Genomic DNA, 1,153,433 nt, shown 5'->3' with positions numbered 1-1,153,433 from the left:
CTGAATAGTATTCCATTGTATGTATATATGAGTGTGCGGGTGTATCGCATATTCTTTATCTATTCATCTGTTGATGAACATTTAAGTTACTTCCATATCTTGGTGGTTATAAATATGCTACTATAATCACTGGGGTGCATGTATCTTATCAAATTAGTGTTTCTGTTCTTTGGGGGGATATATACCCAGGGGTGAAATTGTTGGGTCTTATGGTAGTTCTATTTTTAGTTTGAGAGAAACTTCCACACTGTTTTCCACTGTGGCTGAACTAATTGATATTCCCACCAACAGTGCACAGGTCAGTTCAGTCGCTCAGTCGTGTCCGACTCTTTGCGACCCCATAAATTGCAGCACGCCGGGCATCCCTGTCCATCACCAACTCCTGGAGTTCACTCAAACTCAGTCCATAGAGTTGGTGATGCCATCCAGCCATCTCATCCTCTGTCGTCCCCTTCTCCTCCTGCCCCCAATCCCTCCCAGCATCAGAGTCTTTTCCAATGAGTCAACTCTTCACATGAGGTGGCCAGAGTACTGGAGTTTCAGCTTTAACATCATTCCTTCCAAAGAAATCCCAGGGCTGATCTCCTTCAGAATGGACTGGTTGGATCTCCTTGCAGTCCAAGGGACTCTCAAGAGTCTTCTCCAACACCACAGTTCAAAAGCATCAATTCTTCAGCGCTCAGCCTTCTTTACAGTCCAACTCTCACATCCATACATGACCACAGGAAAAACCATAGCCTTGACTAGACGAACCTTTGTTGGCAAAGTAATGTCTCTGCTTTTCAATATGCTATCTAGGTTGGTCATAACTTTCCTTCCAAGAGGTAAGTGTCTTTTAATTTCATGGCTGCAATCACCATCTGCAGTGATTTGGGAGTCCCCAAAAATAAAATCTGACACTGTTTCCCCATCTATTTGCCATGAAGTGATGGGACCAGCAGAGAAGGCAATGGCACCCCACTCCAGTACTTTTGCCTAGAAAATCCCATGGATGGAGGAGGTAGGCTGCAGTCCATGGGGTCACTAGAGTCAGACACAACTGAGTGACTTCACTTTCATGACTTGGAGAAGGAGATGGCAACCCACTTCAGTGTTCTTGCCTGGAGAATCCCAGGGATGGGGGAGCCTGGTGGGTGCCGTCTATGGGGTCGCACAGAGTTGGACACGACTGAAGCAACTTAGCAGTAGCAGCAGCAGATGGGACCAGATGCCACGATCTTAGTTTTCTGAATGTTGAGCTTTAAGCCAATTTTTTCACTCTCTTCTTTCACTTTCAACAAGAGGCTTTTTAGTTCCTCTTCACTTTCTGCCATAAGGGTGGTGTCATCTGCATATCTGAGGTTATTGATTTCTTCCGGCAATCTTGATTCCAGCTTGTGCTTCTTCCAGCCCAGCGTTTCTCATGATGTACTCTGCATATAAGTTAAATAAGCAGGGTGACAATATACAGCCTTGATGTACTCCTTTTCCTATTTGGAACCAGTCTGTTGTTCCATGTCCGGTTCTAACTGTTGCTTCCTGACCTGCATACAGATTTCTCAACAGGCAGGTCAGGTGATCTGGTATTCCCATCTTTCAGAATTTTCCACAGTTTATTGTGATCCACACAGTCAAAGGCTTTGGCATAGTCCATAAAGCAGAAATAGATGTTTTTCTGGAACTCTCTTGCTTTTTCCATGATCCAGTGGATGTTTGCAATTTGGTCTCTGGTTCCTCTGCCTTTTCTAAAACCAGCTTGAACATCTGGAGGTTCACAGTTCACATATTGCTGAAGCCTGGCTTGGAGAATTTTGAGCATTACTTTACTAGCATGTGAGATGAGTGCAATTGTGTGGTAGTTTGAGCATTCTTTGGCATTGCCTTTCTTTGGGATTGGAATGAAAACTGACCTTTTCCAGTCCTGTGGCCACTGCTGAGTTTTCCAAATTTGGGGGCATATTCAGTGCAGCACTTTCACAGCATCATGTTTCAGGATTTGAAATAGCTCAACTGGAATTCCATCACCTCCACTAGCTTTGTTTGTAGTGATGCTTCCTAAGGCCTACTTGGCTTCACCTTCTCTGTGTCTGGCTGTAGGTGAGTGATCACACCATCGTGATTATCTGGGTCATGAAGATTTTTTTGTACAGTTCTTCTGTGTATTCTTGCCACCTCTTCTTAGTATCTTCTGCTTCAGTTAGGTCCATACCATTTCTGTCCTTTATCGAGCCCATCTTTGCATGAAATGTTCCCTTGGTATCTTTAATTTTCTTGAAAAGATCTCTAGTCTTCCCCATTCTGTTGTTTTCCTCTATTTCTTTGCATTGAACACTGAGGAAGGCTTTCTTATCTCTTCTTGCTATTCTTTGGAACTCTTGCATTCAGATGCTTATTTCTTTCCTTTTCTCCTTTGCTTTTCGCTTCTCTTCTTTTCACAGCTATTTGTAAGGCCTCCTCAGACAGCCATTTTGCTTTTTTGCAGTGTACAAGTGTTCCCTTTTCTCCACATACTTGCCAACATTTGTTATTTTTGTTTTTTGATGATAGCCATTCTGTCATGTGTGAGGTGCTATCTCAGTCTGGTTTTGATTCGCATTTCCCTGATGATTAGTGATGTTGAGCATCTTTTCATATGTCTGTTGGCAATTTGCATTTCTTCTTTGGAAAAACATGTATTCAGTTCTTCTGCCCACTTTTTTAATCAGGTTGCTTGTCTTTTTGATGTTCAAATATATGAACTGTTTACATATGTTGGATATTAATTCCTTATTGGTCTTATGATTTGCAAATATTTTTTCCTAGTTAGTAGGTTGTCTTTTCATTTTGTCAATGGTTTATTTTGCTGTGCAAGAGCTTTTTAATTTATTTAGGTTCCATTTGCTTATTTTTGCTTTTATTTCTTTTGCCTTTAGGAGACATCCGAAAAAAATACTGATATAATTTGTGTCAAAGAGTGTTTTGTCTATATTTTCCTATGGGAGTTTTATAATATCCAGTCTCACATTTAGGTCTTTGATCCATTTTGAATTTATTTTTGTATATCATGTTAGAGGATGTTCTAATTTCATTCTTCTATATGTAGGTGTCCAATTTCCCCAGCACCACTTATTGAAGAGACTGTCTTTTCTCCATTGTATAGTCTTTCCTCCTTTATCATAGACTGATTGGCCACAAGTATGTGGGTTTAAAGCATCTTTTGCTTTTAAAGCAATGTATTTTATAGTGGCATGTTGTGGTGATTTTTTAGAAGCCACTTCATTGAGGTATGGCTGATACAAAAAATGCTACATATTTATTGTATACAACTTGATGAGTTTAGAGGTAAGACTACAGTTCTTGGGGTCACAAAGAGTCAGACACCACTGAGCATGCATGCACATGAAATTATCACCATAATCTATACCATAAACATATCTATCACTCCAAATATTTCCTTTCACCCTCTTCATTTACTATTATATTTGTGTGTGCAATAAGAACATTTAACACAGATTTATTGCTTTAGCAAATTAAAAAAATATACAATACAGTATTGCTTACCATGAGCACTATGCTGTATGATTGATCTGTGATGCCAATTTAAAAAATAATATGAAAACATAAATAAAAAAAAATACTATTCCAAGGAAAACCATAGTCATACATTTCATCTTAATAAGTTAAAAGGGTAATATTATTTCACAAACATTCTTTAGAAGAGCAATAACCTATCTTTTTGTGTAACAGATTTTCAAACATTTATCAAAAGCAGTTGCCCAATGGGTTTCCTCTCCTCCTCACTGAATTTTCTGTTGTTTTTGTTTAGTTGCTAAGTTGTATCCAACACTTTGTGGCCCCACGGACTGTAGCCCGCTCAGTCCATGGGACTTCCCAGGCAAGAATATTGGAGTGGGCTACCATTTCCTTCTTTAGGGGATCTGCCTGACCCATGTGATCATACCCATGTACCTGTATTGGCAGGAGGATTTTTTACCTCAGAGCTACCAGATAAGCCTCTAATTTTGTCTGCTCTTGCCTTCTTTCATCATAGTTTTATCCCACTGTTTGCTTTTTAGAGAACATATCGTTCAGTGGTTTCTGCTTTATATAAGTAGACTCATACTTAGGTATTCATCTGTGACATGCTCCTTTGCTTCAGTTTTGGATTTGTGAGGTTCATTCTTGCTGAGGCATGATATTCCAGGTCATATATTTTCCCTAGTGCACATTATCCCAGTGTATGCACACACGATCGCTTAGCTATCTGTTCTACTATTGACTAACATTTGTGTTGTTTCCTGTTTCTTTGCTATTCTTACAGTTAGGTTATAAATATGTTTGTCTCCTCATGTACATGTTCATGGTTTTCTTTAGGGGATTTAACTAGTAGTGAGACTATGGAGTCACACAATATATAGATGCAAATAAATGCTTTCCAAATTGGTTGTAATAACGGTGACAGCTAACAATCCTACCAGCTGTATATGAGAATTTCTGTTGTTTCAGTTCTTTGCCAACACGTGTTATTTCTCTACTGTATTTGTGATGTGACTATAGGCTGTTGAGCTGTAGTGAACCTGGGTTCACATCCAGGTTATAGCATGTGAACTTGAACTAAATCATATCAGTTTGCTGAGTTCTGGTAAAGATTAAATGATGTAACATATTGAAAGATGACTATGCATCTTTACACTTGCAACCATGAATTATTATTGCCATTATTATTAATATCTATTCTTTCTGATAAGCTTTAAGACTCTTGAGAAAATTAAAGATAAAAAGATTCATTCATCTGATGATATTTAGAACAATCCCAACTTCCTTTCTAACAATGTCATTTGATGAATGTATACACGATATGATGCAAACATGTTTTACCCACATTCACCTACACAGGTAGGTGAATACAGGTAAATTGAGGAACAAAGCACTTCTATCAATATAGAATGGAGAATATGCTGTTGGTTTGGCTAAAAACAAAAATATTGGGATATGTAGAACTATTTATCTTTCTTATTGAATAAGAATTTAGCCCAGGAAAATTTCCTTTCTGGATTTCCTTAAAGGCAGACAGGGATAGTTTCCATTCCTGACCATTTTCTGAGGGTATCAGTGATGGATTAAAAATGGCTTCAAGTTGTTTGACACTTTTTGTTTTGAGAGCTCCATTTCTCCTCCTTTTGAATCAAGGCTGGCCTGGAGTGCTTTGATCAACAGAGCACAATAGAAGTGAGGATTCCCATTCTGGGATGAAACTCTAAGAGGTTTGACAGACTTCTCCTTTTGCTCCAGGAGTCCTGTTTACAAGTCAACCATTAAATAAGAATCCTGCTGGAGAAAACATGTGGAGAGGTCCTGAGGTTATATAGTGGGGCAGAAGAGTTCAACTAGACCCAGCCATCTGCAGCATTGCTAAGATATTGGGCTAGTGAAGGAAGCAGCTCTGACTAGCCTCCAGCCAAGCCCAGCCACTGGCTGGCTAGCACGAGTGACCCACACTCACACAAGTGAATAGCACATGCGACTGGATGCCACATGGAGCAGAAGAATCACCTAGCCCAGCCCTTTCCAAATCATAAAACATAACTTTAAAAGGTACTGTTTTGAGCCACTGGATGTTGAGGTAATTTGTTACTCAACAGTAATTAAGTGGAAGAGTACGTTTTTAAGGATGGTGCAGTGGAATGCTGCATTATTGTTTCTAGCCAACTTGTGTTCTTATGTCTGATTCTAGAAATGGAGATTCTTTGTATATGTCAAGGTGAAGCAAGTAAGTGAGTGAAAGTAGCTCAGTCATGTCTGACTCTTTGCTACCCCATGGACTATACAGTTCATGGAATTCTCCAGGCTAGAATACTGGAGTGGGTAGCCTTTCCTTTCTCCAGGGGATCTTCCCAACCCAGGGATCAAATCCAGGTCTCCCACATTGCAGGTGGATTCTTTACCAGCTGAGCCACAAGGGAAGCCCAAGAATACTGGAGAGGGTAGCCTGTCCTTTCTCCAGCAGATCTTCCCGACCCAGGAATCAAACTGGTGTCTCCTGCATTGCAGGCAGTTTCTTTATCAACTGAGCTATCAGGGAAGCCCAAAGCCCAAAATGTGTCAAAGACCAACATTTACTCTGAACAGTGACTCATGAGTTTTCATCAGATCTCAAAAAACTAAGAATTGCAGTATTTGGCAGCACAGTGATTTGTCTAACTCATTGTCTGAAGTAGTACCAATGGATAGATTGTAAAAACTTGGGTGACTTCCATGGTGGCAGTCTCAAATGTTTAGGATTTTTCTCTTAGAAATCCATTTTAATTGAATTGTATTTTATTATTTGGTAGTTAGTCCCTGTGTAAGCATCTTCATGTTCTTAGATAAAACATTCTTATATTCTTATTTTATTGGAATTAAATTACATCTTTAAGGTTTAAGTGGCATATCCTAGTTTCGGCATTCTAGGATGTAGTGGGAAAGTCCCTACTATACTATTTATAACTCTATGAATTTACAACCTTCAAGTCTCTGGTTTTGTCATCTTTGGTCTCTTGTTTTCATACATTTCCCTTGAGGTCTAATAAAATAATTAATTACCCTTCTCTGTATTTTTAAATTTCTAATTGTATTTTTTGGCAATTAGTATACAGGATAATGGCTTCCCTGATGGCTCAATGAGTAAAGAATCTGCTTGCAATGCAGGAGACACAGAAGACATGGGTTTGATCCCCGGGTCGGGAAGATCCCTTGAAGAAGGAAATGGCAACCCACTCCAGTACTCTTGCTTGGGAAATACCATGGACAGAGAAGCCTGGCAGGCACATATAGGGTGGAATAAATTTCCTCTTCTGTACTCTATCTGATCCTAGCATCATGTTGGGTTTATGATTCAGAGCAGCTCTCTGGGATGATGTCCTGAAAATTTGCCTTCTCTGTGATTATAGGCATCCTGCATATGATTTCTCATTGGCAGGAGTCCTGTAAGTTCATCTAACCTTTTCTTTTCCCTCTCCCCAGCATATTGAACACTACCTCTGAAACCCTTAATTTCTATCTGGGGTCCTAGTTCAAATAGCACAGAACCAAATTAGCTCAGAATCACAAGCCTGTACCCACTAGACTTTGGGCAACACCTCTGCCCAGCGATACCTGCTAAACTTATCATCCAATCAGATCAAATTATCCAGAGAGGCCCACGGCATAGAAAGGATGAACACCCTTGGTGATTCTGCTATACCACATCCCTTTGACTTGAAGGATGTGTTTTCAGCTTTTCCTCATGCCCTTATGGACCATGTAGCATAGTTCAGGATGACTCCAGGCTAAGACTTTTTCCCAGGAAATTAAAAAAAAGAAACACCAAAAGACCCTCTTTATTATGGAGATATTCAAAAATACACAAAATAAAGAGAATAGAATAGTAAATCCCCTGTACTTATCTCTCAGCTTCAGCAATTATCAGTACATGTCTGATCTTGTTTCATCTATATTCCTAACCATTCTCACCTCTTCTCACCCTGCTGGATTATTTTAAAGCAAATTCCAGATATCATATCACTTCATCATGAATTTCTTTAGTATTTACCTCTAAAATGTAAAGAATTTTAAAAACCATAATACTGTTATCAAACCTACAATAGTTTTCCATAATTTCAGGAAACAATGTATCCCAGGAAAATAACTTGAGCTTATATAATATTATTAATGTAGGTTTGAATTGCTTTTCTTAAGATGCATTGCCTATCCTTGTTCACACAGTGTAAAGCCTTCCAACAGTTCATCTTCATTCACATGGCATGCACTACTGAAAGATATTTAAGGATAATCTACAAACTTTGCTTCCTATGCACTCACCTTCTTTATATCATATTAGCATTCTAAGATTGATTTGAGTAGTAACCTCTCATGGAAGAAATCCTGTTGCTGAAAACGTCTCCATCCAGGGAAAGAGATGCCTAATACTTACCCCTTTGTTTCCCATCTTTTTGAAGCCAATTCCCCATCCACATAAAAATATCACTTTTAGCTCCTATTTTCAAAAATGAAAAGAATCTATTATCAAAAGGGTTTTTAAACAGCTTTGTTGAGGTATAATTTCTATACAAGAAAATGCACTTAAGTAGATGATTCAATGAATTTTAAAATACACATTCAATCATGTAACAGACACAACAATCAAGCTACAGAACAATTACATCATCCCTAGAAGTTTCCATATGTCTCCACCAATACTCTATGGATTGGTCCATACCAACGACCAAACCGCTTTCTATCACTATGTACTCAGTTGCTTCAGTCGTGTCCAGCTCTCTGTGATCCTATGGACTGTAACCTGCCAGGCTCCTCTGTCCATGCGATTCTTCTTCAGGCAAGAAAACTGGAGTGGGTTGCCGTGCTCTCCTTCAGGGGATTTGATCTTCTGGACCCAGGAATTGAACCCACATCTCCTACATCTCTTGCATTGCAAGTGGATTCTTTATTGCTGAGCCACCAGGGAAGCCCACTTAATGTAGGGGAATAATTAAATAACTGGTGATATATATATTTGATGAAATATTATGTAATGATTAAAATTTTAAGTTTTAGAAGACTATATGACCACAGGATAAATAATTTAAAATCCAAAATCATTTCCTAGTAAGATTGAGCCAAGTTAACATCTACCAGCAAGAGTTTGAATATAATCAGAATGTAATCATCCAACTTAACTGCTGTTGAATGAGTACTTTAAAAAAACAGAATGTGGTATAATCCTGTGTATGCGTATGTGTGTGCGCACAGTATGGAATTACACAATAAAGCCAGAGCCAGTTTAGATGGCAAATGTGGTATCTCATTTTAAATTGCAATTCTTTGATCACTCCATTTCAATCCCAAATTTCATTCCAGTTTTCATTCCAATCCCAAAGAAAGGCAATGCCAAAGAATTTTGAAACTACCACACAGTTGCACTCATCTCACACGCAAGCAAAGTAATGCTCAAAATTCTCCAAGCCAGGCTTTAAAAGTACATGAGCCATGAACTTCCAGATGTTCAAGCTGGATTTAGAAAAGGCAGAGGAACCAGAGATCAAATTGCCAACATCTGCTGGATCATCGAAAAAGCAAGAGAGTTCCAGAAAAACATCTACTTCTGTTTTATTGACTATGCCAAAGCCTTTGACTGTGTGGATCACAATAAACTGTGGAAAATTGTGAAAGAGATGGGCATACCAGACCTCCTGACCTGCCTCCTGAGAAATCTGCATGTAGGTCAGGAAGCAACAGTTAGAACTGGACGTGGAACAACAGACTGGTTCCAAATTGGGAAAGGAGTACGTCAAGGCTGTATATTGTCACCCTGCTTATTTAACTTCTATGCAGAGTACATCTTGCGAAATGCCGGGCTGGATGAAGCACAAGCTGGAATCAAGATTTCTGGGAAAAATATTAATAACCTCAGATATGCAGATGATACCACACTTATGGCAGAAAGCAAAGAAGAACTAAAGAGCCTCTTGATTAAAGTGAAAGAGGAGAGTTAAAAAGTTGGCTTAAAACTCAACATTCAGAAAACAAAGATCATGGCATCTGGTCCCATCACTTCATGGCAAATAGATGGAGAAATCTCCAAAATCACTGCAGATGGTGACTGAAGCCATGAAATTAAAAGATGCTTGTTCCTTTGAAGAAAAGCCATGACTAACCTAGAGAGCATGTTAAAAAGCAGAGACATTACTTTGCCAACAAATGTCTGTCTAGTCAAAGCTATGGTTTTTCCAGTAGTCAAGTATGGATGTGAGGGTTGGACTATCAAGAAAGCTGAGCGCTTAAGAATTGATGCTTTTGAACTGTAGTGTTGGAGAAAACTCTTGAGAGTCCCTTGGACTGGAAGGGGATCAAACCAGTCCATCCTAAAGGAAATCAGTCCTGAATATTCATTGGAAGGACTGATGCTGAAGCTGAAACTCCAGTACTTTGGCCATCTGATGTGAAGAACTGACTCATTTGAAAAGACCCTGATGCTGGGCAAGATTGAAGGCAGGAGGAGAAGGGGATGACTGTTGGGGCCCGGCGTGAGGCACTCCACCCATGGCAAAGGTCATGAGGAAGGAGGCTTGACATACGCAAAGGCGGGATCGAGCCTCAGGAGTCCCCCTGGAAATTCTCGAGCATCTACCCCCATAACCAGAGCCTGCCTACTTTACTACTTTGTGCTCTCCCCTACACCTCTGACTTTACAGGGGGCTGTTCGCCACCACCTCTTTCAGAGAAGGAGTTAACTTAGAGCTCCAGTTAATACTAATTCCTGGGCATGATAGGAGTGTTTCAACCTACAAACTCCTCTGAAGGTTCTCTAGCCTGCCTGACAGGCTTGTCCCACCACATGTGATTGCTCACAGCCTCCCAACTGTGAGAGGCACGAGATGCTTTAAACCTTCTAAAAACAGTTTCCTTAGAAAAGTTAGAAAACCATTAGTATAAGTATAGTGGGCTGATTAGAAATTGTATTGATGAAGGGTTTTTCATTTGTTGAGCCAATGTTTGCTGCTAAGTCTCCATATCCCCTGCCCTTACACATATTAATGAATATATAGAAGAAATAAGTATTAACCTTTGATATTAATCACATTAGACCTTAGGCTAAGTAAATTCTTTCCTTAACTAAAACCCACTACACCCTCACCCTATAGGAATGTAACTTTATTTGGGTGGCGTCTGTTTTAAGAATAATCACCCTTGGAGAAAAAAGTGTTCTGGTTGACTGACCGCTGTCACAAGGAGAGGGTCATAAATTGTCAGCAGGCCCCCCTGGCCAGAAGATGATGTAACACCCCTAAGACCTCTGTATACATTTGTGTGAAGCACCTGACTTTAATAAAAGCCAGGACTGCTGTCCCCGCGTGACTTTTGTATAACATCTCAGTGTATAAAAACAGACTCTGGAAAATAAAGAATTGGGATCAGTTCCTCAAAAGACTGGTCTCCCCATGTCTCTCTCTCTCTCACTCTGGCTGAGTCTCCATCTGGAGCGCGGAACCCGCCATGCTTACTAATTATGCCTGGGCTTCTAAGATCCGACCGGGGAGGCCTCAGTGTCTCCTCTCCTTTGGGAGAACGGAAGGACGCCTGCGGCCTCTGTAAGTGGTGCAAACTTCTTGTCTTGAAGTTTTATTGGTCTCCCACGTAAACCAAGCTACTCAGCCTCTTCTCCACTGAATTTTCCTGCTGAGCTCTCCTCATTCTATTACTCTTTATATCTTTGATGAATAAATAATTAAATAGGTCGCCGACACCGTCCCCGCTTCGAATACCCTGGATCAGCCAGGGCTGGACCCCGGCAGATGACAGAGGATGTGATGGTTAGATGCCATCACTGACTTGATGGACATGAGTTTGAGGAAACTCTGGGAGGTGGTGATGGACAAGGAAGCCTGGGTGCTGCAGTCCATGGGGTAGCAAAGAGTTGGACATGACTGAGTGACTAAATTGAACTGAACTTAACTGACAATGTTTTTGTTTATCTGTTTGGCTATTTGTGTATTTTTTTGTGAACTCTTTTTCTTTTTAAAACAAATTTGGATAAATTCTACAACTTTGATCTGTCAAGAAGGCACCTGGTTAGTGAGGTTTCTGTTCTTTTATTGAGAAATCTTATTTATTGTGCTACTATGTGGTTTGTGAAAGATGCTTTAAATATTTAAAATATTCTTTAGGTTTACTTGAAAGTCAGTAACTTAACAATACTTTAAATTGGAAAAAGCTCACACCAAACTAATTTGAGCAGTAAATATTCATCATTCTTTTCCCTTGTTCTTTGCTATTTAAAAAGCTTATTGTTAGGAAGGACATAACTTGTTATGTTGTTGATTTTGCTGATTGTTTTAGAGATTTTAAAATATGTATTTCTTGCCTATTTAAGCACTAGATATTCAACTGCTCTACTCTTCTTGTTTTTTGAAAGTGTGTGCTCTGATAACTTTTAATATTAAATTTTAATTTGAGGGAATTCTCTGGCTGTCCAGTGGTTAGGATTCTGAGCTTCCACTGCCAGGTCCCGGTGTCAATCCTTGGTCGGGGAACTATGATCCCACAAGTCGAGTGGTGTGGCCAATAATAATAATATTATATTTAGTTTGAGAAATAAAAAATAAAACTAATATGCTAGTGCCAAAAGAAAATTGTTAAATGTACAGCTAAGAAATGGAAAGCACTCACCATCTGTCACTGAATTCCTTCTCTAAAATACAATGAGAAGATGCAGAAACATACTCTGTCATTGTATTCAAGCAAACATAGAGTTGGTGTTAGTGTGACACATTTAGATGACATGAGAGATGGTTTACGGGGAGAAGGATGTTGGCACCGAAGAAAAGAAAGGACAAAGTAGGACCAAATCATGGAAACCGTAGGTGCCATTCTGGGGAGTTTGAAGTTCTTTCTGTAGGTAATTGGTAGAAATGAAGACTATGAGTTTAGAAAAGTGATGTAATGAGGTAGTTTCCTGGTGGTCCAGAGGTTAGAGCTCTGCATTTCCACTGCAGAGGGCCCAGGTTTGATCCCTGGTTGGGGAACTGAGATCCCACATGTGGCATTGATGTAATGAGAATAACATAAAAAATATTTTGTTGGTACTCTTGAGTCTATATGTTCATAGCCATGCTATGAACGGTTTATGTCTTAGTCCTGGAGATACTCTTTTCTCTCCAGATCACTTGTGTTTGCTCCAGTGAGTTTGACCAAAGCAAAGAGAATGATTCCAATCACCACTCATGTAAGCAAAAGGAGATTTAATGCTTTCAACAGGAAGGATGTCTGAGGCTTCCCTGGTGGCTCAGTGGATAAGAATCTGCCTACCAATGCAGGAGACACGGGTTCAATCCCTGGTCTGGGAAGATCCCGCATACCAGGGAGCCACTAAGCTCATGTGCCACAAATTTCGAGTCTGTTTTCTAGAGCCTGGGAGCTTCACCTGCAACTACTGAAGCCCACGTGCCCTAGAGCTAATGCTCTGCAACAAGAGAAGCCACCGCAAGAAGCCTGTGCGTTCAGCTGGAGCATAGCCCCCACTCCCCGGAACTAGAGAAAAGCCTGCACAGCCTAAATAAATGAATGAATGAATAAATAAAACTAACCCATTCCAGTATTCTTGCCTGGGAAATCTCCTGGACAGAGGAGCCTGGTGGATTACACTCCATGGGGTCACAAGAGTTGGGCACAACTTAGTGACTAAACAAACAACACAGACCAAAAAATAAACAAAAAAAAACAAAACCAAAAAGAATGTCCATTACAGCCAAAAATATTACCAAGGCCAGCAAAGATGAGTTCTGTTTGAGGTGGCTTCAGTGGACTGTCCGTGTCCACGGAAGTGTCCGCTTTATCATTGTAGTTCTGCCATCGCTGGATGGTCCTTGATGAACAGGCATCCATTCTCAATGTCCATCCAAGGAAGGACATGGAAGTGCCCCTCTGATGGTGTGATGGCAAGAACCCTATACACCCTTTACTCTAGTGATGCAGGTTCTTTGGATCACCAAAAACCAGCTTCAGTAGGACTAGAAGACTCTCACTTTAAATAATGAGAGAATTCAACCATATGTCTAGTTGTCCCTTGAAAGGTAAAGGGGGAGGACTCCTGAAGCCCATTCATGGTTGTCATCGAGTCAGCAGAGAAAGGTCTAAGATGAGCTCTCCCTTTGCTGTGCTGATTAGCAACTCTTCTGAGAGAAGGCAGATAGTAAAAAATAAAGACTTGGGGGACTGTGGATACCCCTGCTGTTTGTGTTTGGCTCAGATGTTCCTTTAATATTTCACTGAACTGAGGACCAGGGGCCATTTCCCTGGTTTCAAAAGGACATACTTAAATCAAGTTGGACATACTCCCAGAAAGATAAAAATTTAAGTGTATGTGGATGTTATTCAATCATTTATTTGACAAATATTCATTAAGGGTATACTGTGTTCCAGGTACTGTTTAAGAATTGCAGCTTTAACAAAACAAATAAAAATCACTGCTTTATTAAAAACCTATATTCTAGGCTCTGTTTTTACTGCAAACTTTGTGTACAACCACCAATATATAGGATTGTAAAGAGTGGGTCACGGGTGAATGTGTTAGACTTGCTCTGGGTTATTGGCAGGTGCAAAGGCAAAACAGTTCTGGAAAAGAAGTTCCCATCCCATTTGATTAGTGGCAATGGCAGCTCCATGTCACACCCGCGTGAGTTACCTGCAGCCCTAACACCTAAGATCTGTCCACCATTCCCTACAGTAGATCAGGCTTCGCAGTGTGGGCATGACCATTTGTGGGAAACACTGATCTTACTTCCATCCCAAATTTGATGGCTAAGTTCCCCTCTTAGCCATCTGGGTCTGGGAAATTCCTTTTCACTGAGGGATGGGGACCATGGAGAGGACCAGAATGAAGAGGGGGTTAGGGACAGCCTGATGGACAATAGAATGGGAGTAGAGAAGAGTGCATCCAGGGATGGTTTTGTTCTGTTTGATGAAGGGAACAATTTGCGAGAGGGGATATACTAATAGCTTTCACCTCTTTTACAGAATGTAGAGGCAGAAATTATGTTTGCTTTCAAAGGCCGAATAAACAATACGATTTATTATATACTTTTTAAGTGAAATCAACTTTATATTATTTTCCAAGTCACAAATTCATACACTTAAATAACTTCATACATATATATACACATTAATTGAAGTACAGTTGATTTACAGTGTTGTGCTAATCTCTGCTTTACAGCAAAGTCACTCAGTTACACACACATATAATTTCTTTTTAAAATATTCTTTTCCATTATGGTTTACCCCAGGTGATTGGATATCATTCCTTGTGCTATACAATAGGATCTTATTGTTTATCCATCCTAAATGTCATAGTTTGCATCTGCTAACCTCAAACTCCCAGTCCATCCCTCTCCCTCCCCTCCTCCCCTTTGGCAACCACAGTCTGTTCTCTGTTTGTTTCTGTTTTGTAGATAGGTTCATTTGTGCCATATTTTAGATTTCCCACATAAGTGATATCATCTGGTATTTGTCTTTCTCTTTCTGACTTACTTCACTTAGTGTGATAATCTCTAGTTGCATCCATGTGGCTGCAAATGGCATTATTTTGCAGCTGAGTAGTATTTATGGCTGAGTAGTATTCCACTGTATAAATGTACCACATCTTCTTTATCCATTCATCTGTTGATGGACATTTGGGTTGTTTCTATGTCTGGGCTACTTCATATATTTTTCTAGTGCATAGTTACTTATTTATATATTTTTGGTTATGCTGAGTCTTTGTTGCTGTGCTCAAGCTTTCTCTAGTTGAATGGGCTTCTCATTGTGGTGGCTTCTCTTGTTGCAGAACACAGGCTCTGTGGTGCATAAGCTTCAACAGTTGTGGCACACCACTCAGCAGTCATGGCACATGGGCTTAGTTGCCTTGTGGTATGTGGAATCTTCCTGGACCAGAGATGGAACCCATGTCTCCTGTATTGGCAGGTGGATTCTTAACCACTGGACCACCAGGGAAGTCCTACTTCATGTATTTTTCAAAATTACAGTGATTCAAGAAATCTTCCAAATTGTTATGTGGGGAGTATTAACAAGCCCTTTATCAGAAAACAAAAAAGAAATGGAAACAATTCAAATTGGGTTTCATGTTCTAAAATAAAACCAACATCAATTAGAGATGAAAATTCATGCAGTTGGTTTTAAATGGTAACAGAGTATATAGACTCTCGATTGCTTTCCATAAATTTGGGTGAAAAAAGACATTCCATTTATTTTCAGCTCGTCTAGAATCAGTCCTTACAACATTCTCACCTTGCTGAACCTGTGGGACAATTCATCAGCTTCCACTCCTGGTCGCTGACTCTCTCTCTGTTCTAGACTTTTGTGCCTGCTGCTGCTGCTAAGTCACTTCAGTTGTGTCTGACTCTGTGTGACTCCATAGGCAGCAGCCCACCAGTCTCCCCTGTACCTGGGATTCTCCAGGCAAGAACACTGGAGTGGGTTGCCATTTCCTTCTCCAATGCATGAAAGTGAAAAGTGAAAGGGAAGTCCTTCAGTTGTGTCCAACTCTTAGCGACCCCATGGAGTGCAGCCTACCAGGCTCCTCTGTCCATGGGATTTTCCAGGCAAGAGTACTGGAGTGGGGTGCCATTGCCTTCTCTGGACTTTTGTGCCTACTGTATCACAATTTTTGCCTCTTCTTATATAGACAATATATGACTTGACTGGGCTGTTAGCATGTGTGGGGGAGGTTTTGCCTAAAGTATTTTAATCAGCATGAACTCTGTAATTAGTACAGTTCTCAGCATTTGCCTCTGCACACACACATCAGTACTTCCCAAACCCTGGTATACGTTGAATCTCCTGATGATCTTTAAGTATACTGATGCTTGGTTCCCACTCGTATGTTTCAGTTTAACGGTAATGGGATGCAACCTGGACACTGGGATTTAAAAAACTCCCCTGGTGCTCCTCATGTACAGTGCCCAAGATTTGGGCACCACTGTACTAGACTGTTATTTAAGGACTCTGAGTGTAAGCCACTCTCTGAGTAAAAGGAAAGAGCATTAACCCATGCAAATCATTGAGACAAAGAGTATATGACTATTAAACTGCTCAGTTGAGTCTAAAGGCAAGTGGTAAGAAATGGTCCTATGACATCATTGAAATAATTTTTGCTACATTTTTTTACCAGTTCTTAATTTTATTTCATATCACTATTCCTAGCTCCAGGCTCAATGCTTTCTCTTACTTTCTGACATTAATATCTTTTACATATTTTTGTAACTTTCTCGCTTCACTCTGTCATCTCTTGGCAAGTCTTGTATATTTCATTTCTTGCTATTTTTTTTTTTTTTAATGAATGAATCCCTGAAGGCTCCTATTTATATGCTTTGCTAGAAGCACTGTTCGCAGGTTTCTTGTGTTCCCAATTTGAACATTACCTGAAACTAGGCGATGTCAGCCAGCAGTGAGGAAAGGCAGTCTTGCCTGGATACCCAGCCCAAATCTGCACTGACCTGTTTTTCACTGACGTCATTGGAAACTAATCTCTAATTTGTTTTCCATTATCATTCCAAGATCTCCTGCATTTCTCTGCTGCTGCTCCTCCTTGCCATTTGTTGCTTTCCAGGCTTCTCTATTATTGAATAACTATGCACAAAAGAATTTCCCCAGAGGTATTAGATTGAATTTTTTCAAGATTAAAAAAAAAAGTCCTTCTTTATTAATGAACTGTATGGACAGTTTGTGTCTGGGTTGACCTGTTTTTGTAGTCCCGCCTATTGATTTGCCAAGATACTGTTTGAAATATGACCTAGTATGCCTTGAACTTCCTTTTGTAAACTATTAATATATTAAATAACGTCAGAACCAGAGCAACAATAGCCCACATCACAATTGCCTTAAATGGATAGGCTTAGGACTTTTTCTTTTTCCACACACAATTCTACCTAATGCCTGCATTTCCTTTACTCACTTTTTATGATTATAAAAATAATATGTGATAAGAAAAATTTGAAATCGCAGAATAATATTTTTATTTTATTTTTTTTAATTTAATTTTATTTTTAAACTTACATAATTGTATTAGTTTTGCCAAATATCAAAATGAATCCACCACAGGTATACATGTGTTCCCCATCCTGGACCCTCCTCCCTCCTCCCTCCCCATTCCATCTCTCTGGGTCGTCCCGGTGCACCAGCCCCAAGCATCCAGTATCGTGCATCGAACCTGGACTGGCAACTCGTTTCATACATGATATTTTACATGTTTCAATGCCATTCTCCCAAATCTCCCCACCCTCTCCCTCTCTCACAGAGTCCATAAGACTGTTCTATACATCAGTGTCTCTTTTGCTATCTCATACACAGGGTTATTGTTACCATCTTTCTAAATTCCATATATATGCGTTAGTATACTGTATTGGTGTTTTTCTTTCTGGCTTACTTCACTCTGTATAATAGGCTCCAGTTTCATCCACCTCATTAGAACTGATTCAAATGTATTCTTTTTAATGGCTGAGTAATACTCCATTGTGTATATGTACCACAGCTTTCTTATCCATTCATCTGCTGATGGACATCTAGGTTGATTCCATGTCCTGGCTATTATAAACAGTGCTGCGATGAACACTGGGGTACACGTGTCTCTTTCCCTTCTGGTTTCCTCAGTGTGTATGCCCAGCAGTGGGATTGCTGGATCATAAGGCAGTTCTATTTCCAGTTTTTTAAGGAATCTCCACACTGTTCTCCATAGTGGCTGTACTAGTTTGCATTTTTAAATTGAGAGGGAAATCACCTATAATTATGCTGACATAATCACTGTGAATACTTTGGTATATTTCTGCTTAGTCTTTTTTCTATACATATTTTTTCAAGTTTTTATGATAGAAATGTTAAACATACAGAAAAAAAAAAAAGAAAAAAGAAAGGCTGACACATAAACCCACCACCTAGATTCAATGATTATTAGAATTATTAGAATTTTCCATAAATAATTCCTTTTCTGTCTCTTTTGGCTCTCTTTGTCTCTCTGGAACTCTCTCCATCTCTCTCTATCTCTGTTGCTCTTTTAGAAGAGTAAGCCATGCTTCTTTACTTCCCCAAATATAAAAACATTCTCTTCTGTAGCAAGAATAACATCATCAAAATTAAAAATAGTTTCCATATAGTCTAATACCCAATTTGTATTTAAAATGTCCTCCATTTCCCCTGGATGGGGGTTTTAATTACTTGGTTTTCCAAAGGTGGCCATTGGGTTATAATGTTTCTTTAGTTTCTTTTCATGACATCATCGTTTGGTGAGAACCAGTCTTGTAGAATGTCTCACATTTTGGTGGGTGATGCTTCTTCCAGGTAATATTTAAACTTGTTCTGTTCCCTGTGTTTCCTACAGACAGGAAGTTAGATCTGAGACTGTGGCTAACATTTTTGCAAGGCTCTTTTACAGGTGATGCTGTGTAGCTCATGTTAGTTCATGTCAAGAGACGTAAAATATCAAATTGTCTCACTAGGAGCTGTGCTGTTTGATTTCCTAATTAAAGTGATGCAGTCACATCCTTCCATTTTTTTTTCTCTTTGTGATCCGCAAGTAATCTATGGTGTGAAATTTTGGCACTTTCAAATAGGATCCAGTCCCGCATCCTTTTCACCTAATGTTGTTAGCATCCACTGAGATTTTTCCCTGAGTTAATTATTTCACTGGGGATTTCAAAATGGTGATTTTTCTAATTCTATTCTTTCTATATTTATTAGCTAGAGTTGGTCTCTATAAAAGAACTTTTCCCTCATACGTTTTTTCTCTCTTAAAATGACAGGCTAAGTGCCTAATGATTTTGTCTTTTTACTAAATTTCAGAGTAAGTATTTCATAGTTTTTTTAAGGTACAAAGTTAAGATCATAAGGCATAGAGTTTCTGTATTTCTTTTTAGTTAGTGTACTAGTATACCAGGGACTTCCCAGCTGGCGCTAGTGGTAAAAAACCTACTTGCCAATGCAGAAGACATAAAAAGAGACAGGGGGGATTCAACCCCTGAGTCAGGAAGATCCCCTGGAGGAGGAAATGGCACCCCACTCCAGTATTCTTGCCTGGAGAACCCATGGACAGAGGAACCTGATGGGCTATAGTCCACAGGGTTGCAAAGACCGAGTCACAATTGAAGTAACTCAGCACGCATGCACACACTAGTATACTAGTTAGCATTTTATCATAATGATTTGTAAACATCTCCTCTAATGGCTATATATAATGATATAATTTTTCTGTGTAGTTGAATCAAAATTCTATTAAATGTTTAGACTGCTTCCAGTTATTCAATGGTGAGGAATAATATTTTGGAACATCCTGTGCCTGAAGTTTTGCTTAAATATTGGGTTGTTTCCTTAGAGGATGGAGTTTGTTTTCTTAAAACCCAAATTAAGCATGTAACTGTGTACAGTATGCTGGTCAGTGATTGGCTTGAGGATATATAAGGGACTTTAGTTAAATGCTGTGCACCCCGACTTCAGCTCTGCTGCTCATCTAATGCTGTAGTTTGCTTCACACTACCTTGTATTTCACTTCACTTTTAATGTCTATGTTCTCTTTCTCAATTATCTTGTAAATCCTTTGAGGTCAGATACTGTGTTCCATTTCTTTAACATCATGTATCTGTTCTGTTCAGTTCAGTTCAGTCACTCAGTCGTGTCTGGCTTTTTGCAACCCCATGGACTGCAGCACTCCAGGCCTCCCTGTCCATCACCAACTCCTGGAGTTTACCCAAACACATGTCCGTTGAGTTGGTGATGCCATCCAACCATCTTGTCCTCTGTTGTCCCCTTCTCCTCCTGCCCTCAATCTTTCCCAATATCAGGGTCTTTTCCAATGAGTCAGGTCTTCACATCAGGTGGCCAAAGTACTGGAGTTTCAGCTTCAACATCAGTCCTTCCAACGAACACCCAGGACTGATCTCCTTTAGGATGGACTTGTTGGGTCTCCTTGCAGTCCAAGGGACTCTCAAGAGTCTTCTCCAATACCACAGTTCAAAAGCATCAATTCTTCAGCTCTCAGCTTTCTCTATTGTCTCTCACATCCGTACATAACTATTGGAAAAACCATAGCTGTGACATCATGCATATATTTTACTTAGGCACTGAAGAAATGTTTGTTGATGCTGGTTATTTCATGATATTTTGACTTATTGTGGCACATTTAGTAGCTTTAAAGTGACTAGAACCATCTGATTTTGAAGGTTGGTGTCTAATTGAAAGCTCACCCTCAGACTCCAATGAATGGTTTGCTCCAATCGGCTTATCTGATTTTCAATTATAGGGATATATGGGCTTCCCTGGTGGATCAGTTGGTAGAGTCTGCCTGCGATGCAGGAGACCAGGGTTTGATCCCTGGGTTGGAAAGATCCCCTGGAGAAGGAAGTGGCAACCCACTCCAGTATTCTTGCTTAGAGAATCCCATGGACAGAGGAGCCTGGTGGGCTACAGTCCGTGGGATCATGAGTGTTGAACACGACTGAGGGACTAAACCTAAACTTTGGTCTATTTCTCCTATTAAAAAGCTCCATCATTTTGTGTACGAAGTCTGGGATTGGCAAGGGTGCTGCTAATGTGTTTCCTAAATCACTCCCATGCCCAGAAAAATATATTGTTAACCTTGGTGGAAATGATATTTTTATTTTAATGTAAAACCTACTGCATCATCTGTGGTGTGCTGCTGAGAGGTCCCAGGTGTGGACCAATTAGTGAGTCATCTGGTTGGATGTCTCTCTGACTGGTGTGGCACTATCTTCTCGAAGATTTTATTGACAGATGAGTCTACCTAAAAGTGGTGAACATTTGTCTTGGGACATTCATGTTTATTACCTGAGTGTGCGGGCATGCTCAGTGATGTCTGACTCTTTGCAACTCCATGAACTATGGCTCACCAAGCTCGTCTCACCAAAATCCTCATGGGGGTTTTCTAGGCAGGAATACTGGAGTGAGTTGCCATTTTCTACTCCAGGAGATCTTCCCAACTCAGGGATGGAACTCGAGTCTCTTTTGTCTCGTGCATTGGCAGGCGGATTCTTTACCACTAGCGCCATCTGGAAGCCCTTACTGTTACCTGCAGTGGTTGTTATTTATTTGGTCTTGCTAGATGTCAGTGATGGCCCTCAAATTACCTCTTTTTAATGGCTTATTTTCATGAATGACAGATTTATTGTTGTTGTTGTTCAGTCGCTCAGTTGCGTCTCTTTGCTACCCCATGCACTGCAGCACGCTAGGCTTCCCTGTCCTTCACCATCTCCTGGAGTTTGCTCAAACTCATATCCATTGAGTCGGTGATGCCATCCATCCATTTGATCCTCTGTCATCCCCTTCTCCTCCTGCCTTCAATATTTCCCAGCATCAGGTCTTTTCTAATGAGTCAGCTCTTCACATAAGGTGGCCAAAGTATTGGAGCTTCAGCAAAACTTGTTCTTTGAGGATTCTTTGGTTTTTATTTCAATAGCATTAAAGCTGATATTTGATTCAATATTATTACTTATAATCTATTAGTCTTTCTTGGCTGTATTTCACATATATTCTTTTTTTTAAAAAAATCACATTAAAATTTTTTGTTTGTTTGAAACATTTAATCTTCAGGATGTTTAGATCTGGAAGTATGGTGTTTATTAGACTAATATGGGTAGATGAACAGAATTATTCTTCTCTGTGACCAAACTATATTTTTGTTACATAGACCACAGAATAAGCTTTGAAATGCATGATTACATTTTATTTTTTCATTGTTTTGAAATGGGAGAGAATTTTTTTAATAGACTTCTCTATATCAAGGACAGTAATCATGTCTTCTTAATAAAATCAGATCTCCAGAGCCCAGGATATTGCCTAGTAGGTGCTTAATAAGTTTTTCTTGAATCAAAGAATTAATTTTTCTCAATTACTGTTACTGGGGCCTAATAAAAGAACAAATAGAGTAGTTCCATTAGTTTCTGAATAACATAAAACCCTTTGCTGTTCTTAGATGACAGTTAATGCTTCCTTACAGTTTAAAAAAAAAGAAAGAAGTACTTTAATCTTTGTCTTTTGGGCCAGCAAAGTAGACACTGTCATTTTTCTTTACAAGGTGTTTTTCACATAACTCACATAGACAAACATCATGGAAAAACATATAAAAAGAAATTGGACTTCAGTATTTTCAGTGCTGTATAAGCATTAGTCCCATTCATTGTCATCAGTTCAGTTAAGTTCAGTCGCTCAGTGGTGTCTCACTCTCTGCGACCCCATGAATCACAGCATGCCAGGCTTCCCTGTCCATCACCAATTCCCGGAGTTCACTCAAACTCATATCCATTGAGTCGGTGATGCCATCCAGCCATCTCATCCTCTGTCATCCCCTTCTCCTCCTGCCCCCAATCCCTCCCAGCATCAGGGTCTTTTCCAATGAGTCAACTCTTCATATGAGGTGGCCAAAGTATTGGATAACACCCCTATAAAATGAGTACTTTTATCTTCTGCATATAGGTGGGTAAATTGGTACCATGTTTGCAGTGAATGTGTCAAATCGTTAGTGTCATAGAGTTTCTTATTCTTCTCTTAGGTAAGCAGAATCTATCTGTACTTTTGATGGAATAATGTTTTCCATTATTATTAATTGCAGTTAGTTCAAAACAATTTCTTAATTATGGGAAAATATTAAACAGATTTTTAACACAGAGACTAGAAGGTAACTGAAGTATCCTCTGATGGACAAAGGTTTAATTGGCAAAGGAAAAAAAAGTGAAATAAAAGAGACTAACCACTACACAGAAATCCTTGCTATATTTGTACTTATCACCAACCATCCTGTTATTGTCAAACCCATTTGAAATTCCCCAGTTCATGACCTAGAGCTCTTACTTTTGTTCTCCTTTTCTAGTTACCTTAAGAGTCAGACCTTCCTCCACACATGGTCCTGTCTGATTTCTGAAACCCAGAGGTTGCTCTGGGACTGTGTCTTTCATCCATTTCACAAGGTTCATCTGTTCCTTAATTTCTAATACCCCATTTATCCCCAGGAGACTGACTCTATATATACCTAAATGTACACCTGCATAGCCATCTCTTTTTACCCCATTTCAGAATCCCTATCTTATCCATAAACTGGCTTTGAGGAAAGGTTGTACCACCGATTTTTCGAGGGAAAACATACAGGTTGAACAGATGTTTAAAGTGTTAGGGGAGTGTTTGGATTTTGTTTCCTTCTAGGATTTTTTTTTCCTACCACCAGCCTCCAACCCCACCCTAGAAACTCAAGGTGTATAGGAACTCCTGTAGAAACTCCTCCCAGTGCTGATTAAAAACCTTCCCAACCAAGCCACTGTGAACTGATAAAAACACAGAGTATATAAGTGAAGGGTGTGTATGTGGCAGAGAGAATGTGACGAAGGTAAGTTGTATGGTTTATTATGAAGGAAAATTTTATTTCTCCTGAATTATACTCTTTTCATTGCCTTCTTTAGTTACGTCATGCTTCCTGGAGCACTTGAGTCAAGGCAGAAACCATAATGACTCTACAATTTTATGGTCTCTCTATTACTTATTTCTTTAATCCCTGTGATGTAGTTAATATCATTCACATCATATAGTTGAAAAATGTGGAATACAAACAAGTGATTGATAGCGTCAGGAACTGGTGGAACTGTAATTTAATCCAAGACTTTTGACTCCACCTCTGTGCTTCCTTTACTAAACCAGTAGCGTGAAGGCAATACCACAGTATATGGAAAGTGACAAAAATGTATATAAGGGAAAAAGACCGTATTTAGGATTGAAAAAAATTAGTTTAGCAACATTACGTACAGAGTCATTATTGGGGTAGAAAATTGTAGAGAAATAGAATGCCAAACTTTCTTCTAGCTCACTAGATTGGTACATGTCAGCCGTATAAAAAGCTGTGCTTCATTGATCTCAGAAATAACAACTATAGCAATCATAAGAATGGAGGCCCATAAAATTCACGGGAAGTACCTAAAGGAAATTCAAATGAAAAACATTTAAAAATAAAAACAATAGATCTGTGTTAAGGAAAACACATCTCAAAGAAACGAAGTGAGGAAAATAAAAAACTCCAATCTTAGTTGTGGCAATAAAGAGTGAGTAGCTAAAATATGAATCTCTTTTCATTACAGTATAACTGCCAATCAACCAAAGAGAGTAACAGCCCATGGTGCCGAGGACCTTTAAGCATGACAAGGGGTTATATACAGTGATGCTCTGTATTATAAAAAGATTTTCTCTGTAGATTCCAAAGCACACTCTTTATATAGTGTAGAAAACATTTCAATATTGAAAAAAAATCTGTTACAAATAAAATAAATCTGTTTGGGCTTTTCCCCTAGAATTAAGTCCAGTCTAATTCCTATGTAATATATAGTAGTCAGTCCGTCTTTCATGTTAGAAGTAAAAGAGAAAAATGACAGGGGAAAAAAAGTCTCTGTTCAATCTTGATTATTGGAAATGCATTCTATGTCAATTTAGAAAAACCTTTCTTTGCCTATAAATAGTGTATCTAGCTACAGACATTATAAAGATGGATTTCTCTCAGGTTTGATAACCATATGCTTATCTAACCTTGTCTTAATTTTCTTAAAAAAGAGTTATTTCTTTATTTTGACTGTGCTGAGTCTTCACTGCTGTGCGTAGGCTTTCTCTGGTTGCAGTGGGCAGGAGCTACTCATTGTTGCAGTGTGCAGGCTTCTCATCCCGTGGCTTCTCTTGTTGCAGAGCACAGGCTCTAGGGTGCGAGCTCAGTATTCCTGGCGCACAGGCTTAGTTACCCTGAGGCATGTGGGATCTTCCCAGACCAGGAATCAAACCTGTGTCCCCTGCAGTGGCAGGCGGATTCTTAACCAGGGAAACTCTAATGTTACCTTAATATTTTTAAGAAAAAATATATTAATACAACAATATAAAGGCAAGAAAATTCATCCATAATTCCTCTGCCCACTTTTAACATGTTGGTGTATTGCTTATCTGATTTGAGAATGCTAAATGGAATAGGTTATGCTTCAGGAGGATATTTTCATAGGAATGGCACTCTTAATTATTAAAAAAATGGGAAATCAAAACTTGAAAAAAGTTAAAGTGCCAATTATTTGTAATTATGCAATTATTCATCAGGAGATTGTTCTCTTTCAATGCTCATGGACTCTAAGTGTTGAAAGGTACCCAAGAGGCCAGAATACATGGATCATATCAATAGGTGCTGTTGAGCCTTTGACAGAACATGATTTAGTAATTGGCTTGGATCATTCTGACAACTCTCCTTTTTAAATCATTTTACTGATTAAAGATTTTGTAGTTCATGTCAAAGTTATAAAAATATTTATTACAGAGCAGTGGTTGCAAAACATACATACTCATCAGAATCACCTGGGAAGGCTTACCAAAATACAGATTTCCCAGTTTCTGATTCAGTATGTCTGGGATGGGGCTTGAAACTTTGTATTTCTAGCCAATCCCTACCTCTGGTGATGGTGGTGTTCCTGGCCCAGGGAACCACACTTTGAGAACCACTGATACAGAGACTACTCACATGAACACAGCTTAGAAGAGGCAATTTTCCCTTAACATTGCAAAATAGAGTGTCATCCTTTACAATTTAGCATCTTCCATTTAATTGGACACAACTAAGCACATTTAGGATATCTCACACCACAGTGATGAGCTTTAGGTTTTATTTAGGGATTTGAAATAGCTCAACTGGAATTCCATCACCTCCACTAGCTTTGTTCATAGTGATTGACTGACTTCACATTCCAGCATGTCTGGCTCTAGGTGAGTGATCACACCATCATGATTATCTAGGTCATGAAGATCTTTTCTGTACAGTTCTGTGTATTCTTGCCACCCCTTCTTCATTCTGTCCTTTATCAAGCCCATCTTTGCATGAAATGTTCCCTTGATATCTCTAATTTTCTTGAAGAGATCTCTAGTCTTTCCCATTCTGTTGTTTTCCTGCATTTCTTTGCATTGACCGCTGAAGGAGGCTTTCTTATCTCTCCTTGCTATTATTTGGAACTCTCATGTTCTCATGTTCTAAACCCCAACAATTTGAGTTTTCCTCTTCACACGCTAAACATTGAGGATCATCTGGCTGTGACATCTGGCAATCAACTCCATTGATTGCCAGGGTTGATTGGACTGATCCAGCTGCCTGTCTTCTTCTTCCCTATCCACTGAAGCAGCACGCTGGTGGAGAGCGATCTTCCTGGATACTGGAGCATCTTTATTAGGTCAGATATATGCAGGTAGCTGTGCTCTGCTGCTAGAACCTCCAAACAAGCTCTCAAGGCCCATTTGTAGGAGAACAGAGGGCAATCAAGCTATGAAGACTTTCAGTTCAGTTCAGTTCAGTCGCTCAGTTGTGTCCGACTCTTTGCAACCCCATGAATCGCAGCATGCCAGGCCTCCCGGTCCATCACCAACTCCTGGAGTTCACTCAGACTCATGTCCATGGAGTCAGTGATGCCATCCAGCCATCTCATCCTCTGGCGTCCCCTTCTCCTCCTGCCCCCAATCCCTCCCAGCATCAGAGTCTTTTCCAATGAGTCAACTCTTCGCATGAGGTGGCCAAAGTACTGGAGTTCTAGCTTTAGCATCATTCCTTCCAAAGAAATCCCAGGGCTGATCTCCTTCAGAATGGACTGGTTGGATCTCCTTGCAGTCCAAGGGACTCTCAAGAGTCTTCTCCAACACCACAGTTCAAAAGCATCAATCCTTTGGCACTCAGCCTTCTTTACAGTCCAACTCTCACATCCATACATGACCACAGGAAAAACCATAGCCTTGACTAGATGGACCTTTGTTGGCAAAGTAATGTCTCTGCTTTTCAATATGCTATCTAGGTTGGTCATAACTTTCCTTCCAAGGAGTAAGCATCTTTTAATTGCATGGCTGCAGTCACCATCTGCAGTGATTTTGGAGCCCCCCAAAATAAAGTCTGACACTGTTTCCACTGTTTCCCCATCTATTTCCCATGAAGTGATGGGACCAGATGCCATGATCTTCGTTTTCTGAATGTTGAGCTTTAAGCCAATTTTTTCACTCTCCACTTTCACTTTCATCAAGAGGCTTTTGAGTTCCTCTTCATTTTCTGCCATAAGGGTGGTGTCATCTGCATATCTGAGGTTATTGATACTTCTCCTGGCAATCTTGATTCTAGCTTGTGTTTCTTCCAGTCCAGCATTTCTCGTGATGTACTCTACATATAAGTTAAATAAGCAGGGTGACAATATACAGCCTTGACGTACTCCTTTTCCTATTTGGAACCAGTCTTTTGTTCCATGTCCAGTTCTAACTCTTGCTTCCTGACCTGCATACAGATTTCTCAAGACGCAGGTCAGGTGGTCTGGTATTTCCATCTCTTTCAGAATTTTCCACAGTTTGTTGTGATCCACACAGTCAAAGGCTTTGGCATAGTCCATAAAGCAGAAATAGATGTTTTTCTGGAACTCTCTTGCTTTTTGATGATCCAGCAGATGTTGGCAATTTGATCTCTGGTTCCTGTACCTTTTCTAAAACCAGCTTGAACATCAGGAAGTTCACGGTTCACGTATTGCTGAAGCCTGGTTTGGAGAATTTTGAGCATTACTTTACTAGCGTGTGAGATGAGTGCAATTGTGCAGTAGTTTGAGCATTCTTTGGCATTGCCTTTCTTTGGGATTGGAATGAAAACTGACCTTTTCCAGTCCTGTGGCCACTGCTGAGTTTTCCAAATGTGCTGGCATATTGAGTGCAGCACTTTCACAGCATCATCCTTCAGGATTTGAAATAGCTCAACTGGAATTCCATCACCTCCACTAGCTTTGTTCGTAGTGATGCTTTCTAAGGCCCACTTGACTTTACATTCCAGGATGTCTGACTCTAGGTCAGTGATCACACCATCATGATTATCTGAGTTGTGAAGATCTTTTTTTTGTACAGTTCTTCTGTGTATTCTTGCCACCTCTTCTTAATATCTTCTGCTTCTGTTAGGTCCATACCATTTCTGTCCTTTATCGAGCCCATTTTTCATGAAATGTTCCCTTGGTATCTCTAATTTTCTTGAAGAGATCTCTAGTCTTTCCCATTCTGTTGTTTTCCTCTATTTCTTTGCATTGATCGCTGAAGAAGGCTTTCTTATCTCTTCTTGCTATTCTTTGGAACTCTGCATTCAGGTGCTTATATCTTTCCTTTTCTCCTTTGGTTTTCACTTCTCTTCTTTTCACAGCTATTTGTAAGGCCTCCCCAGACAGCCATTTTGCTTTTTTGCATTTCTTTTCCATGGAGATGGTCTTGATTCCTGTCTCCTGTACAATGTCACAAACCTCCGTCCAGAGTTCATCAGGCACTCTCTCTATCAGATCTAGGCCCTTAAATCTATTTCTCACTTCCACTGTATAATCATAAGGGATTTGATTTAGGTCATATCTGAATGGTCTAGTGGTTTTAAATACATGCAATTGAGGCTCTGCAAGTGGCTGTCTGCCTTTCATAAAAAATAAAATAAACGTACTTTGTGGCAAATAGATGGGGTAGAAGGAAGCAGTGACAGACTATTTTCTTGGGCTCCAAAATCGTTGTGGACAGTGACTGCAGCCATTAAATTAAAAGACACTTGCTCCTTGGAACAATAGCTATGACAAACCTAGACAGCATATTAAAAAGCAGAGACATCCCTTTGCCAACAGAGGTCTGTATTGTCAAAGCTATGGTTTTTCCAGTAGTCATGTACGGATGTGAGAGTTGGCTCATAAAAAAGGCTGTGTGCCAAAGTACTGATGCTTTTGAACCATGGTGCTACAGAAGATGCTTGAGAGTCCCTTGGATGGCAAGGAGCTCCAACCAGTCAATCCTAAGGGAAATCAGTCCTGAATATTCATTGGAAGGACTGATGCTGAAGCTGAAGCTCCAATACTTTGACCATCTGATGCAAAGAACCGACTCATTGGAAAACACCGTGATGCTGGAAAAGATTGAAAGCAGGAGGAGAAGACGGGACAGAGGATGAGATGGTTGGATGGCATCACAGACTCAATAGACATGAATTTGAGCAAACTCTGGGAGATAGTGAAGGAGAGGAAAGCCTGGTGTGCTGCAGTCCATGGGTCGCAAAGAGTTGGACACGACTGAGCTTTGACTGTGTGGATCACAATAAACTGTGGAAAATTCTGAAAGAGATGGGAATACCAGACCACCTGACCTGCCTCTTGAGAAACCTATATGCAAGTCAGGAAGCAACAGTTAGAACTGGACATGGAACCACAGACTGGTTCCAAATAGGAAAAGGAGTTTGTCAAGGCTATATATTGTCACCCTGCTTATTTAACTTCTTCGCAGAGTACATCATGAGAAACGCTGGGCTGGAAGAAGCACAAGCTAGAATCAAGATTGCCAGGAGAAATATCAATACCCTCAGATATGCAGATGACACCACTCTTATGGCAGAAAGTGAAGAGGAACTAAAAAGCCTCTTGATGAAAGTGAAAGAGGAGAGTGAGAAAGTTGGCTTAAAGCTCAACATTCAGAAAACTAAGATCATGGCATCCAGTCCCATCACTTCATGGCAAATAGATGGGGAAACAGTGGAAACAGTGTCAGACTTTATTTTGGGGGGCTCCAAAATCACTGCAGATGGTGACTGCAGCCATGCAATTAAAAGACGCTTACTCCTTGGAAGGAAAGTTATGACCAACCTAGATAGCATATTGAAAAGCAGAGACATTACTTTGCCAACAAAGGTCCATCTAGTCAAGGCTATGGTTTTTCCTGTGGTCATGTATGGATGTAAGAGTTGGACTGTGAAGAAAGCTGAGTGCCGAAGAATTGATGCTTTTGAACTGTGGTGTTGGAGAAGACTCTTGAGAGTCCCTTGGACTGCAAGGAGATCCAACCAGTCCATTCTAAATGAGATCGGTCCTGAGTGTTCTTTGGAAGGAATGATGCTAAAGCTGGAACTCCAGTACTTTGGCCATCTGATGCGAAGAGTTGACTCATTGAAAAGACTCTGATGCTGGGAGGGATTGGGGGCAGGAGGAGAAGGGGACGCCAGAGGATGAGATGGCTGGATGGCATCACTGACTCGATGGACATGAGTTTCGGTAAACTCCGGGAGTTGGTGATGGACAGGGAGGCCTAGCGTGCTGCGATTCATGGGGTCGCAAAGAGTTGGACACGACTGAGTGACTGAACTGAACTAAGCGACCTAACAACAACAACCCTCCCCTAAGCCTCATTAGCATGATTCTGCTGCTCCTCTTCAGATAAGATCAGATCAGTCGCTCAGTCGTGTCTGACTCTTTGCGACCCCACGAATCACAGCACGCCAGGCCTCCCTGTCCATCACCAACTCCCAGAGTTCACTCAGACTCACATCCATCGAGTCGGTGATACCATCCAGCCATCTCATCCTCCGTTGTCCCCTTCTCCTCCTGCCCCCAGTCCCTCCCAGCATCAGGGTCTTTTCTAATGAGTCAACTCTTCGCATGAGGTGGCCAAAGTACTGGAGTTTCAGCTTTAGCATCATTCCTTCCAAAGAAATCCCAGGGCTGATCTCCTTCAGATTGGACAGGTTGGATCTCCTTGCAGGCCAAGGGACTCGAAAGACTCTTCTCCAACACCACAGTTCAAAAGCATCAATTCTTCGGCACTCTGCCTTCTTCACAGTCCAACTCTCACATCCATACATGACCACAGGAAAAACCATAGCCTTGACTAGATGGACCTTTGTTGGCAAAGTAATGTCTCTGCTTTTGAATATGCTATCTAGGTTGGCCATAACTTTCCTTCCAAGGAATAAGCGTTTTTTAATTACATGGCTGCAGTCACCATCTGCAGTGATTTTGGAGCCCCCCCAAAATAAAGTCTGACACTGTTTCCCCATCTATTTCCCATGAAGTGATGGGACCGGATGCCATGATCTTCGTTTTCTGAATGTTGAGCTTTAAGCCAACTTTTTCACTCTCCACTTTCACTTTCATCAAGAGGCTTTTTAGTTCCTCTTCACTTTCTGCCATAAAGGTGGTGTCATCTGCATATATGAGGTTATTGATATTTCTCCCGGCAATCTTGATTCCAGCTTGTGTTTCTTCCAGTCCAGCATTTCTCATGATGTACTCTGCATATAAGTTAGATAAGCAGGGTGACAATATACAGCCTTGACGTACTCCTTTTCCTATTTGGAACCAGTCTGTTATTCCATGTCCAGTTCTAACTGTGGCTTCCTGACCTGCATACAAATTTCTCAAGAGGCAGGTCAGGTGGTCTGGTATTCCCATCTCTTTCAGAATTTTCCACAGTTTATTGTGATCCACACAGTCAAAGACTTTGGCATAGTCTCTTACCCATGATCAATATCCAGCTACCTTCACAGATGTTCCTAGTCTAGAAGCCTCACCCTTCCTCTGCAGTACTCTAATCTTCTGATGCTGTATAAAGCATCTGCAGAGCATGAGATAAAAGCAAGAGATCCAGGAATTTCCCTGATGGTCCAGTGGTTAAGACTTCACCTTCTCGTGCAGGGGGTGGGGGTTTGGTCTCTAGCTGGGGAGCTAGGATCCCACGGGCCTGGTGGTCAGAAAACCAAAAAAAATAAAATAAAATACAACAGAAGCGATATTTAACAAATTCAGTAAAGACTTAAAAAATGGCCCACATTAAAAAAAAAACAACAAAACTTTAGAAAAAGAATCAAAGATCCAGAGGGTCTCAGCCCTTTGTCAAGTCACCCACACTGGTGCATGAACTCTGTAAAACTTTGTATTTCAAAATGTTTTTGCGGTCATCAAGGCAGGATACGGTATGGGTATCAGGTGACCTCTGTTGCAGCTCTACTTCTGCTGTGACTCAGAATAGCAGGCAAATTGGTACCAGTAAGCAAACTGGTGGGCTTCCCTGATGGCTCAGAGGTAAAGAATCTGCCTGCAATGCTGGAGACAGGTGTTTGATCCCTGGATTTCTGGAAGATCCCCCAGAGAAGGGCACAGCAGCCCAGTCCAGTATTCTTTCCTGGAGAATTCCATTGACAGAGGAGCCTTGCGGGCTATACAGTTCAAAAGGTGGCAAAGAGTTGAATGTGACTGAAATGTCTGAGCACACATGCACGCACAGGCAAATTGGTAAACTCATTCCTGTGTTATGTCTCCAAGAGTTCAGGACTGTGGGGTCCTAGGAGACCTGGCTTTGAACCCTGGTTTTCTGGTGGTCACTGGCTCTGGGGATCTGTAAAAATGGGGATAATAGTAATATATACACAGAGCAGGGTGGATGTAAAACTCAACATGCTGATTATACACACACACACACACACACACACACATACATATATATATCTCCATCCCAGTGTCTGCCACACAGTAGGCACCCAATACTGCTGGTTATTATTACTATACATAGAATGATAGAGTTGGGCTGGATAATTGGTACTTAGGCACTTAATTGATGCTTTGGGCACAGTGCTATGATTTTAAGTAAAATATATAGTTGAAAAATAATGATGGCTATATTAGTCTTCTAGGGCTCCCATAACAAAGTGCCACTGACTAGGTGGCTTAAACAACACAGATTGATTTTCTCACAGTTCTGGAGGCCAGAAGTCTGAGATCAGGGTATCAGCTGGTATGAGACCTCAGACCAGCTCTGAGGTCTTTCTCCTTCCCTGGTAGGCCTAGCTCCTTCCTGTATCTTCACATGCTTTATTCTCTGTGTCCCAGTTTCCTCTTCTTATAAGAAAACTAGTCATATTGGGTAAGGGCTCACCCAGTGACCTAGTTTAACTTACTCACCTCTTTAAAGACCCTATCTCTGAACACAGGCACATTCTGATGTGGTAGGAGTAACACAGGAACTTTGCAGGGAAACAGTTTAGTTCATAACAATGGCTAAGCATGCAGGTTTGGCCTTTTTTTCCTACTGGGTTGGATGAAGCATTATGAGGAATTTATCTTTAATGGAATTTCAGTTTCTGTTTTGGTGAGTCATTTCATGGTGAACCTTTGAGGATTCAAAAGCAAAAAAACAAAAGAAACCCAAAACACTACTGCCATTACCACCACTGAAACCCAGAGAGAAGCAGTGGCGTCAATCATGTCAAACAAAATGATTCGCAAACCATTATTTGATGTGAGAATGTACATTTTGTTTTTAAACTTCTTTTCATTTTATTTCATTCACCCAATATATTCCAAGTTATTTCAACATATAAACAATATAAGGAAGTTATTAATGAGATGAGAATGCACACTTCATTTTATCTTTTAAATTTTATTTATTTATTGGTTTACGGTTGTTCTGGGTCTTCCTTGCTGCACACAGGCTTTCTCTAGTTGTGGCAAGCAGGGGTTACTCTCTAGTTGCAGTATGTGAGCTTCTCATTGTGACGGCTTCTCTTTGTTGCACAGCACGAACTCTAGGAGCGAGGATTTCAGTAGCTGTGGCTTGTGGGCTCAGCAGTTGTGGCGCGCCAGCTTAGCTGCCCCGAGGCACGTGGAATCTTCCCTGACCAGGGATTGAACCCATGTCCCCTGCATTCACAGGCAGATTCTTAAGCCCTGGATTTAACCACTTAATTTAAGGAATTAAGTGGTTCTTTCCTTAACCACTAAGGAAATCTGAGAGGGTACATTTTAAAATGCTCACAGATTTACTTAGTCCTGGCTTGTTTTCTGGGAATTACTGGTATGGCTTCATAAGATCTGGTTTATTCACTGGTGCTATTATGGGTTTGTTTTTTGGGCTGACATCTGTCGCAGGACTGATGGCCTTACTTTCTGCAAAAGAATAGTGATCACCCGCAAATGAGATACATTAATGGCAAGAAACGATTTTAACATTCCATGCTTTCTGCTATGTGGACATCCATTAACTGATAAATTAATGCCTTCACGGGCAGTTGCCTGGCAAAGCTCTGAGATCCCTTGCACCTCTTGTTTCTGCTGCACGCTCGTAATTCATGACACACTAGTGATTTCTAGATCAGTAAATGTACTTGTTAAAATGTGTTTAAATATAGTGTATTGGCAAAACAGTACTTTTTTCTTTAGAGTTAAGAAGAACATGTTATCTTACCTTAGTTTGGGAGCTGTTTTAGCAATGAAGTTCTCTTGGGTATGAGAAAAGATCATGTTTAATAAACTTAGTGCTTGGGATGTACTTGGTGATCAAAAAGTGTCAATTTGTTATTCATTTTATCAAAAGGCTCAATTAATTGTGCGTATAATCGTGAAATGATTTTACCTTCTCAAGTTATGCTCTGCCTCTGGGTCATGGGCTCCTTTGAGGCCTTTCAGTGCAATTCCACAACTTTAAAGGCACATAGTTATTAAACTAGTCCATTGATCATGTTTTTAAATGGAGCTTCCCTAGTGGCTCAGATGGTAAAACATGCCTGCAATGCAGGAGACCTGGGTTCAATCCCTGGTTTGGGAAGATCCCCCGGAGAAGGGAATGGCAACCCACTCCAGTATTCTTGCTTGGATGGAGAATCCCATGGACAGAGGAGCCTGGTGGGCTATAGCCCATGGGGTCACAAAGAGTCAGACATAATTGAGTGACTAATACACACACACATATACACAGCAATAATGTTTTTTTATTTTTTATTTTTTTTTAGCAATCATGTTTTAAGTATTGCTGCTGTTGTTTAGTCACTAAGTCGTGTCTGACTCTTTGTGACCCCATGGACTGGAGCCCACCAGGCTCCTCTGTCCATGAGATTTCCCAGATAAAAACACTGCAGTGTATTTCCATTTCCTTCTCCAGGGGATCTTTCTGACCCAGGTATTGAACCCAAGTCTCCTGCATTGGCAGGTGAATTATTATCTGTCTGAGTCGCCAGGGGAGCTCCATTTAAAAATAATAAACTCATATACATTCAATAGTAAAAATATATTCATATTAAACACATCCTTGACCCAAATCTGTGGTCATATCCTTGCCCAAACAAGTAAGACCTTTGCCTCTAAGCTGCTGGCTGCTGGTAGTGCTGGTGGTGGGCAGGGTGGTGGTAAGGGGAATCATAGCGGTTGGTGGTGGTAGAAACTGGAGCGGTGCTTTGTAGCCTGGCTTTCTGGAGTGGACAGAGCACACAGTGGACACTGTCTGAGGCACCTCCCCTCACCCCTGCCTTCTCACTGCTTCCCTTATGGGGCTGGGCTGGGAAACAAGGAGGAAAGGCAGAGATCTCCATACAGAGTGGGCTGTGATGAAGTAGCAGCTTGTGACTGGCACCTGTACATTTGCATTTTGTGTTAACAGCCAAACGCTATTCTCTCTGAGGTATCTTTGTCGATTCTTTGAAGGGTGCTGATAGGGACCTCCTCTTTGCCCACTCCCTAGAATGAAGGGTCTGGCTTGGACTCCAGCCCCTATGGCTGCAGCCTCTGCCACTTTACTTGGGGTCCACATCACTTGGAGTCCCACCAGCTGTTAGGTGATTGTTCAGTGCAGTAAGCTGATGCGAGATGACTCAGGCACATAGACCTTTTCAACAGTGTCTTCACCTACAGACACTAAAGAATCCTTGTTGCTCCAAAGAGTAGAAATGAGGTTACTTCTCCCAGACAAGTCTTCCCTCAGATCTGTCATCTGTCTCTGAAGTGTCCTCAGGTACTTGGCCACTCCAATCCCCTATCCCCTCTTAGATAGGTATTTATCTATAGCCCCAGTATAGTTGAGGAAGAGAGGTTGAGAATCCTTGACCTTTATGATCATCTTTCTTTGGTTTTCAGGAGGGAAAGGAAGAGAATAGCCTCATTTCAATAAAGCTATAGCCTCCCAAATCATGACCTCTTCTTTTCCAGTTCCTCTCGTCTTGGTTCTTCCAACATGGCATTTCTCCACAAGCCCCATGGGATGCTACCGTCTCTTCAACAACTTTGGCTTTGACTCAGAATGTGGGGATTTTCTGGACCTCTTCTTTCATCTCTGGGTCTTAGTTGCCAATTCTGGGTCTCAGAACCTAAAGCCCTACTGTTGCTTTAGTTGTACTTCCCCTAAGTGGAAGTAGGAGATGAGAGGGATGGAGTGCATGGTCTTGACTATCCCATCTAACTATGAGATTTGTAAATTTGATAAAGAAGAGGACTAAATTTCCAAAAAATACCTTTGCAAAGGAAAGTGTAATGCTATATATTATAGGGCTGGGACTACAAATGCATTGGATCGTGCTCCAAACACCATCAGAGTAGGTGTTCAATTCAGTTCAGTTCAGTCGCTCGGGCGTGTCCAACTCTTTGCGACCCCATGAATCGCAGCACGCCAGGCCTCCCTGTCCATCACCAACTCCCGGAGTTACTTACTGCTTAATTGTTCTTCAATTACTGGGTGTTCTAGGCTAAGGTCTATGCTGTCTCTCATTGTTATAACATAATTGCAAAGAGGGTATTATCAATTCTACCCATTCTGTGACTGAAGAAATCAAAATTTAGAGAAGTCAAGTGGTTGTCCCAATAATGCAAAACTTTCAAAGTGACATTGTCAGGACTTGAATATGAATATTCTCATTCTAACATTTGTATTATATGCTATAGTTCACAAAATACTTTTACTAACTGTGTCAGGGTGGTCTAAACTGTGGTATCAAGTAGACACAAGCCTGGACTCAACACAATAGCATTTCTTTCTCTCTCCAATGGCAGCCTTGGGCATTTGTGTGGGTCAGGGGCTACTCTCCTCCATGTTGTCATGAAGCTTCCCTTCCTCTGAGGCTCTGCTGTCCTCTAGCAGGTTTTTTTTTTTCCCCTTTTAGGTCAGGTTTTTTTAGGTATAATTTACATATAGTGAATTTCTTCCTTTTCAGGCATACAGTTCAGTGAGTTTTGATGAGTACATACAGTTGCATGACAACCGTTACATTTGAGATCTAGAACATGTCCATCAGTCCTGAAGCACTTTATGCCACTTTGCAATCAATCTACTTCCCTCCCCCACTGATTTCTGTCCCTATAAATTTTGCCTTTTCCAGAATGTCTTATAGACGGTATCGCATAGTAAACAGCCTTCTGTGTCTAGGTTTTTTTTTTTTCTCCTTAGCATAATCCTACCAGGGTCCTAAATTTTTTGTGTCATGGGTCACTTAGGCAGTCTGTTTGAGCTACCAAACTTCTTTCTTGGAATAATGTTTAAAATGCATGAAATAAATTATTTAAGATTCAGTTCAGTTGCTCAGTCATGTCTGACTCTTTGTGAACTTCATGGACTGTAGCATGCCAGGCTTCCCTATCTATCACCAACTCCCAGAGCTTGCTCAAATTCATGTCCATTGAGTTGGTGATCCCATCCAATCATCTCATCCTCTGTCATCCCCTTTTCCTCCTGCCTTAAATTAGGTAATTTAAATTAAATTAGGTAATTTAAGGTTACCTAATGAAAATTAGGACTTTCCTGGTGGCTTAGTGGTAAAGAATCCACCTGCTAATGCAGGAGACATGTTTTCGATCCCTGGGTCAGGAAGATCCCCTGGCAAAGGAAATGGCAACCCACTCCAGTATTCTTGCCTGGAGAATCCTGTGGACAGAGGAACCTGGTGGGCTATAGTTTTCCATGGGGCCACAAAAGAGTCAGACATGACTTAGCAACTAGACAACAATGACAATTATGTTGAAATATAATCATTAAATTATTAAAAGAGCTAATTTGTGATATAGTGGTATATATGCTGTTAACTAGTATGTTAAATAAGAATGTCTAGCAGTGGATTTAATAATGACTATACTATCAAAATAGTGACAAGCATGCATTGTATGTCAGATTTCTCCAGCAGCTGTAGTATTGGTGACTTTTATTGGTGAAAGGCCCAGTTACTGCTCATAGAACTGTGCTTTGTTGCCTACATTAACAATGAAAGAAAATGTTACATTTCAAAAAGAGCTTAGTGGAAACAAAGATTTCAAGGTTTTCCTCATGTAAATCATAGATTCCCTAATTCTATCTGTGGATCCTTTGAGCTCCATGCACCCCAGATTAAGAATTCCTGCATCTAGAACTCCTTCATCATCATTTACAAGCAGCCTGCAGAACAGGGAAGGCTTGGAGGAGCAGCTGTGGCAGGTTTTCCAGGCCTGTCCTGGTAGAGGCTTGCATCACTTCTGCTCACATGCTATTGTAGAGAACTTAGTCAGATGGCTCCACCTATCTGTAAGAAAGACCAGGAAACTTTGCCTAGCTGTGCACCCAGAGATGAGCTGGGTGGATTTTGGTGGCTAGCTTGTGGTTTTTGTCCCGTGAACTTTACTGAACTTAACCCTTATAGGAGACCACTTTACAGTACCATCATACTGACAAGAGCATGGTTTTGAGAAGTTTAATAATAATCTAGTTAGTAAACCAGAAACTCAAGACACAAATCTGGATCTTTTCATTCCAAATCCTACGCTGTTTGCCCTATGTCTTGGTGTCCTGATAACATGTAATAAGGCCCATTACAAAGATCATACTTTCTACAAAGTATGAAAATATTGTGCCCTAGTCTATGGATCCTTGCCTTTGGGTTTAATGCTTTGTGGCTACCATCTTGAAACTCTGTAATAATTTTGTCTTTGAATTTGTGGTTTGGAAGTGAAGTCTGTTGGGACAACAAACCATCCTCTGGGGACTTGGAGCCTAAGTTCACACACAGTGCCACCTGCCCTCCTCTGCCCTGGGGGAGTCTTGGCTGCCTGTTCCCTGCCCCTTGGTGCCCTGGGTGTGCTTTGCCCCCTCTGCCCTAAAGCCACCCTCTGCCTGGCCCAGCAATGTGGTATCTTGGGAGGTGGCAGCACCCTGTACATTTGGAAGGTGATTGGAGGAGTCCTGTTGAACATCCGCAATCCAGGTGTTGACTATGTACTGGCATGGAGGCTATAATCCTTTGGAGCTTTCCTGTCCCCTGTGAATTGGGACACTGGTTCTGGGGCCCTGAATTTTCACATTGCACTGATCCTGCAAAGTATGTAGCCATCCCTCCTTGAAAATCCCAGAAGAAGCCACTATACAGAATTATACAACAGATTCATCTGCAGTTATTTCAGATGTTTTTTTTTTCAGCATAGATTTTCCTACAAGAGGTGGAAAGATTCTTATTCTGTCTCCCACAACCACATTATTGTGGATCAAATTCTTTAATTTTGCAAATTGTGATGAGAGATGGCATTTTAGAGAGTCTGACCCTGAGAAAATTCAAAACTGGCCTATTTCTCCAGATGAATTCCTCATAACACGTCCTGAATCGTTGTGACACATTGGTTGTGTCACAATGACTGTGATGGGTCACACAGCAAGGTTGGCAGAGTGTTTATGGGACCCCAGAGAATCCTCGTCAGAAAAGGCAGATAAGATAAGGAAGTGCCTGAGGCAGGTGCTTCAAGGGCAGGAAACGAGGTGAAGAAGAGGAAGAAATAGTCAAAAGGCAGTTCTCCTTTACTTCATAATTTTGCTTGGGTTGGGTTTTGCTTTGAAAATTCTTAATCTTGAGGAAAATGGCAGTGGGAAGCTGAGGTGTACATCAGCAATGTTTATATGCTCAAATCTAAAAGTAGCAATTTCTTTTTTTTTGGTATAAAATAGGTCCTTGTTGGACTTCCCTGGTAGCTCAGCTAGTAAAGAATCTGCCTGCAGTGTGGAATACCTGGGTTCAATTCCTGGGTTGGAAAGATCCCCTGGAGGAGGGCATGGCAACCCACTCCAGTATTCTTGCCTGAACAGTCCCCACAGACAGAGGAGCTTGGTGGGTTATAGTCCCCCTGGCAACCATAATTTGTGCTCTAAGTAAAAGTAACAATTTCTTGACACTGTAAAGTTTGGCTGGTGGTTTTGCATATTCTTCTATGACAAGTAGGTGTATCTCTATTGCTATTATATAATGTCTCATGAAAAATGTTCAAAATGACTTATAGACACTTACAGTTGTCCAAGACCTGTGGTATTTTTCTTCCTCAAAATCAAGAAGTAAAATAAGCTGGAGGACTTAGAAATTGAAACTAGAAGTCACAGTTGCCATACCACTCATCAAAACCACTCTTTAACTTCCTTTCCCACAGCCATGATTTCACAGGCAAAGCATTATTGCTTTAAGTAAAAAGGTAAATGTCATGGTTGAATTGGTCCCTCCACCAGCCCACCCACACCCCTCCCCCACCACTCCATGATTATATGTTGAAATCCTAATCCTTAGTACCTCAGAATGTGACCTTATTTATTTATTGAGTTTTTAAAAATTGTTGAACTAAAAAAATGTACCTGATTTGCAATGTTGCATTAATTTCTGCTGTACAGCAATGATTCAGTTATATGTATACATACCTTTTTATATTTTCTGTTATGATTTATCTCAGAATATTGAATACAGTTCCCTGTGCTATACAGTAGGGCCTTGTTGTTCATCCATTCTATGTATAATAGCTTACATCTGCTAACCCTAACCTCCCACTCCATCCCTCCCCCAACCCCATCCCCTTTGGCAACCACAAGTCTGTTCTGTATAAGCGTGTGACCTTATTTAGAAATAGAGTTTTGCAGAGTAACAGTTAAGATGAGGTCCTCCTGGAGCAGGATGGATCCCTAATCCATTATGACTTGTGTTCTTATGAAAGGGGGAACTTGGACACAGAGGCACGCACACAGGGAAAACACCATGCGGAGATTGCTTCTATGACCCAAAGAATTATCAGGAGCTACTTTAGCCACCTTATGCGAAAAGTTGACTTATTGGAAAAGACTCTGATGCTGGGAAGGATTGGGGGCAGGAGGAGAAGGGGACGACAGAGGATGAGATGGCTGGATGGCATCACCAACTCGATGGACGTGTTTGAGTGAACTCTGGGAGTTAGTGATGGACAGGGAGCCCTGGTGTGCTGCAATTCATGGGGTTGCAAAGAGTCGGACTCAACTGAGCGACTGAACTGAACTGAACTGAGGAGGAAGATCTGAAACAGATCCCTCCTTACTTTCTTCAGAGGGAGTATGATCCTGCTGACACCTTGATCTCCTAGCCTCCAGAACCATGAGACAATAGTTCTATTGTTTAAGCTACTCAGTTTGCTGTATTTGTATGGCAGCCCTAGAAAACTAAAGAGAAGGCAATGACACCCCACTCCAGGACTCTTGCCTGGAAAATCCCATGGATGGAAGAGCCTGGTAGGCTGCAGTCCATGGGGTCTCCAAGAGTTGGACACAACTGAGCGACTTCACTTTCACTTTTCACTTTCATGCATTGGAGAAGGAAATGGCAACCCACTCCAGTGTTCTTGCCTGGAGAATCCCAGGGACGGGGGAGCCTGGTGGGCTGCCATCTCTTGGGGTCTCACAGAGTCGGACATGACTGAAGCGACTTAGCAGCAGCAGCAGCTAGAAAACTAACTCAGTAAGCAAAAGAATTGCTGAATCTGTACCATCAGAAGTCATATATCACTTGTTTTTTAGTTTCTCAGTCTGAAGAGTCTGACTCTTTGCAGCCCATGGGCTGTAGCCCACCAGGCTCCTCTGTCCATGGGATTCCCCAGAAAAGACTACTGGAGTGGGTTGCCATTTCCTTCTCCAGGGGATCTTCTGACCCAGGGACTGAATCCACATCCCCTGCAGTGTAGGTGGATTCTTTACTACTGAGCCAACAGGGAAGCCCATAAAGATACTCCATTTTATTAATAAGTGACTGGTCAGAATAGAGAAAAGAAACAGAAAGCAGGCATTACTGAGGTGGTACACTGAGTAAACCAGCAATGTTACTTAATGAAAACTTTTTTTCTTCTAGTCTTCTTTTTTTGGCCATGAAGTGCAGCTTGTGGGATCTTAGTTCAATGACCAGGAATTGAACTCGCACCCTCTGCAGTGGAATAGCAGAGTCTTAACCACTAGTCTGCCACAGAAGTCCCAAACTGGCACCTTTAATCAAGTTGTCAACCAGCAAATGACCCCAAAAACTTTAAAACCTTTTATTTTAATTATAATTCTTAATGAATCATAGAATTCTCTGTCTGAAAGAAACAAAGAAACCCAGAACATCCAGTCTTCTCCTCTGTCCATTTCCAACTGAAACAGACATGTATTTTTCTTCGTGAATATTTCCCATGAAAATATTTTATAGTCTTTCTCAGGAATCTCTTTCTTTTGGCCATCTTGAGTAATGTATTCCATGCTACATAATTTATATTTACTACCTCCCCCAAATAATTTGAGGCAGTTGATGACTCCTTTCTCTCCAGTCTGGAATGTCACAGCCATATTGGTCACTGGATCAATGATACAATATTCATTGAACAGTTCACATGGACCAATGTAACTCTCATAGCCATTAATGCCCCATGATAATATAAGAGATGTCTTGATATTGGGTATAATTTAACTTCATTGAATCATATATTAAAATTGAAATACAATGGGAGGATTCAGAGACAGAAAGCAAGAATACATCAAGCCTCTACGTTTTCCAGTTCATATAGCAGCAACTGGGTTCTCATTCTAAGACCTGCCTTTATTAGCTAGAAGTTGCAAGGACCAAGACCACAATTGAGCAATCATACTACTTGGAAATAATCACATAAAGTTAAGATATAAAGGAATTACATTCTTAAGATATTAAGCCACTTCCAACTATACATTTGATGTCTTTGTACATTATACTATTATGCTGTTAATCCCCTAAGGTCCCAGAAGACTTTTAGTGATAAAAGATTATTTTACTGATACCTGGCACCATGGGGAAGCCTTGGGGGGCACTGGCCACATTTGCACTAGATTTCAAAGAAAACCAGAAAGCCTGTTGCATTTGTCTTGAGTCAACACATGAGCTTCTCACAGTCAATTATCTGCACAATATCTGCAGTTTATAGAGACCAAACATGATCATGTTACCTCCCACCTTGCTTTAAATATTTATAGTTAGCGATGATTAAAATAATATTTAAATTTGTCCCTTAAATCATGAGTTTTATCATCTTCCTCATTTTGAGGCTGAGGCTCAAGGTTTACAGCTCTGGAGATGAAAGGGAAGTTAACGACTTCTTTAATCTTGAAACAAAGCTTAGGCTAGGATGATGATCTGAATTCCTTTAGTGTATCACAGACCAAGCCTATCACTTGAGAGCATAGAGCCTGATGTAGGGAAAATAGGCCTTGAGGCTTGCTGACGAGGGTGGACGAGGATATGATGCAGAGCAGTGGGTCTCAACCCTTTCAAATCCAATGTCCTGTTTCCACAGCTAATGTTTCATAATGCCTCCTTTATTATTCTGAATTGGGAGTCATAGGTAATATAGATTACAGCCACATAGAATTCAAAAAAATCAATATAATAACATTGTATAATATAAAGTATATAGGGTATAATATAAAGGGCAGACAAAGGAGAAGTAATTTATTATGAAATAATATCTTTCTATATGTAAATGCCTGGGCATGTCTAGACTAGAAGATATCCTGGAGGGATCAAATGCTTGAGTTTCACTATAATGAAAAAGTTGGAATTTGAGAGAAGTAAGAAATTCCTCTGTACAAGAAATACCAGAAAATGAAAGAGCAAAAGTCCAAGTGGAAACGAAAATATCAACTAGAATGAGGATGTGTAATACAGACCAGAATCAGACTAATTTGTATATGATGAGAGAAAGAGGGAAATAACTGTGACTGAAGTGTAGGTAAGAGCCAAGACAAATTACTACAGTTGAAATGGAGAAAATGAGGAAGAATTATATTCATGCACATGAATTTGTTCTTATTTGTTAGTGCAGTGTAGAATAATTCCCTTCATTGTAACATCAGACAGACAGTGATGAAATAGTGCATATCCATGTGCACACACACACACACACACACAACTTGTCTCCTGTCTTAAAATCTCAGTGCACCCAATCTTTGGTATATAAAAAGCCTTGGATATTATATCCTTAGTTAGGCAAAGAGGAAGAAAGCAGATTGGAAAATAATACTATATTGGAAGAGACTACCAAGAGGGTTGTTTGCCAGACTGCTGGGAACATAAGACTGAAAGACGACAGACCACTGTAAAGTAATTTTAATATTTAGTTTTTGCAGCATAGATAACACTGTGTTACACAATATTAAAATATTTAACTTAGAAATGACATAGAATATTTACAAACAACCCTTATTATTAACATTCATTGAGACCCTTGCATTTCTAAATGTGTTAAAATGAGTCTCAAATTGCCTCGAATACTTGTTTGCATGTCATAGCAGCAAACACAAACTGATATAGAAAGGCATGTTGCACCAGCAATTCAAATACCACAAGGGATCTGCCATTGACAATGTGCTTTGAAACGATGAACACATCTTGCTAAGCTTCTAAACATAACATGGTGCGATAGATACTCAGTTTACCTGGTAGTCATATTTCTTGAATTCATAATATATTAAAATTATGCAAAAATATTTCATGATTATATGTGACCTGGAGTTAAATCCTAAGCTCAAATAATTACAACCAATTTTTTCACCTTTAAGAAAGTCTAGTAGAATATTCAAAAGGCGGGCCTGGTATTTTTCCAGAGAAGATATACAAATGGCCAATGAACCCATTAAAAGATGCTCAACATCATTTGCTATCAGAGTAAATGCAAATCAAAACAACAATGAAGGAACTTCCCAGGCGCCCAGCAGTTAAGACTCCCAGCTTCCAATTCAGGGGACACGGGTTCCATGCCTTGTTGGGAAACTAAGATCCCACCATGCTGTGCAGTGTGCCCTCCAAACAACAACAACAACAACAAAATATACCCACAATGAGATACCACTGCATGCCAACTAGGATGTTTATAATAAAAATAATTAAAAACAAACAATAGCAAATCTTAGCAAGAATATGGAGAAATTGGAACCTTCATTCATTCCTGGTAGTATTGAAAAATGGTGGAGCTACTTGGCAAAACAATCCCCAGGCATTTCCTCAAAAACTTACACATAAAGTTACCATGTGACCCAGCAGTTACACTCCTAAGGATATAACCAAGAGAAATGAAAACATGTATCAACACAAAAACTTGTATATAAATGTTCTAGCAGCACTATTTATAATAGCCCCAAGTGGAGACAACTCAAATGTCCATCAGCTGATAAAACGGATAAATAAAATGTGGTACATCCATAAAATAGACTATTATGTGGCAATAAAAAGAAATGAGGTACACATTACAACATGGATGAGTCTTGAAAACATAATGTTAAGTGAAAGAAGCCAGACACATAAGTATCAGTTCAGTTCAGTCACTCAGTCCTGTCCGACTCTTTGCGACCCCATGAACCGCAACATGCCAGGCCTCCCTGTCCATCACCAACTCCCAGAGTCCACCCAAACCCATGTCCATTGAGTCAGAGATGCCATCCAACCATCTCATCCTCTAACGTCCCCTTCTCCTCCTGCCCTCAATCTTTCCCAGCATCAGGGTCTTTTCAAATGAGTCAGCTCTTTGCATCAGGTGGCCAAAATATTGGAGTTTCAGCTTCAAAATCAGTCCTACCAATTAATACCCAGGACTGATCTCCTTTAGGATGGACTGGTTGGATCTCCTTGCAGTCCAAGGGACTCTCAAGAGTCTTCTCCAACACCACAGTTCAAAAGCATCAATTCTTCGGTGCTCAGCTTTCTTTATAGTCCAACTCTCACACCCGTACATGACCACTGGAAAAACCATAGCCTTGACTAGACGGACTTTTGTCAACAAAGTAATGTCTCTGCTTTTTAATATGCTGTCTAGGTTGGTCATAACTTTCCTTCCAAGGAGTAAGCGTATTTTAATTTCATGGCTGCAATCACCATCTTCAGTGATTTTGGAGCCCAGAAAAATAAAGTCAGCCACTCTTTCCACTGTTTCCCCATCTATTTGCCGTGACACATAAGTATATGATTCCATTTATAGGAAGTGTCCAGATAGGCAAATACACAAGCAACCTTGAATATTCATTGAAAGGACTGATGGTGAAGCTGAAGCTCCAGTACTTTGGCCACCTGATGTGAAGACCCAACTCAATGGAAAAGACCCTCATGCTGGGAAAGATTGACGGCAAAAGGAGAAAGGGGAGGCAGAAGATGAGATGGTTAGATAGATCCCCAACTCAATGGATATGAATTTGAGCAAACTCCATGAGACAGTGAAGAATAAGGGAGCCTGGCAGCCTGCAGTCCATGGAGGAGCAAAGAGCTGGACATGACTTAGTGACTGAACAGCAAAAACAACATAGACAGAAAGTAGGTCTGTGGTTGCCAGAGGCTGGGGGAGAGGGGAATGGAGAAAAACTGCTAGTGGGTATGGGACTTCTTTTTGGAATGATGAAAAGGGTCTGAAATTAGATGGTGGTAATGGTGGCACACTTCTGTGAACATACATAAGCCCACTGAATTGTTCATTCTAACAGGATGATTATATCAGTTATGTAATGCCAACTATGTCTCAATTTAAAAATATATGTGTATGTGTACATATACATATATACACATTGTATACACATACTTAATGAGATGACATTATGTTTTGTGTGCATGTTTTGAGTGTAGTGATTAAATCTCTAATCTCTACACACTGAGATATTTTACTTTGCTTTGAAGGCTAAAGGACCACTACTCATGGCCTTCAAGGGTCTTTCTAGCCTCACCTCACACGATGCCCCTGCCTTCATTCTTCCATGAGATCTTTGCACCTGCAAGACCCTACTCCTTTAGCCTCACTTCACCTGAATAATTCTTTTCTTTTTTAAACCAGGGCTGCACAGAAGCCTTGTACTTGCTTGCTTATTTAAATTTTGGCTACTCTGGGTCTTCATTGCTGTTCATAGACTTTCTCTAGTTGTGGCCAATGGGGTCTCCTCTCTAATTGCTGTGTGTGGGCTTCTCGTTACGGTGGCTTCTCTTCTTGCAAAGCACAGGTTCTGGGGCACACAGGCTTCAGTAGTTGTGGTGCAGGGGCTTAGCTGCTCTGAGGCATGTAGGATCTTCTTGCATCAGGGATTGAACCCATGGCCCCTGCACTGGCAGACGGATTCTTAACCTCTGGATCACCAGGGAAGTTCTGAGTAATTCTTTGTCACTCTTTGTGTGTGTGTGTGCTCAGTCATGTCTGACTCTTGGCGTCCCCATGGACTGTAGTCCACCAGGCTCCTCTGTCCATGGGATTCTTCAGGCAAGAACACTGGAGTGGGTTGCCATACCCTCCTCCAGGGAATCTTCCTGATCCAGGGATCGAACTCACTTCTCTGACATTTCCTGCATTGGCAGGCAGATTTTTTACCACTAGCGTCATCTGGGAAGCCTCAGTTCTTTGTCACATCCTTTAGCAAGTCTTCTCTGACCTCCCTGACAAGGTCAGACCCTTCTGTATACCCTCTCATAATACCATACCTCTTATCATGCCGCTTGTCACATTATACATTATATTTGCATTTGAATGGGTGGCCTTTGGCCTTTGGATTAATATCTGTCTTTTCAGTTACACTGTTCTACTTGAGGGGTAGTATGATCATGTCTGGTCTTGCTTACACCTATATACCTTGGGACAGTATCTGACATACAGTGCCTGATCTCTTTATATAGATGAGAAAATGTTTATTGAATGAGTTAACAAGTGAATTATGTTCTTTTAATTTAATCTTTGTTATACCACTTCTGGGTTTATTTCCACTTCTGCCCATTTATTCATTCATTCTAAAATGTTCATTGGGTGCCTACTGTGTGCCAGACCATATAATGATGCCCGTGACTCATGAAATGATATCTGGTTTAATCAACTATGGTTAAAAAGGCAGGAGTCATTTTACCTGCAAACAATTCTGAATAGGCCTGAAAGAATGTAGGAATTCATCTCATAATGTGGCTTTGTATATCAGTTCAGTTTACTTGCTCAGTTGTGTCCGACTCTTTGCAACCCCATGGACTGCAGCACGCCAGGCTTCTCTGTCCATCACCAACTCCTGGAGCTTGCTCAAACTCATATTCATCGAGTTGGTGATGCCATCCATCCATCTCATCCTCTGTCATCCCCTTCTCCTCCTGCCTCAATCTTTCCCAGCATCAGGGTCTTTTCAAATGAGTCAGTTTCTCACATCAGGCAGCCAATGTATTGGAGCTTCAGCTTCAGCATTAGTTCTTCCAATGAATATTCAAGATTGATTTCCTTTAGGATGGACTGGTTGGATCTCCTTGCAGTCCAAGGAACTCTCAAGAATCTTCTCCAACACCACAGTTCAAAAGCATCAATTCTTCAGTGGTCAGCTTTCTTTATGGTCCAACTCTCATACCCATACATACTAGAAAAACCATATCTTTGACAACATGGACCTTTGTCAGCAAAGTAATGTCTCTGCTTGTTAATATGCTGTCTACGGAGAAGGCAATGGCAACCTACTCCAGTACTCTTGCCTGGCAAATCCCATGGATGGGGTCTCTAGGAGTCGGACACTACTGAGCGACTTCACTTTCACTTTTCACTTTCATACATTGGAGAAGGAAATGGCAACCCACTCCGGTGTTCTTGCCTGGAGAATCCCAGGGACGGGAGAGCCTGGCCTTTGGATTAATATCTGTCTTTTCAGTTACACTGTTCTACTTAAGGGGTAGTATGATCATGTCTGGTCTTGCTTACACCTATATACCTTGGGACAGTATCTGACATACAGTGCCTGATCTCTTTATATAGATGAGAAAATGTTTATTGAATGAGTTAACAAGTGAATTATGTTCTTTTAATTTAATCTTTGTTATACCACTTCTGCCGTCTATGGGGTCACACAGAGTTGGACACGACTGAAGTGACTTAGCAGTAGCAGTAGCAGTAGGTTGGTCATAGCTTTTCTTCCAAGGAGCAAGCGTCTTTTAACTTCATAGCTTTGTATATGGCAGCAACTTAAAGCTTCCTAGATTCTCCCTTCAGAATTTTGATGTTATTCTTGGTAATGTCACTCAACTAAATCACATGACTTAATCTTGGTAAGTTTTTTTTTTTAGATTCTAATCTAAATCTTATTATAAACTTCCAGCTCAACTATAAATTTAATATTGCAGCAAATCAAGCTACTGGGCTATGTAAGAACTAGACACACTAACCACAAAGTTTTGTAATGCTTATCTAGACCATAGTACCTAACTGAAAACTACAAAACATCAGTTAATTAATTTTCATAAGTGATTTTGATTATTCAAGTAATCGTATTCTCTTAATGAGTCACATTTTATGCAAATTTATTTGTCAATATAGATTAATCATAGCAAAGAACATTCTTTCATATTATGCATATTTGTACTAACTCCATAAATATACATGTACTTTGTTAGAAATATGATTTCTCAAATTACGTATGAGGGCTTCCCTGGTGGCTCAGATGGTAAAGAATATGCCTGCCAGTGCAGGAGACCCAGGTTCAATCCTTGGGTCTGGAAGATCCACTGGAGTAGGAAATGGCAATTCACTCTAGTATTCTTGCCTGGGAAATTCCATGGATAGAGGAACCTGGAAAGTCACAGTCCATAGGGTTGCAAAAAGTCAGACATAACTGAGTGACTAACACACACACACAAATTATGTATTGAATAAATTAAGTCCTTCTAAGTTAATAATCATATTTCTGCTGAATGTTTAATAGAAGGAAATATTTTTTCTCTTTCAATTAATTTGACATTTTTAACCAGAAAGTGAATTAATGCAAGCATATGCATGGAAACAGTAGACTTCATGTGTTCTGCAAGGAGACAGTGATTAGACTAGACTCTATAAACCTCATGAGAGTAGAGATCATATTTCTTGTTGTTCATCATTGTATCTCCCACCCCAAACCCTAGCACTGTTATTGGCATATGGCAGGTGCTCAATAAATAGCTGTTACATGAATGAATCAAAATACTCTAATTCTGTCCTTAATATTTTTAGAGGGTAAACCAATGGTGCCTGACAACAGTGTTGGCATTAACAGGTCAAGTTGTTGGTTTGTGTCTCCATGTATGAAAGAAACTGGTGAGTAAAATTGTATATTCTTGCTTGGAATTAGTAAAATTATATATTCTCACTTGGAATTAGGAATTATATATTCTTTGGGGATTATTTTCACTTGTATAGTCTCACTTGAAATTAGTGGAATATTCTCACTTGGAATTGGACTTAAGGGTGAGAAGAATCTGATTTCTTATTGCATGGTTCATGTGGGAAAAGTTTATTCCAATTTACTGTATTTTGAACTCTGAGTTCTGAGGCACGAGGTTTGGTTCAATCACCAGTCATTTGTGCAGTGTCTGGATTGGAAATCACTGCAGAATCATCTTTTTAAACCCAGTCTTCCATCTAAAGTTTGAATCTCCTTTACAATATTTCTGCCAAGGGCCTCACCAAACTTTGAACATTTCCAAGTGATAGGGAATTTAACAGCTCCTGAGACAATTCCTTCCAGTTAAGGACAGTTTGCTTAAAAAATTCTTTATTCTATCATATTGAAATTGGCCTTCTTGCATTTCTCACACCCAGCAAAGATGGGTATATAGAACACCTGTTTTTCCTCTTCCATCTGACAACCCATATGTGTTTTTAAAATTTTATGTATGTAATTATGGAGAAAGAAATGGCAATCCACTCCAGTATTCTTGCCTGGAAAATCCCATGGACAGAGGAGCCTGGCAGGCTACAGTCCATAGTGTCGCAAAGAGTCGGACCTGACTGAGGCGACTTAGTATCATGTATCTATGTATGGGTTTTGTTTTTAGCCGTGCTGGGTCTTTGTTGCTGCGCGAAGGCTTTCTCTAGTTGCAGCAGCTGGGGACTGCTATCTAGCTGTGGTGTGTGGGCTTCTCACTGAGGTGGCTTCTCTTGTTGCAGAGCATGGGCTCTAGGGCATGCAGGCTTCAGGAGTTGCAGTGTGTGGGCTCCGTAGTTGTGGTGCACAGGTTTACTTGCCCCATGGCAAGTTGAATCTTCTTAGACTAGGGATCAAATCCATGTCCCCTGCATTGGCAGGTGGATTCTTAATCACTGGACCATTAGGGAAGTCCACCCTAGTATATATTTGGAGTCTTTGGTGGCTAAGCAAAATTTCCCCAGTTTATATGAATTCTCCACATAGGACATGATTTCACATCTCTTCCCTTCCCTGACCATTCTTCCAGTGAATGTGCCTCTATTTGTTTGGGTCTCTTTTGAAGTGTAGTGTCCAGACAAATCCCAATATTTTAAATGTGGTTTATGTGTAGCAACTACGCTCTTGTCAAATATTGAATTTGTAGATAGTCAGGAGTGTCCTAGATATTTTCTACTGGGATTGTAGTGGCAATTCCTATGAATCTGCACTAACATTTCTGTCTCTCATATGTAAGCATCAGAGCCAGAGCATTTTAGACTGGGCAAAGTGATTTTTTTCCCCCTAGATCACATAAAAAGCAATGGGAAACTAACAAAGAATTAATCTCAAAAATATACAAACAGCTCATGAAGCTCAATACCAGAAAAATAAATGATCCAATCAAAAAACAGGCCAAAGAACTAAACAGACATTTCTCCAAAGAAGACATACAGATGGCTAACAAACACATGAAAAAATGCTCAACATCACTCATTATCAGAGACATGCAAATCAAAACCACAATGAGGTACCATCTCACTCCAGTCAGAATGGCTGCTATCAAAATGTCTACAAACAATAAATGCTGGAGAGGGTGTGGAGAAAAGGGAACCCTCTTACACTATAGGTGGGAATGCAAACTAGTACAGTCACTATGGAGAACAGTGTGGAGATTCCTTAAAAAACTGGAACTAGAACTGCCTTATGATCCAGCAATCCCATTGCTGGGCATACACACAGAGGAAACCAGAATTGAAAGAGACACGTGTACCCCACTGTTCATCACAGCACTGTTTACAATAGCCAGGACATGGAAGCAACCTAGATGCCCATCAGCAGACGAGTGGATAAGAAAGCTGTGGTACATATACACAATGGAATATTACTCAGATATTATAAAGAATGCATTTGAATCAGTTCTAATGAGGTGGATAAAACTGGAGCCTGTTATACAGAGTGAAGTAAGTCAGAAAGAAAAACACCAATACAGTGTATTAACACATATATATGGGATTTAGAAAGATGGTAATGATGACCCTATATGCGAGACAGCAAAAGAGACTCAGATATGAAGAACAGACTTTTGGACTCTGTGGGAGAAGGTGAGAGTGGGATGATTTGAGAGAATAGCATTGAAACATGTATATTATCATATGTGAAACAGATCACCAGTCCAAATTCGATGCATGAAACAGGGCACTCAAAGCTGGTGCGCTGGGACAACCTAGAGGGATGGGATGGGGAGGGAGGTGGGAGGGGGTTTCAGGATGGGGACACATGTACACCCATGGCTGATTCATGTCAATGTATGGCAAAAGCCACCAAAATATTGTAAAATAATTAGCCTCCAATTAAATAAGTAAATTAAAAAAAAACAATAAGAAAGAATATGTATCTCCTTTCATCTCCATGATCAAGGAACATAAGAAGGCTAGTATTCTTATTTTTCTTACTTTTGCTCTGCTTGTAAGTTAGATAATGAATCTAAAGTGCTTAGTATGGTGTCTGGTCCAGATTCAACAAATCTTAGCTAACTTTTCCTTTCCCTTCTCTACCTCTTTATATTTGTCTTGGATTTTTCCCTTTATCTTTTAACACAACAATGATGTAGAAATGAACAAGATTATAAAGTATCTTCTATAGACTCTTTTTTTTTTTTTCAATTCCCAGAAGACATGAGTGCCTTGTTTTCTTTAAGTAAAATGCTAAGGGACAGTTAGACGAGATAGAAATGTTTCAAATGTTTTCAGAATAAAATATAACACTTAAGCAATCTTTACACATTCATTTTAGTCATTTAGTCGACTTATGCACTATTCTGCATCTTCATTCATCTGGCAGAGTTTTTTGTACAGAAATGAGCTTCCTAAGACTAGAAAGACAGGATTAAAAAATGAGAGGTTTCAATTATTAGAGAAATACAAATCAAAACTACAATGGAATACCACCTCACACCAGTTAGCCATCAATAAATTCTACAAATAACAAATGCTGGAAGGTGTGCGGAGAAAAGAGAACACTCCTATACTGTTGATAGAATGTAAATTGGTGCGGTCACTAATGGAAAACAGTATGGCGGGTCCTCAAAAAACTGAATATAGAGCTACTATATGACCCTGCAATCCCGCTCCTGGGCATATATCCAGACGAAACTGTAATTCAAAAAGATACATGTACTCCTAAGTTCATGACAGCACTATTTACAATAGTCAGGACCTAAATGTCCACCAACAGATGAATGGATAAAGGAGATGTGGTACATATATACAATGGAATATTATTACTCAGCCATAAAAAAGAATGAAATAATGCCATTTTCAACAACATGAATGGACCTAGAGATTATCATACCGACCAAAATGAGTCAGAAAGAAAAATACAAATACCATATGATGTCACGTATGCTGCTGCTGCTGCTAAGTCACTTCAGTTGTATCCGACTCTGTGCAACCCCACAGACGGCAGCCCACCAGGCTCCCTGTCCCTGGGATTCTCCAGGCAAGAACACTGGAGTGGGTTGCCATTTCCTTCACCAATGCATGAAAGTGAAAAGTGAAAGTGAAGTCGCTCACTCGTGTCCAACTCTTTGCGACCCCATGGACTGCAGCCTACCAGGCTCCTCCATCCATGGGAGTTTCCAGGCAAGAGTACTGGAGTGGGGTGCCATTGCCTTCTCTGATATCACTTATGTGTGGAGTCTAAAATATGACACAAATGAATATAAGAAACAGAAATATACGCACAGACATAGAGAAGAGACATGTGGTTGCCAAGGGGGAGGGAGTGGGAAGAGGATGGAGTTGGGAGTTTGGGATTAGCAGATGAAACTGGCATATCTGGAATGAATAAACAGCAAGGTCCTACTGTATAGCATAGGGAACTATATTCAATATCCTGTGATAAACCTTAATTAAAAAGAATATATATGTATAACTGAATCACTTTGCTATACAGCAGAAATTAACACAACATTTTAAATCAACTATACTTCAATAATATTTTTAAAAGAAGGGTTTCAATTAGATATTTTCTCAGATTATTGTATTATAGTTCCTGGTTTCACAAGTGATTAAGAAAAGAGAACTAACGTTGATAGGGGAATTTTTGAATATACTACAGCAATTGTTCCTTTAAAAGCAAAATTCTGAGAAACGTAAAGCAACTTTGTTCCTGTAAATGAAACTGCCATTCCTGACAGCTGGCACACTATCTCCTTTAGCAATAAGATGATTAGAAACACACTGAATTTTGACTAGCGTTTTTATAAAGACATTTATTTTATAACAGAGAGTGACAATAGATTTAGGTACTCCCCCACAAAGTACTAAGAAGTAAATGTCATTCTATGGCATTGAAATCAATGATGTTAACTCTAGCATCTAGGGGTCACTAGGCAACTTAGTACTGCCTAGTAACACAGGTCTTAACAAGGATCTTAACACTGTATCCTATGGGGCTTTCTCCCAACTAGAAACTCTTCTGCCTAAGTGGAAAAAGTCCTGATTGCTCTTTTTCAAAATTCTTACCAACCTAACTTTTCCCTTACACCATGTATGATCTTTGTAACAGAAATTGCTTTAATAGTCTGATCACTTGAAAGTATAAGAAACACCCAAGAAAGCTTCCTGATTTTTTGAAAGATGTCTTAGCAGCATAGGCTCTAAATCTAGAGATTTCGCAGATGCAAAATATGCAACTTTCATTAGGAAAAAATAGAACTTTTGAATGGGAAAAATTAGTGTCAATTTAAGATAAAAATGTGATCATTTTGTAGAAATTATTTTGGAAATTGTTTAAAATCTCAGATCAATAGAATAAGTGTAGATGCCAATTGGTTTCTTAAAATGTTCCATTAATACAGTATTTTGTTGTAGTTTATGTATTCAACTGGAATTAAGACCTAAGACACACGTATTGACTCAGTTCTCATAAGTCAAAAATGTGCATTTCTTCTGATACCTTGTTGTTAGAGATGAGGCATCATCTCACTTTTATAGAGATTTTGTATTCAGTGTTTTAGATCAAGATCCTAATGAAGTCATATGTAAAAGAGCTAACTTATTTCTGTTCCACAGTTCTGAACTGTAGCCTTATTTTCAGTCTTGCAAATAAATCTTGGCCATAAGGAGGAGAGTTGGGAAAATGAATGAAAAACTCAGAATACCTTTTTGATGATGATACAGTATCACATGCAAAACTCTTCAATGACTAAATCACAGAGCATTTACAAACTGAATCACATAGCATTTACAACATATGATTGAGGATGAATTACTCTGTTAATATATAATAATAGATAATCTATTGGTCAGCTCTCCTAAAGAAATAGGTTTTAGTAAAATTTCAAAATTTCTTGGAAAAATGATTATTCATAATCTATTATTATAGCTTTCTAATTCAACTGAGTTAAAAAACTGATGCTGCAAATGCCCCCTCCCCTTTCCCTCCCTGCTGCTTTTGTGTATATACGTCCGTGTAAATCCATGGTTGTAATCATCTCTCATGTGCCTGTCTTAAGTGATTATCATAAAGCAATACAAGTTTTACCTGCTACCATTATTAGATTGAATATTTTAATATTTCATTCATTATTAGATTGAAAACTCCTCAATGATTAGACTGTAAACTCCAGGAAAGTAAGAACCTCCTACATTGTTTATGGATGTATTCCTAGTACCTGTGCATTGGCACTAAAGAAATTTTCGTTGACTAAAGGGAAGAGACTTGGTCACACTCATCCTTGTATTCTAAGTTTGACATGATGTTTGGAATACAATGGATACACAGTGAATGCTGATTGAATGGATTTACTGATAATAAATTAACACCCAGGGTAATACATTTTTTTCTAACTTTTAATCATGTCAGAGTACACCAGAAAACCATTTCTACTTACATGACTGACCACAGTTTCTAATTATATTATAGCACCAATTAACTTTTATTCTCTTTAATTTTGCTTTGAGAGTTTCTAAAACCTAAATAAGATTACTAAGATCACTGTTTGTGTGTACTCAGTCATGTCTGACTCTTTGTGACACCATAGACTGTAGCCCGCAAGGCTCCTCTGTTCATGAGATTCTCCAGGCAAGAATACTGGGGTGGATTCCCATTTCCTCCTCCAGGGGAATCTTCCTAACCCAGGGATTGAACCCACATCTCCTGTGTTTCCTACATTGGCAGGCGGATTCTCTTCCACTGAGTCACAGGGAAGCCCACTAAGATCACTGGTTAAAAGAAATCTCTGTAATATAATCATTGTTATCTATCTGTAAATTACTTATTCATAATAAAAGGAAAAAGAGTAACTATACAGTGGAGTCAACAAAAGAGTCTGAAATACAGTATTTGGATGCAATCTCAAAAACGACAGAATGATCTCTGCTCATTTCCAAGGTAAACCTTTCAATATCACAGTAATCCAAGTCTATGCCCCAACCAGTAACACTGAAGAAGCTGAAGTTGAATGGTTCTATGAAGACCTACAAGACCTTTTAGAACTAACACCCAAAAAAGATGTCCTTTTCATTATAGGGGACTGGAATGCAAAAGTAGGAAGTCAAGAAACACCTGGAGTAACAGGCAAATTTGGCCTTGGAATACGGAATGAAGCAGGGCAAAGACTAATAGTTTTGCCAAGAAAATGCACTGGTTCATAGCAAACACCCTCTTCCAACAACACAAGAGAAGACTCTACACATGGACATCACCAGATGGTCAACATCGAAATCAGAATGATTATATTCTTTGCAGCCAAAGATGGAGAAGCTCTATACAGTCAGCAAAAACAAGACCAGTAGCTGACTGTGGCTCAGATCATGAACTCCTTATTACCAAATTCAGACTGAAATTGAAGAAAGTAGGGAAAACCACTAGACCATTCAGGTATGACCTAAATCAAATCCCTTATGATTATACAGTGGAAGTGAGAAATAGATTTAAGGGGCTAGATCTGATAGATAGAGTGCTTGATGAACTCTGGACGGAAGTTCATGACATTGTACAGGAGACAGGGATCAAGACCATCCCCATGGAAAAGAAATGCAAAAAAGCAAAATGGCTGTCTGGGGAGGCCTTACAAATAGATGTAAAAAGAAGAGAAGCAAAAAGCAAAGGAGAAAAGGAAAGATACAAGCATCTGAATGCAGAGTTCCAAAGAATAGCAAGAAGAGATAAGAAAGCCTTCCTCAGCGATCAATGCAAAGAAATAGAGGAAAACAACAGAATGGGAAAGACTAGAGATCTCTTCAAGAAAATTAGAGCTACCAAGGGAACATTTCATGCAAAATGGGCTCGATAAAGGACAGAAATGGTATGGACTGAACAGAAGCAGAAGATATTAAGAACAGGTGGCAAGAATACACAGAAGAACTGTACAAAAAAGATCTTCATGACCCAGATAATCACAATGGTGTGATCACTGACCTAGAGCCAGACATCCTGGAATGTGAAGTCAAGTGGGCCTTAGAAAGCATCACTACGAACAAAGCTAGTGGAGGTCATGGAATTCCAGTTGAGCTATTTCAAATCCTGAAAGATGATGCTGTGAAAGTGCTGCACTCAATATGCCAGCAAATTTGGAAAACTCAGCAGTGGCCACAGGACTGGAAAAGGTCAGTTTTCATTCCAATCCAAAGAAAGGCAATGCCAAAGAATGCTCAAACTACCGCACAATTGCACTCATTTCACATGCTAGTAAAGTAATGCTCAAAATTCTCCAAGCCAGGCTTCAGCAATACATGAACCATGAACTTCCTGATGTTCAAGCTGGTTTTAGAAAAGGCAGAGGAACTAGAGATCAAATTGCCAACATCTGCTGGATCATGGAAAAAGCAAGAGAGTTCCAGAAAAACATCTATTTCTGCTTTATGGACTATGCCAAAGCCTTTGACTGTGTGGATCACAATAAACTGTGGAAAATTGTGAAAGAGATGGGCATACCAGACCACCTGACCTGCCTCTTGAGAAACCTGCATGCAGGTCAGGAAGCAACAGTTAGAACCGGACATGGAACAACAGACTGGTTCCAAATAGGAAAAGGAGTATGTCAAGGCTGTATATTGTCACCCTGCTTATTTAACTTATATGCAGAGTACATCTTGCGAAATGCCGGGCTGGAAGAAGCACGAGCTAGAATCAAGATTGCCGGGAGAAATATCAATAACTTCAGATATGCAGATGACACCACCCTATGGCAGAAAGTGAAGAGGACCTAAAAAGCCTCTTGATGAAACTGAAAGAGGAGAGTAAAAAAGTTGGCTTAAAGCTCAACATTCAGAAAACAAAGATCATGGCATTTGGTCCCATCACTTCATGGGAAATAGATGGGGAAACAGTGGAAACAGTGTCAGACCTTATTTTTTTGGCTCCAAAATCACTGTAGATGGTGACTGCAGCCATGAAATTAAAAGACGCTTACTCCTTGGAAGGAAAGTTATGATCAACCTAGATAGCACATTGAAAAGCAGAGACATTACTTTGCCCACAAAGGTCTGTCTAGTCAAGGCTATGGTTTTTCCTGTGGTCATGTATGGATGTGAGAGTTGGATTGTGAAGAAGGCTGAGTGCCGAAGAATTGATGCTTTTGAACTGTGGTGTTGGAGAAGACTCTTGCAAGTCCCTTGGCCTGCAAGGAGATCCAACCAGTTCATTCTGAAGGAGATCAGCCCTGGGATTTCTTTGGAAGGAATGATGCTAAAGCTGAAACTCCAGTACTTTGGCCACCTCATGCGAAGAGTTGACTCATTGGAAAAGACTCTGATGCTGGGAGGGATTGGGGGCAGGAGGAGAAGGGGACGCCAGAGGATGAGATGGCTGGATGGCATCACTGATTTCATGGACGTGAGTCTGGGTCAACTCCGGGAGTTGGTAATGGACAGGGAGGCCTGGCATGCTGCGACTCATGGGGTCGCAAAGAGTTGGACACAACTGAGCGACTGAACTGAACTCATACAGTGGAGAAGCTAAATAACCTCTTAAACCAGTGAGCAAGATTAATATCAAACATATCTGTTCCTCCATGTTCACTGCAGCATTATCTACAATAACCAAGACATGGAGACAACCTAAACCATCAATCTGTGTGTGTGAGTGAGTGGAATATTACCCAGCCATGTATAGAAGGAAATCTTGCCATTTGGGACAATATGAATGGACCTATAGTGAAGTAAGTCAAACAGAGAAAGACAAATACGATACAGAGTGTATATGGACTCTAAAAAAACCAAACCAAACAAAATTGAACTCACTGATACAGAGAACAGATGGGTGATTTCCAGCAGTAGGCGTGGCAGTGGGTGGGGGATGGGAGATTGGGTTGGGGGGTAGGATGGGGTTTGAGGGCGGGGGAAGGGATGGTGGGGTGGTGGGTGGGAGAAGAGGTGAGTGAAATGTGTGAAGAGGACAAAAACACAAAAGTACAAACTTTTCATTATAAAATGAGTAAGTCTTGGGGACGTAATATACATCGTGGTGACTATAGTTAATAATATTGTTTTGTATACTTGAAAGCTGGTAAGAGAGTAGATCTTGAGAAATTCTCATCATAAGAAAAAAAGGTTCATAATTCTGTGGTGATGGATGTTAACTAGACTTATTGCGGGGATCATTTTGCAATATATACAAATATATTTGGATCACTATGCTATACACCTGAAACTACCATAATGTTACATGTCAATTATATCTCAATTAAAAAAAGAAAAAGAATTACTGGGAGTTCCCTGGTGGCCTCGTGGTTAGTTAGGGCAAGCCAATGAAGGTCAGGGGGAAAAAAAAAGGATTAGTGGAAACAGTGACAGGTTTTAGTTTCTTAAGCTCCAAAATCACTGTGGATGGTGCCTGCAGCCCTGAAATTAAAATACACTTGTACCTTGGAAAGAAAGCTATGACAAATCTAGACAGCATACTATAAAGCAGAGACATCACTTTACCAACAAAGGACCACCTTAGTCAAAGCTATGATTTTTCCAGTAGTCACGTATGGATGTGAGAGTTAGGCCATAAAGAGGGCTGAGCGCTGAAGAACTGTGGTACTGGAGAAGACTCTTGAGAGTCTCTTGGACTGCAAGGAGATCCAGTCAGTCCATCCTGGGGGAGATCAGTGTTGGGTGTTCATTGGAAGGACTGACGTTGAAGCTGAAACTCCAATACTTTGGCCACCTGATGCAAAGAGCTGACTCATTTGAAAAGACCCTGATGCTGGGAAAGATTGAGAGCAGGAGGAGAAGGAGACGACAGAGGATGAGATGGTTGGATGGCATCTCCGACTCAATGGGCGTGGGTTTGAGTGGACTCCGGGAGTTGGTGATGGACAGGGAGGCCTGGTGTGCTGTGGTTCGTGGGGTCGCAGAGTCGGACACGACTGAGCGACTGAACTGAACCAAACTAATCCTGGATTGCTTCTTATATTGAAGGGAAAAAAGTCAATAAAAGGCATTATCATGGTAACTGACAAAATTATAACAGGGTGTGGGGCAGGGGGTGGTGGTGCTCAGTTGTGTCCGACTCTGCGACCCCATGGACTGTAGCCTGGCTGAGATACTCTGTCCATGTAGTTTTCCAGGCAAGAATACCGGAGTGGGTTGCCATTTCCTACTCCAGGAAATCTTCCTGCCCCATGGATGGAACTTGCATATCTTGCTTCTCCTACATTGGCAGGTGGATTCTTTACCACTGAGTCACCCGAGAAGCCCCAACATAGACTGTAGTCTAAACAGAAGTATTATATTAATGTTAAATTTCCTGAATATGATAACTGTATTGTGCTCACGTATGATAATAAAATCCTGGCTTTGAGAAACACACACTGAAGTAACTAGGGATAAAGGAGAAGGATGTATGTTTGAATCTACTCTCAGATGGCTCAAAAAATCATCTATATAGATAGATAGATTGAAAGAGAGAGCAAACAAATGGGACAAAATATTAAAAGTTGGTTAATCTGGGTAAAGTATGGGAGTTGTGTTCTTTCATGTGAGATCTTAGTTCCCCGACCAGGGGCCCCTGCCTCCTGTAGTGGAAGTGCAGAGTCTTAACCACTGGACCATCAGGGAAGTCCTTTTGTTTGCTTTTAAATTTTAAGTGTTTCAAAATAAAAAATTAAAAAAAAATGGTTTCTAAAAATGCAAAAATTGCTTAAAAAAGCATCCCATTTGTCAATATTTGCAAGTTTAAATAAAAGCAACTAAACAAAAATAATCACCCCTCATAAAAGCAAAACCACAATCATGAATGGTTAGTAGCTTTAAGTGTCCAACTATGGCACATATTCTACAATATTACTAATTCTATGCAATAGGGTTCCTTTAATTGTCCTTGTATGGTTGTTCTCTGGGCTTCCTTGTGGCTCAGTTTGTAAAGAATCTGCCTGCAGTGCAAGAGACGCAGGTTTGATCCCTGGTCTGGGAAGATCCCCTGGAGAAGGAAATGGCAACCCACTGCAGTATTCTTGCCTGGGAAATTCAATGGACAGAGGAGCCTGGCAGGCTACAGCCCATGGGGTCACAAGAGTTGGATACAACTTAGCGACTAAACCACCACCACCACGATGGTTGTGCTCTACGTTGAAAATGAGTGTCCTATTAGGCCAAGGGCTAAAACGGATTTTTCCCAAACCACTAAAATTGATTTTTCGCACTAAACTTTTTCTTATGATGCTTATTGCAAAGAGTGAACGTTGTTTTACTTCTTTAGCCCAATGGAAATCAGAATTCATTCCCTCAAGCCTATTTAGTAACTTGTAATGGTTGTCTATTACGTGCCAAGAAGTGAACTAGGTGATGGTAAAACAATGAGGAATGCTTTGCTGTGTTTCTCGACAGATTCAGACTAACGGGAGAGTCAGTCATTTAATTAGAATGATTTATTACAGGTGCAGGAAAATGGAGCGGTCATTTGTCTGTGGGAAGTAGTTTCTCAGAAGAAGTGATATCTAAAGCAAGTCTTAAAGGATGAGTAGGAGTTTTCCAGGTGGACAGGATATTTATTTCCGGGTGTGAGGAGTACCATGTGCAAAGGCAACAAAGCCTTGAAAAGTTCAATACTCATTTTTAATTGATACCAGATATAATTCAGAAGCATTAAAACCTAGGTCAGCTGCTTAAAAAATATTTTTATAGTGAAATATTATACTTATTTACAGAAGTGCATAAAACATAACTATCAGCTTGCTGAATTATTACAAAGCAAATATACATTGTAATGATTATGTGGTGAAAATTGATAAAATGGTCAGGAACCCCCAAATCGTCACCCCCCCAGTACACTTCCCAACCCTCTCAGCAAACCACTATTCTATTATTTAATAACTGTTTTATTAAAAAATTTTTTTAATTTACATGTTAAAATTTATTTATTTTTGGTTGTGCTGGGTCTTCACTGCTGTGTGTGGGCTTTCTCTAGCTGCAGGGGCTATTCTTTGCTGCAGTGCCCGGGCTTCTCATTGCAGTGGGTTCTGTTGTGGAGCAGAGGCTCCAGGCAAGCAAGCTTCACTGGCTGTGGCATGCAGGCTCTAGGACACGCAGGCTTCAGTAGTTGTGGGACACCGGCTCAGTAGTTATGGCTTGTGGTCTCTAGAGCTTGGGCTTCAGTAGTTGTGATGCCTGGACTTAGTTGCTCAGCAGCATCCTCCTGGGCCAGGGATCAAACCTGAGTCCCCTGCATTGGCAGGTGGACTCTTATCCACTGTGCCACCAGGGAAGTCCCTAATAGTTGCTTCAGCTAATGAATATATAGCCATACACACACTTCTAATCATCTCTCTCTAAAATTCCTTCGTGTTCCACACCCCCTCCCTATCCAGTTCAACTACGAGTATACCCAATTTTTCCAACTCCAAAACACACGCTTTTTCTACTTTTCATTGAGATGTGGCTTCTTCATGTAGAAAATGAGCAGTCGACAGAGATTTTAAATTAGGCAGTAATATTATTAATATTTTTAAAACTCTAATTTTGTTGATAGTGTGGAATAATGGAGAGCGGGAGAGATGGTGGTAGGAAGACCATGGAGGTAGTTATTGCAGTGGTTCAGAGGTGAGGCTTTGGACTTGAAGATTGATGGTTCCCATGGAGAGAGGTCACTATTTCCTAAACCTTTCTGAAGTATAACCAGTTGTCCATGGTGTCAGGTTGCATGTTGGGGTTAAGTGAGCTGAGAAACCTTGTACACAGGTAACTTGCATTGCTTTGCATCTTTGCATGTGCTCCTCTCTTTGACTCCAAGGCCTTCACCTAGATACCCTGATTAGATAGCAACACTGTTGATTAAAATTTGGAAGAACAGGTTTTGTGAGAAGAGAAGTTCAGTTTGGGCCCTGCTAATTTTGAGATGTTGGGGAAATTCAGATTGTGTGCTTCGTGGGTAGTTAGAGCTTAGATGCTTCAGGGACAGGCCTGAACTGGAGATAAAATTTTAGGAATAATCAGAATATATGTAACTTGAAGCATAGGACGTGGACTCAGTCCTATGTTCAAATCTAAGATCAAACATAAATTATCTGTTTCCTAATTTGTAAATGGGCTCACTAAAGGACAGAATAAAGATGGACTCAATAAAGGACAGAGATGGTAGGGACCTAACCGAAGCAGAAAATATTAAGAAGAGGTGGCAAGAATACACAGAAGAACTGTAGAAAAAAGATCTGCACAACCCAGATAATCATGATGGTGTGATCACTCACCTAGAGCCAGACATCCTGGAATGCGAAGCCAACTGGGCCTTACGAAGCATCAGTACGAACAAAATTAGTGAAGGTGATGGAAGTCCAGTTGAGTTATTTCAAATCCTGAAAGACGATGCTGTGAAAGTGCTGCACTCAATATGCCAGCACATTTGGAAAACTCAGCAGTGGCCACAGGACTGGAAAAGGTCAGTTTTCATTCCAATCCCTAAGAAAAGCAATGCCAAAGAATGCTCAAACTACTGCACAATTGCACTCATCTCACACGCTAGTAGAGTAATGCTTAAAATCTCCAAGTCAGGCTTCAGCAATATGTGAACCGTGAACTTCCAGATGTTCAAGCTGGTTTTAGAAAAGGCAGAGGAACCAGAGATCAAATTGCCAACATCTGCTGGATCATCAAAAAGCAAGAGAGTTCCAGGAAAACATCTATTTCTGCTTTATTGACTATGCCAAAGCCTTTGACTGTGTGGATCACAATAAACTGTGGAAAATTGTGAAAGAGATGGGCATACCAGACCACCTGACCTGCCTCTTGAGAAACCTGCATGCAGGTCAGGAAGCAACAGTTAGAACTGGACATGGAACAACAGACTAGTTCCAAATCAGGAACGGAGTATGTCAAGGCTGTATATTGTCACCCTGCTTATTTAACTTATATGCAGAGTACATCTTGCGAAATGCCGGGCTGGAAGAAGCACGAGCTAGAATCAAGATTGCCAGGAGAAATATCAATAACCTCAGATATGCAGATGACACCACCCTTATGGCAGAAATTGAAGAGGACCTAAAAAGCCTCTTGATGAAAGTGAAAGAGGAGAGTAAAAAGTTGGCTTAAAGCTCAACATTCAGAAAATGAAGATCATGGCATCTGGTCCCATCACTTTGTGGGAAATAGATGGGGAAACAGTGCAAAGAGTGGCTGACTTTATTTTTCTGGGCTCCAAAATCACTGTAGATGGTGACTGCAGCCATGAAATTAAAATATGCTTACTCCTTGGAAGGAAAGTTATGACCAGCCTAGACAGAATATTAAAAAACAGAGACATTATTTTGCCAACAAAGGTCCATCTAGTCAAGGCTATGGTTTTTCCAGTGGTCATGTATGCATGTGAGAGTTGAACTATAAAGAGGGCTGAGCACCAAAGAATTGATGCTTTTGAACTGTCATGTTGGAGAAGACTCTTGAGAGTCCCTTGGACTGCAAGGAGATCCAACCAGTCCATCCTGGGGAAGATCAGTCCTGGGTGTTTATCGGAAGGACTGATGTTGAAGCTGAAACTCCAGTACTTTGGCCACCTGATGCAAAGAGCTGACTCATTTGAAAAGACCCTGATGCTGGGAAAGATTGAGGGCAGGAGGAGAAGGGGACGATAGAGGATGAGATGGCTGGATGGCATCACCAACTCGGTACACATGCGTTTGGGTAGACTCCGGGGGTTGGTGTTGGACAGGGAGGCCTGGCGTGCTGCGGTTCATGAGGTTGTAAAGAGTCAGACACAACTGAGTGACTGAACTGAACTGAATTTGTAAAATGGGATAACATTTAACATAGGATCTTAGTAAGGATTCAGTGAAAAACTAGAAAGCACTTAGCACTTTATCTGAATTCAATAAGTGACAAAATCATCTTTAGCTATTATTATATGTGTACGTGCTAAATCGCTTCAATCGTGCCTGTCAGACTGTAGCCCTCCAGGTTCCTGTGTTCATGGAATTCTCCAGACAATGATAGTGGAGTGGATTGCCATGCCCTCCTCCAGGGGATCTTCCTGACCCAGGGCTCAAACACACATCTCTTATGTCTCTGGCATTGGCAGGTGGGTTCTTTACCACTAGTGCCACCTGGAAAGCCCAGCTATTCTTATAGTACAGACTAATTTATGAACAAACTCCATTATAACAAGTAATTTTTTAAAATGGAATTCATCTAAATGCTATCTGAAATGCATTTGAATGGAAGACCTGTAAGGCATGGTTTGGTGCCCACATGGCAGCATGGTACATGCACTGTACCACCTGGTCAGCAAGACCTAAGTGTGCCTTTAGCATCAGGAATGGAAACTGTAAGTCTATATCGGGGTCCTAGTAGGCAACATATCTCCAGGGCAGCAACCTTCTCCCTAGTGGAGTTGCTAGTAGGTTACAACCTACTCCCTAGTGTCCTTAAACATTTTAGGAAAAGCATTATCATTTTTTCTGCATCCTGTTGCTTGCACAGTCCTTAGGTGTTAAGTTCTGTAATTGATAATAGGTCAACAGTTTACTATTTGTCCTTTGACATCAATTTTTCCATGACCCTTTCTAAACTTTCAGCCTCTATTTTGGTCCATAATTTTATTTTAAAAAGTTATGAATTTGTGTTGTAAAATGCGACATCATAATCAAAGCTAGCAAAATCTGGACCTGAATATATATGTCCCATAATTGGTTCTACTTGTTGTTAGGTGTTTATACTGTGTTTTAGAGAGATCTGTTTAGAACAGATGTGAAAATCTTAAAGAAAGAAACAAAATTATGAAAAAAAGTTAAGGAATCACCAAAGTATCTATACAGTGCCAGCAAACTGACCCACTTAGTCAGTTTAAAGAATTGGTCTGACTAGTGTTTCCTTGTTTTGCTATTCTTAAAGGCACCATCAATCATTAAAAAAAAAAAAGCAAACCAGCAGCTTTAATTAGCTAGTATTATTCTTGAAATAATTATATATTGTGATAGATTTCATGCAAAGATCATCACAATAATTCCTTCCATTCTTATATGCATATCCCTTTGAAATGTGACTTGGCTACTCCTCCCATCAGGAAGAGAAATTTAAAATATGGCACCAATGAACCTATTCACAAAATAGAAATGAACTCACAGACATAGTTATCAGACTTGTCACCAAGAAGGAGGAAGGGAGGAAGAGGGACTCGGCATTTGGGGTTGGCAAATGCAAACTACAGCATTTCATTCAGAATGGATGAACAACAAGATCCTACAGTATAGCACAGGGAACTATATCCAGTCTCTTGGGATAAAACACAATGGAAAAGAATAGTAAAGAATATATATGTATATATGTATGTGTGTGTGTGTGTGTGTGTATATATATGCTGCTAAGTCGCTTCAGTCATGTCCGACTCTGTGCGACCCCATAGACGGCAGCCCACTAGGCTCCTCTGTCCCTGGGATTCTCCAGGCAAGAACACTGGAGTGGGTTGCCATTTCCTTCTCCAATGCATGAAAGTGAAAAAGTGAAAGTGAAGTCGCTCAGTCGTGTCCAACTCTTCGAGACCCCATGGACTGCAGCCTACCAGGCTCCTCCGTCCATGGGATTTTCCAGGCAAGAGTACTGGAGTGGGGTGCCATTGCCTTCTCCGATATATATATATATACACACATAAAACTGAGTCACTTTGGTGTACAGCAGAGATTGGCACAACACTGTAAGTCAACTATACTTCAATTTAAAAAGTTTTAAAAAGAAGGGAAATTTCTCTTCCCAATTTCTGAATATGTGCTGGCCTTCTGACTTTCTTTTACCAATAGAATGTGGTGGAAGTGGTGTCAAGTTCCTTCAGTTCCCACTCTATTTGCTTGGCATGCTACCATTATATGAAAAAGCCCAGGATAATATTGAGGATGAAAATCTACAAGGGAAGAGAGAGGTCCAGCCAATAGTCAACACCAACTGCCAGCCATGAGAGCACCCAGTCAAGCTGCCAGATGACTGTAGCAGCTACGTGCATGATCCCAGACAAGGCCAGACTAAAATGACTTTAAGGCACCGATTCTAGGGTGGTTTGCTGTGCCTCAATAATGTATGTGTATATTCATGCATGTGTGTGTGCGTATGTATATGTATGTGTGTGTGTATTCTCCAGACTTGAAGGTGATATGTTAATCATTAGATATGCACTTCCAGACTTTAAGTATAAAAAAGTTCCTTAAAGCTCTAATGATGTGTCACCTAGGTTGCTGTAGTGAACAACGAAAGGGAGACAAATGATTTTTCTGTGATGGTTTGTGCATAGTGTTTTTAGAGGTAGGGTGAAATTCTAGGTGATGTTCAAAGTCTTTTTGTGAAATTCAATTAAATTCTTGTGATTCTAGCAATTCCATTCCCACTTCATGAGCTTACACATGACATTTTAATACCTCTCACAAATGACAGGATCTACTCACTCATCTTTCACATATGATATGATCCAAAACAGCTATGGTACAGTGTAGGCAACACAATATAGCCAATAGAACACAATGGCTAAGGTCATGAGTTTCAGAGCCACACCCTTTGAGTTAGAATGCTGCTTCAGCTGCCTTTCAGCTGTAACCTTGATGAGTTATCTAACCATTCTGGAAAAGGAAAAGTTTTCATTCCAGTCCCAAAGAAAGGCAATGCCAAAGAATGTTGAAACTACCACACAACTGCACTCATTTCACATGCTAGCAAAGTAATGCTCAAAATCCTCCAAGCCAGGCTTCAACAGTATGTGAACCATGAAATTCCAGATGTTAAAGCCAGATTTAAAAAAGGCAGAGGAACCAACATCCGTTGGATCATCAGAAAACCAAGAGAGTTCCAGGAAAACATCTACTTATGCTTTATTGACTATGCCAAAGCCTTTGACTATGTGGATACAGCAAACTGTGGAAAATTCTTCAAGAGATGGAAATACCAGACCACCTGACCTGCCTCCTGAGAAATCTATATGCAGGTCAAGAAGTATCAATTAGAACTGGACATGGAACAACAGACTGGTTCCAAACTTGGGTGAGGAGTACATCAAGGCTGTATATTGTCACCCTGCTTATTTAACTTATATGCAGAGTACATTATGTGAAATGCTGGGCTGCATGAAGCACAAGCTGGAATCAAGATTGCCAGAAATATCAAAAACCTCGGATATGCAGATGATACTACCCTTATGGCAGAAAGTGAAAAACTAAAGAGCCTCTTGATGAAAATGAAAGAGGAGAGTGAAAAAGTTGGCTTAAAGCTCAACATTCAGAAAATGAAGATCATGGCATCTGGTCCCATCACTTCACGGGAAATAGATGGGGAAACAGTGGAAAAAGTGGCTGACTTTATTTTTCTGGGCTCCAAAATCACTGCAGATGGTGATTGCAGCCATTAAGTTAAAAGACGCTTGCTCCTTAGAAGAAAAACTATGACCAACCTAGACAGCATATTAAAAAGCAGAGACATTACTTTGCCAACAAAGGTCCATCCAGTCAAGGCTATGGTTTTTCCAGTGGTCATGTATGGATGTGAGAGTTGGGACTCTAAAGAAAGCTGAGCGCCAAAGAATTGATGCTTTTGAACTGTGGTGTTGGAGAAGACTCTTGAGAGTCCCTTGGACTGCAAGGAGATCCAACCAGTCCATTCTAAGGGAAATCAGTCCTGAATAATATTCACTGGAAGGACTGATGCTGAAGCTGAAACTCCAATCCTTTGACCACCTGACTCATTGTGAAGAAGTGACTCATTTGAAAAGACCCTGATGTTGGGAAAGATTGAAAGTGGGAGGAGAAGGGGATGACGGAGGATGAGGTGGTTGGATAGCATCATCCACTTGATAGATATGAGTTTGAGTAAACTCCGGGAGTTGGTGATGGACAGGGAAGCCTGGCATGCTGCAGTCCATGGGGTCTAAAAGAGTCCAACGTGACTGAACAACTGAACTGAACCATTCTGTGCCTCAGTTTCTCCCCCTGAAGAATGGAGGATAACAAAATATCATTGGATTGTTGATACAATTGAATGACCTCATGCCTGAGCCTAAAACATTAATTACTCAAAACGTATCAGATACTAATATTGTTATTTTATAAAGGGAATGATCTAGGTTCTAGACTCAGTTCTGTTACTATGTGACCTTCAGAAAATCAGTTAACCTCTCTGGGTTTCAGTTTTCTATCTATAAAGTAAGGAATGTTACTAGATAATTTCCATGGCTTCATCTTTAAAATTCTATGATTCAGTGTGTTCAATATTTGTTTTACCCGTATGCACATTCCAATTTTGTCTATAATTCTAATTTTTCAGAATATTTAAAACTTATTCTATTAGCAAACAATTTTGAGGACTCTCTAGTGATGACCATTTTGAAATATAAACATCTTTAATTCACAGCTGGTCAGCAAACATTTGTAACTTTCACATATCTGAAGTAATGCCTTTTCATGTTTATGAAAATGTAGAATTGCATATTCATTTTTAAGCCCATGATAAATTTGCTTATTAAAGTAGATCTCCCAAAATTAAAATATTTCACCTCAAATTTTACCAAAGATCTCGTGCTAAATAAAATAAAAATTCCATTGTTAAGGGTCACATTAAAAATTTTTTTCTATTGTTTTGCGTAAGCATATTCCTCTGTGGCTCAGTGGTAAAGAAATCACCTGCAGTGCCAGAGCTGCAGCAGATGCACATTCCCTTCTTGGGTCAGGAAGATTGGAGGAGGCCATGGCAACCCGCTCCAGTATTCTTGCTTAGAGAATCCCATGGACAGAGAAGCCTTGTGGGAAACAGTTCCTTGGGTTGCAAAGAATTGGACAGGACTGACCAACCTAGATAGCATGTTAAAAAGCAGAGACGTTACTTTGCCAACAAAGGTCTATCTAGTCAAGGCTATGGTTTTTCCAGTGGTCATGTATGGATGCAAGAGTTGGACTGTGAAGAAAGCTGAGTGCCCAAGAATTGATGCTTTTGAACTGTGGTGTTGGAGAAGACTCTCGAGAGTCCCTTGGACTGCAAGGAGATCCAACCAGTCCATTCTGAAGGAGATCAGCCCTGGGTGCCCCTTGGAAGGAATGATGCTAAAGCTGAAACTCCAGTACTTTGGCCACCTCATGCGAAGAGTTGACTCATTGGAAAAGACTCTGATGCTGGGAGGGATTGGGGGCAGGAGGAGGGGACGACAGAGGATGAGATGGCTGGATGGCATCACCGACTCGATGGACATGAGTTTGAGTGAACTCTGGGAGTTGGTGATGGACAGGGAGGCCTGGCGTGCTGCAATTCATGGGGTCGCAGAGTCGGACACGACTGAGCGACTGAAATGAAGAGACTTAGCATGAAAATATTAGAAAAATATTTTATTGGTTGTATGACAAACACTATCATGTGGATGCAGCTTATTTTACTTTTAGAAATTGTGGCATTTCATTTTTAATTGGGATAATAGTTGCTTTACAATGTTGTGTTAGCTTCTGCCATATAACAACAAAGTGAATCAGCTATGTGTGTGTGTGTGTGTGTATACACACACATATATCTCCTCTTGGACCGCCCTCACCAACACCTAGATCCATTTCATTTTAGTTTGATGTTTTGTATTGCTTGACCATGGGACAGATAAAAATGATCAAACATACTAAAGTGACCAGTTAAGTGTGCAGAATGAACAGGTGGAATTCCTTTTAAAAAGATCATTTTTGTATCATTTTCCTGTCACCCGTATTATTAGGCTGCTAAAATCACTCAGACCTATGCAAATGCTCCATTCAGTGTATTTACAGTAACACATTTATTACTGGACCTAATACAAACTCTGAATTTTGAAAATAGATTTCAGTCACTCGTTTGTTCTTCCAAAATACATACAGAGCCTGTCTACTAAACGTTTTCACGGATCCGAAAACCAGCAACTTAATCATGAAAGTTTTCAGTGGATCGTGGGGGAGGGCGGGTGATTTTTTAAATGGACTTTTTCTTTCTTAAAATTTTCATTTTTGCTTCTGGAGCCGGGGAGAAGGCGGGGGAGGCGGCTCTCCCACCCCCGAGCACCCGCACACGGGGTTGCAGAATTTGACACACCACTGCGATCCTGGGGGGTTTTCCAAGCAGGATAAGCGCCGAAGAGAAGAAAAAGTGAGTACTGCCCACGTGACCCAACTTCACCTTCAGATGCCAGACGCCGAGCGCAGCTGCAATCAATACCGATCTTCCACGGACTAGACTGTTTTCCTCCCAAAGACCTGATAAAGCTCTGAGAGGCACACTTCAGAAATTGGTGGGTTAGGGGAAAAAAAAAAAAAAGTTCCACTTGTACCCTTTATAAATGCGCTGACAACTTTTTCGGAATCACCACGATTTACGGCTTACGCATTTGCGAAACCTCTTCCTACAGTTCTTTCCCCTGCTTTTCCAAGCCTCCCGGTTTCAGTTCCACCGAAGGAAGAAAAGCGATAGCAACAGTTTGGTTGCCCAGCAGCCCGTCTCCCGGGCCCAACCACTGCACCAGTGGCCTCGCACCTCTTGGCCCGCGAAGCCCAGGACTTCGGCTCCCCGTCCGCCAGAGACGTTTGAGAGAGCCGCGGGTCGGAGACACCCGGCTGTCGGCCCCGCGCCACCAGCCCGGTCTCCCTCTCCTTGCCCAGCCGCCGCGCGTCGCCTCTCCACCGGCGGGGGCGCCGGGCCGGGCGCATGCGCGCGACGCTCCCGGGCGTGCCGGCCACACTCCCCCCACCCACTCCGAGAGCTTGTCACTTCCTGCCCTCGCCCCATCTCCGTCCGGGGTCAGTCACTCGCTCCCTGTCGCTGCCGGAGAGTCTCTGCTTCCCCCTTCCTACTCGCTCCGCGGCGGTAGCTCAGGCTCTTTGGGGAGGGGGAGACCGAGAAAGCGAGAGACTGACTTAATAAAGTTTCCTGAAACAACTACTACCAACAAGGGCCCAAGGTGGGGGAAAACCCCCATCCTTCCCCGCCCCTCTCCAAAAGCCTGAGGGACCGTTGCAGGTGGAGCGACGCTGGGGGGAGCCGGGCTCCGGCGGCAGCCGTTGCCCGGGCGAGGGGCGCCTCAGGTCCTGCCCTCTTCGGTTCCAGCTCCTTCGGTGGCGGCAGCAGCGGCTGCGGGGCGGTTCCTCCTGTCAACTGCCTGCGCCCGCGCGCCGCCCGCCCGCCCAGTTCCACAGCGCGGAGGGACGCCGTGAGCCGCCGCGTCGCCTCGGGCCGCGGAGGGACGTGGTGAGCTGTGGCGCTTCCGCGTCAGCGCCGGCGGGGACTCTTTGGGAGCGCGTCGGGCCCGAACACCGGTCCCTTCGCGCGGTTCGCCAAGGCTGCGCCAGGTGGGGCCCGAAGCCGCCTCCCACGCCAGGCTGTCCCCGCGGCCGCCCGGCCTGCTCGCCTTCCTTCCGCCCGCCCGCCGGCCCGCCCCAGGAGTTCAGTAAGTTGGGCGCACTTGGTTTGGGGGACCGGGGCTCTGCCAGGGAGACCCCAGCGCACGTGCGTAGCGGGAGGGCCGGTGTGGGCCGGGCGCCGGCGGGAGCTACCCCTCGGCTGCCGCCGCGCCCCCCGCCCCGCGGGCCCCGGCGCTGGCCGTGCCCGCTGCGCACCGCGCCTCCATCTCCGCGCGCGCCCGCCCGGGAAGGCGAGGCCGCCGCCGCCGCCCGCGCAGCCGGCCAGGCCCTCGCCCTGCGCTGCGCGCCCGGGGCTGCGTTTCCGGGTAGGGCGATGAACCTGTGCGGGAGTTCGGGCTGGTGAAGCCTTCGTGCGTTTTTATTTTTCAGTTGGAGAGGAAGGTACAGGGCGCTGAAGGGGAAGCGAAGGGTGGGTGAAGGGAACGTTTCTGGAAAATGCAGCGAGAGCCCCCCCAGGAAGTTCAGGGCGAGTGACGGGTTTGTGCTTCTTTCAACAGCCAAGCCGCAATGAAGAGCTTCTTACAGTGAAAGGAAAGTAGGTCGCGCCCACTGAAAATGCCTTTAAGGGACAAATACTGTCAGACTGACCACCATCATCACGGATGCTGTGAACCAGGTATACCCCTTTCTTCTCCAGTTACTTCGGTCTCCATCAGAGCCACTCTGCTCTCTGTTTTCTTTTCTTCCTCCCCAAGAAGTCATTCCTAACTAAACAGGCTATAATTTTCCTCAGCATAAAACCAGTTACGAAGCTAAAAGCTTGTACAAACAAGAGGTCTCCCTTGCTTGATCCCTTCAGAAAAGTACTGCAGGTGTCACCTTAAATCTTTTCCACAAGATCAGTTACTCAATCCCTTTTCCTTCCCTTTCAAGGTAGCTTGTGGCTAGTAGTATACCCTCATGCTCTGTGAATGGTTAAAACTGAAGAGAAAGGAAAAAATTGGTAGTATTAGAATACTAGCATTTATTTTCATGTAACTTTTAAAAACTAGAAATTCCTTCTGCTTAAATAGTATTGAAAGAGAGGATAATGCTTAAACCTAAGAATGAGGTTTAAGCTCATTAGTTTGGGCTAAGGAAAGTTTGTCGAAGTGCGACCTCTTAAAGATCATGGACAGAACACAGGATTGCAAAATCTGATTATTTAAGATAAATATTTTTAGGACATTGTTCAGAGGAATATTTTTTAGTTGACTTTATGAAACTAAAAAGGTGTTTTGGGAATCTCACAAGGAGTATTAGAACACTAATAAAATGTGATATATAAACTATTGATCGGTTTTCTGCTGATTAGAAGTTTGTGCATTATTACAAACATTTAGAGGTACAGCTTAAAAAGAGAATCCTTGAATACACACTGTCACTAAACCAACTAAAGGCTATTCTGTTAAGTTCAAAGGCAGTTGTTGAGCATTATTTTGGATGTAAAAGTTCCAAGACTTTTTAGTACTTTGGCTTGTTTCTTGTTGGAGTATTTTAGCTGCACCCAGTGTACTTGGTTTTGTCACAGTGACGTTCATTTAGAGTACATTTTGATTAATGGAGGAAAAATGGTGGTGTTAAAGGGGAAGAACTTCTATTTTATGGAAACTTTGGTACATGTTAGAATAAAATTTGTACTAGGACCCTATCCCCACCAATTTGCTGAAAATAACAACCTCTGCTAATAAAACAGGCAATCCCAGAGTGGAATCCAGTGTTTATTCAATTGCTCCCTGATCTGCCTACCTTTCATCCTCCTTTCTGCTGCACATTTTATTTGAAGTGAATATATATCCCTTATGTTTTACCAATTGTTGAATGGATTTTGCTAGTTTTGAAGTAGAAAACTATGAATGACTTCTTATACTTCCACTCTTTTTTTTTCCACTGGAAGACAGTCTTTTCCCCTGTCTTTTTATTCCATTTTTTTCTGAGAAGTCATTTAAGTTGAATTAGTTAATTAAATCATATTAAAGCTTGTTGCTTAGGAAGAAATGTATTTTGTCATTCATTTATTTCTTTGACAAGTCTTTATTGAGCACCAGTTAGGTGCTAGGCACTGTTCAAGACAATGGGGATATAAGTGGTGAACACAACAGATAAGCGCACTCCTTCACGGAACCTTTGAGTGGAAAGAGATGGATGTAAATAAGTACATGGATAAAGTAATTTGTGACCATACCTTATTTAGTGTATTCTGATAAAGTTTTCTAGATACTTTAAAGATATTTTCCAGAGATGAACTTTTAAATTTGTGTTGAAAGTTGTGCTTCTTTTCCTCCCTCATTAACACAAAGTCAGATAAGTTGCTTTAATTTTAAAAATTCAGCTTTATTTTGCCTGAAACTTTTCCCATGCAGTTTATTTTTCAGACTGTTAGGTCAAAAGTGGTTGGTATTTCTTTGCTTTCTTAGAAGTAAGCACTTTCTGAGGGTTTAGTTCGTTGGAAAGGTAGAAGTGTAACTTATGAGGTAGTTTTAATTGTCATTATTTCGCAGGAAGATAATGGACCAAGTGAGAGGATGTTTCCCGTATTGAGAGGAATAGGAATGGTAGTTTTAAAAAGAGGTTGCTCTCAGATGGAGGGAAGAAGGTGAAGTTGTGTTTATGAAGTTCTTTTAATGAACTCTGTGGAGAGATCTGTCCTCCTTTTGAATTATGAATAGTAGGTGAGTTCCTGAATGAGAGAGAGCAGTGTGTTTCTGGGGAGGTCTTAATAGGCTGGATCAGTTTGTAGTGAGTGGTGGTGTTATAAGCCTATCAGTGTATGTAAGGTATATTCTTAGTTATGCTTTAAGAAAGTTTTTCTGTTAGAGAAATTTTCAAACATCCAAAGGTAGAATGCTTTAGGAACCTTACGTAACCAACACACAGCTCCATCAGTTATCAGTATGTGAGTATGTGGACAGTCGCTTTTGATCTGTATTCTCCCCTCACCACAGTTCCCTTCTCTATCCTCCAACTGCTCCCCCACTCACTATTATTTGTAAGCAAATCTCAGACATCTTAGGTTGAAGAATATCTTAAGAGGCTTGTTTTAAGGGAGGAGAGACTCTTAACGCAAGTAGGTGATTCTGGGAAGTGTGTTCTTGGAAGGATGTAAATAAAGATGTTAACCTCTGAGACATTGGGGTTTTTGGCTGGAGGGAGGTGCTGTTTTTTTCCTTAATGGTCATGTGACCTGATCTTGGGAGGGATGATAGGATATGCAAGAAATTTTATAAAATATTGACATACAAAGTTTTTTTAGGATTGAGAATATGTTTTCAAATGAAGAAAGAAATGGGATCTACACAGATGTGTATACCAGGTGGATATGTCCACTCATAACAAAACTAACCCTGGGGTTATTTTGAATGGTGTCTCAGGATGTGTATGTATTCTGGTGGTACCAGGGATGGTGATGGGTAACAAAATTTTGCTCTAGCTTTAAAATGATGTTGTCATGTGGAAGTGGAAATTAGTGGAAGGTTTCTGGAGCATGTACCTAAATGAGGAAAGGGATTGCTGAAGAGAAGTTTCCATTTTTTCCTCATATTTCTCCCTTATTTATTATTATTTTTTCATTCTTGCTTTACAGAATTTTTGCCAGTTGGAGAGTCAGACCTTGGGACTTTTTAAAATTGTGTAATTTCCATCCTATCTTTTATTAGTTTTTGTAATCAGTTATTGGTTGTTAGAATGTACAAATACTAGAAAGAGATTCATCTAATCCAAATAAATGATATCATCACTCTGTTTACAAACATTTGCTGCTGTTTCTTTAAGGGGTTGAATTCTACTTCTCTTAGATTTTGAAAAAGATTTTTCATTTTTGGTAAGCATTCAGGAAAGCAGTTGACTTGTAGATGATGATAATGGTGATAAAACATTTATTGAGTCTTTACTGTATTCCAGGCTCTGATTTAACCAGAAACCTGCATTAGCTAATATAATCCTCACACAACTCTATGATTTAGATACTTTTAATATTCACATTTTGGAGATAAGAATAGAGAAATCAAAGAGTGTAATTTGCCCTAGCTGTATCTAGTAAATGGCAAAAAAAGAGTTTCAGCACAGTCAGTCCAGGTCTGGAATCCTTTCTTAACCACTGCGGTTAGTGCCAGTGTTAGATGTTCTCAAAATGAGTTGTATTTGTGTGTATGTTTTTTAAAATACCCCCAAAGTGTCTCTTAAAATTGGGAAAATTTTGCTTAATGGAATGATTTGTTCCTGAGACACAGTTTTTCCTGTTTGTGTACACTGAACTTAAGAGTTGAAGCCTAGAAGAGAATCTAAGGCTGTGTCTATACACATAGCACAGCAGGCTTTATCCCCCTTATGAGACAGTTAAGAGCTTTCCAGGCCCAGGCCCTGAAGCAGTAGCAGCACCCATTACTGAAGTAACCCTCCTTATCTTCTCAACACTGAGCAGATGATGGTAAAACATCATCTGGGTAAAGATGGTAAAACATTATAACATACTGAAAAAAGAGGTGATTAAAATGACTGCTTTTTCTCCACCACAACTGTCTCTACCTGATGTCTAATGGAAAACTCAGTTTTCTTTTTCAGTTACCTTGTTTCTTATTACTATAACCTTACTTATTATATATTTATACTAATCTGGAAGTGTTGGCAAGCAGGGATGATGTAGACCTCTGTATATTTACAATGGGAATATTATTTTTACTTACTATAAGAAATGCATTCTTTCTAAATGCATACTTCCAAAAGCCTGGGCTAGTGAAGTGTGAGGCAGAAAGTGAAAATCACCTCTATAAACCTGATCCAACAGAAAGAACCTTTGTTAAGTTTTCTTGGTATCCCACTGTCCCACCAGACTTTTTGTGTTTATATTAGCATTCATACATAAACACATATACATTAAATTTATTTCTGTAGCTGTTGAAATATATATTAGTATATTTGATATCGTATTTTATAACTTGCTTGTGTTGTTTAACAATGTATTATTGACATCCTTTGTTGTCAGTACATGTAGGTCTAGCTCATGCCGTGAGAGATTCTGTTGTATGGATATTTCCTAGTTTATTTAGTCTGGTTCCTTTTGAGAGACTTCTAAGTTGTTTGAAATTTTTCTCAATTATTTATAGTGCTGCAGAGTGCTGCAGTGAACATTCTTATACATCTGTCGTTGTGCACTTGATCAGTTCTTTCCTTAGGCAGTGGTTTTTGAGTTTTGCTCTCAAAATTGCCAGAGAGCTGTACCAGATTGTCTGGAGAGTTTTGGAATGGTTTATGAGGGGTGGCTAGGCTATTATTGCCCTAGAATTTTGGTTAAATGTAGTAGTTCCTCTTCAAGGGGAATAAAAAGGCAAATATGACTAATATGTACTAAATAACGCCAAAATAGATCTTTGCAGTTGAACTTAATGCATAGGAGGCTTAGTTTTACCTTGAATTGAGAAAAATTGTAGTTATATGTTTACCATTATTTTATTTTGCCTTAAAGCTAATGGTGAAATACGTACAAAAAAGTGTGATTGTCATTTAACATGATTATAGCAAACCATTGTTTTACTTCAATAGTAAATGATTTAAATAACCCTTTTTTGTGGGGATTGGGGTGGGTATTTGTCTTCCATGTAGTTTATATCCTGGAACCTGGAGATGCTCCTTTGTTACAGCAACCACTACAGACATCCAAATCTGGTATTCAGCAAATAATTGAGTGCTTTCGATCAGGTATGAATGTTTTAGGATGTATTTTCAATCTTCACCTTAAAATTACCTAGAAATCCTTAGAAATAATTTTAAAAAAATGAAATATATACATTGATTTTCTTTATAATACACTTTTAATTGTCATTTTAAAAAAGTGGACGAGTAAATATTGCTTGATTAGAAATTCTTTTTCAGTACTATATTATTATATACTAATTTAAAAAGTGTTCAGAATGGAGACACTGATGTATAGAACAGTCTTATGGACTCTGTGAGAGAGGGAGAGGGTGGGAAGATTTGGGAGAATGGCATTGAAACATGTAAAATATCATGTATGAAACGAGTTGCCAGTCCAGGTTCGATGCACGATACTGGATGCTTGGGTCTGGTGCACTGGGACGACCCAGAGGGATGGAATGGGGAGGGAGGAGGGAGGAGGGTTCAGGATGGGGAACACATGTATACCTGTGGTGGATTCATTTTGATATTTGGCAAAACTAATACAATTATGTAAAGTTTAAAAATAAAATAAAATTAAAAAAAAATAAAACATCTTTGAATCTAAAAAAAAAAAAAGTGTTCAGAATGATTTAAAGAAATTTGTGGTATATTTGCTGGTAAAGTGTCTCTTAAAGAATCATTGTTATTTTTTGGCATGTTCTTTATAAACTCTCGGAAGACAGTACTAAATTATATGAGGTCTTTATGAGCTTTGGCAGGGTAGATTATTTACTCGGAATGTCTGAGATGTCTCTTGTTCTAGATTAATTACTTTATCATCTCTGTTTATGTAACTCACCATCTCCTACCTAACCCTGGAGTTTCACTATCTTTAGTAGAGCATGTGATAGAAAAAAGACTTACTCTAGCCCTGATATCTTCACATATATTTGTTTAGCTTTTCCTTCCATTATATTATTATAATAATGGATATATAATAAGTATATTTGTGCAGTTACAATCCAGCACTCTAAAATAGGTATTGCTCACTAAGTATAAGTGGTTGAGAACTATTAGAAGTCCTACCAGTAAGGTCTTAGGTTGTTGTGATTCTTATATCCGCTTGTCCACCACTTGTGGATTTGGCTTCTTTGACATTGTAGGGTATTAAATCAAGTATGAACTAGCAAACACATGTGACTGATGGACACCTAAGTGACGGATATCCTAAGTTTAAGGATTAGAATACCTTTTGTTATTATTTTAAAGGTTACTATATCTTAATGAAAAAATTCTGAGATTCAGAGAATTTATATGAAGCCACTTGTATTGATGAGAAATCTTTTAAGATATTTATTTTTAAATCATTTTAAAGAGAAATAGTATACATTTGATTTATTTTAGGATTCTAAAAAATGGATTGTTCCTTTAAGTTAATTTCTGACTCTTGAGAGTCATTTCTTAACACTTTTCATCTGTAATCCTCATGGTGTTGCTTTTATGTATTCAGTATTTCATGTATGCTATAACAAATACCTGTGCTCATGCTGGACGGTGGTATAACATATTTTATTGTGTTTTTTTATTGCCTTTTACTTTTGATAATTGCCCTTGGTTAACGGAAATAACTAATAGGTCAAATTCTCCTATGGTAAATACAGTTAAAATTTTACTAATTAGAGGCAACATTTAAGTATGTTTCTGGCATAACACGAAAATGGTTAGTTTTTAATTTCAGTAAGAGTTTCTGTTAGCTACTCTTAGTACAGAGATAAAAATTCTTTTTGTTCTTTCTCTTATCATGGAAATGAAGATAATAACTTCACACTTAGTTATATTCTTTGCCTTAGGTTTCTTTTTTAAAAATTTGCAATTTGAAATTTTACTATTTTAGTTTATTACAATGTTATTTGATTAAGAAGTTAAAATTGTTTCATTTATTTGTGCTTTATCTTGAAAAAAAATTCCTTTTCAACAAGATCTTGTACCCAATATATATATATTTTTTAACTTTGGAAGGTGAATATTTAAAAATGAAATTATTTGTTTTCTCACTGCACTGTGGTTGTATTGGTTTTCTGTGTTTGCCATTTCTTTACTAAGATTAAGGAAGGGACTGTGAAATGGATAATGTGCTCTTTCTAAAATGTCTCTGGCAAATTTGCCTTCTGAGCTTTTTTTTTAAACAAATTTTGAAAATACTATAATTTAAATTCTAAGTACTCAATTATTTAAATTAGAGATGGTTTAGAAATACGCTAAATGGTACAAAGAAACTAATTTTGGATTAAAAAAGACTGTTTTACTTCACTAGTGTATCTCATAGCTAAGTAATTCTGATTTCCTGAGGATAGTAATCTCTTACATATCTGGATAATCTTAAGTCTCCTAAGGTAGCTCTTCTTTAGCACAGAGGTATTTAAGCCTCCGGTGACTGAAACCTTGGGAGGATGAGGTGGAAGTTTGGACCACATGATGGGGTCTAAGATACCTTCTCATTTTGAGACTTGTAAGTTTCTCCCAAGCAGCCCCTCAGTGACTAATCTCTTTCTAGGCTGTTTCCATTATGGCTTGGTCACACACATTTCATTTAAAGAGCTATAGTGGTGTTTTATATCTGACAGATAATTGAAGATAGAACTTTGAAGTCATGCTTTTGCTCTTGTTAACATTCAGAAGCTCAGCCAGGTTGTGCAGTAATGATGTGTTAGGATATCTCTTAATCTTCAAGCTCAGATAGTTGTCTTCAACTCCTGTATCAGCTCTGTTTCAGGGATTTGTGGTCTCCTGCCTATACCGGGCTCTCTCTGACCTGGTATTAATTCCTACCTAAGCTGGAAGTTCATAAAAGGCTGAGGAAGGAGTTGACTTAACTTCTTAGGTCCACCAGCCTCATGTGTGCTGTACTGGTTGTACTGACTGCTTGACCAGTTTTGACTCATTTTCTTTGCTTCCTACTTCAGCTTTTGCTTTGGACTCTTTCCCTGGCTTTAAATTACAAATACTTCTTGACTTGTAATCTCTACTTTTATCTGCTTGACTTAAAAATTAATCTGAATAGACTTTTCTTTTTGGACTAGGTAATATATGTATGTGTGCGTGCTAAGTGGCTTTAGTCATGTCCAATTCTTTGCAACCTTATGGACTATAGCCCACCAGGCTCTGTGCATAGAATTTCCCAGGCAAGAATACTGGAGTGGGTTGCCATTTCCTATTTCAGGGGATCTTCTGACCCAAGAATCGAACCAGTGTCTCCTGCATTGCAGGCAGACTCTGCCAACTGAACCACCTGGGAAGTCCTATGTAATATATACCTGTGGCTTAAAAATAATAATACAGAGGTATGAAAGGATATACAGAAATATAGAAATAAGTGTCTTTGCTCAGATAGTACTAATAACATGGTTTGTATCTTCTTCCAGAGACCCTCTACCCATATATGAGAATATATCCCTTAACTTTCTTCCTGATACAAATGGTAGCTGACTGGGTATTTAGGTATCTTTGGCTTTAAACAGTACATTCTACTGTTGTTTGACATCTGTCCATATATAAATATCCCATATTTTTTTAGAAGGCTGTCTGTTTTGCACCTATCTACAGCTTTTCTACTCTGAAATCTCTGATGCTTGGGTGACTTGAGACAGGCTGTTTGCTCTGAAGCCAGGATTCAGGTACTACCTGGACTGTGCCCTGCTCTTTGCTTAAGCTTTTCTGTAGTTCTGTCAGTACTTCTACGATCATGTCAGTGACTTTTTGTCTTCCAATTTTCCCTCCTTTCTATTAACTTTTTAAAAAAAAAATTGAAGTTGAAATATAGTTGATTTATATTGTTATGTTAGTTTCTGGTATACAGCAAAGTGATTCAGTTATATATATGTGTAAAAATGTATATTCATTCTTTATCATATTCCTTTCCAGTTTGATTTATTATAGGATATTGAATATAATTCCCTGTGCTATACAATAGGATCTTGTTTATCCATTCTTTATATAATAGTTTGTATCTGCTAGTCCCGAACTCCAAATCCATTCCTCCCTCTGTTAACTTTTATTTTAGCTTCCTTCTTTTCCCATCCTCTCTGCCCAAACTAAAACAAAATTTTAAATAACAAAAAGATGTATTTCTGTAACATATATAAAAGTTGATTTAATTGAAATTAATATTCTTTCTTCATCTCATAGTCTTCTGGTAGAGGCAAAGAAGCTGTGGTATGCCCTAAGGTTAGAGACAGAAAAATGGGAAGAGGGGAGGATAATCATTTTGTTCAGTATTCAAAACTGGCCCTTAATATGAAGTTGGCATCTTTTTTTTGAGTTTTTGAAATATATCTCTTTTTACAATATTATACAATTGACTTGAACAGCATAGGTGTGAACTGCATAGGTCCACTTTTTGTGGATTTTTTTCGGTAGTAAATATTACAGTACCAGATGATCCTTGGTTGATTGGGTTGAATCCCAGGATGCAGAATAGAAGATATAAAGAAAGGGAGTATAAGGAGGACTGTAAGTTATATGTGGATTTTTGACTGCATGGAGAGTTGGCATCACTAACTCCTGCATTCCTTCAAAGGTCAACTGTATTATAGAAAAAGACTCTACCTATAGAATACACTACTACGATGTGCAAGGAACAGTGTCTTTTTTGAATCGTAGGGAGGAGTAAATTATAGTGAAAAGTGAGAATTGGCTTTGTGTGATGTTTGCTATTGTCGTTATCTAACTAAATTTTAAGTTTGGTCTTTAGTTTCTTAGAGATTTTGTTTGTTTTTTACTGCTAAAGTGACATTTCTCTGAGTTAATGTAAACTGTGACTGGATGGTGATGCCCAAGTCCTGATTCTGTAAGCAAAAGCTTGGGATATCAGAGGTACATATCTGCTGTATTACATGATGGATTTTTTTGCTTATAGTTGATACATAGCAATTGTAGGAAATTTAAAATCAGATTGCATATTTTGGGGATAGATAAGAAAAATGTAGCTTTATTTTATTTGTTATTGCATTTATCTTCAAAGCATCTCACCTGAGGCTGTGTTCCTAGGAGAGCAGCCATTCATGTTGGTTTGGGAATTTCTCAAGGGCATAGATCATATCCTTCACTTTCATGTCTTCAGTGAATAACATTATACCTGGTATTTAATAGGTGTTCAATAAATGTGTGTTAGACTAAACAAATGTTTCACCAGATAGGCACTAAAATAATTTCATTCTGCTTATAAATTTATTGTAGCATGTTGCAGTGTTCATAATTAACTTAGTAATTTTTTTTTTAACCAACCCTTGTAGGTAGTGGTTTTAAGAGAACAATTTTGACGTTTTCTTATATTAAGGATGGATGATCAGTTAGAAATTCCCTTCATACTGGTCTTGGAATTCAGCAGGTGTGACAGGAATTACAGATTTGCTTGCAGTGTTGGGAATGATATTGTGGTTCAACAGTCATCCTAAAGAAACTGAGTTCATGTGTGAATCAACAATAAAGCATACAGTATACTATTTAAAAACTGTTATTGCTGCAACTTAAAACTTAAAACCATTATTGCTGCAACTGATATGTTGGTCAATGACCAACATATCAGTATATTAAGGGAGAAAAGGAAAGCTTCTCTTTGTTTGGGCTTCCCTGATGAGTTGGCTCTGATGGTAAAACATCTGCCTGCAGTGTGGGACACCCAGGTTTGATCCCTGGTTTGGGAAGATCCCCTGGAGAAGGAAATGGCAACCCACTCCAGTACTCTTGCCTGGAAATTCCCATGGACAGAGGAGCCTGGTAGGCTACAGTCCATGGGGTCACAAAGAGGCTGGACTGAGAGACTTCACTTTCATTTTGTCTTAACTAAACAACTTAAGCATATTTTATTAAAAGATGTGGATACTATTTTTGAATGTAAACTATGCTACAGTCTCTTCAGAGGATTGTCTGTTAGCACAGAAGAGTTAGAATTAATATTATGTCACGTCAAGCATCTGACATATAACCTAATGTGAAATTGAATACTGATCCTTTTTGAAAAAAAAATTTTTAAACCTTTATATCAGTATATACAGTGTATTTTACTTTAATTGCTAGCACAGGATTAAACCTTCGATGAGGTTTAAATTTTATTGAGCGCCCATTATGTGTGAGAATCTGAAGTGTTCATTAATTAGTTACAGGCGTCAAAAGCCTTCTCTTTGGAGGGCTGGTTTTTCAAAAGATACTGAATTGATGATCTATGTAAACGGTGTGTAAGTAGTATGTAGTGATTTCTAAGATGATTTAAAAACCTAAGGTGAGAAAGAGAGTTATCAATATAGGAAAAGGACTAATTAGGAGTAAGGCAGCACGGCTCTCTTTCTCTCAGGATTAAGAGTTGTGGAGGAATTTTTGTTGCTGTCTGGGTGAACTTTGGTTGCTGTCTTGTCTCTTTTTTCAGGTTATAGTAGGTTTTAACTATTGGCAGAGGCACAGTTGGTTGGCTGTGTCAAACTGTTAGTGAGCAAAGCAATCAGAAAACGGTAGCTGATTTGAATAAAGCCATTATGTCCCCATGGGAAACCAACAAAACCTTAAATGGTAACTGAAACCAACTTAAGGAATAACTTTTGCCTGTGTTTATGGAATGAGGGCACATCTTACTTTTCTCATTTGTAATACATATAAGCAGAAATGGAAAATCACTCAGGTCCCATTTTTTACTTTCTGGTTAACTTTATACAGACTTTTAAAAAGATGTATAGGGAAGATTTTCTTAAACCTAGAGAGAGCTCACCAGTATGTCTAACAAATGCCCATCAGGCGTGGTCCTGAAAGCTGTGAATACAGTGGTGAACATCAAAGGTATCTTTTCTGCCCTCTTAGAGTTTCCAGTTTAATGGAGATAAAAGTCACTAATCACAAAGTAGTGAGATAATATAGTATAGGTGTACAGGGTACTCCAGGAGTATAGGGGAAGAATTCTTAACAGGAAACAGAAGGGGTCTGAGAAGGCTTCCTGGAGGAAATGACATCTAACCTGGAATCTGAAGGATTATTAGAAGTGGGTCAGACCAGGGAAATAGGGAGAATGTCATAGGCAGAGAGAAAGAAACATAGAAGGCGTGAAAAGTGAGAGAATTTGGTGAATCCAAGGACCTGAAAGAAATTTGGTTTGCTTGGATCAGCACAACTGTGTTTGTATGTGTGTGTGTGCATAAGTGGTGTGAGGGTGGTAGAGTATTTTTTGTGATTTGATAATTAAGATTAATTAGTCAAGGTTAGAATCAAATACCTTTTTTTTTCTTATGGTTGATTGAGATAACCTGGTAGATGATATCTGATTTAGGGATGCAGTCTTAAGTTTTCACAAGTAACTTTTTTTATGTATAATTTCATGTTGTACTTTCTAGTCATAGCTAAACCTTGTTCAGATTATTTCTGCGTCCTTCAATCCTTTTAAACAGTTTAGTATCTTTAAAGGCAGAATTGAATTTGTAGTATGGGTCTAGCTGGTTTCTTAATTTAGGATTAAAATATGCAAAATTTTCCCATGTTTTCTTCTGTCTGGTAATACACTCACCTATACTTACTAAGAATTATATGTAGATCAATTACAGAAGTTTATCTAAAGTGTTCTTTATCATCAGCCTACCTCTCATAGTTTGTCCGTCACTTACGAGGTTAACTATGAACTAAATGTATTAGCAGTTTATTGCCAATATATTTTGTAATGTGAAATAGACTAGAGAAGTGTATGTGTGTGTGTGTGAACTTACTTTTACACAATGAATAATACCCTAGTTATCTTCTGAATCTTTTAAAATATATGTTTTCTGGTTTTGTGGTAGTATGATCTGGTGAAATAAACTTTGAATTGGATTTAGGAAGTGGTAGAAATTATTTCATTATATATATATTTTTTCCTCAGTAGAAATCTAGATTTATAATTTAATTCTTCTGGAATTTAGGTTCATATTTTCTTTCATATTCTCCGAGATAGGTTTGGTTTGTTTCATAAGATGAATAAACCAAAGTGCACACAGCTCTAAGGTCACACAGCTAGATGATATCAGAATTGGAATCTCTAAAGACTTAGTAAAGTTATGATAATGTGGTAATCTTTTTGCATTAGAAATTTGAAGGCTAACGTCTTCAGAATGATGATAAAATGCAACATGATGAAAATTAAAAATTAAAGGTAAACAAATTGCAAAAGATTGAATCAGAAATGCTTAACTTTTATGGATCCTACAGTATTAATTATGCTACTGAGATTGTGTTTATTCTCTAGTAGTCCCAAAGCTTAATAGTCACTGTGCACCTGGATAGTCTTCATGGTATTTTTCAGGACTCTTTTGCTTTTTTCCTATTTAATTCAATATTTTTATCCTTCTTTTTTTTTTTTTTTTTTTTGAAGAAACTGAAGGCTCATTAATTAGTGAACAGAAATCAATTTTGTCCATTTACCTGTGTCAAAGACCAGTAGGAAGTAGTGACAAAAGAGGTTCTATTTGTGTTTTATTTTAAATACTTCATGAGTGCTTGTTGCTGTTTATTTTCTGCCTGCCTTTTGATCTTCTGTCATAATGGTTAGATTCTGTAGATAAGTGGCATTTCTTCAATGAATATTTATTCAGTGTTATTAGAGCTGAGAACTTTGTAACTGTAATAAGACAGACTTGGTCTTGGCCACTTTGGAATTTATAGTCTAGTGGAGGACAGGCTTTAAACTAGTAGTTCTGTCAATATTTAATTAATTGCAATTAGGGTGAGTATTTGAGGGAGAAAGGCTTTGGATAAATTTCTAGTAATATTAAGACACCTAAGCAAAATTCAAAACCATGGACCAAAGATTCTTTACTGTCCACTAAATGATCATAATCCCATGTTGGCCCAGAACCGCAAGTAGTTTGAGCTGAATTTAAAAAGAAAGACACAGACAATCTTGTGAGACAGTTTTGACCTTCTTTAAGTAATCAGGGGGAAATGTGTTACTTCATGTTTGCTTCGTAGTACAAAAGAGAGCTGGAAGAACCAGCCAAAAACTTGGGTTGAGGTGGCATTTAATTCTTCTGTACCACTCCAGGTCTGTTGCATCAGAATCTCCAGGAGTGGGTCATGTACATTTTTTTTACGAGGTCATTGTGATGATCAAGCAGATACTAGAACCATTGTCAAGACATCCCAGGAGTTGATTGGCTGCTGAATTAGAAAAAGACCATCAGTTTCAGGTGTCCTAACATCCAAGTGATAAAATTTTGCTTAGAATGTAGTTTATAACTTATTTTTGAGTATAGTGTGGTAGATAACTGGCAGTGCCTGCATTTTGTTTTTAAGGCGTAAAACCACACTTTGGATTGTTAGCAGTGATTTTCCAGTTTAAAAGTACATGTTAAAGTTACCTTTGTGTTTTCTTTTTTTCCTCAGGAACTAAACAACTTAAGCATATTTTATTAAAAGACGTGGACACTATTTTTGAATGTAAACTATGCCGCAGTCTCTTCAGAGGATTGCCAAATTTAATTACCCATAAAAAATTCTACTGCCCACCAAGTCTGCAGATGGATGACAGTAAGTTGTATTCATATGTTCCTTTATGCATTTACTGTTTGTTCTTACACTGTAGCTGCACATTCACATTAGAATGGTATCAGTACCTGGTTACAGATGACTTAGTGATGGTGAACAAAATAAAATACTTGATTCAGTGTTATATATTTGGTTTCTTAAAGCGATAATTTAATATCTATTTTTTAATATCTGTCATTTGGATTTTGATAAAGATAAATGAAGTTAGATTTTTACTATGTTTATTTGTATTAAAACATTGGGTATTGTTTTTGAATGTTTATGTGAATTACACAGTTTATATTCAGGATTTTTGTAAATTAAAATATTGATGCTTGATAGGGGTGTTTGTATTTTTACTTCTTAGCAGCTTGTTACCAGATATGACTCACTGTTTACTTAGATTCTTCTTAAGTAAATGAGAAGGTTGAAAATAGAGCAAAGAATGAGTAAATAAATTGATTTTGGGGGTATTGTGGAGAGCACTAAAAATATTTGATAATCTTTCTAATGTTTTCTGGGTCTTGAAGATCAGTTTTATTCTCAGTGAAATTGACTTGATATGTCATTTTATCAGAAATTGGATTGTGTTGCAAGCTAACCTGAAATCTGAAATAGCTTTATGTAATGAAGGCAGGTAGTACACTAATGAAGTTTTTGTGTAACCAAATGTTTGTTGAGTTAAGTATATTGTCTGTGTATGATTAAGTTGCAATATATGTAATGATACTATTTTCTTGCTTTAAAGAGCTAACATAAATTCCATAAAGTATTTTATTAAGTCATAGATTACTTTCATTGTTTTTTGTTCAGGGATTTAACTCTTGTGGACTTAACAAAATATAGAAGTTATTTTGTCAGTTTGATATTTCAGTTACATTGTGGACTTTGTGCATTTTTCAACTTTACCTTTTGGGGATGGGAATGGAGTGCAAAACTGCAAATAGCAAAAGTACCACTTTAATTATTAGCATGAAGTGATTTAAAATATAGGAAATAGATGAAACGAAAATTTCATATTTGTCTTGAAGTTTTTCTTACCCCTGTTAGATTTTACTATACTTCTTTTATCCTTGAGATGTAAATGAAAAGGCAGTCTAGAAATTAGTTTCAAATCTAACCTTGCAATTAAGGAACTAGTAGGAATTTAATTAACTTTCTGGTAGTTATTCTGTGTTAGTTTTTGGTGTGAACTAAAGTTTAGTTGAATTTTAGAGGGAAATAGATAAATGGATTTGCTGATTACTGTATATTCTTCTGTAATACTTATTCTAGAAATACTTCTGTGAAAGTATTCTTCTTACAGACATTACTTTATCCATTTTAAAAAGAAAGATTAGTAGACTAGAAGAATGATAGGTCATTTCTTGATTTCTAAGTGGTTATCAGATTTGATACTGTATTTGTAGCTAGATTTTAGCATTGTGTGTAGGAACATAACCAATATTAGTCAACTCGGTTACAATAGGAATATTAGGTTGCCTACAGACAGAGTAATTATATTGCACAATAAAATAAAACTAGCTCTGTTTTTGGAATTAATTTGTAGTTTTTAATCATTGGTTTAATAGAATTGTGCCATGTTAAGACATGTAATAGGACTGAATTTAACAAACAAATATACATCGTCATATATGTTTCTAAGTTTTCCTATAAAATCTTTTTCATTTTCCATAAGATGTTCAAATATCCCCATTAATTAGATTAGATTATTATGGATTAAGTTAATAGGAATGCTGTTATGTTTTCTAAAAAAAAAAAAAAGATTTTTATACTAACATACTTCACGGTATTTTATCCATCTTGGGTTATGAGAACTTTTGACTTTCCTTTGCTAGCCTAAAAATATGAAGTATTATTTTTATTGTTTGGGATACCCATCTGCTTAAATATTTTATATTAAGGGCCCTTAATATAAAATTATATTAGAAGTAGCTCTTCAGATTGTATCTATTCCTTAACATTTGTGTACCATGATGAGATTTTAAATTAAAGCAAATTTTAATTTAATCAGTACTAGTTTTTTAGCCTCATAAAATACTGAGAAGTAGATAATACTCTTGTAAAAATAAATACAAATTAATAATAAATTTTAAGACAGGTTAATAATACATTTAAAAATATTAGAGGACTAGAGCAGGCTAATTATTTCAGATTAAAATGTTGTTTTTTCCTTAACAGACCTTCCTGATGTAAATGATAAACAAAGCCAAGCCATAAACGACCTCCTAGAAGCCATATATCCAAGTGTGGACAAGCGAGAATACATTATTAAGCTAGAACCTATAGAAACTAATCAGAATGCAGTGTTTCAATATATTTCAAGGACCGATAATCCCACTGAAGTCACAGAGTCAAGCAGTACTCCTGAACAGCCTGAAGTTCAAATACAGGAAACTAGCACTGAACAGTCTAAAACAGTTCCAGTTACAGACACAGAGGTGGAAACTGTAGAGCCCCCTCCTGTTGAAATTGTTGCAGATGACGTTGCACCTCCATCTGATGAACAACCGCAGGAATCACAGGCTGACTTGGAAACTTCTGACAATTCTGATTTTGGTCACCAGTTGATATGTTGTCTTTGTAGAAAAGATTTCAATTCCAGACGAGGTGTTCGTCGTCACATTCGAAAAGTACACAAGAAAAAGATGGAAGAACTAAAAAAGTACATTGAAACACGAAAGAATCCAAACCAGTCCACTAAAGGACGCAGTAAGAATGTTCTAGTTCCATTAAGTAGGAGTTGTCCAGTATGTTATAAATCATTTGCTACAAAAGCGAATGTAAGGAGGCATTTTGATGAAGTTCATAGAGGACTAAGGAGGGATTCAATTACTCCTGATATAGCAACAAAGCCTGGGCAACCTTTGTTCCTGGATTCTGTTTCTCCTAAAAAATCTTTTAAGACTCGAAAACAAAAGTCGTCTTCAAAGGCTGAATACAATTTAACTGCATGCAAATGCCTTCTTTGCAAGAGGAAATATAGTTCACAAATAATGCTTAAAAGACATATGCAAATTGTCCACAAGATAACTCTTTCTGGAACAAACTCTAAAAGAGAGAAAGGCCCTAATAATACTGCCAGCAGTTCAGAAATAAAAGTTAAAGTTGAACCAGCAGATTCTGTAGAATCTTCACCCCCTTCCATTACCCATTCTCCACAGAATGAATTAAAGGGAACAAATCATTCAAATGAAAAAAAGAACACACCGGCAGCACAGAAAAATAAAGTTAAACAAGACTCTGAAAGCCCTAAATCAGCTAGTCTGTCTGCTGCAGGTGGCCAGCAAAAAACCAGGAAACCAAAACTTTCAGCTGGCTTTGATTTTAAGCAACTTTACTGTAAACTTTGTAAACGTCAGTTTACTTCGAAACAGAACTTGACTAAACACATTGAATTGCACACAGATGGGAATAACATTTATGTTAAATTCTACAAGTGTCCTCTTTGCACTTATGAAACTCGTCGGAAGCGTGATGTGATACGACATATAACTGTGGTTCATAAAAAGTCATCCCGTTATCTTGGGAAAATAACAGCCAGTTTAGAGATCAGAGCTATAAAAAAGCCCATTGATTTTGTTCTAAATAAAGTGACAAAAAGAGGCCCTTCGAGAGACGAAGCAAAACATAGTGATGCAAAACATGATGGCACTTCTAACTCTCCTAGTAAAAAGTACGAAGTAGCCGATGTTGGTATTGAAGTAAAAGTCACAAAAAACTTTTCTCTTCACAGATGCAATAAATGTGGAAAGGCATTTGCCAAAAAGACTTATCTTGAACATCATAAGAAAACTCATAAGGCAAATGCTTCCAATTCACCTGAAGGAAACAAAACCAAAGGCCGAAGTACAAGATCTAAGGCTCTTGTCTGGTGAGGAACAGTTACAGAGTTTTGCTTTATTTCCCCCCATCGAACTAAAAAAATCATTTGACCATAATTTATAGCTGGTTCCATTTTAACACGTTTGCTTCCATATATCTTATGGCAATGGGAACTGCAAGAGTAATGTGCATATTGCATTTACCTCTTCAGTGACCTTTATTCCAATGGCTTGGGAACAAAAGTTAACTTCAGAACTTAATCTTCCACAGGACAATGCAATATAGTTATAGATAGATGGCACAGGGTCAGTGATTTCCTCTCAATGTTGTAAAATATATACATTAATATTGGCTTATGTTTACAATAGAAGTCTTCTGTTTAACTAACTTTGCACAGGTTTAATTTGATTCAGTGACTTAGTCTACTAATTAATACATTGTGGGAAAGTTAAGTATATTAGAATGAATTTGTGAAGGCGATAATTATAGGAAAAACGTCTTTTGAGGCACTGTAATTATTGTAAAAATTAATCTGTGACGGCTAAATAAAGTGCTGCACTCAGAAAAAATACAACCCCCAAATGAATTTAGAACAATTAGCATTTATTATTTACGTTTAACATAGTGCTTCCAGGCAAAGGGGAAAACTCGATAAACAAAAGTTTGGATTATTTTTCCTTTTCCTTGGAAGTATGTATTAGTTACTGTGTTTTAGTTTTGATCTATGGAAAGTGATTGTTTAGGTCCCAGATCCTCTTTATTTTTACCTTTTTGTTTAAATAAACTTTTGGTGATCATTTCAACATAGTTAATATTATTAAGTAGGTTTTTTTTCTTTTTTTTATGGTTTGTGTTGAAAAGTAAAATCCCTATTGGGAAAAAAGAAAATAATATTACTTTTTTAGAGGGTTTTGGAACAAATGTAGATTTTTAAAATGCAATATAAAATAAGGCGTAGACTCCCTATACTTGTTTTTGTAAATCTCCCTGTATTTTTAAAGTTTACCTTTAGTACCTGTGTCCCTTGTATTAAGGCATTTAATATATTTAATTAGTATTAAAGTAGTTTTGGATTCAGGTTCTAAAGCAGTATACTTAGTTTGAGTGCTGAGTAGGTTAAATGTTGTGGTTTGACTATCACACATTTTTTTTGTGTGGAAAACTTGAGATGAAACCATTCTTTAGAAGTCATTTATTGTATAATTCTAAAAATAAGGTTTTATCGGTAAACTCAAAAGTGTTCATTTATTCCCATTTCTCCTCAGATAACTTCAAGTGATGTACGAAAAGGTTTGGAGTTCATTTTTGTGGAAAGACTTTAAATTGGTGTTAGAACCACTAAACATCTTCAAATGGTACTATGAGGAAAAAAAGAAAAAGTTTTGATAAATACATGACTGTAACCGCTGTTTTCTGACTAAAATAATAACCATCTAACCACTTGTTTCTAAGGCGCTGCCTCTTCAGCACTTGCAAGTAGCTGTGACATTAAGTACTGTCGTCGCAGTCCATCAGCTAACCACCCTTGTGCATTTGCTCTACGTTTTCTACACAGATGGTGCAAATTTTGTTTTCCAACAGTTTGTTGATTAAAGTGATCAACAACCTGAACAAAATATCACCACTGGTGATTTTTAATTAACAAAGACTTTATCTTAGTGATTTTAGTTTTGTTCCACTTCATTTGGCAGAATTTTTATCTGGATTGTACAGATACGTAATTTCCTAGTGAGTGTATGTTAGGACCAAAAGATAAATTAATATCAGCACATTATAAATATTTAGCCTGCTAAATATTTGTAATTATTTTTACATCCATTTATTTCTAACTTGTTCTACAGCACTTAAATGTTTGCAAGTTTCATTCTAAAATTTATACTGCAGGAAAGTTGCAGTTCATTTTCACCCATGGATCATCACATTCTTCATTTGTAAACATCTGAGGTTTTTATGAAAATTAAACATTCCCCTGTATTTCTTTAAATTTCATTCAAAGCACTTTAATGATAGATGCAACTTAAATTTTCAGTTTTTTTTTTTTTTTTAAAGACCGCACATTTACTGATGTTAATATGAAGGCAGTAGTAAATAGCTTACTGAAATTTTATGGATGCAGACAATCCCTGCACAACCACTTCTTACAATATTAGTTTATTTCTTTAAATACTGCTAAAAAAGGAAGATTGGGGTGTAAACCCTGCTTTTTCCCCCTCTCCCAAGTAAAATCTTAGATGACCACTTTAGATAATATTTGATTCCTACTGAAAAATTTAAAAAATAATAAATTTTTGTCCATTTTTGTAATCAAGATTTTAGGGAAAACAGAAGTACATCTATCTTTAATGAACTATTGGGCAGGTTTTTGTGTATCAATATTCTGTATTTTTTAGGGAATACTTTATTTTTAAATAATTTCTAGTAATTTTTGTCAAATTATAATTTTAAAAGGTACAGCAGGAGAATATACCATGTTTTTATATAGGTTCACATGTGAACTTAGGAGGGACCCTGTCCATCTATATACTTTTTATATAAAATTTTAAAATGTTGAAGATCCACAAGATCATAATAAAATGATTTTATAGCTAGAAAAGCATTTACCCTTCCCAGTGCTTTGCACTAAAATATACTGTGAAAGGAAAGTAGAAAGACTGTAACTTGTTGGAAATGTTCTATATTGAATGTACGTGCTCTTGTTGGAAAAATGTACTATATGTGATGGAAATAAACAAGACTCGAAGTTATTTCAGCTAAATGTGCTTCAGCGAAGGTGCATTGGTTGAAACTTAAATGTTTTATTATCAAATTTAAATTTATTCAGTGACTGAGCGGCTACACTTGAAATTTATCCTGATCGTTTTATTTTTAAGAGTTAGAGTGATAATTTCTCTTTAATTTAAAAACAGATTTACTTTTCCACATATGGAAAACTTGTACTTATAGGTCTAACTTTAATGATTAATAGCATAATATATTTAGGGAACTAAATGTGTAGGTGTTATTTCATTTATAAACCATCTTCATTAGTGGCACATTATTAAACCTGTATGTTTGACTTTTGCAAGGTGTTATCTTTTATGCATTCCTACACACACAAGACATATTCCAAAGATATTTTTCCAGACTTAACTGCCTATAAAAACGGAAAGATAATGAGGATTCCTAAAAACCTTGGGGTAGCTCTTTGCTGCAGCTTCCCATGTGTATGCCAGCCTTTTCCTTTCTACTTTACTTGTTAAATCCTGTAGGGAAGAACGAGAAATAGCCTGATGCTTGTGGAGCCCAATTGCAGCAATTCCCTTCCTCCACTCACTTGTTTTCACAGGACCATTCACATAGTTTGTCTCCTCTGTCATAACATTAGGGCCACAGAGCAGGAATTTAGGAGGGAGCATCAAGGGTTCCAAGGACTATAAAAAGATTTCATCTGGGTCATAGAGTTAAAACAAAACAAAACACCACTATGTCAGGACTTGTCCAAATTAGAAGGGCCTGGAGAGATTAAGAATATTTTATCATAGTAGCTAAATTAATGGATCATGGGAGACATAGGAGTTAGAGAACTCAGACCAGTTAAGAAGAGTAGAATGAACATGTAAGAAGTGATTAGAAATTCTTTGTTCTTTGTATTCCTTTCTGGTCTTCATCCATAACTTTTTGATTTTATTTTGACTCTTGGGCTTTGTCATCTCAAGAGGATCAGGCTTGAGGCTTTTGAGAAAAGGCCTAAGAAATTTGTGCCAGAAGCTTTTTGCATGTAGGCTGTATAAGCAAGTATTTGTAGCACTTTTTGTTGTGGAGTGAGGGGGAGCAGTGGTTAATCAGGTAAAGAACTATCAAGAATGCCTTACTTTAAGATCTGTCTCTGGGTAGATCTTAAAATTATATCTACCTTTGCTGCTGTTTGATCAACAGTTTTTCTATAGAATTCAACTTACTTCTTCCCTGAAGATATCTTTTACTCCTAAATTATATTGGTGGAAGAGGAAAAACAATAAAAGGTATGGCTTGCACTTCAACTTTTTAAGTTTGTATAGTGCAAGGGAGAACTGGATGAGTATGGCTGACACTAAGCAGGTGGTTTTTTTGTTAATTTTTTTATTTGACCATGATGTGCTACCTGTGGGATTTTAGTTCCCTGACCAGGTTTCAAACCTGGGCCCTTAGCAGTGAGAGTGTGGAGTCCTAACCATTAGACTGCTGTGGAATTCCCTAAGCAGGTGTTGATTGTTTAACATTGCAGATACACTTTGAATGCACAGTAACCATTTTTGCTTCCCCCCACCCCCGCCTTCTCCCTGCTTCAAGAACAAAACCTTTTTAAACAGTGTGTACATTCTTAAAGAATAATAAATTATCCATCCTTAATTTTTAGCCTAGTTTTATTTATATACACACATAAAGATAGGATTTTGCTCATATATATATATATATACACACACACACACACACACACACACAGACATGTATATAAATTTTGGCTCATATATATATGCCCCCATATATATAAAATTTGGCTTATGTATATATACATACACCAAATTTTCATTTGACACCTTGCTTGTATTGTTGAAAAGTACCTTCACTTTAGGAATGTGTATTTTTTACATTGCTTTATGGTCAGTAGGCTGTTCTATTCAGTTTGCTTTAGAGAGCCTATGGATGCAGTAAAGTGAAGTGAAGTCACTCAGTTGTGTCCGACTCTTAGTGACCCCATGGACTGTAGCCTACCAAGCTCCTCTGTCCATGGGATTTTCCAGGCAATAGCACTGGAGTGGATTGCCATTTCCTTCTCCATGGATGCAGTAGTGGGGAAGTTTTATGGTTTTGCTATGGGTTTGAACTTGTGGGTATAGAGAGAGAACTTTCCCAGTAGTTGTTATGGCAAGTAGATATGGAGATACAGGCCCAAGTAAGTATCATTTCCTCCTGTGAAGTTACAAAAGATGTCTTCAAATGGCATAACCACTGAGAAAGATTTGAAATGCTTCTGTAACTACAGAAATTAGGTCTCCAGATTTCCTGTAGTGGCCTAGGGAAATAATCTAGATCCTTAGGAGTTCTAGAATTTACTTTTCTAGCGGAATCTTTAGATTACCAGGATTATGATTCAGACAGGGTCTTACAGTTAACCTCTTGCTGAGCTGTGAGATATGGGCAGCGTGAAGTTGGCTGTGCTGTTAGGCAAAATCCTTTTCTATTCTGTGGTATTCTTTCCCTCTTCTCTGACTTTAAAAGCTAATGGAAACCTCAAGATGGAAGAGGAGTAAGTGTCAGCAGTCTTAAGATTGGCTAGTAGTTGTTTTGTTTCTAAGGCATTTGGCCCATGACAGAATTGTAGGAAAAAATGTGTTTCATTTAAACTGGGCTTCCCTGGTGTCTCAGCAGTAAAGTATCTACCTGCCAGTGCCAGAGATTGGAGGAGGAAATTAGAAACCCAGCAGTATTTTTGCCTGGGAAGTCCATGGACAGAGATCTGGTGGGCTAACAGTCTGTGGAGTCACACAGAGTTGGACATGACTTAGCAACTGAACAAGAACTTTGGCTTTTCTAACTTCCAGATTCTTTCCTCTTCTCCCTTATTATTTGTTTCTGCACTCTTTTCCTTTGACCTCTTGTGAGCTTCTCAGTTCAGTTCAGTTCAGTTGCTCAGTCGTGTCCAACTCTTTGCAACCCCATGAACTACTGCAGCACGCCAGGTTTCCCTGTTTTCCATCACCGACTCCCAGAACCTACTCAAACTCACATCCATCGCGTCAGTGATGCCATGCAACCATATGATCCTCTGTTGTCCCCTTCTCCTCCCACCTTCCATCTTCCCCAGCATCAGGGTCTTTTCCAGTGAGTCAGTTCTTTGCATCAGGTGGCCAAAATATGGGAGTTTCAGCTTCAACATCAGTCCTTCCAATGAATATTCAGAATTAATCTCCTTTAGGATGGACTGGTTGGTTCTCCTTGCATTCCAAGGGACTTTCAAGAGTCTTCTCCAACACCACAGTTTAAAAGCATCCATTCTTCGGTGCTTAGCTTTCTTTAGAGTTCAACTCTCATGTTCATACGCGACTGTTGGAAAAACCATAGCCTTGACTTAGATGGACCTTCGTTGGCAAAGTAATGTCTCTGCTTTTTAATGCTGTCTACGTTGGTCATAACTTTTCTTCGAAGAAGGAAACATCTTTTAATTTCATGGGTGGAGTCACCATCTGCAGTGATTTTGGAGCCCCCCAAAATAAAGTCTGACACTGTTTCCACATGAAAAATAAAGTCTGACACTGTTTCCCATGAAGTGATGGGGCCAGATGCCATGATCTTTGTTTTCTGAATGTTGAGTTTTAAGCCAACTTTTTCACTCTCTTCTTTCACCTTCATCAAGAGGCTCTTTAGTTCTTGTTCACTTTCTGCCATAAGGGTGGTGTCATCTGCATATCTGAAGTTAATGATATTTCTCCTGGCAATCTGATTCCAGGTTATGCTTCATCCAGCCTGGCATTTCGCAAGATGTACTCTGCATATAAGTTAAATAAGCAGGGTGACAAAATACGGCCTTGACACACTCCTTTTCCAATTTGGAACCGGTCTTTGGTTCCATTTCCAGTTCTAACTTTTTTCTTGACCTGCATACAGATTTCTCAGGAGGAAGGTCAGTTGGTCTGGTATTCCCATCTCTTGAAGAATTTTCCACAGTTTGTTGTGATCCACACAGTTAAAGGCTTTGGTGTAGTCAATAAAGCAGAAGTAGATGGTTTTCTTGGAGAAGGCAATGGCACCCCACTCCAGTACTCTTGCCTGGAAAATCCCATGGACAGAGGAGCCTGGAAGGCTACAGTCCATGGGGTCGCTGAGCGTCAGACACGACTGAGCGACTTCACTTTGACTTTTCACTTTCATGCACTGGAGAAAGAAATGGCAACCCACTCCAGTGTTCTTGCCTGGAGAATCCCAGGGATGGGGGAGCCTGGTGGGCTGCTGCTGTCTATGGGGTCGCACAGAGTCGGACACAACTGAAGTGACTTAGCAGCAGCAGCAGCAGATGGTTTTCTGAAACTCTCTTGCTTTTTCGATGATGCAGCAGATGTTGGCAATTTCATCTCTAGTTCCTCTGCCTTTTTTAAATCCAGCTTGAACATCTGGAAATTTGTGGTTCACGTACTGTTGACACCTGGTTTGGAGAATTTTGAGCATTACTTTGCTAGTGTGTGAGATGAGTGCAATTGTGTGGTAGTTTGAGCATTCTTTGGCATTGCCTTTCTTTGGGATTGGAATGAAAACTGACCTTTTCCAGTCCTGTGGCCACTGCTGAGTTTTCCAAATTTGCTTGCATATTGAGTGCAGCACTTTTACAGCATCTTCTTTTAGGATTTGAAATAGCTCAGCTGGAATTCCATCACCTCCACTAGCTTTGTTCATAGTGACGCTTCCTAAGGCCCACTTGGCTTTGCATTCCAGGATGTCTGGCTCTAGGTGAGTGATCACATGATCACGGTTATCTGGGTCATGAAGATCTTTTTTGTATAGTTCTTCTGTGTATTCTTGCCACCTCTTAATATCTTCTGCTTCTGTTAGGTTCATGCCATTTCTGTCCTTTATTGTGCCCATCTTTGCATGAAGTTTTCCGTTTGTATCTCTAATATTCTTGAAGAGATCTCTAGTCTTTCCCATTCTACTGTTTTCCTCTATTTCTTTGCATTGAACACTGAGGAAGGCTTTCTTTATCTCTCCTTGCTCTTCTTTGGAACTCTGCATTCAAATGGGTATATCTTTCCTTTTCCCCGTTGCCTTTAGCTTCTCTTCTTTTCTCAGCTATTTGTAAGGCCTCCTCAGACAACTATTTTGCCATTTTGCATTTCTTTTTCTTGGGGATGGTCTTGATCACTGCCTCCTATACTATGTTCGAACCTCTGTCCACAGTTCTTCAGGCACTCTATCAGATCTAATCCCTTGAATCTGTTTGTCACTTCCACTGTATTATCATAAGGGGTTTGATTTAGGTCATACCTGAATGGTCTAGTGGTTTTCCCTACTTTCTTTAATTTAAATATGAATTTGGCAATAAGGAGTTCATGATCTGAGCCACAGTCTGCTCCTGATCTTGTTTTTGCTGACTGTATGGAGGATCTCCATCTTTGGCTGCAAAGAATATAATCAATCTGATTTTGGTGTTGACCGTCTGGTGATGTCCATGTGTAGTCTTTTCTTATGTTGTTGGAAGAGGGTGTTTGCTACGACCAGTGCATTCTCTTGGCAAAACTCTATTAGCCTTTCCTGCTTCATTCTGTACTCCAAGGCCAAATTTGCCTATTACTCCAAGTATTTTTTGACTTCCTACTTTTGCATTCTAATCCCCTATAATGAGAAAGGCATCTTTTTTGGGTGTTAGTTCTAGAAGGTCTTGTAGGTCTTCATAGAACTGTTCAGCTTCTTCAGCATTACTGGTCGGGGTATAGACTGAGCTGAGCTTCTAGCTCTTTCCTTTTTTTTTCTCTTCTGGTTAATTAACAGATCATTAGTACTAAGATCGCTAAAACATTTTTTTAAGAAGGTAAAAGGGTGGAAAGAGAGCTCATTTCTTCCTGAATTTTTATCAATCTATACTTAATTTGTCAGGTTTATTATTTTTCAAGCTTCTTTCTCTGCATATAATCACCACTGTCATGCCACAAACGGAGGGGAATTTATTGAATACCGAAGGTGCATCTGCTTCAGACTTGGAGGTTTTACTGCCCGTGCACACTCAGCAGAATTAATTTGCTTGATTGTGTATTTTTAACTACATCTTGATAATTTTGTTTAGTGTCTTGTACGTTTTATATATATACCCAGGCACTATAAGTACATGTTTGATATTACAGTAAGTTACTACTTTTTAGTAGTAGTAAAACCTTTTCCATCTAAATTGTGCTGTCATATACTTGGAGACGTTTGGGTCTTAATCTCCTAAACTTCTGTTATCTCAGTATTGATAGATTTAATTTATTTTAGAAAGTGCCACCAGCACTAAAATGAGAGTTCATAGTAATAAGGAGAATTTCTTAGTATTAGCCAATAGTAATTAGCATGGAGTGCTTACTATATACCAAGTACTTTGCTAATCTTTTACATGCCTGATGCCTGTAATCCACCAACAACTCTATGAAGTAAGAGCTGTTCCTTTATTAACACCACTTTACAGAACAGAAAAATAGAAGCTTAGAGAAGGTCCTTGTCATGTTACAGTAATTGTTAGATATGATTGCTATAAGTAATCATAAATGTGAGATTTCACAGTATAAATGTGGGATTTTTTTCATTACCTTGTAAACTTAAGTTTAAATGAAAATGTTTCCTTAGAAGAGAGTTCATTGCTGTGTATTAGATTTTAGCTGCCGCTTTTGTGTTTAATTGGGAAATGACAACCAACTATATTATTACTTGCTACCAGTTTTCTTCTAATCTGATGTTATTGGCTTATCATTCCTACTTCTTTGTTTTTCATTTATCTTGAAAAAGGTATTGGTAGTTTTAAACACATTCAGTGTTAGGCTTGTTTTTATCATTACTCCTTAGAACAACCCATCTGTCCTAAAATTCTCATTAATATCTGTTATATCACACAATATTTTGGTTTTGGGCATGTGTGAAATACTGACATGGAGCAAATATTGAGTAACATAGTTGAAAGACTATGAACTAATTATTTAAAAGCAAGTATTTAGTTGTATAAAGTGGATTCTTCAGGAGAGCATGATTTGGGCCAGGTTGGGAATTGCTTTGGTGAATGTGTCGTGAAGAGATAAGTAACGGTACTTGTCTTGCCAGTGGTAGTCATTAGTGGCAGTATTCCACGTTTCAGCTGAGGCCCAAGCAGTGTTAAATTATCTGCTGAGAGATTTCAGTGGCATACCTGCCTGTTACTGGTCATGGATTTTTTAACCATAAAATGACAATTTTAGAAATTTTTGTGTATGGGGATAATTGCAACACCAGAGAACCTTTGTCCCTCAGTTTGGATAAACTCTTATATCTTGAACTGCAGATCAAGTGCTAGGGTTACCATTCTTGGGTTGTCTGGCTTCATGACTCTGACAGTCAAATTCTTACGTCAGGTATCTGAGCATATTCCTGATATACAAAACATTGTAATGTTTAAGCAATAGAATGATGTGGTTGAAAAAAATAGCCAAACCCAAACAAACGAATAATCCCACTTTGAATGCTTGAGTAACTTGCAGCCTATCTGGGTGTCCTGCTCTATATAATCTGGTAACACTTTCTGTGTAGAGCGTGTACTAATGTTATTTTCAGAGGAGAAATTACCAGGGTGAAGCCTAAATGCATAGAACTCTTTACAACTCAGGTTTTGAATATTAGTTAATTCCTTCTATCTGTGGAATTATCTTGAAAAGAAATTAGCTCTGAGAAATGGAACTGTGGCTTTTAGACAGAGTTTCTTTCTAAGCTGTGCAAAAATAATATTTTTAAAAAGTTGAGACTCTTCTTGGCTATACTGATGCTTTGGTAGACCTAAATTCCAAAGTACCTGGTTGTGTCTGGTAGTTTTTATTTTGGATGAGAAGAAAAAGTTAGGAATACTTCTAAGAAAAAAAAAATAGCCAAATACTAGGAACATTGTGTGTACAAGTGATTGAATTATATGAAAAAAATAACTTTCAGGGAGAAGAGTTGTTTGTAGTGTTCTTGGGTTTTTGACATATAAATTGTTAGGATCATTCTATATAAGCTTCTGTAGGAGAGTGGCCATGTCATTTTCATGCCTTTTGCTCATTAGATTATTTACTGAGTTCCTTGGAATCCAACATTTGGACAGTTGTAGATGTTTGAGACTTTCTGAGCTTCATTCTCCTTTCCTTTGAATGGGCAAGCTCTGAGGACATAAGATGGGCTAATGGGATTGTCATAGAGTTAGGCACGAACGCACTTAGTGAAATTTGTGAGTCACCTTCAATATTTATATCCCCAAGTTAAACTTGCCTCACCACGCTTTCATGATTTTCCAATTTATCCTTTCTTTGCCTGACTAGCTACCTGTTGTTCCTTATGATTGTAAGTGGACAAAATCACTTATTTGCCTTGAAATTTGGATACATAAAAAAACACACCAGAGGAAGAAACTTTTAAAGGAGATGGTTTTGTTGCCTTTATCTGCCCTGGATCTCTTTTCGGTTTCTAAGTGTATAATTATCATGATATGAATTGTTAATTTGTAAGGTTTAAGATACTTCTTTGAAGGTCATTTCTTCCGGAGACAGTTAACTGGAGCTAAAGAACACAATGTCTTCAAACCACAGATTCTGCAAGATGGAAGTGAGACCCAGCCACCACTCAATTTGCCAGGTCATCTGATTGCACATGTGTGACCCTTTATAAAGCATCATGCTACTCTTTTTATTGTTGCAAGCACAGAGTTTTAAAATTGATCCATAGCTGGTAAAGAGAGGTTTCTTTGAGAGCATTGTGGGGATAAGAGAGAAATGGCTCAGCCTTAAGAGAGTCTAGGAATAATCGTACAGACTGGCTTCACCATGTAGATTTCAACTAAGTACTAGAGAAACCAGGAAAAAGTAATGCAACTCTAATGACTGGGTGTTACCCTCTTAGCAGCAGGAGTATGGCTTCTCGGCTCCTATTAGCCCTTCTCAGACTCTGCTTTTACCTTAAAAAAAAAAAAACCTTTTACCTCATTTGGTATCTTGGTGTGGTACATAACTGCCTCATTACTTCTGCTGCTTGTCTTCTCTGTGTTTTTCAGCTACTTTCCCTCTCCATATAGCTTGAATTTAGCCTGCTAAAAGAGACAATCTGATTGGTTCCATTAGCTGCATTCTTGTTGGGCAAATCGACCATGCCAGGCCTCTTTGTGGGTTGCTGGCCATACTTTTGCTGTTCCTGTCCTGCTGTTGGTGATTGTGATAGCAGAGTCAGTGTCATAAAACATGCCCCTGGACCCAGTAAAGGGGAGTTTTTGGTGCCAGTCTTCTAAAAAAGGGATCAGTATTTCACTTTCAGAATGTTATAACCTTTCCAGTCTACGTGATTTTCTTCCACTTTAAAGGTGATAGAATTAAAGGTAACCTGTGGGCTTGATTGTTAATATAGCATCAACAGTCCTTTCCATGCTGAGAAAAATGTGAAGAGTTCTCTGATCAGCACCTGCAGTTCCTTTCCTGAACCAGTGCTGTTTCCATCTTTGGCTTTGTAGATTCAGAGACAGCCTGGAGTTTCCACTCAAAAAGAGCCATTCCATTTCCTGTAACAGCATATTAGGCCGTTCTGTCAGTTGCTGTGATTTTCCAGACACCCACAATTATGCTGCACAATTTGAGTTGGTGATTTAGTGAATCCTTAAAGTACTGCTTCTGCTCTTGTATTTTCCACATTTGGGCATACTCTGCAATAGCTGCTTTATATCGTCTCATTCATTCCTTCAACGACAGGCACTACTGAGTGTCATCATGTGTCTGGCACCATTTCCTTCTGGGAAAACAGAATCACACAGTGGTTAAAGCATGGCTTTTCAAGAATCAGGCATACTGGAGTTCAAGCCATGTCTCCTTTGCTTACTAACTGTAGTTTGGGCAAGTTACTTAGTTTTCCTAAGCTTCAGTTTTTTTGTCTGTAAAATGACGGTATTAGAAACTATGGTATATATAGGTTTGTTGTGGGAGTTTATAAAAGTTTAATGATGTATGTAGTATACTTAGCACAATGCCTGGCTCATGAGCTCAATAAATATATGTTAATTCGATTACAGTGATCACTACAGTTGCTGTGCGTTGGCTGCCAAAATACTTTCCAGCACTTGGCAAATAGTTTCTGTTATCTTGCTTTGCCATTTGATATTTGTTGCCTTTTCGTTGGTATTAATCCAACCGTTTAAGAAAAAGTCAGATGTAACATCTGTGATAAAGTCAAGATGGACAGCAGTTTATTAAGTTAGAGCATATTATTTTATGGGTGGCTTATTTTTGGCAGCACCTTTTGCTAATTGTTCAAGAAATTGTTAAACTTTTTGATATAATTTTGCTTCTTTGTGAGTAATATCTTATAGAACAAAGCATAATTTTTAGTAGCAAAACTCAGAACAGCTTTCAGTTTTATTATTTATTGTAAACATTAGGCTATGGGTACAAGAACATATTCTGAGTTTACAAGTAAGCATTACATCTTGTCTTTGTATCACTGATGCCTCCCAGTGTGCCTGGCATATAATTGGTGCTAAGAGAATGTTGAAGGAAGGAAAGAAGGAAAGCAGGAACATTACATCAGTTATTTTCAGGCTTATTTTAGTCCACAATATGTCTTTGCTTATAAGTTTATTTTCCTGTTACCTCATCTTCTAATCTGGATAGCTTCTCTACCTGTGTATTTCTCTTTGTTTCTGTTACTGATGGCTTCTGTTTCCTGACTTTTTTATTTGACCCTCCTAACTTCTGCTGTTCGGAGAAGGCAGTGGCACTCCACTCCAGTACTCTTGCCTGGAAAGTCCCATGGACAGAGAAGCCTGGTAGGCTCCAGTCCATGGGGTTGCTAGGAGTCAGGAACGACTAAGCGACTTCATTTTGACTTTTCACTTGCGTGCGTTGGAGAAGGAAATGGCAACCCACTGCAGTATTCTTGCCTGGAGAATCCCAGGGATGGGGGAGCCTGGTGGGTTGCTGTCTATGGGGTCGCACAGAGTTGGACACGACTGAAGCAACTTAGCAGCAGCAGCAGCAGCAGCATCTGCCGTTGCTACGAAGTAATGGTGACAGGTTCAGTTTCATGGGAGTGCTGTATTGACTGTGTACCCTAACAAATGGTCTATAATCACTTCCGCACTGTATGGATGTACATTTAGTGACTTTTTGATAATTTTTTTAAAGATTTGCCTTTGTTTAATTCATGTCTATGGAATTCTGTGAAATGCAGTTCACATTTCACTTTTATATTCCACTCCCAAATGTAAACAAAGTATACAGTTGTTGATCGCCTCTCCTTTTATTTATGTTATCTTAGGAATTAGAATTAGTTATTTCAGTTATCCGATTCTCACATCTCTTCTTCAGAACTTTTACCTTGTTCTTAAAGCCTTCAGCCCTATTTTTCTTCCTTAATAAGAGGCAGCCTTGCCTATATCATGGCAAAAGTAGGAAACATTTCTTTACGCTCCCCTTTGGCATCACAGTTTTTTTTTGTCTTCTGTCTTTGGTTCTTTGAAGGAAGACGTGTTCTTCTTTTCCAAACTTACCACTTCTACCTTTGCTAGTCAGTCTTCCTCAAACCTTTCTCCAGCAACCCTTCTCTCTGTCCTCCTCCCCATTTCTATCTTCCTTTCCCCAAACTTCTCCCCCTTGACCTACAAACATGCCCAAATTCCTTTCAGTCAGTAAGTGAACTTCCCTTCCAGACTATCTTCAGTCTAGTTACTGCCATCTGTTCCTCTTTACTTTCACTGTCAAACTTCCATTAAATTCAGTTCAGTCGCTCAGTCATGTCCAACTCTTTGCAACCCCATGGACTGCAGCACACCAAGCTTCCCTGTCCATCACCAACTCCCGGAGATTACTCAAACTCATGTCCCTCGAGTCGGTGATGCTATCCAACCATCTCATCCTCTGTCATCCCCTTCTCCTGCCTTCAATCTTTCCCAGCATCAGAGTCTTTTCAAATGAGTCATTTCTTCACATCAGGTGGCCAAAGTATTGGAGTTTCAGCTTCAGCATCAGTCCTTTCAACAAATATTCAGGACTGATTACCTTTAGGATTGCCTGGTTGGATCTGCTTGCAGTAAAAGGACTCGCAAGAATCTTTCTCAACACCAGTTCAAAAGCATCAATTCTTTGTCGCTCAGCTTTCTTTAGAGCCCAGCACTCATCCATATGTGACTACTGGAAAAACCATAGCTTTGATTAGACGGACCTTTGTCAGCAAAGCAATGTCTCTTCTTTTTAATATGCTGTCTAGGTTGGTCATAGCTTTTCTTCCAAGGAGCAAGCATCTTTTAATTTCATGGCTGAAGTCACCATCTGCAGTGATTTTAGAGCCCAGAAAAAGAAAGTTTCTCACTGTTTCCATTGTTTCCCCATCTATTTTCCATGAAGTGATGGGATTGGATGCCATGATCTTAGTTTTCTGAATGTTGAGTTTTAAGCCAAATTTTTCACTCTCCTCTTTTACTTTCAAGAGGCTCTTTAGTTCTTCTTCACTTTCTGCCATAACAGTGGTGTCATCTGCATATCTAAAGTTATTGATATTTCTCCCAGCAATCTTGATTCCAGCTTGTGCTTCATCCAGCCTGGTGTTTCGAATGATGTACTCTGCATATAAGTTAAATAAGCAGGGTGACAATATATAGCCTTGACATACTCCTTTCCTGATTTGGAACCAGTCTGTTGTTCCACGTCCAGTTCTAACTGTTAATTCTTGACCTGCATACAGATTTCTCAAGAAGCAGGTCAGGTGGTCTGGTATTCCTGTCTCTTGAAGAATTTTCCACAGTTTGTTGTGATCCACACAGTCAAAGGCTTTGGCATAGTCAGTAAGCAGAAGTAGATGTTTTTCTGGAACTCTCTTGGTTTTCCTCTGCCTTTTCTAAATCTAGCTTGAACATCTAGAAGTTAACAATTCACATACTGTTGAAGCCTGGCCTGGAGAATTTTGAGCATTACTTTACTAGCATGTGAGATGAGTGCAGTTGTGTGGTAGTTTGGTTTTCTTAAACTTCTGTTAGGCTCTCAGAATACTTTAGCACTAATTTCACTACTGTAGTTGCCTATTTTGTTGTCTCCCCTCTCTATCAAACTCTCAGGAGACCTGTGCCTTGGTCATCATTGATTCTCCAGCGCCTAGGGCAGTTCCTGGTACATAGTAGGCATTCAGCAAATATTTATTGAATGAATGACAATATTGAACCATGCCTATACCCTTCACGTGTGAATCATCTGTAGTTTTTTCCTACCCCTACATTTCTGTTGAAAGTTCACTTGAAGGGCATCAATGACCACATAAATGTTAAACCTAATGCCTTCTTGCTTCCCATTGTACTTGATCTCTCTATGACCGTTGTGAAAAGTGAAAGTTGTTCAGTAGTGTCCGACTCTTTGTGACCCCATGGACTGTATAGTTCATGGAATTCTCCAGGCCAGGATACTGGAGTGGGGAGCCTTTCTCCTCTCCAGGGGATCTTCCCAACCCAGGGATAAAACCCAGGTCTCCTGCATTGCAGACAGATTCTTTACCAGCTGAGCCACAAGGAAAGCCCCTATGACCATTAATGCTTACAAAAATTTACGTTTCCAACATTTTCATGGTCACTTATAACTGGATCACTTTGGGCTGGTCTCAGCATGGTATTGCATCCAAAAGAAACAGACAGACTTCCAAAGCTTTGGAAAATGATGAACCTTTTACAGTTTTACAGAAATCTTCTAAGAAGATAGAAAGGTACAGTTACATTAAGCTCAGCAGACTTCATTTAAGTTTTCTCCCATCTCTTCCCAAATCCTCATACAGGTTGGCAGCTTCACTCAACCTCCCTTCTGTAACATTTGCCCCAAAATCTTCTGTAAATTTCCTACCAAAACATTTTTTAAAAATATAGGTATAATCTCTTTTTAGAAAGTATTTATTTACTTATTTATTTTTGCTTGCACTGGGTCTTCATTGCAGTGCTCGGACTTCTCACCACAGTTGCTTCTCATCGTGGAGCACAGGCCCTGAGTACATGGGCTTCAGTGGTTGTAGCACTCGGGCTCAATGGTTGTGGCGCCCACGCTTTAGTTGCTAGATGCTTGTGGAATCTTCCAGGACTAGGGATCGAACCATGTCCCCTGCATTAGCAGGTGGATTCCTATTCACTGAACCACCAGGGAATCCCCCTACCAAAATCTCTTGTCGACTTTTTTCATCATCTGGTTCTCTTCTTTTTTCTAAGAATGACTCTATTCTTACCAATTTAAATCACTTACCAGTTTACTCACGTTAGCCTCTCAGCTTCTTCCAACTCTTTTCTATAACCTTTTATCTTGTTCAGCATTTCAGAAACCTAGAGGCATTCTCTTGATTTCATTTTTTTTGTCCTTACCAGTTTTCTTTGCATGATTTCACTTAATTTTAAAACTTTAGCTCAGACACCGTTTTTTTCGTTGAGTGTGTCCTGATCTGGGTTTGGCTGGGTCCTTCTTGTGTGTTCCTATAGTGCCCCATATATAACTAAATTGAAGTTATCTATTTGTGTCTTTAAGCATCTTAAGGACTCTGGAATGTGTGTGTGTGTGTGTGTGTGTGTGTGTGTGTGTGAGTCGCTCATTTGTGTCTGACTCTGCAACGTCATGGACTGTAGACTCCTCTGTCCATGGAATTCTCCAGGCAAGAATACTAGAGTGGGTAACCATTCCCTTCTCCAAGGGATCTTCCTGACCCAGGAATCGAATCTGGGTTTCTTGCATTGCAGGCAGATTCTTCACCATCTGAGCCATCAGGGAAGCCCTGGAACATGGTGGATGCTGATAAATATTTATTGAACTAACAGTTCTTTGAGTTCTGATTCTTCCTCTCTTGGTACTGACTTTTTATTTTGTTTCTAGGCCTTTAAACATGATCAGACTTTCCTTCCTCCTTTTTTTTTTTTTTTTTTTGTTTAATACTCCTTTGCTGATTCCTCTCTCCTAAAGCATCACTTATTACTTCTGTGGAAATGACCCCAGACCTATTTTCTAGTCTAGTGATTCTGATAATTAGACCATTTGTTTTCAAAGTTACATGTCAGGCATCTCCACCTGGATATTTCTCCATATCTTACTTAAAAGCAACAGAAACTCAGTAAACCAAACTTAGCTTCTTTTTAAGCATGTTCCTCCGTTATGTATTCCCTGTTTCAGTTATTTACACTCCTACCTTCCTGGTAACCTGGGCTAATTAGAATCCTAGGAATTACCTTGACTTCGTTCTGTCTCTTACATAGTTTACCTGATCAGTGGTCAGTGTCTGTCTATCCTGCCCTTGGATGTGTCTCACACTTGGCTTTTCCTTGTCATCTCCACCTTTGGTATTAATAGTTTAGTTAGGGCTCCTATCTCTTACCTACACTGCTGCAGTAATCTCTTAACTGACCTCTAATCTGTCTTCCACGCTGCTGTCAGAACTATCTTCGTAAAACACAGACAGCTCTGTTGTTACTGTATGTTCACTGCTCAACTAAGTTACTCATTGTCAGGTCTCAGCTTAAATTTCATTTCTAAATAAAGACAGTCTAAAATTATGTCCCTTATAGTTCTGTTTTCCGTTCCTTCCCATTTTGTCAGCTAATACAATTTTTAGTTATGTTTATATTTGTGCATTAATTTGTTTAGTGTATGTCTTCCTACTGGAGAGATTTATGTAAGAGACTGGGAGAGTGGTATAGAGCCTGTGCCTAGCACAATGCTTGGGACATTAAAAAATCTTTGTTGAATGAGTGGATGAATAATAGATAGCTTACCAGTATAGGAAAACAGGAGATAGCAAAGGCAGAAAAGCTTTAGAAGCTTCATACATTTTCCCGGACCTTGGTCTGTAGTTCTGCCCTTTCTGAAATAATAATAGGCTTCTCCCTTTTGCCATTTGCATTTATTTCCCTAAGGATGTGAGTCAACGGTTGCATTACCCCACACTCACGCTAATGCTGATATGACTATAGTTGGTTTGGGGGCTGTAGGGTGGTGGCAGCTAAGCTTTGTTTACCTGTTATAAATGCATAGGTGGTGCCCTAGCCATGCAGGCAAACAGGTATTTGCTAAGTTGAGTTAACCCAGATTCTTTTTTAGCCTCTTGAGTGATTCAGGCCTTTGACTACATGTTAATTAAAGTGTTTGTTACTTGAAGGATTAGTTGTATTTTACGTGAGGTATCTATTTGCCTTTTAAAGATTAAAGATTTTAATTTAGCAAACTTCTATTGAATGGAAAATGAAAAAATTATTTAAAAATATCCAGAAACAATAAGCAAATTAAACTCCCCTTCCCCATGGAGCCTGTTCAGGTTTCAAAAGTCAAAGAATTTCATGAGTATTCTTCAGATTTCACTGTCTTAGGCTGACTGTATCCGTTTCATAGACATTTTGAGCTCCTGCTTGTGTGAGGCACTGCGTTAGGTGCTAGGATTACAGAGAGAAGAAGTGCAGTTCCTTTTCTCAAGTACTGTGAAAGAAGAACACATTATAAGGATACACAGAAGTGGAATTGTAAGGCACACTGGGATTGGCGAGGCTTTTCATAATTCATCCATCCATTTTTAAGTTGAGTTTTGGAAGAGTTAGCTAGGCAAACTTTCCAGATAGGTACAGAGGACATGAGACCCCATATAAACCAAGGAAAGGAATAACAGCCAAATCAAGAAAGGTCTTATATACCGAGTAGTTTGAATCATACTTTTAAAATTAGGGGTAGCTGCTGAAGGATTTTAAAAACCAGGAGCATCTGATAGCATTGAGGAGACTAAACTGGAGACAGGATAAGGGTAAGACTTATGGTGAGGAAATCAAGCAGAAGCCACATACACTGTATTCATAAATAATACCTTGCATTTATATATTTTGCCTAAAGTTATTATGTGGTTCTGTATTAGTTTCTTAGTTCATATGGTTACAGAATCTCTTGAGAGAATAGTTTTTATTTTGTTTTGACATTTTTTCATGTAGGAAAGCGCACATCACTCTTTGAATTACCCAGATCCAACTCAGTTTTAATCAATGGAAAAGTAGAACTGGCACCGCTTGACTTCCTCATTTTGTGCATTTTGGGTGGAGCTGACTCTTGAGTGTGAAGGTTGTGATAGGAAATAATACCAGTTACTTGCAAGAAGATACTGGAAGAGGGTGGCCAAATGTCCTGGAATAGGTATAGTTTTCTCATACTTTAGAACCCTGCCCTGTTGTAAATTGTATCTAGATGCATATTAATCTTATATTTGAGCCTGTTTGTCACTTTTGATAAATCTTTAGCGTGTCATCACTCCTGTAAAGTATTCTATCAAGAAAATGTGGCAACATAATTTTTTTTTTTTTGCCAAGTTACTATTTAAAATCAGACTATGACTAAAACTAAACTATTTTGTTCATGTTTCCATCATCATTTTGCTTATCTCACAGATTTTAAGTTCTGTTTCTTCTGTGAATGTGTTCCTCGTAGCTCCAGCCCATTGTGACCTCTTCCTCTGTTGAACTCAGAACATTTATCTTTTTTCCCCCTCTTTATCCTTTGTTATTAGTGCATTATTATTTAACTACAGAGTCCCCATGATTATACTCTAAACCTACTGAGACTCAAGACTAACAGTTTTGCTCTGCAGCATGTAAGGTTATGAATGAATGGATCATCAGGCCTGTCCCCATTTTCTGTTCTTCAGATGTCAGTGTCCTCTCTTCATGTCCTGTTTTTACTGGTCTAAAGCTTCTATTGCTCTACCCTTGGCTACCCTGGGTCTGCTGGTATCTTGTGTTTATGAAGGTTATGAAGGATTTTTAGGAGGTTATGGGGCCAATTTTAGGGAAATACAGGGGTGATTTTTCAGCTTTTTCCTGCCTCAGAATCCTATTAAAAAGCTTCCACAAAGATTCTACCTCTTTATAATTATTTTTAATGTTTTCTCATGTATCAAAATGTTTTGAGAGTTGTGAGTGTGTGTGTGTGCGCATGTATATAAATGGAGGACTAGCCAGATTATTTATGTATTTGTTGGGTGTAGTTTGTGGGATCTCATTTCCCTCACCAGGGATTGAACCCAAGCCAACAGCAGTAAAAAATCTGGAATCCTAACCACTAGGCCATCAAGAAACTCCCAGGACTAACCAGATTTTTACTTTTGGAACAGAATAAAAAGAAAGAAGACAAACTTTTATCAAGTTCACAAACATAAATTTTCTTCCCAGACTTCCTTACTATGCTGCTTTTGTAGCCTAATGGGAACAGAGCAGGCTGCAAAGTAAGGCTCATAGTTATTTTATTTAGCCATCTGGTATATACATTTTGTATACACCTTCTTTTGAGCCAGAATTCTCTTGAATTGTAGATGGGAACTCTAGAGATGTAGTTTAACCTCATTTTAAATGGAGAAAACTGAGGTAAGTGATTGCATGAAGTCAATGAAGCAGTCAGGAATAGAGACCAGACATCTCTTAAAGATGATTTTAGTAGATAATAACGTATACATGTTAACAAAGTTAAACAGTACAAAGAGATGTACTGTGAAAGGTAAGTTTTTTTTCTACCCTATCTCTTGGTTCTCTTATTCTCTTCCCCTGAGTTAAGAAGTTAGTTTCCAGTTTTCTTGGGCTTTCATGATGTTTTATGTGTATATAATCATACAAATGTATATATTCACCTTTACCAAATGGAAGCATACTATACACACTTTTCTGTTCCTGGTGGGTTTTTTTTCCCCCCACTTTTTAGCATTAAGTCTGAAAATTGTAGAACCCATATATTTTTATGCCTTGGTCCATGAACTTTCTTATATAGCCTATCAGACAACTAACTTTAGTTACTGTGAACAAAGTATTATTCTTTACTTTTAGCATATCAGATTGAGTACCTCATGTGCAACATAATGTGGTGTTTCACATTTCTTTCAGAGAGATCATGGTCATTGATTTATTTTATAATAAATATTAAAGTTAAAAAATTAGTGAAATGTGGATAATAATTATTACTGCTAGTTACCAAAAAGAGCTTATTGGGATATTTTCTTTTCTATATGAGAAGGAAATGGTAGGTGAAATTTTCAGGGAAATCATTTACTTTTAAACTTGTGTAAAAACCTGTATGGTATGTTCCAAACAGTTTTATATCTCAGTGCCAGTGATAAGCAGTGGTGCTATAAATACTAAACCACAAATATTTATTTTCTAAATTTAAAAATCTCTAACTTCATATGCTAATCACAGAAATATAGTTTTTCATTTGTTTCTTAAAACAGTTTATAACTATGTTTTATTTTTGAGATGACTCATGTTTAATCTTCAGATGACTCATGTCATCTGTATAAAAATATATCCTTAATTTTGATCATTCACGGTTTTATTTTGGCTAGCTTATCTGTCAGTGCAATTATTGCTTTATTTTTCATACATTAATGGGGCCTGTTAAAACTGCTTGATTTTAGATCTTTTGGACCAGACTGTATCACAGAAGACAAATCCATTAAAAAAAAAAAAGTACCATACCAAGTGTCCATGATAGGATTCAGAGGCCAAGTGTTTATATTCAATTACTAGTAATCCTGCGTTCTCCCTAAAGATGGCAGTACTTCTCCACATATCATTCACTAATTCTGTTTGAAAATAATATTAATTATAACTCCATTATTGACTGGAAAAAAGTTAATCAGACTAAAAGTGTATTTTCATAATGATACCACAGTAGTTAAAATTCAGTAGTAGTACAAATAAAATTGTATCCATGAGGTTCACAGCATTGGTTCAACTTCTGTGTGTGTTATCCTTGACCATGGACACAGGGTCCTAACTGCATTCTGACCTTGGAATTCTTGATGTGATGCTGTGAACATCTTGTCAAGAATTGTGATAAGTCATGTTAGGACCTGGCTGTATTTATTATTAGATCTTTCACCTCTGGAGATGTTATCAGAAAACAAAAACTGACAAAACACCCCAAACAGAACAAAACCCGTAAGTAACTGCCTATTGCATATATTTGTGGACATGAGAAATGTTTTGGTATTTATTCTTCAGTAAAAGTTTATATGTCCAAGTTCTTGAACATTTACTTTTTGCTTAGGTGACTAGTTCTTTTAATAGATGAAACAGTTACTTATTGGTGCCAGAAAAACAAAAATAAATCTTCAGCCTTCTCTGCTGTAGAAACTAAACTCTAAATTCACAAGGTTCACTGGAACATGGAGAAACAATGCTATATTTTGTTCCTCCTTTTTCCATTATTCCCATTTCGAATTAAATTGTTCTTGTATGCATGTGTTTGAAATCACATGGCATCGTAATTTGAAGATGGTGAACAGCAAGACAGAGAGGGCAGACTAGCTTCCCTGTTAGACCTCACACTTAGCTTTGCATGGTCACTGCTTTCTAAAGCTGGTCCTATTGGTTCATCTAGGGCCATTATTGATTCAACTAGCAAGATGACTAGGTGCTTAAGGACTGTCATTCTAGCCAGTCTTACAGATAAATATTTAAGTATAAATACCACAGTGATGTTGTTGTTTAGTTGCTAAGTCATATCTTAGAGACTGCCTATACTATAGCCTGCCAGGCTCCTCTGTCCATGGCATTTCCCAGGCAAGAATACTGGAGTGGGTTGCCATTTCCTTCCCCAGAAGATCTTCCTGCCCCAGGGATCAAACTGTATCTCCTTGTTGGCCGGTGGGTTCTTTACCACTGAGCCACCTTTGTTGTTCAGTTGCTCAGTCGTGTCTGACTCTTCGCAACTCCATGGTTTGCAGCAGGCCAGGCTTCCTTGTCCTTCACTATCTTTCAGGGTTTGCTCAAACTCCTGTTCGTTGGCACCATCCAACTGTCTCATCCCGTTGCCCACTTCTCCTCTTGCCCTCTTTCCCAGTATCAGTGTCTTTTCCAATGAGTTAGCTCTTCACATCAGGTGGCCAAAGTATTGGAGCTTCAGCATCAGTCCTTCCAGTGAATATTCGGGATTTATTTCCTTTAGCATTGACTGCTTTGATCTTCTTGCTGTCCAAGGGACTCTCAGGAGTTCTCTAGCACCACAGTTGGAAAGCCTCAATTCTCTGGAGCTCAGCCTTCTTTATGGTCCAACTCTCACCTCCTTAGATGACTACTGGAAAAACCATAGCTTTGACTACATGAACCTTTGTCTCCTGGGAAGCCCAAAACACTAGTTTTTAAGTTTGTTGTGAAATATATCAGGGACACTGACTTCTGTTTATGGTTCAGTGTAATTTCCCCCAATAGACAAATATACATGGAAAACTAATTATAATCTGAAGATTTCTTGATGAACATTGAATCAGCTCTTAGTGACCATTATCTGTAAGCTCTGGTAGTATGATACGTTCAGTTTTCCCATAGGAATATACTTGCCACTCAGACTAGATATTCATCAATTCTCAGAGCATCCTTCCTAGTAGACCACAATGCAGACAGATGGCCAGCTTTTGCTTTCTTGATTTCTTTCTCCTTTAGCAAAGTTTTTCTGCATTAGAGTTTAATAAAATTGCACTAATTATGTGAAACAGCCCAATGCCTGGCATACAATAAATGATAATAAGTGTAACTGTTGTTAAGTTCAGGTTACCTTGGTATACTTTTAATGTCAAAGACAATCTTTTGGGCCATTTCTTTGGGTTACTAATCAATCTCATCTTTCACATTTTGAGTTACTTTCATTGTTTTAATTTCTTTTTCTTTTAACTCCTTAATTGCATTTATCATTAGTGTTGAATCCATGAGCTAATGAATTAGGCCAATCCCTTTTGGCTCTGTATGATTCTGCTATCGTTTTGTTGTTGAAATACTGATACTTTTAAAATTTAAGTTTCTTATTCCAAAATACCCCATTCCCCACAGTTCTTGTGTTTATAATGTGAATCTATTGAAAGAGATAATCTTCAAGTTACTGCTCAGCATAATTTTATATCTTGTTTGAATAGATGATGTTGATTGTAGGCCTTTCCATCTAATCAGTTTATCTTCATTTCAGATCTGCTTAAATTCTTTTTCATAAAGTTATTTTGAAAGTGGTCTGAATTCTTAGAATAGTAGGATGACCATGGGAGTTGGGAGGCATGGTTGGACAATCTAGGGGTAGAGGTACAATGGTGGTAAACTCAACAGTCAACATTGACATTACGGATCTGGCAAATATAGACTTGAAAAATCAAATTTTGTGTGTGAAAATGAGTACAGAAAGGAATAATTGAGGTCAGTTGATCTGTCACTCCAGCAACAGTTGTTGTCAGCTTTTTCCTCTCCATCATTCTGGGGATAAATTATTCTTTTAAAAATGGCAAAATAGGTTTAGGAAAATTGGAGAAATTGCCACAGATCTTTCTAATGTTTGTAAAAATACAGATTATAATACATTTTTGAAGCTGGTGGTCTCATGATAATACACATTTTAGGACAGTCATAAATAGAAAAAATTGCAGGAATTCATTAAAAAAAATGGATGGGTCATTTCAGACTGCAGTTAATCAGGGAAAGCTTATTACAATGGCTGAGGGTCTCGAGCATTTGAATACATGAGAGGAGGGAGAGAACATTGTATGTTAGGGGAGTGGAGAGTCAAGTGGTTTGATGCTAAGTTTGTTAAATATGGTCCATGAAAGAGAATTGAGGCTGCTGCTGCTGCTAAGTTGCTTCAGTCGTGTACGACTCTCTGCGACCCCATAGACGGCAGCCCACCAGGCTCCCCCGTCCCTGGGATTCTCCAGGCAAGAATACTGGAGTGGGTTGCCATTCCCTTCTCCAATGCATGAAAGTGAAAAGTGAAAGTGAAGTTGCTCAGTCGTGTCCGACTCCTAGTGACCCCATGGTGAATTGGGGCACTGCTTGTCAAATGATATCATTTACTCCAGAGTTGGAAAAAAATGAGCCCGCCATTTCCATTCATCATGTAACTGGATAAAACTACTGAAGTCTCTTGGTACATCAGGCTTCACATTTTCATGTGCTCTCTCATGTCATCACAAATTTCATTTTAGGACTCTTTGGAAACTGGAAAGACTGTCAACATCTTCAAAATAATCTCTCTCCCCTACTGTCTGATAATTATTCAAATGGCAGAAAAAGTTTGATAGCACTCTGAGGTCAGATGTGCACCTGTGACATCAGGCATGCATCATTGTTTTCCTTCTCTGATGAGGAAGGGATAGCCACGTGTCATTGGAAGGGATAGCCATGCCTCATTACTTTCCATGTCAGCAGCTGTTACCACCTTTCCAAGAGGTATTGCCAAGAGATGGGAACAGAATATGACGTTTTTCTCTACTAGACAGAAATTTGCTGCCTTTCCAGAGGTCTTAATTGAAATTGAAGGCAGAGGAAATAATGGGACTTGACTTTGGCTTGAAACTCTGGGAGGAATTTAGTGTTCTAGTACACAGGCTGCCTTAATCTGACAAAGCATTCTATGGAATTCGGCTTTGGTTCTGTGTACCTTTGTGAGTCAAGGAATTGAACACTTATGGCCATGGAGAATAAAGTTACAATTGATTATCAAAGGTTATCTATGTGTTACTATGTCAAAGACCATATTAGAATTTCAAATCAAGCCAGGTTTTTACTGAGATTTACTATTGAGCTGTTAAAATTTTAAAATTTCTTTCAGGAAGTCACTATTTTTCCTGCAAGAAAGGATGAAGGAGGGATTCCTTTCTTTGTAAATATTGCTTTTTCTATATTGCTTATGTTCAGGAAATCAGTTTCTAGTGCAGTGAAGTATATGGTGTATGTATGCATTTCTGTGCATGCTTCTGGAAGACGAAGTCCATGTCTAATCAGAATCTCACTAGTCTTTGACTCCCCTGAAAGATTAAGAACTAATAACTTCGCTAGTGTGGAAACAATGGGATTCTCTGGATGAATTTGAGCAAAGGAATGACAGGAAATTAGAAAGCTCATCTGAAGAATAATGAGATGAAAAGCTTTGGCAGGACTGAAGGGTGATTTAGGGATTCAGGTTAGCCTTAGGGTTGGAGTTATCTGAATAATCTGAAGGTAATTTTCTAGATAGAGCTTTTCAAAGGAAGGAATCTCAAATTATCTTTTTTTTTTTTTGGTCTGAGCACAGTGCTTGAGACAACAGACACTCAAAAATGTTGAATTGAAATTGCTGTACAACACACCAGATGAAAGTTGGATGATAACATCAAAAATAAATGTTCTTCTGTCTTATCTGCATTTAATCCTGCTATGTTAAATCATTTGGTGTAAAATAAGGATTTTGGAGAGACACTGCTTTATAAAAAGTTCATACACACTTTTTGTTCAGCAGTTGGTTAACACAAATTTTTGGCCACTTAGTATTTGTTCTTTCTGTATGTTTTATTTCTGATAATTTTTTTTTAAATTCTACAAAAATGAATGTCTCTAGACATGATTGTTTTATCCCATACCTACCTACAGAGGGAAGGAAACTTGCAGGGTGGTGTGGTTGATTAGATCATCCTCTGGTTAAGCAACATTCCAATAAACAGCTTGGATTTATGAAAATCCAAAATTATGGAAAAATTAAGGAAAGTCTCACAATTCTGAGGTCCCTTTGGCCTAAAATATCATTGGAATTTATGTATTAATGGATCTTCTATCAGTTCAATGACAAAGCCTTATAATTCCTTCCATTTGTTATGGTGGTATAAAATTTTATTATCACCCAAAAGATTCCCTTGATGTTACTTAATAAGAGCTAAAAACTTAAATTTGTTATGACTGGAAAACCAAGATATAAGGTTTTGACTAGTTTATTGTAATACTTCAGTTTTGCTCCCACTAAGTTCCTTCAAGTTGAAAAGCAAATTATTGAATACATTGTTAAAAAATTGGTATTATCTAAAACATTTGTTCCAAAAGTGTGGTAACTTTTTTTTTTTCCCCCCCAGCAAACCTTGTGTTCCCAAGTCTGTGGAGATTACAAATCAAATTAGGTTCATTAGAAGCTCAGAAAGTCTTTTTTTTTCACCTGAAGTAGGAATACTTAATAGAGTAAAGGTATAACTTCACAGAAGACAGTGGTTTTGATTCACTGCATAATGTTTAAGGCATAAACTGCTCTGAAATATTGTGATTTACTCAGAACTTTTGAGGAGGATAAATTACTTCTGTGGAAATCATTCATTCATTCTTAAAATCTTTTGATGTCCATCACTTTGCTACACAATGTAAAACAATTTTGAATTGGTAGAAAGAATGGGTACATAAGAATAGACTAAGTGCCATTTATTAGGTTACTTGAATTTTTTATTATAAAGATACAATTTGGGAAATATGTAAAGATTACCTGCAGCCTCATCACCTGAAGATAACCACTTAACAGTTTGGAGTGTTTCCATTATTTTATACATGCATGGTGTGTCGTGTATGTATCCACATGGACACACATATGTATACACCCATTCCCACACACCACAAATGAGGATTAAGCTATTTTTTTTATTCTATCTAGTATACCTTTCCATATGAATAGATAGTATATCCCGGTATTCTTTTAATAACAGGTTAGTATCAACTCTTAGAGATGGCTGGATGGCATCACTGACTTGATAGACATGAGTTTGAGTGAACTCCGGGAGTTGGTGATGGACAGGGAGGCCTGGCTGGCTGCAATTCATGGGGTCACAAAGAGTCGGACACAACTGAGCGACTGAACTGAACTGAATCAACTCTTAAGACTTTAATCTTACTGTTGGTTATAGGATAGTCCCAGTTTTTCTTTAAATTGCTGTTTCATTTTGCCTGTTTTTTGCTGTTGTAGATATTGCAGTGAATACCCCGTATGAAAATTTTGCATGTATTCATTATTCCTTAAGGGAAAACTCTCAAACTAGAACTTCTGGGTCAAAAGAATTTAAGGGTTTTGATACCTTTTCCTAAATGGCTAAGAACATGTTTAATGACACTTCAGTTGGATGCTGTCTTCCCCTGATGAACACAGGTTTATCTCCTGTGTCTACGACAAACAACCTGTTGGGCGGAAATGGCATCGCGCTGAGTTGGGGTTGGCGGCTCCTTGTATTAGCGGGGAGGCGCCGGCGCGTTCGGCCTGTTTCTAACCGGCGTATCTTTGTCTCTCTCCCTGGGGATCGCTGCCGCCCGTGCGGGCCGAAGCCTCGGGAAGCCGTCGCCCCGCAGCGCCGCCGCCCTGCGCCCGGCCGCCCCGGGGAGCCGCTGCCCGCCCGCGGGCGCCGTCACCACGCGCCAGGCCGCCGCCAGCTGCCGCGCCAAGCTCCGCGGCGGCGCCGCCCGGGAGCGCCAGCACGCCGCTCGCGGCCTCGGGAAGCCCGCGGCCCCGTGAGCGCCGCCGCCCGGCCGCGCCCGGACGCCGCCGCGCCCCGCGCAGCCCAGTACCTCAGGCCTCGCCCGTCGCACCTCTCCTCCCGCCGCACCCGCCGGAGCTCTCCCCGGGGGCCTCAGCTGCCGGCGCCCTGCCGTCACCCCGCGCTTTACCGACCTCTGTCCCACGCAGCCCCTCAGGAGGACCGTGTGCCTTAGGGCTAGCGGGTGCGAGGACTTCCTCATCCCGTCTGCCATAATCCCGGCTTCTTTGAGAATCTTGCCACCGGAGAGTACCATCCTCTTCCCTCCTAATTTGTCGAGTTCCTAGTCATTTCCCTTCATCATTAGTTCTTCAAAGCCTAGTTCCCATTTTAATCTTCTTCACCTCAAATCCCATCATCACAGGCTGGTGACCCGCGCTGTCCAGAGTCTTGTGACCCATACTGTGGTTAAACTTGAATTCCAACCTCCAGTTCCCTCCTTGTAACTTCATACCCAATGACCATTTGTTCCTCTCCGAATCAGCCCTTGCTCCCGGGTTCTAATTTGCCATCCCAGGGCATCCTCTACTGGGTTTGCACCGAGGTTAGTGCGTCTCCTGGGCTGCTTAGTCTGTGACTGAGCAGAGTCGGGGTGAGATACCAGACTCCTCCAACGAGCAACTTCGGTCTGCGTACTCCTCAGCAACCTGACTGAAACTTTCTTAGAACCGTGCCACATGAGCCTAAGGCTCTTCTTGCCCAACCTCCCTCTCCTTTTCTAGGTGTCAGACTTGCGTTATGGTATGAAGACTGCGCCCTGCTCCTGATTCTTTCCCTCTTTGCTTCACAGATGTCCCCTCAATAAAAGTCTTCTAAGTTAAACCCTGCCTCCGTGTCTGCTTCTAGAAGTGGTTGTTGTTATTCAGGTCGTGTCTGACTCTCTGTGACCCCAGGGACTGCAGCATGTCAGGCTTCCGTGTCCTTCACCATCTCCCAGAGTTTGCTCAAACTCATGTCCATTGGGTCTGTGATGCCATCCAACCATCGCATCCTCTGTCACCCTTCTCCTCCTGCCCTCAATCTTTCCCAGCTTCTAGGAGGACCTGAAGGAAGACCTGAGCTAACACCTTATCCATCATTCCACTCTGATCACCATCTTCCTATCAGCCTGGATCCTTTGTTCACTGACAATTAATTAACTTCATTTTTCCCACTATTTATCAGCCCTTGTCACTTACTTGTCTAGCCTAGATCCTGTGACCCATCACTATTATCATCCTTGAAATAAAGTCCTCTCAGCAGTCTTGAACTTCAATTTTTTTCAGTTTGCTTTCCTGGTAAAATCTCAACTCTGAATGAACCTTACTGTCTGCCTTCCATTGGCCTGACTGGGACAGCTGGACATTTTCTTTAAGGAAATCACAGTTTTACTTTGAGTCCTTTATCTCAAACCTCAAATTGGTGCTATTATTCCTACTATAGCCTCAGTTTCCCACTTCTGTTTATACCTTTTCATCTCTGCTCAGAATTTCCCAATCTCCTCCTCCCTGTTTACTTTAAATTTCCCTTGAAAAATAGATGTTACATACAAACTCCATCTTCCCAGCACAAGACCCTCCACTCCCAACCCAGCTGCCTTGGTAACCACCAACTTCCTTTTTGTGACTATGGAGGAAGTTTCAAAGGCCACCTCCTCCTCTTGGACTTTGGATCTCAACCCTTCTTGCCTTTACAAGGACTTTTTTCCTTAGGCGTTCCCTTTTCTTCCGTGATGTCAATTTCTGTCTCGAATGAATCATTCTCATGAGCCTGCAAACACGCTCCAGTATTCTTAACCAAAGCTTCCCTCAGGCACATCTTTTCCATCTATTAGCCGTTTCTCAGCTCTCCTTCATGACCAAGCTTCTTTAAGGAATTATCCTATAGATTGTCTTCATTTTCTGATCTGTTCACGTTCACAGTGTGACACCCTCACCCCCGCTCCTGAAAGTGCCCAGTTAAAGCCACCACCCACTTCCATGTTGTTGTTCAGTCGTTAAGTCGTGCCTGACTGACTCTTTGTGACCCTATGGACTGCAGCAGCCAGGCTTCCCTGTCCTTCACCATCTCCCGGAGTTTCCATATTACCCTATCCAAAAGGATATTTTCCTGTCTTCACCTTGACCACTCCCTACTTCTTTAAAGATTCTCTCTTCATATTCAAGACTATTCTGTCCAGATTTTCTTCCTGCTTCACTGTTTGCTCCTTATGTTATGCTCTGTCTCCTGCCTAACTTTGAAATGTTGACGGTTTTTGTTTTTTTAAAACCTCCACTGGGTCCCTTTTTTCTTTCTATGTTCTTTCCCAGGAGGATCTTATCAATTGCCATGGATTTAAGTACTGGCTTTATGCTAATAAGTTACAAATTTATGATTCCTACTTTGATCTTTCCTCTAAGTTTTAGACTCACATATCTAATTGCTTGCTTAATTAATATCTTCCTTTGATTGACTCAGATCTTTCTAACTTAACATGTCCCAAATCTAATTCCTCATTCTCACCCCAAACCTGTTTCCCCTGTTACAGTAAAGAGCGCCACAAATAAAACCAATTTCTCAAGCCAGAAACCTATGTGTCCTGTTTGATTCTTTTCATCTCTCCCATACATCAAGTAGACCAGCATAATACAACCATTTTGCCCCCCAAATGTACTTTAATGTCTTCTTTTCATTTTCAGTGCCATCACTTAAATCTAATCACTGTTTGTTCTCATCTGATTATTTTAACAGCCAGCCTACCTGTTCTACTTTCACTCATGACCTATGACCCACTTAAATACATTCTTCATAGAGTGGTGACAATGACCTTACTCCTCAATTGAATTGAGTAAATTGTAAGATAAAATCTAAACCCTTTATCATGACTCACAGTCCTGCACAATCTGACCCCTACCTATCTCTCCAACCCTATCTGTGCTCCTCTCTCTCATTGCCCACCATGATGTAACCACGCTGGTTCCTCCAACATGCTTTTCTGCCCCGCAGGGGCTTATTGAAAGTGAAAGTCGCTGTTGTGTCTGACTCTTTGTGATCCCATGGACTATAAAGTCCATGGAATTCTCCAGGCCAGAATACTGGAGTGGGGGAGCCTTTCCCTTCTCCAGACGATCTTCCCAGCCAAGGGATCAAACCCAGGTCTCCTGTATTGCAGGTGGTTTCTTTACCAGCTGAGCCACAAGGGAAGCCCCAGGGGCTTAGTAAATGCTGTTATCTCTGCCAACCTGCTCTCCTTGGTTAGCCTCTCCCCAACAACAACCCTTAGATAACTGCTTAAATAAAAAATCTTTAAAAAGGCTTGCCCAGAGCATTGTTTGCAAATAGTGCTCACCTCTCTCCTCCCATTTGTTTTCTCACTTCTTTGTTTCTTTGAATTCCTTATCTCGATTTGTACAATTATTTGTTTATTTACTTTTTGTGTCTATGTTTCCCATACTGGAATGAATGAAAGAGACTGTGTCTGGCTGTCTAGATTCTTCAACATTGTGTTTCTAGCCTGAAGCACAATACCTGGCACATATTAGGTGAACAATAAATATCTGTTAAAGGAATAAATGAACACATTTGCCAGTTTTTCTGTTGGGAGTTCATTTTTTATTGATTTGTAAGAACTCTTTATATATTTAAATCACTAACCATTTGTTTATTCAATATGTTGCCGATATTTTGCCCCTTGTCTTATATGTACCAATTTAATTTGTAGTATCTTTGATATACAGAAATGTTACATTTTTTATTTAGGTAAATCTATTTGTCCTTTCAAGATTTCTGCTTTTGGTGATATGTTTGAAAAAGTCGTCTTCCAGCTCAATGTTATATAAATATTTGTCTATTTTTTCCTTCAATTTTTTTAGATTTAAATCTTTATTCCAAATGGAGTTTATTTTTTGATATAGATGTGATTAAGGCTCTAAATATTTATTTTGTTGTTGCATCATCACTTATTGAAAACTCCCTCTTCTACTGTTTTGAAAATTCTACATTTATCAAAAATTAAATTCTTACATATACTTTGAGTGGGTTCTGGATTTATTATTTATCTGCTTGTTTTTTGGGGGGAGGGGTATCCTTCTATATTCCTGAACCATGTTTTAATTATTGTCATTTTGTAATTTGCTTTATTGTGTGATTAACTTTTTAATGGAGTAAGCATTATTCTTCTAATTCAAAATATTTTCAGCTATATTTGTGCTTTTATTCTTCCAGATAAGCTTTAGTTATAGTTTGCTCAGTTTCCAAAAGAAACTGGCATTTTATTTAGAATTGCTTTAACCTCATAGATTAATTAGGGGGAAATGCCCATTGTTGTAATAGTTATTTTGCCATTCAGGAACTTGTCACATGTCAGGATTATTGAAAGCTTCCTATATATTTTTTCAGCAATTTTGTAGGTGGTGCGTGTTTCCTGTTAATTGTATCATTAGATATTTTATGTCTTTGTTGGGATCATTTTCCTGTTATGTTTTATAACTGGTTGTTCCTTGTTGGGTCAGGCTATTGATTTCTGTAATTGGTAACTTTTCTGTACTCTTTCATTAATTTTTCTAGTCGATTCTCTTCTAAGTAGACAATCACTTGAAGTATACTTAATAGTGATTTTCTCTCTTTATAATATTAATACCTCACATGTTAATGATGTTATTAATGTTAATTTTGTTCTTATTCCTGACTTTTTAGGAATACCAGTAATATTTCACCAGCTTTTAATGTTAGCTGTTTGATTGAAATAAAGGTCTTTATCAGGCTAAAGAAGTGGTTTCCTGGTTCAAGCATTCTAAGCATTTTGTTGGAAGTTGTTGCTGAATTATATTAAATGTATTCTGGGCAACAAGAGATGATCATGTGGCCTATTGTTATAAATTACATTAATAGATTTTCTTAATATTGGATTATTTCTGTATGAGATGTATCCTGTTTCATCATAGTGGGTTTGTTTTTGTCTTTCAGTATAATACTGTTGAATTCATCTCCTTACATTTTAATTAGAATAATTGCATTTATATTCACGAATATGTTTGGACTATAGCTTTGCATTTTTAAATAGTGTCTTAAATAGCTTCAAAAAAGTCTTGTTCCATGCTCTAGATTAGTATAGAGTGTAGGAATCTATTCTTTGAAGATTTGGAGGAAATTACCTACCACACTGTTTAGGCCCCAAACTTTTTTCAGGGTAAGTGAGTGGAAGATAACTCTCTTAAAATTTTTAAGTTTTCTCCTATGGTTTTGGCTTAGACAGGTTAACCACTGCTGCTGCTGCTGCTAAGTTGCTTCAGTTGTGTCCGACTCTGTGCGACCCCATAGATGGCAGCCCACCAGGCTCCCCTGTCCCTGGGATTCTCCAGGCAAGAACACTGGAATGGGTTGCCATTTCCTTCTCCAATGCATGAAAGTGAAAAGTGAAAGTGAAGTCGCTCAGTCGTGTCCGACTCCTAGCGACCCAATGGACTACAGCCCACCAGGCCCCTCCTTCCATGGGATTTTCCAGGCAAGAGTACTGGAGTGGGGTGCCATTGCCTTCTCCGGGTTAACTACTATTTCTTATCAAATTTAAAAATTAGCAACGTTAAAGCAAATCATACATTTTTATAGAATTTAACAGTTTACCAGTCTTCTACATATAATCTTATACTTGAAAATATTTTTCTCTATATTTATAGTTATAGCCTTTCCTCATTTCTAATCTTTTCAGTTGCATTTTCTTTCTTTTATTAGACTTGATGGTCTTCTAAAGGAACCAACATTTAATTATTTTTTCTATTTTCTACATCATTAATATAACTTTTAATCTTTTAAAATTCCTTCTTTATTCTTAAGTTTATTTTGTTGTTTTCAGAATGTTTCTTTTTAATTAATGACTTATTTCATTGATTTTCATTTCTTTCTTATTTAATAATAGGACATATAAGGTTATACATTTACCTCTGAACACAGCTTTGACTGCATCCTAAAGGTTTTGGTAATAGTTCTTAATTGTTGCTATTTTTCAAATAATAGATTATAATTGTTTTTATTTTTTTTGATTGGTGTTATTTAGGACAGTGTTGTGAGGTTTTGTTATTGTTAACCCTGATGTTTTTAAAATAAAGAATAAATTTATTAATATTTATGTTGCTAATTCAATAAAGAGGCAATTTTGTTTCAAAAAAGTGAAATTACCCTTGAGGTTGAGTTACCTCAAGTTATGCGCAAGCATCATCTAGAGTTCTTTGTTATGAGACCCTACTAATGGCACTGCCTAGTGGTGACTATACTGGCTACTGACACCAGGGATTTGGTATATGCCATCAGAGTCAATAATTTACCGGAACTGTGATTTATATATAATACCCTATTTATTCATAAAGGCAAAAAAGAGCTTTAATCATGTTTATTGCCTCAAAAGTCCTCAGGTAATATGAAACTTAAATGATCATCTAAAAATTAGAAAAACTCATTATCAAAGTTTATGAAATCAGGAAGGGTCTGAGAATTGTGAACAAGGAGTTTGAAAAGTTTGGCATTGGAACAAGTTTTCTTTTAGATTTGGAAAGGTTGATTTTAAAAATATTTATTTTTATACTTACAAATGTAATTCATATACATTAAATAAAATAAAGATCACCTATAACTCTCTCACTCAGTAAAACACTGCTAACATTTTGTTATATTTTCTTCTAGGATTGTTTCTGTATATCCCTCTTTCATTCTATCTTCCATTGGATAGAATTGGGCTCATATTCTTTTGCATCCTGCTTTTGTTTTTTAGTTATTATTTGTTAGCATTTGCCAGTGCTTTAAGGAAGTGGAAATGGTTAGGAATTAATTTATTTCAGTATTAGTAACATAAGGATTGGACTCTTCTTGCTGTGGTTTCTACTGCCCAAGACTACTTGCTTTCTAAGCCTGGTTCTTAAAGAGTTGCCTAATAATCTTCCATTTAATTCTTTTATTTCTGTCATTGGTACTCAAGAACTCTGACTGATATAGTGATTTTCTTTTATTTGATTCATAGCATTTTCAGAATTCTAGTGCCAAGAAATATATTATGCATGTGTGTACAGGTGTGCACACAAATGCACACACACCTAGGCACACACACGCCTATACAAGTTTACTTGCTTATTTTGTGTTCACAGACCACATTCTTTTTTTTTTTTTTAATTTTATTTTATTTTTAAACCTGAAACACTGTATTAGTTTTGCCAAACATCAAAACGAATCCGCCACAGGTATACATACGCTCCCCATCCTGAACCCTCCTCCCTCCTCCCTCCCCACACCATCCCTCTGGGTCGTCCCAGTGCACCAGCCCCAAGCATCCAGTATCGTGCATCGAACCTGGACTGGCAACTTGTTTCATACATGATATTACACATGTTTCAATGCCATTCTCCCAAATCTTCCCACGAAAGATGGTAACAATAACCCTGTGTACGAGACAGCAAAAGGGACACTGATGTATAGACCACATTTTTATATTAAAGCTTCTGAGAAGTTCTGCATTAAAAATTTGCTTTAAAAATCTGCCTTTCAGACATTTCATTACAGAATACTGTACTTTTTTCTAGTAGAACTGGTAATTTCTTAAAATAAAACTTCAGGAAGCACTGATTTTGTTTATTAACTTAGCAGCAGCTTGATGGCCCTTTCTCTTCGTTTCCATTTTGTCAGTATTAGTTGAATTAATACTGATTTAGCATATTGAATAAGTTTCTTTTCTGGAGCCTCTTCTTGTGTGCTGAGAAGTTAGTTCCAGCAATACCTAACAATTTGATTTTAAAATTACCATCAGACCCAGGTAAGAGAGACCCTTGCTTTGGGACCCACTCTTTACATGGCCCTGCTCTGGCCCTCTTTCAGTCACTTTTGAAGAGTCTGTGGATCTAAGGGAATATGCCCACCTGAACCTTGAGCACTCTTCTTTAGACTGCATTCTGGGTGCCTGGGACCCAGGATTCTCAATCTAAACAGCCTCACCTGGAGCCTCTTCTAGTCCATCCTATCATGCCACTTGAGTTCTCTTAGGCCTAAAGGATGGTGAAAGGGTGGCTATTTGAAGGGTGTGACAGCTTGGTTCTGCAGATGGGAGTCCACATCAGTGTATGTGGGGCCCATCACAGTGTGGGATGCAGCTGGGGTATGGTATAAGGACCAGTTATGATTAGGCAACCATGTTCCAGTATGGGACACTGAGGAATCCTAGGATTCTTAACTTGAATGTAGCCTTCCAGGAAATTATGAGGGCATATATATGTGGGCATAGAGCAACAGAAGTCTTTTAATAGTTTGTTGGCTTGGTTTGTAACTTTGAAAATATTTGGATGTAGGATACTTCTACTTTTCTCTCGTCCTGGCCCTGTGAATATTAGGAGTGAGATTGGTGCTCAGATGGCTACAAGTGAAAGTTACAATCCCGGAGGCAGTGGCACTTGGAAAGTCTTGGGGCCTCAGAGGAAAGTGGCAGGAGGGTGACACTTGGTGATAGAACCCAGGGAAGTATGATATATATATATATATATATTATATATATATATGTAGTTAGATGATAGGTAAGCATATATATATATATATATATACACACACACACACACACACACACACACACACACACACACGGAGAAGGCAATGGCACCCCACTCCAGTACTCTTGCCTGGAAAATCCATGGACAGAGGAGCCTGGTAGGCTGCAGTCCATGGGGTCGCTAAGAGTCGGGAACGACTGAGCGACTTCACTTTCACTTTTCACTTTCATGCACTGGAGAAAGAAATGGCAACCCACTCCAGTGTTCTTGCCTGGAGAATCCCAGGGATGGGGGAGCCTGGTGGGCTGCCGTCTATGGGGTCGCACAGAGTCAGACACGACTGAAGCGACTTAGCAGCAGCAGCAGCATATACACACATATATATAGATAGATAGATAAATGCAAGCATTATCTATCTATCTATATAGTTAGATGATAGATAGATAGGTAGATAGACAGTTAGGTTGATAGACAGATAAAACCTGGCTTCCCTGGTGGCTCAGATGATAAAGAATCTGCCTCTTTGGCAAGAGACCCGGATTCGATCACTGGGTTGGAAAGATCCCCTGGAGAAGGGAATGGCAGCCCACTCCAGTATTCTTGCCTGGGAAATCCCATGGACAGAAGAGTCTGGTGGGCTTCAGTCCATGGGATGGCAAAGAGTTGGACACAACTGAGTGAGTTTCACTTTTCACTAGGACCTCATGGAGCCTGAAAGTTTAGCATGAAGCAACAGAGCCTTCTGTATTTGAATGAAATACAAATTAGATGATGAGTGTCTCAGCAGTGGCCATGGGTCACAATGAGTTAAAGACTAGAGTCCAAGTTCTAGGCTTTCCAGAGGGTTCCAGAATTTTGTACTCGAACAGCCTTGCAAAAACATGACTGATTTTTTTCCCCCCACACTAGTGAGTGAAAAGTTCAGAATCAGATTGAGTTTTATTTAGAAAATTAAAGTAATAGTACCATCTCTTATACCTGAATGTGGTGGTATGAGTCACACTACTGCAGTATGTGCAAAATGGTACAGAAAGAAGCATGGACTGTCTTGGAAGTGTAAAACAGAGGAACCTCCCTTGGTCTGGAAGTTCAGATTAAGTTCTTGGAAGCAGTAACATTTAGCTGAGCAATGGACAGTGAGCAGAGTTTTCAGGGACAGCATTCAAGAGAGGGGGAAAAAGGGCATTGGAAACAGGAGGGAAGGCTGTATGGGGAGGTTGGAAGTTGGAGAGGACACGATGAATTAGCATTGAATAAAGGTCTGTGTGGTGTGGGAGTTGAAAGCAAGAAGGACACTGTAAACAGATAAGACAGGAGAGGAATTCCGAGGCCTGATCACACAGGGCTCTCTAAACCATATTGTGAACTTTAGGAAAACAGCAGACCATGGTTTCAATCTTCAATGAACTCAAGGTCTAGTGGAGAAAAAAGTCTAGTAAAACAATAATTAAAAACAAAGAGGTAGTGTGAAGGTGTTCATCACTTAGTGGTGTCCAAATCTTCACGACCCCATGGACTGTAGCCCACCAGGTTCTTCAGTCCATGGGATTCTGCAGGCAAGAATACTGGAGTGGACTGCCATTCCCTTCTCCAAGGGATCTTCCTGATCCAAGGATTGAACCCAAGTCTCCCACATTTCAGGAGGATTCTTTTACCATCTGAGCCACCAGGGAAGCTTACTTAAAAAGAGGTAAGTGCTACACTAAAGATACATTCACTGTTACCTGGCATCCTCGGAAAAGGAGCACCTTAATTATTGCTGAGTGAATCAGAGAAGGATTTTTCAAGGCTGTGAGTGTTTGAGTTGCAACTGAAAGTTTGGAAGCTTTCCTGGTAAACAAAGGGAAGGGAAAGGAAGAGAAAGCGAACAGCAAGGGCAAAGACATGGGGTTAGGAACCATTCATATGGATGGAATTAGGCTGCATGCCTCATTAAGAGCTTGGATGTTTTCCTCTGGATGATGGCAAGTCTTTAAAGACTTATGAGTTAAGACTGGGCATGATTAGAAAGATCAGTCCAAGGACGATGCGGAGGATGAGTTTGAGAGACATGAAACTGGTACGGGGGACGTGGTAAAAATTTGTTGCCATAATACAGCAGAGAAGTAGAACTCCTGAAAAAGAGAATTTGTGGTGGGGTCGGTGGAAGATCAAGGGATGTTTTGGACATGGAAGGAACCAACTGGTTTTCCCAGATCTTTGTGCCTTACTCTCACCTTAGCTTCACCACCAGTATATTAAAAATGGGCCAATCTATGAAAGAAAGGAATCTGATGACTCAATTACAGTAATGTATCAATGACTGATAACAGCTGGGTATCCCTTCTCAGAGGACTTTGAATTTAAAAGAATATGTATGAGAGTTCCCTAGTGGTCTAGTGGTTAGGATCTGGTACTTTTACTGCTATGGCCCAAGTTCAATCCCTGGTTAGGGAACTGAGATCCTGCAAACTGTTCAGTGTGGGGAAAAAAAAAATCTGAAAAAGAATGAATATATATGTGTATAACTGAATCAGTTTGCTGTACATGTGAAACTAGCACAATATTGTTAATCAACTATGGCCCAATAAATTAAAAAAAGAATACTCTGGAATGGCAATGAATGTGGAATGATGGACTTCAGATGCTTTGGATCTTGGCAGGGAGGTATTTACTGGGTAGGAAAAGGAAAAATAATTTTCTTGCTTCTCTTACCACAGTGGTTCTCAACTAGGGACAATTTTGCCCTTTCAGCAGACATTTGGCTGTGTCTGGAGACATTTTTGGCCTCACAATTTGGGGTGGGAGTGCTAGGGATTAGAGATGAGGTAGAAATGCTGCTAAAATATACAGGAGAATTCCCCTCCCCACCCTAAAACAAAAAATTACCCAGCTCAATAGGCAATGTAGCCAGGGTTGAGAAACCTTGCCTTAAACCATGACATGAGTGACTCTATATTAAGACTTGCTCTATCTCTGAGTTACATAATTATTAGATTGAACAATCATGACTCAAGGGATGAAACCATAAAGTGGCTTCTATTCTTGTCAACTCTTCCTTTAAAATGGTTCCATGGGGCTTGTCCTGGCCTTGGCCTTGAATGAAAACTTGGGCCCATCCCATGAATTTTCTGGTCACTGGCATACAATGAAAAATGTCTTTTATTCACTTTAAACCACAGAGTATATTCTAAATTTAGTAATTAGAATGTCTCAGTTTAGTCGCTCAGTCATGTCCGACTCTTTGCAACCCCATGAATTGCAGCATGCCAATCCTCCCTGTCCATCACCATCTCCCGGAGTTCACTCAAACTCACGTCCATTGAGTCGGTGATGCCATCCAGCCATCTCATCCTCTGTTGTCCCCTTCTCCTCCTGCCCCCAATCCCTCCCAGCATCAGGGTCTTTTCCAGTGAGTCAACTCTTCTCATGAGGTGGCCAAAGTACTGGAGTTTCAGCTTTAGCATCATTCCTTCCAAAGAACACCCAGGACTGATCTCCTTCAGAATGGACTGGTTGGATCTCCTTGCACTCCAAGGGATTCTCAATCATCTTCTCCAACACCACAGTTCAAAAGCATCATTCTTCTGCACAGTTCAAAAGCATCAATTCTTTGGCCCTCAGCTTTCTTCACAGTCCAACTCTCACATCCATACATGAGTACTGGAAAAGCCATAGCCTTGACTAGATGGACCTTTGTTGGCAAAGTAATGTCTAATTAGAATGTCTAGTCCCTTGTAATAATTAAAATTTCAAGCTTGATTTAAAAGGACGAGGGTGTGGCAGGCTTCTGTTCCCTTTCCTGTTAGTGGTCCTACCTCCCCACCCCATAGCCTTGGGGTTGGACTATGGGGTAGAGAAAGGGGGATGGGACTGGGACAGTTCTTAGTGAACTAATAGTGCTGTAAACTGGTGTGGCGCTCACTGGAGTGCCTGGCAAGTGTTTACAGCTGATTCTAGCTCCTTGGAGATTTCCAGGGTCCCTTTCATTTGGAATTCCCCTCTGTAAGTCATGCACTTTCCTCTGGTCATGGCTTTTTGGAAAATCTGTGATGAAGAACTAGGATTTTGTGTGTATGTGAAAGAAAGAGAAAGAGAACAGGAACAGCAATTTTCAATTATTTCCCATCTGCTAGTCTGAGTGAATTCCGGGGGTTGGTGATGGACAGGGAGGCCTGGCATGCTGCGATTCATGGGGTCGCAAAGAGTCAGACACGACTGAGCGACTGAACTGAACTGAACTGAATAGATGCAATAGTTTTGAAATATATGATAAACATGAATTGGTAGTAAAATGAAAAAAAATGCATAATATAAAGCTGCATTTTAAATAATCACATTCTGCAACACAAAATTACTCTGTCAAACTGCTACAAAATTTTCCTTAAAGCTTACTTTCAATTTCTGTCCTTTTTCAACATTTCAGACTGGGTTCCAGCACCAGTCCTCAGACCGAAGAGCACTAATCTAACTTATTCCTTGTTCCTTCCATTGTGCCTGGGAAATGTGACATTTGACTTCTTTCTTCTGAGACCTCCTCCCCTCATGCTACCTGAATATTCTCTCTCTCTCTCACTCACGTTGCTAATGTCATCCAGCCAATGGAAGACATGAGGCATCACCTGCTCTGACTTGGTCTTGGAGCACAGATTGCTTAGTGGGGCTGCCTCTGCCTGCTCACCTCCCGGCCGCTAGCCCACAGGCACTCCCCAGGTGGGGTCAACAGAATTGAGAGCCCTCCATCCCCAACCCCCTACAAGATATACATACCTGATCCCCAGAACTTGTGAGTATAATTGCTTTATGTGGCAAAAAGGACCATGTCAAGGGGGATGATTAATTAAGGATCTTCTCATGGGAAGATTATTTTGCATTCTCCAGGTGGGCCCAGTGTTGTCAGAGGGGTCCTTATAAGTAAAAGAGGAGACAGGGGTGCCTAGTAGGTGGGATGACAGACAGAGGTTGGAGTGATGAACCAAAGAATATGGGAAGCCTTTAGAAGCTGAAACTGACAAGGAAGTTGGTTCTCCTTTAGCGTCTCCAGAAGGAACACAGTCCTATTGAGACCACATCCCTCCAGAATGGTAAGATAATGAATTGGTGCTGTTTTATTTATTTTTTATTTTGTTCTTTAATAGCATTTACTTGGCTGCATCGGGTCTCGGTTGTGGCATGCTGAATCTTCACTGTGTCTTTCCTGGTGGCGCCCAGACTCTCTAGTTGTGGGGTACAGGCTCAATAGTTATGGTGCAGGGGCTCAGTTGCTCCTGGGCGTGTGGGATCCCATTTCCCTGACCAGGGATCAAACCCACGTCCCCTGCATCGGAAGGCGGATCCTTAATCACTGAACCACTGGGGAAGTCCCAATTTGTGCTGTTTTAAGCCACTAAGTTTGTGACTGTTTGTTAACAGCAGTACTAGAAAGTAAAGCAAGCAAGTCAGGCCCCAACTCAGTGCAGCCTGAAACTTGAAGAGGCACATAACTGGATGCTCTCTTTCAAGTCCCTCTGCTTTGACTTGTCATAAGTCAGCTTTCTGTTTCATTTTTAAAACAGCATGGTGCTTAAGCGCTTGGCATAATTCCCTTTTAAGCGTCTTCATTGCTTGTTTGTGGAGGAAAGAAAAGGACTAAAGCCTCAACTTGAATGGTAATGTTTAATGACCAGTTTATCTATTTTGAGCTGAATGAAAAACATTCCCCAAATTACAAACCTTAAATTTCATAATGTTACTTCTTTGCCATTCTTTAACAGAGTGAATTATTTCTAACTAAAAGGTCTGTGCAATTAGCAATTTAATTTATTTGATTGCTTTGATAATTTTCTCTGACACTTTTCTTTCATCCAAATACTCTAAAGTGCTTTGTAGAAATTAGATTTCATGCAAATAGTATCATTAATCCTCCTTTGTAGGCTTTTGCTCATAGTGTTAGCAGAAATCTGAAAATGATATATGCAAACCCAAGTTTCTTAGGATAAAACAAGCAGTCTGCCATTGTTGAACTTATCTGGCTTTTCCATATTCTGTGGTATGTGATTGTTTATCATTGTGCATAATAAATCAAACACCTTGGCCTAATGCTAATCTTTTGAAAGTACTTCAGTTATTATATGGTTCTGTTTTTTTTTCATCAGTAGGAGCTCTGTTATTTAATGAAGGTAGACTGACGTTCAGAAAGAGAGGATAGTGAAGGCAAGACTTAAAAGTTCACAGCCCTCAAATGTTCCTATTTATCCTTTACAACGTAGATATTTGCAGACTAATTAAAATGTAAGATGGCATATTAAATTCCATGGAATGCCAGAAATTATTTCTCTTGATTAATTGCCCTGGAAATATCTCTTAAGTAACTGGGTGATCATCCTCTTGAATATAACTATTCCCAGTAGTTGCCCACATCAGCACCATATCATACACATAATATCAAAGAAGATGAATGAAGAATGAAAGATATGTAACTTGAGAAAATACATGATGAAAGGACTGATTTTATGGCTGAAATGAATGGTTTAGCATAGTCAAACTTAAAAATAATGTCATGCTTTCTTTAAAATTTTTTGTTTTAGTCCTCTGGGTTCTCATGTAAGTTGAAAAGATGGTAAAAGAACTCAAAGAAGAGAAATGGTTTGCTTTTGAGCTGTCACTGTTCCAAAGCCCCCATTAAAAAACAAAAAAACAAAAAACTCAGTTCATTTTGATTGAATAAGTTAACATAAATGAATGAAAAGAACTGAAGTACAAATGGAAAGAGAGTGTGGTTTAATGGGATAAGCAAAAGACTGGGAAATGGATTGGATACCTAATAGTTTTTGGCTACTGACACTAATTTTATCTGTTAACGCTGACTTCTTGGTTGTGCATAAAGCAGAATCCATGGTATTATGGTTGAAGATGGAAAGAAGGCTGATGTTAACAACTGGGAAAAACAAAATGAAACCTTGAATCCATCAGCTAGGGTACTGTTTATATTCCTGTTTTCAAGACTAATCTTTTATTTGTTTTAGGTAATATTTTTTCTAAAATTACTTGCTGCTGCTGCTGCTGCTAAGTCGCTTCAGTCGTGTCCGACTCTGTGCGACCCCATAGATGGCAGCCCACCAGGCTCCCCCGTCCCTGGGATTCTCCAGGCAAGAACACTGGAGTGGGTTGCCATTTCCTTCTCCAATGCATGAAAGTGAAAAGTGAAAGTGAAGTCGCTCAGTTGCGTCCAACTCTAGCGACCCCATGGACTGCGGCCTACCAGGCTCCTCCGTCCATGGGATTTTCCAGGCAAGAGTACTGGAGTGGGGTACCATTGCCTTCTCCGAAACTACTTGCTAACATATCTAAATATCTACTAGTAGATTTGTATTGCACATCTTTTTATTGTAGAAATGCACATCATTAATACTTTTCTAGGATGCCACCAGAAACCACATTTTAAATTGTTCCTTAAATTTAAAATAATTTTCTTTCTCATTAGAAGAATAAATATAACTCTATTAGGGCCCACTGTAATTTCCCGCAGTTTAATTAATATCAACGTAAATTAGTCTTTAAGCTTCAACTTACATTAAATTTATCCCCATTTTAGTTGTATAACAGGAAAGAGAAAATTTTAAAGATAATTTTCACTTATGTGTAAAAATGACCCTTGAAATGACAGCTGAGTCTGCTCTTTTCAGAGAGTATGTAGACTCAGAGGAGATGATCCCTGATACTTCCTGAAATCAGCACCGTTTCTTCCGTAGTTCGTTCTTTTTATGTGTGTGTTCTGTTTTTATGTTACATGTTACACCCTGGCATTGGTGGCTGTAGTGATGTAGTGTCCTTGACTCTGCAGCACACATAGGATCACTGCTTTTCATACACTCCCCTCATCAATCATGTGATGTGCTTTGTTGGCACGACATGTTGAGTTTAATTTAAACAAAAAAATGGTTAAAATTATCTTCAAAAACCTTGTCCTCTATAGCATTGCAAAGCCATCAGGTCTATAACAACCCAGGAAGGTGGAAGGATAGGCTTATGATGGTTGTCAAGAGATACAACATGAAATTTAGAAGGAAGAGGAAGGGAAAAGTATGATTTCCATGCTTGGAGCCCTTGGGAGTCCAGGAGAAACACAACTATGCTTCACCTAAATGCAGGATGACATAGGTGTTTTCATCAGAGGCTTACTCTGCCAGACTGCTTACATCTGAATCAGAGAGCATATAGTAGCCTGTGCAGTATCTGCTGACAAACTTCTGTGCTCGTGAAGGCTGGCTTCCAAGTCACACTAGAGCAGAGTTCATTGGCATGGACCAGCTCTGTGAAAGCCCAGTGAAGCACAGGTGAGTGGAGAGGAATGGAAAGTAGAGAGGAGAGGAGAGCACTCATGGTCAGCCTGTGCCCTTCACATATGGACCTTGCCAGACTCCTTTGGGAACAAAGCTTTTGGGGCTCCAAGGAAGCTGAGGATTGGTGGAGGGGATATTCTATCTCTCATAGGTACCAAATGATTCCTTGCTTACAATTCAGAAAGCAATAAATTCCATGTGGAGGTACATGATAAACATTGTATGGGTTGGATGCTTATAAGAAATAATTATTTCAATAGTTAAAGAAAAATGAAACTCCCAGGCTTGATGGAAGAGTTATATTGGAAAGCTCATGCTGCTACACAGAGAATCCTGCCTATAACAAAGAAACTTAGAGTTTGAAAGAAAAGGTAGGATTGTCCTAAAATCTGTCTCGTCTAGAAGAGAGATAAGGTTGCTCAGCTTCCTTGGGACTCAGGAACAGAACTAAATGGAACAATACACACTCAATTCTCCATAACATTTTTTTGTGTTAAGATGAAACATTTTCTGATCAAAAAAAATGTTACTCTATGATTTAGCATGAAAAGTCATTATGTACAAAGAAAGGCACAGACTCAGAGCAATAGGACATATGTTTGATATCAGTCAACCAGGTATTCATTGTTAGAGGAATAACTGCAATTTTGTATTTTCTTGCAAAGCAAAATCTAGTGCTCTAGGGTACCTAAGAGAGGAAGTCCCTTAGGAGAGGACTAAGCAGATAAAGCTATGGTATCTTTCTTCCTCAGATACGGGCAGAAGGACTATGTACTGCAGGCCAAGCAAAACCCCTGAAGGCAGAAGAATCACAGCATTTCAGATGAGTGATAGAATTTGAAAGCAATGAGTGAAGCTGGTGGGGTCAGTCATGCCTGGTGCGGTCCTATCGTTAAGGCATCAAACATGAGTTTATCAGAAACTTCTTCCTATTTTTGAACTGAAACACCTTAACGTCCAGCAACATGTGATTTTTGTCAAGTGAGAATAATTAAACTACTAGTTTAGTCAAAGTGGTAATGCTAATAAAATGCAGGTGTTCTTTGATCCATCTCAAAATTATACTGTCAAAGCAAGTGTGCTATAAAATATCAAGATCCAGTGACCACAGCTTACTTGACACCTGCCTCTAAGTATAAAAAGAATTCTTTTAGTAAGTGTAAGATAACAATTCCAAATGATAAAGCAGCATTATTTATTTATTGTTGTTGCTGAGTTGCTAAGTCATGTCCAACTCTTTGTGACCCCATAGAGTAGCCCTCCAGGCTCCTCTGTCCATGAGGTTTCCCAGAAAAGAATACTGGAGTAGGTTACCATTTCCTTCTTAGTAACATATAAGAGTGGCACCTTAGGTTCTGAGAAATGCGCTCATTTTTCTGGAATCTGGAGTCTCACACAGTATCTGGCACCCAGTGAGAGGCTGTTGACTGACTGAGGAATGAATGGTGCAGTGGCCTCCAGAACTGGATAAGCTTTTCATGGGCACTCAGGTGGGTTCCCTGGGACTCTGTGGATTCCTATTAAGCTTTGAATTTGCTCCAGTTATTTCACATGCTAACCTAAGAGGACTTGTGCATCTCATGGGAGGAGACATAGTTAAGCAGAAGAAGGAGAGGCATTAGTAACATTAGTAACACATTAACATTAACATTAACATTAACACAGTAACATTAACACATTAGTAACTCCTAATGTGAAATCTTTTTCCATCCCACAGCCAGCCTTGGGAGGTGGTACAGCAGAGAGGTTAAAACCATGGGCACAAGAAAAAAAAAAAGAAAAGTGAAAAGAAAAAATGGGCGTCAGAGTCAGATGAGTATGGGCGTGCCAATGACGGTGCGTGGCCTTGATGGGGTGACTGTCTTTGTCTCAGTTGTTTCATCTATAAAATGATAATAATAAAGGAATTTCTATACTATGGGGTCATGAGCTTAGCACAGCATTTGGCACCTAATAGATGTCCAGTGAATAGTGCTATTGTGATGTTAAAGATAGAAAGAAATTACTGTTTCCCTTCCTTATAGGAGAGGAAAGTGGATGGAAAACCATGTAAATTAAGTTTGATCACCAGAAAGGCTAAAACCATAAAACCTGTAATACCAAAGGTCAGTGAGCATATCAAGCAATAAGAAATCTCTTAAGTTCATTGTTGTTGGGAGTGTGAAGTGGTTCAGTTACTTTGGAAAAAAAATCTAGCAGTTTCTTATAAAATTAAACATACATCTACCCAATGACCCAGAAATTTCATTTCTAGGTATTTACCTAAAGGAAATGAATATATCTATCCAAAAACATGTATCTTGCTCAAGTATCTTCATAACAGCTTTATGCATAATAGCTGAACCCTGGAAACATCTAAGGTGTTCTCTAAGAGAAGAGTGGTCAAACTGTGGTCTATAACAAACAATAGAGTACTACTCAGCAATATAAAGGAAAGTGGCTACTTAAATCAACCATGGCTCAGATGGTAAAGAATCTGCCTGCAAAGCAGGAGACCCAGGTTCAATCTCTGGGTCTGGAAGATCCCTTGGAGAAGGAAATGGCAACCCATTCCATTATTCTTGCCTGGGAAGTCCTATGGACAGAGGAGCCTGGTGGACTATAGTTCATTAGGTCGCAAAGAGTTGGACACAACTGAGGCAACTAACATGCAAGATACATAAAGGAATGAACTTCTGGTACTCACAAAAACATGCACAAATCTCAAAGACACTAATGAGTAGAAGAAGTCTTACATGAAAGAATACATAAAGTATGATTCCATCTTTAAAAAGTTTTTAGACAACTTACTTTGAAATGCATCAGAAATAAGATAGATTGATGGCTGGGATGGAAAGATGAAGAGATGGATATCTGTGTCATGATAAAAGTGTAGTAAAATATTAATTGTCAAATTTAAGTGAGAGTATACTGGTGTACATTTCACCTTTCTGTATGTTTGCAAAGTCTTGTAATAAAATGACAGGAAAATACTGCGTGTTTACAGTACATCCTTTTCCTGGAGCTGGCAGAGCAGGGCATCCAGCCCCCAGTGAGGCCTGCTACTCTTCCGTTTTCCTTCTTCCCATAAAGTTCTATTTCACTTCCAGTTTTCTGCTTTTGAGGTTTGAGTTTTAGTATTTCCTGTGCCCTGGAGAGCATGTGAATGCTCTGGATGGTTTAGCTTCTCAGGAACTGAGGGCAGCTCTTTGGATCACTCATATTCCTATCCTCAGCCGATCTCATCTGTGTCTTCTTGACTCTCCTGACTTCTCCCAGAGCTGCCCTGCATGGATGCTTCTGCCTTCCCTGCCCACAGACATTGCCTAAGAGGGCAGGTGGAGGGGAGAAGCTGGTATGCCCTGCTTGCTTAGTCTATTTAGTGCTGCTTCTCAATGAATGTGTGGGAGTACTTGATGCTTTTATCCATGGTGGCATCTCTATTTTTACTCTAGGAATTGGAATATGAGATTAATCTCACAAGGGTTATAGGCTGGGCTGTTATACTGACTTTGTATAGTATAAAGAACATTGATCTGGAAAGGAGGTGACCTGACTTCTGGCCCTGCTTTTTCTCCCTCTAACACTGGCCATTGGAGAAGGCAGTGGCAACCCCACTATAGTACTCTTGCCTGGAAAATCCCATGGACGGAGGAGCCTGGTAGGCCGCAGTCCACGGGGTCACAAAGAGTCGGACACGACTGAGCGACTTCACTTTCAGTTTTCACTTTCATGCATTGGAGAAGGAAATGGCAACCCACTCCAGTGTTCTTGCCTGGAGAATCCCAGGGACGGGGGAGCCTGGTGGGCTGCCGTCTATGGGGTCGCACAGAGTTGGACACGACTGAAGCGACTTAGCAGCAGCAGCAGCAGCAACGCTGGCCATACAACTCTGAATTAATGACTCAGCCCCTTAATCTATAATATAGAATGAGGGGTTGGATTAGACACTGTGTAGGGATTGCTTCAGTTCTAAAATTCCCAGTCCAAGCATTTCAATCAATGGCTGGGCTCAAATCCTGCCTTACCACTTACTCATTATGTGATCTTAGGCAAGTTACTTGGGGCTTCCCAGGTGGCTCAGTAAAAAAGAATCCACCTGCCCATGCACGAGATGCCAGAGATGTGGGTTCATTTCCTGGGTGGGGAAGATACCCTGGGGTAGGAAATGGCAACCCACTCCAGTATTCCTGCCTGGAAAATTCCCTGGACAGAGGAGCCTGGTAGGCTACAGCCCATGGGGTCACAAAGAGTTGGACACAACTGAGAGACTGCACGCACACAACACAGGCAGGTTACTTACATCTGGAGGCAACTTTAGTTTTTTTATCTGCAAAATGGGAGTAATAATAACAACAGTTACTTATCCCTTAGGAACTTCCTTAAGGATTAAATTAAATTAAGTATGTACAGACCCTGCACAGGTGTCAGCTCATAGCAAGCAGTCCAATGTTAGCTACTACTGTTAGTAACTACTCAGCCACAGTTACTACTTCCCCTCCTGCCCCCACTCCTTTTCCACCACCAGTGTGGGCTAGAAGCTACCACAAATATATTTAGCTATAAAAGTCCTCCAAAGCCTTCACGTTTCTTTTTCTCTCTTAGAATTTTGTTGTTTCTCTTCAACTTAAAGTTAGCTTAAATATTTTCCCTCTGATTTAGATTTTCTAGATATATTTGCAGTAACTTTAGGGGTGTGCCCTTTTATTTCTTAATCATATTGATTTTCAGAAAGGATATCATAGGAAAAATAAGGATCCATTTTAATCCTACATTCTCTTCCTAATCTTTCATCTTCTAAAGGCAAAAATCTTTATATTGTTTCTTCTCTGAATCATAAGGACTAAACCAAAAAGTCAATTCTTTCTAAGAAAGGAGAAAAAGAGCTATTATTAAGAAGTAAAGAATAGTCTTAGGATGGCGTGAGCAGATCAATGCAACTATCGGAGATATTGTTAGTGAGATATTGAAAGCTAAACCATCACCTCAGGCTGTTGCTGAAGAATGTCTGTTGCCCCTGGAATCAATCCACAGAAATACAGGCAAGTACCCATCACCTTCAGCTCTTCAGATCTCTCTGCCTTTTACTTAAAAAAAAAAAAAAATTGACAGGATTAATCTAGTTAGGTAAATGCAATTAAAAACAATTCCAGCATTAGACATGAACTGCTTTTAGTTATCCAATATTGTATACTAATTAGAGACATGCAGCTATGACTTTTAGAAGCTAGAAAGTACAACTTTTAACCCAAAAGATGAATTATATTTATAATGTAAAAATTTCCCCAGAAAGTTAGGGACCTAGAATAATGAGTGAAAATAGTGTGTGCATGTGAGTGCTCAGTCGTGTCTGACTCTGCGACCCCATGACTGTAGCCTGCCAGGCTCCTCTGTCCATAGGATTCTCCAGGAAAGAATACTAGAATGGGTTGCCATGCCCTCCTCCAGGGGATTTTCCTGACCCAGGGATCGAACCCACGTCTCCTCCACCTCCTGCATTGGCAGACAGATTCTTTACCACTGCACCACCAGGGAAGCCCTAGTGAAAATAAGATACCAGTATTTGATCAGAAGTCCATGATATCTATAATCTTTGTCTTGAAGCAATCTGCCATCTCTTCAAGGAAGTTGTGGGAAATATGGGCACAGAAGGTAGAAGTCTGCAAATGTACACTTGTTACAACTTGGGTGACAAACCCTAATATAAAACCTTACATTACATCCTAAAAAAGGGCAGGATTCCTTAGGCTGCCACAAGAGGCAGCCATGCATCTGGTACCAAGCTGGCTGCAAGACAACTCTTTCCCTTGGGCTCATTTCTAAGTCTCAGGTCATTTTGTGTACATCAGTTAAGTGAATAATCATTTATTTGTTGTTTATCTCCTGCCCATTATGCTAGATAGTAGGGAATGTAAGACAATCCCTAATTTCAAAAAGCTTTTTTTAAATTTAATGGTTATTTTTTATTGGGGTATAGTTGATGCACATTGTTGTGTTAGTTTGTGGAGAGCAAAGTGTTTCCGTTTTCATACACATATATCCATTCATTTTCAGAGTCTATTTCCATGTAGGTTATTACAGAATATTGAGTAGCATTCCCTGTGCTACTGTGCAGTAGGTCCTTGTTAATTATATATTTTTCATATAGTAGTATATGTATGTTAATCCTAAACTCCTAATTTATCCCCACCTCCCTCTGTCCCTGACCTTTCTCCTTTGGTAACCATAAGTCTGTTTGTCTGTGAGTCTATTTCTGTTTTTTAAATATGTCCATTTGTATCATCTTTTGTAGATTCCACATATAAGTGGTATCATGTGATATTTGTCTTTGTCTTACTTCATGTAGTATGATAATCCCTAGGTCCATCCATGGTATGTACCACATCTTTATCCATTCTTATGTTGATGGACATTCAGGTTTTAAAGCTTATTAAAAACCAAGCTCTTAGTATTCAAGCTAAGGTCTTGAAATCTACCTCCATCAACTCTTTCCCTCTAAACATCTTCTCTCACAAATACCTGGTTCTTAAAATGAAAAGTCAGAGCTTTCAAGGTTCTAATTTGCAATTGAAAACTGGGGACTTGACTCTGTTCATGCTGGACTTAATGATGGATATAAAGAGTAAAGATTCTTGGTGATAAAAAGATGAGGCCCAGAGGAGATAGATTAAAGAAATCATTCTTAGATAAACAGCAAGGTCCTACAGTATAGCATAGGAAACTATTCAATATCCTGTGATAAACCATAATGGAAAAAAATATGATGAAGTATATATATATACACACACACACACATATGTATAACTAAATCACTTTGCTTTACAACTGGAATTAACACAACATTGTAAATCAAGCATATTTCAATAAAATTAAAAAAAAAAAAAGAAGACGGAAAGAATCCATTCTCCACATTTGAGCTAACAAGGCTGGAAGAGGGACACTGACCAATAATAAAGGCAAGGTGCCATTGGCTGGTAGGGCGGCAGGAGGGGTCTTTCATGCTATGTCTCACCACAGTTCATTCAGAGCAGGACAAGTTTGGCCCAAGGATTGAGGACCACCACAATGACCCCATCTCAGTTCAAGTTCTGTTTACACCCATCAGGCCTTGACACGTGACAATGGGCTTCTGGGAAACAGCCCCACATGGCAGACAGGGCCATAGATACTGGCTCTTTCTCAGCACAGGGATGAGCAGTGTGGGACACAGGAAGGAGCAGCTGTGAGCAGAAAACAGATGGAGCTTGTTACCGCTTCAGAAGCTCACTAAGGGACGCATTAAATGTGCACACAGGATAGAACAGGCAGCAGGCTGCCTGTGACCTTTGACCTCCTTGCCTTTCAGAAACCGCCTTGCCAGAAGTTTCTTTCCCTGGATTATGTTAAGACAAGCCATAATCACCTCTCTACAAGACTTCTGCAAAAGCATCCCAGCTCCCGTGCTGCTTAGCTTGCCACCTAGGTTTGTGAAAAGCATGATCTGGCTTCCTTTACCTTTGCTCTCCCTTCTTTGTCCCTATGGAACCACCAGTGTGCACAGCTGAGCTGTATTTTCTGGCCCTACCACCTCTATGCCGGCCTGGGAGGGAAGTGAAGTCTGCTGCTGCTGCTGCTGCTAAGTCGCTTCAGTCGTGTCCAACTCTACTTGACCCCATAGACGGCAGCCCACCAGGCTCCCCTTCCCTGGGATTCTCCAGGCAAGAATAAGAGCTTCATTATTACCAATAACCCCTGAGAACTACAAAAATCCTGCTATACTGCCACTAAGTTTTGCTGCATGGCCATTAATTAACAGCCTTTTTAGGAAGGTAAGATTTTTAAAAAATCAAAACAACAGAAAATCTGTAATATTTTGAAAATGAAGTGAAAGTCGCTCAGTTGTGTCTGACTCTTTGCGACCCCATGGACTATAGAGTCCATGGAATTCTCTAGGCCAGAATACTGGAGTGGGTAGCCTTTCCCTTCTCCAGGGGATCTTCCCAACCCAGGGATCCAACCCAGGTCTCCCGCATTGCAGGAGGATTCTTTACCAGCCGAGCCACAAGGGAAGCCCATAATATTTTAATGATTTTTTTAATAGCAATTTTTACTTCCATGATCTTTGGATACAAACAATAATAAGACTTAAAAGGTATAGCCAGAAGAAGGTCAAGGTTAACTTCTTCTGTCTTATTTAAGAACACCAAGTGTGTAATGAATCTTTGCAAGTACAATTTCCATGTATTGCGGTCCTCTGAGTTCATGTCAGTGGAGTCCCTTTCTGGTGAGATGCCCTCAGGTGGGCCTAATTTTATTATTCTGGTAACTGGAGCTATTTCCATGGAAAGGAGACAAGGGAAGAGAACCATATGCATCGAGGGCCTAGTATGTGTGAGCTTCTCTGCTCATGTTTGTTTTCTCATTTGTTATTGAGAAAGTCAATTCTTAGGTAGGTTGATAAGAAGTCTGGGGCTTCCAAGGAGGAGATATGGGTCTGGAGTTCTCAAGAAGGAGAAAAGGACAAACTTTTTTTTTTTTCCCCCTACGTTCCTTAGTCTTAGTCACATAAAAGGATCTTTTCTTTAAGCCCAGAGCTGATGTTTATACAACAAAACAACTCATCTTGAACTCAGTACTAAGGATTATATAACAACAATGTATCCTGCTTGATGTTTCTACTTCTTAAGAATCTTTTAAATAATCCTGTCATCTTAAAGTTTAGGAGTGGGTCTGGTAAGATCTTTCTATTGTTAGTTTTAATCCTATCATCTTAAAATGTAAACTGTGGGAGTGGGTCTGGTAAGACCTTTACAACCTTGAGATACTCTTTTGATTTACTGTAATAATCAACTGAAAAAGTATATAGCTCTCTTGCTAGGACTAGTGAGTAGGGCACTCTCCATCCCTCTTCTGATGTCTATGTCAGAAGCTTTCTCTGTCCCCTTTTCACTGTAATAAAACTTCTATCCCAAAGCTCTTGAGTGATCAAGACTGGTCCCTGATCCCGAAGCTAAATCTTCTTCTTTAGAGATCACGTTCACTGTAAGCTATCATTATGCCCAACAGTTTTTAAGGCTGTATTATTATTTCATTTTATAGGTTAGGAAAATGAGGCTCTGGGAACTTACAAGGCAACACAGTCAGCAAGTAGGGTTTGAATCCAGGGCTGTCTGCTTCCAAAGCCTGTAATCATTTCACTATTTATGTGGCCTTGAATGACTCAAAGGGGCCAACCTTATTCCAGATTCCAGTGCACAGTGATATTTTAGCACAACTTTGGAAAAACATAGGTTTCCCTGTTTCTACTTGGTTCACAAAATTCATGTTAGTTGTGTTCTTTCTGTCAGTGGTATTGGGCTTCCAGGTGATAAAGAATCTGTCTGCCAATGCAGGAGACCTGGGTGCAGTCCCTGGGTGGGGAAGATCCCCTGGAGAAGGAAATGGCAACCCGCTCTAGTATTCTTACCTGGGAAATCCCATGGACAGGGGAGTCTGGCAGGCTACAGTCCATGGGGTTATAAAGAGTTGGACACTGCTGAGCGACTAAACAACAACAACGTTAGTGCTATTGCCTGCTCATCCTTCTAGGCCTTCTCAGAACTCTTATCTTTTAAATACTAATCTAGCCTCCATTTACAGCAAACCGTCACACCAAACAGGTCTAAGGGATCTTCTAGAAACTTCACCCAAGAAATCTAGTAACACTTCTTTTTGGGTTTGGTTTTTAATTAGGCCACTTATGTTTCTTTATTAATGGCCAGATTTCCTTCAATAATACCTCTTACACAATAATGCCTATTATATAATAGTACCTATTACACAATACCTATTACAGAACAATACCTAATGACATTTTTAGTTACTTCATTCAGGTCAGTCGCTCAGTCGTGTATGACTCTTCATGACTGCAGCACGCCAGGCTTCCCCGTCCATCACCAACTATCGGAGCTTACTCAACACATGTCCATTGATCAGTGATGTCATGCAACCATCTCATCCTCTGTCGTCCGCTTCTCCTCCTGCCCTCAATCTTTCCCACCATCAGGGTCTTTTACAATGAGTCAGTTCTTCACATCAGGTGGCTAAAGTATTGGAGTTTTATTTTCAGCATCAGTCCTTTCAACAAATATTCAGGACTGATTTCCTTTAGGATTGCCTGGTTGGATCTGCTTGCAGTAAAAGGGACTCTCAAGAATCTTCTTCAACATCAGTTCAAAAGCATCAGTTCTTCGGTGCTCAGCTTTCTTTATAGTCCAACTCTCTCATGCATACACGACTACTGGAAAAAGCATACCTTTGATTAGGTGGACGTTTGTCAGCAAAGCAATGTCTCTGCTTTCTAATATGCGTCTAGGTTGGCCATAGCTTTTCTTCAAAGGAGCAAGCATCTTTGGTGGCTGCAGTCACCATCTGCAGTGATTTTGGAACTCAAGAAAATAAAGTCTTCCACTGTTTTCATTGTTTCCCCATCTATTTGCCATGAAGTGATGGGACCGGATGCCATGGTCTTAGTTTTCTGAATGTTGAGCTTTAAGCCAACTTTTTCACTCTCCTCTTTCACTTTTATCAAGAAGCTCTTTAGTTCCTCTTCGCTTTCTGCCATAAGGGTGGTATCATTTCGAATGATGTACTCTGCATATAAGTTAAATAAGCAGGGTGACAATATACAGCCTTGCCATTCTCCTTTCCCGATTTGGAACCAGTCTGTTGTTCCATGTCCAGTTCTAACTGTTGCTTGTTGAACTGAATACAGATTTTTCAGGAGGCAGTTCAGGGGATCTGGTATTCCCATCTCTTGAAGAATTTTCCAGTTTGTTGTGATCAACACAGTCTAAGGCTTTGGTGTAATCAATAAAGCAGAAGTAGATGCTTCTCTGGAATTCTCATGCTTTTTCTATGATCCAACGGACGTTGACAATTTGATCTCTGGTTCCTCTGCCTTTTCTAAATCCAGTTTGAACATCTGGAAGTTCTTGGTTCATATACTGTTGAAGCCTGGCTTGGAGAATTTTGAGCATTACTTTGCTAGGGTGTGAGATGAGTGCAATTGTGCAGTAGTTTGAACATTCTTTGGCATTGCCTTTCTTTGGGATTGGAATGAAAACTGACCTTTTCCAGTCCTGTGGCCACTGCTGAGTTTTGCAAATTTGCAGGCCTATTGAGTGCAGTATTTTCACAGCATCATCTTTTAGCATTTGAAATAGCTCAACTGGAATTCCATCACCTCCACTAGCTTTGTTTGTAGTGATGCTTCCTAAGGCCCACTGGATTTCACATTCCAGGATGTCTGGTTCTAGGTGAGTGATCACATCATCATGGTTATCTGGGTCATGAAGATCTTTTTTGTATAGTTTTTCTGTGTATTCTTGCCACCTCTTGTTAATACCTTCTGCTTCTATTAGGTCCATACCATTTCTGTCCTTTATTGTGCCCATCTTTGCATGAAATGTTCCACTGGTATCTCTAATTTTCTTGAAGAGATCTCTAGTCTTTCCCATTCTATTGTTTTCCCCTATTTCTTTGCATTGATTGCTGAGGAAGCCTTTCTTATCTCTCCTTGATATTCTTTGGAACTCTGCATTCAAATGGGTATATCTTTCCTTTTCTCTTTTGCTTTTTGTTTCTCTTCTTTTCACAGCTATTTGTAAGGCCTCCTCAGACAACCATTTTGCCTTTTTTGCATTTCTTTTTCTTGGGGATGGTCTTGATCACTGCCTCCTGTACAATGTCAGGAACCTCCATCCGTAGTTCTTCAGGCACTTTGTCTATCAGATTTAATCCCTTGAATCTATTTGTCATTTTCACTGTTTCTTTAGGAAAGCATTTATTAATCCCCCTCTACTAACATTTCATTCTTGTCAATTTTTATCACCAGCAAATGGTTGGGTCTGAAATATTACATCATAAAGGACACACACTTAGATTGCTCAGAGAACAAATGCTATCCACATAAAGAAACTCTGATGATATCTTGTTTATTATTTTCTTTGATAATCTTTTTTAAAATAGATTGATAATTACTTGATTATCATTTGATAATATTATCAAAAAGTAAGTAACCTTTGATCACATTTTTGTGCTATCTATGTAAATGAACTTGTTAATATATTTTAACATAGGCAGTTGTAGGGGGCAGTGCCTTCAGAGATATTTGTTGAAGCAAATGGTAAATTGTTAGTTTTTTGATGTATGATCTGTAAATTTATTTGTTCATTCATCATTTCATTCATTCAGTTAGTTATTTTGTTTTCAAGAGGCAATCATGGTCTGGAATATTGTCCAGCAATATAATGCAAACTTTAGTTAGGAGATCAAGCAAAATGTTAGGGCTTTTCTATTTTTTTCCTTGACCAGGGATCAAACCCAAGTCCCCATGTGGAAGCATGGAGTCCTAACCACTGCACTCAAGAGTGCAGGCTCAGTGGTTGTGGCCCATGGGCTTAGCTGTTCCACTGCATGTGGGATCTTCCCAGACCAGGGATAGAACCTGTGTCTCCTGCATTGAAAGGCAAATACTTTACCACTGAGCCACCAGGGAAACTCCTAAAAGCTATTTTTAAAACTGAAAATTGCATGTTTAATGCACTGAATGACTAACATGCTTCTTAAAGTATATATTAAGGAGTGAAAGTCTGACAAGAAGGCCAATCCCTACACAGTGTTCCACAGAACAATAGGGTATCCATAATAAACCATTTCATTAAAAAATGTGAAATACTTGCATTGCCTGTTGCTTAATTTAAATAACAACATATGGCTATAGTCCGTCTTGAACACATGGATGGGAAGTAATTTTAGCACATTACTATTCACGCTTTTTTCTAGCAACAGAAGGAAAGAACGTCTGCTCTTAGGTTTCATAAACGTGAAGACCTAAAGCAGGGCCAAGTCCCCTCACATGTTTCTCCACATTTTCCCCCACTCCATCCTCTGACGCTTCACTAGCAAAGCCACATAACACAGAGGCTTCCTTCTGTAGCTGCCTCCACAACAGGAAATAAAAATTCAGAAAGAACCCATGGTTCTTGTTCTTCCTGTCCATCTGCTTGGTAGTAGAATTATGGAACCAATTGGCTCTGAATTTGTAATGTTCTGGACAGAAACATCTTCAATCTTTTTATCACTCTCCATTCCCTACCCAAATAACAATTAGAGAGTGTGGTTAAACTTCTCTGAAAGTCTCTTAGAATACAGTATTGAGCTGAGAACTTGGAAGGCACATTTTAACTTCATGTTTAATTTGAAATGGAGTTTGACCTGTCTTCTTTCCTTCATATTAACAAGTAAATTATTTGTTATCTTATGGAGAGATACTTTGGGACTCTGTTCAGCCATTCCTTGGTATCCATGGGTTTTGACTGGTTACAGGACTCCTGCAGACACTGAATTTCGAGGATACTCAGGTCCTTTATGAAGAATGATGTAGTATTTGCATATAATCAATGCACATCCTTCCATATACTTTGAATTGTCTCTAGATTACCTATGATACCTTAAACAATGTAAATGCCATGTAAATAGTTGTAAGTACAATGTAAATAGTTGCCAGAGTGTAGCAAATCCAAGTCTTGCTTTCTGGAATTTTTTTTTTCCAAGTATTTTTAATCTGTGGTTGGTTGAATCCACACATGTAGAACCCAAGGATACGGAGAGCTGATTGGAATGATCCTGTCTTTCATCAGATCTTTAAAAATTAATTAATTTATTTATTTTTGGCTATGCTGGGTCTTTGTTGCTGTGCATGGGCTTTCTCTAGCTGTGGTGAGGGGGGTAGTCGCAACAACAACTACTGTTTGTTGCAGTGCCCTGGCTTCTCATCACGGTGGCTTCTCTTGCTGTGGACCACAGGCTCTAGAGTGCACAGGCTCAGGAGTTGTGGCACATGGGGTTTAGTTGCCCTGTGGCATGTGGAATCTTTCTGGACCAGGGATCAAACTCCACTGGACCATCAGGGGAGTCAATCTCATCAGATTTTTCAGCCACAGATTTATCGATGATTCTTATCTGAAACAATTATTACTGTGGTATCTACCAAATAGACTTCATCTAACATTTATTTGTTGGAAATCTACGGTAATGAAGACAGTTTATTTATGCCACTATGAACTCCTGGATTCTTATCTGACTCCATGGCTATAATCTATTTCTATCATTTTGTTGTTGTTGTTCTTGCTCCAATTATCTCAGATCTGACCCCAGGAGCCCTTTTCAGTTGGCTACTGTGTCCTTTTAACATATTTGAAGATGTTCCTATTTGAAAAAAGAGCATGCTAAAAATATTTGTTTAGATCCTGTAAAGATATAAATCTGGAGATTTCTGGAGGCTCTTTCCTGTCCTTTTTTAATAGCTTAGAAAGAAGCGGGCTCCTTGGATCCAAGACAGCTCCACAGAGGAGGAGGCCACCCCAGAAGTTGACCTTTGGACCCTTTCTAACAAGACTGTCTCATGTACCAAACAGTTTCCATGGTTTTATACAGAGAAGGCTGGCAGACTATAGTCCAGGGGGTTGCAAAAGAGTCGGACACGACTGAGCACAGTACCACCACTGTTTCCCAAAAAAACCTTACTTTGCACTTAGATCATGTACTGTCCATCCTCTGCTTTCACAATAGATCCCCAGTGCAACCCTGTCATTTAGATGTATCCCTGTAATAATTTTAAAGAGTATTAAAAGTTGCCTCATGATGAAATTATTATAAGTGTCTCACTAGGCTTAAGCTGTGAAAGTTTTAACAATATTATATGCAACCTTCTATACTGATTTAGAGTATTTCTACATTTTAATGGCATAAAATGAACAACTACTCAAGCATAATATTATGAACGAGTGAAAAATGGATGAAAGTGATAGTGAGTCAACAATTAATCTAAGTACAACATACAATGAAAAATCACCCAGTCCAAATTAAGTTTTCGAGAACTTTAAATTAGATTATTTCAAGCATGGCCTATTAAGAAGCAAATATCAATACAAATTTACAAGTTTTTATGATAAAATGTTTTGGTCAATTTAATTGCTTTTAATTTTTCATTGTTCATTTATTAAAGCTTCACTTAAATTTTTTTTAAGAACTGAAAAAGATCACAGTAGCAAATTCTTTCTCTATAAGAATTTTCATATTTTGTAAATACTTGCTTTAGTTTTTCAAGTGCCTTATAGACTGTAATGAATATGTTATATTATTGTAGAGGTGTTGTGTGAAGGGAGAGCTTGAGACCCTTGGCATTTAAAGGAGTCAGAGGTTTTGTAGGTGAACAGAGACAAAGAGATATTCTATGAGGGAAAGGAGTAAAAGAAGGAACGATATTTCAAGGAGGTAAGTTTAACATCTATTCAGGGTCAAATTCATTTTTGGTTCTATCAGGGCCACCTAATGTGAAGAGCTGACTCATTGGAAAAGACTCTGATGCTGGGAAGTATTGAGGGCAGGAAGAGAAGGTGGCTACAGAGGATGAGATGGTTGGATGGCATCACCAACTAAATGGACATGAGTTTGAGCAAACTCTGGGAGATGGCGAAGGACAGGGAAGCCTGGCATGCTGCAGTCCATGGGGTCACAAACAGTTGGACATGACTAAGCAACTATACAAAAACAGGGCTGAAAGTAGAGAATGCAGTCTCATTTTGATTAGATTATATAATCTCCAACCTTTGGGGCTGCAGGGAGAAATTTCAAGGAAGACAATTTTTCCATGGAGTGGGGTTGGGGAGATGGTTTCTGGATAATTCAGGAACATTACATTTATCATATGCTGTATTTCTAACCTCCTGCTGCCACTGGCCTGAGAGGAGGTACTGGCCAGGGACCTGAAGGCTGGGGACCCCTGAGTTGTACTGCATGTGGTGGTGTGGCCTGGCAGGGGTGAGCTGAGGCTATGAGATCAAGCAGACCTGAGTTGAGTCCTGGTTATGGGACCTCAGACAAACTTCAAACCTTCATCAAGTTTATGTGAAATGGCAATGTTTGTAGCACCAAAATTCATAATACTCATAGCTAGCTAGTGGTAAAGAACCCACCTGCCAATGCAGGAGACATAAGAGACTCTGGTTCAATCCCTGGGTTGGGAAGATGCCCTGGAGGAAGAAATGGCTACCCACTCCAGTATTCTTGCCTAGAGAATCCCGTGGACAGAGGAGCCTAGTGGGTTACAGTCCATGGGTTCTCAAAGAATCAGACATGACTGAAGCAACTTAGCTTCATAAATAGCTTAGCACAATGAGTGGGCCATAATGAACCCTCAGTAAGTGTGAGCTGTTACTGACACCAAGCAACAGGGCAGTCATTTAATTATACATTTAAGATCAGCCTGAGACAATTAGAATGGAAGTGATGCCAATAAAAGTGATCAATAGTTTTGTGGTTTTATAGAAATGTGCAACAGGCTCTGTTTACATACACAGATGAATCTGAGGTTTTGAAAGCTTCCTACCTGGGGTATTTGCAAGGATCCTGCCCCTCATCAATCATAATGAACTCAGCTGTATCCACTGTGTTGAATCTGTGGATTCGCTAGTGGCTGAAAAGTTGACACATAAAATATTTGCCTGAAGGTATTTAGAGGAGGGAAGGATATTGTAGTGAGGTAGAGTAGAACCATTGAGAAAACAGTGTTACCTTTTCTCACACGAAATTTGACCACTTGAAGTTCAAATGGATGTGGGTTGATTTAAAATGCCTAGTGGTGTCATTTAGCTGTATCTTAAGAAGGCTTTTGAGGACTTTACTTTAAGCTCCAACTTTAGATCTTGTGGAGCCAAACTGATGCTTTCAGAGACTCGGTGTGAATAATGTCCTCCTGTAGCCAGGGTCATAACTCATCAGATATTGCTCTAGTGGCCTGAAAGAGGCAATATATCTCTGAGTATGCACAGGGGATGTACTTTAATGCCAGAGGATCTAGTTCAGTAACCAAAAACATATTTAGAGCTTAAAATAAAAATCCCAATGGGAAATTCATGATTTAAATACATTTCTGGAGTATCTTCCTCAAATCAGTTGTCAGCTCCCACGGTGTTGATGCCATTTGTGCTCAGAACATGCTCGTGTGGGAATGAAATTATTACTAATTTAAACTTTTCAGAAAAGGCATTAACATCTTTGTTCTAATAGTAACGATAGCAGTCAAGTCCTGGTGGTATGAACTGTTTTTGTGTTGTTGCAGATGACTATGGCACACCTGTTTTAAGGTGTTTCTGCATTTTTTCCATGACTTGCCACACGTAATTAGTTTAGCAAGCTATTGTTCTTGGCTAGTATTTAACTGCTCTCATGATTCCTGGAAATATTCAAGGTATGGGACAGGTATGGCCAGCCAAGCCACCTTGTTACTCTTCTCCTCACAAAATGCTCAGACTAGCAGGTCAGTTGAGAGGAATGCTAACTTTTCAACTCACAGTTTTTCCATTATATATACCTGATCAGAGGAAGTAAATCCATACATGCAGTGTAGATCTGAGGACTTCCCCAGTGGCTCAGCGGTAAAGAATCCGTCTTCAATGCAGGAGCCACAGGAGACAAAGTTCAAGCCCTGGGTTGGGAAGATCCCCTGGAGGAGGGCTCAGGATTCTTACCTTAGGGGAGAAACAGGTGCTGAAGACAAATTCTTGACTTTGACTTCCAATAGTTCAATAATTTCTTAATGTTGATGGCAAAGTCAATGACTTCAGTAAATTGCAGAAGTCCAGGTTTTTGAAAGAGAAAAGGTATTTTGAGTTCTAGAAGGCTAAGAGACGGAAGGATTCAGAGCACATAGTTCATACAATAGACAATAATTTTAAAAAAGATAGTGTGAGAGAGAGGAAGAGCTAGTTCTTCTCCTAAAAGGCTGAGTGGAAGATGCTAACATGATTCTGGGGTAAGAGATGCCCCATCCCAGCCTCCATCATGGACTAGTAGCAATAACACTACCCAACACACGTCGTACTTCCTATGTGCCCAGCATTATTCCAAGTCCATTACAAACTTTGATTCATTGACCCCTCTCAACAACCTTATCAGATCTCATTTTGCAGATGAGGAAACAGTCACAGAGGGGCAAGTGATGGGCCCAAAGTCACACAGCTAGTAATTAGAACAGCCAATGTTTGCACACATGCAGTGTGGATCTAAGGGCTTCCCTGGTGGCTCAGTGGTAAAGAATCCACCTGCAACGCAGGAGCCACCGGAGACAAGGGTTTGATCTCTGGGTTTTGAAGATCCCCCGAAGGAGGGCATGGCAACTCACTCCAGTATTCTTGCCTGGAGAATCCCATGGACAGAGAAGCCTGGTGGGCTACAGTCCATGGGGTTGCAAAGAGTCGGACGTGTCTGAAGCGACTTAGCATAGCACAAGGATGGATCTGGAATCCTTGTTTAGCAGTGGCCAAGCCCTGGGTGAGGATGATAGAAAGCTCAGCTTGGTTTGGAAGTTTCTAAGAGCAGGGAAGATCTGAGCCTTGCTTCCAGATGAAGTCTGAATGTGCAGAAAACCTCATGGACACACTGGAACAGCAGCAAAGCAGATATGGTGTCTGGGCCAGCCCAGCCAAGAATGGATCTGACAGCTTTGAGTCTCCTGAAGCCCAGAGGAGAGCCCATATGAACTTTTATTGTCCCTAAGAAGACTGTGGACATAATTGAGAGAAGTTACGGTGATAGTTTACTGTCAACACCAGCAGTACTGAAAAGCCAAGGGATGCTGTGGAGATAGAGACCAGCAGGTGGAGGTTCCCTTGTTGGGTTCCAGTGGAGAAGCTCCCTTACTCTCCAGTGCCATGACCCAAGCAAACCTGCAGACCTTCACTGCCATCTCAAGAGAATGAAAGGGAAGTGTGAAACCCTGAAATTGTCTCATTTTATCCATGAAATGATTGAGGAATCACTAATTTGAATTAAATTAAGGACATGAACTTTTCTGCTACAGAGAAGACTGAGAGCTTGAGACCGAAGTTAAATTTAATTACTGGAAACATAAGGGCTGTATTTTTTGCACCCCTGCTTATTGGCTTGTAAAACCATACTCAGTACATCATTCTATTGAAATCATGTACATTCAACACAGGAAGCCACCTTATAGACTTTTGGTCATGTTTTCGAATGGGAAGTGCTCTGTCTTGGGCTTGGGTTGTTGAGCTGGATTCTCCATCCCTTGCTTCACATTTCCAGTGCACACACAGCTCTTTGAAAAGCCATTTCCACTCAATTACATTTAGTTTTCCATGGGTTGGAGGCAATTAAGGGAAATGAAGGACGTTTTGGTGCCAGTGTTATATTGGTTACCAATACCAAATTATTTCTGGATTAGAAACACTATGTCTATATTGTGGCAGTAAAAGTGCTTCGCACCCCATCTATGGATGAGGCTAACATGTTCGTTGATAGACTTGGATCCCCCAGAGGACCTTGTAAATCTGTGAGTTGTTTCCTAGTGCTCTATTTTACAATAGGATCCCTGAGAGAGCTGGAACATCGAATGAATAAATGTGCGCAGGAGCAAAGAGGTACTTGGTTAATTATGCGTCACAGGAACCAGACATACTCCGTGTTTTTTTTTTTTTGTTTCTTTCATAAGTTTTTTTTGGTTGAATTTTTGTCAGAGAATCAAAAAGGGCTTGTATTTTCTGAATAGAGGTCAACAAACTACCTCCATAAGAATTAATTGGCCTTGAAAAGAAATTTAAGTGACCAAATGGGTTTGAGAGTAGTTCCCAAGCAGAGAACAATCAGATTCTTATCACTTCTATGGTCATTTGATATTTACTGAGACTCATCAATGCAAATACTTTGGTTTTGGATTTAACACATGTCTTAGTTTTGTTGCTAATAAGGAAGTGTGTTTGAAGTCTTTTCTGTCAAAATGCTCTTCGTGGAACTTACCCGTACATGCCTGGTCTTTTGCTAAATCAACCTGCTGGGAGCAAGGGGAGGCTTCAAGTTGTTCTGTGATTCTGTGCTTCAATTTCCTCCTCATTGCTAAAATGGGGATAATCTCCGCCACAGACACATATCAGAGAGATGTTAGAGTAATTTGTGAGTTATTATCTGAAAAGTACTTCAAGTGTCTTAGGAGAAAAGAATCATAAAATGTAGGCCAGCATTACTTTCCCACTTTCAACTAGGAGAGATTTCTCCATCTAACAGGCCTCCCTGGGAACATCCACATAGGACACGAAGTGGTGATTCACAGGTCTCTGAACACAGCTCCCATTTTTCACCATCTCCTTGTCCTAAGGCCTGAAGCTGCAGGATCCAGGAGGTGCTGGCCCTCAGCCTGTGACAGAATTGCAGTGTTTTAGTTCTCTTTTCTGTCAATTTAGCAAAGGTAATTCATGGGATTGCCATATGGAGTGAGTAACCGGGTGCTTGCCAAGCCTCGTGCCAATAAAAAATGAAGCCCTTGGCAAATAAAAGGGCATATTTAAGTAAAGACTAATACTCAAGCACATGCATTTTGAATGTAGAGATATGGGTATTTGTTTGCTCAACCCTTTATTTGCAAGAAATGAGTATGTTGGCTGAAGGAAAGCCGTCTACAGCTCTTAAGACGACAGCTGTGAGATGCTTAAAAACATATGCTGCTCCACATTTTGTCTGCTTGACACTGCCAGATTGAAGATCTAAAATGAGTTCCAAAGAATTTGCATGATATTGCATACTTTGAAGTCTTTTTCAGAAAGGACACAATTATTACTAGTCTATTTTGCCAAGACACCTCTATGACACACCTGCCATGGAAGACCCTACCAAAAGAAGTGTGTTCAGTGGGTGAGCAGAGGTCCCCTAGACACGTAAGGATGCCTTCAGTCAACAGTAGCAACCACTGTGGTCCCCGAGCAGCAACAGGCCCCCAAGGGCAGCACAAATCTGAACACTGTGAGTTTGCTAGACAGTGGCTCATTCTCAATCCCTTTTTGGGGTTATAATTGCAGTAATATTTTCTCCATTGTTTTTCTTAAGAGTCACATTGTCTGCATCCTGGGGAGCTAATCAATACTGAATGTTATGGTTACCTCATACATCCCTGAGCTCACACCACCTTGGATAAAGAGCAGGCACAAACAGGTGTCTCCTTCCTGTGGCACTTCCAAGCTCTCCTCCTCTAAAGCCTGACATAATCAATGAAGGTATTTTTATTCCCTAAGTAGGAGTGTGTCTGTCTGACACATCATTGGAGTTCCAAAAAGAGGTACTTTTTGGGTTAGTGTTAGATGGAGATTCCCTGACAGCAGACTCTGGGAGGCCAAAGTCCCCCCTGGAAGGTTCAGGCCATTCCTGCCTGGGTTGTCCTTATAGGAGAACTCCAGCCCTGAGCCTCGGAGGTAAGTTACTTATCAGTCAGTCATGGCAACATCAACCAGTAAAGGGAGAAGGAAAGACAATGGGTGAGTGAGGAGGCAGAGGGGCAGGTAAACTGGGGAGCAAATGCTGACCTCAAGATGTGACCAAAAGTGAAGATAGGGAGAACACCCTGCAGACTGAGTGCCAAGACTGGTGGGAGGCATGGGTACAGATTGGAAATGGTCCAATGAGAGACACAGACATCAAATGCATTAGAGATGCAGCCAGTGGTGGGAGAGGAAGATAGGGACAGGGGACAGGAAGTAAATTCAGAAGTAAAATAAAAGAGAGACCTTTACTGAAGCCAAGGAAAACAGTGTGCTCTCAACTATGGGGTACGATGAATTCAATCCTCTGCTCTACAGTTCAAAAAAGAAGGCAGATGAAAGCAACCTCAAGGATGTGGAATTCCAGCCCATGAGTCCTTTGCATATGTAGCTGGGAGTGTTCCTATGAATGGAGACTTATCATTCTAGGTTCCCCCAGTACATGCAAGAAGGAAGCACGGTCTCTTGGACTGGTTCTTAGATGCCATTTCTAAGATAAAATAGCTTGAAATTGTCATCTTCTTTGTTCTATGAAATAGCCTACACTTAATACACACTAAACCATCAGGTCGCTGCTATTGGTTACAACTCTGTAACTGAGCCAAATGAACCAAGTGTAGAATTTAGATTAAATGACTAATCAGAGTAACAATTCTATTATTTTTGAGGTTTTAGACACCACCCTTTTTGAAGCTGCCTCAGATTGAGGAGTAAAGGTGAAAGCATTATTTGAAATTTGTAAAACCAGAGAGAGCAACTCTGCCTGGAGGATTTCAAGTGGCAGACAAAGGCCCATTAAATAATGTCTTATATTAATATGAGTGAGAATAATAGTCAGAGTTGGGTCAGAAACAAGGGATTCTATCCTGCCCCTTCATCTGAGGGTCTGAATCCTTTTCTTTCTGAGATTCTTGGAGGATGGTTTTATGCATCGTCTCCATTTTCCCCCACCCTTTCACCTCTTTCCGTTATCACTTAGAACAGTTTCGCCTAGAATAGTTTGGGTCCTGGACAGAGGTAGGAATCAGAGTACTATAGGAGTCTTTTCTTTGGCCTGAGTTGAATTTTTTTTTTTTCATTTCTTCTCATTAAAAAAAAAAAAAAAAAGGAGACAGTGAAAATCATTGAGGCGACATGTGGACAATACTATCTTCTTTTACTTGAGTGATGGTCTCTCCATTTCCAGTTTTTGTTTTGTTAAAAGTTGACATTTTCTTACCAAGTGCTATTTCCTCCAACTCTCTGCCATACAGCTGGAAAAAGGAATCTTTTTGCAAGTAATTTGATAGCCAAGATTTTGTGAAAGGATATTGTATTACTATGTAACATAGTCACAAATTTTAGGTATTTATCCTTGCTTTACTAAATCTGTGAGAAGCTAAAAGCAGTAATGTTTATGTTTTCATATCATAAGAAAACAAAACATTTAAATATATAAATAGTGATTCATAACAATTTCAGCCCTGGAAAGAAGGAATGAAATGTTTCAAGCTTGAGAAGATCGCCAGGGTAGCTAATTCAGTTCATCGGGGAGTCTCTACCTATGCTTGTCTATACAAAGGTGTGCTAGATGGCAAGTTCAGACTCCTTGTTACAAAACACACGCTAGGAGCCAGAGTTGGATGAGGTGAGTTAGTTTTTGTGTTAATTTCTACCCTCTTGTTGTCTCATTGGAAAGATAAAAACCTTTATTAACACATTCCCCTGTTTTGAATTTCTGATGAAGAGCCAGGAAACTAATTGGACTGAGTTCTGTATCACATACAGGAAGGGTTTTGTGGAGCCACAAGTGAATGAATCTCCAGTGGGAGCAGAAGGCCTCCTTCCTCAGGTCCATGAGAGGAAGGGAGCTGTGATGTGGTCAGGACTGTAAGGCACAGATATTGATCCATGGGAGGCGGAATGTCATCAAGGTCACCAAGATGTCTCAGGCTACGTTTGTCATTGAAGGATAGCTATGGTAGCTGGAGCCCCCAACCTGCCTGACTCTGGTGGTCTCTCCAGGTCACGTGTTATTTCTGTGGTTTTAGATATGTCTTTGGACTAGCTGGGCAGTGCTCTCTGCACCTTCCATTTGGCTCATTTCTATTCCATCTCTCATATCTTTCCATTGCTTCTGGGCTTGAGGTGTTCCTGCTGTCTTAAAGGGATCGGGAGAATGGCTCCCACGGCTCTGTGTCTTGAGACAGGTAGTTGCTCTGCTGGTCTGGAGTGGCACCAGCTCTCTCTAGAACTCTTCTGCCAGGTTCTGGCCTTTTCTCCCTCCTAGCACTGGGAGGAAGAGCAGGAGGCAGAGACAGAGCAGATATTTTACCTTTTGCTCCTTTTCTCTTCTTAAGCCTCCTCCCCTCTCAGCATCTCCAGTCTCTCCTAGGTAGAAGACATAAATGTTAAGCCTAATGCATACGAATGGCAGAAAACAGGTATTGGGGTGGGAACATGGTTTAACTCAGAGAAGGGAGAGTTGAAGTTTGGCTGCACTCAGTGTTGGAGGCTCCAATCAGCCAGGTGAAAATATGGCCCAAATTAATAGGCACATAGATGGAGAACCTCTGGGTTCCGTCCTCCTCTCTCTCTCTAGTGTTAGTCGCTCAGTCATGTCCGACTCTTGCGACCCCATGAACTGTAGCCCTCCAGGCTTCTCTGTCTATAGGATTCTCCAAGCAAGAATACTGGAGTGGATTGCCATTCCCTTCTCCATCTTTCTCTCTGCTTCTCCTTATTTTATCTCTTGTGACCTCTGGGTTAGAATGGGCCTGCAGGCGCCCCTTGCTTTGATCCCCTTAAATTAAATTAAAAAAAATTATTTATTTGGCTGCATTGAATCTTAGTTGCAACACTTAGAATCTTCATTGCATCATGCAGGATCTTTCGTTGCGATGCACAGACTCTCTAGTGGTGGTGAGTGGGCTCTGTAGTTGTAGCACGGAGGCCTAGTTATCCCGTGGCACATGGGATCTTCGTTTGCTGATCAGGGATCAAACCCATGTCCTCTGCATTGCAGGGTGGATTTTTAACCACTGGACCATCAGGGAAGTCCCCTGGTCCCCTTAAGTTTTTGAGGCTGAGGGAAATCAGGGAAAGTCTCTGGCTGGTGTCATCTCCTCACTAGACCTGCAGAAAGAAAATCTGTGTCTCTTCTGCTCAGGCTCAGGCCTTGAGCGATGGGTCTTGTGTATCATCTCTAAGGTTCACACAGTCCAGGGCCACCCAACAGGCAGTTTCTAAACCTGGGCTTTTGAGAAAAACAGAGCAGACAATTGTCTTCAGGTCTTTGGCAGCACCTTCCCCATGTCTGGTGGATATCACACTGTCCAAAACACCTTGATGAGACCTGGCGGATGCAAATATCTCAGCGAGTATATTGAAACTGCTTAAACTACTCTGGCATCAAGGAAATGCTCATTTATGGAAGGTCAATAGGCTCATTATTTTTGCCACTTATAGATAGATTCCCAAGGGCAGATATATACTTGACAGCATTTTGTTGGATTATTACATTTATGAAATGGTAAGAAAACAAAATTTCTTCCAAAAGTATCTTGGAATTTTTACTGTCTTTCCCTCAGTAAAAGAAAAATGGTATTGCTGGACTTAATGGCTGTATTGGAACATCTTCAGAAAAGTATAGTTGGCAAAGCACTTTCCAATACCCCATCTTGTTTAAATTTTACAGCAGCCCTGTCTGATGATGAGGACAGGGCTGCCAAGGGCTTTGCCTAGGGTTACACAGCCAGCAGGGAGCATAACACGTTCATGAGTTTTCAAATCTTATTTCATGGTTCTTTGGTGGATCTTAAACTTAGAATGAACTTGAACAAGATGAATGTGAAGTCCTTAACTCTTCCAGATTCCTTAATTTATCCCATCACCAATTGTGGTAGCTTTAGCCCCTTCATAGGCCTTTCCTTTTCTTTGGAAAATGCCCCAATATCTTTCTCATTTTTTTTTTCTTTTTTTTTCTGTGAAAATTTCGCAAGATTTTTATAATTTTGTTTTTTGAGTTATTTGGCTATGAGCAACTCATTTAATTTAAAAGTTGGCAGTGGTATCTTAGCAAGCACAGTGAATATACTCAGGGATTCCTGCAAGTGAGAAAAAAATCTATCCTGCAAGTTGTTTTCAGATATAATAAAGTATTGAGTTGGCCAAAAATTCCTTTGGGTTCTGCATGTTATCCCCAGTGAGCTTTTTGGCTAACCCAATATATTAGATTCAATAATTAATAAGACTTATAGAAGGCTATATATTCTAGACATTTTATTTAGCATTTGTTTTTATTTTGTAAAATTTTATTCATATATTTTAAGGGATGATGCATTTTCATAGGTCTTCAAAGAGCACATTTTCAGTTTTCTTATCCATAAATTGGATATAACAATAGCAACTGCCTTATAGAGTTGTTATGAAGATTAAATCAATTTCAATTAATAAACTTAAAGCTCTTAGAACAATATATAGCACATCGTACTCCATAACGATTAGTTTGTATTATTTTCCTATTAGGTGAAAGAGCTTTCATTATACACCTCACAACAGAACCGATTTGTAGGTAGCCAGTAATTTGACAATGTGAATCCTAATATAATCCATGAGCATCCCTGGTGGCTCAGATGGTAAAGAATGTGCTTGCAATGCAGGAGACCAGGGTTCAATCCCTGGGTCAGGAAGATCCCCTGGAAAAGGAAATGGCAACCTACTCTAGTATTCTTGCTGGGAAAATCCCGTGGACAGAGGAGCCTGGTGGGTTACAATCCATGGAGTTGCAAAGAGTTGGACATGACTGAGCAACTAAGCATACCCAATATAATCCATGACTACTAGTTTATGCTGAATATCCAAATAATTCTGGAACATACCTCCTAAGAAATGATATGGTTCAAGAGAAGAGACTATATAAGGTAATTCTGGTTAAATATAGAAACAATATTAATGGGAATGTTTTAATGAGAGGCAAAAATCAACCCTTTCCAGTAGAATAGCATAGAGTATGATGATTAAGAGCATGGATATCTTTTTTTTCAAATCTTGGCTTTGAGTTTCCTCTCTGCATGATCTTGGGTAAGTCATTTGAGCCCCTGAAGCATCCATTCCTTCATCTGTAAAATGAAGTATTGATAGTATGTACATTGAGGGTTAAATGAGGTGGTGTCAAAGCCAGGGCCTGGCACAGAGTGATGGTCAAAATGTTGACTGTTACAATCATGAGCACAGGATGAGAGCCCCGAGACAGGTCCCTTCTTTAGTCCAAACAGGACTGATGCTTACTTACTCTCAGTATATCCCCCTTACACCAATGTTAGGCAACTCTATCTTCCTCTCCCCCCACCTTTTTTTTCTGAAGTTGGAATACCCCTTAAGAGTGAATCTCTATTTGAGAATCACCGTTTATTCTGCATATTTCTTCCAGCCAAGGAAATGTTGTCAAGCATTGATTGGCTTTCTGTTGTTTCTATTATAAAAATATACATATGCACATATATTTACATTTGAATAATATATACAATTTCTATAATTGTATATAATATTGAATAAAATTTTTAAAATTATACAGTTATACTTTCTGATTCTTCTATCCAGATTATCAGAAACACAGGCTCCTTGTGGTAAGAGGCCAAGTACAAAGGATACCATTCAGTTCATTGGCCACAGGTTGGGGAAAACCCAAGTTTCCAAGGCAATTTACTAATTGAGCAGAAAAACCCTATTGATATTTTAATGCATAACTAATATTGTCTTAAATCACTTGTTTGAACACTTGTCCAAAGTTAATTTATTTTCCTTTCAAGAGAAATTTACCTGCCCTTGATAATCAAATTTCTATTAAGTACTTTTCTTTTTGCCTTGTGTAATGGTTTTCTATTTCAACCAAACTTCTTTTACTTAAATGTGAAATTTGTGAGTCAAATATGGCAAATGGTGTAAAATGCAAAATTATCTTTCAATTCATTACTCTAGTTTTATTCATTTCTGTAATAGGGCTCATGGTGGGAAAGTATTGACTTTAAGTCAATTAATTTAGAAGTGATTTCTCTTTCTAAGACACAGCGCTGGTCTTAACCTGTTCTGTGGTTCATCACTTTTAAGCATGGGTGAGCCTCAAAGAAATTTTGTAAGAACCAGAAATCTGAAAATGGGGATAAAGAAACATGGTAGAGATTGGTTTCCCACTGGGCAGAGAATTGGACAAATAAAAAAGTGTTTTGGGAAGGAGGAGAGGGAGAAGTCAGGGCTTCCTGTCAATGAGTAGGTAGAAAATAAAAGATTGTTGGCATTACAACAGCAGAATTACATTTGAATTACTTACGACATTGAGATTTTTAACTCATATCAATAGTTCCAGAAAACAATCAAAGGTTTAAAGTGGGTAATTGTTACAAGAAGCCCTCTGTGCTTAAAATTCACTTTCACGTTGATGTTAAATATTAAATACACCTCTGCTCAACATTGGTGTGTTTCTGAGCCTTTCCTTAAAATATCCTAGACCATAGAAAGGTTATGTGCTCATAAACTTATATGCACATTTTACATTTATTTGCTTTATACAACAAAGGCTTTCCTGAAAAATGAGTTGCTAAATAAATTCTTATAAGCAAAAACTTTTTTTTTAAAGAAACATCAGAGGAGATTTCAATTTAAAAGAACTCAATTATTCTTTGATGTGGAAATTCTGTACGTCCAACTAGGTTCAACTAGAAACTAGGTTTTAAAAACAGGCAAAACACAAAGCAAAGTTATAAGAGCTCTGAGAAAACAGGGCAAGACAACAGAAGGTTGTTTAAAATGGTCACAAATGAGGGACTTCCCTGGTGGTCCAGTGGTTAAGACTCTGCTTCCAGTGTAGGGGGCATGGGTTTGATCCTTGGTTGGGAAACTAAGATCCCACATGCTGTGTGGCTTGGTCAAATATGAACAAATAAATAAAAAGACAATATTAAAAATATTCACAAATGAGGCATGGAGGATAGACTATATACATACACATACTGGTCAGCAAATGCAAATATGTATCTGTAGAATAGACAGGAAATTAAGCACAACAGGAGGAGAATAGGACAAAGGGGGTTAAGGATGCAAAAAATTTTCCCTGTAAATCCTTTTGTATTACTTGAATTTTGAACCAAGTAGGCATGTTACTTCCTCTCAAGAAAAGATGATCAAGTCTGTCTTTTTGGCTTGTGAAAAAACAGATCATTCTTTCCTCTCTGTATGATTTAGGTGTCTATCATGTACCAGCCACTGATCAGCATTAGTTTGATCACAAAAAATCTTTATGAGGAGGGAACTTGTGAATTGGACCAGACTGCACCAGGCAAAGGGAATATGTGCAGCACCTCCGGGGGGGAAAGGCTGGAAGGACAAACCAATTGCGGTGAGTGGCCGCTGTGTGTGTGTTTACACGCACATGTGTGCACAAGTGTGCATCACTCTAATTTTGGTTCACTTCATCACTGACCCTCATCCCTGGGGATGGCAGGATCAGGATTTCACCAGGGTGCCAGAAAGCTGTGGAGCTGGGAAACCACTTTTGGATTCTATTTTTTAAATTTATTTTTAATTGGAAGATAATTGCTTTGCAATGTTGTATTGGTTTTTGCCGTACAACAATGTGAATCAACCATAAGTATACATATATATCCCCTCCCTCTTGAGCCTGGATTCCATTTTCTATGCCCCCAGGGTTTACCTGTAGCTCCCATTGGTGTTATTGTTTAGTCACTCAGTCATGTCCAGTTCCTTTGTGATCCCATGGACTGTCGCCCGCCAGGCTCCTCTGTCCATGGGGTTTCCCAGGCAAGAATACCGGAGCAGGTTGTCATTTTCTTCTCCAGGGGATCTTCCTGACCCAGAGATTGAACCCATGTCTCCTGCACTGCAGGAAGATTCTTTACCACTAGGTTTCTGGGAAGCCCTGTAACTCCCATACGTACCACAGATAACACTCAGAAGGATTGCATTAAGTTTCCTCTCACAGAGGCAAGCCTGAGGTATTCTTCCCCCATAATCAAAGAGAATGTCAAAAAGCAAAAGAAGAGATGAGAGTTTTGGCTTCATGCCCAGAATCCCCTGTACAGATGCTGCCTTTGCATGGGGAGGGTTCATTTCAGTTCAGTTCAGTCAGTCATGTCCAACTCTTTGTGACCCCATGGACTACAGCACACCAGGCCTCCCTGTCCATCACCAACTCCTAGAGCTTACTCAAACTCATGTCCATCAAGCTGGTGATGCCATCCAACCATCTCATCCTCTGTTGTCCTCTTCTTTTCCTGCCTTCAATTTTTCCCATCATGAGAGTCCTTTCTAATGAGTCAGTTCTGCACATTAGGTGGCCAAAGTATTGGAGCTTCACCTTCAGCGTTAGTCTCTCCAATGAATATTCAGGACTGATTTCCTTTAGGATGGACTGGTTTGATCTCCTTGCAATCCAAGGGACTCTCAAGAGTCTTCTCCAAAACCACAGTTCAAAAGCATCAATTCTTCAGTGCTCAGTTTTCTTTATGGTCCAACTCTTACATCTACACATGACTACTAGAAAAACCATAGCTTTGACTATATGGAGGGGGAGGGTATGGTTCCCCAAATAGGATTTTGGAGAAATTCAGGGAGATCAGGTGAACTGTAAAAGTAGCTGGTAAGATAATGCTTGTTGCTGCTGCTCAGTTGCTAAGTCATGCACGACTCCTTGCAACCCCATGGACTGCAGCACATAAGGTTTCCCTGTCCTTCACTATCTCCTGGAGCTTGCTCAAACTCATGTCCATTGAGTCTGTGATGCCATCCGACCATTTCGTCCTCTGTCACCCCCTTCTCCTCCTGCCCTCAATCTTTCCCGGCATCAGGGTTTTTTCTAATGAGCTGGCTCTTCACATCACATGGCCAAAGTATTGGAGCTTTAGCTTCAGCATCAGTCCTTCCAATGAATATTGAGGGTTGATTTCCTTTAGGATTGATTGGTTTGATCTTCTTACAGTCCAAGGGTCTCTCAAGATTCTTCTCCAGCACCACAGTTCAAAAGCATCAATTCTTTGGTGCTTAGCCTTCTTTATGGTCCAATCCTCACATCCATTCATGAAAGTAGTGAAGTGTTAGTCACTCAGTCATGTCTGACTCTTTGTGACCCCACGAACTGTAGCCTATCAGGTTCCTCAGCCCATAGAATTCCCCAGGCAAGGATACTGGAGTCGGGTGCCATTTACCTCTCAGGGGATCTTCCTGACTCAGGGAGGGAACCTTGGTCTCCTGCATTACAGGAAGATTCTTTACCATCTGAGCCACCAGGGAAGCCCATCACGACTACTGGAAAAACCATAGCTTTGATTAGATGGACCTCTGTCAGCCAAGTGATGTCTCTGCTTTTTAATATAGTGTCTAGATTTGTCATAGCTTTCCTTCCAAGGAGCAAGGGTCTTTTAATTTCATGGCTGCAGTCACAGCCCACAGTGATTTTGGAGCCCAGGAAAATAAAATCTGTCACTGCTTCCCTGTTTTCCCCTTCTATTTTCCATGAAGCGATGGGACCAGATGCCATGATCTTAGTTTTCTAAATGTTGAGTTTTAAGCCAGCTTTCTTCACTCTCCTCTTTCACCCTCATCCAGGGACTCTTTAGTTCCTCTTCATTTTCTGCCATTAGAGTGGTATCATTTCCGCATCTGAAGTTGTTGATATTTCTCCTGGCCATCTTGATTCCAGCTTGTGATTTATCCAGCCTCATGTTTCCCATGATATACTCTCCATGTGAGTTAAATAAGCACTGTGTACAGCTTTGACGTCCTCTTTCCTCAATTTGGAACCAGCCCATTGTTCCATGTCTGGTTCTCACTGTTGCTTCTTGACCTGCATATAAACTTCTCAGGAGGCAGATAAGGTGGTCTGCTATTCCCATATCTTTAATAAAATGATGCTTGAGGTAGTGATTTTATTGTCCCCCTAACAATATTTTCTTTCCTTTAGAGTAGGTCATAAAGAGAGTAATTTGATTTTTAATACTTTTCTGTTTTATTTTAGCATATCATAATATGTCAGGTACTGCTCTAAATGCTTTCGTTTATTAATTCATTTCATCCTCTTAACAGCCTTGTTGCTAGTCCCACTTAACTGACAATGAATCTGAGTCATAGAAGTTAGATAATTTGCCCTTGATCATATAGCTAGTAGGTACAGAGCTGGGTTTCAAATACAGGCACGTTGACTCCAGAGTCTTGCCCTTAATGAGTGTATTGGCAAAAGAATACATTTAAACTTCTTTATTTTCCTTCTCAAAGGATTTCCATTCAATTTGAATATGGATGCAAACACCCTTAGAAAATAATTTGACAATAGCGAGTGACAGGGTTTAGATTACATTACGATTAGAAGGGAGATAGAGAAGGAAGTTTATTAGCTTGTATGTTCAGTCAGAAGATTTGACCTGGCTTAATTCAATTTTCCAGATGACTCAAAGAAAGGAAATTAACACAGGGTAATAATTGGTTGAACTCATCTTTTATTAGATAAACATGTTAATGGAGTGCCGTGTTGTCCCTCTTGGATATGAAGTTTCAATAGGAAAAACATCCATGAAGTTCATACAGTTGTCATGGAATAGCAAATAAAAGGTGAAGAGCTTAAGGTCCCCATTCAACAGCCTGGCGCTTATTCATTCCATGGGACACATTTTACCTTATGGAGCCATTACACTTTATTCGGGTGCTATTAGCAAGTATGATGGCCTGTAAAGAAAAATTAACTTTCAATAAAGATATCAGGAATGAAGTAAAATATGGGAAGTTCATACTGCTGCTGCTGAGATCCCTAAAATGTACCCCAAAGTTCTTGCAGTAAAATTTCTTTGAACTACATGACGCTCCATGAGAGTGCTTTTGGGGGAAAATAAAATGGGGAAGTGTACCCTTTGCCCTTGACAGCTATTTCCACACCTATGAAGACTGTATGGTACCTCCTAAATGCTTGTCCACTTCCTTCTAGCATAGATCTAACACTGCACCATCTCTCATTTAACTATGCAGAGTTGAGCAAGTGCATCACTCATAAAATCTTTCACTGGGGTGTCAAGGGGCCTGAGCTGTGTGTATTTAGGGTTTAACTTTGGTCTCTTGCACCAGTGTAATGGCCCACGACTAGCTATCACTTCCTCCCCAGACCTTGCTCCACATCCAGGAACACAGGCTTGCACCTCAACACCAGAGTAGGATAGGATTTGGCCTGACATCCAGGTAGAGTTGGCAGAGACATTTAGGGAATGCACATGTACCCATTCACACACTTGTACACATACACAACTCTCTCTCACACACATTGCTCTCCAGAGACATCATGTCTACAATTGATCAAGCAAATGCAGGAGAGAAATTTGGTAAATTTAGTCCTATTTTATAGCTCTGTTGCAAAGAAGAATCACTGTAAGCCCAAGTAGAATCTATTCCTCTTTTTGTTTGTTTGTTTATTTGGTTGTGTTGGGTCTTAGCTGCCGCACTTGGGATCCTTGCTGCTTCATGCGGGGTCTTTCGTTGCGGCCCACAGACTCTCTAGTTGTGAATGCAGGGTCAGTAGTTGTTGCATGGGCTCCAGAGCACATGGACTTCAGTAGTTGCGGCACTCAGGCTCAGTAGTTGTGATGCTCAGGCTTAGTTGCTCCACTGTGTGTGGGATCTTAGTTCCCAGACCAGGGACTGAACCCATGTCACCTGCATTGCAAGGCAGATTCTTAACCATTGGACCACCAAGGAAGTCCCCACAATCTATTCCTCTAAAGGGAACCATCAGAGAAGGCAATGGCACCCCACTCCAGTATTCTTGCCTGGAAAATCCCATGGACGGAGGAGCCTGGTAGGCTGCAGTCCATGGGGTCGCTGAGGGTTGGACACGACTGAGCGATTTCACTTTCACTTTTCACTTTCATGCATTGGAGGAGGAAATGGCAACCCACTCCAGTGTTCTTGCCTGGAGAATCCCAGGGACGGGGGAGCCTGGTGGGCTGCCGTCTATGGGGTCGCACAGAGTTGGACATGACTGAAGTGACGTAGCAGCAGCAGCAGCAAAGGGAACCATATGTTAATATGTTTTGGATTTATATCTTAGGATGTATGACTGAAGCATATCATCACTCAGGATAAGTAAGGAGTCATGATGCTTGTGTCATCCTCTGTCCGAAACCCTGTGGCCACTCTCCATGTCACCCAGAGGAGAAGCTGAAGTCCTCACAGAGGCTCACAAGTTAACGTCTTAGGTCCTTTGCACCAGCTATTCCCTGCCGGGAACATTCTTCCCCCAACTCCTTTCCTCTCTCCCCCACCATCAAATCAGCTCAAATCTCACTTTGTCAAAGAAGCCTGCCATGACTTGTGGGCCCACCTGTGCTATCCTGATCCCACTTACACTGCCCTTACTTTTCCATTTTTTTTCCTGTTATATTTAGCACTTCTACCGTCTTTATTTTATTTATTGTTTACCATTTAGCTCCTCTTTCTAAAGGAAAAGTGATGTCTCTGTGTATTAAAAAGCTTTACTCAAAGGGCATTACTTTGAGACAAAGTTTCATCTAGTCAAAGCTATGGTTTTTCCTGTAGTCATGTATGGATGTGAGAGTTGAATCAAAAAGAAGGCTGAGTGCCAAAGAATTGATGCTTTTGAACTGTGGTGTTGGAGAAGACTCTTGAGAGTCCCTTGGATTGCAAGGAGATAAAATCAGTCAATTCTAAAGGAAATCAACCCTGAATATTCATTGGAAGGACTAATGCTGAAGGTGAAGCTCCAATACTTCGGCCACCTGATGCGAAGAACTGACTTATTAGAAAGGACCCTGATGCTGGGAAAGATTGAAGACAGGAGGAGAAGGGGATGAAACAGGATGAGATGGTTGGATGCCATCACTGATTCAGTGCATATGAGTTTGAGCAAACTCTGGGAGATAGTGAAGGACAGGAAAGCCTGGCATGCTACAGTCCATGGGGTTGCAAAAAGTCAGACACAACTGAGTGACTGAACAACAATGGAGACAACCCTACAAAACCAAGAGAAGCTTGTATGTTGTGTGTGTGTGTGTGTGTGTGATTCTAGGCTAGGACCTAACCTTTTATGTAGTTTTAAGGTCTTGTGGGGGTGGGGTGAAGTTGAGGATCAGAGAGAGGAGATGATCCCAGAAAGCTGAATGACAACATCCTTGAATTTACATGTGATATAAACTAACCTAGAGAGAAAAGGAGAGAGGATAAGTAGATTTGCGTCAGAAAGCTCTGTAGTGAGCCATATGTTTTCCATTTGAGTTTTATTGTGATATTCCTATTAATCCAACATCTCTTAAGATACTATCTTTCAAACTTGAGTGTGCTGAGAAATTTCCTGTGGATTATATAAAAATGCCATTTCTCCTGTACTTTGGCCACCTGATACAAAGAGCGTACTCATTGGAAAAGACCCTGATGATAGGAAAGACTGAAGGCAAAAGAACAAGGGAGTGGCAGAGGATGAGATGGTTAGGTAGATCACCAACTCAATGGACATGAATATTAGCAGACTCTGGGAGACTGTGGAGGATAGAGGAGCCTGTTGGGCTATAGTCCATGGGGTCACAGAGTCAGATATGACTTAACAACTGAACAACAGCAACAACAAATATAAAAATGCATGTTCCTAGGCTACATCCCAGAAGCAGTGGTTTTGTAAATCTGTGGACCCAAATCTGCATTCTTAATAAGCTCTTCTATGGTTTCAAAGCAGGTGACCTAGAGATCACAGTCAGAAATCTGTCCTGAAGGTGTATAAGGGAAAAAAAGTGACTTCATAGAGACTTGTCAAGTCTCTAAAATATCCACTGTCTCAGTTTAAGTCTCTTTCATCTAAAAAACGGAGGAGTCTGTCATATTAAGACATTCAAATGGGCTTAACAGTTACTCCCTTAAGGAGCCTTTGCCATTTGGCTGGTTAGTGATTGGAACCTACTGACAGGGGTGGCGACTGAAATGCACAGTTCTCAGGTGCAACATGCCTTCCGAAAATACTCACTGACGTGAAATTCAAGTGCTACAGCCTCTCTTGAACAGCTCTCTATAATGAAATGTAACAGTTATTCTCACTCCTGTAGTTAAGTTCCCTTGCTAATGTCTAAAACATCTATACCTCTAGGCTGCTCTCCCAAAGTCCCATGACTTATGAAGGCTGCGGCATTGGTTCAATGCCTTTTACTGTATGGAAAACCCCTCCCTTTTGTTGAAATCTCTCTGTTGTTGCCATGTGGTTGGGAGCTGTGCCACAGTGAAGTTATGATTAAAATGAAGTCTTATTAATGAGTTTGCTAATAATGTTTCCCTGTTTACAGGCTTTTCAATTCGGTGACTTCTCTTGTTGCAAAGCGTAGGTTCTAGTTGCATGGGTTTCAGTAGTTGTGGCTCATGGGCTTAGTGGCTCCATGGCATGTGGAATCTTCCTGGACCAGAGACTGAACCTGTATCCCCTGCAGTGACAGGAGATTCTTATCTACTGTAACACCAGAGAAGTCCAAGAGACCTCATCTTGAGGATGATCCTGAGGATCAGGGTAGACTGTGACTCACCAAAGGTCATCTTGCCCATTACTGGTAGAATCTAGATTAAAACCCAGTCCTCTGACTCCTAGTTATGGACTCGTTATTTTAATTCACACAACCTCATGAGCTTCTCTTGTGGCTCACATGGTAAAAACTCTGCCTGCAATGCAGGAGACCTGGGCTCGATCTCTGGGTTGGGGCAATCCCCTGGAGAAGGGAATGGGTACCCACTCCAGTATTCTTGCCTAGAGAATTCCATCGACAGAGGAGCCTGGTGGGCTATAAGTCCATGGGGTTGCAATGTGTCGGACATAACCGAGCAACTAATACTTTCTCTCACTTTCATGTTCCTATGGCTAACTGGAGATATGGGACAGTTTTCAGCTGTAGAGTTGAATGCAACTAACTAGCTCACCTAGGAAGAGGACCTACCACTGTGATCTCTTTAACACAGCATCCTAACCAAACTAACCATCGAGAGTGGCTATCCCAGCTCACTGTAACTATGAAATGGATGAGGGAGAGTATGTGCTTTGTGTAGACCTCAATCTAATTACTACAGCTAGATAGGTTTGTCTAAGATTTGTCAAAACTTTCATTGCCCCGTTTTCTTGACAATTTCAAATATTAGTAATTAGATTCAGTGTTGAAGTTACTTCTCTCTTCCATCTTTGTAAAGCATTTGGCCTTTGAATCTGTATTTCTAGTGTGGGTATAGAATTCCCTTCAAACAGAAAGAGAACCATTGAATTTCTTTTTAATTGGTAAAAGCTGTAAAATGGTTTTCCATGGCCCTATAATTTCAAAATAATCAGCTCAGCTGCTCAGTTGTGTCTGACTCTTTGCGACCCCATGGACTGCAGCATGCCAGGCATCCCTCTCCATCACCAGCTCCTAGAGCTTGCTCAAACTCATGTCCCTCAGTTGGTGATGCCATCCAACCGTCTCATCCTCTGTCGTCCCCTTCTCCTCCTGCCTCCAATCTTTCCCAGCATCAGGGTCTTTTCTAATGAGTCAGTCCAGGACTTTCAGCTTCAGCATCAGTCCAGGACATTCCCCCGTATTTCCTAGTACAGAGACTCTATAATATAGGAACATTATTGTGGAATGAATTAATAAATATTTACTTTTGTCATCCAAGTATATGAAGTTATATTTATACTATCATTCCTTTGGTAGCACTGGATGAAAATAAGACTCTCACAGATGCAAAACCAGACCTCAAAGGACCAGCCAAGTGGCTGGTTGTGTGGTGGAGCCTGAGAACCAGGCTAGATGTTCTAGCTCCTAAATCACCTAATCTTTCCCTAATGATGTGTCATGAAGATCTTTGATAATTTCTGTAAAAGGAAAGTCATGACCTTCACACAAATGTGAAATGAACATTTATCAAATATTTTATTTAAATCATTAATTTAATGAAGAAATCAATAAGATGTTAAAAAAATGGTTCAAAGAACATTTGAGGCATCCCTATGCCTTTATAGGCAATACTAAGATAAGAGTGAGGGGATAGATACAAAACTGGTTAATATTCCAACTGAGTCATAAACTGTAACCTCTCTGGTTATCTCTTCCACCAAAAAAACATCTGTAAGTTAACCTCTGCAGAGTTATAAACTGGCTCAGACAATAAAAAGCCAAGCCCAGCACTGCAGTGAAAGCATTCCCAGTAATCTTTTTTTGGCCTCTTTCCAAGTTGTAGACAATTTTCTGACACCCTGGTATGTTAAGGCTTTCTTATCATCACCACTTTCTTACTGCCCAGGCTGTTTCTTACACTGATCCTTTATTCTTCCTTTTCTTCCCCTTTACTGTCTCTAACATATATGGTTTCCCTTCTAATTGAAACTCAAAGTTTTGTCTTGAGTGAAAGTGAATTGTGGCATTTAACCCATGACTTCCCTTCTAGCTCACTGATACTCTCTTTTCTTTCATCCATCTAATCATCTATCCATCCAATCATCCACTCTTCCATGCTTCTATTTTTCCATCCTATTTTTATTCATTTGTCCTCACATTTATTCAACCAACACTGCTGAGTTCTGATTACAGGTGAGGCATATGTTAAGAGCCGTGTAAAATAAGGCACCATATCTATATCTTCTTTGAATTCAAGTTTATTAACTAGTTGGTGAGACAAGCTATCCATGAAAACTATGTTACAAGAGTTATTTGGTTTGCCTGGACTAAAATAACAATCTATCAGTCAAAGACTTTTCCAAATGGTACCTGAATGCTAGCACTCTTCTATATGAACCAATATATTGTTATACTGATAACCATAACTTACCAGTAGAAACAGTTGTCACTCTGCAAAGAGTGCTCCAATGAAAACAGTTTGATTTGGCAGTTTTTAATTTTGCCCACTGAGCTGTCAATTCAGTTAAATACAAAGTTAGAGAGTCTGTTAGGTCCTGGGAACTGAATAGGCACTGGGTATACATCTCCACAGAACTTTGCTAAAAGGCAACTCCTTTCCAGGGAGATGTATCTTTTTTAAGCTGCTGGTAGTCATTTCAATTTTAGCGTAGTGTACTTTTTTCTTGAGAGTAGATTTTGATTGAGCTAGAGAATGTGAGGGTATTTGAGTCGCCAAAAAATAAAAAGAGACCTCCCCTGAAAAAATAGAATGAAGAAAATGGATGATGGCATTTTAGTCATTTTTTAAGACTGGGGGGTGGGTTTTAAAAAAAATTTTATTATTTGATTTTGGCTGCACTGAGTCTTTCTTGCTGCACGCGGGCTTTCTCTAGTCGCGGTGTGCAGGCTCCTCACTGCGGCGGCTTCTCTTGTTGCAGAGAACAGTCTATAGGGCGTGGGCTCAGTTGTTGCAGCCCTTGGGCCCCGGAGGGTGGGCTCAGTGGCTGTGGTGCATGGGGCTCATTTGCCCCAAGGAATGTGGGATCTTCCAGGACCAGGGATTGAATCTGTGTCTCCTGCACTGGCAAAGGGATTCTCAACAACTGGACCACCAGGGAAGTCCCAGGGACTGGTTTTGAGGGAGTTAGTTACGGTTGTTTTTTGGAGATAAGAGGATTGCTTAATTATATATTGGTTGGTTGGTAGTTGGTTGAGAAGAAAGAGAAAGAAATAGAAGGGAGGGAAGAACATTACAGAAATTCCCAATTACTTTGCCATAGCTATATGGGCCATGAATGGGGAAAGGAAACCTATTCTAGAAATGCAGAGGGTCTTATTGTCTTAATATAAATAGACACTAGTTTAAACACTGCAGCTACCTTCTGCAGTGGCTCAGATGGTAAAGAATCTGCCTGCAATGCAGGAGACCCAGGTTCAATTCCTGGGTAAGGAAGATCCTCCGGAGAAGGAAATAGCGACCCATTCCAGTACCCTTGCCTGGAGAATCCCATGGACAGAGGAGCCTGGTGGGCTGCAGTCCATGGGGTCGCAAAGAGTTGGACATGACTGAAAGACTTACACTTTCACTTTAAACATGCCACAGAGGTTGCAAAATAAATCATGTAGGAGCCATCCTTGAGAAACCAGGTAACTTAACCCTAGCTGATGACAAAACTGTTAGAAATCATATTTCCTTGTCTACTTGATTAACATACAGTTGCTTTCAGCACTGGTTTATTTGGTTTGACACAGTTTAGTGATCTGAATAGTCCTCATTAATAAAGAAACATCTTACATGTGCTAAACATGAAGTTTCTACTATTGTCCCTTTGTTTAAATGTTTATAATTTTGCTCCTGAAGGAGAGGGGCTGGTGGGCTGGGAGGAAGAAGGCTGGGGACTCAGGTCAGGTTTGCTTGGAGAGATGAGTGTCAGCCTTCTTTGCCAGTGTGTTGCCATTGCCCAGAACTCATCCTAGTCTCAGGGAGGAGTCTAAACTGTTACAGATGCCACACCTTTTATCCATATGTCTGGAAAATGAGATTGAATCTCATTTCCATATTCAATCTCATGAGGTTGAATATAGAAAGCTTGTAAGTACGATAATGCTGTGCTCAAGAGTAGCTAATCCTTAAATCATGCTTTTGGGAAATGTAAATAAATTGCAATATTCACTTTCTTTGTCTCCTTTATTTGAATACACTTCATTTTGAATGAGGTTAAGACATTTGGTCATGTAAATTTAAACACCCAGTCAATGTTAGAGTGTGATTTAGTATAAAACATATTAACTTAATTTGAAAATATATTGCATAGAATAGTCAAACACAGAGAAAATAAACCTGTAATGCTGCAAACATATATACCATATATATATAACTAAAAATGTAAAACTAAACACTCCTCATTCAAGGTCAGGATGGTGTGCCAAGGACTGGACCGGGGGTCAGCAAGCCAGCTTCTATTCCCATCTCTTCCTCTAACTTGTCAGGGACTCTGGCCATCAGTTTCCTCACCAGAATTTGAGGGGTTTGGAAAGATCATCTCAGTAGTTTTTTCCAGATCAGTTATTCTAGGTTTGGTCAAAATTTGAGTTCCTTAGAAACTAGTGCTCCTGGTTTTGGGGTAACTTTAATTCTGTTCCAGGTGGTAAAGAGTCTGCCTGCAGGAGACTCAAGAAGCAAGGGTTTGATCCCTGCGTCAGGAATATCCCCTGGAGAAGGAAATGGCAACCCACTCTAGTATTCTTGCCTGGGCAATCCCATGAACAGAGGAGCCTGGTGGGCTGCAGGAGTCCATGGGGTGCAAATAGTCGGACATGACTGAGTACGCACACACAAAATTCTGAAGCAAACTTCTGGCTTCCCTTCTTGCTTCATTCCCTCTTTTTCCTCTTTGCTTTCTGTTTTATTATTTCTTTGTCTCCTCTCCAAGCCCAGATAAGGGTGGTGGTCCTCACTGATAGAGAACAGACTCACTTTCCTCCCGCTACACCTATGAGAATTTACGAAAGAAAATCTTAGGCCTTACACACTTGTTTTGAGCTTCCGAGATGAATGTATGAGAATGCATTTTTCTGAAAACAGTTCCTTGGAAGGAGACACCTGGGTAGATGGCTGGTCTTGTCAGATGGTGAGCTGGCCGCCTCTACACGCTTCTGTTTGGACATGAAGACAGGTTTATATTGTCTGTCTGTTTCTTGGTGAGTTTACAAAATCCTCACCTGATTAATTTGAACTTGAGCATGGTGAACTATCTAATTGTCTTTATGGTGGGGCACTGGGTGTGCCTGGATGTCTGCTGACTTGAGGGGATGTTTTGGCCTTGCCTGGTGTGGGGACGGATGAGACGCCTCCTCGCTGTGGCAGTTGGAGCACAATCCAGCGACAGTCAAGTACCTCTGAGAGTTCTTTTAGTCAAGGCGCAGCTGTGACAAGTCCTCCTTGAACATGGCAGTGACAAGATCACACCTCAGCACGCAGCAGCTGGAGGCCCTACTCAGGCATCTAAAATTGTATCGGAATTAGGTGAAAGGTTTAATTTTAGGCTTTGAGAGTTGCTGCTGCTGCTGCTAAGTTGCTTCAGTCATGTCCGACTCTGTGCGACCCCTGAGACGGCAGCCCACCAGGCTCCCCCGTCCCTGGGATTCTCCAGGCAAGAACACTGGAGTGGGTTGCCATTTCCTTCTCCAATGCATGAAAGTGAAAAGTGAAAGTGAAGTCGCTCAGTCGTGTCCGACTCTGAGCGACCCCATAGACTGCAGCTACCAGGCTCTTCCGTCCATGGGATTTTCCAGGCAAGAGTACTGGAGTGGGGTGCCATTGCCTTCTCCACTTTGAGAGTTAGGCCTTTTTTTTTTTTTTGTAAAGTCTGTTGTTGCTTATCATCCTTTCCTCACCCACCTGCCCACCCTTCCAACAGCTGCCAATAAAACTTTTATTGTCCTTTGTCATGATGTAGCATAATATTTGCAATATAGATTACTGAAACCAGTTTAACATGTCCTCTTTGTACTGACTTCATATTGGAAGGAATCCTTAATCCCCAGGTCATATGCAGAAATTTTTAATTTAGTTCAGATTTGACAGGTCATTCTTATTTTCAGTTGGAAACCTTGAACTTACAAAAAAATGGCCCTCTCGTCAAGGGAGAATTTACCAATAAGTATACTATTTTATGGGCTTCCCTGATAGCTCAGTTGGTAAAGAATCTGCCTGCAACACAGGAGACCCCAGTTTGATTCCTGGGTTGGGAAGATCCCCTGGAGAAGGAAAAGGCTATCCACTCCAGTATTCTTGCCTGGAGAATTCCATGGACAGAGTAGCCTGATGGGCTACAGTGCAGAGGGTCCCAAAGAGTCGAACACAAGTGAAGCGGCTTCACATGCACACACACATGCTGTTTTATAGCTAAGGACTAAATCCAACCATTATAGTTCAAAATAGGGACATGAAAACTTTTTTCTTATCAAGGGTCAGAGATGGGGAAAGAAAAATCTACTGAAGGTCACAGAAATTAAACACAGTGAAGTTAAAACACAGGTTTTATTTTATTTTTAAAAAACAACCATCTCAATGTTTTAAATGGAGAACAAAGAACAGGAAATTCTATTCTAAAAGTATTATTGTTGCTGTTGTTTAGTCACTAAGTTGCGTCCAACTCTTTGGGACCCCATGGACTGCAACAAGCCAGGCTCCTCTGTCCATGGAATTCCCCAGGCAAGAATACTGGAGTGGGTTGCCATTTCCTTCTCCAGGGGATATTCCCAACCCAGGGATTGAACCCACAGCTCCTGCACTGGCAGGTAGATTCTTTACTGTTGAGCCACCAGGGAAGCCCTCTGAAAGTATAACATATAATAAATACCCTTCTGCTCCATAATAAGTTCATTTAGGAAGTAAGGACTGAAAGAAAGGGGAAAGAAAGATGGGAAGGAAGGAAGGTGGACAGAGAGAGGGTAGATTTAGGAGTCAAAGGCAGAGAAGGCAGGGGAGGAAAGGAGAGAGAAGTGAGCAGGTCCAGGAGTTAGCGATGGGGACTTTGCATGGGCCTTTTTAAACACCCTTCCAGTTCTGAGCAACCATTAACTCGTCCTTGGGGAAAAAAGACTACTCTTCCACCTCTTGTTTAAATTCTCGATTTTCACATCCTCTTATTTGATCTGGGCCCTCCCACCAGCTACTGTTCTGGGCAGGTTCCCTCCTCTGCGAGGTCCTACCACTCCCAGGAGCTGTGCGGGCACCCTCCCCTCCAAGTGTTCCCACCAGCCTGCACACCTCCCTCTACCACCACTTACTTTCCTGCTCAGAAAACTGTCCCCACAACTTGCCCCTGGACATCCTCTTGGATTCTGCTTCTCAGAAAAGTGAACTGGGAATTCCTCCCTGACTTCTAATTTAAGGCAGTTTAAGACCCCAGAGGGCTAGAGTCTTTCCTGGAACCTTCATTTCCCCTCCTCTCTCCTTCTCTCCTTCCTTCTTTGGTTCCTTTTCTGCTTCACTTTCTCCTTTCCTCAACTTGAAATGGGGAAAAAATTAAGAAGCGCAATAATGCTTCCAGACAACGATCATCTTTTTCACTTTTCTTCCTCCTAATAAAGTCAATACTAAGTATCTGAATATGGAAGAAGGAACGAGGAAAAGGAGAAAAGGGGGGAAATCAGACTGCTATCAGGAACCAGCAGGAGAAATCCTCCAGAGTGCTATATGATCAACCGGAAGCAAAAGAATAAAATGAAAGCTGTAACCACTAGTCTGCTTCTTTTTTGTTATATTCACTAGCTTGTTGTATTTTTTAGACTCCACAGATAAGTGACATCATACAGTATCTGTCTTAGTCCTGCTGATTTCACTTAGCATAATACCCCCCAAGTCCATCCATGTTGCTGCAACTGGCAAAATCACATTCTTTTTAATGGATGAGTAGTACTCTATAGTGTGTGTACATACAGGTACATGGGCTTCCCAGGCGGCGCTAGTGGTGAAGGATCTGCCTGCTAATGCAGGAGGCACAGGAGACCTGGGTTCCACTCCTGGGTTGGGAAGATCCCCTGGAGTAGGAAATGGCATCCCACTCCAGTATTTTTGCCTGGAAAAGCCCATGGACAGAGGAGCCTAGTGGGCTACAGTCCATGGGGTGGCAAAGAGTCAGACACGACCAAGCACACACGCAAAGACCCAAAAGACATATGTATATATATATAAAACATCTTCATCCATTCATCTGTTTATTGACCTTTAGCTTGTTTCCATATCTTGGCTATTATAAATATTGTTGCTGTGAACACTGCAGTGCATATATCATTTCAAATTAGTGTTTTTGTTTCTTTCAGATATATACCCAGGAGTGGGATTGCTGGGTCACATGGTAGTGAATATAAAAAAAAAAAGAAGCTGACCCAAAGATACAGAGAACAAACTAGTGGTTATCAGTGGGAGACAGGGAAGCAGGGAGGGGCAATACAGGGGTTCAGTTCAGTTCAGTCACTCAGTCGTGTCTGACTCTTTGCAACTTCATGAATCGCAGCACGCCAGACCTCCCTGTCCATCACCAATTCCCGGAGTTCACTCAGACTCACGTCCATTGAGTTAGTGATGCCATCCAGCCATCTCATCCTCTGTCGTCCCCTTCTCCTCCTGCCCCCAATCCCTCCCAGCATCAGAGTCTTTTCCAATGAGTCAACTCTTCGCGTGAGGTGGCCAAAGTACTGGAGTTTCAGCTTTAGCATCATTCCTTCCAAAGAAATCCCAGGGCTGATCTCTAGGGGTAGGGGATTAAGAGGTACAAAATATTAAGTCTAAAATAAGCTATAAGGATATATTGTACAATATGGGGCATATAGCCAATGTTTTATAGTAATTGGAATATAATCTTTAAAGATCTTTATAATATAATATTGTACACAAACTACTGTTGTTGTTCAGTCACTCAGTCATGGCCAACTCTTTGAGATTCCATAGACTGCAGCTTCCATGGACTCCAAACTTCCCTGTCCTTCACTATCTCCTGGAGTTTGCTCAAATTCATGTCCATTGAGTCAGTGATGCCATCCAACCATCTCATCCTCTGTTTTCCCCTTCTCCTGCCCTCAATCTTTCCCAACATCAGGTGGTCAAAGTATTGAAGCTCCAGCTTCAGCATCAGTCCTTCCAACAAATATTTAGGATTGATTTCCTTTAGAGTTGACTGGCTTGATCTCCTTGCAGTCCAAGGACTCTTAACAGCCTTCTCCAACACCACAGTTTAAAAGCATCCGTTCTTTGGCACTCAGCCTTCTTTATGGTCCAACTCTCACATCCATACATGACCACTGGAAAAACCATAGTTTTGACTAGACGGACCTGTGTTGGCAATGCCTCTGCTTTTTAATATGCTGTCTAGGTTTGTCATAGCTTTTCTTCCAAGAAGCAAATGTCTTTTAATTTCCTGGCTGCTGTCACCATCTGCAGTGATTTTGGAGGTCAAGAAAGTAAAGTTCTTCACTGTTTCCATTGTTTCCCCATCTATTTGCTGTGAAGTGATGGGACCAGATGCCATGATCTTAGTTTTCTGAATGTTGAGTTTTAAGCCAGCTTTTTCACTCTCTTCTTTCACTTTCATCAAGAGGTTCTTTAGTTCCTCTTCACTTTCTGCCATAAGAGTGGTGTCATCGGCATATCTGAAGTTATTGATATTTCTCCTGGCAATCTTGATTCCCACTTGTGCTTTATCCAGCCTGCATTTCGCATGATGTACTCTGCATATAAGTTAAATAAGCAGGGTGACAATAAACGGCCTTGACGTACTCCTTTTCCGATTTGGAACCAGTCTGTTGTTCCATGTCCAGTTCTAACTGTTGCTTCTTGACCTGCATACAGGTTTTGCAGGAGGCAGGTAAAATGGTCTGGTATTCCCATCTCTTTAAGAATTTTCCACAGTTTGTTGTGAGCTACACAGTCAAAGGCTTTGGCATAATCAATAAAGCAGAAGTAGATGTTTTTCTGGAACTCTCTTGCTTTTTCTATGATCCAATGGATGTTGGCAATTTCCTCTCTGGTTCCTCTGCCTTTTCTAAATCCAGCTTGAACATTTGGAAGTTCTTGGTTCATGTACTGTTGAAACCTATGTTGGAGAATTTCAAGTATTACTTTGCTAGCATGTGAAATGAGTGCAATTCACAATACCAAAAAAAAAAAAAAAAGCTATTAAAAAGCATTGAAATCCCTGCCTATTGTTGATTCTCTACCTCAAACCCTTATGTTTCTCCTTTTTCAATGCAACAATATCTAATTCTCTGTCAGTTGAAGAGTGTTTTACAAATGGAGGATGCTTTTCCTTGCATAACAAATGCTCTGAGTACCCGACAAGCTATAGACATGCATGATTAAAGCTCTGAAAGCCCACATGTACTAGGGCTTCCCCTGTGGCTCAGATGGTAAAGAATCTGCCTGCAATGTGGGAGACCTGGGTTTGATCCCTGGGTTAGGAAGATCCTCTGGTGGAGGGCATGGTAACCCACTCTAGTATTCTTGCCTGGAAAATCCCTATGGACAAAAAGCCTGGCCAGACTACAGTCTATGGGGTTGCAAAGAATAGGACACAACTGAGTGACTTCACTTTCTTCTTTCTTTCATATAAGAAGTGAAAAGCAATTCTTCCCTCACAAGTACAGTCCCCTGGGCTTGAAAATGTTACATCAAGTGGCTATTTCAGGAGGAGGCAAACACCAGTGATGTAGAGGAGCTGCGTTAGTCATCGTTTCCTTCCTCAGGCCCAACTATGTGAGGGGTAGGGAGGACTGGGCTTGTGAAGGATGTTGACATGGCTCTATGCCACTGGGTGCATCAATGGTGCTGCGGGAAGGTATGCGACCTGCTCAGCTTGACCTCGAGGGGGGACAGATGTTACCATGTCCATTTGCTGGCTTGCAACCTTGGGAGCTCCCTGGATGAGATCTAAAACTGACCCTGAACATGGAGGGCAAGGAGAAACTGGAGAATGAGGCGGACCACTCCAGACTGGTTTAATAATAAGCAAGGCAACATCTGAGGCTTATCTAAGGCGACTGTGAGATGAGTAGATGTTCACATCGACTCACCAGAATTTTAAAAGTTTATATAGAAGCCTTAACTGGGTTCAGTTAGATATTCAGTCCAACAAGCTCAACAGCACCTCACTCTCTCACAGTTGCGGCCATGACCTTGAAACAGCTGCTAGCATGGGAACGGGAGGCAGCTGTACACTCCAGGGACTGGTGAGGGGAGTGAGAGACCCCTGATTGTCCGGGGTCAGCTTGCTGGTCAAGAGGTCACGGCTTCTTGATGACCTCCTCCAACACCGCCTTATTGGAGTAACAATTAGGTGCTATAACAATTGAATTCTTAAATTTCAGTGACAACACGTGAGAGTTTCTTGCTCTCTCAACAATTCAATGTGGATGTTCTGGAAAGCAGGGTGCATTCCTCAGCTTGGCAATTGGAGGACCCAGGGCCCTTCCATCTTGAGTTGCCAATCCTAGGACCATGGAAATCTTTGCTTCCCACTGGAAGAAGGGGAAAGAGAGGGTGAGGAAGCATTTTCTTCTTGATTTCCTTGGGCCAGAAGTGATCTGTATCATTTCTGTTCATTCATTCTACAAAGAGTAGACACATGGCTCTGGCTGGATCCTAGATGGAAGGAAGGTAGGGAAATGTAGCCCCTCTGTGTGTGTGTGTGTGTGGGCACACGCACACGTGTATCACTTTCTTGTGGCAACTTCACACTACTGATGAACCTCGGTTGGACAGGTCTCTGCCACACCCATATAACAGGTAAGAAATTGAGGTGTAGAAATGTTAAAAGGTGAAAATGAAAGGACTTGTTAGTGACAAAGTTAGGGCAGCAGAGACTCAGCCTTTTTTCCCCTCAGAAAACACTAGGTGGAACTTTCTCGGTTTAAAAAGAGTGGAAAAGAGAACGAGGAGCTTCCGTGACCACAGACTTGGCAGGGGCGTCTCTCCTCAAGGGATTCCTGAGTTCTAAGGTCTGTTTCCCTAGGCTTTGCAAGTTAAGTTTTTATGTATTTAAATGTGCTGCCTGTTGATTGTGAGGAGAATGATTTCCTGAAAGCAGTGGGTTTCCCATTTTAGGGAAAGTCATCAGAGTCACCTGGAATGTTTGCAAAACATGAAAATTCCCCAGGCCCCACAGGGGCAGCTGGCTTGATAATGTACTCTATTGTGGCTCAATTGCTCACTCCACTACTGGGCCCTTCTTCACCTATTTTTTTTTTTTTTTTTTTAAGGAGGATCGTTTTTTTAAAAGAGTATTGAATCTGTTACAATATTACTTCTGTTTTTTGGCTAAGAGGCACATGGGATCTTAGCTCCCCAACCAGGAATCAACCCCACATCCCCTGCATTGCGAGGCAAAGTCTTAACCACAGGACCACTGGGGAAGTTCCTTTCCTTTACCTCTTAAATAAACTATACTGGAGTGAGTTGCCATTCCCTTCTCCAGGGGATCTTCCTGACCCAGAGATTGAACCTGGGTCTTCGGCATTGCAGGCAGATTCTTTACCATCTGAGCTACTAGGAAAGCCCCTTCTTAAACTGCCTGCCCTTAAATCTCAGGTTGTGCTTCTGGAGGAGCCCAGCTGAAGCCAGCAGGGATACACATACACAATGTCACCAATCCTCTCTCAGGAAATCCCTTCCTTGGTGCCTGCAGGTAGGGGTGGACTGATAGTATGGGGAGGGGCACACTTGAACTTCATTGGCCCTGTCTGTCAATCTCACATGTCTAATCTTGCTTCCAGGAGCCAGGGCTTTCATAAACTGAGCAAAATCCACATTGGTACACTCACCACCACTTGCAGACAGTCTAGTTAAAAAAAAAAAAATTATATATATATATAGTCTGAGTTTCCAGAAGAAATAAATTTTATTTCCACTTTGCTCTGTCAGCTTTGTCCCATGTGGGAGCTTCCTGCCATCAATATTCCTCCTGGGTGAGTAGCCTGCAAGGTTCTGAGTCTCAGTGATTACCCCAAAGCAGGAATTGTGGCATAAATCTCCATGTGTGAAATACATATCACAGCTTGAGTTAAATGGACCCCAAACATATGGCATTGTTTTTTGCATTTTCTAACACATGGGCAGTTTTTCACATTTTAAATCAATGGAAAAGTGAAGAGATTACAGGCAAATCTTCTTGGAGGATTAACCATCAGGAAATAGATTTGGCTGGCATAAATATTTGGGGGTGGGATGGATGATGAGGTCAGACACTTTCCAAAGACACATTTCCTACTGTGGTGTGGTAGCCCAAGGCGGGACCAGGCTGGTGGTTCTGGAATGAGCTGCTGACATGGGCTGCAGCAAAAGGTGAGAGGAGCCATATGATGAGAGCAGGATGAGTCCAGCTGGGACTGCTGACTGCCTTTTCCATGTGACTGTCACTGACAGGGACCATTGACTCCTGTGCCCTGACGTGGCTATCAGTCTGTCTGGATTCTAACCTGTGTATAAGCTTGTCACTTGCTCAGGGGCCACCAGATAAAGTCACTAGAAACACTCTTAGATATGTAGAATGAATCTGTTCTCTATGGACCAGATTTCATGTAGGATTGGGATGATAGCCCTGTTCTGACTTTCGAGAGGATGCAGAACTGAACCTCAGAATTATATTTTCCCCTGTATGTGTTAGTTGCTCAGTTGTGTCTGACTCTGTGATGGCATGAACTGTAGCCCGCCAGGCTCCTCTGTCCATGGGATTCTGCAGGCAATAATACTGGAGTGCATTGCCATATCCTTCTCCAGGGGGGGTCTTCCTGACTCAGAGATCAAACCTAGGTCTCCCACAGTGCAGGCAGATCTTTACCATCTGAGTAACCAGGGAAGTCCAATACTCTCCCTGGAGAGGTCAATTCTGCTCATCTTTCAGAGGGCTGCACCGGAAGAGGCCGCGATGTGCGTGTGTGCAGGGCACCAGTTCTCCACAGGCAGTGATCAACAGAGGAAGAAGAAAAGCAGGCTCGCTAGGCATTTCTCCCTGAGCAGCTCACTCTGCCTGGCCAGCCCTCCAAAACCACAACCAGCTGTGCTGTCCTTGTTTCTGACACGGGCCCACAGGATTGCCAGGGCACTGCCCTCTGTGCTCTCCTGGGCGACAGCCCTGCTGGCCCCATGGCTGGTCTCTAGCAGATCCTGAAGGCTACCATGCAGTCAGTAGCTCTGTGGGCACATGTACCTTTGGGCTGACTCTGCCTGTCTTCCCCTTCATCTCTCTCTCTTTTCCCCCTCCCCAAACGTATTAATGCTCACATAGTAAAGCTGAGACAGATATCGCCAGTCTACAGTGTGGGGTGGGGTGGGCTGTTGACTACGGAATCAGGCTTCTGAGTTTACCTTCCCACACCTGGGCGAGGAGGGATCCCTTTCAGTGGGTAAGAAAGTCCCCCAAACTTCATGTGAGACATGTGGCCCATGAGCCCTCCCAGCCCCATTTCTGTATCAGTGAAGGCTTCTTCTCTCTGCACTGCCCCAGGCTGCACTGTCTGCTGGTCACTCCCTTCAAGGCTATGCTGTGCATTCACAGTGAATTGGGGATTCCCGGGTAGAAACTTGAGGACAGGGGATCCAGACCATTTTCTCTCTCCAAACTCTCCATCCTCCCGCCAGGTGGATGATTCTATGTCTGAACAGTTTCTCATGTGATGGGAGAGAAAAGGAACGGGAAGAGATGGAAATGAACAGAGAAGAGGTCTGCTGAGCTGGAAACCTGTAGATTTTTCTAAGTGACAAAGGGTGAGTGTGGCTTTATGAAAGAGGAAACTTGGTACATTAATGCCAGCCTTGGGAAAAGCAATAGCCCCAGATAAGAAGTGTGTATGGGGCTTGGAAGCCGGGCAGCTCTGATTTCTAGCTCGAGGGCCTTCCAGTTGTGTCTCTAAGCCTCGGTTTCCTTCTTCACCTGTACAGTGGACTTAATAATTTTGATCACCTGACAGTTGATGTGGGAACGAAAGAAGCCCACACAGGATAAGCAATATACAGAGATTAATGCAAGGTACCTGTCATCATGCTTACGAAGTTCATGATGCTTTGAAAGGTGTACTTCATTGCAGAGATGCCGACTGGGGAGAGAGGGCCTGCCTTGCACCGGGCCTGTCCTCCCCTCCTCCATCCTCCCCATCTTCCACTGGCGGTTCCTTTCTCCTCCACGTTCCTACCGCGGTCTGGGCAGTGGGGAGAGGAGACGCTCTGTCCTGGGCTTACTCGGCGGCCAGGGCAGGAGGTCGGGCCTGGGGCGCGGGCTGCAGTTGCGCGCGGCCGCCTCTAGATGGAACTTTCTCACCAACACAAGGTCGGGTGGGCCGCAGATCCCCCAGGCGCTGGGCGGCGAGGGGGCTCTCTCACTACTTTTTTCAAACAGGTGCGGGGTGCCTGGGCGGTAACGTGTGCGGGAGGGCCGCTGGGCCGTGGTCGTAGAGTCCGGTGGGCTTGCATCAGCTGGAGGCGTAGGGACTCCCGATTTCCCCTCGGGAACCCAGGAGCTGCGGGCATGGGTCTCCAGGATTTTGCAGCCCCGCATCTGCAGCTGCTAGAATCACCTCAATAAGACGCCGGCCATCGTGCCGGCCTGCACCCCCTTATGCGCAGGGCCGGCTGCCGGCGGGTCTTGTGTCAGGGCTTGGGCTGCGGGGGCTCGATAGACGGCGCCGTGGGAGTCAAGGGCAGGGAGATGATCTCCCGAGCCGCCGGGCAGGACAAATGGCTGAGCGGCAGCGCGGCGCGAGCAAACTTTGCAGGGGAAGAGCGCGGCTGGAGGCTTTACTTTGAGCATCCCCGACAGGAAAGCGTGGGGCGGGACAGGTGCGGTCCACCGTGTATTCTTCACCGGGATGCTTTTCGGAGCGGCGTTGATGAAGGCGAGCCCCGGGCTCGCGGTCCCGACTTCGGGCTCCGGGTGGCCTTGGTGCGGCGCTTACCGCGCGGGTCCCGGACTGTTCCGGCATTCAGAGGCACTCAGCTGCTTCCCAGCCACATTCCTCCTTCCAGCCGCCCGCACGTCTTCCTACCCTCCCCGCCACTATCCTCCCCCTCCCCTGCCCCGCCCCGCGTCTTTGGGTCCTCCCTTTTTTGTTGGGGGCGGGGCGGAAGGGGTGATTTTTAAAAATCAGAACTATTGACATTTCTGTTCCCCGCATCGCTGAGGACTGAGATGATGTAGCGCGGAGAGGGAATCTGCCGGCTGAGTGACCCTCTCCCTGCCCGCACCCCGGCAGCTCCGAGACACCGAAACCCAGGAGTTCCTCCTCCCGCTTCCCGGGGTGACTGGTTGGCGCGAAGCGATTGGCGATCCCGGGCGCGATCTCGGCCGCGGCTCCGCGCGCCGCGCGGGGTGAATGGCCGCAGGCCGAGGATCGGGAGGCGCGGCGCGCAGACCAATCGCGGCCGCCGGTGGGAGTATTTGTTATTCACATGGAAGAGACTTGGCGCCGGCAGGGCCAGCTCAGCCCCCTCAGCCCCGAGACCAGCCACAAGTGCGGCCGCGGTGCTCGCCTCGCGCGGCAGCGGCGCTGACATGGAGCGGCGGGCCCCCAGCGGGCTTTCTCACCGCGCCCTCTGCGGGGAGCAGGGTAAGACTCGCCGAGCAGTGGAAGGAGGAAAAGAGGAAAGCAAGTGCCCAACCACAGAAAGAAGAAAAAAAAAAAAAAAGCCCCCCCCCCCCCACCCCGAACTCTCCCCAAAGGCTGTGCTTGCGGAAAAAAAGAAAATTGCCCCGTTTAAATTCCTCTTTACGTTTTCTTCCGCCAAACCATCCAGTGGCCAGGCAGGTGCACCGTCTCTTTCAGATCACTTTAGTGATCTGCTTTTCCGGCGTCCAAGTAGATGGCCTTGCTCACCCTGAGTCTGGGAGAGAACTAGTGGGCGGAGGTGACGGGAATGGGGGGGAGGCGAGGGAGAGTGGGCACCAGGGGGCGAGGGGCTGGCCGGGCATTGGAGCTTGATTGGGTGTCTGTTGATTTTACGTTGCAAAGAACAAGGCAGCCACCCCTCTTATCTTCCCGTGATTACATTCCAGTGAAGAGGTTAGGAAAAGAGGGAGGCTTTAGCATGGAACTCCCGAGGCTTGGAGATGTGGTCCCCCAAAAGTTTAGTCGGCGAATGGGAGACTGAAGGGTGACGGGAAGGGGCAGGCGCGCCTAGAGTGCTCGGATGGGGCGCGCGGCGGCAGGATTGTAAAGCGTTCTTCCTCGGACTGCCTGCCCGGGTGACCTCCCGGACCTACTCCTGGCGGAATCCGGACTTGCCCCGCCGAGATGACGAGGTACCTCCGTTCTGCGAATGTAACGGGAGGGATTTCCGAAGTTACAGGCTTCCAGGATGAGTTGGGGTAACCCCAGCCCCCCGCCTTCTTGAGCGTGGGGCTGGATGAAGCTAACCAGAATCTAGGGAAGATGAGGGGTCGCGGGAGAAGCCGGGTACTTGAGGCGTTCGCGGGACCCCACATCGCGACATAGGATACGTCTGCCTCGAGTTTGCATTCACCGAGTTAGCCCTGTGAGACTGGGATTCCCCCCCCCCCCCCCCGCCCCTTTTCAGCTTTCGGGAAAACATCGGAGTTCCGTGTCCTACTGGGGATGGCGGGGGGCGGCGGGTGGGGGGGGGCGGGAAGGCGGAAGGAATGGTCTCAGGAATCTTGAGTTTAAAAAGCAAAGGCGAGGCACCCGGCATCTCCTCCGAAGCACCTGCGGCCAGTGTGGCCCCAGTTTGGCACCGACCTGCGCGGGGCGTGGGTACTCTGGGTGACAGGTGCGGCGGGGGCGGAGGCGCTCCCTGCCCGGTCGCGCGCGGAACCTAGATTCCCCAGGCGCGCGGGGGGACTGGGGCGGCGCCGCAATACCCCGGCGGCGCGGGAAAGCCAGAGGACAGGGTAGTTCTCCTAAGGCCCTGGCTCTACCGGGAGCCTGGGTTCAACGGTCGAAGGAACTGAGAAGAAAAAGGAAGATGCGGCAGGGAAGAGGGGAGCGGGGGTGGGGTGAGTGTCTGCGGGCTGAAATCTCGGCAGAGGTAGAGAACCCTCTGAGCCGCACCAAGAGCAAGCCCAGCTGCTCAGCCAAACAGCTTGGAGATCCCTTGAGGTTCGTTCAGTTGGTGAAAATATAACAGACCCCCTCTCTTCCACCCCCAACGTCTGTCGAACTCGCTCCCTTGGTGCAAATGAAATGCAGAAGGGTGTGCGAGTCACCCAACTGCGCAAAACCCCACCCCCCACACCCCCCGCCCTCCAGGCTGCCCTGAAGACTTGTTTCCCTGGCGGCCCAAATTACGGAGCCCAGGATCAGAGAGTATGTGAGCGCCTAGGAGGGTGGGAATGAAAACAGACCCACCCGCCGGCTGCAGAAGCCCCAAACCCTCAGACCCCGAAGCGAGTCCCGCTCGAGGAGGAGTAAATGCCCTATTAGCCATTTGGGGGTGATCCCTTCCCATAGACCTGACGGCGTTGGAGTCTCGCAAACACCCAAGAATAAGCTACCGTCTCGGCCACCACCGCGGTTGAATACAAATTCTGCCAACAGACGAACTGGAAAACCGGGTTGGTGGTGGAGATACTGATAAGACACATCTTAAACGGGAGAAATGCGTTCGATGATAGCTGCTTGGTTCGCTTGAAAGAAAAAAATAAAAAAGAGAGAAAAAGAGCCACCAGCAGGTAGATCTTGGATAAACAGCTTATTGCACTCGACTGTAATTTCCATTTTCCGTTATGAAATTGTTTGTCAATAATTGCAAATGGCTACAGAAACCACTTTAGTTTACCTCGGTCACTTGCTTGTGACTAATGCCCTGAAAGATCTCTGTCGGAGACAGAATCAGCTATATGAAATTCATTGCCTGGTTCTTGAAAATATGTAGTTTGATGATTTTGAAGAGAAGAGCTTTACCCATCAGGGAAAATGAAGTAAGATTTTTTTAAATGCAGTTTTCTCATTTCAGAGTCAACTTACAGGTTGTATCATACTTGGGATAAAGACAAAGAAATCTTGCTTTTAAACCCGGGATCCGGGGAGGAATAGATAAGAGGAGGCTCCCAGCAGTGGATTTATCTAGAATAAAGAAAAAGATGCTGAGAACACAGCTCTTTACTGTTATTTAGGCTTCATTTGTTCTATTTGGTTGGTGCTAACTAGTTCTGCCCTCCTGCTCCTTTTACAAATTATTACTACTTGAATAATTCTAAAAACATCTAATGCCAAAAGGAATAATAAAAGGAAGAGTTGAGCTCCAGTGAGTGCGGGAGAAAGTTAGAGGTCTGGAGAGATGTGCTCTTTTCAGAGTTGGCTGGGCAGGTTGCAGCTGCTGTGGGGCTTGTTTAATTGGTATTTGTGCAGCAACAACCCGCTGACATTCACATTGGCAACATCTCATGCCAATCATTGTGGAAGAACCCTTCCACTATCTTCAGGGCATGAGACACAGGACACTGTACACATGTGCACAGGGTAGCAATGATTTTTTTCCCCCTCCAACTTCCTTCTCATCCTCTTCCTCCTGTAGTTAGGATGCCCAACAGAAAGAGGACTTTGCTTTCATCCGGGGAGTGGGGTTGTGCTGTCCCAGTATCTTAAAAAGAAATGGTTGCATGGATTTATCTCTTAACTGGACCCACAACAAAGATCTGGCCACATCTCCATGCCTGTTGAATAGGCTGGTGTTTTAAGGTTCAGGTAATTGCTGATGTTTTCTTGACAGGACCTGATTGGACATCACCAGACTCACTCATGTAGTTTGCTCTGGTGGGGGCACGGTCACCCAATGATGTTCTGGGAGAAATGGATGTAAATGGAGAATCAGCTGGATTATAATGTTTCCATCCCAAGGTGGGCGGAGTTCTGTCTGCTAAATTTAGGTTTGGATTTAGATTTAGAAATTTAGATTTGAACTATCTTTTTCCATTCCCTCCTTCTTCCCTCCCTCCCTCCCTTTTCTTTCTTTCCTCCTCCCGCCCTTTCTCCCTTCCTTTCCTGCTTTTCCCTCTCCCTTCTTCCTCTTTTCTTTCTTAGCTCAGAGAGTTCTTTGATTTTCATTTCTACTTAGTACTTGAATTCAAGTTGTGATAACTCACTCCCTGACTGAGGACCTTGAGCACGGTGGATTCTTCTCCCAGGACCTGCCTTCCAAGTGGTGGGCATTGCTGTGGGAGGGATTTGAGAGGCTCCAGACTCAGGGTCACTCCCCACTTTGGCTTGTTACAGTGTCAGTCCTAATCACTATTAGAGACATTTCTTTGGTAAAGAAATTGTGGATCTCCTGGAAACAGTCTTATAAAATGCAGATGTTCCAGTTGGGGGTGACAAGTAATGCATCTTCAGGTTTTGATCCCTGTTGATGAATTTGCTCCCTGCCCGGGGAGGGCCAAGGTAACAAGAGAACCAGGTCTTAAGATTTTGACCTGCAGAACACACACATCAGCCCTGACAGAGGGAAGATCCAGGTCTGGGGGAGGAGGGAGCAGGTGTGCAGAAGTGGGAAGATGTAGAAGAGGCTAAAGAGGAGTATGTGCAAATTACTGGGCACATACTTTTCCAGGCAAAGGTGTATCTGTGGTAAAAGCCTTAGTGGTAGAAGCTCTGCATCATATCCTGCATACAACTTAGGAAGGCTTCCTCTTGTCCTCTTCTCCCTACAGAAGAATATCTTGTCACCACTTTCTCCAGAATAACCCTCTTGGATGCTCCAAGTGTCCATGAACTTCAGCTCTCCAGCCAGATGTTGATCTCCATTGACTTTCCTCTTATGTCCTTCTTTCCAGTTTTCTTTTGATTCATTGGACACATGACTTGTTAAGGTCTGACCAGCCCTGTGTATGATGGAAAAGTGGTTTTTCTTCAGGTCTTCCAAGTCTTCTAAGCACAATATATCAGTAAACTATTTGAATTGTAGGACCGATTGTTAAAGAAGAGTGTCCCTGTGCATTCTTATAGCACTTGGCAGTTTATGAGGTACTTTGATATACATTGTATCATTTGATTTCAAAACCCTGGGAGGTGGCCAGAAATCATCCCTCAGTTTAGAAACAAACTGGTCCCAGGTTAGTGACTTACCCTGTGCCGTGGAGTGAGTGCTGGGGGGCACTTCTCAGACCCTAGGATGCCACACTCACAGTTCAAACCTTCAAATCAAGGTCAGCTGGCCATCCATCATGGTCTGCTGCACCCAAGAGTGTGAGATAAGGGAAGGAAGGTACAATCAGTCTATGTGAATTTGTGCCCAAGATTTTAGACATATTCATATAATCCTTCTGTTTTTAGATTCCTTACATCCCCAGTGGAGGCTGTGACACCACCCTTATTGGGAGTATCGTGCAGTGGAAATGAGATAACATATGCGAGGCTCCAGGCATGTGTTTGTTGTTCAGTCAGTCAGTTGTGTCTGACTCTTTGCGATCCCATGGACTGTAGCCTACCAGGCTCCTCTGTCCCTGGGATTTCCCAGGCAAGAATACTGGAGTGGTTTGCAGGCACATTGTAGCACTCAATAAGTGTTGGTTTCACCCCTTCCCCTCTCCTTATGTGATACATATTATAAAAGTGGCTTCTCATTACTTTAAATGTGGTCTTTTTATGCAATGGCTGTGTTATTAAAAATAAAAAAAATGGCACAAATTGAATTCTACTAAATCAGATTGCATTTTAGATGCATGGGGGGATTTAGCTATTTAAAGGAAACCTGTGGTGAATTCTTTTGTAATGCAAATAATCACCTTCTAATTTATCTGTTTAGTCAGTTGAGCTTCTCCTGTATCAGATTTTCTTAATGTGGGGCCTGCTCCTAGAGAAGAGGTTTCACAATCCTCTTTTACTGATGGGAAAAAGCCACTCAGCTTGCAAACAAAATCAGTTATTGTTCTGTTGGCAAAGCCTTGCTCTGGTATTTTGAGCATAATCTCATATTTCTTTATTATTAAATAATAGAACCTCAGAATGGGAAGCTGGAAGACACCTTAGAGATTATATGGTCCATCTCACTCATCTCACAGATGAGGAAATGGAAGAACATAGAGGTGACGTGACATGTTGAGTGTCACCAGCCAGGGACTGTCAGACAAGGATCCAAATCTGGGACTCCCTTACCAGGGAAGGCTCTGTCTAGCCCATCCTCACTCTGCCCCAACCAGAATTCCAGTGCTGTGCACACCTATGGTGGCAGAGGAGGCGACAAGCAAATCTGATGCATTTTCTACAGCAGCTGAAAAAGGGCTGCAAGTATGGGGAGAAACTGCCAAATTTGCAATTTTGTGAATTGATGACAATATTTGGTTTAACCTTTTTGTTAAAGAGCTGAATAGAATCCAGCAGAGGGAGGCTGTTTGGCCTTTTTATGAGAAAATGATTACAATCCTTGGCTATTTCTGTTCCTGTAAGGATTTTTTCCTGTCGTGTCTCAAAAGCACTAGCCAAGTGCTGGAGGAAGACCTGGTGACCTGGTGACAGCTCCTGATAGATTGCCCCACCGACTCCTCACCAACCCCCCACCGCAAGGCTTGGTGGTTTTGTTCTCACTGTTATCAGGCTGCCTGGGAAACCTGATTTGAAGCCCAGGCATTTGGACAAACTGCATTTGATATTCTCAGTCCTTTGAAAGATTCAGAAATCACCCTGCCCTGGAAATGTCCCCAGGTGACTCCTCCTAATGAGTGCATTGTTTTTCTTAAAGAGCTGGTCAACAAAGCTGTGCCTGTTTCTGAAAGACTTCAGTGGAGGGGCATCACCTTCTCCTTGTGTTGTCCCAGTCAGTCTCTGCAGCTCTGGGGGGTTTTCTCCAAGGGCAGGACCCCCCCCCCCCCAGCCCCCGCCCCGGGGGACTTTGCCTGTGGTGCCATTCAGGTCTTTGGGCCATCTTCACCCTCTTTGAGCCTTTTTTCTCTCTCATTTACATGAGAGCTTGGTGTATGAAAATTCAATGGATACTCTGTTAGGTGAGTCTTTGATACAGAGAAGGTAGGGCTTCCTGGGTTGTGCTAGTGGTAAAGAACCCACCTGCCAGTGCAGGAGACATAAGAGACATGGGTTCAATCCCCGGGCTGGGAATATCCCCTGGAGGAAGAAATGGCAGCCCACCCCAGTATTCTTTGCCTGCAGAATCCCATGGACAGAGGAGCCTGGCAGGCTACAGTCTATAGGGTTGCAAAGAGTTGGAGATGACTGAAGTGATTTAGTAAGCATGCACTGAGAAGGTACCTAGAAAATAAAAAGAAGCAGAATTCACAGTCTTGGCCCTGGAGGAGTTGTCCATACCTTCAGGAAACAGCTGGAGCCACAGACTCAGATCAGGGGGCCTGCTCCCCAGCAGACTTGGGCCAATGCGTTGGCTAATGGAAGTGCTAACGATCTGCAGGGTACCCATATACGATGTACTTAGGACTGGCTGGGAGGTAATGAACAGGGCTGCATGGGCATTTAATGGGTAAGCCTCCTGGAAGGCCCTTCTGAGGGCTCAGAAGCTCCTCTCAGAGGATGTTTTCAGGAGTGTGGACCTCACACCTCTTTGAAGAAGTCCATCAGCTCAGGCTGGTTTGTATCGAGCCCTAGAGGAAGGTCAGTTTCAGAGAAAACCTGATTTTAAATCAAGCCCAGAACCTGAAGTAGAGCTGTTTGGCTCAGTAGCACAAAAAGGTCATTATTTCATTAAAATTCATTGACTCTGACTAGGATGGGTTTAGATGAAAGCTCCCAAGAATTGCCCAAGAGCAAGATTAGGCAATGCAAGATTATACGATGCCACCAGATTTATGTCGTTTTCCACAAACTTTCAAATATATTTTCCCTTAGAATTTAAAAGGAAAACTAAGCCTTCTAGCCATCAGGAGTCTGATTCTTATGACAATGTATCAGATTTTGAAATAACTGCTGTATTTCAATATTTTATGAGTAGCTCTGATTTTACTTTTAAAGTGACGGAAATTTTCAGTTACAGCCTCACCAACTGGGCAAATATGGAAACAGTTGCTCTGCTTCAGTGGAAAATGAACCACAGACTAAATTAGCAATGATAGGTCCTATTTACTGAGATCTTACCTTGGCCAGCACATAACCTGGGCTATGTGGTGGGTTCTGACACCCCTTTACAGACCAGAAACTGAGCTTCGGAGAGGTTATGTGCCATTAATTCTATGTTGCAAAGGAGGAAACTTAAGCAAAAATACAAGTAAACTGCCCAATAAATAACAACCAAAATAGAACTTCTCATTTTCCATTTAAGAGCATTCATCCAGTAAAGAAGGGCTTCCCTGGTGGCTAAGACAGTAAAGATTCTGCCCGCAATGTGGGAGACCTGGGTTCAATCCCTGGGTTGGGAAGATCCCCTGGAGAAGGGAATGGCTACCTACCCCAGTATTCTTGCCTGGAGAATTCCATGGACAGAGGAGCCTGGCTGGCAACAGTCCATGGGGTTGAAAAGAGTTGGACACGCCTGAAGGACTTACACACACATCCACTAAACATAACTAATTTTTGTCTCTCTGTTACTCGCTCCCCAACTTTTCCTTAACTTAAAGCTCTAAACAGACCTATGTATGGGATGCATACCTTTAAAAGAAACTCAATTTTACTATTTCCAGGGTTGTACAGCAAGGGGAACTAGGTTAGTGCTATGTGAGTGGCAGAGGTAAGGATGACTTGTAATTAACAGATGAACTGTGTTTATGGTCATCTATAATTGATAACCATTTATTCTCTGAAGTGTTTTAAGTACTTGGGAGGTGGCTTGGAGTAATGAAGAAAGGCTGGTCATTGAAGAACAGCACATTCCCTTTTCCCCTTCATCATCTCTTCTTTGAGTATCCATTCATTCTGTGCTCTGCCAGAAAGGATACACTCAGGGTCAGCCCAGCCCTGTGGACTTGGTCTCAAGCCCTGAATTAGTGGTCAGAGTTAAGGTTTTATTGTCTTTTAACTGGTCTTCCTTGTGAAACTGTAAAACACAATACTCCTTCTCTTAATGGGTGGTTGGTGTAATTTATGGTCCATCACTTCAATGGTGTCATCCAGAAAGTCAACTTGACTTTCTAAGTGTTTTCCTCTTGTGGAATGCCTGAGGTCAGGCTATTGCCAAATCAGATCTTCTGTGGGAGAAGCAGCTGCTAGGAAAATTACATGTGATAGAACATCTGACAAGTGGTGAGAAAAAACAGAAAAGGACTAAGTATTTTGGGGCAGAATTGGAAAATCCAGAGCTTGGCAAGTGTCAAGAGCCCAGAAATGCTTATCATGGGCAGACAAGAACTGTCTCAACAGACTGGGTCATTGGCTGTATTTCTGAGTGTGTTCCAGGTGTGTACTCTGAAATTCCAGGCAGTGGGCTCTGACGAGTCCCCTCTCTTCATCTGAAATTGAAAAAAATGCAGCTTTCTCTGAAGGGTTTTGGACATATGTTCAGTTGTTCTCTAGGGAGCCACCATCCTCTCCTTTGGGATAGTGAGGACAGGATGAAAATTTTATGAACTGGAAATTGAACAAGTGAATGGAAAATACAACCAGATGTTGGTTGACTAGGGTAGAGGAAAATTATCCACATTTCAGGTTTCAAATTTGTTTGTATAAGTAGGTTAGAAATGAACATTAGATTACCCATTCTAGCAAAATATGTTAGTGTGTTTACCCTGTTAATTGCATGTATATTTCAAACATCAACTTCCCTTCCATGAAGTCAGTTCCCATTTTCAGTTAAACCTCCACTAAAGTCCTTTGAAAAAATCTCATGGAATTATTTAAGAGTGAAGGTCTTAGAATAAACTTCTACAGATTTGCTTGTAGTTGTTTTCACTCTTGGTTATTTCTCACCTTGATGAAATGACTGTTTTTCTGACTGAGTCAGACAAAATTGAGAAACTCTAGTTCATCTCCAGCTCTGATTTGGTCATAGTGATTCTAGGATCAAGGAGTGTTTACTTCAGAACTGCAAGCATACCCATTGCTTCCATTCTGACAAATTAATGGGAAACAGACAAAGGTGATAGGAATATTTTTCACACATAACCCACCCTATATGTTTGATTTTCATGTCATTTTTTATTACCAGAGAACAATAAGATAATTTACATGAAATCGCTGACATTCTATGTTTAATCTTTTTACAAGCTCTAAAACTTGCACATTTTGGGCTCCTTGGGTGGATTTTCTCTCTCTCTCTCTCTTTTTTTTTGTGATTGAATAATCACTTTTTCCCTTGGGAAATCCGAGGCACCAAAAAATGTCATTAACAGATAACTGGCTTGTTGAATACATCACAGAAAATAGCCTTTCATTCTGATTTTGTGGACAAAATTTAAATGCTAAATTCAGATAGCTGTAAAAAGCAAAAACAGATTTGAAAAGAAATAATACCATCAATCACAGGATTTTTACCTTCGTGGAAATGGATTTGTTGAAATAAAATGGTAAATAAAAGTACTTTCTGATTTGGAAGAGTCAGCCTAGTTACTGATAACTTTTCTGTTTCTCTTGCTCCAAAAGTGTCATCCATCTCTGTTTAGATGCAGTGCAGCCAGGTGTTCAGAATCATAAGGGGACAGAAAGAATTAGTTTCTTACTGAATAGTGAAAATGAAACAACAAAAAAAGAGGTCGGTGCAAACAGGGCTTAAGAAATGAAAAATGTAGGCCCATTGAATGGAACCCTTTCTTTTCTTCCTTCTGCCTTCCAGGAATAATTCTGCTACAGGGCTGACTTCAAGGACGTGAATTGGTGACCTCATCCCAACATCAGAACCTCAGCTGTTTCTCTGATTTTTGCATCATTCCAGGCAAGTTGACTTTATGTGGAAATAAAATAGAACCTTGGGGTCTGATGGAAATTCACTGTGACATTCAAATCAAGAACACTTGCTGAAACCCACAGAGCCTTTTCCCCATGGGCCCTGATGGTAGCCTCCAGAAGGTGCAGCCTCAGGTGGTCCCCCTTCTTCTGTGGCAAGAATAAACTTTGGGTATTGGATTGCAACACCGCCCGTGGAGAAAATGGTATGCGAGGGAAAGCGATCAGCCTCTTGCCCTTGTTTCTTTCTCCTGACGGCCAAGTTCTACTGGATCCTCACAATGATGCAAAGAACTCACAGCCAAGAGTATGCCCATTCCATTCGAGTGGATGGGGACATCATTTTGGGAGGTCTCTTTCCTGTCCATGCAAAGGGAGAGAGAGGGGTGCCTTGTGGGGAGCTGAAGAAAGAGAAGGGGATCCACAGATTGGAGGCCATGCTTTATGCAATTGACCAGATTAATAAGGACCCTGATCTCCTCTCCAATATCACTCTGGGTGTCCGGATCCTCGACACCTGCTCCAGGGACACCTATGCTTTGGAGCAGTCCCTAACGTTTGTGCAGGCTTTGATAGAGAAGGATGCTTCCGATGTGAAATGTGCTAATGGAGATCCGCCCATTTTCACCAAGCCTGACAAGATTTCTGGTGTTATCGGTGCTGCCGCGAGCTCCGTGTCCATCATGGTGGCTAACATTTTAAGACTTTTTAAGGTAAGTAAAGGCACTAGACAATTCTGACCATTGTGAAAAGACAATAAGTTGTCCTAATTCCAGCTGCAGGTTTAAGAAGAAAGTGAACCCAGTAAAGATGCTCATAGACTTTTTCAGGGCCACAGGATCCCCAAAGAGAGGAGTTTGTGTCTAGGTTTTTACAAGTGTTGATTTGGTTCCATGTTTTTAAAGCAATTAATTGGATTAATTGTGACTTTTTTTTTCTGAACAAACAGGTGATAATTCCCATGACATGTTGAATCCTCAGTATCTTGTGATATTCTCTTTTAATTTAATTTTTATTTAACACTGAAAGCATTTTGTATTGGGGTATAGTCCGTTAACAATATTGTGGTAGTTTCAGGTGAACATTGAAGGGGCTCAGCCGTACATATACATGGACCCATTCTCCCCTAGGCCCCTCTCCCATCCAGGCTGGCACATAACATTGAGCAGAGTTCCATGTACTATACAATAAGTTTTTGTTGGTTATCCATTTAAATATAGCAGTGTGTACATAACTGGGCTGATTTTAAAGCAAAGCAAGTAGTTTTTGAGCGTCTAATGAATTTTTAGCTCATTTGTCAGATCAAAGGTTTCTATGGTATTTGAGGTATAAGATAATTTACTTGGTGAAACCTCCTTAATGTGGGATGCTCTGTTATGACAAAAGTTCCTGTGTGAGGAAATTGTATTTATCACTAATGTGTAGATGGGAGTGACACTCTGGACTAGAAGATGGCCATGAAGTTGTCAGGTTTCTTCTAGCTACAAAGGAGCAGCGTCTCATTAATTCAGACTGCCTGATGCAGACTTAGAATAATTATATGTAATTCTTATTGCATTAAAAGCTCAGATTTAGCAGGATAATGTGAAACTTTTTGGTTTAGGATGATCTATTACCTACAGATTGCATTTACATATCAGATAAAATTGGCAAAAGAATATAAATATGAAACAATAGTTTGAAGGCATAAAGTCCCATAAAGTTATTATAACTTATTTTTCATTAACATTCTCATTTTACTTATTAATATTTGTTATGTAGTCTTTGGTAATAGACAACATTTTAAAAACTGAAAATATTTTTCACTCTGATTTTTTTACTTAGTGGGACATGACTTTTCCAACTTATTCTGAATTAATGAGTCTTCATTTAATATTATGAGAAACTGTTTCTGTGTGTATTATATTTAAAAATATTAAAAGAATATGGAGAAGTTGGATAGATGACAGATATAATGACGAAAATGAACAAAGTGATGGAAAACTTAAAAATAGAAGTGTTCAAATCAAAGTCTTTTTGGTTTGGAAGCTGTCTTGGGGGACCATCTAGTCTGGTTCATGTCTATAACATTCCCCTAGCTTCTGTATGAATTCCCTTAGTTTAGAGGAGAGAATGGTAAGAGACAGCTTAATGACTATTTTCAGATTGATGAAATTTTCTCAAGTGAGGATGCTGCTGAGCAGAAGTGCTCAGTGTCTAAGGAGTACTGAAGAGTCACACAAAGGCATCAGGGAATGCCTGAGATATTTGAGCCAGACGTTAGGAAGAGCATCCTTGGCAAGAAGGATGCCAAATTGAAATAGGTGGCCAAAGGTGCTCTAGTTCTCCATCTCTGGAAACTTTCAAAGGAAATTGGATAAAGTTGTTAGCAACTTCTTTGGGGCCAACTGACCCCTTACCTGGAGCCAAGGTAACCCCTTACCTGTGTTAGTCTGTTGGATTATTTAATGAGAAAGTGCAGGTGAAGGATTCCACTAGGACCTGACTGTCCTTTGTCTGCTTGGGCTGCCATAGGAAACTTCAGGCCACCCAAAGGGTAGGTTTTTTTTTTTTTAATTTTATTTTATTTTAAACTTTACATAATTGTATTAGTTTTGCCAAATACCAAAATGAATCCACCACAGGTATACATGTGTTCCCCATCCTGAACCCTCCTCCCTCCTCCCTCCCTATTCCATCCCTCTGGGTCGTCCCAGTGTACCAGCCCCAAGCATCCAGTATCGTGCATCGAACCTGGACTGGCAACTCGTTTCATACATGATATTTTACATGTTTCAATGCCATTCTCCCAAATCTTCCCACCCTCTCCCTCTCCCACAGAGTCCATAAGACTGTTCTATACATCAGTGTCTCGTTTGCTGTCTCGTACACAGGGTTATTGTTACCATCTTTCTAAATTCCATATATATGCGTTAGTATACTGTATTGGTGTTTTTCTTTCTGGCTTACTTCACTCTGTATAATAGGTTCCAGTTTCATCCACCTCATTAGAACTGATTCAAATGTATTCTTTTTAATGGCTGAGTAATACTCCATTGTGTATATGTACCACAGCTTTCTTATCCATTCATCTGCTGATGGACGTCTAGGTTGCTTCCATGTCCTGGCTATTATAAACAGTGCTGCGATGAACACTGGGGTACACGTGTCTCTTTCCCTTCTGGTTTCCTCAGTGTGTATGCCCAGCAGTGGGATTGCTGGATCATAAGGCAGTTCTATTTCCAGTTTTTTAAGGAATCTCCACACTGTTCTCCATAGTGGCTGTACTAGTTTGCATTCCCACCAACAGTAGGTTTTGTTTTAATGCATTCTAGACCTGGCTTCTCTCTGCTTTGTTCTTCTCTCACTGAGAGGCTAATTCTCTCCTTACCCTCTTGGGTGACTCTGAGGGACCTTATTCAACCAGGTGGGAGAACTACCATTGACTCTGGGCAGAGTCCAGTGCTGTAGGCCAATTCTGGAAACCATCTGTCAGCAGATGAAGGGGCTGCCATTCCTGCCTTTTAGCCAGAAGGAGATCTTGGTTATGCCGCTAAGTCGCGTCAGTCGTGTCCGACTCTGTGCAACCCCATAGATGGCAGCCCACCAGGCTCCCCTGTCTCTGGGATTCTCCAGGCAAGAACACTGGAGTGGGTTGCCATTTCCTTCTCCAATGCATGAAAGTGAAAAGTGAAAGTGAAGTTGCTCAGTCCTGTCCGACTCTTCGTGACCCCATGGACTGTAGCCTACCAGGCTCTTCCGTCCATGGGATTTCCCAGGCAAGAGTAGTGGAGTGGGGTTATGCTAGGTGTCATAACTAAGACCAGTATGCTGGTCCAGAGTGAGCATTTAATATCTGGAAGCAGATATATTTTTTAACCAAATAACTGGGGCTTGAAAAATTTGTCTTTTATAAGCAAGTGAGAAGATGTAAGTGATCAGCCTGTCTTCTAGCTGAACCTGGAATCACGTGACTGAATTGATAATTGCAGTTTCATTGTTGTGCCATTTTCATTTATTTTGATGATTTATATGAGACCTCCAGCCAGTGCTCCACACTGATATTAATTATGAAATGATGATGGTCACTTTTGGAATAGAAAATGTTTCACTTTATGTGTGAAAATATATTCTGTTTAAATATGTATGCTAGGACTGACATGAAATATTAGAATAGTTATCAAAGGAATGATTGGCAAATTAATGCATTGGGGAAGGGCTTATACTTCCTTTTGAAAGATTAATACTTTGATCAACCAAATGCTGTGACTGTGAATAAAATTAAACATTTAGGGCAATTTTATGGAGCTTGGGACCCTCCAGAACAGCATATGACCCATAGTATCTAAAAAAACTCCTGGATATCAACATAGTGCCACTTTTTCCTGGATTAATGGAGTTACAGAAGGTTGAACATCTTGGTTTGGAAACCCACAAACGATTAACCCTGACCATGAAGGATGTAAACAAGGTCTTGATTAATGAATTTATCACTGTCCTGCTCAACAATAAGCATTAGTTAGGTTTTTTAGAGTCTGTTTAAAATTATATAGAAAATATCTGGGCTGAAAACAGAAGTAACTCCGAATGTTTCAGTTCTCTTTTTTATGGACAGTCCGGGTAAAGCCATGTAGTATCTGCCTGGGCTACATTGTGAAGGAGACAAAGTCCTTCGGGCACCCCCAGCTTCCTCTTCCTTCAGTCTGACCCCCCTTGGCAGTCTTTCCTGGCTTCATGTCCCTCTGTATTCTCCTAACTGCAGTCTTGTTTCAGGAAAGGAGGTATATGCCATCTGCATATAGCATGTCTGTTTCAGTCAGAGGAAGATTCTGTTTTTCGTGGGATCACGAATTGTGGTTTGATGAAATGGTGTATCTTTGTAAAGGGAGTTTAGACATGGAGGGAGGTTCATTTAGCCCCCCAGAGACAGCACTTTTGGGGGTGGAGAACAGTGGGCGGGAGACTCAAGACACACGAGTTCCATCCCTTGGTGGGGAAGATCTCCTGGAGAAGGAAATGGCTACCCACTCCAGGATTCTTCCTGGGAAATCCCATGGACAGAAGAGCCTGGCGTGCTGCAGTCTGTGTGGTCACAGAAAGTGGGACATGACTGAGCATGCCGGCAGCCCATCACCATGCACCTATGCATCTCCTCTGCCCTGGAATACAGCTGGTCCTGCTCCTTTCTAGAGTGAAGGAATGTTGCCCTTTGTTTCTCTTCCTGTCAAAGCTCAGGGGCAAATGAAAAAATCAGTCCTTTAACTTAAGAGGTGAATTGGACAGGGAGTGGAGCCAGACTCTACTGGTGAGGGGGACGGGCAGAAGCGGCCCTGTGGCCCCGCCCCTGGGGCACTGAATGCCACACTAAACCAGTGATTGTCTACCCGGGTCAAGGGGCGTGCACTCTCTCCTCCTGCCTGAGGGATGGGGTATCAGCGGTCAGAACTACCTCAGAGGCTTTTCCTGTGACAGGACCCAGTGAGTGCGAGCCTGCCAACCCCCGCCTGAGAACCATTTTTACTGATTGTACTGTCTCCTGTTTCTCAGGAGCATTGGGAGTGAAAACAAGTTTGAGAGTCACAGACAGAACGTTAATGATCTGAACTTTTTAGAAGCACTACACACAGCCTTAGCACACACACACACACGTCATATTTGGGTTAACAGAGGGGCAGAGCAGTCACCTCGGTGACTGTTTTATGTCTAACCAAGTGCTGGGAAAGATTGAGGGCAGGAGAAGAAGAGGACTACAGAGAATGAGATGGTTGATGGCAACATTGACTCAAAGTGCTGCAGAAACCAGTAATTGAGAAACCAAGCACCACACTGGGAGAGAGTTGGAGAACTCTGGCTTATTAGCTCAGCGGTCGGAGGAGTTAACACTCCAAGCTCTGAGCCCTGAACAAAGGGGTTACAGAGGAGGAGTTAACACTCCAAGCTCTGAGCCCTGAACAAAGGGGTTACAGAGTTTTTATACATGGGCAAGGAGATCCAACCAGTCCATTCTGAAGGAGATCAGCCCTGGGATTTCTTTGGAAGGAATGATGCTAAAGCTGAAACTCCAGTACTTTGGCCACCTCATGCGAAGAGTTGACTCATTGGAAAAGACTGATGCTGGGAGGGATTGGGGGCAGGAGGAGAAGGGGATGACAGAGGATGAGATGGCTGGATGGCATCACTGACTCAATGGATGTGAGTCTGAGTGAACTCTGGGAGTTGGTGATGGACAGGGAGGCCTGGCGTGCTGCAAATCATGGGGTCGCAAAGAGTCAGACATAATTGAGTGACTGAACTGAACAGAACTGAGGCATGATTAAGCAGGTTTGCGGGTTTGCAGGGGCTGGGCGATTGCAAAGAGCAGGACAAGGGTGAGTGAGATAAGCTCCAGTTCCTAGTATTGTGAGTGCCCATTTTCTGAGACCTATGTGATCCAGACTTTGCAAGGAGCAAGCTGAGTTACAGAGGCAGAAGGAGCAGGAGGTTATGTAAAATTTTAACTTTTCCTCTTCAAATGGACATGAACTTGGGCAGACTCCAGGAGATAGTGGAGGACAGGGAAGCCTGGCATCCTGCAGTCCATGAGGCTGCAAAGAGTTGGACACGACTGAGCAACTGAACAAAAACAACAGCAATGTTAATATTTGTAGATAATAGTAGGATCGATTAGGATAACTGCAGAGTGGCAAACTACGAAAACTCGGAACTGCTCCAACCTGCATGAAAGCAGATCTGCCATTTCAGTGGCTCCTGCGTTGCAGAGAGAGCAAAGAAAAGAGGAGTCCAACTCTCAGATAGAGATTGTGTAGTTTGAAAAGAATTAAAAAGAACGAGAGGGTCTTTTGGGTATGTTGGCCGGGAAGCCCATCATTTAAATTTGTTTTATAAAGCAGTTTCGAGGAATTTGCATATGTTTTATAAAGAGCTGGGATTTTTTTCCTTTTCTAGAAATTTCCACCCCTCTCCTTTAAATTAGAGGAAATCTGCTCCTCAAAACACTAATCATGTCTTACTTTGGGCAAAGATTGAACATTCTAAGTTAAAAATAGCACATTGGCGCTTGGAGGTAATGCATGTTAATGTCCACATAGATGCATCGAGGTTAAGAAAGGACAGTGTCAGATGTAATTCTCTTCCTCCTGTTTTTCTGGTGAACTTTACCTAGAGTTAATTTTCGACTATTGAAGGATGGGAGGTTAGTCTATAGTGTATGCTTTCCAAAGTAATCAAATGGGACTTTTGAATAGAAATCCACTTGTGGGCTAGATAATTTCTCCCCGTGTGGAAGTGTCCTGGCTCTAAATGGCTAAAATTGACCTTCATATTAAGTCGGTGAAGTACAGTGAAGCATCCCATTGCCCTAGATGTGCTTGCCAACTCTTCTGTGTTTACAAAGATGTATTTTCTTCCAAGAGACTCCACTAATTGCAGCAACCACTCCCATAAAGCCAAGCATTTTGCAAGTTATTTATTGCTTACAATGGGCTTTCTTAACTCTATACTCTGAACAGGTAAATCTGCCTATCCAGGCTTATCTAGTTAGATGGACAGAAAAATGAGCCCAATCAATAAACTCAGCAGGAGGCAACATTTTATGTTAAATCTTATTTGATGGCAAATAGATAATGGAAAATTGAAAGATAGACTCCTCAGTCAATCCATTGCTTCTGTGGCAAGCTCTAATTTAGTTTTGTAAAGAGCCTATTCACTTCAGATGAGAGATGATGGGTGTTCTCTCTTAGTGCCTCTAAGTGGGTGTGATGGGGGAAATGGGCACTGCCTGTTGTCGCTGACACAACTCGGCAATAGGGATACATAAATGTCCAGATGTGGTCATGCCCCTTTTCTTAAAGCTCTCATGGCCATCATTACTTCCATGATGAAGGTCTACTTCCACTTGGGCAAGTCTTTTCTCACTTCTCTCCGCTACATTAAGTTTCTCTGTTACATGTAACAAAGCTACATGAGGGCAGGATGATATCCATGATAAGCACAGGGCATATATATCTTATTTGTGGTTGTATTTCCCATACCTAGTATGGACCTATCTGGAAACCCAATAAATGTTTGCTGAATGAATGAATGAACCATATCTCTCCACCCACTTCCACCTTCCTCACCCCAATTCCAGATATTGGAAATAATAGGTGTTGGGTACATAGAACAGATATGGGATTTTTTGTGTTGTACTTTTGTACTGTTTGAGAAAAAGGAGCAAAAGGAGGGAAAGGAGGAGAAAGAAGGAGAGATGGTATATTTGGGGAATTCCTATATTTTCTTGTGCTGCCTCATTTTCCTACCATTGCATGTTTTCTCCAAACAGATTTTTAAAATTAAAAATTAAGTAAAAGACATGAGCACATTCTCACTTTGAAAGTCCAAGCAATGAATAAGTAAATAGTGTAAAATGGAAAGAGGCTATATTCAAACACACATATCTCTCAGTAAAGTTACATACACAGAAGTTTATTAACAGATATGCCTTATGACATTTTTTTTTTTTTTTTCATGTAACAATGTGACCGGGAGAGATTTCCATATTGGTTAGTATAGATTCACCTCAGTAATTCTCAACCCTGGCTGCATGTTACCATCACCTGGATAGTTTTTTAAAAAGCCCAAATCCTACACAAGACCAACAAAACTGGGGTGGAGCCCTGGCATTGGTATATTATAATCACCAGGTAATTCTGTTATTTGTCCAGGACTGAGAGCTATAAAACTTTAATTATATGAATAGAGCATCATTTATTCAATAAATCCTTTAAGTTATTTGACTTTAATTTCTTAAGGTCACTTAATCATTTTAAAAAAAAAAAGTAAAAACAATGCCAGAGGCATTGTTAGATGCCTGAGCACTGTTAGCTCTCAAGTGAATTTTGACGTCATAGTGCCCCTTCTTGGACCAACAGAGGGGCTGAATTAACGAATTCCCCCAAAACACTTTGCTATAAGTTACACTCACATGACATAGGCCCGCATCACAGGCCATGGCTCTTTATGACATTGAGTAACTTAGAACCGGTGTTAGTATTGTGGTTGTGTGCTCAGACTGTTAAAGCAGCATCATGACTTGTTGGGTGGAGCAGATTTTAAACTTGGTGAATTTAAATTAAATGTTTCTTACTTTCCCTTCTCCTAGCCTCAAAAGTTTTAACATCTTAAAGTGACTATTGAAGATATCTTAAGACCTGACAGTGATTAATGCCTGTCTTTTCAGTGTTTAATAAGGCAGGGACTTCCCTGGCAGTTCAGTGGTTAACACTCCAAGTTTCCACTTCAGGGGGCCTGGGTTTGATCCTTGGTCAGGAAACTAAGATCCCAAGTGCCAACCATGGTGCAGCCAAAAAAAAAAAAAAAAAAAAACCAACATTGTTTTAACTAGTGATTGTGAGTGAGGATGGGCTCCCCAGGTGGCGCTAGTGGTAAAGAACATGCTTGCCAATGCAGGAGACATAAAGAGATGCAGGTTCGATCCCTGGGTTGGGAAGATCCCCTGGAAGAGGGCATGGCAATGGACTTGTATCCTTGCCTGGAGAAACCCTTGGACAGAGGAGCCTGGCTGGTTATGGTCCATAGGGTTGCAAAGAGTTGGATGACTGAAGCAACCTAGCATGCACACATGCGTGAGTGAGGAGAGGGAAGAGGAGAGGGGCAATAAAGGAGTAGGGGAAAGAAAGATTATTATGGGGTTATATGAAATCATGTGTGTGAAACTTTTGAAAATTGTTTCAGGACAGGTTTCTTCCCAGACTCTTCAGAAGATAGCTAGAAAGCTATAAAACAAGCCTATAGAATTTAAAGAATCTTTCATTCAGTTAAAAGTAAATAAGGGCTTCCCTGGTGGCTCAGTGGCAAAGAATCCACCTGTCAATGCAGGAGACATGGGTTTGATCCCTGGTTGGGGAAGATCCCACATATCACAAAGCAACTAAGCCCCGGTGCCACAGCTCTTGAGTCTGAGCTCTAGAGCCCCAGAGCCAACGACTTAAAGCCTATGCTCTGTAACAAGAGAAGCCCCCCGCAGTCAGAAGCCTGCACACCGCAATGAGAGAAAAAGGCTGCACAGCAACGAAGACCCAGCACAGCCAAAACTAAAAATTTAAATAAATAATAACCAGGTTGTTTGGAAAGTAGTGAGTTTTTCCAAAAGAATTGTGACAGTACTGTGCATTTTTTTTTCTTTTTTTTTCACATAAGAAGTTGTCTGAAAAGCCTTTCTAGAACAAATCAGGGTATATGTGGTGGTGGCGGTTTTGTCGCTAAGTCGTGTCCGACTCTTGCGACCCCATGGACTGTAGCCCACCAGGCTCCTCTGTCCTTGGGATTCTCCAGATAAGAATACTGGAGTGGGTTGCCATTTCCTTTTCCAGGGGATCTTCCCGACCTAGGAATCGAACGCGGGTTTCCTGCATTGCAGGGAGATTCTTTACCGACTATGTAGATAAATTTGTGCAAGGAAAGGCCTATGCTCTTCTGTTAACTCTTTCACCCCGAAGATCACAGTGGTTAGTTTTTTAAAGACATTTAGAGACTTTTTTTTTTAAAGAGAAGTTTTAGCATACAGCCAAATTGAAGGTGGCAGTGCTTTTATTTGGTTTCAGGACAGGTTTCTTCCCAGACTCTTCAGAAGCTAGCTAGAAAGCTATAAAACAGCCAAAGGTTGTACCTTCTGGGGAAACTTCACCTCTGGGGGCTGCCCCTGGCTCCTGCCCAGTAGCTCTGAAACTTTAGCCGGCATCTGAATCACCCAGAGGGCTTGTGAAAGCAGCATAGCTGAGCCCCTGGCAGAGCTTCTCAGTCAGTAAGTCTGGGTTGGGGTCTGAGACCTGGTATTTCCAGTGGTTCCCAGGTGATGCTGATGCTGCCATTTTGCCGATCACGCTTTGAGAACCTCTGCTCCCTGCAAATCACTTGCTGGCTGACTTAGCAAGTCAAAGTACACAAGACAAAAATGAGGTTGAACAATGTTCTGTCTAGTAGCGGCCTTTTATTCTTTTGACTCATGCCTGGTTGAATTTCTGTTCCTATTGGTCATAATCACAGCAGCTGCTGTATGGATCTATTTTTAATTGTGTGCCCTTTTGGAAGTTGTGTTCCTTATTAAATAATGCATGGCTCAGGAGTCCTGATCAGTGGAATGGCCTCTTGAACACGGTTCCTAGAGCAGGGTCACTTAGATGACCACGTTTCCTCATTTTTACTACCTATGACAGTGGAGCAGACCGATTTAAGAAGCCTAGACTGTGAGGTACACATTAACAGGGAATTGAGAACAGTAAGAGACGAAAAGAGGCTATGGTTTGACTCAGCTACCAGCAATTTGTCTTCAGAAACCATGACAGCTACCTCCTGATTTCCATTATGCGATGAGATTGCAAATAACATTCCACAGCAGTCTTAATCAATAGAGGGTCACAAGAGGCCCTCCTTTCCCAACAGTGGGGAGAAAGGGCTTATTTACCCATTTAATTGATAGAAAGTGTTCTCCGGCAAAAGACAGAGACATCTCTTTCAGCTGTATTAAGGGACTCTCCCTATGTCTAAGCACTCTTAATAAAATAAAAATATACGTGTAATCTTCCTGTTGGGCTTCCTAGGTGGCACTAGTGGTAAAGAACCTGCCTGCCAATGCAGGAGATATAGAAGATGAGGGTTCCATCTTTGGGTTGGGAAGATCCCCTGGAGGAGGGCATGGCAACCCACTCCAGTATTCTTGCCTGGAAAATCCCATGGACAGAGGACTCTGGAAGGCTATGGTCCATGGGGTCGCAGAGAGTCAGAGACGACTGAAGTGGCTTAGCACAATATTTATGTATTTTAAACATATAATGAGTACCAGGCTGGTGGATTGGGAAGGGATCCAGGTATAACATCAACCTGGGCTTCCCCTGTGTCTCAGTGGGTAAAGAATCAGCCTGCAATGCGGGAGACCTGGGTTTGATCCCTGGGTTGGGAAGATCCCCTGGAGAAGGGAAAGGATACCCACTCCAATATTCTGACCTGGAGAATTCCATGGACTGTATAGTCCATGGGGTTGCAAAGAGTTGGACACGACTGAGTGACTTTCACTTTTCACTAAGCTACCTTTGTCTGTTTTCAGAATGAAGCCAATTTCTGCTGCTTTATTCTCTTTGGCCCAGTAAGCTGACAGGCACGTGTTTTCAATGTTGGCCATTTGTCTCCTTCCAAGACTCTCCCAGGCTCCCTCTGTGCTTGGGGAGACTGGTTTAGCCCCAGGTCTACTGCTGAGGCTCAACTTTGGAGTCAGGTATCTGTTTTGTGTCCCCCACCTGCCACCCTGGGCTCCTTTGGGAAGGTGACATATTCTTGCTCCAGCTCACCCTTGCTTCTTTTTACATGGATGGAGAGTGAATTCTAAGTTTCATTAGTGTTTTCACTATTTCTTACATTTTAAATTCAAGTATTAACATTGTGACAATTCTATGTATTAGAGTTCTCAAAGTGATTTATCATTTCAGTTCTGAGAATGTTTGCATTTATATTGTTTAGAGAACAAAAGATATCATTCCTATGCAGATTTGTTGCAGTGATATTTGTGTTCTATAGATATTTATCCTCAGGAGCTGTCTCTTCAAATTATAGATTACAGTAATGTACTTGTCTAGTGGTGCTTGGTACTGTTTTGAGTAAAGCAGATTAATGTGAACTATATGAAATAGGTCAGGTTTCATAGTCAGACTTCCTGGGTTCAAATTCTGATGTAACACTTTTTAGCTGTACTACCTTAGGCATGACTACTCATTGGACATAACCCTGATGCTGGGAAAGATTGAAGGCAAAAGGAGAAGGAGATGGCAGAGGATGAGATGGTTATTTAGCATCACCTACTCAATGGACATGAATCTGAGCAAACTCCAGGAGTTAGTGAAGGACAGAGGAGCCTGGTGTGCTGTAGTCCATGGGGTCGCCAAGAGTTGGACAGGACTTAAACAACAATAACAAATTTTAAGCATGCTAGTTAATTTCTAAATCTTAGCTTTCTTTTTGTTATGTGTGTGTGTTTATTATATTTTTTAAAATTAAAAAAATTTTTATTGGAGTATAGTTGATTTGCAATGTTGTGTTAGTTTTAGGGGTACAGTGTGATACGATGCTTCAGTCATGTCTGACTCTTTGCAACCCCATGGACCTTAACCTTAGGCTCTTCGGTCCTTGGGATTCTCTAGACAAGAATAATGGAGTGTGCTGCTATGCCCTCCTCCAGGAGATCTTCCCCACCCAGGGATCGAACTCATGCCTCCTGCATCTCCTGCATTGGCAGGCAGGTTCTTTACTACTAGCATCACCTGGGAAGCCAGGTGTATAGCAAAGTGATCTAAATCTTAGCTTTCTTAGATCTAAAAAGTAGATAATAATAGTACTTCCTTCATAAGGTTTTAAGATAAATTAGATGAAGTGCATGTAAGTCCTAAGAATCCCTGATGCATAGTTATGCTGACCGTAGTGAGGAGGGAGATAATTGATGTCCACTGTTAGTTGAATATTCATCTTGAGTTAACCCTGTCCTCCAACACTCAAGCATCCTACCTGACTTGCCTTATTTTGTGAACAATGGCAGGTTAGAATGAAAGATGGTGTCATTGGCCAGGAAACAATGCAATCAATAGTTCTAAATAGGCTCTGGCATGGAGCTAATTTGCCTGAAGGCCAAATATGAGACTGGGACCTCAGCAACCCCACTCCAGCCAGCGGAGCTAGAAAAGCAGTTCAGTTCAGTTGCTCAGCTGTCTCTGACTCTTTGCGACCCTATGGACTGCAGCACACCAGGCCTCCCTGTCCATTACCAACTCCTGGAGTTTCCCTAGCTCATGTCCACTGAGTGGTTGATGTCATCCAACCATTTCATCCTCTGTCATCCCCTTCTCCTCCTGCCCTCAATCTTTCCCAGCATCAGGGTCTTTTCAAATGAGTCAGCTCTTCACATCAGGTGGCCAAAGTATTGGAGTTTCAGCTTCAACATCAGTCCTTCCAATGAACACCCAGGACTGATCTCCTTTAGGATGGACTGGTTTGATCTCCTTGCAGTCCAAGGGACTCTCAAGAGTCTTCTCCAACACCATAGTTCAAAAGCATCAATTCTTTGGTGCTCAGCTTTCTTTATAGTCCAACTCTTACATCCATACATGACTACTAGAAAAACCATAGCTTTGATTAGATGGACCTTTGTTGGCAAAGTAATATCTCTGCTTTTTAATATGCTGTCTAGGTTGGTCATAACTTTCCTTCTAAGAAGTAAGCATCTTTTAATTTCATGGTTGCAATCACCATCTGCAGTGATTTTAGAGCCCAAGTCTACCACTCTTTCCCCATCTATTGCCATGAAGTGATGGGACCAGATGCCATGATCTTCATTTTCTGAATGTTGAGCTTTAAGCCAACTTTTTCACTCTCCTATTTCACTTTCATCAAGAGGCTCTTTAGGTCTTCTTCACTTTCTGCCATAATGGTGGTGTTATCTGCATATCTGAGGTTATTGATATTTCTCCCGGCAATCTTGATTCCAGCTTGTGCTTCTTCCAGCCCAGCGTTTCTCATGATGTACTCTGCATGTAAGTTAAATAAGCAGGGTGACAAAATACAGCCTTGATATAGTCCTTTTCCTATTTGGAACCAGTCTGTTGTTCCATGTCCAGTTCTAACTGTTGCTTCCTGACCTGCATATAGATTTCTCAGAATGCAGGTAAGGTAGATTGGTTCCCATCTCTTTCAGAATTTTCCACAGTTTATTGTGATCCACACAGTCAAAGGCTTTAGCATAGTCAATAAAGCAGAAATAGATGTTTTTTTCTGGAACTCTTGCTTTTTTGATGATCTAACGCATGTTGGCAATTTGATCTCTGGTTCCTCTGCCTTTTCTAAAACCAGCTTGAACATCTGGAAGTTCATGGTTCACGTACTGTTGAAGCCTGACTTGGAGAATTTTGAACATTAATTTGCTAGCATATGAGATGAGTGCAATTGTGCGGTAGTTTGAGCATTCTTTGGCATTGCCTTTCTTTGGGATTGGAATGAAAACTGACCTTTTCTAGTCCTGTGGCCACTGCAGAGTTTTCCAAATTTGCTGGCATATTGAGTGCAGCACTTTCACAGCATCATCTTTTAGGATTTGAAATAGCTCAGCTGAAGTTCCATCACCTCCACTAGCTTTGTTTGTAGTGATGCTTCCTAAGGCCCACTTGACTTAACATTCCAGGATGTCTGGCTCCAGGTGAGTGATCACACCATCATGATTATCTAGGTTGTGAAGATCTTTTTTATACAGTTCTTCTATGTATTCTTGCTATCTCTTCTTAATAACTTCTGCTTCTGTTAGGTCCATACCATTTCTGTCCTTTATTGAGCCTGTGTTTGCGTGAAATGTCCCCTTGTTATCTCTAATTTTCTTGAAGAGATCTCTAGTCTTTCTCATTCTATTGTTTTCCTCTATTTCTTTGCATTGATCACTGAGGAAGGCTTTCTTATCTCTCCTTGCTATTCTTTGGAACTCTGCATTCAGATGCTTATATCTTTCCTTTTCTCCTTTGCTTTTCACTTCTCTTCTTTTCTCAGCTATTTGTAAGGCCTCCTCAGACAGCCATTTTGCTTTTTTGCATTTCTTTTCCATGGGGATGGTCTTGATCCCTGTCTCCTGTACAATGTCATGAACCTCCATCCATAGTTCTTCAGGCACTCTGTCTATCAGATCTAGTCCCTTAAATTTATGTCTCACTTCCACTGTGCAATCGTAAGGGATTTGATTTAGGTCATACCTGAATGGTCTATTAGTTTTCCCTACTTTCTTCAATTTAAGTCTGAATTTGGCAATAAGGAGTTCTATTTACAAATCCTTGTCTTAGGTGGTTAGAGTCAGTTTTATTGAATTAACAAGCAACTCAGGACTCAGGGAAAGAGTGGATGATTCAAAGATAAGCTATGCTGAATTTTAAGGTTATTCCAGCACCCAAACAAGTGCCACTAGGGTTCAGTTTTGAAAAAATAACATATTCTGGCTCCACTGGACTCTTTCCCAGTAGCCCTGGTTTGATGGTTTAAGAGGTGGAGCTGCGGTTGAGGACGAGCTGTTGACTAACCACAAGGCTGGAGGCAGGCTTTAAGGCTTTCTTTTGGGTTGGAATTCCCTCTCTTTGTCATGTGGTGGTACAGTGATCTAATATAGTTGGAATCACAGGCCCACTGTGGACCAAAAGCAGGGATCAAAAAATCCCTTTTTTGAGGGAATACTCTCATGGACTATATAATACGTATACCTGTCACCTTCTGATACAAATGTCAGAAATGTAAGCATGAAAAGGTTCAGAAGTACTTTCTCTAGAAGTCACATTCATTTTTGGACAACCAGAAAAACAACAGAACTAAATATATAAAACTTTGACTCCCACGCTGACCTCTTTTGTTCCACCTGTTTAAACTGTGAATCATTCATATTAATTGTGGCCCGGTAAGTTTTTCTGTTAATCAAACATGGATAGTTGACTTAATGTGAAAAGACTTCACAGGGAAAGAGAAGTGATATTTCTTGTAATGCAGAATTGCACCATCTTTGTAGAAAGGACAATCCTACCTGAGTGTTACTTGCTGAATAGTTCTTGGTGGTGCTCTTTAAACTCAGTAAGTGTGAAAGCTCTTATTTTCCATCAAGAGAAGCAGAATAGGTGAAGAAATGCCAGCATATTATCCACTTATTTGCATTCTTTAACAGGTGAAATAGGTAATAGCCAGTCTGTCCCCAGGATGTGTTTGGACTTATTCAGCATCTTGGAAGTATATGCATAGTGTTTGACACTCCTGGGGATAATTATGAAAGAAGTAGAAGATTCTAAGTTTTACATTGCTTAGAACCTAGTTGGGGAGAAATTACTAACATGTATACAATAATAATTCTTCCCTGGTGGCTCGGATGGTAAAGAACCTGCCTGCAATGCAGGATACCTGCATTGGATCCCTGGATCAGGAAGATCCTCTGGAGAAGGAAATGGCAACCCACTCCAGTATTCTAGCCTGGAGAATTCCATGAAAAGAGGAGCCTGAAGAGCTATAGTCCATGAGGTTACAAAAGACTCAGACATGACTTAACAACTAAACAAGAATACAATAACAACAAATGGTATAAAACAATGTGATAAGGCTGTGATGTGCTGCTAGGGTTTAGAGGAGAGGTTGACTTTGCCTGAGAAAGCTGCAGCTATCAGCCAGCTGCTTGTGGCCATGTGGGACAGGACTGGGCCAAGGGGGAGGGTAGGAGTGTAGAAACCCGAGGCCAGGCGAGGAGAAGAGCTCTTCAAGTGTAGGGAATCTCAGATCCAACCTTTGATCTGATGCCTTCAGCTCCATGAAGATGGAAGCAAGTGGAGGGCTTGTTTCTTGTGCTTCGCGTCTGCTTGTTTTATCTCTGTGATGACAGAACTTCAGAGGATCCCTTTAAGTGTTTCCTGGAAGGAATAAGGAATGCAGGAGACGTGGGTTCAATCTCTGGGTCGGGAAGATCCGCTAGAGAAAGAAACAACCCACTCCAGTATTCCTTTCCTGGAAAATCCCATGCTCAGAGAAGCCTGGTGGGCTACAGTCCATGGGGTCGCAAAGAGTCTGATGTGACTGTGTGACTAATCACACACCACAGGAGGACAGAGGAGGGTTGGAGGTCTAGGCCCCCAGCTCCCACTGAACGCGGATGTTGGGACTTCAGTTAAAATTCAAGCAAGTGAGTACCAGGCGTCCAGAGGGCAGAACTCTAAGCCCTCTAGATGGGGGTAGGAGTGGATACAGGAGGTGAATTGCTGTGAGATTCAAGCAAGGGCCCAGTGGACCCAAGAGAAGCCCAGTCCCCACCTCCATTTTTGTACTTTGGAAATCCGTGTAGCTTAAGATCAGAAACATTTTTTTTGTCATTTGACACATGCATATATTGATTATTTCTAGTGTTCTCATTAAGTGTAGATATGCAATTAGTTGCTGAGAGAAAAATTAAATGCATTATCAGTGAATCGGTTTTATTTGCCTCAGTCCACTCAGGAAAGCCACCATCCTTGAGGCGCACAGCTTCTCCTTGTTGTCTTTCTGATTCTCAAGTTACCTGATAGTAATAGTATCTGCACTTTCTCTGTTTCACCAAGTGGTCATAGATCTCAGTAAGGTTAAAAAAAAAAATTGAAGAATTTACAGTATTCTAAGTATAAAGCATTATAGTGACTTGGAAAAGGTTCTGTATGAAAATGGCATAAACGCTTATTTTTCTTCTTATTGCTGTTGTAATTTCTATTCTCATTAACCCCACTTATTTAAATAGGAGCTTGATGGGAGATGTTTTGTTGTCTTTGAAACCACTGGGATGGAATTTTAAATCCTTGGGTTTTTTTTTTTTTTTTTTTCACCCTTTGCCTGAGGAGAAAAGATACTGGAAACTCCATTTTTTAGTCTGGATTATTATGTTTCATTTACATTCAGACAGCTCAAAGTACCCAGTGAGTTTTGCGTGTGTGTAAATTAATATTTACAGGCAACACCTTGCTGAAAGTAAAATAGATTAAGTGGAGAATATTGTCCCACTGCTTCCTTCTCTAACAGAAATGAAGTAACCCAGCACCACTTCTTAATGGAATACCCCATATGTCACCTCCATGCTGTTCTGAGCCAACATGGACTGAGAGAGCTATATAGGGCCAAGGGTGTACGTGCGAAATAGGGTGGGTTTAAACACAGGCTAGAAGAATCAGAATATATTTACCCTTTAGCGATTCTCTGAATTATGAGGAATTAAAATGAAAACTTGTCTTTTTGGACTGCCATTACAGTTAAATTTCAGCCTCTACTGATCAGTGTTAGGCATGGCTGCTGCTGCTGCTGCTGCTAAGTCGCTTCAGTCATGTCCAACTCTGTGCAACCCCATAGACGACAGCCCACCAGGCTCCCCGTCCCTGGGATTCTCCAGGCAAGAACACTGGAGTGGGTTGCCATTTCCTTCTCCAATGCACGAAAGTGAAAAGTGAAAGTCAAGTCTCTCAGTCGTGTCCGACTCTTTGCGACCCCATGGACTGCAGCCTACCAGGCTCCTCCGCCCGTTGGATTTTCTAGGCAAGAGTACTGGAGTGGGGTGCCATTGCCTACTCTGGTTAGGCATGACACGTGATAAGAAATTTAGATGTTAAATCAATAACCTAAAATACTGTAGTGGTCCAAGATTGGTGAATAAATATTATTTTAGCATCTCATTTAAAAAATTTCATTGTGTTTAATAGCATTAATATTTCATTCTAGTAAAATGGTACAAGTTTACAAATTGAAGTGAAAGAAATGCAAAACCTATAAATAATGCTGATCACATTTACATGATGAGAATTACCCTTAAAAATCTATTCCCAGATAGAGAATGAATCTTATGAAGGGAAAGTACACAGTTCTGCATTGTACTTTGTTTTATATGGGCTTCCCTGGTGGCTCCCTGATAAAGAATCTGCCTCCCAAGCAGGAGATGCAGTTTGATCCCTGAGTCAGGAAGATCTCCTGGAGAAGGAAATAGCACCCCACTCCAGTATTCTTGCCGAAAAATCCCATGGATGGAGGAGCTTGGTGGGCTACAGTCCACAGGGTCACAAAGAGTAGGACACAACATAGCAACTAAACAACAACAGTTGTTTTATATAACAATTCAACTCAGTAGAAGACTTCAACTGTTTTCAAATATCATTTTTTAAATTTAATTGGAAAATAATTGCTTTACATTGTTGTGTTAGTTTCTGCTGTGCAGCAACGTGAATCAGCCACATACATGCACATATCCCCTCCCTCCTGAGCCTTCCTCCTGCCTCCTCCCAGCAATCCCACCACTCTAGGTCATCACAGAACACTGAACTGAGTGCCCTGTGCTATACAGCAGCTTCCCACTCACCGTCTGTTTGACACATGGTAATGTGTATGTGTCAGGAGAAGGCAATGGCACCCCACTCCAGTACTCTTGCCTGGAAAATCCCATGGACAGAGGAGCCTGGTAGGCTGCAGTCCATGGGGTCGCTAAGAGTCGGACACGACTGAGCGACTTCACTTTCACTTTTCACTTTCATGCATTGGAGGAGGAAATGGCAACCCACTCCAGTGTTCTTGCCTGGAGAATCCCAGGGACAGGGGGAGCCTGGTGGGCTGCCATATATGGGGCTGCACAGAGTTGGACACCACTGAAGCGACTTAGCAGCAGCAGCAGCAGCAGCAGTGTATATGTGTCAGTGCTCCTCTCTCCACTCATCCCACCCTCTCCTTCCCTTGCCATGTCCCCAAGTCTGTTGTCTACGCCTGTGTCTTTATCCTTGCCCATTAAAAAAAATACTTTGGGGACTTCCCTGTTGGTCCAGTGGCTGAAACTCCGAGCTTCCAGTGCAAGGGGCCTGGGTTAGGTCCTTGGTCAGGGAGCCGGATCTTACATGCTGAAGTAGGAGTTTACAAGCTGTCACAAGGACCTGGTGCAGCCAAATAAATAAATATTAAAAAAATGTTTTAGGAAGCTTGGCACAAAAATAATTTACTTTTTAAAAAAGTTGTCTTCCCTCATTCCCCTAATACTTGGCTTTATGGAACCTTGGGGATGAAAGGCATTTTTGAGATCTGTTAAAGTCTTTCATCCAAAGCAGAATCTCATCTATTAAGATCCTTAATACCTAGTGATTCAATGCTGCCTTTTATTCCTTTTAATGTTAAACATACATCTCCACTCAACCTTCCTCTAGAGTTCGATGCTCTCGAGGGCAGGAAACATGTCTTACTCATTTTTATGTCCCTAAGAGTATCTGGTGTGGTCTTTGTACAGAGAGGTCCCAAAAGAATGCATCCTGAGACATTTAAACACTGTCAGTGGTGGGATGCTAATAATCTCATAAACTGGCTTACTCCATTTTATAATGATATTCTTTTTTTTCCTTTATTCTGACCTGAAATCTTCCTTCGAGTAGATTTAGGAATGGCTTTAATTCCAGAAGGGATGGGGAGGCCCACCCAGCCATTTGGACAGTGAAGCAATACTGGTGCTCAAGACAGGAGCAGAGGTCATCGTCAATCACTTCTACCTGTTAGCCCTGCTCCTGTCTTCCGAGGCATCTCTTTCTGTCGTGGGACAGTTCTTCAGATATCTAAAGGTCCTGATTGTCCAGAGTCTTGGGTTCTCCAGGCTAAAAGTTTCTACTGTTTCACCTGCTCCTGATGGTAACATTTACTGAGAGCCTTCAATATGCCAGGCACTGTGCTAAACACTTGGCATGCCTGATTTTATTTGATCTCCATTACAACTCCATCAGATAAGTGTGGTTTTCAGATGAAGAAATGAGGCTTACTTAGCTTAGAAAGTAGATAACTTAGAAAGGAAGTGGCAAGCTATAGTCAAACCATGGTCTAACAGATGCACAAGCTCATACTTTCAACCACTGCTTTGCAGTCTTTCATACATTATGGTTTCAAATCCTTTCTGTTATGGTTCCTTTCCTCTGAACACATGCCTGCTGTTAGCTTAACTCTGTTCTAAGTGAAACTCGTTTTTCCTTGCTGTTCTAAAAGATGGCCTTTAAGGAAGGAAGTTAGCATAGAGGACTTTAACTCTCTAAGCCTCATACTCTCAGAGCGGAAGTGGCCTGAATGGCAGGTAGTCTGTCCAGCACATCTTCAGTGAGCAGAGGCCTGGATACAAGGATGGAGTTTGACTGCTGTGACCCCGTGTGTCTTTCTTGCTCCTGGGAACCATTAGGAAATGTGTCCTCCTTCAGCACACTGTGGATGGGAGCTTCTGGTTGTGACAGATGGTTTTTGACGAGGAGGCTGGATGAGAAGAATTTTTATTATTACAGATGGTCAGAGTACCTTATGGATCAGGAAGTTTTCCATGGAAAGACTAACATATCCACAATTATTCTTTTAAGTTAATGGCAGGATGTGGTGAAACAACTTGGAGTTCAGGAAAACACAGAGATACTTAAACAAACACATGTGGTTTGTACCTACTTTCCCAAACTAAAATATGATCCTTGACAGCATTTCTCAACACATGGAGTTGAGTCTAGTTGAATGCAGTGGTGGGCTGGAGCTATTGGGACCACAGTGTGTACAATATTATCAATATCAGAAGGACAGATGATTCACTTTTACATACGTGGGGAGAGACCAGCGTTCTGACCCTACTTCCTGTACTTTGGCAGAGGAAGAGAGTTGCATGTTTTTTAGCCCCTTCTGAAGTATGCTTGGTCAGCAGCCCTGCATGTCCGTCGGTTGTCCAGCCACAGCAGCTCCCAGTGCTGCTGCTGCGTGTTCGTTGGCATTCCACCCCCTCCACTCTTCCTCTGTTCACCTGTCTTGATATTTCACCCCTAGGCTTCTTTAACCCAAACTAGAATGACCTTACATACCTTTGTTTTGAAAACACGTTTGATCTGTTTAGAGTTCCTGTAGATTTTCCTATTCAGTAAAACAGGTTTCTGTACCTTTGGTTCCATGGTAATGGATTCCAGGACTACTTTAGAAAACCACTATCTTCACGTGCCAGTGGAAAGTTGGCGTGTAACGGTCTAACACAGTAAACACCAGCTCACCTGCATGAGGAGCACAAGCAGGGTAGAAACACTGTAGAACCACGGTCGTGAGATGATGTGAGCACAAGTATTTTTATTGCAGTCAGCGGAATTTGGAAGTGACTCCTGCATTGCAGGCAAATGGTATGGGAGTGCTAGCATGAAATTTAGTGTTCACTAATCAGCTCAAGGCAGAAAGAGCCAAATTAACTTGAGGCAGTAATTTCAAATTTAACGGTAGTTAAAAGCCATGAAACCCTGTTTCTGAATTTTCAGCAACCTCTCCCAGTTTTCCAAGTGCCAGGCCCGCTCTGGGAAAGTCAAAGGAGGATGTAGGTGCAGGAGAGCCTTCCTTGAGCTGTTTGCCTTTTGAGGAAAGGAAGATTGTGTCACAAAACTCAAAAGAACCTACCTGGTACTGTCTGCAAATACACCTTTTAGGAAACTGGGATACAGACCAGAATTCGATGGAAAAACCTATTAGAGTTGGTTAAAGACGGTGAACATGAAGAGCAGAGATTTTTCTGGGGAAAATAGAACTACCACTTTTGTAAAAAGCCTTATGTTTCTGAGTTTGTGGAAGGAGAGAATAATTAGCTTTTCTGGGTCAACCCTGACTCTGCTCCTACCACCCTGCTCTTTGTTACCTGCGTCCTAAGGAAGAAGAGCAAGAGGAAAGAGAAAAGGCAGAAGGAAGGAGAGAGGAGGGGAGAGAAGGGAAGACTGGAAGTGTGTGCCAAACTGCTTATTTGGAAGGAGAGAATGAATCAGAGCAGCACCCCCCCCTTTTTTTCCTAATGTGGATTTTAATATTTAAAAATTATCAGTACCATCACTGAGGATATTAAGATGCTTTTATGTTGAACTGATTAAAATTACATTTGGAATAATGAATGATATGAAATATACAAATATTATCCCCAGGATATTTGTACATTTTTCTTTTTTTTAAAGCTTAAAAATGATAAACAACAGTCATGGTAAGTTTTCAGAAGCATTATCCTAAGAGATACAGAGTTGTGAGGGGGTGGGGCAGAAACACCAGATTGGCAGGTCCCATGAAATGATTTACTGTAACACTGGGGGCTCCCCACCTGCCCGGAGGGATTCAGAATTCCTGCCTCTGGTATAATTGAAGAGAATTTGAACTACACTAGAACTCAGGATTCATTTTCTTCCTAGTATTTCTAAGACTGAAGATGCCTGTAAAATAGGTCTTTATAGCTGGTAGGGAGAGTTTCCTGAGCCTGGCTGATCTTGAACTGAGCTCATTTCTTAAAGCATTTGGGGCATGGCTCCAGAATATCACACTTGTTTCTTTCCTTTGCCCAAGCTACATCCAACCTTCATCAAAGCTACCTTAATTAATTTTTTTCCCAGAAGTATAGGTTGCAGAGTGGGGCTTTTGGCTTTTGTAATTGGCATGTAACTATCATCCTCCCCTTGGAGGGAGCCTCCACTGTTCTGAAGGTTAGCAGAGACCCAAGCCTTGGCAAGGAACCCCTTTGGGTGGGCTGGCAGGTCAGTCTGCTGGTTTTGACAAGGGTCTTCCATGATCGTCCATAGGAGCATCACCAACCCTCTATAATTTCCAAAGCAAAGCTCTGAAATTGCCTAAATTCCACAGAGGAAAAACAAGGGTTCCTCCCCTTGTCCCTGCCCTAAAGGTATACCTGAGCAGCAAAGGGACTATTTTCTCCCCGTGACAAGGGTTTAGTTAGCTGGGGAGTGACCCTGATATAGGAAGTGGAGACGCCTCCACCCATCCTACTCCCTCCTATTCAGTCTCTCCTCTGCCCTTTTCCTGCTTCCCTATGGGCTGCTTGAACATTTTATAGTATTCTGTTTTGATTTATCTGTTGTATTTTAGAGTGTATCTCTTTATGTAGCTTTTTGAGTGGTTGCTCTATGTATTACATTTATATACAGATGATTAATCACCGTCTCCTGGTGTTGACATTTTACCAGTTCCACTGAAGTGTAGAAACTTACCTTCCTTTTCCCTCCTTCTTTTATGATTGTTTTAAATATTTCCTCTGCATACCTTGCAAACCACAATAGGCAGTGCTATGATTTTTGCTTTAATCATAAACCAAATTTAGAAAACTAAAGGGAAGTCAAGTCTGTAGTATTTTATGTTTCTTCTCTTTCTGTTTTTTTTTTTTTTTTTTCCCTTTCCAGACTCCTTCTTTGATTTTTTATTTTCTCTTTAGAGAGCTTCCTTTAGCCTTGCTTTCAGGATAGGTCTGCTGGCAACAGATTGTCTTAGTTTTCATTCTTATGAGAGTGTCATTCCTGAAGACTATTTTCTCTGGATATAGAGTCCTGGGTTGACAGCTTTTTCTTTTAGCACTTGAAAAATATTGGGCCTCTTCCTCCTTGATTTCTTATGAGAAATCCTCTGCTATTCAAACTGGTTTTTCCTTATAGTGAATGCATCATTTCTCTCTGGCTGCTCTTTTTTTTTTCTTTGGTTTTGTTTTTAGTTTTCAGAAATGTGACTATGTGTTGTGACCTGAAGACATATTAGTTTACCCTGTATGATGTTCACTGAAGTTCTTAAATTTGCTTTTTGCTGGAGTTTTGGGGGAATTTTTGGCATTATTTCTTCATATCCTTTTTTTGGCCCCACCCTCTTTTCCCCCTCCTGGGAGCCAGATGACCTATGTTTTAGATTTTTCACTATAATCCCAGGTCTCTGAGACTCTGCTCATTTTTTTCAATCTACTGTCTATTTTTTAGATTGGATATTTTCTATTTTTCTGTCCTCAAATTTGTGGATTCTTTTCTCTATCGGCTCCATTTGGCTGTGAGCCTATCCACTGAGGGTTTTTTGTTTGTTTGTTTGTTTAAAATTTCAGTTATGGTATATTTTAGCTACAAAATTTCCATGTGGTTCTTTTCTTTGTTGAGAATCTCTACTTTGTCACATCTTTCCAATTTTTCATTCATTTCAAGAAAGTAATTGCTTATTGAAGCTATACTGGTCTGGCAGTGAGAAGGAGGGGTGCTTGGACACTGCTCCCCACCTGAGCTCTGCCCATTCTCCTGGGGATGGTATGGCTGAGGGCACTTGGTAGAGTCCTGAATCTCCATAAGGTTCCTCTGACAGCTTCTCAGCTGAGATTACAGCTGGAGGAAGTGAAAGTCCTGTCTCCCCACTCAGGTGTCTCAAAAATCATCCTGGTGGGGGTGTAGGGACAACTCAGTAGAGTCTTTTCTGGTGGGTTGGGCTTGGGACCAGTTTTTCCCTGCAGTGTTTAGTTGGAGTAGGGTGATTGTTATTCATATCTAAAAGTTTTCTATCTGCAAGGGGCTAGGATGCCTCATTCTTCACTCTTGGATTAGAGAGAGGAGTTCTGGATTTTTGTCTAAGCCTGTTGGCATTTCCAAGTTGCTGACTCCTCCAGTATCTAGTCTGGAATATATGAAGGAGAAAAAAAGAAAAGCCAACTAGGAACTCACTGCCATGTCATTCCTTAGGTCCTGAGATCCTTAACTTTCTTGACTTCTCTCTACCTTTTGGAGTCTTATTATGTTTGTTTCAGGTATAATATCCCTGTTTTTGGCTGTAGCTGTGGGAGCAAGACGGAAGAGTGTATTTACTCCATCTTCCTGTTTGAACCCCCCTTGCTCCTCATTGTTATCCTCATCATTATCTACACCAGACACCCTTTATTTTGCTTCACTTTCTCAAGATCAGAGAACATGGTGTGGTTTCAAGGGCATCCAGTAATTCTGTAAGAAACTTAGCTGAGAATGGGCATCACTGCAGGGCAGAGCCAGCCTCAAGCTCTGGGCCAATGGCAAAGACAGTTTGGTGAGTGGCCTCATCAAAAGTTTCATGGTTAAATGAACTTGGGTTCAAATTCTCTTTCTAACCACGTAGTTGTTATGTGACGCTGATATATTATTTAACCACCCTGGGCCTCATTTCCCCTACCTGTTATGAGGATTAGAAATGGCATACTTCTACCACGTGATATTGCCTTGCTTATATGTGGAATCTAGGAAAAAGGGTACAAATGTACTTATTTACAAAACAGAGGTACAGTCATGGATGTAGAAAACAAACTTATGGCTACTAAGGGGTAAAGGGAGGGGGATAAATTGGGAGATTGGAATTGCTATATACACACTGCTAAGTCACTACAGTCGTTTCTGACTCTGTGCGACCCCATAGACGGAAGCCCACCAGGCTCCCCCATCCCTGGGATTCTCCAGGCAAGAACACTGGAGTGGGTTGCCATTTACAGATAACTAGTAAGGACCTACTGTATAGCACAGGGAACTCTACTCACTACTCTGTAATGGCCTATATGGGAAAAGAATAGAAAAAAAAGAAAGGGTATATGTATATGTATAACTAATTCACTTTGCTGTACATGTGAAACTAACATTTGAGTAAATCAACTATACCCCAATAAAAAAGTGGCATATTGCTGGTGCCTAGCACATACTGCTGCTAAGTCACTTCAGTCGTGTCTGACTCTGTGTGACCCCATAGACGGCAGCCCACCAGGCTCCCCTATCCCTGGGATTCTCCAGGCAAGAACACTGGAGTGGGTCGCTATTTCCTCCTCCAATGCATGAAAGTGAAAAGTGAAAGTGAAGTCGCTCAGTCGTGTCCGACTCTTCGCGACCCCATGGACTGCAGCCCACCAGGCTCCTCCATCCATGGGATTTTCCAGGCAAGAGTATTGGAGTGGGGTGCCATTGCCTTCTCCCGCCTAGCACATACTAGGTGCTGTAAAAAGAACAGCTCTTATTGTTACAAAGAAGGTTATACATTCTCCAGATATTTTGTCAATAATCTGACCTTTGCCAGGAAAGAAACAAGTCCAAACTCAGTGAGGATGCTGTTTTTCTGTAAACAAGTCATAGTTAAGTAAGAAGCCCCAGAAATGACCTCTTCCCATCCCAAATACTGCATCAGCTAGAACACAGAGCAGGTATGGTGATTCCTCTAAGAAAGTGGAGTAGAGTAATTTCTGGAGCAATGGGTAGCTTGTTAATGCTGTGGTTAGACTCCTATTCTCTGTTTAAAAGATTTTGCACTGCAGGAAGCAAGTTAAGGGACCTTGGGGGAGGCTTCTCTGCTCCCTAAGGAGAACCAGAAGTATGAATCATTGATTGTATTTTAGGCAATGTTCTGCTGCTGATAAATTCAGCTTGATCATACACTGACTTCAGAATACATCTTTCAGCTCCTGCTTATAAGTCAGGTGAGATCTGAGATGGAAGGAAGGAGGGACATCAGTGCTTTTCCCAGGGGAAAGGTGGACTTCTAAGCTGAAAGGGACAAGGGGGCTCTTCCTGGCTTGTCTGAGCACTGGGTTTCATGGCTCTGAATAAAGACAGTCCATGCAGGCCTTTGGACCATTCTGGGGTCTGAGCCAGGAGGCCAGCTTGAACACTAGTGGAGAAGCACAGCATCAGGTCAAGTTCCCCAGATGGGGATTCTTAGGCAAGTGATTTATTGAAGCACATTCTCAGGAGAAAGAATGTAGTTACAGGTGAAGCCTAGTGTCAGCCTGATCCTGTGATTGCTCTGTAGCATTCTTTGCACTGAGTCTTTTCTGTTTTGAGGCAAGGAAGTGGGGTTTGTATCCTTGCATCGTAAGCTAGGGACAGCCTAGCCCAAGTTAGGGGTAATTCCCAGGCCCCTTTGTGCAGGTGGTACTTCTCCGGAGGTCATAGTTATGACCTGGGCTTCCTAGCCTATGACCCATGGAGAACTTCAGCAAGAGTGAAGAAGGTAACTGTGAGGTTATTGTCACGTGGCCTGAAACCCAGGGGCCTGGAAGGGAAGAGGGTTCCTTCCCTTGGGCCTGAGGACTAGAATTAGACCCACACAGACCTATGGCTCGGGCCGAAGGGCTGTGTGGCTTGGTGACAAAGAGGACAGCAAGAGGGTTCACATCCGGAACTTCGTCTAGAAAGCAGATTCTTGGAGGAACCCATGATCTTTGCTCCTTGTTTGAGTGGCTGCAGTGGGAATCTGCTCTAGTTAGAAGTTCAGCATCTGGACTTCAGGTTCTTCAATTCTGTAAATGTTTTTCTTGATTTTCATTCCATCCATCTCATAAGAGCCCTTTTTGTAGTATGACTGTTTTATTCATATTATTTTGCAATAATTCTTTGACTCATTATTGCCATTTGTGTCCTGGTTAGGGAAGAGGCAGAAATTTTTGTATTTTCATGTGTTTTATGTACAGAAACTGGGTGGCTCTAGGGAGCAGTGGAAACATGTGAAGTTGGAGGACAGAGGGAAACCTCAGTCCTGTTGGTCTAGGGGCTCGTGGGATAGCAAAGTTCTTCTAATTCTAGAAATTAAATGTTTTGAATGGCTCTTTATTCTTAAACTTGATGCAGGTTTATAGAATTTACTGTCCATTGTCATTGCCAAGTAAACCTGCAGTGAATAATAAAGTGCAAAAAAAAAAAAAAAAAAAGAAACCCCAAACAAAAAAACAAAGCATGACAAATGTGTAGCCATCAATTTGCTAGCCATCAAGATATTAGAGAATTCAATAATATATTCAAGATTTAGCCTTAGGTTTAAGGAAATTTAGTGGGTTAAAGAATTCTGCCTCATCACTTATTATTTGAGCAACTGGAAATCTGAACTTTATACAAATGTAACCAAGAGAACAAGAATGCCAGAACTTTTTCTATTGTCCTCTTAACCAAAATAGAAAAAGAATTAAACAGTAATGAGGAAGTGCCATGTCTCTTGGATGTGGTTTGCAAAGTTAAAAAACTTGAGTCTTAAAGCTTAAGAAACACTTTTGAACTTTGTAACTGGTTTGTGCAGAAAAATCTTCTAATTCAGACAGTTTCCTTCTCTAGGATGGCGGTTTCTAGTGAAAGAATTTTGTTACATGATGTGGGTCATATTTTGCTCAGCTGCTCTTGTTGAAATGGTGGCATAGATTCAGTGTTGGGCCTTGAAACTGATTTGGTGTTTTAGAAAATTATAGGTCACTATCCATCAAAATAAACTTCTGAGGAGCGTCCTTCTTTTATGCAAGTCTTTTGATTACAGAGTTTTTATCACTCAAGCTTTGGCTTATACTGGACACTCTCCCAGGCTAGAAACACCATCACTATAGCATTGGATCTCAGGTCAAGTTGACTGGCCTCACAGCAGGTTATGGAAGACAGCTAGAGCAGGCATCTTCTTTGGGTGTAGTTACTGCTGACTTAAAAAAAAAAAAGCACAACATGAGAGTTGTGAATTGCGTTATATTTGGGGCAAAATGAAGACTATAGCATGGGAGAGAGCACCTCAGATAGCTCTGAGAAAAAGTCCCAAAGAGATGGAGCAAGGTCAGTGAAGGGGGAGTACATGCAATCAAGCACACACACACACACACACACACACACACACACATATATGTATATATTTTGCAGAAGGTTTCTGCCAGTCACAAGGAGCAGTCATTGTGAAGGATTTTAATGCTTTTCTAGCTATGAGGAGATATAAGAATTAGGCTCATAAAATCGGTTCCTAGAACTATCTAACAATCTGAAGACCTGTCCTGCCAGTTTTTCCCAGAGCACAGAGTGCCTCATTTCTGCTCTGCACTCTGACCTCCTTTCAGGGAGAGTTGAAAGTCAGCAGCTTGAAGCACATGATTTAGTCCTTGTACAGGTAGATGGCAAGTGCCAATTTGTAGTTGACCTTACCTGTCTTGGCTTTAAGTGAAACTAAGCATTTAAACAAATTTTATACATTTTTTAACACTGAAAACATTTTGTATTGGAATATAGCCAAAGAACAACGTGATAATTTCAGGTGAACAATGAAGGGACTCAGCCATACATATTACATGTATCCATTCTCCTTAAACATCCCTCCCATCCAGGCTGGCACATAACATTGAGCAGAGTTCCATGTGCTGTATAATAGGTCCTTGTTGGTTATCCACTTTAAATATAGCAGCGTGTGCATGACCTTCTCAAAGTCCTTAACTATCCCTTCCCCCTAGCAACCATTAGTTTGTTTTCTGAATCTCTTTCTGTTTTGTTAAATTCAGTTGTATCATTTTTAAATTTGAGATTCCACATGTAAGTGATGTCATATGATATTTTTCTTTCTCTGTCTGACTGACTTCACTCAGTATGATGCTCTCTCGGTCCATCCATGTTGCTGCAAATGGCCTTATTTCATTCTTTTTAAAGGCAGAGTAATATTCCATTGCCAAAAACCAAGCATTTACTGTCTGGAGTTGGATATTTCTAAGAAGTTTTCAAACTTGATTAATTTACTGATTAAAGATCAGATTCTTAGGGGGCCTGTATCTTTCCCCCATTTATTTAAAGGGTTCTGCATCTGAGAAAGCTTTAGCCCCTTTCAGAGAGAGAGGTCTCAGCTTGGTAAAACACAAGGCATCCTTTCCAGGAGTGAGCTGCCTGTTTGCGTGGGTCCTGCCATGTTGGGTGTTGCTTAGTGGATTGGCTTTTCCAAAGGGGGCATCAATTTGCTGTGTGTTCTGTGGTCTGCAAGGGCTTGTGCCTTGTGCACCTTGCATACCTCATCTCCATCTCTGGGCAGAGCTTTTGGGATGGGTGTGGAAGCTCACATGCATATCCCTGGATTTGCATGAGGATAGTGTGGCAAGCCTGCTTTTTATGCTGACTCTCCTTTCTCTGAGCTCTTGAAATATCTATGGTCATAAATAGTGGCTTATTTTAAATTCTATGCATGACTATAAAAATAGTTTCATTTAGAAAGAAAAATGAATAATTTTAAGTACCTCCTTAGGAGATTTAGTAAAAACATGACTTATAGAATAATTTTTTGCCATGGAAGAAAGGAAGTCTTGGATGTATTTCTCTGTTTCAGTTTTGCAGTAGCTGACGGTCTAAGGATGAGGCTTGCTTCCTTGACTGAGATGTCACCCGGACAGGTAGCACCATTTGCTCCTAATGATGACTGATGGTAGTCAAACAAGTTCTTCCATGTCGAGAGGGCACTTAGAAGGCAGGTGATAGAGCGCAGTTCTCACCACCTGAAAGCATTTGTTATCACTCAGCTTTGATGCAGCAACACATTGCTGTTCTTGGCATAATGAGAGCCAGGCTGCAGGAGTTACTGCTGCAACCAACTCTTACCTGCCAAACTATAAAGACAAACTATTTTGAGGATTAAAGGATGGAATCCCTTTGTGCTTTGTTGAAGCAGAACTGAGAGGTTCATAATGACAGACAGAACCATTAGGAAGCATGAAAGAAAAAGCAGCGGCAGGTCTGAAAGTGTTCTGTGTAGAAAGGAGTTGACGCCCTTTGAATGTTTAAGTTCAAATAATGTGCAGTCCTTTATCTCCAAAGACCACATTACCGACCCACTGTTAGTGCAGCATGTGCTATGGGTTGTTTTCCAGCAGAGGGGATAGATTGTCTTCAGATGTGTCTCCTCATGCTTGCCAAAGAGCTCCTTAGAGACCAGTGACAGCCACTAAGGAGCCCGAAGGCAGGGGAATGGGGAAGCTGGATTGTAATGGCTAGTGCTTGTGTTGTGCTGGGTTCCTTTCTAAACATGGATCACTTCAGTTATTCTTCACTAACAAGCACCTTAGGAGGCAGGAGTGCTTATTAGTCCCACCATTACAAATAAGGATGGGCTTCCCAGGTGGTGCTGGAGGTAAAGAACCTGCCTGCCAGTGCAGGAGATGTAAGAAATGGGGGTTTGATCCCTGGGTCGGGAAGATCCCCCTGGAGGAGGACATGGCAACTCACTCTAGTATTCTTGCCTGGAAAATCCTGTGGACAGAGGAAGCCTGGCGGGCTCTAGTCTATAGCGTTGCAAAGCGTTGGACATGACTAAAAGCGACTTAGCAGGCAGCACAAGTGGAAAAACTAGGCTAAAGAACTTGCCCATGGGCACACAGCTAGTAAATGGTGCAGCTAGCATTTGAACTCATGCAAGCTGATGCCAGGGCTGCAGCTGTTAAGCTTTGCATCCTGCTGCAGTCTAGGGAGTGACTGAGAACACAGAATCTGGGCTCAGAGAAATATGGACTCAAATTCTGACTCTTCCAACTGACTGTGTTATGAACATGAGCAAGTTATTAAACATTGTTGAGGCAAGAAAAGAAATCAGCCGGAGAAGTCTGTTACAGATCATGGCCCGGAATACACATGCCATAAATGCTAGCTGCTGCTGCTGTTAGCATTTTGATTTTGCCACAGAACAGAGTGAAGCTTAGAGGTAGGGGCTCTCTCCTTGAGGGTGTGTAAAGAAAGAATTACCTTGACATTCTTATTATCAACAGGGCAGATTTCTGAGCCCCACTCATGAGAGATCCTAATTCAGTAGGGTCTGGGGAAGTGGTGGATAATTAGACCCAGAAACCTGAATTTTTCACAAGGACTTGAGGTGACATGGAATGGATGGTCTGCGGAGCTCACCTTGAGAAGCTCAATGGTGTGGGAATCACAGAAGTGTCCTGTCCTTATCCTGGCTGGGCTGACTGGCCACAGATGGTGTGCACAAGGCTTTAGAATTTCCACTAGTTCAGAGCTGCCTTCCATAATTGATTTCTACATTGAGTCACAGTCAAGCAATAATGTGGGACATGCGTATTCTGCAGACTCTCTTAATCATTAAAAAACAAAAGTAACAAAAATAAAGCAGCAAAAAACAGCCATTGGAATGTAAAAGTTTCAGTTTCAGTATTGGCAATTTTAGAATGTGTGCTGGAGTGAACAATAGGAAAAAAATCACAGGGTGTGGAGAAAAGGGAACCCTCTTACACTGTTGGTGGGAATGCAAACTAGTACAGCCACTATGGAGAACAGTGTGGAGACTCCTTAAAAAACTGGAAATAGACCTGCCTTATGATCCAGCAATCCCACTGCTGGGCATACACACTGAGGAAACCAGAAGGGAAAGAGACACGAGTACCCCAATGTTCATCGCAGCACTGTTTATAATAGCCAGGACATGGAAGCAACCTAGATGTCCATCAGCAGATGAATGGATAAGAAAGCTGTGGTACATATACACAATGGAGTATTATTCAGCCATTAAAAAGAATACATTTGAATCAGTTCTAATGAGGTGGATGAAACTGGAACCTATTATACAGAGTGAAGTAAGCCAGAAAGAAAAACACCAATACAGTATACTAACGCATATATATGGAATTTAGAAAGATGGTAACAATAACCCTGTGTACGAGACAGCAAAAGAGACACTGATGTATAGAACAGTCTTATGGACTCTGTGGGAGAGGGAGAGGGTGGGAAGATTTGGGAGAATGGCATTGAAACATGTAAAATATCATGTATGAAACGAGTGCCAGTCCAGGTTCGATGCACGATACTGGATGCTTGGGGCTGGTGCACTGGGACGACCCAGAGGGATGGAATGGGGAGGGAGGAGGGAGGAGGGTTCAGGATGGGGAACACATGTATACCTGTGGCGGATTCATTTTGATATTTGGCAAAACTAATACAGTTATGTAAAGTCTAAAAATAAAATAAAATTAAAAAAAAAAAAATCACAGACTTTTAGAGCCGGTGCTGAACTGAGGACAAGAGGGGAAATGGCTGGTTTAAAAATCATACAGTCAACTGGCAGCAAGTCTGCAACAGGACTTTGGTGTTTTGATACCCTGGCCACCTTTGGACTTGCACTCTTTGGGAGGCTCTGCCTTCCATGAGTTTAAGGTGACAGCCTAAAGGAAGCAGGCGCCCCTCACCTGCCTGCCACTGGATTTACTTTTTTTCATTCTGGATGCTTTTCTCCACCTTGTGCAGCTGGTAACTGCCCACTCATTCTTTAGGGTCTCTTGTAAGCTGCCTTTTCTGGGATGGTTTCTTTGCCTGTCTCCCACCCTTGCTCCCACCAGAGTTCATTACCGCCCCCCCCACCCCCCCGCCTCCCCTGGCCATTACTGAACCTTATGGCAAGTGTTGCACTTAATTGGAATTTTTTGCTACTTGTCTTCTTTCCTGGGATGCAATTAGGTGGCACAAGTGAAAGCCAGTGTCTTATTTTCCACACTTGCAGACATCCTTAACCACTTATTTGTTTATTCTCATAAGTGAATGGAGCATCCACTGCCTATACTATGTACACTTAGAGAATACAAGGAAAGCAAAATATAGCCTTGATGAGAAAATCCATTTAAAAAAAACTAGATAATTTGCTACTGATATGTAGTGTGAAGAAAACAGGAAAGGGTGATGTGATAGATAAATGAAATGGTGGTGGATTTCTTTTGACTGGATGGTCAGGGAAGGGCCTTTTCAAAGGGTCTCTCATGTGATCTGAGACCCAGATGGTGAGATGTGGGATCCATATAAAGATCTGAGAAAAGAGTTTTCTAGTTGAAAGCAAGGGTATATGCAAATGAGCTTAGGATGAGAATGAACTGGCGTCTTTGGAGAACAGAAGGAAGCCGTGTGGGGAGACTAGAGTGAGTAAGAAGAGGAGGGTGTGAGATGAAGACAGGCAGGGCAGCATCTTGTATGGCCTTGGTGACCATGGAGACGTCTGTCTGGATCCTAGTCTAGGGGTGATGGGAGGCAGTTAGTGATGCTGAAGCAGGAACACAGCATGGTGACATGCACAATTGTTCACTGTTACCTGCTGAACTTCGACTTGTCCTCAGATTCTTAATACAGTATCAGTGGTCCCCAATCTTTCTGGCACCGGGGACCAGGTTCATGGAAGACAATTTTCCATGGATGGGAGGTAGGGGATGATTTTGGGATGATTTTCATAAGGAATGACCAAGCTAGATTCGTCAAATGTACAGTTCACAGTCGTGTTCATACTCCTATGAGAATCTAATGCCAAGGCTCATCTGACGGGAGGCGGAGCTCAGGTGGTAATGTGAGCGGTGGGGAGTGGCTCTAAGTACAGATGAGTCTTTTCTCACTCACCCGCTGCTTACCTCCTGCTATGCAACCTGGTTCCTAACAGGCTATAAACTGGTACCGGTCCAGGGTTGTGAACCCCTGCTCTAGACAGTCTCTACTTATTGATCAGTTTGCATTTAAGGAAAAAAAAAAAAACTTGGGCATTCTTGCTAAACCATTTGAGGATCCCGTTCATGTTTCAGGCACTTTTGTATGTCTGGTCCTTTGTACTGTACCTGGCAGAGAGTAGGTTCTTGGTAACGTTTGTTGTATAAGTGAATGGTTTCTGAATTATTTTGTTCTTTTAAATAAGGAAGTAGCAAAGTTCTCTCTGTTGGGTCGCCTTTTAGCAAGTCCACAATGTGGTAGGTGGGAGCGTATTTTGGAAATTAGTTGGTTGACATGCCAGCTTATTTCAGTTAACTTGAAACATTTCTTTAGTTCTATAAAATTCAAATATAGTTAAGCCAGGAGATAGTAGAGTGGGGGCTTCGGAGAGGCCAAGTGACAGCTGTATTTTCTCACCAGCCTTTAAGCATCAGATACGGAAGGCCTGGTGGACTTCTGCCTCTGGTATCATCACAGACTGTTTTGAGAAACTTCTAATTATACACACTGAAAAATGTTGGATAGCATACAAATGTTGTAGCCAAGCTCATCAAAATTTAAGGTAAATTCATAGGCACTGAAAATTGGAGAGCTGACATCATGGTGGTAAGTGAGAACTCTAGGCTGCCTTGTGGGTACCTGGAGATTAGAGAAACCCAGAGCCTTGGGGGGATGAAATAGTGCTGTATAGCAGCGGGTGAGTGAGTGTCGTCTGTTGTGGGATGGGAGGCAAGGCCATGGGCACTATAAGGTGGGGAGTTAGGATTTATGAAGAGCCTGAAAAAGCCAGGAGTCTTGACGATCTGCACACCCAATGAAAAGATGGACCAGAACCACCCATCAGGCAGAGAAAGTTGATACAAACAGTTGTTTGTTCCAGGCTGGGCTGGGAACAGAGGAACAGAAGGTCTCTCTCCTGAGAATTTAGACCTCATGAGGGTTTAGGGTTTAAATTCATATTATCTCTAACACATACGCTATCCAGGAAACCTCAAGGGAATTAAGATGATTCCAGTGTGGTAGAGACTCAGAATGCCAGGCAGGATCAGATGAAGATCCTCTTTGGAGGAATGCACACAGAGCCGAAGTTCTTTAGAACCGTCACAGATTGTGAGTAGCCCTATCTGAGCTCACAATAGAAAGTTACCAAATACACAGAGTACACAAGTCATTAAGTAGAAACAGAGAACGATAGAGTCAGATGTCCCAAGGACCTTGGTATAAGAATGATCAGAGTTTATAGGAATAAAAGAAACTTTCATTAAAAGTGTGGAGAAGGGACAGGAAGCTATTAAAAAGGACTAGGCAGAATTTGAAAAAGAAACAGTGAGATTCTGGAAATAGAGATTATTATTTGAAATTAGAAACTCAAAGAGAAAGGATTTTAACCACAAATGTCTTGTTTTGATAATCGGATGAAAGGTTTGAGTTTACAGTATTCTTAAAATAGCACACATAGCAAAGTATGCAAATTATAAGTGCATAACCTTATGAATTTTCACAGATTAAATATACTACATAACCAGTATTCAGTTTAGGAAACAGAACATTATCAGCATCTTAGAAGCCCTTTCATGTGCTCCTCCAGGTAATCTCCCCACTCCAAGGGCAAACACTATCCTGAATCTAACACTAAATTTAGTGTTGCTTGTTTTTATAAACATTATAAATGGATTTATATAGTACATGCTATTTTGCATATTATCTTTAACTCTCAAAATATGAAAATAATAAAAATATGAAATTCATTTATATTTTTCTTTTTTATGTAGTTTGCGTCTTATTATTTAATATAGAATTCTATTGTATAAATAAACCATTCTTTATTTATCCATTCTATTGCTGATGGGTGTTTGCGTAATTTCCAGTTTGGGGCCATTATTTATCCATTTCTATCAGTTTGTATCTAGGAGTGGAATAGCTAGGTCCTGGAGTATGCATGTGGAAAGCATTAGTAGCACTGCCTAACAGTTCCCAGCCTTTTCTAACCTAGGTGAAATCTTGTGTGAAAAACAACAAATAAAACTGTATTAAAAAATGTCAGAATGAAACAAACTAATGAAATGGATGGATTAACAGATTAGACCCAGTGAAGATAAATTTCAGTGATTTGAAAGATAAATATCCAAGATTCAGTATAGAAAGACAAAAGGATTGAAAAAGAGAGAAATTGAAACATAAAATTAGAAGTTGCAACTTATGTCTAATTGAAGGCTCAGTGGAACTGAGTTAGAGCCTAAAATTATCTAACTCAACATTATCCAGTAGAGATATAATGTGAGCCACACATGTAGAAAATTTTAAGTTTCTAGTATATATGTTTTATTTAACTTAATATATAAAATGGACTTCCCTGTAGCTCATACAGTGAAGAATCTTCTTGCATTGCAGGAGATACCTGGGTCAGGAAGATCCTCTGGAGAAGGAAATGGCAACCCACTCCAGTATTCTTGCCTGGAAAATTCCATGGACAGAGGAGCCTGGTGGGCTACAATCTGTGGGGTCACAGAGAGTTGGACATGACGAGTGACTAACACTAATATGTAAAAGATATTTTTATTTCAACAGGTAATCAATATGAAAATTAATAATGAGCTATTTCACATTTCTTTTAATACTAAGTCCTCAGAATCTGGTGTGTCATTTTACATTTTGGGCTTCCCTCATGGCTCAGTGATAAAGAATCCACCTGCCAATGCAAGAGATGTGGGTTCGATCCCTGGGTCAGGAAGATCCCTTGAAGAAGTAAATGGCAACCCACTCCAGTGTTCTTGCCTGGGGAATCCCATGGACAGAGGAGCCTGGTGGGCTACAGTCCATGGGGTCACAAGAGTCTGACGCGACTGAGTGACTAAAATGACAACAACTTTACATTTATAGAGTATCTTAATTTAAACTAGTCACATTTCAAGTGTTCAACAGCCACATGTGGCTAGTGACCACCATATCAGCGTAGCTCTAACCAGTGAAGGTGTTTAGGGAGGAGAAATTCACAGAAGGTCACTAGGTATGTGGAGAAATGAGCCAGTGGTAGCAGAGGGCGGTGTTGGGAGGAATGTGGGTTAGTGTAACATCTCAGTGGTGGCATCAAGCTTTGAGTTTACGTGCATTCATGTCCCTCTCTACACTTATTATACCCTTCAACATCCAGTGAGTTGAAAAATTATAGGCATTGAGTTGATCAGAGCAATAGTCAACCATGGCTTAGTACCAGAAGAGAAATATATCATGTCTGTTGAATTTACAGAGGGGATGTGGAAACTCAGAATTTAATTATCCTCATGCAAATTCGACCAGCAGCCTAAAGTGAACAATTCTGACATTTACATCAAAGTTCACTGTGTTTATTAATAGCAGCAGGCAGGTTGGAAGTGGTTTTCATTGCTTTGGCTGCAATGATGTGAAAACTTGACAATGAATATAAGTAGGTTGTTGCCTTGGTTTTTATGTCTCAGTTAAAAGAGAACACCAGGTCCTAGTGTGCTCATATAACCCAAAAGCTGTATTATCTGGCTCGGAATCAAATACATTATGAACTTGACCCAAATAACCTCAGACTTCCTGGGAAATTCTATGTTTAGGTAACAAATGTGACTGCAGTCTGTTGGGCCACTGTTGCAGTAGCTTCAAAAGCAGTGAAGCAAGGCCTTTAGAACCTCTGTCTGGTGTTGCTATTTGAAAAGTAGTAATAGCACTGCTCTATTTAAAATAAATAACCAACAAGGACCTGCTGTATAGCATAGGGAACTCTGCTCAATACTCTGTGATAACTAAATGGGTAAAGAATTTGAAAAAGATTAGTTATGTATGTGTAATTGACTCACTTTGCTGTACACCTGAAACTAACACAACATTGCTAATTAACTCCCATATAAAATAAAAATTAAAAAGCAGAAAAGTAGTAATGAAGTTGAAAATGTTTCTTTGCCCTTAAAAACACCTCTAAAGTGCTGTGTTTATTTGTGTAATCATAACACTTTTTTATGCTGGCTCTGCCATTCCAAAAATAGGGGTGTGACTATTATGCAAGAGAGACCGTTATGTAAGGTTGGGATCTTTACGACAGGAAAAAGTTCTTCTTTATCCCTTGGTTTAAGTATGAGACCTGCTCAGGCAATAAGTGCAGCCATTATGTTTGATTATGAGGCCGGCAATGAAATTATTAGTTTAATCCAATTATCCCAAATACTGGAACATACAGATCTAGAGTGTTCTACTATGTTAACTTTGAGCTACTCTTTATATTGGCTTTGAGAAGTTTATGAAACAGACCCAGTCTAATGTAGAACTTATATTAAATGGATCATTTTCCCAAGTTATGGGAAGGTAGATCCATCACATGTTGAACTTTTTATTTGTGCCCATTATCTGTGACACCAAAGGGAATGTCTCAAAGCCAGTGCCAGTGTCCTCCTGGTATCATGAGACCAAGTTTACTGGTGAAAATCAGCCAGTGGAAAGGACAGTCAGTCCTCTGTGTCTGTGGGTTCCTCGGGTTGAAAATATTTAGAAAAAAAAATTTCCAAAAGTTCCAAAAACCAAAACTTGCAGGCAACTTAATATTTATGTTGTATTAGGTATTATAAGTAATTTAGAGATGATTTAAAGTGCACGGGAGAATGTGTTTGGGTTACCTGCAAATCCTACACCATTTTGTCTAAGGGACTTGAGTGTCTGAGAATGTTGGTATCTGCAAGGTCCTGGAACCAGTCCCTGGTGGATACCAGGGATGGTTGTATTCTAGGAGTTGGGGTGTTGACTGTGTGACTAGGGAAAAGTCACTCATCACTTTACTTTTGGATGCTTTTGTGATAAAAATTATTCCTCATGTACATTAGAATTGGAAGGAATTGTTTAGTTGTTTAGTTGCTTGTTGTTGTTTAGTTGCTAAGTTGTGTCCAGCTCTTTGAGACCCACATGGACTGCAGCTTGCCATGCGTCCCTGTCCTTCACTATCTCCCGGAGTTTGCTCAGAGTCGTCATGTCCATTGAATTGGTGATGCTATCCAATCATCTCATCCTTGGTTGCCCCCTTGGACTCTTAGGAGTCAATTATTCTCACTTCACGGTCTTCCCTGGTGGCTCAGATGGTAAAGCGTCTGCCTGCATTGTGGAAGACCTGGGTTTGATCCCTGGCTTGGAAAGATCCCCTGGAGAAGGAAATGGCAACCCACTCCAGTACTCTTGCCTGGAAAATTCCATGGACGGAGGAGCCTGGAATGCTACAGTCCATGGAGTCGCAAAGAATTGGACACAACTGAACGACTTCACTTTCACTCTCACTTCACACCCAAATTACTAGAGCTCTGAAAAGCATCTGGGACAAATCACCATTAGACTTTGGCCCAAATGCTGAACCAGAGGTTACTCCTTTATAACAGTATTCTCTCCATGATATTTCACAGGATTAGAACACTCTCCTGTATCGAGCCAACATCTTTTTTAGCCAATTTCCTACTCATAGGAGCTTGGGAGATAAAACATTATAAATGTGGATTTTTTTTTTTAAGAAACAAGTAAAAGGACAGTCTATCAATCTATATCAGATGTTTACAGATTTGGATCTTCATGAATGCATCTAGTCTAATTATAATGCCTAAATTCTTGCTTTTTTTTTCCCCCTGCAACTCTCCAAATTTCACAAGGATCAGCATCTTTGTGGTGTGGTTTCAAAATTCAGGCATTGTGCTACAATGGGTTTGTGTCAAAAGCAAAGAAAGTACTTTTGCCTCTCTAGATCCACCAGGAACCCTCATATATATATTTTTTTAAGAGCTGATTTTATTTTTATCTTGGGTCTAACAATTAACAGGGTTAGGGATTCTCCCATTCTACTCAAGAGTTTTCTTGCCAGGACTCCAGAGCCTTGTAGCTTTTTCCAGGGTGGAGATGGTGAATTACATGTGTGGGGATGCCAATGGTCCATGGCATCCCCACACATGCCAACAGGTCCATGGGACTCCTACAGTCATAGTGTCTCTCTGATTCATTGCCTGTTCATATAGGATAGTCACTCATTTCTCATTTACTCAGCTAGTATTTGTTGAAAGTGCATGATTGGTGCTTATACTCTTCCTTGGGAAACTCTAAATATCCTCTTCAGTCTGATATGTTATGGCCAGAGGACCCTCAATGAAGGTGGAGTTTTTCCAGGCTAGTTGTGGAGGCTCAGAGGACCTGGACTGGACCTCAGTGGGATTTCCCACCTGGGTTAGAATCCCCAGTGACTTTACTCTCCATCTCTCTGATTGCCATGCTGGTCTTGATCCCTACAAGAGCCTTGTGAAGTATGCTGGCATCCCCTTGGTTCATGGTACCCGTATCACCGAGGAAGCGATGAATACAGCTCTGAAGGTTTGGAATTCAGACTTGGACAGGGAAGAGAGTGGCAGATAGAGCAGTAGGGCCAGGCGGGGGCTGCTAAATTCTTAGAGTTTCTGGGGTGGATGCCCTTCTGCTACCTCAGTGATCCTCTTTCACTGAACACTCTGAGCTCTTGGCTGTCCTGTCATACAGGACAGTGCATCCTGGGCTTTGGGAAAGGTGGTGGGATTTTAAGGAGCTTCCTTTTTGATTTACCACCTGGCCCAGTTCAGCTGGTAAAGAATCCACCTGCAATGCAGGAGACCCGGGTTTGATTCGTAAGTCAGGAAGATCTCCTGGAGAAGAGATAGGCTACCCACTCCAGTATCTGTGGGCTTTCCTGGTGGCTCAGATGATAAAGAATCTGCCTGCAATGTGGGAGACCTGGGTTAGATCCCTGGGTTGGGAAGATCCCCTGGAGGAAGGCATGGAAACCCACTTCAGTATTCTGGCCTGGAGAATCCCCATGGACAGAGGAACCTGGCAGGATACAGTCCTTGGGGTCGCAAAGAGTTGGACATGACTGAGTGGCTAAGAACAGCACAGCGCTTGGTTCTAAGGTCATTTCTTCCCAACAGCTGCTCTGTATCTCTGCTCTTTCTCACATGGAATTTGCAGGTGAATTGACTTCCTCAGCAATCTCAGAGTGCAAACTGAAGGTGTAGCTGTTTTGTGCTAAGTGCTAAATCTTGTTGGGGTAGTGAGAGGGGAGAAGCCTGGACTATATTTAAGTGAAGATGGGAAGTCCCTCGAGTTGGTTGACTCTTGGTTTATCACTGCGGTGTAGCTGTACCAAGCAGAACCTCCACTTTCAATGTTCGTTTCCCTAATGTTGAAACATGCACATACTCTGAGACATTATAGGGTTTAACTTGTGCCAGGAATGGAGTTGGGAACTTTTCCCCAAGGAAAGTTTTGAAGGCAGTTTTCAAGGAAAGCATTGAAGGCAAAAACTCAGGAAAAAGAAAAGAAAAGGAACCCAGCTTCCAAGCTGGAAAACTCAATGTTGCTCTCTAATCAGATGACTGAAAACGAGTGGCAGCTACGATTACAGGCCATGTGAGGGACAGGACTGGTAATAACACAGCGTATCAGGAGTCCTGAATGAGGAGGTGGGAAGCCTGAGACTGGCAGTTCTGTGAGATTTGAGGTGAACAAGCAAAGGGGTAATTATATAAGCTTGAAAATTGTTTATGCACCTGTCCTCTGAAGGCAACACAGGGTGACTCTGTACTCACCGTGTTGGACCCTGACTCCCTACCTGTCTGAGTTGCTCAACATGCCATTGCCTCTGTCCTGGCCTCTGTCAGTACAGCTGTTCCCATAGCACTGTTCTCACAGGGGTGTGAGGTGGGGACTGTTCATGGCAGGCCAAGCCCCTAGCATGGTGGGCAGTGCTTCTTACATGTTAGCTATTATTATCTAGGTTTCTGTAACCCAGAACAGTACTTGGCTCATAGCTGACATTCATTCAATAAATGCTTGTTGATTAAGTGAACATTTATGATGTTTTAATAAAAGTTTCCTTTTTATTTAACAACTTCCCTCCCTTGCTGATAATATTATTTGATGCCTTATAAAGACATATGAAAAACTTTGGAGTAAGAGTTCTGAAAATAATGCAGGATCAAATGTGTAAGAGGGTACATACAAATATTTTCTCTTAAATCAGACTATGATAAGCATTTTTAAATCAAAAACATATTCCCTTCCATATATTTCATCATTTTGCAACTGTAGCTTAGTGTTCAATTAGCCATATTTCTCTCCAGCTCTGCTTCATTTCCTATGTTTAATAAAAAATGGCAGCATTCTTTCTCACATTGAAGCCAGAATCTGGGCATTGTCATCATCTCTTCTCTTTCCTTTGTTCCCCACCCATTTGTGTTCCTGGATATAGCCATGTTCATTTCATCTCCTGATGAGCTTCCGAATCTGTTCTTTGTACCTCTCTCTGCTATTATTTTATTAGTCCAGCTACTGTCATCTCTTGCCTAAATTAATGTCACAGTTCCCTGACTGATAATTAAGGGAAAGTCTTCTAGGAATGTCCAAGGCAACCAATGTTTGAACTTGCTGCTGGCAAGCACTCCAGTGCTCATGCACATAGCATTTATGAAAGATTTAAGCAGCTTGGATTTCTATGGGCTTGCAGAATGTTGAGGCTTTCTTTCTCTCCTACTGAATTATGTACAGAAGACTGCTGCTGAAGCTACTTGGATATTCATTTTCAGGTGAGGTTTTTCTGAAGTTTGCTGTTATCATGGAGGCATATTAATTCCAAGGAAATAAAACTTCTCAAGATTACAGAAGATCTAGTTGTGGAAAAAAATCCAACATAGAAAGATTTTTATGTATATTAGAAAAGCATGGCTTATTCAATCCAGATTTATTTGGCAAAGCCCACATGTATCCTGAGGCTACCCTGCTTAGGGCAGTTGATATCCTATGTGGTAGAAGTCATATAGGATTATAGAATCAATCTTTCAGAATTCACAGGCTAAAAGTTTCTACATTGATTAGGAAAACTGAAGTTTAAATGGAGTAATAGTTTCAAATCAGCTGTCTAAGAGATGACTTTACCAGACTAGGGACAGGCATATTTACCATATTTGGGCAAGCTTACCAGAATGATTACCCTGGCTCTGGTGGCTCAGATGATAAAGAATCTGTTTGCAATGCTGGAGACCCAGGTTCAATCCCTGGGTTGGGAAATCCCCTGGAGAAGGGAATGGCTACCCACTCCAGTATTCTTGCCTGGAGAATCCCATGGACAGAGGAGCCTGGCAAGCTACAGTCCATAGGGTTGCACAGAGTTGGACACAACTGAAATGACTTAGCACACACATACTCCCATATACATGTTTTTAAACTTTTGTTTGATTTTCCCCTGTTAAAAAAAACATAGCAACAAAAAAGAACTGATTTTGGTACTGATGTCCTTAAAACCAAAGGCTCACATCCACCTGAACCTGGCAGGTCTTCCTCATGAAGTCCAGCCTCAAGCATCATCAGGCTGGTCACTCCTATGGGGATGTTGTTGCCTGAGATGAGGGTCATCAATGCTTCTGTTTCAGAAGGAAAAGGAAGGATTTTTTTGTTCATAAGTGCCTGGATAGAGCTGAAGAAAGAGATGAGAATAGAGGGAAACATGGAGTCTAGTTTGTCTGTGAAAGACTATAAGTTTGGGCAGGAAAGAACTATAGGGCCCAGGTAACATTAGAAGCCAGGTGAGCATCCATCTTCCTCTCCTCACTACGTGGACCGCAGGGTAGACGGACACCCCGGATCCTCCTGGTGCCCCTAGCCTAGCACAGTGGAGAGGGGCAGAGCATCAGGGGAGAGGATGCCTCCAGAAAGTTGGTGATGTCATGGTGGCCCTGAAGACATGGCAGTCGGTCAGGTTTCCACCTGGCTCCGAGGATAGGCCTTGCAGAAAGGCTGGCATGAGGAACTGAAGTGGTTGGTTTTTGTCCTTATTGGATGTGAAGAGTGACATCTGATCGTTCCCCTGAAATAATATGAGGGAGGCTTCAAAGGAGTCTTGAGCCCTAGTAATTCAGGCATGAATGGAAATACGACTCTATTTGCATCCATGGGGTGGTAAAACTTGTAATATTTGGAATACATACAGTCCTTTAATTCTAAAATTGCTATGATTATATTTAACAGCACTCACACATGTGAGGCCAAAACACTACTTAGCACTAATTTACAAATCAATCCTAGAACTTTCTGTTTAGGAAGGATCTTTAGGAAAAAAATCTACAGCAACCCCCGTTATTTAGAGTCAGATGGCAAAACTGGGAAGTATCAGCTCTGTGATGTTGGTCATGTTGCTGGCAGTTAGGACTATATCTAGATTCCCAGGTCCTAGACTTAACCATTTTAGAACAGAAGGGGTGAAACAGAAAAACAAAAAATAAAAAAACAAACCCAAACACTAAGACATGCCACAGACAACTTGGGTTTACAAGTTAGAATGCCCAGAAAGTCACATTTTAACACTAGTGTTGTACCAAATCCATCAGTAGTTTTCTAGGCGTGTGAATAATACATGTGTACATTTAAGAAAAAGGTTCTGGAATTTCAGTTCTATCAGGTATGGACAGGAATTGTGTCTCTGATTGCTCTGTCTTTGGTGTCTCCTCCCTGTAGGTTTTATTATGGGAGAAGTTTACTGGTGGCTTTGGTGTGGAAGGGAACAAGTCAGATCACTCCTATCTCTGAGCCTCTGGCTGTTTCCTCTACTGTAAATGTTCTTCCTCTAAATCGTTCTAAAACTATCTCTTCCTCATCTTTTAAGTCTCAGCTCAAGAATCTCCTGTCTTGAGACGCAGCTGCTCCACTCCCTCCCCTCTCCAGGCTAGCTATCTTTAACCTGTGAAGTGAAAAGTCAATGTGTTAGTTGCTCAGTTGTGCAGATCTTTGTGACCCCAAGGACCATAGCCTGCCAGGCTTCTCTGTCCATAGGATTTCCCAGGTAAGAATACTGGAGTGGGTTGCCATTCCCTTCTCCAGGGGATCTTTCTGACCCAGTTATCGAACCTAGGTCTCCCACACTGTAGGCAGATTCTTTACTGTCTGAGCTACCAAGGAAGCCCTATCCCTGTCCTGCTGCTGCTAAGTCACTTCAGTTGTGTCTGACTCCTTGCGACCCCATGGACTGCAGCCCACCAGGCTCCTCCATCCATGAGATTTTACAGGCAAGAGTACTGGAGTGGGGTGCCATTGCCTTCTCCATCCCTATCCTGCTGCTGCTGCTAAGTCGCTTCAGTCGTGTCCGACTCTGTGTGACCCCATAGACGGCAGCCCACCAGGCTCCCCCGTCCCTGGGATTCTCCAGGCAAGAACACTGGAGTGGGTTGCCATTTCCTTCTCCAATGCAGGAAAGTGAACAGTAAAAGTGAAGTCGCTCAGTCATGTCCGACTCTTAGAGACCCCATGTATTGCAGCCTACCAGGCTCCTCCATCCATGGGATTTTCCAGGCAAGAGTACTGGAGTGGGGTGCCATTGCCTTCTCTGATCCCTATCCTAGTGGCTCTCAAATTTTGTCCCCCAAGAAATATTTACCAATGTCTGCAGACATTTTTGACTGTCATGTTTGGGGTGGGAGTGGATGACAGTCAATGTTGATGCTAAATAGCCTGTTGTACACACTCCTCACAACAAGGACTTACCTCATCCAAAATGTCACTCGTGGAACTTCTCTAGTGGTCCAGTGGCTAAGACTCCAAGCTCCCAATGCAGGGAGCCCAAGTTCAAACCCTAGCCTAGAAATTAGATCCCATATGCCTCAACTAAGAGTTTGCATGCTGCAATGAAGATGGAAGGTCTTGCAAGCCACAATGAAGAGCTGGTGCAGCCAAATAAATACATAAAATTAAATATTAAAAATACAAACAAAAACCCCCCAAATGTCACTGGTGCCAAAATTGAGAAGCCCTGCTCTCACCCATTGCAAACATTGTACCACAATCTTACTTGTTTACATGCATTTCTGTCTGTCTCCTCCCATCCCACCCCTTTGAATGAAAGCTCTACAAAGCCAGGAACTGGGTTTGGTTCATTATCATTGAGGCTTCCAAAACAGTTCTGGGCAAAGAGAACAGTTCTGCTCTGTATATGTGGATTGAATTGATTGAATGAGTCTGTCGCTACCACTGGAAAAATCACTTACAGGGCCAGCTGAGCTAGGGCACAGCATTCTCACTGATAAACGAAACCAAGGTGAAAGCCCCCAAGGAAAATAGAGCGACTCTTTTCTTTTGGTGCTCATATAGTCAGGATCAGCACCGTGTTGTCTTTCAGAAAACCAACAAATGAAAAAAGGCAAAGGTTATTGAACATGAGTGGGTCTTGCTGGTGTGAGAGCTGTGAGTGTGCTCCTACAGCTCCTATGACAGTGGTCATCTGGGCTCAGACTGCAAAGGTGAGTGGAAACGAAGCCATTCGTATGGGAGCTGCATCTGGCAAAGGGTAACAACTTTTGATTCAGGCTGCCCAGGAAGGCCATGTTTCTTCTCCATGTCTTTTCATTCCCAGTCTGGGTTGAATTGAGAACCCAAATTCTACTCAAATGTATTAACAGCTTTCTTAATGTAAGCTATCAGTAAGGAAGAAATGAAAGGAATTATTGAAGCACTCCAGAAGGCCAGAGTTTCAAGCTGGTTTATTTTACCCGATGTATTGTAAAAAAAAAAAGAGCAATGCTGCCCTAATGCCAAGTCAGAGATGCGGTCGTACAGTTTTATCCATAGAACAGGATAATAGATTAGGGAGTGCATCTAACTAGCAAAATGAGATCAGGAGCATCATGGAAATAAAGACCTAAAAGTGCCTTAACAGCTTTCAAATCCACAGATGGCAAATTGAGGGAAAGATCTGTTTATCACCCTCCAAATGCTCTGTCAAGTGTACGTCGAGGGCTTGGCAGTTTCAGATGGCAGCGGCTGCACTTGAGGAAACCTCGCTGGAACACTTGGCTCTTGGATCTGAAGTTCTTCTGGTGTTTCTCTGCAGGACAGGGGAGCTGCCCTCCTGACCACATAGCTTCTGGACAATAAACTGGGAAGACCTTGTGCTTAGCCCAGAGTGTCTGAAGGCAAACAGGAGAGTGTCAGATCTCTATAAGAATGCATTGGAGATTATTATGTCATGTTCTCGGAATCATAAAGTCTTGCATAAACAGCTTGCTATAGAATATTACAGCTGCTTTTTATTGTTTGGGCTCTTTCTGTTGACAATTCAGTGTATATAATTCATATTAACTGCACAGGTTGGCTACTACTTTTTTTATGCCATGAAAATGCAAGTCAATTTAATGAACTCCATAATGAATTAGCACTCCAACACATGCTCTTATGTTTTGCATATGTTATATTTTTAGATATTTATTGTTCCCTATTAATTTGAATTATCTACATTTCAAGAGTCTTATGAAAATAAAATTAAAAAAAATTTCTACAATCCAGGCATTTCTTTTCTAGCTGTGAGGAGCATCTCCCTTCTTTTTCCTTCTCTTCCTCTTCTGTCTCCCTTATTCTGGTTTCCTTTCTCTGTTAAACCAATTTGTGCTTATTTCAATCCTTTAAAATCCCACATTTAATCTGAAAAAATTTTTTAAAATGTTTCTCAAAAAATGTTTTCTTGAAAAAATGCAGAAATATATTTGATAGTATTTACCTATCTATAAAATAATTTCATTTATAACATGAATCTATACTATGTGTCCAGTTATAATATGGATCAAACCATATCTCATAAAACATACTTTATGGTGAAAACCTGATATGAGCATTTGGCCTCTAAGACAAGTAACAGCTCTGCCTTCTAACTTCTAAATAGTAGAAGCCTAAAAGCTTTGGCTTCATTGAACTTCAAAGACAAATATATCTGAAGATGAAGATTTTTGATCCTACCTCTTTGAATCACCATTGGGTCAGAGGGATCTCGAAAAAGAGAGTAGCTGGTTAAGTTTTTCTTTTTTTAATTTATTTATTTGGGTGTGCTGGGTCTTAGTTGTGGCATGTGGGATCTACTTCCCTGACCAGGGGTTGCACCTAGGCCCCCTGGATTGGGAGCATGGAGTCTCAGCCACGAGACCATCAGGGAAGTCCCTGATTATTTTTTAAGGAGTCTAGTCTATATAAATGGATGAGTGAACATTTTATTTGAGTAGGGACAGGCTTTGGAGCTATGTGAACTGCAGTCCAAATTCTGGCTCTTCCATTTGCTAGGTCTTGAATAACTTTATTTAAATTTCTCAGAGTCTATGTTGGTGGAGATTAGTAGTAAGCAACTTGTACAATTATTGTAAGAACTAGGAATGTATACAGAAACTGCTTTGTGGCCTGGCACCCAGTAGGTATTAATAGATGGTAGCTATTAGCAATATCTACTTGTAAACAAGTACAATGGAGTACATTAAGAAACTGGAAAGTTCTGCTTTTGTGTTGTTAGTCACTCAGTCATGTCCCCATTCTCGGCTAGAGTTTGTTCCTGAGACGTCAGATTCAAGAAAACTTCTTTGAGCCTTTCAGCCTTTGGCTTCCCAGTGAAAAAGGGTGTTAGTCACTTAGTCATGTCAGACTGTTTGTGACCCTATGGACTGTAGCCTACCAGGCTCCTCTGTCCAAGGAATTCTCCAAGCAAGAATACTGGAGTGGGTAGCCATTCCTTTCTCCAGGGGATTTTCCTGACCCAGGGGTCAAACCGGGTCTCTTTCATTGAAAGCAAATTCTTTATCGTCTGAGCCACCAGTCAAGCCTACTTCCCAGTGAAAGTACAGCTATCTTATATTTTATATAATGCTTCATCAAGTACAAAGCATGTGCTAAACAAGTATTAAAAGATTGAAGTATGCTCCCAAATAACCTCTATTTGGGACAATGTTTATTCCTACTTTTAATTTCTTAGTGAAAGTCACTCAGTTGTGTCTGACTCTTTGTCACCCCATGGACTGTAGCCCATGAGTTTCCTCTGTCCATGGGATTCTCCAGGCAAGAATATTGGAGTGGGTTGCCATGCCCTCCTCCAGGGGACCTTCCTGACCCAGGGATTGAACCCAGGTCTCCTGCACTGCGGACAGATTCTTTACCATCTGAGCCACCAGGGAAGTCCTCTTTCTTTCTTAAGGTTATGATAATTTCTTTTCCTTCCTTTTTTTATGACTTGGGGTACAAAAATAGATGTGCCTGAAGCAATTTTTCTTCACAGGCCTATTCACACACACACTGGGCAGGACAAGAGAGGGAAAATGGGTTCGTGGGTGGCCCCCTGAATTCTCATGCTTTTATTCCAGGTATGAGGGAGTCATTTCCCCATTTCACTCTCTTAGAACTCACAGAAAAGAAAGAATGAAAGTCCAAGAGGGTTACTGTATTTGAAACAATTCAAAAAGTGTTTGGGTACATTTTTGACTGTTCTTACTACCATAAAGCTTCCTCTTTTTTTTCACAGTTGGGAAAGTATACCTATTTTATTGCAACTTAAAGAATAACAACAATAAGTAATAAAATCACACTCCTTTACATATGTTGTGAGAAGTGGCTGGGGGTTCTCTGTGTCAGTCCTTTAATCAGATCATGGAATCTCTGCCTTGACTGTCAGGGGAGTCATGTGATAAGATCATTATACATTTTAGCAAACTCTGACTCTGGATAAGGTTAAAGATTTATTAGGAAGGTTTAACTGAAAAGGCAGTGTGGACTTAGAACACAGGTACATTTGAAAAGATCTGCCTCTTATTACCTATGTGACCTTGGGTAACTTCATCTTTATAATGGAGATTAAAACTACTTACACTTAAAGTTTGTATATGGGTCAGGTGAGACAGCCCATGAAGCGGTAAGAACAATATTTATCTAGCTCAGAGTAGGTGTTTGACAAGAGGTAAACTTCCTTCCTCTCTCCCTCACTTTATTTTTAGAAAGAGACTAGTCATCTTGCCCACTTATGTTAGGGTATTTGCATTTGTGACTGTCAAGTGAAACAATACGAAAGCACTTTATAAACATAAAGCACAATATAAAACAATGAAGATGACCGATTTTATGATCCAGGATATGACAAGCTTGTTTATACATTGAGAAGTTGATGAAGGTTTCAAATTGACTTTGACTCCCTTTGAAAGTCACTAGTCATGGAGAGGTGAGTAGTTTTTGTGCCTTATATATTCTGAGTCCAATAGTATTCTCTCAAATTCTTGTCTTCCTGGAACCTCAGAATGTGAGGAATAGGGTCTTTAGAGATGTGCCCTGATAGCTCAATTGGTAAAGAAACTGTCTGCATTGCAGGAGACCCCAGTTCGATTTCTGGGTCAGGAAGATCCACTGGAGATGGGATAGGCTACCCACTCCAGCATTCTAGGGCTTCCCTTATGGCTCAGCTAGTAAAGAATCTGCCTGCAATGTGGAAGACCTTGGTTCCATCCCTGGGTTGGGAAGATCCCCTGGAGAAGGGAAAGGCTACCCACTCCAGTATTCTGGCCTGGAGAATTCCATGGACTGTATAGTCCATGGGGTTGGGAAGAGTCAGACATGACTGTGTGACTTTCACTTCACTTTAGTTAAAGTGAAGTCATAATAATTTAGGATGGCTTCTAATCCAGTGACTTGTACTCTTATAAGAAGAGAAAACAGATACAGATACACATAGAGGAGAAAGCCATGTGAATAAGGAGGCAGAGATTAGGGGAGATATACCTGAGAATTAAGGAGTACTGAGAATTGCCAGAAACAGATAGAAGCTGGATGGCCTCCTGGGTGGCTCAGTGATAAAGTATCCACCAGCTAATGCAGGAGGTGTGGGTTCAATCCCTGGGTTGGGAAGATCTCCTGGAGAAGGAAATGGCAATCCACTCCAGACACTCCAGTATTCTTGCCTGGGAAATCCCATGGACAGAGGAGCCTAGTGGGCTACAGTCCATGGGGTCTCAAAGAGTCAGACATGACTTAGTGTCCACCACCACCACCACCACCAATAGAAGCTGAAAGAAGAAAGGAAGGATGCTCTCTTTAGAGCATGGCCCTGTTAACACCTTGATTTCAGACTTCCAGCCTCCAGAACTGTGAGAGAATAAATTTCTGTTGTTTCAAGCCATTCAGTTTGTGATATTTGTTACAGGTGCCCTAGGAAGTCAGTACACCTCATTCTTTTTATTGGTTAAAATTTTTCAGAATGTAAATGATGTAAATTTGTTGTTTTCACTTGAAAATAAAGATTAGTCGCACAGAATCTGACACGACTGAAGTGACTTAGCAGCAGCAGCAGCAGCAGCGAGAGGTCTTAGGACTTGATGGAAATCCTGTTACTTGTGGAATTAAATCTGACATCGCCTACATCTAAGAGCTCCCAAAGTACTGACTGTTTTTGGAAACCCCCCCTTTGGGTAGAACTCTGAGTTGAGACAGAGCTTTGAGCTTCTTGTGAAAATCAGTCTCATTGATTTGCTAATTAAGTGAAATTACATAGATCAAAAAGGGGAGGGTGGAGTGGGGAAGGGGGAAAACTAACGAAACTTGAGAGATTTTCGTAATGGAATTCTCATTTTTAGAATTAAAATTATGTTGGGGTCTTGACCATGGCCACTTAGCTGATCTGAGAGTTGTATTTTACTTCCCAGAAAATTTTGGGCCAGCATGTAGGCTGTAGAAGGCAGGCAAGCTTACTCTGTGCCTGTGTTAGTGTTTTTAGCAAATACTTTATTTTCTTTTTGGAGGACCCTCCACCCTCGCACCAAGTGTAGGGTCTCCTGCAGGCCTCTGGTGAACATTTGTTGAGTCAGTGCGAGGTTGGATATAGAGACTGGACAACCAAATTGCATTGATTCTTCCTGTGGAAATTGAACCAAGCATCCAGAACACCTGAATTACTGCTCTACTTTTAACTCACTGTAGAAGACCAGTGAAACATGTAGGGTTTGGTGAGGTGTAAATCTGTGTAGTCTTTCCATGTTTCCTCAAGCTCAGCCTCACAAGTGCCTCTGGTTAGTATGAAAGCTGTTTCTCTTCTCAAAAAAAAAAAAAAAGTTTGCTTTATAATACTTCCCCGTGTAACTTAAAGCACTCCTGGCTATGACCTACATCTACAAAGAAGCAAAGTTGAAGTTAAATATTCCAAAAATCAATAGTATAATGAACCACACAGTATTTTGTCTGCAGACTTTTGTTTTCCCATTTAGAGGATCTTTCTGTTTAAAACAGCCACTGCCATAGTTAGTGTGGTCCTCTGGCTAATTAAGATCCCTGTGCAGTGCTGGGACCTGGGTAATCCGAGGAATGGCTTGTGCTTTTCTACATGAAGGGACAAATTTGCATCGTTTTTAAGACTAGGCAGCATGGTTTGAGACAAGGGTGCTGAAAGGTGAAGGAATGATTTGATGATTTCAGGACAGAGTGGAGAGAAATCCGGTGTTTGTGGCCTCTGTTCTCTCCTAATGTGGCACAGTATTTTAAAAGCCAAGGCCGGAAGCTGCCTGTGATGGTCATCTTAGTACAGCTGCATCTGAACTGGTGGGGAGCCTGACTTTTACCACATGCAATCTCTGCACATTACAGAGAGGAACCTGTCAAAGAAAGGACTAACTCCTAGCAGTGGTTTCAAGGTCCTTTGTCATAAACTTGCAATAGACTTGACTTTCTTCATTCATGACACATGTTTGCCTTTTATTTGAAAGCAATTTTAATTTCTACTTAATAAACATTGAAGAGGTTATCCATTAGTAATCATCTTTTTTAAAATTTAATTCTGTTTTATATTGGAGTATTATTGATTTACAGTGTTGTGTTTCAGGTATACTGCAAAGTGATTCAGTTATACATAGCCATATATTCTTTCTCCATATTGGTTATTACAAATATTGAATAGAGTTCTCTGTGCTATACGGTAGGTCCTATTACCTGTTTTATATATTGTAGTGTATATGTATTAATCCCAAACTCTTAGTGTATTGCAATCATCAAAAAGTCTACAGATAATAACTGCTGGAGAGGGTGAGGAGAAGAAAGTAGGCATGAGTGTAAATTGGTACAGCCAATATGGAGAACAGTACGGAGGTTCCTTAAAAAACTAAAAAGAGAGTTACTATATGATCTAACGACGCTAGTTCTGAGCATATATCTGGAGAAAACCATAATTCAAAAAGATACATGCACCTCAGTGTTCATTGCAGCATGATTTACAATAACCAAGACATGGAAGCAACTTAAATGTCCATCAACAGATAAATGCATAAAGATGTGGTATAGATAAACAGTGGGATATTACTCAACCATAAAAGAGAATAAAATAATGCTATTTGCAGCAGCATGGATGGACTTAGAGATTATCATACTAAGTGAAGTAAGTTGGATAAATTAGCAATCCTCTTTAAACATGGTTAAGTTGAAAATCCATCAGAGAGTACAAAATAAAAGATTTACGTATTTCTTGAGCACAGGATAACATAAGCCAGAGGTCAAATCATAGACTAGGATAACAACAACAACAACTCCACATAGCATCTCAAGGAAATAAACAATAACAACAATAGCTCGCATTTATTTGGGGCTTACTGTGCACCTGCGCTCTGGCTTTACACGAATGAGCTCCTTTAGCTACTCAAGGATATGCAATGCACCCCAATTGCTATCCTTTTCATTTCATAGAAAATTGCTGCTCAGATCGGTTCAGTAACTTGACTAAAGGTCACAGAGCAGATGTGGGTTTCCAGTTCAGTGCTGTCTGGGTGCACACGTTTATGCTCATCGTGACTTAAAGGTTTGCTGATCTTTGTCTAGTTTCCATGTATCATGTTCAGACCAGTCCTGAAATAGCATAAATATAGCTTAAACAGATTAGCTATTTGATTGTCAAGAATGAAGGAAAACCTCATAAGGCCCAGATAAACAAAAAAAAATCTCTTTGGTTGATTTCATCTCTAGAAAGCAAAATTGTAGAGTATGCATATGATTTGGAATTTGGATTTCAAAGTCTTTCTGCTAGAGAAATGGCACTGAGTCTACATGTGTTATGTCCAGAAGAGAGAAGTTTACAGAGTGCAAACCTTTCCTTTGGCTACTCTCTGTGCCCCAAATCTTTTAATACTAGAGGTACTGAAATAAGAACAGTGACAAGTGATATTGTCCAATTTGTCTTATGCCATCTTTCTTTAGCTCTCTCTGTATTCAGTGCTTGCTTCCCACTAATAGATGGTCAATATCAAAGACATTCCTGGCATGTTTTATTGTTTTCCTTTCTGTTGTTTCTTCCTTTCTCTGAGGGGTATTTTTCTGTTCTACTTTTTTCTTTTTCTGACAGATATGTTGCCTTTCTCATTGAGGGAAATGAAAGAAACTCTTTCTGTTTAGTGACGGCAAAAAAAGCAAAAAAACAAAACAAAACAAAATGCACACATAAATGAATTTTGAGTCGTGAAGCAAATAAGAAATAAGGATTCTTTCTTTGGTCACAGCTCTCTCTCCCCAGGATGTACGTAGAAATGGTTCATTAATGAATCCTCTGAGATGAAAACCTTGAAATAAAAACCAAAGCTTTGGGCCCTTTGATTTCTTTGCCAGTTTTCTCAGCACAGGTTGTTGATGTTTTGTGAATATATCTTTAGTTTACAAATAAACATATAAAATTAAGTAATTTTACATATGAGCATCTAGAAATTGAACTAGAAACCCTTTTGGAAATGGGCTGAAGTCCTGGGGATTTGTTCTAAGGAAGTAAACCTGTGGAAGTAAAAGCAACTAACGAAATAACCATTCTCAAATCCCATATCCTTAGAGATGCTATTGTGATATAACTAAACAATCTAGAAAAATCCCTAAATGATCAATAGTAGCACATGAATTCCTAATTACAATAATAATTACTATAAAGCTAAACTTGTAGTATTTACCATACATCAAGCACTCTAAATTATTTTAGACATTAATTTAGTCTATGGTCATTCCCATGATCATATCCATTTTGCTCATAAAATGGGTATAGTCATTATCATCTCTGTGTTAGATGAGGAAACTGGGGCACAGAGAAGTTAAGTGATTTGTCCAAAGTCAAACAGCTACAAAATGATAGAATTAGCATGCAAGCCCGGGCAGTGTTGCTTGAGGATGTGTTCTTAAGCACTCACTTTATTGCCTTTGAATTATGGTAAATTAACAGACAGGTTATTATGTTACGCTAAAGATGCTAAGTATGAAGAAAGTAAAAATGTGGACCATATACAAAGTACTATACCAGGAACCTCTAAACATGTCTCTGGAATTCTGAAGACAACAAAATCATTTGTTTCACATCATTAATTTTAAGCTCCATTAAGAAAGCTAAACATAAAATAACACTTCATACATATGCTTTTTTCTGTAATCTATCTATCAACTGTATATATCTATCCATCTCTATATTTAAACAGTAACAGAAAACAAATCAAACTTAAGGATTATATATTAGGTTTTGACATCACTTTCTCAGTTCAGTTCAGTTCAGTCGCTCAGTTGTGTCCAACTCTTTGCGACCCCATGAATCGCAGCACGCCAGGCCTCCCTGTCCATCACCAACTCCCAGAGTTCACTCAGACTCACGTCCATCGAGTCAGTGATGCCATCCAGCTATCTCATCCTCTGTCATCCCCTTCTCCTCCTGCCCCCAATCCTTCCCAGCATCAGAGTCTTTTCCAATGAGTCAACCCTTTGCATGAAGTGGCCAAAGTACTGGAGTTTCAGCTTTAGCATCATTCCTTCCAAAGAACACCCAGGGCTGGTCTCCTTCAGAATGGACTGGTTGGATCTCCTTGCAGTCCAAGGGACTCTCAAGAGTCTTCTCCAACACCACAGTCCAAAAGCATCAATTCTTCAGCACTCAGCTTTCTTCACAGTCCAACTCACACATCCATACGTGACCATTGGAAAAACCATAGCCTTGACTAGACAGACCTTTGTTGGCAAAGTAATGTCTCTGCTTTTCAACATGCTATCTAGGTTGATAATCATGCTAAAAGTTTGGTCCTTTCCTTCCAAGGAGTAAGCGTCTTTTAATTTCATGGCTGCAGTCACCATCTGCAGTGATTTTGGAGCCCCCCAAAATAAAGTCTGACACTGTTTCCACTGTTTTCCCATCTATTTCCCAGTTCTTTATTAATATATTGGTGATCAATAACCTCAGATATGCAGATGACAACACCCTTCTGGCAGAAAGTGAAGAGGAACTAAAACGCCTCTTGATGAAAGTGAAAAAGGAGAGTGAAAAAGTTGGCTTACAGCTCAACATTCAGAAAATGAAAATCATGGCATCCGGTCCCATCACTTCATGGGAAATAGATGGGGAAACAGTGTCAGACTTTATTTTTTTGGGCTCCAAAATCACTGCAGATGGTGACTGCAGCCATGAAATTAAATGACACTTACTCCTTGGAAGGAAAGTTATGACCAACCTAGATAGCATGTTGAAAAGCAGAGACATTACTTTGCCAACAAAGGTCCGTCTAGTCAAGGCTATGGTTTTTCCAGTAGTCATGTATGGATGCGAGAGTTGGACAGTGAAGAAAGCTGAGTGCTGAAGAATTGATGCTTTTGAACTGTGGTGTTGGAGAAGACTCTTGAGAGTCCCTTGGACTGCAAGGAGATCCAACCAGTCCATTCTGAAGGAGACCAGCCCTGGGTGTTCTTTGGAAGGGCTGATGCTAAAGCTGAAACTCCAGTACTTTGGCCACTTCATGCAAAGAGTTGACTCATTGGAAAAGACTCTGATGCTGGGAGGGATTGGGGGCAGGAGGAGAAGGGGACAACAGAGGATGAGATGGCTGGATGGCATCACCGACTCCATGGACATGAGTTTGATTTAACTCCAGGAGTTGGTGATGGACAGGGAGGCCTGGCGTGCTGCGATTCATGGGGTCGCAAAGAGTCGGATGTGACTGAACAACTGAACTGACTGAACACACTGTGTGTGTGAAAGTGAAAGTGTTAGTTACTCAATATTGTACTAGGCAGAATAACGCCCCCTCCCCACCAATGATGTCCATGCTGTAATCCCTGGGACCTGTGAATATGTCACCTTACATGGTAAAAGGGACTTTGTAAAAGTGAAATTCACTCAGTTGAATATGACTCTTTGCAACCCCATGGACTGTAGAGTCCATGGAATTCTCCAGGCTAGATTACCAGAGTGGGTAGCTGTTCTTTTCTCTGGGGGATCGTCCCAATGCAGGGATCGAATCCAGGTCTCCTGCAGTGCAGGCAAATTCTTTACCATCTGAGCCACCAGGGAAGCAAGGTAAAGGACCTTGAAGTGGGGAGATTACCTGGTGGGCCCAGTGCAATCATATGAGTCCTTAAAAGCAGAGAACTATTCCTAACTGTGGTCAGAGAGAGACTGAGGATGGACTAAGATACAGTGTTGCTAGCTGTAAAGATGGAGGAAGTAGGAACATGAGCCAAAGAATGTGAGCTTCTGGAAGCTGGAAAAGGCAAAAAAGTTGATTCTTCCCCAGCTCCAGGAAGGAACATAGCCTTGCTAGCATCTTGGTTTATTCCCAGTAAGACTGCTAGAACTGGAAGATAATACATTCATGTTGTTTTAAGCTACTAAATTTGTGACAATCTGTTATAGCAGAATAGGAAACTTAATACATATACTGACAAAGAATAATAATATGAAGATATTTTTGAAATCCTGTTTTCTCAAGAGTACTCCTCCACTTATTAGTGATAGTAGATCAGATTGCATTATTTACAATTAATTTTACCAATGAAGCAGATAAATCAATGTTCTTGTTCTAGTACTTTACATATTAATTAAAAAGTTGCTACTTTGTCTCTTTAAGTCATCTAAAAAACAAAACCCGGACTGTACATTATTAACAGACCATTTATCTGTGTCACTATTGCCCAATTCTTAATAGAGAAATTACACAATACCAGTTTGGAGGAGATAAAACATTGTAGGCAATAGTTTGCCTTCTTTTTAACTGCTTTGTGAATCTAAACAAGACTATTTTTTACTATTTTGTTGACTTAAACTTTTTTTCCTTTAAAAGATTATATTGGTTTAGAAGCTATTTTCTGCCATACTTATTTCAATGCATTGGCCATTTCAATTTTGGGAGTTTTGCCCACCCCAGATTAGATTAAAATCATCATCTACCTCTAAAGGGCTCATCTCTTTTTTGGCCAGCACTTTGGATACCAAATGGTCTTTAGCAATGGTTTTAGGACTCACCACATCTTAGAACCGCAGATACCCTCTCTGATGGCTTTGGCACTAGGGAAGTCATGATTAATACAGATGCTGGGATGTGGTATATGGCAGAGTCAATGACCATAGAGTTGACCTCACTTCTGGACTTATAGTTATTACATGGAATCTGACCTACTGCAGGTCAGAGTGTCTCTTTCCCCAGAAACAACCACACATGATAGGATTGTGCTGAACATTGCTCTGCTACAAAGCAGGTATTGATTCTGAATTCTGGTATTAACCTCATAAAGGGATTTTGTTGACTTTCTTTTCCAGAGACCATTGTTTTGCCTGAAGCTTGTCTTAATTATTTCAGAATTTTTGATTTTTGTCACTACAGTATACTGAGGATAATGGTGTCTTTTTGGAATTTGACATGCAAAATTAACATAGTGTGAACTACAAAATTAATCTTCTTGGGGAGAATTGTGTCATTAATACCATCATCATAATTGTCCATTATTGAGAAGAAAAAATGTAGCCCTCTCATCTATTCTTTATTAATTAATTAATTAAGAGCTCTATTCAGAAAGATCTCAAAGGAAAGTCAAAACCATTGTGAATGAAGGTTTAAAATAAGTAGCAAGCACAGTTTTTATTCTATAGAAAGTTTAGTTCTGGTGTGTGACAGGGAATCACACTGAAACAGAAAATAAATGAAGGAATGTATGAACAAAGTCACTGATATTTGAAATTTTACTGTTGTAAAATTTGAATACAAGGGGACAATATTCCAGGACAGTAAGGCTAAATAGGCTGAATAGGGGCTTTTTATAGGGGGAAAGTCTAGAATTAGGTCTTACAGAAAGTCATGTTTTGTGAAATCAGAAAGTACATTACATTTCCTGATTTTGAAATATATTACAAACTATAGTAATTAGAACAGTATGGTACTGGTATGAAGACAGATGTATAGATAAATGGACTAGAAGAGAGACTCCAGAAGTAAATCCATGTATATATAAGCAGAATGGCAAAGATATACAATTAGAGAAAGATAGTCTCTGCAACAAATGGTATTGAGAAAACTGGGTATCCATATGCAAGAGGTTCAAATTGGACCCTGATCTTGCAACATACACAGAAATCAATTCAAACAGGATTAAAGACTTAAACATAAAACCTGAAAGTATAAAACTCCTAGAAGAAAACATAGGGGAAAATCTTCATGGTATTGGTGTTGGTTATGATTTTGTGGGTATGACAATAAAAGCACAGGCTACACAAGGAAAAATAGGTACATGGGGTTATGTCAAACTAAACAAACTTATTCAATCAAAGAAAACAATCAACAGAATGAAAAATCAGCCTATGGAATGGATGAAATATTTGTAAATATAGACCTGATAAGGGACTAATCTCCAAAATACATAATAACCTTCTACAACTTAGTTGCAAACCCCCAAAATAATCCAAATACAGAAATAGGCAAAGGGCTTGAATAGACATTTTTACAAAGAAGACATACCAATGGCTAATAGGTACATGAAAAATTGAAACCTAAAACCACAATTAGATATCAACTCACACCATTCCCTGGTGGCTCAGATGGTAAAGAATCTGCCTGCAGTGCAGGAGACCTGGGTTCGATCCCTGGGTTAGGAAGAACCCCTGGAGAAGGGAATGGCTATCCACTCCAGTATTCTGGCCTGGAAAATTCCATGGACTGTATAGTCCATGGGGTCACAAAGAGTCAGACATGACTGAGTGACTTTCACTGAAACTATTATCAAAATAAAAAGAGATGGCATGTGTTGCAAGAATACAGAGAAACTGAAACTTTTTTATATTGTCGGTGAGACTGTAAAATGGTACAGTCACTATGGAAACAGTATGGAGATTCTTCAAAAAATTAAAAATAGAACTGCCATATGATCCAGCAGTGCAGCTTCTAGGTATAACACACAGAATTGCAACTAGTATCTGGAAGAGATAGCTGCACTCACATGTGTATTACAGCATTACAATAGCGAAGATTGGGAAACAACCAAATGGCAAAGATGTACAATTAGAGAAAGATAGTCTCTGCAACAAATGGTATTGAGAAAACTGGGTATCCATATGCAAGAGGTTCAAATTGGACCCTGATCTTGGACCCTGTTCTATCCGTTAGCAGACAAATGGATAAAGAAAAAGTGCTGTATACACACAATGGAATATTATTCAGCCCTTAAAAAGAAAGAAGTCTTGCCATTTGTGACAACATGAATAGACCTGGAAAGCATTATGCTAAGTGAAATGTATTACAAAAGGGCAAGTACTTCGTGGTTCCACTTATATGAGGTATCTAAAACAATCACACTTGTAGAAGCAGAAGACAGCTGGTGGGTTCCAGGGGAATGAGGAGTTGTTCAATCAGGATAAAATGATAGTTACACAGAGTGAATTATAGAGATCTGTTGTACCACATATTGCCTGTTAGTAATAAGGTATTGTACACTTAATATATCTCATGCTAAGTGTTCTTAACACACACACACACATGCAAGAAGATATAAGACTTTTTGGAGGTGATAAATATGTTTATTTCCTGGTTTGTGCTGATTGTATCACAGTGTATGCATGTTTCCAAACTCACCAAAATGTATACACTAAATATGTGGAACGTTTTGTTTATTAGATATACCTCAGTAAAGCTGAAAAAAGGGAAGTGATAAAGATGAATGAATGGGGTGGAGGTTGAAGCACTCACTGTGAGGAGACCAGCAAGGAGATTTCAGCAAGAAGGACCAAGGCTGATGTGGGGGTTATGTGCCAAGGACAAAACTGGCCGCCCTCTACAATGGGATCACTCTTAGATCTCAATGCTTAATGGTATTAGGGAAGTCAGAATCAAAGCTTTATTTTGACATTTTTATATTCCATTTATCCTTTCAGCTGGGATCTTAGAGGGACCCAGATTTATACACCTGTGTATAAATCACCAAGTTGTGTGAAAGTCTCTGGAAAAAGTGACTTGACTTGTGTTTATTAATCCTTTTGATACAGTTTCTTAAAATGATTTTCTTTATATAAGTGTGTTAGTTATATAAGGAGTAGTTTATGGTGATTTTCCTGGATGTCTTGCCAAAATCAATCTCATTACTTGGTATCCACATTTTCTATATTCCATATAATCAGTCTACCAGGAAAGCTAGTTAAATGAGGGAGTTAGGATCACTTGTTATAATTAGCCATCAAGTTTGTTGAAATGGGACCATTATTCCAAATGTTATTTGTATGTTTAATTTTAAAAATAGAATGTATCTGATTCTTGAGCAGGGATGCCCCAAAGCCAACGAGGGTGCCTGACCTTTTCATTATGGTGCAGAAGGAACAAATTGATGTCTATGGCAGTGAAAGGTAGAGGTTGGATGGCTGTTGTCTTCAAAGTCTTCTACTGTTCTTTCATAAAGTCTTAGAAGTAGGATGGACATTTAGAAGGTACCCTAATCCACTTCCCTTAAAAGAATAATACCCTTCAATAATGATGCTAGCAGCTGCAGTTTACTGCCACTCATACAGTAACCTAAGTTTTACCATAATCTCATGAGCATTACTCATTTAGTGATGAAGGAACTAAAGCTTAGACTGATAAACTTGTTCAAGGTCATACAGTAGGTCAATGTCAGAAGTGACATTTGAACCTAGGTCTGTTGAACTCGCACTCCAAAGCCCACATTCTTCAATATTATCCTCTACTGCTGCATTGTACATGGAGCTAATTGCATGACTTAAAGCACAGGACTAGTCACCTGTAGAGCTGAGTATAGAAACTGCACCTTTAAGAGCCGTTGGAGGAACTCTGAACCTGTGGGCCAGGTAGTGTGAAGAGATAGTCTTGCTCCTCCCTGGTTGCCTCTCATACCTTCAAGATGGGGCTCATGTGTCTTGTTCATGCTTCAAGTATTATTCATGTTATGCTAGGGATGGGATGCTAATGCTCTTGGGGTTTTATTTAAGCTGTGTTCTTTCTCCATACCTGTTTTCTGATGCTTGGATCAATGATGGAAATGTCTTCTGAACACATATTTCAGGAAGAGGTTTTTGGATGACTGGGCTCTAAGTTTTGGAGATGTAGAAGCTTAGAGAAGCAACTTCCTAAACTTTTATAGTGTTTTCACCCCCATCTTCTCTGCAAGTTGCAAGACACTGTAATATTTGAGAAGGTGATTATGAATATATAATTCACAATCACTATTCTTGACCTATAGTATTAACAACTGCTCAGGAAAAGCCACTGTCTCACTCTTGAGAAGCCTCAGTAAGACTTAGAACCCCTTGAAACGCCCTGAGATTATGGTTTCAAATTAGAGTTGACTTGGGGATTTGCTGTTTTTCACATTCACTTGGAAATTTCATCCTGAGGAGTCAGGATCCCACTCAGGGATCCACTGGTAAGGGAGAGTAAGTTTTGATCGTCCAAAAAATGATGAAAGTTTCAAGTTTCACTACAGCCTGAAATCCCTGCTGGGGTCAATGGTGTAAACTCTTCCTCTTCAATTGATTAACTCAACACTTCTGAGCGGACATAACTGAGAGATATGGCTTTTATATTATCATTTATGTTTGAACATTGTGTATATAACAATATGGTATTATTTTTGTAAGAAGTAAAACCTTAAAAAGAAAAATATAAAAGTCATAAAGACCAACTTGTATATGAATTTACTTTGAATAAGGCACAGTGTTAGCCACTTAGGGGTACTGCTGAATATTCTGACATGCCTTTATTCTTACAAAATATATAACATATTAAGGAAACAGTGACTACTGACATAAGTCATATGGTAGATATATGAATGATAGAGAAAGTGAAAGCTATAATTTCCCTGAAAAAAAATGAGTCAGCTGTGTCCGACTGTTTGTGACCCCACGGACTATACAGTCCATGGAATTCTCCAGTCCAGAATACTGGAGTGGGTAGCCTTTCCCTTCTCCAGGGGATCTCCCTAACCCAGGGATCGAACCCAGGTCTCCCACATTGCAGGTGGATTCTTTACGAGCTGGGATTCTTTACCACAAGGGAAGCTCAGGAATACTGGAGTGGGTAGCCTATTCCTTCTCCAGCAGATCTTCCCGACTACTAACTTTGGATTGAAATATTCAGGGAAGGCTAGGATGTAGGAAATAAATTGTACCTTAAAATACAGGCAATATTTAGTTGTGAGAGGCTGGAAGGTGGGAAGTGCAAGATATATCTGGGAATATTTGGGGGGGCAGTGATATTTTGGGGGACAGTGTTGAGTTTTCAGAGGGAGATGGAAAGGAAAGTGGGAATGTGTACTGTCTGTACTTTAGCCTGATACCTCTTCTCCAACCCAAGGCTTTGGGAAACTTCAAGTATGATTAGACATTTTATTTAAATAACATGAAGAATGTAAAGATGGCAACTGAACCCATGCCCTTCAGTACCAAGGGTTCACCCTATGCTGCATGTCATATAAAAGGCTCCCTGGCTTGGTGTCAATTTCTTTTTTTTCTTTTTTATGTCCCTCAGACTTCCTTTCCTTCATAAGTCCTGATGGGCTCCCTGAGGCTGGTGATAAAGCACAAACCTAGCGGGTAAAAGCAGATACATCATAAATTAGCAAACAGGATCTCAGAGAGCTGTGTTTGGAACAGTCTGGAATCTGTGACCACAGATTTTTGCAGTATCTTCCAGAAACAAATTTTTAGAGTGCATCTCCTTAGAAGAGCCACGCCCCACCCCTACCCCCTACCCTGCCTTGGGAATTTGAAAAAGCTGCAAATAGACTAAAATTTAAATGAAGCTTTAGTACCTATAACACACTTTGGTTAGCTATTCAAAATAATGATGCATAATTTGGTAGCATAAAACATATGTTCCTCTTTTATGCATTTGTTCTTGTTCCTCCAAGTTTTTATTTGAAGAGTTACTTCACATATATTCGATGCCCCAGGTAGGATTTCTTAATCAGAATCTTGTGCAGATCTTTTCCTGTTGAGCTTCCTTGTGATGTGGCAATACAATAATAGTAGCACCAGTTGTTAAACCCTATTTTACAGAAAGAGGGGAGAAACCTGTTTCATCAGTTTGCTACTGCGAATTGAAACATACATGCACAGCCATGAGTTTTAATAAATGTGACATAAGTTAACAGAGCATGGAAGACAGAAGAATAGAAAATGGTGTCCCTAAATCAATTTAATGTGGTAGCAACCCCAAACAAACAACAGATTGGGCCTCTTCAGCAAAACACACTAGAAAAACGAAGCTTGTCAGAAACGGTTCACAGTGTATTCTTCACCAAATTGCAGAGGAGATTATCTGACAGAATTAAGTACCAAGTCAGTTATGAGAAATTTGTCCTCTGGTAGCTAATGTGGAGAATATTATTTATATTAACAGGCAAAATAGGCTGGCAGTACACAAGCAATTATCTAAATTTTATGGATGTGGTTCTGCCCATAAATCTCGGTAATGTTGGCATATCGCTTATGGGACTATATTAACGTAAGGGTTACCATCATTGCATTTAATCAGGATAGTGTCCACTTAAAGATTAAGGCATTAGAGTGAGAGCTGCTAACTGATAGGCAAACAGGTCCCAGTCTTCAATAATAAAATAAACTTTCCAATGAACTATGAACGAATGTAATTTGAATACTGACCCCTTTTATATTCATTAGCTGCTCCAGAACTTCTTCATTGCTAGAAGGTTAAGGGATGTGAAATGAAAGTAGCCTCTTTTTTTTTCATATGATAAAAACAATATAGGTAGTCAGACTGTCAAAGGCATTGAACCCAGAAATAGAGATTCTGATTTCTATAGAGATGTAATTTCATTTCAACCTTCTTTTAATCTGGAACTTCTTCTGATATTGCAGAGTGAATCTTGGTTCTCATGTGAATGAGTTGATATTTCTAAAATATAAACGTACATAATTGAATCAGATGAGAACTACAAATCCAGGAATCAGATACCTTTCCGCCTTTGTTTTGTCAAAACTGTCACGTAAAAATATTTACTAAATTTAAAATACTGAAATGAATTTCTGCAATTTTTTCATAATCTTTGTTTGATAGGCTATTTCCATTCTTTTCTCCAAAATTTGAAAAATTTATCATTGTCATAGACTTACAAAAGTGATTAAAGCTTTTATTTGCTCATAAAAATGTTTTACCAGGCCACTGGAATAAAGAATATCCAGAGAGGAAAGAGATCAATTCATTCTCAGCATAAATGTTATTTACTTCAAGTTAATATTTAAGCTAATTATAATAACAAATTGAAGTTAAAAAATACCATTTGAACTAAGCATTAGAAAAAAATAGGCACTTTCTTTCAGATTCATGTCCTAGTTTGACTTGCCAATATATCTAGTTTCCATCTTTGTAATTAAAAATACTATAGTGTTAATTTGTATGTAAAATACTTGTGGTATGCTGCATCATTGGCCTGAATTCTCCATCTTTCCCTCTAGCACTCCCTTTGTCATTTAATATTTTTTTAAATTTTAAATTAATTTAGTAATTATTTAATTTTGGGGGCATGCCACACGGCTTGTGGGATCTTTGTTCCCCAGTCAGGCATTGAATCTGTGTCTCCTGCTTTGGAAGCAGGGAGTCCTAACCACTGAACCACCAGGGAGGTCCCTGTCATTTAATGATACAGTCCACTTCCACTGAGAGTGGGATGTAATTCCATGACTTGTTTTGGCTAATAGGATGCAGGAAGGGTATGTCAACTCTGAGTTCAGGCCTCAAGAATCTTGTGTATTTCTGATGGCAATCCACTTCTCTGTTGCCATGAGACCATCCCTGGAATCACCTGCTGGAGAAGAAGAGACCTATGGAGCAGAGTTGAGTAATTCCAGTTGTCCCAGCCATGGCCAGCTGTTATCAGCCAACAGCCAGTGACTGCAGACATGTGAGCAAGCCTGGCTGACACCAGCAGAGCCATCTAGCCAACCTTCAGCTGACGCAGGCTTAACCAATAAATGCTTACTGCTGATTGTTACTGAGGTTTTTTATAGCTGTTTGTTATGCAGTGCTATGTGGCAGTAGATAGCTGATACAATATTTATGCTGATTTATTCTCAGAGGTAAAAATCTGCTGGCTTGTATATTTCCAGTAGTGGAGATGTATTTCTCTAAGCTGGTTACTTTTTTCCTAAGGGTTCTCCTAGTAGTAAAATTCAGGAGCAGATTGATTGGCACCTGAGGTCACAGAAAGGTGCTAAGCCCTGTAAGGTTCAGTAGCTCATGAACCAGATGAAGATGTACTTCATAACCTTGACTTCTTTTCACCTGGTGTTACCAACTTTACTTCCCTCCCTTTCTTGCTTCTGTTTTTCCTTTTATTGCTCAGCAAATATTAATTAAACATTTGTTTACTGTCTCCTACGTGTCATCGTGGGGCCGTGCAGACTAGACTGAGGGAGGGTGTGCAAAGTGCACTTTAGACCAATTAAGAAATTATTTAGGTAAAGCATCAATTTGGGGCTATTTGCTTAATATGCCCAAATGTTTACATGCAATTCTTGCAGCAGAAGAAAGAAAAAGGAATAAACTGGACCTGTTACATGGGGCAAAGGAGACAATTCTGCAGATCCCCTGTCAAATGCAATGTAATGTTGCCCTCCGCCACTGCTCCCCCCGCCCCACCCCGGCCTTTCTAAATAAAGCCACTTTTCTGCAGCGGAGATGAATCACTGCATTCATGATAAGGCACTTGAGAATTACTGTTGTTTACAGAAGCCATCACCAACAGTAGGGTTTAAGAATACCCTGCAGTTAGAACACAAATACTTTTACAATGAGGAGTGATGGAAAATAGCTCTAACCAGTTTATGTGTGAAAGTCTTCTTAACACACGCAGTGTACTCAAGATAGGTCTAGCGGAGGACATTCTACCACTGGAGAGAAAATGTTGAGGGTAGATGTTTGACTAACGTCCAAATTCCTGCAAAGGCACTTTCAAACTTTCTAACTTTCACGGCAGTTTTGGATTTACAATATAATATAAAAACCTGGGCAGTGGAAACCATGAGAAAATAAAAGTTTCTTTCACTACTTCAAAGGCTTAGAGTTTATATTATCATTTAAGACAAGATACAAGTCAAGGGGATGAGGGTGTGGAGTGCTGATTGGAGAATTGTCAGCTTAGCCCTGGTGGATTGATGGGGGAGGCTCTGCCAGGTCAAGGTGAATGCGTGTCCTCAGACTGGTCTGGATGGTTTCAATTTGACTTCCTGGATAAAGCGATTATTTGCTTTATTAACAGAGTTTGCTTGCTATTTGATAAGCACTGTACCAAACTTGTCTGGAGGTGCCCTTGATAGATTGGTTGGGAGATTAAACATGGCAATGAGGAGAAGTCAGGAGAGATGATGTCAGATGTGGTATATGTATAGATGAACAATCTTATCAGGCACAAAATAATACAGCAGGGATAGGAGTCCATTCATTGAAAGTAACTCAGGTGAGTGGGCCTTCGAGCAATGCTCAAGATGGAAGTGACTTGGCTAAGGGTACATGATGCAGGCTCCTGACAGGGCCGTGACGTGGATATAGGGTGGAAAGCATCTTGGAGCTCAAGTAGCCCCTCATCCTGGAAGTCTTAGCAGAGCTACGATCACCTATCCAGTGTTTTATTCATGCCTTTAAAGAAGGACTTTTTACTATTATTATTTAAGAGGCAGTATCGTTGAGGACCAAATTACATAGGTTTGATTACTGGCTCTGCCATTTACTAGTTGTGTGACTTGGGCCATATTATCAACATCTGTGTCTTAGTTTTTCTTTTCTGTAAAATGGTGCTTTGTCATAGGGTCATCATGAGGATACAAAGAGACAGGTCTAAATATCACATATAGGGACTTTCCTGGTGGTCCAGTGGTTAAGAATCTGCCTTCCAGTGCAGGGGAAATGGGTTAAATACCTGCTTGGGGAACTAAGATCCCACATGCCACAGAGCACCTAAGCCCTTGTACCATTAATGAGGACCCAGTGCAGCCAAATTTAAAATAAAATTAAAAATAAAAGTAAAAAAATGAATATCACATGTAGACATGCTCAGACATGGTAACTGCTCTTACATATCAAAAACAGGGATGCTTACTCTATTCCTAGAATCCAACACTGTGCCCTTCCCATTGCAGCCACTCAGGAAATGTTAGATGGATGTGAGAGGACTGAGCCTGCTCACTGTGCTTAGTCTCATCCTATTATCGTTTTTTACAGATGAGAAAACAGGTCTTAGTATATTCATGTTAATCTGAGCCATTGGGATGTGGTAGACAGGAGACTGATATGAAGATGGAAAATTGGGTTTGGGTGTAGAGCTGAAAGGAGTCAAGGAAATGAAGGAAGTTGGAGCAGAAGCTGTGTGTTCCTCAGACTGTGGCAGGGAGACCTGACCCAGAAGGGACTGTGAAGTTGGCATATGCTCAAGAATCACACTGTGGAGGGTCCAGTAGTTCACAATTCAGGAGAGAGAAGATGAGAACATCAGATGCAGATTTATGACCAGGGAATTGGTGCCCGTTATGGCCCATTAGCTGATGGCTTTGGAGGTCATCTGGGTGCACTGCCATTTGCCATTTGTATGGAAACACTAAATTTAGCATTCTGACTTCAAGGGTTGGAGACTCACTTTGATTTTACAGGTAGACCTGCAGTGCCTCTCTGAGTTGAAAAGAGCCACTCCTGCTTGCTTTGACATGAGCAGTCTTCTTTTAAAAATAAATCCTCTCTCAGAATAGTTTAGTCTTGGTAATGGAAAAAAACAGAAGTGTGTATGTATTACCTCTCAAGGTACAGGGTATTGGGGTTGTTGTAACCTAGACATATTAAATGATGTTCTTGTAAATAGCTTGCACTTGTCTTTGTCAGGAAACATGACTTGGAAGGTAGTTTTGAGCTTATTATTAAATGTTGATTGTGTCCTGATTGTGTGTTCTTAACTAGAGCAGGAAATCAGTGAATGCTTATTGAGCAATGGCCTAGAACAGGGGATAAAGAGAGGATGGAAACTCTCCTCTTGATCTCACTGTCTGAAAAGACAGATAAATTAAGGGACCCCTCACTGAATTGTGCAACTCTTGATATCTCTTCCTTGTGTGTGACTGTGCAAACCAACTACAGAGTCTTGAGTTGACATCACTGCAAGTGTCAGATCTCTAGGCATTCCTGTACATCTGTACATCTCAGATTCCCTCACTTCATGAGGCTTTCCCCAAATGAAGCCGGCTTGTCTAAGCTTCTTTCATGTCCACCACCATCCCTTGATATTACATGCTGTGTATAAAAAGTAAGAACAAAGAGGGAGTCACAGCCAACTCTTGGGGTTGGTGGTTCCACAGAGGAGGTAAACCCTATTTTCCCTTATTTTGTATAGTGTGAAAGTTGCTCAGTCGTGTCTGACTCTGTGCAACCCCAAGGGACTATATAATCCATGGAATTCTCCAGGCCAGAATACTGGAGTAGGTAGTCATTCCCTTCTCCAGGGGATCTTCTCAACCCAGGAATCAAACCCAGGTCTCCCACGTTGCAGGCAGATTCTTTACCAGCTGAGCTACCAGGGAAGCCCAAGAATACCAGAGTGGGTAGCCTATCCCTTCTCCAGGGGTTCTTCCTGACCCAGGAATCGAACCAGGGTCTCTTGCATTGCAGGCGGATTCTTTACCAGCCGAGCTACCAGGGAAGCCCTATTTTGTATAAGTTAGATCTATTTGATTAAAACTGAAAAGTCCTAGTTGGCAAATTAATATATTTCATATTCTCTTTGTATGTATATATTTTATACTTGTATCAATCAGGGTTAGGCAGGTAACAAATGGGGAGAAATAAAAGGGACTGCTTTAAAGATGTGAGCAGCATGAAGGGAACTAACAGGGGATGTTGCAAAGCATGGAGTGATGCCACTCATGTAGCTGATGGTGCCATGCAGGGGCTGTGAAATGTGGCTGTTTGCCAGGAGCTGTGATCTCTGCTAGAGAAATGTGGGCCTTGTCCACCCACAGCATAGCCAAGAGGAGGCTAGGAAAAAGACTACTCTGGTTGTATTTTCCGCCTGTCTTCTGCTATCTTGTAACTTGGTTTTCATGGGAAGTTATCGTGATGGCAGCCCTTAATGAAGACCATAAAGGTCAGACCCCTGGGGAAGCATGGAAAAGATAGAGTCTCTCTCTCAAGACAATGGAAAATATCTAACACAGTACCTGTTACATTTCTTGGTTTGGACTTTCACATATGAACCTGTCTAATTAAGTGAAAGTGAGGGCTTCCCTGGTGGCTCAGCTGGTAAAGAATCTGCCTGCAATGTGGGGGACCTGGGTTCGATCCATGGATTGGGAAGATCCCCTGGAGAAGGGAAAGGCTACCCACTCTCGTATTCTGGCCTGGAGAATTCCAAAGAGTTGGACACGACTGAGTGAGTTACATTTCTTGGTTTGGAGTTTCATATGTGAACATGTCTAATTAAGACATAGGGCCATTCCCCCCCTTCCCTGCAAGACGATAATAATGAAATATATTTCTGATTTATAAATTATCTAATTGGTTTTCTTTGCCCATATATCTTGTGGGTATCTCTTTAGCTATGGTTTATACAGTGTCTCTGTTCTCCACATCATCCCCTTCACTTGTCTGATCCAGAGCTCTTTTTGTTTTATACTGTCTGTCGTAGTATATTTATCATGAAGCTACTGTATGTTCTCCATGGAACAAATATATACATAAAGCCTTTTCTTTAGCTCTTTCTCTTATGGTTCAAATTAGTGCACATTATTAATTAAGCCTCAAAATACTCCATTGAGATAGATAGCAATGCATACATAATGAGAAAGATGACAGACAGAAATTTATTAAGATGATTAAATGGGTAAAAATGTTCTTGCACACTGGAAAGAAAGATTAAAATAACCATGTTGTATATATAGATTCCTGTGGGGATCACCTACTCCTTAGACACTGAATTGCCGGGGATCCTGGATCCTCTCCTTCTTGGTCCTCCATATAATAATAGCAAAGCCTCCTGAATAACGTTGGCACGTGAGCTGATGAATGTACCTGAGTCCAGTGCCTGGGTGACCATTAGGATAAAATGCTATGGGGAATGGCTCAGGTGGCAACATTGTTTGTAAAAGTTTTTTGTTGTTCAGTCACTCAGTCGTGTCCAACTCTTTGCGACCCCATGGACTGCAGCACGCCAGGCTTTCCTGCCCTTCACTCTCTCCCAAAGTTTGCTCAGACTCAGTCCATTGAGTTGGTGATACCATCCAACTATCTCATCCTCTGTCACCCTCTCCTTCTCCTGCCTTCAGTCGTTCCCAGCATCAGGGTCTTTTCCAATGAGTCAGCTCTTTGTATCAGGGGGCCAAAGTATTGGAGCTTCAGCATCATTCCTTCTGATAAATATTCAGGAAATATTGATTTCCTTTAGGATTGACTGGTTTGATCTTCTTGCATTCCAAGGGACTCTCAAGAGTCTTTTTCAGCACCACAATTCAAAAGCATTAATTCTTTAATTCTCAGCCCTTTTTATGGTCCAAATTTTGCATCTGTATATGACTACTGGAAAAACCATAGTTTTGATTATATGGACATATGTCAGCAAAGTGATATTTCTGCTTTTTAATACGCTGTCTATGTTTGTCATAGCTTTTCTTCCAAGCAGCAAGGCAAGTGTCTTTCAATTTCATGGCTGCAGTCACTGTCTGCAGTGATTTTGGAGCCCACAAAATAAAATCTGTCACTGTTTCCACTTTCTCCCCTTCTAAACGCTTGAAAAGTTTCTATTGATATATTAATATCTTCAAGCTCACTGGTTCTTTCCTTGGCCATGTCCAGTCTACTGATGAGTCCATTCTCTATTTCTGTTAGTGTTTCTGATTTCTAGAATCCTTTTTGATTCTTTCTCAGAGTCTATGGCTTTGCTTACATTACCCATCTGTTCTTAAATGTTGTCTGATTTTTCCTCCTTATAACTTTTAATATATTAATTATAAATTACTTAACATTTCTATGTGATAATTCCAAAATTTGTGCCATATCTGAATTTAGTTTTGATGCTTACTTTGTGTCTTCAGACTGGTTATTTCTTGTCTATTAGCATTCCTTATACTGTTTTGTTGAATGCCAAACATAGTATATCAGGCAATGGGAACTGAGTTAAAAAGATCTTTAGTGTGACCCTTTATGTCAATACGTCTAGGATTGGGCTTTTATTAATGTTTTCTCTGGACATAGAGGAAGGAAAATTTAATCTAGATAGGTGGATCTGGAACGACATCAGGAAGCTTTGGGGTAGTGTGTATGGTGGGTAGGGTTTTGCTATGTGAAGTTAGGAACAGCATAAAGTATTATAACAAAGGTCAATACTTTTAAAAGGAAGAGATTTTAATACCCCCAAATGATTCTGTTTGACTCAAATGGGAGAGTATTAGGAATAATAAGGCAGAGTAGAGTAGTAGTGAGAGTTATGAATAGAGTAGATGTCTATGAAGTATTCATGCCTCCTTGAACAGTTACACATGGGAATTTATATTTAGGTAGTTGAAGGGACAAAAATCTGGGGTTGTAGGCTGGGCTAATGGAAGTGTTAGCAAGGGAAACTGGAAGGGTCTCCATTGCCCACCAGGCAGTGATTAATAAGTCCAAGATATCCACTGCCTTATCTTCTTTCTCAAGGAATTTATTCACTTCTTTAATTTTTTTTTCCTACAGAGTTATATTTCTGATTTTAAGATAGAACTTACAAAAATCAGGTTTTTTCTTTTTGGTAATATTTAGAAATTCATAATGGAGTTAGTGCTATAAAAATAACCCATGCTTTGGAAAGTTTGAATAGGAATGTAGATGAGATGGAGGGGAGTATTCCAGGATTTAAGTGCTGACTGTGTGACAAAAGGCACCCACAGGAGATATCTTCAGGGAGGTTCCTCCATTCTACCTTTCCTAGTGGGTTTTAGGTTATGGAGGCATGTTGTCTTCTCAGCCTTCTTCATTTTTGAATCTGCATTGCTTGCTGTGCTCTTTCTACTCTGTTCTACATGAACTTGCTCTAAGAAAGGGTAGGGCACTAGTCATTTGCACTTTAGTGTAAATTTATTAATCCCCCCCACATATACCAAGTTTATATATATATATATATATATATATATATATATATATTTATTTATTTATTTATTTTAATTGGAGACTGATTACTTTACAATATTGTGGTGGTTTTTGCCATACATTCACATGAATCAGCCATGGGTGTACATGTGGTCCCCATCCTGACCCTTCCCCAACTTTATATTTTAAGAGTCAATCCTTATTGCACAGTCTTTGCCCCATGTTAATGATGTCAAGGCATCAGTGTTTAGGTGGGGAAACTTGATGGGTGGTGGAGTCAGGACAGGCTTTCTAATGTCTTTAAATTATATCAAACAGAGAGTTTATGTCTAATCCTCGTGAGTCTTGCTTGGATGGAAGCTGTCAAGTGTGGGGAAGAGGCTAATCTATTACTCTGGATACAGAGCTCACTGCGTGCCCATAGCTGATTGTTGTAAGGGATAGAAAACATTTGTAACTCAAGCATTCAAATCTGGGCTTCTGAAGTGAGGATTGACACTCGGAAATTACAAGCTCAGAGCTGTGACCACTGACAAGATACTTGGTGTTAGCAAACATCAGAGAAAACATTTAAACCATATTTTCTACATTTCTGGGAAATAATATTTCTTATATTTGCTCAATCCTAGCCTCAAATTCAACTTTCGGTGGGAACTGTGGATAAAAATTGGTACCCAGTTTAATGCTTTTCATCTTGTTTCTGACAGTGCTACCCGTGGAGGAAACTTCAAAAAACAGTGGAGAAATTAAAGGTCTTTCACTGTGACAGAAAAATGTTTAGAGATTTTCATGCCAAAAGATTTAAACAGAATGAATATAATAAAAGTCTTAACAAAACAGAATTCAGGGGCTAAGACATCCAATTAAAATACCAAGAGGCATCCTTCAGTCACCTTTCCTGGAGGTGAGGGTCAGGGACAGGCCAGGGCACACTGCTTCAGGTGTTTCATCAGAAGTCGTCTTCCCAGTGGCCAACAGCCACCCTATTTAAACCCACAACCTTCTGACACTGTCTCCCCCTCGTGCTTGTGTGCCCAGTTGTGTGACTCTTTGCCGTCCCACAGACTGCAGCTCCCCAGGCTCCTCCTGGGGATTCTCCAGGCAAGGATGCTGGAGTGGGCTGCCATCTCCTTCTCCATGTGATCTTCCCCACCCAGGGATCAAACCCACGGCTCTTGTGCCTCCTGAGTTGGCAGACGGGTTCTTTACTACTGCACCACTGGGAAGCCAGTCTCCCATAGCACAGTGCATTTATCATTTTCTCCATAGCACTTAATTACCTTCTAACATAATATACAATTTACCTGTGCATTATGTTTGCACTTTCCATTACAATATTAACTCCCAGAGGGCATGAATCTTATCCCAGCTGTATTCCTAGTGCCTAGACCAACACTTGACACAGTGCTGGGTAACTACTAGCTGTCTGTTGAATGTATGGAGGAGTGAATACGTGAATGGATTAATGCACACCTTAGTTGTCATTTTTCTTTTTTCTATCCCATCCTTGGACGTATTCTAGCTGTCCTAGAATCCACCACCATAGACCAGCTCACAGTTTTGATGCAAAGTTGTATTAGAACTGAGTGATGATAATACAAAGTTAGAACTGCTTTTTTAAGTTGGTTTAACTATGGCTCTTCAGTTTTCTATAGACAGCATCCCCTTTTTGCCTGCATCTCAATCAAATTGTCCCTTTTCCCCACTTTAGCTTGCCCCGGAACACCAGACCTTTTTTTTTTTTTTAAAAAAAAAACAAAAAAAACCAAACAAACTCTCAGTCCCTAGATTTTAAAAGAATGTTTTAAAGTTAGTGATTTCCTCCTTTAAGAAAACAAACTTTCAATTTCGTTCAACTTAGGTGTGGAGATCATAATTTTTAATCCAAACACAAAAGGAGGAAAAAAAATCCTTTCCTTTGATCAAGAAAAAGTATGGTCTGGAAGATTAAAATGCGCCAGTCTCACGAGAGGCCAGTTGAAGGTGAACCAATATTAATTTTAGCATGTCATTTAAGAAGAAATATCAAGATCTTTGTTTTTTTTTTTAAAAAAAAAACCCTTAAACTTGGATAACGCAGCATATTTTTATGAGGGAAATTTGTGTCTAAGGATGTGAGAAAACAAAAAGCTAGAACTCTTGGGTATTTTTTCTTCCTTTTGATATTTTAACTTGCAAGATAATGAAAAGACTTGTATTATTGCTGAAAAGAAAGCAGTCCTTTCTCTCAGATTACGGTTTTTTCCTATTTGGAACATTCAGTGTTGCCCATGCCAGAGCGCCACCTGCACAGATCGTTACGTGGTACCTGGGAATGTTTTGTGCACCAGCCAATCTTTGGACGGCGGGATGTGCAAGCAGATGAAAACCAAGCCGAGTCTGCGTGGCCCTCGTTCATCACAACTTCAGAAAGCAGGAACATTAATTTGAGTTGCTGAGTTCCTGGTGAACAAAGGCTCTAAATTTATGTGGTCTGAAGTGAATTCCTTAGAAGTTAATCCTAAGCATTTAATTTCTAAGCTTTTTATGTTTTCTACTCTCAACTGACTTTGGGCCCCATGTATGAAGAAGGAAAAAAAAATTCACAGCAGAGGAGCAAGAAGTATAATAAAAGAAGAATATGCAAATAGCCCCATATTTGCCTGTGTGTATTGCTCCATGTGGGGGATAAGTCCTCTGGGTTAAACTGTCCACTGATATTTTAATTAGGTGGAATTCAAAAAAGTTCAATCCATGAACCCACTTACAAAGGTTTTCTATGGTGATAGTTTTCATTACTAGGATTTTTTCCCTCTTGGTGGAGAAAAGCATCATATTTATCTTCCTGACTCTCCCGACACTTCCTAAAACAAATCCTTATTTTATTAATTCTCAAATTCTGAAATTGTCAGAAAAATGATGGTGGGGCTCTTAGAGCATGTAACTTCTCATCTATATCTCATTTCTCTGAATCTTCCACTCCCATCAGTACAACCTCCTTCCTCCTGCTCCCTCCAAACTCACACCAGTCCCTGAGGACTGGCAGCTTCTATTGGAATCTCCTCTCCTTCTGGCTATAAATGGGAGCAAAGAGACAAAGAAGAAAGAGTGAAAAAAAGTGGAAGAAAGTGAAAGGATTCAGTGGCAGTGACTCTGATATAAAAGGAAAGCAGGTGAATGGAAGCCTGAAAGCAGTTTTAAGGTGTAATTCAGAAGGGAGGCAATTTCTTAGGGAACAATTAAAGGTGAAGAAATTAATAGGCTGAGTCTGTGAAAACAGCAACAAGAGAAGGATCTGTTAATGGTGTGAAGAATTTTTGATGACAAAGTACTGTTTTTGAAAAATGAGGTCAGAAAAGAGATATCACTTTGCCGACAAAGGTCCATATAGTCAAAGCTGTGGATTTTCCAGTAGTCATGTGTGGATGTGAGAGTTGGACAGTAAAGAAGGAAAAGGCAACCCACTCCGGTACTCTTCCTGGAAAACCCCATGGACAGAGAAGACTGGTGGGCTATAGTCCATGGGGTCACAAAGAGTCGGACATGACTGAGTGACTTCACTTTCATTTTTATGTGTGGATGTCAAAGTTGGACCGTAAAGAAAGCTGAATGCTGAAGAATTGATGCTTTCAAACTGTGGCGCTGGAGAAGACACTTGAGAGTCCCCTGGACTGCAAGGAGATCAAACCAGTCACTCCTAAAGGAAATCAATATTTCCTGAATATTCATTGGCAGGACTGATGCTGAAGCTGAAACTCTAATCTTTGGCTACCTGATGCAAAGAGCTGACTCATTGGAAAAGACCCTGATGTTGGAAAAGATTGAAGGCAAGAGAAAGGGCAACAGAGAATGAGATGGTTGGATGGCATCACCAACTCAATGAACATGAGTTTGAGCAAACTGGGAGATAATGAAGGACAGGGAAGTCTGGTGCGCTGCAGTCTGTGGGGTTGCAAAGAGTCGGACATGATTTAGTGACTGAATAACAACAATGAAAAAGATAATATGGGCAAGATGATCATGTGTGAGAAGGAGGATATATGTATTTGTATGCATGTATGTGAAGTCGCTTCAGTTGTGTATGACTCGTTGCAATCCTATGGACTATAGCTCCTCTGTCCATGGGATTCTGTAGGTAAGAATACTGGAGTGAGTTGCCATGCCTTCCTCCAGGGGATCTTTCTGACCCAGGGATTGAACCATGTCTCCTGGATCTCCTGCATTAGTAGGGGGATTTTTACCACTAAAGCCATCTGGGAAGCCCAGTATATGTATACTTAGAGCTGATTTACAATTTTGTATGGCAGAAACTAACACAACATTGTAAAGTGATTATACTCCAATTAAAAAATAAAATAAAAACGAACACCACCAACAAAAAATAAAACCACAGTGAAAGGCAGCGTTGGAATGGATACTTATGTTTATAATGTGAATTTGCCCTTTAGTTGGTCTACTCATGCAGGTTGAGATCCTGGGTTATCATTACTACTACGTTGGAAACCATAGGGTTCCCAAACCTTTGCTGTTTTGATATTTATCTAAGAGATTTTTCTCTTGTAATGAAGTTGGTTTAAAAGCTAATTTCAATGTGTCTTTTCATCAAAATGTCACCGTCTTAGAGAGGCAATTCTAGACCACCTGACCTAAAAATAATATCTCCCATCACTTTTACTATGTTTTGGTTCCTTCATAGCACTTAGCACTATTGGAAACCTTGATATTTATCTGTTTATGTGTTTATTATCTGTCTTTTCTACTGAAAGGAAGCTCCAGGAGGACAAGGGTTTAGTTTTGTTTACTGTTGTATCCTCAGGACTTAAAAAATCAGACACATAGCAGGAGCTTACTATATATATTTGCTGAATAAGTGATGATTATAGTAGTTAACATTGATTGAAAGCTGAGGATCAGCCAATTCCAAGCAGACTCATTTAATATTCATGCAAATCTCTGTGAGTGAATTTTGTTATGGGTTCCATTTTACAGGTGGTAAAACTGAGGCCGTAAGAGGATAACTACTTACTCAAAGTCATTCAGTGACTGAGCCAGTGATCCTAAAGGTGAAGCAGTGTGATCCTAAAAAGGAGAGTTCATTTCGGGTACAGACATACTTTAAAGAAGGTCCAGACGTACTTTAAAGAAGAGGTCAAACAAACTGAGTTTTGAGGTGGGTGAGTTTTGAAATGCAAAGGAAAAGACCAGGAACTTTATGCTAGGAAAAACATGTCCAAGACAGCGATAAAAGAAGTTTTCCATAAAGATTTGCAAAAAAAGGTACATTGTGAGATAACACTGGAGAGTCCATGAAGGCCAGTATGAGGCTGAAAGTAAATATTAAAGTCTTAAAAATTAAAAAAAAATCATTGATTTTTTTTCTGAGTCTGATTGAATTGTTCTTCCAATCAGAATGTATTAGTGAGGTTTTACTATCTAGTTCCAGTTTAGAAATGACCACAGATTATTTGGGGCCCTTGCTTTTTAACAATAGTTCCAGGGAACCTTATATAACGGGCCATATTCATCTTCTGATTCTCTATTGCTTCCTCATCTACTTCTGTATCTGGAGAAGGAAATGGCAACCCACTCCAGTATTATTGCCTGGAAAATTCCATGGACAGAGGAGCCTGGCCAGTTACAGTCCATAGGGTCGCAAAGAGTCGGACACAACTGAGCGACTTTCACTACTCCTGTATCAGTCCAGGTCCCCATTGGAAACAAAGAGCACACTCCAAAGGGTGCTATTCAACAGAGATTTTTCCCATTAAAATCTTTTTATGATGGAAAAATGTAAACATGGACAAAAACAGAAAATTGTAGAGAAGACCCATGTACTCATTTACCAATCTCAGTTTTGGCAGTTATCAACTCACGGCCAAACAAACTTCATTTAATTGCCACTTTATCCCTAAATATTTCCATATGTTTTCTAAAAGAGGAAGACCCTTTTCAAAAATAATCACAGTATCATTGTCATAGCCAAAGAAATTGGGATTTCTGAAGAAAGTTGCTGCTGCAGGGCCAATTTCCAAAGGGTTAAGGATTGAGGAAATACAACAAGGGTTGGAGAAGCACTCAAGGCTTAGCTGTATGGAAAGCTACTTTGACCTCTATCCAGGCTTGAAGAGATTCCTGAAACCCAGGGAGACCTGGAGTTGCAGGAGAGGTCTGCCTGGCAGGAGCTATGGCCTTGGGCAGAGAAACCCAGCAGAGAGGGAACGGGGGCCATAAGTATCCCAGATTTACTTCCTTCCTGATTCCTTAGCCCTGGCAAGTCCTTTCCATTGACTAAACTCAACAGGCTGCTATGATACATAGAAATTAGCCTCCCAGACACATAGCAGGATGGAGAAAAGACTAGATCTGGAACTGCCATGCACTCTCACCCAGCATCACCCACATGCTTCTAAGGATGCTTTTGAGGCTTGCCTTGACCACACTGTACCCCAGACCCTGGCTCCGTCACCCACTAGCCATACAACTAAAGAAAATAATCTCCTCTGTCAACACTGATAATCCAGCTGGGTTAGATATCTTGGTAAAGGAAGACTTTTCCCTTTTCCTTTTCAAAACCATTCCAGTTTTCAGCAGATCTTGATGCTATAAAACAAGAGCTATATTTCAAGATACCAGCCTCAGACACTGATGAATCAAGGTGTAAGGAAGCTCCCCTAACTGCGTTTTGAACTTGATTTGCTTTGCTGTCTTCCAATTAGGTTTAAAATATTTAGATGAGAAAAAGTAGTTCTGGTTCATTTAAGACAACCCTCCAGTAAGAAGCAGTTTGGAGTTTGCTGCTGGAAGCCAGCAGGGGTTATAAAATGCAGAGTCTGGTTAAATAAATCCTTTTACTATTAACTCCCAAGTAAGACAAGAGGGAGGAACCAGAAGAATGTTAGTCTGACAAAAATAGAGAATAGGAATTACTTTCAGTTAATACTTGGTTACCTAGGCAACCATTCCCCAACTGGAACAAAGCCAAAGTCTTGATTGGATGGAAGAGAGACCTTGGGTCTTCCTTTCTGTATCTTTCTCTTCTGGTCTGGAAGATAAAGGACCAGGAATGAGGCACCAGGAAGGAGGACAAAGCAGGGGAAACCAGTTCTGAATGGAGGTATTGGCGAGAGAGGTTCGGTGACTCAAGGAGGAGACTTCACCGATGGAGCTGAGGTTGGAGTACCAACAAGGTTTGGACCCTCCCGAGGCTCTCCAAGCAGTAAAATCCACCTTGACCTCCCATTCTTCACAGCCTGAAAGGCTTCAGGGCCTTAGGCTGTCTTAATTCTGGAAGAAAAACAGATCTGAAGCTACATTATTTTTATAACATAAAGGAATTTTACACATGATACATATACAAAAGTGCAGCACTTTTATAGTTGAAGAAACAGACCAAGAAGGTTAAGGGATCCATCAAGAATCACAAGCTAGTGAAGAGAGTGAGTGATGAGACTTATTGCCTTTCATCTGCTTTAAGATCTGCATTTGAAAATCCTGGGGACCAGAACTGTCCCACAGTTGATGTGATAAAAAGGAGCCAAGCTCCAGTTGACTTGGTAGTATTTTTTCCCCCATAACGGCATAAAAGAATGGCTCATCGTCTAATCTAAGGTGCTACATTAGATTCGCTGAAATATGGTCAATAGCGACAGAAGACTGCATTATTCTTTTGCACTTTCTTTAAATCTTGCTTTGTCATTGAAAGTGAAAGTTGCCCATTAAATCTTGCTTGTCATTGATAGTGAAAGTGAAAGTCGCTTAGTCATGTCCAACTCTTTGGGACCTCAGGGACTGGGAATTCTCCAGGACAGAATACTGGAGTGATTAGCCTTTCCCTTCTCCAGGGGATCTTCCCAACCCAGGGATCGAACCCAGGTTTCTCGCATTGCAGGTGGATTCTTTACTAGCTGAGCCACAAGGGTTGCTGGTCATTGGTGGGGGTGGTTTAGTCACTAAGTTGTGTCCGACTCTTGCGACCCCATGGACTGTAGCCTGCCAGGTTCCTCTGTCCATGGGATTCTCCAGGCAAGAATACTTGAGTGGGTTGTCATTTCCTTCTCCTGCTGGTCATTATGAATGTCTTATTTATTCATATCTTATGGTCTGCTGTGCCAAGTTGCTTCAGTCATGTCTGACCTGTGTGCAACCCTATGGACTGTAGACCCCCAGGCTCCTCTGTCCATGGAGTTCTCCAGGCAAGAATACTGGAGTGAGTTGCCATTTCATCCTTCAGGGGATCTTCTAGACCCAGGGATCAAACCAAAGTCTCTTGTCTCCTGCATTGGCAGGTGGGTTCTTTACCAACTAGTGCCATATGGGAAGCCTATTCATATCTTATAGAGATGAGTTCTTTAAATTATTACCGGATTTTTCATTGGTAGAAAAAGTACATTCAAGTAAAGACTGAAAGAAAGGACTTTCAGAGATCAGCTGTTCCCATTTAGAGTAAGTCTATCTGTTCTGCTTAAGAAGAATTTCTATGAACACACACACACACAGCCCGTACATACAACATGGACACAGGGACACACATGCATTTCACTGTAACCTAAATCTCATGTCCATCCACTTCAGTTGCTGTCCTGACTATTGATGCCAGAGACTGGGTGTCAGGGCTTGGTGGTGACTTGGGTGATGGGAGAGTTGACTCAGAGGAGTGTGGGGTGGGGTTGAAAGCTAGGGTCAGAAGACCGATTCCATCTCCCCCGACTGCTCTACAATGGACCTGGCTATCCATATCTCTCAGACTGGTTTCTTCCTTTACTCTTCCTGTTTTTCCTAACTCTTGCTATTTGTCTCTTCTTTTCTTTCTTTTCTTTTCTCCTCTTACAGGTCAAAGTACCAACTGGGTTGGGTTTATTTGATGAAGATGGGAACATGGTATGGTTTGTCATAACCCTACCATAGGTTCACAATTCTTAAAAATCTATGTGGTGAGCTAAATGTCACAGTCTCATTTCTTGCTTTTATCTTTTAAAGAAAAAAAAAATTTGTTTTGTCTAAAAATTTCAAGTTCATTATAAAGTCTATTGAAGCAAATCAGAAAAGTGCAGAGAAGAAAGTGAAAATGATGACCTCAATCCCATCATCTCAAAATAACCACCGTACTTGAATGTCTCTCCCCCATGACTGAGGTCCACTTATTTCTATTAAGAAAAGACAACTCAGGCTTTTTTTTTTTAATTTATTTTTAATTGGAGGGTATTTTACAATATTGCATTGGCTTCGCCATACAACAGTGTGAATCAGCCATAAGTCTCCTCCCTTCCGAACCTTGTTCCCACCCCTAATCCCATCCCATCCCTCTGGTTGTCACAGAGCGCCAGGCTGGGCTCCCTGTGTTATAAAGCAGCTTCCCTCTGGCTGTCTGTTACATGTGGTGGTGTACATGGTTCAGATCCACTCTCAAGTCTTTCCTTTATGTCTCCGTCTCTATTTCTGCTTTGCAAATAGGTTCATCAGTACCATTTCCTAGATGCCATACATATGCGTTAATACATGAAATTTGTTTTTCTCTTTCTAACATACTTCACTCCGTATAACAGACTCTAGGTTCATCCATCTCCTAGAACTGACTCAAATGCATCCCTTTTTAATGGTTGAGTAATATTCCATTGTGTATATGTATCACAACTTCTTTATCCATTCATCAGGCTTTGTGTTTTTTTTTTTTTTTTTTGTAAGTGTTTACTGAATTTGTCACAATGTTGCTCCTGTTTTATTTTTTATTTTTATTTTTTTTGGCCACTATGCATGTGGGGTCTTAGCTCCCCAACCAGGGATTGAACCCTCACCCCTGCATTGGGAGGTGAAGGTTTAACCACTGGGCCACCAGGGAAGTCCCCTGGGCTTTGATTTTTTGGGGAGTTGATCTGCTTTACTAATTGCTGAGAACATAGCAGTGAGCAGGCAGGCTGAGTGGAGGGAGATGCTAGCTTTTCTGGATGCCATTCTCACTTCTGAGCCAGGTGAAGCTACATGTTTGCCCCCAGGAAGGGGTCCCCACGTGCTTTAGATCCTCCTCCAATTCATCTTGTTGCCCAGAGGCTATTTTTCCCAGCAGCCTTTCCATAGCTCCCCAGAGGAGGGAGAAAAAAAAGGCAGCCCACTCAACTTGCCTCTTTCCAGATTTATTACTAGTGTGAGGACTTGGGATGTTACGGCTCCCCAGGATGACTTGTGAGGACTGCGTGGGAGTGTGTGTGTGCGTGTGTCAGGGGTGACTGACCTTCTTTCACAGTGTCCTCTGCTCCACTTTAGGATCTTCTCTTTCCTCTCTCACTGTTTCCCCAGGTGACAGCCTTAGGTTCTAGGCTTTTCTCTATCAAGTGTTGGTCAACTTTTGTTTTACTTTTTTCCCCCTAGTTTTTATTTCATTAAAGTTGGGAGAGGGAAATGATATAAGCAAGTTTATTCTACCATTCAAGCCTGGAAATCCCATGCCCAGCTTGGTGTAACTTTGAAAAGCTCACTCACTACCCTTCTCTGAAGGACGAGCTATAATATTGGCTGGGTATTTGCTTAAGCAGAATATGTATACAGGCTACCTCTTCTTTGCTATAGTATTAGATTAGTGTTTTCTTGAAAGAGATATATGTTAAAGGGCTTTAAGATATCATTTTCTAGTTTTCTCATGCTTGGCCAAGACTTTTATAAAATCTCCCTATTAAATATGTTTTTTTTACATTCCATTAGAGTATTTGTTCTTTGCTTTGCTTTCTGACTGTGGAAGTAAAGCCAATTTTCAGAATCATCTTTTACTTGCAAAAATAACAAAGTAGTATGCTTCAGCCTTTCAGGCATGTTTTATTGCGCTGAAGTGCAGTATCAGTCCTTTAGGGGGAAATCCAACATTTGGATTATTTTGCTTAAATTTTAGAATGTTCTAATTTAGTAAAGAGGCAAGTCCCCTCTTTGATCTAATTTCCATTTAAATAACATTAACTCTCATGGAAGAAAAAGAGCAGTGTAAAGATCAATGACTCTATATACAGTGGTGAGAATGAGTCTGTGGTAAAATGACTATAATTCTGTTTACTAAATGAGGAGTATGTTAAAGGGGGCTTCCCAACCTGCCTGCCAGTGAAGGAGATGTAAAAGATGTAGGGTTGGGAAGATCTCCTGGAGGAGACCATGGTAACCCACTTCAGTGTTCATGCCTAGAGAATCACATGGACAGAGGAGCCTGGTGGGCTACAGTCCATAAGGTTGCAAAGAGCTGGACACGACTGAAGGAACTTAACACACACACACATGTTAAAGAGATACACAGAGGTTGCTAAGAGATTTTTTTAAGGTCACTTTTCAATCCTATCCTTTTTTTCCCCTCAGAGACTCAGCAGTTTTCTATCCTCGTGTATTTTTTCCTGGCATGTTTGACAACTGTATTAAAATCATTCTATAAGCTTTTGGAAAACTGCTTCAACAATGTCACATTTAAAGTCAATAGTGATTTATCTAAAAGGTTTGCCTATGTTTCTTTTCTCTCCATATTCTATGTAACAATTAATTAGGTCATCTTTAAAAATAGATGCTGGTGGCTAAATTCAGCATACACTCAGATAGTGTTTCCTTCCATTAATTTTCTGTGTTCACAAGTACTTTATCTTGCATCTTATTATCAAACAGTGACTAAAAGACTTAGCTTAGAATCTTAGTAATCTTAGAAAAAAGAGAACCTTGTGAATCAGATCTGTTCATAAGAAAGATGGCTTGAACCTTTTCCAGGAGAGCTGAAATCAAAGGCTACATTTCCCTTCTCCATGTCCTGCTCCAGCCAGGCATCCATATGCCCTGCTTCTCTCTGCTGCCTACCTTTACCAAACCTGAACGCTGGAAAGCACATGTCTGCACTATTTCCACCTTGTAGCAAGTTAGGGGACCACCAACTAGCTACTTCAGAGAAAGCAATGGCACCCCACTCCAGTACTCTTGCCTGGAAAATCCCATGGATGGAGGAGCCTGGTAGGCTGGAGTCCCTGGGGCTGTGAAGAGTCGGACACGACTGAGCGACTTCACTTTCCCCATGTTCATGCATTGGAGAAGGAAATGGCAACCCCCACAGTGTTCTTGCCTGGAGAATCCCAGGGACGGGGAAGCCTGGTGGGCTGCTGTCTATGGGGTCTCACAGAGTCAGATAGAACTGAAGCAACTTAGCAGCAGCAACTAGCTACTTAATATGTATTGCTGCTACCTACAGATGGGGAAACAGTGGAAACAGTGTCAGACTTTATTTTTCTGGGCTCCAAAATCGCTGCAGATGGTGATTGCAGCCATGAAATTAAAAGACGCTTACTCCTTGGAAGGAAAGTTATGACCAACCTAGACAGCATATTAAAGAGCAGAAATATTACTTTGCGAACAAAGGTCCATCTAATCAAGGCTATGGTTTTTCCAGTAGTCATGTATGAATATGAGAGTTGGACTATAAAGAAAGCTGGGTGCCGAAGAATTGATGCTTTTAAACTGTGGTGTTGGAGAAGACTCTTGAGAGTCCCTTGGACTGCAAGGAGATCCAACCAGTCCATCTTAAAGGAGATCCGTCCTGGGTGTTCATTGGAAGGACTGATGCTGAAGCTGAAACTCCAATACTTTGGCCACCTCATGTGAAGAGTTGACTCATCGGAAAAGACCCTGATGCTGGGAGGGACTGGGGGCAGGAGGAGAAGGGGACGACAGAGGATGATATGGCTGGATGGCATTACCGACTCGATGGACATGAGTTTGAGTGAATTCCAGGAGTTGATGATGGACAGGGAGGCCTGGTGTGCTGTGATTGATGGGGTCGCAAAGAGTCGGACATGACTGAGAGACTGAACTGACTGACTGACTGACAGCTAGAGGGCGCTAAAAAGACCAAAAGATTATATTTGGCCATCTTTTGGGTATGGCTGGGATGGCCCATCTCTACCAAATGTCTGGACAACTACTGGATTCCTGAGTCTACCCTGGGTGCCCCTGACAAGACAGTGGACAGGGAGGGGGTCTTATATCTGAGCCGGAAAAGACAATCTGTTTTGAGCCATCCACAAGCCTGTTCTTGGTGCTATTCCCTGTCCTCTCCAGCCTGTCAGGCTCTTTTCCCTGCCCTGGCCTCAGTATACTCTCTTGAGTTGGGGGTAAGGGGATCTCTGCAAACAGCAATTTTAGGGCTATTAGCTCTGACAAAGTCTCTGTTCATTTGTGTAAACTCTTTCATTGCTATCTGCTTTTCTATCTATTCTAATAAATGCCAATTACTTCTTATTTTCAACCTCCAATAATTTGTCAAGGTGGTATTTGTTTGTTCTAATCAGATCTCAGGTCCAGAGAGTTAAGTAAATCATCCTCTTTAGTTTATAACGCGTCATCCTCATTGATGGGTGCAAAGTCCTCTTCTTGTTTTATTTTCTTTCTCTTTCATCTTCTCTGATCACTGCTCTAATTCCCTTCTCTCCTTTACACTTCACTCTGGTGTCTTTGTTCTATGTCTTAAATATGTGGTATCTTAAATCTGTGTGTATCCTTGTTAAGTCTGCAGTGTTGTTTTGCAGTGAATGTGTTTTTAATGTTCATCAATGGTATTACACTGTAAACCTTGCCCTGTTTTCTACTTTTATCACTCAGTTCTGCTGCTGCTGCTGCTAAGTTGCTTTAATCGTGTCCAACTCTGTGCGACCCCATAGACGGCAGCCCACCAGGCTCCCCCATCCCTGGGATTCTCCAGGCAAGAACACTGGAGTGGGTTGCTGAACCCATTGGTTGCCTTCTCCAGTGCATGAAAATGAGAAGTGAAAGTGAAGTCGCTCAGTTGTGTCCGAATCTTCGCAACCGACAACCAGTTCCTTAAATTTCAGTGTCAGCAATAGCCCAGGTGTTCTTATTCAAGCTACATGCTTGTTGTGATTTGGCTGTGGGTCTGTTAGATTTTCCACTAAATTTTGTTCAAGTGAAAGTGTTCATTGCTCAGTTGTGTCTGACTCTTTGTGACCCTATGGGCTGTAATTTGCCAGGCTCCTCTGTCCATGGGATCCTCCAAGCAAGAATACTGGAGTGGGTTGCCATGCCCTCCTCCAGGGGATCTTCCTGACTCAGGGAATGAACCCAGGTCTCCTGCATTGGCAGGCGGATTCTTTACCATCTGAGCCAAAATTCTATTATGTGATGCATTAGTAAAGGAGAACATAGAGTCCTGGCCAGAGTCAGATCCTAGCTGTGGTGGGTTTTAGGAGGGGAGGCTAATGGTATGCCCTGGCTTAGAGAGTTCATAGCTCCGAGTCTGGACTTGAATGTCACATGTGCTCCTTCTCACTAAGAAACTCTGAACCTCTCTGCTTCTGCTCTGAGCCTTCTCTCTTCCTACATCTTTTCTAGGTTGGTTTTCTAGTCCTAACCTAGGGCTGTGGTGGGGACAGCTAGGTAGACGGACCCCTCAGGGGCAGGCTACTCAGACTGTGCCTGTTTTTAGCTTCTTGCAACAGCAGCCAGACTGCATCTGTCCCCTGAGTTACCATGCAGGGTGGGCTGGTGCTGCTGGTCTTTTAGTAAGGTGCAAGTGAAGTTCCCACTCCAGTATTCTTGCCAGGAAAACTCCATGGACAGGGGAGCCTGTTGGGCTGCAGTCCATGGGGTCTCAAAGAGTTGGCAACTGAGGACACATTGAGCACAAGTAAAGTTCTACGGAATACAAAGAACACAACTCATACGCACACCGCTAACCTGTCTATCCATGTGTTGCTCTTCCCTCCTTCCCTGCCTTTTTTTTTTTTTTCTACTTATGGTTACTACCAATCTTTTTCTCCTCAGAGTTTCTCCAGAATCTTTCTATCAGGTCTTCAGATACATGCACTTTTCCTCTGTGGCTTCTCTAGGGTTGGACTGGGGGAGGAATTCACTGGCTCTTGCTTGATGGAGTGGATTGCCTTGTAATGTTTACACACAGAAGAGAAGCAAAAAGCAAAGGAGAAAAGGAAAGATATAAGCATCTGAATGCAGAGTTCCAAAGAATAGCAAGAAGAGATAAGAAAGCCTTCCTCAGCGATCAATGCAAAGAAATAGAGGAAAACAACAGAATGGGAAAGACTAGAGATCTCTTCAAGAAAATGAGAGACACCAAGGGAATATTTCATGCAAAGATGGGCTTGATAAAGGACAGAAATGGTATGGACCTAACAGAAGCAGAGGATATTAAGAAGAGACGGCAAGAATACACAGAAGAACTGTACAAAAAAGATCTTCACGACCCAGATAATCATGATGGTGTGATCACTCACCTAGAGTCAGACATCGTGGAATGTGAAGTCAAGTGGGACTTAGAAAGCATCACTACGAACAAAGCTAGTGGAGGTGATGGAATTCCAGTTGAGCTATTTCAAATCCTGAAAGATGATGCTGTGAAAGTGCTGCACTCAATATGCAAGCAAATTTGGAAAACTCAGCAGTGGCCACAGGACTGGAAAAGGTCAGTTTTCATTCCAATCCCAAAGAAAGGCAATGCCAAAGAATGCTCAAAGTACTGCACAATTACACTCATCTCACACGCTAGTAAAGTAATGCTCAAAATTCTCCAAGCCAGGCTTCAGCAATATGTGAACCGTGAACTTCCTGATGTTCAAGCTGGTTTTAGAAAAGGCAGAGGAACCAGAGGTCAAATTGCCAACATCCACTGGATCATGGAAAAAGCAAGAGAGTTCCAGAAAAGCATCTATTTCTGTTTTATTGACTATGCCAAAGCCTTTGACTGTGTGGATCACAATAAACTGTGGAAAATGCTGAAAGAGATGGGAATACCAGACCACCTGATCTGCCTCTTGAGAAATCTGTATGCAGGTCAGGAAGCAACAGTTAGAACTGGACATGGAACAACAGACTGGTTCCAAATAGGAAAAGGAGTTTGTCAAGGCTGTATATTGTCACCCTGCTTATTTAACTTATATGCAGAGTACATCATGAGAAACGCTGGACTGGAAGAAACACAAGCTGGAATCAAGATTGCTGGGAGAAATATCAATAACCTCAGATATGCAGATGACACCACCCTTATGGCAGAAAGTGAAGAGGTACTCAAAAGCCTCTTGATGAAAGTGAAAGTGGAGAGTGAAAAAGTTGGCTTAAAGCTCAACATTCAGAAAATGAAGATCATGGCATCCGGTCCTATCACTTCATGGGAAATAGATGGGGAAACAGTGGAAACAGTGTCAGACTTTATTTTTCTGGGCTCCAAAATCACTGCAGATGGTGATTGCAACCATGAAGTTAAAAGACGCTTACTCCTTGGAAGGAAAGTTATGACCAACCTAGACAGCATATTCAAAAGCAGAGACGTTACTTTGCCAACAAAGGTCTGTGTAGTCAAGGCTATGTTTTTTCCAGTGGTCATGTATGGATGTGAGAGTTGGACTATAAAGAAAGCTGAGCACTGAAGAATTGATGCTTTTAAACTGTGGTGTTGGAGAAGACTCTTGAGAGTCCCTTGGACTGCAAGGAGATCCAACCAATCCATCCTAAAGGAGATCAGTCCTGGGTGTTCATTGGAAGGACTGATGCTAAAGCTGAAACTCCAATACTTTGGGTACCTGATGTGAAGAGCTGACTCATTTGAAAAGACCCTGATGTTGGGAAAGATTGGGGGCAGGAGGAGAAGGGGACAACAAAGGATAAGATGGTTGGATGGGATCATCTTCTCAATGGACATGAGTTTGGGTGAACTCCGGGAGTTGGTGATGGACAGGGAGGCCTGGTGTGCTGCGGTTCATGGGTCACAAAGAGTCAGACACGACTGAATGACTGAACTGGACTGAATTGATTGGATTTTGAGGATTCTGCATGATGACATTTGTAAATAAAACTTTTGTGAACAAAACTTGCCATTTGGTTCTGGGTAACTTCTATCTCATTTTTCTCTTTTCCTTCCTACACGGGTCAGTATCTACCTACTGCACATTTAGTGTACCTGAGAATGCAGTTTTTCCCTCCCCCAGGACACATGGTTTAGAAAGATATTCAGCTCATGGCCAGGGTACTGTCTTCTTCGACCTCCGTCCTGTCCTTGTTCAATGAACTAAGTCTTTTAGAAGATATTTTATTTCCAGTGATTGGTGACAATTGAGTTATGTACGATGAGTCACAGAAAGAACTGCATTCTGTTTCAAGAAAGTAAAGTTTCACCAAGCAACAGAGCTCTGGTGTTAGAGTATAAAAGCACTTCAAATGCCATGCAAGGTTAAAGCTGACCAAACTGGATGTATGCTGCTCATGCTGTGGCTGTGACAAGGATACACGTGGCACTTTTGTAGGAAGTGAGGGGTGAATGCACTCTGCTGATAAGGTAAGTAGCTTTAATGTCTATTTAACACTATGTTGGAACCATCATCCTAAGTCCTTCTTGGAATCTACTTATCTCTTCAAGTCTATACCAATTTTCAAAATAAAGAGTTTCATGTTTGCCCCAGCTGTGTAAAGTAGCACTCCCTTTTATTTATTTTCAAGTCACCTTCTTCAGACTTTGAGGGGTGCCTCTAGTTCTAATATTCCTGAGTTTAGAGAACAAGCAGAGTTTAATTTCTGTAACCTCTCATGTCTTTTGTAATATGTTTGCTGCTGCTGCTGCTGCTGCTGCTAAGTCGCTTCAGTCGTGTCCAACTCTGTGCGACCCCATAGACAGCAGCCCATCAGGCTCTTCTGTCCCTGGGATTCTCGAGGCAAGAATACTGGAGTGGGGTGCCATTGCCTTCTCCATTGTAATATGTTTAGACATCTTTTTTTTTTTTATCAATATCAATCTTCATATTTCTAGACTGAGTTAAAAAAGATGATAGAACAAAGTAATCAATATTCTTTTTCATCTTTATTATATATACATATAAACATTCTTTTTTAGATTTTGCCCCATTATAGAGCATTACAAGATATTGAATATAGTTCTCTGTGTTATACAGAAGGTACTTACTGTTTATCTGTTTTATACATAGTACTGTATATCTGTTGATCTTAAATTCCCAATTTATCCCTCTCCCCCTTTCCCCTTTGGTAATCATGTTTGTTTTTTATATCTGCGAGTCTACTTCTGTTTTGTAAATAAGTTCATTTGTAAAATTTTTTAAGATTAAGCAATAAGATTGCATAAGATATAAGCAATCTCTGATGATATTCGTCTTTTCTGGTTTACTTCACTTAGTATGATCATCTCTAGGTCCATCCATGTTGCTGCAAATGGCATTATTTCAGTTTTTATGGCTGAGTAATATTTCATCATGTGTGTGTGTGTGTGTGTGTATGATATCTTTCCCTCTTTTCTGGGAAAGACAGCTTTTTGTAGGAACTAGCACCTGGGAGAAGATATTCCATACAACACTTAGAAATTAAAATGACATGGAAATACTTTGGAGTAAACCAGGAAATGGTTTGGAAAAGATGGAACATAATGTGCCAGGATGGAAGCAGTGAGAAGAAACTAGAAGGTTGCAGGTGGGGATAGGAGCTGGATCCTGAGAAAGACAGCTGGGTTTGCTCTGTTATTTTTCTAAGTTCCCGGGAAGAGTGCTTTTTTGCAAACCTAGAAAGCTGGACTATCAAGAATGATGGATCTCCTTCAAAGCTTTTCTCCTGATTCCAGCCTGCAAAGCATCATTTTCCTAGAAAAATCAGGGTCTGGTGGTGCCTCTGCTGATTCCCTTCATCCTGTTTCTGGAACCCCACTGCACTGAAGTTCATGTTCAGCAGAAGTGACTGGGCAGCCATCTAACTTTCACACCCATGCTCTCCAGATCCCCTGCACTTGGACCTCTCCTCCCTTGGACCATTGACCAATCTTACATGCAAAATCTAGGCCTCAGGTTTTCCTTTGTGTTGAATTTCTCTAAAAGTCATTTGTATTTTGCAAAATATTAAAAAGTCTAACATATAGCTTGTTTATAGTCAGACAATTCAGCTATCTGTCATATGTAATTGAATTCAAATACACCTTTATGCCAGGAGCTGTCCTAGGTGCTGATGACACAAACTCAATCAAGGCCTGAGGAGTCTGATCTAGGAGAAGACGTGGACAGACTGGCTGGAGCTGTTTGAAGCTTCTCATAGTTCATACTCACCACCTTCAAATTGCCAGACATTCCTCAATGTCAGAATGAACTTTCCCTAACACCTCCATGGTAATTATTTTTAATCATACCCTCCCAACTGCCTTTCAATAAATGACTTTCTAGTACTTTACAGAGCAAATTGACAGCATCTGCCCTGAACCATCTCAGTGTCCACCAGACCTTCTAACAAGCCAATAGCCAAACCTACCTTTTCTTTTGCCCTCTGGTTTGGTGGCAGAGGTGTCCCTCACATGAAAGTTCTAGCAATGGTCTGGATTTGACCTTATCCCACATTCTCATAGTCCCTCAGCAATCAATTTTTTAAAAACAAACTTCTCTCTTCTTCACTGTATGTCTGACAGCCAGGGACACTGGGATTGGACTTGCACTGGGTTTGAATGGTACTTGGTTTAACTGAGACTTCTTGCCTGCAGAAGTGCTTCTGATGGCTGTGAAATATGCCTTTCCCATGGACTCTAAATAAAATGAGCCTCACACTTCATTAATGAATTCTTCCTTTCATTGTCCCAAGTGATCCAAATGCTAAAGGTACAGTATTTCACAGCAGGTTGTGCGACCTTTTATGTAATATACCCTTTAAGTAAGTGGGTTATGGTCTTGTGATTAATGTGATCTGATGTTCACATTGAGAAAATGGGAGGTGTTAAACTCCTTAAGAAACCCAAGAGCTTTAGGAGATTTTTGTAATTCATGCTAATAAGATTGACTGATTTGTTATTCCACAAATAGATTGCCTATAATTTAATTTTGACTGACAAATGGTTCCAAATTGTTAAGAACATAAGTATCACATAGCATTTGAACTCTAGTTCCATTAAACATGTCTGAAAGTAATTTTATTCAGTTATCCTCTTTGAAAAATTTCTTCAGGGATCTTATAATTGTTTTCTCCAAGTGTCATCAGTTGTGCTTCCAATTTAGAGAAATAGTTTCTGTCTTGTAATACCTATGCTCATTTATAACAAGGACTCAAAAACAAACTTGCAAAAGAAAGAGCCACCTAAGAACTCTCTTGACTCATCTTCCCCTGGAATCAGTTACTGAGTACTGAGGAGTCTGAATGTGAAGATAAACTGAAGTCAGGTTAGACAGTGTGTAGATTAGAATGGAATTTACCGTCTAGCTTAAGTGTTTTTGAAAACAGAATGAAGTTGTTAATCATATTGGTAGAGTATTTCCTTTGTTATAAGTACTCAGTCTTGATCATGTCTTGATTTTAAGGTAAACTTTATCCAGTGTTGTTTTCTTAGACCAGCCTTGCAAGGTGGGCATTTTGCTTATTTAACAAATTATGAAAACATGGTTCATAGAGGTTGATGAACTTGTTCACACTTACTCAGTAAGTGGTAAAACCCACATGGGAACTGGAGCCTGAATATCTACTTTGTTCCCCACTGCCCCACCATTGTGTCCATAGGTCTTGCCAGTCTTTCTTATTCTTGTAGTTTCTACACTCTATTTGTTCACTTTTTCCCTAAAGTGATAAGAGGTGGAGGAAAGTTAGCAGTTGCCCTATCTTCAAGATTAAAAATAAACATGAAAATCCAATAATGAGCAAGTGAGAAATAGCAAGAGTAATTTAAAAGTGGCTTAGTAACATCTGATATTAAAGCTTTTTTTGAACTACAGAATTAAAAGACTTTGGAATGCAAATGAGAAACCGATAAACATTCAGAATATAAAATGTAATTTACATGTAATCCTGCCTGTAGAAGAAGAGGGTAGTGTCTAGCTGTCTAAAGACCCTGCAAAGTCCATGCTACCCTGTCTTTAGGTTTGTCATCATAAACTAAGTGGAAGCAGCTTTTCCTTCCGCTTGCTGCCTATACCTCTTTTCACACTTTTGATAAGTCTTGATGTGTATTTTTTAAAGCCCAATAGAGAGCTATAAACTCAGAGAGTCAAAGAATATGTGAGGACAGTGGTGATGAAGGGCAGAAATGGCAATGTGACTGAGCACCTTTCAGAAAGTCACCTGATATATTTAGTTGTTGATGACTCCTTAGTGTGATATGTCTTTTCACAATCACCCATAATTGTGTTTTAGGGTGTCTTTTCTTTTATGACACAAGCAGATCCTTAGAAGAGATGTTACTTCTTACCAGGGTGCTGTGAGTGGGGGGTTTTCTGGAGGTGGTTGGGCTATGTATTCAGAGGTGACCATAGCCTTTGGATGACTGAGTTTATTGTAAGAGTGTGTGAGGTGTGATTTTCTCTGGGGAGGTGAAGGCTGAAGATGGGTCTGGGATAGCACAGGCTCTGAGAACTAAAATCAACGCCTTGGGCCAGGTTGGGAGACCTTCAGAATTTAGGGTACCCAGTGCTGCCCTCATGAAATCTGATCTCCCCCAAAGTCTTTCCGCACCCCAGGGCCAAGTGGCCACACACTTAGTCATGCCAGCCACTGCTCTTCTCCAAAGAAGGAAAAGTGCTTCATTTTTGCTAAAATTTTATGTCCATTGAACCATTTAGCATGTGCCACCTGGAAAAGGAAAAAACCACTTTGTTAAGATAGCATTTCATAATGCCAGCCTCCTAGGCTTACTATGATGGCCATCTGGCTTTTTGAGGTAGGGTCTTCCTACTTCAGATGTGAGTGGGTAGTAACATGTCTGAAGGACTTCTTCAGTTTTGGACTTTATAAAACCAACCAAAGGGTTAATTAAGAGTGAATGAGTCCACACTCTTCAATGAAAACCACTCACTCTTTACTCACTTATAAGTAGACAAATGTGGGAGAGCAGAGTTCGAAGGACGGGCTTGGGAACCAGATTTGTTCTGAGTCCTGTGAGATCACTTTCAGTGGTACTTCTTGGAGTGAATTTCACAATCTTTCTGGTGTTTCAATTATGCAATCTATGGAATGGGATAATAACACTAATTGTCTATTAAAGTTGTGGAGTACTTCGTCTGGCTCCTGGCATACTCATTCTAGGCACAAAAGAGCCAGTGGGGCTGTGACTTAAATTTTCATTTTTTCACCATTAAGACTTGGGACAGTCTGCACGTTTGTCTTCTTTTCTGATCTGGTTCTGCTGACCTCCAGCTCCTGCTGGATGCTACTGTGTAGCCATAAGCTCCTGTGCTGTCTGAGGACACTCCTTGACTTCAGAGACCTACTTCCCTCTGTGACCCCTGCTATTATTGCCATGCCTCCAGTGTTAAGTATCCATTCTTCATCAGTTCTTCAGGAGGTGATTTTATTCTTTCTAATCTGAGGCTGCAGTTCTAGGCCTGTCTTCTTTCCTGTTTCACCGAGGCCATGAGAAGAGGAATTTAAACTCTTTTTGTGGGAAAACTGCTTCCTAATGGATAGGTTTGATTGTGCAAAATTTGAGACCTTTGAATGGAGGCCATTCAAGAGATATTCCTTGTAGATGATTTCATGCTGGGAATGGGGGAAGTCAGTGCTTCTAAAAATTTACTATGTGTACAAAGCACTCCAAGAATCTTGTTAAAATGCAGAATCTGATGTGTGGTGGGCTAGGGGTGGGGCCTGAGATGCTGCACCTCCAATGACTTTCCATGTGATGCTGATTCATGGACCACACTTTGAGCATCAAGTAAATGGTCTACATGAGTGTGTTGAACTCTTGAGTTCCAAGATGGACAGAAGACATATTATGTCTTAGAACAACAGAACCTTTTGTGTTCCTCTGCACTAATTTTCATTTACTTACCCACTTTTTAAAGCTACATTTGGAGTACCAATAATATACAAAGCTCTGACTTTCTTTCTCTGAGTAAATAACATAAAAATACATGCTAAAGACCTGGACATGTAAGTCTGAATGGGTTCAGATAAAAGGAGGAAACAGTACAGTTGGATTCCATAAGTTGATTTAGAGGGGCTTCTACAGAGAGGTGTTTTGAGCCCAGCTTGAAAGAAAGATACGGTAACTGAGGACTGGAGGACGTTGGAATTACGCTGTCAGTGCTTGTAAAGGGCAGAGGGTGGCTTTAATCCCTGGGTTAAGAAAAGGGGCAAAAGGGACCTGGCTACAGCTCAGAGCTGTAGAGAGAGAATTGCAGATCATTAGTAGTTAACAGAGAATTCACCAGCCAAGCTTGCACAGGGTCTTAGAGTGTTTAACCATATGTACTAGGACACAAGAGTTCTTTAAAATATACCCTCTGTTGGTGGGATCTGTCAGAGGACCCTCACCCATAGCAGTAAGAAGGGAGCATCCTTACTCTCTACACTTCTGCCAGGACACTTGAATTTCTGGCTTTGCCTGGTAGGGGTGGGGTGGGACTTCAGACCTCTTGGGAAACATTGATTACCTCTCTCTAAGGTTTTTTGTGGGCTGCCCAACTTTCATTCATTTGTACATTCAATATTCTTTTTAAAAAAGTTTATAGATTTCATTTATGGCTGCACTGGGTCTTCACTGGTTTGTGTGGGCTTTTTCTAGTTGTGAGCAGGGCTGCTCCTCATTGTGGTGTGTGGGCTTCTCATTGCTGTGGCTTCTCTTATAGCACGCCGGCTCTAGATGCAAGGGCTTCAGTAGTCGTGGCACACGGGCTTAATTGCTCCAGGGCAGGTGGAATCTTCTCGGACGAGGAATCAAACACTTATCCCCTGTGTTGGCAGGCGGATTCCTATCCATTGCACCACCAGGGAAGTCCCTATGTGCACTTTTAATATTGTTGGATTGAGTGCCCAGTATGTTTGAACCTCGTGTTAAGTTTGTGCTAATTGCATTGTGCTAATAGCAACAATGACAACCACACACTGGGAAAAAAGACAAAAAAAAGAGAGCATGTAGTATAGACAGATGCCCGCCAAAGACCTTACGTTCCAGGTAGACCTGATGCTAGGTGATTAGTTTCTGTTTGCTTTTCATTACCACAAGCAAACACCTTTTTCAGCTAGAGACCCTTTCTTTGAGTTGGGCCTGCTTTAAGACTGTGGAAATTTCTCTCAAGAGATATGAGAACTGCAGAGGTAGAGTGGGGTAGAGTTACCGTACAATGAGTGACTTTAAATGGGATTTTTGAGTAATTGGAGGTGAAGAGAGGGATATTTTTGAAAGGGAGGGGGATTATTGGCTCTAGTTCTGTCCTGTTGGAACTGATACTTCTCTTTGGCAAAATATCTGGGTAATTGGGTTTTCAGCTGGCACTAGAGGTAAAGCACCTGTCTGCAGGAGCCATAAGAGATGTGAGTTCAATCCCTGGGTTGGGGAGACTCCCTGGAGGATGAAATGGCAACCCACTCTAGTATTCTTGCCTGGAGAATCCCACTGACAGAGGACCCTGGTGGGCTACAGTGCATAGGGTCACAAAGAGTCAGACACTACTGAAGCGACTTAGCATGCAATTGAATTAAAAGATAACGGTTCTAATCTTGTTGATTTAAAAATAACAGGGATTTCAAGGAGACCATTTGTCCTGATCAGCATCCTCAATAGGAAGAAACACCTGAACTTCCCAAAGCTGGAATCTGTTCTGCTTGCTCTCCCCTCTCTTGGCCTCGCAGTGCATGGGTGTCTCTGTCCCCTTGTCCTTCTCCACCCTAAGCTGTAAGGACCCTACTTCTTTGTCTGAGGCTCACTTTGCCCTGGAGGCTGCATTTCTGGGAACTGGGTTGTCCTCCTGGAATTCCTGTTGGAAACCATCAAGTCTGTATGTGATAGACCCCAAGGGTCTCCTTCTGTGACAGAGAGCCCCCAAGCTGCAGCTCACAGTCCTCTGAGACCTATTTATTGCAATTAAAAAAACAATTAAAGCAGAGAGGATTAAACAATAGATCAATAACTTTTAAAATCCAGAAATGGCTTCCTAGTAAACAATGTTTGTCTCCTGGACATGCTTTCTTGACGCTGGCTAGGGACCTGTCCTAGTACCTTCCCAAGGAGCCCAGAAAACCATCTACCGTCAGATTTCTCATTTTTGCCATAACTCACCCTATATCAGAGACCAAGAAAATGTTGCTCAAGGTGAATTTGTCTTATAGGCACTGTTCTTTTAAAAGTAGTGTTACCAGGACTTCCCTGACAGTCTGGTGGTTATGACTCCACGCTCTCAATGCAGGGGACATAGATTTGATGTCTTGTTCAGGAACTAAACCCACATGCTGCATGGTTTGGCCAAAAAATAAAAAAAGAAAAGCTTTGAAATAAAAAGAAAATAATCTTGAAAGCCCATTAGAAAAAAAAAAGGTTGCTAAAGAGTTCCCTGGTGGTCTAGTGGTTAGGATGCGGAGCTTTCACTGTCATGGCCTGGGTTCAGTCCCTGGTCAGGGAACTGAGATCCCATAAGCCATGTGCAAGGTCAAAAAACAAACAAACAAAAAAACACAAATAAAAAGAAAATTAACAAGGCATGTATGGAATCTAAAATATGACACAATTGAACTTATCTATGAAACAGAACCAGACTCACAGACAGAGAACAGATTGCCAAGAGGGAAGGTGAGTAGGGGAGGGATGGATTGGGAGTTTGGGGTTAGCCAATGCAAACTATTATATATATGTATAACTGAATTGCTTTGCTGTACACCAGAAATTAACACAAATTGTAAATCATGTATACTTTCTACACTTCAATAAAATAAATAAACAAAAAAGGAGGGTTGCCAGATGAAATACACAATTTCTGATAAATAATGAACCATCTTTTTATTTTTGGCTATACTGTTTTCTCTAGTTGCAGAGAGTGGGACTACTTTCTAGTTGAGGTACATAGGCTTCTCGCTGCATTGGCTTCTCTTATTGTGGAGCACAGGCTCTAGGGCATGTGGGCTCAGTAGTTGCGGATCTCTGGCTCTAGCACACAGGTTCAATAGCTGTGGTGCATGGGCTTAGTAGCTCCAAGGCATGTGGGATCTTCCCGGATCGGGGATTGAGCCCCTGTCTCCTGCATTGGCAGGTGGATTATTTACCACTGAGCAACCTGGGGAGCCCTGGACAGTCTTTTGGAATAAGTATGTCCCAATATGGAGCAAAAAGGCAAAACTTAAAATTAATTAATTATTTCATGCTAATCTGGCAGCCCTGATCAGTTCAGTTCAATTCCGTCGCTTAGTCATGTCTGACGCTTTGTGACCCCATGGACTGTAGCCTGCCAGGCTTCCCTGTCCATCACCAACTCTGGAGCTTGCTCAAACTCACGTCCATCGAGTCGGTGATGCCATTCGTCCATCCATCTCATCCTCTGTCGTCTCCTTCTCCTACAGCCCTGAGAGCAGGACTTAATTCTGTTTTCTTGACAAGTCACTATCTGTTAATATCTTAACAGGCATCATTTGCCATGCTGTCACTCCACTCTGCTTCCAAGTGTTGAATGGCCCATGTTTATTTTTAAAACCAAAAGAATTAAATCTAATCTTTTTCTTTGAGAAATTAATAATGCCACTTGACACAATTAGCAACCCTGAGTGTGTTTCAAAACCAGGGACAGATCTCACTGACCTATGGCAATATGAAAATGGGAGATCATGGAATTGGTTTGCTAAGCTTTACAAAATGACTTATCTGGATTTAATGACCAAGCATGAATCTTTGACTGTAGTATTCAACCCTGAGTTACTTTAGTACTGTGTTTTTTCACAAGATGTAAGCAAGTGTCTTGAAAGATGTAATTACTATTTAGCTACACGGCTGCTTGCATACCAAGTGAAGAGAACAAGGTCAATAACACTGAGAAACTTTACTTGGAAACCTATTTATGGCAATGACATTATGATCATGTAAGTACATAAAAGGGAAACATTTTTCATCATGGGTAGTTTGAGGTCACTGTTTTTGCAAGGAGGAATATTTAAATTAGATTTAACAATAATTTCCATCAGGCTATTTACAGTTGAGAAAATTAATTAAAATGTCATCTGTTTAATTATTGTTTGTTACCCTTAATTAAAATGTTAATTGAGTACATTTGTATGTGCAGCATATTTAATGTGTGGACTTTTTGACAAAGGCAATGACAATGTTTTCTACCTTCTACAATCAGATGTTTAATTATTCACTTATCTTAAATATTTTGGAAAAGAAGAGATGGATATATTTAAGCAACATAGCAGCATAGATTGAAAGATCATTTTTCTGCCAGGGCTTTAAACAGCAGATCTGTAGGAAATCAGCACTTGAATCAGCAGGAAGGAAATCTACCAGAAGTATGCATTTGGGTCTTGTATCTGCATATGAGAAAGAGGGACAGAAATTAATCAGCTGTAAAATGTCCATTCAGAGTGACATTTGTAAGTAAAGAAATTGATTATGAGGAGATGCATTTTAAATGTGTTCTTGCCTCAGTAACAGAAGAGGCTAAAGGATAATGAGGACCTTCATATTCTTTCATATTGATGTACACTTGACCTTTTCATTTGGCCAACATTTGAGACAGTTGTTAGAAAAACCATATAGACCTCTGCTGCAAAATTGGTTTGAATTTTGACAATGGTTATGATTTCTCTTTTCATGCAAACTTATGGCACTGACCTCCATTCAGTAAATAAACATGCTGGTTGTGTTTTGCACAACGAAAAGATCTCGTATATCAGCATAAAAATAAAATGGTTCCTTTTCAAATAATTTATGAAGTGTAATGCTTTCCCCAAGCAGCATCAGTTAGGCAATCACATCCACTGTGCACCTTTCAGCAACCCAAGCAATTGAGAAATGTAGGGACAGACATAATTGTCCATCTTGATAAGAGTTTCAAGTTTAAAGATTTCTTTTCCTTACCACCTGGAACTTACTCTTTTTTTTTTAAAAAATAAACTCCAAGACTTTAAGACTTAGTATTGGAGGTAGTGCTTCTTAGGAAGTAATAATCAAGGATAACAAATTGTTGTTGTTGCTGTTCAGTCGCTAAGTCATGCCCCACTCTTTGTGATGCCATGCACTGAGGCCCTGACAGACTCCTCTGTCCATGGGATTTCCCAGGCAAGAATACTGGAGTGGGTTGCCCTTTCCTTCTCCAGGGGATCTTCCTGACCCAGGGATTGAACCTACGTCTCCTACATTGATAGGTGGATTCTTTGCTGAGCCACCAGGCAAGCCCAAGATAACAAATACGTAGTGATTATTCAGTATTCACACTAAGTGCATTGCTTATAGCATCTCATTTAATCCTCCAAATAACCCTCTAGGCAAGTACTGTTGTTATTCTCATTTTACAAGTGAGGAAACTGAGACATGGCTTTCCCAAAGCTATATAGCTGTATATAAGCTTTATATAATTATGAGGTTAGAAGTTGAGACCACACATTCTGAACCCAGAGTCTGCCCTCTTATCCATCCACTCTCCTTATGGATACTAAAAGGAGTTAGTGCAAAAAATGCCACAATATTGTGAGCAACCACATACTTAAACCCATTATAGCAAAGGAAAGCAGCAAAGTACTTGTGTTGACACTTCAGTTCCAAACCTTATGGTTTATTTATAGACTTTATTAATGTTTATGAAAATATTAAAGAATGGAAGAATGATTAAGAGCAAACAAGGGGAAGCAGAGCCTTGCGGAGTCAGTTTTCTGAGCAGAGTTTATATTTTTTTCATACATAATAAGCCTTCTGACCTTAATGGATATAGTCATTTTGTGGGGTTATGTGACACTTGTTAAAATTTCAGCTCTGCCACTTACTAGCTGAATGATCCTGCACAAATTACTTAACTCCTATATGCTTTAACATCTGCTCTTACAGAAGGCAGTTGATAATTCTGCCCACAGAGGAACATCGTGAAGATGAAAGAACCAGTGCATACCACAATGTTGGGCTCATCCTAGAGACCCACAGAATGTGAACTATGGCTGTTTCAAATTAAATAAGCAAATCATTATGTTGAGAAGTATCAGATTGTACCCTAGTTAATACGTATTAGGATGTTTCTACAGAAACTTAGGGAGAATATATGTAGATATGCTAATATATGTAGATAGGCCCAAGAGGATTGACTACCACAATTTTAATGGTTTGCCCGTTACTAGCAATGAATAGTTCATAAAAATTTAAACCAAATTTCTCCATCTGTTATACTTCTAGGGAATATTCACCAAGAACTGCTTCATTTCACTGTTTTCCTTCCCTTTCAACAGGCTTATCTACTAGAGCTGTGGGAAAGAGAGAAAATTAAAGGGAAAGATGCAAAACAGAGCAGAGAGGATGGCTTCAAGAAGACAGGCTTGATTTTGAAGACAGACTTGTGGAGAGGAGGCGAGGAGAATGATATGGGCTGTTCTTCCCACTTCATTGCTACCTGGGGCTTCCCGGTGTGGCCGGGCAATTGTTGGGTGGGTCTCTCTTGATGGCGTAGTGGAGAGGCTGCTTGGGCATCTCTGTATTATAAATAGTGTCTTTCAAACTTAAAAAAAAAATCTATGACATCGCAAAGAAATGCATTTTACATTTCTATCTAATCTACTGTATATAGCATCACAAGAATTTTTATCTGTTGTAGTCACTGATGTGTCTGTTTAGAAAAGTACTTGACACGTGGAAGGTGCTCAATAAATAGTTGTTGAACTTTTGTTTCTATCCATCTATCCATTATCTGTCTATCTACGAGCCTCTTCATCATCTATCTAGGGAAGAAGTTTCATGCAACATTCTTACCCTTACTATTTGCTTGCAATTACATTCTGAAATTTTCTATTCCATTCCTTAAAAGAAAAAAATTGCAGTCAAGACCTATTAATTAATTTCAGTGCATTCACTAGGAAGAGAGCCTTAATACGTCACTCTTTCCAGTCCTCTTGGTTATGATCTGCAATTTGAAAAGCAGTGCTTGTCACGGGGAGCAATTGGCTTTGTGTATAAATCGGCTTGTGTCATTGAGACTTAGCTTTCTTGCTGTCACAATGCTTTCATTTAGCTTGTGTTTTTCCCCAGTCCAGGCACTAGATTGGTGCAGGCTGGAAGAATAAGCTGGGTAGTACTGGGGGTTCTGGCCTAGCTACTGGGAAGTTCTGAAAATATCTGGTGTGCTCTAATGGGTCCTGTTTTTTTTTCTTTAAATTAAAAAAACTTTCTTTTTTTTTTTTTTTTTTTAGTCTTTTGGTGAAAGCACGGAGTCTTAACCCCTGGACCACCAGGGAAGTCCCTAATGGGTCTTGTGTTTATGAAGCCCCCACATAACTTTTTACCTATGGGGAGGGCTATTGCCTAGCCAAGGTCTATGTCTTATGAGAATGGTTTGGATGCCTCTTCTGCCTTATAAAGGCAGAAGACTAGAAGGAGTGACCCTGAAGGTTCTCTCTGCAATGAGCATACTTTTAGTCCATGTAGATACACAAGTGAAAATTAATTACTGGGTGGGTTTTGGTACTTTTAAAGTCTTTTTATTTTTGTTTTTGATTTCTTTCTGAGCTGTGTGTACTTAAATTTTATACTTGCTGTAGTTATGAAGAAGGTGGGAGATAAGCTAAAGAAATTGAAGCAATTAAGTGTTTTGATTAGAGTGAGAATTGCAAAAGTCTTTCCTTTCCTGAGAAAATGTGTGGGAGTAAAAAGAATAATGTACCCAAATGTTATGTTCACTGTGAAACGGCCCTTGAAGTCCTGTTTCTGTTAGTTTTTCTAAGCTTCACATCTTTCAGGAAGATATAACTAGAAAGGCAATATTCTGGCTTAAGGTTTAAGTAAAATTGAGTGAACTGCCTAGAAGAGCTAATTGAATATTAATTCTAGTGGCATAGCTTAGCTAGGATAACAACCATATTATGAGCAAAGACCTGGATCTGGACACCTCAGCCCACAATTATGTGGGGCGGGCAGGCACTGTGGGAGAGGACAGCAGGGTTATAGAACAAGACTGACAGGCTGAGGATGGTATCCAGAGAGTCGGTGAAATGGCAGATGGTAGCAGCCTACTGCAATCATTGGCATCTTGTAGGTGTAATAAGGTCTAATGACAGCGTTGATGGTCGTAGAAGCTCAGTGATGGCCAACTAAAGCAAGTGATATTTGGAATTCTAAGGAGCAGACAAAATAATATTGGGCCAACAATTTTGTCAGCATATAGTCACAAATTCTGAGTCAGGGCTGCAAGAATAATTTAGGGTTTTGATTCTAGAGGATTGTGGCCTCATGAGACCACTTATAAAAGGATATAAAAAGTGACAGTTGCTCAGTCGTGTCCAGACTTTGCGAGTCTAGGAACTCTAGCTGACCAGGCTCCTCTGTCCATGGAATTCTCCGGGCAAGGATACTGGAGTGGGGTGCCATTTCCTTCTCCAGGAGATCTTCCCGACCCAGGGATCGAACCTGGGTCTCCTACCTTGCAGGCAGATTCTTTACTGTCTGAGCCACTAGGGAAGCCCAAAGACAGAACTTAAATTATCAGCACTGATTGATAAGTGGCGATTTTATTTCCAATTCAAGACACACACCTGGTTTTCAAAACTGGGTCACCTGCATGTAGTTTAATGACAAATAGTGGGAGTACCAGGACACTGATTATGAGAACATTAGGCTTGTCTCCCTCCTTGCCAAATCAAGGGCAGTCCTTGAGAGACAAGGTTGGAGATGTGTCTAAAGCTGGGTGAAGCTTCAGGATCCCAGGTTTTTGGAAAAAGAAGGTGGAGAGATGGAAATCAGGCAGGGTCTGGCACTGGAGCCAAGGGAATTTAAATGCAATAACATCAGAATAGGAAAGGCAGGCCACTTGATGTATGAATAATCATCAGAGAATCTCAGAGACTGTCACTTGGGTTGTGTGCTGTGCTGTGCGAAGTTGCTTCAGTCATGTCAGACTCTTTGTGGCTCCAGGGACTGCAGCACACTAGGCTTCCCTGTCCTTCACCATCTCCCAGGGTTTGTTCAGTTATGTGCATTGAGTTGGTGATGTCGTCCAACCATCTCATCCTCTGTTGCCCCCTTCTCCTCCTGCCTTAAATCTTTCCCAGCATCAGGGTCTTTCCCAATTAGTTGGCCCTTCACAACAGGTGGCATCAGTCCTTCCAATGAATATTCAGAGTTTATTTCCTTTAGGATTGACTGGTTTGATCTCCTAGCTGTCAAAGGACTCTCAAGAGTCTTCTCCGGCACCTGGAGGGTTTGTGAAAACGCAGGTTTTAGGTCCCCTGCCAGGAATATCAAGGTTCTTCAGGTTACTTACTGATTTGATGTGCTACTAGATGCAGTGAGTAGGAAGAACAGAGGGCCTTCCATCCCCACTGCTTCTGCATCAGTCAGTTCAACCAACAATTCAGTTCATTTGGTTGAATCCATGGATGCAGAACCTGGGAATATGGAAGGCCCACTGTACTATGCCATTTATATAAAGGACTTGAGCGTCCATTGATTTTGGTATCCACAGAGGTCCTGGAACCAATCCCCCATGGCTACCAAGGGATGACTCTGGGTATATGGGACTTGTTATATTAAACACAAACAAATAAATAAAAACAAAGAGAATAATATATCAAAAGAAGGATGAGTGTGAGGTGGGGGTGTGGGGTGCAGTTAGATGACAAGGTTTATTTGTTTGGAACAGGTAAATTGAAGAAGTGCTTTGCAGTTGTGCCTTGAGGGTATCACAAAGGTTCAAATTCATGGTGGTGCCACCTTTTCTGTTTCACTTGTTTCTTGCAGACTTTGTAGAGAGGAGACTGGATTAGACTTCTGTTTAGGAGATGCTGCTTAATTCTGACTGGGATTGGCCACCAGTTGGAGCATGAAAAACAGGAAATATGAAAATAATCTGATTTGTGCCATATAGGTTGTTGTAATCTTGGCAAGTTGTTAGAAATTAGGGTCTCCTTTTTAAAACAGAAATGAGCTTGAGCAATTAGTGCAAACTCTCATCTGTAACTTTCCTATGGGCTTACAGTCTGGCAAAAAGATTTTCATTTCTTTCATTTTTAGCAAAACTGTAAACATGGCATCTTGCCAGTAGGCAGAAATCAGTTATTTAAGTTTTTACTCAGAAAGTTTATTTCATTTTGAAACAAAAAAGAAACTCACCTGTGTTCAAGACCCACAATTCTGTTAGTATATATATAATAGCAAAGCAAATTAAATTTTTGTAATAGTACCAGACAAACCCAAAGACAGTAAAACAATGGGGGAATTTCAAATTTCACATTTTAAATAGAAAACCAGCAGTTGATTGTTATAGCTAAATAAGTGTCTACCTACAGAAGTTTAACAAAAATAGAGGGAGAAAGTTGACTAGGTTAAGAAGGAACATTTTATGTTTGCCTTACTTGATAAACTATGGTAACATATAGGAGGAGCCGGCTGTTCTAACCAAGTATAAGTAGCAGTTGACTGCTTTACACAATATGTCAGGCATGTGTGAGATCCTGAGGTTATGGAATTGAATACGACACAGCCTCTGCCTGTAATGGCTCATAATGCAGAGGGGAGGAGAGAACATGAGCAGATAATGCCTGTATAATGTGGGAAATGGGATGTACGGACAGCTTTAGTGTGTCCACATGATATTATGCATGTACAACTACAAGTTTATGTAGTGCCTGATCCGTGGGATTGTGCTGGAGACTTGGATGTGTGATGTGTATGTAAACTTCAACTCCCAGAGCAGTCCTACTTTTATCCCCATTTTTCACGAGGGAAGCAGGGTTTAGCAACAGTAAGTTGTCCAAGATCAGGTAGCCAGTTTTTTTAAGAACTGAGATTTGGACTTGGAGGTCTTAATGACCTTGAAACCTCTTTGCCTTGGAATGCTATGATTTTTATCCTCTGATCTAATTCTTGTATCCTGTCTGTCAAGCTGATATGCAGTTATTCATTTTCCCAGGTAGATCTGGAAACCTCTGTAGATTGCAAATATTTTAGAAATTGCTTTTATGTAATGGAGAGTTTTTTGGGGAGTGAAATTTTAAAAAGGAGAGCTAGAACTCAAAGCACTCTCAACTGGAGCTTTACTGTATAGTACACATTCATCTGGAGGAAGAAATGTAGATATCTACATTCTCAAATGCAGATGCATTCTCCATGTTAAATGAATGACGAATTTGCTCTTTGTAGAGGCGTCCATGCCTGTGCATGTACAAGTTTATAGAAACAGTGAGTTGAATCTGGGGAGTACACAGCAAATGTGATACATTTTTCCATAATCCCAGGTAAGTTTTGCAGCTGATCTCAGGTACTAGGATTTGAAAGATGTGAATCAAAACTATATCCCTTTAGTGGAAAGAGAGAAGTCTCTGATCTGCCACAGCATTCAAAATTTATGTTTTAAATATCTTCACATTTTATGTTATAAAGTTTCTGCTGGATGGTGCTTTATAACACACAGTTGAATGCTACTATTATGGATGCTAGTTTCCTTCCTGTAGGTAAAATGAATACAACATAATCCATTCTGCCATAACACAAGCTATTTGAAGTGATGCTTCTGGCTATTAAGGATAAATCATATCTGTGGGATGAATTAAGAGTTGGGCTGTTTGCAGTATATTGGATTTGCCCATTTCACAACTGTGTTCATTAAATCCAAATTTGATGAAAGCTGTTCATATTAAATTTGATAACCCCAATTCTAGCATGTTATATACATTATAAAGCTCCTTTGAAAATTCTATGACGTGTTATTTTTGTCTTTTAATGACTAAGTCCTTTTTAAATTAGGTCTCCATGCTTAACCATATATTGTTGTAAGCACTTCATAACTTATGACTTTTACTGAATTAGCTTAGAATTCAGTGCTCTTATCTTTGCACTTTGACATTGAAGAAGCTAAGCTTAGTTAATAATGCTAGTTTTTCAGTGGAGTTCACTGAACCTTTGAGGAATTCCTATGATGTGCACAACATTGTGTGAGATGTAGTTAGTTTGAAGAGCAGAAAGAACTAATCCTTGCACTCTCAAAATTACCGTCTACTGAGATAATAACAGGACAAGAGATTGTATTGGGTATTTCTCCTGTTATTTGTGAGACAGGGACACCTCTTTGGGACTAGCCAGGTGGGGAAAATGACCTAGCTTATGATATTTAAATTCCCCTTGGAAATAAGAACAACAATTCTAGTTGAATGTAAAAAAGGATTACTATTCCCAGTACTTCCTAATAGTCTTATATGTGTGTGTGCTTAGTTGCCCAGTTGTATCCAGCTTTTTGCAATCCCATGGACTGTAGCCAGCCAGTCTTCTCTGCCATGGGAATTCTCTAGGCCAGAATACTGGAGTGGCTAGCCTTTCCCTTCTCCAGGGGATCTTCCCAACCCAGGGATCAAACCCAGGTCTCCCACTTTACAGGTGGATTCTTTACTGTCTGAGCCACCAGGGAAGCCCAACAGTCTTATTCTTGATTTAATTAAAAAAATAAATTTCCTACTAATTCTTTATCTCCCAGCTCTAACTTTTGAAGTGAAATATTCGCATCTGTTCCCTCAGTCCAGTTCTGTTCTTTGCAGAACAAAGTCACTTCTGGGGGGAGGAGTGGGGCAAGCTTAGGTGGAATTAGTAAGAAACCTTTATAATGAATGTTTTAAATTTAGTATTGTTATTTTCAAAACTAAATTTGTGATAGCTTAAACAATGCCTAAAAGGAGTTGCTTGGAATTATTTTCAGTTAGGGATTTCTGTGGACCTGCTTTGATGAACAGCTAAAAAAAAAAAGGATTTATAATTAGTTTTACATAATTTTCAAATTTATTTATATGGAAATGGGCATGCTTAGAGTCCTCAAAATAGTTTTTATTCTTTTAAATGGGTCAGTTACTGTGTTCTAAGAATGTTTCTATCCTATTAATTTATTGAGTAAACTTCTCTTTTAAAGAAAGGATGACAAAAACATAAACCCCAACATGACCAAACATCTTCTTAATTTGAATCAGTGATTTTCCTGAATACAACAGGTAGTACCATTGATGAATTAAAATATAAAAATTCCCTTGCCTATTAAATTTTCATCACATTGTATTTCTTCACTGGTTGTACAATTAGTATTAACATTTTTTCCCTGAAATCTGTAAGAAATGTTAGTCTGTTACAAGGTCCTTGTGAAAGTTCAGACCTATGTGTAACAGACCCAGAGGAAAGCTGGCTGAAATTTGAATAGACTCTTCACTTAGCTGAAATACTTTGTATGTCTAGAGGATATATGTCTTGCTTACATTTTATAGTTAAGAGCTTAAAGTTTTCTTTCATGGGTAATGAAATGCTTATCAGTTAGGAGACTAGAAAATGTCATGAGCCTTGCTCTGACAGTTGTAGTGTTTCAAAATATTATGGTAACAAGCTGAACAATACTGCACTTTATTTTTTTATTTTTTCTTCTTAAAATTGTTTTGACTCTCTTTTAATTTAAATTCTATTTCAGCTGCATTTACCTTTGATAGCAAAATGTTTTCGTTTATTCTTGAAATAATCCCATTTGATTCTCACACTTCCTTCAATGAATCATAGCAGGTTTTAAAGCTAAATCAGGCCCATTGGAATTTATGCAATGGTAGTTTATCAAGTTGAGGTGATATTTCAGGGAGGTGGATCTGTAGCAAGATGTGGTTGTTTTAAATTTGTCTTTGAAGTGTTGAACAATGTTATCTATTGCAAAATTGTAGATATTTTCTCACTCATTTTTTTTTCCAGAAGAAAGGACACTTTCTGTATATGAATGTACTTAACAGTGAATTCTTGATTTTCCCAAAGGCTTGTCAACAGTCATCTTTTCCCTGCCTTCATGTCTTTTCATATCATTTTCCTTCAAGGCGTGTCTGTCTCTGTTCAAATTTCCCCTTTATGAAGACATGAGTCATGTTGGATTATGGCCAACCCTAATGACCTCATTTTAACTTCACTACCTCTATAAAGACCCTAACTCCAAATATGGTCACATTCTGAGGTACTAGGACGTAGGTCATGGGAGATAGGACTCCAGTGTACCTTCTTTGGGAGAGCACAGTTCAACCGCAGATAATCCACTGCTCTTTTTGACTAGAGACATAAAGACTGTGTCTGTAGAAATTAAAAACAGCTTAAAAGTAGTTAAGTACAGTGTAATGGATGATGTAATGTTTCATGGCTATGATGAATGTTGTCCCTTTAAGCCACTGAGCTTTGGGCTAGTTTGTCATATAGCAATAGATAACTGATTCCATGATTATGCAAAAGCTTGCTTCAGAGATTTCTGAGACTTTAGAGGAGAAGGATCAATGTTTGTGTGCTATTATATACTACAAATAAGGGGATTTTTACAAACGGCCTTATTGAGGTATACTTGATAAACAAAGAACTGCACGTATCTAACGTGTGCAGTTTGATGAGTCTGGATGTGCAACTGACACCATCACCGCAAGTATAGTAGCAGACAGATCTAACACTTCCCACAAAAGCAAATACACAAACAGACAAGTAAACAAATGGGACCTAATCAGACTTAAAAGCTTTTGCGCATCAGAGGAAGCCATGAATAAAATGGAAAGACAACCTATGGAATGGGAGAAAATGTTTGCAAACGATGTGACCAACAAGGGCTTGATTTCCAAAATAAAGAAACAGCTCATACAACTCAACAAACAACCAAATCGAGAAATGCAGACCTACATACATCTTTCTCCAAAGAAGAAATACATATGACCAATAGATATATGAAAAGATGCTCAACATCACTCATTATTAGAGAAATGCAAATCAAAACTACAATGAGGTACCATCTCAAACCAGGCAGAATGGCTATCATTAAAAACTACAAATAACAAATGCTAGCGAGAATGTGGAGCAAAGGGAACCCTCTTACACTGTTGGTGGGATTGTAAGTTGGTACAGTCACTGTGGAAAACAGTATGGAAGATCCAGAAAACTGAAAACAGAATTGCCGTATAATCCAGCAGTGTCACTGGGTATAGATCCAGCCAAGACTCTAATTCAAAAAGATACATGCACCCCTATGTTGATAGCAGCACTGTTCACAAGAGCCAAGACATGGAAACGACCTAAAATGTTGATCAACAAAAGGATGGATAAAGAAGATGCGGCACATATATACAATGGAACAGCACTCAGCCATAAACAAGGACAAAATAACACCATTCTGCAGCAACGTGGATGCAATGAGAGATTATCATACTAAATGAAGTAAGTCAGAAAGAGAAAGACAAGAACCATATAAGATCGCTTACATATGGAATTTAAAATATGACACAAATGAACCTACCTGTGAAATAGGCTCACAGACACAGAGAACAGACGTGTGGTTGCCAATGGGGAGGGGATTAGAGGGGGTGGATTAGGAATTTGGGGTTAATAGATGTAGGCTATTATATATAGAATGGATAAACAGGTCCTACTGTAGAAAACAGAGAACCATATTCAATATCCTATGATAAGCCATAACAGAAAAGAACATTAAAGAATGTATATATATATATGTATAATTGAATCACTCTGCTGTACAACAGAAATCAACACAGATATTAAATCTACTATACTTCAAATGAAGACAGAGACAAAGGGACCCAAGCTAACACAGGGATTTTCACAGGCTGAGTTCAGGAGCTCAAATATTAAGTGTTGCAGTCTTCCTCCCAAGTCAATTTCTATTTTTTGTGATTTCTAAGAAATCTTGTCTTGAGTAATGAGAGGGGGATCTGGTTGTGGGTAGAGCTTTTGAGAAGAGAAGAGACTAGAATTAATGAAGGTGTGGCATAATATCTTTTGTTTCTGGTCTCTTGTTTGGATTTGACCTGACCGAATGCAAGTTTCTGTGTAAAACTGTGTAAGATTCTGGGCACCAGCATATCTGCTTAGGATCCCAGCTGACACAGTGGGTCTCTAAGTTGGTCCTGGAACCTTGAGAAAGCAGTTTAGGAGTCTCAGGACAAAAGAGATATTGGCTTTCTTGAGGTGGGTACTACCACAGGGACATGAGTGGTGAGCATTCTTCTAATGACTTTGTAGGTGGGGATGGATATTCACAGGTGGAAGCCAGTGCAGAAGGGAGGACGGGACAGTTGCCCTAGGCTGCTGCAACGACAGCCTGCTTTGTGGGCACCTATGAGACTTTTCTTGGGGGACTTGGAGTGTGGTACCAGGACCAGCATCATTAGCATCACCTGTGAACTTATTAAAACTTTAAATTCTTAGGACTTTCTCCAAAGCCATGGGAGCATGTTCTAGTGTAGACGGAGTTGGGGAATCAATGCCTTGGGCAGAACCCTCAGCCAGTGAAGTAGGAAGTCTGCAAATAAGTGTCCTGAATTCCTGTCATTTAGAAGGACAATTCCAACGTCCCCTACAGAGCGGAGTTCCAGATCCCCATAGTGGTAATCAGGTCATAATATATCCTTTAACTTCTCCATCTCAACTTCCCAACTCTTTCCTGCTTTTTGGAAACAGCACCTGAAAAAGCTGCCTGCACCCAAAGTTCTTGTCTCAGGCTCTTTTTTTGGGAATAATAATAAAATAATGAACCAATAATAAGATACTCACAAACACATGCATTCCTCTATGAAAATATTTTGATGTATGCCAAGTATGTGTATTCTAAAAGTTTTTAACTTCCACACTACACCAAGGAGCTCTGTGTGAGGGGAGGGAACATAGGATTTCTGTCATCTTGGTGAATGTCAAGTGTTGCTTAGGAAGAAATAAACTCTCCACCAAGATGCCGTCAGAGGGGAAAAAAAAGCTGCATTCTTGGTTGCCACAATAGTCTTTCAGATTGATTCTCTCATTGGTTTAGTTTCCTGTGGCCAGGAATTAAATACCCCACTGTGTGCAATTTTCACTTATTGAGAAATTTAGTCTCTCGGCAAGCTGTTCCTTGGTGTGTCTGGATAAGGATGAGAAAGGAAGTCTTTAGCAGTTTAGCATAGGCATTTGGGAATTTGGTTTTTGGTTATTTTGAATACTTAATTTGTATGAGTGTTGCAGAAGGTTTTGGAGAGGATGTGAATGCCAGGTGACCTGTAGCTTGACTCGGACAATTGAAGGCTCCTCACTCCCTCTCCTGTCTTTGGAATGGACATCTACCCACTGTTCCCACACTAGCAACTGTTCTAAGGAGGCAGCCTTGAGAGAGTAAGGTGTTATTGAGACCATCTGGACTGAATACATGTCTGAATGCCATTAAGGCTACCATATGAACTTTTCAGTCTTGCATGATGCAGACATTTACTTGTCTTGTAGGGGCTCAAGCCAAGACTTGTATTAAGTTCCCTTGCTTGTTAAACCTGTCACCTACTAATCTGGAATAGCCTGTGCCTTTCTTCAGTCTTTCCTTGCTCTCCATGTATGGAGGCCAGTTTCAGATCTCAGCTGGAGAACGCTAAAAATTGTGAACAAACAATGAGAATATTTTTTTTCAGTGTGTAATAAATTGATGGTTAAAATTATACTAAAGAACAAGGAGTTTGCTTCTATGCCCAGCAATTTAGTTTCACAAAGATATTGAATACTTTTGCTTTGATGTGGGGGAAAGCAGTTCAAAGGAAATGAATGTCTTTTTCATAAAGTAAAGCTGTTAGCTAAATAGCTGCAGCCTAGAAAGGTAAATAAAAGCATTAAGTCTCATTTATTTTTCAACTGAAAGTATAATAATTTTTTGGGTTTATACCTATGATTTTATAGATTTATTAAAGATGTCAGGACTTGAAAATGTTGACTTTATCTGGGTTCCTGCTATGAAATGCATCATGCATGAAATTCTGACATGCTTATGGTCATTTATACACATTTATTTCTAGAAAGAAATAATTCCAATTTGTCAGGTTGGATGTGCTAAAGAAGGAGTTGTTTTGAAATCATATGATTAATGTTAATAATTCAGTTATTATAGGATCTTAATTCATGTGGGTTTTTTTCTTCCTGCTGTTTTTTTCTTTGTTCCACTCACATACTAGCTATTGCTATATATATTAGTAATATTAGCTATTGCTTAGTCTTTTGCTGGGTCTTCTGTAGCAGCTACCATCCACAAGCTGATTAGGGAAGAGAAAATTCTAAATATAAAAATATTTATATATAATATAATATATATAATTTTAACTATAAAAGAACGTAGATATTAAAGATATAAATGGTAGGAAATTTTTTCCTGCTATTCCTAGGGAAGTTATATATAATATGGAAAGAAGATAATCTTTGTAATCCAGCTGATTCTAGCTTAAATCTTAGCCTTCATCATTATACTTAAAGGACAGCTATTTAACTTTCTATGTCTCAGTTTTCTTACCTATCACAGAGATGCTATCCACCTTAGAAGATCGTTACAAAAGTTAGAGATAGTATACTTAAAGTGCCTAGAAGACTTACAACAAATAGTAGATATTATTACTGTTATTTTACTACATTGAAAGGAACTTTCAGAGAAAGATCCCTTTGGTCAGAGTGAGTGATAAACCTTGTGCTTAGAGGGCAGGTTTCCAGGCTGTATAGAAATAGTGGTGTAAACAAAAATGACTCAGCTTGAAGGTCTTCACATGAAACTTTTCCTCCAAAAAGCCCCACTGACTTTACAGTGTGATATTCAAACCTGGATGATTTTTTGGATATTCAGAAGGACTGTTTAGTGTCACCCCAGAGTGGGGAATATGAATTTTTAAAAGTTGCCTAAGGTGATCCTGATAATCAGTCAGCTTTGGAACCACTTCTTTGTTTTTTAGCTGGAGCATAATTGCTTTCAGGTTTCTTAGCCATACTGTGTTATCAATACCTTCATGCTCTTTACATTTCAGAAACCGCCTGCCAATGCAGGAGATGCAAAAGAGGTGGGTTCGATCCCTGGGTTGGGAAGATTGCCTGGAAGGGGAAAATGGCAACCCACTCCAGTATTCTTGCCTGGAAAATCCCATGGACAGAGGAGCCTGGTTGGCTGAGGTCCACAGGGTTGCAGAGTCGGACACGACAAAAGTGACTTAGCACAGCACAGGACATAGTTGCTTTACAATGGGAACCACTTCTTAATATTCAGATCAAGCTCTTACAGGCCAACTTTGAGCATTATTGGGTGAAGAGCTACAAATTTTTCTTTTTTTTTTTTAATTTAATTTTATTTTTAAACTTTACATAATTGTATTAAAAAGATCCTTTACCTTTTTTTTTTTTTTAAAGTTATGCTTTTCTGTTCTGAGCAAAATTAATGTAATTTCTTAATAGCATCTAAGACCCAATCCATATTCAAGTAGCCCATATTTTCTCAAAAATATCTTTTATGTTTGGTTTGTTTGAATCAGTATCCAAACAAGGTCTACAAATTGCATTAGGTTGATATGTCTCTTATGACTTATCCTTTTTTTTAATATCATTGATTTGTTGGCGACACTTTCATTTATATTTTAGTGTATTTCCACTTTTTGCATTTGATGGATTTCTTTCTCATGTTATTTAACTTGTTGCTCTATTGTATATTTAATACAAACTGGTAATTTGATATAGAGGCTTGATTAGATTCAGGCCAATTTATTTTTGGATTATTATATTTTTTGTCCAACTTATTGCATTCACTATTCTTTTTGATGAAATTTGCTCCATCTTAGGTCAGTGGTAATTTCTTTATGTTGGCTCTGGTGTCCTTTGACACAGCACTTAGTTCTTGATAGTGCTGCTTTCTAGCTCAATGAGATGCCCCAGGCTCATCTTGCTATATATCTAGAATCAGTGATTCCTAGAAGGAATCTTGCTTTTTTTGGTGGGGAATGGTATTTAGAGACCACAGTCTGAATGCCAGGCAAGTGCATTAATCTTGCATTGAAATTGCATTTAGCAATCTTCATAGATAGAGTTGGGAAATAGATCTTTAAAAATAAAAGAAATCACGAGTGTACACTGACATTTCTAATTCAAATTTCAGGTTACAGAATATTTACTTAATTTGCTTGATTTTATGTTTCTATCTCTTTAGACTTGGGCTGGAAGTTGAAAGGCTTTCACCCTGATCTGGAGAGCTGTGCTGGCCCTGAGTGTGCCATGCCATGCCATGCCGAGTTGCAACAGTCATGTTCGACTCTGTGGACCCTATGGACTGTATGTAGCCTGCCAGGCTTCTCTGTCCATGGGGTTCTCCAGGCAAGAATACTGGAGTGGGTTGCCATGCCCTCCTCCAGGAGATCTTCCCAACTCAGGGATCAAACACATGTCTCTTAAGTCTTCTGTATTGGCAGGTGTAACTGCTCTTATATCCATTTTTCATCCATCCTCTGCTTTGCCCTGTATTCCAGGAGGCTGGCACCCTACAGCCTGCATTTCCCTGGCTCCCCTGTCAGCTGGCTCCCAGATGATCTTTGTCAGTGGGGAACACTGCTAGGAGGTTGACAGATGGGAAGGGGAATGATTTCAGATTATTTCTGCCTTTCTGTCTCTGCCTTGAAAATCATCTGTGGCAGCAGCCAGGTCTCCTCTGAAACCTCAGCTTCAGTGGTCCTAGCTCACCAAGGTTTTAGCTTTCATTGGGTGACCCTGGCCCTTGGCTCTGGTTCTACCACCTCCTTCCCCTCCCTGTTTCTGCCGTAGGCATGCTAGTGGCTTCATCTTGGCACTAATTTCTGGGTTGTCTCACTGTCCTCTGGGTTTTTGCCTCTCCTGTCACCTGTGTAACAGAATCCTCTATGTTGTATCGATAGTAGTTCTGCTTTAAATACTCAAAAGCTTTCTGTTATTTGATTAGACTCTGATGCAATCGTGTTGCTTAATCACTGAATGTTTTATTTTACCAACAAAGTCTTGTGAATTTTTGACTGCTTGGAGCTTGCAAACTGAAGCCTGACAGTCATTATTATCATTATCACAAGTCATTTATTAATCATCACACTGTGGGTATCACTTCATACATTTATATTTTTCCTTTTTAATCATAACTGTTAGACTTTGTCAAATTGTGCTTCCCCTCTGGCTCCTGAATCTGCCATCCCTACTGCTATCACCCCACTTCAGGCCATTATGACAGCCTCCCTAAATTTTGAAATAACTTCACAACTTTCTCCCCACCTCCGGTCCCTTCATTCTCTAGTCTATTTTAATATATGCTGCCAGATTTATTTTTATAAAGCACAGCTCTGATAATGTCACACCATCACTAAGAAAGAAAACCTCCTGTGGCTTCCCATCGCTTACCAAATTAAGCACAGACGCTTTGTACTGGCTTTCAACATTCCCCACACAATATCCCCAAACTTACCTCTGTGTTGAGTGTTTCATCATACAAACCATGCCTCGGCCTGTTGATCCATTGGCAAGGAAGATCCTTGGAAGCAAAACAGTTACCCTTGACTTTGCCATGTGCCTTGTGCTATTTGAAATGTCCTGTGGAGAGGCCAAGTCAAAATAGAGAGAGAAAACAAATTTGGATGTTGCCATCAGAGAAACTATTCCTTCTGCATTTATTAGATATAATTTTTCTATTAAAGAACTTTCCCTCATTCACTAATTTGTCTGCACTACTGAAAGGCAAGTTAAATATAGATATTTCCCCCCTGTTTGTTGTCAATTTTTAGTGTAATGATTTAGTGCCCAAGCAACTCTCAGTGGTGGCCAATGAATTTCTGAATAATATTATAAATCCACGCACCATTGTATACTTACATTCATTTTAGTTATTTTTCTTCTTGATGCAGATTGTCCCATTCAGGTAATGAATCCATCTGTTTTAGATTTTAAAACATAGAGATCACAATGAATAAGCCCTTAAAAATAAAATGACATTCACCTTTTATAGGCTTGTTTATTTTACTCTGAGTTCTGGGTCCCTCTGGACTCATTTTAGAAACAAAATGTCAGTGATTAAAGAAACTTCTTGCTCTCCGTGAAGGTCATTGTTGACACTTGATTTCATTGTTTCTGTGGGCTTCCTTGGTCTTACTTGTTCTTGGTCATAGGCTATGTTCATTCATTTATTCATTTTTGTTGAATAAGATGGACAGGGCTGCTGCTGTTGTGGCTGTTTTTGGCTGTGCTGGGAGGCTTGTGAGATTTTAGTTCCACGACCACCAGGGATGGAACACGGACCCTCGTCAGTGAGAACGTGGAGTCCTAATCATTGAACTGCCAGGGAATTCCCCAGGACTACTGTTCTTGTGAAGCTGAACCCCTACAGGAGATACAGACATTTAACAATAAATTACACAAATGATAATACAATTCCAGTTGAAGTGGGTACTGTGGAGGAGAAAATCAGTGTTATAAGCAGTTGTGTCAGGGAGGCTCTGTCTTGTTGGAGGAAAGGGGCGGGGAAGGCTTCCCCAAGGATTTGATGTCTGAGCAGAGATCTGAAGGATGAACAAGGATTTAGGTAGAGGGGCTCATTAGCACAGAACATAGAAAGTGGGAAAGCCTCGATGAGAGAAGAAACATGTCCCTTTGAGGATTGAAAGAAAGGCCACTGTGGCTGGAGTATGGAGACCTACAGGGTGATTGAAATAGGTCAGAGAGGCATGTAGGGACCAGGCCATACAAGGCCTTCAGGATCATGGTAAGGATGGTACAGTTTTTTAAATAAAGGGCTATCAAGATCAGGTCTGCATTAGGCTGAAGTGTGGGAAGTATATAGGAAGGACACAAGAGTATGTGCCAAGATGCCACCAGAGATCCAGGTGAGAAATGTCTGTATTTCAGAAAGTATTCCTTGTTCTGAATTCTTCTTATCTAGTCATAGCTCTTTTAGCTTTTATATGATTATTTCTTTGGTATATGCTTTTTATCTTCCTACTGCTAACTTCTCTCTGCTTTTAAATCAAAATGAATTTCTTTTTTTCAGTTTTATTGACAAATACAATTATATTTAATAATATACTTAAAGTGAACAAGGTGCTTAGTACTTAGCAACACAGTCAAGGGGAAACCTGTGCTGATTTCTGGAGCTTTTTCTCACCTTAGCTTCCTTTTTTCTGGTTCTTTGATCTACAAATTACTGTCATTTCAGTTTCTTTGAAATTTGCTTTCTCAATTCAGTGGGATCACCTTGTTTTGTTCAAGACGTCCCTCCCAGCTCCACAGTCCAGAAGGTGCCTCCAGACAGAGAGCCAGGGCAGGCAGAGGACTCACCCTGCTTGTCTCCTTTTCTCGGTGATCTCAGTCTGGAACTGTCTCTTTTCTAATGTAATCATTTCATATATTTTGTTCCGCTTTTCTAGTTGTTTACAGTGTGTATGTGAAGGATTACTTCTAGTCCCAATTATTTTATCATGGCCAGAAATGAGTCTGTGCATTCAGTTTTGATCATACTGAACTTAAGTTAGAAACTTCTAAGTGGAAGTCCATTATCCAGTTGGTGTTAGATTTGCATTTTACAGAGGGAATCTGAGTTGAAGAGATACATTTGGGGATTGGAGTAGGATGGAAGGTGATCAGAGTCATGAAGCTTGATTGGACATTATCAGTTGTGAGAATGAAAGCATGTGAAGAAAGCTGGGCTTTGGGTTTGGCCTTGGGGAATTATACTTTCAGATCCCAGGCAGAGGAAGATGAACCAGAGATGGCAGAGAAGCATCATCTAGAAAAGTTAGAGAAAACTAGGACAGCATGTTGCAGATGTATGGGAAGGTATTGTTAAGATTTTCATCATAATTATTATCAAAATTTTAATGATGCCGGTTCAGATGAATGAAGGACTGAGAGTTGCCAACTGCGTTTTGTGACATGAAAAGTTTGAGTGGTCTTGCTCAGAGCACTTTCCGGAGAGCACTGGGACAGAAGCTAGATTTTGATGCTGAGGAGAGAGTGGGAGGTCAGACAATGGAGAGGTATGTTTAGACAATTTTTATTTAAGTACAGAATTTTATTTTTTAAATTAAAAGTTTTTTTTTACATATATATGTGTATGTGTGTGTATATATATACATATATATATACACACACACATATATATATATATATATACACACATTCTTTTCCTGTTTAGGTTATTATAGAATATTGAGCAGAGTTCTCTGTGCTATACAGTAGGTCCTTGTTGATTATCTATTTAAAATATAGCAGTATGTACTTGGCAATCCTAAACTCTTAATCTATCTGTTTTTCCCATCCTCTTCCCCACTGGTAAGCATAAGTTTGTTCTCTATAGAAATCTGTGAGTTTGTTTCTGTTTTACAAATAAGTTCATTTGTACAATTTTTTTCTTAGATTCTGCTTGTAAGTGATATATGATATTTGTCCTCTTCACTCTGCTTTTACTTCACTTCAGTTCAGTTCAGTTCAGTCGCTCAGTCGTGTCCGACTCTTTGCGACCCCATGAATCGCAGCACACCAGGCCTCCCTATCCATCACCAACTCCCGGAGTTCACTCAAACTCACGTCCATCGAGTCGGTGATGCCATCCAGCCATCTCATCCTCTGTTGTTCCCTTTTCCTCCTTCCCCCAATCCCTCCCAGCATCAGAGTCTTTCCCAATGAGTCAACTCTTCGCACGAGGTGGCCAAAGTACTGGAGTTTCAGCTTTAGCGTCATTCCTTCCAAAGAACACCCAGGGCTGGTCTCCTTTAGAATGGACTGGTTGGATCTCCTTGCAGTCCAAGGGACTCTCAAGAGTCTTCTCCAACACCACAGTTCAAAAGCATCCATTCTTCGGTGCTCAGCTTTCTTCACAGTCCAACTCTCACATCCATACGTGACCACTGGAAAAACCATAGACTTGACTAGATGGACCTTTGTTGGCAAAGTCATGTTTCTGCTTTTGAATATGCTATCTAGGTTGGTCATAACTTTCCTTCCAAGGAGTAAGCGTCTTTTAATTTCATGGCTGCAGTCACCATCTGCAGTGATTTTGGAGCCCCCCAAAATAAAGTCTGACACTGTTTGCACTGTTTCCCCATCTATTTCCCATGAAGTGATGGGACCGGATGCCATGATCTTCATTTTCTGAATGTTGAGCTTTAAGCCAACCTTTTCACTCTCCTCTTTCACTTTCATCAAGAGGTTTTTTAGTTCCTCTTCACTTTCTGCCATAAGGGTGGTGTCATCTGCATATCTGAGGTTATTGATATTTCTTGCGGCAATCTTGATTCCAGCTTGTGCTTCTTCCAGCCCAGCATTTCTCATGATGTACTCTGCATATAAGTTAAATAAGCAGGGTGACAGTATACAGCCTTGATGTTCTCCTTTTCCTATTTGGAACCAGTCTGTTGTTCCATGTCCAGTTCTAACTGTTGCTTCCTGACCTGCATATAGGTTTCTCAAGAGGCAGGTCAGGTGGTCTGGTATGCCCATCTCTTGAAGAATTTTCCACAGTTTATGATGATATTTAGGTCCATCCATGTTGTTACAAATGGCATTATTTCATTCTTTTTAATGGCTGAATAATATTCCATCATATACCTATACCACATCTTCTTTATCCATTCATCTGTTGATGGGCATTTAGATTGCTTCCATGTCTTGAGTATTGTAAACTATACTGCAATGAACATTGGGGTGCATGTATCCTTTTAGATCACATTTTTCTCCAGATATATTCCCAGGAGGAGAAGTGGGCAACAGAGGATGAAGTGGTTGGATGGCATCACTGACTTGGTGCATATGAGTTTGAGCAAGCTCTGGGGATTGGTTATAGACAGGAAAGCCTGGTGTTCTGCAGTCCATGGGGTCACAAAGAGTTGGACATGACTGAGTGACTGAACTGACTGATATGCCCAAGAGTGGGATTGCAGGGCCAATAGACAGTAAATCTAGTTTTAGTTTTTTAAGGAACTGCCATACTGAAGATAAGAGTTACCTTGAGAGCTGTAACTGGATGAGAATTTCCAGAAATGTTTTCATTTATTTTCTTTTTTAAAAATGTTTTCTTCACAATAAGAGAGCCTTGAGTATATAGAAATGCTGGTGGGAAGAACCTGGCTGAGGATATAAGGTTAATGATCTGAGAGAGAGCTGATACTCTGTAGTGTCAGGAAGAAAAAGGCTGCTGCATGTGCAATTCAGGAGTTGAGATTTGACCTTAGATATGAAAAGTTATATGTTTTCTTGTAATAGAAGGAAAAAAAAAAGAGAATAGGTATCCAGAAAATCAGGTTTGTTGGTTTGGTGGAGGGAAGTTCAAGATAAACCATCAGTTAAAGATAGTGATGGTTTCCATTTCTCATAGAGAATGTTTGAAAAATATGTGTCCAGTATTGACATGGGCTTCCCAGGTGGCACAAGGAGACTGGAGAGAAAGCAGTGGCTTCTTCACCTGTCCATCCTCTGCTAAATGTTCCCATTTCTCTCCTCTTTTCAGGTTTCTTTCCCTATTTCTGATGTTCAGTTCTCAAGCCTTACTGCTGTCTCAACCCATCCTCTTCTCGATCTCTAGCTTTATTTTTCTAATTCTGGTTTCTCATCCAATCCTTAACCTTATTCTTGCTCCCTCTCCTGCATATAATGTCTTTATTACTTACTGAAAACCTTTCCCCCCATCCTTCATCTTTTTCAAATCCTCTTCTTCTTGTATGTTTTTCCTTATGTCTTCTTTTTTTTATTCTTTAAGCCACCTTGAGTCCCACTTGTTGGCTCACTCTCTACTTTTTTACAAAAGAAAAGTCCACATTTTCAGTATTCAATCTCAATTTGAGATTGATTATATTCTTAAATGCCATCTTGAGCTGCTTTAAATTTTCTCAAATTTTTTTCCTTAGGATGGAAAAATAAAGGGCATTTCAATAGCAATACATAAGTCTCATCATTTGAGATTGAAATAGTATTTTTTTAAAAGGCAGAAGTGCCTATAAGTTTTTTTTTGTTTGTTTCTTGCTTGTTTTTAAAAAAGAGAGACCAGTGATATTTACATACAGTTGGGCAAAGCATTATGAAAACATTTACATATTTAAATTACTTAGAAAATTAGAGTGAATTGGAAAAGCAATAAATGTCTTCATATATCTAAATTATGGTTTATGAAAAAGTATGTAACTCTTCATAAAAAAAAGAAATGTATATTTTCACTTAAGCACCAAAAATGTGGGAAGCTTTTGAGAAGCACTTTTATCAGGTAGGGCTTCCCAGGTGATGCAGTGGTAAAGAATCTGCCTGCCAATGCAAGAAATACAAGACTCCAGTTGGATCCCTGGGTTGGAAAGATTCCCTGGAGTAGGAAATGGTAACTCTCTCCAGTATTCTTGTCTGGGAATTTCCATGGGCAGAGAAGCCTGGTGGGTAACAGTCCCTGGGGTTGCAAAGACTCAGACATGACTGAGCGACTGAGCACACACACACATATTTATCAGGCAGGCTGAGTCAGGAATTTGAGTGGTTTCACTGTCAGGAGTAGGCAGTGACAACTACACAGATCGTCTAGTATGTACAAAGTGCTTTCCTAGCATCTGTGGAAGAATAGCAGTATAACCTTGAGTCTTAGCTTTCAAGTCAGCCCTCAGAGAGAGAGAGAGAGTGGCATTAGGCATGAATTTGATCTTCGAAACCCAAGTGCAAGAAACTTTCTTCTTCTGTATCACATAACTCTGGCACTGAGCCACATTGACTAATATGTCAAGAAATTCAATCAGTTTCCAGTGCTATTGAGATGGTCACTGTAGAGATGCTCAGTATGATCCCCATGGGTTATTTAAAGGCAGTGACTCCATTCCTTCCATGGCAAGAATAGGAAAGGGACTTCTTTGATGAGGTTCCTGGGTTCCTGGGCACTGGGAAGGAGAAAAATGAAGATCTCCATTATTCCAAGTCCTGAACAAACCATCTCTTTCTCCATTTCCATTTCCTCCTCTTCAAACCTTGGGTGATCCTCTTCCTCTAGGTAATTCAGTTGTACAGTCTCTGTAAACTAAGGCCTCTGAAAATAAGTCTTGTTTATTCTCTAGGGCATACAGGCTTGATTGCTCTTGGGGAGGGCCCAAAAAGGAAAAAAAAGAAAAAAATCTTTCATGAGACTTCTAAAACAGCCATAATTAGATATAAAATATTTTAATAGATTATCAAGCTGTATACGGATACTATGGGAAATTTATTGATGACAAGGTACATTGCATCTCACATTTGACATTCATATAGCTTTTGTCAAATTCTAATTTTTCGAAAACTCATCTGTTATTTTCAAGCAAGTGAGAAACATATTTAAAAGCCTCTTACTGACTCAACACTCACCATGACGTACTGACTGATCTGTAGATTTACCAGGACACTAAAAATAAGCTTTATGCCAAAATTTGATGCAGAGAAGTGGAACATAATACTCTTAAAATATAATTATAATTTTTGAGTAATGGGGTATTTTTGAAAAGAAATGTCTAGCTTGTCTAGCTATCATGAAATATTCACCCTAGGGAAAGGAAACATCAGGTTTAATGTATCAACTTCTTCATAAAGTGAACCTAAAGAGAGCTTTTACATCTCCACATGATGGCAACATTCAGATCTATGAAAATCATCCTTGCAATGAATATGATATGGAAACATTTCAAAAGAAGATGTGGGGCTCGATGCTTTAGACTAGAGCAGTGATTTTCCAACTTTGTTGTGTATATAAACCACCTGGAGATCTTGTTAAAATGCTGATTCTCATTCAGTAGGTCTAGGGTGGGGCCTGAGGGTTCAGCATTTCTAAGAAGCTCCTGGGTGATGTTGCTGCTGTAGGTTTGCTGACAATCCTGAGCAGCAAGATTTTATAGTTTCTGTAGTCAATTTTATAGTTTCTGTAGTCAATGATGAAAAGTTGACTTTTTTTGCAATGTGAATATATCTTTTATACACAAATCACATAGGTTTTTTTTTTTTCCCTTTCAAGGAATTTTGGACCTAAATTTAATTAAAAAAAAAAAACTTTATTTATAGAGGTTAACCAGACCAATGAAAAATATAGGAAAGATGAGGGCCAAAGTAGACCAGAGTCATGCATTGTGTGCTAAATATGGAAAACACTCAGCACTATGTAATAGAAATGGTTATGATAAAGTGTGTAGTAGTCACATACATGGAGAGCCAGGCTGACTGACTTGCTGAGGCTTGAGACCCTTGGTGCACCATGTAAGTTGGCTTCCAGTTTATGCTGGGAGACATGAGACAAGTTTTGAATGTGTGATTTTAATATACCAGTTGGACACTCAAGAGGAGATTTCAAATAAGTAGGACTTGGGTGGAGCTCAGCACAGAGATTGAGTCTGGATGTATAGATTTAGAGTGGGTGTGAAGTGAAAAGAGAGCCTAGTTCACGTCCTAAAGAATAGTAATATTTAAAGGAAGAAGCAGAGGAATAATAGTCAACAAAGGATTTAGAGATTTATGATAAAAATTGGGAAAATGAGTTTTCACTGAAGCTAGGTAAAGTGTTGTAGGTGCTTAACAAATGGTTGTTAAAATGAAAACCAATAACAAATACACAGTAAAGAAACAAACAGAAAACCAGACTGAACTGGGTTTATGAATGCTTTGTACCAAGACCACTGGAATGTTTGATTTTCCTAAGCATATATTCTTTAAAAATTTTATTGTTTTTTAAATTTACTTTTTTTTTATATTGGAGTATAGTTGAAACTCCAGTACTTTGGCCACCTCACGTGAAGAGTTGACTCATTGGAAAGACTGATGCTGGGAGGGATTGGGGGCAGGCGGAGAAGGGGACGACAGAGGATGAGATGGCTGGATGGCATCACTGACTCGATGGACGTGAGTCTGAGTGAACTCCGGGAGTTGGTGATGGACAGGGAGGCCTGGGGTGCTGCAATTCATGGGGTCGCAAAGAGTCGGACACGACTGAGCGACTGAACTGAGTTGAACTGAACTGATAGTTGATTTGCAGTGTTGCATTAGTTTCAAGTGTGCGGCAAAATGATTCAGTTACATATATCCTTTTTTTCATATTTTTTCCCATATAGATTATTGCAGAATATTGAGTAGAGTCCCCTGTGCCATACAGTAAGTCCTTGTTGGTTAGTTTATATATAGTAGTGTGTATATGAAGGCGACTTAGCAGCAGCAGCAGCAGCAGCAGCAGCAGTGTGTATATGTTAATCCCAAACTCCTAATTTAGCCCTCCCCCCACCTTTCCCGTTTAGTAACCATAAGCTTGCTTTTGAAGTCTGTGAGTCTGTTTATGTTTTGTAAACAAGTTCATTTGTATGATTTTTTAAGATTCTACATATCAGTGATATCATGTATTTGTCTTTCTCTGCTTGACTTACTTCACTTAGTATGGCAGGCTCTAGGTTCATCCATGTTGCTGCAAATGGCATCATTTCATTCTTTTTATGGCTAAAATTCCATTGTATATATGTACTACCTCTTCTTTATCCATTTCTCTGTTGATGGACATTTAAGTTGTTTCCTTGTCATAGCTATTATAAATAGCATCCTATGCATATTGTTTTATATGTTTTTTCTATCAAAGACTGTCTTCTCTCCCTGGAGTAGCCTTCATTTTCTTCCACTTTTTGTGATCTCTGCCTCTGCTGCCTACTCCCTCTTATGTTTGCACACACTCCCTCTGGCCCTGGGATATCAATGATACTCTTTTACTTCTGGCTCCCTTTGTGGACCTGGATGATTGCTCGTCAACCTTTCCAAGCCCTGTGTGCCAGCACTGTCTCTGACCAATAAGCTGGTACCCAGCTGGACTAGAAAGCCCTCATCCCATAAGGGACTGTAGCAACTGATTGAAACCAAAGGGGGAGAAAATATTTGCTGATAGTTGATGTTAGTATTTCCTTTTCACTATGATGCTGTATATGATGATGGCTGGTGGAGTCCAAGTTCCAGATGAACCATGACATGTGACCCGGAGAGACCCTGTATATGACTAGAAGAAGTTGTTGTTGTTTTGTTGCTAAGTTGTGTTTGACTCTTTGCGATCCCGTGGACTGCAGCACGCCAGGCTTCCCTGTCCTTCACCATCTCCTGGAGTTTGCCCAAACTTATGTCCATTGTTTCAGTGATGCTGTCTAACCACCTCATCCTTTGCCACTCCCTTCTTCTTTTGCCTTCAGTCTTTCCCAATGAGTTGGCTCTTTGCATCGGGTGGCCAAAGGATTGGAGCTTCAGCTTCAGCGTTAGTCCTTCCAGTGAATACTCAGAGTTGATTTCCTTTAGGATTGACTGGTTTGATTTCTTTGTAGTCCAAAGGACTCTCAAGAGGACTCTCTGGTTAAGTGGTTAAGATTCCACATTCCAGCACAAGGGGTGCAGGTTTGATCCCTTATCAGGGAACTAAGATCCCACTTGCTTCTCAGCCCAAAAATCAAAGCATAAAACAGAAACAATATTGTAATAAATTCAAGAAAGACTTAAAAAATGGTCCACATTAAAGAGGTGTTTACGAGATGAGCTGAGAGTCAGGCTGCCTGGATTTGAATCCCATTCTGCCATTCACAAATTGTTCAGTCTAAGAAAGGTTACTTAACTTCTTCATATCTGTTTTCTCCTCTGTAAATGGGGACTGGACACATAGCATAGTTCTTGGTCAATATAACATGTTAAAGAAATGGTGACAAAACCAATCAAACATATGAACACAAATACATGGATACATAATGTTTCATGTTAGGTGTGCAGATGGGATCTGACACTAAAGGAGGTTGATCAGGAGCAGTGAGCTGGGCTTCTCAAAAAAAAACAAAAAAAAACTGTGATGGGGCAGAGATGGGCAGAAAGGCTAATCAGTCCACTTTGGGGAGAATTAACATGATGCCCTTTTGGACACTAAGATGATGAAATGATGTTTGTCAGAGGAGTGTGGGCTTGACATATTCTCCAGTGTGGAGTGGAAGAGTGAAATCTAAGTCATTTATATTATTTTTCTACTTTTCCTATTATCCAGTGATGGTCATTTATGAAGTTGGCTGTCGTTTTTGGACACAGAGTGTTTTTTTTTCCTCCTTTGTAAATGGATCTCTAAGACCTCTAACCTCATCTGTACCCTCTTGTAATATGAGCTCACCCGTTTAAACAATATCAAGGAAATGAAAATTTCTAGTGGTATTTAATGTTCAGAATCAGTCCTTGAAGGATGCCAGGTGGGGGATAAAGGATCAGTCAGATACCATAATATCAGTCAAGATGGATAATCACTGAAAATCCAAGAAATTATCATCTGAGAAATTTATTTGCATAGACAAATGTCCTTATCAACACCGGGCATTATTTTTAAGATTCAAATCATGTATTATGGAGTAGCATAATGCCAGTCTAAATGAAATATTTTCTAGCTTAAGTTTTATTGACTTCAATTTGTTGGTTATAATTACTAGCTTTTTATTTTTTAATGTTCAAGTGCTGACATGCTTGGGGGAAGGTGGGGTGGGGGAATTGAACCACAGTGGCGATTGCACAGCAAGGAAATCAGCAGAAGAGGAAAATTAAATGCTAGGTGATGGTGTGAAGTCAGCAGTGAGGAGAATGAGTGCGGGGAAAGAGTTAAATTTATAAGTGATTTAGCAAATGATGTTAAGAAAGTGCCATCCCATTGTTTCAGTTTTTCTAATATAACAAGCCATAATTGATCATTTTTTTGTACTCATGTAAGAAAACCTCTTTAGGGAAAATTTTCACTGTCCTAAGGAACTCATTGCAAAATTGTTTTGTTTAAAAGAATACTTAGAGGCTTAGCAAGCACACACACACAGATAGATATCATTTTGAAATCCCAAACTGCTTGAAAACTGTTGAGAAGATATCAGAGAAGCATCTTTTACTCTGGAATCCTGGACTGAGCAGAATTTTCAGAAGTGGACAGAGCCATTTACTTCTCTTTTCTCCTCCTGAGAGGTGTTGAAAATATATATTGGAAGCAAAAAAAAAAAAAAAAAAAAGTCTTACCTGGTCAGTTCTAACCTGCTTCTCATGTCTTTTGCAATCCTATCCCAAAGCCTTCACTGCCTGAGTAAAAATAAAGAGAGTTCCCTCTTTAGTTTTCCATCACCTTTTAAAAACTTTCCTAAGTAAACATATATTTGAGCTTGTAAGTAATATTAAGTATACATTTATTTATTTTTCTGGGTTCTTGTGTTAAAATTGTTTCTGTTCTATGGGTTTAGTTTCTGCTGGATTCGGTCATTCTTTCTTCGTCCACCTATCCATTCCTTTGTTTATTCATTCTGGACCCCTACACACCTGAGGATCTATGAGAACATAATGCAATTTCCTGCCGATAATTAGTGACTTTCTCAAATAGTTCTGATATGAGAACCCCAGTTAGACATATATTCGTTAAAAATAGTCTGTGTAAAAAGCATGGGGGGGCGGTGGTCTTTGATTTAATATTATTCTGCCTGTGGCGGGTTTCTAAAATGAAGTACCTGTCAGTCGACTGCCCATCCTCCTAGCTTGTCCAAATTGGGTGGTTTACGCATCTGAAGGAGGGCTGAAGTGAGAGGCAATCTGTGGACAGTGTTCAGTGTTCATTTCCTTTTCTCCCTCATTTTTCATGTGTCAGCTTAATGTCATTTCTTTAGGGAAGTCTGCCCAACACCTCCCTACCCCACTCCCTCCAGATGAGTTACTCCGTTACTCTTAGCAGCCCCTACTTCTTTTTCACAGGCATTATTACAGTTGCAGTTAAATATTTGTTTGGGTGATTGTTTACTTAATGCCTGTCTTTTCCATCTGACCATATGCTCCATGGGGGCGGGGCGACCATGTGTTGTTTACAGCCCTCTCCCCAGAGCCTGTCATGGAGTCTGGCACATAGTGGGAGCTAATTTGTTGACTGAATTAATCAAAAAGTAACCATTAAAAAGACATTAAATTTAATTTAACCACTAACCAGAAAAAGTGTGTGTATTGAATTAACCTTTTTAATTTGTGTGTGATACTGCACATGCACTGATTATCATTTTCTAAAAATCACAGCATGCTGAAATGTGCGAAAATTAGAAAAAAAATATGGTGTTCACTTTTTTTTTTTTTAATAAGGGAAAATTGAAGATCGGGAGAAACCATAAACTAGAGGAACTATAGAATTAGTTGGAATGTTAAAGTCCCTTCCCCCCAAAGTGAAGGTTTTAAATCTAATTTGCTCTTAGAACTGTTGAATGAATATATGCAGGATAGTTAGGCTTAAAAATTTCCACACTACTAGTGACTTGATAGATTATAATCACTCTTTCCCCTAGGAGCTGCTGTGCTTTCTCATTGTAAAAAGTAATTAGCAGATGTAAAATAAAAGTTTATTAATCTTATAGGATATAATTATGGTTGTTTGTATGTAAATTCTTTCATGTTTGTGGATTGCTTATCTTTCATTTTAAATAAACAGGTGAGAAGTCAAATGTCATTACCAATTTGATTAAAAACATTACAATTCTTTTTGTTTAAAAAAACAAAACAAAACAGAGCCTTACTTATTTTTCAAAAGATAATGCTAACTTAATTAGCCTAGTTTTAGGGTTGGAATTCCCAGTAGCCAAACCAAAATGTCCTAATGCAGATGATCTGCCAAAAGTATTTGAAAATTAAAAAAAAAAATGGAATATAACACAGGAAACTGCATATCTGCAGCACCATTCGTCAATTTATTTAAAATGTCTGTGGTTCAATGATGAATGAGACTGGGGATGGATAGCTTCTGCTTGCCTAGCCCATCCACCTTCTCTCTTGTTCGGTCTCTTCTCTCTCCTAGGAGGCAACTCTGTCCAGACAATGTCAACTGGTTCTTTGACTCCTTGGTTTCTAGTGGATTCAGTCAAGGGGAGAGCCAGCAGGAAGTCAGGAAGGGTAGAGAGTTCAGGATATAATTTCCTGGCTCCCTCCCTGTGGGGTTGCTAGGGGCTGGTTGTGTCCCTCCCCTCCAGGGATTAGGGGAGAGGTCACTGCTCCTCTCAGATGGCATCTGTCTGTGACTCCTTCTGGCTTCTATAACTGCTCCCTCCTCTGGTACAAGGGTAGTAGCTGCCTTCTTCTGACTTTACTGGATTATGGCTTTCCACTGTTTTCCCTCTAAATTGCCTCTGCCTTGGAAATAGCCCCCTTATTAACCTCCCTAAATTACCCAAATTCAAGGGTACTCTTTGTTTCCTTCACTTCCAAGACTCATACAGTACCCTTGAAAAAGTACTCATACAGTACCCTTGGTAAATGCACCCTTTAAAATGTGGTGCTAGTGGTAAAGAACCTGCCTGCCAGTGCAGGGGATGCAAGAGATGTGGGTTTGACCTCTGGATTGGGACGATCCCCTGGAGAAGGGAATGGCAACCCACGGCAGTGTTCTTGCCTGGAGAATCCCATGGACAGAGGAACCTGATGGGCTATGGCCCAAAGGGTCACAAAGATTGGACACGACTGAGGCGACCTTAGCATGCACACAAAACTCAGTAGAATATATCCAAGTGAATTACGAAAACCAAGATATGACATTGTGTAAAGCATATGTCTACTCTCAGGTGTACACATATGTACAAAAATGCATTCTTCATGTTTTAAAGAAAGTGTGCCTCTTGTTACTTGGTCTTCATATTTGCCTCTGAAATTTCAGATTCAGCATCAGCAGGAAACCATATTTGAATTCTTTATCTAATAATGAGAATGAATTGTCTCTTTCTTCTCTGGTTGGCTTGGTTATGGGTGTTATGAGAGGTAAGGTCTGTATCCTGGCTCATAACAGAATTACAGTCGTGACTACAAGGGTATGAACCATCTCTCTATACTCAGCTGTGTTGACTGACCACAGGCCCTTTTAGTGTGCAAGTGTGGATAGATTTTGCTCACTCTGAATGAGCTGATGTTGGGCAGGTGGATAACATCACACCACAATGAAATCATTCTCTCTCTCCGTGGCCTCCACAATTTCCCATTTCAAAAGACTGCCTCTCCTTTTCTATTTCTAAGCCCCACCATGCATCAAGGGTTTCCCAGGTGGCTCAGTGGTAAAGAATCCACCTGCTAATACAGGAGACACAGGTTTAATTCCTGGATTGAAAAGATCCCCTGGAGAAGAAAATGGCAACCTACTCCTGTATTTTTGCCTGGAGAATCCCATGGACAGAGGAACCTGGTAGGCTACAGTCCATGGGGTTGCAAAGAGTCAGACATGACTGAGCACAAACACACATACACACACACACACCATGCATCAGAGCACAACAGCTAGTGTCCTTTTCTGAATCAGTGGTGAAGATTCAGTTGAGAAGATAGTCATGGACTCATTTCACATTTGGCATTAACTTGTACAAATAGGAAGCTTGCTCTCTATCCATTGTGTGGGCAAGATTTCTTTGAGCAGGTCCTAGTTTGGGAGGGTAATAGAGTTTTAAAAACAAACTCAGGATAGTCATCCTTCTTCTTTATTTCTCCATGTGTAGGCTCCACATTTCTTTCTCCTTTTCCCTCTCATTTCATTTTCATGAAGCTGAGAGGCACATGAAAGCTCAGGGCAGCATGAGGAGGGGAAGGTCAACACTGAACTGAACTTCTAGCTCTGACTCCTGATTTTTATCCAATTTCTGATTATATGCTCATGTTTTGCCACAAGCAACTAGTAGTTTTAGTACCAGAGGGCAGTCAAGTCTGAAAAGACAAAGTTGATGGCTATAATCATTATGCTTTTCTGGACCGGGTTCTGCAGCAGCAACAAACCATCCCAAGACCAGGTGGCAGGAAGCTGTCATAGCGATGGCGGCTGTTCCTAAGAGCAGCATCACTGAAGAAGTGCCCAGGCAAGCACTACCCCCTGAGGAAGAGCACAGCTTCAAGCTGATCTTTCACTGGAGAAAACCAATGACACTATTGAATGGCATTAATAACACACGCCACCAACTTCCTCCACCACTAAGGTTGACAATCAATGGATGAGGTTGGTTGTAGAGATGAAAAAGCACAAAAACCTTGTTGGTAATTGATGGTGAAGATGTGGGTGACTCAGGTCTTAAATTGTCTTCTGTCTGCAAATCTGTTCTCAGATGTATGTGAGTTTCTTGCAGGAAGACTTACATTTCCTGTGATCCTGGGGGACTTCCCCTGAGTGTGCTTTAGGACTCATTGCTTGTTAGGGGTGTCTTGGCATCCTAGTGGATCTTTGGCAAGCCAGAAACTGGGGGAAACGCATGTGGGATACATGTCATTTTCAGCAGTCACAGAAAGTTTAAAACTTACCATAGTATTTTAATGTGCAAACAGCAGGGAACATTTAAAAGGCACCTGAAGGGAAATTGCCATCTTCTTGTGCTGTGAAAGAGTATATATGGTGCCTAAAAGCCTCTTGGAGAAGGCAATGGCACCCCACTCCAGTACTCTTGCCTGGAAAATTCCATGGACAGAGGAGCCTAGTAGGCTGCAGTCTATGGGGTCGCGAAGAGTCAGACAGGACCGAGCAACTTCACTTTCTCTTTTCACTTTCATGCATTGGAGAAGGAAATGGCAACCCACTCCAGTGTTCTTGCCTGGAGAATCCCAGGGATGGGGGAGCCTGGTGAGCTGCCGTCTATGGGGTTGCACAGAGTCGGACACGACTGAAGCGACTTAGCAGCAAAAGCCTCTTGGCCCCTTTATATCTCAGTAACATCCCGTCTCACTCTGCCAGTCATGTGGAATTAGATTCACTGACTTCAATAGGGAGAGGCACAGACCATCTGAGGAAGCTGTACTCATTCTCAACCCTGTCTAGAAGGTGTAGGAAGCAATGGGCATGAGGCTTGGGGAAGAAATAGGGCTTGGCTGGGCCAGGGAACAGAAAAGAATCTAGTGAGTCAAGTGAGAGAGGGGAAAAGGAGGTCAGAGGTTGAGTCATGGATCCTGTGAATAGAGGCTTAGGCTTTAGTTGAATTTCACTGGGGAAAATGAAGGGCTTTCAGCAAAATTTTTATATTATCTGATTTTTTAAAAAGATCAGTTTGGTTGTTTGTGTAGAATGGATTTGAGAAGGGCAGGAATGGAAGTAGTAAGAGCATAATCAGGTGGTTTTAGAAATCAGATATCACAGTGGATTGGACTAGGTTGGGGTATGCTGTTTTGTTTTACCATCCCTAGGTGATGGCCTGAGATGGCTAATTGAACATTTGATTATGTCCAAATTCTGGCCAGCAGGAGGAAGGGGCAGGGCATGAGAAAGAACTGCTCTTTCCCTTTAAGGATACATTTTCAGAAGTTGTACTCACCACTATACTAAAGATTATATCTGCAAAGAAGGCTGGGAAATGTAGTTTTCTTCTAAGTGGCCAAGTCGTACATAAGAATTTGGGCTTCTATCTGCAAGAAGTAGAAAACAGACACTAGAGGACAGTAATATCTGCTAACTTCTATTTAAAGAGAAAAAAAAATATATGTTTGCTATTTTTAGCAAAATATCTAAGAAACTATACATGAATTTCTTTTGAAATAGAAGTTTTGCCTCCTTGAGATCTATGTTAAACTTTTGGATTATATTAGAGTATGTCGGTCCAAGATTCACAAACTATCTAGCTAAATGTGGATCAAGTAATTGGTTTTAGTCACAGCTGGGCAAACACCAGATAACTTCCCAGATGCATGTCTGTCTGTAAGAACAGAATTGGAAAGAATTCAGCGTGGACTTGAGTTCAGAATGGTGCCTCCTTCTCCCGCACTACAGCTTATCCTTGGGACCTGCTTCTGCCTAAGCCTGGGCTCTGTGGGGGTATGTTGAAAATGAAGGCAGAGGGTGATCCACTCTTGCCCAGTAAACTTAGAACTCTGACCTCTCGTTCAGATTCTCCTCCCCTTTGGGGAGAATAAATAAGAGATAGAGGTCTAGGGAGGAGACAATACTCTGGAACTCCCCAAGAGGAGTGAGGTTGGGGTGGAGATCTCTTCTTTCTGAGCGGAAGTGTAATATAGTGGAGACAAAAACATTATCAAAAAAGTGGAAGCTAATTGTTTTTTAATTTGGTGGATAATTGCTTTAAAATGTTGTATTGGTTTCTGCCATACAACAATGTGAATCAGCCATAAATATACATATATCCCCTCCCTCTTGAGCCTCCCTCCAACTCCCACCCCATCTCACCCATCTAGGTCATCACAGAGCACCAAGCTGAGCTCCTTATGTTATACAGAAACTTTAACCAGTTTTAAAAGAGGGGTATGGTCATGGGTATTTTGAGTTGTACAATTAATTGCCTCAAATATGCTTTAATGGGGTAATGGATATATGGCCTTATTTTAAGCACACATCATATTCTTATGAAACCTCAGCACAAGGAAAATAAGAGAGGAAAAAAGACAAAAAGACAGGTGTTTAAAAATGATGCAGTTGGATGCCTTAAGGCACTGAAAGAGAAAGGGAAGGAAAACATCCTGTAAGACCGGTGGTGGAAGAGGTTGGGAGGGGAAGTGGATGGAGAAAGGTTAGCAGGTTATGTCAGGGCTGAGTTTGGGAAGGCAGGGCAGTGGGTGTCCCTTCCCCAGAGACCTGGAAGAGTGGGTGGACTGATAGGCTTCCAGCACACTCATGGGATAATAGAAGAGAGGTTAATAAAAGGACCGTTTATAAGGTGTGGGCACAGGTAAAGGCCCCAACTCAAGATGGAGCATGCTTAGGAACTAGCAACTGTGGGAAGACTGGAGGTCCAAGGGCAGTGACTCATCACAGGAACCTGGGGAGGGCCTCAGAGGCCGGTGAGGACTCAGGTCGAGAAACACCAAGTCAGGGTGAGGGAAAGAGATGGAGGCATCAATGCTCTGACTGCTGTCTTCTCCTGCCTTCCTACCTCTTGGAGATGCCTCCCACTGAGTAAATTTGACTGAAAACCTGAGGCTAGGGAGCCCAGGTGAGACAGTCACAAAGCAACCTCCTAGAACATACAGCAGGATAGAGAAGGATCAAGAAGGACAAATGAAGAGCCTGCATGGTATTTTGGTGGAATGTCAGGTAGGGGGCTGTTGGGAAGAAGCTATATCAAAATCCCTGCCACAGTTTTTGAGTAAGGAATTGCTTTCAAACATTCATTGAACACAGAGACTTTGTCTCTGCGGGACTCCTAAGCTAGCACACGATTGTGGTTCTTATGGCAGATGATGGAGACTGTGGGATGAGGGACAGCAAAAGGCAGATCTGCCTGAGAGAAGGCTTCCTGGAAGGAGGGGATGGATGGATGGGCAGAATGATGGTTGAAGTACAGTTGATTTACAGCATTGTGTTAGTTTCAGGTGTACAGCAAGTGAGTCAGTTATACATACCCGTACATTCATTCTTTTCTTTTTTTTTTAGATTATTTCCCCATTATAGCTCATTATAGAATATTGAGTAATTTCTCTGTGATATACAGTAGGTCCTTGCTGGTTGTCTGTTTTATACATGGTAGTGTGTATAGATTAATCGCCAACTTTTAAACTGGATGTTCCATCTGTGCAGAAGGTGAAGGTGTCTCTCTTCACAGAAGCATCATGGGCAGGATTGCAGGCATCATCAGGGATGACAGTGAAGGCATAAAGCTGGGAAGGAGGATGGGACAGTGTCTGATCCCAGGGCTTCAGGAGCCAGTTTGATGAGTTGGGATATTACCCTTTGAATGGGCAAATGGAAAGGCTTACAAGGGATGTACGTCTTGAAAAGGATGAACTGATGCAGAATGGTTTCCACACTTGTTTTCTTAGTACACTCTCCTTTCCCCTCTCATTTCCCTCTTTTTCTTCTATGCCTCTCTCACCACATTTTTTGTTGTTCTGTTTCTGGAAACTGAAATATCCAGAGTGAAAGGATTAGTTAGAATGGATTCAGTGTAGGAAAAAAAAATATCCCAGGTTAAAAAAAATTCCCACTTCAGTTGCCAGTAGGGGTTTAATTTGAGGCTTTGGAAATATTGAGGATGCCAACACAGAAATTAAATTGCTTCATGAGCCAGTGCTTAGTGGTCGGCCACAATAAAGTAAAAATGAGATGTTACCCCATGACAACTTGAAAAGATGTCTTGAAATATGATCAGTATTCAAGATGCCTTCTTATAGGCTGAGACATAGCATGAATTGAACGAATGAAAATACAAACATATACTCTCACATTACTTTTCTGCACATTGATCAGCAAAGAGAAAATTCTTTCAGACTTTGGGGAGAAAGTCCTTTGCCTAATTATGCAAACAACCATTTCTTATCTGCACTTTTATTTTATATACCCTTTACACCTGTTTAATTAATCCTAAACATGATGCTGACTGCTAATTAAACAGCCCTGAAAGTGACTGACTGAAGGTAGTAATTTGAGATAATTAGTTTTGGTTTCAAACACTCAATTTTCACACTTTGTGCTCATTTTTAGAAAGGGGTGGCTCATTATTATAGGCAGGGTGTGGATTGTGTAGGGCATTTTACTGCTGGACTCTGAGTAGCTGAGGAAGTAGGAGGATTATTATATATCCAGATAGGCCAATGTAATGGTATAGCACTATGGAATTTGCTATAGAATGCTCCCCGTTCCCTCCTACACTTGTGTGTGCATACACACACACACACACAAACACACACACAGAATTCCTTCCAAAGTGAGGGTCAGGCTGTTGGATCTTTTTCACTAGAAGATAGAAACACACAGGCTCTTGATCTTTGGGAAAGATCTCTAGCAAAGGGTAGACCTCACTGAATCATCCATTATCTCTTTCCCAGGTCCTCTAGAAACAACCAAGAAGGGCAAGATTTGGTGTGTGGTTAGAGATTTGGATGGATGTCCTTGCTAAGTATTTATATACTACAAAGGAACACAGCCTAATCAAGGGGACAATCTATCAAGAGGTGACTGGTATATCTGGCAGAGAATGCAAAGGAACAAAAAGGAGACAGTCAAGACTGGTTTTCATGATCCCACAATATTAACAGGCAAGTTAGTAAGGTCCTACTAGGAGGACAGGACCCGGAAGAATTGGGTGTGTAATAGACTAAATCATTGTTGTAGGTGATATAGATAGATGCAGGTTACTCAGAAGCCAAACAAGTTCTCCAGCACCCTGGAGAGCTCCAAGCACAGTCTTCTGGGTAAGGAGGCTTTTATACCTTAGGATGTTCAGTGTCACTTCACTGGCCACCAAAAATGGAGGAGGACTCTCTAGACCTACAAAAGATCTGGATACAGATGTTGAGGGCTTTTTCAAGATGTCAAGAGGAAAGTTGTAACCTCCTTGTGGATTGGGGATTGTCTGGTCAGGGGGTGGCAGGTGATGGACGGTTCCCAGAGTGTGTAGCTCTGTGCAGGAAGATGAAATGGCAGCCCATTGAATATCAGAGCCCTGACGTTACCTGCAAGATCTGATGGACAGCAGAGTTAACAGTTTTATGTATGAGTCAGACCTGCATCTTCAACCAAGCATCCTGAGTTAGGGCATCGTAGAGTCATTCTGACCTCTGGATTTTCACATCACAGATGAAGTTCACATCTCTTAAACTCCAGATGCCACAATAATGTTGCCCACTTTTTAGTTGCTTTCATTTATCTCACAGGAACCTCAGAAGAAACAAGTCAAAAACTGAACTCATCATTTTTGTCTTCCAAATCTCCTCTTGTTCTTCTACCTTCGACAATATCAAACATCATCTACTCAGATAGCAAAGCCATAGAACTGAGAGTCATTTCCCATTTTTTCCTACACCTTTCGTGGTCTTTTAGATACTCACAGGTTCTACACCCTTCCTTTTTTGCCACCTACGACTGCCTTAGTTCTGTTTTTATACTTTCTTACGTAGATTTCTATAGTAGTTTTCTAACTGGAACTAGTAGGCAACTTCTTATGTCTTCCCTTTAATTCAGTGTGTCTCTGAATTATGGGTCCACTTTCTGGAGGACATATTAAAATGAAGATTCCTAGATGTCTAGACATACTAAGTCAGAATTCTGGGGCATGGGGCTACCTAGGTGGACCCTGAAATGTGAGGGTTTCTACTCTTCCCACTGCTGCCAATGTGATCTTTCTAAAACAAAATTTCTGTTGTGCCACTCCCTTGGTTACAATCATGCTGTGCTTTCTCATGACCTTGGTGATAAAGTCCACACTCCTTGTCATACCTGAGTAACCCTTCATCCTCTGGTTTCTGTCTAGCTCTGAAGTTATACTTCTTGATGCTCCTCCCTTGATATTTCGCTTTCCCACCATGAGAAACGCTGCAACACATATCCTTTCTTGACTCTGCCTTTGGACATGCTGTTTCCTGTGGCTGAAATGTCTTTCCCCATGTTTTTGCTGGATTTCCTGCATCTTCTGTGCTTGGCCTAGCCTGCATGTCCCTCTGGCATACTTCTTTAACATCCCTGTGTTCTTCTGTCCTAGCACTTCTCATAGATAGAATAAGACTCTTCATTTGTATATAGGAGTGAATATTGCATTTCAAACCTCTTTGGGGTAAATTTATGGCATGCAGTTATTTTGCTACTCAGCTTGAAGTTATTTAGGAGAAACAACATATCTCTAATTTCGAATATCTTCTAGCAATTCACCCTGTTTATGTCAGAAAATAGTCTCTTATCCTAAAGAAATTTTTGATATGGATTCCTGTTTTGTGATTTTTTTTTTTTTTTTTTTTGAGGATGGAAGCCTGGAAAGACATTTTAATTAAAAGATACATGGTTAGCTGTTCCCAAATCTTATTGTGGTACTCAGTGATTATATTAATAAGCACTGACTAGATTTGCAAAGGTATATATTTAAAATAATTTACCCAAAATATAATAGTACTAAAATGGTATCAAGTGTAAAAAAATAGTCTTGTATTAAATGCTCTACTCATCATTATGTAGCCTTTATATTCTGAAGCCAAAGACGATTTTAGAGGTGACCTTTTCTGGGGTGTGTGTGTACATTTCTTGTTCATTTCTGCCTCATTTCTTCACCAGAAGTTATCATGTACAGAATAAGAAGAGCAACAACAACCAAAAGCACAAATGTTTTGCTTTGGCTTCTGAAACAATGGGGACTGAATCAAAACTAAATTCTTTCTGTTTTGTTGTTGTTTTTTAGTTGCTCAGTCATGTCTGACTCTTTTGCTACTGAAGGGTTGCTGTTCCCTTCTCCAGGGGATCTTGCCCACCCAGGGATCAAACCCATGTCTCCTCATTGCCGGCAGATTCTTGACCACTGGGCCACCAGGGAAGCCCTCTTGTTTAGAAATGCGCTTTGAAAGAAAGTGAGCCCACAGACCTATATAACCTACTTTCTAATGCAATTGATGGTGATGAAATCTTATCTTGGCTGCAGGCTGCTCTGTCTAGGTTTCTGGTATAGCTTTGACTGTTTAATCTCTTGTGCAACAGTCCATCATTTGACAAGAGTCCTCATGGGTGGAAATGACCTGTCATCTGTTTTGCAGATACCTCAAATCAGCTATGCATCCACCGCCCCAGAGCTAAGTGATAACACCAGGTATGACTTCTTCTCCCGGGTGGTCCCCCCTGACTCCTACCAAGCGCAAGCCATGGTGGACATTGTGACGGCCCTGGGGTGGAATTACGTGTCGACGCTGGCTTCTGAGGGTAACTATGGAGAGAGTGGTGTGGAGGCCTTCACTCAGATCTCGAGAGAGATTGGTAAGTGATTATTTATCAGATGATCGTGTTTGAGGTGACAGGCTGTGGAAGTCTGAGTGTTCCCAAGAGCTCTCTGATCTGTGTGGGATAATTAGAGCTCCTACAGATGCACGACCCAGGCTGTCCACTCTAGGGGGAAGCTGGGCTTATTATAAATGGTTTTGTTGTTCATGGTCTATCAAGGTGACACTCTTGTGCTAATTTAGGAAGTAGAGCTCCTGACTCAGGCGAACATTTTTTAAAGTTGTCTGTTTTGACGTGGGAGTTTGCTGGCACATTAGAGCCACTGTATATTTGAATAAATGACATACTATTTGATTGTTCTAGATGGAGGCTTACATTAGCAAGTCATTAAATATTTTAAAAAAGGCAGTAGAATTTAACATCCAACACTAAAGGGATTAAGACTGGTAATCATCTTAAAACAATACTGAAGTAGCCCCCAAGGCTATACTTGAGTGATACTCTTATTGTCATTTTTGACTTTTTGAATTTTGATTCTTACCTCAAACTCTAAAGCTTACAGTGAGTGGGATTAAGGGCAAGATGTGGAAACTTGTTTAGAACAGCGCGCTTGTGAACTCTGTCCTGGGTTTTTCCAACGTTCTCATTCAAATCTCCGTAGGCATTTTACTATGTATGTATTTATCCATGAGGCTGTAAATCTACTACACTATGTGGAAGACCCAGAAGACAAAGACACCTCAGGGCATAAATCTTATTGCTGATTGGGCAACAATATAACTTTTCAGATGAAAGGAGATATGTTACCAGTTACTTAACAAATGCTATTGTTCTTACTAAGAATTACTGAATAAAATTAGCATATTTTTCTATTGCATTGTTTTCTGTAATAGAAATGTTTTGCCAAAAATTTAAAGCATCCTTTAGCTGTTTTGGGGGTAATTTTGAACTTTGATAACTTAATGTTTTTCTCTGAAGCTTTAATGCAGGAAAAGACCATGGGAATGATTTGGGCTTATTCCCTAATTAGCAGACAAAACATCTAAATTTATTGGAATAAGGTTTTCTCTTAAAAGATATGAAGATGCCTAGGATCTGTTACGCTGCGTGTAATAAGCATGGAAACTTATGATGCACAATATTTAGTGTGTTTAATATTTGTTCCAGTACTGTACTGCTGCAGAAAATGTAGAAAAGGCCTGGTCTTGTTGGATAGATTGGCTTAGTTTATTTAAGGGACAGCTATTCATTCTTTGTTACAAATATCCATGATGGCATAATCTTTGCTCTTTTGAATTTTCAATTATATCACTATTGCTATGAAAATGATTCAAAACATTCAACTGAACTTTAAATGATGGTAAATTATATTACCTTCTTGGAAAAGAATCTCACATTCATCCTTAGGAGAAATGCCCACTCAAATGAAAACAGTAGCTTCTGAAAGCAGGTTTGAATGCATTATTTAAGCAGCTGATGTTAGTTCTCACCAAAGTGATAATTTAACAAAAGAAGGCAACTAATAGAAAATGTATTGAAATGAGAAGTTTCTGCAGTGATCTGTACATTCTCAACTAGAGGACGCATTTTGTGTGCATGCCACAGATTACTACAAAAAATTTAAGACAAGACTTGTTGCAGACTCTGATAAAATGCATTGTTTTAAAAGTTAAAAGTGAGAATGCAGTTTTATTCTTCTTACCAGAAGAAAAAAAAAAAGGAATACTTAGTTCTCACTTTTAGGGACCATTGCTATACTTTGGTAACTGCCACCTTCAAGGATTCAGGTGGTATCTTTCATGATTACTGTCTCTATCTTAGTCATTAGTATGGGAGAAAATAATTTCAGTGCCTTGTGTATGCTCCTGATTAGAGCAACATTTCTTTTCTGTTGATCCTTTCAGTATTCTGTGACTTGATTGGCTGTCCATTCTATTTCAGTTCTCCCTTATCTGGGGAATGGAGGAGGGCTGTATTGTCAATTAATATGCAGAATACTGAAAAGGCCAAATTAGTGCCACACTAGAGTATGCCATGGAATATATTAAATATCAAAATCATCCCTCATTTTAATGACAAAGATTTTATCTAGAACAAAAATAGCTGAAAATTAAACCTTTTACATGACAATGAGATTAATGGGAATGACAAATGGTAGCAACTTAACCCATTCTGAAGTGATCTGATGACTCTAATGAAAATTCATTAGTTCTGTAACATTTGCTCCTCTTTCTACAACATTGATGACATCTCTGTCACTGTGTTACCAGTGTTTTTAAAGATCTTAGTCTCTTGACTGAGAAGGAGATATACGCATTCATTTTCTGGAGTGTCTGCCTATTAATGGAATTGTATATTTTTCCAACTCTTGTAAATTTTCCTGTACTCTGTTAAGAATTTCTCCCTTCAGCAATGTTAATTGCTATGAAATTTCAGTGTAGACTGGGACTTCCTATGTTTTGTCTCTGATTAATTCTGACAGATCATAATGGAATGATAGTGAAATGAAAATCTGTTTAGTGATACATTGCTTGTATGGTTTGATTATAACGTTTTTCATTTTAACAAAATCTGAGATGTGAGGAAGTATCCTTATTGAGTCTTGGAGAACAAAGTTTATGAATGAATGATGGTCTTGAACACAGATGTCAATGATGTCTCTTCTGTAGTCAGGATCCTTCTCAGGGAGAGAGGGACAGGAGTTATTTGATAAAATAAGACAAATAGTCCCTTGATATTCTAGCTGTTACAGTCTCAGCCCCAAGCATCCTGACTATAACGTTTTTACTGGAGAAGGCAAAAAAAAAAAAAAAAAAAAGGGGGAATCAACAAATGTCACAATTTGACTGGATCGTAGTTTGTGTAGTAAGGTATGGAAGACAAAACTGGAAGGCTTGACATGGTACATAGATGACTATTGTACCCCATAGTGTAGTAATTTTATCTTTCATTTTCTAGACAGTGGAGGAAACTACTGAATAGAGAGGAATCCAGCAGAATACATATTTAAGATTTTGCTAATAAGAAGTAGAAGATGGGGAGACCAGTTGAAAGACTTTTGCAATATCAATCTTAGCCTCATGGAGGGCAGTGATAATAGAAATGGATGAAGGAACAGTCTTGAGAGACACTTGTGTGGTAAAGTCTCTGGAACTTAGCAATTGATTGGAAGTAGAGCTCAAAGATGAGGCTTCCCTGATATCTCAGCTGGTAAAGAATCTGCCTGCAATTCAGGAGACCCCAGTTCGATTCCTGGGTTGGGAAGATCCCCTGAAGGGATAGATTACCCACTCCAGTATTCTTGGGCTTCCCTGGTGGCTCCGATGGTAAAGAATCCACCTGCGATGTGGGGGGCCTGGGTTGGGAAGATTCCCTGGAGGAGGGCACGGCAACCCACTCCAGTATTCTTGCTGGAGAATCCCCATGGACAGAGGAACCTGGTGGGCTACAGTCCATGGGGTTGCAAAGAGTCGGACACGACTGAGTGACTAAGCACAGCACACAGAGCTCAAAGGTAAAACAAAATTAAACTTGAAATTTTGGTCAATTGGAAAATGCAAGTACCATGAATAGAAAAGAGAGAGTAAAGTGGAAAGGTTGGTTTGGAATGGGAAGCATGGTTTGATTATGAACTCAATAAACTGTAAGTGCTGGTACATACCTTTGTGGAGAAGAACACAGTCAAGGACATTGGATGAGAGCCAAAGCAGGAACTGAGATGTAGTTCTGAAGCTCATTTTCACAAAATTTATAATCGCGGTGAGAAAGGTAATTGCTAAGGTGTAGAGTGTGAATTCGGAGAAGGCGATGGCACCCCACTCCAGTACTCTTGCCTGGAAAATCCCATGGATGGAGGAGCCTGGTAGGCTGCAGTCCATGGGGTCGCCAAGAGTCGGACACGACTGAGCGACTTCACTTTCACTTTTCACTTTCATGCATTGGAGAAGGAAACGGCAACCCACTCCAGTGTTCTTGCCTGGAGAATCCCAGGGAGCGGGGAGCCTGGTTGGCTGCCGTCCATGGGGTTGCACAGAGTCGGACACGACTGAAGTGACTTAGCAGCAGCAGCAGCAGAGTGTGAATTAGAGTGTAGAGTGAGAATTAAAGGGGGCAGAGGATACACTTGTGGGCTTTACATAAAGGAATGGGATGATGAGCATTGTTGAGGATGTAGAGGAAAGGAAAGCATTGTACATGGTTGATATGAGTATAAATTGGTGTAGTCATTATGGAAAATAATATGGAGTTTCCTTGGGAATTAAAAATAGAACTACCACATGATCCAGTGATTCCACTTCTAAGTTTATGTCCAAAGAAAATGAAATCAATATTTTGAAGAGGTATCTGCCTCTTATGTTCATTGCAGCATTATTTTCAATAGCCAAGATATGGAAACAAACTAAATGTCCATTGGTGGATGAATGGACAAAGTATATCTATATTTATGTATCTATCTATCTATATAATGGATATTATTTAGCCTTAGTAAAGAAGGAAATCCTACCACTTGTAATAACATGGGTAATCTGGAGGGCATTGTACTAAGTGAAAAAAAGCCAGACACAGAAAGACAAATCCTGCATGCTCTCACTTATATGTAGGATTCTAAAAAGTCAAACTCAGGAAAACAGAGTGTGTTGCTAGAGGCTAGTGGGGGGAGGGGTAAGGGAAATGGAAGATATTGGCCAAAGAGAATAAACTTTCAGTTAAACAGGATTAATAAATTCTGAAGATCTAATGTACAGAATGGTAACTATAGCTAATGATACTGTGTTGTTTACTTGAAATTTACTGAGAATTGATCTCAAGTGTTCTCACTACACACACATGCACACAACTATGTGAGGTAATGGAAATGTCAATTAGCTTGATTATGGTAATCATTCCACAATGTATACTTTATCAAAACATTGAGTTGTACGCCTTAAATGTACATAATTTTTGTTTGTCAATTGTACCTCAATCAATTTAAGGAAAATAAAATTAGTATAAATGAAAAAAATGAAGATGTGGCAATAGTGGCCTAGATTTAGCAATGGAAAGCCAAGAATAGGGCAGAGTGTTCTCTTGATGGGATTTGTGGCTATGGGAGGGCTCTCAGTCTTCTTTGAAGTTTTCCATGATGAGAGATGGTAGGAGTTCTTGATGAAAAAATCAAGGCTATTGAGCAGATTTTCATAAGAGAACAGGAATTTTGCCAGAGGGCACAGCTGAAATTATGTGGCATTGTGACAGAGGATCAAGGATTGTCCTTGACAGGGAGTGTATTAAGGCTGCCATAACCAACTGAGTGGCTAAAAACAACAGAAACTTAACTGTCTCACAGTTCTGGAGGCTAGAAATCTGAAATCAAGGAGTCGGCAGAGCCACACCTTAGAATTTGCTGGTAATCAATGGTGTTCATTGATCACCAGAGGAACCTGGTGGGCTACAGTTTGTGTGTGGCAAAGGTTTGGATGTGACCAAGCATGCATGCAGTGGAGTTCATTGGATTCATCCATCAATTTAGTCTTTGCATCCATCATCACATTGCTATCTTTTCCCTTCTTGTTTCTGTCCCTGTCTTCTCTCCTTATAAAGATACCAGTCATGTTGGATTAAAGGCCCCACCCTACTCCAGCATTACCTTAAGTAGTTGTATCTGCAATAACCCTATTTCCTTATAAGGTCACATTCTGAGGTATTGGGTGTATCTTTCTGGGAGACACAATTTAATACCCATAACAGGGGAGATAGTATGAAGAAGGGTATACTTAGGGAGAAAATTTCCATGACAGAGATGGGAGGTAAACCAGGAGGACAAACAGTAAGAAATAAAGATGGGGGGCTTTCTAAGTAGACAGAGTTTGGTAATGGAGAAGACCATAATATAATATGCTCAAAAGTTCCTTTTGAAGTGCTACAGAGTTTTACTCTCTCAATCTTGACTAGTTGGGTAGATGAGGTGACCTGATGGATAACTCAGGGTTCTAGACTGGGTGGGATCTTTGTGTCTGGCTTTCCCAGGATTCTAAGCAGTCAGAAGTTCCCTGGTAAAATCACTGGCCACTCCCTATACAGTGCGGGTATCAGTTGTTCAGCCCCCCTGCTTTGTGTAATTCCAAGCTATTGTTCTTTTCATCAACGCCTGGGAAATTATGGACATCTGAGAGTCCTTCTGGCCTAACTGATTTTTATTTTTCTCTTTGGTCTTTTTTGGCTTGAGGGAAGGGAATAGCTTAGTTGCTACTGGTTGTTAGGACTTTTCCATCTCCTATTTTACACACCCTCAGTTCTTAGGACCACAGTCCTCTATGTCTATCTTGTTTTAATGATTTGATATGATGTTTTCATTGATATTGTAATAAGGAGGTTAATAATACATGCCCATGCTTTTCTGTCTTAAGCTCTGGAACTTGTAGCTTGTGACTCAATAAATGACTTTCTTGAGGCTTTAGACAGGTTGTTTCCCCTCTTTGTCTCAGCTTATTATATTATTTAAAAAAGAAGACAGGATAATAAATGTTAATGCTGCCATGATCATTATAAAGGGGCAAGGAAGCTAAAGCTTCATCTTTGAAGATAAAAGGAATGTGTGAAAGCACTGTATCTTATCCCTGTGAATTTGCACAGTATGGCAACCCATGTCCTTTAATCAGCCATCGTGTTTATGAATGGCTTATTGAAGATGACAGGCCTGCAAGTTGGCATTGCACATATTACGGGGGCAGAATAGACCTGATTCTGTCAAATCTTCTACTGCACGTGACTTTTTTCCCTCCCAATTTGCAAGTGTTGGAAGCTTCTGACTATTGTCTGACATGTGTTCCGAATCTTAAAATCTCAGACTTGGAAGGGACCACAGAGGTCATTGGATTGGCAAAATTTGTTCAAAATGTTAATGCAATAAATCAGTTTAATTAATTCATTTTTTGTGTATATAAAATGACCGACACTTGCCAAAACACTTGATAGTAATTTATTTTCGGTGTGGCTCAAGAAATAAAGTAACTTTCATTCTAACTCTCCGATGAAAAAGTGCCCACTGATCATATTTTTAAGCTATCTCAGTACAGTTTTAAAAGGAAGCATTTATTTCCTCCTGGGTTATAAACAAGAATCAAGTTTCTATTAACTGCAATGGATTCGCATTGAGATTAAAACAAAGTATTTTCAATGACAAAGGAAAAAAAATACAGAGAGTAGCCTTTTCCCTCAGATGTTCATTGCTTTGGAAAAATGACTTCCAGCAGGCAAAAATCAATTTGACAAAAGTATTAATGTTGTAAAATACTATGAATGAAAGGAAACATTTTAATTCAATTGAAAGTTTTGCTTTATATTCCTACAGCTGAGTTCCATTGATAACACCACATTTCAAGTTGCAAATCATATTTAATTAATATTAACACCAGGTAATTGGCAAGAATAACTTCAAAGGAGGGCTGAGAAAATTGCAAATTGGAACTGCAGGTGCAGCGATCCTGCAGAAGCTTTACAGGGATCCAAAGAAAATGTATATGATTTTGACAATTACTGCAGAACTTGATCAAATAGAGCATCATTTCAAAGCTGTTCTTCACTCTGGCCTTGCTTAATATTTAGGGCTTAGGAATGGCTAAGTAGCAACAGCTGCTATTAATGTGAAATGGCAAATAGCATCCAGTAGATGCTTTTAAACCTATGATTCTAACACTATAGTTAAGTATTTAGTAAACAATGGCAGTTTGATGCAGTGAAACCCACCTTGGAATCACAAATGTGTTTAAATTCCCCTTCTTCAATTAAGAGATTTTGTTTGAAGATTCATTTTCTTGTCTGTAAAATAGATGAGGCCTCTGCTCAGTGATCATCACGTGATAGAATGTTCTTCATAAACTTCAAAGTGCTATTTGATATCAGGTATTGCTAGTGAAAGGAGTTGAGGTAATACAGGTTTTTTTTCCAGAATGTGTGGCAAAGCTGGAGATGATTGTGCAGGTGGTGGATGTACTGCCTGCTTCTCAAGCAACGAGAAGGCTTTGCTTGATTCATTAATTGCTTTCAAACTTAATAATATTCTGCCTGAAAGATCAGAGAGGAGATTTTGAATGGCTTCTGACTACCTACTTTCTATGTTGCTAGTCCTCCACAACCACCATGGTATGGATTCTACCCTGTCTTATTCTTATCGCCCCTGGCTATTGCCTATTGCTTATCATATCACCAACAGTGGTGATTGCTTGAGTCTGCTTACTCCGGTAGGACATTGTTCAGATATCAAAAGAAAGAAAAGTGAAAGCGAAGTCACTCAGTCGTGTTGGACTCTTTGTGACCCCATGGACTGTAGCCTATCAGGCTGCTCTGTCCATGAGATTTTCCAGGGAAGGGTACTGGAGTGGGTTGCTATTTCCTTCTCCAGGGGATCCCAACCCAGGGATCGAACCCAGGCCTCCCACATTGTAGGCAGACGCTTTACCATCTGAGCCACCAGGGAAGTTATCAAGATATCAAGTTCAGATATCAAGACGAGCTTGCCGCATCCTTAGTGATGTGTTCTCATGAGCTTAACTCTGTGGAACCACTTGCCATTCTGATTGTAATGCCAATTTCTCTGTATACCTCTCTCACCAGAATGTGTTTTTCTCAATAGAAGAATCCTCTTCCATCCTAATACCCAGCAGAGTACCTAGCATATGCCACATGCTTCATGAATTTCTGTCAAATAACACTGTCGCCAGCCTCAGGGCAGTGTTGGTGCTGTGATCCTTGTGGTCAGTCTTGCTTGCGCTCTGGAAACCGAAGGGTGGAGATGGCCCCAACAATGGCTTGTGCATTTTCCTCGCTAACATGTAACCCTATGGGAACATTTGGGACTTCCCTACTGTTGAACCACTCAGAATTCATTTTTTTTTTTTTTTTATTACTGGAAAATACCAAAGCCTGTCATCTGTAGGTTGAACCCACCCTTAATCCCTCAGTCCAAACAGTGCTGGGAAATGGGTTAGAGCTTCTTATCAGCTGGGTTTGACTTTCAGATCTGTCATAATCTAGCTGCAAGATCTTGGGTAAGTTACTCTTGCTGTGCCCCTGTTTTCTCATCTGTACAATGAGGGTAACAATTGTATAAGGATTGAATGAAGTCATACAGAACAGTGTGTGGCTCATGTGAAGTGGTCCGCAGCTGCCAACTCATGTTAGGAGCCCGTTTTCACTGATGTGTGATCCAGGGGTCATCTTATTGCCCTGAGTCTGTGCCAGATTTGCTCAGTGAGCAAATAAGAAGGCAAAGTGAGGCCTCCATCAGAGCTCAAATCAAAGCAGCCAATACCCCTTATTCCTAAAACTTGCTTTGCACCTCCTGGCAGAGACCAATCCAGTTATTATTAATGATAATAATCCAATTATTATTTTTTCTTAGCATGACTAATATTGTACGTGGAATAGTGTTGGCACCTGGTTGAATGCATGAATTGATTAAATGCCAATCAGTGTTGACTCACCAAATATGCTTTCTCTTCTTCCTTTTGAACATTCTGTGTATTAGCTGACTCAGCCAGCATTCATTGTGTACTCATTGTGGATCAGGGCATACTTGTTCTAGACTTTCAGGATCCAGAGATGAATCATGGCCTCTGAGTCCTAGCTGGTTACTGTGTATCAGAGGAAACAGAGATGGAAACAAACAATTATAAATGAATGTGAGCATTGCCTTCATAGAGGCATCAACTAGGGTCATTGTCCAAGAGCACAGTGCCCAAGAGAGGTTATCCTGCAGTGCATGTAATGAAAAGACCTGCCATAATGCTGTGGAGGGTGACAGTTTATGGACCCCCAGACTCAAAGGGAGTACACTGTGTGATGTGAGTGAAGTAAATTTAGGTAAGGTCAACACAATTTCCTGAGAAAAAGAGACAGCACCAAAAATGTGTGTAGAATATGATGCCAACTTTGTAACATATATATCTGTGAGATGATTAATGTATGTAAAAATATGTATAGTTTTTGACAATTCTTTCTCTTTATCAGAGTATATTTGCTTTACAATGCTGTGCTTGTTTTGGACAAGTCTCATTCCTTGATCTGTCAGTGGTACTCAGATGTGTCTCTGCACAGACAACCAGTGTCTGACTTGCTCTTCAGCTTCAGCTCCTGTTCTCCCTGGTCACTGCCACCCAGCATCATCCATGGCCTTGGCAGCAGTTTCAGTTTTGTTCAGTCCCCGAGTCTTAAAACAGGGCCAACAGCTTGTCCCGACCTCAGCTTGCAAGTTTCTGGGCTTTGGAATGAGTTTACCATGGTGGACCCTGTACCTGGTGGTACCAGAGTGAGCTTTGCACCCCCTTCTAGGTCCCTGCACACTCACAGGGCTGTCCCACCTTGACTCACCCTCTGCATCCCTAGGAATGGGGCTCTGCCTCAGACACTGGCCTCTGAGGTTGAACCATAACACACTGCCTATCCCTTGTCAACTCTTTCACCTGACTAGGTGGAGGTGACTGGTCCTCTGCGTGACTCATGCAGTTTTTTGGATCTGACTGTGTGAACCCATTGCACAGAACCCTGTCTATTGGGTTCCTAGGGTGTGTGGGGGTCCTGACCCTGTCTAGCTTGTTGTCTTTATATTTCTCCTGTCTTTTCAGTGTCGTATCCCTAGACAAGGAGTTCTGCTTCAGAGCCTGGTTTGAGTGTCTCTTGCAGAGATTCCCACTGAAATGCTTAGGAAGGATTAGAATCTCCCTACCAACAGGATAGTCCCTGTTTAGAGTTATTCTTTTCCTGGTACCTAACTCTTCTTGCCAGCTGTATGAGTTTCCTAGGGCTGCCATAACAAAGTACAATAAACCCGTGGCTTAAATGGCATAAATCTATTTTTTTGGGGGGAGGGGGGCTGCTGGTTGCATTTCTCATGGGGTCTTAGTTCCCTGATCAGGGATCAAACCCAGGGCCTCTGCAGTGAAAGCATGGAGTCCTAAACGCTGGACCTCCAGGGAAGTCCCATATAAACCTATTGTGTCATGGTTCTGGAGGCTAGAAGTCCAGGATCAAGGTGTGAGAACCCTAATTCAATAGAATTCATATTATTAGTATGACCTCATCTTCATTAGGGCTTCCCTGGTGGCTCAGTGGTGAAGAATCCTCTTGCAAATGCAGGAAACGTGAGTTTGATCGCTGGGTTGGGAAGATTCCCTGGAGAAGGAAATGACAACCTACTCCAGTATTCTTACTTGGGAAATCCCATGGACAGAGGAGCCAGGCAGGCTATAGTCATGGGGTTGTAAAGAGTTGTACATGACTTAGCAACTAACAACAGCAGCAGCAACATCTTTATTAATAGTATTTGTAAAGACCCTTTATTAACTATATCTCTAGTGAAAATAAGGTCACATTCCGGAATACAGGCGTTAGGACTTCAATGTATGAATTTGGACATGGCGGGGGTCACAATTCAGCTGTAACACCAACAGTAACTGCTGGATTGAGTCCTAACTTATGGAGTTCTGTCTGGACTGAACCCACATTTGTCCCAGTCCTTTAGATGGATTTTGGGTTGTGGACTACCCAGTTTTTCCTGAGGGATCAGCTTCTGTAACCAGGTTAGCCAGCCCCATTTCCCCTTGAACTTGCCAGCTGGGCTCTGCTTGTAGAGCTTATAACTGAATGCCTGTGCCATGACAAGAATGTGCTTCCCCCCTCCCCCCGATTCTTAGCCCCAAAGAAATTGCATTCTTTTCTTTCCCTTTCCAAAGTAATTTTCTTGTTCAAGCTCTTCTGTTTGGAAACTCCAGCCCTGGATGAGAGCTTTAAGGTGCTATCCACACTTTGCTGTTGCTAGAAGAACATAATATAAAACATCTTTCTACAGAAATGAAGCAACATCAGAATCCATTTATGTGACTTTTTTGTAGGTCCTGAAAGAGCTGGCCTGAGAATGAGGAGTGTTTTTACAGTTTCCTTCATGACTTATCTGTGAGGCAATAATTATGGTTTTCTTGAAAATAAATGGTTCAAGAATAGAGCAATCAGGAGTGTATAAGATGAATAGTTTATTGAAAAAAGGTGCCAATTATTTCAAGGGTCATATCCCTTGGCAAAACTGGGCCGCTTGGTCTTTCTTCTCCAACAGCTGCATGCTTGACATATGCCAGGCTTATTTCTTTGCTTCTTTCAGTGTTACCTGGTCAGAGTGATTTCATGATTCATCAGGGACCTCACAGGGGAAGGCTGGAGAAAGAAAGCAAAGTGAAACTCAAGTCAGCACATTTTGTTTCTTGTTAACAGCTCTGGGAAGAGGTTTGGTCGGGAAAGGAATTTTAAGTGATGATTTAAACATATCTCTTGGCAGTTCCACTAGTGAGGAAAAAAAATGCCTCTTGTAGCGGCTCAGACATACTTCTGAAGCAGCGGTACTCAGGGCCACGTGACTCCAGGGCCATATTTACATCATGAATCAGCACTGGCACCCACATAATGGGCTATTAAGGGAAAGAAGGAAGTGCCAAGTACATTGTTAGCCTTTCGTGTTGAGTATCATGGAAGGTTTTCCAGGTGGCTCAGTGGTAAAGAATCTGCCTGCCAATGCAGAATATGCAAGAGATGCAGGTTCGATACCTGGGTAGGGGAGATCCCCTGGAGGAGGAAATGGGGCCCTATTCCAGTATTCTTGTCTGGAAAATCCCATGGACAGAGGAGCCTGGTGGGCTAGTCCATGGAGTCACAAGGGTCGGACACGACTGAGCAACTAGGCACAGACATCGTGGAGCCTCCTATCTCTGTGCTGTGCTTAGTCACTCCAGTCATGTCCGACTCTTTGCAACCCCATGGACTGTACCCCACCAGGCTCCTCTGTCCATGGGATTTCCCAGGCAAGAATACTGAAGTGGGTTGCCATTTCCTTGTCCAGGTGCATCCCTTCAGAGTGGGCTTGTCATGATGCCAGGGAGATCCTAGGATGGATGGAAAATTCATGGGTGCTGATGTGACATTTCACTGAAGAAATATTTGAGCACCTTGGGCTTGCCTTGTGGTCCAGTGGTTAAGAATTTGCCTGCCAATGCAGGGGGCACGGGTTTGATCCATGCTCTGGGAAAATCCCACATGCCACAGGGCAACTAAGCCCATGCTTTGCAACCACTGAAACCTGAAAGCCCTAGAGCCTGTGCTCTGCAACAAGAGAAGCCGCCACCACGAGAAGCCTGTGCACCGCTGCTAGAGAGCAGCCCCTGCTGTTTGCAACTGGAGAAATCCTGTGTGACGCAAAAAAGACCCAGCACAGCTAAAAATATATAAATGAATAAAAAAAGAGAAATATTTGAGCACCTACCATACGATGGGCCCCCATTCTAGGAGGTTAGAGTATGGCTCTGGGTGAGTCCCATCTGATTTCTGCCCTTGTAGGGTTTCTAGTCAAGCTTACCATCTTCACATGGTAAGCTTACATCTTACCATCTTCTTACCATCTTAACATCTTCACATGTTCTTTTAGTTCCTATTTCTGTGCTGTGGTTAGTCACTCCAGTCATGTCTGACTCTTTGCAACCCCATGGACTGTACCCCGCCAGGCTCCTCTGTCCATGGGATTTCCCAGGCAAGAATACTGGAGTGGGTTGCCATTTCCTTCTCCAGGGGATCTTCCCAACCCAGGAATTGAACCCAGGTCTCCCACAAGCCTACAGTGTGAGATGCCTCCAACTGAGAGTCCATGAAAATAATGAGAGAGAGTCTTTATGTGTCACATTGACAAGTTGATTCCTTAGGTGTCCTGGAGATGCCAGCATTCAACTGAGGTGTCCAAGGCATGCTGGGTGAAGGGATACATATATGAAGGAGAATAGTGTCTTCTTGGGCACAGAGAGGGATAGATCTGACTTGGGAAGCTCACCAGGTACGGATGTTTGTGAGCAACCACAGATGCAGGGGGCGCAAATGTGGATTTTTATTCTCAAGCAATGTAAAGTTTTTGAAGGGCTTAGAGAGTGGCATAGTACAGTTTAGATTTTAAGGGGATCATCTGCAAAAATAAGATTGTAGGGTCAGGATTGAACCAGAATACGAGTTAGAAGTCTATTGGGATTGACTTGGACTAGGATGGGGTAAAGGGAGGGAAGTGTGTGAAATGGTATAGGTACTGGTAGGATCAAAGTCCCAGGCTTGGGAAAATGAGGTGACTTAATGTTACAGGGATCTAAGCCATTGAAACAAAGGTCCTTTAAAACTTGTTGGTCAATGGTGGAATGTGTCCTAGATTGTCCTAGATTGGAATGAATGTGTTCCAAATGACTATATGATTCCCTTAAAAGAATGATGCAGGAGTGGGAGACCAAGTGAATTATTTCCTGGCAAAATTTTATTCCAACTAATGCTTCAGTGAAAAAGAGCTAAAAAGTTGTGTCCCCCATGTTGTTGTTACTTAAAAAAAAAAAAAATCCATTAGAGATCTTTATTGCTATTCTTACGGTATTCTAGGAGGACCTGAAGTTTTCTTGTTAATTGTTCTAAATATTTTCCTCTTAACACACATTTCTTGTTGCCTTCATACTTTTGTGTTACTGATTCATTTTAAGTCTCATTAGACATGCAGCTTTCTGAACATTTTTGTGCTTTCATAATACAAGGGTTATTTTGGGTCCACATAGCCAAGGGTCATAGAAATGGGGGATTTGACACACTGGTCTCTAAAAATTAGGTTTAGTGTGGCTTTCATTAAAGCATGTAAATTATGACTTGACCTAATTACTTTTGATTTGTAAATTTGTAAACGTACCATATTCTGTTAATGTGAATATTTGCCTACCAAAGTATCTCTCCTTCTCTCTGTCTTATTGTCCCCATGTCCAAGTTTGTCCTTAGATAATTCCTTGAAAGGGGAGGGAACTATTAGTGCTTACTTTATAGGTATAGTATAACTGAATTTTCACGAGGCTATGAGGCATATATTATAATACCTCTCTTACAGATGGGAAAACCAAGGCTCAAAAAAGGTACATAGCAGTCCAAGATAACCTAATTCATTAGTAAGTGGTAGCATGGGATACAAACCAAGAGTTCTCTGATTCCAAAATCTGTATTCTTTTTACTACCTCTTGCTATTTCTCTTTGAAGTTTGCAGAGTTTGGTTTCTTTAGTCGTTTCCCATCCTTGTCCTAGGAAGCTGCAGGGAGGACAGAGACCATGTTCTCTCAACAGTCTGGTTTCTTGACTCTCCTTCACTCTCCCCACACTCATTGTGCTTTTGTGCTGTACTTATGATCTGAGCATTTTCTAATGCACCTGCGTGGATCCTCTTCCATTTTCTGGAAATGCTGCATCCCGCATGTCTGCCTGGAGCTATTTTCATTCTTTAAAACCCAGCATTAATGATATTTCCTTAGTGAAACCTCCCTAGATTCCCAGAAGGCATTAGATGAGCTCTTTTCTGCAGTTGCAACCCTCTGTATACATACACCATTAGTGAAGGAAGTAGTTGACCTGAAACAAGTACATATTCTTCCAGCCAAGATAGGTTTATTTGGAATCAACAGAGAATTACAGTTTGGGGTCTGCAACCATGGCAAGCTATAGGCAGGTCCCCGCAGGGCAAGGGAAGAAGCACACTTTTATAGAGGAGAAAAGGAAAAGGCCTCTAGTAAATAGAGTCCATGGCTTTTCATTGACTGAGTCCTAGCCAGGGAAGGCATCTTCTTCCTGTTGTGCTGTGCTCTCATGGGGCACAAGGCTTGCTCCTTTTGGCCTGCCAACTCTCTTTTGTTGATATTTATGTTTATTAACTCTTTTACTGAAACATTTATTTCATGGTTTCAGTCAAGACTCAAGCCAACAAGAAAATTAGGGTTGGTTCACAGTCTCGGAGTAACTCTGATCTCAGGTCGGTTTAGCTCCACATTTTAAAGTGAACTGACAGGAATGCATCCTGTTCCAGCTCTGGCTTCTGCTTTCTTGCAAGTTGGCTTTATCCTCAGGTTCCTTCCACATGGTGAGAGCAGGGTCACCAGCAGCTGTGTGCTTGTGGACTGCCAGCTTAGCAGCTGTACTCCTTTCCTAGACCTGCCTTAGCAAATCACCACACTGTATGAGTTAGAACAGCAGAAATGTATTCTCTCTCCCACCGCTCTGTGGCCAGATCTGAAATCCAGGTGTTAGCAGTGTTTGCTCCTTCTGGAGATTCTGAGGGATCATCTGTCCCATGCTACTCTCATGGCTTTTGGTGACTGCCAGAAATTCCTGGCATTCCTTGGTTGGTGGCTGCCTAACTCAGATCCCTGTGTCTGTGGTCACACCGCCTTTCTTTCTGTGTGTTTGAGTCTTCTCTTTTTCTGTCTCTTATAAGGACACTTGTCATTGGGCTTAGAGTCCACTCTCATCCAGGTTGATCTTATTTTGAGTTCCTTCCCTTTGTTAAATCTGCAAAGACCCTTATTCCAAACTAGGTAACATTCTGAGTTCCAGATAGTTATATCTTTTGGGGGAATACTGTCAACCTACTCTGGCAACCGTAGTGGGAAGGGTCTGCTTCTTTCCCATCGGTTCCAGCAGAGACCCCCGCCATATTGGGTTTCAGTCCATCACTCAAGCAATCATTATGGCCTAAGGAAGACACTTTTCACAGTGGCCAGGCGTGGGTCCCATATCCATCTGGAGCTGGAGAGAGGAAGGTGGGGAGAGCCCCACTTGAAACACATGGTCAAAGCCACAGGGAAGGATCATTCCTCAAGGCTAAATTGAGGTGCCCTTCTAGAGCAAGGAGAAAAGGCTGCCAGACAGGAGAAGCACTGTGCATATTGTGTGCTGTCTGTCGACCTCTCCGCCTCCCATCTAGACCGTGACCTTCTCAGGGTAGCGGCAACCTGGTCTTATTCATCAGTGCCTGGGGCAGGATAGAGTTCTATCAACATATGTTAAATTGTAGCTAAAATTTCCCTGAAAAATAAGATTTAAATGTAGCCATGAATCATAATATTTGTCAAAAATAGTTTTGGCCTCCGTCTAAATGATAACAAGCAAAGCAGTTTCAAGGACAAGGAAAGACTTCTGTTAAGTGTTCTCTGCTTTGAAAAAGCTCTGCCTTCTGTCCTGTGTCTCTCAGCTGAGCATGTTGGCGACCAGAGGAATGGAGCCGGGGGCTTCAGGCTCATTGATGGTAGCCATGTCCGCCTCCTCAGCAGTTCTCTGTGGCCAGATGCGCACTCTGCCTACCATCCCTCACCACCAATGGAGTCCAGCCTGTGAAAATAGCACAGTTCACACGTGGCCAAAGAACCACCTTTTCAACCATGGGCCAGCTCTGACCTCTAGCTGACTGGACAGCAGTCAGAGGAGTCCAGATTGTCAGGAAGGAACTAGAATATTTTGTTTGGCTGTTTTAAAACATGGCTGAACTCTTTATTTTCAAGAAGATATTTCAGTTCTTTTTATGGTTTCTTAAACCCATGAATTTTAAAATTTTTCCATTAAAAAACCCCCCAAAAACCCAAAACAGGATTCTCTGCGGGCCTGTGAGGAAGCCTGGAAGCCTGTGTGTTCTGTGCGTCTTCAAGGGAGAAAGGCGCTTGAGAAAGCCCTGTTATTGAGAACTGATGTAACAAGTGCAAATGTAACTGGCACGTTGAAGAGCCTCCACGGTGTTACTTCTTTATTTTTAAAATTCAGCTCCTTTATTTTAAGCAAAATCTTTATTTTTTCTTCCTACTGGTTCTTGACGTATGATGGTCTAGCTCCTTCTATATCCTCCTCTAGAGGATATCTTGGCTTCAGACTCTTAGTCCTTTAGTGACTTCTAAATATATGAAAAGTCTCATTTTTAGTTATTAAAATGGCCAGCCCAGTGGCATATAGCTGAATTTCCACGAAACGGAAAATTTCTCCCCTCCCACAGCTTGGAGCTGCTTTGGGCTGGAACCCTGCTGTGGCGAAGGGGTGGGGGGCTACGCTGGTCGCTTCTCTGCCGCCCCCGTCCCCACACCCCCACCCCAGCCGCCTGGCTCTGCTTTAACGTCTTGCAATAGTTACTAAAGTGTCGGCACAGGTGTTCCTGGAGTTGGTTGGCTACAGTACCCGTCCTTGATAGAGGATGTTTTCTCCTCTTTTCCCCACTTTTTTTGGTTTTGTTTTTCCTTGGAGGAACTTTGGTTTTCCTCCTGGCTTCTGGCATTGGGCCCTCCATGTGGGCTGACATATGCTCTGGGTCTTGATCTCAGCAGTGTGAACTTGTAAGTTCAGCTTTTTTCCCCCTTGTTTGTAGATGAAAAGCTGGAGGTAGGACTTGATTAATGAAGGTGGAACAGGAGCAGAACTCGGGCTTCTTTTATGTATGCCCCGACAGGAGCCGTCCCTAGGTCAGACTGGGCTAGAGGTACTGCACGTTGTCTGTGTGCCAGGCAGTGTGATAGGTGCTGGGCAGGGACACAAAGATGGATGTGTTGGCACGGGTACCCTTCAGGTGCTCGGAGGTAAGTTGAGAGAGAGTCACTGCTCCATAGAAGTGCAGATCAGGAGCTGTGTGCGTGCAGAGAGTGAGGTGATGGGTTCCGACCAGGAACACTGGCGGAGGGCTTAGAGGCGAAGCACTGGGTGAGGTTCTGAGGAAGAGGAGATGTAGATGGAGGTTGGGGAGACAGATGGAAGCATTTCAAACAATGTTTCCTAGAACTAAAACTTTTCATTAATAAACACAACCTTGTGTGTTTATTAATGAAAAGCTGTAATTATTAATCTTGTGTCTTTATTACTTCACTCAGTATGACAGTCTCCAAGTCCATCCATGTGTCTGCGGATGGCATTGTTTTGTTCTTTTCTATGGCTGAGTAGCATTCCATGGTATGTAAGTACTACGTTTTCTTTTTCCATTCCTTTGTTGACGGACATTTAGGTTGCTTCCTAATATCATATGGTATTGCTTATACATGGAATCTAGGAAAAGGGTGCAGATGAACTTATTTATTAAATACCAAACGGAAATAGAGTCACAGATGTAGAAAACAAACATGGTTACCAGAGGGTGAGGAGGGGAGGGATAAATTGGGAGATTGGGATTGATGTAAACACACTGCTATATATAAAATAGATACATAATAAGACCCTACTGTATAGCACAAGGAACTCTACTCTGCACTCTGTAATGTCCTACATGGGAAAAGAATCTTAAAAAAAAGTGGATCTATGTGTATGTAAACTGATTCACCTTGCTCTCCATCTGAAACTAACGCAACATTGTAAATCAACTATATTTCAATAATTTTTTTAAAAAGACAAATAATGTTAAAAAGATTGCTTTGAAATTCTCAATTATAAAAATTCATTTGCTTCCAGTGGCATATATGCCTATATTTTCCCCTCACTTCAATTTTATGTTCAAGAAAGACCTGCTGTATTGATGGGATTTATGTTTCTGAGTTCCTGACATTCTTGGTATGAATTATTTTGTCCCATACCTTTTCCATGTTCATGGTGATGGAGATTTGCCTTATTCTGTTCTTATTCTGAAGCACTCAGTGGTCTGAATGTCATTGTCATTGGAACTGTGGTGTCTCCTTCACTAGCCTTCAGTAGCAATGATTCCTAAACAGGGGCCAGTATGGGTAGGTAAGTGAGTAAAGGAACAGAAACACTTCTTAATATCCTCAGACTTAGTCAAGGTGATTGGGACTTGGAATCACTGTCTCCCTCAACAATTACCTTCCCCCCCCCTTTGTGTGGCTACAACACGATTATGGCATGGCTTTGTTTTAATGACTTACAAGATATAACGTTTATTATAACCTCATGTCCCCCAAGGGCTTCCCTGGTGGCTCAGTGGTCAAGAATCTGCCTGCAGTGCAGGAGTCGCAGGAGACAGGGGTTTGATGCCTGAGTCAGGAAGATCCCCTGGAGGAGGGTATGGCAACCTGCTCCAGAATCCCTGCATGGGGAATCCCATGGACAGAGGAGCCTGGTGGGCTACCGTCCATAGGGTCACAAAGAGTTGGACATGACTGAAGCAACCTAGCACACATGCACGTGTGTCCCCCAGATTGTCAATGGTCTGTGTTCACTGAGTACCGTAAAGCTTGTCTCCTCTGTAATGAAGGTGGCTTGTGGTTTCATGTCTTACTTATTATAACAAACACAGACTAGTGTACAGCCAAAGTTCCCCAGACTGCTCTCATTGTTCAGGTACTCATGTGCACAGCCTATGGAGACAGCAAGATGATAGTTCAGCCTATCTCATTAGAAGAATCCATCCCCTAATCTTTTTTGTGTCAGAAGATCCTTTTGTTTGCAAGTATCTTGAAGTGCAGCTCAGTCTGCCTCTGTCCTTCTTCATTGTTCTAGCCATCATTTCTTCCTTGGTTACCAGTTCTCCTTAGAGGTCGGGAAACATTTTTTTTTTTTTTTTTAACTCTTGAACAACAACAACAACAACAACAACAACAAAATCTTATACTCTTTCCCAGGGAAAATGGGACTGCTTGCTATTTCTTGGTACCTTTGGTGATGTCTAGGCCCTGCATTATATTCTGAAATGATAGGCACTTTTTTTCACTTAAGGGGACAACCACAAATGTGACCTCTAGAAGGTCATATTTATGCTAAATACATGTATGAAGTACCTGGTCTCATATATACAGGTTACTGGGTTGTTAGGTGTTTTTCTTACCAAAATTAACAGAACACCACACTGTCTCCCAGGAATTTACATTCTAGAGAGGAAGGTACTTAACAGTGGCTGGCAAATTCTCTATTGACACTCTGGGAGGGGAGGGATGACATTATTTTGCCCAGATCTCAGGAAACACTTTGACAAAATGATCATTTTGATCTGATTTGAGGAGAAAGGGAGCTGGCATTTGAGGCAGAAGGAAACAGCACTTGCAAAAGTTTAAAAGCAAGAGAAGCTATGGCAATTTTGTTAATGAGAGAGTGCAGCTATTTTTAGTAAAGGGGAACTTCAGTGAGTGGGGGCTGGTTTACTGGAGGGGTGACAGGAGATGAGACTGGGAAATAAATGAGGACAGGATTGTAAAGGACCTTTTCACCAAACTAAGGAGATAGGGCTATTGAGGGATTTAAAATAGGGCAGCAGCATGACCAGATTTGTGTTTTAGGAAGATCCCTCTGACAGTAGGTTGAAAAATGGATGGAGAGACTCAATCCATCTGTAGGCAGCAAGATGAGTTAGTAGGTTATTGCAATAGTACAGGCAACAAGCGACAAGATCTTAAATAAAGCTGTGGTAGTGAGGATGGAGGGGAGGTGATAAATAGGAGCCCTGTTAGGAAGTAGAATCAATAGGTCTTTGCAAGCAATTGGATATACAGAGTGAGGAAGAAGGAAGAGTCAGGGATAACTCCCAACCTCCTGGTTTGGACACCTAGGTAGAGAATTCTGTGGTTAACAAAAATGAGAAAAATGAAAGGGAATGTTTTGCAGTGAACTAATAATTAAAAAAAAAAGAAGTATTATTGAGTACTCCATTGTGTTAAGTGCACAGATATGATGGTCAATTTTATGTCACCTTGGCTGGGCTGTGGTGCCAAAATATATAGTCAGACATTATTGTGGATGTTTCTGTGAGTTTTTAAAGTAATTGACATTTTAATCAGTGGACTTCAAGTAAAGCAGATTGCTCACCCTAATGTGGGTGGGCCTCACCCAATCAGTTGAAGGCCTGGATTGAACAAAAGATTGACTTTCCCAAGCAAGGGGGAGGTCTGCAGCAGGCAGTCTTCAGACTCAAACTGCACCATGGGGAGCTTTTTCATGGATCTCCCGCCTGCTGATCCACTCTGCAGGTTTTGAGTTTGCCAGCTTCCATTATTGCATGAACCAATTTCTTAAAATAAATCTCTATGTGTTTATACCTCCTACTGATTCTGTTTCTTTGAATCCTGACTATACAACAGGTTTTGGGGCCATGCTACATGGCTCTGAATCCTTTTCTGGCCATTGCCTGGTGATCTCACCATATGACAACATTAGTGACTTCTTAGAGGCCAACTTGCTTCTTTTGTAAACTGAGAATAACAATAGTCTTTACTTCTATTGTTCTTGTGATGATTAAAAGAGAAAATCCATGTAAAGTTTTAATCTTAGGGTCTAGCAGGCAGTAAGCTCTTAAGAAATGTTTTCCATTATTATAACCAAGGAAACATTTACACATTAGTGTTAATGACTAATAACAGCTCAGATTGTTACTTTTCCCAGGAGGGATTTATGTGATAATAGGGATCAGAGTTTTCCATTAGAAGAATTAGCCTCTTAGCTTAATGCTTTGCTCATTGAACTCAAAGGTAAATATTCATTGAATGGCTGAATTACTTCCCAATACCAATGAGTGGAATCAGAGAAACACAGCAGGTTAGAAAGGGAGAAACTGAGGCCCAGGGAGATGAATGACTTAGTAAAGGTCATAGAATGAGTTAGTGGAAAATCTAGTACCAGGACTCAGGTGCCCTAGCTCTTGTCTTGTGCCCTTTCTCTTGGAGCAAAGCACACCCCTTCACTGAAACCACACCTTGTGACCCATCTCCAGGCTGCCAAGTTAGCCACTTGCATAGAGAACTGTATTTTATACCCTTCTTTGTATAGCGAAGTGCTTGATGGTCATCTGGTACCTGGTTGGATACACTCTTTAAAGGGCTTATTCCTAAATGGACCAAAATGTGTAAAGGAATTAAAAATTTGAAAACCAGAAATGTCTTCAGGGGCTTCCCAGGTGGCTCAGTGGTAAAGAATCCGCCTGCCGGTTCAGAAGACGCAGGTTTGATCCCTGGTCCAGGAAGATCCCACATGCTGTGTGGAGTGACTAAGCCCATGCGCCACAACTATGGAACCCACGCACTGCAACTCCTGAAGCCCATGTGCCCTACAGCCCGTGCTCCTCAACAAGAGAAGCTGCTGCCGTGAAGAGTAGCCCCTGATCGCTCCAACTAGAGAAGAACTCACACAGCAACGAAGACCCAGCACAGCCAAAAATAAATAAATTAAATCTTTTTTAAAAAAGGATGTTTTCAGGCTTATCAGCCTATATGAATATGAAACAAAAGGAGACAGAGTTGTATGTTTTGTTCTCTTTCTTTTCTGGTCCAGTCATTTGCACATGTAGGTGTGGTCAGTGTGGACACACCATTTGCACATGTGGGTGTGGTCAGTGTGGACACACCAATTGTATGTTTATTCTCCCCAAGTCTCCTGTCATTTAACCTCTTTTATACTCATTCATATGAAATTGCTGTCTTGGAGGCTGTCTCTCAGAGGCCAAGTGCAAGGCCTTCACCAGCTCTTCCTTCTTGACTCTTCTTCATCTTTCACTGTGACTGATATCTTCTTCTCCTGGAGACTGTCTTCTGTAACAGCAGGCAGAGCTCCTTGTGCTACGTTTCTCTTTTCTTCTTGGCACCTTTACCTCCTCCTACCCCAGTGGTAATGTTTCTGAAGGCTCTGTTCTTGGCAATCTCACTGAAGCTTTCACTTTCAACCATCATCTGTGTGTTGATGACTCCCCAAATGAGATCTTTGCCCTGGTGTCTCATCCACGCTCAAGATTCAAGCTCTCTTATTTATATTCATCCTCCCTTTCTTTCTCTCTCTTTCTCCTCCCCCTCCTCCCTCCTGTTTTGGGCCAGGTACAGAACTAGGTACAGGGGTTACATGTGAAGATCACAGTTTTTGCCTTCAGAGTCCACGTTAACGGAGGGGAGAGACAGGTGTTGACTCACACAATCACAACAGTTCTAACAATTGGAAAAGTACAGATGAAGATGTGCCTAAGATGCTGTAGGAACAGAGGTAAAGTAAGATCACTAATGCTTAATACTCTCTGGGTAGGGATGATGTCAGGCTTAGTTTTATGAGTTGAACTGTGAAGAATGAGAAGGCATTAGCCAGGAAAAAGAGCTCTAGTGACCATTTTGTGCAATCACACAGGGATGGAGAGGCATGTGTTTGCAATGACAAGTTCTTTAGGGTGCCTGGGGTACAGGTGACATGGAGTGCTATGTAGGGGCTGGGGTGATGGAGTGAGTACAAGGGAATAGACTGTTACTATGGGCAAAGGCTAGCTTAGAAAAGATCTTCTGTGTTATTTTAGTTTTTTTTTTTTTTAAACTGTCTGCTCAACATCTCTAATTAGCATCTCATTCTTATATTCTCTGTGACTGAAATGATCTTTTACTTCAAATATTTCTATTCACCACATTAAATCTCAGCTAATGAGGGGATACCTAGTGGTGGGTGTTTTGCTTACAGAATGAGCTTATTTCTGGTAAAGGGAAGAAAGGCTGCTTTTGCTAGCAAGCCTTGGACCTGATCCAAAACTGGCTGAAATAATAAGTGCATTTTTCTTCCTCTATAACAAGAAGGTTGGAGGTATGTCAATTCCACGGTTGGCTATGTCAGTTCCTGACTAAGGCAACGAGGGTTTTGCTTCTTTCTGCATTTCTGCTCTGCTGTTCTTAGCAGGTGGGTTCCTCATCATCCTTCTGCCCTCATTGTCTCATTGTAGGAGGTTCAAGTATCACATGTAGATGGCAACATTGATAGGGAAACAAAGGCAATTTTCTCTTTAAGAATATCTTCATTTATTTATTTTTTTTTAGGAACAAAACCCTTTCTCAGAAACCTCCAGAACCACCTTACCCACCGTCTTCCTGCCCCTGCCACACATGATTTTGTGGCCAGCATTCTGTCATGAGCTTTTCCTAAATCAGTAGGAAAGTAGAAATACAATGATAGAGTTAGACTGTGCATGCTCAGTGGTGGCAGAATTGCCACCATAGGAATAAAGATTGGTTTGGGGTGAGGGAAGGGTTGGTTTCTCATGTTCCTGATAGAAAGTGCCACAATATATACAATGGAATATTACTCATCTAAAAGACAGGAATTAGATTGAGTCATTTGTAGAGAGGTGGATGGACCTAGAGTCCGTAATACAGAGTGAAATAAGTCAGAAAGAGAAAAACAAGTATCATATATTAATGCATTTATGTGGAATCTAGAAAAATGGTACAGATGGACCTGTTTGCAGGATAGGTCCTCCTGCCCTCCATAGAGAAGGGGCATGTGGACACAGTGGGGAAAGGGGAGGGTGGGGCAAATAGAGTAGCATTGACATAAATGTGCTACCATGTGTGAAACAGCTAGCTAGTGGGAACTAGCTATAACACAGGGCACTCAGCTCGGCACTCTGTGATGACCTGGAGAAGGGTTGGGGTATTGGGAAGGAGGCCCAAGAGGGAGAGGATGTATGGATACATATAGCTGATTCACATTGCTATACAGCAGAAACTAATACGACATTGTAAAGCAAGTATATTCTAATAAGAAAATAAAATAAATAACTATGTTTTAAAAAAAGTACGACATAAAAAATTATGTTTTAAAAAAAGTACAATAAACTTAGGAGTTTAAAAGCAGCACAAAATTATTATCTTATGAATCTGGATGTCAGAAACTCAAAATATGTCTCTCTGGGTCATAATTGAGGTGTCGCCAGGGTTGTGTTCCTCCTGAGGCTTCAGGAGACAATCCTTGCCTTTTTCCTCTTCTGGAGGCTGTCTGCACTCCTTGGCTCCATCTTCAAAGCCAGCAATGATTAATTGAATCTTTCCATAATGCTCCCTCTCTTTCTGATCTTCTGCCTCCTTTTCCCCATTTAAGAAACTCTGTGATTACATTGGATGTACCAGGATAATTCAGGATAATCTCTCCATCTCAAATTCAGCAGAATAGCAACCTCAATTACACCTGAAATGTTATTTTTCCTTTGCTCTGTAACCAAACATATTTAGAAAATCCAGAGATTAGGCTGTGAAAAGGCCTGTTGTGTTCAGTCGCTAAGTCATGTCCAACTCTTTGCGACCCTGTGGTCTGCAGCGTGCCAGGCTCCTCTGTTCTCCACTACCTCCTAGAGTTTGCTCAAATTCATGTCCATTGAGTTGGTGATGGTGTCTAACCATCTCATCCTCTGCCTCCCCCTTATCCTTTGGTCTTCAATTTTCCCAGCATCAGGGTCTTTTTTTATTGAGTAGACTCTTCACATCAGGTGGCCAAAGTATTGGAGCTTCAGTGTCAGTCCTTCCAAGGAATATTTAGGGTTGATTTCCTTTAGGATTGACTGGTTTGATCTCCTTTCAGTCCAAGGGACCCTTAAGAGTCTCCTCCAGCACCACAGTTTGACAGCATTAATTCTTCAGTGCTCAGCCTTCTTTATGGTCCAACTCTCACATCTATACATGACTACTGGAAAAAAACCATACTTTTGACTATATGGACCTTTGTGGAGAGGCCTAGGGGGCCATTATTCTGCCTTCCACAGGGACAAAAAGACTTACATGTGATGATGGGTCATTGTTCTTCAGTGGGCTATATAAACAGATGCACGGTATATCTGTGGTGTTAAAATATCATGGGAGGAATTTTGGGAGTATTTGAGTAAAAAAATGCCTACAAAGATTTCATAAGGGGTCAGTGAAAGAAAGAAGGTTGAGAAATACTGGATTAGATTAACTAAACCAAGATCTACCAGTGGGGCATGGGAGGGGCTAAGTGCTATGAGGCAGGTGGCCTGTGCCACTTGAACTGGCAAGGAAGACTGGGAAATGGCTGTTGGGTCTACAGATAAGCGGGGTTCTGCTCCAAGGGAGTGGTCTGAAACTGAGGCAAGAAAAAGGGTGATCAGTATTTGGATAAGCAGCAAAGAGCCATTCAGCAGGGATGAAGCCACGCAAAATCCAGATGGTTTCTGCCACTGATTGTTCTGCCTCTCCACAGGCAGATTGTTTTCTGTTTGCTTTTATTTTATCTTTAAATAAACAAAGTGGTGCAGCATCTTATTCTTAAAAAGTATACAAAGTTTGCCACTGACTTTTTAAAAAAAATATAAGTGATGTTGCATAATACTTCAGTTTTGCTTATGTATGTCACAATTGGATGGCTTAATATAACAATATTTGGAAGATGAGATCAAAATGGTTGATTAGAAATGTGATAATGACATTTCCTATTTCTTTTATATGTGCTCTTTTTTAGAGGGGCATACTTTTTTTGTTTCTTTTTCACTCACCAATCGTTTATCTAGGAGTTACCATTTGAAACTCCATTACTTCATGAACTGCTCACAAAGCCTTGGAAAATTACTGCTAATTCTAAAATAATTGTACCACTTATCATTACTCAGTCAGGAAAAATGGGCATTTATGAGTGCTTTTGCAATATTTAGAGAGGCTGTTACACCTCTTCCTTTAAAATAGTGTTGATTGCAATGCAAATCGCAAGCTGTGATGCCATCACTGAAAATTGGAACTGCGACAGCTTCATCTTGTTGAGATCCTCTGTTGACAATGGGTGCATCTGAGAGCTGTGCTCAGTCATCTTGGATCTCTTCACTAAGAGGACCGGTGTGTGGTCTTTCCAACTAAGGCCATGCTTTGCATCACCACATAGTCATTGCTGGGGCACACGTGCCTTCTCCACCTAATAGGAGTTATGATCACCCTCTGCTGCCAATAGTCTCCACCATTCTGTCAGGCTTGGTCCTGAGATGGAAAGCTGCTCATTGAACACTGGATTCAATTCCACAAGCATTATTAAATGCCTTTTGTATGTCAGGGTCTGTGAGAGGGGTGCTAAAAGGGATTAATCTATGCCACTGGGAAGCTGGAATCTTACAGAACGGATGACTGATAGGATGGTGCTGTGCAGAAGTGCCATGAAGACACAGATGGAGGACTGGGAAGAGGGTTAGGGAAGGCTGCGAGAGCAGGTGATGTTTCATCTGCCTCTTGTTAGTGCAACAGAAGTGAGAAGATGCTATTTTAAATGACAGCCACTTTCTAAGTTGGGTGGAAGGAATTTGGATAAGGCTAGCATTTATTTGAGAATAGCCCTTGCAACAACCATGTTTTGCTAGATGAGAGTTTCTCAACCCCATGACATTTGGGTCTGGACCACTGTTTGTTAGGGAAGCCTGTCCTGTGCGTTGTGGGACTTTTACCAACATCCTTGGTCTCTACCTACTAGATGCCTGTAGCACCCCCAACTCATGACAGTCAGAAATGTCTCCAGATGGTGTTGAGTGGTCTCAGGTTGGGGTGGTGGGGGGAATCAGTGCAGGTGAGAATTGTTGCTCTAGATAGTAGATTGAGAAGAATATAGAATCCCAAGCAGTCCTAAAAAGAGAAGGAAGGGAGAACAAGAGTAGGGGAAAGAAGAGGAAAGAGGAGTCAGGGAGAGGGTTAAAAAGTTAGGTTAGCAAGGGCTTACCAAGAAGCTCACTGGAAGAGGCCTGAATTTGTATTTATTGCGCATGTTTACTCAGTCATGTCCGACTCTTTGCGACCCGAAGAACTGTAACCCTCCAGGTTTCTCTCCATGGAATTTTCCAGGCAAGAATACTGGAGTTGGTTGCCATTTCCTCCTGCAGGGGATCTTTCTGACCCAGGGACTGAACCCGAGTTTCTTGAGTTTCCTACATTGGCAGGTGGATTCTTTACCAGCTGAGCCACCAGGGAAGGATGACACTTTTAAAAAACAGGCACGTCTGCAGGCCAATTTGAAGTGATTTGTCTTGTTTCAAAGTAAACAGCCTCACCCAAAGCTTGTTGTACATATGGTGGGTGGTTTTATCTTTGGTGGGAGTTTTTGAAATAGATTTAACTTCCACATACAGTATAGAACAGGAATATCACATTTGTCCCAGTAGCTAGTCTGCAGCTAGAATTATTCGTCAGAAAGGAAGTTAGGATCATAGGTAACCACAAGGCTAGAACTTGCTCAGGAAGTCACAGCAAGGTTCTCAAACAGCAGTTTGGGGTCTGTCCATGAAGGTACACAGAGAATAAAGCAGAGGTTTAGGCTAATACAGTTTAGATCTCAAAAGGGGAGGAGACCTCTGGTTGAGATCCGGGTTATATGAGAGGATCCACCAGTTAACAGACTATTAATTATGAAAAGTCCTGGAATTTGGCCAGAAGAACATAAGAGGGCCAGAGTGAGCACATGTGCACTCCCAGACCTCTGCAGGTGCCCTGCTCAGCAGAGACACACACTTATACATGCATATATGGATGCTCCACTAAAGATCTGCTTTGGGAAACTAGAATGGACCGAGAGCAATGCAGAATAACAAGGCTGTCTAAAGGGAGAACAGTGGGTGCATACAGTGTGTGCATAGTGGTCGGAGCACTTGACAAGAAGTCAGGAGACGGGGCTTCTGTGTCTAGGTTCACCCTCTAATTCTCCGTGTGACCCTCAGGAATCATTTCTCCTCTTTGGACTTTAGTTTCTTCCTCTTTAAGGACCTTAAAGGACCTTCCTCTTTGAGGACTAGTTGTCCAGCCATCAACCCTTCCTGTTCTAGTATCTGATGAATCCATGAGAAACCCGAAGCCTAACTGGTGTGACTCCTGTTCTTCACTTGGACAGGACGTCTGTTTATAGTGCCTGAGCCAAACCAGCTCAACGAATGCCAACCCCCAGATTTGGGATGGACACAATGGCCGAACCTGGAGCAAAGGACCGCATGACAGCGAGAGGTTCCCATTAGCCACCAGCTCCCTGGGACAGCCCTGATGGATCTTGCTCTTCAGGGGCTTCTTAAAGGGCTTAAAAGTCAGAGTGTTGTCACGGGAGGAAAAAGGAGGAGCAGAAGAGAAGACTGTAGCAGGCTGGGTGTTCTGGAAGCTTCCTAAAGCTGCTTCTACTGCATCTCCTTGTGGAAAGTCTCCATTCTCTGTTTCCCTGGGCTTGAAACCACACCCCCTTTACTACCTACTCACTGCTGATGAATAGATCATGACTCACAACTGGCTTTCTCCTCTTGATTGCTTGACTGTTTGCTGTGCTTTCAGAAGGAATGTGGAACAGAAGTAGAGGATTTCTGTTCCTGTTGCATGTTAAAGCATTAAAAGTCTGTTTTTGCACAGAGCACAGAGGATTCTTAGGGTCGTGAAACTGCTTTGTATGATCTCCTTTTCTCTCTCTCTCTTTTTTTTTTTAACTTTTTAATTTATTTGGCTGCACCAGGTCCTAGTTGCAGCATGCAGAATCTGTGATCTTCCTTATGGCATGCAGGATCTTTTTCAGCTGTGGCATGTGGGATCCAGTTCCCTTACCAGGGATTAAACCCAGGCCCCCTGCATTGGAAGCACAGAGTCTTGGCTACTGGACCACCAGGGAAGTCACATCTTTATGGTATCATTTTTAAAAAAAGTTTAACTTTCATTTTATATTGGAATATAGTTGATTTACAATATTATGTTAGTTTCAGGTGTACAGAAAACTGATTTAGTCATACATGTACATGTTGCTGCTGCTGCTAAGTCGCTTCAGTCATGTCCAACTCTGTGCGACCCCATAGACAGCAGCCCACCAGGCTCCCCGTCCCTGGGATTCTCCAGGCAAGAACACTGGAGTGGGTTGCCATTGCCTTCTCCAATGCATGAAAGTGAAAAGTGAAAGTGAAGTCATTCAGTCGTGTCCGACTCCTAGTGACCCCATGGACTGCAGCCTACCAGGCTCCTCCGTCCATGGGATTTTCCAGGCAAGAGTACTGGAGTGGGTGCCATCGCCTTCTCCAATACATGTACATATATCCATTCTTTTCCAGATAGGTTATTATAGAATATAGAGTAGAGTTCCCTGTATGATATCTTAATGGTAAGTGCATATCATTATAAATTTGTTAGAATGTGCAACACCAAGTGTGTGCTCTAGTGTAAACTATGGACTTTAGGTGATGATGTGTCAGTGTAGGTCATTAAGTGTCACCAATGTGCCCTTAGTGGGAGATGTTAATAATTGGTGAGGCTATGCATGGGGGGAGGGGCAGGGTCTATGCAAAATGTCTGTAGTTTCTGCTCAGTTTTGCTGTAAGCATAGAACTACTCTAAAAAAATGAAGTTCATCTTTAAAAAGTCAAGTTGGCTTTATTTTTGGGCTTCCCTGGTGGCTCAGACAGTAAAGAGTCTGCCTCTAGTGTGAAAGACCTGGATTCGATCCCTGGGTCGGGAAGATCCCCTGGAGAAGGAAATGGCAACCCATTCCACTATACTTGCCCCAAAAATCCTATGGATGGAGGAGCCTAGCAGGCTACAGTCCATGGGGTTGCAGAGAGTCAGACACGACTGAGTGACTTTATCTGCTGCCTTTATTTTTGGTTTCTTTCAGCTTTTCTATCCCTCTTTGAGACTCAGAGCTGCCTTAATGAATCTTTTACCACATTCTGGGAAGTTGTTTACCAATTTCTGCTTTTAATGCAGCTGTTAGACACTCAAAACTGTTAGCCAAACTGGCTTGCTACGAACCACCTTTTCCAAACTCTCTCTCTTAAATACAATGTTTTTGACTAGACTAAGCATATCAAACAGTCTTTTAACACCTTTAAAGTGTGGTATTTGCCACCATACAATTCTACTCAATAAATATCTTAAGCAATTTCCCTGTGGAAGGCTTTCTGCTAGGTGCTTTGGGATTGTATAAAGATGAATTAGGAGCTATGCTGGCCTTTTCAATTTGAACTCCAGTGGGAGCTTAAAGATGTAGGTGTGAGGGTTATTTATTTATTTGGCCTCCCTTCTTCAGGATCATAACGATGGCTGAACTCTTGGCTGTTTGCATGCCTGTCCCTACTTCCCCCAATAATGGGAAGAGTTCCCTTGGCAAGTGCCTAGAAACAGGAGAGGCCTATGTTCATAACTGGGTTTAACACGTTCTTGGTAGACTCTGTAGGTCATTGCTACTCCTTTCCACCTTATTCCATCCCCAAACCAAGAAGGCAGATTTATCTCATGGACGATGATACAAGTAGCCCTAATAATTTCTGGTTTCTCTGTTGTTATCATACCCCTGCCCCCATTCCTTTCCAATGAAAACAATACACGAATGCATTGATCCAGTAAATATATTACTATATTTCCATCAATTTTATTTTAATCCATTACTTATTTAATCCATTCATTTCATTTGATTAAACTACTGGGACAGCCACATTTTGTGCAGTGTGGTCCACGAACTACATCATCCTAGGGAATAGCCAATTCTAATTTATTTAAGGCTTAACTCCAAGTCATGCTGTGTTTTACTGTGGAAGACAATATTGGTTGCCCACAGTTTCTCATATTAGGGGCCCACAGTCTGTAGCTGGGCAACCAGCTTAAGCTTGAACCTTACCTGGTGAGAATGTAAGAGACTGACGGCCAGCATTCCATTTCCCACCTCTTCCACGTAGGTCCTTAATAGCAACTTGATTCTGGGCAGTGTCGCCCATCCCAGTGATCTTGGAAAAATAAAAAAAGCCTCTATAAAGATTGAGTAGGGACCCTTCACATTAGGTGTGCCTCTCTTGGGATAGGAGATATGCAGGTTATGCTGAGAGTACAATGAATTTCAAGAATACACAAAGGGGAAGGCTGGCCTTCTGTTGGAACAGCCCATGATGGGGAGTGTTTGTAAATGGGACACTAATTAGAACCCTAAGAGTATCCAGAATTCTGGAATTTCCAATCCAAGGATCAGGGTAGAGCCTTAGACAGAGCTTACCTGTGTCAGTGGATTCAAAACTACGGCAGGATGGAAGGTACTACCGCTCAAGAGAAGAAGGTGCCAACAGGAGATGGAATCAATGTTTCAGAAGGAGGAGAACACATAGGAGGCAGTTAGCGTCTATTCAGCACTCTTAGGAGAGAGGGTGAGCAGACCGGATAGAATCTTTCGGCCCTACAGGCAAGGTGATTTGTATAATGGGGAAGGATGCTTTATGTTATCTCAAGAGGCATATCTCAAAACCATCTTTTCATGTTGAATGATAGTGAAATGTGTGAGCACTGGTTAATGTGAGCCAGTTCCCAGGTGTTTCACAAAGTTGCTGGATGTACAAAGCTGAGGGTCATCACCGAGAAGAGGGCAAGTTGGGATATCTCAGAAGCTGTGTCCCCAGAGAGGAGCAGCTCCCTGCCTCATTCCCTTTCCACACACACATCTGTGACCCTCTACTGTCCTTGTCCTTTGCCTATATTGCACAATTTCATGCTCAGTTGTGATGCGTGAATGAGAATTGGAAATGTAAAAAATGGACAACGTGGAATTAAATTTTCATAAATGGCAAAAAGGCTGAGTTTTATATTGAAGTCCCCAAAGCCTTCCCCTACCCCACTAATGGCGCCTGTCCTCTGGATCATCATTAATCAGCAAACTATTTGAGTTCTACCTTCTGCTATCAAAAAAAAAAAAAAAAAAAGGCCCAATATTATTTGGAACATCAGATGAATTCAGCATACTATTGTATTGCCATCTGGGCTTATCAGTAGCAACTACTTCCATTTCCAAGTCTTATTAAACCAAACACATTACAGCAATTTGTACGTGAAACATTCCAGCATTACTAAAACTTCTATAGTCCTGGAAGCACAAGTTAAATTAAAGCATACTCCTTTGCTTACCTAAAGGTTTTATGAATGTTACAGTCCTATCTGCAGAAGACTTGTCAAGGATGAAAATTCATTACAGAAACTTCAAATTATTTAAGAGCTTGTGACTCATACTCAACAGGATTTTCTGTCTCTAGTTATAGGAACATAGTCTTACCATGTGCATAAAAATGTGTGAAGGAGACTTGATGCTCAAGAATCTGGGTTAGGTCTTTTCACTGGGTCCCTGATCTAGTGGGTTGTTCCTTCCCAGTGAGTGCTAAGAGCCTGCGTGGCTCATGAAGCTTCAACTCAGAACGCTTTCATGCTGCTTCTGCTGAAATCAGTCTTTAGTGGACCAGACTTCTGGAAAACCAAGCCAACCAGCCTATGCAATCAGACAAAAGAAGTTCCCTCCATCTATACTTCCGCCACTCCTGAAAGAGTAAGTGGAAACTTCTAAGCTAGCAGTCACTTCGGAAGCCCTTTGAAAGTGTTGATCTGCTCAAAACCTATTCCCATCATAAAACATCCTCAATAGCTACCCTCAGGGCTTCATGGATGGAACACAAACCACCTTTCTCTGAGCTAAGTCATCTGCCTCCTGTGGAGTCATGGTCCATTACTCTGTTCTTCCTGTTCGTGTGGTCAAACTGACCCAGAGGCAGACTTCTACCCTGAAGGCCTTTTGTGTGGACGACCCTCTTTGATTGTTAAGTGATCTCTCTCCTAACAGGTCCCTGCAGTCCCTAGAAGTGTTATCCTCCATAAAGGTCTTCTCGGTGGCCTGAAAGGCAGTGATATTTGTTCCTCCCTCCTGGGCAGAGGAGGGCTGCCTTCCTCTCACTATGGCGGTGATGACTGACTGACTTCTCTCTCCTTATTCCCCCTTCACCTTCCTTCCCCTCCTTTCAGAGCAGTCTCTATAGAATACTACTTTTTGAAGCAAGAAGGAGAAAGAAAAAAAAGAAAGGATGGCTTATTTGCAAGCAATTGGTGGGCTAGCTTTACCTCCTTTGGTCCCCTGCCAAAATAAAAGAAAGAAGCTAGAACAGCATCTGACCTTACTCACCCTTCTTTAAGACCTGCTTAAAAATAATATTTAAGGTTTAACATGTGGGCTGGAAAAGCACCTAGAGCTTTCTACTTTAAGTTGTACTTTTTCCCTTTCTGTGAAACATTCTTTGTGTTTCTTTATGTTTCAGGGTAGCTGTATATTTTATTCATTCACCCATTCAGTCTTACTGAATTAATAATCATTTATTGGGTGTCTATGATACATGTGGTACTGAGCCAAAAGCTACAAAAGAAATATAAGAGGATTCAGCATTTAGTGGTGGTTTGGTGGTTTAGTCTCTAAGTCATGTCTGACTCTTGTGACCCTATGGACTGTAGTCTGCCAGGCTCCTCTGTCCATGGGATTCTCCAGGCAAGGATTCTGGAGTGGGTTGCCATTTCCTTCTCTAGGGGATCTTCCCAATCCAGGGATCGAACCCAGGTCTCCTGCATTGAAGGTAGATTCTTTACCAACTGAGCTACAAGGGAAGCCCATTTAGTAGATAGGAGAGGGAAAAAACACACAAAATACTTATGAAATAGTGTGAGCATGCGTGTTAGTTTGCTTCAGTCATGTTTGACTCTTTGCAGCCCTGTGGACTGTAGCTCACCAGGCTCCTCTGTCCATGGGATTCTCTAGGTAAGAATACTGGAGTAGGTTGCTATGCCCTCCTCCAGGGGATCTTCCCGACCCAGGGATTGAACTCACATCCCTTATGTCTCCTGGATTGGCAGGCAGGTTCTTTACCACTAGTACCACCTGGGAAGCCCATGAAACAGTGCAAAGAAACATAATAATTCAGTTCTAGAATGAATGCTACAGGGATATCCTTGGCAATCCAGTGGTTAAGACTTCGCCTCCCAATGCAGGGGTTGCAGGTTTGATTCCTGGTCAGGGAGCTAGGATCTCACATGCCTGGGGGCTAAAGACCCAAAACATAAAGCAATATTGTAACAATATTAAAGCTATGTTGTAACAAATTCAATAAAAACTTTAAAAACGGTCCACATTAAAAAAAATCTTAAAAAAAGAATGCTATAAATATAAATGCTAAAAAATTTCCAAGTAAAGGAAATCAATATATTCTGAGGTGAGTGGGGAAAAAAATCCACAAATGCTGGGAGACCTTAGAGAACCGTGCTCAGGAGATGTACTTTATTCTATAGATAGTGGGAAACTTTTTGCAAATACCTTAGCACCCTCAAAGCATCTTGTTGGAAGAGGTGAGCAGACAAGAACTATGCAGTTGTGAAGGAAGTAGCTTGGTGAAATGTTAATAAAAACATTTCCCTGTTCCTAGCAGGGAGAGGCTTTGGAGATGTTCAAATCAAGTGTGATGACAATGAAGAAAAAAAGGTGTTTGTCGAAGCCCGGCGGGTTGGTTAGGTAGATGTAGATCATGCCGGGTGATGTTTGAGGGGACCAGGTATCCATCGAGCAGGTGAGCATGAGTGGAGAGAAAGGGAGTCTGTAGACAGGATGCGGGAAGCCAGGCAAAAGCCCTGGAAACAGAGCATAAGTCTCTGCATCTCAGTGGGCAGAGTGGCAGCCCTTAGGACATCTTAAGAGCTGAGCCATCAAAAGGAGTGGAGAGAAATTCATCAACTCAGGAGATATTTATCAGCAGTCTCTGTGGCACTCCACTCATGGCACTGCTGGGCATGTGGGGACACAGAGGGAAAATCCTGAACAGAAAGACAGATATTTCTGTTGTTACCACGCTTAGTTTCCATTGTGGTGTCTGAGAGTCAATTTGAAATATCTTGAAGAGAGAGAAGGTCAGTGTGATTTATGTCTGCCCAAAGGAAAAAAAATGGTGTAGAAAAAGTCAAACATGAATCTCAACCATCGCCATATTTTTAAACTACTAATTTGAATTACATTCAGAGACATCATTCTCTTTTGAGTTACAGTGTTGCCAATTATCTCTGAACTGACCTCTACAAATATGAAGAGGACTAGGAAAGAAAGCTGAGTTGCCAGACTGAGTTGTCTCCACCTAGCTTTTGATCTGTTTCAACAAATGAAGGCCCCATCAAGGGCTAATAAAGGAGGCTTGTTGTGGGTGATGCAGAGACTGTAGCTTTAAATGGTCTTAAATTAATATCTGTTCACCTCATGCTTGACTTTGACTGAGCCTAATGACATCAACGCACAAAGGAGACAGGATGAGGTGGTCTTAAATCATTATCTGAAAACCAAGTCTGTAAGAAAAAGTCCAGTTTTAAGCTCATTAAGGGCTACTGCTGAATACTCTAGGATATCAAATCAACCATTAAAAACCTTTGAAAATTGAGTTGAAAACGAGAACATTTTTTCAAATCCTTTGAGATTCAGTTTTTGAAGTGGGTAAAACTCAGAGCTTTAAAATTTTTTTTCCCCAGCCATGATGAAGAGAACATGAAAGCCTGTTGGCTTAAACTACTTGTCAAGTCTAAGAAGTTAGCTTGGAGAAAAACCTTCTTTGGCAGTAATGGTATTTTCTATAGGATAGTAAGCGTGATCTATAGAACCTAAAACTCATAGAAAACACAGCCTACAGATAGATCCTGGTATGCAGACAGTATGGGAGGTAAAACCAAGATACCTATTATGATACATCATTGAAAGCTATTAGAACTATTAGATGAAATTACATTGTCCAACACCTTCCTTGGTTAGGATTATGTTACCAAGAAGGAGAAGAAAATTCCTTTTATTATATAGTTTAATGGCTTAAGAGTATAGGCTTTGGAGACAGATAGACACAGGTTCCAGCTTTATCTCTGATGTTACCAACTCTGGGACCTTGGGCTATTTTACAGGTTTTAGTTTCTTCATCTGTGACATGGGGATAATCATAGTCCCTACAGCCCAGAATTATTTGTGTTCAATTTATATATCATCTATCTATCTATCAGAGAAGGCAGTGGCACCCGACTCCAGTACTTTTGCCTAGAAAATCCCATGGACAGAGGAGCCTGGTAGGCTGCAGTCCATGGGGTCACTAGAGTCGGACACGACTGAGCAACTTCACTTTCCCTTTTCACTTTCATGCATTGGAGAAGGAAATGGCAACCCACTCCAGTGTTCTTGCCTGGAGAATCCCAGGGACGGGGGAGCTTGGTGGGCTGCCATCTATGGGGTCGCACAGAGTCGGACACAACTGAAGCGACTTAGCAGCAGCAGCAGCAGCAGCCATCTATCTATCTATTTATCTAATGTGCTTGGGTCAGTCCCTGGCCTATGGTAATGGTTCTTAATTTTCGGCAATAATAAGCATCAAAACTAAAGAAAATAATCCCTGTGCAAGCTCCTTTTTAAACAAGCTCCTGTGATGCATCCTGGTTTCCAGGGACTTGGGACAGTCTTTACATGGACTGGGTATGAGAAGAATTATTGACTGTGTTGACTTTTACACATTACTACAGAAAGGACTCCTGATTTCTGTCATTTTGATGATTGTTCAAAAATGGTGGTGAACTCTGTCATTGTTCACTTGATACTTGGATTGGGGATATAAGTAAGAATCAGCTTCAGAGGTTTTTTAAGTGTAGTATTCTTCCTTCTACCTGAAAATCATGCTTTTTACTTAGAGGATAATCAAATTCAGTGAGATGTTCAGAATGGAGATTGTTGTATAGAATGATCCTTGCATAGAAACAAGCTGACTTATAGAAAGACACACACATAAGTGAGGAGATGAATTGGTTCTACAAGTGCATTTAGAACTTTTCAAGTACAATTATCAGGTTGTCTCTACCAGATATCCATTTATTCTGATAAATGGTATTTTAAAAAGACATTTAGATTTTGAAGGTTAAGATAAATGTAAAAGACAAAGAAAAATGAACTGAATTACTTCCCATCATGCTGCTACTGAGATTGATAATAAATGGTGATAATGAACATTTTTATTCCAAATTTGAGTGACCTATTTGTTCATTTGCATACTGGATATTGGCAGGGAAAAAAGAAAGGAAAATTACTAACATTTGTTGAATATCTACCAGCGTCAGAGGTAGAAGTCTACATTTGTTTCTTAGGTAATTCTCACAAAGCCCTGCTGATTGTGAGCTATGCTGACCATTTTTCAGATGGGGAAAGTTTGTTTCATGATGATTATGAGAAACAAGTCGAGGTCCTATATTGTTGAGTAGAGTAGTGAGTGCCCCAGTTGTAACAGCGTATTGTTGCTCATTTGTGAAGAAATATTATCTCCCTTATTGTGCCCATCTTTGCATGAAATGTTTCCTTGGTATCTCTAATTTTCTTGAAGAGATCTCTAGTCTTTCCTATTCTATTGTCTTCCTCTATTTCTTTGCATTGTTCACTTAAGAAGGCTTTCTTATTTCTCCTCTCTATTGTCTGGCACTCTGCATTCAGATGGGTATATCTTTCCTTTTGTCCTTTGCCTTTAGCATCTCTTCTTTTCTCAGCTATTTGTAAGGCCTTCTCAAATAACCATTTTGCCTTTTTGCATTTCTTTTTCTTGGGGATGGTTTTGATCACCGCCACCTGTACAGTGTTACAAACCTCTGTCCATAGTTCTTCAGGCACTCTGTCTATCAGATCTAATTCCTTGAATTTTTTTAATTAAAAAAAATTTTTTTTTTTACTGGAGTATAATTGCATTACAATATTGTGTTAGTTTCTACTGTACAGCAAAATGAGTCAGCTCCTTTAGTGAAAATAAATCAGTGTTTTGAGTATCACTGGGCTTCCCTTGTTATCAAGAGAGGAAACTTTTGGTGGGAGGAGTCGAACATTGACATTTCCCCTGGGGGTTCTCTCATCTGCTTCCCTGACTATACAACCACCACCCAGCCCCCAAATCATATTGCTAGGTTCCTGTTTTTGCAGAAAACAGGATTATCTAAGCACAAAAGGGAGGTTTCTTAATACTGGTTATAATAGATGCAGCAGTGTACTCTGGCTGCCTGTGGAGAGAGTGAAGAAGAACTTCAGCTGCCTTCCAATGAGAAGCACTTCAGGATAATAGAAACTCCAACTGAGTGCTACGTTTTCGGGGTGTTAGTGACAGGTAGAGAGGTTTCCCTCACAAAAGCGGGGACGCCCTGTAACTCTAATGTGGTTCTGATCTCCCTTTGTCAGTGTTGACGTGGGAGACTGACTCTACCCACACACGTTCAAGTGTAAGGTGGTGCAATGGGTTTAAATGAAGGCTGATAAGAACAGCTGGCTGATCGGGCTAACAGAGGAGTCCCAAGGGGAGCTAGGTGTGGGGACAAGACTTCCGGATGTCTTCATCCCCTATTGCCCCAGGCTCTGTTGTGTGGCCGTCTGTGCCCTGACTGCAAACTCAGCCTGTCTTTTTGAGGTAGATCTATTCTCAGTGGAGGGTAGTAAAAGTTTTCATGTGCCAGTGTGCTGAGTTTCTTCAGTCGTGTCTGACTCTTTGGGACCCTATGAACTGTAGCCAACCAGGCTCCTCTGTCCACTTGCCTGGGATTCTCCAGGCAAGAATACTGGAGCGGGTTGCCATGCCCTCCTCCAGGGGATCTTCCCAACCCAGGGATCGAACCCACGTCTCCTGCACCTCCTGCATTGCAGGCAAGATTCTTTACCACTGAGCCACCAGGGAAGCCCTAAAGCTTTCATACTCCTGTATTAAACTAAGTATGGCATCAAGGCCTCTAGCCCAGCTCCAAACTTGTCTTCTGTTCCAGAGATTCAGCTTTTGCCCTCTTCGCAGGAGCAAGTTCTCTTATATAGGTGCTTTACTTCCACTTGGAGGTTTTCCCTCCACCTGAATCTAGGGAAATCAACCTGGTTTGTCCAGGGCTGTCTCAGTTTTACCACCCAAAGTCCCATATCCTGGGGACTCTTGCAGTCCTAGGTATTTCAGTATGATCAGTCACCCTAGAAGCCCACATATGGACAATGTGTCCAGAATCCTTATAGCATTAAGCCTGGCACGTTTCTTGTTTCTTGTTAAGTTTGAAGCCTCAAATTAAATTGCTTCAATACTCTTTAGTTATTGCTGAATGCATTGATAAACTGAACTTGGGATTCTGGCTGCAAATTCCTGTAAAGAATGTGATTTGGATTATTAAGCCATCCACATCTTTTGAGCAGGAATTTTAAGTGATTAAAATTTCAATTCATTAAACAGTACTGTTAATACAAGGTATTTTGGGACGTTATCCTTGACTAATACGAGGGGATGGAAGAGGTGGGGAAACCTCATGTTTGACCATATTAGGTTAAATGTTTTATTTAGTGAGAAAGCATACTGCTCTGTTGTTTGCTTTCATGGGTCTAAAGGGATTGGACGTGTACGGTTAGCTAACTATGTGCAATTATAAATCATATCTCCCTTTGTTCTCCCTAAATCACAAGTCACTTTTTACTGGAGCTTTGTCTAAAAGCATATTTTACATGATCCTTAGAGTGTTGTTTTTTGTGGGTTAAAAAATTAAATAATATGGATTGAGATGAAAATAAAGATTATTATAACAAAATGATTTACTATGGAGCTGGTTAAGAAGGGACCTGACATATTGTTCTAAATTGGATGGAGTTTACTTTTGCTGTAAAAGAAATGTCACTTTTCTCTAACGACACTTCTAATTGCTTACATCTAATGCAGGATAATAAACTTTAAAACAAAGGGGAGACATTGAAGCATAATGAGGTACTCTCAGGAGCAGATTATAGAACTAAAGCATTGCTTTTATCCATCATAGGCAGTCTTGGTGAGAAAGAGAAGGAGGAGGAGGGAGAGAAAACTAAAAAGAATATTTCAGATAGTTTCTCCAATCAAGCTACGTATTGAATGGGCAAAACGAACTCTCACAAAATTAGCTTACAGTGAGGCGAGTCTCCTTTAAGAATTTGAAATAAAGAGTAATTCTTGATTGGGTAGAAATCTGTTTGCTGTTTACATGAACCGTCACATGGCAGGAATCATTTATTCAGAATAAATACAGCACCTGTTATTACCAGATGTGCAGCTTCCTTGGCTTACAGAGAGGATGGGTATGCATTGCAAAAATGCTTGCAAGTGATTTGATTCCTTAGACAAGAAGCATTTTCTCTCTAGAAATGAGAGCTTATGAAGTTTCTCTAGCAGGGGCTCCCATGAAAACCCTCTGCCGCCAGTGGGAGGCGGCCAAGAAAGACGGGGAAGAGAGCTGAACCAGGCATGGCTGGGTGCTTCTGGAACACAGAGCCTGTTAAAAAGCCATTGGTATAAGTATTGATCACGCTGCTAGAGAATATGGGTGCTGAGGACAGAACAGAGATTTTGGGGGAAGAATCTCAGTATGTCTGTGCTAAGTCGCTTCAGTTGTGTCTGACTTTTTGCAACCCTACGGACTGTCGCCTGCCAGGCTCCTCTGTCCATGGGATTCTCCAGGCAAGAAATACTGGAGTAGGTGGCCATGACCTCCTCCAGGGAATCTTTCTGACGCAGGGATTGAATCCATCGTCTCTTGTCTCCTGCATTGGGAGGCAGATTCTTTACCACTAGTGCCACCTAGGAAGCCTGAGAATCTCAGTGCCACTATTTAATAGCTAGACAGCTTTAGGCAAATCACTTCCCCTCTCTGTTCCGTGTTGTCTGCACCTATAAAATAGGTTGGGTTAATAACACCTCTCTCCCAGGGTTGTTTTGAGCATCAGATGAGATAATGTCTGAGAAAGTACTTTGTAAACTCTTAAATGCTACACAAAGGTTAACTATTTTCCCATAATGTGGTTTATAATTGCATGTGTTTAGGTATTCCATGAGTCACAATGTTACCACCAAAAGCTAAGGCTTGATATAAGTTATTCTGTGACACAGATATTAGTCCTCTCCCTGTGTAGAAGCATTATAAAAGGTTAGCACTATATTAAGTAATAGATCTATTGCTCTACTAAATTATTCATGATTATGTGTTCAGTGAATGATCAGTTTGATTGAAATAATCTTCAGGTGTTCTCAGGGCTCTGGAGAGGAAGCTGATAAATGACATAAGGTTTCTTCAATGTGATGACTTTGCTACTATTAAATATCAAGAAAAGTCAATTAATAGACTCTCTGTGAAAAAAAGTCATCAAGTCACAGTCTGGAATGTTAAAGGAATTATTCCTTTTTGAAGGTTTTTTTTTTCTTTTCCCCCCAACAAATCAAAGCTTTTCAGTAAGTTTCAGAGTGGTGAATGATTTCAACCATTTTCTGAAGGTTAGCTTTTGAGTCAAAAGAGAGAAACCTATTTCTTTTTCTTAAAGAAAGACATGTTAATTTTTTGTTGTTGTGACATGAATGAATGAATAGGTTTGGTGAATTTTGGTTAGGAATTTTAATAGCTGTTGAAAAGGTTTGTGTCAAGCCTCTTCATGGGAATGTTGATGTTTTGTTTGATGTTTGGTCTCTAAGGCATGTCCAACTCTTTTGTGACCCCATGGACTATAGCCCACTGTCCATGGGATTCTTCAGGCAAGAATACTGGAGTGGGTTGCCATTTCCTCCTCCAGGCCATCTTTCTGATCCAGAGACTGAACCCACAGCTCCTGCCACATCTCCTGCTGAGCCACCAGGGAAGCCCCTTCTCAGGAAATAGATCTCTATCTCCGACTTCTCTGTGGCTCTGGAACCATGATGGTGACAGGGAACATGTGAATTCTACTTGCCTATCCTGTTGTCATCTTAAGCTGTTCACATCTACATTGAAACCAATTTCCTTATCCACCTCTCCATCACCACAGCCACCTGACATTCCCATTTCTGTCAATAGTCTCTTGCTAAAATTTTTTAAAGTTGTATTTGTCTTCCACTACCCTCCAGTATTTCCTGTAACCAATATGTCTGTAAATCCTGACTTCTGTCCTGCTGAGAACATCTCTGGAGGACCCCAGATTCCCTGTTACCAGCCTAATCCCACAGTTCATGCTCGCAAGTATCACGGCAGCTCTGACTCCAGCAATTGGTTTCCTCCAGTTCCTCCTGAATCTTTCCACAATACCTCTTTTGTTACACTATGACTTCCTGTGCAAATAGCACTACGGCTCTATTGTGTGCTGCTTCAAGTCCAACTCCTTTGTTGGTGGAGCTTCTCTTCTGGTTGAGTGATGTTTTACTAGGTTGGCTGGGACTCTGCCCCTGCACACCTGGGCTTAGGCAGTTCAGGCACCTGCCTATTGCTTGCAGCTCTGATGATCTGACTTCCTAGCAATTGGCCTTTCCCCTGCAGGGAATGTGAGAAAGTCCAGAAACAGGGGGCCAAGAAGGTGTTTCAAAAATAGAGGCTAACCAACCCCAAACTTCAACTTGCATCTCTTTTTCTAGTTGTTTATAGTCTGAGACCCACAATCACTCCCTGTTCTGTCTGGACGAGCAGGAGACCATTTCCATGCTGGTCCGGCTGGCATCTGAAGTCCTGGATCTCTGGGAGTGACCAGGTGGGAGCCAGGATAGCATTGATAAAGTGCATGCCATCAGTAAGAGTAGTGGAGAAATGGCATCAAACAACCCAGATGGCAGAGTAAGGTCTGGGGCACACAGCAGAACTGTCCATAAGCATTAGCAGAGAGGAGAGTAGGGATTTGTTACATAAATATCTATTGTTAAAAAATGTCACACCAGCAGATTGATTCAAACAGCTGAATTTTGTAGTTTGTACTGGTTGAGACTCAGGTTCTTCTTCAAGATCATTAAGAATATGATTGAATTAAATACCATATGTAATGCTCCAAACACAATTTCTAGCAGCTAGCAGGTCCTTAATAAATGGGGGTGCTTTTATCTTTCCCTTTCTCTGAGTTCAATAATTTAAAGAAAATTATTCATGTAGGTAAATAAAATTTAAAAGTCTTCCTGTGAGTTGTTCTGCTCCAGCTCATGGGAATCTGAAAAGAAGTTGAAGAATGATTCAGAGGTAGGAAGGATGAGTACAGGTCTCAGATATAGGGGTAGAATATACATCTCATGTAGGCATAGAATATGGAGCAAACAGGCTCATGTGAACACTTCTAAGCCCTTACTCCCAGGCCCAATGCATCACTATATGAAATGGAGACATATTTGCACAAATAAATCCCCATTTGAGAAAGGGAGTATTGAACTTGTCAAATAGGCAAGTTGTGGGTTATTATTTTACTGCAGAAGTTCTTTGCTCTGAAAGGTACAAGTCAAGTAAAATTGTTTTCCATATGTATCTGTTACATAAAATAAATTTTATCTGGATGAAATGTACATCAATATCCATCTGAATAAATCTGCAGAAACAAGGAATTCCTGATGCTTTTCTCCTGGAGTTGGAATTTTTAAAAAAGATATACTTAAAATTCTCAGGGAAACAAGTCTTAAGAAGTTCATTAACTTCATAGCCTACCTTTGTATACAGTTGAGTTCCTGTCTTCTACAGATCTTTTCCCTCATATCCTCTATATTTTATTTTCTAAAATGTATCACTTATTTCAGTTAAATTTCTTACTGGTTTTGTTTCTTTAGTATCCTATTCATGATAAAATTTTGTATGTTCTATATGTAAGAAAAAACTGGTATCTAGAAATTTTCTTTTCTCTATCGTTGATTACTATTTATTGAATGTTTCCTGGAGCCTATGTGCTAGGTCTCTGCTTTTTATTATATTATTTTATTAAAATAGATAGAGTAATGATATATATGTATGTATGTATATAGGTATTTGGCATAGATTAAAAAAGATTTTAAAGTTAAATTAAAAATTAAAGATTTCATTTAGTTAAATAATTGCTGACTTCCAAGAACATATGTGTACACCTAGCTTAGAAACAGCATTTTAGAAACTTGTTGAAAACTTGCCTCTCACATCATGTAATTCTCAGAGAGATGAAGGAGAGTCTTTTGGGGCTGAAATCCCCTAGAGATTTTTTTCTCTTGTCATGTCTAGTTTTTAAAAACCTCTTGAGGATTATGGTAGCAGTAAAAAATACCTAACAGTGACTTTCACATGGGACCGAATGTCAGAATATATAACCACTCACCATTGACTGGGCTGAGTTATTTCTCCCATCGTTTTGAAAAAATGAATATTCTTCAATGTCTATTTTATTAATACAAAGGTGAATCATCAATAGGGATTTTTCTAACCCATCATTATGTATATACTAGAAAAAGAAGTTACTGAGATCTTTGTGGCCAAATGCTTTCAAGAAAACATAAGTGACTTTGATTTCCAATTTTTATTTCTTTATAGAGACAGCATAACATATTTAGCCTCTTGGAAAAAAACTCTCCTAAACAATAAGCCTACTCAGTTCATATATTATATTTCAGAGTCATCTAGAAGCTACTTGTATTTATGATGGATTATGGTGATGTTAGTGTGTGAGTCAGTGCCCCCTCAAAATAGCAATTACATGAATGGATTGTGTCTGGAAAATATCTACAAAAGCATTAATTGGCCTAATACTTTGGGGTCTCACATATGCCCATTAAAAAAAAATTGGAGTCTGGAATTTTTCTCTCTTCTGCCTACTCATTTTTCAAGATTCAAAAGGATGTTCCCTTCCCTGTGGGATCCTCTTGGCAACTCCAGATATTCTTTTCCCTTTCTGAGTCTCTAGAACGCTTTGTCTTATCATCATTAGAACCCTTAGGAGACTGTCTTGAGATCTGTTGTTCACCCGTCACCCTCACTGCTCTGTGAGCTCCTCAAGCTGACACTGCTTCTTCTGCTCAACTTGAACTCTTGTACCTAGAACAGTGCTAAGCAATAGCAACTGAGTTCATGAAAGAGAGGTGCGGCATGTCCTGTTTAATGAACTGGTAACTACATCTTTTTGGAAGGTTTGCGTTGGGAGGATCCCCTGGAAAAGGAAATGGCAACCCACTCCAGTATTCTTGCTTGGGAAATCCCATGGACAGAGGAGCCTGGTGGCCTCCAGTCCATAGGGTCATTAAGAGTCTGACACGAATTAGCAACTAAACCACGGCCACAACTACTTAAGTAAATTTAGGTAACATTCAGATTGTTTGGGTAGCATCTGGATAATATATGTCTCATCCAAATACCCATGTTTATAATGAGCACTAAGATGGAGACTCTGCTCATCAGCAAGGCTGTGACGGCCAAGGGCCTCCTGTCAAAGCTTTCAACACTCCCTCCAACCATAAATGTTTCTCATCAAAAGTATTGACTGCATCTGCCTCTTGCTTTCCCATTACTTGCCATTTCAGAATGTTATAGAAGAGGGAGAAGAGGCAAAAGAATTGGAAGAATGTGGACGATGAGGGCAAGAAATGAGGAAACAAGGAATTAGGTGTTTTGCTTGTTTTTGTTTTTACCACCAGCCCACAAACTATCCTATGACCTGAAGAAAGGGGATATTAATATAGGTAAAAATTTCTCTTTCAAATGGGTTTGGATGTTATTAGCTATGGGGCAAAGCAAGGAACACCCGTGAAAATCAATCTTGTGAAAACCATCACCATAAACTCTCCTGTGTAATTTTTAAATACCTCTAATTTGAGATCGAGGAAGTTTTAGGAGACCAGGAAATAATTAGTAAAGGCTGCTGTTCTTTCCTACAGACCAGGAGTGTTGACAAGAGCAAAGGAAATCTTTTAAACCTTCTCGCCCTTCCTGGAGCCAGGCTGATGAATTTAATTTGATGATATTATGCCATGACATTGTGTCAATATGCGATGATGTGTGTGACGGCACAGCGTCATCACGTGGTGACGCAACATCATGACGTAAGACGTCACGACGGCCAATTAAAGACGTGACTCCAGGAAGGTTTTCAAATTGAGCAACGAATCTACAATTATTTGACTCAGGACTTGGGTTACAAGGCGGTGAGGCAACCGATTTGTAAATTACAGATTAGAGAATGCTTCTTTGCATGAATTATGGCTCTTTTTTATTTGTTTATGGCTCCTTCCAGAAATTGTAGCCCCTGTACTTTGCAAGGCAGGTTTAAAATAAAAATCTAATTTTGTTTAATAAACTGCTCCTGTCAGAGGTTGTACTTATATTAGTTTTCTTTTTGTGGAATATGAGCTGGTGCTAAAATTAAATATAATTTCAGAATAAGATTAAGAAAATATAATCTACTCTTAATTTGCATAGTTGTTAAAATTATTTAGTACCTTATAGAGCTCTGAATAAAATGATTTATAATTGAATTATAATTTATAATTGAAATTGTACCTAATACCTTTTGTAGGCATACATTTCATAATAATAATCTTGCATTGAGAGTCTAATATTATGAAACTGTTAAAAAGGAGAAATGAATTGTAAAGTAGTATGTGTGTGTGTGTGTGTGTGATATCTTAGGCAAGCTTTTATCTATTTTGTGCCACAATTCTACCATTTTAAAAATGAGGATAATGCATTTTTTCCTGATTTTTATAGGGATATTGTATGAGCAAATTATATGCTGTATGTGAATGTTCCTTGTGCTCTTGGAATAAATGTTGTTATATAAATCTAGGGTACTATTAAACACCTTCTCTAGGGCTATATAGACTCTACTTATGAACTTGAAATCAAATAGAGAAAATTTTGGTGAGTTAAAACTAAGATGGGTTTCACATTTGATACGTCATCGTGACTTTTTCCCTGAACACTTCATTTATAGATTTATGTGTCTGGAAATGAATTACATTTTGATGTAGAACAGATGAGTGAAATGCACAAGATTTTGCTTCTGAACTTTAATGTTTTGGTAACTCTTTCTGTAAATGTGGATTCAAGGTGTATGTTTTTCACTGGTGAAAGGAGCTTTACAACCCACATCAAGGAGAATGTAATTTGAGCAAAAGTTCAGAATTCCCTCATTCTCATGTAGCTTTGGCAATTCACAATCCAGAAAGTACTGAAAAAGGCTGAAGTGCTGCAGGATTCTTGGCTCCTTCTAATTTCAGTAGTGAAATGAAGTTTTATTTGTTGTCTTAAAATTCATACTTGCTTCATCATTCCTTCTGGAACTCCAGTAAAAATGGACCCAAATTCCGCGCCTTCTGAAAGTGATACATGACTTCTTGATGGCATTTGAAATGGTGGCTGATTACTTTTGAATATTCAAGTTCCACTGCTTGGCCGCTCACATCTGCAGCAGAGAAAAACAATTAGCAAATTTGTGAATTAGCTTTGGTTTACACATTCAACAAGCAAAGTAATTCTTTATAACTTTAACCAACAGGCTGTGTCTTGATTACAGGATCTTGGTGCTCATTAATAAAGGGAGTTATTTTTAGATCTTACCAGCGCATATGCATTTCGTTTGCTTGCAGCCTTTTGTATTCGCTGTGAGGTACCAATATCGAGGACCACCAACACAGTCTGTAGGGCCCAGTGTTAAAAAATTATTAAGACTTTACTGTATAGCACAGGAACTATACTTGATATCTTATAATAGCCTCTACTGGAAAAGAATCTGAAAAAATATAGGTGTTAACTGAAGCACTTTGCTCTACACCTGGAACTTATACAGTATTGTAAATCAACTTAAATAAAAAAATTATACGGCTTTCAAGACATCGACAGCAGAGCATTCAAGCAAGTGTGCAGCCATTTTGAGCTCAAGGCCACCCTAAATGCAGGGCCTTCTGCAAGTACATGTAGCATTACCACGCAGTCACACTTTTGAACAACTTTCGGTCCTGTGTGCAGACTCACAGTTTCTATAATTTATGGCCAGTTTGTCTGTGATCTCTCTCGCTTTGGTTGGATCCTTTAATTGTAAGTTTCAGACTGTTTATAATACTCACTTTTATCTCTGTCTAGATTATAATTACTTTGTTTTGGTTAATAAGGGTCTATCCTCATTTCTTGCTATCTGTAAGATAAGAAGAACTCAAAGTCACCTATCATCAAAAAAAAGCCTCATAATAAACTGAATTAATGGGGCTTAATTTAAACTTGGGAAATGTCCAGTTCACACGAAAGCTGGATTTTTTAGCATTATGAAAATTGTTATTTTTAACTTTGTACAAAATTCAGCATAAGTGCTGCTAACAAGTATAAAGTACTTTCAACTGATAAGTTCAACCTGACTTGAGGTGAAGAATGGATCATTAAGAAATTGGAAAGATTTATTTGTACAGAAATCATAAACTATTTTTAATAGTGTGTTTTCTTGACTTTAGATGTAAGCCATGCTTTCCTACCAAAGTCTTGTTTATACTAACAATTTTCTTTGCAAACATGTTTTCCCCTAGAGGGTGGCTCAGAGATGGCAAATTTTGATTCTGTTCCCCTCTGAATTATTACAAATTCCAAATAGTAGAACCTGGTCTCATGAGACTTTGTTGTTCATTCCATTTTGACAAGAATCATATTTTCTTTATGTATGTGTATATACGTATTTGGGAAGTGGGTGAGTAGCAGATTTAAACTTCAAACCATATCTTGCTGAGACTATTGATAACAAGAGTGAGTCTTTAACAGTCATTTCTTTTTCCGGGCAACTTGTGGATTTTTAATTCATTTTCCTTAAGATTTTCATGGGGATTCCAAGATTCACTGAGATAACTCTCACTGAGGGGTCCCCCTGCACAGTAACCCATCAATAGTCTTCTCAGTCTAACTAGCATGAGGAAACTCACAATCTCATCATCCTGTATGTAAATTTCCTTGTTATGTCAAGCTATAATCCGTTTTCGTTGAACCTCCTCATTTTCATTTGATCTCTCTGGGTCTTTCAGAGTATAAAAGATAGCTATCATATCCTTCTTTCCTCCAGCCTAAACAGATCTTTGAAAATAATTATTATTACTTTTCAAAATGTCTCTTCTTTGGACATGGGACTCTTCCTGTTGAGAAACTGAATGTCCGTGTTGTCCACATTTTCAAGTTCCAATACCACTTTGTATCTTTAAGATTCAACATCAAAATCCACATGCAAGATGGAAGTAAATTTCCAGAGCCAAGAAAAGCAAGCCTATGGTTTTACTTCTATGAGATAATTTTCTTATATTCCGTTATTGCAGAAACAGCTTATTTCTTTTATTGCTAAGGGTGGCCCCAGCTTTTGGGTAGTCATCTTGTGGCTTCATACTGAATTTACTGTCAACCAAAGTTCCTATGTCTCTTTTATGGTAGCTGCCAAACCATTTTAAAAAATCATCCTGTACTTAAGAAGTTTATTTTTTTGGATCTTAAACTTTGTTAAATTTCAGTTTGTTTTGACTTGACTCATCGCTTCACCCTGTCAAATCTATTTTGGCTTATATAATCCATTTATTATCCCACTCAATTTTTTTGTCATTTTCACCTTTTAGGACCTTGCTGTCTGTTCATCAAAGCCACTGGTAATATTTGGGAATATAAAAAGGTCAAGGACAGAACCCTGCAGCATGATTCTTTGTCCGGGTTGAGATTCTTTTCTTAATCTGAGTATAGCTGTTGATCCAATTACTAGTTGTCCTAACATTCAATCCACATTTCTCCATCTACTTCCTTTGGGTATGAAAGCCTCTGCTAGATGTTTTGCTGTAATCCAGGGCACATTATTGGCTACATTTTCTGACCAGACTACTAGTCCTGTCAAAGAAAGTTATGAAGTTAGCATACATAATATAATATATTAAGAAGCTTGGTGAAGATAAAATAGGTACCACAGGTAATTCACAAAGTCAATCAACCATAAGGTAGTAAAAGCCAACTGTATTTATCTCTGTGAAAATAGGGTTTGGGTGGGTCCCAATGACTAATTCTTGTTCTAGGCTCCGTTGTTTCAGTTTTGTTTTTCATTACCAGAGAGGCATATCCTCATAACAATGAATAATAGAAGATGTCAGGGAAGTACTTCAGCAAGAAATATTAAGTTGTAGGTCAATGTTGAATGGAGGTTAGAAGTTGCTAGAATGAAATACAAGGTGAAGTTCTTAAAAAGCTTATTTACTGAGCACATGTCTATCTTTGGGGTATTAGTATTGTCACTGAAATGGACTAAAACAGACTTAGAATCCTGACTGGTATTTGATAGTACTGTGATCTATATCAGATAGGTAGTATCTGCCTCTCAGAGCTGCTGTAAGGATTAATGAGAAGTTGTCATAAGTACCTAACATAGTCCCTGTTATAATACGAGCTTAGTAATTTATCCTATTAATTCAGTAAGCCTTAATTATATGCTATCATGTAATAGAGACTGGGCAACCTTTTGCACGATAACTGAGCAGTGTTTATTTTTCCCATCTGAAATATATACATTTTGTATAAGTAAATATGTGTACACACTGCATTGCCTCTAGCTGTAGTCTACATGATTCATTACTGAGTTTTTCATTGTTCAGCCAAAAAGTTTGAAAACTTAGACTGAGACTGTATATACAAGGCCAGATTTGTTTGGTCATTCCATGGAACCAATGGGTTTCAGAGATTAGAGGGACCTTACAAGTAACAAAGCCTAACTTTTTCATATCATAGATTAGGAAACTGAGGCCAAGAGATAATTTCATGAGACTATTACATCCTAGAGCTAAAATCAGATTTGCTCATTTTTGCCTCATATTACTAGTTAGTCAACCTTAGTTATGTGTCCTACCACATCACATGGAACAGATGCTTCAAAAGGGGCCTGAAACTGTCAAACCTGTGATTTGGTGTCACAAACCCCAAAGAGGAAAATGTGATTTCAACCTGGCCTGCTGATTTGGATATTCAAATTAGCAAAACTTAAAAAGATATGACAAATCTTGGTGGTGGGTATACTTTTTATGTATATGAAATCTTTTATAGTAAATAATAAATTAGTTAAAATTGATCATTCTTTGTAGGCATAGTACATCAATATTATGGTGTCTATGTTACTACAATGTTGATCACATTTAAAGTATCAATAAGAAATCCTATTTGGAAAGGGAATTGCTCTTCAAAGGCATAACTTGAAGGAAGTTCAAAAGAATCCATGGAAAATGAGAAGTTTTCCTTTGTGGAAAAAGTTATCTAGTTGGTTGTATTGAGTCATATTTGATATCAAAGTGGAGGATAAGGAGGTGGAAGTGATACCCAAAGAATAGGGATAAGAGCTATGGAAAGGATGTATCGATACCAGGGTGGGAAAGAGGGCATCGGATGAATTGGGAGATTGGAACTGACATATATACACTACTATGTGTAAAACAGATAACTGATGAGCACCTACTTTATAGAACAGGGAATTCTACTTAGTGTTTGCTGCTGCTGCTGCTAAGTCGCTTTAGTCGTGTCCGACTCTTTGCGACCCCATGGACTGCAGCCTATCAGGCTCCTCCGTCCATGGGATTTTCCAGGCAAGAGTACTGGAGTGGGGTGCCATTGCCTTCTCCCTACTTAGTGTTTATGGTGACCTAAATGGGAAGGAAATCCAAAAAAGAGGGGATATATGTATAGATAATTCACTTTGCTCTACAGCAGAAACTAACACAACATTTTAAAACAACTATACTACAATAAAAATTAATTAAAAAATAAAACACATTACACCACCTTAAAAAAAAAAAAAAAGACTAAGGATAAAGCAGCGAATTGTCACTGTAATGTTGATTCAAAATTATCTTCCACTTGGTGAAATCCATGCTTAGGGATAAGATTCTCCTTCAAGGAAAGGTTGCTTAGAAATTCAAGGTTATTTTCTAAATCTCACACAGCTTGTCTGTGTGCCAGAATTTTTTGGTTTTATTTTTATTCTTTTTGCCTTAAAAATACATCTTAGAACACAGGTTCTCTGCTTCCTGCTTTGTGATATGTTATTACTGCCCATCCCAGTTGTGGGGCCATTGTAAACAGGGGACTATTAGGGCGGACAGCTGGACGGTGACCAAGATCTGAGGAGGCTACAGTCTATGTGTGGAGACTGAAATGGCAAGGGGCTGGGGATTTTCTCTTTGAGGACAAAAATAGATCACAGAGGATGAATTCAACCTTTCTCTATTTTGCAAAATGAGGAAACTGAGGGCCCTAGAGAGAAAAATAATCTGCCCAGTACCAAAGATCTGTTATCAAAGTTGGCCTTAAAACTGAGGTAATTTCATAGCAGATTCCAACTGATTTTTTTCCCTTATTATTATTATTATTTTTTGGCCACAGCATGAGTCATGTAGAATCTTAGTTCCCAAACCAGAGAATGAACCCATCCCCCCTGCAGTGGAAGGATGGTGTTCTAACCACTGAACCACCAGGGAAGTCCTGCTATCAAGTTTTGAATGAACAATTTAATGTATACAGAAAAGTATGAAAATTAATATTAAAAATACCAGGGTACCCATTCCCCCTCATGCCAAATTTAACTTATTGTTATATTCTCTTTAAATTTTTTTTTTAAGAATTAAAATTGTTGAGGCCTTATTAATATACATCCCTGATCTGCTTTCCATTTATCATCCTTTTCCAGAGCTAAGCCCTGCCCTGACTATGCTGCTTCTCATCCCTCTAGGCTTCCCTGGTGGCTCAGACGGTAAAGAATCTGACTGCAATGCCGGATACCCAGGTTCGATCCCTGGCTTGGAAAATCCCCTGGAGAAGGGAATGACAACCCACTCCAGTATTCTGGGCTGTTTATAATGGACAGAGGGACCTGGTGGGCTATAGTCCCTGGGTTGCAAGGAGTTGGACACAACTGAGTGACTAACACAGATCATCCCTCTGCATGTCCTTATGATTTTACTTCACACAGACACGCCACACACAATACCCAGTGTTATTCAGCATGTTGCAAACATTGAATATAAATAATAATAAACATTATCAAATATATAAAGTTTGATAATCAGATCAGATCAGTTGCTCAGTCGTGTCCGACTCTTTGCGACCTTATGAATCGCAGCACGCCAGGCCTCCCTGTCCATCACCAACTCCCAGACTTCACTGAGACTCACGTCCATTGAGTCAGTGATGCCATCCAGCCATCTCATCCTCTGTTGTCCCCTTCTCCTCTTGCCCCCAATCCCTCCCAGCATCAGAGTGTTTTCCAATGAGTCAACTCTTCACATGAGGTGGCCAAAGTACTGGAGTTTCAGCTTTAGCATCATTCCTTCCAAAGAAATCCCAGGGCTGATCTCCTTCAGAATGGACTGGTTGGATCTCCTTGCAGTCCAAGGGACTCTCAAGAGTCTTCTCCAACACCACAGTTCAAAAGCATCAATTCTTCGATGCTCAGCCTTCTTCACAGTCCAACTCTCACATCCATACATGACAACAGGAAAAACCATAGCCTTGACTAGATGAACCTTTGTTGGCAAAGTAATGTCTCTGCTAATAAACATTATCAAATTCTATGCCTTTTTCTGCAACCTGCTTTTTTGGCTCAACATGATATTTTTGAGATTCCTCCGTGTTAAAACCTGTAGCTCCAGTGAATTCATTGTAACTGTGAGTGGTGTCCCAGTGCACAAACATGCCATGGTTTCTCCATTCTTCTTTGCTGATAGGTATCCAGATGAGTCCTGATTTTCAAAAATTATGACAGATGAAGCCACAATGATCATTCATCTGTATCTCCTTTTGCACTGATGTGAGTTTCTCTAAGTCAGAGCTGTCATGCCGGTGGGCCTGTGAGAGGGTTATAGTGAGCTGCTCAAGCCACACTACTGAACAGGGCTGGGACTAGTGACTTTAGGTCACTAGCAGCTTCATCTTCTTAACATGGGGGTACAGTACAGATACCATCACTTTCTATGTTTGCCTGAGATATGAAAAGGTTGGGAAGAACTGTATTAAAACAGTGGTTCTCAAACATTAGTGTATATCAGAATCATGTTGAGACCTTGCTAAACTGACTGCTGGCCCCTCCCACTCCTGAATTTCTGATTCAGTAGGTTTATAGTGGGACCCATGTATTTACAGTCTAACAAAATCCCAAGAGACATTAATGCTTCTGGTCTGGGGACCACATTTGAGAGCCACTAGGGTGTATATTTAGAAACTGAATGTGTGTGTGCTCAGTCACTTCAGTTGTGTCTGACTTTGAAACCCTATGGACTGTAGTCCGGCAGCTTTCTCTGTCCGTGGGATTCTGCATGCAAGAATTCAGTGGGTTGCTCTTTCCTCCTCCAGGGAGTCGTCCCATCCCTGGGATCAAACCTGCATCTCCTGCATTGACAGGCAGATTCTTTTACCACTGAGCCACCTGGGAAGCCCCTTAGGAATTGAATAAGAAGTTCCAATTGATTATTCAGATTCCTTTGCAGTATTGCAAAATATTTGATCATGTTAGTATATTATATAACCTAGGATATAATTTAAAAAAAGAAATGATATGATTGTATAATCAAATAACTTGGTATTTGCAAGCTTTTGTGTGAAAGGATGATGAAGAGCATTTAATCATGCTCAGAAACAACTTCCCTTTAACTGCAAATTCTGTATTCCCTTTTGGGTGTTTGGAACCAGGAAGAAGGCTTTAAAAAGACAATTGAACGAGAAAAGCAGTCCTCCCTTCCTTCCCCTGTTATCTTTATTGTGTAATCAATAGGTACATCACCCATACCAAGGAAGGAAAGCAAAAAAGGAAATGTTACAATTAGAACACTATCAGATCTCAGCAAAGTTGTAATCAGAATGTTCTTCCCTGTGTTCCTCCTTTGGCTCAGTTGCATTCGTTTTGAGGTCTACTCCAGTTTCTACCTCTTTTGGTATTCTGAGCACCCTATTTTCAGCTTGGGTGTTGAGGGGGTTTCTCACACAGCACCAAGCAATTCTCAGGACACCAGCCTGTTGTCAGTTCAGTTCAAATCTGACACTATCAACCTGGAGATAGATTCACATTTTACAGGGTAAGGGCTCAGTCTCCTGACTAAATCACTCCACCAGCCCCCAATTTCAGATGTCAGTTGCAAGCCCTGGTTGTTACCTGTACTTCTGACCAACTGGCTATAGCTTAGAGATACCCACAACCTCTTCCTCCTTGGGTTTCATTACTTTGCTAGAGTGGCTCATAAAACTCAGAGAAACATTTTACTTAGATTACTGGCTTATTATTAAAGAATAACTCAGGAACAGTCAGATGGAAAAAGATGCATAGGGCGAGACATGGAGAAAGGGCAAGGGGCATCCATACTCTCTCCAAGTGCACCATGCTACCCAAATCTCCATGTATCCACCACCATGGCAGCTCTCCAAACCCCATCCTTTTGGGGTTTTTATGGTGGCTTCATTATATAGTCATAATTGACTTAATTCATTGGCCATTGGTGATTGAACTCAATCTCCAGCCCCTCCTTCCTCCCCAGTGGTCAGGAGATGGGGCAGGAAGTTCCAACCCTTTCATCACTTGGTTGGCCAGCCCTGCTGGCAACACATTTTTAGGTACTTTAGGAAAGTCACCTTATTTACATAACAAAAGACACCTTGATTGCTCTCATCACTCAGGAAATTACGAGGGTTTTTAGAACTCTATACCAGAAATGGGGATGAAGACCAAATACATATTTCTGATTATAAATTACAGTTGCACCATGTTTTCCTCCTGCACTGCATCCAGTCCTCGGGCTGCTTTGGTAAGTTCTGTCTTCAGAACTTTCCTCTTTTCAGAACTTTCCCCTGCTCTTCTCAAAAGATATTTGTCTCTCTTCTTCTGCAAGGATGACACTCTTTTTGTACCTTCAGTAAGAAGAGGTCAATGAAATAAAATCTTTCACAAGCAAAAATTCAGGCTGGTAGAGAGAAGTGGTGCTGAAATAGATGTTCACTGACTTTCCTTCACCCCTAAAGGATACTTGGCATAGACCCACAGCTGGGGTGAAGAAGCTACGTGTCTCCCATCTTGGTGAGTGGCCCTTACCTCCACCCAGCTGGAAAATGAGGGCTCGTCATTGCTTCTTATTGCTTGTCCTCCCTACACAGTCCCTACTGATTTGAATCTGTCACCTTTGTCCACCGTCCTGCCCTCAGCTCCATCCATGTCCCACAGCCTCTCCTCTGGGTGATTAGACAGGCTCCTAAGTGCTCTCCATTCCTGTTCTCTCTTCTGATTTATTCTTTACAGAGTAGCTGGACTGACCTTTAAGTAACGAGAACTAGACGTGTCACTCCATGGCTAAAATCCCCCCTAGTGGCTTCTCTTTGCTCTTAGAGTTAATCTAAACTTTTAGCCTGACCTGACCTGGCCCCTGCCAGTCTCCAGCTCCACCTCCTGCAGTCCCCGCCCTATCCTGGTTTCCAGAAAGCACACCAGACTTCTCGCTCTTTTTTCCCCTAAGCATTGGATTCACTCCTGTATCAAGCCCTTACATAGATTCTTTTCTTTATTTGAAAAGTTCTCTCCTCCTCCACCTCTTTGTGCTTCTTCTTGCTCAATTGTCTTCAGTGGAGCCGAAGCATCACTTCTGTAGGCAGACTTCCCTGAACATCCTTTTCCCATCATGCTGGGTTTGGTCCATGTTAAGAGCAGCCCTGTATCCTCCCTATTACTTCATGGCGGTGCCCCTAATACTTCCAATTATATATTGGATTGGCCAAAATTTGTTCAGGGTTTTCCATAAGATCTTACAGAAAACCCAAATGATCTTTTCAGTCAACCCAATATTTATTGTTAGGTTCCCCTTCAGGATTGTAGGCTTAATGAGGGCAGGGGTTCTGGCCTTTTTTTATTCTCAACACTGAATCCCCAGGGCCTAAGATCATACTTAGGGAATACTCAGTAATTGCAAAAAATGTCTGTGGCTTATTGATTTAAATTCTTGGGACTTCCCTGGTGGTCCAGTGGCTAGGACCATGCACTCCCAAAGCAGGGGTCCTGGGTTCAATCCCTTGTTAGGGAACTAGATCCCACATGCTGCAGCTAAGACCCAGTGCAACCCATATATTGATTGTTCATACATACACAGACACATCCAGACCCAATTAGAATTTCTCAACATTATTTACCTGTAAACCTGAACCAATGTGGCTGGTTTAAAAACTCAACAGCAAGTGACTAGAGATCAAATTTGCATGAACTATTTTCATGTTGTTTATGTTTTATGTTGAGTAGCTGGAGCCACCCAATTTCTCACTGAAGAAAGTGATAAAGTGAGAAATTGCCAGGCTCCTCTGTCCATGGAATTCTCCAGGCAAGCATACTGGAGCAGGTAGCTGTTCCCTTCTCCAGGGCATCATCCCCACCCAGGGATCGAACATTGCAGGCTGATTCTTTACCATCTGAACCACCAGGGAAGCTGAAGGGGAAGTGGAAACATTTCATTAGTAAACCTTTCTGTCTGACTATCTTTCTTACCAGTAATATTACAGAAGACAGCATTACTAGAGTGCCAGATGGGATTTGAACTTGGGAAGGTACCTGTCAGTCAGCAGATTTTACAAAGAAGAATCAGCACTTAAGCGGTGAAATGAATTTTAAAGAACACAATCTGAGACTCTATAGGGGTATAGGAACATAATCTTATGCTTCTCATTTTTAGGGCTAGAGTAAATAAATCTCCAGGTCCTGAAGTTTATTTGAATCAAATTAATATCAAACTAATATTTGAAAATCTGGGTTTATTTCTTCGATAAGTGAATCAAGAATAAAACCTAGAAATTTCGATCTATAGCATCCAAGCAGTATTTAAAAACAAATATGATTTATTTAAAAGATTATGAATCAAAAATAATGTATGATTAATCTAAAATCATGAACTTTGGAAATAATTATGTCCTATATTATATGCATTTATTCATAAAGTGCTTTCATATAGTGAAGTCCAGGTTGGTCTGACTCCAGATACCACTCTTTGATGTTGGACAGACTCCAGGTTTAAACCAACTCTGCTTTCTAGTAGCTGTGTGACCTGGCAGTTATCTTTTTTATGGTCTTAGTTTCCTCATCCATGAAAAGATGTGAGTCATCATATAAAAACATAATAAGAATCATCATCTCATCCATTTAATCCTGAGGATTAGACGACACAAGCTCTGGGGATTAAATAACATGACCTCTCCCTCATGGCCTCTAGGGTAGCCTTGCAGCTTCTACTATGGTCCTCACCTTAATAGCCAGAGTGATTCTTTTAAAAATCAGCCAGAAGACTTAATTTTGCTCACAATCCTGTAGTGGCTCCTCATTTCCACAGATAAGGCCTACTGTGGCCACAGAACTGGAAAAGATCAGTTTTCATTCCAATCCCAAAGAAGAACAATCCAAAGAATGTTCAAACTACCATACAATTGCGCTCATTTCGCATGCTAGCAAGGTAATGCTCAAAATCCTCAGCAGTATGTGAAATGAGAACTTCCAGATGTACAAGCTGAATTTAGAAAAGGCAGAGGAACCAGAGATAAAACTTCCAACACACACTGGGTCATAGGGAAAGCAAGGGAATTCCAGAGAAACACCTTCTTCTGCTTCATTGACTACATGAAAGTCTTTGACTGTATGGATCACAACAATCTGTGGAAAATTTTTAAAGAGATGGGAATACCAGATCACCTTATCTGTCTCCTGAGAAACCTGAATGTAGGTCAGGAAGCAACAGTTAGAACTGGACGTGGAATAACTAACTGGTTCAAAATTGGGAAATGAGTACAACAAGGCTATATATTGTCACTGTGTTATTTAACTTCTATGTAGAGTACATCATGTGAAATTCTGGGCTGGATGAATCATAAGCTGGAATCAAGATTTCCATGAGAAAATATCAACAGCCTCAGATATGCAGATGATACCATTCTAATGGCAGAAAGCAAAGAGGAACTAGAGAGTCTCTTGATGAGGGTGAAAGAGAATACTGAAAAAGCTGGCTTAAAATTCAATATTCAAAAAACAAAGACCATGGCCTACTGTCTCATCACTTCATGGCAAATAGAAGGGGAAAAGCTGGAAGCAGTGACAGGCTTTATTTTCTTCTCCAAAATCACTGTGGACAGTGACTGCAGCCATGAAATTAGAAGACACTAGCTCCTTGGAAGGAAAACTATGACAAGTTGAGATAGTGTATTAAAAAGTAGAAACATCACTTTGTCAACAAAGGTCCATATAGTTGAAGCTCTTGTGTTTCCAGTAGTCATGTACAGATGTGAGAGTTGGACCATAAAGAAGGCTGAGTGCTGAAGAATTGATGCTTTCAAATTGTGGTCCTAGAGAAGACTCTTGAGAGTCCCTTGGACTGTGAGGAGATCAAACCAGTTAATTCTAAAGGAAATCAACTCTGAATATTCACTGGAAGAACTGGTGCTAAAGCTGAAGCTACAATATTTTGGCCACCTGATGCGAAGAACTGATTCACTGGAAAAGACCCTGATGCTGGGAATGATTGCAGCAGGAGGAGAAGGGGGTGACAGAGGATGAAATGGCTGGGTTGGTATCACCCACTCAATGGACATGAATGAGTTTGAGCAAACTCTGGGAGATAGTGAAGGACAGGGAAGACTGGCGTGCTGCGGTCCATGGGGGTCACAAAAAGTTGGACACAATTTGGTGACTGAACAACAACAAGGCCTACCGGGGCCTCCAACATTTGGCCCTGTAAGCTCTCTGGTCTCATCTCCTTTCTGCTTCCTCTGACCCGGGAGCACTGGCTTCCTTGGTGTTCCCTGAACACACCAGGAACACTGGCCATGGGCCTTTGGGATCCCTCTGCCTCCTTCAGGGCTTTGTTCAGATGGCATCTTCTCCAGGGCTTCTGATCACCTGGTGCAGTACTCTAATCCTGCTCCCTCTCCGATGCCCATCCCCTCCTCTATCTACTCTTCTTCCATTATATATTATTTGCTCTGCTTTTTATTGTTTGCTTCCCTCTGTTAAACAAGCTTCATGAGAGCAGTAATCTCTGTTTGGTTCATTTATATATTTCAAGCACCTAGAACAGTACCTGGTGTAAGTACAGTGTTCAGTATGTACTGGGTGAGTGATTGAATTTTGAATGAAGAAATTTAGTACAGCATCTGGCTCATACTAGATATTGAAGAAATGATCAGTTTTCTTTTTGATTTAATGAGTGGAAGAGATCTTGCATTGCTTTTAAAAATATAGAACAGCAATTAAAAAAAAAACCAGAAGAAGGGAGAAAGGAAAGAGGGAAGGAGAGAGAAGAGGAAAGAGAATCATAGACATGAGACATAGTAGAGGGAACAGAGATTAGAGAGCTAGAAAAGGGACTTTTTTTTTCCCCAATTGGAGTGCAATTGCTTACAGTGTTATATTGGTTTCTGCTGTACAACAATGTGAATCCACTATAACTATACATATATCCCTTCCCTGTTGAGTGCCCCATCCCAACCTGCATCCCATCCCTCTACCACAGAGCACAGAGCTGAGCTCCCTGTGCTCTATAGCAGCTTCCCGCTAGCTAACCAGTTTACACACGCTAGTGTATATAAGTCAGTGCTTTTCTCTCAACTTGCCCCATCTTCTACTTTCCCTGCTGTGTCCCTGAGTCCATTCTCTGTGTTTGCATCTCTATTCCTGCCCTACAAATAGATTCATCTGTTCCATTTTTCTAGATTCCATATATATTCATTAATATAGGATATTTGTTTAAAAAAGCCACTGGCCTGCTTCCCTGTTTATTCCCCAGACCCTCAATGTAGGGTGATAACTGTTAGATTTAATCTGCTGTATGTCACAGTGGGCAGACATCTTCTGTAAAGGGCCAGATGGTAAATACTTCAAGCTTTGTGGGCCATTCATTCTCTGTCAACTACTCAGCTCTGCCATTATAATTTGAAAGCAACCAGAGATAATATGTAATCAAGTGGGTGTGGCTGTGTTCTGATAAGCTTTTTATTTTTTTTAATTTTTCTGCAAAACAAGCCTAAGCTATCCTTTTCTGACTTATGGCCCAACATATATTGTTGCTAAATATTCCTTGTAAACTGCAGTGTAGGGGTTAATTGAAAGAAAATCTAAGTATCTGTATCAAGACTCATTCATGATAAGAACACACATCAAACTAGGAATGCAATGGGTCTTCCTTACCCTGATAAAGAGTATCTAACAAAAAATTATGGCAACATAAATCTTAAAGGAGAAACTTTAGAATATCTTTCGAAGAGGGTAAGACAGGTATGTTCCTATTTCCTATTCCACTTATCATGAGTCTGTTAGTCTTGGATAATACAGTAAGATAAGAAAGACACATATTTATAGGTACAAAGAAGAAGGAGGAAGAAACTAAGTTTGTTCTTACTTGCAGGTTAAATCATTATCGAAATGAAATTGGAGATAGTCTGCAAACTCTGAACTTACAAGAGAATTTGCAAAGCTGCCAGATATAAAATCAATGTATGCAAATTGATAATATTCTTATATTAATAATAAAAGCTAACATTTACACTGGATTTTTATGCACCAGGCATTTTGTGTATATTAACTAATTTACTTCTCACAATCATCTTGAGATAGCACTGTTTTATTCCCATTTAAAATTTGAGAAAACTGTCTCAGAGAGTTTAAAGAATTTGTCCATGCTAACAGTATGTGATGATATCAAGGTGAACTGAATCTAGAATTTGTGATAATGCTTCTCTTCCTCATATATACCAGAAATAGAGAAATAGCCCATTAAAAATGTAATAGAGTATTTTTCATGATACCAACTAAAATGATATGGTTCTTTGGAATAAATGTAATAAAAATCTATAAAATCATTTTGGAGAAAATATAAACATTATTGAGAGATAAAGAAGAAGACCTGAATAATTAGTGAGATAATGCTATGTTTATTTAAATTCACATATTAGATGTTTTAATACTTCAGAGTTATGTTAATGATGTGTGTGTGTGAGATTTGACAGATTCTAAAACTCAGATGCAAATGTAACATTGCAAGAATAGCCATAAAATTCTGAAATCAACGAGTAAAAAGCAAAAAAAAAAAAAAAAAAGGTTTGCCTATATATTGATTTATAAAAAAGATTTTAGCAAATGGCACAGTTTGGATTTTGGAATTAGCACAGGGATAGGCAAATACATCAAACAGAACAGAATAGATAGCTTGACAAAGTGCTCACACACATGAGACCTTGGTGTGGAGGTGGGATTGTCATTCTTTCTTTCATTGATAGATTTTTTTCATTGATATTTTTGTTAAAAAAATTAAACTAGGTTACTACCTTATACCATTTCTTTTTATTTAAGATGTATTCAGGGGGGTGGGATGAACTGAGAGATTGGGATTGACATATATATACTCTTGACACTATGTATAAAATAGATAAGTAAAGAGAGCATACTGTATAGCTCAGGGACCCTACTCAGTGCTCTGTGGTGACCTAAGTGGGAAGGAAATCCAAAAAAGAGGGCATATGTGTATACATATAGCTGATTTACTTTGCTATATGGTGGAAATTAACACAACCTTGTAAAGCAACTGTATGCCAATAAAAAATAATTTTTAAAAGCTGTATTCAGGAGCATATGTAAAAAAGAAAACTTATTAACTATATGTAGGAAATAGAGTTGCAACATGGATGATAGATAAGGATAGTGGAGAATGTCTTTATGACATCAGGATAAGGAAGGACCAACAGATTGGACTACTTGAAGTTAGAGATCTGAATGACTAAAGACCCCGTGAAAAGGGTAAATGTAGGCCACATCCTGGTAGAAGATACTAGCATATATATCAGAGCAAAGACTCTTCCTAGAAGTTATTTTTAAAAAGACAAATAATAGTTAAATAGAAAGATGGGCAAAGAGTATGAATAGACCCCACATAGAAGAGGAAATTAGGAGAGCCAGGACCTGTATGAAGATGAGCTCAAACTAGTGAGTAATCAGGACTAACATTAAATTAACATAAAACTGGGATGCCATTTTACTCTTTTTGTTGTTTTTATTTTGCTTGTATTATCAGTCTTTTTTCTTCAATTAATTTGTTTTTTAATTGAAGGATAATTGCTTTACAGAATTTTGTTGTTTTCTGTCAAACCTCAACATGAATCAGTCATAGGTATACATATATCCTATCCCTTCTGAACCTCCCCCCCATCTCCCTCCCCATTTCACCCCTCAAGGTTGATACAGAGCCCCTGTTTGAGTTTCCTGAGCCATACAGCAAATTCCCATTGGCTATCTATTTTACATATGATAATGTAAGTTTCCATGTTACTCCCTCCATACATCTTGCTCTCTCCTCTACTCTCCCCATGTCCATAAGTCTGTTCTCTATGTCTGTTTCTCCATTGCTGCCCTGTAAATAAATTCTTCAGTACCATTTTTCTAGATTCCATATATATGCATTAGTATACGATATTTCTCTTTCTCTTTCTGACTTACTTCACTCTGTATAATAGGCTCTAGGTTCATCCACCTCATTAGAACGGACTCAGATGCATTCCTTTTTATGGCTGAGTAATGTTCCATTGTGTATACGTATCACAGCTTCTTTATCCATTCATCTGTTGATGGACATCTAGGCTGCTTCCATGTTCTAGCTATTGTAGATAGTGCCACAATGAACAATGGGATACCTGTGTCTTTTTCAATTTTGGTTTCCTCAGGGTATATGCCTAGGAGTGGGATTGCTGGATCATATGGTGGTTTTATTCCTAGTTTTTTTAAGGAATCTCCATACCATCTTCCATAGTGGCTGTATCAATTTATATTTCTACCAACAATTCAAGAGCATTCCCTATTCTCCACACCCTCTCCAGTGTGTATTGTTTGTAGACTTTTTGCTGATGGCCATTCTGACTGGTGTGAGGTAATATCTCATTGTTTTGATTTGCATTTCTCTAATAATGAGCAATGTTGAGCATCTTTTCTTGTGTTTGTTAGCCATCTGTATGTCTTCTTTGGAGAAATGTCTGTTTAGGTCTTTCCCCCACTTTTTGATTGGGTTGTTTGTTTTTCTGGTATTGAGTTGTATGAGCTGCTTGTATATTTTGGAAATTAATCCTTTGTCAGTTGTTTCATTTGCTATTATTTCCTCCCATTCTGAGGGTTGTCCTTTCACCTTGCTTATAGTTTATTTTGCTGTGCAAAAGCTTTTATGTTTAATCAGGTCCCACTTTTTTGCTTTTGTTTTTATTTCCATTACTCGAGGACGTGGGTCATAGAGGATCTTGCTTTGATTTATATTATTGAGTTTTCTGCCTATATTTTCCTCTAAGAGTCTTATAGTTTCTGGTCATGCATTTAGGTCTTTAATCCATTTTGAGTTTAGCTTTGTGTATGGTGTTAGGAAGTGTTCTATTTTCATTCTTTTACATGTAGCTGTCTGGTTTGCCCAGCACCATTTATTGAAGAGACTGTCTTTGCCCCATTGTATATTCTTGCCTCCTTTTTCAAAAATAAGGTACCCATAGATGCATGGGTTTATTTCTGGGCTTTCTATCTTGTTTCATTGGCCTATATTTCTGTTTTTGTGCTAGTACCATACTGTTTTGATGACTCTTTGTATTATAATCTGAAGTCAGGGAGGTTGATTCCTCTAGCTTGATTCTTCTTTCTCAAGACTGCTTTGGCTATTCGAGGTCTTTTGTGTTTCCATATGAATTGTGAAATTTTTTGTTCTAGTTCTGTGAAAAATGGCATTGGTAATTTGATAGGGATCACATTGAATCTGTAGGTTGTGTTTGGTAGTATAGTCATTTTCATAATATTGATTCTTCCTATCCAGGAACATGGACTATCTCTCCATCGGTTTATGTCATCTTTGATTTCTTTCATCAGTGTCTTATAATTTTCTGTGTACAGTTCTTTTGTCACCTTAGCTAAGTTTATTCCTACATATTGAATTCTTTTTGTTGCAATGGTGAATAGGATTGATGCCTTAATTTCTGATTTTTCATTGTTAGTATGTAGAAATGCAAGTGATTTCTGTGTATTGATTTTGTATCTTGCAACTTTAGTAAATTCACTGATTAGTTCTAGTAATTTTATGATCCTATCTTTAGGGTTTTCTATGTACAGTATCATGTCATCTGCAAACAGTGAGAGCTTTACTTCTTCTTTTCTGATCTGGATTCCTTTTATTTCTTTTTCTTCTCTGATTTCTGTAGCTAGGATTTCCAAAACTATGTTGAATTATAGTGGTGAAAGTAGACACCTTTGTCTTGTTCCTTATCTTAGGGGGAATGCTTTCAGTTTTTCACCATTGAGAATAATGTTTGCTATAGGCTTATCATCAGATCAGTCGCTCAGTCGTGTCCGACTCTTAGCGACCCCATGAATCGCAGCACGCCAGGCCTCCCTGTCCATCACCAACTCCCGGAGTTCACTGAGACTCACATACATCAAGTCAGTGATGCCATCCAGTCATCTCATCCTCTGTTGTCCCCTTCTCCTCTTGCCCCCAATCCCTCCCAGCATCAGAGTCTTTTCCAATGAGTCAACTCTTCACATGAGGTGGCCAAAGTACTGGAGTTTCAGCTTGAGCATCATTCCTTCCAATGAAATCCCAGGGCTGATCTTCTTCAGAATGGACTGGTTGGATCTCCTTGCAGTCCAAGGGACTCTCAAGAGTCTTCTCCAACACCACAGTTCAAAAGCATCAATTCTTCTGCACTCAGCCTTCTTCACAGTCCAACTCTCACATCCATACATGACCACAGGAAAAACCATAGCCTTGACTAGACGAACCTTTGTTGGCAAAGTAATGTCTCTGCTTTTCAATATGCTATCTAGGTTGGTCATAACTTTCCTTAGGCTTATCATACATGGCCTTTACTATGTTGAGGTAGGTTCCTTCTATGCCCATTTTTGTGAAGAGTTTTAATCATAAATGGGTGCTGAATTTTGTCAAAGTTTTTTCTGCGTCTATTGAGATGATCGTATGGTTTTTATCTTTCAATTTGTTAATATGCTATATCACATTGATTTTTTTTTGCATATTTTGAAGAAGCCTTATATCCCTGGAATAATCCCAACTTGATCATGGTGTATGAGCCTTTTGATGTGTTGCTGAGTTCTGTTTGCTAAAATTTTGTTGAGGATTTTTGCATCTATGTTCATCAGTGATATTGACCTATAGTTTTCTTTTTGCGTGTTGTCTTTGTCTGGTTTTTGTATCAGGGTGATGGTGGCCTCATAGAATGAGTTTGGAAGTGTTCCTTTTTCTGTAATTTTTTGGGAGTTTTAGAAGGATAGGCATTAGCTCTTCTCTATATGTTTGATAGAATTCTCTTGTGAAACTATATGGTCCTGGGCTTTTGTTTTTTGGGAAATTTTTGATCACAACTTCAATTTCAGTGCTTGTAATTAGGTTGTTCATAATATCTATTTCTTCTTGCTTCAGTCTTGGAAGATTGAACTTTTCTAAGAATCTGTCCATTTCTTCCAGGTTGTCCATTTTATTGTCATATAGTTGTTCATAATAGTCTCTTATAATCCTTTGTATATTTGCATTGTCTGTTGTAACCTCTCATTTTTCATTTCAAAATTTGTTGATTTCTTTCCTATTGCTAATTTTTTTTCTTCTTTTTCCAGTTGTTTTAGGTGTCAGGTTAGGTTGTCTATTCGATGATTTTCTTGTTTCTTGTCATAGGATTGTATTGCTATAAACTTCCCTCTTAGAACTGCTTTTGCTGCATCCCATAGGTTTTGAGTTGTCATGTTTTCATTGTCATTTGTTTCTAGAAATTTTTTGATTTCCCTTTTGATTTCTTCAGTTCAGTTCAGTTCAGTCGCTCAGACGTGTCCGACTCTTTGCAACCCCATGAATCACAGCATGCCAGGCCTCCCTGTCCATCACCATCTCCTGGAGTTCACTCAAACTCACGTCCATTGAGTCGGTGATGCCATCCAGCCATCTCATTCTCTGTCTCCACTGATCTCCAGTAGCATATTGGGCATTTACTGACCTGGGGAGTTCCTCTTTCAGTATCCTATCATTTTGCCTTTTCATACTGTTCATGGGGTTCTCAAGGCAAGAATACTGAAGTAGTTTGCCATTCCCTTCTCCAGTGGACCACATTGTGTCAGACCTCTCCACCATGACCCTCCCGTCTTGGGTGGCCCCAAAGGGCATGGCTTAGTTTCATTGAGTTAGACAAGGCTGTGGTTCTAGTGTGATTTCTTCAGTACCTGTTGGTTATTTGGAAATGTATTGTTTAATCTCCATGTGTTCTAACTGTTGCTTCCTGACCTGCATACAGATTTCTCAAGAGGCAGGTCAGGTGGTCTGGTATTCCCATCTCTTTCAGAATTTTCCACAGTTTATTGTGATCCACAGAGTCAAAGGCTACAACAGACTGGTTCCAAATAGGAAAAGGAGTACATCAAGGCTGTATATTGTCACCCTGCTTATTTAACTTATATGCAGAGTACATCATGAGAAACACTGGACTGGAAGAAACACAAGCTGGAATCAAGATTGCTGGGAGAAATATCAATAACCTCAGATATGCAGATGACACCACCTTTATAGCAGAAAGTGAAGAGGAACTAAAAAGCCTCTTGATGAAAGTGAAAGTGGAGAGTGAAAAAGTTGGCTTAAAGCTCAACATTCAGAAAACGAAGATCATGGTATCTGGTCCCATCACTTCATGGGAAATAGATGGGGAAACAGTGCAAACAGTGTCAGACTTTATTTTTGGGGGCTCCAAAATCACTGCAGATGGTGACTGCAGCCATGAAATTAAAAGACGCTTACTCCTTGGAAGGAAAGTTATGACCAACCTAGATAGCATATACAAAAGCAGAGACATTACTTTGCCAACAAAGGTTCGTCTAGTCAAGGCTATGGTTTTTCCTGTGGTCATGTATGGATGTGAGAGTTGGACTGTGAAGAAAGCTGAGCGCCGAAGAATTGATGCTTTTGAACTGTGGTGTTGGAGAAGACTCTTGAGAGTCCCTTGGACTGCAAGGAGATCCAACCAGTCCATTCTGAAGGAGATCAGCCCTGGGATTTCTTTGGAAGGACTGATGCTCAAGCTGAAACTCCAGTACTTTGGCCACCTCATGCGAAGGGTTGACTCATTGGAAAAGACTCTGATGCTGGGAGGGATTGGGGGCAGGAGGAGAAAGGGACGACAGAGGATGAGATGGCTGGATGGCATCACTGACTCAATGAACGTGAGTCTGAGTGAACTCTGGGAGTTGGGGATTGACAGGGAGGTCTGGCGTGCTGCAATTCATGGGGTTGCAGAGTCGGACATGACTGAGCAACTGAACTGAACTGACCTGAACTGAATCTCCATGTATTTGTGTTTTTTTACAGTTTTTTTTTTTCCTGTAATTGATATCTAGTCTCATAGTGTTGTGGTTGGAGAAGATGCTTGATACAATTTCAATTTTCTTAAATTTACTGAGGTTTGATTTGTGATCCGAGATGTGCTCTATCTTGGAGAATGTTCCATGTACACTTGAGAAGGTGTATTCTACATTTGGATGGAATGTCCTGAAGATATCAATGAGATCCATCTCATCTAATGTATCATTTAAAACTTGTGTTTCCTTATTAATTTTCTGTTTTGATGATCTGTCCACTGGTGTGAGTGGGGTGTTAAAGTCTCCTACTATTATTGTGTTACTGTCAATTTCTCCTTTTATGTCTGTCAGTGTTTGTCTTATGTATTAAGGTACTCCTATGTGGGGTGCATAGATATTTACAATTGTTATATTTTCCTCTTGGGTTGATCCCTTGATCATTATGTAATGTCCTTCCTTATCTCTTGTAATCTTCTTTATTTTAAGGTCTATTTTGTCTGATATGAGGATTGCTATTCCAGCTTTCTTTTGCTTCCCATTTGCATGGAATATATTTTTCCATCCTCTCCCTTTCAGTCTGTATGTGTCTTTAGGTCTGAAGTGGATTTCTTGTAGACAGCACATATATGGGTCTTGTTTTTGTATCCATTCAGCCAGTCTGTGACTTCTGATTCAAGCATTTAATACATTTACATTTAAAGTAAATATTGGTATATATGTTTATATTGCTGTTATCTTAATTGTTTGGGATTTGATTTTGTATATCTTTTTCTTCTCTTGTATTTCTTGACTATATAAGTCCCTTTAACATTTGATATAAAGCTGGTTTTGTAGTACTGAATTCTCTTAACTTTTGCTGGTCTGAAAAGCTTTTGATTTCTCCATCAATTTTAAATGAGATCCTTGCCAGGTACAGTAATCTTGGTTGTAGATTTTCCGCTTTCAGTACTTTAAATTTATCCTGCCATTCCCTTCTGGCCTGCAGTTTCTGCTGAAAGATCAGATGTTAAACATATGGGGTTTCCATTGTATGTTACTAGTTGTTTTTCCCTTGCTGCTTTCAATATTCTTTATTTGTGTTGAATCTTTGTTAGTTTGATTAGTATGTGTTTGGTTCTACTTAGGTTTATCCTGTATGGGACTCTCTGCACCTCTTGGACTTGACTGACTCTCTCCTTTTCCATGTTGGGGAAATTTTCAACTATAATGTCTTCAAAAATTTTCTCATACCCTTTCTTTTTCTCTTTTTGTTCTGGGACCCCTATATTGGAATGTTGGTGCATTTGATATTGTTCCAGAGGTCTCTGAGACTATACTCAGTTCTTTGCATTGTTTTTACTTTATTCTGCTCTTAAGAAGTTATTTCCACCATTTTATCTTCCAGCTCTCTGATTCATTCTTTTGCTTCAGATATTCTGCTGTTGATTCCTTCTAGAGTATTTTTAATTTCAGTAATTGTATTTTTTATCTCTGTATGTTTATTCTTTAATTCTTCTAGGTCTTTATTAATTGATTCTTGCATTTTCTCCATTCTGTTTCCAAGGTTTTTGCTCATCTTTGCTATCATTATTCTGATTTCTTTTTCAGATAGTTTGCCTATTTCCTTTTAATTTATTTGGACTTCTGTGTTTCTAGTTTGTTCCTTCATTTGTGTAGTATTCTCTGGTTTTTCATTATTATTTTTTTAAAACTTCTTGTGTTTGAGGTCTCCTTTTCTGAGGCTTCAAGGTTGAATTCTTTCTTCCTTTTGGTTTCTGCCCTCCTAAGTTTGGTCCAGTAGTTTGTGTTAGCTTTGTATAGGGTGAGATTTTTTCTGAGTTTTGTTTGTTTGTTTGTTTCTCCTCTGATGGGCAAGGCTGAATAAAGTGGTAATCCTGTCTGCTGATGATTGGGTTTGTATTTTTGTTTTGTTTGTTGTTTAGATGAGGTGTCCTATGTAGGGTGCTACTGGTGGTTAGGTGATGCTGGGTCTTGTATTCCAGTGGTTTCCTTTGTGTGAGTTCTCACTATTTGATACTCCCTGGTACTTTGGCCACCTCATGTGAAGAGTTGACTCATTGGGAAAGATTCTGGGAGGGATTGGGGGCAGGAGGAGAAGGGGACGACAGAGGATGAGATGGCTGGATGGCATCGCTGACTCGATGGATGTGAGTCTCAGTGAACTCCGGGAGTTGGTGATGGACAGGGAGGCCTGGCGTGCTGCGATTCATGGGGTCACAAAGAGTCGGACACGACTGAGCGACTGATCTGGGGTTAGTTCTCTGGTAGTCTAGGGTCTTGGAGTCAGTGCTCCCACTTCAAAGACTCAAGGCTTGATCTTGAGTTTTTGTGGGTTTCTATGTATTCTTTTCCACTGGTCAGGTACTCCTGTCTGCTCTCAGCTGGTGTTCTGCATGCACTTCTGTGTCTGAAAGTGTATTCCTGATGTATCCCTGGAGAGAGATGTACTCTGTGTCCACCTACTCCTCCACCATCTTGTTCTCTCCCTATTTTTTTTTTTCTTTTTTTGCTGCACTGCATGGCATGTAGGATCTTCATTCCCTGACAAGGGATCAAAGCTGTGTTCCCTGCATTGGACCACTAGGGAAGTCCTGTTTTTTACTTTTATTTTTTGGAAAAAATAAAGATCTGAGAATGCCAAGTGTTAATGAGCAAGTAGAAAGCAACCAGAGTGCATGGTGGTCAACCTCTTTGGAGAGTAATTTGATAATATTTAGTAAGGTTTAAAGTTCATATATCCCTGACCTACTAATTGTGCCCTACATAAATGCCACAGGGAGACTTTTGCATATGGATACAAGGATTTCATGCAATATTGTTTATGATATAAAAAACCTGGGAAGAATTTCAATAGATCTTAGTATATAAATGGATAGATAACTTCTTAAGCCTGCATAAAATAGATTATTCTAGAAGTTAAATAAATTAACTGAATTTCTGTTACTCATTCAACAAATATTTGCTGAGCATCTACTATATGGCAGGCGCTTTTTATGTGCTCAGGGTACATTATGGAATAAAACAGTAACAACAAAAAAAATCCCTCTATTTCTCTTACAGTCTAATGCAAAGTCAGTGAAGTGTAAACAAAATCAATGAGTAAATTGAATAGGTTAATCAATAGTAATGGGTTTTGAAATCATACAGTTGAATTGATAAAAGAGAATTTCAGATAGTAAAACAAAAATCTGAAGCAATCCTCTTTAGTGTTTACAGGTACATATAAATGGAGGAAAATATGAAAATAGAAGTGACTGTGCCCCAGATTTCCCACCTAGTATCTGACTCTGAAAAGAGAGAGGGAGGGAAAGGAGATTCAGAAAATATAAATTACTGGATCTGTAACTTTTTAAAAATTAAAAAAGTCTGAAACAAATATGACAAAATGTGACTTTTACATTTCAGATGGTGGGTACATAGGCATGGCTGTATTTGTGAGTTTTGGTGTATTAAAAGAAATGATGGAATAAGAAAATACCTGAGTCACAAAAGCAGACAGTGAATGTGAGCTTTTGCTCCGATCATTCCAATATTGTTCCTTCCTACTTAGTTCTCTGCCCACAGTGGCCTTAAATAACCCTCAGTCTACTTGACTCCATTCCTGCTGGACTTTGCCAGAATTAGCTCTACTGCCCTACTTGACATGAAGGGATTTTGAGTTTGGAGCCAAACTCTGTTACTTAAATTAAATTCCATGCCAATTACTTTTATTTTTAAAGCTAAACTCTAGTTCTAAAGAGCACCTATAGAGAGACACTGTATGCATAATTCAGGTAAACAGTGAAGGATTTGTTTTAAATACCTTTAATATCTAAATTGTACTGGGACTTATAAATAGACTCCATTTGAAGGTCCACAAGAAAAGGTCAATGGGTCTTTTTAAGTTTGATTATTCCAGGATGAGGACTTCCAGATAGCTCAGTGGTAAAGAACCCAACTGCCAAGCAGGAGATGTGGGTTTGATCCCTGGGTTGGGAAGATTCCCCTGGAGAAGGGAATGGCTACCCACCTCAGTATTCTTGCCTGGGAAATCCCATGGACAGAGGAGCCTGGTCAGCTACAGTCCATGGGATCCCTAAACATGACTTAGCAACTAAGCAATGACAACACTTCCAGGGTGAAGCATGTTAGCCAGCCGGGTGGGTCTTCCTTTCCTACAGCAGGCAGGTAGAGTTAGGGGAAGGTTGGGTTGCTTAGTTTGTACTGAATGATTGGAAATCTCCTACTCATGAGCTTGCTTCAGCTTCAGAGTCATGTTTGTGTATGTGTGTGTGAGTGACAGAGTCACTGTTTGCCTCTCCACTCTGAGCAAGGGCTTGGGCATGGCTCCAGAATATTAGGTCCTAAGAGAATCATGAGAAACGCTGGGCTGCAAGAAGCACAAGCTGGAATCAAGATTGCTGGGAGAAATATCAATAACCTCAGATATGCAGATGACACCACCCTTATGGCAGAAAGTGAAGAGGAACTCAAAAGCCTCTTGATGAAAGTGAAAGAGGAGAGTGAAAAAGTTGGCTTAAAGCTCAACATTCAGAAAACGAAGATCATGGCATCTGGTCCCATCACTTCATGGCAAATAGATGGGGAAACAGTGGAAACAGTGTCAGACTTTATCTTTTTGGGCTCCAAAATCACTGCAGATGGTGACTGCAGCCATGAAATTAAATGACGCTTACTCCTTGGAAGGAAAGTTATGACCAACCTAGATAGCATATTTAAAAGCAGAGACATTACTTTGCCAACAAAGGTCTGTCTAGTCAAGACTATGTTTTTTCCAGTAGTCATGTATGGATGTGAGAGTTGGACTGTGAAGAAAGCTGAGCGCCGAAGAATTGATGCTTTTGAACTGTGGTGTTGGAGAAGACTCTTGAGAGTCCCTTGGACTGCAAGGAGATCCAACCAGTCCATTCTAAAGGAGATCAGCCCTGGGTGTTCATTGGAAGGACTGATGTTCACACTGAAACTCCAGTACTTTGGCCACCTCATGTAAAGAGTTGACTCATTGGAAAAGGCCCTGATGCTGGGAAAGATTGAAGGCAGGAGGAGAAGGGGACACCAGAGGATGAGATGGCTGGATGGCATCACTGACTCGATGGACATGAGTTTGAGTGAACTCTGGGAGTTGGTGATGGACAGAAAGGCCTGGCGTGCTGTGATTCATGGGGTTGCAAAGAGTTGGACACAACTGAGCGACTGAAATGAACTGAACTGAACTGAAGAGAAGTTTAAAAACTTAAATATATCATGGCATGTGAAAAGGATAGTGGACAGAAGGCAAACTTGTTCTTGGTGTTCTCCAACTCCCTTTTCAGAACCCTGTGCCCTTCATCTCTTGTAGCTTCTTGGCCAGAGTTCTTCTAGGAGTCCACCACCTCCTGGACTGGGCTACCCAGCATTTCCTACAGGTGACTCCAGAGTCATCTATTTGCCATGGTTTTTATCTTTCAGATTATAACCTTTTCTTTCCCTTCACACAACCTTATCACCCCTCATACCTTCCCACTTCATCTCAGTCAAAACTATGGCCCTTCATGTCTTCACACCTGCCATTTCTCAGCTTTTCTGTCTAGATAGAATACACAACCTTGCTTTCTCATACTCCACTTGACCAGGCTCAGGTGTCAGCCTGTTGTGATCCCATTACTCACACTACAGTCACTTATTTCTTCTTTGTCTCTGCTCTGGGAGCTCTTTAGACATAAACTCTCTTACTACATCTCACACTGTTGATGCATATAAGTTCCTCCTTAATGGCAGAGAGTACGTTTTATTCATTTGTGTTTCTCCAGCACATAGCATAGTGCCTGATCATGGATGCCAAATGAATGAATGAACAGAAACTTCCATTTTATCTGTATCAGGAAGACATCTGTACCGAGATGATACTGGTTTGCAGCCCTGCACTAGAATCTGCTGATACCAGCCCACTGTCTGTGCATTTTGTCTCCCCACTTTTAGGGTTGACTCTGGATTCTGGGGATTTTAGAAGTGCCTCCTTGTAACTTTCTACTCTGGGTGACTTACCCGCCTCCTATACCTGACCACAGACATGCTAATTACGATCATTTACAGGAACTACTTTCATTTATTATTAATCACCCTAAAACTCTATAATTCAATATGAGTGTCATTATTTACTCCTGTAACATGAATTGAACTTCTACTCTCAGTCCCTGTGCTAGTCATTGGAGATAAGAGGATTCAATCTGCATGTCAGATGAACTTGGTTGCATTTTGGATTTGATTGGAAGATGAGAAATTCTAATTCTCTATTCATGAATGCTTGTTTTTTATATTCTTATCCTCTCCTAAAGTGTTCGTGCACAGCATTAAAAAAAAATGGGCATTTTTAGTCTCCATCCCCAGGAAAGAAGACTGGCTCAGAAGGTGTGGGGCTGAGTTTTTCTGTGGCATCTTGGGACCAAACCTCAAACACTACCTTTGATCTTCCTACTCCAGGGTCAGCCATGCTAAGCTGTACCACCTGTTGATTCCTGCTTTGGAAGCTCCTCAGCAGGACCATCACAGTCCTCATTAACATTATTACTTTGAGTAATTGGCTTGTCTGCTCACAAGTGAAAAAGAGGTAACTTGCAGGACAGATACCTTCCATGTGTCCAGAACTCTTCAGTCAATGCAGTCTGACTACACTGGATTTTACAGAGCCTAGAACAATATTTGTTTCTGAGGGGAAATAGAATGTTCTGGAGCTTCTTGTGGTGACCATATTGGAAGACTGCCTGTGGGCATTTGTGTTGTCTGATTGGAAAGGCCTTTTTGAACTGTCCAGAACCATGAAGGCCTTTAGTATGGATGGCCATGAAGATGTACTGCTCAGATTTCCAGATGTAGGGAGCATATAAACTGACAAATCAATTGCTGTGCTCTAAAATCTGTCATGGATGCTGCCAAGGCAACCCGTTCCTGGGAGATAGAGGACTCTTCTGTGGCTTTGCCAAGTTTGCCTTAGATCAGCACCACAGTCTCAGGCTTTCCATCTACCTTTCCTTCTGTTTCTCCTTCACTCACGGTCAGACCAGCCTTGCTCCCAGCACTCATCAGCTCCATCCTCATTTCCTCTTGTAGGACCTTCCTTGTGTTGTATTAGTTTGCTAGGGCTGCCGTTGCAAATACTGCAGACTGGATGGCTTAAACTATTTATTTTCTCACAATTCTAGTGGCTAATAGTTGATCAAGAGTCGGAGGGTTACTTTCTTTCTGAGGCCTCTCTCCTTGGCTGGGAGATGCCTTCTTCTTCCTTTATCTTCACGTGGTCCTCCTTCTGCTTCCTTCTGTGTCTGTGTCTTCTTCCTATGAGGACACTGGGTCTACTGGATTAAAGCCCATCCTAATGACCTCATTTTAACTAAGAGACCCTTTAATCTCTTTAAAATCCTGTGATGTCTTTAAAGATCTCCAAATGCAGTCACAGTCTGCAGTAATGGGGGTCAGGACTTCAAAATATGAATATGATGGAGGGAGGGGCACAATTCAGTCCATAACATCTAATAAGTATCTTTCACATTTAATCCTCTTAGTGTTTGCTTTTTGGAGGATATGGATGAATACTCCTGGTCTCCTCACTGGTCTTAGGGAATTCAGATTGCAGTGCAGTGAGTTTGCTAAGCCCCTGGGGCATTGGAGCAAATGGAATGAGAGCTCTCTTTGCCCACCAGAGGTTCTGGTGAGTTCCCAAAATCTTCAGCTTTAACTAAGACTTTTAAACATTCCATTCATTTTCATTTTGCTATGATTTCATGATTAGATGAATTTACTAACAACTGTCATTCATTTTGGTTGTTATCTGACCAAGCATACTTATTGTTTTAGCAGTCTCAAACCAAGATGAAGAAATACCACTCCTCAACCTACCACTTTATTTAAGCAAGAAATAGTAAGTTTGGTTGTGTCATTCACCATTGGTGATTTTCTTATGCCATTTTTACTACAAATTACATTTTATTATTTAAACTTTATAGGCAGCTTTATGGCTTTGAATTGTTCATTGGCTTTTAAAAAATTAGCAGTCAAGATATGAAATAAATAAAAATAATGTTTTAAAGTTCTTTATAAAATTCCTTCAAAGCTTATCTTATTTCACTGTGATATAGGGGTACATTAATATGAAATAAAGAGTTATATAAAATCCTGTATATTTTCTATGTCACAGAAAACAATTTTTCAGCCTGGACTGGACTGCCGTCTATCATATTCTTGTCCTAGGTTTTCTTTAAGACTAAGTTCAAAACCTGCTTTCTTCACGTAGGCTTACTTTGGCCCATTGTTGCAAATCATCCCTATTTGTCTGTAAATCATGTGTACTGTAACCTTCTCACATACTGTCTTGAATTTTTCTCCCATGGTTTCAGGTACATATGCAAGCTCTGGTCCCCATAACGAGATTATCACTTTCAGACATCTCTTGCTGGATTATTTAGATGATAAGGGAAAAATAAAGGAGTATAAGATATGGTTCCTGTCAACATCTCCCTTAATGTTGGAAATTGTAAGCAGCAAATCTTGAGGCCTGACTGACAGGAAATAACTTTTAGCATGCAAATCAAATTCTATTTATAATAAAATTAATGATATATATGTATACTGCCATCCTAGTTATTTTTCATGTGGTAATTAGTCATAAATGGTAAATATATTTCATGTATAACTGTAATTGCCATTTCTTTTACAATGTCAAACCATGTTTTTAGTTTTTCTTCTCTTCATTAATCCTTAGGTATGTATTAAAAGCATCTGAGTTGACAGATTTTGCTCATGCTATATATAGCATAATTTTAAGCTCCAGTTTTAAGCACATACACACACACAGAGTGAAATTCAGTATCTGTTCAGCCATGATTCCATGGGAGCCCTGGGCTCTGTGGGGCTCAGGTATTTTTCTTCAGTCTCTGCTTCTGAAAGCTCTTCACTCTGTCTCTCTTGTCCTCTCATTTAGGTCCCGAGAGCCCTTGTTCCTTGCTTACTTCTGTCCACTACTGAAGTTGTGAGGCAGCAACACTTTGGTAGCTGAGGCTATGCTAGTGGACTCAGCAGAAACTCATACTTGGAGAAAAAGGAGGCAAGTGGGTTGCTAGGATGCCAGTTAAGGTCGTGGCATGAACTGAGGCAAGGACCCAGGAGGAGGGTCCTAAGGAACCATTACTTTACAGTTTTGGGGAAACTCAGATGGGTGGGAGGCCTTGGTGACAGGGCTTGGGAAAATCTGTCTGCAGGGCATGCCACCAGTCCTGGGAGGTGGCTTCTGAAACCTTGTGCATTCACTCAAGCAAGGGTTTATCCCCTGCAGTCCATGGATCAGGGTCCAGCTTCAAATAATCAAAAGCTCCTGGATATGTACTCAGTCATTTTGGATGGGAGTGTATTCTTTTCTGGGAAGATCTATGCTTCTAGCAAAGGGGTCTGTGACTCAAAAAATGGTTAAAACCTTTTTCACCATCATGTAAAATAATTTAAAAAAATCTGTTTTTGAGCTGATGATGTTGTGGGAGAGATAGGGAAGAATGTGGGAGTGCTAATAGCTGGGACTGTGGAAGGTTGAGAGAAGACAAGAGATAAGCAGTATTCCATCTTCTCTCTGAAGGCTTATCCTTCTCTTTATCCATTTTAAATTCAAAGCAAGGGGAAAAGGAAAGTAAATGAGAGTCATTAAATAGAATCAAGGACAAGATTAACATGACCATAAAACCTGTTTACTTGCTTAGGGTAGGTCACAAATTTAGCTTTAACCAAAAAGGGGAAGCTGGTTGGTTAAAAATGTCATACATAGGGTCCAGAAGAAAAGATAAGAAAAACTGTTTGGAAGAAGTTCTGTCCTTGGTGCTGAAACCAGACAGGACTCTCTCCCAAGCATCTTAATGAAGGGGATTCTGCAATGCAACAGGGTCCTCAGAATCCTAAGCAAGGACCCATGGTCAGATCCCACAGAGGTGGCTGCTTGTCAGGTTACCAATTGGCTTGGTCATTAGTGGAGACAACTGTGTGGCTCTAAGGGCCTGACACTGTAGGGGTCCAACTGCCTGATTCTCTATTACTCTTGCTTGTGTGTGAGTACAAGGTAAGTGCTGATAGGTAAGTGTGTAGAAATGGGGAACTGAGCAGTATCTTTGCAGGGAGCACTTAACTAACCTTTTTTATAAGGCCCTTTGCACAGGATGAAACAAATACTGTTTAAGGATTAAGAGATGGGACAAATTCTAACTCCTGCTCCCAGGGGCAACTTGCCAATATCCATGCCACTGACTGATTCCCCATGCTCTACAGACCCTGACACTGAGACAGGTGCTGGAGGTAGAAGATGGAGGGAAATAACCTGTGCCCTTTGAGCAAAGATCTCAGTGCTTAGTGAGGGAGATAGTCTGTCACTAGGTAATGATCATGCAGAGTGTAGAAATGGGAAGTGAGAGTTGTGAGGGACTGCTCCAGGTGCCCAAAGGAGACATGGAAAGTAGACAGGGTACAGCAAAGTGACCAGCCAGTCAAACATGCCAGTAAATCACTGTTAATAAAGGCAAACAACAAGGGCTTGAGTAAATGTTTCACTAAATTGACGGGCTGCTTGAGTGCAGCCTCGACAATGCAAATATTATTATAATCCTTTGGCTTTGAAATGACTTGATGGGACCATCCAAGGAATCTGGGCTCCTAGGTTTCTCTACCTTTGTTTTGACTTTCTGTCCCATGGTGAGAAGAGAATTGTTTTCTTTAATGGACTATTACTCACTATCTAAAATGCATGTCTGCAGATATTTCCAACATTGATGTTAATTCTGAGATTTAAAAAGATATATTTGAAATCTCTCTTTGAAGCCTTAAGTTATTTGCGTGGCTGTTCGCTGGAAACTGATGTAAGCCATGCTGATTTACTTTGTGACCGTAACCACCTGGGTTCTGTTTTTAAAGCTCTGCAGATTCTTTTTTTTTATGCCACCCTATCCAAAGACTTTTAAAATGACTTGAGTGAAAGTTCAAAGTTTTATGGGCTTTCTTACAGTAGTGCTATTTTTAGGATATTCAGTTCTTTTCCAAAAATCCAATTTTGTCTCCATGATCCACTCTATAGCAGTGTTCAAGGTTATTCGAAGGAAGGAGTGAGTGCAATTTTGCTTTTATCCCCTGGAGCTTGTACCATACACTGCACAGTGAAAACACTGGATTTATGGAAGGTCAGGGATGTACGTCTGTGACGTCGATTGTGTAACCAATTTTGTAATCTGACTCTACAGCCTTCTGGACTGAGCTTGAGTCAACAACAAGTACAGCTATAAACCTTGCCATCTGGGGCTTGGTAGGTGAAGGAAAGGAGTAGGATCAGGAAGAATTAGGGTTAGAAGAGCAGAGTGACTGTTGATGGATTGTACAGTTGCCATAGTGGCTTTACCTCTTAACATTATTTCAAGGGTGGTATGCCTGTGGTAGACTCAGACTATAAAGTCTCTAATTTGGGCTTTGGTTTCACTATCTTCACAATCATGTGATTAATTCAGAGACTATAAACTCAAATGCCTCTAGGGGAGGAACGAGGTTTATAAATGTATCACATCAGACCAGGTGAGATACAGTAGGGGATTTTAGTAGTTGTGGCAAACTGGAGAAGATACACATTGTTGTCATTATTGTTGTTTAGTTGCTCAGTCGAGTCTGACTCTTTTCCATCCCTGGCTCCTCTGTCAGTGGAATTCTCCAAGCAAGAATACTGGAGTGGGTTGCCATTCCCTTCTGCAGGGGATCTTCCCAACCCAGGGATTGAACCCAGGTCTCCTGCATTGCAGGCAGATTCTTTTCTATTTGAGCCACCAGGGGAGCCCCTAAACTCATTGGGGTAGAACAATTAAGGCTTTTCAGCTGGCTGATTTTGGCTATTGGGCATTACCATTTTTTGCAGCTCCTGAATTAAAGTGCATGAGGAGAAAATATATTTATATGTAATGATGAAAAGATGTGAAAATTAATTATGCAGCAGTGTCCCTGTGTAGTTTGCCATCTGTGTCCATCTCCAATTTGATTAATGGAATGAGGAAACAGTGGATAGGGACCTTCCATCTTGGAGTTTCAAAATTTTCATTCTCTCAGAAAGCTATTCCATTACACCATGGCAATGAATCTTCCAAGCTTTAAGTTTGTGGTATGTCTTCTGGACAGCATAATTTGTGATGCACAGCTAGTACTTATGGGGAAATAATTGAATAGATTAAAAGCAATGTGTTTACACATGTGATTTTAGCTTTCATTATTAATGGAGTCTATTCTTTTCAATGTATGTGTCCAGAATTTATATGAGGGAGTTTTGTTCTGTGGGTCATCAGTACTATACTTATTAAAATTTCGAAGTTGTGGTTGATGTTTAGGAAAGTCCCTTCTAGATAGAGGTTTGTGGGAGAAATGTGCATACCATTTTTCATAGTCAGTGAAATGCCATGATGATGCACATGGGTTTTGGAGACAGAAAACCCAAGTTCCCATGTTTAAATTCTGGTTCTAATAATTTATGGCTTGTACAACCTTGAGTAAATTACTTCACTTCTTTGATCTTAAGTTTCCTCATGTATAAAATGAAGTTTTTATAGGGCTTTGATGAGATAGTGCAGGTAAAATAACCAAATCAGTCCGTGGTCCTTATCCAGTGTGTTCAGGCTTGTCTGACTCTTTGAGACCCTACCCCATGGATGGTAGCCCACCAGGCTCCTCTGTCCATGGGATTTTTCCAGGCAAGAATACTGATTTGGGCTGCCATTTCCTCCTCCAGGGGATCTTCCTGACCTAGGGATCAAACTTGCATCTCCTACATTGGCAGGTGGATTCTTTACCACTGAACCACAATAGGTGTTCAATAAATGATTAGATATTACTATTATTAAAACTATATTGCTATAATATGCAATTATATACATTATATACAAGTATTCTTGCCTGAAAGATTCTATGGACAGAGGAGCCTGGTGGGCTACAGTCTATGGGGTTGCAAAGAGTCAGACATGACTGAGCATACAGAATTATATTGTTAGAGATACAGGTGTTGAAATCTGATACAAGGGTCATGGAGATTATGTGGAGTAAGCCTCAAGGCTTAAAGTATAGAATCCTGGGGTGGGGGAGAAACTAGGGGAAATAAAAGGTTTAAGATTTTGGGACAGAGAAGATGAAGGTGAAGAAAAAGTATATTGCTTTTTCAATGAAATAAAAACATGTTATTGAGTTCTATAGGTTACAATAATTTGAAGTTGACACTAGAGAATATTTTTACAATTTTGTAGTGGGAAAGCATTGTAAAAAAGGTCAAAAGACAAGCAGCAGACTAGGAGACAAAAATCATGGCAAATGTACCAAACAGAGGATTACTGAATATAAATAAATAATCTTTATAATCAATTAAAAAACAGCATCAAACAGATAAAAGCAAAAAATGTGTAGAGACACTTCACAGGTTAAAAGATTCTTATTCTTACTGTGGTCAAGAAAATATAATTAAAACAAGTTATCAGGTTGGCAAAAAATAAAAAATAAAGGCCATAAGATAATTTCTAAAGACCCACTGATTAAGGATATTTAGAAAGGCCTTTGAGAGAAGTTTTGGATAAATGCTCTCCAGATTGTACAGCAAAGATCTTTCCCACTTCAGCCTTCAGTAGAAATAAAACAACAAAAAGCAAAATCCAAATTTAAAAATAGAAAACTCTTATCCTCCTTATCGTGTAGAAAAAAACCACAACTATTTCTCTCATCCCCTCTCATACCCAAATCTGGATGTTATCCAGATTAGGAAAATCAGAGTTCTCAAAAGGGAATAGATGATTTGAGGATGAAATGGTCTTTTTATATTTTCTTAAATTTCCTATGTTCATGCATAGTTAAAGATTTGGGCTATTTATCTCCAGTGGGAATTAAGATTGCTATTGATTTTTTTAAGTACCCCAAATTGAGGCTGTAAATGAACCTTTCTAAAGAACAGGGCTTCAATTTTCTTCAAGGAGAATTGCTAGAAAGATGGCAGGAAGTTTGTTCTTTGGTGATGGCCTCCAAACTCAGCTCTTGCATCCTGGGTGGGTGATGGGCAGGGGTGGAGCAATGTCTTTCTGAAATGCTGCTAGAGGCCAGTGAATCGACAATGAAAATGAGTTGAATGTGATAGATTTGCCTGGTGGAATCCTTGGAAAAGTAGAGAGGCAGATCAGGGGAAATGCCAAAGGGAAACTGTGAGACCTGAGGTGAGGTGAGGAATGAGTTCCTGGGAGGGACACAGTGATGTCAAGAAGCGCTCACAATGCTGAATTTGGAACTTGTATCTCTGAAAATTGCTGGACCATAAAATGTTTTTTTCGAGATGTAAATTTGGAATAAGAACTAATGAAAGACTAGGCTCACCTCTTAGAGAGGATGGTATTGTAGGATGATTATGGAGAAAAGGAAGAAAACTCAAATCTTAATTTTCTGCATTTCATCCTTTCCAGTAGAGCAAATTATCTTCAGATTGGGAAAGGGCAGGATAAGTAATATAAATAATATGAACAACTAGTTAATTCCTGCTATGCACTGAATTATATCCCTCCAAGATCCATAGATTGAAACAATACTAACACATCTCTTAGTGTGATGGTATTGGAGGAGGGCATTTGGGAGATAATTAGGTTTAGATGAGGGTGGTGTCCTCATAATGGGATTAGTGCCCATATAAAAGGAGACATCAGAGAGCTTGCTCTACTTCCCTCTCTTTCTGCCATGTGAGGACTCAGGGTGTCTGCAAGCTAGGAAGAGAGTCCTCACCAGAACTCAACCATGCTGGCACCCTGATCTGGGATTTCCAGCCTCCAGAACTGGGAAAAATTAGTTTCTGTTGTTTGAACCACTCAGTCTGTGGTATTTTGTCATGGCATCTGAGATGATTAATGCAATTCCTAAGAGTAAGGAAGAAATGATAGAAGAAAGTCTATCAGGCAGAAATACATAGAATGAATGCATATTCTGATTTCAAACCACTTTGCTGTTGTTGCTCAGCGTTGCCCAATTCTTTGTGACCCTATGGACTGTAGCCTGTGAGGAAAATCTGGGCAAGAATACTGGACTGGGTTTCCATTGCCTTCTCCAGGAGATATTCCTGACTCAGGGGTCAAACCTGCATCTCCTGCATTAGCAGGCACCTGAGAAGCCCTTCAAACCACTAGGGCTCTTCAATACATAATGGATTTTGTTTTGGTGTTAATTCTTGTTTTCAAAGAGCTCAAAAAAGAGTTCATCTAATAGATCTTTAATGAGCACTTATTAAGTGTCAAATGCTTCTCTAGGTGCTGAGAGTAGACTGAGACGGTGGAGAGTAACAAAAGAGCAAGATGAGATGGACAGAAAGCAAAGCATTACATGACAGTAATATTTTCCTTCTTGGTTCTGGAGCTGGGGCTTCGGCTCAAAGTTGAGGACTAAAGAACTCAGTGAAACTATGTTCAAGGTTCTGCTGGCTGCTAAAACAGCCTTCCTGCAGGGCTTATGGGAGGCACCAAATAAGAATGAGCTTTACCACTACACCCACTGTCACCAGCCAGTATTAGAAGTAGGCTGAAAGGGTAGGAGTCAGCACTTGCAGGATGCATATTCAGAGCTTGACTGTTCCCTTCTCTCCCTTGTCACTGAGAGGTAGGAGAGCCTTTCCCCTCCCTGGAGCCAGGTGATCAGGGCTCTGAGTGAACCAGTTTTGGGGATGCCTTCAGAATGGTAGACTCAGGTCTCATTCCCTGGCAGGACCTGGAGGTCTTTTTTGACGCTGTCTCTGGAGTAGACTAAGAAGAGTAAGGTGCAGCCTGGCAGTAAGGCTCCATCCCTGTGGTGGTGGTTTAGTCTAAGTTGTGTCCAACTCTTGTGACCTGATGGACTGTAGCCCATCAGGTTCCTCTGTCTATAGGATTTCCAAGGCCAGAATACTGGAGCAGGCTGCCATTTCCTCCAGGGGATCTTCCCAAGCCAGGGATCAAACTCGTGTCTCTTACCTCTTCTGCATTGGCAGGTGGGTTCTTTATCAGTAGTGCCACTGTGATGCTGTGTGATTAGGGGAGCTGTCTGGAGGCAGAGGCTGGAAGTCCACTGACAGAGCACAGGACAGGGGAGTGTGGTATAACTGGGGAGACAGGGCCGTGTTTACACCACTCTGGTTATTGGCAGCCATGAAGATGGGGAGCAAGAGGACTCCAGTTGTTAGGGTGGCTCCACTTGCAGCATCTGGGAGTAGCTGAGTGCAGGAATGGGATCAAGTGTGGTTAAAGGCTCTTAACTTGGGAAAAGGTTAAAAGGTTTCATGGCTGCTTTCCTGGAAAGGTAGGCAGAAGAGTACTTCCCTCAGAAAACCCCACTCCTCATCTCAGCAGATTCCTTAGAACCATCTTGAATCAGAATAAGACAGAAAACCTTTTACCACCAACACATGTCCAGACACATAAAAAATTCTATTCAGTGAAGGGGAGGGAGGTTGTGTCTCTGTGGAGTGAGGGACATCTGGGGACTCTCTCTACTTCCTGCTCAATTTTTCTGTAGACCTAAAACCTCTCTAAAAATTAAAGTCGATTAAAAAAAAACAACAACGGTAGTTTATCTGACAGAGGGCTCCCTCTCTCAGAGTTGTTGAGGACTGACAGGATTTTAATTGCTAAATGAGAGCAGCTATAGCTAGTTTTATTGAAAGCAAGGCTAGCTCCTCTGTTTTTCAGAATTTCAAAGATTTAACTAAACAGATAATAGAGTTTGCTTCTGGTCTTCTGTCTTGTGAACTGTCTTTGGGCAGGATATTGACTCCCAGTGAGCTGTACATGACTTGTAAGAGAAAGAAGAAGTAAATGTTAAGATATAGGAGACTGGGTAATGTTTCCATGTATGCCAAACACCTGGGGAATATGCCGAACACCTAATGCATGGTTGCTTATGTGAATGATGAATAGAGGAGCTGGCGAGCCAAAAATCAGGTGGCTCTGGATGCCCGAGGTAGCACATAGTGCAGGTAAATCATCCTGCAGTGGTGGGGATGAGGATGAAGGGAAAGGCTGTCCTTTTCCAAAAGTCAAGCAAAATGAGACAGACCGACTTCCTTCTCCTGGGTATGGTGGGTGAGACTGAGGTTCTCTGAGAATCCAGTGTCTGCAGGCAGAAGAGTGAAGAAATTGAAAGAACGAAAAAAGGGTGTAAACAGTGAATTTCACTCCACACTCTACCATACAGTCCTATGGTCTAGCCTGTGATGGAGACGGGGAAGAGAGTAGCTTTGAATTAACTTTGATATAAGTATTTGAAAATGAAGAGCCCTAAGTCTTAGAAATCAAAGTGAGACAGTTCTCAACCACAGTGGCTGAAATGCTATGGATTTTGGCCAAGATGCCATAAAGGCATCATTTCCTCTTGAGAAAGCGGGGTTGACATGGCAGTGTTTGGGGTACTGTTTCATATTTATATCCCAATAAATGGAGATTTCTCCATAAATTGATTACTTAAAAAAAAGTCATATGGAGAAGTGAAGGAAACAAAATGGGTACTAGAGTTAGATGGGGGGAGATGAGATGGCAGGCCTGAGACACCTTTCTGCGGGATGGGCATTGCCCTGAGGAAGTAGCCTTTGGGTTGAAATCTTTGTGTGAAGAGCTCATGGATTGTGAGATTTGTTGGTGAAGGTAACAGCAGGTACTAAAAGCCCTGAGGTGGGAACAGGCTTGCCCAAGGCAAGCAACAGAAAAAAGGCCACTAAGACTAGATCAATCAATTCTAAAAGAAATCAATCATGACTATTCATTGGAAGGACTGATGCTGAAGCTCCAATAGTTTGGCCATCTGGTGCGAAGAAGGGACTCATTGGAAAAGACCCTGATGCTGGGAAAGGTTGAAGGCAGGAGGAGAAGGGGACGACAGAGGATGAGATGATTGGATGACACCACCGATTCAATGGAGTTTGAGCAAGCTCCAGGAGCTGGTGATGGACAGGGAAGCCTGGCATGCTTCAGCCCATGGGGTTGCAAAGAGTTGGACGTGACTGAGCTACTGAACAACAACAAGACTGGAAGTGAGGAAGACATGGCCCAAGACGAGGTCAGGGATTGATTCCTGGTAGATGTCCTGTCCACAAAGAGCAAAGCTGGATTTTATTCTCAGTGTGAAGCTTAGTCTTTGCAGTATTCATTCAGGAGAGGGATGTGGTCTGATGGACATGAGATGATTTGAGGGCTGCGTGGAGAATTGTGAGGATGAGGGCTTGAGTGGAAGCAGGGTGACCAATTCAACAACAACTGGTTGTATTTTCTCGGTCAAAATAGGCAAAAAAGTATTAAACCTCAGCTGTTGGTGTTATCAGTAATGATGAACAGAGAAAAGATGGGGAAAAAACTGGAAGCTCATCCTGACCAATGCTGGACAGCTCACTTTCTTTCAGTTTAATAGCAATTGCAAAATAATTTCTATTAAAATATTAACAGTTGTCATGTATTGAGTTCTTACTCTGTGCCATGCCCTGGGCTAGGCATGTTAATTAATCTTACCTTATTTAGTCCTCATAAGAATATGCACCAGAAATGCTGTAGAAGAGATGGCAGCTATTAACAACCAAATATAAGACTTGACAAGCTATCAGTTTAGTCAAGCAAATGATTAGCCATGCAGTGATTTAAAACCAATTCCATATTTGACTAAATTCCATCTTTTTAAACAAGTCCTTTATTTACAGACTTTCATATTGAAAGGGACACTTGAAATATTCTTCTCTAGATGCAATGATATTGTGAAGTTACAGATATCATCAGGAATACATCTCAGAAAAATTACCAAATTATTTTCTAAAATGCCCTTCAGATGTTAAAGGTTTTAATATACTGAAATGTTATGGTATAGAGAAAAACCACACTGGGACCCACTATTTACTGAGGGCCTCGCTTTAATAAGCAAACAAGATTCCGTGGAAGTGTGCAAACGTTGAATGAGAGATGGCCATGGATTTAAATTGGAAATTTTTTTGTCAGCCAAGGAGAGCTTTTTGGTCTGTCTCCATGAATTCAATTTTACAGTTTTTGCTTGATGAAATGATCAAAGCCTTTTGCTTCTGAACGAACATCCCTTTGAAATGTAAAATTAATAGTTTAAAACTTAAAGGAGAAACAATCACGGTTTTAGATTTCAGATGACCAGTTGTTGTGAATATTTCGAAAGAGAAATTTCTGATTTAAAAACATGTTTAAACAGCTTTAGAAATTAACGGACCTTTCTTCCTGTAAGTATTCTCAGTGTTTGTCCCCTTAATACAGATACTGTGTGGTTTTCCAAAGAGCATGAGGGCTGTTGGCAAAACCTGATCATGAGAAGACTTAAAAATATGTTTTGCCATAATAAGAAACTACAAATAATGTATGAATAAACAAAATTCATAAACTTTTTTTTTTATTCTAAATAAAGAAAAAATTCATGATGAAAGCAGAGAAAGCCTGTTAGGAAGGAAATAGTTTGGAAAGCCAAAGTATGACTGAAAATATAAAAGAAGTATTCCTTCTCAGTATTAGAGAGAAAAGATAGCTTTAAGTGAAAGTATTCAGCTACTCACAGACAGTAGCATGTGCAAGAATAAGGACATAGAGGGGTCTCTGGAAATCATATACATGTACGTGGATAGCTGAGTCCTTTTGCTGTCTACCTGAAACTATCACAGCATTGTTAATGGCTATGCTCCACTATAAAATAAAGTTTCCCTTAAAAAAAGATTACTTAGAAATCAGATATTTACCATGCAGTGATCTATGCAGCTGTAATTTATGTTGGGGGTGGGGGAACGAAAAAACATCAATGCAGAGAAAGATAATAAGTAGTATTATTCTAAGAAGATCCACACACAGTCTTAACTGTCAGTTTGGGCTGTGAGCCAGTTAGTTCCTAGATAGAAAAGTTAGAACTCTTAAGTGCAATTTTAACATTGTTGCCAATTATTAATTGCCTGAAACACAGGACTTAGGTTTGGATTACATACTCTTATCAGCTTCAACTCAATTATAAGCTGAAATAGAAGGAAACAAACAAAATCTTCCAAAAGCAGGAGAGAGAAAAGTGACCCTGTCTTTTCATAATATTTTATAGCACTTTCTCTAATCTGAATCTAACATTCTATTTCCTACCTTAAAGAAGTGGTGGGATTTAGCCTGGCAAACTTAACAACATTCATCTGTTTTCTAAAAATGTTTTTGTGTGAATAGACGATGTCCCTGTGTTAAAATACCATGACAGGTAGTAGAGTTTATAGAAATACTGTAAGAGAAATGTTGCCTTTTTCAAATCAAGATCTACTTAGGGAAATTTAATTTAGATATAATTTCACAGAGTTATCAATTTGACTTGTTGATTGAACTGTCCAAGCAACTGGATTGCTTCACTTTTTTTTTCTACCCCTACAGATGTACAACTATGGTGACTAAATTGACTTATATACCGTTGACCTGCTGGAAGTTAGCTATCACTGTTATTAGCAGAAAAAGAAAAAGAATTACCAAGGAAAGAAAATAATTTCAGAGTTTAAAGAGGGAAGGATGTATGTATACCTATGGCTGGTTCACTTTGTCGTACAGCAGAAACTAACACAACATTGCAAAGCAATTATACTCCAATTAAAAAAAATTAAAAAGAGTTTAGGTTTGGTTTATATTTCTTAGACGTTCATTCTTTGAAGACAAAAAAAAATCTTCCTCTGAAGTAGCTCTCTGGCTTGAGGTCCTTAAGCAGTTGGTTTGGGACCCTGAGCCAGATGCTGAGGATAGGGTTTTGTTGAAAACATTCCTGTCCATGGCACTCTACAGTGTGGAAGCCAAGACTTTGGGCTCTTTGTTTGTCTTGGTCTCTGTGTCTCTTCTTTAAATAATAACCGCTGTATTTGCAATACTTGTGAATGTAAGTGAGCGTTAAGTGGCTTTCTCCTATAGTGGCCTTTGAAAAATGTGAAGATATTGTTCCTCGTAAGCATTTAGAACAGAAGTTGAAAGACGAGAGAGTGTTGGCAATTGTACATCACACAATTGCTTATCTCTTTTCAATAATGTACTGTTCAGCACAGTGTACATTCCCCGAGGAAGCTCTGTGGAATTGCCCTTTCTTCCACTTAGAAAGAAAGCTTTAATTTCCTTCCTGTATCTACTCTGAATGGTAATTGGACATTGAAATTCTTGTTTCCTGATTTATGATGATGATTAGGGCAACAGAGGAATAATACAAATTTGGCCACTCTAACATAAAATAAAATGAAACATCCTCTGAATAATTACAAGGCGATAACGATGATTCTCCTCTCCTCCTCTCCCCACTCCTCTCAACTTTCCTATGAGAGAATGAATGAGGCAATGCATTTGTATTAACAAAGAAATGAATTGACATTTTCGAGATGGACCAAGGGAATGTTATCACTGCTATTTCCTGCAAGAGAAAGAAATGAATTCTCAGTGTCCATAAATGTGGCTACTATTTTATCACTAGGGTCCTGCTTATAAATGTTTTGTTCTCACTGTTCTTTGCCTGCCAAACTGCCCTAAAAGGAGTGAAGGAGTCAGAGAAATGACTCATGTGGGAGGTGATGGAGAGATGGAAAGCTGAGGGGCTCTCCTTGCTTTCCTTGGGGAGATATTTGCTCTCTCTCTGGACTGATTCAAGGTGAGGGAGACAGACGGCTGTTAATTTAAGGGTCACCAGGTGATGGAAGCAGAAGGATTCATCAGGAAGCATCTTCCATTCTTAACCCTTTCTGCTTAGGGCTGTATCCAGGCGTATCCCACCCCCCACCCCACCCCCATCTATAGGAAAAGGAGATTGAGTCCTCAGTATTCTTTCCTCTGATCTGTGCTTTGGGCTTTGTGATTACATAATACCAGCATGAGTTTGAGCAAGCTCTGGGAGTTGGTGATGGACAGCGAAACCTGATGTGCTGCAGTCCATAGGGTTGCAAAGAATCGGACACGACTGAGCGACTGAACTGAATACCACCTTAGTCTTTCAAAAATGGAAATGGTCCTTAAGATAGTCTTTTTATGGTTTGTATGATATTCTGATCATGGGAGCAACTAATTTTTACCACCCTCTGTATGTGGCTAATTTTTGCTTCAGAATATAAGTTTCTGCGTGTTGTATCTTTGCTTCAGAATTTAAGTAGAAATCTTCTCTTCCTGTTACACTTAATTAGGTTGGGATCTGTACTGCAGGAACAGATTTTACCAGCTTAATGAAAACTCTTCAAATGCAGGTCAGTATAAGAACAGGCAAAAGAGAAAGGAGATAGTATTTGTCGAGAGCTTACAGCCATGTAGGCCTTAGTGTAGACTGTTTGTTTATAAAGGATCTCATTTAATACTCACAAAATGTAGGTATTCAGGAAACCAAAGCTCAGTTAGATTGGGTCATGTTCTTCAGGTAACACAATTAGCTTGTTCTAGAGATAGGATTGAAATCCTAAGGTTTTTGGCTTCAAAGTTATGTCAGATTGAACACACTTTCAGTGAAATTTGTGCACCAATGGACATTACAGAACGTGTCAGTATAATGATTCTTGATCAAGCTGGCCAGGGCTGCCTGTACATACCCTTCAAAATGGGGGCATCATGACAAATCAGTGTATAATTAGGGAAAGGAAAATGTTGGAAACCTATTTATGCTTTGATAACTAAAAAAGCACTGGTCACCTGCCAAATTGACATACATTTTTAGAATCAGAGACTCTGAGATCCTCCTTAAATGCTACTTATGATAAATAATGCCATTTAAATGTCCACCACATGCTACAGGACATGGCTGAGTTCTTAGAACACTGTCATTACTTCCTCAGATGGTCTTGATTAATGCACAATGATGGATAAAGTTGTTTTCTTTTTTTCTTGAGAAAATATTATGATGTGACAACTCGATGTCTGTAGATAACACCCATTTTCTATATAAGTTAAAGTTTCTAGAGGATAATTTTAACAGTTCCCAAAGCCTTATGCTAAATAAGGTAGTATTTATGTTAATGAAAAACTTGATTATCCCATGGATTTATGGCAATAACAGTGTCTATGTTGTAAAATAGGACTGGGAAGAGCTCTTGATTCCTCTTTGTGTCCATGTCATTTCTACTTTGATCACCTTTAACAGTGTAACTCTCCTTCCTTTTTATCCCCTGTTCTTCAGATTGCATAATCTCTACTGATTTATCTTCAAATTTATAGATTCTTTTTTCTGCCATCTCAAATCTACTGTAATACTTGAAAAATTTAATTTATTATACTTTCACCTCCAGAATTTGTATTTCTTTTAAAATAATTTCTCTTTATTAATATTCTCTATTTGATGTTGTTGTAGTACCATGTGGGCTGTGGGATCTTGACTCCCCAGGGGCTGAAACCAGACTCTCGGAAGCAAAGGCGCAAAATCCCAACCACTGGACCCCCAGGGAATTCCCCCCTTTTAGTTCTTTAAGCAGTTACCTTTAGCTTTTTGAAAAAAACAAAAAAAAAAAAGCCAAAAAAACAATAGCTCCACACTACAACCTGTGCCAATTAGGAATTATATTTGACTGCAAACAGCAGAAACTGGTCTGCCTTGGTTTAACCAAGTAAGAGTTAGCTTTTCTTACTTAACAAAAAGCCCATGGGTAGAGAGTCTCAAATTGGTAGAGTGGTCCCTGGATGTTCTCAAAATTCCGGACATCCTCTACTTTCCAGTTCTGTCATCCTTAGTATAAAACATTCATTCTTAACAACTGCCTCGCATTACAAAATGGCTGCTTTACTTCCAGACTCACAGTGTCATCTGAGTTCGGAAAAAGAAAACCAGGATCATTCAGGAAGGAGCTGTGTTTCTCTTGCGAAGGCAAAACTTTGCAGAAACCTGCAACAGCGTTTCTCTTATGTCTTACTGGTGAAACCTATCGGGAAGTCAACCCTCGCTGCAAGGCAGTCTGACAAAATTAGTATTTTGGCTGGGCTCATTGTCACTCTAAAGAACTTAGGACTCAATTAGTAAGGCAGAACCAGTGAATAGATTGTGCATAAATAACTGTACCTATGCCCACCCTAAAACCCTTGATCAAGCTGGCCAGGGCTGCCTTTACATACCCTTCAAAATGGGAGCATCATGGCAAATCAGTGTATAATTAGGGAAAGGAAAATGTTGGAAACCTATTTATGCTTTGATAACTAAAAAAGCACTGGTCACCTGCCAAATTGACATACATTTTTAGAATCAGAGACTCTGAGATCCTCCTTAAATGCTACTTACGATAAATAATGCCATTTAAATGTCCACCACATGCTACAGGACATGGCTGAGTTCTTAGAACACTGTCATTACTTCATTACTTAGAACTTACTGAATTACTTACTTCATTACTGTCATTACTTAGAACAATGTCATCAAGGTGTGAGCTGTGTGCTTATACTTGGCTTTGGGATTAGAGGCGAAAGTATAGAGGAAAGAAGAAAAGGAGGCTTTCTCAAGGTTGCACGGGGCTTCTGATTAGCTGTGCACTGTGTGTTTTTTCTTCCTTGGTGTTAGTTCTTTGTTGTTAGTTAGTTCTTTGTTAGTTGTTAGTTCTTTGTTCTTTTCTTCCTTGGTGTTATATCTTTGTTCCCTTTGATTGGCTAGATTATCACTTTCTCTCTCTCTTTTTCTAATTACTCATTTTCCAGGTGATGCCATTTCCTTAGAGTAACCTTCCTTGACACTTCAGAAAAGAATAGACAACTCCCCCATGCTCCTTAGGTTTACCAGGTAGCACTAGTGGTAAAAAATCCACCTGCCAATGCAAGAGATGCTGGTTCTATCCCTGGATTGGGAAAATCCCCTGGAGGAGGAAATGGTAACCCGCTCCAGTATTCTTGGCTGAAAAATTCCATGGAAAGAGAAGCTTGGTGGGCTACAGTACATGAGGTCACAAAGAGTCGGACATGACAGAGCGACTGAGCACATACTCATGCCCCTTGGAGCAAGATCTTTTTTTCCTTCGTTTTGGAGCATTTATCACAATTATACTTATTTGTGAGAGGTGGGGGGCAGTTTTGTTAATTGTTCAATTTCTTGCCCTCTTTTCCATTAGACTATAAACTCCTCCCTTATGTGTCTAGCACAGTGCCTACAACAGGGCAGACCCTCAGTAAATATTTTTTGAATGAATTAATAATGAATGAATAAATTTCTTCCCTCACTTGCTGTTCTTCCTTTTCTTTATGCATCTTTTTTATCCTGGTCCTCCATTCTAACTTTAAACATTCTTTAAGTACTCTCATATATATTTATCCATTCATTTATATGTCTTTACTTTTTGTCTCTACCTCTCTCTAGATTATTCTTCCTCTCTCTCAGATAGGTTTTGTCTTTATTCACAACTCTATAAGTCTACCCTTGTTTTCTTACTCAGGTGTCTGTATCCCACGTTCAGTTGCCTGCTATTTTCTATCTGGAATGCCTCACCATCACCCTCTACCCAACAGGTTCTAAATGACAATCACATCTTAATTCTCTAGTGTCTGAAAGTGATGATACCTCCTTCTACTTACTTAAGCTTGAAAATATGGTGTCATTTGTAGGATCATTTATTTATATCATTAAGTTGCATTTTCTTTATCTTGGCAAATAGCTCTAGCTGTTCTCTATTCTTGTTGCTACCACCCCAGGACACGATGCGCAGGGTTGTGGGTACTGCCATATGTGGGATGACAAGATCAAAGGTGACAGGGGTCAATGGCCAAATGTTCTCCATCAAGAATGGGGCAGATTAGAGGCTTTTGCCAGTTTATGGCAGTATACATTTTTTTTTTGACTTTAAAAAATTGGAATAGAATTGCTTTACAATGTTGTGTTAGTTTTTTGCTGTTCAACAAAGTAAATCAGCCAAATGCATACATATATCCCCACCCTCTTGAACCTCCCTCCCACTCCCCTTCGGCTCCACCCATCACATTATACTCTTTTACACACCATATTCTGATGCTCATGACTTGTGGCACAATCAATTTGATAACCTTGGATTACTCTGCAGTAAAATGTGAGAGAGTTTAACTGCTTAAAATAGGGGGAACCATGTTATGACAGTAGGTATGGACAATTTTTGCAGTTCTGATGAAAAGATCACAAAATGGTATTAAAAAATTGCAGAAGTAGAGTTGCAGTAGTGATGCATTTTGTAAAGACATATTAAATATTCCCACTCAGTCAATTTCATAATGCAGAAATTAGTGGAAATTTATTAAAATTAATAGGTATGAAATTTAGAAAAGTTAGCACAATTGCTTCACAGATTACCCCATTAATCAAGATGGACATTTTTCTTTTACAGGAAGATAGTGAATTATATGGACATATTGAATGAATAAATGAATATGGCAGTGTATGTATGAGGCCAGAATGATTGATTGAGAAGTGACAAATTTTGATCCTTTCTATTCAGCATTTGCAGTCTAAAACTCTATTAGTTGTTGAAAAAAAGCCCCCGTGTTTGAAAAAGCTGTGAGCAAACAAAGTTATATTTTAACATAAAACTTTTAAAGTTATTTTGTGAAAGGATAGTTTCTACATGGCTTTAGATTGATTGGCCATGTAGTATGCAGAAATTTAGTGAACACTTTCCACATTACCCTGGTTATTTCCTACAGAGAATGTAAGGTTCTTTAGGATACTCTTTTTTCTGTTTGGACTGAGAAGGAGTAATGGTTTATGATATAGTTAATTTTTTAGTTCACTGCATTTGTCAGATTGAAATTCATCTCTGTCACCGTGTTGTTCTTTAGGATGTGTTCTTTTGATAGATAGAGGTTTAGATATATAGGGCGCAGAGGCAAAGAAGCACAGCTGGTATCAACAACAGGTTCGCTTCACTCTCAATTTCCCTAATTTTATACCTTTTCCCTTTCTCATTAAGTATCCATTTGATTATGGGGATTACATACAGACAGGGGAAGGACTCTTCCCCTCTCTATGGGATCGATGAAGCATTTGTTTCCTTTTAAATTTATTTCAGCTAATTCTGGCCCCTTTAATGTATCTAGCATTGAGATATAGGAATTAAGGCATGTTTAGATATTTGCCATAGTCTTATTCCCACAGGAGGAATAATGCTGGAAAAGGAGACCAGAGACCAAGATCCTATTCCCTTTTATTGGTGGATGTATTTCATTTATTGCTTTTAGAGATTCTTTTCCTCTGGACATTTTCATGTTTTTCCCCAATAGGGTAGAATAAATATTATTTTGGTTTTCATCCATCATAATAATAGAAAGCTACTGTCATAAGGAGAAACTTGAGAACTGGAGCAGTGTTAAGTCAAAAATCTAAGCTTGTTTTTATGATAAAAACAGTGAGTAAAAGGCATGGAAGTGATACAAAAATATGTGCCTAATATTTTTATTTGGATCTCATCTTCATGGATCCCTTAAAATAAATAGTTATAATTCAGTTCATCAACTTGACTAACATCATTCAAATAGATTGTCATTATTTAGCAATAAAACTGTTGGCAAGTTCTTCCCTTTATAGCTGGTTGGGTTGGTGTGCTTTTGCATATCTAACTAACCTTGGTACTTTGATATATGTCACTGTGATAAAATAGGAAAATCAGCTCTATCAAAAGATATAGTAACAACCAATATTGGAGCTAGTAAGATATTCTGTTTGTATGGAACTGCCTCTTTCTCTCCCATTTTTATGGCAGTGGAAAATTCAATGGTAAGAATGGATAGCAGTCAATATCATGTTTTTAATGTAATATGATATGAACCAGAACTAGAAGCAAAGTTCAAATCATGTCTTTTGTTTAATGGCCTGTATGTTATGGTTTGAAGGCAACAGATGAGTAAAGAAAATGGTTTTTAAACCTGCTGCTAAGTGGCTTCAGTCGTGTCTGACTCTGTGCGACCCCATAGATGGCAGCCTACCAAGCTCCCTGTCCCTGGGATTCTCTTTTTTAGGTTACCTGTCTGGTATCCACCTTCCTCTTTCCTTTTTCCTTCCCAGACTAAATTCTCAAACATTCCAGTTCTAGCCAACTGGCATATCCCAACCCTCTGGCACAGGGATTGGTCTTGGGATGATCATGTGACCTGACAGGAGGAGACCGGTGTTGGAGGGTCAGAAGGACTCTTCCCCTCTCTTCTTGGTCTGCTCTCTTTCTCCTTCCTTCTCTCTCCTGTCAGATGTGCAGGAAGTACTAAGGAGCTTTCTTGCTAATGATCAACAGACTTTCAGTCACAAGAAGTTTGGTTGTAAGGTGAAGCTGACACCTTAAGTGGTAGAAAGAAAGCATTCTAGATCATTTAAAACCATCTCACTTGAAAACAGTTGGTAACACTTTATGCCTATTGTTTCTTTACTATTTATTTAAATTTTTTATCCAAATTTTGAATGCGATGCTTTTAAAATCCATAATAATAGCCTCTACCAACTATTGAGTTCTTAATACGTGCTAGGGATTGGGCTGGATAATTTATGTGCCTTAGGTCATGTAACCTGCAAAATCACATTATGATTTAAAAACCACCATCTCCATGTACAGATGAGGAAACTGAGGCATCAAAAGTTTATGTTGCTTGCATGAGATATGCAGCTAGCAAGTGGTAGAGGCAGAATTTTGTCCCGTAGGACATGGTTCTACCCCATGAAGCCATCCACAGCCAGACCTTGAGTTTGGAGAAGCCTGTTTTGAAGGTCATTCAGGTCTCTATCCTAAATATCCTAAAAAGCAACCCTTTGAGGACAGTTTTGCAGAGGCAACTTTTGAGCCATTAGGGGAATTAAAGTCTTGGTCATGGTTATATACTACCTGGGATGAAAAAGGCAGTGGTGTGTAGTAGGAAATGATTTGGCTTTGTGAACACAGTTCATCCACTGTCTGAGGTCAGTGCGCTTTCTTTGCGGCTTTGTCTTTCCAGTATCCTGAGGCATCCTACCTTTCCATCTTTGACTTTGTCATCATCAGTTGGTATGTTCTGGGAGCCCAGTTGTTGCCTTCTTAGATTAGCCTTACTCCACTATATGAGGAATGATCCTTTATATTTCTGTAGTGGCCAGTAACTCAACCAAGATCTCATCCACGATCAAGATCTCATCCATGATCTCATTTGAGCCTTTCAACCACTCTATGAGATGGATTCTTGTACTCATTTTCTTTATGTCTTAGGTGCTTAGATATCACTTTGCTTTCAGTTAATTTGCACTTCTAAATATGTTGTCTTAGAAGTGATTTTTAGTTCTATTTTACAAATGTTGCTGAACTTGCAGTTAAATGGCAAGCTGTACAAAGAGAAGAATTGATTATCAGTTTTGTGTGCTTGATTTTCCTTCAATAATGCCTCCTGTTGGTACTCAGTGGTTTCTCAGAAAATAAAAAAGATAACCCATTAATATCTGGGACTGACTTTCCAGAGTTGATTGTCAAATATTCAGAATTGTTGTTAGCTGGCTATTAAACTGTTGGTAGTTTGACATCTATGGTGGGATTATTTATACTAGGAAGATTGGCAAGGACTACAGTATCAAGGCTCCCCTCCATCTACTCTCACTCTCAGAGATCCAGTTTACCGGGACATCCCTGTTGACAGCTTTTCCTTTGGTCCACAGACAACTGCTCTCACTTATCCTTTGTGGATTAACTAATGGCCATGACCCAGATGTCTTCACCTGGGAGGAAGGTTGAGGTGAGGACATTGTTTCAGTCTCCAGGTCTTTGCTGTCCTGAGACTCTGAGCAGAAGATGACAGTTCTATTCACTGTAGAAAACCAAACAGAAAATCGTCAGAGAGAACTTGATCAGGAAGGGTGGAATAGACATCAGCAGAAGACTCCCTTCTTCCCTGTCCCAGTCTGTGTCTCTTCCCATTCATCCTTTTTTGAACTGGTGAGCTGGTCAAGCTATGCCTGTAGGAATCTCAGAGGGTGCTTGGGTTGCAGGTAAAAGAATTTGTGATCAAAAGTGCTGTAAAACCACAGGGATCTTTATTGTTTACTTAACAGAAAGTTTGGAAATAAGAAGCCCAGTGTTAGCTCCCTGTTATCAATGGCCTCAATGATTCCAGGCTGTTTCTTTCTCCCTCTCTGTTACTCTCAGAGTGTGAGTAAGTAGTATTTCCCCTTCTAGCTGCAAGAAAGCTTCAGTAGATCTAAACAGCAGGAAATCAGTTCACCACGCAAATCCTCAAGAATATCCTGGATTTGTGACAGGAAACCCTGGTTTCTCTCTCCCTCTCTTTTTTTTTTTTTGGCTGCACTGCATGGCATATGGGATTTATTTCCACGACCAGGGATGGAACATATGCCCCCTGCAGTGGAAGCTCAGAGCCCTTACCATGGGACTGCCAGGGATTTCCTTTTTTTTTTTTTCTCCCTGAAGGAAAGACTCTCTAAAGTTAAATAGAGAGTTTAAGGAATAAAAGGGAAATGGTGCATCTTATAGAGTAGTGCTAAGAAAAACCCTTTATGGTAAAAATAATTTTGAGATATTCATTTCCAATTAGCAGGATACTCCAGTGATTCTGTGTGATGAGAAGTTAATTAAGGAAACCAGCAAGCCAAGTCCATCGTAGAAGCTGTAGGAAGAACTAAAGCAAAAACACTGCAAGAAGAAAAAGTAAAAGCCTTCAGTTCATTATAACATCGGAGGCAGTAAAATGCTATTTAAGTGGGATTGAAGACCCAAATGGCGGCAATTATGGCATATTGCAACAATTTTCACATTAAGAAAAAAATAACAATATTTTTACTTTTATAGGAAGCAAAATTAAATGAAATTGCCACAGGAGACAGGATATCTGAAATCTTAGGAATTAGTGAGCACTGTCGCCCTAAGGGCCTTGTTCTTTGTTTCCCATTGCTAACACAGTACCTGAAACACCATCTGATAAGACAGGAAATGATGCAGATAATGGAACTGGGGTACGAGGTGGGGATGTTGGGGTTGGGGACTGGCCGTGGTGGAAGGAGCCCATGCCGGTTATTGGAACCGAGGTGGATGGACTACAGATGGAGTGGAGGTTACTAATGTTTGGACCTGTATTTTCCTCATTTGATGCAGTGGGAACAGAATTGGCCCCAACTGTGAGCTCAGTTGCTCAGTCATATCTGACTGTTTGTGACCCTATGGACTGTAGCCTGCCAGATGCCTCTTTCCTGGGATTTTCCAGGCAAAAATACTGGAGTGGGTTGCCATTTCCTCCTCCAGGGGATCTTCTTGATCCAGGGATTGAACCCAAGTTTCCTGCATCTCCTGAATTAGCAGGCAGATTCTTTACCACTGTGCCACCTGGGAAGCCTTGAATCGGCCCCAGAAACTGGTAAAATGACCCAGAAAGATCGAGACCCCACAGGGCTGGATCCCTGGACCCTTGTTCCTTGTAGGACCAGCTTTCTGGCTCAATTTCTTTGACACCAAATATTACCTCTCTTTCCATACTACTGAGTGAAATTAAGTAATAAAACGGTAACCGTGGATTCACAGGTGACTGATACTTGTCTTGACTAGCTTGATTAGCTATTTTATAATCCTTTTGTGAAGCTGGATTATCCACAGTATTTATTCCAGTTACATTGTCCACTTAAAATGCATAGGGAAGGGATCCCGTGCCATGATACAAGGTACAGAAAATACTGTCACACAGACTATAGGATATTAAGAAAGTCTTGTAATCTTTAAGATTTTTACTTTTTAAAAATAATGCTGTGTGAATATATATGGTACAAAACTTTTTTTAAAATTTCCCTTTAGTGCATCAGAAATGAAAATGTCCTTCAAGCATTGAGCATCAAAATCTATCTTCATATAAAACATGATTATTGTTCCTTAGAACACAATAGATTTGGGGTTTTTATCTGTAGGAGAAATCCTCACAGGCTTCAGAGGCAGATTAAAGAGGAAGACAAGAATATAAATGCAAGAAGTTTAACGAATGTATTGTTGCTGTTGTTTAGTGATTAAATCGTGTCCAACTCTTTGTGACCCCATGGACTGTAGCCCCAGGCTCCTCTGTCCATGGGATCTCCCAGGCAAGAATACTGGAGTGGGTTGGCAATTCTTTCTCCAGGGTATCTTCCTGAACCAGGGATCGAACCTGCATCTCCTGCATTGGCAGGCGGATTCTTTACCACTGAGCCAAACAAATGTAACACAGAATCACAACTCCATTCATCCTAAGTGAGATGTACAAATCTAGTAAAATTGGAAGCCTCATGTTTTGTGAAGGATAGCAGCTTCCTTCCACAAATTTTAACTTATGCAATTAATTACACCTCAAGTCACATTTGAGTTTTCATATTAAATGAATATGTTCAAGTTGGTAGTGTGGCTTAATTTTACTAAATGTTAAATCTTTTCCTTTCTGGGGCAGCATCACCTTTTCACAAAGAATGTGTGAAAGGCCGTCTGCAGTATTTTATAAACATTGTCGTGGGGTTAAGGTTGTGCTGTTTTGTATTCCATGAATTTGCTGCTGAGGTTCATAGAATCTGACACTCGAAGGAAATGTCTCTTAAATATTACCTCTGACTGAATAATACATTAACTTTTTTTTAAAAGAAGAAATATGTGAGAAAATGAAATAGTATCTAGGACAATAAGTAAAATTCAAGGACAATAATAAATAATAATCAATGCGATGGTAATCTCTTTGAGTTCAGGATCCTCCCTATCTTCCTTCTCCTCTGCATCTTTCTTGTTCTCTTCCTTTAATTGCATGATATACAGCAAGTGACATTGAGCATCATAGCGACTCAGAAAAATAGCTTTTGAATAATGAGTGGACACATAAATATTATTATCCCTCCCCAAATCTGGCTTGCCCTGTTCGATGTACTTAGTGATTGATAAGCATTTGTTGAATAAAGTTTTTGAAATAGAAACTTTTTTTCTTGTAGGGGGTTCAGTCATAACTTTGAAGCTTGTACTGTTCTGAGCAAGAAATGCTGTTGAGTAAAGGTTTTGATGGGCCCACTTTAATAAATAGAAGAGTCATTTAGAATTAATACAATGTTATGCAAATAAATACTGGGACGAGATTGAAATTAATATGTTCACCCAAGTAGATGGTTTTCTTCTTACCATTTTGTATGCAATTTTAAAATGTATTGGCTTTTATATATTGACTTCCCAACATATAGCCATTTTTTACTACTTTCCTGATTTTGAGATATTCTTGCTTACCACCTGTACAGTTATTACTGCATATTTTCTTTAAATTGGCTCACTTTGCAATCTAAATTTATTTAAAGAGAAAACTTTATATTAGTACTGTGAATAGAAACCAGTATCCTCTGCTGAAAACAGAAGGCAACTATAAAAATAAATATAATGGGATGAAAATGACGTTATTAAATTTTAGACAGCTTCTGTTGCCTGGAGAAAGACTGAGCCTGGTTTAAATTTTCTTAAAAAGATGAGAAGTTGTTAAACTTTAGAGAAGAGTTAAAGACATGCCAACACTGAACTGAGTCTTTGTCTCTGGCCATGTTATAAGGGTTGAAAAAGAATCCAGGGAAGCATAACTTCTCTCTACACTGAGTCAAACATAAACTTCAACCAAGAAAAAAAAAATCCAGGTTTTTTTTAATAATTCCAAACTAGTGGGGCTATAACTTGTGAAATTTTTGTGATAAAGTAAAAACATTCTCTTCATCTTAAACTTTGTTGAAAACATTTGATTGAACACGTACAAAGTAAGAATATAATTTAGAGTGAAGCATCCGTCTTCCTTCTGTGGGCTTATTTCTTACCCTATGGGTCATATAAGCAATGTTTGGGCATTCTACAAAGGTACTATATGCTGAGTCAGGTTTATACTTTTTATATCATTAATGTTTCATAGTGAATATCATTCTAGATAGTGTTCATGAAGTTAAGATACATACATTGTTGTTGTTGGGTCACTAAGTTGTGTCCAACTCTTTGCAACCATGTGGACAGCAGCATTCCAGGCTTCCCTGTCCTTCACCATCTCCTAAAGTTTGCTCAAATTCATATCCATTGAGTCAGCGATGCCATCCAAACATCTCATCCTCTGTCTCATGCCCCTTCTTCTCCTGCCCTCAGTCTTTCCCAGCATCAGGGTCTTTTACAATGAGTCAGTTCTTTGCATTAGGTGGCCAAAGTATTGGAGCTTCAGCTTCAGCATCAGTCCTTCCAATGAATATTCAGAGTTGATTTCCTTTAGAATTGACTGTTTTGATCACCTTGCAGTCCAAGGGACTCTCAAGAGTCTTCTCCAGCACCATAATTTGAAATAATCAATTTGTTGCTGCTCAGCCTTCTTTATGGTCCAACTCTCACATGAGTACATGACTACACGAAAACCATAGCTTTGACTATATGGACATTTGTCAGCAAGGTGATATATCTGCTTTTTAATAGACTATCTAGTTTGTCATGGCTTTCCTTTCAAGGTACAAGCATCTTTTAATTTCAGGACTGTATTCACTGTCTGCAGTGATTTTTGAGCCCAAGAAAATAAAATCTGCCACTGTTTCTACTTTCCCTCTATCTATTTGCCATGAAGTAATGAGACTGGATGCCATGATCTTAGTTTTCTGAATGTTGAGTTTTAAGCCAGCTTTTTCACTCTTCTTTTTCATTTTCATCAAGAGGCTTTTTAGTTCCTCTTCGTTTTCTGCCATAATGGTGGTATCATCTGCATATCTGAGGTCACTGATATTTCTCCTGGCAATCTTGATTCCCACTCATGCTTCATCCAGCTTGGAATTTTGCATGATGTACTCTGCATATAAGTTAAATAAGCAGGGTGATAGTATACAGCCTTGATGTACTCCTTTCCCAAATTTGAACCAGTCCGTTTTTCCATGTTCAATTCTGTTGCTTCTTGACCTGCACACAGATTTCGCAAAAGGCAGGTAGGGTGATCTGGTACTCCCATCTCTTTAAGAATTTTCCACAGTCTGTTGTGATCCACACTGTCACAGGGTTTAGTGTAGTCAATGAAGCAGAAGTAGATATTTTCCTAGAATTCCCATGCCTTTTCTATGATCCAATGGATGCTGGCAATTTGATCTCTGGTTCCTCTGCCTTTTCTAAGTCCAGTTTGTGCATCTGGAAGTTCTTGGTTTACATACTGCTGAAGACTAGCTTGAAGAATTGTGAGCAGTACCTTGCTAGCATGTGAAATGAGCACAATTGTACAATAGTTTGAACATTCTTTGGCATTGCCTTTCTTTGGGGTTGGAATGAAAACTGATGTTTTCCAATCCTGAGGCGACTGCTGAGTTTTCCAAGTTTGCTGGCACCTTGAATGCATCTTTTAGGATTTGAAATAGCTCAGCTGGAATTTCATCACCTCCATAGGTTTGTTCCCAGTAATGTTTCTAAGGCCCAGCAACTTCACACTCCAGGATGTTTGGCTCTAGTTGAGTGACCTCACCATCATGGTTATATGGGTCATTAAGCTTTTTTGTATAACTCTTCAATGTATTCTTGCCACATCTTCTTAATCTTTTCTGCTTCTGTTAGGACCATTTCTGTCCTTAATTGTGCCCATCTTTGCATGAAATGTTCCCTTAGTATCTCCAGTTTTCCTGAAGAGATCTCTAATCTTTCCCATCCTATTGTTTTCCTCTATTTTTTTTTTTTTTTGAGTTGTAAGGTTCTTAACTCTCCTTGCTATTCTTTGGAACTTTGCATTCAGATGAGTATATTTTCCCCTTTCTCCTTAGCCTTTTGCTTCTCTTCTTTTCTCAACTATTTGTAAGGCCCCCTGAGACAACCACTTTGCCTTCTCTCGTTTCTTTTTCTTTGGGATGGTTTTGGTCACCACCTCTTGGATAATGTTGCAAACTTTTCAGGCACTCTGTCTATCAGATCTAATCCCTTGCATGTATTTGTCACCTCCACTGTATTATTATAAGTGGTTTGATTTAGGTCATATGTGAATGGTCTAGTGTTTCCCCCTAGTTTCTTCAATTTAAGCCTGAATTTTGCAATAAAGAGCTCATGATCTGAGCCACAGTCAGCTCCAGGTCTTGTTTTTGTTGACTCTATAGAGCTTCTCCATCTTGGGCTGCAAATAATATAATCAGTCTGATTTAGGTATTGACCTTCTGGTGATGTCCATGTGTAGAGCCCTCTCTTGTGTTGTTGGAAGAGAGTATTTGCTATGACCAGTGTGTTCTCTTGGCAAAATTCTGAGGCAAGGCAAAGGCTAGCAGAGTTTTCTCGAGATACATACATGTGTCAATTTTATTAATACTTTAGTGTCTCATGAAACTGACCCAACAGAAAATAAGTCTAGATGATCAAATTTCCTAATTAATGTAGTGATAGATAATGAGTTTAAGAATGTAAGTTTTGAAATACTTCATTCTTTAGCGATTGCTTTGGGCTGGTTATCTCAACATTGATAAAGATCATTATTTCAAGTCATACCTGAAACACGATCAGGTTAACCCTCTTGATTGAAAGAATTGATTTTCTAACAGGTAAAACAACAGTCTATCAATTCGGTCAGCCCCCCAGTGGTCAGTCACTTTAATCAAAGTCAAAATGATTTTTTGCAGGGATGGGAAAGCAAACTTGTAAGTTCTGCATCATTGGTTTCCCCTAGCAATTCAGGAAAAGCTATGTGGCTCAAAACTCAGCCTGGCAGATTTAAACAAGGAAGAAGGCAAATGAAAGATAGGCTTTAGAAATTTAAGCTGTGATGGTGACTTGCGTTATGTAATATTTCCTAATGATTTTCATAAGTAATTTATCCCACTGATATAGACATGAATATACTGGAAATACTGAAAAATCAAAACAGGTGATTTTTAACTGCTTTCCCTGGATAAGCAATGGATATATCCTTTATTTATGCTATACAGAAGGCAGCTTAAAAATATATGGAAAACACTCTCGTGACCAATGCTTGATGCTTTAGAATACCTGGGAAGAGAGGTTGTTTTTAAAGTGGCCCTAGAATTTTTGAATTTTTTTTTGTAACTACTAAATGATTTAAAATTAACAAATGTAAACTAAATCAAGAAGCAATGTTTTTACAAGCAAAAACACAGTTTAGTGAATGTTTTATTTTTAGTAGTTAATCTGAACAAACACTGAGAGATCAGATTTCAACATAAAATGTAAATATTCTTAAATAATTTAGAGAACAGTGCATGCTTTTCACAAACACATCACAGATAATTTAGTACCTACATCTTGAGGTGTGAGGAAGAATTTTAATAGTGCAATATTTATAAAGATGAATGTGCTTTAAAATGTGGACAGTTGAAATTTCAGCCCATATTTCTTTTTCTTCTTCCACTTTTTTTTTCAATCCAAGTTTTTCTGAGATTTTCTAGAAGAATGCTTCTTTGAGTCAGTCAGAGGCAAGATGGTGCAGGATGGGAGTTACATTCTAATGGTGAATACATCTCATAAACATTGGTAGGTGCTATGAAGAAAAGAAAGCAGAAAAAAGGAACTTAGAATGATTGTGTAAAACATCACAGTTTTACATAGTCTGGTCAAACAAGACCTCACTGCAACAGTGATGCTGAAGAGGATATCTGAGTGATTTAAGAGGATATCTGAGTGATATAAAGGGTGCATATATGAGAAGATGTTACAGGAGAGAATTTCAGGAGACAGCATTGGAAATGTCCTGAGAGATGGAGATTTAGTATGTTTTTGAGGCAGGAATATAATGGAGTGATCAGGAAATGAGTTCCACATGGTTAGGAAAGGCCAGATTATGTGGAACCCTATGAGTCATGACTCTTGACTCTTAAATTCTGTTGAGTCAATAGATGGTTACTATATATGGAATCTAAAAAAAAAAAGAAATAGAACAGATTAACCTATTTTCAGGACAGGAATAGCGATGCAGACATAGAGAATGGATATGCAGACATGGGGCGGGGAGAAGGGAAGGGTGGGATGAACTGGGAGAGAGGCACTGACGTGTATACTCAACTGTGTGCAAAACAGATTGCTAGTGGGAACCTGCTGCACAGCACGGGAAGCTCAGCCTGCTTCTCCGTGATGGCCTAGGCGAGAGGATGGGGAGGGGAGATCGAGGTGGAGGGCATATATATGTATACATATAGCTGATTCACTTTGTTGTACAGCAGAAACTAACATACATCATAAAGCAATTGTATTCCAATAAAAAAAGGAATTATGTGAATTAGGTTCAAAAAAGTATCAATGGATGGATACCAATTACAGTTTTCAAAGGGGAATAATACAATCTAATCTCTGTTTTTAAAAGCTCAATTTGACTATTCAATGGAGAATGGAATATAGAGAGGTAAGAATGAAAACAGGGAGACCAGTTAGGAAGCACTGCCGTTGTCCACGTGAAAAATGATGTAGTTTGGGCAAATGTGATAGCATTGGAAGTGACGATAAATGTTGGATTTATGAAGACAAAGCCCACAGAATTTGCTGATGAGATGAATCAGGATTGAGGGAAGTTCAGTTCAGTTCATTCGCTCAGTCGTGTCCGACTCTTTGCGATTGAGGGAAAGGGATAGTTAAAATTATATACTGATCAAAATTATGAATAACAAATGGTTTCACTTTGGTCCTGGTGCTGGTAACTGAGATGGACGTAACTGGGGGAGGTTCAGAACTTGCAGAAGACAGAAAGACTTTTTCTTTGGCCATTAGTATAAGAGTCTATTAGACCACCTAGTGGAGATTTGAGTAGGAAGCTGTAGGACACCAAGAATTGTGAGCTTGGGGAACAGATTGAAGCCTGGACATAGAATACAAAGATTCGAATATGGAATATGAGGACCATATAATATCTGTGTGATTTGGGAATATTTAGCCTATTGGTAATTATATAGTATCATGGAACTAGATGAGATTATCTAGGAAGAAGTAAATATAGAAGGAAAGACAGCCAAGGCCTGAGCTCTTGAGGATGCTAACATCTAGAACAGGTGGAGCCAGCAATGGAAACAGAAAAAAAACACTGAAGAATTGAGAGGAAAACCAGTAAAGCATCCTTTCCTGGAAGCTGAGTGAACCAAGTGTTTCAAGAACAAAGCTATTATCCATAAAGTTAACACTTTTGAGAGGTTGAATAATTTGGTGACAGATGTAGCAAAATAGAGGCTGTTATTGACCTTGATTTGAACAGCTCTGTGGCAGAGGTGGAGGCTGAGCTTGATTGGAGTTGATTAAAGAGAGAATGGGAGTAAGTAGAGATACTCTTTCCCAAAGGAGAAGCAAAGAATTGGGCAGAAGCTGGAGGGCAAATAGGGTCAAGGGAGTTTTGTTTGTTTGCTTTTCAAGATTAGAGACTTTTTATAAGTGGTTTACAGGCTGATGGAAATGACCCAGTTGAGAGAGGGGAATATGAAGAGGGAGCAGAAAAGGAGGGTAGAATTTCAGTAACAGCATTTATCAATAGGGGAGAAGGAATGGAATCCAGGGCACTGGTTTAAATGGATCAAGGAGAGGTCCTCCATTGTATGGGGAAGAAAGACCAAGTGTATGGGTCATGTGAAATAAGGTTGGAAGATTCAGTGATAAGAAAATGAGGATCTTTTCTTCTGATTCCTTTGCATTTTTCAGTGAACTAGAAATCAAGGTCATCAGCCCAGAGTGAGAGGCAGAGGGAGAGTACTGAGGGCTTGATATGAGAAGAAAAGTACATAAAATAAATTCTTGGTAGAGTAGGAAATGAACTTACAATAAAAGCACAGAAAGATGCTGAATGGTGATGAGGTGTTTCTTGAGATTTACGGTCATCATTTATTTTTATAAAAGGAATGATTTTCTTAAAATTGTTCCTTAAAAGTTGAAATGAGATCAGGTAACTCAAGTGTGTGGTTTTTTTTCCCAGCCACTTTCAGGTCCTGGGGTGCAAGTGGGGAGTAGGTAGGGTTTGGTGTTGGCTAAATGAGCACAGGGGAGAAAGAAAACAAGGCATATTCAGCTTACTAAAAATAATGCCTGGCATAGTGGAAGAGAGGTTCCCAGTGAGCCAGTTGCTAAAATTCTAAGTGAAATGCCAAGAGAGGAAATGGGAAGGTAGTAGATAATTCTAAGAGACTCATTGCAAACAGAATTGTTCTTGGCAAAGTCACTTAGATCTACTACTTACAAATATCAGATGTTTGGAGATATATCTGTTCAAGACAGTTCACAGCCTGGCCTTAGGGGTTTGAAACAATATCATCACCATAACTGTCAATTAGCTTACAATTTTATTTTTTATTTTCAGTACTTCCACCATGCAAAGCCATGCATTATCTGAAACAAAGAGAGAGCACAGCCGATGTCTTCGGGGAATTGACATTCTACCAGAGATCTAGTAGAAAAGATAATTGGATGTAGAAAATGATCCAGAATGGTTTTGTTAAGGAAGAGTATGTTCCAATGGGAAAGCAACAGGCACACTAAATTATTTCTGCGTTCTCCTAGAGTGGAATGTAAATATTTAGGGAACACACACCTCTTTTAATCAGTAGCATAGTTGGGTATCTATATATATGGAGTTCTCTTTCAGATACTCTAAATTAGAGACAAATATCAGGCAAAATCACTGAGTAAAATTTTAAAATATATCAGATATAAGCAGATGTTCCCAAGAATTCACATACATGATTTGTGATCAATACAAAATGGATGATTATTTTTTCTTTCTTTCTCTTCTTCCTCCTCTTTTGTCCTATTCTTTTTTTTGGGCGTGGGGGTTCAGATCAGATCAGATCAGTTGCTCAGTCGTGTCCGACTCTTTGTGACCCCATGAATCGCAGCATGCCAGACCTCCCTGTACATCACAAACTCCCGGAGTTCACTCAGACTCAAGTCCATCGAGTCAGTGATGCCATCCAGCCATCTCATCCTCTGCCGTCCCCTTCTCCTCTTGCCCCCAATCCCTCCCAGCATCAGAGTCTTTTCCAATGAGTCAACTCTTCCCATGAGGTGGCCAAAGTACTGGAGTTTCAGCATTAGCATCATTCCTTCCAAAGAAATCCCAGGGCTGATCTCCTTCAGAATGGACTGGTTGGATCTCCTTGCAGTCCAAGGGACTCTCAAGAGTCTTCTCCAACACTACAGTTCAAAAGCATCAATTCTTCGGCACTCAGCCTTCTTCACAGTCCAACTCTCACATCCATACATGACCACAGGAAAAACCATAGCCTTGACTAAACGAATCTTTGTTGGCAAAGTAATGTCTCTGCTTTTGAATATGCTATCTAGGTTGGTCATAACTTTCCTTCCAAGGAGTAAGCGTCTTTTAGTTTCATGGCTGCAGTCACCATCTGCAGTGATTTTGGAGCCCAGAAAAATAAAGTCTGACACTGTTTCCACTGTTTCCCCATCTATTTCCCATGAAGTGACAGAACCGGATGCCATGATCTTCGTTTTCTGAATGTTGAGCTTTAAGCCAACTTTTCCACTCTCTACTTTCACTTTCATCAAGAGGCTTTTTAGTTCCTCTTCACTTTATGCCATAAGGGTGGTGTCATCTACATATCTGAGGTTATTGATATTTCTCCCTGCAATCTTGATTCCAGTTTGTGTTTCTTCCAGTCCAGCGTTTCTCGTGATGTACTCTGCATATAAGTTAAATAAACAGGGTGACAATATACAGCCTTGATGTATTCCTTTTCCTATTTGGAAACAGTCCATTGTTCCATGTCCATTTCTAACTGTTGTTTCCTGACCTGCATACAGATTTCTCAAGAGGCAGGTCAGGTGGTCTGGTATTCCCATCTTTTTCAGAATTTTCCACAATTTATTGTGATCCACAGTCAAAGGCTTTGACATAGTCAATAAAGCAGAAATAGATGTTTTTCTGGAACTCTCTTGCTTTTCCCATGATCCAGCGGATGTTGGCAATTTGATCTCTGGTTCCTCTGCCTTTTCTAAAACCAGCTTGAACATCAGGAAATTCACGGTTCACATATTGCTGAAGCCTGGCTTGGAGAATTTTGAGCATTACTTTACTAGCGTGTGAGATGAGTGCAATTGTGTGGTAGTTTGAACATTCTTTGGCATTGCCTTTCTTTGGGATTGAAATGAAAACTGACCTTTTCCAGTCCTGTGGCCACTGCTGAGTTTTCCAAATTTGCTGGCATATTGAGTGCAGCACTTTCACAGCATCATCTTTCAGGATTTGGAATAGCTCAACTGGAATTCTATCACTTCCACTAGCTTTGTTCATAGTGATGCTTTCTAAGGCCCACTTGACTTCACATTCCAGGATGTCTGGCTCTAGGTCAGTGATCACACCATCGTGATTATCTGGGTCGTGAAGATCTTTTTTGTACAGTTCTTCTGTGTATTCTTGCCATCTCTTCTTAATATCTTCTGCTTCTGTTAGGTCCATACCATTTCTGTCCTTTATTGAGCCCATCTTTGCATGAAATGTTCCTTTGGTATCTCTGATTTTCTTGAAGAGATCTCTAGTCTTTCCCATTCTGTTGTTTTCCTCTATTTCTTTGCATTGATCGCTGAAGAAGGCTTTCTTATCTCTTCTTGCTATTCTTTGGAACTCTGCATTCAGATGCTTATATCTTTCCTTTTTGCTTCTCTTCTTTTCACAGCTATTTGTCAGGCCTCCCCAGACAGCCATTTGGCTTTTTTGCATTTCTTTTCCATGGGGATGGTCTTGATCCCTGTCTCCTGTACAATGTCATAAACCTCATTCCATAGTTCATCAGGCACTCTATCAGATCTAGGCCCTTAAGTCTATTTCTCACTTCCACTGTATAATCATAAGGAATTTGATTTAGGTCATACCTGAATGGTCTAGTGGTTTTCCCTACTTTCTTCAATTTAAGTCTGAATTTGGCAATAAGGATTTCATGGTCTGAGCCACAGTCAGCTCCTGGTCTTGTTTTTGCTGACTGTATAGAGCTTCTCCATCTTTGGCTGCAAAGAATATAATCAATCTGATTTCGGTGTTGACCATCTGGTGATGTCCATGTGTAGAGTCTTCTCTTGTGTTGTTGGAAGATGGTGTTTGTTATGACCAGTGCATTTTCTTGGCAAAACTCTATTAGTCTTTGCCCTGCTTCATTGTGTATTCCAAGGCCAAATTTGCCTGTTACTCCAGGTGTTTCTTAAAAGTGATAAAATAGTACCTTGCAAATCCATAGTCTTTTTCCTCCCTCCATCCCTTCTTCCTTCCTTCCTCCCATCCTTCCTTTCATAATGTTTTGCTTTTGTTAAAGTAGTATATGTTCATTATAAATATAAGAACAATAGAGAAAGGTGCAAAGAAAAATGTGATTGCCCACCTCAAATTCTACTCCCAGAAATAGTCATTATAATTTTGATGGTTATCATCCTAAAAAAATATATGTGTGAAGGTAGAATAATAGACAGCAAGAACTGATAACTGAGTTATTTTTCTTTACCCTTGAAGTTGGGGGAAAATTTGTAGCCAAAGGTCTTTCTTACAGGTGATCATTGCCTATCAATTTTTTCTTGGAATTGACATTGTGTGCTTTCAATATACAGATTATTTCTTTTCCCCTTAATTATCAGAGAAGTTTAGTTGCACCATATCTTTGGATATTTTTCTGTTGCATGTATCTACCTTTTCTGCCTTCTATATATGTTATTTTTCTTATAATTGTGTTAGGTTTTATATTTTTTCTCTGCATTCATTTGATTTTCTCAAATGTTTCCCTTAGTCAGTAATTTAATTTTTATCTTTATCTACTAGGTTCTTTGATCTTACTAATGTGTTTGTTATATTATTAATTTAATTATTTAAAAATGACCATCAATTTGTTTCCAAACTTGTGCAGGCCTTTTCTGAGTTGTTTAATTGAATTCATATTCAAATAATTTATTTTTTAGATTAAAGCACTCACAACAAATTTTAAAATTTTAAAAGAGCCACTAATAAAAAGAGATTCTGTTATCACAGTTGTTGATTGGATTCACCTAGTTGGAATACTTTTTCTTATCAGTGAAAGTGGCTATAAAGTCTTTAACAGGAATAACTGAGAATGGGATGTCACACTGGACAGAGGAGCCTGGTGGGCTACAGTCCATATGGTTGCAGAGAGTCGGACACGACTAACTAGCACACACACACATATATAAACAAAAAAAATCTATAAACAATTGCATTCAGATGCGACTACATATTGTTCTGGGGTTAACTGTTAGTTTGACTCATTAAGGAGTTCAGTAAGTTCAGTCACTCAGTCATGTCCAACTCTTTGACCCCATGGACTGCAGCATGCCAGGCTTCCCTATCCATCACCCACTCTCAGAGCTTGCTCAAACTCATGTCCATCAAGTCAGTGAATCCTTAACCATGAGAGGCTAGGAGGGTCTCTGGCGAGTTGTGACTGATCTTCTATTGTCATCCTAGTTCTCTTCTGGAGATTCATGTATATATATGAATGTACTTATATGAATTTATATATATAAATTCATATATATATATATATATATGAATTGATGTGTGTGCATATGTATATGACAAAGGACTTGTATCCATAACTCATCATCTTCTGCATTGCATGTTGACCCATGTGGGTTCACGTTGCATTGGTCATTTTTAAGAGCAAAACCAGACATAGTCATAAAATCTGTCTATCTTTGTTCAAAGTTTAGACTTTGAAATATTGCTTCTTCATCAATTCAGTTTCTGTAGTTTAGTTATCTGTTCTATTTGACATGACACGGTTACACCTAATATGGGCTGCTTCCAAGCTTTGCAACACTCTTCCAATGCATAGAGTGCAAAATTTCTTGGCACAGATTATCTTCCCTTTCTTCCACTGTGTAGAAAAGGTTTTATTGACTTTCTTTCTGTGAGTGAGAAAGGACTAATTCCCCATCTGGATGCCACCTATAAGAGTTCACACTTTTTCTCAGAAGAAATTTAATCTGTAACAGCAAGCTCTTTCATATTCTTTTAAGCAGTCCATGTTGCCATTCTCTAAGTGTTAAGTAGAAAGATTCTTTATAGGTTGTTTTCCTAGGACTATGTTATTTATAGAATCCATGCGATTTGTATTTAAGATTTGTTTAACAGAAGCAAGGTCAGAAATCATATATATATATTACTCCACACAAAAATAATCTTGTTATGTCTTCATGAGAGACATATTTGAAGAAAATATATAGTGACTAAATTGACTTTGATTATATATTTTGATTAGTATCTAGCCTGTCAACTCACTCCAACCTAGTTGGAAAAATAAAAATTTAAGTGTCTCTGGCAAAGCTATGAAATAGGGAACCCGTGAGAGTGGTGTTTCTGACTCTGTTTGAAGGCTATCTATACTAGAATCATTAGGGAGATGTTAAAATCCAAATCCTTGGACTCTGGTTTCAGGCCCATCATAGACTTCTGAAGATTTGGTTAAGATCCAGAAGTGTTTGAGAACCATAATATTAATATTAGAATTAGAAAGTGACAGTATCATCATCATTGAAAATGAACTTTATTAAGAAATTTAGGGAACAGGATGAATTTTTATCTGTGCAAATAAAATATAAACCACCAGTTTTGTTATGCTTTCAATGTTTTAAAATAATTTCTGGTCTATCTTGAAGGTGAGGAATTGAGAATCAGTGGATGGTCCTGGGTAGGTAAGCAATGGAAGTGACAAAAAAGCACAAAGCTCAAACCATTCACAGATAAAATAGTTTACTAAAGAATATACCTTCTGGAGAGCTGGACTTAACAAAGGTTTTCTGAGTCCTATCTCAAGTACTCACTGCCAGAGCAGCTATCTTCTTCCAGGAGGAAAATGCCTCATAGTCTGGCTCCTGGCTCTTGAGCTGTTGACCTGAAATATGTTCACTGCTGGTGGAAAAGAATGTGGACCTTTCTCAGCTGGGCATAAGAGAGAGCTTGCCCTTGATTTTGCTAGTGACTCAGGATTTTGTTTAATCTCAAACTGAACTTTAGTTCAGTTTTAGTTGCTCAGTCGTGTCCGACTCTTCGGAACCCCATGGACTGAAGCCTACTAGGCTCCTCCGTCTATGGGATTTTCCATTGCCTTCTCCGATTCTGAGTATAAAGCTCAATGAATTTCGGCATCACAAATTCAATGGACATATATTTGAGCAAACTCTGGAAGATAGTAAAGGACAGGGAAACCTGGTATGTTGCCGAGTCCATGGGGTTGCAAAGAGTCTGACACGACTTAGTGATGAACAACACGTATCTGTGTGATCATCATCACGGTCAAGGTACAGGACGATCCCATGACCCCAAAAAGTTCTCTCATGCCACCTTGCAGTCATCCCTCTCTCTCACTAGCCACAATCCTGGGCAAACACTGAACTATTTTCTGTCATTTTAAAATAGTTTTGCTTGTACTGAAATTCTGTATAAATGGAATGATATAGTATATATGTCTTCTTTTGCTCAGCAAAATGTTTTTGAAATTAATCTATGTCATTGCATGTAACAATAGTAAAATGGTCTATATATTTTAATGTTAGGTAGTAGTCCATTGAATGTGTGTTTCACAAGTTGTTTATCTATTCACTTATTGATGGATAGTTGGTTTGGTTTCCAGTTTTTTGGCTACTAAGAGTAAATCTGCCATGGATATTCTTCTAGAGTAGGCATATGGTTTAATCGTTCTTTGGATTGTTGGGTCATATGACAGATGTGTGTTGAACTTTAGAGCAACCTTCCAAATTGCTTTACAAAGTAATTATACCACTTTATTGTCCCAACAGCATTGCATGAGACTTGATCCAGTTTTTAAATTTTTAGCCATTCTGATGGGTTTGCAATGGTATGTTAATGTGGTTTAAATTTGCACTTTTCTTTTGACTGATGTAATTATGCATTTTTTGATGTACTTAGTTGCCATTTGTGTATCTTCTTTTATAAAGTGTTCAAACCTTTTGATAATTTTATATGATAGGTTTTTGTTGTCTTATTAAGTTCTAGATACAAGTCCTTTGTCAGATACACATGCACGCACATCAATTCATATATATGAATTTATAAATGCAAAAATTCATATATATGCACATTTGTATATATACACACATATATACACACATGTGAAAGTATTCATACATTTACATACATATGGTTTATACACACATATGTGTGTACATGTATACATGTGTGTATATATACTTGTATATATGTATATACACACATATATACATGGCTTCCCAGGTGGCTCAGTGGTAAAGAATCCACTTTCCAAGCAGGAGACTCGAGTTTAATTCCTGGGTTGGGAAGATCTCCTGGAGAAGGACATGGAAACCCACTCCAGTATCCTTGCCTGGGAAATCCCATGGACAGAGGAGTCCGGTGGGCTGCTGTCCATGGAGTCACAGAGTTGGACACACCTTAGTGACTGAATAGTAGCAGCATATATAGATACATATATGTGTAGCACTTCACCCTGGTCCCTCCCATTTTGGTGCTTAGCTTTTTATTTTCTTAATGGGGTTTCTCAAGATTCGATTTTAATTTTGGTGAAATTCACTTGCTTAATTCTTGATTTTTGCAAAGTTTTCTCCTTTAGGAAGATTTATAGTTTTGGTGTTTATATTTATGTCTATGATCCATTTTGAGTTAATTTGATGTATAATCTGAGGAAAGCTCAAAGTTCACTTACTCATGTGCACATCCAGATGTTCTTCACCATTCACTGGAAAGACTCCTCTCAGTATTGAATTACCTTGGCATCTTGTCAAAAATTAATTGATTGTATGTGAATCTACTTCTAGATACTCAGTTCTCCTCCATTGATCTATATATCTATATAGATCATATTGGAGCTACATATCTAATACTATACTATCTTGATTATTGTAGCCTTAGTGTGAGTCTTCAGATCAGGTAGTATTCTTCAACTTAGTTACTCTTTTCAAAGTGATTTTGGCTGTTCTAGGTCCTTTATATAGTCATGTATATTTTACAATCAACTTGTTTTCTACAAAAAAAAAAACAAAAAAAAAACTTCCTAGGATTTTCTTTTGTAAATTTTTTTTTATTGTGGTAAAATATATAAAACATAATGTTTGCTATTTTAACCATTTTAAGGTATACAATTCAATGACATCAATTACATTCACAATGTTATGCAACTATTACCACTATTTCTGAAATTTTTCATGACCCCAAACAGAAAGTCTGTACCCACTAAGGGGCAATACTCAATACAACCCAGCCCTTGGTGACCTGTAATCTGCTTTCTTCCTCTATGAATTTGCCTGTTCTAGGCATCACACATAAATGGAATCATATATTATGTGTTCTTTTGTGACTGACTTATTTCACTTAATGTTTTCAGGATTCATTCATATTGTAGCATGTATCAAATTTCATTCCAGTTTATGGCTGAATAATATTCCATTATGTAAATGTGCCATATTTTGTTTATCCATTCATCTGTGGATGGGACACTTGAGTTGTTTCTAACTTTTGGCTATTGTCAATGATGCTGCAGTGAACACTGACATAAACGTATCTGTTTTAGCAGTTGTTTTCAATTATTTTAGGTATATATCTAGGAGTGGAATTGCTGACCTATATTGGAGAAGGAAATGGCAACCCACTCCAGTATTCTTGCCTGGAAAATCCCATGGATGGAGGAAGCTGGTAGGCAACAGTCCATGGGGTCGCAAAGGGTTGGACACGACTGAGCGACTTCACTTTCTTTCTTAAGGGCCTGCTGGGATTTTAATTGAGATTGTGGTGAATTTGTAGAACAATTTTGAGTGAACTGATAAACAACGTTGAGCCAACTGACCCGTGAACATGGTAATATCTCTGTCGTAGCATGGGCTGCCATAATGAAATACCATAGACTGGATGCCTTAAAAAACAGAATTTTTTTTTCTTACAGTTCTGTAGGCTGGGAAGACCAACATCAAGTTAGCAAAGTAGTTTTTATGCTGAGGCTTCTTTAGCTTGACTTAAAGGCAGCTGCCATTTTGCTGTATGCTTGTATGACCCTCTTGTGTTGTGTGTAGAGAGAGAGAAATAAGCCCTCTCATGTTTTCCCTTCTATAAGGGCTCTAATTTCATCATAAGAGCTTCAGCCTCATTGTTTCATCTAAACCCAGTTACCTCCCAAAGGTCCCATTACCAAATACCATTACATTGGAAATTGGGGCTCCAACATATGAATTTAAGTGGGAGGTATACAATTTAGTCTTCAGCAACTTCCTTAAGACTTATTTAATTTTTCTCAGTATATTTTATAATTTTAAGTATCCTACTTGGGTACACATTTTGTTAAATTTTAGTATTTCATAGTTTTTGGATGCTATCATAAATGTATTTTTGTTTCATTTCCAATTCTCTGTTTGTATATAGAAATACAAGTAATGATTCTTTTGGTGTTGATCTTGTATGCTACAACCTTGCTTAGCTCTAGTGGCTTTTTTTTTTTTTTTTTTTTTTTAAGATTTTCTATATACCCAGTACTCAATCGGATTGATTGTGAGTAAAGATAGTTTTGCTTTTTCTTTTTCTGTGTTCCTGGTATTTCCTCCCTCCCACATTCCCTTTCTTGACTGTACTGGCTAGAGCCTCCTGTGTCAGGTAGAGTGGCACTGATGTGGGTAGACATTCTTGCCTTGTGCCCAGTCATAGGGAGAGGATATGCAATCTTTTACCATTAAATGTGATATTAGCTGCAGGACATTTTATTTCCATTTTAATATTTGTAACTAATATGATCAGTTTGTTGGCTACACAGGCTTTTTCCTTACCCAGAGTCTGTAGTCAAGTGATTATGCTAGCTTCAGGCCCTTTAATTCTGTTTCAATTAGAGCAGTTCTTATTTGTCCATGTTATATATGAGCTGCTGCATAATATTTTATTTCCCTGGTTCCACAGCTAAAAATAATTTAAAAATTACTGGCATAATGTCATGCTATTGACTTTTATTGGAGTTCAAAGCAGCTAGTGAACCTCATTGATGAAAATACTGAATATTATGAAACTCAATTTTCCTTGAAAAAAGACCCATAAGATAAATTCCTAATGCAATTTAGTACCAAGGCCACACTCGGAATCAGTATATAAAAGTATTACAGCTCTGCTCTATAAAGTTGTGAGAAATTGCTTAATCAACTATATTTCCATTTTCTTCTTAGTCTCAGGGAAGCTCAGAGCTGAATGTTGTGCATAATCACACCAATGATGATTTTATATTTGCATCTACTTTTCTAGTACTGTGGTATGTTTTGATTTATTTCCATCTTGATCTATTTATGTCTTTTGTTGTAGGTCAATTCAAATCCTATTAGAAAGGATTTAGAAGTATAAATAATTATCTCTTTTTGAATTAATAAAAAAGCTATTTCATAAAAGGATCTACCTTTAAATATTTAATTGGAATAATATCTACCTTTAAGAATCTTAATGGAAAGCTATAAATGGAAAATCTCTAGGCTTAGGAACACTGTCTTTTATTAAGCTTGCAAGATAAAGCTTCCAAAGAGAAGCATTTGGAATGATGATCTTGTTGAGGTGAAGCTGAAATGCTTATGACTAAAACAAGGGGAAACAAAACCCAGAGACCTGTTGTTTTCTTTAGTGATCCAAAAGAAATGGTTGAATATTCTGAAAATATCCTACTAAATGAAATGGTAAAGATTCACAATGACTTGGGTTTCTGGGTGAGATGGTAAAAGCAAGTTGAGAGTTACCATGAGCCATTCCAGTCTATCCTTAGGCTTGAGGAAGCGGTTTGTTTTTCTATGACAATAACTAGAACAAAAAATTTTAATTATAGTAATTATGGTACCACCTAATGCAATTACACAAGTGTATTTATACATTTTAATGCTAATTGTAGATGTCTTGACCTAAAAGAGATATAGAGTGAAAATTATTTAAAAAAAGTTGAATTCTCTACCACCCTAAATCTTTAATTTTTATATGCAATTTTTTGGAAGGAGAAAAGACACAGAATTAACTTTAAAAATATTTGTATGTGTTTATATTTTAGTATTAGTATATATATCTCTTCAATGTTTGAGAGTAATATTAAAGTTCTGCTAATTACATGGGTTATTTCATATTTCTCACAATAATTAACAACAATCCTCTAATGGCAGTTATACTTGTGTCCATTATACAGATGAGAAACTTAGCTTAGAGATGTTCAGTAATTTGCCCAAAGTCAGATAGTTAGTAAAAGGCAGAATTGGGATTTAAACCATAACTGTCTTAATTGATGACTCAGTTGAAAGGCATTTGATGTTAACAGTGGCTTACACAAATAAAAATCTTTTCCTCATATCAAGTTTCCTGAAAGAAGCAGATTGCTTACATTGGTTTGCTTGCATAGTTCAATAATGCTGTTATCTTTGCTTTTACGGTTCCCAACAAGCTGGCCTTTCATTTTCACTTTTTTTTTTTTGTTTGTTTCATGGTTGCATTGTGCACAATGCAGGTTTAGACGTCATATGTCAGGATAGGAAGACCAGGCAAGTGGTAGTGCCAGCTAGAACTGTGCCACATGAGAATCCTTGGCTACAAGAGAAGCAGGAAAAGTAACCGTTAGGGTTCCTAACCACAGAAGAAGGTGGCTAGGGCCCAAGAATGGCTCTTGGGTTTGCCCGATAAATACATCAAAATGTTGACACCGTCAGGTTAGCACTAGTGGAATTTGATTATGATGATGCATAAGTTTTAAAAGTGATGATTAAAAGAGGGAGAGTAAAAGAGAATATTTTGCTTCTTGTAGAATCTGTAATTCAGTTTTCCATCAGAGAGCTTTGGGACACTTTTCTTTGCTAGCTCCTGGTCCTTGATTTGCAGTATTCTATTTCTTTCTCCAACATGTTTCTGGAGTACTGTCATGTGTAACCTGTCAGAGATGGTAAGAAAAAGGGATGGGAACCTGGACCCTGCTGTAGCTTAGAGTTTAGTTAACAGATTATGCAGACATGTATTGTAGTAGAAAGGGTACCGACAGTATGGTGGGGGGTGCACATTTCATATTATCATATTACCAATATTTTGAAGAATAAGCTTGAATAAAATAAGCTTGAATAATCATGTATTGTTAAAAGAATTTAAGCTGGTTACCAAGGAGCAGAGTTATAATTTATTATTTTGTCAGCTTCTAACAATAATTAGAGTACCCTCAAAAGATAACCAAAAGGTAAAAAACCAAAACCCCAAATAAAACAGAATCAGGGATGAAAAGTTAAGAGCATTAAGGAAATCTCACTGAAGTGAATAGCTGTTAGTAAAGTTATACTTTGCCTTGGTTCATGAATCTAGTTAGTTTCAAATCATTTTGCTTTAAGAGCCTCAATATGATCTCTGCCTTTAGGAAGGGTTAATATTATAACAGTAACGGCCGAGTGGCCATTTTCATGTCTGGTATCTCTGGAAATTTTTTTAAATGGGAAATAATTTCATAGGTTTGAAAGAGGTTATGTGGGGTCATTTATTCAAGCACTAATATATTGATTCCTGGCCTGTGCTGGGAAATGCATCCAGCCCCAGAACCATAGAAGTCATGATTCTTATGCTCAGAAGCTTGTGGTCCAGGGAAGTTGGTCTTCTGATGTCCATTCAGCTCTCTCATGTTATGGACCTGCAGCCATCCCTGTCTACACGCTAAAGTCAGTTTGACTATTTCAATGAAACTGACTGATCAAATTAGGCAAAAATGCCAAATGGATAGTTAATCAGAACACTCAAACTACATGTATAAGCTGACACATACCTACATGTGTTCCTGGCATTCAGCAAAAAATGTAGGATTGTGTCCATTGAAATTCTGCTTTATTCCCATGTTTATGAAAACTTATTATCTACTGTTGTTAAATTTGACAAAATACCTGGAAATTATTAACTCTATTTAAAAATATGGTTTTATCGGCAGAAAAATGATTCATGTAAGTACACCGAGTAGAGTGCCTAGCACTAAGGGTACATAACTAACAATCTGATGAGTGAATGTTGCTGGACAAAAGTAAATAAATCACCATGTCTCTGGAGAACTTTCTTTTTGAAGTGTGAGTAGAGCTCTTCTAACAAATCCTTAAACTTATAGACACTTTAGAAAAGTTATAGTTTGTGTTGGTTAAGTCTAGTTAAGTTCAAATTATTGTGCCTTAAGAGCTTCTACGGCAATTTTTCCTGGAAATGCTTAAAGTGATACGTGAAAGCCTTCTCCTGGTGTATCTAAATCCTCTGTTAAACTGACAAATAGTTTTGATGTCCTTTGCATAAAATGACATAACATCATTTCTTGTGCAGAGCAACGCGCTAGCTGGCGATTGTCTGCTTGCTGTGAGGTTTGGATGGTAGTGTTTTGTCAGAGGAGCTTCGTATACATTCCTTGGCTTTTAGCATCAAATGCTCAGTGCAACTGAGCTGCCACTTCTTCAGATGAGAAACTCCAGTGTTGATAAGTTCGAAGCCTCTCAAATTTTGAAAGCCCTATGCCAAAAAGAAAGTGGACCATCCATTTACCTGTTTTTCTGCAGTATCATTTCCTTCAAATGCCCAGCCTATGTCCACATATTGGCTAATTTTAAAACTGGAGTGTGCCTGTTCCCGTGGGTGAAGAGAAAAAATCTATTTGTCATTGTTGTTTAGTCTCTAGGTCATGTCCAACTCTTTTGTGACCCCATTGATGGTAGCCTGCGAGGCTCCTCTGTCCATGGGATTTCCCAGGCAAGAATACTGGAATGGGCGCCATTTCCTTCTCCAGGTCACCTTCCAGATCCAGGGATTGAGCCTGCCTCTCCTGCAGTGGCAGGCAGATTCCTTACTACTGAGCCATCTGCAAAGTCATAATCTGCTATCACAAGTGTCAGAACTTGATAAGGAAGTCATTTAACTCTGGCCGCTGGATGATTTGTAACAATGCTTTATCTGCACAGGTACGTGTTTGTGATGCAACTATGAAAATTCCTTGCTCTGAAAGAACATAGTATTTAATATGCAGAAATCGTGATAGGTGCTGCCATAGGAGAAGGCACAGAGCTGGATGGTGCAAGAGGGCACCTGAGCCAGTGTGGTGGGGGATCAGGGAGACCTTGGGTGTCTGTGTAAGAGCAACCATGAAATGATTTCAGATATGAAAAGAAAATGTTATTTTTTTCACAAAATTAAAACCTTTAATATCCTTAGTATTGAAATTATATTCTAACTATGCAAATAATTTTGAAGATGGAGAGGCAGCCTAAGAGAGCGTTTAAGAGCTCAGATTCTGGAGCCAGATTGCTAGGTTCACATTGTAAATTTTCCTTATATTAGCTCTGTGGACTTGGGCAAGACCATTAACCTATTTATGCTGCAGTTTCTCTGTTTATAAATGGGGATCATGATGCTACCTAGCTCACAAGGTTTTTAGAAGGAGTAAATGAATTTACATTTATAAAAGTCTTTGAACATAGCAAGTACTCTATGTGTTTGTTAAGTAAATATTGTCATACAGATACAGAAGTATTTGAGCACACTTATTTGCCAGTGACCTGGAATATGACTTATGTCTTCTGTACTCTCCAAGTCAATGAAGTTAATTCTGATAACCTGAAGCTCCTATACAGTGGTATTGAGAAGTGGGTTAAGCATTGATTGACTATGGTCTCATCTAGTGAGATTGCTTATGCATATTAATGTATATTATATTATATATACATATATGGCATCTGGTCCCATCACTTCATGGGAAATAGGTGGGGAAACAGTGGAAACAGTGTCAGACTTTATTTTGGGGGGCTCCAAAATCACTGCAGATGGTGACTGTAGCCATGAAATTAAAAGACACTCACTCCTTGGAAGGAAAGTTATGATCAACCTAGACAGTGTATTAAAAAGCAGAGACATTACTTTGTCAACAAAGGTCCGTCTAGTCAAGGCTATGGTTTTTCCAGCGGTCATGTATGGATGTGAGAGTTGGAATGTGAAGAAAGCTGAGCGCCAAAGAATTGATGCTTTTGAACTGTGGTGTTGGAGAAGACTCTTGAGAGTCCCTTGGACTGCAAGGAGATCCAACCAGTCCATTCTGAAGGAGATCAGTCCTGAGTGTTCTTTGGAAGGACTGATGCTGAAGCTGAAACTCCAATACTTTGGCCACCTCATGCAAAGAGTTGACTCATTGGAAAAGACCCTGATGCTGGGAGGAGAAGGGGAGGACAGAGGATGAGATGGCTGGATGGCATCACCAACTCAATGGACATGAGTTTGAGTGAACTCCGGGAGTTGGTGATGGACAGGGAGGCCTGGCGTGCTGCGATTCATGGGGTCGCAAACAGTCGGACACTACTGAGCGACTGAATTGAACTGAACTGATGTGTATTAATAAGTTTGAATAGTTTTTAGGGAATCTTGAAAAATGCAAAAATAGCAAATATAAAAGTCTATGGAGTTTCTCAGAGTCTAGTACATTTATGATAATAGAAACTAATAATTATAAAAAAGGGAAAAATGTTGGACTTTAGTTACTTTAAGCATCAGTTAACTTGTATTAAAGACATAATACAACTACAAGTATTAATTTAACTACAATAAAACATGGCAGAAAGATAAGAGAAACTTCCTTTCCCTTGATTGCTAGAGCTAGTTATGATACTAATAAAAGAAACTTGAATTTTCTTTCATACGTTTAATCTTCATGAAAGAAGAAATGGATGTTTTTGAAAAGGTAGCTAGAACATGCTAATAAGGAATCTTTCATTAGTTCTGCTTCAGTTACTAATAAACTCAAATTGCAATCTTGTTCTTTCGACAAGTAAAATACATAGAAGATAAATATTTAGTTTGAAATCACAACAAAGTAATCAGTTTGTTCTTTTTATTTTTTATCCTCCTGGGGAGTGGTGAATTTATTAATCACTAGTAGATCCTCTCTTCAAAGGCTGAGCTGATTTTATTTTGTGGATGTTGAACCAAAAGTTGCCTGTAGAATGTCATTCTGTAATTCAAGCTACTGAGCTGGAGCCTATGGAAAAAGACATAGTGTAGGTTTCATGTGGGCGTAAAGGAAATGGGAAAGGTATATACATTTGGCCAAAATAATGCTGAAATAGTTTGCTTGTGCTTCTTATAACTCCCATTTATGTCAGTGAACTCGGTAAATTATTTCTAAAAGCTTTTTTTTTTCTTCCTTCCTTTGTGTGTTTGTGTGTGCACGCATGTGTGTGCTGTGTGGAAGGAGTTTGGTAGAAACTTGGGAGGAAGATAATTAGGAAAGTTTTATCTAGATAATGTGAGGAGACATAGGTAGGTACCTAAGTCATAGAAGCCAATGGCACATAAGCCTGAAAAATCCAAAATCGTTTTCAGGGACCAAGCAGGTTATTTATAATCCTCCTAAATGAAAAGGTCACTTTAATAATAGAATTATTCAGTTTCAGCATTATCTTTTCCAAGCACTGAGTTCATGAAAGAGAAACTTGATTCTGTAGGTATTAGGGAGCCAAGGTGCATTCCTAGCTAGGGTAATGGCAGGCTATAATTTTTCTTATTCATACAGTATTTACTATTTGTTTTCTCTCTGTCAAACCTTGAGTTGACCATTTTTTTCCCCCAGGCTGCTTGGAAAGGTATAGGGAAATAAATATACAGAACAGACAAGATGTGGAAGAAAGAACCCTGGAAGATGGAGACAGCTCCTTCACATGGCAAAGAGGATGAGAAAGGCCATCCTCAGGCAAAAGACCCCCATGGTCTCCAAGAGGGCAAAGCCTGGAATGGCTTCAGAGAAGAGTTGTAGCTTCAGAGATGGATTCTTGGCATAACAAGTGCTGAGGCTCCCAAACACAGTCTTAATCCCTACCCCAGAGCCAGGCCCCTCTGACTGTGGCAGTTCCAACCCAAATGAACTTGGCTGCTGTGTCAATGTCCCTTGAAATGGTGCTATTTTGGAAGCTGCTATTAGGGATAAGTAAGGTCAGGGGACATGTGACTGCCAAGCTGCAACTCTCATCTGTTAGTACCATCACAGAGAGTGGTTGGCTCAGCAGCTGAGAGGTAATCCTGACCAGTGAGTGCAAAGAGATAAACTTGGGGCAGGCATATATTTTCTGGGGGTGGGGGCAGTGGCAAGAGCTGCTCCCAGGGCAGAGAAGACAGAGAGGGGCAATGGCAGAGTGTTTTAAGATTAACTATGATTTAGTGTACATGATCAATTGCAAGGGAGAGAAATTGAGATATTAAACCTTTGGGGGAAGTTGTTTTAGTCATTCAGGTATAAGTAGTGACAGACTCGACTGTATGGCCCCCTGGGAACAGAATAAAGATATTTGTCCAAGAACTAATCATGTGAAACTAAGGCGATCTAATGACAAGGTGAAGAAGCTGGGGGTGGAGGTTTTCCAAGAGGGAATGTCGAGTAGTTTGTTGTACTATATGGAAATAGAAGTAGTGAAGAGTAGCCACATCTAAAAATGTGATCATTGAAACTAGAAAGCCTGAAGAACACTTGATGATGGAATAAAGCATACAGGCGAGATTTTTTTTTTTTTTTTCAAGCTGTGGGTAGACAGTTAAATGAGAAAAAGGCAGAAAAAACAGTAAACAGTACTGTGGAGAATGGTTATTTTGATAATTTAAGATAATTAGTTTGGGATATGTTTGTAATAATATCTTTATTTAATGAAAAAAAGTCTTGATTCATACTGAGAACATACAAGCTCTTTTTCCTCAAGGAAGGGCAAAGTTAAGCAAAACTTTGAAATCAGAAGTGTTAAGATAAAAAAATAAAAATTGTGGGTAGAAATTCTAAAGAAAAGAAGACTGAAAAAAAACCCCAGTAGATTTAAGGAAATCCTAAAACCATCAGTGTTCTCCATCTGAAGACCATCTAGGGAAAACAGACCGATGACTGTGGTGTTGGGCTCACTTGAATGAAACAAAAATAGCTTGTTGCCATGAGTCGGAAAGAAAGATACTCTAGCATTAAAATTCATAACTTAGGGACTTCCCTGACTATTTAGTGGTTAAGACTCTGCACTTCCAATGCAGGAGGTTCTCTGGTCAGGGAACTAAGATCCCACATGCAGCATAGCTAAAAAAAATTCATAACTTAAATAATCTTTTCCATTAATGGTTTACCTATTATGGCTAATCTTTCTACTAGAAAGTAAGGTCCATGAGAACAGGTACCATATCTGTTTTCTTCATGGTGATATATCCAGCAGCTAGAAAAGACATAGATAAGTATATGTTGAATTAAAAAATGAGTATACAGTTGCATCTTCTGATCTTTAGCAGGCAATAAAGTCTGCCCAACTCCAAGAACAATTCACAATATGGAAAAGCATTCTCTGTGAATATTAAAGTACAACAGAGAGTAAAGTACTTATATATATTTAAAATATTTATTAGAGTAACATTTGTCATTATACTTATCTCATTTATATTTAGATTTTAGAATGCTCTACTGTGGTTTTCAATTTAGTAGATTCACCTGCTTAGTTATAGCTCATTTGGGCAAATATTAGAATTATTCTGATTTCCTTGAGCTTTCTGTGACTGGGCCAGGGGAGGAGGAAGGAGTTGTTCAGGAGTGTGTTAAATTGGCCTTGTATTCAGAATTCACCCAGTGATGATACATATCAGTATCATGTATTGAACTGTGTGTAGGAGCAGATGTTTGGCATGTTTCAGGCTACTTTTGGGAATAGTCTCTATTGAAGAAAGGAAAGTATGCTTCATATCCATTCATGTAATTTATGAGAGTAAAGAGGGATTTCTCACAAAGGGAGAGTGCTGGATGGACTATTATATTTACAAGATAAAGCACGCTATGTGCAAATAGCAGAGTCAGTCAGTATAGAAGAGGACAAACAGATATAAATACATTCCCGCGGAAGAAGATTAACTCTCTAAATAGCAAACATGCAAGAAAATAGACGATTTTCTAGCCTTGGTTCCACTCCCCAAGGTAACCATTTGTTTCTGTTGTTTTTATTAGAAAAAAACTTTTGCAAAAACTATGTTGCCCCACAAAAAGGTGTTTGAATATTGGAATCTTGGGGTTAAGAGGGATTTTCAAAAATTATCTAATCTTACCACCTATCTGATGCTTGAATTAATTTTGCAAAAACCTTGTCGGAGATCTTTCAGTCAGAGATCCAGCATTTTCTAGAGAGAGTGGCCAGAAGCTCCATCCTTGGAGAACTTTGACACTAAGATATGCTTCAGTTCAGTTCAGTTCAGTCGCTCAGTCATGTCTGACTTTTTGTGACCCCATGAATCGCAGCACGCCAGGCCTCCCTGTCCATCACCAACTCCCAGAGTTTACTCAAACTCATGTCCATCCAGCCATCTCATCCTCTGTCCTCCCCTTCTCCTCCTGCCCCCAATCCCTCCCAGCATCAGAGTCTTTTCCAATGAGTCAACTCCCTGCATGAGGTGGCCAAAGTATTGGAGTTTCAGCTTCAGCATCAGTCCTTCCAATGAACACCCAGGACTGATCTCCTTTAGAATGGACTGGTTGGATCTCCTTGCAGTACAAGGGACTCTCAGGAGTCTTATCCAATACTACAGTTCAAAAGCATCAATTCTTTGGCACTCAGCTTTCTTCACAGTCCAACTCTCACATCCATACATGACCACTGGAAAAGTCATAGCCTTGACTAGATGGACCTTTGTTGGCAAAGTAATGTCTCTGCTTTTGAATATGCTATCTAGGTTGGTCATAACTTTCCTTCCAAGGAGTAAGCGTCTTTTAATTTCATGGCTGCAGTCACCATCTGCAGTGATTTTGGAGCCCCCCAAAATAAAGTCTGACACTGTTTCCACTGTTTTCCCATCTATTTTCCATGAAGTGATGGGACTAGATGCAATGATGTTAGTTTTCCGAATGTTGAGCTTTAAGCCAACTTTTTCACTCTCCTCTTTCACTTTCATCAAGAGACTTTTTAGTTTCTCTTCACTTTCTGCCATAAGGGTGGTGTCATCTGCATATCTGAGGTTATTGAGATTTCTCTGGGCAATCTTGATTCCAGCTTGTGCTTCTTCCAGCCCAGCGTTTCTCATGATATACACTGCAAATAAGCAGGGTGACAATATACAGCCTTGATGTACTCCTTTTCCTATTTGGAACCAGTCTGTTGCTCCATGTCCAGTTCTAACTGTTGCTTCCTGACCTGCATATAGGTTTCTCAAGAGGCAGGTCAGGTAGTCTGGTATTCCCATCTCTTTCAGAATTTTCCACAGTTTATTGTGATCCACACAGTCAAAGGCTTTGGCATAGTCAATAAAGCAGAAATAGATGCTTTTCTGGAACTCTCTTGCTTTTTCGATGATCCAGCAGATGTTGGCAATTTGGTCTCTGGTTCCTCTGCCTTTCGTAAAACCGGCTTGAACATCTGGAAGTTCAAGGTTCACGTATTGCTGAAGCCTGGCTTGGAGAATTTATTGCATTATTTACTAGCGTGTGAGATGAGTACACTTGTGCAGTAGTTTGAGCATTCTTTGGGATTGTCTTTCTTTGGAATTGGAATGAAAACTGTTTCCAGTCCTGTGGCCACTGCTGAGTTTTCCAAGTTTGCTGGCATATTGAGTGCAGCACTTTCACAGCATCATCTTTCAGGATTTGAAATAGCTCAACTGGAATGCCATCACCTCCATTAGCTTTATTCGTAGTGATGCTTTCTAAGGCCCACTTGACTTCATGTTCCAGGATGTCTGGCTCTAGGTCGGTGATCACACCATCATGATTATCTGGGTCGTGAAGCTCTTTTTTGTACAGTTCATCTGTGTACTCTTGCCACCTCTTCTTGTATCTTCTGCTTCTGTTGGGTCCATACCATTTCTGTCCTTTATTGAGCCCATCTTTGAATAAAATGTTCCCTTGGTATCTCTAATTTTCTTGAAGAGATCTCTAGTCTTTCCCATTCTATTGTTTTCCTCCACTTCTTTGCACTGATCGCTGAAGAAGGCTTTCTTATCTCTCCTTGTTATTCTTTGGAACTCTGTGTTCAGATGCTTATATCCTTCCTTTTCTCCTTTGCTTTTTGCTTCTCTTCTTTTCACAGCTATTTGTAAGGCCTCCTCAGATATCTATTTTGCTTTTTTGCATTTCTTTTCTATGGGGATGGTCTTGATGCCTGTCTCCTGTACAATGTCATGAACCTCTGTCCATAGTTCATCAGGCACTCTATCTATCAGATCTAGGCCCTTAAATCTATTTCTCACTTCCACTGTATAATCATAAAGGATTTGATTTAGGTCATACCTGAATGGTCTAGTGGTTTTCCCTACTTTCTTCAATTTCAGTCTGAATTTGGCAATAAGGAGTTCATGATCTGAGCCACAGTCAGCTCCTGGTCTTGTTTTTGCTGACTGTGTAGAGCTTCTCCATCTTTGGCTGCAAAGAATATAATCAGTCTGATTTTGGTGTTGACCATCTGGTGATGTCCATGTGTAGAGTCTTCTTTTGTGTTGTTGGAAGAATGTGTTTGCTATGACTAGTGCATTCTCTTGGCAAAACTCTATTAGCCTTTGCCCTGTTTCATTCCGTATTCCAAGGCCAAATTTGCCTGTTACTCCAGGTGTTTCTTGACTTCCTAGTTTTTCATTCCAGTCCCCTATAATGAAAAGGACATCTTTTTTGGGTGTTTGTTCTAAAAGGTCTTGTAGGTCTTCATAGAACTGTTCAACTTTAGCTTCTTCAGCATTACTGGTTGGGGGATAGGCTTGTATTACTGTGATATTGAATGGTTTGCCTTGGAAACGAACAGAGATCATTCTGTCGTTTTTGAGATTGCATCCGAGTACTGCATTTTGGACTCTTTTGTTGACTATGATGGCTACTCCATTTCTACTAAGGGATTCCTGCCCACAGTAATAGATATAATGGTCATCTGAGTTAAATTCACCCATTCCAGTCCATTTTAGTTCGCTGATTCCTAGAATGTCAATGTTAACTCTTGCCATCTCCTGTTTGACCACTTCCAGTTTGCCTCGATTCATGGACCTAACATTCCAGGTTCCTATGCAATATTGCTCTTTACAGCATCGGACCTTGCTTCTATCACCAGTCACATCCACAACTGGGTTTTTGCTTTGGCTCCATCCCTTCATTCTTTCTGGGGTTATTCTCCACTGATCTCCAGTAGCATATTGGATACCTACTGACCTGGGGAGTTCCTCTTTCAGTATCCTATCATTTTGCCTTTTCATACTGTTCATGGGGTTCTCAAGGCAAGAATACTGAAGTGGTTTGCCATTCCCTTCTCCAGTGGACCACATTCTGTCAGACCTCTCCGCCATGACCCTGCTGTCTTGGGTGGCCCCACATGGCATGGCTTAGTTTCATTGAGTTAGACAAGGCTGTGGTCCGTGTGATCAGATTGACTAGTTTTCTGTGATTATGGTTTCGGTGTGTCTGCCCTCTGATGCCCTCTCACAACACCTACTGTCTTACTTGGGTTTCTCTACCCTTGGACGTAGGATATGCTTACAGAATCTAATTCTGCTGCTTTGTGCCTGCCATTCATTTGTCTTGTTGAAACAACACCACCTCCAATTCTTTTTCCCACTGAAGTTCTTAGGGTATTTGGACATGCTTATCAGATATCCAAGGCTAAAGATGCATGATTCCTCCAAGAATTTTTTGAATGGCATTGATTCAACAGATCACTCCTGAGGGTACCCAGTTGGTCCATACATACTTATACTGCAGTATGTCTAGGGTGGTCTGTGGGGTTTTTCTCCTTTTCATGTAGACTGTCTCCTCTCCCCTCATTTTGTCCTCATTTTTCCCCCTCCCTCTCCTTCCCTTTTTTCTTCATCCCTCCTATTATTCTATACTACCTTCATTCATTCATTCAACAAACTTTCAGTTTACTGTTGATTCATATTAGCCTTTCTAAAGACCATGGGGTCTTGAAGAGTCGGGCACAACTGAGCAACTGAACAGCAACAACACAGACTAACATCACGAAGCCTTTGTTGCATGGATTGTTTCTAAGTTACTGCTACTGTCCAGTCTGTACAATTGTCCTTTGGATTTAATCATCTTTTTTTACATTTATTTTTATTACTTTTCATCTTATTCAGCCCTTGTTTCTAACATATCAGCTTCTTTTTTGATCGCTTTCAATCATCCAACACTGGTCTGTCTACAGATCCTATGGTGTCATGTTTATAGCTTCATCTCATTGATGAGAATGTGGAATGTTGAAACAAATGGAACCTAGGAAAGAATCCTTCTATGATGTTGGAAACCTAGAACTAGGTTTGCACCCTCTGAGTTTTATTGTGGAAATTGTGACTAATCTGTTTTAATATTCATGCACTCAGCTTCTACTTACTCCATTTTGTCCACAAAGATAAGTTAAAAGATCTTCTGAAGGTTCCACTGAAGGTGATGTATGTTAGATCTTTACATTTCCTATAATCCCAAGAATTATAACAAAGAAGGAAAGGGCATTTGCCTGTTATCCTTTCCTTCTGAAATTGTTGTCTCATTCTCTTTTTAGCATATTTCTTCTTAGGCAAGCAAACCTTTTGATTCCCTAACAGACACATAAGACTGAGAGAAGGATATTGGAAAAAGTCAAACCTTCAGATAATTATTGGAAATAATAAGGCATTGTATGGGAGTACAGAACATAAGATCAAAATGCTTTGATCAATGTCGCATGAGATTCACTACTTTCTAATCAGCAAAGGACTTGAAATAATTGATGTTTTTGTTAAAATAAATCAGAATCTTCAAAACTCTGCTAATGCTTATTTCTTGAGGTTTTTCTTAAGTCTTCCAAAGAACTGAAAAAAAATCATCATATACGTTGATATCATGAAACTGTGTTTATACACATTTTGATCAAAATAGATAAAATGCACAAGGAATTCTTTAATGAATATAAACCCTTGTGGAAAGGTATATACAAATGAGTGAGTTGGATATTACAGTGATGGACGGAATTGAAGAATTACAAGACCAGTCTTTGTCTTTTTCTGTGGAAAATAAGAGTGAAATTGCATTCATTGTGCAACTAAACCATTAGAGATAGAATCAACTGAACAAATACTGTCCTCTATTTGTTGTTATTCAATTGCTAAGTTGTGTCCAACTGTTTGCAAGCCCATGGACTGCAGCACGCCAGGCTCCCCTGTCCTTCACTATCTCCTGAAATTTGCTCAAATTCATGTCCATTGAGTTGGTGATTCTATCTAACCATCTCATCCTCTCCTGCCCTCTTCTCTTGCCTTCAGTCTTTCCCAGCATCAGGGTCTTTTTAATGAGTCGTCTCTTCACATCAGGTTGCCAAAGTGTTGGAGCTTAAGCTTCAGCATCAATCCTTCCAATGAATATTCAGGGTTGATTTCCTTTAAGATTGACTGGTTTGAGCTCCTTGCAGTCCAAGGGACTCTCAAGAGTCTTCTCCAGCACCACAATTCAAAAGCATCAATTCTTTGGTGCTCAGCCTTCTTTATGGTCCAACTCTCACATTCGTATATGGCTATTGGAAAAACCATAGCTCTGACTAGAGGGACCTTTGTTGGCAAAGCGATGTCTTGGCTTTGTAGTATGCTGTCTAGGTTTGTCATAGCTTTCCTTCCAAGAAGCAAGTGTCTTTTAATTTCATGGCAGCAGTCACTGTCTGCAGTGATTTTGGAGACCAAGAAAATAAAATATGTTACTGTTTCCACTTTTTCCCCTGCTATTTGCCATGAAGTGAAGGGACTGGATGCCATGATCTTAGTTTTTTTTTTGAATGTTGAGTTTCAAGCCAACTTTTTTCACTTTACCCTTTCCCTCATCAAGAGGCTCTTTAGTTTGTCTTCACTTTCTGTCATTAGAGTGATAAACAGGAATGAATCTTCTGTAAGATATTGCTACCTATTTTTCACCTAAGCTGACACATATTCTCTATGACCAGTGTCATTTAAATTATGTAGACATTTTTGTTAAATTTCATGATATCTTGTGTTTCTTATGCTGTAATTAGAAACATGAAAAATTTTAAATACCACAATTTAAAAAATCATCATTATGGTAAACCTTTAATATATAGCTATAGAAAGGAATTTAATATGAGCCAGGACCAAAAGAGGTTTCCAAGGTACAAAGGATTTTTTTGGAAGTATAGATTTCATTGGTAGTTTGTGTTTGTGTGTGTGTGTTCCTAATACAGTGAGAAAATGAGGTAGTCATTTCTACTGGTGTATTTTGAAATTTTAATTATTATTGCTACTTTGTTTGCAAAGTAGAAATAATAGTTTGTCACTATTTGGACCCTCAAAAAATGTTCCTGATACTACCTTCTTTGTATCTTATGTTTTTTTTTTTTTCTACTTGGTTTGAGTATTTGTTATCAGTTTCATCATTAAAGGAGAAACTGGATAGTCAAAAGATAAGAACAGTTAAAATGAAATTTTCATAGTTGGAGAATTGCAAATGCAGCTATGATTTATTTTATTCCAACATTTCATTAAAGATTTACATTCTTAGAATTTTTAGAAACTAAAATGAATGTTATTTTATTTTCTTGTTGTCATTAACCCATGTGCGTGGAGATTACCAGAGACCATTGACTGAAGTTATTAGATATCTTGAGCTCCCAAATAAAAATGTCAGAAGATATTGCCCTGTTCTATGTTGTGTTACAGAATGGATGCATTTCCTGTGGGTGAGGGCATTAGTGTTAAAGTGAGGGAAGTTATATGTTACTCCTACCTTCATACAGAATTCCTCGAGTGAAGGGAAACTGCAATCCCCATAAATTTATACAAAATTAGGTTTGTTTTGATTTGGGTTTTTTTTTTTTTTTTTTTTTTGGCCATAGCTGGTGGCTTGCAGGATCTTAACCTTTTGGATAAATATTATTGCCCCCACTAAATGAATTAAGAAACTGAGACTTAGAGAGATGAGGTCACTTGCCTAAGGATGTATAAATACTGGAAAAGCAGAATATGAACCCAGGTGGATTGACTCCAAAGTTCTAACCAGTATATTATATAGCATTAAAGTGTGATCTGCAGACCAGAGGCATCAGTGTCTCCTAGGGATATATTAGAAATGCAAGTTTTAGGGCCCTAACCCAGTTGTAAGGAAACCCTGAAAGCAAGGCTCAGATATTTTAACAAGTCCTGCAGGCTATGCTGAGACTTTCTAAAGTTTGAGAACCACTGTTACATAGCATAGGGGTCTTCCACAATAGGAATGAGAGGCATTGCTAATAAAGATAGGACCTAATAAAGTTTATTGGCTAGCTGGCTGGCTCATATTGTAATCCTAAAATAATGTCATATTTGCAAGGTTGACTAAGCTTTTAGTCGCTTAATAACAAATAAAATTGCATTTGCTCAAATGTGCTTTAATTATAGTTCCCAATAGGCAGAACTATGGTAACAAAATATACGAGGCTTTAATGTTTTTTACATAATGAGCATAGTCAAAGCATTTAGCACAAATGGATTACAATTCCCCATGTTACATGGGAAAGTTCTAGAAGGACCACATACTTTTCTTGGGTCTGACCTCCTCTTGTTCTCCATCTTAGTCTAATCCTATTATTTCCTTTCTAAAAAAGTACAGGATACAGTATCTGTGTTCCTGAGAGGAAAGGACAAACCGACAAGATCCCTTCTTATGTTATCCTGGGTTGATAGATTGGTTAAATCTAGCATTTGTAATGCAGACAGAAATAAACAGTTTCTGAACAAAAGCTGATTAAGAATTTAGCTGCAAAACAAAGAACTTGCTTGCTTTAGTGAAAAAAAAAATTGATTGACATTAAGGAATTAAGCATCCCCAAAGGATAAATAAATTTGATTCCAAGAGAAAAAAAAAAGACAGTTTAAAAAATAATATACCAAAGCAGCAAAGTGCAGAGATGCCTGGTGAATGTGATTATGTCTGCCCAACATCAGTACAACTATTTGAAAAGCACAACATTCAAGTTGTAATTTTTTTGCTCTGCATGATGCAAAATAAGCAATTTGATTGTTCTTTTTTCCACTAAATTGACTGGTTTTTGAATGCATTATTTGACCCACGGTACTGTATTATCCGTAGCATTTCCCAGATGACTGAACTAAGTAGATGTCTTATTGTTGCTTTTTTCTAATAGATGTGTATGGGGATGAAGATAGTGATAATTGGAAAAGAGGAAAGCATAGCATTTAGAACTTGAAAGTGAAGATTTTAGAAGCATGAGTGGTCTTCAGCCTAGAAGACCTGGAGTTTGGCTGCAGTCACGGGCAGGCTGTCTCTGCCTGTATAGGCTTGTACACACTTGTTAGCACAAATTGAAAAGCTGAAAGTGTTAGTTGCTCAGTTGTGTCCAACTCTTTGCAACCCCATGGACTGTATTTCACCAGGCTCCTTTGTCCATGGAATTCTTCAGGCAAGAATACTGGAGTGGGTTGCCATTCCCTTCTTTGGGGGATCTTTCCAACCCATCTTCCCTGGTCTCCTGCATTGCATGCAGATTCTTTACTGTCTGAGCCACCAGGGAAGCCCAGATTGGTTCCTTATAAATAGGGCAGAAGGGTCCAGGGTCTTGTTGCAAATCCTGAAATACTCCCTTCTTGGCATCTGTTTCTAACTTTTCTCTGATATGGGGCTTGAATCTCAAAATGGGCCCTGATTTCTACCCAAGAGCAGTTTCCTCTTGTGTCTTCCTGCCTTGAGCGTATCTCTCTACTCCTGCCCTACATACCCTGTCCTGTGGTTGCCTGTGCTCCTGTCCAGCTTGAACTTCAGTACTGGGGAGCACAGACCACCTGTCCCAGCCTTGAACCTTGCCTACCATGAAGGTTTGGCCAGCTTCTTGGAAATCAGTCCTGTTCGTTGACGCATGGGGGAGGGTGAGTTGGTTAAATGCATCTGCTAAGTGTTCCAGTTAAGTGTATCTGCCTGCTTTGAGGCCCCCATCAGTGATTCAGTAATTTTAAGATCTGGAGTAACTCCTCTGTGGATCTCCGTTTCCTCATCTATTTTATATCCAGTGATGCGTGTGTGTTTTGCTTCTTTTTTTGAATGAATGAATGCTGATGAAAATAGAATAGGATAATATGTTTCAGATGCTTGTCAAAGTCTACACACAGATTAAATGTTCAACATGTGTTTCTCTTTATTATTATGGACTTTTCCCTAGTCTTTTGTTTTGGAGAGGGATGCAGAGGGAATCAAGCCATTTTATTGAGGGGCTTTGGGGGAGAGTTAAAGAGGTGGGGGGACAGTGAGATCCAATGTCCTTCTCCTGGCTGGGATCTTTCTAACTTCACAGTGGCTGAAAATTCCTACTCTTTGGCTATTTGTTTGTTTTTAGCACTATTACCACCCGGTCCCTGTCTATATACAATGGTCCCTGGCCACAATCTCTATCCTGTTGGCTGGTTTTGGCTACTTTCATGCAACCACCTTCCACAACCTGCCATGACAAGACCAACACACATTTAGCATGAATCACATAATTTATTTAGAGACATTTATTGTTATCCACTAAGGCTCAAGAGGATTGAGCCATTGAATGAAATGGTTTCCTCAATCTGTGCAATTAGAAAAACATTTTAGGAAATTTTCTCCTATAATTCTGTGAGAATTTCTGTGGGAGAAACTTCAACATAGTACAAATGTTTAGTTCCATGCTTCTGGCTTCCTGGACTGAGTAAATAGTAGAATGCCAGGAGTATGGAGTTTAACCATTTAATGCATAGTCTTGTCTGCTTGTTAATTTAGGCATCTATAGATATAATCATTGGTTTGGGTTTCAGTGTCTGGCTTTTGCTTGACCTTGCAATAGCAGTCAGCCAGTTTAAGCAATTTGTCATTCTTATAACAAGTATGCAAAGAAGACCCCAAAGTGGTAAGTGGGTTTGGGTGTCAATGTAGCTAAAACTTGATGGAGGTGGATGATTGATTAGATTATGACTGATATAGACATACTTCAGATCAGATCAGATCAGTCGCTCTGTCCTGTCCGACTCTTTGCGACCCCATGAATTGCAGCATGCCAGGCCTCCCTGTCCATCACCAACTCCCAGAGTTCACTCAACTCACGTCCATCGAGTTGGTGATGCAATCCAACCATCTCATCGTCTGTCGTCCCCTTCTCCTCCTGCCCCTAATCCCTCCCAGCATCAGAGTCTTTTCCAATGAGTCAACTCTTCGCATGAGGTGGCCAAAGTACTGGAGTTTCAGCTTGAGCATCATTCCCTCCAAAGAAATCCCAGGGCTGATCTCCTTCAGAATGGACTGGTTGGATCTCCTTGCAGCCCAAGGGACTCTCAAGAGTCTTCTCCAACACCACAGTTCAAAAGCATCAATTCTTTGGTGCTCAGCCTTCTTCACAGTCCAACTCTCACATCCATACATGACCACAGGAAAAACCATAGCCTTGACTAGACGGACCTTTGTTGGCAAAGTAATGTCTCCGCTTTTGAATATGCTATCTAGGTTGGGCATAACTTTCCTTCCAAAGACATACTTCACTGACCATGATTTAAGAGCTTCACAATTTTATTTTCATTTCTAGAGTATTTACATACTTTTGAGTTGTCTAATAGATAAATCTTGAAAGTGAAAATAAAGTGAAGTTGCTCAGTTGTGTCCGACTCTTTGTGACCCCATGGACTGTAGCCTACCAGGCTTCTCCATCCATGGGATTTTCCAGGCAAGAATACTGGAGTTGGTTGCCATTTCCTTCTCCAGGAGATTTTCCTGACCCAGGGATTGAACCCGGGTCTCCCACATTGTAGGCAGACAGACACTTAACTGAGCCACCAGGGAATTCTGATAAATCTTAGACCATGGCATTATATTACCATGATGGTACAGTGGTAAACTCATATATCACATCTAATGGATATCAAAGTGGTAGTTTCTCCAAGACCAGTGTGTGTCTATAAGACATTTCATAAGCTGAAATCATAGAACACATTGAAATCTGTATATATATCCTGTGCATTTATAGGTGCACATTTAACTATGCATGAATAATGCACACACATGAATTGGGATTTCTTATGAGTGCCAAATATGAAATCTTTAAGTCATGACGGTTTAAGGCAAGACCTATTTTTCCTCAAGACCTATTTTTGCTTGATTATGGTTTATTAGTTTAAACTTGACCAGTTGTATATTAATAGTAGTCTACTCTTTGAAGAGAGGGCTATTCTCTCAAAGCTTTTTAGGACAACATATGAATTTTGGACCTATTTAAAACTTGACAAATAGGATTACAGAAATTATGAAATACTGTAAGTTTTTAAATGTGAAGGCTGCTGTTTTATGTAATTGACCATTTTACAATGCTTTCATGCATTTTTAGGGACATGTATGTATTTGAGGGCAAAAGGGAGAGAATAGTCTAAAGAGAGACAAAGGTGAAGAAGCGAGGCCCATATAATGTATCTAAAATTTCTGTATGTTTTTTTCCCAAGAAGAGTGGATTTAAGATAACCTTCAGTTCAGTTCAGTTCAGTCTTCGCATGAGGTGGCCAAAGTACTGGAGTTTCAGCTTGAGCATCATTCCCTCCAAAGAAATCCCAGGGCTGATCTCCTTCAGAATGGACTGGTTGGATCTCCTTGCAGTCCAAGGGACTCTCAAGAGTCTTCTCCAACACCACAGTTTAAAAGCATCCATTCTTCGGCACTCAGCCTTCTTCACAGTCCAACTCTCACATCCATACATGACCACAGGAAAAACCATAGCCTTGACTAGACAGACCTTTGTTGGCAAAGTAATGTCTCTGCTTTTGAATATGCTATCTAGGTTGGTCATAACTTTCCTTCCAAGGAGTAAGCGTCTTTTTTTTTTTTTTTTTTTTAGTAAGTGTCTTTTAATTTCATGGCTGCAGTCACCATCTGCAGTGATTTTGGAGCCCCAGAAAATAAAGTCTGACACTGTTTCCACTGTTTCCCCATATATTTCCCATGAAGTGATGGGACCAGATGCCATGATCTTCGTTTTCTGAATGTTGAGCGTTAAGCCAACCTTTTCACTCTCCTCTTTCACTTTCATCAAGAGGCTTTTTAGTTCCTCTTCACTTTCTGCCATAAGGGTGGTGTCATCTGCTTAGCTTGTGGAATTCTTATTCTGGCATAGATCAGAATAAGACCATTGAATTTGGAGAATTATCTGAGTTATTTTTTGCATATTTATCAAATAAATATATGTGAAAAAATGAAGCAGTGACAATAAGTACTGGAGACTCATCTTAAGTGTGACCCCAAGGTAAGATGGTCCAGGCATTTTGTGTCTCAGAATGAGTGAGCGCAATAGCAGATGTTGTGTGAGGGAGACTTATGGAGCAAGGCTGTGTAAGCCCTTACTTATTTCTGCTCTGGGGAGATTGACGTAGTAGGGTTGGGCCCTAGGTGTGACATTAACACATGACGATGCAAACCCAACAGCCCCAGTCTGAACCATGGGTGCTTTTTCTGTCCCCACCCTTGTCCTCTCGTTTTTCAGAGCTAAGCAATCACACTGGTTTGTTTCTCTCAAAAGCAATTTTCTTTCTCATTGACATTTTTTCTGACGATCTGGGGAGAGCCTTGAGCAGCATGTTATTGTTTCTATTGGTCCAATTAGCTTTGTTTTACTTAGGAAGACAAGTTTACTAAATCAAAAGTTTTCCGGCTGGGTCATGCTGACCAGTACAATAGTCTCTCCAATTATTTTGCTATTAGAACAAAACACGTCCACTCCCTAAACCCTCAGTATAGAAATGATGATATATATGTTTCTCTCTTTCAAGGGAAGATAATCATCATATTATTTGTAGGAAAATTTTCAGAGCACAAGCTGACACCTTTTGTTGTTTCCTTTTACTTTTAAGGTGACATAATCACTAACAATTTTAAGAAATCTCTGTACTTCCTTACTTGGTGTATAAATCTTTTCCATTATTCTTGTGGAAGTATATTTTTGGCTCTTGCTTTGGTTTCACAAGGCACTGTTTTCTGTTTTAATCTAACTTGAGCAATATCTTTGATTACTTACCAAGTGTCACACACATGCTGGTGGCTAGAGACAGGAAGATGAAAAGACATGAATTGCCCTCAAGCAGCTCATAATCTTTCAAACAGGGAATCATTCAGTCGTGTGCTTATTTGTTGATATATACAAGTGTCATGAGAAGCTTGTCCACAGCATACCAGAAGACACAGAGGGTCATGGGATTGTGTGTGGGGATAGTCAGTGATGGTTTCCGAAAGGAAAAACATTCTGAGCTCATCTTTGAGCAAATAAAGGAATAAAGATGTATTCTGTGCTATGTTGCTTCAGTCGTGTCTGACTCTTTGCAACCCCATGGACCATAGCCCACCAGGCTCCTCTGTCCATGGGATTCTCCAGGCAAGAATACTGGATTGGGATGCCATGCACCTCTCCAGGGGATCTTCCTTACTGATTCAGGGATCGAACCTGCATTGCAGGCAGATTGTTTACTATCTGAGCCACCAGGGAAGCCCCAGGGATATATTAGTCAGAAAAAGAAAACAAAAAGCTTAAAAAGTAGGGTGTGTGCAAGAGGCATATTTTTATTTTGCAACCACAGTAGACTCTATGATGGAAAATGTCCTCAAAAATTTATCGTACTAGAAAGTATATTTGACAGTAGAAGAACATATTCAAGAGAATTTGTATTCATATCACAAAAAACTGATACATTTGGAATAAGTCTAAATTACTATGCTTTTCTTTAAAAAATATAACTGAATAACTTTGATGACATTTTAATCCATATAGTGTGGTAAACTGATTTAGATTCAGAGAGCTTCACTTGTGAATATGTCAGTTGTTTTTTATTTGTTTCCATAAAGTATTGATAATTTTAAATGATCTGTTAAAATCTTCTTTTTCCTAGAAAACATTTTTGTTTTCTCCCCAGATGTAGGGCAAAAGTATATTCTTCCTCAGTGTCTATCAGAAATTATAAAATCTGAATTAGTTAGGTTCTGATGAAGGAGGCTTTTATAGCACCAACTAAAATACCTTTCAAAAATCTATTGTCTCTTTCAAAAGATACTCTCTACTCCGATCTGATGACACTTACCAATCTACCAGCTAATGCATGAGGAATAGGTTTTCATCAGGCATCGTTGCTCTTTCTTTACTATCCTATTGTATATTTTGTTTACATTTTTATTTGTGTGATTATCACAGCATTGTGGATATTTGTTTTAATGTGTCTCTCTCACACACACAAATTATGAGCTCCTTGATGTTACTCACCATTGCCTCCCATGACATTTAGATGAATGAATGAGGACATTCATGTCCAATCTCCATATTGTCTTTGACAAGTGGTTGTCAATTTTGGCTACTCATTGCAGTCACCTGGGAACTTTAAAAAATATTGATGTTTGTGTCTTACTCACAGATATTCTGAGTTAATTGGCTTGGGAGGGGAGTGGCCTGAGAATAAAAATTTATAGAAACTCCACAAGTGAGCAATTAGGTTGCAAACCACAGATTGGGACCTGTGCAGTGCAATACAATAGCCACTGGCCATATGCAGCACCAAATACTTGAAAGGTGCTAGTCTGAACTCACTGTAAGTGTAAATATATACACACCGGATTTGGAAAGCTTTATATAAAATAATGTTAAATATCTCAGTAGTTTTTATATGATTACATATTGAAATGATAATATTTCACATATGTGCATGCTAAGTTGCTTCAATCATGTCTGGCTCTTTGCAACCCTGTGAACTGCAACCTGCCAGGCTCCTCTGTTCATGGGATTCTCCAGGCAAGAATACTGGAGGAGGTTGCCATGCTCTCCTCCAGGGATCTTCCCCACTCAGGGACGGAACCTGCATATCTTATGTCTCCTGCATTGGCAGATGGGTTCTTTACCAGTAGTGCCATCTGGGAAGCCCAATATTTCACATACATTGGGTTTAATAAAATTCATATGAATAGTTTAGTGTTATAATACATTAATCATCACAACAGACAACACAGAAATACAAAGGATCATAAGAGACTACTATCAACAATTATATGCCAATAAAATGGACAACGTGGAAGAAATGGACAAATTCTTAGAAAAGTACAACTTTCCAAAACTCGATCAGGAAGAAATAGAAAATCTTAACAGACCCATCACAAGCACGGAAATTGAAACTGTAATCAAAAATCTTCCAGCAAACAAAAGCCCAGGTCCAGACGGCTTCACAGCTGAATTCTACCAAAAATTTAGAGAAGAGCTAACACCTATCCTGCTCAAACTCTTCCAGAAAATTGCAGAGGATGGTAAACTTCCAAACTCATTCTATGAGGCCACCATCACCCTAATACCAAAACCTGACAAAGATCCCACAAAAAAAGAAAACTACAGGCCAATATCACTGATGAACATAGATGCAAAAATCCTTAACAAAATTCTAGCAATCAGAATCCAACAACACATTAAAAAGATCATACACCATGACCAAGTGGGCTTTATCCCAGGGATGCAAGGATTCTTCAATATCCGCAAATCAATCAATGTAATACACCACATTAAAAATTCAGATTCAATCATATTTATTAATTGCATGAGTTGTAGAAATTACTATGCTAAGAAAGTAGTAATACTCATGTTATAAATGAAAATAGACCAGTGACTCAATGGCATCAGGAATGTAAAGATGAAATAGTCCTTTGAAGCTGGTCAAAATAGAGTGAAATGATAATACAGAGTGTTATTTTTGTCACTGCCATTGTACTACAGGCCAAGCAAAAATCTTTCTAAACTGGAGTCTATCTGGTCTTAACACAAAAACCAAAACCAAACTCTGAGTGAGTTATTGGTTTGCATGCAGATGAGTTGAATAAGTTATTCACATAGACATATGTAATTATATTTATATGTTTACAAATATAATAGGTTTATATTTGTATGTTTACAAATATAAAAGGTTAGAAAGAGAAGTCAAGGTCAAAGATGTTTACGGTTTTCACGAATGGAGAAATGACTATAGGACTGAGTCACTGGACAATATAACCATCTTGAATATGGAGCATAAAACTCAGTGTAGGGGGAGAGTACACAGGAACAATCTGATGAAACAGTCTGACCTACAGGGCAAACCACTGGGCAGACCAAATGCGTGGGCCAGAGGAGTAAAACACTTTCTGGAAGCTTAGCTGATCAGGTTATCGTGGTGGGCAACATTTGCTCTAACCACAGGTATTCAAAGAAAATGATGTTAAGTGTTTTGAGAAAGCTCTTATTGAAGGGGATTGGTTAAAATTGGAAATTGCTAACTGTGAGTTATTAAGAAACACAGTATCCATAAATCAATTAAGGTACGTTCTATTCTAGTCCATTCCCAGCATTCATTCAAGCATCAACTACTGTAAGTTTTACCCACAGTAGTACAAATCAAAAGTTTAGGCTACTTCCACTATTCTACAGTGTCAGTCTTGGAATAAAATATTTCTTTCAGTTTGTTTTCTGAAAAGCTTGAAAAGAAACGATTTATATTCAACAAATACCTAGTGCTGTAATCTAATTTTTGCTTTGCGTCCCACATTTTGACCTTATGAAGCAGCATGGGAACATGTTGAAAGCTGGGCTTTGGCATCTGAACAGACCTGGTTTGATTATTGTCTCTTATCCCTTGCTATTTGACCTTGACCAAGTCACTTAACCTATGCAAACCTTAATTTTCCTGACCCTGGTACCTGCCTTGTAATGTTGTTTAGAGGAGAAAATGTAATATCCATTACCAAATATATGGTAAGTCTTTGTAGATATTAGTGTTGTTTTGACTATAATCAAAAATTATAGTCAGAATTAGTATTTTATAAGTAAACTATATTATTCCTACCTTTAGCCTGCAGAATTTGGAAGGAGGAGGGGTTGTTGAGTATAAGAACTGGGGAAGGGGGAAAGGGGTATGTGGTATCAGCGAGGAAGCTTTTCTATTTGTAGTTGGGGCCTTTAGGGAGTTAAATTCCTCTATAGTGGATCTGGAAGAATCTTTAAACCCAGAATGGATGAATGAGGAGCTATAGCAGAGTGGGGCGATCCTCCTCTGATGGGGGAGCAGGGGTCTACTGTGTGCATCCAGTGGATGCCCAAGCAAAAAGGACCCATAGCAAGGAAGTAGCAGCCTGGGAACAGTGATTTCCTGTAGGCTCCTGGGACTCTATTAATGTGCTTTCTGATAGACAGCTTGTGATCAGAACATTCTAAAGTATGTATCTTGGGATTTGCAGAGTCTGAAACATGTCAGGAAGCACCTGCTGTGTGGTGTTCAGAGGCAGGGGCAGTGCCAGCACCATCCTGCTTAACCTGAGCCCGGCACATAGGAGAGATGCCACGGAGTTAGTTGGATCTGAATGAATGCACACATCCTGCCTTTTACAGCCCCCATGAGTATCCACCTTGTGAACAATTCAAGCTAACTTTTAGACAAATGAGAATCTTGTTATATTCTCTTATATGTGGTGATGGCATAAGAGAGGAAAAGACAATAGAAATCAATGATAAATTAGCAAAGGGAATTAACTTCCCAAAGACAAGCCTTGAAATGCCTCTCAAAATTCTGCATTTGCTTGTTTTACAAAATACTTTGATCACTGAAATGCGGGAGGTGATGTGTTTTGCACTTAGCGATTCTTTCTCCAAAGCCTATTTAGAATGAACCAGAAAATCTTTCTCTTTTTTCCCTCTAAGCTTAACCCTTTTACACAGAGAAAGAATTTCCATTACTTCATGTAAAGTAAGACTTAGATTACTAAGATCAATTGAGTTTTTAGAGTGATATGCTTTGTCCTTTAGCTATGATAATATGGTCAGAACAGTCTTTATGAAAATGAGGAAGGAGAATTGTTTGATGTGTGAATATTCGCAAGAGAAGAACTGACCCCAATTCTAGGCATCATATTTTTTTATATGCTAGTCATCCATAATGATGAAGAAGGTATATCCCGGAGGTGGGAGTGTTCTTTGCTGAATTTTAAGTATTGCTAAACCAGTTTTTCAAAAACAGAGACATTACTTTGCCAACAAAGGTCCATCTAGTCAAGGCTATGGTTTTTCCAGTAGTCATGTATGGATGTGAGAGTTGAACGGTGAAGAAAGCTGAGCACGGAAGAACTGATGCTTTTGAACTGTGGTGTTGGAGAAGACTCTTGAGAGTCCCTTGGACTGCAAGGAGATCCAACCAGTCCATCTTAAAGGAGATCAGTCCTGAGTGTTCATTGGAAGGACTGATGTTGAAGCTGAAGCTCCAATACTTTGGCCACCTCATGTGAAGAGTTGACTCATTGGAAAAGACCCTAATGCTGGGAAGGATTGGGGGCAGGAGGAGAAGGGTACAACAGAGGATGAGATGGCTGGATGGCATCACCGACTCGATGGACATGAGTTTGAGTGAAGTCCGGGAGTTGGTGATGGACAGGGAGGCCTGGCGTGCTGCGATTCATGGTGTCGCAAAGAGTCGGACATGACTGAGTGACTGAACTGAACTGAACTGAAACCAGTTTTAGCGGGATAGATCCGGAATATCCCTCAATATCTATAGAAAGTGGGAGAGGCAGATAAAGAAGACAATTAAATGGTGCTATTTTCAAAATAGTAATAGTTTGGGTTTTAACATTTCCTTGGAAGTGACATAGCCTGATGCCATTTGCATATTTCAGTTCAATTCCTTTCTAAATATGTATCTGAGAAGTATCTTGCACAAATAACTTTTTTGGTCTAGAACACAGCCAAATCTAGGTCTCAGTCTAAAGTTCCAATATTTTCTTGAGTCTGCCCAAAATATATTAAGATGATTGCTTCCACTTCTCCCCAGATAGTCATCTTCTCTGAATGCATAACTTCTTAAACTATCAAATAATTTTATTTTCAATTATAAGCAGACATTGTAAGAACAGTGTTGTCTTTGGGCCAGAAGAATGTTATTAATTAGTTTATTAATTTTCTTTCTGGTTCTGATCAAACATTGTCTGCTTTTTGACAACTAAAGCTATGTTTTCTACATTTCTTCAAAAGCCAAGATGTCTCAGTTGTTTTTAGGGGGAGTATTTTCCCTTTTTTTTTTTTTTGCTTGAGTCTTTGCAGAAGGTTGAATGAACTAGCACTGTATTTAATATTATTAGTAGAATCATCTTCATTTGTAAAGACTTCTGCAAACTGTGACATCATCTGACTCTGTTTTGATAATAGAGTTGATGCATCTTTGCAGCAGATTTTTTCCCCCTCACTCCCAGTTGCCAGGATCTTGTCAGAATAGAAAAATTGGAAGATTGATTAGTGTTCTTTTCTTATTCATTGATTTACTTGGGTTTCTGGCTGACCAATGTATGTGGAATTTGATACCATGGATTGTGTGTGTGAGAAGCAAAAATAAAGAGCTCAATGATAAAAATAGTGGGAACTAGCTTTGTTAAATGCTTGTAATTTGCTAGGCACTGTGGTAAGTACTTTATACATATTATCTCTTTTAATCTTTTCAATAATTGGATCTTATAGATGAGGAAGCTGAGTTTAGAGGATAATTAATTTATTCAGTGTCATTCAGTTAATAAGTGATGAAGCTGATTTCAACCTAGTTTTATATGACTTAACTCAGACCAGATGGCTTCTGATAAAATTATGATTTATAATCAAATTAAATTCAAGATACTCTAGGCACACATTTCACTAGGCACCAAGAAAGAATCAAAGGCCATAAGAAGTTTAGAGTTCTGTAGAGGAAAAAGACATGGACTGATAATGATTGTAAGTAAGTGAACTTTAAGTTTTTCTCTTTTGCTGGAAATCTTTCAACTGCAGAAAGTATACCATTTTCCTCCAAAATTTGGGTCCTATGTTCATTGGTTTGAGTGGAATATAACGAAGATAAAGTTTCAAGGCCCAATGCTGGGAAAGATAGAAGACAAAGGGAGAAGGGGATGGCAGAAGATGAGAAGATAAGATAGCATCACCAACTCAATGGACATGAATTTGAGCAAACTCCAGGAGATAGTGGAGGACAGGGAAGCCTGGTGTGCTGCAGTTCATGGGGTTGCAAAGAGTTGGACACGACTTACTGACTAAACAACAAGCTTTCTATGACTTTCACCCAATCCCAGGACAATGTTGTCATCTCTCAATTAAGGAATCAAAACTAGTCTTTAAATGATTTTAGGTTAACTTTTGTCATAATTTGCCTCTAAACATGCCATCTTTCCCTCACTCCCAGGCCCCTAACAGAGCTTTAGCTCAGGGATTTTCCATTTCTGGTCTGGTCAATTGCAGTTTTCCTTCTTTCAGCATTTGGCACCACCTCCTGTAGGCTGTCCTTCCTGCCTCTTATCATGGCATTTTCCTCTTGATTAAACACTACACCAAGCCAGTCTTTAGAACTCTGTGGATTCCCAGGTCCTTATGAATTAGAGCTAACAACCTTCAGTCTCCTTCAAAGTCTTTTCTCAGGGTTTCTCTGACAAACTCACTTCCCTCCTCTTTCATCTACCAGCTTTTTCCTTCCATCTACCCACATTAAGTTTCACTGTGTTTCAGAACCTTGTTAAGGAGCCAAGGTAAATTTTGAGTCTAGGTGTATATGCCATACAGTTTTGATGACATTGGACAGTTTTACTGAATGTACTTCCTGATGAGATAAACTGGGTCATGCATTAACTGCTTGCTATTTCAGGGCATGAGGTTGAGAGTGGGGCCAGGTAGGGAAAAACCTTAATATAATAGTCAAGACTCTTTTCCACATAGATTTTTTTTTCTTTAAGGGAAGAGATCCCATGGTTATCTAATCCTCTGGGGGAACTTGTCACAGGCTCTTCTATTACAGGTTTTCTACTTTATTTCAGTTACTGTTTCAGTGCGTACTAATTTTGTTCAGCTCTCTGATTAAGAGCTCTTACCTTCCAGGCACAAGCTCGCACTGCATCAATGTGGTGATCTAACCTCGTCAGGCACCAGAGTCATCTGCGGAAACTTTAAGAAGTGTTCATATGAGATCCCACCTCTGTGCTTCTGATTCTGTAATTTGTCACCCAGGGTTGAGAAGGAGGCATACATTCTTTAGAGGGGTCTCCATTGCTTAGATTATTTTTCTTTTTTCCAGATCTATCTTCATGATTCATTTTCACAGTAATAGTAGATTCTGTCTTGGGTGAAGAATTCCATTCTGAGAGAAAAGGGAAGATAAACTTTGCAAGTTTAATTAGGCCTAAGAATAAACTTGGCTTCTAGTGTTTTCTGTAGTGAATTCTGACAGGAAGATTCATCTCTCCTCATCACAAGTTATTGATCCCTTCCTACCATGTGCTTCTTATTTTTCCTTGTTCATGTTCCTTCCAGACTGATAAAGAAAATGTTAGAAAATAATAACGAGTCCCGTTGTGGCTTCTTCAATTACATTTACATTTCAAAAAGGAATGCTGAAAAGGGTATGATGGAATTAGCATTTATTGAACATCTATTAACTGTCAGACACTATTGCTTGTTGGTCTTATATACACTATTATGCTTAATCAAACAACAAACTGAGTTGTTGTGTAGTTGCTAAGTCATGTTCCACTCTTTTGCAACACCATGGACTGTAAGTCACCAGGCTGCTCTGTCCATGGGATTCTCCAGGCAAGAATACTGGAGTGGGTTGCAATTTTCCTTCTCCAGGGGATCTTCCCGACCCAGGGATCAAAACCACATCTCCTGCTTGGCAGATGGATTCTTTACCTCTGAACTACCAGGAAAACCTCAACAAACTGAGTTTGGCATGGTTATTTGCATTTTATAGATGAAACTGAGGCTCAGACTATATAATAATAGTAATAGAGTTGTTGTTCGGCTGCTCAGTCATATCTGACTCTTTGTGACCCCATGGACTGCAGCATGCCAGGCATCACTGTCCTTCACTATCTCCTGGAATTTGCTCAAACTCATGTTCATTGAGTCAGTGATGCCATCCAACCATCTTGTCCTCTGTTACCCCATTCACCTCCTGCCTTCAATCTTTCCCAGCATCAGGGTCTTTTCTAATGAGTTGGCTCTTTGCATCAGGTGGCCAAAGTATTGGAGCTTCAGTTTCATTGTCAGTCCTTCTAATGAATATGCAGGACTGATTTCTTCTAGGATTGACTGGTTTGATCTCCTCACAGTCCAAGGGACTCTCAAGAGTCTTCTCCAATACCACAGTTCAAAAGCATCAATTCTTCGGGACTCGGTCTTCTTTATGGTCCAGCTCCCACATCCATATATGACTACTGGAAAAACCATAGCTTTGACTACATGGGCCTTTATTGGCAAAGTAATGTCTCTGCTTTTTAATACACTGTCTAGGTTGGTCATAGCTTTTCTTCCAAGGAGCAAGCGTCTTTTTATTTCATGGCTGCAGTCACCATCTGCAGTGATTTTGGAGCCCAAGAAAATAAAGTCAGTCACTGTTTCCATTGTTTCCCTATGTATTTGTCATGAAGTGATGGGACCAGATTTAAAGGACTAGATCCGATAGACAGAGTACCTGATGAACTATGCATGGTAGTTCATGACATTGTACAGGAGACAGGGATCAAGACCATCCCCAGGAAAAAGAAATGCAAAAAAGCAAAATGGCTGTCTGAGGAGGCTTACAAATAGCTGTGAAAAGAAGAGAAGAGAAAAGCAAAGGAGAAAAGGAACGATATACCCATTTGAATGCAGAGTTTCAGAGAATAGCAAGGAGAGGGTCCATGGGGTTGCAAAGAGTCGGATACGACTGAGTGACTGAACTGAACTACACTGATGGGACCAGAAGCCATGATCTTCATTTTTTGAATGTTGAGTTTTAAGCCAGCTCTTTCTCTCTCCTCTTTCACCTTCATCAAGAGGTTCTTTAGATCCTCTTTGCTTTCTGCCATAAGAGTGGTGTCATCCTCATATCTGAGGTTATTGAGGTAATAGAGTAGGGTCTTTCCAATACCACAATATAATTTTTCCTTCATATTTCCTGTTTGGAAACTTTCAAACCTCAGAGATATTTTTATAACTTCCTCCCATTTCTTCTCAAAATAATACTAATAAAGCCCTAATTTTATGGTGATGAACTTAGGTTTTATAAAATATTTTCATGTTGGCATCTTTGTTCTCAGTGCTTTAAAGGGCCATTCATTTTTAGGTAAGGTAATATCCCCAAATTGAGTGTGGGCCTCTGTGCTGAGAGGTCATACATACATGTGCAGAGGCTGTCTTTTAATGTACTCAGCTCTCAGCTTGACCAAATCAAATTCATTTTTAAAGCTGCTATTGAAAATGGGAATGGGTTGACTAGGACAGAGCTCTTATAATCATTGGGAAAATCCTCCACAGCAAATATCAGTATGTACTTAGGAAACTGACAAAGCTGTCAGACTAGTCTCTTATTGACGAAGTTACAGGGGAGAAGAGGAAAACGTTACAGGGATCTACATATTCTTTAGGGGTGGTGGCAATGTAAAGCAGGAAATAAATTTTCTCAAAGTGTTTGAATCTGGGGTTTATCTGATTGAATAGGAAAAAAAACCCCACTGGAATTTGTTAACAGGAAGACAGACTTGAGTTGACAGGAATAATTAATCTCTTGAGGCTAGATAAGAAAAAAGGACTTATGTGAGTCTGTGGAACACCCTCAAATATGGATCCCTATGACTACTAGTTTGAAGAAGGGAATGGCAATCCACTCTAGTATTCTTGCCTGGAGAATCCCATGGACAGAGGAGCCTGGCGGGCCATAGTCCATGGGGTCACCAAGAGTCGGACATGACTGAGTGACTAACACTACTACTACTATGACTACTGGTTATAAAGAAAATGAATCATTTGTGTTGATCCTGGCTCTTGGGAAAAAGGAAATGTTCTTTGGAAACTGTTGGTGTAACTGGAGACTGAGAGCTACTTTTATTTGTGTGTTTTTACCTCTCTAGTCAGCAGAAAGAATGAGTTGATAGTGATTCAAACAGTTTTCATTGAGAACCTTTCTGCTCCTCTGGTTTTTGCATCCAGCCAAGAGGAAAATGTTATTTCCCAGCCTTTGTATTGGTGTTGATGGGTTCTTAGGAAACTTCTTGAGGAAATGAAGGTGGAAGAGGCAGATAGGACCCTTCAAGAGAAAGGCTTAAATATTGGCTGTTATCCAGGCATACGTAATCTTGGAAAGGCATTGTCAACCAGTCTCTACACATAAATAGTTTACTAGAGGTCAATGTCAATTCATTTATTGAAGGGCTAGTAATAAGTGTGTTCTTAATTTACATATATACCTTTTCCTCATTTTTGTTTCGACTTATCTCAGTTGTTTCACTCCAATTCTTCTGCCTTTTATTCCTAACTGAAGTGAAAAATGAAATGTATAAAACATCGCGAGGAAGTTTGGTAAGCATTCCTTATTCTGAAGTCTGACAGTAATTATTATTAAGGGATTACAGGAAAATCCTACAATGTAATTTAAGGATTCTCAATTTATTCGCAGACTTCTCCTTCCACCTTGCTTAGCAAAGACATTTTCTACCTTTCTGATAAAATCTAGACTTTGCTTACTGACCTGTTTGCTCTTTCAACAACATTTTATTCAGTGTGAACAATAATAATAAGGTAACTACAATAATAAGAGCAAGCATTTTGTGGCTGCATAGTACTACACTAAGCACTCGAGATTGTTAGAGTTCCTCTTCACAACAACCCTAGAAGGAAGTTTTTATTTTTATTATTTCATTTTACAGATGGGGAAGTACACACATTAAATAAACTGCTCAAGACCCACAGTGAGAAACTGGTGGATTTGTAGGAGAATTCAGGCCTGAAAGTTAAATTGTAGTGTTATGTATCATTTCTCAGAAGGTGGAGGGGAGTTGCTAAACAAAATACAGGACATTCAGTTAAATTTGAATTCCAACTAAGTGAGGAATGATTTTTAGGGTACATCCCAAATATTGCATGGGTTGTAGATATCCTGTATTTTTACTTGCTAGATCCGGCAAATAAAACACAAAGAACACTTGACTGTTGGCAGAATGATTTTGAGCCAGAAAATTTACTAAAGGCCATCTGCCTCTATTGTCTTAGTACCCAGATGAGAAAAGGCTCAGAAGTCTTAGCATTTTCACATTCCTATGACTGACAACAAAGTGAGGCTTAGGAGTTTGCCATGCTGGCTGTGGGTTATTTCCTCAGCAGTTTTCCGTTTGACTATCAAGTGAGATTTCTCCCATTATTTCTTTTTCTTTTTTATGAACTTCATTATTTTAAAGAGTTTTTTTTTAAAAAAAAAAATCTGGACCATTTTTAAAGTCTTCATTGAATTTGTTACAATATTGTTTATGTTTTGGTTTTTTGGCCACGAGGCTTGTGGGATCCTAGCTCCCAGACTAGGGATTGCATCACACCCCCTGAAATGGAAAGTGACGTCTTAACCTCTAGACCTCCAGGGAAGTCCCTTTCCTGTTATTTCTGAGGGTATTTCTCATCTGCCTATTTTCTAAATTGTTGTCTGGAAGGCAAATCTTGGCTAACATTCTACCAACAGCAACATGAGGAGAAGTGGAGGCTGGGAAGTAGGAAGCGGCATGTAAAAGTTCCTGACAGTGCCCACCCACTACGCACAGCATCCTGTCAATATGGCGTCTCATTTGGTAGAAACAAGAGGCCTGAGTATGTGGCAAATTTTAAATAGCGACTAGTCCTAGCAGTGTGTCTCTTAAGATCTTGGCCAGAGGGTCCTATTTGAATGACTACTAGTGGTATCAGAGAATGAATAAATAGCAATGCATTTTATAAAGTAGCCATCCTTTCAGCAGATAGTAAATTAAAATGTTGTCTAATTCACTGGAGTTCAATATTGGGTCATTTTCTTCAAAGAAGAAAGAGGTATTAATTAGTCTGTTGCTTGGAGGCTTCGTTATATATGCTTCATTCCCTTTGCTGTTGTAACAAACAGTTCCTGGGCGCTGGGGCCCTGACTGATTAACTTGCTGAGCTGCCTCTTGGTAGCTCTTCTGCTGACAGACACTGCTAAATAGGGGAGAATGGGATAGAGGAGTAGAGAAAAAGAAAAAAATAGTAACCTGGCTTCTTCATGATGTGAGAAAGCAAATAAATACAACACCTCAGCAGACAAAAGTGAAATAAACTGCTTGAGTTGTCCATCTTAGCCACAGGGTTCTTTTAGGCTGAAAATCAAATGTACTAGAGGCTTTTTGCAGTTGGAGTTGTTAACAGCTAAGAGATGATAAAAAGCTTCTTGAGATCCCATCTGTGGGCAAAGGAACTGGAAAATTTAGATGGATTTAAGTTGAAGAATAAAAACCCATAAGTGTGTTGATACAAGGAACAGGATTGGTTGATATGGATTCTTAAGGTATAACTGTCCAAAAGTGGAAATTTTAACCAAATGTAGTTTTCCTGATACTATTTTCACATAGTACCCCCGCCCCACCAAATTTGGTCTTTACCCTCAAAAGAGAATTACTTCTTCAAAAGCATTTTTAATTCTGTTGGAGTAAACACAATACTTTTCACTTTTGATTTTGAACTGATTACAGATGTAGAAAAAAGTATCAAAACTAGTACAGAGGGTTTCCATATATCCCTGCCCTAGACTCCCTCACTGTTAAAATCTTACTTAGATCAGATCAGATCAGATCAGTCGCTCATACGTGTCTGACTCTTTGCGACCCCATGAATCGCAGCACTCCAGGCCTCCCTGTCCATCACCAACTCCTGGAGTTCACTCAGACTCACGTCCATTGAGTCAGTGATGCCATCCAGCCATCTCATCCTCTGCTGTCCCCTTCTCCTCTTGCCCCCAATCCCTCCCAGCATCAGAGTCTTTTCCAATGAGTCAACTCCCCACATGAGGTGGCCAAAGTACTGGAGTTTCAGCTTTAGCATCATTCCTTCCAAAGAAATCCCAGGGCTGATCTCCTTCAGAATGGACTGGTTGGATCTCCTTCCAGTCCAAGGGACTCTCAAGAGTCTTCTTCAACACCACAGTTCAAAAGCATCAATTCTTTGGTGCTCAGCCTTCTTCACAGTCCAACTCTCGCAACCATACATGACCACAGGAAAAACCATAGCCTTGACTAGATGGACCTTTGTTGGCAAAGTAATGTCTCTGCTTTTGAATATGCTATCTAGGTTGGTCATAACTTTTCTTCCAAGGAGTAAGCGTCTTTTAATTTTATGACTGCAGTCACCATCTGTAGTGATTTTGGAGCCCCCAAAAATAAAGTCTGACATTGTTTCCACTGTTTCTCCATCTATTTCCCATGAAGTGGTGGGACTGGATGCCATGATCTTAGTTTCCTGAATGTTGAGCTTTAAGCCAACTTTTTCACTCTCCACTTTCACTTTCATCAAGAGGCTTTTTAGTTCCTCTTCACTTTCTGCCATAAGGGTGGTGTCATCTGCATATCTGAGGTTATTGAGATTTCTCCCGGCAATCTTGATTCCAGCTTGTGTTTCTTCCAGTCCAGTGTTTCTCATTATGTACTCTGCATAGAAGTTAAATAAACAGGGTGACAGTATACAGCCTTGATGTGCTCCTTTTCCTATTTGGAACCAGTCTGTTGTTCCATGTCCAGTTCTAACTGTTGCTTCCTGACCTGCATACAAATTTCTCAAGAGGCAGATCAGGTGTTCTGGTATTCCCATCTCTTTCAGAATTTTCCACAGTTTATTGTGATCCACACAGTCAAAGGCTTTGGCATAGTCAATAAAGCAGAAATAGATGTTTTTCTGGAACTCTCTTGCTTTTTCCATGATCCAGTGGATGTTGGCAATTTGATCTCTGGTTCCTCTGCCTTTTCTAAAACCAGCTTGAACATCAGGAAGTTCACGGTTCACATATTGCTGAAGCCTGGCTTGGAGAATTTTGAGCATTACTTTACTAGCGTGTGAGATGAGTGCAATTGTGTGGTAGTTTGAGCATTCTTTGGCATTGTCTTTCTTTGGGATTGGAATGAAAACTGACCTTTTCCAGTCCTGTGGCCACTGCTGAGTTTTCCAAATTTGCTGGCATATTAAGTGCAGCACTTTCACAGCATCATCTTTCAGGATTTGAAAGAGCTCCACTGGAATTCCTTCACCTCCACTAGCTTTGTTCGTAGTGATGCTTTCTAAGGCCCACTTGACTTCACATTCCAGGATGTCTGGCTCTAGGTCAGTGACCACACCATTGTGATTATCTGGGTCGTGAAGATCTTTTTTTGTACAGTTCTTCTGTGTATTCTTGCCACCTCCTCTTAATATCTTCTGCTTCTGTTAGGTCCATACCATTTCTGTCCTTTATCGAGCCCATCTTTGCATGAAATGTTCCTTTGGTATCTCTGATTTTCTTGAAGAGATCCCTAGTCTTTCCCATTCTGTTGTTTTCCTCTATTTCTTTGCATTGATCGCTGAAGAAGGCTTTCTTATCTCTTCTTGTTATTCTTTGGAACTCTGCATTCAGATGTTTATATCTTTCCTTTTCTCCTTTGCTTTTTGCTTCTCTAATTTTCACAGCTATTTGTAAGGCCTCCCCAGACAGCCATTTGGCTTTTTTGCATTTCTTTTCTATGGGAATGGTCTTGATCCCTGTCTCCTGTACAATGTCACGAACCTCTGTCCATAGTTCATCAGGCACTCTATCTATCAGATCTAGGCCCTTAAATCTATTTCTCACTTCCACTGAATAATCATAAGGGATTTGATTTAGGTCATACCTGAATGGTCTAGTGGTTTTCCCTACTTTCTTCTATTTCAGTCTGAATTTGGCAATAAGGATTTCATGGTCTGAGCCACAGTCAGCTCCCGGTCTTGTTTTTGCTGACTGTATAGAGCTTGTCCATCTTTGTCTGCAAAGAATATAATCAATCTGATTTCAGTGTTGACCATCTGGTGATGTCCATGTATAGAGTCTTCTCTTGTGTTGTTGAAAGAGGGTGTTTGTTATGACCAGTGCATTTTCTTGGCAAAACTCTATTAGTCTTTGCCCTGCTTCATTCCGTGTTCCAAGGCCAAATTTGCCTGTTACTCCAGGTGTTTCTTGACTTCCTAGTTTTTCATTCCAGTCCCCTATAATGAAAAGGACATCTTTTTTGGGTGTTAGTTCTCAAAGGTCTTGTAGGTCTTCATAGAACTGTTCAACTTCAACTTCTTCAGCGATACTGGTTGGGGCATAGACTTGGATTCCTGTGATATTGAATGGTTTGCCTTGGAAATGAACATAGTGCAATTAATACAGCCAAGCAATTAACACTGGTATAATACTAGTAACTAAAGACCATATGCTAATGTTACCAGTTTTTTGATTAATGTTTTGTTGTTTCTTCTGGGATCTCACATCGATCCTTCAGGATCCCATATTACATTTTGCTATTTCTCCATAGCCTCCTAAAATCTATAACAGTTCTTCTTTAACCATTATGAGCTTGCCATTTTTGAAGAGTATAGAGCAGTTATTTTGCCAAGTGTCCCTCAAGTTGGGTGTGTCTGGTCTTTTCCCATGGTTGGATTGAGGTAACTAATTTTGGAAAGAATTCCACAAAAACAATGTTGTGTCCCACTTAATAGCATGTGATTCATTATGTCAAATTGTTTCGTTACTGGTATAATGTTGACCTTGATCACTTGGTTAATTTAGTTTCTGCTGGGTTTCTTTATTTGACAATTACAATGTTTTTCCTTGTTAACAAATATCTTGGAGGAAAGGCTTTGAGACTGAAAATCTTGTTTAGCATATATCAGAGGATCTCAGTTCTGTATAATCGTTACTATGGTATTTACTTAATGCTGATTTTCCATTCTTGCCTATCCTTCAACACTTATTAATTGTAATTCTAAAGCATGGAAGTGGAGAAGGCAATGGCACCCCACTCCAGTACTCTTGCCTGGAAAATCCCATGGATGGAGGAGCCTGGAAGGCTGCAGTCCATGGGGTTGCTAGGAGTCGGACACGACTGAGCTACTTCACTTTCACTTTTCACTTTCATGCGTTGGAGAAGGAAATGGCAACCCACTCCAGTGTTCTTGCCTGGAGGATCCCAGGGACGGGGGAGCCTGGTGGGCTGCTGTCTATGGGGTCGCACAGAGGCAGACACGACTGAAGCGACTTAGTAGCAGCAGCAGCAGCAGCAGCAAGGAAGAGCCCTCTTTCTCTCCCGTCTATCTAGATAATTGGTCATTTATATCCACAAGTATGGAATCATGGATATTTATTTGATTCTATGGGTCATAATCCAATATTAGCATTATTTAATTTTTTCACTCAACTTGTTTCAGTTTTGGTTTTTTAGGAGCTTCTTCAGATTGGCGCTTGTGCTCTCTTGATTAGCCCTATATTTTACAAAAGTTTTTTTAGCATCTTTTTGCTTCACACTATTATCCCAGGCTCATATGTATTTTCCCTACCCTCATCCTAGAATCAACCACTTCTCCAAGTTTTCTTTTGTTGGGGAATAGGGTTCAGAAACTGTGACGTTAATGCTAGGTGTGCTTTTTTCCTGCTGGGATGTCATTGCTCTAAGCCTTCTCAGTGGGCAGAGCTGGGAAATATACACAAGGATACTAACCTGCATAATACAATATAATTTCTATTATATATTTATTTATTTGTTGAATTCTATATGCATGCATGGGCTTCCCTGATAGCTCAGTTGGTAAAGAATCTTCCTGCAATGCAGGAGACCCTTCCTGGGTTGGGAAGATCTCCTGGAGAAGGGAATGGCTACCCACTCCAGTATTCGGGCCTGGAGACTGTATAGTCCATGGGGACACAAACAGTCAGACACGACTGAGAAACTTTCACTTTCAGTCATGTGCAGGCATATAAAGTACTTTCAGAATTGCTAACCTGTATTACTATAAGAAACACATGTACTGACTTAATTGTAGCATTGCTATACTTATTTTTATCTTTAGTTTTACACTACCCAATCAAGACACTGTTTTCTACAATTATTTAAGTTAGTTTTATTATTCCCCATCCCTTCAGTGTGGTTCCTTTGTAATAGAGTGAGATTCATTTATTTTGTTTAGTATTGCATTTTGTTATTTCCATCCTCATTCCTCAAAGATAGTATTAATTATTGATTTCTTGGGGGTTATGTGAACATATGAAACATAACTATGCTTCTAAGTGCTCAAACTTAACCAAAGGACGTACTCAGAGGGGTGTCACTCCATCGTTGTCCCTGCTACTTCACACCCATTCCCTCTTCTTTCCAGCTGTTTCCCATCCACCCCATTTACATAACCAGTCTCTTTGGTTTCATTTTAATCCTTCTCATATTTCCTTTGCACAAGTGGGCACTTGCACATGTATTTTCTTGTAAATATTTTTTCCTTAAAGAGTGTCATATTCTAGATACTCTTCTGCACTTTGCTTTTTTCACTTAACACTGTGTCTTGGACATCACTCCATATCAGTTCATAAAGTCCTTAATGATTGTCCTTAATATATTTTACAGCTGTGCTGTTCTCCACTGAATAGCCATATGACACTATCTTCTTCATGTATCCCTTTCCCTAGGAGAAAGGCACACCAGTTAACAGGCTAAGGAAGTTTAACATTATAATAACCAGAAGACAGAGTGGAAAACTTAAGAAAAAATTGAAAAATAGAGCAGACTGGGCAAAGCTGGGGAATGTAGCTGCTGCCTTTATATCAATTCAGATGGGACAAAGCAGAAGTAAATTATCAAAATTAACTAGCTTAACGCTACTGAATATGCTTTTGCACCTATCTGTGACTTTTTGTTAACACCTTAGTATGGTGAATAAGAGCAGTCTCTGCCATTATTGGTGGCTCAGATGGAAAAGAATCTGCCTGAAATGCAGGAGACTTGGGTTCGATCACTGAGTTGGGAAGATCTCCTGGAGAAGGGAATGGCTACTCCAGTATTCTTGCCTGGAGAATTCCATGGATAGAGGAGCCTGATGGGCTACCATCCATGGGGTCACAAGGAGTCACGCATGACTGAGCGACTAACGTGCGCACACATTGCCATTATTGGTTTGGAGCATCAAAAGTTTTGGACTGTTACAACTGATTAGTTTTAAAATATATGTTACAGGCTTATATTTCATATGAAAAAATAGCATACCTACCTATTTTGACAAATTATGTAGCATCCTTGGTTTTTCTTATCTGTAGAAGTAGAATAATAAGAATGTCTACCTCGTGGGGTTAGACTTAAACTCTGGGAAACAGGGCATTGTAAGGAACATGGTGAGCCAGAAACTGGGGATGGCAGTCATTATTGTGTGGCCGATTGCTTTAACTTGTTATACTAATAACTCTAAGCAGAAGTTTTTGATGGTTTGGTTTATATACATAGTTGGGAATACATGGTATATTTTAGTAATTAATAGCTGTTTTATATTGAAGAGATGCTAACAGGGTGCACGAGAGAGAGAGAGAGAGAGAGAGCATGCACAAGAATAGGGGAGAGAAAGAGATAATACATAAAAAGAAAATAAAAATTATTCCAAATTTTATTAACTAGAGAAACTCACTGGTCTTATCTTAGTATAAATCCTTCCAGATAACTTTTTGTACTTATGTACAGTTTATCTTTTGACAAGATAAGTATATTTTAACAAAAATGGTATCATTTTCCACATACCTGTATCATTCATTTAAAATTAAAAAAATTTAATATATATTTTCAAGCTTACACTCTATTTACAGTCATTACAAAATATTGGTTATATTCCCCATGTTGTATAATACATCCTTGTAGCCTATCTCCACTTTATTAGGACCATTTTTTCCACAGTATTTTTCTTCCTACCAGAAGGCTCAGCCAGATCATTTGTTCATTTCAGTCTAAGGTTTGACTAATCAAAGTGAAACAAAATTGAAAAAGCAGATTGTCAAACTAACCAAAACAAGCTCAGTAAGTTTGGGTGTTTGACATACCTGAGTGCTGAATTCAATCAACTATATTTTCGGGAGTGTAACATTTGCCAACCACTTACCCCGAAAATACAGAGTTAAATTCAATTAATCAGTCCCTTTCTTCTATAACTTTTGTTTGTGATCTTCATGTAGTGGCATTACAAAGTGAGGGAATTAACCTCAACTGCAAACCCACAGCTTTGATCTAAAATGCTTGACAGAAGTTCTCCGGATGCTCTTTCAGTTCTAGGAAGCTCTTCCATTATAACTATAGTTTGTAAAAGTCATCAGTAAAGTTTCAGAATTTTGAAGCATTATTTAGGCAAAAGTCTCCCCAAAGGTCTCCTCTTCTCCCTTCCTTGTTCCTCTGGCTTCATTATGCAAGAAATATTTATTGCTGGTCTCTTAATATTGCCAACTTTTTATACAGTGCTGAGACTTATGAAAATTTCCAGCAACGTAAAAGGTTTAGCTTTATTTTCGTTTTTTAATTCATGAAGGCAGGAAATGAGTGGATGAAAATTCATCAAAGTTCCCCATCTAAAGGGACATTCTTAACCCCAACTCTTAGCTCACAGAACTGTGAGATAGGAAGAACAGAGGTAGGTATGCTATTTGTTTCATATGAAATATAAGCCTGTAACATATATTTTGGTTCTAGTATTCCTTGCTCTTTTTGAAAGAGGGTCTACTCAGTGGCAGAAGGAAGAAAATAATTTTTAAAAATGTTATTAGCTACTCCAAGAGTAGATTTGATCTTTTTTGAAACTTAGCATGAATATGCTTCCTATGAATGTAAGAACTGCTACTATGGAACCAAGGAGGGCCCTTTAAATGTAATATTTTCTCTCTGAGATCTCTAGAGAGAAGAAAAGGGATGAGACCTTGAGGAGAGTGTTTTGTGAACAATCTGCCAGGTTCCAGACTTCTTTAGGAATAGGCAAGGTGCTTGACTGCAGGATGCTAAGTGATATAATCACAATTGTGCATTGCAGAATGCTTTCCATGTGACAGATCAGTGCCGAGTGCCTCATGTACATCATCCGTTTAATGTATACATGATCCAAAGCAGGTGTTACTGTGACCTGGAGTCTTGAAGGAATGAAATAACCTTGTGAAAGTTACAAAGCTACTAAGTTAGTAAACCACCTGATGGGATTTAACCCAGATGTGTGGATGCCTACTTCAGTGCCACCTGTGACTGAGTCTTGTGGGTCTCTGGATTCCTTGGGCCCTGGTTCTCTTGGGGCCAGTTCAGCCTTTACTCACTGATCCAGCTATGAGCAGCAGTTGGCTCTGGTCCTAACCCTGGTCCCTCCAGGAATCTTGAGCCTCTCCAAAGTCTTCCCTAGGGGAATGGGGTTTATGTGGCGAATGACACTTTTAGGCTGGGGGGAATGAAATCCAGCACAAACTAGTGGAAAGAGCAATAGACATGTGTTAGCCTCCCAGTGCTCTCATTTCTGTGGTAATTTTTTTCTCTAAATCATTAGCTGGCTTTTCTTGTCCCCTTTTTTATAGGAGCATGCTCTGTGTTGAAAGCAAGGATAACTATGTTCCTTATCTGTTGATGGTCTTTTAGTGGCTCATTCCTCATCTCCTAGGCAAAAGTCAAAGCTTTTTTTTTTCTTTGCATTACTTATTCTTTCCTTTTTCTTCTTTCATGTCTCCTTACATTCCTAACCTGTATCCTAGGTTCAAGCTTATCTAACTGCTTAGTCTCTCAAACACAAACATGTGTGTGCTTTCAATGTCTTTGCATGTGCTGTGCTCTCTGCCTTTTCCCCCATATCCTGCATGCCTTGCTGCTGCTGCTGCTGCTAAGTCGCTTCAGTTGTGTCCGACTCTGTGCGACCCCATAGACGGCAGCCCACCAGGCTCCCCCGTCCCTGGGATTCTCCAGGCAAGAACACTGGAGTGGGTTGCCATTTCCTTCTCCAATGCAGGAAAGTGAACAGTAAAAGTGAAGTCGCTCAGTCGTGTCCGACTCTTTGAGACCCCATGGACTGCAGCCTTCCAGGCTCCTCCATCCATGGGATTTTCTAGGCAAGAGTACTGGAGTGGGGTGCCATCGCCTTCTCCACCTGCATGCCTTACAGACTTCTAATTTTTCAAAATACAGCTCATTTGTCTCCTCCTCTATGAAACTTTCCATGTTTCTTCAAGCACAATGAAGCAGTCCTTTCTCTGGATTCTCAAAGGATCCCACACATACCTCTGCTTTGGCAAATATTTTTGGGCTTGTGACTTTTCCCTTTTTCTTCACTTCCACTAGACTCTGATCTCCATGAGGGCAATGAGTTTGTCTTAGTACTCTCTATATGAAGTACTCTGTGTTTCCTTAGTACTAGTGCCTAGCACTGTCTAGTAAATGTTCATTAAGTCTTGCTTGAATGGATCTGTGGATGGATCAGAAATTACAAAGCATAAATGAGAACTTACCTTGCCCACCCAAATGCTGTATGGTGTTTGGTAAATTACAGGACCTTTCGGAATCCTGGTTTCCTCATCTGTGAGCTGAAGTTGGCCATAAATGTCAACATCTCTTCCTTGGAGGACATTTACAATTCAGTCAGTTTCACAGTGAGGCCTTAAGGAACTTCTGATGGCAGCTACTTTTCAGCTTACTTTTGGCTGAAATCTTCATTTCAGTTCAGGTTTTTCAAGTGAGTGATTTGGACTGAAGAGAAAGGACATCAAAATCTTTGGAGATTGAAGTGGAATGAAAAGGTTGCTTTTATGATAGGAAGGCCTTGGGGCTTGTTACACTGTCATAGGATCATGGAATGTTCAGATTAGGAGAAAGTTAAGAGACAAATCATTCAACCTCTTCATTTCATTAAGGAAAAAAAAAAAAAAAATCCAGACCTGGAAAGTTTAAGTGACTTGGTCTGAGTCACAGCACTAGCTGGTATCAGGATGTAGCTTGTGGATTCTTAGGTTTGTGCCCTTCTGCCAAGCACTTGATCTGTGTCACTAAATCAAGATATGGAGTAACATTGTACTAACACGTGCTTTTAGGTCATGGTTGACTCAGTTTGTAGCAAACTTGATGAAAGGTTAGAACTTTTCACTTCTCTTTATATTTATATTGACATGTAATCTACTACAAAATGGAGAACATGTTTATGAACAATTTGTTATCTTTTTTCTCAGCATCTATTAAAGAAGGCTCATGAAGGCTAAGTAAAAGCATAGGACATACCATGCCAGAACATAGGCTGAAAGATCTTCTTGAGCCTTGCTTGGGGGGTCTCCTGCTTCATAGAAGATAAAATATTTTTTAAATAAGAAACTGGACAATGTGTGGAAAGAACAGAGCAAGTTTTGTCAGACCCTAATGATGGCAGAAAGTGAAGAGGAACTAAAAAGCCTATTGATGAGCCTATTGATGAAAGTGAAAGAGGAGAGTGAAAAAGTTGGCTTAAAGCTCAACATTCAGAAAATGAAGATCATAGCATCTGGTCCCATCACTTTATGGAAAATAGATGGCGAAACAGTGGAAACAGTGGCTAACTTTATCTTTTTGGGCTCCAAAATCACTGCAGATGGTGACTGCAGCCATGAAATTAAAAGACGCTTACTCCTTGGAAGGAAAGTTATGACCAACCTAGATAGCATATTCAAAAGCAGAGACATTACTTTGCCAACAAAGGTCCGTTTAGTCAAGGCTATGGTTTTTCCAGTGGTCATGTATGGTTGCGAGAGGACTGTGAAGAAAGCTGAGTGCCGAAGAATTGATGCTTTTGAACTGTGGTGTTGGAGAAGACTCTTGAGAGTTCCTTGGACTGCAAGGAGATCCAACCAGTCCATTCTGAAGGAGATCAGCCCTGGGATTTCTTTGGAAGGAATGATGCTAAAGCTGAAACTCCAATACTTTGGCCACCTCATGCAAAGAGTTGACTCATTGGAAAAGACTCTGATGCTGGGAGGGATTGGGGGCAGGAGGAGAAGGGGACGACAGAGGATGAGATGGCTGGATGGCATCACTGACTTGATGGACGTGAGTTTAAGTGAACTCCGGGAGATGGTGATGGACAGGGAGGCCTGGCGTGCTGCGATTCATGGGGTTGAAAAGAGTAAGACACAACTGAGCGACTGAACTGAACTGAACTGAATGATGATATTAATATTAGAGGCTCGGAGTTGTTATATGTGTGCTTAGATATGAATCAACAGGTTATATTTGCTAGAATGGATGGGCCTTTTCTCTACTTTTAAAAATCTCATATGTGGCAAATGCATGTGTTAGCTTTGTTGAGTTATCCTTTGGGTAGCAAGGTCAAAAAAAGGTTTGGATAACTTTTTTCTATTTCTGGGACAGTTTGAATTTAAGATGGGTAACAGTAAATATCACTTCCAAATTTCTTTTTATTACTACCTTAGCATCTTAATCATTGAAGTCTGTTTAGGATAGAGCTTAGGCCTTGCTTCATACTCTCTGGGCAGGGTGGGGTTTTCCTGTCCTCTATTCAAGGCCTGGGAAGCCCCAGGGGCCAGGTGTTCAGTTCTGGTTTCTCACTGGGCCAAGATTCAAGGCCAGGACACTAGGCCTGGCCTTCAGAGCCCATATTCTCATAATACCCCTTTTGGGTTATTTTGAGCCCCAGCTCCTACTTATGTCCTGACTTTGACTTACCTATTTGCTTATGACTCCTGAGAATCTTCAATCTTTCCTTCACATTAAAATTACATTATAATATTTATTTTGGTTATATTTGCTCCAACTTTCCATGTGTTCAGAGTCAGAAGAAGGTCTGTATCAGCTTTCTCTGTCATGCTGCTGAGGGATCACTGGAAAGTCTCCACAGCCCTACAATAACTAACCTAAGGATCTCAATTTTATTTGCATGCTGATAGTATTTAGCCCAGGAAGGGGGTCAGTTGATCTATCTGGGGAGATACGGAAAGTATTAATGTATATATTTAGCTTAGGCATTTAATATTTAAACTTTTGTCAAACTCACTGGTAAAATGAGTCCTTTACAAAGGAAAATATTAGGGCTATGCCTTCCTTAGAAAAGGAAAAGCTCTTTTGGCAAATACTTGGCAAATGTCTAAATCAATCTGTGTATGAATGTAAATTTGTCCATCTATTTACTAGTCTCCATTGAACTCATGGGCGACTCACCTTCATTTGAGGCACTTCTGTGAACATGACTCTATAAACCTAATTTCAACTGACTTATCATCTTTCACATAGGAGCCCTCAACTAGAGAGTGGAAAAATGGATAGGGTTCCACACTGGATTACCCAAAGAGCTATCCCACTATGTTCCATGCAAATGGACCCTCAGTCCAACCACTGAGCTGGTCATCACCAGTTGTCGTATAAAATCTACTTTTTGTTCCACATCACAATCTGAGAAGTGGCTTGGAGAGGATGAAATTTCAAGATGATTTTTTTTTTTATCTTCAGTCAGCCCATAAGGCACACACTTATTGAGTGTGATTTCACCTTTTCAATTTGCTTCAAATGCCAAATGACCATAGGATGGTCAACGTTGACTTTTTCAGCAACTTCTCATGTACTTTTAAGAGGATCAGCTTCAATGATAGCTTTCAATTGGTCATTGTCAACATCTGATGACTGGCTACTATGCTCCTCATCTTCAAGACTCATTTCCTTTGTAAAACTTCTTGAACCATCACTGCACTGTACATCTGTTAGCAGTTCTTGAGCCAAATGTGTTGATGTTATGAGTTGTTTCTGCTGCTTTAAGAGCCATTTTGAACTTAAATAAGGAAACCACTTGGATTTGCTTTTTGTCTAATATCATTTCCATAGTCTAAAATAAATATAAAATACACAGCCAGTAATAAGTCATTGACAAAAAAATGAGAAATGCATATTAAAATTATGTATAACATAATCATATTTATTTAAGAGTATATTCCAGTATGAAATAGCAAAGTTCAGTAGTGCAAAACCGCTATTACTTTTGCACCAACTTAATACTTGAAATGAGGTTCAAGGGCCCAGCAGCCTTGGCACCACTTGCCAGTTTATTTAGAAACACAGAATCTCAGGTTCCCCAACCTACTGAATCAGAAACTGCATTTTAAAAAGATCGTGAAGGCATTGATATGCACTGTTCCACTTGATTGAATTTCAACTCAGTGCTGGGTTTCATTATCAACCAGGGTCCATTTTTCAAAATGTGTGCCCCATGAAATGATAGAAGTCACCCCCTTCACCTGCCCAATGAGTCCCCTCTCTGTCTGATGGTCAGTGCTCATGAGTCTGTGTTCCTGATGAAAGTGTGGCTCCCACTTAAGTGTGTTAGAGAAAGAAACAGAAGTGAGAACCACCATGCCTGCTTCTGACCTTGACCACAGTCTGGTCCTACTGGGTTTCACCATGTTTGATTGTACTTCCCCGTGTTGCTTGTGTTGGGAAGTTGAACTAGAACATTCATTCAAATCCTCCTGATGGTCCACACTCCACCCTCCCCCCCCCCCCCCCCCCCCCCCATAACACACTGGGTGCGCAGTGGCATTGACCAGACTGAGGCATTTGGTTTATTGTCCCGAAGCAGAGCAAACGTTCACCCATGTCAGGTCCAGGACCTTGGCCTTATTAGCGCTGACCTACAAACTGAGCTTGTTATTGTGATGCTCCCCGTCAGGTAATGAGTACTTAAGCACCTACTGCTTCCAATTAGAGTGAGCTATTGGCAATATGGTCTCAGCCCTCCAGCGACTTTTACAGTCTGAAATGGGGAAATGATACAAGGAAGGAAGGACAAAAGACATGTGCAATGAAAAAAAAAAATAATAGCATAGACGTCTGCAGGGTGGTTATCTTGACCATGTGATGACTATTTCATTATCAGGAGATTTGGTGTTTTTGAAAATAGACACATTCTCAATATAGTAACAAAGGACCTCCATGGTGTTCTCTTGAGTTGGGAATGTGGATGTTTGGAGGTTTGTCTGCTTATGTAATCAATCCAGAAAGTAGTTTTTCAACTTAAAACTTTTTTGGCAGGTTTAAAGAAATCACCTTCGTCAATTTTACTACCTAGAAAAAAAAATTGTGGCTTCAACAGACTTTACTCATTTTGTCAAATTTTTACTCCAATCCAGATAAGGAAAACTATTGTGGAAAAAAAGATATGCCAAGGTGCATTTTAATTATAAATCACATTTAAACTTTTAAAGAAGAGGAAAAGTTTTCATTTATCCTACATATTTAGAAGAAACTATTTCTACCCCATCCGATGTAAGAGTGGAGGAACTTTTCAAAAGAAATATTTCTAGGTAGATCCCACTTTCATATTTAATAGTGATTATTTGTAAATCTAACAAACTTTGGAGTTTATAGCTTTTGCTACCACTTTTGTATTTGAGTGTCATCTTGTTTGTTATTTTTCTGGATGTAAAATTATTTAAACAGTCATGTGAGCTTGTCTTGCTATAGTACAGACGTGGTTCTTAGGAAGGGCTCTAACTTGCCTGCTTCAGTTATAGCAAGACCTCGTTCCAGAAGATGAAGAATTAGACCTGCTCATGCTCAGGGTGAAGAGAGGCACTGGCTGTGCTGCATGCCCTTTGGCTCACTGTTTGCTGAGCACATGGCACAGGCCATGCAGGCCCCTGAGAAGGCGTCATGGATGGAACAGGCAAGTAGACCCTGCTCAGAGAACTTGTGAGTGAGTAGGGGAGACACAAAATGATGTGAACTGTTTTAATATGTGGTTGGAAGTAACTGTCATGGGAGAAGTGAGAAGTGCTGTGGTCCTTCAGAGAAGGACACAGGAGAGAGGGGGCAAGGGAAGTCTCAGGGCAGCAGGAACAAATGGACTGAGCTTGGATGGATGGGTAGAACTTGAACGTGGATCACATTCCTGCATAAAAACCTGCTGTAGAGATAATAAACTAAAATGTGTAAAACTCTGTGCCTCATTATCATTGCCTTTGTTTCAAGGTAGAGGCAGACAAATAACCTGAAAACTGGCCAAGCAAGCAAATAATGATATACAAAGCCCCCTTTTCAATCTTGTAATCTGCAATGATTACACGGTGGGCACTAGCTCTAGGCTGGGCTCTTAGCCAGGACAACCAGCCAAGCAGCAAGCTATTCAACTGGACAAAGTCAAAAACATTCTCAAAGGAAGGGGAAGGACAAAAAAAAGGGGGGAAGGGTACAAATGATAATCGTAAAAACCAGCCCAGCCTTTACAGGGGCTATTACAATATAGCCAGGAGTCCTAGAATAAGACTGTGCCTAAATGAGCCACCCGGTAGAATACTTCAATTGAAGTTCTTTTAAAATTTCTTATTTGATTTGCAGAGGTTCAAGGGCTTTTGTCTACATGGGGAACCAAAGACCATGGAGTCTGGTTTTAGGTCTGCCACCACTTAAGCGGCGTGACCTGGGCCCATATACTCTCCAGGGGCTTAGGTACAGAAAGGAAACAGCAGTGACCACTTTATAAAGTGCCCAGAAGTGCCCACCAGTTGCAGCCAAGAAGGTTGCAGGGACCATGGCATATGGGAATGGAAGCAGATGAACTGTGAAGTCACTCAGCCAGCAGCTCCATGGCTGAGAAAAATCAGCTTGGAAAACTGGGTCAAACTAGAGTGGTGACTATAATCAGAAACTTGCAAGAAGAAACACTACAAACATGTTAGTCTGGGCAAAATTGATTGTTTTACAAATAAAGATAAAGGAATAGATTAAAAGAAGAAATGCTACATATTTTCTGCCCTGATATAACAGGGATAAAGAGTTAGAATTGAAGGTGGAGGAGGAAAGGTTCTATTTTAATCCACAAAAGAAAAGGCTCATTTTCCCTTCATTTTAAGCACTTTTTTTTTTTTTTTTTAAGTTTCAGGCTTATCTCCATGTTTCAGGTGTAAGAGAAAGGCCCTGTTCCACTCTGAATGTTGGATTAACTGATGCCACTCAGTGTCCCAATCAGTTCCCTGGAGGCTAAGAGGGCATTTTTTTTTTCAAACTTAATTTTGGTTTTGTGAAATCATTAAGTCTTGGAAGGTGCTGGATGACACACTGCTGTAATTATTGCTTAGCCAAGCCTGGCATGTCAGCTTAGTTGGATAGAATGTGGCACTAGTAAGAAACAACATTGACAATACAATCTCATGTGAAGCATTTAACTTGACAAAGGGCAGAATTTACATTCCACTAGAACATCTCAACCACAGACATTGGGTTTGGAAACATAATGTTTTGGCATTGATGAAATTTGGGATAGAATGTGCTTTAGCGGCCAGTGTGACCCATTAGTGTGATGAGGAACACAGCACAAAGTGTTTGCCTGACAACCAGTGCATCTCAAACAATAACAAGTGTTATTGTCTTATATGAATGGCGTTTTACTACAGAGGATGAGATGGTTGGATGGCATCACTGACTCAATGGACATGTGTTTGAGCAAACTCTGGGAGATAGCGAAGGACAGGGAAGCCTGGTGTGCTGCAGTCCATGGGGATGTAAAGAGTCAGACACAACCTAGTGACTGAACAACAATTATACCAAAGAAAGTTTTCATTGTTATTATCTGAATGCCTTCTGTAGGTAGGTATTGTAGTAAACTACATCTTACATGTATTATCTCACTTAATATGAATAGCAATCAGTGAGCAAGATACCATTGCCTTCATGTTACAGATGAGGAAACCTAGTCTCAAAGATGCCTGGGGACTTGCCCAATATCATAGAATTAGGAAATGATAATTCAGAGACCTAGTGTTCCTTATTTAGATAGGCACAGCATGGGGAGGGAAGTGTTTTTTGGTCATTTATTTATTTAAAATTTTTATTGGAGTATAGTTGATTTGGGCTTCCCAGGTGGCCCTAGTGGTAAAGAATCTGCCTGCTGATACAGGAGATGCAAGAGAGTCAGGTTGGATCCCTGGGTTCAGAAGATCCCCTGGAATAGGAAATGGCAACCAGCTCCAGTATTCTTCCCTAGAAAACTCCATGGACAGAGAAGCCAGGTGGGCTACAGTGCATGGGGTCGCAAAGAGCTGGACATGACTGAGCGGCTGAGAACACGCATAGCTGAGTTACGATGCTGGGCTTATTTCAGGTGTACAGCAAAATGAGTCAGTTATACACATACACATATCCATTACTTTTAGATTCTTTCCCCATATAGATTATTATACAGTATTGAGGAGAGTTCCCTGTGCTATACAGTAGGTCCTTAAATAAATTTTAGAGGATTCTACAATTAGAAGGAAGAGGGATGAATGGATACTGTGGAGTCTCAGAGTCCCTACCATAACCCTGCTGACTAATTATGAAAAGAAATTAAATATGGCAGAACCCCTAACTGGCTTTTAGAAACTTACTCCTTCACAAAGAGCCTATCCATCATAGAAATTATAGGAATGAAAACTATTCTCCTGGTCTTATTGCTTGTTCAGCTTTCTTCCTATGTTCTTACACATACAATGTCAATTGAGTTTTAAGGAAAAATACCGTAGGACAAGTGTTCAGCTTTTTCCAGTTCAAATATCTATCATTTGTTCTGTTCCTTTCAGCCAATCACAAGGTAATTCTATCATGGGGTCTTACTTGTGTGTCTGGAACTACATGTTCATTACTGATTCTAAGCATCATGGTCTAAGTGATTGCCATCTTTTCTTAATACTGACATGTTTGCCAGCCCTGGTGGAATAATCAGACTTGTTAGGAGTAACATACACATGAAAGCAAGCATGCTTATACTGTTGCATGAAGATGTGAAAATAGCGAGCTGAGTGGCCAACTTGTTGTCTGTTGCCTCTGATAGCACTGAACTGGTAGACAAAACTGCTTCCCAAGTTTATATTAAGGAACAAAATTTATGTAATGAGAGAAACAGGAATATACAGAAGAGTCATAGTACTTGGTAAAGTTAGTATGCTGGGATATATGGTTGGGAAGTTATACGCGTGTATTATTTTCTGATAAGGTAGGTTCCTCTGGACACCTTAAGCAGTTTCCTCTTTATATTTGTTGATTTCTGTTTTCATCCTCTATACACACAATTATCAGCATTCATTCTGGATCCATATGAGGGTGCATGTGTGTGTGTCTTTGCTTCCCTTTTCACTTGCTGAGTCAACAAGTAGCTGCAGTTCTGATGCTCTGGCTTTGCTGCACCCCAACCTTGAGGTTTTTCTCCTCTCCATCCCCACACAGTACTTCCTTGGACTGATTATCTACTTTGCTAGGGTTTTGTCAGTTTTAGTTGCTGCCTTCCTGTTTCGGTGTCGAGAATTCCTGTTCTCCTATACCTGGGTTTCCCAGCCCCTCTTCCTCAGCAGGTCTGGGTCTCAGCCAAATTGGGAACTTTGCCTTTCTGCCCTCTTCTTTCTGAATAATTCTCCCCCATGACGTTTCCCTCTTCAGTACAAACTCCTGGGTAGCTTAAAATTATCTACTCCAAGCATGATGATTCTTTGTGGTTTCTTGTTTTTAAAATGCATGCAAATCTTAGATTCTGCAGCACCATTGATCCATTTGTTTAAAGAAACAAATGGTTTAAATGAATGGTTAAAACATTCACCTCCCTCTTCCTCAAATCTTCAAGTCACACTTAATTTCCAGGAAAATAAGCCATGTTTATCCTGTGGCTTTGCACAATCTTTCAGCACATGGCTCCAAACCTCCATGGAGTCAAAGTTTTCTTAGTCAAAGAAAATGAGCTGTAATAGTGGGATTTGAGTTAAGAGATTTAAAAAAATTCCTTTATTTTATTTTACTTATTTTCCCAGCTTTAAAACTGTATATATTTAAGGTGTATAATGATGTTATACAGCAGATGGTGATTGCAGCCATGAAATTAAAAGACGCTTACTCCTTGGAAGGAAAGTTATGACCAACCTAGATAGCATATTCAAAAGCAGAGACATTACTTTGCCAACAAAGGTCCGTCTAGTCAAGGCTATGGTTTTTCCTGTGGTTGTGTATGGATGTGAGAGTTGGACTGTGAAGAAAGCCGAGTGCCGAAGAATTGATGCTTTTGAACTGTGGTGTTGGAGAAGACTCTTGAGAGTCCCATGGACTGCAAGGAGATCCAACCAGTCCATTCTAAAGGAGATCAGTCCTGGGTGTTCTTTGGAAGGATCTACTGTATAACACAGGGAACTATCCTTATTGTTTATCTGCATTTTCTTTTTCTTTCTTCTTCTTCTTTTTCTTTTTTTAATAGTGAGAACACTTATGATCTACTCTCTTAGTAAATTTCATGCATACAATGGATTATTATTAACTATAGTCATATTGTTATACATTAGATCTACAGTATTTATCATGCATAACTGAAACTTTGTACTTTTTTGACCAGCATCTCTCCATTTCCCTCTCCCCCAAGTCCCTGGCAACCACCATTCTACTCTGTTTTTATGAGTTTGGCTATTTTAGATAGTCTGTGTAAGGGATACTATGCAGTATTTGTGTTTCCATGACTGGCTTATTTCACTTAATTTGATGTGAATCCAATCTATCCATGTTCTTGCAAATGGCAGGATTTCCTTCTCTTACAAGCTGAATAATTTTCCATGGTGTATGTGTGTGTATCTTTATCTATTCATCCATGATGGAAGTTTAGATTGTCTCTATATCTTGGCTACTGTGAAGGGAAAGGCTCTCTCCTAAGCCTGGGAAACGTTGTTGTTGTTGTTCAGTCCATAAGTCATGACTGACTCTTTGCAACCCCATGGACCACTGCATGCCAAGCCCCTCTGTCCTCCACTACCTCCGGGAGTTTGCTCGGATTCATGTCCATTGAGTTGGTGGTGCTGTCTAACTTCTCATCCTCTGCTGCCTGCTTCTCTTCTTGCCTTCACTCTTTCACAGCATCAGTCTTTCCCAATGAGTCAGCTCTTCACATTAGGTGGCCAAAGTATTGGACTTTCAGCTTCAGCAATAGTCCTTCCAATGAATATTCAAGGTTGATTTTCTTTAGGATTAACTGTTTGATCTCCTTCCATAGAAGAAATGACTCATAGGTCTGGTCCAACCAACAGTTCTGGTCTCTTCCTGTGTCTTGTTTGACTGTGTAGGTGAAATTGCCTCCCCCATGATCTTAACTGCAGGCATAAAGGACCCTAGATTTCTATTCCTGACCCTCAAGAGGAACCTCATACTGTTCAGTGGTCTGATGACTTTAATATTTCTAGTCATTTAAAGCTACATTTTATTTATTTACCTTTCAATTTATTTATACTGCTACTTTCTCTGGCCTAGAAATGACTGGTATGTTCATTTTTAACTCTGTGGTTTAACCTCTGTGTATATCATTATTAAAATCAATTTTAGAAAGTCACAAGCATGCTGTGGAGACCCATCCCTAAATACTTTTATGAATGATTTACTGCAGGGCTAAATAATTACATTTTGTGGCTGAAAGACGCACAGTTGATAAGTAAGAGGGATTGGCTATTTCTTTGCCTTTCTTAAATATATACTAAAATTATGAATTCTTATATATTTAAAATGTAAAATCACTTTGATAGCATAGTTGAGAGCTCTGGGGGATTTTTCCTCCACCCACATTTTTCTAAATTTGGTTTCTTAAGTATTAGGAAAATACTGGGTTAAGTATAGGTCTGATCGTTATGAGCAATATATAGGGCACCCAAAAGGAATGATGTCTTTTCCTAGTCCTTGAAAGCAAGGAGACAGAATGAATGTGTATCTACATATGTATCAGGGCTTCCCTGATGGCTCAGTGGTAAAGAATCTGCCTGCAATTCAGAAGACATTGGGTTTGATCCCTGGGTTGGGAAGATTCCCTGGAGAAGGAAATGGCAACCCACTCCAGTATTCTTGCCTGGGGAATCCCATGGACAGAGAAATCCTGGCAAGCTACAATCCATGGGATCACGAGGGTCAGACACCAGTTAGCAACTAAATCATCACCACCACCTACATAGGTATCAAGGCTGATTGGTGACTAGTATGGAGTGATGATTTATTCATTCATTCCACATATACTCACTAAGCTTCCCCTACATCCCAAGCACTGTGCTTTGTCTTGCAGAGGAGGTGGTAGATGAAATTGACAAGGTCCCTGCTCTCATGAATCCATCGGGATTGATGCCATATTCAGTGAAGTGTTATTACATGCCAGGCATTGTTCTGCCACCTTCACATGTACTAACTGTTAATCTTTCCATAACCATCATGAGGCATGAGATACATTTACAACTCATAAGTGTTGGAACCAAGATTTGAACTCTAGCAACTATCTCCATAACACAACTCCCACTTACATAATCCACCAACATGCACAGATTTATCAACCTTGTAAACTGTGATAACGGAGAAGGCAATGGCACCCCACTCCAGTACTCTTGCCTGGAAAATCCCATGGACCGAGGAGCCTGGTGGGCTGCAGTCCATGGGGTCGCTAGGAGTTGGACACAACTGAGCAACTTCACTTTGACTTTTCACTTTCATGCATTGGAGAAGGAAATGGCAACCCACTGCAGTGTTCTTGCCTGGAGAATCCCAGGGACGGGGGTGCCTGGTGGGCTGCCGTCTCTGGGGTTACACAGAGTCGGACACGACTGAAGCGACTTAGCAGCAGCAGCAGCAGCAAACTGTAATAAGTGCTTAGAAAGAAGAGTACAAGATGCTATTTGGGGGTAGCAAAGGAAGTGGGGTTAGAGAAGAACACATGAAGAATGATTTAGTCACCAGTTAAGTGAGAACAGAAGATATACTGAGTCAAGTGAAAGAGCTTGGTGAGTCCAGCTATGCTTTTACCTGGCTAGAGTCAATTTCTGGAGAAGGCAATGGCAACCCACTCCAGTACTATTGCCTGGAAAATCCCATGGATGGAGGAGCCTGGTAGGCTGCAGTCTGTGGGGTCACTAGGAGTTGGACACGACTGAATGACTTCACTTGCACTTTTCACTTTCATGCGTTGGAGAAGGAAATGGCAACCCACTCCAGTGTTCTTGCCTGGAGAATCCCACGGACGGGGGAGCCTGGTGGGCTGCCGTCTGTGGGGTCGCACAGAATCGGACACGACTGAAACGACTTAGCAGCAGCAGCAGAGTCAATTTCTAGATAACCTTAGTCCAATCATTAATCTCTATGTGCTGAATTGTTTTCATGATTCCTATTTGGTTGCATTGCCCATAACACCCATGTGATTGTGTGCAACTTAATTGAACCCAGTGCTTTCTTTCTTTCAAAGCTTTGAAACCCTTCCTTTTTTTTTTTTTTTTTTTTTTCCTGAGGTAGAGAAGTATGTTTCCATTAAATGCATTCTGCTTGGGGCTAATCCACCATACAGCTGTGGTTGATGTCCAGGTATGATTCTGAGGGTCTTTCCCTTGCCCCCATGAGAGGATAGGTCTTTCTAAGAGGTCACGAGACCTAGTTCCTCAGGGAAGGAATCTTGAGCTTTTCACCATCAGCATCATGATCATCTGATTCTAACCCTTTCTTGGATATCTAGATATCCAAGATATCTGGGTTCCTGGAACCCAGACAAACCTCTTACCATAACTGCTTTTTGATATTGTTGAACTCCAGAGATTGAACTCTTTCTCTATTTCATTTAATCACAACTCTAGTCTTAGTCAAACAGTTGAAGGATCCATCTCTACTTTTCCTTTTTGCCTCCCCAGTCTTAATTGTACAAATTCATTTTTGATAATATTTACTCCTTCTAGAATACAGGCCTTCTCATTCTTTTTTAAAAAAATATATTTTAATTTGTAAAATCTATACCTCTTCATGGTTTTCTTTGATTAACTCAGTTCATTAAACTTTTTTTTCCAAGTCTCCAGGCATTTTTGTATGCTATTTACATGATATCCTTTGAACTCAATAATACAACTTGGTGCACATGCCTGCTTATATTACTCAACTATATCATGTACTCTTCAAGGGTGAGAATTATGCCTTTTCTTTATAATTCTTCTACAGAGTCCTGCATGTTGGCTCACTGTGCCAACTCAAAAATGTTCCTAAATAATGAATACAGTGTCAATTCTTTATTAGTTGTCTATGACTTTCTCTGTGTGGTCTCAACCTTGACTTTAGTTTGCCAACTAAAAATACACCCTTTATATGGTATTAATTAAGGATAAACAACGTGTTCATTGGTTGACTTTCTTACCTTCCAATCTGTAGTGTTGGCATGGAGAAGAGTTAACCGTCACGTATTTTGGGTTTCCACTGTCCTTAAAATAAAAGTCCAAATGCTGCAATGAACATAATAGAGTCTTAAAGAAAGACTCACAACAAAGCCAAACCATAGTAGCCAACCTACCAATGGACAAACAAAACAATGTTTTAGAGATGCTCAGGAAAAGAGAAAAATCCTTTACAGTAATGTGTTGGAGAGGCTAGTGAAATTCCTACATTGGGAGGGTTTACTCTAGATAACCCCGAAGTTTCTTTCCAACTAAGATGCTATTTTAAAATTCAGAGCTAAAATTAAGAGGACTAAAAGGAATGTTAGCAAATGACTGTAAAAATGAGGCCTTGGGAATTTTTGGTGAGAAGGTCAATAGTTATTTTCTGTTGAGTTAGATGCTAAGTGCTGTGTGATGCTTTCAAAGCAACTGTGATAAATTATTAAGTACTTGTAATTTATTACCCACATCAGGGAATAATATATTGCAGTGTGAGCTGAAGACACCAGGCAGTGCTGGCTGAAGCATTTGTCTAGATATTGTACAAGATTGTCTGAAAAGCAACAGGCTCATTAGTAACTCAGGTTGTTGCAGGAGACTGTGTTTTCCTTGTTATGAGTTTTTCCATTTCCAACTAGAAAGTGAAGAATTGTAGAGACGCATTTACATTAGTCAAGTGCCCTGGTGAGACTTCTGCCCTCTGAAATTACTGGGATAATCACCGGTGTTTTCCAAGTGTAAGAAATGAAGGAGAGACCATGACTTCTTCTATTGAAAATAAATGTTTTATGAATTCTTGATAAATACATATTTGGGCTTTTGACTTTTCAGTTATCTGTGGCTGATGTGAAATACTGTTAATCTATTGTTTGTTAAGCTGGTTGCAAGCTACATTTTCTATGCTGCTTAGTGTAATTTTAGGAGGAATAATTCACACTAAGCATGCGGAAGCATGCCTCACATAAGGATTAATTCATAAAGTCCCTAGAGATGACCGTTTTTCATAGCATCTTCACAATCTGAGTGTTTTCTGCTACTGATTCAAAGCACATCGTTGAATTTGTTATCTGGAGGAAAATAAAAAATACTCTTGCATTTTCCTTGCTAGCAATTATAGGAGCCCTTGTCATATGCTGTGGCTTGTTAGCTCTGAAACACCTTGAAAATCTTTAATTTATTTCACATAACTTCTGGAAATTCTTACTTTTTTTTTTATCATTCTCTATTGTAACTAATGCTTTTCTTCTGAGGTATTCTAAATTTTACCTCCGTTCTAATGTGTTCCACATCAGCTGTACTTATAGACAAATTATTTCACTGCTCTTGAGAGCTGTCCATAAAACTTTAAAAGCATCTATCCACCTGTACTAAGCCATGTGCTGGTTGAAGACAGGCGAGAGGTAGATGAGTGACAGCTGGAAGACGGTGGTGAAGTCTTGGAAAAGCAAAGAAAGTTCAGAACAGGCTAGTATGTAACCAAGAGCAAGACTGTATACTAAGTACTTCCCAGTTGAAAAGTAGGAGACCTTGAACCATTCTGCCTGTGAATATCACTTACCATATTGTATTCACATGAAAATGTTTAATAATTGATAGGAATCATCAGCTCATACTTACTTATAGTTTGGAACCTATTAGAAAGTTGAAAGAAAAAGTGACCATGCAAATAAACTAGAATAACCAATAGGCTGGTAGTCGGTTGGAACTGGATTATCCAGAGCAAAGGAAACCTTAGTTGTAGACCATCTATCATTATTATTTTTTTTAACATTATACTTTCCTTTGTCTGGTGTTCTGTCTTAGACCTCATTTGAGAGTCATGAGGCAAAGACATATCAGAGTTAGAAGGACCAGCCAAGACTAGAATTGTGTGTCCTTTCAAAAGACCGTGTGTGGGGTGGGGGGACCACTGAGCTCTTGGTTAATTACTAACCCATTATGAGCAATTTACCATGTATGTCAGGCTCTGTTCTAAGTGTTTTACATGTGTAAAAACACTGCCCAAGCCCATTAAATGTGTCAACACCTTTGCCTCCGGGCAGCCTCCTTCCAGACTTGCTTCTTTCAGACAGCTTTCCTGACCTGCAGGAGAACCCTCTGAAACTCATACCAATCCTATGTGGTTAGTACTACTTACTGTTCCCATTAAGATGAGAAGGAAATTGAGGCACAGAGAAGTTAAGTAATTTGACTAAGGTCACACAGCTAGAAAATCAGAACTGAGTTTGGGCACAGGCGGTCTTCTCCAGTGTCTGCATTTCTAGTCCCTGTTGTCCTCTGCCTGTCCAGTGTGGCTCAGCAATGTCTTTACTCCACAGGAGTCACATTCCATTAAGGGCACAGGGCCCTGTTTCCCTTCTTATGGCCTCTGTTGCTGCAGACTCCACTTGTGTCTTCAGCGTCTACACTCTTGTTAAATAAAACCCATGAAAGTGCATATAAATTGCAAAGATCAATAAAAATGTTATTTCATTATTTCCCAAACAGGTAAGCTTGCCCCTTAAGTCCTTTTCCGCCTTAAATTTAAAAGTTTTCTTATTTTCTAAAGCCTGTAGGGTGATAGAATTCTGCTCTGCCCCAAAGGATGCTAGCTTTCTATTTATATTTAAATCCAGTAGAATGAAAAGCACAGTTGCTGGGTCACACCAGCCATGTGTCAGGGGCTCAGCGACTACACATTGCTGGCGGCTACCGTCCCGGACAGGGCAGAATAGGACATGTCTATCACTGTAGAAAGTTCTCTTGGGTGGCACTAGACAGATCACACAAGATAGTATTTCCTTTCAAATGAGGCACCATCATAATTACATCACTTTGGTATTGGACCATCTCATTTTATAATCATTGTCTTTACACTTATAGAATAAATAGGACACCATGTCTCTCCCCCTTATTCCTCTTATTTACTTTTCCCTTTAAAATAAATACACTTGGCCCTGTTTCTTTCTTTCTTTCTTTTTATTCTTCCCTCCAGTTTTCTTGCTTCCACTCATTCTTTCATACTGAAAATGTGTGAAAGGAGCTGCCCAAGTCCATTAAATGTGTCAACACCTTTGCCTCCGGGCAGCCTCCTTCCAGACTTGCTTCTTTCAGACAGCTTTCCTGACCTGCAGGAGAACCCTCTGAGACAGACTGCTTGGACTTGAGGCTCTGCATCACCCTTGAATTCAATTTCTTCCTGAAAGGCATTCATATGCTATGTATTTATTTGCATTTTTCCTGCTATGTGTTTGTTTATTAGTAAGATAGAATTCACACAGTGCACATGTCAAAGAGCATCCAGGATTCTATTTAGTAAATCACCCAAGATCACCAATTTCATGTATCTTTCAGGCCATCCAACACTTTAACCGTACCTTGCACATTTCAACAGACCATTGGCCTAATCCTATGCAGCAGGCATTTAGTAGCAGCTCTCTAGTTTTTAAAAGTCACAACAAACAGGATCGGTTGTTTGTTAGATACTCTCACTGGAAGACAGAGGCTGGACTGTTCACTCTTTTATTTATTAATCCACCAGACATTTATTTCCTAGTGCACACTTTGCAGGGCACTGAGGAGTCAGAGTTAAAGGCACAACATTAACCTGAAAGAGCCAATAGCCTAGCCAGGAAAACCAGAAGCTAAGTAAGTGACGATAATATGGTGGAATAAATGCTCTGATTGGAGATTTCTAAACTGTGTTGATGGAATTATCAGTGACCAGCCAACACTGGGAGGATGAGGAATCAGGAAAGTCTTCTGGAGAAGTGGACCCTCCAGATGAGTCTTGCAAGACAACAGTTATCTAAGCAAAGGTTTGTGAGAGTATGACCTTTGCAGGTGTTGAGTGAGTATGGGGTTTTTGGTGACAAATGAGACTAAAGGCTGAGCTAGATTATGAACAGCCTGGATTTTGTGCTGGGAAAAAAAATGGCATGCTGTTGGAATATTTAAGCAAGGAGTAACACTCACCATTGGGCTAATATTTTAGACCACACACAAAGCCAACTATTGAACTGGAGGCAAAAATACTGGAGAAGAGGTAATTGCAATAATCCAGGTGAGGGCTAAGGAGGGCTTTAACTAAAGCCATGCAGGGGAGAGGGAGAGAGTGGGCAGATTAAAGAGGGATTTTGGGTTTGAAACAGCAAGACTTAGTAACGCATTGAATGAGGGCAATTAAGCACAGTGAGGAGTCTAGAATAATGGCCAGGTTTCAATCAAAGATATTGCTGCAAAAATTTCTCCATGGGTGAAAGACCACGTTAAATGATACCTATAATTCTTTGCAGGACTATGGGTCATAATTTAAAATTTTATTAACTTTTAGGACTCCTGACAACTTCCACTGAATATTGTAAAATATAATAAAGCTAACACTTTACATCTATATAATATGGTGGGATATCTTTTTTTCATATACTTTAGCAAAACATTAAACATAAAGTACTTAATATTGGCAAAGCTGCTGTACAGTCATATTTTAGTATGTTATTTTTGTTGAAGTATAATTGATGTACAATATTATGAAAGTTACAGGTGTACAATATAGTGATTCATAGTTTTTAAAGGTCTGACTCCCTTTATATTTATTATAAAATATTGGCTATATTCCCTATGTTGTGCAATATAGCCTTGCTGCTAAGCTGCTAAGTCGCTTCAGTCGTGTCCAACTCTGTGCGACCCCAAAGACGGCAGCCCACCAGGCTCCACCATCCCTGGGATTCTCCAGGCAAGAACACTGGAGTGGGTTGCCATTTCCTTCTCCAATGCATGAAAGTGAAAAGTGAAAGGGAAGTCACTCAGTTGTGTCTGACTCTTCGCGACCCCATGGACTGCAACCCACCAGGCTCCTCGGTCCATGGGATTTTCCAGGCAAGAGTACTGGAGTGGGGTTCCATTGCCTTCTCCAATATAGCCTTATAGCTATTTTATACATAACAGTTTGTACCTCTTAAGTCCCTACCCCTATATTGCTCCTCCCTGTTTCCCTCTCCCTACTGGTAACCACTAGCTTGTCTTCTATATCTGTGAATCTGTTATTTTTTTGGTTATATTCACTAGTTGTTGTATTTTTAGTCTCTACATATAAGTGATATCATACACTATTTGTTTTTCTCTGTCTGGCTTATTTCACTTAGCATAATACCCTCCACCTCCATCCATGTTGTTGCAAATGGCAAAATGTCATTCTTTTTTATGGCTGGGTAGTATTCCATTGTATGTGTATAATGTACTATATATGTAGTATAATACCACACACAGACACATATCTTAGCAATTGTAAATAATCCTGCTCTGAAAATTTGGGTACATGGATCTTTTTGAATTAGTGTCTTTGTTTTTTCTTTCAGATATATACATATATATATATATATATATATATATATATATATATATTAACCAGGAGTGGAATTTCAGGGTCATGTTGTACTTCTAATTTTAGATTTTTGAGAAACTTGCATACTATTTTCCACAATGGCTGTACCCATTTACATTCCCACCAATAGTGTATGAGGGTTCCCTTTACTCCATGTCCTTGTCAACATTTGTGATTTGTGTTATTTTTGATCACAGCCATTCTGATAGATGTGAGATCGTATCTGACTGAGGGTTTGATTTGCATTTCCCTAACGATTAGCAGTGTTGGGCATCTTTTCATGTGCCTGTTGGTCATCTGCATGTTCTCTTTGGGAAAATGTCTGTTCAGGTCTTCTGATCATTTGTAATTGGGTTGGGTTTTTTTGATATTGAATTGTATGAGCTGTTCACATATTTTAGATATTAACCATTTATTGATCATATTATTTGCAAATATTTTTTCTCATTCTGTAGGTTGACTTATACTATTGCTGGTAATAGTATAAATTTGTATAATTCTTTTGGAAAATGATTTGGTAGTATGCACTAAAAGGGCTTCCCAAGTGGCACTAGTGGTAAAGAACACCCCTGCCAATGCAGGAGACATAAGAGATGTGGTTTTGATCCTTGGCTTGGGAAGATTCCCTGGAAGAGGGCATGACAACCTACTCCAGTATTCTTGCCTGGAGAATCCCATGGACAGAGGAACCTGGCGGGCTACAATTCACAGGATCACAAAGAGTCAGACACGGCTGAAGCAACTTGGCAGGCACACACGCTAAAAAGTATAGAGCATATAAAAATATGTTCATCTTGCCACGAAATTATATCAAAGATAGTCTTCAAAAGAAGAAAAGAGCTATGATATGGAAGTGTGTATTGCATTGGTACTTAGACCTGTGAACTATTGTTCATGACCTAAATGCTGAAGAACAGGGAGAAGAGTAAGTAAAACTGGTTATATCAATTCCAAGGAAGGTTGACTAGCTGAGAAAATGATGACTCTCAGTACTGTACAAGGAAATCATGTGTGCTAAGTCTTAAAGCACATCTTGCTAGAAACCCAGCGTTCTTTCTGCAGCTTCTCTTGAAATAGCATAGAAGAATACTAACAGAACAATGATCAGTGGAAAACCGAACACCAGAAGTATGTGCAGATTAATAAAAACTGATATTTATGGGTTTATGTGGATAAAGTCTGAAATATGTTGAAAAAAATTTTAACACTAGGATGGTAAGGTTGTGGAGAGTATTATTTTCTATGTTTTTCTTTAGCTGTTGTTCCGTCTGTTTTTGTGCTATGATGCCACAATGATACTTTAACAATTATAAAAGTACAAAAAAAAGGCAAAACAGTTTTACTTTGGTTTAGAATTGTATTGTTTAGGTCTTTAGTTTTTCCACAAGATTGCTTGTTATTATCCTTCCCAATTTAGAAGAATTAGCTATTTAATAATAGAACACATGTGCAGCAATTCTAGTACTGCATTCTGCTTTCTAAAAATTCATTCAGCACAAATTTCACAGAAGCCCACCTACACTTTGGAACTATTTAATTTTTCACAGTTTTATGCCCATGTTGTATGGTAGCAACCATGGAAAAATAAATTGAATGCTAACCGTGCTGCAGAAAATAGATGAAATGTATGCTGTGAGCTCTAAAAATGACAAACCCAGTATTATTTTGGCTATTTTTCATGCTTAATAATAATAAATGGAAGCAGGAAGGAACAGGCCCTGTATTTGAATTCTTACTGTTCTCTTGAGTCACATCCTACCTGAAGCTATTCAGCACCGTCTCCTTTTCATCTGATGCTGTGGCCTCTTTCCTTACCTTCTTCCTCCTCCTCTTTGCCCACTTTTTGCCTTTTCTCACATAACTTATGATTTCGCCTACCTGAGTCCCACAGACACTCACTGGAGATGTTTTTTCCTGGAGGACAACGAGCAAGCATTTATTCGACTCGATTTTTGTCCTCATGAAAGGCATTGACCTGTTTCTCCCTATTTTTCCTCCTTAAACTTCCCGCATAAATTGGCTCTGAGAGACTTGCATGTCCGTTCACTTCCTTTGCACAATGCTGTGTCCAATTAGAGCCCGATGAGAACCTGGTTCCTATTGACACCATCGACATCTAAGAAGATTAGTGATTTTTTTTTTCTAAAATAAAAAAGATAAACCACACAGGTATCAGGTCAATAGGACCAAAGAAAATGAAAGAAAGGTAATATCACCCTTTCGAGGGCTTGTGGATATGAGTTGGTGGAGGGTGAGAAAAACCTGTTATCAGAAAACAATGTAGTCACCTGATTTCACATAAATCACAGCACATCTGGGACATCCATGACACCAGAGGGATTAGACAGTATAATCCCTGTTGCACAGTGACTAATGCAGGAAAAGAATTTAACAGTTTTGGGGTGACATTGTTAGGTTGTATGATTGTTCACAATTTTATGCCCAGCTGCTGTTACAAAATCTGTGAGACTTAAAATGAGTATTTATTATTTGGTATTAAAGAAATGACTTATGAATCCAATACCATTTGCTTCTTTCACCTCTTGGAGCCCAAATTCTGTGAAAACCAGGGTCTGGTCTCTCATCTCCTGTGCCTGGCACGGTGCTGGTGGGAGACTTTCTTCCCATTGTTGCTGTTTGCAGTTGCGTTTATCCTGTGCATGCTGAGGGTGGGGCCTCATCTTTCACGTGGTAAAGAGGAAGCAACCTATTGGTCGCTGGAAAAGAAATCATGGCAAATCTTTTCTGGAAAAATGTGATGTATAGATTAACTTCCAGTGCTTCAGTGTACACCATATATTTAACACATAGAATGTATTCAAATCACAGATTATTGAAATATTCAGTGATTTATCTCCCACTTAGGGCTCATCAGGTTTCAATTCTGGATGGATGAGCTAAAATTTGGCCAAGGAGTTCCTTCATATCTTTTCATATTTTCCTGAAACCACCTTTACCAAGGCTTCAGATCCTCACTGGTGGGGTTTGAATGACAGCTTTTTATTTCCACCTGCTTCTCTTGTGGCGTAGGATTGAACACCTCTCAAAGCTACTATAAACTCATGTGCCTGAAAGCTAGAATACTAGTCACCTCCATCAATGTCCCCAACTGCACATACTCACCTCTGGGAGCCTCTGGGCTCCCCTCCACCCTACAGCCACTTTGCCCATAGACCATCATTTCCTTGTGTTCCTTGAAGTAAGATCACCTGGGAGACAATTATATCCTTAGGTGGAGAACTCATTTTTTTTTTTAACATAACAGCAAACATTATATTAAATTGGAAATAGTGTCCAGGTAAAGTATTAGTTGTGTTTTTGTTTAAATGATAGGTTTTTATGTCCTTGAAAACAGTTATTGATATATCTGTAGAGTTTGGGTGGGAAACATTTATGGACAGGTTAGTTTTGAAAGAGATAAAAGCTGTTGCTTTAAATTCTGGCAATGTAGGTTTTCATGTTGTTCCTATTAATTACTATTTTTGTCAATATGCATTGTTGTCTGGGTTTTGGTCACAATAAGATTAAACAAGCATCTGCTATGCCACCAAAAAACAAATAAGCAAATCCCCCAATTAGGTAAGATGATACAGGCCTAGGTATAAAGATACAGAAATATTTTTAAGAGAAATCCAGTTACAGAAGAGTTTCCCTTAACAGGTAGAAGCCATCCTTCAGCTTTTTTTCTTTTTTTCTTCTTACTTCATGACTTTCAAAAGCAGTACTCCACACATGCATTGTATCTGAGTGATTTTGTATATTGTACAACCAGGCTTAACTAAAACAGCAATCACACAATCAGACACCTCAGTCCTCCCAATTTTAAATTTAGAAAATTTGTTTTCAATACTTTTAGACTTTTTTTTTTATGGGTTTTGTCTCCATTTCCCCCCACAACATCTTGATTTTTTAAACTTTCATCTTAACATTTGTCTTACTGTGGAAGATTATGACAACTCATACAGAAATAAACACCATACACAAATTGCACATGTGTGTTCACATAGACATGCCCTAAAACAATCCTTCCAGCAGGATTGTATCACAATTTTGGTCCATTTGATATTCAATGTTTATATTGTCATGAATCTGCATTTGATGTTATGATTGCTTTAGAAAGGTACTAAAATAACATTTCTCTTCTATATACATTTTGTTTTTCCTAGAATTAATTCCTTGCTTTGTCATAAGCTTTATTTTTTGGTGTATCTATTATGAAATCCCTCTTCAAACTCGGGTAGAACTATGCATATCCTTTCAGTATGTCAAACACATCAAATATTCCATCAATTCTGGCTTTATTTTTTTGAGATACTTCTGGAATCTTCCATCTTCCTGCTCCAACCTGAACTGGGTGATCTCTAGACCAGTTCCACGCCTGTTAACTCTGACCTCGCTGTATCATCTCTTTGAGAAATCCATTTACCTTTCCTGTGTTGGATAACTTGTTACCTGGATTCAGAGTCTTCCACTTTCTTGTTTCCTTCCTTGTTTGGATGGTGTAGATCCTACAGAAGCCTCCTAAAAAGTAGAAGGGAAATAGATTTTTGAGATTTCTGCATCTGTGAAATAGACTTTATTTTACTTACGCATTTGATTTATATTTTAATGGTTATGTTTTGTGTGTGTGTGTGTGTGTGTATGGAATAGAACTCGTCTTTTCTCATCATTGTGAATGTGTTGCTCCATTTTCTTCTGACCAGTAGTTCTGCCATTGAGAATCCAGAAGCCGTTCTGAGCCCTAATCCTTTCTCTAGAATGTGTTTTCACTCTCAAGTGATTTTAAAATCTTGTGTGTTTCTTCATGTGGGTCTTTCCTTTCTTCTTCCTTCTCTTTTCTTTTTGCTAGAAGCTTGACAGGTGTTTTTCAATTTAAAAACTCATTTTCTTGAGTTCTCCAATATTTTATTTCTTTGTAATGGTCTGTGTTTCTGTTTGAGACTTCAAAGTTTGATGTTGAATATCCTGCATGAATCTAATTTCATGACAAGTTTTCATTTGTTTTACCTTATGAAATCTTTCCTCAACTTTCTTATCTATTGAGATGTTCCTATCTCACTTATCTTTTTAATTTCTATGAGCTCTTTCTTATTCTCTGAATGTTCATTTTTATAGCCTCCTGTTCTTGTTGCATGGACAGAATGTCTTCTCTCTGAGATTATTAATATTCTTGAAGTCATCATCTTCTTATGTCTTGTTTCTGTGTCCACTGAGTTCTTTTTTTCTGTTTGGTGTGGCATTAGGAATGTGATCCTGGTGCTTTTTGGAAGCTTGAAAAGTGTGGGTCAGGTTCACTGACTGTGGTTTCACTTTAAAATGAGCAGGTAGACATGGTTATCTAATTGGAAGATATCCATTTATGAATATCAGTATGGTGTTACCTTTTGGTCAGTTTCTGATGAAAGTTAGGCAGCTAAGGTCTGAATGTTAAGCAGGGAAGGGGGACTAAGTACTCCCCATTCAGCATACAGGCTTTCACTTTATAGAAACTTGCTCAGTCCTTGGTGTGCTTGGGTTCATCCTCTACAGACAGTGATGCTCTGATCTGTGCAGAGAGGCTGGGGCTGGAGGAAGACACTGACACAGGTTTTCATCGAGTTCGATTTTCACTCCCACCTTCTGGAGTCTCTGGTGCTTCCACTCCTAGAGCCTTCCTGGTGCTGGGTGGAGTGGTTGCTTTGGTATCAGTTGCATTCCACCCCTTGTGGGTTTTCCTTTCAGTTTTTTATACTGTGATAAGTTAATTCTGACTTGATTATTATCTGCTTTTCAGCTTTTGAAACTTTGATAACATTTTTTTCCCTGTTTTCCGCATGTTATACTCAACAATTTAATTGGATAGTTGAAGGAAGTGGAGATAAACAAATGTGTTCTATTTTCCATATTTAACCAGACTCCAGGCCACACAACAGTTCTTTTTCTTTTGCTGCTCTGTCCTGTTAGTGAATCTTAGAGAACAGTGGGACAGGCAAACTTGGAGGGGTGTTGTATCATGTGACCTGTCACCATTTTCTGGGTTTTGAAAGTGGAGAGGATGGAGTATGAGAAAAGGAAAGGAAGCAAAGGAAAGCAGTTGGGTAAAGATATGAGAGAGAAATTAAAGGATGAAAGGAGAAGAGAGGAGTTTGAATGGTGAAATGAAAGCTATTAATGGAGAAATCTGCATTAATGTCTCCATCTTCTTCATGACTCTGCCGAACCACCTTCTCGTTTCCTTTTCATTGAACTGAGAAGGAATGAGAGTGCTCCCACAAACTGGTCTCCAGAACCTAAGCACTTGATGGATACTCTAGTACTCTTGTAAAAATTAGCTTTTAAGTTGCCCAGTCATCCTCTGATTTGTGAAGCCAGACTTCATAATTTTGAACTGAACACATTTTCTTATGTCTCTTCTAGTTCTTCTCTTGTAGGCTTTAAAGAAAGCAATTAATTGTTTTTTATGTGATATTCTTTCTATTTTCATATTAGAACTTAACGTAATTCACAGTACTCATGGGAGACAGTGTATGTGGTATATTCATAGAAATATAAAATGTTAAAATTCAAAGGAATCTTGAGATTCCTGCCTGCTGTCAAGCACCCTTCTTTTTAGAAATGAGAAAACTGATATCCAGAGAGGTGAAGTGTCTGCCCAGGGTGGTACAGATGGCAAATGGGCATGATTCAGTGTAGGAATGAGAAAATTGTGTCATGTCACGAGTAAACTTGTGCTAGAATGGTAGGGCAAGTATGTCTGTCATACTATTCATTATTCAATAGTATTCATATTTCAGGATTTTTTTTCCCACAAACTGCTTTTTATTTTATAGATATTTACTTGCTATAGTATATGGTTAAAATATACAGTAATGCATTTGTAGAGAGAATGAGTTTTATCTGGGAGTCACTGCATGAATAGAGGTTGTAAAATTGTATCACAGAAATTTATGAGGTAACAAATGGTTATCCTTTTGCTATTTGCAGTTCTGATCAGTTTTCATTTTTGTGCTTAGATGATATTGGGATTATTGAAAGCTTAATGTTCTTTTCTAAGAATCCCCTTAGATAAATGATATAATTTAATGCAAAATGTTATAACACACCTGCTGTATTTCCTATAGCACCTTGGGTATAGATGTTTCTTGGTTTCAGTGAGTTTGATAGTGAATCTCTAAAGGATGCAATTTTGCTTTGACTTGTACATTCACAGCTTGCAATAATAGGAATAAATTAAAAAAAACTATTCTTGCAAGTTCTGACATGTTTTAACATTGAAATAAATAAAGCCTTGTGTAAACTGTTTGATTAGTTGTGATTAAAATGTACTGAACCCTACCACCATCCTTGGTTCTTAGAACTGATGTTTTATTTTCTTTTCAAATGGCCATATTAATGGTTATTTAAATTTTTTCTCCATATTCCTTCCACTTCAAGATGAGTTGTCTGTTTCTTATTTTAGAAAAGTAAAATTAAATCTTCCTTGTACATAAGCACAAGGGGTTTATTACATTGTATTTAAATTATTAATGACAATCACATTTTCTCAAGAAGTACTGGACATTTTTCACTGGTAGTATCCATTAAAAATAGATTTTGCTGGCTCTGGCTGGCTAAATCAACATAAACTTACTTCTGAAATATTTTCTGACTTGTTGATCCTGGTGTGTATGCATGTACCATACAGCTACTTTTTATAGTTCTTTAACCATGTATTCCTACAGTCACTGACAGGAGCTGGAGAATCTTATTCGTAGTTAAGTAGATCCTGTTCTGTTGGTCCCATATCTCTAGGCTACCCTACAGTGTAGCATTTCTTACATCAAATTGACATACTGTTTACATATTGTGTTATTTACTGTGAGTGCCGCAAGGCCAGAAACCATGTCTTCTTATTTATTTTTGTATCTCCAGATTCCAGCAGAGCACTCAACATGTAGTAAGAACATGGTTAATACTCTGTGAGTCATGGTGGGTATGCGTGGGTTCATAGGGAGAAGACTCCTACAGGATACTCTTTTGAGAAGCGGTTAATGAATGAAATTTTTGTCCAACCTGAACCAGACCAAAGTCAACTTTCCTAAGTTTTTCAGTCGGTCCTAATGGTATAAAACTTTGGAGTTCCCATTTTGACTATACTACCTTACCTGTTGATGCTGTTTAATTACATATATTGAGGAAATTTAATGACCAAGGGAACAATTATAAGAGATAATAGCAAAGTACAATGGGTATACTTAGTCATTAGGATAATGAGGTCTACACTTGATTCCTTCTTAGTTGTGTGACTTTGGGGGCAGTTTCTACAATAGAAAAATAAGTTTGTGGTATTTACCCTACTTATTCAATAGCACTGGAATATTATAAGGGTGAAATGAGATATTAAAGCATGGTGAACTAGTATTCAATACACCATTATTGTTATTATAATTATTTTCTATTTGTTCCAAATGGGCTTTTATTCAGGAAAAGGTAATAGAGTTAATTTCTTTTGTGTAGGGAGTTATGTATCTCAACTTACTAATGTCTTCTATTTTGGGTTTATTTTAACAAGCATTCTTATATTCCTACAATGCAATAGCAAAAACCCAAGTAACTCAATTTTAAAATGGCCAAAATACAACATTGTAAATCAACTATACTTTAATAAAATTTAAAAATAAATAGATAAAAAATGGTCAAAGAATTTAAATAGACATTTCTCCTAAGAAGAGACACTCCCCATACAAGTGTCCATGATGTATATGAAAGGGACTTCCCTAGTGGCTCAGATGGTAAAGAATCTGCCTGCAATGCAGAAGACACAGATTCAATCCCTGGGTTGAGAGGATCCTTTGAAGAAGGGAATGGCTACCCACTCCTATATCCTTGCCTAGAGATAGCATGGACAGAGGTATATGAAAAGGTGCTCAGCATCACTAATTATCAGGGAAATGCGAATCAAAACTACAATGAGATATCACTTTGCACATGTTAGTATGACAATTATCAAACAGACAAACAACAAACTATAAACATGTGTTGGCAAGGCTATGGAGAAAATGGAGTCCTTATACACTATTAGTGGAAATGTAAAATGGCACAACCATTATGGAAAACAATAGAGCCTCCTCAAAAAAATTAAAAATAGAACTACCATATAATCCAGCAATCTCACAACTGGGTATTTATCCAAAAGAATTAAAATCAGGATCTGGAAGCATTACCTGCACTCTTATGTACTTTGAAGCATTATTCACGATAGCCAAGAGATGGAAACAACCCAAATGTCTATTGACAGATGAATAGATAAAGAAAATGTGGTATATACATAAAATGGAATATTATTCAGCTTTAACAAAGAAGGAAATCCTACCATTTGAGACAACATGGACTAACCTGGAAGATATTATGCTAAGTAAAATAAGCCAGTCTCCAAAGGACAGATGCTATATGGTTCTACTTATGTGAGGTGTCTAAAGTAGTCAAAGTCATGTAGGTGGGACAGTGGTAAGAATCCAGCTGACAGTGCAGGAAACGCAAGAGATATGGGCTCAATTCCTGGGTCAGGCAGATCACCTAGAAGAGGAAATGGTGACCCGCTCCAGTATTCTTGCCTGGAAAACTCCACGGACGGGAGCCTGGCAGGCTGCAGTTCATGGGGTTGCAAAGGGTAGAACATGATTGAGCATGTATATGCGTGCATACATGCACACACGAACACACACACACACACACAGTAGACAAAACATAGAAACAAAGAGAATGGTGATTGCCAGGGGCTGGGAGGATAGGGAAATGGGAAGTTGTTCAATAGGGATAAATTTCCAGTGATGCAAGAGGAATAAGGCCTAGAGATGCTGTATAAAGTACTGCCTGTGGTTAACATTATGGTATTCACTTAAAATTTTGTTAACAGAGTAAGTTTCATGTTTCTACCACACACACACACATAAAGGGACTATGAAACACGAGGAGACTTGGAAATGATGGATATGTTTATTACCTTGATTGTGATCATAGTATCATAAGTATATGCATAAGTCCAGACTCGTTAAATTATATACATTAAATATATGCAGTTTTTTTGGTGCATCAATATACTTCAATAAAACTGTTAAAAAATTTTTTTAAGAGTTCTTTAAATAACTAAAATGTATGATGACTTGCTTTCAAAATTATGTCAATTCATTCCTCTCTTTTTAGTTCTATTTGAATCCAAGAAGTTAAATATATAACTATATTTTTAACCTATACATATCTTAAACACGTAGATCAAATCTTTCTGTGGAAAGTTACCATGTGCTACCTGGAGAAACACTCCAAGTACTTACATTAGCTTGAAAGATGGAGTTTTAAATGTTTTGGTGCAGTATTTTTGTTCTCTGCAGTCCACTTCTTAGCTTAGCCACTGTTGGGCAATGGTTGTGCTGCAATCTTTGCTTTGAATAGTTATTTAGCTAAAATAATAATGATCTTTCAGTTATTAGCTCCTTCTTTAAATCAACAATGTCAATCCCCTTTGAATCTCTGTTAAAATGCTGCTTTGTGTGAAGACCACTGATCAAAAGACAATATATAGGAGAATTCAGGTAATGTTGGTAAGTAGACTAAGATATAACTTGAGGTTTGTAGGCTTTAAGAGCTGTTGTTGAGATACCATTGAGAGTATCCTATTTGCAAAACTTATTTAGGGGACTTCCCTGGTAATTCAGTGGCTAAGACCCCACACTTCCAACGTAAGGGGCCTGGTCAGGGAACTAGATGCCACACGCTGTCACTAACAGTTTTCATGTTGCAACTGAAGATCCCACATGCTGCAATCAAGACCCGTTGCAGCCAAATAAATAAATAAATACATATTTTTAAAGGTATATGGACCTGGGCTTCCCTGGAGGCTCAGTGGTAAAGAATCAATCTACTCATGAGACTCAGTGGTAAAGAATTCACCTACTAATGATCTGATAGACAGAGTGCCTGAAGAACTATGGATGAAGGTTCATGACCTTAGACAGGAGGCAGTGATCAAGACCATCTCCAAGAAAAAGAAATCTAAAAAGGCAAAATAGTTGTCTGATGAGGAGGCCTTAAAAATAGCTGAGAAAAGAAGAGAAGCAAAAGGCAAAGGAGAAAAGGAAAGATATATGAATGCAGAGTTCCAAAGAATAGCAAGGATAGATAACAAAGCCTTCCTCAGTAGAGGAAACGAGTAGAATGGGAAAGACTAGAGATCTTTTCAAGAAAATTAGAGATACCAAGGGACCATTTCATGCAAAGAAGGGCACAATGAAGGACAAAAATGGTATGCACCTAATAGAAGCAGAAGATACTAAGAAGAGGTGGCAAGAATACACAGAACTATACAAAAAAGATCTTTATGACCACAATGGTATGGTCACTCACCTAGAGCCAGACATCCTGCAATGTGAAGTCAAGTGGGCCTTAGAAAGCATCACTATGAACAAAGTTAGTGGAGATGATGGAATTCCAGTTGAGCTATTTCAAATCCTAAAAGATGATGCTGTGAAAGTGCTATACTCAATATGCAACCAAATCTGGAAAACTCAGCAGTGGCCACAGGACTGGAAAAGGTCAGTTTGCATTCCAAACCCAAAGAAAGGCAGTTCAAAGAATATTCAAACTACCACACAATTGCACTCATCTCACATGGTAGCAAAGTAATGCTCAGTTCTCCAACCAGACTTCAACAGTACGTGAACTGTAAACTTACAGATGTTCAAACTGGATTTAGAAAAGGCAGAGGAACCAGAGATCAAATTGCCAAAATCTGTTGGATCATTGAAAAAGCAGGACTTCCCTGGTGGCTCAGACGGTAAAGCATCTGCCTACAATGAGGGAGACCTGCATTCAATCCCTGGGTTGGGAAGATCCCCTGGAGAAGGAAATGGCAACCCACTCCAGTATTCTTGCCTGAAAATCCCATGGACGGAGGAGCCTGGGGGCTACAGTCCATGAAGTCACAAAATGTTGGACATGACTGAGTGACTTCACTTTACTTCTTCACTCACTTCATCGAAAAAGCAAGAGAGTTCCAGTTCCAGTAGTTCCAGAGTGCCTACTTCTGCTTTATCGACTATACCAAAGCCCAAAATGTGTGGATCACAACAAACTGTGGAAAATTCTTAAAGAGATGGGAATACCAGACCATCTTATCTGCCTCCTGGGAAATCTGTATGCAGGTCAAGAAGAACCAGTTAGAACTGGACATGGAACAACAAACTGGTTCCAAATAGGAAAAGGAGTACGTCAAGGCTTTATATTGTCACCCTGCTTATTTAACTTATATGCAGAATACAACATGCAAAATGCCAGGCTGGATGAAGCACAAGCTGGAATCAAGATTGCCAGGAGAAATATCAATAACCTCAGATATGCAGATGACACCACCCTTATGTCAGAAAGTGAAGAACTGAAGAGCCTCTTGATGAAAGTGAAAGAGGAGAGTGAAAAAGTCGGCTTAAAACTCAACATTCAGAAAACTAAGATCATGGCATCTGGTCCCATCACTTCATGGCAAATAGATGGAGAAACAATGGAAACAGTGAGAGACTTTGGGGACCTCCAAAATCACTGCAGATGGTGATTGCAGCCATGAAATTAAAAGACACTTGCTGCTTGGAAGAAAAGTTAGATCAGATCAGATCAGTTGCTCAATCATGTCTGACTCTTTGCGACCCCATGAATCGCAGCACTCCAGGCCTCCCTGTCCATCACCAACTCCGGAGTTCACCCAGACTCACGTCCATCGAGTCAGTGATGCCATCCAGCCATCTCATCCTCTGTCGTCCCCTTCTCCTCTTGCCCCCAATCCCTCCCAGCATCAGAGTCTTTTCCAATGAGTCAACTCTTCGCATGAGGTGGCCAAAGTACTGGAGTTTCAGCTTTAGCATCATTCCTTCCAAAGAAATCCCAGGGCTGATCTCCTTCAGAATGGACTGGTTGGATCTCCTTGCAGTCCAAGGGACTCTCAAGAGTCTTCTCCAACACCACACTTCAAAAGCATCAATTCTTCGGCACTCAGCTTTCTTCACAGTCCAACTCTCACATCCATACATGACCACTGGAAAAACCATAGCCTTGACTAGACGAACCTTTGTTGGCAAAGTAATGTCTCTGCTTTTGAATATGCTATCTAGGTTGGTCATAACTTTCCTTCCAAGGAGTAAGCATCTTTTAATTTCATGGCTGCAGTCACCATCTGTATTGATTTTGGAGTCCAGAAAAACAAAGTCTTACACTGTTTCCACTTTTTCCCCATCTATTTCCCATGAAGTGACGGAACCGGATGCCATGATCTTCGTTTTCTGAATGTTGAGTTTTAAGCCAACTTTTTTACTCTCCACTTTCACTTTCATCAAGAGGCTTTTTAGTTCCTCTTCACTTTTTGCCATAAGGGTGGTGTCATCTGCATATCTGAGGTTATTGAGATTTCTCCCAGCAGTCTTGATTCCAGCTTGTGTTTCTTCCAGTCCAGCGTTTCGCATGATGTACTCTGCATGTAAGTTAAATAAACAGGGTGACAATATACAGCCTTGACGAACTCCTTTTCCTATTTGGAACCAGTCTGTTGTTCCATGTCCAGTTCTAACTGTTGCTTCCTGACCTGCATACAAATTTCTCAAGAGGCAGATCAGGTGGTCTGGTATTCCCATCTCTTCAGAATTTTCCACAGTTTATTGTGATCCACACAGTCAAAGGCTTTGGCATAGTCAATAAAGCAGAAATAGATGTTTTTCTGGAACTCTCTTGCTTTTCGCATGATCCAGCGGATGTTGGCAATTTGATGTCTGGTTCCTCTGCCTTTTCTAAAACCAGCTTGAACATCAGGAAGTTCATGGTTCACATATTGCTGAAGCCTGGCTTGGAGAATTTTGAGCATTACTAGTGTGTGAGATGAGTGCAATTGTGTGGTAGTTTGAGCATTCTTTGGCATTGCCTTTCTTTGGGATTAGAATGAAAACTGACTTTTTCTAGTCCTGTGGCCACTGCTGAGTTTTCCAAATTTGCTGGCATATGGAGTGCAGCACTTTCACAGCATCATCTTTCAGGATTTGGAATAGTTCAACTGGAATTCCATCACCTCCACTAGCTTTGTTTGTAGTGATTCTTTCTAAGGCCCACTTGACTTCACATTCCAGGATGTCTGGCTCTAGGTCAGTGATTACACCATCATAATTATCTTGGTCATGAAGATCTTTTTTGTACAGTTCTTCTGTGTATTCTTGCCATCTCTTCTTAATATCTTCTGCTTCTGTTAGGTCCATACCATTTATGACCAACCTAAATAGCATATTAAAAAGCAGAGACATTGCTTTGCCCACAAAGGTCTGTCTAGTCAAAACTATGGTTTTTCCAGTAGTCATGTATGGATGTGAGAGTTGGACTATAAAGAAAGCTGAATGTCAAAGAATTGATGCTTTTGAACTATGGTGTTGGAGAAGACTCTTGAGAGTCATTTGGACTGCAAGGAGATCCAACCAGTCAGTCCTGAATATTCATTGAAAGGATTGATGCTAAAGCTGAAACTCCAATACTTTGGCCACTTGATGCAAAAAACTGTCTTATTGGAAAGAGTCCTGATGCTGGGAAAGATCGAAGGCAGGAGGAGAAGGGGACGGCAGAAGATGAGATGGCTGGATGGTATCACCAACTCATTGGACATGAGTTTGAGCAAGCTCTGGGAGTTGGTGATGTACCATGCTTCAGTCCATGGGGTTGCAGAGAGTCAGACATGACTGAGTGACTGAACTGAACTCATGTAGGAGATTCAGGTTTCATCCCTCGGTTGGGAAGATCCCCTGAAGATGAGAATGGCCACCCACTACAGTGTTCTTTCTGGAGGATCCCATGAACAGAGGAGCCTGGTGGGCTACCATCCACAAGACCACGAAAGAGTCAGACATGGCTTAGCAACTAAACAACAACACATTACTTTGTGTTATATACATATATAGCATAAATGCAGAGATGCTTTGACTTTTTCTGAATGATGGTACTTTAATATGTGAATATGCTTATTATTTTTTCATTAGAGCATTCTACTATATTTTAAAATAGGCACTTCTTATTCTTCTCACATCCAACAAATGCCTACAGTATCAGGCTTCACATGACCCTAGAGATAGACTGCAATGTGACCTCTGTGAAGTCAGGGACCTTCTTTGTATTATTCACTGATGTATACTTTGTGTCTTAAAAGTGTCTGACGTGTAACAGAGCTCAATAAATACTTGTTGAATGATTGAAGAAGGGTGGATTCCATGATTGTCCATGCTCTCCCTTCACTAATTTAATTGACATGATTCTGTATTGAATCCTCATCTGTAACCAAATTACTAAATTCTCATTTCTGTAACTGTAATGAGCTTAATTCAAAGTCTAATACTATTTTTCACTCTAATCCAGGAGGGTAATAAATTTAAACAATACTCAGTTTAATTCCAGTGGTCATTGGAATGATGGTTTTTTCAGGCAATAAATTGGAAAATATGAAATTTCTCTATTCTTAGACAGTTTGTTCATTTTGGCCATTTGAACACTTATCAGTTCCTTTCAGTCACTCAGTTGTGTACTACTCTTTGTGATTCCATGGACTGCAGCACGCCAGTGTTCCCTTCCCATCACCAATTTCTAGAGCCTACTCAAACTCATGTCTATTGCATCGTTGATGCTATCCAACCATTTCATCCTCTGTCATCCCCTTCTCCTCCCACATTCAATCTTCCCCAGCATCAGGTTCTTTTCCAATGTGTCAGTTCTTTGCATCAGGTGGCCAAAGTATTAGAGTTTAAGCTTCAGCATCAGTCCTTCCAATGAATATTCAGGACTGATTTCCTTTAGGATCAACTGGTTGGATCTCCTCACAGTCCAGGGAACTCTCAAGAGTCTTCACACCACAGTTCAAAAGCATCAATTCTTTGGCACTCAGCTTTCTTTATAGTCCAACTTCACATCCATACATGACTACTGGAAAAACCATAGCTTTGACTAGTTGGACCTTTGTTGGTAAAGTAATTTCTCTGCTTTTTAATGTATTATCTACGTTGGTTTATAACTTTTCTTCCAAGGAGCAAGCTTTTTTAAAATTTCATGGCTGCAGTCATCATCTGCAGTGATTTTGGAGCCCCCCCAAATAAAGTCTCTCACTGTTTCCATTGTTTCCCCATCTATTTGCCATGAAGTGATGAGACCAGATGCCATGATCTTAGTTTTCTGAATGTTGAGTTTTAAGCCAACTTTTTCACTCTCCTCTTTCACTTTCATCAAGAGGCTCTTTAGTTCTTCACTTTCTGCCATAAGGGTGGTGTCATCTGCATATCCAAGGTTATTGATATTTCTCCCAACAATCTTGATTCTGGCTTGTGCTTCATCCAGCCTGGCATTTTGTGTGTTGTATTCTGCATATAAGTTAAATAAGCAGGGTGACAGTATACAGCCTTTCCCTATTTGAAACCAGTTTGTTGTTCCATGTCCAGTTCTAACTGTTGCTTCTTGACCTTCATACAAATTTCTCAGGAGACAGGTAAGGTGGTCTGGTATTCCTATCTCTTTAAGAATTTTCCACAGTTTGTTGTGATCCACACAGTCAAAGGCTTTGGCATAGTCAATAAAGCAGAAACAGATGTTTTTCTAGAACTCTATTGCTTTTTCAATGATCCAACAGATTTTGGCAATTTGATCTCTGGTTCCTCTGTCTTTTCTAAATCCAGTTTGAACATCTGGAAGTTCATGTTTCATGTACTGTTGAAGTCTGGCTTGGGGAATTTTGAGCATTACTTTGCTAGCATGTGAGATGAGTGCAGTTGTGTGGTAGTTTGAACATTTTTTGAATTGCCTTTCTTTGGGTTTGGAATGCAAACTGACCTTTTCCAGTCCTGTGGCCACTGTTGAATTTTCCAGATTTGGTTGCATATTGAGTGTAGCACTTTCACAGCATCATCTGCTAGGATTTGAAATAGCTCAACTGGAATTCCATCACCTCCACAAGCTTTTTTGTAGTGATGCTTCCTAAGTCCTACTTGACTTCACATTGTAAGATATCTGGCTCTAGGTGAGTGATGACACCATCATGGTTATCTGGGTCATAAAGATCTTTTTTGTCTAGTTCTTCTGTGTATTCTTGCCACCTCTTCTTAGTATCTTCTGCTTCTGTGAGCACTTATATAGAGTTAGTTTTATCTTTTGAAATCTTCCTGTCATGCTGTTTGTCCTAGTATCTGGGAATCTACTTTGAAATGGCAAAAACAAACAAACAAACAAAAATCTCAAAACACTCTAAAAATAGTACTTATGAAATAATCAATGTATACAAATGCATACAACATATTTATTTAGTTACTAAGTTGTGTGTGACTTTTTGTTACCCCAGGGACTGTAGCCCACCAGACTCCACTGTCCATGGAATTCTCCAGGCAAGAATACTGGAGTCAGTTGCCATTTACTTCTCCATGGAATCTTAGTGACCCATGGATCGAACCATGCATCTCCTATGTCTACTACATTATAGCTGGATTCTGCACTGCTGAGACATCAAGGAAGCCCATGACATAGTAGTTAAATTTAATTCAACCTTGTCAAGTATTCCTTCTGCAAATGTTTCTAACCCCACATCTGCTGTTTTGACCCTGTGAAAAGTGGATTTTTTGCCCAACTGGAAAGATACTGCTGGTGTGGATGGTTTCCCTCTAGTCTTTCCTTGTTCTCTTTCCTCTTCTTTTTCTTCCCACAAGTGATGTTATTTCTCTTCTCACTCTTTGACCTTCTTTCTTCTATCTGCTCCTCCTTGTTCTTATTTCTTGTTCTCTTTTTCCTTCCCTTCCTCCTCCTTTCCTTCTCTTTCTTCTTCTTCTTTTCCTGAATTTTTCTTATCTACTGTACCCATGTCACCTTACACATTTCAGTTTTTAGGAGGGGGAAAAGGCCACACTTCAGGAGTTTAGTTCTGGTTGTGGAGGGCACAAGTTTCCCCTCTGACACAGAACCCTTTGTACTTAGCATCCCCATTCACTTGACTCACTAGTAAGATTTATTATTCTGTGTACATTTGGGGAAGGAAATTTGAGTTGTCTTGAATTAATGTTATAGGTAAATATTGCCTGGTGAATGTGAGTTACTATTTCTGTTTGGAGTTTTCAATTTTTATTTTAAATGATTTACAACTAATGTGTTTTCTGAGGGAAAAAAATGAATCTGTTGCGTGATTATTTAATCCCTACACAATAACCATTCAGTTCAGTTCAGTTCAGCCACTCAGTCATGTCCGACTTTTTGCGGCCCCATGAATCGCAGCAAGCCAGGCCTCCCTGTCCATCACCAACTCCAGGAGTTCACTCAGACTCATGTCCATCGAGTCAGTGATGCCATCCAGCCATCTCATCCTCTGTCATCCGCTTCTCCTCCTGCCCCCAATCCCTCCCAGCATCAGAGTCTTTTCCAATGAGTCAACTCCCCGTATGAGGTGGCCAAAGTACTGGAGTTTCAGCTTTAGCGTCAGTCCTTCCAAAGAACACCCAGGACTGATCCCCTTCAGAATGGACTGGTTGGATCTCCTTGCAGTCCATGGGACTCTCAAGAGTCTTCTTCAACACCACAGTTCAAAAGCATCAATTCTTCGGCGCTCAGCTTTCTTCACAGTCCAACTTTCACATCCATACATGACCACTGGAAAAACCATAGCCTTGACTAGACAGACCTTTGTTGGCAAAGTAACGTCTCTGCTTTTGAATATGCTATCTAGGTGGGTCATAATTTTCGTTCCAAAGAGTGTCTTTTAATTTCATGGCTGCAATCACCATCTGCAGTGATTTTGGAGCCCAGAAAAATAAAGTCTGACACTGTTTCCCCATCTATTTCCCATGAAGTGTTGGGACCAGATGCCATGATCTTAGTTTTCTGAATGTTGAGCTTTAATTAAGCCAACTTTTTCACTCTCCTCTTTCACTTTCATCAAGAGGCTTTTTAGTTCCTCTTCACTTTCTGCCATAAGGGTGGTGTCATCTGCATATCTGAGGTTATTGATATTTCTCCTGGCAATCTTGATTCCAGCTTGTGCTTCTTCCAGCCCTCATTTCTCATGATGTACTCTGCATATAAGTTAAATAAGCAGGGTGACAATATACAGCCTTGACGAACTCCTTTTCGTATTTGGAACCAGTCTGTTTTTCCATATCCAGTTCTAACTGTTGCTTCCTGACCTGCATACAGGTTTCTCAAGAGGCAGGTCAGGTGGTCTGGTATTCCTATCTCTTTCAGAATTTTCCACAATTTATTGTGATCCACACAGTCAAAGGCTTTGGCCTAGTTAATAAAGCAGAAATGGATGTTTTCCTGGAATTCTCTTGGTTTTTCCATGATCCAGTGGATGTTGGCAATTTGATCTCTGGTTCCTCTGCCTTTTCTAAAACCAGCTTGAACATCTGGAAGTTCACAGTTCAGGTATTGCTGAAGCCTGGCTTGGAGAATTTTGAGCATTACTTTACTAGCGTGTGAGATGAGTGCAATTGTGTGGTAGTTTTAGCATTCTTTGGCATTGCCTTTCTTTGGGATTGGAATGAAAACTGACCTTTTCTAGTCCTGTGGCCACTGCTGAGTTTTCCAAATTTGCTGGCATATTGAGTGCAGCACTTTCATAGCATCATCTTTCAGGATTTGAAATAGCTCCACTGGAATTCCATCACCTCCACTAGGTTTGTTCGTAGTGATGCTTTCTAAGGCCCACTTGGCTTCACATTCCAGGATGTCTGGCTCTGGGTGAGTGATCACACCATCGTGATTATATTGGGAGCTCTTAATACTAGCATCCTCTGAATCTTCAGACTGAGGGACAGAGGCGCAGAGATATCACATAACTTACCCAGTGTCACGTAGCTATTCAGAGAAGGGCTAGGATTTGGAGCCAGGAAGTCTAGCTCTGGGATGACATCCATAACTGTCCTGCCCCTGTGCCTCTGAGCATATGTTTGGATCTCTGATGAGCTGTGGCCAAGTGGTTATTTTGTTACAGGAAGTGGGACCCCTGCCAGAGCCCGAGAGTGTGCTCTTGGCTAACACTTGGAAATGAATTGTCCAAAGAGACACATGTGCTGAGAAAGCAAAAGACTATTGGGAAGGGGCACACAGGTGGAGAGCAGTAGTATAAGGGAACCCAGGAGAACTGCTCTGCCATGTGGCTTGCAGTCTTGGGTTTTATGGTGATGGGATTAATTTCTGGATTATCTTTGGCCAATCATTCTGACTCAGGGTCCTTTCTGTTGGTGCACACATTGCCCAGCCAAGATGGATGGTAGGAAGAAGGATTCTGGGAGGCAATAGACATGTGGTATCTCCTTTTGACCTTTTCTGAATTCTTGGTGGTGGTGATTTGTTAGTTCGTGTTTCTTACCAAGACCTCCTGTCAGAAAGTAACTCATGCACATGGTCACTATGGTGTCTGGTCCGGGTGGGTGGTTCCAGTCAATGTTTCCTGGAACACTTGAGTGGCTAAGTCTCGTCCAGTTCTACTCCTCTGTCCATGGTGTTCTCCAGCGAAGAAAACTAAGTGGGTTGCATTTCATGACTGCATTCTAGTTTGTATGGACCTGAGGAACCCAGCCCAGCCCAACCTGCCTCCTGAGCATCAGAAGCTTTGAGTGTCACATGGAGACAGGCAGGAGAGGGACACTCTGAGCCAGTCCTCTCCATTGCCACTTTTAGGGGTCAAATGGGAGCATCCTGGAGCTTATGCCCCTTCTGTACCAGGACTTTCATTCCCTCATTTCATTGCTCTTTACAGTACATTTAAGGATGATGTGGCATTTGATAGACAAAAAATGTTTGGTGGGGCGAGGGGAGATAAGCACAGATTTAAGTGTGATTTTACTGTTTTAATCGATGTTGTTAAAGATAACACTTTCTTCGCTGTGATGTGCCAGATAAATCTTCTCTTTCACAAAGTGCACTTGAAGCTGACAAACAGGCGCCCTTCTATCACATTGTGCACTTGGCCGCCAAGTCCCAGTTGCACACCACATAAGGAGGTGAAAATACTGTTACAAGAGGTGTGATGACACTTGTTCAAACTTTAGAACAAATTTCACAGAACTATCACTAAAGGACCAGTTACATTAGGCCAAATTGTTATTTTACTTATGTGTCCAGAAAGGTGGAAAGAGATGATGTCAAGGATAATTAGTGCAAAGAGTTGTGATATTGTGATTTATAAAAAGAAATGCATATTTGGTTTTTATCTGGTTTTTGGCATAGAGCTCCTAAAATCCTTGGAATTTACTAAGTGATGAGAGAGATAAAAGTGTCTTTTGTTATGTTAATGAGGTGACTTTGGGAAAGCCCTTTGAGGAGGGGAGACTTGCCAGAAATTGAGTTCAACCCTTGATGCTTATGTCAATCATGCCTATGTAAGGAAGCCTCCATAAAATCTTGAAAGGATGGGATTTGAAGAAGTATGGTTTTTCCAGTAGTCATGTACAGATTCAAGAGTTGGACCATAAAGAAGACTGAGGGCCAAAGAGTTGATGCTTTCCAATTGTAGTGCTGGAGAAGACTCTTGAGAGTCCTTTGGACTGCAAGGAGATCAAACCAGTCAATCCTAAAGGAAATCAACCCTGAGCATTTATTGGAAAGACTGATGCTGAAGCTTAAGCTCCAATATTTTGGCCACCTGATGTGAAGAGCTGATTCACTGGAAAAGGCCCTGATGCTGAAAAGATTGAGGGCAGCAGGAGAAGGTGGGCAGCAGAGGATGAGATGGTTAGGCAGCATTACTGACTCAACAGACATGAATTTGAGCAAATTCCGGGAGATGGTGAAGAAGAGGAAAAGCCTGGTATGGTGTGGTTCATGGTGTCGCAAAGGGTCGGGCATGACTTACCGAGTTAACAACCACAACCTAAAGGGTTGGTGAACTCTTGGAGATTCAGAGACAGCATGGAAGCTCTGTGCCCTTTCCCCACACCTTGCCTGAGCATCTCTTGCATCTGGCTGTTCCTGGGTTATATCCTTTTATAATAAACCAGTGATCTAGTAAGTACAGTGTCTCTCTGAATTCTTTGAGCCTCCTAACAAATTAATTGAACCTAAGGAGGGACTTTTGGGAACCTCTAATCTGTAACTGGTTGGTCAGAAGCCAGGTAACAACCTAGGCTTGTGACTGACATCTGAAGTGAGGGAGTTGGGGAGGCAGTCTTGTATAACCTGGACTCTTAACCTGTGGAATCTGACAATCTCCAGCTAGATAGTTTCAGAAGTGAGTTGAATTGTGGCATACCTAGTTGGGGTCAGAGAATTGCTTGGTGATGGTGGAGAAATTCCTTACTCTGTATGAATTAGAATTAGGATCTGGGCACTTTTAAGAGCTAACATGTTTCTATTGTCTTTAAGAAACAACCAACCAACCAAACAAAAGAAAACCTAGTTAATTTGGTTTTGCTCATTGCTATTATTTGAAGACGCATTCATAGGAAATAAGTTAATAATAGTTGACTGACCGTATCACATTCTTATTAGGGTCAATTATAAGCCATCTTTTAAGATCAGCTGACATTTTTTACCAATCACTTTGTTGTTGTTGTCATTATTCAGTTCCTAAATCATGTCTGACTCTTTTGAGACCCCATGGACTGTAACCTGTCAGAGTCCTCTGTCCATGTAATTTCCTAGGCAAGAATCCTGGACTGAATTGCCATTTCCTCCTTCAGAGGTTCTTCCCAACCCAGGGATTGAACCCACGTCTTCTGTGTTGCAGGTGGTTTCTTTACCACTGAGCCACCTGGGAATCCCATCACTTTTTTGCCAGTAGCCTTAACTATTGATAAAATGGTACCTTTGTTGATGTGTTATGTATCAAAACCATTCTTTCATGCAGATCTAACAAGTTATATAATCAGAGGCTCAATATGATTTTTTAAGAACTTGACAGAAATTGTAAGCCAACTTGAGACACTGGTAATAATCATGTTGTTTAAAGAAAATCACATTCAATATTCTATATGCAGCTTTGTAAGTAATTTCATTTCTAATAATTTAATCCTCCTGGATTTCCATCACAGTTGGAAGTTGATGCTGTAACATTGTTTCTTGTTTTATTTTTCTCTTTCTACATTATTAATAGAGATTTTGTTCTTAAAAATAAACAACAACTAAAAACATGATTCTTTGTCCTCTCGAATTGCTTTAACAAAACTTCTCTGTTGAAATACAGGGAATTTTATGACCCCAGTTCTTTTGTCTGAGTTGGCTACAAGTCCAGTATTGTACTGTTTGGATAGGTTGCCTGTCTTTGTGCAATAAGTCCTCTTTGAAGAGGAACTTTAAAATTAAACAATGGTATTTTATTAATTGTTTGACTTGTACTATTATTTCAGAGATATAATATCTTTGGTTCTCTGTACATTTAGTTCTTACACATGGTGAGTCCCCTTTCAGAGCCCCATTCAGTGAAGGTTCCTGGTGCCCTTGCCTCGTAATGTGGCTGCACTACGGGGTGGCCCCGACTGCAAGGCACTTCCTTAACTAATGTATCTACCCCTTTTCCCAGGATGTCCCCCAGCAAGCCACTGATAAATGTGGAAGTATAATGGCCTATTCTATCTGACCTAATTCAGAGTAACTCTGGAAGGCATTTCAGCCTCAGCATTCCTGGTGGTGCTGGGAATTTGTCATTGGTCCACAGTCAGCTGGACTTCTTCTCTGCCCAGTCCGATTTCCAGCCCTGGTGGTCTTCCACTGGGCAGAGATCAAGGCAAATATCCATTTCAAACTCTTAAGGTTGCAACAGTATTGTCTTAGCACTCTATAGTCCAGCTTCTTAATAATCTATAGGCAAATATTTAAATAAAACGAGCGTATAGGTTGTTTCCACAACACTTACTATTTACTGGTTGGCACCATTAATAGATTAATAGTTTTCACCATGCTATTACTCTTTTAAAGAATTAAATTCTAATGTTCAACCCAGATCTTCAAAATACTTATAAAATCCCTCCAAAAGGAGGTTTGAATCCTTCAGGTATGAATTCAGGGATGACAAAGGAGAAGTAAGTCACTTTCTCCATTCTCTCACATTGAAACTGCCCTGATGACATTGTGATGATCTGTAATAGGTGAAAAGTGAAATCTACTCATCTTATTTACTGCCACAGAAAAGCAGACAATTACCACTTCTCGGAATTTAGGATATTTAATAATATTACACAAATAAAGTTGAGGGTTCAAGATCTGACCTGTTGACAAACTCATGTTTTAGGTCTAAATATCAGCTATCTCTCCTCTCAAGTCTAATGATGATGCTTATCTGGTTAAGATGAGGATGATGATTAACAATATTAATAATGTATTCAATGTAACATTTGTATAGCACTTGATCGTATTATTATTTTCATCCCTGGAAGATAGTTTCTATGAATCTTGTCACAGAGATGAGGACACTGAGACTTGTTCAAGATCACATAGGTCCGACCCTCAGGTCTTCTGGCCCATATCTGTTTTTGTTCACTTCAACATCTTATTGCACTAGCAAACCAACGTATTTGTAAAGGACCTTTCATCTCTCGGACCTGAGGCTTCCAGGTACTCACCTATGAGATAAAGAGACAAAAATTATGAATGAAATTGTTTACAAATTTGCTGTTATTTCAATAAGAACAAATTATTGTGCAATCCCACAGATGAACAAATTAAGGCCAAGGTAATATTCTAATTTATTGCACCATGACAAAAACTATTTTGGGTGCCAGATGCCACATCAGTGAAAGCTTCCTATGACTTAAAATTTCAATTTTTTTTTTTTTTTTTACTTTTTGTGTGCCACTTTTAATCACTTTTAAAAATAAGGATATATTTTTATGTATCGTATGTTTTCCTACTTGACTGAGAGGTGTCTGAGGTCAGAAATGTCTCACTTCTGTTTATACCAGCAGTGTCTCTTGTAAGTCTTACATTTATTTATTCAAAACATATTCATTGAAATCTGTATGTGCCAAGCACCATGATAGGTAGTGAGAAGTATGGTGGTCAGTGTGAATGCCAAGATTCAGTAGTCATGGAACATACAGTCTAAGGTGAAAAAAAAAAGATAACAGAATTTTAAAAATATAGAATTATTGTGGTTGCTACAGTCAAAGGTGATGTGGAAGACTGGAGGCCTCAGAAAAATTTTCCTGAGCACCTGCATTCACAGAGGCAATTGGAAAGATTTGGGGATGGACTAGTTAAATACTAAAGTTTAAATCAGTTCTATAATCTGCATGAGCTCTAAGTATTTTAACTTTGTTCTTAATGCTCAATAGAAGGACTGCATTTGTGTAGCTATTGATTCAGTTTATAAGGGGTGGCCTGCTGTGTCTTTTGAATGTCTTTAAATTTACATTATCTTATTCATCAGTCATGGATGCCCATGAAACCATTAAGTCACAAGTATAGTCAGTTGTGGATGGGCAAGATGACGGAAAAAGTCTCGGAGTCACAAGATGTGGCTTTGAAACTGGGTTTCAAACTCTTGCCAGCGGTTGACACCCCTATTTCTCAGTTTCCTCATCAAAATTGTGGTGATAATACCAAGGTTAGAGTCCTTTCCCTAGGACTATGGAGGTACAGAATGCATGAGACTGGGAAGGAGTGCTCAAGTGTTTTGGAGAGTGTATGTAAAATGCTCAGCTCAACAAATGATCTTTTAATTATCACTAAATAATCAAAGGGAAAACATTTACACAGGTGAGGAAATCAGACAGGGAATTCTAGAAGGCAGCCAATTATAAATTCTTCTGTACAACAGTCTTTTCCTAAGTGCTAAGCTTTAAAAATTATTTCTTGCTAAACTGGGGACGCCTGCAGAACAGGGAATTTAGAGCCCCTGGAATTGTACACAATCACTCTTCCAGAGTGGGGTATGAAGAAATAGATGGAATAGACATGCTTTGCTGCAGGAGAGCTCCTCTTCCACACTTTAGGAATCTAGATCAAGTCAGAGAGTCTCTTTTAAAATTGAAACAATTGATAATGAATATTGTAGGAAAACACATCTTTGATAAAGCCTGAATGTTTGACTAAATTTTACTGTATTTTAACCAAACACTAACAGTATACGATGACCTCTTCTTATATAGTTTTAAATAGTCAAGATTATTTGAGGTGGTGATTTACGGTCATTTGTTACTGCAGTTGATCTGACCTTATGCAATATTTTCTTAGCAGTAGATCATTTTACGTTCTTATCTGGCTTTTCTGATGTGTCCATCTTGTCATTCAGTTATAAGACTGTTGCAGGCAGAATGGAGACAGAAAGTCCTTAGCTCTGGAAACACAGTAGACCATGGGTACTTATGAATGGACTGTGTGGCTTTTTGACTGATGTGAAGATAGAAGTTGTGACTGAGTTTCAAGGCTAAGAAAAGGAATATTAATTTTCTAACACCAATTATTTGAGAGTAATACATTCCACAATAAAATGTCCATAAAGCACAAAGCAACATAATGCCTTGGGGTGCACGTTCTTTGTAAGGATTTGCTCAGCTGAAATAAATTACTTGTGCAGTTCCTCTTTTGAGAAAGATACAAATTGACCAGGCTCACAAATAAAAGGTGAGGTGAAGGAATAAAAAAATATAGACTAATGTAAAATTCCAACTTGACTAATTTTGAATGAACAGAAATGTTCAATGGATCTGTAGTAAATGACTAAATCAGTGAATTCAGACTAAACCATAAGTCTGGATTGCCTGTTTGCCTCATCTGAAAAAAATCATAATTAAAATTTTCTGGCCTTCATTTCTTCTGGTTATGGAGTCAGAGTTAATCTCAGAATGATACTTAAGATATGGCATGTCTTTAATGGGATCCTTAAGTAATTAGAACAATTTTCTTAAAAGTGCAGTCATGTTTTGAAACAGCTATTGTTCCCCAGAGAGTGTTACAGTTTGGATCTTACATTTCTATGGTTACCTCATGTTTCCACTCACCACAGTTCTTTATTTGATTTTTACACACATTATGTAGTTTTCAAGTAATCCCTAGACTTTGTCCCAAAAGTTTTCTCCTCAAAACATGTCATCACTCCTTTCCAGTCTCATTGCTAGCTCCTGTCCTGCTGGTGGGTTTTCAGGACTCTGTCATTCACCTTTTCATGTTATTGATTTCAATATTCTCTGTGACTGATCACTTCATTCCCAACACTTCAGTTACTACTGTGTCAGCATCTAACAACATTGTGGTTACCACTCCCTTCTTTCTCCTTAGCTCCAGACTCATTGTTTCCATTTCAGTGTTCCATGGGTACTTTGAAAACCACTGGTTCTGAATCAAACTCATCAAGTCTGCCCCTCCTGTATTTCCTAGTTGTTTAATGATGTCATCACAGAAAAGTGAAAAAGTGAAAGTGAAGTTGCTCAGTTGTGTCCGATTCTTTGCAACCCCATGGACTGTAGCCCATCAGGCTCCTTTGTCCATAGAATTCTCCAGGCAAGAAGACTGGAGTGGATAGCCATTCCCTTCTCCACATGATCTTCCCAACCCAGGGATCGAACCCAGGTCTCCCGCATTGCAGACAGATTCTTTACCATCTGAACCACCAGGAAAGCCCCATAAATATTTACTAAAGGAATGAATCAATCATCACTGCCGGGGTCCAGCCCCGGTGGATCCAGGGAATTTGAAGGGGAGGCAGTGTCGGCAGTCAGGAGACAATAGCTTAATTAAGTGTTAATTAGAGATATAAAGAGTGGTTAAATAGGGATAGCTCAGTGAAAAAATTCAGTGGAGAAAAGAGGCTGAATAACTTGGTTTACGTGGAAAACCAATAAAACTCCAAGACAAGGAGTTTGCACCACCCACGTAGGCCGCAGGCGTCCTCTTGTTCTCCCAAAGGAGAGGAGACACTAAGGCCTCCCTGGTCAGATCTTAGAAGCCCAGGCAAAATTAGTAGGCTTGGCGAGCCTCCACATTCCAGATGGGAATTCAGCCAGAAGGTGAGAGAAAGAACGACATGGGGAGACCAAGCTTCGGTGAGCAAGGCCTGCACTTTATTTTCCAAAGTAGTTTTTATACCCTAAGTTGTGCATAGAGGATAATGGGGGAAGGGGTAGAGTCATGCAAGGTCAGCAGTCCTTGATCCTTATCGAAGCCAGGCTTTCTTCCTGCAAACTTATCATATGCAAAAGTTTAGGTGATTTACATCATCTTCTGGCCAGGAGGCCTGTTAACATTTTATGACCCTTTCTTCAGAAAACTTATTTGTCTCTAAAGGTGATTATTCTGAAGTCAGGTGCCACCCTCCAAAAGCATTAGATAAAGTTACATTCCTATAGGGCAAAGGTGTGGTGGGCTATAACAAGAAAAGAATTAACTCAAGGGTCCAAGGTTACAAACATTAAAGCTACTACTTACATTTCTATACACCAACTATATTCATCAATACACTCCCAGGGACACAGTAGTAAGGGATATGGAAACTTGGCAGCAAGCATTAGCTCAACAAAGAAATCCTCTACTAGTTCTATTTAACAATTTTAACTCTCTGAGAAGCTCTGCATTGTTAGAATATCTTAAGCTTCTCGTGCCTCTTGTGTTTGGGAGGCTGTGAACAATCACATGTGGCTGGAGGAACCTGTTCAGGCAGGCTAGAGAACTTCCAAAGGAGTTTGTGAACTAAAACACTCTTGTCACACACAGGAATTTTATTAACTGGAGCTGTAAGTTAACTCTTTTTCAGAGAGAGAGATGGTGGACAGCCCCCCATAAAGTCAGAGGTGTAGGTGAGAGCACAAAGCAGTAAAGTAGGCAGACTCTGGTTTTGGGGGTAGATGCTCGAGAATTTCCAGGGGGACTCCTGAGGCTCGATCCCGCCTTTGTGTATGCTGATTCTCCTTCCTCATGACCTTTGCCACGGGCAGAGTTCCTCACACTGGCTCCCGGCACATCACAACTATTTTGGACATATCAGTAGGCTAACTACTTACAGGCTCAGTCTATGGCTTATAGGCAATTCTCAGCACTGAAGAGCAGAGTGTAGGGTTAGTGAAGGTACTGCTGTTGCAAGGATAATTTTAGCAGTGTTCTAACTTATACAGTGAATAACCTTCAGTACTGTGGCACTGTTAATCATACGGCATTGTCACATATATTAAATTGGATCACAACACACTGGACACCCATTGTGTGGCTACCACATGGTTCCTCTTTGTTTGGCTACCTGAAGTTTCTTCCTAAAACACATAGCTCATCATGTAATTCTGCTTATGAACTTTCTGTGGGTTCCTAGCCTTGTCAATGTAAAACCCAAATTATTTGGCCTGTCTAACAAAGTCACTGTCAAGCTGGACCTGTTCATTCTTTCCAACCTCAACCCCAGACAGTCATGATCCAACAAGGTTCTTTCACACCTTGGCTTCTACCAGAAATGTCCTGGTTTTGTCCCTGTGCTTATGTGTGTTTGCCATTTAAAATATAGCTCTCTCAAGCACTTAAGTTACTCCCTTCTCTGTGTTCCCAAAGTGTGGTATGCTGTCTTCATCCTAAAATCATTACATGCTCCATGATAATTTATTGGAATGCCCCTTACCCAGACTAGCTGGCAACTGCTGGGTTAGACTGGGCATTCCCAGTGTCCAGCCAGATGCATGGCATATAATGGCACCCTGCAATGTTTGGGAAACTGAATGCATTGTCAATTGTGTGGAAGCAAAAATACCTTGCTTGTTGAAGCCATGCTGTAAATAAATGGTGATTTTCTTCTCAAGTGACTCAAAAAGTATGTTCAAACCATAATGCAATTGAAGCATCTTGCTGATGTCATTTTTTTCTCTTTATATTAGAATATGTTACCTCGACACCACTACACCAGAGGAAAACTCCTCCTTTTCCTCCTATCCCAGCCCATCAGCAAAGGGCAGAGATATTTTCTACATTTTTCTTTTTTGGCCTCTCATTGCCTTAAGATGAGAAACCAAAAGAAATGTTCTTCCGTTTTTGTTCTGTGAGTTGGATGGTTCAGTTCAGTCACTCAGTCATGTCCAACTCTCTGAGACCCCATGGACTGCAACACACCAGGCTTCCCTGTCCTTCACCAACTCGTGGAGCTTGCTCAGACTCATATCCATAGAGTCAGTGATGCCATCCAACCATCTCATCCTCTGTCATCCCCTTCTCCTCCTGCCTTCAAAGTTTCCCAGCATCAGGGTCTTTTCAAATGTTTAGTTCTTCACATCAGGTGGCCAAAGTATTGGAGCTTCAGCTTCAGCATCAGTCCTTCCAATGAATATTCAGGACTGATTTCCTTTAGGATGGACTGGTTGGATCTCCTTGCAGTCCAAGGGACTCTCAAGAATCTTCTTCAACACCACAGTTCAAAAGCATCAGTTCCTCGGCGCTCAGCTTTCATTATAGTCCAGCCCTCACATTCATACATGACAACTGGAAAAATCATAGCTTTGACTAGACAGACCTTTGTTGGCAAAGTAATGTCTCTGCTTTTCAATATGCTGTCTGGGTTGGTCATAGCTTTTCTTCCAAGGAGCAAGCATCTTTTAATTTCATGGCTGCAGTCACCATCTGCAGTGATTTTGGAGCCCTGCAAAATAAAGACTCTCACTGTCTCCATTGTTTCCCCATTTATTTGCCATGAGTTGGATGGAATTTCTGCCATTTTGATTTTCATGGTGGAGAAATATGTCAACTGAGTGCTTGTGTCTTTGAAAGTTGACTTGTGTCTCAAATAATCTTGAAGACCATTTGTCTCATAACATATTATGTTTTTGCATAAGTTTCTTGCTACAATACTATGAGCTAAAAACAGGAAATTAACTTTAAAAGAGGTCTACTGATAAATGTGAGTTCGATCCCTGGGTTAGGAAGGTCCTCTGGAGTAGGAAATGGCAACCCATTCCAGTATTCTTGCTTGGAAAATTTCATGGACAGTGGATCCTTGTGGGTCCATGGGGTCACAAAATAAGTTAGCAAAAGGACCTTCTTATATTTATCACAGGAAGTCTCACCTATAAGACATATTCATACCTTTTTTTTTTTTTTTTAAATCAAAGCACTTGTTCTTGGACTTATGTTAAATGAATTAAAACAGCCTTTCTTTCCACTCTTTCTCTCCTGTCCTACATCTTGTGCACTTTGATTTTTTTTTTTTAAGGACATTCACAAAAATAATGTTTAAACTTGAAAACAAATACCTGATGTGTGATTAAGTCATTGATGTCATTCATTTGATATATATATATATATATATATATATATACATATTAGGATGCAAAACATCCTGATTGCTTTTAAATAGGTGAGAATGACAGATATTTTGAGAAACAATATCCATTACTGAGTCATGTGTTTCTATAAAGTAGCTAACCTCATTAAGTGTGTTAAGTAAATGTCTTTTCTGAATCACTTTCTCTCTCTCTCTTTAAATAGGTGGTGTTTGCATTGCTCAATCACAGAAAATTCCACGTGAACCAAGACCTGGAGAATTTGAAAAAATTATCAAGCGCCTGCTAGAAACACCTAATGCTCGGGCAGTAATTATGTTTGCTAATGAAGATGACATCAGGTACTGATTGATATTCTTCCTCATTTAGGATCATATTTGCACCCCACATCCTTTTCTAATATATTTCATGTTCAATGTCGAATCTAGTAAGATTTCGCAAGAATTGTAGCATTCTTATCTAAGTACAGACTGCCTTCTGCTACATAGAAACAGCAGCCTTCTGGTTTCTCAGTCTGAAACGTTTATCGAGTAAAATCTGGGGACTGAAAAGAAATGAGACAAACAACGATGACAGACAGAATAATGTGAATGAGGTTAAGAATAAGGCTAATTATCAGGCACTGGACTTAAAGTCTCCAATTTATTTCTTTTAGGAGACATTAAAACTCAGGCAGTTAGAATGATTGACTTGTTGTTTTATGGTGACCTACTGAGTGTTGATGACTTGATACAGCAGGTCTTGTAACATTCACATTTATAGAGCTCCTTGGTTAATGTGGTGTGTTTTGTTTGTTCTTATTCTCATAGGAGGATACTGGAAGCAGCAAAAAAATTAAACCAAAGTGGGCATTTTCTCTGGATTGGCTCTGATAGTTGGGGATCCAAAATAGCACCTGTTTATCAACAGGAGGAGATTGCAGAAGGGGCTGTGACAATTTTACCCAAAAGAGCATCAATTGATGGTAAGGATGCACCATAGAGAACTTGTTTGATTCTAACTTAATCTAAACTCAAAAGCAAAATCAGAGTATCAGCATATGATGAAATGCATCCATTATTTTATGACTCTGGATAAAATTTGTAGCACTGATGGCAGAATTACCAAGACAGTAATTAAGTATGTAAGTAATTTAAGTTAGCACATTATATATGTTTTAAATTAGAAAAGATATCCACAAGATATTTTTTTAAGGAGCACTGTTGTTGGCCTTAGATATCTCCATGATGTTAGCAGTTGCCCTCTAAGTTTGCAGATATCCATGGACATACCAACAGTTATAGCATTGTTGGAAGGATAGTGTTTGCTTTATAGCAAATTAAAGTATGATGCTGGTTTGACTCTATGGATAAATGAATGGCAACAGAAGATGTGACACATCCTTGAAAAGCAGTCTGTCTCCCAAATATCTTTTCCAGTGATCTTGACAGTGACTAAAATTCCTACCTTTGCCATTATCTGTTGGAACAAGGCATTATTTCCAGTTTTAATCTCATGTTTATCGATCAAAGCTCAATTGGAAATTGAAAGAAATATTAAAATCAGAGTAGTCAGTTGACAAATGTTGGTATATTGGAGGTTTTGTTTTGGTTTTTAATGTATGCTGTTCAAAAGATCATTTCATCAATGGTGTAAGATTGTATGTATTAAAGTGAGAATAATGACAAAGTAAGGGCTTCTCTGGTAGCTTGGGCATAAAAAGTCTGCCTGCCAATGGAGGAAATGCAAGTTTGATCCCTGGGTCTGGAAGATCCCCTGAAGAAGGAAATGACAACCCATTCCAGTGTTCTTCCTTCAATGAGGTGGTTACCTGATCAGACTGACACTTTAGCTTATTACCTAGGACTCTAGAAGATTGGGTGCTTCCCAAGTGGCTCATTGGTAAAGAATCCGCCTGCCAAGCAGGAGATATATGTTCAATTCTTGGGTTGGGAAGATCCCCTGGAGAAGGAAATGGTAGCGCATTTAAGTATTCTTGCCTTGGAAGTCCCATTGACAGGAGCCTGGCAGGCTATAGTCCATGTGGTTGCAAAGAGTTGGACACGACTTAGCATCTAAAAAACCAGAAAGTTACATTAGTAGTGATTAGTTTACTGAGTTAGCTGAAAAGGGAACATCCAGATCAGATAAATCTTCAGGTGAGTAGAAGCACAGAAATCCAGAACATAGACCCCTACTAGGGGAAAGAGAGGAGAAAAAGTCTGAGTTCGTTCTAAATATTCAGCATGAGGTCACTGGTTGCTGCCACTGGGAGACATAGAGGAGAGGAGGAAGTGGCGGGGATGACACCCAGTCTGCTGTGCATGCCTGAATGGCAAATGGTGGGAGTAGAGACACTGTCCTTTGATCTCCATTGATTCTTGCCACAGGGATAGCCTTATTTCTGGGTTATTGGTCCTCCCCCATGTGTTATATATATTTTTTCATGCAATGATCACAACATAATATAATATATATTCAAATTTCTGATAGTACATGGTTTTGATTTTGAAAAAAATATTTTCATACCTTTCTTCTTTAAAATAGGGTTCGATCGATACTTTAGAAGCCGAACTCTTGCCAATAATCGAAGAAATGTATGGTTCGCAGAATTCTGGGAGGAGAATTTTGGATGCAAGTTGGGATCACATGGAAAAAGGAACAGTCATATAAAGAAATGTACAGGTAACCATTTAAATGTTTTCCTTGGAGCATTTGTGTTTGTCATTACCTGAGAAATGAAGCTTTTCTATGTGGATAGTAATGGCAACATCTTCTACCTCCTTGTATCTCTTGTTATAGTTTCTCAGCAGGGCTGAGCTTCCATTGATCATTCAACAAACTTAAACTTGCACATCGGTTCTTGCAATCAATGAACAAGTATTTATTGAACATGTGCCATGTGTCTAGTGCTGGAGTATTTCAGTTCTGATTTTGTTTTTTTTTTTTAATGATGGGTATCTACTTTAGACAAAGTACTTTATTACGTTTGGTAGGATATTGACAAATAAACAAGACATGATTTTGTTTGCCAGGAGTTCAAAATATAGCGAGGCTGACAGATCGTAACAAATTGTGCTGACGCTGGTTTCCAACTGTTTGGATCCATGTCCCCATATCCTGCATAGCTCTAGCAGCTACGGTTTTTTGATGCTCTACTTTCTGCATTTTGTACATAAAAATAACAGTAATATTAAATATACATTTTTTGAATGTTAGAATTTAACTTTTTATTTGAAGATAACATGACTGTGTATGTGGAAACATCTATGGAATTTTAAAAGTTACTTAGAACTAAGCAGTACATTTAGTAGGATCAATACAAGATAGAAGGTCTGTATAAATGTACCTTTTAAATCCATTTATGGATATTCATGGATGTATTTATATACCCATTTATATATATTAGAAACTAACACATGGAAAATGAAATACATACAGCATAATTAAAAAGAACATAAAAAGGGATAATTTTAATAAAGATACATCTCTTCTATACTAAGATCTACACTGAATGAGCATCTTATAACCAGACATTCCTCTCTTGCTTTCCCCTTGGCCCACACATTTTGATATGACCTCCTTTCCCTTTATTTAGTTCCTTTGGGAATAGGTTTTCAAATAAAGATATAATCTGAGAAGTGCTAGAGCAGCCCTATAAATGGAGCAAGGAGAGGGATGTGGAGAGGGGGTGCCCCAGTGGAGGGAACTGACTTCCAGGAGCTGGAGTAAGTGAAGTGAGACAAAGTTCTTTCTTGTAGGTCTTACATTTGAGTTTGAAGAGTAACTAAATAAGTAAATATATAAAGGAACAGAGACTTCCAGATGCTGAGATGTGCCTTGAAGAAATACAACAGAGTAAATGTAGAAAGAGTGACCAGGTGGTCTCAGGAAGGAGGAGGGGAGGCAGCAATTACTATCCTTTGGTTAAGATGCTTTGCCAAGGCGCTAACATTTGAGACCAGACATAAATGGCAAGGGACTTCTCTCGTGGCTCAGACGGTAAAGAATCTGCCTGCAATTCAGGAGACCTGGGTTCCATCCCTGGGTTGGGAAGATCCACTGGAGGAGGGCATGGCATGGCAACCCACTCCAGTATTCTTGCCTGGAGGATCCCCATGGACAGAGGAGCCTGGCGGACTACAGTCCATAGGGTCACAAAGCGTTGGACATGATTGAGTGACTAAGCACATGAATGGAAGAGTCCTCAGCCATGTGAAAATATGAGAGCAGCCCATTCTAGGATCTAGCACAAGCCTCTTGAGTTTAAGGTAAATAAACCAAAAAAATAAAAGGTCAAGGAGGCCAGAGTAATTGAGACTTGAGTGTGGGAGTGAGAGCAGAAGAGGATCGGGACAGGCCAGCTCATGCAGGGCTCTGGGGTTCTTCCTAGAAGCTCCAGAACTGGGGATTTGGGGCTTTATCCTACCTGTAGGGTAGAAGCAAATAAGGCTTTTCATTTAGGACATTGCTCAGATACTTGTTTCAGAAAGATTCCTCTGACAGAAGTGTAGGGAGGGTTGGAGATCAGGGGAGAGAAAAGAGAAAGGTAAGTCAGTGTCCATCCCAGAGCCCCAGTGGTGGACAGTCTCAGCCTCATGAGATGTGCTAGTTAGGGATGGAACACAGAGTATAGAGATCCTAGTAGGTAGCATTTACAGGACATGGTGAGTGGGACATGGTGAGTGCTGAATGCCCTGGGGGTGGTGGTGAGTGATGGAGGTTCTGAATGATAAATCTCTGCCGGCTAAGTCTAGGAATACTACTTAACCGAAAAGACAGCAAGAATGGTAATGGACTATAGGAAGGACTAACTGGAATTGGGTTCTGAACTCGCCCCACGGAACTGCCCAGCAGGTGGCAACTAAGGTTTGAGACCCTGCCTAGTGTAAGACACTAGAAATGCAGATTAGGTAGTAGTAGATGGAGGAGACCTGGAAGTTAAAAAGACAAGGGCAGAGATGCAGTTACCAGGGAAAATTGAGCAGAGATGAGGGATAACCACCTAACCCTCTAGGGGAGGAACCAGAAGAAGAAATTAAGCATTGCGGGTTGGGGAAGGAGACGTACTGGGAGTCAGGAGAGGAGTTAGGGTGCATGCATGTTCAGTGCTACAGAGAGGCGTGGTTAAAGGACAGAAGTTTGATGGAGACTCAGATGGTGAGGATGGTGAGGGCTGGAGATAGAAATGGAATAGAAGTAGAGGGAAGAATGCTTTTTTAAAAGAAGTTTAGCAGAAAAACAAAGTAGCAATGATGGGAGAACTTGAGAAAAAGCAGAGTTACAGAAATTTCTTTAGGGGAGGGCATCTAATGTAAGCATATTTTCAGATAAACATGGTGGGAAGGAATATCAAGGGACTTCCCTGGTGGTTAGGTAGTTAAGACTTCCCTTTCCAATGCAGGGTATGTAGGTTCAATCCCTGGTCAGGGAATAAGGATCCCACATGCCCTGAGGCCAAAAAACCAAAAACATAAAACAGAAGTAATATTGTAACAAAGGCTTCCCAAGAGACTCTGGTATTGAGTCTACCTGCCAGTCAGGGGTATGCAAATTCGATCCCTGGGTCAGGAAGATCCCCTGAAGAAGGAAATAGCAACCCACTCCAGGATCCTTGCCTGGAGAATCCCATGAATGTTGGAGCCTAGGGAGCTACAGTCCATGGGGTCACAAAAGAGTCGGACATGATTTAATGACTATACAACAATTGTAACAAATTCAATAAAGACATTGAAAATGGTCTGCACCAAAAAAAAAAAAAAAAAAAAAGTCTTTAAAAAATAAAGAAGGAATATCAAGAGAAAGATGTTAAACGTGGAGTAGGATCTTGACAGAAACTTGAAGGAGAGGCATAAGAGGCATGTGTTACCTTTAAATCATGTGATTAAGTTGGGAAAGAGAGATATATCCAAACATGTACATAAGTAAAGGACAACAAAGTATCTTATGATTAAATGTTAAATTTGGACATAGATATTGAAGAAGTTCAAAAAAATGTATGATTATAAGTTTAAGTTGTAAAACTCAAAGCTTCAGGGAGGAGGTGATTGAGAACAAGAAAATATTGAGAAAGCTTCCCAAATGAGGGAAAAGATGGGTCAGCAGAGAGTGGCATGGAGAAGTGTGAAGAACGGAGGAGAGGTTCATCTCATGAAGAGTTTGCATGTCAGTGAATAATGGGATATAAAGAGCAGTTAGTTTATAGAAAGATTTGAAAGAAGTTATACACAGAGGGCCTTAGGGGTTTTTCATTCATGTATATTGTACACTGTGCTTAGTTTTGAATTCTGAATGTCATTTGATCATCCACGTGTTTATGTCCTATTGTTGTTTAGAGAATATTAATGAAAATTAACCAGTTAGTGAAATGAATGACCTCATGGTAGTGTATATATGTCAATCCTAGTCTCTCAGTTTGTCCCACCCTCCCCTTCCCCACCTTGCCCACATGCCCATTCTCCACATCTGCCTCTCTATTCCTGTCTGCTAATTAGGGGATGGCATCACTGACTCGATGGACGTGAGTCTGAGTGAACTCCGGGAGTTGGTGATGGACAGGGAGGCCTGGCGTGCTGCGATTCATGGGGTCGCAAAGAGTCGGACACGACTGAGCGACGGATCTGATCTGATCTGATCTGTACCATTGTTCTAGATTTCACATATATGAGTTAATATACAATCATAGAGCTTTTTAATGGACTGTTTTCAGAATGATCAATTTCTCTAAAGTCATTAAAAAAAAAGTTGATGTCTTTAGATGTCCTTTAAGCATCTGTCGATGGTGTGGAAGAAATACTTCAGGCAGAAACACTGAGCTGAGGTGTAGTAGAATCCAGACTTGGTGGCATGTCTGCTTCATATTCCTTTGATTTATTTGGGTGTTGCTAAAATTGTAACAATCTGTCCAATTAGAACTATTTCTAGTGCAATGAAAATGGTGTTTACTCCAAGTGCTAGGGCAAATGTACCCTTAGGAAACAAGGTCAGTAAACAGATTTTTATGCAAATTCCATTGTGGATGATACTGAAATAACTTGTCTCTGGGTGGAAAATAAATAAAGAATGTGATGTTCTTACTTACTTTTTTGGAAAACAGTAACATGTGAATGTTCCCAGATGGTGAGAGAAGATATTTGTACCCCCAATTGCCACCAACACACAGTTTTCATGTGTTTTTGGGAAGCAGAGATGATCAGCACATTAGTGGACAAAGAAGAAATGTGCTTACTGTACTTAAGAGGAGAAATCTATAGGATATTCATGGCTAGATGTGTCTAGGATTTGAACGTGCTTAGTTGCTCAGTCATGTGTGACTCTTTGTGATGCCATGGTCTGTAGCCTGCCAGGCTCCTCTGTCCATGGGATTTCCCAGGTAAGAATACTTGAGTGGGTTGCCATTTCCTACTCCAGGGGATCTTTTGGACCCTGGGATCAAACAGCATTTCCTTCTTAGCTGATGGATTCTTTACCACTGAGCCAACAGGGAAGTCCCAGGATTTGGACATTATTTGTATTTCCAATTTGCAACAGTTCCACCTAATTCAGAAATGGGTATATACAGTTATACGTGTTTCAAAATCTGGCCTTAACAAAGTTTAGCAGTAGTAGTAGTCTCTCAGTCGTGTCTGACTCTTTGTGACCCCATGGACTGCAGCCTGTCAGGCTCCTCTGTCCATGGGATTCTCCAGGCAAGAATACTGGAGTGGGTTGCCATGCACTCCTCTAGGGGATCTTCCCAACCCAGGGATCGAACCCAGGTCTCCCACATTGCAGGCTGATTCTTACTGTCTGAGCTACAGGGAAGTCCTTACAAACAGGGAAGTCCTTATGTCTTAACTATTCACAGTGAGTCCAAAAGTTAGAGAATTCTGAAAGTGGGATATCCACAGGTCCTTTTTGTTGCACTAAGAGCATCTTTTGTGGGTTATGTTTTGAGTAAAATTTTACATTAGGCGAAGGTAATCTGCAAACATAATTATTTGCTTCCAATTGGGGGCAATACTGGAATGTATTTACATGGATAAGTGAGTGCCTCACAGCAGGCTAGAACTTCTGTCTTATCAATTTTCAGGCAATAGAATGTCTTCAAGCAGTGAGGAGCATCCTTTTCCTAAAATTAACATGGTACAGTTTTTCTAAGATGATTTCCCCCCTAGAATCTCAGAAAAGCTTTCAAAAAGATGTGATATTACTGTTAACTTTGATATGCTGGCCACATTCCAAAGTGAAGTAATTCCTACCATCCACTTAGCTATTTATGTACTTATTATTGCTCCTGAGAGCCGCTGAGTTCTGAAAGCTACTACTACTTAATCCTACTTAAAATTCCCTTTGTCTTTCTCAAGAAGAAAAAAGGATTTTTTATCAGTGGTGATAGGTGTTATTTTATAGACATTTCTCTGACCTCTCCTCCTCTCTTTCCCTCCTTCCCTGTCTTCTCGAAGACTTAATGCCTTTCTGCCCCTCCCCATCCAGACACCCACACCCTCCCTTGAGGACTGGGGGTCGGTCTTCCTCACCTCTCCTTGTTTCGGTGCATTTTTTTGCACACTTGTTTTCCCACTCAGGCCTCTGCCTGAACTTCCCCTCCATTGCTCCCCCTCACCACCTCATATTTTCTTTTTCCTGCTCTTTCTCTGATCAGTCCCTTGCCTGACCTTGTTTTGTCCAGCAAGACCCTCATTGACAGTGGAGAGTTTTTCTTTCGAGGTCTCACTTGACTTTTGGAATGGCCATCATTCTGATTTCTTGTCTTTCTGGTGAGGCCAACTTCCCTGGTGGCTCAGATGGTAAAGTGTCTGCCTACAGTGTGGGAGACCTGGGTTCAATCCCTGGGTTGGGAAGATCTCCTGGAGAGGGAAATGGGAACCCACTCCAGTATTCTTGCCTGGAAAATCCCGTGGACAGAGGAGCTGGTAGGCTACAGTCCATAGGGTCACAAAGAGTCGGACATGACTGAGCAACTTCACTTTCACTAGTGAGGCCTGATAGTGAATATGGCAGGGAAATTAGAGCAGTGCAGAGCAACTGCTCATCAAAGGCAGTCTCTCTCAGATCACAGTGTTTTGGCTTTCATTTCTGCATCATGAATTGTAAATAGGTCTGCACTTACCAAAATAACATTCTCTGACCCACCCTCAAAATCCAGTCTTTTCCTTGTGCTCAGACACTCAGTGGTGTCTGACTCTTTGCTACTCCCATGGACTATATGTAACCTGCCAGGCTCCTCTGTCCAGCATCTTAAAACCTTTTGACTCATTCAGTCATTTGTTCATTCATTCATTCTTTATTCACTTATTTATTTTGGATGGCCAGCCTTGTGCCAGAGATTGCTAGAGATACAGACAAAGAATAGATTACCCTTGCCATCTAGTTGCTCACTCAGACATAAACACTGTCTTCATGAATTGAAGTGCTTTCCTTGTCTGGTGGGTTTGGATTCTCAGCCAGGAGGTTGGAGCACTGCTGCTTAGCTTGTGTATGGCTGACACTCAGATGCTAAATGGTGGTGAGCATATGCTACTCGAAATGGCCTATTGATTCTTATTTATGATGATAGAAACGGTGGTAATGGAAAGAGCAATGCACAAATATGTCAGTGAACCAAATAGCAGGCTCAATAATTACCTCCTGAAAGACTTGTCAGTTTACTTTCTGGGGCCAGAGTAACGAGGTAGCTTTTCAGGTGTTACTCTCCCTTGAGCTTTCCCTGTTTTGGGTCAGAGATGAAAGCTCTCACCCTTTCACTAAGATTCAAGGAGACCATGTGAGTGAACTGGATAGTTAGCAAGGGGAAATCACACAACTTGATTTGGTGATTCAGAATGAATGGAAACTAAGATTAACTGTCCTGACATGAAGATATGTTCTGTCACCTCATTTGCTCCTTGCATAGAGAAAAAGTCTGTTGGGGATAATATCTTTCCATTTGCACCATGAGGTGCCACTAGCTCATATGCTCCTGTTCTTAGCAAATAAAATGGCAGAAATTCCAGAATGATTTATTTAGGCCACTTCTGAGATTTCATATGGAATTTCAATAGATGCATTTGAGATGACAAATGGGCGTTGATTTCAGATGTATTGGATTTCAGAATTTTAAAGCTGGGACAATTTTAAAGTTTAGGACATAAAATCAAGATCATTCTTTCATTTTGTAAATGAAGAAACTGGAACCCAGAGAAGATTAGTGAATGGTTGACAAATCACAGAGTCCTAGAGCTGCAACTAGAATCCTTGTCTGTTTTATTTGAACTTCTACTTGAATTTTATATCCTTGATTTGTTTTATTATTTACTTATTTTAGAGGTTTTAACCACATAGTTGAAAGGTGTTTCTTTTTCCTCTTTATGATACTTTATGAATATAACAGTAATGTATTATGAAATTTTAAAATCAACAGCTATAAAGTGAAACACAAATAACACATTGGTTGTTATCCTATGAAAAAGAGTCCAATATTTTAATACTTTTCATATTGACTTTCTGTGTATGTAATATTTGTAAGTGGGTCTTGAAGAAAATAGAGCTCTTCATCCAGTTCCCTGGCCCCTGCCATTTATTTATTTTTGTTATACACACACACACACACACACACACATATGTGTGTGTATACATACACACACACACTCACATATATATTTTCTTCTTTTTGGCTGCATTGTGTGGCATGTGGGATCTTAGTTCCCCACCCAGGGATCTAACTTGTGCCCCTGTCGGGGAAGCATGGAGTCTTAACCACTGGACTTCCAGAGAGGTCCCAACCCCCACTTATGAGGGTAGTTGTTTAATCACTAAGTTGCATCTGACTCTTTGGTGACCCCATGGACTTGTAGCCCACCAGACTCCTCTGTCAATGGGATTTCCCAGGCATGAATACTGGAGTGGGTTGCCATTTCCTTCTCTGGGGGTTCTTCCCGACCCAGGGATCAAATCTGCATTTCCTGAGTTTGCAGGTAGATTCTTTACCATTGAGCCTAGACTCAGAACTATATTAAAAGAAATGGAGAAATTATCAGCCATAAGCTTCTGTTAGTCTAAGCCCAGTGGCACTGAGTTGTAGAGATTCACTTTGCTAAGTACAGTTGGTTGGTTTAGTTACTAAGTCGTGTCCAACTCTTGTGACCCCATGGACTGTAGCCTGCCAGGCTCCTCTGTCCATGGGATTCTCCATGCAAGAATACTGGAGTGGGTTACCTTTTCCTTCTTCAGGGGATCTTTCCGACCCAGGAATCGAACCCAGGTCTCCTGCACTACAGGCAGATTCTTTACCAACTGAGCTATGAGGGAAGCCCAAGTACAGTTAGGCCACTCATTTATTCACTTCCTTATAGGAAAACCCCCTGCATATTTTAAAGCAGTGCAGGAAGCACTATAATATAATAGCACTTCTAGACGTTTAGTGAGCATATAAATCACCTGAGTACCTGGTTAAAATGCAGCTTTTGATTTCAAAGATCTGGGGTGAGGCAGTCTGAGTTTTTGACCGGCCTCAGGTCATGGGATGTTCATGGGCCTCTGGCTGCAGTTTGAGTAACAGGAAGGCATTAAGAGTTTGTTTATAGAGATAACAAAAGTACCTGATGTTTAATTAGCATAATACACTCAACTGTGCTAAAGACTACTGACAAACTCAAGATGTCTTAAATAAGATCATCTACACAAGAGTTTAAATTTTCAAATACAAAAATTTATAATCACTAGTCTGTGTTAAGTGTACTATTTTCAGTAAGTATTTAGATTAGGGAAGTAAAAAGATACAGTAATGTGTATGTGCGTATTTGTCTCCTCATTAGGAAATTTGAAACTGGAAAGCTTAATTACTAAATTTTAAAGAAACGTACACAGATGCACCTGTATCTCCACAGTCTGCAAAGGAGATAGCAAAGCTTGCCATATCGAGATACAAAAATATGCTGCACACTTAAAAAAGCTGCACTTCAGTCATAAAAACATAAAGAATTTGGAAAGGTCCTTAGAGATTATTTTGCTCAATTCTTTCATTTCTCAGTAAAGGAAATTGAGAACCATTTTTCCTGAGTGAGTTGTCTAAAGCCCTCTAGCTACCTGAAGGTGATGGAAGGACTGAAGTCTGACTTGATGCTTGATTCTTTCCTCAATCCTTTCCTGCTCTGAAAGTCTTTCCCAGCGAGGGTTGAGTCTCACTGATCCGTTCTACTATTTTTCCCTGGCACAGCGGCTGGAATGTTTTCATACATGTGTAACGTATTTAGGGTTAAGTATTCCCTTTATATGAAGCTCCCTAACTTCTAAAGGGGTCAGATTGTTGTTCTTGGTCTGAGAAGCACCAATACTGCTGGAAATATGGAAGCTTAGGGAAGTGCCCTTGATGAGTAAACTTCAAGGGTACATAAACTCTTACATTTTTCAGACAGTAACCTGAAACAGAAGAACATCCATTGTATAGAGTCAAAATGAATTTAGGAGTCTAGAAATCTCTTCCTGCAAAGCATACAATGGACTCTGGCATTGGCTTGATTGACAGAGAGCCTCGGGTACCTCTGGAGAACATAATAAACATGATCTCTGCAATGTTGTGCTGAAGGAGGCAGAAATGGTCAAGGGAATATAAGCAAGTATGTGACAGTTAAGCAATTTTGCGAACCAATTATTTGGAAACCCATCATATGGCTTGAGCCAGTGAGGATGAAGGAGGGATGTGTAAAGTACAGAAACATTAGAAGAAATTGTCTTTGCTTCAGTGCTTATTAAACTTCAGTTGATGGAACCAGTTCATTAAAACAAAGCAAAACAAAGAAAGAATATACAGATGACACAATATTAAGAAAATTTCATATTCTTCCTCTCCCTCAAAAGACATACAGAACAGATAAATATAGCGGCCAACTATTTACATTACAAAAGAAGTAATTATTTTCTGAGAAGTTTACCTTGGGATTCCTTTAAATCCATGGGATTTGAGGGAATTCCATGGCTATCACCACAGATGAAATAAGAGATTTATACAAATTCTTAGGAGTGTACCATGTATTCACCTGAATGAACAACTGGGTACATTAGGGCAAAGGAGACATCAAAGGAAGTGTGGGACTTCCCTGGTGGTACAGTGGATAAAGAATCCACCTCCCAATGCAGGGGACATGGGTTTGCCCCTCCGGGAAGGTTCCACATGTGGTGGAGCAGCTAAGCCAGTGTGCCATAAGTACTGAACCTGTGCTCTGGAGTCTTCAAGCTGCAACTGCTGAAGCCCATGAGCCCATATGCTCTACAAGAGAAGTGACTGCTTTCTGCAACTAGAGAAAGCCCATATGCAGCAACAAAGACTCTGCACGACCAAAAATAAACAAATAATTAATTGATTTTTTTTAAAAGGAAGTGTGATCAGAGTTTACTAAGGCTAAACGAAAATATCTTCTGGAGTCTTATTTTTTGCTTACTTATAACTTTTGTTAAAACTCTATAACATGCTGAGCTTCTCCAGAACTTTTCCTCAAGGAACTTATATTTTATTGAAAAGACAGAGTTAGAAAAATGAAGAGATTAGTCTGGAAGCTTTTAGTAGGAAGGTTGTGTATCCTCAGGACTTAGCATTTGCTTAGCATTCATTGTATGTATTGTTAAATTAGTCAATCAGTTAAAAATGATGGCCAATAACCCTCTTGTTCTTCATTCTAATCATGTAGGTATGATGTTGGCACCTCAGTTCAGTTCAGTTCAGTCACTCAGTCGTGTTCGACTCTTTGTGACCCCATGAGTTGCAGTAACCCAGGCCTCACCATCACCAACTCCCGGAGTTCACTCAAACTCATGTCCATTGAGTCAGTGATGCCATCCAGCCATCTCATCCTCTGTCATCCCCTTCTCCTCCTGCCCCCAATCCCTCCCAGCATCAGAGTCTTTTCCAATGAGTCAACTCTTCACATGAGGTGGCCAAAGTACTGGAGTTTCAGCTTCAGCAAAAGTCCTTCCAAAGAACACACAGGACAGATCTCCTTTTGGATGGACTGGTTGGATCTCCTTGCAGTCCAAGGGACTCGCAAGAATCTTCTCCAACACCACAGTGCAAAAGCATCAATTCTTCGGCGCTCAGTTTTCTTCACAGTCCAACTCTCACATCCATACGTGACTACTGGAAAAACCATAGCCTTGACTAGAAGGAACTTTGTTGGCAAAGTAATGTCTCTGCTTTTGAATATGCTATCTAGGATGGTTGTAACTTTCCTTCCAAGGAGTAAGCGTCTTTGAATTTCATGGCTGCAGTCACCATCTGCAGTGATTTTGGAGAGCAAAAAAATACAGTCTGACACTGTTTCCACTGTTTCCCCATCTCTTTCCCATGAAGTGATGGGACCAGATACCATGATCTTCGTTTTCTGAATGTTGAACTTTAAGCCAACTTTTTCTCTCTTCTCTTTTACTTTTATCAAGAGGCTTTTGAGTTCCTCTTCACTTTCTGCCATAAGGGTGGTGTCATCTGCATATCTGAGGTTATTGATATTTCTCCCGGCAATCTTGATTCCAGCTTGTGCTTCTTCCAGCCCAGTGTTTCTCATGATGTACTCTGCATATAAGTAAAATAAGCAGGGTGACAATATATAGCCTTGACATACTCCTTTTCCTATTTGGAACCAGTCTGTTGTTCTATGTCCAGTTCTAACTATTGCTTCCTGACCTGCATACAGATTTCTCAAGAGGCAGGTCAGGTGGTCTGGTATTCCCATCTCTTTCAGCATTTTCCACAGTTTATTGTGATCCACACAGTCAAAGGCTTTGGCATAGTCAATAAAGCAGAAGTAGATGTTTTTCTGGAACTCTCTTTCTTTTTCGATAATCCAGTGGATGTTGGCAATTTGATCTCTAGTTCCTCTGCCTTTTCTAAAACCAGCTTAAACATCTGGTAGTTCACATATTGCTGAAGCCTGGCTTGGAGAATTTTGAGCATTACTTTACTAGTGTGTGAGATGAGTGCAATTGTGTGGTAGTTTGAGCATTCTTTGGCATTGCCTTTCTTTGGGATTGGAATGAAAACTGACCTTTTCCAGTCCTGTGGCCCCTGCTGAGTTTTCCAAATTTGCTGTCATATTGAGTGCAGCACTTTCACAGCATCATCTTTCAGGATTTGAAATAGCTCCACTGGAATTCCATCACCTCCACTAGCTTTGTTATAGTGATGCTTTCTAAGGCCCACTTGACTTCACATTCCAGGATGTCTGGCTCTAGGTCAGTGATCACACCATTGTGATTATCTTGGTTGTGAAGATCTTTTTTGTATGGTTCTTCTGTGTATTCTTGCCACCTCTTAATATTGTCAGCTTTTTTTAGGTGCATACCATTTCTGTCCTCTATCGAGCCCATCTTTGCATGAAATGTTCCCTTGGTATCTCTAATTTTTTTGAAGAAATATCTAGTCTTTCCCATTCTATTGTTTTCCTCTATTTCTTTGCATTGATCGCTGAGGAAGGCTTTCTTATTTCTCCTTGCTATTCTTTGGAACTCTGCATTCAGATGCTTATATCTTTCCTTTTCTCCTTTGCTTTTCACTTCTCTTTTTTTCACACGTGTTTGTAAGGCCTCCCCAGACAGCCATTTTGGTTTTTTGCATTTCTTTTCCATGGGGATGGTCTTGATCCCTGTCTCCTGTACAATGTCACAAACCTCTGTCCATAGTTCATCAGGCACTCTATCTATCAGATCTAGTCCCTTAAATCTATTTCTCACCTCCACTGTATAATCATAAGGGATTTAATTTAGGTCATACCTGAATGGTCTAGTGGTTTTCCCTACTTTCTTCAATTTAAGTCTGAATTTGGCAATAAGGAGTTCATGATCTGAGCCACAGTCAGCTCCTGGTCCTGTTTTTGCTAACTGTATAGAGCGTCTCCATCTTTGGCTGCAAAGAATAGAATCAATCTGATTTTGGTGTTGACCATCTGGTGATGTCCATGTGTAGAGTCTTCTCTTGTGTTGTTGGAAGAGGGTGTTTGCTATGACCAGTGCGTTCTCTTGGCAAAAGTCTATTAGACTTTGCCCTGCTTCATTCCGTGTTCCAAGGCCAAATTTGCCTGTTACCCCAGGTGTTTCTTGACTTCCTACTTTTGCATTCCAGTCCCTTATAATGAAAAGGACATCTTTTTTGGGTGTTAGTTCTAAAAGGTCTTGTAGGTCTTCATAGAACTGTTCAACTTCAGCTTCTTCAGTGTAACTGGTTGGGGCATAGACTTGTATTACTGTGATATTGAATGGTTTGCCTTAGAAACAACGATCATTCTGTCAGTTTTGAGATTGCATCCAAGTACTGCATTTTGGACTCTTTTGTTTACCATGATGGCTACTCCTTTTCTTCTAAGGGATTCCTGCCCACAGTAGTAGATATAATGTTCATCTGAGTTAAATTCACCCATTCCAGTCCATTTTAGTTTGCTGATTCCTAGAATGTCGATGTTCACTCTTGCCATCTCCTGTTTGACCACTTCCAGTTTGCCTTGATTCATGGACCTAACATTCCAGGTTCCTATGCAATATTGCTCTTTACAGCATCGGACCTTGCTTCTATCACCAGTCACATCCATGACTGGGTATTGTTTTACTTTGGCTCCATCCTTTCATTCTTTCTGGAGTTATTTCTACACTGATCTCCTGTAGCATATTGGGCACCTACCAACCCAGGGAGTTCCCCTTTCAGTATCCTATCATTTTGCCTTTTCATACTGTTCATGGGGTTCTCAAGGCAAGAATACTGAAGTGGTTTACCACTCCCTTCTCCAGTGGACCACATTCTGTCAGACCTCTCGACCATGACCCGCCTGTCTTGGGTGGCCCCACACGGCATGGGGAAGAGATACCCCATGTCCAGGGTAAGCAAAACCGAAGTAAGATGGTAGGTGTTGTGAGAGGCATCAGAGGGCAGATACACTGAAACCATAATCACAGAAAACTAGTCAGTCTAATCATATGGACCACAGTCTCGTTGGGGCCTGGCTTGGCATAAATTTGACAAATATTTAGTTATTGGAATGGCAATTTTTAATGAAAGGAAAAGCTTATTATAAATGGTTATATTAAAAGAGTCTTTAAGAATAAAATGTACTTTTCTCATAGTTTATCTCTTTAAATTTCTGACTGCACTGCTAATACAGAGATGAGAATATAATTCTATAAACTCATATAGGCCTGTGTCTTTCAGTCAAATCTAACTGGAATATTTGGTTTCATGATTATAAAAGCCCTGACTATGTACTGTTGCATTTTTAAAACTTACATTTATATTATGTGGGAGGGTTATTCTATCTAACAGAATAATGAAAGGACAATTGGAAAATACAATAGAAAACATCAGTTAAGAATGTATTTATTCATTCAAGTTAAAAGTGTTTATTTGTCTATCATTTGTTTATTAGTCTATTGTTGTTCCCCATGAGAACACAGACTTCATGAAGTAGGGATTTGGTCTTGTTCTCTGGTGCCTCCCAATGCTTAGGATAACATTAGGCACCATTAGATCAGATCAGATCAGTCGCTCAGTCGTGTCCGACTCTTTGCGACCCCATGAATTGCAGCACGCCAGACCTCCCTATCCATCACCAACTCCCGGAGTTCACTGAGACTCACGTCCATCGAGTCAGTGATGCCATCCAACCATCTCATCCTCTGTCATCCCCTTCTCCTCTTGCCCCCAATCCCTCCCAGCATCAGAGTCTTTTCCAATGAGTCAACTCTTCACATGAGGTGGCCAAAGTACTGCAGTTTCAGCTTTAGCATCATTCCTTCCTAAGAAATCCCAGGGCTGATCTCCTTTAGAATGGACTTGTTGGATCTCCTTGCAGTCCAAGGGACTCTCAAGAGTCTTCTCCAACACCACAGTTCAAAAGCATCAATTCTTCGGTATTCAGCCTTCTTCACAGTCCAACTCTCACATTCATACCAACTGGATAAGTGAATGAATTGAATCCAGCTTATTTATTATCTACTTTTAATCAGGCACTATTAGATGTTGGGGGCACATTAGTGAAAAAAAAAGAAAAAGAAATGGTTCTTGCCCTCATAGGCAAGTTTGATTAAGAAGATGAATAATTAGGCTACATCCATGCAATGAGATGTGTTATGACTTGGAATGAGAGTATGTACCAGGGAGACCTCATGTTGTATAGGGAGAAGAATGATGTCATTTCAGTTGAGATTAAAACATAAGCAGGATTTAGACAGGACAAAGGTGATCAGTAGGATCATCATTTCAAATAGAGGGAAGCACAAAGGCCAGTAGACTAGAGAGAGGATGACAGTTTGAGGAACTGAAGAAGTTCAGTATGGCTATAGTAGAGGGTGTGTGCTAAGTCACTTCAGTCGTGTCTGACTCTTTGTGACCCCATGGACTGTAGCCTGCCAGGCTTCTCTGTTCATGGGGTTCTCCAGGCAAGAATACTGCAGTGGGTTGCCATGCCCTCCTCCAGGGAATCGTCCCGACCCAGGGATCAAAACCAAGTCTCTTACATCTCCTGCATTGGCAGGCAGGTTCTTTACCACTAGCGCCACCTGGGAAGTGATAGAGGGTAGGATAAAAGAATAGGAAAAAGGACAGGTCAAATAAGATTTTATGTGCTTCATCAGGGAGTTCACATTTGTTTTGAAAGGCAATGAACAGGCACGAAAAGGTTTTAAGCAGATCAGTGACACAATCGGATTTCCATCTTAGAAAGATTGTTCTGGCTTTAGCATAACACTGGCAAGGTGTAACCCTGGAGGAAGGGGACCAGTTGGAAATTACAGTAATTCCTCCAGGGATGACGGTGGCCCAGGTTATGATGACTGTATCTGCACTGGGGTAGTGGGGGCGGTGGAGAGGAGTGGATGGACATGAGATATTTTAAGAGAGAGATTTAGGACTTGGCAATTAATTGAGTATTTAAGGAGTGGAAAATTATGGATGACAAGTTGATCTTGGATTGGGAAATCTGAGTGATTTGAGTCTCAAATTTGGTTGAGAGGATCAAATTTGAATGAATGGTTGGGTAAGAAAGGGAAGGAGAGGATGATGAATTCTGTGTGGAGTATGTTGAATAGAAGGAACCTGTGAGATATTCAGCTACAGATATCTGGGAAGCAGTTTGTTGATTATGTGTGTGAAGTTGAGGAAAGATGTTTGCTGTAAAGAGGAGTTTGGGAGTCACTGGCCAATAAATGAAACTGAGTGAAGTAGATCTAGTCATTATGTTGACAGCAAAATGGAGAGGGCTTGAGTTAGATCTTGAGAGACTCAGCTTTCAGGGAATGTGTTGGAGGAGAGGACCCTCGAATTCTGAATCTCTATTAATTACCCTCAGTATCCATGAGTGGACCCCCTAAGATCAAATTTCTGATCTACAACCCGAGACCTTAATTCCCTCCCTAATGTCTCTGCAACTATAACTGATGACTCCAAGGCTGGGTGCTTGACCCAAGCTGGACCGTCAGAGTCCCTCCAAAGGGTATTTAGAATTGGAGCTGAAGGAGGAATATAATTTTCCCTTGAGAGTGAGTAGGTGGTGAGGCTGTGAGAAGTGAGGCTGGGGAGATTGTCAAGTTCTTCACTGAGAGGAGAAAATTGGTCTGAGATCATGATATTGACAAGTAGCAACCCACTTGCAGTATTCTTGCCTGGAGAATCCCATGAACAGAGGACCCTGGCAGGTTACAGTCCATGGGGTCACAAAGAGTCAGACATGACTGAAATGACTTAGCACACACCCTCTTTGGAACAGAGATGACAAATAGGAAGAGTTCTGAGTGTGATCAGCACCTTAACCATGCCTTTCCTGCAGGTGTGTGAGATAGTTCAAGACTTTTCTAATTAAATTTCTCCATCCTTAGCTAACAACCTAGTGTCCAGACTGACATATGATAATATTACATAGGACAATTAGAAGAGATAATACACACAAAGCATATTGATTGCTATACAGGGAGTACAGCAGGTACTATAACTTATCCAACAGCAATTTCCCTTTCTTCTAGACCAGAACCATGCAATAGAGTGTTCTGAGATAAGGACTGGTTAATTCATTCTTGTGATATGAGATAATTATAAACTCTCTCAATTTTAAAGCCATTTTGCATTGGGTTTTCTCTTATTTGCAGCTGAAAGTATACTATGTATTATCACTAAGTGGGAATGATTTATTTAACATGACATGAACATGCCACATTTTAAGAAGATATGAAAAAATTAAAATTCTAAGATAAATCCCGAGGTTAATATTTGCAGTACAGACAAATTGTTTATATTAAATGGATTCACCAGAGACTTCTTAAATACTGACTTCCCAGTCAGTAAATGTAAAATGTGATTTGATTTATTAAAATTAAAATGATATACAGCTTTTCAGCAATCTTTCACTGAGACATGTTTCTATATAAGTTGCAGAATTATAAAACACAAGTATTAGAGAATGCTCCTTAATTTGTCAAATTAATTCAGCTTTGGGTTCCTTTAAGCAACATGCCCTCTAGTCTACCAAAATGTTATTTTACAGATGGTGGTGGTGTTCTACTTCCCACATAGACAAACAGTAATTTAGCTAAGCATTTTTCTTTGCAGTTTAAGTGAAAACCTGTTCAAAGTGCTTATAAGTTTATCAACTAAATCAAAAGACCTAAGAGGAACTAAATGTTTCCATCTAGTGTGTTTTCTGTGTCTAGTAAAATTCTTAGCCTCATTGATAGACACTCAGACACTGCATCTTAGCTGTGTGATCCTGGGCAAGTAACTTAACCTCTAACAATTCTTGCTAAATATTAATTTTTCCTACCTTTAAATTTTGGTGGTGGAGGTGGTTATGGTATATGTACCTTTCATAAAGGCCATTCAAATGACTCTGGTTCTCTCTTATGTTACTGCAAACGCTCTATGGCTAAAACATTGAGCTTAAATGTAGAACTTGCATTGTTTTTAGAAGTGGTACTTATTTTTTTATGCACCTCTCCACACATCCTAACACTGGGCTGAACTGGGATGTGACTATTTGTTGGGAAAGGAGTTAGTATTCTGACCAATAGGTGATGTCATTTCACCCCCATGTTACTTTCCCTACTGGCCCATGCAGAACCTTCTAGCTGCAGATTTATTTGCTTACATCACTGTGGTCAAATGGTTAGAACTGTAGTTTTGTTTGGGAAAGTGATTAATATCTTTCTTTAAGGACCCTTTTGTTCCTGGTTCCTGAAACACTTCAGAGGGCTTTCCCTGGCCTTCTGTGGGAAATGCAAATATTCTCTATGTCTGTCTCCTACCCAGATCTCTTCCAGAAAGAATGTAGACAATGCCAGCTAAGCTATTTGGTGGGAGCAACATTCTGTTCTTTGCTAAGACAGAGCCGAGATTCCAAATATGCTGATTCAGCAGAACACAGAGATGAAAACCGAAGAAGGGCTCAGGATTCCATCAGAACCTGTGATCCTTTAAATAAGATTCAAATCCCACTAGCCCACAGAGAATCAGAGGATATCAGAGAAGAAAGGAAACTTAGAGGTCATCACTTGCCACATTTTGCTGAGAGTCACCTCTCAGACTGATGTAAAATGAGGACAGGAGTGCACAGCCACATTTCGGTTTTACTGACTCAGTAGAACTGGTGAAGGCTTTATTTGCTGCAAAATGAGGCTTTCTCATTGACTCTCAATAGGCTTATTAGTGGCACACAGAAGGATTTCCACTGATCTTCTCTTTGTCCTCAGTCAGAGTGAAGGCGTAGGTCTGACGAAGGCTAATAGCTGTAAAAGAGAAAAGTACCAGCAGACTAGAGCCTGGAGAATGTGCTGGCTGCCAGCTCTGGGCTCAGCATCCTGAGGAGTGTCATTTGTCTGAGCTACTTTTATGAAACAGAAGGCTTCTTTTGTGTATTTGTACCTGTGAAAGGGACATGGTATAACTCATAAGAGAAGCAGAAAAACAAATAATCCGTATTGATTTTGGATCCCCACCTATACCTCTCTTTTTCAGAAGTCTTTGTTTACATCTCAACACACAGCCGGTATTCTGGGAATTCTGGCTTGATGCATCCCAGAGGCTTTGCCTTAATGCGTCTGAAGTTTTAGTTCAGTGGAACCCAGAAAACTGTTTAGCCTTTTCTCCCCCGCCCCATGACAGAAAATGTCTCTGTTACTGCATGGTGGAATTAGTCTGCATCATCTCTATGGCTGATGCAAAGCCTGACTTCAGCTCACTATGGAACTGCATGAGTCATATCTTCCCTGAGGGCTGCAAGTTTGATTAAACATTTAAACGACCTTTTACGACAGATGATTGTGCAGTTGGGCAAACTGTTTGTTCTTCCAGTTCTTAATAACTTTGGTGTGTGTTTGGAGTAGGTGTAGATGGAGTTGGGAAGAATGTGAACAAGAGACTTGGGTAGTCCTTGGAGTTGAGAGTGGTGATGATGATGATGATTTTGATATAAATAGAGGGTGTGTGTGTGTACTTAGTTGCTCCAGTCATGTCCAACTCTTTGTGACCCTATGGACTGTAGCCCACCAGGCTCCTCTGTCCATGCAATTCTCCAGGCAAGAACACTGGAGTGGATTGCCATGCCCACTTCCAGGGGATCTTCCTGACCCAGGGCTTGAACCCTCATCTCCTGCATTACAGGCAGAGTTTTTACCACTGAGCCACCAGGGAAGCACTAAATAGAGAACCACTGAGCCACCAGAGAAGCAGTAAATACAGAGTAGGATTTGTTGAAAGAAAGGCAAACTCTACACGGTTGCTCAGTGCCAGCCCCCTCCTTTTCCTCTCAAAGTCAGACACCCAAAGCATGTTCTGTCACTGGTGACTTTCTAACCACCCGGGAGTTCCAGCGCTTCTTAAGGACCCCAGCCCTGTGGTCAGGAAACTTTCTGCTGATGGCTCTCTAGAAAGTTTAGAACTATCTCTAATATGGCTAGTATTATTTGAGAATAGATTTACTTCAGGGAACTCTCCAGATACGATATGCATTTGTAAACTACACACGGTCTCTTTGTTCAGTCCATCCTTGTGGAATCTTAAAATTAGCTATAATTTAGCTTTACTTCCTGGGGCTTAGATATCTGTTTCCAGTTGACTTTTTTTCCCCCATCTAACTCTAGTTCTTGAAAATCACTCTCTCCTGGTTTGATTTTCAGGTGCTTTCATGCTCATTTCAGGTTCCACATGAAAAACTTCCTTTTCTGAGACATGCAGATGGACCACGTTTTAGTCCCCCTGGTGCTTATTATCTGGACCCCTTCAATGAGTCCACTTTATTTGGATACATTTCCAGAATATTGTTTCTCTCTCGTTACAAAATGCAGCCTACCCTTCTTTTGGCCCTTATTCTGCTGCTCTAGTACATTCATTCATTGCAACTCAGAATAAGCACTATAGATAAATATCTAAGTTTTAGTTCCACAGTTTGTATGTTTTATTATCTGGGAATCTGGCTGCAGAGAAACTATAGTAACTTATGGGTAGGGGGTATTATTCAGGAAATTATCCATACATATATATTTTGTAAAAATGAAATTTTGACTTGTAATATGAATTAGGTATGACTTTTCTTCAGGAAAAAAATCTGTGTCAGCAACTTTTTATTTATATGGCCATACTATTAATCTGTTGGCATTAATGAATTCATGCAGCCTGCTCAGAAATTAATGAAGACTTTTTATCCTATGAATTTTCTCATTCACTCCTTTAGGCTTGTCTTGTCTTCTTGGCAGCGCTATTGAGATCATAAAAAATGTTATACATTCCACTATTACAGCCTTTGCAAGTTTTTTGTTGATTATTACACATTTAGTATGGATCTCTGGTCAAATTATTTTGAAATTGTAATATAAAAAGCACAGGAATAAAATGAAAATGTGCAGAAGTAGGCATGCTCTTCTCTGAAAAAATTACAATCAAAGTAAAAAGTAAGAGGTATAAAATGTGTCTGGCATTTTGCTGTTCTGTTTCCTTCATTCGTTGGCTTATGTACTTTGCTGGTTGATCTCAAATGTGTTAGTAGATATCACAAAGGTCTGTGCAAGTCTTGGCCATAATATGGGGAAGCTCAGATTTGATTTTGCAGGTTATGTGAGTAAGCAGATGACCCTGTCATCAGTGTCTCTGTATTATAACACCTGCTTTGGCTTCGTGATAGAATACTTGTTTTGGAACAAGCCAATTGAGTAGAGCAGAGCATCTTTGTACTTGCACAGAGTTACCTGGATAACTCTGTGGTTATAAAGAGTAGGATAAAAACTACATCATTATAATCACTCCATGCTATTTATATGAGAGAAATAATACTCTGCCAAGTGCCACAGAGACTAAGAAAATGCAGCTTCCTGCACTTCAGCTGCTTTCATTTCCAACGAGAAAAACAAGTTTGCTTTTGGATTTAGAAAAAAATCTTTATTATGATTACAAGTTGGGTTTCCTTATTTTATTTCAGAAAAGTTACCTTTGGAGATAGAAGGTAGCTAGATGTGTTCCCTTGCCCCACTCCTACTCCTGAAGATTTAAAACTATTCTTGAATTACTATCTGAGCCACCAGGGAAGCCCATTCTTGAGTTAGTAAATGTATTCAAAATTAAAAATTAGATCAGGTTTGTTATATGAAGTCATCTAAACTCAATTTCTCTATTAAAGCTATTTTAAGTTTATTTTCTGTTTTGTATGCTTAAGCATCCCATCATTTCTTACTATAGAAAACAATTTCCCTGCTGGTGTGAAAAACCTGGGCTCTTTTTCCAGCCTTTTATCATAGACCTTCAAGTAATGAGTAAGACCATTATGGCTAGGGTACTCTGCTGACTATTCTAAGGGTACAGAGGGTGTGGACTAGTCTTGGGTTGACTTTGTAAGCCTTTCAATGTTGAACCTCTACTTTTGGAAGTTAGAACTTAGTTTGTGTTTGAATGTGTATGTCTCAGCTCTAGAAAGTTTGAGTTTATTCAGTTTTGCCCTTGAATTTTTTACTGAGGCTCTTAAAGTGCATTCATGTCACCATAGGAATACAGAAGAGGAGAGGGCAGTGGGTTCTTCTGGGTCCCTGAAGAGTCAGCTATGGTGCTGCAAGCATCCTTCATAGATAATGACCAAGATTGAACTGCTCTGGCTTGAAGGTGTTGGATGATGGGGGTTTGTGCCAGAGTGTTGCTCTATCTCTTCTGACATGTTGAGCTCATTTTCAGCAAGGCCAGTTGAAAACCAGTGTCAGCTTTGGATGGAAAGGTTTATAGTCTGTGGCTCCCCAAAGGATTGGATTTTAGGGTGTCCAGAAGGACATCTCTTCTTGCAAATACTTTCCTCACCTGGTTGCTGATGAATGAGACTCCAGGAATAGGATAAAAAGCCTCCTACTAGCCTTATCTCTCTGTCTAGAGTGGGTCTCCTTGCTACACACCCATAGAACACTATACTCACTTTTACGTAATCACTCACTTGTACATTTATGCGTGAAATTGTTTGATTGATGTTGTTGTGCTGTGCTTAGTTGCTCTATCATGTCCAACTCTTTGTGATCCCATGGACTGTAGCCCTCCAGGCTCCTCTGTCCATGGGGATTCTCCAGGCAAGAATACTGGAGTGGGTTACCATGCCCTCCCTCTTCCAGGGTTGACTGATGTTGATCCCCCATTAAATTGTAAGCTCCATGAGCTTACAGGGTGTATCTCCATTGCTCACCTTTGTGTCCACTCTGTATGCCATTTAGAAGGCACTGGATGAGCATTTGTTGAATGAATAATGACCTAAAAATACTTCTCTGGCAGGTGAGGTATTCATTAAGTTTATACTACAATGAAAGACATTTCTCCCCAGTAGGGCATGATCTCCATTTTCCCTGTGTCATTTCTAGTTGCTAAACTGACTTTCTGGTTAAGAGATGGGCCTGTAACCCACTATGCATAAGCTCGTCATCAAAGAATGTGCTCCATTTTCTTCTTCTAAAGTCATAGGATAAGAATGAAAAAGAAGAAAGAAAGAGAGAGAGAGAAAAGTGAAAAGCTTATTAAGCTACTGATATACAGTTACTTGGGCTTCCCAGATGGTTCTGTGGTGAAGAATCCACCTGCCAGTGTAGCAGACATGGGAGATACAGGTTTGATCCCTGGGTAGGGAAAAACCCTTGGAGGAGGAAATGGCAACCCACTCCAGTATCATTGCCTGGAAAATTTCATGGACAGAGGAACCTGGAGGGTTACACTCCTTGGGGGCAGAGAGTTGACACGACTGAATAGACTGAGCAGCCGTACAGTTGTTGGTGTAGAAAGTGTTTGTGTTGTTGCATTTTGTTTAGTGAAACTCCTATGTAGATATTTCTACTTTAGATGAAGTTTTATGCACTCAGTCTGGCTACTCAATTTTTTCTTTGATTTTCTTTATTTTATTGACTGCTGAATGGCATTCAGTTTTGGGTGATGGAAAATGTTTTCCATGTCTCCATCTTTTATGGGAATCTTTCTAAATGGCTAAGTCATTTTGAATACAGGTTTTTGGTGTGTTTTGTTTTTAATTTATAGCACCAGCAAATGGTTTCTATTATATTGTTAATTTGTGCTCATTGATGATTTTTAAATTCTAGGGAGCTAAAAGGAAATATCACAGCTCATTTCATTACTATGTAGCATCTTATGACAGGTATTTGGATACTGATTTTCATCCTTAATTTTTTCTTGCTAAGCTATCTGTATTATCTCTAGTCTGACTTTTATTTTTTTCATTGGATTTTTATGTTTTTTGCATTTGTTGTTTTTATTTTTAAAAAACATGCTTGAAAAATTTGTGTCATTTTCCAGCATTCTATTGATTATCTATAAGCCAAAATTTTTGATACATATCTAAAAAATGGGTATGGAATATATCAACAGTATAACTTGAGATATGAGCTATTCTTGGTGAAAGGATTTATTTCTTCTCTGTGACTTGGATTCTTCAACTTGGCATGATTTTGGCTGAGTCCTTTTTTTAAATCTGATTTTAAAGTTTTTGAATACACATTTGGCTGCTTCAGACTCACCTGAAATGCAGTTTCACTGAAATATGAGTCCACAATTCATAAAATAATATTTTTATCTTTCTTGATACATAATAGAACAGCTTTTTTATAGAGTTGGAAGAAATATTAGCAATTATTTATCCTGTATTATTTTTTACAGACTAGGAAACTGGAATCAATTGGAATAAATAACTTGTCTAAAGGCCAAAGAAAGGAACCAGGCCAGAAACCCCGTATATCTCTTTATAATGAATTGTTGTTAAATGTGATCTCCTAGTCTGAGCAATTTACAGACACCATTCTATTTGTCTTTTTAGCATCAAAATAAAAGAAGGCCCACTTTGTTTTACTTTCTTCTTCTACCCATTGCATAGTTGAAGTGAGGCTCAATATTCTGTTGTAAATTCCAAATCAGTCAAGCCTAAGAAGATGAAGGGTACTTTGATTCATCTGTCTAACACAAACACCTAAATTAGCTGTGTAAATTATTTGTCTGTGAAGCTTCTTGAGTTTCTTGTGGTGTTTTGGACTGCAGCCAATCAGAAGTGACCCTTGAGTTCTGATTCTATCTGGTCAGTCTCTCCTTGACCAAGGAGAATATTTGGGCATGAACAGTAGCTTTTGTTGTCCTGAGAATGACTCCCACTAGGAATAGCTACCTGAGGCTAGCCTTCAATTCTATTTTGATCTAATTATATTATAGACATAGACTTTGGTGTTCTCTTTGACCTCTGGAGACTGTGCCTGGGCATAGGGACATTACAAATACTACTGAGGTGTGAGTAATGAAGATACCATTTTGTATACTTAGGAATAGATACCTTTTCTCTGTGGGATGCCTGAGTAGCAAATTTTTATGGTCCCAAATGTAACCACAACATTCAAATGTCAGGAGAGTCTACTATTACAGAAATTCCCTTGAAACAATTGATCTCAGGAGGACCAAACTGTGCCCAGTGCAGACACTTGATCTTCTAAGAATAAAGCCTTTTTCTTTCTTTCTCTCTTTCTTTCTATCTATCCATCCATCCATCTATCCACCCATCCATCCATCCATCCATTTCTTTTTACTCTCAAAGCAAAGATCAGGGTAGAATCTCATTCCTTTCCAGTGAATTTTTATAAATTCTCCTCTCAGCTTTTGAGTTCCTTTTTCCAGTTGAGTCACATTGTGTGCAGATTTTTATTGGCTATTACTTAGCATTCTTGCTTCTTATTATTTAAAATATCAAAAAGGAACATTTGCAATGAGAGGAAACCAAAAAGGAACAGAATACCCTCTTTCTAGCATCTTCAGTGCTACAGAAATGACAACTAGAGTACTTTTTTCACATTTTAGCTTGCCTTTTTTTTTTTAATCCAAGAGGTTGAATTAAAGATTTAAAGCAAAATAAGCAAAAAACAGAGCTCTAAATTTCAAAGTCAGTCCAACGACATAACGCATTAAAAATGTCATATATAAAGCTAGATGCAAACTGACAGGGAGGAAAAAAAAATGTTTGTGTATTGAAAGCCCCAAACCAAAAGCAAAATTAAAATTTGTGCTGACCCTTCTCCCTTGAGGCTGCAGATGTCACTGCTGTCCAGGGCACCGTCTGTTACTTAGTGGAAGGAAGAGAAATGGCATCCAAGTCACTAGAGTAAGATGAAATCGTCCTCTTGCCAAGTCCTGAAGATGTCCTGTCATAGCCTATAAGGCAAGGAAAGTGGGATCGAGGTGAGCTACAAAGAGGATCACTAACACCCAGGGATTCCTGTCTTTGATGGCTCATTCTTTTCTTTTCTTTTTTTTTTTAAGATTATTTTTTTGATGTGGACCATTTTTGAAGTCTTTATTGAACTTGTTACAATATTGCTTTTATGTTTTGGCTGTTAGACTGTGAAGCATGTGGGATCTTCGCTCCCCAGCCAGGGATTGAACCCACACCCTCTGCATTGGAAGGCAAAGTCTTAACCACTGGACTAACAAGGAAGTCCCCTCATTCTTTTGTTATAAGACATTTTAGAAGAGTCAGTTTATCACAAGACTTATTATTATAAGGCTGTCTATACTTAGTCGTTCAGTTGTGTATGATTCTTTGTGGCTTCAGGCACTGTAACCCACCAGGCTCCTCTGTCCATGGACTTCTCCAGGTAAGAATACTGGAGTGGGTTGCCATGCCCTTCTCCAGGAGATCATCCAAACCCAGGGATCAAACCCGGGTTTCCTGCATTGCAGGCAGATTCTTTACCATCTGAGCCACCAGGGAAGCCCATTATTAGATTTAAAATTTATTTAGTATATAAAAATATCTTTTAAAATTTATTTTATTATGTATACATTTATTTTATGACTAATTTTCATTATCAGTAATAGTAGTTACTATTTATTTAGAGCTTATTGTGTATATATTTTATAGATGTTTTTCATTTAATAATTCAGAATAATTCTATAAACTGAGTATTATTGTCATATAACTCAGTCGGTAAAGAATCTGCTGCAGTGCAGGAGACCCAGGTTTGATCCCTGGGTCAGGAAGATCCCATGGAGAAGGAAATGGCAACCCACTCCAGTATTCTTGCCTGGAAAATCCCATGGACAGAGAAGCCTGGTGGGCTACAGTCTATGCGGTTGCAAGAGTCAGATATGACTTAGCTAATAAACCACCAAAGGTAATAAAGCTGAGCCTCTAAGTAGAGCTGCTCCAAGTGACACATAGCTGTGATTTCAGGAAGGCCTGTAGCTGTTTCCTCACTGCAGATATGAGTGATCACAGAAACTGCCACCCCACAGGAGGCTACACCTGAGCTGGGGGCTGGGCAAGCTGTTCTCCGCTTGTCCCACCCCCATCCATTCACCAGGGCTGTGTCCTTCCTGCATCCTGGGAAGCTGGCCTTTCCAGATTCCATACAGATTGCAAGTCCAGGTTTCTCTTTCCTGCTGTTTTCATCTTGGGCTTGGCCAATGGGAAACCTTTAGCAAGACACTGAGAGGAGAAAGATATTTCTTCTCTACGTCCTGTTTGTTCCTGTGGGCTGGCTGTGGTGGCATCCTTTCAGGCTGTCACTCCCTCCAGGCTGCCCTCTTCCATGCCTCCACCTTTAACTGGGCTTCTGTGGAAATGCTGCTCCTTTTCTTGTCTCTCTGTTTCTACTGGTAGTACTGTCTTCTCACTGTTGCTGGTCTCATCATTCATTCCCTCGCCATCTTGTTTGTTCCTTAACTCTGTCTGCATGTTGGTAAATAGCTCCTTCGTTAAAATCTCTTCAGTTGAACCACCTGGGATAAATTCTGTTTCCTTTTGGGACCCTGACTGATAATGGAGACTGATAGCACACCCATATGAAAATAGGTCATAGATAATTTGCAAAGCAATTTCAAAAACTCTAAATTAGGATCACTAGCGTGTACAAAAGCACAGATAAGAAAATGAGTATTTCATACAGGGCATGGCAGGTTTCTTTCTTTTTGTTTCTTTTTAAACTAATGTAGAATCAGCATTCAGGGAGATATGAAAGACTAGGATGCTGAGAGGGTTGAAGACTTTAAGAGTCTGTTATATACCAGGCTTTGGAGAACTGTGATAGGTTTTGAGCTAGTGATAAAAGCTGTCTTTGGGGAAATTTTTTCTAGTAGCCATTTATAGGAAGAGTGGATGTGGGAAGAAAGGTTGAGATCAGGGAGAAGAATTACAATGTTTTTAAATAAGCCTGTGTGGTAAAGTGATGGGAGACAGGTTTGCATAGTGGCTGCAGGAATGGATTAAAAAAACGTGGAATGAAACATATCAGAAGAAACATCACTACTGTGAGACTGCCTGCTTGCCTGTATAAGGCATTTGCTTTAAATTGGCATAAGCTCTTCACACAGGGAGGCCCCGTATGCCTGAATGTAACATTAGATCAAACTGTAAAAGTTAAATTTGGAATTAAGGTAATATTTATTTGTAGTGAACATCATTCCTGTGTGTATCTATCTCTTGCACTTTATGTGAAAGCACTTAAAAGGTCCTAAGAGGCTAAGAGGCTTTTTAATCTATTTATTTAACAATATTTCAGATTTTTAATTTTTTGTTCCCAAATGATCAGACTCCTCAACTTGAAATCCAAGGGCATTACAGACTCTAGGCAAATTGCTTGTATATTAAGACTATTGAAGTTGGAAAGAGTAATCCTATAAAAGCCCCATTATTGTTGAAAAATTTTCCTGATTGTGTATTCTTGAATGTTTATTTGAAAATATTCTCCTTTGGTGGGGCGGTAAATGAGCTGATGTACATTGAGCTCTATATACCCATTTGTTTTTTTATTCACCTAGCAAACATTTTGTGACTAGGTATCAGGCACATAGATGTTTTACCCAAGAAGTCTTTCATTTAATATTCAACCATTCAATCACTTGGTCATTCATAGTGAAAGGTCATAAGGTTAGGAATGAGGCAGGCCTGGGTTTGAAACTGACTTTGCCACTTTCTGGCAGGGTTGTCTTGGGAAAATTATTTTTTAGACTCCTTTTCAGATGAGATAAAATAATTTTTGCAAAGAATTTTCATATCACTGAGAAAAGGTACTCAGAGTAGGTGGGTTTAATCCTCCTCTATCTCACCTGCAACTAACCTTGTATAATCTCAAAAACACAGAAGTTTGAAAGATAGATATGAAAAAAATGGGAGTACAATGCTCTTAAGTGTAACTTCAGATACAAGACAAAATACAGAACTGTTTAAGTATATGAAAAAAATTAATAAATAAGAAAATACAGCATAGCTTTTCTTCTGTTATTTAACTGGTATAAAATTAATTCCTCGAATCTCACATTTTGTTAACAAATATGACTATGTATGTTGTGATATATTGCTTTGCCTTGAGAAGGAAAAAAATAATTATAGCCATAAAACATTTAAGAAAATTCTAGAAGAAAAGAGTACTAGAATTAATTTTTTTTTAACACTTCCCAAATGCATTCTAAGTGGCTTTCCTAGAGGAAAGAGAGAGAGAAAAAAATGCAGATATAATTACAGATAAGACCCATGCATGTTAGTGGACTTAAAAATAATCATGCATATTTATAGCTAAATTGCTAATTACCGTTCCCAGAATTTTGTTTAATATAAGCAAGTTATTTTAATGGGGTTAGGGCAAAAACAATATGATGATAATCTAAATTTGTGGCTGTTTAACCAGCACTGACAAAACTGCCTCTCCCCCTCCCACAGACATCAACAATTAAGCCTCATTATTTTTTAAAGAATAAAAAGGGCAAATAGAAAACAGTATATTGAGATATAACACTTTGAGTCTTTGTTGATCGTTGTTGAGTTTCCCTTGGAGGGTTTGAAAGAAAGGCTGATGGAACTTTCAGGCCAAAGTCATGGGTCAGAAGTCCTATCCTTGTCACTAAAAAGAAGTGTGAACTTCAGGAGACCTCTGAACTTGCTCAGCCTCTGTGAAATGGCGATAATATGTCCTATGAGCTGCCTCAGAGCTGTTGGGAAATCATATGGAAATAACTAATGGTTGTCAACAAGTTTTTGAACTGCAAATTACCTTATACATATAAGGCATCACTCACTATAACTTACTCACCCATGGAGCTATGTCTAGTGTCATGAGGCATGTGGAGAGTACACTAATATGAAATGAGGTGGAGGAAACAGTCTGTCCCTGGAATTAAGAGTACGCACTCTGGGGGGACTTTGCTGGTGGTCCAGTGACTAAGATGCCACTGTCCCAATGCAGGGGACCCAGGTTTGATCCCTAGCCAGGGAACTAGATCCCATATGCTGCAACTAAGAGTTTGTATCCTGCAACTAAGACCAGGTGCAGCCAAATAAATAAATAAATAAATGCTTTTTTTTTTTTTTTTTTAAGGTATGGGTTTTGAAGTTAGACCAATCCAGGGTGACTCAAGGTTCACCACTTCATGAGCCCAGCAATCACCTTTTGTCTTGAGATCTTCATTTAACAATCACTTCATCATCTTAAATCCTGGTTTCTCTAATGTTAATACGGTAAAACACCACACATTTCACCGTGGAGTTATAAGGATCTGAGAAACTTAGCACATTGAAAGCACTCAATGAGTTGGCAAATATCTGCTTTCCAGATACTTTAATCTCTGAGCAGGAAGAGCAGACATTCACACCAATAATGACAGAACAGAGGGTAACAGTGGTACAAAAGAACTGTGTTGCAGTAGAGCTGCAACACTTCCAGTTAGAGTGAACAGGAAAGATTTGAGGAGATTTAAGTATTTAGAGAGTCCCTTGGACTGCAAGGAGATCCAACCAATCCATTCTAAAGGAGATCAGCCCTGGGTGTTCTTTGGAAGGAATGATGCTAAAGCTGAAACTCCAGTACTTTGGCCACCTCATGCAAAGAGTTGACTCATTGGAAAAGACTGATGCTGGGAGGGATTGGGGGCAGGAGGAGAAGGGGATGACAGAGGATGAGATGGCTGGATGGCATCACCAACTCGATGGACATGAGTTTGATTTAACTCCAGGAGTTGGTGATGGACAGGGAGGCCTGGCGTGCTGCGATTCATGGGGTCGCAAAGAGTCGGACACGACTGAGCAACTGAACTGAACTGAACTGAACTGAAGTATTTAGAATGAATCTGTTTCAATAGCAAGATGTAGGGTTGGTGAAGAAAATTCCAGACATGAGGACTGAGGTTTAGAGGTGAGACAATCAAGTAATCCAGCTGTCTAGATTGAAACTGCCCAATGGAAACTTCTGCAATGGTGTAATTCGATCCTTGGTTTGGGACAATCCACTGGAGGAGGGCATGACAACCCACTCCAGTATTCTTGCCTGGAGAGCACCATGGACAGAGGAGCCTGGCAGGCTACAGTGCATAGTATCACAAAGAGTAGGACACAACTGAAGCGACTTAGCACACACACACGCAATAGAACTTAACTGCTAGACCAGCATGTTTAGATCCCCAAATGGAAGCAAGCATATTTTGAAAATGGAGAAGCAAAAGAATTAATTAGCAAAGAAGATGCAAAAGCAAGAGAGAGAGAAAGAAATTGGAAAACCAGGAAGCCAGTGAGGAATGGGTGTTAAAGAAAGTCTTGCTCTGCACTGTTAGTTCAGAGGCTAAGAGGTACCCAGAAGTTTGTTGGTTTTTAGCAATTCAGAGATTATTAGTGATTTTAGACTGAAAAGTTTCCATTGAGTTGTGGAGGTGAAAAGATGACTGTTAAGGAGTGACATATGTTGAGTAGGTGGCAGTGTGGAGCACAGACTTCTTTTCAACTAGTTTGTGTTCCTAGAGTTAAAGAATAATACATTACAGACTAAGTCCCAGCAAGTATTGTATAATCGTGAAGTAAGTGGTCTTGCAGGCAAACCAGGTAGTTTCAATGCTCGGTGTGAAATTACAGTGGTTTTGATAAAATTTTGAAGCAATTCTACAAATAACTACTCTGAGTCATGACATTTTTAGGCCACATGGAAAACACTAGCTGAAAGAATACAATGTTGAAATCACAACCTGGTCCCTCGTGGAGGTTATAGTCTGAGCTAAGGCTAGATTACCCTCATGACCTTATCTTAAAATTTTATTTATTTTTTGGCCACGACATGCGTGCCTGTGGGATCTTAGTTTCCCGACCAGGGATTGAACCCACATCCCCTGTGGTGGGAGCATGGAGTCTTAACTACTGGACCACCAGAGAAGTCTCCCTCATACCCTTATTTTCATATGATTAAAAAAAAACCTTTTTTTCTTTTGACTTGCACAGCACAGGTAGGTACCAGGTAAAGGGGAAGGGGGAAGAATCCCATGGATACCTCAAAGAAAGGAGCCTGAAGACAGACATACTTTGTACAGACATAGGTTTACTTACCTCTCAAGATTAAATGACTATAGTAATTCTCCCCCTTCCTCATTCGCCCTTCTGGAAATCACTTGGAATGCCTGACCCACATGTATAATATTTTGTCCTAATTCAAACTGGCTAATATGAATTTCCAAGGGGTTAGTTTAGGGACCTGCACTATTTTGAGGTGGTGTTGGATGGGGGAATGGCACTTTTTAATTAGCATCTGAGTGATTCTTAAGATCATTTAGGGAAATTTTAATTTATTTCATTTATTCACCTTTTCAACAAACATCAGTTGAGCATCTGCCATGTTCTAGCCACTCAGCTACATACTGGGTTAGAAACATAAATAGGATGTGTAAGTATCCCCCACTTTCCTGAAGTTTGCTTTATGACACTTTGTTTTTACAAATGACTACATTAGTACCTCTTTTTGCTGAGAGGATTTTCAGTTTTATGTAAAAAGGTGAAAATGAAAATCGTGTTCAGTGTTCATTTTGTAGTAGCCTTGTGGAAGCCGGGTGTAGCCCAGCACGGACAGTGGCACCGCTGAGTTCCTGCCTTTCGCTCAGCATCTCAGCATCAAGCCATCACTGCTTTGAATTGTGTCAGTGAGCATCTGCACTTATTAATCTTGATTTTTTTTTTTAGATTTTGAAAATTTTTTGTTTTTTATTATTTTTTAATTGAAGTATAATTGGTCTACAATATTGTAGACTGATTTCTGCCATACATCAACATGAATCAGTCATAGGCATACATATGTTCCCTTCTTCTTGAACCTCCCTCCCACTTCCCACCCCATCCCACCCCTCTAAGTAGTCACAGAGCACCAGGTTTGAGCTCCCTGCATCACACAGCAAATTCCCACTGGCTATCTGTTTTACATATAGCAATGTATATGTTTCAATGTTACTCTTTCAATTTGTCCCTCCCTCTCCTTCCCCTACCATGTCGAGAATTCTGTCCTCTATATCTGTGTGTCCATTGCTGCTTTGCAAATAGGTTTATCAGTACTGTCTTTCTTGATTCCATGTATATGCGTCAATATATGATATTTTTTTTCTCTTCCTTAGTTCACACTGCATAATAGGCTGTAGGTTCATCCACCTCATTAGAACTGACTCAAATGTGTTTTAAAAAATCTATTCTTCTGTCAATGGACATCTAGGTTGTTTCCATGTCCTTTGTTGTTCAGTTGTTAAGCTGTGTCCAACTGTTTGTGACCCCATGAGTTGCAACACACCAGGCTTCCGGTCCTTCACTATCTCCTTGAGTGTGCTCAAATTCATGTCCATTGAGTCAGTGATGGCATCCAGCTATCTCATCCTCTGTCACCTCCTTCTCCTCTTGCTTCAGTCTTTCCAGCATCAGGGTCTTTTCCAATGAGTCAGTTCTTTGTATCAGGTGACCAAAGTACTGGAGCTTCAGCTTCAGCATCAGTCCTTCCCATGAATATTCAGGGTTGATTTCCTCTAGTATCGACTGATTTGATCTCCTTGCTGTCCAAGGGACTCTCAAGAGTCTTCTCCAGTACCACAGTTTGAAAGCATCAGTTCTTTAGTGCTCAGCCTTCTTTATGGTCCAACTCTCACATCCATACATTCTAGCTATTGTAAATAGTACTTCAGTGAACATCGGGGTACATATGTCTTTTTCAATTATGGTTTCTTCAGGGTATATGCCCAGTAGTGGGATTGTTGGATCATATAATAGTTTTGCATGCATACATGCTAAGTCACTTCAGTCATGTCCAACTCTTTGCAATCCTATGGAATGTAGCCCACCAGGCTCCTCAGTCCATGGGATTCTCCAGGCAAGAATACTGGAGTGGGTTGCCATGCCCTCCTCCAGGGGATCTTCCCAACCCAGGGGTTGAATCCAGATCTCCTACATCTCTTGCGTTGTCAGGCAGGTTCTTTACCAATAGTGCCACTGTGGTAGTTGTATTCCTTTTTTTTAAGGAATCTCCATATAATTCTCCATAGTGTCTATATCAATTTACATTCCCACCAACAGTGCAAGAGTGTTCCCTTTTCTCCACACCTTCTCCAGTATGTCTTGTTTGTAGATTTTGACAATGGCCATTCTGTCCACTGTGAGGTGATATCTCATTTGTAGTTTTGATTTATATTTCTCTATAATGAGTGATATAGACCATATTTTTATGTGCTTATTAGCCATCTGTATGTATTCTTTGGAGAAATATCTGTTTATGTCTTCTGCCTACGTTTTAACTGGGTTGTTTGTTTTTCTGATATTGAACTGTATGAGTTGCTAGTATATTTTGGAGATTAATTCTTTGTCAGTTGATTCATTTGTTATTATTTTCTCCCATTCTGAGAGTTGTCTTTTCACCTTATTTATAGTTTCCTTTGCTTTGAACAAGCTTTTAAGTTTAATTAGGTCCCACTTGTTCACTTTTGTTTTTATTTCCATTTTTCTAAGAGGTGAGTCACAGAGGATCTTGCTGTGATTTATGTCAAGGAATGTGCTGTCTATTTTATCCTCTAGGAGCTTTATAGTTTCTGGCCTTAAATTTAAGTCTTAATCCATTTTGAGTTTACTTTTGTGTGTGGTGTTAGGAGGTGTTCTAGTTTCATTTTTTAAAAATATAGTTGTCTAGTTTTCCCAGAACCACTTCCTGAAGAGGCTGTCTTTTCTCCATTGTATATTCTTACCTCCTTTGTCAAAGATAAGGTGCCCCTCAGTGTGTGGGTTTATCTCTGGGCTTTCTATCTTGTTCCATTCATCTATACTTTTGTTTTTGCGCCAGCATACTGTCTTGATGACTGTTGCTTTGTAGTATAGTCTGAAGTTAGGAAGGTTGATTCTGCCAGCTCCGTTTTTCTTTCTCAAGGTTGCTTTGACTATTTGGGGTCTTTTGTGTTTCCATGCAAACTGTGAATATTTTTGCTCCAGTTCTATGAAAAATACCATTGGTAGTTTGATAGGGATTGCACTGAATCTGTAGATTGATTTCAGTAGTATAGTCATTTTTACAATATTGATTCTTCCAATCCAAGAACATGATATATCTCACCATCTGTTTGTGTCATCTTTGATTTCTTTCATCAGTGCCTTATAGACTTCTCGTTCTTGATTGATGATTTTGTGCATCTGTTAGCAAGATGTATCCTAAGGTCGTTGCTTCTTCCCTTTATGCCATTTCAACTTACGAAGGGTTCATTGGAACTCTACTTTCAGATAGTGAGGGAAACCTGTAGTTTTGGCCTCAGGAAATTGTTTTGATTGGGGAGATAGTAAATGCTATTGGGGAATAAATGGTTTGGTAGATGTTCAAAGGGAGGATAGAGGAAGGCCATCTTAGCCAGGGGAAGGTCATGGAAAGACTTACTTAGGGGAAGATAAATCTTGAATAGTGTGTCAAAGGAAATATTATCCAAGTCATGGGAAGAGAAGCATTCTGTTCAGGCAATGTCACATAAAAGGAAGGGAGAAAGAATATGTTGAGTCCATGAACAGCACTGAATTTAACGTGACTGGAAAATAGGCCTCCCATGAGAGGGTGGCTGGTATGGCTAGAAAAAAAAAATGCATTGGGCAGAGCACAAAGAGGAGTTTTCAGTTAATCTCAATGTGATGAGAAGTCATTAAAGGATAATATGGGGTTGATAAGATTGGAGATAAGGAGATCCATTAAAAGTTTAATAATTCAGGTGAGAGGTGATGGTGTCTGACCTAAGGCAATATCCATAAAGGAAAAATGGAAAGTACATTTTTGATAAATCATTGGTGATTTATTATGCATGATGCAACCAGATGATAGTTTACTTGATTCTTTTATTAAGATTGTCTTATTGAGATGAATTGGATTGCCGAACAATTGAGAGTAAATGGCCCACATGGTGCATTCTGACCATGATAAAGAACATATAATTGCATGTTTGTGACTATATTCACTGTCTAACTTGGACTTTTGATGGACCATGTTTCCAAAATTATCCCATTGGCTCAGGACTATACCATCCCTAAGGAAGGTATAGAGGTTTTTACGGTTGCCTCTGTGAGTATCTCAAACTCTTTGACTTCATGTAGGTGAGAAAGTACACATTATTTACTACCTATTTAAATTCTTTCTGGTATTCTGGCCCTTTATTAATTTGTCTTATTTGCTTTTCCTTCTATGATTACCAGGGGAGCCCACTTACAACTGTAATAATATTTTTAAAAAAAATTTGTAATTCTATTTTAAAATTTATATCTCTTCTTGATGCATTCCAAGTTTAAATTGCTATAAAGAATATGCAGTTTTCCAAAATAAAGCTATTTAAATATAAATGAACTAAATAAATAATTTTTGAGATTTTTTTGACACCCATTAAAATAATATATATTGAGTTGTCATGAAACTAAGCTTGAAAGGTGCTGATTTATAGTGATAATATCTGTAATGACTCAGGAAAAGAGGCACTGGGCATCTTAATAAACAGTTTAATAGAATTTAAATAGATATGCCCAATTACTGACAAAACACAAAGCATAATAAAATACTTGGCTACCTTACCATTTGCAGACACATTTTACAAGTTGGAACAGTTTGAGGATTCATAGAATTTATGTAAAATGTGTGGTAGTTAACATATTTTAATACATTGGTTCTATTCTGGAATGCCTTTTAACATGAAATGTTTAATGATTATGGTCAAATGTATGTCAATGTCCATGCTATTTTCATTCACATGAGGGAAGTAGGTAACTCAGAAGAAGCACTAATCTAGAGAAACTGACTACAACCAAGGCATTTGGAGTGAAATAGACAACGTTTGGGTTTCTGGTTCTTCCAGGGTGTGAACCTGCATGAACAAGCTCACCTCTGAGAGCTTATCTTCCCTCATTTGTAATGTGGAGTAATAGTACTTACCTTCCAGGGTTGTTTTGAGGCTTAAATGAAATAATGCGAGTAAAACACTCAGTAGTGTGGCTGACTCATAGTATGTCTATGTCGAAAGAAAGATTAGTAGTTTATCTAAGAAAGAAATGGAAAATTTTATTTAAGCAAATCTGGAGGATTATACTCTAGGAGATGCCCATTAGAGGTCAAAGCATAGTAATATAAGTTTTTGAGACTAAGGGTTAGATATCAAGTGGCATATTATTAACAGTTGATACAATTCAGATCTACACATACAAAGCAAGGAGGTCATGGGTCATGGAACCCCTTGCACCTTAAGGAAGAAGGTTATCTTCTAAAGAGTTGTGAAACTTTATGGGATTAAGATTGTTATCTCCTAAGGATGTCTGATTAATGCATATGTACAACACACACTCAAAGGAAGAGAGGAGGCCCAAATGCAAAGAAAAACTTTATGTTTAAATTTTTCTTTTCTTTTTTTAGGTGTCATTTATTTATTTATTTTTATTTTACAATATTGTATTGGTTTTGCCATACATCAACATGAATCTGCCACGGGTGTACACATGTTCCCAATCCTGAACCCCCCTCCCACCTCCCTCCCTGTACCATCCCTCTGGGTCATCCCAGTGCACCAGCCCCAAGCTTCCTGTATCCTGCATCGAACCTGGACTGGCGATTCATTTCTTATATGATATTATACATGTTTTAATGCCATTCTCCCAAATCATCCCCCCACTCCCTCTCCCACAGAGTCCAAAAGACTGTTCTATACATCTGTGTTTCTTTTGCTGTCTCGCATACAAGGTTGTCATTACCATCTTTCTAAATTCCATATATATGCGTTAGTATACTGTATAAGTGTTTTTCTTTCTGGCTTACTTCACTCTGTATAATAGGCTCCAGTTTCATCCACCTCTCATCTTGCCATAAAATATGAATTTTATTTCATCATTCAGTATAAAAATAATAGCAATTACCAAAAAAATAGGAGTTCAGATTCTAGCTGCAGCTTATCTACAAATTCATAATTATCTTGGAAAAGTCATGTTTTTTCTCCAAGTCTGAGCCTCCTTATCGGTAAAACGAGCAGGTGGGTTGGATGAGTTCTAAATTTGGTGATCAGTGGTAGGATTCGATGACTAATGTGAGTCATATCTGAATTTTTGTCATCAGAAAATATATCATTTTAAAAGTCTTATTTTACCCTGAGTCATGCTCCCCTGCATGAGAATTGCAAATATATCTGATCTAAGCAGATTTGGAAACTTCAGGAATGATGACATGTTAATTTTTAAAGCGTGCTAGATATCCAGGTGAAGAATTCCATGAGTTAGAGTTAAAACTCAAGGAAGGAGACAAGAGCTTCAAAGAAATGGAATTTCACAATGTAAATGATACTGAAGGAATGAAAGTGATTGATAATTCCTTAGACACACAAAAAAGAAAAATATGCAGGCAAATTTCACATATATATTTATTCATTTATTTTCTAATATTCGTAATGAGGGTAACTCATTAATAAATCAATGCTCACCTGAGACAATTTATTATTATTTGCAAAAATTTTATAAAATATGAACTTAGAAGGAATATAAAAATTTGAAAACAATTTGAATTTCCATGTATTTTTGTTATGATAATTAGAAAATGTGTGACATATTTCAAATACCTGGAGCCAATTGTATTTTGAGAATGTTGTTGAATTTTGCATGTCCTGGTCAGAGAGGCTGGACATAAATAAATGGACAGAATACTGCTCATGACAGAGATGACTTCGGAAAAAGTTGAGATCAGGAACAGAAAGATTCATATTTTTGGTTTATTTACCCTCAGTTACATCTAGTTAATTTGAATTAGTGCATTTATTTGCTTATACTCTTATCTATGTCCAGTTAGGGAGGGTGACTATGGAGTATAGCAGTTGGGAATTTAATTCTTGAACTAGACTCCCTAGATTCAGATTCTAGCTCTGTATCATAGGAAAGTTATTTGACTATCTCAGTGTTAGTTTCCCCAGATGGGTAATGGAGATAATAATAGTACTGTCCTTGTAAGGATTTGTGAGAGTTAGATTAAATAATATTAATATGTACAAAGCACTTCAACTAATACATAATATACAGTTTATAACCATTAGTTGGTTTTCCCTTCTCAGTGATTAAAGTAAGTTTTGGCTTTACTAAGCCCCAAAGTTAAAAGTTCTGTATCTTAAAAAACTTCTATGTTCAGAAGACTGGCTCATGTACAGAATAAGAAAATGCAATGAGTATGGTTGTTTTCTAATCGACTCGTCAGTTTCATCAAAAAGCCAAATTGAGTGCACTATACAGACACAATTTAGGTTAAAAACTTCTTCTCAGTGAAAGTTATAAAAGGTGAATCATTATGATACATGTCAGAAAGGAAAACCACACTATATATTAATAGTTACATATGTGTGCATGTATTTTAAACTGTAATAGAAAGCATAAATCTCTAGCATAATACTAGATGCTTGGTAACTATTTGGTAGATTCTTTTTATTAATATAAAATGAATTTCAAGTTTTTTATAATCTGAGTGCTTGATAACCGTGTTTAAAGAAATAAGAAATTTCACAAAAGTTATCTTAGTTTTCTTCCTCTGAAAACTCTGACATAGGCCTGATAGATATTGATTTTCATTTTAAAAATTAAAAAGGGGCTCAAATGAGTTTAGTTATTTTCTTCGATGATGAAATGCTCCCCAGAGGTGGACCAAGAAGAGTAATAAATCTTTGATGCACCTGTGTAATATATGCAGTACACTGCTGAGAATATCTGGTTTTGAGGTTTCAGTGGCAGAAAACCAACTGCAGGGAATCTGGATATTCTAGTACAGCTCTGACCTTAAATGTTTTATCCACTCAAAAGAATAATGCACAGTTTCAAAAAAGTTAGCATAGTCCCGAAAGAAGGTGAGGATTTTTTTTCCCCTTTCCGTACAACTTTAGTTACAGTATACTAACCAGGTTAAGGCACTAGTATCACCTAATTTTATTTTATTTATTTATTTATCTGTCCTGGGGCTTAGTTTTGACATGTAGGATCTTCATCCCAGTGTGTGGCATGTGGGGCATGTGGGATCTAGTTCCCTGAAAAGGGGTGGAAGCTGGGCCTCTTGCACTGGGAGTGCAGAGTCTTAGCCACTTCACCACCAGGGAATTCCCTAATATCACCTAAGTTTAAAACAGAGGACTCTTTAGTTCAAGTACTGCTACTTGAGATGATCTAAGCAGAATCTTAGCAGTCAAAAGAATTAATTTTCAAAATGTTCGTTTTGGAGCTGGGAAGCAACCTCCACGGAGGACAACCAGGTCTAGACAGAAGAAGCTATGGGATGGGAATGTCTTTCTTCCTCCAGGATCCTAATCATGTGATTTCCTGCTTCCCAAACTTTGCTGGCATTTCAGAATGAAGAGGAAAAAAGGGGAAAATAACCAGGAAATTAAGAGAAAAATTAAAAAAGAAAAAAGAAAAGAAATAGGGCAGAACAACCTTTAGAAGAGTTTGCTCATCTTCAGAACCAAAGACAGGGAGTTGAAGTTCCCCAACAACAGCAGAGGTGCTTTCCTTCCCTCCATCTTATGCAAACCGAAGACCAGGAGCAGAAGGAGGTTTTCATGCCAAACGTCCAGGTCATTTAACGATATAGAGGGGTTTACTTTCTGAGTGTCATTTGTTGTGGACTGACAATGCTGGCAAATACTTTATGCACAGGATAAAGTATGAAGGATAATTTTGATCCATGAACATAACACATCTTATGAATCATATGTATTAGGAATATTTTAGTTTATTACTGTTATCAAACCAAAGTTGGGTCTACTCATGCAGCAAAACCAAGTTGCCAACACTGGGTTGTGGTAAAGGAAAATACAAAGTTTATTGGAGGGGCAAGCAGGCAGAATAGGCATCTCATGCTCAAAAGACCTGAACTCCCTGATGGCTTTCAGGGTAGGGTTTTTAAAGACAGTGTGAGAAGAGAGGGTCACAGGATATCAGCTCATGCACTTCTCTAGCTGGTGATGAGGTAATGGGAATGTTTTGGGAATCTCAGTCATCAACCTTCTGGTTTCAACTACTCTGGGGTCTACTTGATGGTGTTCAGCATGCAGTTAACTTTTTCCAACAGGTGGGGATTTTAGTATCTGCAAAAGAACTCAAGAATATGGCTATATATATATATATATATATATATATATATATATATCTATAGTCCTTGAGGAGGAGCTAAAGGTTCTTGACTTTATTTTATGGCTACAATATTATTTTGTCTTGCTTGGTTGCTTTCCTTTGTTCATGTACTTTTTTCTCTTCTCTGATTAAATTTGCTATATGGAACTCAGGGAAAGCCTAGAAGGCTAAAGCTTTTCTACAAACAAGAGGTGGGGAGTACAAGACATCTGTCCCCAGGAAGGGCCTACAGGATTCTTGTGTTTCATCATGATCAACCACAAAATTGTCTATTTAACAATTCCGTGTTTATTGAATAATTCTAGTGTTTGTTGTGGATAAGTATAATTATCTATAATGCTTAGAGATGAATTTAATTTTAATTCTGTAAGTGATTTTCAGAGGAAAATCTTTTCTATAAATTTTAAAACAATATACACAAAATATTTTACAAATTCTACTTTTGTCATGCTCTGGCAACTTTTTTAACATCTAGAAAGGCTAGATGGTGTAATCTTAAGACTCATTTGCCCAAGAGATACACAGCAAAGTAAAATGAAATGCACAGGGCATACAAGACAATGGTTAATCAAAAATCTCCCCAAAAACAAAACCTCTGGACCCCATGGCTTCACAGATGATTTGTATCAAATGTTTAAAGAAGAGCTAATGCCTGTTCTTCTCAAACTCTTCCAAAAAATTGCAGAGGAAGGAACACTTCAAAATTCATTCCACGAGGTCACCATCACCCTGTTATCAAAACCAAAGACGTCACAAAAAAGCAAAATTATAGGCCAATATCACTGATGAACATAGATGAAAAAATCCTCAGCAAAATTCTAGCAAACAGAATCCAGCAACATAGTAAAAGGATTATACACCAGGTGGTGCTAGTGCTAAAGAGCCCACTTGCCAATGCAGCAGTTGGGATGGTCCCCTGGAGGAGGAAATGGCAACCCACTCCAGTATTCTTGCCTGGAGAATCCCATGGACAAGGAGCCTGACAAGCTACAGTTCATGGGGGTCATAAAGAGTCAGACACGACTAAAGCAACTTAGCACATACCATGATCAAGTTGGGCTTATCCAAGTGATGCAAAGATTCTTCAATATTTGCAAATCAATCAATGTGATACATCTTATTAACAAATTAAGAGATGAAAATCACATGATAATCTCAATAGATGCAGAAAAATCTTTTGACAAAATTCAGCATCCATTTATGATAAGACACCTTAGAAAATGAGCATAAAAGGAACCTACCTCAAGATAATAAAAGCCATATATGATAAACCCTCAGCAAACATTATTTTCAATGGTAAAAAACTGAAAGTATTTCCTCTAAGATCAGGAATAAGACAAGAGTGCCCCCTCCTGCCACTATCATTCAATGTAGTTTTGGAAGTCCTAGCCATAGCAATCAGAGAAGAAAAAGAAATAAAAGGAATCCAGATTGGAAAAGAAGAAGTAAAACTCTCACTGTTTGCAGATGACATGATATTATACTTAAAAAATGATAAAGATACTATCAGAAAATTACTGATGTAATTAGTGATTTAGGTAAGTAGCAGGATACATAATCCATACACAGAAACCCCTTACATTTCTATACACTAACAATGAATAATCAGAAGGAGAACTTAAGGAATCAATCCCTTCCCCATTGTCTTACTATGAAACTCCTGACACGGACCCCTCTGCCCTGCCTTCTCCCTTGTCCCCTGAACTACTTCATACATGCAATATGTACTCCTCAAAGAGGTGGTTTAGCCTGTCCATTTCCAAAATAGAAATTTCTTTTTTTTTCAAAATAGAAATTTCATATGAATGTTAACAAAAGGATAATTATAAAATGTGTTATTTTATTATTTATACTTTAAACATAAGCCAGGCACTTCATAACACCTACAAAAGTGAGATATTTCCAAAAAGTATTTAGCACATTTTGCTATCTATACAGCTATGAATAATACCATGCACACACAGGGGGATGGGCATCATATGAAAACATCTCCCAAGTCTGACCAGTTTGGCATAGGCAACCATCCTATTCCTCTTTATTGCCTTCTTCATTGCCTTTGACTCTGCTTCCTCTAACCTATAAACAGATATGGATATGGGTGATTCCTGGTGTTTCTTCTAGAGATGGTCTGAAAATTCTATTTCCAAAAGTCAGTTTCAGAAAACATTTCTTTCCTATGATTTATCCTTTCCTTTTCTTTCAAAAGGGCATGTTTAAGGCATGGGATTTTCTATCAGATGTCAGAATTTCTTTACATGTAGAAGACCCAGGTGTAGCAAAGTAAGATTTAAAAAAATTCAGCTTTGTGGAGGTATAGTTGACAAAATTAAGATATTTAAAGTATACCTGATAGTGATTTGGTATACTTATACATTGTGAGAGAATCTCACCACCTTGACCATCAAATGAGTTAATACCATCACTCCACATATTTATTTTTATGCATTTATTTTTTTTGGCTGGGACTTTCAAATTTATTTTCTTAGTAAATACCTGTTGGGCAATACAATCTTTTCTTTTAAAATGATGGGGAAACTTGAGAGCACTTGCTTCATATTATATACCCAGATCAGATCAGATCAGATCAGTCACTCAGTTGTGTCCGACTCTTTGAGACCCCATGAATCGCACCATGCCAGGCCTCCCTGTCCATCACCAACTCCCGGAGTTCACTCAGACTCACGTCCATCGAGTCAGTGATGCCATCCAGCCATCTCATCCTCTGTCTTCCCCTTCTCCTCTTGCCCCCAATCCCTCCCAGCATCAGAGTCTTTTCCAATGAGTCAACTCTTCTCAGGAGGTGGCCAAAGTACTGGAGTTTCAGCTTTAGCATCATTCCTTCCAAGGAATCCCAGGGCTGATCTCCTTCAGAATGGACTGGTTGGATCTCCTTGCAGTCCAAGGGACTCTCAAGAGTCTTCTCCAACACCACAGTTCAAAAGCATCAATTCTTCGGTACTCAGCCTTCTTCACAGTCCAACTCTCACATCCATACATGACCACAGGAAAAACCATAGCCTTGACTAGATGAACCTTTGTTGGCAAAGGAATGTCTCTGCTTTTGAATATGCTGTCTAGGTTGGTCATAACTTTCCTTCCAAGGAGTAAGCGTCTTTTAATTTTATGGCTGCAGTCACCATCTGTATTGATTTTGGAGCCCAGAAAAATAAAGTCTGACACTGTTTCCACTGTTTCCCCATCTATCTCCCATGAAGTGATGGGACCGGATACCATGATCTTCGTTTTCTGAATGTTGAGCTTTAAGCCAACTTTTTCACTTTCCACTTTCACCTTCATCAAGAGGCTTTTTAGTTCCTCTTCACTTTCTGCCATAAGGGTGGTGTCATCTGCATATCTGAGGTTATTGATATTTCTCCCAGCAATCTTGATTCCAGCTTGTGTTTCTTCCAGTCCAGCGTTTCTCATGATGTACTCTGCATATAAGTTAAATAAACAGGGTGACGATATACAGCCTTGACGTACTCCTTTTCCTATTTGGAACCAGTCTGTTGTTCCATGTCCAGTTCTAATTGTTGCTTCCTGACCTGCATACAAATTTCTCAAGAGGCAGATCAGGTGGTCTGGTATTCCCTCTCTTTCAGAATTTTCCAAGTTTATTGTGATCCACACAGTGAAAGGCTTTGGCATAGTCAATAAAGCAGAAATAGATGTTTTTTCTGGAACTCTCTTGCTTTTTTGATGATCTAGTGGATGTTGGCAATTTGATCTCTGGTTCCTCTGCCTTTTCTAAAACCAGGCCTTCTATAAATGTCCAGCAAATCTTCTCCAAGGGTAGTGGATGCTCTATGTTGGCCCAGTGTGGGATACTGTTGTATCATTTCCCTCCTTCAGTGTCAAGGTCTGGTGGAATAAAGATTTCCACCAACATTTCCACTCTCTGCTCCTTTTGGGCCCCTTAAGCAGTGGGGCAAGGTGATGTCTTATTCACTAGAGGTCAGAGAGGTCACCCCAGGCCTGGGATCTCCAGTGCTCTGTGACCCGAGGCTGAGGTGGCCAAGCTCATGTCCTTTCCAGTGTCTGGGTGTTGCCTGTCTTCTCTACCTGCCACTCCCCGCCTACCCCAGAACAGCAGCCACCACAGAACGGGAGCCAGAGCTCAGAGATCTGCAGGCTCTACAGGGGTAAGATCATGGGAAGGCTGGGCTGTTGCTGCCTCAGGGCCTGGGCCTGAGCTTGGCCACCCTGCCCTGGGCCCTCAGCTTACCCAGGCCTAGAGGGCCCTAGGCTGCACTCCAGTAAGGACAACCTCTCTGCCTAAACTCCTTTATTTTCACATTCCATTTTTTCTGATTAACAGTTTAAGATGGATAAGTGTCCTAGAGATCCTGGCTATATGATTTTTCGGCTGAAAACTGTTACTAAGATTCAGACTTTATAAATACTTTTAGGTATATTATTGATTGATTGTGTGTGTGTGAGAGTGCGCACGTTCAGTCGCTCAGTCATGTCCGATTCTTTGTGACCCCATGGACTGTAGTCCACCAGTCTCCTCTGACCATGGAATTTTCCAGGTAGGAGCATCTCATAAACTCCATTTAAAATCGCATTCCTGGTTTGTAGACTGTATCCTTTCTAATACAGCTGGATGGTAATACTTTGCCCTCTAGGTTTCTTTGTCTCTCCTTTTCCCAGCTCAGTCTTCCTTTCCTCCCATCTCATTGTCTGGCTTTCCTCTTCCTCCTTTCATTCCTCTTCTTTCTCTGTGAGCATTCCTACCACATTCTTTATTCTTCAAGACACCTTTTTAACAGGATCCTCTTTTCTCACTTCCCTTTTTAATTTCTCTTTTATCTAGTATTGCAATATAGAAAAAAATGCAGAGAATTACTTAGTGGGATTTAACATATTATAAAGAATTTCTGTTCTTTCTCCTTTGCCAACAATTCATTACTTGAAAATATTGACATCAATTTCCAGATATTCATAAATGTCTCCAGTCAATACATCTAAATTTCAAATAAACCTCTAATGGTTTTGGTGAGAAAGTGCCAAATTTATTACTTTCTCTCATTTCTTGTAAATCACAGCAGTGAGAGATTAGAACATGGCTGCATCGGGACATTGTAAGAAATCAGCCTATGCAAATGAGTTTTTTATTTCCTTAGAACCCCTCATACTAGTGACTGAAGTTGCTAAGAGCTCACTGAACTGTTTTGATTCTGGTATTTCAATACTGCTTCCTTATCATTTATCAAAAGTACAGCAATGAGGATTTCTTTAAGTTCTGTTAACCATAGAGAAACATACACACCTGGACATATACAAAAGAAACAGTACTTCTGAACTAAGATTTTATAATTCCATGCTTTTTAGAGAGATCAAAATATCAAAGAGCCTGGTGTCTCATATCATGTAATTTTGCCGTGATAATACTTATGCATAGTGACCCCAAATATGTCATTTTTGGGGTCAGATCTTTAATTCTTAGAGAAGATCTTTCCAGGTGGTTGTCACCTTAAGAAATACCACTGTGCTTACACCATATAAAAAGTAATTGAAAATGATCAAATATTTAAATGTAAGCTCTGAAACTATAAAACTAAAGCAGGAGTTCCAGAAGTAGAGCACAGAATGAAAGACAATAACCAAATAGATAATGATAAAAGAATAACTCTGATATCTAAGGTGAAATGGGTCCTCAGGCTAAGTGAACAAGCAGGCCCACTTGGGCACATCAGAGTGAAAAAGTGAAAATGTGAAATGCAAAGACAATAGGAAAGCTTCAAAGATGCCAAAGAGAAAAGAAAGTATCCATAATAGTACAGCAATAAAACTAACAGCAGCAGGAAAATATTTTTAAATGTTGAAGGAAAAATAACAATAGTTATAAATCTATACTCAAACTATCGTACAAGAATAAAGGGAAATGAAGATATTTTATATCATATAAAGACTTAGATAATTTTCCTCAGACTCTTTTTGAAGGGGCTACTGTTGCTGCTGCTGCTAAGTCGCTTCAGTCGTGTTCAACTCTGTGCTACCCCATAGACGGTAGCCCACCAGGCTTCCCCGTCCCTGGGATTTTCCAGGCAAGAGTACTGGAGTGGGGTGTCATTGCCTTCTCCGTTGAAGGGGCTACTAACTTTAAAAGAGGAAAACTGATTCTACAAATAAGCAGTAGGATATAAGAAGCAATATTTTCAAAAAGTGGCTAACATTGGAAATAAAGTTCTTGACAACAGTGATATGTTTGAGGGGCTAGAATTAAGCCTTCCTAAACTCCTTGTAATGTTCAGAAGAAATATAAAAATATTAATTATCCTAACACCTCATTATATAATTGGGCATGTTAAAAAGTTAAGATTAACAATTAAAAGAATAAAAGTACAATGATAGTTTAGAAATCCCCAGAGGCATAAAAGGTTGATGGGTTGTACTGAAAAGCTGATCAATCCAATGGGAGTCAGAAAAGAACAAAAAATAGAAACAACCAAAAGGATGGTAAATTAGTAATACAAAAATATGTTGGTAGAAACAGATATCAAATATCAGTAGTTACAGTAAAACTCAACCATTAAAACAGAGAAAAATGTCAGATTAAAATCTAGCTAAAAAGTGACATATTACACACAGACTTATGCTTACATGTGATTGTATATGTATGTACACTTACGTATACTTGTGTCACGTAATTAAAAACAAGGAGTGATATGCCACGCAAATTTTAATGAAAAGAAAAAGAAAGGTGGTATAGTCAATTAAAATCAGAAAAAGTTATGACATTCATCAAAGGATATGACCATTATGAACTGAAATGAGCTTAAAAACAAAAACCACAGGAACTTGACATTAATAGAACTATAATCCAAATGACCAAATGAGGGATATTGTTTACATATCTCTCAGAAATTAATAAATTAATTAGATGAAAATATTTAGAAAGAATATAGAAGATTTAAATAGCTCAGTTAACAAAGTTGATCTGACAGATGTATTTACAAATGCACACTCAACAAATGTGAACATTTTTTTTTTTTTAATGCATGTGGAATTTGAGGCTATTTCTTATAGAGTGAGAAATGCAGACTCTGGAGTTGAACTGACTAAGTTTGAGTCTCAGCACCACAATGTACTGGGCTTCTCTGGTGGTTCAATGTTGAATCTTCCTGCTAATGTGGGAGATGCAGGCTTGATCCCTGGGTCAGGAAGATCCCCTGGAGAAGGAAATGGCAATATTCTTCAGTGTGCTTGCCTGGGAAATCTCATGGGCAAAGGAGCTAGGTGTGTTATGTTATTTTATCTTGTTCTTGTTATGGTTCAAATCCTCATCTGTAAATTATAGGTAATAATAGTACTTATGACTTTAGTGACTTTTAACATGACATGTAAACTGTTTACAATAGTGTATGACATAAGGTAAACACTTAATCAATGTGAGTTGACAGTATTATATAAAAGCTGCAAAAACAGTAGCACAAAATTCAGTGAAATAAATTCAGTAAAATTTGGCACCAACTACAAAAAAGAGATCAAACTCTCCCTTAGAGCTGGAAATTGAAAAATAGGCTTTTCAATAATTAATGAGTTAATGAAGAAAGTAAAATAGATATCATACAATATTTATAATTGAATGACAGTGAATATAGTACATATAATAACTTGTGGGGTGCAATGATCACTTAAAGGAGAGTTTCTAGTTATGAATGTATATATTAGAAAATAAGTCATTTGAAAAGAAGTGAATGAGGGTTCAGCACAAGAAGTTAGAAAATGAACAACAGAAAACCTACAAAGAAGTGAGAGGAGGAAAATTGTATGAAAAGGAACACAAAGTAGCAAAACGGTAAACAAGAACAATAGGGGATTTCTAATAAAATACACAGGATACTTTTTTGAAAAGGATATTAAAGAAATATGGTGAAATTGATCGTTGAAGAAGGGCACACATAAATGCATATAGGCAATAAGAGGAATAAAAAAGAATAAAATTTCAGTTCTAGTGAAGATTTTTTGAATTATAAGAGACTATTCTGAACACGTTATGCCTAATAACTTGCTGTCTTAGATTAAATGAACATTTTTTTTTAAGAAAATAAAGATTGTCAATATTAACATAGGAAGAAAGGGAAAATCTGAATTTACTAATAACAATTTAAAATATTAAGTTGATAGTGAGAATGTTGCCCTCTTCCTCAAGGATGCATGCCATCAGTTATTATTTATTGTAGATAGGTCTTAGCTTATGTAACAAGATAAGAGGAACATATAGGGATTGGAATAAAAAAGTATATAGGATTAGAAAATAAGTAACAAAATTATTGTTTGAAGAATATAATTATTGTAAGAAAATTTATAGACAGGCTTTATAAGTAATTTTATTGGATATAAGAATTATTTAATAATCTTTTTATGTTACAGAAATAAATGTCATTGCATTTTTTAAAATTCAAAATTATTCCTGGAAGATACCTACTTATTCATTTATTTTTGTACTTTTATTGCAAAACAGAATAGACATCTTAGAAACTGACCACTTGGGAAGTCAAATCAATGGGCTGGTATTAAAGATCAGTGTGGCAATAACAGATTATTGATTATATTGAAGTAACTTGCTATGTACATGGAAAAAGAAAATAAATTAGATTCATACTTCACATTATGCTGCTGCTGCTAAGTCGCTTCAGTCGTGTCCGACTCTGTGCGACCCCATAGACGGCAGCCCACTAGGCTCCACCGTCCCTGGGATTCTCCAGGCAAGAACGCTGGAGTGGGTTGCCATTTCCTTCTCCAACGCATGAAAGTGAAAAGGGAAAGTGAAGTCGCTCAGTCGTGTCCGACTCTTCCCGACCCCATGGACTGTAGCCCACCGGGCTCCTCCGTCCATGGGATTTTCCAGGCAAGAGTACCGGAGTGGGGTGCCATTGCCTTCTCCACTTCACATTATAAAACAAAATAAAATCCAGACAAATTTAGAGACATATGGCACCCCACTCCGGTACTCTTGCCTGGAAAATCCCATGGACGGAGAAGCCCGGTAGGCTGCAGTCCATGGGGTCGCTAAGAGTCCGACACGACTGAGCGACTTCACTTTCCCTTTTCACTTTCATGCGTTGGAGAGGGAAATGGCAACCCACTCCAGTGTTCTTGCCTGGAGAATCCCAGGGATGGGGGAGCCTGGTGAGATGCCGTCTATGGAGTTGCACAGAGTCAGACACGACTGAAGTGACTTAGCAGCAGCATGTGGAAAACAAAATTTAAATGAGTTTTGGTGAAAGTACGGGAGAATATACAAGCTTGACCCTTGAACAGTAGCCAAATAAACATTAGAATGTTCAAGCTCACCAGTAATCAAGATAGTACAAATTGTAAAAAATCAAGGATATATAATTTTATACTCATCAAGTAAGAAAAATAATTTTGAATAATACCAGTGATACTAAGCATAGGAAAGTTTGTAGAAAATTGAAAACTCTTACTAATGGGGGGAGGATACACCGGTATAACCACATTACAGGGAAATTTAGCAATATCCAGTAATATAAAAAATTGGCATCCTATACTAGTAATTCCCCTTCTACATGTGTGTGTATGCTCAGTCATGTCCAACTCTCTGCAACCCCATGCACTGTAGCTCTCCAAGCTCCTCTTTCCATGGGATTTTTCAGGCAAGGATACTGGAGCAGGTTACCATTTCCTACTCCAAGAGATCTTCCTGACCCAGGGCTCAAACTCTTGTTTATTAATTCTCACATATGTGCCCATGGATATTCACTGCTGTGTTGATAACAATAGTGAGAAATTTGAAACAATATAAATAACCATTTATGGGGAAAGGACAAGTAAATTGTGGTATATAAGTCTTAAGGTAAACAAACTAAATCTTCATTATCCACACTGACCATATCTTGAGAGCATAGTGGTAGAGAGAAAAAATAAAAGTATGGCATAATACTTATATTCCTTATGAACAGAAGCATATGAGGGAAAAGGAAAATATGGATGGGAAAGGATGTACAGCAACTTCAGTATTGGGATTATGTCTGGGGAGGAAAGGGATTATAAATTCTTGATGTGGGGTGTGTGTTTCACATAACCTTCTCTCTCTATTTTTGCATGTTTGAAATATTTCAAATTAACAAGGTCTCAGCCAGCATGGTGTCCTTATAAGCTGCTGAGATCAAACAGCAGGAGACTAGTTGGCTAGTATGGAATAAGAAAGACATGTCTGAGCATGGCTGAAGGCCACATAGGGGAAATTCACCAATAAAAGATTTACAATAATTGCTGCAGTCACAAACCACAGAACAATCTTAACATGTTCACCATATCAAATGGATGCTTCATTATTCCTAAGTCTTTTCGGTTCTATACTGATGTTCACAGGTCACATGCACTAAAAGTGATTTTATTTTCAGAAAAGCAAAAGGGTATCAATATATAAAAATATATATTTAAAAAAGCAAAAGAGCACAGATATTGTAAGTGCAGTATTTCCTCCAGTATTCTTAATGGAGCAGAATATTCAAACTCATATGCTTGTAATTTCCATAAATAAATCTTTTGTGCTTTATTAATTCTTTAAAGAATTGGAGTTAATATCTATAAACTGGGTAAAATATTAGCACATTTTTATGAAGTTGTGTGTATGCTTTTATTATAACACTGTAGTCATTTTAATTTATAATTGTTTCTCTATAATTGATTATATTTTTAAATTTAGCAAATATATCTATATTGCTAGTATCTTAGTTGAGGTCATCATCTTCTAAATAAAATTTTTTACTAAAAGTTTCTTAAAAAAGGCACAGATTCTTACTTATACATTGGACTCATTATAAATCATAGTAATACAACTGAGTCTATTAATTGCTCTTGTAGCTGATTTTTGTTTAAGAAACTTAGTTTAAGGAATAAGCTATGTGTGGAATCTAAAAAGTATAATGAACTAGTGATTGTAAAATAAAAGAAGTGGACTGTCAGATATAGTCAGATAGAGAGAATAAACTAGTAATTACCAGTGAGGGTGAGAGAGGGGCTTTATAGGGTTTGCAAGTGGTGGCTACAAACCATTGTGTGTAACATAGGCTCAGGGTGTAGTGTACAACATGGGGAATACAGCCAATGTTTGTAATAACTGTAAATGGAAAGTAATCTTTAAAAGTTATATATAGAAAAAAGAATTAAGGAAGCCCATGTGGCTTGTATCAAGTCGGTAAAGGTGATAGTAACAGAAGATGAAGTCAGAGCGTTAAGAGGAGTGTCTAAATCATTAGTTAAATCAAAGAATGAGTGTCGTTTTAAAAACAAAAATAAGGGGCCAGTTAGCTTGGTTGTTTACAGCGAGGTGCTAATGAAAACATAAATGCATGCTACAACATAGAGAAAACGAATTCACCATCTGGATATGAATTGAGTCTCCATTACGAACTTCTTACATAGAAATTGCTTAACTTCATTTTTCCTCAGTTTTCTAATATGCAAAAATGTGATTTATTGTCCTTATAGGGTTGTCTTGAGAATTAAACTTAGTAATTCATGGAAAGCATATTGCAGAATGCTAGACACATGCTCCAAAATCACTGCAGATGGTGACTGCAGCCATGAAATTAAAAAATGTTTACTCCTTGGAAGGAAAGTTTTGACCAACCTAGACAGCATGTTAAAAAGCAGAGACATTACTTTGCCAACAAAGGTCCATCTATCTAGTCAAGGATGTGGTTTTTCCAATGGTCATGTATGGATGTGAGAGTTGGACTGTGAAGAAAGCTGAGCACTGAAGAATTGATGATTTTGAACTGTGGTGTTGGAGAGGACTCTTGAGAGTCCCTTGGACTCTCAAGGAGATCTAACCAGTCCATCCTAAAGGAGATCAGCCCTGGGTGTTCATTGGAAGGACGGATGTTGAAGCTGAAACTCCAATTCTTTGGCCACCTGATGTGAAGAGCTAACTCATTTGAAGAGACCCTGATGCTGGGAAAGATGGAGGGCAGGAGGAGAAGGGGGCAACAGAGGATGAGATGGTTGAATGGCATCACTGACTCAATGGACATAAGTTTGAGTAAGCTCCAGGAGTTGGTGATGGACTCATGGGGTCACAAAGAGTCGGACACAACTGAGCGACTGAACTGAACTGAACTGAGATGCGTGTTAGTGTCCAGTAAATGTTAGTCTTCCTTTCACTCCTTCCCCCAATTTGAAGATTCTTTCTCTTCAGTCTGAAAGGGCAATAAGGCTGTCCCAAGTGTTTAAGGAAGAATTTTTAGCAAAACCAACAAATGGCCCAATATTTACATGGGATGGAGATAGATTGTAATTCAAGTAAATGTAGAAAGTATTTATTACAACCCACAGTCTTCAGAGTGTAGAATAAATAGACTTCAAGGGACCCATGTATCATTCAAACTGTATGTAAATTTTTTGTGTATGTGAACTTTTTTCCAGATGTTTAGATTTGACTCTCAAAGCATCAGACTCTCAAAGTACCTGTGACCTTCTAAAATATTAATACGCTCTGGCTCTTAAACATGAGTGGAATATCCTTTATAAAATCGAGTGTGATAGTGAGGATAATCTGTAATAGCTTTCACATTGAGATAAACTAAGACTTCAACTCCAAAATGCTAATTGCTCACATATTAAAAAAAAAAAAAGCTGCTTCTTTCCCTTCCCTACCATCAAAGTGCAAAAAGCCTGGGGAAAATACAGCATATCTTTGTCAACCAGTCTTCAATGTGAGCTAATTCTCTGCGAATGCGAGGTGGTGTGTCAAAGGGCTTTTGACGTGGAGCTGGTTTCCCTTTGTCAGATTTGGTCAGAACAAGCCTAGCTTCTTGTTCATTGATTTAGTAAGTTTTAATTGAAGACTCCCCTGTGTGCCGGAATCTACCCCAGGCACTGGAGCTGCTGTGGTGAGTAAGAGAGAAGTAAGCTGACAAACTGACAAGAAGATTTTTTTGGACACGATGGGAAGAAGGGTGGGATGAGCTGGGAGATTAGGATCGACATATACATACTACTATGAATGAAACAGACAGACAGTGGGAAGTTGCTGTACAGCACAGAGAGCTCAGCTCAGTGTTCTGTGATGCCCTAAGGGGTGGGATAAGGAGTAGGGTAGGAGGGAGGTCAAAGAAGGAGAGGATATACATATATATATATGTATATCCTCTCTCTGTCTTCATTATATATATATATACACATATACACACACATATATATACATATAGCTGATTCACTTTGTTGTACAGCAGAAACTAATACAACATTGTAAAATAATTATACTCCAAGTTAAAAAAAAATCACAGGAACAGGAGTTTGGTGGAAGGTGGAGGTGTGTTGGGAGAAGTGTGTGTGCCATGATGAAAACCAGCTAAACTGCTGTGGGAGAGGTCCTTTATGATGTGGGAGGCGGGAAGGCCTGTCTCTAAGGGGAGCATTAGATTATCTGCCATGCAAAGAACAGGGAAGGGCACCCCAGGGAGAGGACCCAGCACAGGGCTTGTGGCAGTGGGAAACTGTCTGCCAAGTTCAAAAAGTAGGGCAGGCCCAGCGCTGTGGAAGCATCCTGAATGGGAGGGAGATGATAAGACGTAGGATTGAGGGGCAGGTGAGTCTTGTCATGCAAATACTTACACCAGGGTTAGGAATTTGGGTTTTGCTATGAGTGTAATAGGAATGAATTAAAGAACTCGGATTAGAAGAGTGATTTAAGTATGAAAATTATGACTCCCATGACTCTGTGGAAAATGAACTTTGTAACTAATACTGTCAGGCTTCCCTGATGGTAACAGTGGTAAAGAATCTGCCTGCCAATGCAGGAGACTCGAGTTTGATCCCCGGGTCAGAAAGATCCCCAGGAGATGGAAATGGCAATCCACTCCAGTATTCTTGCCTGGGAAATCCCATGGATAGAGGAGCCTGGTGGACTGCAATCAATGGGGTTGCAAATGAGTCAGACGTGACTTAGCGACTCAGCAACAACAATAACAGCCTATACTATAGTGGGGGCATTCCCCACATTCAAACCACCAAGTTATTATGTAAATTCTATCACAACCAGATATATAACAGATCCAGCCTATTTGGTATTGAGGCCTGAGGGAAGGGGTGAAGTACCAAGGTTTTGGCCTTAATAACTAGGTAAGTGGGAGTAATTTTTTTAATGGGAAAGATTAGGAAGGCTCTGATTTGAATGTGTAGAGGATGGGAAATTCTGTTTTATACATATTGAGTTATACCTACTGAACATCCAAGTAGTGATGGCATTACATGTAGGAGTCTATAATGCAGAGGAAATACAGTCTGACACGAACATTGCAAATCAATGGTGTTTAATAACATGTTTTCCTGGTGGCTCAAATGGTGAAGAATCTGCTTTCAGTGGAAGAGACTGGGTTCAATCCCTGGGTCGGGAAGATCCCCTGGAGAAGGGAATGGCAACCTGCTCCAGTATTCTTGCCTAGAGAATTCCATGGACAGAGGAGCCTGGTGAGCTACAGTCCACGCAGTCCAAAGAGTCAGACACAGCTGAGCGACTAACATATAACATTTAAACAATGGGACCAATAAAGCAGAGAAGCAAAGAGGGGCTGAGTGGTACCTCTCATCCAATGAGTTTTTCTCTAAAGGAAAGCATGAAAATGATGGTGAAGGGAGAAGTGGGTGTAGGTAGAAGAGGGAGGTTATCTTTTTTAATTTTTTAATTTTTTTTAGTTGGAGTATAATTGCTTTACAATGTTATGTTAGTTTCTGCTGTTCAATGAAGTGAGTCATCTATATGTAGACATATATCCCCTCCCTTTTGAGCCCCCCTTTCACCCTACCCCACCCCTCTAGGTGATCACAGAACACTGAGCTGAACTCCCTGTGCTATACAGTAGGTTCCCATTAGCTATCTATTTTACACATCATAGTGCATATATATCAGCGCTACTCTCTAAGATGAACTGTATTAGCACTTTTTGTTTGTGAATGGAAATGATTGATTTTTAGGAAGTAAATGATGATGCTATGAGAAGATGCCTCATTGCAGTTGTTAGAACTGAGGCATTTCCTTTATCAATGGGTTTGACGTTGCACTCTATCTACCTGTTTTTCTGCTGACTATTTTACAAACCCCACATCTTGGCTCTCTTTAGCTGGGTAAACAAGTGGAAAATGGTTGCTTATAAATGCAACTGCCAACTCTGTAAATCGCAGGCAATCACAGACATAAAGCTTAGATAGACTTCTGTAGGTACCAATAAAAGCAAAGTTACCATCCCATGTGGTTGTTGTGGTAGGCCACAGAATGTGTCCTAATATTTGTATTTCTCCCCTGCCCCTTTTTCTAGAAAAAGCATGCTTTCTGTTTCATGAGTAATTGGGTAAAATTTCGTGGTCCTCCAAGTAAAGATCTCCCTCCTCACAGAAGGACAGTTTACCTTGCTTTTGCAATAGAGTAAGTACTCTGCAAGTGCTTACTTTGTCTGCAGTGACAAATAACTTGCTTATCATTAAGATGTGTGTAAGAATCTAGTCAGAGAGACCTCTCCCAAAGGAGAGGAAGAAAGGCATGTTTATTTTCCAAGTATCATGAGACAAGGGCTCATTGACCTAACTGAGAGGACTACTTTCCACAGGACAGAATGAAAGAATGCATGAATCTTGTAGTGGCTAATATGTCATGTTTGATGGGCATACCCCATAACAAGAACTACCCAGCAGTGTGGAACTAGGCAGCTTCTTCCTGATTTAAGGGCTTTGAAATTTCATTATTGCCTGGTTTGGGAGGTGACTGAGCATTATTATGTATTTGCTCTCCTTTCCAAATCCTTGCATAAAGAAGTCACCCCCAAATGAGTTAGCTAACACATTCCCAAGTTCAGCTATATCATAGTGGTAGGCATTATGAATATATCCACTGGTCTTACTGACCTCTAAATTTAGTGGACTTCCTAGGTGGCTCGGTGGTAAAGAATCAACCTGACAATGCAGGAGATGCAGAAATGCAGAAGATGCAGGTTCCATCCCTGAAGGAGGAAATGGAAACCCACTCCAATATTCTTGTCTGGAAAATCCCTTTAACAGAGGAGCCTGGTGGGCTACAGTCCATGGGGTTGCAAAGAGTTAGACAAGACTTAGTGACTGAGCACAGACAAACTTAGTGGTATAAAGGAAGATATCACCACATAATAGAACTCATCCCTGAAGCTACCCCAGAACAATTAGGAGAATAACAAGTAAATGAAAATGAAAGGAAGTAGAAATAACACCATTTCCCCTCTAAGTTTAATCACTTCAGTTCCAAATCCATATTTCAACTGCATCTACTCAGACCCTTCAGAAAGGTTTGCTAAAAATTGTGATGATATTATTTTTGCTATCTGATTTTTTAATTTTCAGGTATTCCCTGAAGATATCTCTGTGACAGCAAATTTATAGACTGCTAATAAAAAGGATGTACTGGCTGGAAATATTTTAAGATATGATATTTCTTAAAGTAATTACTCAAACTGGTATGGTCCATAGCTATAAAATTCTGCATATTAGCCTGATCTTTCATTGATTATTTGAGTTCAGGCAAAAAAGAAAAGAAAAGAAAAAGAAGAGTGAGAGGGAATTTACTTTGGGGAAAAAAGTAGATTTTAGCAATACTTGGGAACTGGAAATTAAAAGAACTGGAGAAAATTCATGTTTCTTAGTCATTGAGGCCATTTTTATCCTTAAGAGAAAGACTCTGTGTTCTCTTATTCTGAAATATTTTAATTTCTTGAGGTCAGTGTTTGTATCTTTAGTTAGAAATATTTATTAAATATCTTTGATACACAATGGAAGATACAAATCACTAATGTTACTCTTAAGGAATGTTCACTTACAAATGAACTGTAATGCATGGTAGCTGATAGTCTAAGAGAAGTCCAGCTACCTATAGAAGTCCAAAGGAGAGAGAAATTGTTTTTGAATTAACAACTAGTGAAGAGTTCCTATAAGGCACAGCATTTAAGAACTAAGTAAGTGCAGCATTCACATAAGTGTAAATGAGTAGAAGTGCATTCCTGAGCGATTTAACCAGCGATTTTCCAAGTGTGACCCAGGGACCAACAGTCTCAACAGCATCTGGGAATTTGTCCCAAATGTAAAATCTTGGGCTCTACCCCAGACCTACTGAATCAGAAACTCTGGGAGTGGTTCCAATGACCTGTGTTATAATAAGTCTTCCACATGATTCTGATGCATGCTAAAATTGAGAAGCACAGCATTGAACTAGTCAATTGAAATAGGAAGGTGGGAAATACAATGCATTATGAGGATGAAAGATATCTTTATTTTTCTGGGCTTTATGATAGAAGAGAGGCCATAATGAAAGAAAAAGATAGGTTGGTATAATCTAGAGTAAGAATTCTCATGCTATGCTTTGGAATTTTGGCTTAGTTCCATTGGCAGAGGGAAGCCTTGAAAGCTCTATGAGTGGGAGAATGTCATCAAACTTGAAGTCAGCAATTCTTCTGACATCAGAGTATAGGTTCGAGAAGAGATTACCAATGGGGAGATCACTGGGGAAGGGCCATGTAGGAGGTTATTGGAATTGTCCAGGTAAAAATTACTTATGGTGAGAATTGTGATGCCAGAGATGGAAAGAAAGACTCCAAGGAGAAGCTGTTCTGACCCTTGGGAAACAAAGGAGCTGCTACTAAGTCACGTCAGTCGTGTCCGACTCTGTGCGACCCCATAGACGGCAGCCCACAGGCTCCCCCGTCCCTGGGATTCTCCAGGCAAGAACACTGGAGTGGGTTGCCATTTCCTTCTCCAATGCATGAAAGTGAAAAGTGAAAGTGAAGTCGCTCAGTCGTGTCCAACCTCTAGCGACCCCATGGACTGCAGCCCACCGGGTTCCTCCATCCATGGGATTTTCCAGGCAAGAGTACTGGAGTGGGGTGCCATTGCCTTCTCCTGAAACAAAGGAGAGAAGAAAGTAAAATAGAAATTAAATAAAGACAGTAAAGGGAAAAGAGATGAGTGGATATCATTAATTTGGTTTTGGAAATTTTAAGCTATCTTTACAGATATTGAGGTAGAAGTGTCATGGGCTGTTGAAAATGAGTTTAGAGCTGCAGCATCCAATAAGACCAATATGGTTATTGAGCACTTCATATGTGGCTGGCTCAAATTGAGATGTGCTGTGAGTATAAAATACACATTGAATTTTGAAGCACAAAAGCTATAAAGTATTTTAAGAAGTTTTACATTATTCTTTGAAATGATAATATTTTGACATCAAAATATCTTGAAAGAGTTGACTACATGCTGATTCTAATTTCTCTTCCTTCTTCTCTCCTGAATCTACACCCATTATAAAGTCTACCTTTCAGCTGTCCTCATCAAGGTCACTAATAACTTCCAAGTTGCCAAATCCAGTGGTCAGTTATCAGTTCTCCTCTTACTTGATGCTTAAAAGTACTTGACACAGTTAATCATTCTTATCTCCCCTTGGCTTCCAAGACAACTCACATTCCTGGTCTACATTCTGTGCCCTTAGCTGTTCTCCTCAGTGTCCTTGATTGTCCCATTTTTATTCCCAATATTAACATGTTGGAATACTCCAGGGCCCAATCCTTAGAGTTCTTCAGTTGTGGGCATATATTTACTCATGTCTATGATCTACAGCCAAAGACCACCTGAAACACACCTAAAGTTCAACAAGTTGGGTTTGTTTCTTATTGGTAGAGCAAGAAGAACTCACAACATAGAGAAATGTGAGGAGTTTTATTAACATGATAGAAAGGATTTATTAAAGGGTTTGGGATTTTGTTGGGTGACTTGGGGGAGGGTCCAAGAAATGATAGGGATTTCCCTGGTGGCTCAGATAGTAAAGAGTCTGCCTGCAATGTGGGAAACCTGGGTTCAATCCCTGGCTTGGGAAGATCCCCTAGAGAAGGAAATGGCTACCCAGTCCAGTATTCTAGCCTGGAAAATTTCATGGATGGAGGAGCTTGGCAGGATACAGTCCATGGGTGTGCAAAGAGTTGGACATGACTGAGCAACTTCACACACAAGGAAGTGGTAGTTCACTCTGGATTGGGTGCTGTCAGACAATTCTGTGATTGAATGTTTTAATAAACCTTACCCATAGTGGGTGAAGACTAAAGAAAGTCTATAGCTGTAATTAGTAAAGAAGCAATGTGCTTATATTAAACAGGATATTTGTGGGTTTTTTTTTTGTGGTTTGAACAATGTTGATTTTTTTCTGTGTTCATGCATGATTATGGAATGGTCTTCTTCCTGTTTTGATCCATCATGGTCACAGAGTGGCCTTGTCTGATGTCAGTGTTCTCTGAAATTACTTACGATCAACAAGTGAACATCAAGACCTAAATGATAGTACTAGGCTGGCTCCTGGAAATCAGGGGCTGCTTTTTCTTTCTTACTCATTGAGTAATCTCATCTCATGACTAAATTCCATCAATATGTTCAATATTCTAAATTTTTTTGCATGGTCCTTATAGCCACAAATTGGAATGATAGCCAGAAAGCTTTGCTAGAAGGTGTTTTAACTGAGTGTATCTGAATCTGGGGTCTTGAGAGTCCCCTCCAAGTCTAATTCTCAGGGTAGACTCCTCTCTCCTTGTTTAGACAACACCATCCTTTGTAGTTGCTCAGACTCCAAACGTTTCCTTTCTTTGACTCTTACATAGCTTGTCTTTCTCTTATATCCCACATCTGATATTTGGCAAATCCAACTGTCAGTGACAGTAAAATGTACCAAGACTGACTGATTCTCACATCCCCAGGACTCCCTCTCTGTCCAAGTCACCATCATACCTCTCCTGGATTTTTTTGGAATAGTTCCTGACTGTTCTCTATGCTTCTGACTTTTCTCCACTTCAGTCTGTTCTCAACTTGTCAGACAGAGTGATCCTGTTAGAAAGAAAGTCAGATCATGTCACTTATCTGTGGAAAGCCCTCCGCTAGCTTCCCATGTCATCCAGTGTAAACATCAGTGCTCTTTCTGTGACGTATGTGATCTGGAACTTCTCTCTGACCTCATTTCCTGCTACAGTCATCTTTGCTCACTCTGCTTCACTGACTTCCTTGCTGCCCTTTGAATATACTAGAAAATCACCCATTTACTGTTCAGGGCCTTTGCCTGAACAATGGTTTCCTCCACCCTCCTGCTTCCTTTCTCTATATTAAGCCTTCATTTCCCTCAGGGATTTACTCCAGAGTCATATTGGAGTGTTCCTTCCTGGTCTTTCTGTCTAAAATTAACCTCCCACACCTGCCATTTCTTCCCATTTCTTGTTTTTCCTCCTTAGCACTTTTTACTCTCTAACACAATTTACTTACCTGTTTGTATTTGCTGTTTCTTTTCCCACTGGAGTGTAGCTTCCACAGGGGGCAGGATTTTTGTTTGATTTGTTCACTACTGTATAAAGAGTGCTCAGTAAGAATTTATTGTGTAAACGGTATATTGACATGCTGGGGACAGTCGATGGTGGGGACATCTGGGGCCTCAGAGGGGGAGGCAGCCAGGAAGAGCAGGCTGAGTCACCCCTTACCCCTCTATGGGCTGGAGGTATTGATGTGAAGTACTCCCGGGTATGATACTGTGAGTGGCACCACATCCTTTTTTCCAGTTTTATCCTTGTTTGCGGTTGGAAATATTCTCTAGGATGTGCTCAGGCCAATGAAACCCTCTCCTTCTGAGACCCTCGCCCTGCCCTGTGGAGTGGCTCACTCTGGCCATTCCATATCCTTGTTTCTGAGCATCACAGATCCTAGGCAGGCCTGGGATGATCCACAAACGCTTTTGAGATAGACACTGGTGCCTGGCATTTTGTTCTTCCTGTTTAAGATATCATCAGTCAGAAATTTAGCTAGGGAAATGGCAGAATATACAACTGGGGGAGGGGAAAAAAAGCTAAGAGGGTAGTGGTTCTATCTGTAGTGTAGAGTGCAACAGATGCTAGGGGCAGGGTGACATGGAGTAAGCACTACTCATATTTGTTTTCCCTATTAAATTATCCTAGTTCCTCATTAATAAAAAGGAGAAAATGAAAAGAGCTTACAGTAAGTAGATTTATGGAACTGAAACAGAAAGATCAGGCCTTGCTTTTGTACTAAACTGTGACATTTAATAAATTGCTTCAGAGATCTAAAAGTGTTTTGAGAGTGACTTCTTAGAAGAATTTACAACTGTTGGGTTTGCAAAATCTGGTGACATGTGGCTTATCCCTCATACAGTCCAGCTTGCAAAACTAATCTTTGAACCAGGATATTTGTGTGTTACAAAATTCTGTTTCTTTATTATATTTATTTGTATATATTTATGCATTTATATATTTAAATTTATTAAAAGTATATAAACTCCTCCTTGTTGAGTGTTTTTAATTTTTCGGTTGACCCTAATGATGATTGATCAGCATTTTTAATTTAGTGCTGTTCAAATGACCTACTGTTGTTCCAAATAGTTTGGAAGTAAGCTGATTGACTTTGCTAATGTCTGTGTTTATTTTCAAAGTCAAGATGTCAGAGATGACAATTTTCTGATAGGTGGAATGTTTTTATAAATATCAACCTGAAGCCTGAACTTTTGGAAAAGGATGAATCAACTGGTCTTAGAGCATGAAAGAATCAGATCACTAGAGGCAGTGCAGGCTGGATTTGACATCAGCTTTTCTCAGTTACCAGTGTTTTGTTTGATCCACCTATAATATGTAATAACAGATGATTTTTTAAAAACTCTTCATTCCCTTTAGTGTGACAAATTTCTAGCTGCCTGATTTGCACTTAACTTTAAGAGGCCTCAGGTCACAGGAAGAAAAGAAAAGCCTCTGGTGGGTCAGGCTTATTGAGGCTCACCTTCTAGAGACAGGTAGACAGTTTCTGACTTTACTTGTATATTGTTAGGACTCTTTCTGGACCTAGAAAAACTTATAGGTGACCAGCCTCTTTCATTCATGATCCATCCTGTATAACTAACCTTTGAGACAAGGTTTACATGTAAATCAATAGATAAAGGAAAGAAGGAAGAAAACAAGTCCTACAGTTAACTTTTGTGTCATTAAGGTTTTGCATGAAGGAACTTCATATTGAGTTTGAGTTTTATTAGATTTCCAGAGCTTCCCTGAAAAATTCCTAAACCTAAAATGATAAACCCAGTTACCATCAGTTCAGTTCAGTTCGGTTCAGTTGCTCAGTTGTGTCCGACTCTTTGTGACCCCATGAATCACAGCACGCCAGGCCTTCCTGTCCATCACCAACTCCCGGAGTTCACTCAGACTCACGTCCATCGAGTCAGTGATGCCATCCAGCCATCTCATCCTCTGTCGTCCCCTTCTCCTCCTGCCCCCAATCCCTCCCAGCATCAGGGTATTTTCCAATGAGTCAACTCTTCGCATAAGGTGGCCAAAGTATTGGAGTTTCAGCTTTAGCATCAGTCCTTCCAATGAACACCCAGGTCTGGTCTCCTTTAGGATGGACTGGTTAGATCTCCTTGCAGTCCAAGGGACTCCCAAGAGTCTTCTCCAACACCACAGTTCAAAAGCATCAAATCTTCGGTGCTCAGCTTTCTTCACAGTCCAACTCTCACATCCATACATGACCACTAGAAAAACCATAGCCTTGACTAGACGGACCTTTGTTGGCAAAGTAATATATCTGATTTTGAATATGCTATCTAGGTTGGTCATAACTTTCCTTCCAAGGAGTAAGCGTCTTTTAATTTCATGGCTGCAATCACCATCTGCAGTGATTTTGGAGCCCCAAAAAATAAAGTCTGACACCGTTTCCACTGTTTCCCCATCTATTTGCCATGAAGTGATGGGACCAGATGCCATGATCTTCGTTTTCTGAATGTTGAGCTTTAAGCCAACTTTTTCACTCTCCTCTTTCACTTTCATCAAGAGGCTTTTGAGTTCTTCTTCACTTTCTGCCATAAGGGTTGTGCCATTTGCATATCTGAGGTTATTGATATTTCTCCCGGCAGTCTTGATTCCAGCTTGTGCTTCTTCCAGCCCAGCATTTCTCATGATGTACTCTGCATATAAGTTAAATAAGCAGGGTGACAGTATACAGCATTGATGTACTCCTTTTCCTATTTGGAACCAGTCTGTTGTTCCATGTCCAGTTCTAACTGTTGCTTCCTGACCTGCATATAGGTTTCTCAAGAGGCAGGTCAGGTGGTCTGGTATTCCCATCTCTTTCAGAATTTTCCACAGTTTATTGTGATCCACACAGTCAAAGGCTTTGGCATAGTCAATAAAGCAGAAACAGATGTTTTTCTGGAACTCTCTTGCTTTTTCCTTGATCCAGTGGATGTTGGCGATTTGATCTCTGGTTCCTCTGCCTTTTCTAAACCAGCTTGAACATCTGGAAGTTTACAGTTCACGTATTCCTGAAGCCTGGCTTGGAGAATTTTGAGCATTACTTTACTAGCGTGTGAGATGAGTGCAACTGTGTGGTAGTTTGAGCATTCTTTGGTATTGCCTTTCTTTTTGATTGGAATGAAAACTGACCTTTTCCAGTCCTGTGGCCCCTGCTGAGTTTTCCAAATTTGCTGGCATATTGAGTGCAGCACTTTCACGGCATCATCTTTCAGGATTTGAAATAGCTCCACTGGAATTCCATCACCTCCACTAGCTTTGTTCATAGTGATGCTTTCTAAGGCCCACTTGACTTCACATTCCAGGATGTCTGACTCTAGGTGAGTGATCACACCATCGTGATTATCTGTGTCGTGAAGCTCTTTTTTGTACAGTTCTTCTGTGTATTCTTGCCATCTCTTCTTAATATCTTCTGCTTCTGTTAGGTCCATACCATTTCTATCCTTTATTGAGCCCATCTTTGCATGAAATGTTACCTTGGTAACTCTAATTTTCTTGAAGAGATCTCTAGTCTTTCCCATTCTGTTGTTTTCCTCCATTTCTTTGCATTGATTGCTGAAGAAGGCTGTCTTATCTCTCCTTGCTATTCTTTGGAACCCTGCATTCAAATGGGAATGTCCCAGTTACCATAGTTTGCCATAATTCCTGGTTCCACATTAATATTTGGTTGGCCAAAAAGTTCATTTGGGTTTTCCATAAGATAGTGCAGAAAAGCCCTGAATGAACTTTTTGGCCAACCCAATATCTATATGACTTGGACAAATTGCTGATCTTCCTGAGCCTGAATTATCCATGCAATATTCAAGATTTTTATGAAGAAGATAAAATATATATATATATATGTGTGTGTGTGTGTGTATATATATATATATATATAATGTACATATTTAAATACTATATACTTCTGGGCATAGAATAGGAGATACAGTTAATAATTATTATTGTCATTTTTTTCTTAGGAGGATTAGTAGAAGCAGTCATGATAGTATACACTTCCCCACACCCCTCCATCCACTCCTCCATTGTGTTCCATCTCCCTCTCTATAGAACTCTAATCATAAACCTCTAATCATAAATCATCTAAACTCTAATCATAAATCATAGACCTCACTCTCATCATAAACCTCTCTCCAGCAGATGCCTACTTTTACATGACATTTTGAAATGTTCTACATGAGAACAGATACTTCACTAGTGATCAGCTAGCAGGAATAAAGCAGTCAACAGGTATGATGTGGTTTTCAAATCTTAATAGAGTAACCTGGATTATATTAAAGCCAGTTCTCAGGTAATTAAAGATGGATTGTTCCTAGAAAACCTCCGTGCTCCTGTCACTGAGTGACCAATCACTATTCTTTGTCCACAGCCCAGCAGGGAGGGGGGAAGTGGCAAGATAGAGTAGGGTAGTGGTGTGGGTTCTATTCTCAGGCTAATTTGGGTGCACAGTTTCTATCCCATTTACTATTTGTCATAGGTAAGTGTGATAGGCTGAATTGTGTCTCCCCTACCTTGTTGAAGTCTTAACCCCCATCATGGCTTATTTGGAGATAGGACTTTTAGGAGATGCTTAAGGTTAAATGAGATCATAAGGGTAGTATCTAATTTGATAGGATTGGTGGTTTTGTAAGAAGAGGGAGAGAGAGAGCTTTCTTTCTCTCCAAGCACACGGAGGAAAGGCCACACGAGCACACACCATGATGGAAGCTATCTGAATGCTGGGAAGACAGCCTCACCAGACCCCTACCCTGCTGACACCCTGACCTCAGCCCCCCAGCCTCCAGAACTGTGAGAAAATTAATTTCTGTTGTTTAGGGCACCCAATTTATGGTATTTCGTTATGGCAGTCTGAGCAGACTAATACAGGAAGTGACTTAACCCATTGCCTCTTCATCAGAATGGGGATCATGGTATTAACTGAATCACAAGATTATTGTGAGTAGTAAAAGAAATGATATTCATAAGGGCTTGGAAATTTTAAAGAAAGGAACAAAAGAGTTGGAGCAACAACAATGTCATTGTCCAGATTTTTATATGATTGCAAAACAGATCTTGTTACATCTATCTCATTCCATGTATCCTATGCATTAGAGTCTCCCAGAATGCTTGTTAAAAATACAGGTTCCCAGACTCCACATTGGACCTAAATAATCTGAACCTCTCTGATGCAGCCCAAGAATCCAGAAGTTCAGGTGATCTGTACACTTAAATTTAGGAGGACTACTTCAAAGGAATGGTATGCCAATCTGTCTCAAAATGTTGTTCTACAAATGTTTACTGCCAGGAACTCTGATTAAAGGAATTTATGTCTGTAGATGCCAATCGACAAGGAGAAGATTAATAGAAGTCTTATTCTGAAGGCTGCTATCAGAGTCTGCCTTGGCTGTTGTTAACCAGCACATGAATCTTTTAGGTTTACTACAAAGGACAGTGGATGAATGCTGGGTCATAAATTAATTAAGATAATATAGCAAGATTATTAGGTAATTTTATAAATTGCTGCCTATTTAAATATCACTTTTTGATCAATAATAGATGGGAACATAGTGTGTTCAAGGGAATTAACTGAAGGAAGTTGCTGCTCATACTTCTTTATCTGTGCTGTCTCTCAAATAAATAACTAGCAGGTGAAGTAGACTCTTTTGTAGACACATATAGAAGCTGAACTGAAGGAAAACATCAGTGCTACTCTCTACCCCAGCTCACAGAAATATTGACTTCTTTTTTAGAGATACCAAGTCTCATCTAAATGATTAAATCTTTAAAAAGCATGCCAAATACCCAGCAAATGGTAATTACAATGCCTAATCCTCCTCCTCACTTCTTCTTGCAAGACAATATTTACTCTGGGTTATGTTTTTGCCAGAACAATCATAGACCAGCTTTGGCTGGTGGGTGTTCAGCTGTATCTGTGCCATGCATGTTTGCAAGATGTTATGAAGACCCGACTGAAATTCAGCAGCTTTGTCAGTGGTTAAAAATGTCTCACTAGGAATGTATTAGCATTTTTACTTGGATCTCAGTTTGATTTCTATTTTTATTCCAATTAATTTTAGCTCCCTTCTCTCTTCCTTCCTTTGCTAATGTACCCAATCTTGCAAGCCATATGTGATAGAGATTTGTTATTTTATAGCCCTATTTAGTTTAAATAATGGATTTATTCCTTGTATAGTTTCTACTATGTACCAGGCAATGTGCTAGCTACTGAAGTCTAGATGTGCCAAAATTGACATTAAGCAAAACAGGAAGGGGACCAATATTCCAAACAATACATGGAGCTCATGTGTTATGAACATGATGGGATTTGATAAAGCATTATGTGTTATAAATAGTTATCTTCCTTTCTAATATACCTTCAAGTCTCCATATCATTTTTGTCATCATTGAGCAACTGTATGTAAATTACATTCATTTATTCTTCTCTTCCAAGTGCCCCATACATTTTTCACAATTGTGTTCATTTTCTTTGGCTGCTATAAAACATTATTGCATACTTAGTGCCTTAAAACAACACAAATGTATCATCTTCCAGTTCTGGAGGTCAGTCGGAAGTCTGAAATGTGTCTCATTGGGCCAAAACCAAAGTGTCAGCAGAGGTGTCTTCCATTCTGGAGGCTTCAAGGGAGAATCTGTTTTCTTGCCTTTTCCAACTTCCTAGAATCTGCTTACATTCCTTGGCTTACGGCACCCTAGTTTCTTCAAAGCTAGCAATGACCAATCAAGGCTTTCTTATGATGCTCTGTGTTATGGGCTGAATATTTGTGTTGCCCTCAAATTCATTTGTTGAAGTCCTAGCCACCAATGTGACTGTATTTGTAGAACTGGGCCTAAAGGGAAATAATTAAAGGTTAAATGAGGTCACAAGGGTAGGGATTGATCTAGTGGGATTAGTATCCTCCCCAGAAAAGACAGGGAGAGTCGCTCCCTCTTTTCCTCTCTCTATTCAAATGCATCAAGGGAAGGTGCTGTGAGCACACAGTGAGAAGGCGTCTATCTACAACCCAGAGGAGGGCTCTCACCAGACACCAGCTCTGCTGGCACCTTGATCTTGAACTTCCAGCCTCCAGAACTGTGGGAAGTAAGTTTCTGTTGTTTAAGCTACCCAGTCTGTGATCTTCTGTTATGGCAGCTGGAGCAGACCAATACACCATGTCTCTAGTTCTGGCTTTTCTGCATCCCTCCTCCCCACTTAAGGACACCTGTAATTTTATTGAGTCCACCCAGGTAACACTTTCCGGTGGCTCAGTGGGTGAAGAATCCACTTGCAGTGCAGGAGTTACAGGATATGCAGGTTCGATCCCTGGGTTGGGAACATCCTCTGGAGGAGGACGTGGAAACCTACTGCAGTATTCTTGCCTGGAGAATTCCCGTGAACAGAGGAGCCTGGCAGGCTACAGTTCATGGGGTCACAAAGAGTTGGACACAACTGAAGTGACTGAGCATGCATAAATGCACCTAGATAAGCCAGGATAATCTCCTTTTAAAAAATTAGCTGATTAGCCACTTAAATTCCATTTCCAACTTTAATTCCTCTGGGTAGCATAATATTTTCATGGGTTCTCAGGAGTAGGATGTGGGGATTTATTTTTGTGGGGGCATTATTCTGCCTACCACAATACATGTTTTCTCTCTTTGCTTTCAGAGGTTAAGTGTTTTGTTTTTTCCTTTTATTACATTGCCTTGGGTGGGAGTGCTTCTTCTTTTCAGCAATTTGTGATTCAAAAGTCATTTGCTTCCATGATCTGATAAACAGATTATAAAGGCCAATATTGAGTCTCAGTAACCTATATCCTCATAAACATCTTTTTGATGACCCTTATCTTCATTTATCCTGGTGTTCTTCCACATCAGGCTGCCCTGTTTTTTCTCCTGGGTCTGCTGCTGGGCCTTTGTAGCCTCCCTTTGCCACTTAGAATCTTTTGTTCTCTTCTGAGAGTATTCTTTTCACTAGTCCATTTCACTACAGGCAAATAAACTACATTTAAAATTTTCCTCCAAATTCTTGTGGTCACTCTTTTTAGCAATAAATCACAAAAATGTTTAGTGGTTCAACAATTTGTTGATCATATCTAACTTTTTTCTGTCAATATAGGCATATAAGCTTCCTTTTTAAAATTTTGTTTAGTTTGATAGTTTGATTTAATTTGATTTGCCTGAAATAACAAAAGCATTTCAAGCATCTTTCATTATGTCATTGATGTCCTGAATTAATCTACTAAATTTTGAACAAAGGTTATTAGCAAGTTTTCAAAAACTTTAAAAATTAAACAGTTGTTTCAAAACTATTAAGTAGTAAATGTATTTAAGAAACTAATTAAGATGGATGCCATAACTTAATTAGAACAACACTGCTCATGTTTTTTTTTTTTTTTTAAAGCATTAGTGTTATCTATTTGGCTATCAGTATTAGCAATTTATCTACAATATTTAACAAAGTAAATTGTAGGCAAAAATTTAGTACAGTTTCAATAGAAACACCACCCCTACCTCCTTTTATTCCCTGAAAATGCAGCAGTATTTGAAGGACTAATTTTATCTCTGCATCAGTTATAAGGAAGTGTCTCATCTACGAACAGTAACAAAAAAAGTATCTACAAACCTTGTAAACAAATCTGCACCATTTAGAAACATAAATAATCAAAATTATTAACAGCCAACAGCAGAAATTAAAGCATCAGTTCAATGATCCAGGGCTCTTTGCTTGCTTGCCCATCTTTACTCCTCCCTCTCTCCCATCAAGGATTGATATCAGATAAAGTTTTGCTAATATACTTGTTCAGGACCTTTCTTAGTTCTACTGACTTATGTTGAGTTACTGTTTATCTGTCAGTTCACTTCTCCCAGCCCCTAAAAAGCACCCTTAATCTGGCAGAAAGCTTTGCTTTTTAAAATTTTTTAATAAATCTACATTCGTACAAGTGTGTCTTCTGTTGAGCTTCCTTTTTATATTAACTATCTTATTTATTCCTTCCAGCAATCATTCTTTTAAAGACCACTATTTATTTAAATGTTTTTTGTTTTATCCAGTTTCCATTTTGTGTCCATGGATCCACATTCCACTGAGTCATGATGTTTCTTTAGGCTCTTCTAGATGGTGACATTTTCTCAGACTTGTTTTGGATTGCTTCAGTCACTCAGTCATGTCCCACTCTTTGCGACTCCATGGACTGCAACACGCCAGGCTACCCTGCCCTTCACCATCCCCAGAGTTTGCTCAAACTCATGTCCATTGAGTTGGTGATGCCATTCAACCATCTCATCTTCTGTGGTCCCCTTCTCCTCCTGTCTTCAGTCTTTCTCAGCACCAGGGTCTTTTCCAATGAGTCACCTCTTGGTATCAGGTGGCCAAAGTATGGGATCTTCAACTTCAGCATCAGTCCTTCCAATGAGTATTCAGGATTGATTTCCTTTAGGATTGACTGTTTGATTACCTTGCTGACCAAGGCACTCTCAAGAGTCTTCCCCAGCACCACAAATCGAAGACATCAATTCTTTGGTGCTCAGCTTTTTTTATTGTCCAGCTCTCACATCCAGACATGACTTCTGAAGAAACCATAGCTCTGAGTATATGAACCTTTGTAGGCAAAGTAATGTCTCTGCTTTTTAATACACTTTCTAGGTTTGTCATAGTTTTGGATGACATCGACAATTTGATTAGTAATGGTGAAGATACTTCGTAGAGGGTTCTTCAGTTTTAGATTGCCTGATGTTTTCTCATGATTAGACTAGGGTAATTGGGCTTTTGAGAAGTATATTAAGGGTGCATGCCGGCTTATCAAGATGACTTATCACTGGATGTTAATTGTGAGGAGCTGACTGAAGTTGTGTTTGTCAGGGTTCTCCATAGTAAACTGGTAAAGTTCTATTTCCTGCTTTCCATACTCACTGTTTGGGAGGAGTCACTTAAGGAATGGGTGCCCGGGTACCACCTCTCTGAGGGAAGAGTATCACAGAAAGCATTTGGAGTTCTGTGCAGGGGATTCCCCCTACCCCAGATTTATTTATTCAGTCATTTATTTTCATAAGTGTTGACTCATGAACATTTATTTTATACTTTGGGTTACGTCCCAATACTACATTATAGATTTTGTTGCTCAAATTGTTCATCTTTGGCCACAGAAGTTTTTAAAGTTGGCCCTTTTGTCCCTTTGACATATCACCATCAGTTTGTTTTTTGAGCACTTTCTTCTTTTGTGGCCTAATAAGATATCCTGGGATTATCATGTATGTTTCCTGCTTATCACTAAAGTCAGTCATTTCTCCAAGGACTTCTGGTTCTTTTCATTGAAGGATGAAATTAGAAACCAAGATCTGGGTGCTAGGGTGTTGCTACTGGGGTCTTGCTAGTTCTAAACCCTTTCAGTAAGTGCACAGAGTTTGGAAATACATGGGTATATGCTAACCTATATACACACACATATCTGTAATTATTTCGATATTTATCCATCAGCATTTCTATTAAACTGAATGTGAGTTCATACTGATGTGTCCAACTCTAATGTATCACCCCACAGATCATTCTAGCCTCCTCCTCTTGCTTCTCTGTACCTGTCTGCTCCCACTGTCTGTTATCCATTCAGAACTGTTAACCTGTATCCCAATGCTTTAGCAACTAGAATACAGTGCTTAGGCACAGTTTCTTTTGTCTTTAGTCCTTTCCAAAGTCACTTTGGTCAGCACCACTGATTCCTACTGCTTCAGGAAAGTTACATCATGTATTTGTAATACAATTAGATTCTCTTGTCATGGTCTGCATTCCATACTAGAATCCTCTGACCTCCTAATTTATTTTTAGAAATGTCATACCTTAAGGTTCACTCCTTGTGCTATGAAGTTCTACAGTTTTAGTGAGTAAATAGTGCCTTATGTCTACAGCCACAATGTCATACAGAAGAGCTTCACAGTCTTGAAAAATCTCTATATTTGACCCGTTTAACCTTTCCCTCTCCTCATACTACTGGCAATCAGTGAACGACTTTACCAGGTGTCATGTAGATTGAATCATACAATATGTAGACTTTTCAGACCAGCTTCCTTCACTTAGCAATGTGCATTTGGATTCACCTATGCAACTGTATGGATTAATCATTCATTACTTTTTATCACTGAGTAGTATTTCATTTGGAGAAGGCAATGGCACCCCACTCCAGAACTCTTGCCTGGAAGATCCCATGGACGGAGGAGCCTGGTAGGCTGCAGTCCATCGGGTCGCTAAGATTCCGACATGACTGAGCGACTTCACTTTCACTTTTCCCTTTCATGCATTGGAGAAGGAAATGGCAACCCACTCCAGAACTCTTGCCTGGAGAATCCCAGGGACGGGGGAGCCTGGCAGGCTGCTGTCTATGGGGTCGCACAGAGTCGGACACGACTGAAGCAACTTAGCAGCAGTATTTCATTATATGGATGTGTCACAGTTTATTTATTCCCTTTTAAAGGATGTCTTGGTTATGTCTAGCTTTTGGAGATTATGAATAAAGCTGCTATAAACATTTACTTATGTGTTTGTGTACATAAGTTTTCAAATCATCTTGGTAATTCCAGCAATTGATGAATCATTCAGTGAGACAATTAATAAAGCACAAAAATGTTTTCTGAAGTGACTATACCATTTTGAATTCCCAACCAGTCATGAATGAGAGATTTTGTTGCTTCACTTTCTTTCCAGCTAGGTATTTTTGTTTTAGTCATTCTAATTGGTGTGTAATAGTATCTCATTGTTGTCCTCTTAGCTGTATCTGGAAAATGTGCTAAGCAGCTATAAATGGTCAAAAGAAGAGAAAATAAAGAATGACAGTGTGGTATATATGCTTTTAATGTAGGTAATTATTTTAGGGATAATAAAATTTTCTATATTGTATCATTCATTTGACTTATTTTCCAGTCTGGGACTCAATGAGAGAATTACATTTCAGAAAATGGGGTCTTCTTTAAATCATACTAAGTTGGAAATTTTTGTGTTATGCATATATACATATGTCTTCATTTTTATCTATCTATAAGTCCAACTTCAGTTACTAGTTGGGAAAAATAAAGCTTAGAGATCTCAGTGGTTAGCTCTAGTGGATCAAAGATGGCTGTGTGTTCTTTGCTGCTTCTTGCATTGAGGAATGGAATCTGATTTAATTCCCCTTGAATTTAGTCTGGCTTTACTGACTTAATTGACCAATACATGCAGTGAATGTCACATGCAGAAGTGACATTCCAGGATTTCCGAGGCTAAGTCAGAAGAAACCTTATACCTTCTGTCCAGGACTCTTAGAACATTTTCTCTAGAAACCCTAGAATGCTAAGATCCATGACTACTCTGAGACCACCATATTTCAGAGGCCACATGGAGGTGCTACATTCAACTGTAGCTTCTAGCCATTCCCACCAATACTCCAGAAATGTTGTGAAGCTGGCTTGGGCTCTCTGGAGCAGCCCAGTCACCAGCTGAATGCCATTGACAGTGGCTTCTGTCGATGCCTGTGGCCGAGAAGAATTACTCAGAAAGATTCTTCTTGAATTCTTGATCCCTCAAATTATAATGAGTGATAAAATGGTTGTTGTCATAAGAGATGACCAGAAGAGTACCCAGTGTCTTTCTAGATCTGAAAGTGAATCCCACAGTACGTGTTAAGGCTCATTTTATGAGATTTTACAGAGGATACAATGCTGAGGCGTGCATTATTATTAAAAATAAAGGATTGCATTTTCAGGCCCTGCCAGTACCTTTAATCTTCACACACACAGCTACTTCCACAAAATGAAATGTATCTGCTTTATTAAATTTCCAGATCTTTCCTCTGATAAGAGCTAGAGTTATCTAACACATATTGATTATAAAAACAGAAGCTCTAATCTCATCTGTGACATAAAATTAGTATATACTTTTCACTACTGAAATGAAAGTTTGATGAAAATTGTAATCTTCCTTTCAAAAGTGAGTTCCCTTTCATTTATATTAAAAATACACACAAAGTTCATTTTTTTTCCCTCTGTGGAAATGTATTCATTAGCAAGTCATGCTATGATGTGGAATTTGGAAAAATTTCACAATAAAAAACCATATGGCCACAAATTTATTTTAAAATAAAGAAACTCAAAATCATAGATAGTGACACAACATGGGTGTCTCCTTGGGTCATCTGGTTACAATGACAGGTTGTAATGAATGGGTGTACCTGTGGCGGATTCATTTCGATGTTTGGCGGAGCTAATACAATATTGTAAAGTTTAAAAATAAAATAAAATTAAAAAAAAAAAACTAGCACTAAATTCTCCTCCAAGAAAAGATGAAAATACTATATCATTAAAGTGTTAAAAAATTAGATATTGTAAAAGGCACTTATAAGATACTTTACTACAAGAGGAAAGAAAAATAATAGGATCCAGTTAGTTTTTAATGAAAGGCAATAGAATGAAGCCTAGTTAATTACACTAACTTGAATTGTGGATGACCTGTAGTTTATCTTTCTGTTCTGGGAAACAAAGATGTTTGCTTAGAAAATATTATAGTGTAAATAAGATTGCATTAGAAATGCTTAACCAACTTAAGGTTAAGGGAAACTGTTTTTAAAATCAGATGCTAATTCACAAAAATAACATATTTGATTCCTTCTTGAGCTTGAATTCCATCAAAGTAGATCCCAGATGGATACCTGATGGATTAATATAGTTTGATTTATTATATATGGTAGAGAAGACTAAAATTGCATTTTAAAAAATGCACTATCACTCATACAGGTATTTCCATTTGTCAGACTTAATGAAGTAGTTGGTAGCTGTATAAAGCTCAATATTGGCCTGATTGTCTGACATAAGAACTGGAAGAATAAGTATGTACATTAAGCAAAGGGGTATTTCTGGATTCTTATGCATAGGATAGGAAATGGTTCATGAGAAAGTGATCCTATGTATCATTCAATTAAGAACAACTTGAGCTTTTTGATGAGGTTATTTAACTTCTGGGACCATTTCATGTGAACTGAAACAGTGTTGGTAACAGAGTCAGTCCTTAGTCCTTAGCCAAACTATGAAATGGGTCACGTGTATTTTCATCCCAATTAGTTTTAGTTTTCCCAGTGGTTCTCTCCTACTCACCTATCAGGGACTCTATTATTTCTCTGATTCCCAGCTCACCCTTTTATCCTCCAAAATTTGTGATTCTCCATATCGGATTTTGTCAGCTAATGGAAAAATCATGCCTAAGTGCAAATGTCCTCAAGGTTTTCGTTCTTTAGCTGTAATTGCATCATCAAGAAGAGCTGACTATTTTAATATCTGGATTATTGAGTTAGATACACCCTGAATTTGAATCTCTGTAATTCCTTTTACATTAACACTATGCTTTTTAGTATTCACATGTGTGTAAATCACCTGAAACTCTTCTTAAAACGTGGATTCTTATTCAGGCATCTGTGTTGGGCCTGAGTGAGTCTGCATCTCCAAATTCCTAGGTGATGCTGTGTACTAGTCCATGAACTATATTCTGAATAGCAAAAATCTAGATCCCATTTCCTGCCTCTGTTTCTTCCACCATCAGTTAAAAATAACGCCTGCTGCTGCTAAGTCCCTTAGCAGTCGTGTCCGACTCTGTGTGACCCCATAGGCGGCAGCCCACCAGGCTCCCCCGTCCCTGGGATTCTCCAGGCGAGAACACTGGAGTGGGTTGCCATTTCCTTCTCCAAAGCATGAAAGTGAAAAGTGAAAGTGAAGTTGCTCAGTCGTGTCGGACTCTTAGCGACCCCATGGACTGCAGCCTACCAGGCTCCTCTGCCCATGGGATTTTCCAGGCAAGAGTACTGGAGTGGGTTGCCATTGCCTTCTCAATAATAATGTTTACCTCATAGGAGGTGAATACTGAACCTTCCCTGGTGGCTCAGTTGGTAAAGAATCTACCGGCAATGCAGAAAACTGCCTGCAATGCAGGAGACCAGTTTTGATCCCTGGGTTGGGAAGATCCCTTGGAGAAGTAAATGGCAACCCACTCCAGTATTCTTGCCTGGGCAATCCCTTGGACAGAAGAGCCTGATGGGCTACAGTCCATGGGATTTCAAGAGTTGAACATGATTGAGCAACTAAACCACTACCACCATCTCCTACGGTGCTGTAGATATTGTATGAGTTTCTTTATATAAGGGGCCTCGTGCAGTTCCTGTTCAAGCATCCTCCAATACATTGTGATGGTGGTGATGGTATTATGATGATAATAAGAGTTTCAATAATATGTTGGAGAATTTCAGGCTGAAGACTTTGCAAATAAGTTCTAGGTGTAGAGTCTTAGATACCAATCGCTGTACTCAGCAGTAGCCCATCAAACCACCTGCACCTAAAGCTTTCCCTGATGGGCCAATAAGCACCTCCAATTGTTCCTCAGTTGTCCTCTGATAACTGTTCAGATCACAGAGGCTTCTGAGAGTTCATGTCTAGGCTCTGTGGTCCAGTCATCACAAGATGTGTACATGTGTGCTCAATCGTATCTGACTCTTTGGGACCCCATGGACTGTAGCCTGCTAGGCTTCTCTGTCCATGGAATTTTCCAGGCAAGAATACTGGAAAATGTTGCCAGTTCCCTTCTCCAGGGGATTTTCCTGACCCAGGGATTGAACCCACATCACTTGCATCTCCTGCATTGGCCAGTGGATTCTTTCCAGTTGAACCACTGGGTAAGCACTCATCACAAGGTTCAGTTCAGTTCAGTTCAGTTCAGTCGCTCAGTTGTGTCTGACTCTTTGCGACCCCATGAATCGCAGCACGCCAGGCCTCCCTGTCCATCACCAACTCCTGGAGTTCACCCAAACTCATGTCCATCAAGTTGGTGATGCCATCCAGCCATCTCATCCTCTGTCGTCCCCTTCTCCTCCTGCCCCCAATCCCTCCCAGCATCAGAATCTTTTCCAATGAGTCAACTCTTCGCATGAGGTGGCCAAAGTATTGGAGTTTCAGCTTTAGCATCAGTCCTTCCAATGAACACCTAGGACTGATCTCCTTTAGAATGGACTGGTTGGATCTCCTTGCAGTCCAAGGGACTCCCAAGAGTCTTCTCCAACACCACAGTTCAAAAGTATCAATTCTTCTGCGCTCAGCTTTCTTCACAGTCCAACTCTCACCTCCATACATGACCACTGGAAAAACCATAGCCTTGACTAGACGGACCTTTGTTGGCAAAGTAACGTCTCTGCTTTTGAATATGCTATCTAGGTTGGTCATAACTTTCCTTCCAAGGAGTAAGCGTCTTTTAATTTCATGGCTGCAATCACCATCTGCAGTGATTTTGGAGCCCCAAAAAATAAAGTCACAAGGTCCTACTTTGAATTAACATTTTCTCTCATAACCTGCTTAAATGCTTTAAGTGGGGAATTTGGGGATTGGGGGAGACATGGGAGAAGGATTTTGTTTATAATTATCTATAGGTCTGGAGGACTCAATATTTCAGGAAAGAGAATTCAAGTGCAACTTCATAATGCCTCTAAGCATTAATAAAATTGTACCTGGGAAATAGAAGTAAAGCACAATGTTCTTTGCACCCTTATCTCAAGGGTTCTCCAAGATCTTAAGATAGAATCATTTCTTTCCCCTTGGCAAGAGCTAGTGGTTGGGGAAAGTAATGAACCACTTCTTTAATGTCTTTGTTTGCTTACATTACTCTGTAATTTCAGGAAACTCCACATATAAGTGCAGAAAAACTGAAATTTCAGTACCTCAATGCTGAGCAAGCAGAGGAAAGAAACAAAAGAAGGAAGGTGATGTTACCAGTACTTGACTGTGTCACTGGAGTCTTACTGTTCATGTTTTTTGGCTGATTTTTCAGGAAAACATTTTTTTTTTTTTCCTCTTGGGTCTTTTTTCTTCAGATGCTATTTCTAAAAGGTCACTTATTTGTCATATCACTACTACTGCATATTAAAATACAAAATTCATCAAATTAGACTAATCTGAAAAATACTCCAGCAATTCACTCAGTATACATTTTTAGTATTATTTTTAAGACTAATATGTTTAAGGGCACAGGTACTATTTACGATGGAGCATCTATCAAAATTTTCACCTCGGTAGCAACTGTTATCTTTCGTAATACATTTGAAATAGCCTTCATGGTCCCTTTAACTTTAAAAGGATATGGCTTCCGTCTTGGATTTTTTTTAAAGGGAAGCACTACAAGTCTTTGATTTTCTGCAGTACTGCTTGAAAGATGAAGATGTCAAGATGGATGACAGCTAATGAACTGAATGCTCAATAGTTCATCACCTTGGTTTTTCCTGAAACCATTTCTTGTCCTTGCTTGGTAAATTGAAATCACTTGATTTTGTTGCAATACCTGACAGGAGCCAAATCCCCCAAATATCCAGACAGGAGTAAATTCTTTCAGCATCACAAATCTTATGCTGTCCAGGGCCGCTAGGCCAGTGGGTTAAGGTATAGAAAAGAGACCATGGCCATGTTCCACCTGGGACTAGTAGGCTCCCTTCTTCCTAATAAAAAGTGCTCTTGGACCATAGATCCTCTCATCTTCCCATTTGAAGAAGGAACAAGGTGAGAACTATGCATGGATCAGCATAAATGAATCTCCACTCTCGAAAAAATAGCTCAGACAGTAAGTCCACTCGTTATTCATAAGTCATATCACTTTGGTGTATAAAGCATACTTCTAGTTTTCATGTTCATTCAGAGGCATATTTGAATTGTAAAGTGGCGTTACCTTATATTGTTTTCTAAACTGCTGAAATAGTTCACATAAATAGAACAATTAAGTAATACCAATCACTTTCTTTTTATGTGGCATCTTGGCATAAACTATATTAAAGGAAATAGTGTTAACTGAGATTTTGATATACCTAATGTGGCGTCAACTTTAACTATAAATTGTGAAGCATCATTGTTATTCATAATCTATGATATTCCTTGAATACCACACTTTATTAGCATTAAATGTGAGAGCTTTTTGGATATGTATATAGAGTGATACAGCAACTAAATGAAGACTATAATGGGCAGTTAAATGGTTCTCTGGTTTATAATCTTGATGTGACAAAGATAATACCTTCAGTTTATTTTTTTTTCTTGTTATTGTTCATAGGAAATTTTTTTGTTTGTTTTTGTGTGTGTGTTTTATGTATGTATTTATTTTAGTTGGAGGCTAATTACTTCACAATATTGTAGTGGTTTTTGCCATACACTGATATGAATCATTGCCAGGAGAAATGTCAATAACCTCAGATTTGCAGATGACACCACCCTTATGGCAGAAAGTGAAGAGGAACTAAAAAGCCTCTTGATGAAAGTGAAAGTGGAGAGTGAAAAAGTTGGCTTAAAGCTCAACATTCAGAAAACGAAGATCATGGCATCTGGTCCCATCACTTCATGGGAAATAGATGGGTAAACAGTGGAAACAGTGTCAGACTTTATTTTTTTGGGCTCCAAAATCACTGCAGATGGTGATTGCAGCCATGAAATTAAAAAAAACATACTCCTGGGAAGAAAAGTTATGACCAACCTAGATAGCATATTGAAAAGCAGAGACATTACTTTGCCAACAAAGGTCCATCTAGTCAAGGCTATGGTTTTTCCAGTGGTCATGTATGGATGTGAGAGTTGGACTGTGAAAAAGGCTGAGTGCAGAAGAATTGATGCTTTTGAACTGTGGTGTTGGAGAAGACTCTTGAGAGTCCCTTGGACTTCAAGGAGATCCAACCAATCCATTCTGAAAGAGATCAGCCTTGGGATTTCTTTGGAAGGAATGATGCTAAAGCTGAAACTCCAGTACTTTGGCCACCTCATGCAAAGAGTTGACTCATTGGAAAAGACTGATGCTGGGAGGGATTGGGGGCAGGAGGAGAAGGGGACGACAGAGGATGAGATGGCTGGATGGCATCACTGACTCGATGGATGTGAGTCTGAGTGAACTCCAGGAGTTGGTGATGGACAGGGAGGCCTGGCGTGCTGCAATTCACGGGGTCGCAAAGAGTTGGACACAACTGAGCGACTGAACTGAACTGAACTGATATGAATCAGCCATGGGTTTACATAATGGCACTTCCCAATTTGCAAAATGTTTTTGTAAATATAAAAGAGATGAAATATACAGAGGTTATGGAATTGGGCACATATTTATATATCAGAAACCTGAAGCTCAGAAATTTAGATGACTTGTCTGAAAAGTGAAAATGTTAGTTGCTCAGTGTGTCTGACTTTTTGTGACTGTATGGACTGTAATCCAGCAGGCTCCCCTGTCCATGGAATTTTCCAGGCAAGAATACTGGAGTGGCTTGCCATTTTCTTCTCCAAGGGTTGGGATCTTCCCAACCTTGGGATTGAACCTGTGTCTCCTATCATTGCAGGCAGAGTCTTTACTGTCTGAGCTACCAGGGAAGCCCAGATGACCTGTCTAAAATAACATAATTAGTGTCAGAACCAGAGATTTCATTAATTTAACATCTGTATAGTCAAAGCTATTGTTTTTTTCAGTAGTCACGTACGGATGTGAAAGGTGAACTATAAGGGGGGCTGAGTGCCGAAGACTGATGCTTTCCAATTGTGCTGGAGAAGACTCTTGAGAGTTCCTTGGATGAAGGAGATCAAACTATTCAATCCCAAAGGAAATCAACCTTGAATATTCATTGAAAGACTGATGCTGAAGCTGAAGCTCCAAAGATTTGGCTACCTGATGCAAAGAGATGACTCATTGGAAAAGATCCTGATTCTGGGAAAGATTGAGTGCCGGGAGCCGGCGCGAGCCTTTGAAATTGAGGGGAGGAGGAGAAGGGAGAGACAGAGGATGAGATGGTTGGATAGCACCACCAGCTCAGTAGATATGAGTCTGAGAAAACTCCGGGAGATAGTGACAGACAGGGAAACCTGGCATGTTGCAGTCCATGGGGTCACAAAGAGTTAGACATGACTTAGTGACTGAACAAAAGTATATACTATGTGACTATCACTATATATAAATTCTCTGAAATCTTATGGTCTAATGAGGGAGAGAGAAATTATATAAATAATCACATAAGCATATAATCATACACATTGACAAATGTTTCAAATGTTAAGTAAAGTGCACTTTTGAAAGAATATAGGTACCTGATTAAGAATGTGGGTTAGGCAAGGACTGAGTTTGAGGAGTGACATGTGTGTGATCTGGGTCACATGACTGAGGAGGAGCCAATGGGTGCCAAGGCAGGAAGGGACCACGCATGTTAGAAATTGGACAGAACGACAGCAGACAGCAAGTGCAAGGGCACTGAGGGTCTTGTCACAGAGGTTTAACTTTGTTGTAGGTTACACGGGAAGTAGGGGGACCCCAGGTATTCTGCTTCCAAGTTTGGTGCCTATTTTCATCATTCACCATCATTCTTTTTTTTTTTTTTTTTTTAGGTACATCAAAGTTTTATTTTATTTATTTATTTATTTATTTTTTTGTTTCTTTTTTTTTAATTTTATTTTATTTTTAAACTTTACATAATTGTATTAGTTTTGCCAAATATCAAAATGAATCCGCCACAGGTATACATGTGTTCACCATCCTGAACCCTCCTCCCTCCTCCCTCCCCCCCCCATACCATCCCTCTGGGTCGTCCCAGTGCACCAGCCCCAAGCATCCAGTATCGTGCATCGAACCTGGACTGGCAACTCGTTTCATACATGATATTTTACATGTTTCAATGCCATTCTCCCAAATCTTCCCACCCTCTCCCTCTCCCCCAGAGTCCATAAGACTGTTCTATACATCAGTGTCTCTTTTGCTGTCTCGTACACAGGGTTATTGTTACCATCTTTCTAAATTCCATATATATGCGTTAGTATACTGTATTGGTGTTTTTCTTTCTGGCTTACTTCACTCTGTATAATAGGTTCCAGTTTTATCCACCTCATTAGAACTGATTCAAATGCATTCTTTTTAATGGCTGAGTAATACTCCATTGTGTATATGTGCCACTGCTTTCTTATCCATTCATCTGCTGATGGACATCTAGGTTGCTTCCATGTCCTGGCTATTATAAACAGTGCTGCGATGAATATTGGGGTACACGTGTCTCTTTCCCTTCTGGTTTCCTCAGTGTGTATGCCCAGCAGTGGGATTGCTGGATCATAAGGCAGGTCTATTTACAGTTTTTTAAGGAATCTCCACACTGTTCTCCATAGTGGCTGTACTAGTTTGCATTCCCACCAACAGTGTAAGAGGGTCCCCTTTTCTCCACACCCTCTCCAGCATTTATTACTTGTAGACTTTTGGATCGCAGCCATTCTGACTGGTGTGAAATGGTACCTCATAGTGGTTTTGATTTGCATTTCTCTGATAATGAGTGATGTTGAGCATCTTTTCATGTGTTTGTTAGCCATCTGTATGTCTTCTTTGGAGAAATGTCTATTTAGTTCTTTGGCCCATTTTTTGATTGGGTCATTTATTTTTCTGGAGTTGAGCTGTAGGAGTTGCTTGTATATTCTTGAGATTAGTTGTTTGTCAGTTGCTTCATTTGCTATTATCTTCTCCCATTCTGAAGGCTGTCTTTTCACCTTGCTAATAGTTTCCTTTGATATGCAGAAGCTTTTAAGGTTAATTAGGTCCCATTTGTTTATTTTTGCTTTTATTTCCAATATTCTGGGAGGTGGGTCATAGAGGATCCTGCTGTGATGTATGTCAGAGAGTGTTTTGCCTATGTTCTCCTCTAGGAGTTTTATAGTTTCTGGTCTTACGTTGAGATCTTTAATCCATTTTGAGTTTATTTTTGTGTATGGTGTTAGAAAGTGTTCTAGTTTCATTCTTTTACAAGTGGTTGACCAGATTTCCCAGCACCACTTGTTAAAGAGATTGTCTTTAATCCATTGTATATTCTTGCCTACTTTGTCAAAGATAAGGTGTCCATATGTGTGTGGATTTATCTCTGGGCTTTCTATTTTGTTCCATTGATCTATATTTCTGTCTTTGTGCCAGTACCATACTGTCTTGATAACTGTGGCTTTGTAGTAGAGCCTGAAGTCAGGTAGGTTGATTCCTCCAGTTCCATTCTTCTTTCTCAAGATCGCTTTGGCTATTCGAGGTTTTTTGTATTTCCATACAAATTGTGAAATTATTTGTTCTAGCTCTGTGAAGAATACTGTTGGTAGCTTGATAGGGATTGCATTGAATCTATAAATTGCTTTGGGTAGTATACTCATTTTCACTATATTGATTCTTCCAATCCATGAACATGGTATATTTCTCCATCTGTTAGTGTCCTCTTTGATTTCTTTCATCAGTGTTTTATAGTTTTCTATATATAGGTCTTAAGTTTCTTTAGGTAGATATATTCCTAAGTATTTTATTCTTTCTGTTGCAATGGTGAATGGAATTGTTTCCTTAATTTCTTTTTCTGTTTTCTCATTATTAGTGTATAGGAATGCAAGGGATTTCTGGGTGTTGATTTTATATCCTGCAACTTTACTATAGTCATTGATTAGTTCTAGTAATTTTCTGGTGGAGTCTTTAGGGTTTTCTATGTAGAGGATCATGTCATCTGCAAATAGTGAGAGTTTTACTTCTTCTTTTCCAATTTGGATTCCTTTTATTTCTTTTTCTGCTCTGATTGCTGTGGCCAAAACTTCCAAAACTATGTTGAATAGTAATGGTGAAAGTGGGCACCCTTGTCTTGTTCCTGACTTTAGAGGAAATGCTTTCAATTTTTCACCATTGAGGATAATGTTTGCTGTGGGTTTGTCATATATAGCTTTTATTATGTTGAGGTATGTTCCCTCTATTCCTGCTTTCTGAAGAGTTTTTATCATAAATGGATGTTGAATTTTGTCAAAGGCTTTCTCTGCATCTATTGAGATAATCATATGGTTTTTATTTTTCAATTTGTTAATGTGGTGTATTACATTGATTGATTTGCAGATATTGAAGAATCCTTGCATCCCTGGGATAAAGCCCACTTGGTCATGGTATATGATCTTTTTAATGTGTTGTTGGATTCTGATTGCTAGAATTTTGTTAAGGATTTTTGCATCTATGTTCATCAGTGATATTGGCCTGTAGTTTTCTTTTTTTGTGGGATCTTTGTCAGGTTTTGGTATTAGGGTGATGGTGGCCTCATAGAATGAGTTTGGAAGTTTACCGTCCTCTGCAATTTTCTGGAAGAGTTTGAGCAGGATAGGTGCTAGCTCTTCTCTAAATTTTTGGTAGAATTCAGCTGTGAAGCCATCTGGACCTGGGCTTTTGTTTGCTGGAAGATTTTTGATTACAGTTTCAATTTCTGTGCTTGTGATGGGTCTGTTAAGATTTTCTATTTCTTCCTGGTCGAGTTTTGGAAAGTTGTACTTTTCTAAGAATTTGTCCATTTCTTCCTCGTTGTCCATTTTATTGGCATATAATTGTTGATAGTACTCTCTTATGATCCTTTGTATTTCTGTGTTGTCTGTTGTGATCTCTCCATTTTCATTTCTAATTTTATTGATTTGATTTTTCTCCCTTTGTTTCTTGATGAGTCTGGCTAATGGTTTGTCAATTTTATTTATCCTTTCAAAAAACCAGCTTTTGGTTTTGTTGATTTTTGCTATGATCTCTTTTGTTTCTTTTGCATTTATTTCTGCTCTAAGTTTTAAGATTTCTTTCCTTCTACTAACCCTGGGGTTCTTCACCTCTTCCTTTTATAGTTGCTTTAGGTGTAGAGTTAGGTTATTTATTTGACTTTTTTCTTGTTTCTTGAGGTGTGCCTGTATTGCTATGAACTTCCCCTTAGGACTGCTTTTACTGTGTCCCACAGGTTTTGGGTTGTTGTGTTTTCATTTTCATTCATTTCTATGCAAATTTTGATTTCTTTTTTGATTTCTTCTGTGATTTGTTGGTTATTCAGCAGCGTGTTGTTCAGCCTCCATATGTTGGAATTTTTAATAGTTTTTTTCTTGTAATTGAGGTCTAATCTTACTGCATTGTGGTCAGAAAAGATGCTTGGAATGATTTCTATTTTTTTGAATTTACCAAGGCTAGCTTTATGGCCCAGGATGTGATCTATCCTGGAGAAGGTTCCATGTGCGCTTGAGAAAAAGGTGAAATTCATTGTTTTGGGATGAAATGTCCTATAGATATCAATTAGGTCTAACTGGTCTATTGTATAATTTAAAGTTTGTGTTTCCTTGTTAATTTTCTGTTTAGTTGATCTAGCCATAGGTGTGAGTGGGGTATTAAAGTCTCCCACTATTATTGTGTTATTGTTCATTTCTCCTTTCATACTTGTTAGCATTTGTCTTACATACTGCGGTGCTCCCGTGTTGGGTGCATATATATTTATAATTTTTATATCTTCTTCTTGGATTGATCCTTTGATCATTATGTAGTGACCTTCTTTGTCTCTTTTCACAGCCTTTGTTTTAAAGTCTATTTTATCTGATATGAGTATTGCTACTCCTGCTTTCTTTTGGTCCCTATTTGCATGGAAAATCTTTTTCCAGCCCTTCACTTTCAGTCTGTATGTGTCCCCTGTTTTGAGGTGGGTCTCTTGTAGACAACATATGTAGGGGTCTTGTTTTTGTATCCATTCAGCCAGTCTTTGTCTTTTGGTTGGGGCATTCAACCCATTTACGTTTAAGGTAATTACTGATAAGTATGATCCCATTGCCATTTACTTTATTGTTTTGGGTTCGAATTTATACACCGTTTTTGTGTTTCCTGTCTAGAGAATATCCTTTAGTATTTGTTGGAGAGCTGGTTTGGTGGTGCAGAATTCTCTCAGCTTTTGCTTGTCTGAAAAGCTTTTGATTTCTCCTTCATACTTGAATGAGATCCTTGCTGGGTACAATAATCTGGGCTGTAGGTTATTTTCTTTCATCACTTTAAGTATGTCTTGCCATTCCCTCCTGGCTTGAAGAGTTTCTATTGAAAGATCAGCTGTTATTCTTATGGGTATTCCCTTGTGTGTATTTGTTGTTTTTCCCTTGCTGCTTTTAATATTTGTTCTTTGTGTTTGATCTTTGTTAATTTGATTAATATGTGTCTTGGGGTGTTTCGCCTTGGGTTTATCCTGTTTGGGACTCTCTGGGTTTCTTGGACTTGGGTGGTTATTTCCTTCCCCATTTTAGGGAAGTTTTCAACTATTATCTCCTCAAGTATTTTCTCATGGTCTTTCTTTTTGTCTTCTTCTTCTGGGACCCCTATGATTCGAATGTTGTAGCATTTATTATTGTCCTGGAGGTCTCTGAGATTGTCCTCATTTCTTTTAATTCATTTTTCTTTTATCCTCTCTGATTCATTTATTTCTACCATTCTATCTTCTAATTCACTAATCCTATCTTCTGCCTCTGTTATTCTACTATTTGTTGCCTCCAGAGTGATTTTAATTTCATTTATTGCATTTTTCATTATATATTGACCCTTTTTTATTTCTTCTAAGTCCTTGTTAAACCTTCCTTGCATCTTCTCAATCCTTGCCTCCAGGCTATTTATCTGTGATTCCATTTTAATTTCAAGATTTTGGATCAATTTCACTATCATTATTCGGAATTCTTTATCAGGTAGATTCCCTATCTCTTCCTCTTTTGTTTGGTTTGGTGGGCATTTATCCTGTTCCTTTATCTGCTGGGAATTCCTCTGTCTCTTCATCTTGTTTAAATTGCTGAGTTTGGGGTGTCCTTTCTGTATTCTGGCAGTTTGTGGAGTTCTCTTTATTGTGGCATTTCCTCGCTGTGTGTGGGTTTGTACAGGTGGCTTGTCAAGGTTTCCTGGTTAGGGAAGCTTGTGTCGATGTTCTGGTGGATGGAGCTGTATTTCTTCTCTCTGGAGTGCAATGAAATATCCAGTAATGAGTTATGAGATGTCTATGGTTTTGGGGTGACTTTGGGCAGCCTGTATCTTGAAGCTCAGGGCTGTGTTCCTTTGTTGCTGGAGAATTTGCTTGGTATGTCTTGCCCTGGAACTTGTTGGCCCTTGTGTGGTGCTTGGTTTCAATGTCGGTATGGAGGCATTTGATGAGCTCCTGTCAAGTAATGTTCCTTGGAGTCAGGAGTTCCCTGGAGTCAGGGTTTGGACTTAAGCCTCCTACTTCCAGTTATCGGTCTTATTTTTACAGTAGTTTCAAAACTTCTCCTTCTATACAGCACCACTGATAAAACATCTATGTTAAAGATGAAAAGTTTCTCTACTGTGAGGGTCACTCAGAGAGGTTCACAGCGTTACATGGAGAAGAGAAGAGGGAGGAGGGAGTTAGAGGTGACCCAAATGCGATGAGGTGGAATCAATAGTGGAGAGAGTGGGCTAGCCAGTAGTCACTTCCTTATGTGCACTCCACAACTGGACCGCTCAGAGATGTTCACAGAGTTATACAGAGAAGAGAAGAAGGAGGCAGGAGACAGAGGTGGCCAGAAGGATAAAAGGGGGAAATGAAAAGGAGGGAGACAGATCCAGCCAGTAATCAGTTCCCTCAGTGTTCTCCACCGTCTGGAACACACAGAAATTCACAGAGTTGGGTAGAGTAGAGAGGGGTTAGGGAGGAGATACAGGCGACCTGGTGAAGAAAAAGGAGAGTCCAAAGGGAGAGAGAGCAGTCAAGCCAGTAATCTTGCTCCCTAGTGAAAAATGGGTCCTGAAGATTGGGTTCTTAAAGGTACAAAATTGGTAACAAATACATTAAAGCAAAAATTAAAAATCTAGAGTAGAGTTTGGAATTTCAAAAATGTGATGTTAATGAAAAGAAGAAGGAAAAGAAAGAGAGAAAAAACGAAAAAGAAAAACAAACAAGGTCGCAAAAATTATAAAGAAACTACAGGTACAAAATTGATAACTAATACCAAAAAGCAAAAATTAAAAATCTAGAGTAGAGTTTGGCATTTCAAAAATACAATGTTAAGAAAAAGAAGAAGAAAAATAAAGAGAGAAAACAAACAAACCAACAAAAACAATGTCGCAAAAATTATAAAGTAAATACAGGTACAAAATTGATATCAAATACCAAAAAGCATAAATTAAAAATCTTGAGTAGAGTTTGGAATTGCAGATATATGATGTTATATAAAAGAAGAAGAGAAAGAAACAGAGGAAAAAAAAAAAAGTCACAGAAATTCTAAAAAGAACTATAGGTACAAAATTGATAACATATACCAAAAGGTTAAAATTAAAAATCTAGAGTAGAGTTTGGAATTTCAAAAATACAATGTTAAAGAAAAGAAGAAAAAGAAAAAAAAAACAAAACACGGTCAAAAAATTATAAAATATATATATGAAGTTTGCTGAAGAAGAAAAAAATAGGGTCTTTTTTTTTTTTTTTGCAAAGTAATAGGTTATAAAAGTGAAAATTAAAGAACAATAGAGGACTTAAATTTTTTTAAAAAAAATAAAAAAAAGATTGATCGTAAAAATAGTAAAAATATATCTGGGACTTTCTCTGGTTTTGTTGTGAGTATTGTGGGTTCAGTTCATTTTTGGCTAGTTCCTTGGTCCGACTTATATTTCTCAAGATCTATAGGCCCCTTCCTATGTAGTCTGTAGTAACCACAGGGTTTTAATCTATGGCCTGTAGCTTCCAAGGCTTTTCCCTCTGTTATAGCTTCTTCTGTTTGCTGGTCTCTTCAGTGTCTGGTTTCCGCCCTGACACAAAGGGGACGGTGGAGGACACTTTGTTTTTTTTTTTTTTTTAGGCTCACTTGTTCAGTCGCACTGTGGGGAGGGAGGGAGGGATGCTGCAAACAAATAACACTGGCGTGCGCTCGCAGTGCCTCAACCTCACTGGGTCTGCCCCCGCTCACGGTGCGTGTAGCCTCCCTGCCCACACTGCTCGGGCTCTAGGTTGTTCCTCCGGGAACACTCAGAGGCCGGCCCTGGGCTGAGCTCCCAGGTCCAAGCCGCTCAGGTTCAGGCACTAGGGTAGTCCTCAGAGGCGCAGACTCGGTTGGGCCTGCATTTTGTGCTCTTCCCAGGTCTGAGCAGCTCAGGTGATGAGGTGTTTGGCGATCGCCAATGCTGCGACTTATCGCCTCCCCACCACTCGGTTATCTGGGTGTAAAACCGGCGCACCTTCTCAGGCAGATGTTGACCGTCCAGACCCCCAAGAAGTTTTAGTTAGCAAAGAAGCCTGCTTACAGTTTTATAGATAGTGTCTCTCTGGGGCTGCGATTGCCCTCTTACGGCTCTGGCTGCCTGTCACCGGAGGGGGAAGGTCTGCAGCCGGCTATCTTTGTTCAGTCCTTTGGTCCGTGCGAGGGCCTGGTGGTGTCTTAGGTTAGGGCTAGCTTTTCGCGTGGTAGATATCCCACAGTCTAGTTTGCTAGCCCAAATTATTTCGCTCGGATAGCGCTCAGGACATTCGGGCCAGATTCTTACTCTAAGCGACGCTGCCCGCGCTGCACTTCCCTGCCCAGCCCCCGCTTGCTAATGGCGTGTGCAGGCGTCTGTGCTGCTTCTCCGCTGGGGGAGTTACCATAGGGCTCGTAATCTGCGATTTTTAATTGTTTATTTATTTTTTCTCCCTGTTATGTTGCCCTCTGTGCTTCCAAAGCTCGGCACAGATTTGGCAGTAAGAAGGTTTCCTGGTGTTTGGAAACTTCTCTCTTTTTAAGACTCCCTTCCTGGGACGGAACTCCGTCCCTCCCTCTTTTGTCTCTTTTTTTGTCTATTTTTTCCTACCTCCTTTCGAAGAGTTGGGTTGCTTTTCTGGGTGCCTGATGTCCTCTGCCGGCATTCAGAAGTTGTTTTGTGGAATTTACTCGACGTTTAAATGCTCTTTTGATGAATTTGTGGGGGAGAAAGTGTTCTCCCCGTCCTACTCCTCCACCATCTTGGCTCACCATCATTCTTCTGATAGTGCCTTCATAGAAGTCTTCTTCTTTTGTCTTTATTTGCCTAGTGTTTAAATACACTATTTTCCTTATAGACTATCTATAGATGATTTTTATCTGTTGGTTGGTGTTACTGGTGCCTCCTGCATTTTTTTTTTTTTAACTTTGCACAGACATAATACAGACCAGGAAATTATAAGAGGTTCTAATAAGGCTGTGTTCCAGTCTCTGTGACTTCAGTTATATGGAATTCAGCTTAAATTTTGATGTAAGTTCTTCATTGTTTTAAACAAGTGGTTGCATAGTAATTTGAAACAAAATGAAATGCGTTGACAGAAGAGGAAATTTTTTTAAGACATGGGATAATGCCCTGACTGATTGTCAACTTTTTCTCTTGCCTCCATGCTCATTCATTGGTCTTAGCAGGCTATATCTAGTTGTTAAACAAGTCTGGCCTTAAAGATGGCCTAACCCTTTCATAGGTGAGTTTTATGTGTATTTTTTAAAGCATAGAAAAGTATTCACATTGAAGTTGTATGCTTTAAAACAACCTAGACTCTGTCTTTTGAGTGAATCTTCTAGAATTTTGGGGGTGGCATTTAGGACACATAGATGTGATCATTTTTGTTTTCCCTAGGGAATCTGTTTCTGTACCAAATGGCATTTTAAGATTAGTACTTACAAATCACCTGAGACCAAATCTGTAATAAATCTAAATGTTTGGAAATTTCACATTTCCAAAAGAAAAAAAAAGGGATATTTTAAAAAGATATTACTATTCAACTTAATTTCAATGAGTTAATCATATATCATTATAAACATTTTTATGAGCCCTACTTTTAACCTGGAATATTTCTTGCGAAATAGAAGCAATTTGGGGACTTTCCAGGTGGCTCTAGTGGTAAAGCATCTGCCACCATTGCAGGAGTCATAAGAGACACAGGTTTGATCCCTGGGTCGGGAAGACCCCCCAGGAGGAGAAAATAGCACCCCACTCCAGTATTCTTGCCTGGAGAACCCCATGGACAGAGGAGACTGTCGGGCCATGGTCCATAGGGTCGCAGAGAGTTGGACATGACTGAGGCAACTGAACATGCATGCAGGGGCAATTTAAGTTGGTATCAGGGAGGTCTTTACTTTTAAGGAGGAATGTGTCCATGTGTGCTCAATTGCTCAGTTGTGTCCAACTCTTTGCAACTCCATGGACTGTAGCCTGCCAGGCTCCTCTGTCCATGGAATTTTCCAGGCAAGAATACTGGAGTGGGTTGCCATTTTCTACTCCAGGGGATCTTGACGCAGGGATCAAACCCATGTGACTTGTGTGTCCTGCACTGGAAGATGGATTCTTTACCATTGTGCCTCCTGAGAAATCCTCAAGAAGAGTAATCTCTTGAAATTAGACTTCATTTTTTACTTGCTTGTTCTTTTACTAAAACATAGTTTGAGTAAATCCAGTATATAAATAATTTAATAATAATCAGCACTGTGAAGCCATTCTTTTTTTTTTAAATTTCAAACATCAATAGTTTCTTATTTTCACATTTGAAGGACAATTTGAGCTTTTATTGGTAAATATGCTCATACACTAAAAGCAACTATGATTATCTTAGTATTCTTTTCCTCTTGATTCTTCCCTCTTATGCCTATGAACAGTAGTAGTTTTAAAAATCATCATACTATCTGTACTGTGAAACACTTGGAAGCTGTTAAGCTGATGATTTCAGATGATTTTAAAATGTAAGCCTCAGCACTCAATCTATCAGAGCCTTGTCCATTAAGACTTTTTTTAGTTGACTCTTCTGCATTATCTTTCATACTACTGAATTATCAGTTCTCCTTATGACTTTTTTCTGAATGTTATTTTTTTGTTTGTTGATTTGAACCATTTATGACCATAGATTTCCCTTCATGTTTTACAGAGAAGACAAATTGAATCAATAAATTAAAAATGTTGTATGTATTTAAGCCTAGTCTCAAAAAGCTCTTATTGTTATTGTTTCTCTTTCCAAAGTCCTTCCCTTGATGTTACACTGTCAGGGAGATGCCTCCTTGCTCAGGATGTGCACTTTTGGCCAGATTGAGTCCATTGGCTTATATACTGATGTATTCCCCAATTGGCAATCAAGTGCCTTTGGCTTCCCCTTTTGAAATCCATCTTAAAAACCCATCTTTAGGTTGGCTATGAGGATACATCCAGGATTTTCCTTTTTTATTTATATTTTGCTCGAAAATAGTTTTCCAAAGGTGATGGTAATGACAGTGTGAGTGGGGGTCGGGCAGTGAGTATATCTACATTACTCAGATATACATTACTTAGCACCACTTTGCTGACATTTGTGTAGATGTCCCTCTGTTGGCACTGCCTTGTTCTGGCTGTTACCATTCATAGGACAGTTTGATCTCTGAGTACTTCTTTCAGTCCTCCAGGTATGGCACAGGGACTTGTGAGCCATCCCTTCTTCATAAAGCAGATCTAGGGCAGATCTCTCACACTTTGGCCAGTAGAATTTTGCAATAGAATTCCCTTGATTGTTTTTGAAAGTATTTCCCAACCATCTCCCAAGTGTTGGAGGACTGGTCTTCTGCATTTTTCCTATGTTTTTCCAAGTGGTTTGTGGGCACACTGAAGTTTGATGACCAGTATTATAGACTGAGTGTTTGTCCTGCTCAATTTCATGTTGTAGCCATAGCTCTCAGTGTGATGGTATTAGGAAGGGGGTGTTTGGGAGGTAATTAGGTTTAGATGGGGTTATTAGGTTGGAGGTCTCATCCCCTCCATCAGGGGATCTTCCCAAATCAGGGATTGAACCTGCGTCTTTTATGTCTTCTGCTTTGGCAGGTGGGTTCTTTACCACTAGCACTACCTGGGAAGCCCCTCATAATGGGATTAGTGCCCAGGTAAGAGGGACAGACACCAGAGCATCCTCTGTCCATCACATGAGCATATAGCAAGAATGCAGCCATCTGCAATCCCTCACCAGAACCCAGCCCATGCTGGAAACCTGATCGCTGACTCCTAGTCTCCAGAACTGTGAGAAATAAAGGTCTGTTGTTTAAGTCACCCATCCATTAGAATTTTGTTACAGCAGCCCAAGCAGACTAAGACAGTCCATGTTCTAGGGAAAACTTCCCATATCTAGACATAAAAGGTAGTCTCTCATCATCTTTTAGGATGAGAATGAAGAGGTAGGGTACAAAGAATGATTACTTGGAGATTAGTTCTTGCATAGAGATGTTGCCTCAATTTTTCTACTGTCGTGATTATTGTCTGTTATCAGGTGTCTTCCTGCTCCTCTGTTATTACCCCCTCAAAGTGCTCCACACAAGCTGCATTTAGTGCAGAAAAGTTTTCAAAGCATGTCTCAGGTGTTGGATTTAAACTTTTAAATTTCCTGATTCCTAGTCTGCCCTTGGCTAGGCAAGAGACTGTAAGACTCCTTATGTTTCTGCAGAGTTAACTGAATTTGCTTTACCATTAAATTTGAGACTGTCGTGTGACCTCCCAGTATGCATTAAAATTAACAACATCCCTTTAGTCTTCAGTACAAAATCATATCTTTTTTTTGACATTATGCAAAATTCATGAACTTACATTGAATTTTCTGAAATTAAAACAGCATGTTAACAAATGGGAGTAAATATGATTTATGGGGTGATGAAGCCATTCAGCATATGCTGTAGCTTTTAATGCTTGATTATTACCATTAGCTAGGGAGCCAGCACACGATGCTTGAGAAAGACGACTAATAGATGAGTATTTTCTCAAATGAAAATATCAAAAGGGCATGTTTCTTCCTAAGTTTTGTTGGAAATGATGGTCACATGGTTTGGAAAATTAAAGTCTGCAGCCACTTTGCTGTCCTTCCTTTATACTAAAGATTTCCTACTGAATAGCTTCTTAGTTAAAATTAGGACTATACTTGATTACATAACATATAAATCTAAGGTAAAAAATGAAAAGGTTAATTAGTTAAGAAAAAAATGAGTTGTTATTCCAATTCAGCTTTATCATGGTTGATTGTATATGACATTTCTTTTTGCTTTAACTGAATGGAAATTGAGTTTAGATACTGTGTATATAAGTAAGTTTACCAACAGCCTAAATATATTCAAGGGCTTTCCAAGTGGCTCAATGGTAAAGAGTCTGCCTGCCAATACAGGAGACACAGTTTTGATCTCTGGTCTAGGAATATCCCCTGGAGAAGGAAATGGCAACTTACTCTAGTATTCTTGCCTGGAAAATCCCATGGACAGAGAAGCCTGGTAGACTACAGTCTATGGGGTTGCAAAAGGTTGGATGAAACTTAGTGACTGAACAATAGCAGCAAGTATATTCAAGGAAAATGTGTTATAAATTATGATAAGTGAAAAATGTTTGAATGTCCATTCTTTGCTTTATGAGATTTGCTACAACAATTATCCCTTCCAGTGTGAAGCACTGTTCTGACAGAGCACAGACCTGAGTAAACCAGAAATCTGATCCATTCACTATGACCTTATTTTGGAATTAGGGTTACAGTTAGGGTTAGGGATTACCCAGTGACTCAATGGTAAAGAATCCGCCTGCAATGCAGGAGACACAGATTCTATCTCTAAGTTGGGAAGATCCCCTGGAGGAGGGCATGGCAACCCACTACAGTATTCTTACCTGGAGAATCCCATGGACAGAGGAGCATGGCAGCCTACAGTCCATGGGGTTCCAAAGATTCAGACATGACTGAAGTGACTTAGCATGCATGGTGTATATGTACAAGCTCCTGGACAAAAGAGAGGCAATGATCTAGGTTTTGACATGACTCTGCCCTGATCTTGAGGTTCCCTGGGCTTTTGGCACATAGCAGGTACACAGCACATGTCTGAACATTAATTTGTACAGTTTTGCAAATCTATTATACTTATTGAGATGGCTTTGTTCTCTGCCAAGGGAAAAGACATCTAGTCGACTAAACTCCTGGATATGGAAACTCTTAAAATGAAATAGAAAAGAAAATTCAAATATAGTATAACATACAAGGGACTATTTTATCTATGGACATTTCATTTGTGGGTAACTCTTTCTAAGTTTTGATTTTTTTTTAATCAATTCTGTTTCCATTTTCTAGGTTGTTATGTAAAGATACAAATTCAGAGTCTGTTCTTGGTATGATTCTCTCATTTTACCAGGTCTTGTAACAGTATTTAAATACACTTCTGAAAGCATAGCCATTTTGCCATATTCTAAGGCCATTTGTGGTGAGAACTTTGGACTTGAATTGAGGAATCTGGTAATTTGTCACTTATTAGTTTTGCGACTCTAGGCCAGTTGTTTAATGTCTATAAACCTTAGGTTTTTTATTTATTAGTCAAGAATAATGACAGTAATAAAGAAAATAATAATGCCTCATAGTAACTTGTACATTTTGAAGAAGGTCATGCTTGCTTAATTGCTTTCTAAACTCTGATATAGCAATGGACATGAAGGGCTGCCCAAGTGGTCTTCCCAAGTTCCACTGTTTTTAAACTAGTCTTATGGGAAAGAGGGGGCTTCTAGACAGAGTGATGTGGTACAGAGGTTTTTATGACACCATTCCTAATGCTCATTTGTTGTCCTCTGTAACCTGACTACATATGGATTAAGAAGGGAGGATACAATATAATGGGACTGCTAAGTCATAAAGAAAGAAATATTTCAAAATATTTCTTAGTCACTAACCAAGATGGTAAAGAAACTAATAAAAACCTTATATTCCAGTTCTTGCTAAAAAAGATACTTGCACTGATATCTCAAGCTGTATTGCATAAAGAATACTATGGGTTTGGGGCAGGTACCACTGGCAATCATTATTGTGACATGCCAAATGGAAATCAGAGACTGAGCTACAGTCTGTCCAGATGCAGTCTGTTAGTGGTACACAGTGGCCTGCCAACAAGCAGAGTCCTTCGCGTGGCAAAGCACGCTTCTCCCAGTCAAGCACACAGGAGGTGAGGGAGAGAGGTGCTGTCATAAGACAGTAATGACTTCCTGGGAAGTGGATCAATGAACTTTTGGAGTCAGCATGTTTTAATTATTGACTTGTTCTTTGGCTTCTTCTTTATTCATACCCACTTGTGATTTATATATAAAAATATTTTGTATTCATAACACAATGCTAAAGCCACAATTGAAACAAACTCTGCAACATCCCCTTACTATTAATTTACCCAGACTGTCTGTTATTGGAGAATATGCAGTGACTCGCTGAGGGAGGAGCCCTGGCCACCCAGGTCTGGGAAAGAGTAACAATCACAGTGATGATATTTTCAACATAAAAACTTCCTTTCATCTTATGTAAAAACGAATCAAAAATTTTTTAGAAATCCTGCTTTAATGATTTGTGACATGCAATCTAAAAATAAAAATGCTCTTCTTATGCAAATAGAGATTTAAGACAGATTTCCTTTTGTGTTCCCCACTCTGTTACACGCACACACACACACACACACACTCACACACACACAGGATATAAATATATCTGTCTAGAATTCCCAGAAACCTACCAACCACTATTGATGAAACCCCTAGTAGTCTTGGTTAATTTCCACCCTGCTGTAAGTAGTCATGGCAGTGAACCAATCCTTCAGTCATTATCACTCTTCCCTAGGTGAGGATAGAGGTATGACGTGATGCAGAAAAACATTGTCAAGGAGTTTCTGTGAACTGACTCCTTGATGGGTAACAGATTATGTCCAGGAATGTCAAGAGATGTGCTGGAGTGGCTATGGGGGCAAACAAACAAATCTTCAGTTCTCTCAGCCATGTTTGTAGGACAGTGCTTCTAACCTGCAGTTCTCCAAATGCAATAAAATTAATAACTAGTTGATGATTGTACCAGAGGTTTTCTGATTAATGGATTGCTATAGCTTGTGTATGTAAGTCCCCAGTTGTATGTGGCAGAGCTGTGTCCTTTTTATTTCTATTTTTTTTTCCTTTTGGACTGTGTTTGGATCCCATGTTTAAGATGAGGATAAATAAAAGACATGTCATCCCATTTGCAGATGGGTGGTATGGCAAACTCAGGGCCTGGGAAGCAGTTGCTTGTTCAGCTCTTGTATTCTTTCGATTAAAGTTAAGCTGCTATATCAGAGTCTCCAAAATACAAGTTATTTTCTTTTAAGGAAATGAAGCTGTTAAGTTGCAAGTGTAGCTTCCATTCACATTATGTTGACAGGAACAGGGCTACACCTTGTAGGGAAATGTAATCTCTTCACCTTTCAACTATTCAGTACAGTAGCTGTGTCCCCATGAGGCTGTTGAGCCCTTGCAATGTGCCTGGTCAGAATTGAGATGTAATATTACATGTAATATACATGTCAATTTCAAAAACTCAGAATGGTAAAAGAAAGCATGCTGTCTCAAGATGTTTTATATTAATTGCATGTTGACATGATAGTATTTTGGATATATTGGGCTAATTAAGATATGTTATTAAAGTGAATTTCACCTCTTTATTTTTACTTCAATTAATGTGGCCAATAAAAAATCTAAAATCACATTTGTGGCTCCTGTAGCATTTCTGTTGGATAATGTTGCATCTAGCTGATAGCCAGGAACACAGGTTAACCTGCAATACTATGGAAGAAGAGAGAAGGGATTGAGATGACAGCTAGCAGTGTGTCTCACTGTAGCACCTCAACATCGCACAAAATTTTAGTGCTTGCTCAGAGTATGTTGATTCAACGAATAATTAAATTACTGTGCTTGGGTCCCAGAATATATCAGTCTTGAGTGATGGGCTAAATTCAGCTGCCTGACATAGTGTGTCTTAAATTTTATCTGTACAACTATGGGACTGGGAGAAAACAGCTAAAGCAATATATTTATAAAGAAACCTGGGGGGTTTTCTTCTTTAGTCAGCTCAATATGTGTCAATTATGTGATGTGGCCACCACAAAGTCTAATGCAATTTTGGACTGCATTAATAAAATAAAAATCTGTTCTTTCCAAAAACAGATGACATTCTTGACCTACTATTTACTTTGCTGAGATGACAGCTATAGTGACTCAGTAGGGGATCCTGAAACGTACAATAAGGCTTATTTCACAAGGTGAAACGAGATCTCTGGTTGGATTGTTTGGAGGATATGTTCAGTTTATGATTCCTATGAGATACTTGATGGGGATGTTTGGAACGCACATGTGTATATGAGTATAAAAATTAGAAGATAGAAATGTCTTGAAGGTTAGATGTGATAATTGTCTGTAACATGGGTGGCCAGTATCACCAGAGACACAGCTACAATTGCGCCAGGAGAGTGCAGCTCAGTTCAGTTGCACAGTCTTGTCTGACTCTTTGCGACCCCGTGGGCTGCAGCACACCAGGCTTCTCTGTCCATCACCAACTCCCGGAGCTTGCTCAAACTCATGTCCATTGAGTTGGTGATGCCATGCAACTATCTCATCCTCTTTTGTCCCCTTCTTCTGCCTGCAATCTTTCCCAGCATCAGGGTCCTTTCCAATGAGTCAGTTCTTCACATCAGGTGGCCAAAGTATTAGAACTTCAGCATCAGTCCTTCCAATGAATATTCAGGACTGATCTCCTTTAGGATCGACTGGTTCAATCTCCTTGCAGTTTAAGTGACTCTCAAGAGTCTTCTCCAACACCACAATTCAAAAGCATCAATTTTTCGGTGCTCAGCTTTCTTTATGGTCCAACTCTCCTATTCGTCTATGACTACTGGAAAAACCATAGCTTTGACTAGACAGACCTTTGTTGGCAAAGTAATGTCTCTGATGTTTAATATGCTCTCTAGGTTTGTCATAACTTTTCTTCCAAGGAGCAAGCATCTTTTAATTTCATTGCTGCCTTCACCATCTGCAGTGATTTTGGAGATCAGGAAAATAGTCTGTTACTGTTTCCATTGTTTCCCTATCTATTTGCCATGAAGCAATGGGACCAGATGCCATGGTCTTAGTTTTTTGAATGTTGAGTTTTAAGCCAGCATTTTCACTCTCCTCTTTCACTTTCATCAAGAGGCTCGTTATTTCTTCTTCGCTTTCTGCCATAAGGGTGGTGTCGTCTGCATATCTGAGGTTGTTGGTATTTCTCCCAACAATCTTGATTCCTACTTGTGCTTCATCCAGCTTGGCATTTCACATGATGTACTCTGTATATAAGTTAAATAAGCAGGGTGACAATATACAACCTTGATGTGCTTCTTTCCCAATTTGGAACCAGTCCATTGTTCCATGTCTGGCTCTAACTGTTGCTTCTTGACCTGCTTTTTAGACAAACAAGATGGCAGAGTAGAAGGATGTGAGCTCATCTTTAGGAGAGTGCAGAGTTAGAAATAAGCACCAACATTTTGAGGTAGGTTATGAGAATAACCTCTTGATGAAAGTGAAAGAGGAGAGTGAAAAAGTTGGCTTAAAGCTCAACATTCAGAAAATGAAGATCATGGCATCTGGTCCAATCACTTCATGGGAAATAGATGGGGAAACAGTGGAAACAGTGTCAGACTTTATTTTTTAGGGCTCCAAAATCACTGCAGATGGTGACTGCAGCCATGAAATTAAAAGACGCTTACTCCTTGGGAGGAAAGTTATGACCAACCTAGACAGCATATTGAAAAGCAGAGACATTACTTTGTCAACAAAGGTCTGTCTAGTCAAGGCTATGGTTTTTCCAGTGGTCATGTATGGATGTGAAAGTTGGACTGTGAAGAAAGCAGAGTGCCGAAGAATTGATGCTTTTGAACTGTGGTGTTGGAGAAGACTCTTGAGAGTCCCTTGGACTGCAAGGAGATCCAACCAGTCCATCCGAAAGGAGATCAGTCCTGGGTGTTCATTGGAAGGACTGATGCTGAAGCTGAAACTCCAGTACTTTGGCCACCTCATGCGAAGAGTTGACTCACTGAAAAAGACTCTGATGCTGGGAGGGATTGGGGGCAGGAGGAGAAGGGGATGACAGAGGATGAGATGGCTGGATGGCATCACTGACTCGATGGACATAAGTTTGGGTGAACTCCGGGAGTTGGTAATGGACAGGGAGGCCTGGCATGGTACAATTCATGGGGTCTCAAAGAGTCGGACACGGCTGAGCGACTGAACTGAACTGAACTATGAGAATAAGTGCCATGGAAGGGGAACGAGAAAACACTGAGAAAGGTGAGTGATAAATCAGGCCATGTGGTATTGCAGCTGAGCAAACGTGTCAGAAGGAGAGACTACTCAGTAGTGTTGAGGCTGCCATGTGGTCCAGGAGTAAAGGACCAAGAAGTTTCTTTTAAAATGAACAGCTAGAGAGCTCTTGGTGTCCTTGATAAGAGCCATTTCAGTACCTTGATGGGGAAGGAAGCCACTGAAGAGGGAATCAGAACCAAAAGAAAAAGATGAACTTAGGTTACAGAGAGGAGATAATTCTTATAAGAAGTTTTGCTCTGACATATTGCTATCACGAATCTGTTGATGTGATGTCCTGAGAAGGACACAAAATTAGATCTTCCATGGGCGGAGAAGCCTGGTAGGCTGCAGTCCATGGGATCGCTAAAAGTCAGACACAACTGAGCCACTTCACTTTCACTTTTCACTTTCATGCACTGGAGAAGGAAATGGCAACCCACTCCAGTGTTCTTGCCTGGAGAATCCCAGGGATGGGGGAGCCTGGTGGGCTGCCATCTGTGGGGTCACACAGAGTCGGACATGACTGAAGTGACTTAGCAGTCTTGCTAAAAATGCGATATTTTTTCAAATTGCAATGCTGAGAAAATATCAGACAAACCCCAGCTGCATGGCATTCTACAAAATAACCAATTAACTCTCTTTAATTGTTTATTAATCAGTTAGGTCATGGCTAGAGTAGACAAAGGAAAATGACACCATTTCCTTGTTTTGGTCTTTGTGCCATGATTATGCAATATGGTTAACATTAGGGAAACCTGGGGAAGGCTATATGGAAACTTTCTGTGCTAGTTCTACAATTTTTCTCTAAGTCTAAAATGAGTTCCGAAAAAGAAGACTTTTCAGTTTTGCTTTGAAGGGAAGGGGAGGGATGGGTGATAATACCTGGAAAGAATATGAGTCCAAGGAAGATTCAAAATTGGCAATAGGGTGAAAATTATCTATAATATTTTATAAGAGCTTTGTGGAAATTTTTCACTTGATGTTTCATTACTATGCCTCAGAGGAAATCCTGCTGTTTTGTTGTTGTGATTCTTCGTGTCTGGATGGGAAAAAGGAAACGTGAACGAGTTAAACATGATCACACAGCAGGAAGGGGGCAGAACTAGGATTTGAAGCTGATTTCTTAAGTCATAGCATTCCATATTCTCTTTGAAAATGGAGAGAAATTAGGTATGCTTAAATGTTCCTTAGATGGGGAGACATAGGCAAGTCAAGAAAAATAAGGAATAGAGGGTGGACTTCAGAATATGGATGGAATATAGACTTGGATCTGAGAAGGGATAAAGAATATATCGAGAATATATGATAAAGAATGAGTAGAACAGTAGGAAATTAATCGGTTCCTGGCTGGATACCACTGAGAAGAATCTTCTCAGTGGTTTTTCATTTCTTTGTAAAATAGGAGGGGGAATTGGAAGTTTGAGACAGTAGAAGGATTTCAGGAAGGCCAGTGTAGAGAAAAGCAGAGAGCTGGAAAAGGCCATGCAGTGTGGGTGAGGCATGCTGAGAAGTTGCTGATCAGACTGCACACCTGTGGTTCTACCATCTCAGCAGTGGTATAGCTTTCTCTGGCGTGTTCTGTAGTCCAGGCTGTGGGTTGCTGAATTTATCCAAGACTGAGTGTTTTGCCAGGTGGGTGCCACAAAATAATTGATCAAGGAAGAGAATGATGTTAAAAGAGAGTAAAATGGATAGACTCAAATCTGACTAATGGGAATGGGGTAAAGATAAGGTGGGGTTGATAGAGAGGAGTTAGAATCAGTATATTGTTACAATTCATATTTCTCTGATAACTAGTGCCTGGTGAATACTTTTCATATATTTATTGGCCATTTTTATTTCTCCTTTTGTATATAGTCTGTAACTGTCTTATTCTTCCAATAGGGATTTTTTTTTTCCTTTCTAGCTACTTATTTATTTAGTCAATTCACAGTGTTGTGTTAATTTCTGGTGTACAGATAAGTGATTCACTTATATGAATGGATGAAGAATATATGATACACACCCACACACACATATAAACACAATGGAATATAACTTGGTCATTAAAAAGAAAGAAATAATTCCATTTGCAGCAATATGGATGGACTTAGAGATTATCACACTAAGTGAAGTAAGTCAGAAAAAGAAAGACAAATACCATATGATATCACTTATATGTAGAATCTAAACTATGACCCAAATGAACTTATTTATGAAACAGAAGTCGACTCACAGACAGAGAAAACAAATGGTTACCAAAAGATAAAGGGGGTGGTGGAGGGAAAAATTAGGAGTTTGAGATTAGTAGATACAAGCTACTATATGTAAAACAAGGGAATTTTTTTCTTACTAATATGTATGAATGATTTGGTTTAAGGATATGATGTATTTATTCAATCAACAGATATGTTTCTCATTCTTTCAGTTTTGTGGTTTACATTTTTATTTTCTTTCTACAAGATTTTGTTTGAACCTATAGATTCATGTTGTCCAAAATAGCAACCATTAGTTATAAGTGACTATTAAATTTAAAAATAATCTGAACTGTAGTTAAATAGAATAAAATGGAATAAAATTAAGTCTTGCAGTCTCCTTAGTTAAATTTGTAGTTTCCTGTACCTATGTGGCTAATGGCTACTGCATTGGACAGTGTGACCAGGGGACATTTCCATCAATGCTGAAAATTACATTGATCAACACTGCTATAAAATTACTTTTTAATTAGAAAAGCAGTCACTGCTTTCTCAATTGATGTCTGCCTATGGAGTAATATCTAGAAAGATCTTTTCCATTCTTCAACATATTTACATATTTATTTATGCTTTTTCATTGTGTGAACTAAAGTCTGACTTGTAGTCTCTTCAAACTTTTGATCACAAATCTCAATAATGTTAAATGAAATTGAAGTGACATCTTTATAATTTAATGGATACTTAAATATTCATAATTTATTTATGGCTATCTATTACTTTGATTTGTCTGTTAGAATCAATTTCACCTTGATGCATATTTATCAAGGAGGTAAATATAATGAAGAATAAAGCATGATTCATATTTTACCAAGGAGGTAGTAGACATAATAAATATTTATAAAATATGATAGTAATATGAAAAATACAGTGCTGTTTCAAAGGTTTTTAAAGCAGACTATGTATCTGGGGAGTTGTGAGGAGGTTAGGGTTAATGTGATGTGATATGTATGTGTGTGAACAGGAGCAGGGGGAGTGGGAAAGAGGAGAAAAGGAGGAGTAAGGAGACAAAATGTGATAAAGTGTGCAAAACTAAATTGTGAAATAGTTTGTGTGTGACACAAACTAGTGTCACACAAACTAATTTGTAAGCCATGCTAAGATTTGTTCACTAGGAGGATAGATCTTCTGATTGTTCAGTCAAGGCTAAATGATTGGCTGGGTGGACATAGAATCAGTGAACTTTTTTAGATAACTAGTCTATTTATGATCCAGGTGAGAGCTAAGGAGGGCCAGAACTAAGGCATTAACAGTGGGCTGAATTAGAGAGATTTTAGCAGGTAGAAAAAAAGGAGCTGGTCATAATTGGATATTGAGGGAAATGCTGATTGAGTGATATTCCAAGGTCTACCTCCTGTAGACTAGAGTAAAGCATACCTCAGTTCAGTTCAGTCGCTCAGTCATGTCTGACTCTTTGCAACCCCTTGGACTGCAGCACGCCAGGCCTCCCTTTCCATCACCAACTCCTGGAGTTTACCCAAAGTCACGTCCATTGAGTTGGTGATACCATCCAACCATCTCATCCTGTCATCCCCTTCTCCCGCCTTCAATCTTTCCCAGCATCAGTGTCTTTTCAAATGAGTCAGCTCTTTGCATCAGGTGGCCAAAGTATTGGAGTTTCAGCTTCAACATCAGTCCTTCCAGTGAACATTCAGGACTGATTTCCTTTAGGGTGAACTGGTTGGATCTCTTTGCAGTCCAAGGGACCCTCAAGCATCTTCTCCAACACCACAGTTCAAAAGCATCAATTCTTTGGCACTCAGTTTTCTTTATAGTCCAACTCTCACATCCATACATGACTATGGGAAAACAATAGCCTTGACTAGATGGACCTTTGTTGGCAAAGTAATGACTCTGCTTTTTAATATGCTGTCTAGATTGGTCATAACTTTCCTTCCAAAGAGTAAGTGTCTTTTAATTTTATGGCTGCAGTCACCATCTGCAGTGATTTTGGAGCCCCCAAAATAGTCAGTTCACTCTTTCCCCATCTATTTGCCATGAAGTAATGGAACTGGATGCCATGATCTTAGTTTTCTGAATGTTGAGCTTTAAGCCAACTTTTTCACTCTCCTCTTTCACTTTCATCAAGAGACTCTTTAGTTCTTTTTCACTTTCTGCCATAAGGGTGGTGTCATCTGCATATCTGAGGTTATTGATGTTTCTCCCAGCAAACTTGATTCCCTCTCATGCTTCTTCCAGCCCTGCGTTTCTCATAATGTACTCTGCATATAAGTTAAATAAGCAGGGTGACAATATATAGCCTTGACGGACTCCTTTTCCTATTTGGAACCAGTCTGTTGTTCCATGTCCAGTTCTAACTGTTGCTTCCTGACCTGCATATAGGTTTCTGAAGAGGCAGGTCAGGTGGTCTGGTATTCCCATCTCTTTCAGAATTTTCCACAGTTTATTGTGATCCACACAGTCAAAGGCTTTAGCATAGTTAATAAAGCATGCCTCAGGTTCTGTCAAGAATGAAGTCTCCAGACATGGAGAAGCTGAATAGTAGGCAATATGCCATTCACCTTATTACTGTCATTTCCTTGTCAGAGTTCTCAATAACTTGAGATGATTTTCTTCAGTTTGAGTTTGATTTCCTTAGTTGTGATTTAGCTTACAAGAAAGAATATCTTAATGCTGAAAAATAAAATGTACTTGCCTAAGTTCATCATAATGCTGAGGTTAATTCTGATAAGGATTGTGAAAATCCACAACTTTAAAAATGTTAAATGAGTAGCTTAGAGCATCTTCCCTTTTACAGAATTTATTTGAGGTGGACTGAATATGACAAGAAGAGTGGAATTATTAGAGTTGAAAGATTTGACATTTGATATTTTCTGTTGGCACTAATGGCCTAAAAGTTAGTTTAATGACAACAAGCAGAAAGAAATTATCTTTGCATCTTTCAATTATATCTTCTGAATGTTCTTTCTGGAATATAATATTAATGTTTTTCACTTCAAGAAGATAATCAAGCCCCAAGTCAATACCACAGAAAACTAACTTTAGATTTAACTGGCTTTAGGACATGCTTATACTAGGGAACTCATGAGGTTGAGGTTGTGGGGGTGGGCGCATATCTAATTTAGAAGCCAATTTTATTGTTTGACAGCTGAAGATAAGACATTTCTGTTAATATTACATTGACTAATACATTTTTTATTAAGTTAAAAATGTCAGTTTTCTTAGAAGTTTCTTTCTTTAGCATCCTTCTTTTATCTAGTTTGAAAAAATTTTTTAAGAATTAAAAAAAAAATCATTGATGCTATTTCCCAGACAGAGTTAAAGACTACAGTTTACTAGTTGAACTACCTCTGATTCTGTTTTATCCATAGGCTTGCAAAGATTTTGGGATGCTGTGGCATTAACTGTAGTTTTGGGGAAAAGGTGTGTCAAGAGAAATGAGAATGAAAAAGAACATCTAATGAAATAATATAGAATTAATCTAAGATATTTTCTCTTTATCCTCTTGAAGGGATATTTTACTTACCTTGGTGAAATGAAATCTTTTAAACTGAGGTATGTTATGGACTCAAAGATGAGAATACCTAAACAAACCCCCCTGCATCCATTCCCCTCAAATGTTTGATTCTGAAAATATTGGTCAAAACTGATGATGGCCAAAGTGGTCAGGATGTATGTAGAGGATGATAAATGATTGGAAAGGACTTTTTGTAAATATGCAACCTACAGGATATTTTCTCAATTTATAGGTAACTGTACATCGATAATCTTCAGTAAATAAACTGAGCCTTACAAATGAATCAGACAAGCAAAAACTCATCATCCCTCAGGTAAATTATTTCTGAGGAAATTGGTAACTATTTTTCAAATATTTAAATGAATGTTTATGGCATTGATTTAGTGACTCCTCATACATATTCCCCATGGTATCATTTTGCTGTAATTTCTTCTACTGTATTAAAATGAATTAAATAGTAAATATTGCACAACCTACTCTGGGTTGTTTAGCTATTAAAATACCACAAATTGTGAAGAAAACTCACCTAAGTTAGTGAAGATAAGTGTTGGTAGTGGTTTAGTTGCTAAGTCATGTGCAACTCTTTGTGATCCCATGGATTGTAGCCCACTAGGCTCTTCTGTCCATTGGATTTCCTAGACAAGAATACTAGAGTGGGTTACCATTTTCTTCTCCAAGGGATCTTCCCGACCCAGGGATCAAACCCACGTCTCCTGTGTCTCCTGCACTGGCAAGTGGATTCTTTACTGCTGAGCCACCTGGGAAGCCCAAAGATAAGTGTTAATAGAGACATAATTTAGTTCTCTTCCAAACCCTCTATCCTGACAAAATTAGAGGAGTAATTCAATTACTAACCATTTATTTTTATGAACACCAATTTAAAGAAAAGTAAAATGAAAAAAGGAGCCATAAATGTGTGGAAACAATTGAAGTGTGTATAAATCAATGTTGAGCTTCTCACCATATTAGATTCCAAGACAAGGAACCGATATTGGATTATATTAAGAATTTTTTAGGGGTCATAATGGTATTGCAGTTATATTTTATGAGAGTCCTTATTTTTTATAGGTACATAATAGAATATTAAAAATGAAATTATATGTTGTTTGGGATTTGCTTCACATAAAATAAAATGGAAGGGAGATTGGGGGGGTCTATGAGTGGAAAAGATTATCCATGAGTTGATAATTGATGAAACCAGGTGACAAATATATGGAGGTTTCTCATATTCTGTGTACTTCTGCATATGCTATGATTATAACATATATATAACCTACTATATATGCAATTTCTTAACACCACTGTGAGGTAGCAAATGGCAATCCAGGATTACAATCCAGATTGCAGAACTCAGCAAATACAAAAAACCATCATCTTCATCATCAATATAGTCCCTGCTTATTGGCCACCTGTGTGCCAGACAATAGGACAAATATGTTCCAAATTTGTCAGATTTAATCACCACACCACATCCACTGAAGTAAGAAAAATACATGATGCTTATTTTTCAGATAAGAAAACTGAGGCTTAGAGATAGTAAGTAGTTTTCAATAATATACATATCCTGAATGGCAGAACTAATTGTAGGTAAGTAAGTAAGAACTAATAGTAAGTAAGCTATGATGTCTTTTCACATTATAGGTACACCTGCTAAGGTTAAGTATGCTGTGGACTGTGTACAAATACATGAAAACAAATGAAGATCATTCAAATGAAAAATAGCAAAACTATATTATATAGGTCTTGCTATATCTCCTACTGCCACCATTTGTATTTGTCAGAGATTCAGAGATAGGCAGGAGAGTAGGCAATCTTTATACTAAACAAACAAACAAAAACAGAGCCTCTAGGTAATCTCTGATTGGACATTGTTGACATGAACTAGGAGTGGCATATCTAGTGTGATTGGTTTCAGGAGCATATTTGGCTTTTCTGGGTTGGTCCTGTGTTGGAAGTGAGAACAAAAATACAAAAAGTGGCTGACATTTTCTCCAGAGGTCGTGGTTTGGTTCCTGGGCTGGTTGCTATAGAACCTGTGGGTCTGAGTTCTGTTGTCATATATGATTGGTCATTGTCCATTTGTATATTCGGTGTCTCTGGGCATTTCTCTCACTTGAAAAGAGGTTGGCCAGTGCATGGGAAGCTAGACATCCGGATCATCAGCACTCATGAGGGTTTGGTTGTTTCCATGATCATTTCATGCCAAGATCTTTTAGATTTATGTTGTTATAGCACTATGACTGTCATCTGATAGGAGACTTGTTTCAATACAGAGGTACTTAAGGCTCTAGGAAAAGTGCAGCAGACCAGCATCATGATCACTCTGACTAAAACAAGAAAATTAACAGCCCTCATAAGATATTTTGGGACCAAGAACTCCAACTGACCAAATCAGGTTATGAGAACAAATTTCATACAGCATGGGGATCACATTTGAGATCCAAGTAGCTTTTTCTTAAGACAAAGTATATATAGGATGTTCTAAATTGTCTGCTTCATTGATCATGTATAGCAAGAAGTATTAGTAGTGGCACAGAGGCCACCAGGACTAGCAAACACATCTAGAGCAATGAGATTGTCCATTACTGCTTCTTCCAATGAGTTGAGAGTGATGTATATTTCATGTCAGTAACAGATAATATTGTTAATAACTTCTGCTGGAGTTAATGTTAAGTTTCTAACAGTCTTTTCTACTTATATGACTCCTACTGTTGGGAGCTCTGCTCTGATTCTTCATATAAACCATGAGTCAGTGATTCTAGGTAGAGTGCCTGAATAACCAAAGTGAAAGTGAAAGTTGCTCCGTCGTGTCTGACTCTTTGCAGACCCTATAGACTATACATGTAATAGATTATACATAGACTACATATGGAATTGTCTATACATAGAATTCATGGAATTCTCCAGGCCAAAATACTGGAGTGGGTAGAAGTTGCCTTCTGCAGGGGATCTTCCCAACCCAGGGATCGAACCCAAGTCTCCTGCATTGCAGGCAGATTCTTTACCAGCTGAGCCAACAGGGAAGCCCAAGAATACTGAAGTGGGTAATCTATCCCTTTTCCAACAGATCTTCCCAACCCAGGAATCAAACCAGGGTCTCCTGCATTGCATGCGGATTCTTTACTAGCTGAGCTACCAGGGAAGCCTGAATAATCAAAGGTGGCCTCTTTTTCTGGAGCTTGTGTTCGAGTTGGAATTTCAAGACTTGATGATGAATAGAATTAGGATTCCTATGTATGGAAAAGTATCAGAATGTTATTTCCAAAGTGTATGAGGTGTTAGTTGTAGGCAAACACAACCAGGCTTCCTGGTCACAAAGGATTTAATAACCAGTAGAGGCATTTGGAGAGCCATGAGAAATAGAATTATTTGTGCCATGAAGTTGGAACCAAGGCCTTATATTAGCTGGGTTACATATTTAAATATCAATTACTTGATTACTATCTTCCAGATAACAAGTAATTGGCCTATTGTTCAGGGAAGGTTATGAAATTCAAATTTAAAATTATCTAGGGTCTGATCAATAGATGGTAATCATTTTTTTTTTTTTCTTCTGGGGTAGAGGATCAGTAGCAAGTCACAGTTTGATTTAAGGATCATTTGTCCATGTAGGTGGACAAGTAGTCATTGGAGTAATTCCTTATGATCTCATTTGATGGAACAAGGATTGCTCAGAGGTTTTTCTCAGGAGAGTTGGTTATGGATGACCTGCAAGGAGGTCAAACCAGTCAATCCTAAAGGAAATCAACTCTGGATATTCATTGGAAGGACTGAGCTGAAACTCTAATATTTTGGCTCCCTGATGTGACGAGCAGACTCATTGGGAAAGACCCTGATGCTGGGAAATATTGAAGGCAAAAGGAGAAAGGGGCAGCAGAGGATGAGATGGTTAGATAGCATCACTGAGTCAATGCATGTGATTTTGAGTAAACTCTGGGAGATAATGAACAACAGGGAAGCCAGGCACGCTGCAGTCCATTGACCTCCAAAGAGTCAGACACGACTTAGTGACTGAACAACAACATACAGTAGTCTGTAAGACTGAGGGCAGTGACTACTGTGCTGTTTGGGAGACTCTAACAATGGTATTAGAATGACTATGTCCTGATTTAATAATTATAATAAAGAGAGAGCAAAAAAGAGAAAATGGCCACTATGAGTAGATGACAACCAGGCATCTTTAGAAAATGAGAAGTATGGTTATAGGCAAGATGGTAAAACAAAACAGGAATTAGATAGAGTTCTTGATCTGATATTTTAGGAAGAAGCTGTCTACCATCTGAGGTCATATCCCTTTTCGGAAGACTTTAGGTCCACTGTCTACATCTGAAGACCAGTTACTTCTGTAAGATCTCCAAGAATCTTCAGTTTAACATCCCTTACTGAAGTAGCCTCTTAATTGTGTGGAAGACTGAATTGTGACCCAAGGGTTGACTCCCTGGAATTTCAGTGCTGTATTTTTGTTAAGAGTATGTGATAAGGTCCTTTAGAAAGAGGATCAAGAGCTGTTTTCTTCTGATATCTGTTCCAGTGGTCAGACTCTCCTGGTTGAAGATCATGAAGATGCTGTAGGAAGGCTACCCTAACTTGGTGACAAGACTGGGTATAACTACATGAACATTTTACAATATTTTGTCATATCTCTGTGTAGCAGGTCTAGTATCAGAGACACTTGAATGAAAGAACCTTCAAATGACCAGTTCCTATGCAGAAAACTGATCTGTTCCTGAGGGAAGGCTAGGGAAAGTAACTTTGACCTCTCAAAGGAGGCTGGCTTATGGGTTTCTGAAAATTTTGTTAAAGATGCCATTGGTTCTTTCAGCCATTCTAGAAGATTGTGGCAGGTTTTGAGTAAGGGGATAATGACTTACATATTTCTTTTATAATGGTTCCCATAAAGCATGTGCTTTGGTCACGTGATACAAAAGTTGATATGCCCCGTATTAGAAACGTGTAATCAAGAAGCTTTTAAGTAACTATGAAGAATGTAGCTTTTCAATAAGGAAGTGTTTCAACCCATGCTAAAAATAAACACATATTAGCTAAAATATATTCATATCTGATGGAGGATGAAAGTGGGATAAAGCCATCTGAAGGTGTTAAAGAGTCCTTGAGGCTTTAGTTCCTGGCCATGTTCACCTTTATGGCTTTTCCAGGATTGTATGGTCAACAGGTGACACATGACCTGAAAATAGTTTCAGCTATCTTTTAAAATTTCCCCCAAATGTTGATGTAGGATAGTAACCAGTTTGTCTACACCATGATGAGTAACTTAATAGAGCAATTGAACTGAAATTATTTTGTGCCACCCAAATATACTTATTGAGAGTTCCAGAGATGATCTGAGTTAAAGGTACAACCAGACTTTTCTCATTCTTCCTTCTTATGGACTTAACTTTATCATTTCCTAATGGACTCTGAATCCCTTAAGGATTTATCCTTTCATGTTTAATTAGGATCATACTTTTGATGAGGGCTGCTTATTTGGTAGAATGATCTATTTTAGCATCTCCTTTATTTCTTTTTGCATCAGCCTCAATGTGCAATTGTTACCTTTCTTTTGCTGTTGTTTTTCATTTGCTAAGTCCTGTCCAACTCTTTTTGACCCCATGGGCACGTGTGTGTGTGTGTATGTGTGTGTGTGTGTGTGTGTGTTACTTGCTCAGTCGTGTCCAACTCTTTGCAACCCCATGGACTGTATAGCCTGCCAGGCTCCTTTGTCCAGGGAGTTCACCAGGCAAGAATACTGGAGTGGGTTGCCATTTCCTCCTCTAGAGGATCTGCCTGACCCAGTGATTGAACCTGGGTCTCCTGCATTCCAGCAGATTCTTTACTCCTGAACCACCAGGGAAGCCCCTGGCCACCTCTCTAGGAAGCATCTAAAGGTTCCTTAACTTGTGGTTCATTTCTGATAAAAGTTCCAACAGAGGTGAGAAACCCCTTTGGATCTAATGAATTCCAAGTCATGTATTATTCCAAAAGTATACTTGCTCTCTGTATATGTTTCTTCTACAGTCTTTGGCTGGATGACAAGCTCTAATAAGCATAATAACTTCTGCCACCTGAGCTTATTTGAGAATCTGAGGAAAATAGAGGGGGTTTTGGGGAGCCCCTAAGGCATGACTGTCCAGATATTTTGTTATCTTCTCCACTTAGAGAACTTTATTTAAATGAGAACTTAAATTAGCGATCACATGTTCTGCTTGATAACCGCCCCCCCTCCCCCAGTTTTAATTTTGGGATATAATCCATTAACACATAACATTAGGTACGGGTTCTCAATGGGAGTCTTTACTGAATCTGAGTGAGAAAGTTCTTAACTTAGAAAGTCATCGTAAATCATCATAAAGTAATCCCTTCTTCTGGCAGCAGAAGGATTAGGATTCTGCTGTGGTGAAGAGGAATATGAGAAAGAGAGAGTAGTAGAGTGTCCTGAGCAGTTGAGTGAGTAACTAAGAATGCTGTTCACACTCAGTCAGCAGCAGTGTCTGTACTGTGTGAGGAATCATGAGATCAAGCAGGGGACCTGGAACTAATTCAGGAGAAGCATTGACAAGGTTTGCAGTGGTAGCTATTGCCTTGAGACAAGGAGGTTAAACCTTGGCAGTCGGGTCAAGGGTGAGGCTGGGTAAGCAAAGAGTTTTTGATGCTCCCATGAAATTGAATTAAAACTTCAATCTGTCCAGACATGTACAAATAGATTAAAAAGGGCTTTTTCTAGCAAATGATCCCTAGGGAAAGGAGGCTTTTAAAGAGCTTTCTTTTTTTTTTTTTCTTTCTTTCTTTTTTTTAATGGTTTATTTTTATTTTTTTTCCTAGTAGAAAATACATTTTATAAGAACAAAAATGTAAAAGATAAGATTTCAAAATGGACACAACAGAGCAGTTCATTACTGGCAAAACCAAATTTTCTTGTTTTAAGGTTTTATATATATATATATATTTTTTTTTTTTTTGCCTCTCAAACATAACCTGTTTTATTTTATTTTTTAATTTAAATTTATTTATTTTAATTGAGGCTAATTACTTTATAATATTGTATTGGTTTTGCCATACATCATCATGAATCTGCCATGGGTATACACATGTTCCCCATCCTGAACCCCCCTCCCACCTCCCTCCCTGTACCATCCCTCTGGGTCATCCCAGTGCACCAGCCCCAAGCATCCTATATCCTGCATCAAACCTGGACTGGCGATTCATTTCTTATATGATATTATACATGCTTCAGTGCCATTCTTCCAAATCATTCCACCCTCTCTCTCTTCCACAGAGTCCAAAAGACAGTTCTATACGTCTGTGTCTCTTTTGCTGCCTCGCATACAGGGTTATCATTACCATCTTTCTAAATTCCATATATATGCATTAGTATACTGTATTGGTGTTTTTCTTTCTGGCTTACTTCACTCTGTATAATAGGCTCCAGTTTCATCCACCTCATCAGCTTTCTTTAGGTTACAAAAGGTTTGTGCTTGGCTTCTCCAAGGAGAAGATCTCTTTATCTGGGGCTTTAGCCAATTCATGGAGAGGAATTTCAATCCCAGGAGAACTTGGTGCCTATTATCTGAAACATTAGTTAAATCTAGAAATCCTTTAAATTGTCATGGGGTGGGGGCTAGGATAAGTTTGGATAGTCTTTAGGCTACCAAGAGAGTGTATTCCCCTCCCCCCCCCATAGATGACACATGTCCTAAATAATGGACTCTGGTTTGACAAAACTGTAATTTATCTTGTGATATGTTATGTCCTTTTCTGCCAAAACTTGGAACAAGAGGAATTCTTTGTATAGGCTTTATTGTCCTCTGAAAAAAGATCATATGTATACTGTATTATAACTAATTCACAAGAGAAATTTGGATCTTTTAAGTCTTAATTGAGAATCTGAGGAAACAAGAGGGGATTTTGGTGAGCCCCTGAGGCGTGACTGTCCAGGTATCTTGTTGTCCTCTCCAGGTGAAGGTGTAAAGATATTGACTGTACTGGTCTCCAGGCACCCTGTAAAAAGTAGATCAGAGATCCATCACAGTGAAGCAAGTGGCTTCATTTGAAATTGTTGATAGGATGCTACTTGGGTCACATACTACTGGGAAGGAAGATATCATAATTTTGTTGATAGCCCTGGGGTCTTGAACAAATCAATATCTTCTCTTGTTTGGTTTCTTTGCTGGCAGGACAAGTGTTACAAAGACCAGTTAGTGTAGGAAATGAAAAGGCCTTTAGATGTAAGACTTCTATCTGTAGACTTGATGCCTTCGCTTCTGGCTTCAAGGGATTTGGAGGAAGTTTGGGTAACTATTTAGTTGGATCTATCCGAATTTTAATATGTTCTCCTCCAGTGATTTTTTTTCCTTATCTCAATTTTAGCCAGTAGTGTTAGATGGTGGTAGTGGTGGTTTAGTTGCTAAGTTACATCCAACTCTTTTGCAGCCCCACAGACTGAGCCCACTAGGCTCCTCTGTCCATGTGATTTCTCAGGCAAGAATACTGGAGTGGGCAGACATTCCCTTCTCCATGGGATCTTCCAGATGCAGGGATTAAACCTGGGTCTCCTGCATTGCAGGTAGATTCTTTACCATCTGAGTCATGGGTACCAGGTTGTAATAGACAGGATGATAGACCCTCAAAGATGACCACATCCTAATCTCTGGCACTTGAGAATATATTCAACTGTATGACAAGGGGAATTAAATTTTCAGGTGGAATTAAGGTTGCTAATCATTAGGCTTGTGATGGGAGGGTAGCCCAGACTATCCACACGAGGCTAATGTAATCCCAAGTCCTTATAAGCCGAAGAAGAAGATATGAGCTAGAGACTTGAAAATACCACACTGCTCATTTTGAAGGTAAAGGAAGGGACCATGAGAAAAGGAATTGAGGTGGCCTCTAAAAGCTGGAAATTGCAAGGCAATGAATTCACCCCAAGAGCCTCTGGAAGACATGCAGCTTAGTTGATACTTTGATTTTAGTCTTCTAAGACTCATTTTAGATTTATGGCCTCCAGGGCTATAAAATGATGAACATATATATTTTTAAATCACTAAGTTTTGGGTAATATTTTATAGAAGCAGTTAGAAATTGAAATAATCCACACATCACATGCCTTTATCAAGTATAATGGAGGAGGCAAAGATATATCTATAGCATTTATAGAGGAGTCCCATGGCACCTCAAGAAATAGTGCCTCTGGTTTGCATTTAATGTTACAATTTCACTTTCAAAGTAAGTCTTCTTATTAAATTTGGAGGGTAGTATCATAGGCTTCCCAGGTGGCTTAGTGGTAAAGAATCCACCTGCCAATGCAGGAGATGCGGGTCTGATCCCTGGGTGGGAAAGATCCCCTGGAGAAGGGAATGGCTTCCCACTTCTTGCCTGGGAAATCCCATGGACAGAGGAGCCAGGCAGGCTACAGTCCATGGGGTTACAAAGAGTCAGACGCGACTGAGTGAATAAACAGCTGCAGCAGCATCACAGAGCAGAAAGACATGTTTTCATCCAGGGCCCAAGGCTTTCAGCTAAAAACTGAGTTTTTAATGCAGGGAAACCCTGTACACTGTTTGGAAAACCTACCAACCGTGTGTTTACTCTGAGGAAGAGGTTGAGGGAAGAGAGTGGGGGAAAGAGTAGTTCTTGGATCCATCAGGAAGTCGACCATCTACATATACAGTTAATTCATCTTGAGTGTTTACTGGTAAGGCAGGATATTGGGTACTTTTTCTTTCCTCAGAGCATCCTTCCTTACCTAAGTTGAGGAATGTTTTTTTTTCTTTGACTTGGTGTTTCTTTTGTAAGATGGGACAATTTTTTTCCCAGCCTTTTTTCTTCTTTTGTGGTTGACAATATCTATAAGTGTCTTTGTCAGTAGGTGATCAATCAGAAAGTAGGCTACTTAGCTGTTGGATCTGCATGACTTTAAGTTGTTTTTTTTTTTTTTTTTTCAAATTGGCATATAGTTACAGGATCAAAAGTTTATTTTGGATCCTATCTCATTTTTGTTCCAAACCCACTTTGTTTCAAAATGTTCTGTAGAATGTTGTAATTCATGTAAAGTGCTATTTCCTACTCCAATTCCTGTTTATAAACTGTTTCCCAGCTTTAGGTGTAACACTATTGACAAATTAGAAGAAAGGATTGGTGTTACATCAGCACCTTTTTCACGCACCAGTATTACTGAAGGTATTTTCTAGTCTATCATGAAAATGTCCTAAGGTTTCATCTTTTCTGTATGCATGACTGAATTATGGTCCAATCAATTTTTATTGGAAATATTCAGCTAAACCTTTTACGAGACTTTGCCCTACTTCTCCATCCTTTTTTGACTTGCAGGTTTATTGTGGAAAGAGAGATCCTGTCAGTCCCTTTTCGGGTCAGTCCAGTCAGCTATTGCCATTCAGGGTTTAGCATCCAAGGTGTTCCGACCAGTGTGTATTTAAACTGATGCAGGTCAAAGATCCATGGTTAATATGTACTCAGAAGAATTCTAAACGTTTCTGGGGATAATTGGTAGTCTTTTCTGGGTTTAGGGAAATCCTTAATTATTGCTTGTAACTCAGTTCATATCTGAGGTGTCAATTTTAGAGTTGTCTCACAACTGGCTCTGGAAAGGCTAGATCTTTAGAGGCAACTGGTACTTTGAGGACCTTAGGAGAAGCACTGAGAAATCACAGGGGGTCTGGACAAGGGGAAGAGGAAGGGAGGATATGATAGATGGGGAAAAAAGAAAGAAAAAAGGGCACCCTAGCATCAGGGAGGCAGCAGAGGACAAGAAGGAAATGGATTTACCAGGGAGATGAGTCTAGTTTGTTTTTGCCTAAGTCTCTTAAATTGCTCATTAACCTTGAGCAATTCTCTTATAAAGAATTTTTGGAGCAGAATTTCATTGGGAAGTCTTTGCACACCATTACAAAATACTGCCCAGCGGGTCTGAGAAATCTTATTCCCTTTTTCACTAAGTCACCTCTGAAATGAACAATTTTGTTCAAGTTGCATGTTTCCTAAATGGTTTCTGAAGGCTCAAATAATCCTTGGTGAAGTTATGCCAGTCAGAGAGAGATGCCCAAGAATTAGGGTTGGACTGAGAGTACGTAAAAGAAGCAGAAGTTTTTCCTGAGGAAGAGGATTTAGACTTGATGATCCTAGGAGACCTGACAAGGGTCAGCCAGAGGTGACACTTCATGTCTCAGGCCTTCCAACTAGTTGGCTGCCTATAAAACAGCAGACCGGACAATCTGTGCCTCCTGGCAGGAAGAAAAGTGGAGAACTCTCTCTCTGGATCAAAGCCAAGCTCTCAGGACAAAACATTGAAATTGAAGCAAGACCTCATTCACTTTTATTGGAGACTTACAGCAAAGTTCGTCCACGTGGGAGCTGGTCTGATGAAAATCCACCGACTCACTGGTCTGTGATACTGGCTCCGACGACAGACTTCTGGGGGCTCTGCCTGTGTTCTGTCCTGTGATTCTCCTTCACAATGCTCTTAGGGTCTTAAGTGGTGTTATGATAAACAACACTTTTAGACAGCACAACACACTAAGCACAAAAGTTTTGTGAAAAGGGATGAAGATGAACCGCCTTCTGAAGATGTCAACAAATGGGAACTAATAATAAAACTTGGGTACCAGACACAATAAACAGCTAAGGAACTCAGTGAAAAAGCAGAGCTCAGCTGGTACTGAGTAACCACATCTGCGTGGACTCTATAAGCCACAGGAAGCAAGGCATGAGAGGATACCGTGGGTACCATGCCTGATTGATTGAAACCTCGGGTCAGCAACAATGGGCAGTGTGACAGTACCTCAGTGGAAAGTTCAGGAATACTGTGGAAATGACAAAAACTACCCAAAGGAGAATTGTTGTTCAGTCACTAAGTCGTGTCCGACTCTTCTGCAGTCCCGTGGACTGTAGCCTGCCAGGCTCCTCTGTCCATGGGATTTCCCAGGCAAGAATACTGGAGTTGGTTGCTGTTTTCTTCACCCAACTGAGAATAAATTGAGGTATTTCTTCAGAGCTAGTTCTAGCAAAGGAGTCAGTCACAATCACTTGTGTCAAGGATAGGCAGGGGAATGAAAAAGCTTGATAAAAAAAAAAAAAAAAGACCATTTTAGGTTTGCTCTGATTGGACATTGCTAGTATAAAGAAGCTGAAAATAAATAGGCTACCTAGAAGTGGGGTTTGGGGAGTATATTTGGTTTTCTCTGATTGGTCCTGAGTTGGAAACAGAACAGGGGAAAAAATAAGAAACTGGCAGTCACTGACTTGGTCAAGTTCTGATCTTTCTGGGTCAATTCCTGCAGAGGTTGTAGTTTGGCTTCCCAGGCTGATTGCTCTACAGGTTGTGGGCCTGAGTTCATTGTCATTGATGGTCTAGGCATACTCTGTGTACTCAGGATCTCAGATGGAAGCAGAGTATCAGAATATGTTCATATCTATTATCAAATATGAGAAGCCCACAGTTGGGGCCAAAAAATTCACTCCTTCTATTGACTGCGGAGAAAGCAATGGCACCCCACTCCAGTACTCTTGCCTCGAGAATCCCAGGGATGGGGGAGCCTGGTGGGCTGCCATCTATGGGGTTGCACAGAGTCGGACACGACTGAAGTGACTTAAATATAAATATATATTGACTGATTGATTGATTGGGGGTTGACATGGGAAAGGGTTCTGTAAAATTCTTCCTAGCAGAGCAGGACAGAGCTGGATAAAATTCTAGAAGATATACAAACTGTTAATAAGCCTTAGCATAGATAGGATAGATCTTTATGAAAACTTGATTCAGTCCATTCCATGTCATCTCCCTGGTAATAATCACATAGAGGCAGTTCAGCCACACTACCAAGTTCTGTAATGCAGCTCTAAAGAGTCAGGACTTCCATATAGTGCAGTGGGTAAGAATCTGCCTGTAAATGCAGGGGGCACGGATTTGATCTCTGGTCTGGGAACATTCCACATGCTGCAGAGCAACTAAGCCTGAGAACCACAACTACTGAGCCCGGAAGCCTAGATCCTGTGCTCTGCTGCAAGAGAAGACTGCAATGAGAAGTACACTCACTGCAATAAAGAGTAGCCCCCAGTCACCAAAACTAGAGAAAGCCCTTGAAAAACAACAAAGATCCAATGCAGCCAAAAATAAATAAATTAATACATTAAAGAAGAGAGGCTCACTATTTCTAGGCCCACTATTTAATACATTGTAGGCTGCAGTGTTTTGGGCTTGTAAAACAGAACAGTACAGTGACAATGAGGATAAAGTACAATTATCTGTTGAATAGATTCTGAAATGGAATTGCAGTTAAATTTCCTTTAAGCTGCTACAATAGATAAAGAGGTAGGGGAAGACTGTGAGATCAATAGGTTAGTGACATAAGGTTTAATCCAACTGGCTAATTAATCTGACCAACTAAGGCAAGAGAATAAACTGAGGAAAGAGACAATGAAATGGAATAGAGTTGGAGGGGATTTGTAGAAAATAAAAAGCTTGTGTACAGTCACTTAAGCATGTCTTGGTCATGTTTAGAAAGATAATATAAAAGAAGAAAGGACCCTGCTAAGTAATAATTTTGTTAAAGTTTTAGAAATGGAAGGGGGAAAAAAAGCCCCACTCATCTGCCAGACAGCTGCAGGAAAAGCCTCGGAGCTGGTAGACCAGGCCAATGGAAAACAACGTTGATAAGAGCTGTAATTACAGCATGCAGACAGAGAAGAAGTTGGCGAAGAGATTGAAATCAGTTGTAAAGGGAGAATGTGTCTCCTTGCTAATGTGGCAGCATGTCCTGCATCCTTTGTGATTAGCGTAGGAAGCCAAGGTGGGTCAGCTGCTGCCATTTTTTATCTGAACTTTCAATCAGAGAAAAAGGTACCCAATGAAGGACTTCTCATGAGTAATGACAATAGAGCATTAGTGAGGGTTCCACCATGCTTTAGGCACAGTGCTTTCGGCTTAGCACTTCAAACACGTATTCTCTCATTCAGTCCTAGGAGTCAGGTGTATTGTTAACACCATTTTACAGATGAACACTGAGGTCTAATAAGATTAAAATATCTGCCGAGCTAAAGAGTGAAGAGTTTAAAGCCATGGCTCTTTGACTGCCTGGGTCAGCATCCTTGCTTAGGGATTACCAGGGACATCAGTTTACTTGGTTATGGGAAGTCGTAGAATGATACTTAAATATCAATAACTAGAACATGAAGGCCTGGAAGAAAAAGGCAACTGAAACTGTGCTTTAGAATGTGCAGGCATGCTCAGTTGCTAAGTCGTGTCCAACTCTTCAACTCCATGGACTGTAGCCCACCAGGCTCCTCTATCCATGGAATTTTCCAGGCAAGAATACTGGAGTGGGGTTGCCAGGTCCTCCTCTAGGGCATCTTCCCTACCCAGGGATCAAAACTGCATCTCTTGAATCTCCTGCATTGGCAGCTGGATTCTTCGCCACTGAGCCACCTAGGAAGCCCATGTTTTAGAATGTAAAGAATATAAATTCTAGGTATGGAATTTACAAAACAATTAATTGATAATAAGGTATTGTATGGCTGGGAGGCTTTTAGAAACACCTGTGGTGGTCTTTTTTTCTTTTGACTTTGATTAGCATTTGAAAATATAACCCCACATCTTCTAATCTTTCTATAAGACTTAAACACATTGATTTTTAGAGGTTCCTCTTCACAAATAGTTTTTGTGTTTAGAAAGAATTAAACTAGACATTTTAGGGAGAATATCTATAGGACTTGGAGAAGGAAATGACAACCCACTCCAGTATTTGTGCCTGGAGAATCCCCATGGACAGAGGAGCATGGCAGGCCACACCCCGTGGGGTCACAAGAGTCACACGTGACTTAGTGACTAAACCACCATCTATAGGACTACCTACAGTTTGTGCCTAGAGGCTGTTACCTGCTCAGTTAACCAATGTTGCCATCTCCTGGTAGCTTCTCTGAACTGCAGGCACAAGGTTCCAAGGTCCTTACCAGTTAGCAGGCACCCTTGGTGGGCTTAGGGGCCTCCTGTGGCTCAGATGGTAAAGCCTTTGCCTGCAATGCAGGAGACATGGGTTCAATCCCTGGGTCAGAAAGATATGCTGGAGGAGGAAACAACAACCCACTCCAATATTCTTTCCTGGGAAATCTCATGGACGGGGAGCCCATGGCAGGCTATAGTCCATGGGGTTGCAAAGAGTCAGACAACCCACTCCAGTATTCTTTCCTGGGAAATCCCATGGACAGGGGGGCCTATGGCAGGCTATAGTCCATAGGGTTGCAAAGAGTCGGACATGACCTCACTACTGAGCAGACAATATAGTGTTACAGTGTAGCTTTGATTGGTATCTGTTTGACATAAATGAGATTGAAGGCTTTTTGTATGCATATTGGCTGATTATATTTCTCTTTTTAAAACATCCTTTTTATTGCCTTATTAATTTTATTTTACTTATTTCAGACATTTCTCATTTTTTTCTTTTCTGATTTATTTCAAACCACTTTTCCCCCTTTATACAGTGTTATATCTTTTGTTCATCATGTATTACAAATACTTACCCACCAGAGATTTACTTGTCTTTTAATACTGCTGATAAAATATGGCTTTCATTTTTTGCACTTCAGGTGTTTTGTATTTTTATTCCATTAAATATAGCCATCATTCTTTTTAAGGTTTCTGATTTTTTTAATGATACTTTTAAAAGTTACTCTGTAAGTTAAGGTTTATTTGCACAATCCTTTTAAACAATTTGTTGAGTTTTACATTAAAATTTTTTATTCATCTAGAACTTAATTTTGATGTACATTTAAGACAAGGATTTAACACGTTTTTTGCTGCTGCTGCTGCTAAGTCGCTCCAGTTGTGTCTGACTCTGTGCGACCCCATAGACAGCAGCCCACCAGGCTCCCCTGTCCCTGGGATTCTCCAGGCAAGAACACTGGAGTGGATTGCCATTTCCTTCTCCAATGCATGAAAGTGAAAAGTGAAAGTGAAGTTGCTCAGTCATGTCTGACTCTTAGCTACCCCATGGACTGCAGCCTACCAGGCTCCTCCATCCATGGGATTTTCCAGGCACGAGTACTGGAGTGGGGTGCCATTGCCTTCTCCGAACACGTTTTCTACTAAATCATTTGCTTAAATGACCTCAGAGAGCTGGATATTCTATAAAGCTTCACACCCTTCGAGTATTGACTATATTCTTGTGGCAGATTTGGGATGATGTGAACAGCAAGTTCAGAGTCCAGTTAAAGAAACAGATCATCTTGCAGTAAGAGAGACAGAAGCATTAGCTCCATATTTAATGATATGCATTTCTCTGTCATTAAATATACGAAGAATTACTATTGATGAACTGGAGTATAGCTACATTACACTTATAAATATTTAAATAAGAAAAACAGGGGAAAATCTACTGAAGGCAGTGATTTCATATCAGTGGAGTGAGAAGGAAGCCTGCCTGGTGTTCAGATGAGGGATTTCTAAGGGGAACCTAGAATGCATTAGGAAGGACACTTTGATGAATGACAGAGGCTGGTCTCCTTCCTGGGTCTGTACAAAGCGATGCATTAGGATATGATGAGATTTGTGGGGCTTCTGGTTTTTAAGGTACCACAAAGTAATTTGGTAAGGTAGACTATTTTCAGCAGGATTAGTCATCATTATCATCATGGCCATCATCTAAAAAAAAAAATCAGAAACAGTCTGAAAGTTAGAGCTTGCTTTTGAAGATGATCATGTCACTGGACTTGAAAAAAAGAGTCTGTTTTCTGATTTTTGTAACGTGAGATGATTTCCAATTCTAGGTATGTCTTTTGGAGAGATGTCTGGATTTAATTCTTCCTTTCCTTGTCTTCTCCTTTTCTTGGATTCCTCCTTTCCTTGGATTGGGAAAGGGGAGATGACTGGATTCTGCAAATTTGGGATGGTTTGCCTCAAATTCAGGTTTGTCTCACTTAAGTTCTTTAATATCAAGCAATAAGCAAACCCAACCTTTATGGAGAAGGTTAAATAAATGAGGAGGTACAACCAAGGTACTAGTAATAATTATTATAACAACAATAACCACATTTATGAAACATCTGTGTATGCCAAACACCGTTCCAGGTGCTCTACACAAGCACTATTCTGGTAACTAGCAGCTGAGTCTCACAGCTGGGGGATGTTCTTCCTGTAGTTTAGGGAAAGAAGAAAAAGGAATGCAGGTACCACCTTTGGATGAATTTCCTAAGTACAAAGAGGGCTCCTTGATACTTTAGCCACCCTATGTTCTTATGTGCCAAGCTAGGAATCAAAGAGGTAGCTTTAAGTTGGGTTGGCTGACCTTACCGCATAGGTACAATTGTGTCTATGTCACTGATACTGTCTCCTGACTGACTGCTCCTTGTCCCTTTACCGTGATATCCATTCTACTCATCCACACCAGATTTATGTTCTTCCACTAGTTGGTAGTCCCCCTCCTCTTATTTGTTCACACAGGATGTTTGCTGAACTTGGAGATTCTTGAGCTGACTTTTAGCTTTAGTTGTTATTGTTTTTCAGTCACTCAGTCATGCCCAACTCTTTGTGACCCCATGGATTGCAGCACATGAGGCTTCCCTGTCCTTTACCATCTCCTGGAGCTTGCTCAAACTCATGTCCATTGAGTCAGTGATGCCATCCAACCATCTCATCCTCTGTTTTCGTCTTCTTCTCCTGCCTTCAATCTTTCCCAGCATTGGGGTCTTTTCTAAAGAGTCAGTACTTCACATCAGGTGGTCAAAGTACTGGAGCTTCAGCTTCAGCATTACTGCTTCCAATTAATATTCAGGGTTGATTTTCTTTAGGATTGACTGGTTTGATCCCTTTGCAGTCCAAGGGGTTCTCAAGGTCTTCTCCAACACCACAGTTCAAAAGCATCAATTCTTTGGTGCTCTTCCTTCTTTATGGTCCAACTCTCACATTCATATGTGACTACTGGAAAAATCATAGCTTTGATTATATGGACCTTTGTTGGCAAAGCAATGTCCCTGCACTGTATAGGTTTGTCATAGCTTTTCTTCCAAGGAGCAAGTGTCTTTTAATTTAGCTTTAGTATCTTGGATTATTCAATTAAATACTGGAACAGTGTTTCTCTAATGCAGTGTGTACAAGAATCATCTGAGGATCTTATCAAAATGCAGATTCTGACTCAAAAGATCTGAGGAAGTCCTGAAATTATACTTCCCTGAGCTTCCACAGGGTATTACTGCTGCTGGTCCATAGGTCACAGTTCAGGTAGCAAAAGGCTGGAATGTCTAACCTAGCTATTCTGGTATTTTAGTTCTTATATATATGTGACTTCTTTACAGCTCACCGAATGACTCCTCTGCCTCCTACCTAGCATATCTGATGCAGTCAAAGCAAAATGTCCTCCATTAGAGCCAGATTGAACTTTTGCTTCAAGTTTTCCTCACTGCTGTTCTTTCTCATTTTCATTTGGCAAAAATGATCCTTCTTGGAAGACCTTCCTCAGTAAGGCTGGGCTTCCCTCGTGGCTCAGATGGTAAAGAATCTGCCTGCAATGCAGGAAACCTGGGCTCGATCCCTGGGTCAGGAAGATTCCCTAGAGAAGATTCCGGAATGACTACCCACTCCAGTATTCTTGCCTGGGAAATTGATGGACAGAGGAGCCTGGCAGGCTACACTCTGTGGGGTCACAATGAGTAGGACACAGCTGAGGGGACTAACACTCACTTTCAAGGATCTTTCCAACAGTCCCAGCCCTCCAAAGTCCGATCTTCTGTAGGAGCACAGATCATCTGGTCTGTGTATTGCATCAGGGGCAGTAAGCCCTCCAACCTCACCTGGGATGTAGGAGTTCCGTTAAGTTCAACTAGCTTGGTGAAGTGACCTGCTTGATTTTCCCTTGCTCCCTGGCAGGAACCAAGGTTGTCATGGAGTCAGCACAGCCCTGTTTCAAAAGCCAAAGCTCTCTTTACCATCCCCACTGAGATACAGGATACCCATCCCTGTTGTTACCTCTGACTTGAGCTGATCTATTAATCCTAGTAATGGGAAGGGGAGCCCATTGAAGTGACCCCATCCCTATGAGGTGGGTATAACCATGTCTGTCCCTCTCCCTAAAGTGGAGGAAAAGTTTCATATTTTTACTGTTTTCTTTAGTCTTATACTTCCGAACTAACTTCTGTGGGTCTGTATTTTCCCCATCAGAACTTTCTTGATGTCTTCATTCCATCTTCGTAAGATGCAAAAGCAGAAGCCTTTTCTCTTAATCCTTAGTTACACACTTGGAATCTGTCCTTGCATCTGGAAGGTGATGAACACTACACAGTGGGAGAAAATGCTCTAAAATATTAATCTCAATATAGTGCATGGCAAATTGAATAGAATGAACTTGGCACTGTGCAAATCTGGAAAGAAACTCTGAGACATTCCCTGATGCAGAGAATCAGAGACTTAGAGTATCGTGATGTTATTTGGTTCTTCTCATAAAACATTTTCTTTTCACACTTTTCCTGGAGATGTAAATACATCCCCAAAGAATAAAATCCTGTGTCTCTTTCAGATGCTCTATCAGTGGTTAGCTCTACTTCTGTGCATTAAATAAACTTGCCCAGTATTGATCTCTGTATTCCTACTTTTAATGTGGACATAAAATGTATCTTTAGATAGTATCAGTCTTAAGCCAGATGCAAATTTACATTGATGTTGAAGGGAGAAGAGAAGGGGCAACAAATTTGGAATGTCTTTGTTGTTTTATGCTATCTTAGAGCTAGTTATGGAATTTGGAATAATATTTCATGCTCTAGGAATAGTTTTTATCCAATGATTAGACCTTCAATTTTTCAACACTTTCTCCCTAAAACTCTTAAGGTCAAAAAATCATGAATAAATCCATGCTTGAGAGACTGAAAGGCTTTAGCTTCAGAGAGTTGTCAGTAGGCTTCAAACTGAAGCCATCTTTCAGGTCTCTTACTTGCAAGTTATTGATAAATTTGCACACTGCTGGCTGCAGGCTAATGAATATATTCATGGACCATGGAGCAGGGCTTGGCATTTGAAAGAATTTAAAATTGTGAATTAAAAATAAAAAGCTAAATTCAGTCGGGAATGTTATTTATAATTAAATATTTTAGATAAGTAATCAAAGATATGTGTCACTGTAATTTTAATTCCAGATTAAGTGTAAAAAGTGCAAATAATACGTGGCAAATCACAAATGATATTCTTAGGCCACTCAGTTTAAGCCATCTTTGTTAATGCTAATCACAACACAGATGAAGTATTTATAAAAATTAAGAGGTTTAGTGTGGTAACTCTGATTAAATCCTAACCTTTATACTGACAGGAAACCTGGGGGAATTATAAACTGAGAATATCTCAGCAATTAATAAGCTGCAATTCTGATAATAACTCATACAGTGGAAACCTCCATATTTAATGCCCATTTCTATGGTCTAGAATGCAGTGTAAACTTTTTATTTTTCAGTAAACAAATTAGAACTTTTCAATGTCCTATTTAGCTCTCCTACTTGAGGAGAAGAAACAGAGAACTTCCTTTTCTGAAGGCATGTCTTGAAGAGAAGCAAGATGCTGAGCTCAGAGCAAGACTGAGTCTAGAATTGAGCTGCAGCCCAGCTGACCCCCCAAAAATGTTTCTTGGACTATTGAATTGCGTACTTACTTGCTGATAATGAATATGCCTATGCTAAGAGAGTTATTCTTTTGGAAGTTTCCTTTAAAAGGAGAATCTTAGTAAACCAATTCTATGCTATGCATTCAGAGATCAACATGCTAATGCCTTCCTAGACCCAACATGGAAAAATGGGCACACTGCGAACCTCAAATGAGCTGGCATCTTACACACAGTTTATTTTTAACAAAGGAATTTGGTGTGTCATCAGTAGGTCAGCAGATTCCTATTCTCCAGTTGGTTATAATTATCAGTGGGAAACACTTTGATAAATGATCATCTTAAATATTGCCATTGTGAAGACCACCAAATCCTGTGAGATATGTAGGTCGGTCTGATGACCGGCTTGCCCAGTGTATCATTATTTTCACGGACCCAGCTCAGTGAAGGTCATTTCAGTCATCTGATGGTCATCTATGTTTCCTTCTTTGATGAACACCACAGTGTAGAAGATGTGGATTAATTTTTTACCAAATCTGGAGCTGTACTAGTATAATAGATAGCAAGATAACTTTAAAATTCCATTTTAAGAAGATGGCTGATGGATGCTTCCTGGACACACACCTTCTTAGGATGTTTTTGTGGAACTTGATATGTGGACAGTCTTATAGAGATAAATTTGAAGAAAACAGCTTAAAATGGGCATGTTGCTTACCCACATTGATTTTTGTTTGTGTTCTTGCTTCAATTTATAAAGGTACGTTCTCACTAGAATTTATTAACTCTGAAATCATTTAGCTGATTAGAATTCACTTTTGTATAAATTTCAGTCTTTAAAATTTTAACTAATTCATGTTGAGAAAACTTGTAAACTGAAATTTTTTAAAGATAATGTTATCAGTTCAATTGTAATAAATTTTTATCATTTTATTTTAAAGTGTTGGTTATATATGGGCTTCCCTGGTGGCTCAGTAGTAAAGAATCCATCTGCCAATGCAGGTGATGTGGGTTTGATCCCTGAATCGGGAAGAGCCCTTGGAGAAGGAAATGGCAACCCACTCCAGTATTTTTGCCAGAAAATCCCATGGACAGAGAACCTTGCAGGCTATGTAGTCCATTGGGTGCAAAAGAGTTGGACACTGACTTAGTGGCTTGACTAAACAATAATTGTTTTTTATAGATTAGGTGGATATTTTAAATTTGGGATGACTATAATGAGAGAACTCTACAGAAATTTTAGGGTTGTTATTTATCAACCTTACTTCATTGATTCAACTTTACCAGCTGCTGTAACATATAGTTGGTGATATGTTACTTAACCCCACTCACTGTGTAAACCAGTGAGGGCCTTTGCACCTGTGGTTTTTTTTTTTTTTTTTTTTCTTTCCCCCGTTTAGATCCCCATGTGGACAATTGGGTAATAAAGGCTCCCAACCTTTTTCTGAGGGGATATTAGCATTACTTTCAGCTTCCTTTTAAACAGCAGATAGTGAATATCATTGAGAGAGGTGGCTGTTATCCAGGACTCTTCTCTTGCTGGGAATCCTGGGGCTTGAGAGAGGGGTTTGTGACTGTAGAAGCCAACTTACCTACTAGAAAAGTGTTTAACCATGGAAACCAACCTTTTGAAGGTCCCCCTTTTACTTCGGATTTTCTAAGAGAATATTTCAATGTAAAAGTTAGATTGCCCCTATATAAAACCTAAATTTTGCCTTTTATTTATACCTATGTACCTAATTTAAAATTAGTCAACTCCTATGAAATTTTTGGGAAAACAAGAGTATATGAAGTAGTCAAGGTGGGACAAATACTGCACTTTATTTGCCTGCTTTTTTTAGAATTGCTTTTTTATGTTTTGTTTTCTAATTTTTACGATGTTGTATTGGTTTCTGCCATACAACAATGCAGATCACCCATAATTATACATACATCTCCCTCCCTAGCCTCTCTCTCTTCTCCCACCCCATCCCTCCAGGTCATCACAGAATACCAGACTGAGCCCCCTGTGCTACACAGAAACGTCTCATCAGCTATTCATCTTACACCTGATAGTATATCTATTGATGCTATTTCTCCATTCATCCCACTCTCCCTCCCCGCACTGTGTCCACAAGCCCATTCTCTATATCTGCATCTCCATTCCTTTCCTTCAAATAGTTTAATAAATGCCATTTTTCTAGATACCATATATATGCATTAATATGCTGTATTTGTTTTTCTCTTTCTGACTTACTTTACTCTGTATAGGCCCTAGGTTCATCCACCTCACTGGAACTGACTCTAATTCATTCTTTTTTATGGTTGAGTAATATTTTATTGTATTGCCTGAGTGTTTCCATAGAGTTTATATTCTCATGTCTTTAAAACCTTTGTTTAGAATAAGTTGCTTTCAACCTCAGCTGTCCAGTTGACTCAAAGATAAGAAATCTTGTGCAGGGTCTCCATAATTCAGATTGCCAGATTTAATAAGGAAAAATATAGGGTGCTCATTTAAATTTAAATTCAGATAAACAACAAATAATTCTTTAGTGTATGTTTGTTAAATAAACATGTCCTGAATTTTATCTGTCAACCTTGTCTTTAGTATATGTATATATGTGTGTGTTTCTAATTTTGTGACTCATTTATTTTGTAACCAAAAATTTGTACCTCAATCTCCACCTATTTCTATCCTCTGCCCACTTCCTATCCCTCTGGTTACCACCTATTTGTACTCTGAATCTATGACTCTGTTTCTGTTTAGTTATGTTTGTTGATTTGCTTTGTTTTTCAAATTCCACATATAAATTAAATCATATGGTTTTTGTCTTTCTCTGACTTATTTCAATTAGCATAATACCCTCTAAGTCCATCCATGTTGTCACAAATGGCAACGTTTCATTCTTTTTTATGACTAATATTCTATTGTATATATATATGTGTGTGTATATGTATCTATACATATAGATATATTTATATAATCACATCTTCTTTAGCCATGCAATCATTGATGGGCACTTAGGTTGCTTCCATATCTTGGCTATTGTAAATAATGTTGCATTGAACACAGAAGTGCATATATCTTTTTAAAATAGTGTTTTCATTTTCTTTGAATAAATACCTAGGAGTGGAATTGCTGGATTGTGTGGTAGTTTTATTTTTACTATTTAGATTAAAATAAATCACATTGTTTTCCATTGTAGCTGCACCACTTTATATTCCCACTCACAGTGCGTAAGAGTTTCCTTTTTTCCACATGTTCAGCAATACATTTGTTATGTCTTTTCATTTTGAAGATAACCATACTGACTGGTGTGAGGTGATATTTCACTATGATTTTGATTTACATTTCCCTCATGACTAGTGATATTGAGCATCATTTCATGTGCCTACTGGCCATTTCTATGTCTTCTTAGGAAAAATGTCTATTCAGTTCCTCTGCTAATTTTTTTTTTATTGGGTTTTATTTTTTTGTTTTGTTTTTTGGTCTCGGTGAGTTCTGCCATTAGTGTTTTTATAAATTCCCCAGGTGTACATTATATGCAGTGATCTTGGAACTGTTGGCTACAATTAACTGTGTTTCACAAATGGTAGAGTGTGTAGGAGTCAACAGCAGTGTTTGTGAAAATGCAGCTTCTCAAATCCGCCCTACTCCCCCACAAGTCTAACTCACCTGGATAGTTTTGAAGAACCTAAACAAGTATCCTAGCTAAGTCCATTGCAGGTAGTTTGTGGACCATACATTGAAAACTCTGTTTTAGAGCATATTAGCAATCACTAATGTTTCTCTTTCTTTAAAGAAAATAATCCTATGCTTTTATGCTACTCAAAGGAAAATTTCAGAATAATAAAATCACAGGGTATAGCTAACACACTGGATAAGAATGAACACTTTATTTTCATATATATGAATAAGTAATATGAACTAGAAAGATGGTTTTCAAAAGAAAAAGAAAAATCAGTGTGAATTGCGTTCTGTTGTTTGCTATCATTGAACCCATGTCTCCTGCATTGCAGGTGGAATACTTTACCAGCTGAGCCACAAAGGAAGCCCCATCATTTCTTATGGAACAAACTAAAGGCATTTATTTTCTGAACTGGAAAATAGGTCTTTGTGATGAAAGTCTGTTAACTTTAAGGACCCTGCTTAGCTAAGGGACTCTGATCTTCAGTAACTGAAGAAAGGGACCTTAGGAGGCACTAAACCTGGGAAATTGACACTAACAATTTGGGATTGGTTGTAAGCCCATGCTGAGCAAAATGTCTGTAGGATGCACACTACAAGGTTAATAGGCTGACTTTTTTTCAAGATTATATACAAGGAAATATAATGTAGATAATTAACACTGCTAGTGCCGAGGGCTAGGTTTTTTTTTTTTTTTTTTTCCCTTGCCTTTGTTCCACTTTTTATGTGGTTTCAGAAATAAAGGGAGCAAAGACATCTTATGTTAGCCTCTGTGTTTTTGGTGATTTCTGAATTCTGAATCAGTATTTTTTCCTAAATTAAAAAAAAAAAACAGGAGATAAACATTATGATTTATTTTCAAGGCCCTTTTAAGTGGGTGGATATCTATATTGCTTGCTGTTAATGATTCAAAATAATTTCTTATGGCTGTGATTTTCCCCATAATCTATTAAGGCATTATTGATTAATCACAGAGCCTATTTTACATTAGTAAACATTTCTGTATAGGATCATTGATCCCAAATCCATCTCCATGGTTCTTTTAGGTAGTGTGGTCTTTGGTAGGTTGACTCCTTTTGTCCCAGTTTTTCTCTAAGTGTGGAAATATCTTAGGCAATCCTTTTGGAGTTTTTTTTACTTAGAACTGTTTCAGTGAAACTCAACAATTACTATTTGCTTTTATTACAGACTGGGCTTCTCAGGTGATGCTAGAGGTAAAGAACCCACCTGCCAGTGCAGGAGACACAAGAGATGCAGCGGGCTCGATCCCTGGGGAAGACCCCGTGGAGGAGGGCATGGCAACCCACTGCAGTACTCTTGCCTGGAGATTCCCATGAACAGAGGAGCCTGGTGTCCATGGGGTCGCACAGAGTCAGATGTGACTGAAGCAAATTAGCAGGGCACAAACATTTATTAGCTAATCAGTTGGATCAATTTGTCTGAATGGTTTGTGGCATTCTGACTCTGTAGATTCCATGCTTAATCTGAGGAGATGCAATGACTTTCAAGTCCTAATTCTACTGGTTTTTGCTTTGAGTCTGTCAGCTCTGTCACTGATACTAGTAACTCAGGTTTACTGTGTCCTCAGTGACTTCACATACTTTTATTTTGTTGTTAATCACCCTAGGTATAGGAAGTTTTGTTTGTTCAAATTTTTTAAAACGTATGTTTTTAAAAGTTGAAGTCTAGTTAATTTACAGTGTTAGTTTCAAGTGTACAACAAAGTGATTGAGTTCTACATACATACATACTTATATATACACACACACACACGTATATATGTATGTATATATATCCTTTTGCAGATTCTTCTCCATTCTAGGTTATTAAAAGATATTGAGTGTTCTACAATAAGTCCTTATTGTTTACCTATTTTATATATCATAGTGTGTATATGTAAGTCCTTTACCTTTTAAAATTTGATCTTAAAAGTCGTATGAAGCATGCAGGGTGGGGGTAATTATTAGTTCTGTTGTCTGAATCAGGAGATCATGGCTCAGAGTTTTAACTGTCATGTGCTTATCAGCCTGTAAGTGCCAAATTGTCCCTTGAATGCAAACCTCCTGACCCGTAGTGACCTTTCTACTCTATCATAACCATCTTTTATTAGAACAGACCAAACCAGGCAAAAAAAAAAAAAAAAAGCTAAAAGTGCAGTGGGATGGTAGCTGTTACAAGGAAACCACTACTTTAAGTTTTAAAGTATAGCTCAGAAAGGAAGTTAAAAAAAAAAAAAAGGACACTTTTTATTACAAGTATAAAAAGAAAACAAATAACCAGGTGAATATTTGAAAACGAGCTGGTGGAACTGTCCTGAAAAGTTTCACATGGCAGCTTGATTACTACGACACACTCCCACGTTTCTTCTGTTTCTGGGAGGGGAAAGGAAGTTTAGGGGATTAGCATGAACATGAAGGAGTATTCTAAAATCACTGCAGATGGTGATTGTGGCCATGAAATTAAAAGACGCTTACTCCTAGGAAGGAAAGGTATGACCAACCTAGACAGCATATTAAAAAGCAGAGGCATTACTTTGCCAACAAAGGTCTGTCTAGTCAAGGCTATGGTTTTTCCAGTAGTCATGTATGGATGTGAGAGTTGGACTGTGAAGAAAGCTGAGTGCCGAAGAATTGATGCTTTTGAACTGTAGTATTGGATAAGACTCCTGAGAGTCCCTTGTACTGCAAGGAGATCCAACCAGTCCATTCTAAAGGAGATCAGTCCTGGGTGTTCATTGGAAGGAATGATGCTGAAGCTGAAACTCCAATACTTTGGCTACCTCATTCGAAGAGTTGACTCATTGGAAAAGACTCTGATGCTGGGAGGGATTGGGGGCAGGAGGAGAAGGGGAGGACAGAGGATGAGATGGCTGGATGGCATCACCAATTCGATGGACATGAATTTGGGTAAACTCTGGGAGTTGGTGATGGACAGGGAGGCCTGGCGTGCTGCGATTCACGGGGTCGCAGAGTTGGACACGACTGAGTGACTGAACTGAACTGAAGGAGTATTCTGCAGTAGAAATTATATTGCAGGAAAGAATGTGATGTAAATTCTATGGAGTGGACCTCAACAAAGAGGAAGAAGAGAGGGAGTGAGGAATGAGGAAGGAGCTTGTATCTTCTGCACCGAGGGGCACTGCAGGAGGGACCACAGAAAACATGGGCACAGACAATGGCCAGACATCCTGTTGACAGTTGGCAAACATTGTTCTGTTTCCCTCAGTCACTGAAATGGCTTGAACGGAGTCAATATACTGGCTGGGAAGGAAAAATCACCTGGTAATGTACATAGAGAGTTTTTTTTTTTTTTAAGGTCAGAAAAATAGCTTTATTTTCAAGAACCATGGATTTGTTTTGGCTTGGAACTCCTTGAAATATAAGAGCTGTGATGGTAAAGTTAGGAAGACAACGAGGTTCAGGTTAATTAATGAGTAGAGTTGAGAGTAACGTAGAATTACAGCTAACTGCTCACAGTTTAAACAAGTGGCTCTTACTTCACAGTGCCTCAGAATCACTTTGTTAAAATGTAGAATGCTGAGCCCCAGTTCTGAGTTTCTGATTCTGTGAAACTGGGGTGATACCTGAGGAGTTTCTTTTCTATCAAGTTCCCTGACGGGTGCTGCTGCTGTGGCCCGTCCAGGAACCACATACTCTGTGTGGACCACTGGAGACTTAGAGAACAAGCATATGGCTACCAACGGGGAGGGGGGTAGATGGGATGAACTGGGAGATTGAGATTAAAATATATACACTGTTGATGAGTGTGTGTGTGTGTTCAGGAACTCAGTTGTGTCCGACTCTTTGTGACCCTGTCAACTGTGAGCCCAGCAGGCTCCTCTGTCCATGGCACACTATATACAAAAGAGATACCTAATGAGAACCTACTATATACTCAGGGAATTCTACTCAGTTCTCTGTGTGACCTAAATGAGAAGGAGATTTGAAAAAAGAGGGGATATATGTATACATATCACTGACTCACTTTGCTGTGCAGTAGAAACTAACACAACATTGTAAAGCCACTATATTCTAATAAAAAATATTTAATGTAGCCTTGATTACTTTGGGTTCCCAGCATCAGTGGATATTGGCAAAAAGACAACACACTGCTCACTGTGAAGTTTTTAAAATTCTCATTAAGAAAGCACACTGTTCATAAGTGGAAGGCCACGAGGACTGAAATAACCTGCAATGCCCCCGTTGGCCTTCACCAGTTCTCTGTTCCCGAGAGATACACTGTGGCCACGAACCTGGCCCTCCAGAGGATCATCCTGCCAGACACTGGAGATTATAGCAGCATTTTGCATGCACCACAGGTCTTTTCGTTGCCCCTCTGGAAACGTTTCATTTAGAGTCTGTGAGCTTCTTTTGAAAGGGTATTAACAAATACCAGGCACTCCTAATTTCTGAAGAAAACTCAGCATCATCTGATACTGCATTGAGGAAGAACACAGAATGCTCAGGTGTGCTATTCAGTATCTCTGTCTCCATCTCTCCATCTTTCCAAAAAAATCTGTTCCCCTGCAATTACATGTTCCATTTCAGCACAATGATTAATGACCTGATTAAAATTGATGTTTATCTGCTTTAGAGTTTTTTTTTTTTTTTAATAGAATTCAGTTAACCGCTCTTATGGGTCCTTTACTCAAGAGCTGTGGCCAAGAGTCTATTTCTCACCTGATGGCCACAAATTATAATTATGAGCAAAATACTTCAAAAGAGTATGTAAGGGCTATGCTTTTGAACACAGTCCTGTGAATTGGCAGTAGACATTACAAGTCGGTTTCCCCTTCAGAGCTCCTACACAAGGAGAAAAAGGAATGCCCTCCTCCTTGCTTCTGTACTTGAGTGTATGCAGAGTTCAACATGTGAGTCACCGCCTGGAGCTGGCAGCCACCCTGCTTACAGCACGACTTAAAAAAACTGGTCTTGGAAAGCTGTCTCCTATGAAGCAACACAGACAATGCTTTACATTAAAACATGAATATAGTACAGACGGTAGAAAGAAAATAACAATGCTAATAGAAGGTCTGTGTTGTACGTGCAAGTCAAAATAAAGAAAACTGCTAGGAAGTGAAGATATTCAATTATCTCAACCCGACATCTCAAATTCAGTCCTTTTTGAGAATAGTAAGGCTGTAGTAGTATAATATTATTAAGAAATACACGCGAGGCTTAATAGACCTCTCTCTCTCTTTCAGCTTCTCCGTCTTTTTAATAGAATAACTGCATGTATGACAAGTACCAGTCCTTATCACTCAGATGCATTCTTCGGCTGTGGTCACACTCTATATTAATACGCTAGCCACTTTGGGATGTACATTTATTCCAACAGATGCTTGGGCTCCATTTAGAACACCAGAACATTGGCACTGTCATTTATCAAATGGCACCCTAGTGATCCCAAAGAGTTAATGAGAATCTCAAACTTCCTATTTAGCCCTCCTCCCCCAAATAGGAAAAACATCTGACTCACATTTCACAGTCTAGCAAAGCAGTCAGCACCCATTGAGTTCGTGTTGAGTCCTTGCACTCAGAGCCTCTTTCTCCCTGAGTCTCCATTCATTTCTGTCTGCACCTACAGTTCATGGGGCATCACTGCTGCTCTCCCCCATTCACCTTCACCTGTTTGGACTCTGAACCATCCTTACCATATGTTCCTGTCTCTATTAGTGCATCCTGGCTCCAGAGGTATTCTCTGACTTGGCAAATTTTTCTTCACTCTCTGATCTCCTTGGCACAACCATCTGAGCACACAGCTGATTCACCTCCAGGACTTATAGCCATAGTTTTTTAATGAAAAAGAAGCAATCTTTTAAATAAAATGCTGATACAATGGTTTACTAAAATGACAAATGCAACTGTGTGAATAAATACTAATGCAAAGCCCAATGTTGTTTCCGTTTAGTCACTATATTGTGTCCGAATCTTTGCGACCCAATGGACTGTAGCCCACCAGACTCCTCCGTTCTTGGGATTTCCCAGGCAAGAATACTGGAGTGGGTAGCCATTTCCTTCTCCAGATCTTCCTGATCCAGGGATCGAGCTAGCATCTCCTGCATTAGCAGGTGGATTCTTTACCACTGAGCCACCACTTCAGTTCAGTTGCTCAGTTGTATCTGACTCTTTGTGACTCCATGGTATGCAACATGCCAGGCTTCCCTGTCCATCACCAACTCTTGGAGCTTGCTCAAACTCATGCCCATTGAGTTGGTGATGCCATCCAACCATCTCATCCTCTGTCATCCCCTTCTCCTCCTGCCTTCAAGCTTTCCCAGCATGATTCTTTTCCAGTGAGTCAGTTCTTCATGTCAGGTGGCCAGAATATTGGAGTTTCAGCTTCAGCATCAGTTTTTCCAATGAATATTCAGGACTGATCTCCTTTACAATAGACTGGTTGGATCTCTTTGCAGTCCAGGGACTCTCAAGAGTCTTCTCCAACACCACAGTTCAAAAGCATCAGTTCTTTGGCACTCAGTTTTCTTTATGGTCCAACTCTCACATGCATATGTGACCACTGGAAAAACCATAGCTTTGACCAGATGGACCTTTGTTGGCAAAGTAATGTCTCTGCTTTTTAATATGCTGTCTAGGTTTGTCATAGTTTTTCTTGCAAGGAGCAGGTGTCTTTTAATTTCATGGCTGCATTCACCATCTGCAGTGATTTTGGATCCCAAGAAAATAAAGTCTGTGACTGTTTCCATTGTTTCCCTATCTATTTGTCATGAAGTGATGGGACTAGATGCCATGACTTTAGTTTTTTGAATGTTGAGTTTTAAGCCAGTTTTTTCATCTCCTCTTTCACTTTCATCCAGAGGCTCTTAATTCCTCTTCACTTTCTGCCATAAGGGTGGTGTTATCTGCATCTGACATTATTGATATTTCTTCCAGCAATCTTGATTCCAGCTTATGCTTCATCCAGTCCAGTAGTCGGCATGATGGACTCTGCATATAAGTTAAATAAGCAGGGTATCTTTGTGGGAGCTCACAAAGCCCAATACCCAACATTTAATTTAAAATGTAGATGTGAATGTGTATATTATCTCTTTCATCCTTATTAAGTTTCATAACAGATTTCTCTTTAGCAAGTACAGTAACTCCATATTTATCAAACAAAAAGAAATTTCAATGTATACTTTGATTATGCTAATCATGTGCTTTTTTTTTTTTGGTTTGTTTTAAAAAAGCTAGAATTTCATTGACAATATCTTTAAGAATATGCTATTACATAGACTGCTTTTGCAATTAAACAGATAGTGAATTCCATACTCTAAACTACCAGTTAGACAAAAGAGTATTCAACTCTTTAAATACATTAAAAGAGACTTTATGATCTTTCTTTTCAAGATAAATTGATCTCTGAGTCTGTATAGCATAATCTATACAGCAAACTTCTCTAGAAAGTCACTCTATAGAAGATGTAAATGATTACAGTAGCAGAAGGCAACTCACACTTTCTATTCCACTGAAATAAAATCATTTTAGCAAGTCATACAATTAGATGATATCCACATATTTTAAAAAGAGCATGCTTCATGTTAGCTTAAACTTGTTATTGTAGCTACTTTCTCCTAATGTTTAGTTTTAATTATTTATATTTTAAACCTGTGTTATTTGTCATGCTCTATGGGGTTTTAGCATTAAAAAAATAAATTAGCTTCTGTGAAACATTAACCTGTACATCTGGTCTGGATGCTGGTGCTGATGAAGGGAGCAGCCGCTGAGGAACTTTGGAGTCTCCGTCATTTGTCAGGGTGGTGAAGATAAAAAGCTCCAAGACCCCATAAATTTATAACATGGAAGCTGAGTAGGAGTTTCTTGCTGTTTCTTTATGTGTTGCCTTGTTTGCAGGGCCATAATTATAAACTGATTACAGCTAGAGAAAGGATGCTTCCATTCTGCTCCTTGCTGAATAGTAATTACACTGTGGTTGTGTTTCATTGCCATTTTTTGTGGTAGTTGTTAGTCTTTTGAACATTATTAAGCTAGGTTAGATTTTTTCAAGGTGGCTTCTGGCAAGCAGGAAATGCAAAATAAGTGTAAAATATGTAAGATGTTTATAGTGATTATCTCACTGTATGCCATAAATCATATTGTAGAAACCTACGTGTATACTGGAAACAAAACATCTTATTTTTCTTTCTGTATTCATTTGTATCATGTTTGATGCTGATCCCTTCTGCTCCTTGTTCTAATTCTCTTTCTTCCTTGTCGTATAGGTGGTTCAAAGGTGTTTCAAAGTTAGAATGCCCTATGTTATAAGATCTTAAATATGATCTGGACAGCATGATATCTATTTCCATGTGCAGAATAGCTTATCTTTCATAAAGGTTGCATTTATATCAGCTGAAAAGCAGAACTATTGACAGTTTTTTTTTCTTCTACCTCTGAGCTGATTTATTATTTTGTTTTAAATTGACTGAATCGACCTGAATGCTGTCTCACAGGTGTAATCTGTGAACTCATTTCCTAGAGCCTAGGCCTAATTAGTCTCAATGTTTTCTTGGTTTGCTACTAAGTGTATATTTAACTGTACACTTTTGATAAAGACCATGTAAGGAATAAACTAGAATTCACTCTTTATGTCCTTTAATGTAATTGTATTTTACCACTGCAATAGAGAGGGAAACCAAATTTCCCCACATTTTAAGGCCTAAGAGATATTTGAGTGACTCTGGAAAAAAGGGGGCAATATTCAGGAAGATTGTAGTATCAGTAGCATGGAAAATGTTAAAAAGCACATATAATTTGGAGAATAAGGAATAAAATAAATATAAAGGATATTGGAAAGAAGTTTTTGAATGATAGAATAATCATACCTTTTTTAGATAACTATTGTTGTTTTTGACCAAAGGTTGATTGAAGGAAGTAAACAGTAGAAGTGAATTTTCTAATATGATACTTTGAAATAGAAAGAAATAGGTGGGAATTTCCTCCTCATCTTTAGTTATTTGAATTTTATTCTCAGCTGACATCTTTTAGCTAAGATAATGAAATTGATTATAAAATTAAAGGATTAGGAATTTTTTTTGAAAATTACTGAAGGTATTAAGAATTATATTTCAGTGGAATTTACCTTCTTTGAAGAATTTGCATATTTGAGGTGTGAAGTGTTAGTTGCTCAGTCGTGTCTGACTCTTGCAACCCCATGGACTGTAGCCTGTCAGCCTCCTCTGCCCATGGAATTCTCCAGGCAAGAATACTGAAGTGGGTAGCCATTCCCTTCTCCAGAGGATCTTTCTGACCCAGGGATTGAACTTGGGTCTCCTGCATTGCAGGCAGATTCTTTACCATCTGAGCCACCAGGGAAGCCCATAATTGAGATGTGATGACCTACAAATATGTGCAGGAGATGAGATCAAATATCCAAAAATAGAATTAAAAGATCTAGCAAATTATTGAAGCACAGAAGTCTATGCCATAGCAAGTAAAAGCTGGGGATGATTATGAAGAAGTGAAAGAGCAAAACAATATAAATGGTAAATTATGTAATAAAGAAGATGAGATACCACCTGGAAAATTGATCAAAGTAAATAGAAAATTATTCATCATTTTGTAACTATAACAGGAATAAAAGATTTTGATAGGCAGGTTTTTTTTTTTAATTAGATTGAGAGGAAAATAGCAATTGGTTTGATAATATTTGATGATGTTTTTTCTGTATTTTTAATAGTGAATTTTTATCTTTGAAGAAAGGTAGAAATATTATTAATAAAAGTTATACATAGGAAATCTTTTTAAAGCTAAATGTTTTTTCCATGCATAATTTCAGTTGACTAGTATCTGATAAAAAAGGAATACTGTAGAATTTGGTTGGAGTTGTCCCTCCCCTCTTTGTTGATTCCTAGAAATCTGGGGAGAGGATCATTATTGGAATAGTTGAAATAAATGGCCATCTATATTTGGCAATTCTTTCTTACATACAATATGCTGATTACAAACATTCCAGAAGTGAAGGCATGTCAAGAAAATAATCTCAGGCTGGTCCCACCTTGAACATTATCAGCCATGAATATCTCTTTGTGAATCGGTTTATCTTGCTGGTGTCAGGCACTTGTTGGGCAGGAATGAAGGGACAGGAGAGCATGGCTGTTTAGAGGAGAAACATGATCAAGAACTACAGAAGCAAGAAGAATTGGAAATGAAATTGGTCTCCCTCATAACTTGGTTAGACATAGCCCCTGACTATGGGGGTAGAAAAGAGTCAATATTGTGAGGAAAAGAGCATTTGCAGATTGAGAATACAGCAGACTGAAAATGACTCCATCTGTGAACTTAACTGAGAAAAAGAGTGAAAAACAGTCATGCAGTTCAAAAGCACTTTGTCACATTAATCTGATCTTTTTCCAAATGAGATCAACACATCCAGTTAATCAACAAAAAGTCTATACATGCTAATTATAATAACTATAGAGAGGCGTTGAGTCTTCTTTATTTATCATATTTATTATTAAGCCATTAGAGTGTGGGATAGAATAATTAGTTATTATGAAGGAACATAATTGGCTATAGGATTGTACTTAGAAAGTGAAGGATAAGAGGTTGCCACAAGAGGTCATCAGTAGGGGTAGGACCTAAGTCTATTTGTAACTTTTCATTACATGGCAGAAGAAAGGACCCTTTGATTCTGAGATGACAAGCATGGAAGGATGGAATGGAGGGTACGTTTATTGAGATGTTACTCTGTGCATGGAGGGCTTCCTCAGTGGCAATCATGGTAAACAACCTGCCTGGCAATGCAGGATACATAAGAAATGTGTGTTTGGTCCCTGGATAGGGAAGATCCCCTGGATGAGGGCATAGCAATCCACTCCAGTATTCTTGCCTAGAGAATCCCATGGACAGAGGAGCCTGGCAAGCTACAGTCCATAGGGTTGCAAAAAGTCAGACACGACTGAAGCAAGTTAGTATGTACATACATCCTCATCTTAAAAAATGGAAAGAATAATAAAATTTGCTTCATGGAGTTATTATAGGGATTGTGTAAAAACACATCCTACTTGTCTAGCATGGATGTTGGCTCACAGTAGATCCCACTGAATGTCTCTTCGTCTTAGCCTCTAAAAAGAAGACTGTTTATGAAAATTTGTACATTTGAGCCATTATGTCGACATGTTTCCTTTATCATATCTCCCTGTTTTCTACTCAAGTCCTTGATACTAGTAACATAGTTTGGGGAGTAAAAATAAACCACTGGGAACAGACTCAAAAAAGCAGATTTTAAAGAAATAAATTTAAAAGTGCATCTCAGGATACAATTTTCACATTGGTTCTAAATATATCAAATCTATTTATAATTTTCCTCACAAAATGTGTTTTGGTATTTAAAGCATGTAATGAAAGTTTAAAGATGAAAATATTTTCAATTCTTTTTTGCATTTGCATGCATTAAAAGTTTAAAGATGGAAATATTTTCAATTTTTTTTTCTTTGCATTCACATACAGGGGTAATAATGGGAGAGTCCATCTGGCCGTGCTCTGACTTTCCAGTTCAAACCAGAGCTGGTTGCCAGAACAGAGTCTTCAGGGTTACAAAGCTAGAATTCCACGTTTGTCTTGGAAAGGTCCATATAGGTGTTCTAGGTCCACACAGGACTCACACTAAATCATGAGCTATTATTTAGTTTATATATAATGGTGAAGGAAACTACAGTTTATACCAGTTAGATTTTTTAAAAAAATGATGTGAAGCAAATCTACTCTGTTGTAAATTTCTAGTCAAAAACCACAATGTTTGATCTTGGGCAACTGTGTGTATCAGTTTGGCTTAATGAATACTGATGTTTTATTGATTATTTAGTAAGTGAGCAAGTACAGTCACAGGTTCCTGATTTATAAGGAGTTTGAAATGAACACTTACCTCATCTTGGATCTGCTGTTTCAACACTGTCTAAGACAGTTAGTCTCAGATGTTCTGTTTCCTCTATTATGGAAATTATCCTACCAGTCTGAGTCGAGAGAAACAAAAAACAGAACACCCCTACTGATGCTATCTTTTATGTACATTTATTTGAACATAAAAATGAAAGGCATAGCTTTAGTTTATTTGACAGAAGTTTTCCAAGTTGAACTTTATTATATCCCATAATAGTTTCCTGGAGTGACACTTCATAGAATATTAAAACAAAGGAGATGGAGGTGTTATGCCCAGATAATTGGGATTATTTTATTGATATAAGCCTTCTTTAGAAAGAAACTTGATGCAAGTTGGTTTAACAGACATTGATACTCACTTAAGATGTATTTAGGCACCATACTATGCCCAGTGGGTATTCTCAGGAGGCAGATCCAGTCACCAACTTTCATGAAGTTTAAGATCATTAGGAGAGAAAAAATACTATTTAGAAACAAGCTGTAAATCAAGAATGGTCACTGAAAGATGAATCCCACTTGTTCATTAAGCACAGTCTGCAGCCTCTATGTTTACTGATTCCTGGTGAGGACTTGGTGTTGAGTAGATGGTTTGCATCGCTTAAGGTGTCTGATAGAAGCAGAGACTGATTGAATTAATTGGAAGGCAGCAAGAGAGGTCATCTTGTCTAGTCCCTGTTCCTATGAAGGATGACATAGAAACTCTCCCAGACAGATTGCGACCTGCTTTAATCAGCCTCTGGCATTATACCTATGCCTGTGCTGTGACCCCTAAAATTGGGAAGAGAAGTGAAGGACCCAGTCAGTCACCCAAGGATGGACCACATTGCACAGAGGCAATGATTGTTTTCCTTTTGCAGTTGGGCAGTCCAGGACTACAGACAGATACCCTAAAATGTCCATTTCAAAGATTTGCATCTTATACTCAAAGTACTTCAGGTTTTCTTTGTTTTTTAAGTTTCTGTCATCAAATCCTTGGCTTTTATATTTTTGGCATTTTTTTTTTTTTTACCAAAAAAACGTGCATCTTTGAATGTTATTGGTTTCCACTGATACTCTTGTTAAGTTGGCATGAGAGCCTTACCATAACTCACCACTTCATTTCTTCCTATAATTCACTCAGTTATTCTTTTAAGGCTTTTCATTTCATGATGGGCAAACTCATTTAGAGGTTCCCTTAAGTTTTACTTATTCTTGGTGGAACTCAATTATGAAGGGAGCAAAAATGCAGCGGAAAAGAGGCAAAGTGATAGGAAGGCAAGAGCCATGGCATGAAGTGGTTAAGGTTCTATCATGGTTCTATCTCTTAATCAGCTATCAGAGATAAAGACATCACTCAGTGTTCCTCTATCTTAGTTTCATTGTTTGTAAAAGAGGAAGATTGGATTAGGTCTGTGAGTTTCCGTTTTTTTCTTTTTTACTTCACTGAAGATTAGTAATTTGTTGTACATGGCAACCAGGTACACACATATCATCCAACTGAGGTAAAAGCTTCAAGAACTATTACTTCCTGTTACTATATGTGATGTGCTTGATTACTCTTTTCTTTAAAGGTATGCTGTTTGTGACTCACTACACTGATTTTAAGAACCACTCATAGGACATGACATAATAGTTTAAAAACAGCAGAGCAGCTGATTTTTAGGGTTGTTTTAGTATGAGCATTGCTAGTTTATTCATTACAAGTTCAAGATTTCTTCATGATTACGGTCACCCTGCCTTTTGTGCGCCCCTTACTTCCCTTTCTCACCCAACCATTTAGATCTTAATCCTAGTATCATTCTATGACATCAGGGACTAGGTGAGTTTTGATTTACCATTGTATCCAGCTCAGTGCTTAGTATATCGTACAAGGACAAATGATGATAGACAATAAAGATGATAACAACATCCCCTTATATAGTACTTCAGAAATAGATTTAAGGGCCTAGATCTGATAGATAGAGTGCCTGCTGAACTATGGAATGAGGTTTGTGACATTGTACAGGAGACAGGGATCAAGACCATCCCCATGGAAAAGAAATGCAAAAAACCAAAATGGCCATCTGGGGAGGCCTTACAAATAGCTGTGAAAAGAAGAGAGGTGAAAAGCAAAGGAGAAAAGGAAAGCTACAAACATCTGAATGCAGAGTTCCAAAGAATAGCAAGAAGAGATAAGAAAGCCTTTTTCAGCAATCAATGCAAAGAAATAGAGGAAAACAACAGAATGGAAAAGACTAGAGATGTCTTCAAGAAAATCAGAGATACCAAAGGAACACTTCATGCAAAGATGGGCTCGATAAAGGACAGAAATGGTATGGACCTAACAGAAGCAGAAGATATTAAGAAGAGGTGGCAAGAATACACAGAAGAACTGTACAAAAAAGATCTTCACGACCCAGATAATCATGATGGTGTGATCACTGACCTAGAGCCAGACATCCTGCAGTGTGAAGTCAAGTGGGCCTTAGAAAGCATCACTATGAACAAAGCTAGTGGAGGTGATTGAATGCCAGTTGAGCTATTCCAAATCCTGAAAGATGATGCTGTGAAAGTGCTGTACTCAATATGCCAGCAAATTTGGAAAACTCAGCAGTGGCCACAGGACTGGAAAAGGTCAGTTTTCATCCCAATCCCAAAGAAAGGCAATGCCAAAGAATGCTCAAACTACCGCACAATTGCACTCATCTCACACGCTAGTAAAGTAATGCTCAAAATTCTCCAAGCCAGGCTTCAGCAATATGCGAACCGTGAACTTCCAGATGTTCACGCTGGTTTTAGAAAAGGCAGAGGAACCAGAGATCAAATTGCCAACATCCGCTGGATCATGGAAAAAGCAAGAGAGTTCCAGAAAAACATCTATTTCTGCTTTATTGACTATGCCAAAGCCTTTGACTGTGTGGATCACAATAAACTGTGGACAATTCTGAAAGAGATGGGAATACCAGACCACCTGACCTGCCTCTTGAGAAACCTATATGCAGGTCAGGAAGCTACAGTTAGAACTGGACATGGAACAACAGACTGGTTCCAAATAGGAAAAGGAGTTCGTCAAGGCTGTGTATTGTCACCCTGTTTATCTAACTTATATGCAGAGTACATCATGAGAAACGCTGGGCTGGAAGAAGCACAAGCTGGAATCAAGATTGCTGGGAGAAATCTCAATAACCTCAGATATGCAGATGACACCACCCTTAAGGCAGAAAGTGAAGAAGAACTCAAAAGCCTCTTAATCAAAGTGAAAGTGGAGAGTGAAGAAGTTGGCTTAAAGCTCAACATTCAGAAAACGAAGATCATGGCATCCGGTCCCATCACTTCATGGGAAAGAGATGGGGAAACAGTGGAAACAGTGTCAGACTTTATTTTTTCTGGGCTCCAAAATCACTGCAGATGGTGACTGCAGCCATGAAATTAAAAGACGCTTACTCCTTGGAAGGCAAGTTATGACCAACCTAGATAGCATGTTCAAAAGCAGAGACATAACTTTGCCAACAAAGGGTCATCTAGTCAAGGCTATGGTTTTTCCTGTGGTCATGTATGGATGTGAGAGTTGGACTGTGAAGAAGGCTGAGCACCAAAGAATTCATGCTTTTGAACTGTGGTGTTGGAGAAGACTCTTGAGAGTCCCTTGGACTGCAAGGAGATCCAACCAGTCCATTCTGAAGGAGATCAGCCCTGGGATTTCTTTGGAAGGAATGATGCTAAAGCTGAAACTCCAGTACTTTGGCCACCTCATGTGGGGAGTTGACTCATTGGAAAAGACTCTGAGGCTAGGAGGGATTGGGGGCAGGAGGAGAAGGGGACAACAGAGGATGAGATGGCTGGATGGCATCACTGACTCGATGGACGTGAGTCTGAGTGAACTCCGGAAGTTGGTAATGGACAGGGAGGCCTGGTGTGCTGCGAATCATGGGGTTGTAAAGAGTCGGACATGACTGAGCGACTGATCTGATCCGATCTGATTTTCAACACACTGCTTATATATGTTTGTAGAAGGCAATGGCACCCCACTCCAGTACTCTTGCCTGGAAAATCCCACGGACAGAGGCGCCTGGTAGGCTGCAGTCCATGGGGTCGCTGAGAGATGGACACGACTGAGAAACTTCACTTTCACTTTTCACTTTCGTGCATTGGAGAAGGAAATGGCAACCCACTCCAGTGTTCTTGCCTGGAGAATCCCAGGGATGGGTGAGCCTGGTGGGCTGAAGTCTATGGGGTCGCACAGAGTCGGACATGACTGAAGCGACTTAGCAGCAGCAGCCTTATATATGTTAACTCATTTAAATATGACAATCCCTATGGGGTGAGATACTATTACTATCCCATTTTACAGATAAGAACACTGAGTCATGAGGTATTCGGGAACTTAAAGTCCCATAGATAATAATTGGTGATGCTGAGATTTGAACCCAGGCAGACTGGCTGCAGGGTGGTAGTTCCTAATCACTGAACAAAATTTCCTTCATTATACTTATTGAATGAGTATATGAACCTATATCCTGGGTTTATATTGTGATATCTTTTGTTTCTGTAATTGGAAAAGTGTTGCACATTATGGAAGATGAACTATGTTATAGCCCCACATAACAAATAATGGTGTTCATTTATTCACTGTGTAATATGCCAGATCCTCTACATTATCTCAGTGCTTACAATAGCCATGCACAATAAGTGTACATTCCTATTTATTTTCTGAATAAAGAATAACTCGGAGGCAAAGTCTCAAATTTTCATCTTCTGATCTCAGAGCCCATATTGTTTGAGATTTTTTTTGTTTTGTAGAAGAGAGAGGACTTAATCTGGGACTTCTTGGATGCATAGAGTTTAAATAAGGAGAGAAGAAAATGTTGAGCATTAAAAGTAAATTGGAATTTAGGAATTATACCATGAAGAATCAGTTAAAAATAAAATGAAAAATTCTACTTGATAAAGTTCAAAACCACAAAATATTGAGGAATTACTTAAAAGGAAATGAGCAAGTAACACATCTGTCTGAGGATTCCAAAAGACTTGGATAAGTAGAAATCCTCTGTCCACAAATGAGAACACTTGAATATTGCAGCTCTACAGCAAGTCTTCTACAACTAACTTAGAAAATGGATGCAATTCTAAGAAAAGATTCAATTACTGAAACTAGTTTAAATAATTCTAAAGTTTATTTGTAAAAATTATCAAGAATTAAAAAAAATAAAACTACTGATAGAATTTGCATGAACAGATGGTACAATCTATAGAATTACATTTGTAAAAAGCAAGAAAGAGAAGAATAAAGGAGTATTGGCATGTTAAGAGACAAGCATCTTAGACCAGAGTTTCCATATGTATATATCCAAGAATGTATGAGTCTGATATGTGTTAAAAGTGCCTTTATATAAATTAATGGGAAAAAAGAATATTCATTCAATAGGAGAATCAGTTTGCAATTTAGAAAACATAAAATCAGATCCTTACCTTATACCAAATATCACTTTGGATATCAGGCATTAAATGCAGACACCTGAATCCATTAAGTGAACTATATTTCAAGTGATAGGAAAACCATGCTTTCCTAAAATATGGGGAAATCCTCATTAAAGGTGAAGTGAATAGTGCATATTTGAAAAGTATACCAGAATTATCTTATTTTTTAGAAATAAAGAGAGAAAGAAAAATGATGTGAGGCAATAAACCAGTGTGCAAATATTGGTTAATATGGTGGATCAATAAATATTCTCTATTTTCTTCTTTATATTTTCCCCCTCACTTTTCTACAGAGACTGTGATTTACTTTTATAATTAGAAAAAATGTTTAAGGCAAATCTTAAAGTGTGTCATAGGGTCTGCAATGACAAGTATAATATACTTTCAAGTAGAAGATGGGGCATTTCAAATTGAAAACCCTTGAAATCCTGTCCCCTGAAGGGGAAATTATGAAGAGGCAATTCGAATTCTTCAATAGGGGAGCTTTAACGATAAGGTCTACTATTTATCAGCATCTTTACATACTGTTTTGAATCAAAATTTGTCTCTAATGTATATGATCTAACATGATTATGTAGAAAAATGCAACTGTTTGAATTTTATCAAATGCCTATTCTTTGTTTACGGACCTCGATATATCTGTGAAATAACATTCTCTTCTGAACACCTTCCTTTTAAACTGGTGGTTTTGCCTGAAGATACACTCAGTCTTATTTGCCACTTATCTTAGGTTTTTCAGTGTTTTAAAAAAACCCTAGGGCATTGCATGGAAAATTTAACACCTGAAGGGGACAGCTGGCACCTGCCTGAAGCGTTTTCCATTTCCTGCCAGGCACAAAGGAGAGACGTTATTGTGGGCCGCTATAGCACTCGTCACTGGTTGATTTACAAGTGTCTCCTGATGTGTCCTCAGGCAGCCAAGAGCTTTCAATTCTTGGGACTATATTTAAATTACAGAAGAAGATGGAGAGCAGGTGATTCTCTATAGAGGACCCTTACCTTCTCATTTTTCATGCGCTGTGTAAATAGATAAAGCTAAGGCTCAACTTAGTTGGCTAGTCTAATGCATCTGTTTATAAAGGTCCTTGACAAAGCCTACTATAGAAACTATGAAGCAGGACCTTAGGTGTGCAATTCTCTCTTGACCTTGGTGTTGTTTTCTTAGAGAAATCCTCTAGACAAATAAATACATGCACAAAAGTACATTCTTACCCTCCAAAGCTAAAAATGCTCATTTATATTTTATAAACATAAAGTTATAGGTCTTATTAACTTTGATTTTCACCACAAATATCTAGTCACCTTGCTTATAAATTTCAGTCATTTATGCTAATTTCATCTCTGGTATATGGTTGAAATTCACAAACAAATTTTTTTTTGTAGTTTAAAAAATGCTTAAGATGTTATTGAAATATATTTCCCCCACTTAGCATTTCAATATAGAGACTGTGATTTGTTGATATTTGTTAGTGTTTATTAGGATTTCTGTAAAAGTGTATATTATTTTATAATATTCTTTAATCCATGCTCTGCTAATTTCTTTAAAGATTCACACACACACACAACAGACACACATGAACACACAATCTCTATACTTTACTAGGAGATAAGCCAGTCATAATGGCTGAACATTAAACAGAAATTCAGAGAAGTAAAAATTAAGCCTGAACTGAGAGAATCAAAGAAAACTTCACAAAGGAGGAGGAAGTTAAGCAGTAAATGGCAGAGGTTTGGTGTCGGACCTGACCTGACCACTTACTGTCATAACTTGTATGATCTTGGATAAATTATTCAACTTTTTGAGTCTTAGTTCTTTTATCCTTTTAAAAAAAGGAAGAAGAAGAAAAAAGGAGTAATGATAATTTATGATCAAAGAGAGGCTATCTGTGAAGAGTCCTGCCCATTTTAATTGTTGGTGTCCTCACTCTTCCCTTTCACATCTTCATAATTGATTTTCCATAATTGATTCTTTTAACCTTTGGATCAAACTAAAAAGATAAATGAAAATGTTTCTCCTTTGTGAGGAACCAAATTCAATATATAGCTCAAGTCTAAGAATAATGAAAATGTAGTGATGCAGCTAATCAGTCTGAGAATTCAAGAAGAAAAATTCAAGCTGGCATTTGGTACTTTTTTTTGTTAGTGCAGAATTTCCAGGTCTTGGTTACTGGATATTCCTAACTGTTTTGGAGAATTGAGTTTGTAGTATCTGTTCTGTCACACCCTAATACAATCTTCAAGTGATCTTGGAAAGTGTAAGAAGGAAACAGAAATAAAAGAAGCTGCCCTAGATTCTAGAATTTTAGAACTGAAGGGACCCATATTGATCATCTTGTTCAGTCCTCTAATTTCTACTGAGAAATAAATAAATGTCAGAGGCATCATGACTTGAGCATAAGTCTTTGAATTTGCAAACCATTGGTCTAAAGGCAGCACTGTATAAGGTATTTTACTCCAAAGTGAGAGTGTTAGTCGCTCAGTCAAGTCTGACTCTTTGTGACCCCATAAACTGTAGCCCACCAGGTTCCTTTGTCTATGGAATTCTCCAGGCAAGAATACTGGAGTGGGTAGTCATTTTCTTCTCCAGGGGATCTTCCCAACCCAGGGATAGATCCCAGGTGTCCTGCATTGCAGGCAGATTCTCTGTCATCTGAGCCACCAGGGAAGTCCATTTTACTCCAAGGTGGAGTATAAATTATTTCAGTGTTATAATCAACTGTCTCACTGTTATATGATTATTCTAGACATTTGGGCCTGTATTCTTTCAATAATTTGATAAATTTATATAAAGTTTATCTTATATAAATTATATGATAGAGGATATAAAATACTATAGAATTTAAAAATCAGTCTTTTTAACTGCAATAAATGGAACCTTCTTGTTCACCTTGTTGCAGGAAGGGGAACTCCTTCCAGGGCCAGAAACTTGGCTCTTGTCTAACTCTCGGAAATGAATTGTCTGAGGAGACACATATGCTGACAAAGCAAGAGATTTTATTGGGAAAGGGCACCTGGGTGGAGAGCAGTAGGGTAAGGGAACCCAGGAGAACAGCTCTGCCACGTGGCTTGCAGTCTCATGTTTTATGGAGATGGGATTAGTTTCTGGGTTGTCTTTAGCCAATCATTCTGACTCAGAGTCCTTCCTGGTGGTGCACGCCTTGTTCAGCCAAATGGATGCCAGAGAGAAGGATTCTGGAAGGTGGTCGGACATGTGGTGTCTCCTTTTGACCTTTGCCGAACTCTTCTGGTTAGTGGTGGCTTATTAGTTCCCTGTTCTTCACCAGGACCTCCTGTCATAAAACAACTCTTGCAAATGGTTACTATGGTGCCTGGCCAGGGTGGGTGGTTTCAGTCAGCGTACTTCCCCTAACAATCTGATTTTCCAAATTCTGTTAATGGTGCCATTATCTACTATCTATCCTCAAAACTCCTGAGTTGTTGATTGCCTCCAACTCATACTCCCATATTTTATCAGGTTTCTAAATACTGTTAATTTAACTTCTAAAATACATTTTCTCTCATTGTTTTCCTTATCCACTGTTTCAACCTATTTCTGCCCTGCCTCCCGTCTTGTATCTCTACCTTTAACTTATATTTGTTTCAATTTATTGGGTTGGCCAAAAAGTTCATTCAGGCTTTCCTTAACCGGAACAGACTTTTTGACCAATCCAGTACTTTACATATCATTCCCAGAAGTAATTTTAAATACCAGTCTTGGTTCTTTGTTTTCAAACAAGCAATATTTAGTATTTAAACTAAATATTTAAGATGCCCCTTGACCTGATCTGAGCTGTTAAATTGAAAAAAAAAATTAAATATCACTACTGCAGCCTAAACCTTGGACATTGAGATGTAGATGCCTGGGGTGCAGTGAAGAAAGTTACAGGGTGAACATCTAAGTGAAGTCCCGTGGTTTGAATATCTCAGGTTATATTCAAGGATCGGAAAGTGGAGCAGAGAAAGGTAGGGTGGTACCAACAGATGAGGCTGGAGAGATGGAGATGCCATCACAGAGGTCCCTGTGTGCAACTTTCCCAGTTCAGTAAGGTTCAGAAAATTGTCCCAGGTCTTTTGAATTGTGCAACTTGTACCCCAGTCCAGGTCTGCCAAACTGGTCTGTCCTGTTCCTCTGGCTACCTCCATCAGTCAGTTTGTCTTTCCACCTTACCACTGGGCCCATGTTTTTGTCCCTCTGCAGTTTGGGAGGTGCACACAATTCTTTTGCATATTTTAGTGCCTAGGAGTTATTTCTGTTTAATTGAACATGCTAATGTTTCTTTCCCATCCTTCCCCTATTGCATCCTTGAAACAAAATCGGTTTAAATTCAGTATAAAATGACTTATGTTTGCTGATATGCTAGTGATTACTTTTCAGTGTGTGGTGCAGTTCTTGGCATGATTCTGCCGGTTTTAAGAATGACTATGCAGCTACTACATACATGTGCATTGTCAGGAAAGTGGATCAGAGTATGACAGTCCTGTCTCTGGTGTGTCAAGGACTGGGACAAATAGAGTTCTTATGGAATTCAGAATGACTTGTAAATTTGGTCCTGTATGCATAAATGTGTTTATTCAGAGCAGCTCACTTCTTCTCTTCTCTCTTACCAGCTTCCTCACAGCAACTGCAAGAAAATGATTTAATTATTTAAAATACTTGCTGCTTACAGAAAAAAAAGTCAGGGAGGAGCTAAATAAAGAAATAGTTTTTAACCTACACATTTAGAGTGTGGAATTATCTACTACATGCTAAGACTGTAGTAAAAAATTCAACCAGTTAGATGTTTGCTTTCCTTGGAATAAAAGGTCTAATATGATTTACATTTTTTCCATTGAATTGACTGTTTATAAGATCATCACTGCAGTAACATTATGAGTTTTATAATAATTTTAGGAAAAGGAAAATGGCCCCTACATTCTCAGTTTATGAAACTAAACTATCTCCTGATAAACTAGATAGTCTTGGAAAACCAAGCTCAACAGCCATGTATCAAAGAATTTAAAATTCATATCAGGTTCATCTTAGGAAGTCACGTTGAAATGTATATAGCACTTTGCAAACTAGAGCAGTTTTGCCTTTTCACTAAGAGGGACTAAAACCAAAAGATGTACCTTGGGGTGCAAAAGACCTTACGTGGTATTGCCCAGACAAATAAGCATTTACTCTGTGTTCCAGGGACATGAGATGCTGTCAGAGTTTTGGATTTCATTAATGAAAACATAAAGCGATCTTGCTATAAAATTAATGAGGCTGACTTCATCTCCCACCACACAATCACTTAACTATATGTTGTTAATTTTAAGCAAAACACTAAAACACATCACAACTTTACAATCAGTGTTTTAAATGGATGACTGACACACAGCCTTTGACAATATTTAGCACTTTATAGCAATACATTAACACTAACTTTAGAAACTATAGCATACTGAAATTTTACAGCCAATTAAGTTGATGAGTCACTGTCAGCTTGCAAAATTCTTCTTTTTGATGATAAGAGAAGCAAATATAGGAAGTGAGGGGCAAACTCTAGCTCCTGTAAAATCATTACCATCATTACTCCTACTGCTACTACTAAGTCACTTCAGTCGTGTCTGACTCTGTGCGACCCCAGAGACGGCAGCCCACCATGAACTTGGAATTTTAAGGAATAGAAAAACATTCGGTTGGCCAAAAAGTTCATTTGGGTTTGGGTCTAAACAGCATGAAAACAAATCCGATGATTTCTTTTAAAATTTAGAAATGGTAATAGTGGTCAGTTTTTTTAGTTTGTCATTATGCACATACATTGATTTGTGAAAAACGTCATATAGTATCCATTGATGTGTGTGGCAATAGTCACTAGACAGCCTTATGGACTTTAAAAGAAAAAAAAGTGAAGTTGGATATATTTAATCTTCCTTCAAACTAATTGAAGTTTATAACTAGTTAAGGAAATAAGTAGTTTGACTAGTGAAAACAGATATCTATGTTTTGAAATTACAGATTATTCATGTCCTCATGTTGGGAGATTCTGATTCATTAAGTTTGAATGGTGCTGTTTAATCTGTGCTTAAAAAAGATAACTAAGATGGGAACAACTGCTCTGGGATGCCTAGTTTTCATTTTCAGTTATCCAGTTCAGTGATGCAAAATAAATGACACAAGATTTCTCGGTATATAGATAGGGACCTATCCTCAATGCAGTTATTTCAGGTTTTTATCACTATATTTCCCTTGTAATATGCCTCTTTTTTATAAGAAACCATGCTGGTCTGCCCAGGACTGTCCAGCTTTTGGTCCTATGACCTGAGAAACTCCTCAGTCCTGGACAACCAGAGTGATTTGCCACCAGATAAGATCTTTAAAGAAATAACTGAATCTTTTTGGTCGCTGTGACCATTCTTCAATATTTATTTGTGAGTTGTCTATTTTGTGGTTAAAATCATGGGAGAGAAATTTTAGGTAGAAGCTGGAAAGATTGTTTTTACAGGTCACTTGATGACATTCTGGACATAAGCATTGAATACTACCTAGGAGCCTCAATCACTTAGATCTGAGTATAATAAGTGATTGAGGTTTCCTTGGTGATTCAGTGTTAAAGAATCTGCCTGCCAGTGCAGGAGACTTGGGTTCAATCCCAAGGTCAGAAAGATCCCATGGAGAAGGAAATGGCAACCCACTCCAGTATTCTTGCCTGGGAAATATGGACAGAGAATCCTGGCAGTCCATGAAGTTGAAAAGAGTCAGATATGACTGAGCACACATGCATAATAAGTGAGGCCAGAGTAAAAAATGTTCAATGATTGGATAAATGAAAATGAATAAATTAACTACTACATTTGTCTAGAAAAGAGTCACTGTTTTTATCAGAATATGAAAGAAAGAAAGTCGCTCAGTCGTGTCTGACTCTTTGCAACCCCATGGACTGTAGCCCACCAGGCTCTTCTGTCCATGGAATTTTCCAGGCAAGAATACTGGAGTGGGTTGACATTTCCTTCTCCAGGAGATCTTCCCGACCCAGAGATTGAACCTGGGTCTCCTGCATTGTAGGCAGATGCTTTACCATCTGAGCCACCAGGGAAGTCAGAGTATAGGACCCAAATATAAAATAACTACTTAAATTGACCTCTCTAAATTTAGAGGAAATATGCATTAGTGTGAGGAAAGATAATATTTATTGAACTTAAAGACTGTTTATTAAAGTTGATTAACTGACATTTATGGGAAAATTTAAAGTGCTTGCTTTTGCTCTATCCTAGTGTTATCAGACAGAGAAGGCACGGGCAACCCACTCCAGTACTCTTGCCTGGAAACTCCCATGGATGGAGGAGCTTGGTAGGCTGCAGTCTGTGGGGTCGCTAAGAGTCAGACATGACTGAGCGACTTCACTTTCACTTTCCACTTTCATGCATTGGAGAAGGAAATGGCAGCCCACTCCAGTGTTCTTGCCTGGAGAATCCCAGGGACGGGGGAGCCTGATGGGCTGCCGTCTATGGGGTCGCACAGAGTCGGACATGACTGAAGTGACTTGGCAGCAGCAGCAGCAGCAGTGTTACCAGATGTATAAAGTTTAGGGGAATGTGAAAGTGAGAGGAGATCCTTTTTGCTTTCCTTAATAAGCCCTCAATGTCCTTAAGTCACTTGATGGCATTCTGGACATAAGCAATAAAGATTATTCTAGAATCTAGGAGACAAGACACCACACAGAGATAGAAAGACCTGTTTGTTTTTTTTTTTTTTTCCTTGTGTGTTCAATATTCTTGCCATCTACCCCATTTTTCTGGTAACAGAGAATATTGGTGTCAATTTGGAGAAGTGGGAATGGTTCCTGTATCTGCTCTGTGTGTCTAAGTGAATTTCACATCCATAATCTTGGTTTCCTCATCTTTAGAATGAAAAGGTTGGATTATAACTAATTATATCTCATCTAACTTAAACATCAAATTTATCTTCCATTTTTAACTCTGTATTTATATCACATGTTAAATGATAAACATGAAATTAAAGATATAATTTCCAAGGCCAATTCTCAACCCTCAATATACCTAAAACAATTATTCTGAATGACTTCATTCTAAGAGCTCTGCATCGTTTATATAATGTATAGCAAGATGACTATAGTTAACAACACAATATAGTATACTTGAAAGTTCTTATAGATCTTAAAAGTTCTCACCACAAGGAATCAAAAGGGAACTCTGTGAGTGATGCAAATGGTAACTAACCTTATGGTGGTAATCATTTCACAGTATGCATGTATATTAAATCATCACATTATGTTTCTTAAACTTATACGGTGTTATATGTCAATTATATATCAATAAGCTGGAAAAAATAATAAAAACATAAAATTGAGTTTTTATTTGAGAAGAAATTAAGAAGAAAACAAACTGAATGATTCTTCTAAAGATAAACTATTGGTTGCTGAGTTGTGTCCAACTCTGCGATCTCATGAACTGTGGCCAGCCAGGCTTCACTACCCGTGAAGTTCTCCAGGCAAGAATACAAGAGTGGGTTGCCATTTCCTTCTCTGGGGGATCTTCCTGACCCAGGGATCAAACCTGGGTCTCCTGCATTGCAGGAGGATTCTTCACCATCTGAGCCACCAGGGAAGCCCTAGAGATAAGCAGTGCACTTAAGGAAATATTGTCATTTAATATTTACAAAAAGAGCTCCCAAACAGCACTTTCTAAACAAGGACAGACCTGGGGTTATGGGGGAGATCTTACTTTGAGCCACTTATTAGATAATGCTCTGGGAGCTGAGGTGAATGAAAAGAACAACAGTCTACACATTTTACTTAAAAGATCGAATCACTACCAAAATGCTAGGTAATTACTAACATGTACAGTATAATAGAACTCAATAAGGTGGAAATGAAGATAATGAAACTATATGTCTTTTATTTACTTTATATCTTTTTGTTGCTAATGGAATAGTTTCTGTTCTTTCCCAATAAAAATTTAATACCCATTTTAAAAACCTAAGAGTAAAATCAAATAGCTTTGTCTCATTAGATGTGCCTCAAATGGTGAAAATCTTAGCCCTCATTCCATCTTTTAGTGAAATCTAACCCCAGTTGATGGAGAAGGCCATGGCACCCCACTCCAGTACTCTTGCCTGGAAACTCCCATGGACGGAGGAGCCTGGTGGGCTGCAGTCCATGGGGTCGGACACAACTGAGCGACTTCACGTTCACTTTTCACTTTCATGCATTGGAGAAGGAAATGGCAACCCACTCCAGTGTTCTTGCCTGGAGAATCCCCGGGACGGGGGAGCCTGATGGGCTGCCGTCTCTGGGGTTGCACAGGGTTGGACACGACTGAAGCGACTTAGCAGCAGCAGCAGCAACCCCAGTTGATGGCTTTCCATTCTCTTACAGGGCTGGAGCGAATTGCACGGGATTCATCTTATGAACAGGAGGGAAAGGTCCAATTTGTAATTGATGCTGTGTATTCCATGGCTTATGCCCTGCACAATATGCACAAAGATGTCTGCCCTGGATACATTGGCATTTGCCCACGAATGAGTACCATTGATGGGAAAGAACTACTCGGTTATATTCGGGCTGTAAATTTTAATGGTAAGTCACAGCTTTTTTGGTATCTAAACACTTGAGAAGTGACAGGGTGTGGCTATTCTCCCTATATATAGAATATACTCCAGCAGAGTGGGAAGCGTAGGATAAGAAGCAGTTCCCCTTTTAATCAGAAGTGTGAGTTTTTCCACCTGCTTTTAAATCTCAAACACATTTTTGTGTGTGTGTGCTACCATTTATCTGTTCCTGAAAGAAGTAGAAGTTAAAAATAAGCTGCTATCAATCAAAAATCACTCTTTCAGAAACAACTTAGGAGGCTCATTTGAAACTACTGACAACAGATTAGATTTCTCTGAAAATGTTTTGTTCATGCCATTATTAGAGAAGGCATTGTTCACATTTTGTTTTGAAACTGATTTTCAGCATTTTAAACAGTAAGATGACTTGAGGAAGAGGGAGTGATTTAAAGCTGCTGTATATTTACATTCTAAAAGCTCTGTGTTAAGGTTCTACAGCTTCTTTTTCTTTGTATTTCTTTCAACGACTGGGTCAATTTGAAGCAATGAGCTGTATCGTGTAAGGTAAGAACTACATACAATGAAGTAGAGATGAGATTTGCCTATTGCCGCAGCAGAAATGCTGCTTCTCCAAGTGACACAAGAAATTAGTACAGAATATGCTGGATTCATAGAACTTGGCTGAGAATAGCCAAACTGCCTGTCTCGAGTGATGAAACTATTGAATTCTGCTGTTCTTTCATGAAAGTTGTAATGGTTGCTGCTCATGACTTTGACCATTATTTTCAAATGAAATGATAGAATGCTCTGAGCTGTCTAATTCTTTCTGTTTGGCTGTAATCCACACAATGGACATGCCTCCGAGCCATGCACAGTGCTGCACTGTCCATCATAATACACTCCAGTGACCTCAGCTGCCAGCCTTTCTCAAAAAAGCACAAGGTCAACTTCAATTTAGAATTCAAGTGGAAACTTCTTTTGCTCTGTTCAGGCAATGGGAGACACAATTTGGTTTACGTTCAATCCAAAGGACCCTCTTTTTTTTCAACAGAATATTGGTGAAACATTACATAACGCTGTTCCTTTTGTTGAGAATATAAATAGTAAGGGGAATTTGAAAATAATTTTCTTACAGTGATTAAATGGAGCGCAAGAGGAGTGTTACAATGCAAGGTTATTTACCCTAATGTGAGGTTGGGGAACACTTTGTTTATCTAAATTGTTAAACAGTGGAAAGAGGAATGCAAATGGATATATTTTTTCATAAACTAAAGCTCATTTCCAGAAGAGAGGCAGATCTTTTAAAGAAATATTGGATTAAAGCACTTCAAAGGTGAATTACCAATTTCTTTCTTAACCATAGATAAAAACCTAACCCTTACTTGATGACTTTAATTATCATACCATACTGTAATATAATGATGCCATTAAAGACTACTAAAAAAGTCATAATGTCTAATGATTATTAACACAATTTGCCTCTAGACACCAATGATTTCTGAGTTCTGTCTACTTTTTACAGTTTTTTTCCCCTTTACATTTTCAGAGTACTGTTGCTGTGATTGTTTTGGGGGTTGATCCCTTCCATAATTTGCTTCTTTCAATCTACTTTGAACACAAAGGACTTCCCTGGTGGCTCAGACGGTAAAGCGTCTGTCTATAATGTGGGAGACCTGGGTTTGATCCCTGGGTCAGGAAGATCCCCTAGAGAAGGAAATGGCAACCCACTCCAGTACTATTGCCTGGAAAATCCCATGGATGGAGGAGCCTGGTAGGCTAGAGTCCATGGCATCGCAAAGAGTCAGACACAACTGAGCAACTTCACTCACTCACTCATGAACACAAAAACACATAAAATTTCATCAATGTATTTATTGAGTCCATAGAATGTGTTAAACATTATGATAGGTGCTAAAGATACATTACTGGTAAAAACAGTTCAAACAGACCTAAGTTTCTTGGGGAATTTAGATATCAATCAAAAAAGCACACAAAGGTGTAATTATGTAATCTGCAATGAGTATTGAAAGAGAAGAAGGTATGTTGGACTTAAAGTTTATAATAGGGGAATATGTCCATATTCTAGGTAGTTAGAGACAGCTGGAATCAGGATGAAAGTGAGAGATAAGGGTAAAACAGTAGACAGGACCAGGGAGATCATGAGGTCTTATAGGTCATTCCTACAGTTTGTTCTTCATTTTGAAAGCAATAGGAACCCACTGAAGCATAATAGAACTGTGTCTGATACAAGAGTAAATGTACCCCAGATAAGGATGATGTAAAATGCAAGGATTTCATTGTATGAACTTAAAAGATCTCTTTGAGCTCCTTGGAGATTTATTTTGCTAATGGCTTAAAATTTGGCTGTGTTCCAATCAGATCAGATCAGATCAGTCACTCAGTCGTGTCTGACTCTTTGCGACCCCATGAATCCCAGCACGCTAGGCCTCCCTGTCCATCACCAACTCCTGGAGTTCACTGAGACTCACGTCCATCGAGTCAGTGATGCCATCCAGCCATCTCATCCTCTGTTGTCCTCTTCTCCTCTTGCCCCCAATCCCTCCCAGCATCAGAGTCTTTTCCAATGAGTCAACTCTTTGCATGAGGTGGCCAAAGTACTGGAGTTTCAGCTTTAGCATCATTCCTTCCAAAGAAATCCCAGGGCTGATCTCCTTCAGAATGGACTGGTTGGATCTCCTTGCAGTCCAAGGGACTCTCAAGAGTCTTCTCCAATACCGCAGTTCAAAAGCATCAATTCTTGAGTGCTCAGCCTTCTTCACAGTCCAACTCTCACATCCATACATAACCATAAGAAAAACCATAGCCTTGACTAGACGAACCTTTGTTGGCAAAGTAATGTCTCTGCTTTTGAATATGCTATCTAGGTTGGTCATAACTTTCCTTCCAAGGAGTAAGCGTCTTTTGATTTCATGGCTGCAGTCACCATCTGCAGTGATTTTGGAGCCCAGAAAAATAAAGTCTGACACTGTTTCTACTGTTTCCCCATCTATTTCCCATGAAGTGATAGGACCAGATGCCATGATCTTTGTTTTCTGAATGTTGAGCTTTAAGCCAACTTTTTCACTGTCCACTTTCACTTTCATGAAGAGGCTTTTGAGTTCCTCTTCACTTTCTGCCATAAGGGTGGTGTCATCTGCATATCTGAGGTTATTGAGATTTCTCCCAGCAATCTTGATTCCACCTTGTGTTTCTTCCAGTCCAGTATTTCTCATGATGTACTCTGCATATAAGTTAAATAACCAGGGTGACAATACACAGCCTTGACAAACTCCTTTTCCTATTTGGAACCAGTCTGTTGTTCCATGTCCAGTTCTAACTGTTGCTTCCTGACCTGCATACAAATTTCTCAAGAGGCAGATCAGGTGTTCTGGTATTCCCATCTCTTTCAGAATTTTCCACAGTTTATTGTGATCCACACAGTCAAAGGCTTTGGCATAGTCAATAAAGCAGAAATAGATGTTTTTCTGGAACTCTCTTGCTTTTTCCATGATCCAGTGGATGTTGGCAATTTGATGTCTGGTTCCTCTGCCTTTTCTAAAACCAGCTTGAACATCAGGAAGTTCACGGTTCACATATTGCTGAAGCCTGGCTTGGAGAATTTTGAGCATTACTTTACTAGCGTGTGAGATGAGTGCAATTGTGTGGTACTTTGAGCATTCTTTGGTATTGCCTTTCTTTGGGACTGGAATGAAAACTGACCTTTTCCAGTCCTGTGGCCACTGCTGAGTTTTCCAAATTTGCTGGCATATTGAGTGCAGCACTTTCACAGCATCATCTTTCAGGATTTGGAATAGTTCAACTGGAATTCTATCACCTCCACTAGCTTTCATCATAGTGATGCTTTCTAAGGCCCACTTGACTTCACATTGCAGGATGTCTGGCTCTAGGTCAGTGATCACACCATTGTGATTATCTGGGTCGTGAAGATCTTTTTTGTACAGTTCTTCTGTGCATTCTTGCCATCTCTTCTTAATATCTTCTGCTTCTGTTAGGTCCATACCATTTCTATCCTTTATCGAGCCCATCTTTACAGTAATAATATTAGGGTAAGAGACCTGAGTATACGCAGATTATCATGGGATATCTAATTTGACTTTCAGTAATCTTCAGGATATTTATCAATTTTTTATTTCATTATTGGCTTACTGTTAGCATTCATTCATTATTAATACCTTGCCAGTTTCTGATAAAAAGACATGTAGGGCTGTTCAAGTAGAAGTACATCATCAATACAATTGAAAGGAGGAGAAACAAATTTAGTAAAGAACTGTGTCTTGTACAATAGAAAGAAGGAAGGACTAGGTTAAGTACTGAGCTCCCTAAGCAGTCAAAATGTTAAAGGGACACTTGATGGAATACATAAGCTTCATTACATGATAGAAGCAAGTTTATCTATTTTTTAGGAGAGAATGAATTCTCTTAGAAATTATTTCTAAAAGAAAAGTATCATATAAGACTTTGGCAGCCTAATAAGCAGTGTTATTTAACAAAATTTTGCTTGGGATGCTGGAGGGAAACAAAGGCCTGCCTTTTAGGATTCCTTTTATTGCTACCAGTTGAGCAAAATGCTATTTCTATAAATTTTTTAAATGTAAAAATTTATCAAAAGAAAGACATAAAGTAAAGAAAAGTTCAGATTTTTTCAGGTACTTAAGCAACAATGTCAATTTCTTCCTCTGGTCTGGTCTATAGGCAGTAAAATATTAATACTGTCCATCTTGTATAGAATCAACGATTTTTCTGTTGCCATGAGAACCTTATTCATTATAAAGAAAAAGTGTTGGATAGAATTCCAGAAATGTCTCCTTACTTCTCTATAGCTGAACAGGACAGAGTTGGCATACTAATCAGGGCTCTTTGACTGTAGGTAACAGAAACCAACTTAAGCTTGCTTAATCTGAAAGGATGGATTTATAAGGATGTGTCAAGAAACCCCCTGGCAGAGTATAGAAGGGCCTAAGAAAATAACTGGTTATAAGTACTAAAACCTTTCAGAAATCCAAACATCTTTCTGTCTGCTTTGTTTTGTTCTTCCTATATGGGTTTTCTCTACTTCTAGGTTCTTAGGGTAGGTAGCACAACTTTTAGAATTTGGTTGCTGTTTGGAACATGTGCTAAGATGAACATATATGTGTTTTAAGTCTTAATTCTAACCTCTTGGAAACTTGAATCTTATTAGCTAAACTTAAGTTTGATATCAGACCTGTTCCAAATTATTCATGGCAAGGAGCAGATAGTACAAACTTAGCTGTCATGAGGCACTCCTAGTGGGTGAAAAGGATATTTAGGAAGTTTCTATCAGTGACTTAGGGGGAAAGTTTAAATAAAGTGAGCAGAGAGATGAAAACCTAAGGAAGGGGTGATGCTGTGGTCTCTGAATCTCTTTGCTTCTCTAGGTGGGTGAGTTTTTGTTACGGTAGAGGAGACACAATTAAGAATCACATACAATCAGTGGGAATCTGAGAGAGGAATCAATTTTGGAATTATTTAGTGAATGCAAGCCTTCATGTTGTGATTGAATTCTCTGAATGAAGTACCTTCCTTAAACTCACAGGGAGGCAGTGGTCTAACCATGTAAATGCTCATTATTCTAACAAGCATATGTAAACATTTGCCTGATTACAGAGACTGGTATAGAGATGGAGTTTACCAGAACTTTCTTTTCTTTAGAAACTTTATTATTTTATGGACTTACTGAAAGTTTTCCAAATATGCAATTCTGAGAGTCTCTGAACATTATAGACTGGATTTAAAGCAAATTTCCTTGTGTATAGTACCCTTAAGCTAACTAAAATAAATAAATACTGCTTAATACTAGGAGATGTATTGCAAGCACACTGATAGGTCAAATAAGACAATGAACAATATCTCATCAGATCAGATCAGATCAGTCGCTCAGTGGTGTCCGACTCTTTGCGACCCCAGAATCGCAGCACACCAGGCCTCCCTGTCCATCACCAACTCCCGGAGTTCACTCAGATTCACGTCCATTGAGTCAGCAATGCCATCCAGCCATCTCATCCTCTGTCGTCCCCTTCTCCTCCTGCCCCCAATCCCTCCCAGCATCAGGGTCTTTTCCAATGAGTCAACTCTTCACATGAGGTGGCCAAAGTACTGGAGTTTCAGCTTTAGCATCATTTCTTCCAAAGAAATCCCAGGGCTGATCTCCTTCAGAATGGACTGGTCGGATCTCCTTGCAGTCCAAGGGACTCTCAAGAGTCTTCTCCAACACCACAGTTCAAAAGCACCAATTCTTCAGCGCTCAGCCTTCTTCACAGTCCAACTCTCACATCCATACATGACCACAGGAAAAACCATAGCCTTGACTAGATGGACCTTTGTTGGCAAAGTAATGTCTCTGCTTTTGAATATGCTATCTAGGTTGGTCATAACTTTCCTTCCAAGGAGTAAGCGTCTTTTGATTTCATGGCTGCAGTCACCATCTGCAGTGATTTTGGAGCCCAGAAAAACAAAGTCTGACGCTGTTTCCACAGTTTCCCCATCTCTTTCCCATGAAGTGGTGGGACCGGATGCCATGATCTTCGTTTTCTGAATGTTGAGCTTTAAGCCAACTTTTTCACTGTCCACTTTCACTTTCATCAAGAGGCTTTTTAGTTCCTCTTCACTTTCTACCATAAGGGTGGTGTCATCTGCATATCTGGGGTTTTTGATATTTCTCCCGGCAGTCTTGATTCCAGCTTGTGTTTCTTCCAGTCCAGCGTTTCTCATGATGTACTCTGCATATAAGTTAAATAAGCAGGGTGATAATATACAGCCTTGACGTACTCCTTTTCTTATTTGGAACCAGCCTGTTATTCCATGTCCAGTTCTAACTGTTGTTCCCTGACCTGCATATAGGTTTCTCAAGAGGCAGGTCAGGTGGTCTGGTATTCCCATCTCTTTCAGAATTTTCCACAGTTTATTGTGATCCACACAGTCAAAGGCTTTGGCATAGTCAATAAAGCAGAAATAGATGTTTTTCTGGAACTCTCTTGCTTTTTCCATGATCCAGTGGATGTTGGCAATTTGATCTCTGGTTCCTCTGCCTTTTCTAAAACCAGCTTGAACATCAGGAAGTTCATGGTTCACATATTGCTGAAGCCTGGCTTGGAGAATTTTGAGCATTACTTTACTATCGTGTGAGATGAGTGCAGTTGTGCGGTAGTTTGAGCATTCTTTGGCATTGTCTTTCTTTGGGATTGGAATGAAAACTGACCTTTTCCAGTCCTGTGGCCACTGCTGAGTTTTCCAAATTTGCTGGCATATTGAGTGCAGCACTTTCACAGCATCATCTTTCAGGATTTGGAATAGCTCCACTGGAATGCCATCACCTCCACTAGCTTTGTTCGTAGTGATGCTTTCTAAGGCCCACTTGACTTCACACTGCAGGATGTCTGACTCTAGGTCAGTGATCACACCATCATGATTATCTGGGTCGTGAAGATCTTTTTTGTATAGTTCTTCTGTGTATTCTTGCTATCTCTTCTTAATATCTTCTGCTTCTGTTAGGTCCATACCATCTGTCCTTTATCAAGCTCATCTTTGCATGAAATGTTCCTTTGGTATCTCTGATTTTCTTGAAGAGATCCCTAGTCTTTCCCATTCTGTTGTTTTCTTCTATTTCTTTGCATTGATCGCTGAAGAAGGCTTTCTTATCTCTTCTTGCTATTCTTTGGAACTCTGCATTCAGATGTTTATATCTTTCCTTTTCTCCTTTGCTTTTCACTTCTCTTCTTTTCACAGCTATTTGTAAGGCCTCCCCAGACAGCCATTTTGCTTTTTTGCATTTCTTTTCTATGGCAATGGTCTTGATCCCTGTCTCCTGTACAATGTCATGAATCTCATTCCATAGTTCATCAGGCACTCTATCTATCAGATCTAGGCCCTTAAATCTATTTCTCACTTCCACTGTATAATCATAAGGGATTTGATTTAGGTCATACCTGAATGGTCTAGTGGTTTTCCCTACTTTCTTCAATTTAAGTCAGAATTTGGCAATAAGGAGTTCATGGTCTGAGCCACAGTCAGATCCTGGTCTTGTTTTTGCTGACTGTATAGAGCTTCTCCATCTTTGGCTGCAAAGAATATAATCAATATCTCATAAGATCTATAGAAAGCCATTTGCTTAAAATATAAACATTTCTGTTATAAGTACAAAAACAAACTAGAAATGAAATAAATGTTTAACAGTATAAGCACATCTTTCTTGGCTTATAAATAGTTATATATTTATTTATAGTTATTCTTGTTGCAGAGACAAATTAGTCCTATTAACACTGTTGTTAATAGTCTGTCAATTTTAGCCATTGAGATAAAACAAGGGACAAAAATAACAGAGATTACTACTAAAAGGAAAAAGTAGTATTATGATTACTTCAAATGACTTGATATCTAGACAATAAATTGAGAAATATATTAGAGTACTTTAACATGATCAAGTATAAAATTAATATTAACACATTAAAAACTTTCCTACATGCTAGTAAGAAGCCATTAACTCATATGGGAAATGAGACTCTGTTTTCTTTGCAAAATATTCATAGACAATATCTTGGAATAAATGGAACCAAAAAATATGAAAGATCTATATGAAGACAACTTTATTGAGGGACAGCCACATCCACATCCCTTGTCTGTAGACAGAAAAACAAATTGTAGGAAAAAATGTTATTCTTTAATGAGTAAATCTGTATTCAGGCTTAGTATCAGTTCAGTTCAGTTCAGTCGCTCAGCCGTGTCTGACTCTTTGCGACCCCATGAATTGCAGCACACCAGGCCTCCCTGTCCATCACCAACTCCCAGAGTTCACTCAAACTCATGTCTATCGAGTTAGTGATGCCATCCAGCCATCTAATCCTCTGTCGTCCCCTTCTCCTCCTGCCCCCAATCCCTCCCAGCATCAGTCTTTTCCAATGAGTCATCTCTTCGCATGAGGTGGCCAAAATACTGGAGTTTCAGCTTTACCTTCATTCCTTCCAAAGAACACCCAGGACTGATCTCCTTTAGAATGGACTGGTTGGATCTCCTTGCAGTCCATGGGACTCTCAAGTCTTCTCCAACACCACAGTTCAAAAGCATCAATTCTTCAGCGCTCAGCTTTTTTCACAGTCCAACCCTCACATCCATACATGACTACTGGAAAAACCATAGCCTTGACTAGATGGACCTTTGTTGGCAAAGTAATGTCTCTGCTTTTTATTTATTTATTTTTCTCTGTTAAATCTTCCAGTGCTATAATCTGTAAGATAACTTAGATATAATGGGCCTTTGTTATTGTTGTTCAGTCACTTAGTCAAGTCTGACTTGTGACCCCATGGGCTGCAGCACAGAAGGTTTCCCTGTCCTTCACTACTTCCTGGAGTTTGCTCAACCTCATGTCCATTAAGTCGATGATGGCATCCAACCATCTCATCCTCTGTCACCCACCTTTCTCTTCCTACCCTCAATCTTTCCCAGAATCAAGGTCTTTTCCAATGAATCTGTTCTTCACATCAGGTCGCCAAAATATTGGAAATTCAGCTTCAGCATCAGTCCTTTCAATGTCTCTGCTTTTTAATACACTGTCTAGGTTGGTCATAACTTTCCTTCCAAGGAGTAAGCGTCTTTTAATTTCATGGGTGCAATCACAATCTGCAGTGATTTTGGAGCCCCCCAAAATAAAGTCTGACACTGTTTCCACTGTTTCCCCATCTATTTCCCATGAAGTGATGGGACCAGATGCCATGAGCTTAGTTTTCTGAATGTTGAGCTTTAAGCCAACTTTTTCACTCTCCTCTTTCACTTTCATCAAGAAGCTTTTTAGTTCCTGTTCACTTTCTGCCATAAGGGTGATGTCATCTGCATATCTGAGGTTATTGATATTTCTCCCAGCAATCTTGATTCCAGCTTGTGCTTCTTCCAGCCCAGCGTTTCTCATGATGTGCTCTGCATATAAGTTAAATAAGCAGGGTGATAATATACAGCCTTGACGTACTCCTTTTCTTATTTGGAACCAGTCTGTTGTTCCATGTCCAGTTCTAACTGTTGTTCCCTGACCTGCATATAGGTTTCTCAAGAGGCAGGTCAGGTGGTCTGGTATTCCCATCTCTTTCAGAATTTTCCACAGTTTATTGTGATCCACACAGTCAATGGCTTTGGAATAGTCAATAAAGCAGAAATAGATGTTTTTCTGGAACTCTCTTGCTTTTTCCTTGATCCAGTGGATGTTGGCAATTTGATCTCTGGTTCCTCTGCCTTTTCTAAAACCAGCTTGAACATCTGGAAGTTTACAGTTCACGTATTCCTGAAGCCTGGCTTGGAGAATTTTGAGCATTACTTTACTAGCGTGTGAGATGAGTGCAATTGTGCGGTAGTTTGAGCATTCTTTGGCATTGCCTTTCTTTGGGACTGGAATGAAAACTGACCTTTTCCAGTCCTGTGGCCACTGCTGAGTTTTCCAAATTTGCTGGCATATTGAGTGCAGCACTTTCACAGCATCATCTTTCAGGATTTGGAATAGCTCCACTGGAATGTCATCACCTCCACTAGCTTTGTTCGTAGTGATGCTTTCTAAGGCCCACCTGACTTCACATTCCAGGATGTCTGGCTCTAGGTGAGTGATCACACAATCGTGATTATCTTCGTCATGAAGATCTTTTTTGTACGGTTCTTTTGTGTATTCTTTCCACCTCTTCTTAATATCTTCTGCTTCTGTTAGGTCCATACCATTTCTGTCCTTTATCGAGCCCATCTTTGCATGAAATGTTCCCTTGGTATCTCTAATTTTCTGGAAGAGATCTCTAGTCTTTTTCATTCTGTTGTTTTCCTCTATTTCTTTGCATTGATTACTGCGGAAAGCTTTCTTATCTCTTCTTGCTATTCTTTGGAACTCTGCATTCAGATGCTAATATCTTTCCTTTTCACGTTTGCTTTTTGCTTAGTATCAGATCACACCAGATCAGATCAGTTGCTCAGTCTTGTCCGACTCTTTGCAACCCCATGAATCACAGCACGGCAGGCCTCCCTGTCCATCACCAACTCCCGGAGTTCACTCAGGCTCACGTCCATCGAGTCAGCGATGCCATCCAGCCATCTCATCCTCTGTCATCCCCTTCTCCTCTTGCCCCCAATCCCTTCCAGCATCAGAGTCTTTTCCAATGAGTCAACTCTTCACATGAGGTGGCCAAAGTACTGGAGTTTCAGCTTTAGCATCATTCCTTCCAAAGAAATCCCAGGGCTGATCTCCTTCAGAATGGACTGGTTGGATCTCCTTGCAGTAGAAGGGACTCTCAAGAGTCTTCTCCAACAGCACAGTTCAAAAGCATCAATTCTTCGGCTCTCAGCCTTCTTCACAGTCCAACTCTCACATCAGTACATGACCACAGGAAAAACCATAGCCTTGACTAGACGAACCTTTGTTGGCAAAGTAATGTCTCTGCTTTTCAATATGCTATCTAGGTTGGTCATAACTTTCCTTCCAAGGCATAAGCGTCTTTTGATTTTATGGCTGCAGTCACCATCTGTAGTGATTTTGGAGCCCAGAAAAAATAAAGTCTGACACTGTTTCCACTGTTTCCCCATCTCTTTCCCATGAAGTGGTGGGACCGGATGCCATGATCTTCGTTTTCTGAATGTTGAGCTTTAAGCCAACTTTTTCACTGTCCACTTTCACCTTCATCAAGAGGTTTTTGAGTTCCTCTTCACTTTCTGCCGTAAGGGTGGTGTCATCTGCATATCTGAGGTTATTGATATTTCTCCTGGCAATCTTGATTCCAGCTTGTGCTTCTTCCAGCCCAGCGTTTCTCATGATGTACTCTGCATATAAGTTAAATAAACAGGTTGACAATATACAGCCTTGATGAACTCCTTTTCCTATTTGGAACCAGTCTGTTGTTCCATGTCCAGTTCTAACTGTTGCTTCCTGACCTGCATATAGGTTTCTCAAGAGGCAGATCAGGTGGTCTGGTATTCCCATCTCTTTCAGAATTTTCCACAGTTTATTGTGATCCACACAGTCAATGGCTTTGGAATAGTCAATAAAGCAGAAATAGATGTTTTTCTGGAACTCTCTTGCTTTTTCCTTGATCCAGTGGATGTTGGCAATTTGATCTCTGGTTCCTCTGCCTTTTCTAAAACCAGCTTGAACATCTGGAAGTTAACAGTTCACATATTGCTGAAGCCTGGCTTGGAGAATTTTGAGCATTACTGTACTAGCGTGTGAGATGAGTGCAATTGTGCGGTAGTTTGAGCATTCTTTGGCATTGCCTTTCTTTGGGACTGGAATGAAAACTGACTTTTTCCAGTCCTGTGGCCACTGCTGAGTTTTCCAAATTTGCTTAGTGTAGTTCCAACCAAAATGTCAAAGGAGCATTTTCTGGAATTTGAAATATTTTAAATTTTAACTTTAAGTACAAATGAGTAAAAGTAACTAAAAGATTTTGAAGGAAAAAATATTCCTACCAAACATATTAACATTTAAGCATAATGTTGTTATAGTAATCAGTCAATATGAAACTAATACCAGAACAGACATATAGTAAATTCAACCAGCTAGATATAGCCAGAAATGTATAATAAAATAATAATCTGTTTGTATATGTATGTACATACATATGAATTTATGATGTGATAAAGATGAGTTAGAATTCAGTTGGAAAAGACATTTATTAATTATCAATTTACAGTGAAATCAAGTGATCATGATTTCTCCATATCAGAGACTCTTATCCATTTGGAATTTATTTTTGAGTTAGGTGAAAAGGAGAAGCAAAAGAAGAAAATACAGAAGATGGTTTATTTTTTAGATGGAATGCTAAGTTGATTTGTATCCCACTGTTTTTTGTGACCCTATGGACTACAGCCCCCCAGGTTCCTCTGTCCATGGGATTTCCCAGGCAAGAATACTGGAGTGGGTTGCCATGACCTTTTCCAAGGGATCTTCCCAGCCCAGTGATCAAACCTGAGTCTCGAAAGTCTCGTGCATTGGCTGGCCAGTTCTTTACCACTACTACCAACTGGAAAGCCTCTTTTAGGTGGAAGGATTATACTAAAATAACCTCAGTTCTCCTTCAGCTCTATATTCACCACAGATTATTTTAAAGATAATGGCAGATTTAAAAAATATAGATACTTGTCAGTGTTCTTACTGTTTTTTTTTTTTTTAGTTTATTTTTATTTTTTATGAATTATTCCTTTAATCCACATTCATTTTACTGGGAATCTTAAAAAGTATCTGATAAAAGGGCTCTCTGCTAGGCATTAAAAATGCAAAGATTAATAAAGTGTGGTTCTATGAATTTTCAAATGTTATAGCTTAACAAAAGGCGAGGTACAAACATGTTACCAACAATAATTCAATTTGATAACTGATGTGATAGAGGCATGGGCTTGTACAAATACAGCCTAAGACTGAGATTAGGGAGTTTAGCCTAGGGGGTTGGGGGGGTTGCTCAAAGAATACAATACAGAGAGCAGATGACATCTGATTTAAATTACAAATAGGAAGTGACATTTCTCTAGGTGGACAAGATGGGAAAGGATATTCATGGCAGACAAAGCTGTTTAATAGGAGACATAAGTCAGGTGAGAGCATGTGTTCTGAGCAAGTGAGCATCCTCAGTATAAGAATTCAAGGGGCTGACGTGGGACCAGCCTGAAGATGAGATTAGCAACACGAACTTGGGCCTGTTAGAAATCCCTGCCAAACTCTGATGTTTGACTGTGACACAGGAGGCAGCAGGGAACTGAAGCTTTCTGACAGGACAGTGAAGTGCTAGGATTTGTGTTTTAGAAAAATAACTATGGCAGCAATTTGCAGACAGGAGGGAGAGATTGAAGATAGGCATGACAAGTTAAGAGACGGTTCCAATCATTTCCAGGAGAGAGGAGTGCCTGAAAGGGGAAAATGAAAGTACAGATGGAATATAAAGAAATGAAAGAGGGAGGAAGGGAACAAAGAATCATTTGAGTGCTGGCTCTTTTCTAGGCACTGTGCTTTGATTAGAAACTTGAAAGTTTTGAGAAATATCTTTACCTCTCCAAATGATCTTTCTTTGTAACTGTTTGTGACAACTCCATTACTAGGATTAATTCAGTATCATTTTTGGGTGCATATATCTTTATTATTTAGTGTTGTTGTTTTTTAAAATTAATTTTTAGGAGTATAGTTCCTTTCAATGTTCTGTTGATTTCTGCTGTGCAGCAAAGTGAATCAGTTGCACATATACATATGTCCACTCTTTTTAGATTCCCTTCACATTTAGATGACAACAGAGCACTGAGTAGAGTGTTTTAGTGTATATACCATTGATAAATTTGGCTTGACACAGCTTTATTTTATGAACCTTTATAAGTAGAAATGAGACATAAAATATCACTATATGGAAAAACTGACGAAAAATTGTCAACTCTGGAAGTTATGATGCATCATTTCCTTGTGATTAGATATTACTTATTTGGTAAATAGAGTTGAAGAAAAATCAAATGTGATAAAGTGTTTCTGTGTTAACCTTAAACATAAGGTTATGTTTTTGATAGTTACCGTACTTGAAATAAAATTGAGAAAATCATTATTAATCATTTCGATGTACATTATATGATTTATTCTTGAAGATAGAAATTTGCAGACTGTGAAGTAATTCCTGGAAATATTTATACATTTTAAAAACAGTGAATGGCATATGTAGCAATATTGAATATGTAGTGATAAATAAACAGGTTGACTTGAAATTAGGTAATATTTCAGTTTCTGATTAAGGAAACTTCAGGCTGGTTAAAAAATATTAATCCTACAAGTGAAGCCATCATGGAATTTAGCATCATAATTATATTTGCCTCTATTTTCTAAGATGATAAATTGTGTGTGGGGGGAGCTTAAGTCTAATTTCTCTGATAGTCATGAAGAACAAGGACTCTCATTTCTTCCCTTCATGTATAGACTTGTGGGCCAAGATGGAGGCAGCATCCTTCAAAGCTTCAGGCGAACAATAGACTTGCCTTAGTTCCTCCTTGGATCCTCCTCAACTTCATATACTGCAGTGGGTTTCTTTTACTTCTTCATTGTTCTTATAATTCATGAACTTCATCATGTGCCAAAAATTAGGGGAGAATGATAAGCAAATTCCAGAATTAGATGAGGTACCACAGGCTCACTAACTGAGGGTTAAGTATTGGTGTTGAATCTTAACAGGAATGCAGCAGTGAGCCTTGAATGAAGGACAGGGACATAGATGAGGAGCTGAGAGGAAGTGAGGTGATGGGGACTTTCTGATGGAGTTCACATTAATGATTTGTGTTTATCACAGTGATCAGAAGCACAGGTTTTATACTGAGAATTTAAATCCATTTTAAGCACTCACTACTTTGTGATCTCAGTCAAGTAACAACACCTCTCTAAATCTTTGTTTTCTCATTTATACAATGGGGATATTAATCAGATCAGATCAGATCAGTCGCTCAGTCATGTCTGACTCTTTGCGACCCCATGAATCGCAGCACACCAGGCCTCCCTGTCCATCACCAACTCCCGGAGTTCACTGAGACTCACGTCCATCGAGTCAGTGATGCCATCCAGCCATCTCATCCTCTGTTGTCCCCTTCTCCTCTTGCCCCCAATTCCTCCCAGAATCAGAGTCTTTTCCAATGAGTCAACTCTTCACATGAGGTGGCCAAAGTACTGGAGTTTCAGCTTTAGCATCATTCCTTCCAAAGAAATCCCAGGGCTGATCTCCTTCAGAATGGACTGGTTGGATCTCCTTGTAGTCCAAGGGCCTCTCAAGAGTCTTCTCCAACACCACAGTTCAAAAGCATCAATTCTTCGGTGCTCAGCCTTCTTCACAGTCCAACTCTCACATCCATACATAACCACAGATTAGAGCTTATGTGAAATCTAAAGTGATAATATATAGAAAGTGCTTAATCAGAGATATACTGTCTTATGTGTGAGAATATTAATAGATAAATAATAAAGTTAGTACTTAGATCACCATATAAAGGTGATGAGATGAGTGGAATGGGACCGAGGACTTGAGACTTTTCAGAAGGATGCAGAGTTTAAAAGCTCTACTTATAAGGATCGCTAGTGGGAGTGAAAACAAGGCACAGGTTGGAAAAATGCTTCTGCTAGGGCACCAATCAACGAGGTTTCCCCAGAAGTGTCAGTTTCTCAGAAAAAGGGACAGAAATATGAATGTTTTTACAAGTTTCTCAAAGTACATGGTAAAGTACGCTACTGCTCATATGAGTATCTGCTGAGTCTAGGGTAGATCAAATGGGGCTCATTTTCTCACTGTTTTTTCAATTCCCTTCAAAATTATGCACTTTTTAAATGAAAGAAAGTATTTATTAGAATAGCTCCCATTCTATTAGGGATAATTATTTTCTAGTGATATTTCACTTCAGAAAGAATCTACCCGAAAATCATAATGGAGACTTGATTGTTTTTCTCTTTAAGGTTATTAACTCTTATAATTACATTAAACTTTAATCAAGAAGTTAGTTTGAAAGTAAAGAATATGAATGAGAATTATTTTTAATTTGGGTATCTAATTATTACACTTTAGGGATTTTGATTTTCCCAGTCTTTTGAATGTATTAAAACCCATGACTATACAATAACTTTTCTTTTGAACCTGTGAAAAACATCTTTGTATGTGAACTGTGAACTTTCAGATATTCAAGCTGGGTTTAGAAAACGCAGAGGAACCAGAGATCAAATAGCCAACATCTGTTGGATCATCGAAAAAGCAAGAGAGTTCCAGAAAAACATCTACTTCTGTCTTATTGACTATGCCAAAGTCTTTGTGTGGGTCACAACAAACTGTGGAAAATTCTGAAAGAGATGGGAATACCAGACCTCCTAACCTGCCTCCTGAGAAATCTGTATGCAGGTCAAGAAGCAAGAACTGGACATGGAACAACAGACTGGTTCCAACTCAGGAAAGATTGTGTCAAGGCTGCATTTTGTCATCCTGGTTATTTAACTTCTGTGCAGAGTACATCATGAAAAATGCTGGGCTGGATGAAGCACAATCTGGAATCAAGATTGCTGGGAGAAATATCAATAACCTCAGATATGCAGGTGACACTGCCCTTATGGCAGAAAGTGAAGAGGAACTAAAGAGACTCTTGATGAAAGTGAAAGAAGAGAGTGAAAAAACTGGCTTAAAACTCAACATTCAGAAAACTAAGGTCAGGGCATCTGGTCCCATGACTTCATGGCAAATAGATGGGGAAACAATGGAAACAGTGAGAGACTTTATTTGTTGGGCTCCAAAATCACTACAGATGGTGATTGCAGCCATGAAATTAAAAGACGCTTGCTCCTTGGAAGAAAAGCTATCACGAACCTCAACAGCATTCTATAAAGCAGAGACATTACTTTGCCAACAAAGGTCCATCTAGTCGAAGCTATGGTTTTTCCCGTAGTCATGTATGGATGTGAGAGTTGGACTATAAAGAAAGCTGAGCACTGAAGAATGGATGCTTTTGAACTGTGGTGTTGGAGAAGACTCTTGAGGGTCCCTTGGACTGCAAGGAGATCCAAGCAGTCCATCCTAAAGGAAATCAATCCTGAATATTTATTGGAAGGACTGATGTTGAAGCTGAAACTCCAATGCTTCGGCCAGCTGATGTGAAGAGCTGACTCATTTGAAAAGACCCTGATGCTGGGAAAGATTGAGGGCAGGAGGAGAAGGGGATGACAGAGGATGAGATGATTGGATGGCATCACTGACTCAATGAACATGAGTTTGAGCAAGCTCCAGGAGTTGGTGATGGACAGAGAAGCCTGGCATGCTGCATTCCCTGGGGTAACAAGGAGTCAGACACAACTGAGTGACTGAACTGAACTGAAACACCCAAGTTAAGGAAAGATGATCAATTTCTTTTTAAAATTTACAGAGTGTCACATTATTTATGACATTTATTTCATTTATTATGTCATATAACTTCATTCAACAAACATTTATTGAATGTCTATTTAGTGTCTCACTGGGCTATTTGTATTCTTTCTCTCTTCCAGTTCTCATATCTCCTTTTTCTTCCTTCATAGGCCTTCAGATCTTAAACTTCTTTTCCTCTCCTTTTGTCCTCTTTTCTTGCCTAACTTTTCTCCATTTGCTCTTGTGATCATTCAGTAACCAAGATAGTAATGTGGCTAAGGGTAGGAGCTGTCAACTAAAACAGAGATGTGAATTAAAATTGTAACTCTTGCACTTAAGTGATGAAACCTTGGATAAGTCACTTAATTTTTAGAAACTTCCATGTTCTCATCTTTGCATGGAAATAATCATCATACCTACCTTGTAGTGTCATTGTGAGCATTTAATGAGGTAATTTACAACTCCTGGGATGTTGTGAATAATCAACAAATGGTAACTATTATTTTTTCCTCTGCTCCATAACAAAACTAAATCTTCTGTATATGTTTACTTAATTTCAAACATACATACATAAATATCCCTCAAATACACAGTCATTTATATATTCCCTTACACACTTTAGTTTCAAAAGCATCCATTAAATTTCCTTTAAAACATTTTTTATTAGAGTATAGTTGATTTAAAATGTTGTGCCAATATAAATTTCTTAGAATCAGTAATACTGTGTTGTCTGAAATTAATGCCTTATTTCTTCAAGGCTTAACTCATCTCTCCTCAAAGTTGATTAAGCTTTCTTGTTCACTTTTTCTCTCTTTTAGTCACCTTCTGACCCTTCATATGGTGTAGAGGCCATTCTAATCCATTCTGCCTTGAGTAAAACGATCAGATAAGTAAAGAGGTGGAGGCTGTTGCTTGAAATAATGTTCAGGGTATGTGTACTGGAATAGAATACACCTTGTATGTGAAGAAACTTGGAAACTTACTTAGACATAGATTATGAAAGACATCTATGACCTGTGCGCTTTGTCTGTACCCAGCTTCACCAGAGAATACTGTTATTACCAGTGCACATCCCATTCGAGTTATCCCTTCCCACAGAACAGAGAAGAGTGAATTCCATACAAAAGCATTAGTTAAAAGCCATAAGTTCAATTCAGTTCAGTTGCTCAGTCATGTCCTAATCTTTGCAACCCCGTGGACTGCAGCATGCCAGGCCTCTCTGTCCACCACCAACTCCTAATGTTTACTCAGGCTCATGTTCATTGAGTCAGTGATGCCATCCAACCATCTCATCCTCTGTCATCCCCTTCTCCTCCTGCCCTCAATCTTTCCCAGCATCAGGGTCTTTTCAAATGAGTCAGCTCTTCGCATCAGGCAGCTGAAGTATTGGAGTTTCAGCTTCAGCATCAGTCCTTCCAATGAATATCCAGGACTGATTTCCGTTAGGATGGACTGGTTGGATCTCCTTGTAGTCCAAGGGACCCTCAAGAATCTTCTCCAACACTACAGTTCAAAAACATCAATTCTTCAGCACTCAGCTTTCTTTATAGTCCAACTCTCACATCCATACATGACTACTGGAAAAACCATAGCTTCAACTAGATGGACCTTTGTTGGCAAAGTAATGTCTCTGCTTTTTAATATGCTGTCTATGTTGGTCATATAAGCCCTATCATTTAAAAAAGTAACTCAAAATAAAAATGGCAGTCTACATTTTGGCAATTGAGAGGGATGTGGTATAAATCTCCCAGAAAGATATTTATTAATTTCTACCTTACTCATAATCCTTAATCCTATTTAAGAAAGCTTTCCTCATATCTTATGTTTTTCTTTCCTGACTGTCTAGTTACACAGATGTCCCACTGAGAAATTCTAACCTGTTTAACAATACATCCAAAAGGCCATTCCTCCCAGCTCCTTTAAGTTCTCTTAACTTTCTTTTCATTTTTCTCTGTCTTTATGTAAGCCACAGGCTTACATAAAACACATAAAAAACATAGAGGATAACATACATACAGAAGACTGCAATAAGTCGACAGCTCCATCAATTTTTTACAGACTGAAATCACCTAAATCAGTATCCATAACAGCCAGTCAACTCCTCTGAATCTCCAGCTGTCACCTTAAAACCTTCCTGTGCTCTTCCAGTCAATACATGTCTCTCTAGTAAGTTACTGTCCTGACTCAAACAGCATAGACTAGGGTTGACAACTTTTGTGCTCATATAAATGAAGCTACATAATCTGTACTCTTTTATGCCTGGCTTCATTTCACTGTAACTTTTGATAAAGAGGAAGTAAAGCACATTCCCACCATTATCTCTCTCTATTAACATCAGATTCATTATTTAATTTACTTTGTTACATATTGAGAATTTAATTTTTAAAGTCTAATGGATTATTTTATGAAATAATAACACTTAATATCTATTAATGAAGTTTATAATGTAGGAAAAATTAACATTTTGATACAATACCTACAATTTCTTAGAAAGTGGTAAAAATATTACTTCTAATAATATTCTTATCTTGGTCATGTTCTTTCATAATTTTTTAAAAAGTTATAGACTTAATTTTTTAAAGCCATTTTAGGTTCACAGCAAAATTAAGTGGAAAGTACAGAAAGTTTCCATATATCCCCTGCCTACCCGCCTACACCCCACCACCCATCCCCCACCACACCCCAGCCCCACACACAGCTTCTCCCAACTATCAACTTCTTGAACCAGAGTGGTACATGTGTTACAGCCAATTAACCTACATAGATGCATCATTATCATCCAGAGTCCATAGTTTACATTAGGGTTCTTAATGTATATTCTATGATATTGACAAACTTGCAATTCTATATGTATTTAGCTACCAGCATTCTCATAACTATTTCAACTTTAATCAGCATCATGAAAAAATAGTCTTAATTCCACCAGTCTCAGTCCTAGGCACCAAAGAGAAAGAAATTATACTCTTCCAGCTGGTGCTTTAGTGTAATTCTCAAATACCCAAACCATCACTGCAGGATTTAGCAAAAGGAATTTGACACTTCATCCTCTTATTTTACCAGGAAGGAAAACACATTTGCTCTCCTTACTTAGCTATTCATGACAACATATCAGAGTTGTCGTAAATTCTAGGGTCAATAAATTCTAGAGTATTCAGAGGTATTTGAGAAAACTGCAGTGTTCTTGATTGCACATTGCACTCACTTTCAGAAATAAGTGATCTCTGATTTTTCTATCCACATGTTTATCTTTCAAAATAATATTACGTGCTAAGTCACTTCAGTCATGTCTGACTCTTTGCGACCTTATGGACTATATCCCACCAGGCTTCTCTGTCCATGGGGATTCCTCTGGGGGAATCTTCCCTACCAGGGATCAAACCCATGTCTCCTGTGTCTCCTGCATTGTAGGTGGATTCTTTACTGCTGAGCCACTAGGGAAGCCCACTCAAAATAATACTGGCCCTCTATAGACAAAACCAAAAACCTTCAGACTGACATTTCAGGAATTTTTTTTTTTTTTTCCAGGTAGTATTTAAGTGAGAATTAGTGGGTTATATCTTTCTGGGGCTTCTCCAGTGGCTCAGTGGTAAAGAATCTGTCTGCAATACAGGAACCACAGGGGACCCAGTTTGATCCCTGGGTTAGAAAGATCCCCTGGAGAAGGAAATGGCAACCCACTGCAGTATTCTTCCCTGGAGAATCCCCATGGATGGAGGAGCCTGGTGGATTACACTCCATAGGATCACAAATAGTTGGACACAACTGAAGCAACTTAGCATGCATGCACACATCTTTCTGATCCTACTAGACATGCTTTAACCCAGACCAAAGAGGGAACTGATACGTTTTATACACAGAAACTAGTTTGGGGTGAGGGAGAGAGATGATATTTTCTGTCAAAGACTGTAGTTAACTAGTAGTTTAAGTGAGAAGTTTTTTTCTTCTTCAACATGGTTTTTCTATATATAGGCACACAAGCTATCAGATATTGTTAAAAATACTGAGTTTTTTTGCAATGTGTGCGTAATACATTTTTTTATACCTTTACAGGTGTGCATCATCAGTTTGATCCATTTTAGCCTTTAAAGTGGGCTGTAGATGCAAAATTTAAATGATAATACTTTGGGCAATTATATTCTAATATATGAATAAACAAATACCATTTCACGTTGGATTTTTTTCTTTTCAGCATTACTTGAAGTCTTCTTTTGGCTTTTGAGCATGATAGCAATCTACTTTACTGGTACTGAAGCAGAATATAACCAGTTCATTGGTTTTCTAGCAACCTCCACACACAAAATGTTTATAAAAATAATGTATTTAGCAAACTCAAGGATGATTTCATCTGAGCACCTTTAAGTCCTACAACAGATCTAACCAGATCTGTTATATTTAACAGATCTAAAATCAAGAGCTTTTAAGTGCATGTGTACACACACACACACACACACACATACACACACACACACACGCCTCTCTTTCTATAGAAATAGAGCAAGTAAATAAAAATAGTAAAATGATATTATGGAATAAAAGGATATATTTCTTTTCCAATGTCAAGGTAAAATTTTTTTAACTTAATGGAGATTGGGTAAAAGTAGAATCATTGAATTGCTTCATATCTTTGAACCAGGGTTTGGATAAACCAAATGACCTTTGAGCTTATATTAACTTTGGCTGGCTTTTACAGAAAGTGTTTCCAATGTCAGTTCACTACCTGTATTATTTTAATATTTTTAGTCTAAGAATTGATAACAGTGACAATCAGAAATGTACTAAGTACTGTGATCAACATCCATCTTCTTTACTACATTTTTAGAACATCATAATTTTGGCATGACGTGTTGCAGATTAGTGTAATGTGCTATTTTAAAATTTTAGTGATCTACTGCAGATTTGAGATCCTCCATTTGGAAAGGGCCAGATGTGAGTTTAGGTGATCTGTGGTCCCATTTGATAGCACCAGAGGTTATGCTTAGAAATTCAACCTTACATAAATAATTAACCCCGTGCATTGAAAGAGTTCTTTGAAGTAATAATTCCTGACTAGCCTATTCATGTCTATCATTTGATTTTAATTAGTGACAAAATGTTAAATGCCATGTCATTACTTAGTGATAGGTTTTAAATACTTCCCTCTGTGGATAAGGGAATTTGATTACTTAGTCATTGTGATTAAAAAGGCTTTTCATAGTTTCCTGGCAAAGATAATGATGTCACAAACACAAATAATTCTAGAGTGGGTTCAGACCACTTGAAGTATGTAGGAGAAAGGGTCAAACAAAATTAACTATATACTGTTTATGAAAAAAATGTTATTGCTGAAAACGTTTGTGTATTGTTTTTTGTTCTCATCCTAAACTCTGAATTGTCAAAATCCTATTAGTATTTTAGATGAAAAGTAATCTTGTCATCTGGAATTTGCATTCAAACAAATGTGTATGTGTTAAGATGATAAACCTCTAATAAATCATTCCCTGGGTTTTCTTATTTTGTATCTCAGTAAAAGATTTCTTTTGATGACAAATTTTAAATTTATACATATTAAGTCTTTTTAGTGCTAATTACCTTGAATTTCACCATATCACAATAACAGTCCCAGGCATCTTAATGCTTTTCACTTTAAAGTGCTCTCATATATATTCTCTCATTAGCCCTAGCAGTTGTATGTGGGAGGGCAAGTAAGTGGATGTTATTATGCCATTTGACAGAGATGTATAAAAGTTAAGTAATATATTTAAGATTCCCAGATACTAAATCAAGGAATAGAGATTAGACCCAGAATTTTCTTTTTTATTATTATTATTTTTTTTACTTTACAATATTGTATTGGATTTGCCATACATTAACATGCATCCACCACGGGTGTACACGTGTTCTCCTAGACCCAGAATTTTCAACTCTCTGTGTAGTGGTCCAAGTTTTAAAGGAGCTGAAATAGTATATTGATTTGAAAGTAGCCTATTAAAATTGCTAAGTAAAGACAGTACCCTCAGGAAGCTCAGTTTAGCAGGGCTAGCAGTCAGTTAACAAACAACTACAAAATGTGAAGAATTACAATGCCAACATAGAGAAAACGGCCTTCCCTGGTGGCTCCTCAGGTAAAGAATCTGCCTGTGGTTTGTTTTCTGGGTTGAGAAGATCCCTGGGAGGAGGAAATGGCAACCCACTTCAATATTTTTGCCTGAAAAATCCCATGGACAAAGGAGCCTGGTGGAGTGCAGTCCAGTTCAGTTCAGTTGCTCAGTTGTGTCCAACTCTTTGTGACCCCACGGACTGCAGCACACCAGGCCTCTCTGTCCACCACCAACTCCTAATGTTTACTCAGGCTCATGTCCATTGAGTCAGTGATGCCATCCAACCATCTCATCCTCTGTCATCCCCTTCTCCTCCCACCTTCAATTTTTCCCAGAATCAGTGTCTTTTCAAATGAGTCAGCTCTTCGCATCAGGCGTCTGAAGTATTGGAGTTTCAGCTTCAACATCAGTCCTTCCAATGAATATTCAGGATTGATTTCCTTTAGGATAGACTGGTTGGCTCTCCTTGCAGTCCAAGGGACTCTCAAGAGTCTTCTCCAACACCACAGTTCAAAAGCATCAATTCTTCTGTGCTCAGCTTTCTTTATAGTCCAACTTTCACATCCATACATGACTACTGGGAAAACCATAGCTTTGATTAGATGGACTTTTGTTGGCAAAGTAATGTCTCTGCTTTTTAATATGCTGTCTAGGGTGCAGTCCATGGGGTCACAAATGAGCTGGACATGGCTGAGCAACTTAGCAAGCATGCTCATAGAATGTGGTGAAAGAGGGAGGATGGGACCATAGGGAAGATGGAAATTATCATGAAGATAGTGATATTTAAATTGAGACCTGAATTATGAGAAGGATCAAAGTCTAAGAACAAACTGGTACAAAAGCCTTAAGGCAGAAAAGGGATTGATTCACTGTCATGCTAAATGCTTCTCTTCTGTCTCTGGAGTCACAGTCTTTTTTGCTAAAAAAAAGTATGGTATTTTCTAAAATTCTCAAAATGGCACATTATCTTGTAAACACTTTGGAGAGACCCATGAAAGCCCAGGTAGCTTAATGGTCCAAGCCTGTCCTTCCCGTGAGTCTGTCCTTTGAAGTACACACTGTGAACATGATGCTACTGAACACTGGAGAAATATTTTGACTTGCAGTTATTTCTCAGATTATAATAGCAGTCGTGCGGAAGTATAGTACAGCAAACTACATCAGATAATAACTAGTCACATTTTTAAAAAAAAACTTTTTTATAGGCGTATAATTGTTTTACAATGTTGTATTAGTTTCTACTGTACAACGAAGTGAATCACCTGTGTGTATGTGTATGTTCCCTCCCTCTTAGTTCTTCCTCTCACCCCCTCCTCACCCCATCCCAACCCCTCTAGGACAGCACAGCGCACCGAGCTGAACTCCCTGAGCTGTGTAGCAGTTTCCCACTAGCTATCTATTTTACACATGGCACACATTTTACTTTTCAGAGATTTTAACAACTGCTGTGGGCTTATAGGGAAAGTAAAGGCTTTCCACTGTAGTATCACTGAGTGTTCTTCAAGCCTCAAGGAGGAAGACAGTGATTTGAATGAGTCAGATTTGAGGCTTGACTACTGTATTCCTAGGAGGAGTCATCTTCTGGCTAAAAATGAGTGAACATGGCTATTTATTGGCGGGTCCTGAAGGAACAGCAATAGTTAGGTGCTGGGGTGCTCTCTCTAAACAGGCCAGGCCATCTAGCTTTTGCACTGTAGCTATGCTTTCTCACATGTGGCCACTGTCCAAAGATCACTGTTTTAGTCTGAAAAGGTCTGAGGCATGCTGGCTTAGTTCAGTCCAAAATTGGGTCTTGCTTGTGTAATTGGTTCATTTTCTGTTTTCAGTATTTACTATTTGGCAGTGTCAGGTCTTAGTTGAGGTGCAGGGTCTTCATTGTGGTGTACAGGCTCAGTGGTTGCCAGCACATGAGCTTACTTGCCCAGTGGCATGTGGAATGTTAGTTTTCTGACCAAGGTTTGAACCCACCTTCCCTGTATTGGAAGGCTAATTCTTAATCCCTGGACTACCAGGAATCCCCTGGTTCATTTCCTTAACTAACATAGAGGCAAGGAACTCTGCCTATTGTCTCCCATGGTTTGTAAAGTTCCCTATGGAGTTTGAGGGCTTCCCTGGTGGCTCAGAGGTTAAAGCATCTGCCTGCAATGTGGGAGATCTAGGTTCGATTCCTGGGTTGGGAAGATCCCTTGGAGAAGGAAATGGCAACCCACTCCAGTATTCTCACCTGGAGAATCCCATGGATGGAGGAGCCTGGTGGGCTACAGTCCACAGCATCACAAAGGGTCGGACATGACTGAGCGACTTCACTTTCACTTTCACATGGAGTTTGAGGCCAGAGTCAGAGTTAATAATCAAATTAAATCATAAAGCACTTTTTTTTGCCTTCTTAATGTATATGTTTCCTTGGAGGCCTCCATAGGAGGGTTGATTAAACCAAGACAGGACTTGGGTATTCCTAGTTTTCCTATCCAAACCAAGTCCTTTAAGGAGTTGCAAGTTGAATTTAGGATACAATAAAGTACATAAGTACAATAAAGTAATGCAAACACATGAAATACAAGATTATAATACATAGAAGAAATGTCATCCTAAGACATAATCTTTAATTTATCCCTGTCCATTGTAATAAAAACCAGAAAATTAAGGAGGCAATAGTAGCAAAAAAAATAAATAAATAAAAATAAAAAAGCTACACAACACTGAAAAGCAGAGGTTGGCTTTTCTGTTGGGTTTTGAAATTATAGTTGAGTACAATTCTTCTCTTTAAAATTTCAGTTTGGCATTTTATTCACATTTGTTTCTTTTTTCTTTAATTTCCATGAAAAATATGAAGCCAATACAAATGTTAACATTTTTGGGGTACTTATGATGTTCCAGGTGTATTTCAAAGCATTGTTTATATATTTCTAAGCATTATCTCATTGAATTCTGAAAACAGTCTGATGATGTAGGAACAAATTTTATTCTTATTTCTGTAAATCAGGAGACTGAAGAAAATATTTAGTTCACTACCTAGTCAAGTGTTGGAAGCAGGGTTTGAGATCTTGAAGCCTTAGCTCAAATTTGTGTACCTAATTACTATGGTGATTATGGCAATTACTTCAACACCCAGTTGTGGATGTGACTGGGGATAGAAACAAGGTCCAATGCTGTAAAGAGCAATATTGCATAGGAACCTGGAATGTTAGGTCCATGAATCAAAGCAAATTGGAAGTGGTCAAACAGGAGATGGCAAGAGTGAACGTTGACATTTTAGGAATCAGCAAACTAAAATGGACTGGAATAGGTGAATTTAACTCAGATGATCATTATATCTACTACTGTGGGCAAGAATCCCTTAGAAGAAATGGAGTAGCCATCATGGTCAACAAAAGAGTCCAAAATGCAGTGCTTGGATGCAATCTCAAAAATGACAGAGTGGTCTCTGTTCGTTTCCGAGACAAACCATTCAGTATCATGTAATCCAAGTCTATGCCCTGCCCAGTAATGCTGAAGAAGCTGAAGTTGAACACTTCCATGAAAACCTACAAGACCTTCTAGAACTAATACCCATAGGGGACTGGAAAGCAAAAGTAGGAAGTCAAGAAACACCCGGAGTAACAGGCAACTTTGGCCTTGGAGTACGGATGAAGCAGGGCAAAGGCTAATAGAGTTCTGTCAAGAGAATGCATTGGTCATAGCAAAAACCTTCTTCCAACAACACAAAAGAAGACTCTACACATGGACATCACCAGATGGTCAACACCGAAATCAGATTGATTATATTCTTTGCAGCCAAAGATGGAGAAGCTCTATACAGTCAGCAAAAACAAGACCAGGATCTGACTGTGGCTCAGATCATGAACTTCTTATTGCCAAATTCAGACTTAAATTGAAGAAAGTAGGGAAAATGACTAGACCATTCAGGTATGACCCAAATCAAATCCCTAACGATTATACAGTGGAAGTGAGAAATAGATTTAAGGGACTAGATCTGATAGACAGAGTGCCTGATGAACTATGGACGGAGATTCGTGACTTTGTACAGGAGACAGGGATCAAGACCATCCCCAAGAAAAAGAAATGCAAAAAAGCAAAATGGCTGTCTGAGGAGGCCTTACAAATAGCTGTGAGAAGAAGATAAGTGAAAAGCAAAGGTGAAAAGGAAAGATATAGCTATTTGAATGCAGAATTCCAAAGACTAGCAAGGAGAGATAAGAAAGACTTCCTAGCGATGAGTGCAAAGAAATAGAGGAAAACAGTAGAATGGGAAAGACTAGAGATCTCTTCAAGAAAATTAGAGATACCAAGGGAACATTTCACGCAAAGATGGGCTCAATAAAGGACGGAAATGGCATTGACATAACAGAAGCAGAAGATATTAAGAGGTGGCAAGAATACACAGAAAAACTGTACGAAAAAGATCTTCATAAACCAAATAATCACGATGGTGCGATCACTCACCTAGAGCCAGACATCCTGGAATGTGAAGTCAAGTGGGTCTTAGGAAGCATCACTATGAACAAAGCTAGTGGAGGTGATGGAATTCCAGTTGAGTTATTTAAAATCCTGAAAGATGATGCTGTTGAAAGTGCTGCACTCAATATGCCAACAAATTTGGAAAACTCAGCAGTGGCCACAGGACTAGAAAAGGTCAGTTTTCATTCCAATCCCTAAGAAAGGCAATGCCAAAGAATGCTCAAACTACTGCACAATTGCACTCATCTCACACGCTAGTAAAGTAATGCTCAAAATTCTCGAAGGCAGGCTTTGGCAATACATGAACCATGAACTTTCAGATGTTCAAGCTGGTTTTAGAAAAGGCAGAGGAACCAGACATCAAATTGCCAACATCCGCTGATCATCAAAAAAGCAAGAGAGTTCCAGAAAAACATCTATTTCTGCTTTATTGACAATGCCAAAGCCTTTGACTGTGTGGGTCACAATAAACTGTGGAAAAATCTGAAAGTGATGGGAATACCAGACCACGTGACCTGCCTCTTGAGAAATCTGTATGCAGGTCAGGAAGCAACAGTTAGAACTGGACATGGAACAACAGACTGGTTCCAAATAGGAAAAGTAATATGTCAAGGCTGTATGTTGTCACCCTGGTTATTTAACTTATAGGCAGAGTGCATCATGAGAAATGCTGGGCTGGATGAAGCACAAGCTGGAATCAAGATTGCCAGGAGAAGTATCAATAACCTCAGATATACAGATGACACCACCCTTATGGCAGAAAGTGAAGAAGAGCAAAAGAGCCTCTTGATGAAAGTGAAAGAGGAGAGTGAAAAAGTTGGCTTAAAGCTCAACATTCAGAAAACTAAGATCATGGCATCCAGTCCCATCACTTTATGGCAAATAGATGGGGAAACAGTGGAAACAGTGTCAGACTTATTTTTGGGTGCTCCAAAATCACTGCAGATGGTGATTGCAGCCATGAAATTAAAAGACGCTTACTCCTTGGAAGGAAAGTTATAACCAACCTAAACAGCGTATTAAAAAGCAGAGACATTACTTTGCCAGCAAAGGTCCATCTGGTCAAGGCTATGGTTTTTCCAGTGGTCATTTTATATGTGTGCTGCTGCTGCTGCTCTTAAGTCGCTTCAGTCATGTCCGACTCTGTGCGACCCCATAGATGGCAGCCCACCAGGCTCCGCCGTCCCCAGGATTCTCCAGGCAAGAACACTGGAGTGGGTTGCCATTTCCTTGTCCAATGCATGAAAGTGAAAAGTGAAAAGTGAAAGTGAAGTCGCTCAGTTGTGTCTGACTCTTAGTGACCCCATGGTCGGCAGCCTACCAGGCTCCTCCGTCCATGGGATTTTCCAGGCAAGACTACTGGAGTGGGGTGCCATTGCCTTCTCCATATGTGTGTGAGAGTTGGATTATAAAGAAAGCTGAGCACCAAAGAACTGATGCTTTTGAGCTGTGATGTTGGAGAAGACTCTTGAGAGTCCCTTGGACTGCAAGGAGATCCAACCAGTCCATCCTAAAGGAGATCAGTCCTGGGTGTTCATTGGAAGGACTGATGTTGAAGCTGAGATGGCAGCCCACCAGGCTCAAAACAAAACATAAGGCATGGATTCTGTCATCACAACATTTACGGTTTCCATTATTATTATATCACTATACAGATAATAGTGGAAACTGTAAATGTTGTGATGACAGAATCCATGCCTTATGTTTTGTTTTTCCTCATTGCACTTGGCCTATAATGGGGACTAAGAAATGGTTGTTGAACAAATGACTTATAGATCATTGAATCTGTATAGTGAAAAACTTCAAACCAATAGAATGAAAAATAGTATTGCCAGAGAATTTGTCTTTTTTGCTATCAATTATGTAGATTCATAATGTATAGTATTTTCTAAATCAGTAGTTCTCAAACACTTTGGTCCCAGGATTTTATACATTAGAAATTGTTAAGAACTTCCCAGCACTTATTTGTATGCATCATATCTGTTGATTAACTATATTTTAAATTAAAATAATAAAAATTTAAAACATTTATTAATTCATCTAAAAATAACCATTATAAACCAATTGCATGTTGATATAAAGAACATTTTAATGAAAATGAGTAAATCCTAAAAGAAGAAAAGCTATGAGAAGAGTAGTAATTTCTTACCTTTTATAAATCTCTTTCATATGTAGATTAATAGAAAGTAGCTTGCATTATCGTATCTTTTGCACTAAATCATCTATTGCAATATGAACTATTGGGTATAGGATATTAAAAAGAAATCTGGTTTCACGCAAATGTATAGTGACAGAGAAAAATACTTTGGTAGCATGTTCAGATTATCTTTGATACTACACCAAAATTTAGCAAATATTTTTTTCATAAGAGCTAATTTCAATATAGAAACTGACACTTTGGCAATAAACTTAAAATCTGTTGTCTATGTGGCTTTTGAATGAAATGTTTAACTATGGATGATTTTTAAATTCTTGGATAAAATTGGTTTATTGAGTTTTTTATGTCTGTTTCAAATGTTGAAACATTTTATAATAATAAAATATTAATATCACCACCAGTATAATCAGAACAGTGATCAGAAAAGCCTGATTAGATTTGTGGAGGAAGCAAGTTTTCCAAAATACTAATTTTCACTCAAAAGCTCAGGTTTGATAATTGGTCAAAATTTCTGTTTTACTTTAAATAATGAGTTTATATTTTTAATTTAATTTAATTTTTTATGTATTTTTGGCTGTTCTAGGTCTTCATTTTTGCAGAGGTTACTTTCTAATTGTGGCAAGCAAAGGCTACTCTTCCTCGCGGCGTGCAGGCTTCTCACTGTGGTGGCTTCTCTTATAGTGGAGCACAGGCTTTAGGCACTCAGGCTTCAGTAGCTGTGGCTCCTGATCTCTAGAGCACAGGCTCAGTATTTGTGGCACACAGGCTTAGCTGCTGTGTGGCATGTAGGATCTTCCCAGATCAGGGATCAAATTTGTATCTCCTGCATCAGCAGGCAGATTCTTTATCACTGAGCCACCAGGGAAGCCCTACTTTATTCATTTTTGAGAAAAATCTTCCACACACCCAAGTCTTAATAATTGTGGTTTATCTGTCAGTAGACTTTTTAAATAAAAAGCATATGCCATTATATAGATGGCTAGTTCAGCTCACAAATGAAATGCTCCTATAAAAGCTACCTCTGACCCTTCCCTGAGTGTAACATCATTTTTCAGTCTGTAATAGAAGTGCTTTATGTGCACTTTACTTTTCATCATACTGGGTATTAAGAGCTTTACTCCAGTCAAAATTTTAAAAGCCAGTAGATTTTACTGCTTCATCAAGACTGTACTAAAGTGAAACTAGCAATTTTTCTTTTACTCCAACTGTGTAGCAGTTGTGAATATACTAACACCTTTCGTTCCCCTGCCTTCTTCATGCTAAGAGGGTAGCAGTTTTACCCACTGTCACCTTTTGTCATCATCAGGGCAAATATCAGCACAATAGAAGAGGCAATTACAATGTTAACATTGCTATGAAAACAGTTTTCACCTGGTGAATCACCTGAAACAGAACATCACGGCCCTGTGGGCTACACGGAGAGCCGCTCTTCTGAATAATATTTCTTCATAATTACTGTTGTATGAAGAAGGAAGATAAAACTATTATGAAAATGGGTAGGCAAACTACACTGCTACAGAAGCAGCTCAAATATTATTTCATTTGAAAATGTCAGTACCCCCACATGGTATAATTTCTTTAAGGAAGAGCAAGATACAGAAAATGTTTTGACCATGGCTGGATTCCCTCCCCATTTTCGCTCCAGGTACATATATTCTCCTTCCTTCCTCCCTTCCTTTCCATTCCTTCTGTCTTTTTTCTTCCTCCTTCCTCCCTCCACCTCCCTGTTGCATCTATCTTTCTCTCTCGCTCTTTTTATAAGATTATAATTGAAATCTAATTTAGGATAGTTTTAAAAACTTGTCAAAAGTGTCAGTGTAGGGTATGATATGAAAGTGAATAACTTTAATCTCACATGAACTAAAAATTAATTTCTGTTCCTGGGACATTACCCTGCATGTCTTCAAATATTTAAAGATGAAAATGGCAAAGGTTTTATTGGATCTGCATTGCAGTACATTAAACTATAATATCTTTATGTGGGAGAATGACTTTTTAAACTGCCAATTAGTTGCATCCTTTCACTGAAATTTTACTACATGTGCCACAGGCTTGGTTTTGCACTGGTCTATTTTTTTTTAGATATTAAAGACTTTATGTTTTATTTTTCAGAGCACAGTTTTATTTAGTGTCTTCCATATACTGAATTAAAGGCATCATGGCAGGGAACCATGTGATTGAGACAAATTTTGCTGTGAGCTTTATCCATGTCCATGGCAGTCTGCAGTGCCCATCTATTGTTCCAGCAAATTTGTTTTGAGTACCTACCATGTGCAAGACGGTAGTTTAGCCTGTATGGGAAATAATGAAGATATGTAAGATAAACTCCCATTAGAAAGCTTGAAATCTAGTGGAAAGCCAAGTTTTTATAAATTGCCAAACATTAAGATATATCAAAGATGTGGTACATATATACAGTAGAATATTACTCAGCTACAAAAAGGAGCAAAATTGGGTTATTTGTAGTGATACAGTTGAACCTAGAGTTTGTCATACAAAGTGATGCACATCAGAAAGAGAAAAACAAACATATAAACTCTGGGAAATAGTGAAAGACAGGGAGGCCTGGAATGCGGCAAGTCCATTAGATCGCAAAGAGTCAGACATGACTTAATGATTGAAAAACCACAACAACACATATATATGGAATCTAAAAAAATGATACTGATAAACCTATTTTCAGGGCAGGAACGGAGACTCAGACATAAGGAACCAACTTGCGGACATGAAGCTGGGGGAAGGGGAGGGTGGGACAAATTGAGAGAGTAGCATTGACATATATACGCAACTGTGTGTAAAATAGGTAGTTAGTGGGAAGCCACTGTATATAGCACAGGGAGCCCAGCTCAGTGCTCTGTGATGACCTAGAGGGGTGAAATGGGGGTGGGTAGGAAGAAGGCTCAAGAGGGAAGGGAGATATATATATATATATCTGATACATGTTGTTGTATAACAGAAACTAACATAATATTGTAAAGCAATTATCCTCCAGTTTAAAAAAATAAAAGAAAATCCCTAAGAAAAGATGTATCAGAATGAATCAGTGACTAGAATTAATAATAATGGCAAACACAGATGATTGTTTTATAGGAGTACTCTTGCCTGGAAAATCCCATGGATGGAGGAGCCTGGTAGGCTGCAGTCCATGGGGTCGCTAAGAGTCAGATACAACTGAGCAACTTCACTTTTCACTTTCATGCATTGGAGAAGGAAATGGCAACCCACTCCAGTGTTCTTGCCTGGAGAATCCCAGGGACGGGGGAGCCTGGTGGGCTGCCATCTATGGGGTCGCACAGAGTCGGACACGACTGAAGCAATTTAGCAGCAGCAGCAGCAGTGGAGGGAAAGGTACATTCTGACTGAGAAATTTAAGGAAAGAAGAAATAGTATTTGGTCAGATCTTATGGGAGTGAGTTAGATTTTGCTGGATGAAGTGGTTTGTGGATTACATTCCATGGAGAAAGAGGGCAGGAGTATAAGTACTGAGGAAGAAGATACTTGGTGTGTTGGACTGATGGCCAGCTGGCAGTAGGCACAGTGGGGAAGGAAGCTGGGAAATGTGGTCTTTCAAGGTGTGGCATGTGTGATTTTGGGGGAGGCTGTGATAAGGAGCAGAGGTTCATCTTTGAAATGCTAGCCCTAGGTCTTTTTTTTTAAATATCAGATTACTGTGATAGAATTGCGTAAGTTTAAGGGTGTATAACATGATGATTTTATATATATATAGCAAAATGATGACCACAATTAGGTTAACCTATCTGTTGCCTCACGTAGTTTTGTCTGTGTTGAGATCTTTTAAATCTACTCTTTGAAGAACAGCTTTCAAAATGTACAGTACAGCATTGTTAACTATGGTCGCCCTGCTATCCGTCACATCCCCAGAACTTACTCATTCTATGTTTGGAAGCTTGTACCCTTTGACTACATTCACTTATGTCTCCCCTCTGCACAGCAACCACCAATCTACTCTGTTTCTATGATTTTGTTAGTTTGCTTGTTTTAGATTCTACATGTAAGTGAGATCATACATTATTTGTCTTTTTCTTTCTGACTTATTCTACTTAGCACCAAGTTCCATCCATGTTGTCATATATGGCAGAATCTCGGATTTAAGGCTGAACGATATTCCATTGTATGTATGTATACCACATTTTCTCTATCCTGTCTTCCATGAGTAGACACTTAGGTTTTTGTGTCTTGGCTATTGCAAATAATGTGGCAGTGAACATGGGGGTACATATCTCTTGAGATAGTGCTTTTATTTCCTTCAGCTATATACCCAGCAGTGGAATTGCTGGATCACTTGCTAGTGCTATGTTTAATTTTTTGAGGATCCTTCATCCTATTTTCACCTGCTGCTGCTGCTAAGTTGCTTCAGTCATGTCCGACTCTGTGCGACCCCATAGATGGCAGCCCACCAGGCTTCCCCGTCTCTGGGATTCTCCAGGCAAGAACACTGGAGTGGGTTGCCATTTCCTTCTCCAATGCATGAAAGTGAAAAGTGAAAGTGAAGTCGCTCAGTCGTGTCTGACTCTTAGCAACCCCATGGACTGCAGCCTACCAGGCTCCTCCGCCCATGGGAATTTTCCAGGCAAGAGTACTAGATCATCTTGAAATCCTAAATCAAAGGAAAGCAAAGGATTCTGTTTTAGGATTATTTTGCAGTCCTGAAACATGCCTTCAACCTGTCCTTCCGTGTTTTTCAGTCTCCCTGATGGTGTACGGGTTTCTGAGCACATTCAGGGCTTATGTTTTCACTGCCATTGTACCTGCAGATGAGGTTAAAAAATGAGAAAGCAGTGTTTACAAATCCTTTATTGGGCCAGTTTCATTGCAAAGGTTTAACTTAAATCCTGCAGCAATCCCAATACTAATAGCAATAATGCACATGTTATCTCATTTACTCCTCCTCACTGCTCTCTGAGGACTGTGCGAGTTACCGATTTACAGATGAGGAACTCAGCCTTGGAGAGAAGGAGGTGGCAGAGCTGGGATTTGAATCTACCATTTAATGTCCAGCTGTACCCCCTCTCTCAATCATGTGGAAGTCACTCCTCGTATTCTATTCCTTATTTACAAATAAGGAAACTCAAGCACAGAGATATTAAATAGCTTTCCAGTATTCATATACTTTCACAAATGGTAAGCTGGGACTTTAGCTTTTATCTGCTGTGCCCTCCGAGCCTTTGTTCTTTTCATGACATTATGCTGTCAGCTTGGTTTGGACTGGTCTTATTTCCCGGGGACACTTGAATTCTCTCACATTTGGGATGAGATTTGCAAGAAAAAAAAAAAAAATCCTGGCCTGCTGTTCTTCGGGTAAGTGGAAAGAGAGCAACTGATGCTTACAAAATCGTGTGCCCTTGCAGGCATATGAAGTGCATCTCTGAAGTAAGCAAAGCTATTGTAAGACAGTCCTCTCAACATAAGACCAGATGTGTGAATGCTGATTCCTTCTTCTTGAAAATGGAGGTTGTCTTATTTTTGTGTGTGATTTTCAAGTAGTCCGGTTTAGTGATTTCCATACATTGGAAACAACTCCGTTAGAATCACCTTAGAAATATTGAACACACACACACAGAGACACGAAATAAACATGTTCCTGGACTTCTGACTCACTATCAGGTGGTACCCAGTCATCTATTTTGGAAAAGCTTCTTGGTTAAGGCAGCGTATTACAGCTGCAAAAGGCTGGGTCTCTGGGGCCAGACCTCACTGGCTTATTCCCCAGCTATGAAGCTTTGGCAAGTTAGGTAGCCTTTCTGTGCCTTAACTCATCATCTGTATTTGAGCTCCCCCATACTGTCATCGGAGAAGGCAATGGCACCCCACTCCAGTACTCTTGCCTGGAAAATCCCACGGACAGAGGAGCCTGGTAGGCTGCAGTCCATGGGGTTGCTGAGGGTCGGACACGACTGAGCGACTTCACTTTCACTTTTCACTTTCATGCATTGGAGAAGGAAATGGCAACCCACTCCAGTGTTCTTGCCTGGAGAATCCCAGGGACGGGGGAGCCTGGTGGGCTACTGTCTATGGGGTCGCACAGAGTCAGACACGACTGAAGTGACTTAGCAGCAGCAGTCTAGAAAAATGACAATTTAGAGAAACATCAAAAGAGCAATGAGAAAATTCTAAATCTGAGGCACTATTTCCCTAGTTATGTAAAGAAAAGAATAATTATAACTGAATAAACCCAGGGTAATTCTATTGTGGATCTCACTTACATTCAGTGTGAACTATTCAAGTAGCATAGTAAAACAGCATACATTTTTCGACCTATTAAATTAAAGTCAGGGTGATTTAGATGTAGAATAAACTGAAGTTCATTCTTAAAATGTTTATAGCACAAGTGCTTAGTAAGCACATTAATATTGTAATCCAGTTGCATGAGGGATGTTTGACTGAGTTAAATGAACAACAACACATCTTAATTACCTCGCAGCATATACTTGTATGCAATCACATACACAGCTTTTCCTGGCAGTGAATCTATTTAGTAACTTTTTTATAGACCAGTAGGACCTTGAAGCTCATTAAACCCTGGTAAATTGTTCCTTTTTATAGACAAAGAAATTGAATTCCAGAAAGGTTAAGATGATTATCTGAAAAACTTCACAGTCAGTTAGTTGCCGAATCAAGGCTAGGAATTGGATTTTAAAATATTTTGTTCTAATCAAAACTATAGTAAAACTAGTTTTCATTGAAGTAGTTCCAAGAATCCAGACCATTCACTCTGCCAGACAGGCCGGGAGATGTTATATTGTAATAGAAAAAAAAAAAAAACACCAGGATTTGGTGTTTTACAGAACTTAGTTGAAAGACTATCATTTAATGGGATGTGTGGCTGGCGTATATTACTTAGTTTTACTGAGTTTCGGCTCCCTCTTTTCTGCAAAGACAGATTACAATAAAATTAACCCTTGGCACTTCACAGGTCTGCCATTCACATGTTTCTATGTGTGCTTATTGCTCAGTTGTGTCCAACTCTTTGTGATCTTTTGGACTACAGCCTGCCAGGCTTCTCTGTCCATGGGATTTCCCAGGCAAAAATACTGGAGTGGGTTGTCATGCCCTCCTGCAGGGGATCTTCCCAAACCAGGGATTGAACCTGTATCTCCTGTGCCTCCAGCATTGTAGGTCAATTCTTTACCCACTGAGCCACCTGGGATATTTGAGAGCAACTTCTAAGTTCCATGATGTGGAGTAAACCATTTGCTTCCAAGGAGTGAATTCCTTAGTTAAGGAGAGATTATAATCAACTATGCAGATTTTTCTCTTGAAGCTATAAAAATCTCTATTTCTTTTTAAAAAATGAGCCTGAAAAGAAAGTCAACTGCTGGTGACTATGCCGAAAAGGAAAGTAATTGAGAGATCTAATAAAGTGATGTTTCTTAGCAGATAAAGGGTAGGGATGTGTTATAGAGTAGAATGTCAAATTCTTTACTGGGTCAGATCCAAGATATGACTAGTTCTGCCCTAAGATCCATACACAGAAACTAGAGAAAGTGCTTCCTAAAATTGTTAGTAAATTCTGTCATCTTTGCAAAACAACTTAAGGAAAATCAAGCTTTAATGCAAATTGAAATGTTGGTTACACTGTGAAGATATGAACAGGAAACAATTGAATTAAACATGAATGTGGTTTTAAAGACCAGAAGCTAACATAAAATTTTCCATATTTAAATATTTAGCTCTTTGCTAGGGTATTGACTATTTTGCTAACAAATATAACACTCTACTGTAACTTCTTAATAGTTATGAAAATCATATGAGATAAAAAATCTATTTAGCTTTATTGTTGACCTGCCCAGGTGGCATGAGTGGTAAAGAACCTGCCTGCCAATGCAGGAGACATGAGACATGGGTTTGATCCCTGGGTCAGGAAGAGTCCCTGGAGAGGGGCATGGCAACCCACTCCAGTATTCTTGCCTGGGGAATCCCATGGACAGAGGAGCCTGGTAGACTACAGTCCATAGGGTTGCAAAAAGTCGGACATGACTGAAGCGACTTAGCACAGATGTATGCACTAGTATATACTATGTCAATAATAATAATTTCTCAATTTAATCTGTACAAGTACAGTTTTACCATATGTTTTATAATACTTACTATTATGTTCTAAATAAAGGATTAATTAATTGCCCTTATTGGCTTTATTTATCATAAACTCTTCCACTTTCAACTTCTCATTTTCATAGCAAAAATTATCAAAATCTTTTGTGTTTTACTGTAGGAAGATGCTCATCAGAGTGTTAAAAGTTTAGCCTTACTATTTTCCTTAGTAGTTTTGCAAAAATTTAAGTCACCCACTATTATGGCTGGCTAACATGCATGCCTGAAACAATGTGAGCTTTCAGGATAAAGCTCCTCTATAAACATTATCTGTGACTGGAGGAATCTTTCAGCACACTTTCATGGTCTTTAAAATCAAGAATTGTTGAGTTCAAGTCAAAAAGAATAGAGTTTTTCTTCCAAACCTATGAAACAAAGAAGTAGTGTAAATACTTTGTGCAAGGTCATGGAAAGAATGCTTATTTGAATTGAGATTTATAACTTGAGAGCCAAATTTTGTGTTAACCATTAGCACAGAGTTCCCTGTTTAGCAGTAAAAGCTTAATTTAAGAAAGAAAGTTTTTTTTTTTAAGTATGTGTAAAATACCTGCATTTTATTCAAGCGTGATTATTCAAGCATTTTTAAATGACCATTGATCTTTTTGGCAAAACTAATTCTGTTTGACTCGATAAGAGTTACATCCCAGTGCATAAAAAATGGCCCATGTTAACAGAGATCATATCCTCTTGTGGCATAGTGTTCAGTGAAGCATCTCCTGTGATTGATATTAGCGCAAGTTGCGTGAAGCATCTTTATTGTTCAGGAGCTAGGTAAACAGCATGTTACTTGTGTGACTGGTCGTTTTCATCATCCTTAATGTTGCCTGGCATTTATTCCTGTGAGCAGTGTGTAGTTTGGAAAGGTGCTTTGGGATCTCTCAGGGTGAACCATGTTATATAAATGTAAGTCACCATAATTATTAAATATTTATAGCTGATATAACATTGGAGTTAGAAACACACATTAGTAAGAACTAAAAGTATTTATACAAAGGGGTTATGGGAGAATTACTGGTCTGAAAGGGAATAGTGAGAGGAGATTTTTCTAGGAAAAAGTTTGAAAGAATTAATCAAAAATACTAAATATTAGGTGACTGAACAGAACACCATGATCTTAAAACAAATATAAGGTGCAATGAAGTGAATATTACATATTTATTTACACTCTGGTGGGATAAATTTTGTTTTGTGTTAATGGCATGTGTCTGTACAAACATGCTTTTGAATGACTTTGGAAAGGAGCTTCAAGGTGACTCACTCTCATTCTCACCTGCTGCTCCTGCTGTTGGTGCTATTTATTTAAAAATTTGGCGTCAGAGTTGAAAGGGGGAAAAAGTTTATCTTCTAGTCTATTAAAACCTTTTGCAAAAGTCATCATTTGTGTTTGAAACGAATGTTGTGAAAACATGCATTGTGGAAGAATTAGATGTGCTAATGGTTGTATATTTTAAAATTAGTGGTTGATATGGAGCATGATTGCATTTTTTTTTTTCTTCCTTGGATAAACTATTAGGAAAATTGGTCCCCACTACCCATTTCCCTCCATAGCCTTCTGAGATTGATTACTTCTCTTTTCCTTTTTCCTCCTCCCATTATTTCCTTCAACTCTGATTTCCACATTGCTAAAGGCTCTGGCCGTTTGTCTTGTTCATCCTAAATGACTTCTTTGAAGCATCTGAAATGCTTTACCTTCGTGGAGTCCTTCTTCATTCAGCTCTTTAGATCTCTTCTCCTCTTTTAGACCTCTCCTCCTCCTCTTCATCTGTCCCTCTAGTAATTCAGTATTTGTAGTTTGCTTACTGCTCCCCTCTGTGCTTAGTTTCCTTTGGTTCCATGCAGGTACCTCTGTTCTTCTTTCTAAATAACATCCCATCTTCTGCTCCTGCCCCCAAACCTTTGATCACTCCCATGACTTCAGCTCTTTCTTCTAATACAGCTCAGTTGTGTATCTCAGACCTAGACCTTTCAGTTATCTAGCTGTGTTCTGCATGAATGCGCTTGGATTTGGAACTCATCAGGTTCAGAATTAAGTTTATCATCTCTCCCTTCAAACATTAGTGGCACTAATGGTAAAGAACCTGCCTGCCAATAAAGGAGATATACAAGACTTGGGTTCCATCCCTGGGTCAGGAAGATTCCCTGAAGAAGGAAATGGCAACCCAGTCCAGTATTCTTGCCTGGAGAATCCTGTGGACAGAGGAGCATGGCCGGCTACAGTCCCTAGGGTTGCAAAGAGTCAGACACAACTGAAGCGACTTGGCACGCACACACACTTCAAACCTATTATTTCACTTTAATTTCTCATTTTATTGAGTTAAACAGCATTCACTTGGCACTCCAAATCAGAAATCTAGACCCAATGTAGACTCCTTTCACCACATATGCACTGTTTCACCAGTTCTGAAATACATTCTAAATTGATTCTCTCTACCATCTCTCTCCTACCTTAACTGAAGCTGTTAAGATTTCTTGCCTGGATTATTGCAACAACATCCAATTTCCCTCTCTCTAGTTGGCTCTCTTTTCAGTGTGTCCTCCATACAACAGCCACAGGGCTTGTTTTCAAAGCACTTATCTCATCATGTTTTTCTCTTGCTTAAAGTCATACAATGGCTCCCTGTAGTTTTCAGTATTATGTCCCCAAACCTTGGCAGCACATTGCATTCTTCCTCAAAATGTTTTTATTTTCCTTCTACCACATGTGCCCTTTACTCTGGCTATACTGGACCTTTTATTTCTGTAATGAATCATACCATGTCACATCTTTGTGATGATTCATATGTCATTGCCATTTTCTCAAAAATTCTCTCTCCTGCCTTTGATATGTCACCTTTTCCTCATCCTATTTCCCAGCTCAGTTCAAGGGTCACCTCTAGAAAGATTTCCCTGACTTGAGCCCATCATCATTAGCATTAGATTGGTTTCCATGCTCCTCCTCCATGCCCCAAATCAGTAGATAAAACCATACTGTGGTTGAATTGCTAATTTACTTGTCTGACTCTACCTAGACTATAATTTTCTTGAGGGCAGGAGTCATGACTTATTCAACTTTATATTCTTATGGCTTGGTTCAGTGCTTAGCTAAGTACTGTTCAGTAAACATTTCCTGAATACATGGACAAATTAATGGGAATTTGTCCCATTAATGGGACATGACTCTTTCATAAGTTTGGCCATTGGCCAAGAAAGGAATAAGAAAATTGAACAGTGTGTATTTAGCATTAAATTTAATATGTGAGCAGTCCTCTTTAGAGAGAAAATGAGAAAGATTATATTTTGCTGAAATGGTACACTAAGTTGGGGACATAATTCTGAATCTCTAAGAAACTTGACAGCATTACTGTAATGAAAACATTTTCCAATCAGACACACCTTTGTATATTTAGAAATATGAGCACATTGGTTTCGAATAGTGGCAGACAGCATTGTTTCATTTCTGTTAAGATATTTTGACATTATGGTGCCTCAGAGACTAAATAGTAGCAAAGTTTAGAATTATGTAAGCTGCTTTACTCCGTAAATATAATGGTAGTTTTGTCACTAAGCCTGCCAGGCTCATCTGTCCATGGGATTTCCCAGGCAAGAATACTGGAGCGGGTTGCCATTTCCTTCTCCAGGGAGTTCTGATCCAGAGATTGAACCCACACGTCCTGCATTGCAGGCAGTTCTTTACTGCTGAACCACCAGGAACATCGAGATGGCAATTATAGAATCATAACGTTGACACACATAATGAATGAATGACTGTGTCCAAATTACAGGGAGAATTGAACATATCGAACATTGAAACTCTTTTGCTTGGTTCAGCAGGTTATATTTACAAAATCTAGAACATTTTTGATCCCTATTTTGGAGGGTTATATTTACACAGTTTAAGCAGTTGAAAATTTCAATAGGTGTATAGTTGTAAGGTTGCACATTTCCAGTTTGTGCTGCTAAGTCGCTTCAGTCGTGTCCGACTCGGTGCGACCCCATAGACGGCAGCCCACCAGGCTCCCCCGTCCCTGGGATTCTCCAGGCAAGAGCACTGGAGTGGGTTGCCATTTCCTTCTCCAATGCATGAAAGTGAAAAATGAAAGTGAAGTCGCTCAGTTGTGTCTGACTCCTAGCGACCCCATGGACTGCAGCCTACCAAGAAGAGCTCATAATACAGTCCCATATATTCACACATGTAAATCTGGTTGTGTTTGTGTGCACTCAGCTGTGTCCAACTCTGCAAACCTCTGGACCATATAGCCCACCAGGATCCTCTGTAAATGGAATTTTGCAAGCAAGAATACTGGAATGGGTTGCCATTTCCTAACCCCGGGGGTCTTCCCAACCCAGGGATTTAATGTGCCATCACCTGTGTTTCCTGCATTACAGGTGGATTCTTTGCCCACAGAGCCTGATTCCAATAATATTTCAGTGGAGGCCTTCCTGGTCCCTTCCATTCAGTTCAGTTCAGTTGCTCAGTCATGTCCGACTCTTTGTGACCCCATGGACTGCAGCACGCCAGGCCTCCCTATCTATCACCAACTCACGGAGTTTACTCAAACTCATGTCTATTAAGTCAGTGATGCCATCCAACCATCTCATCCTCTGTCGTCTGCTTCTCCTCTGGCCCTCAATCTTTCCCAGAATCAGGGTCTTTTCAAATGAGTTAGCTCTTCTCATCAGGTGGCCAAAGTATTGGAGTTTCAGCTTCAACATCAGTCCTTCCAATGAACACCCAGGACTGATCTCCTTTAGGATGGACCGGTTGGATCTCCTTGCACTCCAAGGGACTCTCAAGAGTCTTCTCCAACACCACAGTTCAAAAGCATCAATTCTTCGGTGCTCAGTTTTCTTTATAGTCTAACTCTCACATCCATACATGATCACTGGAAAAACCATAGCCTTGACTAGATGGACTTTTGTTGACAAAGTAATGTCTCTGCTTTTTAATATGCTATCTAGCTTGGTCATAACTTTCCTTCCAAGGAGTAAACGTCTTTTAATTTTATGGCTGCAGTCACCATCTGTAGTGATTTTGGAGCTCCAAAAAATAAAGTCTGACACTGTTTCCCCATCTATTTGCCATGAAGTGATGGAACCAGATGCCATGATCTTAGTTTTCCGAATGTTGAGCTTTAAGCCAACTTTTTCACTCTCCTCTTTCACTTTCAACAAGAGGCTTTTTAGTTCCTCTTCACTTTCTGCCATAAGGGTGGTGTCATCTGCATATCTGAGGTTATTGATATTTCTCCTGGCAATCTTGATTCCAGCTTGTGTTTCTTCCAGCCCAGTGTTTCTCATGATGTACTCTGCATAGAAGTTAAATAAGCATGGTGACAATATGCAGCCTTGACATACTCCTTTCCTGATTTAGAACCAGTCTATTGTTCCATGTCCAGTTCTAACTGTTACTTCCTGACCTGCATACAGATTTCTCAAGAGGCAGATCAGGTGGTCTGGTATTCCCATCTCTTTCAGAATTTTCCATGGTTTATTGTGATCCACACAAAGGTTTTGGCATAGTCAATAAAACAGAAATAGATGTTTTTCTGGAACTCTCTTGCTTTTTCAATAATCCAGTGGATGTTGGCAATTTGATGTCTGGTTCCTCTGCCTTTTCTAAAACCAGCTTGAACATCAGGAAGTTCACGGTTCACATATTGCTGAAGCCTGGCTTGGAGAATTTTGAGCATTACTTTACTAGCGTGTGAGATGAGTGCAGTTGTGCAGTAGTTTGAGCATTCTTTGGCATTGCCTTTCTTTGGGATTGGAATGAAAACTGACCTTTTCCAGTCCTGTGGCCACTGCTGAGTTTTCCAAATTTGCTGGCAGCTAAGATTCCCAAATTTGAGTGCAGCACTTTCACAGCATAATCTTTTAGGATTTGAAATAGTTCAACTGGAATTTCATCACCTCCACTAGATTTGTTCATAGTGATGCTTCCTAAGGCCCACTTGACTTCACATTCCAGGATGTCTGGCTGTAGGTGAGTGATCATGTCATTGTGATTGTCTTGGTCATGAAGATCTTTTTTGTACACTCCTTCTGTGTATTCTTGCCACCTCTTCTTAATATCTTCTGCATCTGTTAGGTCCCTACCATTTCTGTCCTTTATTGGGCCCATCTTTGCAGGAAATGTTCCCTTGGTATCTCTAATTTTGTTGAAGAGATCTCTAGTTTTCCCCATTCTATTATTTTCCTCTATTCCTGGCCCCTTGGTTCCCAAACAAATCACAGAACTGCTATTGATATTACCCATACTGAGTAGTGATGTTCGATGTGTGAAATATTCAGTTTGTGCTGAGTCACAAGTCTTTTGTACCCAGAGCTTACCTCAGCCTTCTAGAAGAACCTGACATTAACAACCTGGCACTTCTGTTAAAGGTATATTATATTAAAATATTTGGCTCTTCTCATTCTTGAATTGAATTTAACATTAGCAGGGTTTCTTTCTCATCCAGGGAAAGAAAGAGAGTTAGTGCCCAGGTGTCCCTGTTTCTGCCTCCAGCTTTTTAGTGTTTCAGAGAACCCATTTCCCTGCAGGTGCACGAATGGGACTCATATTGTCTCCATCTGTCTCTTTTATTCTCTGTCTTTGTTCTTGTGATTATGTCTTTTGAATTGTGGGTGTCATCCAAAAAAAAAAAAAGAATCTTTGCATTTTCTTGATTTGGGTATACTGTGAGGACAGGGTCTTTACATACTAAATAGCTTTTTATTCTGAAAAAATAAATAATTCATCTGAATCTTGGTAATAACATGATATCCTTTGTATATGAAGATGATGACAACAATCTGTTTACTTGCTCAACTATTTTCTCAGGAAAGATTCTTTGCCATGTAATTGCTGTTTTTAAGATTCTGGTTAGATATTATCAAATTATCCTTCCTAGTCATACATACAGTAGTAGTGGATAAATTTACCTCTCTTCCTATACATTTACCAAAATTGAGTATTATTATTTTTCATCTTCATCAATAACCAAGGTAAAATTTACTTTATTATTTTACCTGCATGTCTTTATTTTTATCTGCATGTCTTTGATTCCTGGACTTAAATATTTTATATACTAATTAGTCAATTGTATTCTTTTGCAGATTGCTTGTTCATTACTTTGCCTATTTTTCTTTTGGAGCATCCCCATATTTCCTGTTGATTTGTAAGAATCTCTTTTAGACTAAGTACATCAATCCTTTGTCTGGAAAATATTTTATACATTTATTTCTGTAGTTCATTCTTTCATGTATGGTGCTTCTTGCCATAATATAAAGAAATTATGAGGTTACATCCATCAAGATTTTTCTCTATACTTTCTGTCACTGTGTAATGCTTGCTGCTGCTGCTGCTAAGTTGCTTCAGTTGTGTCTGACTCTGTGAGACCCTATAGACAGTAGCTCACCAGGCTCCTCTGTCCCTGGGATTCTTGTCCCGGGCAAGAATACTGGAGTGGGTTGCCATTTCCTTCTCCAATGCATACATGCATGCTAAGTCGCTTCAGTCATGTCCAACTCTGTGTGACCCTATGGACAGCAGCCTACAAGGCTCTTCTGTCCATGGGATTCTTTAGGCAATAATACTGGAGTGGGTTGCCATTTCCTTCTCCAATGTGATACTTAGGAATGTATACTGATAGTTCTGTGGAAATTTTTCTGTGGAAGGTCTGGGTTCTCCAAAAATATTAACCTTTCAATGAAAGTTTTCTTTTTGTACTCCAAACTCTCCACTAACTTATTTGGAATCTGACTGCCTCAAGTTATAAGTCAAATGATGTTAATTTATTGTAGTACAATTGTTTGAATTAAGATGAATGTTATGTTTGAATGGGGCTTCCCTGGTGGCTCAGATAGTAAAGCGTCTGCCTGCAGTGCCTGAGACCTGGGTGCTATCCGTGGGTTGGGAAGATCCTCTGGAGAAGAAAATGGCAACCCACTCCAGTGTTCTTGCCTGGAAAATCCCACAGACAGAAGAGCCTGGTGGGCTACAGTCCATGGGATTGCAAAGAATCAGACACGACTGAATGACTAACATAAAAACTGTCAATAATCCCTTTTGTTTTAGTCACATCTGATGAGTATATGCTGTCCATTTTGTCCTGTTCACAGTGAGAGAGTTCAACTAGAACATAAGTTTTAAACTAGACTAAAACAGATATCTTATATATCACAATTTTTAAGAAATATGTTTTCCTGTAACTTTTTCATGATTTTATTCTTTTTCTTTTCATAATTTTATATTGTAAGATACATGGTAGACACCTAACTTTTTTTTTAAATTTAATTTAATTTTATTTTTAAACCTGAAACACTGTATTAGTTTTGCCAAACATCAAAACGAATCTGCCACAGGTATACATACGCTCCCCATCCTGAACCCTCCTCCCACCTCCCTCCCCACACCATCCCTCTGGGTTGTCCCAGTGCACCAGCCCCAAGCATCCAGTATCGTGCATCGAACCTGGACTGGCAACTCGTTTCATACATGATATTACACAGGTTTCAATGCCATTCTCCCAAATCTTCCCACCCTCTCCCTCTCCAACAGGGTCCATAAGACTGTTCTATACATCAGTGTCTCTTTTGCTGTCTCGTATACAGGGTTATTGTTACCATCTTTCTAAATTCCATGTATATGTGTTAGTATACATATTGGTGTTTTTCTTTCTGGCTTATTTCACTCTGTATAATAGGCTCCAGTTTCATCCACCTCATTAGAACTGATTCAAATGTGTTCTTTTTAATGGCTGAGTAGTACTCCATTGTGTATATGTACCACAGCTTTCTTATCCATTCATCTGCTGATGGACATCTAGGTTGCTTCCATGTCCTGGCTATTATAAACAGTGCTGAATTTGTGTATAGCCAGCATCCAACATTATTTATAGAAGAAGTCATCATCTGTTTCAGTGATTTGAAAGCCATTTAAATCATATACTCCAATATTACATTTTCTGGATCTGTTTATGCATTTTCTATTCCACTGCTCTGACTTTACATTTTTTTGTGCTAGTACAACACTGTTTTAAGTATTGTAGTTGTGTAATGTATGTTAAACTCTGGTAGAAAAAGTTGCCATTGTTTGTATTGTTTTCAAAATATCCTTAACTTTATTCTTGTACATTTAGATTGTTGTTGTTTAGTTACTAAGTTGTGTCTGACTCCTTGCGACCCCATGACTGCAGCACATCAGGCTCCCCTGCCCTTCACCATCTCCTGGAATTTGCTCAAATTCATGTCCATTGAGTCAGTGATTCTATCTAACCACCTCATCCTCTGCCGCCTTCTTCTCCATTTACCTTCAATCTTTCCCAGCTTTAGGGTCCTTTCCAATGAATCAGTTCTTCACATCAGGTAGCCAAAGTATTGGAGCTTCAGCTTTAGCATCAGTCCTTCCAATGAATATCCAGGGTTGATTTCCTTTAGGATTGACTGGTGTGATCTCTTTGCTGTCCAAGATACTCTCAAGAGTCTTCTCCCTCACCACAATTAGAAACATCAGTTCTTTTGACACTCAGCCTTCTTGACGGTCCAACCCTCACATCTTTACTTGACTACTGGAAAAACCATAACTTTGACTATATGGACCTTTGTCAGCAAGGTGATATCTCTGCTTTTTAATGTGCTGTCTAGGTTTGTCATAGCTTCTCTTCCAAGGAGCAAGTGCCTTTTAATTTCATGGCTGCAGTCACCATCCACGGTGATTTTGGAGCCCAAGAAAATAAAATCTATCACTGCTTCCACTTTTCCCCACCTCAAAAATAAATTGGGACTTTCTTTAGAAATAGGCTGAATTCACACATCAAATTGGAAAAAATACTGTGTCCTGGGAAGAGATTTAAAAGTTTTTATTCAGTTCATGGGTAGCTCTTCACTCATGAACTCCAGTTTTTAATGTAGTTCTAGACAATTCTCATTGAGTATATTTTGAGCAGTTTATGTTTGTTTATGTTATTAATGGGATTCTTTTCCCATAATATTTAAGATTATTATTGTAGGTGTATTTGAAATTTATTAATATTTTTCAAATAAGGATTTTATAAGCACCACTTTTATTTATTATCTAACTGCATCTAATAGAATTTCAGCTTGAAAAAAATAAATATTCATATCTAATAATGAAGGTGATTTTGTCTCTTCCTGCCATATATTTATCTCTTATTTTACTTCTCTTATTGTACTGGTTAAGATATCTAGAATAATAGGCAACACTGATTATGGTACTTCACATCTTTGTTTTGACCCTGATATTAATGAGAATGCCTCTGCTATTCCTGTTTTTGGGTTATAAAGCTTATTTTTGGTCTCTTATCATTACTCTTGACTATGCTAAACACTATTGCTAATTCAAAGTTTTTCTAAAAACATGTTTCAATATGAATTATGTCAAATGCCTTTTTGTTGCCTACTGGCATGATAATATATTTTTGTTATATAATATATTAGACATTATGATTTTTATCTAATAAAATATTTATGTAACAATACTCTTTAGATATAATTATTGTTCTTTTAATATAATATTAGTCTAATATTATTTAAGATGTAGTATTTTATTGAGGAATTTTGGCATTTATATTTATATATGAGATTTAGTTGTAGGACTTTTCCTAGCAAGTCATTTTTTTTTAATTAAGGAAAAAGAAACACTGCTCATTACCAAACATATAGCCTGATGTCATAATATAAAATGTATTAGACGTCAATTTCATGTGTATTATATGTAGTAAAGTGAAGAAAACAACAAAGTAAAAGCAATAAAAAATCTATATTTTACTAATCTTTTATTTTATTACAACATTCATTAGGACAGTTCATTCATTGTTAGAAATGTTGTTTCGTCACTAAGACATGAGCTCGTTGCAGCTCCATGGACTGTGTGCTTCCCAGTCCTTCACTATCTCCAGGAGTTTGCTCAAACTCCTTTGAGTCAGTGTTACTATCTAAACATCTCATCCTCTGCCATCCCCTTCTCCTTTTACCTTCAGTCTTTCCCAGCATCAAGATCTTTTCCAATGAGTTGGCTCTTCACATTAGGTGGCCAAAATATTGGAGCTTCAGCTTCAGCATTAGTCCTTCCAATGAATATTCAGGGAAGATTTCCTTTAAGGTTGTCTGGTTTGATCTCTTTTCTGTCCAAGGGACTCCCAAGGGTCTTCTCCAACACCATAGTTCAAAAGCATCCGTTCTTTGCTGCTCGGCCTTCTTTCTGGTCCAGCTCTCACATTCATACATGACTACTGAAAAAACCATAACTTAGAGTATAAGGACTTTTGTTGGCAAAGTGATGTCTTTGCTTTTTCATATGCTGTCTATTTTTGTTATAGTTTTCCTTCCAAGGAGCAAGCCTCTTTTAATTTCATGGCTGCAATTACCATCTGCAGTGATTTTGGAGCCCAAGAAAATAAAATCTGTCCCTGTTTCACTTTTTCCCCTTCTCTTGTTAGAAATTTTCTTTAATAATTTGAATGTTTTTATTGTGCTTTGTTCATCAGAAAGACATTGCCCTTTATAGGTGAGTTAGTGAAGGAGAGGGTTAAAAAGGACAATCACTAAGCTGATTTATACATAATTGATTTAGATTGATTATGCCTTTTAAAGAAACTGGATTATTCTTTACTCTTTCAACTATTCTGAAAAAAAATTTTATTTTCTATTTCTTTTTTTTTTTTTATTTTCTATTTCTTAAGGGTTTGTTTCAGACAGTGATTCAATGTAAAGTATAAAGTTGCTATTTGAAAAGAGAACAATTCATATTTAAAAAAAATTTTCCAACAATGATAAAGCAGAAAGAAAGTACTTTCCTCATACCACTATATTTCATATGTAGATATGCTATATGTTTGGTCAGTTTTGCAACTAGGCAGAAAATGCTTCCTCAAATGAACTGCATAAAGCAAGATGGGTGAATTTTTAAAATATATTTTATAAAGCTTTCTATTATGCTATATTAATATTTTTGATGAAACAGAAGAAAACTATGCTTTCTTCTTTCATGACGTAAGTTATTGAAAGTAGCTAGAGAAGATGGCTTCACTAATATATCTTCCTTTAAATTAGGATATGGGTAGAGTACTCTTGCCTGGAAAATCCCATGGACGGAGGAGCCTGGTAGGCGGCAGTCCATGGGGTCGCTAAGAGTCGGACACGACTGAGTGACTTCACTTTCACGCATTGGAGAAGGAAATGGCAACCCACTCCAGTGTTCTTGCCTGGAGAATCCCAGGGACAGGGAAGCCTGGTGGGCTGCTGTCTATGGGGTCACACAGAGTCAGACATGACTGAAGTGACTTAGCAGCAGCAGATTTTCCTACAAACTCTCTAAGGGTTACTCACAAAAGATGTACAATTCAGGAGAATAAAAATAATTTATTCATTGGAGTCTTTGAATTTTTTTTAGATATTTTAGAGATAGTTGCCATTGTTCTGAATAGATTCAGAAGACTTAATTACATAATTTCTTAGATTTCTTAATGGATCTTTTAATTTTTACAACAGATGTTCTTTTACAACTGGTCTTTTATCATCCTTAATAACCTGCCTGCAGTCTTTCAGTTACATTTTAAATTAGTTTATTTAAAATTATATTAAACATCTAATGTGGCGAAAAAACATATGATGATATTTGTTCTGGCTACAGACTAAATTTGGTTAATGACTATATAAAAGGAATAACTGCTAACACATTAGACAAATTAGGGTTTTGGTATTACTTTTATTCTGAGGGATAGTCATTATGGTAGCTTCCTAGACTTTATATCCCATGGTAGTTCTTCTCATAGCAAATAAAGTTAGCTCCCAAACAGGAAATGTATATTATCTCTTATTTAGAGGAAGTCTTTATAGCACTGCATTATAAAAACCTCATTTAAGACAGAAAAGAAAACCAAATCAAAAAACTATTCTTGACAATACAAATGATGTATCTAATTGATTACTTAGAGTTATCCTCTGTTTTCAGATATTTATTAGACAGAGAAAATTAGAGAATAATATAGTCTCAGCATCTTTGGGAAACTATTTGTATTCATAATTTATATGAATATATATATGCATTTATCACAATGCCATGATTATAACTATGGAGCATATCCTAGTGAAGTAGACAAATCTAAATTTGAGTGTTTGCTTCTATTTACTTTTTCCTCATATGAAATTGTACAATGTGAAAATACATTAACTAAAGATACTTTAAGTTGAAGTTTTAGGATGCCTAGAAACAGTCCATATGGATAATAAAATGTTAGAACATGCCTAAGTTCAAACAAGAAATTTCTGGAATGGATTTTGTTTTTCTTCTGTTTACTGCCATTGGGAATATCCAGGCAATGTTCTTTCAATTTCTTCTTACAACAGGTTTAGAAAATTAAAGATTAAAGCAATATTGGAAAGGTAGCAGGTGGAAATATAAATCAGGAAACCCATAAAGTCATTCTTCAAACTTCTAAGATGATTTAAGCCCCAAGGTAAATATTTAGGTCAAATTTAGGTCTACACTTAACCTAGTTATATAAGAACTTCTCAGGATATCCAGTGGTTCTTTTGCTTCCTGCTGATAATGGCCAAAGTATCAGACTAATCAAGTGCTATCTCAGTGTAGGTAATCAATCCATAGTAGGTCTCACCATCAGGATATTAGGAGAGCACATGGATAAAGAATGATCACATCGTTTTTACCTTCATAAATTTTGAATTGGCAAAGACGGTTTAATAGGAAAATATAATCTAAAACCTACATTCTTTGAGGTCTCTTTAAAGAAATAATTGTATTCTAAAACATATGCTTAAAAATAGATATAATTTAATTAAATTGTAACTTTTAGCCACATCCATTAGTAAAATGTTGCAGTGTTTATCAAGTGATTATGTTCAAGGGGAGATATTGTACATAATTATCAAAAGATGAATTTGATAACTAAATCAATTAAATAGCTATTACCCCCAGATGTGCATAGTTAATAGATAATTCCTTTTGTGCTCTGTATATAAAATACCTTTGTTTCCCTAATCTTCAAATTTAATTAATAACCTGAACACTATCCTACTTTTTTTGGTCCATGCCACATAGCATGTGGGATCTTAGTTCTCTGACCAGGGATCAAACCTGTGCCCCTGCCATTGGAAGCACAGAGTCTTAACTACTGGATGCCAGGGAAGTCCCTATCCTACTTTTGATACTTTAGAATACTATCTTTCTCCATATTGAGCTTCATATTTAAGTAGTAACCAACTGTTGTTTTCCCATTGCACCATTTCTTCCATTTCTCCTTCTCTCCTTTTAAAACTTTTGTGATAGTTCGTCTCCTGTCTCCCATAGATGCCCCTTAGTTACTCCATTTTTTTTTTTTTTTTTTGCTTAAAAATTTTCAACAGTTCCTCATTATTTACAAAAAATTCATAAATTTCCTGGACTGACATCCAGAATCCTTCATGATGTACCCCAAATTTCCTTGAAAATTTACTTTCCAGTATCTCTAAAGTGATTCTTGTATTTCCAATCCAACTATATATTTACTGTTGCACAGCTTGACCTTGTAACTTCTCATATCTTGGATCTTTGCTCGGGCATTTTCCAACTTCAAAACTGCTCTTATTTTGTATTCTGTCTCCATGCAAGTCTTAAGCTTTTTTTTTCAAATCTCTGCTCAAGCTACATAGCCTTCATTATTTTTTCAGCTTCTAAATCAGTGCTTGCCAATCCCATTTCTTTGACACATATACGGTTTACGTGTGGATCTATTGCTAATCTTCTCCACTAGTTCCATAAGCCTTAGATCATGATCTGAACTGAATAGAAGAGACTCGAGCATTTCTCTTACATTATTGCTTCCTTATTCGTAAGTCTTTATTTTTGATTCAGCTCTCATTCGGTCTATGTGTTTTGTTTTTCCTACTCAAATTTCTCAGTAGAAAGATGGTCTTTCTAAATTCTTACATGTGCTGTACTGTGCTTAGTTGTTCAGTCGTGTCCAACTCTTTGTGACCCCATGGACTGTAGCCCACCAGGCTCCTCTGTCCATAGGGATTCTCCAGGCAAGGATACTGAAGTGGGTTGCCATGCTGTCCTCCAGGAGATCTTCCCAGCCCAGGGATCAAACCCAGGTCTCCAGCATTATGGGGGTGGGGGGAATTCTTTACTGTCTGAGCCATTGCAGAAGTGCATGAATACTGGAGAAGGTAGTCTATCCCTTCTCCAGGGGATCATCCCAATCCAAGAATCAAACTGGAGTCTCCGGCCTTGCAGGTGGATTCTTTACCAGCTGAGCTACCAGGGAAGCCCCAAACTCTTATATATTTGAGACTGTATTTCTCTTCCCTTAGCTTCAGTTCAGTTTAATTCAGTTCAGTCACTCAGTCGTGTCTGACTCTTTGCAACTCCATGAATCGCAGCATGCCAGGCCTCCCTGTCCATCACCAACTCCCAGAGTTTACTCAGATTCATGTTCATCGAGTCAGTGATGCCATCCAGCCATCTCATCCTCTGTCATCCCCTTCTCCTCCTGCCCCCAATCCCTCCCAGCATCAGAGTCTTTTCCAATGAGTCAACTCTTCGCATGAGGTGGCCAAAGTATTCCTTCCAAAGAAATCCCAGGGCTGATCTCCTTCAGAATGGACTGTCTGGATCTCCTTGCAGTCCAAGGGACTCTCAAGAGTCTTCTCCAACACCACAGTTCAAAAGCATCCATTCTTTGGTGCGCAGCTTTCTTCACAGTCCAACTCTCACATCCATACATGACCACGGGAAAAACCATAGCCTTGACTAGACGGACCTTTGTTGGCAAAGTAATGTCTCTGCTTTTCAATATGCTATCTAGGTTGGTCATAACTTTTCTTCCAAGCTGAGTAGAAACCCTTAAGTCTCATACTTTTGCTTCAGAACTGTTTGCATCTGTTACATTGTCTCCTGACATTTAATGTAGTACAGATATTTTTTAAAAGTTAGATTTTTCCATAGTGGCTGTGCAGTGTGGAGATTCCTTAAAAAACTGGAAATAGAACTGCCTTATGACCCAGCAATCCCACTGCTGGGCATACACACTGAGGAAACCAGAATTGAAAGAGACACGTGTACCCCAATGTTCATCGCAGCACTGTTTATAATAGCCAGGACATGGAAGCAACCTAGATGTCCATCAGCAGATGAATGCATAAGAAAGTTGTGGTACATATACACAATTGAGTATTACTCAGCCATTAAAAAGAATACATTTGAATCAGTTCTAATGAGGTGGATGAAACTGGAGCCTATTATACAGTAATTATACAGCCTATTACAGTGAAGTAAGCCAGGAAGAAAAACACCAATACAGTATACTAACGCATATATATGGAATTTAGAAAGATGGTAACAATAACCCTGTATACGAGACAGCAAAAGAAACACTGATGTATAGAACAGTCTTTTGGACTCTGTGGGAGAGGGAGAGGGTGGGATGATTTTGGAGAATGGCATTGAAACATGTATAATATCATATATGAAACAAGTCGCCAGTCCAGGTTCGATGCACAATACTGGATGCTTGGGGCTGGTGCACTGGGACGACCCAGAGGGATGGTACGGGGAGGGAGGAGGGAGGAGAGTTCAGGATAGGGAACATGTGTATACCTGTGGCGGATTCATGTTGATATATGGCAAAACCAATACAATATTGTAAAGTTAAAAAATAAAATTAAAAAAAAAAGAACTGGAAAAAAAAATAAAGTTAGATTTTTCTAACCTTAGTTTTCTTTAAGGTCTTGTGTTTTGCCTCAACAGTTGAGAGAATTTTTACTTCCTTACCCACATGTGTGCATGTGTCCTCAGCCATTCAGTAGTGTCCAGCTCTTTGTGGCCCTGTGGATTATAGTCTGCCAGGCTCCTCTGTCCACTGGAGAGGGTTGCCATGCCCTCCTCCAGGGGATCTTCCTGACCCAGGGATCAAACCCTCGTCTCTTATGTCTCTTGCATTGGCATGCAGGTTCTTTACCACTAGTACCACTTGGAAAGCCCCTCCTTATTCTTGTAATTCCTAAAATAATGGCCAGAGCATGTTTATGTGTGAGGTCCAATGGGATTTTGGTGTCTGAATTCTTTTCTCTGAGATCTTGGGTGAGGAAAAATCATGGAAGAAACAAGGTTATGATATGAAAAATGATGCATCACTTTCTTTAGGGCTAGTCCAGCACTCAGCACCCCTCATATGTTTGAATTTCTAAAGTGGGAAGCACAACTTATTGTATGCGGGTTAGTGAGGTCGTCTGCTTCCTAGAGTCCACGTATCCAGCCAGCCTCATTGAGGATGGCAGCTCCCCAACCGGCCAAGCTACAGGAGTCTCTTCCCACATGGAAGTGGGAAATGAGCACTTGGGCAGGCTTCTTTTCTTTTAAGGTGTAGGAAACCCTTTGTCCCATTAGCAAAATATGGCCAAAGAATGTTCTAGTTTCTTTCCAAACAGATGAGTGCTTGCTTTTTTGTGGAGAGCTATGATGTGGATGAAGAAACTGGAAATGGCCCTTTGCATACCTAGGTCCCTTCTGCCCACCTTGTTTTTAATATTAAGCCTATTCTTCCATCGGTTATTATTATGTTAATAATAATGAAGAGAACTTTATGATTTCTTTTTGAGGAACTCCTAAAGTTCTTAGCTTTGATTTTTGTTCTTTATTCTCCCTATTCATTGTATTTATTCCAGCCACTTTCACTTCTTAGCCTCTTTTCTTTAAATTCTGGAATAATTTCTCTAGTCTGCTTCAATATTCCTAACAGGATTCTTCATGCCATTTCAGGCCTTTACTATCCTCTAATTTGAATTATAATAGCAATGCCACATACATATTTTTTATGGTTCTTTATTTCTCTCATCTCCCCTTTATCTCATATCATTGTCCTTTTATCCACTTTTAAAAATTCATTCCACAAAGTATTCATTAAACCTTTTACCAGACATTGTTCTAGATCCTGAGATACAACTATGAATAATACAATTAATATTTGCCAAATGCTTACTCATTTCCAGGCACTGTTTTAAATATTTGCTTATATCAACTCATTTAATCTACTCAACTACCCTATCACGTAGGTTTCAGAGGAAAACCCTGAGACTAGCATTTAAGTGGGACGAGCTTTAGGTGGGAAGAGACCTTGAGAAGGACTGGTGAGGGAGTGGAGAACTGATACAGGGAAGGAAAGGAGGAGAAGAAAGTCATGACAGGGTGTATGGGTTGTGAGCAACTGGGGCTCAGTCCCGCTGTAGAATGATTTTGTAAACGTGGCTTCCGAAGTTCCACCAGTGGGGGCAAGGAAACTGAGATATTTATCTTCAGACAAATTCATCATAGTATGGAGGCTGTTCACTGGAGTTTTAACTCCTTGCCACCTCTGGCCTGCCTGACATGTAGTTTGGGTATCCTCTCTGGGCCAGCGGATGCTTTCTGGTTGAAGACTAGATGTCACAGTGGGAGGCCATCCAAGTGCACCAGAGTTCTGAGTTTCAAGGGAGTCAGACACTAACACCATTGGCTACAATTAATAGCAAATGAGAAAGATGAAGCCAAGAGTGAGTAGGTAACACAGCCAGGAAGTGGCAGCTCTGGGATTTGAACCCAGGGCCTTAATCACTAGGATAGACTGCCCTTGTGCTCAAGTGCTATGAACTCCATCTACTCTAAAGCTGCGTAAGGCAGTGAAGAATAAAGGAAGCTGTTCCTCCACAGGAAAAGCCCTTCTGAAGAGAGCAATCTGAAGAAAGACCTTAATGAAGTGAGGAGGTGAGTCGAGGGATAAGCTCAGGAAAGAACCTTCCAGCTTAGAGAGTATCTGGCATGTTTAAGGTACAGCAAGGAGACCAGGGTAGCTGGAGAAAGGTGAGTTCAGGGAAGAGTGACAGAGAGCCAAGGGTCATATCATCTCAGACCCACAAGCCCACCTGAAACCTCCTGTGATTTTGGCTCTTACATCACTAACGTGTTCCTTCTTGTCTTCTGTTGAGCCCATCAGTTTTCTAAGATGTTCATCTAGTTCCTCTACTGCAAGGTCTTCAAAGGTCTTCTCCTGTGACTTTTCAGAATCAGATTGTTTTTTCCTTGTGGATTTGGAGTATTTGCCAGAGGCACCATATGTTTTTATTTTTTGTTTGTGAAAGAAAATAAGAAATTTGTGTAACAGGGGAAATCTCTCCAGAATTGGTGAGGTGCGTTGCTTCTGTGTGATTCTTTCTCCAGTCCTTGGCTTGATCGTTCACAGACAGAGAAGACACTGGGAAAATGTACAAAGTCTAGGCCTCCTCATAGTAGCAAGGTGGCTTTGCTTCTCTGTAGCATTACTGCTTTGCACAGGGACCTTGTCTTCTGCTTCTACTGTGAGTCAACCACCTGGGCTCCATGTTTCTTCTGGAAATAAAGGGGAATTAGTGATTATGCACAGATAGCATCCCGAGCAGTGCTTGCGGGCAAGGGCACAGACAGGGGGGTTCTGTGGCAGAGCCTGCCATCTGCGAAGAGGGGCCCTTGTGGAGGGGTGGAGGTGGGGTGTAGGGAAGTAGTGACAGACTTGGATTGTTCTTACTGCTTCCAAAAGCAGTGACTGTACAGTAGACAGCTTCTCAACAATTATTTTCTTCCTGGCATTTCTTAAAATGATATTCACAGTCACAACCCACTTTCCTGTTTGTCTACAGGGGTTCCTATGATTCCTAATGTGCTAGAGATAACTTCACCCTTCCTTTCTGAATTTGTGAATTGTGTCAGAATGTAAGCACCAAGGTAATCTTAGATGTAATTGTGTTCAAGTGTCTATGAAGTGAAGTGGCTCAGTCATGTCCGACCCTTTGAGACCCCATGGACTGTAGCTTACAAGGCTCCTCTGTCCATGGAATTTTCCAGGCAAGAGTAATGGAGTGGGTTGCTATTTCCTTCTCCAGGGGATCTTCCTGACCCAGGGATTGAACCTGGGTATCCCGCATTGAAGGCAGACATTTACCATCTGAGCCATCAGGGAAGCCCTTCAAGTGTCTATAGAACAATATTAGTAAGACACTACTTGTTAGATACCTCACAGTTGGTCTCAGTTCCCAGCTACTCAGTTTCAAGAGGTCAAAAATCTGTCATGTCATAAAGGTTATGGAGTCTAGGACGACAAACAGCGGAGGGAGGACCTTTGTTTTTTTTTGTTTTTTTTTGCAAATTCTCTTTCCTGGGCACCCTGCTGGGAGTACTTTTAAATCCACTTTAAGCTATTTAAAAATTTGCTTCAGATCCCAGTATTGGCCTTATTGTTAGTACTTTCTTTAGATGATATATTTGTTTTTCAATTTTTCTTAGTGTTCATAGTTATTTTAGTGGAAAATTAGAAAAGTCTGTATGAGAGGCATCTACCTAGGTGACAATCTATTTCACAGTTTTTTTTTTTTTTTTTTTTTAACTCATGCCAACTGTTTTAGATTCAAAAACTGTATTTAAGCACCTATATTATTCTGAGGCAATACAATTCTGAATCAGGTATTGTTTCTATATTTATAAAGTTCTTATATGTTAATCTGGTGGTGAAGTGGTAAAGATTCCACCTACCAGTGCAGGAGACACAAGAGACAGGGGTTCAATCCCTGGGATAGGAAAAAGCAGCCAGTCCAGTATTCTTGTCTAGAAAATTCCGTGGACAGAGGAGCCTGGTGGGCTATAGTCCATGAGACTGCAAAGAATTGGACATGACAGCATGCATGCACCTTGATTTATTTATATTAACTTATACATAGCAATGGTTAGAGTTTTTATTTTTAATATGTTCTTAACATACTCATATACCTCAAACTCTAACCCACAGAAGTTTATAGAATATTTTAAATGCTATCTTATTGAATTTATGTTATTATACTTGTCAACATTTAAATGTATATTTTATATGTGTTGTTGCATATTTAACCATTTAAATATTTCACTTGGATGCATTTAGGTACTAGCTAAAATCACTTGATTTTTTGTTTCAATAATTATATATGCATGTATATATTTGTATAGTTATATTATTAAATAAAATATTTAATGTATTTAAATATATATGTGTTTACTAATGGTATATCTATTGTTGTTCAGTCACTAAGTCATGTCTGACTCTTTGAGACCCCATGGACTGCAGCATACCAGGCTTCCCTGTCTTCCACTATCTCCCAGAGTTTGCTCAAGTTCAGGCCCATAGAGTCAGTGATAATATCTAACCATCTCATCCTCTGCTGCCCTCTTCTCCTAGTATGCGTGCTAAGTCACTTCAGTCATGTCCAACTCTTTGGGACCCTATGGATTGTAGCCCACCAGGCTTCCCTGTCCATGGGATTCTCAAGGCAGAATACTGGAGTGGGTTGCCATTTCTTTCTCCAGGGGATTTTCCCAACCCAGGTATTTTCCCAAACCAGTGATTGAACCCATGTCTCTTATGTCTGCTGCACTGGCAAGTGGGTTCTTTACTACTAGCGCCACCTGGAAAGCCTTCTCCTAGTGTATACAATATTTAAAATACTATTTTATAGATTTTATATTATACAGTCATTGAAACATAGCTAACACAATACTGTGATGTATTTTCAGGAAATCTTATTTTGTTAAAGAAGGAAAATGATGTGTGGAGAATATATAAATTGATATTTTTAAGTGCTTGACAGTATTTTTAATGAGCATTTTTTAAGTCCTTGGCTGTATTGTTTAAATCTGGTTCTGGGTCAGAAGTGGGAACGAGTTACAGAAAGAACTGGTCACACAGTGAACTGGGTTCACCCTGCCTAGACAGGCTTTTCAGCTCAAAGAGGGGTGGTGGTGGCCAGAGCATAGAACTACTGACCTACATAGGTATAAAAATGTGACATGTCCTTTGAAGTCTGGATCCACATGCCTGTGAAAGTGTCTGAGTTGGGGTGTCAAACAGCTGTTGACGCGGAGTATCCCAGTCAATCTATCAGGCAAACCATTAGAGTGAGGGCCTGCTACTCTTAGAAAAAGCCCAGACGTGATCTGTGATTGCCACTGACATCACTGGGACTGGTCTATCCCCTCTTTCTTTCTTTTTTTTTTGACATATCCACCAATAATTATGATGATGATGATGCTAGCAACTGGCACAGAGTTTATATACGTCAGACACTCATTGAAAGGTACTTGATATACATTAGTTATATTACTTCTCAAAATATATGGGAAACTGTTATTTTTATTCAAAAGATGAGGAAACTGAGGCACAGAGAAATACATTTAAATATCCAATATGGTAATTGGGCAAGTCTGCCTCCTCAGCTTAGAAACTTCTAGATCATTTCCTGTCTCTATTTGGAAGTCAGAAGGACTTCTGGTGCAGCCAGTGCATTTACACAAGCAACAGGGGCCTCCTGCTGCTGTTCCTGAGGTTCTGAGCATCATAGTCAGGGTCCTGACTATTGCATGTACCTTACACGCCAAGTTATAGAGAGATGCCCTGAATTGAAGTATGTACAGGTCATATGTATTTATGCATGTAATAACTGACAATCTCAGTTAAAGGTGGCACAGACAGCAGATTGTTGTCTTTCATTATTGAGTATAATGAGATTACTCTCTGAGAGGCCAACTTTGTTGAAGATGTGAATCTGGGGTTTGTGACTGGCTTCAATCTGCCTGACTGTTGATAAATTGTAGACTGTACTTTGATGTTTTCAGAAAATCTCCAGTTGTCTTGAGCGAACATCTGCTCTTGTCATTTCCTTTGCAATTCTTTTTCACAGCGTGTACCTTGTCTGCAAGAACCCACAGACTATAAAAGCTGACACGAGGTACTATCCATTTCCAGCTACATATAAGAATGTACATCAATTTAAGTAACTTTTGCTATCTTTTGATTTCATTTCCTTCTCTTCCCCAAGGCCCATTATATGCCATTGATTTTTCATTTTTTTTTAAAGTGCTGCTTAAAATCAGTTTTGAAGATCATTATAGGAGGTTTGTATGGAAGCAACCAAACTCCCCAGTCATTTTTTTCTGAAATAGAGGCTTGTTATGCATATGTGTGTATTTCTAGCTTCCTCTTTTCAGGCACATATTTTAAAATGTGCTTTAAACAAATGTGTCTTTAAGTTATATGCATTCATACTCATAAAGGAGGCAATGTAAGTGGATCATCATGAAGCATCTCTGAGATACATATATTTGTCAGTATAACCAATCCTGTATTAATAATAAGCAATGCCAGAATCTAAGGGTTTTAACATGATAAAGGTTGATTTTGTTATTGATGCTAAGGTCCAGTGCAGGTTAATGAGGCTGAAAGAGGACCTCTTGTTCTATGCATTCATTCAGGAATTCAGATTCCTTTCACCTAGTGTCTTTGCCATCCCCTAGGTCTCTATGGTTCTCTTCTGGATCTTTGTACCTGTCTCATCAGTAATGGAAGAGGGAAAGCTTGGGGGATCCAGCAGGAGGTCTTTCAGAGGCAAGCCTGGAAGGGTCATGCAACACTTCTGCTCACATTCATTGGCCAGAACTGTGGTGACCACACCTCACCACAAGGGATGCTGGGAAATGTCACTGTCCACCCAGGAAGAAAGAGATCCAGTCTAGTGGATCTAGATAAGCTTGTTAGCTTGTCTGACTTGTCTCATTAAAAAGAACTTGCTCTAGTGGAGAGTTGGCTCCCTTCTTCTAACCTGAGAGTAGGTCTAGTGAATGAAGGATAGCTCAGAGCAGAGAAAACATAAGAACACGTTCACAAACTCCTCTCCCATAAACACCTGTTTAAACCTGTATACCCTCCATGTAAATGTGAACTCCTGGAAGCTAGAGGTGACCTTTTACCTATATGGACTTCCCTTAGGGTAAAGCGTCTGCCTGCAATGTGGGATACTTAGGTTTGATCCCTGGGTCAGGAAGATTCCCTGGAGAAGGAAATGGCAACCCACTCCAGTACTCCTATAGACCTTTTATCTAAAGGCTCTTCCTTTAGTAAAATTGGTTAGAGTTTGGGTGTTTTTCCTCTTTGTTATCATTCCTGATCACTTGTGTTTTTCACCATGACCCAAATTTCTTCAGTGCTCTCACTTTTCACCTACAGCCCAGAGTGTCTGAACTTCAATAGATGTTAGTAGAAAAGCAATTTGATTAAATGATTTGGACTAAGATACAGTTAACTGTAAAATTCCCTTTAACCCCCAAATGTAAAATCCGCCTGACATTCTCATTCCTACTCCTCATTCAGATGTTGTGGCACCCCTTAGACCTCTGTGGCTCACACCTGTGAGTCCAAAGTTGCCTTTATCAGTGTTTATATCAAGTGTTCCTGTTGATATAAACACTGGTTCTTTTTATCTCTTTGACCTGTTGTTAGCCTCTTGTTGAAATAAGGCTGTTTTAGTTTACATGTGAGCATAAATAACTTCAGATTCCTAAGGCATTGTTCCGATTAGGTGGCATTCTGACTTCTGTTATTCATGGGACTCTTTAATGCTTGACTTATTATTTAACTCAGATCAGCTCTGGGGACTCCATTTCCTACCTCTGGTCTATTCTTCTGGCTGCTAGGCCCAGATCTCCAGTAACTTTTCAGTTGAAGCCAACAGTTAACAGCAAAAGGGAATTATCAATTGACAGAATTTTTTTTTTAAGTTCTATTGGAGTATAGTTGATTTACAATATTGTGTTAATTTCAATACAACAAAGTGAATCAGTTGTACATATATATATATATATATCCATATATATATATATATATATATATATATATATATCTCCACTCTATTTTAGACTATTTTCCCATATAGGTCATTACAAAGTCTTGAGTAGAGTTCCCTGTGCTGTATAGTAGGTCCTTATTAGTTATCTATTATGTACATAGTAGTATGTATATGTCAATCCCAATCTTCCAATTTATCCCTCCCCTCACCATACCACCTGGTAACCATGTTTGTTTTCTACGTCAACAGAATTTTTTAAATGAAGAAATGTAGGTGTTTCATGAAGGAGCATAATTGTGAAGAAGATCTCTCCCAGGCTCCTTCACACCATGCCCTTGAACACAGCCAACTGTGTTAGATCTGCTTTCATCTGTCACTTATCTAGCCCTAGATAAGAGTGCAGGGAAAGGAAGGTCCTTAGCACTAACGTTTAGCTTCTACCTCTTTCTGAGGACACAGGCAATCAGTTCTTTTAAAAAGGGGGCAAATGCTCCCAAAGGAGGGCCTGTAAGACGGGCTGCCTGACCTAAACTTACTCACCCATACCTCATCCAATTTCAGTCTCCACATCCTTGTGAAAAGAAGACCTGACTCTTCATGCATTTAGATTACTAGAGATTTTGCTGGAGAAGAAGGAAGTTCAGGCCCTAAATGCTCCAGGGACCTTCAGATAGATGTCAGAGATGATTCTTCCTAAAAGTAATTTTAGAAATTCCTCCCTCCTTCTAATTTCCTTACACCCTCATCTCTCCCATCAATCCCAGTCCTTAACCTGTTCCTTCATGCTAAGGGACTACTAACTGTCCTTCAGTGTATTCCTTTTTCTTTATGGGCACATGCTAGACTGTATTTCCCAGCTTCCCTTTGTATGTAAATATTCCCATGCCCCAGTTTTCATCTGCTCCTTGAACTGACCTTTGCCATGTGACGTAATAGATGCACCGTTTCTCGGGACTAGCACATGGACATCTTTGGGAAGAGGACGCTATTCTGCCCACCACAAGCACTGTACCAAAAGTTGGGTGATAGCTCTATTCCTAAAGATTGTAAAGTCCACTTGGGAGAACAATTAATAAAGTAATGATGCTATGATGGAGACAAATCACAAATTATTGTGATAATACATTAGAAGACTGCTCAAAATAGACTGAGGACAAAAAGAGAGAAGATAGTGTCATGGATGCATTATTAGTTGAGCTTGGTTGATTTAGTGAGAAAAAGTATCATTAGCTAAATAAAAGCAGAGTCAAAGACTTTGAAAATTATCTCGAAGACCGTAAGAATCAACAAAGACTTTTTAGACTTCAGAGTGGCAAGAATTGTTTGTCACTTAAAAAGATCATCCTCATAGCTCTACAGATGAGTAATTGGAGAGAGATAAGCCTAGACGTAGGAAGACCTAAAACGCTGTGACAAACATCCAGTGAGTGATGGCAAAGGCAGTGGGAGTAGAGACAGAGCCTGGGGCGTGCTCGAGAACAATGTAGGGGATAGATTGGTAAGGCTTGGCTAAAGGAAAGAGAAAGAAAATATGATCTAGAATGGCTCATTTTTTTTAGGTGATGGAAGTATAATAATTAAAATATAAGAGGAAGAGCAGGTCTGCAGAGAGAAAATCTATTTTTGGATGTGTTGAATTGAATTCCTCGAGGGCATTCAGGCAGAGGCCCGGTTGCAAATAAAATAAATAAGTCTGATGCTCAGGAGCAAAGTGAAGGAAATATTTCAAGTGCAGATTTGATGGTCCAGTGCTTTCTGATGGCCCAGTCAGAGGTATAATGTCAGATTCACAAGGATCAATTAGCTGTCTCCATCCAAAGGTGCTTCTCTTAAAGGGGCCATGGGTGCCATTCAGTCTGTCAAATCTATGATTATAAAGTTTGGGCCTAGCCCATTCCTTGGGCTTCCCAGGTGATGCTAGTGGTAAAGAACCCACCTGCCAGTGCAGGAGACATAAGAGACATGAGTTCAGTCCCTGAATTGGGAAGATCCCCTAGAGGAGGGCAAGACAACCCATTCCAGTATTCTTGCCTGAGTAATCCCATGGACAGAGGAGCCCGGCAGGCTATAGTCCATGGGGTCACAAAGAGTCAGACACGACTGAAGCAACTTGGTACACACACAGACAGTCCATTCCTCAAAAAAGCAAACAACAAAAAAATCATAACAATAAGATCTACAAAATGAAGTAAGGATTAGGACTAGAAAAGAAAAGAAGCCCCAATACCAATATTTGCTTTTTAAACACTGTAAAGAATGGTGTGCTCAGTCTTTCAGTTGTGTCCCACTCTTTGTGATCCTTTGGACTATAGCCCAGACTGGAGTGGGTTGCCGTTTGCTCCTCCAGGGGATCTTCCTGACCCAAGGATGAACCTGCATCTCATGTATCTCCTGCATTGCAGGCAGATTCCTTATCTCTGAGCCAATGGGGAGGCTCTGGAAAGAATGGGGTGGAGGGCAAAAAGAGGAAGTATTTGACAGTACAAATTAATGAAGGTGTAAGGCTTGCTCACAGCATTTGTCTCTAGTGAATATTTAGTAAATGAATCAACATTCAGACAGGAGTACATGACAGGACAAGTCTAAGTAAAGTGAGGCAGAAGAAAAAGAATGAGAGGAAGAAAATCTATTAAGCAATCGAATGACTGTGAAAGTGAATTGATGTTGAGTTTTTGATGAGCCTAAGAAACTATCTTTGAAGTCAATTCCAAAGAGGAATCCCAATGACCATAGCACAAAGGAAGTGTCTAAACTTCCAAGGGGTCACAAAGAACATGTTTCTCTAGATGCATTTATTATTGTAAAATTGGTACAAAAATCTGTTTCATTTCTTTATAACTTTATTATATTCATTTTTAAAAGCTTAAAGGAGAAAGCAGTGCTTTACTGATGGCTGCACTTTACTATCCTAAGGCAAAGTGCAAGGTTTGGATGAGATTTGAAAAGATTTTTGATTGTATAGATTTGGGATCAGACTCAAAATTGTGTGCCTCTGAGTCTGATCACCATTCAAGCCAAGTTGAGGCTTTTGACGTTGTAGAGAAATAGTGACAGATCAAAGGATAAAATGAAAAATCATTGCAGATAAAATTTGGTTCACACATTTTAAAGGCAGGTATATCCTATATACCATTGGGGTATAAGGTCAAGCTGTTAGTCCTGATGAAATGGCAGCTCAAGAGAGCAGAAAACATCTTATGTTTTGATGACAGTAGAATGACCATCACACTGATCTTTAATCCCTGTGTTTGTAGAGAGAAAGAGTAAAGGAAGGCAGCAAAACAGACACAAAGCAGTTTACCAAAAAGCTATTTGTAAGCTCCGTGTCTCCCAAACTTTTCTTAGGGATGAGAAAACCCTACCCCCATCCAGCGAAGATATTCTTTCTCTTCATTTGTAAAAGTAAAGAAATATGTTTGATCAAGGCAGTATTACTACATTATGTTAAATTCAGTTTTACATAAGACAGGGATATGTTTTTTTCTCATTTATATTATAACCATCCAAAGTTTTATGTTTTATCAGTACATGATAAAAAATTTTAAAATCTTACGTTTAGAAGTGATTGGAGGTCTTAAAAGCATTTAGTTATTCTTTCTATGTCATCCCTTTTAAATGATCATACCATGACAATTTTGGTTTAAAAATCAATTTTTGCTTTTGTTATAGTCACATGTAGTACCCTTGGCAGGAAGTAATCTGTGGTTAAGAAGGACAATAGCTCTACTATCCAGCTACTTGTTTCAGAGATAACTTTTGAGGATCAAGTGAGCTAAATGGATGAAAAAAAGGACGGAAAAGAAGAGACAGAAGGAAAGAAGGGAGGAAAGAAAAGAGAGACTGGGGAAGAGGGAAAGAAGACAAGAAAAGAAAAGGTAGGTTTATGATGCAGAGACACATCCACTCCTTTTCTAGGGGTGTTATCTATTAGGAAGATGTAAAAATTGGGGTTGCAAAAGAGTCAGACACGACTGAGCATGCAAAATTATGAATGTTACTTTAAAAACGATCACATTGGAATTTAGAAGAAGTCAAGGAAGGGAAAAAATAGAACTTGCTATAGAAGTCAGTAAACACCTTGTATTTCTTGATTTCCTTTTTAAAGACTCAAGATTGCCTTTTATCCCAACAGCTGCTGCTTTGAAGGAAAAAAAAAAATCCACCCACTCCTCAAGTCTCTATTTGTAATTTCTTTGCTCCCTGGAGGCCTGGTGAATTGTGTGGCATTTTTTTTCCAGAGAAAGATTGCCCAGCTGAGTTCGCTTGCGGCTTGCAGCCTGAGTAAACTTAAACTATCATAAGGCTTTCCCAATAATACACGTCTGTAAGTTCTCTCAGTGGCTCCAAAGCCCTGTATTGTCGTCTTTCACACACGGTGACTGTCACACACTACAATAGCATAATTTCATGGGAACGAACTGAAGGCTTGACAAAATCATTTACAACATTTTTTATGGTTCTTTTTAGTACCTTACCTGAACTATGCCTCCCAAGTTACCGGTACTTGATTGCAGCAGAATTCCTATGTGCTTAAAACCATTCATACTGATGAATACTTTATTGAATAAACATTTCAACTTTGACCACTTAATAAAGTTTAGAAAATAAAATCCATATTTATTTTATGTTAAAAGAATTACTTTCAAAATCTGCCTCTATATGGCAAGGACTCAATAAGTTAAAAATGAGTAATGCCTACTGTGACTATTTATTGACTGTGTGCCAAGAATTAGGCAAAATGCTCAAATATATTATCTCGTTTATTGATTTCTTCATCACAGTAACTTTGTAAAGTGCATATCACTCACTTTATGGGTTAAAAAAAAGATCTGAGGTTCACAGAGGTTAAATAACTTTCCTAAAACCTTCTACCTTTTAAGTGGCTCATCTAGGGATTGGACTCGTATCTGTTTGACTCCAAAAGCCAGGTTTTACATTTTCTTGCGGCATATAATATTGATTATACATTAATTTTCTTTTGAGATGGAGAAAAGTAAGATGACCCTAGAGAGTTAAACATTTTCCTTAAAGAAGTAGGGAGTGAGGTCATTTGCTTGCAAAATGCAGCTGATGTGAAATTAACTTAAGGCCATCTCCATGAGAAATGTCTTGAGCATCTAAAAAGTTAATTACTGTGGTGAGAGCCCAAAGCAAATTTGGTGGCACAATTGTCTAATGGTATAGTCATCAGAATCCTGTAGCTCTCAGCCTATTCTGGACAAAGAAGAGGTAGAAATCATGTACGGAAGAGCTGGATTTAGTGACAAACAATTCTAGAGACTGGAAATGTAAAGCAAATGGAAAATCCAAAATTAACCAAAGAGACCTACTGTATAGCACAAGCAACTCTGCCTAATGTTATATGGCAGCCTGGATGCGAGCGGAGTTTGGGCAAGAATGATACATGTATATGTATGACTGAGTCTCTTCTCTTTTCACTTGAAACTGTCACAACATTGTTAATCAACTACTATAATACAAAATAAAAAGTTTAAAACAAAACAAAAACTAAAATTAGCATCTGGTTACATCTACCTCTGACTCTCACTGCCTACGATGCCCTTGCAAAGTAGTCAATGGAAATTCTACCCTGACCAGCAAAGAAACTCATCAGCACAGAGGCAGAGCTAATCAACGCAAATTCTTCTACCTGACTCATGCCAGGCTGTGGAATTTCTGAATGAAAGTCCCAAACCTCTGTGAATCAAATCTTTTCTCCTGTTCCAGAGCCTGATTCTGAAATAGTCAGGTATAAACACATATGATCCCTGAAAAATGCACTTTTTTACCCTCCCTATATGGAGCAGGTTTAGCCTTCCACCCAGAAAAATGGGAAAATAGAAATGACTTATTGAAACTCTGCAAGGCATCACTGCTCAAATTAAGGGGTCCATTCAATTATGTTCTTGTGAAAGACTTCTCTCTAGATGTGAGAAAATAGTTTTTAGATAATCATAAATTGTTGTTCTCAGCATGCTGCTGCTGCTTTGTCACTTGTTGTGTCTAACTCTTTGCAACCCCATGGACTGTAGCCTGCCAGGATCCTCTGTCCACAGGATTCTCCAGGCAAGAATACTGCAGTGGGTTGCCATTTCCTTCTCCAGTTCTCAGCATGATTTCTAAGTAAATAGATATTTGCATAAAAGTATTCAGATTTTAACAAAAAGAACTGGTGACTTATGGTCTATTATTATTTTGATTAAATACTTTTTTGTGAATTTTATTTTTTACAAACATGTAAATGGGTAATCTGTAATATGGGGTAACGTATTTTCAGATATTTATTATTTTCAGATATTCATTATCACAATCTTTGAAGTAGAAATAGAAGCTATCTTGAAACATATGTAGAGAAAATTGCATGTAAAGAAAGCAGGGTTATTGATCTGCTTTATTTTTCTTAATTGTCTCTTTTGGGGAAAACCTGTCTACAGCTGTGGGTCTCAGACAAGTGTGACCTGCTCTCCCAGCCTAAAGGAGGGCAGTGGTGTTGTGTCTACTGAACTCTGTTACCCCTGCCACTCATGTCCCAGGATGGCTCACACTCATGGTGCATGCAGGTTCTGCAGGCTCCTGTTTATCCCTCCAGCCTCCCAAGCCTGGACCTGCCAGTTAGTCATACTGATTTTTTTCCCATTTCCAGTCCCTAGAATTATTTGCCTCCAGAATCAGCTTGTTGTTCATGCTTTCAGCTTCTTCCCTGTCCAGAATAGGCTGAGAGCTAAAGGATTCTTAGGACAACATTATTATGCATTGGTGCCAACAACTTTCACTGGGGCTCTCACCATGATTATTAACTTTATAGACACCAAAACACATTTCTCATGGAAGTGTCCTTAAGTCTTTTTCATAATCGGCTGCACTTCCCAAGTGAATGATCTCAGTCTCTACTTTCTTAAGGAAAATGTTTAGACTCTCTAGGGTCTTGTGCAGTTACTTTTCTCCACCTCATAAAAATTTTAAAGAAACTCTTATCTTCTTCCTGCTCCCCTTGACATGTTTATTGCTGCTCTTCATTGATGGAGGAGGAGCCCTCTGGCCAAGGTTTTGAGAATAACCCCTGCTCTCGTGTTCATGATCCTTCCTCTCCTTTCTCATGCTTTCCTTTCTCAATTGTTTCCCTTTCTTTATTCTCTCCCTCTTCACTGATATTTTGTTTTCTGCACACAGTTCAGTTCAGTTCTGTTCAGTCACTCAGTTGGGTCTGACTCTTTGTGACCCCATGGACTGTAGTATGCCAGGCCTCCCTGTCCATCACCAAACCCCGGAGTTTATTCAAACTCATGTCCATTGAGTCAGTGATGCCATTCAACTATCTCATCCTCTGTCATCCCTTTCTCTCCTTCTGCCTTCAATCTTCCCTAGCATCAGGGTCTTTTCCAATGAGTCAGTTCTTTGCATCAGGTGGCCAAAGTATTAGAGTTTCAGCTTCATTATCAGTCCTTCCAATGAACACCCAGGACTGATCTCCTTTAGGATGGACTGGTTGGATCTCCTTGCAGTCCAAGGGACTCTCAAGAGTCTTCTCTAACACCACAGTTCAAAAGCATCAACTCTTCAGCACTCAGCTTTCTTTATAGTCTAACTCTCACATACATACATCACTACTGGAAAAACAATAGCCATGACTAGATGGATATTTGTTGGCAAACTAATGTCCCTGCTTTTTAATATGCTGTCTAGGTCGGTCATAACTTTCCTTCCAAGCAGTAAGAGTCTTTCAATTTCATGGTTGCAGTCACCATCTGCAGTGATTTTGGAACCCCAAAATATAAGTCTGTCACTGTTTCCACTATTTCCCCATCTATTTCCCATGAAGTGATGGGACCAGATGCCATGATCTTAGTTTTCTGAATGTTAAGCTTTAAACCAACTTTTGCATTCACCTCTTTCACTTTCATCAAGAGGCTCTTTAGTTCTTCTTCACTTTCTGCTATAAGAGTGATGTCATCTGCATATCTAAGGTTAATGATATTTCTCCTGGCAATCTTGATTCTAGCTTGTGCTTCATCCAGCCCAGGGTTTCTCATGATGTACTCTGCATACAAGTTAAATAAACAGGGTTGCAGTATTAGCCTTGATGAACTCCTTTTCCTATTTGGAACCAGTCTGTTGTTCCATGTCCAGTATTAACTGTTGTTTCCTGACCTGTATACAGATTTCTCAAGAGGCAGGTCAAGTGGTCTGGTATTCCCATCTCTTTCAGAATTTTCCACAGTTTATTGTGATCCACACAGTCAAAGGCTTTGCCTCACAGATGTTCTCAAATATTCTGTCTATACATGAGAATAGTTGTTTAGTCACTAAGTCGTGTCCAATTCTTTTGCGACCTCATGGACTGTAGCCTACCAGGCTCCCTGTCCATGGGATTTCTCAGGCAAAAATACTTGAGTGGGCTATCATTTCCTTCTCCAGGGGATCTTCCCAACTCAGAAATCGAATCGAGGTCTCCTGCATTGGCAGGTGGGTTTTTTACTACTGAGCCACCTGGGAAGCCATGTGAAAGTAGTGCATGCTAAGTCACTTCAATCGTGTCCGACTCTTTGTGACCCCACGGACTGTAGCCCTCCAGGCTCCTCTGTCCGTGGGATTTTTCTAGGGAAGAATACTGAAGTGGGTTGCCATTTCCTCCAGGGGATGTTCACTGCCCTGGGGATGGAACTCGCGTCTCTTACATATCCTGCATTAGTAGGTGGGTTCTTAACCACTAGCGCCACCTAGGAAGTCATGTGAGAGTAGAGTGATCCTTTAAAACACCCTCAGGGAGGATGAAGCTTCTTGGCTTTTGAAACTTCATAGGCACAGATGGCGGAGAAGGCAATGGCACCCCACTCCAGTACTCTTGCCTGGAAAATCCCACGGACGGAAGGGCCTGGTGGGCTGCAGTCCATGGGGCCGCTGGGAGTCGGACACGACTGAGCGACTTTACTTTCACTTTTCACTCTCATGCATTGGAGAAGGAAAGGGCAACCCACTCCAGTGATCTTGCCTGGAGAGTCCCAGGGACGGGGGAGCCTGGTGGGCTGCCGTCTATGGGGTCGCACAGAGTCGGACACGACTGAAACGACTTAGCAGCAGCAGCAGCAGGCACAGATGGTCTAGAAGATGCCTTAGAAGCTTTGGACAGAGGAGGATGGGTGACCAGAGGGAGCTAAGAACCCACATGCCAGAGGGGCATTTAGGAAGGGGTTATTGCTGTAGTGGGTGGGACACATCATGAAGTCATACTTTCTAGCAGCACTCACTTTGGGGCTCTTGGAGAATGACATCAACAGATGCTGCAGGGGAGTTAAAAGTATTATAGAAAAACAGTAACTATTACAAGCCTAACTGATCTCTTTCTAAATTTCAGTGCATTTCTGTAGAGAAATAACTTAGCTGTCAAATACACTTCTCTGGCTAACTGCTTTACAACTCCAGATAGTTATGGAAAATGTTGCTGCCAACATGATTTTTAAATTAGGCCAATTAGACTGAAAAGTCAGGAGTCTAAGACTCCTGGAAGGAAAAAAATTGTTTTGAAAAAGAGATCAGGCTAGCCTTTTATAAAGGAAAAATAAATACATTTATTAAATTCCAATGACTCAATTAAAATGTTTCCTAATCTAATTCAATTCTGTCACATAGGTCATTATTAATAGACACCTACTATGTGTCTAGCTATGCAAGAGAATGCAAATGTCTGGTTTGAAGTTAGCCTTCCATAAGTGGATACTGTCATTATTGAATTGCTTTTGCTAGTCTCTGAGTTCCATAAGGTCAGGGGCTGCACTTTTAATGTTGTGAAACACTAATCCTAGAGCATGCTGTGCTGTGCTGTGCTTAGTCACTCAGTCGTGTCCAACTCTTTGTGACCCCATGGACTCTAGCCCACCAGGCTCCTCTGTCCATGGGGATTCTCCAGGCAAGAATACTGGAATGGGTTGCCATGCCCTCTTCCAGGGAATCTTTCCAACCCAGGGATCGAACCCAGGTTTCCCACATTGCAGGTGGATTCTTTACCAGCCAAACTATCAGAGATGCCCCAGACTAGAGCACAGAAGATGCTAAATAAATGGTTGATGAAGGAAAGAAAGACCACTAAGATGTTATATTCACTGGAACTCCACTTCTCTTGATATACACAGCTGATGGTAGTCACAGTTGGGGTCTAATGCAAAGCCCACGTACCATTAGAATACTCATCTTGTTTCCATTTTGCTTACAATTCTGACTCCTCTTTGAAATTCTAAACGTGAACATAAGGACTTTAACTTTATTTATTTATTTATTTTTAGTGTCTAATACATAATAGTCACCATAGCCTACCAATAGGAGTGACAGTTGAAAGTTCATCCGCCTTTACTGGTCTGGTGAGCCATTGTCGGTTCTTGTCTGTAAAGTAATGGTTCTAATGCTTTAGGAAGATTTATAGAGTAATTGCATAGAAATGGAGTGTTATGAAGACAGACTTCTGGTGATAGGACTGCAAGGTGGGCATGAGATAACAAGGACTAAGGTCTTAATGAGTGATTTATCCACTTTCGCAGTTGATATGGCAGATACTGGGTATGGATGAAGCATAGTGAATAACAAGTCTTTGGAAGCAAGGATGTGACGAAAATGCACTTAATAACATTTTACAATCAGACAGAGTGGTTTATACTCTCTCTGTCAGTTAGTATTCATGTTCACTGTTTTCTTTAGGGTGGAGTTTGAAAAAGACAAAAGATTTTGTATCCTGAGAGAAGGTTGACCTACTGTGATGATCAGTTTTATGTGTTATCTTTACTTGGTCACATGAGGAGGCCTGATATTTAATCAAACATTATTCTTGGTGTTTCTATCAGGTATTTTCAGACTTATCTTTAAATTGATTGAGTAAAGTAAATTGCCTTCCCTGGTGTGGATGAGCCATATCTAATTAGTTGAAGACCTCACCTTCCCATGAGTAAGAGAGGATTTCTCCTGCCTGACTGCCTGTGAACTGGGACTTTGGCTTTTACTTGCCTTCAGGCATGAGCTGAAATATTGTCTCTTCCTGTGTCTTAAGCCTGACAGTCTTTGAACTGGAACTACACCAGAGGCTGTCCTGGGTCTCCAGCTTGCTGACTTGGGACTTTTGACCTCCATAATTGTTGGCTCATAATTGCATGAGCCAATTCAATTCCTTATAAATCTCTTTCAATATATATTATATATTGAAATATATGTATATTGAAATTTATAAGTTGAAATATATATATAGAAATATATATGTGTGTGTATATATAGGTTCTATTTTCACCCACCACCACAATGATGTTGATGATCAAATGTGCATATGGGATGGGCAAATTTACATACCAACAAGGAGATTGGCATCGTAAGGAACATCATATCTAGGGATGTTGTGAACGTATTTATAAAGAGCAAGTTGGCTTCTCTAGGTAGTTATTAGAGCAATCTGAGAAGACAGGAGGTTACTGTCTCAGGTATGAAGTAAACACACAGTAAAAGGCTTGTAAATGACTACAGTGCCCAATTTAGTTTTTTGTTGAGGGTAAGTAGGCAGGAGAGGTCTAGACCTTACTGGGTTTGAGGAAGTGTTCATGAATTTCAGGGAAAATATAGAGGCCATGGTAGTAAGGTTAATAGATGGGTCTTTGATAATAGCCAATATAAGAAATAGGTGCTTGTATGTGCTGTGCTCAGATAGTATTTTCCTGACTCCTGTAGTAAAAAAAAAAAAAAAAAAATTGACCTGGTTCAGATGAGAGTCTCTAGATGGAAAGCTGTTCTTTTATAGACTATTATTTACAACCTCTCCTTGATATAGACCCTTGGATGTCCAGTTAGCATCTCAAATCAAGTTGTGCAAATAAATTCTTGATGCCTCGAACACACGTTCTATCCCGTGTTCCCATTTCAGTGAATCGTACCACCTCTATCTTTTGATTCAGCTAAAAACTGAGGATTCGCCTTTAACTCTACCTTTCCCTTCCTACTGCTGCTGCTATAGTACTACCATCACCACTGCTACTGAAACAGCCGCATGACTTGTCGTCCTGCTTTCTTCATCTATATGGCATCCAGAGTAAGTTCTTAAAACTAGATGTGCCTGACTGAAACTCTGATTTGGCTTTCCAAAGTACTTGGACAAAAATCTGAACTTGATATCACTGGCATAGATCTGATCTATCTCCTACTGTATCTCATCCTTCCCATTTCCACCTGTTTGTTCCAGACCCAAACACTTTTCTGTTCCCTGAACCTATCAAGCCCTTTTTCAGCCTCACTACCCTTTGTACTTGCTGTTCTCACTGACGAGAATTCTCTTTTCCTGACTTGTCACCTGCCTCCTTTTCATTCTTCAGGTCTTTATCACTTACTGTTCTTCAACAGACAAGAGAAACCACACTATTTATAGCCAGAGGGAATTTAACATGATAAATGAGTGCTTATACTTTTTTGGAAAGACTTGGTAAGAGCTCCAGGTTGAACCTTCAAGAGTGGCTTGAAGAACCAAAGAACACTATTCAGAGTCGGTCCATCAGCACTGCCTTATCAGAAAGTGGGGGAGTCAGGAAACCACGGTCCCAGCTGCTGGCTTCAGGGTGTACCAGTGTCGCTGTGAGCAGGGCATGAGAAATGGGCTTGCCAAAACAAACCAGGGGATACAGTCAACCTACTTACTTTTTAAAATTATGTTTATTTATTTATTTATGGCTGTGCTGGATTTTTGTTGCTATGCACAGGTTTTTTCTAGTTGCAGAGAAAGTGAGCTACTGCCTAGCTGCAGTGCATGGTTTCTCATTGTGGTGAGTTCTCTTGTTGTAGAGCACAGGCTCTAGGCACTTGGGCATCAGAAGTTGTGGTACAGGGGCTTAGCTGCTCAGCCGCATGTGGGATCCTCCCAGCCCAGGGATTGAACCAGTGTCCCCTGTATTTCAAGGTGAATTCTTAACCACTGAACCACCAGGGAAGCCCCAACCTACTTATAATGATCATTGTCCTGACAGACTCATTTCTTAGGTTGCCTCAGAGGGGTCCAGATGTCTCTACCCTGGCATACTTGGTTACTCTGTCTGCTTCTGTCAATTAAGTGGACTATGAAGGCATTTTATACTTCTGGTGGTATTTCCAAGACTAAGCAGATGCATTTCTCATAAAACCTGATAATTTGAACTCAATTCAAGATCTTGTAATAATAAAAATCAAAAGCAAGATTATAGTCTAAGGTTTTCCAGTATCATTTTAAACAGGCTACTCAACAATCTCTGGGAGAGTTTGCTAGAAATGCAGACTAAATAAAAATTTAAAAATTAAAAAACTTCCTTCCTGAAAATATTGATTTCTTTGGTGGAGTGCAAGAATACATTCCTTATCAAAACCACCAGTGCCTCTGGTACATGGTTAGATTGGAGAACCAGGAGACTAGAAGTATCTTGAAGTCCCTTCCAGATTTGGCATGAGAATTGCTAAGTACCTATTACATTTATAATCAGTGGTATTAACAAAGATAAGAGCTATAAATGGGCCTGCAGTGTGAACTGACAGGCTGCTCTGCTCCTACAGGTCTGAGTTGCATGTGGTTGCAATTCAAGACAGCCCAACCCAATACTCTGGGCCTGCAGCTGGGAACAACTGTGACTAAACTGATTCCTAAAATAGCTGACTCATTTCATTGCTTCCTGTTTCTCATATTGCACTTTAAAATGTTTGCAAGGAAGAGCCTAGGAAACTGCCCAGTGTTTTGCAAGTGCTTGATAATTACTAGTTATATATACAGGTTTATTAAAAGAAGGAAAGGAGGGAGGGAAGAGAGGGAAAGAGGGATGGAGAGAGAGAGGAATCAAGTAGTGGGATAATATGGAAAATATCACACAGAAGCAAATTTACTGTCCTTAGGTCAGGATGCAATTTTGACTTAAGACCATAAATGCTTAAAATCTCTGGAGAAGAAGGAGGCATTGTTCTCTCCATTGTTTTATGACTGGTCAAAAGATTAAATTTTGTTGGGCTGCTTTTTTGACATCTGAGAGCTTAGATAGCTGCTTTTTTTTGGCTGAATGCAACTTAAATATAAATGTAATAGACATTTTTATTTTGTCAAATGATGGGAGAATGTCCTTGGGCAGTGTTCACGCAAATAAACCTAGAGTTCTAGAGGCCCTGTTACCAGCCTTATCAAATTATGTAATTTATTCCTCTCAATTTTTTAAACTCTAAAATGCAGATTATGATAACTTTTTAATTATAGGGTTATGAAGAAAATTAAGTGAGCTAACGAGTGAGAACTTGGTATGAAATTCTGAAGAGTGAGATTTATATAAAAGAATACATGAAATTCTTGCAGAAATAGGTTTTCTTCTGGGTTGGCCCAGGGAGGGAGGAGGGAGGAGGGTTCAGAATGGGGAACACATGTATACCTGTGGTGGATTCATTTTGATATATGGCAAAACCAATACAATATTGTAAAGTTAAAAAATAAAATTAAAAAAATAGGTTTTCTTAAAAATCAATCATTAATTGCTAGAATGTAGAGGAATGAGGTATTCAATTCTGTTACAATCTTCAGCTTTATTTTCTGTGAATTCTTGCATTCCTGATTTCCTTGAAGTCCTATATTATTTCTTTCAGACACTGCACACGAAACAGCATTTTAGGTTCATTAGCAATCCTGAAATTGTGGAATTACAGTTTTTCTCTCTGCTCTATACCAACCTCCTACATATTACATCAATGTGTAAAGTCAAGTGGGTGATTAAAAGGACCCTATGAACTACTTGAATAGTGTGTGCCTTGGTTCTGATGTTTTTCTGTTTCATTGTGGACCCAACACCAGTTCAGTTAATGTCCTCTATCCCCTTGTGCAGTGATGCTTAATGACCCTGAACAGATGTCACCATGCCTGGAAAAAAATAGCAGATTTTCAATAGACCCTGATCTTATGTGTCTGAGAAATACTTTTCATCACTCTCTTTTGAGCCAATATTTATCATTGTCCCCCAAAATATGCATTGCAGCTAGAAAGACACAACCAGCTCAGGCAAGCAAGCCCCCACTGAGCTTAGGGCACTTCCGGGGCACTCTGACTCTTTATCTGGAGCCTGAAAGTGATTGTTTGATACACATCGAAGGGAGAACCTCATTAGACACTGAAAATGCCACCCTGGAGTCTGAAAAAATCTTCCAGCTGCTTCAGGGGTGAAAAAACACAAAGATGCAGAAACATAAAAGTCAAATTCAAAATATTAAAGACAAATGAAAGGAAATAGAAGAGGAAGAAGGTGATAAAAAGTAATGTATGAATTGGTTTTCTATTTAAAAATCTTAACAAAGTTACAGGGGGTGTATTTTGTCCATTGAAATCCAGAGTCCTCGGGCATCTAATGAAAATATCATGAATTTTCCAAGGGCTTTCCATTTAAAATTTTTGAAAGCAAGGGGATTTACATTTGACATCAATCCAGCAGATACAAAACAACACAACAGAGCTCTTATAAGCTTATTTTTTTATTGAATTAAATCCTTATAAAAGCAAAAGTTAAAATTGAGGGACAGTATGGAAAATGGTTTTGCCCTGAGTTTTGATAGCATTGTTGAATTTTTAAATCTACCGTCACTTGGGTCACTCTACCATTAGTCTTTCCTTCTGAAGTCCTTTGATGACAATCGTGTTTTACAGATGAACCCATTAATTCACTGGAACTTAAGTGATTAGGTCTACTTGGCAGTCAGGTGCACGGTTAAGATTAGATAGAAGTCCCTCAGGTTTAGGTGACTGCTAAACCTTGAGGAGAGTTACCAGACATGCAGAAATCATCCACTGGCTTCTTTCACCACATTCAAGAGAAAGTTTATTTCCCTTTAGAGAAAAAGTCCCTCTGAAATTTTTAAGAATCAAGTTGCTGGAAATATTTGCTTTTCTCCTCACAAGCTATGAATACAATTTAGGAAGAATTCCTCAAAGTAAATATAAACATATTCCAGTATGTGCAATATACATGTAATTAATAAGTTGGCAAATATTTATTTGACATGATAAAATTCCTGGTACCATGGTAGACCCCACTGGGGGTCACAAAGATATATTGTTCAGTCACTCAGTCATGTCCAACTCTTTGCGACTCCATGGACTGCAGCAGGCCAGGCTTCCCTGTCCTCCACCATCTCCTGGGGTTTGCTCAAACTCATGTCTGTTGAGTCAGTAATGCCATCCAACCATCTTATCCTCGGTTGTCCCCTTCTCCTGCCTTCAATCTTTCCCAGCATCAGGGTCTTTTCCAATGAGTCAGATCTTCGCATCAGGTGGCCAAAGTATTGGAGCTTCAGCTTCAGCATCAGTCCTTCCAATATGGATTCAAGAAATCAGGATATCTTGATTTGGATTGACTGCTTTGATCTCCTTGCTGTCCATGGGACTATATGTATACAAAGATGTGTAGCTCATGGAACCTGCCCACACTGATCAGTTATTTCATTCCTTCATTATTTAATCTATTAGTTTATGGTAGTCAATAACTAATAAATTAATAAAAAAAGAGCCGATCAGGTAAGGTTGAATGTTCTAGGAAGCATCAGTTGGATAAAGTGTTAGTGCGTAGATAAGTCTGAATCATTCCAGGTATAGAAAAACAATATGACACTTTGCCTTCCCAAACAGATCCCAGAGATAGAAAAGCATTACTATGTATATATTTATGTTTATTGAGTAACATATACCCTGATATGCCTGGAGTATTTGGTGACATGGATGCAACTGAAAAATAATATTAATATAATTTAAATATTGATAAAATACTATAAAAGATAAGCATCCCTTTTGTTAATTTTTATGCAGATTTATGTTCTTTTGTTTAGTTTTCCTTCAATGGAAGAAAATAGAAAAATTTTATTATATTTCCATCTTTGTAACATACTCCTCTAAATAAAATTATGACAAAGAGCAAGCCATTATATACACTTTAAAAAATTTCTCTTCCATTTACTGTAGGAAAAAAAAGAAACTCTATAGATTAATTGTGAGAGTTTCACCAGAGTATTACTTAATTAAAAATGACCAGAGGCGCTCCAGCCTTGGAGATTCCCTTAATTGGACAGTCTGGATACTTAGCATGTTTGATAAGTAGTTCCACAACCCATTCCATTAGTATCCACCCCTGGAACTTAGCTCCAACAGTAGTAGTACACCAAGGAACAACTTGCTTCTCCAAATAACAAACATTTACTGCATTTGCTTGCTTTATTTTTCACCTTTTTGAGCAGATATTTTATTACTAAAATAAAAGAACTGTTGTATGGGGAAATTGCTCTAAGGTGCAGACTGTGGTGAGCTTGAGGATCCAGCCATGGCAGCCTTGAGTATAATTTCCACTTGAAGGTTGAAGAGTGTTTTTGAAATGATGTGAGCAGCAGTTACACATCACTTCTGTTATTTGCATTATACAGTGTTTTTAATGCTTCTTTGTTCTTCTCTTGTCGAAGCTTCACATTAGTAACTGCTGATAGATGCTCAAAGGAGATGGGGATTATGGGAGATAAAGATGGCATACTAATTCCTTTAAATTTAAGGATGGGGAAAATGCAGAAAGTTGTGAGGAAATGTTATAAACATTTCAAAAGATAAAAGAAATGATCTGCAGAGCGATGGTGTGCTGATGTGTTATCCAGACAATAAAAGCTCTTTCCTACGCTGTCAGTTCCTAAGTGGAAACTCGCTCAGTTCTGAAGACCTTTACTGACAGCTACATCAGCCCCCAGCTTCCCCTCCTTCCCTCCAGCCCCATCTCTCCCTGTACTTTTCTGCCTTCCTCCTCCCAAAGCCCTCACTCCATCATCAGTCCTCTTTAACCTCAGACAACAGACATGTTCAAGTTTCTTCTCTCCTAATAGAACAGTAAAAAAATAAATAAGTTAGAACACCTCCATTTGTGTTAAACAACACAAGTGGGAGGAATTTTTTCTTTGCTGAATTGCTATAATCATCCTCTATTCTTTTTGTTTCAGTATGTCCCCCTACCCTTCTCCAGTTACATGGTTGCAGCCAGAGAAATTGTTCTTAAATGTAAATCTGATCATTCCATTGATGATTTAAAATCCTTTAGTACCTCCCCATTGCCTAGGATAGAATCCAGAATTTCTAGCGAGACAGAAACCTTAATCATATGGCCCTATTAAACCCTCCATTTCCATCTCCTGCCACTTACCAGTTAAGAGTTTGCTGGAATACTTGTGGGACCATAAGTGAGCTATTTCCTCACAGCTTTAAGCATTCTTAAGGGCTTCCCATGTAGTTCAGTTGGTAAAGAACCTGCCTGCAGTGTTGGAGACCTGGGTTTGATTCTTGGGTCGGGAAGACCCCCTGAAGAAGGAAATGGCAACCCACTCCCGTATTCTGGCTTGGAAAATACCATGAACAGAGGAGCCTGGCAGGCTACAGTCCACAGGTCACAAGAGTCGGATACAACTTAGCACTCTCTCTTTCTTAAGCCTTCTAATGTGTGATTTCATCTGCCTGAAATTCTCTTCCTTTAAAAATTCAGTTTGTAGGCCACCTTCTCTGGGAAGTCTCCCAGCTGTTTACAGTCTAAGCTGGGCAACTACTGCCTGTCATTTAGCACTTGGGTCTCATAGCTGTTATACTACGTCCTACTCATCTGCTTGCCATGCTGTGAGCTCCTTGGGGACAGGGACTATATCTTTTAACTCTTTACTTCTAGTGCATGATAAGAGTTCTTGGCACAAAGTAGGTACATGCGTGCGTGCTCACACTCTTTGTAACCCTGTAGGATTTTCCAGACAAGAATACTGAAGTGAGTTGCTATTTCCTTCTCCAGGGGATCTTCCCAACCCAGGAATTGAGCCCACATCTCCTGTGTTTCCTGCATTGCAGGCAGATTCTTTACCACTGAGCCACCAGGGAAGCTCCATATCGTTAGTTACTCTGTCGTGCCTGACCCTTGGCAAACCCATGGACTGTAGCTCGCCAGTCTTCTCTGTCCGTGGTATTCTCCAGGCAAGAATACTGGAGTGGATAGTCAATCCCTTCTTCAGGGGATCTTCCCGACCCAGGGATTGACCTTGGGTCTCTCGCATTGCAGGCAGATTCTTTACCATCTGAGCCACCAGGAGTGCCCCACAATGTAGATATTTCCCCAATAATAGAAGATGTCAGTCTGGCTATCATTTTTCTTTTCTTATTTTATGTAAAATAAAACAAGATTTTCTTTAGAACAATTTTCATATATTACTAAATGTACTGCCTAGAAATTGTTCTTTTTTTTTTTAAGATTGATTTATGTAGTTTTAGCTCTGCTGGGACTTTGTTACTACCTGCAGACTTTCTCTAGTTGCAGAGAGCGTGGAATTGGGAGGGGGGAGGCTACTCTTTGTTGCCCTTCATGGGCTTCTCTTTGCAGTGGTTTCCCTTGTTGTGGAGGTAGTGGCTTTAGGCAAGCGAGCTTTAGTAGTTGTGGCTGGCAGGCTTAGTTGCCATGCACCATGTGGGATCTTCTCAGAGCAGGGATCAAACCTGTGTCCCCTTCGTTAGTAGGAGGATTCTTAACCACTGGACCACCGGGAAGCCTGAATTTGTTATTCTTGAATACAGATTCCTCAGTCCCTTTCCTCCCTACCCTGCAGTACAAATTCCTGGAAAATTTACTGAATACAATCCGGACAGTCCTAGTAGAAACAGAGTTCCTTAAAAATCATGACTTTTTCTGGGTGTGAAGAGGGGTCACTGCCCTGCAGATACCAGACTAACCAGCACCATGGGTGCGACTCTCCTGCTGCACCTGTGATGTTGGAGCATCTATTTCTACACTCAGTGCTCAGAATGGTGAGCAGGACGATTGGTTTGTACCCAGACATTGAAAAGCAAACAAATAAACATCATGACTATTTCATAGAAGATCCATGAAGCAAGACCAGGGGTGCAGGCAAAAGCTAGAGTTCAGTCTCAGACAATATCACACAAATTCTGTTTCTCATTTTTAAGCTTAGACCACTAGATACATGACATTGTCAATGCAAGAGACCATTGCTGGCCAGATGAAATGTCTTTGGCTTTGGAGCTAGACAGAAATTGCTGGACTTCTTGTCCAGGTAAGGAATCTAGAGTGGCAAACATATCTCAAAGGTCCAACTGACCCTGATTATTGTAATTTAATAGCAAATGTATGGCAGCATCATTGAATCTAATTAAGTTTGCCTAAGCAGAACCTCGGAGAAGGCAATGGCACCCCACTCCAGTACTCTTGCCTGGAAAATCTCATGGACCAAGGAGCCTGTTGGGCTGCAGTCTATGGGGTCACTAAGAGTCGGACATGACTGAGCGACTTCACTTTGACTTTCACTTTCATGCATTGGAGAAGGAAATGGCAACCCACTCCAGTGTTCTTGCCTGGAGAATCCCAGGGACAGGGGAGCCTGGTGGGCTGTCGTCTATGGGGTCGCACAGAGTTGGACACGACTGAAGCGACTTAGCAGCAGCAGCAGCAGCAGCAAGCAGAACCTGGATGAGACATAGAGATCTAAAAATAAGATAGTATATTTCAACACTCAAGAGTTTTCTTGATCACTTTAAGGCATGCTAAGAATTTTCCATAGATATGATAGTTATGAGGCAATTAATGGAATACTTTGCAAATCAGTTGCAGAAAAAGGAGGAAAAAATGAGAAAGAAACAGCTAAAGTAAAAAATGAAACTGCTATAAATATAGATAATAGCTTCCATTAAAAGTGTCTTCCAACATTGGAAAGTTTAATCACAGTTACACTCAAATCATTGGTTACACTCTATTTCACAGCTATCCAGCTTGGGGAAATCTATGCACCATTAAACATGATAAGCTCAATGTTTTTTATAATATCTGGTCAATGGTGGAAAATTTTGTTAGGTAATTTCATTAACAAGTTTCAGTTTCATTTAATTTTAACAATAACAATTAAAAATCAAGTTCTATTTTTTTTTAATCTGTAGGCAACTTTTAAAATAAGATTAGACTGGCTTATGCAGAAGTAGATCCTAGAATATACTAGAACTGAATTTCTGGAAAAAATTGATATCACAAATGAGTAGGGATATAAATGCATTTTTCCTATTTGGAAAAGACTCAAGTTTAACTTTTACCTCAAATAATAAACCTTTATTGACTATGCCAAAGACTTTGACTATGTGGATCACAACAAACTGTGGAAAATCCTGAAAGAGATGGGAATACCAGACCACCTGACCTGCCTCTTGAGAAATCTGTATGCAGTTCAGGAAGCAACAGTTAGAACTGGACATGGAACAACAGACTGGTTCCAAGTAGGAAAAGGAGTACGTCAAGGTTGTATATTGTCACCGTGCTTATTTAACTTATATGCAGAATACATCATGAGAAATGCTGGGCTGGAAGAAGCACAAGCTGGAATCAAGATTGCTGGGAGAAATATCAATAACCTCAGATATGCAGATGACACCACCTTGCAAAGAGTCACAAAGGGTCACAAAGAGGCGAACATGACTGAGTGACTGAACTGAACTGATAAACCAGTATAATCTCTGTGAGATCAAATCATGATCTTATGTGTAGTAGCCAACTGTAAATCAATTATGTTAAAATGTAGATAGTACATATCTCAGATGGTAAAGAATATGCCTGCAATATAGGAGACCCAGGTTCCATCCCTGGGTTGGGAAGATCCCCTTGGAGAAGGGACTGGCTACGTACTCCAGTATTCTTGCCTGGAGAAGTCCGTGGACAGAGGCACCTGGCCAGCTACAGTTCATGGGGTCGCAAAGATTCAGACACAACGGAGCAACTATCAACCTACAGAAGGGGAGAAATTTTTCTAAACTGAAAGGAACTGAGGGGGAAAAAAAGTCACATAGGTAAATAAAAGTAGATTTAACTAAATACAAAGTTTAGACACTATGAACAAAGTTAAGAAAAAATAGCTGAGAGAAATATTTGCTTCAAATATAAAAGAAAACATTAATATATTGAATATTGTAATGGTTATACACATTCCAACAACTTCCCTCAAAATCCTAAAATATCAATCAACAAAGAACATATTCAAACAATTCATAAAAGAAACTACACTTGACTATAAAAATGATTAAGATTTAGAAGTGATTGATTAAACATCATTTGAGACATTATTTTTCACCTATTGACTTAGAAGATAGAGTCAGGAAAAATATTTTGGGTTGATGATAGGGCAAAAAAACAAAAAGTACTCTTTTATATAGTTGGCAAAAGATTAAATAGATTATAAGGTAAAGCAAATTTTCTGGAAAATAACTTCCCAGTTATGCTCTTTTTACCCTTTGGTTCAGAAATACTTCTTCCAAGAATTTTACTTTAACAAGTAATCTGAAATGAAAAGTATTTGTGCATGAAGATTTTTATGAAAGCTTTTAATGTAATAGAAATTATGCAAATGACAATAAAATGAAATATAATGGAATGGCATATAATATAGGCATTAATATTACAATAGTTTAATTAGATATGGCACCTTTAGGGGAGGTGTCATGTCTAATTATGTTAGTAAAGTTTGAGGCAATTATTAAGTTATTTACTTCTCCAGCCAGCTCTTCTAGGTTGAGGGTTTGGGTAGTGGAGCAAGGAAAGAGGAACACCCTTCTTTGTGATAATTTAATGAGGGTGTTAAATAAACCAATCATTAGACTGTGAGAAGAATCCACCCATGAAGTATGACCTACTAATTTTCTTATCTTGCATCTGTTTTACAAGATTGCTTTTTGGAAAGTGACTATTTTACTTTTGCAGAATTTGACATTTTTAGGAATATACTCCTGAAAGAATAATGCAGTTAAAGTAGCCTTAACTAAATTAGAAGTTAGTAAGGAACTCTTCCATGGTAGGGAAGAGAAAAATTACAGCTTTGTTGTTGTTAGGATGATGTAAAATTCTATATTCTGCAGTTAGGAGAAGCAATGAGTGTAGTCTTTGAGATTCTGAAATATTCTCAGTTTATTGCTTAGGGCCACAGTATTTTTTCATTATGTGCTGCTCAAAGAGTTCACTCTTCCAGGATGGCATATTGAACACACCTTCCAAGTGCAGAGTGGTGCTTTGTTCTGAAGACAGCTCCCTTCTGAACATCTTTAACACATGTCATCAAGTGTTGACAGCAAGGACATAGAGAGTGGCCTTAGCAGTCACTATCCTGGGTGGTTGACAACCAGAGGTCTTTGGGACTCGACAATGAGGCATTTCATCACCATTCTCTTTACCTCTTCTTCTACAACAAGTCTGTATATCTACCATTATTACAGAGTTTGACACAAATACAGCAGAGCTTCAAAGATTGTAGTGTGAAAATTAAAATGCTGGTTCTCAGGGATGTCTTCTGACTTGAGAAATACAGACGTTGTTTGTTAACCCTCTCGTTCCTCTGTCAAGATCTTTCTCCCGGGAAAAGTCTGACTCTATCTTGTGAATAGGCAACATGGTCTTTTCCATCTCCACATTTCACTTCAGGTCTCCTCTCCTCCCAGCCTGTTTCTCCCACCCTCACATTACCAGGGCTCTTGTCTTCTCCATCCTACTCCACAACTGCCATGGAGAAGAAGTTTCTCACACTCCTTTGCACTCAGATCCAAATGTTAGTTCATTTACAGTGAGATTTTCATCACACTTGATTCTATTTGCATTTACCCCAGTGGTCTGAGTAGTCTACAGGACTAAATTCTGACTGAGTTGAGTTCCTTGGGCTTTCTGGGAAGTCCTGTGGTGGTTGGGGCTCTTCCTATTCATTGAGTGCTGGCCGTGAACAAGGGCACATGATAAAATTGATTGGTTCCTCGCTTACTCTCCTGCTCCCAAGCTCCCCTGCTCGCCTTCTGCCCCCCACTGTCATCCCTCCAGGCAGAGGCTTCCTCTCAGTGGGACCACGTGAGGTCTCATTTCTCCAATATTATCCATAACTGAAGTTTCGGTTCTTCTGGCCAGACCTACTAACAATAGTAATAAATTCAGGAGTAGCTCCAACATGAAAATTTGCCCGGGCTTTGACTGCCTTATTTATACAATTAGAACTTATCTTTGAGGTTTTCCCTTGAGGCTTAGACCGTAAAGAAAGCTTGTGCAATGAGAGAGACCTGGGTTCAGATCCTGCATCAGGAAGATCCCCTGGAGAAGGGAATGGCTACCCACTCCAGTATTCTTGCCTAAATAATCCCATGGACAGAGGAGCCTGGCTCGCTACAGTCCATGGGGTCGCAAAGAGTCAGACATAACTGAGTGATTAACACTTTTCTGCCCAGCTTCTTTATAACCTACTTTATAGAGGACCTTCCACTTCACAGTTCCCTATCTATGTCATTTTAAACAGAGGAAAACAGACTCCCCCTAATGTTTTTCAATCAATCTAGCAATGGCTGTAGACACATATATCCTCTCAGAGTTCTGTCACATAGCAAGAGATTTACCGCTGATAATTCAGAGACTTCTGCTCATCTATTTGGTACATATGTAAGTTGTATGTATATACACAAACACAAAGAAAGAAGTACTGTATTATGATTATAAGTGAAAATACAACCTACAGTAGTTAGTGGGGTAACATTTGCAGAGGTCGATATACTTCTGGCCAGTCCCTCCCTTTTTGTAAATAGCCTTTCCAGCCACACACCCCCATCACACCCTCCACACACTCAATTGTCAGTCTCTATTTCATTACCTTGTGAGTGATTTTTTTTTTTTTTTTTTGAGGCCAGGACCATGACTTATCATTCTGTTGGGAAATTGCGGCTATTTAGTTTTAATTATTCTGCTCGTAAGTAAACTTTCTGCTATTAGCCATATAAAATAGACCCCATGCTAAGTAAATTAAATGTGTTTTCTTGCTCCATTATCATGATAACTCATTACTATAGCTGGCATAGTTCCTATTTTACAGATAAGGATAAAAAAGCCAAGGGTGGTTGTTATCTGTCTCAGGTCACTATTTTGCAACAGGGCACAGGGAGAATTCTGTAGAACCACATGGTCAAGGACCAGGCTTTATTGGAGAATCTTACAAGCTGATGTCAGTGAGAGGAACGCATTGCTGAAGACTCAGCATCCCAGAGAGGTGGCTAAGGACCAGGTTCCTGCTGGATACGTAGTGGGCTAATGTTCTAGTGGAAGAACATTGCTCTTTTCTAATGGGGTCATGGGATGAGTCTCTTGTCAAGACAGTGAAATAGACTTTCTGGATGACAAGCAGTCTGTATTTAGTTGTCAGCAATGGAGGAAGCCAACTGCTCAGAACCTGGGCATCTCGGAACTCAGGGGGACTATGCACTCCCTCTTCCGAGGATGGGGAGAGCACTGTAACCCTACCCCTTGGGAAAAGTGAGGGCTCCAACTCTCCCTACTTTATTGTTTACTGATTGAAAGAGCATTTAGGGTTACTTTTTGAATATTCTGCTTCACACCCCAGTTACACAGTTTGTAAGTGTGTATTTGAGGAATGTAGAATATAAACCCAGATCTCTGACTCCAAAGTTAATTGCCATCCATTGCTTATAATACTCATCAACCATCTGTATTATTTTCTGTCCACAACTTTCAAAACTCTGTTTCATTGATATCCAGCTCAGCTCTTCTCCATCACAGGACAACCACACATTTGCCCTTAATTCTTTTTTAAATCACAAGGAATATTTATTTCAAGTGAAGATATGCTTCTAATCTTAGAGACTCATTTTACCTTTCCTCAGTGATACCTAGGGTTTTATTGATCACTGAATAGATGATCAATTCATCTTGGAAACTTTCTTCATCCAAGAGTACTGCTCTCTTTTGCATTTATAGGACAAGAGAGGAATCACAGTATTTGTTTGTCATGAGACTCCCATTCACTTGACAATTGCTTTTCTTTAAAAGTCCATGTCATTCTTATATATCATTTTCCCCAATTCTTGTTATCATTTATTCCCATTTAAAATACTTATTTTTCTCAATAACTTCAGTTGCTAAATAATTTCTCCCATTATCCTTATTGGTTTTGAAATTAGTTCAAACATCACATTGCCATGATTTTCTTAACTCCAGTAATTATGCTTCCACTCCTATTCAGCTATACATTGCCCTGGGTATATTTAGGATCCCAGTATCATCTGTGGTATTTTTCAGGGTTCTCCAGGGAAACAGTACCAATAGGATATATATATTTGTAGAGAGAGAGATTTTAAATAATTGACTCACATGTTTCAAGGGCTGGCAGGTCCCAAATCTGTAGGGCAGGCCAGCAAGTGGAGACCTGGCAGGATGAAAAAGGTGATGTTATGGTCTGAAGTCCAAAGCTAGACTGCAGACAGAATTCCATTCTTCTCCGGAGATCTCAGTATTTCTTCCTATGGCTTCAACTGATTGGATGTGACCTACCTACATTGTGAAGCATGATCAGCTTTTCTCAAAGTCTACTGATTTGTACATTGATCACAATTGAGAATTACCTGACAACAACATCTAAACCAGTATCTGACCACACAAGTGGACCCCATAGGTTATTTAAGTTTACTCTTTAAATTGATGCAGAAAAATAAATATCACATCTGGCATGTTCTGCTTTGGAAATGGTTCATGACACTCTTTTGATTTGATTTTCTTCCTGTTTCAGGGACTGTTCTTCCACTTTCTTGTCCTATTGTTCCTTTCTTTTTTCAGACCTCTCTTCATTTTCTTTCCTATTATTCATTCTTCACAGTCTCATATACTCCCAAAGTCTCATCTGTGAAACTTAGATTGTATTCTTTTAGCCTGTTCTTATTTCCTTCTATTCATGCTACTGCTGCTAAATCACTTTAGTCATGTCCGACTCTGTGACCCCATAGATGGCAGCTCACCAGGCTCCGCTGTCCCTGGGATTCTCCAGGCAAGAACACTGGAGTGGGTTGCCATTTCCTTCTCCAATGCATGAAAGTGAAAAGTGAAAGTAAAGTCGTTCAATTGTGTCCGACTCTTCGAGACCCCATGGACTGCAGCCTACTAGGCTCTTCCGTCCATGGGATTTTCTAGGCAAGAGTACTGGAGTGGGTTGCCATTGCTTTCTCCATCTTCTATTCATAGAAGCCCTTTTAATTTCCTGGAAAATATGAATGCATATTTTCAAGATTCACCTTTGCCTGACTGTTTTGAATCCCCATTCCTCATAGGCTTAATTGGCAACTCTTTTTTTTTTTTTTTTGTACTCAAAAGTAACCTGGATATATGTTTATAAGAGAACCTGCCACAGACTTTAATATATCTCTCCTGTTGGATTTAGTGCCGAGTTAAAAGGCAAGCCACAGAATGGGATGGGACATTTATAATATATTTATGACAGAGTGCTTATATGTATTCTGGAATATCTGTTAAGAAAAATGCCCTACTAATCAGTGAGAAAAAGGCAGACAACCCAATAGGAGAAACAAACAAACATGTGATTTGAATATATACTTCACAAATAAAAAAAGAAAAGTTGAAATGACTTTAAATTTCATTAATAATCTAGGTTATTCAAGTTAAAAACCACAATAAGGTAGTAGGATATTCGAGAGTGGCTAAATTTGGACAAACTGAGACTATCAGGTATTGGTAAGGATGTGAGGCTACAAGGATTCTCATACACTGCTGGCAGGAGTGTAATTGGATCAACCACTCTGTAACCAGATAGGCATTTTCTATTACGTTTGAAGACATTCATGCCGACCAATCTACCAATTCAATTCTTAGCTACATACTCATTGGAAATACACATCCTTTTGTAGCAGGACATAGACAAAAGAAGGCTTCCTTAGTGGCTCAGACAATAAAAAATCTACCTGCAATGCAGGAGACCCGGGTTCGATTCCTGGGTTGGGAAGATCCCTTGGAGAAGGAAATGGCAATCCACTCCAGTATTCTTACCTGGGAAATTCCATGGACAGAGGAGCCTGGTGGGCTTCAGTCCATGGGATTGTAAAGAATCGGATACAACTGAGTGACTAACACTATAGATAAAAGAATGTTTATAGAATTAATGTGTATAATAGCCCAAACAGAAATAACCCATATGTTCATCAATGCTAGCATAGATACACAAATGACAGTGTCTCTATATAGTAAAATACTATTCAGCAATGAAAATAAATGGATGACAAAAGCCATAACAGTGAAGGTGAGTCTCACAAACAAAATCAGAAGTAGCCAGGCCGATATACTATTTCTATTATATAAAGTTCAAATAGGGAAATAGAGACATTTGATTTTACTTACATGAATTAAAAAAAAAACGGGCTAAACTAAGAGGTTTAGAAATGCACATTTAGGTGGAAATGATAAGTAATCAAGGAAAATATTGTCTTAAAAGTCAAATTGGTTACCTTTAGACAAGAGGAGAGACCCGTGATTGGGAAAAAGTACAGAAGGGTCCCTGATGGTGCTCAGGATGGAGGACTGTCGTTGAAAGTGCCAACAGTGCTCCACCTCCTGACTCATGTGGTTACACAGATGTTTGTTTTGTCAGAATTCGTTAAGATGTATGATTCGGTTTCATTCAGTTTCTCTGTTTGTATATTTCCTAGTGAAACTCGCTCTATGTCTATGTGCATGCGTGCTCCGTCACTCAGTAGTGTTTGACTCCTTTGCAACCCTATGCATTGGAGCCCACCAGGCTCCTCTGTCCATGGGATTTCCCAGGCAAGAATGCTTGGGTGGGTTGCCATTTCCTCCTCCCTGGGATCTTCCTGACTCAGGGATCAAATCCACATCTCCTGCATCTTCTGCATTGGCAGGCAGATACTTTACCACGGAGCCACCTGGGAAGCCATATATATTTATATCTATAGGTATGTAGAGATGAAACCAGGTAGAAATGAGCTACTGGAATTGCAGGGTGATAGGCATCCCGGTGAGAACAAGACAAGTCAATGATTTCTGGCTGATTTGTCACATACCTTTGGCCTGAAGGAATTAGCAACACATTAGTCCAGAGGCCATGCATTGTTTTCCACTGAGCTCACAGTGTAGAAAGGCGATCAAGGGTGATAGGAAAGTGCTGAGCTTTTAGACTTCAATGATCTGTGACTAACACAGTCAGGCTAACAGAATACACAGAACACAAAGTGCATGGGCTCCCAATTCTCAAATGAGTAATAAAAACAAACAGGCTTTCCCTATCCAGATAATCCTGAGAAGCTGCAGTATTGGTCACATTTCATCACAAATCCATCCCTCTTGTCATGAATCTGCTTGCATGTGCTGGAAAGCAGCAGAACGTCTGCAGGTCAGACTCTTCAGACACTGCTCTCTGGATCACTTAGTGGTTTTTGCTGCCCTGAAGAGAGTTGTGGTGCAGTTAAAGTCTGCAGGGTATACAGACAAGAATACCACCAAGTCACCTTCTCCAGAGAACTTCAGAGTTCTTATAGTTCGGAGAACTATTGCTTAAGGACTTCTTTGCCCCTGCTGCAGAGTTCTGCCCTTCTCCCTAAATCTCATCCATCAAAATGAGGAGTATGATATCCTTGCCTAGCATCATGTCAGAAAGAAACAAGCCATAGCAAACATCACTGGGGACCAAGCGTGATAATACACAAAACAGGCCATTTTTTGCAAGCTGAGCCCATGTGCCAGGAGGGACTCCAGAATTGGCCACCTTCCACTGAGACTACATCTGCTCTGCCTCCCAGAATCAGGTGCTAAAGTCTAGAATCGCAGCCTAGATCATCCACGCTGTTTTCTCTCTGATCTCCTCTGTCTCTTCCTTCCCTTCATCATTGCCCCACTCCCATGCCCACTCCTTCCCTCCCTCCTGCTTACTTTCCCTTCATCCACAAATGTTTACTGCCAGGCACTGTGCTAGGACATGTAGAACACAGCAGTGAAAAAATTCAACACGTCCCTTCTTTCATGAAGGTTACGATTTCCTGCCTTCTGGCCATCTTGTGGATTATCTAATAAGCTCAACAGTGTTTTAATAACTATCTCACAGAAAAGGCAGTGCAGTCCAAATTTATTTTCTCCCAAGGGGCCTTTAATCTACTATTAACATATCATTCATAGATCAAAAGAGCAACAGGAGAGAAGGACCTGCCCATCACCCAAAGACCATAAGTCTTTCCAACAAAAGCAACTAGTGTCTAGGCCCTCGCCTGGGTCAAAATATCTTGTCTGTGTAACATCTATCATATGTAACATATTTTGGGGAGGGACACACAGCATATGGGATCTTAGTTCTCCAACCGGGGATCAAACCCTGCTTTGGAAGTGCGGCATCTTAACCACCAGACCTTCAGGGAAGTCCCATATGTAACATATTTAAATGCTTGGCTTAATTAAGGAAGGAGTATTGACTTTACTAAAATAAATACATCACATACTTGACATTCGATAAGTCCCATAGATGATGAGTTGAGATATGCGTGGAGGGAGAGAAGAAGTAGAAAAGGGAGAAAGAGACACCTTAAATAAGAGAAGGGAAAGGCTTCCTAAGTTCTGAAATATTTTTACACTTCACATTGAGAGCTAAAGAATGTGATTGCCTCATCTCTGCCCTTTCGAGTTCTAATTAATTGTTTAACAGGAGCTTCAGCTCTCCAGCTGTTCTCACGTTGAACAGAGACTTCACTGGGGCCGAGTTAGCCGTAGCATGAAGCAGGAACATGCATGAGATAAGCTGGCTGTACAGACCAGACCAATACTGACATTAGGCTGGTTGAATTTAAATTAGGACCTTGCCTGGGTGTTTCTCAGCCCCACAGTAACCTGGTTGTGTTGGAGAGTGGAGAGTGGGATAAGACTATGAATTCAGCATACATGGAAATCAAATCTCTCACTTGGGCAGGAGTCCTTGCTTTTCCTTCCACTGTTCCTGTCACCACGGTGACCTGCTCCTTCAGTATATTCTAGGGCAAGGATCACACTCTTTTTCTTAAAGGACCCTGCTAATAAATACCCCAGGCTATCAGGCTAGACAGTTTTCTTTGCAAGTACTCTAGTTTTTCATCGTATCCTGCCAAAGAGAAGTACATGTAAATAAATGGGTGCAGCTGTGTTGCAATAAAAGTTCACTTACTAAAATTGTAGCAGACAAGAGGAGTGTGGACCATGCTTTTCTGACCCCTGTCCTGAATAAGAGCTCAGGCTTTAAACTTGACAACCTTGAGTCTGAATTACAGCTGTTGTTTACGGGATTTGTAATCTCTGCCAAGTGTCTTAACCTCATTAGGCAGCTGTTTTCTCATTTGTAAATTGGGGATAGTAATGCTTGCCTTATGGTATCATAAGAATTAAATAGAATCATCCAAAAACTGTCCAAACACAGTGCCTGGTTCATATTATGTCTTCAGTAAAGGGGAGGTGTCAATAGTTACTCACTAACTCATTCAAATTCGTCCCTTCATTCCTTCAATTTGTTGTTTGACAGACATTTAGTGTGTGCCTGTGAGTCAGGCATTTGTAGGGTTATAATACAACAATACCTAATGTCTTTCCCTGATCCAAGGAACCACGTAGTATAGGAGGGAAAAATGAAGAAATGAATAAGCACTTATAGTGTAAGATTAGTGCTCAGGAAAATAACCTAATTCAAAATGCTTTGAAAACTAGTCAGTGTGCATCCAGTTTAGTTGTGAAGCTTCCTGAATTGAATGATGCTCTTTACACTTAGAGCAGTTGCTAATTTATTTCTCTATATTGGGTTTGAGATAGCTCATAAAATCCAAGTAGGACATATTCATAAAGTGGGGGAAGGGAGGATTACCCATGAGAACTGGCAAAAATAATAAATGCAGTGAATAAAGGAGAAAGAAAAAAATGATCTCCAAGGTTAAAAAAAAAAAGTCTTTGTTGAATACCTGCCCAGATACTTAACCATTTTTTATTAGAAATATGGACTTGGGAAAGGGGTCATCATTCAAGCTAATGAGCCCCTGAACTCACCATCTTCCAGGAGAAGGGTCTTCCTGCATCTGCCTCTAGGATTATGTATCTAGAATTTAAAAGTGAGCACATGTCAGTGTGATGCCTGGGAACTTTATACTTGGGAAAGAGACAAGGTCCCTGCTCTGCCATGTGATTGGTTCAGTTTGGAGGAAGCTTCTCAAATTCTCAAATCTTTGAGTTCCCTTCAAGCTTTTCTATTCCCTAATCAGGAATAGGTGCTGGGATAAAATGTATGCACCATGCTTTCTGTCCGGTTTGTAATCTCAGGTGAACGTGTCACTGAGGGGCACATCTATAGTTGTGCAGTCATCAGGAGAACAGGCCTGATCAACTCAGCTCTTGTGATGGATGGATGACTGCAAGTGGGCAGCAGCTCTCAGAGGGTGTGGACATGAGTGTGGACAACTCTGTGAAAGGGGCGGAGCTGGTGGAGAAGACAAGGCTGCAGCCACAGAGCAGTAGAGAGCAACTTTTGTCAATGAAATATCTCATGGGGAATCCTAAAAATAATGAAATATCTGATGGGGAGTGTCGGGAACTGGTTGTTTTGCGTGAGAATCTGCTGAAGATTCAGTAATACGCATCAGTAATACAGGGATTAAGAAGTCAAAGAACTGGCTGTCTTTATCTTTTATTTTCTCTACCTGCTCCCCATTCTTTCAAATATTTCTCAAAGTACTTAGGTATTAGTTCTAGAATCACCTCTCATTAAATTATACAAACAATTTTTTTTCTTGTCCCAAGCAACCATACAAATGACAGAGGGCAAAGTGTGTGTGTGTGTGTGTGTGTGTGTGTGTGTGTGTGTGTCTGTGTGAGGGTCTGTAGGAACGAATAAAGGTAATTGATAACATAAAGAGGAATAAGTATTCCAGTTGTCAGATAGCTATGCTCTTTTGAAAAGCACTGAGGGTGTTGCCCATTACCATGAACATTACCTGAATATTACCAACAAGTTAGAGGTAGCAAGTATTTACAGACTTGGTTATTCTCTTGCTTCTTTGTTAGCAAAGCCTACTACTAATAGTGTTAGTTGACAGTACACCAGGGGAGATAGACAATGAAAAAATGGGTATTTTGGTGACCAATAGGTTACTGACAAGAGTTCTAAAGCTACAATAATCTCTTAATTAGCTTATTAATTAGATTGCATTGTATGGACAGAGGGGCAAGACCTCACTATATGAAAGAAATAATTGGAAAAATTACACATATAAATATTTAATGTATGTATGTTTACTACCTTTCCTCAATTCTATTATGACCTATTGCAAAATAAATGTGATTAATAATCATTTTTTCTGGACCTAATAGGTATTAAAGATACATAACAACTGAAAAAAACAAGTTCTAGTCATTTGGAAACTTTAGTATGTGGCAATAAGTGCTTGATTAAGGAAATGTGGGAAATGTGGGATACATGTGTATGTATATATGTGTGTATGTATATATAATATATGCACGAATATGCACATATGCATATGTATGTATATGCATATGTACATATACATGCATACATATGTATTGTCAACACTCTCACTGAAGAATGAGCAGACTGGCTAGGCAGGACTAGAGGTGAGCTTATAAACTAAGTAGACAGTCTTCTCCTGACAGTCTCATTGTCAGTAGGCAATAAATAACCACCAGTAGGGAACTTGCCAATGTATAGTAGAGGATGTGCCACTCATGATTTAAGAAACTTTGGTTCCAGTTGTGCATCTCACTGGCTATGTGACCCAGGGCGAGCCTCCTTTACATGAAGTCCCATCTTTAATGAGACCCTCTGAGACAAATGGGTTTCCTAGGTGGTGCTAGTGGTAAAGAACCTGCCTGCCAATGTATGAACCATTAGAAATATGGGTTCAATCCCTGGTTAGGGAAGATCCCCTGGAAGCAACCCACCCCAGTATTCTTGCCTGGAGAATCCCATGGACAGAGGACCCTGGGGGGCTACAGTCCATGACTGAAGCGACTTAGGACCAGCTGAGACAAACAGCCCCTGGATGCATAGACGGTTTAATCACCTTGTTTTGTACTCCTTCAGCATCTCCTACTTCTCACTTATAGCAATTGTTGCAATTATAATCCAATTATTTGTATAATTATGTATTAATTACACAGTCTAGTGTGGATCTTATTCATCTCTCTATTTCCAGCTTCTACTTCAGTGCCTCACATATGGTTGATGTCCCAATTATATTTATTGAGCAAAGAAAATTATTTCACTCTCTAGGCACCAGTTTCCATCATTAAGGTGAGAATATTATACTAAAAGAGCTAGGCAGAGCCCTCTTGCCCCCAAATCCTTTGATTAATTTTAATATATTTTCATTTAAAATTTTGTATCAGGAAATTCTAGGTTTTAATGATAAATTGTTTGACCATGTATCAATAGCAGGTGGAATATCAATTGGAAAAGATTTCCTGTTGTATGCACATTAAATATGATAATTTTGGAGGTACAAAAATTAGCTATTGAACTAATAAAAAATGAGCTAACAGAGTGTTCATCATTGGATTATAAGAACCTTGAGGAGAGGCACTGTGCTTTACTCATCTTTTAATTCTAATTTTTAGCATGGCACATGATCTTTATTGAATTAGTAAGGGAAGCTGGGGACATCTGCAATGATCCAGTGGTTAATACTCAGTTTTCCAATGTAGGGGATGTGGGTTTGATCCCTGGTCAGGGAACTAAAGTCCCACGTGCTGCACAATGTGACCCCCCCTCCCCAAAAACAAAAAGTAGATTGAGTGAATAAAACAGTAGGAAAATAGGAAGAAACAAACAATGTAATAGAGAGTTTTGTAGGCAGAAGTCTCAGGAATCTGAAGGGTAAACAGGACTAGATAAAGATACTCAGATGGGAAGCATTAATAAGAATGATTTACAGACTTCCAGACACAGACATTTCTGAATTGAACATCAGTTTTCAAATTGTTAGTTACAATAGTACTTTTTTTAATCATCTGCATTTAAAACAGTGGAAGGGACCTAATGTTTGATTGGCAGCCTCTCCACCCCCACCAAGAATTAACTTTGAAAAACTCTATTCCTGAAATTGAGATGTGAGATACAGCCCTAGCTAGGACCTGAATATCAGTCAAAAAGAAGGCAGCAGAGCACAATGAAGAAGCAGAAAGTCTTCCTGGCAGCTGAGCACCTCTTAATGGAAAACCACTTACAAAATAAATGTTGCTGGGTTCTTTCTTTTTTTTTTTTCCTGGTCTGTATTTTTTGACAGAGTACTTCTAAGAAATTCTCTTATTAGAAAGAGGAGAGCCACTGGTTTAAAAGTGCTTTAACAAGCTCAGATAAAAATATTTCCTTTTTACTATATTATTATTTTTCCTCCCTTTGCCCAGAGAATCTTTCAGAACCAACACATTTTCCCTCCCAACTTCATGCAAATACAGCACTCAGTGGCTCTTTAGTGATGAGAAGCTGCATTTACACAAAAATTCTTCAAAATCAGATTCCTCCATGATATTATTTGATTTTTTTGCCTTGAAATTGGGTCACCAGTCTATCTATTTATCAAGTATTAACATGTAACAGATATCACTTAAATATAAAAAACAAAGAGGAGAAATCAGTATCTTTTTTTAGATCTATGTAATTTCTATGCCCAGAAGGAGTTTTCAAAGGGAAGTGATCAAATCACAATCTTTAACATGAAATCTTAGTGTTGTGCATGTTTGATTTCATCCTGTTGCTGCCTCAAACCAATGATACCCACTAATATATTGTTGTTACTCTGTTGCTAAGTCGTGTCTGACTCTTTGTGACCCTGTGAACCGCAGCACACCACATTTCCCTGTCCTTCACCGTCTCCTGGAGTTTGCTGAAATTCATGTTCATTGCATTGGTGATGCTGTCTAATCACCTCTGAATTTCCAAGGGCTATCTTTCCAGGGCTTCCCACTTTCTGTATTCATGTCATGACACCCATAGAAAGTGATAACATCGCCACATATGCCTGGGACCAAAAAAAGAGGCTGTTTGAACCTGAGGTGACTGACCTGGAAGTTGCTTTCCTCTTCTCATTCCTCTTCCCACAACCATCCATGCATTTATGGCACATCAATGTAGATCTCTGCCTAGAGATGGGACAAAAAGGCTGATTCATGGGTTTTTTTTTTTCTTTTTCAATAATTTGTCCTCACTCAAGTTTTGAGCTCAGATATGTACAAACATAGTAATTGCTAGTGACTTTCACCTGTGTAATTTAGGTAAACTTACAAGTGAATGTTTTCATCGCCCTGATAACTTGCTAAGAACAAATGATGTTTCCTCCTCTCTGGGGGTCATGTGACCCTCTTGAGCTGGCCAGTTGTACCTTTCTCCTTTATTATACTTATTATTTTTATATTATGAGTTCTTGGGAGCCAGCAATTGCGTCTCGTTATTTCCTCAGTATCTAACAGTACATAATACCTGGTAGATTTCCTTGAAATCTACATTTGATTCACTCTACAGTCTGACTGAACATAACTGATGTGAAGCTGGAACTAGCTTTGAATATAGATACAAACTTACAGAAGCAGACTTGGAGGCATAAGCACCCACTGCAGGAAGACAATGTAGCTTCTCATTTAAATGAGAAAGGATCCCAAAGAGATCACAGAAAATGCTATTACCTGCATTTAAGGATTATGACTAGAGAAAAACACACCGCCTTTTATATCCCTCAATCATTATGACACAGATAACTATAAATCTACTCTGTTACTGTTTGGAGTCTATCAAATCTCTGCTAAGCAGAACAGTTGAGCTGGAATATGGATTTTGTTGAGTTAAAGCATGAGTAGGAGAAGGAAATAAATGAGAAGAATCTGGCAAGTTGAAAGATGGAATAAGAATCAGAAGAGATTGAATTGTAGTGTGTGAGTTAGGTAGAAATGATGTTCAACCTGAATGGAGTTTTTAATGCACTGAATCAGTTAAGAGACTAGAGGACAAAGGTCTATATTGATACATTTAAGTTCTTTATTCACTGTGCAGTATCAAGGAAGAAGGCTAATAGAATGCCAACTAAGATTAGGGGAAATATTAATAATGTGTAATACTTCTCCAGAGCATATCATAAAACCAAAGACATTCTGAGTTGGAAAGTATCTTAAAGGTCATGTAGTCTACTTTTCTGGCTAATGTCTCTTTAAACTTTTATGTTTAAGACATACATCTGAACGTTAGAAATTGGAAGGATTAAAGCACTCAAGATAACATCTACTGTGACAAATATGACAAGCGTGAGTTTGCTCTTTGAAAAGAAAAAAAAATTTGCAACCTACACTGTATGTTAACAGCTCACAGGCCCTACGCTCCTCTTTATAAATACAGTGGGAAGATGCAGAATCACGGGTTCTTTTCTTGATGATCTGGTCTTTGTAAATTTCCCCAGTAATGACTACTCTTCATGTGACATTGTAGAATTTGTCTGCGATCCTCTGCATATCATGACTGCCTTGAAAAGACCTACCTGGAGAAGATGGCTCTGTTTATCCTAAGAGTTCATCACCTCCCCTATACCGGGGAGCCTGAGGTATCTGGCCTGGGAGTTCCTTTCCTCTTCTCATACCAGGGCATGAACCTGATGGCTTGGCCCACATCCATTCATGCATTTATGACACATCAGTGATTTTAGATCTCTGCCTAGAAATGTGACCAGAACTACGATTCATATATTGAATAGAGGCTCAGACTCCCCTTTATAGAGCAAGATGGTCTTGTACATCTTAAAAGTCTATCTCTGCTTTGAGATGTTTTCCTTAAATTGTCCACAAAGGTCATGAATTCTGCTTCCAACAGCAAATGCAGAGGGAGGCACAAGTCTGACAGGCTACTCCTGTTGCTTCTCTTGGCCACGTGTTGCTCTTGGGTCCTGACCTCTGCTGCCATGATGTTCGCTGGTCTGGATGCTGTCCCAGCACAGTGGCACATAGTACTATTTACCTGTTAGCTATTATTATTATAATTATCATTATATTTGAAATGATATTATATAATAAAACTGTAACATTGTGATTATATTCATATAATTATTATCTCAATAACAATGATTCTTATTGTTGTCATTTACCTCAAACCCTTGAGATTTGATTTTTTTTTTAAGTTCTTGTTATTGGATTTTTATGTAAAAGGCAATGGGGAGATAAATGGAAATATTATGTAATATTTGCAGCAGGGCAGAGGGCAGAATCCTGTAATTAGGCACATGGATAATTTTTCAAATAAATGTATGAATAAGCACACCAAGTTAGAATAGATAAAGACATCCTCTTTTTATTTCAAGTCAGGGTTTGGCATCAATTGAGTTAAATGTGTTTTGGTTTTCCAACTTTTTGGATTTTGGAACTACAGATAAAGAGCTGAAAACTTTGCTATTATTGCCATTGTATTTATTATTCTTTTTTTTTAATGACTGTTACAATTTACTCTCCTATCATTCTCTGCCTGGTTTCTAATTTGCCACTATGTTGCTTAAGCTTGAGATTCCAGTGTACAACATGTTATTTGGAGTGTGACATGCTGGGCTCACGTGGAATTGATATATCACCTTCTTGATGTTGATGCCAGTTTTTGTGGCCAGCTCACCACTCTATGATTTTCAGTCAACAAAACCTTTATTTCTTTTTCATATGAACTACTATATAATCTCACATCCTCTCTCATTTTTGTGCAACTGGTTTTTGGAAAATAAATCTCTCCCTATGAAATTGTTTCTCCCCATGAAATTTAATTTTTAAGCCTTGGCTCATTTTCTTAGTCTGATGAGATAATTTTGGCTCCCAACTCTGATATCTCAGTATCCGTTATTGCCATGTATCAGATGTAACTTTGATCAGCTCGTCTTAATCCAATTTGGTGAGAAAAATATTGAAAAGGACAGTGCCAAGGGCAGAGTTGATGTTGCTCATTAGTGAACATTAGTCAACACTATTTGGAATCGTCATTCAACCAATTAAAATCCATCAAATTGTATGACAGTTTGCATTTCTATCTTGTCTCTAAGAATATCAAGAAGTTCTTTGTTTGAGGTCTTTTTAAAATCCACATTCCATCTGTCTACAGAAATCCCATGGCAAGTACAAGAGTAACCTGTAAAAAGAAGGAAGGAAGATGGATCTCATCTAATTTAGTCTTGATAAACCCATGTTCCTTCTTAGCAGCTGCTTTTTCTACTCTCAAAGTCATCACAAAAATTGTATGATAATCTGTCCCTCCAGTTATTAATGTCAAGTTTAATATTCTTTGGTCAAGATAATAACATATTCCTTCTTTCCACTTTTGAAAATCAGAACATATGCTCATCTTAACTTTCACAGCACCGCTTGTGTTCTCCAAAAATGATCAAAAGTGATTCAATGCTACATACTCTTGGCATTCTGATACTTGTTAAAGATGACCATATAATTTATCATCCAAGTAAAGATATTTTTAAAAGAGAAAGAAGGTCTATTAATAAGTATGCCAGAAAGGCAGACATAAACTGGGACTATCTTAGACAAACCAGGAAGTTCGCCAATAAGTGAACATGACTGAGAGTCTTCAATTCATTTGGAGTTAGAAAGTGCCTGTTCCAGTCTCCATACCTGGCTAGATTCATGCTGGTATTGACTCTAACCATCTTTAATCAACAGTTGTCATCCATGGGAGAAGAAAATTAGCAGAGCAGCACCACACTCTCTACCCCAAATATTCATTCATCTTTACCTCTATGAGGAACAAAGACATTTGCTTTTCTGGCCCTTTTGGATCTGAATGGCAAGTAAAAAAGAAGGAGGAGAAGATGAAGAGACTGTATTGCCTGCCATATATATATATATATATATATATATATATATATATATATGTATTATCAAGCCTTAGCTTATTGTGTGATCTAACATTTCCAACTCTATATTTTAAACATTCTCCTCTTAACTATTTGCCCTATTGTGTGCACAGATTCTCATAAAATTTGATGTCATCACAGATTCCTGTTGATCTTTTAAGATATGCCTTCCTGCCCTTTTTTCTTTTTAAAAATTACTTGTGGAAGAAATCCTGAAGTTTCTTTTTGAATAGCCTAATACACCTCCTGTTGGAGAAGGAAATGGCAACCCACTCCAGTGTTCTTGCCTGGAGAATCCCAGGGACAGGGGAGCCTGGTGGGCTGCTGTCTATGGGGTCGCCCAGAGTTGGACACGACTAAAGTGACTTAGCAATACACCTCCTGAGCTTTTTTCCCTTCCAGCATCTTTGCCATTTCTCCTTTATCAGGAGATTTGGCATGGTCCCTTTCTGCCGTCTACACATCTGTTAAGCTTAACATTTCTCTCACTAGTTCTAAAGAGTCTTAAGGTATCATAGACACTTTTCCTATGTCTTTTTTTTTTTTTTTTTCATTTTCACACTCTCCATCTACTTCATGGAAAGAATTAATTTGAAAAACACAGAAGTTTTTTATTGTTTATTTATTTATTTTATTGTTTATTCTATATTCAGCACAATTTATACATTTTTATTAAATGATTCCTTCTCAGTTTCTTTTTCCTTTCAGTTTCCCAATCCCTGGAGAAAGTAAAAGGAACCAAGAGAGCCCGTTACAAAATGTAAATTTAATTTGGAAAGTCTTAACAAGGTATTTATTGTGAAATAAAAAACAAGTAGAATAGGAATGTGGACAAGGCATTTTACCAGTCAACAGTGACCTGTCAAAACATGTGCTTTGCATGCAGAAACCTGGAACCATTAAATAGGAGATAGGGCAGAAATCAGGCCACTGTGAATATCTGAAAACTTTCTGTCATTTAAATGGCATATATTGATTTGAAGCAATGTGCTAAGGAGCTTCTTTTTTGTTCTTATGTTTCTATGGGGGGATTTTAAGTCTATTCTCTTGGAAGGAGTAGTGTAATGCTAATACTTCTGGCACCTGTCTTTCCCCTTCAGTAGCTTGCACCACAGGGGTGATGACTGACCAGATAAGTGAGGCGAATCTGACTCCCACAGACACCAACCATACTCTGCAAAGCAGAGGTACTATGAGAAAGGGCTGGCTTTTGGACCAGCCTTTCCCAGGCTCTGCAGGTGTTTGGTTTCTTCTTCCTTGAAGTTGTGGATGGAGCAGCATCATCTTGGATGGGCTGACCATGGTCCTGTGATGAATCAGGATCCTGTGGGTCCCTGGGGCTAGGTTTAGGGAATGGTTTGAGGAGACTCCCTGTATTCCTCAATGAGGTCTTTACGAAGATGCCTTTAAAGCCTGATTTTTTTTTTTTTTAAACAGTTGGTACTTCCCTGGTGTCCCAGATGGTAAGAGTCTGCCTGCAATCCTGGAGACCCGGGTTCAATCTCTGGGTTAGGAAGATCCTCTGGAGAAGGAAATGGCAACCCACTCCAGTGCTGCCTGGAAAATCCCATGGATGGAGGAGCCTGGCAGGCTACAATCCATGGGGTTGCAAAGAATCGGACATGACTGAAGCAACTTCATTTCATTTCATTTTACTGACCTTTGTACAATTCTGCTCTGCTAGACAGAACTTAGGAAGTGATCAAGGTTCAGATAAAATTTAGACAGAAATGTTCACCTTGGACTTTCCCAACGAATATTAGAGGAAGCCCTCAGAGTGTGCTTTAGAAGAATGACATTTTCATATACTTTTGTTAATTCTCTCTTGGAGCCTTAACCAGAAGTTTTGGCTGCCTGATTAGTCAAGGGCATTTTCTGAAAAAAAGAATAATTATGAAGGGATAATTGCACTACAAGTAATTAAAACATTATTCAGCCATACTGATTTTAATATTGTAGGAGTGTTGCATTACTATTCAGGAAGATCAGTGGACATCAATAAAAAGTCTAGAAACATATCCAAACACCTGTAGTCATTTAGTATATAATAGTGGTGGCATTTCAAATTAGTGAGACACAATATGCATTATTCAAAATATTGAATATTGGGACAGATTTGGAAACGTTTAAATTTAAGTGCTTTTTTATTGTATTCTACAGAACAATGTTAATTTGTAGTAGGGATGTTAAATAGTCTCTAGATTTTATTGGGTATTTATTATATGCCAGGTACCAGGTCATATATGTTACCTGGATTATATGTGTGGTTGTGGCATAGAGGAGATATTTCAGAACGTGACACCAAACATAAAAACCAGGAAGAAAAATAATTTAAGTACATAAAAATTGAAAGCCTTCTATATGTCAGAAAATACCATAAATGAAATTGACAAATGAGTGAGATTTTCAATATGTATGACAGAGGAACCAGTCTGTTGTTCTATGTCCAGTTCTAACTGTTGCTTCCTGACCTGTATACAGACTTCTCAAGAGGCAGGTCAGGTGGTCTGGTATTCCCATCTCTTTCAGAATTGTCCACAGTTTATTGTGATCCACAAAGTCAAAGGCTTTGGCATAGTCAATAAAGCAGAAATAGATGTTTTTCTGGAACTCTCTTGCTTTTTCGATGATCCAACAGATGTTGGCAATTTGAACTCTGGTTGCTCTGCCTTTTCTAAAACCAGCTTGAACATCTGGAAGTTCATGTTTCACATATTGCTGAAGCCTGGCTTGGAGAATTTTGAGCATTACTTTATTAGCGTGTGAGATGAGTGCAATTGTGCGGTAGTTTGAGCATTCTTTGGCATTGCCTTTCTTTGGGATTGGAATGAAAACTGACCTTTTCCAGTCCTGTGGCCACTGCTGAGTTTCCCAAATTTGCTGGCATATTGAGTGTAGCACTTTCACAGTATCATCTTTTAGGATTTGAAATAGCTCAACTGGAATTCCCTCATCTCCACTAGCTTTGTTCATAGTGATGCTTCCTAAGGCCCACTTGAATTCACATTCCAGGATGTCTGACTCTAGGTGAGTGATCACACCATCGTGATTATCTGGGTCATGTAGCTCTTTTTTGTACAGTTCTTTTGTGTATTCTTGCCACCTCTTTTTAATATCTTCTGCATCTGTTAGGTCCCTACCATTTCTGTCCTTTATTGAGCCCATCTTTTTGTGAAATGTTCCCTTGGTATCTCTAATTTTCTTGAAGAGAATCTCTAGTCTTTCTCATTCTATTCTTTTCTTCTATTTCTTTGCATTGATCACTGAGGAAGGCTTTCTTATCTCTCCTTGCTATTCTTTGAAACTCTGCATTCAAATGGGTATATCTTTCCTTTTCTCCTTTGCTTTTCACTTCTCTTCTTTTCACAGCTATTTGTAAGGCCTCCTTAGACAGCCATTTTGCCTTTTTTCATTTCTTTTTCTTGGGGATGGTCTTGATCTCTGTCTCCTGTACAATGTCATGAACCTCTGTCCATAGTTCATAAGGCACTCTGTCTATCAGATCTAATCCCTTAAATCTGTATCTCACTTCCACTGTATAATCATACAGGATCTGATCCCTGGTGCCTCAGATGGTAAAGTGTCTGTCTACAATGCCGGGGACCTGGGTTTGATCCCTGGGTCAGGAAGATTCCCTGAAGAAGGAAATGGCAACCCACTCCAGTACTCTTGCCTAGAAAATCCCTTGGACAAAGGAGCCTCGTGTCCATGGGGTCACAAAGAGTTGGACATGACTGAGCGACTTCACTCGCTGAATGGTCCATTGGTTTTCCCTACTCTCTTCAATTTAAGTCTGAATTTGGCAATAAGGAGTACATGATCTGAGCCACAGTCAGCTCCTGGTCTTGTTTTTGCTGACTGTTTAGGAAAAGGAGTACATCAAGGCTGTATATTGTCACCCTGCTTATTCAAATTATATCCAGAGTACATCATGAGAAACGCTGGGCTGGAATAAGCACAAGCTGGAATCAAGATTGCCAGGAGAAATATCAGTAACCTCAGATATGCAGATGACACCACCCTTATGGCAGAAAGTGAAGAAGAACTAAAGAGCCTCTTGATGAAAGTGAAAGAGGAGAGTGAAAAGGTTGGCTTAAGCTCAACATTCAGAAAACTAAGATCATGGCATCTGGTCCCATCACTTCATGGCAAATAGATGCGGAAACAATGGAAACAGTGGCAGACTTTATTTTTTGGGGTCTCCAAAATCACTGCAGATGGTGATTGCAGTCATGAAATTAAAAGACGCTTACTCCTTGGAATGAAAGTTAAGACTAAATTAGAAAGCATATTAAAGAGCAGAGATATTACTTTGCCAACAAAGGTCCATCTAGTCAAGGCTATGGTTTTTCCAGTAGTCATGTATGGATGTGAGTTGGACTATAAAGAAAGCTGAGCACCAAAGAATTGATGCTTTTGAACTGTGGTGTTGGAGAAGACTCTTGAGAGTCCCTTGGACTGCAAGAAGATGCAACCAGTCCATCATAAAGGAAATCAGTCCTGAATATTCATTGGAAGGACTGATAATGAATCTGAAACTCTAGTACTTTGGCCACTTGATGCAAAGAACTGACTCATTGGAAAAGACCCTGATGCTAGGAAAGATAGAAGGCAGGAGGAGAAGGGGATGACAGAGGATGAGATGGTTGGATGGCATCACTGACTCAATGGACATGAGTTTGGATAAACTCCAGGATTTGATGATGGACAGGGAGGCCTGGCATGTTGCGGTGGTCACAAAGAGTCGGACACAACTGAGCGACTGAACTGACTGAACTGAAAGTATCTTACTATAGTTGATCTAGAAGTCAGCCTTCATACAAAGCTGTATAATAACCCAGTGCCCAGGTTTGAAGCATGTGTGCTTCAAATGTACCATCCCCAAACTTCCTGGATTTGATGATGGTCTTGCAGGTTTGACAAGTTTTTCAGTTCTGTTCTCTGCTTATCCTGTCCCATTCAGTGGGGTCAGTCAGTAGTTCCTGTCCTTCTTCATGATTCATTTTACATCCTCCTTCATGTTCAAGGTGAGGACATTCTTTTCATATTCTCTTTGGTCCCTGAATAGGTAGGCCTTACGCTTTCTGGAATCTGGGTTCACCACATTTATTTTCTGTTGGGAATGGCCTTCTGTGACTCTGTGAGCCTTCATTTAACCTATGACTCATGAAATGCCCACAAACATCTTGTGTCTCAGCCACATTATGCCAACTCCCATGAGCTGAATGTCACTCATGCTTTCTGCTTCTCTTCTCTTTGCTCCTCTTTTTTTTCTCCTTTTGAACTCATGCACCCCTTAAAAGCTCTAGTCCCGTTAAATTATTTCTCAGTAGACAGACAATTCTAGCCTCCAGATCATCAAGCTATCATTTCTTCTTAAAAAATTAATATAACTGTTAGCATCTCTTTCAGTTCAATTCAGTCAGTTCAGTTGCTCAGTCGTGTCCGAGTCTTTGCAACCCCATGAATCGCAGCACCGCAGGCCTCCCTGTCCATCACCAACTCCCGGAGTTCACCCAGACTCATGTCCATCGAGTCGGTGATGCCATCCAGCCATCTCATCCTCTGTCATCCCCTTCTCTTCCTGCCCCCAATCCCTCCAAGCATCAGGGTCTTTTCCAATGAATCAACTCTTCACATGAGGTGGCCAAAGTATTGGAGTTTCAGCTCTAGCATCATTCCTTCCAAAGAACACCCAGGACTGATCTCCTTTAGAATGGACTGGTTGTATCTCCTTGCAGTCCAAGGGACTCTCAAGAGTCTTCTCCAACACCACAGTTCAAAAGCATCAATTCTTGGGCGCTCAGCCTTCTTCACAGTCCAACTCTCACATCCATACATGATCACTGGAAAAACCATAGCCTTTACTAGATGAACCTTTGTTGGCAAAGTAATGTCTCTGCTTTTTAATATGCTATCAAGGTTGGTCATAACTTTCCTTCCAAGGAGTAAGAATCTTTTAATTTCATGGCTGCAGTCACCATCTGCAGTGATTTTGGAGACCAAAAAAGTAAAATCTGACACTGTTTCCACTGTTTCCCCATCTATTTCCCATGAAGTGATGGGACCGGATGCCATGATCTTCATTTTCTGAATGTTGAGCTTTAAGCCAACTTTTTCACTTTTCTCTTTCACTTTCGTCAAGAGGCTCTTTAGTTCCTCTTCACTTTCTGCCATAAGGGTGGTGTCATCTGCATATCTGAGGTTATTGATATTTCTCCCAGCAATCTTGATTCCAGCATGTCCTTTTCCAGCCCAGCATCACTTTACTTAATTTTAAGTCATTGCTTTCTGCCTGAGAGGACAGCTCTATAACGGGGATCAGGGAACTTTCCCCACTGCATTCTTTCTATCACCCTGTGTTGGTGCTTCTTCTGTTGATTCTTCCCATCTCATCCTGCCCTGGATTGGATGGTTTGTTCACTAATTAAATGACTACATTCAAATGTTTCACTGCTCCCCGGCTCAGACACTATTGCATTATGTATCCACAGACATATCAGTTTTATTGAATTTATCATTTTTCACTGTTATCTAGTGGTCCTGTGGTCTGTGGAGTTCAGGAATTCTGAAATTCACAGTTGCTGAGGGTGAAAGATGCCTGGAACTATTATCCATGCTCTCTGGTTCAATATTTTTTAATCCATAAAAACATTAAGTGCCCTAATAATTTGTAAATGTTAACAAATATTAGTAAAACTCTACTAGTACAATGCAGTTTTTAATCTTCTTTATAAGAGGTTGAATGTAACATTATTTTGGAAAAAAAAAAGAATTTTACTGGTAATAAATTATTTCGGTGCCACTGGTCTATTTAATGTCATGCAAACATTTTAGGCTCATTTTTTATTTTCCAAAAAGTTGTTTTTGTCTATATAGATACAGTCTGACTCAGTCTGTGTGATTCTGTATTAACTACTGAATGCCTTGTTTTCCTTATCTAAAAAAAAAGAAAGATATCAGTCTTGAAGAATAAATAATGGAAGTCATTGTAACAGTCAGTAAATATAAATTGCTGTGTGAACATTACTAAATCATAGCCATTGTACTGTTGTGCATAAGCACTTTCATTTGGGTTCCTTGCTAATGCTTTAATCTATTGGCAAAGGTTCGACCCTGCAACCAATGTCAGAGGTGGATGAATTTGTTTCCTTAAGTACACGTTGCCTTTGAAGGCAATGCTAACTGATGAGAAACAGCACTTTTTTCAATTTTCAATTTTTAATAGTAAACATAGCTTGCTGATGAAAGCAGGCATCTCTAAAAACCAAAGTTATCCCCCGTCAGTTGTAACCTCTGACCCCCTTGTCATGACTGCTCCAAGATGGGGACATGAGGAGGGGTCACAGTTTTTAGATCCCTCTCCAGATGACATGCCAATGGATGCCCCTGGAGACCAAGGATGGCCTTTGTGCCCACCCTTCACATTCCTTGCTGTTTTGACTGCCAGAAGGGAACAAGAAATAAGGCATAGTTTCTCACAATCCATTGTGATTATCAGAGCCTTCATGAGCCCTTATATCACACTGCAGATCCCCACAATGTTAGCATTTAATGCTCCTTGGCATTATTTTGTGATTATTACTTCTATTTTGTAAACCCTACCTCCTTCCCCAAGAGAAAGCCAAAGCTAAAAGTTCAGTGGGCAGATCCCTGTCCTTGATAACTATTTGGTAGACTATTTATGATAGTGTTTAGGATTTACATTACATTGCCAACAATAGAGAAATGGCCAAACACAATATTTTCTGCAATAGGAGAGAGTACCGAGGTTAGCCCATTTTCTGTGCATTTCTGTAAATATAGTTATCCTGGAAGGTGGCTTTAATTACTCTTCAGTGCCAACCTTTGGAAATATATCCATCTCAGGATTCAGTTAAATCACACGTGGATAGTTTGATAAATCGGTGGTGCTAGTGGTAAAGAACCTGGTTGCCAATGCAGGAGGTGTAGGACACCCGGTTTTGATCCCTGGGTTGGGAAGATTCCCTGCAGGAGAAAATGGCAACACACTCCAGTATCCTTGCCTAGAGAATCCCATGGAGAGCGTAGCCTGGCAGGCTACAGTCCAGGGGTCACATAAAGTCAGACACACACGGAATCAGACATGACTGAAGCAAATAAGCATGCAATAGTGATTGAGCTAAAGGAAGTGCTTCTTTAAGTTTGGTCCAGCTATTTAGTTTCTGTTATCTGTACATTTTGATATCATTTGATAAATCAAAACAATGCCACAGATGCAAATGACTAGTATGTATTAACAATAAGATAGTCCAGAAAATATTATATTATGTGGTCATTTACAGATAGTATGTATGTCAGGGATAACCCTAGTTCAAGATGAATAACCAGTATCGGAAACCAAGAAGGATGAGATGTTTAAAATTTTACATTTCATTTCATAGGATGAGGGGATGCAGCTGGGATCTATTCTCATAGGATAGGCGGGTAGTGAATTTCTTGATACAGAATTCAGCCAGATGTTCTAATAGACTGAGCTCCAAATATAATGTTAAATGAAGGAGTGAGTAAATGAATATTAAGAGCTGAGGATATTCTGATTGTCTTTATGATAATATGAAAGTTGGGGAAAGCATATTTGAGTAGAATCAATATTCTGCCTTAAAAATGTAATCCACGTTGCACCCTTCCTTTTACATATCAACCTTACTTTTCCTTTTCTGCCCTCATTTCCTCAGTTCTGTTTCTTCAGGTTACTTCCTCTGTTTGCTAGAACTTGTTCCTCCTGTCAGTGATAATTAACGTCAGTTCCCTGTGGCTCTTGCCAGGTTTTTTTTTTTTTCCCCAACCTAATAGTCATTTTTTCTTGAACATTTCCTACTGCTTTAATTTTTGCTCCTGTTTTAAATTCTTCATTAACTTTGATTAAGCTTTCCCAAGGCTTAAATACCTGTAAAACTTTTTGAAGCTTAATCATTTGATTTGCCTGCTCAGCTTTCCTAGTCTGGCTTAGTTTTAAGACTGTTAAACCTAAAATTGTGCCTGGGAGATGGTGTAATCACAGAGGGAAAAAGAAATGATGGCATTGTTAGTGAAAGTTTAATGATGAGTTTCACTGGAAAAATCTCACACTTGAGTGTTCTTTGTGCGTCATGCTGATAAGCAGCTAATAATTTTAAATGCCTTCATTTTAGGTTTAATTTATTAAAAACACTTATGGTTTTTAAGTCTACATAACTACTAGGCACAAGTTCACTCAGTCTAGAGGAAAATTAACCTTACTTGTCCTTTGTAAATGTGCTGCTTATTCAGCAGGTCTTTTTGATTTTATAATTCTGTAGTTCACTAATTATTTTCTTAAACCTGCCATGATTTTTCTCATTAAGAATACAGAACTAGAAGTTGATCTTAAGAATGAAATATTCCATTTTTCCAGTTTCTAGAACCTGAAGCCAATAGAGGTTAAACTTGCAGAACTGGAACTGATCAGAATCCATGGTTTGGCTGTTTTGGGAGTCTATCTATACAGTGGTTAACAAGAGACATTCATTATAATCATAAACCATATCGTCATGCCAATTGCTCTGAAAATTACTGTTGTCACCTCATGTCAACTCAAGACCAGATGTAGAGGAAATATTAGAATACATATGCTCCTGTCTAGAGCTTTGGTTGTTCTTAGAAATGCTTAAAGAGAGAATTCACTTTAATTCAAATGGATGGTGCTTTTTCTTGATTTTAGGAAAAGTTGCAACACTCATAATTCTGCTATATGAACTCTAGGACTATGCCATTGTGACTTTTAAATCCAGTAGTTGTTTATAGTCTGCATTACAAAATCTACTGATAGTCATCAAAGGAAATGTTTTGCATCATCTGAGATAATTTTGGGTCCAATTTTTCCCCCTTTTCCCTATGATGGATATTACCAAAATAAGTTCTACTACTACTTCTGAGAAAGATAAATAGAAATATAGATTTCTCTTTGATTAGAAAGCAAAAACCCTATTGAACTGAACTATATTAAAATAAACACCAAGAGTGTTCAGGGATATTCTTGTTACAGATTATTTGCCCTAAACTATTTTTATTTAGTTTTGTTTTTATTGAGGTTTCCATATATAACATAATCTTTTTTTTTAATTGAAAAACTTAGAAGCAGCTGAAAAGTGAACTGCTTTGATATGGATAAATACATTCTATAATAAGATTTTGTGCTCTTAGGTACTGTTGTTGTTTTTCAGTCGCTCAGTCCTGTCCGACTCTTTGAGACCCCATGGACTGCAGCATGCCAGGCTTCTCTGTCCATCACCATCTTCCGGAGCTTGCTCAAACTCATGTCCACTGAGTCATGCTGCAGTCGCAAACAGTCAGACACAACTGAGCAACTGAACAACAGCAATGTGTGATTAGTGATATGAAGGAAAAGTAGAGTGCATCTTGAGACAGATTAGTCAGAACTAACTCTTCACTGACATTGGCAGGATAAGAAGGTGTCTTTGAAGTTTGGCATGAGGTCATGCTGGCTTGGCAGAGAGAAGAAGCCACATGTAAAGATCCTGATACAGAAAACCCCTTCTGTTTTATATAGGTGAATTGAGATCTGAGATGGAGGATTCTTGTGAAATAAATGGCAGAGGGGTAAATGATGCAGCTGAACCAGGATCCACATTGCTCAGGGCTTTGGAAGTGACAGTAAGGATCTAGAATTTTTTCCCATGGGCAATCAATGAGGCACTGTTGAGAAATTTTCAATAACAGAGCAACATGATTTTGGTTTTGAGAAATTTACTTTGCTATGAGGAGAATGCATTGGAAGAAAGCGAAGTGGGAAAAGGGTGAGGAATTTTAGAATCAGGTGTTTTGGTTCATTTGTGTACTAATGGTGATTTGATTTGGGATGGTAGCAAATGGAGATACAAATGAGTGGACAAATTCAAGGTGTATTTTACAGGCAAAACTGACCATTTGGAAAATATAGAGGGTAAAAAAGAGAATATTCAGTGATATCTTGCAAGGGTTTAATGTAAGCAACCGTGGGTGATGTTGCCATATGCTCAGGTACAAGCAGAAGAGTAAAGGAAGGTGGGGTAATGAGTGAAGAAATTTTTTTTTAAGGTAACTTTCAAGAACTTTGGCTGAGGAGAGAAGTGGAAAGTTGTATAAGTTAGTAGCTGAAGAAGGGTCAGGATATCAAAGGAAGATATCGTGTCCTCTTCCTTCTTTTCTTTTCTTTCCTTTCTTTCTTCCATCCCTCTCACCGTTTCTTCTTCTCTAAGTCACAGTATAAATTAATATACACTTAAAACTTTGGTGAGGAAGAAGATATTAATAAAGCAGTAAGGGATGTGATGACCGTTGAAGGCAGGGTCCTGTTATGTGGAAAAGGTAATGGCAGGACTGTGTGGAGTGGAGTTGACCTTTAATGAAACAGACGCTTCTCTACTTTAGCTACAGAGACAGAGAGGGAGAGGTGGGTAGGCAACCTTGACAATTCAGTTGTGGACTAAAATTAGGGGCTATACTTTAGGGATTCTTTTTTTTTTTTTTCAAGTGAAATATAGGATAAGATCATGAGCTGAGACAAGAGGAAGTTGGAGTCAGTCAGAGACATAATAGCGAGGAGAAAGAGTCAACTGACAAAAATATTATGAGATTTGAAGTCTTTTGAATGTTAATGGTCATGAATTTAAAATGATACCAATCAGACAATTTTCATTTTCCCTCTTACCTGCAGAAAGACATTTAAAAACTATTGGGTTGGCCAAAACATTTGAGTTTTCCATAAGATATTATGGAAAAACTTGAACGAACTTTTTGGCCAGCCCAATATAATGCTGGATAATGTGTGGAGAATGGATTAAAGAGTGGATAAGGCTCAAAGCAGAGAGATATCAGCGTCCTCACAGAGAACAACTCTTTCCTTTGGGAAAATGGTTATCTATTATGCCATTTTCAGGTGTAATTCTACGGGCCACGGTCATGGCTGTCATTGCACAGGACATATGGTTCACACACTAAAATAGGTGCTCCCAATTAAATGGCAAAAACAGAAACACACAGGTAATCATAGTACAAATATGAAGTGTGTCTCACTAGAGAGGGCTAGGTGAGTTTTCTTTCCGAAGTTCTTCCCCCATTTACTTTATCATCTGTGTACTCACATATACCCATTAGCCAAGCATCCAGGCTAGTTCCCTCATCACTTTGGGGAGTTCATTTACCTTAAATGTATAGAGGTACATTTTGGAGGTGCATTAAGTATTTGATACTCAGTGTAATGTAAACATATAGTTAAATAAATAGTGCCAGCTAATATCCTTAGAGGAAGAGGAAGAAAAATAAGTAAACATTTTCATTGTGCTACTTTTTTCCTTTCCCCAAGATAATTAAAATAGGACATTTTGCCTTGATTTAAGTATTTACATCAGAAAAAGATCCCTATAAAATACCTGTGAAGCTGAAAATACTTGTGAAATCTGTTCACATTTTCATTTACCAAGGATCATCATCAGTGCGTGATGCTTTCTTTAACAACCAGCTGTTTGTCTAGAGAAATTCATGCTAACCTGAAATAATTCACTGCATTACCAGTTTTTCGTTCTCCACTGTGGGAGTTAGAAGGCATTTGGATCTTGGCTGTAACATATCATACTTGGATGGTATAAGCAGTGCTGCAGAATAAGAAAGATTCAGGCAGCAGACAATTCCAAGTGGAGTGCCAGCTATACACAGAAAACCAATCATTATTTCCAAGAGATTTTGATTGAATAGGCTAATTTTCAAAAGGAAAAAAATCATCCTCCTTTGCAGCATGACCTATCAGCTTGGGATATATCATCTCTGTCCATGGGAAACACTGCCATATGGCCATGGCATCAGACATTTTTAATCCTTGAAAATTAGATTTTAAGAAAAGCCAAGGGATGATGTGAGTTCTCACACTTTGCCCATATTTCTTCCAAAAGCTTAACCAGATTATGATGAAAAAAGAACATTGTTTTGGTGATGAATGAGGCTACTATTAATGTGACTGGGATGGCTTATGATTAAAAATTTAAAATTCATGACAAAATATATATCAATATTGAACTTTATAATAAAAATCTTATTTATTCTAAAAATAAAGTTTAGTCTGATTTAACCTCATTTAGCCTGGTGGGCTGCTGTCTATGGGGTCGCACAGAGTCGGACATGACTGAAGTGACTTAGCAGTAGCAGTAGCAGCCGCCCTTAAATACAAGATTTTGGAATTGTAACATTGTTCCAAGATACCACCTAATGTAAGGTTCACATTTGACTTAATAAATTTATTTCTGGAAAAAGAAAAGAAATACTATATTAAATGTAAGTCATGTTTTTCAATCAATTTCACTTTTCTATAAAATCATTCCAGTGATTTCATTTGACTTGATTCTTCTGTATGACAATGAACATTTGGGTTCAAGCCTTTATCATATTTATGGTCTGCATATTTTACACATGTTTTCACCTCTGGCAGCACAATGACTAGCTCCTCTCCAAAACCCGTGCTTGTAATCATGACCTCTTTACCTGCCTTAGGACTGACAGAATAATTTTAAAGCATATCTAAAGACATCAGGCTTTGTTTGCTTTTCCTGTTTTGTTGAATTCACAGCTTTGATTTTTCCATAATGAAAGTATGTATTGCTGGATATTAAACAGTTTCTCTGGAGTATCATCTAGAAGCTTTTGACATTTGCCGAGTTTTAGTCTCTAATGAAACTCTATGGGTGTATGGAATTTATCTTAGTTTTTCAAATCCTATGATATCTCCCAAGATATTTGACAGTTTCTATTGTCTTTAGTTATCCTTCCTCACATGTATTAAATGATTTTATTTTATTTTAATAACTATACATATAAGTAGACACACATACACACACAGTTTTTATTGGCATTGTGTTTCTTCCTTCTGAGAAATTAGAAAGCACTTGAGTTTGGACTTGAAACATGATGTGAGAGGACATTAATTCCTCTACAGTGATTCATTGCCTCAAACAATATTCATAATAAGGATAGATAACATTTATGGACCACTTCCTGTGTCAAGCATAATCTCTAGCACTCTCATCAGCATTAGCTCATTTGATCCTCACACTGACCTTCTTGTCACCCTCATTTTATAGATGAGCCACAGGGGATGAAGTAAGTCCCCCAAGGTCACATACCTCCCAAGAAGTGGAACTAGAGTATGCTTCTCATTCTAGCACCTGTGTTCTTGACCATTAGCAATACTGCCTCTAAAAGCAATTTTACTTTCTTCTACACTACTTTTGTCTTGTTTGGTATAACAACACTTTTCTATACCAAACAATAGCAAACATGGATATTATACCATGACACCATCTTTTTGTTGATATTTTCAATCACAATTAGAAATTTAAAAAAAACAAAGTTCAATCATGTGTAAACATGTGTAAACATGTGTAAAAATCAATCAGTGAAAACATCTTCACCGTGGTGATGGAGGAGCATCAAATACCTTCAACACAAAGCCAAGTTGTGCGAGTTTCTCCTCACAGCAATTGTAGAACACATAGTGATTTAAGAAACGTTAGTATGTAGGAAATGTGGGCCTTTGACTCAACAAAACACAGTAGTAATAATTAAGAACTATCATTTATTCAGTGCTTTCTGTGTGTGGCAGACACCTGCCCAATATCCATCCACTCATCATGCCCATTTTTATCCAGTCCAGTTTGCCTTTGAGGTAGAAATGTGCTCACCTTCTCTGTCCATGGGATTCTCTGGGCAAGAACACTGCAGTGGGTTGCCATGCTCTCCTCCAGGGGATATTCTCAGAGGATCTTCTTGACCCAGGGATTAACTCCATGTCTCTTATGTCCCTGGCCTTGCAGGCAGTTTCTTTACCACTAGTGCCACCTGGGAAGTTATCTCTCTATGAATGGAAAAGTGTTATACCCTTAAAGGTCGGAGTCTTGAGAATGGACTTTCCTGTATATTTCAGGCTACAGGCAAAATTTTAACTTGTAGACAAAGTAGTAGAATACAAAGGTTGAAGTAAAAGAAACAGATCTAATATGGGGAGTCACATTTGTTCTTTCCTATTACAGAAAGAAGCCCCGTGAACAAATGACCGTGGGTGTTTTTTCTTTGTTTTGTTTTTTACCAAATCAATCATCTTGCTAAGCTTTTTTTTTTTTTTCCTCACCAACAAAATAGAGATTAAAACTATCTACTTATCAGGACTGTGAGGATTATATGGAATAACGTATGAAAGCTGCCTTTCATGGCCCCCGCCACAAACCAGCAGCTTCTTGACTCACATGCTCACGTATACACGCAGCCAAAACGATCTTACTCTTTCTACCCTGAGAGTTACTTTCTACCCTGCTTATTTCACATCTCCTACTGTTATGTCTTTATTTTGATTAACACTATCTGTGTCTTCATTACCAAATAAAGGATGTTTCTTGAAGCCGCAGGCCCTTGCTCATGGTATTTGTTTTTATTGAACTAAAAATATATGTTGTGAGACTTTCGGTTTCCAGTTCTGCATATAAAGAGCTTGGAAATCAGAGCTCTGCCCTAACAACACATAAAGAGCTGAACAGACTGAAAAATCAACAATATTTCTACAATCCTTAAAAGAGAGGGGTTATAGGCTAGAATGGAGACACAGGCAAATACAGGAATGCAGGCAGTCAGCTTATAGGAGTAGAGCCTCAGGAATGGAAACCACTGCAGGACCCAGTGCCTGAGTAGGAAAGTCTGACCTGTAATTATAAATTCCTAGAAGCTCAGTGAGGAAAACACTGAGAGTTAAAAATCCTGGCGGGGCTAGGCACAGGGGAGGCCCTGCAGTTTTGTTAGTTTTACCTCCAGGAGCTCAATCAGTGTTTCCGTAGTGAATATCAGGGAAAGTTTCTTTGTGCTTTCAGCAGAGGGAGAGGTAAAGGAATCATTCTGAAATATGTCCAAACACTATTATAACAAGGTCTGCCCTCAGAGGAAACTAGTTAACCAGAGCCTAACCTCCTGGGGTTGGGTCAGAGCCTAACTGACCTGGGGAAGGGAAACACACAACCTCAGCCCACTGGAGCCATCCTGTCTGAGCTAAAGAAAGATAAAAAAAATGGACAAACACTTAGGTTCACAGTCCAGAGGCAAAGGCTCACTAAAAAACTGAAGCCTAATCATAGGACTATAAAATCTTCCCTGCCCCCTGCACCTCCCCACCACAACACTAAACACCTGTTTACCATAGTTCTTTACCTCATACATTGTGTCCAGTTATCAAGAAAAGTATCACAAGACACACTAAAAGGCAATAAGCACAATTTGAAGGGACAGAACAAGCATCAGGACCAGACATGGTAGGAATACTGGAATTATCAGATGGGGAATTTAAAATAACCCTGGGTTGGGAAGATCCCCTGGAGTAGGAAATGGCAACCCACTCCAGTATTCCTGCCTGGAAAATCCCATGGACAGAGTCTGGTGGGCTATAGTCCATGGGGTCACAAAGAGTCAGAAATGACTGAGCGACTGAACAACAAAATACACATACATGTCTATGTGTTCAGTAACTCAGTCATGTCCGACCCTTTGCAGCCCCATGGACTGTTGCCCACCAGTTCCATGTTCTTCCATCTATGCATATCTTTATATCTATGTCTATGTCTATATCTGTATCTGTATCTATATCTATATATGGCTTCCCAGGTGGCGCTAGTGGTAAAGAATACTCCTGCCAATGCAGATGACTCAGGTTCAATACCTGGGTCAGGAAGATCCTCTGGGGAAGGAAATGGCAAACCACTCCAGTATTCTTGCCTGGAAAGTCTCATGGATAGAGGAGCCTGGGGGGGCACAGTCCATGGCGTTGCAAAGAGTCAGACATGACTGAGCACACATACACTGTCACACATATATGTTTTTGTGTATACATATAGAGATACATAAAATGTATATATAAGCATGCATTTATATCCCTAAATATATATACATATATGTATGGGTATATATGATTTTAAACTTTAAACTAACTTGAACTTATTTCATATATTTGCAGATGTATTTTTTTTGTCTGGAGTTCAGAATAGTGGATGATCAGTTTAAAAAGTTTAAGAGAGCAAGTAAATATATCTAGGCTAGGGAAACTCTGACAAAGTATTTCCACATAGCACTGTAATAGTATGATTCAAAATGAATTATAAATTGATGTTGACTATGCAGTTTTTTTACAGTCACACAAGTAACAAGGAATAATTCAGTTGATATGATATTTTATGATGCATTTTTTTTTTACCAGTTTTCTTTCTTTCTTTATTTAAAAAAAATTTTATGTATTCTTTTTTTTTAATTTAAATGTATTTATTTTAATTGGAGGCTAATTACTTTACAATATTGTATTGGTTTTGCCATACATCAACATGAATCCGCCACGGGTGTACATGTGTTCCCCATCCTGAGCCCCCCTCCCACCTCCCTCCCCATACCATCCCTCTGGGTCGTCCCAGTGCACCAGGCCCAAGCATCCTGTATCCTGCATTAAACCTGGACTGGCGATTCATTTCTTATATGATATTATACATGTTTCAATGCCATTCTCCCAAATCACCCCCGCCCCACCACTCTCCCACAGAGTCCAAAAGACTGTTCTATACATCTGTGTGTCTTTTGCTGTCTCACATACAGGGTTATCATTACCATCTTTCTAAATTCCATATATATATGTTAGTATACAATGGCACCCCACTCCAGTACTCTTGCCTGGAAAATCCCATGGACAGAGGAGCCCGGTGGGCTACAGTCCATGGGGTCGCTAAGAGTTGGGCACGACTGAGCGACTTCACTTTCACTTTTCACTTTCATGCATTGGAGAAGGAAATGGCAACCCGCTCCAGTGTTCTTGCCTGGAGAATCCCAGGGACAGGAGAGCCTGGTGGGCTGCTGTCTATGGGGTCGCACAGAGTTGGATACGACTGAAGCGACTTAGCAGCAGCAGCAGCAGCAGCATACTGTATTGGTGTTTTTCTTTCTGGCTTACTTCACTCTGTATAATAGGCTCCAGTTTCATCCACATCATTAGAACCGATTCAAATGTATTCTTTTTAATGGCTGAGTAATACTCTATTGTGTATATGTACCACAGCTTTCTTATCCATTCATCTGCTGATAGACATCTAGGTTGCTTCCATGTCCTGGCTATTATAAACAGTGCTGCGATAAACATTGGGGTACACGTGTCTCTTTCCCTTCTGGTTTCCTCAGTGTGTATGCCCAGCAGTGGGATTGCTGGGTCATAAGGCAATTCTATTTCCAGTTTTTTAAGAAATCTTCAGACTGCTCTCCATAGTGGCTGTACTAGTTTGTATTCCCGCCAACAGTGTAAGAGGGTTCCCTTTTCTCCACACCCTCTCCAGCATTTATTGCTTACAGACTTTTGGATCGCAGCCATTCTGACTGGTGTGAAATGATACCTCATTGTGGTTTTGATTTGCATTTCTCTGATAATGAGTGATGTTGAGCATCTTTTCATATGTTTGTTAGCCATCTGTATGTCTTCTTTGGAGAAATGTCTATTTAGTTCTTTGGCCCATTTTTGATTGGGTCATTTATTTTTCTGGAATTGAGCTGCAGGAGTTGTTTGTATATTTTTGAGATTAATTGTTTGTCAGTTGCTTCATCTGCTATTATTTTCTCCATTCTGAAGGCAATCTTTTCACCTTGCTTATAGTTTTCTTTAAAATTTGCTGCTGCTGCTACTGCTAAGTCGCTTCAGTCGTGTCTGATTCTGTGCGACCCCATAGACGGAAGCTCACCAGGCTCCCCCATCCCTGGGATTCTCCAGGCAAGAACACTGGAGTGGGTTGCCATTTCCTTCTCCAATGCATGAAAGTGAAAAGTGAAAGGGAAGTCGCTCAGTCCTGTCCGACTCTTAGCGACCCCATGGACTACAGCCTACTAGGCTCCTCCATCCATGGGATTTTCCAGTCAAGAGTACTGGAGTGGGGTGCCATTGCCTTCTCCTAAAATATGCTAATAATGATAATAGGATATATTAATCTGCACTAGAGAATGAAAAACCTTCTTTGTTAGAAGTAAGTAAACTCTGATGACACATTTCTTAGCAGGATATTCTTCTAATTATTATGATGATGGCAGAATAAGAAAAGAACTAATATATAACTTGGAACCTCTCTTTTTCTCTTCCTCACCTGTATAAACCTGAGATAAGGAAGATGGGAGCAGGAGAGAAGGAGAAGGAAAAAAGAAATGAGGAAATGTATATAGGAAGGTTGTTGGAGAACAGTTCCCCAATTTCAGAGGTGACAGGGATTGTAAGGAGAGTGAAAAGAGGGAGTAGACATCTTGGCGAGGAGTCAAATCAGAGAGGTTAACTCAAAAACCATAGAAGGTACATGTGTGCACATCTTTATACATATTCTATCATATGTCCACATGAAAAAGAGATACACAGTGAGACAGACAGACCCAAAATACAAATAAATGACTTTATACAGAAATCAATAAATATGCATAGATATTAGAAGAGGTCGTTCCCCTTCAGACATCAGTCCATCTCATTCATGTAGTTGGATCGATAAAAAGCAGACTAGCTTGGTTTTATCCCAATCTGAAATAATATTTTCTTCTTAGTTTTCCTGGTTCATTCTCAGGAAACACGTTCTCTCCCATGACAGATGGAATCCAATGTTAATCATAAATAACTTTATCTCTAAGACTCACCATCCTGTAAAATATTGATAGAATAATCTCAGACATCAGTGGTAGAAAAGGCCATCTAACATTTCAATTAATTGTATTGATAAGTTACAAAATCCTTTAAAAGTTTCTTTACTCCTGTCTAAGAGGTACTCTTCTGATAGGTACTTAGGCCCTAAGTAAGGCAACTGGAATGATTTAATATCCCTCATCCCTTCAACTACTCTCTTACGGCTTGTATGCTCTGGTTATGTGTTAATAGTTTTCTGACATTTGAAATCACAGCCCCATTGAGCCACATGGAGTTATCTTTCTCAAAGGGATTCAGCTTTAAATACAGATGGGCTTGTCGGCATGGTCTAGATGACATTTTTATAACCTCTAATGTTCTTTAGCAAGATGTGGTTAATGATCCTTCACATCATCCAACCAGAGAGCCCTGGGTTCCTGGCAGAAAGTTGTGTTCACATCACAGCTTCTGAGGCTGCTCAAAACAAAGTTATCTGTAGGAACTGGATAATGAAAATCTAGGTATTGCTACATTATTTATTTTATCATGATTGGTATTAATATTGTCATCTCCTGTTTGTGCCCGTATTTTATTACTTTAGCCCAGTTTAACCTCTTGCTTTTCTTTTATCCTTCATTTATTTTATTCAAGTATAGTTGATTGACAATGTTGTGTTAACTTCTGCTGTACAGCAAAGTGATTCAGTTATACATGAATGTGAAAGTTGCTCCGTCGTGTCCGATTCTTTGTGACCCCATGGACTATACAGTCCATGAAATTCTCCAGGCCAGAATACTGGAGGGGGTAGCCTTTCCCTTTTCCAGGGGATCTTCCCAACCCAGTAATCGAACCCAGGTCTCCCACATTGCAGGCAGATTCTTTACCAGCTGAACCACAAGGGAAGCCCGAGCATATATCAGTTATACATATTTATATGCATTTTTAATTCTTTTCCATTATGGTTTTTCATAGGATATTGAATATAGTTCTCTGTGCTTTACAGGAGGGCCTGTTGTTTATCCATTATGTATACATTAGCTTACCTCTGCTAATCCCAACCTCCCATTCCATCCCTTCCCCAAACCCTTCCCTCTTGGCAACCACAAATCTGTTCTCCTGAGTCTGATTCTCTTTTCTAGATAAAGTCATTAGTGTCATATCTTAGATTACACATAGAAGTGATATCATATGGTATTTGTCTTTTTATTTCTGACTTACTTCACTTATGATATATATGGTACTCTCTAGTTGCATCTATGTTGCTGCAAATGGAATTATTTCATTCTTTTTTATGTCTGAGTAGTATTCCATTATGTGTATCTTCTTGATCCATTCTTCTGTTGCTGCCTTTTGTTTTTGGAATGCCATTCTGCCTAGACTTGTAAGGAAAGGACTGTCCTCTGCCAATGCCTCATCTTGCTCGACTATAATTCCAAAATGAGCTAGTTCTTTTGGAGACTGACTTCCAGAAGGTGTTTCAACCCCTCATACATTATTAATGTGATGAGACTATTCATAAAACTATTGTGGAAGGTACGATGAAGCCAGGATATAAGCCTATCGAGTACCTGTGATACATCATCTCTAAGTCCCTTCAGTTTGTCTCTAGCTTTTTTGGATTACTATTCTCTTGGCCTTTGGACCCTGACACTATTTATGACTCTCCATCTTGTTCAGTCATGCCTTCTGTTGTCCATATTTGCCAACCTAGGCTGCCTTTCAATACTCTAAACTACCGTTCTAAAGAAACCTGCCTGTTCATATGCATCAAACCATCAGCATCTTGCAGCTATCTAATGAACAGATACAATTATCTGTGTTGATGTATTATCAAGTTAGGGAGTAATCTCCCAGAGTGATCCTCTTGCATTTACATGTAACCTTCTGCTTAATTTAAATAATTATGCTAATAGTGGGAATTCTCTGCTTTGTGCTGGAGTAGTAGGAAGATTTCTGGAGGCGTCTGTGTAACATGGATGCATTTCTTCTATTTCTGGATGGAGTTGGCTCTATATAGAGCCATTACAGGGGAAAGGAAAATAATGTTAACATTAAACAGTGATATTCATTAAATAGTGATATTTAGACAATCCAGGACCACAAAATAAAACAAAAAACAACTTTTAGCACCTGATAAAAGTTTATTTTCAAAATGTAGATGTATCCTTTCTTTAAAAATACAATGTTAAACACACTTATGTTACAGAAAATTCTGGCATAGTATGCTTTCATTTTAGTTTTTACAAAGTGTACTTCCATCTTGAGAATGTGTTGATTAAACCAAACTTCAGGGGATAGGAAGAACAGGGGGCTGATTTGATCACTTCTAACAATGACCTCTCTGTGTGGAAACTTCCCATTTCGTTCTCAGGTGCTTCAAGGTAAATTTGCATCATCGACCTTCCAGGGAATAATTGTTCAAGTTGGGTACCTCTGTAATACAAATCATGTCATTCCTACTGAAATGCAGCCACCTTAGGGGCAGATGGTAATGGCCACTTGAAAGAGCGTGGACTGCTGTAAACAGATTAAGCACTGAAGTGACACAGATTATGAGAGACTTTAGGGGACTTCGAGGCAGCTAGAACATAATTACCCAAATTAAATTTGGCCTAAACAACAGGCTCATGCTTCTTTTCTAGCCACATGTTTCAAAGAGATATTAATGTTCTATGTTGTAACTTTCTGTACAAGGAGAGACAGGCATTTTGGGCAAAATAGCAGTTCCTAAGCTATTGCTGTATTTTCTTTTGGTTGTTTGGTATCTTATTTATATGTTTGTTTATTCTTTTATTTGTGTGTTTAAATTGCGGTAAAATATACATACCCAGAACTTCCCTGGTGGCTTGGGCAGTAAAGAATCTGTCTGCAATGAAGGAGTCCCAGGTTCGATCCTTTGTTCAGGAGGATCCTTGGAAAAAGGAATGGCAACCCATTCCAGTATTCTTGCCTGGAGAATTCCATGGACAGAGGAGCCTGGCAGGCTACAGTCTGCTGCTGCTGCTAAGTCGCTTCAGTCGTGTCTGACTCTGTGCGACCCCATAGACGGCATCCACCAGGCACCCCCGTCCCTGGGATTCTCAAGGCAGGAACACTGGAGTGGGTTGCCATTCCTTCTCCAATGCATGAAAGTGAAAAGTGAAAGGGAAGTCGCTCAGTCCTGTCCGATTCTTCACGACCCCATGGACTGAAGCCCACCAGGCTCCTCCATCCATGGGATTCTCCAGGCAAGAGTGCAGCCTATTGGATCACAAATTGTCAGACATGACTGAGTGACGAACATGTTCTGCAAAACAAAGTTTACAATTTTAATCATTTTTACGTGAACAATGGCAGAGCTGTACAACCATCACCACCCTCCGCCTCCAGAAGAGTCCTTGTTTATTTTTGTTCCATAGTGATTTTAGTTTATATGATTATCTATACTTTAGGAACTGTGGCTTTCTTTCTTTTTTCTTTTTCTTTTTTTTTTGGTTACCACAGCCTCTTTGACCTCAAATTTTGTAACTGTTTCAAAAATAGATTTTCAATTCACATTGTATTTTTCTCAGGAAGATAAATCATACTTCACACTATTCTCAATAGAACTGACATCTCAATTTGAAAAATACCAGAATGCTTGGCTTTTGTAAGAATTGTGTTGCTAATGCTTTAACCAGAAGCCAGATATAATTATGACAATATCAAGTTCAACCGTATTGAGCTGATGTCCTCAGGCTTCACAGCCACTTCAGAGGGGACCACTTTAAGACCTGGGCTTCCCTAGTGACTTATCGATCAAGAATCCACCTGCAACATAAGAGATGCGGGTTCAATCCCTGGATCAGGAAGATTCTCTGGAAGAGGGCATGGCAACACAATATAGTATTCTTGCCTGGAGAATCCCATGGACAGAGGGAGCCCGGGGGGCTGCAGTCCTTAGGGTCGCACAGAGTCGAACACAAATGAAGTGACTGAGCAGGCACACTTTAAGAGGTTTAATTATTCCAAGTTTTTTTTTTAAAGTTCATTTATTCCTTAAGCCAGTAAGTGGCACTCTTTAGATTATCTATATTGTGCTATACAGATGCACTTAAGAAAGAAGGCTGCAGTGACTGATCGTGGACTAGTCAGCTGCTGTTGTGTCTCTTTGGGACAGACCTTTGCAGGAAGGATCAGGGACAGAGGTGGAATTCGGATCACACCTTGATCAGTCTTTCTGTTCACTCCATACAGCACAATAAAAAAATCATCAACAAGCCATTTGGTGTCATGACCCTTTGAATTTTAGATTGAAGTACTTTTTCTCTCCAGAATAATGCATTTTTACATGCATGTTGTTTACTAATACAGGCAGTAGAAACATTTCATGAAGCTTATATATAGACCCCAGGAGTCTATGTAGTTTAGGTTAACCATCAGTGATGTGTAGACATGGAGGTGAAAGCTTTCCTCAGGATCTTGTAACAATACATTGTTAAATCTGTAGGTTCTTGCTGCTCAAACATTGTATGCAGATCAGCAAGGCTGTCATCACCTGGGGACTTGTTAGCAAAGTTAGAAATGAAGACACTTAGACTCCACCCCAGACCCTCTGAGTTAGAATCAGCCTTTGAAAAATATCCCTGGGGATTTGTGTGAACATTAAGCACTACACACAAATGGGCCAGAGAAAAAAGTGTGTGTTTGTGTGTGTTTACATTCTAAAAAAATTTTAAGGCTTTTTCATATTATATAAATATTAGTAATTATTCATATGCAGTGCTCTTTGGTTGTAAAATTCCTATAAGGAGGTGACTCACATAAGAATTCGAAATATTTGTTCACTTTGACACAGCAATCCCAGGTAAAGAAATGTAAAGAAAAATAGACTATTACACAAATAAATAAGCATGAGGTTTTTTGGCAATATTGTTATATGATCAAATAATTGACAATGATATAAGTATACACCACTATGGGGCTGGTTAAGTAAAATATGGTGGATATGTTTGTGTTGTTCAGTCGCCAGGTCATGCCTGTCTCTTCGCAAACCCATGGTGCAGCACGCCAGGCCTCCCTGTCCCTCACCGTCTCTCGGAGTTTGCCCAAGTTCATGTCCACTGAATCAGTGATGCCATCCAACCATCTCATCCTCTGTCACCTCTTCTCCTTCTGCCTTCAGTCTTTCCCAGCATCAGGATCTTTTCCAGTGAGTTAGCTGTTCCCATTAGGTGACCAAAGTATTGGAGCTTCAGCATTAGTCCTTCCAAAGATTATTCAAGGTTGATTTCCTTTAAGATTGACAGGTTTGATTTCCTTGCTTTCCAAGGGACTCTCAGAAGAATTCTCCAGAACCACAGTATGAAAGCATCAATTCTTTGGCACTCTGCCTTCTTTATTGTCCAGCTCTCACATCTATACATAACTGTGGAAAGACCATAGCCTTGACTATGTGCACCTTTGTTGGTAAAGTGATGTCTTTTCTTTTTAACACACTGTCTAGCTTTTCCATAGTTTCTATATGGTGGGTATAGAAACAGAACAAATGTATAGCCAATAAAGTTATATTATTATACTGATGATTATATATTGACATATAGTTTTCCATTATTACCAAAAAAGGAAGGACTTAAATCTGCATAGATAATATTATTATAGTATTGTATCATTTGGGGAAAAACTTTAATTCAAATAATAACCATTTTCCCTAAATGATAGTAGAATAATGAACCAATATTCTTTTTTTTTTATTCTCCCATCATTCTTTTGCATATATTGACTTTAAAATGTTTACAATAAATATGAATTTCTCTGTAACGAATATTTTAAGTTTAAAACAGAAACATCACTGTGGTTCTCCAACACTGATGTTCAGCTACTTTCATCTGATATTTGACAATTTCCTGACTCCTCCTATTTTTGATGGTAAAAATGAAGAATTACATGGGTTTGGCTTTGAGAGCACAGTGGCAAGATGGAGCATGAATATTGGATGTTGGCCCTTGGATATAGTTTCCTTCTGTAAACACAGCAGACTAGACTATGGACCAAGAAAATATGAATACTAATTTTTCTCTTTCCCCAATGAGACAATCCAGTCATTGGTTGTTGCAGATAACATTACAATTTATTTTTTAGATTCACTATAACTGTTTTAATAATGCCATTTTCAATAAGAAAGTGAGGAACTTTAGAAACTAGTGTGACAAAAGTTAAATGTAATGGAAAATGAATAGAAAGATATATCATTGCAAAAGCATCCACATTTTTAGTTATCTTCCATTATTGTGCTTTTGCAATTTTTTTTCTAGCTTTCCATTTTGTATTTTAATTTAATCAGGGCATAAGAACAAATTAATTTATTATGAGGTAGCTAACAGATATATACAGAATTTCTACAAGCTTTCAGATTACCAAAAAAAAAAAAAACACACACATAAATGTGGCTTCTGATTTTGTTTTTATTCAGATAAAAGACACTTGCAGAATCTTACTGTCTAGTATCTATTATATGCACTATTCTCCTAGGCTATTCTCAGGACTAAAAAATACAAAATATATATTTTACATAAGTTTCTGAGGGTTTTTTAGTCATAAACTTAAGTGCTTCTATAAACTTCCTAGAGCTCAATTTCTGAAGACATTTAAATCATAAAGCATAAAACATTCAGCAATTTCAGAGGGAGAAAAACAGAGCTTCATAAAAATTCCAAAGAATATTTTTGTTATTTTTCTTTTCAGACATTTGTTGGGGAACATTTAGAACTTCATCTTATGAATTAAAAAAATTTTTTTTGATATGCTATCACCATTAGCTTGGGATATCCAACTTTCTAAAAGAGGAATGTTTTTGCTTTTGGTAATGAATTTTTAAAAAACCACTTTAGTGAGGTGTGATTGGGATACAAAAATGTGTACATATTTAATGTATGCAGCTTGATGAGCGTAGAGATATGTATGTACTCATGAAACCATCACCACAGTCAATGCCATAAATTTATTCATCACCTCCAAAAGGTTCCTCCTTCTCCTTTTATTTGTTTTTAATCTTTTTTCAAAAAAAAATTTTAGTATGCCAAGGGCACTTATAGTAGCTACTCTCGGAGCAGATGTTCAAGTACATAGTACAGGATTGTTAATTACATGCATATGTTGTACACTAAATCTCTACAACTTATTCGTCTTCCATAACTTAAGCTTTGTACCCTTTGACCAACATCTCCCCATTTCTCCCATCCGCCTAACCCCTAATAACCACTATTGGACTCTCTGGTTTTATGACTTTATGCTATGTAAATGTTTGTGTGTATTTAAGAAGTCTAATATTATTTGAATAAAACAGTAAATTAATTACTCGTTTTATTATAACAATGAGTGAACAATCCCTGGTTAAGCAAATGACATTAGCTTAGAACTCTAATAGGTGCCTCTTGTAATCCTAGTGTCATCCTTTGCAATGCAAGTGATCACATTTTCTCTCTGTATGTGACGTGATAAACATGTACATTACACGCACATATTATGCATTTTGATGTTACTTTACTTACTCCACTAATATGATATATGATATGCCAGAGTTCTTAGGTAAAAATATTTTTTAAATGTGATATTCATAAGAGGAAATAAAAAATACATTACTCATAGTTTGTCTGATATAAAACTTTAATTTTGAAAGAATGTTTTGTAATGTACTGAAAATTTAGTTTTATTTATTAGAAACAAATAATTACATTAAACCTCCATTAAACTTGGGCTTCACAGCTCAAGGTAAAGGGATAAGTGGATTTGGTGTTTTTGACTATTACATTTTCATAATTTTGGTGATATTCAACAGATCAATTTCTTAATTAGCTAAATATAGGGTAAAATACAGAAATTTGATATTAACCACCACAATGAATGTAAATAGCTAAAAGGCATTAATTTCTTTCAAATGGGAATTCACGTTGACAAAAATGAAATGTCAACCTATTTAATTTTTTACACTCTTAATTGATTAAATTAGTTGGGGGAAATGATAGGTTTTTTTAAGTTAATTTTTTGGTTGAACAGTTATTGATTTATTCTACATTCATAGACACGGCACTGAGGGATGGGGTCTCTAATAATTATTACCACGTGATGTTTTTTAAATGTCATATCTTTCAATCCTCCAGCCATCTTTTGATGTAAGTGATATTCACCTCATGGATAAGAGGGAACAAACACAGTGACAGTTTCTCAGAGATCCGCAAGCTATGGCAGGATTGATTCCACAGTCTGCTCTTTCTATTAGGTTGACACAAAAGTAATTGCAGTTTTGCATTGTTGAACTTTGTTATTTGATATTAGAATATATTTTTAAATAAATATAGTTATGTTACACATCATTGTAGTGCACATTTCTTACTTTATGTTTTTTTACTAATGACTTATTACCTGCTGTTTATTTTATATTTATTTTAGACTATAAAAATAATGTTAGACAATAAGCAAATTTGAGCGACTTTTTTATTCAAATTCAAAATGGGTCGTAAAGCAGTGGATACAACTTGCAACATCGGTAACACCTTTGGCCCAGGAACTGCTAAAGAACATACAATGCAATAGTGGTTTAAGACATTTTGCAAAGGAGATGAGAGCCTTGAAGGAGCATAGTGACCGGCCATTGGAAGTTGACAACAACCAACTGAGGGGATCATTGAAGCTGATCCCCTTACAGCTGCACAAAAAGTTGCCCAAGGACTCAATGTCAACCATTCTATGGTTATTCAGCATTTGAAGCAAATTGGAAAGGTGACAAAGCTCGATAAGTGGGTGCCCAATGAGCCGACTGAAAGTCAAAAAAGCATTGTTTTGAAGTATCTTCTCTTACTCTATGCAACAAAAACCAACCATTTCTCGATCGGATTATGATATGTGATGAAAAGTGAATTTTGTACCACAACTGGCAATGGCAAGCTCTGTGGTTGGACCGAGAAGAAGTTCCAAAGCGCTTCCCAAAGCCAAACTTGCACCAAAAGAAGGTCATGGTCACTGTTTGGTGGTCTGCGGCCTGTCTGATCCACTGCGGCTTTCTGAATCCCAGCAAAACCATTACATCTGAGAACAATGCTCAGCAAATTGATGAGATGCACCGAAAACTGCAACGCCTGAAGCTGGCACTGGTCAACGGAAAGGGCCCGGTTCTGCACAACAATTCCCAACTGCAGTTACAGAACGAATGCTTGCTTCAAAAGTCACATGAATTGGACTATGAAGGTTTTGCCTCCTCTGCCATATTCACCGGACCTCTCACCAATCCCAACTGCCTACTACTTCTCCAAGCATCTCGACAACTTTTTTTCACAGGGGAAATGCTTCAACAACCAGCAGGAGGCAGAAAGTATTTTCCAAGAGTTCATCGAATCTACAAGCACAGCTTTTTACACTACAGGAATAAGCAAACTTATTTGTTATTGTAAAAAATATGTTGATTGTAATGGTTCCTATTTTGATTAATAAACATGTGTTTGGGCCTAGTTATAATGAAAAAATTCACAGTCCAAAACCGCAATTACTTTTGTACCAACTTACTACCACTAGACCCTTCTCCCTTTGCATAGATGCTCGGTCCTGACCTTCATGTTCATTATTTAACATTCCATCATTAAAAGTCAACATTAAACATTAACATCACTGCTTTAAAGAAAGATAAAATCACTGAGATCTCATGGGTTAACTTAAGTAAAGGATAACCTTATGTTTGTGCATATCCACAATGTCTACCAAGCACTAAGGACTTGAAACTGGTTGATGCTGTTGGTGATGATGAGTGGAGATGACGATGAGGTACAATTGCCCTGAAAGTGCAGGAAGGCCAAGGAGTGGGTGTTGACAAAGGCCCAGTACTAGGTGTCTAGGAGGACCAGGTTAGGTTAGTAAGCACTCTGCTCTACTAATGTGGAACTTGCAGTCAATAGCTAACATGACAGGTAGATCTCTCTAGGGGTCTAAGTCAATGGAGAAGGCAATGGCACCCCACTCCAGTGTTCTTTCCTGGAGAATCCTGGGGATGGGGGAGCCTGGTGGGCTGCCGTCTATGGGGTCACACAGAGGGTCTAAGTCAATACTGAGATTAAATTGTCTGGAGCTGAGTTTTGAAAGACAAACGCAACAAGGAAAATGAGAAACAAAAGCTTCACAATTTGTGAAATTAGGTTCAGTTAATGAGAAGGGTGCAAAGCTACAGAAATTCCCAAGGCAGGGTCTGATATTCCTCAGGACATATTTTTTGGGGTGCTATGACCTGGGACATAGGAATGCCAGAAGCAGTTGAAAAGAGAGAGTTGATGATGGCCTGGACAGAGAACTAACTTTGTATTTTCATAGACATATTTAGAATCACTTTAAAACACTTCTACTTGCTCTTCATTCTTTAATTAGCTTTTTAATTCAATGAGTTTCTGTAAAACATAACTTGAAAATGACAACAGGTTTTTTTTCTATAATAATCATGAATAATGCACCCAGTTCTCTTTTTAAATGAACCAAGAAATTTATTCCTGATTAAAACTAATTTCTATATAGCATTCCAGTACAAAACCATGCTAATTAATACACTGGGAAAATTTTATAAACATAGATTTAAAACATGTACCTCTGTTTTTAAGATGAAAGTGTTATTCTTTACTGTACTTGTGATACATGTGCTAGAACACATGAGAAATTGTTCTTTGGTAATTGATGTAAAGGCTAAACTAAACTAATTGTAAAATGGAGACTTAAATCCCTTGTTAATATGGATACTCAAAACATACTGCATAGTTACGAAAAGGGAGACATTGTTTTAATATACATTATTTTAAGAATTCCTAATGATTTTTGGAAAAAAAATGTGCTTTTAGCTATTTAAAGGTTTTCAAAATTTAACATTAAATTACATAAGAATATCAGTGTAATGAACATTGTCTCAACCATTTGTTTTAGTACAGGTTGTTTTCATTTTAACCAAAATGATTTTGTCTACAGCATTATATTCCATTGTATGGATGTGTCATTATTTATCCATACCTTGACTGATATACATTTATATTGTTTCTATTTTTCCTGTATTAAAGAAAGATGGCCTAAAGATTCATGTATCTACATCCATTTAGATTGTTAACTTTTTCCCATTACCCTAGTACAGAAGCAATAGTACAGTTAATGTATTTATACATGTGTCTTTGTACACATGTATACCTGTACATGTATACACTTTGTACCTGCTCATTTTTATAGTATAAATGTCTAATATTGAGCCAAAGAATAAGTGTGTTAAATCTTCAAAATTTGCCTCCAGAATGATTGTAAATTTAAATTTTTATCCACATAGTATGAAAGTATCAGTTTTACCCCACCTTTACCCATGATATTTATATTTAGATGAAATGAACATTCATGTCTCATTAATGTTTTTTATTACTAATTAGATGGATCATTGCATATACATTTACTGTAATTGTATATATTTTACTTTTAGATTTTCTGTTCGTTTCCCAGTTGTGCTAGAGTGCTAAAGTTTTCTTATTATTTTCAAGAACTCCTTGCATATTGAGAGTATTAATCCCTTCTTATATTTCTCTAGACTGATTCTTTTAAAATTATTTTTGATACATGAAAATTATACATTTTATGTTGTTAAAATTATTGATTATTTCCTTAGTAGTTTTTACTTGATGTCATGTTTAAAAAGCCATTTATTATTTCACAAATATAAAAATCTTTTTCTATATTTCCTGTAGGCCATGTGCAATAATAAACACTAAATTCACTAAATTTTTTCTGAGAGAAGGCTTGACATGTCTTCTAGTTTTGAAATTTATTGATATCCACTAAATAGTACTCTATAATTTTAGTTTCAGCTATCTTTGACTCAAGAATTAATTAACATGAACACTTATTTTTTTCTGAATCTTTAGAAGTTTTCAATGTTTGTCTTCCTTAGTCTTGCTTTAATTTTTAATCTTTTTAAAGCTTATGTTAAAAATTTCTGTCTCTTTAATAGTGATCAGAGAATATGAATTGAGAGTTCTAGTTTATGATAATTATTCATATTTCATTTGGGGCAGAAAATAATTTTTATAAGTATTTTATATATATTTGAAATAAAACCTAATTTAATAGTTATTATTTTCATCCATTTAATAGGTCAGCTTATGAAAAGGATATACAAAAGTCAAACTATACTTTTATTTTTAAATTTATGACAGTTTTTTACTTACATATATCACTGTTTCTTTTAATTATGCTCCAAATTGTTATGCATGCAGCATAGAGGAGAAACACCTCAAGTCACCATGGTAACAGAGACAATTCACATTTATCAGAGTGGCATAATATACATTGACAGTTTGTGTAATTATAGAAAATCAGATCCATTATAAATAAATGATTTGATACCCTGTTTTTAATTCAATATATAAATTATTATAAGAAACGAGTAGATCTCTCCTAGTTAGATATTTTATCCATTTCTTTAGACACTTTGACATTTATTCCTATAGTATTGTCTGTCTTTAACTTTCTGTGATTCTATAAATATTAACAAAATATTAATTATGAAATACATTGAAAGACTGTATGTTAATGATATTTCAAACAATCAATTTTACAAAGGCATACATAACCCAAGATAAAAGAACAGTTTGATATTCGGCAGGAAATAAAGTAATAACTCAACTGGCAAGAGGTGAATTTTAACTTTATTTTACTCTTCAGAATCATCTTCATAATAAAAAAGTAATTTAAGCTTTTTGGCTTAAAAATATAATGTGATCCTAATCCCAGATAGTTATACTTTATAAACTGGGAATTCTGACAGAAGCTTGACAAATATAAAATTTAGAAATACATAGAAAAGCTGCTTTAGAGAAGTGGATGAAGACAATTCTTTTGTGACCTATTTTGTCTGGGTTCATAGACCCACAGGGAGGATTCATATTCTCCAAGGGCATAATAGCAGAGCTAAGTATAGCATTCAGTTAATTCATAGAATTATACAACAGTTAAAGTACTGTCCTTCAATATATCCTTCCTTTTTTTACATAATTAATGTATTTCTCTTTTCTTTCATTCTTTTACTTATTATTTCTACCTTTCCTTCATTCATTAAGAGAGGCTTCCTTACTGCCTCTCTTCCTCACCCTCTCCCTTTGCTCTTTGTTTCTTTCTCCTCTTGGCTCCTTTGCAAGTGACACATCCTTATCACTGTTCCATGCAAGGTCCACTTTCATTTATTTATTTAGTTAGTTTGATTACTTCAAAGAATCCAGGAAGCATCTTTGAAAATATTCCCCTGTCCCCAAAAGCTCAGACTGATAAAAAGCAGTATCCAAACATGTATTTTCGTCACTAATCCATCCTTACCTCCCTCCTGAACAGTTGACATTCCTACCTTTTAAAATTGATTTGTGTTGCATTTGTTTTTGTTGTTGTTCAGTTGCTAAGTCATGTCCCACTCTGTGACCCCATGGACTGCAGCACACCAGGCTGCATATGTCTTGCATAAATATTCCCAAAAAAGCATGCAAATTTTAAAAATTCTAATCGTGTGTGTGTGTGTGTGTGTGTGTGTTAGTTGCTTAGGCATGTCCTACTCTTTGCGGCCCCATGGACTGTAGCCCACCAGGCCCCTCTGTCCATGGGATTCTCCAGGCAAGAACACTGGAGTGGGTTACCATTTCCTTCTCCAAAAGGAACTATAGAAAGAAAGAAAGTGAAGTCACTCAGTCATGTCTGACATGGACTGTAGCCTACCAGGTTCCTTCCTTCTCCTCTAATCATGTATACTTTTGTAAAATGTATTTTTGGTAGTCTCTTTGTTCACTCAATATTACATTGCTAAAATTCATCTATGTTTATGGCTGTCTACAGTTCATTCACTTTGGCTGCAGTTTAATATTCTATTGTATAAATAGTTCATATATCACAATCAACTTATTCATTCTCTTGATTGTGTCTGAAATAACTCCAGGTGAGTTCCACAAAACTTTCAAGGAAGATATTATTACAATTTTATAAAAACTCTTGCAGAGAGAGGGAAAAAAAGGAATATTTTCCAAGTTATTCTATTTAGCCAGGATAGTCCTGAAACCAAAACAAAAAGGAAATTATAAGAAAGAAACATTATGGATCCATCTCACATGTGAGTATGAATATAAAGTTTCTAAACAAAGTATTAGCTGATTGAATCCAACAGTGCAAAAAAATATTGAAATCAGGTTAGATACATCCCATGACAAACTTCCATGACATAACTTAAAATGTATAAATGTAATTCATCACAATAACAGATTAAAAGAAAAATATTTTGTCTCAAAAGATGCCATAAAATACATAGCTCATATTAAAAATATACTCATGATAAAAATACTAATACATTTGGGATGAAAGGAACTTAAACCAATAAGAAAAGAAATGCCTATAAAATGCCTAGATCAAACATAATCCTAAATGAGAAATGTGAAAAATATTCACTTAAGACTGGCAGTCTAGGATGTCCACTACTGCCACTTCATGTCAAAATCGCACTGAAGATCCTAGATAGTACAATAGAAAAAGAAGAAAGAAAAAGATTACAGTCATAAGAATTGTTAGCGAGAAAATAAAATTTCAATTATTTACAGTGAACATGATTCTTTATATAGAAATCTAAGAAGTTTTAAGAATTTATAGATACAAGTCCTGAAGTATAATAGAGTTTGCAAAAATTTTTCAGCCTTAAAACTACTGACATTTTGAACTAGATAATTCTTTATTAAAGGTGGCTCTCCTGTGGATTGTGGAAAGTTTATTAGCACCTCTGGCCTCCTCCACCAATCACCAGTAGTTCCACTCCCCCAATTGTAACATCTAAAAATGTCTCTGATGCTGTTGCTAAGTTGCTTCAGTCATGTCCCACTCTTTGTGACCCTATGAACAGTAGCCAGCCAGGCTCCTCTGTCAATGGGATTCTCCAGAAAAGAATACTGGAGTGGATTGCCATGCCCTCCTCCAAGGGCTTTTCCTAACCCAGGGGATTGAAACTGCCATCTCTTATGTCTCCTGCATTGGCAGGCATGTTCTTTACCACTAGTACCACCTGGGATTGCAAACCTATCTCTATACTTTGCTAATACCCCAGGGGATGGAATCACCTCCAACTGAGAACCCCTAGACTAAATAAAAGACTAATGCAAAACAAAACAACCCCAGCTGAATTCTCTATACTAGCAGCAAATAGTAGATAATATAATTTAGGACACCATTTGCAATAGCATCAGAGAATATTAATTACCTAAGAGTAAGTCTATAAAAAAGTTTAAGTGCTATGGAAAGAAGATTATAAGACTGCATAAATATTGCAAAAGTAGATCTGAACAATTGAGAGACAACTTATGCTTATGTATAGGAATATATTATTAGGATATCAAATCTTCCTCAATTAATTTATAGATTTTATATATTTTTCCAATCATCATCTAAATATAATTGTCCATGGAACTTAAAAAAATGGTTCTAAATTGTATACAGAAGAGTTGAAAGCAAAGAGAAGTCAGAATACTTCTGAGAAAAAGATCAGGGAGAGGGAACCTGTCATACCATTATCAGTCTTAAGGAACTTTAGTAATTCATACAGTCTGATGTAGAATCAAAGACACACAAAGGAATTAATGGAATAGGAGGGAAAGGCCAAAGAAAAAAGACACATTCCTCTATTTAACTTAGGTATAAAGCATCTGTCCAGTCATTTAGAAAAGGGAGTAGTGCTGATTATCAACATAAACATATGAAAAAGGTAAAATTATTTCCCACCCTCACACCATAAGCCAACTATGTGCAGATTAAAAAATGCAAATATCAAAAGCAAAATTTTAAAGCTCTTAGTAAGCAGTTATTATAAAAATTGATAAATTTGACTATTTTAAATCCAGATTTAAAACACATTGGACTAGATATTCAGAGACCTCCTGCTAGTACACAGCAAATTTGAAAAGGCAAGAACATGTGTACACACACACACACACACACACACACACACTCACATACACAGGCACTTCACTTTCATAAATGTACTCTTAAATGTAGCACTGTTACAGATAAAATGCTTAATTAAAACTTATCACGGAAGTCATATGTGGTCTTCCCAGGTGGTACTAGTGGTAAAGAACCTGACTGCCAATGCAGGAGACTTAAGATACTTATACATACATATATACTTATATATATATATCAGTTCAGTTCAGTTCAGTTCAATCTCTCAGTCCTGTCCAACTCTTTGTGACCCCATGAATCGCAGCACGCCAGGCCTCCCTGTCCATCACCAACTCCCGGAGTTTACCCAGACTCACATCCATCGAGTCAGTGATGTCATCCAGCCATCTCATCCTCTGTCATCCCATTTTCCTCCTGCCCCAATCCCTCCCAGCATCAGAGTCTTTTCCAATGAGTCAACTCTTCACATGAGGTGGCCAAAGTACTGGAGTTTCAGCTTTAGCATCATTCCTTCCAAAGAAATCCCAGGGCTGATCTCCTTCAGAATGGACTGGTTGGATCTCCTTGCAGTCCAAGGGACTCTCAAGAGTCTTCTCCAACACCACAGTTCAAAAGCATCAATTCTTTGGCGCTCAGCCTTCTTCACAGTCCAACTCTCACATCCACACATAACCACAGGAAAAACCATAGCCTTGACTAGACGGACCTTTGTTGGCAAAGTGATGTCTCTGTTTTTGAATATGCTGTCTAGGTTGGACATAACTTCCCTTCCAAGGAGTAAGCATCTTTTAATCTCATGGCTGCAGTCATCATCTGCAGTGATTTTGGAACCCAAAAAAATAAAGTCTGAAACATGTATAATATCATGTATGAAACGAGTCGCCAGTCCAGGTTTGATGCACGATACTGGATGCTTGGGGCTGGTGCTCTGGGACGACCCAGAGGGAGAGTATGGGGAGGGAGGAGGGAGGAGGGTTCAGGATGGGGAACTCAGGCATACCTGTGGCGGATTCATTTCGATATTTGGCAAAACTAATACAATATTGTAAAGTTTAAAAATAAAATAAAAAAATTGAAAACTAAAAAAAAAAAAAGAATTAAAAAAAAAAAAAGTCTGACACTGTTTCCACTGTTTCCCCATCTATTTCCCATGAAGTGATGGGACTGGATGCCATGATCTTTGTTTTCTGAATGTTGAGCTTTAAGCCAACTTTTTCACTCTCCACTTTCACTTTCATCAAGAGGCTTTTCAGTTCCTCTTCACTTTCTGCCATAAGGGTGGTGTCATCTGCATATCTGAGGTTATTGATATTTCTCCCGGCAATCTTGATTCCAGCTTGTGTTTCTTCCAGTCCAGAGTTTCTCATGATGTACTCTGCATATAAGTTAAATAAGCAGGGTGATAATATACAGCCTTGACGTACTCCTTTTCCTATTTGGAACCAGTCTGTTGTTTCATGTCCAGTTCTCACTGTTGCTTCCTGACCTGCATACAGATTTCTCAAGAGGCAGGTCAGGTGGTCTTGTATTCCCATCTCTTTCAGAATCTTCCACAGTTTATTGTGATCCACACAGTCAAAGGCTTTGGCATAGCCAATAAAGCAGAAATAGATGTTTTTCTGGAACTCTCTTGCTTTTTCCATGATCCAGCGGATGTTGGCAATTTGATCTCTGGTTCCTCTACCTTTTCTAAAACCAGCTTGAACATCAGGAAGTTCATGGTTCACATATTGCTGAAGCCTGGCTTGGAGAATATATGGTATTAAATGCCTCCAAATAGAAACAATAAAGGGCTTAACTTGTTCTGGGAAAAGAGAAGAATTCTGTCAGAGAATGAAACTATACTGAGATCTGAGTATTGCAACACATTTTGATATGTTTCCAAATTCCTTTTAAAAAGTATTACTTAAAAATGCCTACTTATTATGTATTCTCAGATAACTAACTCTCAAGATGGTGGAGTAGAAGAACGTTCCAGTTCTTTCTTTTGAACAAACATTTGATATTTTAATCGTCTCTCAGGTCACTTTTCTTATGAAAGATTTTATTTAAACCTCCTAATTGATCTGCTTCCCCGAAACGTGTATCACTTAAATAATGGAGCTTTTCTCATATGAAACATTCAATCACCTTATTTGAGTACCATCAGTGCAATTACAGGCTGTATTTCTACTTCTCAAATAGTGCTATTCATTCATGATAATGATGCTTTTCATTTTTAAAACACTTTTAATGCAAGATCATAAGGACATTTCCACAATAGAAAGTACTGTTGTCAGTTCAGTTTCTTGATGACAAAATCAAGAAGGCAGGTTGGCTGAGAGAATTAGAAATCCGATTTGACTGCATGCCTTTTCCTATTTGTTTCACATGCTCAAATAATCAGTTAAAGAAAACCTTTCAGATTATTTTTTCTTACAGATTATTACAAAATATTGAGTATAGTTTTCGGTGCTATAAGGTAGGTCTATGTTGTTTATCTATTTTATATTAATACTGTGTGTGTGTGTGTGTGTGTGTGTGGAGAGTGTGTGTGTGTTTAGTCATGTCCAACTGCTTGCAACCCCATGGACTGTAGCCCAACAGGCTCCTCTGTCCGTGGGATTCTCCCAGCAAGAATACTGGAGTGGGTTGCCATTTCTACTCCACATCGTCGTCCCAACCTGGGGACTGAACCCACGTCTCCTGAGTCTTATGTATTGGAAAGCAGTTTCTTTACCACTGCTCCACCTGGGAAGCCCATAAGTTATATGTAATATGTTAAATGATGAGAGGGACCTGGGTCATGCAAAGATCCAATTCAGAAGAACATTTGAGAAAGAAAGAGAGAGGGCTGGGGAGAGAGAGAGAGAGTAGGGAGAGAGAGGCAGAGAATTGAGAGAAATAGAGCAAAAAACCCCCCAAGTTCTGAAATAGAGCAAATTTCATGCTTCAGAGGAAGAGAAAGAAGCCCAGGGTAGATGAAATATGGAAATGAGTGGCTGGAGCATTAACAAGGCCTTTGGGGCCATGATAAACATTTTGTGTTTTATTCTAGTGGAATGGGAAGGCACTGCATGATTTTAGGGGGAAAAACCATCTGATTTGATGTGTGTTTCACAGTCTCACTCTGACCACAGGATGGAGAGTGGATTGTTGTTGATCACACAGGTACCAGGCTAGCAGTTCAGGGAGAGATCAGTTGTAGCTTGGACCAATGCAGAGAAGAGGAAATGGAGAGAACTGGACAATTCTGGATGTGTTTTGGAGACAGGATGTGTTGATGTCTTAGATGTGGGCTTTTGTTTGTTTGATTTTTACCACTGGTGCAGTTTGAATTTTATTTTAGGATCTCATCTCCAGTTGTGGCATCCACTGAACCACTGGTCAGGCTTGGATGGATCTGCAGCTCTTTAGGGGAGGAACTAGTAAAGGCAGGGGTGGGTCTTTTAGACCTGCACTGTTAAATATGGATGACAGTTGAGCATTTGAAATACCATTAATCCAAATGTAATGATCTGTAAGTCTAAATTATATATAGAATTTTGAAGATGTGATATATAAAAATGAGTAAAATATCTCATTAACATTTGTATGTGTGTGTGTGTTAGTTGTTCAGTCGTGTCTGACTGTGTATAATCCACGGACTATAGCCTACCAGGCTTCTTTGTCCATGAAATCCTCCAGGCAAGAATACTGGAGTGGGGTGCCATTCCCTTTTCTAGGGTATCTTCCTGACCCAGGGATCGAAGATGGGTCTCCTGCATTGTAGGAAATCCTTTACCATCTGAGTCACCAGGGAATTGGTTATATTTTGATATCATAATATATTACATATGATAGGTTACACAAATGCTTTAATGAAAATAATTTTATTTATTTTAGTTTTTTTAAGCTTTATTTATTGGATGATTGATTTATCTGGCCTTGCCATGAGGCTTGCAGAATCTTAGTTCCCTGAACAGAGATTGAACCCACACCCTTGGTACTGAAAGCATGGAGTCCTAACCACTGCACCACCAGAGAGTTACTTAAACTTCTTTAAAGAATAACTTTTTATAGAAAAAAGTGAGCAGACAGTATAGAAAGTTCACTTATTTCATGCCTTCAAACACGCATTTTCTCCAGTAATTGACATTTTGTATTAGTGTTGTTGTTGTTCAATCACTGGGTCATTTCTGACTCTTTGTGACCCCATGGATTGAAGCATGCCAGGATTCCCTGCCATTCACTCTCTCCCGGAGTTTGCTCAAGTTCATATCCACTGAGTCACTGATGCCATCCAACCATCTCAACCTCTGTCACCCACTTCTCCTCCTGCCCTCAATCTTTCCCAGCCTCAAGGTCTTTTCCAATGAGTTGGCTATTTGCATCAGGTGGACAAAGTATTGGAGCTTCACCTTCAGCATCAGTCCTTCCAATGAATATTTAAGGTTGTTTTCTTTCAGGATTGACTGGTTTGATCTCCTTGCAGTCCAAGAGACTCTCAAGAGTCTTCTCCAGCACCACAGTTCAAAAGCATAAATTTTTTGGCACTCAGCCTTCTTTATGGTCCAACTGTCCCATACTACATAACTACTGGAAACACCATAACTTTGACTACACGGACCTTTATCAGCAAAAGGATGTCTCTTCTGTCTAGGTTTGTCTTAGCTTTTCTTCCAAGGAGCAGGTGTCTTTTAATTTCATGGCAGTAGTCAGCATCCACTGTGATTCTGGAGCCCAGGAAAAGAAAATCTGTCACTATTTCCACTTTTTCCCATCTATTTGCCATGAAGTGATGGGACCAGACGCCATGATTTTGAATGTTTTAAGCAAGCTTTTTCATTCTCTTCTTTCACCCGCATCAAGAGTCTTTTTAGTTCCTCTTCACTTTCTTCATGCTTTTAATATAGTACATTTATTACAACTAATGAACCAGTGTTGATACATAGCTATTAGCTAAGTTCCACAATTTTTGTTCACTCTTTGTGTTTTACCATTATATGTGGAATTTTAACTTAGGTTTCAAGTTAATTGAATGGATAGACAATCCTCAGTTCCTCATTAAGAGGAGAAAGACTGTGAAGAACATGTTTGGAAATAAAAAAAAAATCAAGTGTTTTTTCTGGACACATAAAGTGGAAGATGGTTATCAGACAACCAAGTGGAGATACAGGTAATTGGATAAATCTATGCTCAGGGCTAGATGTATACATTTGAGACTCATCAGTGGAGCTAAGGGGTTATATTTCAAGTTAGCAGTGTCTGATGAGTTAATAGGAAATGAGAAAATGGAATCTGAGGAGAGCTCATTCAAAAAAACTTTCATTTTAACTGTTAAGGAGAATGGATAAATGAAACTGTAAGGTTATAATGAGATTTATTGGCTTGCCTTTTTTTTTTTTTAATATGAGAGCTATGATAACTCAGTTGTAAACTGAAGGGACCACCATCAGATCAGATCAGTCACTCAGTCATGTCCGACTCTTTGCAACCCCATGAATTGCAGCACGCCAGGCCTCCCTGTCCATCACCAACTCCCAGAGTTCACTCAGACTCACGTCCATTGAGTCAGTGATGCCATCCAGCCATCTCATCCTCTGTCGTCCCCTTCTCCTCCTGCCCCCAATCCCCCTCAGCATCAGAGTCTTTCCCAATGAGTCAACTCTTCGCATGAGGTGGCCAAAGTACTGGAGGCTTCAGCTTTAGCATCATTCCTTCCATAGACAGTCTAAATCTGTTGATGTGACAGAACAAAAAGATGAGACTGAAAGTGCCTGGAGAGTGAGAGTGAAGGAGGTCCTAGTACTAGTGGACGAGCACACCTTTGATTGGATCAGGGGCTTGTGTGTTTCAACAAGAGGATCATTTGAGCATAGATACAGGTAGACTGTAGGTTCTGTGGGGGAATGAGGAGGGAGTTTTTGTCTTATTGATGCTTTTTTTTTCTTCCAGTGAGAAAGTCTGAGATGAGCTGAAGTGGCAGGGGTGGAAGATGTTGGATGTGTTGGCATGAAACAGTCATCCAAAAGTGGGGGAAGTGTGATAGGATCAACAAAGAACACGTGTTGACTACATATTTGAATCTGAGGTCACATCAGGCATTAAGATTTTTTTTTTTGGTGTGGACCATTTTTAAAATCTTTATTGAAATTATTACAATATTGCTTCTGTTTCCTATTTCTGATTTTTTCGCTGGGAGGCACATGGGATCTTATCTCCCCCACCAGGGATCAAACCCACACCCCTGAACTGGAAGGCAAAGTCTTAACCACTGGACTACCAGGGAAATCCCTGAGGTCATGCATTTAAAGTAAGAGCAGAGCACAGGGGGAGGACTAGATAAGGCAAATGGGACACCTAATGTGCAGAATCTAGGGAGGCACTGAAACTCAGAGTCACACCCCAGGCATCTCACGTGCTTCAATCTAGTCCTGACTTTACCAGCCAGTTGTATGATTTTTTTTGAACAATATTGAGCTGCTTGTGTAAAAAAAGAGGATATACAATTGAGTTCCATCTTGAGTGTTTTGGCAGAGGAATAAAATCGGACAGAGGGAGAAGTAAGTACGGAGGGCATTTGCAAGGAAAATCATAGAACCTATGAACACTAGGAGGGAAGAGAAATTATCATGGGGGTGAAATATAATGAGAAATTGGGGTAATAAAAGAATCAATAAATTTAGGGGCTCATAGAATTCTTGCAGTGAGGGTGGAAGGCAGTATACAGAGAGCAAAGTTTGGGAGATGAGGTAGTTATTGAGTTTAGAGTCTTATCATGAGAGCAGCTGGTGAGATGCATGAAAAGAATGAAAACTGGAAGTATAAGCGTCAGCTAACATAGAGGCCAGGATGCAGAGTCATTCAGGTGTATGATGAAGCCACCAGAAATGATCAACAGAAATATGGATGGAAGGGAATATAGTAGTCAAATGCTAAAGTTTTTAATGAACCAAGGCTAAGTAACAGATATGTAAGAGTAGTCTGACTGATCACTGAATAATTAAACTCTAGTATGATTCTAATTCAAATATACAGTTCTCTTTATTGATTGCCATGAATACTTGATAAAAATAAATTGGATAAGAAAAGGGAAAGCATGAGTAATTGAGATTCTGTTGCAAGTTGCTATTTTCTCTGGCAGTTTAGTCAGTGACTTCCATCTCATATATTCTTTTTTAAGGGTGCTAAAAATTAATACATTAACTGATTTTATTTTTAGCCTTCTTATTTTTTCTGCTTACCAAATAGCACAGGTGGTTATGAGAAGAAAAATGGATAGTTTTGCAGTAAGGAAGAGAAAGCAAAGCGATAAACATGACTATACTATGCACTGAGTGGCTTATACTTATAATATATTTACAATGTATACACATAAAGGTGAATGGCTTACTCTTGCATTGCTTTTTGCATTGTGGAAATAAGAAAACGTAGACCAAGGGAGCATAAGTGTAAGCAAAGGAATGGATAATGATACGATAGCTTTCATCTACTGCATACCTGTTGTGTGCCAGTCACACATTAAGTGCTTTAAGTGCATCATCTTATGTAACCCTTGTAATAGCCCAGGGGGGCTGGGGTTATAATGTTCTCTTGACAATTGACAGAACAGGTTTTGGGAGAATAACTTGCCTGGATCACACAGGTAACCAGCAAAGTGAGAAATCAAACCCCATTTCCAAATCCCAAGTGCATACTCTTCCCCAGAACAATATTCAACAGAGTCAACATTTTCAAATAAAATCTTCATTCGTTGGATCATTTTTCTTACAAAAGCGCATTGGAGTGTGACTTGCCTAGTAATCAAAGTAAAGTTTTTCCCATGCATTTCCATGCAGAAAATATCCAAGGTGATATAGAGACTCTGAGAGCAGTATCTGACTATTAAAAGTTCCCTCAGCCTCCATGTTCTTTGGTTTCATTTCTCCACTAGCCCACATTGATTGAAGGGTATGTAAAAAATTGGTGCACTTCAAAATTTCTGAAATAAAGTCTAGGATGGAAAGAAACACAAGAAAATTTCCTAGAGCATAGTTTACTATATATGTATGAATTTAGCCTAAAAATATTTGTATTTCTTGTGTTTTTAGTAAAACATAATACATTGATGAATATATTGAAAAATTTATACTATCAAGATTTTTTTTTCTGGACAAAATCCCACTTAATTCTGTTTTTCAAGATGCCCAGTCTCAGTACTGAAGATGACCTTTTAAATTTCTACTTGTAGAAATTAGTAAACAACATAGCCCCTCATGGCTTCCCTGGTGGCTCAGTCAGTAAAGAATCCTCCAGAAATGCAGGAGACTTGCTGTAATACAGGAGACCCGGGTTTAATCCCTGAGTTAGAAAGATCCCCTGGAGGAGGGGACGGCAGCACACTCCAATATTCTTGCCAGGGATATCCCATGGACGGAGGAGCCTGGTGTGCTACCATCCTTGGGGTGGCAAAGAGTCGGGCACAACTGAGCGACTAAACCACCACCACCATAGCCCCTCATAGCTACTCTAGGCTGTTCTTTGTTACATAGACCACAGTACCAGGGCAATTATTTGAAATAAGCCAATATGAATTGAATCAGTTCTTGGCTGAAAGGGTTGAAGTAATTCTACTGCAAACCTAGCCCAATATCAGAAATCAGATTAATAACACAAGTTGCAAAAGAAGTTTCTAACACTACACCAATGACAGTGGAAAGGGAACTGATTTGGTCCCTTCATTTGTTACTATAAAAAAATGAAAGATGGTATAAGTGAAGTTATAATGTTACGAAGAGGGTGAACATGAATTTGTTTGGGATCGTTAGTGGGTGCTTCTTTCGTGTAATTTATTGTTTGCGTACTAAATATTGAACAGTCTTTGGTGCAGTGCCCACAATAAGAGATGCAATCTGCCTTTATTAAGGAGACTACAGTTTTGTGAGGAAGGCAGAGGATCCACCCAGTATTGAGCACATAATAAGCTCTCAATGAATATCCATTGGATGGATATTTTGATTAGGGATGGGGATGAATTGTGCAAGTGTGTGGATGGTGGTGATGATAGCGCCATGAGAGACCAGGACAGAACGTGAAGAGGCCTTGGACCCCTGCTCCAGGTTTAGAAGATAAGGTTCCTTATAGGCATGCCTTTAATACACATCTTTAAGGAAATACATAGAGAAGAAGAGTTAGAATAAAGGAGTAAGAAAACTTATAGAAAATAACGTGTAAAACAGGATGGTGAGAAAGAGTATGATGAACTTAAAGAACTAGATTTTAAGTATATGTGACCTTGTGTTGGAAGAGGAGAACAAAAATTAGAAAGGGTGACTTCAGAAAAGCCATACAAGCTCACTGAGTTTTCTGTTCACATATAGACCCTGGATCTCAAACACAGCACTGCCATAAAACAATAAAAAAAATAATAGCTAATATTTGTATAATGCTTACTATTTACTGAATATTTCTTGTGTATTGGTTCATTTAATCCTCACATATCCCTCTGAGGTGGGAATTAAAATTAGCCCATTTTAAAAATGAGCTGAATGAGGTACAGGGAGATGAAATAACTTACCTGAGATCATCTGTCTAAGAAGTGTCAGTGCTGGGGTTGGAATCCAGTGATCTGGCTCCCAAACCCACATTTCTAGTATATTATAATTTAGTGTATATGAATATATTTACTTATTTATAGTGTTTATGATTTAGTTTACTGCCTCTTCATGAAATGCCAAATTTAGTATAACTTGTTATAATTAGGTTGAATTATCTAAGTTTGGTGGGGGGGTGCTTCCATGGTGGCTCAGTGGTAAAGAACCTGCCTGCCAATGCAGGAGACACAGGTTCAATCCTGGACTGGGAAGATCCCTGAAGAAAGAAATGGCAATCCACTCCAATATCCTTGCCTGGGAAATCCCATGGACAGAGGGGCCTGTAGACTATACAGTCTGTGGGGTACAACTTAGTGACTAAGCAACAACAATCTAAGTTGAGCAATTATTTTTATGATAACATAGTTCTAATTCACTTGACTTCTAATATACTTTCCCAAGTTGGAAAAAGAGATATAGAAACAGCTGGCACACTAGGAATTATATATAACTCAGAGTATATTCATGAGAATATGTTGCACAAGTGACATTCTCCTAAAACATTGGGAAGCTGTTGTAGGAGATAAGGAGCTATTAAGTGAGGAATATGACAACATTGGGAAAGCTAGAAAAAAATAAATATTCCTTTATTCACAGAGTATATGATATCAGAATTTTAAAGTCATATATAAATGTCAGGACTTGATGATATTAATGTGAAATTTCTTAACTTGTATACACACACACACACACACATATATATATATATATTATCATCTGGTAATCTCTTACCCATCGAATTTCCATAATCCATTTTCTAGACATTACTTAAAGGATTTTCATTATCCTATCTATTACTCTGCATTGGTGTCTGCTGAGAATACATATGGGGTGAATCATCATCATTATTATCATAATATTTAATTACCATCTGCATTGTTCTTTGTACTTGACAAGTATTTGTTTAAGTTTCATAACAACTCTATGACAAAAGTATTATTATTACTCCCATTTTAGTTAGCCTGCTCAGGATCAGGGCTTGCCTGGTGACTCAGTGGTAAAGAATCCACCTGCCAATGGAGGAGATGCAGGTTCAGTCCCTGGGTTGGGAAGATCCCCTGGAAGAGGAAATGACTACCCACTCTAGTATTCTTGACTGGGAAATCCCATGGACAGAGGAGCCTGGTGGGCTCCAGTTCATGGGGTCTCAGAAGATTTGGACTTGAATGAAAACAACAGCAACAACAGCTCAGGATCCCTAAGAGTAAGAACATATTTCGAACAGTTGTGGCACAGGGGTTTCCACTTGTGTATCTAATAGCTAAGAGATAGGAGAGCTCCTGTTTTATTCCCCAATTCCCTATTTCTTGATTTATAGCTAAAGTTATTTCCCATGTGAACTGATGAGAATAATTTAAATGCATATAGATTTTTGAGACTTGTAAATATGTTCATCTTTGTCGTTAAGTCCCTATGTGACAACTGAAGAAAAGAGACATACATACGTTGTGAAAATACATGCAAAAGCGAAGTGAGCATGAATAAGCAGGCCTTGTCTCTCAACAGTGCTCTTTCCTCCATGCTGTGCCAATCTCTTGTGCCCTTAACTGTTTGTAAATGCCAGGTATCTCATCCAAGATTTTTCACACTGTGTTCAAATTTTAAGAAGATTCCAGAGAACAGAAAATGTATTGAAACTCTCCAGGCAAGAATACTGGAGTAGATAGCCATTTCCTTCCTCAGGGAATCTTCCTGACCTAGGGATCAAACCCAGATCTCCTTTATTGCAGGCAGATTCTTTACTGTAATCTGAGCCACCAAGGAAGCCCAACAAAATATGGAAAAATTTTAAAGACATGGGAATACCAGACTGCTTTACCTGTCTCCTGAGAAACTTGTATGCAGGTCAAAAAGCAACAGTTAGAACCAGACATGGAACAATGGTTCAAAATTGGGAAAGGATCACATCAAGGCTGTATACCATCACTCTGTTGATTTAACTTATATGCAGAGTACATCATGAGAAAAGCCAGGTTGGATGAGTTACAAGCTGCAATCAAGATTACCAGGAGAAATATCAACAACCTCAGATATGCAAATAATACCACTCTAATTGCAGAAAGTCTTACTATCTTAGTGGTGGCTCAGATAGTAAAGAATCTGCCAGCAGTGCGGGAGACCAGGGTTTGATTCCTCAGGAAGATCCCCTGGAGAAGGGAATGGCAGCCCTCTCCAGTATTCTTGACTGGAGAATCCCATGAACAGAGGAGCCTGGTGGGCTACAGGTCATGGGGTCACAAAGAGTTGGACACCACTGAGTAACTAACAATGGCAGAAAGCAAAGAGAAACTAAAGTGCTTCTTGATGAAAGTGAAAGAGGATAGTGAAAAAGCTGGCTTAAAACTCCATTCAAAAAGCTAAGATCATGGCATCCAGTCCCATTACTTCATGGCAAATAGAAGGGGAAAAAGTAAAAACAGTGTCAGATTTTAATTCTTGGGCTCCAAAATCACTGCAGACAGTGACTGCAGCCATGAAATTAGAAGATGTTTGCTCCTTGGAAGGAAAGCTATGACAAACTTTGTGTATTAAAAACCAGAGACATCACTTTGATGACAGAAGTCTATAGAGTCAAAGCTATGGTTTTCCCAGTAGTCATGTACAGATGTGAGAGCTGGACAATAAAAAGGGCTGAGTGCCAAGCAATTGATGCCTTCAAATTTTGGTACTGGCGAAGACTCACAAGAATCCCTTGGATGGCAAGGAGATCAAATCAGTCAATACTAAAGGAAATAAACCCTGAATATTTATTGGAAGTACTGATGCTGAAGCTGAATCTCCAATACTTTGGCCACCTGAAGTGAAGAACTGACTCATTGGAAAAGACCCTGATGCTGGGAAAGATTGAAGGCAGGAGGAGAAGAGGGCAACAGAGGATGAGATAGTTGGATGGCATCATCAACTCAAAGGTCTTGAGTCTGGGAAAACTCCAGGAGATAGTAAAGTAAATGGAAGCCTGGTGTGCTGCACTCTATGAGGTTGCAAAGAGTCAAACACGACTGAGTGACTGAACAATCAGAGAACAGAGGCTGTTAGATTTCTCTCCTTGAAATGGGAGGAAAGTGCCCTAAATGCTGCTGTGAAATTCTGATTTTATTTATTTGCAGGGTACTGTTCTGGTCATCATTTTGCTTGATAAGTTAAATGTTTTAGACTTTTGTGATTTTTAGTTTTCTTTAAAAACTCCACAAGTAGAATAAGACAGTGGTCCCCAACCTTTTTGTCACCAGGGACCAGTTTCTTGGAAGACAATTTTTCCATGGACTCTGGATTGGTGGGGCAAATGGATTTTGGATGATTCAAGCACATTACACTTATCGTGCACTTTATTTCTATTACTATTATATCAGTTCCACCTCAGATCCTTAGACGTTAGGTCCCAGAGGTTGGGGACCCCTGGAATAAGAAATTCATTATAAGATGGAACTATATAGAGTTGAAATATATAAGTATTAACAGTACATATATTTTTGGAGAGTACAATATGGAAAAGAAATAGCAAGTAGGGGACAGTTTCTTGAATAGTATAGAAATTAAACCTGGTATAGGGTAAGAAGAAATTCAGGAAAAGGAACATGCAGAGACAAGATAGGCACAAAGGAAATAGATTCATGTTTAGGTGAATTTGTCAAAATAGCAAAGTATAAGGCAAGAAGATAAAGGGGGTGGGATGGGAGCAATATCTAAAGACTGTTAGAGAAAAGGAAGTTCTATATAGATATTGAGGCTATAGATGGAACAAGAAAACATGGGGTGTCGAGATTGTTTTCTATCCTGAAAACCTGTGATTATTGTTGAAGTTAAGATTCTCTTAACACAGAATGGAGGGGAAAATGAAGGGGAAAATCAGTTTGAGGGAGAGCTGTGGTTTCAGATCTTTGGGGACTGATAAGACTAAATATTTCCAGTGTTATTAATATATATTAATAGTTAACTAAATTTGTTGCCTCCAATCAATTGTGTTACTATCTGTACACTAAAAGGAGCTTTGGTCTTGGGATGGGATGTTTTTTATGAGATATATATATATATATACAATTAGTTTATAAATCCAAAACATCAACATACATACACTACTATGCATAAAATAGATAGCTGGTGAGAAGTTGAATATAACACAGGAAGCCCAGCCTGGTGCTCTGTGATGACCTAGAGGGGTTGAATGAGGGGAGGAGGGAAGCTCAAAAGTGAGGGGATATATGTATAATCATGGCTGATTCGCATTGTTGTATGGCAGAAACCAACATAACATTGTAAAGCAATTTTCCTCCAAATAAAAAATGATATTTGCATGTTTTTTGAATACCTAAATTAGAGGAAAATAGCAAAAAGGAGAGAGAGAGAAATCCTGTGATTATGTAAAAGTTGATGAGGGAAAGTAAAAGTGAGCAGAAGCTATTCGATGCACGATACTGGATGCTTGGGGCTGGTGCACTGGGACGACCCAGAGGGATGGAATGGGGAGGGAGGAGGGAGGAGGGTTCAGGATGGGGAACACATGTAAACCTGTGGCGGATTCATTTTGATATTTGGCAAATCTAATACAGTTATGTAAAGTTTAAAAATAAAATAAAATTAAAAAAAAAAATAAAATAAAATAAAATAAAATGAAAAAAAAAAAAAACAAAACAAAACAAAACAAAAAAAAAAAAAAAAAAAAGATTAAAGCTTCTGAGAGAAATGGTAGTCTAGAAAAGCTGACTTTCCTTGCATCCGGCCACCCCATCTCTATTACACTATCACAGTGAATTGGGGGATCTTCTGTGATTTGAGCAGAGGTGGGACTTCTCAGTGATCGCTGCCTCGCCCACTAAGAGGGTCCAAAGAGTAGCCCATGTTGATAAATTCTTGGGCAGAGGTAGCAAAAGCAGCATCTTATAAGTGATATTGCTATTATTATTATTTTATTTGGCCACATTGCATAGCATGTGGAATCTTAGTTACCAGACCAGGGATCGAACCCACACCGCCTGCATTGGAAGCATGGAACCACTGGACCACCAGGGAAGCCAAGAAGAAACATTGAATGGGGCTATCGATCCAGATGGCCTTCAAGTCCAAATAAAGTAAAACTCTAGGGAATCTGTCTGGGACGTTCCCCTGCCACATTCTGAGTTACTGATCATAATTTGTATTGTACAATAGCTGTTATGCTTCGAGGAATTTACACTCTTCTCTATTAACTGTCATTCTCTGTAGCTGGTATTAGCTATCTAGCCTATCAACTTTTATTTATTTAACTGTTATATACATTGCCTAACTTGGATGCTCGTCATTTACTTTCTAATGTGTGTAATGAGGCAGGTCTTCTTGAATGTACGTCTGGGCTTCTTTTCATGTCAGAGATACTCTGCTATCAAGAATGTCCTTGTATGGATTGTAATCTTCATATCTCTTACTATGCACAATATATTTTTATCTACTATTTTTTTCTTAGAGAAAAATGAGCCCAGTAGGCTATCTCACTGGAAAGTTATTAACATTGTTTTCTAAACATTTACAGGTAGTGCTGGGACACCAGTCACTTTCAATGAAAATGGAGATGCTCCTGGTCGTTATGACATCTTCCAGTACCAAATAACCAACAAAAGTACAGAGTACAAAATCATTGGGCACTGGACCAATCAGCTTCATCTAAAAGCAAGTATCAGTATGAGCTTACATTTATGTCTATGGTTCTCAAGGAGCGATGCTTTACTTTTATGAGTATTATATCAATATACTATTCATTAGAATTGATTTTCTTATAAGCCAACTTTTAGAAAATGTATGATTTGATCCTTCCTCAACCTTAAAATGTGATGGGAAGTCTTAAGTGTCTCTGGAGAAATCTGGTACCTGTAGGGATTTAATGAAGCTCTCATTTCCTTTTAAGTGACTATATAAACACTTTGGAAATTTTACACTTTTCTGAAAGACTCATTTGTTCAAATGTTTATACAGTATGTGTGCATGTATGTGTATGTGTGGATTTTGGGGAGGAGGGGTGACAGTGTGCCGTGAATGACCAAGTTGGTGCCTAAAAATAAGTGTATTTCACCTTTGCCATATCGTAAGTTGAGATCTATGGCTACATCTGATGGATGGAAGTGAATCAGGGTCCTCATTTATATTACCTTTTTGAATCACAACACCAGAGAAAGTTCATGTACCCAAAAGAGATGTTCAGATTTTTTAACAACCCATAGGGCTGCCTGCCACCCCCATCTCCTGGAAAGTCATCAAGGTCCACAGATTTTGTTGTTCCTACAAGTAGCCATGTGAGGACAACTTGGAGACCGGATGGAAGGAAGGTCCCAGGGTGGGTCCCACCCTGAGAGGACCCTGGGACCCAGGTGGGATGGTGCCAAAGGCAGTTGGCATCTGCCTGCCCAGTGCTGTGCTGTTACCAACACCCTGGGCTCTGTCTTCTCCTGCTGGGATCTAGTGGGCATGACATGTGGATACAGGCAGCAGGAGAAACTCTAGCAGATGTGTATGGTGGGCAGGCAGCCCTCCAGAGGGACTATCCTAGGGAATGGGGTCTTTGAGGAACCTGGGGTGTGGTGTCCCATACCAGCACCCACTAATCGGAAGGGGCTCTGGAGCAGGAAGCTAATCCTGAACTTGATGGATGGGGAGGCCCAGAAAGTCCCAAGGTATAGGACTGGTAGTGGCTGCATGGCAGGGGTGTAGAGGTGTTGGAGAAGCGTCTGCTTACCACTGAGTAAGGAGTTATTTCAGATTTAAGAGCCTGGAATGCCATATCCATGCACACTGACTCCTTCCGGTACAGAGAAATAAGGAGTGTGCCTGGGAGTCTCAGCCAAGGGTCAGAGTTCCTTCATACATGGACATTGATGTCCGTAATACATTCTCGTATCCGTCTGTAACATTGGACTGTTTACAGGGACTGAGTGGCCTAGGAATCACTACAACAGCAGTGTTTCCTCTGTAGGCAGTAAGGAGCCTTTAAAATGTGTCAAATAAAACTAGAAGCATATTATTCTATGGTTCTTTTGTCCTAGTATTTCACTCTTTCTTCTAATAACAGCCTCTATTCTTCTTGATTTTCAAAGCTACCATAACACTGTGAGAGTTGAGTTCATTTCTTAAATGAAGAATTAAGGTCCTTTCCTAGCTATAGCTTATCCTAGCTGGAAGGTAGTGATGTATGTCATCCATGAGGGTGGGGAGAGAGATCATTCTGGTCTGTGGGTGTGTTACATGTGTGTGTGCTTTCTTATGGCTGAACCCATTCAGAGAACATCAATTTAGTGTGGTGTTTTTAATACAGTTTTCACTTCTCAAGGTCCAAATATAGCCCCTGAAATGCTATATTTATACAGCACAGTTACCACAATTCTCAGCAAAGCAGATCATAAGAAATAACAAAACTAGGATATTTATGATTTATTGTCTATGTATGACTTCCTGATAATTATCACAGTTCTGCATTCAATAATGCACAACTTATTTTGCAACTATTGTTTTAGTATGTAAGACCACATATCTACAGCTTACTGCCTCTAGGAACCTGATGAAACGTCCATCCTCCTGCAACCCAAATTAACATTTACTGAAACAAAACTTTGATAACTCTACAGGTTTTTGATACCAACCCAAACATCTATAGTTTCTTGGCAAAAGTCCTTTTGACAGTGGACCTCTGTGAAATCAAATAATTGAACACAACAGAGAAAATTTGCTAATGATTAAAATGGGGAAGCTTCTTTTTATCTGACTTTTAGAAATGCCAAGCTGTCTACTATAGTCTTATGATTACAGATTTGAATAACAAAGTTTAATGGTTGAAAAATCCATGCACACATATATAATACCAAGATACCTAAAATAACTGTACACAAGTAGACATGCTCACACACATCTCTCACCATATATATGCTTATTATAAAACTTTATGTTGAATCTCAAGCTGCTCTTTTATGTACATTTATGGTGCATGAAAGGTTTTATGTTTATTATTGTGTTGTTTCTCATAAAATATATCAAAACAATTTGTGAGAATTATGTCTCATGCATGATTATGATTGTTTATGACTAAATAGCCATGCCAGCTTTACTGAAACAGAGAGAATCAACTCTCAGAAGAAAATAGAGTCAATTAGATTGTAAAGAGAGGTTGTACGTCCAGGGTTGAATTCTGAATTTTATCAGAACAAACAAAATGACTATTTCTCTTTGGAAACTGGATTACTCATCTGTTTGAAGGTGCAGAAGGAGTTGCTTGGAAAGTGACAGGTTTACTCAAGTTCTGCTTAGATCTCAGGCCGTGTGTGTGCACTTAGCTGCTCAGTTGTGTCCAACTCTCTGTAACCCTATGCACTGTAGCCTGCCAGTCTCCACCATCCATGGGGGGAAAAAAAAATAGAATACTGGAGTGGGTTGCCATTTCCTTCTCCTGGGGATCCTCCCGACCCAGGGATTGAACCCATGTCTTCTATGTCTCCTGCATTGCAGGCAGATTCTTTACCCACTGAGCCATCAGGGAAGCCCCTGATCTCAGGGAGGACACTAAACAAATGCTTTGCCTCAGTTTTGTCATTTATAAAGTGGAAGCATTAATAGCACTTACCTCAGATGGTTGTTATAAGAATTAAATGAAATCATACAATAAAAGTTAGTCCAGAGCTTGGCACGTATGATGCCCATAAATGTTACCTATTACTAATCCAATATCTCATGATACCGTGTGGTCAAGGGAAGATCTGAGGATGAGTGTGGTGAGTAGAGAACTGAAGGTCCTTTAGGAAGAGGCACTTGTTTGCTTTAACAAGTTCAGAATCTGTTCACTTAAAATGGGGACCATTTTAGCTAGTGAGCAGCTGCTGTCTGGTGCAGGGAGCTCAGCTTAGTGCTCTGTGTTGACCTAGATGGGTGGGAGATGGGAGGGAGGCTCAAGAAGGAGGACATATATATGTTTACTCACAGCTGATTCACACTGTTGTACAGCAGAAATCAACACAGCCTTGTAAAGTAATTATCCTTCAATTAAAAATAAATAAATAGATGGAGACCATTTGTCCCTATAGCCTATTGCCTGCCTTTAATATTGACCTTAATACTTTAGCAAATCTCTCTGCATTACAAAGTAAACTTTATTTAATATAAATACGTAGTTTCTTTTCCTATGGTAGGGTGTGACTAGATATTGTCACCTAGGCAGTCATTTTGAATGGATTGGATACGTTCGTTCTGTGCACATACTCCATGCTAAAAGATGGAATTAGAGTGAAAATGTGGACCCTGCTCTCAGGCTCCCACAGACTGGAAGGATAGAAAGACCCTTAAAATTGACAATTCTAGTGCAGTGAGGCAGGAACACAGATGAAAGTTATGTCTGTGGTTTTGAACTTACAGCCAAACACAGGCATCTAATCTGGACTGACTGCAGATGGGGGTTCTGATGAGGGCAGGGGAGAGCGCTCTTCAAGCACTCCATCTCTCCTTGTTCTCTTAAATCAAATTTGTAGTAGATTTCATACTTTCAATGATAAGCATTGAATTGAATTTGACTTATTTAAAAAGCAGGCCATTTTTCTCACTGAACTCAGCCATAGGATAAGTTTGTACATAGAGGGTGTATGATTAAACATACATGAGTCCAATAAATTTGTCCTGAATATATCTTAGTGAAGTAAAAGAAATTTTAAAACAAGTAGTTTATTCTTTCTTCTCCCCTGGAAAATTATTAAGCATTTTGTTTCCTCGAAAGCATTATCGGTATTGTTCCAAGTATTTTTTTAATGGAACTAGCATATGTTCTTAACTTAGCAATTACAGTCAATTAGTAGAATTGTTCATTATGATTTCGGTTTTTTATTCCGTAATCTCAGTCTACCCATAAAGGGTGTATTGTCTACCTGAGAGTGAATTTGAACAATTGGGCTTCTCCATTTGGTGAGACTGAATCTCTCAAGAGGCAGGTGGTCCTTATTAGTGATTACAAAACATCGTAACCTAGAGGTTCAGAGAAAACAGTGGAGCCTGAACTGTAAAAAGAATGGCTATATGCTGCTTCGAGTCCACAGGGAGAGGGACTGGGACTCTCCAGTTTACTGGATGGGCCTAAAATCACTGAGGACTTTGTTTTTGTACTTCCAACCAGAGCTACTCTTTCTAGATTACTGTAAGAATTTGAGACATATTTTTTTCTCGTTTTGTTATTTTATTTTCTTCACTTTAGTTCAAATAAAGTTTGAAAATTAATACAAATATTAAAAGACAATGACTTCATAAGGGTGTTTCCACCAACAGTTGTTAGCAGCACAGTGTCAATTGGAAATGGTGATTTGAGGGAGAAGGGCTTCATTTAATTTTGTGTGAGTCACTCCATAGAAGAAAGTAACTCTTGAACAGGTATTGAATTCTGACCCTCATTTTTCTCGTCTGTTAAGTGGGGATAATAGATAGGTCTGTTATGAAGATTAAATGCATTGGCATATAGGGGTCAAGAATAAGACTTCAAAGTCAGAAAGAAGATTTTTGTGTTTTAACCTTCTATTACGGAGCCTTGCACATGCTATTTTACCTCTTTTAGTCTGAGATTCTTCGTCTACATGAAACAATCATAACTACTTCATAGAGTTGTTGAGATAATTGAAGGACATTGCATAAACAAAGATCCTAGAATACTGCCTGCTGCATATTCAGTGTTAAAAGAATATGATATAATAACTTTGTTTTATTTTTCCAGGATAACCAGTGTACTGCAGGGGACTCTTAATGGGTATTGCAATCTGAAATTCCATACATGAAAAGTCTTTTCTGCCTTTATCTTGATTTTCTGAGTAGGGAGTAATTGTAAAAAGAGGGGCATACATTATGATAACTTGTGTGTGCCTGTCAAACCCCAGACATCTATTTTTGTATGAAAAAAAAAGTGGGTTCCATGAGTTGATGCATTGGGGACAGCCAGAAACTTGAGTAAACTTTCTGGTAGAGTTTAGCCCAGTTAAATCCGGCTTTCCTAAGATGTTTAGGTAGCATAAACGACTCAATGGATATGAATCTGAGCAAACTCTGGGAGATAGTGGAGGGCAGAGGAGCCTGGTATGCTGCAGTACATGGGGTCAGAAAGAGGTGATCAAGACTTAGTGACTGAACAACAACAAAATTCCTATGTACTTACAGTGCAGTATTTATAATATGATCTTTTAATTGAGTATATATCTTTACCTGTCAATGGCCAAATACTTGTATACTAGGGGGTTCCTCAGCTTGCTTGAATAAGAAAGAGAGAATTTCTGAGTCCCTTTATTTGTTCCATGGTTATATTGCTTTGGATAGACATCAAAAGGTTTTAACCAACATCATTAGATTCCCTAATGTCATAGATGAACAGCTTTTCTACAATGAAAAATATTGAAATTACCCTGAATTAGAGGATAGAGTGAATGGAGTGGAAACAATGTTCAAGGGGACACTTGACCCTTTATTTGCTGTGACTCTTAGAAATCATGCATTTTCTCTTTGCCTCTGTTTCCCCATTGCTAAGTTGCCTGCATTTGAAAATGCTTTCATATGATTGTCATTACATATAAAAGATCATTCACCTTATGAGACAAGCATTATAAATAGCTCTTCCCATCCTACAAAGTATGAATGTGAAGTCAATTCTCTGCGATCCTTGACTATGTTCCAATAGGACTTTAAATGCCACTATAGTTCTTGCCTTTATATTCTATTCAGACAAGACTTTCTCTTGGCTTCCTTTCTTTGTAACAACATGATTGTCAAAACTTGTTGACATATGTATGACATAATATATACATATATTATATTGACATAAATATACAAAAGGATATTTTCATTCACCAGACACAAATTTGTTCTTTTAAAAATTAGTCATTTTGGGGTCAGTAATTCTTTTTTTGTTTATGAGAAAATAAACATTTAGTAAATTCATGTTTTTGACACATGAAACAAAATCAAGGTAATTGAAGTTTAACTACGTTCTTATTTGCACAGAGTAGGGGTTCAGTAAGTATTAATATTTGTTGATTTTTGTCATGAACACTATTCTGATATTTTCTAAATACTGATTTACTATTGAACACTGTTCCAAGATTATTGATTATCATGTAGACTTGTGCACAGATTATTCAGTGACTGCTCCCTGCCAGGCCGAATGTTAAGTCATTGAGGAGCACAGAGTTCAATAAGCTCCCAGGTAGCAAATGATTTGCAATCAATTAAAGGCAACTGTGCACTTCAATAATTATAATAAAAGCATAATTAGAAGGTACAGATTAAGGAAAAAACTATAAATTAAAATATGTAATGATTATCTCCAACTACAGTGACTGGATAAAATGTGTTGAATTCAAACTGGATCTTCGATTACTTTGGTGACTAGAAATGGTAGGAACAATTCATAGGCTGTGGAAAAAGCATCCATATATACTTTCATCCATCCATCCTTCCTTCCATTTATTTGTCTATCCATTCATTTGAGAACAAAGTGCCTCCAATGTTCCATTGCTTTACAAGGTGCTGAAATTATTTAGTGGTGTTACCGATTCAGGCCCCAACATCATCCCTAAGTTAGTGGTACACATCTGTAGGCCTATCCCACCTACACAATGTCAGTTGTAAGTGCATTGGTGGAGATGAGGAGTGTTGATTAGGTTTTCATAGGGAGTAGAAAGGGTCAGTTTCTTTAGGGAACTGAGTGTGATCCTGAGCTGCTGGGACAGACGATGATCTGAGGAGAGAATAGTGTGGGGAGTGGAGAAAGATGACCTCTTTTGCAACCAAATTTTACAGGGTTTCAAAAACTATTAGAACACAAGCTAATGTTTTTTAGGGTATAGCGAGCTTTTCCATGAAGATATTCTCAGCTTTTAACTTCAGAGAAATATTTTGGGCAGCAAAGGGTAGATTGGCTAGAGAAGAGGTCGTTTCATTACTTAGTAGAAGCCATTTCATTCCAATCCCAAAGAAAGGCAATGCCAAAGAATGCTCAAATTACCGCACAATTGCACTCATCTTACACGCTAGTAAAGTAATGCTCAAAATTCTCCAAGCCAGGCTTCAGCAATACATGAACCGTGAACTTCCAGATGTTCAAGCTGGTTTTAGGAAAGGCAGAGGAACCAGAGATCAAATTGCCAACATCCGCTGGATCATGGAAAAAGCAAGAGAGTTCCAGAAAAACATCTATTTCTGCTTTATTGACTATACCAAAGCCTTTGACTGTGTGGATCACAATAAACTGTGGAAGATTCTGAAAGAGATGGGAATACCAGACCACCTGACCTGCCTCTTGAGAAACCTATATGCAGGTCAGGAAGCAACAGTTAGAACTGGACATGGAACAACAGACTGGTTCCAAATAGGAAAAGGAGTATGTCAAGGCTGTATATTGTCACCCTGCTTATTTAACTTATATGTAGCGTACATCATGAGATATGCTGGGCTGGAAGAAGCACAAGCTGGAATCAAGATTGCCAGGAGAAATATCAATAACCTCAGATATGCAGATGACACCACCCTTATAGCGGAAAGTGAAGAGGAACTAAAAAGCCTCTTGATGAAAGTGAAAGAGGAGAGTGAAACTGTTGGCTTAATGCTAAACATTCAGAAAACTAAGATCATGGCACCTGGTCCCATCACTTCATGGGAAATAGATGGGGAAACAGTGAAAACAGTGTCAGACTTTATTTTTTGGGCTCCAAAATCACTGCAGATGGTGATTGCAGCCATGAAATTAAAAGACACTCCTTAGAAGGAAAGTTATGACCAACCTAGATAGCATATTAAAAAGCAGAGACATTACTTTGCCAACAAAGGTCCGTCTAGTCAAGGCTATGGTTTTTCCAGTAGTCATGTATGGATGTGAGAGTTGGACTGTGAAGAAAGCTGAGTGCCGAAGAATTGATGCTTTTGAACTGTGGTGTTGGAGAAGACTCTTTGGGGTCCCTTGGACTGCAAGGAGATCCAACCAGTCCATTCTAAAGGAAATCAGTCCTGAGTGTTCATTGGAAAGACTGATGCTAAAGCTGAAACTCCAGTACTTTGGCCACCCCATGGGAAGATTTGACTCATTGGAAAAGACTCTGATGCTGGGAGGGATTGAAGGCAGGAGGAGAAGGGGACGACAGAGGATGAGATGGCTGGATGGCATCCCCGACTCAATGGACATGAGTTTGAGTGAACTCTGGGAGTTGGTGATGGACAGGGAGGCCTGGTGTGCTGCAATTCATGGGGTCACAAAGAGTCAGATATGACTGAGTGACTGAACTGAACTGAACTGATAAATGAGAGTTACTTTCTTTCTTATTTTACTTAATTGTTTGGCAGGTTCTTTCTGCCATATCTGTCCATCTCCTTGGTTTGAGTTTTTTTCACAAAGTATTTAAAAGGACTTACTAAGATATATTTATCATAGTAGAAAACAAGTAAATTAGGAAGAAAGGATTAAACGTGAAAGTGAAAGTCATTCAGTTGTGTCTCACTCTTTGGGACCCCATGGAATATACAGTCCATGGAATTCTCTAGGCCAGAATATTGGAGTGGGTAGCCTTTCCCTTCTCCAGGGGATCTTCCCAACCCAGGGATCAAACCCAGGTCTCCCACATTGCAGGTGGATTCTTTACCAGGTGGATTCAGGACAGGATTAAGGAGGATTCAGAAAGGATTAAGGGAGTTGATACATTTTAGTTAGTAGTTGAGTTTGATTTCCTCATCAATAATTATAGCCAATAGATGTATCAAGGCTGTTCAGTAGAATAAGAAAAAATCATGCTGCTATTTTAAGAACACATGGAATTATGCCACATAAAATGATTTAATCTGATTAAGAACTGAGAAGCTGGATTCAGTTATCTGGATGTAGTTGGGCACAGATTCCTGTGGTATTCTGATAGTATCTAAGGAATTTAATAGTTCATCAGGGAAAATGCAAGCAGGGCACTAAAAAATCTAGCATTATTCATGAAAAATAGGAAAAGTCATAAGTGCATAGTTATTTTGATAAATAATGAAAATGACACAGAAAGGGAAAAGAAAGCTAAAAACCTTCATGGAAGTTACATCGGAAAAGGCAATGCAACTAAAGAAAGACATAACATAAAATATTAATAGAAAGTGCCTCTTTATACCAATACCAAAGAAGGGCAAAGTAAGATGGTGACTCTAGACTCTTATGGGGATAATAAAGTAATAAAAATGATAATAAACGGTATTTTAATCTTTATTTTAACCTTGGGAAGAGTAAAATAAGTGTAATTTTAACATGGTGAGTAGAATCAGTAAGGTTACAATAAGGTTATAAACATAAAATGATAATGTAGAATAAAGGAATAACTGATCTTAAAAAGTCATTTTCTTATGGAAGATTTACTAAAATGTATGTGAACCTTGTATCCTATGGTACTTTTAAAAACTCAGTGGACACATCAGTGTTATGTTAAATCTGCAGTGTACAAGAGAATTACCAGAACTGAAGAGTACTATTATATAAGAATAAAATATGTAGCCCCCAGCTGTAGTTAGAGGTCAGTAGTTGATAACAGCATGAAACTAAAGTGAAAAAAGTTAATATGTCTGTTGACTGAATCAAATGTTTAACATGACATCTTTCCTCAAAGCTTCTACTGTCTAAGAAAGGGAAACAGAGCCGGAAGCTAGACTCTTCCCAAAGTCCCTATTATATTTTATTGAGGCCATGACCTTATCTCCAAGTGAAGTTGCAGAAATGTGCAACTGTACATAAACTCAGGGGTTGAGATATAAAATGATGTTCTTTCTTAATCCATAAATAAATGACAAAGGGATATAATGAGGACACAGAAACATACTAAATCTTAGTAGTGTTTGATTGATTTTATTTGTTATAAAATCATTTTTAATAAAACATTATTTTGAGATAACTGCCAATTCACGTGCAGTTGTAGGAAATAATAAAAAGCACATGTCTCCTTTGCTCAGTTTCACACCGAATGGTGACATTTTGAAATACTATGGTGTAATAGCATAAGCAGGTTCTTGGTATTTATTCAGTCTGCCAATCCTGATCATATCTCCTGTTTTACTTATATGTGTGTGGGAGGGAGGTATTTCTATACATTTTTGTGACCTGTGTAGGCCCATGTATCTACCACTCTGGTCAAGATATAGAACATTTCTGTCAACACTAGGATCCCAAGTTACCATTTAATAGCCACACCCACATCCCTCCCATCCCTAGAGAGAATATATTCGCTATTTTTATGAATTTGTCATTTCAAGAATTTTGTGTGAATGAGATCATGCTGTATGTCACCTGTTGGTTGTGAGTTTTTTTCACTCAGTATAGTTCCCTCAAAATTTATCCATGTTGTTGTGTCTCTTTTAGGTATTAAGTCGGATTTCTATGGTGTAGATACACCAAACTTTGTTTACTTATTCACTCTTTGAAGAACTCATACAAAATAATTATCCAGCAACCTGCTATGAGTACTTGTTGAATTCTATGTTGAGGGAAACAGCAGGCAAGAGTGATGTCTCATCTCGGAACTGAACTAAATCATTATTATATGACAGTTTTAGAAATTACATTTAACCCTTTAATATAGAATATTTTAGAAAATAAGGAAACTTTCTTGCTGCAACATGCACCTCAGATCCTTCACAACTGACATAGTGATACCTTGGCTGCATTAAGCTTGCTACAGATGTAGCAAACATACCTAAGAGCAAAAGTTCTAACTTAAAAGTGATGCCACCTGGGCTTGCTGCTAAGTCGCTTCAGTCGTGTCCGACTCTGTGCGACCCCATGCACGGCAGCCCACCAGGCTCCCCTATCCCTGGGATTCTCCAGGCAAGAACGCTAGCATGGCTTGCCATTTGCATCCTCTTAACCTTAGAGTCTGTGCAAACACATCTATGTTCTTTCTCCTCGTGCTTTACCTTCCCATGCCTTTTATCAATATTGCACTAAAGTTAACTGTCATGTGATCAAAACCCAACCCTCACTGAGTTTCTAAGACTTCCTCAAAGTCATTCCTATCCTGTATTTCTTAAGTTGTTCTGACACTCTGCAAAGCTTTGCTGTGCTAAGTTATCATTTGACTGCTTTTGTAGCTGTTGCATCTGTTGGTACATGTATTTTTCTACATTCAGACCATATTTTTAAGATTCCAAAAATCAGACGTGACTTCCAGATTAAGCCAGTATAAGAGCTTTGAGACTACTGATCTTAACCTCTTTGATTATTTTTTTTAAAGGGGACCTTCAAGGACAGTGCAGTTGGCATATGCTTTATAAATCTCCTAGCAGGAACCCACTTTAAGCTTGTCAACTGTGAATTAGATTCCTCAATTATCCTATCCTTAAACTAGTTTATCAAAGAGTCAGCTGATTTTTGTAAATGGTCTCTCTAAAATATTTGGCGGGGGTGTGATTTCATGTTGTTCAAGGCACACGTCACAGGTTGCTGGAGGACAGACCTGGGGATGTGCTGCGTGGTGTGGAAAGTGGCATTGGAAACTGGGAAACTGGATTTTAGTCTGTGCTCGCACTCATCCTGTGATAGCGTTGTACTTTGTTACTTAATATTTGGACTCTCAAGTTTCATGTTTATAAAATTAGGAATTTAAAGAAGTTATTCACTAAAATTTCTTCCAGATCCATTATTCTCAAATTGGATACTCCAGGTAATGAGTTTATGATGTGTTTTCCTATTTTGATTACTTATTTTTTAGATTTAAAAGTTTAAAGCCTTCATTATTTATCTATACAGAAATGATCATATAGTGTAAATGTCACTAGACAGAGATCTTCCTCTGTGATTTTTTTTTTCAATCTAGCGTATTCTAAAGAAGCATGGCTGCTCATTCCCTATGAAAAATAAGCCAAAATTAGAGAAGTTAATAATGACAGCTAAGGTATTTTGCTACCTAGGTTTTAATAGAAATGTAAAAATTGTTAGAAATGGATATGACAGTAGTTTTCTTCGGCTCTCCCAGCTGCATGTTTTTTTCACATTAAAAAACAAAAAAAAAAAAACAAAGAAAAACTAGACTCTGCTATAGGGAAGTTAAGTTGATTCTGTTGGTTAGAGTGAATTCAAGCAGGGCTAAGTCGAAATGACTAAAGTGATTGGAAAAATGCTAGTTTATCTCTAAAAGGAGGGCTAAGTCCTGTGTTTGTGAAGAATTGGGGGATGTCATGGTAGAGAAAAATTTGAGCAATAAATGAGAGCTTGGCTTTGTTTTTGCTCCTATAAGAAGAGAAAAATAAGATGATTTCGGAATTCCTACTGTGTTATCAAAAATTTGGTTGCATTCAGCCTGCAACACTGAGGCAGTCAGGCCGCAGCATTTATTCTCTTGACCTCATGTACAGTCAACACTCTTATGGTCAGAGAGGGGCTTCCCAGGTGGCACAGTGCTTTACGTAAAGAACCTGCCTGCCATTGCAGGAGATACCGGGGACACAAGTTCAATCCCTGGGTCGGGAAGATCCCCTGGAGTAGGAAATGGCAACCCGCTGCAGTATTCTTGGAAATTCCATGGACAGAGGAGCCTGGTGGGCTACAATCCATGCAGTCACAAAGAGTCACACATGACTGAGTGCACACACACACACACACACACGTGTTAGAACTTAGGCACCATGACTTCATCTGCAGTCTGCCTTCATCACAGGCATGAGCTTACCTACTTCCTGAGTCTCTTGGAGTTCTTAGCGCTCTTTATCAGATATTTACATATTTTTATGTTGAACTTTTCTCCTGAGATTAAGTTTCACACCTGTTACAGGCTAGCTGAGCAATTTTGGGCATTGCACAAAAAATAGAATGTTTTCATACCTTTTAAGAATTGTTAAGAAATAATGGGCTTTAGAAAGTTTATATCATTTTACTACCCTAGGACACAGCTTCCCACAGGACAATTTGGTTCATTTTTCTGAGAGTTTGTGATGACTCTGAACATTAGGAGATAGTAGTCTCTTAAAAAAAAAGTTGGAAATCTGAGGCTGAAATAATTTCCAAAATGATAACTGTGGCTCTTGTTCAAGTCAGAAGTTTTTCAAAACACCTTCCTCAGAGCACTGGTTATGCAGGATTTTAAATAGCTACTATATATGCACACAAAGACTCTCTGTTCTAATAAGTTTAATGAATATCAGGACAACCGTTTTTGTTTTGCTTTGTTTTGTTTCCCTGCAAGAATTTGGAGACCCTTTAATATACTAATGAACATCATGGGTGGCTGAGAAGTGGGCATTGAATGCAATGTTTAATAAATTGATTTAACCATGAATCCCTTTTTAGTTGAAGAACATTTTATGAAACTAATATTCCTTGAAACTCACTCTGAGAAATGGTGGCTTAAGTTGAATTTTCCACCTAAGTTACATTTATTAACTCATTTAATCTTTGTCATAACCCTGTGTGGTAGTTACACTTAGAATGGCCATTTTATAGAAGAGGAAACCAAGAATGACAGTAAGTTGTTTATTTAAGATCACTGGGCTAGTGGAAACACAGATGAAATTCACAGGCATGCATTTATTCCACCCCAGTGTGCCTGCTTTTAAGAATATTAAAGAAGCAGAATCAAGAAGAGGTTGATGAATAATTGGATATGACAAATCAGGAAAGGTGGATCTTGTGATGACTCTTGAATAGATGAGAAGGCAGGAGAAAGAGACTTTAGAAAAATGATTGCTATAAGAGAAAGCTTCAAAGTAGAAGTCACATTTTAGGTAGATGGTTCTGGAATGTTCTGTGCAAGGGACATGACGGGTGGGCATGCTGAGTGTAAGGAAGAGACAGCACAGATGCAGAGAGACGAAGTCTCAGAATTTTCATGAAGAACAGAGGGAATAGGAAGGGGAATCACAGAAGAGCTAATCAAAAACTTAATTTCAGAATTTTGATCTCTGCTTTGAATGTGGAGATCATTCTCTAGCTACCATCAGTACCTGTAAACAAATGACTGCACAACAATTCAGCATTAGGGAGATTAACTGCCATTGGTCTAAAAAAGATGGCTTTCAGAGACAATCAGAATTTAACAGTGCTATGTGGCCATTTAAATTACTAGTGAATAGGTATGCCTTTAACTTACAGCTTGTGATTAGTTGTTCAGTCTTGTCTGACTCCTTGCGACCCCATGGACTGTAGCCCGCCAAGCTCCTCTATCCATGGGGGTTCTCCAGCCAAGAAAACTGGAGTGGGTTGCCATGCTCTACTCCAAGGGATCTTCCCAACCCAGGGATTGAAACCAGGTCTCTTGCATTGCAGTTGGATTCTTTACTATCTGAGCCACCAACTTACAGATTAATTACAAAAAAAAAATTATCGTAAATGAAACTTTAGTCTTCCAATGGGACAAGCAAGTTTACTTTTTATGAAACACATCAGTCTATTCTGTAGTATCTTCTTAGATTTAACTGATCTCATTTTAAGGAATTTAGGGCATTTTGATATAGAGATAACAATTCAAAATTTATTTAGTACCCATTTGCCAACAGATCACTAAGTAAAATTCTGCAGATGGTGATTGCAACCATGAAATTAAAAGATGCTTACTCCTTGGAAGGAAAGTTATGACCAACCTAGATAGCATATTCAAAAGCAGAGACATTACTTTGCCAACAAAAGTCCGTCTAGTCAAGGCTATGGTTTTTCCAGTAGTCATGTATGGATGTGATAGTTGGACTATGAAGAAAGCTAAGCAGCAAAGAATTGATGCTTTTGAACTGTGGTGTTGGAGAAGACTCTTGAGAGTCCCATCGACTGCAAGGAGATCCAACCAGTCCATTCTAAAGGAGATCAGTCCTGGTTGTTCTTTGGAAGGAATGATGCTAAAGCTGAAACTCCAGTACTTTGGCCACCTCATGCGAAGAGTTGACTCATTGGAAAAGACTCTGATGCTGGGAGGGAGTGGGGGCAGGAGGAAAAGGGGATGACAGAGGATGAGATGGCTGGATGGCATCACTGACTCGATGGACGTGAGTTTGAGTGAACTCTGGGAGTTGGTGATGGACAGGAAGGCCTGGCATGCTGTAATTCATGGGGTCGCAAAGAGTCGGACGCGACTGAGTGACCGAACTGAACTGAACTGAAGTAAAATTCTCCAAGCCATGCTTCAGCAATATGTGAACCGTGAAATTCCAGATGTTCAAGCTGGTTTTAGAAAAGGCAGAGGAACCAGAGGTCAAATTGCAAACATCTGCTGGATCATCAAAAAAGCAAGAGAGTTCCAGAAAAACATCTATTTCTGCTTTATTGACTATGCTAAAGCCTTTGACTGTGTGGATCACAATAAACTGTGGAAAATTCTGAAAGAAATGGGAATACCAGACCACCTTACCTGCCTTCTGAGAAATCTGTATGCAGGTCAAGAAACAACAGTTAGAACCAGACATGGAACAATAGACTGGTTCCAAATCGGGAAAGGAGTAGTACATCAATGCTGTATATTGTCACCCTGCTTATTTAACTTATATGCAGAGTACATCATCCAGAATGCCAGGCTGGATAAAGCACAAGCTTTAAAGCACAAGCTGGAATCAAAATTGTTGAGAGAAATACCAATTACATCAGATATGCAGATGACACCACCCTTATGGCAGAAAGCGAAGAACTAAAGAGCCTCTTGATGAAAGTTAAAGAGGAGAGTGAAAAAGTTAGCTTAAAACTCAACATTCAGAAAACTAAGATCATGGCATCTGGTCCCATCACTTCATGGCAAATAGATGGGGAAACAGTGGAAACAGTGACAGACTTTTTTTGGGGGGCTCCAAAATCACTGCAGATGGTGACTGCAGCCATGAATTAAAAGATGCTTACTCCTTGGAAGGAAAGTTATGACCAACCTAGACAGCATATTAAAAAGCAGAGACATTACTTTGCCAACAAAGGTCCATCTAGTCAAGGTTATGGTTTTTTCAGTAGTCATGTATGGATGTGAGAGTTGGAATATAAAGAAAACTGAGCACAGAAGAATTGATGCTTTTGAACAGTGGGGTTGGAGAAGACTCTTGAGACTGCAAGGAGATCCAACCAGTCCATCCTAAGGGAAATCAGTCCTGAATATTCATTAGCAGGACTAATGTTGAAGCTGAAACTACAATACTTTGGCCACTTGATGCGAAGAGCTGACTCATTTGAAAAGACCCTGATGCTGGGAAAGATTGAGGGCAGGAGAAGAAGGGGATGACAGAGGATGAGATGGCTGGATGGCATCACCGACTCAATGGACATGAGTTTGAGTGAACTCCGGGAGTTGGTGATGGACAGGGAGGCCTGGCATGCTGTGGTTCACGGGGTCGCAAAGAGTCAGACACGACTGAGTGACTGAACTGAACCGAACTGCAACATTGGTGCGCCCCAGAAGACAGACAAGAAAATTTCTTTTCCTAGAATGCAAACTTTTTTGCCCTTTTCATACAAACTGGTTGGCCAGTGGCGACACCTTCTACTAGTACCTGAGGTAAGCCTTGTTATAACCCTCTGCCTGCCATACGCTTATTAAAATGTCACTACTCCAGAGGGGAAGCCGACACCTACAGCTCTGAAATCCTTTCTCAACTAGAACTTGAAGCATCTTGTTACATACTGGCTCCGAGTTTACAAAATCTTCTTAAAGATTAAAAGAGTTTTGTATGTGAAAACACTTTTTAATTTTCAAAGTGCTGTGTAATTGTTAGCTATTATTTGTGAGAACCATAATTGTTTTGTGTAGAGAATAGCAGTCACACAAAATCATGTTTAAAAACAAAACCAAAAAAAAAAAATTAACTTTGTCATTTCCTTATTTGGGAGAAATTTTGACGTATATTGAGATAAGTATAAAATTAGTCAGAATTGGATTTGCATACATTTCCACAGAACTGAACTTCTGGTATTTAGTTTCCTCTGATTCTTGAATATTTCCTTCGTGTATATATGTGTGTGAAGTGAAATTACCTTTCTTAAATAATGTTTCATACTTACTTCACATTAGACTGCCTATGAAAAATTCTGATATTATAATTGCTGTACAGAGAAAACTCTCAGTAAATGTGGGTTGAATCTGCAAAATTCTTTCACAGGTTTGTCTCTTGACAATTTCTCCCTTGGGAAAGTCAAGATTGGAAGAGGCAATGTGCATTTTCTTTTATTGTTGTTGTTTTTAATTTTAATAATTATCCTCTGTGTGTGTGTGTTAGTTGCTCAGTCCTGTCCAACTCTGTGATCCCATGGACTGTAGCCTGCCAGGTGCCTCTGTCCATGGAATTCCCCAGGCAAGAATACTGGAGTGGGTAGCCATTCCCTTCTTTAGGGCATCTTCCCAACCCTGGGAAAGAACCTACGTCCCTGCATTGCAGGCAGGCAGATTCTACTCTGTCTGAGCCACCAGGGAAGCCCTATAGAAGATATTTACAATAAAATACTAGTAAAATTAGATAACTAAAGTCCCAAATTTAAAATGGTTATTTTCCATGAAAGAGTCTTTTTTGCAGATTTTTAGTAGATTTTATTTGTTGGCATATAAAAGCTAGCTGCTTTTGATAGCTAGAGTCCTCACCATTCAAGAGTGCATCTCTAGAGCATAACAGCCATCTGCTGCTCCTCCCCAGTGGTTACCCCCAAACTGGCCAGATTCTCTGAACCTTGAGTGGAAGAAGGGAGAGGAGCAGCTGTTCTGGAGTTCTGTGTCTGCCTCTGTCCTCCTCACCACCTGGCACACATAATGCTTGACTCATGGAGCAGCACATACACTTAAGCCAAGCTGCATTTCTCCCCACACCAGTGGCTCATTCCTCATACTAACCACCCATCTCTTCTCTACCATCACTTACCCTTCTCCCTTCTCTTGTTCCCATTCTTTCTACAGGATGCTACGTGGGAGCAGAATTGAGAGGCTATATCTAGAGGGATGTGGGATTCTGGCCAACCTGTGTCCTGCTCCCCTTGTCACTACTTTCATTTCATTAACCCCCCAATCCTTCCCATGTCAGGAATATATGTAAATACATCATTTCATTTAGCTTCAAAGCAGCCCTTTATGATGATAGTGCTGTTTGTATGTAACAGGAACAATATGTCTGGTCTTCTCTTTAAGGAGAACCATCTTTGCTGTCTATAATCAGGTCTGTGAGTGATGGGAGAGTCTGGAGTCATTGAAATAAGCTTGATTGATTTACACTGAAAAGATCAGAGAAAGAAAGAAATACATCTAGCAGATCAGCATGAGTATAGAGAAAGGGGTCTGGGCTGGTTTGGTGGGAGATTTTGAAAAGGAAGAAAGAAGAAAGAGTCTTTCAAACTGCTGCAAGAAAGAGAAATGAATGCTTGAGATCAAGAGATCATATGTGGAAGAAAGCTTGCTCAAGAGAGACACCAAATATTTTAAGAAATTGTACTAGGTTAGATGGATTACATAAAGATTCATCATTTGGAATTACTGAGAGACTTCAATGAATATTTAATCTCTCCAAAATTTTATTTGGATATTTTGTCACTATGCTATAGTGCCATGAGGCAGCTGAGTTTTCCGTGGTTGTAGTATTCCAATGTAAAATGTCATACCTAATGTTTTTTGGAGTAACCAGTGGAAAGGGGCCACCAGAAAATTTAAGAGGATAGCCAGTGAGCTGGTTCTGAGGCAGAGCCTGGAATTCAGTGGATTACGAGTCATGGTATGCTATCCTGGTCTAATATTAGGAGTCAGTATTCATCAGGGATGGAGAAGGCAATGGCACCCCACTCCAGTACTCTTGCCTGGAAAATCCCATGGACGGAGGAGCCTGGTAGGCTGCAGTCCATGGGGTCGCAAAGAGTCGGAAATGACTGAGTGACTTCACTTTCACTTTTCACTTTCCTGCATTGGAGAAGGAAAGGGCAACCCACTCCAGTGTTCTTGCCTGGAGAATCCCAGGGACGGGGGAGCCTGGTGGGCTACTGTCTATGGGGTCGCACAGAGTCGGACACGACTGAAGTGACTTAGCAGCAGCAGCAGCATTCATCAGGGAACCTCTGCACAGGAAGTACAGATTTCACACCTCAAGAGCCAGGTCAATCCATAGTATCAGACAATAGAAGTAGTCTCTGGGCCAGTCACCAAAACAGTCCAAAAAATGAAAGACAATCCTTTAAAAAAAAAAGAAAGAAAAAAAGTGCACTGCAGTTTGAAAGTGTCTCATTAAAAAGGAAGGAAGGCTGCTTTGGCTATTCGGGATCTTTTGTGTTTCCATACATAGTGTGAGTTTTTTTTGTCCTAGTTCTGCGAAAAATATCATTGGTAGTTCGATAGGGATTGTATTGAATCTGTAGATTGCTTTGGGTAGTATAGTCATTTTCACAGCATTGATTCTTCCCATCCAAGAACATGGTATATCTTTCCATCTGTTTGTGTCATCTTTGATTTCTATCATCAGTGTCATAGTTTTCTGCATACTGGCCTTTTGTCTTTTTAGGTTGGTTTATTCTTGGGTATTTTATTCTTTTTGTTGCGATTGTGAATGTGATTGTTTCTTTAATTTCTTTTTATGCTTTTTCATTGTTAGTGTATAGAAATGCAAGGGATTTCTGTGTATTAATTTTGTATGTTGAAACTTTATTATCTTCACTGATTAGCTGTGGTAATTTTTTAGCAGCATCTATAGGGTTTTCTATGACCCACCTCCTAGACTAATGGAAATGAAAATAAAAATAAACAAATGGGACCCAATTAAACTTAAAAGCTTTTGCACAGCAAAGGAAACCACAACGAAGATTAAAAGACAGCCCTCAGAATCATAGAAAGTAATTGAAAATAAAACAAATGAAAAAGGATTAATCTACAAAATATAGAACCAGCTCATAAAACTCAAAATCAACAAAACAAACAGCACAATCAAAAAATGGGCAGAAAATTTAACCAGACATTTCTCCAAAGAAGACATACAGATGGTCAATAAACATATGAAAAACACATGAAAAGATGCTTGACATTACTAATTACTGGAGAAATGCAAATCAAAACTACAAAAACTTAAGTATCATCTCATATCAGTCAGAATGGCCATCATAAAAAAAATCTACAAACAGTAAATGCTGGAGAGTGTGGAGGAAAGGGAACCCTCATACACTGTGGGTGGGAATGTAAACTGATATAGACATTATGGAGAATAATATGAAGATCCTTTAAAAACTAGGAATAAATCTACCATATGACCCAGCAATCCCAATGCTGGGCATATACCCTGACAAAGTCACAGTTCTAAAAGACACATGTACCCTAGTGTTCAGTCTTAAAATTGCCAAGACAAGGAAGCAACCTAGATGTCTATATACAGATGAATGGATAAAGATGAGATACGTTCAAACAAGGGGATACTACTAAGCCACAAAAAATAATGAATTTGAGCCAGTTCTAGTGAGGTAGATAAACTGAGAATCTTTTATACAGAGAGAAGTAAGTCAGAAAGTGAAAAACAAATATTGTATATTAATGCATATATATAGAATCTATAAAAATGGCATTGATGTCCCTGTTTGTAGGGAGGGAGTACATAGATGTAGAGAATGGATTTGTGGACACAGTGGGGGAAGAGAGAGTGGGGTAAATAGAGAAAATAGCATTTATATATATATAGGCCTGGAGCTCTGTGATGTCCTTGTGGGGTGGGTTTAGGCACCAGGAGGGAGGCTATAGAGGGAGGGGATATATGTAAAGTTATGACTCATTTGTGCTGAAACCAATACAACCTAGTAAAGCAATTTTCCTCCAATTAAAAAATAAATTTTAAAAAAAGGAAGGAAGGAGATAGAGAAATAAATGAAATGTTAAATTGCCTTGAAATACTTAAGATCCTGAAGCCCTTAAAGATGTAACTTGTAGAAAAAAATTGATGGTGCAGTTGGAAAACACATCAGAAGATTTTAAAGAAAGAGCAGTCCTGAATACATAGGTTTGTCACTGACCAGAGGATGGATGGGAAAATCCTTAGCTCCTAAGAAAAGGCATCCAGCATCAGAATGTGTTCATGATGAGTGTGTGTTCATTTGCTCAGTTATATCCGACTCCACAACCCTATGGACTGTAGCTCCCAGGCTCCTCTGTCCGTGGGATTCTCCAGGCAAGAATACTGGAGTGGGTTGCCATTTCCTTCTCCAGGGGATCGTCCCAACCCAGGGATTAAACTCAAGTTTCCTAAGTATCCTGATTGCAGGCAGATTCTTTACTGCTGAGCCACTGAGTATGTGGCTTTCCAAATTCATTACATCTTTTTTTTTTTTAATTTCCTCTTAGTCTGTGCTCAGACTTAACTTCACTGTTGCCTAAGCCTTCACTCAATCATGATAAGCTCTTTATTGTTATCTGTTAAATAGCTCTTATATCCCAGCTGAAATCTGTGAATTTGCCTATGTGCTGCAGTGATAAAGAGTTTAATATTCTGACAGTTCAGTTCAGTTGAGTCAGTCAGTCATGTCCAACTCTTTGTGACCCCACAGCCTGTAGCACACCAGTCTTCCCTGTCCATCACCAACTCCCAGAGCTTGCTCAAACTCATGTCCATCAAGTAGGTGATGCTAAATAGGATGACATCTATTGTCATCCCCTTCTCCATCTGCCTTCAATCTTTCACAGCATTAGGGTCTTTTCCAATGAGTCAGTTCTTCACATCAGGTGGCCAAGTATTAGAGCTTCAGCTTCAGCATCAGTCCTTCCAATGAGATAATTCAGGACTGATTGCCTTTAGGATTGAGTGGTTTAATCTCTTGCAGTCCAAAGGACTCTCAAGAGTCTTCTCCAACACCACAGTTCAAAAGCATCTATTCTTCAGTGCTTAGCTTTCTTTATGGTCCAACTCTCACATCCATACATGACCACTGGACAAACCATAGCATTGACTATATAGACCTTTGTCAGTAATGTATGTCTCTGCTTTTTAATATGCTGTCCAGGTTGGTGATAGCTTCTCTTCCAAGGAGTAAGTGGCCTTTAATATCATGGCTGCAGTCATGATCTGTGATTATGGAATCACAGATTTGGAGCCCAAGATTTTGTGATTTTTGAGCCCAAGAAAATAGTCTTTCACTATTTCCATTGTTTCTCCATCTATTTGCCATGAAGTGATGGGACCAAATGCCATGATCTTTGCTTTTTGAATGTTGAGTATGTTTTTTTAAATTTCATTTACTTATGGCTGTGCTGGGTCTTCACTGGTGCTTGAAGGCTTTCTGTAGTTTCAGAGCATGGGGGCTACTCTTTGTTGCGGGCCCTAGAGCACGCAGATTTCAGTAGTTGTGGCATACGGGATCAGTTGCTCTGCAGCATGTGGAATCTTTCTGGACCAGAGATTGAACCTATGTCCTCCGCATTGGCAAGCGGGTTCTTATCTACTGCACCACCTGGGAAGTCTGAATGTTGAGTTTTAAGCCAGCTTTTTTACTGTCCTCTTTCACTTTCATCAAGAGTCTCCTTAGTTCCTCTTCACTTTCTGTCATAAGGGTGGTATCATTTATATATCTGAAGTTATTGTCATTTCTCCTGGAAATCTTGATTCCAGCTTGTGCTTCATCCAGCCTGGCATTTCACATGATGTACTCTTCATATAAGTTAAATAAACAGGGTGACAATATATAGCCTTCATGTATTTCTTTCCCAATTTTGAATCAGTCTGTTGTTCCATGTCCAGTTCTAACTGTTGCTTCTTGACCTGCATACAGGTTTCTCAGGAGGCAGGTAAGGTGTTCTGGGATTCCCATCTCTTGAAGAATTTTCTGCAGTTTGTTGTGATCCACAGAGTCAAAGGCTTTCGTGTAGTCAATAAAGCAGTAGATGTTTTTCTGGAACTCTTTTGATTTTTTCGATGATCCAACAGATGTTGGCACTTTGATCTCTGGTTCCTCTACCTTTTTAAAATCCAGATTGAGCATCTGGAAGTTCTTGGTTCATGCACTGCTGAAGCCTGGCTCGGAGAATTTTGAGCATTACTTTTCTAGCATGTGAGATGAGTGCAATCATGCAGTAGTTTGAGCATTCTTTGGCATTGCCTTTCTTTTTGATTGGAATGAAAACTGATCTTTTCCAGTCCTGTGACCACTGCTGAGTTTTCCAAATTTGTTGACATATTGAGTGCACGTCTTTAACATTATCATCTTTTAGGATTTGAAATAGCTCAACTGGAATTCCATCACCTCCACTAGCTTTGTTCATAGTGATGCTTCCTAAGGCCCACTTGACTTTGCATTCCACGATGACTGGCTCTAAGTGACTGATCATACCATCGTGGTTATCTGGGTCATGAAGATCTTTTTTGTAGAGTTCTTCTGTGTATTCTTGCCACCTCTTCTTAATATCTTCTGCTTCTGTTAGGGCCGTATATTTTCTGTCTTTTACTGGGCCCATCTTTCCCATCTGACTGTAAAAAGGGTAATTTTTCGATATATTCATTTACTAAACCAGCCATTACAATTCAGTGTTAGCAAATAGAACAGCATCATTGACTGAACCTAGAAATATGAATTTAGTTCCCAGGTTAATTGATGATGATACTGGCTTCATTTAAATTGGTTACAAGGCTCATTTTTAAATTTGTTTTGAAGTCTTTATTTTAGAAAATGGCTTGAAATGGAAAGCAAGAAGTTCTGATATTCTCCAGAACCTGGATCCAGTGTAGAAAGACAATGTCTTTTAATTGTCTGTAAGTTTTTTGTGTAACTTTATTATTTTTTAGCTTGAATTCTTCATGTATCAAGTTATTTACTGACATTATCATAAGAAAGTCAAAGACTTAGTTCACTTTTGCTACCCTCTCCTCTCTCTTCTCCTCGCAGTGTTTGTTTTTCTGTGGTATTATTTTGAAACTCTGGTTTTTCTTCTTGTAAATTCTGTGACCACAGGAAAGTATACTTAAGCCTCTATTTCTGTCTCTAACCTTTTGACATATCTCTTATGACCTGTTTTTCTACTCTCTGTTTTATAAGAAAAATATGTTAAAATATATACACTTTGTTATGTTCTGTCTTTTCATGGATATAACCTATTTTTTTGGAGCCACACTTTCACTATTTAATTATTAAGTTTTTAACATTGACCCTCTGTCCCAGAAGGGCAACCATGACTGGCTTCCCTGTCTCTATCCCTAGACTGACTCTAAAAGTAGAAAACAATTAAACATTTACCTTATTTTGAGTATGTAAACATTATTTAAGTCTGGGCTGAGATTCCGGTTTCCTATTCTGAAAGATCTGTTTCCATAAACCTGGCCCTTTCAGAGGAGAATGTTGCTGGCTTCAAGGTCAGATGGAGTCTCTTTTCTTATACTCAATCTGTTGCTTAACATTCAAAAGCATTTTTATTTGCTTTATACTCAGATTTTTAAAAAGCTATTTGTCCTGACTGTTCCAGTAGCCATTCTGTTTATTTTTCCTTTCAGGGTTTGTCACTGTTCTCTCTCTCTGTCTCTGTCTCTCTCTCCATTATCATCATGGGTCTTCCTTTAACCCTCTTGGAAATTTTCCTTCTGTACCTTTCTGTCTCCCTAGTTCCACTTTACTAGTTGCTTTCTAAATTCCTTGCATAAATGTCTTCCCCTGATTTCCCTTCTTGGATGGAATCTCATCTTATGAATTACATATTTTCCTCTTAATATACTTCCTATGTTTTGGAAATATACCCGCAACTGTATCCCCATGGTAGTGACAAAGGAGCCTGGCAGGCTACAGTCCACAGGGTTGCAAAACAAACTTTCTTGAAGCAGTTTAGCACATACAGGGTGCAAGGGAATAAAACTATCCCAGTAAATGTCTCAAAAATTTATTTTGACTGGTACTTAGTTCATAGATTTGTTAAATTTTGAAGCATTGATATAAAATTATTTTTGTTTTGAATTTTGAAGGAATTATTTGGTTGTTTCTAATATCCAGTAATGCTAATCAGGAATACCTCTGAAAAAAATCAAGAATGATTTGACATCTGTCATTTCTTGTACAGGGGACTCTAGGCTTTTTTCAATGTGAAGACTCGTATCCAAAGCCCTGGAACATTTCTTTGTATGGTTTATTATATATTATACTACCCTCAGGCTGTATATTGTCACCCTGCTTATTTAACTTATATGCAGAGTACATCATGAGAAACGCTTGACTGGAAGAAGCACAAGCTGGAATCAAGATTGCCGGGAGAAATATCAATAACCTCAGATATGCAGATGACACCACCCTTATGGTAGAAAGTGAAGAGGAACTAAAAAGCCTCTTGTTGAAAGTGAAAGAGGAGAGTGAAAAAGTTGGCTTAAAGCTCAACATTCAGAAAACTAACATCATGGCATCAAGTCCCATCATTTCATGGGAAATAGATGGGGAAACAGTGGGAACAGTGTCAGAATTTATTTTTGGGGGCTCCAAAATCACTGCAGATGGTGACTGCAGCCATGAAATTAAAAGATGGTTACTCCTTGGAAGGAAAGTTATGAACAACCTAGATAGCATATTCAAAAGCAGAGACATTACTTTGCCAGCAAAGGTCCTTCTAGTCAAGGCTATTGTTTTTCCAGTAGTCATGTATGGATGTGAGAGTTGGACTGTGAAGAAAGCTGAGTGCCAAAGAATTGATGCTTTTGAACTGTGGTGTTGGAGAAGACTCTTGAGAGTCCCTTGGACTGCAAGGAGATCCAACCAGTCCATTCTGAAGGAGATCAGCACTGGGTGTTCTTTGGAAGAAATGATGTTAAAGCTGAAACTCCAGTACTTTGGCCACCTCATGTGAAGAGTTGACTCATTGGAAAAGACTCTGGTGCTGGGAGGGATTCGCGGCAGGAGGAGAAGGTGATGACAGAGGATGACATGGCTGGATGGCATCGCCGACTCATTGGACGTGAGTTTGAGTGAACTCCGGGAGTTGGTGATGGACAGGGAGGCCTGGCGTGCTGCAATTCATGGGGTTGCAAAGAGTTGGACATGACTGAGTGACTGAACTGAACTGACCCTCAATCTCTGATTTTTCTTTTTGTTATTTTCTTAGTCAAATATCATACCCTGTAGGATGATTCTTTATCCGTTACAATGTGTCCTTTTGCTTTGTACATTCTACGTGGTCCCACATTTATCTTCTAGTCTTTCCAATGTTTTATTTCAGCAATTACATTATTAACCTTTAAAAGTAGCATTTTTGTTCACTTTTTTTGTTGTTTAGTTTCTTAATCATGTCTTACTCTTTGCGACCCCATGGACTACAGCACCCCAGTCTTCTCTGTCCTTCACCACCTCCTGGACCTTGGTCAAACTGCTCAAGTCCTTGCTCAACAGACTCATGTCTGTTGAGTCAGTGATACCATCCGGTGTCCCCTTCTCCTCCTGTCTTCAGTCTTTCCCAGCATCAGTTTCTTTTCCAATGAGTTGACTCTTTGCATCAGGTGACCAAATTATTGGAGCTTCAGCTTTAGCATCAGTCCCTTCCAATGAATATCAGGGTTGATTTCCTTTAGGATTGACTGGTTGGATCTCTTGCAGTTCAAGGGATTCTCAAGAGTCTTCTCCAACACCACATTTCAAAGCATCAATTCTTTGGCGTTCAGCCTTCCTTATGGTCCAACTCTCACATCCATACATGACTACCGGAAAAATCATAGCTTTGACTATATGGACCTTTGTTGGCAAAGCAATATCTCTGCTTTTTAATATGCTGTTTAGATTGGTCATAGCTTTTCTTCTTTTAAGAGCATTTTATTTGTATTTATGGGTATACTTTCCTTTATTTATATTTTAAATTTTAACATTGTTTTAATTTTTTTTGCTTTTTATTTTGTATTGCAGTATCATTGATTCACAATGCTGTGACTGTTATTTACAATTTTTTAAAGTTTCTTTTCATTCTGTGTAACACCTCAGTTTCCTCCAGTATCAGAGAGCTTTCAGTTAATCTTCTGATCTCTCTTTCTCTTTTCTGTTTGGTGACTCTTGGTTTTACAAATTCCTGGATAGTTGGAATGGGTTTCCTCTGTTTCTGTGAAAGTTTATGGATATGTTTCCCCCTTGAATCTTTGATATGGAGGAGAAGTCAGACCAGAAGCTCTGTGCAGGTGGGAGGAGGGTAAGATGTATTGGTTGGTTGGTGAAGAGGATTTTTCCTCCTAGAGGAAGGTCAGCATGCACACTAAAAATGTCTTAGTGTTCTAGTACTAGTATTCACGTATTCTGGCTGATTTTTGTACAATTTCTTTAAGAAAAGACTTCTGGTTTCTTGTCTGGCAGTAAATGCCAATTGAGAAGGATGAATATCCCATTCATCAATGATCCTGCACATCCACTATTTTAGTACAATATTTTAACATCATTTAAAACTCATAAAATTCAAATTACTTGCTGTCTCTGGGTGTTATGTCTCCATGGGGTTCTCTTTGGGCAAACTGGTTTTCTCTGAAGCCCTCTATTTTTGGAGAAGGCAATGGCACCCCACTCCAGTACTCTTGCTTGGAAAATCTCATGGACGGAGGAGCCTGGTAGGCTGCAGTCCATGGGGTCGCTAGGAGTCAGACACACCTGGCAACTTCACTTTCACTTTCACTTTCATGCATTGGAGAAGGAAATGGCAACCCACTCCAGTGTTCTTGCCTTGAGAATCCCAGGGATGGGGGAGCCTGGTGGGCTGCCGTCTATGGAGTAGCACAGAGTCAGACACAACTTGAAGCAACTTAGCAGCAGCAGCAGCAATATATTTTAGGTTATGAACTCTCCATTTGTTTTTTCAAACTTTTTCTTTTGTATTGAGGTATAGCCAATTAGCAATGTTCATTTATTTTTATCAACCCATAAGTCTTCATTTTCAGATTCTCTGGGATTTATTAAATATCTCATCTGTTGGTGACAATTCCATTTTGTGTAATTATATAGTCTTTATTGACTATTCTTTCTTACACAACTGTACTTTTCCTACAGAAGACTCTTGAAGGGATGGCCAGAAAATTCATGAGCCCACTTCACAACCTAGATCATCAATATCAATGTGATTTTGAAAATAACCTCATGAAATATTGTGAAGAGAGAAATTGTCTGTTAATTATGTAGATTATTAGATTTAGAAAATAAGTGGTAGACAAGAATCTGGCTATAACTTATGCTGCCAACATTCCAAATAAATGTTCTTAAGGCAAGATTTTATTAAGATATTTATAAATGAATATAAGAATTAACTGGACAGAGTTCTGGATTGTGTTTTTGCTCTTTCACATCCTAATCTTCCTAGGATGGGGTAGCCAGAAGAAGTGTTGTCATGGTAACTCTTATGGGTGGGAGTTATTGCAGAGAGTATCAGAGAACAAGCCTGAAGTTTTTTTAATAGCTTTATAATTTAGCATAAATAAAGGTATTTTTCAAGAGCTCTTCAACTTTCCAATATATGGGTACTAGGAATAGGAATCTAAACTAAATTATTCATTGTTACCACTTACAAAAACTTCTTTAGAGATTTCTAGTCCTTGTCAGTGGGTGGATTGCTTCCTAGGCATATAGGAGATACTTTGAATTTATAATTTATAGTTTATTTTATATTCATACAATGAAATTGGCTATTGCAGCTGTAGTAGCTTAATGCTTTGAGCCCTGAGGTTATAATAATGAAATATCCCACCTGACAGATGTCTAAGACCCATATCCCATTCCATGCTTAGTGACGCAAGGATATATTTTGTCCAACACTACTCTATACCATGTGCTTCCCTGGTGGCTCAGTGGTAAAGAATCTGCCTGCCAATGCAGGAGACTTGGTTTGATCCTTGGGTTGGGAAGACCCCCTAGAAAAGGAAAAGGCTACACACTCCAGTATTCTTACCTGGGAAATTCCATGGGCAGAGGAGCCTGGTGGGCTACAGTACATGGGGTTGCAAAAGAGTTGGACAAGACTTAGCGAGTAAACAGCAACGAAAAATTCTATACTGTGTCCCAGTGAGAGAGTGCAGGTGAACTGAAATCAGACACAAAATGACTGAAGGCCAGAAAATATTAAGACATGGTATAAAAAGTGAGCATATGGCAAAGTACTAATTGAAGAGTAATGAGGTAAGAAAAAAGCAACTAGGTGAGGGGACGTCAATACCAATCAAAAAAAAATATCAAGTTACTTTAGGAATCAAGGAGATTGGAAAAACGTGATGCAGAGCCAGCGAAAGGTTAAGAAGAAAATCAGAAACTTCTGGTCATAAAATTCAAGAGAATAAACAATAAACTCACACTTCTGGCAACTGTAGAGAGAGAAAATATTTTCTTTTGGGAGTAGGTTGTTCTTGGAGCTCTGATTGAAAACTGTAAGCAGTTTTAAGGGCTGGAATTTTAAAAAATGATAATTTCTAAGATTGGTATTGTTTAGATCTGAAAAACTGGCAGACCTGGGATTGATTTGGGTAAGTGTAATTTGCCTTTCTGTATTCAACTAATTTGAACACTTTGTAGCCTATAATAGAGTAGATTTTCCTTTCTAAATGGATGAGACTGCATTTTGGAATAAGTTTATCATTGGGGGTTGTAGAAGACACACTTTACACATGACTGGGAAGAACCACTTGTCCCCTTCCATCCTCATAATCACAGCAAAACTGACACACTAGCTAAGAAAAGCTCCCTCCTTGTGAGTTCTCCGCCTGATTTCATTCAAATTTTGGTGATGCATGTTAATACCACCTGAGAAGTACTGCACGTCCTGACAGAAGGTCTGTCAGGATTTGATTGGCAGCTCTGATCTGAATACAAAGTGTCCCTTTCTTCTTGAAAGAAGAAGAAAATTAAAAATAAAATTATTTCTGCATGTTTGTCTCTTTTTGAAGAAGTTCAGTATATCTTGAGAGAACAAAAATTTTGTTACTTGGAGCCTGTCATGGTTGTTAAATATCCAAGTTGGAAAGTACTTCTTTGCAAACAATATCTACTTGGCTTTTTTGCCAGCTTCATTTTAGAGAGCAAATTAAGGAAATGTTGGCTTTTGACTACATTATGTAAGACACAAAACAAAATGAGAGTAAGAAACTCCTCTGTCTTTGATGAGCCACTGTTTTGAGAGAAGAAATAATATGTTCCTCAGGAGATATTTGTGAAACTTTTGTACGTTTATTCAGAGCAGCTAAACTTTGGGGACATAAATTTTGAAAGCACAGATTTTTTATTGGAATAGTATTGCTTTACAATGTGTTAGTCTCTGCTGTACAGTGAAGGTAACCAGCTGTATGTATACATATGACACTGAAAGATGAACTCCCAAGGTTAGTAAGTGCCCAATATACTACTGGAGAAGAGTGGAGAAATAACTCCAGAAAGAATGAAGAGAGAGAACCAAAGCAAAAACAATGCCCAGCTGTGGATGTGACTGGTGATGAAAGTAAGTCTGATGCTGTAAAGAACAATATTGCATAGGAACCTGGAATATTAGGTCTATGATTCAAGGTAAATTGGAAGGGGTCAAGCAGGAGATGGAAAGAGTGAACATCATTTTAGGAACCAATGAACTAAAGTGGACTGGAATGGGCAAATTTAGTTTAGATGACCATTATGTCTACTACTGTTGTCAATAATCCCTTAGAAGAAATGGAGTAGCCCTCATAGTCAACAAAAGAGTCTGAAATGCAGTATTTGGGTGCAGTCTCAAAAATGACAGAATGATCTCTGTTTGTTTCCAAGGCAAACCATTCAATATCACAGTAATCCAAGTCTATGCCCCGACCACTAATGCTGAAGAAACTGAAGTTGAATGGTTCTATGATGCCCTACAAGACCTTCTAGAACTAACACCAAAAAAATATGTCCTTTTCATCATAGGGGACTGGGATGCAAAAGTAGGAAGTCAAGAGATACCTGGAGTAACAGGCAAGTTTGGCCTTGGAGTAGAAAATGAAGCAGGGCAAAGGCTAAAAGAGTTTTGTCAAGAGAACACACTGGTCATAACAAACACCCTCTTCCAGCAACATAAGAGATGACTCTACACGAGGACATAACCAGATGGTCAATATAAAAATCAGATTGATGGTGTTCTTTGCAGCTCAAGATGGAGAAGCTCTATATAGTCAGCAAAAAAAAAAAAAAAAAAAAAAAAAAAAGGCTGGGAGCTGACGATGGCTCAGATCATGAACTCCTTACTGCAAAATTCAGACTTAAATTGAAGAAAGTAGGGAAAACCATTAGACCACTTAGGTATGACCTAAATCAAAACCCTTATTATTACACAGTGGAAGTGACAAATAGATTCAAGAGATTAGATCTGATAGACATGTGCTTGAAGAACTATGGATGGAGGTTTGTGACATTGTACGAGAGGCGGTGATTAAGATGGTCCACAAGGAAAAGAAATGCAAAAAGGCAAAATGGTTGTCTGAAGAAGCCTTACAAATAGCTGAGAAAAGAAGAGAAGCTAAAGGCAAAGGAGAAAAGAGAAGACATACCCATCTGAATACAGAGTTCCAAAGAATAGCAAGGAGAGATAAGAAAGCCTTCCTCAGTGATCAGTGCAAAGAAATAGAGTAAAACAATAGAGCGGGAAAGACTAGAGATATTTTCAAGAAAGTTAGAGATACCAAGGGAAAATTTCATGCAAAGTTGGGTACAATAAAGGACAGAAATGGTATGGAGCTAATAGAAGCAGAAGATATTAGAAGAGGTGGCAAGAATACACAGAAGAACCATACAAAAAGATCTTCATGACCCAGAAAACCACGATTGTATGATCACTCACCAACAGCCAGTCATCCTGGAATGTGAAGTTAATTGGGCCTTACGAAGCATCACTATGAACAAAGCTAGTGGAGGTGTTGGAATTCCAGCTGAGATATTTCAAATCCTAAAAGATGACACTGTGAAAGTGCTGCATACAATATGACAGCAAAGTTGGAAAACTCAGCAGTGGCCACAGGACTGGAAAGTGTTAGTTTTCATTCCAATCAAAAAGAAAGGCAATGCCAAAGAATGCTCAAACTATTGCACAATTACACTCATCTCACATGCTAGCAAAGTAATGCTCAAAATTCTCCAAGCTAGCTTCAACAGTATGTGAACCGAGAACTTCCAGATGTTTAAGCTGGATTTAAAAAAGGTGGAAGAACCAGAGATCAAATTGCCAACATCTACTGGGTCATTGAAAAAGCAAGAGTTCCAGGAAAACATCTACTTCTGCTTTATTGACTTCACTAAAGCCTTTGACTGTGTGGATTACAACAGACTGTGGAAAATTCTTCAAGAGATGGGAATACCAGACCACCTTACCTGCCTCCTGAGAAATCTGTATGCAGGTCAAGAAGCAACAGGTAAAACCAGGCATGGGACAACAGACTGGTTCCAAATAGGGAAAGGAGTACGTGAAGGCTGTATATTATCACCCTGCTTGTTTAACGTCTATGCAGAGTACATCATGCAAAATGCTGCAATGGAGGAAGCACAAGCTGGAATCAAGATTTCAGGGTGAAACATCAATAACCTCAGATATGCAGATGACAGCACCCTTATGACAGAAAGTGAAGAGGAACTAAAGAGCCTCTTGATGTAAGTGAAACTGAAGAGTGAAAAAGCTGGCTTAAAACTCAACATTCAGGAAACTAAGATCATGGGATCTGGTCCCATCACTTCATGGCAGATAGATGGGGAAAGAATGGAAACAGTGTGAAACTTTATTTTCTTGGGCTCCAAAATCACTGCAGATGGTGATTACAGCCATTAAATTAAAAGACACTTGCTCCTTGGAAGAAAAAACTATGACCAACATAGAGAGCATATTAGAAGGCAGAGACATTTTTTGCTGACAAAGGTCCATCTAGTCAAAGCTATGGTTTTTCCAGTAGTCATGTATGGATATCAGAGTTAGAACATAAAGAAAGCTGAGCTCCAAGGAATTGATGCTTTTGAACTGTGGAGTTGAAGAAGACTCTTGAGAGTCCCTTGGGCTGCAAGAGATTAAACCAGTCAATCTTAAAAGAAATCAGTCCTGAGTATTCATTGGAAGGACTGATGCTGAAGCTGAAGCTCCAATACTTTGGCTACCTGATGTGAAGGAATAAATCATTGGAAAAGACCCTGATGCTGGAAAAGACTGAAGGCAGGAGGAGAAAGGGATGACAGAGGATGAGATTGTTGGATGGCCATCACTGACTCAATGGACATGTGTTTGAGCAAGCTCCAGAATTGGTGATGGACTGGGAAGCTTGGCGTGCTGCAGTCCATGTGGTTCCAAAGAGTCAGACAGGACCGAGTGACTACTGAACTGAACTGATCTGCTCCCTTTGGGCCTCCCTCCCAATCCTTGCCCCTCCATGCCACCCCTCTAGGCCATCACAGAGCACCAAGCCAAGCTCCCTGTTGGCTCTATAGCAGCTTCCCACTAGCTGTCTATTTTACACAAGGCCATGTATATACGCCCATCCCAATCTCCCAGTTTGCCCCACCCTTCCCTTCCCACCCTGTGTCCACAGGTCCATTCTCTACATCTGCAACTCTATTCCTGCCCAGGAAATAGGTTCATCAGTGCACTTTTTCTGGATTCCACAAATACATGTTAATATGCAGTATTTCTTTTTCTCTTCCTGACTTATTTCACCCTGTGTGATAACTCTAGGTCCATCCATGTCTCTACAAATAACCCTATTTTATTCCTTTTAGTGACTGAGTGACATTCTACTATATATATGTACCACATCTTTATCCATTCATCTGTCATTGGACATTTGGTTTGCTTCCATGTCTTAGCTATTGTAAATAGTGCTGAAATTAACATTGAGGTGCATATTTCCTTTTGAATTATTATTTTCTCAGGAGAAAGTGGACACCTCTTACAATATTGTTGGTGGGAATGTAAATTGATACAGCCACTGTGGAGAACAGTATGGAGGTTCCTTAAAAAACTAAAACTAGAACTACCATATGACCCAGCAACCCCACTACTGGGCATATACCCTAAAAAATGATTTTAAGAAGTGTGATTGAGTGAAATGTTGAAAGTCATGAGTATGAGGCTGGATCATTAGCATTTAGCAGTGAATTTGTTCTCTGGTTTCTATTCAGGGATTACAAGCCTTGATTTGCTCTTGTTTCCTGAGTTCCCTTTCACGTCAACCAAGCTTGATAGTGATTTTACCTTGACTTCACCTGTTTCACCTTAGCTAGATACAAACTTTTTTGTCATGATTTCCTACAAACAGTGGTCCTGATACTAAAGACACCAGAGGTTCTACTGCCACTCTTTTTAAAATTAATTTTAATGTAATAAAAAATCCTATGGAAGAATAGTTCCATGTATTTTTTAACCTGGTTGACATTTTTAAGTTTGGGGTAGACATTATTAATTGAAATAATGGAAAGCACTGCACATTTTAATAATAATTTTCAACAGAAAACAAATAGATGATCAGCAATAAATTTAGGAGACTAAGCATTTACCCAAGTTCTGCCATTTTTAAAATCTTCTAAAATTTGAAGTTATAAGAAGTTAAAATAATAGTCTGCAGTGAGACAAGAGACAAAGAGAAAAGGCCATGTGGTTTTCATGGAGAAGTGTAAACCAGAGAAACATATGTTTTGTCAGCTAATTAGATAACCCTAGATTGTTTGGTTTTTAGATTGACATGATCTCTGAATCACTCATGCTAATAGAAAAGAATTTAAAAATAAACGAATCATCTATAAATATTTTATTTTTAATATTTCCTTTTTTTACTGTCATTGTAAATGAATATATTTGATGTCATGAAATTCATAAAACTTTAAACAGAATGATGAATTCATGTTGGAAATGTTTGAGCCAAGAGATAATATAAAGTTTTGAAGCTTCCTTCCTTTTTAGCTTTATACTCATCTCTGATCTATTCTTTCCAATTTTGAGGCCCTCAAACTCTGAAACAACAACCAAACTTTTTCCTTTACTGTTATTATAACTGGCTTATTAAATAAGTTTAATTTATTGGGGGTATAAATAAAACATTGCTTACTTCTCTTCCAGTTCTTTAGAAAAGTTGAGTGCAAATTCCATAGCTTTCTGATAATTTTTTTGCTATCAAAATGAGTTCAGCATCATTTATGGCCACAAGCTCACGTCCTATCCAAGCTCTACCCCTTATATCCCCAGTGTAGGCTGCTGCTGCTGCTGCTAAGTCGCTTCCGTCGTGTCTGACTCTGAGAGCTATTACTTTGACCAACTGAAGTGTAAATTAGAGACTGTGGGCAGGAATGAGCAGAGGGATGTGTCCAAGACTAGTGTTCTCTTTTTAAGCATCTTATTACTCTCTCTCTCTCTACAGCTAGTTTGGGGGCAGAGAGGAGTAATAGGTGAGAATAAGTTCATCTGGTGGCTTGTCAGTAACTGTGAAATATCTTTGACCTCAGTCTGGTCCAGTCTAGTTCCATCTGCTGGTGACTATGGCTGACAGGTATCTTCTGAATTAGTAGATGGTTTGATCTTTTTGAGATGAGTTCAGCTTCATCCTCACATCTTCTCTGATGAGAAACATTTCAGAAAACAATAGCCATAATATCCCTTGGCCTTTGCTATTGATCAAAATCTCCAAACAAATCTTGGTGATTAGGAGAAATGTCTCATTGCTTGACTCAGAGACTGCTTGAAAATTCTACCCAGAGTACCTCCCTGTTATGTAACTTCTGTGTTTTCCACGTAAAGTTGGAGCCACATTGTGTGTGTGTGTGAAGCCAAATTAACTACTACTAAATCCTCTTCTCCATCTCTAAGGTCCTGGAAGTCACCCACTCTCCCTGAATGTAATCGTAATCATCACGCTTTTAACTTCAGACTGGATGAGGTACTTTACTGTTGTCATTTTTTATCTCCTTGATTCAGGCTCCTCTAGCAAGTCTCCAGGCTTGAGTACTCTCTAGCAATTAATACTCTCTGTGTTGACATACAGTCTCATACACGTTAGGACATACATCAGGATATTCTAAAAACCTATCTCACCATCCTTCTCTTTGTTGGTAGCTCCAAATATACCTGTAGGTTCTGTTACACAGTAGAAATCCATCCAGGACATCTTTTCATCAGATATCAGTAGTCTCTACTGTGAATAGTGCCTTTCTCACAAGGCTGGAACATCAGATGGATACCTTTAGATGGATGCCCTCCACAGGAATTTTATCCATGTGTGGATGAAAGTTCAGGGTTATGGTGGGATGGAAGGGGGTGTCATCCTTGAAGTGGGATGCTCCTGAATCTTGGTTGGCCTTTAGGGTAGCTTAATGACTCCCTTAAGTTCAGTTCAGTTCAGTTCAGTCGCTCAATTGTGTCCGACTCTTTGTGACCCCATGAATCGCAGCACGCCAGGCCTCCCTGTCCATCACCAACTTCCAGAGTTTGCTCAAACTCATGTCCATTGAGTCGGTGATGCCATCCAGCCATCTCATCCTCTGTCGTCCCCTTCTCTTCCTGTCCCCAATCTGCCCCAGCATCAGGGTCTTTTCCAATGAGTCAACTCTTCGCATGAGGTGGCCAAAGTATTGGAGTTTCAGCTTTAGTGTCAGTCCTTCCAATGAACACCCAGGACTGATCTCCTTTAGAATGGACTGGTTACAGACTCTCATGAGTCTTATCCAATACCACAGTTCAAAAGCATCAATTCTTTGGCGCTCAGCTTTCTTCACAGTCCAACTCTCACATCCATACATGACCACTGGAAAAACCATAGCCTTGACTAGATGGACCTTTGTTGGCAAAGTAATGTCTCTGCCTTTGAATATGCTATCAAGGTTGGTCATAACTTTCTTTCCAAGGAGTAAGCGTCTTGTAATTTCATGGCTGCAATCACCATCTGCAGTGATTTTAGAGCCCCAAAAAATAAAGTCTGACACTGTTTCCACTGTTTCCCCATCTATTTTCCACAAAGTGATGGGACCGGATGCCATGATGTTAGTTTTCTGAATGTTGAGCTTTAAGCCAACTTTTTCACTCTGCTCTTTCACTTTCATCAAGAGGCTTTTTAGTTCCTCTTCACTTTCTACCATAAGGGTGGTGTCATCTGCATATCTGAGGTTACTGATATTTCTCCCAGCAATCTTGATTCCAGCTTGTGCTTCTTCCAGCCCAGCATTTCTCATGATGTACTGTGCATATAAGTTAAATAAGCAGGGTGACAATATACACTCTTGATGTACTCCTTTTCCTATTTGGAACCAGTCTGTTGTGCCATGTCCAGTTCTAACTGTTGCTTCCTGACCTGCATATAGGTTTCTCAAGAGGCAGGTCAGGTGGTCTGGTATTCCCATCTCTTTCAGAATTTTCCACAGTTTATTGTGATCCAAACAGTCAAAGGCTTTGGCATAGTCAATAAAGCAGAAATAGATGTTTTTATGGAACTCTCTTGCTTTTAGATAGTAAATAAAAAATCAAAGCAGTTTCAGGGCAGCTCTTCTTAAACCTTTCAGCTTTGGGTTTATAACTTAGATTTTTGGGTCAAAGTAAAAGGCTCACTCAGCATTATGATTTCTTAGTATTTTGGGGGGTGGCATGAGAAACAATGAGTGTTGCTGGTAAAATATACTTGTCTTAATTTCATAGGGTAAGCAACAGTTCTTCTATTATACAAAGAGGACTTCAGAATGGTTCAAAATACCAATAATTTAAAAATATCATTGATGTCATAATTAACTGATGTTGGAGTATAATGCCTGTGGATTCTACAGGGTCAAGTTTGCTAACTGCAGTATAACAGGGAGAAGTATATACAAGTACCAGGAGGCTAAGGGATTGCCACATTCATTATAATGGGCTTTATAGCTACAAACATTATATCCACGTATTGTACAATGGGAATTTCTGAGATACTTTGAATAATAAGAGTTAGCCACTTATTTAGCCATACATTCCTTCAGTAATTCTTTGTTTTAACTGTCTTTTTAACATTTGGAGCCCACTTATTTAACACCTTTGTTTTAACATAGAGCTTCCATGGTGGCTCATAGGAAGTCAACTGGCCTGCATTGCAGAAGACCTGGGTTCGATCCATGGGTCAGGAAGCTCCCCTGGAGAAGGGACTAGCAACCCACTCCAGTATTCTTTGACATAAGTCTTACCTAAATGTTATTCCCTAGTTTAGATTCTTAAATGATGCACCACATAGAAACTTCTTAGTTTACATTAACTAAGTATTTCTTCAACATTAAATGCTTATTTAGTAATACATTTCTTTGGATGAAACTTAATACAGTAAATATCCCTCATGCCAGGATGCCCTAGTCAATTAAAACTCAAAAAACAGTTATCTAACCAGTTATCACTAGTCATCCAGGGTAAATAGTTCAAGAAACCCTGGAAATGAGTACATTCCTTTTGCCACAAGAAAAGACTAAGTCTTGGTGAAACCTCTGACACAAATATAACCTTTCTCCACTTCTCTTTATCAAGAGTTTCACCCCCAGATACTCTGATATAAAACTTCAGCCATGAAGACAATATATCTCATTGAACTATATATAGTTCAGTCCTCTTAATATCCATCCAGCTTGGCAGTTAATGATTTTATCATCTTTAACTATTTAATGGGCTTCCTTGGTGACTCAGACAGTAAAGAATCCACCTGCAATGCAGGAGACCTGAGTTTGATGCCTGGGTTGGGAAGATCCCATAGAGAAGGAAATGGCAACCCACTCCAGTATTCTTGCCTGGAGAATCCCATGGACAGAGACGCCTGGCAGACTACAGTCCACGAGGTCACAGAGAGTTGGACACAACTAACACACACACAGCACACAACTATTTTATATATACTCTCTGAATTTTATTATTACATTTCAGGGCTTTGGGAAATACCTTTTTTTAAAAGATAAGTCAATTGGATATATTATTTAAAGAGAAAGTGTCATTTAAAAGTGTAAAAGAAAATACCTTATACATCACCCATTTTAATGAAAAACAATAGAAAATACATGCATAGATGAGGAAGGACCTATAAATCATTGCTGCTGACCAGAATGTATTATCATTTTGGAGTGTGCATGCTCAGTCATGTCCAGCTCTTTGTGACCTAATTGTAAAAATGAAATATAGTGTGTATTGTTGTTGTTTAGTTACTAAGTTGTATCTGACTCCTTTGCAACCCCATGGACTGGAGCCCACTGGACTCCTCTGTCCATGGAATTTGGCAGGCAGGAATACTGGAGTGGGTTGCCATTTCATCCTCTAGGGGATCTTCCCAACACAGGGATCAGACCCATGTCTCCTGTTATTCCTGTATTGGCAGGCAGATTCTTTACCACTGAGCCACCTGGGAAGTGCATCATTTTGGTAACAATATGGTGTGTCATCCTGAATTGGTTTTTGTTTTACTACTGCTGCATTTTTTTTCTTAAGGAGTACTACTGCTGTATTTTTTTTTTTTTTTCTTAAAGAAGTACAAGATAGAAGCTGCCAGTAATAGTAATCATGGTGAACCAAGTGGAATAATGGGATATATATTCTGCTGTGTTGACAACTGCTGGAATCAGTATATCATGCAGTGAGTCATTTATAAGTAGGAAAGGTTGACTAAACAAAGTTTTATATAAAACTGATTTCCAGTATCGAAACTCCATTTTCTTACAACTCACATTAAGGAATGACTTGGAAAAGCTCATGTAACTTAACAGGCTGCCACAATAATTAAATTAAGCACAAGATTGTCATTCATTAGTGTATTTTGTTAAAGTTCCTATTTAGCCAAGTTAGTAAATGTGCATTTTATCGATCTTCATTGGATAACTGTACTATCCTCATCCTATTCCTAAATGCCATCAGTCCCAGAATTGTTTAATCCTATCCCCAAGGCTGGAATGCTAATACTTCAAAATGGTACTTACAGAATTAGAGTATTTTTGGTCTCCTTGAAGAAGCCTATTAGAGAAAGTAATTTATTTACCAAATCAGATATAACTACTCATTACACTGTGTTCTTAGCCAAAAAGGACATGTTTTGACCAATAAATTTCATCTGTGGTGTTTGTTTGTTTACATTGTACTCTTTGGTGTGTTGCTGGTTCATTTCATCTCTGTAAAGAGATTTCTACTTATTTATTGACTCATTTATAAGTAATAGAAAGACTGACTAAAAGGATTTTCTCCTGCTGTTGAAAATCTCAAGTTGTAAATAAACATCTTTCTAAAATTTGTAAGTCAAGAATACAAAAGTTTTAACATAAGTTTTCTCTATTCTTTGCTACCTTTCCATCAAATATAATAGATCAAGGTTATTTCTGTGTTGTATAAGCAGATAGAATATTAACAGTTCCTAATAATTAGAAGTCTTGCCAATAACCTGACTTCTAGTTAAAGAAGGTAAAATCCCCTGGAGAAGGAAATGGCAACCCACTCCAGTATTCTTGCCTGCAGAATTCCATGGACAGAGGAGCCTGGCATGCTAAAGTCCATGAGGTCACAGTCAGACATGCCTGAGAGACTAACACTTTCACTTCATAGTTAAAAATCTATGATTTACATAATCACTAATATAGACTAAAAATTATATGGCTCTGAAAAGTTCATTGTCCAACATTTTTAGGTTCTTTCATCTGAAATAGAAGTTCAGTTCAGTTCAGTTCAGTCGCTCAGTCGTGTCCGACTCTTTGCAACCCCATGAATCGCTGCACGCCAGGCCTCCCTGTCCATCACCAACTCCTGGAGTTCACTTAAACTCGCACCCATCGAGTCAGTGATGCCCTCCAGCCATCTCATCCTCTGTTGTCCCCTTTTCCTTCTGCCCCCAATCCCTCCCAGCATGAATCTTTTCCAATAAGTCAGTTCTTCTCATGAGGTGGCCAAAGAACTGGAGTTTCAGCTTTAGCATCATTCCTTCCAAAAAACATTCAGGTTCAGTGGTGCCTTTAAATAAAAAGAAGCAAAGTCAGCGTAGGATATAAGCACTGCTACTGATACATAAGTAAAGATCAGCCTTCTCTGACAATGCAGCTTTGTATCATTGGGTTAGATTTCGAGTGGCATTGGATTTGTTGTTCCAGCTTCCTCAGATCATAAAATGATCATGTCTGTTGACAGAATTACAGATGCTGCTATTCAAGACTAGAGAGTGATTGAAGAGAATTTCAAAGAAAATCTAATATATCCAGTTGCAAATGGACACATATGTCACTTCCAGTGGCATTACACTCACTACTTATGCTGAGCCTACACGACAGAAAAAATAGGTTTGGAACTTTCAGTTCCAATTTAAAATAATGGTTTACATTCTTACTATGTGGGGCCCTGAAATCTCAACTTTATCCTCAGAGATTCCAGTACCATTGGGAGAATTCACCAAAGCAATTGAGCGGTTTTTGATGATAAACACATTTCACACCTCACTCCCACTACTGTGTATCATTATAAGTTGTTAGGTCATTTAAATGACATTTTAGAAGGAACTGAGTTGCAAGACAATTTAATCCATTCAAGAATTATCCAGCATAACAGTAATCAAGATGGAATTTGAATCTTGTTAAAGTTGAAACTGTTCAACTGGTGTTGAAATCACTTGCAGCCGGTATTTCCTTTATGGTCTGTGTGCGTGCTGGGTGCTAAGTAGTTTGAGTCATGTATAACTCTTTGTGTCCTCTTGGACTGTAGCCTGCCTGACTCCTCTGTCCATGAGGCTCTGCAAGCACGCACTGGGCTTATTTTACTTCTCCAGCTACCTGTGGCCCATTTTCTTGTGTATAGTGCATGTCACACATGCCACTTACACACCATGATTTGCTCTAGTGAAACGCATATAGGATTGCCTTGCATCAGTATACTCTGCCCTCTTCACTAAGTGGCAACAGGGCATCAGAGCCTGACTTTATCACAAGCATTAGTTTTTCACTTAGTTGCCCTCCTTATAGCTCTGGTTCTTAGGTCTAGTACAGTTGCCTTGGTTCTACCTTTTTTGACTGGGAGATTTTTGTAGAAACTAACAACTGTAGCTTTTGATTTGTTATGTATAAGTCAATATTGAACCACTCACGTTTGAGTAAATATCAAGAGCTTTTTTTGTACTTACTGTATTTATTGAAAACTTTCTACATATCTTACTAAAGCATTCTAATATTGCATTAGAGTGTGATAGGTGAAATAGCAGAGGAACAGAACATCTGTTATAATTATACTGTGTTTCACTGCACTTTTCCCTAGAAGACCAGACTCTATTTTCTGGCAGCACTTTTTTTTTTTTTTTTGGGTCATGGATATTACTTCCTCCAGAATTTTGTTGTTAGTGGTCAGTTGCTGAGTGGTGTCTAAACTCTTTGTAACCCCATTGACTGCAGCACACCAGGCTTCCCTGTCCTTCACCATCTCTCAGAGCTTGCTTAAACTCATGTCCATTGAGTCAGTGATGACATTCAACCATCTCATCCTCTGTCGTCCTCTTCTCCTCCTGCCTTCAATCTTTCCCAGCATCAGGGTCTTTTCCAACGAGCTGGCTCTTTGCATCAGGTGGCCAAATTATTGGAGCTTCAGCTTCAGCATCAGTCCTTCCAATGAATATTCAGGGTTGATTTCCTTTGAGATTGACTGGTTTGATCTCTTTGCAGTCAAGGGATTCTCAAGAGTTGTCTCCAATACCACAGTTCAAAAGCATCAATTCTTTAGCAATCAGCCTTCTTTATGGTCCAAATCTTACATCCATACATGACTACTGGAAAAACCATAGCTTTCACTATATGGATCTTTGTTGACAAAGTGATGTCTCTGCTTTTAAATATTCTATCTAAGTTTGTGTTCTTTCATTTTTACCTGATAGTTGACAAGGTAGATCTTTGTGGAGGGCTTTTTTAGAAATGAGAAATTTTGTGATGCATCATTTAAAAAAATCTATGGTAATAAACTTGCCTTTATAATATACACGAAATTGGTACAAAAACATAATGGAGGAAATGTGAATAATACCAACAACCACAAGTTGTATAATGAATACCTGATCAATTTTAAGCTCTAACAACTTGGCACGATGATGTTAATTGTATCACCCTCTAAAAATGTATTGACAAGTCTTCAGTCAATAATGTTCAGGTAGCATAAGATGTATTCATATGTCTGCAGTCAATAATGTGTTAAGATTGCAAAGTTTTCTTCTTAAAAATCCTACGGGGAAGGAAATCACCAGTGAGGCACTGCCAAAGTCTGCTGTGCCTGCCAGTCTGTGTGGAGACAGTGGTCCAGTGAATGTTACAGGAAAGGATCCTTGATCCCTTCTTTGGGGAGCAGTCTCCTGAAGGCAGGGCTTACCTGGTGGCTCAGTGGTAAAGAATCTGCCTGCCAAGCAGGAGACTCAGGTTCGATCCCTGGGATGGGAAGATACCCTGGAGGAGGAAATGGGTACCCGCTCCAGTTTTCTTTCCTGGGAAATCCTATGGACAGAGGAGCCTGGAAGGATACAGTCCATAGGGTCACAGAGTCAGATGCAACTGAATGACTAAACAACAACTTACTGCAGGTAGCTCATTTTTAGGGCAAGAGCAAGGCTTTTTCTTTTTCTTTTGTGTTTCTACTTTGTGCTGTCCTCTAACCACTGTCTTCAAAACAATATTTATGATATCCATAATTTTTCACGTATCTTTGCATTGGAGAAGGAAATGGCAACCCACTCCAGTGTTCTTGGCTGGAGAATCCCAGGGACGGGGGAGCCTGGTGGGCTGCCGTCTATGGGGTTGCACAGAGTTGGACACGACTGAAACGACTTAGCAGCAGCAGCAGCATGGATTCTAAATAAAACTAAAGATACCAATGAAGAAGGCTTGGCATTTATGCCTGATTAGAGAAAGAAACTAAAGAAAATGCAATGGAACTAACACTTTCTTTAGAGGCAAAAAAAAAAAGAAAAATGTTTTTGGGACAAAAAATATTTTATTTATAGTTCTTTTTATTTATTTTTTTATTTTAATAGTTTCAGGCATGATTGATGTTTGTAGGGCTGCAGTTTCCCTCTGAAAATAAGGCAAGGCTTCTAACTAAAATTTATAAAATCATGTACCTTTTTTTCCAGAGGATTGCTTCTCTATTGTACCTCTAGCTGCATTGTCATCCCAGAGCCCTATTTTGAAGTTTTACAATGTAGGTGCCAATCTGAAAACCACAAAACAATAACTTTATTTTTAACTTCTTGCCTCACTTTGAGAACTGAAATTATTCAAACATGCATCTGCTCTCCTGAGTAATTTTAATTCATGGATACAAAGTGTTTTGTCTCTCACTTATTAACTTTAGACAAAGTGGGATATTTCTCCAACTGTATGTATCTAACCTCAAAATAATTTGTTATTTGGGGAAGTAAGGATGGAGGAGAGGGGACAACAGAGGATGAGATGTTTGGATAGCATCACTAACTCAATGGACATGAGTTTGAGCAGACTCCAGGAGAAACTGAAGGACAGGGAAGCCTGGTGTGCTGCAGTCCATGAGGTTGCAAAGAGTTGGACATGACTTAGCAATGGAACAACAACATAAGACAAGAAAGCCACATGCTGTGTTTTTTTTTTTTTTGAATTTCAGATATGAGATTATGCTCAATTTTCAACCGGATGTGTTTGGTGCTTTGTAGACAGAGCCATTGTACTTTATTTTAGTATTCTGAGATACAGTGTTTCCTTGGCATGTCCTCTTAGAGCAAATAAAATTACTTTTCATGGGTATTACCAAATTTTAAGCTGAGAGGATTCAAATGTAATGTTCAAAGGGGAATTTATCCTGAGACCATTTGTATTCTACCCTGATTTTACACTTTGAGGAAAAAATTATCTGGGCACTTACAACCATACAAATAAACAAACATCAAACATCAAAACAAAACAAGCTATAAAAGCTGAACAAGAATAACAAAACGCTAGTAGAGCCTTCATTTAATAATCTGAAGCATCAAATGCCAAAAACTCTCAGAATAAAGGATTTGCCTTGAAGTTAATAATCAATATAACACCTAGAAAAACAGTTGTAATTATAAACAATAAGTCATTCATTTGAATGGTTGACAAGATTATGTAATATAGCAAGTGCAATAAATGCTGATGTTTGTGATAAGTATTCATTTCCAATAATTGATGAATATCTTCCTACAGAGTAGTTTATGCGTGACAAGGCAGGAATTCTGGTTCAGAGCTGTTCCCAGCATTGTGTAAACTGATCATGGTAAAAGAAGGGAAATCTAGCCAGACCCTGTTGGATCTGCCTAGCTCTTAATCCAAGCTGTGAAGATCATCTCTTGCCTACGCAATTCATCTGAAGCTGCTTTTGTCGTTTGTATGCCTTGTTTCTTCACATCTAGTTATGGATATCCTGTGTGCAGCATGGCACAATGGCTTGGGGTTAGGCTGTAAATTGTACCGTAGTCTATCTTTTTCACATGGACCAGATTAAGTTTCGCATGAATCTGTTAGGAAGATAAATTGCATCTGTTTTCTTCTACTGGTGTTTCTGTTCTAAATAATTTTATTTATGCTTTTTTGTTTTGTATTTAAGTGTTCCCTTGAGTTTGGAGATCATAATTTATTCTAACTGCTCTCACCCCTTCATTTTGAGTTGTAGGCAACACATTGTTCACTTTCACGATGCTCTTCTGAAAATAAGAGCAATCTATGTCCACAGACTGAAATCTCAAATTCCAACCTAATATTTTCTTCTTGCATTTATTCTATTATTCTCTGAACAGGAAATAGAGAATTCTTTAAGAATGTCAAATATTAACCTGTGTTGCTCTTAAAATATTATAAACAAAGTTTTATAGTTTAGTGTCTTGGAAAATAATACGTAGGACTATAAAGAGGAAGACTGAAAACACCAGAAGAGAAACAAACAAAAAAGCTACATCTAAAGACTTATAAAAATAATTTTAATTAACTAAATTTCTATTCTGATTTCCTCTTAAAAGCAGAAAACTGCCCTTAGGTAAAATAATACCTGTGTGCTTTGTCTCTTTCTTGTTCTTTTCTCCCATGCCCTTCTTTTGTTTGTTTTATTCTTTAGTGATCTCTTTGAAACTTAACTTTACATATTTTGATTTTTATCTACAAAATTTTTGGATATTCTTACATCGGTACTCTTACATTTACTGATTCAGTTCTGTTCAGTTCAGTTCAGTTGCTCAGTCGTGTCCGACTCTGCGACCCCATGAATTTCAGCACGCCAGGCCTCCCTGTCCATCACCAGCTCCCGGAGTTCGCTGAGACTCACGTCCATCGAATCGGTGATGCCATCCAGCCATCTCATCCTCTGTTGTCCCCTTCTCCTCCTGCTCCCAATCCCTCCCAGCATCAGAGTCTTTTCCAATGAGTCAACTCTTTGTATGAGGTGGCCAAAGTACTGGAGTTTCAGCTTTAGCATCATTCCTTCCAAAGATCACCCAGGACTGATATCCTTTAGAATGGACTGGTTGGATCTCCTTGCAGCCCAAGGGACTCTCAAGAGTCTTCTCCAACACCATAGTTCAAAAGCATCAATTCTTTGGCGCTCAGCTTTCTTCACAGTCCAACTCTCACATCCATACATGACCACTGGAAAAACCATAGCCTTGACTAGACGGACCTTTGTTGGCAAAGTAATATCTCTGCTTTTTAATATGCTATCTAGGTTGGTCATAACTTTCCTTCCAAGGAGTAAGTGTCTTTTAATTTCACGGCTGCAGTCACCATTTGCAGTGATTTTGGAGCCGAAAAAAATGAAGTCTGACACTATGGAATGCAAACTTTTATTCCATCAAACTGAAACCAAAAACTTAACCACTGTTAGAAAGCTCTATTTAATTCATTTAAAATCTTGAGAAAAGATTCTATACATAGTATGCTTCTAGAAACAGAAAACACTGATAACTTATTATATACGTGCATGCAGAAGATAGACTTTGAAATTGAAGAAAAAGTCAACCATGAAAGAGCACCAAATCTCAATTTGGAAGCAGGGAAGTAATCCTTATTTCACATCATCTGTGGTTTGGTGAATAACAAAACTAGCTGTCTTGCCATTGTCAATAGAAAATGCATTCAGCTTTTATCTTGAGTTTACTTGTCCTCTTATATTTTGATTGATAAGCTGTCATTGATTTCCTTTTCAACTATATCCATAGTTAGATGTGTGGAATTTTCACAAACACTAACACCTAACAAACCTCTGGAGATATTAAAATAAGGTTGCATGCTGAAATGCAATTGAGTCTTAATTCATATTGTAATAACAATTGGGTTAACTTCTAAGAGTCTAATATTTAAATCTGAGTCTGGGTTACTAGGCTGGAGTGGACCTATTGGAAAGTTCATGTCAGGCTTTGGAAGAGAGACACAGTCTATCTATGGAAAGCAAAGTATTGTAAAGTATTGAGATTCATTCATTCACTCATGTGATAAATTTACTATTTCAGAATTGGTTTTGGTCAAATGAAATACTGTTTCAGGGAACACAGGTGACAGAGTTGATGTTTTGTTTTATTGTTTTTAAATTATTTTTTTGGAGTATAGTTGCTTTACTGTGTGGTGTTAGTTTCTACTGTACAGCAACATGAATCAGCCATATGCACGGCTCCCTTTCCTTTTGGACTGCCTTCCCATTTAGGTCACCACAGTGCATTAGGTAGAGTTCCTGTGCTATTCAGTGCATTCTCATTGGTTATCTATTTTATACACAGTATCAATAATGTATATGTGTCAATTCCAATCTTTCAATTCTTCCCACCTCCGCTTCTCCCTTGGTATCCATATATTTCTTCTCTACGTCTGTCTCTCTGTGTCTACTTTGCAAATAAGATCATCTATACCATTTTTTCAGAGGCTTCCCTGGTGGCACAGACAGTAAAGAGTCCACCTGCAGTTCAGGAGAGCTAGGTTCAATCCCTGGGTCAGGAAGATCCCCTGGAGAAGGGAATGGCTACCCACTCCAGTATTCTTGCCTGAAGAATCTTATGGCCAAGAGGAGCCTGGGGGACTACAGTCTATGGGGTCATAAAGAGCTGGGCAAAATTGAGTAACTAACACTTCATACTATTTTTCTAGGTTCTACATATACGTGTTAATATACAATATTTGTTTTTCTCTTTCTGACTGACTTCACTCTGTATAACACTGTCTAGGTCCATCCACAAAAGCTGAAATTTTAATATTCCATATCACAAAAAGAATATATTTTTAGAGCTACATCACCAACTTAACAGCATGCAGAGATCTCTGAATAAGAGAAGCCATTCAATATTAAGTAGAAATATCATTGTGTTTATTTAATATCACTAAAATGAAAACAGAAAATAGAATATGTCAGTCACAAAACAATGAGACTATAGCAATAATATGCCAGAATTTTACATTCTGGAAAAAAAATAATGTATGCAGAGAATAGAACATTTGGTTTTTTCCTAAAAAATTGATATGTTGTTTGTTACACTTATTTTAGAGTAGGGAGTAGAAAACAGCAGCAAGTAGGGGAGATGTTAGGTGTCTTTTGGGACATGAAACAGCAGTAGTCACAATGACAAGTAGAGGAAGCAGGTGAGTGAAGGGGAACAGGGTTGTGGTGGTTGTTAAGGATGATGGTCACTACGCTTATCAGATTTAACCTGTTCTAGGACTTTGTATGGACTCATCCATTCAGTTCTCAAAATATCATGTGAAGTAAATTATTATTACTGACCTGTTTTCACAGATGGGGAACTGAAGCTCAGAGAAGTACTTTTAGTAAGTTATAAAACAGAGTTTAAATCCTGATCTGATTCCAAAAGTTAATGTTGAATCTGACAATTTCAAAATCGCTGTCATGTCTTGTTCTTACACTTGCTTTGCCTCTTAGAATCATGTTTTTTTTGTTTTTGTTTTTTTTTTTTGCCTTCAAGGGTGCCTGGAGATTATTTTCTTGATAGGATAGGTTGGGTAAAAGAAATTGCCATACATAGGCCTCTAGTATTGTGATCATAGAGTGTTAGGGGTTGGAGAAGGGTTGTAACTCTGTGATGAGATCTCAGACTGTGAACTTCACTAGTGTTTCTCTGATATTTATTGTGAGAACCTAGCTGAGCTCCAGGGAATAAATCCCACAAAACTATGATTGGTCTCCACTGTAGTTCTAACTCCTACTAGCATTGTCCACATCGAGTCTCCAACAATTTACAGTTCAGGTTTTCCTACCCCACCACTGGCTTCCATGGTGGTAACCTGTTAGGAGCAGGGTGGTTCTTGCTTCTTCAAGCTATGACCAGCCCCATTCACCTTTCTGTCTCTCCATTCTTGGGGTCTGTATTACTCCTTGTGTCCTCACCACTTTTGGGGATTTTGGAATTATTGTTGCCTCAGTCTGTTCAGCCTTTTACTCGTTAGGATGGAGTGCCAACTGCTGAGCTCCTTACATGCAAACTGAACAGTACTACTTTGATAGCCAAAAATGGAAACATGCTTTTCTAGGAAGAGGTAAAACAGGAGTAAACAAGAAAGAAAGCCAAAATATGTATTTCAGAAAAATGAATATAAAAACTGAGTGAGGCATATAGCCCCTGAATGGGCATTTTATGGAACACTTGAAAGGCAGATTGAGGCAGAGGGTTTGAGGGCTTAAAGTTAGGTTACCAACTTTTATTTTTGCATTGTATTGTTGAAAAAGCGGAGCTTCCCTGATGGCTCAGTGGGTAAAGAATCCACTTGCAATGCAGGAAACACAGAAGATGCAGGTTTGATCACTGGGTCAGGGGGATCCCACTGAGGAGGAGATGGCAACCCAATCCAGTATTCATGCCTGGAAAATCCCACCATAACTTTCTATCAGGGAAGGAAAAAAGTAGAAGATGCTCAGAATATTTTGACCAAGCCGTGATGTGCATGTAAAAGATGGGTTAGATAAGTAAAGCTGCAAGCCCTTTATGGCAGTCAAGTAATGGCATTATGACAAATGACTACAGTAGGGCTGAACAAAACTGAATGGATGAAAGAAAAAAATGTATATAGTAGCTGATACTGGCTATGAAGTTCAACTGAACAAAATTAGAGAAATCAAAAGGAAAGCTCCTTAGGCCAGATGATGGACACATTTTTAGACATGATGCATTTTCTCTCTCATGGTGTTTGGTCAGCAGACCACTGGGAATGTTGTTAATAGCTGGTGAATAGCAAGATCAGGATTGGCCACAGAACTAGAAAAGGCCAGTTTTCATTCCAATCCCAAAGAAAGACTATGCCAAAGAATGCTCAAACTACTGCACAGTTGCACTCATCTCACACGCTAGTAAAGTGATGCTCAAAATTCTCCAAGCCAGACTTCAACAGCATGTGAACCATGAACGTATGTTCAAGATGGATAGAAAAGGTGGAGGAACCACAGATCAAATTGCCAACATCTGTTGGATGATCAAAAAAGCAAGAGAGTTCCACAAAAACATCTATGTCTGCTTTATTGACTATGCCTGGGTGTTCTTTGGAAGGAATGATGCTAAAGCTGAAACTCCAATACTTTGGCCACTTGATGTGAAGAGCTGACTCATTTGAAAAGACCCTGATGCTGGGAAAGATTGAAGACGGGAGGAGAAGGGGATGACAGAGGATGAAATGGTTGGATGGCATCACCGATTCAATGGACATGAGTTTGAGTAAACTCTGAGAGTTGGTGATAGACAAGGAGGCCTGGTGTGCTGCAGTCCATGGGGTCGCAAAGAGTTGGATGCTACTGAACTGAACTGACCTGAACTGATGATGTTTGAAGCCAGGGAGTGAATGGCAAGTCTGATAGAGAAGTTAGAAAACATTAAGGCTAAAGAGTTAATCCTGACAAAGAAGAAAGAACCAACATTATGACAACAGGAGACAAACAATAGTGATAGGGTTCAAGATATCAAGACAGGAGGGTTTCAAATAAGAGCTGGATTGCGAAGTCATTGGATTTGAATGTGTGCAATTTTCTTACATAATGTTTAAGACGAGCACATTGCAAAAGCTAGTTTGCATGGGGATCATGGTGCAGAAGGCATAAAACATTGTTTCTAAAGGACTGGTCAAGAGAGAAAGAAGAGGAAGGAATCACCAGTTAAAGAATACAGCTCTCACAGTCTACTTTCAAGGTCTGAGAGTCAGGTCATATTTATAAAATAATATACTACTATATTATATTATATGCTGCATTGTATTTTTATATCTCTGGTTATATCTATAACCTCAGAATTAAGGCTGTGTATCTGAGTTCTTCCCTTTTTTTTTCAATTAAGAGTTGCCAGCTATATGTAAATTTTATTGACTGATCCATAAAAACTGTTCTTTGATGCTGTTTTTCATTAGTTAACCATTATCCTGTCTTCTAAGTCTTTAATGCATACTTTTATCAATTTCCCCTCTATTTTTCTTAGTTTTATGTTATTATTTTTGCTAGCTTTTAGAGTTTAATACTGAGTTCATTTATTTTTATTATTTCTTGCATTATAATAAAAGCATTGAAGAATACAAATTTTTGCTCTAAGCACAGAATGCTGTATGTAGCACTGGCATTATCTTCTATTTCTTAATGACTGTAATTATGGTTTTGACTCAACATTTTGAAGACAGTTACTGTTTAACTTCTAAGTGGTTACATTTATGTTTATGAGTTTATGTCCAGTTTTCCTAGAAATTTTCATCAGAAAATATGATCTAGACAAGATTATTTTGTTTTATTTTAATTTTTTAAAGAATTTCTTTATGGCCCATTTCAAAATACATTTTCTCTGAGGTCTAGAATTTGTCAATGTATCATTTGTCTAACCATTTTTTCTTCTCATTGTTTACTTTGTTACCTATAGAAGTACATGGCAGGTTATTTTTTCATTGAAACCTGGGGGATTTGGATCCAGATTATTGTGACTGTATTTTTTGTTTTACAGTAAATGTCACTTTAAACTATTTTTGTTAATTGTCCCCAGTTTTATAACCAATTTACTCCAATTTTGTTAGATTTTTCACATTTCAATGATCATGGTCACATCTTTAAGATTATCATTCCTTCTCTGGACTTTTCAAGTTTCCTTTACTTTTTAGCTTGCTGCTGCTACTGCTGCTAAGTCACTTCAGTTGTGTCCGACTCTGTGCGACCCCATAGACGCCAGCCCACCAGGCTCCCCCGTCCCTGGGATTCTCCAGGCAAGAACACTGGAGTGGGTTGCCATTTCCTTCTCCAATGCATGAAAGTGAAAAGTGAAAGTGAAGTCGCTTAGTCGTGTCCGACTCTTAGCGACCCCATGGACTGCAGCCCACCAGGCTCCTCAGTCCCTGGGATTTTCCAGGCAAGAGTACTGGAGTCGGTTGCCATTGCCTTCTCCGACTTTTTAGCTTATTGGATTGTAAACGCAAACAATTTTTTTTCCAATGAAGTCTTTTTAAAGTATTATATTTTCTCTGGGATGGCATATCTATGAAAAATTTCCTCTAATCCTCAAATGTGAAAGAAAACTTGTCAGGTTATTAATTACGTGATCATAAGAGTTTCTTTTAAAAATACTATGCTCTTTTTATTCTGCATTTGCGTTGTGGGAATGTTTGAGACTATCATTTTTATTTTCTGTTCGACATTTTTTTTTAATCTTGCTTGATTTGTATTGGACTTTTCTTTAATCTTCTACCTTCCATCAAAAATTCTTATGTTTTATCAGTCCCTTCCGTTAATTTTGCACATCAATCCATTCAGTACGTTTCTCTATAGTTGCTGCTGCTAAGTCGCTTCAGTCATGTCCAACTCTGTGCGACCCCTTAGACGGCAGCCCACGAGGCTCCCGTCCCTGGGATTCTCCAGGCAAGAACAATGGAGTGGGTTGCCATTTCCTTCTCCAATGCATGAAAGTGAAAAGTGAAAGTGAAGTCGCTCAGTCGTGTCCGACTCTTAGCGACCCCATGGACTGCAGCCCACCAGGCTCCTCCATCCATGGGATTTTCCAGGCAAGAGTACTGGAGTGGGTTGCCATTTCCTTCTCCAAAGGATTTTCCTGACCTAGTGATAGAACCCACATCTGCAAAAGCAGGTGAATTCTTTACCACTGAGCTACTTGGGAAGCCCTTCTTTCCTTATACCTTTGATTGTATTTTCCATAACAATTGTTTTGGTTTCTCTAGAAATGTTATTTGTCTGTAATTGTTCTCAAAGTATCCTTTTTCTTTTCCTGCCTTATTTTCTATTATTGTTTCTACCTCTGCATTTTTTCCCCAATGATTAAGAAGCTTTGCAGGTTGATCTGTAGACAAGAACATGATTTTTTTGCAGACTCTCACCTTCCCTTGAATGTTTTCTGTGTGGAGTTTCAGTGGGCATTTCATTCTTAGCTCTCTTGCGCTTCTCTAATTCTTATTCATCTTCCTTTATAACTGTACTTGTTAAGTTTTTTCAACTTGTTCTTATTTAAAATGTTTACTAAATTTATTTGTCTATATGTTTATAAGAAGTTCGTTGGTGTCACAAGGCTCATTTGAAAATGACAGCCCGTGATATATCTGCTTTCAGCTGACCAAATGCACCTACATTCAACTCCATATTTCTTAATGTGTTTTAATCTGTATTTCTAAGTAATTTGCTTGTACTTACTTTCTACTTCTTATTTTTCTGCTAAGTCAGTTTATATTAATTTCCCACTATGGAATATGAGGAATTATCTCCTTTATATCTGTCTTCCTCTGCCATTTATACTTCCTGTCCTGTCATCCTCTGCTATAATTATATCATAATTTTCATTTTCATGTACCTAATAATCATCATTTACAAAACTGTTTGGTTGCTTAGTGTTTTGTTTTGCTTTTTATATACTTAAAGCCAACTCACTTCCAAACTTTGCAACAGAAGACATCTGGTTAACTATATTTGTATTCTTAGAGATATCTCTCCAGCTTCTTCAATTTAGATTGTTATAACTTTAAAATAAAGGCAAAGCTTACATCTCAGTGTCCTCTTTTACAATAATTCAGAGGTTTTCTTTCAGTTTCTTTTGTACCTATGATCCAGTTTCCCCTCTTCCTTCATTAATTCTTTTACTTAGGTACAGCATATTAACTGATAGCCTCCTAAGACTGAAAATTGAAGATACATTTTTTTGGAGAACCTGCATTTATAAAAGTGTCTTCATTTTAATATTATGCTTACACTGCAGATTACCAAAGTCTAGGTTGGAAATCATTATACTTTAGAATTTGAAGGCACTGTTTCATTGTTCCCTGGCTCTTGGGGTATTCTGATTGTCATTCTTTGTAATATTTTTTTTGGCACCAGAATCTTTTGCGATCTCCAATTTGTCTTCTTTATTCTGAAATCTCAACAGGGTATACCCTAATATGTATATAATTTGTATTTATTGTACTGGACACTCAGTAGGTCCTTTTATTCTGAAGTATCTTTTTCTTTGCTTCTAGGAAATTTTTTGGTTTAATAATTCCAATGTTTCATTTTCTTTTTCTGGAATTATTATTTAAATCCTTGACTTATCCTTTCATTTTCTCCTGATTTTCTTTTCTATGTCTCTTTTAAAATTCATTAATTTTTGGCTGCAGTGAGTCGCCGTTGCTTTGTGCGGGGGCTGAGATAGTGAAGGATAGGGAAGCATGGTATGCTGCAGTTCACGGAGTTGCGAAGTGCTGGACGTGACTTAGCAACTGAACAACAGCTCTTCATTGCAGTGAGTGGGCTTCTCAGTGTGGTGGCTTCTCTTGCTGCAGAGCATAGGCTCTAGGCATGTAGGCTTCAGTAGTTTTGGCTCAGGGGCTCAGTTGCGTGTGGCATGTGGAATCCTCCTGGACCAAGGGTCGAATCCATGTCCCCAGCATTGGCAGGCAGACTCCCATCTACTGCGCCACGGGGGAAGTCCTTCTATGTCTCTTTAATCTACTTTCTGGGATATTACTTCAACTTTACCTTCTAATTCTTCTATTGATTTCTGTTTCTGAAATTATAATTCAGATTATAATTAATTCAGTTATCTAGAATTATAATTATGAATAGAATTAATATAATTAAGTATATTATTATAAAGATTTATAATTTATGAGTTATTTCATTCTCTATGTATGTTCCTTTTCCACAGAATATTCTTATTTATGGATGCAATTTAAAAAGCTCAGTCTTATGGACTCTGTGGGAGAGGGAGAGGGTGGGGAGATTTGGGAGAATGGCATTGAAACATGTATAATATCATGTATGAAACGAGTTGCCAGCCCAGGTTCAATGCACGATACTGGATGCTTGGGGCTGGTGCACTGGGACGACCCAAAGGGAGGAGGGAGGAGGGTTCAGGATGGGGAACACAGGTATACCTGTGGCGGATTCATTTCGATATTTGGCAAAACTAATACAATATTGTAAAGTTTAAAAATAAAATAAAATAATAAAAAAAAGAAACTAAAAAAAATAAAAAAATAAAAAGCTCTCTGAAGGTATTAATAATCTTTAATGTTTTTCTCTCCAGGTATAGCCTTTATGTACTGAAATTTCCTTTTCCCCCTCTTTGTTTAATGCAATGCCTAGTGTTCATAGTAGAAATTGTCTTCATGCCCCATGACCCTGGGATTCCATTCACATCTAAGAGTGTAGGGAAAGTCTGGTCAATAGCTCTCTGCACGTGAGTGTGTTTGATGACAGTGTATGTCCCTGGGAAGTCATCCCACGTCACACTGTTTAGATCTTTTCTTCTAGGCTGATGGATCTAACTAAAAGTCTCCCAAAGATGAGTCTTCAAATCCTCTACTTAGAGGTTGTAAGTGAGGCCAGTGGTACTCTGTGAGCCTGACAGGGTAACAGAATGGAAAAATTCACAATTCAGCATTTACATTTTTACTTATCACAACTGATGTCATTGTGGTACCCTGATCCCAAATGTTCCAGGTGTCCTGCCTCTAGTTTTACCTTTTCCAGAGAGTAAATCTTATAGTCTTTTTTTTTTTTTTTTTTGAGTCAGGTGTGACCCAGCTTCAGTAACACCGAATATTTGATCACATAATTTTAGCATTGAATTCAAGTCCCTTCTAAATTTCCAAGATATTTGTGTGTTCAAACCTTGCTTCATTCATTTTTATATTCCTAGTACCTACCTTGTTGATTATACTGCTATTGAAATTCATGTTTTCAAATAAATAAATAAATAACTTCTTCATAACTGAAGGACATTCTTAGCTATATAGGACTTCCCTGGTGGTTCAGACAGTTAAGAATCTTCCTGTGTTTAAATTCTGGTTAGAAGATCCCCTGGAGAAAGGAATGTATACCCATTCCAGTATTCTTGCTTGGAGAATTCCATGGACAGCTACAGTCCATTGGGTTGCAAAGAGTCGGACATAACACTTACACTTTCACTTAGCTAGATATGGCTGATTAAAAATGTTTCTCTTCTGACATCAGAGAGCTCATTTTCTTATATTGTTGTCTTAGTTCTGATATAATATTTGTCACTTCTGTTTCAGAATAAACATGTCAATATCATGTGGGTTTTTCCCTGTAAGTTTCTGACAATTCAGTTTTTATATCTGCATTTGTTCAAAGTTGCACATTCTAAGCAACAGTCTTAACATTGTGTCTCAATACCATTTATCCTATGAACTGAAGCATAAAAACAAACAGTTCTGGAAAATATTTGAGTGTCTTCCTGAGTTACAGTTGCTGCTGGCTGCGGTCTCCTCTTGTATCATTCAATTTCTCATTTGTCTCTGTTCTTTTTTGTCTGGTCACTTTGCTCCTGCTGATCCAAGGGAACTTTTCTTAATCTCTCTCAATCTTTCTATTCTGCAATCGGTAGGAAGTCTTTAGCCTCTAGGTTTGGGGCTAAAAAGCCACATCAGGTTCTCACCATTTTTCCCAAAGTCATTTATTTTTATGACATGTCTCGGTTGTGATAACTCTATTTCTTCCTGGCTGCAGCAGCCTTTTTTGCTGGTATTTAGCAGTTTCCCGCCTGTCTCTGTGTGGGTAGTGTAAAGAGTCTGCAGTCCTTAGAAATTCAGTATAGAAGTGAGATTTTTTAAACTGGGTGTCTTCTCTTTTTATTTCAAATAAAGTATCTTAGTTTGCGTTTATTCATTTGGGATTAATTTATAAACGCCTTTCAGGCAGGAGGAGTGCCATTCAGGATTACTGTGAATAAAGCATGCTAAATTGATAGTTTCCTTTATGATGTTCTTAAATGGAATGTAATAGCTAGAAGAATGTTAGTTGGAGACAGGGTTTCACTGTAATAACTTTGAGGGTGAAGGAACCCCTAGGATCAAACCATGAAGCAAATGTTTTTTAATTTTATCTAAGGTTTTTATATTGGATCTGGTGTGGAAAAAATCCTTTAGGCAAATTATCACCAGATTCTTTTGATTCTTCTTTCTATTCTTCTTTCCATCCCCAATAAACTGATTTGCCCTGATCTCATTCACTCTTCTGCTCTTGTCTAGGGCCTCTCCTATCTGGGGCCACATCCCTTTTATCTGGACTTTTACGTCAAATGTGTTATGCCTGCTCCAGTATCTCCTCATCTCTCTACTCTGGATCTTCAGTCAGTTTTAATTTTTTTCTACCATCTATCATGTCATGCACTGCCCTGGGGAGCCATCAGGTACAGACAATAAAATGCTATGATTGGGTGTATGACGTCATACCCCCTCCATCATTTAGTAACTATGTGATGTGGGGCAAGTCACCTACTGTTCTGTGATCCCTTAAGCCAAATGGGTTGCTATTGTAAGCATTTAATGTTCTGTGCTTAGGACAGTTCCGACACATAGTATACCCTCAATAAATGTTAGCTGTTATCATCATTATCACTCTTTATGTTCTGTTTGCTTAGCAATATAAAGTAGCTTTCCCCTGGAAATAATTCATTCTAAACCTCATTGTCTAGCTTCTCACATTCTGAAAGCATTCACTTCCTATAAATTTCCACAGATTGAGTTAAATATACTTTGAGTGATAGGGGCTAAGATTGAAATAGACAAGTGTTTTGCACCTAACGTCTATTACATTGTTCAAAATATCTCAAAATGCTTTATAAAGAATTGTTTTAGTTTTTTGTGCATTTATAAATCAACTTAGTGTAGGAAAAATAAGAAATGTGAATAATTTAAAAGAATATCCTGAGTCAAAAAGATTGCTCTTAGGGAATATTACCCCAGGCTGATTTTCTTATTATTTACTTATTAGCAATGAAGGATCTGCTTAACTGAATTTAGTCATCATAAAATATAGGCACAATGTCTATAATGTAGCTATTCATATATGATCTTTATATCATATTTTAAGATTTAAAATTAAAAATATGAAAGCTTTTAAATTATATTCAAAAAAGATCTAGCATGTCAAATCATCTTTAGTGATTGAAATAGTAATTTTATAGTAAACATTCACATGAATTAACCTTAAATGGAAAAGTGAAAGTCACTCAGTTCAGTTCAGTTCAGTTGCTCAGTCGTGTCTGACTCTTTGCAACTCCATGAACCGCAGCACGCCAGGGCTCCCTGTCCATCACCAACTCCCGGAGTCCACCCAAACCCATGTCCATTGAGTCGGTGATGCCATCCAACCATCTCATCCTCTGTTGTCCCCTTCTCCTCCTGCCCTCAATCTTTCCCAGCATCAGGGTCTTTTCCAATGAGTCAGTTCTTCGCATCAGGTGGCCAAAGTATTGGAGTTTCAGCTTCAACATCAGTCCTTCCAATGAACACCCAGGCCTGATCTCCTTTAGGATGGATTGGTTGGATCTCCTTGCATTCCAAGGTACTCTCAAGAGTCTTCTCCAATACCACAGTTCAAAAGCATCAATTCTTTGACACTCAGCTTTCTTTACAGTCCAACTCTCACATCCATACATGACCACCCAGTCGTGTCCAGCTCTTTGCAACCCCATGGACTACAGTCCATGGAATTTTCCAGGCCAGAATACTGGAGTGGATAGCCTTTCCCTTCTCCAGGGGATCTTCCCAACCCAGGGCTCAAACCCAGGTCTCCAACACTGCAGGCAGATTCTTTACCAGCTGAGCTACAAGAGAAGCCCAAGAATACTGGAGTGGGTAGCCCATCCCTTCTCCAGGGGATCTTCCTGACCCAGGAATCAAACCAGGGTCTCCTCCACTTCAGGTGCATTTTTTTTTACCAACTGAGCTATCAGGGAAGCCCTTAAATAGAAAGCGTTTATATAAAAAAAATTTTGGTTGTTTAGAATATAATCATAAACATAAACATAATAATACAAGTTATAACAATGTCTTTAGAGTTAAAATGACTACTCTTCATAGCATTCAAATTATGATTTTTATCATAAACTTAAAATTAAGGGAAAAGATTACCCAGTTTCAGTACTGTGGCTACAAATACCCCATGCTCCCTAGATATTTGCATATGTAGTATGTTGGGGTGAAATGCTATCATAGGGTTAGTGCATCCCATTCAATGAAAGTATTGTAGGTGTGACTTCCTTACTGGTCCTCCAAAATAGTCATTCCACAACACTCATCCCAACATCCTCCCTGGCAGATGCCACCCTCTTCAGCTTCAGAGTCAAGGGCAGGAGGCACTGGCCTAGGTGCTTTTCTCTGCACAGAGCTGGGGTGAGTCAAGGGGCATCTCCTGTGGCAATTACCAGGAACTGACATTAAGAGCCGAGATTATGGGAAAATAAAAGCATGAAATAGCAGATCTGGATGCAATCCAAAGACCGTGGTTTGGTCTGTTGCAGCTGACATAGTTTTTTTAACAGAACAGCTATGTTTACTAATAGGTGGAGAGTGGTTACCTTCTTTCCAATGCTGCCTCAGTCCTAAACCAAGACATATGAAGAGTTTCAGACTGCCCTTTACATTTTGTGTTTACCAACCATTTTCATAGATATCAGCTTGTTAGATCTTTCCAACATCCCTCTAAGGTGCATCCCGATAAGATCAGAGTACAGAGTGTCCCCCAGATTGGCTTCTCTGAAGGTATGGATGAAACAGTAAGAGGCCACACAGATTTAGGAAGAGTAAGTTTGTTACCATCCTACTTAAAACCCCAAATAGAGAGTCCTTATATATTTGGAGTAGTGATAGATGTGTTTACCACACATTCTAATCATTAATCAATTTATGTCTTTTTTTTTTTCAAATATTGAATGCCTACTGAATCCTAGGTCTTAATACAGATAATGGGAGGTAAAAATATTTGTCCTTGAGATTTTCTGCTCTCTGTCTGGTGGGGAAATGAACACGTAAACAGATAGTCCCAATATAATGTCAAAGAGTTATAAAAAAATGCTGCTGCTGCTGCTGCTAAGTCGCTTCAGTCGTGTCCGACTCTGTGTGACCCCATAGACAGCAGCCCACCGGGCTCCTCCATCCATGGGATTTTCCAGGCAAGAGTGCTGGAGTGGGATGCCATTGCCTTCAATACATAATGGTATATAATGAAATCCAGGGAAGGAGTATACCCACCTGAGTGGTATAGGGTCTTTTGAGAAGATTTCACAGAAAAGTTAACTTTTTTTTTTTTCTTTTTGTCATGAAGGTAACCAAGGACTCTCAATTTTCAAATCGTATGCTCATGAAATCTGTCTTTGGGCGCCACTGAGCACTTCCTCATTTCTGAAAATAATCTGTTGGGTTTCTTGGACCTTGGACTGGATTCTTCCCTGGTTTCCATATGGCCATGTTTTTCCATCCTCTTCTACTAATCTTACTGAGTCTGCTCTTTACATTTTGCTCTTTCCATGCCTCCATTTGTGCCATCTTCCTTTCACACATTCCATTGTTTCTGTGGGTGAGAATTTGCTAATACATATTCATGGTCTCAACTGCCTTGCATATGACTGTGCCTTGAAAATCTTTGCCTCAGGCAATCCTGATTCATGAGCACAGCTGATGTGTTCAGCTTCCTGGCTTGGAAGCCTCCCTGGGACTTTGGGTAAAGGACACCATCACCTGTTCACTTGTTCTTCCAGTCCTCCTTCATTCATTCAGCAAATATTTATGAATGTTCACTGGAGGTTAGTCACCACGTTAGGCTTTGGATCACAATGGTGGAAAAACAGAATAGGCTCTTCCTCTCCTGAGAAAAATAAATTTAACTTGGTGCTTAGCAAAGTGTGGTTCACTAATTACATGACAGAATCACTGAAAGAAGAAGGGCTTCTTTTAAAAATGCCAAGTTGAGGTTCCTTCCCAGGCCTGTTAAACTGTAGTCTCTAAGAACTGCTTCCCAGTGAGATATAGTTTGAGTAAAGCCTTTAAGTGATTCTAAGGAACATAATGTAAAATTTATAAAACCATTTATTGAAGTAAAAAGAAAAACAAATGCAGACTTGCTTACTGTAAAAGTGCCATTGAAGAAGATTACAAGGTGTTGTGTGATGTACAATAGGTGAGTAAGGAGGGTTGGTACATAATTACCTGGGAGTTAAGCAGGGGTGAGATCATGAGCCTGGCCATGTAGTTGGTGGTTGATCAGAAATAAGGCTGAAGTAAGTGAAATGCTAAGGATGACTCTAAAACACAAGGCCGGATGCCATTGTTTGGTTCTTCTGTTTCCTTCTTGCCACTCTTATTTCTATTTTTTTCCCACTATATCTTAAACCTATCCCATTTTCTTCATAATTACTGATTCTAACAGTTCATAGGCTCTTATCTTGCCTAGAATTATGACATTATTCCCTTAATTTTTATTCTTGCTTGTATCATCCTTTCTCCTGATCTGTCACCACACTGATATCATATATATATATATATATATGTATAAAATGTATATTTTATTTTATATGAGATCACACATTTGGTTAAAATTCTTTAATCATGCTCTTGGGCCATGAGGATAGTCTGAGAAACCTGGTGCTGCTTACAAAGTCCTTCCTGCTCACTGCTGCTCTTTGGATTCCTCTTGTCATCACTTTCAGCTGGAATTTGGCAAAAGCCTCAGCTTGACAGGTGATTGACCATATCTAGCCTTGGATTTTTTCCATCTTCTCTCTATACTGCACAGTGATCCTTCTATGCAATAAAGCTCATCATCTTTGCCCCTTCAGTTCAGTTGCTCAGTCGTGTCCGACTCTTTGTGACCCCATGGACTGCAACAGGTCAAGCCTCCCTCTCTATCACCAACTCCCAGAGGTTACTCAAACTCATGTCCATTGACGCGATGATGCCATCCAACCATTTCATCCTCTGTCATCCCCTTCTCCTCCCGCCTTCAATCTTTCCCAGCATCAGGGTCTTTTCAGATGAGTCAGTTCTTCACATCAGGTGGCCAAAGTATTGGAGTTTCAACTTCAGCATCAGTCCTTCCAATGAATATTCAGGACTGATTTCCTTTAAGATGGACTGGCTGGATCTCCTTGCAGTCCAAGGGACTCTCAAGAGTCTTCTCCAACACCACAGTTCAAAAGCATCAATTCTTCAGCACTCAGCTTTCTCTGTAGTCCAAATCTCACATCTATACATGACTACTGGAAAAACCGTAGCTTTGACTAGATGGACTTTTGTTGGCAAAGTAATGTCTCTGCTTTTTAATAAGCTGCTTAGGTTGGTCACAACTTTTCTTCCAAGGAGCAAGCATCTTTTAATTTCATGGCTGCAGTCACTATCTGCGTGATTTTGGAACCCCCCCAAAAAAATCTCTCAGTGTAAATTAAGTAGGGTGACAATACACAGCCTTGACATACTCCTTTCCTGATTTGGAACCAGTCTGTTGTTCCATGTCCAGTTTTAACTGTTGCTTCTTGACCAGCATACAGATTTCTCAGGAAGCGGGTCAGGTGGGTCTGGTATTCCCATGTCTTGAAGAATTTTCCACCATTTGTTGTGATCCACACAGTCAAAAGCTTTGGCATAGTCAATAAAGCAGAAGTAGATGTTTTTCTGGAACTGTCTTGCTTTTATGATCATCCAGCGGATGCTGACAATTTGATCTCTGGTTCCTCTGCCTTTTCTAAATCCAGCTTGAATATCTGGATGTTCACAGTTCATGTACTGTTAAAGCTTGGCTTGGAGAATTTTAAGCACTAGTTTGCTAACGTGTAAGATGAGTGCTATTGTGCAGTAGTTTGAGCATTCTTTGCCATTGCCTTTCTTTGGGATTGGGTCATGAAAACTGACCTTTTCTCGTCCTGTGGCCACTGCTGAGTTTTCCAAATTTGCTGGCATATTGAGTGCAGCACTTTCACAGCATCATCTTTTAGGATTTGAAATAGCTCAAGTAGAATTCCATCACCTCCCCTACCTTTGTTCATAGTGATGCTTGCTGAGGCCCACTTGACTTTGCATTCCAGGATGTCTGGCTCTAGGTGAGTGATCACACCATTGTGATTATCTGGATCATGAAGATCTTTTTTGCACAGTTCTTCTGTGTATTCTTGCCATGTCTTCTTAATATCTTCTGCTTCTGTTAGGTCCCTACCATTTCTGTCATTTATTGTGTCCATCTTTGCATGAAATGTTCCCTTGGTATCTCTAATTTTCTTGAAGAGATCTCTAGTCTTTCTCATTCTATTGTTTTCTTCTATTTTTTTACATTGATCACCAAGGAAGGCTTTCTATTCTCTCCTTTCTATTCTTTGGAACCCTGCATTCAAATGGGTATATCTTTCCTTTTCCCCTTTGCCTTTCGCTTCTCTTCTTTTCATGGCTATTATTAAGGTTTCCTCAGACAATCTTTTTGCCTCTTTGCATTTCTTTTTCTCTGTCCCTTCAGAGGATCCCAACTTTCACTTTCAGCATAACATCCAAACTCATCTCAGCGGCTTGTAAGTTTCTTTTAAAATGATCTTGCCTTTCCTCTCTTCCTTAGCCTGCCTCTTGCCACTCCATCCAGTGTTTTAATCTGTATTTTTGCTATTTGTTTTATCTTTAGTTTCTCCAATTTGTTATGGCTTCTCATCCCTGAATTTTAATCTTTTTTTTTTTTTTTTTTGGCTTGATGCCTTTTTGGGATTCCTGTTCCTGGTGGTTTATCTCCTATAGAGCCTTCAGGCTGCTGTCCACACATCCCCAAAACCCAGGCTGAGTGCCCTGCTGAGTCCTCCGCTAGCAGCACCACTGCCTCCCTGCTTTTCTTTCTCAGGGAGTCTAATACTGAGCTGCGACTGGCTCTCTGCTTATCTCTTTCCCCACCGGCACTGACTCGGAGGCCAGGGACCACGTCTTGGTCACTGTTGAATTCTCACGTTGAGTCTTGTGTCTCAAAACAGAGTGGGTATGCAATATGTTTTTTTATACAGCAAATGAAGTACTGAATGTTAATTCTTCCTGACTGTATCAACATAGTTTGCATATTTAAAAAATAACAGCTTTATTGAGATAATTCAAATACCATAAAGTTTGCCCTTTTTAAAGTACATAATTCAGTGGTTTTTAGTATAGTCACAGAGTCATATTATCCATTGCCACTAATTTTAGACTATTTTCATCACTTCCCAAGAAATCCTCTCTATTCTGTTCTCTCCTTAACTCCTGGCAGTCAAAAATCTACTGGCTGTATATGCCTTTGCTTATTCTGGATAGTACATATAAATTAAAATTACACACTGGTCTTTTTGTCTGATTTCTTTCACTTAGCATATTTTGAAGGTTCATTTATTTCATAGTATATATTATTAGTTTGTTTCTTTTTATTTATTTTTAATATTTGAATAGATAAAGCACATTTCTTTAATGGAATTGGATTTTTTCTGCTTTTTGCTATAATGACTAATGCTGTTATGAAATTCATGTATAAATTTTTGTGTGAGCATATGTCTCCAGTTTTCTTAGACTGAAATGATTTAGGAGTGGAATTGCTAGGTCATATGGCAATTCTATGTTTAATTTTTCAAGGAAGTGCCAAACTGCTGTCCAAAATAGCTGCACCATTTTACATTGCAACCAATAATATAAAGAGTTTTAATTTCTCCATATCTTCAATAAAACTGGATTCTGTCTGTATTTTTTATTATGACCATCCTAGTGGGTACTATGGTTTTGTTTTGCATTTCTCTGATGACTAATGATGTTAAACATCTTTTCCTGTGCTTATTAACCACTCATATCTCTTTTTTTTTTTTTTGAGAAATGTCTCTTCATTTCTTTTACTTATTTTTTAATTGGATTGCATGCTTTTTTAACAGTTTAATTATAAGAGTTTTAAAATATATATTCTGATATAAGTTCCTTATCAGATATATGAGTTAGAAATATTTTTGCCCACTCTGTGGGTTGTTTTTTCACTCTCCTAATGGCATCTGTTGAATTATGAAAGTATTTAAGATTGATGAAGTCTGATTTATTTATTTTAACTTTGTTGCTTATTCTTTTGGTGACATGTCTTGTGCCAGAACCATTGTTGAAAAGACTATTTTTTCTCCATTGAATTTTCTTGTCAGCTTTGTAAAAAAATCAATTGACCTTATATGTAATAGATTATTTCTGAACTCTCAATTTTCTTTCATTGGTTAGTCTTTCTTTGTGCCAGTATCATGCTGCTTGATTACTGTAGCTTTGTAGGAAGTTTTAAAATCAAGAAGTGTAAATTCCCCAACTTCGCTCTTTTAAGATCATTTTGTCTATTCTTGGTCCCTTATATTCCCCTATGAATTTTAGGATCAGTTAATCAATTTCTTCAAAGAAGTCAGAAGAGATTTTAATAAAGATTATGTCTAATCTGTTGATTATTTTTGTGAGTATTTCCATCTTGGCAATGTTCAGTCTTCTGATCCATGAACTTCAGATTGCTTTTCATTTATTTCTTTAACTTTCTTAAAATGATATTTTGTAGCTTTAAGTTAAAAATATTACACTTTAATAGTTAAGTTTATTCCTAAGTATTTTATTTTTAAGGCTATTGTAAGTAAAATTTTAATTAATTTAAAATTGTCTTTTTAAATAGGAGGAGTGTTTACATTTTTAGAGGTTATGTAGACCTGTAACATCACACAAAACTGTGACTTCAATCTGGGGATCATACATACATACTAGATTTGCAAAGGACACTAAACCCACTTACCACTTTGAATAGAAGTAGAAAGCATTGCATGACCCAAAAGAAAGGATGAATAATAAGGAAGCAATATATATTTATATATAAACATTTATAAATATGAATGTATAAAGTAATATATTGATAAACTTTATTTTGACCTGCATTAGCAAAACCATATGCTTCACAAAATATGTAACCAAATTCTGACATTTTAAATACTGATTTTAAATACTCATCCTGTAAAGTTTAAAAATAAAATAAAATTAAAAAAAAAAATAAATACTCATCCTAATTAAATACACTTATTAAACCTATTGGTTATATGAAAATTAACACATAAACCTTTGAGAAAATGTCCAGTTTCACTGGAAATGATTGCATTATGCTGTTACATAAGTCAGATGAAGAACTGGGTATTTGAATACTGGAGTGGCAAAGTAGTCATCAAAATAATTATTAATACTATGCTTATTTATAGAGCAAGAAAAAAGAGCTAATTAAGAATGGTATGACTAGATATCAATTATCTTTGTGTTATATTTAAAATTTTCCCACATGTATAATAATCATAATGTTGAAGATACAACTTAATATGTGGAGGAAAAACCCTGTAATAGAGGTATTAAATTGAGTGAGAATTTTGTAGTGCATACTGAAAATGATTAATTACAGTGGGGCCTTTAATTGGGAAATATTTTTGTAGCCCTTTTATCAGGAGTTATTAGAACTACACAGAAGAAAATTATTTTATAAAAAATAATGTCTTTAATTTATGTTTGGGAAGATTAAAGATTAAAAAAATGTAGGCACACTCAGAAAGTTTTGGTTTTGTGGTTATTGGTGCCTTCGTCTGCATTAATAACAGAATTTGACAGCAGAAGCTGGTTGATAGCTCATATTCTATAAAATGAACTGGATTGGGGCCTACAGAATGAATCACTGTTGGTGAACATTGTCAAGACAGGAATGGGCTATGGTTTTATCTCTGGAAGGTCTATCAATATAACTATCATCCGTTTGTTAGAACACATGTTTTAGACACAAATATCCTAATATCAGAATAATGCCAAAGGAGAGGAAGACCTATTTTAAAATATTTTTACTCATTATGAAAGATGCTATAATTTGTTAATATAGAAAAGCAAGAGGGCTGAATGATCTTTGTGTTTTATAGTATAGTTGTGAAAAATAAGAAGTTTAATTTCTATTAATACTACTAATCTCAATTAGTATTATTTTTAATTTGGTATCATATCTAAAATAAATTTTGTCTCAAATACTAATGTATTTACAAGTACCTGACTCAAGTGTTTGCTATTGGTTCCTCTTTGGGGTGGATATTAATTGGTTCCCAGACTTCAACTATGGTATCAAAACACAGTACAGTTCAGTTCAGTTCAGTCGCTCAGTCATGTCCGACTCTTTCCGACCCCATGAATCGCAGCACGCTAGGCCTCCCTGTCCATCACCAACTCCCGGAGTTCACTCAGACTCACATCCATCGAGTCAGTCATGCCATCCAGCCATCTCATCCTCTGTCGTCCCCTTCTCCTCCTGCCCCCAATCCCTCCCAGCATCAGAGTCTTTTCCAATGAGTCAACTTTTCGCATGAGGTGGCCAAAGTACTGGAGTTTCAGCTTTAGCATCATTCCTTCCAAAGAAATCCCAGGGCTGATCTCCTTCAGAATGGACTGGTTGGATCTCCTTGCAGTCCAAGGGACTCTCAAGAGTCTTCTCCAACATCACAGTTCAAAAGCATCAATTCTTTGGTGCTCAGCCTTCTTCACAGTTCAACTCTCACATCCATACATGACCACAGGAAAAACCATAGCCTTGACCAGACGGACCTTTGCTGGCAAAGTAATGTCTCTGCTTTTGAATATGCTATCCAGGTTGGTCATAACTTTTCTTCCAAGGAGTAAGCGTCTTTTAATTTCATGGCTGCAGTCACCATCTGCAGTGATTTTGGAGCCCCCAAAAATAAAGTCTGACAGTGTTTCCACTGTTTCCCCATCTATTTCCCATTAAGTGATGGGACTTGATGCCATGATCTTTGTTTTCTGAATGTTGAGCTTTAAGCCAACTTTTTCACTCTCCACTTTCACCTTCATGAAGAGGCTTTTGAGTTCCTCTTCACTTTCTGCCATAAGGGTGGTGTCATCTGCATATCTAGTTATACATAATAGATTTCTTGATGAAATACAGTCATGTATTTTTAACATGTTTACTGAATCATACATAGTTTTCTCCATTATATCATGAAATGTCACACATATTTCATGACTACATTGTTTTTTACTTAAAGAAAATTTACAGTTTTTAAAAGATGTGGTATTTTCATTATCTTATAACTTTAATTTTTATTTATGAAAACATTTTTTCACTAGTTGAGTATTCAAAAAATTGATCAAGAAAAATGTAATGCTTAGCTTATAATGATGAATATTTATCTTCTGTAATGAGGCCTATCTGATTGAGTGTATTTCTTTGTTAATAAGTCATTTCCTTCTAGAAAATAAAGTGCTTTGTGAATTAAAGAATCAGACATGTGGTTAGACAAGTTGACCTTTAAGGTCTCCACCAAATTTGAAGTTTAATGTGTCTGAGAATTTTTTTTTTAGTGTCATTTTCTTCAACAGTAATATTATAAATCTACAGAAGCCCCAAACAAAATGCAATTTTGATTTTACAATAATTAGCTTTGAAACATAACCTTCACAAAACATATTTTATTATCTTTTAAGAGTCCATTAGGGTATAAAATCAATATTTTAGCCACTCAGTGGAGCATTTCATTTTTCTCAATATTTTTGAGAGAAGCCGCTTTCAATTTAACTTTTTTCTTGCCTAATGGAATCTTATACATAAATAAAATAACTTCTCTAAATCATTAAAAGCTAATAGAAAATTAACAGGGTTATGATAGATTGCTTTTCCTTTGTGGTGAACAGACAAGGTAGAACTAATAATCTTGAGTGCCCTTAGGACACATGAAGTACCATCTACTTTCTCAATGGAGGATATTTGAAATAAAACATGCATGAATTCTCCACTTCACCTGAGGTGGGTTTGATGGCCCTCTGCAAATGTTGAGCTTAGAGGCTATACTTCTCTGCCCTCCACTATTCACACCACATTCAAGAAAGGAAAGCATCCTTAAGCAGTAGATATGTTTATGAAAACAGTCTCAGTCACATAGTTCCCAAAGGGGAGGCAGTCTTAAGGGTGATGATAGAATGCTGCTGACAGTAGACAGCTTGGGGGGCATATTTTGGTAAAAGATAGTTAGTTGTCACTACCTTCTCAGTAGATTCTCAATAGACTGCTATACTGGTGGTGTTCACAGGATGGGTAAGAAAGCCTAGCTTGAGTTGCATTAGTTTTCCATTGCTGTATAATAACTCCATGTTTAGCAGCTTAAGACAAGAAAACACTTACTAGCTCACACAGTTCCTGTAGAGTGGAAATTCAGAAGAAGCTTAGTGGCTTTTTCTGGCTCAGGGTCTCTCATGAGTTTGTGGTCAAGGTGTCAGCTGGGCCTGCAGTCATCCGAAGGCTTGCCTGGGGCCAGAGAATTCACTTTCTGGGTGACACCCTCACATGCATGGCAAGTGGGTGCTGGTTGTCGGAGAACTTAACTCTCAGGATAGTTTAATTATTTCCCTGAAGTGAGCAATCCAAGAGAGAACAAGACACAGGCCAAAATGTCACTGATGACCTAACCTCAGAAACCACATGCCCTCATTTCTGGAATATATTATTGTTTACACAAATCAGCCCGTTTAAAGTGGGAGAGAACTCCATGAGTGCATGATTCCAGGAGGTAAAGTTATTGGGGGGCATCTTGGAGCCAGGCTATCACAGGATATGGTGATTTTTCTTTTAACTTGTTATAGAGCTGGTCTTGGAAAAATAGTTTTTCATTTTGTTTTGTTTTAAACATTCCTTCAGCTCTTATCTCTGTGCCTCTTTGAGCAATCCTTTATTTCCAGATCTCAGCACTTTCGAGTTGGCTCCTTCTACCTCAGGGGTACCCCTCACATTGTTCCTTCCTCACAAATTCAATAAATATTTGAGGATGAATTGAGTGTCCATCATTGTTTGTCCACATCAATGAGCAAAATCACTCTGTTCATAGAGCTTACCTTTTATATAGAAGCAGCTTGTCATAATAAATTGTTGATCCATAATTTCTGGTTTTTTTTCCTATAGCATTTGTGAGATTTGATGCTATTTCCAGGTAGATGATGTCAGAATTGACTTATAGGAGAAACAGCTAGTGCTCCAGAATTTCTTTGTGGTTTAGGAAACCCCTTTTGCCCTGTCCCCCACATTGGAATTGGGTCCAGAACGTTTAGTAAAGTGATTTAAGGTAAGGGGTCAATGACTGGCAAAATTCCTTTAAAATAACACTTTTGTTTTAATAGAGGTATTCTATGGTCTAATTAAAAAAAGTGAGATGGAACCCTAAGGCCTTGACACAGAAATCCTACTAGGGGATCTCACTCATTTGTATCAATTTCACTGCTTTAAGCCTACTTTTGTTCAATGGAAACATCATCATCAAGCTGTCTCACTCAGCATGGTCTTTTCCCCAATGTGAAAATGCAAGGCTGAGGGGCATAAGTGAATCTGAATGTTAAACAGAGGCAAAACCGTTCATATAGTTTGTCACTATGGACACATGAGGAGTGTCAGAGATTAAAGTAGCTAGTTTTGCCATTTCCTTTCAAAATTGACACAGTGAGATTTGAATTTCCCCAAATATGGTAGAAAGACTTGATCCATTGTTTATATGTGTATTTATATCCTAGCCAGTATTTCAGGGCATTTATATCTGAGTTTAGCTCTAACAGGTTTCTTTCCATGGGACTTTTCTTTTTTTTTTTTTTCCATTTTAAAGCTGTTTGGATCAATGCATCTTTCTCCAAATGTCAGATTGGTCAAAATCAAGGAGGTAAATGGAAAGTAATGGCACTCATCAAGTTGATGATGTGAATGATTTTTTGGCCCCAATCATTTAATACTTTCATAAAGTCAGGGAAAGAAACTCTGGGCTCTTATTATGGTAAACTGTCCTGTCAGCATTCAGTGATTTATTACAAACCTGTGGCTAGGATTAGGATATTATAAATGGGGGGAAAATGGAAGGCTCATTAATATTTTATACCCACAGGTGGAAGACATGCAGTGGGCCAATAGAGAGCACACTCACCCGGCGTCGGTCTGCAGCCTGCCCTGTAAGCCTGGTGAGAGGAAGAAGACGGTGAAAGGAGTCCCTTGCTGCTGGCACTGCGAGCGCTGTGAAGGTTACAACTACCAGGTAGATGAGCTGTCCTGTGAACTCTGCCCTTTGGATCAGAGACCCAACGTCAACCGCACAGGCTGCCAGCTAATCCCCATCATCAAACTCGAGTGGCATTCTCCCTGGGCAGTGGTGCCTGTGTTCGTTGCCATCTTGGGAATCATCGCCACCACCTTTGTGATCGTGACCTTTGTCCGCTATAACGACACGCCTATCGTGAGGGCTTCGGGCCGCGAACTTAGTTACGTGCTCCTCACGGGGATTTTTCTCTGTTATTCAATCACCTTTTTGATGATTGCAGCACCAGATACCATCATCTGCTCCTTCCGGCGGATCTTCCTAGGACTCGGCATGTGTTTCAGCTACGCAGCGCTCCTGACCAAAACAAACCGAATCCACCGAATATTTGAGCAGGGGAAGAAATCTGTCACAGCACCTAAGTTTATCAGTCCTGCATCCCAGCTGGTGATCACCTTCAGCCTGATCTCCATCCAGCTCCTGGGAGTGTGTGTCTGGTTTGTTGTGGACCCACCACACATCATCATAGACTATGGAGAACAGAGGACTCTAGATCCGGAGAACGCCAGGGGAGTGCTCAAGTGCGACATCTCTGATCTCTCGCTCATTTGTTCACTGGGCTACAGTATTCTCTTGATGGTTACTTGTACTGTCTATGCCATTAAAACAAGAGGAGTTCCAGAGACTTTCAATGAAGCCAAACCTATTGGATTTACCATGTATACCACCTGCATCATTTGGTTAGCTTTTATCCCCATCTTTTTTGGTACAGCCCAGTCAGCAGAAAAGGTAAGAAATGCATTTGCCAATTGTTTTCCTGGATTTAATTTCTTCCTTTAGGATGTTTCCCCTTCTTTCTCATTGGCTCACTTATATTCTTCCAAGAATCCCGGTGTGTTATATATATGCAAGGTCGCTTTGCTCTGAATATTTGTAGACTGAAGCTGATTTTCCATGAAAAACATTTTAATGTGTTTTCCTTGGTGAGGTTGAAGATTGACAGAGCTCACATCACTTTCTTGGTTCTTTCTTCCAGCTCTGTTATCAACTAACATAGATGTTATTTTCCAAATGTTAAAAGAGGAAAGGAGAAAGGGCAGACATGATTCAGAGGAGTGAGCTATGCCAGAGGTATCTCAATGCATGACAAATGCCTCCTTTTCTGGTTCTAATGTGACTCTGAAAGAAAGCTATTTCTTAATAATCATGATGGTTTTAATCATAGAAGCAAACTTCAACAATACAAAGAATTAAATGGCTTAGTTCAATCTGAACCATCTTACTATTTCTCTTTAGTTTCCATTCTTATCATTTTTCCATATGTAGAGGATGGTGGGGAGGGTTTAAGAAGCAATGGATAATTATATAATACAGTTTATATTTTTTTAGAAGTTGAAGATCATTTGAATTTCCCCAAATCATTTTATTTTGTTACTAATCTTCCATAAACTTCTCCATATAAAACACTGCATGTAAAGAATATCTGTGTTTGAAAGGAAATACGTGCTGAACTGGATGTGTATGTATCTATGTATAGAAAAGAAGAGGATTAATGTTAACCATGAATTCAAGGTTCGGGTGGTGTGCCGGAGACAGACAGCTTATAAAACAAAGGCAAATGCTACAGTTCTAAAGGGATAGCTCTTCAGCCTTAATTGTATACGAGAAAGTTCTTTCTTGGTGTAAAGATGTAAAGATTGTTCCATTCTTCATCATTAGAAGTCATGAGGAAGTCAAAACATCTGGGGTGGGGTTGGGAGTGGCGATTTTATTCCCTGGGTTCTAACATTCCAAGTAAGGTCCTGCATAACTCTTAAAATTTCAACTAATTCAGAGGAAAAATACTCAACAAGAGCATGGAGAGCTCATTAGTATGAGCATTCATCCCTTACTCAATCAATGTGGTCTTCAACTTTGAAAGATAAAAAAACGTACTTCAGCAAATGCGCCAGTGAATAGAGCAACTTTGCCGTGGGTTCCAGACCGGTGACCTTTCTTGACTTGACTGATCTGATGGAAGTCCTTGAGAGTGGCAGGAAAGTAAAGTAAGACAGTTTGGGGCTCTAAACCTAACAACTAGAAAACATTATATTTTGGCATATGCAGATGGGAATCTATTAGGATCAAACTTGTAAATTTGACTTAGAAAGAAATTTGTGTCTCTGAAAGTTTATTAGATCTGTTTGGACATGGTTAGTCGGACTAGTCGGGAAAAACATTTTTCAGGGTCTGGAAATGTCCACATTATGTGGATTATTAATAACATCAATTTAAGTGGTACTTGTATTTGTGTTTGAATATATACTTCTTTTTTAAATATATTGTTTTACCTAGAGAAAGCCAGAGAGAGTTTATTTTGCTTTCTTGTGGATAACAGATTTTTTTCCGCTGTGCTGAGTCTTTGTTGTTGCTTGGACTCTTCATTAGTTGCCGTGAGTAGGGGCTACTATCTAGCTGTGGTACGCAGACCTCTCATTGTGGCTTCTCTTGTTGTGGAGCACAGGCTCAAGGGACATGGACTTCAGTAGTTGTGGCTCCTGGACTCTAGAGCACAGGCTCAATAGTTGTGGCGTAGGGGGAACCCAGTTGGTCCATGACATGTGGGATCTTCCCTGATCAGGGATTGAACCTTTGTCTTCTGCACTGGAACACAAATTCTTTACCATTGAGCCAGCAGGGAAGCCCAACAATAAATATATAACCAAACAAAATGTCCTGAGCTCTGACATATAACTCCTTTTTTTTTTGCTTTCACTCCCTTTACATTTTATAAATGACAGCCTGCTCTTACTTTTCATGTTGTGACTTCAAGGGCTTGGGGAAGCAAATATAAGTGCATATAAGATGTTATTTCTATTCAGAGAACTCTTTCAGTGACTTGATTTTTAGAATGAATAAAATCATGGTCCTACATCAAGCTATTGAACACCTTCATAGTAATTCAAACATGGATCAGGCTAAGTTTTTTTTTTTTTTTTAAGGTAATTGAAAAACAACAAAAAAAAGACCACTGAATCTCAGATCAGAAATTCTGCAGAGTTGCAGCTGTCCCCTGAGGAGCAGTGGTGGAGATAGTAAGAGACATTTCAGGATGAAATGGACACCTGAACAAGTCAGGGGGTGGAGGCTGCCCAGTGCTGCAGGGACTATGGGAGTTGTACCACTCCATCCAAGAACCTGGAGTTTATGTACATACTTATGGATGTATCAGTGCTTCTAGAGAGATGACTGAATACTAGCTAGCCAGAATTCCTTTTCCTCTTTTAGCTTTGTGGAATCATAGTAAGTCAAAGAAGCACAATGTAAGACCAATTTATAAAATATGCTAATTGGAATTTTTTTGTATTGATAATATGATTGAATGTGGAGATGACTGAAGCAATCAGGATGAAACACTAATTTTAGGAGTTTTCAGAACATTGGAAAGTGCTCAAATTGTTTAGTTAGGCTTGGAGATGCTTAATTTAGACCAGCTCCACATCAAGAGCTATTATATGATAAGTAGCTGAGATTTACTACTGAAGTATTTTGTATAATACACTTATGTGTCATCCTAACACTTCACATTCAAATTTGCCTCCTGCTATTCTCTGTCAAAGTATCTCTAATTATTCAAAACAATACACAAAATGTTTGAAACTGTTTATTTTTTTTTGCATTGCTAAAATTACTGACACAGATATTAAAAGTGAATAAAACATTTATATCTCTGAAGGCAGGCTTTCTCTAAGTTTTATTGACTTTGGAAGACCAAGGAGTGGGTCAGTTCTCCGCTCTCATTTATAATGCTCAGCCAGTTAACTCCGTGTTATCGGCTTGAAGTGTTCACAACAGTCAGGCGGCACACACAGCCATTAATTCAGCAGATCCTTATTGAGCATTGTGTCCAGCATTGTGCTAATTATTGAGCCATGTCAGTCTGCTTCCCAGAGCCTTCCCTGTCCAAAGGCCCAGCCTGGCTCCCAGCCGATGCTGTCTGATGCCTGCCAGCTCCAGCAAGTGCCAGGCTCAAGGGCAGGAGAAAATCAGGCTCAAGGGCAGGGGAAGATGGTGAGGAGTCAGATGTGAGATGAGAAAGCCAAAAAAGAGCTATGCATCCTGTGACACAGAATTCATAATGTGGAAGATAGCAGAAGAGCAAAATTTCTTCCAGTATGCTTTGAATACTGGAAATGACAACCCACTCCAGTATTCTTGCCTGGAAAATTCCATGGACAGAGGGACCTGATGGGTTACAGTCAGGGTTGCAAAGAGTCAGACACAACTGAGCTACTAACACTAACACACCATGCATTGAATTCTGTTTCATAGAGACATATCTATAGGAGAAAACCCATCTAGCCACATAGGTCTCTTTGAAATTATTACAGAAGTAGGAATTAAAAGTAAAATTAGTTGAATAATTTAAACAGATGTTTTAGAAAACCTCTGAGTAAAATCAAGTTATAAAGGGATTTTTGTAGCATTCATGAGGACAGAAAGCTCTCTGAAGTATGTCTTCATTCAATGACAAAACAGCATTTAAATTTCCCCACATCCTTTTTCTTTCAGATTTTAAAATCAAGATGAATCATACTTTTTCTTAATATATTTTAGTGACATCATTTATTAGCTTTGTACCTAGTGCTGCATTATACTAAATCATAGTTTAAGTACACTTTTTTTTTCTATAAAAAATCAGCCTGAGGGGAGGGGCGGAGACACTGAGGCATGGACAGGGACCAACGTGAACTTTCATAATTAGGTTGAAAAGACAAAAATTAAAAATATAATTAATGTAATAGTCAGGAAGAGAATACTCAAGGGTAGTTTAGGGTTAGGATGGCAGAAATCTCTTACATACATATTTTACCATCTCTAATTGGATTCACAAAGCCTAGATAATCAGACAAAGGTTATGACTCTACCAAGCTCCAAGGAGCACAGTGCTTCAACCAGAGCCTAGGGTGGAAACAAAACAAAACACCCTAGAGACAGGACAGAAAATAAAGCTCCAAAGTGTCAAACAGCCCATATGTCCTGAACCAACCTTTCTTCCTTCACCTGAATGAGTCGTGCAGCCTCTATCTAGTAGCCTAAGTCAGAAACCTGGTGTTATGTTAGACCCCTCCATCTACTCACATTCACCCCTTTATTTCCTCTTCTCACCTTCAAATGTCATCCTTTATTAGTTCATGGAGGGCAACTTGTGTCTGTCTGACGTGTATCTGAATGAATACATCTCTTAACATTACACATTACATTCGTGTAATATGCTCTTGACAAATGCCTATTGAATGAGGGAATGGAGTGCCTTCCTTGCACATTAATAACATGATATAATAATAAAAATGCTTGCTTGTTATTTTATTATTTAAGTTAGAGTATGCCATAATGGTAACTTTATATAGTGATCATTCTGTGATTCCCATTATAACTTTTTTTTCCTGAAAAATATTTTTCCTTGAATGATGGGCCAAATGCATTTCTTTAAAAATTTTTGTCAGTATCACTTATTGTGATATAGGACTGCTAAATATTTAGGGAGAAATATAAAAAGGAATTCTTACAGTTGTCCTTAGTTATGTCTAAAATGCACAAATCAAAGGAGAATTGATGCTGTTTTCCCAGATGCTTTTTGCATGACAAAAGCATTTCCCTTATGCTTTCACTCAATCTGTTGATAAGAGCAGAAGAGTGCAGGGATGCAGAGGTGGATGAGCGGAGACAGGAAGAGTGTGAACTCTGGAGTGGGAGGATGTGGGTTCAAATTCTGAAGCTCTGCTGAATTAGCTGAGAAAATGCAGTGAAGTGGCTCCATTTGTGCAGATAGGAATACATTCCCTAGAGAATGCAAGCACAGATATAAAGCAACATGAAGCATTCGCCTGCCATCTGTGCCTAGCCCTATTCATAAACTAAAGCAGACTTGACTTCATACCATCTAGGAAAGGGCAGGAAGGTGATTGACTTAAAAAAATCCTCTCGTCCCATTATGGTATGTTTTTGTATTAATAGATACCTCATGGTAGTTTTGAGGAGGATATGGCAACCCACTCCAATATTCTTGCCTGGAGAACCTCATGGACAGAGGAGTCTGGCAGGCTATAGTTCATAGGGTCGCAAAGAGTTGGACACTACTGAAGTGACTCAGCACACACACACAAGCATGGTAGTTTTGCTGAGAGTTACGTGCTATGAGTCACAAGATGTATTTAGCACATGATAGGCAATCAACAGAAGTTGGCTGTATTTCATGAGGGCAGAAATCATATTTTATCTTGCTCACTATCATATCCTTGACACCTAGCATAAAACTGGGCTTGGAATGGGTTCTCCAGAAATATTTGTTTAATGATTAAATGCATTTAAAATTATCCAGATAATTGCATTAATTTCTCCAGCCATTTAGACCATGTCTGTGGAGCATCCCAACCAGATGTACTTTTTCAAACACAGGGGCTTGCCTGAGGGTAAATCACATAAGATTACAGAAGTTAAAAACAGACACAAGAATCTTCAGGACTAGGAAGAGAGAGAAAAGAGTGTTGTTGCTCTGAGGCAATATGTAACTGCTTCATATATTCAGCAGAAAATACTAGAAGAAAGGCAAGTGTCATCAGAAAGTGGTTGCTGAAATACTTGGGTTAAAACTGAAAAGTGAATAACTCTAACAAGAGTTGTGCGAGGTGGCTCTGAAAACAATGATGAAGTCCCTGCTTTGAGAAGTAGTACAGATGAGAAAAAACAGCCTGAAAACCTGAGCTAAGAGTGTCAATATAACCTAGACAGCAATGGAAGTAATTTTCAGAGGAGATCAGACCAACCATAACTGTCTCCTAACTTTTTCTCCATTTCTGTGGAAAGAAAGGAAGGAAAACAGTGATCAGTATCCATCTTGTGTGTCTGCAATTATCATTAACTTTACAGAGTTTTCTTTCCTTGTTCACTTACAGTCATTTGAAGCTGGTTCCTTTAAAGGTTTCACAGTGTCCCACATTACAGAACAATTTCAGGTATTATGGGAGATTCTGTCTAATCAAGATGAATCATACCAGCTTGTTACAACCAACTCTGAAAGGAAAAAAAAAAGAGAGAAACAAACAAAAAAGGCTGGAAAAGAAAACATTTATGGTAGCTCATTTATGCATTTCCTAGTGGCTCAGTCTGTTAAGAATTTGCCCTGCAATGTGGGAGACCCGGGTTCCATCCCTGGGTTGGGTAGATCCCCTGGAGGAGAGAACAGCAACCCACTCCAGTGATCTTGCCTGGAAAATTCCATGGACAGAGGAGCCTGGCAGGCTACAGTCTATGGCCAAAAAGAAATATTTGTGCAATGAACCTAGCCTAGATTCCATGATCCCACTTTTTTGGGTGGCTTAGAGGAAGCTGTGTGGTTTGGGGCTACTTAATTTAAGCATTTGGCTGTTGGTGAGATTTGCACCTCCATCTCTCTCTTTTTTAATTGAAATTGAGTTTACAAAACTTTGAATTTTCTATGTCCATTAAAATAAATTATTAAGTAACACTTAAATAGTCAACCTGGGAGTTTAGTCTTCAAGCTTACATATCTCACTAAAATGGTTTAGCTTTCTTAATATCTTTGAAATGCTGGAGAACTAGATTTGATTTAGCCCCAAATGTGAATATTTTCTGAGATATAGTGACCATGACTTTATTTCAAAATGTTTAGCAGGAATGCCATACAGACTTATTTTTTTCTCTATAGGCAGAACTTTAATGACAACCCAGACTGTTGATGGTACAGAATGCAGTGACTAATTTACTTATGTAACTTCAAATTGCATTTTCCATGATTCAGTAGCTGCTTATATCTCATGGAGCACACAGGGTGCCAGGAAGAGCAGATTGCAAGCAAATAGTTCCTTTTGGCTGTAACCATATATCCATTTTTATGTTGGGAAGTTTTTTACAGTCTCTAAGTGCAGTATCACATGGATTAGTACCATCCACCTCATAGTGCAGAGAAATAGTTAACCAAATATTAGTATAAATTCCAGGCTATTTAAAGCAAATGCAAAGCAGACTTATGTGCATCATTTAAAGAAATATCAAAAAATAGTCTGGTTTCTGGTTCAAGATATTACCTGGCACAAATATATATATATATATATTTGTGAGACAAATATATATATATATATATATATATATATATATTTGTAAGACTCTTGAGAGTCCCTTGGACTGCAAGGAGATCCAACCAGTCCATTCTGAAGGAGATCAGCCCTGGGATTTCTTTGGAAAGAATGATGCTAAAGCTTAAACTCCAGTACTTTGGCCACCTCATGCGAAGAGCTGACTCACTGTAAAAGACTCTGATGCTGGGAGGGATTGGGGGCAGGAGGAGAAGGGGACGACAGAGGATGAGATGGCTGGATGGCGTCACCGACTCGATTTTCGTGAATCTCAGTGAACTCCAGGAGTTGGTGATGGACAGGGAGGCCTGGCGTGCTGCGATTCATGGGGTCGCAAAGAGTCGGACACGACTGAGCGACTGATCTGATCTGATCTGATATATATATTTCCTCTAAGGTGATAATGAAATGAAAAAAGAGAAAGAAAGAAAAGGAAACTAAAATAAAGGAAGAAAAGAGAGATGGGAGAGAGAAAGAAGGAGGGAGAGGCGGAGGGAGACAGAGAAATCATTACCTTTTCTGAGATATTGCAGATTTAGTTTCAGACCACCACAATAAAGCAAATAACACAATAAAGCAAGTCACCTAGATTTTTCTTTTTTTGTTTCCCAGTGTATATAATAAAGGTTCTGTTTATACTATAGACTATTATCTTTGTAATATTGTCATATCTAAAAAAATGTTTATTACTTAATTAAAAATACTTTATGGCTAAAAAATGCTGTCATCTGAGCCTTGGGCTAATCATGTCTTTTGGCTGGTAGAAGGTCTTGCCTTGATGCCAAGGGCTGCTGGATAATCAGGGTAGTGACTGATGAAAGTTGAGGGTAGGCTATGGCAATTTCTTGAAATAAGACAGCAATGAAATTTGCCTCATTGATTGACTCTTCTTTTCAATGCTGTTTGATAGTATTTAATCCAGGGTAGAACTTCTTTCAAAATGGGAGTCAATCCTCTCAAACCCTACTGCTGTTTTATCAATTAAATTTATGTAATATTCTAAATCTTTTGCTGTCATTTCAACAAGCTTCACAGCATCTTCACTAAGAGCAGATCCTATTTAAGAAACCACTTTCTTTGCTCATCCATAAGAAACAACTCCTTAGCCATTAAAGTTTTATTGTAGGAGTGCAGCAATTCATTCACCTCTTCAGGCTCCATTTCTGTTTTTTTTTTCTTTATTTTTATTTTCAGTACATTAAATTTAGTCATGTACATGACTAAAAAAAATTACATTTTTTCCTTTTTAACAAAGTATAACATAAAAAAACCCCCAAACAGAATACTTGACATTTACAATTCAAAATCAAATCTAATTAGAATACTAAATATTTACAAAACTACATCTTTTAAAAGCACTTACAAAATTACATGCAATTTTATAGAAATGGCATAAAAGAATGACTCAAAAATGGGAGAATTTTCCTTCAGTCCTAAAAAGAAAATATGTCCAATACAAGCTGTGAAGATTCTTGAGTATACGAGGACTTCAGTTTCAGTACCAAAGTCAAAGACAGGCCCCACTTCTAATTCCACTGCTCCTGCTATATCCACCTCATCTCTAGCTATTTTCTCCACTGAAGTCTTGGACACCTCCAATTCTTCTATGAGAATTGGAACCAACTTCTTCCATGTTCCTCTTAATGTTGGTATTTTGACCTATTCCCATAAATCATGAATGTTCTTGATGGTATCTACGGTGGTCCTTTTCAGAAGCTTTTCAATTTGTTTTTTCCAGATGCATCAGAAGAATTATTATCTACAGCAGCTATAGCCTTATAAAATATATTTATTTTTTAAAATATAAATTTATGTATTTCAATTGGAGGCTAATTACTTTACAAGACTGTAGTGGTTTTGCCATACATTGACATGAATCCACCACAGGTGTACATGTGTTCCCCATCCTGAACCCCCTCTCACTTCCCTCCCCATCCCATCCCTCTGGGTCATCCCAGTGCACCAGCTCTGAGCATCCTGTATCATGCATTGAACCTGGACCGGCGATTTGTTTCACATATGATAATATACATGTTTCAATGCCATTCTCCCAAATCATCCCACCCTCGCCCTCTCCAACAGAGTCCAAAAGACTGCTCCATACATCTGTGTCTCTTTTGGTGTCTCGCATACAGGGTTATCCTTACCATCTTTCTAAATTCCATATATATGTGTTATTATACTGTATTGGTGTTTTTCTTTCTGGCTTATTTCACTCTGTATAATAGGCTCCAGTTTCATCCACCTCATTAGAACTGATTCAGATGTATTCTTTTTAATGGCTGAGTAATACTCCATTGTGTATATGTACCACTGCTTTCTTATCCATTTGTCTGCTCATGGACATCTAGGTTGCTTCCATGTCTTGGCTATTATAAACAGTGCTTCAGTGAACATTGGGGTACACGTGTCTCTTTCAATTCTGGTTTCCTTGGTGTGTATGCCCAGCAATGGGATTGCTGGGTCATATGGCAGTTCTATTTCCAGTGTTTTAAGGAATCTTCACACTGTTCTCCATAGTGGCTGTACTAGTTTGCATTCCCACCAACAGTGTAAGAGGGTTCCCTTTTCTCGATCTCCAGCATTTATTGCTTGTAGACTTTTGGATCACAGCCATTCTGACTGGCGTGAAATGGTACCTCATTGTGGTTATATTTTTATATAAAATATATTTCTTAAATAATAAGACTTGAAAATGAAAGTTTAGTCACTCAGTCATTCCGACTCTTTGCAACCTTCTGGATTGTAGACTACTAGGCTCCCCCGTCCACGGGATTTTCCAGGCAAGAGTACTGGAGTGGGTTGCTATTTCCTTCTCCAGAGGATCTTCCTGACCCATGGATCGAACCCAGGTCTCCCACATTGTAGGCAGACACTTTACTGTCTGAGCCACCAGGGGAGTCAGGGAATAAGACTTGAAACTCAAAATAATTCCTTGATTCATGGGTTGCAGAGTGGATGTTGTGTTAGCAGGCAAGAAAATAACATTAATTAACATAATAATAATCGTGCATCTCCATCAGAGCTCTTGGGTGACCAGTTTTATTGTCAATGAGCAGTAATATTTTCAAAGGAATCTTTGTTTCTGAGCAGTGGGTCTCTATAATCTGCTTAATATTCAATAAACCATGCTGTAAACAGATTTTCTGTCATCCAGAATTTGTTCTATTTATGGAGCACAGGCAGAGTAAATTTAGCATAATTCTTAAGGATTTTTACAATGGCAAATGAGCATTGGCTTCAAATTAAAGTCACCAACTGCATTAGTACTTAAAAGAGAGTCAGTATGTGCTTTGAAACTTTGAAGCCAGGCATTGACTTCATGTCTCTAGTTATGAAAGACCTAGATGACATTTTCCAATATAAGGTTGTTTTGTCTACACTGAAAATGTGTTTTTTTATGTAGCCACCTTTATTAATTATCTTAAATGCATCTTCAGAATAAATTGCTACAGTTTCTACATCAGTACTTGGTGCTTTACCTTGCACTTTTTTTTTTTTAATTTTATTTTATTTTTAAACTTTACATAATTGTATTAGTTTTGATGTTATGGAGATGACTTCTCTCCTTACACCTCATGAACCAGCCTCTGCTATCTTCAAACTTTGCTTCTGCAGCTTCCTCACTTCTCTGAGTATTAAATGAATATAAGAGAGTTAGAAACTTGCTCTGAATTAGGCCTTGGCTTAAGGGAATGTTATGGCTATTTTGATTTTCTATGGAGGCCACAAAAACTTTTTCCTTATCAGTAATTAGCCTGTTTCACTTTCTTTTCATTTATGTATCTACTGGAGTAGCATTTTAATTTCCTTCAAGAATTTTTCTGTTGCATTCACAACTTGGCTAATTGTTTAGCATAAGAGACCTACTTTTGATCTGTCTTGGCTTTTGACACACCTTCCTCACTAGGTTTATATTTCTTGTTGTTGTTCATTCATTCATGTCTGACTCTTTGCAACCCCATGGACTGCACCACCTCACCAGGCTTCCCTGTCCTTCACTATCTCCCAGACTTTGCTCAAACTCATGTCCATTGAGTTGGTGATGCCATCCAACCATTTCATCCTCTGCCATCTTCTCCTCCTGCCTTCAGTCTTTCCCAGCACTAAGGTCTTTTCCAATAAGTTGGCTTGTCCCATCAGGTGGCCAAAGTATTGTATTTCTAGCTTGATTTAAAGTGAGAGACTTGCAACTCTTCCTTTCTCTTGATCATGTAGAGACCATTATAAGGTTATTAATCAGCCTAATTTCAGTATTGTTGTGTCTCATGGAACAGGAAAGTCCAAGAAGAAGAAGAAAAAAAAACAAAACAGGAGAATAGCTAACCTTGTAGGTGAAGCAGTCAGACATATTACTATTGTTCAGTCGCTAAATCCTCTCTGACTCTGCCACCCCATGAACGGCAGCACACCAGGCTCCTCTGCCCTCCACTGTCTCCCGGAGTCTACTCAAATTCATATACATTGAGTTGGTGATGCTATCTAACCATTTCATCCTCTGCCACCCCCTTTTCTTTTTGTCTTCAATCCTTCCTAGCATCAGAGTTTTCTCCAGTAAGTTGGCTTCTCCTATCAGGTGGACAAAGTATTGGAGCTTTGGCTTCAGCAACAATCTTTCCAATGAATATTCAGGGTTGATTTCCTTTAGGATTAATTGGTTTGTTCTCATTGCAGTCCAAGGGACTCCCAAGAGTCTTTTCTCACACCACAACTCAAAAGCATCAATTCTTCGACACCCAGCCTTCTTTATGGTCCAATTCTTAAATCTATACATGACTTCTGGAAAAATCATAGCTTTGACTGTTTAGACCTTTATCAGAAAAATGATGCTTTTTAATATTCTGTCAAGGTTTGTCATAGCTTTCCTTCAAAGGAGCAAGCATATTTTTATTTCATGGCTGCAGTCACCATCCACAGTGATTTTGGAGTCTAATAAAATACAATCTGTTACTGTTTCCTCTTTTCCCCCCTTCTATTTGACATGAAATTATGGGACTAGATGTCATGATCTTACTTAATGTTGAGTTTCAAGCCAGCTTTTTCCTTTTTTCCACTGAAATGCAGTCTTTATTTTATTTATTTATTTATTTAAATTTATTTATTTTAATTGGAGATTAATTACTTTATAATATTGTATTGGTTCTGCCACACATCAACATGAATCCACCACGGGCGTACACATGTTCCCCATCCTGAACCCCCCTCCCACCTCCCTCCCCGTACCATCCCTCCAGGTCATCCCAGTGCACCAGCCCCAAGGATCCTGTATCGAACCTGGACTGGAGATTTGTTTCATATATGATATTATACATGTTTCCATGCCATTCCCCCAAATCATCCCACTCTCTCCCTCTCCCACAGAGTCCAAAAGACTGTTCTATACATCTGTGTCTCTTTTGGTGTCTCGCATACAGGGTTATCCTTACCATCTTTCTAAATTCCATATATATGCGTTAGTATACTGTATTGGTGTTTTTCTTTCTGGCTTACTTCACTCTGTATAATAGGCTCCAGTTTCATCCACCTCATTAGAACTGATTCAAATGTATTCTTTTTAATGACTGAAAAAGAATACATGTATATGTACCACCACTTTCTTATCCATTCATCTGCTGATGGACATCTAGGTTGCTTCCATGTCCTGGCTATTATAAACAGTGCTGCAATGAACATTGGGGTACATGTGTCTTTCAATTCTGGTTTCCTTGGTGTGTATGCCCAGCAGTGGGATTGCTGGGTCATATGGCAGTTCTATTTCCAATTTTCTAAGGAATCTCCGCACTGTTCTCCATAGTGGCTGTACTAGTTTGCATTCCAACCAACAGTGTAAGAGGGTTCCCTTTTCTCCACACCCTCTCCAGCATTTATTGCTTGTAGACTTTTAGATAGCAGCCATTCTGACTGGCGTGAAATGGTACCTCATAGTGGTTTTGATTTGCATTTCTCTGATAATGAGTGATGTTGAGCATCTTTTCATGTGTTTGTTAGCCATCTGTATGTCTTCTTTGGAGAAATGTCTGTTTATTTCTTTGGCCCATTTTTTGATTGGGTCATTTATTTTTCTGGAATTGAGCTGCAGGAGTTGCTTATATATTTTTGAGATTAGTTGTTTGTCAGTTGCTTCATTTGCTATTATTTTCTCCCATTCTGAAGGCTGTCTTTTCACCTTGCTTAGAGTTTCCTTTGTTGTGCAGAAGCTTTTAATTTAATTAGGTCCCATTTGTTTATTTCTGCTTTTATTTCCAATATTCTGGGAGATGGGTCATAGAGGATCCTGCTGTGATATATGTCGGAGAGTGTTTTGCCGATGTTCTCCTCTAAGAGTTTTATAGCTTCTGGTCTTAAATTTAGATCTTTAATCCATTTTGAGTTTATTTTTGTGTATGGTGTTAGAAAGTGTTCTAGTTTCATTCTTTTACAAGTGGTTGACCAGTTTTCCCAGCACCACTTGTTAAAGAGATTGTCTTTTTTCCATTTTATATTCCTGTCTCCTTTGTCAAAAATAAGGTGTCCATATGTGCATGGATTTATCACTGGGCTTTCTATTTTGTTCCATTGATCTATATTTCTGTCTTTGTGCCAGTACCATACTTTCTTGATGACTGTGGCTTTGTAGTAGAGCCTGAAGTCAGGCAGGTTGATTCCTCCAGTTCCATTCTTTCTCAAGATTGCTTCAAGCCAGCTTTTTCATTCTCCTCTTTCATCCTCATCAAGAGGCTCATTAGTTCCTTTTCACTTTCTGCCATTAGAGTGGTATCTTGCATATCTGAGATTGTTGTTATTTCTCTCAGCAGTCTTGATTCCAGCTTGTGATTCATCCAGCCCAGCATTTCCTATGATGTACTCTGCATATAAGTTAAATAAGCAGGGTGGCAATTTACAGCCTTGTCATACTTGTTGCCAATTTTGAACCAATTAGTTGTTCCATGTCTGGTTTTATCTGTTGTTTCTTGACACGCATACAGTTTTCTTAGGAGACAGGTGAAGTGGTTTGGTACTCCCATCTCTTTAAGAATTTTCCACAGTTTGTTGTGATCCACACTGTCATAGGGTTTAGTGTAGTCAATGAAGCAGAGGTAGATATTTTTCTCAACTCCCTTGCTTTCTCCATGATCCAACGAATGTTGGCAATTTGATCTCCGATTACTTTACCTTTTCTAAATCCAGTTTGTACATCTGGAAATTCTCAGTTCACACACTGCTGAAGCCTAGTTTGAAGGATTTTAAGCATAAATGTGCTAGCGTGTGAAATGAGCACAATTATACAGTAGTTTGAACATTCTTTGCATTGCCATTCTCTGGGATTGGAATGTAAACTGACATTTTGCAGTTCCATATGGCATTGCTGAGGTTTCCAAATTGGCTGAAACATTGAGTACAGCACTTTAACAGCATCATCTTTTAGGCTTTGAAATAACTCAACTGGAATTCCATCACCTCCACTAGCTTTGTTTATAATAATGCTTTTTAATGCCTGCTTAAGTTCACACTACAGGATGTCTAGCTCTATAGGTGCTGCTGCTGTTAAGTTGCTTCAGTCGTGTCTGACTCTGTGCGACCCCATAGACGGCAGCCCACCAGGCTCCTCCGTCCCTGGGATTCTCCAGGCAAGAACACTGGAGTGGGATGCCATTTCCTTCTCCAATGCATGAAAGTGAAAAGTGAAAGTGAAGTCGCTCAGTCATGTCCGACTCTTCGCGACCCCATGAACTGCAGCCTACTAGGCTCCTCTGTCCATGGGATTTTCCAGGCAAGAGTACTGGAGTGGGTTGCCATCCATTGCCAGTGACTACCAATTGTGGTTATCATTAAGACCTTTTTTTTTTTTTTTTTGGTATAGTTCTTCTGTGTATTCTTGCTACCTCTTAATCTCTTCTGCTTCTGTTATGTTCTTACCATTTCTGTCCTTTATCATGCCCGTCCTTATATGAAATATTCCTTTGATATCTCCAGTTTTCTTGAAAAGCTCTCCAGTCCTTCCTATTCTATTGTTTTTCTCTATTTATGTGCTTTGTTCATTTAAGGAGGCATTCTTATCTCTCCTTGCTATTCTCTGGAAGTCTGCATTCAGTTGGATATATCTTTCCCTTTCTCTCTTGCCTTTCGCTTCTCTTTCTTTTCTCCACTATGTGTAAAGCCTCCCTCAGACAAGCACTTTGTCTTCTTGCATTTCTTTTTCTTTGGTATGATTGTAGTTACTGCCTCCTGTACAATGTTATGAACCTACATCCATAGTTCTTTAGGAATTCTGTATACTAGATCTAATCCTTTCAATCTATTCATTACATCCACTGTAAGGGATTTGGCTTAGAACGTACATGAACGGCCTAAGGTTTTCCCAACTTTCTTCAAGTTAAGCCTGAATCTTGAAATAGGGATCTCTTGATATGAGCCACAGTCAGCCCCAGGTCTTGTTTTTCCTGACTACATAGAGCTTCTCCATCTTTGACTGCAAAGAACATAATCAATCTGATTTCAGTATTAACCTCCTGGCGATGTCCATGTGTAGAGTCATCTCTTGAGTTGTTGGAAAAAGGGTGTTTGCTATGGCTAGCATATTCTCTTGAGAAAACTCTGTTAGCCTTTGCCCTCCTTCATTTTGTACTTTAAGGCCAAACTTGCCTTTTATTCTGGTATTTCTTCACCTTGCACTTCTGCATTCCAATCCCCCTATGATGGAAACAGCACTATTTTGGTCTTAGTTCTAGAAGGTGTTGTTGGTCTTCATAGAACTGGTCAACTTCAGATTCTTCATCATCAATGATTGGGGCATAGACTTGGGTTACTTTGTTGTTGAATGGTTTGCCTCGGACACAAACTGAAATAATTTTTGAGATTTCACCCAAGTACTGTATTTTGGACTCTCTTGCTGCCTATGAGGGCTACTCATTTCTTCTAAGTGATTCTTGCCCACAGTAGTAGATATAATGGTCATCTGAATTAAATTTGTTCCTGTCCATTTTGGTTCACTGATTCCTAAGTCATCAATATTCAATTTTGCCTTCTCCTGCTTGACCGTGTCCAATTTATTTTGATTCATGAACCTTACATTCCAGATTCCTATACAATATTGTTCTTTACAGCATTGGACTTGACTTTCACCACCAGACATGTCCACAACTGAGTGTCATTTCTGCTTTTGCTCACCTGCTTCATTTTTTCTGGCTCTATTAGTAATTGTCCTTCACTCTTCCCCAGTATCATATTGGAAATCTTCTGACCTCAGGTGCTCATCTTCTGATGTCATATCTTTTTGCCTTTTTTCATACTGTTTATAGGGCTCTCCAGGCAGGATTATTGGAGTGGTTTGCTATTTCCTCCTCCAGTGTGCCATGTTTTGTAGAACTCTTTACTATGACCTGTCCTTCTTGGGTGACCCTGCATGGCATGGTTCAGAGCTTCACTGAGTAACACAAGCCCCTTCATCACAACAAGAGTGTGATCCATGAAGGGGTCAGACACATACATGTATCTATATAAACTGACTGTCTTATACAGATGTAGTTCATGATGTAAGACAATTAAAAAAAGTAACATCATAGATCACCATAAAAATAATAGTGAAAAAGTTTAAAATATTGCAAAAATTACCAAAATGTGACACAGAGACATGAAATGAGAAATTACTGTTGGAAAAATGATGCCGATATACTTGTTTGATACAGGGTTGCCACAAACCTTCAATTTCTAAAAAATGCAATATCTGTAACTTTAATGAAATAAAGACCAGTAGAACAGGGTATGTCTATATATTTTTGGAGCCAACATTAGGTAAAACAATTTGAGAAAATCCTGAAAAATAAATGTTGAATGAATCTGATTTATAGAGAAATTAAAAGAGGGAAAGCACAGCTCAAGAGATATAAATTATTCTTACTACAAAAATCTCAATAAATTTCTAAACCTAAAGTTAACATAAGGACTTGAAACAGGCCTTGGAGGGGCCACCAGGAAATTTATTTTAAAAGCTGAATTTTAAAATATATGGGCTAGTTGATCCTTCAATTCTCCTTAAATGAAGAGAGTGAGAGTGAAAGTGAAAGTCACTCAGTCCTGTCTGACTCTCTGCAACCCCTTGACTATACAGCCCATGGAATTCTCCAGGCCAGAATACTGGAGTGGGTAGCCTTTCCCTTCTCCAGGGGGTCTTCCAAACCCAGGGATTGAACCCAGGTCTCCCACATTGCAGGTGGATTCTTTACCAGCTGAGCCACAAGGGAAGCCCAAGAATACTGGAGTGTGTAGCCTATCCCTTCTCCAGGGGATCTTCCTGACCCAGGAATTGAACTAGGGTCTCCTGCATTGCAGGCGGATTCTTTACCAACTGAGCTATGAGGGGAGCCCAAATGAAGAGAGAATGTAGGTTAAAAGTACAAAATTCTCCTCTGAAAAGTAGAGCTTATCTGACATGGAATTATCTTATGCTTCTAGTATGGGGATGAGGCATTCAAAAGAAAACAGTAGAATTTAAACTAATTTTATTCCAGAGAGACATAGACAGGTGGAAAATAGGAAATGCAGCTTCTAGGATAGAAATATGATAAATTTCTACACTTTTAGCATAAATTTCTCCAGGGATAGGTCCTCAGTCTGCTCACTTGTCTATATCCATGCATCTTTAAGAGAAGTCAGTCTGGTGAAACTAATTTATACAGGTCCATAGTCTGCCCATCCATCCAAGAAAATGCAACCTACCAGTAATCCTTATGAATCAACCTGGCTCTTTAATTATAATCATACCTCAACAGCCAAAGATGTCATGATAGCAGAAGAGAACCAATAGTGTAATTTAAAAGGAAAGCAGACACACACACACACACACACACAATAAAAAACAAAGCCAAAAGAGATTCAGAAAATATAAGATAATTTTTAAAAAACAGAATTTTAATTAACATTCTAAGAAATAATCAAGAGAATATTGAACATATACATATGCACATGTGTATGGTAGCTGTGGAAAAGATCAAAGGTCAATCAGAAGATAAGAAAATGACCCGGGAGATAAAAATTAGGGGCATGAAAATAAAAAGCTGAACATCTTCAATATGAGGTGGCTAGGGCTAAAGACCAGAGTGATAATCTGGAGGGTAAAATAAAAAGCAAAAAGTGGGAAAAAAAAAAAAAAAGGAAAGCATGAGGAACATTTAGAACACATTGAGCATACACCCAGGATTCCTACATATATCTAATAAATGTCTGAGAAAAAGAGAACAAGCAGGAGAAGAAATGATCTACAAAAATAACAGAAGAAAAATTTCACAAAATAAAGATAGGCAGTTCTTAAAACTGAAAGAGCCACATATCTTAGTACAATTTTCTAACCAAGAGAAATTTCTAAGAGATTTTTTTGGGGGAAGAGGTTGGGAAATTAATCCTATAAGTAATGAAAATTGGACCTCATATGCCTTCCTAGATTCTAGAAGGCAGTGAGTCAAGACTTTCTGAGGGAAAAGTATTTTAAACTTACTATTATAGAACCAGCCAAACTATCAATCAATGTAAGGTTAAAAATAAATTTGGTTCAGAAGATCTGGTGTCTACACAGCTTATGTATGAATTATTCTAGATATAATCCAGCAAAATGTTTTTTTTTTAAAAGCATATCCAATATGAGAAGAGTAACTTTGGCAATCGCATATGACCTAGAAGAAATGAAGAAATTTTGAAAGCAACTCTAGAAGAAAGCAGACCCTAGTCATTTAATTACCCTTTAAAAAGCAGAGTTTTAATAATTATATTTATTCCTTCTCTGGGAATCCAGTCATGCTTCTTGGGTGAATCTGAAGGGAATAATATTTAGTAGCTATAATACATGCAGTTGTTTTTTTGTACTGGTGTCACACTATTAGAAGGAATCTAGGAACAAAAACAGAAATGTTAATTTATCTACTGAAGTGAATGTAAATACCATAAACTCTGCTAAATTAAAAATAGTAATATATATATATATTTAAATTGGGAGGTACTTAAAGATGGGCAATAGGGGAGTTGTGTAAGGGTATCAGTCACTCAAATTTTACTACAAACAGTCAACAAATATGATCTAAAATTGGTAACTCAAAAGATAGAACTGCATTATTTAAACAGCAGCAAATAAAGAAACAGGTAGATAAGTAGTTAAATAAATAATAAAAGCTGTTCAAACTTGTTAACTCCATAAAATAGCATCAGGATATGGGGATATGGGTGATGGAGGGTTTTCATTTTATTTAATAAATAACTTGGATTTTATTTTTTTAAAGTAAAAAATCTATGACAAAAATAGAAATCATTGCATAGAGAATAGTTTAAGTGAAAGCCTCAGGAAAAAAAATTTCTGCTTTTAGATACAGTAATACGTGAGGGATTTTGATCTGTTTAAATGTCTCAAGATCTTTGGTCATCAAAAACAGTTCATGGCTTTCCTCTTTTTTAGTGCTAATGACATTAGTAAATAGATAATTATTAAATATCAGCTGGTGATTGCATTTTTATTTTATTTTATTTTTTAATTTTATTTTATTTTTAAACTTTACATAATTGTATTAGTTTTGCCAAATATCAAAATGAATCCACCACAGGTATACATGTGTTCCCCATCCTGAACCCTCCTCCCTCCTCCCTCCCCATTCCATCCCTCTGGGTCGTCCCAGTGCACCAGCCCCAAGCATCCAGTATCGTGCATCGAACCTGGACTGGCAACTTGTTTCATACATGATATTTTACATGTTTCAATGCCATTCTCCCAAATCTTCCAACCCTCTCCCTCTCCCACAGAGTCCATAAGACTGTTCTATACATCAGTGTCTCTTTTGCTGTCTCGTACACAGGGTTATTGTTACCATCTTTCTAAATTCCATATATATGCGTTAGTATACTGTATTGGAGTTTTTCTTTCTGGCTTACTTCACTCTGTATAATAGGCTCCGGTTGCTATAGAAAAGGACTTTTGCTTGGTGTTTTAGTTCCATCAGTCATGTCCAACTCTTTACAACCCCATGGACTGCAGTGCGTCAGGCTTCCCTGTCCACCACCAACTCCCAGAAGATCACTCAAACTCATGTCCATTAAGTCTATGATGCCATTCAACCATCTCATCTTCTGTCACACCCTTCTCTTCCTACCTTCAATCTTTCCCAGCATTAGGGGTTTTTCCAATGAGTCAGTTCTTCTCATCAGGTGGCCAAAGTATTGTAGCTTCAGATTCAGCATCAGTCCTTCCAATTAATATTCAGGACTGATTTCCTTTAAGATTGACTGGCTGGATCTCCTTGCAGTTCAAGGGACTCTCAAGAATCTTCTCCAACACCACAGTTCAAAAGCATCAATTCTTCAGTGCTCGGCTTTCTTTATGGTCCAACTCTCACATCCATACATGACCACAGGAAAAACCATAGCCTTGACTAGACAGACCTTTGTTGGCAAAGTAATGTCTCTGGTTTTCAATATGCTATCTAGGTTGGTCATAACTTTTCTTCCAAGAAGTAAGCATCTTTTAATTTCATGGCTGCAGTCACCATCTGCAGTGATTTTGGAGCCCCCAAAAAATAAAGTCTGACACTGTTTCCACTGTTTCCCCATCTATTTGCCATGAAGTGATGGGACCAGATGCCATGATCTTCATTTTCTGAATGTTGAGCTTTAAGCCAACTTTTTCACTCTCCTCTTTCACCTTCATGAAGAGGCTTTTTAGTTCCTCTTGACTTTCTGCCATAAGGGTGGTGTCATCTGCATATTTGAGGTTATTGATATTTCTCCCAGCAATCTTGATTCCAGCTTGTGTTTCTTCCAGCCCAGCATTTCTCATGATGTACTCTGCATATCAGTTAAATAAGCAGGGTGACAATATACAGCCTTGACGGACTCCTTTTCCTATTTGGAACCAGTCTGTTGTTCCATGTCCAGTTCTAACTGTTTCTTCCTGACCTGCATATAGGTTTCTCAAGAGGCAGGTCAGGTCATCTGGTATTCCCATCTCTTTCAGAATTGTCCACAGTTTATTGTGATCCACACAGTCAAAGGCTTTGGCATAGTCAATAAAGCAGAAATAGATGTTTTTCTGGAACTCTCTTGCTTTTTCGATGACCCAACAGATGTTGGCAATTTGATCTCTGGTTATTCTGCCTTTTCTAAAACCAGCTTGAACATCAGGAAGTTCACGGTTCACGTATTGCTGAAACCTGGCTTGGAGAATTTTGAGCATGACTTTACTAGCATGTGAGATGAGTGCAATTGTGCAGTAGTTTGAGCATTCTTTGGCATTGCCTTTCTTTGGGATTGGAATGAAAACTGACCTTTTCCAGTCCTGTGGCCACTGCTGAGTTTTTCAAATTTGCTGGCATATTGAGTGTAGCACTTTCACAGCATCATCTTTCAGGATTTGAAATAGCTCAATTGGAATTCCATCAACTCCACTACTGTTGTTTGTAGGGATGCTTCTTAAGGCCCACTTGACTTTGCACTCCAGGATATCTGGCTGTAGGTGAGTGTCACACCATTGAGGTTATCTGGATCATTAAGATCATTTTTATACAGTTCTTCTGTGTATATTTGCCACCTCTTTTTAGTCTCTTCTGCTTCCTTTAGGTCCATACCATTTCTGTCCTTTATTATATCCATCTTTGCATGAAATATTCCCTTGATATCTCTAACTTTCTTGAAGAGATCTCTAGTCTTTCCCATTCTGTTGTTTTCTTCTATCTCTTTGCATTGATCACTCTTGTTTAGGAAAATACAAAGATAAGTGACTCATTTTTTTTTGAAGTCAAGTAGGAGAGTCCCACGGACAGAGGAGCCTGGCAGGCTACTGTCCATAGGGTTGCAAAGAGTCAGACACAACTAAAGAGACTTAGCATGCATGTACACACACACGTGGAACCAGACCAAACACACAGAGGCCTGGTACAAACAAGGGGAACATAATGAAAGCTAAATGCCTTGTATAGAGCCATGAGGTCAGGGATAGTTAAAGAAAAGATCCTGTCCTCTTGAGAGGTTGAGTGTCTCCATGAAGAGCAGGGGATTAAATTGGCCTCAAAAGTTGGAGAGTAAACGATGGAAACCATCTTCCACGCAATAGGAGGTGTGGGTTTAAATTTTCAGAACAGGGAAAATAAGGGCATTGTATATAAAACTTTTGACTGAAAAACAGTTCTGAGTTTAGGATAGTCACAGGGAAAGTTGAGTGACCATATGTCCTGATTCACCCCATTGTTAATAGCACTCCTTTTACTCCAAACATGTATTTCCCAGTGTGAGAGCAACAAATTACATGGTTACCCACAAAATAAGGCTTGTCACATAATTGGCAGCCATTCATAGTGGAACGTTTGCCAAAGCTATACTTTGTTGGTGAGGGACTTGAGTATATTTGAATCTTTCTGAGCGTGGTTGTATTCTTAAAACAGTCCCATTTTGTGAAATTTCTCTGCCAGTGATGATTCTGATGAGTTGTAGTGTGCAAGGATAAGGAAAAAAGACAATAATATTACTGAAGAAATCTGGGCAAGACATATAGGGGCTTGACTTCTGGCAATGGAAAAAAGGGATTCATTTCCAGCTGAATTGGGAATGGAAGACAGAGTGGGAGATGAGGAGCTTGCACTGTGTGGTCAGTTATCTGGGTGTGATTCTGAACCTTCTCTATCTAATTGGACTTCAAGAAACAGCCCAGAGCTTCTCATCAGGCCTGAGCTGATGGAGAGAAAGCAATTCTTTTAAGTTGCTGGTGACTGCCTCCTGCCAAGAATGGAGAATGATATATGGTCCTAAAATAGTGAAGTTGTGTAAAAATCACTGCATGGATAAAAGCAAAGGTAAGAATGCAAGGATAAGAATATTTGGTAGACTGTGATTTTCAGGGAACAAAACTGCTAACTAATATTCAAATGAATTTTTAGAGGAAATAAAAGGGTAACTTCTTTAGAAATAAAAGTCAAATCATTACAAAATGATTATGACTTCAACCTAAATATGTAACCACCATTGTCATGATATCAATTTGGACATGAGATGGATTTATATTCTGCTAATCTTGGGCAAATTTTAGAGTAATCTTGATTTTTCTCTGCTTGTCATGGTCATGACCAAGTTCAATCATTATTGTTTTCCTTATTATGCAACTTTGGGCACCTAGCATATAATATTTAAATAAATCTATTTTCAATTATATTGTTGTTTCCCTTTAAAATCATTTCTAAAAAGTCATGTATTGAGTTCTTAGGGTAAACTCCAAAGTTCTGCATTTTGGGCAGTGTTCAGGATCTTGTTCACAGGGAGCAGTTTTAAATCAATCAAAATTTACAACATTAATTGTAGGGGTTTCATTTAAGGATGACTTCAGGTTATTCTCATTTTCAAAAATAAACCTTTTTAGTTGAAAAATTACAATCAGTTGAATGTTTCCATCAGAATTTTATACTCACTGAGTTATTTGTTCAGTCAAGTGTATCTACAGAAAAATACTGAGAAATGTGATGTTTTCTGCTGTCTGTTGGCCCAAATTCTGAACAATACAGTTCCCTATATAATCTTTGTGAGCATATACAAACACACACATTTCACACACACGTACACATATAGCTTTGTAAAGGATTTCATGTTGTCAGGCAAGATTAAATTTCATAGGCTTCTTAATGCCAGCCGTTTTCTCTAAAATTTCTCACTCACACAAATTGAATTGAATTGAAAAGAGTATTGGTAGATTGTGAGCCTGTCATAAAACCATGAAGTGTTTACATCAGCAGGCAGCTTATCACAGTAGCACTGCCCTTTCTTCAACAAAACACTTTTGCCATGCTAAACCATCCAATCACACTGCAATTTATTGAACATTTGGTTATATTGCCTACTTATTGTTAAGTATTGACAATGACAGGCATGGAATAAATAATTACATTTGGAATGAAAAAGAAAGATGTGTGTTGAAAGTTGCAAGAAAAGCAGACATGAGTAGAGGCAGTCAGTACCCTAGGATTATAACATACATGTCTCCAAACAAGGCCCTCAAATTACTTATTTCTACTTCATTTATATTTTTATAGTGTATTTTATGTACAGAGCATGTATATATTTGTGATTGCTAATACATGTTGCTTTATGTCCTTCTACTTCCATCTTCTATTTTTCCCTCCCCTACACTCTGGGAAACCATATTGCTTTGCATCTCTTTTTGTTTCTTTGTTTCCTTGATCTTGTCTTCCTTCTGCTAGGCTCACCCCTGACTTTGGTCTTTTTCCGAGTTACTATTCGCTAGGAGCACTCATCCACTGTTCACATGGCTTCTGCTATAAATGTTGCAGCTCAGCTGGCAAAGAATCTGCCTGCAATGCAGGAGACCCTGGTTCAATCCCTGGGTCAGGAAGATCTGCTGGAGAAGGAAACTACTACCCTCTCCAGTTTTCTGGCCTGGAGAATTCCATGTACAGAGGAGCCTGGCAGGCTACAGTCCATGGGGTCACAAAGAGTTGACACGACTGAGCGACTTTCAGTTTCATGCTTTTCACACGATTTTCTTCATTCCTGCTCTTTCACATGTACAAATATGTGAAATTAAGCAATCCAAAACTGAAATTGTGAATATAAGATACCTAAAACCAAAATTTATTGTACTTGAAATAGACAGTATTCATTGAATGCCTCCTATGTGCAAAAACTGGGCTAAGCTTTTTTTTTTCCTATAAATTATCTTTCATCTTGAAGAGATGAATTTACAGATGCAGGGAAGTTAATTCAATCATTCTTACATTCTAACTGTTACTATGAGGGCCCGGTTTAGATTCCTGGTCAAGGAACTAGATCTCACATGCTGCAGCCAATGCCACTTTTAACAGCTGCTTTATATTTCTCCAATTATGGTTAAATCTTTAATGCCTACTTTCTATCAACAGTATCTCTGTTGTTCAGCAATCCAAACTTTTGAGTTAACGTATTCTTCCTCTTCCTTTTCATTCCTGTTTATACTTGGTCAGCAAATTATATTCCTTTGAAACTTTTCCTGGGCCCATCCTTTCTTTCCCACATTCAAGGTCAATTCTCTAGTCCAAGTCCGAGCTTCTGTGATGATGAAAGAACCGACCTCCTGCATTTACTCCTCAAGAGTGTCTTCTGGATTTAGGCCATAAATTATTCCACACATTTCCTCTGCTTTGTTGTTTTTTCAAATATTTACTCAATCAAACATTTTTTAAAAATAAAATTACTTTTCTTTTTTTTAAATTTAATTTTATTTTTAAACTTTACATAATTGTATTAGTTTTGCCAAACATCAAAATGAATCCGCCACAGGTTCTTTGGCTGCACCAGGTCTTAGGTGCACCATGCAGGATCTTCTATCTTTGTTGCGACATGCAAACTCTTAGTTGCAGCATGTGGAATCTAGTTCTGGGACTGAATCTGGGCCCCCTGCATGGAGAGCACAGAGTCTTGGCCACTGGACCACGGAGATCTCTAATCAACCAATTTTTCTTTAACACCTTCACTCTGCTGAATGCTGAGAGCATTGACTGAGCTAGATATGGCTGGGCTTCCCTGGTGACTCAAATGGTAAAGAATCTGCCTGCGATATGGGAGACCTAGGTTCAATCCTTGGGTCAGGAAGATCCTCTAGAAAAGAAAATGCCTACCCATCCCAGTATTTTTGCCTGGAGAATTCCATGGACAGAGGAGCCTGGTTACATGGAGCTTGATTTCTAGTAGATGCTAAACTGATATTAATAAAATAATTGCTCAGTAAATATTGTTACCAATGTTATCAAATGTGCTATGAATATTTCTTAAACTAAAATGATCTTTTATTGACCATTAGCTCAAATGTAAACTCCATCTCTCACAGCCATTTGTTTCATTGAACCCAGTTTTTTCTTGCTAGCCTCACATACCTGACGAAGTACATTGCAAATAATTTTTAGCTGAAAAGGTTCTGGTGGAATTAAATAAATAAGAAAGAGGTAAACATTTCCAAGCCAATTCTGAGTCAATGTATGCCAGAAAGTGACTTTAAACAAAAAGTGGGGAAAGTATTTGGATTGAATAGTTCTTGTGTCAACAACTTTGTGTGTGTGTTAGTCACTGAGTTGTGTCCAACTTTCTGGGACCCCATGGACTGCAGCCCGCCAGGCTCCTCTGTCCCTGGGATTCTCCAGGCAAGAATACTGGAATGGGTTTCCATTTCCCTTCTCCAATGCAAATTTTAGTAGTAGTAGTTTAGTTGTTAAGTCATATCTGACTCTTGTGACTCCACAGACTATATCCTGCCAGGTTCCTCTGTCCAAGGGATTTTTCAGGCAAGAATACTGAAGTGGGTTGCCGTTTCCTTTGCCTAACAACTCTGTGGTCTTGATAAATTGAGTTACCTTCTCTGAATCTCAGTCTCCTCACTTGTAAAATGGGGCTTGACCAGGTGGTCTGTCTTCCAGACTAACTTGGAATGTCAGAGTGCAGGGAATGTCATTGCCTCCAGGATGTATGATTTCCTCACAATTTCACTAAGATTCACAATTTCTCCAATTCTAATTTCTTGTCTAACTCTAAGATGCTCTTATTGTAGAGAATATTGCTGGCTACATAGGAAATGGTCAACCATTCTGAGATATGACCTAATTTTTAAGCAAATGCACGTGAAAATTATTATGCATATGTAGTGAAGGATGCAAATGAATGCAGGAAGCATTGTAGATGATAAATGTGCTTGAGGCAGTCATCAGTCTCATAAGTCTTAATCAAGTGCATTCACATTAGCATAGCATGATACAAACGTATGATCCAGAGTCTAAATTACTTTTCTAAAAAGCCCTATGGGGAATGTACTCATACCGTATGTTTCTTTCAGTTTTACAGAGATATCTTAGGCAGGAAAAAGACAGAGGCACTCAGTATTCCATCCTCCACATTAATTTCTAAATCCTCTTGCTTTCCAGTTGAAGGAAACAAAGGTGAACTAAACATTTCCCAGCTCATCGGGTTTTGCTAGTTCAGCTTGCTTTTCTTTGGCACATTCTACTCATCCTTACTCCTTGATTATCGGGCAAATTATTTTTCCCTTGCTAGATATACACAAGCCACTGACTGGAAGGCTTTAATGTGACCCCAGAGAAGTTAATGTGTAAAGTAATCTCTTGTTAGAGATTGATTTTGATTTCGCCTCACATTAGTGAGTTCCTTATCCCTTCTACCACATTTTCCTTGTGTTTCTAGTTAATGTGGTGTCATAAATCGCTCTGCCACAGTGCCCTAGGAACAGAACAGGGAATTGGGTCTACTAAAGAGCCCTATCATGACAAATTATAGAATGTTGGTACCAAAAACCAGTTAAGTTCCTTTATATACCTTTGAATTTTTCTCTCACTTGATTTTTTTTTTCCTAATTCACTCATCCTCTGAACCTCAAGAAAAAGGTGTTACTTTAAAGCCCTTTTGTAACTGGAAACAAGAAAAGCCATTTTCTTGAAATTAATGCTGTTTAAGACTCAAGTATGATAACCACATAGGTGACAAGAGTTCTCTTCCAGTTGATTAAGGACTTTGTAAGACAGAGAGAGAAATACATAGGATTTATTTTGAAAAATAAAGGCCATATTTCTATCACAGGGAATGTTTTAGGGTCAGTTCTAACTGACCACAGTCGCAATAGTTATACATTGTACACTGTTTTTAACATGAGCAATTGAATTGTGTTCAGTTTAGCTGCATGAAGGCACCGTGGGTCAGTGGTTACAAGTATGGATATTAGAGCCCGACTTATGGTTTTGTGGTTCAGTCGCTAGGTTGTGTCCGACTCTTTGCAACTTCATGGACTGCAGCGTGCCATGCTTCCTTGTCCTTCACTATTTTCTGGAGTTTCCTCAAATTCTGTCTATTGAGTCCGTGATGCTATCTAACCATCTCATCCTCTGCTGCCCACTTTTCCTTTTGCTTTCAATCTTTCCGAGCATCAAGGTCTTTCCTAATCTTTTCTTTGCATCTGGTGGCCAAAGTATTGGGAACTTCAGCTTCAGCAAATCCTTCCAATGAATATTCAGGGTTGATATCCTTTAGAATTGATTGGTTTGATCTACCTGCTCTCCAAGGTACTCTCAAGAGTCTTCTCCAGCACCACAGTTTGAAAGCATTAGTTCCTCAGCACTCGGCCTTCTTTATGTTCCAATTCTCACATCAATGCATGACTACTAGAAAAACCATAGCTTTGACCAGACAGACCTTTGTTGGCAAAGTAATGTCTCTGCTTTTTAGTATGCTGTCTAGGTTGGTCATAGCTTTTCCTCCAAGGAACAAGTGTCTTTTAATTTTATGGCTGCAGTCACCATCTGCAGTGATTTTGGAATCCGTGAAAATAAAATCTGTCACTGTTTCTATCTTTTCCCTTTCTATTTGCCATGCAGTGATGGGACTGGATGCCATGATCTTAGTTTTCTGAATGTTGAGTTTCAAGCCAGCTTTTTCACTCTCTTCTTTCACCCTCATCAAGAGGCTCTTCAGTTCCTCTTTGCTTTCTGCCAGTAGAGTGGGGTCATCTGCATATCTGAGGTTCAGTTATTTGCCAGATATTTCTGCTGGCACTCTTGATTCCAACTTGTGATATATCCAACCCAGGACTTTGCATTATATACTCCACATGGAAGTTAAATAAGCAGGGTAAGAATATACAGCCTTTTCCAACTCCTCTCCCAATTTTGAATGAGTCAGCTACTCCATATCCAGTTCTGTTGCTCCTAGACCCACATAGAGGTTTCTCAGGATACAGGTAAGGTGGTCTGGTATTCCCTTCTCTTTAAGAATTTTCCATAGTTTGTTATGATGCACAGTCAAAGGATTTAGCAGAGTCAATGAAGCAGAAGTAGACATTTTTCTGGAACTCCCTTGCTTTTTCCATGATCCAGTGAATTTTGGCAATTTAATCTCTAATTCCTCTGCCTTTTCTAAACACAACTTGTATATCTGGAAGTTCTCAGTTTACACACTGCTGAAGCCTACCTTGAAGGATTTTGAGCATCACTTTGCTAGCCTGTAAAATGAGGGCAATTGTATAGTAGCTGGAATATTCTTTGGCATAGCCCTTCTTTGGGATTGGAATGTAAATTGACCTTTTCCAGCCCTATGGCTACTGAGTTTTCCTAATTGGCTGACATATCGAGTCCAACACTTTAATAACAGCATCATCTGATTTTAAATAGCTTAGCTGGAATTCTGTCACTTCCACTAGCTTTCTTTGTAATAATGCTTCCCAGGGTCCACTTGACTTCATACTCTAGGATGTCTGGCTTTAGGAGAGTGACCTAACTATCATGATTATCTGGGTCATTAAGATCTTTTTTGGTATAGTGCTTCTGTGTATTCTTGACACTTCTCAATCTCTTCTGCTTCTATTAAGACCTTATTGTTTCTGTTCTTTATCATGCCCATCATTTCATGATATATTCCTTTGATATCTCCAATTTTATTGAAGAGATCTCTACTCTTTCCCATTATATATTTTTTCTCTATTTCTTTGCATTAATCATTTAAGAAGGCCTTCTTATCTCTCCTTGATATTCTCTGGAACTCTGTTTTTGTTTGTTTGTTTTTGCTATATCTTTCCCTTTCTCTCTTGCTTTTTGCTTCTCTTCATTTCTCAGCTATTTGTAAAGCCTCCTCAGATGACCACTTTGCCTTCTTGCATTTATTTTTCTTTGGGGTGGTGTTAGTACAATGTCATGAACCTCCACCCATAGTTCTTCAGACACTCTGTCTAAAAGATCTAGTCCCTTGAATCTATTTGATCTATTTGATTCTATTCTACCTATAGTAGAGTGTCTACCATATAATCATAAGGGATTTGATTTAGGTAATACCTGAAAGGCTTAGTGGTTTTCCCCACCTTCTTCAATTTAAGCCAGAATTTAGGAATAAGTAGCTCAAGATGTGAGCCACAGTTAGTCACAGGTCTTGTTTTTCCCGATTGTATAGAGATTCTTTATCTTTGGCTACAGAGAACAAAATTAGTCTGCTTTCTGCATTGTCCATCTGGTGATGTCCATGTGTAGAGCTGTCTCTCGTGTTGTTGAAAAGGGTGCTTGCAATGACCAGCATGTTCTCTTGATAAAACTCTGTTAACCTTTTCCCTGCTTCATTTTGTACTCCAAGGCCAAACTTGCCTATTATTCTGGGTATCTCTTGACTTCCTACATTTGCATTCCAATCCCCTATGATGAAATGGGCACTTTTGGGGTGTTAGTTCTAGAAAGTGTTGTAGGTCATCATAGAACCGATCAACTTCTGTGTCTTTGGCATCAGTGGTTGGAGCATAGACTTGGATTACTGTGATGTTGCATGGTTTGCCTTGGAAATGAACAGAGATCATTCTGTCATTAAGCCAAATACTGCATTTTGGACTCTTGTTGACTATAAGAGCTACTCCACTTCTTCTAAGGGATTCTTGCCCACAGTAGTAGATATAATGGTCATCTGAAATAAATTTGTCCTTTCCTGTCCATTTTAGGTCACTGATTCCTAAGACGTCAATATTCAATCTTGCCATCTCCTGCTTGACCGTGTCCATTTTTCCTTGATTCATGGACCTAACATTCCAGGCCTGTGCGGTATTGTTCTTTACAGCATTATACTTTACTTTCACCACCGGACACATCCACAATTGAGCATCATTTCTGCTTTGGTCCAGCTGCTTCATTCTTTCTGGAACTACTTGTAAATTATCTCTGCTCTTCCCCAGTAGCATATTGGATACCTTCTGACCTGGGGGCTCATCTTCTGGTGTCAGATCTTTTTGCCTTTTCATCTTGTCCATGAGGTTCTCCAGGAAAGAATACTGAAATGGATTGCCATTTCCTCCTCCAGTGGACCATGTTTTGTCAGAACTCTTCACTATGACTTGTCAATCTTTGGTAACCCTGCACAGTATGACTCATAGCTTCATTGGGTTGTACAAGCCCCTTCACTACAACAAGGATAAGATCCACGATGAGCCTGGCTTCCAGTACAAATCTTGGTTTAGCCATGTGCTCTGTGCTGCATCCTTTATGCCTCAGGTCTCATTTGTAAAATGTGGATACCAACAGTATTTAGCAGACACGATTAGACTATTATACGTATGACTACTGCTTCCTATAACTCCAGTGCTGGTGATGGTGAGATAGGTATCCTTAATTTCCTACAGTCAACCAATCTGAATGGGTTTGATATTCACCATCTTCTACCTTCCTTTCTTTTGTGCTAATGCATTTGGGTACTTGAGGCATTACAAGTTTATATGCTTGTTACATAAATCTATCCTAACTATAGCACCCTATTTTTGAAGTGTAGACCTAGCCCCAAACAGGCAGTAAATGTCTCACAGTTTCATCTGTTTTAATAGTGCAGAGACTAATCATTTAATATTAATTATGATGTGATTTGATATTACAAGTAAAAATTTTATGACTATTTTTATGACTGTAATATGACTCTAAGTAGAAAAGGAGTAGTTATAACACAGTTCACTTCTAAGTTTTTTTCCCATATTCCATACACTCTAATAATATGTTCTATCAGGAAATAATCTTAAACTGTGTGATTTTTAAGAATTGATGTGTTTGGTAATATATAGTTAAAAAGTATGAACAGTATATTTTTTGGAGAAAAACAGCCTCAATTTACTGTTAGTCAATGGGAAAATGTATTTCTACATAGTGAAATTCACTTTAATATAATTTCTAGAATATATCTTATATAAAGTCAAGTATATATAAGGCACAACATTTTTCAGTTTGAGCTCTTTATATTATAAATTCCTAAAGCATGGCTTCTTTTTCAAATTGGTTCACATATTCTTTGTCAGTTTATTATAATAATTTAAAGTTAGTCTATATGATCTGGTATTATACCAAATGGTTCTCATTCTCATCACTCCACTATTGGTTTCATACTCTATATCAGGAAGACATAGGTGCTTGCTTTTCATATGCCATACAGCATGCCGCCTTCTGAATACTGTTAACCACATATTTATATTCAGTCATTGAAAAATTTGAGCAAATTTCAGCTTCTCTTTGAAACTATTTTGACCTCATCAATTGCATTTGAGTCTTGCTGCTGCTAAGTCACTTCAGTTGTGTCTGATTCTTCGCGACCCCATGGACTGCAGCCTACCAGGCTCCTCCGTCCATGGGATTTTCCAGGCAAACATTGCCTTCTCCGGCATTTGAGTCTTAGTTTCCTATAAAATATCTCACCAGATGATCCTATAAATTCCCTTTTGGTTCTCTAGAAGAATAATTCTGTTTCCTCTATTAGTATATATTTTAGTGAAGAGCAACTTACAAATGGAGTCAATTACTCATTTTTCTCTATAATTTACATTCACTCTTTCATCTTATTCCACATACACTTTTTCATCCTATTCCACAATTCCAGTACTTTAACTTTATTTTTGAAGAGTTGGTCTCCTTCAAGTCATCTCTCTCATTGTTGAGATGAAATACTGCATATATCACAATATCATAAGAAAAACCCTGTAACTATATTTTAAAATACAATTTTGTCATAACATCCCTGAAATCTCAATGCCCTAGACTAGTAAAGCAACTTTGGAATTGTTAATATGTATAGAAGGAAAATTATTAATATTTATAATATTAAAATATTCTGTTTCTCTATGGAGTGCTGATAAGCAGAAACTATGCCATTTTACATCTCAATTCAGTATATAATAAGTCATCATTTCCCAAAGTTACTTTAAAAAAATATTAGGTTATGGTTACCAGATTTATTACATAAAAATACATTCAATTAAATTTGAATTTCAGATAAACAATAATTATTTTTGTATAAATATGTTCTGTGCAATATTTGTGAAATCCTAAAATATTATTTTTTGTTTATCTCAAATTAAAATTTGAAGAGATGTATTTTGTCAGGCTATTCTGTACTAGGTTGATAAGACTAGCTTTATGAGATAAATTTAAATATGAAACAAGAGGTTGAAATCTTCAAATTATTTGCTGTAAGAATTTAATACAACTTTTTTTGTTTATACTTAAGGACAAAATGTTAATTTACAGTGCAAATATACATTTAAATTTCAAGAAAAGATATATCAAAATAAGACAACGTTCCTTGGATGGGTGTATGCTAAGTTGCTTCAGTTTTGTCCAACTGTTTGCGACCCTATGGACTGTAGCCCACTAGGCTCCTCTGTCCATGGGATTCTCCAGGCATTAATACTGGAGTTGCCATTTCCTTCCTTCAGTTGCCATTTCCTTCTCCAGGGGATCTTCCTGATCCAGGGATCAAAACCACATCTCTTATATCTCCTACATTGGCAGGTTGGCTCTTTACCACTAGTGCCACCTGGGAAGCCCTTGGAAAGATGGCATTAAAAGTTCAATGGCTAATAATTGTGATCAGCAGAATAAAGATCAAAAATGCAAACATTCTACTCACTGAAACATGTGTATACATTATATTTCATGGCAAAGGATAGTTAAGACAGCAGATATAATTAAGGTTGCTAATCAACTGACCTTTAAATAGGTAGATTATCCTGGATTATCTGAGTGCGTTCAAGCATAAGTATTTAATGCCTTTAGGTGGATTGAGAATTAATGTGGACCAACAGGGTCTCTAAATCTCCCTCCTCTCACTGGCCACTTTCTCAGTGCTTCTACTCATCTTTATTTCATAACCTGGGAATAACTTTTATCCAAGTTCAGATTCATTTATCAACTTTGAATTTGTGGTCTGCATGATCAGGATGTTTTTTTATTCTTTTATTTGACTTCTAAGCACTGCAGAGTCAGCATGGAAATGACTGAGACTTTGTTTTCAGTCTTCGTTTCAACTATAGCTGATGGGCTCTGCAGAGCTGTATTACAAGCTGTGGCCATTAGGCAGCCACAACCTGATGAGCCAGAGCAGACACTGGATAGTAGAGTGTTTGCACAGTACTGGGTATGATGAATACAAGCAGTGAGAGGGAGGCTCAAGAGGCTGGAGTGTCATCTGTTGAGGTCAAAAGTCAAGGGATGGGCATGGCCCAGATCTGCAGATGGCATTTTGTCAGTCATGTTGTCCTCAATTGCTGCCAGTGAATGCTAGGTTTCATTTTAACCGGTCTGTTAGCTGAATGATTCGGAGATCTGTTCACCTGCACAAAGTAGCCACCACCTACAGATGAGAATGCAATTGGCCAGGAGCTATCTAAGTCCAGGCACGAACTACAGATACAGTTGGTCAGGCCCATGTTATTCTCGACCTTCCTCTGCAAAGGGGTACAATATAGCTTAGAGACCATTACGATACATTTTCTTCCTCTCTGCTTTTGCAGAAGAGAAGCAAACAAATCCCATTCCTTTGCTTCTCCCATCCTCCAGTACTACTAGTTCTTAGTCTACATGGTGAAAAACCCTTCCTTAACTTTTCGTTTCCATGGAATTTTCAGGATCCTTAATTAGAGGTTCATCTTTTTATACTAGCTATTTTTTTTTCCTTTGCAGGATCTCAAATTTTTGTTTTAACTCAGTCTTTTCTATGTGTTCAACTTTCTTCTAGATCCAACCTCATATATTATTTTGCCACTGATGTCTTTCCCGTTTATTTCTTCCTTGGCCTTTTGGGCATTCTTATGTTTTTGTTTATTGGAGAAGGAAATGGCAACCCACTCCAGTGTTCTTGCCTGGAGAATACCAGGCACGGAGAAGCCTGGTAGGCTGCCGTCTATGGGGTTGCACAGAGTCGGACATGACTGAAGTGGCTTAGCAGCAGCAGCAGATGTTTTTGTTTGTTTGTTTGTTTTTTTAGCTGACAACCAAAGCTGAGAAATTTCCAGTCGGGATCTCCCATTATATTAACAATTAAAGTTTTACTAAATTGACTAAAGAATTATTTCTCTTATAAATTATCCATATTATTTTGAAGGTTTTCTAAATTCTCATTGGTATATTCCCTGGCCTTTTCCTACATTCAATTTCACAGTCTTCCTCAAATCTGATGCTGTTAACACACAGTTAACAGTCATTCATGGAAGCATTTTATTGTTCATTTTCTTGATACTCTTTGTAGTGGCTTCATGAAAACTTTACCTCCATGGGATAAAAGGCATACCCCATAGAGCTTTTCTCATCACAATCTATGTTGGAGGGAAGAAAGATTCCAAAAATACCTGCCTGGTTGTCTATGGATTCTAAAATTCTAAAAGAAATATCCTGCTAAGATTACTTAAATCAGCTTTCCTGTTGTCACATCAAAGTTCATCATATACATTACCGAGTACCGGAATTTGACACTGGATAACCAGGAAGCCGTGGGTGGTCATATTGTAGCAGACCTTAATGGGTAGCAGGGCCCTGAAATAAATACTAAGCTTTCCACTGAGCTTGCCTTTAGTGACACCTGATTCTTCTATATCAATGGAGGCATGGGAGCTTCTATGGGCAGTGTTTCTTCCCACACCCCACACTCCAACCAAAGAGGACTGCTTGTGGGTGTCTCCAAAGGGAAAAGGGGCACTTTTATCAATATGTTGACATGTTTGAATTTTAAGAATATCTCCGTATGTTTTTTTACCTGTTTCCTTCACCAACACTTTTCGGCCATGGCTATGAAAGAGGTTCAGGTTTGCAGGATATGATATTCATGAGTCCAAGGCCTCAGGTTAAATCTCACAGGTTAGACACTTATGAAGATCCTCAAGCTAATTATGTCTAAAAACTGGCTGAAAACTTTGGTCAAAATGTTTCATAAATATGTATCAGTGTGACAAGAGGGGTGGTTAAGGAATATGTTCAAATTACAGTGTCAACATTGAGAGATATCTTAAAGGTCACTGAATCCAACTGCCCATCAAGAATTAATGCTAACCTGTATAGATCCACCTGATGCCTGGACTGCACTGAGTAACTAAAAGCTCCTTATCTTTCTAGCTAACTTATTACACAGTTGTCAGCAATGGCTCTAAGTCTTCCCTTAGGTTGACTTAAAATTTATCTTTATTTAACTTATGCTGATGGGATTATAAAACATCAAGACTAATCCTCCATCTTCCATGTGGCAATCAATTCATCCTTTACATATTTGAGGATATCCACCATGGCTATTTTGAATTATGGTTTTATTTTAAACGTGTTTATTTCTTTCAAAAGCCCTTCATATATATTTTGGTTTTCCCATTTCACATGTTCAGTAAGTCCCTTTTGAAAAATTTTTGACAAGGATGACACTGAGTGTGACAATGGAGACCAAATAGCACAGGTTAGTTATAGCAAGGAACTGGATTCCATAGATTTCTTAAGGAATACTCAGATCACATCAGCTTTCATCTGGAAGCTCTATCAACTCTTGAATCATACTGAGCTTGTTGCTGTTCAGTCATGAAGTCATGTCCAACTCTTAGAACCCCTGTCTTTTATAAGTGTATTGCTGCTGACCCATGGATAGTGTCCACTGCCTTTTGCATCATCTTTTCCTGCTTTTAAAGTGCTGCTGTGTATCTTAGGAGGACTCCTGCTTTCTGCCAAACAGGTCTTGCATCAATAGATAAATACATGCCCCCATGGCGGCTTTGTGATTGGGTCAGGAGCTTTTTAACTATATCCTTCTTCTGGCCAGGGGAATTCAGTTTTGCTCCAGCTGAATATAATCTGGATTTTCAGATGATTTTCCCTTTCCTTTTTGTAATCAATAGGATATGTGTATGTGTGTGTTAAAGTTTTCTATTCTGGTCTTGTTCAAATAACCAAAAAGGGAGTAATTGTCCCATTTTTTCCCAGTTTTATTTACACTCATGAATATCTAACCTTGACCTGTATTATCATGACAATTATATTTCCCACCTATATCCAATGTGGAGATGGGTCTGTGGTTATTTAAGATGCTTCCTGAAAGTGAAAGTCAAAGTGAAGTCTCTCAGTCGTGCGGACTCTTTGCGACCCCATGGACTGCAGCCTACCAGGCTCCTCCGTCCATGGGATTTTCCAGGCAAGAGTACTGGAGTGGGTTGCCATTTCCTTCTCCAGGGAATCATCTGACCCAGGGATTGAACCCAGGTCTCCCGCATTGTAGACAGACGTTTTAGCATCTGAGCCACCCTCCTCCCAAATGTCTTCTTGAATGCCTAGGACCACAGTGAGGCAGTATAGCATGATGGTTTACACTGTTAACTGTGGAGTTAGAAGATCCTGATTTCAAGCACATTCTCCAACATTTGCCAGCTGTGAGATTTTTAGCAAGTAACTTAAGTAAATTAAATTTAAACACAATTTAAAACAATCTGTGTATTGGAGGCATCAATTACCTACCTCAAAGGAACACTGGAGCATTGAAGTAGATATCTTTCAACTGCCTGGGAAATAGTAGGCACTCAAGGAATGGCAATAATACTTTTATTAATACTTGGTTACATTGTGGCTTCTACACTGCATTTACCTTGATAATGTACTCAATTTGTGACTGATTTCATAGCTTAATGTGGGCTTTTATTCATCTCTCCATTTCATGTTCAAATTAAATTACTTATGATCGTATTAGTCATTCTCTGGACAAATACATACTTTCTGAATCTCATGAAATGATATACTTTGTCTCCTCAAGCATCTATTTTTCTGGTATCATAAGCAACATCCCAGAAACCAAAATCCCATAATATCACATTTCCTATGCACCACCACCTATTCTCTTCTAGGAGTCACATATCTATTCCAATATTTTAACCATAAATCAAAAAAGTTATTAAAAATACTTTTCTCTTTGAATATTCACTTTCTTGCCCCTGTCTTCAGAGTTCCATTATAGTTTCCAAATTGATGCTGAGTCATAGCTTGTCTCCTCCCAACCGCACATACCTCATCCCCTTGGGATAACTAGGAATCAGTAGTGATTACTGGATTTGTCCCATCCCCACATTCAGGTTTGTGTTATTGAAAGACAATAATATATAGATTGACTTGGGCAGGTCTGTGTAAAGCCTGTTCCATTGATACCCTCATTATGATATAGGTTCTTGCAAACACAATTACTGTCTGGTATATTTACTAATGGTCCTAATTTATTCAGTAGCACAGAGTTTCATTCTAGGGTTGCAAAATTTCTTTAAACTTTCCCTTATGCATGCCATTCATTCTTCAAAACACGTGATAAATCATTTATTTGAGAGCCACTCATCTGATTTAACTAACCTACCTCTCATCTCTTCACTGATGATAGTAAAACAAATCTCATTCACTTATAATGCCAAAGATATGTAATATACAAAGATAGGATAAAACATGAAATCTGGGCCAGAAGCTGCAACTGGAAATGTGACTTTTCTCCTTCAACCACAGCTAATAAACACTCTGAGGGTTTGATAACCATGCTCACATGTTGCCATCCTATTCCTGTCCTGCCAATATACATACCTCTCAGGATTTCTGTAAAATGATGACAGTGAAGTAGATTTCATACTGAAGAGTGTAGATGGGAGAGGGAAAACCCAGAGCCCAGAAAAGGTGTCCTTATTGACAGAAGAGGGGTTATTGCTGAGCAAATTGAAACCATAGAAACCTTAAGGATGGGTCACAGGAAAGTAAAGAGGGTGTTGTGTAGAGCACTATTTTTTCAAAGAGGATACATGCCACCAACAGAACCAATTGTTCATAGGAACAGATGTTCCATTCAGGCCTCAGATATCATTCTGGACTCCGGTCAAAGGGAAGTTGGTATTTTAATACTGCCAGAAGTTGAGGGCAAATACAAACAAATTAGATTTCAGAAAAGAGAACAACCCAGGAGTCCAGGAATAAAAAGTACCAATCAAGAAGGAGAATCATCTTGCTGAACACCTAAAACTATCACAACATTGTTAATCAACCATATTCCAATATAAAATAAAAAGTTTAAAAAAATAGAAAATAGTTATTGAGATCCTGCTGTTTGAATTTTGGCAACATAGAAAAGTTCCCCAAAGGACATTACAAATGTATTAAAGGTTATAGTATAGTTATACTGAAAACAATCTCTGACTGCAGAAGAGGAAAATGTATATTTATTGCCAATATTTATTGAATGTTTACTAAGTGCCAAGCACTGATTTAACAGGATATTCTAAACAAATCAACCCAGAGACTTCCCTGGTGGTCCAGCGGTTAAGCCATCGCCTTCCAATGCAGGGGGTGAGGTTTGATCCTTGCTCAGGGAGCTAGAATCTCCCCTTCCAGCTGAAAAACCAAAATGTAAAACAGAATCAGTATTGTAGCAAATTCAATAATTCAATATGGTTCATATCAAAGAAAGTCTTAAACAATAAAATATCAACCCAATTAATCCTCATACCAATGCTATAAGATATGTGCTATTATTGTTCCATTTTATAGATGAGATGGATGAAGAAACTGATGTATAAAAAGGGGAGGTTACTTGAAGCCATTTCTTGGGCTTCAGAATCCATTTCTTAATTACCCTGGTGGCTCAGCAGTGAAGAATCTACCTGCCAATGTAGAAGCCACAGGAGACGCAGGTTCGACCCCTGGGTTGTGAAGATCCCCTGGAGGAGGAAATAGCAACTGACTCCAGTATTCTTGCCTGAAAAATCACATGAACAGAGAAGCCTGGTGGGCGGCAGTCCATGGTGTGGCAAAAGAGTCAGACACAACTGAGTGACTGAGCACACACACGCACATGCACACTGCTATGAGGATAATCGCGTGGGGACGTAAAGGAGTGAGGAGCACTGATCTTTCTGTGGATGATTTGGAAGGCTTCACTGAGAACCTCTACAGGTTGGGTTATCCTTGAACTTCTGTGGTCTTTGTACGTCACCCCATGTGATGCACTGCATTATATTTTACATACTAATTTGCATCTGTGTTCATCACTAGATCACTACCTCCTACAAGGGAGGAATTGCCTCTCATTTATCCATCCTTGTTATTGAGCAATGGTCACTCAGAAAGACATTCAAGAATTGTTTCCTGAATAAATGAATTAATGAGGCTTGAAATGATGAGTATGGTTTCTAGAGGTGGAAAGGAGCTTTTGGGGAAAGAAGAATCCCTCCTGAGAGTTTCCAGTTAGAATAGGCAGACAGTCTGAAGTCCACACTGCCAAGGCAAGAGTTTTGCAAGGAACACATTTGAAAGAAGCATCTTAATGTGGGCTGGGGCAGACACAAAAAGAAAAGACTGAGACTGAAACTCTGTTCATTTAATTTTTCCTGGTTTGACTCTGCTGCTGCTGCTAAGTCGCTTCAGTCGTGTCCGACTCTGTGCGACCCCATGGACTGTAGCCCACCAGGCTTCTCCGTCCATGGGATTCTCCAGGCAAGAACACTGGAGTGGGTTGCCATTTCCTTCTCCAAGGCATGAAAGTGGAAAGTGAAAGTGAAGTCGTTCAGTCGTGTCCGACTCTTAGCGACCCCATGGACTGCAGCCTACCAGGCTCCTCCATCCATGGGATTTTCCAGGCAACAGTACTGGAGTGGGGTGCCATTGACTCTACTTACCTCTAACCTCAGATAAACACAGATTTGCAGAGCTGAGCAATTGCCTCCTTCTTGCTCCATTGATTTTGGGGAATACTGGTCTTGTTCCAGACTGAGCAGTTGTCAAGCCACCACTAGCCTGGCCTGCCTTCACTGAATAGGAACCGTGATTAGAATGGGGATGTGTGGGGGAAACCTATCAAGATACAAATTCAATAAAGAATCTTATGGAAAGATCTCCAATCTGAATGTCTATTCAAGAAGATACTGAAGGTATTGAATCAGGGCCATTCTAGTCAATATTCATGTTAATTAGTGGTGAGATTAATTAGTGAGTCTATACAGTTAAGACACTAGAGGAAATTTAGGTGATGAGAGAAGGAAAACAGAATGGTTGTAGTTTTTATATGTCTGCTTATACAACAAATCAATTTCAGTCCTAGTAAAGATTTGCTTGCATCCATCAATCTGAAACCTAATTGATGACAAGAGTTGCATCTCTTGCTCATGATTCTACTTGAAAACTTGAAACTGAAAAATGACTCAAGCTGCACAGTTGAAGACCTTAATTTTTCCTTCTTCCTATGAAAAATCTCTATAAATTGGCTCTACTACAAGTTATCATTACTTGCTAGCTTGTGGATTTGATATTATGCACTATATTGGGTTTTCCTGGTGGCTCAGATGGTAAAAAATCCACCTGCAGTGTGGGAGACCTGGGTTCGATCCCTGGATTGGGAAGATCCCCTGGAGAAGGGAACAATTATCCACTCCAGTATTCTGGCATGGAGAATTCCATGAACAGAGGAGCCTGGAAAGCTACAGTCCATGGGGTTGCAAAGAGTTGGACATGACTGAGAAACTTTCACTTCACTATAGATACTAACAAAAATTTAGTTATTTGGAAATTAGTGGGTAACAACTCTTACAGCTCAGCTTTATAAATTTTCAGGTACGGAATCATGTCTCCTTTGTAAACACTGGTAAACATTTTATTAAAAAAAACAACAAAACAATGGACCGGAGACAAATGATGTCTTAAATTAGATTATTTTACCATATACATATATGATTTTAGCAGAATAACTGGAAAATAGTTGATAAAATGATTGATGAAAAACATAACGTTTTGTATTGTCTATTGAGACATAAAAAATTAAAAGTCATTAGCTGCAAAATCATCAGAACACTGATGATGTACATACATATCATCATTATAAATGTAGTGAATAGGAAAACAAATAAATCAGCGGGAAAATGCCCATGTTCCCAAGGAAGGAAAATTTTTGATTTATACTACCAAAAGAAACCTGAATTATATGTGGAAATAGAAAACTTACAGTGAATCTTAAGATGTTTCACTTTAAATTTAATAAACCTATAGCCTGTTAAAATGTAATATGCATAGCTGGATCAGTAATTAATTATGAAATATTTGACAACTACACACATCTTTATGATTCCTTGAAAATAGAATTTCCATAAATCACATCTACAGCTCCAAAATGGTGCTTAAAGGTTCTGGATCTTTTTTTTTTGTTTGAAATGCCTTACTCATATATTGTCAAACTCAATCTTATGAGCAAAATGAAATGGGAAATAAAAAGGAAAATATTAGTGAAGAGAGACTAAGTTATGTTGTGGTAATAAAATAACCCTGAAATCTCAGTGACTCATCAGAATAGAGGTTATTTTTCTTTCATGCAAAGCCTGCTGTGACTCAGGTGACCCCCTCCAGAGCTACTGTCCTCCTTGTGGTCATTCAGCAGTGAAAGAGCCTTCCAGCTTGTGGGTACACCATCTCAGTGCATAAATAACATAATCACTGTGGCAGAGAAGAGGGAGCTACAGGGTTAAAGACTGATTTTTAAATGCTTCACCCCAGCAGTGTTACAGGACACTTCTGCTCACATGTCATCTGTCTGACCTGATCACATTCTCCACTATCTCCTTGGAGCCAGAGGAAGGTGGGTGAGCACAAAGATATCTGGTCACTCGTAGCCAGGACTGGGATAGTTATTGCTAAAGTATCACCATATTTTATTGCTAAAAACAAAGTCTTCTATGAAAAAAGAAAAAAAAAAAAAGATTGTGATTTGGTAATTGTAGCTAGCCAGATTCTTAGCTTTCTAGTCCTCTTTGTCCACGTCAGTATGACATTGCCCAAACCTAAATAATTTGGCCCATATCTGTTGCTTTCTGAAATGTTTGTTATAGGCTTCCCTGGTGGCTCAGCAGTAAAGAATCTGTCTGCAATGCAGGAGCATCAGGAGACATGGGTTCAGTCCTTGGGCTGGGAAGATCCCCTGGAGGAGGGCATGGCAACCCACTCCAGTATTCTTGCCTGGAAAATCCCCATGGACAAAGGAGCGTGGCGGGCTACAGTCCATAGCGTCACAAGGAGTTGGACATGACTGGAGCAACAGCACGCAGTTGTGCATGCAGGATAATTAGTTATATGAACAGTCTCACATCTTGTCAGCTGGTCAGAGCCACAACTCTTGTTAGTTTTATATTCACGTGCTCTGACCCCTTCCTCCCTTGTATCCCTCTCTGTGCTCTCTGGTTTCTTTTTCTTCTGGGTCTTATTTTCTCAGCTGCAGATATGCTTCCTCTTCATGGCAGGAAAAGATGAAGGCTTATAATCCTAGAAACAGAACCCTTCAGTTTAACAATATCAGCAGAAAAAGACATTCTTTCTCTGAGAATAATGTATCAATTTCTGGGAGTCATGGTGATGGCTTATGCTTGAGTTTTAATCCCTAATTCTTACACAGTCCCACCTGCCAGATGAATGAAATCCTAAAGATCTTGGGAACCACAAGCATCCCTGGAGTTGATGGCCAGGAAGGATCTTGGCTTGACAGCACCACAGAAAACACCTGGAATGTGGAGCAGGGAACTGTTCCCAGAGGACTGAGCAGGACTCTATGTCCTCTGCAGTGCATTTGATAACTATATCTAGTCTTCCAACTCCATATTCATATTAGACCCCAAACTACCTTTTATAAAGTATATATTCCATCAATAGCATGTTTATTTCTATGTATTTTTGAAATGTATTAAATAAACCTTATATTGGATATAAGGGATTTTCAAGTTATTTATTAAGAATAACTTCATCACTTCATGGGAAATAGATGGGGAAACAGTGGAAACAGTGTCAGACTTTATTTTTGGGGGCTCCAAAATCACTGCAGATGGTGATTGCAGCCATGAAATTAAAAGACGCTTACTCCTTGGAAGGAAAGTTATAACCAACCTAGATAGCATATTAAAAAGCAGAGATATTACTTTGCCAACAAAGGTCCATCTAGTCAAGGCTATGGTTTTTCCAGTGGTCATGTATGGATGTGAGAGTTGGACTGTGAAGAAAGCTGAGTGCCGAAGAATTGATGCTTTTGAACTGTGGTGTTGGAGAAGACTCTTGAGAGTCCCTTGGACTGCAAGGAGATCCAACCAGTCCCGCCTATAGGAGATCAGTCCTGGGTGTTCATTGGAAGGACTGATACTAAAGCTGAAACTCCAGTACTTTGGCCACCTCATGCGAAGAGTTGACTCATTGGAAAAGACCCTGATGCTGGGAGGGATTGGGGGCAGGAGGAGAAGGGGACGACAGAGGATGAGATGGCTGGATGGCATCGCCGACTCGATGGACATGGGTTTGGGTAAACTCCGGGAGTTGGTGATAGATAGGGAGGCCTGGCGTGCTGTGATTCATGGGTTCGCAAAGGGTCGGACACAACTGAGCAACTGAACTGAACTGAACTGATAAGAAATAAGAAAATGAAACTCTACTTTAGACTATTACATATTGTATTTTATAATTATGTATATGTCATCTTGTGAGTGAGTGATAGTTGCTCAGTCATGCCTGACTCTTTGCAACCCCATGGACTGTAGCCGGCCAGGCTCCACTGTTCATGGAATTCTCCAGGCAAGATTACTGGAGTGGGTTGCCATTTCATAAAATTATTTTTGAACCCTAAGAATCTGTATTTTGCCAAACTTTTTTTTTAAGTACACATAATTTTTTCCCTTTTAAAATGGAGGATTTTGGTTTATGCAGTTTTGTGTATTAAACATGGAATATCTGCAATGGGGTCTATCTCTAACAATTTAAGTGGATAATTTTGGAAATTTCTATCTCCCCTCTTCTGTAAATAGATCCTGTATAGGAGGCTTCTAAACTACCCGTGGCTTGATTGCATTGCATTTGCATACCTGAGGAAGAGTTTACCACACTGTTTTTATTAAGTCTGTGTCCATAGAAGTAGACTGTGCCTTTCATGGCTACAGCATTAAGGAGCAGTTATGTTTTCCATTTTTTTCTCTTTTAAAAAATTTAATTATCTGTTGGCTGAGCTGTGTCTTTGGTGCCACATAGGCTTTACTCTGATTGCAAGTACAGTTGTGCTGCAGGGCTTCTTACTGCCATGGCTTCTCTTGTCACAGAGCTTGGGCTCAATAGTTGTCACACATGGGTTTAGTTGCTCTGTGGCATGTGGCATCTTCCCAGATCAGGGATCAAGCCTGTATCTCCTGCATTGGCAAGCAGATTCTGTACCACTGAGCCACCAAGGAAATCCTCTTTTCCATTTTCTCTCTGTGTCTACTGTTGCTGCTGCTAAGTCACTTCAGTCGTGTCCTACTCTGTGCGAACCCATAGATGGCAGCCCACCAGGCTCCGCCGCCCCTGGGATTCTCCAGGCAAGAACACTGGAGTAGGTTGCCATTTCCTTCTCCAGTGCATGAAAGTGAAAAGTGAAAGTCAAGTCGCTCAGTCGTGTCCGACTCTGTGTCTAGTGATTGCCAAATTATAAATCTGTTCTATTTTTTTCATTCTTGGAATGAACATTCACAACCTGTGCTGCCCAAATATTTGAAGATAAAGTCACTAACTCATAATGGAAGATTCTTCACCATGAAAACAGAGTCTGTAACTCATCCCAACAGGTCATATGGTAACTATAACCAATTCAGCCTTGCTCTAAGAAGTAAAACAGGTCTAATCATCAGACCCTGAAAACACCTTATGAGCATCTGTTATCTGTCAGGCATTGATCACTCCTGTTGCATGTATCCTGCCTCTGCACTCAAGTCCTGCAGGCTGATTTAAGTCCAGGCTCATCACTGTTCTGCCCAGAGTTGTTATCAGCTCTTTCCAGAACTGCCTGGCACTATGTCCTCCCTTCTTGCAGCAGCCTTCATTGATTGACATACTCTCTGACACCAACTTCCAGCCCGCCTGTCCCTGCTTTCTGGCTTGGTATTTGTATCTCCTGATGAGTTTACCAGTTCCTGGAGCTTTTCCAACCTGATCTGACTGGACCAGAGTCACCCAAGCCCCGTGATGACAAGTTCTTGCTCTTTTAATTAAGCTGTCCTTTATACTGTTGTTTCTAATAAATATTATCTCTGCCACCGCTGCTGACCTGTCTGCCCTCCCTTCTTTTTACTTCCTTTTTCTGGTTTTGTCCACTGACTGCCACTTTCCTCAGGCTTCTAAGGATTCAGATTTAAAAATCTCCGTGCATCAAGTATTATTTGTGAGGTCTCAGTTTTTCTCAGCTGTGATCGTATGGGTACTGCAATATGAGAATAATCCTTTGTTTCCCTTATGAACTATTTCTTTTTCTGGAAATTCTATATCTCTGGGAGCTTGATTTATTTTAAAATAATTTTATTTATTTCAATTTTCACTGTGCTGTATCTTCTTGCTGCACAGGCTTTTCTCTTGTGATGAGCAGTGGGCTGCTCTCTAGTTGCCATGTGCGGGCTTCTCATTGCAGTGGCTTCTCTTGTTGCATAACGTGGGCTCTAGGGCATGGGGGCTTCAGTAGTTGTGGCACGGGGGCTCGGTAGCTTCAGCTTGTGAGCTCAAGAGTTGTGGTGCCTGGGCTTAGTCACTCTGATGCACATGGGATCTTCCTGGACCAGGGATTGAACCCTGTCTCCTATGTTGGCAGGTGGATTCTTTACCACTGAGCCACCAGGGAAACCCTGAAAGCTTGATTTATGAATAACCAACATTTCACTGCACCCCTGTAGGGAAGCCATGCTCTCTCAACTGTTCTGTGCGTTAGTTTTCAAACATCATTTTCCAGCTCAGTACCATTTTATAAAAATCTGTATAATGGAAATAATAGCATTTACTTTCCTATCTATCCTGCAGTTACAAATAAATAATTCATGCAGAATTTTTGGAGATCCGTTTGTAAATTATGTGATGTGAGTACAAATTTTTACCATTATTCAAATAAGTCTATTATTACTACTGGTTGGATGTAAAAAAAATAGAAAAGATTCAGAAAGAAATTATAAGAATACATATAGTACTAAAGATGATATTAAATACAGTACTAACAGAAGCAGAAGATATTAAGAAGAGGTGACAAGAATACACAGAAGAACTATACAAGAAAGATCTTCATGACCCAGATAACCACGATGGTATGATCACTCACCTAAAGGCAGATATCCTGGAATGTGAGGTCAAGTGGGCCTTAGGAAGCATCACTGTGAACAAAGCTAGTGCAGGGGATAAAATTCCAGTTAAGCTATTTCAAATCCTAAAAGATGATGTTGTTAAAGTGTTGCACTCAATATGCCAGCAAGTTTGGAAAACTCAGCAGTGGCCACAGGGCTGGAAAAGATCAGTTTTCATTCTAATCCCAAAAAAAGGCAATGCCAAAGAATGTTCAAACTACTGCACAATTGCATTCATCTCACATGCTAGCAAAGTAATGCTCAAAATTCTCCAAGCCAGGCTTCAACAGTACATGAACTGTGAACTTCCAGACGTTCAAGCTGGATTTAGAAAAGACAGAGGAACCAGAGATCAAATTGCCAACATCCTTTGGATGATGGTAAAAGCAAGAGAGTTCCAGAAAAATATCTACTTCTGCTTTATTGATTATGCTAAAGCCTTTGACTTTGTGGATCACAACAAACTGTGGAAAATTCTTAAAGAGATGGGAATACCAGACCACCTTACCCGCCTGCTGAGAAATCTGTATGCAGGTCAAGAAGCAACAGTTAGAACTGGACATAGGACAACAGACTGGTTCCAAATCAGGAAAGGAGTATGTCAAGGCAGTATATTGTCACTCTGCTTATTTAACTTATATGCAGAGTACATCATGAGAAACACTGGGTTGGATGAAACACAGGCTGGAATCAAGATTGCTGGGAGAAATATCAATAACTTCAGATATGCAGATGATGCCACCCTTATGGCAGAAAGTGAAGAGGAACTAAAAAGCCTCTTGATGAAGGTGAAAGAGGAGAGTGAAAATGTTGGCTTAAAACTCAACATTCAGAAAACTAGGATTATGGCATCTGGTCCCATCACTTCATGGCAAATTGATGGTAAACAATGGAAACAGTGAGAGACTTTATTTTTGGGGGCTCCAAAATCACTGCAGATGGTGACTGCAGCCATGAAATGAAAAGACTCTTGCTCCTTGAAAGAAAAGTTATAGCCAACCTAGACAGCATATTAAAAAGCAGAGACATTACTTTGCCAGCAAAGGTCCATCTAGTCAATGGTATGGTTTTTTCAATAGTTATGTATGGATGTGAGAGTTGAATTATAAAGAAAGCTGAGCTCCAAAGAATTGATGCTTTTGAACTGTGGTGTTGGAGAAGACTCTTGAGAGTTCCTTGAACTGCAAGGAGATCAAATCAGTCCATCCTAAAGGAAATCAGTCCTGGATATTCACTGGAAGGACTGATGCTGAATCTGAAGCTCCAATACTTTGGCCATGTGGTGGTTAAAACTGACTCATTTGAAAAGACCCTGATGCTGGGAAGGGTTGAAGGCAGGAAGAGAAAGGGACAACAGAGGATGAAATGGTTGGATGGCATCACTGACTTGACGGACATGAGTTTGAGTAATCTCTGGGATTTGGTGATGGACAGAGAAGTCTGTTGTGCTGTAGTCCATGGGGTCACAAATAGGCACGACTGAGAGACTGAACTGAACTGAAAGATGATTTATTTTTAAAACTTCAGAAATATGAAATGTGATTTAATAAATAAAAACTAAGGATAACATAATAGATGACCAATAGCTTAATGGTCTACAATACAAGCAAAATTCACATGAGGGCACTTTGATATAATGCAGTTAAAATGAAGTCTAATCCCCTTTGGGTTGATGTAGTATCTCATAATTTATATTATCATGCATTAAGAACTATATAAGAAAGACTTCTGACTAGCAACAACTGAGTTTCTGGTATTTAATAATCACTGATGCTAATCAAGGCTATGGTTTTTACACTGGTCATGTATGGATGTGAAAGTTGGACTGTGAAGAAAGCTGAGCACTGGAGAATTGATGATTTTGAACTGTGGTGTTGGAGAAGACTCTTGAGAGTCCCTTGGGCTGCAAGGAGATCCAACCAGTCCATTCTAAAGGAGATCAGGTGTTCTTTGGAAGGAATGATGCTAAAGCTGAAACTCCAGTACTTTGGCCACCTCATGCGAAGAGTTGACTCATTGGAAAAGACCCTGATGCTGGGAGGGATTGGGGTCAGGAAGGAAAGGGGATGACAGAGGATGAGATGGCTGGATGGCATCACTGACTCGATGGATGTGAGTCTGAGTGAGCTCTGGGAGTTGGTGATGGACAGGGAGGCCTGGCGTGCTGCGATTCATGGGGTCACAAAGAGTTGGACACAACTGAGTGACTGAACTGAACTGATGCTTATTTGCACTTAATACTATGGGACAAATACAGTTCTAGACATTATTCATGTATTCACTTACTGATTCTTCACCATCTCCCTGGGAAGTAATTATCATTATGCCGTTTTATAGTGAAGAATCTGAATGTAGCTGGTCCAGGATTACAGTCTTAGGTAGTAAAAAGTGGAGCCAAGCTCAGGTTGTCTGTCTCCAAAACACACATCCAGCCATATCACCTTTGTGTAACATAAAGGATCGCACTTCATGGTTCTTTTCCAATCTTTAACAATATTCCTTCTCTGTGGCTTTTGCTAGCTCATCTCTCTTTTGTTCCATCTTAAATTTCAGTGTTCTTACTCTTGTTTCTCTACTTTTCTAATTCAGTATTCTTTCTTCAGGTGAACTTCTTTGTCCTTCTTCCTGATACTGTTCCCCAAACAAATTGTTTTGATCTCTGACCTTTCCTTTAATCACCAGACCTCAACCTCAAATTGCCAATGAACAGATCTATCATGTGTCTAGGAAGTATTTCGAGAGAACAGATCAAAAATGGAAATCTTTTACTTTTCCTTCAGTTTCTCATCTCTGCTAATGCCCTGCTCTGTAACTCAGGCACCTTTGACTCCTGTGACTCTTTCATTTCCTACATGGATTCTGTCACCAAAATCTTTAAGTTTCAAAATTTTCCAGAAACCTCTTAAATCTGGCCTTGTTTCTTCAGTATTTCTACCTCCAGTTGGTCATGGCTTCCTTATGTCTCACCTAAAGTAACAAAAATCTACCAATCTCCCAACCACCAATTATCTTAGTCCTCTAGAGTCCATCCAATATTAACACTTTCCTAAAAATACAATAGAGAGAAAAAAAGAAAAGCCTTCTGGATTAATAATTTTCCTGATTTCCGTAGGTCCAAACTTCCTAGAACATTTCCCTTAAGCCCATGTAACTCCTTATGCTCTACTCCTTAGAAATTTTTTACTGAAAGACATGTTCTCTATTCCTTTTGCCTTGAAAGAAACAAACCTGTGGCTCTATAAATTCCTTTTTTCTTTCTTCTTATCTCTATCAAACTTAATCGGTACCACCCCTTGCTGTGTATTATTGCCTCTTGATTGGAGCCATCTATACTCAGTGTAAGAACCATGTTAGATTCATCTTGATAGCCTCAATATCTTACCCAATTCTTGGCACAAAGGAAGCATTTTTAAAGTTTTCTCTGAGTAGAAGAATGGATGCTATTTCATGATTTCCCTTGATAACATGATTTAATGTATCTAAATACTATGGCTATAAGCTATCAACAAAGTTGTTTAACTTACAGTGAGGAGGAAAGGCTGTCATATGAGTTATAAATTTCATTTAAAATGGTCAAACTGCTAGCCTTGTATTGACATCACTAGATGTTTTATGCTCTGTCATGGACATTTACATGAGTTTGTTCTTCTTTGTTCTCTCCTTGTAAAGAATCATCTGCTGCTGAGAGTTCTCATGAAATATGAAGCTTCTGATGCTGGAAATGAGCTAGATGTGGGTCTGGGTGTCACATATATAAAATTAATCGAGCTGTAAATCTAAGATTAATGCTCTCTATGCATGTTTCAGTATCTATCTTATACACCAATAATAAAAAAAAAAATAGTAACAAGAGGAAAGAAATCAAGACCAAGTGAGTTCCCAGATGTAAAGAACCAATTACTAAAGACAGCAAAACTCATGTCCTTTGCTCTGTTCCACTTAAAACAACAACAAAATATGCCCAACAAAACTGTAACATAAAACAATGCCTACTTACATGTGTTTGTGTGGCAACAAGTAGTACTATATTTATTTTCTCCATTTCAAAAGTTAGTTTCCTGAAGTGAGAATTGCCTATGTCAACCTGTATAAAAAAAGCAAACATGAAAAAGTTAAAAAATAATAAAAATAAAGAAAACAACAAAAGCAACAGTAATACAGCTTTTAAGTATTGAATAGATATAAGGTGTTAATTTGGAGCATTGTTTAATTATCTTTCAGGGAGTTTTTAAATATATGGTCCTTGGTTGGTTTAAAAGCTGTTGGAGCCATAAAAAGTTAAAAGGGGTTCTGAACTAAAGCAGTTATAAATTCAAGAAGCAGCTACTACTTCCTAGGGCTGGAGAAATAAAGAGAAAAAAAGAGTTATCAGAACCTAGCAGCTGGGAGGAGGGGTCCTGTGGATTCATAATTCACACTTTGGATGTGGGGTGTGGAGAGAGTCTGCTGTGTGGCAGAGCTGACATGTCAGGACTCAAGGAGGGGTCCTTCAGAGTTGGGGCTCAGACTTCTGAGGAGGAAGCCCAATGTGGCTGCTGCTACCTCAGGAACCTAGAGGAGAATTTCCTTGACCTAGAACTCACCCCTTTGAGGAAGAGTGGTGCTTGGCTGTGCTAGTTCTTATGGGGAGTCCAGGGGGCATCTCTAGAGTTGATGACAGGAAATGGAGCCCAGAGCCACTGTAGCTCTGGAGTAAGCGTCATTGCTGGGGGCACACTCAGGGAGAAGAAAGCCCCTTCTCCTCTCACCTTGTCTTCTGGTCTCGCTCCTCTACCAACGTTGGCCCTAGAAGCAGAAATTCAGCTAACAAGAAGCAACGTATCTTATAAGAACCCTGCCCCACCCTCACACACCAGCGTATATACAGGGTGGATTTGGAGCTGAGGGGCTTCCCTGGTTTTCAGATGGTAAAAAAAATCTGCCTGCAATTCAGGAGACCTGGGTTCAATCCCTAGGTTGGGAAGAGCCCCTGGAGAAGGGAATGGCTACCCACTCCAGTATTCTTGCCTGGTGAATCCCATGGACAGAGAAACCTGGCAGGCTATAGCCCATGGGTTCAAAAAGAGTCAGACATGACTGAGCAACTAACATGCACACACATTGAGGTATAGTTGATTTACAATATTGGGTTAATGTCAAGCATACAGTAAAGTGATTCAGTTATACATCCATATATATTTTTCAGATTCTTTCCCCTTGTAGATTATTGCAAAATATTGAGTATAGTTCCCTGTTCTATTTAGTAGGTCCTCATTGGTTATAATTGATTTTTAATTTAATATTCTTGTTATTCTAAGAAGCCCATTAGTGAACGCTCACAGGAAATTTTATATGCTGTCAACTACACTGAGCACATTTTTCACCAGTAGTCATCTATTTTTATTAAGCATGTAGTATTCCCCAGTTTTCATTAAAGAGTCTGTGTTTTGTACATTCTCAAACATGGCATTTAGTGATTTTAGACACCTAGGTCAGCAGAGAAGTAACGTTTTCAAGAAAATTACAGTTTGAAATTCTGTATTTTCAATCACTGGCTTGTTACTGTTGTTTAGTCACTAAGCTGTATCCAACTCTTTGAGGCCCCGTGGACTGTAGCTCGCCAGGCTCTTCTGTCCATGGGATTTCCCAGGCAATAATATTGGAAATGCACTGCCATTTCCTTCTCCAGGGGATCTTTGCAGCCCAGGGATCGAAATCGCATCTCCTGCTTGGGCAGGCAGGTTCTGTACCACTGAGCCAGTAGAGAAGCCCACTCAATGGCAGTGGCTTTCAAATTCTACTTTTGATGACTTGACTGTTTCCTTTCTTTCTTTCTTTTCATTCTTCTTTTTTGGTGTGTGTGTGGTGGGGGGTTGGGGGTTGGGGGTGCATTCTTTGAAATAAAGGAAAACAAAGTAGAGTGTGTGTTTGCTTGTCTTCCCCAGCCATTTCCTCCTTAGAGTTTGCAAACAATTGCTATGCTACTTCCTTATGCTACTGGCTGTATTTGTTTGTTTAAAGAGATAAAAATGTGAATTATGAATACAATTACTTTAGTTTTTATAATGTGGTAGATTAAAGGTGCTGCCCAAAATCATTACAATCAAGTGTATGGCATTGATAATTAAGCTGCCTGTGATTTGCAGATATTCTCTAAGTTGTTTGAAATGATGTTCTGTTTCCTGTTCCTGAGCTGCATGGCCATCTGTTTGAGCTAATGGTTAGATTGCTTCTTTAAAAGGTGATGACAACAACTTTCCATCGAAAGACTTGTGAGTGTACGAGAATCACAAACATGCTCCTCTCTCTAAGTTCTAAGCCAATTGCAAGATGAATACAATTATAACTAAGTTGCCGCTGCTGCTAAGTCACTTTAGTCGTGTCCGACTCTGTGCAACCCCATAGACGGCAGGCCATCAGGCTCCCCCGTCCCTGGGATTCTCCAGGCAAGAACACTGGAGTGGGTTGCCATTTCCTTCTCCAGTGCATTAAAGTGAAAAGTGAAAGTGAAATTGCTTAGTCATGTCCCATTCCTCGAGACCCATGGACTGCAGCCTCCCAGGCTCCTCCATCCATGGGACTTTCCAGGCAAGAGTACTGGAGTGGGGTGCCATTGCCTTCTCCGTATAACTAAGTTAGAACATGATTATGTTCTTATTGGTAAATTAGGTTGGAAAATACAGCTGGGATCCGAGAGCTGAACTCTGGCTTCCTAACACCCCAGCCTTCCCCAGTGGCCATCAAGTCTGGTTCTTGAGACTCATTATAGGACAGCGTGAGCAGGTCTGCAGAGCAATTTCCCCTGCCAGTCATGCCATGGGAAGCTGATCCTCATGACAGCAGTTGCAGAGAGAAGAATGTGCCTCCTACACCCAGCGGATTCCAAAAAGGGAGCCTGGAAGTAGCTGAGTTGTGCATTCTTAGTGCCTTTGCCTAATCGTATCCATCAGATAAATCACTCCCTCTTGCAGAGTGAACCACAGGGGAGATGTCTGGACTAGAGATAGATTAGCGAGAGCGCCACGTAGAGTTGATGGTTGAAAACTTTAAGGTGGCCGTTATTATTCCAACTTGGGAAATGAGAAAGCAGTCTGATAGAGATTAGAGACTCTGTCACTGTCAGGGAACTAGTGACTGATGGAGCAAGGCTTTAGATGTTCCACTCAGTGAGGCTGCCTTCATCAAAAGCAGCACAGCTATAAAACGATGTTGCTGCACTCATCTGCTCATTTCCTTCTCACTTTGAGGCTGCCACAGGAATTTGTTTTTCCACAGCTCAGACTCATCTTCTGCTAAAATCTGTTCTTCAGAGAAAGATGGTCATTACTCTCTTAGTATATTCTTATGACTTTTTGGTGTGTGCTGTTCTCGTCCTTGTCTGGGAGAAGCTTCAGTCAGTGTCTCTGGCCCTCTGCTCTTATGACCACTGGCCTCTGCTTCCTCCTCCCCTCCAGCGCCACTCCTGTGCCACCGCCATGTGACAGACAGTCTGTGCTCCAGGTCTGATCATGGGCTCCCTGTCTCTCCTGCTGTTAGTCAAAATACAGTTGTATTTAGAAAAATAGCCTCTGATTTCTTACAGTCAGATGCCTTTTAATCTCCATTTTCTTTCTTAAATATATTATAATAATTAACTTTTTTTTAAAAAGCAGAGGGGATTTCCTAGTTGAATAATTTCATTAGATAAAAATATTTATACACTCTTCTCTTAAAAAAAAAATCAGAAACAACAACAAACCCTCAAAACCCTTCTCTAGCAAAATCAACAAACTACCATATTTTCTCAACACCTTCTTCCCCTCCCCGTATGTACTGGTGCCTCTTTTGATGTTTCGCATTTATTCTAGCACAGATTTTTTTTAAATCAATTTTGAGAAGCATTTCAGGCAGAGGTCAAATGGGTTTGTCATTAAAAATACTCATTTGTGATTTCTACATGTGTTACTATTGTGACAGATGCTCAGAATTCTAGCTTGTAGCTTAGCTTTGCCGAGGAAAAGAGTTCCTCTTGATAGAATTAATCCATTGTGTATAAGGAATACCTATCTGTAAATTTATCTACATCTTTATCTCTAAAATCAATGATTGTCACATAATAAAACTACCCAGTTAAATCTCATTATTAGGTAAATAATTATATTTTGTTAAATATTGCCATATATATTGGCTAAGACCCAACCATATTGATAAAGAAGGCTTCAGGAGACAGGAAACTTGGAATGGAGACTGGCTGCAAGAGTCTCTGTGTGGCACATGTCATATAGCTCAAATTTCTTCAGGATTAAAAAGTGAATAATAAGATCTGACTCATTGGCTGAGTTAGTATTAAGTTAAAGAATGAATGTAAGGTTCTTAGCACATTTCCTGGCCTGTAAAAAGTGCTTCATAAATGGTCATTACTCTCTTAGTATATTCTTATGACTTTTTGGTGTGTGCTGTTCTCGTCCTTGTCTGGGAGAAGCTTCAGTCAGTGTCTCTGGCCCTCTGCTCTTATGACCACTGGCCTCTGCTTCCTCCTCCCCTCCAGCACTGCTCCTGTGCCACCGCCATGTGACGGACAGTCTGTGCTCCAGGTCTGATCATGAGAATTATGTAATTATTGTATGTGTGTGCTCAGTTGCTTCAGTCATGTCCGACTCTTTGTGACCCCATGGACTCCAGCCAGCCAGGCTCTTCTGTCCATGGGGATTCTCCAGGCAAGAATACTGGAGTATGTTGCCATTTCCTCCTCCAGTGGATTGTATTACTCAGTAAGGAATACCTTTGTTTCTGTACCTTTAGGAAACAGTGCATGCATGAGTGCTAAGTAGCTTCAGTCATGTCCAACTCTTTGCAACCCCATGGAATGTAGCCCACCAGGCTACTCTGTCCATGGGATTCTCTAGGCAACAATACTGGCGTGGGTTGCCATGCTTTCCTCGAAGGGATCTTCCTGACCCAGGGATTGAAGCCATGCCTCTTGTGTCTCCTGCATTAGCAGGCAGGTTCTTTATGGCTAGCACCACCTGAGAAGCCCCAGTTATTGTATAATTACATAATTAAAACTATGCAATAAAAGGGAAGATAGTTTTTCTTATTATTCCTCTTTGAAATCAACTTACCTATTTAGAAACCAATTCAAAAAGACAAACAAGGAAACAGGTTTTACAGAAACATATATAATCTGTATGAATGATTTAAATAATCTGAAATTTATGAAGGCTAGGCTGGAAACAGTGAGACTCTTTCTACATTCACTGATTTATTATTTTCTTATATTTCCAATGTTATTTTCAACCTTTATCTTATTATTTCAATAGCCCTTCCTATTATCAACCTTATTTCTACAAATAAGGCACCTGTTGCTAAGAATAAATAGAATATATTGACTAAAGTTTCATGGACCCTATAGGACAAGCATAAGAAGGAGAATCCACATGCCCCTCATTTCTAGTTCACTGTCATTTCTATGATGCCTCATAACTTCTAACAATATGAAATTCTGTGAAAGTTAAGTTCTTATATTTACATTTACATACTTATTAAATGCAAGTGCTCCATATCTGTAATACTTTCCTTAAACTGAAACTCCTTGAAGAAGCACATAATGTATTTATGAAAACTTAAACAATATCCATTTCATTGTTCTTGCCTATAAAATGAGGATAATAGAAACACTATTTTAGGACTTGCTTAGTTTTTGAACATTTGTAATAGTGCTGAATTAAGTTTCATTAAAATAAAACAAGAAGATGGGCTCCATTGAGAAAATTGTCTAGAGTCTACAGAGAGGGAAATTATGATTTTGTCAAATAGTATATAATTTCATGAATTTCATAAGATGGCACTGGTGCTTGTAGAGCGATGCTTACTTTTGAAATGTTAAATTAAGCCAATTTGGTTAGACACTTACAACCTCAGACTTCACAATGGATAAAGCTGTCATGTTTAGTCGCTAAGCCGTGTCTGATTCTTTCGCAACCCCGTGGGCTGTAGCATGGCAGGCTCCTCTGTCCACGGGATTCCCCAGGCAAGAATACTGGGTTGGGTTGCCATTTCCTTCTCCAGGGGATCTTCCTGACCCAGGGATCGAACCCATGTCTCCTGCATCAGCAGGTGGATTGTTTACCACTGAGTCACCTGGGAAGCCCTAAATGGATAAGGTAAATATAGATTAAACAAACTAGAGGAGTTATTCATGGTTGCAGTTAATGACAAAATTGCCACAGCATAGAAAGCATAGTGTAATTTTAGAGTTAAATGGTCCAAAGACAGGCTCACATCTTGGATCTGTTGTACATTAGCTATACAACCCTGGGCATATTACTTGATCTCTCTGAATTACTATTTCCTTATGTTTATAATGGAGACTTCCCATCCTTCCCAGCCTTTTTCCAGGATTGGGGATCATCTGTGTGAAGAGTCTAGAAATATAGTGTATTTTACATGAAACAGATGATTTGTATAGAAACAGATGATCTTGTGTGTATGGAATGCTCTGAAAGCAGAAGGCTGAGAGAGATACTTGTGTGCAGACAGTTTACTTGGGAGGAAATAACAGGAAGTAGGAGTGAGGGAGCATGGTGAGCAGGACTGGGAAGGAAGCAGAGGAAGAGAAAGGTATGTCTAGAGTCCATGAGGGCCCCATTCTCACTGGGACCTCTGAAAACACAAAGTGCCTTCCCTATTTATCCATCTGCATAATAGAGGGGACCAGAACACTTGTCCACTGCTAGAGTTCCTATTTTGTAAGGATTTATTTTTCCAACTTCATTTTAAGAAATGTCACATGCTTATATGATTTTTGGTCAAGGTACTGTGAGCACTAAATGCAAAAGTTCTCTGAGGCTTGGCTTTCCATTGTTAAGGCTTTAGGGTCTTATGTACAAGATGGAAGCCTCTATTCAGCAGAATACTGCTATCATTTTCAAGAGTCTGGTACTCAGCATGAGAGAAGAGGCCTGGCTGAAGGGAAGAGGGTGGTCATGGTCACTTTAGAAAATCTGGGTAAAAGGAAAAAGAGGAATTGACTAGGACACAGCATGCTGGCAAGGGTACCAGTCAGAGAGATGAGGGTTGCAGGAGATAAAGGTAAAAAATGTAAAGGGAAAATGGTAAGTCTAAAGTTTTAGGAAATTTTTCTTCATTGTGATGTAGATATAAATATACAGTTATATCATCTTTTCAGAGCCTTATTCTTCTCCAAGGCTTTCAAAGTTAGGCTGTTAATATTGAACCATAAGGCTTCTCTGCTTTATATGGGTTACATGTGAGATATGTACATACCTCAAACTTAATATTCAAGTCATCCTCAAAGTGGAGTATTGTGGATTTAATTCCCAAGATGTGTCATTTATGGGTTTTAAATCCTCCTAATTGTTATGTTGTCCATCTAGTCATCTTGTAACTGATCCTGGTTTGCAGTCAATGTGCAAGTCTCAGGGACATCCCTGGTGGCTCAGTCGGTAAAGAATCCACCTGCAATGCAGGACACCTAGGCTGGATCTCTGGGTTGGGAAGAGCCCCTCGAGGAAAAAAATGGCAACCCACTCCAGTATTATTTCCTGGGAAAACCCCTGGACAGAAGGACCTAGCACACTGCAGTCTGTGGGGTCACAAGAGTCGGACACAACTTAGGGACTAAACCACCACCTCAGGGAAATACTTATATCAATAAATTGCATTTAAATACTAACTTATTTACCAAAAGAACAGCTTCTCATAAAATTTTTCACTTAATAGACGGCAGCCCACCAGGCTCCTCTGTCCCTGGGATTCTCCAGGCAAGAACACTGGAGTGGGTTGCCATTTCCTTCTCTAATGCATGAAAGTGAAAACTGAAAGTGAAGTTGCTCAGTCATGTCCGACTCCTAGTGACCCCATGGACTGCAGCCCACCAGGCTCCTCCATCCATGGGATTTTCTAGGCAAGAGTACTGGAGTGGGGTGCCATTGCCTTCTCCGAAATATCACAAGAAGGGGGAACATTTCATTGTTCTAGATATGTTGTAGACACTGGGACTCAAGGTTTATGGCTACTGTAAGTGCATATAGTTTTCTAAATCCATACTGTGTGGACACTTAAATGTAGATTTTCTTTCTTCTAGTCCACTTTTCTTTCCACTAAACATGTTGACATTATCATAATATTTGTATAGCATGAGGTTTATATTACTTTATAAATTGACATTCCATATAAAATATATCTTTATTATTATGGATTACATAAAATAAGTCACTAAATAATTTGTAAACTTTTCTATATAAAATATTTACATATATAGAAGCTTTTGTGTATCTGTGACATACTCTAAAAAGACTGGTTTATAAATTTCAAGATATTATTAGTATCATTGTTATTATATGTCCAATTCTGTGCAAAGTACTATAGTCAAGTTAGGAGAGCTATAAGACAACCTGACTTTGTAGAGATAATTCTAATGCCCAAAGAAAAATTATAAATAACATTTATGGTTCAGTTCAGTTCAGTCACTCAGTCATGTCCAACTCTTTGCGACACCATGGACTACAGCACACCAGGCCTCGCTGTCCATCACCAACTCCTGGAGTTTACTCAAACTCATGTCCATTGAGTCAGTGATGCCATCTAACCATCTCATCCGCTGTTGTCCCCTTTTCCTTCTGCCTTCAATCTTTCCTAGCATCAGGGTCTTTTCAAATGAGTCAGTTCTTTGCATCAGGTGGCCAAAGTATTGGAGTTTCAGCTTCAGCATCAGTCCTTCCAATGAATATTCAGGGCTGATTTCCTTTATGATGGACTGGATGGATCTCCTTGCAGTCCAAGGGACTCTTAAGAGTCTTGTACAACACCACAGTTCAAAAGCATCCATTCTTCGGCACTCAGCTTTCTTTATAGTCCAACACTCACATCCATACATGACCACTGGAGAAACCATAGCTTTGACTAGATGGACCTTTGTCAGCAAAGTAATATCTCTGCTTTTTAATATGCTATCTAGGTTGGTCATAACATTTCTTCCAAGGAGTGTCTTTTAATTTCATGGCTGCAGTCACCATCTGCAGTGATTTTGGAGGCCAAAGAATATAGTCTGTCACTGTTTCCACTGTTTTCCCATCTATTTGCCACGCAGTGATGGGACCAGGTGCCATGATCTTAGTTTTCTGAATGTTGAGTTTAAGCCAACTTTTTAGCTCTCCTCTTTCACTTTCATCAAGAGGCTCTTTAGTTCTTCTTCACTGTCTGCCATGAGGGTGGTGTCATCTGTCATATCTGAGGTTATTGATATTTCTCCTGGCAATCCTGATTCTAGCTTGTGCTTCATCCAACCGAGCATTTTGCATGATGCATTCAGCATATAAGTTAAATAAACAGGGTGACAATATATAGCCTTGATGTACTCCTTTTCCAATTTGGAACCAGTCTGTTGTTCCATGTTCAGTTCTAGCTGTTGCTTCTTGACCTGCGTAAAGATTTCTCAGGAGGCAGGTAATGTGGTCTGGTATTCCCATCTCTTTACGAATTTTCAACAGTTTGTTGTGATCCACACAGTCAAAGGCTTTGGCATACTCAATAAAGCAAAAGTAGATGTTTTTCTTGAACTCTCTTGCTTTTTTGATGATCCAATGGATGTTGGCAATTTGATATCTGGTTCCTCTGCCTTTTCTAAAACCAGTTTGAACATCTGGAAGTTCACAGTTCATGTATTGCTGAAGCCTGGCTTGGTGAATTTTGAGCATTACTTTTCTGGTGTGTGACGAGTGCAATTGTGCAGTAGTTTGAGCATTCTTTGGCATTGCCTTTCTTTGGGATTGGAATGAAAACTGACCTTTTCCAGTCCTGTGGCCACTGCTGAGTTTTCCAAATTTGCTGGCATATTGAGTGCAGCACTTTCACAGCATCATCTTTTAGGATTTGAAATAGTTCATCTGGAATTCCAGCACCTCCACTAGCTTTGTTCATAGTGATGCTTCCTAAGTCCCACCTGACTTCACGTTCCAGGATGTCTGGCTCTGGTGAATGATCCATTTATGTGATAGGGTTATCTAATGAAATAAAATCAATAGGGTCATCCAGGGAAATAAAACCAATAGGAGATAGCTGATGGATAGGAGGGATTTATTATAGGTATTGCCTAATCTGATCACGAAGGCAGAGAAATCCCATGATCTACCATCTACAAGCTGAAGAGCCAGGAACACCAGTGGTATAATTTAGTCTGAAGACCTAGTCCAACAGCCAGAGAATGGGGATGGGGGTGGGGAAGAGTCGTGGAATAGTAGAAGTCCTCGTCTCAATCAGAAAGTCCAAGAACTAGAATCACTGATATCCAAAAGCAGGAGAAGATGGAAATCCCAGCTCAAACCATGAGCAAATTCCTCTTTCCTCTGCATTTTTTGTTCTGATCAGCCCCTCAATAGATGGATAATGGTAACCAGCATGGTGAGAGTGAGCTTCTTTACCTGAGTCTATTAACTCAAATATTAATCTATTCTGTATATATCCCCCTGCCCCAGACACCCAGAAATAATGTTCTAACAATGATCTGGGCATCTTTTAGCACGGTAAAGTTGACATAAAATTAATCATCACAGCATACAATTCTGTCCCTAATCCAATACAATAGAAATGGAAATGAATTGGGCTAGATCTTGAAAGAAGAAAACGTTTATATATGATGAAGACTAGAAAAATACATGAAATTAGGAGGTGAGGAAAAGAGTTGTCTTTCAAAAGTGATAAAATTGGTTTAATTCAATATTAAACTGGAACCAGATTATGCATGAATAATAGCCATATTTTGGACTATTTTGGACAATTTTGGACATGAGGCTTTAGCATGGCATTTTTTCCAAACATTGCCTGAAGACATTTGGGGATCCCCTAAAACATTTTAGGTGTCTGTGATGTAAAAACTTTCATAATAATACTAAGATATCACTTTTTTAAATTTTGGATTGATATTTATATGATATAGAAGTGCTTGCTATAACGGTTGGCATCTTAACATGAATCAAGACACCAACACCTGTGCTTGCTTTGGCAGCACATATACTAAAACACCAACACAAAAAGTGTGTTATTGGCCATTGTATTCTTCACCACTATGCACTTATATTTAGGAAAAGCAAAGGTAAAAAACAGTTGTAGTTGAGTGCTATTGGTGAAGCAGTCAGAATGATTAATTTTATTAAATCTTAATTTGCTAGGCTTCTACAAGATGAAAAGAGAGCACTTCTGATAGTTTCCAAAGTATGACTGTCTCAAGGAAAAACTCTTATGAGATTGAGTTGCAAGCTGAACTAGCTGCTTTTCTTATGGAGTGCCATTTTTCCTTCAAGGACTGACTGACAGATAAATTATGGTTATTCAAACTTAAGGATATGGCAGATATTTCCTTGAAATGAATGGAATAAGCTTGTCACTTCAAGGAAAACAACTGACAGTATTTGTTGCCTGTGATAATGTTTAGCTTTCAAGCAAAAAAGTAGAGTTTGGAAAACTTATGCTATCAATGTGAACTTGAAAGATTTGCCTTTTTTTGGGGGGCGGGGTTGCCTCACCACGTGGCTGGTAGGATCTTAGTTCCCAGACCAGGGATCGCACCCAAGCCCTTAGTATTGAGAGTGCAGAGTCCTAACCACTGGACTGTCAGAGAATTCCCAGAATTTAAATTCTTAAAGACCTATCTGATGAGACCAATGGTGATATTAAGAAATATAAATTTTAACATTAATATTTTATAATGACAAGTGTCAGTGTCAAAGGCTTATATAGCTTGCTGCTGCTGCTTAGTGAACTACTATTTACCCTGCAATAAATACTTGATGTTACAAGACCATGCGTGGAAGAAAAATTCATTCAAAATGCAAAATACACTAATGGATTTTAATGTAGTAATATATGAAAGTTCACTGATATTTCTTTGGTTTCTGGATTACCACTAATCTTTAAGAAACTACTGTAGTAAACTAATAGGGTAGTCTCAAAGAAAAATATCTATAATTATCGGAAAAGGTTATTAAAATATGCCTCATTTTGCAACTATATTATGTGCATGAGGCTAGGTTTTCTTTAAACACTTTTACTAACACAACATATGACCATAAATTGAACATAGAAGAATCCAGTTGTCTTGTATTAAACCAAGCATTAAAGATACTTGCCAAAATAAAATAGTTACTGCTTCAATTTTCAACATTTATTATATTTTTAAAAAATCTAAAATGAATAAATATGTTTTTAAAATGTGTTACTTGTAAAGCAAGCATACTGAGCTAAATCTTGTTAAATCTTTGTTTAAAGTGAATTAATAGATATTTTTAAATTTCTATTTTAATTTCAAATATGATACATAGTAATAGATATAACCCATATACACAAAAGCACTTAGGTATCCTCAGTAATCTGGAAAACTTTTAGGAGGTCTTAAGACCAAAAAGGGTGAAACCTGCTACTTTAGCAGAAGGGTAATCATGGAAGTTTTTTGAGTCTTCAGTTTTGTCTCCCTCACTCCCAGCCTTTACAGTCCAACAGAAAGCTCTGTTTCTAATTCCTTTTTAAATTCCCCTAAAACTAAGTTTTTTAACATTTCATATATGGACCTCTATGCAAATTCTTTAGCTTTCTTTCCCCAGGCACCACTCACCATTTTACACATTATCATTTACCTGTGGGGATCAAACAGACCTTGTCAGGCTGTGTTACATGCTCATGTCTTTGCTCCTGCTGCTCCCCTACCTGGAAACCCTTCATATATATATATATATATATATATATATATATATATATATATATATTCCCCCCCCATAACTATATCTGACTTTTCTATCAAGACCTAGATAAGACCATCTCTCTCAGGAAACTATAACTGAACTCCCAGTCTGGATCTTGTACTAATTCTTTATGCTCCTATATCTCAACATTAGCATTTAGCATACTATTTTGATATTTCTTATTTCTGTATCTGTTTTATCTCATGACTAATTAGCTTCTTGAGGCTAGAGACCTTGGACCTAATTAATGCATGGTTGTCACTTAGAAATGCTTATTTATTTAAATTTGCATGCTTAATAAATCATAGTACTGTAAATTCTTATTTAATAAGTGATATAGTAAAAATACTAATTAGGAGCATTAATCTGGTAACTGCTTTTGCAGTGATTTCAAGTCAAAGAGGTCAACAACAGGACTTAAGAATTCTGATAAAACAAGTACATAAATCAAATTCATTTTTTCTCCTTGTTGACATGCAGGTCAAATGACAATAATAAGTTTTGAAAAAAATTAGTAGTAGATCTATGCAACTTCAACTTTACTCAGCTTTCCAAAAAGGGAAGTTATTATTTAATATTTTTAATCACATTTGTTTTATGAAGGCCAACTCTATTGAAAATTTGGTTTCACAAAAATCCATGTAAGAGTTTTCAAAGAAATGAAACAGACTGGTTTGGAACAAGGTTTATCATAACATTTTTTAAAATGTTAATATTAAAGTAACAGATTATATTTAATTTCTTGTTTGGTTTGAATATAGTCTTTAAATAATAGTTGCAGTTAAAAATGAGGGTACTTTCTAATGAATGTGCTTATTGTCTTGCAATGACCAGCCTTAAATGTATGTGGACACAAGACACCTATCTTGTGTACTGAGTACTGACTGGAATGATAGATAAGTACTTATGACTAATATTGCTACAAATTAATGCTATTGAAATGCAGGTTCTGAGCTACAGGGACCTGTTTGATTGCTTTTCCAGTTACTTCCTTAATCCTAATATAGGTCTATTAGCATACTGCCTGGGTTGAGTTTGCACGCTTTCTTGCCAAGGGCTGCCCTGTAGTTGCTCCATCATAGGGGTAATCAGCTGTTACTTATTTAAAGCCTCCATCATTTTGTATGACAGAGTAACTTAATTATGCCTTGCATTGGAGATGCTAAATGAAATTATCTTCAAAACAAGTGCACTTCACTTAATATTTTTCTCCATCAAGTACTTGAACTGTGACATTTACGTCATAAGCACTAAGTAACTAAATGCTTTATAAATTGTGGCTTTCTGATAGGGTAATTATCATTGAGGCAGAACACTCCTCTAAAATACCTGAGACAGAAATTGTGGTGGCTGATGCTCATGTCTGGATGAAAGGGTTTTGGAAAAACGAAAATTTGATAAACAGATAACGAGCTGTCGTTATCCATGCTCTGGACAAAATTTTGCTTTTCAGCTCTTGGATAGGGTCGCATTAGTGGTTGTTTGTGGTCCTTTTGGTGGATCACAAAATCTCTTTATTAAGTCATTATCAGCATTTAGAGAAAGAAAAGAGAGAGAGAGACAAAACACAGAGAAAGACAGAGAGATGGGGAAGGAGATAGAGAAAGAGAAACCTAAAGAGGTAGTTATGGAGGGAAGGAGAGAAGGAGAAGAGAAGGAAGGGAGGTGAAAGGGCAGGAATAGAGTGTAAAAGAGTGTGTAGTGGGTGCTAATGGTAAGTTCTGTTTCATGAAATTTTAATTTCAGTTATATGTATACATTATACATTCTGGATCAAATGTAAGTATTTTTCTTATTGTAAACCCCTGTCAAAAAAATTTTTTTAAATTAAAAAAATTGAAAAGCAAAGTTCTGAGATTAATTGCTATATGAAACTTTTATAGAAGTTACCAAACTCCTCTACTCTGTACCTCCCTGGTGGTTCAGTGGTTAAGACTTAGCCTTCCTGTGTAGGTTTGATCCCTGGTCAGGGAGCTAAGATCTCACATGCCTTGTGGCCAAAAAATAAAACCAAAAAAACATAAAACAGAAGCAATATTGTAAAAAATTCAATAAAGACTTTAAAAATGGTCCACGTTAAAAAAATATATATATATCTTAAAAAAACCCCTGGCAGCTCAGATGGTAAAAAAATCTGTCTGCAATGCAGGAGACTCAGATTGATTCCTGGATAGGGAAGATCCCCTGAAGAAGGGAATGGCAGCAGCCCCTTCTAGTATTCTTGCCTAGAGGATTCTATGGACAGAGGAGCCTGATGGGCTACAGTCCATGGAATAGCAAAGAATTGGACACAACTGAGTGACTAACACACACACACACATTCTGAAATTAAACTTACACACTTGCCATCTCACAAATATCTGCCCTTAGCCATATTTCCCCCTATAAATTTTTAAAAATGTTTTTTATTGGGATAAAAAGCAAATTGGGAAAACTAGCAGTGGCCACAGGACTGGAAAAGGTCAGTTTTCATTCCAATCCCAAAGAAAGGCAATGCCAAAGAATGCTCAAATTACCACACAATTGCACTCATCTCACACGCTAGTAAAGTAATGCTCAAAATTCTCCAAGCCAGGCTTCAGCAATGCGTGAACTGTGAACTTCCAGATGTTCAAGCTGGATTTAGAAAAGGCAGAGGAACCAGAGATCAAATTGCCAACATCCGCTGGATCATGGAAAAAGCAAGAGAGTTCCAGAAAAACATCTATTTCTGCTTTATTGACTATGCCAAAGCCTTTGACTGTGTGGATCACAATAAACTGTGGACAATTCTGAAAGAGATGGGAATACCAGACGACCTGACCTGCCTCTTGAGAAACCTATATGCAGGTCAGGAAGCAACAGTTAGAACTGGACATGGAACAACAGACTGGTTCCAAATAGGAAAAGGAGTACGTCAAGGCTGTATATTATCACCCTGCTTATTTAACTTATATGCAGAGTACATCATGAGAAACGCTGGGCTGGAAGAAACACAAGCTGGAATCAAGATTGCAGGGAGAAATATCAATAACCTCAGATATGCAGATGACACCACCCTTATGGCAGAAAGTGAAGAGGAACTAAAAAGCCTCTTGATGAAGGTGAAAGAGGAGAGTGAAAAAGTTGGCTTAAAGCTCAACATTCAGAAAATGAAGATCATGGCATCTGGTCCCATCACTTCATGGCAAATAGATGGGGAAACAGTGGAAACAGTGTCAGACTTTATTTTTGGGGGGCTCCAAAATCACTGCAGATGGTGACTGCAGCCATGAAATTAAAAGATGCTTACTCCTTGGAAGAAAAGTTATGACAAACCTAGATAGCATATTGAAAACCAGAGACATTACTTTGCCAACAAAGGTCCGTCTAGTCAAGGCTATGGTTTTTCCTGTGGTCATGTATGGATGTGAGAGTTGGACTGTGAAGAAAGCAGAGCGCTGAAGAATTGATGCTTTTGAACTGTGATGTTGGAGAAAACTCTTGAGAGTTCTTTGGACTGCAAGGAGAGCCAACCAGTCCATTCTCAAGGAGATCAGCCCTGGGTATTCTTTGGAAGGAATGATGTTAAAGCTGAAACTCCAGTACTTTGGCCACCTCATGCGAAGAGTTGACTCATTGGAAAAGACTCTGATGCTGGGAGGGATCAGGGGCAGGAGGAGAAGGGGACGACAGAGGATGAGATGGCTGGATGGCATCACTGACTTGATGGACGTGAGTCTGAGTGAACTCTGGGAGTTGGTGATGGACAGGGAGGCCTGGCGTGCTGCTATTCATGGGGTCGTAAAGAGTCGGACACGACTGAGTGACTGACCTGAAGTGAACTGAACTGAAAATGCACATATTGTAAAATTTATCATCTTAACCATTTTAAGAGTATAGTTCTGTGATAAGTACATTCATATGGTGCAACCATCACCTCTCTCCATCACCAGAACTCTTTTTACCTTGCAAAACTATAACTCTATTGCCATTAAACAATTGCTCCCTTTTCCACCCTCTCCCCACCAGTCCCCCAAAATCAAAACTGTATTTTCTATCACTATGATTTTGACTACTCGAAGTATATCATATAAGAAGAAGCATAATATTTATATGTTTTAACTGGCTGATTTCATTTAGTATAATGTCCTAACTTTTGTTAATGTTGTAGCTTATGTCAGAATCCCCTTTTTATGAATAATATTCCATTGTGTGAATATACCACATTTTGCCTATCCATTCATCCATTAATGGGCACATGGACTGCTTCCATGTTTCAGCTAATGTGAATAAGGCTGCTATTTACATGAATGTTTGCAAAGTGCATGGCACTTTGAGATTTGCTTTCAATTCTTTGGGGTATATACCCAGAAGTGCAACTGATCGATCATAAAGTGAAAGTGTTAGTCGCTCAGTCATGTCTGACTCTATGTGACCCCATGGGCTGTAGCCAACCAGGTTCCTCTGTCCATGGAATGCTCCAGGCAAGACTACTGGAATGGGTTGCCATTCCCTTCTCCAGGGAATCTTCCTGACCCAGGGATTGAATCCGGGTTTCCTGCATTGCAGGTAGACTCTTTACCATCTGAGCCACCAGGAAAGCCCAGTGGATCATATGATAATTCTAATTTTTAACTTTTGAGGAACACATATACTGCTTTCCACATCAACTATACCATTTTACAGTTCCAACCAACTGGGTACAATTTCTCTACATCCTTGCTAACATGTTGTTTTCTGTTTTCTTGATGGTAGCCCTTCTAATGGGTATGAAGTGGCGTCTCATTCTGGTTTTAACATTTCCCTGATGATTAGTGATGGTAAGCATCTTTTCATTTGCTTATTGATCACTTGCATATCTTCTTCAGAAAACTTCATTCAAGTCTTTTCCCCCTTTTTTGAATCAGGCTGTTTGGTTTTTGTTTGTTTGGTTGGTTTCTGATACTTCATAGGTCCTAAATGTATTGGATGGAGGGGAGGACAGGTGAGTGGGCAGGAGGTCTTACCTGGCTGGTACTGGTATGAACTACTGTGCCGGCTCTCTGAGCTGACCCATTTCTCATTGAGCATTTATGTTGGATTTTGAGAGTTTCCCCATCACTGGAAACATCTCAGCCTGACTTTGTGTTGTGAAAGATAACTCTTTAACCAACTAACATAACTACCCTAACTTGGTAGGTGTGCTTGGAGGTGTCCTGTGGAGACATTCTCTTGGAATCTCACTTCTTCCCTTTTCCTTTTAGGATAAAATACCTTGAAAGAGATTCCATAACTTGCTTCCTCTCTCCTATCTTTCTCTCTTTGTCCACAACTTGTTCACAAAAAATATGTGTTCTTCACTTTTTCTGATGGCAATTAATAACTTCTTTAATTGAAGTATTTTCTCTGGTCATTCAGTTCAGTCACTCAGTCATGTCCAACTCTGCGACCCCATGAACTGCAGCACGCCAGGCCTTCCTGTCCATCACCAACTCCCAGAGCTTGCTCAAACTTATGTCCATCGAGTCAATGATGCCATCCAACCATCTCATCCTCTGTCATCCCCTTCTCCTCCTCTCCTTAATCTTTCCCAGCATCAGGGTCTTTTCCCTGATTTTCTCTGGTGTCAAAGGCCAATTCAGTCAGCCTTTTGCCCTTTAGGTATCAGTCAGGCACAACTCTTCTATGTCTCTCAAACCGGGAGGGAAACAAAAGAATTCTATGATGTTTCTTACACTAGTCTTACAGGAGGTGAAAGAACCCTCTCCTAGCAGACCAGGAAGCAAAAATGTACAGAAGAAGAAAATTCTCCGAGAAAGTTGTCTGTCCAACCTCTGGTCCATCGCTGGGCTTCTTTAAACTTCTTTTAAGAGTGAGAATAGGTGGTCAGCTAAATGTATACAATTTTTGAACATCTCCTTTACAAATTCTCTTTAGTTAGAGGTCTGCATTTCACTCTGGAATGTGGAAAATAGAACATTCCAAATTGTCCTAGGATGACAGCTGAAACTGACTGGATTGATCAAATGTGTCAAATGTTGCTGAGAGACAAACAAAGAGAAAAGTGAGAAACAGTCATTTGGATTTGACACATGGAGGTGAACTTGCAAAAACAATCTTCACAGAGCCTGACGAGTGGATTCAGGAGAGATTGAGAAGAAGGCAAAAGGATTCAGCAAATGGAGAGCACAATTTCACTGAATCGTACTGCAAAATGACAAAAATAACTTTTTTAATGTTTGGAAATGAGGAAATCACAGAAGAAGTGTCATAAAATGGGGTATGATAGACTGTTTCTATTATGATGGGAATAATCCATTAGAAATGGGGAAATTGATAATGTAGACAAGTGGTGGGGAGGCGGGGCGGGGGGGGGGGAATCATCAGAAGGGCTGAAAGAGGAGAAATAAGTGGAATCTTGTGCACAATGGTGAGCTGGCCTTAGATAGTAACCAGAGAAAAGGCAGAAATGATTTTTATAGAAGCCAGTAGGCTATTGCAAGGGATGCAGAAGTGGAAGTTCTCTAATTGTCTTTTCTGTTTTCTCAGTAAAATAAAAACTAGTTATCAGATGAAAGTGAGAAGGGTACATATTTCAGTTTTGAGGAAAGAGATGTGAATTAATCATGTTCTTGAAGAATTAGATAGTGAATTGAGGGGGACAATCTAATAGAATTGAAGGCTAACTGAAGCCCAGTTCAGGCTTACTATTAACAACTTAAAATAAGGCTAAATTACAACAAGCTCAATGTGAACTTTTCCATCATTACAGACATAGAGGTAGCAATGATTTATATTTAAACTGAGTTGGAATTATATTTTCTAGATATAAGCAATGAAAGGAAAGATGAACAGGGAAGTAGAGGGTATTTTCACAGCAATCCTCTTACAGATAAGAAAGGAATAGAGGACAGTGAGAGGACTTAAGAATGGTGTTTTGAAGGAAATTGTAAGGTTGAAAAATTCTTGACACTGGTACTGTAAAGGAATAGGCTTGAAAGAGTACACTTATCAGACAGAGCTTAGAATGCTGGAAGCTGAGGCTTTGGCAGGTATGCAGTTATTGTTCAAACAAATGAGATGCAGGACATAATTCAGTTCAGTTCAGTTCAGTCACTCAGTCATGTCCCACTCTTTGCAACCTCATGGACTGCAGCATGCCAGGCCTCCCTTTCCATCGCCAACTCCCGAAGTTTATTCAAACTCATGTCCATTGAGTCAGTGATGCCATCCAACCATCTCATCCTCTGCCATCCCCTTCTCCTCCTGCCTTCAATCTTTCCCAGCATCAGGGTCTTTTCCAATGAGTCAGTTCTTCTCATCAGGTGGCCAAAGTATTGGAATTTCAGCTTCAGCATCAGTCCCTCCAATGAATATTCAGGACTGATGTCCTTTAGAATGGACTGGTTGGATCTTCTTGCAATCCAAGGGACCCTCAAGAGTCTTCTCCAATACCACAGTTCAAAAGCATCAATTCTTTGGCACTCAGATTTCCTTATATATATGATTACTGTATGATTTTTGCATCCTATAATGTAAGAAATTGAGAGGAAGTTCCTTCAGTTCCCTCAGAAACTTCCCTGGTCCAGTGGGTAAGACTCCAGGCTCCCAGTACAAGAGGTCTGGGTTCAATCCCTAGTTAGGGAACTAAATCCCACATGTTGCAATTAAGAGTTTGTATGCTGAAAGTAAAGATTCCATGTGCTGCAACTAAAGATTCCACATGCTGGAACGAAAGATTAATCATGCTAGCAACTAAAAGATCCAGTGTGTCATAATAAAGACCAGGCCCAAATTGCATAAATCACTAATGGTGATATCAGCAAGAATTGTGGAATAGAGAGAAAAATAATTAGTCTGATAAATCTCCAGTATTATATAAATGATACATTGTCCTTTCTCTGGTTATTCGGCATTTTAATTTGATTTGCATCAGTTGTCTCCCTTTGATTGTAGACAAGTGACAGAGGCAGATACTGGAATTTTATGGTCAACCCCACATATCTAAAATGTCCTACAACACTTTATGATCTGTATGGTTTATGAAGCAATTTCACATGCATTATCTCATTTTGTTTTCATAGTTATCTAGTGTGACAATTAGAAATGGCATTATGTAACAGTTTTATAGATGAGGAAATTGAAGTTTGATGATATTAAATCATTTGCCAAAGTTGGTATGGGTACGAAATGACAATGTTTTTTCATGGGAAAACATATTTCACATGAATATGTTTGAGAATGGTGAATGGAAGACATTTATTAAGTATCAAAACTACTCTTCATTATTTCTGTAAAAAGTGTGTGACCATTTATATGCAATGGGAATTTATAATAAGAAAAATGCATTATTTTAAAATTCTAAGACACAATTTAGTTATATAATATACTTTCGTATTGTTTCTCTCCTGTACTTAAACACTGTTTTCATTTTTATTTCATCTTTAATATAATTTTTATTTTTGAAGAACACTTAGTAATTCTTAAGATGCCTTAGTTATCATAAGGCAATGCATTAAGAATGTACATGCTTTTTAAAAGGTACTATACTAACTATTCTTATGAATATAGATACATAAAAGTAAATAAAATACAGAGAGCAATTATTCAAAAGAACATTAAAATACTTTCAAAATGAGAAGATAAACATACCAGAATATTGAATTAGTTGGTCAAATGATAAAAGCCTTACTATCTTATCAATGGATTAGAAAAAAAAGAATCCAAAAACTTTTAATATCTGTTCTTTTTTCTTAAAAGATGTAAAAACTAATAATAGAAAAATGTTCCCATTTTATAATGAAGCATGTGCATCTAAAACAAAGAATTAGAACTATTCATAATAATGAGATTCTAGAGGCTTTCTTAACAAAATCCCCCCAGAATAAGGAATAATTTTGTTTAGAATTTTTCCAATTAGGGTAATGCAGTTACTTACACTGGGGCTTCCCAGGTGGCACTAATGGTAAAGGACCCGCCTGCCAGTGCAGATAGATGTAACATTCAGGTTCTATCCCTGGGTCCGGGAGATCCCCTGGAGGAGTAAAGGGCAACCTACTCCAATATTCTTGCCTGGAAAATACCATGAACAGAGGAGCCCGGCAGGCTACAGTCCATAGGGCAGCAAAGAGTTGGACACGACTGAAATGACTTAGCACCCACAATTAGATATTAGACAGGGTTAAGAGTTTTTGTTCTTGACAAGCAAGAGAAAAAGTATATTTCTTTTCCCAACCATCCCATCATACCCCTAGAATATCAAAAGACATCAAATAAATGCATCTTATATTAATAAGAAATTTTAGGGCACAATACAGTAACCAGATACATTATGCATAGCAATAAATCAGTATCTTTCTTATCCTGCTGTTAAGTCGCTTCAGTCGTGTCCGACTCTGTGCAACCCCATAGACAGCAGCCCACCAGGCTCCCCTGTCCCTGGGATTCTCCAGGCAAGAACACTGGAGTGGGTTGCCATTTCCCTCTCCAATGCATGAAAGTAAAAAGTGAAAGTGAAGTCGCTCAGTCGTGTCCAACTCTTAGCGACCCCATGGACTGCAGCCCACCAGGCTCCTCCGTCCATGGATTTTCCAGGCAAGAGTACTGGAGTGGGGTGCCATTGCCTTCTCTGAGCAATAACCAATTAGAAAATGTAATGAATAAAAAATACCCTATTGTAATGGGACCTTAAAATCCTAAGAATAATTCTAACAAGAAAGCATAGTGCCTATTTTAAGAAAACTACAGGACTCCATGGAAAGATTGAAAGCAAGATTTGAATAGATCAAATATGTATTGTGTAGACAGGAGGAAAAAGTAAAAAAAATGCCAATTCTTAATTAAATGAAATTCATTATAGTCAATATCCATTCATAAATTAAAAAACATTATTATCAAACTAAAAATAGAAAAGAACTACCCTAATCTGATAATGAGTAGTTCAGAAAAGACAGAAAATAAATACTTAATGTTGAGTTACTGAAAATTATCTTTCTGAATTTGGGAAAATAATGTGTCCACTATTGCTTTTATCCACTATTGTATTGATGTTCCTATCCAGGGCAAAAGAAGAGGAAAGACAAATAAGAGGCAGGAACTTTTAGAAAGAAAAAAAATTCTCATTATTTGCAGATAACATCAGGTATTCCAAAAGAAACTACAAATATGCTATTAGAATTGATAAGTAAATTTAACAAAGTTACTGTACACAAGATCAAAATATAAAATTAACTGTATTTCTATATAGAAGCAATGAATAAACATGAAAATTTGAAAAGAAACTACTTGTAATAACATAAATATAAAATACCTAGAAATAAATATGACAAAACAAATACATGAACTCTACAGTGAAGCTACAAAATAATATTGTTGTTAATTCACTAAGTCATACCAACTCTTCTGTGACCCCAAGGACTACAGACAGCCAGGCTCCTCTGTCCATGGGATTTTTCAAGCAAGAATACTGGAGTGAGTTGTCATTAACCTCTCCAGGGGATCTTCCTGACCCAGGGATTAACCCACATCTCCTGCTTGGCAGGTGGATTCTTTACCACTGACCACTAGGGAAGCCCACAAAATAATACAGATACATATTAAAGAGGATATAATTAAATGGAAATATATATATATATTCCTGGTTGGAAAGACTCGATTTTATAAAGATATCACATCCCCAAATTGATCTACACATTAATGTAATCCCAACCAAAACCCAGTAGGAGGGTGTGTATATGTGTATTTGTGTACAAATGTAGGTATATGTGGTATTTTGTATGAAAATTGATATGGAATTGTAAAGGACCAAGAATATCAAAGGCTATCCATCTGCTGCTGCTAAGTCGCTTCAGTCATGTCCAACTCTGTGCGACCCCAGAGACGGCAGCCCACGAGGTCCACCCCCGTCCCTTGGATTCTCTAGGCAAGAACACTGGAGTGGGTTGCCATTTCCTTCTCCAATGCATGAAAGTGAAAAGTGAAAGTGAAATCGCTCAGTCGTGTCCGACTCTTTGCGACCCCATGGACTGCAGCCTACCAGGCTCCTCTGTTCATGGGATTTTCCAGGCAAGAGTACTGGAGTGGGGTGCCATCGCCTTCTCCGGGCTATCCATCTAGCTATCATCTATTTATCTGTCTCTCAGGAGTTGGTTCTGTTTCTCTGGCTGAACCCTGATACAATCCATAAATATTTTGGATTAAGTAAATCCATTCCAGAGATGGGAATACCAGACCACCTGACCTGCCTCTCGAGAAACCTGTATGCAGGTCAGGAAGCAACAGTTAGAACTGGACATGGAACAAAAGACTGGTTCCAAATAGGAAAAGGAGTCTATCAAGGCTGTATATTGGCACCCTGCTTATTTAACTTATATGCAGAGTACATCATGAGAAATGCTGGGCTGGAAGAAACACAAGCTGGAATCAAGATTGCTGGGAGAAATATCAATAACCTCAGATATGCAGATGACACCACCCTCATGGCAGAAAGTGAAGAGGAACTAAAGAGCCTCTTAATGAAAGTGAAAGAGGAGAGTGAAAAACTTGGCTTAAAGTTCAACATTCAGAAAACTAAGATCATGGCATCCAGTCCCATCACTTCACGGCAAATAGATGGGGAAACAGTGCAAACAGTAGCTGACTTTATTTTCTTGGGCTCCAAAATCACTGCAGATGGTGATTGCAGCCATGAAATTAAAAGACACTTACTCATTGGAAGGAAAGGTATGACCAACCTAGACAGCATATTAAAAAGCAGAGACATTACTTTGTCAACAAAGGTCTGTCTAGTCAAAACCATGATTTTTCCAGTAGTCATGTATGGATGTGAGAGTTGGACTCTAAAGAAAGATGAGCGCCGAAGAATTGATGCTTTTGAACTGTGGTGCTGGAGAAGACTCTTGAGAGTCCCTTGGACTGCAAGGAGATCCAACCAGTCCATCCTAAAGGAAATCAGTCCTGGGTGTTCATTGGAAGGACTGATGTTGAAGCTGAACCTCCAATACTTTGGCCACCTGATGCAAAGAGCTGACTTATTTGAAAAGACTCTGATGCTGATGCTGGGAAAGATTGAGGGAAAGAGGAGAAGGGGACAACAGAGGATGAGATGGTAGGATGGCATCATTGACTCAATGGACATGAGTTTGGGTGAACTCTGGGAGTTGGTGATGGACAGGGAGGCCTGGCGTGCTGCAGTTCATGGTGTCACAAAGAGTTGGACACGACTGAGCAACTGAACTGAACTGAACTGAAGAATAATTCTAAAGCATGTTATATTTGAAGTAAAAATACCCAAGAAAATATGGCCATGAATATATGGAGGAAGTGTAAGGTATGAAGCAAGCACGAAGTTATCAAGAGCTAAAATTTCAGGCTTTGAAGTAAGCATAGAAAGTGAAGAGGAGTTTAATTTTAGATAATATGTCCCCAAGTTAGAAACAAAAATCTAAATATGCAACAGCAGAATATTATTTTAATACATGTTGTCAACAGGACTGAAATTTATGGGGCTATTAAAACTAGATTAATAAACCTGGAAATTATCTAAAAATTATTTTTAACTGTTGATGGCCAAACACTTAATATTTACACTATTCTAAAGAAAACATGTATTCAGTTAAAATAATGTAAAATTATACAATTTGTTATATAAAATGTAGCAACGTTTTTGCTAAAAATGAGTTAATGTTCCAAAATACAAATTAATCTAGTGAAAAAATTACAATTTCCTAAAATAAAATGAAAATATTGGTAACATATTGTATGTCTTTTGGCATAGCAAAATTAATCCAATAGTGGGCATTGCCGAACTCCTGAGGTCATATTGCCTAGCTTGCAGTAAATTTAAATAAGCACGAAAAATAGATCACATGCTTATTAATGGGCTGAATGCTTATAATGTATAGTCCTTTTGAAGTAAGACATGCTTTATAAAGACATTTTTTTGACCTTGTAGAAATATATTGATAAATGCAAACTAGCGGTCAAAAGGATTACAAAATTAACAGCAAATAAATTTGCAGAGTTATTCAGTTATTATATTCCTAAATAAAAAATTACAGCTTTAAAAATCTGTTTTATATTTTTTAATATTTTGTTTTATAATATTATTTTATAGTTCATTAAGGTAATTCCTATATCAAAGATGAGAGTAATTCTCTTTGATGGCAATTAGTTTCATTCTTTGTCATGTTCAAAGGGTCACATAACCCTTAACATTTCTCTAAATTTGGTTAATAAGGGATAATGAGTGACTATGGTTTGCTTAGTTCACTTTATCTTACTGCCTCCATGGTAAGAGGGCACTAACAAAATTGATCTCATTTCTGTCCTTCCATTAGTTGTTGATTTATTTTGAATAAGATACACACATACATGCATCTGTAAAAGGAAGATCATGTCTCATTTCATTAGGTTACCCTATTTTTTTTTTCACTTTATAAAAGCAATTTGGACACACTTTAGAAAAAAATTTACATGTAGACCAGAAAACCAGAAAGAAATAAATATCACACATGATTCCTCCTCAGATGAACAATCAGGGTTTATTTTCTTCTAACTTTGGCCTTAGAGATAAATATTTGTCTTGAGCTCATAGGATAGATACAGTTCTGTCTCAATATATACTATTCTTTAAATTATATATAAAATTTCTTCATAAATACCAATCATGATTGTGCTGTGATTTCTGTATTCGTATTTTTGGTCACTGTGCTGTGCTGGGTTCAGTCGCTCAGTCATGTCCAAATCTTTGCATCCCCATGGACTGCCACACTCCTCTGTCCATGGGGTTGTCCAGGCAAGAATACTGGAGAGGGTTGTGATGCCCTTCTCTAGGGGATCTTCCTGACCCAGGAATTGAACTTGGGTTTCCTGCACTGTTGGTAAATTCTTTTTTTTTTTTTTTTATTTTTTTTTAGCATTTCTTTATTTTTATTTTTTTATTTTTTGAACTTGGGTTTCCTGCACTGTTGGCGAATTCTTTACCAGCTGAGCTACCAGGGAAGCCCCTTTTAATCACTGCTACTAGGTTATGCTAAATTTTAATTTTTTATAAGTAATTTCTAAGGCATACTTTGTAAATAAAATTTTGCCTAAAATATCTGATTTTTAATTTATTTTGAATAGAGTATTTTCCTTCTGAGAAATTGCTGCCTTGAATAACAACAAACAGGTTAACTAAAATTTTCTACTTTCCTTCATATTTTATTTTATTTTATTTTTAAATTTTACATAATTGTATTAGTTTTGCCAAATATGATGGCGATAAGTTTTCTTGGCAAGGAATGGATAGATTTATTTTAATTGATTATCCATTTTCTTTTATAGTCTTCCCTTGAGTCCGATTTTTTTTTTCAAAATTTGTGGAAATTTGCTCCCTTTCCTCTTTAGTGTCGTGGAATCACAAATCTGGGTAACGGGAAATACACAGACTTTGAAGCCAGATTAAGGTGGTTGGAATTCCAGCTGTGCCACTCACTAGCCCTTTGAAGTTGGGAAAGTGGTTAACATGTCTGTGCCTCATTTCTTTATCTGAATAATGGGAATAAACATAGTACCGCCTAAAGAGTTGTATGAATTCATATAAAGTGAGAAGGCATGAAAAGTGCTTGTAGAGTCTGGTGCACAATAAATACTAGTGTAAAAATATACTTTTCTTTTATCTTAGGTTTTTTTTGAAAGTTTCCTCCTTTCTAGTACTCAATGTTTTTTATCTTCTCCAGTCTCTGTGGCAGAAAAGTTTAACTTCCCTCAACTTGTCTAGAGTTTTCTGAGTTTCTAGGCAGATCATAGTCTCAACTGGATGACGGAATTGTTTTCTCTAATTACCTCTTTGATTTGGTTGTGTTGTCTCATTTTTCTTGTCCATTATCAAAACTTCATGTAAGCAAGATATTCCCAAACCCCTTATATTTGACAGAAGAGCTGGAGGCAGAAATGATTGAGGGAAGATATCAATACTAAATAATATTAACGCTCAACTTTACTTTCAAAACACTTTTTTATACATTATTCACAATCAACCCTATCATTTGATCAGGTCAGGAAATGTTTTTTCCTATTTTCCATATAGAGGAAGAGACTCATAGAAGTTAATTTATTGGCCTGGAGTTACTATATCTAAGGGTGGCAAAGTCAAGCATTTAGCACTGGCTTTCTGACTCTGTAGAATGGTCTTTCCATTGCATAAAAGTCTCCATAATGTATTAGTCAGCTTTTACTAATGTGCTGCTCTAATAAGTAATATAAAAATCAGTGGCTTGCAAAATCAACAGTGCTTTATTTCTTGCCTGTGTTATCTGAGATTACAGTTGCATTGCTGATGGACCGTCTCCATCTGAAAGATACCATTCTTTTGGCCAAGAGAAAGAGCAAGGACTCATCACTCAATGATGCTTAATGCTTCTGCTTAGGCATGGTATACATTGTATCTGTTGACAACCCATTGTTTAAAACATATAGTATGACGATTCTTGGCAAGGATGGGATGGAGAAGAAAGTTCTTGTCCAAAGAGTGGTTCTGGAAATCATAAGACAATGGGCAAAACTGTGTAATCATATCACAGAGAAGGACAGAGTAAGTGAGGGCAGTAATATAATAGACCATGGAAATTCATGAACTGAAAAAGATACAGAGTATCTTAGAGTCTTTGGAGTAGAAGCAGAGAAACAAAGATAAATACTAAAAGAAAATAAATAAGAAATAATAGACTTTGGAAGGATTTCTCTGTGTGAGAAATTTCTCAGTGATAATTCTGTAGCTTAATTTTTTTCTCCTTAGGTATTCAGAGGTTGGAGATAGCTGTTTTCAGTGGCAAAGAAGTTGGTTAGAAGCAGTATCAGATATAAACTAGCTGAGGGAAAGAGGTCAAAAGAGAAAGCCATATGTCAAGCACAAGTACTGGGTTGCTGACTTCAGAATTTTAGACTATTAATTTGACAGCACAGCTTCCTTTTGGAAGTGCTGAGTTATATAGGCTTCCTTTCCTGTAAAGTCCCTCAGGTACTGAAACCTATAAAAAGTGCCTGAAATGATTCTTCCTTGAAAATGTAATTCTTCCTTGAAAACGTAGCTTGGTTCTTTCTTTCCCTAACCAAAGAGTGGGGTCACTGAACCTATGAACAAATTCAATGGCTGGGGATTATATTTGATAGACTAGACACTTTGTCAGAACATGGTAATGATGCGAATGAGGTCAATGGTTGCAATCTATCTGGAGATATCTTAACTTCATTTTTTTTCCCATCGCTATTATCCTTCACCTTGCTCAGCCATCGTGCGTTTGTCAGAGGGCTGAGGAACCCTGTGTGCAACACAAATCTACTACCTGTAAAAAAAAAAAAAATAGGTCAAAACATATGATCTGAGTACAGTTTCATTTCCCACTCACACAATAGTCTGAGACCTTCTGGTTGACTGGCTGCTCCCCTCAATGTAGTGACTCAGAAACCCCCGTTTCTTCTATCCTATAGTTTTGCCATCCTCATTATAACAAATGCCCAGTCAGCAAAGAGGGAAATATTTCTTGGTTTCTTGTAATAAATATGCAAGATCTTTTTTTTATTTTTTACATTTGTCATTTTGGTTCACATTATATTGATTGAAAATTAGTCAAATGGTCACACTAATTATAAACAGAGTAGACTGCTCAGTCAGGAGCTCCCTAGAAACAATTTCATACAGTGGAATAAAAGGCACCCAATTTGATATCCCTGCCACACCCATGTTCACAATTAAAGATGTCTGGGTTTTTTTCCTCATAATTTTCTCCTAAAAAAGTTATTTTATTTATAACTTTGCACCTAAGTTGCTTGGTAAAACTAATAAAAGGAAAAGAAAAGTACGTGACTATTTTTTCCATAGCATTAAAAGAAAGCATACCCAATACTATTTCCTTCGCGGCAGTTAAAGGTTCCTTTTGGGTGTCATTATTCTGAAGACTGAAGCATCAATAATTTGAACATACTTGGAGCTCTATCTATCAGAGATACCAACGGAATAATTTATCCACATAATGCGCTATGCCTACTCCTAGGAAAACAGTTTTAATAATAGCATCCAGATGGTCCTCCAACTTAAGAATGGTTTATGTTCTCAAATTTTGTTTATAAATTGATTTGTGGTCTTTGAGATATTATTTTATACATTCAATATTACATACAGTGATTTTCTTTATGCCATCCATTAAAAGCTTATTTAACCTATCATATAATTTAGATGCAGAACCTTTGCAATAAAACCTGTAGTACCTATTTCTGTTGTGATATTGGTAATTAACATAAAAACCTAGAAATGAAAAGTCATTTTCTGAATATTGAGTATTTAATTAAAAATGTTGACACTTTAATGTATAAGACAGCTATTATAATGGCACATACTTTGATATTTGATAACAGCTGGGTTTACTTTTTATTTAGAAAAATAGAGTCAGACTATTTAATACTTGTATTTCTACAGTTGGAAAAGTCTACATTCCATCACAGTGAAGTATGGTCAAAGTTATCAACCCCAATTTTAAAATACCTGGAATCAGTCATAACCACATTCATTTCATAAGATCCCTATATGCATTTACATTAATTCTGGCACTGTAATAGTCTTCTTGGCAAGCTGTTTCCATATAGAAATATGCATTATGAGAAATACCCACCCCTTCTGTATATTAGCTATTTGTCACCCATGGGCAACCATGTTGACATTCCTGAAGGGTGTGAACATTATTAGAAGAGGAATGTGCAGTGCCCTAGAGGAAAATACAAGATAATGTAAATAATCTCTTACTAAAAAATAACATATTAAACCAAAAGTATTTTACAGAACTGATAACAAAAAAAAAATGAAAACAGTATATAATCATGAAAGTGAGTGGTGGAGATGGAGTAAAGGACATCATTGGAAATGAAGGTGTTAAGGAGATGCTAAGTCAAGAAACTAGAGCAATCATGTACACAGATGTTGAGTTTATCCCAAACAACCATATTGCTTGAGATACAGAGCAAAACTGCGGGTCAGGACCAGAACATCCAATGCATGAGGGAGAATTATGGCAGAGAGAACAACAGGGAAAATAATCCTTTTAGGAAGAGAGAAGTTTCAGTTGAGACCATGGGGTGGAGGCAGGGAAAAAGAGATTGGAGATTTAGAGGAATTTATATGGAATAGGACTTACCAAGCACTCTAAAACTGGTTTATAAGTGTTGTTGTTGTTCAGTCGTGTCTGACTCTGTGACCCCATGGATTGCAGCACGCCAGGCCTCTATGTCCCTCCCCATCTCCTGGAGTTTGTCCAAGTTCATGTTCATTGCATCAGTGATGCCGTCCAGCCGTCTCATCCTCTGATGCCCTCTTCTCCTTCTGCCCTCAATATTTCCCAGCATCAGGGACTTTTCCAGTGAGTCTATTCACATCAGATGACCAAAATACTGGAGCTTCAGCTTCAACATCAGCCCTTCCAGTGAATATTTAGGGTTGATATCCCTTAAGATAGACTGGTTTGGTCTCCTTGCTTTCCATGGGACTTTCAGGAGTCTCCTCCAGCCCCACAGTTCAAATGCATCAATTCTTTGGCGTTCTGCCTTTTTTATGGTCCAGCTCTCACAACCATGTGTGACCACAGGGAAGATGATAGCCTTGACTATACGGACCTTTGTCGGCAGAGTAATGTCTCTGCTTTTCAACACTCTCTGTTTGCCATCACTTTCCTGTCAAGAAGCAATTGTCTTCTGATTTCATGGCTGCAGTCACCATTTGCAGTGATTTTAGAGCCCAAGAAGAGAAAATCTGTCACTACTTCCACCTTTTCCCTTTCTATCTGCCATGCAGTAATGGGGCCTGATGCCATGATCTTAGGTTTTTTTGTTTTTTTTTTTTTCTTAATATCTCGTCTTAAGCTGGCTCTCACTCTCTTCCTTCACTCTCAACAAGAGGCTCTTTAGTTCCTCTTCGCCTAGAGTGGTATCATCTGCGTATCTGAGGTTGTTGATGTTTCTCCCACCTATCTTGATTCCAGTTTGTAACTCATCTAGCCCAGCATTTCTCATGATGTGCTTAGAATATAGGTTAAACAAACAGGGTGACAGCAGACAGCCCTGTCGTTCTCCTTTCTTGATCTTGAATCAATCCACTATCTTTATTAACAGCAGTGCTTCTTAAGGCCCAGTTGACTTTGCACTCCAAAATGTCTGGCTCTGGGTGACTAACCACACCATCTTAGTAATCCAGTTCATTAAGTTCTTTTTTTATATAGTTCTTCCATGTATTCTTTCCATCCTTTCTTGATCTCTTTAGTGTCTACTAGGTCTCTACTATTTTTATCCTTTATTGTTCTTATCTTTGGGCAGAATGCTCCCTTGATGTTTCCAGTTTTCCTGAAGGGATCTTTAGCTTTTCCCATTTGTTGTTTTCTTTGATTAATAAGCATTGTTCATTGAAGAAGGCCTTCTTGTCTCCTTTTTGGAGTGTTAGTATTAGTCTCTCAGTCATGCCCAACTCTTGGAGATCCCATGAACTGCAGCCCACCAGGCTCCTCTATCCATGGGATTTTCCAGGAAAGAGTTACTGGAGTGAGTTGCCATTTCCTTCTTCAGGGGATCTTACTGACCCAGGGATCAAACTCAGGTCTCCTGCATAGCAAGCCAATTCTTTACCAACTGAGCTACCAGGGAAGCCCTTTTTTGGAACTCTGTGTTTAATTGGATGTACCTTGAAACTCCAGTACTTTGGCCACCTCATGCGAAGAGTTGACTCATTGGAAAAGACTCTGATGCTGGGAGGGATTGGGGGCAGGAGGAGAAGGGGACAACAGAGGATGAGATGGCTGGATGGCATGACTGACTCGATGGACATGAGTCTGAGTGAACTCCGGGAGTTGGTAATGGACAGGGAGGCCTGGCGTGCTGCAATTCATGGGGTCGCAAAGAGCTGGACACGACTGAGTGACTGAACTGAACTGAACTGAACTTCCCTCTTTCCCTTGCTTTTCACTTCTCTTCTATTTTCCACTATTTGTAAAGCCTCCTCAGCTAACCACTTTGCCTTCTTGCTTTTCTTTGTCTTTGGGATGGTTTTGTTCACCTGTACGATATTACCAACCTCTGTCCATAGTTCTTCAGGCACACTGTTAACTAAATCTAGTCCCTTGAATCTATTCATTATCTCTACTGTGAATTCATATGGGATTTGATTTAAGTCATACCTGGGTGGCCTATTGTTTTTCCTGGTTTTCTCTAGTTTAAGCCTGAATTTTGCCTTAAGAAGCTTATGATCAGAACTACAGTTAGCTCCAGGTCTTGTTTTTGCTGACTGTATACAGCTTCTCCATCTTTGGCTACAAAGAATGTCATCAATTTTGATTTTGGTACTGACCATTTGGTGATGTCCGTGCATAAAGTCGTCTCTTGTGTTGTTGACAAAGGGTCTTCACTATGGCTAGTGCATTCTCTTGGCTGAATTCAGTTAACCTTTGCCCTGATTCATTTTGGATGAAGGGCAAAGAGCTGAGTAAGTTTCAGGAAAATTCAGAATATTCTGCGTGATGGTTTAAGAGAATAATTAGTGCAGAGCAATATCACTTTGGAAGTGGACTAATGATTGTAGGAAGAATCTGGTGTTTGGAGTCTCAATAAAACAGCATAGGGCCCCATCAAGAGAAGACTCAGTTATATATCAATGGCTCAGGCCATTCAAGTCCCATGCAATGGTCCGATTGACCTGTTTGGGAATGAAATGGGTCATCTGCTTCCAGCTTGTTACTGAAGCTAATTATGGTGTTAGGCTCTTTGGAAAGAGAGAAATCTGAGATAACCTCTGTGTTCAGTATTCCAGGAGATTTAGGTTCTAAATATTTCTGATTGATTCTTGGCTCTAGAATATACTTTAAAGTTTCTTCATTCTACCCTGTGCTTCATAAGTCTCTTGTTCTGAGAACTTATTGGGAGTATTACTAAGATGATAGTGTGAGTGTCAGGGAACAGCTCTGGGGCTTGGATCAGACTGTGTGGGAGGGACCTTGGGTTAGTTTCCTCATGGAAGATTGTACAGAGGTTCTTCTCCATCACTCTGTGTTTAGCCTCCTCAGGTGCCTGGCCATGATAATCTTTTTTGTTTTAATTTATTTATTCATTTTTGGCTGCACTTTACTGTATGTGGGATCATAGTTCCCCAACTACGGATCGAACCCGAGTCCCCTGCATTGGGTGCGTGGAGTCTTAACAACTAGACCACCAGGGAAGTCTCCCTGGCCATGACAGTCTTAAAGCACTGCTAGATAATTCATTCATAATAGCCCTTTGCTAAAGTTTGATGAGGTTTTTTCACCTTTGGGTGGGATGGGAGAAACAACCAAGCTCTCTTTCACATCACGTAGTTTATATCTGTTAGAAAAGGACTTGTAGCTGTGATCTGTTCAAAGCATGCTCCACCTTTCACACCCACATCTTCTTTAGACTGTGATTGCTGGCTGTTTCAATGTTTTGAACATATTGGAAATAATTCTGTCATTTCCTGAAAGCTGTCTTTACCACAGAGAACTGGGTTTCCAGGGTGAGGTACTTGGTGCTAATGTGTGTGATTAGTCCACACAGTAGCAGATCACTGGACTGATACTGGCCCCATGGCATTACCATGGCTAGGCATGATGACCTATATGCCTTTATGCTGCTGCTGCTGCTGCTGCTGCTAAGTCACTTCAGTCATGTCTGACTCTGTGCGACCCCATGGACTGCAGCCTATCAGGCCCCTCTGTCCATGGGATTTTCCAGGCAAGAGTACTGGAGTGGGTTGCCATTGCCTTCTCTGGACATGCCTGTATGGAAAGTTATTATTTGTACGAGTAAAGTTTTAAAGCTTCAGCCATGGATGGAATCCAGGAAGACCCAAGTATCTGTATCACACATGGTAAGGGATTGTTGTACAAACTAAAGCAATATTAAGTCTCAGGCTTTTCATCTATAAAAACTTGGCTTTTATGACCTTCATCTGTATCTTCTAGAAGCACTTACTTCTGGGAATAAGATTTTCTTACACCTAAAGACATCCCTATATAGATTATCTCAGAAATGGTGATGTGATGAGTCCAGAACTGCCAGGATCTAGGCAGGTACATAACAAGGGTAGGTAAAAATTATTGCTGGACCAAAGAAGTCATGGTCCCTGTTAGAATGAAGATGCCATTCATTAAGGTCTGGAACACAGAAGATTATGAGTCATTGAGGCTGAGCTGATGTGGATCTGTCATGCTTTCAGACAGAGTGACATTGGTATCCTCTCCAACTCATCGTATGTTAGGGCTAACCTTAGGAAAGGGGTCACTGCTAATGAATAGTCAAGCTCCCCAGAGATAGTGCACAGATAAAGGGGTGAGCAGAGATCCTGCATTTCCACTGACCCTTTTCAGCACTCCCGAGAGGGAAGCTCTTTGTCATGCTCTTTGTTTCAAACTACATGGAGGCGCAAAGGAAGATTGAGAGGGTAGTGAACCTGAGAAAAATTGTTTCTGCCAGTATATTTTATGAGTATTTGAATGTCTAATTCTGAAAAGGATTATAAACTTTCCAAGGTCTTGGGCCTTACTTATTACAAGAGCAAAAGCACCCAAGAAATGCTAATGTAAGTATGTCATCAAATGAGAGGTGAAACAGAATGGGGGAGGTGGGGTGGGCACTTTCCTTATAGTCCCCTCACTCAGTGCTATAGTACAAGGAACACTGGCTCTCTCCTCTGTGTCGGGTTACCATCCTTTTCTCAATCATATACTAGCTCCCTAACTTTTTCCCCCATGATTTTCTAGTCTTTCTCCCTAACTTCTCATATCTATTTCCTGGACAATAATGTATTTTTTTTTTTCTAGATGTGTATATTTAGTAACATTAAGTTATACATAATTTGCTCAAATAATCTGAAAATATAATGTGCATCTATTTGTATCTTCTTTATAATTTTTGTCAATTAGTCATATCTTATCTCCTTTTTGTGATCACATACTACCAAATGTGACTTGGTTTTATTAGTTATGTCTGCTGCCTTTGCTAGTTGTTTTTGTCTTATTCATTTCTTCTTTTATCTCAGGTCTCAGTTATTTCCTTTCTTCTACATCTACTGAGTTTGACTTTTTTTTTTATTTTTACTTTGACTAGTTTTGTGGTTAATTTTGAGACTTACCTGATTCCTAGCATTGCCATTTTAGATTTAAATTTTCCTTCAATTACTTAGGTTGCACCCATCAGGTTGCACTGGTACTGTTTCTCATGATTGTTCATTTCTAAATAGTTTGTCATTTCCTTTTTAATGCAAGTTACTTACAGAGGTGCTATTCAGTTTCCAGATAAAAACAAACACTTATTTAATTTTAAATTTTAATTCTGATTTGATTGGTTTTTGAGGGGAAAGAATGTAGCCTGTAAGTTTCCTATTTCATTTCATGATTAATTTATGCAAAGAGTCTGTTAGATTTTAAAATAATGCAATTAAAATAGAAGGTTTTAGTTACTAAAATTATTTATTTGAGTTACTTAAACTATTTTACCCTTAATTTTTACATCATTTGTTTCATTTTAAATCTCTGAAGAGATGAATTGAAATCTCTCATAATGATTTTGGATTTGTCTGTTTCTTCTTGTATATTTACAATGTGTTGCTTCACACATTTTCACATTGTCACAATGTATTGTTGGCAATCTATATATAGGTAATAATATTACTATTCTTTTTTGTGTTTACATTTTTTCCTATTAGTTTATTTTCAGCTTTTATATATTATTTTCTCTTTAATGGTGTACTCAGTCCCTCAGTCGTGTCAGACTCTTTGGGGCCCACAGACTGTAGCCCGCCTGGCTCCTCTGTCCATGGGGTTCTCTAGGCAAGAAAACTACAGTGGTTTGCCATTTCCTACTACAGAGGATCTTCCTGACTCAGGGATCAAACCATGTCTCTTGCGTCTCCTGCATTGGCTGACGGATTCTTTACCACTAGTGCCACTTGGGAAGCCCCCTCCTTATTGGAATCACATTTAAAATCCAATCTGATAACCTGTGGGTTTTTTTTTTAATTTAATTTGCCATGAAAAAAAATCACTGATTTATATTTACCATAATTTTGTATTTACTGTACTCTCATGTTTCTTTCCTTTTCCTTTCCATTTTTTTAATTGATCAAATTTTCATTCATCTTTTTTCTACTTTGAAAATTCAGAAAATTTGTCTCATTTTAATTTTTTTAGGTTGCTCTTAAATTTTACATATATACTTTAATCTTCTTTGTGTTTTGTTTTTTGGTAAGGACATCCAGAACTAGTTTACTGGTATGTTTTGTTGACTTTATACCATGTCTTGTCCTTTTTATTTTTAGTTAGCCTTGTGAGTAGCTTGTTAATTTTACAGTCTTTTCAAGGAATTTTTAGCTGTGTTGCTTTTTCCCTATTTTGCATTTGTTTTCTATTTTACTGACTTTTATCTTTCATCCTAATTATTCTCTCCCTTCTGTATTTGTTGAGTTTAATTGCTCTCTGTCTCACTGTCATGCTCTCTCTCTTAACTTTGTGAGATGCATAATTATAGCACAATTTTTTCTTTCCTAATATATATGAAGCTTATTTTAGCTGTATCCCACAACTTTTGATATGCTGTACTGTCATGATTATTAAGTTTGAAATAATTTCTAATTTTCACTGTCAATCTAATCTCATATATTGAATTCAATTACTATATTTTCAGCCCTATAATTTTTGCTTGAATTTTTAAATACATATATATATATACTTCAGTTCCCTAAATTCTATTATCTCATTATGTATTTTCTTCAACATACTTATGCTCAAGCTTTTGTAAACTTCATCTAAGAAATATTGTATCTAGATCATTTGTCAAACCCTTTTATCTCTTGGATTTTTCCCTCCCTTTGGTTTTGTTAATTTGTTCTTATGTCCTGACATGCTTTGCTGGTAGCTGGCAATCTGTTATTGGATACCTGAAATTGTACATTTTTACAATGTAAATATTATAGATGTTGCCATTTTCCTCCAGAGAAGCTATAGTTTTCCACTAGTCCACCATTAAAGTAGAGGAATTTCATCTTGATGTAATCCAGGATTGTGATAATTTGAGACTAGATTTCAGGCTTTCTGTGGGTTTGTCTGTGTTTGATATTTCTTTTATCTTCAAGGATATCTCTTTAGGTATATTAGCTGAAAGTCCAGGATGTTTATAATTATCCTTTCTCCTTAACAGACCCAAATTCCAAATTTTATTTCCCAACCTTTATGACACTGCTTAACTTCTTAGCCTGAGAATCTGGATTATGTTTATTTTAGTCTGTTGCTCCCTCCCACTTAAGATATACCAAAGTTTAAAGAAAAAAGTGTTGGTATAAATCTCAGGCTCACTTCTGTATCGTGCTCGTGCTAAGTGGCTTCAGTCGTGTCTGACTCTGGGACCCTAAGAACTGTAGCCCACCAGGCTCCTCTGTCCATGGGATTCTCCAGGCAAGAATACTGAAAGTGGGTTGCCATTTCCTCCTCTAGGGGATCCTCTCTACCCAGGGATCGAATGCCAGTCTCTTACATCTATCTTCATTGGCAGGCAGGTTCTTGACCACTAGCACTACCACTTCTCTATAGTACCCTGAAGTCTTGAGTCCTCAAGTCCCGACTGCATTGGTAAACCCAAATTCCATGTTTTACTTCCCAGCCCCATGAGACTGATGATAAAAAGCCTGTCTAAACATTTCTGCCCTTTAACACTCATACCATGAAACAGCAAATTCCCAACAGATAAAAGCAGTGAAAAACACCCAGCTCACACCAGTGTGTATGTGTGTGCATGTGTGTGTGCTTGTGTGTGTGTATGTGCATGTGTATATGTACCCTAAGATCTTTTCCTCCTAAGTCCTGGCTGCCTTGGTTTTTCTCTGATGCCTCCAAGCATTCTTTTTTTTAAATTTGTGATTCTTTTATAGCTATTCTCAGTGGGTGGACTGGTTTAATCACAACTACTCTTTCATAGCCAAAATCAGAAGTCCCTCATCTATTGAGATGTTAATTTTAATGATAAAAATATTCATTTCTATGGTATTTATTTGATACTTTTTCTTTCAAAATTTTACAAAGATAGTTATTTTTTATCTCTAAAGTCTATTTCCACTGACTCTGGTAGATCTAGCTTCTTGGATTTTTATTTTTATATTTTTATGGAGTTTGATGCTTCTCTTTTATAGTATCGGTTTTCTCTGAACATTTACCAGTCCTTGGTGCCTGTTCATCTGTATTTGTGAATCCAAGTTTGCTTATCTACTGTGCTGTTAATAGCCTGTCTCTGATGGCTGTGGAAATGTAGCCATGCTTTGTAGGAACAACGTTCCAGCTATTTGTCTTCTGAATGTAAGGAATGCTTGTCCCTTCTGGTGGTCAGTGGTTCCATCAAGTTTTCTTCTGCTCTGGCCAGTGCAAACTCAGTGCTAAATATCTTCATTTAGAAGAGGAATTTATCTATCTTTCTAAGTCTGTGTTTCCAGCTAGATGATTCTGTGAAGTTCAACAAGATATAGTTCTAAGAAAGAGTCTCCAGGATCTACAATGAGATTTCTTTTGTTGAATCATCTGAGTTCTAAACTAAATATCAATTCAGGTGCTTTAATTGAGACTCTGTTATTGTTAAGAAATTTGGCCCAACTCTGTTAGAACAGGATGATTTTCTGACTTGGTAAGGATTCAAGTCATTAACCCTGCTCTTTCACATTTCTGTATATCTTTGGGAGCCATATGGTGTGTGCTAAAGATACGGGCTTTTAAGTCAGACAGACTTCAGTTTAAACCTTCACTTTATCTTCATGAGTTGGGTGATTCATAAAGTGTTATTTAAATTCTCCAGAATGAACCCATTCCTAACTTACAGGATTATCATTAAGGGTTAATATCCATAAAATGTTTGGCAATAATATGAATAACCTCATCCTCAATAAGTGATAGATATTATGGTGGTAACTATTGTGGGTGGTGGTGGCGGGGGTAGTGGTGGTTTAGTGAGTTAATTTATGTCCAACTCTTGAATCCCCGTGGACTTTAGCTCACCAGGCTCCTCTGTCCGTGGGATTTCCCAGGCAAGAATACTGGAGTGGGTTGTACGGTACCTAAAAATTCACCTCTTTAATTAATATCAGAGATCTTAGAAAATTTTAATTTGTTTAAGCACAAACCAACCACAATCATAGAACTCTCTGTGTGATTTTAACTCTTCATTTGAATTAGCCTGCTAGGGCTGCCATAACAAAGTATCGGACTGGGTGGCTCAAAAAACATAAATTTGTTTTTCATAGTTCTGGACCCTAGAAATCTGAGATCAAGGTATTGACAGTGTTGGTTTCCTTTGAGGCCTTTCTCATTGGCTTTTATTATTATTATTTTGGCTGCATGGGGTCTTTGCTGCTGTGCATGGGAGTTCTGCAGCTGTGGTGTAAGGGCTGCTCATTGCAATGGCTTCTCTCGTCGCAGAGTGGGGGCTCTAGGTGCACAGGATCAGTAGTTGTGGCTCACAGGCTTAGGTGACCTATGGCATGTGGGATCTTCCCAGACCAGAGATCCAACCTGTATCCCCTGCACTGGCAGGCAGATTCGTAAACAGGGGACCACCAAGGATGTCCTCTCATTGCCTCTTAAGTGTCCCCCTTCTTGCCTACGGGTCCTCACAGGGTCTCTGCATACATATCCTGGTGTGACTCTGTGTGTCCTAACCTCCTCTTCATATAAGAATAGCATATAAGAAGTTAAATTAGGTTGGAACCCACTTTAAATACCTCATTTATCTTAATTATCTACCTAAAGACTGTGTGTCCATATACAGTCACATTCTGAGTGCTGAGGGTCAGAAATTGGAGATGTGATTTGGGGTATGGGGAGGGGCCACACAATTCAGCCCTTAGCACCATTACTCTTGATTCTTCCTGCATTAAGTAATATCACAAGGGAAAGAAATCGTATTTCTAGAACATCTTATGTCTCCATACTGAGGTACTGCTTTAATTCTTTTGGCTCTAGAAAGTGTTATGTAGGAAGTGTCTAGTTGAACAATGATTAGTTTTAGAAAGCTATGTTTGAAACCATTTTCATAAGGCTATCAAATTTCCTTTAATAATACAATCCATATAATAAGTATCTCCTGAAATTTAAATTCTAGCAAAACTTCCATCTCCAGACAATGATAACTATAGGATAATGATAGATAGATGATAGATAAATAGATAGATATAGAAAGATACAGAAATATAGATAGATTATATATATATATAATAGGTAGATTATACATATATTTTTTCCTCAGCTAACTATGGAGTTACAGCCCAATAAACCCATCATAAGCTGAAAATAGGGTAAGCCAAAATACATTTAACTCACCTAACCTCTCAACTATCATTAACACCCCAGCCTACATTTGGGCAAAATCTAACACAAAGCCCATTTTATAATACAGTATTAAACGTTTCATGTAATCTGCTGAATGCAGTACTGAAAGCAAGAAGCACAGTGGTTGTGTGGGTACAGAATGGTTGTAAGTGTACCAGTTTACCTTCCTGATCACATGGATGACTGGACGCTGTGGCAATGCCATCGCCCAGAATCACAAGAAAGTGTCCATACCACACAGCACAAGCCCTGGACAAGAGCCAAAGTCAGCATTTGAAGTATGGCTTCTGCTTATTGGCTATCACTTTTACACTATCATAAAGTCAAAAAATTCCAAATCTAACCATCCTAATTTGGGGATCATATATGTGTGTGTGCTTGTGTGCATGTGTGTCTGTGTGCGTGTATGATCACACAGTACCGAGATAAACTTTGTTCTCTCAATGATTGTTTATTCTCCTTTGCTTCTTTATAAAACAAATTTAAACTTTTATTTGTTCTCTTTGTATAAATATTGTATTATATTTTGTATCTATTCAAATAGATGGGATTTCCCAGGTGGCTTTAGTGGTAAAGAACCTGCCTGCCAATGCAGGACACATAAGAAACACAAGTTCGATCCCTGGGTCAGGAAGATCCCCTGGAGAAGGAAATAGCAACCCACTTCAGTATTCTTGCTTGGGAAACCCCATGGACAGAGGAGCCTGGTGGCTACAGTCTATGGGGTTGCAAAGAGTTGAACATAACTGAGCATGCATGCACACATTCAAATGGATAGTGTTAAAATCATAATAATTAAATGTATCTCCATTACTCTTATTCTCGTTTCTGCCCATGCTGTTGAAAAATGATAAAGGGCTAAAAGGCAGCATGGAAGCAGGAGTCTATGGAGGGAAACAGAGAGAAAAAAAAAAAACAAAACACCTGTAAAGGAGGAACCTATAAACACTCAGCAAGCAGATGCTTTATACTCATTTGCAAATGTCACAGTCAAAAATGTAGCACCATTGTTTGAGGGAATTTTTTATTTTGTTTCTATAAGTAATACTTATGGAGAATAGTTGAAAACTAAAGTCTACATTTTATTGAATAATACTCTATCTTAAAGCATCTACTTAAGAAATGTCTATCAGGCTTTAATAGAAAGTTTATTTACTGATCCAAGTATTAAATATCATATATATTTAATTATAAATACTCATTTTAAGCTTATTATCAGTTCTGCCTTCTTTAGAAGATCTTGAGCTTCCTCACACTTGTTTTTCCCTACCCTTAGAAAATCTGATAGTTCACTTGTTGGTAGATGTTTTACTATTCCCTGAAGCTGATTTTCACCAATAAGTCCAAGGTTAAGGATTCAGACCTCACAAGTGAACCAGCCCAGTTCTGTGTCCCTCGTCTTCACCCTTTGGTTTGACTCTTCATTTCACTAACATGTGTCCTGGCCAAAAGGGGACAAAAGGGAGACAGCAAATGGATCAGAGCAAACCCATCTCCATCTCCACTAATGAAAACACAATGTAATGTCTCTGACCTGTTGGTAGGTTAGCAAGCCTACGATTTCTACCTGACAAGAGAGACACAACACTCAGGATGGTGATTTTCTCCAAAATGAAACTAGACTATGACTCTTTGAATGTGTTTCCCACAAATATAAAAACTGCTTCCTTATGAACAAACATTTCATGCCTGTATTTGTGTGTGTTCCTTGTTAAAAAGGCTAATTCTTAGAGAGCAGTACTATTATGTCTTTATCATGTGAGGAATGGAGGAAAGTCCATGGAGAATAGAAGCAAGGCTAAGTAATAACAACATTAGGCTTCTCTGATAGTTGGTAAAGAATCTGCCTGCAATGCAGGAGACCCTTGTTCGATTCCTGGTTCAGAAGAAGGAATAGGCTACACAGTTCAGTATTCTTGAGCTTCCCTGTGGCTCAGTCGGTAAAGAATCACCTGCAGTGTGGGAGACCTGGGTTTGATCCCTGGGTTGGGAAGATCCCCTGGAGAAGGAAAAGGCTACCCACTCCTATTCTGGCCTGGAGAAGTCCATGGACTGTATAGTCCATAGGGTCACAAACAGTTGGACACGCCTGAGTGAATTTCACTTTCATATTCCAGGTGCCAATACTTTATATACACTGTCTCCTTAAAATCTTTAAGTCTGTGGGCGTTTATAACTAGTGGGAGTGCTTTACTCTGAATTGTACATTTCTTAAGTTGGCGAAGGATGTAGAGCTGAGCCCAGAGTTCCCATGTCCTGATGCTACATGCAAGACAGCAAAAGAGACACAGATGTAAAGAACAGACTTTTGGACTATGTGGGAGAAGGCAAGGGTGGGACGATATGAGAGAATAGCATTGAAACATGTATATTACAATATGTGAACTAGATCACCAGTGCAAGTTCATTGTATGAAGCAGGGCACTCAAAGCTGGTGCTCTGGGACAACCTGGAGGGATGGGGTGGGGAGGGAGGTGAGAGAGGGGTTCAGGATGGTGGGACACATGTGCACCCATGGCTGATTCATGTCAGTGATTAGCAAAAAACCACCACAATATTGTAAAGTAATTAGCCTCCAATAAATACATGTTTAAAAAATGTGGAGAACACTGACTTTGACTAAACTGTCTTATTTACAGCTTAAAAGAGCATCTTGGGACTTCCCTGGTGGTACAGTGGCTAAGACCATGCTCCCAATGCAGGGACCTGGATTCAATCTCTGATCACGGAACTAGATCCCTCATGGTGCAACTAGAGACCCCATATGCCCAACCAAGACCTGATGCAGTCAAATAACTGGATAAATATTTTTTTAAAAATAAATTAAGAGATCATCATGTTTATATATGCAATAGTTTCTGTTCTAGCCTAGGTACTGATCTGAAGGAAATGGGGCCCTCACATTTTCATATATTTTCTAGCTTTAGAGTCTGATGTCATTTTTCCTGTTGAAATTGCATGAGTTATTTCCTTAAAAGGAATTATTTATGCATTTATTTAATCTTTGGTTGCACTAGGTCTTCATTGCTGTACGGAGGCTTTCTCTAGTTGCAGTGAGTGGGGACTACTCTTCGTTGTGGCGCACAGGCTTCTCATTGTAGGGGCTTCTTTTGTTCGGAGCTCAGGCTCCAGGCATGCAGGCTTGAGTAGTTGCAGCAGATGGGTTCAGTAGTTGTGGCACATGGGTTTAGTTGCTCCATGTCATGTTCAATCCTCTAGGACCTGGGATTGAACCTGTGTTCCCTGAATTGGCAGGTGGATTCTTATCTACTGTGACACTAGGGAAGTCCCCATAGGTTATTTCCTTTAAAAGTCAAAGTCAAGAGTAAGAATGCCTTAAAGAATACAGAAAGTTCATGTATTCAGGCAGTGTCCTAGGTGTCATTTATAGCAGTGAATAAAATACATCAACATCCCTGGACTCATAGAATTTTTATTCCAGTTAAGGGGAAAAGGCAATATATAATTAGTAAAATATATAGACTTTTATGGTAGAAAATGTTAGATACTGAGGAGTGAAATAAAGTTGGGAAAGTAAAAGCTGATGAAGAGGTGAGGTTTACAGTCTTTAACTTCATGTTTAGGAAAGGATTCACTGAGAAAGAACAGTTCAGAAAGAAACACTTCCTGAAGGAGGTAAAGGGGCAGGCATCAAATTTAAAAGGCTCAAAGCAGAAGCATGCTTGATGTGTTTTAAGATTAGCCAAGAGGCCAGAATGGTGGGACAAGAATGAATGAGGGAAGAAGAACATTAAATCAATTATGATGTCTTTCCCAGGTGGCACCCGTGGTAAAGAACCAGGCTGCCAGTGCAGGAAATATAAGAGATGTGGGTTTGATTTCCTGGTTGGGGAGATCCCCGGAGAAGGGAATGGCAATCCACTACAACCTTCTTGCCTGGAGAATCCCATGGACAGAGGAACCTGGTGGGCTACATTCTATGGGGTCCCAAAGAGTCAGACACAACTGAAGTGACTTAACATGATGTCTTTCCTAGTGAAGGAGTCTGAGTACAGACAGTACACCTGGAAAGCTGGTCCGATAGATAGATAGATAGACAGACAGACAGACAGACAGATAGAGATAAATATCCAAGGACTGAGGTCTGGGATGCATGCATGCTCAATCGTGTCTGACTCTTTGTGACTCCATAGACTATACCCACCAGGCTTCTCTGTCCATGGATTTTTCCATCAAGAATACTGGAGTGGGTTACCATTTCCTCCTCCAGGGGTCTTCCCCTCCCAGGGATTGAACCTGTTGTCTTCCGCATTAGCAGGCATATTCATCACCACTGAGCCTGGGTCATTCCCATTACCTGGGAAACCCCGAGGCCTGTGATACCTCAAGGTAATTATGTTAGTTGTGTTAGAGAGAATAAGGAGGATCTCTCAGAACTGACTTAGAAGGAGATGCCAGCAAGGTATTTGAACTAAATGAAACAGAAACAATGATCAAATGATTAATATGGACTTGGGATGGTTCATCAGTACTCAGGGTTAGCCCAAAGAACTGGGTCATTGCCCCAGTGTCTGCTATGTCCAGTTGTTAGGAGAGTTTTGATTAGCTTGGATTGTTGCATGCTAGGTTGATTTGAGGCTTTTATCACCCACAAGACAACTCCAGAGTTTCTCTGTAAACTTCTCTATCTTTAAAGAAAATTGTTTTAATCACTTCTAGTAATTAAGGAGATTATTTTAGTCCACTGACCAAAGCCCTTCTGAAAAGCAGAAGAAAAATCATTTATGAATACAGCTGTCACTTTGGTGGGCACACAGATGAGGGAGTAGATAACAGGGGTAGAGAAAGGCAGGCTTTAAAAGTAAACGTAGCTTTCTCACCGGTCAGACTGTGTATGAGGCAGCCAAATAGGACCTGGCTGGCAGAAAGTGAAGTGAAACCATCCAGGGCAAGGCAGAAATATTGAGGAATAAATAATCTGTTTCTTATCAAATGGCACAAACCCATTTGGGGCATTAGATTTCATAATAGGTTACCTTAGTTACTTAGGAGTTGAAAACTTACCAGCTTGGATATCTGTAGAGTTCTGTGTGCAGGCAGCTGGTTGAAAGGGTTGAAAGCTGACCTGTCTCCTGAAGTAATATAATCTCTTCCCTCCTTACTCTTCCTGTAGTCTTTAGTGATTCCAGGTTACGACCTACACTGAGTAGACCCTGGATGTGCACATATGACTCCTGCAGAGAATGAAGAAGAATCTGTAATAGGTCCCAGAAAAGATGTCATGTTAATATGCTCTATTGTGCCATCTCCTCCCTGACTTAGCTAGACATCATTTAAATCTGTTTCAGTGCATCTGATTGTTTCAGATTCAAAATGTCCAGGAGTCATAGAGGCAGAGGGGAGTGACAGGCTATCAGTGGACATAATAGAAAAGACACTCCCCTTCCTCCAAGTACTAGTATCTTGGAGTGATAGGGGGCAGAAGGTGGGGCATAAAAGAAGGATGGAAAGAAGAAGGTTACATTAACATATCCAGTACCATTGTCAGCATTTCTCAACGGATTTATGTTGGTTATAGGGAGTTAAATATAGTTCCCTCCTAATATAGTTAGGATATTCTGGTGAGTTGTAACTTTGATATAGAAAGCCAGTACACTATTCTACTCCCTTTCAGCAAATAGGAGTTGACTTTGAGGCAAAATTTTGTTTGCCTACTTTGAAGTACAATTCCAGAAGCACTTTCCTTTATATCATATAGTCGGAGCACGGCTGTCAGCTCTTCATTAAACTGTCTACTCTGGATAACTGACTCATAGACCACTCTCTTCTTCTATATTCCTGGAAGTATGCTTTGTTGGCAGCCTTTTAGAGTCAAAGTTGTAGGGCAAATAATATTTGTTGAGCTACTATGCTTTTGTGCCTTTGAGTCATTTTATAAAAATTATGTCATTTCATCTGTAACCTTTCTATGAAAAAGTACTATTTTTCTCCATTTTGGTGGCTCAGTAATAAAGAATCTGCCCGCCAAGCAGGAGACATGAGTTCGATCTTTGGGTTGGGAAGATCCCCTGGAGAAGGAAATGGAAACCCATTCCAGTATTCTCACCTGGAAAATCCCATGGGCAGAGGAGCCTGGCGGGCAAGAGTCAGACACTACTTAGTGACTAAACTATCATGCCATTCTACCTATAATCCTTCTATGATAAAAGTGTTAATTTCCTCCATTTCATAGGTAAGAAATTAAAGGTCAGGGAGGAAAACAAGATCTCATAACTGTTCAATTGCCAGGGATGTTTTATTGTCACCTGGTGGGTCAACTAGGGAATTTTACCACCCACAAGGCAATTGTGGAGTTTCTCTGTAAATCTCTATATCTTAAAAAAAATTATAAATCATAAGCACTGGTTCTGGAATTCAATTTTAGGTCTGCTTGATCATGTTCCTTCCTTACATGACTCAAATAATTAGACTATTCAACAGGTATAAAAGAAATCCAGGAGGTTTTTGGAAACATCAATCCTTTAATGTAATTTTTCCATTTCTTCCAAAATATGGGAGATACTAAAAGTCCTATCATCCTTGGTGCTAAGACGTTAGCGTCTCTAGAATGACAGTAGGTGGTGGCATTTTATTTCTTTGCTTATTTTGCTTTCACTGAGGTTATAATATATATGCATTTTCATTTCATTACATATTCAAATATGAAGTTCCAAAACTCAGTCTGCTCACAGTCCAAAATCCTGTTAACAAAGACTTGGCCATCATAAGGTTTTAGATTTTAGGGTATGATTTTGGTATAAATGCTTTTTATGTAGTAAACTCACATTAAAATTTTCATAAGCTGTTATAAGAGAGCACATAAGTAAGGTCAGCGTTATGGCATAATTTGTAAGCATAGTGACTAAAGGAGAGCTTGAAACACTAAGCATAGTACTATTTGGCCTAATTCTATGTTTATTACATCTTCTATTGAGTTGGTTTGCTGAAAGGACAGATTACAGTAATGCATTTATGTCGAAACCAGCATTTCAGAATCTACTTCATGCTTAATATTTAGCAAAATAAAATTTACTATATATTACAGAAATTATTCTGAAAAGGGGAAGAAATTTATCATGTATATTTATGGTAGCAGATAAAATTTATAAGACTTTCAAACTAGAAAGGTGTTTATGAATTGTTTGGTCTAGTATTATATGCTTTTAAAAGACCAGCAGATTAAGACTTATAAAAAGAATCCTAGTAATCAATGTAGTGGGCTTCCCTGGTGGCTTAGTGGTAATAACCCCACCAGCCAATGTAGGAGATGCAGGTTTGATCCCTGGGTGGAGAAGATCCTCTGGAGAAGGAAATAGCAACCCACTCCAATATTCTTGCCTGGAAAATCCCATGCACAGAGGAGGCTTGCAGACTGCAGTCCATGGGGTCCCAAAAAAGTTGAACACAACTTAGCAACTGAGCAGGAGCATAATCAATGTGGATGTTCCTATTGTTTCATGGCTGTTTCATCTCTGGAGGTATTTATGTTTGGATTTGTTTCTTTTTTAAGTTAAATTGACTTGGCTGGGTCTGACTTGGATAAAATTGATGGTTACCTATTTGAGAGACTTTGAAATATTTATATCTGTAGTTTGCATTTGGCTCTATTTTTTCTTTATATCCTTTCTGTGCAGCCCATTTTCTGCATAGCCTTTCTGAAGCAATACTAGCAGAAGAATAAGTAGGAATCCAAAGAGGACTAACCAATGCAAGAGAAGCTTATGAGTATTCATAAGTTGCCTAAAAGTAGGTGGCATATCTTATGGGAGGGAGGTTTATGTGGTTTAAAGGCACATTGTCACATTTTAACAGGACCTTTTTAATTGTAGTGGGCTTCCCTGGTGGCTCAGACGATAAAGCGTCTACCTGCAATGAGGGAGACCCGGGTTTGATTCCTGGGTCAGGAAGATCCCCTGGAGAAAGAAATGGCAATCCACTCCAACACTCTTGCCTGGAAAATCCCATAGATGGAGGAGCATGATAGGCTACACTCCATGGGGTCGCAAAGAGTCAGACACGACTGAGAGACTTCAATTTCACTTTCTTAATTGTAGTAGATCTTTTTTAGTTCAGTCACTCAGTCCTTTCCGACTCCTTGTGACCCCATGAACTGCAGCACTCCAGGCCTCCCTGTCCATCACCAACTCCCAGAGTCCACCCAAACCCGTGTCCATTGAGTTGGTGATGCCATCCAACCATCTCATCCTCTGCTGTCCCGTTCTCCTCCTGCACTCAATCTTTTCCAGCATCAGGGTCTTTTCAAATGAGACAGCTCTTTGCATCAGGTGGCCAAAGTATTGGAGTTTCAGCTTCAGCATTAGTCCTTCCAATGAATATTCAGGACTGATTTCCTTTATGATGGACTGGTTGGATCTCCTTGCAATCCAAGGGACTCTCAAGAGTCTTCTCCAACACCAAACATCAGTTCTTCGGTGGTCAGCTTTCTTTATAGTCCAACCCTCAAATCCATATATGACCACTGGAAAAACCATAGCCTTGACTAGATGGACCTTTGTTGACAAAGTAATGTCTCTGCTTTTCACTATGCTATCTAGGTTAGTCATAACTTTCCTTCCAAAGAATAAGTGTCTTTTAATTTCATGGCTGCAATTACCATCTGCAGTGATTTTGGAGCCCAGAAAAATAAAGTCAGCCACTGTTTCCCCTGTTTCCTCATCTATTTGCCATGAAGTGATGGCTGGATGCCATGATCTTTGTTTTCTGAATGTTGAGTTTAAGCCAACTTTTTCACTCTCCTCTTTCACTTTCATCAAGAGGCTCTTTAGTTCTTCTTCACTTTCTGTCATAAGGGTGGTGTCATCTGCATATCTGAGGGTATTGATATTTCTCCCGGCAATCTTGATTCCAGCTTGTGCTTCCTCCAGCCCAGAGTTTCTCATGATATACTCTGCATATAAGTTAAATAAACAGGGTGACAATATACAGCCTTGAAGTACTCCTTTTCCTATTTGAAACCAGTCTGTTGTTCCATGTCCAGTTCTAACTGTTGCTTCCTGACTTGTATACAGGTTTCTCAAGAGGCAGGTCAGGTGGTCTGGTATTGCCATCACTTTGAGAATTTTCCACAGTTTATTGTGATCCACACAGTCAAAGGCTTTGGCATAGTCAATAAAGCAGAAATAGATGTTTTTCTGGAACTCTCTTGCTTTTTTGATGACCCAACGGATGTTGGCAAGTTGATCTCTGGTCCCTCTGCCTTTTCTAAATCCACCTTGCACCTCTGGAAGTTCACGGTTCACATATTGCTGAAACCTGGCTTGGAGAATTTTAAGCATTACTTTACTAGAATGTGAGATGAGTGCAATTGTGTGATAGTTTGAGCATTCTTTGGCATTGCCTTTCTTTGGGATTGGGATGAAAACTGACCATTTCCAGTCCTGTGGCCACTGCTGAGTTCTCCAAATTTGCTGGCATATTGAGTGCAGCACTTTCACAGCATATCTTTCAGGGTTTGAAATATCTCAACTGGAATTCCATCACCTCCACTAGCTTTGTTCATAGTGATGCTTCCTAAGGCCCATTTGACTTCACATTCCAGGATGTCTGGCTCTAGGTGAGTGATCACACCATTGTAAATATCTGGGTCATGAAGATTTTTTGTACGTTCGTCTGTGTATTCTTGCCACCTCTTCTTAATATCTTCTGCTTCTATTAGGTTGCTAACATTTATGTCCTTTATTGAGCATCTTTGTATGAACTACTTTGTATGAAATGTTCCCTTGGTATCTCTTATTTTCTTGAAGAGATCTCTAGTCTTTCCCATTCTATTATTTTCCTCTATTTCTTTGCACTGATCACTGAGGAAGGTGTTCTTATTTCTCCTTCCTATTCTTTGGAAACTGCATTCATATGGGTATATCTTTCCTTTTCTCCTTTGCTTTTCACTTCCCTTCTTTTCACAGCTATTTGTAATGCCTCCTCAGACAGCCATTTTGCTTTTTTGCATTTCTTTTTCTTGGCGATGGTCTTGATTCCTGTTTCCTGTACAATGTCATGAACCTCCATCCATAGTTCATCAGGCACTCTGTCTATGAGTCTAGTCCCTTAAATCTATTTCTCACTTCCACTGTATAGTTCTCTCAAATATAATATGGGTTTTCACTTGTTGGCAGGTAGCCTAGTCAAAGCAATGGTTTTTCCAGTAGTCATGTATGGATGTGAGAGTTGGACTATAAAGGAAGTTGAGTACCAAAGAATTGATGCTTTTGAACTGTGGTGTTGGATAAGACTCTTGAGGGTCCCTTGGACTGCAAGGATATCCAGCCAATCAATTCATTGGAAGGACTGATGCTGAAGCTGAAGCTCCAATACTTTGGCCACCTGAGAACTGACTCATTGGAAAAGACCCTGATGCCGGGCAAGATTGAAGGTAGGAGAAGAGGATGACAGAGGATGAGATGGTTGGATGGCATCACTGACTCAATGGACATGAGTTTGAGTAAGCTCCGGGAGTTGGTGATGGAGAGGGAAGCCTGGAGTTCTGCAGTCCATGATGTCGCAAAGAGTTGGACACGACTGAGCGACTGAACTGAACTGAGCCTAAGAGGTCATGACATGTATAATTTATCACTTTGCTGAGGGATGTATTTTCATGATGCCTCTATTGAGGCTGGCCACCCACTCCAGTATTCTTGCCTGTGTATCCCACTTACAGAGGAGCCTAGTGGGCTGCAGTCCATGGGGTCACAAGCAGTAGGACATGACTGAAGTGACTTAGCATGCACATGCGCATGCATAGCCCAACCTATATAATCTGGATTCACATCTCATTATTTTGTGTTTCTCATTTAAAACGTCATCAATATCAATGTCCATTTTATAGAGTGGAATGTATAGAAAACATATTTTTTATTATTTGTATAAATCAAGGGATTATTGAAGATCTTCATATACTTGAAAATAATGAGTGGTATCTAAGTAATTATTATTGATTAGTTGCTAAGTCATGTCTTGAGTCTTTGCGACCCCATGGACTATATAGCCCATCAGGCTCCTCTGTCCATGGGATTCTCTAGGCAAGAATACTGGAGTAGCTTGCCATTTCCTTCTCCAAGTAATTATTATGTAATTACATTATGTATATAATTATTATGCAATTTCTTATTATTATTACATAATTATTGTGTAATTATTATGTAATTTCTGTATTATGAGTGGTATCTAAGTAATTATTATGTAATTTTTAGAGATATGTAAGGAAAAATGTGGATTACAGATCCTAAGGAAGTTTATACTCTAGTTGTATGTTTTATATGAATTATTACAAAGTTTACATAAATGACTGTAATTACATAGTTACACATTAGCAAGTGCTCCACTGTATTTATTTTTCAATGCGTTAGTGCTTAGAAGTAAAATAAGGACAATATAATTAAGATAAGATTTATCATGGAAGACTTCCTGGAGGAGGTGAACTTTGAAACAAGCCAATCCTAAATATCCCTACTTGATGAGTGTTCCCACACTCATGATAGGGTTTTAAGCAAAGAGCAGCTTCAGTGGTAGATAAACTGAACTTAAACTCAGTAATCCACAGGATATGATTTCTCTGACAAGGACAGCCTCTTTAGTGGTGTCTGAAGTTTTCTTCACAGGTTGGACAGTGTCTTATTCAAGGCTTTGTCATCTGTTAATAGAAACAGTCTCCCCTAGAAAAAGGCAGCCATAGGTTGATTCAAGTATTTATCCTTGAAGGTATATGTATTTTGAGCCTTTATTAAAAAGGACACATTTGTTTGGGTCCTGGGGATTACCAGATGCAATCTGACAACTTTATGTTTTCAGAGGTATCATTACAGGTGAACAGATGTGTAAATGATAAAGGGATCTCTTCATAATCTTAAAACATGGCTACTTTGTAGCCTCAGTATTCCAACTTATTTGGGAAAAATTATCTTTTGAGCTCAGGAAATGAAAAATGTTAGTAAATCAAAGGTTTTTATTTTTAAAGATGTGATATAAATCATATGATAGAATATTACTGACTCTCAAAAAAAAAAAAAGGAAATCTTGACATTTGTGGCTACATGGATGAACCTGGAGGACATTATTCTAAGGGAAATTACCCAGATACTGAAAGACAAATGCCACATGATTTCACTCACATGTGGAATCTAAAATTGTTGTTCAGTCGCTCAGCTGTGTCCAATTCTTGGCAACCCCATGGGCTGCAGCACACCAGGCGTCTCTGTCTTTCACTGTCTCCTGGTGTTTGCTCAAACTCATGTCATTGAGTCGATGATGCCATTCAACCGTCTCATCCTCTGTTGCCCCCTTTTCCTCCTACCCTCAATCTTTCCAGCATCAGGGTCTTTTCCGATTAGTTGGCTCTAAAACAGCCTAAATATTTTAAATATTTAAAAAATATTTTAAATAGGCAGACTCATAGAAGCAGAGAGCAGAACTGTGGTTGCCAAGGGTAGGGGAAGGGGAACTGGGGAGATACTGTTCAAAATGCATGAACTTCCAGTAATGCAAGATGAATATGTGACTATAGTCAAATTACTGAATTGCATACACTTGAAATTTGCTAAGAAATTTGCTCAAACATTCTCACCAAAAAGTAAAATAAAATAAAAAGAATGAATAAGAATCTTCTCTGGTGATCCAGTGGTTAAGAATCTGACTTTCAATGAGGGGGATATGGGTTCAATCCCTGGTTATGGAACTAATATCCCACATGTTGCTGGCAACCACAGCCATGTACTGCAGTGAAGCACCTCTGAGCTGCAACTAAGATCTGATGTAGCCAAATTAAAAAAAAAAAAAAGAATGAAAGAAAGAAAGTGGTAACTGTAATGGATACATTAATTAACTTGATTGAGATAATTTCATAATATGTTCAGCAAAATATCAAGTTCTATACTTAAATATATAGAATTTCTATTTTTTGATTATACCTCAATAATACTGGGGAAGAGAAAAGATTAAAATATTATCATGTCTGTTTTCATAACAAAATGAAAAAGCCAAAAGCAATGATTTTATGCTTGACTTTTTCAGCTCATTAACCTCTAGATTGCAGGAAGAAAAATCTTCCAGAGGGCCTTCTCTTTGTAAGCACCAGAGCAGTCAATTTCAGTAAAATAAGGATAAAAAATGAACACACAGGGAGAATTCTCAAAATGCAGATGTCAGGACCCATCCCCAAAGGGCATATTTCAATCCTGGAAGGAGGAAGTCTTTTGTTATTTTCTAAAAGCACCCACGCATATTTGGATCTGATGCTGTCATCTAGAACCCCCTCAGAATTATCCTTGGGTGGGAGAGGCTGTTAAAAAAATCAAGCCCTTATGGCATGCTTGTGATTTATCAGGTTTGGAAGCTCGACTTAAGTCATTATGTGTAGATGCAAACACTAGCATTATTCAAGCAATGGTGTGAAATAGTGATGTTATGGACTATTTCACTCCCACTCTATTTCTACTGTATATAATTTACCTTCTAGGTTAAGTTTATTGTTTGACCCTGGGATACCTCCCTGAAGAAGGTTTGTGTGACATAACGTGTTAGTTTTTTACTAGACTAGTTTTGTTCCCTTCCTTATATATAGTTAATTACAATCTAAGCAGGAAATTAAGCTCCATCAGCCTAGTTGTTTTTTGGTCTGTTTTAAGGAATTGGGCTTTATCAATAATACAACTTTATCTACATCTGTGGGTGGGGATAAAGGAATGTTTGACTATAAGTAAGGGTAATTTTAATAAGGACCTTTTAGAAGAGAATCTGGAATAATTTCAGAAAATGGTTGTGTTATTTGCTGTATCTTAGATCAGGCTTACCAACATTGATTCCTTTTGTTTTTTTCCTTCCTCAGATGTACATCCAGACAACAACACTCACTGTCTCCATGAGTTTAAGTGCTTCGGTGTCTCTAGGCATGCTGTATATGCCCAAGGTTTATATTATAATTTTTCATCCAGAGCAGAACGTTCAAAAACGCAAGAGGAGCTTCAAGGCTGTGGTGACCGCTGCCACCATGCAAAGCAAACTGATCCAAAAAGGCAATGACAGACCAAATGGCGAGGTGAAAAGTGAACTCTGTGAGAGTCTTGAAACCAACAGTAAGTCATCCGTAGACTTTCCGATGGTCAAGAGCGGGAGCACTTCCTGATAGATGTACGTTGAACATTCTTCTACTGGTCTTGGGGACTGTACAACATGGTTCCAAGGGCATGGTGGTATCCACACACCATGAGACCATCACAGTGGTTAGAATCGTTTGGTTAGAACCAAAGGATTTCAGTGCAAGTGGCTCCTCTCCAGAGCATGAACATAGACACAAATTCTCTTTCACAAAGGGTGACGCTCAAGTCTCACTTGTGAAGCATCACAGAGCTTGAAGATTGGAACTAGGCTCCATTTATAAAATTATCCTTTAGTATTCATTCTCTAATTGTTGTTAGTTCAATATGGGTTGCTCTTCATAGAATTAGCAGTTAACTAGTATTTATGGAGCAAGTTACCAAAGATCTTACACAAATAGCATGTGTGTGTGCTAAGTTGCTTCAGTTGTTTTCAACTCTTTGTGACCCCATGAACTGTAGCCTGCCAGGCTCTTCTGTCCATGGGATTCTCTAGGCAAGAATGTTGGAGCGGGTTGCCATGCCCTCTTCCAGGGGATCTTCCCAACCTAGGGATCAAACCTGTGTCTCCTGCTTTCCAGGCAGATTCTTGACCCACTGAGCCATCAGGGAAGCCCCTTATACAAGTAGAAAATATGCTATTTAGGTATTTAGGGAAAGGAGAAAACTAGTTAGCCAACATGTTAGGTTCAGTCATAGTTTATATTTGTTTCCCCAAAGTGATCCTCTTCTCTGGCTTTCATTGATCTCTCTAATTCTTAATATATATTCAGATAGAGTTCTTCTCTGAAAGCCTCATGACCCTGAAAATAGGACTCTTGCTACAACCACACCTCCACTTTTCCTTCCCTCACCTATCTTCCTCATCTCTATATTCATCTCTGAAGAAGCACATAATAATACACTATTACCAAACTAATCCAGTAGAGTTTAACTGAACTATTCAAGTCCATCTTGGTATCTATTGAAAAATAGCAAATTGAAAGTATGTATTGCAAAATACCAGAAAGTTGAATACAGTGAGTGTATACACACACACACATTCTCTCTCAGATTCTCCCAGGAGGCTATATCTCCTATTCTCTGTACATTTGACATGAAATACAGGGATGATTGAGTTGATTTTAGCTGATTCAATTATTATAACAACTTAATCTACAATACTGTCTACTTTAATACCCTATATGCAGAACTATCCTTAGTAAATAAGCATGTATTAATTAAACTTACTGACTTCAATTACTATCAGACTTCTTGGAATGATTGGCCAGATCCTCTAGGAAGATGACCTTCAGTTCATGAATATCAAATTTATCTATATATCTATTCACCCTTCTGCAAATGTGAACCCTTAAAAAAGTACAAGAGAAGGCACAATAAGGATTGGTTTGGTATCAAATTGTTAAACCACCTCTGATTATAGGTAGGGAATTGACTAATAGTGGAGCTATTTGGGCACTTAGCAGAGGGTGTACTAAAACTACTCTTAAAGGCATCCTATCAGAGTAGAACGCTTGTGACTTGAGGGCAGAGTCTGATGTGCTTCTGTGCCTTGAAAGCATCAGTGCAGGAAGTTAATACCTATTGTAGGATGTCAATAAACTACTGCTGGCCAATGATACAGTTTGAACACTGGCACATCTCAGTATGACTCACCAGAGTCTATAGATGCACTTGGTTTTTAACAGCAATCCAAAGAACTTTATATAATATGGTTGCAAATGGAAACAAGCAAATATACAGTGAAGTAAATATCAGTTATCCTAGATTTACCTCTGGAACGTAGTAAGGGAAAAAATAATCAACATTTTCTACCCCTTTAAAAAATAAATTGGTTCTCTGAAGGGAAAATTTCTGGTGTTGATAAAGGCTAATCCCATATCATAGAAATAAGTCTAACACATTTTGTTTTCCTTCTATTATTTTCTATTGACGCTGAAATGGAAATTTCATAGCATGAGTATATTTCCCTATTTCTTCTGAAATAAAAATAAAGATTACAAAAGTGGAGCCTCTCTGGTAGGTAATCCTATAATATTCTGGAGGAGTCAGATGCTTACTTTTGGAAGGTGAAAAAAAGCCAAGATAAGGTGAATCAAGATAAAGTCAATTATGACCTCAAAGAAGGTTAAACTGTGCTTTGTAGTTTTCATCTTTTACAGGCACAATAAGGATTGGTTTGGTATCAAATTGTTAAACCACCTCTGATTATAGGTAGGGAATTGACTAATAGTGGAGCTATTTGGGCACTTAGCAGAGGGTGTACTAAAACTACTCTTTGTAGAGTAGTTTGGGTTGAATAGGCTCAGATAAAGTGATTACAGTTCAGACATTCAAGAAAGAGTGTAGGAAATCTCCACACATCCTTCTTCCATCTTACTCCCTGTAACCACTATTAACCTTTGCTTACTTAGATGACTAGCGACCATGGACCCTGTGGATGCCTATCCCGTCTGCCACATGTTTGAATGGAGTCAAAAGTCTTCCAAAATCACAAACTCTCTAAAACTACCAAAAACTTGAAGATCTTAAATGCAATATTTTTCTTCTATAAGAACATTTTATGTCTTTGGAAGTATAATTGAAAACAGAAAAAACTTTTGCCATTAAATTCTCTGTACCTCCTTGGATTTGAAATACCTCCTTGCAAAACTGAGGGAGCCCATTCTCAATCAGTCCCAGGCTGGTTAATTCACTGGGACTGTGTCCATGTTGTTGCATTCTCATACTTTCTGCTATCAGACTTTTGATAAATCACCCTCACCACCATGACATGACAATGACATACAGGATAGTGTTTTGTAAACTATAAATCACTGTATAAAAGTAGATGTATCATTGCTGTCTTGAAAATATAAATTGGGCTGGGGGTCATAGAAAAGAGAAGACAAAATTCAAAAACTATTGTTTTAGCATCTCTATTTTTAATACGTGAAGGATTTTGATAATTATGGCTACTGTTCTACAGTTGGAATTTTTTTTCAAATTAGCTGTGTATTTATGATATACATGCAATATTTTTTCTTCAAATTGATAGATCTCTACAAATCCTCATACTTAAGCCATTTCATCTTAAAGATGACTTGTTAATGCCTGAAATTCTGATCATACATATAAGGTTTTAAAGCTTCTAAAGGTACACAGAATAAATAAAAGGAATGTGAAGCTGGAAGGTACACCAAACAAGTCCATGTTAATGATTGAATTTGCAGAATACTACATTTCACACGTAAAAAGGTCAAGTGTTGTTTCATAAAACTTCTTCTGAAAAGAGACTTAGGAACAAAGTTGATATATATGAATTTTGTCAATGGTACCCAATTAACAAATGTTGTAACATGGTAGTCCTTAAGCTCTGTTCATGCATAATTCATGAGAACAGCTGCTGTTGGAGGTAGATCCATTTTCTCTGGCTTATAAACCCAGTGTGTGTGCACAGGAAATTCATTGTTGCTGCATTCAAACCTGATTTTCATGAAGCATATTCATCATCAGAAGTATTGCATGAGCTCATATGTATATCTCTGAATCCTTTGTGTTCTGTAACACTTCTGGAATGAAGGCAAAAGTACCACTGCTGCTATGAAAATCTGCAGACATACCTCTTTCTATTGAGCTTCACTTGATTGTGTTTCCCAGATATTGCATCTTTTTTTTTTTTTTTCCAAAAACTGAGCATTTGTGTCAAACTTGCATTGTTGGATGATGGTTAGCATTTTTTAGCAATATTTTTGTCTAATTAAGGTATGTGCATTGTGTTTTTAGACACACTGTTATTACACACTTAATAGACTATAGAATACTATAAACAGAGTTTTTTTTTTTTTTTTGGCCATGCAGTGCCAAATCCCCGTGTGGGACTTAGTTCCCTGACCAGGGATGGAACTCATGCACCCTGCACTGGGAGCTCAGAGTCTTAACCACTGGACTTCCAAGGAAGTCCTAATGTAACCCTTTTACGCACTTATGTGCGTACCTATGTGCTAAGTCACTTCAGTCATGTCCAATATTTAACAACCCCATGTGTAGCCCGCAAGGCTCCTCTGTTCATGAGATTTCCCAGGCAAGAATACTGGAGTGGGTTGCCATTTCCTTCTCCAGGGGATCTTCCAGATCCAGAGATCAAAGCTGCATCTCCTGCATTGGCGGGCATGTTCTTTACCACTACTGCCCCCTGGGAAGCCCTTATATGCACTGACTTGCAAAACACATTCACGTGACTTGCTTTATCGTGTGCAATATCGTTTTACCTAGTGATCTGGCCCACAAAGTCTAGATTGGTCTCTGAATAATAAAAAAGATAAGACTTAAAATTCAGAAGTGTTCAGAGCCTTACATTCCTTTTCTAATCAAAAACATTATGATTACTTTCCTTTTGTAAATTATAGTTCTCAGTAGAATTCTACCATCTTTTTCTGGAGGTCACTTCTAAGAGTCTAAAAAATAAAACATGAATTTCTAAAGAGGTTTAGAGTCTTAAAGTTGGAATGATCCTTGAGGAGTAACATCTGAATATCATCTTCGTCAAGATCTTTTGGTTATTGTTCTTCTGTTACCTCCATAATTTTTCTTTCTACCTATCTTCAAATCTGATAAATATTTCTTACATGTATAGTTATTAAATATACTGAATATTGCAAAAAGTTGAGTATTTTTCTTTCAGGGCCGTTTTTTTTAACTCATAATTTTTCTTCATCTTATCAACCAAGACCATATGAAAATCTTTCAAAAGCATAGTTGAAGTATAGATTTTATTTTCTTAGAAAATATTTAGAAGGATACGATAGCATTATACAAACAAGAAAGAAAAAAAGTTAAAAATGAAATAAAGACCATAAAAATCACTGTCCCATTTTACACCAAACCAAATGGAGCAGACACCCTAGCTTTTAGAAGGGTAAATAGAAAGTAAAGCATTCCATATTGATTCTCTAAGAAAACTGCTGTTCCCCCACAAATCTCCCCTGCCTCTGTCCTCACAAAAACCCAATGTTATGGATTGTGGACCAGTGATGAAACTGAGGCCCTGTAACCTGGTTTAATGATGTTTTTGCACTCATTTTGGAGAGAAGAGGATGCAATCTGAAACAAAGTCTAAGATCTACTTCCTTTCAATTGCATGTCAATAATAACCTAATGTGAGCAATATAGAAAGATATGCAGATATGTCCCACCTGTTTTTAGCATGAAGCTCATAATAGTCAAGGAAATAAAAATAGCAAAAACATCTACAACTAGCACATCCTGGGCTACTTGCTTTAATTTTACTGATTGTGGTCTTTAGGTAATGCTGGTCTCTGATAAAAAATTATCTGGTCAGTTACCAGAGTTCATGTACACTAAAATGGAATAAGTCTAATCACCCATTATTTCAGAGAAGGAACTTTACAATTTTCTTATTCAGTGTTCAAAAGTAAATCATTCTCTAAAAAAAAAAAAAAAATCTGTTTCACTGTGGATTGGATTTATGTAGTGAAATACATAGGCTTCCCTGGTGGCTCCATGGTAAGGAATTTGCCTGCCAATTCAAGACATGAGGGTTTGATCCCTGAGTTAGGAAGATACCCTGGTGAAGGAAATGGCAACCTACTCCAGTATTTTTGCCTGGGAAATCCCATGGACAGAGAAGCCTGGTGGGCTACAATCCATGGGGGTCACAAAGGAATCAGACACAACTTAGTGACTAAACAACAAAGTGAAACATATATGTTTAGCATTTTTTCTTCTTTTTTCTTATTCATTCCAGAATTCCACTGAAAAATAGAACATCACATTTGAATTTTAGAACAGAGATTTATTCCATCACAGCTTTCAAAAAAATTATCTGGATTTAGACTTGTATTTCTGAAAATTTAAGTATGAATATAAATTTAACTTAGAATATTTTCTTGTTCATACCTATTTAATAATCTTACAATAATGGGTTTTATTTCACAGTAAGCTGGTACCAGAAAAATTAATATTCATTTGCTTCTTCAAGTCTTTATTTTTTAAACATCTCCATTTGTATCCTTTTGATGAAACCAGACCATAAATATGTGTTGGCAATACATTTTAGTGCATTCACTTTTAGAGTTTAAAAGTATTTTATTTAAATAAAAGATACATTCACTCTCAAAGCATGACTAATTATAATGAAGTGAAGTGAAGTTGCTCAGTCGTGTCCGACTCTTTGTGACCCCAAGGACTGTAGCCTACCAGGATCCTCAGTCCATGGTATTTTCCAGGCAAGAATACTGGAGGGGGTTGCCATTTCCTTCTCCAGAGGATCTTCCCAACCAAGGGATGGAACCCAGGTCTCCTGCATTGTAGGCAGACACTTTACCGTCTGAGCTACCAGGGAAGCCAGTTATAATGACTGACCCTTTTTTGGTCATCAAGCAGGCTCAAAAAATTGATGTCTTTAATGTGGATTATAAAAAATATATATATTTTTTATTTTGCAGGATACAGAATTGATCTGTTCTTTCATTTTTTTACACTGTAAATCTCTGTTAATCAAAACACACAATTAAATAGAATTTCACCTAACTTTATTAAATAGCAAGGTGTTCATATTTTTAGTTTTCTGCTAAATGTGTGTATTATAAATGAGACTAGGGTTTCACAGATCAAAAATTCTGCTTTTTCTACTGCTGTTGAATTCCTACCACGTGGTTTAAAATAACATGTTGTAAAGACCACGTATAAAAAGTCACTGTAAGATTTGAATTTTAAGATCATTTTAACAAACTGATGTATTATCCTGTACTATAATTTGTCTTAATTTGTCTTAACAGCTTCCTCCACCAAGACGACATATATCAGCTACAGCAATCATTCAATCTGAAACAGGGAAATGATACAATATGAAGAAATGTGGTCTGCGATCTTAAACAATGAACGTGACACCACCAACACTCACTCCTGGAGATCTCTGTAGCCTACAATCAATCAAATCAATAGTCAATCTTGTAAGGAACAAAAAGTAGCCACAAGCCAAAAGTATTAATAATAGGGAGTGAAGAAACCCGTTTTATACAATACAACCAATGAGTGTCAAGCTAAAGTATTGCTTATTTATGAGCAGTTAAAAAAAAAAAAATCACAAAAGGAAACTAATGTTAGCTTGTGAAAAAAACAAAAACAAAACAAATGCTGTTGAAATATGAAATAAACCTTGTCTGATGTTATTCTTGTAAGTATTTTTCTGTGATTGTGAGAACTCCCGTTCCTGTCCCACATTGTTCAACTTGTATAAGACAATGAGTCTGTTTCTTGTAATGGCTGACCGGATTGAAGCCCTGGGTTGTGCTAAAAATAAATGCAATGGTTGACGCATGCAATTTTTTATACAAATAATTTATTTCTAATAATAAAGGAATGTTTTGCAAATGTTGAGAGTTGTTTTGTTCCAGTTTTAAAGCCAGGGGAAACTGTTTCCAGTTGGCACTTTTGCTGTTATTTAACTCCTGCTGTAAAAGCCCTGATGTGCCAAGAAAATACTATTCCTCGAGGAATGTGTTTTTGTACATTTCCTTATATGTGAAGAAGATTGTTTTTTATTTCTATATCAAAAAGAATTATTTGTGCAAGACTTTGTGACTATTTCAAGATTTATGTGGTAGTTTTTCATAGTAATTGCCTCTTTTCTGAGGAATCACGCAGTGGTTTGAGGTCAATTGCTTCAGGTATCATAATTAACAAATGAGTTAAACATTAAACGTGATTTGTGAGAATGTAATCTGAAAGTCATCATCTAAAAGTATATCCAAGTATCACTGAAATTCTCCATTTTCTAAGTCAAACTTTTGCATAATGAAATAGTCCAAGTTTTCTCAACTGGACCTGGTGTCCAATGAAATCAATGAAGTAATGACCCTTACCAAATACATTCCTCAAAGCACAGAATTAACATATTTATTCCCTTGGCATCACTAAAGAACCACAGTTCAGATAACATGTCAATGGTTTCTTATTTTCAAAATGAAAACACTCATTGGTTCATAGAACAGTATCATTAAAGAGAGAGAAAACAGGGAGCCTGTGTCACGCTAATAAACCATGCTAGGATGGCTAAAAGGACACTGTTAAAGGCTTCAAATCTGCTACCATTTTTATCATGGGTGCCTCTTACCTACACAGTCCCAGACATCCATCAAGTCAATGGGTCTCTAAGATCATTTTATTAGTAAATGTTCTCTCTGCTGAGTTAGCTTGGATGGCTCATTGCACTCCTTATAAAGAGCTATCTGTGCTCTGTAGCTTCAACTAGGATATTGACAGTCACTTTATTTAATATAGAGGGTTGAAGTAGAGTAGTTCAGGCACCTTCAACACAGAGTAACATTTCCTAGATCCCAACCCAGAGAGCTGCATACAGAAGGAAATGGGTACTTATTGGCCTCTTGTTATAGTATCTGTTGCTTGTAGATAATATGTAAATCAAGAGAGAGTATTATATTCAAGTTTTCAGATAATCTGAATTACTGATAAATACAATCCTGTAATCAGGATTGTAAACCCATCTCTAGGTGTGCCTTTCTAGGTAAGACCTAGTTTAAAACAAAATAAACTCATAACTACATTTTATTGTGCCATGTAGCTCAGTATCAATAGCTAACCAAGAAAATTAATTATGATCATATTTTAATTTTTAAATGGACAGTTTTCTTTGTATTGGAGATTACTATCCATTTTCACAATTTTTTAAACTAGTAAGTACACAGACGTTTGGCTGAGGAAAAAAATGCTTGAATTTTGCAAGCCTTGTATTTCATTCAGAGAGCAAAATTCAAGTATATATTTATATTTTTGTTTAATAATTGACTCTAGTCAGGGTAAGTGGATGCAACAGCGTGATTATGAGAGCAAAGCTGGACCAACGGTAGGTTTTTATTATGATGATGACTTTTTCCTTTTAAGGCTTTAGGAAGAAAAATAAAACATTAAGCCAAATTCATGACATTTCCAAATTGTTTTTCCAGTTACAAACTTACTAATGGGTTGTCTTCCCTAAGTACTTTTGTAAATAATTGATAATTCTTTGGTGTTCTACAAATTTTTATTTAGCTCATAATGGAGTGGAATAATAGTTTCCATAGATTTACATATGCCAATTATCTTGTATAACATTATCTCAGTGGGAAATTTTCTTCCTGATGAAACTATCATCTCCCCAGGCAATGGGAGGATAAACTCCCTCACCCTCTTATAGTAGGAGCTGGAACGTTCTGACCTCCACTGCAGTTATTTTCTCAGGGACTTTGCAGAGGGCTCAGGAGATAGTCAGATGCTGGGACAGTGTGGGGAGACACCCTGTAAGGAGAAGGATTTAGCGTGTGCCTAGTAGTGGTTCACAAGTCCCGTGCTTTAAAATGAACTGCCTGTGTACTGCAGATAAGCAAATGCAAAGTTGCATGGAAATAATATAGTATTATAGTCTTTAGAATCGACCTTGTGTTTTATTCTGGCCAGGAAATGTCACATCTAATCTCAGCATGCCAGAGGGTATGCTAAAAATGTAGCCTAGGTAATATTCAGCAAATGTCACTTGTAGACAATAAGCAACATATTAGTGTGACCTTGGGCCAACCAAATCTGACCTCAATTAAAAAAAAATTAGCTTATACTTCCTAATATTTAAAGGCATCTGAATCCGTAATGGTTGAGCTGGCACAGACTAATTTTATTTTTAAGGAAAACATCATAAATTTAAATTCGAGGGGTGACCACTGGGACATGAATAGGGAGCTAAATGATTGAGCTTAATTTTTGGTGTTTATCAGAAATTTTCACAGAAAATTTATCATCTTAGAAGAACAGGATTTTACTTTTTAAAAGTAAATACCATATTACAGGAAATCTCACTAAGAACAGAAGTTTGTGTCATTTTATTTCCTTCCCCTTTGACTCTATATTCTCTATTATTTACCAATGACAGTGGAGAATAACAATTTTCTAAATTATCTCAGCCAACAGTGATATTTTATTCAGTCAGTAAGTGGAAGAAATGCCATTCTTAAACTCTATTATGCAACATTACCAATTTTTCTCATTTCATTTATTTAATTCCCTTTAATGTGAGTATTTCATCTATCTTTTAGAAAAAAATTACTAAAAATAACAATAAGGTTGCATGAAAGGATGAATAAGAAATAATACCAAATTATAGAATATTCTAATTATACAAAATAATCTTTAGAAATGCTCCTTTTTGCTTTTATTATTCTTCCCTTTTAATAGACATATGAATAATGAAGAAACATTTGACCATAGCTAGAAGAAAAGATTTCCTTAAGAAGAAATGAAGTCTATGACTGTTCAGAAGCTTGCTGTCATTCTTGTAAAATATCATATTATAGTAGCAAAAAGAACAATTGTTAAAAAAAAAATTCCACTGTCTATGTTCTATTTCAGTTTATTCCTTACAAAACTTTTTGTAGCATAACCTTTAATGATGCTATGACTTATGAGTGCCATTATTTTTTATTTAATTTAACCCTTCATTGGGATATTAAGAATATTTTTTTACTGTTGCACTCAGTGTGTTGTGAAGCCTCGTACTATATTTTAGTTATCTGCAGAGTGATAAGGATAGAAGAAAGGAAATTTGACCCATTAAATATTTATTTTTCTAACTGTGTAATGCCTAATTAAGTAGTTTTAGCAAAGTTAACTTTGACAAATTACTTGTTACAAAGGTATGAAGGCCAAGAATGGATTGGGACCTATTAAAAAGAATAAGCCATGCAATATCTTGGATAGGAGGTAGGGGTGATGTGATTATAGAAAACAGGAAAGGCAAAAGAGCAATGTGATGTATCAGGCTTTGAAGTAAGCAAGTAAGATTATTTACCAATGAACAGTATTCTTGCCTGGAAAATCCCATGAAGAGAGAAGGCGTGTAGGCTACAGTCCATAGAGTGGCAAAAGAGTCGGACGCGATTTAGCGACTGAACAACCACCACCACCACCAATGAACTAAGTTCCATTAGGTAAGTTCACTAGAACATAGGATGATCTAATGAAAATTATCAGACAGCTAATGAAGAGAGCTCATGAAAATTATCAGAATGGTAAAGTATAATTCTGAAAGAGTTAAAAAATATAACTTTCATAAGGAGGCAAAAGGAATAAGTTAAGGATATTATTCAATCCACTTATTAATTAGGAAACTGGTAATATGTTAAAAACGACTACAAAGAGCAGATGAAAAGCTAATGATAAATACATATATATATTTTTAATATTTGTAATTAGATATTGGGATAAATCAGGGGATTCCCAGGTGGTGCTAGTGGTAAAGAACTCACCTGCAGATGCAAGAGATGCAAGAGACACAGTTTCGATCCCTGGGTTGGGAAGATCCCCTGGAGAAGGAAATGGCCACTCCAGTATTCTTGCCTGGAAAATTCCATGGACAAAGCAGCCTGGCAGACTACAGTCCATAGGGTCGCAAAGAGTCAGACACTACTGAAGTGACTTAACATGTATGCATTGGGATATATTGGGGATAAGATATAAAACTAGGTAAACTGTAAACTTAGAGGTCGTCTGTTCCACTGGACAGACATTACTTGAATCTACTAAAAAAAAAAAAAACAACCCCTATATTTACAGAGTCGTAAAATAACCATGTTGATAGAAATTCAAATGGAGCACTATATTGGAAAAATCCCCTTTAACATCTTTACCTATTTTTAGGTTTTGGATAATTTTTCTAAGTTATATTTTATTGTTTCCCCCTAACTTCTAACATTGCATTTGTAGTGTCTGAATAATAAGGGCTTCCTAGATGGTGCAATTGGCAGAGTCCACCTGACAGTGTAGGAGACCAAAGAGATGGGTCGGGAGATCCCCTGGAGGAGGAAATGGCAACCTATTCCAGTATTCTAGCCTGGAAAATTTCATGGACAGAGGAGCCTGGCAGGATACAGTCCATGGTGTTGAGAAGAGTTTGACACTACTTAGCACGTGCTCATACAAACACACACACACACACATATGCACCTAAAATCATATTAAGATAATCCAAGTTAGTACAAAAAGGGTTCTGGGATGGACTCTGTTTTAATTAGTCTTTCTTTAATATTTGTGTGCAACTCTGAGGCTGGATTGAATGAGATGATATGGAGGATAAATGCGAATAAATGTGTTGTAGCCTTCAGTTCACAGTCCTCTATAAAGCGGTTCCACAAACAATCTGTGAATCTGTGATTTCTTCCTTTTGTCCCATAGGTATTTGTTATCTCTGGGGAGTGTTTATTCTCTCTTTTTTGTAGCATATTATGCAAAAAGGGCAAATTGGCTTTTCAAGATTGTCTCGAAAGATGACAAGCCATGGGTAATTTATCTTGCCTCCATGCTTATCTCCTAGTTCTCCTTGGCTATTCAGTTCAGTTCAGTTCAGTCACTCAGGTGTGTCCGACTCTTTGAGACCCCATGAATTGCAGCACGCCAGGCCTCCCTGTCCATCACCAACACCCAGAGTTCACTCAAACTCATGTCCATTGAGTCGGTGATGCCATCCAGCCATCTCATTCTCTGTCATCCCCTTCTCCTCCTGCCCCCAATCCCTCCCAGCATCAGAGTCTTTTCCAATGAGTCAACTCTTTGCATGAGGTGGCCAAAGTACTGGAGTTTCAGCTTTAGCATCATTCCTTCCAAAGAAATCCCAGGGCTGATCTCCTTTAGAATGGACTGGTTGGATCTCCTTGCAGCCCAAGCGACTCTCAAGAGTCTTCTCCAATACCACAGTTCAAAAGCATCAATTCTTTGTTGCTCCGCTTTCTTCACAGTCCAACTCTCACATCCATACAGGACCACTGGAAAAACCATAACCTTGACTAGATGGACCTTTGTTGGCAAAGTAATGTCTCTGCTTTTCAATATGCTATCTAGGTTGGTCATAACTTTTCTTCCAAGGAGTAAGCGTCTTTTAATTTCATGGCTGCAGTCACCATCTGCAGTGATTTTGGAGCCAAAAAATACAAAGTCTGACACTGTTTCCACTGTTTCCCCATCTATTTCCCATGAATTGATGGGACCAGATGCCATGATCTTCATTTTCTGAATGTTGAGCTTTAAGCTAACTTTTTCACTCTCCACTTTCACTTTCATCAAGAGGCTTTTTAGTCCTCTTCACTTTCTGCCATAAGGGTGGTGTCATCTGCATATCTGAGGTTATTGAGATTTCTCCCAGCAATCTTGCTTCCAGCTTGTGCTTCTTCCAGCCCAGCGTTTCTCATGATGTACTCTGCATAGAAGTTAAATAAGCAAGGTGACAATATACAGCTTTGACGTACTCATTTTCCTATTTGGAGCCAGTCTGTTGTTCCATGTCCAGTTCTAACTGTTGCTTCCTGACCTGCATATAGGTTTCTCAAGAGGCAGGTCAGGTGGTCTGGTATTCCCATCTCTTTCAGAATTGTCCACAGTTTATTGTGATCCACACAGTCAAAGGCTTTGGCATAGTCAATAAAGCAGAAATGGATGTTTTTCTGGAACTCTCTTGCTTTTTCCATGATCCAGCGGATGTTGGCAATTTGATCTCTGGTTCCTCTGCCTTTTCTAAATCCAGCTTGAACATCAGGAAGTTCATGGTTTACATATTGCTGAAGCCTGGCTTGGAGAATTTTGGGCATTACTTTACTAGTGTGTGAGATGAGTGCAATTGTGCGGTAGTTTGAGCATTCTTTAGCATTGCCTTTCTTTGGGATTGGAATGAAAACTGACCATTTCCAGTCCTGTGGCCACTGCTGAGGTTTCTAAATTTCCTTGGCTATTACCCTGGTCCTTTTTCATATCCTGCCACTGGTGTCCTCCATGCAAGAGAAGCAAGAATGAAGTCTTTCCAATCAGAGGGCTAGAGTTTGCAGGGGCAGAAGTATGATGAATAGAGCTCTGCTTTTCAACAAATATCCTAGAATTATGAACACCCATCTACTCCTCACTTCTAGTTTTTAATGGAGTCCTAGTAGCACTGGAACTCAACGAGAATCTTGACTAACCTGGAAGAAGGAAGAAGAAGCAAGGTGTAGAAAGCATAACACAGACAAGATGCCATTTACTAACTTTTTTTTTTCCTCATAATGTTCTTGACCTTTTTTCTACCTCCTGTACATGTTATCCACTTAATGAATGGCCTCTTCATACATTCTAGGTACTCAGAGATCCACTTTTGCATTTTCTATTTCTGGATCCACTAATACTTTTCCATGCTCCAACGCCTCAATTCCAAATTACATTTCTATGTCAAAGCAGTCCCCATCCCTAACACACACAGATATCAAAAAGGCACATCCAAGGCCCCTAGGGAATCTACTACAGCTGGATTTTTAAGTAATAAAACATATATTTAAGATAGTTTAATGATTCACTTTTAGAAACTATTTACTGAGGACCAGCTATACAGAAGATGTTATAGGTGCTAAGAATGTATTCAGTTCAGTTTAGTCGCTGTTTTGTCCAAGTTTCCACAACCCCATGGACTGCAGCACGCCAGGCCTCCCTGTCTATTGCTGACTCCTGGAGTTTACTCAAACTCGTGTCCATTGAGTTGGTGATGCCATCCAGCCATCTCAACCTCTGTCGTCCCCTTCTCCTCCTGCCTTCAATCTTTCCCAGAATCCAGGGTCTTTTCAAATGGGTCAGCTCTTCACATCAGGTGGCCAAAATATTGGAGTTTCAGCTTTAGCATCAGTCCTTCCAATGAATATTCAGGACTGATTTTTTTATGATGTACTGGCTGAGAATGTATTAGCAGACAAAAAAGACCGCAACAAAAAACCAATCCTGGTCCTCAAGGCATTTACATTTCTATATGACAGAGAAATAATAAACAAGATAAATGTATAAGTACAGGATGTGTAAGTGATAAATATTGATGGTAAAAAATAAATCAGAGAAAATGTATATGAAATAGGTTAAGTAACAATTGTAGAGTAACGGGTTAAAATCTTAGGTAGATAGCTTGGGAGGATGACATATAATTAAAAGCCTGAAGCAAAGGAGGGACTGATCTACACAGCGTCCTGAGGAAGAGAATTCTAGGCAGAGGGAGCGGCAAGGTCCAGAGGCAGGAGCAAATGTAGAGCAGGGTAAAGTGAAGGAGTGGCATGTGGTGAACAAGCTCCTGAAGGGCCCTGAGAGAACCAGAACTTTTACCCCGACTGATGGGCGACTCTCACAGGGTTTTGAGCAAAGGAGTGGCATGTGGGTCTTAATTGTAACTGCATCTTTCTGACTGCTGTAAGAAAATAAGATTAGCTTCAAGGAGGCAAAGGCAGAAGTACAGACATTGGTTACACACTCTTGGATGATCATGGAGTGGGCTGGGTAAAGCAGTGGAGGTGATGAAAAGTGGTTAAACTCTATGCATTTTAACAGAAAACCTTACTAATATGCTGATGCATTAGATGTGGTTGAGAGAAAAGGTTGATTCCAGGGCTTTTGACTTAAGTAACTGAAAGGATGGAGATGAGGAGCCTGTGAGAAGAACACATTGAAGGAAATATAATTCATACTAGAGTATGAATGTCCAATATTTCTTCCCACTTGGGCTCCTTGATTTGCATTTTTAAAGATGCATGAATCACTAATTGGAATAACTCTAGAAATCTTATGATGAGTCTGGGTACAGGAAATACTTTATGAATGAGCCTCTGTTCCCTCTGTGATATTTTCAGCAGGGTCTTAGATCATCTCCTGATGTTACCAAATCTTTCCCTTTTCTCTAAACTCTCTCTTCCAGGCTGAATCCTGAGCTGATTTTTCTTTTTCTTTCAAACTTCTTTCAATAGCATTTATCTATCTCCTGGGACCTATCCCAGTTCTTCTGTTGTATTTTAATTTTGTTTGATTATTGTTGTAGTCATTGTTGATATTCTGTTGTTTTCCCAGGAATACCCTGTGGTCTTTGGATCAATTTTATTCTCTAACTTTCTGTTTCCTTGGCTTCTGAGTTATTTTAAAGTGAATGGTGCTCCTCAGAATCTACCCCAGGAATATTATATTTTACCCCCAACTTTTTATCTCAGTCAAAACTCTCTCTTTGTTTGAGAAGGTCCATTGCCTTCTCAAGAAACATACGTATTGGGCTTTCCTGGTGGCTCCGTGGTAAAGAGTCTGCCTGCCAATTCAGGAGACACGGGTTCAATTCCTGGTCCAGGAAGATACCACATGCCACAGAGCAGCTAACCCATATGCCACAAATATTGAGCCTGTGCTGCAGCAGCCCAGGATCTGCAACTACTGAAGCCCACATATCCTAGAGGCTGTGCTCCACAACAAGAGAAGCCACTGCAATGAAAAGCCTACTCACTGCAACTAGAGAAAAGCCACACAGCAACAAAGACCCAGTACAGCCAAAAAGAGACATATTAAAAAAAAAAAAAAAGAAACATAGCTACCTGGCTGAAATATAGAATAAGTAAATAAAGGGGATATTGCCTGAGATCAAAATAAATATTAAGGGCTGCATGACTACACTACTTTAGTCATGATTTCTGCTAGTATACAAGCTCCCTATTTCTCAAGGGCTTGCCTTTTAAAAAATTCATCAAATTCATTCAATCATTCACTTAGTCCTTCAGTAAGAACAATGTGAAAATTATATATTATTTCTTGTGTGGAGATGCAAAGAGCTTACAAGCTGGAAGGGATGACAAGACACCTAATGATAACACTAATTACAATAACTATAATAAAAACTAGGGACTTTCCTGGTGGTCCAGTGGTTATGACTCCCAGCTTCCCCTGCAGGGGACACAGGTTCAACCTCTGGTGAGGAAACAGATCCTGTATGCCATGCAGCAATACCAAAAAAAAAAAAATATATATATATATATATATATATATAATATGTAAGATTATGATGTCCTCAGATCACACAGCTTGTAATTGCTGCACTGAAGTAAATCTTGCAAAAGCCTTGTGGGATTGGTTCTATCATTGCTCCTGTTTGTAGATGATGAAATGGAGACAAAGACTGATGAGTTAACTTGCTGGAGATCATCAGACACCTGGATGTGGAGCTTGTATAGAGCTATGTATTGGAGAGAATGTGTCACTGGAAAGTCAGGACACTTTAGGGGTCAGCTGAAAATATTAGGCACAAGCCTGTTCTCTTTCCTAGAATCCTTTGATCGGACTTCTTGTACTAGTGTGTCTGATCTGTTATAGAAAAGCTAACCGTCCTTCCTAACTCTGGCGAATATATTTTGATGAGGGGTAGTCTTTGGATAAATTCAAGTTAGTGCAAACTTTTATATTTGCTTGAATTTTCATTTCTATTCTGAGTTACCTCTAATGTACAATTTTTACAGTTATCCATGTACATCATAAGGCCAGACACAGAATGCAGGCCTTTTTCTTCATGGTTTATGATCTGTTGTATCTCATTTGAAAAATCTTCAAATACAATGAAAAACATTATAAAAAAAAAAAACACCACTTGAAGGATGTATTTACAACTTACTGGTAAGTTTGCACAAATCATCCTTAGCTTTACAATTGCTATACACAGGGTAAGGGTAACTTTATTCAGACGTTCACCCAAATCATTTGCAAATGTGTTCTTATTATATTTTTAGCCAAAATTGTTTCTTTCAGGCAGAAGTGCTTTTTTAGTATTTTAGTGCATGATGTTCTTCCTAAGATATAGACATTATAATCATAACATCTTACAGACAGAACAATCAAAGCTGAAGATTATTAAAGTTTGTTGTTGAATCATCCATCATTAATTGAGTCAAGAATAGAAATACACAATCCACAATGCTGGGCTAATACTCCTTAGACCAAACTGGGCCCAGCCACCCTCTTTGGGTCTTGAACACTGTCATTACCTAATGGCTATTTACTGGGCCCATAACCCTGGCACTGCCATAAGCAGAAGTTATCTACAGTCTTGGAGTCTATTACAGTGGAAACTCCCAGCAGAGCAAAAAGGCAGAACTGAAAGAGACCTTGCTGCCTTTTCACTGGCATGTTCAATCTCCTAGGTCGGAGGGGAGAGGGAAAGTGTTTGGATAGACAAGTGCTTGGATGACAAGCACCTTTATTAGCACTATATGAGATCCAGGGTGCAATTTAAGAAAAAAAGTTTTCTAAGGCTCCCCTGGTGGCTCAATGGTAAAGAATCCACCTGTTCCATCCCTGATCTGGGAGGATCCTGTGTGCCATGGAGCAGCTAAGCCCGCGGGCCACAACTATTGAGCCTGTGCTCTCGAGCCCAGGATCCGCAACCACTGAAGCCATGCACCCGAGAGCCTGTGCTCTGTAACGAGAGAAACCGCTGCAATGAGAAACACTTGCATCACAACTGGAGCGTAGCCCCCGCGCTCTCAGCTAGAGAAAGCCAGTTCAGCAACGAAGATCCAGCACAGCCAAAAATAAATACAATTATTTGTAAAAGAGGTTTTTTAGGTGCTTTGAAGTTGTAAAAGTCTGAGTCCTATCCAGTTTTCCCCTAATTCTCCTAACCAACACACACACACACACACGGCAACATTAATGATGATTTTTAAGAAGCAAAACTAGACCAAGGTTGTGTTATATAAAATGGATATTTCAAAAACTGTTATACCTATTCATGCAGTGTAACTGGGGTTCGGTTCGAAAAAATGTGTCTTCTATCAGCAGGCATCTGAGACCTAAAATAGATCTTTAATGGAGCCCTGGGGTGGCTGGACACAATTGTCCATAATGACTTTATGGAGTGGGTCAGTGAATCAGAATACAGAGGGTTGATATGATTGGTCTTAACTATTATGAAGAAGCTATAATAGCCTACAATAGCAAACCTCTCACTTTTCAGAAAGTACTTAATTACCAATTTACACAGTAGGGATTTTTAACTAACACTGACAGCTGTCCCCTACAGAGGAGGTACCTCTTTACTAGTAACCAATGAGAGAAAATTCTGTTGCCTCAACGTATTTAATTTCTAAGTGTATTGAGTGCGTAGTATTCAAATATAATCACAATATTTATGGGTCTCATTCTGCCTACAGAATATAAGAGTGGCATATTTAATATAAATAATAAAGAGGAAATGTCTTAGTATATTCCTTATTGCTGTCAGCTTTATAATTCACAAGTGTGTTAAAATATACTTTAATTTAATTTTCACCATAAATACATAATAATGATTCCTTCTTTCAATCACTATATGTTCTGAGGTTAGCATTAAAATCCAGGATGAAATGACTCATGCTGAATTAAGTTAAATAAATATTTAAAATCGTTTTGAACATTCAGGACTGATAAAATTAAGCCATACGATGGTATGGAAATATTTAATGACGGTATTTTGCTGAGAGGTTGTGCAAAGGTCACTAACATAGCTATATGCTGATAAAAAACTTTCTTGAACTTTTTAATGGCTGCATAAAATTTATTTATTATTGAATAGACTACAGAGTTTTTTTTAATGGAAAATTTAGCAGTAAATACTCAGAGTTGTTCTAAAATTATATAGTTTTAGAGCTTAATTTAAATACTGTGACTCTGGTATGGTTCCTCCACCAACTAAACTGACTGGCATCATATTTTGAAGCACACACACACAAAAAAGAGTCCATACTATATATCAGTAAATGGTGACAGTTTTCTAAATTAAAGTATGTAAAGCCTATGTAAATATATGTGGGCAAGTCATTTTACAAAATAAGCAAGAGACAAACAGGAACCTCAGTCCTTGTGTTTCTACCACACATTTCTATTACCATTTCACCATGCTCAGCATCACAGAAGGACCATTTAGGAGCTAGGCTTTTAGAAACATTCTATAAATGTCTAAGTCTAAAATTAGCTTAAAATAAAAAGAAATGTTTAAATATACATAATTCTGCCTCACCTCTCTTCTTCCATTGGTACCCACTAACCCCAGAAATTTCCTTTGATCTTCAAACAGAACATGGTTATTCCAGAAATCAAGTAAAACAAAAATCCTTTAAGGATCGTTTTAATTGCAAGGTTCTCCAAAAACTGGTCTGAACACAACTTGCATCAAGGTCTACAGGGATGTGGTTTAAAAGTAGTTTATGGAGTCCTGCTGGAGACCTACAGAATTAGAATTTCAGGGTATAGGTCTTGAGAATCTGCATTTTTATTTATTTTTGACTGTACCCCACAGCATGTGGGATCTTAGTACCCACTCTAAGAATGAAACCCATGCCTCCTGCATTGGAAGCATTGCATCTTAACCACTGTACCACCAGGGAAGTCCAGAGTATCTCTATTTTCAAATTAGAACTTGTGTTCAGTAAACCTGTGAACCACTGGACTAGACAGATGAGTTGGAGAAACTTTCTCCCACAAATGGTCCATGATACACACTGCATCTCAGATAGCTTTTCTTACCAAATTTTACTATTTTTTTAGTTTTAATTCTATAGGTTCTTTGTACCACAATATAATTACTTATAAGTATATGTAAGTTTTAACTGACTATGCAATGACCACAGAGAGTTTTAACTGGCCAAGACCTTTTGGCTTTTTCTTTGATCTAAATGAAAAGTCTTCACCACAGCTTTAGTAAATTTGCTTTTCTCTGTTCAATAAATTCAAGGGCTGATAACATGTACTTCTCAGTCTGGTAAACTAGAGAAGACTTTCCTCTGATCTTACTCTATTCCCCACTCCCCATTTGATTAGCCAAATTGTACTTACACATGCACATGGATAATGGGCCATTTCCCCACCAATGTTCTTGTCTTATACCTAGAACAGGAGTAAACAGGTAAATAGATATAATTAATCATGTTGTCTTTCAGTGGCACATGATGCTTTTAACTGTGGTGTTGGAGAAGGCCTTTAAGAGTACCTTGGACAGCGTGAAGATCAAACCAGTCAATCCTAAAGGAAATCAGTCCTGAGTATTGGAAGGACTGAAGCTGAAGCTGAAGCTCCAATACTTTGGACACCTGATGCAAAAAACTAACTCATTGGAAAAACCCTGATGCTGGGAAAGATTGAAGGCAGGAGGAGAAGGGGACAACAGAGGATGAGATGGTTGTATAGCATCACCGACTTGATGCACATGAGTTTGAGCAAGCTCCGGGAGTTGGTGATGGACAGGGAAACTTGGCGTGCTGCAGTCCATGAGGTCACAAAGCGTTGGACATGACTGAGTGACTGAACTGAACTAAATTGAATCATGTCATGGGTTCTGAGGGAGTAAATATGGCATGCAAAGTTTGTTCAACTTGATTATTGCCTATATCAGTAATAGATAGTGAGTCCACTTTATGGAAATTACTAATTATTCTTTAAGAATTCTAAAAATGTCACCCATCTTATTGGTTCACATCACTGCTTCATGTTATCAAAACTGTTTTCTCAAATGATCTATGGAACATATTTTTTCATAAATAAAAAAACCACATATTCATAATGTGTTTTTTTAGCACCTTGCCTCTCTGTGACACAGAATGAAGGCTAGTAAACATCAGAAGCTCTACTGAGAAGACAGATCTCAAAACCCTCCTGAAATGGACCTCTTTTCTAGTTGACTAGTTGAATAATGGTGTGGTATTTGGCATAACACTATCTTTCTTTTCTCAAAAATGCTATCAGTGTCTTTCCACTTAGGTAAGCAAAATGCAATAATTCACTCTCTAGAGGCAATGAAATATCCAGCATTAAAATGAGCATACTGTTCAGAATGAGAGGAAGAGTCTGTCACATCTCATATTAATTAGACCAAATCTATGGGTTTAGGTTTGGGGGTCAGAGTTGAAGAGAAATAGTTAACAAACAGGAGTATAATTAAATGAGCATGAATTGAAATCATTATACTTAGGATTTTTTTTTTTTTGAAAAGAAGAAAAAAATAATTACACATGTGAAGTTAAAAGAGAAGACTTAAGTAAAGAGGAAATGCAGAATAACTGACTTCAGATTCATGGGCTGTCCTTAGATGAAGGACTGAATTTGGTTAAATTATGAAGGCAGATTGAAACTGCCTTGCAATATGACAAAGTTTTGGATGGAAGCTATATGACCATCTCTAAGAAATTATGTGCAAAAGTTTCTTGCTTTAAATCAAAAAGTGTGATGAGATGATCCCCTTAGATTATGCCAGCAATTATGGGCTGAGTACCTGCAACATGCCACTCATCCTGCCAAGGGCTGCAAGAACACAGAAAAATAAGGACACCATCTGTGGCCTCAACTGTGATAGATGTTAGAGGAAAAGCTAAAAAATCCCTACAGAGTTTCGAAGTCAGGAAATATTTCATCTCTAAGAATCTCTGATTTGTGGGTGCCTTTTGAGATTTATCATCATACAGTTTTTAACACAGCACTGAGTAAGATAAAGCAAGGATTCAAACTTTGTCAACTCTAGGTAACCTGGAAGCAAATCATCTAAGACAGCAGAGAAGTCCCTTATGACTCGAGCAAATAGACCCTGAACACAGAGATTGGTACTGGAGACTATGAGTGGTTGTAGGTGTCTCTAAAAAACTATTTAAAAATTATCTGCTCAGTACCATAATTATATATCTGCTGGAAGTAGATCTCTTCCAGGTACACATGTGTAGAGTTCATTGATAAATGAAAACAAACCTTGCAAAATGCAAATACGAACACTTTGTTCAGTCACTCAGTCCAGTCTGACTCTTTGTGACCCATGGACTGCCGCACACCAGGTTTCCCTGTCCTTCACCATCTCCTGGAGTCTCATTCATCTGTATTTTAACAGCAGACCATATCATTGACCTTGAACAGTTGTCTGATACTCAGTCCAGTATAAATTTCAGTTTTCTGGAAAGGATAGCATTTAAACAGCTTGCTGTTTTTGTTTTGCTTTCTTCTCTTTGCATTCTTTAAGACAATGACTGTCATTTCTGTACAAAGGGTCATGAGATATTTCTGAATATTGTCACGTGGCTTATTTATTTTAATCACGATGGATACTACCCATGGCAATCCAGGAAAGAGGAAGACAGAAGAAGACCTACCTTAGCCTCACTCTCCTGTCCTCAGATCCCCTTGGGATGCCTCCTATTGGCTAAACCCAAGGTGGTGCCAGGATGGCTCCATACGGGTTAGCCAGTGGATCAGACAGTAAAGAATCTGCCTGCAATGCAGGAGACCAAGGTGCAATCCCTGGGTAAGGAAGATCCCCTGGAGAAGAGAATGAAAACTCACTCAAGTATTTTTGCCTGGAGAATTCCAAGGACAGAGGAGCTGGGGGCCTGGCTGGCTACAGTCCATGGGGTCACAAAAGAATCTGGCATGACTGAATGATTAACATTTAACACCAGGTGCAGGACAGAGTATTAGAGATAGGCTATCTAGTATGGGATCTAGAAAAATGGTAGAGATGAATCCATTCGCAGGGCAATATAGAGATGCAGACATAGAAAATGGACTTATGGACACAGCAGGAGAAGGAGGGTGGGAAAAATTGGGAGATAGCATTGACTTATAATCACTCATCTCAGTTCAGTTCAGTTCAGTAGCTCAGTTGTGTCTGACAATTTGTGGCCCCATGGACTGCAGCACGGCAGGCTTCCCTGTCAATCACCAACTCCTGGAGCTTGCTCAAACTCATGTCCATTGAGTCAGTGATGCCATCCAACCATCTCATCCCCTGTCATCCCCTTCTCCTCCTGCCCTCAATCTTTCCCAACATCAATCTTTTCCAATGAGTCAGTTCTTTGAATCAGGTGGCCAAAGTATTGGAGTTTCAGCTTCAACATCAGTCCTTCAAATGAATATTCAGGGCTGATTTCCTTTAGGATTGACTGGTTGGATCTCCTTGCTGTCCAAGGGACTCTCAAGAGTCTTATTCAATACCAGAAGTCAAAAGCATAAATTTTTTGGCACTCAGCTTTCTTTATGGGCCAACTCTCACATCCATACATGACCACTGGAAAAACCGTAGCCTTGACTAGACAGACCTTTGTTGGCAAAGTAATATCTCTGATTTTCAATATACTATCTAGGTTGGTCATAACTTCCCTTCCAAGGAGTAATCATATTTTAATTTCATGGCTGCAGTTACCATCTGCAGTGATTTTGGAACCCCCCAAAATAAAGTCAGCCACTGTTTCCACTGTTTCCCCATCTATTTGCCATGAAGTGGTGGGACCAGATGCCATGATCTTCATTTTCTGAATGTTGAGCTTTAAGCCAACTTTTTCACTCTCCTCTTTCACTTTCATCAAGAGGCTTTTTAGTTCCTTTTCACTTGCTGCCTTAAGGGTGGTGTCATCTGTAAATCTGAGGTTATTGATATTTCTCCCAGCAATCTTGATTCCAGCTTGTGCTTCTTCCAGTGCAGTTTCTCATGATGTACTCTGCATATAAGTTAAATAAGCAGAGTGACAATGTACAGCCTTGATGTACTCCTTTTCCTATTTGGAACCAGTCTGTTGTTCCATGTCTGTTTCTAACTGTTGTTTCTTGACCTGCATACAGGTTTCTCAAGTGGCAGGTAAGGTGGTCTGGTATTCCCATCACTTGGAGAATTTCCCACAGTTTGTTGTGAACCACACAGTCAAAAGATTTAGTGTAGTCAGTGAAGGAGAAGTAGATGTTTTTTCTGGAATTCTCTTGTTTTTTCTATGATCCAGCGGATATTGGAGATTTCATCTGGCTCCTCTGTCTTTTCTAAATCCAGCTTGAACATCTGGAAGTTCTCACTCAGTTCATATACTGTTGAAGCCTAGCTTGGAAATTTTTGAGCATTACTTTGCCAGCATATGAGATAAGTGCAATTGTGTGGTAGTTTGAACATTCTTGGCATTTCCTTTCTTTGTGATTTCTATGAAAACTGACCTTTCCAGTCCTGTGGCTACTGCTAAGTTTTCCAAATTTGCTGACATATTGAGTGCAGCACTTTAACAGCATCATCTTTAAGGATTTGAAGTAGCTCAGCTGGAATTCCATCACTTCCACTGGCTTTGTTGGCAGTGATGCTTCCTGAGGCCTGCTGTCTTCACATTCCAGGATGTCTGGCTCTAGTGATCACACCATCATGGTTATCTAGGTCATTAAGATCTTTTTTGTATAGATCTTCTGTGTATTCTGCCACCTCTTCTGAATATCTTCTACTTTTGTTAGGTCCATACCATTTCTATTCTTTATCGAGCCCATCTTTACATGAAATGTTCCCTTGGTATCTCTAATTTTTTTAAACAGATGTCTAGTCTTTCCCATTCTATTGGTTTCTTCTATTTCTTTGCATTGATCACTGACGAAGTCTTTCTTATCTCTCCTTGCTATTCTTTGGAACTCTGTATTCAGATGGATATATCTTTTCTTTCTCCCTTGCCTTTCACTTCCCTTCTATCCTCTGTTATTTGCAAGGCTTCCTCAGACAGCATTTTGCCTTTTTGCATTTCTTCTTCTTGGAGATGGTTTTGATCAGGCACTTCAGGCACTCTGTCTATCACATCTAACCCTTTGAATTTATTTGTCACTTCCACTGTAGAAACATAAGGGATTTGATTTAGGTCATATTTGAATGATCTACTGCTTTTCCCTACTCTTCAATTTAAGTCTGAATTTTACAATATGGAGATCATGATCTGAGCCAGAGTCAGCTCCTGGTCTTGTTTTTGCTGACTGTATAGACCTTTTCCATCTTTGGCTGCAAATAATATAATCAGTCTTATTTTTGTATTGACCATCTGGTGATGTCTACTTGTAGATTCTTCTCTTGTATTGTTGGAAGAGGGTGTTTGCTATATGACCAGTGCATTCTCTTGGCAAAATTCTGTTAGTCTTTGCCCTACATCATTTTCTACTCTAAGGCCAAACTGGCCTGTTACTCCAGATATCTCTTGACTTCCTATTTTTGCATTCCAGTCCCCTATATGAAAAGGACATCTTTTTTGGTTGTTAGTTCTAGAAGGTCTTGTAGGTCATCATAAAACCATTTGACTTCCACTTCTTTGGAATTACCGGCTGGGGCATAGACTTGGACTACTGTGATACTGAATGATTTAAATCTCGTTGGAAATGAACAGAGGTCATTCTGTCATTTTTGAAATTGCACCCAAGTACTGCATTTCAGACTCTTTGTTGACTATGAGGGCTACTCCATTTCTTCTAAGGGATTCTTGCACACAGTAGTAGATATAATGGTCACGTGAATTAAATTTCCCCATTCCAGTCCATAGCTGAAGCTCCAATACTTTGGCCACCTGATACAAAGAACTGACTCATTGGAGAAGATCCTGATGCAGGGAAAGATTGAAAGCAGGCGGAGAAGAAGATGAGATGGTTGGATGGCATCACTGACTCAATGGAAGAGAAGAGGATGATAGGGAATGAGATTGTTGGTTGGCATCACTGACTCAGTGGACATGGGTCTGAGCAAACTCAGGGAGATAGTGAAGGACAGGAAGCCTGGTGTGCTGCAGTCCACAGGATCGCAGAGTCAGACACGACTGAGAGATTGAACTGAACTGAACTGATTCCAGTCCATTTTAGTTCACTGATTTCTAAAATGTCAGTATTCACTCTTGCCATCTCCTGTTTGACCACTTCCAATTTACCTTGATTCATGGACCTAACATTCCAGGTTCCTATGCAATATTGCTCTTTATAGCATCAGACTTTACTTCCACTACAAGTAACATCCATAACTGGGCATTGTTTTCACTTTGGCTCAGTCTCTTTATTCTTTCTGGTATCATTTCTCCACTCTACTGAAGTAGCATATTAGGCACCTACCGACCAGGGAGTTCATCTTTCAATGTCTTATCTTTTTGCCTTTTCATACTGCTCATGGTATGAAATATATATATACATTGCAACATGCTAAAACAGACAGCTGATGGAAGTTGCTGTATAGCACAGGGAGCTCAGCTCAGTGCTCGGTGATGACCTAGAGAGGTGGTATGGATGGATGGGTGTGAGGGAGGCTCAAGAGGGAGGTGATATATATATATACTTATAGCTTTTTCTCATTGCTCTACAGCAGAAAACAACACAACATTGTAAAGCAAATATCCTCCAATAAAAAATTAAATTAAAAAAACAAAAAAGATAAGGCTTCTAGAGAGGTAAAGAATAGACCAGGTGCACATACGCAATATATACAAGGCTCTCTTCTATGTACATGGAGTACAAAGATAAAAAGAACAATTTCCACCTTGCAGGAACTTAGATCAGTAAAGAAGTAACTTCAAACTGGTGAAGTGGGATGATGAGTATTCTGTTAGAAGAAAGCCTGGGGCTCTTTGGGCACAAATAGGAGGAATTAACCTACAGTTGCATCTTCCTCCTCTGGATGGTCAGTATTTACACACAGCCACCCTTATCAAAAAGATGAGAGGCAATAAAGATGGAATCTGTGGAGAAGCGCTGAGTTTCTAAGTCCCATACATGCTTCTGCAAAGCTCCAAATCCAGGGAGATTTTTCTGAGTACAGTTGATTGTTTACACAAAAGAAAAACACGTTCGACTTTTTAAAGTTGATATTTAACATCTCATGCCTGAATCTATCTTCTTTTTAAAGCAAAAAAAAAAAAAAAATGAGAGGAGAAAGAAAAATGTTTTGTGATTCTGTGACTCAAGTATAAATTACGACATATTTGTCAGAAAGAAAGTCTACTCTCTTTTAGGTTAGGAGATGACAAGACAAATATTTCATATGGCAGGACTTTGTTTTTGCTTTTATTTCTGGATCTTAGATCCCTGACCCCAGAAACACAAGGGCTCTGGATTCTGTGAGGCTACAAAACAATCATTTAGCCTTTGGGCCTTGACTGCTTTATCTGTAAAATGGAAGTAATAAGACTTCCTATCTCCTTCAGAAGACCTCAATTTTGATACCTAATAAGAACCAATAACAAAATGTTTAGGTTCCCTGGAGGTCAGCCACTACCTGGGATAAAGTGGGGTTATCATAATAGCACTTCTTGAGATATTGGTACTTAAAGAAACCAAAAACAAAATCTATCATATCCTGTTGAAACTGCCCTTGGATAGGAAGAGTGCAGTTATCCAGGGTTGAAATTGATTGCAGAGTGTCTGGGAACATCTGGATATTTATAAAGTGTGTCTTTGGAGCTCTAAGATATGTAGACCATATATAAAAGTGGACTTCTCTCATAGAAGAGTTAAGCATGATAGACTCTTCCTGTTTCTACAGCATTTTAACATTGTGATATGGTCAGAAAGATATGATTCCTTTGCCCCTACCATCTCAGCCACCAGCAATACTACCATTTGTAAGTGAGGGATGAAGATATAGACTTTTCTCTTTGTGGGGTGAGTCATTAGTGCCATGTAATTTAAAGAGGGGAAACGTATGTGGAAGCAACACTGGTTATTTCAGGCAACTACTTCAAATCCCACTATGCCAGTAGGTGGGATAATAAATAAATCTCCTTGGGTGCCTCATTGATGAAATGAGACCCACTGAACCAGACCTTCTTAGGAGTGAGGCCCAGGCTGCTGTGTTTTGAGGAAGCCCTGCAGGGGATGCTGATGAGCAGCCCATTCACAGATGTGCTCCATTGAAGCAGGTGATGACCAAGGTCCCAGCATTAATTCTCTGTTTCAGAAATGGCCTGAGGCAGCCTGATTTCCTTTCTCCATTACCTCTTAAGACCTTCAATTCAACCCTAATTCCTTCCTGCCAAAGAAAAATGTTTGGTCCTATGGACCTAACAACAGCACAGCAATTATCACCCAGGCTCTGCCTCTCCCCTAGGCACAGGAAAAAAATGGCAAAGTCATGGGAGCCTGGTTCTGATTTCTTATCTCTTACAGGAGGGGGCTGGTTGGATTCTTTCTGTTTTAGCCAATATCCTGGACTCTGAAATATAGCTCAGGAAATGAAAAGTCATAGGGTTGCCAATGCAGAGTAGAATTAATGAAAGTTGGCAGTATTGAAAGAAGAGAATAGAAAATAGAAACAATATTCAGGTCCCATTCTTGGGCAGCATCATTCAAACATTATTTTAAAAGTGCATTTGGATCACCCTGGTGATCTAGTGGTTAAGAATCTGCCCATCAATGCAGGGAACATGAGTTTGACTCCTGGTCTGGGAAGATCCCACATGCAATTGAGCAACTAAATCCATGCACCAGAAATACTGAGCCCATGTGCTGCAATTACTGAAGCCCAAGCACCTAGAGGCTGTGCTCTGCAATGAGAAGCCACCATATGAGAAGTGCGTGTACTGCAACAAAAAGTAGATCTCACTCGACACAACTAGAGAAAGCTCGTGGGCAACAACAAAGACCCAGCACAGCCAAAAATTAAAAAATAAACTAAAAATAAATAAAGGCTGCATTTGATCAGGGGATTCAGAAATGCTGGATCTTGCCCTCAGCCACAACTGCTCCTCTAAGGAGTTAAACACACATACATACACACAAACATGACAGACCTGGCAGAGAAGCTGAGATAATTTATCATTACCAAATGTAGTTTGGACTCTAAATTTTAAAGTAAGAACTAAAACAGCTGTTTTCAAAGCTGATCCTTGAACCAGCTTCATAAGCATCACCTGGAAACTTGTTAGAAATACACGTTCTTAGGCCCCACCCTAGACCTACTACGGAGAAGGCAATGGCACCCCACTCCAGTACTCTTGCCTGGAAAATCCCATGGACGGAGGAGCCTGGGAGGCTGCAGTCCATGGGGTCGCTGAGGGTCAGACACGACTGAGCGACTTCACTTTCACTTTTCACTTTCATGCATTGGAGAAGGAAATGGCAACCCACTCCAGTGTTCTTGCCTGGAGAATCCCAGGGACGGGGGAGCCTGGTGGGCTGCCGTCTATGGGGTTGTACAGAGTTACACACGACTGAAGCGACTTAGCAGCAGCAGCAGCAGCAGACCTACTAAGTCTGACATTCTACAGTGAGGCCCAGAAGCTGCATTTTAACAAGCCCTCCAGGTGATTCTGGTGTGTGGCTCAAGTTTAAGAACTACTGACTTAAAGGAACAACATAAACCATGGTCACTGGGTCTTCCTTATCTACTTATCCCCGAACTATCCAAGGTCTTTGGTTTTTAATTCCGAATAGGGAAAGAGGCAGATCCAAACTTAGAGGAAAGGATCGTGAGAGACAGGATAAGAGAAAGTAGTTATTTACTGACCCTAGCTATAGGATTGGTTTGGGCTGCCTGCCCCCCAAAAACCCAGAGGTCTTGCCAAAACAGGGCAATAGCTGTTGAACCGACAGAAAAGTGCTTGGAACACAGACGTGGAAGTCCCTAGTTATCTAAAAACTGATCCACCATTGTGCTTAGTGCAACAGTACATTTCAAAAATCTCTGCTGACCCTCTTTGTGTGTGTGTGAGTGTATGCGTGCTAAGTTGCCTCAGTTGGTCTGACTCTTTGCAACCCTGTGGACCATAGCCTGCCAGACCCCTCTGTCCATGGGATTCTTCAGGCAAGAATAATGGAGTGCATTGCCACGCTCTCCTCCAGGGGATCTTCCCTACCCAAGGATTGAACCCACGTCCCTTACATCTTCTGCATTAGCAGATGGGCTTTTTACCACCAGCACCACCTGGGAAGCCCACTGACTCTTTACCATTTATTGTCTAATGTTATTTTTCTGTATAGTGTTAACATGAACGAAGCACCATAATTCTCACACGATCGTTTAGTTCTTCCGGATATCTAACTCTTAGAATAGAGTTGAGAGCTGAGAAGAAAGAAGAGCGGTGAGAGGAAAGAAAGAACGAGTGAGTGCACTGGAGGCTTTGGGAGCTAGCTAGCAAGTCTCCCTTCTGGGCCTCAGGCACTGACTGCCTCCTGACCATGCAGATTCTGTGGATGTTAAGATAGATATACACTGTCAACATGATCTTTTTCCTCCATTCACTGTTCAGTGCTTAATCTGTATTCTAAATCCTGATCTCATCCGGTAGGGAAGCTCTGACCAGTAATTGGATGGCTCAGATGATAAAGAATCTGCCTTTAATGCAAGAGACCCGGGTTTGATCCCTGATTCAGAAAGATTCCCCTGAAGAAGGGAATGGCTACCCACTCCAGTATTCTTGCCTGGAGAATTCCATGGACAGAGGATCCTGGCAGACTACAGTCCATGGAGTTGCAAAAGAATAAGACATGACTGAGCGACTAACTTGGTGATAAGTGAGAGGTATGAGCAAAGGTCTGGAGCTCCCCCTAGAGGTGGGCACCTCTAATAGTCTCAGGATGCCAGAAACGATGTAGCTGGTGACATTTTCAAAGCAATGCAATTTCCATGCCATAGCCACAAGAGGCTATTCAATCTTAAATTCATTAAAATTAAAAATCCAGTTCCTTGGTCGTACCAGCCACATTTAAAGTGCTCAGCAGCCACATGTGGCTAGTGGCTGCAATCCTGGACAGTGAAGATGCAGAACATCATTGCACAGCTAGAGGTGTTAGAGGGACAGTTAGGAGTAAGGGTGTGGAGATAATCTGATATTAACATGAATAAATCCCATCCTAGGGAAGTGACACAGTAACCTACAGATGCCAAGTAGTCTATTCAGACACAGAACAAATGCTTCTGAGTTGAAGCTCAATTCGAGGGGAAAGGCATCCTGCACCTTAGGCTTTTACGTTTCAAAGACACAGCTTTATTATCACAAAATCCTCCGTGGTCAACTTCTCTATGATGTGGAATTCTGCCTTATCATCCCCGGAGAGAGAGCCACAGACTAGCTCTCCCCTCTACTTTGTAATCCAAGGTCCTAATCATGGGTAATCACAATTAGACAATCATTACTTTCTCTAAGTAACAGCAGGAAATTCCTATTTACTTTGAGCTTATTGTATTCAATCCACTATCTCTCTTTCCCCAGTCATTACACCAATTCGCGTTGTAAAGCAGGACCCATTTACTTAATAGGTAACAGAAGGTCAGCCTACTTTCCTTGTTTCCTTCCAAACCTTCTTTCAGGTGCACCTGGGAGGAAGGCTAGGTGACTGAAGAAGGGGTTTAACTTTATAGGTAGGAAAGTAAATAAAAAGCATTTAGCAAATAAGAGTAGCTGCCCTGGCAGGTTTTTTTTTTTTTTTTCTTTGCCTATTTGGCTTAAAGGCCTTTTATGAGCTCTACCAGTCCAGTTCAATTTATACAATCCGCTCCTGGAATAGGATGATTGCAAAGCATTATGCGGAGCTATATTTCTGAATTTACTTATCAGCAAGTCTGTTTCCAAAAAGATTGAAGGGCAGTTTTGTCCTGTAAATATTAACTGTTTTGGGGGAAACAAATTTATAATCATACAAGGGATGGTTATGAAAGTACAAAACTGTGTTCCTAAGGCACACACCCAATCAATCTCATTAACTCAGAGCTATATCTTGTAAACACACACACATTTTCCATCCCAGATTGATGCTACTTGTCATTCATATAGATTACAACATAATTCATCAGCATAGTCCAGGAAATTATCCGATAAAAACAAAAGTACCTTGATCACTTATAAAACAAAAACTATGGTTTTTAAATAGACAAAACAGACAAAAAGAAAGCAACAATTGCATAGACACATTAGGACATAAATCTGTACATAAAATTGAGTAAAAGCAGACATGGATATAGTAAGACTCCTCCAAATGATGCTAATGGGGAGAGGGGATAATCACATCTTGGAGAAACCCTAAATTATAGAATGCTTTAAGAACACAGTCTTGTTATATCCAGAGAAACAGCAACAATGATGACAATAAGCCTAATTGCTCACAAGATATTTTGAGGTATCAGCTACTTCCTTTCATGAGCAGATTTTACTGCAAAATGAATAGAAGAGAGTTTTATTGGTCAGGAGACAGAGGCTAAACCAGATGACCTTTCAAGATCATTCCAGATCGTGACCTATGAGTCCATGGTCTGCAACTAGCAGCATCAAGTTAGACAAGCCTAATTAATGTGATAAAGTTGTTACATATAGTCCTTTCAAATGGGTTAAATATTTTCTATAGTACCCTTTATGTGTCACTTTTTAGAGAAAGCATAAAACTGAACTACACAAAGACCAGGTCAAATGATAACATATTTCAAGTTAATGGAATTGTTAGGGGAAGCACACTGATCGAAACTGCCCACCCTGGCCAGGCACCATAGTAATTATTTGCATGAGTTGTTTTATGATCAACAACTCCTGATAAGGAGATTGATATGATTATCAATCTCCTTATCAGGAGATCCTGATAAGGAATACTGAACTAATAAGGTCTAAAGGAGACACTGCATGTCCGTCCACTTCCCAGAATCCCTCTCGCTAGCATCCATCTTGGCTGAGTGATGCGTGCACCACCAGGAAGACTCTGAATTAGAATGATTGGCCAAAGACCACATGGAAACTAATCCCATCACCATAAAACCTGAGAGTGTGAGCCATGCGGCAGAGCAGTTCTCCTGGGTTTCCTCACCCTACTGCTTTCCATTCGGGTGCCCTTTCCTAATAAAATCTCTTGCTTTGTCAGCACATGTGTCTCCTCGGACAATTCATTTCCGAGTGTTAGACAAGAGCCCAGTTTCGGGCCCTGGAAGGGGTCTCCCTTCGTGCAACAGAATCTGAATTAATACCACTCCTCTTGGATACATATCTTCAGTACACACACTTGAGAGAGCAGACAGGTGGTAGAGTCCCAGCTCTGCTTCAAAGGACTGTTTTACAATCTTTCTGACCTCCACTACGGAGTTTCACTCCTCTCATCTCTGAGGGTCCCTTCCTTCTCTAACCTCTGATGTTACATACATAGCTTTAGATTCCTTGCAATTTATATCTAACCTATGACATTAATATAGCTAACATAGAGGAATAAAGAGATTAGAGCCTCTTTCTTATTGGACTGAGTTGTTATATCTTCAAACCTAAAAGAGAGCAAGATTCTTGTATTTTGCTCTCTATATTAAGAAGAGACTGAACATTTCTTTGATAATCATTACTTTTATATCTAATCTGAAAACGTTCACATTGGTCTTTTAATTTTATAACTTAAGAAAATAATGCAGGAAAAAAAATTCTGAGGGCTTCCCTGGTGGCTCAGTGGTAAAGAATCTACTTATCAATGCAGGAGAGGGATTCAACTCTGATACGGGAAGATCCCATGTGTCATGGAGCAATTAAGCCTGTGCGTCACAACTACTGAGCCTGTGCTCTAGAGAGAGCCAGGGAGCCACAAATATACTGAGCCCACGTGCTTCAAATACTGAAGCTGAGGCACCCTAGAGCCCATGCTCTGCATGAAGAGAAGCCACCGTAATGAGAGTAGCCCCCACTCTCCTTAACTAGAGAAAGGGTGTCACAACAAGGAAGACCCAGCACAGCCAAAAATAAAACAAATAAATCAAGTTTTTTTTTTTTTAAAGTCCTGCAATATTTGCAATTCCAATTGTCTTTCTGTTGACCTAGTCTGTGGCAAGAACAAGATAAGAAGCCAAGGAACTTTCAGCCAGATGCTGGTAAGGTTGAATGCTCCTAAACACACATTTCTTGTGAAAAGTTATAATGACAGATGACCAGGAGGGAGGTAGAGCTTATTCTTGCGTTGCCCTGTATCATGAAAGTGAAAAGTGAAAGTGAAGTTGCTCAGTCGTGTCTGACTCTAGCCTACCAGGCTCCTCCATCCATAGGATTTTTCCAGGCAAGAATACTGGAGTGGGTTGCCATTTCCTTCTCCAGGAGATCTTCCCGACCCAGGGATTGAACCCGGGTCTCCCACATTGTAGGCAGACACTTTACTGTCTGAGTCACCAGGGAAGTAAAAAACAAAGTCCCAGAGCAGAAAATGAGCATCCTGAATAATTTCCAGATGCAACTAATATCTCTGGAGCTTATATATCTTAAGACAATTTTTCTTTTGTTCCATGTTATAAAACAGGCAAGAAGTAGAAAGAAATTCTGAGAAGAGTGCCATAAACATTAAGATTGGAAAAGCTATTCAATGTATATCCTAAAAGTCAAGTGACTGTTTTCATTTGGAGGACAATGAAACAGTAGGTAGAGAAAATAAACTCATTTTTAGTAAAAATTGAAAGTGTACCCACTGTCTATTAAGTATTCTGCTTTCATGTGTCACTCAAATTGCCAGGTTTTGGAGACAATCTGATCCAATTCACAAAGGCTGACTTCTCCTTTTCGATTGTTGGTCTGACTACCAGCTAGTTAGCCTGGTCAGATCAATCCAAAAATGCCATTTATATATTTAGAACTGGAATACAATCCTCAAAATGCAAAACAGTATTTCCATTGATTTTATCACCTTTTATCAGACACTCATCATTCTAGCTCATTTCAGTTTATCTTGTTAAGATGGCTGCAAAACTGTGGGAGTCCTGATTTAATGATAATGTCAGCTGATTAACAGCAAAACTTCTCTAATATGGAAGGTTTGAAAAATGCTTTAGCCTCAAAATGTTTGTCTCTCCATGACAGATACCTATTTTCACCGATTTCTCTCATCTCCAATATGCTTGTCCATTTTATAGTAGCTTTGACTCACTCCTTGTCGATGTTTATGTTTAACTGGATCAGTAAAGAAAGTACCACATGTTAAAACATGGAGAAGAAAAAAAATAACAACAACATGACTTTGGGGATGAACAAATACCCTATTGATATTCAGCTACAGCTTCTGAAAATGCTCGCAGGATGTTTGGAAATTGCATTTCTAAATGCTATGGGCTTCGGGTCTTTCAACCATGTAATGAATATATATTTTTTCTCTGTTTATTTATTATTGGTAGAAATTGAGTGATGGACTTTTCCACTGATGCCCCTGTCCATGTTTATTTTCTTATTGCTCCAGTCAGCATTGTTATCTGACAATACAAAACAAGTTATGTTTGGGTTGATACACATAGGCAATCCTTCTTTCAAAGATTTTTCATCTGTCACCATCATCCCCACTAAGATGCAGAACAGGAAATGACAGAATGATCGGTTTTATCTATATTTTGGTATATTTTTCTTTGAATAGCAGTCTGAGAACACAATTTTCAAGATAAAATAACAAAACTGTGATGATTGCAAATGGCAGGATCTAATGGAGGGTTATAAATTATTGCCTGTAATGCCAAATACTTTGAACTGGTAGCTGGAAATTGTGTTCTGGAGACTGTTAGGAATGACTGCTGCTCACAATCTCTCTTTCTTCATTTAAAAAAATAAACTTGAAAATGGCATAAAAAAAAAAAGACATCACAAAATAGCAAGGTCAAAATAAACTCAAATAAAATAGACTGTATACTTCCCTTCACATTAGTAGCTCTTGTCAATAGTACTTATTAAAGATATACTCCTTTGTTTTCCAAAAGTAAAATGATTTTTAAAGCATATTGTAGTTTTAGTTTTTCAAATGATATGGATTCAAACACAACTGGGTAAGTCTGATAAATTCAGAACATCTTTATCATCAACTCCTAATTGAAGGCTCATTACAATGTTAAATATTGATGTTCACAAAAAAGAGCTTTGTGATATACGCTAACCAAGTTGAGGTCCAGTCAAGGGACCTATCAAATAAGACACCTGTTTCTTGGGCTTGGGTTAAGCTGAGCAGTGGCTAGGAGATTGATTGGCCAAAGATGGTAACAATGACACAGATATTTTGGTCAAAACTCTTCTTTGGATCTTACAGCAGAAAAATGATATTTTCAACCTGCAGGTGAATATTATTATGCAAAATGTTAAAATACAGCAGTGGGTTACCTGATCATTTTTCCTTCTACAAGGGTTTCTAGATTAAGGAAGAAACGTAAAATGCTGAATGCACCTCTGTTTCCATAACCTATGAAATATGACCTGATGAGGTCAGCTACATGCCTCAACATACTCCCTTGTTGATCTATGATAGAGGAGAATATATAGAAAGGATGATGTGATTTGTTTAAGACTAAAGTATCTGATTTCAGTGAAAATAGTTTTGCAACCTGAATGAGCATCAGATTACAGACTCCACTGATGTCCCCAATCTTCCAGCCCTGCTAAAATAAAACATCTACTATCAGTGATCCTAACACTGTCAATATTTACCTGTCAAAACAGAGGGTTGCCCAATTTCATAACACCTCTGAGCTAAAAATACAGCTAATCTAGATGGTCTAGTGAGGAAAAATAAAAAAAATTTGGGATCAAAGGTACCTCCATTCATGAACTGGATTATTGTGAATTCAGTAGTTTCTGCTTTGCTTTGCTAAAGAAAGACAAAACATTACATTGCTTTTGAGAATAGTATGATTCTTGAAGCTATCAGTGAGAAATGTCTGTGCAAATTAATTATAAATAAATGACTACAGGAGCGAGCTTTTACATTGAATAACATATCATTAAGATAAAAAGTTAAACAACTGAGAAGTTTACAAAGCATTAAAACTGATTGACAGCCACATATACATCTGCTTTTGGGCTCTGAGATAAGAGCAAAATGAAGCTTTCTCTGCTGATTATTGTCTAAATTAGGTATCCTTGACTCTCTGTTTTCTGTTTATTGGGAAAGTCAGCAATGGTGAGGCAGGGGAAAGAGGAAGAAGGAATAATTTAGTGAGAAGAGCAGAAGAGAGGTTCATCTTTGAATGATTTTATTCTATCTGGAGAAATGGAAACATTATAGTAAGACCTAAGAAATAACTTCTGTATTTTCCACTCCATTTCAAAATAAAATGTGCAGTTCAAGAACAATAGATCAGGACTTTTCTGGTGGTCCAGTGGTTAAGAATCCACCTGCCAGTGCAGGAGACACAGGTTTGATATCTTGTTGGGAAAGATCCCACATACTGAGGGGCACCTAAGCCTGTGAGCCACAACTACGGAGCCTGCAGCAACTACTGAAGCCTGAGCACCTAGAGCTTGTGCTCCACAAGGGAAGCCACCGCAGTGAGAAAACTGTACTCAAAAACTAGACCCTGCAACTAACCCAACAACTAACTAGACGCAACAACTAACTCAACTCCCACACCCTGCAACTAGAGAAGACCCCTTGCAGCAGTGAAGACCCAGCACAGCCGAAAATAAATAAATATTTTTAAAAAGAACAACAGATAGAGAGTGAACTTCTGGCAAACATTGTGATCACTTCAATAGGCTACTGAAATTTTTCATTGAGAAGAACAATGATTAATGGTGTGCTAAATCTTATATTAATACATTAAAGCTATGGTAGAAAAAAGAATTTTTTAAAATTTTTTATCAAAGTGATTATTTACATATGTCAAACAGGAAACTAAGATGTTACTATGGAAATTAATGTCCTTTGGAGCTGCCAAGTTTTTCCAGTACAATTAAACAGCTCTAGAAAAGACTCATTTCTAGCAAAAATAAAACAACATATGGTTTTCCCTAAAAATAGATCTCTTGAAGAAAAAAGGTTTTACGCAGTTAATGTGCTTTTGAGGGCTTTAAATATTATTCTTCCTTAAAACAAGCTTGTTCTTAAAAATTTTAAGAAAAGTTACAAATTCACTTACTCTCATCTAGTAAGAGGTAAGTGACAACACAGATTCCAGCTAGTGAAACCTTGTCCCATTCTCTTTAGAAACATGTTGAATGGATAAAACAGTTATCTTACAGCCAAGGGCTAAGGAATGAAGTTGGTGTTACCATTCCTGTCTGTCAAAATCCATAGACAAGCACACTTCTAAAGGTCTTCTCTTATTAAATCAACTCACCAGCACTACAATTGAGACTAGCTTCTCTGGCTCTGAAGAGATAAGACTGTGATCAGAATTAGTGATAATGTATAAGTTCAACAGTTTCAGGTGTGGCAAAAATGAGCCATTTTTAAATAAATCAATTAAGCAAAATTTGGGCTTCTCTGCTATCTCAGTTGGTAAAGAATCCACCTGTAATGCAGGAGACCCGGTTCGATTCCTGGGTTGGGAAGATTCACTGGGAAAGGATAGGCTACCCATCCCAGTATTCTTGGACTTACCTTGTGGCTCAGTTGGTAAAGAATCTGCCTGCAATGTGGGAGACCTGGGTTTGTTCCCTGGGTTGGGAAGATCTCCTGGAGAATGGAAAGGCTATACACTCCAGTATTCTGGACTGGAAAATTCCATGGACTTTATAGTCCATGGGGTTGCAAAGAGTCAGACATGACTGAGCAACTTTCACTTTCATTTTGGATGTTCAGAATAAGAATTAAAAAATAAAATAAAAAAATAAACCACCACCCATGGGCTTGTTTTACTTACTGCTAAATTCTAACTTACTAAAACAATAAGTACATAGGTACTTAATATTTGTTGAATGAGTAAATGAATAAATATTTGCAAAATACTGGAGGATATGATAAAAATAAAATATTTTACAATTGTTCAAGCAATTTATATGGATTATCTCCTTTATTATAACTACCATGTTTGGCTTTTGATAACAGTACCCTGATTTACATGTGAAAAAAACTGAGGAACAGACAATTAAACATCTCAATTAGGGTTCAGTTCAGTTCAGTTGCTCAGTCATGTCTGACTCCTTGTGACCCCATGGATCACATGCCAGGTTTCCTTGTCAATCATCAATTCCTGGAGCTTACCCAAACTCATGTCTATTGAGTTGGTGATGCCATCCAACCATCTCATCCTCTGTTGTCCCCTTCTCCTCCCACCTTCAATCTTTCCCAGAATCAGGATCTTTTCAAATGAGTTAGTTCTTCTCATCAGGTGGCCAAAGTACTGGAGTTTCAACTTCAGCATCAGTCCTTTCAATGAATATTCAGGACTGATTTCCTTTAGGATGGACTGGTTGGATCTCCTTGCACTCCAAGGGACTCTCAAGAGTCTTCTCCAACACCACAGTTCAAAAGCATCAATTCTTTGACACTCAGCTTTCTTTATAGTCCAGCTCTCACATCCACACATGACTACTGGAAAAACCATAGCTTTGACTATGGAGCTTTGTTGGCAAGGTAATGTCTCTGCTTTTAAACATGCTATCTAGGCTGGTCATAACTTTTCTTCTAAGGAGCAAGCGTCTTTTAATTTCATGGTTGCAATCACCATCTGCAGTGATTTTGGAGCCCACTTAAGGTTACCTACCATCTAGCAAACAGTTGTTTCAAAATTAAAACTCAGTCCATCTGATTTCAAAATCCACACTCTTACCCATTTATTAGTTACAGATACAGTGTTAATGTTGCTGCCCTTTATCTAATACATCTTTTCAGTACAGTGAAATGTAAGTTGATTTTTAAACACCTTCTCTGGATTTATGTCAAAGCTCAGTGATAAATATGTCAAAAAGCACCTGCCATTAATGACATGAAAATATCTGATGCTGGTAGGTATATGACTGTTTATTTGGACATATTCAGAAAAACTAGCATTAAAGCTGATATAATTATGTTAGGCATTTAGAATAGGAAAAAGGAGTAAAGAATGAAGATGGCTAAAAGACAAGGAAGGGAAAAGCCTGTGAAAATAGAACAAGGAAGGTCCGAGGACTGGAGTTAGGACCTCGGGTAGAACAAACAGCACTCCTGACTAGCCCAATTTACATAGGGCAGACCCAGGGGGAGGAGGAAAAAAAAAAAAAAAAAACATATAAAAAGAGGAGCCAAAAAATTTGGCACGGGCCTCTCTTCTCTTCACATCTTTTGAGTCAGCATGCCCTCACACCTTGAGGATGTATTTTCCTTTACTTTCTAAGTAAAATGGACCTGTAACAGTGATCTATCCAAGGGCTGTAACACTGGTCCGTCACTTCAAATTTTTGTTGCAATGAGACAGAACTGAGGAAATTACAAATTCCCCCGACAGTTATTATAGGTTGATCTAATATCTCAGGTTTTACAATTTAAAAATAATTTTGGACCACAAATATTCACATTTGTGATTTGAAGAAAAAAAAAAAAAGGACTAAAATCATCTTCCCAGGGCACGCTTGAGAATTCTGTGTCAATCCACCTTTTTTTCATTTATGAAAGCTTAGTGCACATTTACAACTTTAACATTTCCTAACACCATCCTAAAGATACAGAAATGCAAGAAGGCAATATGATCGTCTGAAGAGGCCTTAAACCAGCTGAGAAAAGAGAAGTGAAAGGCAAAGGAGAAAGGAAAAGACATATCTAACTGAATGCAGAGTTCCAAAGAATAGCAAGAAGAGATAAGAAAGTCTTCTTAAGTGAATGATGCAAAGAAATAGAGAAAAACAACAGAATGGTAAATACTAGAGATCTCTTCAGTAAAATTAGAGATACCAAGGGAATATTTTATGCAAACATGGGCACCATAAAGGACAGAAAGGTAAGGACCTAACAGAAGCAGAAGAGATTAAGAGATGGCAAGAATACACAGAAAAACTACACAAAAAAGATCTTAATATCCTGGATAACCACAATGATGCGATCATTCACCTAGAGCCAGACATCCTGGAGTGTCAAGTCAAGTGGACTGTAGGAAGCATTGCTATGAACAAAGCTAGTGGGGATGATAGAATTCCAGCTGAACTATTTAAAATCCTGAAAGATGCTACTGCTAAAATGTTACACTCAATATGTCAGCACATTTTGAAAACTTAGCAGTGGCCATAGGACTGAAAAAGTTCAGTTTTTACTCCATTCCCAAAGAAGGGCAATGCCAAAGAATGTTCAAACTACTGCACAATTGTGTCCTAGCAATTGTTCACTTGCTAGCAAGGTAATGCTCAAAATTCTCCTAGAGAGGCTCCAACAGTATGTGAAACAAGAACTTCCAGATGTACAGGCTGGATTTAGAAAAGGCAGAGGAACCAGAGATAAAATTGCCAAAATCCATTGGATCATAAAAAGAGCAAAAGAATTCCAGAAAAAAACATCTACTTCTGCTTTACTATGCTAAAAGCTTTGACTGTGTGGATCACAACAAACTGTGGAAAATTCTTCAAGAGATGGGAATACCAGACCACCTTACCTGCCTTCTGAGAAACCTGTATTTAGGTCAAGAAGCAACAGTTAGAACCAGATATGGAACAGTGGACTGCTTTAAAATTGTGAAAGCAGTACATCAAGGCTGTATATTGTCACCCTACTTATTTAACTTATATTCAGAGAACATCATGAGAAATGCTAGGCTGCAAGAATCACAAACTGGAATTAAGATTTCCAGGAGAAATATCAATAATATAAGATATGCTGATGATACTACTCTAATGGCAGAAAGTGAAGAGGAACTAAAGAGGCTCTGGATGAAAGTGAAAGAGGAGAGTGAAAAAATTGGCTTAAAACTCAACATTCAGAAAACTAAGATCATGACATCCAGTCTTATCACTTCATGGCAAATAGATGGGGAAAAAATGGAAACAGTGACAGACTTTATTTTCTTGGGCTTCAAAGTCACTGCAGATAGTGATTGCAGCCATGAAATTAAAAGATGCTTGCTCCTTGGAATAAAAGCTATGACCAAACTAGATGGCATACTAAAAAGCAGAGACAACTGCTTTTAGGTGCATATAGTTAAAGGGGCATATAGTCAAAGTTGTGGTTTTTCCAGTAGTCACATATGGATGGATCTGCCAGTTGGACTATAAAGAAAGCTGAGAGCTGAAGTATTGATGTTTTTGAATTTTGGTGCTGAAGAAGACTTTTGACAGTCCCTTGGACAAGCAAGGAGATCAAACCAGTCAATCCTAAAGGAAATAAACCCTGAGTATTCATTGGAAGGACTGACGCTGAAGCTGAAGCTCCAATACTTTGCTCACCTGATGCTAAGAGCCAAGTCTCTGGAAAAGACCCTAATGCTGGGAAAGATTGAAGGCATGAGGAGAAGGAGACAATAGTGGATGAGATGGTTGGATAGAATCATCGACTCAACAGACACGAGTTTGAGCAAGCCCTGGGAGATACTAAAAGATAGGGAAGGCTGGTGGGCTGCAGTCCAAGAGGTCACAAAGAGTCTGACACTGAGTGATTAGACAACAATAGCAACACTTCCCTGGTGACTGAGATGGAAAAGAATCTGCCTGTGATGCAGGATACCTGGGTTTGATCCATGGGTCTGGAAGATCTGCTGCAGAAGGGAATGGCTATCCACTCCATTATTCTTGCCTGGAGAATCCCATGGACAGAGGAGCCTGGTGGGCTACAGTCCATGGGGTCACAAAGATTTGGACACAACTAAACACAGCAATGGAGAAGACAATGGCACCCCACTCCAGTACTCTTGCCTGGAAAATCCTATGGATGGAGGAGCCTGGTAGGCTGAAGTCCATGGGGTCTCGAAGAGTCGGACACAACTGAGTGACTTCACTTTCAATTTTCACTTTCCTGCATTGGAGAAGGAAATGGCAACCCACTCCAGTGTTCTTGCCTGGAGAATCCCAGGGATGGGGGAGCCTGGTGGGCTGCTGTCTCTGGGGTCGCACAGAGTCGGACACGACTGAAGCGACTTAGCAGCAGCAGCTGCAGCAGCAAACACAGCAACACAGAACACTTTCCAAAGGAAACACATAATAAAGTAACAGGAATGTCAATTTTTCAAACAATAAGTCCAAGGCAGTCAGATATGTCTTTTGACAACATTCATTCCATCTTCTAGCCAAGCTACCACTCTGGCTGTAACTATACGGGGATTACCCTAGATCCCTCCTGGAACCACAGGGGATTTAGCATATGATCAAACAATGAAGATTTTCTAATAATATTCAGTTGTTTCTCACCTGAGTGAAACATGTCAGTGATCCCTTGGGGACCATTTAAACATCAGGTGATAACACAGTCACTATCAATAAAGATGAGAAAGGGCAAATCTCTACTCCCTCAACTTCTCTGTAGCTTTAGCCTGAGGTTTTTCGGCACTTTTGTAAATGTAAGTGTAAACACCCACTTGCCTTGAGAATCAGTCCTGCTCCACCTTCCTACTGTGTCACTCATTTCTCTCTTATAATTTTCAATGTTTGAAGATAGGCACATTGGCTATAACATGTGAGCAGTTTTATCATGTTTTATCTAAACAGGTAATCTCAAGGTCCCAATACACTGGACTTTAGGGACAAGTTATTAGCCACGTTCGATGTATTAGTTGCTCAGTCGTGTCCAACGCTTTGTGACTCCATGGGCTCCTGTCCATGGGATTCTCCAGGCAAGAATACTAGACTAGGTAGCCATTCCCTTCTCTAGGGGATCTTTCTGACCTAGGGATTGAACCCACATCTCCTGCATTGCAGGTAAATTCTTTACCATCAGAGCCACCAGGGAACACATTAGTATCATCTAAACTTGACCAGAATTAAGTCAGAAACAGAGCAATCATGAACCATGAGTGAAACAGTCATCTGGAAGAAGTCAAGGGTGATTTACTAGGCTCAAATCTAGAATGCTGAAGTTGGCATAGCATTAAGGGGAGAAGGAAGCAAAGGGTTGGAATTAAATACTAAAACTGGCATAGTGAAACAGGAAGAAAACACTTAAGGATCTTCAGCACTCAACAATATCAGCCATGTCACTTCTCTGTCATCTCTCTTTGATGAGAAAGAAAACCTGCTAAACTGCTGAATCGTGATTTTGTTTTTCAATGACAACTGCTTTGGTAGAGACTTCTACTTGTCCATGAATATGCATTAAATGCACCACAATTTTCAGCTGGACACATACCCATCTGTAATAAAGACCATATTTCCTATCCCCATGTAGCTGGTGTGAGCATGACCTTTCTTTTCTCTTTCTGACTTTTCTGCTAGTTAAAATACAGATGTGAAAAAAATATGCCCAGCTAACTTCTGACAAAGAAGAAGAAAACAATTCAATGAAAAATTCTTCTTAGCAAACAGAATTGGATTAGTTGCATCAATTTCCCCCCAAAATGAACCTTGACCAAAGCCCACACTTTACACAAAATTTCACTTGAAATGGACTACCAATACAAATGGGATGTGTAAAACTGTAAAACATTTTTTGAAAATAATATAGGAGAAAAATCGTCATGACCAATCATTAGGCAAAAAATTCTTTAATATGATACCAAAGGCATGATCCATAAAAGAAAAATTCAATTATTGGATTCCTTCAAAATCAAATTCTTTTGTTCTGTAAAAAAATATGTTAAGAAAATGAAAAGACAACCAACTGATTCACAGAAAATGTTTGCAAGTCACATATCAGACAGGATTCATATCCAGAATATACAAATAACTTTCTAAACTCAGCAGTAAGAAAGCAAATTATCCAATTAGAAAATGAGTAAAAGATTCCAACAGACGTGTCATCAAAGAATATATACAGATGACAAATAAACACAGGGAGAGATGTTCAACAACACTAGTCATTAGTAAATGCCAATTGAAACCACCATGAGGACTACCCCAGTGGCACAGTGGGTAAGAATCCACCCACCAGTGCAGAGGACACAGATTCAACCCTGGTCTGGGAACTAAGATCCCACATGTTCCCCACAACTATTGAGCCTAACCACCAAGAGCCTGTGCTCTGCAACAAGAGAAGCCGTCACAATGAGAAGTCACGCACCACAACTAGAGAGCAGCCCCCTCTTGTTGTAACTACAGAAAGCACTCATAAAGCAATGAAGACCCAGCACAGGCAAAAATAAATAAAACAAGTTAATTAAGTAATTAAAATTTAAAAACCACTATGATACACCCCTCAGTTCAGTTCAGTTCAGTTCAGTCACTCACTCGTGTCCGACTCTTTTCGACCCCATGAATTGCAGCACGCCAGGCTTCCCTGTCCATCACCAACTCCCGGAGTTCACTCAGACTCATGTCCATCGAGTCAGTGGTGCCATCCAGCCATCTCATCCTCTGTCGTCCCCTTCACCTCGTGCCCCCAATCCCTCCCAGCATCAGAGTCTTTTCCAATGAGTCAACTCTTCGCATGAGGTGGCCAAAGTACTGGAGTTTCAGCTTCAGCATCATTCCTTCCAAAGAAATCCCAGGGCTGATCTCCTTCAGAATGGACTGGTTGGATCTCCTTGCAGTGCAAGGGACTCTCAGGAGTCTTCTCCAACAGCACAGTTCAAAAGCATCAATTCTTCAGCGCTCAGCCTTCTTCACAGTCCTACTCTCACATCCATACATGACCAAAGGAAAAACCATAGCCTTGACTAGATGAACCTTTGTTGGCAAAGTAATGTCTCTGCTTTTGAATATGCTATCTAGGTTGGTCATAACTTTCCTTCCAAGGAGTAAGTGTCTTTTAATTTCATGGCTGCAGTCACCATCTGCAGTGATTTTGGAGCCCAGAAAAATAAAGTCTGACACTGTTTCCACTGTTTCCCCATCTATTTCCCATGAAGTGATGGGACCGGATGTCACGATCTTCGTTTTCTGAATGTTGAGCTTTAAGCCAACTTTTTCACTCTCCTCTTTCACTTTCATCAAGAGGCTTTTGAGTTCCTCTTCACTTTCTGCCATAAGGGTGGTGTCATCTGCATATCTGAGGTTATTGATATTACTCCCGGCAATCTTGATTCCAGCTTGTGTTTCTTCCAGTCCAGCGTTTCTCATGATGTACTCTGCATATAAGTTAAATAAGCAGGGTGATACACCCTTAGATATCTATTAAAAGGGATAAATTAAAATAGATAATGATGCCGGTAAAGTTCCAAAGAAACTGAAACTCTCATGTATTGCTGGTGAAAATGTGTCTTTTAGATACAGCCACTCAGAAAAATAGTTTGGCAGTTTCTTTGCAAGTTAAATATATACTTACCATATGACCTAGCACTTGTACTTCTGGGCATTTATCCTAGAAAATGAAAACTTACGTTTTTACAAAAATCTGTACATGAATATTCATCGCAGCTTTATTTGTGATAGCCCCAGACTGGAAATGGCTCAAATGTCCTTCAGTGTGAACTGTTAAATAAACTGTGGTGTATCCAGACAATCTGATACTTCTTGGAAATAAAAAGCAATGAACCACTGATATATGAGACAAATTGGTTCAATCTTAAGGTTATCCTACTCCCAGAACAAAAGCCAATCTCAAAAGTATACAGTGTATGATTCCATTTGTATGTGCACACTCAGTTGTGTCTGACTCTTCGTGATGCCAAGGATGGTAGCCCACCAGCCTCCTCTGTCCATGGAATTGTCCAAGCAAGAATACTGGGGTGGGTTGCCATTTCCTACTCCAGGGAATCTTCCCAACCCAGAGATTGAACCTATGTCTCTTGTCTCCTGCCTTGGCAGGGAGATTCTTTTCCAGAAGCCAGGTGGAATGGCAAATTATAAAGATGAAGAACACACTGCTGTTGTCAGGTAATAGGGAAGAGGAGATAGGGTATGAGTATAAAGAGGAAGCCAGAGGGAAGCACTCTTGTGTCATGGAACAGTTCTGTATCTTAATTATAAGGATGGTTATATGAATCAATATCTGAGATAAATTGTCATAGAATTAGTTAAAAAGACATAAAAAATGAATGCATGCAAACAATGATGAAACCTGAGTAAGGCCTGTAGTACAGTTTATTGTACTGTTCTAATTAACCTCTTGCATTTGATAATGCTCTACAGCTATGTAAAGTGGCACCAGTGCAAGGATGTGGGTGATGGGTACACAAAACCTCTGTGCACTATTTTTGCAAATTCTTGTGGGCTTAGGTCTGTAACTATTTCAAATTTTTAAAAGTTAACTAAAATACTCCTGGTCATTAGGTTAAAAGAATGAATCAGAAAAATAAAAATGAAATGCACAATTAAATGAATTTTATTATCATACTAATGCTTGTAATAATGATGCATACACTATGTTTTCTTCTCTGTTTCTTTAACATGAGAGTGCAATATGGGATGAGAAGATTTAATTTCACGAGGTCATGGACTCTTACCTACGCCAGGGGAATTCGACTCCTGAGGCTAACTACCTGGATCTGGACAAAGACAGTGTTTTTGGCAGCTAAGGGACTCAGGTTTGATATTGTATCCAGAATTCAGAGCATCCTCATTCACACTCAACTTTCAATATTTCATTTTATGTATTCATTTCACTCTTCTTTCTTTACTAGAGTGTCATTTAGAAAATTGAGCTCATTCAAAAGACTCATCAATATGGTAGCATTTAAGGTAAAATCCTTGGTGTCTACCTTTCAATATGAAAAGGCTGATTTCAGTGGGGGCTGGAAGGCTGCCCTGCAGCATCCCCATCTCTCTGACACTCCCAAGATCATCTTCATAGTGAACGTCACATAGTCCAGAGTACCAGGTATTACAAATCACTTCCACATATTTTCAGCTTAATTCTGAATGTTTTGTTCACCTAAAAGTCATAGAAGGTGTAAACCATTAACCGGCTAATATGAGGTCTTCACAGCGCAGGACAATTTTGAAGCAGGAGCTAGACAGTCTCGATGTAAGACATTTACAGCTGGCCTCTTGTTTGCATTTCATGGGGCCTGAAGAAGTAGGCGTCAGGCTGTATTCTTAATAATGGTTAGCATCTCCTGAGAAAATAGATAAATAGGCTCCAGTTGAGGAATTTACAATTAGCCTCCTGTCTGCCCTCCAAAATGGAAATAACAACAGAAAGAAGGTAAAAAGCCAGTGTTAGTCTCTTGTAAACACCTTAAGTAATAGTCATGGTGAGGACAAAGAAGGGCAAAACTCTCTTTGAGTAAAGGATTAAGGGATCTGTGCTCCCTCCTCTTTTGGGACAAAGGAGACACTACACATGTGCAGAAAGGCTCCTTGTGGGTTAAAAGTCAGGGGATAATGCCAGCCGTAATGAGTTTTGTTCCCCCCAGAAGCCTTCATTTTGAGATCCACCTTGGCTGACGGGGGGATGCGCACCAAGGGGAGGGTCCCAGGGTAGGTCAGGTGTGGAAAAAGAAAGCAGATAACTGGTCTGAAGGAAGATAAAGACCTGGAAGAACTGACCTATAAAAATGACTTAACCACCTCTTTTGTACGCTCCTCCTCACTGGGGGACACCCACACACTTTCTTTCTAGGTGTGCATTTCTGCCTTGCCTCTATCTTAACGAACTAAACAACTGTTTTCTCTGTGTGCTTTCCCACTTGTTCCTATGCTTTGTCTCTAATAATAAACGCTGTACCTGAATTTACAATTTCTGCCTCAATGATAAATGAACTTTTCACTGGGGGCAAATATCCAGGAGAAAATAACTTCTAGCAGCTAGCCCTTGCTAGTCTGGTTCTCATCCAGGTTCTCAACCAGGTTCAATTCCTGGGAAGGGAGTGACGATCTCACTTCATACCACCACTCACTGCTGCCTCACTGAAATCAGTTTGATCATCCTAATCAAGTACTGAGTTCTTTACTTACCATAACAGAATATAGCTACCGAATACTCATGTCTATCTACTCTTTTAACCTATTTCAGTTATAATAATTTCTAGAAAGCTATAACTTCTAGAAACATAATAATTTCTAGAAAGAACAACAAAAACTATTTACTATGTCCCTTTAACTAGTTATGGGGGCTTCCCTGGTGTCTCAGATGGTAAAGCATCTGCCTGCAATGTGGAAGACCCAGGTGTGATCCTTGGGTAGGGAAAATCCCCTGGAGAAGCAAATGGCAACCCACTCCAGTACTTTTGCCCAGAAAATCCTTTGGATGGAGGAGCCTGGTAGGCTACAGTCTATGGCGTTACAAAGTTGGACATGACTGTGCAACTTCACTTCAACAGTTATATTATTAGCACCTTTAATAATAAATTGTCGATATTCTCAGTATAATTAATACATTAAAATTTAAGTATTTAAACCAGTAAGCATCCCTTCATAAAAGATGAGCCTCATCAAAGCAAATAGGGTTTGTTCTTCTCATGTTTATTTCCGAGTGCACAAAACAAACCCAATAGAAAAAACATTCTCATTCATTAAATCTTTGTTGAGTGAATAAATAAATGTGTGCATGAAGGCAATAAATGGTGGTGGCAGAAGCTTGCTTCTTATTTGTCAACAAATAATTCCAGCACATCTTATACAGAATAATAAAGTACTAAATATGGCTTTCCTAAGAGAGCAATGCAAAGAAATTGAGGAAAACAATAGAATGGAAAGACTAGAGATCTCTTCAAGAAAATGAGTGATACCAATGGAACATTTCATGCAAAGATGGGCACAATAAAGGACAGAAATGGTATGGACCTAACAGAAGCAGAAGATAGTAAGAAGAGGTGGCAAGAATACACAGAACTATACAAAAAAGATCTTCATGATGCAGATAATCATCATGGTGTGATCACTCACCTAGAGCCAGACATCCTGGAATGCGAAGGCAAGAGGGCCTTAGGAAGCATTACTACAAACAAAGCTAGTGGAGGTGATGGAATTCCAGTTGAGCTATTTCAAATCCTGAAAGATGATGCTGTGAAAGTGCTGCACTCAATATGCCAGCACATTTGGAAAACTCGGCAGTGGCCACAGGACTGGATAAGGTCAGTTTTCATTCCAATCCCAAAGAAAGAAAATGCCAAAGAATGCTCAAACTACCGTCCAACTGCACTCAATTCACATGCTAGTAAAGCAATGCTCAAAATTCTCCAAGCTAGGCTTCAACAGTATGTAAACTGAGAACTTACAGATGTTCAAGCTGGATTTAGAAAAGGCAGAGGAACTAGAAATCAAATTGCCAAAATCCATTGGATCATAGAAAAAGGAAGAGAATTACAGAAAAACTTCTGCTTCACTGACTAAGTTAAAGCCTTTGACTGTGTGGATCATAACAAACTGTGGAAAATTCTCCAAGTGATGGGAATACCAGATCACCTGACCTGCTTCCTGAGAAACCTGTATGCAGGTGAAGCTGCAACAGTTAGAAACGGACATGGAACAATGAACTGGTTCCAAATTGGGAAAGGAGAACATCAAGGTTGTATATTGTCAGCTTGCTTATTTAACTTATATGCAGAGCACATCATGCAGAATGCCAGGCTGGATGAAGCACAAACTGGAATTAAGATTGCAGGGAGAACTATCAATAACCTGAGATATGCAGAAGACACCACCCTTATGGCAGAAAGTGAAGAGGAACTAAAGAGCCTCTTGACGAAAGTGAAAGAGGAAAGTGAACAAGCTGGCTTAAAATTCAACATTCCAAAAATAGCCCCAAAGATCATGGCATCCAGTCCCATCACTTAATGGCAAATAGATTGGAAACAATGGAAACATTGAAAGATTTCATTTTCTTGGGGTTCAAAAGCACTGCAGATGGTGACTGCAGCCACGAGATTAAAAGACACTGGCTCCTTGGAAGAAAAACTATGACAAAACCTAGAGAAGACCATGGCACCCCACTCCAGTACTCTTGCCTGGAAAGTCCCATGGGCGGAGGAGCCTGGTGGGCTGCAGTCCATGGGGTCCCTAGGAGTCGGACACGACTGAGCGACTTCACTTTCACTTTTCACTTTCATGCATTGGAGAAGGAAATGACAACCCACTCCAGTGTTCTTGCCTGGAGAGTCCCAGGGACGGGGGAGCCTGGTGGGCTGCCGTCTATGGGTTTGCATAGAGTCGGACACGACTGAAGCGACTTAGCAGCAGCAGCAGCAGCAGCAGCAGCAGGCGGTATATTAAAAAGCAGAGATCACTTTACCAACAAATGTCCATCTTGTCAAAGCTATGGCTTTTCCAATAGTCATGTATGGATGTGAGAGTTGGATCATAAAATAGGCTGAGTGCCAAAGAATTGATTTTGAACTGTGGTGTTGGAGAATACTCTTGAGAGTCCCTTGGACAGCAAAGAGATCAAACCAGTCCATCCTAAAGGAAAGCAACCCTGAATATTCATTGAAAGTACTGATGCTGAAGCTGAAGCTCCAATTCTTTGGCCATGTGATGGGAAGAGCCAACTCATTGGTAAAGACCCTGATGCTGGGAAAGATTGAAGACAGGAGGAGAAGGGGATGACAAAGGATGAGATGGTTTGATGGTATCACTGACTTAATGGACATGAGTTGAGCAAGCTCTGGGAGGTGGTGAAGGACAGGCAAGCCTGGCATGCTGCAGTTCATGGAGTCACAAAGTCTGACATGTCTGAGCCACTAAACACAGCACAGCACAGCACAAATATAAACTAGTTTGAAAAAAATCAATTAAAATAAATAATATTGGGGAAGCATGGTTCTATTTGGTAAATAATTAAACATATTAAACTTTTCAGTGCTAAAATAAACTGTTCTTTGTGAAATTTGCTTCTTGTTATTAATATCATGGGTGTGTGTGTGTGTGCGCGCGCGCGCGCGCACGCAGGCGCACATGCGCGATGTTGCTTCAGTCATGTCCGACTATTTGCAACTCTATGGGATTTAGCTAGCCAGGCTCCCTTATCCATGGAATTCTCCAGGCATGAATATGGAGTGGATTGCCATATACTCCTCCAGTGATTCTCCTAACCTAGGGACTGAACCCAAGTCTCTTGTGTCTCAAGCAGTTTCTTTACCAATAGCACCACCTGGGAAGTCCTATTAATATCACAGTGCCTTTGTTTTCCTGATCCAGTTTATAATAAATTCCTAAATAATTATGACACAGAAAGTACTCTGCAAGTACTGCCCTATTATCTTTGCACCTTATCTATTTGAGGGTCTCACAAATCATGGATACAACATCCCAGAGTTTTTCAGCAGTTGGCCATTTTACTATGCGCTGAGTGTAAGAAAATTTCCCACCAAAATTTATTTCCAAATTTTGGATTAGAATCCAATTAGATTCTCCCTTTTGGTCACTGAGTAAATCCATACGTCATTTTCATGTAAGTTGAAAAATGTAATATTATGTGAGATGGGTGCCTTTTCTAGGAAGTAAGACTACATATTTGACTCTTTTCCAAAAGTATCTAAGATTTTAAAATAGTTGCCCTTCACTGTCTTATTTGAAAGTTGTGGATGGTTGCTGTCTTTCTTTTTTTGGGGAAAGGAGATTGAGTGGACAATTTAATGTTTGATGCTTATAGGGCTTTTTTCTATGCTTTAAAATAATCAAGACACTCTGCACAATCCCCACAGGGTGTTTTAAAAGTGAGATTCAGTTAGATTATAAATGATCTGACTCATAGCTCCATATATTCCGGCAATATTTAACTAAGGTCAATTATGCATCCTTGTCTTTTCCAAGTTTCCAACATATGGGGCCAAGGAAGGACACTGTGAATGCATCCAGAAACTCAGACATATTGCTGAACCACACATGCAAACTGGTTGAGAAATTCTGCTGATTTCATTCACAGAAGGATTAATTTTAGGAATAATTGACTACTAACTAGCTAGTAAATAATTTCTAACTTAGCAAGAGTACCATAGCTGGGATGAGACTCAAGTATTTGCTAAAGCCCAAATAGTTGTGGGGAAAAATACCCAGCAGCTTTCATGTTGTCATTTTTTTTTCATATTATTTAGAATTGTGACATTTTAAATTCAATTTTGAGAGCAGATGTACCTTAACTTTGGGGAAGAAGGGAAGGGACCCCACAGGCCTTTTTTTTTTTTTTCTAACATAAAGGTCACTATCCTAGTCTGGAAAGGACTATTTGGAGGTAAGGATAAGCCAAATATTGATGAAAATATGCATAATAATGAAAAGTTTGTTTTCTTTTAGACAAAGTTGCATCTGTGACATTATTCACATTTAGGGAAAAAAAAAACAATGAAATAACATAAAACAACAGAGGGGGGGATTCTTGTTTTCTCACTAGGAACTTCAGAAAGGGTGAGGGTCCAGACTGCAGGCAGGGTGACCTGAGATAGAGATTCCTCCTTACGTGGTTGGTCAACTGACCAATTGAAATCATAGTAGGCATGGGTTGAGAGCCACATCCATCCAGTAAGAGAAACTGTGAAGGTATATGATTGGGAATATCCATTTGAAAATCTGCTTTGTGCATTTATTTACCCTTGTATTATGCCAAAATTTTGGTGAATTTCTGCTACAAGTGATAGCCAAAGGTTGCTGCTGTCCTTTAGGATAGGGGTCCCTAACCTAAGGGAACTAATGTCTGAAGATCTGAGGTGGAGTTGGTATAATAATAGTAGGAAGAAAGTACACAATAAATGTAATGCACTTGAATCATCCCCAAACCACTCCCCCCACATCCCGGGCCGTGGAAAACTGTCTTTCATGAAACCAGTCCCTGGTGCCAAAAAGTTTGGTGACTGCTGCTTTAGGATGAGACAGTATGAGAGATACCCCATATCTGCACTTGACAGACTAGAGGACTGTAGGAAGAGGGGAAATGAGAAGTCAACTGGCTGCATCAGACACAAATGCACTTATGGGGTTTTCTCAAATATAGACAGGGGCAAACACTTGGCTTCCTCGACCAAATATGAGAGAGGCAGTTTGGATAATAAAGGATTATCTCTGGAGACTAGAGAAGTTGAGGATGGCTTATGCCGGAATAACTGGCTAAAGAGATCCGCTATTTAAAATGAACTACATCATTTGTCTCCCCTCAAAGGTCACTACTTAAGTGAAAAGGAGTTAGGATATACTTAGTTGATGTTTAATAACTGTTACCATTTATCAAGATAAAACTTAAAAGAAATAACCATGTTGAATTTTGTTATACTGATTTATGTGAAAAAAAAAAAAACAAACACATGTTAATCACAAACGATACTCTTTGTGAGACATGAAGCACAGTAAGTAAGCATTTTGTGATTAATGGATTCAAAGATTCAGTTTGAAGAGAATGAAAATAAAGTATAGCCTACAGAGCTTAAGGCTTTAGGACACTAAAGCTTCTGATAAAAACAAAGCTAAGTGATTAATCAATCTTATGAATTAGATTAATGCAGCCAGTCAATTGGAATATTATGGGAAAATCTTTTTATTTTTCTCAATAGCAAATAGTTTTGTCTGTAATTGTTGTTAATCATTCAAATAATTGCATTAGCTATCTTTGCTTGTGTGAATGATTTTTCTTGAATTAATTCATCTATGGGTTGGGTATTTAATTTCTGAAGGTTTTTTACCACATGTCCTGTTTTTATTTGTGGTCATCCAAAAATTGTTCCTTTTCCATAAAATATGTATCATTTCAATTATCTGATGTTTTTTCCCTTCTTCGATGATAATCAACCAGAGATTGTGACCTTGATCTTCTTGTCTTAAATCCCATTTTATCTCCTCCATACAGTTTTCTTTTACTTTGTCTATACATTTATCTTAATTAGCCTTCAGTTCCTTCAATTAAGTATATCTCTATCAATGTTCACTGTGACCAGGACAAATGGTGGATAAAAGTACTATTTAAAGTAAGTATGAGTCAGATAACTGCAGCCCCAGGAAGGCTGTGTCTTTTTCTCCTCCTTGAAAGTCCAAGGACCTAGAGAAGGACAAATGGAGTCATGAGAATGAGAGTTGTACCTTCATAGTACAGGCAGGGTCTAGAGACGCTTAAGTTCATTTATGTGGTTATTAGGAAAGTCTTTTGTTGCTGTGATGACAACAAGATAAGTCAAATGCTTCAGTAACATTAAATGAACAGGAGATATCTATGTAGGAACTCTATAGATTCTGTTGAAATATATCATTTATTTTGAGTAGATGACAAGGTAGACTTCTGACCATTCAATCATGCAGACATTTAAGGAAAAACAGTCATTGCTATAGTTAAGAAAATGTTTTAGCCTATGGCAGAAATAATCCAACACCTAATAGTATTTGGTTTCCCTTTTTCTCTTGTTTGCCTGGAAATAGTGAGAGTAATATTTTAAAAAGGTGGGAATTCCACTCTCTCACACACAGTCATAAAACTCTTATAAGAGAAATTTCTCCCCAAATGGAAAGAATATGTAGTTTATAGGGGAAAACAACTTCTGATTGTAAACCATAAATATGTGTTTTGACATTCACATTTATAACTTTTCTTAATCTAGATAATTTTTGCTCAGATCCTATTTTATTTTCTCTGCAATCTATGTGATTTGTTGATCTGTCTCTACCTCTGTACTTTATAAGATTCTCAAAGAAGTGTGGTTTGCCTTATTATTATAAATTATGATTCTATAACTTTCATAAATTTTTTATTTCTTACAAAATAAAACTGTAACTCAATATATCCAGCTAACTTCCATTGTTTGTTAAAAGATAAGTATAAGTAATAAGGAGATACAAGAGGAAGAAATAATACAGGTTTATCAGAAACATATTTTTGAATAGCAAATTAAAACTGCAGATATTTTAAGCAAACCCATAATCATATTTTAAAGCTGCAGATCAAAAGTGATATGTCCAATGTCTTTACTTTTATCAATGAAAAAATTGAAGCTCAGAGGTCTTAAAATACTTGGTCCCAAACTGTTGGATCCAGTATAATCAGCAGTTAGGTATTTGCCTGACCTGAAGCATAGCTCTAGAAGGGTGAGAAAGACAAAGACAGAACTTAATGCAGGTTAAACTTCAAACTGAACCTCTGGTGATGAGCACAGCTTCTTTTGAAAATTCAAAATAGGGAGTGGAGTCAAGACTCCTTCTTTTGCCTGGGTTCGGTTCAGTTCAGTTCAGTTCAGTTGCTCAGTCATGTCTGACTGTGACCCCATAAATTGCAGTACGCCAGGGCTCCCTGTCCATCACCAACTCCAGGAGTTCACTCAAACTCACATCCATCAAGTTGGTGATGCCATCCAGCCATCTCATCCTCTGTTGTCGACGTCTCCTCCTGCCCTCAATCCCTGCCAGCATCAGAGTCTTTTCCAATGAGTCAACTCTTCGCATGAGGTGGCCAAAGTATTGGACATTCAGCTTTAGCATCAGTCCTTCCAAAGAACACCAAGGGCTGATCTCCTTCAGAATGGACTGGTTGGATCTCCTTGCAGTCCAAGGGACTCTCAAGAGTCTTCTCCAACACCACAGTTCAAAAGCATCAATTCTTCGGTGCTCAGCTTTCTTCTCAGTCCAACTCTCACATCCATACATGACCACAGGAAAAACCATAGCCTTGACTAGACGGACCTTTGTTTGGCAAAGTAATGTCAAAAGCAGACTTTTGAATAGCTATCTAGGTTGGTCAACTTTCCTTCCAAGGAGTAAGCGTCTTTTAATTTCATGGCTGCAGTCACCATCTGCAGTGATTTTGGAGCCCCAGAAAATAAAGTCTGGCACTGTTTCCACTGTTTCCCCATCTATTTTCCATGAACTGATGGGACCAGAGGCCATGATCTTAGTTTTCTGAATGTTGAGCTTTAAGCCAACTTTTTCACTCTCTACTTTCACTTTCATCAAGAGGCTTTTGAGTTCCTCTTCACTTGCTGCCATAAGGGTGGTGTCATCTGCATATCTGAGGTTATTGATATTTCTCCCAACAATCTTCATTTCAGCTTGTGCTTCTTCCAGCCCAGTGTTTCTTATGATGTACTCTGCATATAAGTTAATAAGCAGGGTGACAATATACAGCCTCGACGGACTCCTTTTCCTATTTAGAACCAGTCTGTTGTTCCATGTCCAGTTCTAACTGTTGCTTCCTGACCTGCATACAGGCTTCTCAAGGGGCAGGTCAGGTGGCCTAGTATTCCCATCTCTTTCAGAATTTTCCAGAGTTTATTGTGATCCACACAGTCAAAGGCTTTGGCATAGTCAATAAAGCAGAAACAGATGTTTTTCTGGAACTCTCTTGCTTTTTCAATGATCCAGCAGATATTGGCAATTTGATCTCTGGTTCCTCTGCCTTTTCTAAAACCAGCTTGAACATCTGGAAGTCCACGGTTCGTGGATTGCTGAAGTCTGGCTTGGAGAATTTTGAGCATTACTTTACTAGCTTGTGAGATGAGTGCAACTGTGTGGTAGTTTGAGTATTCTTTGGCATAGCCTTTCTTTGGAATTGGAATGAAAAGTGACCTTATCCAGTCCTGTGGGCACTGCTGAGTTTTCCAAATTTGCTGGCATATTAAGTGCAGCACTTTCACAGCATCATCTTTCAGAATTTGACATAGCTCAACTGGAATTCCATCATCTCCACCTGCTTTATTCATAGTGATGGTTTCTAAGGCCCACTTGACTTCACATTCCAGGATGTCTGGCTCCCTGTCCCAGTCAATGCCAAGTGTGTGTGATAAGCCTAGACCCTCACATCTGCCTCTTTCACCACCCTATGTACTATGCCTTAGGGCCAGGGATAAATAATCTGTTTGTATCTTTTTTTTCCCTCAGCCCTTCATCTACACCTTAGCCTCCTCTTCCCTTCCATCAGGAGGCATGGTGACCTCATGGTTCCAGACCACCACTTCATTCCTTACTGGAGAATTCTATGAATTGAGTCCTCCAGATTTAACCCTTAATGTGATGAATATTATAAAAGAAACTGGAAAATCTTCTCTCAAGAAAATGTCCTTGCTAGGAGGGTCATTGTTTCACTGCAAAATCCTATTTTGAATGCCAAGAGCAAAATGTTAGTTCATTTCTTACTCTAACTATTCTCAGGGAAACCTAATGAAACCCCCAGAAAGATGGATGCCCTGGGGACATATTGAAGGGGAAGAAACGCAATAAGGAAAGCACATAAATAATTTTCAACTTAGAATTCTGATCACATTTATTTTGTAACTAAGCAAATAATCTAGGAAGAAATCACTACAGAGAGGCTTATACCTAACACAATATGCTGGTAGTTACTAAGCTGTGTCAGAAACCTAGTAGGATTTCTAAATGCCATCAATCAGAGGTTACACTACATTACTATTGGAGTCATACCTATGAGACATCAGAAAAATTGGGATGCTAATGCATTTGAAATGCAGGTTGGGTATCTGGGGAAATAGAAGTGTCTCTTTACCTCTGAAATTGCATAACCTTGTACATAGAGCAAAAACCTAGTAAGTGGCTCAGCCATCCAAAGGGAACTTGAATGATTTTTCCCAGTCCTGTCATTCTGTGAGTTTCTCATTGTATGATACTTACGGTAGAGACAAATTGCAAAAGGAAGTTCACTTAGAATGAACAAAATCAAAGCCTAGCAATGATTCAAAAATGTTGTGGTCTCAGCTTCACCCCATCCTAGCCTTTTAGTAACTGCAAGTAATCAAAACCACTTTAAGACTTTTATGTAAGCTTTCATTATTTTCTTATTGTGTGTAATTCTCACTGTAGAAGTAAGATATATTTACCAATCTGTGAACTGACACGCAGTAACTGGTATCTAAATACAAATGAAACTTTGGGAGAACAAGGAAAGGTTTAATATGTGAGGATCACTCAACCTGTAGAGGTTTATCCTTTTGTGTTTAGGTTTTCTCGTCCCCTCAGGATGTCATCTAGTGTAATTGTTTTTGGAATAGCTCTAGTGATTTTAACAACCTTGCTTGTAGGGTTTCTTTTTTTATTTCCTATTTTTTAAAGTGTTTCTAATATTTTATGAAAAGATGCTTCTGACATTTGCTTTGATATTTTTCCCATTCAATTTCCATTTATACCCTAATTCCATTATTTCTAGGAACTGGGAAACTGAAGCTTTGAATATGATCAAGGCTATGAAAAGCATGTATTTTCACTGAAGCCTCTTACCATTTTGTTCTGGTTATTAACAGCCTCAGTATGGGAACAAAAAGGGAAAAGTTAAAGTTTGGTAGTGGTTTAGTTGCTAAGTCGTGTCCGATTCTTGTGACCTCGTGGACTGAAGCCCTCCAGGCTCCTCTGTCCACAGGATTCTCCAGGCAAGAATACAGGAGTGGGTTGCCATTTCCTTCTCCAGGGGATCTTCCCGACCCAGGGGTCAAAACCAGGTCTCATGCATTGCAGGAGGATTCTTTACCAACTGAGACACCAGGGATGGCTGCCCTTTGTTTTATTCACTTTTAAGAGTCTAGGAATAGTGTTTGTAATCCTAACACACTTGGGTAACAAAACTCGTATCTGTGTATAAATTTTATTTATGAAATGATATTGGAAATTGATAACAAAAACAATGATTTGACTGACAGTGATTTCTCCCAGCATAAAGTTGACAATAAAGAAGACATTTTACATTTTTAAAATTAAGTAATTACAGGTCATTGATCATTAGCTTAATGATGTTTTCTGATCCTATGACATGTATTCTCACCAGCATTTCAGCTGTAATTTGTTTAGCTTTGAATCAGGGATATTTTGTACCATAATTCATTTGATGCACCTAAATTTTAAAAAAGCAACAATTTAGTCTTTTTTCACTTTTGTATGCAAAGGGCAATATAATAAAAATGATCTGGAAACTTAGTAAGAAAATAGGAACTGAACATTCACAAAAGCATCTTAATAGATAATTTATTATGATGAAGAGTTCAAATTATAAGGCCAAATCCTCTTAAATCTTGCAAGGAATACCCTTGCCTCAGTTAACATTAAAAGAGCATTTCTTTTTAGATTAAAAAAAAAAAATTAAGAGGTGTTAAAAACTTTGAACCTGGATGCTAAATCATTTAACCAATATTTACAGAACACCTAATATGTGCCAGTCTCTGTTTTGATCTCTAGAGATAAAGAAGGAAAACTAAAGCAGGTAATCAACCTAAAAATAAGAGCTCAATTCTGGTTAACTGCATTGGGATTATTTTATTCAGGACAAAAAGGTCAAGAAATTAAAATAACAATTTCCTGCTTAATTTTTAGGTACTACTGCAGAGTACATTATGTGAAATACCAGGCTGGATGAATCACAAGTTGGAATCAAGATTGCCTGGAGAAATATCAACAACTTCAGATATGCAGATGATACAACTCTAATGGCAGAAAAAAAAAGAGGAACTAAAGAGCCTCTTGATAAGGATGAAAGAGGAGTGTGAAAAAGCTGACTTCAGACTCAACATTCAAAAACTAAGATCTTGGTATCCGGTCTGGAAAAGATTCTTGAGAGTCCCTTGGGCTGCAGGGAGACATCAATCAATCCTAAAGGAAATCAACCCTGAATATTCATTTGAAGGACTGATGCAGAAGCTGACTCTCTAGTACTTTGCCACCTGATGTGAAGAGCTGACTCACTGGAAAAGACTCTGATGCAGGAAAAGACTGAGTGCAGGAGGAGAAGTTGAGATGGTTAGATGGCATCACCAACTCAATCACCATGAAGTAGAACAAACTCTGAGAGACAGTAAAGGACACAGAAGCTTGGTGTGCTGCAGCCCATCGGATCACAAAGAGTCAGGTATGACTTAGTGACCGAACAACAACAACAAAACAACACCATGGAATTATTTTTTCTAACTTATAAAATCTTTTTTTTATTTAAAAAATGTAAATAAGATACAAATATGAAAATATACAATACAATGAATTAATGAATTATCATAAGACCAACACCTACTACACACCATTCATGTCGAGAAACTAAACAATGCCCAGAACCCCAGAAGGCCCTTTCTGTGCTCCATCTCGTAATAATCTCATCCCTCCCCCAAAATGTAACCAATTTCTTTACTTTTCTAGTAATTATCTCTTTTCATTTCTTTATAGTTTTATCACCTAGATATTCTAGGGTCTAGATCATAACTTGCAAACTGCATGTACTCAATAAATTCCTAACCAAATTAAGTCACTGAAGATTCATTCCTCAAATATACATTCCTGGAAACTGTATTTTATCTTTCCTGGCATTAGGTTTTTTTTTTTTTTTTTAGGGTGGGGGGAGGTGGTCAGGGTAATTTTTGGATATATCTCTTAAGTCATTATTATTCTACATTTTTCTTCCCATCCTTACATTTTCTTACAATTTATTTTTTGAAAAACTAAGTCCATCTGACCTATAGTTTTTTAAACATTTTAAATTGGAAGAAAATTGCTTTACAATGTTGTATTGGTTTCTGCCTTACAACAATGCAAATGGGTCATCAGTTCAGTTCAGTTCAGTCGCTCAGTCGTGTCCGACTCTTTGCGACCCATGAATCGAAGCACGCCAGGCTTCCCTGTCCATCACCAATTCCTGGAGTTCACCCAGACTCAAGTCCATCGAGTCAGTGATGCCATCCAGCCATCTCAGGCTCCGGCATCCCCTTCTCCTCCTGCCTCCAATCCCTCCCAGCATCAGAGTCTTTTCCAATGAGTCAACTCTTCGCATGAGGCGGCCAAAGTACTGGAGTTTCAGCTTCAGCATCATTCCCTCCAAAGAAATCCCAGGGCTGATCTCCTTCAGAATGGACTGGTTGGATCTCCTTGCAGTCCAAGGGACTCTCAAGAGTCTTCTCCAACACCACAGTTCAAAAGCATCAATTCTTCAGCACTCAGCCTTCTTCACAGTCCAACTCTCACATCCATACATGACCACAGGAAAAACCATAGCCTTGACTAGATGGACCTTTGTTGGCAAAGTAATATCTCTGCTTTTGAATATGCTATCTAGGTTGGTCATAACTTTCCTTCCAAGGAGTAAGTGTCTTTTAATTTCATGGCTGCAGTCACCATCTGCAGTGATTTGGGAGCCCAGAAAAATAAAGTCTGACACTGTTTCCACTGTTTCCCCATCTATTTCCCATGAAGTGATGGGACAGGATGCCATGATCTTCATTTTCTGAACGTTGAGCTTTAAGCCAACTTTTTCACTCTCCACTTTCACTTTCATCAAGAGGCTTTTTAGTTCCTCTTCACTTTCTGCCATAAGGGGGGTGTCATCTGCATATCTGAGGTTATTGATATTTCTCCCGGCAATCTTGATTCCAGCTTGTGTTTCTTCCAGTCCAGCGTTTCTCATGAGGTACTCTGCATATAAGTTAAATAAGCAGGGTGACAATATACAGCCTTGACATACTTCTTTTCCTATTTGGAACCAGTCTATTGTTCCATGTGCAGTTCTAACTGTGGCTTCCTTACCTGCATACAAATTTCTCAAGAGGCAGGTCAGGTGGTCTGGTAGTCCCATCTCTTTCGGAATTTTCCACAGTTTCTTGTGATCCACACAGTCAAAGGCTTTGGCATAGTCAATAAAACAGAAATAGATGTTTTTCTGGAACTCTCTTGCTTCTTCCATGATCCAACGGATGTTGGCAATTTGATCTCTGGTTCCTCTGCCTTTTCTAAAACCAGCTTGAACATCAGGAAGTTCACAGTTCACATATTGCTGAAGCCTGGCTTGGAGAATTTTGAGCATTACTTTACTAGCGTGTGAGATGAGTGCAATTGTGTGGTAGTTTGATCATTCTTTGGCATTGCCTTTCTTTGGGATTGGAATGAAAACTGACCATTTCCAGTCCTGTGGCCACTGCTGAGTTTTCCAAATTTGCTGGCATATTGAGTGCAGCGCTTTCACAGCATCATCTTTCAGGATTTGGAATAGCTCAACTGGAATTCGATCACCTCCACTAGCTTTGCTCGTAGTGATGCTTTCTCAGGCCCACTTGACTTCACATTCCAGGATGTCTGGCTCTAGGTCAGTGATCACACCATCGTGATTATCTGGGTCGTGAAGATCTTTTTTTGTACAGTTCTTCTGTGTGTTCTTGCCATCTCTTCTTAATATCTTCTGCTTCTGTTAGGTTCATACCATTTCTGTCCTTTATCGAGCCCATCTTTGCATGAAATGTTCCCTTGGTATCTCTAATTTCTTGAAGAGATCTCTAGTCTTTCCCATTCTGTTGTTTTCCTCTATTTCTTTGCACTGATCGCTGAAGAAGGCTTTCTTATCTCTTCTTGCTATTCTTTGGAACTCTGCATTCAGATGTTTATATCTTTCCTTTTCTCCTTTGCTTTTTGCTTCTCTTCTTTTCACAGCTATTTGTAAGGCCTCCCCAGACAGCCATTTTGATTTTTTGCATTTCTTTTCCATGGGGGATGGTCTTGATCCCTGTTTCCTGTACAATGTCACGAACCTCAGTCCATAGATCATCAGGCACTCTATCTATCAGATCTAGTCCCTTAAATCTATTTCTCACTTCCACTGTATAATCATAAGGGATTTGATTTAGGTCATACCTGAATGGTCTAGTGGTTTTCCCTACTTTCTTCAATTTAAGTCTGAATTTGGAAATAAGGAGTTCATGGTCTCAGCCACAGTCAGGTCCTGGTCTTGTTTTTGCTGACTGTATAGAGCTTCTCCATCTTTGGCTGCAAAGAATATAATCAATCTGATTTCAGTGTTGAACATCTGGTGATGTCCATGTATAGAGTCGTCTCTTGTGTTGTTGGAAGAGGGTGTTTTTTATGACCAGTGCATTTTCTTGGCAAAACTCTATTAGTCTTTGCCCTGCTTCATTGCGTTTTCCAAGGCCAAATTTGCCTGTCACTCCAGGTGTTTCTTGACTTCCTACTTTTGCATTCAAGTCCCCTATAATGAAAAGGACATCTTTTTTGGGTGTTAGTTCTAAAAGGTCTTGTAGGTCTTCATAGAACCGTTCAACTTCAGCTTCTTCAGCGTTACTGGTTGGGGCATAGACTTGGATTACTGTGATATTGAACGGTTTGCCTTGGAAACGAACAGAGATCATTCTGTCGTTTTTGAGATTGCATCCAAGTTCTGCATTTCAGACTCTTTGTTGACCATGATGGCTACTCCATTTCTTCTGAGAGATTCCTGCCTGCAGTAGTAGATATAATGGTCATCTGAGTTAAATTCACCCATTCCAGTCCATTTCATTTCACTGATTCCTAGAATGTCGACATTCACTCTTGCCCTCTCTTGTTTGACCACTTCCAATTTGCCTTGATTCATGGACCTGACATTCCAGGTTCCTATGCAATATTGCTCTTTACAGCATCGGACCTTGCTTCTATCACCAGTCACATCCACAGCTGGGTATTCTTTTTGCTTTGGCTCCATCCCTTCATTCTTTCTGGAGTTATTTCTCTACTGATCTCCAGTAGCATATTGGGCACCTACTGACCTGGGGAGTTTCTCTTTCAGTATCCTATCATTTTGCCTTTTCATACTGTTCATGGGGTTCTCAAATACTGAAGTGTTTTGCCATTCCCTTCTCCAGTGGACCACATTCTGTCAGATCTCTCCACCATGACCCGCCTATCTTGGGTTGCCTCACGGGCATGGCTTAGTTTCACTGAGTTAGACAAGGCTGTGGTCCTAGTGTGATTCGATTGACTAGTTTTCTGTGAGTATGGTTTCAGTGTGTTTGCCCTCTGATGCCTTGTTGCATCATCTACAGTCTTACTTGGGTTTTTCTTACCTTGGGTGTGGGGTATCTCTTCACGGCTGCTCAAGCAAAGCGCAGCCATTACTTCTTACCTTGGACGAGGGGTATCTCCTCACTGCCGCCCTTCCTGACCTTCAACATGGGATAGCTCCTCTAGGCCCTCCTGCGCCCATGCAGCCACGGCTCCTTGGACGTGGGGTTGGTCCTCCCGGCCACCGCCCCTGGCCTCGGGCTTAGGGGCGTGGGGTAGCTTCTCCTGGCCGCCGCGCCTGACCTCAGACGCGAGGTAACTCCTCTTGTCGCCACCCCTGACTTCTGACGCTGGGTATCTCCTCTTGACCTGACCTCGGACGAGGGCTAGCTCCTCTCCACTGTTCCTCTGCCGTCGCAGTCTGGTACTCTCGACAGCTGCCCCTGACCTTGGACGTGGGGTAACTCCTCTTGGCCGCCGCCCTTCAGGCATGGGGTCCTCTTGGCTTCTGCCCCTGACCTCTGACGTGGGGTGGCTCCTCTCAGCTGCGCTTAGCACGCCGGTCTGTCTACTCAGCAGCTTCCTATTTGCAGGGCAGGTATAGAGATGCAGATGGAGAGGATGGTCTTGTGGCTACAGCAGGGGAAGGGGTTGGCGAGGGTCAGGGGGCGGTCAGGGGGACAAATAGAGAGAATAGCATTGACATATATATACAACGATGTGTAAGATAGATAGCTAATGACCTATAGGTTTAAACATGTCCCTGATGTGTATTTTCCACTATTTGGCAGCTGATACAGAAATTTGATTAGGATCAGACTCAGTGTCTTTGGCAACATTGCAACTTACACTGTGCTCTTTTATTAGGAGGTACATGCTGTTTGCTTGTCCTTTTTTTTTGTGATATTAGCAGCTGTGAATGCTATAACTAGATCCATTAATTTGATGGGAATTATAAAATGGTGATATTCCACTGCTGTCATTTACTCTTCATTTGCTGGATGGAATAATTGTATACATAGAGGACCTCTCTCAACTGTTATTTTGGTACCCAGTCATATCTGTAAGGGAGGATAAATGTTTTATTTTTTTTCTTTTATTTCCCATTTTCCACAAGAATGAAATTGTCCTCAAGCATCTTCTGAAAGCAACCAATTAGCTCTTTTATCCTTTTTATGCATCATTATGAACTCATGGATTTAAACATATTTTATGAGTGTCAGTCTGATCAGGCTGCTGTAACAAAATACCATAGACTGAATGGCTTATACAAATTTATTTTGCACAGTTCTGATGTGCAGCTTCAGTTTGTGAGACATGTTTTCCCTCCCACTTGTATTTTAGAGTTCAAGGAGGATATCATATCACCTAGATAATGGTAAGTGTTGTACCTTGGTTTTATTTGCTACTCTGTTTTTACAAAAAGTTTTAAAGAGATTCACAAACTACCCAGCATCAATGGTGTGTTCTTCCCAGATCCCCTTACTTCCTTTGTCTTTTTATTTTCCCAATTTCTCCACTCCTTTACTCTAAACCCCAAATTATCTAAAACTGATATTCCCCCCTCATAAGTTAATTATTCAGCCTAGCATCACAGACTATACATTTGAGGTCTTAGCATGTTATCCCGATTTTTAAAAAATAAACACAAGTTAATTGATTACAGATGTTTTCTTCCCATGAGTCTAAAGCATTGTGTCCTAGATGCCCAATAAAAGTTACTTTGGATGATTAGTCACACTGTGTATGATCCTTTGGCATTAGGAAGTGTTATAAAAGAAGATAAAAATTGGTCTGAATACCAGCATCTCGGGAAACGGTTGATACTGTATTTCCCAGAGGGACAAAATAAGAACCAGGGCATAGCTTTCTCTAACCTAGCTCCAAAGTATTATTATTATTTTTTGATTAGAGAACACACAACAAAGAAAAAACTCCCTTTCCAGTGAAGCATTTCACAATGTTCTTTTAATCACAGTCCCATTCCCATATAATATGACTACCAAACATGCAAAACATGGCATGGCAAGGGAAGAATTTACCTGGGTTGGTAGTGGTGGTTTAATCACTAAGTTATGTTTAGCTCTTGTGAGCCCATGGACTGTAGCTCCCGCCAGGCTCCTCTGTCCATGGGGATTTCCCAGGCAAGAATTCTGGAGGGGGTTGCTATTTCCCTCTCCAGGGCGATCTTTCTGACCCAGGGAATGCACCTTAGTCTCAGCCTCTTGCATAGCAGGCAGATTCTTTACCAACTGAGCCACCAGGGAAGCCCTTAGGGAAACACTGATTTCCCATAGTGACCTTTGCTCTTCTTTCACTTTCAGAGGGCTGAGTTTACCCTAAGGCAGTGGTCCCCAATCTTTTTGATATCAGGGACTGGTTTTATGAAAGATAATTTTTTTCATGGATCAGGTGGGGGCAGATGATGGTTTCAGGATGATTCAAATGCATTGCATTTATTGTGCAGTTTATTATTATTATATCAGCCCCAGCTTAGATCAGCAGGCATTAGATTCTAGAGGTTGGGGACTCCTACCCTAAATAATGTAAGGTTTTAGCCTGATCCTGATCCTTGTTTAGCCTTATCCTTACTCCTTGGAAGGAAAATTATGACCAACGTAGACAGCATATTAAAAAGCAGAGACATTACTTTGTCAACAAAAGTCCATCTAGTCAAGGCTATGGTTTTTCCAGGAGTCATGTATGGATATGAGATTTGGACTATAAAGAAAGCTGAGTGCTGAAGAATTGATGCTTTTGAACTGTGGTGTTGGAGAAAAGTCTTGAGAGTCCCTTGGACTGCAAGAAGATCCAACCAATCCATCCTAAAGGAGATCAGTCCTGGGTGTTCATTGGAAGGACTGATGCTGAAGCTGAAATCCAATACTTTGGCCACCTCATGCGAAGAGTTGACTCATTTGAGAAGACCCTGATGCTGGGAAAGATTGAGGGCAGGAGGAGAAGGGGACAACAGAGGATGAGAGGGCTGGATGGCATCACCGACTCAATGGACATGGATTTAGGTAGACTCCAGGAGTTGGTGATGGACAGGGAGGCTTGGTGTGCTGTGGTTCATGGGGTTGCAAAGAGTTGGACAGTACTGAGCAACTGAACTGTACTGAATTGTACTACATAAAAATCTGTATTAATAAGTCAGGCTTAGCATGTTATCTGAAAACATGGAGCAAAGGAAACTAACTTATCCTTACTAGGCACTTGACTCCCACGAACACCATGACCTAACAAACTGAACTTACTGAAACACAAGTAATGTTTAAAAGAATAATCAACATGTTATCTTTAATGCAAGAACTCTTTACTAAAGTCATGTTTATTCATTTAAAAGTAAGTGACACATTTCTATATACACCAGGAGAAAGTGGTCCATGCTGAATTCAAATTAAGCATCGCAAGCCTCATGTTTATAGATAGTCTCTTAATTACGAAAATTGCCAGGAACCAGTCTTTGATCTAAAACCTGTCAGCCTGCATTGAATTACAATCTAATTTGCTTCCTCTGTCCAAAAATGACCAGTTTGTGCTGTAACATAATCTTTTAATAATGTGATGTGAAGTAACTGATCAAAAGAAATTTAATTTGTTTGATGAGCAGATACAAAAATAGTGCAGTAATATTTTTGTCTTAGAAAGAGAATTAAAATCCCTTTCTTCTGATGAAGCTGCCTTAGATATACCTATATTTCCAGTGTCCTACAATGTAAGCAGTTAATGGTAGTAAGAATCAAAGGCCCATAGAAAGAGTATCTCAACATCATGATTTTATTTTGAGGGGCAGAACCAGGACAAACAACTTGGCAAAACCAAGTCAAACATCACATGGTTTATACTCCATTTGAAACATGCATTTTGAATTCAATATTTGTTTTTGTTGTTTTGTAGTTTCTCAGTCATGTCCAGCTCTTTTGTGGCCCTAAGGACTGCATTTGCCAGGCTCCTCTGTCCATAAAGTTTCCCAGACAAAAATACTGGAGTAGGTAGCCATTTCCTTCTCCAGAGGATCTTCCTGACCCAGATATCTAACCAGAGTCTCCTGAACTGGCAGGTGAATTCTTTACCACTGAGCCACCTGGGAAGCCCTTGGTGTAATTACAATCAATTGGATTTTTCTTGCTAATATTGCTGAGAGAGAGTGTATGCGTTTGGGGGAGGGTGGATGTACAGATGAGGAGTAAGATTGCTACAACAAATAACTGTCCCTTTCCCTTCATAACACTGCCATTTTTGCTCCCAGGGGAGTTATAAACTCAGTGACCAATCCACATTGTTGTTGTTTGCTGTTCAGTCACTAAGTCCTGTCTGACTTTTTGTGACTCCGTGGACTGCAGCATGCCCAGCTTCCCTGTCCTTCACTATCTCCTGGAGTTTGCTCTGATTCATGTCTATTGCCCTGTAGCAGCAGCACAAGTTCCAAAATGGCTGGAATTGCAGATCATGAAAAAGTTCATTGTGAATTTGAGCAGGAAGGGTTCATGACTTGTAATGTCAAAAAGCACTGACCAGAAACAGTGAGGAAAGATTTAGGATTAAGTCATAACACATTTACTTGGGCATCCCAGGTGGCTATAGTGGCAAAGAATCCACCTGCCAATGCAAGAGATGCATCTCAAGAGATCTTCCTGGGTCAGGAAGGTCCCCTGGAGGAGGAAATGGCAACCCACTCCAATATTCTTGCCTGAAAATCTTCATGGACAGAAGAGCCTGGTAGGCTATAGTCCATAGGGTTGTAAAGAGTTGGATATGGCTGAGAGACTGAGCACACATCATTTACTATTTACTTATTTACATTAATTTTTCTGTTCCCAGTAATCTATACTCTTCCCATGTACATGAAACTTCTTGTGTAACTAATTTAACAAATTCTATGATTAGTCTGCTCTTCTGAACTAAGACATGTTCATAAAGTCACTTAATCTCATTTGACTATTCTCTCCTTTTAAAGAAAAACAATAAGTTACATCTCTCTTGTATTATAAGAACAAGAATTCCTATGTAAGCATTTGATAAAAACCTAGCACTAAATTCTATATTTTAGTTTAGTGTCCAAACTTACTTTGAAGAGAAATTTATAGTGATATTATCCCTTTCACTGGAGAAGGGCATGACGACCCACTCCAGTATTCTTGCCTGGAGAACCCCATGGAAAGAGGAGCCTGGTGGGCTACAGTCCATGAGGTTGCAAAGAGTTGGACATGACTGAGTGACCTAATACTTTCACTTATCCCTTTGACAACTGTCCCATGGATTGCTCTGGATGTTAAATATTCAAAATAATGTTTATCTTAGGTTTTAATGTATTTTGTCACAGATGTAATAATCCAATATCACAAGAAACAAATTATAAATTTAAATAAACTATATCACTGAAAGCATTTTTTTCTATAAAATTATCTTTAATCCTATCTAAAACAGCTTATTTAGCATGTTCAAAATTATACCCTCCTCCTTCAAGTACTCTGCTAACACTCATGAAATTCAATCAATTTCTTCTAATTTCTTCCACTATGATACTACTGTCCTCTGTAAAGTCATTAAAGGCCTCTTGTCATGCAAATGAAATAACTGTTTTCATTACATCTTTTATATTAATTTATTGATAATTCTCTTGTTCATTCATATCTTCAACAAATAGTTGAGCCCAAACATAATTTTGGGCATGAGGAATAAAGGAGGGATCAAAACAATAGATATTCTCTGTCCTCATGATACTAAAGTCTCAAAGACAGGAAAAATCAATCCCATAATAAAATATCAAATACTGAAAAGTACTATAAAGAAAAATAAAGCATAGTAAGGAGTAAAGATTAGATGGTACCTAGGAGGGCTTTTCTGGAGAAGGATTCAACCCACTCCAGTATTCTTGCCTGGAGAATCCCTTGGACAGAGGAGTGTGGTGGGCTGCCGTCTATGGGGTCGCACAGAGTAGGACATGACTGAGGCGACTTAGCAGCAGCAGCAGCAGCAGAAGGGCTTTTCCTGGTGCTGTAATCTGATCTAGGACCTGGATTAAGTAAGGGAGGGAACAGGGTGACTATCTGGGAAGAGGGATGTTCAAGCAGCAGCACAAACTGAGGCTTAAAGGAAGAGTGTATATTGACATCTTTGAAAAGCTAGTTGGATAGACAGATAGTGCTTAGAAATTAGAGCATACAGGCAGCTAGGAGTTGGGTTATATAAGGCCGCAAGGCCACAGTAGATTCTTTGTTTTTGTGAAATTTCTTTTGGAAAGGGTTTGTGCAAGGAGAGACATGTTCAATAAAAGGATCACAAGAGTGGTTTTGGCTGTATATGGTGAGTCAAGTGTGTGTGTGTGTGTGTGTGTGTGTAGGATGGGTGTGTTTGGAGTGTTGGAATGATCATGGCAAGATGAGGAGCTGGGAGATCAGGTAGAATATGATATCAGTAATCCAAGTTATTTATTATGATGACCTAGACTAGATAAGTGGACCTAGTTCAGAGAAGGAGCAGAAGATAGGATAAGAAGATTCAAGTTCAGACTATAGTTTAAATGTATAACTGAAGGACCTTAATGGACTAGATGAGGAACGTGAGAAAAAAAAAAAAAAAGCTACAAGGATGATTCCAATGGTTTTGACCTGAGCAGCTTGGTATATGTTGTTGACATCTATTCACCTAGAGAAACTGAATCAGAAACAGAGTAGAGAAGAACTGAATTCAATTTCAGACATATAAATGGGGATATTAAATAGCAAGTTGGATAAAAGTCTTGAGTTATGAAAGAAGTTGGGTCTGGAATTGTAAAAATGGGAGTCATCAGTTTCAAAACTGTATTTTAAAGTATGAATCTGAACAGAATAACCAGGGAGTGTAGATGAGAAGAGAGAAGTGAAGAGGATAGGACAGGGCCCCAGATAGAATACAGGTTGAAAAGAGAAGGAAAATCCAGCAAAGCCTATTGAAAAAGTGAGGATGGTGAGACATCAAGAGACAATAACCTGTCTCTGCCAAAGTAAGGGAGGGTTTGCAAGATGAACTGTATCAATTGTTTTGAGAAAGTTAAGGAAGATGAACACTTAGAATATATCCTTGGATTTTCAATCTGAAGTCATTCATGACTTTGACAAGAATAACTCTGTTCAGATGTTAGAAACAAAAGCTTGCTAGATGTAGGTTCAAGATAGAATAATCACTGATGAAATGAATAGCACTTAAGGGGCTTTTCAGTTTAAAAAAAAGTATAAAGAAAAAGAGGGAAATGTGGCAAAAATATTAAATTGAAGAAAGAACTGCCATCAGGGAAAGTAAGAGCTAAATTTGAGGAAATCATGGAGAGATTGCATGTTGTATTATCCATTTGGCAGATCCAGAAAGTCACACCCTGAGTAAAACTTTCAAATGATATGAGTCCGCTAACTTAGATCCATGGGAAAAAAGAACAGGAATGAGAGGAAGACAAGTTCAGGCAGAATAGAGTCTATGAGTTTTGCTTGGTGGAGTTTTAGCACTTCTGGGATTCACTTTTATGGTGATAGGGGTTTATGGTACACAAGTGTGTTATGGTGGTTTAGAAATAGTCAGGAAGACATTCTTCTTGCTGCATTCTTTTCCTAAGTATTTTATTCCAATATAATAGACCTAAATATTGCTTATAAAGAGGTATATCTAAAATTCAAAATCATGTTTCTCATTCATTTTCTGAGAACAGCCTCCAATTAACAATTATTTGCTGGGTACCTGCCACTGAAATTCCCACTGGTAATTCATCTGAGCATGCTTTAGAATCAAATCATTATCTTCTTAAAATACAATTTTGTTCCTCTCAGTTTTCCTTCACATAATAGTCTTTCCATTCTTCCCAACACCTCGGTTTCAAAACTGACTTGTCTTCATTTTCTTACAGCCAATCATTTACCAAACTACCTGTGCAGTGGTCTCTACATCCACTTCCCCTTTCCATTTGTACTGTCAGTTACTTAATTCACACCTTCATCAAGGTTCACATTGTCCATGCAGTGCCCTCCTACCCGGGTCCTGCATTGCCCCACAGTCTAGCCTTTTACACTGTTGTATTTGCTTATTATCCACCTGTAGAATCATATCACTCCCTTCCACTTTAATCACCTTGAATATCATTATGTAAGGAATTTAACCTCTTGTGTTACTTTCAAGTATTCAGTCTTTTGGTTTTAGCCTGATTTTGAAGGTAAATAATTTTCTGGAAGGATGGACAGCTGGGAGTCGAGAAGGGAAACAAGGAACGCCAGGCACTAAAATTACTTTTTCCCTAAAATAGAATATGATTTTGTCAATGTGCACATAAGGTAAGAAAGCCCAGCTGTCTGCAATTTTTTCTATTGAAAGTATAAAGTGATTGAATATGTTTTCTTCCCTGAAAACAGATGAGAATCCAAAGTATAAAAATACTAGGAAGACAAAAATGTTAAGACTTTGAGATCTAAAAAGTTCCTAATTTTCTGGTACAGTTATTGATGACAGATTATCATATCCACCAGGGACACTCACCAAAGAAATGAAGCTATTGTAAAATAATTTTGTATGCTTTGCTTAAGATAATAATAATGATAGTAATAAGGGCAATAATAATAATAAGGAGCAAGCTAAATTTATGGTTTGGGTTTGTTATGCCCCCATAAACTCACAGTCCATTCTGAGGAGCTGTACCTATACTGAGTCAGGTGTTCCTGCTTTTTGAAAGCTTTCTTTATGCCACTAGGCTTTATGCAAGACCCACATTAGTATCTGTTTTCACCAACTTAAAGAAATCAAAAGAGGATTTTTGCTTTTACATGTTTGTTTTGTAGCGAATTATCCTAGAAGCAGCACACACCCAGAGCAGTGAGTATGGTACCTCAAGTTCCTTCCCCAGGAACTACACTCAGCATCTCAGCATCAAGCAACCATAGCTTTGAGCCATGTTTGGGAGCATCTGTGCTTTATCTCAATTGATTTTGTGAATCTATTATCAAGATGTGTCTTCTTCACTTTACACCATTTCAGCTTACACAAGTTTTCACAGGAACAGTCTCCTTTCAAATAGCAGGGGAAAACTGTATTCTTTGTATCATATCTTTTAGTCACTGTTCTATTCTTCCATGTTTGTTCATTCTGTTGCCTTTGCTTTTGATGGCCACTCTTTATTCATAATTGTTGTAGCTGTTGTTTAGTCTCTAACTTGTGCCCAACTCTTTTACAATCCACCAGGCTCCTCTGTCCATAAGATTTCCCAGGCAAGAATACTGGAGTGGGTTGCCATTTCCTTCTCCAGGGGATCTTCCTCACCCAGGGAAGGAACCCACATCTCCTACCCTGGAAGGTGGAGTCTATCACTGAGCCACCAGGGAAGCCCTGCTTCATAATTATATTTCCTTCAGATTTCAAGATTCCTTGAATGCTGTTTCTACACTAAATGCTGCTTCTACAATAAAGTGTTCTTTCTGCAGCACTTTGCTTTTATTCCTACATTTATTTTATGTTTTCCTTGTGCAGAGGTAAACTGATAATGCGTCTGGGAGCTGACCACATCGTCATTTCTCTATCCTCACAGCTGCTGTTGTCCAGTTCCTTACTCTAGGAAGGTGATTCATTATATTTGCAACAGTGGGATTCAGTGGATCAGCATACATAGAAGCATCTTTTCACTACAATAGAACTCTTCTGGACTGGTGTCCCAAAGGTAAGATTGCGAAAATGCATTTCAGGGAATACAGGATAGTAATTATGATGATAGTTTTATTTTTAAAACCATTTCACAGAATACAACTCAGCGATTTTAAGTATATTTGCAATGCTGTGAAACCCTCACCACTATAAAATAGTAGACATAAATAGAAACCCCAAACCTTCCAATTTCTTCTCACCTCTGGCAACCACTAACATATTATACTGTCTCCATTGATTTCTCTACTCTGGACATTTCATATAAATGGAATCATACAATAGGTTACCTTTTGTGTCTGGCTTCTTTGACTTAGCATAATGTTGTCAAGCTTCATCCATGCTGCATTATTATCAGTGCTTTCTTCACTCCTTTTTATGGTTGAACAATATTCCACTGTGCAGATACATTTTGAATAATCTACTCATCATTTGATGGAAATGTAGATTGTTTTCACATTTTTGCTATTATGAATAATGCTGCTAATAACATTCATGTCTGAGTTTTTGTGAACATATATTTTCAATTTATGTGTTTGACTTTCTGATCCCATGAACGGTTGCCTGCCAGGCTCCTCTGTCCATGAAATTCTCCAGGGAAGAATACTAGACTGGGTTGTCATTCCCTTCTCCAGGGGATTTCCCAACCCAGAGATTGAACTAAGGTCTCCTGCATTGCACTGTAGGCAGATTCTTTACTATCTGAGCCACCAGGGAAATCCCATGCATATACATAGAAGTGATATTACTGGATCATACAGTAATTCTGTTGAGAAGCTGCCAAACCTACCCAGAGTTGCTGTCCATTTTACATTTCCACCAGTATATGAGGATTTCACTTTTTCACATACATACAGACACTATCAACACTTGTTATTTTATTTTTTTCAATTAAATAACATCTTTTGATATTAGTCATTGTATATCTTCTTTGGAGAAACATCCATTCAAGTCCTTTTTCCATTTTTAAACTGGATTATTTGGCTGCAAAAGAGTCTGGTGGGGTCACAGAAGAGTCAGACATGACTTAGTGACTAAACAACAAAAATTTGTGTTTTTATTGTGGAGCTCTAAGAATTCTCTCTACGTCCGAGTCCTTATCAAGTATATGACTTCAAATAGTTTCTCCCATTCTAAAAGTTTTCTTTTAATATTTTTCTGGTTTTGCTGTCATATTTAAGAAAGTATTGCCTAATCCAAAGTCAAAAAGTTTTTCACCTATTTTTTTTCTGTTTTATAGTTTTATTTCTTATACTTTTAGCCATTGATAGATTTTGAGTCAATTTTTGCATATAATATGAAATAAGAGATCAAACTTATTATTTTGAATGTGGATATCCAATTGTCCAGTGCCATTTGCTGAACCGGAGATCACATGGCCAACATCCATTGGAAAATAGAAAAAGCAAGAGAGTTACAGAAAAGCATCTACTTCTGCTTCATCGAGTTAAGCCTATGACTGTGTGGATCACAACAAACTGTGGAAAATTCTTAAAGAGACAGGAATACCAGACCACCTGACCTGCCTCCTGAGAAACCTGTATGCAGGTGAAGAAGCAACAGTTAGAACTGGACAGGGAACAACAGACTGGTCCAAAATTGGGAAAGGAGTACGTCAAGGCTGTATATTGTCATCCTGCTTGTTTAACTTCTATGCAGAGTACATCATGCGAAATGCCAGGATGAATGAAGCACAAGCTGGAATCAAGATTGCCAGCAGAAATATCAATAACCTCAGTTACACAGATGACATCACCCTTACGGCAGAAAATGAAGAGGAACTAAAGAACCTCCTGATGAAAGTGGATGACAAGAGTGAAAAAGCTAGATTAACACTCAGCATTTAAAAAACTAAGATCATGGCATCCGGTCCCATCACTTCAAGACAAGTAGATGGGGAACCAATGGAAACAGTGACATACTTTTTTTTCTTGGGCTCCAAAATCACCACAGATGGTCACTGCAGCCATGCAATTAAAAGACACTTGCTCTTTGGAAGAAGAGCTATGAAAAACCTAGACAACATATTAAAAAGCAGAGACATAACTTTGCCAACAAGGGTCAGTCTAGGCGGGACTATGGTTTTTCTAGTAATAATGTATGGATGTGAGAGTTGGACCATAAAGAAGGCTGGGCACCAAAAAATTGATGCTTTTGAACTGTTGTGTTGGAGAAGACCCTTGAGAGTCCCTTGGACAGCAAGGATTCAAACCAGTCAAACCTAACATAAATTAATCCTGAGTATTCATTGGAAGGACTGATGCTGGAGCTGAAGCTCCAATACTTTGGCCACGTTATGCAAAGAGCTGACTCATTAGAAAAGACCTGATGCTGGGATAGATTGAGGGTAGGAGGAGATGGGGATGACAGAGGATGAAATAGTTGGATGGCATCACTGACTTGATGGACTTGAGTTTGAGCAAGTTCTGCGAGTTGGTGAAGGACAGGGAAGACTTGCGTGCTTCAGTCCATGGGGTTGCAAAGATCTGAACACTACTGAGTTACTGAACTGACTCAATTTGCTGTAAAGACTATTCTTTTCCCATTGTATAGTCTTGTCATCCCTGTCTAAAATCAGTTGAGCATAGACATATGGGTTTATTTCTGTAATCTTAATTTTATTCCATTGCTCTATTCATTTGTGCTCATGGCAGTACCAACTATTTTAATTTATATATCTTTGTAGTGAGTGTTTGAATCATGTGTGAATCCTCCAACTTACTTCTTTTTCAAGGTCATTTTGGCTATTCAGGAATCCTTGTATTTCCATATGAATTTTAGATCAATGTTGAATAGGAGTTGTAAGAACAGACCCTCTTGCTATTCTTAATCTCAGAGGGAAAAATAGTATTCTAAGAAATTTTACTTATTAATATGAGAGTTTAACTTATAGGTAATTATTGAAAAGAACTCACTTCTGCCAATTTGCTGTTTGTTTTCTCTATGCTATATATTTTTTCTGTTCCATAATCCCTCAAAAGGTGTCTTATAATTGTTAAACAGATATTTCTTGGCTATCAGTTAGACTCTATTATTATTTTGACATTATTTCTTTGAGATATTTTTGAGTGGTTGCCTCATGAATTATAATCAATAATAAATTAACACTACAGTTTGAAATAATATCAGCTTAAATTTAATAGTATACAAAATCTTTTTTTCCTATGTAATATGTGAGGTCTACTTATTTTCTAATGTCCTTTCATTTCAGCCTGTAAATTGCCTTTTAGCATTTCTTGTAGGCAAAGTCTAATAGTCCAACAGTTTTTCTCTCTTTGTTTTTGTTCTTTTGAGAACAAAATGCTTGTTTTGTCCTTTAATTTTGAATGATAGTTGCTGGACAAACAATTCATGATTGTCAGAATTTTTTTTTTCTTTTGGAACATTGACTATGTCATCCTACCACTATCAGGATCCTAAATATTCATATATTGAGACCCTAACCCCCAAAATAATGGAGTTAAGATGTGGGGTCTTTGGGTAGAATAGGTCACGAGTATGGACCACTCATGATTGGAATTAGTCCCCTTATAATAGAGATGCAGAAAACTCTCTTTGAGAACACAAGTGAGACAATGCCATCTATGACTCAGGAAGCAAAACTTCACCAGACACTGAATATTCTGTCACCTTGATCATGGACTCTAAACCGTCAGAACTGTGAGAAATTAATCTCTGTTGTTTGAAAGCCACCCTGTCTCTGGTATTATGTTACAGCAGCCCAAACTATGGCAGCTACTTTCAGGTCACCATGGTTTCTAATGAGAAATCAGCTGTTAATCTTATTAAGGATCCCTGTTCAGTTCAGTTCAGTCACTCAGTCGTGCCCAACACTTTATGACCCCATAGACTGCAGCATCAGGTGGCCAAAGGATTGGAGTTTCAGCTTCAACATCAGTCCTTCCAATGAATATTCAGCACTGCTTTCCTTTAGGATGGAGTGGTTGGATTGCCTTGCAGTCCAAGGGACTCTCAAGAGTCTTCTCCAACGCCACAGTTCAAAAGCATCAATTCTTGAGTGCTCAGCTTTCTTTATAGTCCAACTCTCACATCCATACATGACTACTGGAAAAACCATAGTCTTGACTAGATGGACCTTTGTTGGCAAAGTAACATCATTGCTTTTTAATATGCTGTCTAGGTTGGTCATAATTTTTCTTCCAAGGAGCAAGCATCTTTTAATTTCATGGCTGCAGTCACCATCTGCAGTGATTTTGAAGCCCTCCAAAATAAAGTCTGTCACTGTTTCCACCGTTTCTCCATCTGTTTGCCATGAAGTGATGGGACCAGATGCCGTGATCTTAGTTTTCTGAATGCTGAGTTTTAAGCCAACATTTTCGCTCTCCTCTTTCACTTTCATCAAGAGGCTTTTGAGTTCCTCTTCACTTTCTGACATAAGTCGGACATCTGCATATTGAGATTATTGATATTTTCCCCCAGCAATCTTGATTCCAGCCTGTGCTTCATCCAACCCAGTGTTTCTCTTGATGTACTCTGCATATAAGTTAAATAAGCAGAGTGACAATATACAGCCTTGACATACTCCTTTCCTGATTTGGAACCAGTTTGTTGTTCCATGTCCAGTTCCAACTGTTGCTTCTTGATCTGCATACAGATTTCTCAGGAGGCAGGTCAGGTGGTCTGGTATTCTTATCTCTTTAAGAATTTTCCACAGTTTGTTGTGATCCACACAATCAAAGGCTTTGGCGTAGTCAATAAAGATGGCGTAGTCAATAAAGAAATAGATGTTTTTGTGGAACTCTCTTGCTTTTACGATTGTCCAACAGATGTTGGCAATTTGATCTCTTGTTCCTCTGCCTTTTCTAAATCCAGCATGAATATCTGGAATTTCACAGTTCATGTGCTCTTGAAGCCTGGCTTGAAGAATTTTGAGCATTTCTTTGCTAGTCTGTGAAATGAGTGCAATTGTGTGGTAGTTTGAACATTCTTTGGCATTGCTTTTCTTTGGGATTGGAATGAACACTGACCTTTTCCAGTCCTGTGGCCACTGCTGAGTTTTCCAAATTTGCCGGCATATTGAGTGCAGCACTTTCACAGCATCATCTTTTAGGATTTGACATAGCTCAACTGGAATTCCATCAGCTCCACTAGCTTTGTTCATAGTGATGCTTCCTAATGCCCACTTGACTTTGCATTCCAGAAAGTCTGGCTCTAGATGAGTGTTCACACCATCGTGATTATCTGGGTTGTGAAGATTTTTTTCATATAGTTCTTCTGTGTATTCTTGCCACCTCTTCTTAATATCTTCTGCTTCTGTTAGGTCCATACCATTTCTGTTCTTTATTGTTCCCATCTTGTATATGAGTTGCTTTAGTCTTACTAATTTCAAGGACTTCCCAGGTGGTACTAGTGCAAGGAATCCTGCTGCCAATGCAGGAAATGCAAAAGAGTTGGATCCTTGGGTAGGGAAGATCCCCTGTAGGAGGAAATGTTAACCCGCTCTGGTATTCTTGCCTGGGAAATCTCATGGACAGAGGAGCCTGGTGGGCTATAGTCCATGAGGTCGCAAAGAGTCAGACATGACTGAGCATGCACATACAAACTACTTTCAAGACTTTTTGTCATTGACTTTTATCAATGTAATTTTTAGCATGTGGATCTCTGAGTTTATATAAAATTTGAGCTTCTGAGTTGGGTATGCTAATATTTTTCATCAATTCTTAGAAGTTTCTGACCATAATTTCTTCAAAAGCTCTATGTCCCTTTCTTTATTAATATTTAAATCAGATCATCACTAGCATCCTCACTCAGTCTTATATCAAAACTGCAGAACTGACATTTCTAAATCTAGCCTGCCATTTCATTACCCACAGCACAAGATTAAAACAATGATAAGCTAATCAGATCTGAACAAAAGTTTGATTTCAACATTCACATTTAAGGATAATATTTGTAACATGGATTTATAACATTATTCTTAAAATGTCCAACACCTTAAGTAAATATTTAACATTTAGATATTAACATATGAATTCACCGTGATGAATAACAAAATACATTTTAAAAATAAGCATACAAAACAGGAATAAAAACAACTACAATAGTTTCAGTGATTTTTAAAAACATTAATGCTCAGTAAAATTCTTTATAAAATATCACTGACGTCAACATAACAGTAAATATTTAGATAGCTTTTTTGAGAATTCTTGGTCTTGAAAAAGAATAATCAGATATAATTGGAGAAACACTTGTTATTCCTTTCAGAGTGAAACTTGCTAAAATAATACACTAGAAAAATAATCCAACCTTAAACTAGAAATGCGTTCTTTCATCAGAAGATACTGTTAAAAGATACACAGAAAATAGTGCCAAAGAATTAGAAAAGCAAGTAACAGATCAAGTTACTGAGTATGTGAGTTATTATAGTTGGATGGTAAAACATGTTTCTAACAAATCTTATCTCAGGAAATTTGAGGAAAAATACTCAAATTATTTTTTTTCTGTGAATCTCTCAAGACAATATGTGTTGGATAAAGTGGTGGTGGTGGTTGGTGGTTTAGTTGCTAAGTTGTGTCTGACTCTTTGCAACCCCATGGACTGTAGCCTGTCAGCCTCCTCTGTCCCTGGAATTCTCCAGGCAAGAATACTGAAGTGGGTAGCCATTCCCTTCTCCAGGGGATCTTCCCAACCCAGAAATTGAACCTAGGTCTCCTGCATTGCAGGCAAGATTCTTTACCAACTGAGCTACAAGGGAAACTCATCTGATAAAGTTTCAACAGTAAATAATTATTTTAATCAATAGTACATAATTATTTTTATTAATTAGAAAAAATATATAAATGTAACCACCAAATACTGGTTTCTTTGACTTCATTAAAAAAAAAATGTAGAAGATAACATTGAAGAAATTGCATCATACATGAAATGCGTTTATTGCATTATTTGTAGCCAAGACATTAAAGGAAGGAAAATAAAGGCAGCAGTGGATAAAATGCTTTACTATGTTGGTATTATTGATATACAAAATAAAAATCTTTATACATAGTAAAATCTTTTAAATAGATTACTACAGGAAGAGCTGTGATCCTGAAGATCAAAAGTATTACTTAGAAATGTGCTGGCTGCTTTGTCTCAAAAACTTGAGTTGAACTTGGATAAAAAAAAACAACACATTTTTCTTTTAGAGAGAAATCTTTCCAAATAAGTGGAAATTTTCTCATATGGTTTCAGGCAAATATGAAAAAGAAAATGTGACTCTTCAAAGTACATTAGCATTTTAAAATGTATTTATTTATTTTAATTGGAGGCTAATTACTTTGCAATGTTGTGGTGGTTTTTGCCATACATTGACATGAATCAGCCACGGGTGTACATGTGTGCTCCATCCCAACCCCCCTCCCACCTCCCTCCTCATCCCATCCCTCTGAGTTGTCCCAGTGCACCAGCTTTGAGTGCCCTGTTTCATGCATCAAACTTGGACTGGTGAAACAGTGAATGGCAGTTTTTGAGTTTTTGAAAGAAACTTGTGCTATAGAGTAAAAATTATTCATATGGCCTCTTGGTGACTATTTTCATTAGGCAGTTTAGTTGCTGAAAATGAATGTGTGTCACCTATAAAAATATTCAGAGTTTCAAACTTCAGAAATAAAATGTTCTAACATATTTAAAAAATTTTAAGTGAATGTTTCCATGGTTGTTCAATATACTAGTTAACAATATTAAAAGGCATCATTTTCTGATCAGCTTAAAAAAAGTACTGGCTACTAGGGAAAATAAAACTTTACCAGATCAATTTCAGTAAAATCACTGACAATTTGAAAGTGTGACAGAAATTTTAATATCATGATGTGGTAGGCATAGATGACAGTACTCCTTTGGTTTGAAACTAACCTTATTATGACATATTTTTTTACCTGCAACAGTGAATAAAATCAATTATTTATATAAATTGAACTAAAAATCAAACTTTTAATTTGTTGACTCAAAGTGCTTTACTAAATTTTCAAAATTAGCAAAGCATTTTCTATCATATTATCTATGAGCAAAATCTTTTTAAAATCATGAATAAATAAATAAATTTTGAAATAATTTTAATTTTTAATTTATACTTTTGCATATTTTGTAACATTAAATCATTAATACAATAGTGTATGATTTATAAACAAATACTGAAGATCAGTTTTGCAATTATGCAAATTTACATATTAATCATTGATTTGACTTTTAAGTATTAATATACACCAGCACCTAAAATATTGTGTTCTCTGCTCTTAATTTAAACTACATTAAAGCTGTTATGAGCAATATCTTTATCTTTATTTTAAATTATGCATTTCTGGAAAAATGCTGGAACACTGTTTTGTTTTTAATTAGACCATGTTTGTTTTTGACACATTCCTAACCTTTATCTGGGCCTTCCCAGTTAGCTCAGTGTAAAGAATCCACCTGCCAATGTAAGGAAATGCAAGAGATGTGGGTTTGATCCCTGGATTGGGAAGATCCCTTGGAGGAGAAATTGGCAACCCACTCCAGTATTCTTGCTGGGAAATCCCATGGAAAGAGGAGCCTGGCAGGCTACAATTCATAGGGTTGCAGAGTCAGACACGACTGAACCTGAGAGACAGAGCATGCACACATGCAACCTTTATCTGATAATGAAAGCTTTTTCATATCCTCCCAAATCTTATCTCACTTTTTCATTTTAAGTTATCCAGAATTTATTTGTTCCTCAGAAAATGGAGTTGAATTACAAGCCATTCTCAAATACAGATAAGATAGCCTAAAATGAGTTGTGTGCATATTTGATAAGGAATTTTATGTACCACAGATAAGAGGACAAACACCAAGACACATATTTTGCTAGGGTAATCAAGTCTGAGTGATAATTTCTTAAAAATGTAACCTTATTTGAGCTTAAAAAGTCAGGGACAAAATATTCTGTAAATATAATTTGGAGTCAGACTAGAACAGAGAGCAGAGATCAAATTCAACAGTAAGCTACTATGCACATGTCTTGTCTATAATAAGATAATGATCATAGTAACTGTAGTAGTGTAGTAGTATCAGTAGTAGATGTGTTGGCGAAGGTGGTTGTAGTAAATAATACTAATAACTATGAGCGCAATTTTAAACACTTTAGGAACTTCCTGATGCTCCAGTGGCTAAGACCACAAGCTTCCAATCCAGGAGATCTGGTTTCGATCCCTGGCCAGTGATGAACTAGATCCCATATGCCCCAACTAAGATTCCGCATGCTACAACCAAAGATGCCATGTGCCACAACCAAGACTAGGCACAGCCAAATGAATACATAAATACTTTAAAACGCACCTTTGCATAATTATTCATTAATTCTCACAACAAACTCATAAGACTGGTACTACAATTGCACTCATTATACAAGTGAGGAAGCAAAGCTTAGAAATGTAAGTAAGTAGTCTCCAAACTCACATTTAGCAACTGGAATAATAAAGATTCAAATCAGAAATTGTACGCTAAGTCCACGCTCTTAGCCACAGTACTATATTCAGTGGTGCAGCAATGGGAGAGGAGTTAATTACACAGGATGGGATCCAGGAATGCCTCAGAGATACCGTGGCTTTGATAAAGCAAATATCACATTAAAGTGAGTCTCACAATTTTTTTGGTTTCCTAGTGCATATAAGAATTATGTCTACACTATCCTGCAGTTTTTTAAATGTGCAATAACATTATATCTAAAAAAAGTACATAACTTAAAACACACCTTATTGCTTAGAAGTGCTAACCATCATCTGTCAATGCAGGGTTATCACAAACTTTCAATTTATAAAAATCGCAGCATTTGTGAAACACAATAAAATGAGATTTGCCTGTAAGTGGAAGAAGACACAAGATTGTACAGGGTGGAGCTTGGGATTAACATAAACAGACTACTCTATATAAGACAGATAACCAACAAGGACCTACTGTATAGCACAGAGAACTATACCTAACATCCTATAATAACATATAATAGAAAAAAATCTTAAAAATATATCTATATAATTGAATCACTTTACTGTACATCTGAAACTGAGACAGAACTGTAAGTCAATTATATTTCTCTATAGATATATATATATTTTTTATTTTAACAAAAGACTACAGGGCAGAGGTTCCCAATCTCTGGAGCTAATGCTTGATGATCTGAGGTAGAGCTGATGTCAGTCAGTACAATTGTTCAGTTGTGTCCAACTCTTTGTGACCCCACGGACTCTAGCACACCAAGCTTCCCAGTCCATCATGAACTCTCGGTGCTTGCTCAAACTTACGTCCATCGAGTCGATGATACCATCCAACCATCTCATCCTCTGTTGAACCCTTCTCCTCCTGCCTTCAATCTTTCGCAGAAGTAAGGTCTTTTCCAATGAGTCAGTGCTTCACATCAGGTGGCCAGAGTATTGAAGTTTCAGCTTCAGCATCAGTCCTTCCAGTAAATATTTAGGACTGATTTCCTTTACGATGGAGTGGTTGGATTTCCTTGCCATCCAAGGGACTCTCAAGAGTTTTCTTCAACACCACAATTCAAAAGCATCAATTCTTTGGTGCTCGGAGTTCTTTAGAATCCAACTCTCACATCCATATGTAACTACAGGAAAAACCATAGCTTTGACTAGACGGACCTTTGTTGGCAATGTAATGTCTCTGCTTTTTAATATGCTGTCTAGGCTGGTCATAACTTTTCTTCCAAGGAGCACGTGTCTTAATGTCATGGCTGCAGTCACCATCTGCAGTGATTTTGAAGGCCAAAAAAATAATGCCTGTCACCGTTTCCATTGTCTCCCCATTTATTTGCCATGAAGTCATGGGACCAGATGCCACGATCTTAATTTTCTAAATGTTGAGTTTTAAGCCAACTTTTTCACTCTCCTCATTCACTTTCATCAAGAGGCTGTATAGTTCTTTGTTTTCTGACATAAGAGTGGTGCCATCTGCATATCTGAGGTTGTTAATATTTCTCCCTGCAATCTTGATTCCAGCTTCTGCTTCATCCAGGCTGGCATTGTGCATGATGTATTCTGTATAAATAAGCAGGGTGACAATATACAACCTTGATGTACTCCTTTCTCTATTTGGAACCAGTCTGTTGTTCCATGTCCAGTCCTAACTATTGCTTCTTGATCTGCATACAGATTTCTCAGGAGGCAGGTCAGGTGGTCTGGTACTCTCACCTCTTGAAGAATTTTCCACAGCTTGTTTTGATCTACACAGTCAAAGGCTTTGGCGTAGTCAATATAGCAGAAGTAGATGTATTTCTGGAACTATCTTGCTTTTTTGATGATCCAAAGGATGTTGACAATTTGATCTCTGGTTCCTCTGCCTTTTCTAAATCAGCTTGAACATTTGGAAGTTCACAGTTCATGTACTGTTGAAGCCTGGCTTGGTGAATTTTGAGCTTTGCTTGCATGTGAGAAGAGTGCAATTGTGTGGTGGTTTGAACATTCTTTGGCATTGCCTTTTTTTGGGATTGGAATGAAAACTTACTTTTCCAGTCCTGTGGCCACTGCTGAATTTTCCAAATTTCCTGGCAAATAGAGTCCAGCACTTTCACAACATCATCTTTTAGGATTTGAAATAGCTCAACTACAATTCCATCACCTCCACTAGCTTTGTTTGTAGACTTTCTTCCTAAGGCCCACCTAACTTTGCATTCCAGGATGTCTGGCTCTAGGTGAGTGTTCACACCATTGTGGTTATCCGGGGGAGCTGATGTAATAACAGAAATAAAATGCACAATAAATGTTATATGCTTTAGTCATCCTGAAACCCCCACCCTCCTCACATCCATGAAAAAAATGCTCTTTCATGAAACCAGTCTCTTGTGCCAAAAAGGTTGGGGACCACTGCTACAGGGTATATATACTTCATGCTCAATCATTCAGTTGGGTCCGAATCTTTGCAATCCCATGGACTATAGCCCCCCAGGCTCCTCTGTCCATGCAATTTCCCCAGAAAGAATACTGGAGTGGGTTGTCATTTCCTCCTCCAGGAGATTTTCCCGACCCAGGGATGAAACCCCTGTCTCTTCCATCTCCTATGTCTCCTGAGTCTCCCGCATTGCAGGCAGATTCTTTATTACTGAGCCACCAGGAAAGTCCAAAAGTATAAATTGACTCTTTGTGACCTTATGGACTGTAGTCCACCAAGGCTCCTCTGTCCATAGTATTGTCCAGGCAAGAATACTGGAGTGGGTAGCCAATCCCTACTTGAGGGCATCTTCCCAACCCAGGAAATGAACCCCAGGTCTCCTGCATTGCAAGCAGATTCCTTACTCTCTGAACCACCCGGGAAGCTAGTAAAAATTACTTTTGAAGATTATTTCACACCATCCAATAAAGCATAACAGAAGAAAGAAAGCACAGACAACAACAGAGAGCTTCTGAAAATTTCCAGGAGCAACCCCCAGCTCTTTTTCTTCTTTGGGTTATGGAAGACCAAAAATGTGTGAGGTATCTCAATTTCATGGGAGCTTAGACATAAATTGGCTGCAGAATCATACTCCTCTTATCAGGTAGCTAAAGCAAGAGTATAACTGATTAAGTCATTTGAAAACTGCAAATCTATACATCATAGACACCCTAGTATTGTATGTGGGGGCTGAAATCTAGCACATTCTTCAGTTATTGAGTCATGTATCCTGGAATCTTTTGAGTAGGGCTGAATTCTTCCAGATAAAATGGAAATTTTCTAATTGACAGAAGTCACCTCATGAGCCAACAGTAAACATGTAGCTTAAAGAAGTCTTTGAAAGGGAATAGAGAAGCTGTGAAGAAAACACTGGTCAGCAAAATGAGAGAGGAGGGAGTACACTGAGAAAAAATATGATGAAGACAGGTTGTCAGTTTTGTTCAATATACTTTCAGCGGTTATGATTTTTATCCATCTTTCTTCCTTTGCATAATTTAAACTATTTAGTAGAGTATACCAGTTTAAAATGTAAAGGACCACAGTCTTTTTATCCTTTAAAATTTTGTTGAATATCTATGAATACTAGATAATAATATAAAAAAAAGTGTGTGTGGGGGGGTGCTTTCCAGATGACTCAATGGTAAAGAATCTGCCCGCCAATGGAGGAGACAAGGGTTTGATCCATGGGTTGGGAGGATTCCCTGGAGAAGGAAATAGCAACCCACTATAGTATTCTCATCTGGGAAATCCCAAGGAAACAGGAGCCTGGTGAGTTACAGTCTTTTGGGTCTCAAAAGAGTCAGACATGACTTAGCAATGAAACAAGAACAAAAAGATAAAATGGTGAATAATATGTAGTTACTGCACTTGTATCGGAGAAGGCAATGGCAACCCACTTCAGTACTCTTGCCTGGAAAATCCCATGGACGGAGGAGCCTGGTGGGCTGCCGTCTATTGGGTTGCACAGAGCTGGACACGACTGAAGTGACTTAGCAGCAGCAGCACTACTTGTATCACTTTTGATGGAATACTTGTTCCGTTTGCTCAGCCACCATGTTAGGCTGGATCTCATCTCAATCACTCCTGCTCTCTGCTCCTGACAGTGACTTTAACTGGATAAAGCCAAACTCTCATACTCCAGTCCCAGAGAATGGTCCTCATGTAAACATTTGACCCGATTTGGGTAAATTTACTATAGAATGTGTTTTCTGGATATTTGACTTACATTAGTTCAATTTCTTTTCCGGAGAAGTTACCAGAAGGAATACTGCTGATCAGGGTGGAATTTTTTAAAAAATTGTTTTGTTTTGTATTGGAGTATAGCTGATTAACAATGTTGTAACAGTTCCAGTTGGACAGCAAAGGGACTCAGCCATACATATATTAATATATGTATTCATTCTCCTCCAAACTCCCCTCCCATCCAGGCTGCCACATAACATTGAACAGAGTTTCTGTGCTATATAGTAGGTCTTTGTTGGTTATCCATTTTAAATATAGCAGTGGAGTTTTGGATTAACATGTACACACAGATCAGGATGGAATGTTCCAGGGCTACCACATAAGGGAGTCTGGTTAGAGTGCCGGAAAGGATGATAGAGAATCAGATTTGGATCTTTCTTAACACTTAAACTTTTTTTTTTTTTGCTTAATCCTAGATAAAGCTGAAATTAAGAGCATGTGAATATTGGTATGTGCCAATCTATATAGCAGTTTGGGAAAAGATAAGACTAGAAAGTAAGGTTTGAACTAAAAAAAAAAAAGAAGAAAAATTTTGAATTTACTCAAAGTTTTCTTCTAAGCATTGTGGAGATGTCTACGATTTTTTTAATGTGAAGAACTAATATTTTTATGACAAATGTCAGATTATATACCTCTGCAGTTGGAGATAAAGGAGTCCTAAATTTTGGATAGCTAACATCCTGGAAGTTTTAATATGCAACACAGTCTCTGTATAATCACAATAAAAGGTGTAATCAATTGAACACTGTCAAAGTTAATTGCAGTTTGAATGGTCCAGGATGCCATACTTCATGTCAAACTTAATTTAAATCAATTTAAAAGGTAGGGTTGAATTTTAGTTGGATTGAAATTTTCCCCAAAGCATGCCTTTCCAGCTGAACTCTCTTCATTGTGAACAGGGAAAAAGTGATGTGCTTGACATAGCCAGATGAAACACATCACCATTGTACCTGACAACCAAGAAATTTAAACTGACAAGAGCCTCTTAAAAGAGTCACAGAAAAAGTGGACTTTGAACTAGCAGTGCAAACAATAGACACTGGTGTGGTCCTGGGCACAATGGGTGGAATTTTCCTTTTTTAAACATCTCTTTTCTCAAAAATCTACTTAAGGAAAAGGATTTTTTCTCTTAAGTTTTGTAGAGAGCTCTGCATATCCCACCTAGGAAAAGGAAATGCAGTGAAATAAAAACATGTATAGAGTTATGCAACCCATTATTTTGGCTTTACTTTCTGTAATTAAAGAATAAAGCTGATTCTCCCTTTTGACTTAATGACAATAAAACCTGTTTCTCCCCATTCTTCCACATACCTCTAATTGATACTACCACCTACCTCTTGGCAGCATGCTGAAAAAGTCACTTATTTCATTATCTAATCATTCAGCAAATTTTGTTGCTTGTACATACAAATACATTAAAAGGAATTCATTTATGTCCATCTCTGCCACTTTCTAAGTCCATATAATCATTATTTCTTAACTAAATGCTGATCAATAGTTATGTTCACTAAGTATTTTGAACTGTCTGCTTCCCAGGGCTTGTCAAAATTGTATTTGCTCACTCCACTTGAAGTTATGCATAGCCATGTCACTTTATTTGGCCCATAAAATGTGAGTGGAAATAATGTCTATTACTTCCATGTGAAGGCTTTAAAAGTCAATATACTGTTCCATCTACCTAGACAGCATATTAAGTAGCAGAGCCACCACTTTGCTGACAAAGATTCATCTAGTCAAAGCTATGGTTTTTCCAGTAGTCACATTTAGATGTGAGAATTGGACTATAAAGAAGGCTGAGCACCGAAGAAATGATGCTTTTAAACTATAGTGTAGGAGAAGACTCTTGAGAGTCCCTTGGACAGTAAGGAGATCAAACCAGTCAATCCTAAAGGAAATCAGTCATGAATATTCACTGGAAGGACTGATGCTGAAGCTGAAGCTCCAATACTTTGGACACCTGATGCAAAGAACTGACTCATTGGAAAAGACCCTGATGCTGGGAAAGATTGAAGGCAGGAGGAGAAGGGGATGACAGAGGATGAGATGGTTAGATGGTATCGCTGACTCAATAGACATGAGCTTAAGCAAGCTTCGGAGATGGTTAAGGACAGGGAAGCCTGGCATGCTTCAGTCTATGGGGTTGCAAAGAGTCTGACACGACTGAAACACTGAACAACAACAATGATCCATCTTTTCTTTGATACCTTCATAGTTAAGAAAGCTCAGAGGTGGAATTTCTCTCTCTCCCAGATTCAGGGAGAATGACATGGGACAGTCCCTGAATGGACCCTCAATGGCCATGTGGCTCATTCTTACCAATGAAATATGGGCAGAAATGAAATTAATCCCTTCCAGGCAGAAACTAGAGTGCCTCTTCTTTCCCTGTTTACTATTCCCTCAAGAAATGACAAAGAAGCTGTGTACTGAGTTGTCACCACCATATTGTAGCAATCTGTATCTCCAATATACCTCACATTCAAGAATGAGGCTTAATTCACAATGAACTTTGTAAGAGTGAGAGATAAACCACAGCGATAAAATGTTCCCCTCACCAAAGTAATATAAAAATTCCAAATCTGAATACATCTAGTGAAATCAAAATATGTAAAGATATAATTGATAGAATCACAAAGGAAAGCTGCCAAATTCATTATTGCAGTCATGCCAAGAATCAGTTTCAAAAAAGCAGTACAACAGTAGTGATGCAGGTTCAATCCCTGGGTCAGAAGATCCCCTGGAGAAGGGTAGGGCAACCCACTCCAGTATTTCTGCCTGAAGAATCCCATGGACAGAGGAGCCCAGTGGAATACAGTCCATGGTGTTGTTAGGAGTTGGATATGACTGAAGCAATTAAGTATACATGCATGCATCATGCACAACAGTAGTGAAGGAATGAAACATTGAACAGGAAAATCAGTTTAATTTAATACACCTATATGATGCCCTGCATGCAGCAATGAGAGAACCCACATTCTCAAGCACACAAGAAGCACACATGAAAATTGTGTATGTATGTGGTCATAAAGCAAGCCTCAAGATGAGTATCCTAAAGACTCTTACAGGACTTCCCTGGAGGCTCCATGGTAAATAATCTGCTTGCCAATACAGGAGACATAGGTTCGATCCCTGATAGGGGAAGATCCCACATGACATGGAGCAAATAAATGCATGCACCACAAATATTGAGCCTGCGCTCCAGAGTCAGTGAGCCACGACTTCTGAGCTGAGCTCACGTGCTGCAGCTATTGAAGCACACATGCCCTAGAGCCAGTTCTTCACAACAAGAGAAGCCACCGCAATGAGGAGCCTAAGGACTGCAACTAGAGAGAGCCCCCGCTCACCACAACTAGAGAAAAGTTTGTGAAAAAATAAAGCTGCAGCACAGACAAAAATAAATATATTTATTTTTTTGAAAACACTCTTACAGAGCATGAGAAATAAAGAAAACATTACTCAGTTGTAAGCTGGCTCAACCTATAACCTTAAAAATAAGTGAGGTTGATAATATATGAAAGGGAAACAATACATGCATCAAATTATTTGCATACTCTTTAGCAAAATATGAAAACAACAAATCTAGGTACTTAAAAATAAGTCTCGTGACTGAGTCTTGTCTATTACAGGAATACAAAAGTGCTTATTTAAAAATTATAAATGGCATTCATTAAAGTAACAGATCAAAGGAAAATAATCTTACCTCAAAAAATATAGAAAAAATATTTGATGTTAGTACCCATTCATGATTAAATTGCTTAGTAATTTAGGGAGAAAATAAACTTTCTTAATATGTTAAATGATCTACCAATAGTCTACAGCTAAAATGTGTTTATTGTTGAAAGCTTTCTCATTTAATTAGTGACAAGCAAAGATATCAACTATCACCATATCTACTTGATTTTTTTATTGGTAACATCTGCTGATAATAGTATGTAAGTTAAATAGACAAGAACAAATATACATAATTAGTCAAGGGAAAAAATAAGTCCAAACTTGTCATTACCTTATTTGATGGAATTATTTTCACAAAAAACCAAAATGTCAGTTATAAAGCATCATTAGAATTAGTATTTTTGGCAAGATTGCTGAATATAAGATCAAAATACAAAAATAAATTATATAGATACCTATTAGCAGCAATGATCAACCTTGTTTCCTAAGCCTAATTCTAGACTTGCTATTCAGTGTTCTATTGATGAAGCTGATAATTCATTTTGCAGTCCTATGTTAGCTTTTCTATCTGTCTGACATCAAGACATATGTAAAAAACAGTAATTGTTTTTTACAATATAGAGTTGTTTAGCAATATAGAGTAAATGGGCCAGGCTGTTTCTGGCCAGAGGAAAACCAGTCCAGATGCCTTCATGGCACATGCTCTTTCATACTGATAAACCAACCTAAAGCTTACCAAGTGTATTTATAGACATTTCATGATCTACTGGGTAGAAATGTGCAACCACCCCCAATGAAGTTATTTTTTAATAGATCTGATTAAAATGGTTATTATGCACATGTGTTATCTGATATACTCTCCTGGCAATATAGCCTACTTAGAACTGACTGAGAAAGACTATCATTAATTCTTATTATAATACTGAATTGATACATGAAACCATTCATTTCCTCCCCCAAATAACTTTATTTTCACCATGAATGTGAAAGACAGTGTTTGGACCAGTTATAATAGTTATCTCAATATGAATCAGGCTTGGAAAGCTCTTTTAATCTTAAAACCTATAAGACCAGATTTCCAACTTCAGTATTTAAAACCTTAGGTAGTTTCACGATGGAATGGGAAAAAACAATAAGGTGTGTTAATTATTTTGGAATGTTTTCTATAAAATTTTCTTTTAAAAATTAGACTGAACAATTTTCCTTTCAAACTAGTTTTAGTCTAGGAGTTGCCTAGAAATTTCTAAGTTCAGATATTTACTTATCAAAAAGGTAAACAATTTGTATTTTAATATCACTTCACACACAACTTGGGGAAGATTAGAAGGATAAAATATTAATGTGGAAACAATATACACATTCAGGATTCAAACTCATGAGATCAGTAAATCAGTTTCCTCCATCCACCATCCCACATTTCTTAATATTCAAAGGCTTTCAACCTTTGTCAGAACTTTGTGTCATTTATTAGGAGCTCAGCGACTCTGGTTTACTTGCTTCATTTACCTGCTTATTTTTGGTCTCCATTTATCACTATTTTTAACAGTTGTCAGCATTAAATGTGATTTGCCGCATCAGCCAACTTACACAGCAAATGTAAAGCCTTTTGGATTTCACTTGCAATTTCTGGACTTCCCCAGCCTCCTTTTTGCTTTATCAGCATCATTTGATGTTTTGCCATTAGAGACAGTTCTCAGTGATTTTTATTGTTTTAAAGGAAATAGAAACTAAAATAAGCATGTTCAATTAGACATGGCTATTCAGTGTTACACAAACCAGAGCACTTGTGTTTCAACAACAGCAATCTAGATCACTAAGACTTCACTATCTTGTGACTAATAATACAAAATCACTGGAATGTTTGATCAAATTTTTTGATCCAAGCTTTGATTCAGCTTTGGGAGGACAATGTGAGAAGAGGGTACATGTACACCAACCCTTTAGGCTGTCTTCATACTGTTGCATTATAGAATGCAACTTTGTGCTTCCCTTTTGTTTACTACTGTTTGATTTTATTTCTGAAAATGACAACTCACACCATATTTCCTGATGAATATCCAACACTGTATCATTATTCAGAAGTTTAGCTTTCTGTTTGGACAGTAATCTAATTTTTAGCACCATTTCTGTGCTAAATTGTTTCAGTCATGTCTGAGTCTTTTGCAGACATATCTGACTCTTTGCAACCCTATGGACTGTAGCCCACCAGTCTTCTCTGTTCACATGATTCTCCAGGCAACAATATTGGAGTGGGCTGCCATTTCCTTCTCCAGGGGATCTTCCCAACCCAAGAATTGAAACTACGTCTCTTACATCTCCTACCTTGGCAGGTAGGTTCTTTACCACTAGTGCCACCTGAGAAGCACCGTCTCTAGATTTATTTAATTATATTTAATATTCTAAAAGGGCTTCCCTGGTGGCTCAGACTGTAAAAAAATCCACCTGCAATGTGGGAGATCAATCTGGGTTTGATCCCTGGGTTTGGAAGATTCCTCTGGAGAAGCGAATGGCTACCCATTCTGGTATGCTGGGGTTACAAAGAATCAGCAAAGAAAAAGAGTTGCAAAGAAAGTAAGCAACTTTCACTTGACTTATCATTCTAAAAACTCTTTGAGCATCAAAAGCAAATTGCTTCATATCCTTTATTATAGATCACAGGTACATGTGTTCAAATAGGCATTCTTCCAAAACTTGGTGAGGTGTAAAACCATGGACATGCACTTTCTGGTTTTTTGCCTTCAACAGGAGTAGTAGCAAACTCATCCATTTAAAATCAAGTGGAATGTCCTAAGAAAATGTGAAAGAGTAAAGCTAAAATCACCAAATTATGCAAATACTTTAAAAAACTAATATCAGTTAGAAAGACAAGCAAAAGAAATTCATTGCCAGTAACTTGATCATAACACTCCTGAACTCTAAACTTCAAAACTGTTAACCAGTGAAAAGCAGCAGTTTAGATCAAAATGGTTTGACTTCAGGATCCTTCCCCTTTGCCTACCTCTTGTCCTCCTGGATACATACTTTCAGAGCCTGAATTTGCTATGGGAAGGCACAGACCTTTCCTGGATTAACCACTGCAGATTTCCTCTGTCTCACTGGTTGAATGTGGCTGCATGAAGTCTGGGAAAGAGTGAGGCCAGCAGCCCTTTGACTGGTTTCAACAATCACGATTCTCTGCCTGGGATCAGGTACATCATCTTTAGAATCAAAATGGGGTTCTTTTAGCAAAGAAGAGGGGGTGTATGTCAGGTATGCAACTCTGTGCACATCACTCTTATCTTCTCCAATTCAGAGAAAAAGACTAAGGTGGTACCTTTATCCCTTCTATCCTCCTATTAAAGCAAATAAGAATGACTATTGAGAAGTGGGGAAAGTTGTAGAAATTGGAGGAAAACTACTAAGATTCTATTACAGAAGCATGGGGCTATGGCTCCAGATGGAATTGGGAGAATAAACAATATATGTCTCTGTGGCGACTTTTATTCATGTTGAGGTTTGACAGAAAACAACAAAATTCTGTAAAGCAATTATCCTTCAGTAAAAAAACACATTAAAAAAATAATTCCTCCATGTGCCCTCTGTCCCCTGCAAAAGATACTCACATCCTAATCCCTGGAAACTTGTATGTCAAAATAGAAAAGGGTCTTTTAAAAGAAGAATCTTAAGATAGGGAGATTACATTGCATTATTCAGATGGGCTCTAAATGCCCTAAATCCTAAATCCTCATAAGAGTGAGGCAGATGGAGATTACACACAGCCCCAGAGGTGGAGGAGGCATTGTGAATACTGAAACACAGATGTGGTCATAAGCCAAAGACTGCTGGAAGCCACCAAAGCTGGAAGAGGCACCCTGGACTTCTGCTCCGCACTCATGTAAGCACTCTGAAGTGAGCAGTATTTACCCAGACACATGTAAAATATAATGTGCTGTATCAGCAAAGAAGCATAAAGTATTTTAACTTTTTATTTCATTATTTTCCATTTTCTATCATAAGCCATTTGCTTTCATTTTACTGAGAACATGCTTCTATTTTATGAGATTAGGCTTATAGCAAGAAAAAGAAGTGGGAAAAAAAGGAAGACAAATCTTGAAAAGACAAATGCTTTCTTAATTAAGCAAACAAACTAGGTTAGTATTTTGTTTAACATAGGTTAATGTCTTCTTATCATTTATGAAAAATGGCACTTTAAGGCCACTCATTAAATGTTAATCATTCCATAATACATACTTCATGTCTAAATGTTTACCTACATTTCACAAATGAAATTAGTGTGACATTAAATTGAGAGATTTAAAATCTTTTTACATGGTTTAATGATCTATATCTTTTCATGAGACATGAAAAATGTGCTTGGAGTGACATTAATTCCTGAGAAGTGTTATCCTTAAACAGTCTTGCGTGCTCCAAGTTGTAAAGTGAAAGTGTCAGCCGCTCAGTCGTGTCCCACTCTTTGTGACTCAGTGGACTGTAGCCCACCAGGCTCCTCTGTCCATGGAATTCTCCAGGCAAGAATGCTGGAGTGGATTGCCATTCCCTTCTCCAGGAGATCTTCCCTGACCCAAGGATTGAATCCAGTCTCCTGCATTGCAGGCAGGGTTTTTTTCCACCTGAGCCACCAAGTTGTATTTTTGAGATTAGCTCTATTATCTACACATGGTAGAGTTCCTTTACCTCATACCCCATCCTCAAGTCCCTTTACTAAAGCCTGAGATTTCTTTCTTAGAGCTACACTATTTTAGGTGAAGTCTTGGGTCATTTGTTAAATTCAACAGCCTACAGTAGAAGGTAATATGAGTGTTATCTGTAAGTCAAAAGGTACTTAAAACTTTCCAAATTATACTTTCTGAATACAGAAATATGTATAAATCTTGGGATCCTGAATAGATTGAGGCTATTTGTGGAAGGACACAGCAAAGAAAACAACAACAACACAGATAATGGTCAGTCAGCATGAAAAGAGAAAAAATCAAGACTGTGAGCAATAGTAATGCCCAAAACAAGCTTCAGTTCTTCTAAGATTTTAATGGCTGAATTATAACCAAGTGCAGTTCTGCCCTGAGCTGATAAACATCTTTAAGTGTCATATGAAGAAACCAGCTATAGTTGAAGTTCATTCAATAGACAAACTATGCAACACTACTCTCAAAACTATGTAACAAACAAACAAAGAATAGTTTTATAGCTTCCACTCTTTCCCATAAGAAGGAAATCTGTATTTTGGAGACTTCTCCCTGCTTCCTACACATATATCTTTGCAATACACAAATTGAGACTTAGACCAAAAAAATTATATATATACTTGGAAATTAGGAAATGAGTGAGAGTATTAGAGAACACTTGAGAGTGACAGTTTAAAACTCCTTAGATATTCACAGAGAGATGGCTGAATAATCGATCAAGTTTATTCAAGCATATGTATGTGATGGTTGTATTGATTTATTTTTAAGTAAGCAAAATATATTGTCTGCCTTGAATTTAATATTGTTCGTTCACAGACTGCTGCTGCTGCTGCTGCTGAGTCACTTCAGTTGTGTCTGACCCTGTGCGACCCCAGAGACGGCAGCCCACCAGGCTCCTCTGTCCCTGGGATTCTCCAGGCAAGAACACTGGAGTGGGTAGCCATTGCCTTCTCCGAGTTCACAGACTAATTGCCTTTAAATGTAACTGACATTTTTAGTTCTATGAACTCATGTGTGTTAAGTCACTTTGGTCCTGTCTGACTCTGAATCCCCATGGATTGTAGCCTATCAGGCTCTTCTGTCCATGCGGAATCCTCAGGCAAGAATCTGGAGTGGGTTGCCACCCTCCTCCAGGAGATCTTCCCTACACAGGGATCAAATCAACGTTTCCTGGAGCTCCTGCATTGCAGGTAGATTCTTTACCACTGAGCCACCAGGACGCCCCCTTTGTGTTCCTAGTTTACGTCAAAGAATACATAGCTATGAAAGGAATTTTATAATTATGAATGAATTTCTAGAATAATTCTTAGATATAGAGATAGAAGAATTTGGAAGCTGATAGTTCAAAGTTAGCAAATAATTTCCCTGAAGTTGAGTGGTCAAGCTACATTTCCTATTATCTCTAAACCAATGAAACAGTTTAGATGCTTTTTAGTTATTATTCCTTAGAAGTTGGTTCCGTCACTCAGTTGTGTCTGACTTTTTGCAACCCCATGGACTGCAGCATACCTGGCTTCCCTGTCCATCACCAACTTCCGGAGCTTACTCAAATTCATGTCCATTGAGTCAGTGATGCCATACAACCATTTCATCCTCTGTCGTCCCCTTCTCCTCCTGCCTTCAATCTTTCCAAACATCAGGGTCTTTTCAAATGAGTCACTTCTTCACATCAGTGGCCAACGTATTGGAGTTTCGTTTCAGCATCAGTCCTTCCAGTAAATATTCAGGACTGATTTCCTTTAGGATGGACTGGTTGGATCTCCTTGCTGTCCAAGGGACTCTCAAGAGTCTTCTCCAACACTACAGTTCAAAAGCATCAATTCTACAGCACTCAGCTATCTTTATAGTCCAACTCTCACATCCATACGTGACTACTGGAGAAACAATAGTTTCAACTAGATGGACCTTTGTTGGCAAAGTAATGTCTCTGCTCTTTAATATGCTGTCTAGGTTGGTCATAATTTTTCTTCCAAGGAGCAAGTGTCTTTTAATTTCATGACTGCAGTCACCATTTGCAGTGATTTTGGAGCCCCCCCCCCCCAAAAAAAGTAAATTCTGTCACTGTTTTCATTGTTTCCCTATCTATTTGCCATGAAGTGATGGGACCAGATGCCATGATCTTAGTTTCCTGAATGTTGAGTTTTAAACCAACTTTCTCACTCTACTCTTTCACTTTCATCAAGAGGCTCTTTAGTTCTTCTTTGTTTTCTGACAAAAGTGGGGTGTCATCTGCATATTGAGGTTATTTATATTTCTCCCAGCAATCTTGGTTCCAGCTTTATTTCACATGATGTACTCTGCATATAAGTTAAATAAGCAGCATGACAATATACAACCTCTCTCGATTTGGAACCAGTCTATTGTTCCATGTCCAGTTCTGACTGTTGCTTCTTGACCTGCATACAGATTTTGCAGGAGGTAGGTAGGGTGGTCTGGTATTCCCATTGCTTTAAGAATTTTCTACTGTTTGTTGTGATCCACACAGTCAAAGGCTATGTAGTAGTCAACAGCACAGAAGTAGATGTTTTCCTGGAACTCTCTTGCTTTTTGGATGATCTGGCAGATGTTGACAATTTGATCTCTGGTTCCTTTTTTCTAAATCTAGCTTGAACATCTACAAGTTCATGACTCACGTACTGTTGAAGCCTGGTTTGGATAATTTTGAGCATTACTTTGTTAGTGTGTGAGATGAGTGCAATTGTGTGGTAGTTTGAACATTCTTTGGCATTGCCTTTCTTTGGGATTGGAATGAAAATTGACCATTTCTAGTCCTGTGGCCACTGCTGAGTTTTCCAAATTTGCTGGCATATTGAGTGCAGCACTTTCACAGCATCATCTTTCAGGATTTGGAATAGCTCAACTGGAATTCGATCACCTCCACTAGCTTTGTTCGTAGTGATACTTTCTAAGGCCCACTTGACTTCACATTCCAGGATGTCTGGCTCTAGGTTAGTGATCACACCATCGTGATTATCTGGGTCATGAAGATCTTTTTTGTACAGTTCTTCTGTGTATTCTTGCCATCTCTTCTTAATATCTTCTGCTTCTGTTAGGTCCATACCATTTCTGTCCTTTATCGAGCCCATCTTTGCATGAAATGTTCCTTTTGTATCTCTGATTTTCTTGAAGAGATCCCTAGTCTTTCCCATTCTGTTGTTTTCCTCTATTTCTTTGCATTGATCACTGAAGAAGGCTTTCTTATCTCTTCTTGGTACTCTTTGGAACTCTGCATTCAGATGTTTATGTCTTTCCTTTTCTCCTTTGCTTTTCACTTCTCTTCTTTTCACAGCTATTTGTAAGGCCTCCTCAGACAGCCATTTTGCTTTTTTGCATTTCTTTTCCATGGGGATGGTCTTGATCCCTGTCTCCTGTACAATGTCACGAACCTCATTCCATAGTTCATCAGGCACTCTATCTATCAGATCTAGGCCCTTAAATCTATTTCTCACTTTCACTGTATAATCATAAGGGATTTGATTTAGGTCATACCTGAATGGCCTAGTGGTTTTCCCTACTTTCTTCAATTTAAGTCTGAATTTGGCAATAAGGAGTTCATGGTCTGAGCCACAGTCAGGTTCTGGTCTTGTTTTTGCTGACTGTATAGAGCTTCTCCATCTTTGGCTGCAAAGAACATAATCAATCTGATTTTGGTATTGACCATCTGGTGATGTCCATGTGTAGAGTCTTCTCTTGTATTGTTGGAAGAGGGTGTTTGTTTGCATATTCAAAAGCAGAGACATTACTTTGCCAACAAAGGTCCGTCTTATCAAGGCAATGGTTTTTCCAGTGGTCACGTATGGATGTGAGAGTTGGACTGTGAAGAAAGTTCAGCGCTGAAGAATTGATGCTTTTGAACTGTGGTGTTGGAGAAGACTCTTGAGAGTCCCTTGGACTGCAAGGAGATCCAATGAGTCCATTCTAAAGGGGATCAGTCCTGGGTGTTCTTTGGAAGAACTGGTGCTAAAGCTGAAACTCCAATACTTTGGCCACCTCATGTGAAGAGTTGACTCATTGGAAAAGACTCTGATGCTGGGAGGGTTTGGGGGCAGGAGGAGAAGGGGATGACGAAAGATGAGATGGCTGGATGGCATCACCAACTTGATGGACATGAATCTAGGTGAACTCTGGGAGTTGGTGATGGACAGGGAGGCCTGGCGTGCTGCAATTCATGGGGTCACAAAGAGTAGGACACGATTGAGCAAGTGAACTGAACTGAACTGAACTGAACTTCAGGTGAAACCAGGTGTCATTATGGCAACACAGTATTTTAAGGGAAACCTTTTAAATTTGTATAGAGAAGGAAAAAAAAAATATCGCTAGTTTGTTTCCTCCTCCTGCTTAAGAGAGATAAAAATGTCTGACATTTGAAGCCTATTTCCTCCTTTTGGAGACCCCTGACCTTCCTGTCTGTTACCCTCTCAACTTCACGGCAAATAGATGGGGAAACAGTGGAAAGAGTGGCTGACTTTATTTTATTTTATTTTTTGGCCAACAAAATCACTGTAGATGGTGACTGCAGCCATGAAATTAAAAGATGCTTACTTTTTGGAAAGAAAGTTATGACCAATCTAGACAGCATATTAAAAAGCAGAGACATTACTTTGCCAACAAAGGTCCATCTAGTCAAGGCTATGGTTTTTCTAGCAGTCATATATGGATGTTACTGTTGGACTATAAAGAAAGCTGAGTGCTAAAGAATTGATGCTTTTAACCTGTGGTATTGGAGAAGACTCTTGAGAGTCCCTTGGACTGCAAGGAGATCAAACCAGTCCATCCTAATTAAAGGAGATCAGTCCTGAGTGTTCATTGGAAGGACTGATGTTGTAGCTGAAACTCCAATACTTTGGCCACCTGGTGCAAAGAACTGACTCATTGGAAAAGACCTTGATGCTGGGAAAGATTGAGGGCAGGAGGAGAAGTGGACGACAGAGGATGACATGGTTGGATCGCATCATCGACTCAATGGACATTAGTTTGGATAAACTCCGGGAGTTGGTGATAGACAGGGAGGCCTGGTGTGCTGAGGTCCATGGGGTCGCAGAGTTGGACACAACTGAGCAACTGAACTGAAAGTTAAATTCACCCATTCCAGTCCATTTTAGTTTGCTGATACCCAAAATGTCAATGTTCACTCTTGCCATCTCCTGTTTGTCCACTTCCAATTTGCCTTGATTCATGGACCTAACATTTCAGGTTCCTACGCAATATTTCTCTTTACAGTATCAGGCTTTACTTCCATCACCAGTCACATCCACAGCTGGGTGTTATTTTTGCTTTGTCTCCATCTCTTCATTCTTTTTGGAGTTATTTCTTCAATGATCTCCAGTAGCTTATTGGGCACCTACTGACCTGGGGAGTTCATTTTTCAGTGTCCTATCTTTTTGCCGTTTCATACTGTTCATGGGGTTCTCAAGGCAAGAACACTGAAGTGGCTTGCCATTCCCTTCTCCAGTGGACCATGTTTTGTCAGAAGTCTCCACCATGACCTTTCCATCTTGTGTAGCCCTATATGGCATGGCTCATTGTTTCATTAAGTTAGACAAGGCTGTGGTCCATGTGATCAGATTGGTTAGTTTTCAGTGATTTTGGTTTTCAGTCTGTCTGCCCTCTGATGGAGAAGGATAAGAGGCTTATGGAAGCTTCCTGATGGCAGAGACTGACTGAGGGGGAAACTGGGTCTTGTTCTGATGGGCAGGGCCATGCTCAGTAAATCATTAATCAAATTTTCTGTTCATGGGCAGGGCTGTGTTCCCTCCCTGTAGTTTGACTTGAGGCTAAACTATGGTGGAAGGTAATGAAGATAATGGCGACCTCCTTCAATAGGTCCCATGCACGCACTGCTGCACTCGGTACCCCCAACCCTGCAGCAGGCCACCAGAGGCTCCTGGACACTCAAGGGCAGGGCTGGGTCAGTCTCTTGTCAGGTCACTACTCCTTTCTCCTGGGTCCTGGTGTGCACAAGGTTTTGTTTCCTTAGAAAGCTGTACCTAAAACTTTGTTCAGAGAAACCATTGTATAACTTAAAATCAGGAGATTTCAAGTATGAAGCTGTGAAGTGACCAAGAATCCATGGAATATTTTAAATGGGGTAGTATGCTGGTCCAGTCATGAGAGAGCTGTAGAGGACCTTCAGCTCTCAACTGGAAGCAGGTGCAGAAAAAAAAAGTATAGAAGAGAATCCACAAAAAGGAGTTGAGTACAGGACAAAAGTGATGCTCAGGACCAAATCATTTGCAAAATGAGTGAAGAACTTTTACTTAATCTGGTGTTAGTCACTCAGTCGTGCCTGACTCTTTGCGACCCCATGGACTGCAGTCCACCAGGCTCCTCTGTTCATGAGATTTTCCAGGCAAGGATACTGGACTGGGTTGCCATTTCCTTCTAAATCTAGTGGGAGGTAAATCTAACAATGGATGGTTAGAGATGAGAGGAAAGAATTTAGTTTGAAGAGATAAGTAATGACTTTGGCAGACACAGTTGCATTAAAGAATGGAGATAATCAGTACAGAAGCAGTTCTTTCTTTTTCCCCTTCCAGCTTTATTCTGGTATAAGTGATGACAGCATTGTGTAAGATGTGCAAGATACTGATTTGATACACTGACATACTGCAATATGAGTATTATTATCAAATCATATAAATACCTTTTCTTTTTTTGTGGTGAGAACAGTTAAGATCTAGTCCTGTAGCAATTTTCAAGTACACACCACAGAGCTGTTAACTGTGTCACAATGCCATGCATTGGATCTCAGAACTCATTCAGCTTCTAACTGGAAGTTTGTACCCTTTGGCCAACATCTCCCTAATTCCTTCATCCCCCAGCCCCTAGTAACCACTGTTCTACTCTCTATTTCTATGAGTTCAGCTTTCTCAGATTCCACATATAATCGATTGTTATGTAAGAGGCATAGTCTTCTAATAGACTGTATCGTTATTTCTTAGAGAGGGAGGAAGATGAAAAAATAACCTACATGCCTTGATAGATAATATTCAATAAAATTGCATATGAGAAAAGGTTGAGTAAAGTTGATATTGAGACTGTATATTTGACATGCTTAGAAATTAAAGCACTGAGTGAGTAATAGCTAGAGAGGATGCATATATGAGATAATTATATTGAGCAATGCAATGCTCAGTATTAGCTCTACTACTTCTGAGCAAACTTTTTGCCAATATATTTTTCAAAGAATGTGAAATGCATTGTGCTTCTCTATAAGAAGGATCTATATAAAGTCCCTGTTATTACAGTGGATTTATTGCTATTAATGGTCCAAACAGAAATCGAGTTCGTTTGAACTCCCATTTGCTCCTGAGTGAGACATGCAATCTATTTAAAACTATATTATGATTGAGTGGTCATAGCTGAGAGAACTGATTAGAACTACTTCAACAAGGAAAATGAAGAACTCATTACCTTAATTTTCTGCTAACAGGCCTTTTGAGCCCTTTTAACCAGCACTGAGTTGTCATGGTGATGGCAGAAGTTAATGGGTGACTGGGTGAGAATTCTGACCCAACCCTCTCAAGCAGCTAACAAGGTGATCAGGCCATAGAATTGGAGCCACAGCCTCTTTAGAGCTTACAAGGACAGAGATCATTTTTAACATGAGAGACTTAAAATGGATGCATTTCCTTGGCCTTTCTGAAAACTCTGCATCTTCTTTTAGTGATCTCCAGTGCTTGAATCTTTTGATTATTTGAGCAATTTACTGTGTTTTCTTTGGCAGGGATCAAGCTATGGCCCATTCCAGTCTTTGAGCAAAATTATTTATTTTGATGCCTCATGGTATAACAAAAGCTACACCAAATACTATTTCTTTTACTTTTTAAACCCCAAGTTTATTCTGCATTTTACATGCAAATGACATAAACATATTCAGGATTGAAAGGCCCAGTTTTCTCATTTTCTTTCTACTTCTCTCTCATCTCTATTTCTATAAAAAAAGATAGAAATAGTTCATGAAACAAGACTAAAGTTTAAACAATGTGATTTTTTAGAATGCTTTGTTTTTTTGGCCTCACCACAAGACCTGTGGGATCTTTGTTCCTCCGACCAGGGATCCACAGGATTGAACCCACACCCCCTGCAATGGAGTCCTGGAGTCTCAAGCACTGGACACCCAGGGAAATCTCCTATGTGCTCTTTTTGATTAAACATTTTTGCTGGCTTGAGTGTAATCTATGCTATGACATTTAATACCCTTCAAAATAATTGAGTAAATTGAGGGATTAAGATGTGTTCTTGGTGCCTTTTATACATTCTGTATCTTGTCCTATAACTTATATAACTTACTGAGGATGGTTCAAAGAGAGTTATTTTTCTTAAAAGATCACTAGAACATCAAGAAGGCTTAAGCAAAATCTTAAAGTATTTTCCCTAGAAGATGGCCACTAGTGTTTATTCATTTTGATATTTGGCAAAACTAATACAATTTTGTAAAGTTTAAAAATAAAATAAAATTAAAAAAAAAAAAGAAAATCAGAAAGATACATCCTAGTATAAGCAATCTCACCTTCCTATTGTTTGGATCAAGTTGAAGGTCATCTGCATAAGTTCTGAATATACAAAATTTATATTCTTTTATGGGAGGCCTATGGTTCCATTTATGATCCTTGACCTATATCACCAGCACAACAGAAAGCCTTGACTGCAAATAAGAAATAGCATTTTTATTTAAGCCCT

General features: G+C 39.3%; 2 protein-coding genes and 1 pseudogene across 8 annotated transcripts; 2 read left to right on the top strand and 1 right to left on the bottom strand.

Moving 5' to 3' along the window:
• The first annotated feature begins 72,646 nt into the window (after nucleotides 1-72,646).
• Nucleotides 72,647-121,294, top strand: ZNF800 (zinc finger protein 800). Of its 3 annotated transcripts, none has more exons than XM_025291466.2 (6): nucleotides 72,649-73,290; nucleotides 73,762-73,880; nucleotides 78,842-78,937; nucleotides 88,247-88,390; nucleotides 90,569-92,261; nucleotides 120,996-121,291. In XM_025291466.2, exons 2-6 carry the CDS (start codon nucleotides 73,820-73,822, stop codon nucleotides 121,180-121,182), a joined length of 2,181 nt encoding a protein of 726 aa, XP_025147251.1. In that variant the 5' UTR covers nucleotides 72,649-73,290; nucleotides 73,762-73,819; the 3' UTR covers nucleotides 121,183-121,291. The 3 variants fall into 3 exon arrangements, with proteins under 3 accessions (XP_025147253.1, XP_025147251.1, XP_025147256.1); XM_025291471.3 differs by lacking the exon at nucleotides 120,996-121,291 and adding an exon at nucleotides 93,478-95,273 and having other exon boundaries at nucleotides 72,651-73,290; XM_025291468.2 differs by lacking the exon at nucleotides 78,842-78,937 and having other exon boundaries at nucleotides 72,647-73,290; nucleotides 120,996-121,294.
• Nucleotides 121,295-190,150: 68,856 nt separating this feature from the next.
• Nucleotides 190,151-1,055,672, top strand: GRM8 (glutamate metabotropic receptor 8). Of its 5 annotated transcripts, none has more exons than XM_044946845.2 (11): nucleotides 190,151-190,287; nucleotides 200,357-201,179; nucleotides 342,195-342,411; nucleotides 556,225-556,360; nucleotides 556,829-556,983; nucleotides 558,546-558,683; nucleotides 715,665-715,865; nucleotides 869,586-869,722; nucleotides 940,979-941,914; nucleotides 1,048,027-1,048,273; nucleotides 1,055,074-1,055,672. In XM_044946845.2, the coding sequence occupies exons 2-11, from the start codon at nucleotides 200,670-200,672 to the stop codon at nucleotides 1,055,121-1,055,123; spliced, it is 2,727 nt and encodes a 908-aa protein (XP_044802780.1). In that variant the 5' UTR covers nucleotides 190,151-190,287; nucleotides 200,357-200,669; the 3' UTR covers nucleotides 1,055,124-1,055,672. The 5 variants fall into 5 exon arrangements, with proteins under 5 accessions (XP_044802780.1, XP_025147249.1, XP_044802782.1 ...); XM_025291464.3 differs by having other exon boundaries at nucleotides 1,048,027-1,048,328; XM_025291463.3 differs by lacking the exon at nucleotides 190,151-190,287 and adding an exon at nucleotides 190,715-190,979 and having other exon boundaries at nucleotides 1,048,027-1,048,328.
• Nucleotides 468,241-544,751, bottom strand: LOC102404567 (annotated as a pseudogene).
• Nucleotides 1,055,673-1,153,433: the final 97,761 nt, after the last annotated feature.

Source organism: Bubalus bubalis, chromosome 8, assembly GCF_019923935.1.
Source record: "Bubalus bubalis isolate 160015118507 breed Murrah chromosome 8, NDDB_SH_1, whole genome shotgun sequence".
Classification (NCBI taxonomy): domain Eukaryota; kingdom Metazoa; phylum Chordata; class Mammalia; order Artiodactyla; family Bovidae; genus Bubalus; species Bubalus bubalis.
Note: the sequence above shows the minus strand (reverse complement) of the source record. Positions and strands in the feature narration are given on the sequence as shown.

What these genes read in the sequence shown, in the direction of transcription:
- ZNF800 (XM_025291466.2), top strand. Translation starts at nt 73,820, where the DNA reads ATGCCTTTAAGGGACAAATACTGTCAGACTGACCACCATCATCACGGA. An exon ending in TCACGGATGCTGTGAACCAG is followed by an intron (nt 73,881 to 78,841) that starts GTATACCCCTTT and finishes TCTTCCATGTAG; the next exon opens with TTTATATCCTGGAACCTGGA. An exon ending in AATTGAGTGCTTTCGATCAG is followed by an intron (nt 78,938 to 88,246) that starts GTATGAATGTTT and finishes TTTTTTCCTCAG; the next exon opens with GAACTAAACAACTTAAGCAT.
- GRM8 (XM_044946845.2), top strand. Translation starts at nt 200,670, where the DNA reads ATGGTATGCGAGGGAAAGCGATCAGCCTCTTGCCCTTGTTTCTTTCTC. An exon ending in TCAGATCTCGAGAGAGATTG is followed by an intron (nt 342,412 to 556,224) that starts GTAAGTGATTAT and finishes CTCTTTAAATAG; the next exon opens with GTGGTGTTTGCATTGCTCAA. An exon ending in CAGCCCAGTCAGCAGAAAAG is followed by an intron (nt 941,915 to 1,048,026) that starts GTAAGAAATGCA and finishes TTCCTTCCTCAG; the next exon opens with ATGTACATCCAGACAACAAC.